Genomic DNA, 1,153,433 nt, shown 5'->3' on the forward strand with positions numbered 1-1,153,433 from the left:
ACTAGCCAAAATCTCATGATTAACGGTGTCGAAGGCCACAGAGAGATCTAATAAGATCAAGGCGGCCTTCCCCCCTGCATCAAGAATTATCCTAAATTCCTCCACTGCCATAACTAACACCGTCTCTGTCCCATGGCCCTCCCTGAAGCCATATTGGGTGTGGTCCAGCAGATTTTCAGAATTGATAAATTCTGTAAGCTGGGTATTTAGCAGCTTCTCTAACACCTTAGATGGAAAGGGAATCCTTGAAATTGGACAATAGCTGCTAGGCTCCTTTGGGTCTAAATTAGGCTTCTTTAACAGAGGCAGTATTGAGGCTGTTTTCCAGGTCTCCGGGAAAATGCCCGATTGAATTATCTTAGTGACTAACATGTTAAATTGTTCACTAACAAGATCTTGACACATATGATAAACTTTAGGGGGATAAGGATCTGAGGGAGCTCCTGACTTTGTGTTTCCCACCACCTGGGTGATCTGATCTAGCGAAGGGGGGGGGGGGGGGAAGTAAATCCTGCCTTAGTTGTATTGTTACCCACCCCTATTCTTGCCTGTGTCTGAGGGGTGTTATAGGTGTCTTTAAAGGTTTTATAGACTGAGGCAACTTTATCAGTGAAGAAATTACCCAGAGTATCACAAAATTCGGAGCTGCTCATCACAGGGCCTTTTTCTGAAATGTTGGCTAGTTTTTTCACTGTGACGAAGAGTACCTTTGTGGAGTTTTTAGCATCTCAATTTTTTGTCGTGAAATAGGTACTATTCTCCTCCATGATCATCTTCTTATATACTGATAATGACAGAGCATACTCAGCTTTCCTGACTTGCTCATAGCCAGCTCTCCATTTTCTTTCGGCTCTCCTACAAGCCTGCTTTTGTAAAAGAAGTACAGATGTTGTAGGTACTTTGTAGGTTCTTTATTAGTCAGAGGGAGAGCGCAGGGTGAATTCTTCTCTCAGTGCCCCGTACACAATGCGCGTGCCTCGCCCACAATGCTTTGCGCTCTCACATGGTGGTTGGAACACTAGACCGCAACACCATATTGGTATTCACAATCTGGTTCCCCTAACATTTTAGTTTTTTGTGAACTTCCTCCTCATTCGTGTAAGCTTATGATATTGGGGATCACAGCACCCAACTAGAATGACAACAGATCTGGCCCGTAAGTGGCACTTTATACCCTTTCCATGGCTTGAAGTGGGCCGGGTCTTGCCGGTGGTCAGCACCGGCAGTTCTAAAAGGCAGATGCCAAAACAGGTCTCTATCAGGCTCTCCATTTTTGCCCCCAATCTCGGGGCAAAAAAAAAATCTTAACTCTGCAGCAATACCACTCTTCACTGCCTTTGAAGTAACTTCAATGAGACTCCTCATGGTTCTTTTACAGGTTCATCATTTCAGAATGGAAGTATTGTCAATAATACAAATGCAACAAAGCCATAGTTGTTGCATATGTATCTTATGCAACTAACAGCCATTGACAAAGCCAAAAGTCCAGGCTTGTTGAAGGTAATCTTATTGTATTATATATATACTAGCAGCCCGTCCCGACGTTGTCCGGGTATGAAATAGAATGTGTGTACTGTGTGTATTCAGATACGGTCATTCGCGTGTTCCCCCGCTTGAGGCCCAACTTCGGCACTGGTTGATTTTAGCAGGCGCGTGTCCCCCCGCTTGAGGCCCAGCTGCAGCCCTGGTTCATGTTAGCAGGCGCATGTAATTAGTGTAGTGATCCGCCGCCTGATAGCAAGTACGATGGGACCCCTTCAACAAACTAAATATTGCCAAGGAACAGAGGGGAAAAAAACATTGAGAAATTGAAAATAAAGAAAACTTCATATCTTTGAAGAAAATAAAAAAAGATTGTCATGTATCTATCACCTTGTGTTTGATTAAGTATGGGATGTACACCAGTATCTGAAGATTAATGGCCGTTGTTGGAACAATTTTTCTTAGTAGTGATCCGCCGCCTGAGCCCGGCTACAGCCCTGGCTGATGTTAGCAGGCGCGTGTAATTTGGTTTAATGTGATAGTTCAGTAACAGCGCGCATGAGAGGCTGCAGTACTTGTCCCCGCAGACACGCTCAGTCGCGTGTGCCCCCGCTTGAGGGCCAGCGGCGACCGTCTAACAATTAGAATTGTGTGAGTCTTGAATGATTGTTTCCCGCTGTTCTTATTTTTTTATGACCCACACCGAAGCTCTTCGGCCCGAGTGCATTTTAAACTGACCAAGGCCAAGTCACACACTGTATTCGGCCCTTTCAGATGCACCCAGGCCAAGGCACACACTGCATTCGGCACCCCCAGTATGTGTGAGACAACGGGCAGTCCCCCAAGGGAGTCTTGCGAATGGTTACTTACCACGCTTCGAGGTGAAGGCCTTTGTGATGCCCCCAGCACACGGCCACAGCAGACGATCTGATTAATGTACGACCCAGATGGCATGAAGTGCGGAATATAGCACACGCCCCCAGCGTTTGTCATGCCACCAGCGTGCCCCTTGATGCGGCGCAATTGCGTAATTGGCGCTTCACATGGCATGAAGGGCAGACACAGGCCCACAGCGTTTGTCACGCCCCAGCGTGCCCCTTGATGCGGCGCAATTACGACTCACATGGCATGAAGGGCGGAACGTACCACACACCCCCAGCGTTTGTCACGCCCCCAGCACACGCCCACAGCAGAATGCAGACACGCCCACAAGGGACTACTTTGCTGGCACGGTTCTTTTACCTTTTAAATGTATATGGTGGCCGTCTGCATAGCCTATGTCCTTCTGCTGCAACTGCCCTTTCCAACGCTGTATTGGGTGTTGTGATTGGTGCTGTGGTTACTGAGATTACCCGCCTCAGAGGTTTGGGCTCTCTCTTTATAATATTAGTATGGATATGGATATGGATGGATATATTGATTCAATCACAGAAGCAGCAAAATGCCAGTTGTGCGGCTCACTATGCTAAGCACAGATTTTTGACTTAGGCGTTTTAAGCAACGCCCTTAACTATATCATCCAAGCCCCTTTGAGAGCCCCCCCCAGTTTTTTCATCACACTTAAAGCCCTGCCCCTTCCACATACAACCTGCGCTGTATCACTTGACACTCCTCCCATCCAAGGACCTAGTTAATTTTGGATCATTTTATTTATAGATCTATTCCTAACCACACCACAACTGGTAATCCGAGATCATGTCCAGACAGCAGACGATTAATAGACTCAGAACTTTCTTATCTGCTTTTATCGACAGTACCAAATTCCTTTATGTTGTTGGCTTGTTTTTGCTATGTACAGCACTCTGACATCCATGGGTCATGCTCGTATTATATAATACTATTTAAATGAAATAAAATAAAATAAAATAAATCGTGAGCTCAGGCTCTGCTTAAATAGGGTATTCGAATTCCTCTCTTATCTCACCTATTAGCTGTTTGGTGTTCGGGTGATGCCTGATCTGTATTGCGTGAGGACCAACTATTGATGCAACGTATACAGAAAACATTATCTTTAAGCAGCAGCAAGGTTCGTTCAAGTCAAAACTACAAGTGCAAGCCACATCTACTGGCTTTGCCAGCACTTGTCAGGAAGGTAAACTCAATGAACAAGGTGCCACTCTCTACGTCAGCACAACTACAAGCCACATCCCCGCCTGGCCATGCAAAGTTGCCACCGTCCAGCAGAGCTCATCCTCCGCTCTCGCCTCGCCCCTCACTTGTTTTACACTCCGGTACTCAATCTGTAACACTGACGTAACCACCATCCAAGCTCCTGCAAAACTGTCAGCAGCATATACAGCAATACCGGCCCGTATGCGCCTGGGTCATCATCACTTCCGGGTCAACACGGCCTTCGCTTCCTGACAGAGGAGGATGAACTGTTTCAGGGATGCCGCAGGGACTGCTTCTTCCGGGGCGGGTGGGCTGTCTTTTCCGGGCTACTTATTTTTGTTTAACCAATGAGAGGCTTTATAGGGAAGGCCAGCCTTTAAGCCCCTCCTTGTCCCATTCGTGGACATGCCAATCATTGTAACTTAGCCTTCCGATTGCTTCGCCGCGCCTTCACTTATCGAAGTCGGTTAGTGCCCTTCATCTATTGAAGTCAGTTAGAGTCGAAGGAAAGCAGAGGTAGTTGGATTATTTAAGATCAATTGCGGGGAGGCGGCAGGTAAGAACCCATGTCTGGGAACCACCCTTTTGTTTTGTATGTATATGTGTGCGCCTGGAATTACATGTATGCATTTTGCACTCTCTGTGTATCTGATTGGTATGGACCTTTTCCTACTTGCCAAAGTTTCAGCATCTTTTAAGTTCCTCTATGTGACATTTTCGTAACTCATTTGTGACACATTTTAGATACTTTTTTGTAAGACGTTTACACCAAAACTGCAGAGAACTCTATGCTTCTCATAATATATCCAGGTCACTGTGTTTTGACAAGATACCTTTTTAGATGTTTGAAGTTGCCCCACTGTACGCGATGTTTGTGGTTTAGACACTTGTTTCTTTAGAGCGGTGAAACTCTGTTTCAAGAAAAGGCATTGTCCTGTATTTTTCGCAGCACGCATAAAATCTGAACTTCCTTTATACCATCTGTGTGTAGCTTTCCCAGTCCTGTTTTGATCCAAGTAATTTTTCATTTCCCATTAGAAATGTGCCGCTTCTTGTGTCTCTCCTAGAAGAATGTCGACCTGCTGCACATTTTTTTAAATGCTCTGGTTAGAACTTTGTAAACTTGAAACTATTAATCACATTACCAACTGTTTACATCAACTTCAATAGCTCTCCGTCTAGAATATAATTATTTTCAAACCTATTTGCATGATGTATAAAATCTGTAGGTATTTTGTATAATAAAGATATCGTTAAATCTTCTTTACAATTAATGATGTCCACCCATCTCAGAATTTGTCTATGTGTCTTGAATACATCTAATAAGCTCATTTTACTTCACATTTTTAGTTGCAGGGCAGATAATTTCTCGAGGTCATTGCCGCTTTCAGAGGTTTGTGGGCAATTGTAGAGCCAGCTAACTTTACTAAGTAAGGTGGCACCCAATCTAATCTTATCAAAGGTGCGAAACACATATGACCATTCGACCAGATTGAATGAATTTCAGGCGTCAACTGGGACATGAATATGTCTTTAGTATTATCTTACACCTGCCACAGGTGGTATGATCTTAAGTGGTTAGTAGAAGATCGCGTAGGGACATATTCCACTTGCAGTGGATGTATTAAAAATGCAATCACCTTTTTCAATCTGTTTGGCACGATTTTCGTTAATATCTTAATGTCTGAGTAGGTGAGAGAGATACACCTGTAATTGGCACACTTCAATGGCTACCTGTTTGATTTTGGAATACGAGCTATCTACGTTCTATTGAATTCTGCAGTTATATGATCATTTTCTGTTGTTTCCTCAAACATTTGTACAGCAATGGTGTTCTTTAGTTTCCTTGTCATTTTTATAAAACTCGATGAGTAATCCAGCTTCCCCTATGCTTTGTTCATTGTCATTTCATCTATTCCTTTCACTATCTCTCCTTCTGTGATTTCTTAATCTAATGATAGACGATGTTCACTTGAGAGACTTGTGGTATCTATGATTTGCATAAATATCTCTTTCTTTCTATAAATGTTGGATGTGGAGGATATGTATAAATATTTCTAGAAAGTATCAAACTCATTTGTTATGAGTTGGATTTGCCAGTAGCTTGTCAGTCATCTACAATAGCCAGTATTATTCTATGTGCTTTGCCTTATTTCACCTGTAAGGTTAGCAACCTGCTCACCTTGTCGTCCTTTTCATAGTGTCTTTGCTTCAGTCGAAATAAGGTGGTTCAGCTCGTGCGGTATGAATAGTATTCAGGTCATATTTAGTTTTGATTTAGGATCTATGTACATCTTTTGTAGGGTAGTTATTATAGTTCTTCATAAGTTGTCATGTGAGCGCTTTTTATGTGTTTCACTTTCATCATGCGATTCTTTGGTTCGAGTCTATTAGACTCTGCCTGCGCAAAACATATTGTGGTATGGAGCCTGGCAATTGTTTACCATTGATTGTCATTTCTGACTCTGTCATTTACCTGCTTCTTATTCGTGCCCCAGCTTGTCAATCTTGTGTTTGTCACTTCCATGGAGCATTGCTTTTTTACCATATCTTTAATTGGCTGGTGTCACTGCTTGCTTTTCAAGCGCTAGTTTTTAGGTTGAGCCTGCGACAACGAATGCGCTGCATTTGCTTTTGTTTGTGAGACACTATTGTTATCAATAAAGGGCTCAGAATCCACCCATTACTTACCAATCGTTGGATTCAATGTGATTCTTTGGGTCAAGTCTACTAGACAGAGCATGCGCTGACTTTTGCAAAAACATATAGTGGTTTTGAGCCTTCCCATTGTTTACTATTGGTTGTCGTGTCTGACACTGTCATTTGTCTGCTTCTTATTCATGTACCAGCTAGTCAATCTTGTGTGTGTCACACCCAAGGAGCATTGGCTTTTTACCATATCTCAAATTGGCTGGCATCACTGCTTGCTTTTCAAGCACTAGTTTTTAGATTGAACCTGTGATAACGTGTGCGCTGCTTGTGCTCTTGCTTGCGAGACACTATTGTTTACAATAAAAGGCTCGGAGCCTGCCCATTGCTTGCCATTTGTTTGCTTCAGTGTCACTCTTCCTTGCAGCCTTGGCAAGAGCTGGCCAATTGTCGCTTCCATTCGTATACGTTAAGCATGGACAAAGCACAGATTGATTGAACTTAAATAGTGCCCGTCCACTGCTCGTGCTGTCATTGAGGTATTATTTCTTTTGCTCCCTCACAACTCCCCTGTCCCCGTCTGGTTCTCCCTCCCTCCTCCTTAACTGCTCCCCACATTTGTTTTCTTCCCCAAACTCCTCTCATTACCCTTCTCTTATTGCTGATCCCTCTCCCTCCTCGTTTTCCGAGTGGTTAACCTAGTGTCTGATCCAAGAGTTTGCTTTGCGCGCCATTTGACATTGTGTTTTGTTATGTTTTCTGGCATGTCAAGTCATAATCATTAACATTTTACCAACCCAGATGTATGTATTAAATCGCATTCAACAGTGCGTACAGCCTTTTTGCTTTCTGACTCGCAATACAGTCCACAAACTTCTATTCAACAGTACATAATCAATCTGCAGTATATGATATTAGACCTATGAAACAGATAAAGAGCAAGATAAAGCTTTAGAAGCATTGTTAGTATTACTCTCTCTAGATCCAGGGATCAATCAGTCTATTCTCTCTTAAACCCTTCTAACATTTGCTCTGACATGAATTGGCATTCTAGGACTAACTTACACACTGTCTAATTATCAATATCAAGTACCTCTAATGCACCACATTACCTCACAAACATCACTTATAGTGTCCTTCTATCACATTTCCCTTTTCAGTAAATATGTTCTGATAGGATCTCGTACATCTCTGGTTGATGATATGTGTAAGTAACAATGTCATTTATATCAACCATGTTGTTGCAATACGCTAAGTCTTTATGCCAATCCTTGATAATTAGCAGTGGACCTCTTGCCTAACAAATAGCCACTAGTTTCTCTTTTCTAGCAACCGTGTCAGAGCTGAAAACCGACATGTGGAAGCTCAGAAGCCCTTTCAATCATGTCTGAGAGTTTAGTAAAATGCAGTAGCTAGTACTCTAGCAAAAAGGACATTTCCTTGCCACGTGTGTGAAATCAGCTTCTGGGTTTTGCCATCGTGCATAATCCATGTCTACTTATGTGCTAAAAGATTTCAGTCTAATTGCAGTGTAATATAAGCTATGCAGGTATGTGATGTAGCAAATTGTCTGCTATTGAGGGAAATGTCTCTACTTTGGGAACACTACTATCGACCTTGCTCCTGTGTCTTTAATCTGAATCCTAGCTGTGTTTGTCAGTCTCTGCTCCCATCACCCTGGATTCAGTCACCACTCAATAGATATGAGAGAGAGTGTGATGGTATGACATGGGTGGATTTATCTACAAAAGAGATCCCTGCATCAGTGGCTTCCCTGAGAAAGAGGGGTAACCATTCTGAAGTGTACGTCAGAGGCTGAAGTAGAGGAAACTATCTAGAAGTTGTGTTGTGTCAAGAGGTAATGTTAGGCTAGGGCCATTTGGATGTAAATGCTCAAATCATAGTCTGCATTGTGTTCTGAATCTGCTTGTAAACAGGGATTGTTTGCTGGTGGGAATTGAGGCAAATACAGGACATTGAGTTAAGGTGGTGCTTTAATCACACAATGCACACCATATTGTTCACCTGAGTTGTAGAAATGAATGGACCATAGTTATCCCTGAAAATGATATCCTCCAAGGGTTCTCTAGGCAGCACTTTATTACATATTACTACATTGTCCTTGTAATTTATACTCGGCTAAGTATTCATATACAGTTCTGTACACCTATACTGATTAATACCAACTGTGTCTATTTTAACCTTGCCACTTCTCAGACATGCTCCTTGATCAGTTTGAATTGTCCATGCCGAATGGCAGTATCTAATTCATAAGTACATTTGCATGTCCATGGGTGAAAGAACCATTTGGAGAAGTTCACTATCTAAACAAGTGAGTAGTTTATGTTCTTTACATACTAAGTTTTATTTCAGTTATGTTAATTTGGAATTAGTGTACATTTTTAAATGACCAACCCAACTCATTGAAGCTGCTAGACGATTCAAGTTAGCCCTTACATTAGTGCATTGTAGTCTCGGTCTACCCCCAGTTGCACTTGCATTGATGTCCACTATCATTTACACCAGTTACCCCTATGTGGAAGCAAATTGCAAATTGTACCAGCCCGTGGCGATTTAATCCTGGCGGCCTAAGCACCCAATACCAAACCGAAAACCAGGTAAAAAGAATCATCGCGTCGTATGATTGACTACACAACCTCGGTGCTAATATACACAGACACTATTCCTTTAGGCCACACCCTGAAAAAAGCCAACACAAGTTGGAAGTGCCTATTTCTTTTAAGAATGTAAATCATTGAAATTGATTTGCCAAAATGTTCCCAGTTCAACACATTTATGCCTACTAGATTGAAGGGTCATTTGTTAATGTCACTGACCTCTTGTTTCAGTGCCACTGACAGCCATGCACAGTTCTTCATTCTCTGATGCCTTAATCCGTGCTCTCACTTAGTTTGCTATTATGAAGAATTAGTCCTCTTGAAACCCTATCTGATCCACTCGACCCACAAAAAATATTCTGCCGTTCATAGGCCCTTGTAGGCCATCAAACAATTTGTTTGTCTGACCTGTCAGTGAATGGATTGTATTTCAGGTTGATTTTAAGGATGTCTTTTCACCTGATTCTCATTAAAGAAAGTGCACAAGAAAGTCAAGGGTGAATTGTCTTGTTTCCTTAGAAAACCTTGCATTGTCTCGATGTAGTCCAACATGTTTTCTTTGATCGGTGATTAGAGAGGTGCTCATTTTTATTGACTTATTTATCCGTTTGATAAAAAGGTGTTGTGCAGTGCATTGGCTGCAGTATTTGTTGAATGGAGATGGGGTTCTCTTGCTATGGGTGCTACATTTGTTGATGAGTAAAGAACTTTGCCAGTGACAGTTTTAAATGGAATCTCTAGATGTTGTGTCCGCCTGTGCCCTACGAGAGCTGGCAGTGAGTTACCTGCTTCTAGCTCCATCCTTGTTTGTCTTTTTGTGCGTCTTTATGAAGAAGAACTAGTCCATGGATAAAAAAGCATTGGATACTGATTATAAAGTGGCCCTAAAACTTTTATTCCTGGTCTATATATTTGAGTTATTTCTCATTGTGAATGTGTTAACTTTAACCTTTCCTTGAGTTGAAAACCATCATTTTGTAATTAACATTGTTCTTGACCCACTTGTACCCACCCATGACTCAATTCTTTCTACTCAGAGATTTCAGTCTGATACTTAGTGTTACACACAGGCGCATTTCTTTCTCAGCATCAGTAATTTGAGAAGTACATATTTTTTAATGGTGAGCAATGTTTGATATAAGTAGGGCTAGTTTTATGGTATTTACTTTTTGGACATTTCTCTATGTATTTAGCCATGCCTATTTTTGACAGTTTTTTCTGTTTATCCATATTTATTTTGAATTTTGTGAAAAAATTAATCAGACTCTAATATGCTTCCACATTTTTATACTGATAAATGTACACTCATGCTTTAATGCCTGATAGCGTTTGTTGTATTTCAATTTTGTTATGTGGAATGTTTTATATGTGTAATAGAAGGGAAGGATGGAAGAATTCTATTGACAACAGTTGGGAAGTTGTGGTCCAAGGAAATAGCTGGAGGACACTGAGCTTATCGATAAGCTCACCATTAAGCAGTCCAGGTGAAGGACTCAGTGGCAACATCAGGAGTGTGTTCTCCAGTGTCTCTTTGAGGTTTCCAGACAGGAGGAGCACTGTTGGCTGGTGCTTGCGCTCGGTTTCTGGATTTCTGGCTTGCATGTACGACCCGATGCTGTGCCGATGTACGAGGACTGCAGCTGCATTGCTGGAGGTGTTACGGCACAATGTTGACACCATTTGGCCTCTGATTGGCATGAGGTTTTTTGTCGGAGACTGTTCGGACGGGGGCAGACTGCACGCTCAATCTTGTGCATTTCAAAGAGACGTGTATGAAGAGAACGTGTTTAATGCAGAAACAGACCTCACGCTTGAGCTCAGGCAAGTGCGTTCTAACTAGGCACGCAGGTACAAAGTATTGTCCTGACACGACCTTAAGCAGTATCACACATTTGAAACCTGACCGGTTTAGCTGTCTGATCACATTTCCTGAGGAAATTTAGTACGGCTGCATGCAGTAAGTTACAGTTGACATTTGATTAGGTATTGTTGGCATTGGCAGCAATTAGAACCTGCACTAAAACTGTATGTTAGTGGCGTTTGAGAAAGTTATTATAATTTAGTACGCACTTTTTTTCCATTTAATAATATTGCTAATATGGCTTGTTTGGAATCTAGAACTACCCCACCACCGTTCCTTTCTACTCCTGGTGATCCATTAATGTTATGGGAAGACTGTTGTGATGCATTCAAACCCACTTGGAAGCCATTGGGGTGGTGCATTTTTGCATAAATGCAAATTGGCCATATTAAGGCATAATCTGGGAGTAGAAGGTACTTAAAAAATTACCCATTCCACCATGTGATGTGCAAGCCAAGGAAGAGGAAAGGAGCATTGAGGAGGATGATGATGAGGTTTTGCAGGCAATAAGAGCTGTAGGAGATAATTATACAGCTAAGATAAACATTCCGGTAGAGCCCCACTGATTCTTTTTTTGTGGACAATTGACTGGAAAGACTGTTAAACAATATGTCGCAGTGTTAAGAACCCTGGCATCTATATGTAGAATAATAGTAAGATTTAAGAAGAGCGCGTTAAGGAGCCTGTGGTATCCTAGGAGTTCCAAGTCAGTGATTACATATGACTGTAATTCTATTATTGTCAGTTGACGCAAGACCTGGATGTTACCTGACCTCTGGATGGCATGCTCTTCAATAAAGAACCAGCCCACATTGGAAAAAGCAATCTTAATTGCTAAGAAAGTTGAAAGCACTTCACAATATGTAATGGAAATAAATCAGCGTGGGGACCAACAAGAACCTACATCCTCCAGGGCAGCTGTTTTAGCTGGAGATGGTCAAAACAAAATAATCAAACAATTCACATGTAATGGTGAATGAGGATAGCATAAGAGAATAGGAGGAGGATAAATATTATCGCAGAGGTAGTAAAAACATATGGCATCATCCACTAACTGCACTGCTATTAATGTCAGATGCTACAAGTGTAAACCAATGGGACATTTTTCTCGGGTGTACAAGAGGCAAGATTGTAAAATGATTAGAGTGAAAGTTGTGAGCTATTATAAGGAGTCGAATAATGAGGATGATGAGGTGTTGGTGGTAGCTGAATTGGGAGTACACACTGTATTGGAGTCATGTAGTCTGCCAAAATGAGAGATCCTTGTGTTGGAGAAGGGCTTTGAAGTTTGGGTAGATTCAGGTTTCCCACACACCATAATTGATGAAAAAACATTCAAGCAATTGGGAAACATTGCACTAGATGAGGCCAATATTAATCCTGTAGGTTATTGTGGTAAGAAACTTCCGTTATTCTGATGTTGTGAATCGGCTATTGTTTTTAAAGAATGGAAAATACAATCTAGGGTGTACGTAGTTAGTTCTAGAAAAAAACTATTAACATTAGTTGATCAGAAGTTGTTTGGTATACATTTTGGATCCTAATCATACCGACCAAGTTTTGTTGACTGAATCAAATTGTAATTCTAGCTAAAATTGGTAAAACCTGTTTTCAAGTGTTCTTTCATCTAAATTAGGTTGTTTGAAAGGGTTTTGTCATAAAATTATACTTGAAGACAATGCAACACCAATTGTGCATAAGGTTTGAAATGTAACGATACCCATGACAGCTGCCTGTGGGAAGATCTGAACCGGTTGGAGTGTGAAGAGATTATTAAGCAAGTGGAATCTGTTGAGTGGGTAAATCCTATAGTTTTGGCGAAGAAGTCATATGTTCAACGATCTCCGAGATCTGAATAAGTCAATTTGGGTGGATAAATATCCACTTCCAAACATAAATGATAATGGTGAAGCTAATTTGTTTTCTACACTTGATTATTCTCAGGCGTATCATCAGATTAAGGTACATCAATTATTGAAATATTGAACATCTTTCATGACGCCTGAGGGTTTGTTTAGGTTTGTACGAATGCCCTTCGGACTTCCCTCTGCTTCTGCAGTCTTCCAAAGAATTATACAGAAGTTGTTTGTAACTAAACCTAATTTAAAGGTTTTTCAGATGATACCTTGGTCTGGGGAAAGGAATTGAACAAACTCAATACCACCTTAGAGAAACTTTTAAAAATATTAAGTGATGCTGGATTAACAGCAACTTTGAATAAGTGCAAGTTTGCAGTTGAACAGGTAGACTATTTAGGTCATACTACCTTGGAAGGTGATACAAGTCCAAAAATGAAGTTGGTGGAGGAAATACAATTTTTTAAAAAGCTCCTTCTCCAATAAATAGGGAACAACTAAGGTCATTCTTGGGAATCACAGAATATTACGCTAACTTTATGGAATATTTTTCGGATTTGACTAGAGAGATACGAGTGCAATTGAACAAAAATGTTAAATTTGTTTGGACTTCAGAATGTGAAGATAACTTTGCATAGATTAAGAACAACATTGTAAAATGCTGTGAATTTGAAGCTTTTCAATATGAAAGACTGTTCTATAATTGTTACGGATGCCAGTATGCATGGTTTAGGAGCTGTTTTGATGCAAAAAAGGAATGATAAGGAAAAAGTGGTTGCGTTTGCTTCTCATACACAATGGAGCAGAATGAACATGCAGTGTTATTGAAAAAGAGGCTTTAGCACCTTTAAGCAATGCAGGTGACTCATTAGTAGCGGGGAGGATGGGATCAGAACCCACGCATGCATAGCACAATGAATTAGCATCAATCAATCAATCAATCAGGCATTTGTATAGCGCGCTACTCACCCGGAGGGTCTCAAGGCGCTTGGGGAGGGGTGGTCCGCTATTGCTCGAACAGCCAGGTCTTGAGTTGCTTCCTGAAGGCGAGGTGGTCTTGGGTCAGGCGGAGGTGAGGGAGTTCCACGTCTTGGCGGCCAGGTTGGAGAAGGATCTTCCTCCCGTTGTGGCTCTTCAGATGCGGGGGACGGCGGCGAGGGCTTGGCTGGTCGATCGGAGATGGCGGGTGGGAGTGTAGAAGTTGAGGCGGTCGTTGAGGTATCTTGGGCCTTGGTTATGGAGAGCTTTGTGTGCGTGTGTGAGGAGTCAGAACGTGATTCCCTTTTTGACGGGGAGCCAGTGCAGGTTTCTTAGATGTGCAGAGATGTGGCTGTGCCGGGGGATGTCCAGAATGAGCCGTGCTGAGGCGTTCTGAATCCGCTGGAGTTTTTTCTGGAGTTTTGCAGTGGTTCCGGCGTAGAGGGAGTTGCCGTAGTCCAGACGGCTGGTGACGAGGGCCTGGGTGACCGTCTTCCTGGTTTCGGTGGGGATCCATCGGAAGATCTTCCGTAGCATGCGTAGGAGGTTGAAGCATGACGAGGAGACGGCGTTGACTTGTCCGGTCATGGAGAGGGAGGAGTCCAGTATGAAGCCCAGGTTGCGTGCGTGGTCCGTTGGTTTGGGAGCGCTGCCCAGGGCAAGGGGCCACCAGGAGTCGTCCCAGGCGGATGGTGATGATCCCAGGATGAGGACTTTAGTCTTATCTGAGTTCAGTTTCAGGCGGCTGTTCATCATCCACTCGGCTACGTCTTTCATCCCTTCGTGTAGGCTGGTTCTGGCGGTGGCGGGGTCGTTGGTGAGGGAGAGGATCAGCTGGGTGTCGTCGGCGTAGGAGATGATGTTGAGGTTGCGTTGGCGTGCGATGGCCGCAAGGGGGCTCATGTAGATGTGAACAGCGTGGGGCTGAGTGATGATCCTTGTGGTACGCCGCAGATGACTTCGGTGGCTTCTGATCTGAACGGGGGGAGGCAGACTCTCTGTGTCCTTCCGGCGAGGAAAGAGATGATCCATTCCAGGGCCTTCTCTTGGATTCCGACGTTACTGAGGCGCTGCACTAGGGTGCGGTGGCAGACAGTGTTGAATGCCGTGGAGAGGTCCAGGAGGATGAGGGCCGCTATTTCACCGTTGTCGAGCAGGGCTCGGATGTCGTCAGTGGCTGCGATTGAGGGCGGTCTCGGTGCTGTGGTTGGCCCGGAAGCCAGACTGCGAAGGGTCGAGGGATCCATTCGTCTCGAGGAAGGCGGCCAGCTGTCTGTTGACGGTCTTCTCGATGACTTTGGCAGGAAACGGGAGGAGCGAGATGGGGCGGTAGTTTTTGAGGTCGGTGGGGTCGGCTGATGGTTTCTTCAGGAGGGCGCGGAGTTTGGCATGCTTCCAGCTCTCCGGGAAAGGTTGCGGTGTCGAAGGAGGTATTGATGGTGTCCCGGAGATGAGGTGCGATGACGACGTCGGCCTTGTTGAAGACGTGGTGAGGGCAGGGGTCGGTTGGAGATCCGGAGTGGATGGAGTTCATCGTGCGTATGGTCTCCTCGGTGTTGATCGGGGTCCAGGCGCGGAGGGTGGTGGTGGGGGGCGTTGTTGCGGTTGTATGGTGCGTCGGCTGTGTGCTGAAGCTGTTGTGTATGTCTGCGATCTTGCTGTGGAAGTATGCGGCGAGAGAGTTGCAGAGGTCTTGCGATGGGGTGATGTCGTTTCCGGCGCTGGGGTTGGAGAGCTCTTTGACGATGTTGAAGAGTTCCTTGCTGTTGTGGGCGTTGTTGTCCAGACGGTCCTTGAATGCGGTTTTCTTGGTGGCGTGGATCAGTTGGTGGTGTTTTCGGGTGGCGAGCTTGAGGGTGGTCATGTTGACTGGTGTCTGGTCTCTGCGCCAGGCTTTCTCGAGGGCTCGGCAGTTCTTCTTGGAGCTCTTGAGTTCGTCGGTGAACCAGGATGGTTTCTTGCTGCCGGGTCTGCTGGGAGGGGTCCTCAGTGGGGCGAGGTCGTCTGCGCAGTTGCTGATCCATCTCGTCAGGTTGTTGGCAGCCAGGTTGGGGTTCGCTGAGCTGGCGGGGGGGTTCTGGCTCAGGGATGCAGCGAGCTGGTCGGCTGTGATCTTGTTCCAGCTTCTACGTGGGACCTGGTGGTGGTGGATCGTGTTCTTTCTGAAGCTGAAGTGGACGCAGCTGTGGTCTGTCCAGTGGAGTCCGGTGGCGTGGCTGAAGGAGATGTCCTTGCTGGAGGAGAAAACGGGGTCAAGCGTGTGGCCGGCGTAGTGGGTGGGGGTGGTCACCAGCTGCTTGAGTCCGAGGTTGGCAAGGTTGTCCAGCAGGGTGGTGGTGTTGCGGTCGCTGTTGTTCTCCAGGTGGAAGTTGAAGTCTCCTAGGAGGATGTAGTCAGCGGAGGGGAGGGCCTGCGGACTGATGAAGCCTGCGATGTCTTCGCTGAATTGTGTGAGTGGTCCCGGGGGTCTGTAGATGAGGGTGCCTCTGAGGGTCGGTGTGGATCTGGAAGTGAAGATGTTCAGCGGCTGAGAGGGTGTCGTCGGTGTTGGTCGTGATGCGGATGGTGTTCTTATGGACGATGGCGATGCCTCCTCCCGTCTGGTTGACGCGGTCCCTCCGGGTGATCTTGTATCCGTCCGGGATGGCGATGGCGGGCGCTGAGGAGGCGTTCATCCATTTCTCTGTGAGGAAGGCGACGTCTGGGGATGTCGAGTCGAGGAGGTTCCAGAGCTCCACGGCATGTCTGTGGACGGAGCGGGTGTTGAGCAGGAGGCACTTGAGGTGGTTGCTGCTGGTGCTCGGCTTGGTGGGTGCGGTGCAGGTCCGGGTGCAGGAGAAGTCGCAGGAGTGGCAGGTGAAGGGTCCGTGGATGCGTCTCGGGGTGGGGCGGTAGCAGCCGGGGGTTCGGCCGATGTTGAGTGCGTTGAGGGTGGCTGTGTCGTAGGTCCGGCGGATGGGCTGGCATCCTCGGGGGCCAGGGGTTCCGGCGCTGGGCACGGTCCAGGCGCGGACGGGCGCAGACGGGCTTGCCTTTGGCGCGCCTTAGGCGCACAATCGGCGCGCCCGCTGCGCTTCAACGCTGCACGTGGGAGTGGGCGTCATAAGAGGGGAGCCGGGAGGGCGGGTCGGCTGGGTCTCGGCGAATGGGGGGCGGGGCCGCAGGGAGGCAGCGGCGGGAAAATCGGAGAGAGCGGCCGGCTCTGTAGTGGCTGGGGCGCTCTGGCGGCCGGTTCTCAGGTGGCTGGGGCTCTCAAGTGGTGGTCGGTGTCAGCGGGGACAGGAGGGGTGACCAGGCCTAAGGAAGGCGCGGTGGTCATTGGTGAGGGCTGTCCGTGGTCCCCTTAAGAGGGGAGCCGGAAGGGCGGGTCGGCTGGGTCTCGGCGGGGGGCGGGCCGCAGGGAGGCAGCGGCGGGAAAATCGGAGCGAGCGGCCGGCTCTGTGGTGGCTGGGGCGCTCTGGCGGCCGGTTCTCAGGTGGCTGGGGCTCTCAAGTGGTGGTCTGTGTCAGCGGGGACAGGAGGGGGTGACCAGGCCTAAGGAAGGCGCGGTGGTCACTGGTGAGGGCTGTCCGTGGTCCCCTTAAGAGGGGAGCCGGGAGGGCGGGTCGGCTGGGTCTCGGTGAATGGGCGGCGGGCGGGGCCGCAGGGAGGCAGCGGCGGGAAAATCAGAGCGAGCGGCCGGCTCTGTGGTGGCTGGGGCGCTCTGGCGGCCGGTTCTCAGGTGGCTGGGGCTCTCAAGTGGTGGTCGGTGTCAGCGGGGACAGGAGGGGGTGACCAGGCATAAGGAAGGCGCGGTGGTCACTCGGTGGTCACATGTTGGTGGACTATCAATCATTTTAAAAAGTGACATTTGGGACAGTGCATTTGAGTTGAGGACTGATCATAAAACGTTAATTGATATAGTTTCCACCAAGGCTACACATTGGTTGGCAAATTGGCTTACTATTTGCAGGAATTTCCCTTTGAAGTTAAATATGTTCCAGGACATATTGATATCAATACTGATTGTTTATCTCCCCTTCCACTTTAAGTGGAGAATGTTGCTGTGGGGGAAAGTTGTGAGGGCGATGAGGAGGTGTTTGTGGCTGCTGTATCCGAATGCTGTAATATTATTGCAGAAGAAGAGTGGAATTGTGAAGTTGAATTTGATGAAGAAATGCTGGTGATCAAGAAATGTTTGATTGAAGGTTGGCCAAGCGAACAATGTAAAGCTTTGTTATTGGATAATTATAAAGCTATTTGGAGGAATTGGTATGGATTGATAATATGTTGTATCGTGGTGATAAGTTGGTTCCAATTAAAATTGAGGGAACAGTTTATTTATTTATTTATTTCATGAAGGGCATGGCAGAATGTCTGGAATGAAGAAGAGTCCTGGTATGGATAAGATGAGTGAGAGAGTTGTTAGAAATGGTTTCTACTATAAGTGATAAGTCTCAGAAGACACCAGTAACACCTGTGGAATTCCCAATTGGACCATGACAAAAATTGGGTATGGATATCTGTGGGCCGTTCCATGTAAAGGCATGTTCAATAAAGTATGCTGTAGTATTGATGGACTATTTTCTAAATGGCCTGAAGTAAAATTTGTGAATTGTGTAAATACAAAAGTTTGGTGGAGTTCTTGAGTGATGTGTTAGTACGGGAAGGGTGGTCGAAGGAAATTGCAACGGCTAATGTCCCCCAATTTGTGTCTGGCTGTATGAAAGAATTCCTGCAGAAAAAGTGTGTTGCGCGCCATTGTACTGATTTGTATCACTCTAGAGAAAATGGTAGTAGAGTGAATTTCAAAAGATGCTTTGGTATTATAGAACCTCACCACATTGTGTGTTAGCCTTATTAAACCTTTTTGTTTATTAAAAGGCAGCGAACCTCATTCAAGAGTGTATCCGGGTTAGATGAAGGATAATTTGTCTGTCGGAGGTGATTGAGAGAGTGTTTGAATATCAAAAGAATTATCAGTAGAGGCATGAGACGATTTCAAAGTGCAAATCATGTTCTTTTGTTGTAAATGACTGAGTCAAGTACAAAAGAGGAAGGATGAGAAGGAAGGTTAAGAGTGTTTGGTCCTCACCATGTAAAGTCATTAAGGCAAAAAAAATACTGTAGAGTTGCAAAATGTTGATGTTTGCAAAGCTCGTAAATTAAGGAAATGTTATTCTACAGAAGTGCAGGAACTGAATAATCAGTAAGTGGAATGTTTTCTTGAGGTGAACGTTTTCGCCTGTGAATATAATAGTATTATCAGTTATTTTTTTCAAAAGTTAATATGAGTGTATCTTGTGGAATAGTATTTAGGTATGTTTATTTATTGCTTTTAAAACTTTGTAAGGAAAAGGGGATATGTTTATTTAGAATTCTTTATGTGGACTGTATGTATATATATATATATCGTCATGTGAGCAAGGCACAGGGGTGCCGAAACGTTATGAAAACCGACTAGCGAATAAAGAGATTGAACACCGTGAAATTTGGTCCGTGCTTTGTGTATCTGCGCCAGCTGGAAGTGTGTGGCGACGCGCAGGAATACTTTGGTCAGTAATATATATATATATGAGAAAAGAATAGTGGAAGAATCCCAATGACAACAGTTGGGAAGTTGCTGCCCAAGGGAAGGGCTGAGCTTATCAATAAATTCACTTTTAAGCAATCGAGGTGGAGGACTCATTAGGGTTCAATGAGATAAATACCCTTTGATGATAAATTAATATACGGCTCTAAAACCATGCACATTTTATTGTCAACCTTGTGCATGTCTACAGATGTTTAATCTTCATTAGGAAACATTCTTTCTGTTTTTTAACTACCATACCCAGTCGCTCTGCAAAGTTGTTGGCCTGGCAGTCACGACTGTCAGCATTTAGAATCACTCAAAAAATAACCTAATTTCCGTTTTTATCCATTTTTAAAAATACAGGAAAATAAACGCTTTTCCATTTGTATTTACCTTCACGAATCAGTAAAAATCCTCAGGTGTTAGCTACTTATTTTCCTCTGCTTATCAAGATGCATGCTCAAAATATGTCTCTTTAAGACTTTCTCCATCCCTAGTAAAACATAGGGCAACCTTGTGTAAAATATTTGGACTCCTGGACTTTCAAGCAAAGACTCGTATAGATGACTGCAATATTATCTTTCCTCTTATATATTCGGGCTCTTTCTTGGCATGGCAGAGGTTAGAGATGACAACCATTTAGGTTTTCCTAAATCAAGACAAAGTGAAAAAATGGATTGGACACTTATCTTGCAAGAAAGATGATACGCCTCTTCTTATCACCCGAAAGCATGCCGTAAATTATTTGCCCTTGTGAGAGAGAGAGTGTCCCAAAGGCTGATCTAGTTTACAAGCTGTTTTTGAATAGTCTACAGTTTTCAGGTATTGGGCAGTGGTGATATTTGTATTTCTACATTCACAGTCCAGACCTCTTACCGGACCGATTAGTGAAATGGAAAATTAGCCAGGTTTTCATGTTTCCTTAGCCATTTGGAAAGAAGTGTAAAAGCTAAATGTCCTGTGCATTAGAGGATAGTGTACTACACTCTCATTGGTTCACAAAATGACTTTGCATATCCTAAAATGCCCAAAGTGTGAAAACAATAGTGTAAGCACTTGAATCCACATGGTATAGTCTTGCTCATTTTTAGAATGCTACTAGCAGGGCATTTTGGAATATCAGCACCATTTCTATTATTCCATCTACTATACTACAGCATACCGGGGGGGGGGGGGGGCGGTAGGAATCAGCCTACTTCAGCCACCGACTAACAGTGACCACATTCTGATATTTCACAAGGAACTTTTCCGCAAGCAAAGAAATCCTCTTCAGTGGCAGGGACTACTTTTGCTGTGCTTTTTAAGACTAAAACTGTTTTTGGAGTTTTGTTTTTTTAATTGACGCGAGCCCGCCACATCCGTCAACTATAACGTTTTACACACACTCCTGGCAGCAAGGGTTGGGTACAAGTAGACAAAAAATGTTCTCAAATACCTCTCATGTCCTACTCTAGCACTACCATTGAGCCCACTTAGAGAGGCAATACCATCTCCCCATGACACCAGTTATACTAGAATACTGCCATCAAACACAAGAAGGGCGCCACTACATACCCCTCGCTGCTCACTCCCATCGTATGGAATCTGGATTTCCCACTGAGACTCACCGACTGTCACTTTCTGGGCTAGAGTGATGGCAACCTGATGGCAACCTTCCCCCCCCACTCTAGATGAGCATTATTCAATGGGGAGCTGCTTTCTTGGGTGGAGATCCAGGAGGGATGACACCTCGATAGGGAAGATGACTTTGACTCCTGTTATTGTTGCACAAGACTGGCTCTGGATCATTGAAAGAGTGTCCAGTGAGAACTCCTACAGACTATATTCATTAAGAAAGTACTCTGGAATGGAATCACCTGGCCACGAGTACTCGCAGACATTGGCTCTAAATCCCAACACAGATACTCTACTGGGAAAGGAACCTTGGTCAAGAAATATCCAATGACACATGGAATAAAACTTGACAGAGGGCAGCTAAATCTTCCATTTGCACAGCACATATTGAAAACACATGCAAACTCCTGACCATGATGCCTGCACGCCTCCATGTGATGTTTGGCAGCTCAGAGTCTTGCTAGAATAATTGTGGGGAGAGGGCACCTTCTTCCAAATGTGGTGGTCTTGCACACATGCACAACCTTACTGTAATTAACCACTCCACAAGGGAAACTCATAAACACAAATACTATTCGTTGATTTTTCAATATTGTTAACACAGATCCTAGGAAAGTGGGAGTTAAGCATGTAATAGTTCGGCCTTTTGCAGAAAGAGATTACAAAGTATATATGCAAAGTAGTATTCAGATATGAGTGCTGTATTGGGAGCCTGTGATTTCAGAACTTTCCATTTATATAACAATAAACATTTCAACATCTGTCTTTTCCTGGATGTACATGTTTGTTACATACTGACTTTGGGCACCCCACAGTGTCTATATAGGCACTTGCTAAGTGACAGGGGCTTTAAGATGTTCTGGATTCACGTGCAGGGTTAGAGGTGTTGGCGTCTGGTATATTTTGGTGATTTCTGTATGAGACCAGGTGTTTTGTGCTACTTGGTGCCAGTGGTGGATGGTTTTAGGGTGCGGGTTGAAGGTAGGGGCTAGGGTGGGCCAGTGCCACCATGAGAGGTGATGCTATTGTGAGGGGACCTCTATCACTCTGGGGTGGGTCAGTCCTGATAGTGCCTTGGGTCGGAGGGTGTGGTATTCAGTTTTGATTCTATGAAAGTTAAGTATTTGTGCCAGTCTAGAGGATTAGTGGCAGTGGGTACTTTTGCAGTATTATTTTGGGCCAGCTTGTGCGCAGCCACTAGCGCCCTCCAAAGGTCGGAGAGGCACACATAAGTTCGGGTCAGCGATGTCTACTTCCATGACATAGCCAGTCTGTTTGGCAAGGCCAAGTGCTAGGTCCAGACATTTGTTGATGTTTTTGCGGAGTGCGTTGAGCTTCGTTGTACCTAATAGGAAGTGAGGGCACTGTGCCGTGATTGTCGTGTCTGTGGCCTCAGATAGTGAGACAGCTACTTCATTCCAGTATGCCGTTAGATGGGGTCATGTCCATAAAATATGAATGAACGTGGCTTTGGAATTCTGGCCTGCAGGGCATATATCAGCTGAGGTCACGTACATACGCGACCGTCTATGTGGGATTAGGTATATATGATGGAGGTAATTAAATTGTGTATATTTTATTCTGGCATTGGTGGATATTGTTTTAGGGGACCCTATTCATTGTATCCATTGTTTATCGGTAAGTGTGGTTGCCATTGTTGCATCCCGGTAGATACATGGCATACGGTTTTAGAGAGTTCTATAATGTAGTTATTGCTTTCCTGCCCGTACCATGTGTCAGTAGGACTTGCATGACGGTAGATGTTTTGGGTTCATCTTGCGTGTTACCCCATGTCTGAAATAATTGGTGCCGAAGTGTTGCATAAAGTAAGGAGGAGCCAGGGGATATTCCATAGTCGTCCATCAGCGTGTCGAAAGCACTTGGACTCAAATCTACAAATAAGTCTTCCCCGGGTGGATAGGCCAGTTGCAGACCCGTCTGCCAGTTCCAGGCACTTAAGACTAGTGTACAGGCTGGGAAGTTCCCTGAGGGGAAGGTCTGGAGCATAGGGCAGAGGTGAGTGCCTCCATAGCACATAACGGTTCCAGCAGCTACAGGCCGTGGACATTAGGATGTTTCCAGATTTCTTACATTTTGCTGACTTGGACCCGAATAGCCATTCCAGGAGTGCGGACTGTCGTAGGCCAGGGGTCCAGCTCAGTAATATTGCGGCCAATAGCCAGTGCACTGGCCATTGTAGCTGTGCGGCTGCATTGTAATTTTTATAGTTGTGGCTACCAAGGCCACCTTCCGTTATAGGGACATATGGTTTTGGGAGGGCGACTCTGATTCTAGCTTCACCCCTTGATTAGAGATATATGAGGAGTGACTTCAGGTCAAGAAACAATTTGCTTGGTAGTTGGAAGGGGCGGGCAGCAAAGAAGTACAAGAGTCTGGGAAGCAGTAGCATTTTAGATAGGTCTGTGCGGCCCATGGGGACAATGGTTCCTCCGTCCAGAATGCTAATTAGGTTTGGACGCTGGCAATCACCTCACCCAGGTTGCTGTCTATGAGGTCTGCTTGTGAGTTGTATATTTGTACTCCCAGGTATTTGAAGGAGTCACAGGACCAGGTTAGCGGGACAACTTGTAAGCTTGTCCTTTGTTCTGGAGTTAGGGGTGTCATTGGGAACAGGAGCGATTTCCCCCAGTTCACCTTTAGGCCAGATATACGTCCATAGTTACTCAGCAGGTCTGTCAAGCAATGCAGGGCTGCCTGTTGGCCGCGAAGATAAACCCGCACATCATTGGCGTATAGTGAGATGATATGCCATTGATTATTTGCCCTAATGCCCCAATTGATGACTCGACTACAAAGCGCATAGGCCAAAGGCTCCATTGCTAGGGTGAAAACGCTTGGTGATCAAGGATAACCCTGTCTGGTGCCCCGTTCCATTGTAAAGGAGTCTGATATCATACAACCGGTCTTAACACGGGCCGTGGGGCAGTATAAAGTATCTTGATCCAGCACAAGAACTGGGGGCCCATGCCGTAGCCCGCTAGCACCACATTAATGTACTGCCAGCCTAAGGTGTCAAATGCCTTTTTAATATAGAGAGGCTATCCACGCTGGTTCCTCTATTGTGCGCGCCCAGTCCAGCAGCATAAAGAGCTGGCGCAAATTCAAACTGGTGTTCTGACCAGGTATAAAACGGTTTTGGTCGGAGTGCACTAACAGTTGTGTCATTTCCAGCAATCTATTGGCCAGCACTCTGCCCAGTATTTTATAATCTGATATTTAGGAAGGACAGTGGGCAATATGAGCCCATTTGTAACAGATCCTTGCCTGATTTGAGTAGCACCACCAGCACTGCGTCGCGGAGGGAAAGCGGTAGAATACCTTGGTCGAATACCTCTGTATAGACCCAGTGTAAGCAAGGGGCCAATCTCGTGCTAAATGTTGCATAGAAATTTAGTCCCCGGAGGCTGGATGGCTTCAGTTATTTTGGTTTCCAAGTTGGGAGATTCGATGGCAGTGAAGTGTGTTTGTGGAATCTGTGGGAGAGCTATGTGCTCCAGGAAAAGTTGTAGCTCCTGGTTATCATATGGTGGAGGGGCTCTGTAGAGTGAGGCATAATATTTATAGAAGGACAAGTTGATCTCTGCCTGTGTTTTGACCAACCAACGCTCGAGATTGTAAATGGCAATAATGGGTGTTTGGGTTGTGTCGTTTTACAGGAGCCATGCTAGTGTACTACCCGCTTTAACCCCTTTCACATGTTTTTTGGTGAGCTATTGTTTATAATCTAAGGCACACAGACTGTCAAGTGTTGTTTTATGGGATAACTTGGCTTGCGCCAGTGAGGTTATGACTAGCGGGTCAGTGGGGGAGAGGCACTTGCAGCGTAGTATTTTGCAGCTCTTTGAGAGACATGTGAGTGCTGTATATTGCTTTTATTGCATGTCCATGCAAGAACCCTTTAAATGCGTCCCATTCTATTCCAGTGCTGTATGCGGTGCCCTCGTTGTCTAGGAAATATGTTGTTATAGATTGTGTTAGGGAGGCATGCAAGGGAGCGTCTTTGAGCGATTTTAAGAACAGGTGCCATGTTGGAATGCTGGATCTAGATTTTCCCCAGGTTAACTGCAACTGCAGGGGGCTGTGATCCGATGATGTGTGGGCAAGGTATTCCGCATAGGCCACTCTGGGTAGGGCCTTAGTGGAGCAATATATTATGTCTATTCTTGTGAACAAGTCGTGCAGCCTCGAATATTGGGAATACTCTCTACCAGTAGGGTGTATACCCCGCCATGTAGCCCGAAAATGTAAGTTGGTGGACAATGTATGCAAATGTTGTGCCAAGGTGATGGTTTGTGCAGCCGGGGGCTCGAGCGATCAAAGTCGAGATCAGGGATGCAGTCAAGGTCTCCTCCAAAGTATGCCGGTGCCGATGGGTCATGAAGCAACGCGGGGGTCATGGTTTGTAGGAATGAGGAATTAGGGTGAGATTAGAGTCATCGGTGAGCCTTCTAAAATCCCCACTAAAATCGCATACAGCCCATTTGGATCACTGCGTGTATGAAGTATATGCAGTGAGAGCCCGGGTGTTACCCATATTATGCCTCCTCTGGCGTAGCTAGAGTACGTGGTCACTATTATCATGCCCCTACAGCATTTACGTAGTGAGGTGAATGTCTGTGGGGTCAAGTGTGTTTCTTGGAGGAGCGTGATTGAGATCTTGTGTCTCCTCAAGTATTGTGTCCGGTGCCTTTTGGCATGACCCGCTAGGCCGCAGACGTTCCAAGTTAGTAGAAGCATGTTGTTACCCAGCGTCCCCATCTATGGTGATGTATTGTGCAAGCAGTGGCAAATTCCTGGTGAGCCAACAATGTGTTTCAATTCTACCCGCAAGAATGAGACTCCCATGTGCTGCTCAATCGGTTATGTGCTTCCCTACTGACGTATGTGATTTTGAGACCATACATTATAAACATTAACAATGCCCAGCTCCCTTTCCCAGGCCAATTCGCAAATGGGCAGACAGCCATCCACACTTAGCTGCGATCAAATTGAGAGTGAAGTTAAAGAAAAAATGAAATAAAGGGAGGGACAATAGCAAAAGTAGCGGGGAGAGAAAAGAAAAGGCAATACAACAGTGGTGTTTAACAGTCACTCGAAGTGGGTGGGGAGTCATGGCAGCGTGACCAACTCGGTGTGCCCACTTGTTTGTGGTTTTGTGGTAGGTCCGGATTTTTCTGGATTTACATTTTGCGGACAGGGATTATTCCTGTGTAGGCTGTAGCGGCACCTACATTACCAGCAGGTTATGCAGCAGATCTGTGTTAAGCTTCCTCACATTATATTGTCTGCTGTTTGTGGAGTGAATGTGGGGCCGTTGCCCAACACTGCAGTCTGTTGCGAGTCCGTTAGCGACTGGATATCCTCTTATTGTATTGTGTGTCTACCTCCGACCCCAATAGTGATGAAGGGCGGGAGGCCGCATATCTTCCTGTGTTTTTTATTACTACCTGTGCTCTCTTTCTTTCCACCTGGGCTTTGGAGGGATCCTGCGATTGTTGTCTGCTTCGTGTTACAGGTTGTCTCTGCGTCTTCCACTTCTGACGAGGTTCTGCAACTGTCTCCCTATTATGTGCCAGCCCGTTCTGTTCCTACCAGCCCCACTCCTCCTCCAGAGTGGCACAGAAGGTAGTACTGCCATCATAGGGTGCCCGGGAACTGGAGAGCATATTTCACATTATGCCCCCTCAAGCTCTTTTTACGTCGAAGGAGGACCTGTGTCACTGTACTGCTAGTGTGTAACCTGGATATATGTGTACCATGGTGTTTTCGACCAGCCACAGTCCACAAGCTCTTGTCACTTGCAGTCTATGGTCTCTGTCGCAATAATTGTATAGCCGTGCCACCACCAGTCTTGGAGGATTGCCCGGACGGGGGATATCTGCCTGGTACCATATAAGCCCTTTCAGCTGTGAAGAACTTGGGATTGTTTGCCCTTGAGAATCACATCGGTGAACCAGGATTCGAGATAGACTTCCATACTTTGACCCTAGATGTGTTAGAGGATCCATACTATTCTTACGTTGTTCCTGAGTGATCATCCTTCCTGGTCTTCCATCCGCTTCTTGAGGTAGTCCACTTCCTTCTGAAGTGTTCTAATTTGGTCCGATGCCATGTTCACCGTGGGCCCTAGGGCCGCCGGCGTCGAATCCGATGCCTCAACCCTGACCTTTAATTTTTTGTGTTCTTCGCGCATGAACCCCGTTTCAGTGCATAGCATGTCTATCTTGGGGCCCCGCGTGGTTTTGATGTCCATAACTGCTGCCAGGAGTTTATCGAAGTGGTGTGTTTCTGACTTTTCGGGTTGGCTGGTGTCGGCGGGCGATCTTGAGGATCAGTCGCTCTCCCAGCCTGAGTCTGAGGTTTATCCGGTCTGGTCTTCCCCATTTTTTAGAAGGTAGCGCAGAGCGTGTGCCGGCCGTTAAGCGGCTAATTTTCAGATAATTGAGGCAAGGGTCCTGACAGTGATCATATTTTGGCTATAATGGCTGCTTACTAGCACCCGGCGCCTCCCCTCGGCGGTCCCGCCTTTCTTCAGTGTTGAGTGTGCCTATACCTATTGTGCAACTGAGGGACCTTCTGATGCCTGGTGTTTGCTATGCCTAAATCCTGGTACGTGGTGGTGTTTATGCGGGCGAGAGGGCAGTCTCACGTTCTGTCCGCACTTGACTGCAGGAGGTAATGTGGGACTAAGTGTTCGTTCAGTGACGTCCGCGTGTTAGGGTCTCCTCTTGGGTGTCATGGTGGGTTGCTTAGGCTGCATTGTGACCAGGCCTGCGACCCGGAGTTGGGCCTCCGTTGTTCCTGTCCCCTACACCTCCCTCTTGTATCCAGTTGCGTTCCCAACGCTGCTGCCTTCGATTTCCACCCACTCACTGCTTCTGCCGCAATCAGCAGTGCTATGGTCTCACCTTGATTTCTTTTGGCCGCACAGCATTGTTTGGCTGATTCGGCCAGGCTTAAGGACCGGATCCCAGTAATTGCCGCTGATGATTATTAAGTGGTGAGGGCTGGTTCCCCTCGCACTGCGAGATCCCTCATGCGGTGGGGCACTCCACCCGGCGTGTGACCACCATTACCCCGTGCTCCCGGCTTCATGCCGTTTGTGGTCAGTTATTTACAGCCGGGGTCCCCAGAGCGCAGGCGTCCTTGTGCTGTTAGCCCCGGGGGGCGACAACTTCGATGTGCCTTGCGGCCTGGTCCAGGCGGAGTTGTAGCAGACTACGCCTGTCAGCTCACTGCGCTGCTCAGGGCCTCACACAGGCCACGTCATCGAGTGTAAGCCAGGTTCTGCAGTCCGCGGCGCTATTTGTCAGAGTTTGTGGTCACCGCGGCCCAGCCGTCTCGGTTCGTATGTTCGCTCCGGCTTTCAGCATCAGGTCCGGGTCTCTGATGCTGCGTTGGCTGGCTTCACAGCGCCACATGGATCCCGAGGCCCAGACCCTCCCTCAGGGTCAGAGATAGATGTAACCCGGCCTGGAGTGCCACTGGGCCAGAATTCTTGGTTTGGGTTCGTTCTTTTGGGCCGCTTTCGCATGGATGCAAGGATGTTGATCGGGTCTGTCTCGGAGCTGTTTAAAAAGTATCCACCAACTTTTTATTGCAGATTTATATAGCGCAAACTCGACCCGAAGGTATTGGAGTGCTTTACATGAGCACCAGTTACATTATAGAAGGACACATTCATTTTATTGATAGGCACATGGAGATTAAGTGATTTGCCCAGAATCACAGGATGTGGAGTCGACCCCGAGGTTCGAACCTTGGTTTCCTAGCTCCAAAGTCGGCAGTCTAGCCGTGAGACAACATCCTCTCCCCATCTTGGCAAGGGAAACTCATCAACCACCTACTGGTGGTGCTTGCGCATTTTTGGAAGCAACCCACCACCCTGCTGTTATCTATTTTGTGGGGGTAAATATAAAATAAATTTATGATCTTGAGAGACTAACTGTGCCGCTGCTTGTCAAGCCACCTGGCTTCCATTTCAAACCTCATGAAGTGTGAAAGACTTTTGGAGACTGACCCTGGCCAATTCACATAAATGTTTCTAAAAGCTGGGCTTAATGTCCTAGACTCTAGTTTCAGCAGTGTCTCGGATGCAGATAACCCCTCTACCTTATTACTGTGTTTCAGCTTGGCACCAAATGTATGTTGCGCATATGGTATAGAACGTGGAAATATGCAATCTACGAATGGCATGGTTTGATTTATAACATTACTGTAATTTTGAAACCAAAATAAAGTGTTTAAAAAAAATTGTCTCAGAGAAACCATGGCAAAACAAAACCAGCATTGAAAAAGCCAAAACCATAGCAGACAATGCCAGACCAATTGGCTTTGCAAATGCTTGCTCTAGGTAGGTGTCCATGCAGCTACTAGCATTTTTGGAAATTACAACAAACTCCCACCCTGTGTTGTTCAATGTGACTTAATCCAGTTGCAAAACATGAACATATTTTTGCATTGGGAGCAGTGCTGCGTCTACATTTCTAAAGAAATAAAGGACAATGCATTTATGTACACAGAAGCAGTATTATTTCAGGTGGTTATAGGCCAGTATAATTTTGTCAGCCAGACAGGGCACTGTTTAAAAAATGTATTGGAACTTTTTTGTATAATAAAGTTTTTTTAATGCTTTATAGACCTAGTTTTAGTTTTTTCCTCAGCTGAATCTAAATAGAAATAAATACATTAGAAAATCTAATTAACTACAGCACATCCTATTCTTTGTAACTAATATCTTATTAGCTGCAAATCAACACTACATGCTAATAGATCTTATACTACTACTCAGCCTCTTATCCCACTCTGTACTGACTACAGCTCACGCTATAAACACATTCTGGTCAACATCCGTCATGCACTCCATCTTTTCACAACTTACTCTTGAAGCTTTTTTTCCCAGCATTCCTGAACCAAATGCAGAAAGTTACTGTACTTCAAAAAAATTCATCATTTGTAGAATTCAGTAGTAGCCTTAAACTAACCTTTTACTCATAATATTGTTTCTGCACCATCTCTCCTGTAGACACACATCCATAACCTCTAAAAATCAAGGGGCGTTCTAGGTTGGGGGGGGATAGGAGAATTATGGCCTAGATAGGCAAAACTGACATGTTTTCATGAGTTTCCTAGATGAAGTGCAGTTTTACTGCATGCAATGGTAGAGCGGAAGAGTATTCCATTGTTTGGCTGCTAGAAAGGAAAAGAATTGATCTCCAGTCAAGCTTTGTTTAGTGTAGGATTAGTTGCCAAAGAGGCTGAGGAACAACAGAGTAGCCTCACAGGTGTGTTAAGTTGACATTCTTTTATTAAAGAAAATGATCTCAGTCTCATAGACTGCTGAATGGCCTATAGAGAGGATCATAAAAATGTATATTTTTTTCACATAGGGCCAATGGAAAAAAGAAGATTTTTCAGAGACAGAGGTAGAAGCAGAGACTCGTAACAGGTTTTTGAATTCACATTTTGGATCATTTGCAACTAACGTGGAAGAACTTTAGAGAGTCTGAGATCTAAAGAATTGCAGTAATTGATTCTAGGCAGAAAAAAGAGCTTGGATGACTTTCTTCCTGCATTCGAAGGCAAGAATAAGAAGCTCTTCAGATACAACAAGCTAGAACAAGAACCTTTATTTAGCCTATTGTACCAGTCTGATCACCGCAAATTGTCTGTACCTGTCTGCTGTTCTGGTGAATAATAAAAAATAAAAAAAAACTTTATTGAGCCTAAGAAGGACAGATTAGATAGTACTGCAGGATAAAACACAATATTAAAAGCAGCACTCTGGTCCTGCAGAATAAGAGCAGCCCAAACTACATAGGCGAGGACCAGATGGATGTTTTTATTTAATTATTTATTTAAAGAGTTTTATATAGCGCTAGCTAGACCCGGAGGTATCAGAGCACTTTACATGAGAATCAACAATGTAACAGAAAAAGTTCAACAATTACACATTAAATCCCAGAAAAATAGGCAATACAATTAGGAGAGGAGAGAGAAAAGTAGTGGAGGGGGCAGGGGAGGTGAGAAAGGGAGGATAAGGGAAGAGACAATAGGGAGAGACGAAAAGAAAGTCTGTCAAAAGACCGACTGGGTAGGTGAGGACCCAGGAGGGAATCCACGGCCCATCTCACCTATAACTAAACCAGGAAGCTCCATCGGGCATCAGACAAAAAAGTTCTGTCTCAATACTTTGAGAGAGGGGAGAAGGAGAGACATAAATAGAGGGAGGATGCGGGAGCAGACGACAGAAGGGACGAAAGGAAGTGCAACAATGTGGTTTAACAGTGTAACAGAAAAAGATCAACAATTACAACATTACATCAGACAATCAGCAATACATTAGGAGAGGGGAGAGAGAAAGGAAGTGGGGGGTAGGTTAGGTGAGAACATGAGGATAGGGGAAGAGACAACCGTAGAGACGAGAGGAAGTCTGTCTAAAGACCGACTGGGTAGGTGAAGACCAAGGAGGGAATCCACGGTCCATCTCCCCTATAGCTAAACCAGGTAGCTCCATCGGGCATCAGACAAAGTAGTTTGGTCGAGGGAAGAGAATTGCATGAAAACAGGATGGGAGGGAGATACGTCAGAAAGACGAAGGTCCAGAGACCGGCTGGGTAGGTGACGGTCGAGGGGGAAATCCCAAAACCCATCTCCTCTATAGCTATCATGTATCTCCACTGGGCTTTGGCCAACTAGCTAGCTCTCAATGAGAAACATTAAATAACATGGAGGGCAAAATAATGAGTAATGTAATGTTTAGGAGAGGAACTTCTGTGCCAAGAAGTGGGTGGTTGCCAGCTCGAGTAGGTGCCAGGAAAGAGTGGTCTTTAAACAAATGTAAGTCATTTTTAGTGGATGTCTTTTTCAATGGTCTGTGATGGAGAAAGAAGTGAGGTGAACGCTACGAGGGATGGTAGGATCAGTAAAAAAAAAATTTGGAGTAGAGGTAATATAAATGCATTTTTCCAGAAGGTGGTATGTTGCCATCTAGACAGGGTGCAGAGCTGTAAACCTTATGGTATGTTAGTAATTTTTATATACTGCAACTGTTACAATATGGTGGCCTTTTGCTGCACAATGGAATTCACATAGGCAGAAAAAGGAGCTAGGCTATAAATTGAAACTTTTTTCTGAAGGGCAACTGACTGGAAATGAAGCTAAGCTTAAGGCATAACTAATTTCGTTGTGTCATTTAGCTAAATAACAAAAGCAATGAACCTGGGTCCCTTTTAAATCTTAGGAACCATTAATAGCATGGGAGCCTGAGTTGATATTATTATTCTCTCATACACATGGACTGACAGGCAGGATTGTAAAGGCATACAGAACAAGACTTTGATGGAGGAAATATTCTCTGGACACTTTTTAAAACGGTGCTGACAGAAGAGAAAGCCCAGCAATCTCAGAGAAAGTAATGGGCCATTGGTCACCGGAACCATCAGTGTGAAAATATAAAGACCACAGTTAGATGGTCAACCACTAAATTGACCACCCAATCTACGTATGCTGATGAGCAAGCAGAAAATCCATATTTTCCCACATACCCCATTCAAAGAACACTAAGGAGGAGCCTGACCCACCCAACGCTATCTACAGTAAGCTTTAAAGGAGCTCAAGATCCCAAAAGAACGTCCCAGCTTAGATAGATGGGAATTAACAACCAAACTACAGCTTAGGAAGCAGAAGAATTAAGCGATCAATTCTCAAGGTAATGAAAAGTGGGATTGCAAAACAAGATATCACTAATGTTTTGAGGAAAGTTATCCATTAGAATCTAAAATAATGCCTGGCTGGGTCAGGCCATAGAAAGGTCTACAGATTCACCACTCAAGCTTCCAGTAGTAAGGCCAACCATAGATTTGTCAGAAAAAGTCTTTATACTGTTCAAATCTGAGGTTCAATGAAATGTGATTGTGACAACTATTGACAGGGTGATTCATTATGCTTTGGTTTGCACAATATTAGCATCTAGAAACAAATCTACAGAAAGAGGTAGTGTCAAATAGCGATCATATGGATAAGGGTAGATTTTATGATATGCGAAATCCCCATGAATGTGACAAGACTTTACTGAAAACTTAATAGGTTCTATTCACATATTGCTTTATTGTTGTAGGTTGGTAGCACTGCAATAGTACTGATCGCGCGCTGCAAAAGCAGGAAAATGGTGCATACTTATGACTAAATAGTTGACTTTTAGAGAGGATTAAGGAGGGGTTTAGGAGGGACATGTACCCATCCACAAACAAAGTAAGCCCATTCCTATTCATAGGTAGCACTTCTAAAGTACCACAGCTATTAAAGGTCTCAATACAGTCTTAAATGTCTTTCAGCTCAGCCCTGGAGTTAGTCCATCACTGTACATGGCCAAGTACTAGTATTGCTCATTTTTCCCGTAGAAAATAATGAAAGCATAGAATAAAAGTAAAGCCCTGTATCAAGTTTTTAAAAAGTAACTTACAATTTAATATACCTAATTAAATAAACATGTACATTAAAAGAAAGTTAATAGTTCTGCAGCATTTCCTCTTTTAAAATGCATAGCATTCATTTACATTATTGCATAACTTAATAATATTTTTACTATTTTTGGTTTAGTAAACTTTTTTGAAATGTTGCCACACTTGTCACTAGGATCTCAGCCCCAGTGACCGAGAACTATGTCTACATATGAAAAGTAACTAGTATTAATTTTAGACACTTAAATCTGGCTCTATCACCTTATTCAAGGGTTGGAAACATGCAAATCTACAATTTGTATTAAATTTACAGTTGGAAATTGTAAAAAGCCAAAACTACTAAATGTACTATAAGGTTTAAGAGTAAATTCACATGTATAGATTTACTCCCATGTAAATTTACATTTTCGAATGGATTCCACATCTGGCGTAGTTTGTCTCTACCACAGATGTCAGAACAGGACATTGAAAACACTGGCCATTTACTCTGATGTTAAAAATGCCCATGAGACGTAGATCTACATGTAAATTAAACTTTAATGGGACTGTTCCCAACATATTCAAGATTCCTGTTACTTTGTATGGGACTATGAGAAGGTATTAATGGAAAAGAACACTTACCTTTGGACATCCTGACTGCTGGCCCGGGAGTCTGATCATTGAAGTGTTGTTACAGTGCCAGAAATCTGACAGAAAAAAGTATTATTTACCCGCAGGGGAATATAGGCTCCTGTTCATTGGACAATGTTTTACACATTTGCCTAATTGGTGTTACGATGAGAAGGTGAGGAGGGAGACCCAATATACCCTTGGAGGCTTGGTCAAAATCAATATTATCAGGTAAAGTGTGCCAGCAAGGGATTTCACTTAAGCAATTTTCTTTTAACTTGTATGTGACGGATTAATAAAGTTCAGTTATACAGAATCTTGAACCAATGATAAAATAAACAGCAGTTTTGCAGTCATGCACATATACTTAAAATCAGAGAGAAAAGAAGAATAGTCACCGGAATATCGTATAGTCAAAAAGATATATTTTCTTATCACAATTTATATTGAAAAGGGTACCCTTTTCAAAAATTGCTTAGGTGAAATCCCTTGCTGGCACACTTTACCTGAACAGCAAAATGTTGTCGAAGGAATACCGTGAGGCTAAATATTATTGTCTTAAATATAGTGATGTCAGAAACATATTTTTTTAATATCATTGATACAAATACAGTTTTTTCTTTTATCACTGTAATTTATATATTTTTAGGTGTATGCTTTTTAAATATTTTAATATGATTTTTTTTCAATTTTATATTTTTGAATAATAATTTTAAGGGTGATATAATAGGTTTATAATGCAATAGTTGGAATAATTTAAAATGTTTAATTATTTAGGTTTGTTATGTTTAAAGTTTTGTTTAATTTTCTTTGTATTTTTTAGATAATTATTTATGGAATTATATCTAATTTTATTTAGTTTCTTTTCATATAAACTTAGATTTTTATATGTATTGTATTTTAATGTTTTATAATATTTAATGTTAATATTGTTACATTTAAAATATATATTTTTTGTGATTTGCTAAAAAGATTTTGATTTATAATAACATTTTTCAAAATAATGTAAATAATTGGGTTTAATCTTAATGTTTTGGTTTATATGAAATTATTTTAAAGGATTGATTTACATTGTGATACTGATATTGTTTTACAAAAATTGCAATTTTTAAAATGTATATATATATATATGATATCCATTAATTTGAAAATTATAGCAGTTGTTTCTTACATGTTACATTTTGTGTTTGCAATCTCAATATATTTTGTTTCATAGTTGTTTTTTTACAGTAATGTCTATTATTATTTTGTTGTATTACTTGATTTTGAAAAATAGTAAATTTGACTCCCGTTATCAAATGTGAAAACTTTCACAATTGTGGTTATATTTAGAATGGAAATAATAAATTTGACAGATCCCTCTTCCCATCAAAACCTGAAGTTTTTCTCAATGTGGTTAATTTTTGCATGGGAGGAGTAAATCTGAACCCCTCAAAGTCCAACACTTTTCCCAGTGTGGTTATGTTTCAAGTTGGGATAGTACATTTCATCCCCTAAAGTCGAACATTGTCTGCGTGTGGTCACATTTTGAGTTGGAATAGTATACATGTCCCGACACACATACACGGTCATGTGTTAGACCAGGTTTGGTCCCTCAATATCTCCGTTTCTTCCATGTCTGTGTCCCCATGTCCCTGGTCAGATCATGCCTTAATTTCCTTCTCCCTCCACCTTAACCCTGTTATTAAGGCCCCGCTTGCCAAAAACACCTGGGCGCGGAACTGGAATCGTGCCGATCTCCCTTCTTTATCTTCTTTTCTCCTGAACTCTTCACCTAAGCTGGCAGGCTTATCTTCTTCATCTCAAGCCACTGCCATCAACACCTGGCTTGCTGGAGGCTGCGACTCGGTAGCCCCCTACGCCGGATTTCAACTAGACGACCTAAGGAGTCAAACCGGTGGTTCAGTGAAGATCTGATGGAAAAAAAGTTGACCCTCCGGAGGGCCGAGAGGCAATGGAGAAGGGACTATTGTCCTCTACTGAAAACCCATTACTCCACACTATTAAGCGGCTACAAAAAAGCCATACTAGGCGCCAAAACCGCCTACTTTTCAACAAAAATTATGGTGGCAGAGAATAAATTCAGAGAGATTTTTACAATTATCCACGATCTAGCCTTTTCGGACAGGGCCACACTTAAACCTCCCCCCACCCAGTCTTTATGTGATTCGTTAAATTCTTTATTTTTTGGAAAAAATTACTAACATCAAGATCAATATTCCACTTCCCTCTCCTACTTTTGTTGATCCTATTCCTCCTACTGTCCAGTGCTGTCTTTCTTCGATCCCCCCTCTTACTGAAGAAATATTCATGGCAATACTTCCTAAGGTAAAATCAGGCTCCCCGGCAGATACTTGTCCGGCCCGTATTCTCCAACAGATTTATTCTGTCTGTACCCAGCCCCCGATCACTTTTCTCAACCGCTCCCTTGCCCAGGGGGTTGTGATCCCAGCACTTAAATCTGCTACAATAGTGCCTATCCTGAAGAAGCCCGGTGCGGACCCTTCCGCCCCAGCCAACTATCGTCCTATTTCACTGTTGCCCTTTTTGGGCAAGGTGCTTGAGTGCCATGTAACATCGGTACTCAGCGCCCATGTAGAAGCAAATGGGGGCCTGGCGTCTCGTCAGGCGGGCTTCCGGCCTAGGCACTCCACTGAGTCCGTCGTGGTGTCCGTCCTGGACAACCTCAGGGAGGGCATGGATCAAAATCAACACCAGGACCTGGTGCTCCTCGATCTCTCCGCCGCTTTTGACACGGTGGACCATTCCATCTTGCTTTCACGTGTCAGAGCGGCGGGAATCGGGGGCTCAGCCTTGGTCTGGTTATCGTCCTTCCTGAGGGACCGCACCCAAGCGGTCCGATTGGGGGATCTCCTGGCTACCCCGCTTAAAGTCACTTGTGGTGTTCCCCAGGGTTCTTCTCTTTCCCCTCTTTTGTTTAATCTTTATATCTATCCTTTAATCTTTGCACTCCAGCAGCTGGAGGTCACCGTATATAACTATGCGGATGACCTCCAGCTCATTTTCAACCTTTCCTCTTCCTCCTATTCTATTTCTAACTTTCAGACTATTATGATTTTTATCAGGGACTGGATGAACCACAACCATCTAAAGCTGAACCCGGATAAAACTGAGCTGGTTCTCACGGGTGGTTCTTCCAGTCCCTGGAACTCTTTATTTTGGCCCCCTTCATTTGGTCCCCCTCCCACTCCCTCTTCCACAGTCAAGACCTTAGGCATTAAAATGAATAACCATCTCACCCTACATTCACAAATTAGTTCTGTTGTCTCTTCTTGCTTTCTCACTCTTCGCACCATTCGCACTGTTTCTCGCTTCTTTTCTCCCCTGGCACTTAAATTGATTATGTCCGCCTTGGTGATCTCCCGGCTGGACTACGCCAATGCCCTATACAACGGCATTCCGGCGTACAGCCTACGGAAGCTACAACTGGTCCAAAACCAGGCGGCCCGACTAGTGTACGGCCTCTCCCGTTCCCATCACTCAACTCCTTTATTGAAGGCGCTCCACTGGCTACCTGTCAGGGAGCGATCCCTCTTCAAAACGGGCTGCATGGTCTTCCAGGCGCGCCAGGGCTCAGCTCCCGCTTTCATTACCTCTCTGATAAGGGAGTATGTCCCTGCCAGAGAGCTTCGCTCATCATCACAATCTCTTTTGCAGGTACCCCGCTATAAGCGCAAAAAGTGGGGAGGGGCCAATTTTTCAACTCTGGCACCCACTTTCTGGAACTCCCTCCCCGACCACTTACGGTTAGCCAAGCACTACTCTCTTTTCCGCAGAGATCTCAAAACCTTCTTATTCAATCAGGCTTTCCCTCTGTAAACTGTCTTTATTTCTTTCTTTCATTGCACCAGTATCCATTGCCTCTCCTCTGCTAACTTTGTCTCCATAGCGCAAAGAAACCGCTCGGTGTACGATGCGCTCCATAAATATTTTAAATTCAAATTCAACTTTTACTTCCACAAAGTCCAATAAGTCCCTACTGTGGTTACGTTTTGGAGGGGGAATAGTAAATCTAAAGCCAGTCAAACTCTTAACACATTCCAGAATATGGTTAAGTTTAGAGAGGGAAGAATAAACCTGAACCCTTCAAAGTTCAACATCTTTCCCAGTGTGATTGAGTTTTGAGAGTACTACATTGCAAAACCTTTCCAATATGGCTAGGTTTTTATTGGGAATAATATTGTGATATCAATAGGTATTAGAATTAGTTTGTATTTTTTAATTTGGTAATTAAAAAGTTATACTCCTTTATGGTACGAATTGTATCACTTTTCATGTTTTTATAAAAATATGTTTATTTACAAACATTCTTTATGCATGTTTATAATCTATACCAATTTTAAACAGCTTTGTAGTTCTCTCTCTCGCTGCTTATATCGCTGTGTGGCATTTGTAATTTGATGAATATAGTCTTTTGCACTATGTGGGATTCCTCATCTTTCATGGATATATATCAGAGGTCGATATGGTAACCGCCTGGTTCATCATTAGAGGAATATATATATATATATATATATATATATATATATATATATATATATATATATATATATATATATATATATATAATCACCAAATCAGTGAGAAGGCAACCTGCCTTCTCACTGCTTTGGGCACTTTGGTGAATAATTGAATAATCGGCCGTCCTGCCGAGGAGAGGAGCATCATCTGGAAAACTGACAGAGGCTGTGGAGCTGAACGATTCAACTCCGTGAAAGCACTGCGTCCAATATGCGGAAAAAGGCTCATCGAAATAAACCCTAACCTACTGAAGGATTTTTAAAAATGCCTAATCTAAACAACAGCTTGGAACTTACTAAAAGTTATTTTACTCAACCCGCAATTGGACTCCAAGTCCCACAATTAACTATGGACTTTGCACTCAGCACACGCCCATGGGGGATAATGGAAATAAAGTCCTAAAAATCAAGCATTGCGAGGTTTCCTTTGTGTTGTTTGGCAGCCCGAGAAGAAGAGGCAGAGAGCTTCGAAACGCGTCGGCGATAAATATGCTAATGGGGCATTTTGGTGAAGCTGCATGAAAACGCTGGAATGTAGGGATGCAGTCGTGTGCCTTCTCACTGCTTTGGGCACTTTGGTGAATAATATATATATATATATATATAGATATAGATATAGATATATATAGATATTATCATGACAGGCGACTAAGTCCTTGATTCCTGTAATCGCTGCCAGCAACATTTTTCTTATGTTGCTGGCAGCCAATCAGAGAGCTCATTCCTGCAAGAGTCTGACAAGGCAAAGAGGCCGGTTGAACTGGGTAATCCTGCACTTGTCAGATGACCAAGTTAGCTGATGGTGCCAAGAATTTCTTTTGCGCGGCCGACATGAACTTGACAGAGCTTGACAATAGACACTCGTCACCACAGTTAAAGCATATTTCTATGGCTTCTTTCCAAGTTCTCACACCCAATCTTAGCAGTGTAAGTTTAAAAAAAAGTATTTTGGTTTATTTTCAGGGCTGGGCATATGCAGAGAAAACAACATCTTTTATTTGAATTAGCGTATATCCGCTAAGTTTCAGCATGACCAGTTCAGTGAAGATATTCCACGGGAAAAAGTTAAGAGGGAACCTTGGAACGAAAGTAGAAATTGGTTAAAAAAGCATGCCTTTTTTATTTGCTGTAAATCCGTTTAGCCGGTTTTGAGATGTCTGCGTTTAAGAAAAAGGGTTGGGCAGGATTTAAAGGGTTAAAACTTTTTTTCATTTTTGTCAGTTGAAAAGAGATTTGTGATTGACCTTAAAACTTGGGCATCGTTTGAGGAATAGGTCTGGAATTTGGCACACATTACTTTCAGATTGCTGTTAGTATTTTCGAATTTGAGTATATCCATAAGAGGGGGTGGGGGAGCGCAAACAGTGTTAATTTGCTAACATGTTTGGTGCTGTGTGATGAATATTTACTAAATTTGGCAAAAGCTTGGAAGGGTTCGTTTTCTGTTGGTATGTCAAGTTTTGTGCCAATCCATAAAAGTGGGGCATATTTAAAGGTGTGGGTCTCTAAAATGAATTTGCTAATAGCTGGCACTGTTTAGTCAGTTTGTGTCAAGTGTGCTGACAAGTAGCAAGTGATACCCAGTGCAGGTATACCTCATTTCGTGAAGATCTAAATTGGGGCAAAGTTAAGGGTGAGGGCGGAGTTAAACTTTTTTTGGTTTACTAAGAACTTTGGCACCGTCTGATAAATAGTCACACAATTTAGCAGGTACTTGTCAGATTTAAACTTCCTTTAGATTACGTTTCTGCATATCTACCTACAGGAGGCAGCCTTAACAACAGAGTAAGGGAGCAAAGCGTGTTAATTTGCTAATAACATTCACACTGTGTGAAAAATCTGCACAAAATTTGGCAGAAGCTTGGAAAATGTGTTGTTTGGTATGCCAATTTGGAGAGCAATTAGACTTTAATTTGTTAATAACTTTTTGTGCGGTTTATTAATCTGCATGAAAGTTGGGAACTAGCAGATTAAGCCCATTACAAGTCCAGGCAAGCCATGCAACCACCCCCTGCGCACAGCCGGAGGTAGATGGTGAGCGGGCCTGGCCGACGGCTGGGCTCAGAAGAGAATGGGTACATGGCAGGTTGCGTGCAGTGGGGGGTGTGCCGCCACAACAGGTTCCACGCAGTGCCTGACCCTATAGCCAAAGTTCTGCACAGTGTGGGTTGGGCAGCTGAGGATATTTCAGATCAAGGCCTTTGCCACAGGGGGTTTATAATTAAGTAAATTATAATCTCTAGATATTTGCAGAATACACGTCTTTTATACATTTTGTTGTATTGCGCTCATACTCCGTCTTTCTGTCACCCCCCCAATTGGTTTGGCAAACTTCCTTTCCAGGATTCAAATTTTGCTTTTGTTTTAACTGTGATTGTTTTTTTGTTTTAAAATGTATGTTGTTCTATTATCTTGTCACTTTTTATGGTCCTTGTGACCGAAATAAAAGTTTTTGAAACGAATAAAAAAATGAAATACATAGAAAGAGTTCAAAAGTAAGTTACGGTTCTGAATCAGATTTTGGAAAGCACTTACATTTGCTTAGCTTGATTAGCTTCTCACACAATGCACGTTGTAACTCGTGCCACCCGCCTTGCTGAAAATACCAATTTGGCATAGGTAGAAACAAACAAAAAAGCGATTGAGAGAATAACATGGCTCCATGGCGAGTGGTAAGAGTTATTTTGTGCGTTGCTACCAATACTAGTGAATTTCAGTGGTTTGGGGCGTGTGAACCAAAACTCACTTTTTACATGTACTTACCTGCGATGTAGCATCCCATGTGATTGAGTTACTCCCAGTGTTTATGTACAAAAACGTACCCACTATAGTAGAGCTTTCTACCACCCCGGTAAAAAAAAAAAATTAACTGTAATCTCTTTCTTTTTGGAGCCAAGCAATTACTGTAGCAGTTCCCCCTGAACTGTGAAGATGTATGTTATACCTGTAAGTCTCATTGGGTATTGATATGTCTGTCTTTGCCTATGGTGACTGGATAGTGGATGCAAATAATCCACATCACAACAAATCACTTTGTTTCAGTGGTAACCATCCCTATTGTTCTTCGCTCTTTTGTATGTTTCCGTTCCTAAGGGTACTGCTGCTAAACAAATAGATTGTGTAACTAAAATGTTTTCTCTTAGCTAATAAAATTTGCGGACACAAATTCCTCAAATGTAGCATGAACAGATTTACTGCCTTCTTAATAGTCTCACATTTTGCTTCTTTGTTTGGTCCTTCTCCAAGCTTAAATTATCTGTAGCACTGCTCTTATATAGATATTTAATCCAACATTTCTTCCAGTTCACCCATAGGCCTGATGCTTCCCAAACGACTCCAGTGCCTCAATCGGGGTGGACAGGGACTCAATAGTGCCTCATAGGTAGACCAGCGCTTCATCTTTTCATAAGTATATCACATGCCATCTCCCAAATGCACAAACCTGCCAGTCTCCTGCCCGTATATGAAGCCTGCATGCCAGTGGTTCCCTTTCCAATGCAAAAATCATCAGCAATAGCGGGCAACCCTGCCTCATGCCCCTGCTGTATACTGAACAGAGGTGAGAGTGTCCGACCTGTTTTATCTCGAAGCAACAGTTGATAATATATTTTAATCCATGCAAGAAATGTTGGTCCAAATCTCATGTCCAACAGTACCTCAAGGAGATAGGACCAGCCCACAGTATAAAATGTCTTTTCAGTGTCCAATGACACCTCTAGGCAGCCCTCCACCAACACCTCGTCATTGCTTATCAAGCTACAGAGACAGCGGGCATTAAAGAAGGTCCTCCTTCCTGGTTTAAATCCATTTTGGTTCATGTGAGCTTATGTCCTTTAAGAGGGAGAGTGGGCGGTTAGATTGCACATCCGTTGGATCCCGCACTGGTTTCGGAATTACCTTTCTCAGCACTTCCCACACAGAATCTGACAAGATACCGTTGCCCCCCGCTTCCTTGTAAACCTGTAATAGGTTCGTTACCACCAGCGCTCTTTAGGTGGCATCCAGGTCTTCTTTTGCGCACCAGCTGTGGTAGTGCTGTTTGGATCGAATCCGTCTGTAGTGGATGTTCGATATCCTGCCGTTGATATGGATTAAGTTTGGGCAGCCTTATCTCTTGGACATATGTTCTTGCGCATGAGCTATCAACCAGTGTGGGTTCTATGTATAGCGTGGCATAATAGTCAGCAAAAGCTGTGTTAATGCTGTCTTGGTTGTTGACCACCTCCCTCCTCGGGTTACAATGGCTCCTATAGGTGATCTCTCAGTTTCACCTCTCAGGAGCCAAGCCAGTAAGGTACCATTCCTATTGCTCTCACCATCTAGTCTGGTCATGTGGTCCCTGTAGTCAATGTTACTGAGTCTAGTGGTCAAATCTGTATATTGTATGCGTAGCTCGCATAATCTCTCCTCATGAGTGGGCTGTGTAGGTGTCACCTTTTCTGTTGTACGCATGGCACTTTCCATGTCTAGTATCTCCGTCTGTAATGGGGATTTAACCCCCATGCTGTGTTAAGGCAATAACCTCTTACCGCTACCTTGAAGGCTTCCCACTCCATCTCTGTAGTGATGACTAACCCTTCATTCACGGCGAAGTATTTATTCAGGAATGTGTGTACCTATCATGTCACGGAATGGTGCATCCAACAACGCCTCAGTATGAAACTGCCAGGTCAGGATCCTGGCTTTGTCCCTTCCCCAGTGTATCGACCGCAACAGCGGACAGTGATCTGATGTTGTACGAGCCAGAAACTCCGAGGCGGTCACCTTCGTACACCATTCTGCCCCATAGAAAAACATGTCTAGCCTAGTGGGCAGTTGTGCATTGCTGAGTAGTATGAATATTCCCACTCTGGGGAGCGTGATTCTTCATTCCTCGTGAAGTTGCCTAGATAGTGGCCACGCCTTGGAGGTGCTGAGTTACTCTGTGACTTGTTGTGTTGGGCATCAGGAGAGTAGAGTGGTCTAACCCTAGATCCATAACACAGTTAAAAATCCTCCTTCACCCGGAACAGGCATAAGGTTCTCAGATTGCGAATGAGAGATGGGGAGAATCGGTCAAGAAAATCAGTGGTTCACAATCCGGGCATACCTCACTAGGAGTATCAGGATCGCTCCATCCATTCATCCCTCCACCATCACATACCTGCCATCTGGGTCTGTGTTGCAAGTATCTAACACAAGGGGTACTCCCAGAGCCTCCCAGATCAGCACTTCCCAGGCAAAGGCTGAGTAGGACGTGCCATATGACTATTCCCCCCACATCCTCATATTTTACTAAATTCTGACTGTACCAGGTTGGTTGCCTCAAGGTAGGCTATCTGTATATTGCAGAGCTTCAGATGCATATAGACTGCATGACATCTTTTAGGAGTTTTTGAAAAAAGGGCTGTGCACCGCCTTTTGTTCTCTGAATGTTTTACTGTGCAAACACGGGAATCACTCCCCTCCTGGAGTGTATCTGTAAAATCCTACTAGTAGCACACCTATGAACCCATAGGTGTATCTCCCATGGCACCAGTGTCTAATGCTGTGTCTACAGCTTTAAATTTTAAATCCAAATGGAAAAGCTCCAAACAAGACTTTCTGCTGTTCAACACAAATTTATTTTTCAATCATATTCCAGTTTGTACATGTCGTTTAGCGACTTTCGAGTAGTTCCAATGCATTTCGGTGATTATTTCACCTTCTTCAGGGAACATCTACAAATAAACACAAATGTATACAATGTAATCGCTAAAACATAACTTTGTTACATTTCACATTCTCAATTACTCGTGTTAACCATGTTTGTACTGCCAGTATATTCCTTTAAATTCGTATACATGACCTCAATGGGACTACTGTTTTGCTCGAAATCGAGTATAACTGCCGCTGGTATCAATAGAACTTTTTGTGCGCTCTACTCGCCCCGTTCGTTAATGTCTAACTTTTAAATTAGATGGTTCTCTAAGGGCGTGGGCCTTTCATAAACTTCGCTTGCCGCTTACGCGTTAGCTTGTGGCTGCGTTCGATTGCTTACCCGTTACTCAAATGCCGATTACTCTATGAAGGTTCCTCCCGCTTTACGCGTTCTCTCTGTAATGGAACTTCCAACTGCCGCCGTGCTCCTAGCGCATGCGCGGTGGCCTACTCTCTAGTTATTTTATAAACGTAGCCCGTTTTTTTTTGAAACAACAAAACTTTAACAATCTAAATCTTATCTTCCCTGACATCTTATTTAAATCGAAGTGGATTTATAAGTAGAGATTAAGCAAAGACTCCAAAAGGGATATTTACATCACTAATAACAATGTTGGTTAAATTCTGTCATACAAGGTAAACGATACTAATTCACAAATAGCACAAAAATTCAGTTCGTTCATTCAATCCGTTCGGCTTGAGGCTGTTTAAATGATAAATCCAGTAATTCTCTCGTTTTAACAAGTTCTTTTTGTTCAAAGCCCCTTCTTTCTTTGGTACTGTTTCTAGTACGCATGCTCTCAATTGGTTTAGGAGTTGTCATGCTGTGAATATTCCACGCCAGAACATTATACAAGGGGCCGTGTGTACTGCTGGTGGGTGCCTTCTTTTGAGTGAATAAATGGGTGCAATCGGCTGCATGTCTGTGTTCCTGACTGCCACCCTGTTGCACACATGGCCTCCATCTGCACCTTGTATCAGTGATCAGTTATCTGTCTGAACCATGGTCTGACTGCAGGACTGTGAAGGGGTTTCCGCTGTGCTATAGAACCTCCACTACCACCTTCGCTCTTGTGGCCATCTCCCACGTCATCTATTGAATCTGGCTCCTATCTAACCCGCAGCAGCTGGACTCCGCCCCCACCCCTTTTAAATTCTAACCATGCTAATAACTCCTCTGAGGAATTGAAGAAGTGGGTTGTTTCTCCATCCACCACTTGCAGTTTGGCTGGATCCATAACTGTTCATTACTGCCCCAAAAGAGTTATAGAGTTTTTAGACATTCGCCATGTAGTCAGGGTAGGACGTGATTGTTACATTTTCGTATTTCTAGGTTCCTTTGGTACGGAACAGTAGTAGGATGAGATCCCCGTCACTATAATTAAGCAGTCTAGCTATTACAGGTCCTGGAGCAGCTCCTGGCTGTAGAGGTCAGACAGGCTGGCGATGCGCTCGGTCGATGGGGAAACATTTCAGGAGCCTTCCAGCCAGCTCATCAGTTAATCACTTTTCAAGGTAAATGTCATACTTAGGCCCTCGCTTTTTCCGGTATGCCCACGGAGGTAGTGGAGCCCATGCAAACCTTCCAATACAGAGCCATCTTTCCCCCTTATCAGATCCACAAGCCTTCACCCCTGGATCAGCAGGCCAGGCTGTAGGCCCGTCTGCATCAACCTTCCGTCTGTACCTCCAGGCCATACTATCGTTGTGCGCTGTCTCCATGTGGGGACTCTCTCTCTCGCTCTCTCTCTCTCTCCATCTCTCTCTCTCTCCATCTCTCCCTCTCTCCATCTCTCTCTCTCTCCATCTCTCCATCTCTCTCTCTCTCTCTCTCTCTCTCTCTCTCTCTCTCTCTCTCTCTCTCTCTCTCTCTCCTTCTCCTCCTCCTCCTCCTCCTCCTCCTCCTCCTCCTCCTCCTCCTCCTCCTCCTCCTCCCACCCCCCCAAGGCATGCGGTCATTCACTCCGCCTCACTGTGCCAAGCACCAGGTAACACCGGCATCCTGATTGTTCCTTCCTTCTGAGGGTGACGGGGCCCTCCCGCCGCGTGGAGTCCAGTGACAGATCTGCTCTGCCGCCACAGCCTCCTCACCATCCAAGCATGTCATTCGCCTTTCACTTCTTGCACACTTCTCCTGGGCTGTCGAGGCGCCCCGGAACCCTGCACAACAGTCTCTCCGCTGCCCATATCAGCCTCCTCATTATCCAAGCACGTCATTCGGCATTCACTTCTTGCACACTTCTCCTGGGCTGTCGAGGCCCACATCTGGTCGCCCAGTCTCACCGCACTCCACGCATGCAGACTTGTGGGCTGTACTCCTGCTCAAATGCTTGGCAGGAGTCCCGGAACCCTGCACAACAGTCTCTCCGCTGCCCATATCAGCCTCCTCATTATCCAAGCACGTCATTCGGCATTCACTTCTTGGACACTTCTCCTGGGCTGTCGAGGCCCACATCTGGTCGCCCAGTCTCACCGCACTCCACGCATGCAGACTTGTGGGCTGTACTCCTGCTCAAATGCTTGGCAGGAGTCCCGGAACCCTGCACAACAGTCTCTCCGCTGCCCATATCAGCCTCCTCATTATCCAAGCACGTCATTCGGCATTCACTTCTTGGACACTTCTCCTGGGCTGTCGAGGCCCACATCTGGTCGCCCAGTCTCACCGCACTCCACGCATGCAGACTTGTGGGCTGTACTCCTGCTCAAATGCTTGGCAGGAGTCCCGGAACCCTGCACAACAGTCTCTCCGCTGCCCATATCAGCCTCCTCATTATCCAAGCACGTAATGGGCTGTCGAGGCCCACATCTGGTCGCCCAGTCTCAGCGCACTCCACGCATGCAGACTTGTGGGCTGTACTCCTGCTCAAATGCTTGGCAGGAGTCCCGGAACCCTGCACAACAGTCTCTCCGCTGCCCATATCAGCCTCCTCATTATCCAAGCACGTCATTCGGCATTCACTTCTTGGACACTTCTCCTGGGCTGTCGAGGCCCACATCTGGTCGCCCAGTCTCACCGCACTCCACGCATGCAGGCTTGTGGGCTGTACTCCTGCTCAAATGCTTGGCAGGAGTCCCGGAACCCTGCACAACAGTCTCTCCGCTGCCCATATCAGCCTCCTCATTATCCAAGCACGTCATTCGGCATTCACTTCTTGGACACTTCTCCTGGGCTGTCGAGGCCCACATCTGGTCGCCCAGTCTCACCGCACTCCACGCATGCAGGCTTGTGGGCTGTACTCCTGCTTAAATGCTGGACAGGAGCCCAGGAACCCTGCACAACCGTCCCTCCGCTGCCCATATCTTGGTTTCTGGCTCAGGTGAACAGCATTTTGTAGGATTATCGGCAGGGCCGTGTACCGAGCTCAGTATCACACTTCTGTCCCGATTGTCATCCTACCCACAAACTCCCACCATTACTTATTATACCCCACATCATCCTTGTTGTGGTCAGTCTGGTGATGGTTGGATCCATTCACAAGACAGCCGGCCAGCAGCCCTAGGCTGGCTGTACAGGCCCTTCCGGTTGTTGCCCACAGTGCTTCCTCCGTTTCAGAGTATCAAATCTGCCTTTTGGTTATTCAGATACTGTGCACGACCAGGGCTTTAACAGAATGATAGCTCTCCAAGGCATGTGCTCATCAGGAGTGGCTTTTCATTTCGGAAACATCCACCATTCCCTATATTTTGATGATCTGCCTGTCAAGAGCAGTCCGAATGAATGGAAGGTGAAAGATGTGCCTATGTGCATGGAGGGTGGATGGAGTGCCCGTGTGTTTACAGAGTGAGTGGTGTATCCTTGTGTGTGTGCAAGATGAGAGTTGTGCCTGTATTATTGGTGTGCCTGTGTGAGTGCAGGGTGAATGGTGGGCTTTTGTGAGTATAGGGTGAGGGGTGTGCCTGTGTGAGTGCAGGGTGAGGGGTGTGCCTGTGTGAGTGCAGGGTGAGGGGTGTGCCTGTGTGAGTGCAGGGTGAGGGGTGTGCCTGTGTGAGTGATGTGCCTGTGTGAGTGCAAGGTGAGGGATGTGCCCTTGTGAGTGCAAGGTGAGGGATGTGCCCTTGTGAGTGCAAGGTGAGTGATGTGCCCTTGTGAGTGCAAGGTGAGTGATGTGCCCTTGTGAGTGCAAGGTGAGTGATGTGCCCGTGTGAGTGCAAGGTGAGTGATGTGCCCGTGTGAGTGCAAGATGAGTGATGTGCCCTTGTGAGTGCAAGTGAGTGATGTGCCCTTGTGAGTGCAAGTGAGTGATGTGCCCTTGTGAGTGCAAGTGAGAGGTGTACACTTGTGAATGCAGGCTGTGTTCCTTTGTGAGTGCAGGGTGAGTAATGAAGCTGATCTGTGTGAGTTCAAGGGTGTAGCTGTATAATTGTTGCATGGGGTTGTGTGCCCATGCAGGGCAGTTTGAGTGTAGCATGAGAGGTTTGCCCATGTGAGTGCATGGTGTAGTATTTTCAAGTCAGACCTGTGGGCATTGATAATGCTTGTTTCTTACCTTGAAAGAAAAACCAAGACAGAGCACCAATATTGCCAACTTTTTCTCACCAGGGCCTCTATTTGCCTAACGACAAACCGAACCAAACAGTAAGTCACTGGACTAATTTTTAAATCCTGAATGAATCAAAATGAAAATTAAAAAGTTTCCCAATGCTGTGCCTTTTTGAAATGTTGTATGTAAATAATGATTTGTAATAACTGCTGTACATTGTTTCGATGCTTTTCTATGCCTTGTATGAATGGTTGAATGATTGTAGTGTAATAATTGTATGTATGTGAGATTGGGTGAAGTGAAGTAAGCAATGTTCTTAATCGTATAAATGTTTCAAAACGTGTTGTTTACAAATTTAATTAAAATTGATTCATTCAGGATTTAAAAATTAGTCCAGTGACTTACTAATTGTATGTATGTGAGATTGGGTGAAGTGAAGTAAGCAATGTTCTTAATCGTATAAATGTTTCAAAACGTGTTGTTTAAAAATTTAATTAAAATTGATTCATTCAGGATTTAAAAATTAGTCCAGTGACTTACTGTTTGGTTCGGTTTTGTCGTTAGGCAAATAGAGGCCCTGGTGAGAAAAAGTTGGCAATATTGGTGCTCTGTCTTGGTTTTTCTTAGTGTGAGGCTTGTCCTTATTGCCCGTGAGCCCAGACCTAGTGTTGGTCGCTGTTTCTTACCTTGAAGTGTATTTTGTGTAATACATGAATTATTACCCTATATGTGTTCTAGAACCCCCCTCAAGAAGTTTAATTGAACTGAAATAACTGGAGCGTGCAAGTGATACGACTGAATACCCATTGGTATTTGAGTAGAGCAGTTTATCCATCCAACAAAGCAACGTAGTTTCATTCTTGGCTCTAGGTCAAGTAACTCAAGTCATAAAAGGAACCTCTAGGAACAAAACCACAGCATCCCGTAATAGAATGTATTTAAGTAAAGATCTGCCCGACTAATCTGGCCCTGCACAGCTTCTGGCCACGCCTGTATTAATGATGTTAAGCCAGCTAATTTTGACAGAAGTAGTTGCAAGAAGTCTCCTGGATGGGGATTGATGACACCAGTTCTTGGAACACTGCCATTTAGTATTTATTCAATACTGAGGAATGTATACAGATAGGTTTTGGTATGGTAAAGATTGATCTTTGGTCATTCCTTGGTCTCCAGACCACAGTAATATCGTTCTCTAAAGTCTCCACTAGTTAGCTCTATCTGTAGCACAAAACAAATCCGTTTAGTAGGTTACTGTGTTTAAGGGATGTACCGATCTTGATTTTCTTTCTGAGGTGTGTTAATTCCAGGAATCCTTAGAGAATCCTCTCAGTCGCTAAGGTCGATCCATTTATTTAGCATCTACCCTTGCTTATTTCCAAAGCCACTCTTTAAAATTGGTCCATTTCCACCGGGCAGTGTGGATAGGAACTTAAATGTATTGGAAGGTGGATTTGTAGAGCGCTGCTTGTCACCTGTACACATGGCTTCCTGTAGAATATCTTATGATGCATAATGTGCTTTATTTGTTAAATCGGTCTAAAATGTTCTCCTTTATCAGACATCAATGGCATTCTCTCTGTAAATACTAAATTCACAACCCTCACCCCTATATCTATAGGAAATGCATAAATGTAACCCTTGTCTTTTTTTTTTATTAAAAAAATAAATAAATAATGTATGTGACTGATCCTTCTGAAGTGGATCGAAACACTGAATATTTCTCAATTAAACATTAATCGCCCAGTTTCTTCATTGGAAAGAAGGGATGCAGTTGATCTTGTTCTCCCTGAAATTAATCTATTTTTTCAGATTACGCTTGCTACATCTCTCCAGAACTTTCTGCAATTACCCTCAGCCATTTTTTTTCCTTCCCACGGTGGATGCCGTTGCACATCTTCCTGAAAGGGTTCTATCTAGTTAGACTGTAGTATACTTGACTTAGATATGATTGCCCCAGGAGTACCTCGAAATTGCTGTACTGTAATGGCTGCACCACCCTATCAGCCCAGTTACTATTCTTGTGAATTTGGTCGAATTATAGCTCTCTAAAATGTTTTGTTACCCACAATTCAGTGAAATATCGTTTTTTGTTGCATCTCCCCAAATATGGATACATTACCGCTTTCTTCCCCCCTAAGGATCCTGTTTAGATTAGAAGGATTGATGAATCTGGACCTTGCTTGCTGTACAATGTTATCTTAACCGTACTTGACATAACACAAGCAAATCACACCTGTATCTCAGCGCTTTCCCTGAGACGGAGCAAGTCAAACACGTTAGAATAGCCATGTCTTCAAATGTTTTTTAATTTGCCAAATCCTGCTCAAGAGCGAATATGGAAAGGTGGTTTATTCCAGTGAATGGGGACCAGGTATAGTAAAAGGACCGGCTGGTAAATCTCGAGGTACGGACATGGCCGGCACTGAGAAGGGCTTTTTCCTTGGATCTAAGATGTCTAATGGGGCAGTAGGGGATACGTCTCCTTTGAAAATAAATCAGACCCTTGCCAGCCAACAACTTATGAGTGAGACAAAGAAGTTACAACCAGGAGCGCTTTCTGACCAGTAGCCAGTGCAGTGCTTGCAAAGTTGGAGCTGATGGGGTACCAGGAAGAAGATTAAAGACCAAACGTGCTGCTGTATTCTGAACCACCTACAGTTTGGAAAAAAGAGCTTCATTCGCTGCAACCATCAGGGCATTACCGTAGTCAATATGACTCCTTACCGCGGTCTAAATAAGGATTTTCCTGAAACTTAAGGGGAGCCACTGGAACACTTTTTGAAGCACGTGCTTTGTAGCAAAACAGGTGCCACAGACAGGAAACGTGTTCTTTGATGGAGAGATTCTCATGAATCATTCATAATACTGAGTTGCTTTCACTTATTCGTTGCCTTCCTCTAAAAGGATCTTTTTAATCCATTTCTCTATGAAATATGTCTATTTGGACCGTATGCCTCTGAATGTGATCCAAACATACCTCATCTTGCAAACTTGATTAATTCACTCTTTAGCTGCCTGGAATTGATTCCGTTTCCAATGCCCCCTTGCTAATTGGCATGCATCTTCCTTAAATGAATAGCGATATTGCAACATCACATACTAAAACACAGTGACCTAAAACCTGCCTGATTTAAATACCTAGCCAAATTGATCTATTTACTTAGTGTGGGTCCCCAAAGCCCGTTTACTCTGCGTCGCTCTAAAATAAGTCCACTGAGCAAACTCTAAAATGCATACATTTAACATGCATTTTTCCTATATTTGATTTATTTCATGAAACTCTGGGTCGTTCCTGAATGGCAGAGACAGTGTTCAAGGCCTGGAAGTATCAGAGCCAATCCCCACTCCCTCCAACAGCTCATTTTGTGGCCATATCTGGCCTTTTCCTTATCATTCTAGAGATGAGCTATGAGTTCTATTCGTAGATGTATCCCTGGGAACTATCTTGGAGTTTACCATGCTCCACATACCTACACATAAAAGTCCCTCAACATTTAGACATTATTATGTCAGTCTACAACGATGACTGAGCAACCTGCTGATGTTTTGATTGTTGTCATGAATTATCAGCTATTTCAAATAATGAAAATGGATTTGAAGCATGGCCTAATCCATGCTCATTACTCTCTCATGTCCATTCCGGGACGGCCAAATTCTCAAGCGTGACCTCTTCTGATCAATTCATTGTGTCATCTGCTGCCCTTACCCTACTCCTGTGGGCTCTCTGTTTCCAGTTCACGATATTTGATACACTCTGACACACACTCACCTACACACACAGCCATCATTGCACACACATTCACACACACACACACACACCCATCATCGCACACTCAGCTACCCCTCCACACCTAGCCATGCACACAGACACCCACCCAAAAACACGCACACAGACACCCAGCCAACCCACCCATATAGCCACCCAACCCCTTGCACACCCAGCCACCCACACACATACAATCACACAACCAGCCACATACAGATTGTTAAAAAACATATTGTACTACAGTTACTGACCTGGCTGTTGAAACACATGTAGCAGCCATGTTGTTTAATGTCCTTTGTTAATAGTATGGTAGTTGGTGTAGGAACACTTGCATTCTAACTAGTTTCAGTGGAAAACCTCATCACATTATTCCTCTCTACCCATAGGAGCTTTGTACGTGACCTGAATCATTCCCCATAATTGCTTTAAACTTCCCGGGGATGCTGGACTATCTGTGAACCTTTACAATATTTCAGACCAAGGTTGTTTCTGGATAGCCTCCTAATCTGAGATATCCATCCACCTGTTGAGCGCACACAGCGTTAATTGCAATTTGGATTTCCTCCTACTCTAGGGGTTCTTTATATTTATTCTGGACACCAACTTTCGATTGCAGTCTGAATTACATGTTTCTCTAAGAGAACCTCCCACTTTTTGTGGGCAACCTACTCGAGAATGCTGGTGGGCTTGCCTGTCGCTCTAGTAGATGTACCTGCCCACAGTGGCCCCTCGCTTGTGATTGCTGCCTGAATTCTCTGTTACTTTAAGCTGCCTTCCTATTCTCGGCCCCCCTGCTTTACCTTCCATTCTGTATTCCCTCCTGCTTTACCTTCCATTCTGTATTCCCTCCTGCTTTAACATATCAGTCTTCCTGTTGTGGTCACTTACATGAGACTGATCGGTCTATGGGGCGTCCATCTTTAGACTGCTGCCTGGATTGCCAGTTTTTGAATTTCAAGCTGTGCTGTGATCATGAATGCAGGAGTTCTTATTGGAACCTCTTAAACAGTCAGCAGGGATTAAACACCTCCAAAGCTGAGTCACTACATGTACTGTTGAGTCATTTTAGTTTACTTAGGTAACCTGTTTCGTGCTGTGGCTGTATTCATCTATTATTTTCTGCCCTTCTGATAGCTGTTCGCGTAAGTGGTACCTTCTTGCAAGGGCACAGCAGTTACTGAGCACATGTGGTCCTCATTGTTGAAACCAAAGCTTGTCACGGCTTCACTGTGCCCTTTTGGTGCAGCTTGTCTGACATGGGCAATGTAAAAACGACACACCGTTTGATAATCATTTTTAAGTTGTCTTGTTCTCGTGTCAGTGTCTCTCTCTCTCCTTTATATGGTTTAATAGTTTAGAAAAGGGAGACCTCAGTCGAGGGAGTGTAGTCACTGTGATGGTCGCGGACTCTCTTTCTGTTGGCAGGTTGCCAGTCAGTCTGTCACCACGTTTACACATCTAATCAAGTGCCAGTTGGATGATCATGCTTCCTTCTTCCAGTAGGGCATTGCCCTCGGGGAGAAAAGTGTATGTTGCCAGAATGATCTCGCTAATTAATGATGCACTGGTGTCCAGTGTGAAATTTAGCATTTCAAGTATTTTGGGACATAAATAGTATTGAGTCTTTGCTGGCGGGAGATCTGGTGTAAGTTGTTCATCTAAACACTAAATGTACAAAGAGATGAAATCACCGCATTTGCAAATAATACTTGCCTAGATTACAACCCGCAGCTCTACTTGGGCCAGATCCCATGCGCCAAGGTAATTCTATTTGGGTGCAAAATTATGTGGACTTCTGAGAGTAGAACCTGGGGACAAACTGCATATTCTGGGAATCTTTGTCTGGCTGATTTATAGCTGATCTAAAGTGGTGCAAATCTAGTGGGCAAATATTGCTATTGCATAGTTTGTGAGTTATCCACCATTCTACGTTGTTCAGTTTGGCATAAATTGCACACCCTGTAAATACCAAACCTCCCGGAGTCCATGTTTACCAAATTCGCATTTTGTGATCATTTTGCATCCCACATGTGATAAGAACCTTGCTGAAGGGATAACAATGAGGGCAAACTCCTCTTTACTTTTGACACATCTGGCATAAATTGCAAATTCCAGGGGGATTAGTCAGGCTGATTTTGACAAATTCAAGCTTGACACAAATATAGTGGGCTTATTACACACTTGTGCGTTACTCCCCGCTCTGAGGAGTGCAAAAAGGAATATGCCAAGTTGCACAACCAGCAAATTCCAAACCCTGCACAAGCAGTACTTAGTTGATGTGAGTTTGGGTTCAATTTGCAGCCCATATATGATCGAGGGCTTGGTGCCACAAACTAAGTCATTTAAGCTTCTAGTGAAAGTATTGTGTAGTTATGTCCCAGGCTGGATCTATGCCACATTTTTACAGTATCCACATAAAATTGATAAATGTATATGAAATTAGTCTAAATGGAAATCATTAACTTAGTCTGGGGTACACTGAAAGTTTAGTATGGATCCGGGCCCCTTGGGCATACAACAGTCATCCCAGGTCTAGTGTATTCTGCACAAGTCATAGTAAAATGTTTATGTTTATGTTTACGTAATTTATATAGCGCAACACATACCCTGGGGTGTCTCGGCGCTTTTGAGCTTTAAGGGACAAAGACCAGCAGATGGGATCATTGATCGAATAACCAGGTCTTCAAGGCTCTTCGGAAGGAGATGAGCGTGGGACTAATTTTGATCGACAGTGGTAGGGAGTTCCAGAGTTTGGGGGTCGCCACCAGAAAACGTCTGTCTCCCCAAGTTGAAGTTCTGGTGCGAGGAACGGGTAGCAGGAAAGTAGAGGCTGATCGTAGCGGTCTTTTGGGGGCATAGATCTGAAATGCATTCCTCAAGAAACGAGGCCCAGTCTCATGTATGGCTTTATAGGTGATACAGAGTGCCTTAAATTTAATCCTGTTCCTGACTCATAACCAATGGAGGTGGAGTATTGCCAAGGCGGTAGAGTGATGTTTGGGAATGCCGAGCAGGACTCTGGCTGCCGCGTTTTGAATGGACTGCAGCTTATTTAGGACTTGTTCTTGCGTATTAAGGAATAGCGCATTACTGTAGTCCATTTTTGAGAAGACCAAGGTGGTGATCAGAGATTTTCCTGCTGAAGCTGGCAGGTATGGAAGTAGTTTTTTAATTTTCCTCAGTATGAAAAAAGAGGAAGAGCCTACTGAATTCACATGATGTTTAAATGACAACCTGTCATCGAAAATGATTTCCAGGTTTCTGACCTTGGTCACCGGGAGCGGTGGGGGCCCCATTTGCTTGGGCCACCAGATGGGGGACCAATCCGGTGAGAGGGTGCCAAAGGTCATAACCTCGGTTTTGTCCGAGTTAAGTTTCAAGCAGTTCCTCGACATCCAGGAGCAGATGGCTAACATCCCCTCCTAGAATCTCGAGGCAACTGCCGGTCCGTCCCTGTGTACCGCCAACACCAGCTGTGTCATCGGCGTAGGTGGTTAAGGATAATCCGTGCGTTTTTATAACTCTCGCTAGGTCCGCTACATATATATTAAATAATGTAGGGCTCAACGATGAGCCTTGGGGTACCCCGCAGGGTAAGGTGAAGAAGGTGTTGTGATCCACCGTGTCGAAGGCGGCGGATAGGTCTAAAAGTATAAGGACCGCCGCCCCACCGTGGTCTAAGATGTTCCTAATTTCATTGGAAGCCTTTATCAGGGCGGTTTCTGTTCCGTGGCCCTTCCTAAAACCGAACTGTGTGTCATCAAGAAGCTGATGCGTGTCAATGAATTCTGACAAAATATTAATTTCATTATGCAATATAAGGGTGTTCTGCTTGTCATGTACCCCGATATGGTCACCCATGCAAACGCTTCTTTTTGATACTATCGATGGGCACCCTGCTTTTCATTTACCGCTTGATGGCCTTGTGTGTAAAATTCTTCTTTTTGATCCCAGCATCAGAGGGGTGTGCTGCTTTTCATGTACCCCTACATAGTCACCTATGCCAATGCTTCTCTGTGATCCCAGCATCCGAGGGGCGTGGTGCTTGTAGTGTACCCTTAAACGGTCACCCGTGTAAATTTTTCTTTGTGATCCGAGCATCAGAAGGGCGTGCTACTTGTCATGTACTCCTACATGGTCACCTGTGCAAACACCTCTTTGTGATCCCATCATCTTTGAAGCATGCTGCTTTTCAGGTACCCCTTGACAGTGTCCTGTGCATATGCTTTTTGTGATCCCAGCATAGGAGAGGCGTGTTGCTTGTTCTATACCCTACACGGTCACCTATGCCAAAGCTTCTTTGTGATCCCAGCATCAGAGCAACATGATGCTTGTTGTGTACCCCTAAATGGTCACCAATGCAAACGCTTCTTTGTGATCCCAGCATGGGAGGTATGTGATGCTTGTCGTCTACCCTTTGACCGTCTCATGTACAAATGCTTCTTGTGATCCCAACACCAGAGGGGTGAGCTGCTTGTTCTATACCCCTAGATGGTTGCTCATGCAAATGTTTCTCTATGATCCGAACACTAGAGGGACATTCTGCTTGTCTTGTTGCCCTTACAGTCTTCTTTGCAATGTTTTTATTGCAATGTTTTTATCACAATGCTAACATTGGAGGGTTGTGCTTCTTGTTTTATACCATTTCGATTAAAAGCATTCCTAGGACAGAGCTTACGTTTTCCTGCTGTACTGTTCCTCCTATGTGACACAAAGTCTTGTATTGTGAGCGTATGGAAAGAGTGAGAATGGACTAGTGATGCTACTACGATCTGGCTCCTTTCCACACGGATTTTCTGTTCTGGTCCACTATCTGCATCCATGAGGCTGACGCATCACTTTCCTAGCCAGTTTCCAGCACCGTTGGACAATTTTTTGTTAGAAAGTCTTACTGTTTACAAAAAATAAAAATTGTAATGCAGCAATAAGTATTTTCTGTATCATATAATGCAAAAGTTCATAATTGTCGAATTGCCTGCAATAGCATGACTGCCAATCTCCCAATACATCACAGTTTTCTGTGTTGAATGATTTGTGACTGGGGACTGAAGCTTGGCCGGAACGTGGTCATACTCGCTTGAGTCAGGCGGGGCTGCCATCTTGGGGGTAGGACAGTCAGTGGACAAGGCTTTTCCCTGACTTCTACATAAATTGAGATGCTGGTACGGGCGCGCAGCGGTCACGACGAAGGTGTGCCAAAGGCAAGCCCATCTGCGCTAGGCCCGCGCTCAGCGCCATGACCTCTGTTAGTTTCAGGTCAGGTAAGCCCTTCACGCGCACATATTCAAAAATTACTCTGTTAGGACTGAATACGGCGGACAAGGATAGGGACTGCAAGTGTCTATCTTTTAATGTAAAGCCATTTGCTCTTCCTGCTGTCTGTCCCAAATGTAAAGTAACCCTACCTTATATCCTATATCAGCCCATTACGTCTCCTGTTGATATTAGGACAGTTAAAAAAAAATAACGAGAGAGAGCTAGGACGTGTGGATGCCGTTTTTGTCCCTTGATTCAGTTATTAACCAACTACGACGGCCACATTTAATGACTGTCTGACACGGTAATGTCTGGCACCTTATTGGTTTTTTAAGAAAACCCTCACACACCAACCTGGTTGGTGTCATGCTTCATCATCGGGTCCCAGCTGAGTAGCCAAATGCTACTCAGCTGTGTGACAACACCTGTATACAGTGGAGCAGGTTTGAGGTGTAAGTGAATGTGATGAAGTGAGTGTAAATATAAAAATACCTCCTGGATTCTACCTGTCAGTTTATTCTTGGTGATCCGGAGTATTATTAAAAACAAGAGAGTAGGGGGCGTGGCTAAGATGGCGGCTTAGCTGGACGCGATCTCCGGAGGCTCCCCGTCCTCGATCCCTGAATCGTCCCTATAAGCGGCCCGATTTCCCTGATATCGACAGCGTCAGTGCCTGGAAGCTCCCTGGGCACCCCGGGAGCGGCTGGAGATCCTGCGACCGCCCGGAGGACGGCGAAGTGGCCGCCGAGGCAGCGGAGTGGGCAGAGGCCGAGCGAGGTGCAGAGGCGCAGCGGGTGAGCTCTCGCGGGGACGAGGTGAAAGCAGCCCTCCCCCGCGTCCACGAGCCCCGATTGCGGCACCGAGGGCCCCGCTGACTGTGGTGTGGGTCCAGAGGAGGCGGCCCCTGCTGTTCGGCCGCGGAGACCGGCGAGGCGGTCAGCGGACGTAGGCCCCTACGGAGGCGGCTGGGAGTAGTACGCGAGGCCCCGGCTTGGGCCTACGCGGCGATGACGAGCCGACCAAGGGCAGCGTCCCGAGATCGGGGACACGACCGAAAGCGACTGCAGGCAGGTGCTGAGCAGACCATCGGGGGGCGAATCTCGAGCCCCCAACGTCTGGGGGCCTGGCGGTTGCTGCGAGGGTCGCGCGGGCGGCGCCGCCGCTCTGAGGCCGGCAGGGGAGGCTTCTTGGCCGGGCTGGGCTACAGCGCCAGCGGTAACCCGAGGACTGCAGGAGTGTTCGGGGGGTGGCTATCGAGCCCCCGGGGGAGACCCGGGTAACGGGAGCAGCAACGGACCGGGGAAGGCCGGGAGGACCCATAGCGCGTGACATGGGGAGCGGAAGGCGCTGGAGGGGACCCCGGCGAGGAGCGGCCATTGGAGGGGTGCTTGACCTCCCCGGAACTGCACTGAACGGAGCCCTGCTCCACTGCGTGGGCCCCAAGCGAGAGTCAAGCGAGAGACACGAGGCCCGTGACCGGGGCGTGATTGCTGTCCCGCGGCCTGATCCGCGCCACGTTGGGTCGCATCAACGAGGACAAGATGGCGTCCTCCAACCGCAAGGGGAACCGCACCGTACCCGACATGATGGCCAAGGGTCCCGCTAAAAACGACAAAAGCCCTGACAAGCTGACGCTGGCACCCCCTGCCAAGGGGAAAGACCACGATGAGAAGGAAGCCCCGGCGACCAAGGCGTTCATGGAGACCCTCTTCGCCTCCCTTAAAGAAGTTATTCAAGCCCTCAGACAGGAAATGGCGGGGGATTACAAAGAACTGCGGCGTGATGTCGACGACCTCGGGGAGAGGGTGGCCTCTGCTGAACTTGAGGGGCAGGCCAGAAGTGAAGAAGTGGAACACCTGAGACAGGAAATTATCCGGCTCAACGAACAACAGACTGAGCATCAGGCCCACACTGAGGACCTCGAAAACCGCTCGAGACGGAATAACATCCGGGTCCGCAATGTACCACCAACAGCAGAAGGGGATGATATGACTGGGTATCTGCAGGCCCTGTTCCACACAGTGCTCGATGAAGACTTTGAAGTACGCATCGATAGGGCCCACCGGGTGGGTCCGGCTCGTCGAGCTCGTGGCCCCCCTCAAGACATTTTGGTTTTTCTGCCGGATTTCCCCCTTAAAGAACGCACTCTAAAAGCAGCCCGCCTTAAACAACCCCTTCAATTTAAAGGCCTCGAGGTAGAACTCTTTCAGGACCTTTCCGCTATCACCCTGCAAAAGCGACGGTCCTTCCGACTGGCCACCGCTTTTCTGCGCAAGGAGGGCGTTCAATACTCATGGGGGCATCCCTTTCGATTGATCTTTAGTTGGAATGGGGCCCTCCACCAGCTGCGATCCTTGCAGGACACTTGTGTCCTCCTGGGCCTTCCTCTCGAAAAACAAGAGAGTGGATAAAGGATACTATATGTAGCCAAATATTATCCTATGATGGTCAACATGTTTCAGCCCGCTATAAAAAAAAAAATGGGTCTTTCTTCAGGACCACTCAATTGACGTAAGTGAAGGTGTGTGGTAAAAAATAATAACCACGTGTTCGGGCATTTTCAGTGCTCGCCCTAAGGAGCAATCAGTAATCAGAGTCTGGAACAAAGTTGAGGGGACAGTTTTTCAGGAACTCCTTACTTCCACGGCAGGTCAAATTCCTTTGGGAGTGGAGGAGGCTACCATCGCATACACTAAATGGGTGGAGCGAGCCTGTTGTAAAGTAGCCCCAGTAAAAGCCCTCTTCCCCAAAAGATCACAACCCTCCGCTCCGTGGTTTACAGAAGAATTGAGAAATCAAAAATGTAAGTATAAACGTCTTGAGAGGAGGTGGAGGAAATGCTACAAAGAAACAGAGAAAAGGTTATATAAAACCAGTCTCCAGAGTTATAAACAACTCCTATTTTCCTCTTAACAAAGGTGTTATGCAACCCAAATTGATTTAGCGAAAAATTTGGCGAAAGAGCTGTTCAGAACGGTTTAAAGCCTGGCCTCTCTCTGTCCAGTTAAAGTCCAGTCAAGAACTATGTGAAGATATCGCTAAGTTCTTTTTGAATGAAGTGGATACCATCTTCTCGGCTTTTAGCTGTTCAAGCACTGCCGCGGTGAATACGGCAATAGAGGAAATTATACCCACGGAGGCTACCCCCAATAACCTGGACAAATCCGTACAACCGTCCTCGAATTACATTTTTGAGCTTCTAATGGCAGCTAAATCAGGATCGCCGTATGATCCATGCCCAGTTACCGTGCTCAAATTTTCCCCGGGCCTGGTCGCTCTAGCACGTTCATCTATCTACAATGTTTTTTTTTTTTTTAAATAGATTTTTATTGCAGATTCACAGGAAGCCACCAGCAATCAATCAGTTATTCCAGTTATTCACCAATATTAGCGCATCTCACCGTTAGTAAGGAACACACAGCCGTTTAGCACACACCCCTGAGTTTGGGCGACAAGTTGCGTCAAAGAACTGTAAATACAAACTCATGTACAAATGTGAGCATCTAATGAGCATTCCGAGCATCTGCTTTTCTTTTTTTAAATCCCCACGCACCCTCCCCGATAAACCAACAAACACATTAGTTACCCTCCAACAGTACAAATGCGAGACTAGCAGCAGTGACATACATTTCTAAAGCTCCCCCCCCCATCTCTCCATATCCGTAGAGTCTGTCACATTTCGGACCCTCAGATTACCGGTGCCACGCGGCACTCTGCGCTGTTCCCTCTTCTTGTCTTATCCATATTAGTGATGTCAAGGATGTCCCCGTGTCCCAACCCACCCCCCACCTAAAACACCCCCCTCTCACACCCCTCATCCAGCCCGTGATAATGTCGCCACTTGGACCAAACTCTCTGGAATTTTTTGGGGCACCCCCTTGCCTTCTAGGTAACCCTCTCCGTCGCCATATACAGATCTAACCCTCTCCTCCAGTTCCGGTGGTTCCGGTGCCTCCCAGTGTTTTGCTATGTCCCTTTTTGCTACAACTAACGCAAGGACTAGGAACGTAAGCAATGGGCGAGTCAGGTCTACCTCATTAGTCATGCCTAGCAGTGCCAGCTTGGGGTCTCGTGGGATCGAAACCTCCAAGACCTCCTCCAACTCCATGAATACCTGTGTCCAGTACGTTTGTATTGTGTCACACGTCCATATAGTATGATAGAAGTCCCCCTCGCCCTGGCGACATCTGAGGCACCGTGGGTCTTCTACCCTCTCCATTTTGCTAAGCCGCAGTCTATCATAGTAAGTTCTATGTAGTATGTTAAATTGAATGAGTCTCAGTCTTGATTTGATTGCCACCTCTCGTGGATGCATCAGGACTATTTCCCAATCCAGGTCTTCCATCTCTCCCACCTCTGCTTCCCACGTGCCCCTGAGTTTCGCTAGGTCCCCCAACATATGATTAGTTAAGGTTTTATAGGTGAGGGAGACTGCCTTCCCCATTATCTGTTCTTGGAGTAGCCGCCCCTCTAGTGGTGCATATTCTGGGATATCTGTGAGTGTAATGTTCTGGGCTCGCCATGCATGTCGTAGTTGGATGTATTTGAACTGCTGCGTAGCATGGAGACCGAATTCTGATTTGAGTGCTTGAAAAGATTTCAGCTCCCCTTTGGCTATCACATCACCGATAGTGGAGATGCCGATATCGTCCCACATTTGGAAACCTCGCAGCTTGTTAAGCTCCGGCAACCATTGGCAGTGCCACAGCGGTGTCTGCCGCGTGGGCCTCTTATCCCATCCCATGCGTCTTGTTGCCTTTGTCCATGCATTAAGTGTTACAGACGTCGCCGGGAGAAGGTGTGCCCTTCTAGCGCCCCCGTAGAGATAACACAATAGGTGTTTTGACGACATTTTAGTTCTCTCCAGGGCGTAAGTTGGGTGGTCCGCCGGGGCGTGGAACCAGTCATTGATTGATGTCCAGTGTTCTGCCCAGTAATAGGCCTTTAGGTTAGGGAGCGAGATCCCCCCACTGTATTGGTGTCTCTGAAGCGTGGACAGAGCCGCCCTAGCATGTTTGCCTAGCCATAGGAAGGATCGCAGATCTGCATGAATCCTGGCGAAGACCGCCGAGGGTATTGGATAATACTCGTTTTGCAGTGCGTAGAGGAATTTGGGTAAGGTGATCATTTTGTACATGGCCGCTCTGCCTAAGAGTGTAAGTGGGAGCTGTCTCAAACGGTCCATATCTGCTACCGCATTCAGCATGATCCATTCCAGGTTTCTACGGAAAGAGAGGGTCGGGCTCAAGGTTATATAAATCCTGAGATATTGGAATCCTTCAGTGGTCGTCAGTAGTCTCTCCGGCAGTCTCCCCCATTGGTCTCGCCCCTCAGGGTCGTAGAGGATAGACTTGTGCCAGTTTATTTTGTGTCCCGCCTGCCCACCGTACTGCTCTAGCTCCCGGAATAGCTCCGGGATGGTGGTCTCTGGTTTAGTTATGTATAGCAAGACATCATCCGCATATAACGAGATCTTTTCTTGTGTCGGGTCCATGTCGCTTCTTGTAAAGCCAGAGATGTCCCTGTTTTGTCGGATCCTGGCTGCGAGTACCTCAATAGTTAGTGTAAAAAGGAGGGGAGACAGGGGGCAGCCCTGTCGGGTGCCTCTCTGGATCAGGAACTCACGCGACATTGTCCCGTTGACCCTCACCCTGGCCCTCGGGCCGTGTAGAGGAGCCGGACCCATTTGATAAAGTTTGGTCCGAAACCGAACTTGTGTAGTACTGCAAATAGGAATGGCCAGTGTACCTCGTCAAATGCCTTCTCGCCGTCCAAGGAAAGGAACCAATGTGGTTCGCTCCGTCCCCGTACTTCCTGTAGCCAATTTTGGGTTCTCCTAAGGTTCAGTTTAGTCGCCCTATCTGGTAAGAAGCCTGATTGGTCTAAGCGTATAAGGCCTGGAATAACCGCTCTCAATTGGACCGCCAGGATGGTTGCTAATAGTTTGACTTCCGTGTTGAGCAGGGAGATGGGACGGTAAGAAGCACAATTCTCCCGCGGCTTGCCCTCCTTGTATATTGGGACAATCGTTGCCATAGCAAGATCCGGAGGGAGCTGCCCTTCCTGTAGGGCACCAGCGAAGAGGCCTTTAAGATGGCGAGTCAAGAGGTCCGCCGTGCGCTTAAAAAGCTCGGCCGGGAAACCGTTCGGGCCCGGGGTTTTGCCCAGCCTCAGTTTGGCAATGGCGTCCGTGATGTCATCGGTTGTTATGTCCGCCTCCAGCGCCCCCCGGGCCTCGGGGGGTAGGACTGGCAGGACCGTCTGGTCCAAATATTGCAGTGCTTCCTCAGAAGCTGCAAGGTCTCGCGTTGCATAGAACTGTTCATAGTGCGCAGCAAATGCTTCTGCTATCTCGGTGTCGGTGTTAACAGTGGTCCCGTCAGTGGTATCAATACTGTCTACCCATCTAGCCGCTCGCTTCTTTTTACTAAGCCATGCCAAAAGCTTTCCGGACTTGTCGCCCACGTCATACAGACAGTGGAGGGAGGCGAGGGATTGGGTCTTGGCCTCATTAGTTGCTAGGTCTCTATAATGTCTCTGGGCATCGAGTAGCCGCCTGAGCGTCTCGCTGTTTTTATGGGTCAGATATTCCCTCTCCCATCCCAGGATAGCCTGCTCCAGGGCAGCGACCTCGGCCTGAAGTTTACGTCTTTCCTCACCCAATCTGGATTTTATCCTGTCTCGTAATACCGGCTTTAGGGCTTTCCAGAGAGTGACGCTCGATTCCACCGTGCCCTCATTTTCTGCAATATATATCCTAATGTCCGTTCGTATACCCCTCAGTACAGTAGCATTTTGAAGATCCCATGCCGCCAAGCGCCATGTACCTGTGCCCCTGCCCTGGTTGCGTCCCACCTTTACAAACAGTGGCGAGTGGTCCGATAAGCCTCTGGCCTTATATTCCGCAACATCATCTGCCCTCAGGTGCTGTTGGGACATGAAGACATAGTCAAGTCGCGAGAACACCTTGTGTGCCCCGGAGTAGTATGAGTAGGTATGCTGTATCGGGTGTAGCCACCTCCAGACATCCGTTAGCCCTGTAGTGGACATCTGATTGAACAGTGTGGTCTGGTGCCCTTCACTCCCTGTGTCGCCGGATCTTTCGAGACCTATCATTGAAGTCACCTCCCACCACATGTATAGTGTCTGCCGTATCTAAAAGGATGTTCGCAAGCGCTGTGAGCGTACGGGTCTGTAATTTGGGAGGTGCATAGATTGAAATCAGCGTGTACGTGTGCCTATTCCAGGTGCCCTGTACCCCCGCATACGTCCCTTGTGGGTCAATCCAGGTGCGTGTGATGCAGAATGGTGTAGACTTTTTTATAATGACTGCTACCCCTCTGGAGTCCGATGTATAGCTCGCGTGTGCCAGAACTCTATATCGGCCTCTAGCGATGAAGGCACATTGTGTACCTTTGAGGTGTGTTTCCTGTAGTAGGGTGGCGTCCGGGTCCGCCTTTTTGATATAGGCGTTCACTAGGCCCCTTTTAACCTTAGAGCCTAATCCGTTGACATTCCATGTGAGGACGCTCAGTCCCTTACCTCCCCAGTGTGAGTTGTCTAAGGTACTTGCCATTGATAGATGCGATGATTGCATGCGGTTAGACTCTCAATCAATCAATCAAAACATTTATATAGCGCACTACTCACCCGGAGGGTCTCAAGGCGCTTGGGGGAGGGGGGTCCGCTACTGCTCGAACAGCCAGGTCTTGAGCTGCTTCCTGAAGGCGAGGTGGTCTTGGGTCAGGCGGAGATGGGTCGGGAGGGTGTTCCAGGTCTTGGCGTCCAGGTAGGAGAAGGACCTTCCTCCTGTGGTGGCTCTTCGGATGCGGGGGACGGCGGCGAGGGCGCGGCTGGTCGATCGAAGCTGGCGAGTGGGAGTGTAGAAGTTGAGGCGGCTGTTGAGGTATCTTGGGCCTTGGTTGTGTAGGGCTTTGTGTGCGTGGGTGAGGAGACGGAAGATGATTCTCTTGTTGACCGGGAGCCAGTGCAGGTCTCTCAGGTGTTTGGAGATGTGGCTGTGTCGGGGGATGCCGAGGATGAGTCTTGCTGAGGCGTTCTGGATCCGCTGGAGTCTCTTCTGGAGCTTGGCGGTGGTTCCGGCGTAGAGGGCGTTGCCGTAGTCCAGTCGGCTGGTGACGAGGGCCTGGGTGACCATCTTCCTGGTCTCGGTGGGGATCCACCGGAAGATCTTACGTAGCATGCGTAGGATGTTGAAGCAAGACGAGGACATGGCATTGACTTGTCTGGTCATGGAGAGGGAGGAGTCCAGGATGAGCCCAGGTTGCGTGCGTGGTCTGTTGGTTTGGGTGCGCTGCCTAGGGCGGGGGGCCACCAGGAGTCGTCCCAGGCGGAGGGCGAGGAGCCCAGGATGAGAACTTCCGTCTTGTCTGAGTTCAGTTTCAGGCGGCTGTTCATCATCCACTCGGCTACGTCTTTCATCCCTTCGTGTCGGTTGGTTCTGGCGGTGGAGGGGTCGTTGGTGAGGGAGAGGATCAGCTGGGTGTCGTCGGCGTAAGAGATGATGTTGAGGTTGGCTGAGGATTGAGGACTCTGGCTTGTGTATGCGGTGTGGAGGTGCGATGTGCGCTGCTGCATTATCTCGACTGTCGTCTCTCTCCCCCAACTGTTCCCACCCGTGTCCCTACCTGAATGAACTTGAAATCTCCCTCACCCCTCCCCACCTCCCTCCCCTTCCAGTCTCATCCTAACACAGGACATAACTTTTCGTAGGAGTAGGCCTGTCGCCCACCCGCAGATCCCTCCCTTCAAAAAACCAAAGAACAGTAAAACGTGTAAAACAGGGAAGCGTGTCAACTTGCGTGCTCTCCTCTGTCGGGCTGCCGATTCCTTTTTCCAAGTGCACCATCGTTCAAAGGCCATGCCATCATGAGGGTATCTTTGCCTCACGGACCATCCTCAGTGGCCCGAATCTCCACGGTTCATGACTTGGAGTCTTGAGTCTCTGTTTCGGGCGCACTATGTTGTCCAGATAAGTCCTGCTCCAGCACTCGGATCTCCTCCACCAGCGGATGGACAGATTGACTCCCTTCCTCCTCCCCTCCAGATGTGCGGCTATCGAGGCCTTCCTCATCTTCGCCTTCTGAGCGAGCAGTGGATCGTAGGGCAGCAAATCTTGAGCCTGTCCCGGCAGCACCTTTCGGGGAGGCCGAACGCCCTTTCCGCGTATTTCCCGTACCTCGGCCTCGATAGGGTGTCGTCGGGATTTGCCTCTTAGACCTCCTTGATTTCAGTCTTTGAGCCTTCAGTATTTCCCATTGGGTTGTACTCCGTAGGGACCTGTCCAGAAGATCTCGGCCAACGGTTTCTCTGCTGTTGAGCATCGGGCGCTCCTCCAGCCACTGCCAGGCATTCTCCGGGTGGGTGAAGAAAAGTGACTGCTCCTTGTACAGCACCTTAAGTTTTGCCGGAAAGAGGAGCATGTATGAGATCTTTAAGTCTCTGAGTTTCGCCTTCACGGAGTCGAAGGAGCGGCGCTGTTTCTGGACCTCCAGACTGTAGTCCGGGAAGACCATGATATGTGCATTTTCTAGACGAATCTCACCCAGTTTCCTCGCCTCTCTCAGAATAAGGTCTCTGTCAGCAAAATTAAGAAAACGCGCGATGACTGGTCCCGGTCTTGCCCCCTCCGTAGGTTTTGCTAGGAGGGCTCTATGCGCCCTCTCAATAATGAAGCAGGGTGAGAATTGTACCGCTGGGAAAGTTTCCATGAGCCACGTGCGTAGGAAGGACACCATGTCGGCTTTCTCGATTCCTTCCCTAAAGCCAACAAAGCGCAGGTTGTTGCGTCGCGCTCTATTTTGGGCGTCGTCAACCTTCCGTAGTAGTTGGCGGTGGGATGCCTTGAGCTCTGCCATGTCCTTTCGGAGGGTAGTGATTGAATCTTCTGCCTCGCCCTTCCGCGTCTCTGCAGACGTGACCCTGTCGGACAGGTTCCGGAAGTCCTGTCTCAGGAGTGTCACTTCCGAGCACACCTCGCCTATCTTTACTTCCAGGGCCGCTCTGGACTCCTGGATATCCGTCCGCGAAGCCTGGATGGCCCCCATCAGCAATTCGGTGTCAGAGCGCCCGCCTGACGCGGCACGGAGGCCCCCCGGACGCGGGGCGGCAAAATTGTCCATGGGCCCCTGTTTGGGCCCCTTCGGCGGTATATCTTTCTTCCCCATGGCCCGCTGGAGCAGCGCGTCAAGCACGCTGGGCGAATGGTGAGTCACCCTATGTCCCGGGCACTATTCACAGCCTGGAGGATGGTCCGCCGTCTCCGCGTCCTCTCAAATGTGCCGGTGTAAGAGCCTCACCGCGTGGGTCCCACCGTCGTCTCCCCCGCCACCTGTCTTGCCGGCCGGGTCGCCAGAAGGTCAATCTATCCCCTCTTCTCTGGTGGCCACTTCCAGGAGTTGGGCCCCTAGCCCCCGGGCAATGAGTGGCGAGTCTTGTATCCGGGCCAGGTATCAGTGGAGGAAGGCAGGCGTACGATGGACAACCGCCTCACCTCAGCGTCCCACCTGGTGGTTGTCCATGTGTGGCAGGGCCGCCATAGAGCGTCCGGGCCGCAAGGGGGGGGTCTCAGGCTGGGTTAAGGGCCACTCCCTCCCCGGCTCGCAGCACTGACTTCCAACGTGGTGTTCTCCCGAGTGCCGTGCAATTTCACAGCGGTGCCCTGTGAGCCTCTCCACACCTCTGGCCGCTGTCCGGATCTACACCTCTCGTGTTACCGCTGCTCACCGCGCAGGCCCCCCCCCCGGCGGTGTGTCGCTAGCCTCGTTGGACCACCCTATAGGTCATGGGGCGATCTCCTCCGGTGTTCCCAGGTGGGGCCTCTCATGAATGGTGTCGCCCCCCACCCGCAGGACGCGCAGCCCTGGATGCCTCTCTTCCCGAGCGATCCCAGCCTCGTCGGGGGTAGTGTCTGGTCGGGGGGAGGGTTCCAAAATTAGGGTCTAGCAGGCGGCAGTGTTTGTGCACAGAGAGATGGGTGTCCTAGGCACGGGGGGGGGATAGCCGGGATCCAAGTCGCGGTGCACTCAAGCACTATTTCGCGGCAACGGCCGCCATGTTGGTAAAGTCTTTGAGGTTCAAGGGGGAGGACCGGGCGGCTTTCCCCACAGTCTCTACTGCCCCCGGGGCCCTCCAACGTCTCCTCACCGTCTAGCCTCGTGTTCAGCTGGACCCGTGCGGGGGGCGGCTTGCGAGACGTCCTCAGCTCCGCAGCGCCGTGTCCGTCGCCATGTTGGTGAAGGGCACTGGACCCGACGGGGCCCCCAAACACTCCGTCCGCCCCGGATCAGCCCGAATTTCCTCCGGGGCACCTGTACCTGGGCTAGACCGTGCCTTCACTTACTCGTGGGCCTTCAGTGGATCGGGACACCCTAGATCAGCGCCGACCTCCGCTTCGGCAGCCGCCATTTTGCCGTCATCAGGGTTCCCGGTGTCTCGTCTTCAAGTCGGCGCCGCGGTGCAGACCGTTGCTAGCTCTTCGGGAAAGTGGTCACCACGGGGTCCGACTGCTCAGGGGCAGCTCCTGCGTTGATTTGGTGTCTCTTGGGGCAGTATTTAAGACGGATATTGAGGCAGCTCGCCGGAGCTCCGGAGAGTCACGTCCTAGCCAGTCATGCTGCTGGCCACGCGCCCCCCCATCTATCTACAATGTTATGTTTGAAACAGGGCATTTCCCTAAACTTTGGAAGGTTGATTCAATTTTGCCCCTTCTAGAAAAAACCTAGCCTGGACCCCAAGGATCCAAACAACTTTCGCCCTATTTCACGTCTCACTCTCCCTGCAAACTGATTGAACGAATTATGAATCAACCACTCAGTGCCTTTCTAGGCGAAACACAAGCGCTGGATTCCACTCAATATGGCTTTAGAGAGGATCACAGTACAGAGTCCGCTCTCATTAAGGCAACAGAGGAGATTAGGGAAGCCGTGGACCGGGTGGCAAGGCGACTTTGATCCTACTGGATCTTTACACGGCCTTTGATATGGTCCATCATGACATCTTGATGGATCGGCTAAGAGCATGAGGGATCCAGGCTAAAGAATGGGATCTTGTAAAATCCTTTTTAGCAGACCGTGTAAAAATTGTTTCACTGGGTAAATATCAGTCTAAACCTTTTGCACTGCCTTGTAGCATCCCGCAGGGATCGTCCCTGAACCCTACACTTTTTAACGTGTATGTCTAATCATTGGCAACTCTTATGGGTGCATTTGGGTTTGGTCTCACCTCTTACGCAGATGACACCCAAATTGCGGTATCTCTGCTTCCAGGCCAGGAGGTGGGTATGGATAAACGCTTCCAAGACTGTATGGAATCATTTGGGAGATGGATGTCCGATAATTGCCTAAAATTAAACTCGGGCAAAACTGAAGTTATTCGATTTGGGAATGATACTAACTTCTGGGCCCCAAACTGGTGGCCGGACTCTATGGGCACTCTCCCTATGCCCTCAAAAAAATTTAAAAACCTGGTAGTAATATTGGATGAGAGACTTACCTTGAGTGATCAAGTAGATGCAGTGGCATCGGCAACAGCACATGTTCTTAGAACAGTTAAGAAAATATTGCTGTTTTTAACATCCGGTAGCCGGCGAACAGTAGTCACAGCACTGGTCATGTTGAGGCTGGATTATTGCAATAGTCTCTATTTAAACAAAAAGATTCATGAATAAACTTCAGCTGCTGCAAAATGCAGCTGCCAGACTACTCACTGGGACATCCAGGTTCTCCCCAATATCCAAATAAATTTAAAAAAAAACTGCACTGGCTCCCGGTAAGGAATCAAGTGCGTTTTAAGTCCCTCTGCTTGGCTTTTAAAGCGCTGCAAGGTTTAGGACTCGACCATTTTAAACGTCTGTTTCAATGGTAAACTCCGAAAAGAACCCTTCGCTCACTGGGAGCCAAGTTTGTCATAGTGCCACCCACAAAATAGTAGTTTGGGGAGTTAGACGTTTTGCTTTTCGTGCGGCAAAAGCCTGGAATGGCCTTCCTTTCCACCTGAGAAATGCCATTCATCTTTTGGCATTCAGGAGGGGTCTAAAAACCTGGCTTTTTGATAACCAACCCCCTTTTTAGGTTTCGCCTGGGCCGGAGCTCCTAGCTCCGCCCAGGAGAAATCTTATGTTCCTACAGTGTGGCTTAGTCCCGCCTCTGTCTTTCATTGGCTAGCTCCATAAATGGAGGCTAGCCATTGGAAGACATCAGCGTCAATCACTTTCTCCCCGAGAAAACGCGATTCGGGGGCGTTTCCGTGTGTTTTTTTAAGTCCCGCCCTCTCCTCTTCCCATTGGCTGGAATTTTACCTTCCAGCCAATGGGAAGGGGAGAGGGCGAAAAACACGCCCACAAGGAGTTGTTGTTGTGCCTTCTTTATCCCCCGCCCTCCCTCCCGTTGTCCGTGCCTTCGCCGTTGTGGGGCAGAATCGAGTGCTTGTTTTCTTCGTCTCATTCATTTTTATGGTGTGAACAACGGTGTTCATGTTAACGTTTTTACATGATGGCAGTGGAAGGTGTATTTTTCTTTTTTTTCCCCTGGAAAATGAAGTGCTTTTTCGGTTTCCTTGTCAACGGAAGATGAAGTGAGAGAGACCCGTGCAGCTTCGCAGTGAAGGTACTTCATCAGCTTGTAGGCGTTGCCTCTGTTTGTAATTGAACGTGAACAGCAATCTGCGCTCCATGCATCTGTGCGCACAGCGGGGTCAGCGCTGGATGCCTGTGTCTGGTTTCACCCGCGCCTGGAGCCGCGCAGCGCTGCTCCCGTCCTCTCCCGCAGCCCTCCCAAGGGACGGCTCCAGTCACCGGGAGCGAGGGCTGAAGTTGCGCTGCGTGGGTCAGATGAGACGCCGTCCCCCACGCAGGGAAGCCGAGGGGTCGCATTCTGAATCAGAAAGCGTAGCGTGCACAGATTAATGCCGGCGGGAGGGCTCGGGTTGACTTTGGAATCACCACCCAGCAGGAAGGTGCGGTTCACCCCCGGGGAGGGTGGGGGTCGCTTCCCTATGGGCATTGCTGGTGGTTTGGTTTTGTGTACAGAGACCTTTCCAAACTATCCCCAAAGCACCATGTTTATTGAGCCCCGTTCAGCAGGTCAGTGCTTGTGGTAGGGATGCTTAGCACCGGGTGATTAGTGTGACAGTGCAGGGAGGGGGGTGTTTATCGTTTCACCCCCCGCAGCTTCTCTCTGATCTCGAGATCTGTGCGTGTGGATGCTGGCAGCAGGCGCGGGTCCAGCCTGACGGACAGGTAGAGTTCAGCATCCCGGGGTGTTTGTGGCGCAGCGTTGTCTCCCGTTTGTTGGCATGGACCTTATGTGGATGGGAGTGCGGTATGGCTGATGCTTTCTGATTCATTCCTCTTCTAGAAAGATGCCGGGGGATGCGCGTCACAGTAGAGGAATGTGCGGCGCTAAGAAGCACAGGGTCTAGCACACGTGATGTCAATATTATGGCCCGTTATCAGGCTGGAGTGCAGGGGTTCTGCCTGTTTGGGTGGTGTCTGGGTGTTTAGTGGAAATACTGAAGATTAAACTTAACACTGCATGCACTGTTATCTATAAATATGTTTAAAGCGCTGGCACGGCAAGGTGCTCAGTGCTGGGTGGTTGTTCGGCGTTCAGTGTATGGGAGGCTGGCGGTGAAGTATAGATGGCTGGCTTGGATCGTATGATTTATTGTGCAGGAGCATTTGGCGAGTTGTCACACGGCCCCCTAGGAATTCCACCCACAAACCCGTGCAGAGGAAAGCAAGGATTGTGCATTTGCCTCTATAACCTATTCAGAACAAAGTGATACAGGAAAGCCCAGCCGTGGCGCCGCACGCTCGAGTACGTGCCTCGGGTCGGCACCCGAGTGAGGACGGGGCACGTGCTTGAGAGCTGCTGTGCCTGTGAATTGCCAATGGGAAGTCCCATGCTTCTAGCATAGCTCAGCGGGTCGAGCTCATTCTACAGGGACATTTAGGGAGCGCACACATCGCATATTAAAATCTCAACAGCGCACGTTTGGTGTTCAATCTCTGAAAGGACGTTCTTGTATGTATTTCATTTGTAATTGTGTTACACGCATTTCGTTTAAAGTACGATATGGAAGAGCAGAACCTCGTTGGACAAAGAAGCACAGCTGCGGTTGCTGCTCTGTTTTTCTTATGCTGTGGGGTTTGACATTTTGTAAATGTGCTGGCACTTGCGTTACTCACATCGTGTTTATCACACACTGCCCTGCACACCTTTACCTTCAGGTCATCTCATCTTCTGATTTGTAGCTGATGTTTCACTGTCACTGTAGCCTCGTGAGGTGATGTTGTATACGTTGCTCAGAAAATTCCACTGGAAAAGATTGAATGTGAAACTATTCAGCATGTCCCAATATCAGGGAAGGGATCACTCAAACAGAATAATCCACGTGTGTCTTCACGTTAAACGAATCCAGAATTTTAGAGTACACTGAGCCCTGCTTCCATGAAAAAGGAAAACACTCATCCATCTCTGGTGCCAGTATTGATGTTGGTGTGCGTGACTTGACGGTTCATGCTCTTTTGGGGGGTTAGTAATAGTGTTGAGTACAGGCCTCTGGTGACATACAGAGAAAACATTCATCTCCTCCCTCGTACACACAAACCCAGCAGTTTCACCACAGTTCTGCCTCCTCTCTCAAGGCCACCGAGTACAATCAACTATAGACAAACAGCCGGGTTTTTGTTTTAATGTATGTCCAGATTTGTGTCGCAATGTATGGTGGTGCAGTGTATGACTGGGTGTTCGAGACCAAGTGAGTTGGGAAGGGAGCATGTATTGTATTGCAGTCTTGAATACACTACCTCCTACAGGGACGCCTGCTGACTCTCCTCTTGATACTCTTCTGCAGGAGTAAATGCACAAGCCAGTATTCATCGTAGTGCAAAATGCTAACTGAAATAGTTGCAATACAAATCGCATTTGCGAGAGATTAAGCTATTGCCATTGTAATTGACAATGCCATTTATTTATCTGTTTTCAAAACCAACACATAAATAAAAAGTTTGTCATTCACAATGCCAATAGCTCAAACTTTTCCAAAGGCGAAACCGTTGCATTGTAAATGCTTGTTCCATTCTCTTTCGAAAGGTGAAGTGAGTAGCGCCAGGATACCCTTGGGTAACCGCTGCACACTAAAAATGTCTATAACATAACATAAGTTCTTCCACCAATAAAGAGAGCTTTTGTCACCACCTAGTTTAGAAGCAAGCTCCATATAGTGCAAGGAGCGAGTGCAGTACTTTGTGGGTTAGGATAAAAAAAAAGTTCATTTGCTGAGGGAATTTAATTTATTCTGGTGCATCAGCTTCTATCTAAAAGCAAAATATTGTGACTGTATCTTCTCATTTGGGTTGAAATGTAGCTACAGTTTGATATGTAAAAATTATACATACTATGTGGTTGACTGGCGAGGTGCTTTTGCATTTTAGGTGCTATGGATCAGCTTTTAAAAATCTCATCCCTGCTTGATATTGAATTAAAAGCGGTTATAGAAGTTCTGTAATGACCCTGGAGGAGACCACCATTACAAATCGCGAGAGGTGCAGCAGAAATTTTCTTTCTTTTATATCACTTAGCCTTCACCTATTTGCGTCACCTTTCCCTTTTTCTTCCCTGCAACACTGATGGAAACTTCATCCGAAACATGCATCTTGCCAGTAACTGAGAGGTGGCAGTTGACTCAGATATGGAATACAGATATTTCTCTATCAGATATGCGTTTGAAAAATTGGGTAGGGAATCTCAGCCCATCCTCCAAATGACTAGACAAAATGTGAAGGGGTGAGTAAGGGGTGAGTATGGTCAGAGGAAACATTTTCACCCTATTTTCAACAAAGTTTTTTGTGTTGTAAACTGAACCCCAAAACAGATATGCCTTTAAAGTGTTGCACATGAAAATAAATAGTTTCGAAATAAGCTGGTCAAGCCTACAACTATTGTTATTTAATTCCCTATGTAGGTGAACCTCTCCGCCTCCTTTATCAAACACCCATCACGTTTGGGGACCAAAGAGGGAAGGGGCAGTTCTTATTTTCCCAGGTTGTCAAGATTTTTCCCCCCTAAGATGGTTGCTTCATTACAATGCCCACTCTTAGAAATGGACCCCTTCTGCTCACTTCCGTAAACCAGAGAGCAGACGAAAGACAAAGAGGCCTCCTGCTGTATTCTTCTCTACACTACAGGCACCAGGCTGCCCATCTTTGTTGTCCAGAATTGGCTGCCCCCCCTGCACAGTCAGTCTGCTGCTCTGGATCATCTCACATCTCTGGCGAGTCTCTATTAGGCCATGCAGCAGTGTCCTGTTTTCCTGAGCAGTGTGTTGGACTGCCGTGCATCTTTTTTGCCTGCAACTCTTGCCCTCATAAATCCTGCTGTGGGAGTAGCCAGAGAAATCTCCACAGAATTGTACACTGATCTGGATTGCCTGGGATAGGTGGATCTGTCTGTGGTAGGTGAAGCCACTTCCACAGACATAAATTGCTCACAACCACTTTGACTTTCACTGGTCTCCTAATATTGCAATTCAAGGTATAGGAGGGGATGTGACACCTTCTTGAACCTGTAGCTATCCATCAAGGGGTAGTTTATAGCAAGAAGCTTCCTTTAGAGATTCACATAGTGACACTTCGGAAAATCACAAGTGACTGTCTTCATGAAAGAGATGTAGAGCCTCTGCAAATGTGTCGAGGAATCCTTTACCAATCAAAAATAGGAATACACGTCATCGAGACTGGAAATTCCCATACAGCGCCCTCAAAGCCCTGTCAACTTTCCAATGATTTTACAAAGCTACTTCTCCTCCAGTTAAAACAAACGTGTTTCCCTCTTGATACGAATCCAGATGAGCACCCCTTCGTCTCCCAGTGAAATAGCATAGTTCACCTTAATTTCTGAGAAACTGCAAGGGACATTTTCTTCTTGCATTAATACTTGCTGCATCCCTCCCGGAGACGGAACAGTTTGTAAATTAATTAGAGGATTTTTCACAGGAGCTCTGCTGGAAGAGAAATTGCCATCTGTCTCCCCAGCAGTGTTCAAAAACAGTTTAACATTTTAAAAGGAAAAAAAAGCTGGCCTCCATTTTGTGTGTTAACCCCTCCTGCATGCACGCTGCGTGTTGTGCGCAGATCTCTGCCTCCCACCCCGTCTGTGTTTCCCATCATAGGTAGTGGGAAGACCGTGTGAGGCGCTCTGCACTCCTAGCTCGGCACGCTTGGTACTTGTTGGCTGTCTGTCTCTTCTTCCACAAATAATTTTGGCAGCTGATCCCACCCCCCCTTTGAAGAAGCAGGTAGGCTTTTGATTTAGAAGAGGGTGCATTTTCCTTATTTAGGGATGAAGGGCCATTCCAGCAGAGGTGATTTTAGAGGTGCTTTCTGGTAGGTGGTGAAGCTCTGGTGGTCGCCGGGAGACTCGTGCTGAGTGGATGTTTGTTCCTGGTAGGCGTCCGGGACATTGGAGCTGTGTGGGCAGGAGACTTGTAGCTTTAACATTTCTGTCAAGTGCTTTCTTAATTGGATGCTTTTCATTATACAAGGTAAAGGCAGAAAATGAAGAAAAGCAGTGTCAACAGGGTTTCTGCTAAATGTCGGCTCCAGATGCACAAAAATGCAAATTTGTATTTTTCCTTTTCTTTGCAGTTTCTTCTCATTAATAATTATTTCCCGTTTACTACCTCTAACAACCCAATGAGCTAGAGCTGAGAATTTAAAGCTGATGTAGTTGGGAGGAGAACAAACATATTGGGGTATGGACAGGATGTCAGTAGCTCTTTGATTACATCTAGCTTGGAGTCCTGCCCCAGCTTCTGGTATTTTCTCCAGACCAGACAAATAAATATATCATTCTCCTCTTCACTGCAGCTCTAATAATCTGTCACTGCTTACTTTCATGTCTCGCCCTTCTTCACACCTCCAGAAAAAGATTTTGTCACTTCTGGGTATGAAAACATTTATGGTTCTCTTTGCATATAACACAGTTAAGCTGGCTGCAGTATTGAGGCCCCATTGCCCGCCTGCAAAAGTGTCTTCTACATTTCGAACAGTTTCTTGCTGTATTTTAGCTTGAAGCTTTAACACTGTTCGCCTCAGATTGGGGTTGGCAGTTTTCAGAGAAGGTGTTGAAGTACTACTGTCTCCTTTTTGGAAATCTATTGACACTTGATGACTGGGAGGGACCGCAGTAGCGACACAGAGAACTGCATATACATGAAGACTAAAGGATGGAATATATATTAATATTGATTTTCTGGTGGGCAAATGACTGTCACTTGTATCACACTCCTAGACCAAAAGCCTTTTCCAAGTAAAAAGCATAATGACCCTATCATCTGTGACTAGATCCGCTGAGAGCAATTTCTGGGTGTCATTGGGCTTGTTGTAGGAGTGCTCTGTAACTCCTAGTGATATTGTTTTGCAGAAGTTTAAAGGCTTGTATGGCCAGGGGTCTGCACATCCCACCCGGTTTGTGCTGGTGCAGTGTCCATCTAAGTTCTTGATTACCTACAATGAGTATCTGGACAGTTCTCCATCCGTTTTATGCTTCTGCTGTATCTGTAAGCATTCTAATGCTTACTATTGTGTTTAGGGCACCCACTTAAATGTGTGCCCCCCTCGCTCTACTGCTCATCATCAATGCCTGGCTAGTGTCACTCCATATGTCGTAGTTCCTTCTGTCTGGTATCTCTGTCCACTCTCTGTAGTGGCTCCAGTGGGGCCACCAGAAACCATATCCTCTAATTTGATCTTCAGTAACTAGAAGATTTATTCAGTATGATGCTTTATGTAATTAGTGTGATGGTTTGTAAGTTTGATAATCTCTAAGGCTCTTCTTTTGTGGTGTGCATTTGCATGGTTGTATGCTATGTGTCCAGTCAGGGTAACCGTATTTTATATATGCATATTATCTGCTTGGCTGCTTTGTGTTTATCAGCTGTATTGCATACGTATGATACTAATGGTAAATTGCCTGCACACCTAACTCTGGTGCTAATAGTTTGCTACTGTACTTACACCGTCAGTGTCCTAAAGCTCAAGCAAGTGGTGACAAGGCATATAACCGCCAAAGAAATATCTAGGCTTGGCAGCTCCTGCAGTCCTTATTTTTCTTAACTATGCATCTCAGAAAAATACAAGATAGGTCCAGCTAAGTGCCAGTTTTAGGCCTTTCTGAAAGATGGTTGGATGCAGTCAGTCAGGCAGGGTCATTCCAAAGAGCTAGTTAGACCATGTAGAGAAGGTGCTTCTTGAACCATATGACATGGCACAAGTGTTCTATTTTTGTCTTTTATTAGCTTACAATGTCATATTTTCATGATTCTTTTTATTTACAATTTCTGCATTCTCAAAACATCAGAACCACTTACTAATTTGTAGTATATATGAAATAGTGTACACTGAAATCAATCCAAGCCACCATTCTCTCATTGAGTTAAGCAGCCAGTGCACAGATCTGTGTGAAACCAGAACCTCTCCGTTTGGGGTACTGAGCATAGCACTTCACCTTTTCACCATTCCGTAGGTGGTAAAATGAATAGTGCTGAGTTAGTGAATAATAATTCATCACCTATGGTAACAGTACAGAACAAATGACAAACCTGAAGAATCAAGTGGTGTATAAATATGCTTTTACCATCCATACATTGCATTTACACATCCCGCAAACGCACAAAACCAAGCCGCATAAGCCCTGTGTCTGGTAAAGTGGACTTCTTGCATCGTTTGTTGTAACCCCAAAGCACCATCTTACACTTATTTTCTGAAAGCTTAACATATCTAAAAAGCAAGTCAATGTTTTGTGCTTTTCAGAATAATGATGCCGGTCTTAGAGCATCATGTGGATGAATTGATTAACACGTGGCTAAGCAGCCAAAAATAGATCCCTGTAAGTGTCCATGACTTAATAATAGCAAATCAATACTACAGGGGGTTGGGAGAGCTGCAGATGAGAGCATCGGAGGTGTTTCAGGGACTATGGGACTGCTGAGAATTACATTTTGTGGCTGAAGCTTTAGGAAATCTGGGGTCCTCTCAAGCTACAATTCGCCTACCCGAGTAGAGTCTGTCTGCTAGTTCTGGTGTTTATTAATTCCTCGTGCTTTATGAAATCCTGATGTGTCGCCTTGAGCCTTCTTCAGAGCACGTGCACCAGTTAGTTTCTTCTAATCTGTAAGACAGCCTGTAAAACTAGCATAATCATAGCATGGCAAGTCGATCAGTGTAGCCTGGACTTGAACCTCAGCTCTCAGCGGTCTAGCCTAGTAACACATCCCTAGCTTGAGATATAGCTTGGGTCACATGTTAAAGATTTCATAGTCTCTGTAATTAGCAATGTATTTGTTCTATTATCTAAAACCCGATCATATACATTGTGAACCTGAGGTGTAGCCTTGCTGGTTCAAACCAGGAAGCATTAACCCACTCAAGTCAGACTAACCTTATGGATGGACACCTCTGCTTTGAAAGAGCTGTTTGTGTGAAATGTATGTTTCCTGGGGGGATATGTGCTACCTGAGGACTGAGTTTGTAATATGTCTATAGCGTGAGCGATAGCTCTGTAATAATTTCGGATTCTGTAAGGTGTGTTGAGCACGTCCTAGAGGTCTCCTATATCAGTCTGTAAGATGTGGGTACCTGAGAAGGTTCTGCTGTTGAACATGTTTGATGCTTGTAAGCAGAGGATTTGCTCTGCCGTGTTCTCTACCTGTGAATTATGTGTAATCTTGAGGGTGCATCTAACTTTTCTGCTTGAACAATGTGGTGAATCCAAGGGGCACATTTGCTATCTGTGTTGAAGGCATCTTGAGCTCTGTAATATATTTCTTGGTGTTTCCCAGAGAAAGAGGTTGAGGGGCACTACATTTCAGGCATTAATCTACTAAACTGAGCTCTAAGAAAAACCCTTGATTTGTTCACTTTTTAATAATATTATTCTCCCTCTCTATATCCCTTCTAGGCCGCCAATGAAGCGCACCCATGACTCCTCAGGCTTCCTCTCCAATGGATTTAGTCCTTCTCCCCTTACTTGTGAACTCGGTAAGGGCAGTGTGGTGATGCTTTCTGCACCGATTATGGAGCTTCCAACCCCGCGCCCGCATCACGCATCCCCGGAGGATGTGCCCAAGTCGGGGGGCACCATCAAGGTCTACCTGCCGAACCAACAGCGCACTGTGGTGAGTAAGGAGAGTGAAGAATACAGAGAGGTTACTTCCCATCTGCTCACTGGACAAGTGTGGAAAACCAGATTTGCCACTGCAGCTTATGGCTTTATTATAAACTGTAATGTCTAACAGCGCACTGTGGTGAGTAAGGAGAGTGAAGAATACAGAGTGGTTACTTCCCATCTGCTCACTGGACAAGTGTGGAAAACCAGATTTGCCACTGCAGCTTATGGCTTTATTATAAACTGTAATGTCTAACAGCGCACTGTGGTGAGTAAGGAGAGTGAAGAATACAGAGTGGTTACTTCCCATCTGCTCACTGGACAAGTGTGGAAAACCAGATTTGCCACTGCAGCTTATGGCTTTATTATAAACTGTAATGTCTATGTTATGTTTAAAAAGGTAAAGGCTCTCCGGTTGTCTTAGAATTTTCATGCAGATCCCTGAAGGTCACTAATGTATTATTTTCACTTGATGGTTACATTGGCAAAGCTTGCCACATTTCTAACACAGTGCATTCATACTCAACTTACATTAGCAATGAAACAATTATGGCAAATTCAACATATTTGGGGACAATAATTCTGTCTTCATTTTGGTGTCATGCACAGAAATCAGCGGAGGTATGAACCATTTCAAGGAAACTATGGAAACGATGGCTAAATTGATCAGTGTCTCTAAGCAAAAGGATATATTTCCTGAAATATTCTCAGTGTCATTCAGAGATGAGGTGTACCTGTATCAGTGCAAAGGAGATCTAGAGATTTGTTGTGTAAGATTGCCTCCCTGCACATTAAAAACCTTGGCCTGCAAGATGGCTCTGTGGCAGGTGTTTTATATACAGAGATTTAGTGTTGCACCAACAATCAGGCACTGTAAGTGGTGACAGCGCTGATGTGCCTCTTTAACTATAACTCTATTACCCCCATTATAAATTAACAGCTATATTCTATTTCTTTTTTTAGCAAGAGTTTGTATAGGCATGAGAATTATGAGTTGTGTGATAATTCCGACGCCCTCTCAGTTATCCACTGCTAAATTCCGCCAGGCTATACCTGCCAAAATATATTAACGGAGAAAAGGTTCCGAAAAAAGGCAGCTTTTGGAATTTGGTGCATTTTGTGCGTCGTTTTCTTGTTGAAAACTTGGAATAGGATAAATATACATGTGGTAAACACATCACGCACACGTCACCAAGAAGTTTCGTAGGGTACACAGAAATGCTATAATCAAAATAGAAATGAAGTGTGTGTTACTGCAGTACCACTAATCTTTAGGATTAGTTGAACAAGCGTACTTAAAATGTAATAATTGACAGCCCTAAATATTTGCAGGGCACAGGCAAAAATATAGGGCAAAACATGGAAAGAAATCACTATGGCGCACATCATAAGTATGGATGTGTGTGTCCCACTTCCCGATATTTTGGTGGACAGGCTCAAGTCCATTCGCCATCCTAATCGGGCCCCTAAGTAAGGTAAACAGAGAAACGCTCAGAAAAGTCTTATGTAATGTGCTGCTGGCAGCAGCACCCGCCGTACCCACCGCAATGTAAAAACGGCACGCAGTACATTTCCCTGCACTACGCGGCTGGCACCATGCGGTGCCTGTCACATGGTGCAGGGAAATGTAGGGGGGCACCATAGGTGACCCCCAAACAAAAAACAAAGTGCCCGGGGCCCCCAAAGTCCATCCCCGCAAGCCTTTCCATGGCGGGAGAACAGCTATGGAAAGGTCGGTGGGATGTACCATCGTAATCCCTACGGTGGTGCCTGTTAGGCACCGCCGCCATTTAAGGGATTGGGAGGCCCTCCGTCGCACCGGTGGGCTCGAGGAGCCTGTCGGATATGTGGCGGTCGGAGTTTCCGACCGTCGCGATACCGCCCGCCATAATAATATGGCAGGCGGAAAAAGGCCTTACGACGGCAGTGAACCCACCACCGTCAGCCTGTCGGTGGCAGGTACACTGCCATCGTAATCAGCCCCTTAATCTCCTTTCCCATACGCGTGTGTGCCTAGTTTACTTATTTAAATATTTTATTTTGTCCTACAGTTGTTTATAGGGTGATTTAATATATGTCTGTTTCGTTTATTCTCCTTTCTCTCGGCCTCTGGGTCCCTTAACGGCCTCAACTGAGAAGGTGGATTTCCTACTCTTTCCCATTCTTCTCTGTTAATCATTGTTGTTAGGTGCAATTGCGACTACATTCTAACTTGTCTTCTCTATTTTGTGCAGGTGAATATCGTCAGACCAGGTATGAACGTTTATGAGGCGCTGGACAAGGCACTGAAGGTCAGAGGATTGAACCAGGGTTGCTGTGCAGTCTACAGGCTCATTGAAGGGTGAGCTGCTGAAGGAACAAACTTGCAAAGAACATCTGTTTAATCCGTCCCAGTCACAAAGGGGAGAAGCTGTGTTTGTGTGTCTGTCACATTAGACAGAAATACAGTAAGTGTTCGGTTCCCAAGGGTAGGGGAGAAAGGTCTTTTCTAAAAAGTGCCCTCAAAGGCTCCGAAGGGTGTCCTGCTTCATCATTGGGCCTTGCTCCTAGTCGGGCCGGCACTGCCATGCTTGATGGGCACCCGCATAGGGTCTCTTTGACAGAGGTCTTTTTTGGATGGAGCCATAGGGTAAGTGTGGGTGTGTGGGCTAGGTAGTGCGGTGAGTGAGTGGGTTGAAATAGTTCTAGGGCCGTCCCAACTAAATGTGTTTATTCCCAGGGGGCACAAGCCTAATTAAAAGTAATAAGCCCTAACTGGATATAATGATCCTATAGGGCTAGTGTGGTGCAAAGGGTCGACATGTTTCATGCCAGGTTAGCCCCTAACGGGTCTGGTGGCACTTCATCAGGACCAGAAGAATGATGATGGGTATTTTAGCACTACCGCAAGTCTGGTTCAATGGTTTCTTAACTGATAACCAGAAGCAGTTAAACGCCCCGGGTTGAGTGATCCCGAGGTGATAAACCTAAGAAACCTCAGGAGGTAAATAAAGAGAGAACAAAAAGGTTCAATGTCTTGTTAAAATCTAAATCAAAACGTACAGTAGTTATTGCATTGTAATTGCATTTATATTGCGTTTACTACCCCTGACGAGGCGTCGAATCGCTTTTTCGGCGGGTAGCACGCTACTCCGGGACCCATAGAGGATTAGTGTTGAATTAGTATAGTGAAAAATGCAAGTACATTTTAAGTGGTGGATAGGTTAGTTCCTTATTTGGAATGATAGCAGAAGGATAGAGGAGGAAAAAAAGGTTTGTATTTATGTAGCGCTTGTTACCCCTGATGAGGTGTTGAAACATGCTATTCAGGAAGCCAATAAAGGATTAGTGGTGAATTAAAATGGTGAAATATGAAAGTCATTTCAGTGGTGGATATTAGTCAGTTATTTGGAGCGAGAAGGATAGCGGAGGGATAGAAGGGGAAGAAAGGTTTGCATTCATATAGCACTTGTTACCCCTGATTAATGTTGAAGCTCTTTTCTGGCGAGTAGAACGCCACTCCGGAACTCATAAAGGATTAGTGTTGAAAATTAGTATAGTAAAATATGAAGTAATTTGAATAGTGGATATGTTATTCAGTTATGTGGGGAGAGATGGGTAGGTGGCAGGATAGTGAAAGGAAAGAGGTTTGTATTTATATACCGCTTGCTACCCCTGATGGGGTGTTTAAGCGCAAGTAGCTCACTACTCTGGAACCCAACAGGATTAGTGTTGAATTAGTATGGTGAAACATGAACGTAATTTTAGTGGTGGATATGTAAGTCAGTAATTTGGATTGAGAAGGGTTGGGAAGGGGTAGAAAAGAGAGAAGAGTATAGAAAAGTTTGTTTTGGGGGATCGGTATAGTAAAAGAGGTGTAAGATGATTCAAGGAGGGGTAGTGTAGGAGAGATCTAGAAAGGGTTATTTTGGGGATCATACTAGTGGTATGGGGTTTTGGGTTAAATGAGAGAGTGGATGTAGAAGATATATTGAGCGAAGTATAGGCTGAGAAATAGGGAAGTGCATTGGAAATGCTAAATTAGAAGAAAGTGATAAATATATAGATCCATAAGTACATTGAAAGTATATAGATGCATAATGGAGGTATGTATATTGGGCAGCATTTCTAGCCCTGGCCCTGGTCAGTCTTGAACAGGCTCAAACAGGCAACTGCCCTTGTCCTCTCCGCCCTTAGCCTCGACGCCCGAGCTGAGACGCCCCAAGCCTGGACTTTTATAGCCCTAGTAATCGGGTGACCTAGTCAGCCAATGGGAACCCTAGCCCAAACACTATCCAATCACAACACTAGCCCTAAAAATCTAGAACCAATAGGAGACCAGGACCTTACAAGCCTAGTCCAAGCACCCAATCAGTTAAAAAACCCTAATCGCTACGTACAATAGAGGCTCTAGCCCTACCAGTAGCCCCACCCCAAGTCCAAGCAACCAATGGCACAGGAAGCCCTAGTCCCTACTTCCAATAGAAAGCCTAACCCTACTCTTAGTCCCACAACCAGTCCAGCAACCAATCACACCAGAAGCCCTAATCGCTACTTCCAATTAAATGTCTAACCCTAGCCCTAGTCCCACCCTAGTCCCAACAACCAATAACACAAGAAACCCTAATCCCTACTTCCAATAGAAAATCCTACCCCTAGCCCTAGTCCCAACCCTACATTGATTGAATAACAGACCCAGAAACCAATCGGAACACTCAAATACCCAACCAATGAGGACACTAACCCTAATCCAATAGAAACATCAGATACAACCACCATTCAGTGTACACATGTACCAAACAATATCAGACCATATAAGGTCCCAGCGACCTCAGACAAGGTTTGCTGGCCAGGGAGTTGGAAGCTGCTTTTCCTGTTCAGAATCTCCTAGGAGACAGACCGGCTCAATCCACACTTTGGACTTCTGCAGATAAAGGCCTCACTAACTTGAAATCTAACAATACTGTTTGAATAAAACGTTACTCCCTCTACTGGCCAAAAAACGAAGTGCACAGTCCCTAGTAAACACAGTTTAAACAGCTCACAGAAGCACCCTCTAATGTAGAATATCCCTATTGCTGGGGGGAGGCAGGGGGGCTTGTTTCACTGGCTTGTGAACACAAAATGGTGGCTGGGGGTGCACTGTTTTAACATACAGGTCTTCGCAGAGAGCAAAGGAGAAATTTGGAGGGAGAACTGAAAGTCAACAGCAATGAGAAGGAACACTACAGCGTTTGGACTGCAAATCCCACAATTCAAAGCGCTCAATGGAAGCAATCATGGGCAGGAAAAAACACAAGTTTAAAACACAAAACAGGTGATAAAATATCCAATCACAGGCAGGTTAAAACTACAATTTTTAAACTGGAACAACCACAGGCAAAGACAGAAATCACAGAAAGGGAAAATCGTTTTTTTAAAAACTTTTGTTGTGGGGAAGAGCCAGCACTAGTCTTCCTCCTTACCACTTCCTGGACTCTGCTCATTGCAATATAGAGCAACAGGAGCTAATATTCATCCATGCACTACCAGTGATTGGATCGGTGGTGGTTATTCCAACCTTGATTAAATAGCGCTTGCTGTGGCTGGAATCATGAAAGAGAGTAGTATCAACAGCTGTTACAAACATGCGATTATACATGGTGACATTGAGGGATTATGTGAAATGCATTGTATTCATTTGTTATGGCGCACATTGAGATTATTCGTTACAGGTACCCCAATTCAGGCATTCATGCGGCACATTCATTGAGATTGCCGATATCTTGGAAATACGGCGCGTTTTACTAGACGGAAATTCGCACACCAAATTTAGCGTCCCTTGAAATAAAAACGGTCCCACTATGGGAGTGCTGGTAATTTAAGAAATAGTGGTACACGTGGCGACGAGACCGTAATGGCCGTAGGTCACTGTGTATGTGACCGGGGACTCAACCGGGGCGGCCATCTTAGAGAGGAACTTTTATTAACTAAACCGTGTTCCTTAACACGTTTGAGCGCAGAGGTGAGAGGAAATGTATTGAAGGAAAGAATAATGTACTATGGCCCATGGCGGTAGCCTCGCTTGAGTCTAGACAATTGGAGAGTTACCAGTGGAGGTCGCAGTGATGATTGGTTGAAAACCGGAGCGGAATTGTTAGAGAAAACACTTTATTAACTGAAAGTGTCCCTGAACACGGGTGAACACTAGGTGATGGGATATGTAGGATAAAGCTATTTACTATGACCCATGACAGTGGCCCGCTTAAGTATAGACAGTAAGAGGGATTTTCTAATATCGGTGGCAGTGGTAATCAGTTGTCAGGCAATGCTGATAGCGGGAGTCTGGCCCTCCATCTGACTGCTCATAAGTGGAGGAAGCGATGTCAAGTGTTAGTAGTACCTATATGAGCGATTGGATAGAAAGCCCACAGTTGAATCAAGGCTTGTTATCCGGGGGGGCAGAGAAATGGTGATAAGGCCTCGCCTAGGGCAGCATATGGTAACTAGACCTCAAAATATAGTCCACTTGGGGGGTAGTGTTTAAGTTGGTTTTGGACAAACAGGCATGAGATCTTGATGAGATTGCGGGCAGATGTGTCCAGGGCGGTTCAACTCAGCCCAAGGAATATCGTCATTTAGGCCCGTGTATGTGAGGAGAGTTTGAAGACCCAATTCTGTTCTTTTCTAAAAATGGCCTCTTTAGATATCTGAGGGAAAGCTTCCAAAATGTTTAATTTAGGTCATTGGTGGTGTGATTAAGTTCAACAAAATGCGCACACATCTTTGTGTTAGCTTTTTTACACCTTATGTTGCTTCTGTGCTCATTCATTCCTATTTTACTGGGCGAGTTGTCATGCCTATGTATTGCAATTGACAGGGGCAGGTTATAAGATAATACAATTGTGTGTTGCAGTTTGTGTGTTTATTTTGTCGCCACGTCAAGGAATTAGTTAGTGTGATTGTTTTGGTGGCCTTCGTAAGAGGGCCGACTACACACTACACTGTCCACAAGGAAATGGCCCATTTCCGGTGGTAGATACCACAGGGTATTTTGTGGTGGAGTTGTTTTCTTTCTTGGTCTAGTGTTTCTCAACAGGTCTTTCAGATTTGCTGTGCGTTTGAATGCACATCTTGGAGTATTCAGGGCATGGTCACCTACACGGAGAATGTTCCAGTGCTTTTTTATAACCCAACTGATCATGCTGGAATCTGGTGTGAAGGTTGTTACACATGTCATTTGATCAGTGTTGGCTCTGGGTTGTATCTCAAGGAGTGATTCTCTGTTGGTGTTGCGTGCTCTCTTCTGAGCAGTTCTTACTTTGGTAACTGGATACTGTCTTTGGACCAGGTGGTTTGTCAGTTCAGCTGCCTGTGATTTAAAATCGTTAGATTACTGCAGTTGCGTCTTATTCACAAAAACTGCCCTTAGGGAACATTTCCCCTGAGGGCCTTTGGGTGGAAGCTACTGAAGAGCAATGGGCTGTGGCTATCAGTAGGTCTTTTTAAAGTGATAGTGTCCAGTTTGTTGTTTTTCTGACTAATCATTTAGTCTGGGAAAGGTAGTTCACGGTCAGAGGTGTTAGCCGTAAACCCGAGGTAGGGATTGAGGCTGTTTTCCCAGGTCAGGAAAGCGGGTATGCGATTGGCATCACCATTCCAGAACTCCAGTATGTCATCTACATAGCGACGCCACAGGGAGGCATTTTTCATGAAAGGGTTGATATCAATGAGCACATGTCTCGCCTCAAAGTCTGACATGTAGACATGCCAGACTAGGGGCAAAAGTACTGCCCATTGAAGTCCTAAATATAGCTCCTGGTTCCTCTTGTTTAAATCAGTCACACTAGACGCATGCACACCTTGGCCAAATTCCTAGTTGTGGAAGAGGAATGTCTTCTGACGGTACCAATTCACCTTGCTTGGAAGGATTGTTTATAGCTATCATACTAGCAGAAATATTACATATCAGCAGTTAGATGCCTTTTTCAGAGCTATATGTGGGATCAAAGTACCAGAATGTGAAAACTTCTGAATAGTATGTCAGGCCCTGGCTTAGAATATCAGAGATTCCTGTACGTCATAATTCACATGCATAAACAGTTCAGTATATAGGTTCATTTTATTAAACCGCAGAAGACTTGCAGTACTGATTGATGTCCATTGGGAGAGTTCTGTGTGGGTCTCAGTCTGTGAATATCTTGTCATGAATGGCATGTCAGCAGTGCTGTTTGTTCATCTCAGTACTGTTTTGTAAGTGGCAAAGCAGGTCAGGGCTGAGGTGCCTTGGTATATCTGTTTAGATGGCAGTCCTGCACTATTGTATAGTACATCTTGTCAGGCTGGTGGATATTTTAAAATCATGCCCCAGTGTTTACCACCACTTGTTTTCTCATATCCATTTCCGCTTCTCATCTCTTTTACAGGCGCAAGGCTCTAACGGATTGGGAGACGGACATCAGCCCGCTGGCAGGGGAGGAGCTTCTTGTGGAGGTGTTGGACGATGTACCACTTTCAATGCACAACTTTGTAAGTCCCAGCCCTCTCAGACTATTGGGGCATCCCACTCTAATTTGTCATTGTTGGCAGATTAAAACATATTCCCCAGTAGTCCTTTACTTCTTTTAAAACTTGACGCTAAATCTTGCCTGCACACGACTGCATAGCTGACTGGAAGAAATACAGTTTCTTAATGTGATACATTTTCTTCAGGTATTTAACCACTACTCTGTGCAGATTTTGTAATTGAACAGGATACTGAATGTAAGATGTTAAACCTTCTCTGAATGGTGTATTGTGCAGCACCTGCTTTTTAACGCTAACCATTTCCTAAAGTGCCCTTTGCACTCTGTATGGCCGTATAGCAGCATGCCATCGAGGCTAGGACAAGTCTTCCACTTATGAGTCTCTCCGGTGGTATGTACTGGAACATCTGTTTGAATGTTTTCATCATGACAAAACTGATTGTGGATTGTTCACTCTGACTCTCCTAAAAGGTTATACTAGCTACATTCAGATTAAGAGGGGGCTGTCTCTAACATTTCCCATTTCTGATACTATTATTTAATTATTTACTTTTTCTGTTAATTTTTGTAGTGATCCATTGTTAGTATTCAATAGTTTCATGCCCCACCTTGCCAAACGTAGAAATATCTTGCTTCTCTAGGGAGGAACAAAGGAGGTTCCTGTAGAATTCCGAGTTCTTCAAATTAATCTTTATCTGAAATAGAAAATAGGTTTTAATATTAACAAGCACTGGCGTTGCCAATAGGTTTCGCATTTGGAAAGTTGGAGCTATTGGTTTTGTAAATGACATTTTATATTTATATATTGTTATTGACAATGCCAATAACGATATATAAATATAAAATGTCATTTACAAAACCAATAGCTCCAACTTTCCAAATGCGAAACCTATTGGCAACGCCAGTGCTTGGATTATGAGCATTTCTAAAGTGATCATGTTGCAAAAGGGTCACTTCTGAGCTCTAGGATATATGGGGATAGGTGTGAGAAGGGTACAGGGATGCTGTGGGTGCCCGAAGAGTATTCTGGAGACTTAGGGTCTCTAGGTTGAGCTGAACAGTTAAATCCTGAATATTTTCCTCAAATTCAGGTTGGTGCGGAAAAGTGAAGGGTCTCTAGGTTGAGCTGAACAGTTGAATCCTGAGTATTTTCCTCAAATTCAGGTTGGTGCTGAAAAGTGAAGATGGTACATGGGCGCATCAGCAGTGAACAAGCAAGCATAAAAGCATCAACAGTGAACAAGCAAGCATAAAAGGAGACATCACTTAAAGAATTTGCAAGTATCTTAGGCGGGGAAAGGGGCACCCTGGATGGACCTTGTGGTCCCTTACAAGTTCTCAGTTAAGGAGCACAGAATAAATGAACATTGCACGTGGTGCAAAGGCTGTCTACAACATATCCAATAGGAATGCAGAAAAGCAAACTTTCCACAGAACGGTCAGCAGGTCTTTTCTGACCAAGGTAGGCAGGCCTATGTCCTATTCAACCGGTGACCTAGTGATACTGCTGCAAAAGTTAGCACTCCTAGCAACTGGCAACTCTTGCGATGCTCTATGTTATGTCAATGCCACTGGCACCAAAAGAGATGCAGTCTTTTTTCTTTTAAATAAGAATAAGAGAAAAGGAAACTCACCATGTCTTTAGTACGTCTGTGCGTGTTCTGCTCCCGGGGTCACAGCCTCTCTCTCACAGCTAATGTCATGCCAGGCTTGAAAGGGTTCGTGTTATCCTGGGTACTGGGCCACCTGCACTCACCTCCATCTTACTTCAAAACACAACACTGTCTATGGCTCACCACCCCTAAAATAATGTAACTGAAACCGCCACTCCTTGCCCCTTGGTAGAGGAATCTTCAGGTCCACGTGACCTAAAACTGTAGAGACACCAGCTAAAGCCCAATTGAGGGGGCGGCTCGTTTATCTTCAGGTGTCTAAGTGATGTGTGGGAGTATGTTCACTATTGTAGGCCTTTCTGTAGAGACAGCCGTGTATAGAAAAGATTTTCTTGGTGCGCTTTTATGTAGAAGACTGTAGTGGGGTTTTCTTTCTAGAGGAAATAGCCTTTTACAGGGGGGGTTTTAAGGTATAATATTCCCTTTTTTCTGGGTTATTCTTTAATATGCTGCTTATATCCCCTACCATTTGCCTTAGTGGTAGCCCTCTGCTTAAAGCTCAAATACAGAACGCACTGGATGTGTTTGTAATGTAGGTTCACATGCAATGGGTAGGGGTTTCTACACAAGTCCTTTAAAATGTTTAGAAGTTGGCAGTTGCATAGTCTAATATTGGGTTTTTGTTTCTAGGGAGGGGTGCCTCTTTAATTAGATAATGTACCTATTTCGGGAGAGGTAACTGCTTAGTATAAAGTGTAGTTTATTCCTTCCTGTGTGCTATTGAGTAGGAGATTGCCTATAAAAGATATACCCCACTAGGGAGGCGAGCAATGCGTATAATCGTCCCTTCTACTGCTAGCCAGGGTTGTTAAATGTGCTGAGTTCCTGTGTTGGGGGGGTTCTTCCTCTGTGGAGAATGAAGAAGAGAAAACACTCAGCTAGCTCCTTTTGGGGGAATTTCTATCTAGAGATTCCTTCCAGTTGTCTCAATTCTGGGGGCAACGTCTCATTTGGAGGTGTCTTGAGGTTTTGGCCGCGGCAGAACATCAACCCGTATCTGCCCTGCGTGTCAGGGCCGCTCCCCTTTCGTCTCTCCGCTTCCGGCCAAAGCGTTGACTTGGCCCCTGCCTTGCTCGTTCCTTCTCTAGTCTTCCTCCTCCTCCACCTCCCACTGACTCAGAAGGCCACACCTCTTCGAATGACATCATCAAACTGCGCGAGGCTCCAGGTAACTAACTCGATTACGAAACGAAACTGGGCATGGCCATCAAAAGCGGACAAAAACAACAAGAGAAAGGACGCTGAGAGCAATTTAAATTTTTAAACATTTGTCGTAGCCCGGCTGCATTGCATTAAATAGCTTTCCGGGGACTCCTTTTCACAAAATGTGTTGGTGATTTTCCGCAGAGATGCGGCTGCTCACGTTCCAGTTCTGGGGGCAGGACGGCAGGCGGCACGACCAGTTCTGCTGCATTGCTCTAACCCGACGCCCCATCCCCCGCAGGTGGATATGCAGGTCAATTTTTAATGGTACATTCTGCGACTGACTGCTGGGTTTCGGCAAAGCACTTAAATGAGAGGTAGAAATATGTAATTCGGCGAGTATAAGTATATGATGCGCGAGGGGCAAACGCAAAGCACACTGACAGGTCGTACACCCTAAAGGAATCTAACCTAAATGAAACATACCGGACTGAACTGCTCCTTAATGTGGAAAGAATCCGAAAACTGTGTGAGTTAACACTTTCATAGCACACCTTTGCTCAAGAGCTCTCATAAAAAAAAAAAAATAGCGCCTGTGTGTTTGAACATAAGTACGAGCTTTGTCTCTTTATGCATCCATAGAAGCTATATATTTTTCAGCACGCAAATGGCAATGTTTTGCTGCAAACCCAGCATTAATTTATCATCGCAGCTTAAAAATATAATGAAACAAGTCAGGTCCCGGGCCGGCAGCCAATCACAGCGCGGCCCGGGGAATGACGTCACGGGGGTGTCCCGGGCGGCAGCCAATCACAGCACGGCCCGGGACACACGGCAACAAGGGGGCGGAGCTTAAAAAAAGTGTCAGAAACGCCCACGATTCGCGTTCTGACCGTGAAAAAGTAATTGACAACAATGTCTTCCAATGGCTAGCCTCCATTTATGGAGCTATGGAGCTAGCCAATGGAAGAAGGGGAGTGTTCAAGTCCCCCATACTGTAAACAAGAGTTTTCGCCCTGGGCGGAGCACCTGCTTCGCAGGTGCTACGGCCAGGTCGAAACCTAGAAATATGAAATCTAGCTAAAGGCAAAAAAGAAACCATACAACATACTACTAAAAAGATGAAAGAGAAACCTTTAGAAAGGGCATATTTTGACTTACGAACTAGGGTAGACTGTACTGGACGTAATGTCATGTTGTTTCCGTAAAGATGTTGGAAGTAATTTAGATTATGATTGTTAGACCTGGCACCATTGGCGTGGGTCTCCCTTCCAAACCTTCCCTTTTCTTCATATTAGTCACCCCTATGGTAGGCCTAAGGGCAGGGTGCATTGTAAGAATAAGGTAGGACAAGCCCTGATGTGTGTGGCATGTCCTAATAGTGAATTACAGCCATTTTCGTTTTTCACTATTGCAAGGCTACCTGTTCTCCACAGGCCAGAATGGGCTGTTAGAATTATTACACTTTATAATCCTAGCAGACTCAGAGAATATGGTAGAAATTGGAGTTTAGTATGCCTGGACTCAGAATAATAAAATACATCTTTTAGGAAAGTTTATTTTATTATATTCTGTGTTTGCAAATACCACTTTTAGAAAGTAGGTATTTGCTTGCCTAACCATTTGAGCCCGCCTTTTGCAGGTTGTGTATTCCTTGTCTGGGTTTGTGTGTGACAGAACTTTGGAATTCCAGGAGACCGGCTGGGGCAGACCGGTGGTGAATAGAGAGATCTGCATCTAGATGGGAGGGAGGAGTTGCACCTGGGACCTGAATAGGGCTGGGCCTTCCCTCTACAATGCTGGCTCCACCCCCTGTGGTGCGTCTGATGTCTCTGCCCAGCACACTGAAAGAAGAGAAGAAAGACTGTCAACAAAGTGCTCCTGGACTGTACTTGCCTTCCAAATTGCTGGTTCCACCTCCTGCGGGGCGTCTAATGTGCCTGCCCTGCGCTGTGAAAGGAAAGGAGAAGTCTGGTAAACAGAGTGCTTCAGAACCGGCTCGAACTGGGCACAGGCCTCTCTCCCTTCAGAGAACAAAGGATTTTGGGGTATAAGTATTGGGACCCTAATCCCATGAAATTAGATCACTTCTGGACTTACAAGACAAAACCTCTGCTGAGGAGAAGGAACCTGAAGAAACTGAGGAGAGACTATTCGCAAGCTGAAGTGCTGCTTGGGGGATTGGCCTGCAGTGGTTGCCTGACTGCCAAAGAGAGGAGAAAGAACTTTGTGGACTTTTCTTTCAACTTGTGCAAAGATCTCCAAGGGCTTGGAAGAGAGCTTGCCCCCTGACCGAAGTCCCAGGACCAGTGGACTTCACCAGCCTTTGTGAATTGCTGCTGGAAACAAGGGGCTACAGAGGCAGGGAGCTGTGACCGACTCTCACGACCAGCCCGGTGTCCTGTAGGCACCGCATCAAGCAACTTCAGCATCGAACAACGCAAGCTCTGCGCTCACCGACTCCGTCCTGACGCCGTCACCGAGCCGTAGCCTGCACCGTGACTGGAAGGACACCGTGACGTGCAATGCCTCGCTACACCGAATCAAACTGGTCTGACCGACGCGGTCACTGCTGCTGATTTCGAGTCCTGTGACCGCACCGGAGTTGGGCACCGCCTCGCACGCTTTGCGACGCACCGCCCGACTCTCATCGCAGTCCGGACTGATCGACGCCAGCTCCCGAACTCCAGCTCGTTCGCCGCACTGCAAGCTGCAAGCACCGCATCGAAGCACCGTCTCGCCCTGCAATGCAAGCCTTGGATCCACCAACACTGTCAACGGGCCACTGCCTGCACCGCATCAAGGGACAACGCGTCCTGCAACGCTTCTTTTCTGCACCGCGACGATCACCGGAACCGGCTCGTACATCCGTGCCGGCCGCCCCAAGTAAAAGGTACTGTGACTGAGTCTGTCGACCATTTGAGTGGGCCCGTACCGATGCGACTGCTGCATTTTCTAGACTCTATTATTTTTAACAACGCTATAGCCCGTCTGGGCTACCGACTCGCACAGAACCTTGATTTAAGCCTTTTTCAACAAGAACTCTTGAAAGCTAATGGTACTGTGGATTCTTTTTGTCGTTATTGGTCTTGTGGTAACTCTATATGAAATATAACTTATTTTTTATATAAAACCTGTGTGGTGTTCATTTGTAGTATTGTCACTGGGTTACTGTATGTGGTCAAAAATGCTTAACTTACACCGCCTCTGAAATAAGCCTTGACTGCTTGCGCCACGTCACCTAGAGGGTAAGCAGGGGTTATTTTAGGAGTGTAATCCCCCTTACTCTGACTAGAGGAGAGGGTCCCTATTTGTCACAAGTACCTACCTGTGCCAACTAAAAAAAAACAATTCTAACAATGATAGTAACTACAAACGTACAAAAAATTGGCAGGATTCCCATTTTCAGCATTTCCGTTTGGGGGAGCAGCTTCATTTTCAAAGGCAGAGGCTCCTCTGTCTGTACCATGGGAAATATCTTAACTGCAGGCCATCCACCACAGGGCTTCCAGTTACAGGCGATCAGAAGGATTGACAATTTTACCTGTTTAAAACTGCCACCCACAGCATGGGCGATCTGGAATGTAAAAAAAAAAAAAGTTTCCCCCATGTGCTGTGAGAAAGCTCCCAGTTTGTCAGAGACATTACTTTTATTGTTTTTTGCAAGCAACCCACTGCTTCAGCCATTGATTACTAGGAAAATAAATATGCTGATTGGGCTTCCATGACCTGATGGCCCCACAAAATTGAATTTTTGCAGAAAGCGTTCCAGCCATGTCTGTTCTGTTTCCCATTAGAAAAAGATTTAACATCTCGAATGATGTAGCCTGATAAGACTTTGGTCTTAGATGCTAAGCAACCTTAGGGTAGCTGCCCATTATCTCTCTGAAGGAGATGGTAATGGCACCACAAAAAATAAATTGCAATTCACATATATGTTTGTCCTCCTGTAACATGGAAGATGGTGTAAAGCTTTTGAACACATGCTTTTGGCAAATATTCCCTTTTTGGCGGTGGGTGGGAGGGCATCTCTGGTATGTATATTTAATAAAGGCTCACTTGGGTGGGAAATGAGGAGGCCTTGCAGGACGAGCCCAGATCGATTTAAGCGATTGAAGGTGTTTATATTACTGTTTGTATTAGATTTGTGTATTGTTGATACTGTGTGGTGTATATACAAATATAAAAATATTAAAAACACTTAAAAATATTTATATTGTGACCTGGGAGGATTGGTCTCTGTTAGCTCAATGACTTTTCTACTAGCCTCCCAATGGATAAATGATGCTCTCTTTCTTTCATGTGATTTCCATCCTCACTATTTTTCTTTTTGCAGTGCTCTTGCTCTTAGTCTCCTTTGACCTCACTTAATCCCCCTCACCTCACTGTATGTTGTGTCTCCACAACTTTCTGCAGGTGCGCAAAACCTACTTCAACATGGCTTTCTGTGATTTCTGCCTGAAGTTCCTCTTCCATGGCTTCCGTTGCCAGACGTGCGGCTACAAGTTCCACCAGCACTGCAGCAGCAAGGTGCCGACCGCCTGTGTTGACATGACCAAGATACACAAGCCACCGTGAGTTAGACCCCGCCACCTCCTTTTCCTACATATGACCTTGCCCAACATCCCTCTCCCAGAAGTGTCATTTATTTTCTTGACTATATGTCTTTGAACCACGCCTAGCACAGACAGTCAGTGCAGTGTTGTTTGGTAGGTCTGCAGTTTAAATTCAGAGTATGTAGCTTACTAACTAATTGAGCATACTTTCAAGAGGAGTTTCTGCTTAGCCACTATGAAATGTATCATTTTTATGTTCATGTAGAAGAATTAGCGTTTCCAGCCTTATCCCTAGAATTTATTTTAGCCACACTCTACCACTACGTTCCATGCTGCACATAAAATATTTGCATATCCTCCATTGAGCTTTGATAACTTTTGTCATATTTACACAGTTCATTAGCATAACATTTTTATCCATTCCATTTCAGATCCTACTCCTCAGGTGTCACGGAAATGTCAGGTTTTCCGGATCACCTCCTGCTTACTGAGCCCCTTACCCCACAGCCTGAAAGGTGAGTAATGGTGAACAGGGAAGATCTAGCTTTTCCTTAGAAAAAAAGTATGGCAGGTGTCGAGTTTGAATAGAAGATTTTCGACCTGCCATGTAAGCAGATTTATTTTCCCAGTCAACACGCAGGACAAGTAAAATATGCCAGTCACTGTCTCGCCTGGTGCAAGCCTGCTGCCTGGTGGAAGCTCTACCAGTAAATTAGAGCACTGAAATTGCACCCCCAAAGTAGAGGGCATACCGTCTGTGCCCATTTATCTAATCTTTTAGTTGCTAGTATTTCCAAAATGTTAGGAACACCTCACTGGATTTTCTGAGGAAATCCATCCATCCTGGGGTCGGGTGGTTAGCTATAACGTCTGGTGGTAGTTCCCTCTGCTCACAGGCAGAGTGGCAGGAGTGTTATCCACCAGTGGAATGTCCTCCATCGGCCTAACTGTAAATAGGGCGGATATGTCACCAGTGGTGTGGGTGCTTAATCAGCCACTTAATCTGCGTATTTTAGTTAAATAGTTAAAGCAGGTTCTGTGACTTGCCTGCCTCTATGATAACAATTTATGTTAAAGTGTATCATTTGGTCATGGGCATTTCTGGTCACTATAGCAAAGCTGAGAATTTCTGTAGATTGTGGTGGCCTTCAGGCAGTGCATTTGTCATGATTGATACTGACTCCCGTGTGTGGACTGGATTATTACATTGGTGAATAAAAGAAAAAGAAAAGCCTTGTACAGCCTGTGGCATGGCTATGCTAATTTAAACATGCTCTAAATTAGGTTAAGAGTTCAAGATCACATTGCTTACTTACTTGGCGGTTTTAATATGTGAGACATGTTCTATTTATTAGAACCTTGAGAGCAAAATATTTCTTCATATTCAGTGTAAAGCAAAAGCATCAGCTCAAGATTATCACTAATTCTAGTAACACCCTCTCGTATTGTTAACACTAATCCTTCTCTTCAGCCTACCCAGATATTTTAAAACACTGTTCTGGCAAAGTCGCATGCGTTTTTGTATCTTTGCTCAGATTTATCACAAGACTGTCATGGTCATATTTAACTGGTGATGGCTAGAGTTTTAGTTCAAGGTAAGATTGCAACTTCTGGTTAGATATGTCTGGCATTTTCAAAGTGATACATGATCAGATTTTATATTGCACTAAAATGACGACATCTGCTATCGTTTACTGCAAACCTTTCACTGTTACACATGATCGTATGGGTTTAAAGCAGTGTTGGGAAAATCTGATTAGGATAATCGCATCATAGGTTTTGCAGCTTTCCAGAAATATCACAAGGTAAACCGTAGTTCTGCCCTTTCTGCCACCTCTGTCCTTTCTCCAAGACCTAACTTCGTTGATGATTTACTTGAGGTAATGTGTCCAGAGCAGTGGTACCTGCATTACTGTGTATCGACCACTGCTAATAGCCAGAAACCGGTCCTAGGATGCTTGATTCCGGTCCAGGGAAGACATGACTTGGCAGTTCGGTCTGGACTGTTCCCATGAGGCACAGGGTCAAGACTGATTAGCATATGGCCATGTCTGAACTGGGGTGGCTTGGTGAGCAAAATAACGATGGATTAAACCCAGATCTGTCACTGGGGGTGAATGTTTTGCCATTGTGCAACATTCCATCCATCATCTTGTGTGTTTTGCTGTTCACCCTATGTGGGAAGGGTATGCCCAGACGTGGGTCCCGTGCTCACTAAGCCACTGGAGTCCAGCTATCCTGGCTGAAGACAGCTAATAGCCAGAAACCGGTCCTAGGATGCTTGATTCCGGTCCAGGGAAGACATGGCTTGGCAGTTCAGTCTGGACTGTTCCCATGAGGCTCAGGGTCAAGACTGATTTGCATATGGCCATGTCTGAACTGGGGTGGCTTGGTGAATAACAATGGATTAAACCCAGATCTGTGACTGGGGGTGAATGTTTTGCCATTGTGCAACATTCCATCCATTATCTTGTGTGTTTTGCTGTTCATCAGCAGCTTAATTTTTTTTGTTTTAACTGTGATATTGCGTTGCACGTGCATTATGTTCAACTGGCCGAATGCTGATAGTTTAAGGTCAGTCTGTAAAAGGGACGACCATTCCTCTGTATTGTGCTGAAGTGTACAGGGGCTGTTGCCATTGGTCTAACAACATACGAGAGGGGTTGGGGGGGAGGGGGGGGGGGGTGGGCGGACGGAAGACGACGATGGAGCTGTGCAGGAGAAATTATAGCACCTAATTAAGTCACGTTTTTGAACTTTTGAACTTGGAGATAAACCCAGTGCTAAATTAAGGCTGTTGCCTTATGGCACCACTCAGAATCACCACAGGAGAGCGCCAGATTACAACAAATAGCCTAAAGAAGGTGTTACAGCTAGGGGAAATGCAGCGCCTGAACTGCAATGGCAAGCGATGCACTAACATTTCAAATTGCACCATACGCTAAATTGTACTTGGTACACATTATTTTTGTAATGGTTTTTTAATCACACATAAAGAACATTTTGTTGTGACCTGGTACAATGTGACTCATTCAAATTATCCATGTAATTACAAATGCGCACAACAACAGTAGAATAAATATTCTACTGCAGTAAATAATGGAAGAAGAAAACAATTTCCTTGGTTTTTAGTTTTTCCTAGTGCGATTCCTGACACAACCATTTGGAAAATACATAGTTTACAGCCAAGATAAGTTGCAACGAATCATTTTTCAAGTCTTGTGAAATAGGAAGTACCTTTTTCTGATTTAATTCCTTGTGGGTGTAAACCTTTTGCGCATTTCTTGTGATTGTCTGCTCCTTGAATTCTCCTAATTCGTTGACTATGCTGTGTGGTTTTGCCTACTAAACCCTTTCTCTGACCATTTTTTGTTACCTATTGCCAGTTTTCACTTGCCTGATTTATATACATGCTAGTTAAGCTACACAATTATGCAAACTAAGTTACACCTCACTCACTATACTTTATGGAAACAAGTTAATCTGCAACGACAAACAAGCATTTGCAATGCAATAGGTCTCGCATTATTAAAGTTTGAGCTATTGGTGTTGCATTATTTAGCAATGCCAATAGCTCAAACTTTAATAATGTGAGACCTATTGCATTGCAAATGCTTGTTTATTTTTAGCGTATATAAATCCCTTGGAGACTTTTTACATTTCTTGCACCTGTGACTTCCCCAAAATTGGTACCCGATTAGTCCCTGTACTATTGTATGTGGACGACACAGTTTTAATTGTGCACACAGCAAATGGGTTGCAATCATTTTTAAATGGTTTTAATCAAATTATGCAAGATCTGAAGGTGAGTTTATATAAATCTTATGTTATGACTTGTGACCCAAAACATACTATGTCAAAAAAAAATTATTGGGGGGATTGAGGTTCAAAAAATAATAGCTTTTAGTTATCTAGGTCTGATGTTTAATGAGAACATAAACTGGGACAGGTTATTAATTCAGAAAAAAGGGGATGGAGGCAGCTTCTAAATCAATTTTCAGTTTTGCAAAGAATTTAGGACAAAACCCCTCCCAGAAATGGTTATGCTTTATAACAGTAAAGCTCTCAGCATGGGCACATACGGGGCTGGGGTATGGGGTTATTCTATTCCTAAAGCTCTACAAGTAGCAGAAAATACATTTTTAAATAGATTATTAGGGACCCCAAAGACCACCCCAAGTTTTATTACCCATAAGGGGCTGGGTTTTTTTGTTTTTGGAAGCTAAGGTAGGCATGGCCCCCATTCAATTATGGTACAAAATTAGGATCACACAGGAACTATGTTCCACCCGTAATATAATAAAAGATTGCCTCGTGCAGAGTAATATGATTGCAATACCGTGGCTCAAGTACATTAAGAACACTTTTTGTGACCTGGGACTGAGTGCAAAGAATTTAATAAAAGAAAAATATATTGCATATAGTGAGAAAGCTAGGTTCATGTAGGTACTAGACCTGGTCACGGTTCAATCATACGTGCCACTTTCTACATCTAAAGGTGTGGAGTCCTATTTGTCCTGGGTAAATTAACCAGACCTAAGGTTCTACCTAAGTAGGTGACGCGGGAACAAGATTCACTTTTTGGTGCCTTTCCCATTGCAAGGTACTTAGTTTCCATCGCTACCTTACTGTCCGTGGGATGGGAAATCTCATCAATTAACAAAGCACTTTATGCTCTTTTGCATGCTACATTCCTCTCTCAGGTTACGGTTTCTGTGCCCAATTTTAAGAGGGAGATATTTTAACAATCACCAGGAGGGTTTGTGTTTCCTCCAGCGCTTGGAGTCTAGAACTATTTGCTGCTCAGCCTTAAACTGTATTACTCAAGCACTGAGAAGGAGACATGCACTTTAGCTCCAGGTTATGCGTTTGGAAGGACTCTTGTATGTGAGCCAAAAAGCTGTCATGAAATTTTGTAATTCACAGGGATTTTAAAATAGTTCTTTAAGTACTCTTACTTTTCTTTTAAATGTGGGGGACAGTTGATATTTGCATGATTTTATTGTGATCTGACGTATTAAACTGTTAATATTGTGCTTTTATGGGCTGAACAAAGCTTTATGATGATTACTTTTCAAATAGTCTGCTTTTGCTTTTACCCTGACTGGTGTTTGTGTAAAACACTTTTAAAATACGGTGTCTGTCTTCATTTGACAATTTTTTATGTATTTCCTGGTCATTTTTTTAAAAGACAATTGTCTTTTATGGTATTGCCTTTGTTATATATACTGTTGCTAAAGCACTCAGTACAAAATATATCCGCATGAGCCTGCTTTAAATATATGTTAATGCTACCCAGTGTGAGTGAAGCTCCTCAATTCTTAGATTACATCTTTTCTGAACAGCATAGTCCTCTCTCTCTCCCTTCTGCCAGTGGTGGCATGTGCTTTTATGTCTGGTCATTGGTGCCATCTTCGAAAGACAAGCCCAGTATTGCAGCATTCTTACTGCAGTCACAGATGCTTGGTGATGGCACCTTTTTTGCTGAGTCAGAATGTGATGTGTGTTACTGGCAATGACAATACACTTTAGAATGGTATGTAGTCCAAAATATTGTTAAATAACTAGGCTAATTAAAAGCTTCTTGATGCTTCATCGTCTACTTTTGCCACAAGCTGCATTTGATGTGTTGTTTGATCTGGACTTTGGTGGCAGTGTCACTACCTGTTCACACAAATACTCTCCTTTTACTTTTCAGTGCCCGTGTGCATAGGAACACAGATGCTTTCACCTTTCCTGGTGAGGGCCAACCCCTGCAACGACACCGCTCCACCTCCACCCCCAATGTGCACATGATTAGCACCACAACACCAGTGGACAGCAGCATGATAGAGGTAAGTGTAACTGTTGCCCATGCACTCATCTGAGTTTGAAGAAATGCACCCTCTCCTATCTGCTTGAAGCTGTTAGTACCTTTCTTCTAATTATGGCGTGGAAATTAATCATCACTATTTGTTTAAAATGCATATAATATGATTAAATGTCTTCGTTTCTCCATGAACATCCCCTCCTTTCAACACTAAGTAGATTTTGTGGTGATTATTAATAGTACTAAAACAGTAAAACGTACGTTGGTCTGGGCAAATTTTGAGTGTGAATAAGCATCTTTAAGTGAATGCTTTCCATGCACAGGTGAATTAAGTAGATAAAGGGATGCATTTTTCTTTTCTATAGGTGTTCTAGTGTGAAATGTATTTTAGCGACGCCCTGATTGTAAGCGAAATTCCCATATTTTGAGTATAGAAAAGGATGCCCAGATTAGCGTACTATTGATGACACGTAACTAATGTCCCTGATCGGTATGCTTTCCCACTAATTTCTAATTGTAAAAGCCGCCTTTTTTGGGGGCTAACTTGATTCCAAAAAATGTCACTACAAATGTTAGGCCTAAAACGCGTCCCGCATCTCCCACCTAATCTTCGCCAAGAGCTGAGTTTGAAATTTGCCCCTCAAAATTAGTGGTTTCTCTTACTCACACTCTAAACGTTTTGTCTGTTGGCTGGTTGTGCAATTAAGATATATATATATATATATATATATATATATATATATATATATATATATATATATATATGTTTGATATCTGAACAGAGCCTCCATCATGGATCACTTTACTTACAAATAGTCCCAATAATAACCTTTGTTCTCAGTCCCAGGGAGTCTGTTTGATTCCAACTTGAGCCACTTGCATTAAAGACTTGTTTGTACTGTAGCTAGATTATTGGTATGACTCATGAACACAATCTACAGCAGCTGTGTTTGACTGTAAGAGTTTCGATTCACCACAAATGAGTACCCAGAATGTAAATGGACTCTGGTACACATAATTGCAAAATCCTTTTGCAATGCTTATAAAAAGTCAGGAAAAATGTGCTGGAACTGCAAGTTGTGAAGCCCCCATTTGGATATTTGGCACTCAATCGGCAGTCAGGACACTTGGATTGTGATATCAGAAAGCAGAAGTAACCTAGAAGCATAAAAGTCTAATTGAACTACAATTGATTTTGTGAGCCTGGCTTTTATTTCTAATGGCTTTTGTTGAGTCTTCCATATTTCTACCCAAGATAATGTGTTTTGTAAGTGCCTGAGATGCCTTACAAGCGGAACCAGTTATTTCTCTGATAACAGACATCTACGGTGTGTTGTCCAGTTGTGATTTTGACAAACAATGTAAAAAGTAAGTACCAATTGCACCTGTTAAAATTATCTCATGCCACACAATACAGGCATTCATGGCTTACAAACTGCAGTGGGTGGGATGTAGCTTTGCTGATGCCTGGTGAATTGATCTGACACTTTCCAATGAACACGTTGCTGTCACAGCTTCTCTTCCTTATTCAGTGCATGTTCCCTTTTTACACCCAGGATTGAGCAGCTTTCATTACAATGCGGTTTGGAAAACTTCCCAGTGTCATTGGTCTGCTTGCCTAATCGTAATCCCTACAAATAGTATACTTTCTATTTGCAACCCTCCCTGCAGCTTCCTTAAGGTCTTTCAGCCAAACACTTTTGCCTTCTGGTAGCTTCATCCAAAATGGCTACCATTAACTTCTACAGAGGTATGACTTCCATTAGTTTGTAGATTAAATAATTACAGCCATCAGCTCAATGTTGAAGACAGATGAAACCTGTAGATCTCCTTGCTCTAGCCCGACCCGTGTGAATGCCAGACAAATACACTATAGTTCATATTTCCAAAGAGGACGGAAAGGATCATTTTAACACTGGCACATTGGAGACAAAGACTGTATAAATATAGCCATCACTCCTCAGTTTCCCCACCTGAATCATTAGAGCCACAGGCTAAATACTGATGGACCTGAGATCCACAGAGCCATGGAAAGGATAATTAAAACCCAAATACCAATTATATTCCACAATAGCCACAATGTCCTTAGCCACACAACCACACAAATCTTTACTGTAGCAGCCCTCAATACTGCCAGCATTGGGACATAGCTGAGCATGCCCCCCATTCGGTTGGGGAAAATTAAGGTCACCACCACTTTTCAAGTCAGCAGACACTGTTTCAAACCTGGGCTTCATGTGACAATCAATCAGTTTGTATAGCGCAGCTACTCACCTGTGAGGGTCTCAAGGCGCTCGTCATTGTATAGCGTTGTAGTGTTGGTTTGCTTACATTGGAGTAAAGAGTAAGAACCTAATGGCAATTATTCGTAAGTGAAAAGACCACGATTGGTAACTGTCCAGGATGGCATGGAGTAAAATGGGCACCCTAAGGAAAACTAACTGTGCTGAATGGTTTCTCTTCCTGCCGTCTGATAGAACAAGTTGGGTCATTTGGATGTCCAGACATGTGTTACCTGGGGAGTGCCTCAGAGTTCATCACAACATCTCTCCATGATTTTTGTTACATAAAATAATGTGTAGATTGCTTTATTAGATGGCAGTCTTTCCCCCATTTATATATGATGACCAGCATGAGGAAGACATTTCTCAATCACGTCTTGAAAATTAAGGTGTTTCTCAAAGTTAAATGACTTCCTATTGGCTAAAATTAAATCTGGGCGACACTGATTGGCTTCTTCTGTTTATAGAAAGAAGCATTCATTCCTGCACACAAGTGTGGTTGGATAAGTTAAAGCTGCTTAAAGTCTCTCCTACAGTTTTGTCACTAAACTTCATAAATGATATTCTTTAGTGCTAAGGCCATGTTACCAAGGCAATCTACCGTCTACTGACTTGAAAGGTACTGAGCCCATGATCTCTTCTAAGAACTTTCAAATTACTAGCAGTGCTGCTGTCAGTCAATGAAGGCAACACAATTCAGACTGGTGTGCTTGAAATGTATCTAGCTGCAATGAAATGCATTGTGCCTGAAGCAGCTCCATTCATACAGAGAATCTAATAAAGCATCTAGATAACCCCATTATTGTTAAACGTGCCTGTCCTTGGCTCCTGCTGAAATCCAATTCAATATTTACTGTAACACATATAATATAGTTTTTTTGAACCTGCTGTCATATCCTCCGTGACAGATCGATAATTGTGTGATGCTCCCTCGTTGCCAGGAGCAAATCACTCTCTTTTCCGATATCCCCAAGATGAATAATACTAAAAAACATTCAAGTCAAGCTAGAACATGAAAGTTAGCAAGACCCAGGAAGTGTGCTGAATTTAATCAGAGCTTCCTAATGTTAAGGTGGATGCCCAAAGAGCATCTTTTGAAAATAATATTTCCAAGAAATAAACTGTGTACATATGCCTGTCCTTCCCATGGATGATTTACCCCAATTGTTCTTTGTGGTCTTTCATGTTGCGTGCTTGATCTCATCTAAGCTCTTTGCAAACCACTCTGATACTGTTGCATCAGTTTACAATTAAAAAGACAATAATAAGGCAAACCAGCCCAACTGTAACCCTTTCAGTGATGAGTTCTCAAACAGATCACATTGGGCCCTTCTTTTGCACAGTTAGTTGGGTTCTAAATTCTTGTCCAGTATTTTTGGATGCTTTGACGTTATTACCGCCATATTAAAATGTATTTCATATGGATTATGCTTCTTATTGTGCAAAGTATAGCCTGTTAGGAACTGCACTGTGATTTTTTTTTTCATTCTACAATGTAATCATTGGTGAACACTGTACCCTTAATGTTTATTGAGCTAACTCCTGTACCCTTTGCTCTCTTTTGCAGCTGGCATTGAGTGGCCAAGCAGCTTCCCGTAAGTACACCCTTCTTCCTCTACTTACCAGTAGGTCATTCTCTCTCTGGCACACCAGTTGATTAGAATGCTGTCTGTCTTTCCGATAGCAGAAGGCGACAGTGCTCCTAGAGTGTCCCCTGGCAGCTCTAACGTAGTCTCCCCCGGGAGGAAGTCACCACATCCCAAATCGCCTTCTGATCGCAAACCCTCTTCCTCAGCTGACAAAAAGGTGGTAAGTGGGACTTTCATCACTTTGACATTGTTTTGTGCAAGTCTTCCAGATATACATGTGAGCCTGTGCGCATGCCGGCTATTTCATCCTGTGTTATTGGGATCAGTTCGTCAAGATAACTTTTGTCTGCAAACCCCACACAGAAACCACTTGGATATCGGGATTCAGGTTACTACTGGGAGGTGAATAGCAATGAAGTCGATGTTAAAAAGCGAATCGGCACTGGCTCCTTTGGCACAGTCTTCAAAGGCAAATGGCATGGGGACGTGGCAGTGAAGATTCTGAAGGTCACCAATCCCACAGCTGAGCAGATCCAGGCCTTCAAAAATGAGATGCAAGTCTTGAGGTAATTTTGCAACTGACTTTCAGAATGAACCACCACACAGTGTGGTACTTAACCATCAGCATATGTCGATGCCCATTTACAATTGTATATTATGAGCCTCATTGATTCCTTTTAACAAAGCTTTATTTTCATCCAGAAGTCTTATAGATCTCTCTCATACCTTATCCTCAAACAACCCCACCCTCTACCGTTTGTGTATACTCTAGGAAAGCACTTTCCTGTAGCAGAAGTGGCATCCATGCCTGCCACAGTACCAAAAAGCGAAGTATGTGGGTCAGACCCCATGCGGGGTGCCAGAGTGCAGACAGGGGCTACGGACCCAACTCTGGTAGGTGAGGTTGTTTGCCACTGGTGTCGTAGGGTTCATGCTACTATAGCTCTATTCCTGGACCAAATTCACCCTTTCCACACTTGACTCCCAGGGTAGCAGTGGTGAGCTTCCAAAGCCTTCTCACAGAGGTCATGTAAGGGACTCAAAAGTCAACCATCAACCAACAAGCACAGTATCCAGCGCTGTGCTTATCTTCTTGTTACAGAAAAGTATTATACTCATACAGTAAAACAAAATACTGCCCACTACTACAAAGGTAAAGGTGGTTCAGGTACAGGGTTGTATGCTCACACCCTCTTTGGTGCCCACTTCTGCACGCTCTCTTTCTTTCTCACGAAAACTCCCTCACCTAGGGTACCTTGTGCAAAGATACAGAGAATATGCATACATTATACACAGATGTGGATCACTATGTTATATCTGATATTTAGCTCATTGGTCAGTTAAGTAGTCTTTAGGCCTGATATGTTTATATTGACAAAGTTTAGCATTCATACAGGCAGATTTCTCTGTCCACGTATTAGACACAGTCTCTCCGTTTGTGTGGGTGCAGCCCTTCGTTACCTGCTGAAATATCCTGGCTAATCAGCCATGCGGGTCGGGCAGTATGAAAGTCGCACCCTCAGACTTCACTATCTGTGACTGGGGACTACAGACTGTGGTATCATGCATCTCTGGGCCACTGGGATTGAATGCTCTTGGCTGGCTCGCTGGCAGTTGCTGGCCTCCGGGCTGATGTATTTGTGCGTTTGTCTTCTTCAGATGCAGTCTCTGAAGCTGATTCAGAGGAATGCTCCTTTTCAGCAGTTGTGGCTCCTGTGGTGACGCAGCAGCTCCTTATTGATAGGCACTTCTGTTGGCGGCAGCAGCAGCATCAATGAGGCGATTGTGGTTGAAGGGTAAGCCATCACCACTCTCCTCTGTTCCTGGCTGTATCTTCACCTGAGACAGAACTGGTGGAAATTCGTCCTCCTCCAGCATCCCTTTTATAATGTTGGAACATTCCTTGGCACCATCTAATTTTGCGCCATTGCCAGGACCTTCGCTTGTTCCTCTTGCTCCAATGCTGATATAGAAGCTGACCCCGCCGCCGCTTCCGCTACCACCATCTCCTCATGATGTCCTGCTGGCCCCAGTCAAGACACTGCAGTACAAGAAGGAGGCTCAGAGACTAACAGAGGAGGAGGAATGAAGGGATAAATGTGCTGATGCCCGCCATTGTTAATAGCACACCATGCAAGAAATGGACTCCGATCCTCTGCTTGTTTGAAGAGCATCAGGACACAGATGACCGCAAGAGTCTATCCCTTCCACCACTCACCACATCTGAAGCGGCCCACTATCTACAATTTTAGAATTCTATTGGGCTGGATACATCACCAAATATTGATATTGATCCACTCCCAAGACCTACTTCCATGCGATCTTTAAGAAGGCAGCCAAAGTGCTTCACTACCTCAGTGAAAGGAAGCATGGGCAAAACCACCCACAGTCTTTTCGTTGAACAGCGACAATAGGCTTTATAGGTCAGCACCGGAGGACCCAGTATTTCTTTTGGTCCATCCTGCGCTGCAGGGTCTTGTGGTACATATTTCCTCCTGTGCAAAAATCAATCAGGGATCCTTTCCTACCCACCCGACTAACAAAGTGCAATAAACTGAATGTAGTGGGTAAGAAAGTGTTCTCAGTGGGCAGCCTAGCATTGCGTTCACTCATCGCCACATCCCTTCTTACCTCTCTACCTATGCCTTGTGAGTTGTGGTGGCAAAGATTGTTCCAAACCTACCTGACCATCTGAAAGGTCGTTTTTCAAAGTCATCCATGATGGTTAAGCCGTGAAGGTGGGTCTGCTACCAGCATATTTAATGGCCAGGGCTATGGGGTCCTCAATATCCCTTAATTGTTGCACCTAGCTGCGTTCTACAGGTTTCTATGTGTATGTTCAGGACACACTGTTTAGAGTCGAGGCAGACGTAGCCTTGGAGCAACTTAAGGCTAGGAAGGCAGCGGCACAGGGCTCTGGAGCTTCACCACAGTGAAGGACGTCTGCCAGTTTGAGATTTGGGGCCAGTTCATGCCACATCAGCCCGCACAGACCCCCGTAAAACAACAAAATCTCTTTGTGCAACAGTACATGGGCAAAGGCAATGGAATGGGTTGCCATACTCTGCAATCCTCTTCCTCCCCAGCACCACCTTGCACAGCTGCTTTAGCTACCCCTTGATGCAGGTTGTATAGCCTATTGAAGGACTGATATCCTTCTTTTCACAGGACTTAAGGGCTGTACTATTATTTCAATGTGTCCTTCAGATTGTAGAATTAAAGTATATTCTTCCCTTCCTGCAGCTCCACACCCATAACCAATACGCAACCTCAACAGTCCCTACTAGCATATGATCATAGGCGAATACTGCATGTGGAGGTGGTTTAGTTGCAAAAAGGAGTGGCGGAGTTTGTGCCAGAGCAGGAAATGGAGCAGGAGTGCTATTCTTGGTACTCCCTCTATTTGAAGGATTTAAACTGCCACATTCTGGTCCTACGGTTACACAGGAAGTACCTGCACTAGTAGTGAGTAGGGTCTACCCTCTGCCAGTTCGTAGTCCTCCCATTGACATTGTCACCGCAAGTCTTTTTGATGGTGACAGTAGTGGTTGTGGCCCATCTCAGGAGGTCGTGGATCCCTGTATTACTGTATTTCTAAAAACAGCAGCTCAAAACTGATTCTCCACTGTTGTTCAGGGTAATAGGGTTAAATATTAAAGTCTCAGGTAAGAGTTTATCAGATTGTGCAGGGTCTGAAGAAGCATACTGATCCCAAAAATGTTCACTCAAAATGCCCAGGGGGCCACTAGTTTGGATAACTTTAACCACATGTGGGGCCTCTCAGGCCATTTACTGAAAAACATCAGTCATTGTTTTCTGCACTGGGCCAAGGCCAGGACCAGCACGCCAGGAGGACCAGGGTGTGAAAGGCCACACAAGTGATGTTTGGGCTGCACTATATTAGTAATCTTACAGGTGTCTGACATATATGGAACTAAAGAGGACAGTACCTGCACCAATAGTTTCTTAGGATGATTTCTTTCAACCCCAGTACTACCTCTGCTTATTGCACCATGCACGGTCGCATCCACATCTCCTAGCATGATTGTGGTTTCTCCAACCTCTGAGTGATCCATGGGCTCCTCTGGCTTTACATTGGGCTCTGTCACACCTTTGGGTTTCTTGGGCTCTTTACACTCCGGCGAGGTCTGCTCCCCACAAGCCAGTTCCTGTAAGGGTGCCAATAGATTCTGGACATCAGCAGCATTTCTGCTCCCTCTACTTTGTTTTGTGGGAGTATTTGTTAGTGGAAAGGATTTCATAGGAAGAGACTGGACAGCAGAGGTTTTTCTTCCAAAATGTTTGTATCTTGACATGGAGAGTCCTAGCTTATCTCAGAGGTCGATTTTGCGTGTCTGGTCAGGAGCAACAACTTTCAAAATGCTTGACTTAATGTGCAAAACAAAGTGTTTAGAATTTGACTCATTCGTTGACAGCAGCCAGTTGAGTACCTTCTATTCAGGATTGACTTAGAGAGGTTGTTTCAGGCTGAGAATGGGGCACGCTGCATAGGTATGTTCTCTGTGCTTCATTGCTTTCAACCTAGGTTTGCACCACATGGCTCACAAAAGCTTTCCCTGGTTGGTAAGCAGGTACCTTAACCACACTCTATGCTTTCTGTAGGCTCTACATATTCTGTTACTCAACATAGTAACTTTTGCAAGGGTCTGGTCCTGTTTTCCATTCTTTCGTACAAGCCTCTTAGAATCCCTGCCTTTTGAGTGTATTTGCGACTGCTGATGAAGACCCCAGGAAGGAAGATTGAGCCAAATTTTGAGGGCATGCTGTGGGGTCAGAGGAACGTGCACTTGCATTTTGTGCTATTATAGTTGGCGAATCATGCCAGTAACTTAAGAGTAGGGAGGATGTGAAGGTGAGTAACTTGGTATGTCTGGATCACTTGGTTATAGCCTTGTTATCTACCTGTCGCTTCTTTCTTGCTTTAAGTAGTTTCAGCATACTTCTTGTTCCCAACGAACAGTCCGTATTCTTATCTATGGAACCCTTGGATGTTAGCTGGACAAACATACTGTCACTTTATTCCCTTATGAGTTACTTTTCTTTACTTGGTTTCTAACAGGAAGACTCGTCATGTGAACATCTTGCTCTTCATGGGCTTTATGACAAAGCCCACCTTTGCCATCATCACACAATGGTGTGAAGGGAGCAGCCTGTACCATCACCTACATGTGAACGAGACCCGCTTTGACATGTTTCAACTCATTGATGTTGCGCGGCAAACAGCTCAGGGAATGGAGTAAGTAGCAACCCTTGTATATCTTGTTCCTGTATGCTTGTATTAGATGTGCATTTCAACCGACCTAAAGCCTGTCTGCTATGTTTCAAGCAATAGAACACCAAATGTCAGCAACCAATGAGTCCCCCTTCCCAGATTAATCTTATGAGAGCAGTTGGAGGCTTTTCAACTTCTAGGCCTAACTCTGTGTCTTTCAAACCCATAACTGCACCTTGTACGCACTGGCAACGCTTCTTTTGCTCATCTTGCTTGAAAAACATTCATGTACAGTATTCCCTCCCCGGCCTGTTTCAAATCTTCTTTAAAATATTGTTATGAACAGTACACTTCTACTTTCCTCCATATGAAAAATTGGAATTTTGACACTTGTATCTCTTACTTCACCCACCCAATAATAGACATTTAGTGCAGGGAACATTCCCACCCTGCCTTTTGAGTAATGGGTTTTTGTCAATATTGATGTACTTATCACTCTTTTTTGTAACTATTCTTCATAGGCATCACTATTCTGTTGCTATGAATAATAAAGATAGCATGCAAAACATTGTTTTCTAAATGAAATGAACTGTACATGTATTCAGAGTTTTATTTGTAAGCCACTTCAGGTAGTAGAGAGGTAGTAGAGAATGTTAGTCGGAGGCTGTAAACAGCAGAGAAAGAAAATCAATAAGAGCTTTAAGTGTCCAAAAAAAGTTAAAATACCTCATTTTATGGTGGCACCTAGCTCAGTTGCTTTAAAGATTGAATGTCACTTACCTTGTTTTCATGATAATTGTTGCTGACACAAAGTGTTTTTAACTAGATTTTAATTCTCAAAGCAATTATTTTACCAATCTCTGTAATAAGCAAATACTGTTTTACTGTCCCTCAATTGTTCAGAGAAGCAGAAAATGTTTAGGAATGCCTAGCAAATACTTTTTTCAAAAAGGTGCACAATCTAATGCATTAAATATTTCCTAAATATGATCCACTTATTCAAGTTTTAACAGATCTCTACATGTCCTTCTGGTTACTTCAATGTGTTAGGCGGAATACAGAAAAGGACCAAGTTCAGTCCAGTGCTGTCACTGAAGGGAAGGCCCGGTCCACTATTCTCTGCCCCACAAAATGCAATGATTAGTTGAAAGCTTGGTGTAAGAATCACTTCTTCAGGCCTGCCTTGAAAAACAATTTGTTTGGTTCTGTTCTGTTGCCTGGGTTCAAGGAGTTCTATTGTTTGGGTCCCTGGATTTCTTACCATGTTTATCCAGTCTCAAGGCACATTAAACTGTAAGGATTGTCATTGGCCAATGCTGTTTGCAGTTGGGCACGTATTAGATGTCCAATTTCTGCAGGGATCCTGTAGCTCTTCCATAGTTATTCTTGTGCATGCCACAAAAGAACTGTGAACTGCATTCCTGCTGCTACTGGAAGCCAGTAAAGTGCTTTCCTGGCAGCCTTTAGGTGGTTGTATCACCACAGGTTGAGACCTATTTGGCATCTTGATTCTCTTAGGCCTTTCTATCAACCTCCTTGCGAGCACAGTATAAGCTCTGCTGTAAAAGTCTCTGTGTGGCATCAGAAGGGCTCTAGTTAGCTCCGTTTGGGGATCACTTTCTCTTCAGGGATTAGTGAAAGCTCCAAATTGATGCTCCTGATTACTACACTCACCTAGAGATTGATGGAGACTTCAAAGTTGTATGAGGCCCCCTTTTTCATAACTTTCTGATTTCTTTAAGGTGATTCACCTAGATTGGCTGGACGCATGAACGGCAGTGAGGTGTAGACTCTTGTCTTCGAGTTATAGGAAGATGTCTGTTTTGTCTCCTGAAGCTCTCTTACAGCCATACAAATGCACAGTTCAGGCGCATGGAGATTTTAACCTCATTCAGTGGCCTGTTTACTAGCTGTTAGTGGATTTCAGTGCTGTCAGGGTACATTTGGAGGGTTGTCCATTACTTCTCTAAAGGCATTGCCAATGTCCATCTGTAAATGTTGAAGAGAAGACACAAAAGAGATGGCTCTTGATGGAAACTCACATAACAGACTCAGAAGTGATAATCCCACTGACCCAATTCCAAATCATTGGATCTGGTTGGTGAAAATGGAACAAATCTAAAACCACGTGAAAAAAACAATTACTCTGCACATTCCTTGAGTCTGCTCATCAATTTATCAGTATATTATGATCCACTATGTCAAGTACTTGTTTTACAACAAGTACTGCAGCAGCCTTTTGCTTTTGCAGTGCCCCTTGCTTACATGAACAGGGATTGGCGGTCATGACGGAAAAGGTTTAGTTTGATGTATTTATGTTGCAGCCACTTTTGTTAGCAGAGATATGATGGTGGTGTGTTTGAAGAAGCCTGTTGAAACTGTGAAAAAGTAGGAGTTGATCATGGCTTTGACATCTACCTGAAGAGAGAGCAGGAATTGTTTATTAGGGGCTGCTGAGCATTGTAAATTGGAATTATAGAAGCTTTTGTTCCTTGGACCAACTTTGATACTTCCTGTTTGTCATCGTGTGAAAAGAGGTTTGGAAAACTGAATCAAAGGTAGTTGGCGTGAGAGCATGAGATGATGGTTCAGAGTTTCTAAATAAAGTTGGGAGATTTTGATAATTGGAGAATTCAAAGAAGACAGGGAGGTCTTCACAGTGCTGCCACGTCAAGGAGCGTTAATTTAAGGCTTCTAGATTGTTTGTATCCTGGTACATTCTAAATAAACTCCTAGTTTGATGTGTGGCCTAGTGATTTTTTTTGCATAGTTGACCTTTTAGTTTCTTTAATGACTTTGTGGTAGTTCGTCATGTGCCTCTTGCAAAGGACCTTACCAACGTCAGCCTTTGATTTCCAACATCTCCATTTGAAAATGCATGTGGTTCATTAAAACTCACATATGTCTTTGTTAACCCATTTGTTCCCAACTGATGATCTAAAGATTTCACTGAATAGCCGTACTTCTTCCAACATTTCCTTTGCTTTATTAATTATGTTGTGACAGCAAAAGACGTGCTTCACAGTAATTTTGACCACTTCAAGTATCTCCTTGAAACACTGGATATACTCCTGAAAAATGTTTTATATTCTTGGTCAGATATAGAAACATTGATTTTTGTGGACCTTATTTCAACCATTATCTATAGCCTTCTATAGATGTTTAAAGGGCCATTGGTGGTAACGTTGGTTAAGAAAACAGACGCTGTTTTTTGCTTCTTTTTTGTAACTCAGTTTGTGCTAAGGCTGTAGAGCACTTCGCTCCCCCTTCCCACTCCGCCTAGAAGTCTGTTTGGGCTAAGGTCGAAGAACATCAACTGTTAGTGTCCTGATGTTTTCATGGTGGCCTTGGTGATCTGTGTTGATGAGTTCTGGCCTTCCCCCAGTGGGCCAAATGAAGATCTATGTCGGCATGTGCAGGCCCCCTATATGAGGCTTGGAAGTGGGAACGTTTTTCTTTTTGCTTGTAATCTGATAATAACATTATTTTCTCTTAAGCTACACCTGTTGACCAGTCGCTTATTCCCCCTGGATGAAAATAAGGAAGTGTTCTGGGCAGACATCAGTGTCTGTGCTTCTAAGGAACGTGAGACTATTATATGGGTTCCCAGAGGTAGGAGAGGCTACTGGGCATTATGTTGTGTGGGCACTATTTACAGCAGATTTCTAGACAAGCAAATTCTGTTCCACTCCAGTTGGATAAATAAATCCCTCCCGTTAGGCACTTGACTCTCCCCGGTTGGTGAAGACATGCAGGCGTGGCTTACTGTGGTGGATAGTTAGGGTTGGAAACGCAGATAAGCAATGACACAGTAAATAACACTGAGTGTACTGCTGGTCCATCCTCTATTATAGCTTTAAAGAAGAATAGGTAATCAAAGAGGAACATTGATATAAGCCAGAGGTGCATACATCCCTAAGCCAGTGGTCCTCACATCTCAAAGCCAGCTTTCCCAGCATTCCAAACCAGAGGTTTCAGCATCCCAATGCCAGACAAGCATGCATCCCAGTCTCAGGCATGCGTTCATCCGAAATGCCAGACATAGGTGCATCCAATAGCCAGAGTTCCTAGCATCCCAAGGCCAGAGGTCCTCACATCCCATACCCAGAGGTTCTAGCATCCCAACCCAAGACATGCATTCATTCCAGACATGCATGCATCACAGACATGCGTGCATCACAAACCCAGACAAGCATGCATCTAAGACCCAGACATACATGCATCCCAGACCCAGGCATATGTGCATCCGAAAGCCAGATTTCCTAGCATCACAAAGCCAAAGGTTCTAGCATCACAAACCCAGAGGTCCCAGCAATCCAAAATCTAGACCTTAGTGCTTCCCAAAGCCAGGTGTGTGCATCCCAAAGCCAGAGGTCCTTGCAACCCATGCCCAGAGTTCCTTGCATCCCATGCCCAGAGTTCCTTGCATCCCATGCCCAGAGTTCCTTGCATCCCATGCCCAGAGTTCCTTGCATCCCATGCCCAGAGTTCCTTGCATCCCATGCCCAGAGTTCCTTGCATCCCATGCCCAGAGTTCCTAGCATCCCATGCCCAGAGTTCTAGCCTCCCATGCCCAGAGTTCTAGCCTCCCATGCCCAGAGTTCTAGCCTCCCATGCCCAGAGTTCTAGCCTCCCATGCCCAGAGTTCCTAGCCTCCCATGCCCAGAGTTCCTAGCATCCCATGCCCAGAGTTCCTAGCATCCCATGCCCAGAGTTCCTAGCATCCCATGCCCAGAGTTCCTAGCATCCCATGCCCAGAGTTCCTAGCATCCCATGCCCAGAGTTCCTAGCATCCCATGCCCAGAGTTCCTAGCATCCCATGCCCAGAGTTCCTAGCATCCCATGCCCAGAGTTCCTAGCATCCCATGCCCAGAGTTCCTAGCATCCCATGCCCAGAGTTCCTAGCATCCCATGCCCAGAGTTCCTAGCATCCCATGCCCAGAGTTCCTAGCATCCCATGCCCAGAGTTCTAGCATCCCATGCCCAGAGTTCTAGCATCCCATGCCCAGAGTTCTAGCATCCCATGCCCAGAGTTCTAGCATCCCATGCCCAGAGTTCTAGCATCCCATGCCCAGAGTTCCTAGCATCCCATGCCCAGAGTTCCTAGCATCCCATGCCCAGAGTTCCTAGCATCCCATGCCCAGAGTTCCTAGCATCCCATGCCCAGAGTTCCTAGCATCCCATGCCCAGAGTTCCTAGCATCCCATGCCCAGAGTTCCTAGCATCCCATGCCCAGAGTTCCTAGCATCCCATGCCCAGAGTTCCTAGCATCCCATGCCCAGAGTTCCTAGCATCCCATGCCCAGAGTTCCTAGCATCCCATGCCCAGAGTTCCTAGCATCCCATGCCCAGAGTTCCTAGCATCCCATGCCCAGAGTTCCTAGCATCCCATGCCCAGAGTTCCTAGCATCCCATGCCCAGAGTTCCTAGCATCCCATGCCCAGAGGTCCTAGCATCCCATGCCCAGAGGTCCTAGCATCCCATGCCCAAAGGTCCTAGCATCCCATGCCCAGAGGTCCTAGCATCTCATGCCCAGAGGTCCTAGCATCTCATGCCCAGAGGTCCTAGCATCCCATGCCCAGAGGTCCTAGCACCCCATGCCCAGAGGTCCTAGCACCCCATGCCCAGAGGTCCTAGCATCCCAGACCCAAATGGTCTAGCATCCCAGACCCAAATGTTCTAGCATCCCTAAGCTAGCATCCCATACCCATTGGTTCTAGTATGCCACACTGAAAGGTTCTAGCATCCCCAAGCCCGACATGTCTGCATCGAAATTCTTCTTTTTTTAACAGTTCACATGCCAACTTCTCGGTTTTTATATAAAAATGAGCCGGTTTGCCAATTTTATTCAAAGAGACAGTGTTTGTAAGCTCTTGGAAACTTTCATGAATCATCAGGTTTTACCCTTTTTGTAAAAACAATTGAGTGACTAAAATCGAAGTGCCAGACAGACGAAAGGTATTAGAATTGCAAGTTGCCTCGCTCTCTGGTTCAGTGTGTCTGACTCTAGGCACCAACTAGACAATTTAATGGGCTTCACTGAGTTTACAATACAATTATTAACAGTTTTTGACAACTCAAATAAGAAGTTTGACACCCAGCTAAAAATAAAGAAAACTTGTTCTTGGATTCTGTGAGTTGCCTTCTCAGTGGACAATTTGATGTAGTCTGTATCCAGTAGAACACTGCACACCTGGGACCGGCTACTTAAGCGGCTACTTAAATCTTCCAATCTGTGTAGACTATTTCAACGTTAACGGAGATAGCAGTGTGTCAGTTGGGGTGATACATTTTATTTGCTCGTAATTCAAGTCTGGCTGCTCGCGGTCTAACCTTTCCATGGTTGGGAGATTGGGACACCCCTCAGTATAGATGGCACCACAAGACTAAAATGATGCCCACTAGTACTTTGGAAATAAGATAATGGTCCCAACATAGCTTAAAATCAAACTACAATATCTCCTGAGCAGTGATAACTGGTGAAATGGGTCAGACAGTTCTGAAATCCAAGCGTCCAGCTGTAGCCAAAAGAATGCCCGGGTTTAGAAGGCGGTTGGGATAGGGGGGGACTGTTGTAAAATACCGGAGCCATAAAGAGTAGAGGACAGGTTACGGACAGTGCATCCTCATGACAGATGACGGAAGGAAAGTATTGCAGAGGCACTGTGACCAAAGTCATGATCCTGATTTCATGTAATGACTCTGGCCAACTGGATTACAATAATCACATTGCTGATTGGAGTCTCAGTCTGTTCTGGGGATCTTTGTTCGGGTCCTTACTCATGTGTACCATGTACAAGTAAGTCTTCCTTGTAGTCAAGTGTTGGCGGCACACTAGGAAGGCCAGCTCCTTTTCTAGTTGGTCATGGCAACAGGGATTCTACAGAGACCAGTTTGTACCCCAACTGCAATTATTACAAGTACCAGCAAATGTTCTGCCCTCTGCAGTTCTCTGTTCCCACTACTAATGTGAAAGAGCAGCTGGATATACAGACAGATATGAGTTCTCCTATATGGCACAGAATCTGGACCCAGGTGGGACCAAAAATGTTTTATGACATTAATGAAGATTGGTATCAGTGAGAGCTTAGGTGTTCAAGTAGGTAATCTTTCCTTCTGTTTACAGTGAGTCTATCTCCTCTCATATCTTTGCACTTTCTCCCTTGATGATAAAACTTATTTCTTTGTACTCTGCACCCAACCCCAATGAAAAATCGTCCGGACAGTACTTTATTCATATGCTTTGTTAGTACAAATCTTTTATTTATTGGGTGTCATGATGTGGTTTAGTTATCACAAAATATAGCAAAATATGTTAGGATATGCTCTTGACCATGATTACGTATCATTCTCGTCCTCCTCAGTTATCTTCACGCCAAGAACATAATCCATCGGGACCTGAAATCCAACAGTATCCTTTGATGATAAGTCACTTATTAGGATCAGGTGAGGAGTGTATGGAAGGGTGTGTCCCTTCAATTCTGTAGATTGTTTAATGTCTGTGCCACAACTATAAGAGACCAGGGTTGAGTCAGATGTAGGTACATTTGCTTGTAGCGACAAACAGATTTGGCCAATGTCCTGATGACCTCCTTGGCACAAATGTGGATTTGTAAAGCAACTCTCTGTGGTCTATTGATGTCTCCTCCAGAGGGCCTGTAAGTTCTCCTTTTGTGATGATGATTTCTTAGCCTTGGGGACCCGCTTTGGAAGATCACAATCACAATAAAGCTCTGTTTCCAAGGCTCTATTTCCGTTGTTTTTGGTGAGGATCTTTTATTTCATGAGTACTATTTTTATATGTGATTGTTTAATAACGTTATTGGCAATTACCAATTCACTCACTAGCTCCTTGTTTGCATTGGGTATAATTTTGTTGAAAACCCCCATTATTTCTATATATTTTTTTCAGTTAAAGGAAAAATGTATGCGTTTCATTCCTCCTTTAAACATTTTTTTATGCCTATTAGACTAAACTAGCCAATCAGTGGAAGAACTGTACTTTTCTGAATGATATCCGAGAAGACATCCCTACCCTTAAAGCTTCTTTTGAGATGTACAACTCCCACCCAGACATCCGCTGGTTTGACAGACTTTTTCCCCCAAAGTAACAATTCTGTTAGTTAATCTTGGCTTCAAACTAAGACAGTAGCTTCTCTCTCTGCGGGGTGCTTAACTCTGTCAGGTGCCACACAGTAGCCTTTACCCCCCGGATGTGACTGGCTTCCTCAGTTCCTGAAACACTCTCCTCATACTCAATGTGTCAATGGCAATAGCTTGAAACAGCAAGATTCTCACTAGATGTCTTTTTCCCTTTCACACGCCCTGTTTCTCTCACTTTTTCTTTCTTTTACTCATTATCTTATTCTATTGCAGTCTCACACGCTCGGAGATTCTTTCTACTGGTCACTTTCTTCTGTATCAGTGATGTGCGATTAGTATGACATGGTTACTTTCATAATTTGGATGTACTGCATCCTTTCTTTTTCAGGATGATGGCCCTTGTGCTCGACTCAACAGAGTCTCCAATTCTTTTCCGACGACATCTATAGAACCAAGTGGGCGTTGAGGCCCAGGTCCATTCTTTTCTCTTCAAATGGCCAAGATCAGTGAGGGAGGAATCTATATTATGGCAATTTTTCCCAAAGGTGTCTGATACTTCTTGTATACTTGTCCTAGCTTGGTTTATACACTGTCATTGTCTCAGGTGTTCCCGCTGCACCCCCGTTCACCCAGCTAGTCATGTCCTCCTCCTTTGTTATATGAGTGCTCTCCCTGACTCACTCTTCATGCCCCCCTCACTTGTTGGTGGTTTTGCACCAACTTCCTGTGAGTCCAAAACTGGGCCTTTTCAAAGTGCTGCATCGTGGGTATGTTGCTTTTGCTGTTCTTTGAGGGCTCACAGTGGAGAGATTCTCCCTCTTTAGTGTGGGTTTCCCAGCGTCGAATGATTTGTGAAGTAACATTTTACACTCATTAAAGTAAGAATTGTACTGAGATTAATGAAGTCTGAATTTTCTAGCCTGTTTTTGTCACAGACTACATGCTATTTGTTGTGGATCTCAATAATATCTTGGATTTGGAGTATGTGAGTGGCACATCTGTTGATCTAGTAGTCTCAATTTTTTTAGTTGCAGTTAACCGGGTCTTCAAGTCTTGTTTCAAATATTGAACACTATTATAATTACTAAAGGCTAGATTTGAAGTCCTGCTTGGCCTCAGTGTCTAGCATAGAAATGTTCCTTTAGAGGTGTCCTGTAAGAACAGTTGGAATACACACTTAGAACGTAGTCTAACAATCACGAGTTGGATGGTGGCATGTCCCCGAAACAAGAAAGGAATTTTCTGTAGTTTAAAGGTTTGAAGAGTTTTCTATCAAATGCCCGAGCTCAGACGTTTCACCATACAAATGTACTAGAGATAAGGGTGCTGCAAGTTATTTTGCATAATGACTCCACTGTATTCTTCATTATTCTGTGTGCACAATTTGCTCGTAAGACAGCTGAGTGAGTTTGTGTTTGAGCTTTGTGAGCTGCTGTTCGTGAGGATCAAGGGCCAGATGTACTAAACACCTGGTTGCAAAAAGTGCTTGCAATTTCTTTTGACAAACCCGTCTGTGCCCTAATTAGGACAGTTGCAAAATAAGAAAACGTAGTTGTTCGAAGATTGACATCTCTGATGATTATTAATTTGGCAGGTCGCAATTTTCAAATCACTACTAAGGGCTACAGTCTCAAAGATAAAAGCCTACAGGAGTCAGCAGACCTCCATCACTGTTATTGCTTTTCAGAATTTAAAACTTTTCGTTTTTTAAATGCAGCCCCATTCCCTTATAGTAAATCGGGTTGCTTTATAAAACAAAAACGAAATTTGAAAAACTACAGTGAAACTACTTCCGCTAAATCTGCCAAAGGGGAAGTGATGCAAAAGACGCTCCTCCTCCTTTAATAATCAATTAGCACCCCAACATGGAAGTCCGTTACTAATCAATGGTTTGCAACTGTTTTTTTCGGTCAGAAATCATTGATGCATATTGTACTGAATTGCAGTTTGGAAGGGACACCCTCTTTCTGCGATTCAGTGGTAATTTCTAAATCAATTTTAGGAGTTGGAAAAACTTTATTGACTCTTAAAAGGGATATAGTATGTAGCAAATATTTAGATTTTGCCAGTTGGAGGGTTTGTGACTGCAAAAAAAAATGGTCACATCTGTCCTTTAAGGTCATCTCTTATTGCTCTGCGTCACATTTTGTTTATGATCCTTCACTCTCAAGCAGATATCTTCCTGCATGAAGGCCTTACTGTGAAGATTGGTGACTTTGGCCTGGCCACGGTGAAAACACGGTGGAGTGGGTCTCAGCAGGTGGAACAGCCCAGCGGATCAATCCTCTGGATGGTGAGTTTAGGAAAAGATTAAAATGTTAATTATTGGCCATTCATATTGCTTTCAATGTTATGGTTCTGCTCAAGAAGTATCATAGGGCAACATACCGTTCGGAATTACCTAGTTGCTACTGATGATTGTAGCACTTCTAAATTAATTATTAAGACACCATGCCCTTTCTCACCCAGTCCTGAATCTTGCGTAAGTAATAGGATGTGTACCGCCTCCACAGCATGCCCGGTTCTAGATGTATTACTGTATTAAACCAGAAAGTACCTCTTTTCAGAATGGGCCTAGTTGTAAAGTAAATATTGAGAAGCACACAGCTTTGTTTCCTGGTTATAATGGTTCACTTAGTCTTGGGATGTCCGCTTTGTCTCTACCATGACCCTGTTTAGCATAACTACTATACTGCCCATCTCTTCCCTCCATATTTAATTGCGGGTTTATATAGCGCTAGGAATCGACTCCCGGAGGAGTATCTCCACGCTTCAACCGCTGGGGAACCCGTCCTGGCTCACCCTGAGAGATGGTCCCTGATGGGTATCTCTAAGGTGCGACCAAGCATCCCCGGCGGTCTGGGGGGGCCGTTGTGAAGATGAGGCAAGCTGATGCCCAGAGTTGCCGAGTGTGGTTTCTGACTAGAGTAGGCACCGAGGCGAGAATTATCGAGTCCGCTGACCCTGGTCCATGACCCTGTCGCGTCGGGAATCGAACCCTGGTCCCGGGCCGTTCTCTGCTTACGGGTCTGACGCCTCTAACCAGTGAGCCACACTACATATACTCATATACTCTAGGTAAAGTTAAATTAGTGGATGACAACTCTTTGCCAACTTGCCTTGGTTCTAGAAAACTTTGGGATGCCCCACTCCCTTGTCCCCTCCTGCTTAAACTGACTTGAGGAAACTACCTAGCCCCAGAAGCACCATAGCTCCAGGCCCTTCTCTCTCTTAGATGCAACTGCCTGAGTCCTTAGGAAACTCTCCTCTTCCTGGACCAGCCTCTTAGGGGGGAGTCTCGGCTTGGTTAATCTTCTCTAAAGTGGGGGTCTCGCGGTCAGCTAGCTCCATCAGTTTCATCGTCTGACAGAGGCTCTCTGTCTTTCCACTTGTCCTCCATGAACACCTTGAAGAGTGGCCACCAACCTCCACATTGAGGAGGAGACCCTAAATGGATAGTTTTTTGTTCCAGTACTGAAAGTAATATTGGGTCATTCTGAACAACCTCAATTAGGAGAAAGACGTCCAAGGACCTTAAACATCACTAGTGCACAGTGTCTTGCTCCTCAAGTTCTGCTGTATCACTCTGGTCCTGTTTTTCTATGCTTTTTTCATTCATCCCTGTATGAGTGGACCACTCATGTGTAGACCCGAATGGGCAGTACCGGCAAGTTGAGGGATCTTTTGTGTCCTAAGCAGTCTAAGCCATCCGAGGTAATGCGTCCTCCAAATGTAACTATACCTTTGATGCTTGGGCTATGTTTTTTAATACAGATTCTCTAATCCCTCTGACAACCCCCTCTTAATCATCCTTGCTTTCTAATAGATGAACAACATCACATGGTAATCCTTCTACGCTCATTAGCAAGACCCAGTTACTCCTTTGTCTCCCCTAGCTAGTCTAGTAGTTTATCTGCCCCTTCTGTGGTGGGAGCTGGTAATTGAGACTAATTGGTTTCTCCCGGTGTTGCTCTTCCTTTCTCTTGGACTGACAGCAGTTGTTTCTGTATTTGGATGCAACCCTGTACCGTTGATAATATCACAGAGTGCTTCTGAGAACACATTGGGGTAAAATGTCACTTCAGTTACAAACTTGGAACATAGATGTGCTTGCTCCCGGTGTGTTATCTTTTAAAAGAGTACTGGTTCCGCAAGTGTTACTCAGTGGGTCCCCTTGTATGTGCAGTCAACCCTGTCCTTAAGGTAGATGGTCCTCTAATTTCTGACGTAGTTCGCCCTCCCATCTCTGGCAAATTATTTTTCTTCACGGCGGTCAATTTGGGATGCACTGATATACTAGACCGAAAACATTTGTCAGTATACTAAGAAGTGCGGGGACATTTATATTAGCCATGTTACTTGCATTTCAAAAGCCAAGGCCAAATTTATGGCATTTCTCACCCAATGTTACTGGGTAACCATCTTGCTAAAGTTGATTGCATTCTTCCACTTTCAGGGAAGTTGTTCCTTAAAACATCTAATTGTGCATCCCTACCATAACCAACAACAAACTTTACCTAAGAGTATGACTCTGCCCCGGTAAAAAAAACTCCTATTTTCTTTTACAAATCCCTTCTGATCCAGGTGGAGAATGTTATTTGCCACCGCTCCCAATCTATTTGCTAACACCGAAGCAAAAATGTTGTAATCTGTGTTAAGGATTGAAATCGGTCTATATGACCCACAGTTGGTTGCTGGTTTGCCTGGCTTTAGAATCAAAGTTATAGAGGCCCTGTGAGAAGTTGGCCTGATATATAATGTTCACTATTCTAGTGAGCACTTTGTATCAGTCCAAACAACCCACATTGGTGAGCAGAGGTTGGGATTTGAGCTTGCTGTTGTTTTACCACACATATCCTAAGAATATCTTGTGAAAGATCACATAAGTACTAAAGGTACATATAACTTAACTTAGAATACTCAGAGTTCTACGGAACCAGCTGTTGTAGCTCCTAGGGCCTAGCACACCCTAAACTACAACTCTAGCAAGGGATCAGTAGGTAAACATATAGTGTAGGTAAGTGCACCACTTACACCTCACTAGAAAAGCATGTCTACCCAGGGAGAGTCCTCAGGGACACCTCTTGTGGTGATTGACCCTCCACAGGCCAGCTCAAGATATGCAGCTCTCAATTTCCAGGAGTTGAGACACTTGTGTACCTCCAGGAAATTGAAACAGGGGGCTAACCCCACCACTCCCTTCCTGTTGGATCTCTTAGAGACCTATGATGCTAGTAAAGCATCTCAGGGAGAGGGGAATATGCCAGCCTTAGAGGGGCACCTTGGTGATCCAGACCTCCACAACACTGTAAATGCAGTTGAGGAGGAGGACCCTGAGGAGCTCTCTGGGGATGAGGTAGACAAAGGTCTTGAGGTAGTCAGAAGGCTAACTAGGGCCAACATAGACTTGCTTGGGCTAGGATCTGGGGGACCCCCAGTACTGACCCTAAGTAGGCCTAACCTTGGAGTTAGGAGAGATAGATCTCTTTCTAGGGACTCCAATAGATCTCTGCACTCTAATGCCTCTTCTCAGAGGAGAAGGAACTCTCCCCAGAGGAGATTGACTTCCCCTCAGAGACTGGAGCATGAAGCTAGGATGAGACAGGCTACTCTGAGGATTGAAAGGGAAGAACTTGCCCTGGCCAAAGAAAAGCTTGCCTTTGCTAGAGAGCAGCAGATGAGTGGGTTAGCTCCCACTGGTGGCAGCAATCTCCCAAGAGATAGAGAGAAGGGTTTAGATACTAAACACCTGACTAAGATAGTGCCCCCCTTTAAGCAAGGGGATGACATCCAGAAATGGATGGCTGCTTTGGAGAGGGCCTGCACTGTGCAGTGCATTCCCCAAAGTCAGTGGGCAGCTATACTGTGGCTCTCCTTTGATGGTAAAGGTAGAGATAAGCTCCTCACTACTAGAGTTGAGGAGGCTAACAATTACCAGGTCCTGAAAAATGCACTGGTTGATAGGTTTGGCTTAACCACTGAGCAGTACAGGTTGCTGTTCAGAGACACCCAGAAAACTCAGTCTCAGGACTGGTCTGACTTTGTTGATTGTGCCACTAAGGCTTTGGAAGGCTGGCTACTGGGTAGCAAGGTTACTGACTTCACAGGATTGTATAATCTTATTATGAGAGAGCAAGTCTTAAATAATTGTCAGAACCAGTTATTACACCAGCACCTGGTAGACTCTGATCTGACCTCTCCACAAGAATTGGGTAAGAGGGCAGACAAATGGGTCAGAACCAGGATTAGGCCCAAGAACCAAGGTGGTGACCAGAAAAAGGAATCAACCAAGCCTCAAGAGAAGGGTGGGAATAAATCTCCAGATCAAACCACATCAGGGCCCCAAAAATCCTCTGAGGGGGGTGGGTCCCAGAATCCTTCTAATAACCAGAAGAAACCTTATTGTTATCCCTGTAAACAGGTGGGTCATTTGAAAACTGACAGCAGTTGCCCAAAGAATAACAATAAGGAGAACATACCCCCAAGTAACATTCCCAAACCTCCTGTTACTACTAGTAGTAATCCCCCAGGTGGTGGGAGTGCCCCCAAGAATTTGGGTGCATTTACTTTGGGAGTTCCTGGGGACTCTGGCCTAACCAGGTCCCCAAACTTAGATACTCTTGTCTGTGAGACTGGCATGGGGTTTGCCAACTTCACAACTTGTCCCAACACTTTGGGCAAGTACAGACAGGAGCCCCTCATCAATGGTATAAAAGTTGAGGCCTATAGAGATAGGAGGGGCTAGCATCACTATGGTGACTGAGAGTCTAGTCCCCTCAAGGCAACTTTTACCTGGTGCCACATACCAGGTGACCAATATTGATGGAGTACAGAGAGATCATCCCATGGCAGTGGTCAATCTCAGCTGGGGAGGTGTCACTGGCCACAAGAGAGTGGCAGTGTCACCAAACTTGCCTGTAGATTGCCTACTGGGGAATGATTTAGAGCTCTCAGCCTGGGCTGAAGTAGAGCAAGAAACCCATTTTAAAATGGTAAACATCCATGGTAAGGTTAGTGGGGCAGTGATAGCCACAGCCCCAGTCCAAGATGTCCTCCCTGAACAGGTCAGGAGGGCTGTGCCAGTCACAGCCCAATCTCAGACAACTTCCTTCCCAGAACAGGTTGTCGAGGCTGTGATGGTCACAGCCCACACCCAAACTGAGCCCCCTCCTGAAAAGGTTGGGAGAGTTGTGATGGCCACAGCTCAAACTCAGACAGATGATAGTGTTGTGAAGCCTGAAACTATGGATCACTCCACTCAGACAGAGAGCATTGAGGAGGAAGAGAAATCTCCCTCCCACCAGACTTTAGGAAAGGGTCAGCCTCCTCAGGGAACTGATCTGACCCCTTGTGAAGAAACAGCCACAGAGGTAGTCAGGCCTAGCCTGGCAGAACCCCTGATGTCAGTGGACCCTTCCAAGGTGGGACCCAGTCTGGAGCAGGTATCCTGCCCCTCTCTACCCTGCCTCAGTCAGCCCAGGGCTGTAGAGGTCAGGGAGGCCAGTGTTGGACCCCAAAGGGCCCCCTGTCCAAAAGAATTCCCCAATCAGCAGATTAAGGGCACTGAAGCTAGTAGTCCTAGCCAAGTGAAAATAAAATCAACTCCTGAGGGATCCCCCTTAAATTTAGTTAGGGACCTCCCACAGATGGACACTGTTGGGCACAGCCAAACCTGGGACCTGAGGGCCCCAAACCTGACCTGTCCCTCCAGTAAGCCAAACAGAGGGACCCAACCTCCAGCTGTAGGTAGCCAGAGGTTGACCCTGAGAGCCCAAAACAACTCAGTCTTGGAAAGAAAGGCCTCTATGGTGGAAAATGATTGGAGGAAGCTGAGCCCAAAATTAGTGGAGCCTCACTTCAGTACTCCATTTCAGCACCAGTCTTTTCCTTTGCCAAAACACACCACAGGTAGAGATTCCCTATGGTGGAGACCCTCAGATACCCTTAGGATGAGGGATTGCTTAGTGGACCATGAGATAGGGGGTAACCATGCCAGTGCTGGTACTTCCTTATATGGCCACTCAGGCAATATAGGCTTACCTGGCAAGGATAGCCTTATCTCCTTTCGTTTGGGGGGGGGTTATAAAAATACTTAAGTTAGCACAGTATATACAAATGCCCGAGGGGCACGGGAAACCATATACTCAAAAAGTGGAATGCGAAACTACTAGCAGGTAAGTACAGTACTAATAGGCTTTGGAATCGCTAGGACTTGACTGTAGAATCGTTAGATTACTTCTAGGAGGCCCAGGGGACTCGGGTGCAGAGTGTGCACTCTCACGCGGGATGCGGGACAAAGTCTATGATAGCTAGTAAAGGTAAAGTTAGTGTTCACGGGCGAACCCGACCTGGTAGGAAGAAACGACAGTGGATCCTGACCCTGGGATAGTGAGGCTATGCTGGGGCGCCGAAATGCCGAAGTTACCTAGCCCAGGGGCTGCAGCTGCATATGTCTCAAAAGACGTCGGGAATCCTCGTAGACGAACCAGGAGCCTGGAAGAAAGATGCTGGCAGGCGACCAGTGAAGAGAGTTCGAAGTGATCCAAGCCTGGATCTTGAAGATGGATGACACCTGAAAGCAGAGGGGGCCAAGTTCGTGACTACTAGCCAGTAGTCAGGGGCACCAGGAGGGCACCGGAGGGTAGTCACCTCGACTAGGTGAGGGGGCGACGCTGTGCTCTGCAGATCTCACGGACCAGGAGGCGTTGTCGGCGACCAGGATGGAGGGGCGAGCTGTCCCACGATGGATGAAGCTGTCGGCGTCGAAGGACCCAGGATTGGGCAACAAAGCCTTGGCTAATTCAAGCCCACGCGGTGGACTCAAAATGGCGTCTTGAGTGGACCAGGAGGGTCCGGGGTGCTCCTCTTCTGGAAGGGAGCAAGAACCAGTCTGGAGCAACCAGACCAGCAGCAGTGATGTCGTCGGGCGTCGTTCAGAAGGCCACAAGCCAGCGGGCTAGTAGCCAAACAACGCGGTGAGCAGCAAAAAGCAGAAGGGCCCCACGCCGATCGTGGAGATGCTGGGGGGCTGATCTTCGGTGCTGGAGCTGCTCAGGGTCGGGGCTTCTCGGACCCCAAAGCACTCACCAGTAGATTACCCGGCGGGCTTGCTGTGAAGAAGTCGTGCAGTCTTGGCAATAGTCGGTCCCTTGAGGTCTCGTCGCACTCACGGTTCTCAGCTTGGCTGTAGAGGTGAGTAGAGGTCGGAGGTGCCAGGGAAGCCGGGTCTTGTCGAGCTGGACAGTCGGATTCCGGAGGAAGGACTTGCAGCAGACCGCAGTGTTCTTGAGGTGGTGCCTGCGGATGCAGGGTGACTACTCCTTAGTCACAAGGGAGAATCTTGAAGAAGAAATCTTGATGTCCTTTCGTAGAAAGTCGTGTCTTGATTCCAAAGATGATCTAATTTGGAAGGGGGCCAGTTCCTACCTTTATCTGGGAAAAGGGGGCTGGCACGCGAGTAAGTCCTGCCCTATGGGTGGGACCAGGAGGGGGGTGGTTACACCCCTCTCCTTTGGCGGGCTTTCCCCAGGCCAGGGGCTGGAGTGCCCCTGGAACTGGTTTCAGCCGGCCTATGCACAGTGAGCACCGGGGTGCCACTTGCAGTCACCTTCCTCTGTAGCCCTGCCTACCTGGAATACACAAAACCCTGTCTGGGACGGTGCTGGCACCGCCCCTGGCAGGAAACCCTTTGTCCTTGCCTCCTGCTCTGGGAGGACTCCCAGCAGCAGGAGGGCAGACTTGTGTCTCGGTGGCAGCATCCATTTTGTGGATGCTAAGGCTCTGTCTGACTTTAACCGGGGTTACAGGTTACATACATGTCGTGTCCCTCTAGAAGGGTGGAATGCTAACCCCGTCGCCAGAATTGGCGAGGGGTTAGTATTCCAATTCGTATGACACCTTACTCGACATGTTTTGATAAAGCGATACCAGAGTTGGCATATAACCGCGAGGATTATAATGCACTTAAGAGTATATGGTATGCGATATCATGGAAACGGCTAAGGGATGGATCCCGAAAGCCGCAGACAGGCCCAGCTCATGCCAGAGCACTATTTCACACGATTCCAAGCACTCTGCCTTCAGGATTGTCAAGGCCTGCCATAGGAGTGACTGATAGGAGATCTGTGTGTCCATTTTTAGGGTTAGATATAGGTATACTATATCTAAAGCAAAGGGTGAGTACACCACCTTGCCCCAGCTGTCAAGCAGCCAGTTGTGTCAGATTTGGATGGCCAGCCAGGGGTGGCATAATACATGCTGCAGCCCCTGGTAGGCCCTGGGTACACCTATGCCCTGGGTACCTAAGGTACACTGTACAGGGACTGATAAGGTGACTCGGTATCCAATTTAGATATGTACCTAAGGTACATGGAATCCATTTTACAGAGAGAGCAGTAGGCCTGGGGTCCTGATTAGCAGGGCCCCAGGTCAACTAAGTCAGAAAACCAGCAAAACACCAGGCAAAAAGTTGGGGGCAACCATAGTCAGGGATCTACCTTCCTACAGGCCCTATCCCAAGAAGTGGGGGGCAACGCTCCGTCCAGCAGGATATTATTAAACAGGTCCGTTAGAAAGGGAAGAATTGCTGAACAGATTACTTTATAGATTTCAGATGGTAATCCGTCCGGCCCTGAAGCCCTACCTTTTTTGCTATTAAGAACGGCCGAACGTACTTCCTCCAATGAAAAAGGGCACTCCAGAGCATTTCTTTGTTCTGGTGATAGAGCTGGAAGGGAAATCCCAGACAACCATTCCATTGCTTGATTTGGTTGTACATTCTTGTCCTCACGATATATTTCGCTAAAAAAGCTCCTAAAAGCCCACTAATTCCCTCATCGGTAGAATGTGTTACTCCATCCTTACTAATGGAACTGATGTTATTTCGGACTCTGTCTGTCTTTGCCTTCCAGGCCAGGAGCTTACCCGCGCCTTCCCCGTATTCAAAGTGGGCTAATTTGCTGGACTCCCATCTCTCTAGGACCCGTGCATTCAAAACTGAGGAAAGATCTCCTTTTAAGACTGTTAGCTTATTCTGCAAGTCCTCTAATATGGCCCCTGATGCTACTTGGAACCTGTCGATTTGTGTTTGAACTCCCTCAATCTCCAATTCGAGCGAAGTTACTGATTCCCTATACAACTTGTTTTTATATGCGGTTTTGTTGGTTAAATACCCCCTTAATGTGGATTTAAACGCGTCCCAAGTGATGCCAGGAGGGGCAGATCCCTGATTAATCTCCCAAAAAAAATTAACTTCCTGATTTAATGCCTCTATAATATCAGATGAGGCAAGGATTGTTCTATCGAAGGACCAGTTTCTTACAGAGGCCCTGGACGTAACCTCTAACTCAAGAAGGATGGCTGTATGGTCAGAAAGATGGAAAGGTAAATGACACACTGATTTAACCTGTTTAACCAAAATATGGCTAATCAAAATAAAATCAATACGAGACTGGTGGTGAAATTTATAATTCCTGAAAGTGACCCCCTTTTGAGATCCATGAAGTGTCCTCCATATATCATTATAGTGTAGTGTTTTCATAGTATCTAACAAAAAAGGTCCTAGTTTTAGATAAAGTTTTGGCCCTATTGGAGGCGCTAGAGGGCGCACTAGCTAATGGCCGCACTCTAGTGAGGCTCTGGCTGCCTGGCCAGCAAGATCCTGAAATTATCCTGATATCCTGCGACTAGACGCCCAATCCTTGCAGTGTCGGTGACCCACCTCGAGATACTGCTCCGGTCCAATTCTGGGAGCGATCCGACCTCGAATGCCTGAGTTACGGGGCTGTAAGTCTGGACCGGCGGGTGCTGCTACGGAGCGCAGCTGAGGTGCCCGGATACCGACCCACGCGAGGCCGCGGCTCTCCACGAGGCGGCTAGGCCTAGGGATCGAGAGGCCTGATTTCCTGGAGACGGGTGCTGCTGGGAGCCCTCGAGCGACATCGGAGGTGAGTCTCTCCCCCTGCGAAGCCACCGCAGTGTGCGGAGAGGCGCCGAGCTCCCCTGGTGGACCACAGAGGGTCAGAGGGACCTACGCGTCGCACGCCTCTCGCTGCCGAGCGAGGCGGACATCTTCCCGGCCTTACCCCCCGTGACCCCGCAGCTACCTCTGGACGCCTGGGAGCTGGGGCTTCAGACACCACGGCGGACACACGGAGGGCATAGGGATCACCCAGCCTACGGGTACTGCCCTGCACATTTGGCGCGCTGACTCCCTGCTGTGCCCGGCGGCCTACCACTATCCCACGCAGACTCTCCCTATGCTCCGGACCGAGGGGACTGCTGCAGCCTCCCACCACCTCACCCTTAGCAGCTACACCGGTGCGGGGGCTCTGGGGGCAGGAGACAGCCTGTGACACTTCGTGCCTAGGGTGGGAGATATCGCCCTAGACAAGATTGCTGCTTGGGGAGCCATCTGGCTGCGCAAACTGAGCTGGGAGCAGCGGGCACGCACACTAGGGCCAGTCGCGGTGCCTGGGGGGGTGCTCACAATCGCGACACGATGGGCAAAAATGACATTAAACAGCCCAAGCTCTCTTTTGAATCGGCGGCTGCTAGAAAACCACTGCGCAGCATGGCGGGGACCAGTGGAGCCCCGGGACCTTCGGGCGCTGAGCCCCCCTCTGCCCCCCTGGCCCCGGAGCTCAAGCTGATGATGGAGGAAATGCGGCAGGGCTTCGCTACGATAGTTGACAAGGTCGACCGATTATCGTCCAGAATGGATGGGATTGCGCAGAAACTGGAGGTCCACGAGGAGCGACTGGGGGAGGCAGAGAGACGCATCTCTACCACGGAGGACACGACCGCTGCCCACGACACACGCCTGACTAGAATGGATAACATCCTGAGGGTAATAGCGGCGAAGAACGAGGAGTTAGAGGCGAGGAGCAGACGCAACAACATACGCGTCACGGGGATTCCGGAATCCACCAACACGGGGCGCATGGAAGACTACGTGGAGCGCATCCTCCTCACGGCAGTGGGTAAGGAGGCCTTTTCCAGCCAATTTATTGTAGAGCGGGCGCATCGCACCCTGGGCCCGATCCCCAAGCCAGGAATGCAGCCGCGGCCCATCATTGCCCGGTTGCTTAATTACCGGGACCGCGACGCGGCGCTGCGTGCAGCCCGCACGACCCGGAACCTAACTTATGACGGAGTACAGTTCTCCCTATATCCGGACTTTACACCGATGGTGCAGGACCAGCGGAGGAAATTCCTCGATGTAAAGAAAAAACTGCGGGACATGCAGGTTGATTATGCGCTTCTGTACCCGGCGCGACTCCGGGTGACCCACCAGGGCAAACAACACTTTTTTACAAATCCGCAGCAGGCCGAGGACTATGTCAAGCGGCTGCGTAACACCAGAAGGGACCGGCGAAACGAGGATGGAGATGGGGCAGACGACAATCCTGCCGAACACGTGGAACCCTAGCTATGTCCTTATGAACAGCTGATGAATGACGCCAAATTCTGGAATGGAGATTTGAGTTGCCTGCTGCCGGTGTGGAGACCTCGAACTGCCGGTGGGGACTTGACTGTTGGTTCTGCTGTGTCGATGGTCACAGGCGGGCGACAGCTGCCTTTGAATGTGCCTGCCCCTCTGCTGGAGTTGATCTGAGACTGGACGAACTGAGGGCAGCGGTGAGACTGGAATGAGCAGCGGTTGCTCCTGGGAAGATCCTCCTGGCTTTTCTTTTTTTTTTTTTTTTTTTTGGTGATTTCTACGGCATGAGGGGGTGAGGTGCGAGACACTGACTTGATATGTGGGTGCTAGCCTGCAGGGGTAACATATGCCAGGCATCACCCCACCTTCTCTGTCTTCTCCGTATGGCGCATGCGGGTCGAGGGGGGAGTGTTGGGGTGCTGGAGTGCATTCCTCTAGTGTCCTTAGAGGGGGATTCCCCAAATGGTTTTTCTAATGTTCTTGGGTGTTGGGGTCGGGGAGGGGGGTGGGGATGTGATACTGGCAAGATTGGGTTGCTTCAGTGGGTGGGGGGGGAGCTGGAGAACGGGAGCTGAACAGTTGTGCATTGGGGGAGGACTGGGACATGGATGTTGGGGTGCAAGTTGTTGTTGAAAGTAGAAATGTTGTTGCGTATGACATACTTGACAAGTGTGCGGATACTGGAATTCGTATGTGTGAACAGCTGGATGTTTGTATGAGGAGATTGTTCTGGACAGCGGAGAGCATTGCATCGGGTGCATGTCGACCGAGGGCTACAGCATTGGCCGAGTGCTTCTATCAGGGATATGATGTCGAACACAGGTGATGATACGTCGAATACTGTCTCTATAATGTCCTGGAATGTTCGTGGCCTTAACAACCCCCGCAAATGTAGGAATGTTCTAGCTTATTTAGATCGGCACCATGTGCAGATAGCGATGCTCCAGGAAACCCACCTTAACCCGAATGGTGTCCCTAAGTTTGCAAGCGGCTGGGCGAATGTGAGAGTGTTTTCCTCCTACTCCACGTACTCTAGGGGTACTGTTATCCTAATCAACAAACAACTGGCGTTTCAAAAGCTGGGTGAACGGGTGGACAAGGAGGGGAGATACGTCATTCTTTGGGGGAGATTGGGCACGGATGTGATAATACTTGTGAACAGCTATGCACCTAATGTGGACACTCCTGGTTTTTTTTTGTCGCTGTGGGGCCATGTACTGGAAATTGAGGCCACTCACATTCTCTGGGGGGGAGACTTCAACCTATCGCTATGTCCTATGGCGGATAGATCGGACGGTAGCATACAATACAACACAAACGCCAGGGATACACTTCGGGGCATACTGACAGAGGCTGGACTAGTGGATAGCTGGAGGCACACGCACCCGACGATTAGGGAAGGTACACATTTTACAGCACATGCACGCTCGTGGGCGCGGATCGATTACTGCTTTGTCTCTCGGGGTCTCGCTGGGGGAGTCATTCGGGTGAAACATCTGCCTCGTACCTACTCGGACCATTGTCCTATCTTGGCAGTCTTGGAAATGCCGGGGTATGCTAGGGTGCGTCCGCCGTGGCGGCTCTTTCCCTCGGCCTTGCTAGACCCTGTCTTCAGACAAGAATTGGGGGAGGAAATTGAAGCCTTTTTTCCGAGAAACAATGGATCGGTCGACAAGGTCGAAACGATCTGGGAAGCCTTTAAGGTGACAGTAAGGGGGATCACGATCTCTAAAAGTTGCGGTATTCTGAGGGATATTGTACGCACGCTACATAAACTTGAGGCAGAGCTTAAGGTGCTGGAGGCAATGATGGTTGATGACCCCTGCCCTGATCTCGCGGGGAAATTCAGGACACTACTGTCAACCTATGAGGAAGAAGCGGCCAGGGAATCGAAGTTCCGGGGCAAGTACTGGACGGCTAGGTGCTACTGTGAGGGGGATCGGCCGGGGAAGGTGCTGGCTGCTCTCACGAGGCACCAGCGCTTTGCCACCCATATCCTGGAAATCTCTGATGGGGAGGGTAGGACACACCAGGATTCCTTAGGAATTCAAAATACCTTCCTACGGCACTACCGGCGTCTCTATTCCACGCAGCAGGCAGGTGAGGTGGATTTCGGTACTTTCCTGGACGACATTGCACTCTGTTGGCTCAGCGACAGCGACAGGGCGTTCTTGGGGTGCCCGTTCGAACTGGACGAGATCAGGCAGGCGATCATGTCCCTTAGCAATGGCAAGGCGACGGGGCTAGATGGCCTACCGGCCGAATTTTATAAATGTTATATCGACATCATGGCGCCGGTATTGAAAGAAGTTTTCGAGGACTTGCTCGAGGTAGGGATACTACCGGGCTCCATGAGGGAGGTGGCGATCACATCGCTCCTGAAGCCAGGGAAGGATCCGAAGGACACAGATGCCTATCGCCCCCTGTCGCTACTAAACTGCGACGCAAAGATCCTTGCTAAAGTGCTGGCGACTAGGTTGTCCCTACTTATGAACACCTTGGTGCTGCCGGACCAATCTGGCTTTGTCCCGGGGAGAGCTACATCCCATAACCTGCGTACACTGTTTTCCCTCATACCCACTATATCACCTGACTTGCCGATAGCTGCTGTGTTCCTGGACGCCACCAAAGCGTTCGATTCGGTGGAGTGGGGTTACTTACTAGCTATACTGAACAGAATGGGGTTCCCCCAGATCTTTGTTGCCTGGGTGAAACTGCTCTACACCTCGCCGGTCGCTAGGGTCGTCGTCAATGGGGCGCTCTCGCCACAGATGCCGATCACGAGAGGAACTAGGCAGGGTTGCCCCCTGTCACCCCTGCTGTTCGCCCTAGCGATAGAACCACTAGCTTGTAGAGTGCGACAGTTGCACAAGGCCAGTGCCTTTAATTGTCATCAGCGACAGATAAGTATCTCACTCTATGCGGATGACGTTACTCTGTACGTGCGTCACCCACAGGATCACCTTAATTCGCTACTGAGGGAGTTCGTGGCGTTTGGTGGCATATCTGGGGTACATATAAACTGGAAGAAGTCGCAATTCTTCCCCCTCACTGCATCGGTGGCCAGGTTTCCGCTGGATTACCCCCTGGAATGGTGCAGCTCTGACCTACGTTACCTGGGCATAGAGGTGTCGCTCGATAAAGACGAAACTATCCGGTCAAATTACGGGGTGGCTATCTCGCAGTTAACGGATAATGTGTCCCGCTGGCGGGCCCTGCCGATCTCAATGGCGGGAAGGGCTTCCCTGATTAAGATGGTCATCCTCCCACGGTTCTTATATCTATTCCAAAACATTCCCTACTATCCGGGGGCCTATTTTTTTAAACGGCTCCGTTCTGAGCTTCTGCGCCTTTTCTGGGGTGGAAAGCAGCCGCGCCTAAGCTGGAGGGTCTTGACGCAGCCATACGATAAGGGCGGATTCGATGTGCCCGACATGGAATTATACTTTCTTAGTGCTCAGGCTCAACACTCATACTACTGGGTACACCCCGCTCCCTTCATGCCGCAGGTCGCTGCTGAGGACTGGGTCGTACATCCGCTCCCGCTTAGAGGCATGTTGATGGGACTGATTGGGGATATTGAGACGCCTGCTACCACTGTAACTTGCACTATCGATGCCTGGCGGAGAGTGACTAAAATACTGGACGCCCCCATGCTTTATTCCCCGGCACTGCCCCTTGCATACCACCCGAAACTTTCGCTTCTACTGGAAAACGGATTCCAATCCATGTGCAGATGCGTGCGCCTTAGTACATGGGGTGACCTATTTCAGGACGGAACGTTCCGCACTAAGGAACAGTTATTCCAGAATGCTCCCCCGACACCTATGGAGGCGTTTTACTACATCAGGCTCCGGCAGGGTATGCGGGACATACTCCCCAACTTCCCGGACGAACCTGGGACGGTACTACCATTGCATGTCATGCTCATATCGGATGGCAAGCACCTAGTGTCTAAACTATATGCCGCCATACGTGGGCAGCGCCCGCTGATGCTGCCGAAGGCTCGGACTAACTGGGACGCTGAGCTGCCCTCGGCAATCACAGATGAGCAGTGGAGCTATTGCTGCTCTGTCACGGCCAGGATTTCCTCCAGCTGCCGGCTGAAAATTATTCATTATAAGTTTGTGCAACGCTACTATTATACCCCAGTCAGGAAACTTCGGTTTCGTCTTTCGGAGGATGATAGGTGTGCTAGATGCCGGGCGAGCGGCGCGGATTTCCTTCATCTGGCCTGGGAATGTGGAGCCATACAAACGTATTGGGAACAGGTACACGCCGCACTCCAGATAATGATTGATGGCCCATTGCCCATGGAGCCAATAGTGATGCTGCTAGGTTATACCAAACATGTGCCCAAGCCGGACCGCAAATTTGTTGACCTTGCGTTGCTCCTTGCTAAGCGGAGGATAGCTTGTAGGTGGGGTAGGGGGAGGGCGCCAAAATTTAAGGAGTGGCTCGACGACCTCACATACTGCCAGGACCAACACGGCGTGTATGCAGAACTGTTGCCTGCCCGTTGCAAGCCTAGCGATTTTTGGTCTCCCTTGCAGATATACTTGCTGTCCCAGGCGACACTTAGCGACTCCTCTGGAGATGACGAACCGGTCCCGGGCCTATGAGCTTATTGATATTGTGTATTGCACTCACCATGCCACTACACACATTGTGGGAGGACATTCACACCGACTACCGTGCGGCGGATGGCCGTGTCAGCTGGGAAACCTCTGGTGGTATAGGAGCTGGGAACACCCGAAGGCCTTGTAACATTGTTTAAGGGTGGGGCCTCTCACACTCTTTCATTGCTTGGGATACAGATGGTAAACACACACACTGATTGCCACACATGGTCACCTCTGCAGTCGACACTTGAGAAAGAGGGCCGATTTGCACGGCTTGGCTCTGTGATATGACCCGGACGTCTCCACGCTCGGCATTGGATGCACTGCCTGGCGTGGATACACACACTTGAGGTACGTATGGGGCACCGCATCACATTGGGACATAGCCGGCTGACAGGACCGATCGCAGGTGGTGGGGGATTGATGGAAAGGGCTGATACCGCCACATCAGACCTGTTCTCATGCCTAAATACAGACGTGGGGGAGAATTCTTCATCCTACGTACCCCCTTTACTATGGAGGGGGGGTTGTTCCTTGTGTTCTGACATCCCATTTGTGTACACATGGCACTATGTCTATATTGTATTGGGCCATACGAAGCTGTTATCCCTCTCTTGATGGTACCGTTTTGATTGCTGTATTGGATTGCAGATGCTGTCACTGTCATGTTATGCTGTGTTGAACGTAACTAATAAAAAAAGGTTTAATAAAAAATAAAAAAAATTAAAAAAAAGTTTTGGCCCTATTGGAAGGCGATTTATCCAACAGAGGGTCAAGAACCACGTTATAATCACCTGCCAAGATGACCGGCTCTGGAAACAGGTAAAATTGTGAAAAAAGTGTAACCAGAACTGATGGATCATCCTGATTCGGGCCATAGTAACCTACTATAGTAAATGGCGAACGTGAGATAATAACTGAGGCTATGGCCCAACGGCCGTATGGGTCCACCTGCTTAGAAACCAACCTCGCCCTGATAGATTTTTTAAAAAGAATGGCCACTCCCCTAATATGTGATGATTGTGATGTGACAACCCCGAAGTCTATCCACCTATTCTTACCCAACAAATTTAGTATTTCAGCTTCTGCCAAATGCGTCTCCTGGAGCACTATTATTTGCGCTGCCGAGTCTCGTAGGTATTGCATTATATTATTTCTTCTTGGACAAGTTTGAAGACCATTAGTGTTCCAGGACAGAATTTGGAGTTTATTCATTGTAATAAAGTTCCCACTCGAGCAAAAAAATCCCAAGAACCAAGGACCAATCTTGCCATACTCCCGTACATAAGTTATGTAATAGCTTACACCTGTTTTTCATCTCTCAAAGATGTATTAAAGGACGTTTTAGAGGACAATTTTTAATTTTTCCACCCCCCCTGACCCCCCTCCCACTCCCAACCTCCCCTCGGGAAACCCCCACTCTATCTATCTGGAAACAACCAGAGAGATAGCACCCTGCTATGGACTCCCGCAAAAACCAACGAGAAACCCCCGGGGACAAAAATCAAAAGAAGGGATCAACAAGACAAGAGAAAGAAAAGAAAAAAAGGAAATAGTCAAGAGCCCTCATGCATAGCTCTCTATGCTAAGTGAGATTAACTAGGCGATAAGCCTTTTCTTATTTTGTTTCTTTTTTCTTCTTGTCTCCCCCTTCCCTCCCACTTTTTTTTTTAAGATTATATATATATACTCCTTTTTTTTTTATATATATATTTTTTTTACTTTTTACTCTCTATTACTTTTTTTTTTTTTTCCCTTTCATCCTTTTTCTCCCTTTTTCCCTTTTACCCACCACCATTTTTATTTAATAGTAGGCCTCTTTTTTTTTCCTATTTCATTATATCCAGTGCCAATAGAGGTCTATACTCTTCTACATACCATACCATACCATGACTTGCATGTAAGTGCACTTGTTAGTGCATGTGACAAAACCTAATTGGAGAGAGAGAGGGAAGAAAAACCACAAAAGACCCAGCAAGACAGAATATCGAAAAGACCATATCTACTTAACAGGCCCCGACACTCTACTCATGGTCAGCAGCAACTCATCCGCAGCCTGCACCGATCTTATATTATGCATGGTGTTCTTGTGCATGACTCTTAGTGCTGCCGGAAATACCAACTGGGCAACAGGCCCGTAACTTCTAAAGGCCTCCAACCTCTTGCCAAACTCCCATTGCTTATCGAGCGTGGTTCTGGATAAATCCGATCTAATCTGGAAGTTAAAACCTTTAGCGTTTACAACCTTCTGTTTCAACGCAATATTCAGAATGGTCTCTTTGACAGAATAGGTAAGAAAATTAACCAAAACTTTTCTAGGTTTTACCCTCTGCGGATTCCTCCGAAAAGGCTCTCTATGGATACGCTGGATGTCTGAGGCTATCTCCTGTTCAGTCAAATCTAATCGCAATGCCTCCTTTAGCAGAGAAACCACAAATTGTTTAAAATCTGATCCCTCTTTCTCCTCTGGAACGTTCAAAATGCGCAAGTTGTTCCTCCGAGCATTATTTTCTAAGGTCTCCATCCTGTCGGACAAGCTCTGATTCTCTTGTCTAAGGCTCGCTATTTCTGTCTTTGTAGCGTCCATATTGATGGTCACCTCAGTAACCCTATCTTCAAGGACTTCTGTCCTAGTAGTAATGGCTCCAAGCTTACTGTCCAAAGATTGACAAAAGCAGCGAATATCGGCTTGGTTTGATGCAGAGGTCTCGAAGCCCTTTTTAATGTCTGCAGCCAAAGTTGAAAACATTGTCTGAAAGGAAGCCTGAAGTGTGGTAACCAAGTCCGTGCTCGAAACATGGGATACATCATGGGAAATGCCAGTACCCTCCACGCCCCCTAAACCTGTCGTTGAACCTGCATCTTGTATAACTGACTGCAAACTCACCCCAGGTGCAACAATAGGAAAGACTGAAGAGAGAGGGGGAGCCAGAACCAAGGAAAAAGGTACAGGCAACATCAGCTCACTCGAGATATGACAATCCGCTAAGTGAGCTTGGCCAGTCTCTCCAGACCCAGAGTGGGTCTCTTGATCCAAGTTATTCTTGTTGCTGTCGATGGTATCATTATTGGAGTCATTCTTGTCATTGCTGTCATTATTGGTATTGTTGCTGGGATTATTGCTAGCATTATTACTCCCGACAACGACATGGGTGCTATTGCCCTTAGGTGCCTCCACACCTTCAAGTGTGGGATTAAATATGGGATCGCCCGGGCTCTCCATGTTCTCCAAGGCTGACTTTTCAGCTTCGTTAGTGGCCCTCTGTGCTTCCGGCATAGGTTCACCTGTCTGACCCTGCGGAATGAGGGGAATGTTATCGCCCAGTAGTACCAGTTGAGGCACTGCCTTAAAATAAGATCGCAGTGAGAGAGTTATTTTTGATACAGGGGCGGAATTCTTCGCTTTAGTTTTTTTTGCTAGCTTAGGGGTATACGCCCGCTTGGCTTTAACTTGACCTGTTAAATATGTTGACAATTTTTTTTTTTTATTATCAACACTAGTGTTGGCAGGTGACTTTGAGGCCAAATCCCCCTCTTCGCTATTGGGACCGGTAGAAACTAAATCTTTCCCCTCGCTTGTGATTATATCAGCGTTAGAATTGGAGGGTTTAGAAAAGGAGTTCTGGGATGCAGAGCCTACTAAAGTTATAATATCTTCAATGTTTTTACCAGCAGCTACATCCATACATTTGCCTTTTCCTTTCGTGCTCCCTCTCCCCCTCCCCCTTCCTCTACCCCTCTGGGAGACCTCCCTGGTTACTAGTTTGCCAACAGATATCACAGGTATCACCGGGCCTTTCAGACTTCCCCCTCCAACACTGTTATCATCACCCCCGTTACCGCAGGTACTGTTCTCGCCCCTCTCAATCTGGTGCTGGTGTTGCTGTGAGACTCGAGGCTGCACCTCCTCCAAAGACTGCCCCTCCTCACACTGCTCCTCGGTGACAGCAGCCAAACAGCGCCGCTTAAGCAGAGCCTCTCGAATGCGGCGACCCCTCCTGAGCTCCAGGGCGGCCAGCGACCAAATCCACTCCCTCGCTGGGAAAGGCAGGGGACTCTGCACCTGAAGGGTAACTGGCCGGGAACACACAGACTCCTGTGAACACTCGTCCGCCTCCGCCACTGCCGCCGCTACAGGCTTTGCAAGCTCCTCCCCCAGACACATCTGAGCGGGTGTGTGGAGAGACGCCGCAAGGAAAACCGCTAATCCGCTCAGCCACTGTCAGCCCCCCCACCGAGCGGAATCCACAGAATTGCGGGGCCACGAAGCATCACACCACGCCACGGAAGGATGCACAGCTTTCACCGAAAACACGGTAAGATTGCGTCCCGAATGACAACAACGCGGGAGCCCACAATCAGAGCACTGCCGCGGCTCAACCAGCCGCCGCCATGTTTCCCGCTTTGTGTTAAAAAAAAAAAAAACTCCTATTTTAGGTAATGCTTTCTGCATTAGTAGCCAGTAGTGCATTTCTGAACTCATTATTGTCAGTTACATTTCTCTGTCTTATCTGGGTTGCAGTTGTCTGCTTTCCCTGTTAACAAGAACAAACTTGGTAAAAGATATCGTCTGGACAAAATGGGTCGAAGCAGACATTTATACAAGCAGTGACTTACTCGATGGTGAGTGCTGGAAGTTCTTTGATGAGAAAACCAAGTCCTCCTGGGACAGATTCAGGGGGTGGTGTCTGATTTGTAATGATCCATAATATTTGAGCCCTCTTCAATTTCTGTATCAGGATCGACGCCACAAACCAGATGCCACTGGCAACAGAAGATAACCCGCAGCCTATTGTGATGTCTGACTCCCGCCCACCTTCAGCTTGACCTTTGCCATGGCCACGTCCAGATCTTGATATGCCACAACCTATGTTGAACCCATTGGACTCAGACACGATTCCACTAACATGCAGCCATGCTCATGCACACACATTACATCAGCTTTTTGGCTCACACTTCGAATAGAGCCAGGCTTCTAGGAATGACAATGGTGAGGATGGGGACGGATTTGCCCCCCTTTTGATTATGAAGACCACTGGTATAAGGAGTTACAGAAGGCCAGTGGGCTGGACAACTCACCCAAACACTGTTATGTTCTCTTCAACCTAGCCTTGAGGTCAGCTAATGCGAGCTGCCTTCTTGAATGTTATATCCATGCGCTTGGGGACATTTAGAGATCTTACATGCCGTCCCAGAAGACTTCCAGGCTTCTTTAGCTCAGACCATTCAAGATGATGGGATGTGGCCAAATTCATCATTCACTAAGGCCTGAACACCACAGATTGTGTAGGGAAGGCTTTTGGAGCATGCATGGTGCTTTGATGCCACCCATGGATGACGTCCACAGGCTTCTTCAGGGATATTCATTTGTCTTAATTGGATATTCTGTTTGATGGTTTTGCCTGTTTAGTGATATGCAGTGTCTGCCCTAGAAGGATTTAAAGAAAGCCGAGCCACAGCACTTTCGCTGTTCCAGACCGGTAGTCCCTGCGGCAATTTCACCCTTTTAGGGGCTTTGCCTGAGGGCCTGGCAAATTGGGAATGCCAGCCCCAACCGCCCACTCAACAGGTTTCAGAGCCCTTTCCAATCAGACACACAATGTCCTGGTCTTCAGGGGCAATGTTCCCCTCAATCCTCTGCCCCTCCAGCACTATCCACAAAGTGTCTTTAGAGTGTCACCTTAGAATTTCCTCTCTGAGACGTGGCTGGAGGAGGATTCCGCACCAGAGATCCTAGAGGCACTTCCTAGTGGTTACGGGATCACTAGGATTGATAGGGCTCCGGTAGAGGAGGCGGGGTGGCGATTATATTCAAACACACCATCCAATGTGTCCTAGAGCCGGTCACCATCGCAGATAGTGAGGCTGGGTTCTTCACAATCAGGGTGGCTACGAACTACATCTTGAAAGGGCTCCTGATCTATAGACCGCCTGGACCCCTACTCGCTTTTCCCCTTGCCTGATAGAATGTCTTTTGCAGCCAGCATTGCGCTATGAAAAACTTTTAGTGCTTGACAACTTGAACTTGTATTTGGATGATGCTAAGAACGTGGGGGGAGCTGTCAAGAATTGGCGACCCTACAACTGACGCTAAAATCTGATTCCCCAACACACCATCTGGGTCATCTACCGCTACAACTGACGCTAAAATCTGATTCCCCAACACACCATCTGGGTTATCTACCCCTACAACTGACGCTAAAATCTGATTCCCCAACACACCATCTGGGTCATCTGCTTGACCCCATTTTTGCTAACTGGGAGGACATAGTTGTGAACCCTCCTCTCCCTGTCCCATGGTCAGACCATTTACTGGTCCCGTTTGGGCTGAGGCTGCCGGGGCTAGAGATACAGGTGATATCCAAGAGGGACACAGCACGCCGGAAGTGAGCTGGCTTCTCTCAGAAGAAGTTTAACAGCGCTCTTTCTCAGGGTGGGGTGCCAGGGGGCACAGATGTCGAAAGTATATGCGGAAATTTGGATAGCCGCATTACGGAAGCACTGGACAACACTGCGCCCTGGACGCATCAAAGACCGGAGAGAGTACAAAAATCTGCCCCCTGGTATAACAACGCCCTGAGAACTGCTAAAGCAGACTGTAAACGCCTAGAAAGGCGGTGGAGGAAAGACTTCTCGGTCCAGGTCAGGTGGGAATATAAAGTCACTCTGAAGGGCTATCATGGGCTCATTAGAAGGGCAAAGGCATCGTATTACCAGGAAAGAATTGGGGCGGCGGAGAATTCCGCAAGGGAGCTGTTTAGGGTCTACAAAGAAATTTCATCCCTAGCAACAACGGCAGTGCCAGCAATTGGTTCAGAGGAATCATGTAATCGTGTGGCGGATTTCTTACAGATAAGGTGGAGAAAATGTGCTCCACCTTCCCTGACTCTGCTCGAGTCGATCACGAGATCCCTGGGGAAGCAGGGCACATTCCAGAGGTGGAATGCATTGATAGATTTATCGTTCCCCCTACAGAGCTGCTAACGAAAATCTGTACGAGTGTCAAGTCGGGCTCTCCAAGAGACCCTGCCTCCCCTAAAGTACTTGGAGAGAGCATTGGAACTCTTGAGCCATGCATTAGACACCTATTGGAATTATCTTTCATGACAGGGACCGTGCCAGTGAGATGGAAGGAAGCAGTAGTCTTTCCGCTACCTAAGAAACTGCACATTAGTCCAGCTCAAATTGATAATCTTCGCCCAATCTCTCTACTCCCCTACTTCGCAAAGTTTGCGGAGAAGGTGGTGAATACGCAATTTACTGGGCATATTGGAAAACACAATCTTTTGCATCCCAAGCAGTCTGGTTTTCGGGCACTCCACTCACCGGAATCAGCCTGGTTACTCGCCACGGAAACCATCAGGAAATACGAGGGACAGACGGCTGCCTTAATCCTGTTGGATTTAAGTGCCGCCTTCAACACTGTTGCTCACCATACCTTGCTGCAGTGTCTGAGGTAAGGAGGAGTGTCAGGGAGTACATTGAGCTAGATGAAATCCTTCTTGTCCGACCGCAGCTTTCAGGTGAGGCAGGGCTCTCACTACTCCAGGGTCGTAAAGATGAAACAGGGAGTACCGCAAGGATCAACCCTGAGCCCTACCCTGTTTAATCTCTATGTTACACCTTTAGCGGAGATTGCAGATGGTTTTGAGATCAGGGTTGTGTCCTATGCCGATGACACGCAGCTGGTGGTTTCCCTGACACAAGTACAGGATACGGCAGCCTCCAATTTCGTGGTTTGCATGCAAGCCCTTGCGTCATGGATGGTGAATAACTGCTTGAAGTTGAACGGCGTAAGATCGAGGTGCTTGTGGTGGGGAGAGCTCCGTTGGTGTGGTCATCGGCATGGTGGCCGCAGAGTCTGGGGCCCACCCCGATGCCCTGCGAACGGGCAAAGAACTTAGGGGTTTGGCTGGATACGAAGCTATCCTTTTGAGTATCACACCAGGCGGGTCGCAGGGGCCTGTTTCGGGGTCCTGAGGGGCCTCCGAAAAACCCTGGATTTGCTACCCACCACAGCCAGAAAGACCATGGTGCATGCCCTGGTAACCTTGCGCCTTGATTATAGTATTGTTCTGTATCTGGGGGCCACGGGTAAATGTATGCAAAGACTTCAAGTTATACAGAACGCAGCTGCTCGGCTGGTTATTATGCTCCCTTGTAGGGCCCCCTCAAGATGGCGCTAGCTTCCCTGCACTGGCTGTCGATAAGGGACAGAGTCCCGTTTAAAGCACTGTGCGTTTGCCATCGCATCATTCAGGGGACGTGCCCATCCTATCTGTCTGATTTATTGAGGCTCTACTCCGCAACACGCCAATTGAGATCGTTGGGGATGGGTCAGGTGTGCGTCCCTGCCATTAAGAAAGCTAGGATGGGCAGCCGCTCTTTTTGCGTTTTGGCAGCACAGCATTGGAAAAATCTGAAAACATATCTTTTCCCTACAGGATAGGCATGCTGGGCTAGGCTAGGGGTAGGGGTTGTAGCAGTTTCGCACCGCAGCGCGGGGACACACTGGCCGAGTGTAACCATGCGCTCTATAAATGCGTTTATTATTAATGTCGGGCCCTCCCAGTGCCAGCTTCCTTTTACATTCTTTTTAAATGGACAAACTGTTACGCAGGACTCAAGTGGCATTATTGCCAAAGGTGGTGATGCCTTTTCATATTGACAAGCTATCACTCTTCCAACATTCTTTTTTTTTTTTTTTTTTTTTTTTTTTTTTTGAAGACCTTTATTGATATCAAAAGAAGACAAATCGAGGCCCACAACCAAGCCGGCCGGCCGCAGTGTATAAAACAGTCAGGAGTCATCAGGCAAATAGTACATATTCAATCAATACAAAGCAGAGGCCGTACAATCGCAATAGGGGAGAAGAAATACAGAAACTAAAGGGCCAAAACACAGGAGTAAATAAGGCTTAATTTTACAATAAGGGGAGAGGACATATGACAGGCACACTTTTAATACGGAGGCATCCGACATCCCGTAATCAACCTCAACAGTAAGAAGGGGGCATGGGGCAAAATATCAGGGGGACAACACAATGCAGTCAAGAAATCAGGATATGTGAGAGACAGTCAGCCCCTGAGCATTATCCTCGTAACACGCCCGCCACCCGGGACACTACCAAGCCAGAACAGAGGGATCGGAAGACAATGCATGAAAACCCGCCCGTCACAGTACCCTCTGGGACGCAGGAAGGAAAAAGGGAAGGGTTACTAGGTAGGGGGGGGAAGAGGAAGGGAAAGGAAAATGGAGGGAAGAAAAACCAAACAATAAAAGGGGATAAGGAAATATGAAAAAAGAAGGTAAAAGACACGCCGACACGGCTCCCCGTGGTGGGAGGACAGGAGACAAAAGGATTAGCGGTCCAAGTGGGGCATGGCAATCGGATGGAAGGACAGCCGAAATGTAGCAGGAGGAGTAACGATGCCATACCCCCACCCGAAACACACCATAGGAGGTCGGGACAGACGCGGCCTCACGAAAAAGAGATACAAAAGGGCCATAGAACCAGAAGACAAACAAAAAATAGAACCCAACCCACCCGTCCCACCCTGCACCCCTGTAGAAGGCTACGGCCTACCCTTCAAACAGCGTGCCTGTCGCCCTAAACCAGAACCCGAAATATAGCAAGAAGAAAGAAAGAAAAACGAGACAAAAAGGCCACAAAGGCGGAGAAAGAAAACAGGAGGGAGGAGCAGAATAACTATAATACAAACGGTAGGCCGCAGCCCTCCGCCCAACCCGACAAGTACAATCAAAAACAGACCAGGACGACACCCCATCACACGCCACAAAATATTAGGAGAAGGGGACCTCCCACCCCTCTACGATCAGAGACAATCGTGCAACGAAATCGCATACCGGGAATCAAGCAGAAGTCGTACATTTCACCCCCAGCCCTTCCGAGCGACAAACCCCACCCACCACATGGCAATGTACAACCACATACTAAATATGAAGTCAGCATATAATCGAGTGGAATGGTGACTAGCATAGTTACGTGGGGGGTAGATAGATCGACAAGTGAGCAGTAGTCCAAATTGAAAGTATCGATGCATCAACAATCGAAGCACGAGCCATGAGAAACAGGAGTTCAGTTGCGCCACTGGAGCGGGCGAGGTGGTCCCAATTTTAAACACAGGCAAAGTCATCGAAGCAGGCGCAGGAGGAAGTCCGTCCATAATTCCAGGCAACAATGTCGAACAGGGTCGCAGTACAGCATCCGAGTCCCCGGGGTCCGAACCTTGAAAAGCAGGGCGCCCCAAAGTCACCAGCACACTACACGATCTTCGATCAGTGGTGGAGACACTCAGGTCAATCGAGGGGGGTGAGGCAATGGAGGCATCGAAAACAGAAGGCGACAAGAAGAAACGGCCGCCCAAAATGGCGGCGGATCGTGGCGGACCCACCGAGACACCCAGGGCGAGGGAAGCGTGCAGGGATCTGAGGGCTTCCAGGATATCTCTGACCGTCGGCTCACGCCCACCAGATCCGATCCCCACACAATCAGGCAACTCTGGCCCGCCGCCACAGGGTGACTCTCGTTCCAGAGGGCCGGCCGCAAGTTTCGTGAATCAGCCCAATCGCCGCCCACGAGGACCCCCGGAAATAACAGTTCTCAAATGTAGGACTTTACAAGCGCCGGGGGTCCCAGCAAGGGCGGCTTCGATGCCAAAAGGATGTCCGCCCAAAACGGGTCTCCGCCCGCACCAGCACCGGTGCCCCAAACAAGCGGAGTCCGGGCCCCGAGGACCAGGGCCGCCGGACAAAGCAGCGGCGGGGGGACCCCCTCTCAGAATCAGGTCCTGGGGCTTCTCACCCACGTCGGCCACGCGACCACCAGGGCAGGTCCGGGTAAGGATCGCCGGGATCTTCGCGCATCGGCTCCCAACACTGGTTCTCGCTCTCGGCCGGGGCCGAGAGCCGTCGGATCCCACCGGCCAGGTCCCGGTCCAAGTCTCGCAGAGGCCCCGATCTCTCGGAGGCCAGAACTCCGGAGCCACTGCACGTCGGGACCCCGGGGTCAGATGGCAAGTACAAACAAGCCGTAATGTTTCCAATTCCCCAAAAGTGTGTTTTCCCGGGACAGGATAAAAGACAGGATAGGCAGTCAGGATGGAGGGCTGCGGGAGCCGAGCTAAAGGGCGACCATCACGGCCGCGAGCTAGGCTCCTCCCCCTCTTCCAACATTCTTTGCTCCCCTAATTCCTAGAAAGAGTAAGTGAAACCCCAGCATTTGTACCCCAAGAGAGCACTCCACTTTTACATTGACCGTACCAAAGAACCTTGGGTTGTCTATCTTCTCTTTGTGAGTTTGTCTGAAGTAAAGAAAGGCAACTTCCAATTAAGAAGGAGAAACCCTTTGTGAAAAGGGAAGGGGTTGAACATAGGGCAAACAAAATACAAATTCCCTTTTCAAGTAGTCTGGAGAAAGAGACTTGTGTCTCTGGGGAGTCACAGGAAAGTGCTGTGGGTGAGCCAACCACTATATTAAGGTTATAAAGGGATCGACAAATTTACAGCTATTTCAATATACCTTAGTACACATCATTTTCTCTAGAATAGATAAGATTATAAGCACTCTAATGTGAATTGTGTAAAAAATTATTTGTATTAATCTCTGTTCGACACCACAACTGCATACATTTGTTCATAAAAATATGTTAAAAACAATTAATATAACATTTTACAATTGCAAAAATACAGATTTTTAAAAAAAATTTTTAAGAAACAACAAAATTTATCACACAAACAGATTGTCGACGCGGCGTTTCGGTGATATTGTGTCGTCACCTTCTTCAGGACAGTGTGTAAGTTAAAATCACTATAAATTTAAAAACACAGAAAAATCATATGTTAACATTCAATGTATTGAGTCAGTGGCAGAACAGGGTTAGACTGTAATCTTTCTGAATTAGGACGCTATACATTCTCAATCCTAAGTTTATTTCATTTAGTCTCAACAGTACAAACATTAACACTTTGTATATTATAGGTATTTGAGCAGATTCTTTCACAAAAGCTCTGTGATTATATGGTCGCTTTATTTGGAAAACAAGCCTATGCAATATTTGTGAATCCCTCAACCTTCGTTTGGTCTCACCCTTTCACTTGCATCCTTACGTGCTCGTTATTACCGAACAAGTATTTAGGGGATACCTGTTTAGCTTAAGATATCTCCTAATGAACATCGTCATATGGATGTTATGGCTATTGCTTTAATTTATAGTTTGTTGACTTCAACCATACCTTCAATTAGGTTGTTACTAGGTCTGACGCTTTTTTCTAGGGCATTGGCGATCTGTGACCTTTTCTGGATTATCTTCGTTTCTGTAGAATGATTGATAAATATAGACCAGGTCATTAGATTCCCATAGAGTACTCTATCTGGTTAATCTCTGTATGCCTTATTGGTTATTTCTTTACCTTGCTATAGTAAGTTTGTTCATGGATGGAGGGGGTCAGTATTGGTATTCTTCTGCTCCTCCGTTGATATGTGAAATCATAGTGCCTACCTATCAGAAGACACCATGTATTAGTCATTATTCTTGCTTTTTCGTAATACCTTGTTTACATCCTACATTAAATGCCTATTTTTTATTCAGTTCCCTGCAATATGGGATGTACAGAATAAGTACCTGCAATTCTTTTCAGGCGGGTCTTATGCAGAGGACGGTCTTTCTTTACTACGCCCAGTAGTGCCGGTAGAATTTTAATTTCTGGTCTTTAGGAAAAACCAAGAAACAAAGTTGGAAGTTTTACTCTGGCTATTATACGGGGCTTTTTATCTCTTGTTTCCCTATTTGCAGGTCAATTGTTCTCACCTGGAAATGTATCTTTTAGAACCAAGGAAGCTCGCTCTTGTTTTGTGGCGAAAATTCTCTTTGGACCACAGGAGGGATTCTTTTCTCTCTGCAAAAATTGAAAGGATAGCGGTTTTGGTAGTATTTACGGGTCGATTCTGTTTATTCCTTAGCGGAACACTATTTGGGACTTTGTTCTTATCTCGGGAATTTTACTTACTTGAATTAGTTTTCCTCCGCGATTTCCGGGCATCTACCGTGACCGTCTTGCTGAAAGTGTTTGTTCTGCACTGGCTGGTCTCGTTCTTATATACGCTTCGCAATGGGTCAATTTAGATCACGTCATTACACCTGTGGTTATTTGGGAGACAGGCTCTATTCTTTCGTCCGTTACAGCGGCCATCTTTGTATTCCTTTTTGATCCTCATCATACCATTTAATTGTTTTTTACTTCGGGTTTGTTTCCGCTTTCATTCACGCTTTAGACGTGAAGTGCAATGTTATCAACGGTATATAATGCATCACAGTGGGTTTAAACTAAATTATCACCTCCCGCTTAGATGGATACACTTGTTCGCGGAAGAAGGATATTCCTTAGGTTAAATGTGGCGGCCATCTTAAAGATGTTAAAAGTGTCATTGCTACTTCGGGTTTGCTTCCGCTTTTGTTCTTACTATTGCAGTGAAGTCCCTTTGTTTATCAATGGTCCTTCTCGTCTAGTTTGCCACAGTAAAATTACTATAATTATCGCCTACTCGTATTGTTCTGTAGTTTTATTAGCAGAAATCGATATTCCTTTAGTAGAATATGGCGGCCATCTTTAAGGGTGTTCAAGTATACCGATTTCTACTCGGTATTAGTATTATTGAGACTGCGTGTCCCTGTTATGTTTGAAGGATGTTTCCTTAGTTAATTTCCTTCAGGGCTTGTTATTTATTTGGACTATATTTATCGTATCTTTAGCTCTTAAGTCATATGTTGGTCGCAACCGAAGCAAAGGTGGCAAACAAATAGAAGAAATGGCCCCAGGAGAGGGGTCAGTTTCTCTGAAAGCTCCTATACGAGCACAGACTCTGAAACAGAACCTAATCCTGAAAACTCAGCTCCGAGGGACAACAGCCATAGTAATGCCAACAAACCAAATAGAGAGAGTCTGCCTTTTTTAGACAGACGCAAAACCAACCAAAATACGAACCCAAGAGGCAGAGCGAGAGGGAGGAATTACTACCCCCAGAACCAAGGGCAAGCACGTCCATATATGAAGACGCGCAGCCCAAAAAATTGGGACTAGACCCTAAAACAGCAGTCATAAATTTATCCAGCAGAATCTTAAACGCTGATGAAATACGGCTGCTGGAAAAAGGTCTAGGATATGCCATCGCTGAACCAGTAGACACATTTAATCTTCAGCGGGATATAAAAAGCTTTTTTTAGAAAAATCAGGTTGAATAAATTCTTCGAAGGGAAGGAAAAACCCCCTAGTAACAATAAGTCAGGTCTGAGGCCAAAATCTAAATGGATGCCCACCGGCTCCATGGTCAGTAAGGAGGTAGTCATTTTTGAAAAAGTAATCGAGAAAGGACTAGAAGATCTTTTAAAACAGAAATCTTGGGTAAAATACAACCTCACCAAAGAGGAGAAAAATGCATTAGGATCCTTACAAGAATGTAAAGAAATTACAATAAAACCTGGTGACAAAGGTGGCAGTATTGTCATCATGGACACCCATAAGTATGAAACCAAAATGCAGGAAATGCTTAAAAACCCTATGCACTATGCAACCTCTAATAAGCAAGAGTGGATCGATTTGAAAATAACCATACTAAATAGACTAAACTATGCCCTAGAAGATGGAGTGATAAATCAAGAGGAATTCAACTTCCTAAAAAACGAGACTCCAGTGATACCTGCAATATATGGACTCCCCAAGGTTCATAAAAACCCTGTGGATCCACCAATGAGACCTATAGTGTCCAGTCTCAACTCATTAACAGAACCCTTGAGCCAGTACGTGGATAAGTTCATTCAACCCTTAGTAACCCAGCAGAAAGCTTATATTAAGGACACCACAGACATAATCAGCAAAATCGAAAATAAACCCTACAATATGGACAGTGAATGGCTAGTGACTCTAGACATAGAGTCACTATACACTAACATCCCCCAGCAGGATACAAAAATAATGATGGAGAACATTCTGAAAGGTGAAGAAGAAGACCTGTCTGACATGCACAATTCATAGTAGATTGTATAGATATCATTCTAACGAAGAACATTTTTTTGTTTAAGGAAGATCTTTTTAAACAGATAAAGGGCACCAGCATGGGCGCAACTTGCGCACCGAGCTTAGCTTGCCTTTATGTATCAACCTTCGAGGAAAAACATGTATTCAATGAGATGTCCCCCTTTTTTGAGAACATCAAGACCTGGTATCGTTTTATTGACGACGTGTTCTTCATATGGTCAGGTAGTGAAGATGAACTAAAGGAATTCATCGAATGGATAAATCTTGGAGACAAGAATTTAAAATTCACCTCCACATATAGCAACCAAAGCTGTAATTTTCTTGACCTAAAAATTAAACATACGGAAGGTTTCCTAAAAGTAGAACTCTACAGTAAGCCCACTGACCGTAATACAATGTTACATTACGGCAGTTATCACCCGTCTACCCCAAAAAATAACATACCATTCGGCCAGTTCCTAAGGGTGAAAAGAAATTGTACGGATAAAAAAGAGTTTGAAAAACATGCCCGAAATCTGACCAATAAGTTTTTGGAAAGAGGCTATCCGAAAAAAATGGTCAAGCAAGCATACAAAAGAGCTAAATATTTTAATAGAGAGAGTATGTTTGAGCCAAAAATAGAATCCCGACAAAAAGAACAGCTAGTGTGTGTTACAAATTTTTCCAATATAAGCAACAAAATTAAGAACCTCATAAACAGGAACTGGAACCTACTCCAAAACGAGAATAGTGCACCCCTTCCTAAACCTATTTATGCATTCCGCAGGAACAAAACAATCAAAAATTGTTTGGTCCATACATACCCAGATGATCAAAAAAGAAATAAGGTGAGAACCATTGATGGAAGAGCCCCAGTGGGAAATTTTCCTTGTGGTTCATGTAAAAACTGCAGTCAGATTCTAAAGGGACCTAAAATGACGTACAACGGAGTCACTCACCAACAAAATGAACTAGTGAACTGCAGGACTACAAACGTAATATATATGATTCAGTGCCCCTGCCAAAAAGCATATATTGGCGAAACCTCCAGAGAAATAAGAGTGCGGCTTAATGAGCACAAATCCGCCATCAGATTCAAACGGGCCAATGCCCCTTTGGCTGAACACTGGGACACCATGAAACATAGTGTAGAGGACCTTAGATGGTGCATCATTGAAGTAGTTAAACTAAATAACAGAGGAGGTGATATGGACATGAAAAGAAGAAAAAGAGAACAATACTATATGTCCAAATTTAACACCTTTAAAAATGGATTGAACAGCAAGGAGGAATGGGACAGGATTCTCTAAACCACGAAATGGGCCAAAAATGTGTGGTTTTGTTTAAACTTGAAATAAATTGGAATAGGCCAAAATAAGGGCAAGAGATATGTTTTAAATAAACCTGTTCCCTATGATCCGAGTTTTGTTAAGAATAAACATACTGGCATTCTTAGATTGGCGCCTTAAGTTAGTTCCCCCAACCAACATATGACTTAAGAGCTAAATATACGATAAATATAGTCCAAATAAATAACAAGCCCTGAAGGAAATTAACTAAGGAAACATCCTTCAAACATAACAGGGACACGCAGTCTCAATAATACTAATACCGAGTAGAAATCGGTATACTTGAACACCCTTAAAGATGGCCGCCATATTCTACTAAAGGAATATCGATTTCTGCTAATAAAACTACAGAACAATACGAGTAGGCGATAATTATAGTAATTTTACTGTGGCAAACTAGACGAGAAGGACCATTGATAAACAAAGGGACTTCACTGCAATAGTAAGAACAAAAGCGGAAGCAAACCCGAAGTAGCAATGACACTTTTAACATCTTTAAGATGGCCGCCACATTTAACCTAAGGAATATCCTTCTTCCGCGAACAAGTGTATCCATCTAAGCGGGAGTTGATAATTTAGTTTAAACCCACTGTGATGCATTATATACCGTTGATAACATTGCACTTCACGTCTAAAGCGTGAATGAAAGCGGAAACAAACCCGAAGTAAAAAACAATTAAATGGTATGATGAGGATCAAAAAGGAATACAAAGATGGCCGCTGTAACGGACGAAAGAATAGAGCCTGTCTCCCAAATAACCACAGGTGTAATGACTTGATCTAAATTGACCCATTGCGAAGCGTATATAAGAACGAGACCAGCCAGTGCAGAACAAACACTTTCAGCAAGACGGTCACGGTAGACGCCCGGAAATCGCGGAGGAAAACTAATTCAAGTAAGTAAAATTCCCGAGATAAGAACAAAGTCCCAAATAGTGTTCCGCTAAGGAATAAACAGAATCGACCCGTAAATACTACCAAAACCGCTATCCTTTCAATTTTTGCAGAGAGAAAAGAATCCCTCCTGTGGTCCAAAGAGAATTTTCGCCACAAAACAAGAGCGAGCTTCCTTGGTTCTAAAAGATACATTTCCAGGTGAGAACAATTGACCTGCAAATAGGGAAACAAGAGATAAAAAGCCCCGTATAATAGCCAGAGTAAAACTTCCAACTTTGTTTCTTGGTTTTTCCTAAAGACCAGAAATTAAAATTCTACCGGCACTACTGGGCGTAGTAAAGAAAGACCGTACTCTGCATAAGACCAGCCTGAAAAGAATTGCAGGTACTTATTCTGTACATCCCATATTGCAGGGAACTGAATAAAAAATAGGCATTTAATGTAGGATGTAAACAAGGTATTACGAAAAAGCAAGAATAATGACTAATACATGGTGTCTTCTGATAGGTAGGCACTATGATTTCACATATCAACGGAGGAGCAGAAGAATACCAATACTGACCCCCTCCATCCATGAACAAACTTACTATAGCAAGGTAAAGAAATAACCAATAAGGCATACAGAGATTAACCAGATAGAGTACTCTATGGGAATCTAATGACCTGGTCTATATTTATCAATCATTCTACAGAAACGAAGATAATCCAGAAAAGGTCACAGATCGCCAATGCCCTAGAAAAAAGCGTCAGACCTAGTAACAACCTAATTGAAGGTATGGTTGAAGTCAACAAACTATAAATTAAAGCAATAGCCATAACATCCATATGACGATGTTCATTAGGAGATATCTTAAGCTAAACAGGTATCCCCTAAATACTTGTTCGGTAATAACGAGCACGTAAGGATGCAAGTGAAAGGGTGAGACCAAACAAAGGTTGAGGGATTCACAAATATTGCATAGGCTTGTTTTCCAAATAAAGCGACCATATAATCACAGAGCTTTTGTGAAAGAATCTGCTCAAATACCTATAATATACAAAGTGTTAATGTTTGTACTGTTGAGACTAAATGAAATAAACTTAGGATTGAGAATGTATAGCGTCCTAATTCAGGAAGATTACAGTCTAACCCTGTTCTGCCACTGACTCAATACATTGAATGTTAACATATGATTTTTCTGTGTTTTTAAATTTATAGTGATTTTAACTTACACACTGTCCTGAAGAAGGTGACGACACAATATCACCGAAACGCCGCGTCGACAATCTGTTTGTGTGATAAATTTTGTTGTTTCTTAAAAAAAAAAAAAAAAAAATTGTATTTTTGCAATTGTAAAATGTTATATTAATTGTTTTTAACATATTTTTATGAACAAATGTATGCAGTTGTGGTGTCGAACAGAGATTAATAAAAATAATTTTTTACACAATTCACATTAGAGTGCTTATAATCTTATCTATTCTAGAGAAAATGATGTGTACTAAGGTATATTGAAATAGCTGTAAATTTGTCGATCCCTTTATATCCTTAATATAGTGGTTGGCTCACCCACAGCACTTTCCTGTGACTCCCCAGAGACACAAGTCTCTTTCTCCAGACTACTTGAAAAGGGAATTTGTAAAGAAAGGCAACACAGGAAGTGCCTGTCCTGGATAGCTTTCAGGCAGCTATGTGAGCATCAGTGTACTCTTTAACTAAGCACTACTGCCCGACAGCCCAGTCTGTATAGATGGCCGTTTTGCTCCCCCGGTCCTGCAGAACATTAGCCTGAGCCAGTCCATAGACCCATCACCTTCGGGGGTACCACTTTAATAACTGTTTACAGGGTTAGGACTCTGTGGTTAGAAGTATCCATAAGAAAAACAACGTACTTCCCTTCCGTAGCGCTCTTTCTGGTGAATACTGTATGCTTTATCTAACCACAGATTCCTCACCGACCTCCCACCTCCCCGTTCTGCGGTATGGTCTCTTCCATCGAAAAAGATCCCAGTTTGGGAATCTGCACACTGGTTTGTACTCTTGCACAGTAGTCTGCATTTTAGGTCGCAGAAATGTTACTGAAAGTGGTGTCGGTGTGTGTGGGTAGAGATTAAATGGGACTACGTTTGTTAATTCCGAAGTAGAATGGAGTCCCACTGCGCCACTTGCGTGTACACAGGAGTGCTGTTTTGAATTTTCCAGATCCAATCTCACACCTGCGAATAAATACAAGGTTTAGAAGTATGTTATTAGATAGAGTAGCCACCAGAAATAACATTACCGAAGGTAAGTCATTTGTTTTTAAGGTCCGATGTTTGTGTACAAACCTAAACCACCGGTATCATAGAGAAGAAAACGTGAGTGCTTTATATGTGGATTTGGCACAGCAGTACCACAAACGACCCAGCATCTAACTCATTGATTCACAAACGCCCATAAATATTGGACCACTGACAGATGATCCCTACGTATTTCCACTAAAATGGACCTAATAGTTACCGCCATTAAATAAATACTGTGATGAACCTTCCGCGTGGCCTTCCCTCCGATGTCTTTTACAATATCTATTCTCATTTGTCCTACTCATATCCCATAACAAACTTTCCTCCTCTGGCCATGTGATCTTCGATTATCACTGCCAGTCTCAACCTCATTCACTTCTCTGATAGGAGGAGTGCATTTTCAGGCAAACCCTGTGTATAAGAGATCTCTCATCTGCAAGGTGAGAGGCTGTTCTGAAAAGCCATTGGACAGCGTTAAATATAAATTCAGGAATGTTAAGGACAGTCCCAGTCACCTAGTTCAGCCCATCGATCAGTAACGAGAACAATTTACAGTGTACTCTCGTAATATCCTGGCACTGTCTGAAATAAAATTTGTTTTTAATGCCAAGGCGGTCATCCCTGCCTATATGGGTCAAAACCAACTGATCAAGAAAACACTATGAGTGATGAGAAGTATCAAAGCCTCGTCAGGCCTTGCAAACCTATAGACACAACATATCACCATTAGCAGTGTATACTTTTTCATGTATTTATTTATTGTTCTTATTAAGCGCAAGGTCACCAGAGAATGCTTCAGAGCACTGATCGAACAAGAATGGAGGAAACAGCAGACAGAATTAGCAAATAAGATAATTGTAGTTATAGTGAGCGAAGAGGCAGAGCAAGAGTGTTCCACATGTAGAAGCTTTGAAAGTGAAGAGGTGATCCCATAAACTGTTTGTATCTAGCAGCAGCAGAGTGAGATGGTTTTGTGAAGTCGCTCTGAGATCTCGTGTCCAAAGTGGGGCAAGCAAGCAATCACTACAAAAATCAACAAAAGAGTGTAGTGTGTCAGAGCAAATACCAGAGCAGTTTAGTCTGTGCAACTCTGTTTTTATCCTGTGGCCTTCTTCTGTACACAGAACCTGTATTGGTTCTATTAGACTTGGAACTCCCTCCCGACTCACCTCCGCCTGACCCAGGACCACCTCGCCTTCAGGAAGCAGCTCAAGACCTGGCTGTTCGAGCAGTAGCGGACCCCCCCCTCCCCTAGCGCCTTGAGACCCTCCGGGTGAGTAGTGCGCTTTATAAATGCCTTGATTGATTGATTGATTAGAAGCAGTCAAAAAAGAGGGCTTTCTTGAGGGCACTCAGAGGATTACAATGTGAAACAGGCTGTTGGAAAGGATAAGGGAGAAGTCAAATGCTCTGTTTTTCTAGACACTAGAGTGTATGCTGAAGAATGTGTTATACAGTTATAGTAAGCAATTGAACAAAAGAGTGGAAAGCATGAAAGCATGATAGTCTGCTAGACCTGGATAGAAGGAAACTAGGACCCCCGCGCCGCACGGCCCTCCAGCTGTGTTGTGCCCCCTCGCTGCTGCTCGTAGTGCCGTTTTTTGCCGTTTCTCTTTCCCTCCTGTGCCCTGTTATTGCTGCTCTTGCCTCTGCTGTATTCTGTATCTGTATCTTGTGTTGTATTTTTCGCCTCTGTTTCCTGGATCCTTGACCCCCCTGGTGTGGTCCCCGCTTCCCGCCGCCGTGACATCGCGGCCCCGCCCCCTTTTCTTCTGTGTATCTACCCCGCTCCCACCTCCCAGCTGCCCCTCCCTCCCACTTCGCCTTAAATGGAGACTGCGCGGACGCGCAGCGGTCACGCGCAGCGGGTGCGCCGATTGCGCGCCAAAGGCAAGGCCGTCTGCGCCTGGATCGCGCCCAGCGCCAGGGCCCCTGGCCCCCGAGGATGCAAGCCTACACGACGGACTTACGACTCCACCACCCTCGACGCACTCAACGCCGGCCGGAACCCCGCCTGCTACCGAGCCACCCCGAAACGCACCCACGGACCTTTCACCTGCCAAACCCGCTCCGTCCACAGGCACGCCGTCGAACTCTGGAACCTCCTCGACACAACAGCACCAGACGTCGCCTTCCTCACGGAAACCTGGATGAATGCCTCCTCAGCACCTGACATCGCCATCGCCATCGCCATCTCGGACGGATACAAGATCACCCGGAGGGACCGCATCAACCAGACGGGAGGAGGCATCGCCATCGTCCACAAGAACACCATCCACATCACGACCAACTCCGACGACACCTTCACCTCCGCCGAACACCTCCACTTCCAGATACACACCGACCCCAAGACGACCCTAAGAGGCACCCTCATCTACAGACCACCGGGACCATGCACACAATTCAGCGAAGACATCACAGACTTCATCAGCCCGCACGCCCTCGCCTCCTCTGACTACATCCTCCAAGGGACCTCAACTTCCACCTGGAGAACAACAATGACAGCAAAAACCACCACCCTGCTGGACAACCTCGCCAACCTCGGACTCAAACAACTGGTGAACACCCCCACCCACTATGCCGGCCACACGCTTGACCCCGTCTTCTCATCCAGCAAGCACATCTCCTTCAGCCACTCCACCGGACTTCATTGGACTGGCCACAGCTGCGTCCACTTCAGCTTCAGAAGAACCACGACCCACCACCACCCGCAACAGGTTCCTCGCCGGAGCTGGAGCAAGATCACCGCAGAGCCTCCCTCAGCCAGAACCCTCCCACCAGCACAACGGACCCCAACGAAGCAGCCAGCAACCTCACACAGTGGCTGACCGCCTGCGCCAACGACTTCGCACCACTAAAGAACCCTCCCAGCAGACCCGGCAGCAAGAAAACCCCCTGGTTCACCGACGAACTCAAAGACTCCAAGAAGAACTGCCGCACCCTCGAGAAAGCCTGACTCCCACGACCAGACAACAGGACTGCCCTCAGGCACGCCACCAGCAAGCACCACCAGCTGATCCGTGCCACCAAGAAGACAGCACTCAAAGAACGACTGGACAACAACGCCCACGACAGCAAGGAACTCTTCAACATCGTCAAAGAGTTCTCCAACCCCAGCGCCGGAAACAATAACATCACTCCCTCGCAAGACCTCTGCAACTCACTCGCCTCGTTCTTTCACCGCAAGATCGCCGACATACACAACAGCTTTGGCGCACAGACCACGCACCCAACCACCGAACCATCGGCCGCCACCACCACCCTCTGCAATTGGACCCCGGTCAGCACCGAAGACACCACCGGCACGATGAACACCATCCACTCCGGATCCCCAACCGACCCCTGCCCCCACCACGTCTTCAACAAGGCCGACGCCATCATCGCACCCCATCTCCGGGACATCATCAACACCTCCTTCCACACCGCCACCTTCCCGGAGAGCTGGAAGCACGCCGAGCTCAGCGCCCTCCTGAAGAAACCAACAGCGGACCCCACCGACCTCAAGAACTTCCGCCCCATCTCGCTCCTCCCTTTTCCTGCCAAAGTCATTGAGAAGACCTTCAACAGACAGCTTCCTCGAGACGAACGGAACCCTCAACCCCTCGCAGTCCGGTTTCCGAGCCAACCACAGCACCGAGACCGCCCTGATCGCAGCCACCGATGACATCAGATCCCTGCTCGACAACGGGGAAACAGCGGCCCTCATCCTCCTGGACCTCTCTGCTGCGTTCGACACTGTCTGCCACCGCACCCTTGTGCAGCGCCTCAGCAACACCGGAATCCAAGAGAAGGCACTGGAGTGGATCATCTCGTTCCTCGCCGGAAGAACCCAGAGAGTCCGCCTCCCCCGTTCATATCCGAGGCCACCGAAGTCATCTGCGGCGTACCACAAGGATCATCACTCAGCCCAACCCTCTTCAACGTCTACATGAGCCCCCTCGCAGCCATCGCCAACACAACCTCAACATCATCTCCTACGCCGACGATACCCAGCTGATCCTCTCCCTCACCAACGACCCCGCCACCGCCAGAGCCAGCCTACCCGAAGGTATGAAAGACGTCGCCGAGTGGATGAAGAACAGCCGCCTGAAACTGAACTCAGACAAGACGGAAGTCCTCATCCTGGGACCATCCCCCTCCGCCTGGGACGATTCCTGGTGGCCCCCTGCCCTGGGCACCACTCCCAAACCAACGGACCACGCACGCAACCTGGGCTTCATCCTGGACTCCTCCCTCTCGATGACCAGACAAGTCAACGCCGTCTCCTCATCGTGCTACAACACCCTGCGCATGCTCCGCAAGATCTTCCGATGGATCCCCACCGAAACCAGGAAGACCGTCACCCAGGCACTCGTCACCAGCCGACAGGACTACGGGAACACCCTCTACGCCGGAACCACAGCCAAACTTTAAAAAAGACTCCAACGCATCCAGAACGCCTCCGCACGTCTCATCCTGGACATCCCCCGACACATCCACATCTCCGGCCACCTGAGAGACCTGCACTGGCTCCCCGTCAGCAAGAGAATCGCGTTACGGCTCCTCACCCACGCACACAAGGCTCTCCACGACCTGGGCCCCAAGTACCTCAACGACCGCCTGACCTTCTACACGCCCACCCGCCAGCTACGATCAACCAGCCACGCCCTCGCCGCCGTATCACGCATCCGCAGAGCCACCGCCGGAGGAAGATCCTTCTCCTACCTGGCAGCCAAGACTTGGAACTCCCTCCCCATCCACCTTCGGCTGACCCAAGACCACCTCTCCTTCAGGAAGCAGCTCAAGACCTAGATGTTCGAGCAGTGACGTACCCCTCTCCCCCAGCGCCTTGATACCCTTCCGGGTGAGTAGCGCGCTATACAAATGCCTTGATTGATTGATTGATAGTTGCCCTTAAATGCCAGTAAGATGTAGCTTTGCTGAGGGGTTTGCCCTACTTGGTTAAAAAGCTGGGCCAAGGCTACTCTTTTTTTTAAGTCTTGGGTTCAAAAGTCCAAACTGTTAAGATTTAAGGTCTGGTCAACTTACAACCTTGTGTTGATAAGCAAGATCAGGTTGCATGCGCAATGTTTGGATCTCACAATAAATACTGTAGTGGCAACTGTCAGGCTGTATTGAGTAAAGTTCTCAATAGTTGATAGCTGCTAAGTGTAATTGTATTTCTGCAATTCTCCCAAGGCTGCAAGTCCTTGCCATGGAATCTAAGTTCATATTTAGAGTACTTGTATGTGTGAGCGGAATTATGCACTCACGGCCGGCTCACTGGACAGAGGCAGTGATATAGCATGTTCATAGTGAAACACAGAGACTGCACCAGGTCTTGATGCAGCTCATCACCAATAATGGTTTGTAAAGTTGAGCTAGCTCTAGGACCAAAGCTGTGGAATGCACATCCCCAGTTACTAATGACAATTATGTATGTCAAGCAACTTAAGAGGAGACTGAAATTCTTTCTGATCCTGGATGTTTAATGCAGATACCCTTATACCGGCTCCACCACATTCGCCTTTATACTTTAGATACTGTTACAAAGAGAATTTACTCAGTCAATCCTTTACTCTCTCAGCCCTCCTATTCTGTTCAGCCATATAATGAGTTGTATTGTTGAAGAGCATGGGTTGTTTTATTTATGGCTGCTCCAGAATCGTATGTATGTCTGCTGATATGCACTTGTGACTTTGGGTTGAAGGGGACTGAGGGATGTCTCTCTCTCTCTCTCTCTCTCTCTCTCTCTCTCTCTCTCTCTCTCTCCCTCCCTCTCCCTCTCCCTCTCCCTCTCCCTCTCCCCTTCCCCCTCCCTCTCCCCTTCCCCCTCCCTCTCCCCTTCCCCCTCCCTCTCCCCTTCCCCCTCCCTCTCCCCTTCCCCCTCCCTCTCCCCTTCCCCCTCCCTCTCCCCTTCCCCCTCCCTCTCTCCCTCTCTCCCTCTCTCCCTCTCTCCCTCTCTCCCTCTCTCCCTCTCTCCCTCTAGAGAGAGAGCTCTTGCTCATTTTGTAAATAGTAACTGTAGTGATTCTCTCACTGCACCCTACTGTTGCTGTTCCATCATTGAAGGGTTATGTCACATTTTTGTCACTTTAGTGCTCATTGATTAGTCTTTTAAAAGGGAGATCTTAGTTGAGCACTACTCCCAAGTCTTTTGCCTCTGAGGAAGTTAGACGTGGCATTCCCATATGTTCTTACAATTCAAACATAAAAGGGTAGCTAGAGCATTTTTGGGGGGAGATGTGGTGTGGAGGGTCTACCAATCCATATTTCAGCACATATCTTTTGACCAAAACTCAGCCGCATATTTGTTGGATCACATTTCATTTCACTTCACAGTGCATGTTGCTGTGTTACTTTGAATCGGGCGGACTCCCACCGTGCCCAGTCATGCTGAAACAGGTCTTGGGTTGCTTGTGTTCCCCTTCAGTGAGGACCTGACTTAGCAACTTTAGGCTGGGCTGGACCTATCCGAGGATGGCCCAAAACAGATTTGCATATGACTGGGTCTAATCTAGGGTGACATTGTGGGCCAAAGAACAATGGATTGGAATACTGGCCATAGTAATTGTCAGTGGTTAGACTTCAAGGAATAATTCCTCCCACCCCCTTTTGTGCATTTGATGTTATGCCCTAAGTGGCTACGGTTAGTCCAGACATTGGTCACTTTCAGTGCCACTGAAACCAAGCTACACCTGACTGAAGAGACCCAGCTGGGTCAAAACCGGTCTTGGATAGCTTGTGTTCCGGTTCAGAGAGAGCCTGGCTGGCAGTACAGGTTAGACTGTTCCTATTGGAGCGGGGTCAAAACTGATATGCATAAGCCTGGGTCTAACTGAGGTGGCATGGTGGGCAGTAGAAATATGGGTAGGAATCCTACCCTGAGCAATTGCCAGAATTTTGTCTTAGTGCAAGCAACTGATCCGATTCAGGCGGGAGACTACTGATTATTTGAAGTACCAAATGCTTCAATAAGCTGTCTCCCACCTGAAATTGCCTCTTTTACAATGTTAGTCAATAGGAGTAATGCATTCCCCTGATTTTACTTTAAAAATCTCCCTCTTTGCCATTTGAAAATACTGGCATATATGTGCAAGTGTTCCTCCTGTCACCTTTTGTGTTTTTGATTTATTTTTTTAACCACATTGCTCTGTTTCACAGCTTTGTGAAACCTGTATAATTCTGTCCCCCTGGCTAAGGGTGTACTGAATTGCCTTGGGACATTTACTGAAGGTTTGGATACTTTTCATTTAAAATTGTCAACCTTAATTTAAAAAAAAAAGTTTTACATGTAAGGAGGAGCAAAATAGATTATTTTTATATATATATTGATGAATTGGAATAAGTGGATTAGCTTAGAATTCCTTCCCTTGTTAAGCAACTCTGACGCACATTATGGTATAGTGTCTGCAATACTTATTGGATGTTCTGGACTTCTGAGCTAGAAGGAGTCTGACAGGGTAGCACTCCATTAAAGAACTGCCCTCAGCCACTATATTTGATATACTCAATGAGTGCACTGATACATAATCATTTGCATTCACCCGAATACCTCGGAACATGGACACAGCTGGGTTTGGGTACGAATGGTGGATGCATTAAACTTTATTAATAGATAATGATTCTGTCCTTTGCCTGCAGAGAATGAGGTTTCCACTGCTGGGACCTCAGAGCGGTGAAGAACAGAAACCTATGTGCTCTTATTGAAAAAAATTACAATGCAAGATGTCTGGTTCAAACCAAAATTATGGGTATCGATGAGGAATGAAAATGGATGTACTGGATTGGAAATGAAGTTTTATGCAATTATGTCTGTGCGTATATTGATGATTAATGTTTTTCCTTGAAACCCCCATCTTGATTTGATTATGCCAGTTTCCTGCTTTCTTCTCCAGGCGCCGGAGGTGATAAGAATGCAAGACAGTAATCCCTACAGCTTTCAGTCCGACTGCTATGCTTATGGAGTAGTTCTCTACGAGCTCATGACGGGGACCCTGCCTTACTCCAGCATTAACAACCGAGACCAGGTGAGAGCTGAAGAGTGCAACAGAGACCTTCTTGTGGCAATAATGTATATATTCTCTTACGATTCTTGACGCATAAGAACCAAATAATAATACGTTTGAAATGCCTTCAGAATACCACACTAGCAAGCAATTATGATCTAAAACATAAGTTGCCTCCTCAATCCCTCTGAATGAAGGGTCTGTTACTGTGCACTGAGATTGTGTTCCCAAATAAAAAGTTAGCAGTACTTAATGATCCCACAATGTTTGCATTTCAGCACATGAATATCACTGGTTGACAGTGTAGCAGGGTTTAAGTCCCCCTGTGTATATCATTCTTTTACTCTCCATCGCGGTTTTTCTCGTTCTCTCGTCTCCCTCTTCACTGCTCCACTACTCTATTTCATCCACTCTCCCCACCTGTTTTTCTTTATTTCTTCTTTAACATTCTAGCCTCTCTCTCTAATATCCAGTCATATAACCTCAGCTGTGCCCACTGAGCCAGTAATCATTGACCTGTGGATCCTACCACGCTGGCTTAGATGCATGCATTTTCTAATTGTCTTGTATGTACAAAGTCTTGTTCTGTCCCATCATATGTGTATGCAGTTGGCTTTTTTGTGGATCAAGTCTACATTCATGTGTACTTTTGCCATGACTTTGGCAGTCTTTGTGGCAGTCTCTTTAGTACTGATACGGATTTGACCTGTTGCTACTAACATTAAGATGCTTGATGCACATTACTGATCAATGAGATTAGCTTGACTTTCACTAAAGACACAGTATTCTATACTTGTCAGGAGTCCAAATCCACACACTAAATTATCTCAAGTACTTGGAGGCGATTCCATTCAAATCTCTCTCTTACAAAAGGGGCGTGGGTCTGAGCTTTGCAAATGTCAGCTGTCTTAGGTCAGATCTAGAACTGCAAGAAACTTTACAGATTCTGGGTGGCAGAACAAAAAAAGCCCTTAATACCAACTTAATGACCTTTCCAAAATGGTATTTGCAAACCTGAGCATTACATCAAGAGTTAGGGAAACACAAGTGTACTGTTCTGGAGTAGCAGTGCATAGCTAGCACTCCAAGGGGGTTGTATGACGTTACCCCACATGCTTTTACCCCACAGTTCTTACTCCGCACAATTTTTACAATGCACGGCTTTACAACGCATATCCCATTAAACTCAATTACTATTCTAACTCTAGGGGGGCGTAACCTTGGGGAATGCGTTGTAACAGTTTGCAGTGTAAAGCCCTGCGTTGCAAAAGTTTTGGCGGAGTAAAATTGTGGGGTAAAGACATGCGGAGTAAAAAATGCGGGGTAAAGTATGTTTCCCCTCCAAGGGTCTCCTTTAATTAGATTTAAGGGCCCTCTAAGCAGCACCTGGCTATAGGGTGGCAAGCAACTCCAGAATCATTATACCAGTGACTAAAGTGTATTTTGGAAGTTAACAATAGACCGTTAATATAAGTTCTTCCAAAATTAATTAGGAATTCAATCATAAAGTCATGAACTTTGTTTATGTCAAAAAGTTAATATTAATTAAATTCAAATAAAGATAAAATTGTACTTTATATATATTTTTTAAATACATATCTGATAGAGACTGCTAGCCACAGATTCCTTACCTTAGAATTATCCCCATGCCTCAGACTGGATTCTGAAATTTTTCGCGAGCAGTACCCCTGTGCACCAGAAGATGGTGTCATTTGGCTCTGTGTGACGTTTTCTTCACCGGAAATGACAAACGTGGTGCCTTTATAGGACCCACCCTGGCGTGCTGACGTCAGTACTTTTCTTTCTATATCAGTCAGTGCAGATCCGGAGAAAAGCTACCCCCAGTCACTTTTTGACTGACCTTTTTCGACCTTTTGTCGAAGGCTTTATTGAGACTTTATCTCCTGGTGTGGCACAAGGAAGGCTGGTTTTAAGCCCTGTGGTGCCTGTCACTAGCAAATGTCTATTGGACCCACACCTCATCTGCCTCTGGTGTCTACAGCGCAACCACAATGCCAAGACCTGCTTCGATTGCCATGCCATGCACTCCAAGCGATGAGGGAACAGTTCTTCAAGCACCTTGCCTCTCGACGCCGCACCCGTCTCGATCCCAGTCGAGTGAAACTACCTAGGATAGGTTGTGGAGCCATAGATTGTCGTTGCAAGAGAAGTTGTCCGGACATTCAGGTAAGTCCTGCAAGCACAAGAAGCCAAAGAGGGCTTCAACTTCTCCCCATCTGTCGAAGTCATTCCATGTCTCACTGGCACTAGGCATGCCCCTTCGCCTTCCCTGGCTCCAATGCCGATGTCCCTGGAGCCCACCAGCAGAGCCATCCCCATTCTCATCCCCAACATGGAAATGCATGGGTGTCCTCCGACGCCGGCCCCGCCTGAAGGCATTCCCTCCAGAATGGAGCCTGTGCCTTATTCCTGTGGGCTAGGACTTGAGGAAGAATGGGAGGGCGGAGTAGACCCTGACTAATACCAGCCCCTAGATTACACCAAGGGCACCTGGTGTGAATCTGGCGGATGCCAGTGGACTGGACACATCTCCAGATACTGGCTTGGTCTCTCCTACCGCGGCTACAAAGGAGGGAGCCTCATTTTCAGTGGTGGTGAGACCGGCAGCTGAGATCCTGGACCATCGGCTGCCCACTGTGGCAGTCAAGGTGAACATTTTGATGGAGGTGCTTCAGCCTTGTGTAAGCTCTGAGTAACCCGATCTGAACCGCTTTTCCCATTTAATGAAGCCCTCACAGATGTCCTACTTGGAGCCTGGTCCAAGCCCTGCACATGGGTTGCTGTGAATAGCAGAATTGTCCTCCACCATTGCCCTGCTCCAGGGGACCATGGTTTCCTTGTAGAGCACCCCACCCAGAGAGCTTGATGGTCCAAGCCTCCACCTTCAAAGTACATCCTGGTGCATTTCCTACTACTCCACTGGGCAGGGAAATAAAGAGGCTGAATACCTTGGAGAAGAAGATTTTTTCTTCCGCCAGTCTTGCACTGCGGTCAGTGAACACCACATGGCTTTTGGGCTGATACTATCACTCATTCTGGGATTCAGTTGTGCATGTGCTGCCTATGGTCCCAGGGGTGCTCTGGGCCATACTCCAAGGCTGTGGCTTGCGGGAGAAACTCCAGCCAAGTTGGCCATATGTTGTGGACTGGATATGACCAACTCGCTAGGCAGAGCGGTTTCGTTGTTGGTGGTCCTTAGGCACGACGCTTGGGTGAGAACCACTAGCTTTTCGGGGGTGTCCAAGCCTCCCTTATGGATATGCTCTATAATGGCTGCCGTCTTTTCTGAGACAAGGCTGCCTCAGCACTGGAGCACTTCAAGGATAGCAGAGGTAGGGCTTAGTCCTTGGGCCTTTCCGTGGCCCCTTGCCAACCCCAGTATTCCTATCTGGTCTACATAAGGTGTTTACAGCCTTGTCTTTACCCAGCCACCACAACATCTAAGCATTCCAGCCCCAGCGTGGCCAAGGATGCGATACTCACAAACTTCGTGAGTTAGGTAGCCAGAGGTCAGGCCAGTCCAGCACCCATCGCCTCCATACCTCTTTAATTTGCTCTCCAACCATCATGGGCACCCAGTGGCCCTAACCTGCACCACTAGAGGTCCATAACATCCAACCCTGGGTTCTCCAGATTATCCGAAGGGGCTTCTCCCTCCATTTCCTGACTACCCTTCCACCGATGCCAACCACTTGCAAGAGGCTCAGCGAGGAAGTGGCAGTTCTCTTGGCCAAGGAAGCCATAGAGAGGGTGCCAGCATCAGAAGTAGGTCACAGTTGTTGTTCCCACGACTTTTTGGTGCTCAAAAAGGAAAGAGACCTTTGTCTTAGCTTAGACATGCACCCTTTCAATTTACTCTTGAAAAGGAGAAATTCAAAATACTTATGCATCCCCGCGTCCTGGCAGCCCCAGTCTCTGAAGACTGGAAGGTTGCGTTGGACTTGCAGGATGCATACTTCCACAGTCCCGCCCTGCCTGCCCTCAGACTTTGCCTGCGGTTCACGGTAGGTCAAAAGTGCTTTCAGTTTGCCATGCTCCCCTTTGATCTTACCAGCGCACATTGGGTGTTCATCAAGGTGATGGCTTTGGTTGCAGGTCATCTGCGAAGATGAGGGGTTCCAGTCTTCGCCTATCTTAACGACTGGCTGTTGAAGGTGGGCTCATCCTAAGCGGTGGTCTCCCACCTTCAGACTATGACTGACTTCCTGCACTCTCTGGGGTTCACTATCAACACGCCAAAGTGCTGTTTCGGGCTTATCCTTCTGAGCAGCAAGTACGGGATATTTAGGCTATGATAAAGATATTTCAGCCTGTATCCTGGGTTTCGGGGTGAGACCAACTCTGTGGCTGCTGGGCCTCATGGTCTCCTGCTAGTGACGCATGCCCATTGGCATGTGCAGGCTCTGCAGTGGGACCTAAAGTTCCAGTGGGCGCAGCATCGGGGAATTTCTCTGAAGTGGTCCAGATCTCGAAGGGCACTGCAAAAGATGTGCATTGGTTGCTGACGGACCACGATTGGGTCTGCAGCAGGCTCTTTTCCCTTATCAAACTAGTGCTAAAAGTAGTGATAAATGCGTCACTCCTGGGCTGGGACAGCCATCTGGGAGAGGTGGAGATTAGAGGGCTCTGATCTCCAGTGGAATTCAGACTCAACCTGTTGGAGCTCTTTGCGATCCTAATGGCATTAATAGCCTTTCTATCCTCAATGAAGGAAATGTTAGTGCAGGTGTTCACAGACAACACCACTGCTATGTAGTACTGCAATAAACAGGGCAGGGTAGGGTCACGGACCCTCTGTATCTCTTGACATGTCTGGACCATCTGGGCATTTCCCTGGTGGTTCAACCTCTGGTAGGCTCTCTAAATGCCTGATCGGACAAACTCAGCCAAAAATGGCTAGCAGATCATTAATGGTGTCTCCATCTGGAGGCGGTGCAGGTACTCCTCCAAGAATGGGGAGAGCCTAGATTAGATATGTTTGGCACTGCAGAGGAAGCGCACAATGTCCGCACTTCTGCATGCTTGAATTTTCAAGGCGGCTCTCACTCAGAGACTCTTTTTGTCATGAGTGGAGCTCCGGCCTCCTGTACGCCTTTCCGCCAATACCCCTCCTGCCCAGATTCTCAAGATCAGGAATAACTGGGCTGAAGTGATCGTCGTGGCTCTGGACTGAGCACAGAGAGTCTGATATCCCGAGGTGTTGAGCATGCCCATCAGTACTCCGATCAGGCTGCCCATTCGGGAGGATCTCCAATCGCAGCTACAGGGCAGAGTTCTCCACCTGTACCTGTCAACACTCTACCTTCATGCGTGGAGATTGAGCTGCAACAGTTGACAGCTTTTGAGCTTCTGCCCAAAGTCTGTGATGTTATTTTGGCAGCTCGGTGTCCTTCCATCAAATTGCTGTATGCTGGCCGTTGGAGTAAGTTTGTGGCATGGTGGACAGCCAAACAGGTTGACCCTTTATCTGTACCACTTTCAGAAGTTCTCTTGTTCAACCTTGCCCTAGCCGCACAGGGCTCTGCATTGGGCACTTTGAAGGGTTATTAGTCTGCTATCTCCACTTTTCTGTGGCTGCCGCCAGGTCTGCCTTCTCTTTTCAAGTCCTCTATTGTAAATAGGTTTCTTAAAGTTGTGCAGCATGTTTCCTCTTGCTCCCATCGTTATGCCTCAGTGGGAACTTAACTTGGTTAGTACCTCTCTGATGTGCGCTCCCTTTGAGCCACTTCAAACCTGCCTTCTTAGGCTTCTCACCATCAAGATGGCCTTTCCTTCCCAGACAAGCTGGTCCTTTGGACTCTGGCATCCTTTGTGTTGAGGGTGATCTCCCTGTTCCATGTACAGCAGTCCATCACTTTGCCTACCTTTTACGCTCCGCCTCATCCCTCTAAGGAAGAGGAGAGACTCAACAGCCCGGACCGAAAAAGTGAGTTGCCACTCTACCTTGACCGAAAGATCAACTCTTTGTGGGGTGTGTCGGGCAAAGAAAGGGAAGGCCATGCAGAAGCAAGCCGTCTCCACATAGATCTTGCTCTGCATTAAGATCTGCTGCGTATTGGCCAAGAAGCAATCTTGTTCCACCAGAGCGAAGGCTGCGACCACTGTGCTAGCACGTGGAGTTCTGGTGGTGGACATCTGCCAGGCTGCAACCTCGGCTTCACAGCACATGCTCACCCAGCACTACTGCCTGGACAGTCCTGTCCATCAGAATGGGCACTTTGCCTTTTCAATCCTGCAGGACTTTCTGGTTTAAATTGTGTTTGCAGACCCACCTCCGGAGAGGTATTGCTTGGATATCTAAGGTAAGGAATCTGCAGCTAGAAGTCTCTATCAGATGAAAAAGTTACTTACCTTCAGTAACACCTTATCGGGTATCAACGCTATATAGCTGCAGATTCCTTACCGACCCAGCCATCCTCCCAGCTCTACGGACAGATTTTTAGGTACAGGACTGTTCCCTTTTCAGGGCCCTTGTTCCACACACCAGAGCTCCGTGTTCATGATGGCTCTCTGCTCTGGCATGGAAGGTTACGAAAAGAAACTGACGTCAGCGTACTTGAGTTTCGCCCCATTTTAGGCACCACGCATGTCACTCCTGGTGTGGCTGAAGACGCCTCATGAAGCCGAATGACACCACCTACTGGCACGCAAGGGTACTGCTCATAAAATATTTCCAGAACAGTCTGACACCTGCAGATAATTCTCAGAAAGAGTCTGCGGGCAAATGTAGTCTTTACTCGAGAAGGCATTACCAAGTAACTTGTTCTTCAACCCTAAGTTTCATATTCCTTCCTTGCGTCAATAGTAGAAGTGATAATTTCTGTTGTAGATGGAAACCATACACTTTCATAACAACATATTCCGAAACCTTAGGAACTTCAGCACATGCCGCATTCTTTAACCTAAGAAAATAAAGATAAACAGTAAATAGGCTCATGTGACCCTCTTAGGCTCTCTGCAGTTTTTTTAGTAGAGCATCAATAACTGTGTACTGCTTATTACTTGATGTCAAGAATATGTTTTATCAGAATTGCCCAGCAGTGGTTTGCGGCCTATCTGAAAAACAGAGCCCCGTTTTCGAAGTGATTTTCTCTAGATCAGAGCCCCTCTATAGCTGTTTGCGTTTCCCAAGCCTTCATCCTTTTGTCAGTGATGAACACAATGGAGTTCCCGAGGCTCACAGGAACTTCTTTCATCAGTTTGCTGATTAGACTGCTCTAAAAGTCTTTCCTTGGCACGACAATAATCATTTGAAGAACTACATAGCCAGAATTCATGCATGGATGTCAAAGGTCTACTCTAGCTCAAAGAAAACAATTTGTTCTTATGTCCTCCACTCAAGCAGTCTTCAATGAGGGATTCTAGGCCTGCTTGTGTCTCCCATTAAGTGCAAACCTGTCTGTATTATAGGCATTATTCTTAAGGATGTGGTATTTTGCGGGCGTGGCCTAGATGGCGGCAGGAGCAGTTGCATAAACGCGAGCTCCTATCCGGCACCATCCGCATCCTGATGAAATCGAGGCTGTACCCCCACCCTGCATTTTGCAGGGGCAGCAACACACACTCTCACTCTTGGCAGCAGTGGAAGAATTGGGCAAATGAGGTTCAGCTTCGCTGTGGGAGGCGCGTTAATGGAATGCCCAGTGCTCAAGTGACCGAGCTGACTGCTGCAGGGGATTTGTGGCCCCTTCGGAGGCACTGAGGGGAGTCGAACAGGTTACGGGACCCGGCGAGGTGGCGCCCACTCCGTTGATGGGCAGCCAGAGGTGCTGACTTGGAGAAGATCTCTGCTGTGGCTGTGAAAGGGTGAGGGCAGTTAGCCCATCCACCACTGGCAGGACTGTAGGGCCTCATACCTTCTGTTTAGAAGAGGAAGGATTGTGTTTAATAGAGTCCTTCTCAGACATTTGTGGTTTAACTGGTTTCCCACCCAAACTGTCTCTGCCTAATTCTTTATAGGATTTTTCAATTATTCTGGCTAGTGCTTGTTGTTGTTCTGTTACATCAAATTCCCTTAATTTCTGGCGGATCGCCACTGTTGCTGCTTCTCCTTTAATATTAGATAATATTATTGTTGAGACCTGGTCGAAACTTGTCAGTAGTTTCATTCCTAAATTTAAAGCAGACTTTGCCCCGTATTCGTTTTGAATTTGTTTCAGGACATCCGGTATTACCGCCATGTGTTTTAGTGTTGATTGCAGCAAAGACTGTACCCCAAGAGGTGCAATCTTCCAGATGTGGTTTGATCCCCATTGGTAAACCGATTAAGATTCTATGTTTCTCATAAAGGCTATTATCAGGAAATACTGCTTCGATTTCAGTAATCCCTTGAGCTATCCAGAACAGAATTTGTTCACGTTTTGCGGGCAATTTACTCATAACTACTTGTAAAGTCTGTGGAGTGATTTTTAGTGTATTCTCCCGGTGAGAGGTTTGTTTTGGAATAACTGTTGGAGGTTGGACTGCGAAAGTCTGCATGACATATTAGACCAATTGTCTGTAGATTTTGATTAATTCTTTGAGTTGAGCAAGTAATTCTACGTCTGTCATTTCTTCGATTTCAGGATGAGGTGTGTAACCTGCTAAAACCGTCCATGTTGCTCCTGGTCTACCTAGTGGACCGAGCTTGGTAATGTGATTTAAGTGTTTTAGGGCGCCTTTAAACCAGAGCTCATGCTCCTGGTATGTGAGTGGAGTTTCAATATCCACAAACAGAATATATTCCACAGGTGGATCTTCTTCTTTGTAGAAGTGAAACATTTTAGTTACTGGATTTGATTCAGGGATTACTATCCATGAGTAGGATACCTCTGTCTGGTGAGAATCATGTGCCTCTATTACAAAAACTGCTCTACCACCTCTTGGTGTTAGGCCATGTCTTATTAGTTTTAGAGTGATGGCTCTCCTTACATTTTGAGGAATGATTATAGCATTCTCATTGGTTTCATTAAAACCTGTATAGTTTAAAGATGCTTGGTCTAGATCAGCCGCAGTTCCACCAGTTTTGGTGTTATTGCTGTTATTAGACATTGTGAAATGAAAAATGCAGAGCAAGTGTCAAAGGGAACAAAGATAAGGTGCACAATATTTTGGAACACTGTATCCTTCAACGTTGAACAAACCAAGCAGCTAATACATAGTATTTTCGTCCTACTCCGCTGTCGCGGATATTATCTCTACCCACTCCAGACGTCTCATGGAGTATTATGAGTAGAAGGTCTCTGAGAAAACCACAAATTAGTTACTTCAGTATCTAGCATTGAATTAGTGCCTTACCAAACCGTTGGGGGGCATGTAGTGTAGTTCCTATATCCCTGATAGGCTCTGCGCATTAGAATAATATACACTATAGTTGTGGCATAGGACTGAGGTCAGTATGCCTCTATCGAGTACATTAAACGTAATTACTTGTGTGTGCCAGCTAACTCCGAGATCACTAGAAACTTCTCGAATGAACAAGAAGGGATTAGTTTCTGACAACCGTATAAACATGACAACTTTATTTCCCTTTAGAATTGGAACAGTCTCAGAAACGTGGAAACAATAGATAACAGTTTCACTCAGTCAATCGTGCATGCTTCGTTTCTACAGAGTTGCACAGAAATAGGGAGACGGGCGTTTCAATAAAAAGGGTTTATTGAACAGTCTTATTTCTCATGCAAGAGATATGAGCTGCTACAATTGTGAGACAGAATGCGAAGTTTAATACGTACAGTGTTAGCAGTAGGATAAAATAATACTGCAATAGCATGACTAGTAGCTATAACATATTCATAAAAATACATACTTAAATAACACAGGCTAAAATATAAATTCTCAACTGGTGCTTCTAGCTAGTTCTACCCCAGTGTACCTGACCTAAGTGTAGTACGAGGTGAGAAGTAGGTGTTGCTTCGCTATAGTTTAGATAGGTGTTGCCAAGATTTGCCAAAAGTCCCTCTAGGATTTAGTCCGCTCCATACCTTAGAATGAGTCTCTATCTCTAACACCCCGCAAGGGGAGTCAGAAACACTGGAGCTGGATTCTCTGCATGGAGGATGACAGCGTCTGGTCAGTGCGTCAGGCGGGGGCGCGATCTCCTTCCAAACTTGCCATGGCAAACTGTGTCGTGCAAGTATGCAGCTGGACCGTACCATGCACCATAGTTTGCCAGAGCAAGTGAAGGTATATTTATACCTTGAAGGTGTTTAGGAATGCCAGAATTGACGTACAAGTCGGGCATAGGAACGTCATGAATGAACCCTCTAGGAATAGATGTTCATGCATAATAAATGAGTTCATGGAGAAATCTATAATCCAAGCAAGGGGAAGTCCTAAAGGCTTAAGAGTCTGGTTTTCCAAGAACTCGTGGTGACGTAGTTGGACGGATGTAGGTGACCATGCCTGTATTTGGTTAGCATGGATAATGCCTAAATAAGGGTTGGATTGCTATGCCTAAATAAGGGCAAAGGATAATTGTGCCTATATAAGGGCATAAGTCGGGAAACCTATATACAGTATCTAAATCGACACACAACACTTTGACATATTATTCAATACTGTTTGGCATCATGGATCTTGAATTTCCAGAAAATGGGTAATGAACTACATAGTTGTTCTGAACAGGATCCCCCAAAATATGTATGGCCTGGTGCCCCAAAAGATTCTTAAGATGACACTGATATAAGTGTCAAGGCCCAAGATATTCTACTGCACCCAGCAACACCCACCGCCTCTGGTGCCATATTCTAACTATTACCCGTTACACTTAAAGAAGTATGACCTATTGAACTTTTTCAGGTCACCCCAAGCAGTGGGGATTTCTTGGAAGTGAGTTTCATAATTTCCCTCAAGAAGTTAATTTGCTAAATATTTGTGGTGTGCACTAAAGAATTTGCTGAGACCACCACCATGTGGTCGACGCCCATAAACAAACTAAGTGTCATAACTATTCTCAACTTGTGGGTACATTGCTACCTAGAGGCCATGAGGCACTGTGATTACCTCTGCCCCCAGGTACCTTCCCACATGGAGGTCAGCATCACAGGTCCTATTTGAGCTGTATGTATGTATGAGTAGCCAGAAAACTTGTCCCACCCAGACTATTTGTACACAGTCCAGGAAAGGGCAGTGAGGCTGAGTACCTTAAGAAACAAAACCCTACTCCTGTTCTGTAAGCTCTGTCTCACAGAGACAAACCAAGCTCCTTGTCTGGGCATTGAGGTACAAATCCTCTGCTGAACAAAGCTTTGAGCCAGACCCTTTGCACTGAGAGGTTCAGCCATTCTGCCTCCCTGGGTGCAGTTATATGGACCAAGTGTCTTTTTGCTTCAGAGACTTGAACCAGAAAGTTTGAGCCATGCTCCTCCTCCTAAGTAGTCTCTATTGCAGTCCCAACTTGATAGCAGTTGAGCTCAGAACTCGCACTGGCATTGTCCAAGTGATGCTTATTAAGAACTCTAATTGTCATGGGGAGGATAGGCTCCGTGCAAGAAGAATTACTTGGAAGCTGGCTTCCCCAAGTGTTCAGGCACACCACCAGACCCCTACCTGCTATAGAGGAGAAACAGCAAAAAAGTGAAAGCTCTAACAGGACACCACCGCACAACTACCTCAAGCAGTAGGATATCTCGTATAGGTTCAATAATGGATGGATTTGGCTGTGGGCCACACTCATTCTGGGTCTCAGCCCCCCTCCAAGTCATTGTCTTTGGGTAAGTCAATGAAAAGTCTCACCAAAAAATTAAGCAGTCCAAGCAAGACTCTTCTCAGTGCCGTCGCTCCTGCTTCAAGGAGAAGTGTGACAGTCTGCACTCAACAGACCAGACTCTGCGACTCTCTTCTGACTTGGAATGTATTCTGAGGCTGGTCCAAGCACATCAGAGTTCCCCAGGCTATTGTGAAACCCTTGCAGCTTGTAGAGTACTACAAGTAGACCATGCTGCAACTTTTCTGGGTAATGCTGTCCCCCTCTGGACTTTGGAATGCTGTCAGACACAATGGAATTGCAGTGGCCCCAAGTTGGTCGGCCCAGCCTCTGCCCCAACTAACTATGTTGCGTCCCTGTCCGGCTCCCAGCCTGCACCAGTTTATTCCTTCACATACGTGCCAAAGGTCACATTGGCTCTCTCCTGGGCTCTAGTGACACCTACTTTTGATCCAACTGTCATGCTTGTTTTATACCTGGATCCAACCCATGCCAGGACTCTAGGAACGTTATGTTTTTTGACATGGTCACTCCCACTTTTTGCCTGTCAAATGATGCAATTTTGACAGAAGTGCACTGAGTTCCTTCTATCCAGGTCCCCAGTGCCAGATCTCTTTCACTAAAACTGTACAATTGTTTCCCCAATTGGCAATACCTTTAGCAGCCCTATAAGTCCCTAGTAAATGGTAGCCCTGGTAACTAGGGCATGGATGCTAAAGAGGGTCCCTAAGGGCTGCAGCCCATTTTGTGCCACCCTAAGGGACCCCTCACCACACTCATTCAAACTGCCTTTGCATGCTCTGTGACCTGGTGCAGACCAAAGTGAAGACACAACATGGCACAGCTCCTGTGTGCCTTGTTTGCAGACACTGCATGCAATATATGTAAGTCGCCCCTAAGGCAGGCCTTTCAGCCCTAAGGCAGGGTGCATTATATTGCAAGTGAGGACATATCTGCATGAGCAGATAATGGCCATGTCGATTCTTGGACTTTGCCAGCGAACAGGAAAGCCATCTTGAGTATATGTACTGGGCACTGGTCATTACAAGTTCCCCAGCTATATGATGGCTTTAATGAAACAAAAGATGTTTGGTATCAAACATCTCATCTTAATAAACCCACACTGATTCCAGTGATTGATTTTTTAATACATCCACTCAGAGGGTACCTTAGAGGTGCCCCCTGAAAACCTACCAACCTCTGGCTGACTGGTACAGATCAGCCTGGCACCACAGGCATGTTTCTGACCCCCTGCAGGTGAGAGCACAAGCTTGGTAAGAGCAGAAACAATGCCCGCTTCGGCTGGAGGTGTTGTCAACTCCCCCAAATAGGGTGGCTAATTATCAGCATAACAAGGCAGGATGCCTCAAAGGCCTCTGCCGCCTTTGATATGCAACCCATGCTTCCCACAGACTGGGGAAAGCCCATCCCAGTTCCATTTGGTACTGGAACAGGTGGGAAAAATAGCTCCTCAGGAGCCGTGTTCATATAGAGCATGTAGTCACTCCCCGTAACGCCCTTAAATTGAGTGTTTAGATGTCGCCCCGATGCCTGGAATTCTGATTTGACGGACCCAGAAGGAAAAGGACAAAGAAGAGCTGCGAAAAACCTCTAATAAGAATTTTGATAGACTGCCACCCCTTTGCAAATTGCCAGCACTCTCCTTCAGAGTAAAGGAGTTATTCCCTTCAGTCCGCAAGCATCAAAACAGCAGAGTCCAGTTTACCTTTACTGTGCTGCCGCTCCCCGATCGTACTGATGCAGCAGCAAGAGGTCACCATGCTCCAGAAGGTCTAATTCGTCTCCCCACCTAGTGAGAAGACGCCAGGACCAACCGGAGGTGAACAGCACCAATATCTGGGACACCCCTTGCAGCAACCAAAGCCTGTTTGAGTCCAATCCGTACTCCAGTGGCACTGAGAATGAGCATCCGTCTAGGGACATTAGTTCCGCGGAGACCCACTTCCAGAGTTGCCCAGCTGTCCTGATTTTTGCACCCTCAACCAGCGAGACCGATCACCACAAGGAGCTGCGACGCACCAGCCCATCCAACTTAACCCTTCTGCACCCGAGCACCCCTGCCCGGTTTCCTGAAAACCGACTATGCTGCCTTGCAACCATTGGCTTTGTGAACCGAGCCCCCTGTTGGGAGCTCCTGGACTTGTCCCCAAGTACTCCTCTGCAGTCTGTGTTTAGGCGCCCCCCCTTTCTTCTGTGTATCGTGGAAGGCTACGAACCTGACCAGCACTTCTGCACCCAAACGCCCCAGGGCAGGTAAACTCTAACTGCTGGTGGTACTTTGGACCTTCCCTCCCTACCACCTTAAAGTCCTGAGGGGGTCCCCTTAGGAAAGCATTATGCGTAAAGACGCATTTAAGTGAACATTTTACTTGCCTGTGAAATTTGATATTTTAAAAAGTACTTACATGCTTGCGAAGTTCTTGGTATCAACATTTATATAAAAATACATGCTATTTTTAGGTCTCGGATAAGCGCGCGGAAGCGTGTTCTCGCCGAGAACCTTTTGTTGCCGTGTCTGCTTTCCAGGAGACAATCCTGGCCACGCGCATCGCCTTGGAGGTGATTTGAAACGCACACGCGAACGCGCTCGCTGTGGGCAGCTGCTGTCGCGCCTTCACACAGACACAAACACACACACACACAAGCGCCCATGCATGCACGCACATACAGACACCCCCCACACATACACACGCACACACACACACGAGTGCTCCCTCCCCCCCGTCGCACACAGACACACACACACACACAAGGTCACCAAGACCCCCCCAGCCCTTTTTAACTTACCGGGCCAATCTCGGGGGACTCCGCCGCTGCGGCTCTTGCCAGCTCCTTTCACGGGGCTCCCTCTTGGTCAAGGGAGCCCCGCAACACTTGCGTAACCTCCTTCTGGCGGCCCCGGGGCTCTCCACCGCTCACAGGAGCCCCGGGCCGCGATACGCATTTACTCCGCCTGCCTCCTCTTACGGTCCGGACGCGGCCCGCCCCCGTCACAGGCGACATTGCCTGACTTCCGGTGCGTGCGCCAATGGAGCCCCAAGACTGCAGAAAGGTGTGTTTTATTTATGATTTTTTATATTTGTCTTTATGTTGCGCAATCTGCAGCTGAGTACTGTCTCGCGAGCAAGCCCCCTGACTGTTTGCTTGTTCATAAGGTATTCCAGTCTGTTTCGTGGCTTGAACCATTTTTCACGTTTTGTCTAACTTTTTATCCACATTTCATTGCTTCTTGCCCTGAGCGGAATGTCCAAGTCACCCAGGGGAGTCTTAATCTACACTGTGGCTTCAAGTAGTATTCAATACTGAGCTGTACATAGAAAAACCACGATTCAAAGCATTGTGATAACGTGTTGCTGGTGCTCAACTTTAGTGTTATCCTTGTCGTATCCAACACCGAGAGAATACAATCAACGCCGATTTTCCACCCGTCAGCCCCGCCTTGGTTTAACAAAAAATGTATTTGATGTTTGACTAAAGATTATCACTGCTGATAAATCAGCCAGACTGGGATCATTCCATATCGCAAGCTAAAGAGAATCCACACTGTCAGTGGGAAAAGGTCAGTCCTGTGAATACTTGCCATGTGTTAGAGGCCGATCTGTTTGAGTTCAAGTGTGCAGGCAGTAGTGAGGAGCCGCTGAGTACCCACGCTGTTTGTGGTATGTTTAGGTGTATATTTAGGCATTTCTTTAAAAAGGAAAAGGGGATTTGTTTTCCTTCACAGGGAAATTTGCCTCTGTTACCTTACTCCCTCCCTCATGCTCTCGTCCTTGCTTTCCCATTTTACCCGCTCTCTTGCCCTCTTTCACTCTCTTAACCTTCTTTCTCTGCCCCTCTTCTTCCTCTGATACATTCTGCTTCCTTAGTTGCTGTCTGGTCAAGTCTCGGTCACAGACACTGTACCTGTTTTTCAGACCTATTGTTTCCAATACTTAGAGGACTTTGTGTTGTCCCTTGTTCATGATTATATGACTGTTGTCCATCTAAGCTGTTATCTCTTGATTCAATGTTTTTCCTCCCGCTCCTCGGCGCCACTCCTCCCGGCCCAGGTGGGGCATCGGATTCCGACCCACCAGCCACATCGCCTAGGTTCCGGCGCCCCACCAGCGTTAGTCCGGCTTCTTCCGTGGAGACTGCTGGTCACACTGGCATTTCCTACCCAGGGGAGGGGCATCACAGGGGTCGATACGGGCACCATGAACGTCAAGGCCGTGCGAGAGAAGCAATACTGGAGGGGAAGACGCGCACGAGACGCACTGAAGCGCGCGCCAGGCGGGGGAGGGGGGGGGTTCTTGCAGCCGGACTCCGTGTACTGCCCAGAGGCGGGACCGGCACCCGCGTCTTTGGGAGGGTGGGGAGGTGGAGGGAGGGACAACAAAACACTGTACTGGAAAAAACAGTACGGATTGTCTTGCAGAGGGTTTATGAAGTACTGCTTGCATTTGTACCTTTCATTAGTATTAGACGTAGTGTAGACTTTTCTCCAAGAAATGCAGAGCAGTTACAGCAGGCATTTTGTTGCAGCAGGAGCATCTCTAACGTGAGAGTCTTATATTGATCATCATAAAGTGCTTGACCCAGTTGAGGCTGAATTACTGTAACCAGGGTCAAAACGGTGGTAAATAGGACAGTGAAACATGTCCTCTTGTAGTATACATATTCGTTGGATTTTACACATTTATGTTTTATACTGCAATACTTATGACACAAGGAGAGAAAGGCTTTTGCGCAGAGTCGCATGGTTCTTGATTAAATGAAGGAGCAGGGAACACAAGCCGGTTCATTGGGTTTCAAGTCCAGTGATTTAACCTCTACACCCGCTTCCTCCGGTCTGGATTGATTGAGGAGTGGCAGCTCTGGTGGAGGATACGTGGATCAGAGCTCTGCTTCTGCCACCCACTTTTAAACAAGAGGCAACAGTTTCCGCACTGCTGGTGCCTCTGCACGACTGAGGTGGAGGAATGATAGCTGAAGTTTGAGAAGTTCTGCATAGAGAGGAAGCCTGCAGCTGGCAGCAAAGCCTCCACGCGGATGTGGTTTTAAAGTTACAATGGCATTCCAGCTATAGCCAAAAGAATATCCGAACACAAGCTTGGGTGGACTGAAGAACAGACACATCCTGGAGCGCGAGAGCACAGACAAGTGATAGAGGGCTCCATGGCTGGTGACTGCTGAGAGCAGGTGACCGGCATAGTGGGGAGGTTGCACAGCTTGGGTAAGAGCAGTAAGTGAAACCATGCTCCTGTGCCCAGATGGCTGTTAAACTCTAAGGGAAAGCAGTGGGCCACATTGGAATTCTGCTGAAGGCCACACCGGGACATTGCTGAGGCCCAGATTGAGTCACCAGCGTTAAACGAATGCTAGGGTTCACTGCGTACAGTAAATTGCTCCCTAAGTCACACAGCACAAGGAAAGCACCTGTAATTTCTGGCACTACAAACCAAGGAGGGGAAGGATTTGGACTCTACATTGCACATTTCAATACATTCTCTTGAAAAAAGAAGGTGGAGATTTTTGGTGATACCTCACAGCCTGACAGGAGAAGTTTTATGAAAGAGAAGTGAACCAGAAATAACTTTCTTGAATAAAGGAGACGTTCCACTGACATCTGATTGGGGGCAGCACACCTAGTAGTCATCCAAACAGAGTGGCGATACATGGGTGATCCCACCCGATGTACAATAAGAAACTCTGAAACAGTTCTGAATTGAGGGCCTCGTTGCATTTTGAAGGAGCAGTGGCGAAGAAGAGGAGCTATTTCACTGTATTATTGTGAATCAGCCTCCCAACATTGAAACCGCCAAACACAGAAAAGAGCAAATAAAGTAATGCTCCAAAAATGCAAGCCCAGGAAGCTCTAACAGCAGGAAACAGAAGATCAGAATTCTGGCAGTGGCAAGGAAGTTAATCTCACACCAGAGGGTGGAATTGATGGCTAGACCATATGCAGTTTGATGGAACACCTTTTGGAATACAACCAAATCAATCAGGGAGGCATGCCTGATACTTGGTATCCTGGAAGATGAGAGAACATAGACAAGTGGTGTCAGACTCTCTTTGGGGTCACCCGGCAATTTCGATATTTTGTCACTGGTGTCTGGCCCACTACGGCTCTGAAATCTTGGCCAACCTTTTTTTGCGTGTGTTTCTCAGGATAGTGAGGGTGAGCAGTCCAAGGCTTCTCAGAGAGGTAGTGTGGGGGGAAAGAGCTCTGAATTCTACAATACACCAACAGGAACACTAACTTCATGCCCAGTTCTGGTCTTTTGTGAAAATCACAAAACAAAATACCTTACATTTAAGTTAAGATAGGAAACAGATGGCTATATCTATTGTTGGCTCCACGAAAAGCACTAAACCTTCTTGTTTTACCTGTCGCCTGCCCAAGATCAGGAAGCAGGCACACCAAACCGGCACCTCCTCACCACTTCTTGTCAGCCAATAGCAACCCCCATGCCCAGCGTACACAGACAACTACACTGCTATGGCACAGCACTACCAACTGCCTGCCTTCCTGCCAATACACTGTTACCCCGCGGTGCAGCCACAGGACAGTGGCTACATTGCCCGTGTCTGTCCCGCAACACATTGTTCCTGCCATGGAGGTTTCCCACAGCGGGGTGCAGTTAATAAGTACAGGGACCCAAAGATATGTGGCATCGCAGAATAAGAACGGACGTGGTACAGGTAGGCTTTTTTAAAATGTATTTATTAATTTTCACTTTTATATAGCGCAAACTTTACCCGCAGGTATCAGAGCGCTTTAAATCAGCATGCTTATAACAAGCAAGACTAGCTCTCTATATTACTGCCAACTTTGCTTAGCATTAGCAACAGCTAACCATTCACAAACAATGTTTATATACCAATTGTAAATTAAAAAAAAAATTAATGCAAAGCATTGTCATTTACAATACCAGTAACTCAAACTTTAATGCTGCGAGACCTATTGCATTGTAAATGCTTGTTCTAAATTGGTCTCGGATTTATTTGAGTGTGTCTCATTTATTGTCTCTGAGCACTACCCTCTGATGAGCTTAAACGGCTCTCCCACACCATCACAAAAGAGAATATTTAGTGGTATATTTTTTGCCTCTGTAAACCTGTAAGGTTTGCCTAGATTCTCTGCACAGTGTACTTCGTTTTGCTGCACTATATAGATAGCCAGCTACAAGGCGACTTGGAGAATTCCCAGGCAGTTGCACTCTACCAGTCCTATGAAGATTGAAGGCCTTTTTTTAGATTGGATTCGGACACTGGCAAGTGCATCCAAAACAGTCCTCTTGAAGTCAGCAATGATAACGAGAAGGTGGATAAGTTACTCCACCCATCATTACACTGATGCTGACCTGCATTTAGATTTACAGTATGCAAGTGGCCTAGATACTTCCCCTCAGACAGAATTGTACTCCCCACTAGGGCCCCATCAGAGGAGAGTACTTCTTTAACAGTAGTAGTCCACAGAGTGGCAGAAGTGTTGGAACTTCAGCTACCCACAGTAGAAACCAAGGCAAAACTATTTACTTAGATTTTGATGCTTTTTAATAAAGCTTTGACCAGATGCATAAATGATGTTTGGTCCAAACTATGCTTGGCTTCTCCAGTAATTTGCCCTCTGGTTGGGCATCCAAGGCCCACTCCTGGTAACCAAACCTGTCTGACCCAGTGCACAACTATTGAGAGCTTGGTAGTTTAGGTTTCCACAAGCAAGGTCACCTTCAGTGAATGTCTCACTGCTTTGTCAGATAAGAAATCAAACCACGTAGATACTTAATGGAAGTGGACCTTCTCCTCTGCAAGTTTGGCTGTGAGGCCCCTGAATGCTGTTTTCCACCTTGGATGCTGTACATTTGCCGGTGGGATATGGCCAGCGAGGTCTTGTTACTATGTATGTGTTGACAGCTGTTCTAGATAGAACGGACTATAGATCTCATCGTTGGCACCATTCTGATCAGCACGCATCACTTATGGACATGCCTTTTGATGACTTCAAACATTTTGGAGAAAATGCTGATTCTGCACTAGAGTACTTTAAAGATAGCTTTGCTATGCCCGATCTGTTGGCTTGCTACTCTGTCTTCAGTTCTACCAGTACCAAAAATGCAGAGGATAGTCTTTGTGCCTCGTCTTTTGCCAAAGGCAGCCCTTGCAGCCCGCCCATACCATGGTTTTGTGGCTCCAGAGGACATAGTGGTGTCAGTGGTTCTGGTTACTTGCACTCCTCTTCATTGACTGCTGCCAAACCTCTATGATATCCCCTCTCATGATCATGCTCGGCCATTAGGGAGGAAAAATAGTTTCTTTACCTGTCCGATTGGTCTCTAATTATTTCAGCCCAGCTGGTGCTGCAGGTTGGTCATCACAATTAATCTTGTTTACATCTGCTACCCCTCATGTTCAGGCCTGTTTTTGCTCGGACTTCTGCACATCATGCTTTCATCCGTGCCCAGGAAGTTCAATCACTGATGGCAAAGGTGCCAATGAGAGATAATCGGTGTCACTTCTTTTGGCACCCAAGAAACACAGAAGGCTTATACTGATGTTAAATCTTCAGCTCAAAAATAGGTAAATTTGCGTTCTTTCCACCAGAGTACAGACCACCACTGTGGTTATGGCTAGGTGTGTTCCAGTGCTGGTCATTTACCAGGCCTCTGCATGGTGGTGTGTTCACATCTTTACCGGGCATTACGGCTCCATATTCAAGAACGTAGAGAAGTCCATTTGGTCTGCTCAGTGTGAGTCCCTTTTGTAAACCACCACTACCCCCACCCCCCTCCCAAAAGGCCTCCCACCGTTTGTGAGGTACTGCTATGGTATCTATTAAAATGTGAGGAATCTTTATTATTTAATTGTAGAATATTGAATCATTACTTTTTTTGATTAAATATTAGATATAAACGTGTTCTATCTATTTTTAAATATTGTAACTATTTTAAATGATTTATTAATTTCAATATATAAAAAATAGTAAATATTCATTATTTCATTACAAATAGGGGTCCTGGTTTTATGGTATTTTTTTTTACATTTCTACCTGTATTTATCAATGTTTATCTGTTGTTAATTTTATCTGTGTTTATCCATTTTTATTGTCGGTTTTGTGAAGAAATGAAGCTGAAACTAGTAGATTTCCATATTTATTTAACTGATAAATCTGCGCTGTTACTTAAATGCCTGACAGGTTTCAATGATATCAACATCCATAGATGATAAATCAATGCACTTTTATGTAAACATGCAAAGGTTAGTATCAACCTTGTACATATCACCTGCTGGTTAATTCTCATGACTAAAATTCCTTTCTTTCATTAACTCCCATGGCTGACAGCATTTAGAATCACTAAAAAAAAAACACATTTCCATTTTTAACTATGTTTAAAAGTCAATACAGGCAGGTAAAAAAAATGTTTTTTGTCTGTATCTGTAAAAAACAATAAAATCAGAAAATGGTGGGCGGTAATTATAAAATATTTAATCTTTGAAATAATATATAACAAATGTGTGCTATTTTTATATATTCATCAATCCTGTTTAGTGAGGAGATCCTACAAGAAAGCTCAGGCCAAAGCAAAAATGGACTGGGAGGAGAATAGATGGCTCCAGATTAAGGACGCTTGTCAAAACAGGGACTCCCAACAATTCTGGCTTCTGTTGACATGGGGAGATACCGATAAACCAAACCCTTCTACAAATAACATTGCGATTTCTACTTGGCATGATAATTTTTCTGCAGTATACACTGGATCAGGAGCCTCGGCAATGAAGGCCTGTTTGCCATTCCTAACAACTCCCAGAACCCTGAACTTTTTACTTTAGAGGAAATCTGTGGTTCGGGATAAGGCTTCGGGACTTGACGACATCCCCGGTGATGTTTTTCTCTACGATACAGGTAACTGGTCCAAGTACATCTGGGCACTTGCAAACGGCATTGCTGCCAGGACTGCAATACCACCCTCATGGAAGGAAGCTGAAGTTATCCCGGTATTTAAAAAGGACGACGATCACAACCATCCAACTATAGGCAGATCATCCTGATCAATGGTGCACAAAAGGTCTTCTCCCATGCCCTTCTCACGAAGATCACGGATTGGATGGAGGAGGCCAACATCCTGTCCCCCTTCCAAGCAGGTTGTAGAAAAAGAGTCTGTACCATCGACCAGGTTTCCGATTCTCACTACTGGCCAGGAAAACAGTCACCTTAGAAAGGGGTAGCCTCTATATAGCATTTATTGACTTGAAGTCTGCTTTCGATCTTATCCCCAGATATAAATTATGGCTAGTGCTGCAAGAGCTGGGCCTTCCATTATCGCTCCTCGAGCAGGTCATTTGCCTTCATGAGGATAATTTCACGGGGGTCCGCAGGGGAGATCAAAGATAGCTGACAGACCCAAAGTGAGTTGACAGAGCAGTTAGACAGGGATGAATGCTGGCTCCTACCCTGTTTTCGCTTTTTATCAATGGGGTGGTAAATTACCTAGCAGAAGTTCCAGCTGATGCCCCCTCTTTGGGGAGTGTCAAAGTAACTACTCTACTATTTGCAGATGACACACTGCTGGTCTCAAAGACCCCCAGTGTTCTCCAGCTGTTGCTAGACCACTTCAATACTTTCTGTGGGCTGAGAGGCCTGGAGGTCAACACGTCAAAAGCAAAACTTCTATTGATGAACCCCCACAAATCTTCAAAGGAAAACTATCACTTGGCGGGATGCCCCTCGAGAAAGTAAGAACATTTGATTATGTGGGCGTAACTCTGACAAAATGACCTGCAAGCACCACATAACAAAGCGGATTCTCTAGCAGAAGCAGACCACTGGGGCTCTATTGAAGGAGCATAGATTCTCCTAGGTTAATCAAAAAGGGAATGGACACTGGTATCTACTTAACCATTGGTCAAGTATTGACAACCCTCATAGAACACCTGGTCTAGATCGTTGCGGTATATCTTTTTTCCGCCCCGCCAGGGATCTTGGCATAGTCATAGGGTTGTCAAATAACGTGCGGTATGCCTGCCTCACCCGAGGCTACCTCTGGTTCAGGTAGAAGTGTCCAGAAATAAAAAGAGGAAAAAAGGGGGGATTGATCTCTAAAAACAGTGTGTCACCTTCGTGGTTTTTAATGAGAAATAGGTTGACACTGTGTTAAAAAGTTAGCGATATATAAGGTATAATCGGGTTACTTGATTACCATATATCAATCAGTATATGGGGGTGTCGACATGTTTCAGCTCTTATGGCCCAGCCAGGTCTAGCGAGCTTTCGTCAGGACAATAGACAAACAAACAACATATAAAGGTACTCACACAGTTAGTGTTGGGTCCTAATTAGCTTATTGAGCTGAAATTTACCTTAATAGGTTTAGTTTGTCAGCATCAGCAGGTGTGCGGGGTCGCTTGAACCAGGAGCGGAGTCAGCACAAGGACTGTAAGACGGTCCATGCGGCAAGACCGCGTACAGCGACCCCGCACACCTGCTGATGCTGACAAACTAAATCGCTAACTTTTTAACACAGTGTCAACCTATTTCTCATTAAAAACCACGAAGGTGACACACTGTTTTTAGAGATCAATCCCCCCTTTTTTCCTCTTTTTATTTCTGGACACTTCTACCTGAACCAGAGGTAGCCTCGGGTGAGGTAGGCATACCGCACGTTATTTGACAACCCTATGACTATGCCAAGATCCCTGGCGAGGCGGAAAAAAGATATACCGCAACGATCTAGACCAGGTGTTCTATGAGGGTTGTCAATACTTGACCAATGGTTAAGTAGATACCAGTGTCCATTCCCTTTTTGATTAACCTAGCATTGAACCAGGGGAACCGAATGGACTGTGAATCCTCTTCCCTCCTTTTTGATTCAAGCATAGATTCTCCTAGTCTAGACCAATAGCAGCACCACTGCAGATTTACGATCATAAAGTAGTGGGCTATTCTTTGTAGGGGGCAGAACTCTGGGGGTTTGAAACGTGGGAGGGGGGGTCTACTTTCCACCGAGAATAAATTCCTGAGATCCCTCTGATCTCTTCCCCAAAGCTCTCCGCTCCTTCCCTTAAGATTTGATCAGGGCAAACCATCCATTGTTGACAAAGTACAACTTCGCCCCTTGCTCTTTTGGTTACGTCTGAAACTGACCCCAGAGCTTTCCCATTATGCTGCTGCAGTTGATGATGTTTACAAACTTTATCGTTTCAACAAAATTGGGTGTTTTACTAAAGTCAAATCCCTACTGACAGCAATAGGTCTAGGAAGTCTATGGGATGTGAAAGATCCCTATTTGCTACAAAGTAAGGGGCTGGTTAAGTCACATTATTGGAACTGGGTCGCCCAGTCTAATGTATCAGACTCACTAGGCGGTCGCCTCACATCAGAATTCTTGGACTTTAAAATCCAAAGCGCGCATGAGCAATATATGGAGGTCATTACGATTCCACAGGATAGAAAGCTCTAGATCCAATTTAGATTTGGTTCTCTTCCAGTTAATTCCTTCATATCTGCGTGGTGACGACATACATCTGTTCCGCTGAATTGCCCCGGCTGTCCTAGTTCCGTTGAGACTATTGCACACATCTTCTTTGCTTGCCCGCTGTACAACTTCCCGAGGCGCAAATGGATGGCACCCGTTTGCAGGTTGTTGGGAACATCTTGTCACCTAGAGGCATTGCGCACCCTAAGATCTGATAGGAGACCACCAATCGCATGTGCAGTAGCCAAGTTGCTTAGGAAAATGTGGATAATTAGAAGGCTCACACTAAAGATGTGAACTGGTGAACTTACAATTTCCACTCCATCTCCCCAAACCCCCGAACGAGAACTATGCAGTATCACTAGTCATTTGCAATGTAGCACAGAGTCTCACCTTTATTTTTGTGATTTTAGCGGGATTTTAAAAGTACTCCAATGGGGCATTCCCCATGTTTACTGAACTTTTTATTCTTTTTAACTTGTCTTTTTTAATTGGTTTAGTCTTGATTGTTACACCTTTTCCAACAACTTATTGTAATTGTATTTAGCAAACGTTTGCTATGTACTCAAACTTGAGGTTCCGTACTGTAAGCACTTGCACTTTTTTGGTCATAAGAAATTCATTGTAATGTTTTAATTTTTGCAATCATGTACTGTTAGCACTCGCACTTTTATGGTCGGAACGACCGAATAAAGTTTGATTTGAAGTTTACATTTTATTTCTGTGAAAGGGGGGATAAGCTCATGTGATATTTAAAATCTTAATGCTTCTGTCCTGCAGATCATATTCATGGTAGGGCGTGGGTACCTGTCACCAGACTTGACCAAGGTATCCAACAACTGCCCCAAGGCAATGAGGAGACTGCTGGTGAACTGTCTCAAGTTCAAGAGAGATGAACGGCCACTATTTCCCCAGGTAAGTACTATTGGTGTAGAACTTTGACATGCAAATCATGAGAGAGCAGTCCAAGCATAATGAAGCAGCTTCAGAAACATTGGCACATGCAAGGAGTGAATGAAACTCCTTCCACTCCATTATAATCCATTTGGAGACCAGAGTCAAAAGGATATGTAATGGTTCAGGGTAGAGGAGCTGTGGGAGCAAGTTCCTCACCTGGTTTTAGATGCATATTGAAGTAAAGTTGCATGCCGTCATGGGCAAACAACATTGACTATCAAGCATGAATACATTAGTCAGTATTATGCCATGTGTAGCAAAAATATCACAGTTTAGGAAATGAGAAAATACATGGTAGAATGGGATTGCAGAATGTCCCACAAGCCCCACCCTCAAATAAAAAAAATGTTGCATGGAATTGTGTGTAAAATTATTAATGTTTTAACTTGTGAAGCACTCCCTGCCAAGATCGATCAGTAGTTTGCAAATATGAGGTTTGTATCCAAAGCATGGGCAACTCACACTTTAATCCTTCAAAAGTTGATACATTGGTTTTGTAACCCTTAATACTATTTAAAGGATCACAAACTGCAAAGGGTTGCACGTGGTAACCACAATTTTGCACTTTTTGCGAAGTTCTGCTTCTTGGATCAGATGACCACCTTTTGATTCTTGCCATACATGCTGTTTTAATCTGTTAATCTTGTAATGTGTGATTCACTGGCACTTTTTGCCTGGTAAATGATGTGATTTTGACTGAAAGTGCACTGGGTTTCTGCGAACCAGGTTCCTAGTGCCATAGCTCTTTCCCAAAACTGTACAATTGGTCCCCCAATTGGCAAAACCTTTAGTACCCTCTGTAAGTCCCTAGTAAATGGTACCGTGGTACCTAGGGTCTGAGGTACAAAAGAGGGCCCCTTAGGGCTGCAGCATGAATTATGCCACCCTAAGGGACCCCTCGCCAAGCACATGCAAGACTGCCATTGTAGGCTGCATGTCTCGGTGCAGACAAAAGTGAACACAATGTAACACATCCCTGTGTGTCATATCCCCTATCATTACTTGTGATATTTGTATGTCACCACTACACCAGCCATAACAGCAGGGTGCTGAATATTACATGTGAGGGCATGCCTGCATGAGCTGATAGGCCCTTGTGCTGGTCAGTTCTATTACTGCCAGTACATGTGACCAGGAAAGCCATCTTAAGACATGCGCTGAATACTCGTGAAAATGAGTTCCCCAACTATATGATGGCTTCACCTGAAAAAGGGGTATTTGGTATCAAGCTTCTCATATTGATAAACCCACAATGATGCCAGTGTTGGATTTACCAATACATGCACCCAGAGGGCACCTTAGCTCTGCTCCCTGAAAACCTACCAGCCTCTGGTGTGCTTGCTGACTGGTTTCTGCCACCCTAGGAGGACTGTTCTGTCCTCCTAGGGTAAGAGCCTTTGCTCTCAGGAGACCCAGAACAAAGGTCCGTCTGGGGAGAGGGTGTAACACTTCCTCCCACAGGATGACCTGCTAATTAGTCTCCTTGGGCCGGCAAGCTTCAAAGAAGTTACCTTCTTTGGAATGCGAATCTGGCTCTCCTCACAGGGGAAGGGGGTAGCTACTCCCTGTTCAGAGCCCCCTTGGCATCTGGACAGGTGGGAAAACTAGCTTGTCAGGTAGGTGTGCCACCTCCAGACTAGTACCACCCCTATGGTGGGCTACTAGGAGGTGGATACAATTTTTCAGAAGTAGCCATCTTTTTGATGGCATACTTAGGAATTCTGAAACAGGATTATGCCCACTTCCCACAGGAAGTGGTAATATAGGGAGCGTAGTGACCCCCAAGGGTCAGTAGTCTATTGGCTACTACCTTACAGTCCTCTAGTGCCCCTCAATGCAGTGTTTAGTAGATCACCTGGCACCAGAGAAGCAGACCCTGAATACCTAAGAAGAGAGAATACACTGAAGAGCCACAAAAGCAGAGAAGCAGCTGACCTGGTACCAACCCTAGCAGCCTCTCTGCATCCCTCGTTGAAAACTACACCAAAGTCAACTCGTCCTGCAGCTGTAGACTCTGGAAACCTAGGAGGACTGCCTGCCTTAGAAAAAAACTCAACACCTCCCATAAACAGCAGACATGTTCTGAAAAAACTCTAAACGAGAAGCCTTTGAGGCCTCCAGAACCACCAAAACTCGACACCGAAAGCCACCACTGTACCAGTAGCCTCCAGCCCAAGTTGAAGTGCCTCACCAGTGTCAACAAGGTCACCCAGCCCTTCAGAGCTAGAGTACATTGTGGTTTCACCCCCTTCTGGATTCCCCGACGTCATTGCAGCCTCTGCATGCAGGCTCCCTCAGCCACAACAGCCCCGGTAAGGAAAAACACGACGCCTAAGGACACCCCTGCACCTGTCGCCCCATGGCCCTGGAGAAGAGAACCAAAGGTTTCCACCTGTCCCCAAACATCGCAAGGTCTTAGCCCACTTACTTGTTCAGCCTGACTGGCCTGCTGGCCAGAGCCTTCAGCCTCTTTCCCCAGTGACCGACCCCCATTGAAATACATTGGGCTCCCAATACTGTTTTGTATCCTGCACCCGACCACCCCTGTGCTGCTGGTGGTATAGTGCTGGTGCTGCCTTGCCCACCACTCACCTTAACTCCTGGAGATTGGCCTTTTATGTCGCTGTACCTTGCCTGATTGCAGAACTTGTTCTTCCTCCCATACGATAATATTGCATAACTCAAAAATTGCAGTGTCTACTTTTTAAAGTGAAAAGAGTTTATATTTAAAAACTTACTTACCTGAACAATTTTTCTCTGATGCCTTAACATATATAAAGATACTTGCTATTTTTATAAATTGGTGTAGATCTTTTTGAGTCGTGTATGTCTTTTATTGATCATTGTGGCTGCTCGACCACATTAAGCTCTGATAGCACTTTGGAATTGCATAGCAAGCCCCTGTCTACTCCTAAGGGAAACCCTGGACTCTATACACGGTATATCAACTCTTCGATATATCACATAAAGAGCCAGCTTCCTATATTGGTGGTGCAGCGGTGGGGTACAAGACTTTACATTTTCTGTACCACTTGGTTCATAAGTGATTCCACAGAGGAATCCAAAATTGTCTCTTAAAACCTTTTTTTAAATGTTGTTATTTTTTCTAAATTGTTTTAAAATTGTTGTTAGGGCCTTGGTTATGCTCCTTTGCAAAACTGTTTGGAATTTAACAAGTAGTAAAGTATGTTAGGCCTTTAGCAGTACTTAGTATTTTTAAGTCCTTATAAAATTCCCAACTGGTTTAAAAACCATGTCTGTTGAAGGGAGCTTCCAGGAACTCCACCTGGTTCCCTATCCGCACCTTAGGATTTCCCAACTTAAGGAGGTGTGTAAGGCATGAGAGCTTGCCACGGGACCTAAAACCACAAAAGCTCATCTGTAGCAGTTGCTGGCAGAAAAGGAAAATGCCTTGGCATGTAAACGTTCCCCCATCGGGTATGATGAGGAAGATCAGAAGGTGAATGAGGTTGACAATGACTCTTACTCCAACCTCTCAGAAAGCCACTCCACTGGGAGCACTCCTAGTAGTGTCCCAGAAGAGCTAAACCCTGAAGAGATTGAGATCTTAAGTAGCTAGCCAGAAGAATATCATTGAATATTTACACTTCTGGCTCTAGAAAAGGAAATAATTGAGAAAGGCCTAGGACCTATCTCGGGTTGCAGCAAAATTATAAACGGGGAAAAAGGTTTTGACCCTAAAATTCCCCAAGGGATTGTTCCAAAATACTCAGAGGTTGATGATGATTCCAAGTGGTTTACAGCCTTTGAGAGGGCTTGTAAAATGAAACCGCTGAACAAGAAGTATTAGGGCTGTCTTCTTTGGGAGCTATTCTTAGGAGTGTAGGGATAGGCTCCTGACACCGAATGAGGCAGATGCTGAGTCTTATGACCTCAAGAAGGACACCCTGATTGAGGGCTTTGGACTCACCACTAAAAAGTACAGGATCAGGTTCAGGGAGACTCGAAAAATCCAGAGTCAGACGCGGGTAGATTTTGTAGACTTTTCCGTAACAACACTAGGTGGCTGGTTGAAAGGTAACAATGTGCATGATTATGATGGGCTTTACAATTTAGTGCTGAAAGCGCATCTGTTAAGTAATTGTTATCAGGAGAAGTTACATCAGTACCTGGTAGACATAGGTTCACTTTCTCCTCAAGAGTTGGGGAAGAAGGCAGACCACTCGGTCAAAACAAGTGTGACCAAAACTACCACTGGTGGGAATGACCAAAACAAAGAGGTTGCCAAGCCCCCCCAAGGGAAAGATGGTGATCAAAACAAAGACAAAAACAAAGAGTGTTCTAAAGGCCCCCAAAAGCCTGCTCAGGAGGGAGGGCCCAAAACTCTACACAGTCTTAGGGTGGGTACCAGGGGAAGAACTGGGATCCCAAAAAAGACTTTGTGTCATGATTGTAAAGCTCCTGGACACCGAATTGGAGACCTTAGCTGTCCAAATAAAAATAATCCCTCTAGTGCACCTGCAGTAGATGCATTGGTAAGTTTCCAGATGAGATCACAGGTGAACCTTGGCCATGTCAGAGAGCTGACTGGGGCAACTACTCTGAGGGAGCGGTGGATGTACCTGCCCTGGCTATCTGGGCCATTAATATGGAAAAATACAGACACCAGCTATATATAAATGGAATTTGGGTTAAAGCACTGAGAGACACTAGTCCCAGAGTCACCATGGTGGCTGAGCCACTACTGTCCTCAGAACAGCACTTGACTGGTGAGACCTATACTGTTCTCAGTGCTGATAATCAGGCTAAGGTACACCCCATGGCGGTGGTATCCTTAGAATGGGGAGGGGTTACTGGCCAAAAGAAGGTGGTAGTGCTCGGTAGACCTGAATGGGTGTATGTGAAAACCAGAGAACATTGTAGAGCCCAGGGTGAAAAAAAAGAATTGGAGCCTGGGATAATGGCCCAACCTTCCAGGAGAAAGGGCAGGAAAAATGGGAAACCAGCTTCTAAACTGATACCAACTCATGCCCTCTCTTGTCAGGGAGAAGACCTGTCAGCCCCAAAGGGAACTGAGCCCCAGGAGATTGGGCCTTTAATGACAGAGCTCTTGAGCCCAGGGGGACCCTCTAGGGATGATCTGTGGTTCAGGGGCAGGGGACATGTTCCACTCTTGAAAGCCTGAAAAAGCAAGCTGCTGATCAGGAAAAGGGAGAAGTCAGTGGCTCCCATAGGACGTATTGGGAGGAGGGTCTCCTTTACACTAAGGCCAGATACCCCAAACCTGGTGCCACTAGGAGAGTGTTAGTACCTCAGCAGTTTAAAGAGCTTCTCCTCACATTGACCCATGACATCCCCTTAGCTGAGCATCTTGGCCAGGCGAAAACTTGAAATATGTTAGTGAACCACTTCTACTGGCCACGTATGCCCCAGAAGGTAAATGAGTTTTCCAACTTCTGTGCCACCTGTCAAGCCAGTGACAAGACAGGTAGCCACCCAAAGACCCCCTTAATTCCACTTCCAGTGGTTGGGGTTCCCTTTGAAAGGATATAGATTGACATGGTCGGTCCCCTTGACCCTCCAACTGGCTCAGGAAACAGATTGATACTAGTAGTAGTGGATCATGCTACCAGGTATCCTAAAGCGATTTCCCTAGAGGACTACTACTGCTCCTGCAGTAGCTGGAGCCCTCATTGGTATCTTTACAAGAGTGGATTTTCCAAAGGAGGTGGTGTCAGACAGAGGTACAAACTTCATGTCTGGTTACCTGAAACACATGTGAGCAGAACGTTGGGTGACAACAAGGCCATTTGTTTGCGGGTGATACTTGTAGAGAGGTTCAACAAGACTATGAAAAGTGTGATTTGTGGACTGCCTGAAAAGCTCAGAAGGAGATTGAATGCCTTAATGCCATGCCTGCTTTTCACCAACAGGGAAGAGCCACAGAAGGTAGTAGAGTTTTCCCCCTTTGAACTTCTGTTTGGTCATCCTGTAAGAGGGCCATTGTGTCTTGTAAAGTAAGGCTGGGAGAGGCCTCAAAGAGCCTAAAGAGGACATTGTGGATTACGTGCTTGGCCTTTGTTCCAAAATGGTTCAGTACATGAAGAAAGCAACTAAAAATCTTGAGGCCAGCCAAGAGCTCCAGAAGCTCTGGTATGACCAAAAGGCTGCACTGGTGGAGTTCCAACCAGGACAGAAGGTAGGAGTTTTGGAGCCTGTGGCTCCTACGGCTCTCCAGGACAAATGGATTTAGCCCGATCCTATCCTAGAGAGAAAAGGGGAGGTCACCTATCTGGTGGACCTTGGCAGTTGCAGGAACCCCCATAGGGTCATACTGTCAACCGCCTTAAACCCTATCATGACAGTGCTGGAATGACCATACTCATGGTCACAGATGAGGATCAGGAAGCAGAGGGTGAACCTCTCCCTGACCTCTTCTCAAACAGCCCTAAAGATGGGGTATCTTTTCAGATACCCTCACTGCCCAACAGCAGACTTATTTCAGGCCAGTCCTATACCGGTATGCTGAGCTCTTCTCTTTGACCCCTAGTCAGACTAGCTGGTGTACACATGATGTCGACACTGGAAACAGCCTACCTGTAAATTATTTACAGGAAGTCTGAACATGTCAAAGAGAACATCAAAGCTGAATTAAGCTACATGCTGAAATATTGGAAGCTATTAAATCCTCAGAACCCCTTTACCAGCCTAGTTGACTTAGGCCACAAACCTCACACCCAGGGTGGAAAGAAAGAGTTGAAGTTTTGTGTGGACTATAGGGGCGTCAATGCTGTAACTAAGAGTGATGCACACCTAATTCCTAGGGCTGATGAACTAAATGACAGGTTAGGGGCAGCCAAATATCTCAGTACTTTTGATATGACATCAGGGTACTGGCAGATAGGTCTAACCACTGGAGCAAAAAAGAAATCTGCATTCTTGGACCCAGATGGGCATTACCGGTTTACTTTTATGCCCTTCGGTCTAAAGAATTTCCCGGCCACTTTCCAAAGGTTGATGAATAAAGTCCTTGCTGGTTTGGAATCCTTAAGTGCAGCTTAATTCTTGACGATATTGCGGTCTTTAGCTCCACCTGGCTGGATCACCTGGTCCACTTTGGCCCACGTCCTCGCGACTCTGAGAAGTGCAGGCCTCTCTATCAAGGCAAGAAAGTGCCAGATAGGGCAAGGCTCGGTTGTATACTTGGGCCACCTTGTAGTGGAGGCCAGGTTCAACCTCTACAACGAAAGTTCCAAACAATTCTGGACTGGGTAGCTCCAACCACCCAGACCACATTCAGGGCATTTGTTGGCGTGACTGGATTTTACAGGAGGTTTGTGAAGGGATATGGGTCCATTGAGCCCCCTTCACAGAATTGAGCACCCAGAAGATGCAAAAGAAAGTGAACTAGACAGTGAGCTGTCAAAAGGCTTTTGACACTCAGAAGCAAGCAATGTGCTCAGCACCCATTCTAAAATCTCCAGATTATGCAAATCAGTTCATAGCGCAGACACATGCGTCTGAACATGGAATAGGAGCCGTCCTATCCCAAACAAATTATGATGGCCAGGACCAACCTGTTGCTTTCATTAGCAGGAGGTTACTCCCCAGAGAGCAGCGTTGGAGTTTCTTTGAAAGGGAAGCCTCTGCTGTTGTTTGATTCCTGAAGGATTTGAGGCCATTCTTTCTTGGCTCTCACTCCCTACAGGGAATGGATTTTACAGTGGAACAGAGACCTGGGCTGACCATGCCAATGCAAGTTTGCCTTTCCAGGTTCTTCCACTTAAAAGATGCAGACTCTCTTGGGAAAGGTTAGTTTCATCCTCTTTCATTTGGGGGTCGGAGGGTGCTTATGTAGGAAAGTGCCCTTTTTGACATTGTCACCCCCATTGCGTGCCTGGTAAATTATGTGATTTAGACTGAAAGTGCTCTCGGTTCCTGCTAACCAGGTTCCCAGTGCCAGAGCTCTTTCCCAAAACTGTACAATTGTTCCCACAATTGGCAAAACCTTTAGCACCCTTTGTAAGTCCCTAGTAAATGGTACTGAAATACTCCAGTTATAGTTAGCTACAGTAACTATATCTCAAGCCCTGACATAACTATAACTTCCGTCTCTGCTATGCACAGTGTTGTCATAAATGATGTCATTTCAGATGTCATCAGTAATGTTCTCAATGCTGTCATTGTACATAACATCAGTGATGTAATAGGGTATAAGCAGTGTATGGTGAAGGCACACGTATAAATATACTTTCAATGCAAGGTAAAGGATGCATGGAAAAGGCATGCATTGTAATGTCTTATTTTATTTATTCATTTATTCAGAGTTTTATATAGCGCGAACAAGATCTTTACAGATATCAGAGCGCTTCACAGAAACAGGGGGTGACGATAGCATGAGGGTGACGCGACATAATATTGGGTGCAATATAAACTTCAGTAGCATGATCGGATAGCAGTCATGTTCTAATAGAATGTCAGTAAACAATCAGATAAGCGAAAATAAAAGACGATACTGAGTCTTACATACAACTACGATAAAAATCAGGAGAACTTATACTATAAGTATCTAAAAGTTACAGGGAGCAAGGGGAAGGGGCCTCGATATACAGTAGGCTAACATGAATAGTCTAATAATAGATATTTAGTGAGTAGCATAAAAGGATCGACTGATCATCATGTAATTGTGGCAAACAAGAGGAATAAACAAATCTAGATCATGCAAAATATGACATTATTTGACATTAGACAATCATGAAACCAGTAATACCCAAGCGGCACGAAAGTCAATGAGGAACAGACATTAAAGTTCAGGTGAACTTAGCCATGAGGATGGCTTTCACCTCTTTCTTAAAGAAGGCCGTGGAGGAGATAAGCCTGGTTTCGGGAGGGAGTGCGTTCCAGATCCTCGGCGCCATTCCTGAGAAGGAGCGTTTGTATGTTTTTTCCTTCCGGAATCTGCGAGGTTTCAAGAGTAAGTTTTTTGAACTTCTATTGGATCTCGACCCTCCTGATATAGTTAGCTTTTGAGTGAGGTAGTTAGGTGCATTGTGGTGTACAGCCGCGTGTGTCATCAAAGCAATTTTCAGTTGTATTCTGGCTTCAAAGGGCAGCCACAGCTGAACACCCTACGGTACTCCTTCACCTCGATGGAGGGAATGCTTGTTAGCCATACTTCCAAAATAATAGTTGTACCTTTAATGGACATCCTACAGCCAGTAGAAAAAAATAGACTACATCACACCTATCTTAAAAGATCTCCAGGGGCTACTGTTAGAGTCATGATTCATCTTCAAAATAGCCTTTACAGCCTGGGAAGCTCTGCACTTCCAACGTACTCTTTACCTAAAGGATGACTTGAAAACCTCTGGAGAAGAAAGAATGACGAGAAGAAATTCTGCCTCTTTCTAGGAATTGCAAAATCAAATAAATGCAAGACATTAAACTAGGTCTTCTCTCTTTTGTCTAGTCCAGACTGTGGAACCAGGTGTATGAATCCATAATAATCATATTGTTTGTGAAAAGCCTGCAAACTCACCTGCTCAAAATTCACCTACTAGTCTAAATTCTGTATCCCAATCTTTTGAATCTATTGCACGCGACGGCTGCTCATAGTATGTGCTCCCCTCTCATTTAACTCCTTTGTATGCCACTAAGAGCCAGATATGCAAAGCTCATTTGTGGTGGCTAACATTGCGATTTGCAAAATCCCTTAAAAATAAAAATCCTAGTGTGGAAATGCAAACACAGGGATGCTGTTCTGCTTCTGTTCCTTGCAGGCCACAGTTCCTGCGTTTATATCCAAACACAGAAGGTTGCAAAATAAGTAGCGACCTGTCTGCCCTATCTGTAATAGTTAGGTTGTTCTGCAACCCCTGTGAGAGGAGATTTTCGGGCGCGATCTTTTCATACATAGGTAGCATCGCAAAATTAGAGAGGGTGGGTGGGTCACAAATCGTTGGTGCTCAATTTCCGGCCACTTTTTCTGACCTGTGTCTACCTATGTCCGGCCCTAAATTCCAATAAGGGTCCGCTATAGTTTTGTAAGACTCATTCTCCATATGCTTTTGCTACTCTGTTCTAGTGCATCTTTTTCTGCCCTATATAAGCTGCTGTAGGCATCCTTGTGTCTGTGTTATGGAGATACAAAAATAAATAGTAGATCACTTTGATCAGTCATAAGGATTCATTGACTTATCTGTACCCTCCCGTGACCCGTCTTCTCAATAGTGCTGTCCACTGCTCCCTTCAGCACTGGAATCTACTGGTGTCATAACACACTTTCCATCTATTTGTGATGTTTGCAAGTGTGTCCAGCCTGACTTGCGCATCTACTCTAGCTGCAACCCTTCCCTCCTGTCCCAAGAGGATGACATGCCGTATATTTCACTTCTCCCTTCACTCCCTCATCCTTTCTACATCTTAATCCTATTTTTCTTTGTTTGCTTTCCAGATCCTGGTATCCATCGAAATACTTCAGCGTGCCCTGCCAAAGCTGGAGCGCAGTGCGTCGGAGCCTTCTCTACACCGGGCCGTCAACTCTGAAGACCTAAACCCCTACTTGGTCAACACTCTGCGCCTCGTACCTCAGTGACCTGGTGTTTGTCCAAGCACTGGCTGCTAAGCCGGAGAAACGACCTCAGGGATAGGCCCTCAGCCCCTGTTTGGAGGAGAATCCTGGGGATGGGTAGAGGTGGACATATGTCATATGGGAGTTGGGAACTGGAATCAGAAGTGTTTTTAGGGTTCAGGATGGTGTTTTTTGGTTTACTTTTTCCTGCTGCTTTCCACTCCTTGGTTCAGGGACTCTAGGCTGGGGCCCTCTCCAGCCGTGGAGCTGTTCGGCATTGCTCTAAAATATTGATAACATTGTCAGTTGTCAACAGGGCTTAATTTGCAGTAGTTGGCAAGCTGGGCTGCTGCTGATGAGGATGCCTTCTTTGCTTGCTGCTTTCTTATGTGCCATCCTCTGGAGTGGAAAAAGGGAAAGAATGGACTTACAAAATGGGCTGGCCACAGTCAAAAACAAACTCATCGGTTTTGTAATGGATAGGCATTGACGATCTCCCTCTTTTGTTTGAAACTGCTACTAAATTTCTGCTGATCAAGAGAGAGGATGCTAGCAATCTCTTGTCCCAATATTGTGTAGCACCACAGGTTTTTCTGTTAGCTTGTTCTCAAAAAGTTCCTTACTTGCAGGAAAGACTATAGCAGGTCCACACAAAAAATGTGTTACAGGCAAACGCTCAGCACCTTATTCTACATTTGCATTTTTATGTGAGGTATGTGGAGCTGGTCTCATACAGGAGGTTCAGTAATTGCCTCGTTTTTATGGGTAGTGTAAATTATTTTTGATGGATGCTTTTTCAATTCAGTTTACTTCCTGGACTTTCATGTTTCTATCATCCCTTTTCTGTCTTGCTAATTATATGACCATCTTTCCTTTTCTCTTATCCACTCTCTATCATCCTCTTTGTTTCTCTTGTGCTCTTTGTTTCTATCTTCCCTCAGTTCTTTCTCTGTCCTTGTATCTCACATAAAATAATGAGTTTCAGCCAATATACCTAGGACTGAAAGGGCGAGATGAAAGCAGGCCTCCAAAGGTGGCTTAAGCATTGTGTTGAAACTCAGCGGGAGATGCCATTTAGCTCAATGCCTTCAGATCTGCTTCAGGCTATACGAATGTCATCAACATAGTCCAGTCCTTTGCAGCTGACCTCAGAACGTATTATGGCATCTAAAACACTGTTCTTCAAGAGCCAGGCTGACATTATTGTGGCCGCCGACCTACACACAAAAAGCTTAAAGAATTTGCCTTGTGAAACATTGCCCTTCAGAGTCTCAAGAACAGATCCTTAAATCATGTGTGAATTAATTAGAACATTCCAGGTATCTAGAATTGAACTTGCTGCTTGTGCCCCACAGAAACATACAGCATCACGAAAACAGATCTCAGGTTTTTCATTATGGCATTCAGAAACATCAAGCCACTTGAACTGGACTTACGGTTTGATTTGGTCATGCTTCGCAAACCTGCCTGAAGTACGTGTAAGAGCTTCTTGTGAGTTTCAGGAAAACTCCTGACCATGAGAACTAGACTTGGAATGTTTAGGCCTCAAACATGCTTGTTTTCATGTAGAAGTCAAGCCTGCATAACTGGCCTCTGAGCTCATTCTTGCCTCCAGGATAAGTGTCATAATTCTCTGTGGCCTTTGAAAACACATCAAGCCTTCAGAACTGATCTTACTACTTGTTGTGGCCTTCTGGAACACCCACAGCCTCCAGATCCCACCCCGCTTTTGAGGTGGACTTCTGAAAGATCCTGCCCTCCTGAACATGCTGAGATTTTTGGGTTATAATGGTTGCCAAGGTCTCCAGGAGTGATACCAGTTGTCCCTATAAGCCATCTGAAGTGGCCTTGCACCGCTGTTGGGGCCTTCCAGAAGATGCATGTGCCTGAACAGCTGGCCCGATCTTGATGGGGCCTCCAAAATACGATCTCTGGTCTGATTGGAAGTTTTGTTTCACTCATTTCATGTCGCAAAATATAATCCATTTACCAACCTCTACATTTCCCAGTGTTAGAAAAAAGAGGCACTGGGGCCTTGTCACATTATTGTATGAAACTGAGATGCCGGAGTAATGTTGAAAGGAACTTCTATCTTGTGGAAAAATGGAGGAAATATGGACGAATCCTTGCATTCCTCCAGAGATGCAAAGCTAAAACACACTGTTGGAGATTTGTATACTGTCTTAAAAGACGTTGTTGCATAAAGGACGCCAATGGGTGTATTTAATGGGTTTTCAACAGAAGAGCAATATGGAGAAGAAGAGTGCAACCTCAAAAGAGGATAAACATGATTGTGCTGCCCAGGTGAAAATTGGAAACTGTACATAAAGCAGAAGTATCTGGGATTGGTATTGTTTGGTTAATTTTAATTTTTTTAATGAATTTTCAACTTGACTGCCTTTGCTTATTTTAAGTTTCCATCACTGTCTCCATCCTCTTGGCATTTAGACGCAATCCTAGTCTCCTTGAAATGTATGGGTTTCGCTTTGTGTACTTACTAACAATTCTTTGATCCTCCCATTACAATCAAGTGTCTATATTATGAATGTACCTGTTTCAAATCTCACTGAGACGATTACTGTTGATCGCATCTCCCAAGTAAGTACAGATTCAAATTGAGAGAAAGTGTATTGTATTTCTCTTGCATTTTCCTAGTGCACAGATGTGCCTGCGATGGTTCTCTGCAGTGCTGGTTTCACAGTTGTTTGACCTCACAAATTCCTCTAAAGCAGGTGCCCAAAAGAGAAAATGTCAATCTGCCACGTTTTATTATTTAAGTGTACACATTGTATGCAGCATGATGAATCTTTTCGGGATTCACATGCTGTACTTTTTTCCGCTGTCTAGTTGTGGAATCTGGAATACTTTCCTATGTGTCCTTGTACTCTTTTTTGTTGTGGGCGCTATCATTCCCCATTTGGTTGTATGTTCCTTCTGTATGACTTCAGGAGTGTGACCCTGACGGTTTTGTGGGTGGTGGATTTTTCCCAGATTCTTTTTATCCATAGTTGGATCTGGAAGCAGAAACCACTAATGCTGAAAAAGCAGTCGAGAAAATGTGATGGATTGTCGAGCCAAACTTTGAAGAAACAGCCGAGAAACAACCGTAGAGGAATATCCCTCAAAGGTAACGAAGAAGCACCGAAGAGTGTAGACTAGAAGTAGCTGTGCTACGTGGGTTATTATCTACCGAATGGTTGATGACTGTACAGCTGTGGGGTTAGAATCGTTAAAGGAGAGCTACATGGTCTCCACCCTCTGCTTGCCGTGTGATCACAGTGCCGAAGGTTGCGAGTCGTGCTCGCAGTTTCAACCAAAGACACTTAGAACCAGGGAAGAGCAGTAACAGTTCTGTCACAGAAGAAATAATCTCTTTCCCTGAGAGAGCTTGGTTTGTTGAGCGATGATGACTCTATCATCATGGATATGGAGGGGGCACAAGGAGAAGGATCTGACATCGAGGAGGATATTGTTGAGATTAAAAACCGCACTCGGGGAAAAAGCCAAAAGATGGAGATCATAAAAAACTGTGTGCAAAAGCACAAAGGGACTGAGTAAGCATTCAGACTCGAAGTCCTAAAGGGCACCATTAACGCATAAAACCTCAACAAGTGAAGGGAAGACGAAACAAAAAGATCCCTAGTGTCCTGACACCTAGACATTGGTGGAGGACGTACCTCTGACACATCCTCGAGGCAAGTAAAGCAATAGGGAGGGAGAGAGGTGAAAGGGCCCAAAGTAGGACAGTCCAACCGAATAGAAAGACTGTGCCGGCAATGGACACTCAAGGTCAAACAAAAGAAGAGATGCTTTAAAGCTGAAATGGTAGCAATCCTGAAAAATCGACACATCGTTCAAGGACTTTTGAATCTCTTCCAAGCCACTTGGGGCAAAACAATAAGAGGAGGTAGAGTGAACTGAGCTATAGCCACCTACGACTTCTGAAACTGAGGAAGAAGAGCAAGTGGTATTCTTCTAAGAGGAGTACATTTTCAAGCAGGGGCTCTTTCAGGACCTGGAAAGTACAGAAAAATGTCAGAAGATGTTATCAAATATGATTCTTCAAGGCCACCTTCTCCAGATGACACCCCTTTGTACAATGCAGTGATAAAAGAGCTACAGACAAACATGGGGTCTATCTAGAAGATGAGAAATCACTAGTTTCCTTTTTTACTAGAAACCCTCTTCACAGAGGAGTAGTCTGTACCTTCCTCTGCTGTCAAGCATCCTGGTACAGGGAAGGGAGGCTGACACGCAATGGGGAATTGCAATTCAAACACTGCATACCTGCAGTGGGAGGTAATTATAGAACTGAAGATGCATCTCCCTGAACAATATCACAAGAGGGAAACCTCGATTATAGATGAAGGCAAGACAACTGGCAATACATGCCTTAAATCTGCTTTAGAGGGTGCAGATATGTCCCCGGCTTAAAGCATGAAGTGCTGGTGAGCATTATTAACTCTGCGTTCACAGGAGACCATCTGTTTGGGGCAGCGTTCAACAAGACACTCCAACAGCTGAAAAAAATTGACACAACAAAAGCCATGGGGGTCATGCAATTTTGCGGACACCCATGAAGAGACCCTGCGTCATACCAGCAAACATGGCCTAAACAAGCAGTGGCAGTTCACCACAACTCCGCATCAGCCCTTTCGAGGCACGACAAGTAGAGGAAGCCAGCGTTGAGGGGCAGGGTCTTTGAGCAAGTGACTTTCCACAAACCAACCCCATCTCCTAACACCACTGGGGAGCAGAGTAGGGGGGTTCCTTCAGGGGTGGAGGAACATCACCTCTAACAATAAGGTACTGAAACTCATCAAGCCTCGCTACTGCATCAAGCTCTTAAAAGTTCCTCAGAGCGCGAAACAGAAGAAAAGGGCACCTACAAAAGAAGAGCGACTGCGTCTACAGCAGGCGGTGAAGGAGCAGCAGTAGAAAGGGTTCCAAAGTTAGTGATTTAATCAGGTAACCTACATGTTATATTTCCTGGTACTAAAACCGAACAAGACAATGAGCCTTATTTTGAACTTGCGTTTAATAAACAATTCATATAAACACTAAAATTCAAGATGACAACACTTTAAGAGGTTATCCCATCACTGCGGGAAAAGGATTACATGGCGACAATAGATCACAAAGATGCCTACCTGCTTGTTCCCATGAAGAAGAAGCACAAAAGATGTATCCAATTTGTCAGAAACCAGATTCCCATATGGTATAAAGTCAGCAACAAGAGTGTTTATGAAATATGTGCTTCTGTAGCATCATACCTAAGTCCACTGGCTCGCAGAAGTGAGCTTGTTCACTCAATACCAAAGGAGCATAGAAACAGTCCTGCACAAACTGGGCTTCTCCGTAAATCTGCAAAAAGCCTCACCAATACCTTAGAGGTAAAAGGTATTTCTAGGAGCAAGGCTCTATACATTGGAGGCAAAAGCAGTCCCCACAACCTTGAGGATTGTAGTATTGATGGAGCAAGATCTCCTTGAAGCTCTGACAGTAAGGACTTTGGGAAAAATGTTGGGCATGATGACTTCCTGTATCCCACTGATCTCGTATGCCAGGTTACATATGAGACTAATCTAAGAATGGATGCAGACCAAGCATTGGGGAGTTGGAAATATCTAGTCATTGCGAAGGGTGTCGGAATAAATGGTGTGTTGAAGCTTGAATGATATAGCAGTAGGTAGGCCATTTTTAAACCAACTCCCGCAGTGACCATCCCCACAGATGCATTCCACACAGGATGGAACCTCAACATCAGGAGTTTGTGAAAACAGTACATCAAATAAACATGGCACTCTTTCTAACCTCCAGAAACAAGTATGTGGAAGGAGAGTGCAGATACAAACAGAAAACCCAACTGCAGTGTTTTACCTCAACAAAAAAGGAGAGTTAGGTCATATACTTGTCAAAAACAGCCCAAGACATTGGGAAATGTGCCTTCCAAAAACCGATGACCTTTATAGCAATACACCTACCAACTGTATAAAACGTAGTGTCAGACAGGCTAAGCAGACAATCAACTGTTTCTCACGAATGCAAGTTAAATTAACAAGTGTTGGTAAGGGTGTTCAAAGAATGAGATACACCAGAGCTAGATCTGTTTGCAAAACCAGAAAATGCTAAATGCCAAAACATCACTTCTAGGCACCTATGCCAGTGGTAGCTACCATATCTGCAAGACAAGAGTTACCTTACATTTCACTCAAATTCCTGTTATAAGCTATAGTGGCCTACACGAGGGAACAGATAGGTAGATACGTTTTCAGCACACTGTTTACGAAAAGATTTCTAGGAGCAAAGGATATAGCTCCTTCCAGATCGTTACCAGCCCCTATGTGGAAACTTAATCTGGTGCCCACCCAGTTAATAAAGGAAAGTTTTTAAGCACTTCACAAATCCATCACTCAGGGAATTGTGAAGCGCGCTACTCCCCCTTAAGGGTCTCAAGGCGCGTGGGGGGTGCAGCTAGGGTCAGTCGAAGAGCCAGATCTTGAGGGTCTTCCTGAAGATGTGCAGGGTGAGGGCGCGTCTGATGTTGATTCTAGGTCTTTGCCGCAGTGTAGGAGAAGGTTCTTCCACCTGTTCAAGCTCTGCGAATGAGTGGGGTTTGTGCGAGGTTGGAGGAACGGCGGTTTCTCTTGGGTACGTGGAAGGAAATTCTTATGTTGAGATAATGGGGTCCGGTGTTGTGGAGGCATTTGTAGGCATGGGTGAGTATCTTGAAGGTTACTCTCTTCTCGACGGGGAGACAGTGGAGGTCTCGCAGGTGTTGGGTGATGTGTTTATGTCGGGGATGCCAAGGACGAGTCTGACTGCGGCGTTCTGTATAGTCTTGAGTTTGCGGAGTAGAGATTTGTTGATCCTCGCATAGAGGGGGTTTCCGTAGTCCAGTCTGCTGGTTATGAGTGCATGGGTGACTGTCTTTCTTGATTCAGGGGGATCCATTTGAAGGTCTTGCGAAGGAGGCGGAGGGTGTTGAAGCAGGTGGAGGTGACTGCGTTGATCTGTCGGGTCATGATGAGGGAGGAGTCGAGTATGATGCGGAGGCTCCGGGCATGGTCCGTGGGGATAGGGGGGGCTACCGAGGGCGGTGGTCCACCAGGTGTTGTCCCATGCAGAGCGGTAGGGTCTGAGGACGAGGACTTCTGTCTTTGCTTCAGACAGCTGCTGCTCATCCAGGATGCAACGTGCTTCATTCCTTTCTGGAAGCGGAGTCTGGTGGTGAGGAAGAGTCGCCGGCGTAAGATACTATGCAGAGTCCATGCTGTCTGATGATGGGGGCGAGGGGGGCCAGGTAGATGTTGAAGAGCGTGGGGCTGAGCAATGATCCCTGGGTACTCTGCAGTTGATCTCTGGGAGTTCAGAGAGGAAGGGTGGACGTCTGACTTTTTGGGTTCTGCCGGTGCAAAATTCCTGACTCTTTAAACCAATTTCCTAATTGCTATTACATCACAACGCTGGGTAAATGAACCATGAGCACTAACACTTCAAGAACTGTACTTGGAAATCCACAAGCATAGAATGGTCCTGCAAACGTACCCCATTTTCCTACCAAAGTCACATCACATTTCCACGCGAGTCCGACCATTCGACTACTGGGGTTTTTCCAACAACCAAAGACACAAGCAGAAAAGGCCCTTTGTACTCTGGACGCCCATAGGGCAGTAATTTATTATCTTGAAAGCACAAAAGAAATCTGGAAAGCAAGTTCATTATTTCTCTCTTTTTCAGAAGCAAACAAGGGCCCACAAGTAACAAAGCATCATTGCACGATTAATACTCCAAACAATTAAAATATGTTATGCATAGACTGGCATTCACTTGGAATCCACACTATCTTAGCGACTGTATCTATTAACAATATGTGTGGCAGCTGCTTGGTCTTCTATACACACATTCACAAAACATTGTGTGGACATCCAAGTTCATATGGAAGCACAAATGGGTCAAAGTGTACTAAAGCATCTGTTTGCAAACACAAGCTCATTTCAATGCACCTCCAATAATAAGGAAGGATATTGCTACAAAATCAGTACATAGAATGTGAATCCAAAAAAGGTTCATGTTTCAAAGTGATATGTTTACTTACCTGCAGGCATAGTTTTGCAGCTTGATAATTGTCTGGATTCACATGCAACCCTCTGACCTCCCTGAGAAATTCGGTGCATTGCAAATGGCAGCTGTGAAATGACATGAACAAAAAAGGTTGCTAAGGGGGGTGAAAAAGATTCCGACCAAGCACAAGGGGTTCCAGGGCTCACGTCTGACATCACGGCGTAGGGACAGCCCTCCAAAGGGAGACTAAAAATGCCACACACAAAAAAAGAGAATGAGGACAAATATAAAAGTATTCTGGACACAACCGCAAGATGCTGAAATAATGTACAGCATGTGAATCCAGAAAGTTCTTGCTGCTGCAAAACAATACCGATGGGTATGTAACCATTTTATTTTATAAGGTGGAGAAAATGTTGATGCTCCATGTTTGTGTAGTGCACTACTATTTCAACCCATCTTTTAATGTACTTCTACAGCTATCTAATACACACTCCCAGCTGTTGCAAGAACTGCTTTAGTGGGAGAAGCTTCATTTGTATACAATATACAGAGTTTGTTTCTTTGCAGTTGTAGCCTCAGAGTTGTATCTAGATCGGCAATTGCGAGAGATGCCATATGTGGACATCATCTTGGCCTTTTTGGGTTTTTTGCGAGAAGGCAAGCAGAACGCGTCCTTTTTATGAGGGCATTATATTTCTGATGATACTGTTGCATTAGGGTTATTTTGTGGGTTTCACCTCCAAGTGAGCCTGGACACATCTGCCTTATTATCGATGGCAAAATATTTTAAGATGGTTTGAAACGCTGAGTCATTGCTTTGAGATGGACTGTCCTGTTGCGTAAAGGGATGATTCTAGCAGTATATGTACCCAATGCAAAGGCAGAGGTTCTGTTCCACAAAATGGCTGTAATCTGATGGTCTATAGAAATGGGCATTTATTTTGTTTGCTTTATCTTTACTTTTAAAGTTCCCTCCAAAATATATCCAGAATGGCCTTATTCATGCAGGATTTTCAGAACAACCAGTGATAGTGTACATATATTATGTAGATGTATGCAGCACCTCTTCTATCAGAGGGTCACACCCTAAACATTCCGTCTACTGTTGGGTCTGGAATATATTTACCTTCAACTCGGTTTTATTGTGTTTGTTCAGGAATGACTAGAGCAACATGGCATTGCCAGACATCACCAAGAACTGTTTCTAGATGATCAGTGCTCCTGTAGCCAGGGTGTTTGAGGATGATTTTGACATTCCAGAAGCTGGAGCCTAATATCTTTTGAAAAGACCTTATTTAATATCAGCCCATGATGCAACATCTCTTCCCCTTCAAACGCCACCATAGCCTCTTCATCCCTTCATTGCCTAGTGTCAATGATTGCACTAAGTGCCTGGTATGCCAAGCGTCTGCGTACAAGAACATTATTTTACAGAAACCTCAGTGTTTGATTCATAACACTACGGAGGCATGGAAAGTTTTGTTTGCAGCATGTGCTGCAATAGATCATATGCTGTGCACGCTCCTGCTATTTAGTGTTGGGTGTGGACGTTGCTAGTTGTTTTTCTTCGAACAATAGGTTTTGATATTTCTCCCCTATAAGGTTCTGACAATTTCGACACTGAGACAATGGGGAAACAACTTCCTTTCGAGAGATTTTTGTACCATCGTTGACCGCTTCACCTGAGCCTTGTATGATTCTCACCTGTTTAGGAGCTGGATTACGTCAAGAATCCTGGTGCCAGGTCATATGACGAGGTGATGTGGGATAGTGTACTGAGAACATGTCATGTACATTTTGCCCCAACTACAATAGTAAGTTTGAGTATTCCGATCAGCTTTGGGTTTATGACGTCTGTCTCCAGTGGGACCACAGTGAGTAAGCCTGTCTGGCTTGTAAGAAGACCATCAGGCGTTGAAGTAATATATGGTGGGTGCTTTATACGATGCAGTACAAAGACTACCTGTGCCACGATCCTCACAGGGTATTGCGGAAGCAGAAGGTAATTACTCCAGCGGCGAAAGGGCTAGGGCTACCGGTAGTCCGAGGACCCATGGGCAGTGTAGTCCAGCATGTGTGTCCTCTAACAACTTAGACCTTGGAAACCAATCTTCTCCAGGGTACGTGATGGAACCTACTCCCAGGATAAAGACAACACCTAGGATTTTGCATATCCATCACATACAGGATCTTCCCTCAGGCATTCAACCTCAATTGGAGCCTCACCTCTTTGGCAAGCAATGGCACTAAGAGGGCCATATATTATGGCCAAGCAGCCTCCAAAGAAGCCTCAGTGGTCGACACTGCTCCCTTGGCACCTCTCCCCTAAAATACATCTTTGCCACCAGGGCCCTTCCTCTCAAACCCCATCCTGCTTTGGCACCAAAAGTCCACTCAGTCCATCTCAGAGTCGAGAGACTTCAAATGCGGCATAAGGACAGACTGCATGTGACCAGCATCCTACTGAAGGCCAAGGGGATCAAATTGATATAATGCAAGGAAGGGTTGTATTAATTCTGTCTCCTCCAGTGAAAACATATATTGTCACACCTCGGGTAGCAACGAAATACAAGGTGGCCCAGCAAGAACCCATGAATTTGGGCATGTTCCACTTGAACACCTTCTTACGCTTTTGTCACGTAAGAGTGCTTTCTTTTAGGCCTATAAGGAGAGCAAGAAAATTGATGCCACGTGTAGGTTAGTAGCAGTGGTAGCTGGCCCTCACTGGCACATCAACTCTGTAGGCTGGGTCTTCAGTTATAATAGATACCAGTTGAAGGATTCATCAACCATTTGGTGAACTCTGGGGGAGGTGTACTATCCCAGTTCCAGTCATAGCAGTCTTTTCTTGAAACAGAAACCACTAAATCATTCTCTAGAGGTGGATTTCATAGCAATAGCCAGAAGCACCCTGGACAAGGGCTCTTCAGCCTCAAAGTTGTGACCTTCTGCATATTTACTCTGATTATTTTACACCTGTCAGGCAAAGCATCAAGTTATACCTGCCTTAGTGGAAGTTTATAACATCTGACCAAAGGGTGCTTTCCATAGTCACATGTGGATACTGCCTGATATTCCACAGAACTTCTCTAAATATTTCACCACACAGGCACCACATCTTCCTAGACCAACAGCTGCATCCAGAGGATGATTCAAAAAGGGGGTTGTGATGGACAGAGTATCTGAGTTAATCAGAACACTCCTACCCAGTCAACAGATCAGGGCTTGATCCATCACCATTTTTTAGCTCCCTGCACCATCCCAGTTCAGAACCTGGCTATACGCAAATTAGTCTGTCCCTGGCCCAGTGCATCATGGGAACAGGGCAGACCAAACTACGAAGCCAATTCTTTACTGGAAAGGAAACAAGCTTCCGGGGACCGGTTTCTGGCATTACAGCCGTCTTCGGCCCGGCTTGCTTGAATCCTGATGGTGCAGTGAGCAAGGGACTCACATCTGAGCATACCCTTCCACGCTTGTGGTGGCCAAAACGATTCAAAAAGGGGGTGGTGATGGACAGATGGGCAGGTATTGCTCCAAAAGTGAGCTACGAAACCTGTCCCTCCACAACAGCGAGGAAACCGCATCCCTTCCCTTTACTTTCTCAAGCTCAAGAAAGTCAGGACATTGTGGCAGATACCCGAGCTATGACTGCTGAATTGAGTCTCTCATGCCAGAGCACTTTAGAATCAGTAATCTGCAAGATGTCAATCAACTGCACTTTGCTGGGGACTTCTTGGTGACCCTCAGTGCCAAGGACATCTACTTCCACATCCATAGTAGCCCTGCTCATGGCCAGTACTTAAGTTCTACAATTCAGGGTCACAACAGCCCCACAAGTGTTTACCAACTGACTGAAGGTAGGGTCAGCACATCTTCACCACAACAGCATTCATACTTTTCCATAGATGGATGACTGTCCCACCTAGGCAAGGCCTTTGTTGTACTTGCTACTATTGAAATGTCAATAAGCCCCACCCTCCCAAAACCAGACATGCTAAGCCATATCAAGGGCACCCATCCAGGCATCAGGGCACTGAATCCTGCATTTTGACTCCTGGGGGCTTAGATATTAGTTCTCTACAATTTTGAAAGAAGTACAAAGGCCCACTGTATGGGCGTGTTAAACAGCTTTTAAGCAACTACACTCTTGTCTAATGCAGTTCCTTTCTTGCAAGGTGACCTTCCTCCTTGCAGTCACTTCCCTCCGTAGCATAAGTGAACTGCAACCCAACAGTGATGGAGACATTTATCCAAGTGCATACATGATTGGTTTGTCCTGAGAATATATCCTTTTTTTTGGGGGGGGCAAAGGTTCTCTCATCTTTCCATGTTAATGAGGCTGTTGGTTTGCCTTCCCTCTGATTTATTCGGTTGTCGAATGAGTCTTACACACATTTAAAAAGAGGTCTTATGTACTGCATTGATCATACAAAATCTTTCAGGAAAGCTAAGCAGCTCTTCATAGCTTTTTCGAAGTCTCACTTGGGAAAGCCAGTTTACAACGCTGGCCTTTGTGCAAATTTGACTGCAAAGTGGGTTCCACTATGTCTTTTCTATGAAGCATTTGGCTTGCAGACATCTGTAAAGCTGCAACATTGGTCAACTATTCACACATTCACTAAGCTTTTGTGTTTGGAAGAACTGGATAGACCTAACGTTGGAGAGATCATTGTCCACGTTGCCCCCAAGAGAGACTGCACTTCCGCAGTTAACTGTGAACAGGGTCAGCCTTGGAACATCCATTTAAGGAGGCTCACAATTTCCTATTTAGTACGCACAGAGGCACAAGAGGACTGCAGATGAGTTCCCAGACCTCCTTGAACACATGTATTACCTTGTGACAAAGTAAATCCACAGGGAGCAAACACATAGGTACAGCCTATTGCTACTTTGTCTTCACCCTTTGACTCGGATAAGGAGAAACAATGAGATGACGTCCAATACTCAGATCCAAAGCAACTTATGGAGAACTGTGATGCCTCACACAAACACCAGATTGACTTATAAGGGGCTAGATTACTATCCTGTTAAGCTCTCCCCTCTGATGACACGTCTGCATGTGATGGAGATATACAGATGGTGGCATACCATCAAAGCATTGTAATACAGACTGAGGAAGAAAATTACTTTTTCATTGTGAGCAGAACTGAGTGCACCAATCAAAATGTATTCATGCTGATACTAAAACCAGATCTCTGGAGGTACTACCTACTGCCAGATCTTCAGTGACAATGACAGTTAATATGTATAATCTGCAGTCATATGTTGTGCACTTAGCATCTCCATCTGTTTAGCAAAATTAAATGTGCTATTCCTAAAGAAGAGAAGACTTTCATCTTGTGGTCCAAAACACTAGATATTTCATATGGATGGAGATAATGTAATTCTAGCACAACCTTGGACTCTCTCAAAGGGTGGTCCCTTGCATGCAGTTACTAAACTAGTAGCGGGAACAAAGAAATTTAACTCCAATCTATCAGTGGCTTCCTCTTGAAGCAAGAGTATCCTTTAAGACCCCTAAAGCATTTTAACAGATTGCCTACATACTCAAAACAGTATTACTGTCAGTGGATCCAGACCATATAGCACTACAGAAGCACAATACTGCAGGCAAGAACTCTCCAGCTTGTGGGGCGCTGTTCCAGAAGTATTGGGGTGTTCCACCTCCCTTGAGGTTCTGAAAACACGTGTTAAAACAGCAAACAATCTGCTTGATGCCCCTAGTTCCTCACATGATCTTTGTAACCTTGATTGCATGTTCCCATCCGCACTTGGGCAGGGCCACCCACATATTTTAGGATGCTCAACCACAAAGAAAGAGTTCTCCCAGATACTTTTAGGTCCAGAGGGGGGAGACAGTAAACCAAGCAAAAGGAGTAAACCTCAGTTAGGACCTATATTTCTTTTTTATATAGAATAAATCCAAACTATTTAAGACAGAGATGCCAAAAGGAAACAAAATTTAGATTATTTTTCAAACATGTAAGTTTATTTAAATATTTTTATCGTTTTTTCTAAGAGTTTTTTAAGATACATTTGTACAATTATACATAGCATTGTCCATGTTTCAAGGAGTGCCCTCTATTGGCAGTGGGTAACAGTTAGTCTTGCTAGTCAAGCATACTACCTTTCATACTTCCTTTCATACTCATCTTACTGATTTTTTTTTAAAAAAAAAAAAAGGGGGAAGAAAACATACTAAACAATATAAACACAACAACAAAATTTTTCACAAAAAACAATCTAGTGCAAGTGGCAACTCAGAGGTGTACTTATTGGGATACTTATAATAGTGTGGATGGTAACATTCAGCTAGTTAAGGTGGAGATAACCAGTTCGTATCCAAGACTGTGGATGTTAGGCCGACGTACGTTTCGGTGAGTGTCACCTTCCTCAGGGCCAGAGACAAATATATATATATACACAACAATATGATAAATACTATTAAAAATCTTTGAGGGCATGAGACAATGTTCTGAAAAACAGAGAAATACAAAAAAGCTTTCAATTTCATGATTTCTTTTGATTTGTGTTTAACATCTCATTGGCATCATATATATATAGCTTCCTTTATAGGTTAGAAAAACAATGAGCGCTCATAGCCATTTATGCATCCTGCTACAACATTTGGAAAATAGGAAAGAAACCCAAGTGTTTTAGTAGTCATAAGCATTGGATAAAAAGAACAAGGGGGAAAAAGGAGATAGAACTTCGCAATTACCATAGGATTTAATTCACCCAGTGTATTTGAAAAGAGTTTGCATAGTACATGCAGTTTTTTTAAAAAGGCTGCTGTTAGATGGTGTTCTCAAAGAGCAGAGTGATTTACTTATTTGCTAAGTGCTGTTAGGTTAGACCAAGTTCATTTAAGGAGAAGAATTTACCTATAGTGCGGACATTTTAAATAAAATTACGCACAGACTGTCCGCACTATAGGTAAATTCTTCTCCTTAAATGAACTTGGTCTAACCTAACAGCACTTAGCAAATAAGTAAATCACTCTGCTCTTTGAGAACACCATCTAACAGCAGCCTTTTTAAAAAAACTGCATGTACTATGCAAACTCTTTTCAAATACACTGGGTGAATTAAATCCTATGGTAATTGCGAAGTTCTATCTCCTTTTTCCCCCTTGTTCTTTTTATCCAATGCTTATGACTACTAAAACACTTGGGTTTCTTTCCTATTTTCCAAATGTTGTAGCAGGATGCATAAATGGCTATGAGCTCTCATTGTTTTTCTAACCTATAAAGGAAGCTATATATATATGATGCCAATGAGATGTTAAACACAAATCAAAAGAAATCATGAAATTGAAAGCTTTTTTGTATTTCTCTGTTTTTCAGAACATTGTCTCATGCCCTCAAAGATTTTTAATAGTATTTATCATATTGTTGTGTATATATATATATTTGTCTCTGGCCCTGAGGAAGGTGACACTCACCGAAACGTACGTCGGCCTAACATCCACAGTCTTGGATACGAACTGGTTATCTCCACCTTAACTAGCTGAATGTTACCATCCACACTATTATAAGTATCCCAATAAGTACACCTCTGAGTTGCCACTTGCACTAGATTGTTTTTTGTGAAAATTTTTGTTGTTGTGTTTATATTGTTTAGTATGTTTTCTTCCCCTTTTTTTAAAAAAATCAGTAAGATGAGTATGAAAGGAAGTATGAAAGGTAGTATGCTTGACTAGCAAGACTAACTGTTACCCACTGCCAATAGAGGGCACTCCTTGAAACATGGACAATGCTATGTATAATTGTACAAATGTATCTTAAAAAACTCTTAGAAAAACGATAAAAATATTTAAATAAACTTACATGTTTGAAAAATAATCTAAATTTTGTTTCCTTTTGGCATCTCGGTCTTAAATAGTTTGGATTTATTCTATATAAAAAATAAATATAGGTCCTAACTGAGGTTTACTCCTTTTGCTAGGATGCTCAACCACTTCAATATGGTTACTTATTGCTTTTTTAATATCGCTGTGGTTTTGACCACTCTCCTATGCTATTAACCTGTGCTTAATAAATAAGTAAATGAATAAGACTCTCATTCAAGAGATTGAACACAGATATGAAGTTGCTCCCCAACATCCTCTATACATTAGAGGACATGTAGAATTTAACTCAGTGGTGGTTAATTAAGTTTGCAAGTTTTCCCCCAGTCATTCTGCCACTTGATGAAGTAAGGAGAGAAATCACTTGCGGGCCACAGGTAGACGTTTAGCCACAGTGGCAGCCACCATCTCGCATATAGGTGACACAAGCTCTATGTCTCCATTATGAAAATTTCTAATGAGAGTAGACGGGAAAATGAAAATATTTCAGGAAGGCACAACCTACATTTTTGGAGGAAATTATCAATAAGGGTAAGGCGCAATGAGATAGCCAAGTCAATGGGGGTGTAGGAGCTCCATTGCCTTTATTTTAATAGGCATCCTGCCATAGGCCAAAGCAGGCATTTTTAGGACCACCAGTGTTTGCTATGAGATCCAGAGTAAGAAGTGCAGCAGACCTCACTGTAGAAACACTGAAAGTTTCAAGGTAACACCACTCCTGTGCACGAGGCACTCAGCAAAGAGGTGTTGCCAATACGAAACGACTCAACATGATCATATTTTGGTTATAAGAACTGAGTTATAATTACTTACCTATAGAATATACCACTCCGTAGGGTAGCATTGTGGCCGTCTCAACACATTGTATTCATGCTGGAAGTCAAGTGCTAATTGGACAGACTGGGCTAAAGGTATTCATGTCTCCCACTCCACTCGTGCCAGCACTCTGATGGAGGTGAGGGTACTGCTTTATATTCTATGCACTGCATATATATGTACAATAGGACGTGTGCTGTATATTGAGAACATTCCTTACATTGAACCATTTGCCTTTCTGATTGGCTTGTTTGAGAAGTGCTCAGGCCCAACACAGGGGGTGGAAGAGTTTGCTCTGCATGTGAACATTATATAGGCAAGCTGAAACTGATGGTTATAGTTGAGTAATGTTTATTTATCTGCTGTATACATCCTAATAGTTTTGCATGGTTTCTACCCTTTCTCCACCTCCAATTGTCTCCTCCGGTCTATGAGCAGCTGCTCTTGTAGCTTTCTCGTACAGTCAGTTCAGGTAATCTGTGATTTCAACAGCATTTAATCTGTCATAGATTCACATTCTTTAAACTTTAATTATTCATTTTGTTACCATGGTTATCCTTGGAACAGATCTTGTACAGTCGTCTCTCCTCATCTTTCAGAATTATTCATCAGAGTCCCTTAAAGCTATTCTAGGCTCCTTTGACAAATGTCAAGTGAGGAAGTCCTTGGATTGAGCTTGAATTTATTGAACGTTTTCTCAAAGAAAGTAGTATATCTTGTTAGACCATACTTCTACAGTGCTCCTTTACATTAACCTGCTGCATACTACATTGCTCCTTTACGGCAAATGGTGTAGGTGCACACTGTCTTGTTCTTTAATGGTAAATGGATTAGATAAATACTTTTGATATGTCCTAGTGTGTACATACAAGATGTCGAACGCGTGGTTAGCGGTCCAGCAACCTGCCTGTGAAAGACGTAGAACGTGGCTGGAGCCTTTTTCTTTTGCACCGTTGAGGCGGTTTGGGAGTGTGGCTTTAAACGGTCTGCTGGCACTGAGGGAAAGACCTGTGAGTTACGTGGGTCTTCACCAGTGTTTGGGCCGTATTTGATGTTGTATTGTATTTTATTGTAATTGCATTTATATTATTATTATTAAATGGGTTTTGTTAAGCGCGGACTACCCGGAGGCCTCGTAGCGCTTACAACCCCTGACGAGGTGTCAAATCGCTTTTTCGGAGGTTAGCATGCTACTCTGGAACCCATAGAGGATTAGTGTTAAATTAGTATAGTGAAACACGCAAGTACATTTTAAGTGGTGGATAGGTTAGTCAGTTATTTGGATTTGGTATGATAGCAGAAGGATAGAGGAGGACAAAGGTTTGCATTTATTTATCGCTTGTTCACGCACGCTATTCAGGAAGCCTATAAAGGATTAGTGGTGAATTAATATGGTGAAATATGAGGTAATTTTAGTGGTGGATATTAGTCTGTTACTTGGAGTCAGAAGGATAGCGGAGGGATAAAAGGGGAAGAAAGATTTGCATTCATATAGCACTTGTTACCCCTGATGGGTGTTGAAGCTCTTTTTTGGCGAATAGCACGCCACTCCGGAACCCATAAAGGATTAGTGTTGATAATTAGTATGGTATAAATAGGAAGTAATTTGAGTAGTAGATATGTTATTCATTTATTTGGGCAGTATATTAGTTTAGTTGAATATGGAATTTAAGAAGTGAACATGTTAGTCTGTTAATTTTGATTGAAAAGGATAGTGGAGGGATAAAAGAGTGAAGGATTTTTTTAAGGTCTTAGCAGTAGGAAGAGGCTTTTGGATGAGTAAAAAGGAGTTTTGGAGGGGAGGAGTCAGAGGGGAGAGTTTAGAAAGGTTTGTTTTAGGGGATCGGTGTAGTAAAAAGAGATGTCAGATGATGCAAGGAGGGGTAGAGCAGGAGAGAGTCTAGAAAGGGTTATTTTGGCGATCATAGTAGTGGTATGGGGTTTGGGATAAATGAGAGAGTGGATGTAGAGGATATATTGATAGATGTATAGGATGAGAGATAGGGTAGTGCATTGGAAGGAGTAGTAGAAAGAAGTTTGAGATGAGTCAGAAGGTTGGGCTAGAAGATATATTGAGCGAAGTATAGACTGAGAAATAGGCTAGTGCATTGGAAATGCTAAATTAGAAGAAAGTGATAAATATATAGATCCATAAGTCCATTGGAAGTATATAGATACATAAAGGAAGTAAGTATATTTAGAATAAATATATTGATAGAGGCACAGGATGAGAAATAGGGTAGTGCATTGGATATGCTTTTTCAGGAGAAAAGTAACAGACACACAGATCCAAGTACATGGAAGGTACATAGATGCACAATGGAAGTATGTACATGTAGACCAAAGATGATTTTTATTTATTGATTAATATTATTATTATTTTTTTCTTTTTCTCTTAACAACATAATTATTTTACATGTTTTATAAAGTAATACACAAATATAGGTACATATCTATAGTGAAAACAAATGCTTATATACAGAGGGATATGCTGTAAATTTCTGTTTCCGTATGGTGCTTATGTGGGGAAGAGCCAAATCTTGAGTAGTTTTCTAAAGATAAGGTGGTTGTCGGTGGATGTTATGTTGGGGGGTAAAGAGTTCCATAGTTTGGCTGCTAGAACAGAGAAGGATGTGCCACCCATGTTTTTTTTCTTGTATGGTGGGATTTTGAGGCGAGATGCTCCTTTAGAGCGGAGGTTCCTTTGTTGAATGTGTTTGGTGATTTTATTCCTGATGAAGAGTGGTCCTATTCCATGTTTTGCTTTGTGGGTAATACAAAGCAGCTTGAACGTGGATCTTCTGGCAACTGGTAACCAATGCAGGGCTTTCAAGAGTAGTCTGGCCGCCGAGTTCTGAATCCGTTGTAGTCTTTTCATGGTCGGTAAAGGTGATCCGTGGTAGAGGCTATTGGCAAAATCGAGTTTGGATAGAACAAGGGAGATGGTAGCTTGGACCTTGTGTGGAAATCCCAAATGAAGGAAAATTAGTCGCAGCATTTTTATAGTAGCAAAGCTTGATCTTGCTAGTTTATCCACTTGGGCATTCATCGACAGCTTGGAGTCCATGGTCATTCTGAGGTTTCTTACTTCCTTCGATACTTTAGGCAGTGATCCCAGTTCATCAGGCCATGCGGCAAGCGGGTTGGAATTTTTCCAATCGCCACACGCGAGTATTTCAGTTTTTGAAGCATTCAATTTGAGTTGGCTCCAAGTCATCCACTGATCCACGGCTCTGAGACAGCTGAAAATTGGTGATTTTCCAATGTCTTTGGGGCATTCCAGTTAAAGGAGTATTTGCGTGTCATCTGCATAGTTGTAGCACGTGAGGTGAAATTTATTGATCAGTACTGGTAAAGACTTCATGTAGATGTTGAAAAGCATGGGCGAGATGATAGAACCTTGAGGGAACCCTGCTTTTGTGGAGTACGGTTTGGAAGAGAAAGGTGGGGTATGGATGACATTAGTTCTGTTTCGAAGGTAGGACATGATCCAGTCTAGAGCAGTTCCCTCTATGCCGGCTTCATAAAGTCTTTGTTTCAGAGTGTCATGGTCAACCGTGTCAAAGGCAGCTGTGAGGTCCAAGAGGAGTAGCGCAGCAACCCGTTGCAGTCAATTGTATTCTTTAGGTCATCCCAGATGGCAAGGAGGGCAGATTCAGTGCCTCTTCCCGGACGGAATCCTGTTTGGAAATCTGAAAGTATGTCATTCTCTTCAATGAATTGTGACATCTAGGCGAACGCTGCTCTTTCTATCAGTTTGCCTTGGAAAGGTCCATTTGTAATGGGTCTGTAGTTGTCAGGGTTTAGCGGGTCCAAGTTTGTTTTCTTCAGTAAAGGGCGTATGCATGACTTTTTGAGTTCTTCTGGAAATATTCCAGTAGTTAAGGAATTGTTGATGATTCTTCTTACTGGAATGGCAGCAGAAGTTAAAAGAATTGTCTTGAAAGTTTGTGGCGGACAGGAGTCAGAAGGGCTGGCGGCAGGCCTGCTTGCTTTGACCAGGTCCATAAATTCATTGTGTGAGATGTGTTGGAAGGAACGGAGGGGCTTGATTAGAGCATTCTTGGATAGTTGTTTTGTACAAGGTTAGTGCTGGTGCTTTGTTTCTGTTTTAAGTACGAGTCCAACGTGTCTGCTTTGTCCGTGTAATGATTTGACAGTTTGTCTGTGAAATCTTGAGTAACAGGATGAGTTCCTTCTAGGCAATTTGGTTTTTGAAATTCATTGAGTATTTTATAGAATTCTTTATTTGCACATTTAGCGTTTTGAATTCTGTCTGAATAGTACCTTTTCTTAGCTTTTTTGATAGCCGACTTATATAATCTGTTAATTTTCTGTATGTGAAGTTTGTCTTGTTTGGCGTTTGTTTTGAGCCAGGTACGTTGCAGCCTTCTAATTTGTTGTTTTATATCTTTTTTATTTCTATGTTTCTCCAAGGCTCTTTTTTTCTTTTGTTCTGTTGTGTGGTTATGAGTGGTATCAGGATGTCAAAAGCTTCCTGTAGCCACTCATATAGATTCTGAACAGAATTTATGGTTTCCAAATGTATACTGGATGTTAGTTGTCTTTCCAAGTGTTCCAAATTGAGTTTGTTCCATGGCCGATAGGTGGATGGATGTAAGGTAGTTTTAGGTGAGCCGCTTAGTGTTGTTTTATGTTGGAAAGCAAGCAAGTGGTGGTCTGACCATGTGACTGGAGTTATAGTTTGAAAGGTAACTAGTGCAGTAATCTTTGTAAATAACTATTTCTGCTCATGAATTGTATCCTCCCCTCCCTATACTTTTAATTGTATTTTATCAAAAAGTTCAGAAATGTAATTTAATGACATTTTTACTGTGTAATGTATTTTTATGAGGATTTTTTATTCTTCGAAATAAAGATTTACTGAACTGAACTAGTTTAGTATTAGCAAAAATGAAATCTAGGATATGTTCAGCGGTGTGTGTCAGATTGTGGACAATCTGATGCAGGTTCAATGCGTCTAAGCCAGTGATTATTGTTTTTGGATGGGTCATATTGGTTTTATCAAACCAAATGTTAAGGTCACCCAGAACGCATAGGTTGGAGTGTATTGTTATCAGGTTTGAAACTGTGTCTAGAAGTGCGTCTGGGAATGTTGCCTTGCTAGGTGGAGGTCTGTAAAGGAGCAGGAAGTTACAGGTGGAAGACGGTGTAGGATTGCATCTTGTTAGAAGAGCCTCACAATTCTTTATGGAGATGTTGTCAACTTTAGTGATATGTATTGTTTGCCTGAATACAACAGCTAGACTACCTTCTTTTTTGGCTATAACATTTTGGGTGATTATTTGATAGCCTAGAGGAATGGCTTCATGCAGGACTGGAGCCATATCCTCTCCCAATGAATAGTATGTCTGGTTTTGCATCGGTGAGGTCGTAGATGTGATGCTTGTTTTTAGAGAGGGCTCGAGCATTTATTAGTAGACAGTGTAGAGAGTGGCCTTTGGTGATCGTGGGACTTTGTTTTGTAGAAGAGTGATAAGTATTGTGTGGGTGTGTAGCAGGTGTGTTTTTAGTGCTGGTATTAGCTGTTTTAGGATATCAATTGTGTAGCTGTTCTGTATTGTGTTCTCATCCAGCATGCTAAGAAGACATTTTGATGGGTCAGCATGTGTATGTGTTGGAGATGGTGTTTGAGAGTGAGTTGGAGTGCTGTGTTGCTTTTGTTGTGTAACATTGTTGTGAGGTAGAGTTGGGGAAGCAAAGTTGTGAGGTGTGGCATGTTGCTTATATTTTTTGCGTGTGTTTAAGGCGGATGGTGTATGAGTCAGGGGAGGTGGTGCAGCATGTGGGTCATGTAGTAATGTTCTAAATTGTCCAATGGATGAGAGGCGGTTGGAAGAGAGGTGCTGTATTGCTGTATCTGTGTTGGGTGTGGTGGAAGAGTGAAAGCTTGGCATTGGAGTTTGTTCCTTTGTGTGGTTTGAAAGGTGGGTATATGTATGTATTTTGTGATGGTAAGTATTATGAGGTGTTGTGCTCTGAAGATCTTGTTGTGCTGGTGTGTGTGATATGTTTTGCTTTTGAGGTGTAGTGAAAAGGGGTGCTGATGTATATGTTTCATGCACTGGATTTGGTTGTGTAGTATTGTTTGTGAGAGGAGGTTGTGACGTAGAGGGGGTGGTGATGTGTTTGAGTAGAGTGTATGTTGTGTGTAAGAGGGAATGAAGTAGAGGTGAGAGTGTTTATCTTAGACTGGTTTGTTTCAAGAGTTACAAAGTGTGGTGGTGTGTTGTGTGTTAGTGTTATTATGGTAGGAGGGTGTTTGTTGGACAACTGGTGGAAGGATCATTATATGTTTGTTAGTGATAAAAGGTGGTCTGTTAGGTGTAAATACAGCAGGGAGAGTGTGTCTTAATGGGATGTAGTTATGTATGGTGTTAATTGGCATTCTGTTAGTGATGAGTGTATTGGTTAGTGGTATAGGATAGAGTTGTGTACTGTTTGTGGGTGATGGTGGATATGTGTGGTAGTTGGGATAGTAGGGTGTGTAGATGTGGTTTGGTTGGGGTTGGTGGTGCATGCTGGTACATTAATCTGCAGAGTGTTGTGCTTGGTGTACATTTGGTGTGAGTGTGTTGCTCTGTGTATGTGGATGGTGTGGGCTGGGTATTGCTAAATGAGAAAAAAGGCAGCATTTCTGGCCCTGGTCAGTCTCGAACAGGCTCAAACAGGCAACTACCCTTGTCCTCTCCGCCCTTAGCCTCTCCGCCCGGGCTGAGACGCCCTAAGCCTGGCCTTTTATAGCCCTAGTAATCAGGTAACCCTTTCAGCCAATGGGAACCCTAGCCCTAACACTATCCAATCACAACACTAGCCCTAAAATCTAGAAAACCAACATCTAATTCTCTTTTGTGCTCGTGAATAAAACCCTAGTGGTGGTTTAGCAACATAATAGAACACGGGTTCATTACGCTTGGATGTGTCTCTCGAAACGGTTGCTAAGGGTTCTGCTTACTGTGTGTGATATTGATGTTAATCCTGTACATGAAGTTTGTGAGAGCTGCTAGATATTTTATCTGGTAGCAATACAAAACACGGGATGGTTGCCACTATGATTACTGGATATGCTTTGTGATGCGCTGTCTAATGGGTGAGGCCCCATGTGATATTGCTGCCTTATTTTCATTGGCTCTTTTTTTATCTATAGGCAACAGCTACTTTTGCCCTAGAATCATCTCCTTTGATCTACTGGTAGGTGTGCACCCGGTGGTCATATGATAAAAATAGTTTTAAGGATTAAGGACAAAGGGAGTTTTGGTAAAATGAGATTCATAAATTCACCCATTTGATGCGTTATATATGTTTTGTCCACTCCTTGTTGTTTGTTCAGTTCTTCTTTTTCTAGGTACAGTGCACATTTGGGTGACAACTGGTCCTCTTTCCCTGATGAATTTGCCAGGAGATCTTGTTTGGCAATAAAACATGTTGGCCGTTCACATTAAAATGGTCTAAACATGTTATATTGTTTCTAACCATGAACCTAGGCATAGAGTTCAGTTTATATGACATACCTTGTTTGACTCATTTGTACTGTATTTTGAAAGGAAGGTATTACATTTTTTCTTCCTTTTTTGAGGACCTACAGGAGGGTGATGTACTGTTATGATGGTAATTAGTAGTTATACACACTGACCACAATTAGTGATATGCATAGTGCTTAGTCCTCCTGCTACTATAGAAATTGCTGATGATGATACAGCGAGCCAGTTGGTGAGCAACAGCCAACCAACTCATGGTGGTCACCTATGTGAGGCACTTCCTATAATTTTTTAAAAAAAATGTTGTATTTACTTTTGAATGATTTTGATGGTCCCTAGGCACGTTACCTAGAAAAAAACTACACCGTAACATATGGTCTGGTTCTGAGTTTTTACTGGACAGTGACCAAACCCTATATGTGACATTGGCTAGAGGGCCTGTATTTCTTAAGAAAAATATTGCTGATAGCACCAAGGTCTTGTTTGTTATATTAGATGCATACTGTACTGTTCCTTTACAATACCTGGCTTAGATGTATACTGTACGGTTCCTTTACGGTAACTGGCTTAGATGCATACTGCACTGTTCCTTTGCGGTAACTGGCTTTGATGCATACTGCTTTGTTCCTTTACGGTAACTAGCTTTGATGCATACTGCACTGTTCCTTTTCGGTAACTGGCTTCGATGCATACTGCTTTGTTCCTTTACGGTAACTGGCTTAGATGCATACTGTATTGTTCCTTTCTGGTAATTGGCTTAGATGCATTCTCTATTGTCCCTCTACTGTAACTGACTTAGATGCATACTGTATTGTTCCTTTACAGTAACTGGCTTAAATGCATACTGTATTGTTCATTTACTGTAACTGGCTTAGATGCACACTGTATTGTTCCTTTCTGGTAATTGGCTTAGATGCATACTCTATTGTCCCTTTACAGTAACTGACTTAGATGCATGCTGTATTGTTCCTTTCTGGTAATTGGCTTAGATGCAAACTCTATTGTCCCTTTACAGTAACTGACTTAGATGCATACTGTATTGTTCCTTTAATGTAACTGGCTTAGATGCACACTGTATTGTTCTGTAGTAGGGGATCTCTGTGTATAGTCATAATCTAGTGAATAGTCCCGCCCATGTGCGTGGACCCCGGAGCAATCAAAAATAATCTCTTACAGTGTCGAAAAATGCAGAACTGCACAGACACTTAAGAGAGAATTTAAAGACAGATAATGCAGCCTAAAAAAGGCTACACTGTCCAGTACTTCAACTAGAAATTCCACCACAAAATCCACAAAACAGCAAAGCCTGTACAGATTTCCCTTGCTTTACAGCAAAATCCCTCAGGAATGATAGAGAGAAGAACCTGGACAGACAAGCCCCATAGGCTGCCATTATGTGGCTCAGAACAGGATACTGTGCCTTTAAGAGAACTTTCCAGAACTTCACAGTATCCCAGAATGCCCTGCAGGTCCTAGTTACTTTCAGTTCTTTTTGAAGGCGTAACACGCCAGACCTGTAGCATTCCGAACCTGAATATCTCTCTCCACCGGGGAGGCGGGCGGGCGCTTATGACTATAACAGAGATACCCCTACTACAGAACTGGAGTTACAGGACAGAAACTACTCCTTCTGTAGTAGGGGATCTCTGTGTATAGTCATAATCTAGTGAATAGAATGGCAAGCCCATCCCCACACCAAGCGGCGGTGGAGAAAAAAGAAATTACGCCACTATTGTGCGAACAGATTCCGCAGCGAAGCCTGCCCAACCTGAGCGTCAGCCCTGGCATCAGCGTCCAGGCAGTAATGCTTAGCAAAGGTATGGACCGACTTCCAAGTGGCCGCCTTGCAGATCTCTGCAATGGGAACATTACGAAGCAACGCTGTCGTGGCAGCTTTGCCCCTGGTGGAATGAGCCTTAGGTTTGCCCCCTAAGGTCTTGTTAGCTTTCTGGTAGTGAATAGTCCCGCCCATGTGCGTGGACCCCGGAGCAATCAAAAATAATCTCTTACAGTGTCGAAAAATGCAGAACTGCACAGACACTTAAGAGAGAATTTAAAGACAGATAATGCAGCCTAAAAAAGGCTACACTGTCCAGTACTTCAACTAGAAATTCCACCACAAAATCCACAAAATAGCAAAGCCTGTACAGATTTCCCTTGCTTTACAGCAAAATCCCTCAGGAATGATAGAGAGAAGAACCTGGACAGACAAGCCCCATAGGCTGCCATTATGTGGCTCAGAACAGGATACTGTGCCTTTAAGAGAACTTTCCAGAACTTCACAGTATCCCAGAATGCCCTGCAGGTCCTAGTTACTTTCAGTTCTTTTTTCCAGCTCCTGCAAGCAGGACCCTGGAGCATTGAGCTCTCCCTTTTCAAGGGTTTGTTGGTATTTTTTCGCTGAAAAATCGATTTGGGTACTTTCTAAGTACGTTGGGGCTTTTTCTTCTTGGTTTTTGCACTCTTTTTCTGTCAAATATGCCTTCATTATTTGACAAATGCCCGGAGTGCTCCAGGAAGATGGCTAAGTCAGACCCTCATGAGGTGTGTATCCTCTGCCTGCCCTCTTCCCATGTTCCAGAGGAGTGTGAGATCTGTAAAGGCTTCTCTGGAAGGACCCTGAAGGACAGAATGAAGATCAGACTTCAGGGCCTCGAGGAAAGGAGGCTGAAGGCTCAAGGTGGGTCTGGTGGGGCTCCATCTGCCCATGCTGAGGCCTCTGGGGGGCTCCCCAGGGGCAGGAAGTCCAACAAATGCCCACAGTCTCCGTCTGGTTCGGTAGCTCTGACCACGACGTCGAGAGGAAGGTCCACGGCCAGTTCCCGGTCTCCCCAGGGCTCTGGGTCGAGAAAACGTCACCCGTCGAGGGACTTACACCGGCCGCCGTCGAACCCTGTGACGATTTCATCGTCGTCGTCTTCGGCGTCGACGTCGAGTGATCGGCGTCGACGCTCGCCGTTGAGGCGACACCGCCGTTCGCCGTCGACGAGCAGGTCATCGTCTTCGTCGAGGGGATCCTCGTCGTCGAGACCACCGTCGAAGAGGAAGAGGTCGCCGTCGAAGCACAAGAGATCTCCGGCGAGGCGTAAGAAGTCGCGGTCGAGGTCGCCGTCGAGGCGGTCGAGGTCGCCGTCGAGGCAGTCGAGGTCGCCGTCGAGACATAAAGGATCGTCGTCGAGATGGTCGGGATCGACGTTGAGACATAGAAGCCGTTCGACGCCGACGCATAGAAGACGGTCGACGCCGAAGGGGGCGCTCGACGTCGAGGGACCCGCGCTTGACGTCTGAACACCATTCTTCGACGTCGAGGGGTCGTGCTGACAACCCTAAGACTGTGGGGGGCTCCCCTCAGTCCGGGCCGGATGGCGGGTCACCGGGATCGGTGTACTCGAAGGTGTATACCCCGAAGTAGTCGGTTACACCTCCTCCTCCGTTGCCAAGAGGTCTACCTCCGAGGGCTCCCACCCCTCCTCCGTTGCCTCCTCTGCCTCCACTTCCAACAGGACCGCAGACCCCTGTGCCGGTCAAACCTCCACCGGTTCCGCCGAGGTCGGTCTCGTTGCCCCGGCTTCCGACTCCTCCCAAGAAGACTCCTAAGTCTAAAGAACCGCCTAAGCCCAAGACGTCCGCCCCGGGGAAACCGGCTGAACGTCCCAGGCCCAGGAGATCGAGGTCTCGCTCCAGGAGGAGAGATAGATCGAGGAGCAGGCACAGGTCCTCCACTAAATCCAGACACCGCCATATGAGGCATAGGTCCAGGTCCCGTTCAACCTCTGGGACCCGTTCCTATTCACCGACTTTGTCGGACTCCCCGGAGACTAGGGTGTCTCCGATCGATGACATCGGTACGTTCCAGGAGGTTCTCCTGAGGGGGGCTGCGAAGCTGGGTATCGTGGTGACGGCTCCTACACCGTCCGTGATATTCGAGACTTTGCACAAGAAACACTTGTCTCGCCCTCTACTGCCGTTGGTGCCAGGGCTGGTTGAGCCTGCGGAAGAGCTTTTTCTTACGCCAGCGGTGGTGAAAGCTGCTCCCTCCAGGCTTCTGAAGAAGTACAGGGCGCCTGACTCGGACCCGGCCTTCTTACGGATGGATCCAGTGCCCGATTCAGTGATAGTGATGGCGGCCAGGAAGCTGCATTCTACCTCCCCGTCCTCCACCGTGCCTCCGGATAAGGAGAGCCGCTGGATTGATTCGGCTGGAAGGAAGGCATGTGGGACTTCTTCCGCTACTATGAAGGCTTCCAGCGACTCGGCGTTACTGGGGCGGTACGACCGTGCGCTGTGGGATTCCATGGAACAGTTTGCGGACCTTGTCCCGCGTGACAGGAAAGAGGACTTCATGGAAATCGTCCAGGAAGGAATGCTGGTCTCGAACCAGTCCATCAGCGTCGCGGCGGATATCTCCCTGTTGGCCGCACATGGATACTGCCACGGGATCAATCAACGCCGCCATGCTTGGCTCAGGCTTACGTCGCTCAAGCCTGAGGCGCAACAGCGAGTGGCCAATCTGCCTTTTTTCCGGTGAGACTCTATTCGGGAAACATGCAGACGACGAAATGGCCCGGATGAAGGCCGAGGCAGAAACCCTGACGGCTGTGGGCTTGGAGAAGCCCAAAGACAAGAAACCCTACCGCCAGTTCCAACGACGGTTCGGCTCGCAGGGGAAAGGAAGAGGACAGTCTTCTGGGCAACAGCAGCAGCAGCAACAGCAGCAGTTCAGGAGACCCTTCCAAAAACGTCAGAGGGGTAGAGGTGGACAGCAGTCCTCTACCGTGAACAAGGGCCCGGCCGGGTCTCGACCCTGAGCGGTTACTTCCCCTTCGTCCGTTACCCGCTCCGGTGGGGGGAAGCGTTCAATTTTTTCTGGCAGAGTGGAGAAAAATTACTCAGGACAAGTGGGTGCTGAATATTGTTTGCAATGGATACAGTCTTCGGTTCACCAGCCCGCCTCCATCGATTCCTCCGGTCAGCTCGCAGTATCAGCTGCACGAGCTCCAGGCGGAGGCCGATATCCTGTTAAGGAAAAGGGCGATAGAAGACGTACCTCTGTCTCAAAGAGGAAGAGGTCTGTACTCCCGGTTCTTTCTGGTCCGCAAGAAGGACAAGAACGAGTTCAGGCCCATTCTAGACTTGCGACAGGCAAACAAGTGGATTCGCAGAGAAAAGTTTTGCATGCTGTCGTTGCATCAGATTTACCCTCAACTGCAACAGGGGGACTGGCTTTGCGCCATAGACCTACAGGATGCATACTTCCATGTGCCCATTGCACACAAACACAGGAAGTTCCTGCGATTCCAAGTCGGCGCCAATCACTATCAGTACATGGTACTTCCGTTCGGGCTGAAGTCTGCGCCCAGGACGTTTTCGAAGTGCATGGCAGTGGTAGCGGCACACCTGCGGAAGAACAAGGTGTTTGTCTACCCGTACCTGGACGATTGGTTGATCAAGGCCTCCTCCTTCTCGGAAGCTCAAGCACACTTCCAGAAGACGTGCGTTCTCTTGAACAAGCTGGGCTTGCACATCAACATGTCCAAGTCTGTCCCGACTCCGGTCCAGTGCATCCAGTACTTGGGAGCCTGCATCAATACGCCGTCGGCAAGCGTGTCTCCTTCGGAGGAACGACGATTATCGCTCCTTCGAAAGGCTCAGGCTCTCATGTCCACTCCATCTACGACAGTGAGGACGGTGTCTTCTCTACTGGGATCGATGGCTTCCTGTATCTTCCTGACGCCACATGCGCGGCTGCACATGAGACCACTGCAGGAGTGCTTGGAAGATCAGTGGGACCAGAGGAGAGGATCTTGGGACGACAAAATAAGACTGTCTCTACATGCTCTTCAGTCTCTGAAGTGGTGGTGTTCGGCGGAGAATCTCCTACGAGGGGTCCCCTTCCACAAGGACATTCCCACTCAGACTATCGTGACGGATGCTTCTCTCCAGGGATGGGGAGCGCACTCCGGAGACCTACACATTCAAGGGACGTGGTCCCCGACGGAGTCCACGTACCACATCAATTTCCTGGAACTCAGAGCTGTCCACTTGGCACTGAAGGCCTTTCTTCCGTCCTTTCAGACCGACTCTCTGCTTGTGCAGACGGACAATACGACCACGATGTATTACCTCAACAAGCAGGGGGGCTCGAGATCCCGCACCTTGTCACAGGAGGCGCAGGCGATCTGGCGCTGGCTTCTGGCTCGAGGACTGACGATAACGGCCACCCATCTGCCAGGTGTGCAGAATGTTCAGGCAGACGCACTGAGCAGACTGATTCAGGAAAACCACGAATGGGTCATAAACGACGAAGTACTAGGAGAAGTCTTCGCAAGGTGGGGAACTCCAGACGTAGATCTGTTCGCCACCGCAGAAAACAGCAAATGCCGAGACTTCGCCTCCAGGTACTACCAGCCGGGGACGCTGGGGAATGCGTTGTGGATCGACTGGTCGGAGTGCTTTCTGTACGCTTTTCCGCCCATTCCCCTGATTCCGACGGTTCTCATCAAGCTGTCCCAGTCCAGGGCGCGGATGATACTGATTGCCCCGGAATGGCCCAGACAGTGGTGGTTCACGGACCTGCTTCACCGGTCTCTCCTTCCTCACATGAAGCTGCCGTGCAGGCCGGACCTTCTCGCGAAGTTCGGGGGGCGGATGTTGCACCCCAACCTCTCGTCTTTGAGTTTGGCGGCATCAATCAATCAATCAATCAATCAGGTCATTTGTAGAGCGCACTACTCACCCGTAGGGTCTCAAGGCGCTGGGAGGGGGGGGGGTGCCGCTACTGCTCGAACAGCCAGGTCTTGAGCTTCTTCCTGAAGGAGAGGTGGTCTTGGGTCAGGCGCAGATTGGTCGGAAGTGAGTTCCAGGTCTTGGCGGCCAGGTAGGAGAAGGATCTTCCTCCTGTTGTCGCTCTTCGGATTCGGGGGACGGCGGCGAGGGCGTGGTTGGTAGATCTGAGGAGGCGCTTGGGAGTGTAGAAGTTGATCCGGTTGTTGAGGTAGCTCGGGCCTTGGTCGTGTAGGGCTTTGTGCGCGTGGGTGAGGAGCCGGAAGGTGATTCTCTTGTTGACCGGGAGCCAGTGCAGATCTCTCAGGTGTCCGGAGATGTGGCTGCGTCGGGGGACGTCGAGGATGAGTCTCGCCGAGGCGTTCTGGATCCGCTGGAGTCTCTTCTGGAGTTTGGCAGTGGTTCCGGCGTAGAGGGCGTTGCCGTAGTCCAGTCGGCTGGTGACGAGGGCTTGGGTGACCGTCTTCCTCGTCTCGGTGGGGATCCACCGGAAGATCTTACGTAGCATGCGCAGGATGTTGAAGCATGACGAGGAGACGGCGTTGACTTGTCTGGTCATGGAGAGGGAGGAGTCCAGGATGAAGCCCAGGTTGCGTGCGTGGTCCGTCGGTTTGGGTGCGGTGCCCAGGGCGGGGGGCCACCAGGAGTCGTCCCAGGCGGAGGGCGTGGAGCCCAGGATGAGGACCTCCGTCTTGTCTGAGTTCAGTTTCAGGCGGCTGGTCGTCATCCATTCGGCTACGTCTCTCATCCCTTCGTGCAGGTTGGCTCTGGCGGTGGCGGGGTCGTTGGTCAGGGAGAGGATCAGCTGGGTGTCGTCGGCGTAGGAGATGATGTTCAGGTTGTGTTGGCGTGCGATGGCCGCGAGGGGGCTCATGTAGACGTTGAAGAGGGTTGGGCTCAGCGAGGATCCTTGGGGTACGCCGCAGATGACTTTGGTGGCCTCTGACTTGTACGGTGGTAGGCGGACTCTTTGTGTTCTTCCGTCGAGGAAGGAGGTGATCCATTCCAGTGCCTTCTCCTGGATTCCGATGTTGCTGAGGCGCTGTACTAGGGTGCGGTGGCAGACAGTGTCGAAAGCCGCGGAGAGGTCCAGGAGGATGAGGGCCGCTGTTTCTCCGTTGTCCATCAGAGTTCGAAGGTCGTCGGTGGCGGCGATGAGGGCGGTCTCGGTGCTGTGGTTCGCTCGGAAGCCGGACTGTGAGGGGTCGAGGGATCCATTCGTCTCGAGGAAGGCGGCCAGCTGTTTGTTGACGGTCTTCTCGATGACTTTGGCCGGGAACGGGAGGAGCGAGATGGGACGGTAGTTCTTGAGGTCGGTGGGGTCTGCTGTGGGCTTCTTGAGGAGAGCGCTGAGTTCGGCGTGCTTCCAGCTCTCAGGGAAGGTGGCGGAGTCGAAGGAGGTGTTGATGATGTCCCGCAGGTGGGGTGCGAGGACAGCGTCGGCCTTGTTGAAGACGTGGTGAGGGCAGGGGTCAGTCGGAGATCCGGAGTGGATGGAGTTCATGGTGCGGATGGTGTCTTCGGTGCTGATCGGGGTCCAGGTGCGGAGGGTGGTGGGTGGTGGCGTCGTTGCGGTTGTGGCTTGCGTTGGTTGGTTGTTGAAGCTGTTGTGTATGTCCGTGATCTTGTTGTGGAAGTAGGACGCGAGGGAGTTGCAGAGGTCTTGCGACGGTGTGATGTCGTTGTTTCCGGCGTTGGGGTTGGAGAGCTCTTTCACGATGTTGAAGAGTTCCTTGCAGTTGTGTGCGTTGTTGTCCAGCCGGTCCTTGTATGCATTTTTCTTGGTGGCGCGGATCAGTTGGTGGTGTTTCCGGGTGGCGAGCTTGAGGGTGGTCATGTTGTCCGTCGTTGGTTCCCTTCTCCAGGCTTTCTCGAGGGCTCGACAGTTCTTCTTGGAGCACTTGAGTTCGTCGGTGAACCATGGTGTTTTTCTGCTGCAGGATCTGCTGGGCGGGGTCCTTAGGGGGGCGAGTTCGTCCGCGCAGTTGCTGATCCACTTCGTGAGGTTGTCGGCGGCCTGGCTGGGGTTCGCTGAGTTGGCGGGAGGGTGCTGGCTCAGGGAGGCGGTGAGCTGGTCGGCTGTGATCTTGTTCCAGCTTCTTCGAGCAACCTGTTGCTGGAGGTGGTGGATCGTCGTTCTTCTGAAGGTGAAGTGGACGCAGCTGTGGTCCGTCCAGTGGAGTCCTGTTGCGTGGCTGAAGGTGACGTCTTTGCTGGATGAGAAGACGGCGTCGAGTGTGTGTCCGGCGAGGTGGGTGGGGGTGGTCACCAGTTGCTTGAGTCCGAGGTTGTCGAGGTTGTCGAGCAGGGTGGTGGTGTTGCGGTCGTTGTTGTTCTCCAGGTGGAAGTTGAGGTCCCCCAGGAGGATGTAGTCGGCGGAGGGGAGAGCGTGCGGGCTGACGAAGTCGGCGATGTCCTCGCTGAATCGTGTGCGCGGTCCCGGGGGTCGGTAGATCAGGGTGCCTCTGAGGGTGGTCTTCGGGTTGGTGTGGATCTGGAAGTGCAGGTGTTCAGCGGTGGTGAGGGTGTCGTCGGTGTTGGTCGTGATGCGGATGGTGTCTCTGTGGATGATGGCGATGCCTCCTCCGGTCTGGTTGTCGCGGTCCCTCCGGGTGATCTTGTAGCCCTCTGGGATGGCGATGGCGATGTCTGGGGCTGAGGAGGCGTTCATCCAGGTCTCGGTGATGAAGGCAACGTCGGGGGCGGTGGTGTCGAGCAGGTTCCAGAGTTCTACGGCGTGTCTGTGGACGGAGCGGGTGTTGAGCAGGATACACTTGAGGTGGGTGCTGCTGGAGTTCGGCTTGTCGGGTGCAGGGAAGGTCCGGATGCAGGTGAACTTGCAGGCGAGGCAGCTGAAGGGTCCGTGGGTGTGCTTCGGGGCGGCTCGGTGACATCCTGGGATGTGGCCGGTGTTGAGTGCGGTGAGGTCGGCGGCGCTGTAGGTTCGTCGGGTCGGCTTCCGTCGGTGGGGGCCAGGGGTCCTGGCGCTGGTCGCGATCCGGTCGCGGACGGGCGCAGACGGGCTTACCTTTGGCGCGCCTTCGGCGCACAATCGGCGCGCCCGCTGCGCGTGACCGCTGCGCGTTCGCACGGTCGCCATTTAAGGCGAAGTGCGCGGGTGGGCGGAGCAGCTGGGAGGCGGGAGCGGGGAGGGTTACAGAAGGCAAAAAGGGGCGTGGCTAAGCGGCGGTGGCGGGAAGGGAGGGCGGGGGGCGTCGAGGAAGGCGGTAGGCGGACAACAAGGAAGGAGGGCAACACGGAGGAGAAAACAATGTAGAAAACAGGCACAAATGCACGAAAAAGCGGGGAAAAAACAAGGAAAAACAAGTTACAAAATACAAGCACAAATCACTGTCAAAATAGCACAAAAAACCACTCGCAGCGGCGGGAGCCGGCAACGAGGCGGCGCTGAGGCAGAGGCGGCTGGGGGCACACGCAGCAGCTGGTGGCCGTGCGGCGCGGGGGTGTCCCACAAGTGGGTCACACTCACCTGCGTCGCACGGTCGCCATTTAAGGCCAAGTGCGCGGGTGGGCGGAGCAGCTGGGAGGCGGGAGCGGGGAGGGTTACAGAAGGCAAAAAGGGGCGTGGCTAAGCGGCGGTGGCGGGAAGGGAGGGCGGGGGGCGTCGAGGAAGGCGGTAGGCGGACAACAAGGAAGGAGGGCAACACGGAGGAGAAAACAATGTAGAAAACAGTGAAATAGTGCAATATGGCCATCTGAATCTCCCAGAGGATTGCATGGACATACTGAAGGAGGCTAAGCGACCTTCCACTAGAACTTCCTATGCTTACAAGTGGAAGAGATTTTGCATCTGGTGCAAGTCCAAGAACTATGACCCGACGACATGCAAGGAGGATGTCATCCTTCCGTATCTACTTCATCTGGCGCAGTCTGGCCTTAATGTCCATTCCATTAAGGTTCATCTGGCTGCTTTGACTGCCTACAGGAAATGCCCTTCACAGACTTCCTTCTTCCAGATCCCTGTGATCAAAGACTTTTTGGAAGGCTTGAAGAAAGTTTTCCCTCCTGTCAGGCTTCCTTCGCCTTCCTGGGAATTGAACGTGGTGCTGTCGAGATTGATGAAGGAACCTTTTGAACCTATTCATAAGGCTTCGTTGCAGCACCTGTCCTGGAAGGCGGCGTTCCTCGTGGCCATTACATCGGCCCGCAGGGTGAGTGAAATTCAGGCGTTGTGTTGCCAGGAACCTTATACTGTATTTCATGCTGCTAAGGTTGTTATGCGTACTCACCCTAAATTTCTTCCCAAGGTTATTTCTGATTTTCATGTCTACCAGACTATAACTTTGCCTACGTTTTTTCAGAATCCTTCATCTCCAGCGGAAAGGTCTTTACATTCCCTGGACGTTAGGAGGGTGCTGAAATTTTATCTGGATAAAACCAAGGATATTCGTAGGTCAGACCAATTGTTTATCAATTATGGATCAGTCAGGACGGGTCTTGCTACCTCTAAACAGTCCATCTCGAGGTGGATTGTTTCCTGCATACAATTGTGTTACCAGAAAGCTAACAAGACCTTAGGGGGCAAACCTAAGGCTCATTCCACCAGGGGCAAAGCTGCCACGACAGCGTTGCTTCGTAATGTTCCCATTGCAGAGATCTGCAAGGCGGCCACTTGGAAGTCGGTCCATACCTTTGCTAAGCATTACTGCCTGGACGCTGATGCCAGGGCTGACGCTCAGGTTGGGCAGGCTTCGCTGCGGAATCTGTTCGCACAATAGTGGCGTAATTTCTTTTTTCTCCACCGCCGCTTGGTGTGGGGATGGGCTTGCCATTCTATTCACTAGATTATGACTATACACAGAGATCCCCTACTACAGAAGGAGTAGTTTCTGTCCTGTAACTCCAGTTCTGTAGTAGGGGTATCTCTGTTATAGTCATAAGCGCCCGCCCGCCTCCCCGGTGGAGAGAGATATTCAGGTTCGGAATGCTACAGGTCTGGCGTGTTACGCCTTCAAAAAGAACTGAAAGTAACTAGGACCTGCAGGGCATTCTGGGATACTGTGAAGTTCTGGAAAGTTCTCTTAAAGGCACAGTATCCTGTTCTGAGCCACATAATGGCAGCCTATGGGGCTTGTCTGTCCAGGTTCTTCTCTCTATCATTCCTGAGGGATTTTGCTGTAAAGCAAGGGAAATCTGTACAGGCTTTGCTGTTTTGTGGATTTTGTGGTGGAATTTCTAGTTGAAGTACTGGACAGTGTAGCCTTTTTTAGGCTGCATTATCTGTCTTTAAATTCTCTCTTAAGTGTCTGTGCAGTTCTGCATTTTTCGACACTGTAAGAGATTATTTTTGATTGCTCCGGGGTCCATGCACATGGGCGGGACTATTCACTAGATTATAACTATAACAGAGATACCCCTACTACAGAACTGAAATTACAGGACAGAAACTACTCCTTCCTTTACATTACCTGGCTTAGATGCATACTGCTTTGTTCCTTTACGGTAACTGGCTTAGATGCATACTGCTTTGTTCCTTTACGGTAACTGGCTTAGATGCATACTGTATTGTTTCTTTCTGGTAATTGGCTTAGATGCATACCCTATTGTCCCTTTACAGTAACTGACTTAGATGCATACTGTATTGTTCCTTTACTGTAACTGGCTTAGATACACACTGTATTGTTACTTTACGGTAACTGCCTTAGATGCATACTGCTTTATTCCTTTACGGTAACTGGCTTAGATGCACACTGTATTGTTCCTTTCTGGTAATTGGCTTAGATACATACTGTATTGTTCCTTTACTGTACCTGGCTTAGATGCACACTGTATTGTTCCTTTCTGGTAATTGACTTATATGCATACTCTATTGTCCCTTTCCAGTAACTGACTTAGATGCATACTGTATTGTTCCTTTAATGTAACTGGCTTAGATGCACACTGTATTGTTCCTTTACAATACCTGGCTTACACACATACTGCTTTGTTCCTTTACAGTAACTGGCTTAGATGCATACTGCTTTGTTCCTTTACGGTAACTGGCTTAGATGCACACTGTATTGTTCCTTTCTGGTAATTGGCTTAGATGCATACTGTATTGTTCCTTTACTTTAACTGGCTTAGATGCACACTGAATTGTTCCTTTCTGGTAATTGGCTTAGATGCATACTGTATTGTCCCTTTACAGTAACTGACTTAGATGCATACTGTATTGTTGCTTTAATGTAACTGGCTTAGATGCACACTGTATTGTTCCTTTACAATACCTGGCTTAGATGCATACTGCTTTGTTCCTTTTACGGTAACTGGCTTAGATGCATACTGCTTTGTTCCTTTACGGTAACTTGCTTAGATGCATACTGCATTGTATCTTTATGGTAACTGGCTTAGATGCATACTGCACTGTTCTTTTACAGTAACTGGCTTAGAGTCATACTGCATTGTATCTTTACGGTGACTAGCTTTAATGTATACTGCACTGTTCCTTTCTGGTAATTGGCTTAGATGCATACTGTATTTGTCCTTTACTGTAACTGGCTTAGATGCACACTGTATTATTCCTTTACGGTAACTCGCTTAGATGCATACAGCACTGTTCTTTTACAGTATCTGGCTTAGATACACACTGTATTGTTCCTTTAATGTAACTGGCTTAGATTCACACTGGATTGTTCCTTTACAATACCTGGCTTAGATGCATACTGCTTTGTTCCTTTACGGTAACTGGCTTAGATGCATACTGCTTTGTTCCTTTACGGTAACTGGCTTAGATGCATACTGTATTGTTCCTTTCTGGTAATTGGCTTAGATGCATACTCTATTGTCCCTTTACAGTAACTGACTTAGATGCATACTGTGTTTGTCCTTTACTGTAACTGGCTTAGATGCACACTGTATTGTTCCTTTACGGTAACTGGCTTAGATGCACACTGTATTGTTCCTTTACGGTAACTCGCTTAGATGCATACAGCACTGTTCTTTTACAGTAACTGGCTTAGATGCATACTGCATTGTATCTTTATGGTAACTGGCTTAGATACACACTGTATTGTTCCTTTAATGTAACTGGCTTAGATGCACACTGGATTGTTCCTTTACAATACCTACCTTAGATGCATACTGCTTTGTTCCTTTACGGTAACTGGCTTAGATGCATACTGCTTTGTTCCTTTACGGTAACTAGCTTAGCTGCATAATGTATTGTTCCTTTCTGGTAATTGGCTTAGATGCATACTCTATTGTCCCTTTACAGTAACTGACTTAGATGCATACTGTATTGTTTCTTTAATGTAACTGGCTTAGATGCACACTGTAATGTCCCTTTACAATACCTGGCTTAGATGCATACTGCTTTGTTCCTTTACGGTAACTGGCTTAGATGCATACTGCTTTGTTCCTTTACGGTAACTGGATTAGATGCATACTGTATTGTTCCTTTACTGTAACTGGCTTAGATGCACACTGTAGTGTTCCTTTGCGGTAACTGGCTTAGATGCATACTGCTTTGTTCCTTTACGGTAATTGGCTTAGAGGCATACTCTATTGTCCCTTTACGGTAACTGGCTTAGATGCACACTGTATTGTTCCTTTCTGATAATTGGCTTAGATGCATACTGTATTGTTCCTTTCTGGTAATTGGCTTAGAGGCATACTCTATTGTCCCTTTACAGTAACTGACTTAAATGCATACTGTATTGTTCCTTTACTGTAACTGGCTTAGGTGCACACTGTATTGTTCCTTTACTGTAACTCGCTTAGATGCATACAGCACTGTTCTTTTACATTAACTGACTTAGATGCATACTGCATTGTATCTTTATGGTAACTGGCTTAGATGCATACTGCATTGTATCTTTACGGTAACTGTCTTAGATGCATACTGCATTGTATCTTTATGGTAACTGGCTTAGATGCATACAGCACTGTTCTTTTACAGTAACTGGCTTAGAGTCATACTGCATTGTATCTTTACGGTGACTAGCTTTAATGTATACTGCACTGTTCCTTTACCGTAACTGGCTTAGATGCATACTGCACTGTTACTGGATTAGTGCATACTGCACTGTATCTTTACAGTACCTGGCTCTGATACATTCTGCAATGTTCCTTTACGGAGGCGAGATGGACCGTACCATGGAGACGGTACGGTTTACTGTTGGCTTCAATGCATAGTTTACATGCAATATTAATTTCTAGCATTGAACGTTTTCAGTTCATTAATGAATCTGGTTGAGGGAAGTCACTTGCACTGATTCTAACCAAGTGTGTACTATCGGGGAGCCAGAACCTCGGCCATTGACTCTTTCCAGATAGACCTCTAGTCTTTCACACCAGATGCAAAGACTATGTGCCAACAGACCATCTCCTTGGCATAGGGTGCGACCTGACACAGAAATCAAGTAAAGGCATTCACACCAGCAGCAAAGTGATCCTGCCTCACTAGGGGGCAATATTTGTCAGGTCGTTAGGACTGCATCATTCTGAGTTCTACGCCTCCAAATAGGGGAAGAGTTAGTATTTTCACTGGTTTGCTTCTGCTCCGAGGTGCAGATCTGAGAATGTTGTGCGATTTCCCGATTTTAGTTCTTCCGTTTTTTCCTGGCAAAAATCAAGCAGAGAAAAACAGAGGGGTGGGAGGGGGTTAGTGAATTCCTACGCATCTTGTAATTATGATTTGGTGCAAACTCCCGTTTGTGTCCAAATCAGGAAATTCAGCTCATTTTGGAAGCCCTTAAAATAAACACTGAAACAGTAAATGAGGCCAGGTGTGCGTTTGCCAAAGAGGACACTGAAAATGCCCAGTCTTCCCAAATTAGTACAGACAACAGCATTTATTCCCAAAGAGGAGTGTTTTGCTTATATGGTTAGTAATTTTTTGGTATGCTTTTACTCCAATATTTTGGGCTCCAAGGCTAGTTAGCTAGATCAAGTCACAGGTCCGTCATCTGTGCAAAGGTATTTCTTGGCTCTGCTTGAGAATGTGCTCACAAATTGTCCAAATTTCAACCCAGCTTATCTTCAAGTTAAAAGCACACCTCAATCTCTGATCATAATAGGAAGCTAGATTTTACCATTACATTTTACCTCTGACTAAAGCAGACTTGTAGCACTCCTGTAAGGCATTAAAATTACTATAAGAAATCTGATGCTGCACCCATTCGAATTAATGCAAAAACACATCATTTTTTTATCATGGAAAATTGATTTTGTTATTGGTGGTCATAGTGGGCAAATTAGTGAAATAGGTGCCATTTGATTAATGTTATAAATTATTTTAGCTTTACTCAAAAACGTAGTCAGTCATACAGACCATTATCGCAATGACTGTCCATTCACACGGTGAGGAGAGGAGCCTCAGCGGCATTACGTGCTAGTGGGCCCGTGCACAGATATTCCTTCACCAGCTGAATCACAAGTGGGTCAAGCTCCTCTGAAGAACCTTTTTCGAGCAGAACCGCTCCATTCTGTTCTACTCTGTTTTGTTTGCTGCTTAATCTGGTCAGAGTTTGTGAATGTAATAAATACTAGTGCTCGCATTCTCCATCGTTGAGATCTTCATAGATTGTGGCACAGTTGGTCCTCGTCTATTGGTCAGACTGAAGCAATATCCCGGCTCTTGAATCTAAGAAGGCTTTTGGGCGTCGAACTCCATCACCATCCAGAAGTAGGTTGCACTTCGAGGCATTAATGAGTTAAATGGACTCCTGTATTAAATCCTACTTTATGCACAGGCTCCTCCCAGCCTGATGACTGGGAGCAATCGAATGTGAAATATGCAGAAGTCTACGAAAGATCCCAATAACAATAGGTCATTTTTTGTCGACTTCATGGGAGGCGCTTGCTGCACACATAGGGTGTTGGTGTGGCGTGCTGTTGAGGACAAAGTAAAGGAGAATAATCCAAGCATTTAATAGGGATGTTTATTCAGTGTTGTCACTTCAGCTACAGCTTGGATCCCTCCTGACTAGATCATACTGCTTCCACCAGCAATAGTTGATTACATGCTCACATATACACCAGGGTTCTAGCTAAATGGCCTGCTGCTTCCTACTCACCGTTGCAACTAGAAGATATTTAAGATGACACTGAGGAGACTCCCAGGGCACCTGCTTTTAAAGCATCAAATGTTTACAGTCAAATATATTTTAAAGGTAAACTCAGCAGTTCATGTAAAAGAATAGACACATGGGGATGTTTCTCTATAGCACTACATTCAAATTTGATCTGAAAGGTTTGTAAAAAGAGGACGAAAACTTGCCTTTTAAAAAGTCAAAAGGATTTTTTTTTGTTTTACCCCCAATTCTAACATTGGAAAAAAAAATAGATATCGGTTGAATGTTGAAGAGGTCTATAGGAAATGGAGTAACTTTATATATATGTATATTAAAAAGTACAAGTGTCACGAAAAAAATAAACTTCTATTTAAAAAAATGATTGGTAAATTGTCTCCGATCATCACCTGGTCTCATTTTTTACAGTGATCAGAACTATGATTGTGAAGATACTCTTATGAAGAAAACCAGCTTCTCGGAGGATACTGTTTATTTTTAAAGTACCTTTTTTGTTGTATTTGTTCATACATACTGAGTAACAAATGTAGTAAAGGTCATATAATATTTCTTGCAGTACATAGCTACCTGAGAGGCAAATAATCACCACTGGGAGTCACTCAGATCAGTCGGGTATAAAGTCAGGTCTTGTACAGAAGGAGAATTGTGGAGGAAAGGGGAAGTAAGAGGGTCTTGCATGACATGTCCCAAAGACCATACATATCAGGAGGAAGGCAGCAGACTGCAAAACCTGCAGCAGTGAAACGTGTGACTCAAAAGAGGTAAAGGCCATCAGCAGCACTTCTTTCCTGGATCTTCCATCAATATGTATATGGCATGACTCACTCCAGCGTACCTCAGTATGAGGGGTGGGCGGGGGTCAAAATAGGGAGACATTGGCCAAGGTGGTGAATGGGTGAGCAGCAATGATCAGGCCAGCTTTGCATATGTGATCATGAGACAAATACCAGATACTCCAGTGATGTAAACAGTGTGTAATAGGAAAATTATTATAGAAAGTGTAACCGTGATCACGAATGGTGTGGCCTTCATTTACATTCAAGATGGACGCAAGAGTTCAATTGGGGGCTACAAATCTAGTCAAACGTGAATATCTGATTGGGCAGCTGGTAGGGGATGCGCTCAGGTGCAGCGATGTGGTGAGGTGCAAACAATCAATTGCCCTGTGTGGGTGCATTACTGGACATTGTTTATTGGATATTTTAGTGGCTCAGATGGTAGTACATTGCCCACTTCTGATAAAACAGCTTTCCACAGATTACTCACCTTTTGAATACGCCTTACTGGCTTCAGAGTAGTCCAGATATGACTCTTCAACCCTGCTAGGTGGGATCACGCAGCTCTAGCTGACACTGCCTCTGGAGGTGACTTCACCTGAGTATATTAGGCACCAACTAGCGCACTGGCATCAATTCCTGTTTTTCTGCACCTCATCGGTGTGGTCCGGATCGCTCTCACTTCCTCAGCTTTCAACAGCCACTCTATCCTCCTGAAAGGGCCTGAGGCTTTAAGCCTTGTGGAAAGTGCCTCAAGAAGATGTTTCTTTCGGGGACTCATGCTGACTGTCTGTGAGTTCTAATGTTGGGACTTGCCCAGCCTACAGCTCTTACATCTCCATGCACCAGAACGATATGAGGGAGCGATCGGCCTAGTTATTTCATGTCAATGGCCCACAGGTAGACTCTCAAGCAAGTACCTTCCAGGGAAGGTTCCCTTGAGGGATCTTCATAAAAAGTGCCAAAGGTCAGATCAGTTGTCTTCTTCCTCGAGGAAGCTATACCATTCTTGTGAATGTTTGAGCCTCGGTGCTAATCTCCAGTGCCGAGCTCTTCAATTACTGGCGCCCTACCTGCACCTACAAAGATGAGACCGGAGTGTGTCTCTCCTGCTGACCCTGCACAGGCCGAGGCATTCCGGTTCATAAAACTAGGGCCAGATGTACGAAGCATTTTACCACGATGGGCCGTTGGCTTTTTTTGCATGTACTAACCCTATTTTGCAAGTCTGTAACTTATTACCGACTCGGAAAACAGGGTTTGCGAGTCGCTATTAGGACGGAGCATGTTATGGGCGTTCCATCCTAATAGAGAGTCGCACTAGTATGTAGGAATGTTTTGTGACCGGGAATGCGGTTGCAAAATATTTGCAGTTACCACCAACTTCAAGTTGGTGGTAACCCATTCGTAAACGGGAATGTGGGCGCCAACATTTTTAAGAGCAGGTAGTGGTCCCACAGACCACTGCCAAATCTTAAAACTTAAAAAGGTAGCTTTTCATTTCTGTTTTTTAAATGCATCCCCATTTCCTTTAAGGAACATGGGCATCATTAGAAAACAAAATTGATTTATTTAAAAAGCAATCACTGACATGGTGGTCTGCTGTCCCCAGCAGGCCACCATCCCTGTGAGTGCAGGCTATTCCGAATGGGTCGCAAAGAGAGAACTCCTTCATGAATATGAATGAGGTAGGTCTATTTGTGACCCACTGGGAATTGCTAAATATTTCTCAGACATTTGTACACGGGTGTTTGTGATTTCCTAATTATGAATCGCAAAAATTTGCAATTAGGAAATCGCAAACTGACTTTTTGGTACATTTGGCCCTAGGTTTTTTCAGGCCCTCAACGCGCCCTTCTGTACAGCTTGTCACGGGAGAGCGGTTCCTATCGGCCTTGTGACAAGCGGTTCTCCAACCCCAGGTGCCTGTTCCAATGTCAAAACTGGCAAACTGTTCGCTCGGGGCCTCTGGCACCAGTTCCAAAGTCGATGACGTTCACAAAGCTGACTCTGGTGTTGGTCGAGAAGTCAAAGGGGTCAAATATCATTTGTGTGGCACAGTAAAATGCCAAGGCTAATTTTAGTTTTAACTCTGTTTATTCGAATTTCAGACCACGCCACTACATCATTGCAAATAAAGACAGTGAATGTGAGACAAAAGATGGTGAACTGTGCATCTTTCACTATTTCAAGGGGTAATAATTGCAGAATAGATGGAACAATTTCACAGAAGGTCCTCTATTCAATGTACTTAAGCAGGTGCCATTACACATTGCTCAAAAGTGATACATGAAATACCTCAGTATGCGGGAGGTCTTGCTCACTGACACTGGTCAGACACCAGGGTCCGTATTACATATTGCTTTGCATGCCCCCGGGGCACTTTGGTATTACAGAAGGGGCTGCAGACGCTTGTGCGGCCCTTGCTGCAATACCAATAGTACTGGCGCCTATAAAGCGCCAGTGCGATCTTCAGGGTGCATGACCTTATTTGCATGGGAGCGTGCCCCATGCAAATGAGGGAATCCCTTTGCCTCTGCGGACGCCCCGTATCACAGACGCGGGCGCAGAGGCAAAGAAGCTCTCAGGAGGCGCACTGAGAGTGCGCCATCTAAAAGGTGGCCTATTGTCAATGTACCCCCTGATGGCAGCCCTCTGGAGGGGGGATGAAAGGCCAACCCATTGACCCCCCCACAGACATCCCCAGACCCTCCTGCAAGGGGATCGCTAATCCCCTTTAAAAGTCCTGGCGGTTTGCCGCCTGCACTGGGAAAACATGGAGCGGCTTCAAAGTAGCTGCTTCGTTTTTCATAGGAATGTGAGTTTGCGGCCGTCCTGGCATTCCATGTATAGGGCTAACTTTGCCTGTTTGCGCTTGGGGCTAAGGTGCAACAGGCGCAAACAGGGAAAGTGCGCCCTTTACATAATGAGGCCCCAGTACAGCCCAAGTGCTGTACTGACCAGCCGGCTGAGTGTTGAGATGTTTATGTGCCATCCCCTATGAAAAAATACAATGCAGATCAGCAACCAAAGCTGTTGTGCTGATTGTACTAGTGAGAGAGATCAGCGCAGAGGCATATTTACTTGATATGGTGGGCTGCTGCTCTGTTGCACCCCACTGATCCTCTTCAAGGCTGCCGCATACAAAGCTTTGCATCATTGAGCAAAGGTGTGTGCATGTTGTCTGGCATAGGTTTTGTACTGCAGTGGCCTCCTTCCAGGACAAAATCTGATACCTAGACATGTTTTTAAAAGGTTCACACATTGAATTTATGCTGTACAGTGCAGCATCCATGCAATGTGTGAATGTAGGGAAAAATAAAAATGTTTCCAAAACTTGTGCCTACCTTAATTATGTTTTAGTTTTTGATGAAAGGCCAGTTTAACAATTTTAGTGGAGAGAGTGTGGAGGCAAAAACCATGAGTGGCTTCCCAGGATATCCAAGTACCACCCATGGAATGCTCCCTTGAGGCAAAGCATTGAAAAGAAGAACCAAGTGCTATTTGTGCTCCAAAGTGTACACTCTTTCAGTGCAAACATAGTTTAGTGCTGGACGTGAAATACCATATCAACAGTTGAGCCATTCTGAATCACCTTGTGTGAATTTGTGGCAGCGCACTCTTGCGCCACACTGTCACTGCTACGAATAAAGACACCAAACGTACAACATAAATTATATGTGATGACCCAAAGAGAGGGCACCTGTGCAAGCACAGAGAGTCACCTTGAATATATATTGCCGTGAAGTTGGATCTGGTTATTTGACCGCTGCTGGTGATATTGGATCTGACTAGTTGACCGCTGCCGGTGATATTGGATCTGGCTAGTTGACCGCTGCCGGTGATATTGGATCTGATTAGTTGACTGCTGCCAGTGATATTGGATCTGGCGAGTTAACGGCTGCCAGTGAAATTGGATCTGACTAGTTGACCGCTGCCGGTGATATTGGTTCTGGCTAGTTGACCGCTGCCGGTGATCCTGTATCTGGCTAGTTGAAGGCCGCTGTGATATTGGATCTGGATAGTTGACCGCTGGCGGTGATATTGAATGTGTCTAGTTGATGGCTGCAGGTGATATTGGATCTGGCTCGTTGACCCCTGCCAGTGATATTGGATCTGGCTCGTTGACCGCTGCAGGTGATATTGGATCTGGATAGTTTACCGCTGCCGGTGATATTGGATGTGTCTAGTTGACCCCTGCCAGTGATATTGGATCTGGCTCGTTGACCCCTGCCAGTGATGTTGGATCTGGCTCGTTGACCGCTGCAGGTGATATTGGATCTGGATAGTTTACCGCTGCCGGTGATATTGGATGTGTCTAGTTGACCCCTGCCAGTGATATATGATCTGGCTCTTTGACCGCTGCTCCGGATTTGGCCCAACTCTAAAAGCTGCCTTCCACTTTGCTTTTTTTGCAGTGTTCAAAGTGTGACAGAATCCTGTACATCTTAGAAAAGTTACCGATGGTACTGTCAACAAACCCTGCAGAAACAATGGATCTTCATTGCACAGCGAACAGTGCCTGTACCCTCCCCCTCTGCATGCTGCGACTGGAAGTGAAACACAAGACGAGGGTCTTAGTAGAAATGGTTTCCTGAATGCTCCTCAGGGTTATGGTCAGAGACCTACCCCGGTGTTTCTCCTCTGTGCAGACTCGCCTCTATTGATAACTCACATCCGGTATCTCGCATTCCCATGTGATTGCCACGTGGTGCTCTGCACCTTTTGAACTCAATACTTACCTCTTTCGTCACACAGATGCCGTGCTGCAAACACTGTTGTGTGCAGCACCCCAGTCCAGCATCACTGGGAAGGCCCTTGAGCACCTACACTCTAATGGCTTCTTTCATCTGGTAATGCTGGTGCCCCCTAAGCACAGGACTGCAGCATCTGACCTAGTGGTGCTCAGTCTTACCCATCATTATTAAAAGCTCAGCCTGGGATTGTCTTTGGTTACATACATTTGTCACTGCCCTCCAGAGCCACAATTTCAGACTACTCTAAAGTGTATTTTATGCACACGTACGTTGGTGTAATTTGGTGAACAGAATTGTATACAAGAGGTGAGGGAGGGATTAGAATCAATACTATACACCTGCTCTCTGAATATTAAAATTTAAATCCCCTGCCTTTCATCATACAATTTTAATTCTTCATGAATCATCAAGGTAGTCTCTGTAAATGTATTAAAAATTCAACATGATGGAGGCCCACTTCAAAATTTCAATTTTTAAAAATATTTTTTAAAACAAAATCTCAAAGCATAATTTTGTTTTTAAAAATAAAAAAAACACGTCTCTCCCACCATGGCAGTTTTCTAACATTGTGTGGGAGTCATTTTGCTGTTTTTCAGTGCCTCTTGGTGACCGTGAAAACGTGCTATTTGTTCGGTCTCTCTAAATACGGCAAGCGAACAAATGATAAAACCTCCGAGGGCACTTATTCTTTCAGACTGTTGCAGGTGTATGCCTGCAATAGAGATGGAATAGTCACCGCCAACGACATACTGAAGATCCAGCTGGCTAAAGAGGCGGGCGGTATTTTAGTTGGCCGCAGAGGGTATTCTGTCGCATTTGCGGGCCCAAAGTAATAAAATAAATCGGGCCCAAAGTAATAAAAAACTTGTATGTTGGAGGTACTCCATTGTTCTTGACAGTAACAAATTTAGGGACACATTGATCAAATTTTCAAACAGCCACCTTGCTGCACTGAGCTGAGTAAAAGGGCAGGAATGTAATGTATTTAACATCATATGGCACATTCCTGTCCTTTCCTTGCACTGCACACTCTTGGCAGCCTTGCACCGTGGTGCAAGGGTGCCTGCGTCGTAAGCAGGATTGTTTTTGTGCAGGAAGCGGCCCCTTCCTGCATCTAAACAAACCCTTTGTGGCATTACTCCTCGTTACACCTCACCTGGGAAGGAGTAGCATTTTAACGCATTCCTAGGTCTTCCACTCATGGTAACTCTTAGTATGCACCAAATTGTTTGGGTGGATGCGTGCGGACACCCATGCTCCATCCATGGAATACCTGCCTGGGGCAGAGTAACGTAAGGCTGTGATTTGCATTGTGTTACTCTAGATTTATAAAGCCACTCAGAGCCACTCAAGGTGACCTTGTGCGGCTTGATAAATTTGACTTTGTTGTTGCATTGGCCTTGCATGGCAAGGGTGTCGCTACAACAATGATATATATGCATCTAAATTTATAAACTGTTTTTGGACTAGAAAATTGTATTAACTGCGAGAATGTCCGTTAATTAGCTTCTAATCCCCCACAAAAATGCATAAACGTTGTGGGGCCCGATTCACAGAACTAACTTAAGACAAAATCCTAAACTTACTACAATTTTGGTATTCACAGAAGGCACTTACTCATGTTGGTATTCACAGAAGTTAGGAGTCCTAACTTTAGCACTCCTAAATGCCTTCTGTGAATACCGAAAGTCTTAAGGTTAGGATTTTTCTCAGTTTAGGAGTCCTAAAGTTGGGTCTCCTAACTTTAGGACTCCTAAACTGAAAAATATCCTAACTTGAAGACTTTCGGTATTCACAGAAGGCATTTAAGAGTCCTAAAGTTAGGACTCCTAACTTCTGTGAATACCGAAATGAGTAAGTGCCTTCTGTGAATACCAAAATGAGTAAGAGCCTTCTGTGAATACCAAAATGGTGGTAAGTTTAGGATTTTGTCTTAAGTTAGTTCTGTGATCGGGCCCATTGTGTTTACAGGGCTTCGAAGATTCAGTCATTAGCAGGTCTGTCACTGTTTTCGGAAATATATTTGTACACCTTGTAGGATACAACAAATTCATGGTTTGAAATAGTTTAACACCTTTCTTTGGAGTTGAAACAATATTGTAATTTCATTCAAACACATTTTTATCATGGGTGGTTGTGTAAAGTTATATCTCTTGCACAATAGAATGACTTCTCGAGAATATATTGTAATTACTATCTGATCATTCCATTGGCTTAGAAGACCCATATCCTAATATGGATTGGCCCAACCACAATCCCATCCTTCTCTCGGTCAATGCACTTTGAAAAAATACAGCAGAAAGAAACAGGACACAAGGCAGTATTCCTTGCTCAATGGTTTATTGAGTACACTATGTTTTGTTCCACTCCATGTACTGTACAGTTCCATACACACGCGCACACACAGACTGCCACAAAAGATGCATATACTCCCTTTCCTCCGTTTGTGGAGAAAAACGAGAACGATATGTTATATATATTTATATATCTTATAATCATTATTTGTTCACTTATTTCAATATTAATGTTCATTTGTATTTTTTTTTAAATACATACACCTGACCACCACAATCTTGCATTTTTTTTTTACATTTGTCTTTGAACAAATCACAAAAAAAAATTCAACACAGATTAATTTGTTAGGAAAAAACACAGCATGCCCGGACGCCACGACACTGGCACTACCACATACTGGTGACATCTATCTGGGCAACAAGGGCTACAAGAGGTTGAGGAAGGAAAGTTTGACAGGGATCTATGAAGTGGGGAAGATTTTCATGAGCCAGTGGGTCTTAAAAATAGACTATGTAATGTGTCCTTTGTGCATATATTTTAGGGAGAGCTTAACCTCTCACCTCTGGTTGTGTTTTCACATTCATTATTGACAGCGACAGCACACACACTCACTCACTCACTCACTCGCACACTCGCACACACCTGCAGGCAGGGGCATTCCGGCGATAGGTTCTTGGCATGCCCAGCGCCACGCCGTTGACTTATACAGGCAGTGTAAAGTGTAGGGCATGGAAAATGTTGTCTACTATGCTACTGACAAAAAAGAGAAGCCAAGGTAGTGTCCCTATAGAGAGAGAAAGAGTATGAGGCACTCACACATGCACCATGCATCTGGTTGACTATGGAGTTGGGCTCCTGGTTTTGCCTGTGTATCATGGCTGTCTCAATCCCTCCTTGGACATTTTCATAAGTGTTCCAAAGAATTTCAATGGCAAAGATCCTGAAAAAGTAACATCCCTTGAGATTTTTTTGTTGAAATATGATTTTTCCATTTCAGCCAGGGAGCAGATTTGCTATGCCATGAGGAATATCCACTTTCCTGTCCACTTGCACATACAATGGAGACATTGTGCAGTTATCTTGTTTTTTCAGGGTGAAAGAACTCTTTAAGGAGTAAAGCGTTTCTGCCTGACTTACGGATGAAGACCGCTATTTCACGTGCAGATATTGAATTCAATTTTCATTGACAGGAGAGTAAAAAAAACGTAATTTGATTGTACTGCTTTACAGCTGGTGATTAGTTGTAATGTGATAATTGTGTGGTGCAATAACACCATCCAATTGGTTTCTCAGGAAAAGTTGAGATTCCATGGCACCTGTTGTATGAGACAGAGTGTTAGTCAATGAGCACATGACCTCAGCAATGAACAGTCTAAACCCTGAAACCACAGATCAGATTGCTTTGACGGTGGAACTGTAGAGGAGTCTTTACAATGTTGGGGATGCTTTCACTAATTGGATGTTATCTTCGTCATGGCATCCTGCCTTTTTAGGGTGAATAATCATGAAACATTTCAAGGTATAAGTCACTGTGGAGCAATAACAAGTAAACTGTAGGTTTGCTGTTTCAATTCTTTTATATTTCTTTTCTTGCACAAGAGAGTCATAGACAACACGTTTCGCCCCCTTGAGGCACGCAGGCATTGGTCTTTTTCAGGGCCTTTTAGTGGATATAAGGAATTTATATTCTTATCGCAGGTCATCATTATAGAAGCAGTATTGCAATTAGGAGCATCATTTAAATAGAATTACCCTGAAATAATTCAGGTAAATGTCCTCTACTCAAGCTCAATACAGCTGGAAGCCTCTGTGTTGAGAGGCTACAGATATGCATCATAATGACCTTCTCTGGGACTGGAAGATGAGGTGACATTGTGCTCTGAAATGGATCACCTACAGCTTCAAGTTTTCATAAAGGGATCTACCATTAAGGATTATACAGGATTGCACCACTCAAGATCGCTTTTGCTGCAGTCATTGGAGATATCGCTCCAGTTTGGAAGAGCTCGTGCCTAAGGCAGCAGAACTACTCCAGGTCAAAGGAGGATGGGACACTTCCTCAGACATCGAATGCCCCCTATTCTCAGGCAGCAGATATGCTTCTTCGTTTGGAATGAGATATTTCTCCAAACTTTATGGACTCGTGCCCGAAAGAAGAGCTGCCTCTCTGGAGTGCAAATATTCCTCCCTAGGACTCGTAGGTGGTTCTCTTGGGATCACATAATAGCATATAGAATACCTAAGGCACCATGAGTATCGCTCTTGGTCTTACAAACTAATATCTTCGTAGTAGAGCTGCCGCTACAGTTTTGCCCTGCTCATGTACTAGACTGCAGCAATGTTGCAACAGAAAGTACTTGCTTACAACTTACAAAGCAGATAATTCTGTTCAGACCTTTACACCTCATGACTTGAACAAAAGACCCACTATGCCAACTTTCACATGTTACTCCTCCAAAAACAGACGTCTCGCTACAGGTACCACTTCAAGTGTCCACAGCTCAGAACCCACATATCAGAACCATCTCTTGACACTTATCAACTAAAAACATCAGTTTCATTGGCTCCTCTGTGATAATTGTGAACGTTCACAATGAATGCATTGGGCAGTACCGCTGTATCTCAAATTTGAAAGATTCATTCCTCAGCCATCAGAGCTGTCTCTTAAAATCCCAAATGCTCAGGGGTTCGTCTTCAGATATAAAAGGGCCTAAATAGCAGGACTATCTCCACAGATGGTACATTTTGCACGTCATTCCTCTCTACAACTTGAATTTAAACCCAATCAAATAATTTTGCTGTGCAACATTTTCAGGTCAAATTGCCAGGATATCCTTAACAATCTGAGGTTCTACCCATTTGAATTTGCTTGACACATACTTCACAACTAAACAAACAGCAACTCTACAGGTGTAGGATGCGTACACAAAAGCATGTTCCTCACACAGGAAGGGGTCACAGAGGAGCCATATCACGTAAAGCCATTAAGCAGCATTTTACACATTAACAGTAGTTTATATATCGAAGATCATGGCTTGCCCAGGTAACCGTTTAGGTTGAGTACATTGTCTCTATTTTTCCATCTCTCTGTTTTATGAGCTCGCTCTCTTTCTTCTTTTGTTGAATTTTCAGAAATGGTGAGGGTGATCTGGGTCGTCTAAACAGACAGCTAGGTAGCATTACTTGAAAGAAAAACACTTAGGCATGCGGCTATCGCTCAAAGATAATACACAATCTCACATGGACAAATCGGAGTCACTCTTCACTGGGCAAAGGTACATGAGGAGAAGGGTCGGTGCAGGCGGGTGATTGGGAGCTTGTTGAACATCGAATCCTCTTGCTGGACAGAGTGAAGAAGGAGGAAAGGGAAGAAGGAGAAGTGTAAATGGGACCAGGGTATGGTCCAAGGGACGTTAGATCTCCAAAGTCCCTTCAGTCGGAGAACAGGCTGGCGAAGGACTTCCTCAGGTTGCGGATGGTCTCGGCCTTCACCTCGTCCTGGCTAAGACTTGCTCGGGGAGCCGAAGTGTCTGGAATGTTGAAGGTATTGGTGAGAGACTGGGATTTGCTGAAGGAAGCAATATGGGTGAGGTGAGATTGGGAAAGAAGGGAGAGAGAAGATTGAGAAGGAGGTGGAGAGGAGAAGGGGTGGAGTGGGGAGAAAGGAGGTGGAGAGAAACATAGTATTAAAGTCATGCAAAGGTAGAAATGAAGACAGAGGCAGTGCAACATGGTATCCTGCTGAGCATCTGGGGAATGATATGATAGCGAGCAGGAACTGGTCTACTCAACCATCCTGCCCGGCGTCCTCTCTCGTCCTGCTAAGAATTACTCATGTTCAAACATCTCTGCTCCGGATGAGAGCGTAGTCACTGCCCTTCGGGATACACATGATGGCGTTATCTGGAGAATAGCTTATTATTGGACATTACTTGTAAGGGGCTTAGGGGGCATATTATCAAGGGATTTATCTCCGCTTTTTTGGCTTTAAAAGCCAAGAAAGCGGAGATAAAATTATCTCCCTATCAGCAACAGGGTGCTAACACGCAAATTCGCATGTTAGCACCCTTTTTCTCTACGCTTCCCCTTGCATCTCTAATGAGATGCAAAGGGGGCGTTCCAGAGAAAATAATAGGAGAAATGTTGTTAAGCGACATTTCTCCTATCATCAAGGATTTCGCTAACCCTGTTAGTGATAAAAAAAGTAGCGCTAACCGCGGTTAGCGCTGCTTTTTTTACACCTGGTATTTTCTTGACTTAGCCATGATATCCTATGGAAGGTGGCTATCATGGCTAAGTTTGTGAGCCCCTATCATCAAGCTAACGCCAAACTTCGAGAGATTATCGTTGGTTTTCCAGCGATAATCTCTCATTTGGCAGTTAGCGCGAGGATTTTTATCACTTCTGAGATAAACCTTGCTAATAGCAAGTTATCTCTGCGATAATTTCCGGCGATGCTTAGCGTTAAAAAATTAGTTGCTAAGCCTCGTTAGCGATAAATATCGCTAATCGTTGGTAATATGCCCCTAGGTCTCACGGGATGGACAAATATCGGATAATGGGAACTCTGGGATTGTAGAGATGTCCTTGTCTTGGCCAGTTCTTATTATACTAAAAACTTCCATACAATGGACATATCAGTGTTGTGAAAGATGTCCTTCCTTGTTAAGGTAGTCTTACAACCATAAGGAGAGATATTGTGGGAGGCTGATGGGCTATCCCAAGTAGGGACTGTTATATTACACAAATTACCTATAAAGGACTGTGGCGGCTTCCTTACGAGGGCACTATTCTTGTATGAGGATTACTTCCATAGGACGGCTGTGTGGGTACATAATGCTGGACTTGTTAGGGACCTGCTCTTATAAGCGGAATAACTCATGCAGTCAAATTCATGCTTCAATAGCAAAAATTGCCTTATTGGGTAGTAATTACTTCCTTTAAACAAGAATCACATATATTGGGGGGTACACCAGGAATGGGGGAGGGGCAACATTTATCTTGGCAAGGAAATGTTACTTACCTAAAACAATAGTTTGGGAGGTATGTTGCTGTTCTAGGTTCACATGCTGTTCAACATTCCCTCCTCTACAGGGTGGGCTGGGAAATCCAATTTGTAATTTGGGTATTTTTTTTTTGGGGGGGGGGGATAACCAATAGGCAGAGTCACTGGGACTCATGATGGTTATAATCTGCAGCCCACAATGTTAAAACATACCTGTCAACGTCAGATTCTATTTTTCCTGACTGTCTGGCCCATGCACACTCGGATACTTTGGTATTTCAGAAGGCCCTGCACACACTTGTGCGGCCCCTTCTGTTATACACTTATTGCTGGCGTACATGTAGCTCGAGTGCTATCCTAAAGCGGGGTTTCCTCATTTACATAGTGGTGTGGCCCCATGCAAATGAGGGAAACACTTTCCCTCTAGCCCGTGCTTTATTATGGGGGTGGAGACAGAGGCAAAGAGGTCATCAGGAGATGCACTGGCTGTGTGCCACAAAGGGGTTGAATAAGGAACAGTTTCTCATGGACCACACTAGGCATCCCCCTTGTAGGGAGGTGCAGTCCCTAACTGCACCTGCCTGAAGGGAGGTCTCTTTCTCCCTCGAAAGTGCAGGCCGGGTGCACCTACACTGTGAAAGGCAGTCCCCAGGACAGTGCTGCCCTAGGGGCAACACATGTTTATATTATCAATAATAGGGCTATGTCAATCTTTGCACCCGGCGTGCTCAGTTGAAGGTGCACCACGGCACAAACAAGGACAGTGGGCCCGATTCACAGAACTAACTTAAGACAAAATCCTAAACTTACTACCATTTTGGAATTCACAGAAGGCACTTACTCATTTCGGTATTCACAGAAGGCACTTACTCATTTCGGTATTCACAGAAGTTAGGAGTCCTAACTTTAGGACTCCTAAATGCCTTCTGTGAATACCAAAAGTCTTAAAATTAGGATTTTTCTTAATTTAGTAGTAGTAAAGTTAGGACTGCTAACTTTAGGACTCCTAAATGCCTTCTGTGAATACCGAAAGTCTTAAAACTAGGATTTTACTTAATTTAGTAGTAGTAAAGTTAGGGGTCCTAACTTTAGGACTCCTAAATGCCTTCTGTGAATACCTAAAGTCTTAAAATTAGGATTTTTCTCAGTTTAGTAGTAGTAAAGTTAGGGCTCCTAACTTTAGGACTCCTAAATGTCTTCTGTGAATTCCGAAAGTCTTAAAATTAGGATTTTTCTCAGTTAAGGAGTCTTAAAGTTAGGAGTCCTAACTTTACTACTACTAAATTGAGAAAAATCCTAGTTTTAAGACTTTCGGTATTCACAGAAGGCATTTAGGAGTCCTAAAGTTAGGAGCCCTAACTTCTGTGAATACCGAAATGCGTAAGTGTCTTCTGTGAATACCAAAATGAGAAAGTGCCTTCTGTGAATACGAAAATGGTAGTAAGTTTAGGATTTTGTCTTAAGTTAGTTCTGTGAATCGGGCCCAGTGTGCCTAGTGGCGTGGCAAGGTCAGGTGGTACCCTGTGCGGTAAATTTCTTGTCACCCCTGGCTTGACAAAATGGCAAAAATATTAGTTTAAAACACATAATTTTGCCATTTAGCCTTCCCCCCTCAGTGATGACACTTGTCAGCCCCGGCTTGACAAACTGGCAAATATATGTGTTTAAAACATATTTTTGTCATTGTGTCACCGACCTCAGTGATGACGCACGGGGCGGGCTGCCCCCCCTTCCTATGCCACTGAGTGTGCCATAGTAATACGGTCCTATGCCCTTTCAAATTCTAACAAGACCAGTATGCGAAATAGCAATCTAGCAAAGATCTAAAGTTATAGTGAAAGTATACCGTAATGGGTGTGCAATGTAACTAACTTTTCAAAAAATGCTGTTAGTATCAAACTATGCTTGAAACTGATGGTGGAAGAGGTGGTCGCTGTTCTGCTTGACACCCAGGCCGCAGGGCCGGACTGGGAACCAAAACCAGCCCTGGCAAAGTGCTCGGCAGCTATGCTGCAAAACCAGCCCTGTAACAAAATCGGCCCCCCAGGGGGGATTGCCTGGTGCCTGCTACGGCCAGTCGGGGTCTGCCAGGCCGAAAATGCATCCATTTGGGCCGTGCATGTTGTTGGCCCGTGAGCCTACTCTTATGACGGTCATACATTTTGTAGGATATAAATATCTTGAAATGCTTCAGTTGCCCGGCTGACAAATGGAGTGACTTAAGGGCATATTTATGTGAATGTGGAGCAGCGCAAGAAGTCACCTTGCTGCTTCCTAGCGCTAACGCAGGCACACATGCTCCATGGTCCAAGGGTGCCTGTGTTGCAGACAGGCTTGTTTTGTGTTTGTGTTTGTGTTTAGTGCAGGAAGATGTACCTTCCTGCACTAAAACAATCCTGAAAAGCAAATTCTATGTGCGTTGCACAATGCAGCACACATAGAATGGAGTAGTAACAAAGATAAATAAAGACATTTTGCCTGGGGAGATATATCTTTTTGGCACATTTAAATGGTGTTTTGAAAATTCTGTTTGCTTTCTAATGCAGCACACATAGAAGTTGCAAAACGTAATTTTCTTTTATTGATGGTTTATGTGCAGGAATGGACCCCTTCCTGCACATAAACACTCTTCCCCTTAATGCAGACACCCTTGCACTATGGTGCTTTTGGTGTTTCTACGTGTGCTGCACATCTCAGGACACATGGAAACAGCAAAATTGAGTAGAAATTCAACATTTCTCCTTGTTGCGCCTGTTTAAGACCCGTTTTCCCTGGTCTTAATGTCGGCACAGCCCTATATTGACTCTGCCCTTGTATATATGGGGCAGCATCAAAATCAATGGGTGTAGAAGTGAAACGCCCACCACAACACCCATTACTAGCACCTTTCACGCTAAGTATAGCGTGAAAGCGGGCCTTATTTCCAAGGCTGCGATAAGCCACGTTAAGTGGCGTAACACTACCTTGTAAATAAGGCTAAGCCCCTATTGCCACAGGAACGTCACTAAAAGTGATGCTCCTGTGGCGATAGGGGCATGTAAATATGCCCTTAAGTGTCATGATTGTCCCAGAGGAGACACAGATCTCATAATATGTGTATGAGCTTATCCTCAGACCTTGACAGTGACACTGGGTGTAGAACTTAAAAGGCTTTCTTTCCATAATCAACCTTGCAAATACTGAAAGAAAGCACAGAAAAATAATTTAGGAATCCCAGCCACTCTATATGATCTGTACTGCAAACCTAAAGTCCTAAGTGTCAGTACAAAAGTGCCAGTTTCGCCAATGGTGCTGTAATCTTGATTTGTTTTCAAGCCGGTAGCCTGCTGAAACACCGGTCCTCAGTGTCTTGCCATGCTTTTCTATCTTACCAATGAATTTGCTTATAACCCCCCATCATGGACAATAGACTCTAAAGACAACAGATATGTTGTGGACCATTGTGGGTTTCGAACCCGAATCATAATGACTCTGACCAATGTCGATGTCCCTTAGACAACAGAATTCATATTAACAGGATGATTTTCTGGGCCCAACCACTGGATGGTGGAATGATGCACAGCATGTGAATCTAGAACAGGTTTTCACTACAAAATGTTCCTACTACAGGTAGTACTTGCATAGGGATGGAACACACTGGTCATTAGGAGGGAATTACAGCTGATTCTCGTCAACATCCTTCCCTTAAAAAAGTCCACTTGCGTAAATATAAGCCTATTTTAATGCCTCGGCAACCGTACTTCGTCAAGCCCATAGAGATAAAAATGTTCGATAAACCTAGGGAAAGCTAGTTAACAGCTACTAAATTGGTATGCTGACTGGGTCTGGGTGCAGAGTGCTCAAGGTGATCTCAGGGGCAAATGAAGCACCACAGTGACCTTACTAGTTGGTCAATATGGTGAGGGGAGGTAGGACACACATGTGCAAGCTCATGGGTAAGCACACAAAGGGTACTGTATAGATCATTGATCATACCCTCTAAGGCTTAGCCAGATGTTTAGTAAAGGAAAAGCCAGCTGTGAGCAAGCAGAGCCATTCATTCATGCAAACTGCCCCCCACACTAAAGACCCCCTCAAGCAGAGAAAAGAAAAGCATGAAGACAGAAAAAAGACAAATCAAAGAAGGCATCCCTCCCCCTAATAAAATCAAGAACACTTACTTGAGTTGTGGGTGCGGTGGAGCAAAATCCTGGCTGGGCTTCTGGGCTACCTGAGGCTTTGGTTGGCTTGGTGGACGGTTCTGCTGTGGTGGCTGCCCCATCCCCACCGGTCCCTGCCCCTGAGTGCTTGGCCGTGGTTGCTGCGTTGTTGGCTGCATGGGCCTTGGCTGCTGGCCAGGAGGTGCTCCTGGGCCAGTGTGGCGCTGTTGTTGCGGGGACTGGGAGCCGGGACCTGTCTGACGCTGCTGCTGAGGGGGAGGGGCACCTTGACCAGACTGCCGGACTTGCTGAGCCCCTGGACCCACAGGCTTCTGCTGCTGTTGTTGCTGCTGCTGGGGCCCAGGTGGTCCTGCTTGTCTCGGCTGAGAACCTGGAGGAGCTGCAGAGCCGGGAGGCCTCTGCGGCTGTTGCTGCTGTTGTTGCTGCTGCTGCTGTGGCGGTTGCGGTCCTCCTGGTTTCTGAGGATGTTGCATTGGTTGCCCTGGCTGCCTCTGCTGCTGTGGTGGCTGCTGCTGGGGACCACCTGACTGGCTTCTTTGTTGCTGGGGAGAATGTGGCCCAGGAGCCCCCTGCTGCCAGTGCATCTGGGGAGACTGCTGATCTGCTCTTGGACTACTTTGCCTTTGTGACTGGGGAGACTGGGGGCCTGGCATAGTTGGCCCTGGCTGTCTCAGTGCCTGCTGCTGAGGTGGCTGCTGGGCCCCAGGGCCAGGCTGGCGCTGTTGGGGTGGGCCCATTTGGCGCTGCTGCTGCTGTGGTGGGGGTTGCTGGGTGGTAGGACTTGGGAGACGCTGCTGGGGATTGGCGGGCTGGGGAGTAAGGCCCTGGAGCTGCTGCCCCTGCGGGGAAGGCCTTTGTTGGGATGGGGGGCCTTGGCGTTGTGGACCTGAAGAAGGAGGCTGAGGCCCACCTGTGAAGAGAAGAAACAAAGGGTCATTCAAGGCACCTCACAATCAGAAGAACTTTCCTAATGAGCAGCCTGCTGTCAAGGGATACACATCATACTTGAACAGCCAAAAACCAATGAAAAACCTGGTACCCAACAATCATTGTAAATAAAATTCAGAAATCACAATCATGTTATTAACCCGTTCCGTGCTTGTGACGGAACCACTCCGTCACGAGCCACGGGCGTGCTGTGCTCATGACGGAGTGGTTCCGTCACGCCGCGGCCACTCCGCCCACGCTGTATCAATTCCGCGCCTGCGCGGCTGAATTGATGAGCGGGTGGGGCCGTGACAGAACCACTCCGTCGTGAGCACAGCGCGCCCGTGGCTCGTGACGGAGTGGTTCCTTCACAAGCATAGTGGCGCCGCGCGAGCCCCCCCTCCCCGACCAGCGCTGTGGCGGAATTACCGCCGCGGTGTAATTACCGCCGCGGCCAAGGGGTTAAAGAGTAGCGTGCAGATAGTGATATAGGGTTTCATGATCCAACAAAATCTCACTGGATAACAGAATGTAGACCTCCAAATGGTCAATTTATTAATGGGTCAAATCCACGCCAATGAAATGTGCTTTCATCCGTCAGCTAAATGTAAAAAAATCATGGTGTATATCAAGGAAACGCTGCATGGACTTTTGAGTCAACTTCAAGACAACAAACAAAACTTCCAGCACCCTTCCTATTACAAAGAATCACAGGAGTGAACAGCAAAGAAAGATCATATGTTCTGTTGAAACGGCAGAAGCTTTCATCATCTCCGCTATTACCACAAGGACCACAAGATGCAGCTTGATGCCAGTGACTTGAACCTCAAGCATCCGCCTGATATCAAGAACGATCAAGCGTTGCTATCATTTAAGACACAGAGGACCAAGTACCAGGTCAAAGGAGGGAGCGTTGAGTGCCCTAAGGAAACAACGAGAAGTGCAATTACACAGGACCCTAGTGACCAAATACCAAGTCAGTGAATGAGGCTTTGAGGTGCCCTGAAGATATCACAGAACCTCAAGAGGTGCAGCCTCAAAGGACACTGGGGTCCAGGACCAGGCCAGCCAAAGAGGCTTTCAGCAGACCACACGATATCACAGAACCACAAGAGGTACAATCGCCACCGCCCATACGGACTGAGTCCAACGTCTGTAGAATGAATTTGTAACAGAAACACAGCCTATAGCATCCAGCCTAGTATCAGAATCACGAGAAGAAGGAGCTCAAAGTAGGACTACCGAGGACATAGTCCTTAGCTGCGATTCATTGATAGAAGTCTACAGCATCTCCGTGGAAGTGCCGCAGCGATGACTGAGCTCAGCGCGAGTAGACAACCGAACTCCCACGCTAGCTTTCTGTTTTTTTGTCCTGTTTTACGTCTGTTTCTTGGTTGTTATATTATAGCTTGACCTAGTCAGCACATTACAAGGTAGGAATTTACAGAGGAGTGCCTCAAACTTAAAGTGTTGTAAATTGATCAGTTTGGTGCATGTGGTCCACAATAATGTCCCAATGTAGTGCCATGGAGTAACAGAGGTAGTAGTCAGCGGGCTGCAACCTTGGAAGCAGCCCGGAGACAATTCAAGACATTCATCATCCAACTAGATAGCTGGGAAACTAATGATGTCTGTGGGTTCAGCACCAAGCCATTACTCAAAAACTCTGCTAGACTATACAGTTCGAACCCAAGTGAAGGAAAAGGATTGCCGCAATCCAACCAAACACCAGACAATTACAGAAAGTCAAAGTCAAAGTCAAAGTCAAAGTCAGAAAGTCAAAAAGAAAAGAAGACCCCCAGGTTCCAGCTCCAAACCACTTGGATTTTCCAAAATACCACATGACACTGGTTGTATGTCATTACAACGCGGGCTTTTTACCCCGCATGCCATTACAACGCGAGGATTACAACGAAAGTTGTTACAACGACTTTCGCTGGAGGACGCTGGATAGTGGAATAGTTTATTTTTCTATTCCAACTCCAGCCCACGTTGACAGTAGGGAAGGTGTTGGATAGAAAATTAAACTATTCCCTATGCAACAGCGCCCTCCAGCGAAAGTCTTTGTAACGACTTTCGTTGTAATCCCTGCGTTGTAATGGCAGTGCGGGGTAATCCCCGCGTTGTCATGGCTGTTCCCCATGATACTAAACACAAACGGGAAGTAAAAGCCAAAGGGGTTAAAGAGTTAAACTGTGAGTCACTTGCTTGAAAATACACAACGTAATCATTACCATAAAGTCAGATCGAAAAAACATTCAGTACATCTTCCATACACTGATACCAACTTCCAAAGTCTCCCTTCCTTAAATCCATGTTATGACAGGGGTTGCGTCTTAAGGGACTAGGTGGGTCAGAGTAATGGATGACAGCAAATAATCCTAAGAACCAAAATACTACAGAGGCATTGTTCAGTTCTGCTTCCAATACCTAACCAGAGAAAATCTACATCTTACCAATACTACAGAACCACAGGATTTCAAAAGGTGAGTGCAACTTTTGTCCAACACACAGAAAGTGACCAAAGTGTGCAGGATTTCTCTCAATACAATTGCATCACCTGGCACCATCAGAGGGCAGAGATCTCGCTGAGTACACATACTGTGCAAATATAGGAAACTGCAACACTCAACATAATACAATAGCACTAAGCATCCTACTGAAGGCAGGAGGTCTGCCTGCATCATTAAGACCATCTCCAGCCAATATGACTTTACAACTTCACCTAGCACCATAGTACCACTGTAAGGAGACACATCAAGTGTGGTTGAACCACCAAGTGACAGACATATAGGGTAACCCAGTGAGAATGAGAGAATTACATGGCATAAGATTAGAAGAGTAACACTGAAGCCAAATGCTCCAGGAGCTTGAATATATGATATATTGAAGCAACATGAAACACACCTAGAAGACGTCACAGTCGGACTCACAGCCAGTGGTAAGGATTTACAGCAACACACCCAATGCTACGCCGCTGCGCAGTGTACGGCCATAAGAGACCATATGTGATTTACCTGGCAAGATAAAGTCCACTGCAGAGGATGGCATGTATCCATGTGCCTGTGTGTGTCTACGCTCACACTTTCCTTGCTCATGAACAGCTACAAGTTTGCAAGAAACGATATCCTCAGCCTGAAGAGGCCGAAAGACTCACCCCGCAGACTGTCATGCGCTTTCTGTCCATCCGTGCAACAGCATCTAACGTTTAAGCATCCTGTACCTTTTGGTGAACTACAGCCCAAGGTGCACTATCCAAAGCAAGGGAAGAGCAGCGCTCTGGGCCTCATGCCGCTCATGTGGGGTATTGGAACACTACTCATAGGCGCCACGCGACAGGCACACTCGTTTCAATCCAAGGCACCATCACAGAGAAGTGTGCTACCTGTCTACAAACTCACCTCCACAGAGGTATGAAGCACTATATGAATGCAACTCGGATACTATATGATATGTAACATTACTCCCAACTCCCAGGCAGGCTACCCCTCTCACACAGGATTTACTTACTGATGATGTGCTCAGTGTAGCATCAGTCTGGGCTGTGCCACAGAAAGTGGCTTCTAAGCATCAAGCTGTCCCTCTCCTGCAGGTCACACCTAGGCTAGGGGGGCCGTGTCTGGCCTCTTGGCATTAGATGACTCTCACCCTCTTAAGCCCGGAGATACTTCGACCACTGCATCTGGAACTCTGCTTGTAAGGTAAGCTGATACGCAGTTTATACGTCAACTGAAGAATTACATTAGCTAAGAGTTAGTGTTCCCTATTTCATGTAATTCAAAATATTTTAGTGTATTCAATTAATATGAATGTAATACAATATTAAAGCTTCATTGGGGTTTTTGGAGTTTTTGTATTTTAGTTCCCTGTCTTTATTTAATTTGACCTCATATAATCAATATCAATATTAACAGGGTTTATGTTTTTCCCCCTTTTTAGGTTGAGGTAATATCCGGTCTGCCGAAGGCAGAACCGGAAGTACCGAGATTTTATTTTGCTTAGTGTGGACTATTTGTCCCGCCTCTGTTTTTGCCTCTCTCCCATTGGCTGGCTTCCTAAACGGAGGCCAGCCATTGGAGGAGAGAGCTGTTCCTCCCAATAGGCTCAGTCTTTTTCGGATTTGGGGGCGTATATTTTGCTGTTCTTTCGCCAGTGACGTCACCCGTCACTCAGAACAACAAAGCACACGCCCCCGAATGCGAAAATTACCATGCTTTCTCCAAGGCATTTCTGCTTTGCCTCGTGGAAAGACGGTGGTGGTTTCCAGAGCTGCTCTGCTCGTCCCCCCTCCCTCCGCCCGCAGCTCTCCTCCGTCCCGCTCCCCCCCTCCCTCCGCCCGCAGCTCTCTTCCGTCCCGCTCCCCTCCCTCCGCCCGCAGCTCTCCTCTGTCCCGCTCCCCCCTCCCTCCGCCCGCAGCTCTCGTCCGTCCCGCTCCGCCCCCCTCCCTCCGCCCGGTTACAAGCAACAGGTAGGATGGGGCTGGCATGTAACAGTTTGTAGATCCACTTATGATCTCATACCAGCGCATTGTGGGGCAACGCGTCGCATGTAACCCCAACAGAGTTGCTGTAATCTCAGATGGGAAATAACATATCGAGCAGCATTCAGTATTAAGTGAGTGTGCTGGCAAGCCTGAGGAAAGAAGCCCTCACAATGTCCGGAGGGAGGAATCCAGGTCCCCAGTGTCCAGGGATTGTGTGGAGAGCTCAGCCCTATGTCACAGGGTGGCATTAACTGCACTTCGGGCGCCAACAGTTTATTAGGCGGGCCCCATGACTTTACACCCTGTGCAATGTGGGCAACAAGACAAAGCACAGCCAAAGCCAAAAAGCACACACTTATTCAAGGATCAGGCGGGGTGGGTGCTGACTCACTGCGTTGTTCTCCGGGACACTCAGATTCCAGCCATTAGCTGCAAATCTCCTTCAATGTAATGCTGCAGTTGTAATTACCACACGTCTGGGAGGCACCTCGCAGCCGGCACCTTAGAGGCCCCACAGCGGTTTTGATCCATACTGTCCATCGGCCGCCTGCAGCATCAGTCCGTAAGCAGGTCCGTAAGCCAGACGCCTCCAGCTGCGATGCGCGGCCTCTCCGCCCTTCCGCGTCGTTCACAGCAGGCCTCCAGATCACCGTAGCAGCACATGGGCCGCCGCACAGCCGGCACTCCAACGACCCTACAGTTGTACCGGTCCCTGCTGGTAGTCAGTCGGAAGTGACGTCAGGAGTCAGAAGGTCAGTGGGCCCAGAGCCTCCGGCCACAATTTGCGCTCCCTCGTTCCTCTGCACCACTTGCAGCAGGCCCCCGGTCCACAGCAGCAGCAGGTAGGATGTCCCAGCAGCAGCATCCTAGGGACCTTGCTGCTGTTTCAGTCCTTGCTGCCCCACAACCACCAACTGTGTCGGTGTCAGTGGGTTTGCAGGCCAGCTACCTCCAGCCGCGAGGCACAGCCCTCCACTCTGTCACACCACCGGCAGCAGGCCTCCAGACCACAGTGGCAACGGTAAAGACAACCCAGTCCAGCATGCAACAAGTATGCACGTGGAGGTACTTAAGTAGGACGGCAGGGCATCATTTGTGCGTGAATGCCGTTATTGGGAAGAGGAAAAAAACGGATAACGGGGATGGGTGGCATAACAGCGTTAAGGGACGTCCGTCATCTTGTCCCTGAAAGCCACGCCCTCTATGCCCTCTACATGACAGTTCTGATATTCAAGGTTTAATCAAACATAAAGGTTGCGAGAAGTTGCAAACATTTATGTCTTAAGCAAATGGAAATTCTCGATCCCTCCTGCTTTTGAGGACTGAAGGTTGGAAATGATGGTGTAGCTGCACATGCAAAGCTGATTTACAGACTAAATGATCAATCACAAAAATTTGGGAAGAGATTTGGGAATCTACGGGGTTGGAAATTGTAGTCTATGAGTACAGTTGTGTTTTATAGGAATGTCTTGTATTGTTGGTATCCACTGTTTTTAGGTCGAGGTAATATCCGGTCTGCCAAAGGCAGAACCGGAAGTACAGAGATTTAATGTTTCTTAGTGTGGACTATTTGTCCCGCCTCTATTTTTGCCTCTCTCCCATTGGCTGGGTTCCTAAACGGAGGCCAGCCATTGGAGAGAGCTGTCCCTCCGAATAGGCTCCGTCTTTTTGGGATTTGGGGGCGTACATTTTGCTGTTCTTTCGCCAGTGACGTCACCCGTCACTCAGAACAACAAAACACATGCCCCCGAATGCGAAAATTACCATGCTTTCTCCGAGGCATTTCTGCTTTGCCTCGGAGAAAGACGGGGGTGGTTTCCAGAGCTGCTCTGCTCGTCCCCCCTCCCTCCGCCCGCAGCTCTCCTCCGTCCCGCTCCCCCTCCCTCTCCGCCCGCAGCTCTCCTCCGTCCTGCTCCCCCCACCCTCTGCCCGCAGCTCTCCTCTGTCCTGCTCCCCCCCTCCCTCCGCCCGCAGCTCTCGTCCGTCCCGCTCCCCCCCTCCCTCCGCCCGCAGCTCTCCTCTGTCCAGCTCCCCCCTCCCTCTGCCCGCAGCTCTCCTCCATCCCACTCCCCCCCTCCCTCCGCCCGCAGCTCTCCTCTGTCCCGCTCCCCCCTCCCTCCGCCCGCAGCTCTCCTCTGTCCCGCTCCCCCCCCTCCTTGCGCCCGCAGCTCTCCTCCGTCCCGCTCCCCCCCCTCCCTCCACACGCAGCTCTCCTCCGTCCCGTAGATTCTTTGCTAAAAGGGGTGAAACAGACTCGGGGTGGACTTGTTGAACATCTGTCAGTGGTTAATAGTAGGTTGTTGCGGATAAATGCTGACAATGGCAGTTGTTGACACATGGTTGAGAAGAAGGTTGTGGATGAATGGTGAATGAATGAATATGGTAAAATGAGGAGAGGCAGAGAAGAGGACGGGCGCACAACATAATTGTTGAGGATGGTCACTACTCAGAGGTAAAATGGGGAACATAAAACAAATTAAACTTATCTACTGTAGTGTAAGCAAGCAGTATCTCCACGATGTTTGTGGAGTCGGCGTGCCTCGTAGAGTATAATCACATATATTACTCTTGGGTTATAACTAGAAACTCAAAGCAATCCTCGCCCGCCTTTAAAGGGACCCATGCTGTTCATTTAGTATTTGGAGGCAGTGTACAGAAGAAGCACACCGACCGGCTCCCCGCAGACGGAATGCCAACATAGTCTGAAAGAAAAGAAAGGAAGCATACATCCCCTTTCCCTTACAGCCCCCACCCTGCGGATGCAAGCATCTACGCTTAAATGAATGAATTACTGTATGTATGAAGAGCACATTCATGAGACGGAAAGATATCTTTTTGTGTATTTAGCGTCCTCTAATGGCCAACTATATTATGTTTCTACAACTGAAGTAGATTTGGCCGTAAACTACAAGCCCATTTGGAGTTTCCACAGAATTACGGCTATCTGCAGGAATTTTCTTAGGAGATCCCTGCAGTTCAGTTAGACTATGAAATGGGGAACAACACTGCAGGCCGGATTTTTCCTGAAGGCATTGTCTTGACGCTCCACCTGTGCCATGAAAGAGGGCCGGTCGCCGCCTGAGAAACAGTAGTGAGTGCAGAGTAGTGAGTGCAGAGTGCAGAGTAGTGAGTGCAGAGTAGTGAGTGCAGAGTGTGAGTGCAGAGTAGTGAGTGCAGAGTAGTGAGTGCAGAGTAGTGAGTGCATAGTAGTGAGTGCAGAGTAGTGAGTGCAGAGTAGTGAGTGCAGAGTAGTGAGTGTAGAGTGCAGAGTAGTGAGTGCAGAGTAGTGAGTGCAGAGTAGTGAGTGCAGAGTAGTGAGTGCGGAGTGCAGAGTAGTGAGTGCAGAGTGCAGAGTAGTGAGTGCAGAGCAGTGAGTGCAGAGTGTGAGTGCAGAGTGCAGAATAGTGAGTGCAGAGTAGTGAGTGCAGAGTAGTGAGTGCAGAGTAGTGAGTGCAGAGTGCAGAGTAGTGAGTGTAGAGTAGTGAGTGCAGAGTAGTGAGTGCAGAGTAGTGAGTTCAGAGTGCAGAGTAGTGAGTTCAGAGTGCAGAGTAGTGAGTGCAGAGTAGAGAGTGCAGAGTAGTGAGTGCAGAGTGTGAGTGCAGAGTGCAGAGTAGTGAGTGCAGAGTAGAGAGTGCAGAGTAGTGAGTGCAGAGTGTGAGTGCAGAGTGCAGAGTAGTGAGTGCAGAGCAGTGAGTGCAGAGTAGTGAGTGCAGAGTAGTGAGTACAGAGTGTGAGTGCAGAGTAGTGAGTGCAGAATGCAGAGTAGTGAGTGCAGAGTGAGTGTGCAGAACAGTGAGTGCAGGTGCAGAGTAGTGTGTGCTGTTGAGTGCAGAGTGCTGTGTGCTGTTGAGTGCAGAGTGTTGTGTATTGGCAATGTAAATGACAATGCCATTTATTTATGATTTAAAGAAAAAAAAAGAAATGTCATGAGCAATGCCAATAGCTCTACCTTTAATGATGCCGAGACCATTGCATTGTAAATGCTTGTTGAATAAGGATATCATATTGGTTATACGTGATTTAATAGAAAAACGAATTCAAAGAAATAATTTCACATAAAAGGTTTAATCAACATTTTCTATATGAATGGTATTTGCCATTTAGTAGAAAACAATGCAAGGAATATCTTTTTTAAATGCCTCACACGTGCTTTACTTTAAGGTGTTAATGCAATTGATTTAGATTTGCAGGGGGTCATTTTTCGTTCACCATCACTTCCTTTAAACGTCATGTCCTTAGGTAGTATTTCATCTTATGTTAAAGATGCCCGTTTCAGTACTTTCTCCGAATGCTACTGCTTGTTTTCCCTCCCAAGTTCCTTCCTACCTCCTTCCTTGAGTTTTTGAGGGCCATCTTCCATACCCACATTCTACCACTAAACCTTACCCAACCCCACGGCCTTCTAGCTTTATCTCACTACCGCATTCCCGTGTTTCAGCATCAAAACTATGGGCCATATTATCAAGAAAGGGCATACATTATCGCAGCTTTTATCGGCAGGAAACTGACGCTAAAGCGGGGATAATCAGACCCTACAGGATTTCGCGATTTTGCGGTTTGCCGCGAAATCGGCACTTTTGTAAAAATGCCGCGATTTTTACAAAAGTGCCCGCGAAATCGGCACTTTTGTAGAAATCGCGGCATTTTTACAAAAGCGGCTATATCCTGGTGGGTCTGAATAATGTAATCAATAGACTGCACGCAGTATATTTTTCAAGCATTGTTGGTCACTGAGAGGGTCAGCCATATGTCGGTCGATGAGAAATGCATATTTATCTTCGGAGTGTTGCAATGTTAACACGCCTGGGCTTTGACAGAGGCACAGATGCCAGCGATCAGTGGAGGAAGTGCGGTTGATTTGTTGCCATTTCCACATGAGCATTTTACATAAAAAGCCCGCTACTCCAGACCCAATGTTAGTGGTTAATCCACTGGTTAGGGGGATTAGTCTAACGGTCTCGAAGAGACCTTTCATGCTTTTTATCCAGGGACCTTGTAGTGGATTAAACAGTAGTAGACAGCTGTGGGCATTCATGGAGGATATCTATTATTAATTACCTCTGCGGATCAATCACTTGGGTATCAGCAGGGGTGGTGCAGGCCCCGGTGCCTCTGCACCGCCATAGGAGGGTGTACAGACTCAGCCATTGCTGTTCCAGTACTGAGGCCCTGGTACGCCTCCATCACTGCTCCCCAAGTCCTGCCAGCACCCCCTTTCACTGCAGTGCTGGGCACCCACGCGGCAGTGTAGTGTTTCAGGGAGGGAGTGCATTGGCAGCACTTTCTTTGTATGGAAACAGGTTATTTCCAAAATGAAAAAGTGTTAAGCTTGTGTGGTCTCTTATCTAGAGTAAAGTTTCATCACAACTCCTTGTCTGATCGCTGTTGAGCAGAACATGATGTAGAAACTAAGATCTTATTCTGCGTGCAGCGGCCTGGCCTGTGCTGGAGTAGAGCAGAGAGAACCACTCAAAACCAGTATAAGATTTCAACAAAAAAAAATGTTATCACCTACATTATTTTTATTGAAGTATCGATTGCAAAGCGCACCCAGACAAACACGATATTTTCTATCTAAAGGTTTTCACCTAAAATATTTATCTGTAGCAGTTTTTTTCTTCTGAAGTGAGTTAAGAGGAAATGACAAACTAACACAAATGTATACTGCAAATGAGAACAGCAACTTTCGTCCTCTCTGGAAGAGCCAATAAACAGACCCTCCAGGATTTCGCGATTTCAGATGAAGAATTGCAATTCCAAGGGATAACAGCCTTCACCTGTGGGCTGCTTCCTCTATTCCATATCCCAGGTTGCCTATTCAAAGTGGAATACTCTGCTAAAACAGTTTCCATTGATTTAAGGCTGAAAATGAATGATTATGAGTAAAATAAAGTGCAGCAAAAATGCCGCTAAATTTCCATATTTGTGCCGCTAAATTTCCATATTTGTGCCGCTAAATTTGCGAATCCGTGCCGCTATATCCTGGGGGGTCTGCGATAATGGGCTTGATAATATGCCCTTGTGAATTCCCATAGAAGCCCAAGTTCTGGTGTTAACCTGGGCTTCTATGGGAATTCACAAGGGCATATTATCAAGCCGCTTTAGCAGCAGTTTCCTGCTGATAAAAGCGGCGATAATGTATCGCCCTTTCTTGATAATATTGCCTCAAATTCCCTACCCACGATTAGCTATAAAGTTGTATTTTTTTATTTAATAACAGGCAGTTGTTTTTAAATACATTAATAGTAGGCTTGTAGCTGTGCCTTTGGATTTTTTATTAATCTGTATTTCTATTGAAAAAAAATTCCACTAATGTTTTGATTTTTGGGGTTCTGAAAAATGAGGTTTTATTATTTTGTTTTCCTATGAATGTTCATACAACTATCGCATCTTCCCCCTCTCCAGGCCTCCGGCTGTTCACTTCTCTCCAGTGATGTCTCAAACCCATCTCGTAGGAGCTTTGTCACTATTTTTATAGTTCACCTAGTGGACCAAGAGTAGATGACTGCAAATAAAGTTATCACCCTTGTTAACAAACTTCAAAAATTCCGGCTTCTTCACTAGTACAGGGGTGATGTGTTCATATCTGGTTGTCAGCCAGAAACTGGGTGAATTTTTGGATAAACATTGCATGACACTTGTGGAGCTTAGTTGGGTGGTTTATTTGGAATGCTTTAATCACTGGGTAAAAAGGTTAAATTCAGGTGTGGCTGGTGTAGGTAAGAGCGGTGGGCGGGGGAGTAAGTTGACAGACGACGGAATAGGGAAGGGAAATACAAAAATAAATAAAATCCACTTACCTGGCGCTCGCCGCATCTCCGACTCGGCGATGCGGCAAGTGCAAGGTAAGTAGTTTTATTTATTTTTTAATTTTGTTTCCCTATTCCACCCCTGTCGATTTACTCCACACCCGCCTCACCGCTCTTACCTGCACCGGCCGCTCCTGGTTAAATTGATGTTACAGTAGTCATTCACCACTATGCAATTTTCATTGCACGTTTAGAGATACATGGCGTTTCAAGGCGTGAGACTGCTAAGAAAACGCACAATGCAACTTTTCTAAATTGGATATGTTAATGAGGTCTGAAGCTGTGCCCCCAAAAGAGAGATGAAAAAGGGTGTAGGCCAGTTTCTCAAGATTACATTTCGGCCAAATAACGCGTGACGTACAACAGTGTTCCTTATTCAAATTCTATGACTTGACAACTACACACAAACTTCAGGATTGACACCACAAACAAAAATAAAGAACCTTTTGAACATAGAGTTCCTGATTCAGACCAATAGTACAACTTACTGACTACAAAATGCAATTCACAAACATACGTGTCGAAATCTCCACCTCTCCTGCTCTTCTGTCTTTTCTATGGGGAGCTCCTCAGACTTACACTTACCACTAAGCCTCATATTGCGAGTTTAAGGGCTATTTATTGCCCTGGTAAATAATGATAACACGGGGTACGTTTAATTATCTGATGCGATAAATAACACCTATTACGAGTTGGAAAGGAATAAGATGTAGATTTTGGTGTTTAATGCACCAGAATCCGCATTATATCGTAAATACTGTGGGCCTCATTTATGAGGCCTTGCGTCAGTTTTGCGCTTCTGATGCGTCACTTTTTGTGATGCATCGGAGGCGTAAAACATGCCTCCTGTTGCCCACTATTTACAAAGTGACGCATCTAAGCAGATGCGTCACTTTGTAAACCCCTGCGCTACATTATACCAGCGTCAGGTATAATGTATGCAGGGGGGGGCGTTACACCGCAAAAAGCCTTGTAGAAGTGACGCAGTGAAATCTATGAGATTTCACTGTGTTACTTCCAGGACGCTGTTGCGTCAAAATCTTGCGCCTGCCTCACAGCAGGCTTAAGACTGACGTAGGCCCTTTCACATGGGGCTTGCCCCATGTGAAAGAACGCATTGCTGGAGTTGCGTCACTTTTGTGACACACTCAAGCAATGCGTCACTTTTGCGCTTACAGATACGTCAGAAATACTGACGTATCTGTAAGTCCTTGCGACATGATGCGCCATACATTAAATATGACGCATCAGGTATGTCGCAAGGAGTGCGCACTGAGAAGTGACGCATCGCTGCTTTCACGCAGCGATGCGTCATTTCTCATAAATGAGGCCCGGTAAGCTTTTCCTCCGTTAAATTTCGGCAGGTTTGACCTGCTGAAATTTAACAAAGGTTGAGATATTTATCGGGTCTGATAATGTGTTAAATACTTAGAGGTGTTTACGCACGGGTCGGAATATATCAACCAACTTTTAACCAGTCCTTGGTAGTAAATGCAGGAAGGACTACAGAAGTCATTGGAAAAAACGGCATACTTATTACTAAATAGAAGGGGTTTAGGGAAGATTAAGGAGGATTTTAGTGAGGGCTAAGGAGGGATTTAGGGAGGGACAGACTCTCACTCAGAAAATTGTAAGCCCACTGCTATTCATAAACTACACTTCTATATTGACTACAGCCAATAAGGGCCCAAAACAGTAGTAAATGTACTCCACCTCAGACCTGGAGTAAGCCAAGCACCACACTTGGCAAACCACTGGAACTGCTGCATCTCCCCGTAGGAAATAATAGAAGCAAATACAACGTCAAACGAACTTATGTTAAAATAAATGAATTTATTTTAACTTTATAAAATATTTACACTTTTATTTTAACCACTTGGCTGCTAATGACAAGGGTAACTCGTCATGGAGTTTCCATTGATTTCAATTGAAATTACATTGGAGAATATCAGGTACCACAGCATCCAAGTGGTTAATATTACAACATATATGACTAGAAAATAAATATTTTATGATAAAATATTTTAACAACTTTGTTTCAATTTACAAACATTTCTAAATATTTAAAAAAAATTATTTTCTTTAATTATATACATACCTTTTTTGTCTTTTATCACACACTAAATAAATATATATAATCATTTTGAATTAGGTGGGATTTTGAAAATAAAACTGAAAAAAATAATATAATGGAATGTTTTAAATGAATTAAATATTTAATTCAAAATTAAGCTAATAGTGCTGCAGAATTTTATTTCTATTTTGTTCTGTATTTCACATATATCAAATTAATTTCCACCAACATTTTACATAAAAACATATTTATTTTAAAAAGTTTTAAAAAACGTTAAAACATTTTCCTAATACTTTACAAGAGGAAAATCTCTGCGCCGGTGGTAGAGAACTCCACCTGCACATGAAAAGTTAAAAGTAGTAACATTACACTTGTAAATTTGACTCCACCACCTGTTTCAGGGGTTAGAGACATGTAAGTGTACATTTTGTAGTAAATTTACTCTCGAAAATGGTGACTAGCCAAAAGTAGTAAATTTGCCATAAAGTGTAAGAGTAAATTTATACCAGTGGATTTACTCACGTGCCAATTTACCTTTATAACCAGGCCCATAATCTCCTTCTCTGTCCTTGTTAATCTTCTCGCACTAACAATGTCACAGAAAGGCACAGTACAGTGCTGTTCTGGTGTGAAAATGCATATATGGTGGAATATATATTCGGGCCAGGGAGGACCGACGTAGGTTCACCATGGGGGCGTACTAGTTGCTAAATACCCGGGTGTTCGCTTCCCCTCCCTGCTGGACCCATGAAGTAATTAATTTCACGACTCAATGCATTAATGGTCTACGAATCTACGAGAGACCACACTGGTATAACCGTGAGTTGTACATCACCAAATGTTCCTCAGGTTAGGGTGTGCCTTAGGGTGCGCATACCGCCGTGGACCTGATAATAGGCCCTGAAGAATGCTTAGGGAATTGCATACACAAGCAGAAACATGTTGACCAATTTTTTACGCATAATTTGGATGATACTGGCTACTTTATAGAACCAGCTCACGTCTATCTCACCCTTTTTTAATGGTTGTTGGTCAGCCTGGAATAAATTACTTGATAGGCTAGAACCAGCTACCTTTTAACCTCACATTCTTATTTTTTCATTTCAAATACATAGGTATTTGATTTCTCGTGCTCCGCTGTAAACCAGGCATAGAAGCACACCATGGATGCACTAGACCCCACTGGTGGAACCCTATGATGAAGCATGTCACCGACCAGGTCGTTGAGTGAGGGTTCTTTTACAAACACTGGTTTTTGTCCTTGGCGGTCTTGTTCTGCCTAACCGGGAGTTTCCTGGTTTTACCATAGTCACTTTTTTGTTGTTGTTTATTAATTTATCTTTATAACCAGGCCCATAATCTCCTTCTCTGTCCTTGTTAATCTTCTTGCACTAACTATGTCACAGTAAGTCACAGTACAGTGCTGTTCTGGTGTGAAAATGCATATATGGTGCTCAAGAATACAATATTCATTCAGATAGCAGAGGCGGTGCATCTATTAAGGTGCTTGGGTGTAGCCCCACTAATTAATTTGAGGCATGAGTGGAGAGTTGACTGAGTAACAGGCATGCGTGCCGTTGCCGTCACTCTCTCACTCACATTTGCAAATTCAGGCCGCCGGAGGCAGTCGGCATAGAAGGGGGCGGGGCAGCAGGAGTTCAGTGCAAGTGCATGTACATCGAGCGATCCACGATAATATCTATCAGGTGGTTGGCGGAGTGTACAGCAAGAGTGCACATGTTCTGCTTAGGGCTTAAACATTTTGCGACCAGTCCTGAACATGCGTACACTAGGCTGCTCATTAGAAGAGCGCGGATTGTTCCATGCCGCTCTTCTAATGAGCAGCCTAGTTCGCATGTTCGGGCTGGTCAGCCGTGGCCGGTAATAGGTGTAACTGCAGGGCGGTGATGTGGGGAGGGGGAGGGGCAGGGTGAAAGGTAGTAATGTATGGATTACGGACTGTAACAGGTAAGTAAACATATAAATAAATAAAATGAATTTCTTTGTGTGCACTGCATCACAGAAGCGCCTGGATTGGCTGAGACATAGGCGGCACAGGAGCGAGCGTGACGTCGAAGCCTCCTCGTCGAGGCAGACGCACCTCGTGTTCACCACTACTACCATGTTTGACGGGAACTGGCTGAGCCTGCAGCAGCGGCCGGGCAGGCACCAGCTGACCCTGGTCTGATTGGTAACGTTATTTGTTTAATTTTATCCCCCCCTCCCGTGAGCATGCCGCTGGCCACGGCTGCTTGTGATATATCCAAATTAGTGACATCGGGAATGATGTACCTCGAGAAGCTGCTCTACTATTGCTAGTGTCTGATAGGAGAGGCCTTTATAGTGAGAAATATATTATATGATATTTTATAGAGTTTGTGGATTTCCAGCTGCAAAGAAAACATACATCATAGCAAGATAGTACCTTTTTTAACCACAGAAAATGCTGACTGAAAGAATGGAAAGTATGATTGTTTGCCCGAAGAAATAACTTTACAATCAACTTTCAAATGCAGAGAGTAAAATATTCCCTCCCCAAAACCTTACTTCAAGCGCTGGGTAGATATTTGAGGACTAAGCTCCTCTCTACAAGTTGCTTATTGTTTGGTTGTGGAATACCAGAGGCCAGATTCCCTGATTCCAGCCAGTATTCCCACAGCAAATCTTTGCTGGTCCTGGTTATTTCACCAAGAATGGGGAATCCCTGGGGGGATGGCTGATTGCCACGCGTCAGGGGCAGTCACAGATTGGTACCATAATGCTAAGGGGAGTGCTGTATGTTCCCCCGGGAGGGGCAAGGTAGTAACATACTGTAGTGACAAAGCAATACAATACTTAAACTAAAGCACCACGCCTAATTCTGACCAACAATAATATTGCTAAATTATTGTTGTTATTTGTAATCCTCTTTTTTATGCTTTTAACTTATGAGGGACCGTGTTGATTACCTGAGACCTGCTCGCATTATGAGGATGATTGGGCAAGGTCAAGTGGGAGATGGGAAATTTGACCTTTTAACCTTTTCCATGCTCATGACAAGTTGAGCTCGTCATGAGGTACGGTGCTCCGGTGCTAATGACGGGTGTGGCCTGACGAGCTCACCTCGTCATGAGCACACAAGCACTGTGCCTCATGACGGAGCATGGGGGTGCTGTGCGCGCCCCCCGCCCCTCCCCACCCCACTGCAAAAGGGTTATTAAGGTTAACTAAGTGCTCCCCGGGTGACTGTGATAAGCTGTTATGCATGCTGCACTTTATAATGTTGTTCCTGAGCAAAATAAGTTGCATGCTACTGGTTAGTTTGGCACTTTTTGTCTTTTTAATGTGAACTTAACAAATCTGGGGGCTTATTTGTGAGCTCCTGGTCACTTTTGCGCCACCTGTGGCATAAAAAATGCACCACGTTGCGAAATATTTACGAAGTGACGCATCTAGGTAGATGCGTCACTTTGTAAACCCCTGCGCTACATCATACCTGCGCCAGGTATAATGTATGCAGGGTGGGGGTAACTTCTAGGACGCCAAAGCGTCAAAACCTTACGCCTGCCTCATGGTAGGCGTAAGGGTGATGCAGGCCCTTTCACATGGGGCTTGCCCCATGTGAAAGGAACATTGCTGGAGTTGCGTCAGGCTTCCAACACAACTCCAGCATTGCGCCACTTTTTGCGCTGACAGATACGTCGGTTTTACTGACGTATCTGTCCTTCCTTGCGACATGATGGGTCATATTATAAATATGACGCATCACTGGTGTTGCAAGCAGGGCGCACTGAGAAGTGGCGCATCGCTGCTTTCACGCAGCGATGCGCCACTTCCAGCCGCGGCCCGTGGAGGGAGTTACGGTGGGGCAGGGACAGGGTGGAGTGCGTGCTACGAAATTCGTTTTAATGATTAAATTGTTTACTTACCTGCAATTATCCATATGCCGGTTTTTAGCACCCTCCACCCTGCCCCTCCCCCTCCCCGCCACCCTGCCCCACCGTGACTCCCTCCACGGGCCGCGGCTGGCCACTTCTGTAGTAGGGGATCTCTGTGTATAGTCATAATCTAGTGAATAGTCCCGCCCATGTGCGTGGACCCCGGAGCAATCAAAAATAATCTCTTAAAGTGTCAAAAAATGCAGAAAATGCATAGACACTTAAGAGAGAATTTAAAGACAGATAATGCAGCCAAAAGGCTACACTGTCCAGTACTTCAACTAGAAATTTCCACCATAAAATCCACAAAACAGCAAAGCCTGTACAGATTTCCCTTGCTTAACAGCAAAATCCCTCAGGAATGATAGAGAGAAGAACCTGGACAGACAAGCCCCATAGGCTGCCATTATGTGGCTTAATTAGGATACTGTGCCTTTAAGAGAACCTTCCAGAACCTTCTCTCAGTATCCCAGAATGCATAGCAGGTCCAACTTAGCCTCAGTTCTTTTTTCCGGCTCCTGCAAGCAGGACCCTGGAGCATTGAGCTCTCCCTTTTCAAGGGTTTTTGTTAGTGTTTTACACTGATTTCGATTTTTGGTGCTTTTAAAGTACTTTGGTGACTTTCTTTCTGTGTTTCTGCACTCTTTTTTGTCCATAATGCCTGCATTATTCGACAAATGCCCTGAGTGCTCAAGAAAGAAGGCCAGGACAGACTCCCATGAGGTCTGTATTCTCTGCCTTCCCTCTTCCCACGTTCCTGAGGAGTGTAGGATCTGCAGAAGCTTCTCTGGAAGGACCCTGAAGGAGAGGAAGAAGATCAGGCTTCAGGGACTTGAGGAGAGAAAGCTGAAGGCACGAGGTGGGTCAGGAGGGGCTCCTTCTACCCATGCTGAGGCCTCTGGGGGGCTCCCCAGGGGCAGGAAGACCAGCCCTCGCCCAAGGTCTCCATCTGGGTCAGTTGCGCTGACCACGACGTCGAGGGGACGGTCAACGGCCAGTTCCAAGTCTCCCCAGGGCTCTGGGTCGAGAAAACGTCGCCCGTCGACGTCGAGGAACGTGTTCCGGCCGCCGTCGAAGCCGGTGTCGATATCCTCGTCGTCGCTGTCGGCGTCGAGTGATCGACATCGGAGGGCCCGGCGTCGGCGCTCGCCGTCGAGGCGACACCGCCGTTCGCCGTCGAGGACATCGTCGTCGAGGGGATCCTCGTCGTCGAGGTCGCCGTCGAGACGAAAGGCGTCTCCGGCGCCGAAGAGGTCGACGTCGAAGCATTCCAAAAGGCCGACGTCGAGACGGTCAAGGAGATCGACGTCGAGAAGGTCGGAGAGGTCGACGTCGAGAAGGTCCAAAGGGTCGCCGTCGAAGCGATCCAGGAAGTCGACGTCGAGGCCGGCGAAGAGGTCGAGGTCGCCGTCAAAGCACCATCGCCCGTCGTCGAGGTTTCGTGGCTCGTCGATCTGGTCGGGGTCGACGTCGAGACGGAGACACGGTTCGACGTCGAGAAGTGTGATTCGGTCGACGCCGAAGGACCGTTCGACGTCGAGGGGATGGGAGGCCGAAGGAGCATCGGTCGTCGTCTGGACACCGGTCTTCAGCGTCTGGAGGTCCTAAGGACAGGCCCAGGACTGTGGGGGGCTCCCCACGCTCTGGAAGAGATGGTGGCTCGCCGGGACCGGCGCATTCCGGGGTGGATACTCCGATGAAGCCATCTACACCTCCTCCGCGGCCTGCTATGCCGAAGGGTCCTCCTCCGAAGGCCCCTACCCCGCCTCCGAAACCGGCTCCGCAGGACCCGCGTCCGGTTGCTCCTCCACCCCCGATTCCACCGAGGGCGGTGTCGATGCCTAAGTTCCCGACGCCTCCGAAGAAGACTCCTCAGAAGCCTAGAGCTCCTGACCCTGGGAGGCCGAAGGAGCGCCCGAGGCCCAAGAGGTCGAGGTCTCGCTCGGGGAGACGGGACAGATCGAGGAGTGGCCGTGGATCTTCCTCACGATCCAGGCGTCATCACAAGAGACGTCGGTCCAGGTCGCGTTCTCCGTCTGGGACCCGTTCCTACTCGCCCACGCTGTCCGATTCGCCGGAGACTAGGGTGTCTCCGATAGACGATATTAGCACATTTCAGGAGGTTCTCCTGCGTGGTGCGGCGAAGTTGGGCATTGAGGTTGAAGCACCTACGGCTTCTACCTCGGTAATATTTGAGACTTTACACAAAAGGCACTTGTCTCGCCCCCTGTTACCTCTGGTGCCGGGGCTCCTTGAGCCCGCCGAACAGCTATTCCTGACGCCGGCAACGGTGAAATCTGTGCCTTCCAGGATACTGAAAAAGTACAGGGCTCCGGACTCAGACCCAGCCTTCTTGAGGAAGGACCCGGTACCGGATTCAGTCATCGTGACTGCTGCTCGGAAGCTTCATGCCACCTCCCCTGCTTCCACGGTGCCTCCGGACAAGGAGAGCCGGTGGATCGATTCTGCTGGTCGCAAGGCGTGTGGGACATCCGCCTCGTCCATGAAGGCAGCCAGTGACTCGGCTTTGCTGGGACGTTACGACCGGTCCCTTTGGGACTCGATGGAGCAGTTCGCAGACCTCGTCCCTCGAGACCGCAAGGAGGACTTTGTGGAGATCGTCAAGGAGGGGATGCTGGTCTCTAATCAGGCCATCGGCGCCGCAGCGGACGGATATTGCCACGGGATTCACCAGAGACGCCATGCTTGGCTCAGGTTGACATCGTTGAAACCGGAGGCACAGCAACGCGTGGCGAATCTCCCGTTTTCCGGAGATACCCTCTTCGGGAAGCACGCGGATGATGAGATGGCCAGGATGAAGGCCGAAGCGGAGACCCTGACGGCAGTGGGCTTGGAGAAGCCCAAGGAAAAGAAACCCTTCCGACAGTACCAACGTCGGTTTGGGTCGCAGGGTCGTGGAAGGGGGCAGTCTGCTGGTCAACATCAACAGCGGCAGCAGCAGCAGCAGTACAGGCAGCCCTTCCAGAAGCGACAGGGTGGTAGAGGTCGTCAACAGTCCTCTACCGCGACCAAGGGCCCGGCCGGGTCCCGTCCCTGAGCTGTTACTTCCCCCTCGTCCGTTACCCGCTCCGGTGGGGGGAAGCGTTCAATTTTTTCTGGCAGAGTGGAGAAAAATTACTCAGGACAAGTGGGTGCTGAATATTGTTTGCAATGGATACAGTCTACGTTTCACCAGCCCTCCTCCATCGATTCCTCCCGTCAGCTCGCAGTATCACCTGCACGAGCTTCAGGCGGAGGCGGACGTTCTGCTAAGGAAAAGGGCGATCGAAGATGTACCTCTGTCTCAAAGAGGAAGAGGTCTTTACTCTCGGTTCTTTCTTGTCCGCAAGAAGGACAAAAACGAGTTCAGGCCCATTCTGGATTTGCGACAGGCAAACAAGTGGATTCGCAGAGAAAAGTTTCGCATGCTGTCGTTGCATCAGATCTACCCTCAGCTGCAACGAGGAGACTGGATGTGTGCCATAGATCTACAGGACGCATACTTCCACGTGCCCATTGCATGCAAACACAGAAAATTTCTGCGCTTTCAAGTCGGCACCAATCACTATCAGTACACGGTGCTACCCTTCGGACTGAAGTCTGCACCCAGGACATTCTCAAAATGTATGGCAGTGGTAGCGGCGCACCTGAGGAAGAACAAGGTGTTTGTCTACCCGTACCTGGACGATTGGTTGATCAAAGCCTCCTCCTTCTCGGAAGCTCAAGCACACTTCCAGAAGACGTGCGTTCTCTTGAACAAGCTGGGGTTGCACATCAACATGTCCAAGTCGGTCCCGATTCCGGTGCAGTGCATCCAGTACTTGGGGGCCTCCATCAATACGCTGTCAGCAAGCGTGTCTCCTTCGGAAGAGCGACGTTTATCACTCGTTCGGAAGGCTCAGGCTCTCATGAACACTCCGTCTACGACTGTGAGGACGGTGTCTTCTCTACTGGGGTCGATGGCCTCTTGCATCTTTCTCACTCCTCACGCACGGCTACAGATGAGACCTCTGCAGGAGTGCTTGGAGGAGCAGTGGGACCAGAGGAGAGGTTCTTGGGACGACAAGATACGACTGTCTCTACATGCTCTTCAGTCTCTGAAGTGGTGGTGCTCGAAGGAGAATCTCCTCAGAGGCGTTCCCTTCCACAAGGACATTCCCACGCAGACCATCGTGACGGATGCGTCTCTCCAGGGTTGGGGGGCGCATTCCGGAGACCTGCAAATTCAAGGGACGTGGTCCCCGACGGAGTCCACGTACCACATCAATTTCCTGGAACTGAGAGCTGTTCACTTGGCACTGAAGGCCTTTCATCCGTCCTTTCAGACCAACTCTCTGCTTGTTCAGACGGACAACACGACGACGATGTATTACCTCAACAAGCAGGGGGGCTCGAGATCGCGCACTCTGTCGCAGGAGGCGCAGGCGATCTGGCACTGGCTTCTGGCTCGAGGACTGTCGATTACGGCTACCCATCTGCCAGGTGTGCAGAATGTTCAGGCAGACGAACTGAGCAGAATCGTGCAGGAAAACCACGAATGGGTCATAAACGACGAAGTACTGGGAGAAGTCTTCGCAAGGTGGGGAACTCCAGACGTAGATCTGTTCGCCACCGCCGAAAACAGCAAATGCCGAGGCTTCGCCTCCAGGTACTACCAGCCAGGGACGCTGGGGAACGCGTTATGGATCAACTGGTCGAACAGCTTTCTGTACGCTTTTCCACCAATTCCCCTGATTCCGGCGGTTCTCATCAAGTTGTCTCACTCCAGGGCGAGGATGGTTCTGATTGCCCCGGAATGGCCCAGACAGTGGTGGTTCACGGACCTACTTCACCGATCTCTCCTTCCTCACATGAAGCTGCCGTGCAGGCCGGACCTTCTCACGAAGTTCGGGGGGCGGATGGTGCACCCCAACCTCTCGTCTTTGAGTTTGGCGGCATGGCTCCTGAAATAGTACAATATGGCCATCTGAATCTTCCAGAGGATTGTATGGGCATACTGAAGGAGGCTAAGCGACCTTCCACTAGGACTTCCTATGCTTACAAGTGGAAGAGGTTTTGCATCTGGTGCAAGTCTAAGAACTATGACCCTACGTCATGCAAGGAGGATGTCATCCTTCCATATCTGCTTCATCTGGCGCAGTCGGGCCTTAATGTCCATTCCATTAAGGTTCATCTGGCTGCTTTGACTGCCTACAGGAAAGGACCTTCACAGACTTCCTTTTTCCAGATCCCTGTGATCAAAGATTTTTTGGAAGGCTTGAAGAAAGTGTTCCCTCCTGTCCGGCTTCCTTCGCCTTCATGGGACTTGAATGTGGTGCTGTCCAGGTTGATGAAGGAGCCTTTTGAACCCATCCATAAGGCTTCGTTGCAGCACCTGTCCTGGAAGGCGGCGTTCCTCGTGGCCATTACATCGGCCCGCAGGGTGAGTGAGATTCAGGCATTGTGTTGCCAAGAACCTTATACTGTGTTTCATAATGCTAAAGTTGTTATGCGTACTCACCCTAAGTTTCTTCCCAAGGTTGTTTCTGATTTTCATATCAATCAGACTATCACTTTGCCTACGTTCTTTCAGAACCCTTCCTCTCCAGCGGAAAGGTCTTTACATTCCCTGGATGTGCGGAGGGTGCTGAAGTTTTATCTTGATAAGACTAAAGATATTCGTAGGTCAGACCAATTGTTCATCAATTATGGCTCAGTCAGGACAGGTCTTGCTACCTCTAAACAGTCCATCTCGAGGTGGATTGTGTCCTGCATTCAGTTGTGTTACTGCAAAGCTAATAAGTCCTTAGGGGGCAAACCTAAGGCTCATTCCACCAGGGGCAAGGCTGCTACGACAGCTATGCTCCGTAATGTTCCCATTGCAGAGATCTGCAAGGCGGCCACTTGGAAGTCGGTCCATACCTTTGCTAAGCATTACTGCCTGGACTCTGATGCCAGGGCAGACGCTCAGGTTGGGCAGGCTTCGCTGCGGAATCTGTTCGCACAGTAGTGGCGTTATTTTACTCTCCACCGCCGCTTGGTGTGGGGATGGGCTTGCCATTGTATTCACTAGATTATGACTATACACAGAGATCCCCTACTACAGAAGGAGTAGTTTCTGTCCTGTAACTCCAGTTCTGTAGTAGGGGTATCTCTGTTATAGTCATAAGCGCCCTCCCGCCTCCCCGGTGGAGTGTTGTTCATGATCATAATGCTACAGGTCTGGCGTTTTTCTACGCCTTCGAAAAGAACTGAGGCTAAGTTGGACCTGCTATGCATTCTGGGATACTGAGAGAAGGTTCTGGAAGGTTCTCTTAAAGGCACAGTATCCTAATTAAGCCACATAATGGCAGCCTATGGGGCTTGTCTGTCCAGGTTCTTCTCTCTATCATTCCTGAGGGATTTTGCTGTTAAGCAAGGGAAATCTGTACAGGCTTTGCTGTTTTGTGGATTTTATGGTGGAAATTTCTAGTTGAAGTACTGGACAGTGTAGCCTTTTGGCTGCATTATCTGTCTTTAAATTCTCTCTTAAGTGTCTATGCATTTTCTGCATTTTTTGACACTTTAAGAGATTATTTTTGATTGCTCCGGGGTCCACGCACATGGGCGGGACTATTCACTAGATTATGACTATAACAGAGATACCCCTACTACAGAACTGGAGTTACAGGACAGAAACTACTCCTTCTCATAAATGAGGCCCCTGGGATTTTGGGTCGATGACCATTCATTATGTTTTAGTGTCGGAAATTCTAAGTGTTTACATTGTTATTAGCCAAAGTCATGAGTTGGTTAAATTAATGTAAATGTGTGCTGTGCACTACTATTTTTATGGCATTCATGGTTGTTTACTAAGGAATCGGGTAATGTGCAATATTTCTGTAAGGATTTATTTCTTGGAAAAAAAAGTATTGTTGTCTTGATTTGACTCAGAGGCTCCTACATTTATGCAGCACATATTAATAAGATGAGTACTGGTGGTAATGACATATTCCTGCATGGCATTAACTGGGGTGAATACGTATGTAAGATCAGGTAGTTCCCAGATTCAGAAACTGTTCTCCTGAAAGGAGATAGAGTGAAGAATCCGTGCCTGCGAAACTCAGACTGCCATGGGTGGCACACAGCAGGTCTCCCTTTGGAGACTCCTGAGAGAAATGTGTCTCTCGTTTGGAGAAATGTCCCAAGGGCTGGTGGGTCCGGTTTGTCTTGACATACTTGTCCTGCATATATAAACATCCACTGGGTTCCAACCAGCCATGTACTCTGGTTTAGTTAAAAACTGTAATAAGTGCATTTTTCATAGAACACTATATGCCTGTATTTGAATTATTTTTACAGATATTTTGTTAAAAAGGAGGAAAAGCAGGGGACTATTTCTTAATCCTAAATCAAGACACTATCTAATAGCATCAAGTTGGATGATAAATGAAAGAAAGAGCAATTGATAACGTATTCACAGATAGTAAGAAAATATTGTAGAAACCAAGCAGAGTAACTCTGTTATGACTGAATGAATGAGTGAATGGATGAATATTATACTAATATTTGGATCCAGATTTCTTGCAAGAAGGAACCAGGGATATGTAGTGTCCTTTACATGTCATTTCTGTCATCAAATGTGTATTAAAGTACTTTCCTTTTCACTTAGTAAACAACTGACTGAAATGGCAGCCTCTTGAATGATATTACAGCTCGTGCTGTGTGTCTAGCCTTCACCACCTTCTTTAATTTATATTGGACTGCTCTGCATTGCTATCCTGAGAGTCAAGTGCTAAAGAAAAAAATTTAGTACACCAGGTTGAAGTATTGTAGTGTGGTGGACCCAGGACACCAGTGGTCCATTACTTCAGTTGTCAAATGGAGCCCAGTAACCTTGATTTTCCTTCGACCACCCAGACTAGGGTGCCTGAGTGCGTTGTTGCGCCACCTTTTGCAATGCCGCACTCCGATATTTTCAAACCGCAGGGATCTACCATATTTACAAAAATAGGGCACATCCCTGGGTTTCCCCTAGCGCTGGCACTGAAAAAGCTGCCTGGTGCCAGAGCAGCCAACTCTGCCGCCATATTGCAAGGGTGCCTGCGCTGCTGGGGTGATTGTTTATGTGCAAGAAGGGCCACCTTCCTGCACAGAAACAATCAATAATGGTGATTTGTTCTTTCTATGTGTGCTGCAGAATGCAGCACACATTGAAAGAACAAAAACGAGGATAAATTAATAATTTCCCTTCGTATCGCCATCTGAAGACCAGGTATTACCTAGCCTTAGTTTTTGGCACTGCCCTAGCCTTGTAAATCTCAGGCAGCGTCAAAAACAAATGGGTGTTGCAGTGGAACGCCCACAGTAACACCCATTGCCCGCCTCTTTGCCACAGCAGCCTGCAGAGGAAAGGGGCATATTTACAAGGTGGCGTTAAGCCATGTTACGTGCCTTAGTAACACCTTGTAAACATGGAGAATGGCGCAACGCCAACGGAGGATCAAAAAAGTGACGCTCTAGTGGGGTTAGGGGCTTTTAAATATGCCTCTAGGTCTCATTGTAACATATATCTTTTAAAGGAGACTTCCTCAAGATGAAAAGAATCAGCCAACCACTGCTTATGGTGAGTGGCTGGAGAAGATACCAAATGAAGTTGACCCTGTTTACATTCAGTGTCACTTCCACATTCACTCAATAAAGGTGTGGTCTATTTATGGAACAATGCATCTGAGGTGTTTTTATCCTGAAAAAATGAAGTTTTGCTAATCCTCATCCTTTGCTTTATGCTTAGTCATTTGCTAAAGACAAATGAGGCAGACCGGAGAATAACCCGTCTGAAATAAGGGATGTCGGGGCATATTACCAACAACTAGCGATATTTATCGCTAAATAGGCTTAGCGACAATTTTTTTATCGCCGCGCTGGATTTTATCGCTGAGATAACGTGCTATTAGCTACGTTTATCTAAAAAGCGATAAAATATCCGGCGAAATGTGTGAATATCGCTGGGAATACAGCGATATTCACGCTTTATCACCAAGAGGGTCTTAGCCTGAATATCCACCTCCCATAGGATATACAGGCTAAGAACTGGTCTCAGCAGGCGTTAGTTTTCGGAGATATTCGCGCTTAGCGTGAATATTTCCATCTCTACGCCTGCGTTGATAATAGGCGATAGCGATGTTAGCGACTTCTTTCAGTCACTAACAGTTTGGGTACGCCCACTTTGCATGTCATTAGCGATAAATATCGCTGACATGCAAGGCGGGCTCCAAACCGCTCGCTATCGCCTAAAAGCTGTCGCTAACTGATGTTAGCGACGGCTTGCTAATAGGGCGATGAAATTATCGCCGCTTAAAAGCCGCGAAAGCAGCGATAATTCCATTTCGCCTGCCTTGATAATATGCCCTGTAATTCTTTCAGATACTGCAGATCCAGCACGTGTTACTGGTTGTTATCTATGCATCAGCAAAGAATGATGAATAAAGTAAATTACTAACAAATCAGCAGAATTAGCAAAAAACCATCATTAAATCCACGTGCATGGTATTCCCAGTGCATGTACTTGTGATCAGTCTTACATTTTATCTTCCTCCAGAGACTTACCATAGATAGTGGGTGACTTTTCAACTCATGACCAAATTGGTCCTTTTTTTGTCTTGATGAAGGTCTGTTCAATTGATATGAAAGCCAAAACAGTTCTAGTTACAGTTTAGGGCATAGTTCGTCCAAAAATGCGTGCAATTTTGAGTTCATAATACCAAAAAAAACATTTGAATGATTAATACTCATTTAAACTAGTGTTCATTGTATACAGGCTAGTCACATACTTTTAATGAAACCTTGGTTTGCAAACACATTTGCTAGAATTCTTCAAGTATAAAAGTATTATGTATTGCAGGCCATTTTTATTCTAGCACATTTCTGGAAGGCTTTGGCTTGTTTTTTTCCTCCTGGCCTGTGTTGAGTGAGCGCGTAAATGCTTCATTGATGGGGACGATACCTCCAACAAGCATTTAACTCTCCTGATCAGCAATGTCCTGCTCCAGTTCTATTTGAATTAATCCCCCATTGCCCATTTGACATTCAACCCACTACTGCCTAGTGTTCTGGTGGACAGTGTCTGTAAGAATGCTCTAGATACTCAGCCAAGGGCACCATATGTTGCTGACCACACAGATCTCTCACCTTGAGGAGGAGGTCGTTGCTGCTGGGGGGGAGTAGTCCCCGGCTGGACACCGGGCCCTGGCTTGGCTTGTGGGGGCTGAGCTTGTTGAACCTGCAAGAGGATAGTTCATGCATCACTTTAGAAACTTTGGAGCCAAACCCTCTCTTTGCCCCGTGCCACTTACCCAAAACATGACGTCTATGTACTCGTACCTGTGAGTGCTGTCCCGACACGGAGCGCACGGGCGAGGGCGTGGGGGTGCGAGGGATGGTCTGGTTCATCTTATTAACCACCAATTCCACAATAAGTTGGCGGTCTTCGTCCTGGTGTTCACCAATCAGGGGCATTGAGGAGCCGACAACCTAGACACACAGAGGCAGAGTTCAATGCTGTGTACCAATGGATACCCCTCCCTGCACTGCACTCCTACCTCACAGGTCACCTCAACAACACACCCACACAGCTCTGCAGTGCACCTCCATCCACAAGCCCTCATGCTGTTCAACTACAAGGACCAACAATTGAATTTAATGCATTCACTTGTTTCTCTGGGCACGCAAATTAATTACTGCGACCACCATTTATTTTTTAATATTCTGAAATATCCATAAATCATTTTTGCATGATTACAAATTTTCTATGCTACAGTCAGTTTTGCACCAGAATGCAAAAGCTTGTGTGGAACTGATGTCATTAGGTGGTGTCTCTGGGGGAAACATCACTTACAACGCAACTTTTACCACGCAGTGCCTTTACATCGCAACCATTACAACGCAAACCATTACAACGCATTGCGCTGGGGGGCGCTCTAGGATAGGGAATAGGTTAATTTACTATCAAATAACCTTCCCTAGTGTCCACGGGGACTGGAGTTGGAATAGTAAATTAAACTATTCACTATCCAGCGCCCAAAAGCACTATGCGTTGTAATGGTATGCGTTGTAAAAACCGCGTTGTAAAAGCATGCGATGTAAAAGCATGCGTTGTAATGTCGTACATCCGTCTCTGGTTATGGGTGGCAGGACTGGGAGAAGCCTGATGAAACCTCGACCAGGCCCAAGACAAACGCGCTGATTGGCATAAGTGCTGGGATTTTTGCCCTGAAACCAATTGGGACAGTCTTCTGCTTTCAACGCCGGCTAGTGGGGACTACCATTAATCTGTCTGTCTGTCTGTCTGTCTGTCTGTCTGTCTGTCTGTCTGTCTATCTATCTATCTATCTATCTATCTATCTATCTATCTATCTATCTATCTATCTATCTATCTATCTATCTATCTATCTATCTATCTATTTATTTTATTTATTTTATGTTCTTGTAAAGCGCCTGAATAGACCCCCGAAGGGGTATCTCCGCGCTGTTGCTGCAAAGGGAGTGTTCTGGATAGGTATGTTATGATGATGGTACACAAGCAAGAGAGGCATTAATTACTGGGATACAAGTATGTTTTTAAGGTTTTCCGAAAGATCAGGTGACTGATAAGTGATCTTAGTTCGGGAGGCAAAGAATTTCAGAGTACTGGTCCAGCATAGGCCAGCGCACGGCCACCTTGTCTGGTCTTCTTTACTCTGGGTACCTGCAGTAACTGCTGGTTACTAGAGCGTAGAGAGCGCCCAGGGATATAGGACTGGAAAATTTCCGTCAAATATTTAGGGCCTTCCCCTATCATACTCTTGTGGATGGTGCATAAGGTTTTAAACTGGACACGTTTCCTCACTGGGAGCCAGTGGAGTCTGATCAGCAGGGGACAGGAGGGAGTCCTCGGAGGAACGTTCAGGACAATCCTTGCTGCTGTATTTTGGATTACCTGTAGTTTGTTAAGTTGTCCCTCGTTTGCTCCAAGGAGCAAACCGTTACAGTAATCCACCCTGCTGATGACAAGAGCCTGCACTAGCGTTTTCCTGTGATGGTCCGGTAAGTAGGGGAAGACTCGTCTTAACATCCCAATAGCCCGAAAGCAGGTACCGGCAACTTGATTTACATGATCTTTAAATGTGAGTTGCTGATCAAGTAACACTCCCAAGTTCCTAACCGTACTCTTGGGGATGGGGACAGGGCCTAACTCTAAGGGCCACCAGTCAGATGACCAGTGTGTTGCCTCTTGCCCGAACAGCATAACCTCAGTTTTCCCTACGTTACACTGCAGACAATTTGATGACATCCATTCTGCAATGGCTCTCATGCCATCTGCAAAAGATCTTTTTATTGCAGGTGTAAGGTTTTTGAAGGGAAAAAGGAGTTGAGTGTCGTCAGCGTACGACACCGGGGTGAACCCGAAAGATCTTGCTAAGTTGGCTAGGGGGGCCACATACACGTTGAAAAGTGTAGGGCTTAAACAAGAGCCTTGTGGCACTCCCTTGTTGAGCTCCCTGTGGATGGATTTATGGGAGCCCAGCCTAACTTCTTGGGATCGGCCAGATAGAAAGCTCTCCATCCATGCCAGAGCCCCTCCCTCCATGCCTACCTCCCTTAGGCGGTTGAGAAGCACCACGTGAGACACCGTATCAAAAGCGGCGGAAAGATCCAACAGCACCAGAATCATAGAGCTGCCGTCATCCAGTGCCATTTTGATGTTATTGGTCACTGTTTGAAGGGCTGATTCTGTGCTGTGGTTTGGCCTGAACCCAGATTGTGAGGAGTCCAGGCCATCCGTCGCTTCAAGATGCTGGGAAAGATGGGTGTTCACGTGCCTCTCCGCAACCTTGCCGATGTAGGGTAGGAGAGAGATAGGTCGTAAGTTAGAGAGGTCTGTCCATGGAGATGCCGCTTTTTTTCTTATCGGGTTCACCACCGCCTTTTTCCAGTCTGCTGGGACCTGGCCTTTCATAAGGGAGGTGTTAATCACTTCCAGTATGGGGGATCCCAGGAGAGAAATCAGAGGGCCAACCATTTTGGCAGGAATGAGGTCGTTGGGAGATCCTGATTTAATATGACTACAGAGGGAGAGGAGCTCTGTATTGTCAATTGGAGGGAAGGATGTCAGAGGAAGTTTATTGTATATTAGCGGGGTCTGAGGAGGGCATTTGTTGGTCTTATTTGTGATATTATTAGCTGCTACTATTCTTTCGTAAATAGTATTTATTTTGTCCTCAAAGAATAGTGAGACTTCATCGCATAGGGCCTGCGAGAAATTGTCGGAGCTCTCACATGCAGTTGGTTTTATAAAATTCTGCAAAATTTTGAAGAGCTCCTTAGAGCAATTACCCGCTTCTGCTATCTGTTGCGTTAGGTGTTGTTTCCTAGCTAGCTTTATATTTTTATAGTACTCTGATTGGGCGTCTAGGAAAGCTACACGGCTATCCTCAGTTTTCCTTTTCCTCCATGCCGTCTCAGCTCGTCTGCATTTTTGTTTTCCTGCTCTCAATTCATGGGTATACCAACTTTCTTGCTTAGACGCAGGATACTGCTTATGCCGTACTATATATCTATCTATCTATCTACCTATCTATCAGTCCGTCCGTCTTTTTATCTATCTATCTGAACTGATGCTTCTCTAACGCAAGGCATTAGGGTGCTCCTAGTGGTGATGCCAAAACACAGCACAGGGCCACCCAAAATTGACCTTTTGGGGCCTGAGGATTGCTACCATTTGGCCAGGAGCACTGAACGTCCTTGCACCCTTCCTGCTGTTAGATTATCAATCAATGTGCTGATTTACTTTGATTCAAGCACATATAAATGGAAACCCTTACATTTATATTCACTGACCAGACTTATTGCTGCAAAAATTCACCAGTGATAGTGCTTCCAAGGAACTAGGGACTTCTGTAGAATGTGAAGCTTGCCCTCCCAGGCTTTGGTGAGATCACTCAGGTTAAAGAGGCTCTTGACGAACTCATGGACATCCTTGGAATGGTACACCGAAGACTCGCTGGTTGAGCTGATAGGAATGTCATGCCGCAGGATCTCCTTCGCTAAGGTGCTTAAAGCAATGCAAAGGAAAAAATGAAATGATAATAGTGGACCATTTTCATTTTATTTTTAGTATTGCAGTTGGCAACCCGCTTCACAGGGAGCAGGAGTGGCTGCTGTTGCACCTAGAGTGCGCATGACTGTTTGGCTGGCCGCCTCTGGTCGTCCAAACAGTTGTGTGCACTTTGCATGTTCTCCAACTAGGCTATATTACAGCCTGGGGGAAGAACATGCCCAGGCTTCCACTCCCTCTCTGAGTGCTGAACTATGGTGCTCAGACCAATCACAAAACTGCTATCAGAAGCGTCGTGATTGGCTGGGGGTGTCTGGAAGCCTGGGTGATTCCTGTTCCCATCTCTTGCTGAGAAGAGGCAGCGGCTGGCAGCTGGTGACCAGCAGGTAAGTTTTATTTTTTATTTGTTTCCCAAAACCCCCACAATTTCCCTTGCCCCCCTGCCACCGTTCCCTACCAGCCGCCACTGAGGTCATGGACATCCTTGGAATGATACACTGAAAACTCAGTTGTTGAACTGATAGGAATATCATGGTCATCCTAGGAATGATACATTGAAGACTCAGTGGTTGCACTCAAAGTGAAAGGAATATCATGGTCATGGATGTATGTCACTACAACGCATGCGTTTACAACGCATGCCATTACGACGCAGGTTTTACAACGCAAGTCGTTCAAACGACTTGCGTTGGGGGGCGCTGGATAGTGAATAGTTTAATTTACTATTCCAACTCCGGTCCCCGTGGATAGTAGGGAAGGTGTTGGATAGTAAATTAAACTATTCCCTATCCTAGAGCGCCCCCCAGCGCAATGCGTTGTAATAACTTGCGTTGTAAAAGTTACGTCGTAATGGTAGTGCGTTGTAAAAGTTGCGTTGTGAAGGATGTTTCCCCATGGTCATCCTTGAAATGGTACACTGAAGGCTCACTAGTTGCAATTAAAGGAATATCATACACTTCCTTGGAATGGTACACTGAAGGCCCACAGGTTGCAATTAATTGAATCGTGCATAGCTGGGGCCCAGAGAGTCTGCAGCAGTTTTGCACCTTTTAAACTTCCCTGAAGACAGGGTTAAGTGTCTACGATGAGCTGGAAAAGAGACACCCCCCTTTAGAGTTGTCATACGAAGCTCTTTCACAAGTAGGAGCAGCCTCCAACTTACCTATCTAAGATTGTTGACTCTTGATTTGCCTTCGACCAACCGCCCTACCCAATGGAGAGAGCAAAGCTTCTTAGCTCTGCTAAAGGAGAACGGACTGACCAACCAACCAAGGGAGCCTATTCACAGCATCCGATAACTTGCAGACAGCATCGGCAGTATAGCTGTGTGTTCTTTTTGATTTCTCTCTACCATGGGAACTCGGGCAACCATATGGCATGGATGTATCTGAAGGTAAGTTGATGGAAAACACTCCACTGGTGATGTCTGAGCCCTATTAAATCGCCTAAGGTTATCTCTGAAATTAGTTGTTCACAGGCTGAGTCCCAAAGCCCTCTCTGACCGTGTAGACTTGCGATACATTCTAACTTAGGCCCAGGTTTGCTAAAAGACATTTGTGTGCTCCCCACAGAATAACTTTGGTTCCCATGTCATCCATGTTGACAGTCACTAACATTAATTTACATTGAAACATGTAAACAAATTTTCTCCTGTTTACCTTTAATTTTTTTCTTTAAACTTTTTGTGGTACTTAGCTAATAAATAATCAGAAGGAGGCAACTCAGGCTATTCAGGTGGCAGTTGAATTTTGAACAAGGATTGTGTGAATTGAAGGATCTTTAGTTTTCTACAGAACCAAAGGTGTAAAATGTAATCACATATCTGATAGTGACTTCTAGCCGCAGCTTCCTTACCGTATAATAATCCCCAGGCATCCGACTGGATCCGAAAACTTTTCAAACAGTACCTTTGCATGCAGGTAGGTGGCGTCATTCAGCTCCACATCAGCATTGTCCTCAACGAAGTGACGTGCGCGTTGCCTATATACAGGCCACCCCAGTGTGCTGACATCAGTTTTTCCCTTACTGAGCTCGTAAGCGCAGATCTGGAGGGAGCCATCTCCAGTCATTTCTGACTGATTTTTTTCGACATTTTATGAAGCTTTTTTTGAGACTATATCTCCCAGTGTGGTAGGAGGTGCCTCAAAAACTGGTGGGGTTTAAGCCATGTGGTTCCTGTCACAGGCAGATGTCTATGACAGACCGCCATTTGGTTTGCCTTTGGTGCTTGCAGCTGGACCACGTCTCCCAGACTTGTGAGGACTCCCGCACCATGAACCCCTAGTCACTCAGAGACAACTTGAAGCTTCTAGTCGGCCGAAGATGGTTGCCTCCACAATGCTCTACGTCCCAGTCGCAAGGAAGGTCCCGGGTCTGTTCGTGGAGTCATTCCAGGCACTTGTCACCCCACTGGAAGTCATCCGGTAAGACTACATTTTTTAAATCAAAGCAGTCGAAACACTCTTGACTTCACCACACTGGCCCAAATGTTTGGACGAGGCGAGGGAATGTTGCCCCTCTAGGCCCCACTCCCACTCTGAGCCTGCTTCAGGGTCTACTCAGCGCCTACCTGAGTTTCCTGGAGCCGGAGCAACTCCCGTTCAACGCCAAGAATTTTATGAGGCCATGAACCAGCTTTTTAGGCAGTATGACACTTCTAGAGCACATTCGCTCCCCATGTGTCTGGCAAAGGCTCACACCGGATTTCCGCTGGCAGAGCCACCCTCGGCACCTGCCGGCCCACTGACTCCAATTGCGTGACTGCCAACTTCCCTGGAGCCCGTTTCAACAATGTTGTTCCCGGTGGCACAGATGCCAACCCCATAATGATACACAACTCCGATAAGGAGCCGGATCAGCGTCACCCAAAACTGACTCCGACGCCAGCCTGAACTCGACCTTCTGAGTTGGAGCCAGTTCCTCCTTTTTGGACAGGCCTGGAAGAGAGTATGATTGGACAAGATCTGAGGATCCTTATGGCTACACAAACCTCATTGATGAGGCCGAAGATAACTGGTATGGGAAACTCGCAAATGTCAGTGGTCTGGACACCTCCCAACACACTGGCCTGGCCTGTCCTCCAAGTGTGGCTATGAAGGAAGAGCCTTTATTTGCTAAGGTGGTGAAATGGGCAGCTGAGGTCCTGGACCTTATGCTGCCCTCGGTGGCAGTCAAAACGAATGTCTTGACAAAGGTGAGAGGGGAGAGGAGTTGGCCTAACGGCTAGGGCGCTCGACCTCGGACCTGGAGGAACTGGGTTCGAGTCTCGGTAACGACGCCAAAACCTCCTGTGATTCTGGGCAAATCACTTAATCTCCCCGTGCCTAAAATGAAAGTAACTGGAAAACGTAAAAATGTAACGTAACTGGAAAAATATGTAAAGCGCTCTGATACCTGATTCGGTTCGGGTCTAGTTCGCGCTATATAAAACTCTGCAAAAAAAAAAAAAAAATGCTTCAGCTGGGAGTCGCCTCCATTGAACCTCTTCTCCCTAATAACAAAGCCCTCACTGATTTGAGGCCCTGCACAGAGGAGCCTATGCACAGGACAATTGTTTGCCCCCATCGCCCCACTCCTGGGGACCCAGTTTTCCTCATTCATTATCACACCCCAGAGAGTCTGGTTGTCCAGGACTCCTCATTCAAGGTCAACTCTGGCGCATTCCCTACCACACCATTGATAGGGAACCCAAGAGGCTGGACACCATTGGCAAGATGATGTTCTCTTCTGCCAGCCTTGCATTGCAATCAGTGAACACTGCATGCTGTTTTTCGTGGATACACCCACACGGTTTGGGATTCATTGTGTAAGTGCTGCTAATGGTCGAGTAGGAGACCCGAGCCATACTGTCGCAGGCTATTGCAGACAGCAGAGATGATGCAAAGTTCACCATTTGTTGCAGACTTTATACGACCAACTTGCTAGGCAGAGCGATTGGATCATCAGCGGCAGCACACAGATGCTATGACTGGCTGAGATCTACTGGGTTTTCAGAATGTCCTGGTATGCTTAGGAACATGCTCTCGATGTCACCTGTCTCTTCGGAGATATGGCAGATTCAGTGCTGGAGAACTGTAAGGACGGCTGAGCCACTGCCAGGTCCTTCCAACTTTCCATGACTCCAGGCCAACCCCATTTTGCCTTTCTCCCCCTTCCGTGGTGATGGTAGGGTCTAGCAACCACGTTTATTTCTCCCCAGCCACTAAGGCCAACAGACTCCCCAGTCCTTTTGTGGCTACAGACACGGCGATCACAAGTCTTGTGGGGCACATTGCCAGAATTCCACCCAGTCCTCCACCCCCTGGCAGCTGCAGCCGTAAAACCAATTTAGCTTGCCCTTGTACCATCATGGGCACCCAGTTGGTGGCAGGGCCTGTCATCACCTGTCTCACTGACAGTCCATAATATCGGACAAGTGGGTACTACAAACTGTTCAGCAGGGTTACTCCATCCCTTTGCTATAATCCCCGCCACCCATGGCACCATCCCCAGACTGGGTGAGGAAGAACCACCTTTCCCTGATCCACCAAACGTTCAGGCTGTTTTGGACAAAGGAGCCATCGAGTTGGTGCCAGCATCAGAAGTAGGTCATGGTTGCTATTCCGGCTACTTTCTGGTGCCCCCAGAAGAACGGAAGCTTTCACCCTATTTTATATCTGCGTCCTCTCAATTTCTTCCTGAAGAAGATGAAATTCAAGATGCTCATGTTAGCTTAGGTCCTATCTGCCCTAGACCCTGGAGACTGATGGTAGCACCAGACTTGCAGGATGTATATTCTCATATTTCTGGCCTGCCTGCCCACAGGTGTTACCTGTGGTTCCGGGTGGTCCACCAGCGTTATCAGTTCATTGTGCTCCCCTTTGGCCTTACTAGCGTCTTTCAGATGTTCACCAAAATGATGGTGCTGGTTGCATTGCACCTGCATAGGTCAGGTGTTCCAGTCTTCTCCTACCTTGATGATTGACTGTTGAATGTGGCATCTCCCACATCCGGACTACGGCAGACCTCCTACATTCACTGAAGTTCACTAGAAAAGTGCCAAACTCACACCTGACTCCCTCTTGTACGCTCCCTTTCATCAGAACTGTTCTGCATAGAGTGCAGATTTGGGCCTGGATTTCAGTGAGACTGGCCCTGAGGCTGCTGGACCTCATGGACTCCTGCATCCTACTGGTAACACATGCCCATTGGCATACCCGGGCTTTGCAATAGGACCTTCAGTCACAGTGGGTGCAGCATCAGGGGATTCTCTCCAGCCTGGTCCAGATATCAGAGGGAACTGCAAGAGATCTGCAGTGGTGGCTGACGAGCTGCAGTTGGGTCAGCGGCAGACCCCTCTCCCTTCCCCAGCCAGAGTTGACTATAGTGGCAGATGAGTCACTTCTCGGCTTAAGATGAAATTTGGTGGAGGTGGAGATTAGAATACTCTGGAGGAGTCTCAACTCCACATCAATTTGCTGGAGTTGAGAGCGATACAACTGTCATTGAAAGCCTTTCTTACTTACATCACGGAAAGGCTGGTCAGGTGTTTACAGACAACACCACTGCCATGTGGTATTGCAAGAAACAGTCCAGGGTGGGGTCATGGACCCTGTGCCAAGACATGGCTGGAATGTCGGAGCATTTCCCTGATGGTTCAACATCTGGCAGGCTCTATGGACGCCAGAGAGGATGAACTCAGCCGCTGATGCCTAGTGCATCATGAAAGACGTCTCCATCCAGAGGTGTTGCAAGGCCTCTTCAGAGACTGAGGAGAACGTTGGATAGATCTAATTGCAAACTCTGAGAACGCACAATGTCAGCACTTCTGCATGCTGGAGTTTACAAGGCAACTCTCGCTTTGAGACGTTTTTCATCTTGAGTGGAGCACAGGCTTTCTGTATGCCTTACTGCCTATACCACTCCTGCCCAGAGTTCTCAAGAAGATCAGGAATGACAGGGCCCAACTCATTCTTGTGGCTCCGGATTGGGCACCGAGTGTATGGTATTCCGAACTCCTGAGCATGAGCATCAGCCCTCAGGATACCTCTTTGTGGAGATCTACTGTTGCGGCAACAGGGCAGGGTCCTGCGACCAAACCTGCTCATGCTCCACCTTCATGCATGGAGATTGAGCAGCGGTAGTTGAACGTTTTTGACCTTCCTCCTGAAGGCTGTAATGTCATTCTGGCAGCCAGGCATCCATCAACCAAGACAGTCTGCCATTGGGAGAAATTGTGACTTGGTGTGCTTCCAAAAATGTTGACCCTCATTTCTGTACCCATGTCTGAGGTTTTGTTGTTAGATCTCTCATTGGCCTAGCAAGGTTCTCCAATGGGCACTGTTAAAGGGTAACTATCAGTCATATCGTCATTCTTGCAGTTGCTGGATCCAACCCTCCCTGTTCAAGTCACCAGTTGTGGCTCTTTTTTTCAAAGGACTACAGCATATGTTAGCACCATAACCCTTCATCATGCTCCAATGGGGCATGTACCAAGTTCTTACCTTCTTGATGTGCGCACCCTTTGAAACCTTGCAAAATGTGTCTCTTCATTTTTTAACCATAAAAACAGCCTTTCTAGTGGTCATTACATCAGACAGGAAGGTAAGTGAACTGCAAGCACCCTCTGTGCACACCCTCCTTACACAACCTTTGTTCCCAAACTAACTGGTGTTGAGAACACTTGCCTCTTTTCTGCTGAAATTGGTAACACCTTTTCATGTAGGCCAGACCATCACCTTGACTACCTTCTTTCCTCAGCCTCAGCCTTCCAAAGAGGAGAAGAGACTTCACTGCCTGGACCACCCGAGCTAAAGCTACGACCTCTGCGTTAGCTTGCGGTGTGCCTGTCCTGAACATCTGCAGCATGGGCATCTCTGCACACGTTCACCAAGCACTACAGTCTGGCCAGTGAGGTCTGCAATGATGGGCACATTGCCCGTTCGGTCCTTCAGGAGATCCTGGTCTAAATCTGTGCAGAGAGCCAACTCTGGAGAGGTATTGTGTGGGTATCTATTTTAAGATAAAGAATTTGCGACTGGAAGTCTCTATCACATGAACAAGTTGCTTACCTTTGGTAATGCCTTTTCTGGTAGATACTCTATCTAGCCACATATTCCCTACCAACCATCCCATCCTCTTTGCTCTGTAAATGGATTTCTTCACACAGGGTAACCCGTATGAGGTCAGTACTGTCTGCACACTTGTACATCAGCACCCTTCGTGGCTCTGCGCTTCTGGCGTTGAAAGGCTGTGAAAAGTAACTGCTAAGCTGGAGGCTACGTATGCACCGCCCATGTCACTTCCTGCGTAGATGATGCCAACCTGAATGACGCCACCCACTGGCGCGCAGAGGTACTGCTTGAAAATGTTCTGGATCCAGTTTGACACCTGGGGAATATTATAAGAAAGGAATCTGTGGCTAGATAGAGTCTCTAACAGATAAGGCATTACCGAAGGTAAGTCATTGTTAATTTGAGCTGTTAATCCTTAAACCTCTCAACAACACGGCCAAATACAGAAGGTAAAAGTTACTTTCGTTTGCCAGGTCAGTTTCTTAGGATAAAAACAAGAAGATTAGAATGTACGCGTAGCGCTAGTATTAATTCACACATTTTGTATGTGAAGAATTTCCTCCAAGACAGAATCCACACCAATGCCGACAACTCCAAGGAACTCTTCTCCATCATATAGGAATTTGCCAAACCCGGCAGCGAAACAACAGACATCCCCTCCACCCAAGACCTCTGCAACAGACTCAGCTCCATCTTTCACCTCAAGATTAAGACGCTCTATGACAACTTCGACAACCAAGACCTCTGCACAGCTTCAGTCCCCACCCCCAGTGACGCCACCCAACAGACCCTGCTCACGACAGAAGGCTCCTTAAAGACCCTGAAGAGCATCCACTCTGGAGCACCCTCAGACCCCATCTTCCACAGGGCTGCCACGGCCATCGCACCCGAACTACGCTGGACGATCAACTGCTCCAGACAGACGACTTGTTCTCAGGTTGGTGGTAGACAACAGACACGACTTGCTCACCTCCTCTGCCCCTAGAATGAGTGCTGCCCGGGCTCATTTTTGGATGAGCATGGTCCTGGGTCCCACTGCAAGATTTCTATGATTGTGTATGTTGGTCAGGTTGGGACCTGAGAGTTTTGTGAGGAATGCCAGGGAGTGAGGGGATTTACAACACAAGGACTGTGCAAGACAAACTTTTATCTGTGTTTCAATCTGTGCCGGCTTGTGCCCTTGTAGTATCAACACGTCCGCATATTGAGTTTGGACGAAACCATTTTTCTCACTGGTGCGTCCGAGGGCTGTTCCACAGATCCAGTTGTGGAGGCCTGAGAAAGCTGTGAACCCAGATTTCAATTATACTACACTGATGGGTCTCCTCAGGGAACCCCCCTTGATGTTCCTTGGAGCAGAGCCATAGGGGCTTAGTCAAGTAATCTATGTTCTATCCATCACGTATGTGTCCAGCCGTATGTCCATGCTGTCTACTCTGAAGATGCAGCTCCTCTTACCTCAATGATGTGGTCCTTTCCGTCCTTCCCATGCAGAGCTTCCACCGCACACATGTCCAAGCCCCCGAAGATCTCAGAGCAGGTGTCCACCCAGAGCTTGTACCTGTGGGGGACAGAGAGACAACTCACATCAGAAAAGAAGAACCATTAAAAATGGAGGATCAAACTGCATAGATGGAAATCACTATAATGTTATTCAGCACCAAGATACCTCCGAATGAACGTACGCTTTACAAATACATATATTATGTTTATGTTATGTTATAAAAAATTATTAAAACCTTGTTAGGAAGTATCAGTTTTTCTCTACCCTTCCACAAATGTTTAATTGGCTAGTAATAGATTTTGATCTGATGTTCCATTAATCCTGGTACCCACCCTTATGTAAAAACTACTAAAATGTTCACTGTTAGCTAGCAAAATCTGAGAAAGAAAAATACACATTCGAAAGGAGATGGAGGTCATTACACAAAACTATCCCCATCTCTGGGGGGAGGAATTTCTCACAGACCAGAGCCAACAGGTCAAACCAGGTACAACAATGACCATGTCAACATCCTGTGGCTGGATACAGGATAATGGCTGCATTAACATGTACTTGGCCACGGTATCTTTATAATTCCACAATTTGCTGCACTCCACAGGTCACTTGAGAGTAGAAGGGAAGAACTACCAGCTAAACATGATATGTAGATCCTACAACTGCTCTTGTTAAGCCACAACGGTGATCTAGTCAGAGTCCCGATGCTTCCACAGCAGGACAACTACAGGACCATGAATTCAGGTCTCCTCAAAAAAGCAAAATAAAGCAGAAATGCTCCGCCTTCATCGCAGGAAAGTTTCCCCTGCCACACTGTCCACAAAATCCTTTTTGTGGTGTTCTTTGGGTTTGCCTCCCAGATACCATGCACAGGGCCTCATTTATGAGGCTGTGCGTCACTTTTACGCTGACGGTGCGTCACATTTTGTGACGCATCAGTGGCGTAAAAAATGCGCCTTCTTGTGCCATATATTTACAAAGTGACGCATCTAGGTAGATGCGTCACTTTGTAAACCCCTGCGCCACATTATTCCTGCGCCAGGTATAATGTATGCAAGGGGGGCGTATTGACGCAAGAAAGGGTCGTAGAAGTGACGCAGTGAAATCCATAAGATTTCACTGCGCCACTTCTAGGACGCAAATGTGTCAATAACTTATGCCTGCCTCACAGCAGGCGTAAGACTGACGCAGGCCCTTTCACATGGGGCTTGTCCCATGTGAAAGGACACATTGCTGGAGTTGCGTCACTTTTGTGGCACACTCCAGCAATGCGTCACTTTTGCGCCATACAGATACGTCAGAAATACTGACGTACCTGTAACTCCTTGCGACATGATGCGTCGTACAGTAAATATGACTCATCACTCATGTCGCAAAGAAGGCGCCCTGAGAAGTGACGCATCGCTGCTTTCACGCAGCGATGCGTCACTTCTCATAAATGAGGCCCACAGTGCTTTCTGGGCGAAAGGCCAATAGCAACTGGTGCCTCACTTTGCCCCCGTAAGAGACTTGAAATCTAGCCAGTTCTACTTATTTTATCCCACAGATTGTGCGATGCAACAAACGCAACGGAGGGTCATACGTGCAGTGCAACTGCGGAATAAACCCAATCACCCAAATATTAAAGGTACTAGTGAATATCAACTGGTCCGGACCATGGTCAATCAAGACTTCTGATTCTCTACAAGGGAGAGCGGGCCACCAGACAGCGAGAAGACAACCAGGCTGTTCAATACCAAAGATCTTTCTGTCTGCTAGTAGTGTCGATTCGCGTAATTACCAGTCAGCAGCTCAACAAATCGGTGCAGCCAAAATTCAAGGAAGCTTTGGGCTCCACTCGGTGTCTTTGTGAGCATTAGGAGCGAAAAGTAAAAAAGAAGGAGAAAAAAGCTCTTCAGCAGAAAAGCAGAGAAAGTTCTTTCAATTTCTAGTTACTTTTCTGATCTATATTCAGACTGTTCAACCGACGGAGCCTGCGAGTGTAATCTATGCGTTGGCCACCAGGTGGTAATCTCGTACAACTGTACTAGACAGGCGTCGCATCACTGTGCTGTATATAGGACGAAATCTGCTATGTGTAATCTATTATTTCGCCACGAGGTGGTGGTCTCATACAAGTGAACTAGACAGGTGTCGCATCAATGTGCTGAAAATAGGACGGAACTAATTATGTGTAATATATTAGTTTGCCACGAGGTGGTGATCTCATACAACTGTAATAGACAGGTATCGCATGAATGTGCTGTGAAGAAATACTGCCCGAGCTATTCCTCATTATGCAGTCCAGCTAGCGTTCTGTGAGCATGCGAGCTGTTCTCTGTGCTCGTCCCCGCAGGTGGATGGGACCGCTTTGCAAGGTCATATACTAGGATCTTTAAGAATCGAGGTTGGATCCCTACCACCTCTTCCTTACTTAACCTCTCCGTCTGCTGGTGATCTGATGCCCAGCTGCAGCTGTGTTATTCTCATTGGATGGAAAGGTTTCCTTTAAAAAATATAACAAACTAACCGGCAGCCATCTTGAGGGTCTACTAATTGAAAGCAACAAGGGCGACGACGTGCTCTGCATAGTTGCCAACATTTAAAAACCACTTTGAAGCACTAGTGCTCTTCAGCAGCCCTCGAGAGGCAGAACTAAGGGAGTCACCCGCGGCGGACCCCATCAGCCGGCTCGGCCAGTCTCCAGGGCAGGTGTAGGCTGTTGACACTAGGGCGGACTAGGGAGCGGGTACCGCTGCACAGTGCCAAGACTGGTTTGCATATGGCTGGGTTCACACTGGAATGGCATGGTGAGCAAAAACACGATAGATTTAGGCCCAGATCTCTGTGCTGGGGTGAATGTATGACATTGTTCTGCATTCTGTCCATCAATTGTTTTTGCATGAGTAAATTCCAGCGGAAAGCGCCCACCAAGGGCATTGGTAAAAGCCGCAGCTCAAGATGCGGTCAGTTGCTGCACCATGTCCCTGAATTGCCAGAACTGTCCCAGGAACACTCAATCCGGGAACTTTAAAGCTGATGGTCTCAAGGCGCTCAAGGATAGTGAATTACCCAGGACAGTCTCTAACTTGCCGGGAATTCCCCGGCAAAAATGGGTCAGTTGGCGCTTCTGGGTCTGTAGTAGTCACCACAACCTGAGATTGTTGCAGGGATTCTGCTCAGGAACAGAACTATGCCTCGGACCATAGAACATCATTATGTAGGGACTGAGTCACCATACCACCTCAGTATCCATGGGCCCGAGTCTGACTAGCTATAGTGCCTCACTTGCCCTCCTAACCTTACTAAAAAAACAAGTGAGTTGGCACCCCAGAACACAACCCTCTCAACCCTCTCAGGGATCACGGTAACAGGTCGCACCCTTTCTCTCTCTCACTCATCCACAATAAGATAAACTAGGACCATGAAAGAAGCTTAGCATATTTATTTAAACTATCCTGCTCTAAGATGCAGTATTTGCAGCAAAATTGGGGAAACAAATGCATATCTATACGATCGTTAGCATGGCTAACAAACCATAGATCATAAAAAGCCCTGTCATATTATAAAACAGATTGGCCTAAACTCCCTTCTTCTCTACTAAAGCTAAGTGATTATAGATTATAGATCTCTGGGATTAGGGGCAGACCCCGTACTTTAGCATACGTAGATGGACATACATCTCAGCTGATGAAGCAATCCTACCTCCGGGCCTTCTCTCTCAGTGTATGTTTTGGAACTCCTGCTCTCATTTATATGACAAGGCGTGTGTGCTCACAAACGGCAGCTGCTGTCTCATGTTATGTCTAGGTGCTAATGTCTGACCAGAGAGAATAAAAGGGGGATTGTTGTTTGACCTTGTCTATGGTGTTCAGACTAAATCCTGGCAAAAGAGCAGAACACAAAAGCATGCAGGTTCTGTGTGAAAATACAATGTGGCACAAAAGCAAGCGTGTTTACATAGTGACGTGTGCAAAATGAAATGCGGCCTATAACGTGCATAATTAGGCTAACATAGGGAAAACGACAATGGCCATGCAAGAAACACATGACAAAATGATGTTTTACATTTTATGTATATTAGTAAAATAGTACTTGTACTGGCATTCTACTATACCTGCTCCTGGGGCCCAGAGCCAACTTTTTGCAATCTTTCAGTGCTCTTTTAGGAAGCTGCTACCATCTGTTGAATCTTGTGATTCTAGCTGATTTTAATTTTTTATGCGGAAGCCATCACAAATAGGGACAATGGACTATTATTGATTACATGCCAAGCTTCTAATTTGTACAAATGATTTCTAGCAAAACCCACTCAGCTGGTCACATCCTTGACGGCATTTTCACAAATAACCCCACACTTGAATTCACCCCTGTACTAACAAATAACGTGGTCAGACAATAAGGCAGGTCTTTTCGCTATGGAAGTGCTGGATGAGACTACACTAAAAAACAAAACTACACACACAATAAAAACCTGACTCTGCCACAAAATTGAGTGTAACAAACTGACAGATAGCCTATTAACCACACACCCCACTCCCCCAGTCTGGTGGAAATTATAGACGCGGCGGCTGCAAATTATTCTGCCTGGATTGAGAGCGTTGTTGAGCAGCTAGCAGAGATGAAATCAAACAACAATTTCAGAGATAAACCTTGCGTCCCTTGATGCTCCTCTAAACTAAAATAACAAAAACAAAAATGCATAAGACAAGAACAAATATGTGGGAAAACTTACAGCTCACAAGAGAGAGACCGATACAGTCAATGCCTTGCAGAGAACAAAGCTTTGATCATATCTGACAAATTGAATTATTTTTCTGACAAAATCAATAAAGCTAAAAACTCAACTAGAGAGCTTTTTAATAGAGTTAACTCCCTTACCAGTATCTATAAGAAAAATACCTCTAGTCATAATCAAGCCTACTGTGATAAGCTGGCTGATTACTTACAACAGAAGGTAAATGATGTGTATAACCAATTTACTTTAAGTTTGCAAGGGATTGCAGTTGAAACCCGGTCGGACAACTCTTTCTCCTCCCAAGAACTTCTTACTGAATGTTCTTCTCTGTCAATGGAGCAGGTACCAAGCTAATTGAAGTTAGCGGTCCGTCCATTATGGGTGTTGGGGCGTTGCCCCCCCCCCCCACTCAGCCCGTCTTTGAAGTGAAGTGAATCAGTTCAAAGACGCCGAGGGCTCGGAGAAGAACTCAACTGTCTGCATGACGCCAGACCGCCCTGAAGGGGGTGGGTGGTCTGCCGTCAGATTTGTCATATCACGTCACGTCACCAGGCCAGGCCCAGGGGCATGCAGCACCACAAGTGCGCATGAGTGGGGACGGAGGGCGAATTTTCGCACCGTGCACACGCATGCGCACTTGTGTTTTTGTTTGGTTGCAGCATGCCCACATTAGGAGCCCTTCGGCCTCCTAATGGGCGTGCTGCGGGCGAGAAGGCCTGTGCCCCCCCTGGCGCCAGGATTGGCCGAGAGGTGCTGTGAGCCTGTGACGTGCCGTGATGGGAGCAGAGCAGAGCCCAGAGGTGGCGCGGACCGGAACCGGCAGCAATGTAAGGTAAGAGCGTGTGTGTGGTTTTCTTTTATTTGAAAGTGTTTTGTGCGGGCGTGCGTGTATGCATGAATGTTTGGTGGAGAGTGTTGTGAATGGATGTGTTTGCGTGTGTGAAATTGAATACATTTCTTTGAGTGTTGTCTGTTGTGTATGTGTGTGTTGTCTGCCAGACTCCACCCCTGAGGCTGCGTCCATGCTCGGAGATTAGAAGACTGGTAGGAAGGGGGAGGGGGGGGGGGGTTCGAGGGGGTTTAGAAGCGCGTGGTTAGGAACCAGTCTTTGGGTACCACCGGCATGTACACAGACCAGTACCTCTGGCGTATTGTACGTCACCAAGATGAATTCAAGTATGCAGTCCGTCACTTTTTTTTTTTTTTTTGAAAATGTGTTTTTATTGTTGCCGTCACAAATTAGCAGTAATAAGCATCATCGTAACATCGCAGCGTCAACATTCAGCTGCAGTCAATCAGTGGAGCAACTTTCAAATTTTCTTTCCACCCCAACTTTGAACATACTACATAAGAGGGTCAAGCTTAACGAACCGTATCATAGGACAATCATATTATCAGTGCAGGTAGAGCATATGTGTACATTACTTTAAGTTCGGACCACTAGCTAGTCCGTCCCTGAGACCAGAGTCTGTTCCCCATGCATCCCCTCCCTTCAATGTCCACCCCAGAGGTCGTTACATTAATCCTGTTCATCCTCCTCCCCAGAACTATCTGCATTCTCATCTTCCGGTAAAGGCTCGCAAATATCCCCTCTATATGAGTTCCATGGCGTCCATATTTTATTCCATTTGCGTGGGTTGAGTCTCTGTTTATAGACCTCCCGTTCCTTCAACATAAGCATATCCATGTTCTTGCACCACTGCGACAGCGTCGGAGTAGTCGGTGCACCCCAGTTCTGTGCTATATCGCGCTTCGCCAGCATCATCCCAATGACCACCCAGCGCTTCCCATGTAGTGATAGATCTGTCGGGCCCCACACATGTAGTATACATACCCGAGGGGTAGGCGTGAAAGGGGTGTCTAGCGTCTGGCTGATTGTGCGCGCTACGCGTCTCCAGTAATTTTGTAAAGTGGGACAGTCCCATAATGTATGAAACAGTGTACCCTCCTCCCCACAGTTTCGCAAGCAATAGGGATGGTCTGCCCTGTGTATGTTGTAGAGTGATGTGCGGGTGTAATAAACTCTGTGTAAAATTTTAAATTGGACCAATCGAAATCTCATGGATATGCCTGCCTCTCTGGGTGATGCCAGCGCCTCGTTCCACTCCGACTCATCCATATCCCCAAGCTCCCCCATCCACTTTTCCTCCAGGCGCCCCAGCGGATCTGGCAAATTGTTCAACAGTTTACGGTACGTGAGGGACGTAGCACTCGTCTCCATATAGTCCGTTAGCAGCCGGTCTTCTAATGGAGCCGACTCCGGGATCTGCGCCCCGGCCTCCAACACAGACATGAGTGCGTGTCTAATTTGTACATATCTGTACGTTTCCGTCACTCCCAGGTCATACTGAGTCCTCAGTGTGTCAAAAGGGAGTACTACGCCTCCCGACCATAGATCGCCCACTGTGGATATCCCGATAGTATCCCACCGATCAAACCCTTTACTGTTATGTAAAGTACCAAATGCTCTGGAGTCCCATAGTGGTGTGAGTTTGGTAATCACCCCCTCCCATCCAAGCCGCCTCTGTGCCTTATGCCATATAGTCACTGTGTGCTTGGTCGGGCCTTCCAGCTTCCTAACCAAACCCTTGTTATAGAGCGGGGCCAGGAGGGTAGCCGTACCTAATTGCCTTCTATCGGCCACATACGCCGGGTCGTCATGGGTTCCATGAATCCATTGGTTGATCACCTTAAGGTGCGCCGCCCAATAGTACAATTCAAGGCTCGGGAGCGCTATCCCCCCGCTATACCAATCTCTAATTAATTTCAGCTGTGCTACCCTGGCCGGCTTGCCACTCCAAAGCAACGTGGTCAGTTGTGCCGTCACTTGTCGGAAGAACGACGCTGGGACCGCTGTCGGGGTGTTTTCCAGGACATATAGAAAGCGAGGTAGCGCCAGCATTTTAAAGAGCGCCGCCCTACCCAGTAATGTCAGGGGGAGGGCCTTCCAATGGCGCACATCCGCCCTCAGTCTAGTCATCAAGGGAACCAGGTTGAGCTCAAAAAACGTCTCAGAGTCCAGCGTGATTTGAATTCCCAGGTATCTGAAGGTACGTGTTTCTACGATCAACTGGCAGCCATCAGGCAGTACCGGGGGGTCGCCCCGGATCATGAACAGCACGGACTTGGACCAGTTTAGTTTATATCCCGAGGCAGCACCATGGGTCTCACAGAGGGCCAGCAGGATCGGAATGCCAGTGTCCAGTCCGTCACTTTTTTGTATACTCCAGAGACTGTAAGAAGCAGTTACTCCATCTAAGGTTTCAATAGCTAAGATAGACAATTCAGTATGCTTAATGATGGAGAGTCTGACACAAGGCTTCTGCAGCTATGCCCCTCTCGCCATTTGCAATAGACTTTTTTTTCATGCAGAAGACGAAGAGGACAAACTGGTACAGTCCTTGGTTGTTATGCACCCTTGAGAGTCATTCTGGGTGGGTATTATCAGAGCACCGATCTCAATCAGCCCCTTTGCAGTCAAGCGGTATTTCTCAGGGCAGCCTCTCACAGCTTCCGAGCCAATCATTTCTCCCAGCAAGAGCAGGCAGGTTCTGAACTCACGAGAGAGCCTACCTCCCTTTGGTCAGGGATCAGCAATGCAGGCTTTTTTAGCTTCATTCTGGAGTTTGTCTGCCCCATCTGCTTAAGAAGCCACAGCCAAAGGTCATGTCCTGTCATTAAACTGGTGTACAAAACTCCTTGCAGTAGAAAAGAGAAATGATTATCTCAGTCACAAGACCAGCTTTAATGCAGAAACAGTGGCAACTGTGGGCACTCACATCAGCATGTCACTCTAATTGTTTCACCCTTGCCACCAGTGAGCTGGGAGGGATCTTGTTTGATCTATTCCACACTCTTCCAGCATCCCCTTATAACCTAACCTTTCACGTCTATTACAGTTTGCTAATTCAAAAAAATCTTTCAAAACTATGATTCAAGCAAAATGTATATTTCTGAAGGATTGAATACATTAGGCCCTCTTTTGTTGCAAGGACATTTTTCAAGTGTTGAAAAATTATCAGAATACCCTTCCTCCACACTCACTCTCCTTTGTTTGCTCAAAAAGCCACTGAATTCATCCACTTCCTCATGGCAAGATTGACAAAATAAATAAATATTCCTCTTCCATTTCTACAATTTCCTCTTTGCCACGTATATGGTACTGGAATATTGCGGCCTACATATCATAAGGCAAAGAAATGTAGTACTAAATATTTTTTTACAAAAATATTGCCTTGTTCACAGTCAATAACAAACACATATGTGGCGAAAGGGGCAATACCCAAGACAGCCCACATTCTTAGACTACCAACGGTTCTGAAACTTGTTAAAGTGTTCATAATTGTTCATCTTTGAACCATAATACACAGTTTTCTGTTATCTAGCTAATGTATATATATTTAGGTATATTTATTTATGCAATGGCAATGCAAATTTGAGGTTATGACCACAGTATAGCAAAATTGAAACAAAAACCACTGGTAAATACTCACAGATTGCTTGTAGCAATGTATTTTCCCATGGAAACAACATTCCTAATAGTCAGAAAGAGTGGCTCGCCAATGTGATTTTAACTTACCGCACAAATTTAACACCTTGAATCTTGGTGTTTGTTAAATACCTTTTGCTAAAACAAATACACAGGGACAGAAATATGCCATGCCATAAATTATACATCCAGACGTGCAGAGTATACTATGCTATTTACCACCATTGTTGAGGGGCATCATAAACCACTAGAGGTTTCATTTCTCAGAGTCATGGTGTGTGTGTGTATGTGTGTTTTACTGAAAGTTTCAGAGAATATGAAACCGAAAAATCCCTGACATTCGCAAGCAAGCTACAGTCGCAGAATATGGCCCTTGGATAGGCCAAGTCCCCAAACTCCATGGGCAAACATCCCCCACTACACATCTGCATGAAACTTGATATTCTTGCAATATGTTTAATCTGGTAACTGCAAAATTTCATGCAGATTCATTAATTAATGCCTAAATTATTAATGATGAAACTTTTTTTAAACCCCATTTATTGTTGTTGTCCTTTGATGGATATGCTTTAAACGTGAAATACCAAAAAAAAGTGAAACCTGCTAAATGTCTGCCATATTTTGTGTGGATTTATCAAACTGTGCCAAATGTTTTGCAAATGAACACTTCATTGACTGATCAATTAAATGTGCCTGCCTCAACAGACCTTTGAAACTGAAAACACCAAGTGTAAGCTGAATATGCTAAGCATCCTCCTCATTTCATGCAGGTCTGACAAACAGTGCCAGCGTGACAACCAATTCAAATGTTATTTTACTCTTCCTATTAATTTGCCCAACTGCCCTATATTGGCGCTACACAAAACCTTAAATACCTGCATTTGAGTGTAACCTGCTCACTGTTTGCTGCATTTACCACACATTGAGCAAACAGAGCCAAAGTTATTACTAGCAAATGAAAATCTTATTGCCCCATTTTAATTTTGACCCCCGCCCCCTAATCTCTCAACCCCATTAGATTGGCACAATACTTGACATACTAAAAGAAGACTAATTCTTCTACATTTTCTCCATATTTTGTGCAGATTTATCACCCAGTGCCAAATTATTAGCAAATTAACACTTTCTATACCCCCTTCTTAACTGAGCACCCCCTTGATGGAGCTCCATGCCTTTGAAAACCCAAGAGTAGGCTTAGTAAGCTAAGTGTCTGGTAAATTTCATGCATATTTGTCAAGCAACTGTCTAGATATACTAGTGTTTATCCTTTAGAGCCTACTCTAGTCTGCACCTTTTTAAACCCTAATATCTCAACACTATTGCACATATTTACACCCAACCACAAAAATACCCATATTTAATAAATATCTTAATTTATGCCAAGTTTGCCATAATTCCTTTCAGTGGTTGGTGTTGTAGTGATGGGCAACATTTCCTATAGGAGCTAAAATGGGAAAACACATCTTTTTTAGCCCCACCTTTTTCCTCCCGCACAGAATAGCCTGAGAACTCGCACACCAGACCCTAGCATCATGCTCTAATTTCTTGGATGCTTGAACTTGTGCTAAGTTACGCTACATGGGTCTTGTTAAGCACCTGTCTCAACCAATAAGAGAGCCTTGGCACAAATCAGAGCATGGACACTAAACATCAGGTATCATTAATGGATTGGGCCAGAGAAAAGCCAAAGTTTTAATATTTCCTAAATCACAGGTGATGAGAGAAGCACCTGCTTGGCACATGCATAGAGAGTTCTAGAGCCTTATGTCAAGATGAGGCAATGCACCTTCTAGTGTCACGTAAGGATGCGGCCCCCCTTCGAACCTGCGTGCCTTCATTTGAACACACAAAAAGTAATAAATCCACCGACATTGGGCACTTGTTTACATCTCATGTTGAAATCATTAGGGATGTTGGATGAGAGGTATAATTAACACGACAGATGTAATTGCTTGGAAATGTTTTGGCACTGAATGCCACGTGTCTGCTCTGGGCGAGGCGCGGTCTCACCCAGGTCAGCTGCAGGACCTCGCTGCCTCCCCAGCATAAGTGGCATTGTCACACCAGGGCAATGACATAATTAAAAGGTAGCAGTGAGGAATGTGGATTCATGGGTGGTGAAAGAGCAGAGGTGTGACGGCAGCAGGACTCTCACACGCCACAGTTGAGAAAGTGGTTCCGTAGTGCCCATCACACTTTCTGACTGCACAGGGCGGCGCTGCTCGTGGACGTCTGGCTGGCTCGTCCCCTCAGACGGGGACAGACCGAGGTCCTTCTGGGCAGAAATAGAGAGAACTGGGCAGCCCCGGCCCCTCCTCTCTCCCACACTCTTGACAATGTTACCTGCGGTGACATCATGGCGCGGGGCGGGCCTGCTGCACAGTTTGTGTGTACTCTATACCTCACTTCCTAGCTGCCATAGCATGAACAGATACATTACGGACCAGGAACTGGGAGCCAGACGCGTCCTGGCCCCTGGATAGCCGCTGCAGGCGTGTTTTCGGGTGGGGTGTCAGCAGCTTTGTGTTTCCTCTTGCAGTGCATGGCTCTCCTCCTGCACAGCGAGCACCCGGAGCCCGGCACCAGGAGGCTGCACTCCAGGTAAGGCAGCCCTGTACCGCTTTCCGCTGTGTGCCTGGGTCTTCCAGTGATCGCGAGGTGCCCTGCGGCACGTCATAGCAGCGCATGCGGTTTTGCGGTCGTGAGTCACGTTGCATTCTGGTACTTGTAGTGACACCCACCCACAAGAGCCAAATGTAAATCAGACGTCCACGACTAAATGACCTACTGAGAACAACTTAAGATTTCTGAGCGCCTCGATTATTAAGCTATTCATTCCGGCACAAGGGTCGTCGGAAAGCACGTGTATAGGTACTAAACGTTGCTGTGTGACTGGGATGGTGATGGATCCTCGAATAGTGTGCTCATGTTTTTTCCCTGATTCTCTCATTAGTACAAGAGGAGGGGCGTGGATTACCACATTGAGATAGTGCCACTGTAGCCCAGTGGGGCAATGCACACATGTATGGATGGACAGCTGCGTGCTTGTATGAATGAATGGCTCTTGTGTGAATGGGTGATTCAGTAGATGGATGGATGGGTGGGGGTTAAGCTGGAAGAACATGAGCAATCTCTTGTGCACTGTCCACATTCTGAATAATGAAATGTTAACATGTCTGCTGAGCATCAGTATTGCATGAGCTGTAGCTTGCTGCATTTAAAGGGTCAATATACAGAAGTTGCTGCTTGTCACCCAAATAAATACCAGGAAGGTCTTGGAGAAACTCTGGAGATACTTGAACGAGTTGGAGGTCTTCAGACACACACAATCTCTAGTCTTCCTATGATACAATCCATTTGAGCATCTGTCAAGCTTTAGCTCATGTCAGTGGTAAGCAGATAATAGTATTCTCCCACATCATTATAGGAGCTATTTGTCTGGTGCTACACAAGCCATGTAGTGATGTAGACCACTCTCCTTCCCAACTCATCAGCCTTCTCTGATACATTAGATAAAATGCGCCTCAGCTCCTCATCCTTTCACTTATACCATAAACCAATCCTGTGGCAATACCATCCATTGGTATATACTGCACCAGGCACTAGCTGTATGTATTTAGGCAGAGTATTACTACAAATACCAGGACACTTGTATTAACCTTCCTGCTTTCTCGAATTTGCTTGAAAATGCACCATTTTCCCACTATTTTTTCAAAATTTTCTCGGGGGGAAATCCCCCCTAACCCTCCTTAGAGGGTTCGGGCTCGCTCGCTACGCTCGCTCGCTACGGTGCCGTATGATTAACAGTTTCCGCCCACCCCTATCAAATGTCACCAGCCGCCACTGTAAACTTGTGGTGCCCAAGGACCCCCGTCTGCCAAAATTTCTGCACTGGGTTCCTGAGACAATTACTGCCCATCTTACCACTCTCATAAATAACATTTTCAAAGTTGGTCACTTTCCTACAACTTGGAAAAAGGCCTTAATCATACATTTAATAAAGAAAACCTCACTAAATCCTCTGGAAGTTAGTAGTTATTGCCCTATCTCACTACTTCTGTTTCCTGGCAAAATAGCAAAGAAAGCCACAAAAACAGAATTGCCTTCTTTACTTGCTACGAACCATTTGCTTGATTCATCCCAACATAGTTTCACATATGGTCATAGCACGGAATCGACACTGATCAAAGCTACCGAGGAGATTAAAGAGATAATTGACAATTGTGGCAAAGCTGCCCTCATTCTTTTAGATTTGTCGGCAGCTTTCGACACTGTCAATCATAAAGTACTGCTGGCCCGCCTGGAGAGTCCTGGAGTCAGTGACTCTGTCTTAATTACACTAGGGTCCTTCCTAATATGACAAGAACAAGCAGTTACTCTTGGCAATCTCATATCCAAGCCATTCTCTCTTCCACGTGGGCCCTCAGGACTTAGCTTTAAGCCCCACTTTGTTTAATGTCGATGGTACCCCAATTGGTAAGCTGACACACTCCTCTGGGCTCTCTATAGCGCCATAGGCCGTTGACACTCAGATAGTGGTCTCCATTTCCACTGACCTGCTTAAGGTAGCCATTCGTGCTGCAACTGTATGTAGGAGGTGCGAAAATGGATGAACCAAAACTGTCTTTAGCTTAACTCGGGGAAGACAGATGTCTTTTTTTTTGTCCAAGACACTTAATTCTGGTCCCCCATGTGGTGTTGCTGGAGTTGGGCAATAAGCACGACACAACTACAGCAATGCATGGAAGGCCTATCCTCCTTGTGCTGCGTCACTCCTATGCCTGCTGCAAGCAGGCATAAGGTTTAATAGCTCAATGTTCTATATTATGATTTTGACTTACAAACAACGAGTAACAAAAGGAGCTCTCTTACAGAAGCAGTAACCCACTGACCTATTTACATTATATGCACTTTGTTATCTGCATGGTACACATTCTTAGCAGCATTCATTTTAACCCTCTACACTACCTTAGGATTAGTCAAGACTTCCACTAGACAAACCTCCGCTCTTTTTCCAGGAATACCATAAATCACTGGCGTTATATTGACCTTTTAATTGATGCCTACAAAAATTGCTGGAGGCCAGGAACGCACGGACCAGCAGGTTGGTGCTTTCAAAATGATTGGCACCGATTGCATCGCCCTAGAGCCAGCCCTAGGTCCTGCTATTGGTTGAAATAATGCTATTTCTGTTCAGTAGCAAAAATAATTCACACGTATGGCATTATGGCGCCATGCAACCCTCACATGGCTGGTGTCGTCTAGTTCAATGTTTCTAAAGACTCCTTTATGGAGACAGGTGAAGTCTCAGAACTAGCAGAATACAGAACGGGCCTGATTCACAGAACTAACTTAAGACAAAATCCTAAACTTACTACTTTTGGTATTCACAGAAGTTAGGATTTTGTCTTAAGTTTGTCTTAAGACAAACTTAAGACAGACTTAAGAAAGACTTATGTTAGGATTTTGTCTTAAGTCTGTCTTAAGTCTGTCTTAAGACAAACTTAAGACAAAATCCTAACTTCAGTGAATACCAAAAGTAGTAAGTTTAGGATTTTGTCTTAAGTTAGTTCTGTGAATCGGGCCCAGGGTCCGGTGGACTAAGTATACGCGACCACCCTGCTGTGAGGCAGGTGGGGCCGGCCTCTCTGCATTTCTCTCACTCTCTCTCACTATATATATATATATATATATATATATATATATATATATATATATATATATATTCACTGAAAAAACCATAGGTTATAGACCATATATAGTTAGGAATTAGCATTTACAAAACCTTATTTTACTCACACAAAACCATTGAAATTCCATATATAGTTAGTTGCACTAACTATATATCGCGCACCTGCAATCCACTGCTGATGATGTCACATATTACATCATTCATGACATGGTCAGTGACATCACTGATGACATCACTGATGACATCTCAAATGACATCACTGATGACATCACTGATGACATCTCATTTGACATCAATGACCACATCACTGATGATATCATTCATGTGACAATACAATGTATCTCCTCACATTTTAATATAACCTCTGTTTCACCCAGTGTTAAATACAGAGTATAATTTTTGAAACCATTGACACACCAATACTAGTTACTACATACGCACTCACTGATTCCTACGTCTACACACACCTTCACTCATTCACCCATACAATCATTCATACATACAATCACTCATCTTTACAACACTATCATATGCACTCATACACCTATACAGACAGTCACAGTCTGCCACTCATCCATGGAGTTACTCACTCACCTAGTCAGTCATGTAAAGAATCAATGACACTTCCATTTTCTTGTCTATACAGTTAAACATAGAGCACCTTACATTTTCAAACATATACTAACACATACTTACCTTCTTATACAATCATTGATACAAGTACACATTGATCTGCACAGAGTCACACACCTCCCAGCCAGCCACACACACACTCAGTTGCACTAACTATATATCGCGCACCCGCAATCCACTGCTGATGATGTCACATATTACATCATTCATGACATGGTCAGTGACATCACTGATGACATCACTGATGACATCTCAAATGACATCACTGATGACATGACTGATAACAACATCCAGTGATTTTTTGTTTCTGTAAAGTTTAAATATGTCTTACATATTGAAGATTGAGTGGATGTGTAAGTGTCTGGACGAAGGATTTAGTAGGTGCATGACTAACTGTATGAGTGAGTGATTAAATGTGTCTCACTGAGTGCATGGGTTAGTGACTAAACTGTCTTAATTTGTGCATCATTATGTCTGTTGTTCTGTAAACTGCTGCATGTGTTGATCAGTAGCTGTATGAGTAACTATATGGGTTATTGATTGATTGCCCAAGTATTTGTATGGGAGACTGAGTGTGTGTGTGGCTGGCTGGGAGGTGTGTGACTCTGTGCAGATCAATGTGTACTTGTATCAATGATTGTATAAGAAGGTAAGTATGTGTTAGTATATGTTTGAAAATGTAAGGTGCTCTATGTTTAACTGTATAGACAAGAAAATGGAAGTGTCATTGATTCTTTACATGACTGACTAGGTGAGTGAGTAACTCCATGGATGAGTGGCAGACTGTGACTGTCTGTATAGGTGTATGAGTGCATATGATAGTGTTGTAAAGATGAGTGATTGTATGTATGAATGATTGTATGGGTGAATGAGTGAAGGTGTGTGTAGACGTAGGAATCAGTGAGTGCGTATGTAGTAACTAGTATTGGTGTGTCAATGGTTTCAAAAATTATACTCTGTATTTAACACTGGGTGAAACAGAGGTTATATTAAAATGTGAGGAGATACATTGTATTGTCACATGAATGATATCATCAGTGATGTGGTCATTGATGTCAAATGAGATGTCATCAGTGATGTCATCAGTGATGTCATTTGAGATGTCATCAGTGATGTCATCAGTGATGTCACTGACCATGTCATGAATGATGTAATATGTGACATCATCAGCAGTGGATTGCAGGTGCGCGATATATAGTTAGTGCAACTAACTATATATGGAATTTCAATGGTTTTGTGTGAGTAAAATAAGGTTTTGTAAATGCTAATTCCTAACTATATATGGTCTATAACCTATGGTTTTTTCAGTGAATTTTCAAGGTTTTGTAAATGCTAATTCCTAACTATATATGGTCTATAACCTATGGTTTTTTCAGTGAATTTCATTGGTTTTTTAACAGCTAATATCTGTAGCTGTAAAATGTATTCTTCTTTAAATCCAAAAATATATTTTATATGTTTATGAATAATTTTTTTTTTAAATATTTTTTTTTCTTCGTTCCCGCTTCGCGAATCGGGAAGCTTCCCGTTAGCTGACCTTGATGCCGCGAAATAGACCGCGAGCCGGTAAACGTTTCTTTACCGCAACTGCCGCGTTAGAAAACAACATCGTGACGCCTCCCGTCCGCATGACGTTTCGCGTTGTCGCGTGATACGTCATATGACGTGCTACGTTAGCGAACTGGTACGCGAAGCGAGTCGCAAAGCGCAGGTTTCTGGAAGCAAACCGGGAGGCCCTGCAAAGCGCTTAACGTAAACACAGCAGGTCATGTGACTTGGTAATAACACTTTTCATTGGTTCATTTCACTTTTGGTTTCCTAATGATGTAAGACTAGGTCATATAATCTAAAATGAACACTTTTCATTGGTTGAGAACTCTTGTTTTTCCCAAATGATGAAAATCCCTCCTTCTTTCCTCACTCTGACTTTCATCATTGTGAGAGAAAGACCCTTTGTGATCACTGAGCAATGGCTTCTTTAGTAGCTTCAGCTGGTGCTTCCCCACCACCTCCACCACATCCAAGGAAGAGTGGACCACCTGCTCAAGTTATAATTCAACAAGAAGAGGAAGAAGAGGAACAGGACGACGAGCACGAAGAGAGGCAGTTTTTGCCTGAGCAGCCCAGGACGTCTCACCGGAAAGAAAACTTCATTTGGCAATTTTTTAAAATTCCCAAAGGTCAGAAAAAAGTAAATGCAAGATACGTAACTTGCCTTATATGTCAAGATAGACTGTCCAGAGGAACCGAGAAAAAATACAGTTTCGGAAACTACACAATGCATCGCCATATGACTAGGTGGCATCCTAACAACTACAGTGCTGCACAGTTTCGGAACGACCTAGATAATCTCCCTATTATGGCCAGAAGATCTGTTGTACCGGAAGTAACGGGACCAGAGGGCAGGGAGATGGTGCCAAATATACAAATGAAATTTGGTGAAGTAAAACACATCTGCGTATTTTGCGATGGATTCATTTCCTACGGAGAAAGAAGCATCACTCTGATCAACAGAGCTATTGACTATCATATACAAGTTTGTACGAAACGCCCAAAATAATAAATACTTCTTTTTTTGTTTTGTTGCTCCTGTTGAGCCCTTTACAATGAATCGTTTTCATTGCCCCCTCCAAGAAAAACCCCAAAAAATATAAAACTGTTCAGAAAAATTCAAAAAAAGTAAAAAAATGTTCCGAAAAATAATAAAAAAAATATAAAACAACAAAAACAATAAAAAAAAAAGTTCTTTTCAGAACTACCTCCCCGTTATTAAAAAATTGGTACAATATTTGGAACTGTGCCAACCTCTATTTCTCTTAGTTCGCTTCCCAGTTCGCTCGCCGGTACGCGAACCGGAAGCGAACCAAAAACAGTAAGTATAAGGGAAGGAAACAGACACTTATGTTAAAAGAAAGACAGCTATAGGGGAGCAAACTAGAGATACTATTACCCGTAATCCACTGCTGATGATGTCACATATTACATCATTCATGACATGCTCAGTGACATCATCAGCAGAGGATTGCGGGTTTTTTGGCAACGTGCCTTATCCACGGTTTAATAACGCTGCCTTTTGCTTTATATAAGTTTTCAAATTGTATGAAATATATACCAATAGGTCGTTATGAACCTTTAGGTAGTGCTTTTCTTCATGAGGTCTGGTCGCTTCCATACACATACAGATGTTTCAAAGATGATCAAGAAGTTTATCTGAATGGAGAGGAATGCACTGAGACGCCAGATCATTCACTAATGTGTAGGCACATACAGTTACACGGTTCATGCAACAAACACCGACCAAATATGGCTTGCGTGTTGCAAGGCACGCCAGTTCCTGCTATCATCCCCACGTTCAAGTTGTTGGAAAATGGTAGTTATTTGATGCTCAATAATGAAGATTGTTCTGGGTTAATTAAAAGTATTCCTTTTATCGTAACAGTAAGTGAACGGGTTATTTGCTGCAGAAATGTTCTATTTCCTCCCACACATGAACATAGGGAGTTTTCAATCTCGCCACAAATACCAACCTTGGGAGCAGATTTCAACGGCATGGCAAGAATAAGAGCTCTTTTGTCTCAGAGAGAGGTGGCCTTGAGTTCGGCCCGTGAAACTTTCGTGCTTCACATAGCGAACACCCGTACAGAGGTGCAGACCCTTTTCAATTCAGATTTGCCTTTCCATTTCAGCAAGATGGTTCGGACTATCTCTAACGCATCCTCCACAAAGGCCCTGGCGCACTTTTTTAAAGTTGTTACCAGTGGTCTCGTGACTTCATTTGAGAAAATCTTTGGAGTCATCCCTGCTTTCTTTCATTGTATTTTTTCCACTCTGCTTCGTGGATTGCCATTTTTACTTGCATTACCAGCGGACGCTCTTGTGCTTTTTTACATTTTTAAATATGGATGTCCCTCCTATGCAACCTCCCGCCCTGCAGCTGCTGACACTGTTCCGCAATCGCATGCTAGAATATTATGGCACAATGTCGTTGGCGATATTAAGCACGGCATATGGATTATCTTTTCGATTCTCCTACTTCACCTGTGTCCAGCCGGTATTTCACTGCCTGACCTGTGATTTCGATTGGGCCATTGATTTGTGTCTCTGCGGACCGGTTTCTCCTGACGTCGACTTTAATCAGCTGATGACTCCTATCATTACTCACGAGTTGGTTTGTCCTGGCGAAAGGATTATGGCTGTGGCATTGATGCATGGACTAATTGGTCCCTGGAATTTACTGGCGGCAACACAGTCTTTCTTGGAACAGAGCTTTCTTGAAAACCCACCGAGCTGTCCTCTGATGGTGATAGAGGATCCGGTGCTGGGAGAGCACGTATGTTCTTTTCCGCTTTTAAATTGGATGGCTGAACTGTTTTCGGATGAAGACGGTGACTTCCTATTGGAGGCTGTTGCAGCTTATTTTGCATACACAGTTATGTCATAGACCTTTTTCATGTTTGATATGCTGAGTACTAGCATTTCATTGACAATTCATTGACTTATTTGTCAAGTTTTTATTATTTACCTTGCCTATTGGCTTAAGACTCGATAAAGTACTTGGCTGTTTTATTTTTCTTTAGCATTAAATTTTCCTAGTTTTTAATGCTTTACCTTGCGGACCGTCCACATATAAACTTGCAATCTGCTCTCATGAGATGGCACTTCTATTATCTTATTCAGTTCGTTTCCGGATCATGGGGAGGTGTCATCTACGTCCTGGATATCTTTACACCGTGTTAAGTTAGCATGGGCTCATTACCGGTTTAAACGCCATTTTTCCTTTTTTGCAACTTCTGCACACGACACTTAGTTGTTGCTTTAGCTTTCAACCTAGTAGTTCATCGTGGTTTACATGAGAATAATATGTTATTGCTCTACTATCTGCTTTGCTTGTTTAACTATATCTGTACAGCGAGTGCTAAAGTTTCAAGAACAACACGATACAGAATTGTTATGAGGTCTGATCTCCACGACTTCATACTCATAACATAAGTGCAACTTCTGCCAATTCTGGGCATGAGGCGGGTTTTATATTGCTTTGCCGAACACACATACACAACACTTGATGCGGTTCACATGAAGAGAGAGCTGGTGTATGCTGATGTGATTCCTTCAAATCTAAGACACTAAAGTATGGGCACGCCCTAAACCAACACAAAGAGACCTTCTTAGCAAATAATATAATATGTGTATTAGGGAGGGTGAGATATAAGCAGCCGCGGGCCGTGGAGGGAGTTACGGTGAGGCAGGGAGGCGGGGAGGGGGAGAAGCAGGGTGGAGCCCTCTCCACCCTGCCCCTCCCCGCCTCCCTGCCCCACCGTAACTCCCTCCACGGCCCGCGGCTGCTTATAAGTGTTGCTAACTCTTATTCATTTACAGCATGTTAACATACTGTCACCATTCGCTTTTTATGTACTAGTAACTATGCTGGTAATTTTGCTACTGATAATATGTGTACTTGTATTATCTAAGATACTACGCCTGAGAAGACGGCATTAGTAAATAAACATTTCAAATACACATGTGTTCTTCTTAACTCCATGTTCTGGTTTCTAAGAAATATATAACGACCGACTGTTCATGAGTTCCACGTATCCTGAGGTACTATAAGTTCATATTCTGGATTGTCTAAACATTGAGAGTTTGTTATATCCAATGTGACACTGTACCTAGCTTGCTAAGGGGTTTTTGATTACTAAGGTGAGTTTTGGGACACCCTAATTCGCCGAGGTTCCAATCCTCTGTCCACAGTTCTGTGTGAGAACAGAAACCCTGCGACAGGGGCACCCCCGACCCTTGCTGGAGCTTCATCACACTTGCGATACAACTCCAGCAATGCGCCACCTTTACGGCACAGATACATCACGCATCTGTGCTGTTTTTGCCCCATGATGCGCCGCATTGTAAATGCAGCACACCATAGGTGACGGAACAGCGGCACAGAATGACTAACACATCCCTGGTGATGCGCCAGTCATCATAAATCTATCCCTATGCTTCTTATCTTGTTAGAGATGAACCGCCATATGTATCATCAAAGTTTTTTGCATTTCCTAAATAGCGAACTTTAAGGAATAAATAGCGATTCTTTACCATTCCTAGTTTGCGATGAGCTATTTGCTAATTACAAATTACCCATTCATTTCCTTCATTTCCATAGGGCGGTTGGACTCACTTTTAGCTCGAACGGCTGAATGGATTTGCACGAAACTTGGCAAAATTGTAGGGACTGGTAGCCCGATGTGCCTTTGCTATGTCTCAAGATATATGCTCCAGTGGTTTTTACGAAAATTAACTTTGAAAAATATATATTGGGCTACATTGGCCTATATATATGTTGGAACCCAAATGTAGCCCAATGTAGCCCAATGAAGCCCAATGAAGCCCAATGTAGCCCAATGTAGCCCAAAGATGGCCGCCAGAGACGAAAAAAAACAAATGTAGCCCAAATATCAGCCAGATGTAGCCCAACTATAGCCCAGTGACAGAATGACCAATCAGCGTCGCAAACCTCCGTTACGCGAAGCGGAGCGCTGTTACAGATATATATCTTTTTTTGAACGTTAATTTCTCAAAATCCACTGGAGCACATATATTGAGACCTAGCAAAGGCACATCGGGCTACCAGTCCCTAATATTTTACCAAGTTTCGTGCAAATCCATTCAGCCGTTCGATTATTATTATTATTTTTTTTTTTTGCCCCGCGGGGCCCTTTTAAAACCTCCACATCAAACCTAGGGGGTCAGCGAGGATCTACTATTCCCCCTTATGGTCATTTGCCCCTTCGCTTTCGCCTCCTCTTGTCTCTTGATCCTACCGAGAGACAAGATGGCGGCCGCTACGGACTGTTTGGAATGTTGACAGACGCCGGAGAACCAATCAGCTTCGCTTCACAAAGCTCCGTTGCGCGAAAAGTACGCGTCCTGGAGCGCTGCCCGGTCCGCTGTTACAGATATATATCTTTTTTTAAACGTTAATTTCTCAAAATCCACTGTAGCACATATATTGAGACCTACAAAAGGCACATCGGGCTACCAGTCCCTACAATTTTGCCAAGTTTCATGCAAATCCATTCAGCCGTTCGGGCTAAAAGTGAGGCCAACCGCCCTATGGAAAACTCAATGTTAAAAACACGTTTTGGGACCCCCCTTTTTTCTCGGCCCCCCCTTGACAAACCCCCCCCCAAATTTTCAAGGGCTGCTCAGAAACAAAATGTGCCATTTTCCTGAAAATTTCAGCCAATTCCGTCCACAAACGCCAAAGTTATTAGACATAGAATTTTCAAAAATCCCATAGAGAAAAAATCCTAACTATATATACCTACTGGCGACCGCCAGTAGGTAATATATATATATATACATGTATGTATGTATGTAAATGTATATATATATATAAATGCCTTAAATTGTTGCGTAACATTGATATGAGTACAGCAATATTTAGACACTTGTCTATTTTCACAGCCGTACAAATATGCAGAGTTTTTTCCCCTTTTTGAAGAAATAAGGACATTTGCCTTATCTGCTAAATGCGAGCACAGCGATGATGCATAGCTAAATAATGTTTGATGGTTTGTTCTTGCAACATAACTTCTTCACAGTTAATTTATTTAACATTAACTCTGCGCTATGAACACACACGAGTGAATTGTAAATTACCAGAAGTAACTGTCTAAACAATTGTGATATGTGAAGCAGCGGTGATGTAACGTAAGTCTGTTTTCTTGGTTAGTCAAGCACATGGTATGTTAAGGCCACTGACATTCAGTCAGTCAGTCAAATTCACTTTATTCGGTTAATTAAAACCATAAAAGTATACTACAAAAATGCATTACAAGAAAATTTACAAAAAATATTAAATAAACATGATCATCACGATTTATCAAAAAAGGCGTAATTAATTCATTAATATACAGAATAAAAAGGTGAAAATTTCTTACAAGTCCTGACACCAGATGCACATTATTATCAGCACTTCCTTTCTTCTTAATCCTGACAGCCGCGGTTAAAATACTAGCTATATTAAAAATGTCCATGTATTATTTAACATTTGCAAATAAATGAAAGCCGGTCTTGCATGAGTAAAACCTTTGTCTTTTAAAATCGGTATTATAAAACGATTACGGATATGCAAAAAATATTCACAAAATAAAACAAAATGCAGAGAATCCTGAGTAGAGAAATTGTCACAGGTACATACATCTAAGTCCTCCAGCTTTTTCCATCCCTTTGGCTCGGCAAAAAGCAAATGTAGTTGGTTTAACCCAAATTGAACCATTAGGAAGCGATGGTGCTGGTTAGACACAATAGTTAAGTATGGCTCAGTCGTTAATGATGTGCATATCAGCTGATGAGCCCGAACAGATGGTTTGCTTAACTCATTCTGCTCTCTATCACTTTGAGATACCTGAACGTACATATTTTTAACCCACAATTTGTCGTCTTTTAACAATTTCTCCAGGGAGCCAAAGAGCTCAGGTCTGCCTAAATAAGCTGCAGTCCTTTTGACATAATTTAACCATGGGATGCTACTTGCCAAGTCAAGAGTTAAACAGTCACAAATGATAACACGGTTCATCTCCAGCTCCGGATTTGTCCAAATACTTATCCATTTGAGCAGAAGAGCCATTCCAATGGTGTCTGTTATATAACCTATGCCCATTTCTTGATGAATAATATAGGTGGAAGTTGAGGACGGTACGGCTAGCAGATTTCTTAGAAATTTATTTTCCACTAGTTGCACGTTCCTGGCGTTTCTGTAGCCCCAAAGTTCTGAACCTTAGCTCACAATGGCCAGACATTTAGCCCTGTAGATATTGAACATAGCTTGTATGGGTTTTAGAGCCCAATCTGCGAACAAAATCTAAAACAGCAACAGTTGATCTTGCCATTACATTTCTTTTGGCCTGCATTTGTGGGATCCAGGAACCCTTTTCGTCAAATAACACTCCCAAGTATGGGAATTACGTTACCCGTGTGAGATTGTTTCCCTCACAATAGTGACTTTTTACATTTCTTTGGCTTGGCCCCAATGATCATAATGTGGCACTTAGAGAAATTTACATCCAAGTCCAAGGACTTCATGAATGAAGCAAAAGTGGTTAACGGCTGCTGTAGGCCGTTCGCCGTTCTAGCTAGTAGAGCAGCGTCATCCACATATAACAGGGCCGGAATTAATCTCTCTCCTATACGCGACTGACATTCATGCCGTAACACGCTGTGCCGGCTGAAACGCATCATGGCTGACGTGCGTTAACAATAAAGAAAACAATTGATGTTGGCTCGTATGTCATCTGAAAATTGCATTGCGCAAAGCGTTTTATTACTATATATCTATATATATATACATATATATAACTAATGCAGATATTGGGCCTCCGGGACCCTAACAACGACCCACTCGTGAGCGGGTACTGGCTAAATACCGGAACTGTGTGTTTGTTATATATATAACTATATAAATAAATAAATGTATATACACACACACAACACAGAGACACCTATATATGCAGGGTGAGCCTGTACACAATATTGGGCCAGCTTGCCTCTATCATCCCCACCCCCAAACCCCCAATCTCCCTAGCCCAAACCGGACCTCCTGTCAACATCAATTTGTTTTCGAGTATGGGCTTCTCGGCTATGCTCACTTTCACTAACCCGATTCTTTAAATATGTTTAATTAACAAAAGTCCTTGTATTAATGGGAGGCAATGCCCGGCTGTCAGTAAATGGTATACTTACTGACAATGGTGGTCGAACCAATAAATGAACAAAAGCAGACGAGCCGGAGCTGAGTTACAACCGAGGCAAGAGTCTGGCAAGGCTCTAAGAGCCCGGGCATGAGCGAGCCCTGAAAATGTTTGCCACGTAAACTGTGCAACAAAAAACTATACAAATATATTATAAAGACTCTTCAAAATTCAAAAAGCTATATTTAGCATGGAGAATCATTTTAACACAGTACATTAGATTATATCACAGTATTGAGAAGATTATTTATTTAAAAAAATTGACATTATAAACATGGATTGAACAATATTGAGCCCCCCACCAAACCTTCACCACCAGAGCAATTAGTTGATTAAGAGGCAAGTCAGTTGTCATGGCCTAGATTCATACATAACATAACATAACATAATGGAGCAACATTGTAATCTGTTAAAATCAGACACAAGGGAGGTGCGTGTATAGCACACACCCTGGCCTCATGCATTTCGAAGGGTTCTCAAATGCAGTAAGTGACGAGATCTATTGGCGTTGTCAATGTTTTTTTAGGTATATTGCACAGCAGCGCGTGCCGCTATGCAACATGGCATAAAGTAAGGCAAAAAACGCTATTTTGCAACCAGTGTTGATCTAGTCATAGCGTTGTTTTTCTCTAAGACATGTTGAACAGCAGCCCCCGCTCCTTGAACCACACTGTGCCCCGGCGCAGGACTAGTGATGTGACCTTCCAGTGTGGTAATGACAGAGCTCGCAGACTGGATCGTGCCACTGGGGCCTTCCATAGACCTCTGGCCCTTGTCTCCTTGACGCACACTGTCCTCTAGCACAGGACTAGTGAGGTGGCCTTCCAGTATGGTGAACACAGAGCTCGCACACTGGATCGCACCACTGGGGAACTACATAGACAGTTCTAACTCAGTCTCACCCTGATGTACTGACTCTGCGCCGAGATGGCCCTGGGGGAGTGATTCATGCAAGTTATCAAATAAATTAATTAATTAATTCATTCATTCATTCATAGAGGCCTGGGTCCTGTTCACTCATGTGGGGAAACATCCTTTACGACGCAACTTTTACCACGCAGTGCCTTTACAACGCAGGTTTTTCAACGCAAGTCATTACAACGAATTGCGCTGGGGGGCGCTCTAGGATAGGTAATAGTTTAATTTACTATCCAACACCTTCCCTACTATCCACGGGGACTGGAGTTGGAATAGTAAATTAAACTATTCACTATCCAGCACCGCCCAACGCAAGTCGTTGTAACGACTTGCGTTGAAAAACCTGTGTTGTAAAGGCATGCGTAGTAAAAGCATGCGTTGTAACAACGTACATCCCTCATGTGACAGCACATACTGTTAGGGCACACTGCTTCTCTCTTTTAACAGAGCAACGTCCAGTTTATCTTTAAAATAAACTTTTGGGGAAAGGACTAATATCCAGGCCAGAATGCCTGGCCAGGCAATGAGTAATAAAGTAACCTTTGACATCGGCTTCCTCCATTTTTTGAGTATTATGAGTCAGAATTATGCAGAAGTTCCTTTTCCATTAGAATTACTGAGAAAAACAAGAAACGTCAGGCACATCTAGGCCTTCTTGCCTTTCTCATTAAATTGCCAAATTTGTATTACGTAGACACGTCTTCATCGGCGAGAATTCACAAGTGCCGAATATTCGATTAGGAATATGTGTTAGAACGTGTCGCTCATAAAATGCGTCACTTCCTTTTGACAGAAAAATATTCAAGGGGTAACTGTAATTATTTCATATCAAAAGTTTTTCCAAGCCAACAGAGAAAACTTTCTTATTACAGATAATGCTGCCAGAAGTAACTTTTCCAAGCTGTGACCCGACACCCTCGTTCAGTAAGCAGAGATCAACTGATGGTGACCCCAGGGACTCCACTATGATCAGTCAAGGAACCAGTGTGACCCATTGCACACTTTTGTAACTAACCTAATAACTCTTCAGGGAGGAATTCGAAGGAAGGCTCTGGGCCATGTCTACTAGGGGTGGGCCGAATTTGTGTAATCACGTTAAGCAAATCTCCGTCAAACGGTGAAAAATCTCAGCGAACACGCAGAAATTACGCGAACACGTGGAATTGCTTGTTCACGATGCTTTTTTCCTGTTCGCAATTGCTGTTTGCGTGCTCGAGGGGAAATATCTCGCGAACATGCATTTTGAGAACGCAAACAAGCAAAAATGTTCACGAAGTCGTGAACGCAGAATTTTGGGCAATTTCCCGTTCTCCGCGGAACGCGAAATTACCCAAATTCCGCAAATTCTACGAGCGTAATGGGATTTACCACCCAGGCCTAATGTCTACCATGATCAGCACGTCAACAAAGAGGCATCGTGCACCCGAGTACGTTTTTTGCATGTCTTTAAGTTAAAAAAAATGTTTTAAACTAGGCGTTCCCATACTAGTAAAACATGTCAAATACCATTTGATATCAAGTCACACGGCTGAATGCCTTACTCTTCATACTATAATTAAATTGACAGCACATCTAACTAGTGTAAAAATCAATTTATTATGCCCCGTTTAATAAAATGATAAACAAAGCTTCAACATTCTCGTTGCAAGAAGCTTTCACAAGATTTCTTAGCCCACATGGGCACTTCATATTTTCTTAGACATACGCGTCACGCGCCCCACTCTTTTTAGGGTCTGGGCACTCAGCCTACTTCGGACAGTATAGCGGGTCATTCATTTTCCTTCCATGGGGCTGCATTCAGTACTAGATACTAATTTTGATCTACAGGAATAACTCAACTGCAATATTGAACAGTCACAACAAGTGGCCAAACCAGTGTTTAATTTGAGGCGGTGGTTGCTGGTGGGAACAACCAGCACTTATTTGCCGTTATCAGATATTTACCAAGAGCACGAGAGGGAAAAACACACCGATCAGAAAGACATAGGAAGAGAAAAACAGCAAAACCACCACAAAGGGGCCTGGAAGAAAGAGGAAAAGAGGCAGGGAGTGCCTGATAGTGGATTAAACACTATCGGCCTTGGTATTCGGCACGTCGCCGTTTAATTGAATCGGTTGCTGGTTTCTGAGCATTGCTTCGGACCCCGGCACTTTTTCTTTCACCAATTAAGGACTGGTCCAAACATTGAAGAAAAGCGACACCAGTCAATGACCGACAATGTGTAACGGAGGAACTCCATCAGAGAAAGTTGGCCACTTTTAGAAGGGCAAACCTCTGTGGGGCAGAGTGGAGGCTGCTAGATCCGTCTGCTTCCTGGTTAAGACTTCCGTTCACATATATAGCTACCAGGGGGGTTCTTCTCTGAGCACCTAGCCCTCATTCATGGGATTTTGGCGTGGGGCAGTGCAGCAAGTCCCCTCGCTTCGCTGATCTATGCCAAAGTAAAAGGTCAGAAATGCACCATATTTATGCAATAAGGTGCATTCCCGTCCTTCCTCCCTGTGCTGGTGCAGTTTCGGCACCCTGACCCCAACGTAGGCACCCTTGCACCATGGAGGAAGGGTGCCATCATTGCATGCAGGATTGTTTTTGTACAGAAAGGGGCACCTATCTGCACCCAAACAAATCTAAGAGGCGTTTTTTTTTTCTATGTGTGCTGTAGAATGCACACTACCACGGAGGGGGTGAGCTCATGAACTCCGGTCACTCTGATCCTGCAGGTGTTGGTAAGACAGATTGTGGGCCAGCCCACCCCGGAGAAACTTGCTTGGTAGATAGCACTTCGACGCTGGAACACTTTTGGATTTAAGGTAGAGTTGGAGCGGAACTCATGTGACTCAGACCACTAGTGGGCTTTAGCCTGGATGTTGCCTATAGTGAATGGGGAATAACCACTACTGCTGGAGTAAAGAGGGAGTAGGACACAAGGACCTGCCTGAGAAACACTAGAACCCTGACCTCAGGGGGACTGCGTAGGGGACTGTGTAGTTGTTTGTGAATGTCATATTTCCCTTTGTGTTAATAGCTGTAAAAAGAAAGTACTTGTTTTATCATGAAAGTGAGTATTTAATTGGACAATAATTTATCGCTGCTGTCCTTCTTTTGAGTTTTGAGTCTGTGTTCACAACCCCCCCCCCCCAGCCACAGTATTCAACACCTCAGAGGGAGCCTAGGACTGCTTGGATCCTGCTATTCGTGAGAGTTAAGTACTGAAGCAGTACTTGGCTCATTTGCTTAGGATCCATAGTAGGTCAGGCCCTGGGACATCAGCAGTAAAAACCCTCAACCCCCAGGTTTGGGCCCAGTAACCCCTGCATGCTCTATGGCCCACTGAACAGGATTCTGTCAGCTTACTATCCTTATCCGAAGTAAGATCGAATGACTTGGAAGGAAGATTTAGGGCCTAATTACGAGTTTGGAGGTCTGCCACTCCAGCGCCCCACTGCCACACAGCCAAACCCGTCCACACACCGACTGCCAGATTACGAGCTCATTTGTGGTCTGGTGAGCAGTGCTTTGGCGGTCTCCCAGAGGTGCCTTATAAAAGGCTGATATCCGAGCCTTAGAAACGCACAGCAATGGAAGTGCCAAAGTACGTTGCTGCAGGGCATGGACTGTGAACTTCATGCCATGCAGGAACTAGGGGTGCATGCAGACAGAGGGCACAACATGTACCCCCTTGCATGCATCCCCTAGCCCAGAGGCAACAGGGATCCCTGTAGGACCCCCTTAGTTTCCTCACCGCCACACTTTTTACGGCAGGCTCACCGTTATGAAAACTGTGGCGATGAGGAAACTCGTAACATGCTTGGTGGTGCCACAGTGGTACCGCCAGCATATTGCAGCCTCAGACTGCTGCAAGACTGCTGATGGATCATGGATCCCGGGCAGTAGCAGTGGTCCTGTGGTGGTCCGAATGCCAAATTCGTAATAGGGCGGTTGGACCACCGGTGCGGTGGAGCCCCCACCTTCTTTCAATTGTATAAGCTCAAAGGCTTGCAGTATCTATTCTTTCTCTCTCTTTTTCTCTGGATTCAAGGCATTCTTTTTTTGGAAGATGGTCTTCTCAAGTCTTTTCTTAATGCTTGAGTATCTTCCATCCATATGATGCACTTTGCTTTGTACTCTTTTAATGGTGAGCCTCTTTTCATCCCTAGACATAGCGCCTTCGCTGCAGATGCAACCTCTTCAAGGAGCCTTCACTAGAGTGTTTCCATCCATCATGTCCACATTTAACATAGTTACCATGTTGGCAAGATCTGTCTCCTCTTACCTGTCAGACATGGCGATCTGCTCCAGCATGGCCGAGCCGGTGTTGGTCTTCCAGTTCCCCGACATGGATGTCCTCCTGTGGAGATAAAGAGACACGTCATCACTAGGACATCAGGGGCATCTTTGTACAGTTTCCCCCAGTGAGGGTCAGTGAGGGGAAATGGCAGGGCAACCTGCTCAGCATACAAAACACAGTTGAAAAAAAGTCATATAATACAACTTATATTATTTTCTAGAGGGACTGAGGTATCTGAACCAGCAATCTTAAACAGTAACCTGTTTCACCAAGTTGAATTGTCACAGTAAAGGACACACAGGGAAGCAAAGTTATGGAGATAGCATAAAGTGACCTAACTGCCTGGGGGGATGATCAGTGCAATATCAGCCAAGCTCATGCATTTTCTAGTCCTAAAACATGAAATATGAATATACACTAACATTAAAGATATACTACACAAACTGCAATTTTTCCACCAGTAAATTTAACATTGTTACCTACTTCTACCTTTCTGGCTTTCCCGGCACCTCCTTTGTGTCTAGACCTACCTTTGAGCTGTGATGAGGTTTAGTAACCCTAAATTAAACATTTCCTTATTACCTTGTGCATATTTCTGAGCATGTTACTGTGCCCGCTTTGAACACCTTGCATTTTCTTACTCCTCGTGATCTGTGTCCTGTACTTAGACAAACGCTAAAGAATTTCTGAAGTTACAGTCGTAAGGCAAACTTGGAGAATGGGGTCTCTTATTATGGGACTATTTTTGGTTGTCCGTGGTATGATCACGACCACCTTGCGGAGAGTATGTATTACAGTCTTAACCAGTGATTTTTTAGCATAGGTTTTTTGTGACTCTCTACAAAGTGTGTCTGATATCGATATTTTGCCACATCTTCAGAAACTGCTAGAACAACCTTGCCTGTTCCCCTGGCAAAACCTACAACTTAATTAGTATGGTAAAAGGCGTGTCCTGTATCTGCCATCACTTTTATTTCTCTGAACTCCAAACTATTTGTTCCCAAATAATTTATGATAGTGTCCAGTGTTTGCTGCCAATTTTATGTTTGTTTTGCCTTCTGCTTCCAGAGTTGCCTTATTTGACCTAGAGACCTCTATGCTCACATAGAACCAGTGACTATTTATCATGATTATCTGTTATTTTGATTTTAATTCTTTCATCCAGAAGAAAGCTCATAAATGTTGTTAGAGTAGCGAAACATGTTGACTTTCTAATAATTGAGTCCATACACGTGACCCTTGCACTTTTATGTACTTACAGTAAAGTATTTTAAGGTGTCCAGAAACATGTTTTATGTCACAGTACACTTCTTTTGTTTCCAAGGCACTGTTACTGGCCTCCATTTCTTTATCTTAAGTCTAGAAGCACCACCATTATTTCCATAATTTAGGGCAAGTGGTAGATTGTTGTGGAAGCGAGATCTTTTACTCCATTCCTCTCATACGGTGCCATCGCTTGCTCCTTCTTGAAAGACCCTGATGCTAAGGAATCGAGAGGTTTCCAAAAGGTCTCTTGAGACTTTCCTTTTTGATACACCCATTACCTACCTTCCTTCTTTTTTTACCCTATGGTTGAATGATCTGTCTGGTTTTTTACACTCTTGCATTGTAGCCAATGGACTATTATTTTCCATTTGTGTTTGGTTCCCTGTAGTAGGAAGGAACCTCAGTGAGTATCTCAATATTTGGGTGATTACTATCCATGGGTTGTTTTTTTGTACACTGACTCTTCATGCAGTCAGTGATCACTGCCAGGCCAACATCTGTGCATATTGATTGCACGTGGAGCTAATAAAATGTAGGAGTTCTTCATCTCTCTGAAGTTGTGCACCTTTGTTTATCCTGCAACATGAGTGCACTGTTGACTCCCATGCGTTTGCCCCTATTGCTAACATCCTACACCCAAAAGCGATTGCATAATTATTGAATGAATAAATATGGATTAATAGAAGTCGTAATTTCTTTTTTCGCAAAAGGCAAATTAAATAAAAACTTCTAAAACCAGAAAAAATACAGCTGGAAGAATGCAAATGGAAATGTTAACCAAAATAAATAGCATGAAACAGGGGACCCTTGTGCACAAGAGAGCTCTATTGCCTTCTGCAGAAAGCCAAGAGTTTTTAAGAGACGCATTTAATGTTTCTCATACCTCATCCTATGACTGATGGAGTACTTTGATGATGGTGCACATGGAAAGGTAGGTGGCCTATTCTTTGTCACGCTGCTTACTGGAAATATTTCAACACACCTTTGCAAGGATAGCAGACAAGCCTTTTCACGAACTTTTACTGTCCCAGTCAAAGAAACACTCCCTCCCCGATCCCTCACACCCAGATGCCAATAAAAACATAATGGCTGCCTCCTCGGAATCTGTATTGTAAAGACGTTCTGATGCAGATGCTTACAAAAACACTTAAATATTTAAATCGTATGTGATATAAGGCGGATGTGACATACCAGTGCTTAATTTCAGCCTGTGGTTTCCGGTGCTCAGCACCAGCATTTAATTGTCAACACCAGCACTTGTAACGGTCTGCCACAAGGGGGTACTGTATGGCTAATTTAGAGACAACCACAACAACAGTGAATTATTAATTCAATTTACATTAAAAATGACATCACATACCGCCCAAGACAATCTTATAGCGCTGGGGCCTGGAATCCTCCGAATTGTCACACTTATAGGAGTGTGATTGTTAGTAGTGGCATTTTTACTATCATTGGCAGCGTGTTGTGCAAGCTGCAGTGGCCTCTAGACGACAGCCCTGGCTCTTATTAATTTACAAATTAAGCATTGCTACATACCCAACAGGAGGTGCCAGCACTCCACAGACTCAGATCACAATCCCAGTCTTTCTTCTCAGAACAGCTTGAGGCATACGTTTCACAGCATGAGCAGTGCCTGCATCATCACCCCTGCGGGCACTCTATGCACCAAAACAGCAACCAAAAAGCAAACACCGCCAATACCATCAGACTGCAGGAACCAACTCATCTACAGACACACTCCTTCACCGCAACACACCTTTCCTATAGAACCCAGCAAACAACATGGCGGTAACCCCCACAGCATAAGCACTACGTACACGGTAACATTTAAAGCTCCCCCATGCACCACACACAACACAATCCCCCTCCTGGACAAACACAACAAACAAGAATGCAGCAACCCTCACAGCATCACCATACATGCATTCTCTGCATACACTCTATGCACTGCCACAAGACACATGCATGATACCAACATAGTAACAAACACAGCAGACAACAAGGTAGCAAAGCCCAAAGAATAAGCATTGCATACACAAATATCTCTAAAGATGCTTCATGCACCACACACAACACAACACCGCACTAAGACAAACACAACCAACCCCAGTGCTGCAACTTCACAGCCTACGTTCTAACTGCATCATCGCCCATGAAACATGCTCTACTTCTCCAAAAAACACATTTCCCTGTAGAAATGCAGACATTCTACACACCACCCAACACATTTGTCTCTATAGGAGTCCAGAAAGCAACAAGCGTCAATCCACACAGCATCAACACTGCATGCACCATACCCTCTCTGCAAACAACCCAAAGCCCCTCTTTTTGCCAACACACTAAAGAAACAATTATGCCATATCCCTCCAAACACATTCCACAACACCTACTATGCCTTAGTGACCTAGAATGGCACGGGAAACATCCTTTACAACGAAACTTTTACAACGCACTACCATTACGACGCAACTTTTACAACGCAAACCATTACAACGCATAGCGCTGGGGGGCGCTCTAGGATAGGGAATGTATTTAATATACTATCCAACACCTTCCCTACTATCCACGGGGACTGGAGTTGGAATAGTAAATTAAATAAATAACTATCCAGCGCCTAAAAGCACTATGCGTTGTAATGGTATGCGATGTAAAAACCGCGTTGTAAAGGCATGCGATGTAAAAGTATGCGTTGTAACGTCATACATCTGAATGGCACACAACACATAAATCGCCAGAAGGAGAAACAAAGACTTGAAAGGAAACAAACTTCCCCAAAATAGACAGAAATACACCAAAAAGAGAGCTGACTCACCCCAGGACACATCAGGCTCAAGCACTGAGCAGAAAAACACGACTCACTGCTTAATAATGTAAAGCCCATCCCTACAGGAACTGAGTCCACCAGAAAAAGATTCGACTGCAGACCCCATTTGCTCAGAACATGACTCGCGCATCATCCACCATCTCAGGATGTGACCCAGTGCCCAGTAAAACTATATCAAAGCCCATCCTGGGAGGGTGTGGCTGCATCCCACCCACTCCGAATGGTACTCACACACACCGCGACCATCCCCTGAAGAGGAAACCTCATACTCAGCAAAAGTGTGGAAAGACAGCCACATTAACACACAGGCCACACATGCTGCCCATGCAGAATGTGACTCGTGACCACTTGTTTGCCCACACAATGCTCATTTAATCCCTTTAAGCTTTTTTTCAGAAGCTTTGTTCCTCCGTAGACCTTTGCAGCTCCACTGCCGACATCGTCTTCGCACCCCAATGCTGGCACTTCTTGCTTTTTGCCTGTCGCCACAGCATGCCGCTTGATGCCTGCCATGTCCACATTATCCTTTCTCAGGAAGCCTCTGCTTACCACAAGCAACCATGAGCCCGATGTGCAAACATTAGAAATTGCGATTTCAAATAAAAAAATGTACTAAATCACAATTAAGAAATCACAATTTCTAATGTAATAAACCTTTCTAATTTTAATTAGCAATTTCTAGTGGGAACGCAAATCGACATCGCTCGTGAATATTAACGAGGTAGGTTGCAGTCTGCGACCCGTTAGCAATTATAGCTATCACAGGGATGGTGGCCTGCAGGGGTCAACAGACCACAATGTACTGATTGCTTTTAAATAAGTCATTATTTTTAAATGCAGAAATGTGTTTAAAAAATGGAAAAAAAGCTTACTCTTTTAAGAGCTCAATACCTATTCATTTTTTTTTAAACTTTATTTTCTGTTTATATATCATAAAAAACAACACACACCTGGCATCAAATCAGTGTATGCAAGCAACTCGACAACCTTATTAGCGGCACTTAACTACAGGTGGCATCAGGGAGGGAACAGACCCATGGGAAAAGGAAAAATAACATAACCTACAATTAAAGCACCGTGAGGAAGAAACCAGGCATGGCACTGATGCGTGCGGTGAACATCACTGGGGTCAACCCTCTCGCTCCCCTTCAGACCCAGACCCAACGGGCATATCCAACCAGCTGCCCTCACTGTCAGTTGTCCCCTTCTGCCAGCCCAAAGCCACACATGACGCGCCAAGCCATTAAGTCGTCCTGCAGCTTCTCATCCCTCCGAGTGAGTTGCATGTGGGTTTCCTCGGCCACGGACCACTCGCGGACATCTCTAAGCCAAGTGGGTACCTTTGGGGCCCTCTTCCCCCATCCAAGTTATCCCCACCCTGGGCCTGGCTAGTACCAACATTAATTGTAGGAGTTTATACGAAAGTTTCTTTTTCTTGGGTTTCCAGACTAATGCAAGCAGATAATGCAGGGGTTCGAGTGCCATGCGAAGGCCTGTAGCTGCAACTATTCGTTCCACCACCCCACCCAGAATTGCCTGCCAAAGGACCGTCCCATGCTAAGTGTAAGAAGCCCGCTTTCTCAGCAGCGCATCTAGGGCATCCATCTCCCCTATCCCCAGAGATACGCTTCAGGGATACTGGGGTTAGGTAGGTGCGGTGTAAAAAATTGAAGTGCGTCAGTTTCAACCTTGCGTTGCATGAAACCGTGCGCGTGAGGGAGCCTATGCGTGCCCATTGTCTCTGTTCCAGCGGAGTGTCGAGATACGCCTCCCAGGCAGCCCGGGCTCAATATCTATTATTAAAAAATATTTTGTTAAACATTCTCAAAGTGGAAGGGGTGCCATTGGGACCCCTCACCATTTGCCAATGTTTACCACTACTTTTCAGTAGTCTGTAAAAAATGTATGTTTTGGGACTGTAATTCAGTCGCAAAACATTAACACATACTACTGTAATTCGATATTTGAAGGAATATATAAAGTTACAACGCAAACAATTACAACGCATGCTTTTACACGCGGTTTTTATATCGCAAATACCATTAGATCGCATGATTTTACAACGCATGCCATTAAAATTGATTTGTTTTAACTACCATTACAACGCATTCCATTTCAACGCATACCATTACCACACATACCATTACAATGCATTATACTTTTAGGGCAACAGCAGGGTAAGTGTTGGATAGTGCAGGGGTAAAAATTACTATTCCCATCTACCCAAAAACCCATACCAACCCTAAAACTAAAAAATGTCCATTACCTACTTTATAATGCGTTGTAATGGCATGCATTGTAATGAAATGCGTTGTAATGCCATGTGTTGTAGTGACATTCGTTGTAATGGCATGCGTTGTAATGGAATGTGATGTAAAGGCAGTTGCATTGTAACAGTTGCGTTGTAAAAGCAGTGCAATGTAATGGCTGCGTTGAAATGGATGTTACCCATTTGTAAGGGATGCTCTAAACAGGCCCTTTCCAAATAGCGAATCGCAAAACCAAATTGTGATCCTATAACAAGTTACCAAATAGCAATTTGACTTTGGTAAATTTCAAAATGATTTTTGTAAACATCCCAATTAGCAGAATCGGGGCGCTTGTGACCTCCCAAAAAAGAATTGTACATCTGGCACGAATTCCTTTTGCTCCAGCCAGCATGGCTAGTTCTTGTGCTCACAGACATCTTGGCACCTTCCTGCAGGAGGCTGTCCTAGCCTCTAGCAGTGTGCTCTTGTCCACAGGCCATGAACTTAGCGCCTGATTACGATGTTGGCGGGATGGGTCCTACCGTCGCTTTTTCGGCGGTCCTCCCACCCACTTCCTTGGAGGGCTGACTGTTCAAGTTTGAACTGAGCGGGAACACTGCTACAAGACCACCACAGTCCAGCCCCCTCTACCTGTTTATCATCTCTCTCACCTGTCTTTCTCTCCTGTTGCTGTCTCTTTCTCACCCCGTCTCCTCCTCTATCTCAGCTGACTCTTTCTCATTGATATCCTCCTAATATTTCCAACGTCTTCACCTCTCTCACTAAACCGGTCTCTTTCACACCTCTCTCTCTCACCTGTCTCCCACCTCTCTTACTCTTTTCATCTGTTACTCGCAGGTCTCCGTCTTAGTATAACCTTTATATCTCTCACTTTCACCCTCAGGACCTGTCCCTAAGTTGTCTTTTTCTAACTTATGTCTCCTTATCACCTCTTTGTCTCACTCTCTAACCCTTACAGCCTCTCTATCTCCCATTTCCCTTTGTCACTTTATCACCACTTTCTCCACTGTCTCCCTTCTTTTACCTGTCACTTTCTCATCTGTCCACCTCCCCGGCTCTAGCGTCAACTAACAGGTGTCTTTATTGCCCCTCTCTAATCAAAACTATGTCTTCTTCTCTGTTCTGTCTCTTATAATTTTCTCTCTTGCCTCTCTCACTTGTCTCCCTCCAACTTCTCCATCTTCTACTCTGTGTGGAGACTCTCAGATGTCTCTCACCTCCCTCACATGTTTCTCATCGTCTCAGCTCTTTCTTTCGTATTTGTTGCATGCCTGCTCTCCCCTGATCTGTACTGTTCTAATGCTCCTTGCCTCCCTCCCTCTGCCTCTCAGCTGTCTATCACCCAGCAGTCTCCCTATAGCTCTTCTCACCTACTCTTCCCCTCTTGCAGTCTCCCTTGGCTATCTTGTTCTCATCTGTCTCTATCTCACAGCTCTCACACTGTCATACGTTCTCTCTGGTCTTCTGTAACTCTCAGCTGTCCCTTTGTGTTTAGCACCGACCCCTCTCAACTGTTCACGCTCTTTTGCGTCTGTCTATATGCTATGGGATTTGTAGAGCGCATGGCGACCAGGAGCCATCCCAGAGCTGGTAAGGAGAGGATGACCAGCAGGACAGAGATCAGAAGCAGCCTGTATCTTTCTCGCTTGCAAATGCTGCAGAGTCATGCGTGTTGCTGCACAGAGGTTCTGCACCATGAGCATAAGAGGGGAAGGCTAGAACTGGATATCCATTTGCCATATGCCTTTTGTTAGCCTCATGTGCCCTTAGCACATGGGCTTTCATTGCAATGACCACTGTCACATGCCTATGTGTATATCACCTATCCCTCGCAATTGTGCCACACTCTTTCACCTCTGTCTATATCTCTTTCAAACCTGTCACCTCTCTCTGATGCCTTTAATCCCTCTCTCTTACACACACACCTCTGTCTTTTTCGTCTGTTTCTTACCTACCTCTCTGTAGCATCCTTTCACTCTCGTTCTTATGTTATGCTTCCCTTCATAGGGGAACATTTACAATGAAATGGTGCAGTGATGCACCGCAAGCGATTTTCCTGCCTCAAGTTGCGTCATTTAAATAATGCAGGGATGCACAATATTTACAAAAATACTGTGCACCCCTGTGCTCGCCCCTGCGCCGGCACTTAAACAGCAGCCTAGAGCCAGCACAGGCATCCTTGAACCATGGTGCAAGGGTGCCTGTGTTGCAGGGATGATTGTGTTTGTGCAGAAAGGGCGACTGTCCTGCACAAAAACAATTATTAATGGCTTTTTGCTCTTTCTATGTGTGCTGCAGAATGAGGTATTCCTAGAACCAGCAAAAAACAAGGGGAAATAAAAAGTATTTCTCCTCATTGCACCAACGACTCCCCTTGACAGGCCGCTGCCTCATATTTACAATTCCTTGTAAATCTTGGGCAGTGGCAAAAAGCCATGGGTGTTGCATGGGAATACCCATTGCAACACCCATGACATGCCTCTTTAATGCAGAATACTGTGTGAAAGAGGGGCATATTTGCAAGGCTATGGCTTAGTGCAGCCTTTTAACCCCTTCCGTGTGGGGCATATTCCCCCGCTGTGCTAGGGGAGGGGGGGCACGTGCAGCGCCCCGGTGCTCATGACGAGCTCAACTCGTCATGACCACACCCGTTTCATTAGAACGCTCGCACAGTAGGGGAATTTGCCCAGCGTGAGAGTGTTGTAACGGTCATGACGAGCTCAGCTCGTCATGAGCACACGAGCACTGTGGCTCATGACGAGCTCAGCTCGTCATGACCATGTAAGGTGTTAAATATGGGCAAGCCACTGCGGCACCGGACCGTAACAAAAAATAACGAAAAATAGCACTCCGGTGGCGCCAGCAGCTTTTAAATATGCCCCATAGTCTTCCTCTTACTCTTTCTCTCTCTCCTATATTTCCTATTACCTTCACATGCTCGGGAGCAGTAGGAGGCACTGAGATGCATTTTACAGGGGTTGGCTCCACTTGAAAAATAAATAATTGTTTATTTCCTTAGATCCAGTTGCTGCTGTGGGTTTTCATGCCTTCTCGTGCACACGGTGTAGCGGAGAGGCACAGCAAGTTAACCAGGCTTAGTAGAGTTACCATCTCTGAGCCCAGGGGTCACAAGGACAGTGCCACTGATCACAAGAGACAGGCTGGGGTCTCACATGCGACCCATGGCGACCTCTAAATGATGCTCATGTTTAAAGGACAAGGCAGGTCTGGGCTTTGTCATGCAAAGAGACCCAAGAATGCCAAAACAGTTCGAAACCCCGGATTGGTCCTCGGCAAGGAATGCATCCCAGAGACTACATGAAGTATGCTGCCAGTGGAAGAGAGTACAACTCTGGTACCCTAGATAATATGGCAACATTATATGGTAGTGGGGAAGGTAACCATAATAATACAGCAAGTTATATGCTAGTGGAAAAGTAAACCTTCCTGCCTCTCCAAAGCAGCCTGTGCTGGTCTCCATCCACATTCTTTGCTCTTCTTGACCACCACTACCTCCCCGTCTGGAGCACCGAGGCAGGGGTGGATCGGGATTGAAAATCGGCCTGGGCACACAAATTTTTTTTTTAAATTTTTTTTAATTGGCCCATATTTGCATAATCATTCCTCAAATCACTGCTTGGAGTAATCTTATAAAAAAAACTTTGGGGGGGGGGGAGGTGTAAGTAAAAAAAATGCACGCGTTAGTTTACAGTGGTGAAACAAGTTAGGCCAGTTCTACTCAGGCCCCCGCCCCCCACTAAGTATGTGCACACATTAATGGGCCTGCCAGCGAGACAAAGGGAGTGACATCTCTGCCTGTGGCTAAACTGAGGTAATGAGCGCCCATCTGCCTCTAGAAAGGCCACTCAGGCACCTACTGGGCCGCTGGCTGTATTCGAACAATAGAGACAGCGCCTAAATGGCCCCTCAGACGGCTCAAAAAAGCAGCCCACATTAGCACTCGGACACCGGCCCCTTGGGCATTGCCCAAATGCCCGCGTTATCAATCCGACGCTGCAGGGATTGAGGTTGGGGTTGGCTCTGCAGCTCGCTGCTCCGTCATCAACACCCACCAGATCGTCTTCTCCTCTGACTGCAGACCCTACAGTCCACTCCCGTAAACCACCTTCCCTTCCCACACCCAGCCCTGGCACCTCTACCCCAAGGCATCAATCAGTAACAACTATTAGGCGACGATCTTCCAGCATCGTCATCAGCCCATCACCGCCTATGTCAGTACCCGGTACCCCAGTTTCACCAAGCTCCTGCTCCAATCTAGCATCTTTTTAAAGCAAGCACTCCAATGGTTTTTAATAACTATGCAAAATAAATAAACTTAAACTTAAAACTAACTGCTCCAATCTAACCTATCAACAAAAAGAGCCCTCTTAAGTCCTAAAGTGTGAATTAAATTAATGCAATTCTTCTAGGTTGGAGAATAATCAACAGTCAACTGGGAATTCCCCAGTTCCAGGTCCATGGGGTAGGACTGTTGAAGGAGCCTTAATTACAGGGGCTAGTAAGGAAATGACGTTTGCCCAACACAGTCAAAGTTGTCATCGAATGGCAGGACATGTCTTGTTTTTCCAGACAAGAGGGCACTTCCTGGAAGGCTTCATAGGGCCAGACCGGCTTCCTTTGATGGCATCTTTCCTGCACCTGCTCTGCACATAAGATTCGAGCAGCATTTAATCCCTTGACTTGTCATTGCACGCACGTGCCTGCCCAGCCCTCGTGCCGTCCCTGCGCCCAAGACTTCACGAGGCAGGATGCGCTGGGATTATCCGTGACTCGCTTTGGCGGTGGCTCGAGGCCTCTCCCGGGCCTTTAAACCTCCCCTTTCTCCTCCTGGGCCCCTCCCCTGATGAGAGCGGTGCCTCGGGGGCTGCGCATCCTTCTCCGGCCTGATAATCCCCTGTGCCCCGCGCCCCTCCCCGCCACAAAGCGTACTGCGTCATATCCGCGCAGCTACGTGCTAGACGTGAGTGATTGTTCAGATATGGTGGACTACTTTGGAAGTGGATGGGGCAGTGGTTAATTTGTAATAAAATAAGTGCCGGGGGCTCTCGTCAGGAGCTTGCACCAGCCCACTTCTCCTGTTAGCAATGCCTAAAACAGAACTGACTACTAACCATGAAAGTAGGGAAAGGATGTGGTGTAATGGCCAGAGCTGCCAACTTCGGAGCAAGGAGAACCAGGTTTGATTCTGGGTGTCTGCTCAACATCCTGTGATTCTGGGCAAATCACAATCTCCCCGTAAATTAATGGGTCCTTAACTGGTGCTCATGAAAAGAGCCAGTGTTGATGCTTACTTGCGGTGCTGAGCACCGGAAACCACCAGCTCAAATTAAGCTCTGGGATGGGGGAGGGGGCAATTCATCAAATGAGCAGGGAGAGCTGCACCAAGGGAATGGCTTGGCTCTAAGAGTCCGTGCACGAGCTGAGCATGACAAATATTCAGCATTTAATTCAGGCAACAGCTATTGTGTAGAAATATAATGGACAGTCTGCAAATTCAAGTAAGTTTATTTCTTTAACTTGCAGAAGCTTTTCATTCTAGTACATTAGATTACATCTTTGCGTTGAGAGCCATTTACTAAAGTGATAATTTCTAAACTTTAATTTACATTTCATAACACCCCCACTACTACGACAATGCCACTCATTAACCAAGAGGCGAGTCATCTGTCACATGCACCCTATACATGGCCTAGGTCGCCATTATGCATTGAGCATCGTTAAAGTATATTAAATCAAGAGACTTTCAAATAGCGCCTAAGATAAGCGCTACGAGGCCTCCGGGTAGATAGCGCTATACAAGTGTTGTTTCATTCATTCATTCATGAACTCATGTATTTTAAGGTATCCTATGTCATGAAGAATGAGAGTCTGTGAAATAAAGTATTTGCCTAGGATCACACAATTTAGTCAAGTGGGGAAGCAAAGATTGAGCCCAGGGTTTCTGGTTTCATGTTGTGGAATTCAGCCACTAGATTGGTGTCTCTTTCTACTTTTTTTATTTTTTCACACTGCATACAGACATGTAACATATATATGTCATCGTTTTGTCCTTACAGGGTTACAGCCCCAACTGGCTTATTTAGTGGCGGCACAGTTACAGATTATACAAGTTGGACTGTCCCCCTATCCACTTGTCTAAGAGAGAGTAAGGGAAAGCGTGAGAGGGGAAGAAGTAGGAATTGGGGTAGAGAGAAAAGGAGCTAGAATATAAGAAGTTTGCTTTCAGCTCGGTCTTGTTTTTGTTTTGTTTGTGATGTTTAAGGCGGGTCATATGTGTCTAGGAATTTGTCCAGGGTTGCCCACATGCCCCTGCAGTGTTTTTTCCACTGTGAGTTTTGAAGGGTGATTGTCTCAACCTCCCTGAGGTACGTCACCCAGTTGAGCCAGCCCTTGAAGGTTGCTTTGGAGGTGTCTTTCCATTTGGTGAGAACTGGTTTAAGTGCAGCTGTTAGTAGGAGATCCAATAGGTCTCTGTCCTGTTGGAATTCTATCTCTGTAGACAGAAATGCGGTGGTAAAGGTGGCAAATTCTGGTTGAAGCGTACACCCTAGTGTTCTGTTTATGAAGCTAAATATCTTCTCCCAGAACTTTTTGACCTTGGAGCAGTGGTAAATAAGATGTGCCAGGTCTCCCTTCCCCTTGTCGCAATTCCAGCAGTGGTCGTTGTCCCTCAGACCCAGAGGGATGTATGATATTACAACGCATGCTTTTACATCGCATGCCTTTACAACACGGTTTTTACATCGCAAACCTTTACAACGCATAGCGCTTTGGGGTGCTGGATATTGAAAAGTTTAATTTACTATTCCAACTCCAGTCCCCGTGGACACTAGGGAAGGTGTTGGATAGTAAATTAAACTTATTCCCTATCCTAGAGCGCCCCCCAGCGCAATGCGTTGTAATGGTTTGCGTTGTAAAAGTTGCGTCGTAAAGGCACTGCGTGGTAAAAGTTGCGTTGTAAAGGATGTTTCCCGACCCAGAGTTGCCAAGCGAGCCGGGGTCCAGTAAGTTTTGTGAAGAAGACAGAATTGTGTCTGTGCTAATACTGGGGAGATATTGTTTTGCGTGGGGGAGGTCCATAAGAGGTGGAGTTCTTTCTCGCTGAGTGTGGACCTAAGTTTATTTTCCCAATATGTGGTTATTTTGTCATTTACTTTTGTGGAGCTTGGTCGTAGTAGACGGTATAGGTGTGAAACCTGGTGGCCTATTTTGTTGAGGTTCATCATGTATTGTATGATTGAGGGTTTGTGCTTAGTAAGCTTCGCTTTTGCCAGGGCTGTTCTGATTTTAAGGAAGTTATACAGTTCTACGTCTGGTAAGTTGTGTTTTGCTTTTAGCATGTTGAAAGTAGACGGGCTTTCCCCCTCTTCCAGCTGAGCTGGGTAGGAGATGCCTGGGGGCATATTATCAAGAAAGGCGATTGTTATCTCCGCTTTAGCGGCAGGAAACTGCCGCTAAAGCAGCAATAATGGCATTGATAATATGCCCTTGTGAATTCCCATAGCAGCCCAGGTTAACACCAGAACCTGGGCTGCTATGGGAATTCACAAGGGCATATTATCAAGGCCATTATCGCTGCTTTAGCGGCAGTTTCCTGCCACTAAAGCGGTTATAATTTTATCGCCTTTCTTGATAATATGCCCCCTCGTCTTTTCCATGTATCTATGAATAGTGGTGTCCCCCTGTACTTTATCTTTGTGTTCTCCCACAGAAATTCCCACCTTGAGTTTTTTATGTTAGGTTCCATTTTTTGGTCTATATTAAGCAGGGCGTTTCTTGTGTTTTTGAGTATTGGATTTGCGGTCTGTGTTTGTTTGTTGGCTGTGAGGACAGCAATTGGTTCAAGGTTGCCTTGCGTGGGCAGCAGGCACAGCCACGTGAAAGGACAGTTTGTTGTAGGCTCGAGGTTCCTTCCATCCTTGATGGCAGAATAGGTACCACTTCTCGGGTGGGTATTGTCCCTAATGATGTGATGCTTGATACATTATCCATGGTCATCGAATAGGGGTGAATAAAGGAAAGAGATGCTGTGCATGGCTATGGACGTCAATTCACCCAAAGGCCAAGGATAGCGGAAGTGACATCACACACCCTTTGACTCCATACTCTAGCTAATCATACTCCATTTTTTATTACACTAATAGTGAATAATGTTTCATTATTCATTATTAGTTTAATAGAAAATTGAGAGAAAACAAAGCAAGTAGAGTCTCTACTGACGTCTATAATGACGAGCTGCACCTGTGCCCCTCTCTGAGGTCAGGGCCAGGAGCCGCCAGGGGCAGGCTGGGGGTTGCAGCTATGACGCCTGGAGACCCCAAAGGAACTAGGTTTTTCCTTTGAGAGGAGAATCCCATATGATGAAGCATGTCACCTCTGGTGAGTGAGGGATTTCGTCCTGAAAAGGGGTTTTCCCACAGCTAGGTCGTGTGGAATAGTCTATGGCTTAATAATCTTGTAATTTTCAACATTCTGCAGATAATAGACCCAAGGATTTCGCACGTGTTTTTGACCCCTAAAGGATGTCCATGTGCATGGCATCCCTTTCAGTACCCTGACACGTCTCTTGCTACCCCTGGGTTTAGGGGTCATAAAAACAGTGGCAGAAGACACAGTATACAGACATGTAGGGTTAAAAGTTGCTTGCATTTCCCCCCCCCCCTTTTCCCTCTGTAACCCCTCAGCAGCAACAAATGATGTTGGTAATGGGTTATGGGTGGGACAAGGTGTCAACCCTGTGACGTCATCTGTGGGAAAGATTACTAGATCACTACCTCTCTTCCACTCCCTTGGCGTTTTGGTGAATCCTCAGCCATAAGAGCAACAAAGTGGTCGGTCCCTCAACCGGCTCGATGGTCACTCCAGGAGGGACTTCTCTTATGGGATAGAGTCGCCTTCCCCTCTGACTTTCAGGGTGCCTTTTTCAGCCCCAGAGAAGCTGCACAGTTGTTGGTGCTGTTCACAAGGGCTCTTCAGAGAGGGTGGGTGGATGGATGATAGGGGAGAGGTTTTTTTAACTTAGAAATTGTTTTCCCCATAATCCCAATTCACTCCCCACTGTCCACAGTCCTTCAACTTTTCTGCTTTTTGTGGTGCTTCCCCAAATGTTCCCGGCTTCATTGTTAAGGTCTGGCTAAGAAGCTTTAGCTGTCTGATAAGACCTCATGTCACAACCATACACAGCACAGACCACGTCACACCCTATAAAATACCCATTATTCTGAAAGGGGCTTTATGGCATTCCTCTTCAGTGGTTGGATGCTAGACATCCTTTCGTGGATGGTAACATTCTCAGCTGTTGGACCTTGGAAAAGTGATAAGGCCAAGTAGTTACTATATGTATATGGTTTTCATTTGAAGTGAGGTGCATTCTACATTTTTACACCTTGTGTGTGCACTGCTTTCAACTTTAGTAGCAGATATTACGATAATTTAACTGTATTTTTCATTATTCCAGAAAATTACGGACAAGGGTCGGACCCCTGATCTCCCCGGATGAACACACAGACCCAAAAATATTCTTTGAAAACTATGGTTCATACTTATGTGCAAAACAGGAAAACAAAAAATATCTGATTAAAAATGATCGTGTCACCCTAACACGGGAGCTTAGAGTTATTAATAAACAATAAACTTCAAATAAGATTTACATCAATAATACGTTACTAGAAACAAAATGCTTGTGCTTTTGAAGTTAGCATTGTCCAGCCAAGAACCCATAGCCCAGTCTTAAATATCTTCCCACCCCTTGCATTTCCCTTAAAAAACTGGGGACAGATTTACAAACCTTTCATGCAACACAACGCAGCAAGGCAACCTGCTGTGCTATGTTGTGTGAAAGAGAGAGAGAAGTGGAGCAGAAATGTTCCATATCTACTGGGATATGGCACACTTCCACACTTCCATAGCACTGGCACATTGTGTGCTGGCTAGCGCCAATGCCGGCATCCTTGTACCATGGTGCAAGTGTATTGGCGTTACAGGCACAAGTGTCTTAGTGCAGGATGTGATACCTTCTTGCACAAAAACAAGCCTTAACCCCTCCCATGCTCACGACGAGCTGAGCTCATCATGAGCCACGGTTCCCGTGTGCTCAGCTCGTCATGACCGTTAGAACGCTCACACGCGGGGCTAATTCCCCTGCTGTGCTGGGCGTTCTAAGAAACGGGCGTGGTCATGACGAGCTCAGCTCGTGATGAGCACACGAGAACCGTGGCTCATGACGAGCTCAGCTCGTCATGAGCACCGGGGCGCTGTGCGCGCCCCCCAGCACAGCAGGGGAATCTGCCCCGCAGTGAAGGGGTTAACGGCATATTGCTCTTTCCATGTGTGCTGCAAAATGAAACACACATGGAAACAGGAAGTAGCAAGGAATAAAGATATTTCTCCTCGTTACGCCTCTTTGGAGTAGATGCACCATTTTGGCTCAATCCCAGCTTTACTAATTTTAGTAAATCTGGGATTAAGTAAAATTCAATCGGTGGATGCACATGACTGCAAGGAATGCCTACCACTAGGAAACGTAAGCTGCTGCATTGCATTACATTTCTTTACAAAGTCAACCAAGGCAGCACAAATTAACCCTTGCATTGCTTAATAATTCCCACTTAAAGACTTGTGTTGCCTTGCATCGACTTGTGTCACACAAGGACAACTCAATTCCCTAATATATATAGCCCTTAGTGTCTAAGATGGAAAAAATATCTCTAATCCACTCTGAAACACTGATACGGGTTCTTCTTTGGAAATTGTCCCTAGATTCCCCCTTCCTTTTCCCCTTTAGGCTTCTGTGACTTGAGACACGAGGGTCAGTAGCATGGACCCCCGTCCTGTGTCCTCAAAGAGAACTGTGCTCTCTGTGGTGAGCCTGGGGAGAATGTTGCTCATGTAAGGAACTTATATGTTAAGCTGTGAGATGTAATGTTCCCCAATAATATTACTAACCAAATCGAGCAATACCAGCCCCTCCCCCCACTGCGAATAAAAAGGCAACTGCAACACTCAAGAAATCGTCTCCAGCTTACCTTTACAAATACTCTAACAACCTTTTCCCTCTCCTGACAGAGGGAAGGGTGGGTGGGATTTTTTACAATGTCACGCGCTGGGTCAGAGAGACACCTGGGGAGGAGGAGCAGGCAAAGAGACCGCCTCTTCAAGCCCGTGTGCTTCTGAGCTCCAGGATCGTCACGCACCCCCCACCGGCGGGCACCAGTGACCGTAGTCTAGGTCCATCACTTCACCCTTGGAAGTAATCCCGCCCTATACAAGAGCAGGGATGCCAGAGGTCCACAACAAGGTGCATCCTACACAACTCTAATGGGGACACAGTGGGAACCCAGTTCATGGAGCCCAATGGTACCAGGCCTCACGCTCCTTGGTGTGTGGACCGGCACTACCATCAGTTGAGAATGGGTAAGTCTAAGTCCACATGTTATCCCAGAAGAACACTGAGACCCAAACATTTCCTTCAGTAAGTTTGGCTCATATTTATTTACACAACAGGAAATCCCTGAATGTTTCTTAAATCACACTGAATAAAAATGATCATAAATTCGCTCTAACATAGGGATCTAAGGTAATCAACAAACAAAGACCTTCAAATTACATACATACATCAATCATAATCTTGTAGCAGCAGGATTCTTGAGTTTGAGAAGCAACCACTGCTCCATCCATCTCAGATTTAAGGAATTGTTCAAGCCAAGATGCTTGCCAGACCGTACAGACTCTTTCATGACCCATAGAAAAGTGTCTAAGGCCTAGATGTATCAAGATTCCATTTTGCGAATCCTAAATAGCGATTTTTTGCGAATTGCTATTTAGAATGCGTAAAATGGAATGTATGTAAAAAATCTCTATTTTTTTGCGATTCCTTATTATTCTTTATTTGCGAATTCGCATTTTGCGAATTCGCCAATAAGGAATAATTTCCCATGCATTCCTATGGGCCAGGAGGCCCATAGGAATGATTGTGAAGTAATTCTCAAATTGCGAATTCGCAATTTGCTAATCACAATTTGAGAATTATTTCAAGGGTGCAGGGGTGTCTCAAAGACACCCTGCTGCACCCCTGAAATGTACATGTGTGTGCATATGGCGCACATACATGCCCTATGGGCATGTGTGTGCGTCACATGCCACCCTCAAAAATGACAATTTGTGCATTTTTAAAAGAATTCGCAAATTAACATCAACTACAAGTTGGTGTTAATTTGCGATTTCTTAACCAAAATTCGCAATTTAAATATGCTACATACATAGCATTTAAGGAATCGCAAAAATTGCGATTCCTTAAATGCTATTGCAAAATAAGAAATCGCACATTTTGCGATTCCTTAATTTGCGAAATTTTGTTGCGTGCCAAAACATGCAAAAAGACCGTTTGCGACTTGCAAAGGCCGAAATTCTGCAAATTTCGGCCTTTGCGATTCGCAAAAGGCTTGATACATCTAGGCCTAAGATGGGAAACCATCTTTTGCTCCAGTGACCATAATGGTCTCCAAACCCATAATCTGAAATCGAACCCGTTCCGAAATGTTTGCCACATGGGCATCCTGGGTTGGGGACTTGAGGGTCAGTATCATGGGACCCCTGTTTTGTGCCCCCACAAAAGTATTAACCTGCCCATGGCCCACATCGGGGAGCAAAACTGCTCATGCAAGGACTTGATGTGTTTAGCAGCAAAATGTAAAGTTCCCCAATAGAAATATTACCCGACTGAGGCAATGCCAGCTCTGCCACAAAGGGCGAACATGGCATCTGTCATTCGCCCATACCCAGCAGATCCACAGTGTACAAAACCTGAGTATCTGAGCTGGACAAACGCCCCCATCTTTCAGGAGCGTGCCATCACCGTGCAGCATTATGTGTAGGTTCGATATAACCCTCTTAAGAACTCTCTCTCATTAAAATAGCAAAATGTGAATTTAACCTCCTGATGGAAACATTCCGCGCCCTGGAGGGGACCCTGACCCGCCAATTCTTTCCATGAATCATGGCTGGCTGAGCGACCACAGCTGAGGGAAGCATATTTTGTAGCTCTCCACATTGTTTTGGAACCACAATCGAGACTTCCTCCCTGGGGAGACCGCCATGCTGTTGTCTCCTAAGGAATAATGACCACATCAGGGCGCACGTGCCACATGCCTTGAATTATCTTTGAAACCGACTCGTTCTGCTGGAACAGGCCGAGTCCTGCGAAGCCGAATCATGGCACTTGCAAGCTTCTTCTAGTCACCCGACTTCCTCAGAAATGAATGACAACATGCCAAATAAAAGCCAGCTCCTCACACCCCCATTGATTGCTAATGCGTGTGGTGTGTTTGCATGTAGCATCCTGAGGCGGAAAGCCGGGACCTGTAAGCTGTTATTTCTGTTCTTTGTTCTGGTTTGCTTTTAAAAATTCTAATCGTCGCGTTTTAACACTGTTTACTGATTTTAAACGAGTTAACAGATATCTCCCTGTACTACTTACCGCGCCACCCAATTGTCACAGGGACATAGCGGTGTGCTTGTTCGCACTGTGGACCGCGGCAGAGTAGAGTTGGCTGCCCTGAATTAGAATTAGAACCGCTCCCAGACCTCCCCCACTGCAGCCGAGTAGGTGCTGCCGAGGGGCCCGCCATCTTGGGTGAGGAGCAGGAACAGGGCGAGCAGACTAGTGCTCGGGCCCTCCTGCCCTCGTCACTACAAAATGGAGCCATTACCCCGGAAGCGCAGCGGACGGGCGCAGCGGGCGTGCCGGCAGCGCGCCGATGCCGCGTCAAAGGCAAGCCCGTCTGCGCCCGTCATCGCCAAGCCATTGCCTCTCGCCAGAACCCTTGGTCTGGACCCTATGGGGGTCCGAGTGTATGATTCTCTGACACTACGCTCCTCGAATAACGGCCAGGTTTGTAATAACTTGCCGACTTGTGTTGGGGACTCGAATTTCGTCTGTGACACATGCGATTTTTCCCTACCTCGGCCCGGCTTGGTAGGACAGAAAGCGGGGGTGGATAAGCTTACTCAGCTGACTGTCTGTTGGACCCGGGCCTTTATGGCTGGTTCACCCCTGAACTTTTTGCTTTTGATGGCGTTCATGATTTCTGACTTGGCGCACTTTTTCCCTGGGTCCCAGAGTGAAAGTGCGTGCGTGTAGTATGGCTGGCCTGCCCTCCCATAGGAATGCATGGGGAATGTGTGTGTCCCTGGTAGTTCCTGATGCGTGGGGAGTGCAGGCTCGAGTTTAGTATGTGTAAACTTGTGAGAGTGAATGCTGCGAGATGGTGTCTGCGGCATGTATGTGTCTAGAAGGGAAGTGCTACTTCTGGACATTGAGATATGTGTGCAGTGAGGGTGCTGGAGCGTGATTGGCTGGAGCTGGCTGGCATGCCAGGCTCCAGGAAGTCTGGATGGGTCTGCCCGGTGGTGAGTGTGAGATTAGCATGAGTGATGTGTGGGAGGAGTGTACCTGTGTCCTGGATGGGCTGGGTTTTCCCCACACAATGCTGGCTCTGCCCCCCTGTGGTGTGTCTAACGACCCTAGCCTCCCCAGTGAAAGAAATGGGTGGTTGGGCCATCCGGAGTGCTCCCAAACCAGCTGCGACTGGTTTCTCCCCCACCCTGCACCCTTAGACAAAGGATTTACAGTATAAAAATGGGGCTGTGTCCCCATGAATGTTGTTCTCTTCCAGGATCCTGAGGGGGCTGTTGCTGCTGTCGCTGGGCCAGAGGACCGCCACTTGGGGTGTCTCCCTGCCTGGAGACCCAGTGTGCTGGCTCTGGGCCCAACCTTGCCCCCCCTACATTCCACAAGGAACTTTCCTTGTGACCCTGCCCTGCTGAGGGCACCTGGAAGCGCTGGGATTATTGCTAGCGCTAGGAGCGCTGTGGATTTCCCGCCGAGCGCCTGGGAGCGCTTCCCTTGATTTGCGGCGCTAGATTTGCCCCCTAGCGCTGAGAGCGCGCTCTATTTCCTGCGAGCGCCTCGGGGCGCTTTATTGTTCAGAGCCGGTGCCCACCCGGCATTTGCCCCGATCGCTACTTCATTCGCGAGTGCCCACCTCGACTTCGTGCCTGGGAGAATCACCGCCGCAGCCCAGGAACCCTGCCGGGCCGCCGCGCTGCCTACGGCGACCCGGAAGTCCCGCCTCCACACCTCCAGGGCCGCGCTGCCATTGGCGGCCCCAGAGGAGAATCGCCGCGTAGCTATTGGCTGCCCCTGGGAAGCAGGAAGGAGGACGGGAGCTCACCCCGCCTCCCTCCGAGGTGCCGTGAGAAGACTGAGGCTGGGCGCGAGGTTCCCCGGGCAGGAGAGCCCCAGAGAGCGAGAGGAGCCCCGCCCGCGGTCCCAGAGCGACCGCCAGAGAAGTGCTGCAGCCTGCAGAGACCGGTGAGTGCCCGGGAGGGGAGGGGGCGTCGGGCGCATTTTCGGCGCCCGCCCCTCCCCCTAGTAAAAGGCTCGTGGGGGCCTTACCTGTTGTTGGAGCCTGCGAGGCTCAGGGGCATTTGCTGTTGCGAGCCCCGAGGCTCCGGGGGCATAATTTGGTATTTGGAGCCCGAGAGGCTCCTGGGGCCATTTCTTTACTTAGAGCCTTGCGAGGCTCACGGCGCCCTTGTTCTCGAGTCCGTGAAGGACTCCCACGCCCCGCAATTATTGTTTAGAGCTACGAGGCTCTGGGGGCAGTTCCTTCTGATGCAGAGTCCCCCGTGAGGGACTCCAACGCCCCACATTTGTGCTTAGAGCCCTGAGAGGCTCAAGGGGGCATATTCGTTTTGAGAGCCAGAGAGGCTCAGGGCGCGATTTCTTGTCCAGGAGCCCAGAGAGGCTCCGCAGTGCCACAGTGGTGTTTCTTGAGCCAGAGAGGCTCCAACGTTGTTCTAAACTTTCCCTGCACCAGTTGCCCAGCACTTTGTGGGCAACTGCTACGTTTAGGCCCTGACATTGGGACACAGGGACTGTCACAGGTGGTGACTGATCTGAGTTTTGCGCAACTGTGTTTTATTGCTACACCTCTGAATGTATTGTGATGCATCATGTGTTTTCCCTCCTTACACCTCTGAATGAATGTTATGCATTGCATCATGTGTTTGTTCTTACACCCCTACAGGTATTGTGAGATGTAGGTGGTTGTTTTCTCCCTAGTACAGTTGGTGCTAGTGAGGTCCTGGTACCAGTAGTGACTGGTTGTGTGTTACAAGTTCTGTTTTTGTGCTACAGTAATTTTATTCTATGATCTAAGAAGTGCTAAGTTCTAAAAGTGCATACCCTTGACAGTGGTCCAGGTGGCCCTGTCCTGTACAATATCCCTTGTAAATTCTGCCCGTGCCTGTTGGCACAGTGTAACAAGATGTGTGTTTTATCTGATGTATATTTATTATAATACAAAGGCTATTTTTATATAACCTTGTGTGGAGTTTTCCTTTGTGGTGGGCCTTTGGGTGTTGTTGCTGGGGTGCGTGCGCAAATACTTAACCTACATCGCCTCCAAGTTTAGCCTTGCTGCTCGCGCCACGTTACCTAGAGGGTGAGTAGGGGTTATCTTGGCGTGTAACTCCCTTGCCCTGACTTGGGAGTGGTGGTCTCTGACTGACGTTGGCGCAAGCCTTGGCCAGCCAGAGATCCCATTTCCAACACTGTCCTTCAGCTGAATGTGAGGTCCCTCGCCAAGCATTATTTAGAGATTCAGGCACTTTTGCTTGAGGAAACCCCGGATGCCCTTTTTGTCTGCGAGACCTGGCTACATGACTCCGATACTAGCCTACCCAATCTCACTCTTCCTGGTGGCTACCTGATCAAACAAATTAACAGAGAGAAACGAGGTGGTGGGATTGCTGTTATTTTCAAGGAGCAATATACTTGCTCCTTTATCAGAGCAGACATTTGCGATTGCGAATGCGCCAGATTCCAGATAGCTTTCTGCCCCCAGTTCACGTTCTCTGGCCTTTATATTTATCGACCCCCGGGACCTGCCTCTAAGTTCATTCAATCTCTACTAGAAGTAGTGAGCTCTCTAGTAATAGGGCCATCCAATTTTACTGTCCTAGGAGACTTAAATCTCCATTTTGACCAGAATCATGACGCTACTATCAGGAATCTTTTAAGTGATTTAACGGCACTGCAACTGGAATCTTTTGTTCATACTCCCACACATGTGGCGGGGCACATACTTGACAATCTCTTTTCTAATATTTTGGAGCTTAGAGTCGACACCCCTAAATCCATGGGATGGACGGATCACTTTCTGATCAAAGCCACTATGCAGGTCAGGGAACCTTTCAAAACTATGGGGTTGAACCGGGTCCACAAAAGACCGTGGCACAGGCTTAAATCTGACGATCTCCAGACAACATTGGGGAGGTTTCCCGGTGGAGAGGAGCCAGATGTTGACGCCGCATATTCCATCTTCCAGGATTGGATCGTGAAGGGATTGGATGACCTCGTCCCTGCCAAATGGACTAAAGGGCGAAGGTCACCATCCCACCCTTGGTATAATGATGCCCTTAGAGCCCGGAGGAAAGACTGTAAGAGAGCTGAACGCCTATGGAGGCGTGAATATAGGGATGAGCATAAACGACAGTATTTGGCCAAGTTGAAACTCTACCATAAAGCCATTTGTTCCGTACGTGCCGCTTTTTACGCGGAAGAAATTAAGATCAGTCCCAACCCCACCAAATGTCTGTTCAAACATGTACAAGAGCTTCAAAGCAGTAGAGCTCCATCCTCCAATATCACCTCGGCACAGCAGTGAGAGGATCTGGCCACCTTCTTTGTTGAGAAGGTTAATACTATATATAGCTCCTTTCCGCAGCATCCTTCTCAGTCCTGTACCTACACTTGCCCTAGTTCTAAGAGGACTGTCTTAGCAGGTATCCCCGAGATCACTTCCGATGAATTGGCTATAATTTGCAAAAAAGTGAAATCTGGGAGCCCGGCAGACCCTATGCGGCCTGCCAAATTTGTTGATTCCCTGAATTTTTTTCTATTACCCCTTAGATCTCTTCTTAACCTGTCCTTTTCCACGGCAACAGTCCCTGATGCGTGGAAACAGGCCTGGGTCTCCCCGATTATAAAAAAGCCGACTTCCAGACCGGAGAACTTTAGGCCAATATCCCTCCTCCCCTGGGTGGCTAAACTCGCTGAAGCCCATGTCAACTCTGTGCTTGAACAATTTGTGCACCAAAATGACATCCTGGACCCATCCCAAAATGGGTTCAGACCAGGCCATAGCACAGAGTCTGCCTTGTTAGCTACCACCGAACATCTTCGGGAGATCCTCGACGCCGGTCAGAGTGCAGCGCTGATCTTGCTTGATCTCAGCGCTGCCTTTGACACGGTGTCGCATTTGATCCTGCTTTGCCGCCTGGAGGAATTTGGTATTAGAGAGTGCGCCCTGAAATGGTTTCGATCATTCCTTCAGGATAGATCCTTTAGGGTTTCCGCCCCTCCCTTCCTATCCAAGTTTCACCACATTGGTCAGGGTGTTCCACAGGGCTCAGCGCTTAGTCCGTCCCTTTTTAATCTGTATGTGCAGCCGCTCGCTGCGATCGCCAGAGAGTGGGGCTTGACGCTGGTATCATATGCTGATGATACCCAGCTAGTCGTCACACTCTCTGAGAGTCCATCTGTCGATGCTACAAGATTTAGGGACGGAATAGCTGCAGTTGCTCACTGGATGACCAACAACTGTCTCCAGTTGAATGCCGGTAAAACTGAGATTCTTCTGCTGGGGAAGAATACGACCCTGTGGAACGAACACTGGTGGCCTCCCTCCTTAGGTCTGATGCCTGCCCCTAAGGCCTCAGTGAAAAACCTGGGTGTCTGGATGGATTCCTCACTGGGCCTCCAGACCCATACCAAGAGAGTGGCAGCGACTTGTGTTGGCCTGCTAAGGAGCCTTCGTCCCACCTTGGGGTTCTTTGAACCCGCTATGCGTCAGCTTGTGGTTCAAGCTATCATCCTGTCATGCTTAGACTATGCCAGTGTTCTACTGTTAGGTGCCAACAAAACGGAAGTAGCCCGTTTTCAGAGAGTTCAGAACTCGGCTGCTAGAACCCTGGTTGGTCTTCCCCGAAGATGCTCTGCCAGAGCTACGATAAAAAACTGCACTGGCTTCAAGTGGAATCTCGCATCAAATTTAAGGCACTCTGTCTGGCATTCAAAATCCTTAAACTTCAGAGCCTGGCTATCCTGCGTCCTCTTTTGATTCCGTATGTCCCACAACGTAATTTACGCTCCCTTGGTCAGCACCTTGCAACCATCCCTAAGAGCAGGCTCTGCCGTATGGGTGGACGCTCCTTTCGGGTGCTGGGTGCCATGCTCTGGAATTCCCTTCTGGTTGCCATCCGTGGTATCGAGAATCTGCTTGCTTTTCGTAAAGCTGTGAAGACCTTCTTGTTCTCCTGCTCCTAAGGCTTTGCTCGGTCTGGCCCGCTCCATCCACTTCACCTCACCGCTCGCTAGCGCCGGGACGCCTCTTTCCTGGGGCAGCTGTTGCGCTTTTACAAACTAATAACATAACTGTGGCGGATCAGAAGGAGGGACTGGGACAACAGGGTTAGGTAAACGTGGTTTTATTTTTATAAAGGTCTTTTTCTTTCGTTGTGATTGTCTTTCTCGCGCTAAAGTGGCAGGATCCAAGGTGTCCGCTAGGGCCCGGAATCTGTGGGGACTTGACCGTCGTCTTTCGTCCTCCTCGGGGGTGTCTCCGCTTCGATCTCGTGCCGGGTCCCAACGCCACATGCGGGAGACAAAAACACGGCTATTAGCACTCTGTTTGTTATGAGGCAAGCCCCGGGGTAAGGACCGTAGGGAAGTGAGGACACCGGTGTCTGCAGTTGTGTTCACACTCACTCCGTGCACGAATCGTGGGAGGTGGGGTAAGGTGAGGGTAGGAACGGGGTGGAAGGGGGGTGTAGGAAGTGAGGAGGGGGAGAACGGGTGATAACGGTGCTATGTACAAAACTATGTACACGCTAACGCCGGCCCAGCCAACCCGATACCCGATCACGCACCTGAGTGAGCCACACTCCTCCGTGGGTGTGGCTGGGCGGTGCTTGGGAACGTTGGCCTCCAGGCACAGCAACTCTTCTCTCCTCGGTCACGTCCTTCTTCGGTTCGTCAGGGGCTTCCGTGGACTCTCTCCGCTCTCCGTACTTCCTCCCGGTGCCGAGACACACCTCCCTGTTCTCTTCCTGTCTTTTGTGTCCGCCTCCAGTTGAGGGCGGGCCTCTTTCCCCCAATCCGCGAGCTTGAGTCAGGAGAGCGTCATAGGGGGGAGTGCCTTCGTCGTCAGCTTCGAGATCATTAAAGGCACAGACGTCCCCGGGCTCTCGAACTTGGCTCCACCATGCACCGGACTCTGTTTCCCAAGGGTCCTGAGGCGATGAAACAGAAGTGTTACTGTCTGTATTGTTCCACCAGTCCGTTTTAGCCTCTGTCTCCGCCACCCCGCTACAATAACATAACATAACTGAGGCGCCCGACAAGAAACTGAAGAGCAGCTTTTGAGTCCTCAGCCAGTGAGGGACAGGAGATTAGCAATGCCAATAAAAGATCTGATTTAAAGTGCAATCACAGCCCCATCCATGTGCATACAAGTGCACATTTGTTGGTGCTTCTCTTTTCAAGAGTTAGTACTTTAAAGCCAGACCTATTGGCATTGAAAACACCTGTTTTCGTTGTTTTTCCTGGGACCTTTAATATCCCCTTCTTCAATGCCTCCCACAAGGTCAAGTGAGTGCAGAGGTGAAATAATGCGCACTGTGAGGATGGCTCTTTAGAGAGGCAACCTTTTGGGTGCTGTGTTGAAATAAGTATGCTACATCTTCACATTGCAACCACTTGATCTGGTCACCGAGGGCCATATCATGATGGGCTGGGCTGAGCTCCTGTTTTTATGTGCCTCCAGAGTGTAAAGTGAATTCATTTAATCCAATATTTCTCAGATGAAGTGCATTGTTTTAGACAGCACAACTCAGAAACAGAAAGAGGCAATGAATCCCTGCGGACTGTTTCCAATCTGTACTGTCTGAACATCAAGCCCTACCTCATGGCACAGCCTCTGATGTCACTGACTGGGGTGTGGCAACTATTATAAAACTCGAGAGACCAGAGGGGAACTAAAGTCTTCCGACCACCTCTCACGTTTTTAGTAAAGCATTATTTATTTTTATTTTTTTTGTCCTCATTTGCCTTACCCCTTACCTAGGAGATGCCAACCACCTTACGTGTTCCCGACCAAGAGAGAGAACCAAGATATGATACCCATCTCTGGTACCGGAACCCGAAATGTTTTACTGGTGGCAGAGAAGTCCCACAAGGAAGAGGGGTTTTAAGATCTTACGCTGACTCCATCTAGGTATGTTTCAACCTGTAGGACCAAAAACCGTATCGAGGCCAGACCCGGTCCAAGGAGTGTTGATGGCATAATCATAGGACCCGGGGGGAAAAAAAAACCCGGAACACTATCTCCACCGTATCAACAGATCCCAAAAGGCCAAGTTACGATTATTGCCAGCTCTAGCCATGTCCACCTTTGATGTTTCGTATAAGGACGTGAGCCAGTCTGAATATAATGGAGCAGTTTTCTCCACCCACCGTATGCAAATCTGCCTTCTAGCCAACAAAATGGCATAGAACAAAAAAGATCTCGCCTTGCCAGAAATGCTGTCCTCTAAGCCAAAGATGATAAGTGGCAATGAAATTACTAATGATGTATTCAAGATGGAATTCAAGGTAGACAACACTTCCTCCCAGAAACGGCCGATGTTGGGGCATTCCATAAACATGTGAATGTCTGAAGCTTCTGATAAATTGCATTTATTACATTTCTTGTCTGGGAGAAATTTGGAAAGTCTCAGCGGTGTTATATATGCCCGATGGGCTGTGAACAAATGGTTACGCCTCAACCATGATGGCTTCACCACTTTATAGAGGAGCGCAAAAGATCTTAACCATATCTCCTCACACTGAAAGCCAGTTGCCTCTCCCCACAGTTCATCTGGAAGAGTAAAATCCCCATTGGTTTCCTCCTGCAGCTGCCAATACCAGAAGGCCACCTCCTTGCCACCCCTAGGTCTTTCTAATAGCAGCTGCTCCAGGGAGCTTGATTTCCCGAAGAGTACATCTTTGCACCGCTGGGCTCTCCCCCAGCTTTCCAGCTGGATGAATTTAAATCTAGAAAATGCTGGACCTATACGCTCATGTAATTCATCCCAAGGTAGTATCGATCCATCCACCATTAGCTCTCCCCATCTAGCAATCCCAGCCTCCTCTAATGGGGAGGATAAGCTGTCCCTTAGGCACTCCGGTAAACCAGGGGAGTCCCATATGGGAGCAAAATTGGAGTAGTAGGACAGCCCCAATCTTCTTCTAATGGCTAGCCAAACCTTAGCCCATGACTGTATAATTTTTAGCCTTATTTTCTTGAAAAATTTCTGGCTCCCAAACTTATATAGAAATCCATCAACTGGTAGATTTGCTCCGGTTAACATGGCTTTATACATTGTCCCTTCTGGAAGATTAGATGGTATTTTTAGTAACATCCTAGAATAGCACAGCTGAAAGGCCCATGTATAATATACTAAGTCCGGTAGGGCGAGACCCCCCTTCTCCCTTCTCCTCCTCAACTTCTTCCATGCAATTCTAGTGGATTTATAATTCCAAATAAAGGAGTTAATCTCTCGCTGACACCTGTCCAACATCTTCACATCAAACCCCAAAGGAATGGCACCAAAAATGAATATATACTTAGGAAGGATAGACATTTTAATTAAGTTCACCCTACCCATTATAGAAAGTGGCAGGTGAGTCCAGGATTTCAATAGGCCCTTACATTCCCTGGAGACTCGATCTAGATTAGTTTGGGCAATGGTATCGATGTCTTGGGTGATACGGATCCCGAGATAACGCATAGAGGTGGTAGTGTTTATGCCTAACCGTGGATCCGGAATATTCCATACCATGACCTCGGTCTTACTTGAGTTGATACTATAGCCCGAGATGTTACCGAACTCTACTGCCCTTTGAATTACAGCAGGGAAGGACAATACCGGATCCGAGGTAAAGATTAAAATATCATCAGCATATAATGCTGTCCGTCTCTCCCACTCCTTAAATTTAAATGATGGTATATTTTCGTCTGCTCGCAAAACCTGGGCAAACGGCTCAATATATAAATTGAAAAGGAGGGGAGAGAGCGGACAGCCCTGCCTCGTACCTCTAGTAATCTAAAAGGGTTCTGTCAAGATCCCGTTAATCAAAAGCCTAGCCGAAGGGGCTCCATAAAGCAAGGCAATAGTTCTACGAAAGCCCTTCCCGAAGTTAAACCTTTTTAATACATCGTTTAGATAGGGCCAGTTGACCCTATCAAAGGCCTTTGCTGCGTCATGGGTTAAGGTGGCCAATGGAAGGGAGAAAGCCGAGGCAATATCTATGGCCCCTACCAATTCATGTGTGAGGTCTGAAAGGTGGCGCCCCTTAATAAAACCTTTCTGGTCGTGATGGATAATGGTGCCTATTACGTTTCCCAGTCTTGCTGACAGTATGGCGGCAAAGATCTTATAGTCGCTGTTCAGCAACGATATTGGTCTGTAAGACCCACAATCTGATACATCCTTCCCTGGTTTGGGAATGAGAACAATTGTGGCCTCACCCCACGATTTTGGCGGTAGCTTTCCTTCCCTAAGGATACCGTTAAAAAGGGTCGTCAATACTTGGACGATGTTCTCCCCCAAGACTTTATAAATCTCCCCAGGAAGACCGTCTGGGCCAGATGCTTTCCTTTTTTTACCTGCCGTATTGCTTCCTTTACTACTACCTCCGTTATTGCAGTCTCTAAACTATTACTCTGTGTTGTTGATAGGGCTGGGAGCAATATTCCTTCCAGCCACGTGTTTCGTGCCGTCTGGTCATCCGGTAATTCTTCCCTGTAGATTGCCTCAAAGAATTCATAAAAGGCTTTACCTATCTCCTGATTAGATGTCCTTGGTGCCGCCTCCCCCTCCACCTTGATTTCTCTGATATGTTTTCAGAGCTTGGTCAGATTTTGTTTTCCACGCCAATACTCTACCCGCGGCCTCTCCGAACTCAAAATGGGAGATCTTGCTTGTTTTCCATCTTTTATTAACCCTCTCTTGTAAGATGTTTTCTAATTGGAGCTTTAACTCAGCCAATTTGGACAGCTCCTCAAGAGAACCTAGAGACTGACCTAGATTGGACTCAATGCCCTTCATTTCCTGTTCCAAACTGGCTATCATATCTTTATATTTTTTACTCCGATATGAGGACCTACTTGTTATACACCCCCTTGTAAAGGCCTTAAAGGTCTCCCAGACCACTGCCGAAGAGGAGGACTCAAGATTAATTTTAAAAAAAGCAGTTGTTTCTGCGGCCAGGAAATTCACTTCACCTTCATCAAGTAGGAGTGTCCGGTGAAAAGACCAAGATGGATGTTCCCTCCTACTGTTGGTTCTAAGTGAGAAAACAAGAGCCGAGAGATATTCTATCGCTATTAAGGTGTCTTTCAAGTTGTAAGTAAACAAAGCGTAGTCGATTCTAGATACATGCTTGAAACGACTATTCCGATAGGAAACCCCCATTTTACTGCCTGCTCTTTCCCGCCATAGGTCCGCCAGGCCTAGCTGAGTCATGATTGCTGTCACCATGACAGTCTTCCACTATATGTCTTGGAATGTTAACGGTCTGCGAGTGAGAAGAAGGCGGGAACGCATAATGCAGTATTTGAGGGACTCCCCTGCGCAGATCATTGCCATTCAGGAATCACATCACCTCAAAATAGAGGCAGTGGAGATACTCAAAAAACAGAGATGGGTTGACAAATTTTGTTCAACTGATCACAATGCTAATATTAGGGGGGTTATATTTATTTTTAAGAAAGCTGCTAAAGCCCAAATCTTGGAGCTTATAGAGGACCACACAGGGAGATGGCTGATATTGAGAGTTCAGTTGGTGGGTCAACGCTACATGTTGGTGGGCTATTATGCGCCAAATTCAGATGATCCATCACATATGGATGCCATTAGGAATCACCTGCTACTTTTTCAGGATCCGGTGATTTGGATGGGCGACTTTAATATCGTGCTGAATTCTAAGCTAGATAAATCGGCAAATTCGAGGGCCTGTAGTTCACCAAAGTAAAGCATTATATTGATATTTTGGAAACAGGATATAAAACACATATTTTGATCCTTTATGGAAGGACGACATCACACATAGACTAATAATAAATAGATCACAGCACCTTGGTCCTTAAGCACTGTAATGACACTTGGTGCAAGGACCTCCTGCCTTTCTCTAGTGTGCCTTACAGTAACTGGCGCGCCTTTTATTGCAGTGAATACAGACCTATATCTTTTTAAAGATATAGGGCCAGCTTTTTGAAGAATGGAGTCAGTAAAATAGATCACAAATTGCACACATGCTTTTACCGAATCCACTCAGATTTTATGAGCTGATCCATGCACTGTTGCAAAACCCTGATACATGGTGGGTCACAATTCAACCTACCTCATGAGTGTTGAGACAGGTCACAAATTGGAACCCGCTATGAATCACAGCCATCACAGGGATGGTGGCCTGCTGGGGTCATTAGACCTCCACATCTGTGATCGTTTTTGCATAAAGCAATGAGTTGCAATAATTTTGTTTAAATGCAGTAATTTTTCCTTAAAGGAAAATGGGCGGTGAACAACCTTTACAACGCAACTTTTACCACGCAGTGCCTTTACGACGCAACTTTTACAACACAAACCATTACAACGCATTGCGCTGGGGGGCGCTCTAGGATAGGGAATAGGTTTAATTTACTATCCAACCCCTTCCCTACTATCCACGGGGACTGGAGTTGGAATAGTAAATTAAACAATTCACTATCCAGCGCCCAAAAGCACTATGCGTTGTAAAGGCATGCGTTGTAAAAACAGCGTTGTAAAGGCATGCGATGTAAAAGCATGCATTGTAATGTCATACATCCAAAATGGGCTGCGTTTAGAAAATAAATACAATGTTTCACTAACATTTTTTAGACTATGTAGCGGTTCCTGGTAACATGCCACATCCAAATACAGATTCAGAATTTGGTCACAAACCCAAAGTACTGTTCGGTAAAGTGCTAGCGAATCGTAATTTGTGGTTTGTACATATCAAAATGCCTTTTTTGGATGCAAATAGCACTATTCTGTGAATCAGGCCGTTTGCGACCAAAGATAGGCTCCGCACGTCTGGCCTAAAGTGCCTTATTTAGGCACTGACGGATCGTCATCTGGTCCAACAATGGGGCAGAGATCAAAACACCCACTATTGATAAATGCCATATCCAGAGATCCTGGCCGAATTCTCTGGGACACCAGTAGCAATAGTACAATCTGGGCTGACGTCAGATATCTGCAGGGATGTCAGAGCCAGCGCTGACGTCAGATACCTGCAGGGATGTCAGAGCCCGCGGTGACGTCAGAGCCCGCGTTGATGTCAGATACCTGCAGGGATGTCAGAGCCTGCGCTGACGTCAGATACCTGCCGGGGTGTCAGAGCCTGCGCTGACGTCAGATACCTGCAGGGATGTCAGAGCCCGCGGTGACGTCAGAGCCCGCGTTGATGTCAGATACCTGCAGGGATGTCAGAGCCTGCGCTGACGTCCGATACCTGCAGGGATGTCAGAGCCTGCGCTGACTTCAGATACCAGTAGGAATGTCAGAGCCCGCGCTGACGTCAGATACCTGCAGGGATGTCAGAGCCCGCGTTGACGTCAGAGCCCGCGTTGATGTCAGATACCTGCAGGGGTGTCAGAGCCTGCGCTGATGTCAGATACCTGCAGGGGTGTCAGAGCCGCGCTGACGTCAGATACCTGCAGGGATGTCAGAGCCCGCGTTGACGTCAGAGCACGCGTTGATGTCAGATACCTGCAGGGATGTCAGAGCCCGCGTTGACGTCAGAGCCCGCGTTGATGTCAGATACCTGCAGGGATGTCAGAGCCCACGCTGACGTCAGATACCTGCAGGGATGTCAGAGCCCGCGTAGACGTCAGAGCCCGCGTTGATGTCAGATACCTGCAGGGGTGTCAGAGCCTGCGCTGACGTCAGATACCTGCAGGGGTGTCAGAGCCTGCGCTGACGTCAGATACCTGCAGGGATGTCAGAGCCTGCGCTGACTTCAGATACCAGTAGGAATGTCAGAGCCCGCGCTGACGTCAGATACCTGCAGGGATGTCAGAGCCCGCGTTGACGTCAGAGACCGCGTTGATGTCAGATACCTGCAGGGATGTCAGAGTCTGCGCTGACGTCAGATACCTGCAGAGGTGTCAGAGTCTGGGCTGACGTCAGATACCTGCAGGGGTGTCAGAGTCTGGGCTGACGTCAGATACCTGCAGGGGTATCAGTGCCCGCGCTGACGTCAGATACCTGCAGGGGTGTCAGAGCCTGCGCTGACGTCAGATTTTCACAGAGAGATGCTGCAGGCTGTGCTGCAGTGACACACCTGCAGTGATGTCATAGTATTGGCTGTAATCAGGCCGCTCTCTGGGCTGTAATGGGGTTGTCCTCAGAGAGCACGCCCCCCCCCCCCCCCCCCCCCCCCCCCCGCCCCCTGCTAATGCGCTGCCTTCTCTGGCCACAGGGCTGGGAGTCAGGATATCTATTTCTAGGCTGGAGAAATACTTTCCTGTCTGGGTAGAGAGCTCTGTTTTAGCCGTCGGATAACTGAGCCGCGTGGAGGAAGTGATTAGCCCAGGATCACAGTGTTGTTAGGTGGGAAATCTAACTCAGGAACTCAGGCTTTGCATCTTAACTGATGACAACGTATCCACCAAACCGTACCTTCAACGTTCATCTTTTCTAGAAATGGATCCCAACTGACTTCAAAAAATGACCCTCTTTCACAACACCAGAGCACGCGCTGTAAAAGGAACTTTCCTGGGACAGAACTTAATATTTTCCTTCCAGCTCCAGTCCCAACAGGTGGCCCATGATTCAGTATTCCGTGTCGTTCTTTGCTGCCTTGTCCCTAGAAACCAGCCCTCCCAGCGGGCGGGGGCTCCTTGCACAAGACGCGTTCATTTTCGGAAGAGAAGAGTCCTGGAAGGAGGCGAGGGGGCAGCTAACCTCCCATGGTGATGTCAGAGGCCTGCGCATGCGTCATCTGCATTTCACGAGACACCGCTGAACCCATACACAGGCCTTCCCAAAGGGCAGTGTCCCTGCCCCTGAGGGCAGTGTGTGCAGTGTGAGTCATGTGCTATCGGTCATGTAAACATACGTCATCCCAGCTGAAAATTAGGGGCCTGATCACGTTTGTGTACATTTATTCTTTTTTGGTATTCACAAAACTGCAATTTAATAGTAACTTTGCGACCCTGGAGATCCCACAGTTGGGCTAAAGAACTCCGCCCATAAAAAGATAGGACAGATGTACGGAGGGCGTAACAAAGCTGGTAGATCTCTTGCAAACTATCTTAAAATCAAGAAGCAGAAATCGAAAATAGCTGTTATTACTGATTCTAGCGGGGTTCGTCATAGTTCTGATGATGAGATTCTCGATTGTTTTGTCCAATATTACTCTTCTCTTTATACACCTGAATCTACACCTTCCCCTTCTCAAATCGATTCTTTCTTCTCTAACATTCCTAAGTCCTCGCCTGTTGATCTTGATCTCTCTTCAATGGACGCCCCCATCTCGGAAAAAGAAATCCTCCAGGCAATTACTCTCCTACCCAAAGGTAAGTCTCCTGGCCTGATGGTTTTACTGTCCGTTTTTATTTTCAATTTAAACATCGCCTTATACCACACCTCTCCTCTTTGATTTCTTCTTTTCTTTCCACAGGAGAATCTCGAGGTTCCTTTACCCAGGCTATGTTGTGCCTCCTCCCTAAGAAAGATAAGGATCCCTCCCTTTGTAAAAATTATCGGCCCATCTCTTTAATTAACACGGATTGTAAAAATTATGCTAAGATTCTGGCCTCTCGTTTGAATACTGTTGTTCCCGAACTTATTAATATTTATCAGTCTGGTTTTGTTAACCCCTTAATTGCTGCCGTCGGCCAACGGTCGTCACGGCCACTACCTCCCCAGTGCTGCGCACGACCGTTGGACGTCCATTCAGCACTAAATCCAATGGACAGCGCAGCACTGGGGAGGTTTATTTACAAGCTCTAAAGGGGTTAAAGGCAGGTCTATTACGGATAACTCTAGAACTTTTCTTAATATTATTCATCTTGCATCGAGCATGAAAACCCCTTTAGCCGCCATCACCCTTGATGCTGAGAAAGCTTTTGATAGGGTGAACTGGGACTTCATGTTTGGGGCACTTCGTTGGCATGGTTTTAGTCCCCATATCATTAAACTCATCCAATTATTATACTCTGCCCCCTCTACTTCTATCTGGGTTAATGGCGCTCAATCATCTTACTTCCCTCTGCATAGGGGTACTAGGCAGGGCTGTCCTTTGTCTCCCCTCCTTTTTATTTTAGCTCTGGAACCTTTCCTAGAAAAAATTTGGCGCTCTTCCTCCTATTCTGGTTTCGTCTACAAAAATCTGAATATCAAATTTACGGCCTATGCCGATGATATCTTACTTTATATATCGAACCCCGCCACTTCCCTTCCTACTTTATTTTCTTTGCTTACTGATTACTCTTCTGTTTCTGGTTATAAGTTAAATATAGATAAATTTGAGGTTTTGCCCCTTAATAAGTATTGCCTTCCACATATGTTCCATGGCTCTGGCTTTGAATGGAGTTCCAATAGTATTAAATGTTTGGGTCTCTTATATACAGCCTCTATCAAGGACACTATTAAAATTAATCACAAGGATGTTCTCTCCAAGCTCTCTTCTCTTATTGAACGCTGGTCTCCATTATTTCTATCCTGGTGGGGTCGTCTAGCAACGATTAAGATGATGCTTCTCCCTATAGTTAACTTTTATTTATCCATGCTGCCCATCTCTCTCCCAGCATATTTCTTTACACTTATCAATCGTATCCTTGTTCGTTTCCTCTGGAACAATCGCAAAGCCAGGATTTCTTTGTCTCACCTACAACAACCCAAAAACCTTGGAGGTGTCAACTTTCCCAATCTCACTCGCTTCCATTCTTCTTTCACATTAAAACAAATCTGGCCATTTCTCGCTGAGTCACCCTCTCCTCCTAGCACCGCTTGGAGTGCGTTAGAGCTAGCTCAAATCACGCCCTTCCCCTTTCGTGCTGCCACCCTCTTGTCACAACCCCCGAAGGGATTTCTTTCACCTACTCTTAAGCTCTCTAGGGCCCTCTCTCTCTCGTTGTTTCGTTCTTCTTATTCGCACAGGCATCTTCATTCTATTACCCCTCTATGGTATAACCACTCTTTGATGATCAAAAACAAAGCTCTTTTCTGGAAAGAATGGATCGACCAGGGTATTATGTATGCTAACCAACTTTTTGTTAATGGTTCCCTAGTGGATTTTCCAACCTTCTGTTCATCTTCTAAATTGTCTACTAGGTATTCCCCTCAATTCCTTGACCTTTCCACAGCCCTCTCTGCTCTGAACTCACACCACATAACTTTGTCTGACACTGTCCCGCCTGAGGCTTCCACTTTGGATTTTGATACTCCACATAAAGCTGCCACTATTTACAAGATTCTCTCCCGGCCTCCACTTGGTCATCCCAAGTCCAAAGCTGAACTTGCGTGGGAAAAAGATTTGGTACAGGATTTTTCTTTGCAGATTTGGGAGTCTGTCTGGTCTAAGATTCATACTGTGTCTCGCTCGGCTAGCACCACTCAGACTCTGTATTTTTTCTATAATCGCCTTTTCTTCACCCCCTCTGACCTTTTCAAGTTTAAAAGTATAGACTCTAGTCATTGTTGGTCCTGCCCACACCCTGATGGTAATTTGCTACATATGTTTTTCCTTTGTCCCTTGGTTAAATCCCTTTGGCAACTTGTATGGCGCAAGTTGAATGAGATTTTATGTTCCAGTCATACTTTTGATATTGTTCAAATTTTTTTGGTTCCTCTCCTATTTGGAATGTTTCCCACACCCTATGTCAATTTATTGATTTGTTTATAGCTATCTCTTTGCAGGTAATTACTTCAAACTAGAAAGATACTTCAAAAATGTCTTATGCTGCATGGTGGAATTTGTTATGTCATCATCATAGACTTGATCGTGCCCATGCTATGACTACTCCTCTTATTATTAAGAGAGACTTGTTATGGATGCCTTTACCAGAATTTCTTTCCAGTCATGCGCCTTAATATGGCCCTCTCTCTTTTTCTCTTTCTATTAACTATCTCCCTTCACTTCCTCTTTTGTTTACTTCCCCGTCTTTCTTTTTTCCTTCTCCTCTTTTCTCCATTCCTTTCTTTTCCTCTTTCTCTTTCTCTTTTCTTTTCTGTAATTCACAAAAGGCATTTTCTCTGAGTATATTTATTAGGTTTCCCTTTTTGGGATTTATGTTTTAGTCTAATTGCTGATAGTTGTAATTGTAATTTTTTTTCTCTTCTTTATTCCTTATCATTGCTTTTGTTCTGTACTAATGTTTTACTTGGCATAATTAATTCAATAAAGCATTCTAAACTAAAAAAAAAAAAAAAAAAAGATAGGACAGGCCTGTGCATAACTCCGCACATAAAAAGATAGGACAGGCCTGTCTGCGGGCCTGTGCACAACTCTGCATGTGAAAGAATAGACAAGCCTGTCTGTGGGACTGTGCAGAACTCCACACATAAAAAGATTGGACAAGCCTATCTTTTTATGTGCAGCATTCTCGCCCAACTGTGGATTCTCCGCAGGTTGTAACATTACTACTAAATCGTGGTTTTAAAGAGTTTATTTACACAAAAGTGTACGTTTACCTTTGTGGCTCAGGCTCCATGTTCCATCCTTAGAGGTGAGCTGGCGCAGGACCTATGTAAACATGCTCACAAGCATGTTTGTGTATTAAAATTTGATCTCACTGCACAGAATTAACTGTTTTTGACAGTGTTCTACGAGTTAGTGACTATTCAGCAGCTCACAGCGGGACAGAGTTACTTCCTCAGAATGGCCGCATTAAGGTGAAAAGAGGCTCCGTCTGATTCTGGCTTCAAGGATGTCGCGGGGCTGGAGCATCCTCTTCCGAGCAGATGCCTGGGCCATCCTGCTGACAGTGCTTTAATTGGCCAGGTGCTGTCAGGTACGGTGTACCTGCACTTCTTTACTCTAGAAGAGAGACAACCTGCAGTTACTACCAAGGGTGCAATCATTTTAGTGGGAGAGTACCAGTGGTCCAAGTGGGGGTGATCTGAGGGACACAATGTGCATATACTTTTTTGATTTTAGAAAAACAGTTCCCCTACTTTTTGTGTGAAAAGACAACCCTCCTGGGATTGTACCTGGGTCAGGCTGAAGGTAGCAGGCATCAGGCATTTTCCCGGGAGGCTGGAAGGGTGTGGGCCAATTTTGCAGCAGTGGAGGCCGTTTTTAGGTTTTGCCTGGCGAAAAGATGCGCTCTGCGCATCTTTTTCGCGCAGGCGAAAACCTGATGAGAACTGTAGTGTGGGTTTGGGTCGGCCCTCGTCATTCATTGGCTGGCTCCATAAATGGAGCCTAGCCATTGGACGAGGGGCCTGTCCGTCAATGCCGGACCAGATTCGGGGGCGTTCCCGAGATTCTTTGGCTTTTGCCGACGTCACGCGACGTCAGCCGAAAGCCGGGAACGCCCCCGAATCTGGTCCGCCATTGAAGGCACCCGGAAGAAGTCTAGGTGAGTGCTTGTTAGAACGCTGAAGCCGCGCACTGGGGTAGGGTGCAGGGCAGGCGTTTTTACAGTGCAACCGGGCTTTCGCAGGAAGTGGTTAGCTGCAGGGTTGGACAGCTGCTCTGGCCCTTCCGTTGTTTAGCTCGAAAACACTACCTTTGTGCCTTTGTTCTATTTGCACAGAATGGGAGGTGGGAGCAAGGAAGTGGGAGAGAATAAAAGGGTGATCGATCCTCCATACTCACCGTCATTACCACAGATCAACAGACCGTGCTCGAGTCGCTCTTCCGAAAGCGTTTCTTGGTAACTGCTTGAAGGAAAGCCTTTCCAGCTCCTGTCAGCTCTCCGCTCTGCGCATTTGATGAGTAGGGAGCTAATTCGCTCAGGGTGGCTCTCAGGTGAAATCCCGAGGCGAGTCGAAGCGGCAAGTTCCAACATGACAGGCCACCTACAGTGTGCCTTAATTCTCTGCTGTTGAGGTGAAGAGTGGCTGGGTTTCGTCACCTATTAGAGAGTTCTGACATCCCGCGCCGTGGCAAGCCTTTGGCAGGCTTGTTTTCCTATGGGGTGTATGAGATATAGCCAATCGCCCTCGCTCAGCTCTTCTGTGCTGCAGCCGCTTCTAAATCCCTGCGACGTCTTTACAAGTCTAGACTGTAAGCAGTCTGACTGAGGGTGCGGGCAATTACTTCATGTTCAGGACACGGACAAATGCAGAATAGGACCCCTTTGTGAATGAGGCAACCTGGATCAAGGAAGAGTAAAATATGTACTCTACTTGCACTTCAGCACGGTCCATTACACACTAGTCACGGGGGAGAGTCTAGGCCTATACCTTCCCCTTTGATTGACAACGAAATGCGACTAGAGGTACATGCATTTACAAATGCCAAGACCACGCGGGGCTGATGCTACCCCATAGGGAGTAGAAACAATAAAATTAATCGTCCTGGCGACTCTCACTTTCTCTCTTTTCAACTTGTTAGCTGCCAAACTATACAGCGCGTAAGCATCTGTATAATATTGTTCCAAGGGGCCAGAGAACACCTTCCTGGAAGCCCCCAAGCATCACAAGCCAGGAAAGCTGAGAGCAGTTTCAAGAGGCACAAGGGCTAGGAACACTTCTATGGAAACCCTGGTCTTCACAGTGCACGACAGCCAGAGGGGAGCTGGCTTTGTATATAGTGTGCGTGTGTATATTAGGGATACTTTGTGTTTTTATGCACCCTTTACACCTTCATCGGTGATCCCTACCGTACCGTTTACACTTTGGGGATTTCTCTGCCCTGTACTCCCTGTCTATCTGATCCTAGGGCAGTTTTGTCTCTTTTCTATCTTCACGTATGGGTTTGTCAGCTCTGGTACTGTTTACATTTACAGCTTGTTCCATCTATTTTGACTTACCCTCTCTCACTGCCGTCGACTGTGGCGTTGCTGTTTTATTTCAAATTTTTAAGGCGTCACCTGTGTTGTGGTTCCCAGATTCCTGTGTTCCGCTGATGGCTCTGTGATTCCTATTTCCACATTCTGATTAATATTTTATCATATGAAAACACCTATGCCTTGAATGTCACCCTTAGAACCTAGAGCTCCATCTTCTATAGCAGTACTGGAGATTTGTATTCCACATAACTTTAATTCCTAGGTAACCTGGCCTTTTCGTTGGATACATTGCATAGCTTCTGGTACCACTCCGTCAACTTTTCCTATCTTTCAAGTTCCTAATTATCTCCTTTTTAGTCTATCATCTCCCCTGTTGGATAATGTTTCTCGTAACAGCTTCTATTGCCAGGAGTTGTTAGACGATCTATCATTACTGACTACAGGTACCAGCCATTCAGTTTAGATCTATCTTGAGACTTCTTTTAACTTACCTGTATCACGCTTCTAACCCATTGCCTTGCTAATCTTCAATCTTTATCTATCACACTAAATATAGGGTGATGTTTTGACACGCTCCAGCTATCGGGTGTGGGTATTCCACCTCATGTTGAATCCTAGCACGCAGCATGGTTTCTGTCAGCAGTGGGTTATAAGGTTAACTATCTGGTAAAGTGGCATGACTTTGACGTTTTTAAATCAGTTTTGAGTAGACTTTATTCCCAACTTTTTCGAGTTTCAGTGTGTATGATTCTTACTATAGGCATTTTGATATATATATCTCCAAAATACCCCTCCAATGCAAAAAGGTAAGAGGCCACTCGGGGAGTTCAGTTCTGAAACCATTTAATTGATTTCACAGGCATAATGAATTTCTGCGCTTTCGCCGTCCTCGGACGCCTCTATCATTCACAGTGCTGCTCCGCCCACACCTTTGAGTGTCCTGTTGTGCTCCCATTGGTTGGAGAGCTCGCCCCCACGATCGCCTTTTAGCACGCCCACTGTAGTGTTGGATGTAACCACAGGTCCCAGGATGCACTTCGTCTGGATGGCTGTGCATTGGGGGAAGGATGATGTTTTCCTTTTCGCCAGAGTGAAGGTGAGAGTAGCAAGGCGGGTAGCGCTGTGTGCAAGATGGTATCCTTAGGCTTCCTGGGTCCCCTTTACATTCAAGCCCCTCATGTGGATTCCTGCCCAGCCTCGAGTCGGGATACATGATTCCCAGCACCCTGTATAATAACAAGCTGCACCTGGCAGAAGCCCTTCCATTCATCCACATTTCGAGGCGGGCCGGAGCACCAAATCCTTGGTAAAGTAAACAGCAGCAAAGCCAGCAAAGCTTTGTTTTACAGAGTTTTATATAGCGCGAACTTGACCCGAACGTATCTGGTATCAACGTGCTTTACATAGCGCCGGTTACGTTACAAGAGGACACACATTAATTTTTGTTAGGCACGGGGAGATTAAGTGATTTGCCCAGAATTACAGGATGCTCAGCGTCATTGCAGAGACTCAAACCCGGTTCGGCAGATTCGAGGTCGACCACCCTAGCGGTTAGGTCAACTCCTCTCCCCAATATACTCAGGATTTGTCTGTGTCATTTTTAGACTCTCCAGGTTTATGATACCCCCCTCACTACCAGTATAGCGCCCTGATGAAGGTGTGACCAGTGCATCTGGGTGCCCCACACTGAAACGTGCGTCAGCGCATTTTCTTCACATGACTGGAGCTACTCCTCTATGAAATTTGGATACCTTTTGGAACGTAAAGTACTAAAAACAAATGTGAATATATTAATTTTATGAAATTAGGATACCACGTGTACTGACATTTTCATTGCTCTGTACCAGGATAATGTTATTTTTCAATTTTTCGTCCTGATTGTTTATGTGATATTGTCTTGTGGTTTACATCGAGTTCACAACCGGTGCTCCCTGCGGCGGCAGCAGCTCACGTCCTGCCAGCAGTGCCCACTTACCCCGCAGCACAATCAGCATCGTCTCCTTCTACTGGTGGCGCGACACGATGGTGGCTAAGCAGAGGATACGGATGGCTAACGAGAAGCACAGCAAGAACATCACCCAACGCGGCAATGTAGCTAAGACCACGGTGAGCGCTCACCTGTCTGACGCTCCTTACTTGACCCTTTGGTGACGTAGCTCGTAAATCTGTTAAGTTCCCCCTGTGATCTGCAGGGGTAAGGGGCTGGGGGAATCCACCCATCTAGGGGCAGCCTCTACTCTGATCCCTCTCTCTCAGGTGTGTCACTTTATTGTACTGAACCCATCTCAATATGGCATGGGGTGTATCCCTTTTAATTAATTGTCACTTTCTGATCCTGTGGGTAAAGTGTAACCCATTTTGCTGACTTATTCTTGTCAGTAAGCCCAAGTGCTGTTCTGTATACTGTCCGATGTCCATTCCAGAGGCAGGGCACTCTCTCCTTATGGATACATTACTAGACACTCCACTTTCCACCTGGAGCCTAAATGTACCCCCTGCTATTACCCGCCTCTAGTAAAAGGGTGCCCTCTATGCTGATACTTTGTGGCTTTTTTGGTCCAGCGTAGTCCATGTACTGACCAATCTTTCTCCTCTGGTAGAGGAATGCACAGGAGGAGAAGTCCTCGGTGGGACCCCCTGGCTCCTGGCGCTCTTCATTTTCGTGGTCTGCGGCTCAGGTGAGTTCTGTGGTTTTGATTGATGTGCACAGCATTAAAGGAATACAAAACAAAGATGTTCTTAAACACATGGCTCTCCCTAAAGGGACGTGGTCGTCCCTTTTACTCTGCATGTCAGCGCCGAGAAGGTTGCTTACTTCGATGCTGTATTAAATAGATGCTGTTCCCTGAGTATCAGGCATTCCGTTCAGGGGTTTCTTTCTATCTAGGTTGTATCTCGGCGTACGTTTTCTGTTGTGGGGGTCCATAGTCACGCTCATTTCCCATATTATGAACCTTGCCATATGTTGTTCCGCTGGGCGAACGAATGCCCAAACCCGTTGTTATTTCATGGAGTTGATAGTTTGTTTTGTTCAGTGTCATGAATATACCCGTCTGGCCACACCCTAATTGAAGTCAATGTACATATGTTGTTCCACGGTTCCATAGTTTGCTTGGAACTGCAGGTGTCTTGCAATATCATTTTAATGTATAGTTGGGAAATAATATATTCTTTATAATGAACAGTTGCAGAATAACTCACTCCAAAGCTGTATGGAACTCTGAGGGCCTGATGTACACTGCCAGACAGTGTGTGGGGCTTGCAGTGTGTGTGTGGGGGGGCTCGCAGTGTGGGGGTGGGGCTGGCAGTGTGTGGGGGTGGGGCTGGCAGTGTGTGGGGGTGGGGCTGGCAGTGTGTGGGGGGGGCTTGCAGTGTGTGGGGGGGCTGGCAGTGTGTGTGGGGGGCTCGCAGTGTGTGTGGGGGGGCTCGCAGTGTGTGGGGGGGCTCGCAGTGTGTGGGGGGCTCGCAGTGTGTAGGGGGACTCTGTGTGGCTGTGTGTGTGGGGGGCTCTGTGTGGCTGTGTGTGTGGGGGGCTCTGTGGGTGTGTGTGTGGGGGGCTCTGTGTGGCTGTGTGTGTGGGGGGGCTCTCTGTGGGTGTTTGTGTGTGTCATTTGCGAGAGATTAAGCTATTGGCATTGTAAATGACAATGCCATTTATTTATGTTAAAAAAAATAATAATAATAATGTCGAGCAATGCCAATAGCTCTAACTTTAACAAAGGCAAAACCATTGCATTGTAAATGCTTGTTTGTTACAGGGCACTGGTTTTCCAGTGGGGCTGCTATATTGGCCCCCGGTAACAAAAGCAGCAGAGGGGCTGGCCTGTCAACATTGCCAGGGCTGCTTTGGATTTTTAGTGCGGCTCGGACGGTATGCTTAAATGCTTCAGTGGAAGTGTAGGGCAGGGAGTCTCCTATGCTATGAAACCGAGGGATGGACACACAGCTAACCAAGGACCAAGTCTTCTTGCCAAGGTGCCTGCTTCCCACAAATAAATGTAAATGTGCACAACTGGTTAATTTGCAAATGTAAAGGGTACTTGGAATCCGGTACTGGCTTTAATTGATGGAATTACTTGAGGCTTGGTGAAGACAGACATGTTTTCTTTTTGAGAGCCACCAGCTAAGAGGTGAAGTGTATGCTTTTAAAAGACAGTTCTGAAAAACAAAATTGCACTACTATTACTAAAATCTATATTTTGAAAGCACTTTTTTATCTTACACATTTTTGCTAATTTTGTAGCAGTTTATTTTATACTATGTGTAATGCAAGTTTATAAGAATGACTGACATGTTCACAGTGCCTTCTGTCACAGACTAGGACCTTGTAGCACTAAATATACACAAGTCACTATTTTCCACTGCATCAACCAGGATTCAGTTCTGTGGCTCTCTATTTCAGTGCATTAGCTAATAGAGGTTTCATAATGTACAGTGGTGAATTTCCCACTGATTAACATAACTTGTATTTAATTTTAAGTTTTTTTATATGTATTACCTTAAGGTAAAAGATCAAAAAAAGTCATCGATTATTTAGGTTTTTAGCCACGCCTTTGACCACGCCCCCATGCAGTCTCACCCTACCCACCCTTGCATGCAACATCACAGTTCCCATACTTTTTTAATGCACTTCGACCACTGAAGAGTACCCACAGTTCTCAGTAGTAAACACTTACATTAGGATAGTGAGTAATTGTACCTCTAAATTGTAATATGAAGCACGGCCTAAAGGACTTGTTAGTGCAGGCGACTGTGTCAGCAGCGACATAAGTCCCCAGGCTGTACGGATATCTCTGCCAACTTACCCGTTTGTTTGTTTTCTAACTCACCCTGTGTTATTGCTCCAATGGTCTCAATTGGGCCTGAGCAAATGTCTTATTCCGCTGTAGAAATACGTGAATCACCAAATTACCACCTAAGCAAACTTTGGGAAATTTCACATTAAGCAATTTTCTCTAATTTTCATCTGCACAAGACTGATTTGCACAAAAAATGTCTTGCTGAGGAGACATTTTCTTGAAGCAATGACCTGCTGGTATGTCGCGGGGCTTCTTCAAGCAATATTACCCTGCGTGAAATATTGATTCGCGATACTGGCAAAAACATTTAACGTTATTTTGTACAATTTTCCTGAAATTTCTCAAACAAAAATATGCAATTTCACACACTCCTACACTCCACATCTGTGAGGCCACTTGATGAGCTCCATGTGTTTTTGTGTTGTTTCTTAAACAGCACCAGGTTCAGTGGACTGGGCATGCGCCGATCTCCTGCATCACGTTGTGCGGTAGGGGAAATGTCCCCCAGTGGTTGGTAATGCAGAAGTTAGGCCACTACCCCAGCATTACCTGCCTTTAGAGGATATGTCTCTCTAGGCATTCTAAAACTGATCTCTGGCCAGAATGTTAAGCATTGCCTTGTGTGTAGGTATCACATGCTTTGGTAAATGGTTGCAGGCTTTTTTTTCCAACTGCGGTGTGGGTGGTGGGAGTGGCTCAGAAGGTGACGGGTTAGGAGGGAGGAGCATTTGCAGCACGGCATAAGAGTCCGACTCCAGCGTCCTCAACCTAGAAATACCTGGTCTGCAGTTTGCGGACCCCGGGCCTGGAGACACTGGACAGTGGGAGTCTCAAAGTGAGCTATATAAGTGCCCTCAACTCAACCACTGCCACAGCCCCAGCACTCCCAGTTGCAGCTCCAAGGATCAGTGAAAGTGCCTAAAATGGCCGCCCCAGGCTCCACCACTAGCTGCCTTTGATGAAGATAGGGCGCTGCCATGTTCTCTCTCCAGAAAAACAACAAGGTGAGGGATGGAATGCTTGAATAAATCTCAGCCACTGGCAATCGCTCTGGCCACATTCCAATCCATCATTTTTTGCCCACTTTGCAGCCTCAGTTTGGACCCAGCTATATGCAAATAAGCCACAACACTGTTCCTCGTGGGAACAGTCCAGCCCGAACTGCCAGCCATAACACAAGCAACCTAAGACCGATTTCGTCCTGGGTAGGGCTCGTCTGCCAGGTATAGCTTGGTTCCAGTGGCACAGTGAGCCCAGGACCCACATATGGGCATACTTGGCACGCTTAGGGCATCACATGCAAAAACAACAAATTGATGGATGAAATGCTTGAATTAATCTCAGCCACTGAAAAACAATGGATTGGTATGCGGTGCTAGAGATTGCCAGTAGCCGAGCTTAATTCAAGCATTTCATCCATCATCTTGTTGTTTTTGCATTTGACATTCTCCCTCTAGGTCTGTTTACGCACCACAGAGTTAGAAAAGTCTGCTGCCAGTAACACCATCTATTGCAATAACATTTAATCAGGGCCACACAGGCCTTTAATACTACTGGCATTTTGCCCAGTGGGTGGAGCCCTTGGAGACCGGTTTTGAAAGCCCAGAGCCTCTCCTGATGCCTCTGTCACTTTCCCCAGCTCCCTGCGGTTAACTGCAGCAGGCAAGGGAGGCTTCAAGACAGAGAGAAAGTGATGGAGTGAGGGGCAAGATATAGAGAAAGAGAGGAGGGTAGAGATGGAAAATGCAACATTTCTATCCAGCCTTTCTGGGCTCTTCCCTTGTAACACTCTGTTTTACTAAGTATGTTGGGGCAGATTTACAATAACTGGTGCATCCCTGCATATCAGCAGGGATGCACCAGTTATTGTGCGCCGCAGCGCCGCCACCATGGATGCGCTGCATTTACAAAGCTGGGCGCACCATGGGGCAAAAACGGCACAGATGCGTGATGCATCTGTGCCGTAAAGGCGGCGCATTGCTGGAGTTGCATCGCAAGCGCGACGCAGCTCCAGCAATCGTCTGGGGGGCCCTATCTGTACAATGCTGCGTCAATCCTTACGCCTGCTTCAAGAAGGCACAGGGTTTTGATGCAGCATGGGCTCAAAAATGACTGAGTGAAATCTTGTAGATTTCACTCAGACACTTTTAGGAGGCGTTCCTGCACCGGAACGCCACCCCCCCTCCCCCCCCCATCCCCCCCTGCCCAGGAACACCTACTTCTGGCACAGGGCTTTACAACGTGACGCATCTACCAGATGCGTCACGTTTGTAAATACCCCGCATCATGGCGCATCTTTTGCACCGCTGAAGAGGCGCAAGGGGCTTGTAAATCTGCCCCTTTGTCTCTTATGGAGAAAAGCAAATTAATGCTTTTCCCTCCCTGCAGGCCTGGTGCAGGAGTGGATTCCAGTTTTGGCAGCTCCTGGCCGGTCCCATTGAATCCTCTGATGGTGTCCCTGCACAGTGTTGATAGACATTTGGAGTGTGCAGATCTGTCCTCTCACACAACTCTAGTGCATCACATAATATCAGCTCCCTTCACACAGTCACCAGGGGACGAGCCAATAACACAATGTGTGCACACAATGAGCTGGAAGCGCCTGTGGAGAGCGGAATTTCAGCTCATTGTGTAGAGGAGCTGCTCCACCAACGTCCATCACAACAAACTCACAATGAATAAACAGGTCACTGTGACCGCACCCTGCTGCATCATCCTGAGAATGCTTCGCAAGATTTTCAAATGGCTCCTCAAGCACACAAGGGTGCATGGCCACACAGGCCCTCTTAACCAGTAGACTCATCTATTGCAATGTACTCTACTCGGCATCTCCAACCAGCTCACGCAAAGACTCCAGACCATCCAAAACACCACCGCAGGACTCATCCTAGATGTCCTCAGATGCACTCACATCGCTCCCAACCTCACTGAACCACACTGGCTACCTATCCAGAAACGTCATCAATTCGAGCTACTGATCCAAGCCTACAAAGCCCTCCATAACAACGGACGTGCATCGACTTCAACTCTACCAACATTGGGGAGGAGCTACGCTTGCAACCAAGATGGCCGCGTAAGCTCCCGGCTCCGCCGACCTCCGCCGGTAGCTGATAAATCCTGATACTAATCCTGAATTCGCACCAGACTCCCGTGTGGCTGAACCACTGCTGATTCTAAAGGTGCAATCCCGAACATTTTATCCGTATTTAATTTTCGCCCTAACCCAGCGTGGAAGCCGGGGCCTTGATTTCTGACCCATCCGGGTTGAAGTTGAACAACATCGGCCGCGAGACTTGGGCGGAGTCCGGTCCTTCGAAGTGGAGAATATCCTGACCAGGTTGGATGGTGGTCCTGTGGTCCGGCTGGCGCTAAGTGTCCGGCGGCAAGGCGCATCTGTGGCTGTGGACGGGGGTCCGTTGCCCAAAGGCCCTGCTGGGCCCCCGGGGTCGAAGGGTCCGGATCCACGCTGGCGGCGACGGGGTAGAGATCACGAGATCGACTGGTCGCCCACTGTTACCGTCCGCTCCGCCTGTGCCTGTTGCCCCGGAGTAGTCGACCTCCAGGGTTAATGATCTGATCTGTCGCTTCGTGAGAGGAGATGGAGCGGGCGGAGTGTACGCCTTCGCTGAAAATCGTAATGGCCGCCATTGGGACGCTTCATTCGCAGATCACCGCCATCATCCACAAAATGGTCGTAACAGCTGAGGCTATTTGTTTGATACCAGACTCCGACCCTTTGCTAGATTCGAAACGCGTTGTGTTACCCGTGCAGCGGGTCTCGCTTGAAACAGGGCCCGTGCGGAAACCAGGACTGGTGTATATTGTCAGCTCACGAACAACAGCTTGCGAGCGCAGAACTACCAACATTTCATCATTTTCAATGCCGCTATCGCCCAAGATGGACACAACTGATCTTCTATTCCTGAAGAACGCTCTCAGTGCATACCGGATTGACTTTCCATTTTTCTCCTCCCTACTGGTTCTACTACGTTCACGAGACTTACTGTTGGTGGAAGGGTATTTTTGTTTATTTATTTCAAAGTTTTATATAGCGCGAAGAAGATCTTCACAGATATCAGAGCGCTTTACATAGAGGGGTACATGAGTGAACATAGTCAAACAATAAGTCAAACAATACAGTACAGATAGGTGGCTGCAAAGCCCATCACGTGAGTAATAAGACAACTCATACAAATAAGTAAATGGGTCAAGCATGTAGTACAGATCGGTGCAGGGTGTTAACAGAGTTCGAGATAATAGATCAAGTGTATTTAGCCATGAGGATAGCTTTTACTTCTTTTTTAAAGAGTGTAGTGGAAGAGATAAGCCTGGTTTCGGGAGGGAGTGAGTTCCAAATCCTAGGCGCCAATCCTGAGAAGGAGCGCTTGTAAGTTTTTTCCTTCCTGAATCTTCGAGGTTTCAGCAGAAGATTGTTTGTGCCTCTCGTGTTTCTAATTCCCCCAGAGATTGTCAGTTTCTGAGCGAGGTAGCCGGGTGAGTTTAGGTGTACCGCCTTGTGTGTCATGCAGGCGATTTTCAGATGTATTCTGGCTTCAAAAGGCAGCCAATTCAGGGATTTCAGGTCAGGGGTAATATGGGAGTGCTTTTTTGACCCAGTGATGAGTCTCGCTGCAGCATTTAGAGAAGCTCTTAGTGGTGCGGTAGTAGTTAGGGGGAGTCCGCAGAGGGCGGTGCTGCCGTATTCAATACGTGGGATGACTAGCGCTTGTACTGCTGTTTGGAAGTCTTTGGCTGGGAGGTGGGGTTTAAGTTTCCTCAGAGTATTGATCTGGAAGTTCGCTCCCTTTGTTGCCTTGCTGATATGTTGCTGCATGTTGAGGTTGGTGTCAAGTGTTATGCCTAAGGATTTTGCTATGGTCGGTTGGACATTGAGTGCTGTTAGGTGCTTAAACTAAACAACAACAACTGCCAGTGCTGAGAGCCTACCTAAACTGATTTTAATCTGAAACAAAAATGGTTATTATGAATATAACAAACAACCTGCTTTATAAATTGCAACTGAATATTTTATTTTCTTTTCAATGTTTGAACTATATACTTTTTTTAAAGCATGGAAATACAAAAATGTTTATATACACAATATACAACACAGTGAATAAACGCCACACTTAGACAAAACAATTTCACCATTTATACCAAATCACACACTCTTGGCCAATCAATCATACTCCATTCAACAAAACACACATACTATGATCTCGGTGTCAATGTCTTTTTAAACTTAACAAACAACTAAATGTTTCTTGTGGTAATGAATTCTATGTACAATTCTTTCGTGGTTCATCAAGTTAACAGTAAGACTTTTCACTCTGTCTTTAACATAAACTTTATATAAGAAGAGAAAAAATATTTGAAAGACCCGAGATCAGGTTGGTCTACGCGTTTCAAACCCCGTTAGTTCCCGGGGTTCTCCTCAGGACCAAAATTGTCACTTGCCTTGTGAGCCAGTGCTCCCCCTGCAACTTAGTTTGAAGATCCAACGTTAAAAAGCACTACAGCGCCGCTGTTGGCTGGCGGTGTCTCCGTTTATTGAAGTCTGTTTAGACAATCCTCTAGACCGGTGCGTTTCGCATTGAACGCGCGAAGGAGAAGCATCCAGTCCCCTTCAGTAAGGTCCAACTAGCGGATTTCTACCGCGGTCCCGCCACACCAAATGGCCCTAAATTAGCACCGGTCTAGAGGATTGTCTAAACAGACTTCAATAAACGGAGACACCGCCAGCCAACAGCGGCGCTGTAGTGCTTTTTAACGTTGGATCTTCAAACTAAGTTGCAGGGGGAGCACTGGCTCACAAGGCAAGTGACAATTTTGGTCCTGAGGAGAACCCCGGGAACTAACGGGGTTTGAAACGCGTAGACCAACCTGATCTCGGGTCTTTCAAATATTTTTTCTCTTCTTATATAAAGTTTATGTTAAAGACAGAGTGAAAAGTCTTACTGTTAACTTGATGAACCACGAAAGAATTGTACATAGAATTCATTACCACAAGAAACATTTAGTTGTTTGTTAAGTTTAAAAAAACATTGACACCGAGATCATAGTATGTGTGTTTTGTTGAATGGAGTATGATTGATTGGCCAAGAGTGTGTGATTTGGTATAAATGGTGAAATTGTTTTGTCTAAGTGTGGCGTTTATTCACTGTGTTGTATATTGTGTATATAAACATTTTTGTATTTCCATGCTTTAAAAAAAGTATATAGTTCAAACATTGAAAAGAAAATAAAATATTCAGTTGCAATTTATAAAGCAGGTTGTTTGTTATATTCATAATAACCATTTTTGTTTCAGATTAAAATCAGTTTAGGTAGGCTCTCAGCACTGGCAGTTGTTGTTGTTTAGTTTATTCGAAGTTGGCTCAGCCTTGCTGAGTTTTGAGTCAAGGCCCTTGGTGTTTTTTGGTTAGGTGCTTAAGCCATGTTTGTGTGGTAGATATTTTCGTGGGAGGTGAGATCAGAAGGAACTCAGTCTTCATAGCGTTGAGTTTGAGGTGGTTGTCAGCCAGCCAAGATTGGGTGCTTCTGATCGTTGAGTTCAGACGCAAGATGTCTTTGGGGGATTGTAGCTTGAGATATAGCTGAGTGTCATCGGCGTACATGTGAAAGTTTACATTGGATGCATGTAGCAAGGAGGTGAGAGGTTCCATGACTAGGTTGAACAAAGTTGGGGATAGAGAGGATCCTTGGGGGACGCCTAGCGTTACAGGTATTGGCGAGGACATCAGGTTGTTGCTCTTGAATTTCTGCGACCTGTTGTGAAGAAAGGAAGTGAACCACTTGAGAACCGTTCCAGATAAACCCATTCTTGTGTTTAGTAGTTCTAGTAGCTTCTCATGTTTAACGGTGTCGAATGCTGAAGAGAGATCCAGAAGGATGAGGAGGCAGGTGTCGTTTTGGTCTAGCATTTGAAGTGCGTCGTCAATTATGTGAGTCATAGCAGTTTCTGTGCTGTGTCCTGCTCGGAAGCCTGACTGGTGGGTGTTGAGGAGATCAAATTGCTCAATGTGTTTAGTCAATTGTAGTTGTGCGCATTTTTCCAACAGTTTGGCGAGAGTAGGAATATTGGTGATGGGACGGTAATTGTTGAGATCAGAGGGGTCAGCTGTAGGTTTCTTTAGTAGAGGTGTGACCTGACCAACTTTGAGGGAGTCAGGTATGCTTCCTTGTTGGAGAGAGCTGTTGATAATTTTAGTCCAGAGAGGGAGAAGCAAAGGGGTAAAGTCTTTTACTGCGGAGGCAGGGAGGGGGTCCGTGAGGTGATTGGATGGTTTCAGGGTGCTGAGCAGTTTGCCAATTTCTTCTTCCGAGTATGTGCCGAAGGTTGACCATGTAGCATTGTTTTTTGGTTCAGTGGGTGCTAGGCATTGGGGTTTGGAGTAGAGGCTTGCGTCAATGAGGAGATCGCTTTTTATTTTGTCAGTTTTTTGGATAAAGAAAGCAGCGAAGTCTTCACAGGAGGGTGCCTCATGCCTAGTGTTGAGCGGTTGGGGTTGTTCCTTGGATTGTGTTCTGATTAGCTCAAACAGTTTTCTCGGGCGATTTTTTGCTTGGTCGAGTTGGAGGCTGAAGAAGTCTGATTTTGAGCGTTTTATTTTCCTGAAGTAGGCGTTTCTCTTTTTCTTCAGCTCTTTTAGGTGCATTGCAGAGGGAGCTGATCTCCAGGTACGCTCTGCCATTCGCATGTCTCGTCTATCCTCATTGAGACTCCCGTCGTACCATGGTTTGGAGATTTTAGTAGAGACTCTTTTCAGCTCCATAGGTGCAACCTCATTAATTATAGAGGACATAGCGTTGAGATAGTGGTCAGTCAGAGTTTGGACGTCTGTAGCGCCTGTCGGTGGCAGTAGGAGGTTGCAACTGTTAGGGGGCAGAGAGCCTGGGTTGAGCTTTTTCGAGTCTCTTTTCCAGACTTTGGGCTTGGCGAGTTGAGCCGGGTTAACTTTGACTTTTTCATTGATAAAAAATGTGACAATATGATGATCTGACCAGTCACAGGGTTGGATGGACTCGAGTTGGATAGAATCCTCTTTGGAGATGATCAGGTCGAGGGTAGAGCCTTTCTCGTGGGTCGGGCTGTTGCATATTTGGGTGAGGTTAAGGGCATCGAGGAAATTTTTAAGACTATTTACCACTGCGTCGTTGCGATCGTTCCAGTGGAGGTTGAAGTCACCAAGGTAAATTTGGGTGAGTTGCCGTCCGGAATTAGTTGAGATCAACTCCATTATTTCTTGGGAAAAGGTGAAGTTGTCCCTGGGTGGGTGGTAAATGCTGTGAAGCGAGCATATCGGTTTGCCCTCACTAATAATGTCGAGGCATATGTATTCCCAGGATGTTGGGGATGGTAGGGAGGTGGAATTGACTTTCTGAACAGAGAGGTTGTTCCTGTAGATGCATGCGATTCCACCACCTATTTTGCCTGTTCTGTCGAGCCTGATAATGTGGTAGTCGGGAGGAACCAAGAGGTCCATTATAGGTGTCGAAGATTCAGTTAGCCAGGTTTCAGTCAAGATGATTAGGTCAAGGTCCCGCGATAAGAGGAGGTCAGCAATGGCGGCGGAATGTTTCTTGGCTGATCTGCAGTTGAGAAGAGTGCATTTGAGACGGGGTGTGTTGAGGGTGGTAGATGGTTCTAGAGAGAGAGGGACTTTTCTAAGGTTATTGGGGATGGAGAATCTGCTGTTTAGTGTGGGCGGTCTAAGGGGATTTGAGTGTATCGTGGGAATGTTGAGGTGTGGGGTGGTTGTGTTATTTTGGGGGGCTGGGTCATAGGAGCGGAGAAGGGTGAGTGCGTCGAGGTCAGAAGAAGAGTTGTGGGTGCGACGAGGGCGGTTGTTGCGATTACGACCTGGGATTGAGGTCAGATTGGGGGATAGCTGAGTGAGAGAGTTAGTCGGAAGGGTGGGGGACAAGTTGGGCGGGGAGGTGTAGTTGCGTGAGACGTTGCAGGGGTGATGCGGGGGCCGAGGGCAGTTGCTGCGCCTATGAGCAGGGATTGACGCCCGGTGTGGGGCGTGTTGAGTGCGGGAGTCAGCCGGCGGAGTAGGGGACAAGTTGGGAGGGAGGGTTGAGGTGGGTGAGAGGTGTATAGGGTGTGTAGAGAGTAGTTCTTTGATGGTGTGTATGTCTTCTTTCATGTGAGTGAGGGTGGCCATGATGTATTCCATCGTGGGGGAGGTGGTGGGGGTGGAGGTGGCAGTCAGGGGTGATTGGCTGACAAGGGAATTCGTGTGCAGGTGGGAGAGAGGGCTGGTGTACGAGCAGGTCTGCGTTGTGTCGGTGTGCGGGATGGAGTTAGGGAGGCGAGAGGTTTTGGGCGGGAGGGGTGTGGATGAGGTAGGGAGGACGTTGGTGGTATGAATGAGGGCATTGGTGGTAGGCGGGGGGGTCAGGGTGTAGTCTGTGAGACTGATAGCTGCGTTGGGGGTGTATGGAGGATAGTGGGGGCTGAGAGTAGGAGGGGAAGCGGCATTGGAGATGATCCTGTTGAGGGGAGGGGGAGTTAAATTAAGAGAGGAGGTATGTTCTGCGTAGTTGGTTGGAGGGTAATGGGGACTGAGAATGGGGGGGATAAAGGGGGGGATTTTTCGGGGTGCGTGTTATTCTGGTGCTGGACTAATTTTGGTGTGTTAAGGGTGGGAGCTGTGCTGTCAGCGGTGAGCGGGGTGTTAATGCTCGCTGTAGGTGTGATAGGAGTGTTGAAGGTATGTGTGGAGGTCCGCGAGTTGGTAGAAGGGGCGGTGGTGTGAGTGGTGTATGAGGGGGAGCGATCTGTGTCTGTGCTTGAGAGCTGAATTGGGATAGTGGGGTTGTGGGTGGGGGATGGGAGGTCAGGGGTGGTAGGTGTGTTTGATTTGCGGACTCGGTGCACTGGAACTTTGGACTCGATCCTACTATCCTGATTTTGACTTTCTTGAACGCTTTACTTCCCCTGTCAACATGGCGGTTCTAGTGGTGAGCGCTCGCACGAAAGATCGGAAGGGCCAGGGATGAGTTTGATTGTCTGGGTTTGATATAACGGCTTCATTGGATGCGGGACTTGCAGTCTATAACGATGCGGGAGTCGGGCGGTTTTTATAAACTTCCCCCGTTTGTTTGGCTTGTAATTGCTCTTTCTCAATGTTTTGACAATATTTTATGGGGTCGTTTGCTTCTGGCGGGGGGTAGGGGAGACTGGGAGCCTGTATGACATCTCCTCCTCCACTCTTTTCCTTATTTTAGGATTTAGTTAGTTGGGCGACAGGCACGCTGCTAGTGGGGTCAGACCGTAGCCATTGCAGGGGTGCAGGGTGGGGGGATTGGGGGAGTGTTTGTTTTTGTCCTTATTTAGTTCTATGGCCTTTTTCTTCCTTCTTCTTTTACGAGAGGTGGGTTGCTTATCCTGAATCGATTTTTTTCTCATATCTGGGTGTCTACTTTGGTCTTACCTGTTCTGATTTGTGGGTGAACGGGCCTCGTAGGCCTTAGCTTAACGGGGTTGTGATCGTGCTGTTTTTTTTCTCCTACTACATACCTGCTAATGTTTATGTCTTGTATTCCTCTCATTGACTTGAGCCTCGATGGCTTGTTCGCCTACTCACCGTTGTAATGTACCCTTTGTATGATACCCGATATGTATACCATTTCCTCTTGCTTTTTCTTCTAATAATAAAAATATATATATAAAAAAAATCCTTTCAAAATAAAAATGACACAATAAAAAAAAAAAACCTCTACCAACATTCCAGACATACGCTCTGCTTCTCTCTCCCTCGCACAGGTCCCCCGCACCCACAGAAGCAAGTCAGGAGGCTATGCCTTCTCCTTCGTCTCTGCCAAGAACTGGAATGAACTTCCTGAACACATCAGGACTGCTACTTCACTTCTCAATTACCGCAAAAACTGAAGACCTGGCTGTTCAACTAGGATCAACGCCCGGCCTACCTTCCTGCTCCTGCGCCTGCATACCCTCATGGGTAATAAGCTGCACCAAGCTATTGGACATAACATAACATAACATAACATAACAACATGGGTTTTACTACCTGCACAGGATTTCAGCCTCTGAACCTCTTTTTTGGTTGGAGATGTGTGGGAGGATAACAGGGTCCTCTTGGATAGTGTCTCCTCTTCTTGGTGCCCCTCATCCCATCTAACTCTGGGTGGTGAACTCTGCTCCGCTTGTGGAGCTTTCGCACTCCACATTATGCTGAGCTCGCGGAGTTCCTGAAAATTCCGCCCCGTGGAGCAGAGTATTTTACCTTACTTGTGTCCGTCAAAGTCAAGTTGGTGACCGCGAGCGAGGAAAATGAACTTCCCAGCAAGATTTTCCTCATTTGCGATCGCCAACATCAAGTTGGCGGGCGTGGGAGTGGAAAATCAACCTCTCAGTGAGATTTCTCAACGCGGGGGATCAGGTTTCTCATTGCGAGTGGTTGCGATGTTAATGACCGCTCATGTTGAGAAACAGCCTGTTCGCGTTGCGAAAGCTGCAGCTCGAGTAAAAATCTACTTGAGCTGCAGAAAAGGAAAGCAGGGACTGCTTGCACTGTGCATGGTGCCGTTTGTGAGGATTGCACAGTGGGGACAAGCATCCGGCACTGTGCAATCAAGGCGAATGGCATTTTTCTATCGTACTCCGCCGCTTGCGTGCGGCTGAGGTGTTTTTTGCCCTTCGCAGAGTTCCGCGTAAAGCAACTCCGCGAACTCCGCCCAGGGTTAATCCCATCCATGTTTTACCAGGGTGCAATGGGCTCAAAGACACATCCCAACATCAGAACCCACCCCTTCAAGGCTCTGCTCCTCCTCACACGATAAAATGAATTTATAAGTTGGCGGGTCTAAGTGTGGCTGGTGCGCGTTCAGTGTACACTCCTGCAGTTATTAAAGGCTATTCCACTTCCGCCCACTCTTGCTGGCCATCAGGGTTGGACTGGTCAATTGGGCAATCAGGCAGTGCCCAACAGGCCAGTCTGAAAGGTCAGTGTGTGGGCGGATTGTTGGCTGTTTGTGGGCCTGTTTTATAGCCATCTGGACAGTTTTTACTGTTGATTTCCCTGATAATAAAACAGATATTGCCTGCAGCAACCTCCATGCAGTCTCCCATATCTTGCAAAACACTTATAAATCTTGCTTTTACAAGTTCAAAAGTGGCACCAGTTTGCAAACATGGGCCACTTTTTTAGCTTTCTTTTTCACTATTGGAAACCACTTTTATTTTGGTGACGGGCCTATTTTCTGACCCGGTCTGACCCTGTTGGCCATGCACTCTATAATTTAAGGGACAGTCCCTAATTCCTTCACTCTGACTTGTGTCTTGGCACTGAATTACTGTCTGAAGTCAAAGTGGACCTAGCTAGAGGCGGTAATACCTCTCTGCAGAGAAATAAGTACAACACAGGAAACAAGGACATTGGGTGTGTGGTCAGGGAGAAGGTGTGGCCTAACCCAGATTTGCTGACTTTGGAACTGGGGAACCATGATAGTTGACAGACACGATTCCCTCTGCCACCAAAAACAGTGCTGCCCGGGGCGGGCCGTGACGCCCCCCCATAGCTATGCCACTTTTGCAGTGGCAATACGACCCACTGAGCTATTGTATTGCAAGTGACTTTTGTAGCACTGCAGGTCAGTGAAAAGATCAATGTAGCACTTACTTACTGAGATATCTTACTGGCATTCTTGGGACACAGACTATGTAAAATATTGTAATAGCATTGTCTTTGTTGCTCGTGACACTACCCTGCTTTCTTCTGCTATAACCCCACAACCAAATATGCAGTTCCTGGAGTACATTCTTAGGTCTCGCCTACAGACAGCGTTAAGCGGTCTGTTGTCGTAGAGCTATGTGGACTTTAATAATACTTAGAGTGGGCTTACGGGCAGCCCATCGCTTCTAGTCAACCTCCCTTGGTTGCTTCCTATGCAATGGTTTTCCTTCCACATGCTGTGCCCAGTGCTCAATTTGAGCCGGTGGTTCCATGTGCTTGTTTGTGTAATTTAAAGATGAGCAGAAAAACAGTTGTTTGTTAATTCAATACACATTAAAAACAACGAATACCTGCCACCCAAGCCATTCTTAACCACTTGGCTGCTAATGACAAGGGTAACTCGTCATGGAGTTTCCATTGATTTCAATTGAAATTACATTGGAGAATATCAGGTACCACAGCATCCAAGTGGTTAAAGCTTTGGTGGCCTCGAACAGTCTGAATTGTCACACTTGTAGAAGTGTGATGGTTAGTGGTTGTGTAGGTACAGTGGCAATGTGTGGTGCAAACTGTGGTGGCCTCCTGATGAGGGCCCGGATTTTTTTGTTTTACAAAGTAAGCACTGCCAGGAACCGCAAACCAAACTCCAATACAAGAATGAAGCACTGAAGTTAAAGATGCTGGATTCAACACCCTAAATCGCCAGCTGTGCCTAGTCTCCCAGACCCTGCTTCAACAGCAGCATCTGCTTCAAGACCCCCATCACCGAGAAGATACAGAGAGCCTGGCACCAGCAGTCACTGCTCAAGGCCATAGCATTCCTCCCAGGGCACAACCACAGACCTAGTCTAGGCACTGGTCCGGTCACACCTAGATTCCTGGCTCCCACTTTACCCATCACCTCCACGGTTGCAACAAGGGAACAGAGAGGATATGACTACACCTGTCACTTGAGGGGCGGCCTTGACCCGCTGACCCTAAATCACCTAGGGGCAGATTTACAAGCCCCTTGTGCCTCTTTTACGCCACCATTGCCTCACTTTTATGACGCAGCGGCGGCGCAAAAGAGGCGCCATGATGCAGGGTATTTACAACATGACACATCTGGGAGATGTGTCACGTTGTAAAGCACTGCACCAGAAGTAGACATTCCTGGGCAGAGGGGGGGCGTTCCAGCGCTGGAACGCCTCCTAAAATTGGCTGAGTGAAATCTACAAGATTGCGCTGTCACTTTTGAGCCCATGCTGCGTCAAAACCCTGAGCCTGCTTGAAGCTGGCGTAAGGATTGACGCACCATTGTACAGATAGTGCATGCCCGAGCCTTGCTGGAGCTGCGTCGCGCTTGCGACACAGCTCCAGCAATGCGCCGCCTTTACGGCACAGATGTGTCACGCATCTGTGCCGTTTTTGCCCCATGGTGCGCAGCCTTGTAAATGCGGCGCATCCATGGTGGCGGAGCCGTGGCGCACAATAACTGGCGCATCCCTGCTGATATGCAGGATGCGCCAGTTATGGTAAATCTGCCCCCTAGTCTCGTGTGCCACATCACCTTACCAGGAATAAGATCTGCAGAGGTAAACACAGCACCCAATCCAGGACATCACCAGACTGGAGCAACAGAATGCAAGAAAGAAAAAGAGAAATCAGGCCTTTTATTGCTGCACTTTAACGATCTGGAATCCACCCACAAATAGATCCATAAAACACCTCCAGTGCTCCATGCCAACTGTACTAATAGACACACTTTTGCACACTTATGACTACAGTTCAAATGTCGCACTTGAGTTTATTTCAACAGTGCAGCAACATTGAAATGATAAAGAACACCTTTTACTTTACCGCCTGACAGTTTAAACGTAACCATCAGTTTACAAAGGGAAACACATCTTCTAATAGCTACCAGGTCTATACAATGTGATTTTACTATACTGCATACATTTAACCCTCGCATCCTGGCTTTTGTTGAAGGCATGAAAATAAATGCCATGATATATATACATATACATACACATATATATATATATATATACATTTATATATTATATATATTTATATATTATATATATGCAGATATATATATATATATATATATATATATTTATATATGTTGGGGCAGATTTATGTTAACTGGCGCATCCCCAGGGATGCGCCAGTTAATGTGCACCACAGTGCGCCACTGCTACGCCACCCATGGTGCAAGGCAGTGAAGATGTGTGACGCATCTCTCGGCGTACGGGTGGCGCATTGCAGGAGTCATGTCGCAAGTGCGACATGACTCCTGCAATGCACAGGGGCCACCTCTTCAATGCATGGTGCGTCACCCTTACGCCTGCTTCAAGCAGGCGTAAGGAATTGACGTAGAAAGTGGCTGAGTGAAATCTCATAGATTTCACTCAGCCACTTTTAGGAGGCGTTCCTGCGCAGGAACGCCCCCCCCCTGCGCAGGAACGCCTCCTTATGGCGCAGGGCTTTCCAACATGACGCATCTCCTAGATGCGTCACGTTGTAAATAGGGTGCATTGTTTGCGCCGCCGTTGTGTCACATTAAGTGACGCAATTGCGGCGCAAGGAGGTGCAAGGGCCTCATAAATCTGCCCCTATATATATATGCAGATGTCTAGAGTATGGTGCACTAAAAACCTGATGGGACAGAGTATTGCACAATAGAATCTGCAATGGTCTAATTATTATTAACCAGTAATGTCTGATGGGGGTGATGAATGCCCTGCAGCCCACACAATGGGCTAGACGGATGACTGGTTCATGATGCTGAGGATTATTTCATAATATTGCTTCAGCCTCTTGAGTGAAAACATTGTGCTGCTTGTCTCCAAAATATTTCCTGCTTTACTGAAGTAGTTGTCCAGATGTGTAGATAGTTTTCTTTAACCCGTATTTCTGCAAATTATTTAGGTATTTAGAGGCTGCCACTCTACCTAGTTTGCATTGCACCCCCCTCAAAGACATTATATGAAAAACAAGCATTGGAAAAGCCAATTTGCCTTGCCTATAAGAGGTATGTGATGTAGCGAGGTACAGCAGTTTGGCTGCTGTGCAGCTTGGCTAAAAATAAAAAATAAGAGAAATATGGCACAGCCATTGCTGGCCAGGTCAGAGATCTTTTTTTAATTGATCGTGGGAGGAAGGGTGGGTGAGAGGCAATGCACATGGAGGGTGGGTGGATATGTGGGACCAACACGGAGTCTGAAGGGTGTGGACAAAAAGAGTGTCGTTGTCCGCATCATAGTGCTTCTTTTTGCTATGGAGTGTGGGACAACAACACGGTCAAGGGTGGGAGGGCAGGTAGGAGGGTGGGTGGATGGGGGAGCAACACGGAGAAGGAAGGGAGAGCGTTTGCACGTGCAACACGGACAATGGAGGGAAAGAAGGTGGGAAAACATAGACAACGGTACAAGCAACATGGACAATAGAGGGTGGTCAGAAGTGGTTGAGGCCAGCAGACAGACAATGGAGGGTTAGAAGGATAGGCTGGGAGCAAACACACGGAGAATGAAGAGTGGGAGGGAGGCGCTGGGGCAAGCAGACGAACACCGGAGGGCCATCAGTTGGGAGGAGCACAGAGCGGAGAAGGTACACAAGGTAAGCAGCTGCAAAGCATGCCCTCTGGTACAATGCTAAAACACCAAGAAGAGAGGAAGCCTATGGAAGCTGACCAATAAGAAGCAAGCACATGAGAGTGACAATGAAGTCAACCAATGGTAAGCAATGGGCGGTCTCTAAGCCCACTGTTGGAAAACAAAAGGTCTCGCGAGAGGAAGCGCACAAGTCATTTTAGGCAAGGCCTAAAAAGGAGGGTGATTCTTTATATGTTCCTGGATACATTTGTCAAACTAGAATTATTTTCACAACTTTCTCCCTGTGAATTTTCATTACAAATTAGGAGCATTGCTCGTATATAAGACCTTTATATCCAGGAGAGGCTGGCATGAATAGTACCTGGTTTGATGAGGATTCTTGGGTTTGTTGTAGGAGATCCTGAAAGTAACCTGAGGCAGAGAGGGAATACGTGCATTTTTGCATTAAAATGTTATCGCGTCAGCCCAAGCAGCTCCATACAGATGTTGACAGGATCCAGCAAGCTGATCATAAAAAGTGTCCACACCTGTTGGAGCTCATTGGAAGGACCGGCTCCACAGGTATTTCCCTTTAAAAGATCCAGCCTCGTTTCTGCTGTTGCGGAATAGACGTAGCTCCAGAATTAGTCAGTTTCTCACATAATAATTTGGTGATGATTACTCACCAGCTGCAAGGGGTTCAGCTGCTCTCGTTTTCTACACATATTATATGGTGTGTAAGTCTGACGCAACAATGACATCATTTGGGCTTCTTGTGGCAATATCGCGGCCTCGTGCGCAGGCGCGTCAGGGGCCGCCTTCAGTTTAACACACCACGCCCCCATGGGGCTGCTGGCAGCTTCTGATCAAAAACCAGCCCGAGCCCCCTGATTATGAGGGTCCCAAAGAGGCATGTGACATTCATCCACTTGGTAAAATCCAATAGCACGGTGTTCAAACTGTTCCAGTTGTGAAAGAGCAGAACTTCTCCTTTGACAATAAGAATTGATGAGTCCTTGTTGTTGCTGCATCCAGATGTGGGTTTATTCTTAGTAATCAAGAATTAATGTACAGGATACAAGCAAGATTGTAATTCAGTAAGGCTACAATTAAAGCCCCAACGGGAGCAGCTGCCCTGCTGCTCAGCCTCAGATATAACTCACAATAGAATCAAACATACACAAAAGGAACTCTAAGTGACATCACAGATACAGGCTGAGCAGCTTAGAACAAACACTAAAGAAGGACAGAGAGGGAGAAAAAGCAGGATGTAACAAACAGCGTGTGGATTGTTGTGCTTTCCACACCAAACTTTGCATGACTCGGTACTGACCTGCTTCCTTCCCCCCCAAGACTTCAGCAGTTTGACCATCCAAATACACAAGGAGAAAAATCCAAAGTTGCAGACCTCATCACACCAGAAGGGGTGGTAAACAACGTGTCCTTGTCATTATAACACCTGCTCAAAGAGGTGTTTGCCCATGGATTTTAAAAACTGTGCTCTTTGCAGTCAACCCCTTGGTGCCAGATCACAGGAGTGCCCCAAGGGAGTAGCAGTGATTTGCGCATGCTCAGTGCACTCCCTGGAGCACTTCTGTTTACAGAAGGTGCAGCTGTATCTCTGTGCCACATTTGGTAATACCCACTGCATGGGCGCACATTTCACACCTGTACAATGTGGAGCCGCCATTCCTTCATTAGCACGGGCGTGGCTATGTGTAAACGAGTCAATCCTTCTCTTGCGCCCATATTTCAGACAGATGCAAAGACAAACAAGCATCTGCAATGCAACAGGTCTCACATTTATGCGAGTTTGAGCTATTGGCATTATAAAGGACAATGCCTTTTATTTATGTTTTGGTTTTTAAAATGCTTGTTTAAAAGTGTGTGTGTGTGGGGGGTGTTGCAAACAGAAGGTAGCAGAAGGAACACAGACATGGAAGGTGTGTGGAAGCAAAACTGAGGGTGCAGGTGTCGGGAGGCAAAAATGATGGTGCGGTGGATTCAGAACGTGACAGGCACCGGACGCATTAGTTTCGTACGGCGCCCGACTCACGTTGGCTCCCCCGCTGAATTCTGGATCCCAACACGGGCGCGGTACTTTTGACCGCCAGCCCCCAAGACAATCTCCGTCTTTTACCTCAGTCCACCATATTGAATCGTACCTCCAGAGGTTGGAGGTCAATCGTTCAACCCATGCAAAAAAATTGAAAGTAGAAGAGGTCCCCGGGTTAGATTAGATCAGGTTAAACACATGTATGTATCATGTGTGTATAATACTAACGCAGTCTGGCCTGCTTATGTTTGAAAACTCTGTAGCCGTTTTCACCAGCACCACTTGGTAACCCAGGAGCTCACAGTGTAAATCTATTCATTATGTGTATGGCTTTTCTTGGTTCTTTAGCTGATCCTTAGGGGCTGTAGCGAGGGCGTAGCATCCAGATAGCTCATGATCCAGACATAGTTAGCTAAAGTACAATTGCCATCAATCTGTTGTGGAATATGAGCCACAAGAGTTGAGAGATGTTTTGGCCAACATCAATAGACAGGCGGTCTTCATCAGAAGCAAAATCAAAACATCTTGATTCCCTAGAGAGGAATGAAAATAAGGTCCCATGAGGTACCATCCAAATAGTTCGTTCATTTGGTAGGCAGGCTTCTCAGAAACACACCCACCTATTAAAGGTACGAAAGCTAAAAACAGAGAATGCTTGAGGAGCCCATGAGTGCCCTGATTTTCAATAATATATTTAAAGGTGCAAATTCAATTCTTTCTTCCAGAGGCTGAACAGGACACAGTCAATTGTAAGCCTTGCAAGTAAAGCCAGGCAGCAGTTCCATATAATTAGCCAAAGCAGGACTGTCCCTTTAACCTGTAAGGCCTGTATCACATGTTCATGGATGATGTTAATGTCACAACTATAGTTATGCATCAGTATTCATCCGGGAAAGGACACGCAATCCTTTGTGGAAATAAAGGGATTTGTTGCAAGCAAAAAACATGTTGTGAGAAAGAGAAGCTAACTGAACAGAAACAGACCAAGTACACCCAACCTGCATGTACAACCGCCAAGATCCTTCCATTAGCAGAATAAAACCAATACTAAAACATGTAAAGGCCCTTGTGTGTTTGTTTTTGAAGAAAAAATACCTGGTGTGCTCCTTCCAAATGCTATAATTAATTATTCAATTAGAAAAACAGTTGGCGGAAGCCCAGGTCTAGTTGTAGAAATTCTTTACTTGCCTTTGCAGAACCCCTAGAAAGGTAGCAGGTTTTCTTCTTTGCTTATCCCTTGCTCACCTCTGTTAGCTTGGCTTGAGTGGCGTCCTTAAAAGGATAATGATTCAATAAATAAAATACCCAGAAAAATCAGACAAATGGCTCCTTTTTTCTGCTGCAGACTTCCAAAGTGATGATCAGTGCATCTTAGAGGAAAGCCCAGGTTGTGCCATCTTGTCTGTGAAAAGACCCTCAGAGTAACGTGGCAAAATGGATGTCCACTCACTACCTGAAGTTGAACGGGAATAAAACAGAGGTAATGATAGTGGGTAAAATACCGAATATATGGCCCTCTGCATGGTGGGCAGAAACATTGCGCCCGGTACCTACTCCCAAAACAGAAGTAAAAAATTTGGGAGTTTGGTTGGACACTAAATTGTCTTTCGATGCCCAAATACGGAAGGTAGTGGGTAAGTGCTTTGGCACCCTAAAAACCTTGAGAAACATTCTGGACTTACTTCCACCAAATACAAGGAAAGGTATAGTGCACGCACTGGTGACTTCCCAATTAGATTATGGGAACGTACTGTACCTGAGAGCGCCAAAGAAGGGGCTAGCCAAGTTACAGGTGGTGCAAAATGCGGCAGCCCGGCTGGTATTGAGTCTTCCTAGAAGAGCTTCTGCAAAAAAAGCCCCGGAGGACTTACATTGGCTGCCGGTGGAAAAAAGTGTTCAGTTCAAGTCAATGTGTTACTGCCATAAAATTCTTGCAAAAAAAGGTCCATGATACCTGCAACCTCTAATAGCACATTTTATTCCTGGCCGAAATCTGCGATCAGAAGGAAGGGCATTAGTAAAGGTCCCAATAATACAGACCACGGGAATGGGGGCAAGGTCTTTTAGATATCTTGCAGCAAAATCCTGGAACTCGCTCCTGGAAACCCTAAGAATGGAACCGTGCGAAACTACGTTTAGGAAAAAACTAAAAACATGGCTATTCTCCTCTGCGTCCTAAAGTTAACGAAGGCAATAGTAATGCGTCCGTATGTAATCCAGGGACGTTTCTATGACCGTTCTCTTACGAGCGAGTTTACTTAGCGCGGGGACACGCCGGTGGCGTAACCAGGCGCTTTAGAAATGTATAAATGAATAAATAAATAATAAATAAACTTAAAACTGGTGGTATAAGTTGAGGACCATATTGCAGTCTCCTATGTTTGAAACCTGCGGTCCTCCTACTACTAATTAACAATATAGCGCTCTCAATAGATCATCAAAGGTTGAAAAAAATATTCAAATGACGTGGAATTTCTTCCAATGCTAAGGCATTATTAGCATTTCTAAAAAAACAAAATGGACTCTTTCTAATACAAGGGAGTGGAAAAATCTTTGATGGCTTTCTCTTTTTTCAAGAGAGTTCCAGACCGCTCAACAAAAATGACACGTAAGACATTTATTAGAAAAGTGAAGGGTTTAGATATTTGTTGAAATGCTGTCCCTTGTGAATGTTCACGCTTGGGGCCTGGAGTCGCCCGCCGTGCGCATCCTTGTGCAGTATTTACATTCGCAGAATGTGTCGGGACACTCAGGGATGGTTGTTCCTTCAAAAAAAAGGGTTTGTCAAATTGTTTAATGTGTGCACTTGGCTGGGGCTGTGCAGCTGCAACAGCTGTGTGGTCACGTGATGCTGGAGGGGGCGGTCTCCACTCTCCTTGGATGCAGGCACTAAACGCAGAAAAGAGAGTGCGCCAGCGCCTGCTGCACAAGACGCATTGTTCTGGCACACGATAACTGGTAGTCTGTGTTATTGTATTGTATTAGAATTGTGTTTTCTAGTGGTTAATACCCCAAATGATTTGCCACGCTTTAGGTAGGCTGCACTCTTTCCCAGAACCCAAGAATCTTGGTTATTAAAAAGGCTATTGTTGAATATTCTGCATCTATTGGATTTAGGGGCATATTTACAAGCCCCCAGCGTCACCTGAGCATTACTTTTGTTGACGCTCCAATGGCACAGCGCCACTTTCAATATTTACAAAGTGCCCCTAAGCCGCTTAGTGTGGCTTCATGCCACCTTGTAAATATTCCCCTTTCCACCACAGGTCTCTGCGGCAAAGGGGCATGCAATGGGTGTTGCTGTGGGCGTTCTAACGCAACACTCATTGCTTTTTGAGGCAAAATGTTCTTAAAAAATTTTCCCTCAAGAAATCTTTAAAGTGTTTTGCAATTCTGTGCTCTGCAAGCACCAGCCAACTACACATTCTTTCACGGTAAAAAGATGATTTGATAAGAGGGCCTTGGGGACATTTCTTGATAAAGAAGTTTAATATACTAGCAAATGTCATATTTGTTTAATATTTGCCACTTACCATTCAGCCAGAAGGGCTTTGAAAGCAAATATATCGAGGAGTTTGGAATTTTCCCTCTAGGGAGCAAAATGCTGCATTTGAAAGTAGACATGACACATTACATTAGTCAAATACGCCTTGAAAGGGCGGTTAGAGGTCCACCCAAGAAATCTTTTAATAATTCAGCCCTTCATTCAAATCTCGTTTTAGCCGACGCGCCTTCACAATCAGGCTTTCCTTCGGCTTCCCCACACACAGCTTCACTCCCACCACCAAGAGCCCCTCCCCCCCCCCCAAAAAATCAGGTATGCATCATGGCCATCTGTGTTAGGACACAGTTTAATACCCACCACACGCCCATGGGGCCTATGTCAGACCTCCTGGGCTTGGGAGAACAGGGAAGGGATCACTAGATCCCAGACTGTAAGGCATATTAGAGAGAGATCTATTGGATTTAACCCGCCCCCAGGGCAAACATACCTCTGGTCCTTGGTTTGATGGAAGTGGCCTGGTCAAGAAGTGTTCGGTCATTCAAATGGACAGTAGGCGTACCCGCTGCAGGAGGGGAGGGACCTGGCTCTGGGAAGGCTGAGGGGGCACCTGGAGGTTGGGCCTATCCTCCCCGCACCGCCACGGCTGTGGGGGCCTATGTTACGCCACTGTCTCGTGCATCCTCTCTACAGCCCAACATCTGCAGCAGCAAACAGTTTATCTCTTCGTGTGTCCAGCAGCTGCACACCAGTGCCTCTAGAATCCATTAGCAGCATCCAAGGCCTTACAAACAAGTACAAACAGCCAAAGAGTGCCCGGGGTCTGGGTCTCCCACCAACAACAGGCAGCTACACTACCCTGGAAGTAGCAACACTACACCGGAAGTGTACCCAATCACTGGTCCTCAACACTGGAAAGACCACAAACCTCCCATGATGTCCTATGGCTGCCTGTGAGCTTTCATGAGCATGTTCTAGGCTTCAAGGAACATTTACAACTGATGCCTGAAATCCAACTCTTTGCACATATCAAGAGGCACCGGGCCATGTAGGGACCACTCAGCCTCTCCAGGCTTTTTTTTTTTAGCACACAGCATCTTTCACATTTTGGTTTAATTTCTTAGCTGAGGCGCGAATTCCGCCACGGTGCTGGACATTCCATTCTTGGGCGTGGTTTAGATGGCCCCTGGCCGTAATGCGCACATGCCCACCGTGACTGATGACGGCCCCCGGCCGTCATGAGCACCAAAGGGGTTAAACTCATATTTACCAAGACGAAAATAAAAGTGCATGTCCCTGAATGTTACATATTGGTGCCTGGAAAGCTGAAACTAGTAGAGTAGTTGTGGAGTGGTGTGGCTCACTGGTTAGAGGCGGCAGACCCGGGAGCAGAGGACGGCCCGGGACCAGGGTTCAATTCCCGACGCGGCAGGGTCTTGGACCAGGGTCAATGGACTCGATAATTCTCACCTCGGTGCCTACTCTAACTAGGGATCACACTCGGCAACTCTGGGCATTAGCTTGCCTCATCTCCACAACGGCCCCCCACATACGCCGGGGATGCCTGGTTTCACCTTGGAGATACCCAGAAGGGACCATCTCACAGGGAAAGCCAGGACGGGTTCCCCAGCGGTCTACAGCGCAGAGATACTCCTTCGGGAGTCGATTCTAGCGCTTTAGAAACCCACAATCAATCAACAATCAATCAAAGTGTTATACGGGATACACGGTTCCATTGTAGCCTTTCTCACCTTTCTGTGTGAGGGAAGCTTGCACTGCTGCTTGTGCTCAAACTTTTTCTGTAGTGAACGTTGCACAATAACAGTGATCACGGTGGTTCAGCCAGTATGGGGCTTGACTACAGACTATTGTCAATCAACCTCCAATTCAGGCCATAGGAGCACCCAGAGATCCGCCCAAGACCTGCCACTCACGGTGCTGCAGCCAATCAGGCAGGCTGGCTGAGGGATGCTGGACAGGACCAGTGAAGGGATAAAGGTGGCTCTGCCTCAGATGCTGTGACCCTGGTTGCACCCAAGAGCCCTGGGCACATGTTGATGCCAAGTGACCACGTGTCCCATGAGACGGCCATTCAGTCCCGGCTTTTTAGTCAACAGTTTTCATGCTGGAAATTTCAAGCCCATGCTACTATGGTGAAAAGCAAACCTAGGTCCCAAAATGTAATATGCTTTTGGCTAAAACGCAAGGGCTGGCTGCCTGTATTAATCATAAAACTGGGCCCCTAGGCATCTATGCGCTTAAAAGTGAGAATAACAAAACAGAACAACCCCAAAGGGAATCAGAGAAATAATAGTTATGGATACCATAGTGCTCCAGTGGAAAGGCACTTCAAACCCGAATGCAATTATGAAAGGTTATTTAAAATAATAAGCAGGGCAAAATGTATCTCCAAAGCATTTTAAAGGACTACACAAAGATAGTGGTTGCCTATGGGAAGAGATCCCCATGGGACCCATTCCACTTTGAGAATCTTTGAAAAATAATTTTAACAGTAGGCAGTGGTTCCATGGGCCACTGGCCACTCGTGAAAAATGTTAGTTACAATTTTCATTTTTTTTTCAAGTGCATCCCATTTTCCTTTAAGGGAAATGGGTTGCATGTAAAAAAAAATTGCTTTATTTACAAGCAATCACAGACATGGCGGTCTGCTGACCTCAGCAGGCCATCACCCCTGTGATGGCATCGATTCATAGTGGGTAGCAATTTGTGATTTACCTGATTAATATTCAAAAGGTAGGTTGAATTGCGACCCACTAGGGGCTTTATGTACAAATTTTAGTAATTGCAATTTCCTACTTGTCTTTCTTTGCAAATCGCAATTAGGAAATCGCCATTCCTAATGTATGAAACCCATTGAGTTTAGGGATTCCTAATGGGATCACAATTGACCTTCCTCATGAATATTAATGAGGTAGGTCTCAATCTGCCATCCATTAGGCATCGCAGCCCTCTTAGGGATGGTGGTCTGCTGGGTTCAGCAGACCACCATGTCTGTGATTTCTTTTTACTAAAGCAAAATAAAAAATAAAAATGCAACCCATTTTCCTTACAAGGAAACGGGATAAAATAATAATTAACTATGAAGTTTCCTTTTTTTAAGAGTAGAACATATTTGTTTCAACATTCACAAAGGGGAAGGGTTCCTCTGGGGACCCCTTCCCATTTGCGAATGGTTACCACCACTGCTGAGGTGTCAGTAAAAAATTTATGTTTCGTGACCCTAATTTGGTTGCAAAACATTCGTACATACCATTGCGATTCGGAATTAGGAAGGGATGCCCGAAACATGCCTTAAACACAAATTGTAATTTGGCATCAAGTTACTGAATCGCAATTTGTGCTCTGTACATCTGGAAAAGCATTTTTGTGGTCGGCAACTGCCCAATTCTGCGAATCTGTCCATTTCTGACCACAAAAATGCTTTTATACATATGGCACTTGCAATCATGTTTTTGCGACCAGTGAGTACATAAGTTGATTTGTAGAAACACAATTGATCCGGTAAAAGCAGGTGCACAATTTCCAACCATTTTACCTAATACATTCATTGTACACCTGGTCCTTAGTTCCGTATCGATGCTACTTAGCCAACCTTGCTACTGGGTCTCCTGCAGCTTGTTGCCCAGGATTGCTGGTCCGTTGTCACTGGTGTTATGAGGATTATGTTGCCTATTGCCAGGCCCTCTGTCCTGATGCCAGTCTGTTCTCTTCTCCCTCTGCCTAATTGTTCAAACAGAAAAGAATACTCTTGAGGCAGGTGGGTGTAGCTAATGGCTATGTCCACGTTGTTCAGCACTTCCGAACAGAAGACGGTGAGCCTGTAGTTCCCGTTTGTGACCTTATAGACTATAACAGAGCACTAGAGAATGAACCAGAACCTTTTGGAGGAGAGTGATGAGGAAAGAGTCCATCGCAGTGCTTAATTTGTAAATAAATAAGTGCCAGGGCCTTCCTCAGGAGGCCACTGCAGCATGCACCACCAATTTCTCCCGTCAGTACTACCAATGTCAGTGCCAACATAACTACTAACCATCACACTCCTACAAGAATGACAACTCAGACTTTTCCAGGCCCCCAAAGCTATAAGAATGACTTGGGCAGCAGGTATCCATCGTTTTTAATGTATAGTGATTTTATTTATACATAAAGTTTTATATAGCGCGAACATGACCACCGAGGGTATAAGAGCGCTTTACAGATTATGCCGCAAGGAAGGGTATAGGCAAACATACAGAGTAAACCATGCGAAAAGTACAACATTTAACAAATGGTCAGCAATCACTCCAATAAAGCCTCTGGGCTACAAACAGTGGCTATGGACCCCGGGTCAAGTGGGGAAGGCGGACTGAATGAATAAGCAACAATTGAAGCGTTCATCTAAAAATCCAACAAACAATGCCACCATGTGGCAGACTGGCATAGTGCTGGCGTTGACAATTAAGTACGGCTACCAAGCAATGGAAAACACCAGCTCAAAGTAAGCACTGAGTCAATGTCTGGTGATTTTCCACTTGTGGACTCTAGGACTGACTTACAATACCCTTAGAACCACTCCAGGCACCTGCTAACAAGAATGCAAGACATCTTCTGATCCAGGATCAAGCTGTGGGTGGTATAAGAAAGTGCCACAGACCTAAAGATTGAGATACCCTGAATCATCTGCAGCCAGTGACACAGTCAGGGTTTTATGGGTCCTGAAGTAAGGAAGGAAATGGACCTCCTGGCCACTGTTAGAACTGTGAAACTCGCCTCCGGTTTCACAGTCGCGAGGAAAAAGTTGTACAGCGGTGAAAAAATGGTGCACTCATTTCCATCATCAACAAAAGCTCATGAGGAAATATTGCCAGTGTGCCGCCATAAAAGTAGGAAAAGAAGCATATTAAATGGGCTATGAGTAGTCCAATAATCTTGATCTAATCAAGTTTTCCCTCATGACTTGAACTTTGAACACCCCTACTTTTGACAGGATTTATTGAAAGTAGTTAAACCAGAGCGCCCAGGAAGGTTCAAAGGTAAGACACTCATCCACCCCATATAATGTGCCAATGCCTAACGTGAACCAAGGAAAGGCCATCAGTGGAGGACAGGAGAGCTGAGGTTGCCCAGAAGAAGGGCCCTTGGGCTGGAAACCAGAGATAATTATGAGGACATGGAGGACCCAGAGGAGCAAATCGATTTTTTGTGGGAAGAATCTGGGGGCATATTATCAAGGGGGTTTATCTCCGCTTTTTTGGCTTTAAAATCTAAGAAAGCGGAGATAAAATTATCTCCCTATTACCTAGCTGTCGCTAACACCAGTTAGTGACAGCTAGTAGGAGATAGCGACCATCTTGGGCCCCACTTTGCATGTCAGTGATATTTATCACTAATGATATGCAAAGTGGGCGTGCCAAGATGTTAGCGACTGGAAACAGTCGCTAACATCGCTATCTCCTATTACCAACTTTTGGAGATATTCGCGCTAAGCACGAATATCTCCAAAAGCTAACACCTGCCCTGAGCAGTTCTTAGCCATGTTATCCAATGGGAGGTGGATAACATGGCTAAGAGCAAATAAAAAGGCCAAAGGTAGGAGTAATCTAGGTAGTAACAAAGAGTAAACGCAAGCTTTGAAAGTGTCATCTTCTGGTGTTGGGCGTGGCATAACGAAACTTGAGGGGCCGCCTGCAAAGCACATGGAGCTACCCCACCCCTCCAGACCCAGTCAGGAGCTGTCAGGCCAGGGGCCTGCTGCCAATGCACAGTGCCATAGGGCCCCCAAAGAGCTCGGGGGGCCCGCACTGCAGGGGCTGCGGAGGCTAACGTTATGCCGCTGGGTGTAGGAGCAAGTGGGGTGGCACAGAATACATGTCAGTCAGCACGCATGTGTGGGGGGACAGAAGTGTTCTAGAGAAGAGTGTGCACCTAAGAGTCTGGACCTCCATTTACGAGCCACTCATCTGTCTCACCATCCAGGCAGGGCCGGACTGGGAACCCATAGCAGCCCTGGCAATGTTGCTAGACCACCCCTCTTGCTGCTTTGATTACTTGGGGACGATTTAGCAGTTTTTTGTTACTGGGGGCCGGTTGGGGGCGGTGCGCTGCAAAACCAGCCCCTGTAACAAAAACTCCCCCACCACTGCAAAATCAGTTCACACCCTGCCGGCCTTCAGAGGAAATGCCCAATGCCCACTACAGCCAGTCCGGCCCTGCATACAGGTGGGTGGTATGTAGAGATAGATGTATGCCTGCTGAAATGGGCTGCCTCTACCTACTAGACATAAAGTGAATCGAAGCCTAAAGGGAACAATCACAGAGCTCCATACAAGAGGTAGATAGCACGTTGGAATGCCCCAGAGAAGGATTGCTACTTGAGGGCTGCAAGACGAGGAACAGGAACCAAGAAAAGATTACATATAGGTGAGTAAAATAAAAAGGTGATGAGTGGAATGCTTCCACCAATCAAAGCCACAGCTAATTTGGCTGGGACACATTCCAGTCCATGGTTCAGGACTGTGCTTACATTATAAATGAATGACTGCTGGTGCCCAAAGCTCTACTCAGAAGTCCGCGGGCTGGCACTCCCAGTACCAAGGTTGTGTAGCTTCCGTCCACCTCAGGCCTACTTAATCCACTGCCAGACACTCCCTGCCCTTTTATCTCACTATCTCTCTTGCTCTCGGGAAATGTCTGAAGAGGAAAATATTAGATCAAGTGCCTAAAAATGACTACCGGTGCTGCCCACTGGCAATCACCAGCTCAAATTAAGCACTGGTTCGAAATGGACTGATTATCTCTTCTAAGACGGGACCGGGAATGATGTTTATGCCATTGGTACCTTTCAGTAGTGATACAGCAACCAAGATTATGATGGATAGCCAGATTACACATAACATACCATGCACGCTTAAGCTGCACAAAGTAGGGAAAGAGTGAGCGAGTGCGTGCATGTGAGTTTTTACTTTTTCACCATTCACTACCTGCACAGCACCCTTTGCCTCCGTCCTGGGCGGCGCTGTAAATAGTGTTAAAACAATTATGTACTCTAAGGGAAAAAAGGCTTTTGTACTTCGGCAATGAAGGGTTGCTGATGGTAATATCGTTAGCTTAAAGGAGTGGTTCTTAACCTGTGTTTTTGGGACCACTGGGGGTCTGCAAAGTCTACTCAGGGGATCCGCAACTGCTTAAAAAAGTAAATAATATTAACAGAGTAATAGAGTGTTCTTAATAAAAAAACAAATTAAAATTTTAAACAGTCGGTATATATGAAGGAATTAGAAATGTAAGGCTAAAAGTTAAATTAGTATTCTTAGGTTGATTTGTGGGCGCAGTGCCAATGCATCAAACAGTATATAGAATGGATGATGAGGGACTCAAATTGAATTCAGAAAAGCTCCCACCTTTCCATTAAAATTAAAATTCTGATTTTTTTAATGTTTGTTTGTGAATTATATACAGTATTTCATAATGTGTGTATTTGTTTGATTAATGCTAATTTTGGTATTTTTGTATATTGTTGTGTGGTTCACATCATCAAAAATGCGTATCCCGGGGTTCCTGGCATTTAGTAATGACTCAGTGCGGTTCTCGAAATCCAATAATGTTTCAGTGGAGGTCCTCCGGTTCGAGTACTAAATAAATGAGAGTCCATACAAGTCAAAAGGTTAAGAACCACTGGCTTAAAATATTGCAATTCCATCTTTTTATCACATTAAAATTATAATAAGGGACTTGTGTAGACCTCCCAATGACTAAACCTGCCATATAAGCGTGACGTGACATATTTAATCGGAAGCAAGTGGATACAGAGCTGCTCATGCTGGGGGGCATGGCTGATATGAAATGTAAAAATCAGAGCTACGGTGGTGGGGGAGATTTTAATACCATTCTTAACATCTGTTCATTTCCCAACTTGCACCAGGACACCTCTGCTTCACCAGCCAGAGTCTGGGCACGTTACACATGTTCCCCGTGCCTCGGTGGCTCCAAGACCAGCACAGTGTGTAGTACTTTCTATGACACTGTGTATGAGGTCACTGCTGCTGGCTACACATGCACACCCCTACATATCCCACCTCCACAAACTAAACTCTGCTGCCGAGATGTCCTGCACCGGTGTCCAGGGTCGGATTGGTAAGGCGGGTCCTCGGGCAATGGCCGAGGGGCCGGTATCCGAGTTTCAGCTGTGGGCTGCTTTTTTGGGCAGCCGGTGGCCAATGTGGGTGCCCTCTGTTCTGTTCAGATGCCGCCAGCAGCCCAGTGGGGGCCTGAGTGGCCTTTCTGGAGGCAGTTGGGCGTCCATTACCTGCATTTTACCAACGGGCAGACGTGTCACTCCCTTTCTCTCGCTGGGCCATTTCATTAATGTATGCATATTGAGTGGGGCAGGGGGCTTGAGCTGAAGCGGTCTCACTTGTATTCATGGGTGGTTCACCAGTGTGAACTAATCCATGGATTGTTTTTTAAATCTAAGTGAAGTTAAGAAAACATTCCTCTGGCAGAGTCCCCCGGCCCCTCTTTTTGTAAAACTTTGCCAAAAAAGTGTTTTGCGGAAAGGGAATCTGCAAATGTGGACCACTTTTTTTTAGTGTGCCCGGGCCAATTTTTAATCCGATCCAACCCTGCCGGTGTCCCAATGTACCATAGCGTAATACAGGACCTTTGTACTAAGGCACTTGAGTCTCATGATATCTGAGTCTGAAAGGACACAAACTCTGTCCTATCCAGTCTAACCTCCTTTCAGCTGTAAGACGTCGAGCACCCATCCTCAGGACCTCAGTGCAAGCATCCACCTCACCGCCAGCTGTTCCCATTCATAACAACCCACTGCAATGGTCCTGTCCATCAAAGCACAGCTGCTTCTCCTTGACGACAAGATCCTCCAACAAGATAACATCAGGAACCTCAGCCCTAGAAAAGAGACTAATCCATCCATGGAAGTGAACCATGTTGGGATAAAACTCTGCCACTGACTCAACAGTCACTTCTAGAGAGAGTAACGTGGGCTTCATCGTTTCCTTTTCCACTGAGGGGGTCTTTTAGAGTGTGGCGGAACAGGACAAGCCGTGAATCAGCAGTTCTTCCACCCACACCAGACTCTCAGTTCCCACGTGGGAGAGACCAGTGACCACCGGTGGAGCCACCTCTGGCTCAACAGCTCTGACAGTGGTCGATCAAAGGCAGCAGCTGGCCCACCGCAGACTCATCCTCTTTCATGCATCAGAACTCCCAATATAGGAGGTCCACCTGATGTATATTTTCCCTGCCCAGTGAGGCATGGCAATTCTGTGCAGGAAAACAAATAAGTGCAACCACGTGCATGGAGATCCCCTTAGAAATCAAGCTGGCCAGCCTCGGGGTGGAGCAGACAGCGGTCGATGTGACCACTGCATGTTGTCCAATGTTTTAGCCAAAAGGGAAATATATTATTAAGCAGCATCTGTGCCTTTAAGGGCACTGGCGGGCAGTAAGTACAGCTCATAGAGAGGCGGGGGTGGGGGGAGAGCACGGATCACTGACATAATATCGAATTCACAAATATAGAATTACCAAAATATCAAAGAAAAAATCTAGAATGCAAAAATATCGAATTCCTATATTCAAACACGTAAGTACAAAAATATCGAATCAAAAATATAGTTTTAAAAAATATAGTTAGTCAAAATATCGATTTTTTTAAAATGTCTTAAAAGTAATCTAAAATTAATGAAATAATAAATATAACATTTACTATTCCAACTCCAGTGAGTGCAACAGTAGGGAAAGCGTTGGATAGCGTAGGGGTAAAAATGACTATTCCCACTCCAGAGAGTGCAACAGTAGGGAAAGCGTTGGATAGCGTAGGGGTAAAAATTACTATTCCCGCTCCAGCGAGTGCAACAGTAGGGAAAGCGTTGTATAGCGTAGGGGTAAAAATAACTATTCCCACTCCAGAGAGTGCAACAGTAGGGAAAGAGTTGGATAGCGTAGGGGTAATAATTACTATTCCCGCTCCAGCGAGTGCAACAGTAGGGAAAGCGTTGGATAGCGTAGGGGTAAAAATTACTATTCCCACTCCAGAGAGTGCAACAGTAGGGAAAGTGGTGGATAGCGTAGTGGTAAAAATGACTATTCCCACTCCAGAGAGTGCAACAGTAGGGAAAGTGGTGGATAGCGTAGTGGTAAAAATGACTATTCGATATTAAATTACTCACCTTCAATTCTATATTTTCCCCCACTATATTCTGTCCATTCGATATTTTGTCCATTCTATATTTTGACTTCGATATTTTGTCCATTCTATATTTTGACTTCGATATTTTGGTAATTCTATATTTTGAATTCGATATTTTGTCTTGTTACCATACAGGTACATTCATACATACACGCATGCACCAGTCAATTAAAACACAACATGTACCTGCTTCAGCTCTCGGGGAGGGAAGCCTCGGAGGTGTCAGGAGGGGTGGGACAGCCTCCTCCCCAAAGGTCAGCCAATGAGGGGAGGCCGCAGTCCCTACCTCGTCAAAGAGTGGGATGGTGTCAGAGAGATTGCTGGTCCCACCCACTCTGTGACAAGGTGTCAGTAATAGACACTTGGCCCTGGACATTTCATGGTTTAAAACTGCTATGAGGCTATCATTGACACTTCCCCTCAACACGAGGGGGGGCCTCGAGGACCTGTGCCATCTAAGGAGGTCACGCCCACAGGTGCTGTGAGATCCTCAGCCCAGCAGAGTTCAGCTAAGGCAGTCAGAAGACAACACATTTAGCACAAGTCTAACTCCTGGCTGCCTGAACTGAAAATAAAAAGTGTCTGCCAGTCTAATCTTTCCTCAGCCCGACAGACACTCATTATGCCCAAAGAGTGCAGGACGCGGCCCCTCTGCTGTTATGGATGGGCCACTACTGTTTAATGGCCATGAACTGCTTTTAAAAAAACATCACTAGCAATGCCATTAGGTCTGACTTCTTCCTAAAAGTGCCTTTTCAGTCACTCATCACACATGCACTCTGTCACTTACTCATGCACTCATGCAACCATTCATCCACCCACTGATTCACTCTTGCATTCACCTGCTTGACCATCCACAATAAAAAGCACATGCAAACTCAACAAGCATAAGTAAGATAAATTAAAAGAATACAAATAGTAAAAGTAAACATTCTGCTGTCTAATTGTGGCGGGAGAATGTATGCAATGGAAAATAAAGTTAAACATAGCAGCAGACAACAGTCTTAGAATGGTATTCGCCCATAGTGTATCATTGGTATGAAATTCCTGAAGCCTTGTGCTGGCCATCTACAGATTAAATGAGCGACAAATGAGCAACCTGCAAGCACAGTCTAGGAAACTGCAGTACACTTTAAAAAATAAAAATAAAAAAAAGGAGAAAGAAGGAAATGAACAGACCGACCCCTGCCCACACCACGTCTTCAACAAGGCCGACTCCACCATCGCACCCAACTCCGGAACATCATCAACGCCTCCTTCAACACCGCCACCTTCCCGGAGAGCTGGAAGCACGCCGAGATCAGCGCCCTCCTGAAGAAACCTACAGCGGACCCCACCGATCTCAAAAACTTCTGCCCCATCTCGCTCCTCCCTTTTCCTGCTAAAGTCATCGAGAAGATTGTCAACAGACAGCTGACCGCCTTCCTCGAGACGAACGGATCCCTCGACCCCTCGCAGTCCGGCTTCAGAGCCAACCACAGCACCGAGACCGCCCTCATCGCAGCCACCGACGACATCCAGACCCTGCTCGACAAGGGGGAAACAGTGGCCCTCATCCTCCTGGACCTCTCCGCTGCGTTCGACACAGTCTGCCACCGCACCCTAGTCCAGCGCCTCAGCAACATCGGTATCCAAGAGAAGGCACTGGAGTGGATCATCTCGTTCCTCGCCGGAAGAACACAAAGAGTCCACCTCCCCCCGTTTCGCTTCGAGGCCACCGAAGTCATCTGCGGCGTCCCGCAAGGATCTTCACTCAGCCCCACCCTCTTCAACATCTACATGAAACCTCTCGCAGACATCGCACGCCAGCACAACCTCAACATCATCTCTTACGCCGACGACACCCAGCTGATCCTCTCCCTCACCAGAGACCCCGACACCGCCAGAACCTGCCTACACGAAGGGATGAAAGACGTCGCCGAGTGGATGAAGGACAGCCGCCTGAAACTGAACTCGGACAAGACGGAAGTCCTCATCCTGGGATCTTCGCCCTCCGCCTGGGACGACTCCTGGTGGCCCACAGCCCTGGGCACCGCACCCAAGCCAACCGACCACACACGCAACCTGGGCTTCATCCTGGACCCCTCCCTCTCGATGATCAGACAAGTCAACGCCGTCTCCTCATCGTGCTTCAACACCCTGCATATGCTTCACAAGATCTTCCGCTGGATCCCGACCGAGACCAGGAAGACTGTCACCCAGGCACTCGTCACCAGCCGACTGGACTACGGAAACGCCCTCTACGCCGGAACCACAGCCAAGCTACAGAAAAGACTCCAGCGCATCCAGAACGCCTCCGCCCGACTCATCCTGGATGTCCCCCGACGCAGCCACATCTCCAGCCACCTGAGGAACCTGCACTGGCTCCCCGTCGACAAGAGGATCACGTTCCGGCTCCTCACCCACGCACACAAGTCTCTCCACGACCTGGGCCCCAAGTACCTCAACGACCGCCTGACCTTCTACACGCCCACCCGCCAGCTACGGTCCACCAGCCTCGCCCTCGCAGCCGTACCACGCATCCGAAGAGCCACCGCCGGAGGAAGATCCTTCTCTTACCTGGCTGCCAAGACTTGGAACTCCCTCCCCATCCACCTTCGGCTGACCCAGGACCATCTCGCCTTCAGGAAACAACTCAAGACCTGGCTGTTCGAGCAGTAGCATACCCCTCCCCCCAAGCGCCTTGAGACCCTCCCGGGTGAGTAGTGCGCTATACAAATGGCATGATTGATTGATTGATTGAGTGCTACAAAAGAAGGTAATGGAAAACTGAAGGACTAACCTTGAGACCTAGCACTGAATGGAACTAGCCCTGGCACTAAGCATGCATGTTTTAAAAAAAAAAACAATTGTTAATTACAAGAGCTTGGCAGATATCGAAACCTGTCAGAGCCTCCTTAGAGTTGCAATAGGGATTATAATGCTGTACATCTTCCACCTACAGGGTTTGTCAGAGCGTATAATCAGGGTCACTGGAATTATGTGATTATGCGGCCGTGGCATTTCTCGCATCATAATGGATTTGCTGTATGTGCCAAATAATCCATCATGTGCTGCATAATTTACAGATGTTACCAAAAAATATAATTTTTTTACTAGGTCAACCGGATCAAAAGTTACTAAAAATGCTGCAACGTGTGTTGTTATGAAGCAGAAGGCACCTCACAAAGGTTGACTGTTCACATTTCAGTTGCATTTTGCTGTATTTGGTTGTTAATCAAGTACTAATAAGGTGAAACTTTTGTCCGGACAGTGTTAACCCTTTCGCTGCGGCGGCTATTCCGCTGCAGCGCTAAGGGGGTGGGGCTGCCGCGCGGCGCTCCGACGCTTATGACGGAACCGCTCCGTCATGGCCCTCGGGTGGGCTGTGCCTGTGACAGAGCGTTTCTGTCATGGCCCCGCCCGTTCTTTAGAACGTCAGCGCAGGCGCGAAATCAGTGCCGCGGACAGTGTTAACCCTTTCGCTGCTGCGGCTATTCCGCCGCAGCGCTAAGGGGGTGGGGCTGCCACACGGCGCTCCGACGCTTATGACGGAACCGCTCCGTCATGGCCCTCGGGTGGGTTGTGCTAGTGACAGAGCGGTTCCGTCATGGCCCCGCCCGTTCTTTAGAACGTCAGCGCAGGCGCGAAATCAGTGCCGCGGTGGCGCGGCGAGCGAGCCATGACGGAACTGCTCCGTCACCAGCACAGCCCACCCGAGGGCCATGACGGAGCGGTTCCGTCATTAGCGTGGGAGGGGTTAATATGTGCAGACCTGCCAAAATAATGAGCCAATACCATTAAAAAATGTGCTCCATTGTGCAATATAATTTGGTCCTCCCTTGGCGCATAATTTCAGTAGCCCTGGGTATAATCAACACCAAAACTCTTGCCTGCTAAAGGAGTCTGCAAAATTGCCAGTAAAAAAAAGTAGAATTATACAAGCTTTAATACAGTGCAATAACAAACCACCCATTTAGATCTATTGGCTTTAACATATGTATTTCAAGATAGATAAGTCAGGCCGAGTGACTTTGCCGTATCGGTTCATACTAAACAGATCAAGCATCTCACATAACTTTTCCCAGTGAACCAATCAGGCCTACACCCTTTATCATTGGTGTGTCTTCGTAACCAACTCAGGTTTACTTATGCTCATGAACTAGCAACCATCAGTCATATACTTGCAAATATGTACGATATTGCAAAACAAAATGTAAAAAATACTTTGAAAAGCACTTAACCAAGATTATCCGTTTGCGCATCCTCAACTCAAAGCTTTGTCAGAGGTGGACATCAGCAAAAAAAAAAAACTTATTTACTGTGGTAGTTCATGAGAATCTATGCAACAAATACGTATTTACAGACTTTAACACAGTGTAATAACATATCCAAGCTCAAATGCCTATTACTTTTACAAATTATGCACACAATAAATACTTCAGGCCCACCGCCTTTGTCATAACTTCAAATAATAAACCGATCAGCTCTACAGACTTGGTCACTGGTTTATTACAATAACTAACTCAGGCCAGCTACATTTTCCAAAAGGCAAAAGTGGAAGTACACAATGTGTGTCCAATCAAACGCTGTACTCAAGGGGATCTATATATGGGCGGAGCCAAAGCCATCTCTCTGTAGTGCTTCTGACAGCTGCTTTTCTGTTGATGACATATAGTGTGGAGCAGCTGCACTGTCTTGTCAGACCTAAAATGAAAGGAAACTCAAGGTTGGTGGTCTGTGCTCCCTTTGTAGGCTTCCATCCCTGCATCAGCACCTGTTTGAACAGGTTGGCAAATTGTGACCTGCTGATTAATATTCATGGTGCAATTCACTAAGAAAACCCCTCAAAAGTGCAATTTGCAAATCAGTGGGTGAGCAAATCCCAAAGCCTGGTTTGTGAACAGGTTTTAGTCCATCAGTCCATTGTGCCTAACACCCATGGCATTAGGGACAATATAGAGAACCACTCCCAGGCCTAATAGAAGGTCCTTACGGGCACATGCATCATTGGTTTTTGCATTCACAAACGGTGCAAATCGCAAAAATTGGCCGTTTGCGAATGCAAACAAATTTTTTCGGGATGCATCATTTTTTTTTTCATTTTTTGCTATTTAAGAAATCGGAATTTTTAGAGATTTCTTAAATTGCTATAGCATTTAAGAAATCACAAATGTTGCGATTTCTTAAAAGCTACGCATGATTTTTTTTAAATTGCGGATTCGCAATTAGGAAGAGGAAAATTACCATGAAGTCAACCTTCATGATAATTTGCGAAAAGTTTTAAAAATGCACAAAAGTGCATTTTTTAAACTTCTATTTTACACACACATGCCCTTGGGACATGTGTGTGAGTAAAATGTACTTACGTGACATTTCAGGGGTGCAGGGGGGTCCTTTGGACCCCCCCCTGCACCCTTGAAATTGCTTTCTCATTTTGCGATTCCTTAATTGCGAATTCGCAAAATGAGAATGCCTTGCCATTGATTCCTATGGGCCTCTAGGCCCATAGGAATCAATGTAATGCGATTCCTTAATTGCGATTTGCAATTAAGGAATCGCAAATACAGAAAATTAAGGAATCGCTAAAACTTTTAAAATTTCTTGATGCATAGGATTTTGCAATTCCTAAATTGCGATTCCTTAATTTTCGCAATTTAGGAATCGCAAAATCCTACAATGATGCATGTGGCCGTTAGTCTACAAAAGGAGGGTAGGCCTGGATAGTCATGGGCCAGTTCAATTACAGGTACATTTACACCTTGTATCTCCTAACTCATACATCAAGACCAGCGCCATGATTTAGCTCACTCCGCCCAAGGGATGACTGCAACATCGCCAGCATTGTCACCAGCCTTAAGGTACGCACTGTTACTTCTGTGAAATTATAAAGTCCCTATTCTACTCCCATGATCAAAGAAATATTCCCAAAGGTCGAAGTGAGTGGGATCGGAGGGGCACGATGTGCCCTTACTTTTTTGATTCATGAAAACCCGTTCCCCTACTTTTGTAAAAAGAGAACCGTTTGGGGACGGTTAATTCCGATAGTTTAAATGCTTCCCCTGAAGTGTCATTCAGTAAGTCTCCTGTGATGTGAAACTGCAGCCAGGAAGACAGCTAAGCAAGATAAAAGCCTTCTTGCCAAGGGGTCTGCTTGCCTGAAAGAAATGCAAATATGCGCAACAAATTCTGCAAATGCAAAGGATGCTTGGGAGTCGGTACTGGCTTTAATTAATTGAATCACTCAAAGCTTTGTGATGACAAAGATTAATTATTTTTGAGTGGCAGTACAAAGAGTTAACATCTGAGCTGTGAAGTGCATGGTTTTCATTCTAATTGTATTTATCTAGTGATTACAACCCCTGACAAGGTGTTGAAGGGACAGTTATGTAAAAAAAATTGCTTGGTCAAACCATTTTGCTCAATTTATAGCATTCTATCTGATACTGTGGGAAATGCAAGTTTAAAATAATGACTTACATATTCACAGTGCTTTCTACCGCAGGCTGTGACCTCGTAGCACTAAAAATACACAAGTCACTCTTCTCCACTGCACCAACCAACATTTAATTCTGCTCTCTAGTTATACACACAGACCTCTGCAGTGCATTAACTAATAGAGGTTTCATAATGTACTGCAGTGCATTTGCCATTGCGTAACATCTTTTAACATTTTATTTTTCATTTAAGCTGCGCTTTATTTTAAATGTAGCTACCTGATGATGAAAGACCAAAAAGACAAACAGAATATTTCGTTTTTTTAGCCCCACCTTTAACTCCGCCCCTACACTGACCTCGCCCCCATTATATGAAGCATCACAGTTCCCATACGTTTTTTAATGCACTTCGACCACTGAATATTCCCCTATAGTTACACTCGCTTACAGTAGAAACACACATGCGGGTGAGGCAGTAGGATCACATATGGGAATATCTTCATTCATGAACATTCAAAATGTTCATCAAAACCCACACAAGTGCATACAAAACACTCATTACTGAAATCTCACTCTCCCCTTTACATACCATAACATTCAATCTCTTCTAAAGACACCACTGCAGCAGCCTTCGCATCCCTTATCACCACATCTGGCAAGCTCCATGGCAACCACATCCTACTTGGAGATTTGAACCTCCCTAACGACCATACCATGACAACCTTGTAAACAAACTTCCTCAAACTCCTTTGCTCAGGAAATCCTATTAATCACAACAAAAAACTAACCCACATAGCGAAAATGCTTGGTCTTCTAAGCACCACTTATTTCCTGCTACAACCCACTACCAGTAGACAGGACTGATCACTTTACAACCCCCTTCTGCATCACCCATATGAAATCAAAAAGGACAGACCAGGCTCAAACAAATCAAAACAGGATACTTCAGAACCAGAAACACTGAAACCCACAGCCTGCATACCACAGAGCACAGCAAAAACACAACATGTTGAGTTGTCTCTACATCAAGTCCTTCCATTCCTCATACTCCCAGAACTACTAGAAAGCAAAATAGAGGAAAGCCAAGGATGAAACATAGCCAACTGTTGGTTGTGAGTAGATGTGTGGGCCTTAATGACTCCTGGCTGAAGCAGTCAAAGGTCTCTTATCCCACGTAAAAATGTCCATTCCGGAAATCTGTTCTTGTAGGCGAAGAGGGAGATGAATTATACACAGGCTCCCAGTTTTCTGTTTTTACTGATTTTTAGAGATAAATATAGATAGATATCAATATGTTTCCTGTGTGCATTCATTTTTAAAAGCGGAAAAATGCGGAAAATTGTGCTTCATGTGGATTATTCTCTATGTTGTCTTCGTGATGTCAAGGACAACAGCTGAGCAGATAGACAGCATGGGAAGTTAAAAAACAGTTTGAGATTTCTATAAATACGGGCATACATTAACATATATTTGTATTATAATGCAGTTATTTACCTGTGGGTGTAGTGTTTCACTATATTTGGCTGCTTAATTTGCTCAAACGTGACCGGTACAAAAATATGAGTGCAGATTTGTCAGTAAAATAAATGTAGAAATATACCAATCCACGACTCAATTTATTCTCAAAACATGAAATAAATATGGATAAATACTAATATGGTGGCCCAAAAATAAATATGGATAAGTACAGACGGAAATGTAAAAAAAATAATACCATAAAACCAGGAAACCAAAATGATAAGTTTTACAGAAGGATATAGGACAACCTTCTGACTGCTCCTTATACCGTCCCATTACTCTCTTAAACATTGCTGCTAAGGTGGTGTCAATAATTTAAGCAAACAGACTCCCCACAGTGATCAATGCTCCATTAACTACAATGGATTGCTCTGAGCTTCTACAGGCTGGTAAAAGCCTGCAAAGCAACATTCCAATGTTGTTTTACAAAGGCCTCTCGGAGCCCCTGGGGATTTAAACCCCCTTGGGCTCTGAGATGCCTTTGTTTTATTTATTAGAACATTCTGCCCTCTAGTGGCCTTATAGCCCTCTGTAGATGGGCTATACCGGCCTTTAAAGTCCTGCTCCCTTGTTAAAGGCCCTCGCCTTGGGCCTTTAACGCTGGCGCGGACCTTTAATGGCCGGTATAGCCCACTACGACGGGCTATAAGGTTATATTAAACCCTTCATACCTCCAGGTGACTTTCAGCAAGCAGTCCAAACCCTAGTCCTCTCGTGACTAGACTACGGGGGTACCACACTTGCTGTTGCTGTTGTTGAAGGGACAGTGCGATGAAAGTCCATCATTAGAACCTTGATTCTGTTCATCACCACCCCCTTTTCTGAATCGTTTTTGGCCACTATAGGTGTGGCAGGGTATACTCAGACATGAGTCCCTTGCTCACTGCTCCATCAGGATTCAAGCAAGCCGGGCCGACGAGGCTGAAATGCCAGAAACCGGTCCCCGGTAGCTTGTATCCTTTCTGGTGAAGAATTGGCTTGGTAGTTTGGTCTGCCCTGTTCCCATGATGCACTGGGCCAGGGACAGACTAATTTGCATATAGCCATGTTCTGAGCTGGGATGGGGCAGTGAGCTAAATAACGGTGATGGATCAAGCCCTGATCTTTGGACTGGGTAAGAGTGGTCTGCTTAATTCAGACACTCTGTTCATCACCACCCCCTTTTCTGAATAGGTTGATTCTGTTGGCAGAATAAAAACAAAAAAAATGATCCACAACACATACTCAATTGAAATCCCCTCAGCTAATAATCCATTCTTCATCCCAAAAAATAAACAATATTAAAACTGATGTAAAATTATTCAACAACATCCACGCCTACAACATCCATCGTCCTACACAAAGGCTACCAAAATGCCAAAACTTAAAGCACATGGTCATTGAATATCACCAAATCCTTAAACACCAGATCCCAGGAAGACAGCAAATCCTTTTAAACATCCCCAAAAAGTTATCCATTGAAGCTTTAAAACTTTATCCCGATTTCCAATTCCTTCTTAGAAACAATCAACACTTCATCCACAGTAATGACGCACTCAATCCTATCTCTCTCGAAACACCAAACTTGAACCAAATAGAATGTAGGATACTTGAAGGAGCACTGGTGCCACAGGTCCAAGATAACCATGATGCTTCTAACACATTTACTAACCCACCTTCCACCTCAAGTACTGTAAAGACTCCCACTACATAGGTCATCTACAATGCCTTTTAGGGCATTAACAAATGAGACCCATGCCTCCATGTTCTCTTGGATATATCCATCACATATCACATGGTCCACCACACCACCATCGCTCCGCCTAGTCTCCATTCGCTGACCAAACCGCCCTGAAATGGTTTCAGGAGAAAGGTGAGCTGAGCGAGGCCTGAATAAGAGCAGAGGCATGTCGCTCTCACCCAGCCGCCGACACATAAGGTCCTAGATCAGTGCTAAGGGCCTACAGTCATACTTATTTGGCATAAAGGGGAGAAGAACCACTGTTGGGGCAAAGAAGGGCTTTCGAGATGCAGATATTATAGGACAATTGCAAAAGGGTGCTCTTCTCGTGCTTGCTGTAAACTGTAAGGTCTTTTTTTCTGGGCCAAAGATCTGATTCCTGAGCTGCATCAAAGTGGTCCTTTTATTTAACACTGGACCTCATGTAAATGTTGCACTCCAATAAGATTTTAACCCCTTTCGTGCTCATGACGAGCTCAGCTTGTCATGAGGCACGGTGGTCGTGTGCTCATGACGAGTGGATTTACATTAAGGTCCAGCACAGGAGAAGAGTCTGCCAAGCAGCCAAGGTGTTAATAACAGTTGTTAGGCCGAGCGGTGAAGTCATACTGCAGGAGGTGAAAGTAAGTGTGGTAGTTAGGTAAATCATGAAGGAGTGATCTCACAGAGTACAATCTGTGCCCAGTCATGGGTATTGCTTCAAAACAAAATAGGTCTATGTTTACACATAGGAAATGCAAGATAATTACAATGGTTAACAACAAAACAAACAGGAAGGTTTTAGCATCCTCCTGGCCCAATATTCTCTAAGAGGTTTTAAATGCTTTTTCAGCTCATTCTCATAGTAAGCGCATAGAAAGCACAAATGCTTTCTATGAGAAGTACTCTCGGGTACTGAGTATATGCACTTCTTTCATTTTAACGGGAGAGTACTGGCACTTCTCAACCGTACTACAATACTTTTAATGGGACGGCACCAGCAGTGGTCAGTGGCAGACAGGTCCTCGGAGATAGTGAGTACCTGCACTTCTATATTTTCATTTCAAGTAAATCCAATAAACCAGCTGTCTATGGCAATGTTATCCTGTGTGGGAGGGTGTTTGAGTTGTCGCTGTCTGTTGAGACCTTCAGCCATCCATTCTCTATATCACATCTTTGTTTACAGTTACTAGAATGTTACAATATATCACGTATCCTGTAGTAAGTATAGCCTGCCGTACTCTCCGTCGGGCCTCAGTGCAAGGGGAGACCCCCAGTTGGAATGAGACCAGAAAGATGACAATATCCCTAAAATGTGTCGGAGCAAAAGAGCCTGATGTATCAAGAGTTTTACCCATTCTTTGTCTATAAAGAATATGTATTGATATATTAGGGCCTAAGGGCCATATATATCAGGATTAGTAATTACAAATTCTAAATTGTGATTTTTACTGAAAATCACAATTACAAATATATGAAAGTCCATATTTCAAAATTAGCATTCCTATTGGGTGGCAAATCGGCCTATTTCATGAATATTAATGAGGTAAGTCGAAATTTGCGGCCCACGGTGAGTCAGCACCATCACAGGGATGGTGGCCTGCTGAGGTCAGCCGACCACCATGTCTGTAATTGCTTTTAAATAAAGAAAGCATTTTTTTTTAAATGCAACCAGGGAACCAGGATGTGTTTAAAAGAAAAAAAATGAAAAGCAGAACTTTCGTTTTTTCAGAGTAGGCAGTTGTCTGTTGGATCACTGACAACGCTTACATTTTTTTTTTCATTTTCAAAGGGGAAGGGGGCTCTGGGAAACCCATCCCCATTTGTGAATGGCCTACCACCTCCTTCTTGGAGGGTTGGTAAATTATTAATGTTTTGCTACCAGAATACATGCCATAAAGAATCGCTGCTTGGAAGGGACGCCCTGAACACATCCCTTCCCAATAACGATTTCTTACGAGTTTCTAAACCCGTTTAGCAATTCAGTAACATGACAAGCCATTTAGCAGTCGCAAACTCTGTGATTCACGAAATCGAAGGCTTAGCGAGCTCTAAATGACTTGATACATCTGGCCCTATATATTTTAAACACCTAAAACACCAACACCCAAAAGTAACTGGGAATTCCACCCACTAAATAAATTTTGATTTATGATATTAAAAAATGCTTATGTGGCCACCGTACTCCATTGGTTGCGGTGGGTGGGCCATATGAAAGAGTTCAAAGGAAGCCAGCCGCGGCTTCAGCGGTTCTTCAAAGTGCAAATGGAAATGGAAGGGTACTGTGGATGCAAATGGTTAACAACTGCTGAGATCAGTTGGGGTAAAAAGTGCTTGCAACATCATCAGGTCAACATCTAATCATAGTCAGGTGGTGAGGGAACAACCTCAGGACCTGCCAGTTCTAATAGGAACTAGATAGAGAGTTATTATACAGTCATACTTTTAAACTTTAATTTCTAAATGATAGAATGATGAATCAGATCCTAAAATAATGGAAACTTGCATCAGCCAATGAGACATCAAGAAAGACCTGGGCATGTGAATGACAGGTTGAGCTACCACTGCTTTTCTATGTAAAGCGTTAGTCATCTTCTGCTATTGGTTGAGTGACTTTAGATACTCTGCTCGTGCCTGCAGAGCCTTGTATTTTGCTGGTGCAATGTTGAAAACGAAAAAACACCCTCAATGAACTTTCAGTGGGCCATCTGAAAGATGCATAAACAATGTTCAGTGTAGAGAAAGTCAAATAGGGACAATATAGCACAGCTCTCCTTGCCACCGCGAGGCCTTTGTATGCCACCGGCCATACTGGGAACCCAGAGGAGGTATGCGTACGACATTTGATCAAAGTTCACGAAAGACTGAGCATTATGGAATAAATGCAGGGAAGGTAACCACTAAAAACAACCCCACACTAATGTTGATTTCTGAAAAAAATTAAGTCTTGACATCCAACTATGATGTGTTGATGTGTTAACACACAGGGTGCTCCAATTAAAGATGTGGTGAAGACTTGGATTCCTCCTTGAATAAACACTTAATTTAGAGATCAGCTTCTTCTTCATAGATTATAGGCATCAACAATCGGTGGCTGGCCCATCTGTCTACCTCCAACAACCACCACCTCATTCAGAGACCAGGATGCCGATTTTCTAAACAGCGGAGCCAAAGCTATGTCTGCCATTGCTAAAACCATATTGGCGGGAAAACCTCCCAAAAACATGACATTAGAAGGCCCACTTTATATAGGGAGAACCTTCTAATGCCATTTGCCCTGCCTATTTAACAGTCTGGCTCTGCCAGGTACAATAAAACGGTGCCCGGCACGAAGAAGTGAACGGTGTCCAGCACATCCATCACATCAAACACATTGCCTTTTTATTTTCCATCATAAAATTCCAGCTTTGGAGATCTGTCCTTAGTCACCTTGAGGTGGAGTTGCAAATAACAATTGTCATTGCAGACGTACAGCCCTGCGACATGAAATTCAAAGATGGAGGAATTGTTGTTCTCACATTGTTATTTTCTATTACGCCAGTCCTGTGTGATTGATGGCCTACGCATCTAACCTCTGACATATAACCACTTTTGCGTAAGCCCAGACAATGCCATATTTGTAATTGTAATTGCAATATTATACCCATATTTTCTTATAAGCATCTACGCTAGTTCTCCTCCTTTCCATGTGCAAGCTACATATGTCTGTCAGTGATGCCCACTCTTGCCATCCTCATGGCAATAAATATGATACTAAAGTAATAGGTTTGGAGCACTGGAGTACACGCTTACAAATTCTCTCTCTACTCTTCTCTGTATACCTCACGATCACAAGAGCACCTTCTTACGCATCCCAGTGTGAATTATAAAGATAGGGCATGATGCTGCGTCTTCAGGCAGGAGTATTTATCCATCCAGAAAGCGCCATCTTCAAAAGCATTTGGTATCTTTACTGTCTAAACGCGGTACAGTCTGAGCCAGGAGTCAGCTTGGGCTGTGTTCTAGCTATTAGAGTGAGATCACATAAACAAAACATCCTGGAATGCTTAGCTTCTTTATTCTGTATACTTTCTTGATGTTGACTATTGCCAATATAATTGTGATTTTTATTACCATTTTATTACATATATTCTATTGCCATATAGTCAAGTCAAGTCAATGTAGATCTGTCTTGTTTATGACTCTATTTTTATTTGATTTCTTCTTTTAATGAATAATCGTGTTAATAAATGTATAATGTAAATGCTTTTATGGTTGTCAATAAGAACAACCGAATAAAGTTTCTTGACTTGACTTGACTATTGCCATATAATAAAAGCCATAAGCATAAAATCCATATGTCTAAGCATTTGCACTGTTCTCGAGGAGTAGTCTGAGGGGAAACCTCTAGGAAACCCCTTAATCTTTGGCAGGACTGATTATTAGTTCTGAAATGGGCATAATTCAGATGACAGCTGGGGCAGGCCATGTGACACCTGTTCAGTTTCTCTGCTTTGCACTGCTAGTGGAATACCTTTGCAGCTGTAGGACCAGGAGTAATTTACAGAGTGTGACTGCAATCATTGTCACACATCAGAATATCTCTTCTTCTAGAAATGCAACTCAGGCAATAAGTGCATTATCCTAAGTTTCTCATTTTGCCTTCTCCAAATGTTCTAGAACTCCGGGCACCTTCTTGAATTAATAACAAAGGACCACGAGCCAGAGGATTGGCTCACAACTTTATAACAAAAGACTAAAAAAGCCTAAAGTTATCACTCCTACCCCCACCGTGTGAGTACCGATTTCATAGAAAACAGACCACTGGTGGAGAAATAATTAAAAAGACACTCACATGTAAGCTTTGTAGTTGTTGCCAATCTTCTGAATGCGGACATCATATTTGGCATCAATAAATGGCTCAGAGGTGGCATAGGTCTTGGTCAGAGCCACCACACTGGCAATGTCCTGGAAATCGTACTGGTTGTCCACCTTCACCTGGTGCGCCATGGATGAAAGTGGGTGTAAAGGTTAGAAGGGTTCAAGGCAAGAGAATCGAAGAGTGATAGAGACATAGAAGATGGGAGAGAGGAGGAAAGTAAACAGCCAATTGGAAAGTAAAGGAAACCCAATAGAAAACGTGAACAGAAGGAGAAAGAAAATGGAAATGTGAAGAAAGAAAGTAAATTAAGAAAGATAAAAAGCAAAGGCAAAAAAAATGAACCAAAGAGAATAAAATGGACCAGAAAATGAAAAAAAAAGCATCAAGTATAAAAGAACAAAAAAGAAACAAGGATGAATAAAGATAAAACACACAATGAGAAAGACACAGACATGAAAAAAGAGAATACAAAAATGAAAAACACCATAAACATAAGAATAACGAAATCAAAAAAGTAAAGGTAAAATAGATAGAATTGGAGAAAAGAAGACAGTGGAAAGAAAAATATATAAAATTAATTACAGTGAAAATATAAGAATACAAGGAAAAACAATTGTGAGCATGAGAGAGAAAGGAAATGGGGAAGAGAGAGAAGAGAGAACATTATATGAAATTCATAAAGCAGAGAGCAAGAAATACTAGAAATGAAAATGGTAGGCTTCCTATTGTTCATTCATTGGTTTGTTCATCAGAACTGGGGATTATTTGCACGTAGGAGGCGTGTGGTGAGAGAAGCTGCCTGTCGATCATAGGTACAATAATAAAATGGTCTTCCAATAAATGATACTAGTGTGAAAGATGATGCATATTTTTATTAACCATGTTCTGGAGCCCTTCCACCCCATGCCAAAGGATACTGCCATGAGGGCGGGTGTACTATTAACTACTCATGATGTCTGGATAAGGGTCAGTCACAGTGGGATGTATGTCATTACGATGCGGTGTTTACACCGTGCTACCATTACAACGCAGTTATCACAACGCAAATCGTTACAACGACTTGTGCTGTAGGCGCAGGACTTAGGAATAGTATGATTTACTATTCCAACTCCAGCCGGCGTAACAGTAGGGAAGGTGTTGGAATAGTAAATCATACTATTCCTTAGTATATAGTGCCATCCAGCGCAAGTCGTTGTAACGACTTTCGTTGTGATGACCGCGTCGTAATGGCAGTGCGGTGTAAAGACCGCGTTGTAATGGTCGTCTCCCGTCACACTGTGGGTTTGATGGGGTGGTTGTCCGTAATGCACATATGTAAAGTGCAGGGTGTGGCATTTGCATGGCCTCTAACAGAGGTTCCATTTATGATATTAAGAAGCCTTGTCTAGACCCCCACTGAGCACCCCACCACCGAAAAGCCAGCCATAGTTGTGCGTTGCGCTGACATTTGCATTCATGCATTTACCTTGATGCGCTTTAGACAACGTAGGGCAACTGTCTAGGGTTCGACCTGTCAGGGGGCACCATCAACACAAGACAAATTGTGCGACAGGTAGGATGCACAAGGCAGGTCATGCACACATCACATACATGGCATCAGAGGCTGTCAGAGGGTGCAAAATCCCTTTGTTAAACCCTCCGCTGCGCTGAACGTTCCGCGCTGGTGCGGAATGTTCTATTGCGCGGACGGGGCCGCGACGTTCAGAGGACGTGCGCAGCACTACCGAGGTAGTGCACGCGACGTCCGCTGAACGTGCGCAACATTAAAGGGGTTAAGTCCCAGATGGTAAGAATCCTTGAACTAGCACTACTATTAGTGCTCGTGGGAGTTAAATGTCTCAGATTAGGGTGGTAACAAGACATCCTCCAAAGTACAGCTGACATCCTGTGCTCCCTCCTCCACCTCCCACCCACCAGCCTCATTTAGAGTGCAGGGAAGGTGCAGCTATGCTACGTCCTAAGTTCTGGTGCTTTGAATGTTGCTCAACACAGAGCAGTTCTCTGCGCTCTACTGTTGTGCAAGGATTCTGGGGGGCATATTTACTAATGCTTCAAGCAAGCAAAGTTTGCGGGGCAGCAAGCAAAGTTTCTGTGCTGCGTTGTGTCAAATGGTGAGAGCAGAAATGTGGCATCTTTAATAAGATATGACGTACTTCTGCTCCCTCCGAGCGCTGGCGCTCCGTGTGCTGCCTAGCATCAATGCAGGCCCCTTGCACCATGCTGCACTCGTGCCTGCGTTACAGACAGGATTGTTTTTGTGCAGATAGAGATACTTTCCTCCACAAAAATAATCCTTAGATGCACTTTTCCATCTGCAAATGCTGCAGAATGCAGCACATGTGGAAAGAGGAAATAACAAGGAGAGTTAAAAATATTTCTCCTCGTTACGCCTCTATGTGGTAGGTTGACCATTTTGGCACAATGACAGGTTTTCTACATTTAACCCCTTCCCCGCGGGGGGGAGAGGGGCCGCGTGCGGCGCCGCAGTGCTCGTGACGAGCTCAGCTCGTCAGGCTGCACAGCGGAGCTGCGCTCATGACAAGCTGAGCTCGTCACGACTCCGCCCACTCAATGGAACACCCCGCGCAGAAGGGGAATTATCCCCACGTGGGCATTCCGCAGCGGTTATGACGAGCTCAGCTGATCATGAGCACAGCTCTACTGTGCCTCATGACGAGCTGAGCTGGTCATGAGCGCCGAAAGGGTTAATACATCTGAGATTGTGTCGCATTCCATGGGTGGATGCACGGGAACACCCATCCTCAATCCATGGAACACTTACCACTATCCCCATGAAAAATGCACTTTAGTGCATTATTCAAAGTTTTTGCAAATTACCATGAAGTTCAACTTCATGGTAATTCGCGACCCCCTAGTAGAGAAATCGCTACTTCAAAGTGGTCCTTGCATTGCATTTAAGGAATCGCAATAGTGAATCCTTAAATGCAATCGCAATTTGAGAACTCGCAATTAATTGCGAATTCTCAAATTGCAAGTGCCTTGACCCTTGATGCATCGCAAAAGCTAATTTTGCGATCGCAAAAGGCCGATTTTTGCTAACTTTGATGCATGTGCCTGTACATTTCTTATATCCCCTTGTTTCAATATGCAGCGCTCCACTGCCTGCAAGCTAGGTTTGTGCTATAGAAATACCAAAACATCAATACATTTACTTCTAAGGTAACCGGCTCTGGCATTTGCGTTGACGCAATAATCGTTGCATTTGACAAGCGATCCGGCTTGGCAGTCGCTGCCACCCGCTGTCAGTTAAGACTGATTCTTTTTGTACATAAGTTACTCAGGATCCCCCCAAGGCCTGCGGCTGTCTAATCTTCTGTGGTTTCTGACCTATATGAAGTCAATAATTCCACATGCTGAACAGGGCCTTAGGCCATTTCTTAACACAAACTATTTAGAGAGATCGATACTGATTTTTTTACAGCATTTTTTGTACCAAGAGACTTTTTTAATGCGTTTTCTAAATTTGCCTATTAATCTTCTGGCGCTCTGAGCACAGACAGCAGGGCCCGTATTACAGCTAGGGTGCACTTTCCATGTTTGCGCCTTAGCGCACCTTAAAGCAGGTGTGCCGGTTGCAAACATGGAACGTGTGCCCTATCAAAAAGAACGCGCTGCCATCGGTCAGCCCCGAACTCGTGCTGGCCCCCTGGGCCGCGCTTTCAAGTGAAATACTGCGCAGGTGTTTAAAAGCTGCTCCGTGTTTTTCTGTGTAGGTGGCAACCTGTCTACACTTTTAAAGGGGATTAGAGATCCCCTTGCAGGCGGGAGCAGTGAGTGATGGCACCTGCCTGCAGGGGCATTGTTTGGGGGTCCACGGGACCCCCTTTCATTCCTTTAGAGGGCTGCATTTTGAAGGTGTGCTGAAAGTGCGCCTTCTTTGTGCGGCACACTTTCAATGCGCCTTCTACAGGCATGTTTGCATCTGTGCCCACGTTAGTAATACGGTGCAGAGGCAAAGCGATTCCCTCAGTTGCTAGGAGCCATGCCCTCATGCAAATTGGGGAACACCCTCTAATTATAGCCCCTGCGCTGTATGTGTGCCAGCGCTACCTGTTTTACAAAAGGGACGGCACAAGCATCTGTGGCCCCTTCTGTAACCAAACTGCCCCGCAAGTGCATAAAGGAGGCTCAAAGACCTGTTGCGCCCCCAGGGCGCTTGTGTAATACGGCCCCAGATTGCATAGTGCTGCTTCCACTATATAACAGTCCCTCTGTTTTAACTATTGTGATAGTCGCCTTTTATTCCCCTATGTCCTCTCCCAATACCTGCCTATTTTACTTGCATTTATTTATTTATTCATTTATTTATCTATTTTTAGCATTTTCTATATTCCTGACTAGTCAGATTTCACCCACCATGGACACACTGAAGCAGCAAGAAGAGCCGGGGCATGGGCACTTATGGAAGGAGGGACAGGGAGAGCAGATTTTAGTCAGAGAGGAGGAATGGGGATATCGACAAAGAGAGTGGTCAGAAAGGGAACACGACGACAGAATGGAAGAGTGTATCCATCCAGGATTGTACCAGGATTGGCCATTTGAAGGAAGAAATTAGGAGGAATTCAGTTTTGGAAGGTTTCAGTCTTAAGTGATGTGAAGTCATCCAGTCTTGAAGTGTGGTTAAAATGTTGATAAAGTGCAAGATGCCATTTGGAGGGAAAACCTTTAAATACCGTTGGGTCATCTGCATATTGATGATAGAAGATCCCGGATTTTTCTTAGTAAGACTACAACAGGCTCGATGAATTAGTCCTGGGTGGTGAACTCCAATCACTTCGTGGAGTTTGGGGAGTTTTCCGCACTCCGCTGAGCTGAGCATGCGGAGTTCGGAGCAGAGGTTTTTTCCTTGCTCGTGCTCACTAAAATTAAGTTGGCGAGCGTGGAAAATCCAACACTAGACCACCTCCCAGCAAGATTTCCCAACGAAGTTGTTGCAGATGGTCCTGACTGCTGATGTTGAGAAACCTTCCATTCGCGGTGAGGAAGCTGCCGCTCGAATAGAACATGTACCCGAGCGGCAGAAAGTAGCAGCACCCTCTTGTGCTGCGCATGGTGCATTTCATTTTCCTGCACCGGACAAACATCTGCCGCTAAAAATCGACAAGACGGCGCAACATAACGCACAATCCGATGCTAAAACAACAGTTGATGGACAGAATGCAGAACAATGTCATACATTCACCCCAGTACAGAGATCTGGGCCTAAATCCAATCTTTTTTTGCTCACCATGCCATTCCAGTTTGAACCCAGCCATATGCAAATCAGTCTTGACCCTGTGCCCCATGGGAACAGTCCAGCCCGAACTGCCAAGCCAGGTCCTCCCTGGACTGGAAACAAGCATCATAGGACCGGTTTGGGGCTTTTAGCCCTCATCAGCCAGGATAGCTTGATTCCGGTGGCATGGAGAGCACGGGACTCACGTCTGAGCATACCCGTCCCACTCGGGGTGACAAATGCAAAAACAACAGTTGATGGACAAAATGCAGAACAATGTCATACATTCACCCCAGTACAGAGATCTGGGCCAAAATACATCGTTTTTTGGCTCACCATGCCATTCCATTTTGAACCCAGCCATATGCAAATCAGTCTTGACCCTGTGCCCCATGGGAACAGTCCAGCCCGAACTGCCAAGCCAGGTCCTCCCTGGACTGGAAACAAGCATCCTAGGACCGGTTTCGGGCTTTCAGCCCTCATCAGCCAGGATAGCTTGATTCCAGTGGCGTGTCCATCAACTGTTGTTTTTGCTAACGCCCTATCCAGCTTGTGGAACTCCGCGTAGTGTGAAGGAGTTTTTGGTCACTTCCCCGCGAACTCTGCCCAGGACTAGTCTGAATATGGTCGGAGCAATGAGAGATCCCTGATAGACCACTAGGTCTACTGCCATTGGCTACAAACTGTGTTCCTTTTAAGACTACAAGTCCCAGAATGATAAGAAGAAAATGGGACTGAACTACGTAGTCATGCATGGACCTGGGAAACTTGGCATCTATTGGTATGGAGTGTGGGGGGGAGAGTGTGAGAGTGCGAGCGGTGTGCACAGGGGGAGGAGTGTGGATATAGATTGCAAGAGTTGGTTAAGTAGGCACGGGGGATCAAATGAGGTAAAGATTGAGCTGGAGGCGTGGGTACCGGTGAATGAATTGGCACAGATTGGTAGAGTGGCAGGAGTGGATACAGAAGAGGAATGGAGTGAAGATAGGAGAGTTGCAGGAGTTTGTGAGAGGGAGTAAAAGAGAAGGGGGAAATGACAAAGGCCACACAAGGAGGGTAAGACTGAGAGAGCAAGAGCACAATGAATAGGTAATATTGGGAGAGCAAGAGGAGTGGCTACACAAGAGAAATGGTGCATAGTTTAGGGGGTGGCACTGTTAATTAATGGGGTAGAGATCGCAGGAGCGGGTGATAAAGCAGGAACAACAGGGATTACTATTGGGGATGTGGTAGGAGAGTCTCTGCTGGAGTAAAGTGTAAAGATTACAAGTAGGTTTTGAGGAAGGAAAAGAGGGGAACCTCTGAGAAAGTCAGAGATTAAAAGAGGGAAACGAGTAAAGGTTAAGAGAGAGGGAGGAGAATACATGGAAAAATAACACAGTAAAATTTCACATTGCGTTCAAATGGAAGGAATAGCGTAAAGTTTGGCAGAGCAGGAGACTGGGCTAATGGGAACACAGCGATACAAAAGGGGATGATGGACGAAGCGTTTGAACAAATCAAACACTCACCCCCAGTCAAATGATCTGGGTTTAATCCATCACCATTCTTTAGCTCACTCAGCCACCCCAGCTCAGACATGGCCATATGCAAATCAGTCTGACCCTGTGCCTCATGGGAACAGTCCAGCCCGAACTGCAAAGCCATGTCTTCCCTGGACCGGAAACAAGCATCCTGGGACCGGTTTCCTAATGGGAACGGAGACTGGGGTAACAAAAGGAGAGGTAGAGGAGAGACATGGTCAGGCAGAGGAGAGACATGGACTAGAGCCTGCTGTTTTTAGGGCGCACATGGTAGGGTTGAAGAAGAAACAGCCCCTTCTCCCTAATGCTCTAGATTCTCGATGCTTGGACTGTAGATAAGAGCCCTTCAGAGACCTTCCCTCTGCGCTCGGGCCTTGGTCACACAAAGTGGCGGCTCCTCCACTAAAGCGTCTCTCGTGCCTGGGGTAGTGCAGGGCCGAGTGGTGCCCTGAGGGTGCGGCTCCCCTGCTCCTAAGGTGCTGTCTCCACCCGGCCCTGCACTACCCCAGGCACCAGAGCCGCAAGAGCACCAGATCACTTGGCCCCTGATGAAGGGCTTTGACAGCCCGAAACGCATCTGGATTCTTAAATGCTTTCCATGATTTTCTGATGATTTTCGGCATATGAACATATATGGGATTGATATGAATAATGGAATATCAATGACCTATGCATATTAAAACATTGCAACTCCACAACTTGGAATTCAAATTATTGATTGACACATAAGTGTGTGCATTATTTTAACATCCATTTTGTGTGGACTTTTGCAGTGCTCAGGAGGACGTTCCCTACATAGGTGACGCTTGCCTTTCTGTTTACTTCACACCCCCTGACCAGAGGGTGATACCCCAGAAGCACGCTACACCCGACCATTGGTACACCTTTCCGTGTGCGTAGTCCTAATCTCACACATAGCATGTTCCTCATGCAGGCTGCATTACACCCTGCGTGGAGAACATGCCCACCCCACCAGCCCCTGGCTGAGCGCTGTGTCATGGCACTCAGACCAATCACAAAGCTGCATTGCAGCATTGTGATTGGCTGCGGGGAGCTTAAGAGCCCAGCTGCTTCCTGCTTCCCCCAAGAAGCCAGGAAGAGGATGCAGGAGAGGCGGTGGCGGTCTGCCAGCCGGCCAGCTGGGAGGTAAGTGATTTGTTTGCCATACTGCTGCTTCCATGGAGCAGCCGCCACCTGTCATATGAGGTGCTGAGAAGATAAGGACCAGACACAATATAAGAAATAAACGGGTAAGGTGCTTCTGCGTGATGGCTTTGATATATGAGGTGCTCTGATGGTCACAAGTTTGAATCCTGGCACAACCAACTCAGCCTTCCATTCTTCTGAGGTTGGTGAATTGAGTACCATTAAATTGAGTAATAGGGTATAATACGTATTCAGACCCATGGGTACAATTCGTAATCAAATATCAGCTCCAGTCGGAGCCTGGAACTTATTTTTTATCTAAAATTGAGAACTGATTTGCAGCTTCACTAAGAAAGTTTTACTGCTGCAGAACTGTTGGCACATTCTGAGATACAGTCCTACTGTGCATATGTAGTTTACTTCTATAGCTGTGGAACTGTATCTCGACGTGATGTCCGGAATACTGTTGGGAATGTTTCTAGAAAAAAACATAAACAGTGTAAAAACAAGTAGTGAAGTATCACGATATATTGGCAGTGCTTGGAAATGGAAAAGGGGCAGTGTGAAGCACTAGATAAAATAAGTTATTATAAGTTATTGAAATTGAAAAATGTCAATGTCCAGTCAGAGAAGAAGCTTTTTAAACAACTGTTGTTTTTCACCTTTCTAAAAGCAAGGAGCCTCTGGATTCTTTTTTATCCATCTTTGTTTTTGCTCTCCAAGTCTGCGCAGAGGCTCAGGGCGTGAACACATGTTTCACGGTGCACTGTGAAACCCCACCTTGTGTGGTGCACAATTTTGCGAGAGTGCACACGCACACACTTCTGTCTGAGTGGGTCGTAATATCTGATTATGCTTTGCAAATGTTTTTCTTTTCTCTTTACAGGCTTTTCCTTTCTAGAATCCAGGAAAGGAAACACACACCCCCACTGTGAGTACAAGGTGGGGTTTCACAGTAACCAAGGGTAGGGTACACCTTAGCGCGTGTAGACCGCCCTGGTTACCACCATTGGTCCTGACGAAAACCTGGAGAGTTCTCCATGAGGTTGAAACATGTAGACCACTTTTACTTTTCACTTCACTTTTGATACCTCGGGCCAATCTAACCTGGCATGGTATCCCACAAATTTTTTACGTTGCCCAGTTACTCCAGAATAAAGAGTTTTTTCCATAGAGAGTAAAAACTGGTCAATGTTTAAACCACTTTTCTAGTCACTTGCACACAAAAAAGAAAACAACCCACTCCACTGTAATCAGGTGTCGCAGCACACCCGGATGGCATTCGGCTATCCGGGTGGGACCCCAATGATGAAGCATGTCACCAACTAGGTTGGTGAGTGAGGGGGTCTTCTAACAAAGTACTAATCTGTCCTTTTTGTGCACCTCCATCTTTTCTACGGAGGCATTGAGGTGCCTCCAGGGTATACTCCTCCTATTGTTTGACGATATTGATTAAGGGGACCAACAGGCACATGTATCATTGTTGGCTTTTGCAATTTCTTAATTGTGATTTTTAAGGAATAGCAATTAAGGAATCGCAAAACCCTATGCATGTAGAAATGCTTAAACAATAGCGATTTCTAAACATTCCTGCATTGCGACTCGCAATTAAGGAATACCTCCCCATTCATTCCTACAGGCCCTGGGGCCCATAGGAATGAATGGGAAGACATTCTCAATTTGCGAATCTCAATTAGAGAATCGCAAATTGAGAATGCAATTTCATGGGTGCCAGGGTGTCAAAATGACACTCTATTGCACCCTTGAAATTGATCTGTGCACACATGTTGCGCACACACATGCCCTAAGGGCATGTGTGTGCGCAACATGAAACTTTGAAAAATGCACAAAAATGCACTTCATGGTAATTTGCTACTCCTATTAGGGAAATCGCAAATTTTTTTACTTTAATGCATTGCATTTAAAGAATCTCAATTTGGGATTCCTTAAATGCAATCGCAGTTTAAGGAATCTCAATTTAGAGATTCCTTAAATTGCGATTTTTGCATTTGGGATGATTCATCCCAAATGCAAAAATACTGTTCGCAAAGGGGCAGATTCTGAGAATCTGCCCGTTTGCGACCGGTTTTTAGCTTGATGCATGTGGCTGCAGGAGTATTCCAATGCAGAATACCCTTTCTCTCTCTTTGTTTTTTGTACTCAGAGTTGTAACACAAGCCCCGGCAGCCCCTGTGGTGCAGGGGTGAGGCCCATATATTCAGGGGGCCCAAACCCCTATTGGGGCCCCTAATCAAGCCACAGTCAAAGAATATTTGCAACATGGGAGACAGAGTGGCCCATCATCACATTCTGCGGCGGGACATTATTTTGTGTTACACCACTGGATGTACTCTGGGGAATCGCTTCTGCTCGTTAAATATATATTTTATATTTCTGGAAAGACTTGGGGCCTGATTAAGATCTTAACGGACAGGCTTACTCCAACACAAATGTGAGGGACATCCTGTCCACCAAATTTCAATTCCATTATATCCTTTAGAATGTAATACAGTGGACAGGATATCTGTCACGTTTGTGACAGGGTATCCCATCACCTAGATAGTAGTCAGGCCCTTTATCTTCTTGTACATTATGGGGCATATTACCAACGATTAGCGATATTTATCGCTAACTAGGCTTAGCAACAAATTTTTTATCGCTAAGCATCGCCGGAAATTATCGCTGAGATAACGTGCTATTAGCAACGTTTATCTCCAAAGCGATACATTTTTCGGCAATAGCGGGAATATCGCTGAGAATACAGCGATGTTCACGCATTAGCGACAAAATGCTCTTAACCATGTTATCCACCTCCCATTGGATAACATGGCTAAGAACTGGTCAGAGCAGGCGTTAGTTTTTGGCGATAGCAGGAATATTTCCATCGCTACGCCTGCTTTGCTAATAGGTGATAGCGACGTTAGCGACTGCTTTCAGTCGCTAACAGGTTGGGTACGCCCACTTTGCATGTCATTACTCATTAGCGATAAATATCGCTGACATGCAAAGCGTGCCCCAAACAGCTCACTATCGCCTAAAGCTGTCGCTAACTGCTGTTAGCGACAGCTTGCTAATAGAGCAATAGAATTATCGCCGCTTAGCGGCCGAAAACGGCTGCTAAAGCGGCGATAATTGCCTATCGCCCTGCTTGGTAATATGCCCCTAAGTTTGTTGCATGATTTATGTGCTAAATTTTTTCAGGCTCCTGCATGAAGGGCCGGCTTTAGCACTGTGTGACAGGTGGAACTGTACCTGGCTCTGAACTGGGGGAAGGGCTGTGTTTAGAAATAACTTATGGGTTTAAAAGCACCTGCTGCAGAGTTCCTTGTGTGTCCAGCAGTTTTTGACTGTTGTCTAGTGGCAATTTTGACTCAGCATAATGTAGTATATAGGGTTAATATCCCTGCTGCAAAGAACGTGTACCCGAATATAGCACAGTGACCTATGAACTGTCATCAAAGATCAGAATGCACACTGCATGGTATAGGTTAAAACGTTGTGTTTTTTACCCAAGTTTTCATTATCCTAATGTTGCTAAAAAGGTTTGTTTGGGTAGAAATACATTCGAATTAATAAAGCTAACCCCACTGTGTGCTTCTCCAGACCAAACACTTAAAATATATATTGCCTACTAGTATGGATGCCATGATTCCTACACCTTGTAATCGTCATTGTTTTATGTAACATTTCCTATAGACTGATTTACACATGTTTGATTCATTGTCTTTGTATAGTGTGACTGATGTAAAGTGCTTTGACGCACTTCACTGGTATGAGAGGTGCTATAAAAACAAATGAAATTAATGTGAGAGAGAGGCTATGCATTGGCGGAACATTAGCCTCCGCAGCCCCTGCAGTGTTGGGGGCCAGAGCTCCAGGGGTCCCTTCCTTCCGGCACTGTGCTCGGGCGGCGGGGGCCTGGTTTGAGAACTTCTGACTGGGTCCGGAGCGTGGAAGGCCACCCTCCATGAGGGGCAACTGGGGCTATGGAGGGATGAGGGGCACAGTATGAGGATGGTAGCAGGACTGGCGCTAGGCTGGGGCAGTGCGGGTAGCTGCCATGGGCCCCGCACCAGGCCCACCAACTTGGGGCCCCGAATCAGGACGCCACCGCCAGGCCACAGTGGTACACTGCTCTTCTTTTGCTTCCTGCCTTTCCAATTGCAAGAAAGATGTCTCACTTCAACTGGGCCCACGGGGGGAGGAGGGGGCTCCTCTGGGCCTCTCTGCTATGGTGTAGCAAGACAAGGCCCGGGGTGGCGGGAGGGCGTTGCCTTCTTTGCAGTTGCATGGAGACACATTTGGTAGATTTGTTCTGCAATTAGGCCTCCTGCTCAGCTGCCCACACAGCTGGGGATGCCCTTTGTCCTGCAGTTCACCTTCCACTTCCAACCCAAGTGTTAACTCACAAGCAACTCTCCCATCTTCTGCCCCTTATGAGCTGTAAAAGAGGTGCTTGTAGGTGGCTGTGAGGGAGGAGTGCAGCCCAGGAGTTAGGGGCATCTATTGAAATGCCAACAACCCTGATTGTGTCAAGTTGTATGCAAATTAGAGGTGCCCTGTATATTCTCTTTCCGCCCAGGGCCCCAAACATCCTAGGAACCCGCCTCTGGGTGGAAATGATGGAATACGTGGATAAGGAGGTTATTGGAGGGGAACCAAAAAAGATTTCGTACTAGGCGCCAATGCGCTAAAGCCGTCCCTACCTGAACGTGCTCCAAGTGCCAAGACCCTCGGTCTGGCTCGCGGGCGCTGCCTGTTAATTTGTTGATTTGCCTATCTCTATGTGCAAATATCTTAAAATCATTTGATAATCAAAATAGCATCCATATATCACCTCTATCTCTTACGCGGCGCCCCATAACACAATGACTGCGCCTCCATGGTCATCACACACGACATGGAACACTTTTCATTTGGGGCCAGATGTAGGTGGACAAATAGCGAGTGCTAACGCTGAAATTCGCAGAATTTCAGAGAATTTCAGTGTTTGCGATCGCTATTTGGCTGCGAGCAATGTAGGTGAGTTTAAACCTACTAGCAAAATAAGGAATCGCAAAATTGCAATTCCTTAGTTTGCTCTTGCATTTAAGGAATCGCAAATTGCGATTCCTTAAATGCAATGTAAGCACAAAAGAAAATGCACCTTAGCCTTAAGGAATCGCTAATTACCACCAACTTTAAGTTGGTGGTAATTAGCGATTTCCTTTAAAAAAGCACTTTTTTTCTTTTGAAGTGCCATGTGGCACACATTCATGCCCTTAGGGCATGTATGTGCGCCACATGTGCACACAAGCGCATTTCAGGGGTGCAACAGGGTGTCCTTTTAACACCCTGGCAGCCTTGAAATAGCTCCCGCTATTTGCGATTCTTTAATACCGAATCGCAAATAGTGAATATCTTCCCATTCATTCCTGGGGGCCTCTTGGCCCATAGGAATGAATGGGTAGGTATTCCTTATTAGCGAATCTCAATTTGCGATTCGTTATAAAGGAATATTAATGAATCGCTAATATTTTAGCGATTCCTACCTACATTCAATTTTGCGAGTCCTTAACCCCTTAAGTGCTGCTGTCGGCCGTAGGACGTCGCGACCACTACCTTTGTAATGCTGCGCACGTCCAACGGCCGACGCGTCCCCACCCGTTTTGCGGAAGTGCCATACTGCCGCGACATCGAGGCCGCGGCAAACGGGTTAATAGCCAATCTGTAAAATTCGCTATTAAAGATTCGCACATTTGTTTTTACCTACATCTGGCCCATAGAAACAAACAAAACAACATCCTTCCAACCACAGGCCCTACATGGTGTAGCATGACAGTCATGTAGGCAAGCGCTTCAACACCCCACATAGGGGTAGTAGGCACTATATAAACGCTGCAATACAAACATGATTGTCTTGTGGATTAAAATGGGCCTTGGTGGAGGTCTACCCCCCCCCCCCCCCATTTCCAAGGATGGTGAATGAACCTGACGCCCCCACATGAGGAGTGCCCCTCCTGCTTCGTGACGTAGGGCTTCTCGGCACTACAGATTACGACAGGAGGGGGCTCCCCGCGCCCCGGGGTTCGGCCGCCTGTTTCTACTTTACGCAGTGACGCGGCCCCGCCCCGAAGTGACAGAAATAAACCCCGCCGCCCGCCGCGCCATCCGGCCCCGGAGATCAGCGGCTCTTCTCGTTAATCCCCGCGGGGCTGCCAGCGCGGGTGACAGGATTTCCGAGCGCACAAATTAGGGGAAGATGCTTCTTATGCAAGAGGCTTTCGCTTTTGCAAGGGTTTGCGTGCGTGAGAGGTCTGGGAGCCCGCATGGCGGGAAAGGGCGCCCCCTCCGGCTGGGGCACGCACCTGCCCTCGGAGGGCTCGCTTTTTCACTGACTACAGAAAAAGGGAGTGCAAAAAAAAAAATATACAACACAAATAAATAAAAGCAACTAATGTTAATAAACTAAAAATCAAAGTAGTAAGTTTCGTCTGGAAAATAGACAGAAAAAAATGAGTGGTTCAGTTTCCAGGTACTTTCCGGGATCGGTTTCTCCAGTCCCAAAATATTATGAGGAAAGGTGAAAAAAATCCCAAAACATAGTAAAACCTAATAGGATCATTTTCATTTAGCTTCTCAAACCAACCCTGGTGCTGCCGCCCAGAGAGAGGTTTTAAAGGCAGGAAAACAAACTAGACATCGTCCTAGCACTACTTTGAGTTGGTGTCTCTAAGAAAAGGGGGAAATGAATGTATTTGAGCCCCTTCTGGGCCTCTCTATAAAGTGTTACATGGGTCGGCCTCGTGGAAGGAGTGCAAGGGGATGATTAATGGGGATGTGTTTGTATGTCTGAGTACCAAATAGATAAATGCCCTTTCTCTGAATGATTCCAGTCCTCAAGCCCATACACTCCTTGGCCTCTTTCTGGAAGTTTGTTTTTTTAGTGTTTCACTAGTGGCGAGTTTGGTGTTCACTAATTGTTCACGTTCAGTCCCTTTGGAACGGTCTGCGCTTGGGGGTAATATGAACATTCCGGTTTCTGACCCTGATCAGCCAGCAGCCGGCAGTAAATCATATTATGTTATATAGATTTATAAGTCGGACATATATATTTCCCGGACTTCTTCAGGATGTGTCCTATGAGGGAGAGAGAGTTCACAGAATAGGAGGATGTAACGTCAATAGACCCCGACAGCCTGGCCAAAAGCCAGGTTCATGTATTGTTCACCATTGATTACCCCTTCCATTCATGGGCCTCTCTGCAAAAGGCTCAATCATTGTGAAGGGACCCCATCTCTGTACTCATTTTATCACCTGCCTAATAGTAAGTGGTACATCTTTTGCAGGTAAAAGTTCATAAAGTTGTTATGCCTTTCGTTTTCAGAGTTGTCTTCGTCCCTAAACTTCAGCTTTTTGTGTGGACTTCTGATAGTTGGGATGTCTGACTTCTCAGACCATGTGTGTATCAGACAGTGGGGCATATTTACAAGCCCCTAACGCCGCTCGAGTGTCACTTTTTACGATGCTCCAGTGGTGTAGCCCCATTTCACATATTTACAAGGTGGCGCTAAGCCACTTAAAGTGGCTTAACGCCACCTTATAAATATGCCCCTTTCTACTGCAGTCCTCTGCGGCAAAGTGGCGGGAGTTCCACTGCAACACCCATGGCTTTTAGACACTGCCCCGTATTTACAAGGACGGGGCAGCACCAAAAACGAATGCCAGGGAATAACTGGTCTTAGAATGGCGATTTGAGGATAAATTATACATTTCTACTAGTTTCTCTTTTATTTGTGCTGCGTTCTGTAGCACACATGGAAAGAGCAAATCGCTATTAATGATTATTTATGTGCAGGAAGGTGTTCCTTCCTGCACATGAACAATGACTCAAGCAGTTCAGGCACCCTTGCAGCATGGGGCAAGTGTGCCTGTGCTGGTGCCAGGCAGCTAATTTTAGCTGCAATGCTAGTAGGAATGCAGCGGTGCGCCATAGTTTTGTAAATACTTCGCATCCCTGTGTTTTAAAAATGTCAGAGCACGGTATTGCCAAATTGGCATAATACAGCGCTCTGACATTTTTTTGGTAAATATGCCCCGTGTGTGTGCATGTGTATTTGCGGTAAGAGGTATTCAGCCAGATTCATCAACGGAAAATCGGCTCGCAAAGGGCCAGATTCTGAGAATCTGGCCCTTTGCGAGCGCAATTTTTGCATTTGGGATTCATCACCCCAAATGCAAAAATCACAAATTGTGAAATCGCTAAATTGCGAGGAATTGCATTTAAGGAATTTCTATTTTCTATTTGCAATTCATGAACCATTTTTGAATTGCGAAAACGCTATTTTTGGCCGCTATTTACCACGAAGTCCGACTTTGTGGTAAATAGCGAAAACTCAGAAAAATGCACTTTAGTGCATTTTTCTAAGTTGTATGTTACACACACACATGTCCTTTGGACATGTGTGTGCGCAACATCAGTCTACATTTACATTTCAGGGGTGCTACAGGGTGTCCTTTGGACACCCCTGGCACCCTTGAAATCGCATCCTTATTTGCAATTAGCAAATTGCTAATCGCAAATAAGGAATGACTCCCCATTCATTCCTATGGGCCTTGGCCTTGGCTCATAGGAATGAATGGGGAGTCATTCCTTATTTGCGATTAGCAATTTGCTAATCACAAATAAGGAAGCTGCAGAAATCGCAAATAATATTGCGATTTCTACATGAATCCCGTTTTGCGAGTCTTTAATAGCGATTCCTTAATAATCGCTATTAAGGACTCGCAAATCGGGACATTAATGAATCTGGCTGATAGTGCACAATTAAACAAGGAACGGTATGAAGTGAGACAGAAGATATAGGGCCAGGCGTAGGAAAGGGCGTTTCCCATTCTCAGTCCATCAAAAAATGTTTTAGTACATATGGGCATTAGCTACTTCTTACCTTCCCCATGCCGGAGTGCGCGTGGCCCATTTTCACAACCACAGGGAACTTGGGAGTGGTGAGCTGAAAAGAGAAAAAAGGAAGGGTTACTTGAGTACTATGGATGAAAGAAAAACACAATTTTCTGAAAAATCAACTTTCCTCTAATTACTGTAGTAATGGTCATTTCCTGGTAGAGATTCAAAGCAGAACAAGAAACCTCAGGGCAGCCACAACCAATATTGTTCGAAACAAAGAAAAACAAGCTTTCATCTCTGCCCCCGGACGCCACAACCAGACAATGAATGATTCATCGCCGACTTATATTTCTAGAGAACTCCTAGTGACCGCCAACGCCGCAGACCTGGAACAGATCCACCTTATTGTCTTTAAGAAGTGAATTTTACTCACCATAGTAACTCTGGTACCCTGAGCATCAGCCCTTCACTCATACTCAGAGGTCGCCCAGGCCATTGGCTCTGGGTACCAGAACATGGGACCCTGCCCCGAAGCAATGGTACGTCCCATCTCTGCGCTGCAGCAGAGAAACAGTAGCAAGGTCATTTAAAGGTCACGCAGGGCTGCAGAAAGCCATGTCACTGCCCTTTGCAGGCTACAGCAGTGATGCAGAGGCGCAATGGTACTCAAACCACTGTAGCTTTGCAAAGTAACAATATTCAAGCCAACATGGAATTTTCTGCTGTTAGTTTCCTTTTAGAAGTCCTGACGTAAATACATGCTGGTACATTCCCTTGAAAAGCAATTAAAGCCATACGAGCGGACAATGGTACTGTTAGTTTAATTAATCATGCAGTCATGAACACAGGAACCTTTAAAATTCCACATAGAAAGGGACATATGGGCATATTTACAAGCCTCTAACGCTACCGGAGCATAACTTTTTCTGACGCTTCAGTGGCGATGCTCTCTGCCCCATATTTACAAGGTGATGTTAAGCCACTTAACGTGGCTTAAAGCCACCTTGTAAATAGGCCCCTTTCCGCAGCAGTCTGCTGCAGCAAAGGGGCATGCAATGGGTGTCGTTGTGGGAGCTCCACCCCAACACCCATTGTTGTTGACGCTGCTCAAGATTTACAAGGCTGAGGCAGTGTGTGGTATATAAATAAATAATACCGGATCTAGGTTTGACTGGACATAGCAATAACAGATAGCTCAATAAATAAGAGTCAAGATTCGAGGTAGTAGGAGTTTGCAGGTTTAATACAGCATAAAGGACAGGAGCAGGACAACCTGCACGGGAACAGGATGGCAGCGCTGCCGGGGGCAGGATCAGAATCGGCGCAACATTTAATAACAGTGCACAAATATATATACTAAAACAGTTACATTACAATGAATTACAGTAGGCGGAGCAGTGGGTGTGGTCAATAGCAGTCGCGAAAGATAAGGGTGAAAATGGGTGTAACAGGGGCGTATACATAGACATGTGATGCAAACGTAACAGAATATGTCATAAATGGGGCGGAAACATGGAGGGGGCTACCTAAGGAGCCGGGACCTCTAACCTAATGGTGCGCGCAAACTGACAATGACGTGTTACTAGGAGAAGCTGGGGGCTATGAACTCTGTGCTAGGAGCAGAGACTGAAGTCTGGAGAGTCAGGGCGACATGTACCTAAACAGTATCTAGTATCTGATGTTTAGAGAACATGTTGATAGAATCCAAAAGTTATCGGGGTAAAGGCTAACAGACTCTAAGACTGGAGCATGCATTATTCTACATGTAGTGCGTGATGAAGAATATTAAATGACCATTAAATGCAGTATTTCTCTTACATGGAGACGTAAAGGCTAGACAATGACGGAAACTATTGATGCGATTCAGTAGCTTAGGAATGCAGAGAAGGAGGGCTGGACTGATAACTAGAATCATAACATACTCTTGGCAGACTCAGAGGCAGAGCCAGGCTGAGCCGGGCACTGTGAGGCAGGAAGTAAGTGAAGGGTCGAGGATACAGGTGGGGGCTGTATCGCTCCTCAGCGAGGACTCAGAAGACAGGAGCTGAATCTGGTGTCCGGGCCCTTTTGAGGCCTAGAAACGGGGACTTTACAATGAAATAACGTGCACACTGAGAAACGTGGCAACGTAACTTTACATAGGCCTGATACTCGTAGCTTTCACGAGAACTGGAGACTGGCATACTAGTAATGGACACAACTGTAATTGCGTCTTTAATCAAACATGGGGGATACATATGCATATTTAATCATGCACACATAACATAAGATGGAGGACACGTAGGGACACAGAACATGGCAAAATTTACTTTTCCACATTCCCTCCTTGTCACTACGTTTCCATCAGGAAACATCAATATTCATGATACCATCTACCATTTCATACAGTATCATTTGCTCGTCTCGAATTTTCTTGGAACAGGATTTAGGACGGGACTTGGGACTAGGAATACAAGATGTAGCACAAATGCCGCAAATCGCAGGGCCACATTGTAAACAGAGGCAGCAACTGAATATGATCGCTACTGCAATACCCAGAAATGACAATACTTTCCATCCCCAGGCGGAAATTATATTCCAGAACCAACCGGACCATGTCCAGGTGCCTGGATCTTGGTGTAACATATGGGCAATTTTATGGAGTCTGGTTATAGCTGAATAAACAGACGGTGCGTTATTAGGAATGAAAATGCAGCAACTAGATCCGATGACTCTACATGCCCCGCCCCTATCGGCCAGTATGACGTCAAGGACGAGACGATTCTGGAGCACGACAATTCTCATAAAGGATTGTTCTTCGGTTAAGTTACCTAGAGCAGAAGTAGTCTCAATCACTACTGCTTCAAGGGTTCTGGTTAATCTACGTATCAGTTTACTATTTACAACAGTACCTAAGTAGGGGAAGACACCTTTATTGATATCTATGTATTGTTCTAGAGCAGTTTCAGTATAATCGACAATCGGGAGATTTCTCTTGTGTCTAGTATGTACTAGGTGGGAATTCCTATGATAGTCAGGTGGGGCTAGGAAAACTGGTGGCAGTAGGAAGGCAATGTAACATGTACCATCCCAATCAAGGGGCAGACGAACATATGCGGTCTGACCACAAACAAAATAAGAATGACGTGAAGCTTTGAAAATAGATTTCCCACTGTCACTATACTTGACAATAGTAGTGCAATCACTATGACCTACATGTACGGAACCATTATTTCGGACACATAATTCACCTTTGACTGGTAGTACTGAAATAGCAGGTAAGTCTGGAGTAGAATCAGACTGAACATTCAAGACCATAAAACTCGAAGAATAATTACCTAGATTATAAACTTCATTTTCTAGATCTAACCCTGTTCTGTGGGGAAGACCTTGCTTGTCTGGGAAACATGTACTGTTCAGAAAAGACATATCTGTTGAGGATGACGTTAACGTGGACCATGCTCCACACGAACCATTATGTGAAAATGGATAAGGAAAGAGTGGCAGAACTCCCTTCGGTGTCTGGAAAGGGGGGAGTCGACCACACACCCAACAATTTGTGGCATTGCTGGTCTGGTGTGAATAATGTAACATGCGGACAAAAGAGTTATTACGCATAGCAAGACGATATGAAAGTTCATGAGGAGGCAGATCACTAAACGTGTGCTCTACTGTAACATTAGCAGACTTATTTACATGAGAAACTGAAAAATACAAATAAAATGCATAACTGGTGCAGGAAATCATAATGCTAAAATATAGCAGAAAACATAAAATAATAGTGCAACTTCTAGAGTTCTCACTAACTCTCTCTCTGTGGGGGTTTATTATATACATGTCAGAAACCGGTCTTACCGTTTCACCTAGGGGAGGACTTAGACAATCAAACTGGCTGACTTATTTTACTAGACCTTAGTTTAAGCTTATACTCCTGTTGCGGAGTTTTCTCTAACAGGGAAGGGTTCGTAGCAATGTCTTTTGCGGGACAGTCCTTAAGAATAGTACTTTGGCAGTCTTTAAGATCCTCGGAAATGTTCTTTGAAACAGGTTTCGATCCAAAAAATCTTTTCACATGTGACAAATGGACCCAGCCCTTCCTGCCTTCCAACTTGACGGCAGTACGGGTGGCCAGGAGGACCTTTCGAGGTTCCTTCCAGCGAGGCTCCAGCGGACCTGAACGATCAAAATTCCTGACCAGAACCATGGATCCGGGAACGATTTCATGCGGTGCCACCTCGGTATTGTCTGGAAATGCGGCAGCAACCTGTGAACGACAAGAGTTGAGGGCAGACATCAAGGAAGCTAGGTAATCTGTCAGCATATTACTTGAAACATCGGTAATACTTCGAGGTCTAGGTGTACCCCACATGTTAGGGGGGCGGCCGAATACGACCTCATAAGGGGACAGACCTGATCTGGAATGTGCGACCATGCGCATATAAAATAAGGCAACTGGCAGAGCTACTAGCCAGTCTACACCTTTCTCTTTACAAACTTTTGCAATTCGGATTTTCAGGGTCTGATTATGTCTCTCTACGAGACCGGCTGCTTCTGGATGGCGTACACAATGGAACTTCCACTGGTACCCTAACAACAGGGAAATATGTTTCATAAGCTCGGATGAGAATGGCTGGCCGTTATCAGAATACACGACTCTAGGGAGTCCGTAACGGGGGAAGAATTCACGAACCAACTGCTTGGCAGTGGTCGCGGCTGTGTAATCTGGGACTGGATATGCTTCTGTCCACCTGGACAAAGCGCATACAACTACAAGGACATACTTGAAACCTCGACATCGCTCCATCTGAATATAATCCATCTGGAGGACTTCAAAAGGGTGGTCGGGGGGCTGGAATCCACCTTGTTCCACCGGGACACTTTTACCTGGGTTAAACTGGCAACATATCATACAAGTACGGACTTTCTGCTTGGCTGCAGCTCGTAAATGCTTGTTGAACCAAATGTTCTGGATACTGTCTAACATAGCTTTTTCTCCTAAATGTGCTGGACTATGTGCGGTATTGATAATGACTTGAACCATAGAGTCGGGGAGAAACCATGTGGCTTTACCCTTCGTTACCCATCCCTGATCTGTCTGGACCCCTCCTTGTTCGGACCATTTCTTGATTTCCTCGGGAGTAGCATGTAACTGGATATCTATGACATCTTGAGTAGGGTCCTTAACTGTCATACAGGTAGTTGGATCTGGAGTGTATGTCGGTGTCTTATTAACTGGAATGTCTGGTGTCTGTGCTGTAAGCTTGGCTGTGCGATCTGCTAGATCATTACCTTGAGAAATAGTGTCAGTAACTTTCGTATGTGCTTTGCATTTCATGATAGCAATGGATGTCGGTAAGTGTATGGCATCTAACAGAGCTTGAATAAGGAGACCATGCTGAATCTTGAGTCCATGAGAAGTCATGAAACCTCTCTCCTGCCAGAGCACTCCAAAGTCGTGTACGACTCCAAATGCATAACGTGAATCTGTGTAAACATTAACTTTCAGGTTCTTGGCGTGTATGCAGGCTTGTGTCAGAGCAACTAGCTCTGCTGCTTGAGCAGACAGGGTGTCAATACGGTGTGTTTCAATAACTTCAGTGTCAGTAGTCACTGCATACGCGGCTACTAGTTCTCCTGTACTTGTTCTCATACATGAACCATCCACATAAAGTGTCAGGTCTGGATCTGGTAATGGAATATCTGTCAGATCTTGTCTTGGCTTTGTCATAATGTTAACTACTTCCACACAGTCGTGTGTGGCAGGATTTGAAGTAACTGACGGTAACAGTGTAGCAGGATTTAGAACGTTGCAGCGTCTGATTTCTATGTGTGGCTGGAACAGTGTCAGTTCATACCCTGTTAAACGTGCAATTGTCAAGTGCTGAGTCTGTGTTCGGTTTAAAAGAACTTCCACGGAGTGTGGAACTTGTACTGTCAAGGAATGTCCTAATACTATGGAATCACTTTGTCTGATAGCTAGTGCTGTGGCTGCAACTGACTTGAGGCACGCAGGCAGAGCCTGGGCTACAGGATCTAATGTGCTCGAAAAATAAGCACAGGGCTTGTATTGTCCTGCTTGATCTTGTGTGAGAACAGATAATGCTGTACCTTCGCGTTCAGTGACAAAAAGTGTAAAAGGCTTACTGTAGTTCGGTGTTGCTAGAACTGGAGCTTGGCATAGAGCCTTCTTTAACTCATTAAAACTAAATGTATGTTCAGATGTCCAAGGGAGGACAGTCGATACGGCTGCCTCCTGTGTCGTTAACTGTATCAGTGGTTTAGCTAGAAATGCATACTGAGGAATCCATTGTCTGCAGTAAGAAGTAAGGCCGATAAAAGCACGTACCTCCTTCTGGGTCTTGGGCTGAGGAAGACTCGCTATTAACTGGATACGGTCAGGTGTCAACTGCCTACCCCTCTTGGACAGCAAGTGGCCTAAGTAGATCACTTGCTGGACACAGAATTGAAGCTTAGAAGGGGACACCTTGTGCCCCATCTCTGCTAGGAAATACAAGACTGTAAGGGATGCTCGCTCGCAAGCACGTTCAGAACGGGCTGTGATCAGTAGATCATCGACATACTGGAGCAGGGCAGTGTCAGTTGGCATGTGAATATTGTCTAGTTGTCTCTTAAGTGCTTGACTGTAAATACTAGGACTTTCTGTGAAACCTTGAGGAGCGCGTGTGAACATATAGCTCCTTCCATTTAAACAAAATCCGAAAAGGAACTGGCTGTCTGGATGAATGGGGACACTAAAAAACGCGTTCTTGAGGTCTATGACTGAAAAAAATGAGGCTTCAGAATCAATGGCTGTCAATAGGGAAGAGATATCTGGAACAACTGGGTACTGGGGAATAATACATTTGTTAAGCTCCCGAAGGTCAATCACTAATCGATATACTGGGGGTGCATTTGGATCAGTACGTTTCATGACTGGAATGATCGGAGAATTACATACATTGGAGTCAGTTTCTACAACTACTCCTTGAGCCATGAGCTCGTCAATAATTTTGGATAAGGCTGCTACAGCCTCAGGTGGCAATCTGTACTGTCTGATTCGTGGCAGGACCACACCTGGCTTAAGAGTCACACGATGGGGTGTGATTTGCATATAACCAACATCAGTTGGACCTTGCGCCCATAGATGCTGCGGAACATTAGACAATCTCGGATCAAAATCTCGTAATACATAGTGACCCTTGAAGTCACGTAGGAACAATCGTATTCCCTCTGGGGAACAGCAAATAACTGCACCTAATTCTTTCAGTGTTTTAATGCCTAACAGATTTTCTGGACATGATTTCGTAAGTAACAGATCAGTAGTGCGGGACAATGGACCTACTTCTAGAGTAACTGGCTGAGATATCTCATTTACAATAGGCTTTCCTGAAAATCCAAGGGAAACATTTCTAGAGCCTGAGAGCGGAGCCCCTGGAACTTCGGCGTGACTAATGGTGGTCCTACTTGCCCCTGTATCAATCAGAAACTTTCTGTCTTTCCCTAATACTTGACTATGAACATAGGGACCCTCTTGATCTACAGGTATCTCGATGAGAGGCAAGCCTACCTCCCTCTCTAGGCTGTTTCATGAATATGGCTGATATTCTGGATACTCGGACTGCGCATACTGGTACATCTGCTGTGTAACATGCTGTGTTGCAGCAATAGGCTGCGGTGCTGGAACTGTCTGTTGTGCATTCTGTGGCTGAGAAGTCTGTGAAACTTGTTCTTGTCTAGGCGGACGTGGTCTTTCTTTAGTTTTACCGGTAGCTATATTGTGTTTCAGAACTGCACACTCGTTTATATAGTGACCTGGCTGTTTACAATAATTGCAGGTCCCTTTAACGGGAACTGCAGGATGACTGGCTTGATTCGTACCCCTCTTCTGACTGTCTTGTGGAATAGATTGTGCAACCAGCACTTTCATTTTCGTGTCTTTCATACGTTTCCTTTCGTGATCTTGTTCTTCTCTGATTCTATTCTGGTGGTATTGAAGCATCTGTAACATCTGGGACGGGGTATTAGCTTGCCAGGTACTTTCGACTTTCAAAACTCGATTCTTAACTTGTGGACTTGAATTCTCGACTAATTTAGTAACAAAAAGATGAGGGTATGACTCGCTACTTGTCTTGAGGCCACTGTTTATAATAAAACATTTTTCAAATCTAGAATAAAAATCACTAGTGTCTTCGTCTTGTTTCTGTTTACAGGCTGAGATTGCATCCCAGTCTTCCTTTTTAGTGGCTAATAATCTGGGCAAAACTTGTATTAACAATTCTGGTAATTCTTTACATTTCTCTCCTAGACCGGTACCTGGTACTCGTATCTTATCTTCAGCTTCTAGAACTGCCCAATCGATCTTTTTCTCTCCCACCTCCCAATCTTTTTCCTTGAGTTTCTCGTATACCCCTGCGGGCAATAAGACTTTTAACATTTTAATTATATCTGGATACGTGTATTCTCCCATACGGAGCATGTCTTTTAATTCTCGGTGGAACCCTGCTGGATCTTTGTCATGACAGGGAATTAATTTCTTCATCTCTAAGAGTTCCATCTTTGTAATCGGGGTGTAAACAAACACTCGTTGCATTTCACCATCTGTTGCCCTGACTGGGTGTACTTCTCGTAACGGATTCTGTCTATCTATGTAAAAGGGTTTACTTTCTGGGGGTGAGACATGAACAAAATGCGGGTTCAGAAACGTTCTATATTTGTGGCGCTGTTCTAGAATGACACTAATTAAATCGGTACCTAAACCTTTCCATCTATACTGGAGTAACTCATTCAGGACATCGTGTAACGGACCTGGATCAGAATGTTGACCCTCATACAGAGTAATGAGGTGCTGGATCATATACATACCCACCAGTCGTTGCTCGGCTGGGGGCAGTTTCAGAAACATTTGTGCCACTATTTCGTCTGGAAAAGTGGTAGAATCAGTAATCCATCGGACCGCTGATCGGACTAGTTCTTGTTCATGCATAGTACTTAACTCACTGTAACCGATTCGTGATTTCAGAATGTGATCGGTAGCTTGAAATACTTGTTCCAGAGAACCTTGTTCTGGTGCTGGATGATGTAAAACTGACTTGTGTTCTAGGCGCAAATGGCGATCTGGAAATCTAGATTTTCCTACATACGCTATTCTGGCGGGATTCTCGTCCTCTACCTCTTCAGTAGAAGAGTCATTTTCTTTCTCGCTTACTTGTGCTGCTTTACGTTGTTCGTGTAACTTTATTATTTCTTTACGGATTTTCTTGTACATACTCTCTATACTACTGATAGTCTTGTGTTTACCCTCGGCTATATTATCACTCCACCTTGTCAGGATTTTCATTTCGGCCTGATCTTTAGTCGGGGAATCTTGTTCTCTTATTAGACAATTAATCAGAAACTTTAATATCATGAGCTGGATCTCAGCTTTCCTTTGAGACATGGCTTCGCCAATACTTTCTGGATCATCCCCTGTACGGATGAAACGATATATTCAGTCTAGATCTCCTTTCATATCTGGTAGGGTGTCTAAACACCCGGTCACCCGTCTTACACGGATGGAATATATTACTGTACTATCATCACCTGCAACTGGATCATAGCGGCATTCAGTGAGAGCTCGTCGGATTTCTGCAACGGACTTAAATTTGGGCGTACGCTGTAACGCACATTCATGTAACTCGGCCAACGTTCTACGTTGGTGCGGTGGCGGGGTACCAGGAGGACCTCCTCCTGCGGCCCCTAAACTGGAATCATCGACTGATACTCTTCGTACTAACGCGGCGGGAAATTGTAATGTAGGCTGGACCGGGGGTACCGTAGCGGGTACTCCGGTGACTGGAGGAGCAGGATTTACATTATTTACAGGAGCTGGCGGAACAGGATTTGCATATTCTGGGACTGTGTCGTCCAAATAGGACGAAATAAAAATATCAGCTGCGGTCGGTTTGTGACGTAGCTTAGTCGGAACTAGTGGTGGCGGAAAATTACTGGATGCCTCCGGGGTCGCTTTTGGCAAGCCCTCGGCAAGAAGAGGATACATACCCTTGATGAGGGCATTCCTCTGTCTGTCTGACTGTTCTGTTTTAACTCGTTCACCTATCTCGATTAGTTCCCTTTCTTGGGCTCGTTCCAAAGATTCTCTACTTAGTTCTGACTTTCTGATTTCTTTTTCGGTTCTTTTATGAGATTCTTTGCGCCATAACTCGATGGCATCCTTCTGTGACTGTCTGGCTTTCTTCTTCCATAATGCTTCTTCTACTCTCATGATGCACTCGGCATCCCATGTGCCTGATACAGGCCATCTATACTTTTCTTCTAACTGTTTGGTATACTCTACCCATAAGTCTAGATATAATATGGCACTTATGCCATGCTTCTGATACATAAAATGACCTGGACTGTCCCTAGGCGGGACAGGAACTGCTGCTTCTAGCAGACCTTTTCTGGTTTTTAGCTGACGTAATTTAGAGAATAAGGGCATAACTGAACTGTAATCTAGACACAATACAATACACAATGAACACGATAATTACTCCACAATTATACCACGACATTAAAGTACATGAAGAACATTTAGAATAACAGTTCGAACAGAATACTACCTGGAACACTGAAAGCAGAATACATGAGTTTTCTCGAGAACAGAACTGACTAGAACAGAAACTAGATGCACTGCTGAAACAGTACGAAACTTACCGGTCTCATAAAGAGACACGTCAGGACCTGCATCCACCGAAGTGGACACTTCGTTTTGGGTCTGTGTACCACCAACCCACGGACCAGAGTCAATTAGATTGACCCTGTCTAGATACTACCCCAGCAATGGTACTCACCGGGCAGCAAGAACGGAAGGCCTCAGACTGGACTGGACTGCTTTGACGCCGGACGGACGAGCTTCGGACTTCTGTTACGGGTGGGCCTCCGGATACCTCGGACCTTGGACTCTCGGCTTGGGCTCTGGTCGGGACTCGCCGCGTTCCTCCACCGCCTCGTCTGGATGCTGGACCGCCACCTCCGTCTCCTCCGTGGGCCTGAGGGATACTTGAAGCAGAAATATCTGCACGTGCACGGTATGGTTCCGTCACGGCTGCAGAGGGTCAGGGGGCCGGCGTGGCTTCACCGGCGCGTGGGGAAAGGGCAAGTCCCTGTTCGGGCGCCATTATGTGGTATATAAATAAATAATACCGGATCTAGGTTTGACTGGACATAGCAATAACAGATAGCTCAATAAATAAGAGTCAAGATTCGAGGTAGTAGGAGTTTGCAGGTTTAATACAGCATAAAGGACAGGAGCAGGACAACCTGCACGGGAACAGGATGGCAGCGCTGCCGGGGGCAGGATCAGAATCGGCGCAACATTTAATAACAGTGCACAAATATATATACTAAAACAGTTACATTACAATGAATTACAGTAGGCGGAGCAGTGGGTGTGGTCAATAGCAGTCGCGAAAGATAAGGGTGAAAATGGGTGTAACAGGGGCGTATACATAGACATGTGATGCAAACGTAACAGAATATGTCATAAATGGGGCGGAAACATGGAGGGGGCTACCTAAGGAGCCGGGACCTCTAACCTAATGGTGCGCGCAAACTGACAATGACGTGTTACTAGGAGAAGCTGGGGGCTATGAACTCTGTGCTAGGAGCAGAGACTGAAGTCTGGAGAGTCAGGGCGACATGTACCTAAACAGTATCTAGTATCTGATGTTTAGAGAACATGTTGATAGAATCCAAAAGTTATCGGGGTAAAGGCTAACAGACTCTAAGACTGGAGCATGCATTATTCTACATGTAGTGCGTGATGAAGAATATTAAATGACCATTAAATGCAGTATTTCTCTTACATGGAGACGTAAAGGCTAGACAATGACAGAAACTATTGATGCGATTCAGTAGCTTAGGAATGCAGAGAAGGAGGGCTGGACTGATAACTAGAATCATAACATACTCTTGGCAGACTCAGAGGCAGAGCCAGGCTGAGCCGGGCACTGTGAGGCAGGAAGTAAGTGAAGGGTCGAGGATACAGGTGGGGGCTGTATCGCTCCTCAGCGAGGACTCAGAAGACAGGAGCTGAATCTGGTGTCCGGGCCCTTTTGAGGCCTAGAAACGGGGACTTTACAATGAAATAACGTGCACACTGAGAAACGTGGCAACGTAACTTTACATAGGCCTGATACTCGTAGCTTTCACGAGAACTGGAGACTGGCATACTAGTAATGGACACAACTGTAATTGCGTCTTTAATCAAACATGGGGGATACATATGCATATTTAATCATGCACACATAACATAAGATGGAGGACACGTAGGGACACAGAACATGGCAAAATTTACTTTTCCACAAGTGCCAAAAACTAAGGCTAGGTAAAACCTGGTTTTAGGATGGCGATACAAGGTGAAATTATTAATATCTCCTCGTTTTTTGCTCTTTCTATGTGTGATGCATTCTGCAGCACACTTAGAAAGAGCAAATCAAAATAATAGATTTTTTATGTACAGGAAGGTGTCCCTTCCTGCACATAAACAATCGCCTCTGCAGCACAGGCACCCTTGCACCACGGCGCAAGTGTGTCTGCACTGGTGCTAGGCTGCTTTTTTAGCACCAGCGCTAGGGGAAACACAGAGGTGCGTCGTATTTTTGTAAATACAGCGCATCCCTGCACTTAAAAAATGTCAGAGCGCAGAGTTACCAATTTTGGAATAACACTGCGCTCTGACATTTTATTGTAAATATCCACTTAATTTAAAATGCCTAATGCTGTGTGGCCAGAAATTTACATGCGGGTGGTGCCCCTTTAACCCCTTCCGTGCGGCCGCTGTAAAAACTAGGTCAGGGACAATCAATATTTGCCCGGCGGTATCGCCTCTTTAACCCACAAAATATTAATCAATGAAGAGGCAGGCGCTGGACACTGGAAGGCAGGAAACAAGGTTTATTCTCTCCGGAGGAGAACACATCAGTTCAGACAGCCAGTATCGTCACGAGGTGCTCTAACCGCATCTCTGAGGCCTGGCCTCTTATACACAGTTTATGAATTTTATTGCAGGTAACACATTCTTGTAATGCTTTGAAGTATGAAAGGACATCCTCTGAATCTCCCCTTCAGGCCCGTTCCCACACACATTTACAGTTGAAGTCCCCACCCCGGTCACAACAGGTGATGATTATCGCACAGCTGGACATTCCGCCGATTCACGGAATGTGGGGGGTTGATCGGATCTCATAGGGTGGGGGCTTTGATCAACTCGAGGGTCCTTTAATTGGGGGAAGCTTCCTACTGTACGGGGGGCAATAAACAGTATCCGCAGAGCTAGGTGGCGGCCTGGGAACGAGGAAGACAAACGGGCACACAGGAAAAGGGGTTTGTATCAAAGGGCCTGGGACCATGAAAGGAATGAAGGGAGGTGGCGCGCTGGGAACAGGATAGGGTTCTGCGGCAGAGCTGCGCTGAAGAGGGGTTTATGACCCAAGGCATGTGAGAGTGTGGGGGTTGTCAGCGTGCGGGCTTTGTGAGGGCGAAGGGCTGTGCTGGGGGCCAGTGGCGTGCAGAGGGTGGTTCTGATCGAGGCACCTAAAATGGCGGGTGCGCACGACAAAAAGTGTGGCATCAGGGGAAAAGGCAAGATGGCGCAGATAATGTTTACCAAACCGTACTAATTTTCCACAGTCCTCCCTTTAACATATCCAAGACATCTTGCTGGCCTATTTCCTATCCATGTCTACTGTGGCGGTCATAAGTAAAGAAGTAGGAACCCAGGTGAAGGAGCTATAAACATTACATTTAAAATCTTTCGTCTTAGGAGGCGGGTCTATCGATAAACTCGTTTGCAGGAAAGTCATAGTAATGCAATATCGGACAAAAACGATTCTGTAGTGAGAGCATTGAGTACATTTCATAGATGCTTATAGTCATTCGGAATGTGAACTGATAGGTTATTACATATGTAAGTTCTGTTCATATTTGGTTGGAGCATAATCAATACAATGGTGGTTGGGAGAGAAATGAGACGTAGTAAAAACAATAATCAGGGGTGTCATTGTTCGAAGGGGAGGTCCTATTGTCATGGACCATTATTAGTGAGTTCTCAGTATTCTTTGTCGTCTTCTGTTGGCACGGTGGAGCACCGGCGGTGGAGCTATGAGTCCAGCTCTATTCTAGGTCCCGCGTTGCAGGGCATGACCTTTTCCTCGCTTTCCTGGTCAAAAAGGTCCTTTTCGCCCTGTGTCCTTTTGAGTCGATTGTCAAAAAGTTCAGGTGGAAGAAGTGTGTGTGTGAGTAGTCCTTAGGGTAGGTCGGAGGAAAAGGGGGATGGAGCAGGGCCAGATCGGGAACAGACCAGGGGGACGGAAAATTTTGGTAGGCGGGCCCATGACCGAGTTCAGAGAGCGGGGACTTTTCGGCACATGTTGATCGTCGAGCAGGGGTATCAGGTCAGCCCTTTCCTCTCATTTTGTCGGAAACAGTGCCTCGTCCTGCAACTCCTTACTGTCGCGGTCTCGCCTTGGCCAATGTCGCAGATGTTCCACGATCTGTAGTCAGGCCGCGTGCTCCCACATCCGGTCTCTCTCTCCTCCGACAGGGGTACCCTTAAATGAGTTTGAAACGACAGTTTTTAGAGAATTGGCAGAGGAAGGTAATCACATAAGTCTATTTCTCTCCCAGCTCCAAGCAAATGAGAAACATCCGTTATATTGGGGTTCACAACCAACATATAAATAATTGATGATGGGCTTGCTGGATTTACTATAACTTTCCTTCGCAACTATTTCTTTGGTGTTTGTTGGTGTTACATTCATTGTTGTGGTACGAGATCTGGTACCTATTCATTGCATTTTGTTTATTACAGTTACGTCGGTTCTTCTGGCAGAGACCCACTTCCCTAGTACGAGCCTTACGAAGCTATACCGTTCTCCAGGGCTTTATATTTTACGAAAAAGTGCAACGTGCTATCACCATGATCTGATAGGTATCTTTCTGAGGAACGAACATAGGCTAAACACTTTTCCATTCTATCAATGCATCCTACCTTTCAGCTAAACATTTTCTTTCAACAGGGTTCATTGCAACAATTTCTTCATTTCGGTCTTAATCTTAACTTTGCAAACATCATTCTAATTCCTACATAGCCTCTTACAACCTGACTACTTCATTAAAAACCGGGGTCTTATGGAAAACAACTAGGGACATAGCAAACTGTGGTGAGGGGCTATCGTCTTGCTTTGTGTCATGAGGGCGTTATTTAGCAGAAGGCCACGGTTCAGTTGGTAAGCGTTCAGTGACATTTCTGGAATTCTAAACTCTGTAGCTTGCTTATCAACAAATCATTTCTAGGAACAACGGCTGGCCTGTGTTAGTCGTAAGTCGACCCATCTCTTACAACCGGGGGTGAGAGACATTTTTAAAACTCTCGTCCGGGGCAGCTGATACAAAACTGAGGGCGTTCTGGGAAGATGGGGACGTTTCGATCACTTTTACTGTTTGGGTATTGAGACAATTCGGGACGGGGAAGGTCGCGTTATCTGAGGCATTTTTTATCATAGAAGCCACTGACATGTAGTTCCCTTATTACGGGTCAGATTAGGGAACCTCAGTCGTCTTACCTGTCCTTTCCCTTTTGGCCAATTCTAGGTTTCATCAATTTCTAGCAGAAAGGAGAGGTAGTGACGCGGCATTAGGGTGATTTTATTTAAGACAAATTTTGTGCAAATATTTGCGGTATTTGGAGCCAATTGGGGGATGCACCAGGGGTGGCGGTTTGCCAATTAGGTGCTAGTCGTTCGGAAGAGCGAGAGTGTGGAGGAGAGAGAGAGAGAGAGAGAGAGAGAGAGAGAGAGAGAGAGAGAGAGAGAGAGAGAGAGAGATGTGCAACAATAGGCTAAATAGTACACGTGCGACATTGGGGGTGGCAGTGTATTACGATAGGCTATTCAGCGCATTACACAACATAAGACATTACGGGTCTGTGTTAGAATTTCGAAAGCATGCAGTTTGGGACGGACGAGCATTAGGCCGGGTACAGGGGACATGCATTGAGTAAAAGGCACCCTTGTGTCGCACTTCTTGCATTCTCGGTCCTTTGACCAGTTTAGTCAACGCTTCAGTCACACAAAAACATTCTCTCATAGTTTCAGACATACGTGACATGTGCCCATTCACGCAACACGGATTAGGGGTGATTGTGTTTCATCATATCATACAACTTATTGGCTCTTTCGTTACAAGAGCAGTTTGTGGGTGTGCTTAGGTGCCACCTTGCAGCGTTAGTCCGCTTCATGTATCAGACATGGCGAGGCTTCAGATCTTCACCATACCTCAGTCGTGATTCCAATGTAACCTGTAGAGGGAGGAAAAGAGGGGAAGGGAGGGGGACAACATTCGGGCATATCAAATGCATGGGTACGAAAGTCCTTTACTTACCACATACTCGTCTTATCTCCTCGGGATAGAATCCCTGGGGTTTTGGTTTCTGAAGCCAGGGGGGGGGGGCAGTGTGCCCTTATAGGCCGCGTGTAGGGAAACGTTAAAAATCAGAGGCACTTAGTGCGAGGTATCTAGTTGGTAGATGTATCTAGCTATCGGGATCCTTAAATCTTTTCCAACGCTGTGATGTTCTAAGGCATATCGGCTCTTCGGCCAACTCTGTTCCCTAGTACCTTTGAGTGTCGTACCTTTATAACATTCTATCATTTACACCGCTTCACTTTACCCGTCCTCAGAAGTCGAGGTCCTTCTTCATGCGTTAGTTCCTGAGCCAGTCGCATACTTGGAGGCAGAGTATCGTGTCTTAGATTCGATCCTCCATCCGGGGCTGAGCAACCATCTTCTAATAACCTTAAAAAGAGAACAAAGCAGGGTGCACAGAAAAACTCTCCCGCTGATCCCACATTTTTAAAAAGTATGCAATACCTGTTCATAGTTTGGAAAACCTTTATTTTGCACAATCGTTCAGCATGTAGATATGAGAGTGTAATCGTATTTGGCCGGACACGGCGATGGCTGAAGCACGTACAGTAAGGGGGGGTATTTTGCAGCATTAAAAACATTAAAAAGGGTTTATTTAGTCATTTGCAGGAAACTAAAAAGGTCTATCAATAGGTGAGGGATCAAGGAGCATTCATTTCATAATTGGAAGCACAGTCAGGCTAGTTGTAATCAAATTTCCTATATGCATACCGTGGGCGTGTGTCACAAGCGAGGTTATGTATCGCCTACAATAATATCATAATAAATCGTACATTGCAAACAACATTTTTCACGGGGTCCTTTTACATGTTCGTCGAGTGAACCCTCCCTCTTTTTCGTCAAGTGTACAAAGGATCATATACATATCTCGGAACATCGAGTCTTTTTAGCTAAAAACACCACGAGGTGTTCGTAAGTTCTCATTGATACCGGCGCCATTTTGGGCGGGGCCGGGTTAGTCCGGAAGTAGCATCAGGGAAAAAATGTTTCCTACAACCGGCGGTTGGACCAGAGTCCTTTTCGGCAGTTCAAAAATTCATGCTAACAGAAGGGATGGCTATGTCGTGGTTATTTCGTTAGCGACCAAGGCAGTTGTTCCTCACCGGAAGCCGGCAGGGGCCGAGGGCTCCTGGGACTTTTTGTAGAATCTTCAAGGCTGTGGGGATGCTGTCGGAGGTGGGGGCTCGTGCCCCGGTGGGCAAGCGTCCGAGTTACATTGCTGGTCAAAGTTACTCTAGCGGCCTAGACCCGCCTTCCAGGGGGCCCAGACGCCATTTTGAGGCCCTGCAGCAGACGCCCTTCGTCGAGTCTGCAAGAGTGGAAGAGACCTTTTGGGGTGAAAAAAATGGAACTTCGTGCCGTGGGAGCAGGACATTCGGCTAGGGTGCAGCTGTGGTGCCCCCACCAGGGGGGGCAAGGGAGACTCGTTCGCGCCGTCTCCCTCTCCCAGTGCACTCCACGCTGCCCTCTTTCATGGGCATGCATGATGGCCACTCCACATCCCGTGCTCCACAAGTACACTTGAGGGCCATCGTATGTCTTGTGCTGCGCAAGTATGGCCGCCTGCGGTGCATGTCCTGTGCTGCGGAAGTATGGCCGCCGCTGTGGCATGTCCTGTGCTGCGGAAGTATGGCCGCCGCCGTTGCATGTTCTGTGCTGCGCAAGTATGGGCGCCGCTGTTGTATGTTCGGTGCTGCGCAAGTATGGGCGCCGCCTGGCTGGAGGATTTCGGTGCCGGGCCGGGGGCTGGGAAACCTCCTATCCAGGGAGGTGGGAGAGGCTTGTTCGCGTCGCCTCTCCCTCCCAGCCCACCCCACGAAGAAGAGGATGGGACAGCCATTTCATGCCGGGCCCGTGGTGCCTCCTGGACATCCCACTGGCGATTCGATCGATGGCTGCCAGCAGGCCCCGCCCCACACGTGCTGTGTGTTTCACCTTCCGGATGGGCGTGACCAGTGACCTGCTGCATTTCGGGAACTGCCGGAGTGGGGGTAGGTATTTTGTTTGGACAGGCATGTCTGGGTAATGGGGGGTTGTCTATGCAGGCCTGTAATTGCTTTCTTTCACAGAGTGGGGGGGCAACAGAGAGTAATCAGTCCCATTGCACTCAAAGTTTGAGTTCATTAATGGAATGTATACTAATCTGTCCGAGACTACTCTGTGTATTGTTTCTGTAAGTTATCCGAAAAGGGTGGCCTTTTTTTGTGTTAGGGAACAGTAGCGGTAGTACGGGGTTCCTCACCGGGTAACTTAGAGCTAGACTGGGTTTCTCGTCTTAGCGTTGTTCGATCTATGAGGACTCGAACATGTCGCTGAAATCGGTCTGGCGAAATCTGTGCCATCGGGCATAATCAAACGTGGTGGTTCTATCTGGCCTGTCCATGTCAGTCTGATTCATCTTTGTCTCGCGCCTTTTCCCTTTCTGCCGGCCTGTTATTCCTGTCGGCCCTCTGCTCCTACCCTCGTTCAGTAGAGTCGGGCATTGGGCTTTCCAGTGCCCGGAACATTTACAAAAAGCACATTGGTTTTGCCCTAAGTCTGGTCGTCCTGTGCGTAGTGTCGGGGGATTACTTTCGGGTCGTTGTGTCCTGGGGTTGTCCTGTCGATATATTCCTTTACCTACTCTGACCTCGTCTCTTTTCTTTCGTTGCATTGCTTCTTTGCGCCACATACCGAGACTGTCGAGCATAATAGGCGTTGTCTTATTACTACAAAGGGCTATTTCTAACGTTTCTATTTTATCAAGATCGAAGGATCCTATCAGTGGCCACTGTTTCTCTTGATTTTCTTTGGTATACCTGTGTCACAGCTTACTATAGGCTATGGTAACTAATCCATAGTTTGTGAACATGTCTTTATTAGGGGTGCCTTCCAGCGGAGCTAGATGGTCCACCTCTAATAAACGGTCCGGGCTAAACCAACTACCAACTAGTGGGGAGAAGACAGACATGACGGCTCACAACGAGGACAAAAAGTCAGCACTGCCTATCTTATCACTGCGTGCAAAGACTAGACAGAATATTTCTATTCTACGTTGTTTGCAGGCAGTGAATACCTCATGAACCAATATCAAAACAGTTAATAAACAACCAGTGGGGAGAATAAGTAGGCCCGCAAAAGGTCTGCGTCCTCTACCCTTTCACTATCTGCAAAGGGGAACCTGTTCTTTCCTGTTTGCAGACAGAGAATCTCCAGAAAACAATCCGCGAACAGTAGTTCGGGGTCAAAAACAATTAATCAGTGTGGGAGAGGGAAATCTCCCGAAAACAATCCGTGAACAAATAAACAATCAGTGGGGGAGAAAGATAGGCACGCTGGCTGCGTTACCTATCCTTCACTGTTTGCAAAGAGAAAGAGCCTGTTGTTTCTCCGTTTGCAGACAGTGAATCTCCAAATAAGTCAACAAAGAGTAATACTAGTATTTTCCGATCCATTAAACAATCATTTCGCAATTCGTCGTGTTTACACGACCTTACCCGGACCGTATGGACAGTTTCTTATCTTCCGAATCCAGCGCCCGATCGTCCTCTTTTCCTCGTATTCCTCGCGGCACTCCTGATGGTTCCCAGTCAGGACCGTAGATCACTCGAGAGAGGTCTGTTCGGAACCAGTGAAGTTCGGATGATCGGCTGCCAGACGAGGGTCTATTGGGCAAGAGCTCTCCCGATCGTTGCAGTCGTTCACTCTGTCGTCAGGACCTCTCCCACTGGATCCACGTGTCGCTGATGGGCCCCACGCTTGGGACGCCAATTGTAAAAACTAGGTCAGGGACAATCAATATTTGCCCGGCGGTATCGCCTCTTTAACCCACAAAATATTAATCAATGAAGAGGCAGGCGCTGGAGACTGGAAGGCAGGAAACAAGGTTTATTCTCTCCGGAGGAGAACACATCAGTTCAGACAGCCAGTATCGTCACGAGGTGCTCTAACCGCATCTCTGAGGCCTGGCCTCTTATACACAGTTTATGAATTTTATTGCAGGTAACACATTCTTGTAATGCTTTGAAGTATGAAAGGACATCCTCTGAATCTCCCCTTCAGGCCCGTTCCCACACACATTTACAGTTGAAGTCCCCACCCCGGTCACAACAGGTGATGATTATCGCACAGCTGGACATTCCGCCGATTCACGGAATGTGGGGGGTTGATCGGATCTCATAGGGTGGGGGCTTTGATCAACTCGAGGGTCCTTTAATTGGGGGAAGCTTCCTACTGTACGGGGGGGCAATAAACAGTATCCGCAGAGCTAGGTGGCGGCCTGGGAACGAGGAAGACAAACGGGCACACAGGAAAAGGGGTTTGTATCAAAGGGCCTGGGACCATGAAAGGAATGAAGGGAGGTGTCGCGCTGGGAACAGGATAGGGTTCTGCGGCAGAGCTGCGCTGAAGAGGGGTTTATGACCCAAGGCATGTGAGAGTGGGGGGGTTGTCAGCGTGCGGGCTTTGTGAGGGCGAAGGGCTGTGCTGGGGGCCAGTGGCGTGCAGAGGGTGGTTCTGATCGAGGCACCTAAAATGGCGGGTGCGCACGACAAAAAGTGTGGCATCAGGGGAAAAGGCAAGATGGCGCAGATAATGTTTACCAAACCGTACTAATTTTCCACACCGCGATTCCCCCCGTGTGCGGCCGCCGAATGAACAGGGCGGGGCCGTGACGAACCCCAGCCGTCATCAGCACACGAGCACCGTGGAGCGTGACGGCTGGGGTTCGTCACCAGCATGGAAGGGGTTAAATATGGGTGCGCAAAAATCGCATAATTGGTGTTTGTGTAATTTTGCAGAATTTCTGCAAAATTCCCCGTAATTCTCAGATATGCGACTCCGTCATTTAACACTATACTTAATAAAGAATGCATCTTCCCATCAATGTTTTATGCAAGTACACATTTTGCACTAAAAAAAGTTCAAAAAACACCACAAACAACAGCCACTGTATTGCACAGCCTGGGGGGAGAACATGCACAGGCTCTCAGACGCTGCGCCGAATCAGGGCCCTCAGAACAATCACGATGTTGCTGTCATGCTAGTGATCAGCAAAACACACAAGATGATGGACGGAATGTTGCACAATGGCAAAACATTCACCCCCAGTCACAGATCTGGGTTTAATCCATTGTTACTTTGCTCACCAAGCCACCCCAGTTCATACATGTCCATATGCAAATCAGTCTTGACCCTGTGCCTCATGGGAACAGTCCAGCCCGAACTGCTAAGCCATATCTTCCCTGGAACAGAATCAAGCATCCTAGGACCGGTTTCTGGCTATCAGCCATCTTCAGCCAGGTTAGCTTGACTCCAGTGGCGTAGTGAGCACGGGACCCACGTCTGGGCATACCCTTCCCACATAGGGTGAACAGCAAAACACACAAGATGATGGACGGAATGTTGCATGTTGGACAGGCCACATGAAGGGCCGCTCTCCCCCGGCCCAACCAGGCCCGAGCCCAGCCACGCAAGTACCACACACCACCATTGCACGTCCACCGTCCCCGCAGGGACCCCTACACTCGAACCTGTTGACCGCGTAGGCCGACCCACTACCGGCCTGCGCGCCCATCCTGGGCGCCATCTTGGACACTCCACCACGAGGCCGCCTGGCCCCCGATCGACCTCAACCCTGGGCCTGGCCAGGCCTCAGACATTCCGGCACCAACGTCCACCCAGGAGGTGAGCGGGCTACTTGGTCAGTCAATGGGAGCAAGAGGTGTCGATGGCCCTCCCCCGCCAAGTGCCGCTCGCCCATCGCCTCCCCGGGCGCTGGCTCCACCCCCCTGCTGGGTGTCGGGACTCCCTCATCCCGGACCTCCCGACCTCCAGGTGCGAGGGTCCGGACATCAAAGCACACCAGCCCTATAACTGGGGCAGCTCCAGAGCAGGACGGGAGTTGTATCTTGGAGTCGAGAGATGCAAAGAAGAACTCATCCTTGACGGACTACTGGCACTGCCGTAGCTCTGTCTTGTGCACCCTCGTCTTGCCTGCTGGCGCTGCCGCGGCTTTGGGAACCACCCTATCCTTCATCGTCGTCGGGACCTGCTGGCGTGGCCGCGGACCGTTTGTAACCACCACCTTCATCGGGACCTGCTGGCTCTGCCGCGGACCGTCGTCTTCCTTCATCCATCTCGGGACCTGCTGGCTCCGCCGCGGCCCGTTCATCTACACCACCGAGCTCGAGGATTGAGAGCTATTTCCATCTTTTTGGTAACAAGACTGTCCCGCTACCCTTTTCCCAAACAGAGACCAGAATAGAGGGGACCCCTGAGTCCAGACCTCCTTGTACCATTCTACCGTACTTGAAGAATTGCCTATAAAGTATCGTTGAACTTTATCATTGTGGGGTGTCCGTCTGTGGGGGGGAAGTTACTTGTCTGTACGATTCACTGGAGACGGCTCTCCCCGGAGACCTCTCCCCTTATCCTCGGCCGACCCTCCCGGTCCGTCTAACATTGGTGGCCAGCGGCGCGATCCGAATCACCGCATAAACCGTACAGAGAGTAGCTCACCCCACGGCGAATCACGATGTCAACTAAAGACAGCGGATCAACGGAGAAATTCCAGATGGAGAAATTGGATGAGTACAGCCATCGTGAACTTAAACAGTTCTGTATCGAATTAGGTATCGCTACCACCGGACTAAATACCAAAGATGACTTTAAGCAGGCCCTAGAATCTTGGGCAGAAACCGGGGCTGCCGGAACCCCCGATCAAAACATCGCAGCACAAACCCCCATGGCCCCTGAAGAGCGAAGAACGGGTCTCTCGCCAGACGAGATCCAGGAACGAGAAAGAACCCGACTACACGAGCTGGAAATGGCCCGGCTCAAAATGGACGTTGAACTGAAGTTGGCCGAACAGAAAATCAACTTAGAGCACCTGCGTCTCCGAGAAGAAAGAGAGGAGAAACAGAGACAAAGGGAGCTCGAGGAAAAGAAACTGGCATATGAACATGAGCGGAAACTAGCTGAAATCGACCTACGCAAACAGAATAAAGAAGCAGGGGTGTCCGAGCAACCCCACACTCCAGGGGCAACAGAGAAGAAGGTACACATCCCCAAGGATGTCGTCCGAGAATACTTCCGAGAGGACGACATCCAGCAATGGTTTAAGGCCTATGAAATCGCTATGACTGCACACCGGATCGATAGAAGCGATTGGGGGGCCGGTCTGTGGGGGAGATTCCTCAATGAGGGCCGCGACGCCCTGCTGCAACTCCCGGACCACCAGATGACCTCCTATGACCATATGAAAGCTGCACTCCTCACCCGCTATGGCCTCACACCCGAGATGTACCGTCAGAGGTTCCGAGACTGCACCCGCATCCCGGGTACAACTTGGGTGGACTATGTCAATTACTTTAGCCGAGCCTTCGAGGGCTGGATCAAAGGAAGCAAGGTCACAACCTACGAACAACTGTTCAATCTTATGGTATGGGAGCATCTGTCGAACAATTGCTTCATTGAACTTCGCCAGCACCTCCTCGACAGCAAGTTAACGGATCCCTGGCAGCTCGCAGCCGAAGCTGACCGGTGGGAGATCACCAGAGTGGGTCGAAATGGGTCCTACGAACAGAACCGGAACAACAATGGTCAGCACCGTCCCCGAGGAGGAGGAGGCCAAGGACGCGGAAGAAGCAACGCTCCGGTCACCCCCACTACCAGCACCACCCCCCCGGCCAACCGGGGCAGCACCCCAGCGCGACCGGGATATCGAGCCAATGGTACCTGCCATCGATGCCAACGAGTCGGACACTATGCAAACGACCCAAACTGCCCCCAGTACCAGAGCCCAAGACCCCGCCAAGTAGCCGCTGCTGCTCTGGGGGAGGAACAGATCTCAGAGGAACAAGAAGAATATGAACAGGAACACCAAGAATGGGAGCCAGCCGCCATGGCTCTCGCCTGCCTAGGGGGGAGAGACATGGTCCCGCGGGTCCCCCTACCCGCTAATACCCAGAAGTACAGCCAATGGGTGGGCATCAATGGACGCCGGGCTGAAGCCCTTCGTGACACTGGGGCCAGTGTAACAGCCGTCCGCTGTCACCTGGTGACCCCCGAACAATACTTACCAAACATTCTCTGCCCTGTACGTTCAGCCGATAACTCAGAAAGTCTGTGTCGGATGGCCTGCGTCCCCTTCGAATGGGGAGGGGTCTCCGGCATGTTGAAGGTGACGGTCCGAGATGATGCCCCCGTAGACTGCCTCCTGGGTAATGACCTGGAAAGCTCTCCATGGGCAGCAGTCGAACGAAAAGAGCACCTGGGGATGTTGGGCGTCCCGGACTGGGCGTGCGTCACCACCCGGTCCATGACCGCCCGTGCCAACCCCCGCCCAGAGGAACCCGAATGGCCGGCGCCACCGCCTCCGGTCGCCCCCGCCGAAACCACCGACCGTGACGTCCCCCCCGAACCAGCTCAACCTCCAGACCTCGCTAACCCCGACCAGTGGCCTCAAGAGGGGGGGCCCACGCAAGAACAATTTCGCCAAGAACAAAAGACCTGTCCCTCCCTCGAGGGACTCCGCCAGCAAGCGCTAGCCCAAAGCGCAGGGGATACCTCCGGAACTCACTGGGTCTACTGGGACAATGATCTGCTGTACAGTGAGCAAAGAATCGCGGAGCTGGGGGCCAGCCGAGTCCTAGTGGTACCCCTCCGTTTTAGAGACTTTCTGCTAAACCTGGCCCACGATGTCCCCCTGGCAGGACACCTGGGTCAAGACAAAACCTACAGCCGCCTGGTGACCCACTTCTTCTGGCCCAAAATGAGGGACAATGTACACCAGCATTGCCGATCTTGCCCCACGTGCCAAGCCAGTGGAAAGAGCGGCCGCAAACTGAAAGCCCCCCTGCAACCTTTTCCCGTGGTCACCACCCCGTTCGAGAGGGTCGGAATCGATATCGTAGGGCCCCTGGACCCGCGCACAAAACAAGGCCATCGATTCATCCTGGTGCTAGTGGACCACGCCACCCGCTACCCGGAGGCTGTTCCCCTGCGGACTGTGACAGCCCCGGTAGTCGGCCGGGCGCTGATGGGGATCTTCTCCCGGGTGGGCTTCCCCCGGGAGGTCGTCAGTGACAGAGGCACGAACTTTATTTCGAAATATATGAAGTCTCTCTGGCAACAGTGCGGGGTTACCTACCGGTTCACGACCCCCTATCACCCTCAAGGAAACGGACTCGTTGAGCGGTTCAACCGCACGCTCAAAGGGATGATCGGGGGGTTGGAAGAGCCCCTCCGTCGCCAGTGGGATGTGCTGCTGCCGTGCCTCCTCTTCGCCTATCGAGAGGTTCCCCAGAAGTCCCTGGGCTTCAGCCCATTTGAACTGCTATATGGACACCCCGTGCGGGGACCGCTCAGCCTAGTCAAGGAAGGCTGGGAGATGCCCCCTCTAAAGAACCCACCAGATGTTTTCCGCTACCTCCTAACTCTCCGCAACCAGACCCGGCGATTCCGAGAACTAGCAAAAGCCCACCTAGAGGCCAGTCAAGAGGACATGAAAAGGTGGTATGACCGGAATGCCTCCTCCATCGAATTTGAACCTGGGCAACAGGTATGGGTGATGTCCCCCACCGAACCCTGCGCCCTACAAGACAAGTGGACAGGGCCCTTCAAAGTGGTCGAGCGCAAGGGTCCGGCTACCTATCTCATCGACTTGGAATCTTCCCGGAACCCCCTCCGGGTCCTCCACGCTAACAGACTGAAACCGCACTTTGTACGGACAGAACTCAGCCTCCTGATGGCCACAGACAATGGGGCTGAAGAGGACTCCGAGCCCCTCCCTGACCTTCTACGAACTCGGGAGAAAGACGGCTCCGTAGATGGGGTCCGACTCTCAGAGGCCCTCACCCGAGAGCAACGCCAGGAGTGCCGAGTTCTCCTGTCACAATTCGCCAGCCTGTTCTCCCTCACCCCAGGTGTCACTTCCTGGTGTACGCACGATGTAGACACGGGGGACAGCCCCCCTATCCGCCACCGGGCCTACCGCGTGCCAGATCGGGTACGGGCCTGCATCCAGGAAGAAGTAGCCAAAATGCTCACGCTCGGGGTCATCGAGCCCTCAGACAGCCCCTGGGCCAGCCCTGTAGTACTGGTCCCCAAAGCAGCTGCCCCCGGCACCACACCCGAACTCCGGTTCTGCGTCGACTACCGGGGCTTGAATGCGGTCACCAGGACAGACGCACATCCCATCCCCCGGGCAGATGAACTAATCGACCGCATGGGAGCTGCCCGCTACCTCAGTATCTTCGACCTGACGGCGGGCTACTGGCAAATCGGCCTCACACCCCGGGCACAAGAACGTTCTGCCTTTTCCACTCCCGATGGCCATTACCATTTCACCGTCATGCCCTTTGGCATGAAGAATGCCCCAGCAACATTCCAACGGCTCGTCAATCAGGTCCTGGCGGGGCTCGAAGGATTCAGCGCCGCCTACCTAGACGACATCGCTGTATACAGCAACCATTGGTCCGAGCACCTCCACCACCTCCGAGCAGTGCTGCAAGCCCTTCAGCGAGCTGGCCTCACGATCAAGGCCAGCAAGTGTCAAATTGGGCAAGGGTCTGTAACCTACCTCGGGCACCAGGTGGGAAGCGGCCTGGTGGCCCCTCTGCAGCTAAAAATTGCCGCCATCCAGTCCTGGCAGCCCCCCATCACCCAGACCGAGGTACGAGCCTTCCTGGGCCTCACGGGCTATTACCGAAGGTTCGTGAAAGACTATGGTACTATCGTGAGGCCCCTCACAGAACTCACGTCAAAAAATCAGCCCCAGAAAGTCAACTGGACCCCAGAGTGTCAAGCTGCATTTGAACAATTGAAAGCCGCCATGTGCTCCGCCCCTGTGCTCCAGGCCCCCGACTACAGCCGGGAGTTCATCGTCCAGACGGATGCCTCCGACCATGGCATTGGGGCAGTCCTGTCGCAAGTGAACACCGAAGGCCGTGATCAACCGGTGGCCTTCATCAGCCGGCGACTCCTACCACGGGAACAACGCTGGAGCACCATAGAGAGGGAGGCCTTCGCGGTGGTGTGGGCCCTCAAGAAGCTCCGGCCCTACCTTTTTGGCACACCCTTTCGGGTACAGACCGACCACCGACCCCTGCAGTGGCTGATGCAGATGCGGGGGGAAAACCCGAAGTTACTACGCTGGTCCATCTCCCTACAAGGGATGGACTTCACAGTTGAACACCGGCCTGGGCCAGATCACGCCAACGCAGATGGCCTGTCCCGGTTCTTCCGCCTCGACGAGAAGAGTCCCCAAGAGGATGGGTAACTCTCCCCGCCTTCAGCTGGGGGGGACGCATGTTGGACAGGCCACATGAAGGGCCGCTCTCCCCCGGCCCAACCAGGCCCGAGCCCAGCCACGCAAGTACCACACACCACCATTGCACGTCCACCGTCCCCGCAGGGACCCCTACACTCGAACCTGTTGACCGCGTAGGCCGACCCACTACCGGCCTGCGCGCCCATCCTGGGCGCCATCTTGGACACTCCACCACGAGGCCGCCTGGCCCCCGATCGACCTCAACCCTGGGCCTGGCCAGGCCTCAGACATTCCGGCACCAACGTCCACCCAGGAGGTGAGCGGGCTACTTGGTCAGTCAATGGGAGCAAGAGGTGTCGATGGCCCTCCCCCGCCAAGTGCCGCTCGCCCATCGCCTCCCCGGGCGCTGGCTCCACCCCCCTGCTGGGTGTCGGGACTCCCTCATCCCGGACCTCCCGACCTCCAGGTGCGAGGGTCCGGACATCAAAGCACACCAGCCCTATAACTGGGGCAGCTCCAGAGCAGGACGGGAGTTGTATCTTGGAGTCGAGAGACGCAAAGAAGAACTCATCCTTGACGGACTACTGGCGCTGCCGTAGCTCTGTCTTGTGCACCCTCGTCTTGCCTGCTGGCGCTGCCGCGGCTTTGGGAACCACCCTATCCTTCATCGTCGTCGGGACCTGCTGGCGTGGCCGCGGACCGTTTGTAACCACCACCTTCATCGGGACCTGCTGGCTCTGCCGCGGACCGTCGTCTTCCTTCATCCATCTCGGGACCTGCTGGCTCCGCCGCGGCCCGTTCATCTACACCACCGAGCTCGAGGATTGAGAGCTATTTCCATCTTTTTGGTAACAAGACTGTCCCGCTACCCTTTTCCCAAACAGAGACCAGAATAGAGGGGACCCCTGAGTCCAGACCTCCTTGTACCATTCTACCGTACTTGAAGAATTGCCTATAAAGTATCGTTGAACTTTATCATTGTGTGGTGTCCGTCTGTGGGGGGGAAGTTACTTGTCTGTACGATTCACTGGAGACGGCTCTCCCCGGAGACCTCTCCCCTTATCCTCGGCCGACCCTCCCGGTCCGTCTAACATTGCACAAGGGCAAAACATTCACCCCCAGTCACAGATCTGGGTTTAATCCATCGTTATTTTGCTCACCAAGCCACCCCAGTTCAGACATGGCCATATGCAAATCAGTCTTGACCCTGTGCCTCATGGGAACAGTCCAGCCCTAACTGCCAAGCCATGTCTTCCCTGGACCGGAATCAAGCATCCTAGGACCGGTTTCTGGCTATCAGCCTTCATCAGCCAGGATAGCTTGACTCCAGTGGCGTAGTGAGCACGGGACTCACGTCTGGGCATACCCTTCCCACATAGGGTGAAAGCAAAACACACAAGACAGCACCCTGGTGACAGCAGGGTTGTGATTGGCTTAGGGGAGTCTGGGAGCCTGGGTGCATCTCTGTGTTAATTGAAGAATAGAAGAGGAAAGAGTAGAGGCTGCGGGGCGCAACTAGTTAAGTGAATTTTTGTTTCTACCCATCCCTGCCCACCTGTACTATTCTGTGGCAACCGCCACTGGGTGTAGGGGCAAAAATATATGCCTTGCATGGCAACCCAAAAATTCTTTAAATGGCACTGCCTGGATGGAAGGCCTTTTCATCCTTTTTAGGGAATTCAGGGGCTGGTGAGATAATTGGAATCCTTTTGTTCCTTGCACTAAATTCCCTTCCCGGTGCTATTCCTAGCCTGGGGTTTCTTCGACCTCTCTTGTGGTAATTGCATTGATGTTACAACTCTGTCGTCAGCGCACGCGTGGTGAGTCACTACCCACATGCATTAACATGGGGCAGGTACCGGGAAGCCGCACCATTCATAAACCTCCCCTCCACACGGGCCCACGATGATGGTGTCACAATGCTTGCCTGGCCCGGCAGCAGTCTGTAGCTTGGAGCTGGCAGTGGCTCTGGACATGTGTTTCTTGGCTTACTGTCATCTTCACCCCTTCCCTGAAATTGAAGCTCTGGAAATGAGCCCAACCAGCTTCCCGCAGCAGCTTCACTGCGGCTATTTTCATTTGGCTGAGAGGATAAAGGTTGTCTTGGAGTCTTCGAAGAAGCCTCTCACACTGTTTTGTTCCGCTGACTTATCCAAACTCTCTTTTTGTTTACTGCCTTCAAATTGTGGCACTGTCATCGAAAAACAACCCGGCCTTTCCCGACTCTATTACATAGCTTATTCCATTTTCTCATAGAGGCATGGGATCTGAGAGGGAGCCTGTCGAGGAGGATTATTTATAGTCATTTCATTGAGCCATCCAATCATCTTCCCCAACCCTTTATTGGAAGAACGGATAGAACTGATCTCATGCTGCCAGGCCAATTAAATCTCATTCGGGCCATCCGCTAGGTAACCTTTTATACTGCTGTTTTTTCATTGCTGAATCTCTAATATTTATTGCCCTCTGCTGCAGGTAGAGCGGGGCTACATTAAGCTTATACCGGGCAGTTACCTTAAGGTACAACCAAAGTTGGCCACAAGAGGTCCCCAGGTTGCAACACATGCAATGAAATTGCCTTGTTGGAAGTGAAAATGTTGCATCCAAACAAGCCTGGGGCTCTGGAAATCTTTGCACCAAGTCTGGTTATATTAGTGCAACCAATCTCACAAGACCTCGTCCATTGACATAATCTTAATGGACAGAGGGATTCATTATTGTACTAGTGTCATCTTCGCTCTGACCACTAGAGGTCTCTACTGCATTGAGACTGTCTCCTTCTGCTAGGCCCTCAACCAAATCCACACTCTAACTACTCACCAAGCTGTACTTTTGTCTATCTTTCTTCATAACCTCAAATATCATCACACTCTTGGCTGCTAATGAGGTGCTGATAATACATTATTGACTGCTTCTTGCTTCATGATTTTTAGAAAAATGCCATTTTCTGATAGGTCATTATGTGATAACGATGCACCAGTCTGATAGATTCTGTCCTCCAGCACAACTCGGTCTCACTGCTGTATCGTTGTTTGTCTTTAGAGTTTCAGCAAGTGTTGTAGTCTGACTTGCCTGAAGGAGTCACTACTGTTTGTGGGTCTATCTGCTGCCTTTTGGACATCACTCGGTGCTGTTCTCTCACTTGCCACTAGATGTCACTGGTGCCTTAAAGTAGTTACAAAGTGCCATATTCTGACTTGCCACTAGGTGTCAGTCCTCTAGCTGTGGCTACCTCCAGGACGTCAGAAAGTGTCATGATCTGACCTGCCAGCAGGGGTCAGGGCTGTATCAGTGCCCACTTTCTGCTTTCTGCATATTATCCGGTGCCATAGCCTGACTTTCCACTAGGTGGCATCACCACTGCATCTGTGCCTACCTTCTGCTTTCCGCACATCACCCTATGCCATATTCTCATGTACCGCTAGGTGTCACTGCTGCGTCTTTGTCTACTTCCTGCATTCTGCACTCTATCTTATCTCTGATTTGCCACTATGGGCAGGTGAGTCGACCTGTTGCCCTTAGGGCATTTACCAGTACCGTGGTGCTAAGCTCCGTACTCCCTCCTTTCAGTTCCTCTGCACGTCGAACTGGCAGTTTTGCAGCTCAGTGACATATTATTGGGCAACACAACACTCTCTCAAGAGTGTGCCAACACCCAAAATATTGTGCAAGAGCTCACATGAAATAACTGCAGGCGATATTATGTAATAATTCTTTATTAAGTTCTGACGCAGGCGACTCTACACCTTCCAGTGTGACGTAATCCAAAAATTTGTTAAAAACGGACTCTCCCAAGAGCTTCTAGTTTGCAATTAAACGTCGCTCTTCTCTGGCTTGGGGCAGGGGCGTGGTTTCCGAATCTGGCTACCATGACTACCTCACCGAGCCAGTGCATACTTTAAGGTTACAGGTGGATTCCAGCCACATTCATTTTTGGGGGCCAGGTCTTATAGAAAAGCAAAAAAAGGGGGGGGGGCGGAAAACAGTGAGAACGGGAGAAAGCAGGGATGGGGAAACAAGTTAGTGAGTTAAACAGACAGGGAGTGTCTGGTGGTGGATTAAAGAGGCCTGAGGTTGAATCAAGACTACATATTTGCCTGTTTGGGAAAATATGACGTTAAATGTTAAAATCATTGATTTGCTGTCAGCTGTCGCCTTTCAACAAATTACTATAAACTGGAAAGACTCTACAGAAATTTCCTATAGGGCTTGGTGGTACGCTGTTTGTCATAATCATAGGTTAGACACTGCTTTTGTATATCCTATAAACTTGGCAACGAAGCGTTTAGACTTATGGTCACCTGTCACAACATTTTTTGATGTTAGTGCTAAAAGGTTCTCTTAGCCACAACCATCATAACAAGAAGTTTTTAAACCCCCCTGATCCCTTACCTGTTCCTATTTTTGTCTATATTTTATTGGTATTTCTTGCTTAATCACACTTTACATGTATGATTTGTATTTCATCTATTGATAATCAAAAGTTTGATTCGTATACTTGCAAATATGCTCACTTTGAATATTTAAGACATGAGGATACTGATCTGTACTAACTATAGACACCTTTATATTTGTCAATAAAAATTTTCTTGAACTTAAAAAAAAAAAAAAGACTACATATTTGCCAGCCCCGGCCCCAGGATTCTGAAGATGGCTTTGGGCCCGGCACTTATTCTTTTACAACTTAACCCCTTCTATGCTGATGACGGCCCCCGGCCGTCATGCACCACGGTAGGCGTGTGCTGATGTCGGCTGGGGTCTGTCATGAACCCGCGCACTCAATAAAAGTGCCGCACAGGCGCAGAATCGCGCCCGCGCCCAAGGGGTTAAGCACTGAATTTAACCAGTGGCATAACAATTGCCTCTGCAGCCCCCAAGGTGTGCGGGTCCCCGAGCGCTAGGGGTAACCATATATAAGCCATGTTTTGAAGAGCAGCGTTCCTAGTTTGCATATTGGGCATTTCAGGGACTGCTGGGATACATTCTTCTGTCTTTGGTTTAACATAAAAAGAGGGCAATAAATACACTTATCACGCCTTAAATCAAACTGACTATACACAAATGTATACAAGGGCATCACCAGAGGGTTTAAAGGTGTGCTTTTCAGTTTGGAATGTGTGGACAGTAACTGAATATCACACACAGACATAGGACACGCCTGTCTAAACTGCAAAAGGGTCTCCCTGGAGAGGTGTAACCTAAAGAGAATCTCTGTGGTGGTCTGAGACCACTGAGACGGGCTTTGAGGAGTTAATCTTCTCCTAAAATAGTTTGCTTTCTCGAGTCTGCTGAGCAGCAATACCATTAATATGAGAGCACATTCACTGCTTTCACTGACTCTGAGGTTTGGCCTGGCTTAATAAAAAGAACAATTTCATGAGAGGTTGAACACCTCACTGACCACAATTAAATAATCAACAAAACAAAGCAATATTCTAGCAGCCCCACACTTCCCCGAGTTTGCATCTCAGATTACCGAGCTTTAAGGACACGTGATGCCCAACATGGCTTCGGAGAGACAGGCTCTGTCTGTAACACTGTATCCTTCTGTTGCCACTTCAAAATCTAGGGGGATATTGTTCCCTGGGCTCCCCCCACCCCAATATCTGAAGGGGGTAAATCCCCACTGTCTCCACATGTATCCTATGCCTATGCGAAGTGCCGTCTTAACGCATGGGCACATTGGGCAGATTCCTGGTGGCCCCAGGACTATTGGGGCCCGTGCAGACCAGAACTTAACCTCTTCCATGCTCGTGACGAGCTGAGCTCGTCACGAGCCACGGCGCTCCGGTGCTCATGACGAGCTCAGCTCGTCATGAGCCGTGGAACGCTCACACGCGGGGATAATTCCCCCGCTGTGCTGAGCGTTCCACGGCAGGTAATGCACCTGTGACGAGCTGAGCTCGTCATGAGCACAGGAGCACCGTGCGTCATGACGAGCTCAGATCGCAATGAGCATGCGGGCGCCGTGTGCGCCCCCCTCCCCGCCAGCACAGTGGGAAATTAACCCCCGCAGCGAAGTGGTTAACATTTGTATTCCTGTGAGTGGTTGTGTAGCCAGGGCCCAGTGCGCTGCTTTGCCCGGGGGGCAATAATACTGTTAAGACGGCGCTGCCATGCGCGGGCCAGGGACGCGCACTCAAATGAGACAAACCTGCATGAACGGAAGTAACAGCATAAGAATATGTGCATGATGTCTCAGGGGCAATACACAAATCATCGCCTGCTTCGTACTGGCAGAACAAATATGGAGGATAGTTGCTGGAAATAAGATCTGGCACGCTCGTTGGCTAACCTCAATTATTCCAGATGTTTCCTCCAAATAGTATCAGGAGTGTAACTGGTGGACCAAACACAGCAACAACAGAACTACATCACCACTTGAAGGGAACATTTCTAGGCCTGGCTTCCTCATCCATTGTTGTGATAACTTGTCAGTCACATTTTTCTTGCGCCCACCCCAGCATACAACAAGGAGCAATGGCTAGGCCTAATTTACCCATTACCTCCCTACATTTCAAGTGACTGCACAAAGACTGTATCCATTGTTCACAGCCACATAAAATAGTTCCTTTCTCTAATGAGACGTAGGAAGGCAATACGTCACATCTAAGGCTTCGGCAATATGGAAGCTGTGAGCAGGGCTCCCTTGCGAAACAGACTGCGTTAGAAGAGTTACGCAATACCCTCATACTTCCACCCCAAAGTATTGCACTGCGGCTTCTTTTGATAAAGGGGGGAGTATTTTCGTAACATCTTTAAGAAAGCCTGTCTGTGTGCATGCCATCACTTTGTGAACAAAGATAGTGGTCAATCGAACAACATATTATTATGACAGCAAAGCAAAACAAATGAAAGTGCAAGAACAAATTATGTAAAGTGCAATGTCTTTATGACATTGTAAGGCATCCACACAGCATGCACTCCCTAAAAAAAATACCAGAAATCAGCAGTTAAATTGTCAATACAGCAAATTAAATACATCAAAGAAGGCACTCTCTATGTGGCATCTGTATTCTAACAAAAGTGTTAATTGATGCACTGCCAAAAAACCCTAATTGAAACAAAAATAGAACAATGTAACCATTCTCGAGACTTTAGCTAGACATAGAAAACAACTAATTGCTTTGAATTCTGGGGCCTCGGTCTAGTTTCCGGCCCAGCTCAGGGTGCCCAGTGGAGGTGGAATCCATGTACTCACAGTCACAATCTGAGCCTAGTCGAGAATGCATGGAAAACAAAAGGAATGGGTGTTCTCTCCTTGTTCCTCCGACCTTTGCTCCTCTTTTTATTTGTAAAATGGGGAATACAGAGGAACTTTTGTTTTCACAAAGACACTCTTTGATATGTGCAACTTTCAGCAGTTTGGTCTGTATAGTTACCTGCGGGACAGGGTCAATAATGAATTGCATATTGTTGATCCCTGTTTCTAGTAGCACAGGCCAGCTATAGAATGCAGGCCAGGGTAACTACCAGTGGCTGAGATTAATCCAAGCATTCCATTTATCACTTTTGGGGCGACAAAGATTGGTTTCTTCAGCCTGCTTAGTAGTTTACCTACTACCCAGACTAGTTAAATCGCCTTGGGTAGTCTACTTAACCATCTCTCGTTTGTGCACACTAGTTATGCGTCTCTCCCTTTTGCGGATTAGTGAACTGTCCATCCATGGAGACTGTTTTACAGTAAATCTCTATATTGTGTAGACTAATTAACTGTTGCCTATACATCAATTCTTTGCAGAACTTTGTTTTCATTTTTATATGGACAAACAACAAAGGTCATATCATGTCAGCAGTAACACTCTTAAGGTTACAATGGAATACAATGTAATTTCTCATGCTGTGATGACAATCCTGACAGTTATATATGGCAGTGGTTCACAAACTGTGCGCCGTGGCTCCCTGGAGAGCCGTCAAACCTAGCCAGGGTAGCCACACACCAAGCACTTTAATGCATTTAATGTTGAAGGGTCTGTTGGCTTCAGTTAAACTAATTAGACTGAAACACATGATGTCGATGATTTGTAAGTGACATTCTGAAGTTGTAAATTTAGTGCTTAATTGATGGCATGTAGAGGGAGATTACCATATTTCACTGGATCCCCATGTTCCAATACTCCCAAAGTAAGCGGAAGATGCCTGATTTATTTTGTTACACTTGTTAATAGTTTTGTTTTTTTCCACATGCATTTTACACCAATGCAAGTTATCGGGAAAGTACAGCTGTGTTGTCTATTAAACACATTAAGTATTATTAAGTCTTGACATTTGTACTTGAACCATAGATACTACCAGTACACTTTTCTTTCAGTGCACACACATTTCCAGACAGGCTGCTCTTTCCTTGAGCACAGGGAAGTAAAACACCATATACTGTATAATGCCAACATTTGGAAGCAAGAAAGAGGGACGTTTAAAAAAATAAAAAATCTGAGGAATTTATTTGCCTTGCATTGATTTGGAGGCAATTTTAGGGAGAAGACAGCAAAAAAAAAAGCTATATGTGGTTTGAAAAATCGTGAGTCAGCCTGCTGAGACAGGTGTGTTGGCACGTATGACGTGGGTAGAAATGGAAGAGCATGCAAATATGCTTCAAGCACGGAAATACTTTGGCAATGGGGCCTACACGCATTGGGGTGCATTCTAGCACTGTAAGAGGTATTAAAAAAGTGTGAGAGGGTACTCTAAAAAAGGCATGGGCAAAGAAGTGCAACTAGGAATATTTTATTAGAGACGCCGCCTCATTAATACGAAACACCCTGCGTATAGGATTATAATACCTTCATCAGCTTCCTCCCAATTATTTTCAGGGGGAAAAATGCAAGTACTCCCGAGGCCGGGCTTACATCCCCCCCACCCTCCAAAAAAAGTAACAGTGGGGAGCCAATGGCAGTGGCCAAAGGGTCAAGGGTGTCGCCGGTCGAAAAAGTTTGGGAACCACTGAGTATTCCAGGTCTTTAGTGTGTTCTTTTTCTCTAGTTCATCAGGTAATTTAATATCAGTTCCAGTTGGTCTCGTTTTTTTTCCTCTGCCAATGTCCATTCTTGTTCACATTTTATCCAGGATTTTTTTGTCCATCCACTGCATCACAGTTCATCTCCTCGGCAGCAGAAGTACAAATCGGAGAAACTACTTTTTTTTTAATTTCACAATTTGTTTTACTATCAATACCACATATATATGTATATATATGTTGGATAAATAGATATGCTTCCTATGCAGCTTACTTAACTGAGCATTCCCTTGCGCACAGGGACCACATATATAAACCTAACATACATATTCACACGGATGAGAGCGATCCAGTGGTGGCTCCTCCACTAAGACAGAGGAGCGTTGCCCCACTGTGCAAAAAGTCAATGACAATAATGTATAGTTATTATCATTTTATTTTTCCTATTCCATGCAGTCAGTGGCCTGTGTGCAGTGTGGGGTGGGGCGGGCAAGAGCAGAGGAGGAGTGGTTTGCATTCCCAAAGTGCGCATGAACTGTTTGGCCGGCCCTCTTGGGCAGACCAAACAGTTAATGCGCAATTTGCTGCATTACACGACCTAGTGAGGAACATGCACGGCTCCCTGTTCCAGTCTGAGTGCCGTTCCACTGCGCTCAATCAATCAATCAATCAGGGAATTTGTTAAGCGCGCTACTCACCCGTGAGGGTCTCAAGGCACTGAGGGGGCAAAGGAGGGGAAGGTGAGCAGCTCCGTTCAGTTGAAGAGTCAGGTCTTGAGAGTCTTCCTGAAGATGTGCAGGGACGGGGCGTGTCAGATGTCGACCTGGATCTTGTTCCAGGTCTTGGTCGCGATGTGCGCAAAGGCTCTTCCACCTGTTCTGGCTCTGCCGATGCACGGGGATTTTGCGAGTGCAAGGACGGCAGATCGGAGGTTTCTCTTGGGTTCGTGGAAGGATATTCTTTCATTGAGGTATTGGGGTCCGGTGTTGTGGAGGCATTTATAGGTGTGGGTGAGTATCTTGAAGGTTACTCTCTTCTCGACGGGGAGCCAGTGGAGGTCTTGCAGGTGTTGGGAGATGTGTTCTTGTCAAGGGATGCCGAGGACGAGTCTGGCTGCGGTGTTCTGTATGGTCTGGAGTCTGCGGAGCAGAGACTTGTTGATCCTGGTGTAGAGGCCGTTCCCTTAGTCCAGTCTGCTGGTTATGAGTGCATGGGAGAAGGTCTTTCTTGATTCGGGGGGATCCATTTGAAGGTCTTGCGAAGGATGTAGAGGGTGTTGAAGCAGGTGGAGGTGATTGCGTTGACCTTTCGGATCATGGAGAGGGAGGATTTGAGTATGATGCCGAGGTTCCGGGCGGGGTGGGCAGTCTTCCGAGAGCGGTGAGCCACAATGTGTTGCCCATGCAGTAGGTGAGTGTCCGAGCACGTCTGTCCTCTCCGAGTTGAGCTTGAGGCTGCTGTCCATCATTATTTCCTGGAAGCTGAGTCGGTGGTGACGGGATCCTTGGTGAGGTAAAGGATGAGCTGGCTGTCGTCGGTGTAGGAGACTATATTGAGGCCGTGCCGTCTGATGATGGCGGCTAGAGGGGCCATGTAGATGTTGAAGAGCATCGGGCTGAGAGATGATCCTGGAGGTACTCCGCAGTTGATCTCTGTGTGTTCGGAGTGGCAAGGTGGCAGTCTGATTCTCTGGGTTCTGTTGGTGAGGAAGGAGCGTAGCCAATCGAGGGCGGTTCCCTGTATGCCGGCGTTGTGGAGTCTGGCGGTGTGAGTGCGGTGGGAGACAGTGTCAAAGGCTGAGGAGAGGTGGGAAACATCCTTTACGATGCAACTTTTACCACGCAGTGCCTTTACAACGCAGGTTTTTCAACGCAAGTCATTACAACGAATTGCGCTGGCGGCGCTCTAGGATAGGTAATAGTTTAATTTGCTATCCAACACCTTCCCTACTATCCACGGGGACTGGAGTTGGAATAGTAAATTAAACTATTCACTATCCAGCACCCCCCAACGCAAGTCGTTGTAACGACTTGCGTTGAAAAACCTGCGTTGCAAAGGCATGCGTAGTAAAAGCATGCGTTGTAACAACGTACATCCAGGAGAGGTCAAGTAGGATCAGTGCTCCGGTGTGGTCTTGGTTGAGGAGGATGCGGATGTCATCTGTGGTGGCGAGTAGGGTGGTCTTGGTGCTGTGGTTGCTGTGGAACAAGTATTGGGAGGGGTCGAGGAATGCTGCATTGTGATTGGGAGCCAATGTGCTTGCTGCTGCCGGATGGACTGCAGAAAGGAAGAAGGAAGAGGATGCAGGGGAGGCGGCAGCAATGGCCGTTCCAAGGTAAGTGATTTTTTTTGTTAATTACCCCCCTCCCCCTTGCCTCACCACCCAGGCCCGGTAGCAGCCGCTACTGGACAGATCCTATTTATGGCAACTGGACAGATATCTATCAAGATGTCGGTACCTTGGGGTACATGTCAAAATGCATGTTTCTCTGCACTACCAATCAGCCTCCACCCACACTCTTCCAGAGATCGCTTGGTGATCGACAGCAGTGACTGCCCACTGCAAGAGGGTGATACCCTTGATTTGCAACCGATGATCAGCGGATCATTGTGTTTTACTGGGAAGCAAAAGAAAGCTGTGAAACAACTCCAGATGTCACTCCACTGTGGGATGAACACAGACTTACCCCGACAGTCACCCAGGGTTAGCGAGGTTCAGCTTTACACACTTTACACATGCTGGGAGTACTTTGGTCACCACCCTCATGTTGAATTTTCTGAATGACTGACTGCCTACTTATCTCCATACAGTAAACCTGCACCTCACAGTTGGCCATTATTTTATGCTCATTTCTAATTACAAAGAATTACCTATTTCATTCTTTCTCCAAAATACTCATCCAGTCCAAGGCACTGTAATGAAATATTAAAGGTGAAGTTGGGCCGCATTTCACTGTCAGAGGCACTCGCATTACATTTCCCAAGTCTCAGAAATACCGTCAACTTGTTTGCATCTACAGTGTGAAAAATATCCTTTAAGAGTGATCATGGATTAGGAGTCAAAACAGGAGTGACGCACTGCGTAACCGTGCGAGATACTAGATTTGCATGCTTAGATTAATAAGAAAGTTCTTATGGCCCACCTAGAGACTGTGAGGTTTGAAGAAAGGAGGGTAGGGTTGTGAGTTCTGGAGGGTGACAGTAGGGTCAAGGGAAGGATACTGTGACATCGCGGTGGGACAGATCATTTGTTTAGAAATATCTCAAGGACAGTTACCGGCAGACATCAGACGCGCCCCCTCCCTCAACACCTTCAGGAAGACCCCCAAGACCTGGCTCTTCGGCTAAACAGATCTGCGGACTCCCCTCCTTCAGCGCCTTGAGACCCTCACGGGTGAGTAGCGCGCTTACAATTCCCTGATTGATTGATTTGTAGACTCACTTTGTTTATTGGTCCAATGAGTGTCACTGCCTCAATTAAGGAAAGACCTCAAGACCCAGCTCTTCAACTGGACTGCAGAACCCCCCAGCGCCCCCCCTCCCCAAAGCGCCTTGAGACCCTGATGGAGAGTAGTGTGAGGCAATGGGCTGAGAAATCAAATTGTAAGAGCTGGACTATTGAAAGAAACTTTTTTTCCAGTGTATATAATGTATCCAAACAGATTTCCCAAAAGGGATGCACATTAAATCCATCACTTTACAAAGTCGCGCACAAGCCTTTTGTGTGTCTGGTTTCCCCTTTGCACACATTGTGAGATTGTGCAAATTGAGTGCAACCCAACTTTTGCATTTCCTGACTCGAAAGTGCACAGGCACAAAAGTGGGGTAACAAATACAGTCGCAAAGACCATTTATCGAACGTCAATGCCCTTAATTAGGGCTCCCTGATTTCCATTGTTACTGATTTTTTTACAGGTCATACAGACAGAAAACACTGTGTTTCCAGTCTGTATTTTTTTTTTCAAAACAGAAAAATACAGATAATTTAGCTTCATTTGAGTGACACTCCATACTGACATTAATGAATTGCTGGCCAATAGCTGTACATATTTGCAGCATGGGGAGTTACAAAGCTGATTGAGATTTGCTTAAATTACTGCATATCTCAACGTGTATTTGTGCTTTTATGCTAATTTTTTTCATGTGGGTTTATTATTTTATTTTATTTTTGGGCTGTGTAATGTGGTTGAATCTGACAGGCATCAAAGTATGAGTGCATGTGTATCTGTTAATTAAATGCAGAAATATACGAGTTATCGCCCCATCTGTTTCCCAAAATACAAAATAAATATGAATAAATACCAATAAAATGGCCAAAAAATAAATATAGATAAATCCAGACTTACATGTTAAAAAAACAAAAACATAAAACTGGGAGCCCTACCCATATTCCATTCCACAAAAGAATAGACGAAAACAAACATGTACAAACAGTATTTCACGGGGAAGTCTTTGCATCTAATTCTACCTCGGTAATCCTGTTAAAAAAAGTTGAATAGCCACATTTTGGGCTTTTTTATTCTTTATTTTTACAGTTTTATACAGCATGAACTATACCCGAAGGAATTGGAGTGCTGTACGTGAGCCCCAGTTACAGTGGATAAGTGTGGCTCAATGGTTAGAGCGGCAGACCCTAATGCAGAAGTCTGGCCCGGGACCAGGGTTCAATTCCCCGCCTCGGTGGGTCTTGGGCTCAAAAATTCCACAGACCTGATAATTCTCGCCTCGGTGCCTATTCCAATCCCACTCAGCAACTCTGGGCAATAGCTTGCTTAATCTCCACAACAGCCCACACAACGCTAAGGATGCCTGGCTTCACCCTGGGGGTGCCCAGGAGTGGACACCTCACAGGGAAAGCCAGGATGGGCTCCACGGCGGTGTTCGTACAAGTGCCTTGAGACCCTTGCGGGTGAGTAGTGCGCTATACAAGTATCAATTTACATTTACTACACAAGGTCGCATTCCAAGCTGTGTAAAAAGAAATGTCAGGTGTGGGTTTTTTGAGGTTGTGGTTCCATCTTCCAGCCTGCGAGCCCCGCCTGGCTGCAGCACGCACTTAAAGTCCGAATATCACGCACTCTTGGGGCGTGTTCGTCTCTTTTTCGTGATTTCTTTCTTTCTCCTGCGGTTTCGTAAGAAAGCATTGCAACACCTGGAATTTCATCAATAACACAGCAGCAGAAACCGCGCTCGTCAATGGGGAGTCACTCCTGGCCGGGAAGGGCAGCAGACCGCCCGGTGCCAGGCCCCGGTGCCCGCCTCGGGTCCGGGGTCGGGGAGTTCTCCTCCGGGCAGCAGAAGGGGGGAAGTGAAAGGAAATGACAGGGTGCGGAAAACGTGCGGTTTCATCAAGATAAACTTGAGTCACGGGCGCCCCTCGGGCTGCACACAGAGGCCTACTGAGGCCTGGGCAAGATGGCGGTCTGGGGGCTGCGGCCTGGTGCGGCCCACGCACCCCTGAGGTTCAAGGTGATTTGGAAGGAATGTTTCCACTTTTAAGGGCCCACCTGTTTACATTTCGGAGGGAGGGGGGATCCCGCGGCCCAACTTGCTCTTTTTCCATGCCTTCACCCACATCACGAGCTCTGAGGCCGGCGCAGCTTTCCAGATGTTTTTTAGGCCTCGGTTCTATTTTGGATTCGTCTGTCAGGGCTCGAGAATGTGAGGAGATGAGAGAGCGTGGCCTGGAGCCCAGTGTGTAGGACCAGGGGAGAGATAAATGCCAGGTTTCCACCTTACAGCTCCTTAAGTGCACCTTTATCCATCTGAACTGAGCTTAGACATGATGACCAATGCACAGTGGCGGCTGGTGACATGTGTAATTGATAGGGCTTAAACTCCAGGGCTTGAAATGGGCTGGCACCGGCAGTTCTAAAAGCAGGTGGTTAGACGGGTCCCTATCTGGCCAGTGGCGTAGCTAGACCGTTTGACAACCCGGGACAATCCCTTAGTTTGCCGTCCAGTGCCGCTAAGGGGGAGGAGGATGCTTGCAAAAGACCACGATGAGCAAGGGGATGAGGGGGAGTGCGGGCAACAGACGACAACAAGCGGGGCGTTTAGAAACGTCAACGAGGGAGGAGAAAGAAAAAACAAAACTTACCTTGCGCTCGCGGCTCGCCGCCGAGCCCCAAAAAGTGGCAACCTGGGAGGACCGCCCACCCCCTCCCTAGCAACGCCATTATATGGGACCCTCCGTTTTTGCCCTCACCCTTGGGGTGAGAAAAAAGTAACTCTGCAGCACTACCACCCTTCACTGCCTTTTTCACTCTCATCATTTCGGAATTGAAATATTTTAATATTATATACAAGGAAGCCGTAGACCTGGTTTGTTGCAGGTGTAATGTTACGAGTTAAATAATATATCTGGATGCAATGACAGAAGCAGCAAAATACCATTCGGGTGGCACACTATGCAAAGCACAGATTTTTGGCTAATGTGGTTTTAACCCACACCCTTAAGTACATCAGTCACGCCCCTTTGAGAGACCCCCCAGTTTTTTCATCCCACTTAAAGGATTGTTAAACTCCTCTCTGAAATTGCAGGGAGAAGGTGAGCAAGAAAAGCGAGTCCAAGTGCCAGAATGAATAGATTCATACATGAATAAAATACTGATGCCTCTTTTAAAAGGCACCATGGTACCCTTAGAGGCATCAATAGGACATATTTCCTCTTCAGCATCCTCTTGTCACTGTTTCCTGAAGTGCACTTCCTCACATCTCCTTCACTTCTTTGCCAACACAACACACCCACTTACCTATAAGCACTGCATTTTATTTTACTTTCGCCTTGTCAATATTTTGACAACTGTGTACCCCCTTATACATTTGCACAGAATCACAATTGGAAATGGAATACGTGACCATCTCTGCAGAGAGTAAAAGAATTGGATGAACATGTACTCTGAACACTGTTTTGACTCCCTGGCAGGCACTGTGAGAAACTCGCACAGCTTTTACCCTCAGTACCTGAGCTCTCAATCGTGAGCAGTTATAAAAAGCATTGGTATAGCCAATAGGTCTCGCCTTGGGTACCTTATAAGTGTTTAGCCAGAGCTATTGGCTTTGCCATTCTCTTTAAATTATGTTGTAGAGTAGTGTGTCTGCTGTGCAGAATGTTGACAAGTTATAATGAAAAAGTGTTACAAGCAGTTTTGTTACCTTATAAATGACCAAGAAGACAATGTGTACAAATGAACTACCATATTAAAAAAATGAACATAAAAAATGTCTTCTAGTTTTTTTTAAGCCCGGGCACACAACTCGGCTACGCCAGCGAAGTTTGCAGAGATTGCCCTACTCCGTGTAGAACGCAGAGTATAGGGCAAATTACCTCTCCGCAGCGGAGCGGAGTTGGCCAGCACCTGCCTCCACCCCACCCATTAAAAAAAAAATAATACGTTAATAAAAACCCCAAAAATAAACCCTTACCTCTACTGCTGGCGTCCCCGGGCTGCCCTCTTCCTTGCCGTCTCCTACTTGGGTCGATCGGCTTGCGAAAACTGCGCATGCGCGCATGCCTGCGCAGTTTTTGCAAGATGTATTTTGATGGAGATAGTTTGATACTGTGGTGCTGAGGCATGCTGAGTTGTTACTGTGCTGAGGTGATGCTGTGCTGATGCTGAGGTGGTGCTGTGCTCATGCTGAATACGTTGGTGCTGAAATGCTGCTGGGGTGGAGTTGCACTTGTGCTGACATGGGGCTGCGCTGGTGGTGGTGCACCGATGCAGGGGTGGTGCTGTGCAGATGCTGAGATGGTGCTGCTGTGGTGGTGGTGAGTGATGCTGAGGTGTGTCATGTTGAGGTGGTGATACTGGGCTGGTGCTCAGGTGGTGCTGGGCTGGTGCTTAGGTGGTACTGGGCTGGTCCTCAGGTGGTGCTGCGCTGGTCCTCAGGTGGTGCAGAGTGATGCTGAGTTGGTGCTGTGCTGGGGTGGATGCTGCACTGAAGCTAAGGTGGTGCTGTGCTGACGGTGAAGTGGTTCTGTGTTGGTACTGAGTTGCTGCGCTGATGGAGGTGAACTGATGAGGAAGTGGTGCTGTGCTGAGATGGTCCTGTGCTGATGTTGAGGTGGTGCTGTGCTGGTGCTGAGCTGGTTCTGAAGTTGTGCTGTGCTGATGCTGAGTGATGCTGCAGTGGTACTGGTGCACTGAGGAGCTGGTGCTGTGCTGATGCTGAGGTGGTGCTGTGGTGGTGCTAAGGTGGTGCTCTGCTGATGCTGTGCTGAGGTGTCATTGCACTGGTGCTGAGGTGGTGCCAAGTGAATCTGAGGTGGTGATGAGGTGGTGGTGGGCTTGTGCAGAGGTGGCACTCAGGTGGTGCTGAGTGATACTGAGGAGATGCTGAGTGATGCCGAGGTGGTGCTGAGTGATACTTTTGTGGTGCTCAGGTAATGCTGTTCTTGTGCTCAGGTAGTGCTGAGTGATGCTAAGTTGGTGCTGAGGTGGTGCTGCGCTATTGCTGAATTAGTGCTGCATTGGTGCAAATTTGCTGCTGAGGTTGGTGCGACACTGGTGCTGTGCCGAAGATGTTGTGAGGCTGCACAGGTGCTGATTTGGTGCTGCACTGGTGGTGGTGCACTGATGTGGAGGTGGTGCTGTCCTGATGGGATGCTGTGGTGGTGTTGAGTTGAGTGATTCTGAGCAGATGAAGTGCTGGTGCTGAGGTGGTGCTAAGTGATGCCATGGTAGCACTGAGTGATGCTGTGCTTGTGGTGCACTGATGCTGAGGTAGTGATGCTGCACGGATGCTGAGATAGTCCTGCGCTGATAGTGAGGAGGGCTGCACTGGTGAAGAGATGACGCTGTGCTGAGGTCATGCACTGATGCTGATGTGGTGCTGCGCTGGGACTGGCGTGGTGCTGCGCTGGGGCTGAGCAACGTTGAAGTGGTGTTGTGGCAGTGTTGAGGTGGTGCTCAGGTGCTGCTGAGTGATGCTCAGGTGGTGCTGGATTGGTGCTGCTGAAGTGGTGGTGAGTGACGCTGACTGCTGCTGAAGTGGTGCTGCGCCGATGCTGAGTTGGTGCTGAGTTGGTGCAGCGGTGGTGCTGAGGTGGTGCTGAGGTGGTGTTCCGCTGTCTACTTGCAGGATATATTGTTCAGTAACCTCACATTACATCCCGTTTTTGGAGAGCACAAGGAACCAACCCTTGATATTGGTTTTATTTCACCAATGGAGAAAACTAAAAGTAAGCATCAAAAGCTGAAAGCACGCAAATTGAAGCTGCTGCCATTTACATAAACGGGAAAAGTAATAACATGTTTACCTCTGTAATCGTATCCAAATAATCACACTGTCAAAAGCACAATGTAAATAGGTTGATCCTACTGTCGACTGTCTTCTTAAACTGCATTTCCATTAAGTAAGTATATTATTTAACCGCATGCGCGCTAGCGGTTTTCCCGCTGTGCGATGGGTTTTTAAAAAACCCGCGTTACATGACGTGCTCAGCTCGTCATGAGCGTACGAGCGCCGTAACTCATGACGAGCTGAGCTCGTCATGAGCATCGAAGGGGTTAAGGTTTGGAAATTTGAACTATTGAAGCCAAAAATGTTAAAGGATGAGGTTTAAGGTTTAAGGTTTATTTATTGTACAGTTAATAAAAACTCACAATTTTGAAACGTACAAATTTAAAAGGTCAATATTTTCTTTAAAACAAGTAAGGTGCAATAGCTCAAGTGTTAAAAAGTATAAAAGTCTCAGCTTAAGTTGCATAAGAATCAGTGGGGTTTTCATGGCCTTGATGCTTTAAATTCGAAGACCATGGTAGCCAGGGGTGTTTGCTCTGTTATTGTTTATCTTTTGCTTGAGAAGACCCTCTGGATTTTTCGTTCAGTCTTGTGGCCACTATATCAAAGAATTTTGTTGTTCTGCAGTTTAGCTGAGTTTCATCAGGATTAAAACAGAGCAACACGGCCTAACTGCAGCTCGTTATGCCCTTCTGGTTCCATAAAGCCCGAAACAAGGAGCGCCTTATGTCCCAGAGGTTTGTGCAGATACAGATAATGTGTATGAGGTCCTCTTTCGCAGAAATACAGAGGCGGCATTGATTTGCGGGATTCTCCCTTGTCCATGGAGCCAGGTGCGGAGCTATAGGAATTCTGCCCATGCGCATATTAAGGAACTTATTTTTTGTCTTCTGTGTGAGGCCCGTCGTTCGGTACTCTTGTGGTTTTAAAGCGCTGTAACCATTCAACACGGCCTATCCGTGAGCTCTCTTAGCTAGGGTGGCTTTGTCCTCAATTGATGAGACCATCTTGGTGACTTTTGACACCACTTTTTTGAAGGTGCCAAGGTCAGTTGCCGACTCCCATAAGTCTGCAAGTCCTAAGACCTTCAGTGATTCCATTAAGTAGGTCCTTGCAGGTGAGTTGTCTCTGATGGTTAGTTCGGTCCAGAGGTGGGCGTTTAAGGATCCGTGGTCGGCATCTCTGATTTTCCGCCAGCTTTTTAGATATGCGCCTCTTCTCTCCACCACTTGTTTCTGGAGGCCGAATTCGAGGCGAATTTGTGCGGGTGATGAGTTGATGGGGAGATAAAATATTGCCCTGTATGCTCGACTGATGGTTTTAACTACTGTTGTTGCATCTTTGCCTCTCATGTATTCGCTGCCATAGGTAAGCATGGGCTGTAGGCGAGCTCTTAATACCTGTAGGAGAGGGCCCAGTGACCGATCAGGAAGTGCTTTCTGCAGAGGCTTTATCGATAGGTAGAATGTCGTGCCCTTTCGACGAATGTCCTCTAGTTGTTGTTTGAAGGAACCAGTGCCGTCTGTTGTGACGCCTAAGTATTTATAAGACGCTACCTGGTCTAACCTCTGTCCGTCCAGGAACCATGCGGGTTTCCGTTTTTTGTGATAGTTTATTGTCATTACTTTTGTTTTGTTTAAGTTAATTGTTAATGAGTTGGTTTTTGAAAATGTGTTGGTTTTGTCAAGGAGATGTTGGAGACTGACGGGGGATCGACTGATGAGGACTAGGTCGTCTGCATAGAGGAGGTTTGAGTGGGAGATGTTACCTAGTCTTGGGGCATGGGATTTAACTGTCTCCAGTTCGCCAGGGAGGTCTGCAAGAAAGAGGTTGAACATCATGGGGGCTAGCACGCAGCCCTGTTTCAGGCCTTTACTGGTCTTGATTTGTCTCGAGACATGCGAGCCAGAACCCAGTTTGATCCTGACCCAGGTGTCGGTGTATAGCATTACCAGCTGCTGTAAGAGTGGGCCTGGGATTCCCCATCTGTCCAGCTTCCGCCAGAGTTTTTGCCGATCTACGTGGTCAAACGCAGCACTATAGTCAATAAAGCACGTGAAGAGAGAGCTCTTGGAAGCTTTTGCTGCGTCGGACAAAAGAGTTAGCGCCATGATATTTGTCGAGGTGCCCTGGCCGCTGAGGAATCCAGTTTGGGTTGCTGGGATGATGTTATTTGCTGTTGCCCAAGATAAAGGATGAAAAACAACATAGTCTTGGGCAGAAAAGGAGTTCATGAAACCAAAGACCGCTGAAATCAGGATAAGAACGTGATTTGCAGCCCTCGGCTGAGCGAGTTCATGAAACCAAACAAGCCCAGAAAAAAGAAAAAGTAGCGCGCATAAAATAACTCATATGGCCTAAAGTGAAGTGATCCATGTAACAGGGCCGGTCTCCAAGGCGGGACCAAAACAGCAAAATAGAGGGACAAATGTAAACTATTCATCAACAAAAACAAAGGAAGTTCGAAAGGCAATTGAAGGAATGAATCAAAACTGATGTGCGTGCTGAAAGCCTATACAGTAGATACAGAATGTCTCAAGAGGCCTAGGCGAGACCTAAAAATCTGGAGGGAACTCAGTTCAAAGTATGTAATGTATGAGTGTAATAAGCTACGGGGTAAAAAATCTCGAATAAAGCTAACTCTCTTAGGGAACCATAAAAAAGGGGAAAAAACACTTTTCTCACTGGATCTACAATGCAAGCAACTTGAATCTATCCAAAAGGAAACCTCAATTCCTTGAAATTGTCTAACAGTGGTAAAGTGATAAAAATACTACAGTGTTTAATGTGTAGCAAAGCAAACACTACCGTCTCCTGCACAATAAAAAGTCACAAATCTTGCCTTAATTCAGTTTCACTGCATCAATTGCATGGCATTTGTATTCTGCCAAAGTCTTCTCCATAGCAATGAATCTCGCCATTATAGCACCTTGGCAGCCACTAAAGCACAGCCAGTCAGAGTGAATCAGCCACACACGGAACACACAGTCACACTGCAATCATAGAAATGTCCCACTTATATTAACTTCGTATCTATGGCAACTTTCTTAAGATCTTCGGGCACTGCATGCATTAAGACCATTACATTGCACAAAACATAGTAATGTATGTCATTACTTGGGCATAACAGATGCGTTCTCCTTCCTATAAAGTGTCACTTATGGGCTACACGTGACACACAAAAGGAGATGACAGGTCACACATAAGCACGCTAAAAACATGTTGAAATACAGGCAGACCGAAAACTTGGCTTCTACGCTGACGTCATTGTCAGCAGCCGACCTGAACTTTTGAAAATATATTTCAGGTGGTTCAGGTGACAACACTGATCATCTTCTATGAACCCGTTTACCGCGGCGAACATTTCGCCGCGGTGCGGGCGTTCGACGGAGTGGGCGGGGCTGCGTCGGGCGTTGGTCGTGCACAGCACCAGGGAGGTAGAGCTCGCGTCGGCCAGCGGCCGACGACAGCACGTAAGGGGTTAAATGTGCCCACCACAGCACCTCCTCAACTCCAATGAGGCTCTTGGGAAGAAAAGGAGGGGCGCAAGAGAGTGAGTTGCAGCATCCTCAGCCGATCAAGATTTCCCAGCCAAACTGGAATCTTACTGGCAGCTGCACTTCTTGGGAACAGCACAAATCACTGCTTTCCCCAGAACAAAAGCAGCAAATGCAACAATGTGAAAAGCAAGCGGCCTATCGCATGTGGAATGTGCAAATGCACTCCAGGGTGGCCATATCGGTACTCCCCCATTCTCACTTATTTTCTAGTTAAGTAATTTGCTCATGTCTGCGCTGTGGCTCTGCTCCGGTGTTCTCTGCAATTGCATCTATTGTTTATAGCCATTTTTTCTACCATAACGCGTGTTTTAATACTCCAGGTAGACTTTTCGAGTGCGTGTGGAAGAGGGTGCTAGATGGTGGGGTTTATGTGCACTCTAAATACCCACCCAACAGCAAGTTCTGCCCATCGGGCTGGTTCCGGAGTATACCCATGATGCCCGAATGGCTGACATGCTTTCCCTAACTCCTGCTTGTCAACGTCCCTGCCCTGTGACGAAATGAGAACAGGGCAGGTGCATCCTCACTGATCGACACACAGCCTTGGGAAGCACAGTTCTTAAGCCTAACGCGGTTAGCAAGGCTGCGTCATCGTACAGGGGGTGTGGCCTTAAAGCCTAGCGGTCTTTAGAGGGTCGGAGCTGAAGAAAAGTAAGCCCAGCAAAAAATGCAACAGAAAGCACATACACACTAGTGCACATGTCTGCAAAAAAGTGCAGACCTCCTCAGTGAGTGACAATGCTGCTAGGAATATAACTGATAAAAAAAGACATCAGAAAATGAAAAGGGGCGGAGCCCCATCGTCCATTAAAAGGAACTTCCTCTACCCTCACAATCAACACCATCGCTATCTTAGTGCTGAGCTAATTCTGGAACGTTTTCAGGCAATTAGATAATTCAACAGGACCACCACCTGTACAGGGGCCCCGTGGGAAAGGAAATGTTCTCCCGACATCAGAAAAATCCCCTCCTTAGCACGCTTCAAAAAAGAAGCCAAGTCCTTCCTCATGGGTAAATTCCTTGGCTAAACTCGTTCCCACAGCCACCTGAGAGACTATTGCCTTATCCTGCGACCTTGTACATTACTCTTGTGATTAGTGTAATATTTTTGTCCTGCAGTATAGCTTATCTATCCCTCAATGTACAGTACTTGTATGATATCCCGCCTACCTACGACCCCTTGACTCTGTATGCTCTCCAATGTACTAATCTCCTGTGTTTTTTGTTATGACCTGCCGTGACCTTGTATTACTTCTATGAATCTGTAAAGCGCTCTGATACCCTCACAGGTCATGTTTGCGCTCTATAAAACCTTAAAATAAATAAATAAATACATAAATTCTCTCTCTTTCTCCCTCTCTAGCTCACCTTTGTTCATTTCCATAGCTGAACCTCTCTTCTCCTCTCTACCTACCTCCACCTTTGTCTCTCTTTGCCCAGTGTGATACTAAGGATTTTTGGGGTCCTCAAAAGACATATTTCAACTGTTTTTTGTGCGAAACCCATTTCTGAAAGTTTGTTTGGCATCATGCAGGTTGCAATGAGCATAAAAGTGGTCAATAACCAATGACATTCCAATTTGTTACAAGCAGGTGCAGGCACAATACTTCTAACCCGGGTACCCATAAATCCTTAAGGCAATACAGTTGAGCCTGAGACCATCGAGCCTGAGATCCCCAACCCTGTGTGGTAAATAAATAAATAATACCCTATTTTTGACTAGGCTTATAGCATAACAGATAGCTCAATAAAATAAGAGTCAAGATTCGAGGTAGTAGGAGTTTCAGCAGGTTTATTACAGCATAAGGACAGGATCAGGACAACCTGCATAGGATGACCCAGCAGCTGCTGGGGCTTGGTCTGGGATGAGCGCGCTAGCTTTTAATAACAAAACATTGACTTATATACATAGCGCAAACACATAGCATTACATTGCAGTAGGCATAGCAGTGGGTGGAGCAGAAGGCGTGACGCGTAGCAGTCGCGAAAGATAACAGTAAAAAGAGGTGTAACTGGGAGTATACATAGACATGTGATGCAAATGTAACAGAATATGTCATGAATGGGCGGAAACATAGGAGGGGGCTACCTAAGGAGCCGGGACCTCTAACCTAATGGTGCGCGAAAACTGGCAATGACGTGTTACTAGGAGAAGCTGGGGGCTATGAACTCTGTGCTAGGAGCAGAGACTAGAGTCTGGAGGGTCGGAGCGACATGTACCTAAACCCTATCTGGTATCTGATGTTTAGGGAACATGTTGATATAAACTATAAGTCATGAGGGGAGAAACTAACTTGACTCTAAGACTGGACCATGCATTATTCTACATGTAGTGCGTGATGGAGAATATTAAATGACCATTAAAACACTATTTCTCTAACGTGGAGACGAGAAGGCTAGACAATGACGGAAACTATTGATGCAGTTCAGTAGCTTAGGAATGCAGAAGAGGAGGACTGAACTGATAACTGGAACTATAACATACTTTTGGCAGACTCAGAGGCAGAGCCAAGCTGCACCGGGCACTGCGAGGCAGGAAGTAAGTGAAGGGTCGAGGATACAGGTGGGGGCTGTATCGCTCCTCAGCGAGGCTTTCAGGAGACAGGAGCTGAATCTGATGTCCGGGCCCTTTTGAGGCCTGGAAACGGGGACTTTATAATGGAATAACGTGCACACTGGGAAACGTGGCAACATAACTTTACATAGGCCTGATATTCGTATTATTCACGAGGACTGGAAACTGACATATCAGAGGTGGACACAACTGTAATTGCGTCATTAATCAGGCATGGGGAATAACATATGCATATTGGTCATGCACACATAACATATGATGGATGAGGCGTAGGGACACAGAACATGGCAAAATTTACTTTTCCACATTCCCTCCTTGTCACTACGTTTCCATCAGGAAACATCAATTTTCATGATACCATCTATCATTTCATACAGTACCATTTGCTCGTCTCGAATTGTCTTGGAACGGGATTTAGAACGGGGCTTGGGACTAGGAATACAAGAGGTAGCGCACATGCTGCAAATCGCAGGGCCACATTGTATACAGAGGCAGCAGCTAAATATGATCGCTACTGCAATACCTAGAAAGGACAGGACTTTCCATCCCCATGCGGAAATTATATTCCAGAACCAACCGGACCATGTCCAGGTGCCTGGATCTTGATGTAACAGATGGGCAATTTTATGGAGTCTGGTTATAGCTGAATAGACAGACGGCGCGTTATTTGGAATGAAAATGCAGCAACTAGATCCGATGACTCTACAGGCCCCGCCCCTATCGGCCAGTATGACGTCAAGGACGAGACGATTTTGCAAAACGACAAATCTCATAGCAGATTGTTCTTCGGTTAAGTTACCTAGAGCAGAGGCAGTCTCATTTACTACAGCTTCAAGGGTTCTTGTTAACCTACGGATCAGTTTACTATTCTGGACAGGTCCTACAAAGAAGAAGAAACCTTTATTGAAATCTGTATACTGTTCTAGAGTAGTTTCAGTATAATCGACAATTGGGGACTCCCTTCTATGTCTAATGTGTACTAGATGTGTGTTTCTGTGATAATCAGATGGGGCTAGAAAAACAGGTGGCAGTAGGAAGGCAATGTAACAGGTTCCCTCCCAATCGAGGGGCAGACGGACATATGCGGTCTGACCACAAATAAAATAAGAATGACGTGAAGCTTTGAAAACAGATTTCCCACTGTCACTATACTGGATAACAGTAGTACATTCACTATGACCTACATGTACAGAACCATAACTACGGACACATAATTCGCCTTTGACAGGTAGTACTGAAATAGCAGGTAAGTCTGGAGTAGTATCAGACTGAACATTCAGGACCATGAAATTCGACGAATAATTACCTAAATTATAAACTTCATTTTCTAGATCTAAACCTGTTCTGTGGGGAAGACCTTGCTTGTCTGGAAAACATGTACTGTTAAGAAAAGACATATCTGTTGAGGATGACGTTAACGTGGACCATGCTCCACACGAACCATTATGTGAGAATGGATAAGGAAAGAGTGGCAGAACTCCCTTCGGTGTCTGAAAAGGGGGGAGTCGACCACACACCCAACAATTAGTGGCATTGCTGGTCTGGTGTGAATAATGTAACATACGGATAAATGTGTTGTTGCGCATAGCGAGGCGGTATGAATATTCGTGAGGAGGCAGGTCACTAAACGTGTGTTCTATTGTAGCATTAGCAGACATATTAGCATGAGGAACTGGAAAGTACAGATAGAACGCATAGCTGATGCAGGAAATCAAAATGCTGATAAATAATACGAAACTCAGAAAAATAATACATCGGTTTGCGTTTATACTGGCTCTCTCACTATGGGGGTCTATTTTATACATGTCAGAAACAATCTAACCGTTTCACCTAGGGGAGGACTTATACAATCAAACTGACTGACTTATTTTACTAGACCTTAATTTGAGCTTATACTCCTGTTGCGGAGTTTTCTCTACCAAGGGAGGGGTTGTAATAATGTCTTGTGCGGGACAGTCCTTTAAAACAATGTTCTGGCAATCCTTCGAATCTTGGGAATCCTTGGAAATGTTTTTAGAAGCTGGTTTCAATCCTTTGAAAAGTTTTACATGAGAAAGGTGGACCCACCCCTTCCTGCCTTCCAACTTGACGGCAGTACGGGTGGTCAAGAGGACCTGGCGTGGCTCCTTCCAACGTGGTTCCAGCGGACTTGATCTGTCAAAATTTCTGATCATCACCAAGGAGCCTGGAACGATCTCGTGCGGTGCCACCTCGGTATTGTCTGGAAATGCGGCGGCAACCTGTGAACGACATGAGTTGAGGGCAGACATCAAGGAAGCTAGGTAATCTGTCAGCATATTACATGAAACATCGGTAATACTTCGGGGTCTAGGAGTGCCCCACATGTTAGGGGGGCGGCCGAATACGACCTCATACGGGGACAGACCTGATCTGGAATGTGCGACCATGCGCATATAAAATAAAGCGACTGGCAGAGCTACTAGCCAGTCTACACCTTTGTCCTTACAGACTTTTGCAATGCGGATTTTCAGAGTCTGATTATGTCTCTCTACGAGACCGGCTGCTTCAGGATGGCGTACACAATGGAACTTCCACTGGTACCCTAACAAAAGGGAAACGTGCTTCATGAGTTCGGATGAGAATGGCTGACCGTTATCAGAATATACGACTCTAGGGAGTCCATATCTAGGGAAAAATTCACGAACCAACTGCTTGGCAGTGGTCGCGGCTGTGTAATCTGGGACTGGATATGCTTCTGTCCACCTGGACAAAGCGCATACAACTACAAGGACATACTTGAAACCTCGACATCGCTCCATCTGAATATAATCCATCTGGAGGACTTCAAAAGGGTGGTCAGGGGGCTGGAAACCACCTTGTTCCACCGGGACACTTTTACCTGGATTAAACTGGCAACATATCATACAGGTACGGACTTTCTGTTTGGCTGCAGCTCGTAAATGCTTGTTGAACCAAATGTTCTGGATACTATCTAACATAGCTTTTTCTCCTAAATGGGCTGGACTATGTGCGGTGTTGATAATGACTTGAACCATAGAATCGGGGAGAAACCATGTGGCTCTACCCTTCGTTAACCATCCTTGATCTGTCTGGACCCCTCCTTGTTCAGACCATTTCTTGATTTCATCGGGAGTAGCATGTAACTGGATATCTATGACATCTTGTGTAGGGTCCTTAACTGTCATGCATGTAATCGGATCTGGAGTATGTGTCATGTTTACTGGAATGTCTGGAGTCTGTGCTGTAAGCTTGGCTGTACGGTCTGCTAGATCATTACCTTGGGAAATAATGTCAGTAACTTTCGTATGTGCTTTGCATTTCATGATAGCAATGGATGTCGGTAAATGTATGGCATCTAACAGGGCTTGAATAAGGAGACCATGCTGAATCTTGGTTCCATGAGAAGTCATGAAACCTCTCTCCTGCCAGAGCACTCCGAAGTCGTGTACAACTCCGAATGCGTAACGTGAATCTGTGTAAACATTAACTTTCAGGTTCTTGGCATGTATACAGGCTTGTGTCAGAGCGACTAGCTCTGCTGCTTGAGCGGACAGGGTGTCAATACGGTGTGTTTCAATAACTTCGGTGTCAGTAGTCACTGCATACGCGGCGACTAGTTCTCCTGTACTAGTTCTCATACATGAACCATCCACATAAAGTGTTAGGTCAGGATCTGGTAACGGAATGTCTGTCAGATCTTGTCTTGGCTTTGTCGTAATGTTAACTACTTCCACACAGTCATGTGTGTCTGGATTTGAATTAACTGATGGTAACAGTGTAGCAGGATTCAGAACGTTGCAGCGTCTAATTTCTATGTGTGGCTGGAACAGTGTCAATTCATAACCTGTTAAACGTGCAATTGTCAAGTGCTGAGTTTGTGTTCGGTTTAAAAGAACTTCTACTGAATGTGGGACTTGTACTGTCAGGGAATGTCCTAAAACTATGGAATCACTTTGTCTGATAGCTAGTGCTGTGGCTGCAACTGACTTGAGGCACGCAGGCAACGCCTGGGCGACTGGATCTAATGTGCTCGAAAAATAAGCACAGGGCTTGTATTGTCCTGCTTGATCTTGTGTGAGAACAGATAATGCTGTACCTTCGCGTTCAGTAACAAAAAGTGTAAAAGGCTTACTGTAGTTCGGTGTTGCTAGAACTGGAGCTTGACATAGGGCTTTCTTTAACTCGTTAAAACTAAGTGTATGGTCAGATGTCCAAGGGAGGACAGTTGATACGGCTGCCTCCTGTGTCGTTAACCGTATCAGTGGCTTGGCTAGAAATGCATACTGGGGAATCCATTGTCTACAATAAGAAGTAAGGCCGATAAAGGCACGTACCTCCTTCTGGGTTCTGGGCTGGGGAAGACTCGCTATTAACTGGATACGGTCGGGTGTCAACTGCCTACCCCTCTTGGACAGCAAGTGTCCTAAGTATACCACTTGCTGGACACAGAATTGAAGCTTCGAAGGTGACACCTTGTGCCCCATCTCGGCTAGAAAATACAGAACTGTAAGGGATGCTCGCTCGCAAGCACGTTCAGAACGGGCTGTGATCAGTAGATCATCGACATACTGGAGCAGGGCAGTGTCAGTTGGCATGTGAATATTGTCTAGTTGTCTCTTGAGTGCTTGACTGTAAATACTAGGACTTTCTGTGAAACCTTGAGGAGCGCGTGTAAACATATAGCTCCTTCCATTTAAACAAAATCCGAAAAGAAACTGGCTGTCTGGATGAATTGGAACACTAAAAAATGCATTCTTGAGATCTATGACAGTGAAAAACATGGCTTCGGAATCAATGGCTGTTAACAGGGAAGAGATGTCTGGCACAACTGGGTACTGAGGAATAATACATTTGTTAAGCTCTCGTAAATCAATCACTAATCGATATACTGGGGGTGCATTCGGATCAGTACGTTTCATGACTGGAATGATCGGAGAATTGCATACATTGGAGTCAGTTTCTACAACTACTCCTTGAGCCATGAGCTCGTCAATAATTTTGGATAAGGCTGCTACAGCCTCAGGTGGCAATCTGTACTGTCTGATTCGTGGTAACACTACACCTGGCTTGAGAGTCACACGATGAGGTGTGATTTGCATGTAACCTACATCAGTTGGACCTTGCGCCCATAAGTGCTGCGGAACATTAGACAATCTCGAATCAAAATCTCGTAATACATAGTGACCCTTAAAGTCACGTAGGAACAGACGTATTCCCTCTGGGGAGCAGCAAATAACTGCACCTAATTCTTTCAGTGTCTTAATGCCTAACAGATTTTCTGGACATGACTTAGTAAGTAACAGATCAGTAGTACGGGACAATGGACCTACTTCTAGAGTAACTGGCTTAGATATCTCATTAACTATTGGCTTTCCTGAAAATCCAAGGGAAACATTTCTTGAGCCTGAGAGCGGAGCCCCTGGAACTTCGGCATGATTAATTGTGGTCCTACTTGCCCCTGTATCGATCAAAAACTTTCTGTCTTTCCCTAATACTTGACTGTGAACATAGGGACCTTCTTGATCTACAGGTATCTCGATGAGAGGCAAGCCTACCTCCCTCTCTAGGCTGTTTCATGAATATGACTGGTACTCTGGATACTCAGACTGTGCATACTGGTACATCTGTGATGTGACATGCTGTGTTGCAGCAATAGGCTGCGGTACTGTAACTGTCTGTTGTGCATTCTGTAGCTGAGGAATCTGTGAAACTTGTTCTTGTCTAGGCGGACGTGGTCTTTCTTTAGTCTTACCAGTAGCTATGTTATGTTTCAGAACTGCACACTCGTTTATAAAATGACCTGGCTGTTTACAATAATTGCAGTTCCCTTTAACGGGAGCTGCAGGATGACTGGCTTGATTCGGACCCCTCTTCTGACTGTCTTGAGGAACAGATTGTGCAACTAGCACTTTCATTTTCGTGTCTTTCATACGTTTTCTTTCGTGTTCTTGCTCTTCTCTAATTCTATTCTGGTGATACTGGAGCATCTGGAGCATCTGGGACGGAGTATTTGCTTGCCAGGTGCTTTCGACTTTCAAAACTCGATTTTTAATTTGTGGACTTGAATTCTCGACTAATTTAGTAACAAAAAGGTGAGGGTATGACTCACTACTTGTCTTGAGACCACTGTTGATACTGAAACATTTCTCAAATCTAGAATAAAAATCACTAATATCTTCATCTTGTTTCTGTTTACAGGCTGAGATTGCATCCCAGTCTTCTTTTCTCGTTGTCAATAATCTGGGTAAAACTTGAATCAATAATTCTGGTAATTCTTTACATTTATCTCCAAGACCGGTACCTGGTACTCGTGCCTTGTCTTCAGCTTCTAGAGCTGCCCAATCGATCTTTTTCTCTCCCACCTCCCATTCTTTTTCTTTTAACTTTTCATACACCCCTGCGGGTAACAGGACCTTTAACATTTTAATGATATCTGGGTAAGTGTATTCTCCCATACGGAGCATGTCTTTTAATTCTCTATGGAACCCTGCTGGATCTTTGTCATGACAGGGAATTAATTTCTTCATTTCAAGAAGTTCCATCTTTGAAATCGGAGTGTATACAAACACTCGTTGCATTACGCCACCCGCCCCTTGGACTGGGTGGACTTCTCGTAACGGATTCTGTCTGTCTATGTAGAATGGTTTACTTTCTGGGGGTGAGACATGAACAAAATGTGGGTTCAGGAACGTTCTATATTTGTGACGCTGTTCTAGAATGACACTTATTAAATCGGTACCTAGACCTCTCCATCTATACTGGAGTAACTCGTTCAGAATATCGTGTAACGGACCTGGATCAGAATGTTGACCCTCATACAGAGTAATGAGGTGCTGGATCATATACATACCCACCAGTCGTTGCTCGGCTGGGGGCAGTTTCAGAAACATTTGTGCCACTATTTCGTCTGGAAAAGTGGTAGAATCAGTAATCCATCGGACTGCTGATCGGGCTAGTTCTTGTTCATGCATGGTACTTAACTCACTATAACCGACTCGTGATTTCAGAATGTGATCGGTAGCTTGAAATACTTGTTCTAGAGAACCTTGTTCTGGTGCTGGATGATGAAAAATAGACTTGTGTTCTGGGCGTAAATGGCGATCTGGAAATCTAGATTTTCCTACATATGCTATTCTGGCGGGATTCTCGTCTTCCTCTTCAGGATCAGAGATACTTTCTTTCTCGCTTACTTGTGCTGCTTTACGCTGGTCGTGTAACCTTATTATTTCTTTACGAATTTTCTTGTACATACTCTCCATGGCACCGACGGTCTTGTGCTTACCCTCGGCTATATTATCACTCCACCTTGTCAGGATTCTCATTTCGGCGGGATCTTTAGACGGGTAATCTTGTTCTCTTATTAGACAATTGATCAGGAACTTTAATATCATGAGCTGAATCTCGGCTTTCCTTTGAGACATAATCTCGCCAATACTTTCTGGATCTTCCCCTGTACGGATGAAACGATATATTCTGTCTAGATCTTCTTTCATATTCGGTAAGGTGACTAGATACTCGGTCACTCTCCTTACACGTAAGGAATATAAAACCATAGTATATTCGCCTGGAACTGGATCATAGACACATTCGTTAAGGGCTTGCCTGATTTCTGTAACAGACTTATTACTTTTAGGAGTACGCTGTGATGCTTGAGCATGTAATTCGAGTGCTGATAAACGCTTGTGTGGCGGCGGGGTTTGAGGAAGACCTCCTGCAGCCCCTAGACTGGAGTCGTCTACTGACATTCTTCGTCCTGGCAGGGTCGGTAATTGTACTTGTATGGCGGACTGGGCCGGGGGAGCTGTTAAGGGCACCCCGGTGTCTGGAGGAGCATGAATTACCTGGTTTACAGGGACTGGCGGAGCGCGGACAGGATTTGCATATTCGGGGACTGTGTCGTCCAGATAGGACGAAATAAAAATATCAGCTGCGGTCGGTTTGTGACGTAGCTTGGTCGGAACTAATGGTGGCGGGAAATTACTAGATGCCTCTGGGGTCGCTTTTGGCACACCTTCGGCAAGAAGAGGATACATACCCTTAATGAGGGCATGCCTCTGTCTGTCTGACTGTTCTGCTTTGACTTGTTCACCTATCTCGATTAATTCTCTTTCTTGGGCTCGTTCCTGGGATTCTCTACTTAACTCTGACTTTCTGACTTCTTTCTCGGTTCTTCTATGAGCTTCCTTACGCCATAACTCGATGGCATCTTTCTGTGACTGTCTGGCTTTCTTTTTCCATAATGCTTCTTCTACTCGCATGATACATTCGGCATCCCATGTACCCGATACGGACCATCTATACTTTTCTTCTAACTGTTTGGTATACTCTACCCATAAATCTAGATACATTATGGCGCTTATGCCATGTTTCTGATACATAAAATGACCTGGACTGTCCCTAGGTGGGACAGGAACCGCTTCCTCTAACAAACCCTTTCTAGTTTTTAACTGACGTAACTTGGAAAATATAGGCATGACTGAACTGTAATCTGGACACAATACAATACACAATAAAAACACGAAATCACATCGCACTCATACCACAACAGTAAAATACATGAAGAACATTATAAATAACAGTTCGAACAGAATATTACCTGGAATACTGAGAACAGAAATAGAACAGATTTTCTCGAGAACGGAACAGACTAGAGTTACTGGATGCACTGCTGTAACAGTACGGAACATACCGGTCCCATAAAGGAACGCATCAAGACCCGTATCCACCTAGGTGAACACTTCGTTTGTGAGTCTGGGCACCACCAACCCACGGACCAGGAGTCAATTTAGATTGGTCCTGTCTAGATACTACCCCAGCAATGGTACTCACCGGGCAGCACGGAACGGAAGGCCTCGGACGGGACTGGACTGCTACGACGACGGACTTCGGACTTCGGACTTCAGTTACGGGTGGGCCTCCGGATACCTCGGACCTTGGACTCTCGGCTTGGGCTCTGGTCGGGACTCGCCGCGTTCCTCCACCGTCTCGTTCGGATGCTGGACCGCCTCCTCCGTCACCTCCGTGGGCCTGAGGGATACTTGAGCAGAAATATCTGCCACTGCGCAGAAGAGTTCCGTCACGACTGCAGAGGGTCAGGGGGTCGGCGTGGCTTCACCGACGCGTGGGGAAAGGGCAAGTCCCTATTCGGGCGCCATTATGTGGTAAATAAATAAATAATACCCTATTTTTGACTAGGCTTATAGCATAACAGATAGCTCAATAAAATAAGAGTCAAGATTCGAGGTAGTAGGAGTTTCAGCAGGTTTATTACAGCATAAGGACAGGATCAGGACAACCTGCATAGGATGACCCAGCAGCTGCTGGGGCTTGGTCTGGGATGAGCGCGCTAGCTTTTAATAACAAAACATTGACTTATATACATAGCGCAAACACATAGCATTACATTGCAGTAGGCATAGCAGTGGGTGGAGCAGAAGGCGTGACGCGTAGCAGTCGCGAAAGATAACAGTAAAAAGAGGTGTAACTGGGAGTATACATAGACATGTGATGCAAATGTAACAGAATATGTCATGAATGGGCGGAAACATAGGAGGGGGCTACCTAAGGAGCCGGGACCTCTAACCTAATGGTGCGCGAAAACTGGCAATGACGTGTTACTAGGAGAAGCTGGGGGCTATGAACTCTGTGCTAGGAGCAGAGACTAGAGTCTGGAGGGTCGGAGCGACATGTACCTAAACCCTATCTGGTATCTGATGTTTAGGGAACATGTTGATATAAACTATAAGTCATGAGGGGAGAAACTAACTTGACTCTAAGACTGGACCATGCATTATTCTACATGTAGTGCGTGATGGAGAATATTAAATGACCATTAAAACACTATTTCTCTAACGTGGAGACGAGAAGGCTAGACAATGACGGAAACTATTGATGCAGTTCAGTAGCTTAGGAATGCAGAAGAGGAGGACTGAACTGATAACTGGAACTATAACATACTTTTGGCAGACTCAGAGGCAGAGCCAAGCTGCACCGGGCACTGCGAGGCAGGAAGTAAGTGAAGGGTCGAGGATACAGGTGGGGGCTGTATCGCTCCTCAGCGAGGCTTTCAGGAGACAGGAGCTGAATCTGATGTCCGGGCCCTTTTGAGGCCTGGAAACGGGGACTTTATAATGGAATAACGTGCACACTGGGAAACGTGGCAACATAACTTTACATAGGCCTGATATTCGTATTATTCACGAGGACTGGAAACTGACATATCAGAGGTGGACACAACTGTAATTGCGTCATTAATCAGGCATGGGGAATAACATATGCATATTGGTCATGCACACATAACATATGATGGATGAGGCGTAGGGACACAGAACATGGCAAAATTTACTTTTCCACACCTGCCAGATCCCCTAAGTGCTGACCTGAGACAAGCCTTGCTGTTAAGTAGGATGTATGACGGTACAACACGTGCTTTTACAACGCGTACCGTTACCACGCAGGTTTTACAACGCAAGTCGTTACAACGACTTGCGTTGGGGGGCGCTGGATAGTGAATAGTTTAATTTACTATTCCAACTCCAGTCCCCGTGGATAGTAGGGAAGGAGTTGGATAGTAAATTAAACTATTCCCTATCCTACAGCGCCCTTCAGCGCAAGTCGTTGTAAAACCTGCGTGGTAATGATACCGCGTTGTAAAAGTTTCGTGGTAAAGGATGTTTCCCGTTAAGTACCTTGTTCAGTAAGGAGACTGGCATAGTCCTGGTAGTGCAGCTCATTGCTCGCTTGCCTTAAGGCTTGATCTTCTGGTGCTGAGGCCCGCAAGCATCTCTGGCAGGGTACCGCGATCCCCATTCGCAGTACAACTTGCTTTCTCAGTATTTAGACCATAAAATAAATACTGCAGCATACATGTAGCAGAGCCTGCTCTTTCAGTACCACAAACAGTTGTGGCAGTGCACCACAACACTCTCTGGAAGTGCAATTTTCTATTTAGGTACTTGGCCCACAAACAGCTCTGACAGATCATCTCAGCTCTCACTCAAGTCTCACTTGTCGTACGGTTTGTTCTTTCGGCAATGAGAGCCACAGATACAGCCATCCTTGCCTTTGCATCTCTATCCTGACCAGCATATTAAACTGCCAGAGGACCTTAGTCCTGGCATGCAGCTCACCATGATATTCCCGTGCAACACACAGCTCTGCAAGTGCTCTTCAAACCTGGCATGCAGCAATGCCTGGTCCTCAAACCCAGTCTCCCACAGAGCTGTGCCAGCCCACCTTAATTCTGAGCTGCTGCCCCCTTAAAGCCTAGGAGGGCTTAGAAAATTTGAGGCATGGCGACCAAGATGTTGACATATGGACAGGACAAACAATGATGCGTTTGTTGGGAGGATACAAGGGATCAGACAGGAGCAGCCGTATGACTCAATAGTGCACACGTGCTCCAAGAGGTGTGGTATTGTGACAGCTACAAAGGTGTCACTGTGTGAAACTGGAGGAAACACTTGGGAGTGCCATAAGGAAATACTTCTTAAGGATAAGGACAAGGAACTGCTTCTGAGCAAGACTCATGCGAGAAACAAGCTTTTCAACAATCCAAAAGACTATATCATGGAAAATGAAGGCGGGGGGACAGCTGGATGCCAGGTAGAGTTTGGGGTGCTAGGGTAACCATGAGGGCCAGTGGCCTTTATCTCTAAACCACACATGGACATTTACTGCACCCAGGCATAGTCTGAGAGAGGTGTGAGATTGTGATAGCACTCGATGGTGAGTGCGCTGATGGGACTCGTGAAATGGCTCCAGCCAGGGTGGAGCGACTTGCACAGAGGAGAAGCACATGTTACAAACCCACCTCCTCATCATCCGTGTTGCTTTCTGCAGCATACGGATGGCCTTGCAGCATTCACACTGATACCCAAAACCAACGCGCCATCCCGTATGGATGGATTTCAATTGGGGAGTCAGGACAGCTACTAATAGGATTCAACAGGACACACAGATGGGATGGGGAGTCTCAGGGCCAGTGGAGACCACACTGTGCACAGCTGAAAGGATGGAACGGTTCCTATGGAATTCTTCCAGAGGCCTCCTGCTCAGGCGACAACACCGGCAGTGAGGCTCCTCTGACTGTGGGGTCATGGTGTCCCCAACGACACCCAGTCGATGATGTTGTGCCGGTCGGTAGAGCTCTGCCCAGCACCTCACGCAGTGGTGAGATGCAATCACTGACCTCAGCATGCTACTGCCCTCTGCCTGGGATCTACTGTGGTTCCTTCTGTCCACCACCCATATTTGGTGGATGTGTTTGTCAGTCTTACTCCCAATTTCCTCTAGAAGACCAACACAGCCTCACAACAGCATAGCCTTTCACCCCTTTGTTTATAATCTTACATATGTACTTACTTGTTGTACCCCAACATTTTGAGAAAGTGAATCACCAGGAGTCACAGACCAAAAAGAAAGTTTAATAAGTTGGATTCGGAGTTGGGTGGGTGGCTCTGTCTGTAAACCATATATGAACCCATGTTCTTAACGCAAGGCACTCCTTACCTAAAGAATTTGCCTAACCAAGCTCACAAGGTTGCTTGCACTGCTATCCATGAAGGCCTGGGCGGGGCGGAGGCAGCAAGGAATATATACAATACCAACTTCAGGGCAGTGCAGCCGGTGCCACCATACCGGTCACCGGACTTGGAGGGCAGTGTATTTTGAATTATGGGGTTAAAAGAACTTGCTGCAGAGTTCCTTGTGTGCTTATCAATTTTCAGACAATAATGATAATGTCAAGATAAGTCTGGTGATTAATTTACCTGCTGGAGAGCACTGAGTTTTGTCACGTACAGTTTTGACGCATCATAAACTAGTGCAGAGGGTTAATGCGCCTGCTTTATTTGCGTGTAACATCCAGATCACAGATTTGTCTTTTATGTAGAAAGCTCAGTGGTTTACAATTTTGTCACAGTATTCCTTTTGTTACTTGCAGTTCAGAAGTTACAATACTAATATAGCACAGGGAGCTATGAACGGATGTCAAGGAGCTGCATGCAAACTGTGAGGTATAGATTCAAACGTTATATTTTTTTGACAATCTTTCATTATACTAAGGTTGCTAAAAAAGAGTATACATTCTTATTAATAAAGCAAACCCCAAACACTGTAAAACATTGTAAATACGGAGTTTGTTCTACTCCAGACCAAGCACTCTTAAAATATACTACCTACCTGTGTGGACGACATGGGTCTCCTACACCTTGTAGTCCTCATTGTCTTGTGCAACATCTCCGATACACTGACTTACAAACATGTATGACCAGCGGCGGCCGGCGCAGGTAAGCGCGGTGCGGCGAGGTGCTGTTGGGGAATGTTGGGCGATGGCGGAATAGGTATTATTTATTTATTTATTGTATCCTATTCAGTCGTCTGTCAACATCCCCCCCCGCCCCACTGCCCTTACCTGCACCGGCCGCTGCTGTGACCCATTGTCTCTATATAATGTGTGTGTGATGTGAAGTGCTCTGACACCCTATAATGGTATGAGTAGCGCTATAAAATAAATTAAATACATGTGAGCGAGGTACTATGGGGAGATGAAGGGCACCCTTGGGGTGTGGTAGTGAGGGAATCTGTGGAGAAGTAAGTCATAGTTGGGTGCAAAAAACGACTTGTCGCAGCGGGTGCCACCAGCGCTAAAGCCATCCCTGGGTGTACATACGTGCCCGAAAGCTGTGCAGCAGGGCCTACTTCTGGTGCACAAAATGTAAATGTAAATGTACCAGTATTTATAGAGCTACTTCCCTGAGGTAGTGTCCCGGCGCTGTCCGTATACCGCTTAGGAACCCTTCCCGGTTTTGCCTGTGAGTGTCCACTCCTGTGCACCCCCAGGGTGAAACCAGGCAGGTTGTGGAGATTAAGCAAGCTATTGCCCAGAGTGGGACCCATGATTAGAATAGGCACCGAGGCGAGAATTATCAGGTCGGAGGAAATTGAGCCCATGACCTGCCGAGGCGGGTATTGAACCCTGGTCCCAGGCCAGATCTCTGCATCAGGGTCTGCCGCTCTAACCATTGAGCCACACTTCTCCACAGTATTCCACTCAGGAGAACAGATACACTTATCACAGGATATTGTGCTGCCAGAGGCCCCAGGTAAAGATTTCCTATACGTTCATGGCATCGTATAGCTGAACCAATGTCTGTGAACATGGTAAACATTAGCAACCCTTTCCCCCGTTTGTTTACGTATTTTTTTGAGTGAATGATGTCACATCCCGTGCACTCCATGGGCGGCCAAAGTTTCGCGAAGTTCCTGTTTTTCGCATGTTATGTGGTTTGTGAAGTTTCCAAGTGTAATGTCACCTTGACACATGCACAGTTATTCTGCTCAATGCATTATGCAAGATGCTTTCCAGTGCATTGCGAGACCCTGTCCGCTCTAATCAAATCCAGCCTCGGTGGGAAGTGGATGCAGACGGTTTCTCAGCGAGTTTACAGTTTGTGGCACTGAGTGGCTCTAAATTCTCGCTTTCCATGGAAATTTGGAAAAACGCCGTCAATGCCCCATCTCATGTCCTGACTGTACCGGCTCGAGTCCTACCCGAACACAGTAAAGCACACACGCTGAGACAGTGAGAGGTCGCTGTGCTCCTGGGGGAATTCACAGTTTCACATTGACTGCTCTGGAGCAGGGCTGGGGGCTTCCTGGATGTGGCCTTTAAACGCCCCCCCACCTCACCGAGGAACCCAAGACAGTGCCAACTCCCTTCAACTTTATTTGGGGATTTTCACAAACGCTGCTCTTTGTTCTCTAGTTTCACAACTTCTCGGGGAAAGTACAATTGAGCAACCCATTGTCTTGATCTTTTTAGAGGGAATGAAGGCAGGGTGGAGAGCTCGTGTGCCTTGTAGGCGTTTAGGAGAACTAAGCCCGCTTCACAGCAAGGCCACGGGTGGTCTGGGCAGGGAGCGGGCACGGCTCTAGAGAGGGTCCCTCTCGGTGGGAAGGACCCACTGCTCCAGGTGGGCACAAGATGGCGACTGCAATGGGGCATGATGAAAGCAATGTGGGGAGCTTCGGTCCAGACCTCAGCTGGCGGTGACGCACATCAACATACACCGAACCACCACTGCATCGCCAGGTTCAGCCAACGGGGCGGAGGTACACAAAGTGGCTCAGAACATCACAGCCAGATAAATAGACTTGTTTAGAGGTTGGGTCTAACTGTGAGGTGGTGCACAGACTGAGTACATATACTACTCAGAGCTTTACAGCCCAATTAAGAGTTTACACAGCAGAAATTGGCAATATTATGCAATAACATTGAGAGAGCACAAGTTTGAAAAAAAATGTATAAGTACGCCATATTTACAAGCACGTAGTTAGTTAACATGTACTTTGCACCAGAGTGTTTATATTTAGAAGTGAAATGCACCGAGTGTCTTATATTCAGTGGTGAAATGCATAGAATGTTTAAGTAGAGTAACAATAATCATAACTGTGTGAGACTAATGTAGAAATGTTTGGGATGAATATGAAAACCTCACGTTCTCATGTTAAAGGAATAATGTAAGAGTTGAATGTAACTCTAAAACCCAGTATTTTGTGTAGGCCTCATGGCAATTCACAAGCAAATCTAAACGTGCTGCTAAAATAATGTGAGACAAGGTTGACATGGTCCTTTCAAAATGTACTATTGAACTTAGGGTTAAAAGTATATGCTTTATAGATGTGTTATTTTAGAAACGTATGCTAGTTAAGAATGTTTGCTGTTTAAATCACGTTAACGTTTTAAGAGTGCAGGAACCTGCTGCATGTAAATCAAGTAGGCCAGAGCAGATAATGTCATGTAGTTTAAATCGTCATGTGCTCGTTAGAGGAGAGGTCGTGAGGTGTCCAGTATGGAGCTCTGAGAGTGTTTTATGGCCTAAGATATGGTGAAGTCTGGAATTTGAGGCCCACTGCAGGACGAGCTGTATGCAGGTGCGAGGGTCCTAATCAGCTCGAATGAAAGGGACTTTGTTCAGTGGCGCCTTGCGCAGGCCTGTAGGAGTTTCCAGGAATTTCAGGGGGTATCAGCGCACGGAAGAAGAAGCCTGGGAACCAAGGTCAACTATAACGAGGGTCTTCAAGAGTACCATCATGGAGTTTACCGCGCAAAGATGTACCACGTGAGGGGCGTCCCAAGGGGCGTTTCTATTGAAAATGTGATTTGGTATTAGGGAAAGAGACCCGGGAGGAGAGCAGAGCAGATGATTTTGGGAGCCTAAGGAAGCGGATGGGTAGGCAGATAGGCTGATCAGGAGAGACCCATTATCTGAGAAGAGACAAAGAGAAGTGCGTGATCTTCTTAGGAAATCACCACGGCTGACACCTAGAGGGTTAAGATCTTGCTAAGTAGGGATGTCATTTAGTGTAGTGTAGGGACAGACTAACCTTAATTTTCTTTTCTGTAATGACTTTGAGGTTGCAACTTGTATCCATTTTAGCAACCCTGATGGTATTCGAACTTGTACTTATTATTTTGTTCTTCAGACTCAGACTATTCAAGAAGTTCATGTTCATAGTGATACCGATATACCTTTTGAATCTCATTTTGAGAAGTTTGTATCTTCAGTTATCTTTGACTTTATATTAAATCTTTAAAACTTAATTTTGGTCAGTGGTCATTTAGAGTGGTGTAAGTTCTTAAATTGATTTTATTGTGAGATTACCTTTTACTCAAGACAGGTACCAACGATTCAGTCGACAGGAAATGGGATTTGGTAAGATAATTAGTAACCAGTAATCCCGCGTTAGCAGTTGGTAGCAGAGGATGGTTATCTTCTTGAGGAAGGTAATCTAGAGAGGTTAGTTTACCCCAAGGCCCGAGACGTCGAGAGACGAGCAGCGGAAGAATCGTGTGCCGAAAGGTGCAGACGGTGCGAGAAAAGCAGCAGTATCGGAGAGTGAGTATAAAAAGGGTCATGCGTGAACAGATTGCGGTGTTTTGTGTTGTATTTGTATTGTAATGTCTTGCGGAGTTGAATGCCTGTAGTGTGAATGAGAGAAGGTTGTGAGCGCGCGCAACCTGGTAAACTGGTAACCTGGTAAACGGGTGAACTGGTGAAATCTTAAGTTCAGGCCAGAGCTTAAGTGGTTTTGGGTGTATCGAACATCCAGGGTAGTTGTCGACCATAGTACGGAGGTCACGAGGTACCATTGACCGCCGTGGATCCAAGATAGGGGGAGTGTAAGAGTGAGTGTATGAGTAACGGACGCGGGTCGAAAGTTACTGCGTGTGAGTAACCTATCGGAGAAGGCGATTGTCTGGAAGTAATCGGAAAGACATTTCGCCAAGTTAAGGTGACAACTACAGAAAGACTGTGGGCGTACAGTCAAAGAAAGGTGATCGCTTGGACGGAAGTAATCATTTTTCAGAGTATGAATGGGATGCGTGCATGACCGAGGAGACGAGCTGAGAAAGGAGGGGAACTGCTGCGAAGGGGGACGGGTGACGTCGACTAGAGCCGCGCTGTGATTGAGCGGTTGGTGTGACGTTAGCTAGAGCCGCGCTCTGGTTGGGCGGCTAGAGTGACGTCGGAGGAAAGTCGCGTACGGATAGGCCAGTTAGTGAGAACGGCGCTGAGATTGGTGGAATATCATCAGGAAGTAAACAAACGCGGAGAAAAGAGAAATCATGAAGTGTTTTAAGTGTTTGAAAGGGATTTTTAACGTAAACGAAGTGAACATTATTACGGGGAAGAGGCTCCCCCAGAGGGTACGCCAGCTCATTATATGGCAACGAATGTGGGGCTGCATACGATATTGTGGATTGGGGCTTGGAATAAGCTTACGGAAGGAAATGAGGAAATGCAGTTCCCGAAGTATGGAACGTTTAAGTTAGAGGTGTTACATCGGCTAAAAGCAACCATGTCCTCATTGAAACCCTCACCTAGACCAACACAGTTTGAGGCTCTTAATGCATGGATTAAGGCTGCACACGACCGAAATTTGAACAGGCGTCAACAAAGGCTGACGCGATCGGTAAGGGCAGTGCGAGATTCCAAATGGGATGAGGAGGAAAAGCGTTGGAGGGTACAGACCATTGAGGTGGAGAAAATGTATCCGATGAGGGAGGTGTCAGGAGGAGGAAACCTCATGGAAGAAGACGAGGAAAGCGAGTCGGAGGACAATCTGATAAACAGATTGTTAATGGATAGACCACCTCCGAGAGTGGGATTGATAGAAGATAGAGGGCTCGCAAGGGAAGATGGGAATGAGATAGAGGGGTATACACCACTCCCTATATCGGAATGGACACCTAGCAAAGGCGGAGAAACACCTCTAAACAACACTGTACAGAGTGTAGTGGGAAGGTTTGTGGTGCAGAAAACGCCAACCACAGAAAGGGTTGAGTCTGTGGGATTGCCAGACGCTCTTCAAGTGCCTGTTACCATAGGACCCATAGTTTCGATCTATAATTCTGAGAGAGATAGAGGGGAACAACAAAGGCAATTGGATAGGGAAAGGATTGAGATGGAAAGGAGGAATAATGTGACGAATGCATGGAAACAATTACCAGGTTCGGTAACGTGGAACACCCCATTAGACACAACTGTCGGTCCCAATTCAGAACAGGGAGGTCCGAGAGGACCAATGGATCTAAGGGGACCGCGGCCAAGATCTTTTTCAGAGTTAAGAGCTGATTTGAGGGAATGGGACGGGTCCATAGTATCTCCGAGTAACAGGACAAGAACGGAACCAGAGTGGGAAAGCAGGGGTAACGGAACTGTATCTCATTGTGGGGCCAGCGAGAGTAGTCAGGGCCGGGAAGGCCAAAGTCAAGAGAATAGAGGGGATGCATGTCCTACAAATCAGAGAGAACAGCCGGAACAAAATACTAGGATTGTAGAATGTGAGGAAATGTCCCGTCTCTGGGGGAACGGAGGAGATGAGGCGGTACGGGCTTTCCAGAATAGGTTTAGGTGCCTTCATCATACCCTTGGGGAAGACGTTCAACATTGGAGAAAGGAGAACAGCGATAGGTCCCGCCACGCCTCGAATACTCAGGAGGCACAGGGAAGTAGGGAAGAAAGAGGGAATAATAGAACCTCTTATCCTCAATCCCGTGAAACTAGCCAGGATGGAGAGAGAGAGGCTGGGAGGCATGAAGGAGTGTTTCACCACCCACCCCGAGAAGACGGAAAGGCATGGGACTTAGAGAGATGGGAACAGGGGAGGACTCCCTATAATTCACCAATACCTAAACGTAGATCTCGGAGCTGGGATGGGAGAGATGCAGATGGAGGAGCTAAATTGAGTGTCTTGAAAGCTGAAATAAAGGCAAAAAGGCTTGATGTTACCAGTTTAAAATCAGATGTTGATGAGATAATAGATGGAACATTGCCTTTGGAGAGGATAGAATTGTATGAACAGGATGAGTTATTGTTCATGGCAAAGGATATTACTAGGAAAGCTAGAACGGTTCATGAAAAACTGACCGATTTGGCAGACAAGTATGCCGTGGATTTGTCTAGGACAAGGGCATTGCAGAGCAACCACAGATTACAGTACGCAGACCAAGATCTAGATGAGAAGAGAACTGCTGGATTAAAAACACACATAAGAGAGTTGGTAACAGGGATAAGAGTGTGGAGAGAACTGGATAAATGGGAAGAAAGGTGGTCGAAAAAGGGCACAGTTAGGCGAAGTACAAATGTGATGACCCCTGAGGGAAGGGTAATGCAGATGGAGGCATTCCCTTTGCGAGAAATATCAAATGGAAATTATGTACATGTGCCCTGGAGTAGAGGAGACTTAGCCGCATTTACCAACTCATTTCCGAAGTTGCGGGACAACCCAGTCGAGTGGTATAAGCAGGTAGAGAGGTTTGTTAAAATTTCGAAAGTACTGTGGATAGATTTGAACACGTTGTTTGACATCGTGGTCCCATCTGATCTGTGGACCCCTTGTAAGACTAGTGTCGAATGGCCAAATGCTGAACCATTGAGGGATGTTCGAACAAATGGACCATCTGAGATTGTCATGCGAAAGTATGAAAGGGTAATAGCATGGCTGAAAGATAAGGTACCACCACAGGATATAGATTGGGTAAAAATAGACCGAACAAGGCAGGAACCCAAGGAGACAGTTCACGAGTTTTATGAAAGATTGTTGAAAACATTCAAGCAATACAGTGGACTAGATGTAATGGATCCCAAAGACATAGGGCAGTTCGTGTCAAAGTTTGTCTTGGGGTTGAGACCTGATATTTGTTTGATGATACAGCAACATTTAATCTGTTGGCAGAACAAACCACTAGATGAGATTTTACGATATGCGAGGTACTGCAGTGACGAGATAGATTCTAAAGCCAAGAATCTAAAGGAGAAATTGATGGTGGTGCAAATGCAGTCCGCTGGGAAGGGTGGCCAGCAGAAGCAGGGGATGGGACGAAAACCAAATGGTCAGAACAAGGATAATGAAGAAGGGCAGAGACCTAGGATAGACTTTGCCACTTTAAAGAAAACGACAAAGTGTCATCTGTGTCACCAGGTGGGGCATTGGCGACGCGAGTGTCCCTTTAACCCTGAAAACGGAGAGCAAGAAGTAGAAGAGCAGGTCCAAGAAGACCCAGTGCAAAAAGTGACAGTCCCAAGCAGTAAGGTGGCCAAAGGGGGGACTTCGGCTCCACGGGCCCAATTCCCACAGCCACCGAAGATAGCAGCTGGAGGAAAGGTCTTTAAACAAATGCCTCTGTTTATCGAGGAAGAAAAATGTTATTACATTGATCCATTGACAGGACAACGGGTGAGCAGTGAAGAGGACTGTACCCTCGGGGCAGTTCTAGAAGTGGATCAGAGAGGGCCATTTGTTGAGGCAGAAGTGGCAGGGTGTCCCACTACGTTCTTAGTGGATACTGGGGCTACTCGTTCGACTCTGAGATCAGCGGTGGTTCCAGACTTGCCGATGTCAGGGGAAACAATTCAGGTGGTAGGAGTCGCAAATAAAAGAATGACTAGTCCCTTGACAGAACCAGTGTCTGTGAAAATTGGAAACCACATGAACGAACATCAGTTTGTGGTTTGTGACTCGAGTCCGGTATGTCTGTTAGGTAGGGATTTGTTATGCAAATTGAATTGCACCATATACTGCACCCCACAAGGAGTGGAGGTACAGACTACCGACGATGATGCTACCTTTAAGGTGGCCAATTCAAAATTCTGTGTAGAACTATATCCTACTCTGACTGTAGAAGATCTTCCACAAGACTTAAGAGATGCAGTGGCGTCAGAGGTGTGGGATTTCACAGGAGAAGATATAGGATTGATTAAAGGGGTAGAACCGGTAAAAATTCTGGTAAAACCAAATGTTGAGTTTCCAAGAACGCCTCAATACAAATTGTCCCAGGAAACGATTGCGGGAATAAAGCCTGTGATCGAGTCAATGATACAGCAGGGAATACTGAAGGAAATCGTGGGCAGTCCTTGTAACTCCCCGATTATGGGTTTGCAGAAACCTAGTGGGAAGTTTAGGATAGTTCAGGATTTACGAAAGATTAACAACATAGTCGTTTCATGTTGTCCCGTGGTACCGAATCCATCAGTAATATTGTTTCAAATACCATGTCAAGCAGAATGGTTCACAGTGATAGATCTTTGTCAGGCTTTCTTTTCAATCCCATTGGATGAAGAGAGCAGGTACCTTTTTGCGTTTAAAATGGAAGATCGCGTTTTAACATGGTGTCGAATTCCACAAGGATTCACAGACAGTCCATCCATCTTTAATCAGTTGTTGAAGAAGAATCTTGAGAATCTAGTACTGCCACAGAACTCGGTTCTGGTACAGTACATAGATGACCTACTTGTTGCGTCAGAGACAGAGGAAGCTTGTAAAGTAGATTCAATTGCCTTACTGAATCATTTAGCTGAAAATGGACATAAGGTATCTCCGAGCAAGTTACAGTATTGTCTGACAGAAGTACAGTATCTAGGGCACAGGTTAGAAAAAGGGAAACGTAAGGTGTCCCCAGAGAGGATTGAGGCGATAATGAAAATGAATGCGCCTACAACTCAGAGAGAGGTTAGAATGTTCCTAGGAATGGTGGGTTACTGCCGACAGTGGATAGTTAACTTTTCACTGAAAGCAAAGCCCTTACAGAAACTGACGCACAAGGAGGTGAGTGATCCGGTACCATGGGATGAAGAATGTCTGGTGGCGTTTTTACAGCTGAGAGACGATTTATGTCGTGCTCCGGCTCTGGGAATGCCAGATTATGAAAAGTCGTTTTCACTCTATTGCTGTGAGAGAGAGGGATGTGCTTTGTCAGTCTTGGCACAGACCCACGGTAATGCCCGTAGACCAGTTGCATATTTTTCGGCTACATTAGATCCAGTAGCCGCAGCGTTGCCCGGATGTCTCAAATCCGTTGCTGCAACGGGTGTCAGCATTGAAAGGAGCGAGAGTATTGTTATGGGACATCCAGTAGTGGTGTATGTACCACATTCAGTTGAATTGTTAATGACCAGGACGAAGACGCAGCATCTGACCAATAGTAGGCTCACGCGTTATGAGCAAGTTATACTTGCCGCAGAAAACGTGACTCTCAGGAGATGCTCTGTCTTGAATCCTGCTACTTTGATGCCATTACCTACTGTAATAGAAGGCGAAGGATGTGAAGACCACGATTGCCTTGATGTGACTGAACTATGCACGAAACCCAGACCAGATATTGTGGATGAGCCATTGTCTGACCCCGATGAAATTTACTTTGTTGATGGCTCATGTTTAAGAGACGATACTGGTCGGTTGAGAGCAGCTTATGCTGTTTGTACCATTACTGGAGTTGTGGAAGCCGCTTGCCTGGAAGGAGTACATTCCGCACAGGTAGCAGAGATTATTGCCCTAACTCGTGCCTGCATAGCAGGAAATGGAAAGAGAGTCACCATCTACACGGACAGCCAATATGGTTTCGGTGTGGTTCATGATTTCGGGCAGTTGTGGTCTCAGAGGGGTTACATGACCTCCTCTGGTTCGCCCATTCGAAATGGAGAATTTGTGCGATTGCTGATAGAAGCATTACAAGGTCCTGTTGATATTGCAGTGGTGAAGTGTGTAGCTCATACTAAGAATACAGATTTTGTGTCACAAGGTAATAGATATGCTGATGAAGTCGCACGCTATTGTGCGGAACAAAGTTATTCTTTCTCAAAGGTGGAAATAGAAGGTGCAGAAGAAAAGACTGAATTAAGTATGATGTTAGAAACTGTAGACACTTGGGAGGATTTAAGAATAATGCAGGAGAACGCACCTGAAACAGAGAAAAAGGCATGGGAAATAGCAGGTTGTGTGCGAAGTGAAATGGATTTCTGGGTTTCAGCAGACGGGAGAGCTGTGTTACCTGAAGAATTAGCTAATCCCATGGCGAGAGAAATACATGGTCCAGTACATCTAGGAAGGGATGCTATGATGAGAGTTTTTAGGCAGACTTGGTATTGCCCGAAATTCAGAATAGCAGCAGAATCAGTATGTAAGCGATGTGTTACCTGCCAACAACTGAACGTAGGCAAACGAACACCAGTCACACTGAGTCACATTGGGAGGTCAGGGGGGCCTTTCAATAGAATGCAACTAGACTTCATCGAAATGCCAAGAGTCAATCGCCTTCGGTATGTGTTGGTGATTGTATGCGTATTTTCCAGATGGGTTGAAGCGTACCCTACACGTAGGTGCGATACTCTCACAGTGGCTAAATTGTTGCTCAGGGAGTTGATACCGCGCTTCGGGGTGCCTGCCTCTTTGGAATCGGACAGAGGAAAACATTTTAACAGCGAAATAGTGAAGATGTTGTGCTCCACACTGAATATCGATCAAAAGCTGCATTGTAGTTATCGACCAGAAGCTTCAGGAATTGTGGAACAAGTGAATGGCACTTTGAAGAATAGATTGGCTAAAGTAGTGGCATCCACATCTTTGAGTTGGCCAGATGCTCTTCCATTGGTGCTCATGAGCATGCGCAGCACACCTGATAGGAGGACAGGTCTCTCTCCTCACGAGATCCTGATGGGGAGGGCCATGAGACTTCCTACAGTTCCAACTACTGCTCTATTGAATATTACAGATGATCTGATCTTGGATTATTGTAAAGGACTGTCTGACGCCATCCATTCTGTGTCCCTTCAGGTGCATGCGGCTGAAGTTCCAGCAGCGAGGAACCTGTGTCATGACCTGAACCCAGGGGACTGGGTCCTGGTTAAAAAACACGTCCGGAAGAACTGCCTAGATGTTCGCTGGCGTGGGCCCTTTCAGGTAATCCTGATCACGAACACCGCGGTGAAGTGCGGGGGGCTGCCAAATTGGATCCATGCATCCCATACTAGAAGAGTTCCAGCACCTCTAGAAGGAACAGCTCCCATCCCAGACGAAAGCCCGGAAGTGGAAGAAGAGTCGCAAGAAGGGATTGAGGCAGCTGAGGAGGTGTCGGAGGAAGTTGGGAACGCATCGGATTCAGAAGAAGAGCGAAGGCAGGACGGCAGTGAGACAGAAGACGCAACTGAAGGAGAGAGCAGAAGTGAATACGACTCAGACTCAGATCCGTATCGGAGCGATCAAGAACCAAGTGAGAGGACAAGGAATAGGAGAATAAGGCTTGGAGCTGCCACTTGGCCAACAAGGAGAAGAAGGCTAAGTTTGAGGTCGGCCCAGGAAGAAACGCTTACTCCTATATCCGAAGACTCAGATCCAGAAGAAGATATCCAGGATCAAGCCGAGGAGGGTCTTAGAAGATCAAGTAGGGTGCGAGTGCCTAGCAGAAGATACTCTACTCCCGACTGGACCTACCTTGTTGCAGATGTCTGGGAGACACAGAACAGGGAGGATCAGGGAAGTGGAACTGATCAGAACTGACCCGATCATCACAGTGCAAATAAAGTTTCTACTGCCAGGAGCGGAGACCGAAAGGTTGCTGACACTCAACATCGTTCATCCTGCTCTCCTGAGTGGAATAAGAAAATTGCTTTTAGAGACAGTTGAGTTTCCAGTTTGCTGTTCACGATATCCAATATTGGAGGGAACTCTTCTTCGTTTGGAAATGCTTGAACGAGTAGTAGAATTGCTAGGAGTGCTTATTGTTGTGGACTAATATCATACTACGAATGTCTTCAAAGGGGTGCAGATCTGGAAAAGTGAAGAAAGTGATCTTGATTAGAACGGACCCCTTTGTAATTGTGGATATAGAACTGATAGTACCAGGATTGGAAATTGAGAAAACGCTAACTCTCAATTTCGTCCGTCCACTTGTCTTGAGCGAAATAAGGAGAATAATCCTAGAAAAGGTTGACTTTCCATGGTGTGGTACGAACTGTCCAGAACCTGAGGGAATGATACTTCGGATGGACATTTATGAAGAAGTAGTGTCACTCTTTGAGTCATACAAAACTTCAGACGAAAATAAGACTTTTGAAAAGGAATTGTAAACTTGTTGCAAGATAACCTAGCGCCGAGTGGAAAGGTATTGAAGGCATCAGGACAAGGAGAAACAGATTGGACCAAGGAAGAAAGGGCACAACAACGAAAAGGAAGTATTGGTCCAATTGCTTTGGATAAGGAGAAACGGGGGAAACTGTGTATTCACAGGAGTTACTCCTACTATGAAAACGTTTATGTAGGACAAGTCAATTGCGAACATGCTTTTCAATTGGAGTACTACTCTAAGAACTTCATGAAAGGGATGCAAGCAATACCAAATGTATATTTTGTATGTGGAAGATATGCCTATGTGAAGTTACCAGATAATTGGTACGGATCATGCTATCTGGCTGTTGTCTTCCCTAAAATATATCATGTTGAGAATTTAGACACGCCTAAGAAAGAAATATCAACTAGATGGAAGCGAGGGCTGGGTGCAGCAGAAGTAGTTGGAGATGTAATAGGTGCTGCATTCCCTTTCTTAGGATTGATAATGAATGACATTAAGATCAGGAGGTTAGCTACAGTCGTAGATAGACTGTCTGCCAGTACTGCAAGGTCCTTGATGCTGATAGAAGGGGAGATGCAATCGATTAGGGCAATGGTTCTTCAGAACCGACTTGCTTTAGATGTTCTGTTAGCAAAAGAGGGAGGAGTCTGTAGGGCCTTGAAGGTCCAGGAATGTTGTACTTACATTCCAGACAATTCAAAGCCTCTAGAGAAGTATATACAAAACATCACTGCCATACACTACGAAATTGAGGACCTGGCAAAGGTAAATGTGTGGGAAAAAGTAGGCCATGGAATGGGTAAAGTTGGAAGTTGGTTTGCCAACTTAGGAAAGGGTATCGTTTGGTACATATTGAAACCCATCATCATAGTAGTGATTTGTGTAATCACTTTGTGGGGATTGGTGCGTTTGTATCAATGGTATAGAGCAAATAGGTTACAGAGAGCTATGAAGAAACAGGAAGAAGAGTTGACAGCGATGCAGGACACTCAATATAAGAGTCTGAAAGCATTAGAGAGTATGAAAAGAAGTGGTACTGCCCTGTCTTCACTTTAAAGGTTCTACATTTTTAGTGTCATGGTGATGATGACCCCTAAAGGTCATCAAAGGGGGGACTGAGAGAGCACAAGTTTGAAAAAAAATGTATAAGTACGCCATATTTACAAGCACGTAGTTAGTTAACATGTACTTTGCACCAGAGTGTTTATATTTAGAAGTGAAATGCACCGAGTGTCTTATATTCAGTGGTGAAATGCATAGAATGTTTAAGTAGAGTAACAATAATCATAACTGTGTGAGACTAATGTAGAAATGTTTGGGATGAATATGAAAACCTCACGTTCTCATGTTAAAGGAATAATGTAAGAGTTGAATGTAACTCTAAAACCCAGTATTTTGTGTAGGCCTCATGGCAATTCACAAGCAAATCTAAACGTGCTGCTAAAATAATGTGAGACAAGGTTGACATGGTTCTTTCAAAATGTACTATTGAACTTAGGGTTAAAAGTATATGCTTTATAGATGTGTTATTTTAGAAACGTATGCTAGTTAAGAATGTTTGCTGTTTAAATCACGTTAACGTTTTAAGAGTGCAGGAACCTGCTGCATGTAAATCAAGTAGGCCAGAGCAGATAATGTCATGTAGTTTAAATCGTCATGTGCTCGTTAGAGGAGAGGTCGTGAGGTGTCCAGTATGGAGCTCTGAGAGTGTTTTATGGCCTAAGATATGGTGAAGTCTGGAATTTGAGGCCCACTGCAGGACGAGCTGTATGCAGGTGCGAGGGTCCTAATCAGCTCGAATGAAAGGGACTTTGTTCAGTGGCGCCTTGCGCAGGCCTGTAGGAGTTTCCAGGAATTTCAGGGGGTATCAGCGCACGGAAGAAGAAGCCTGGGAACCAAGGTCAACTATAACGAGGGTCTTCAAGAGTACCATCATGGAGTTTACCGCGCAAAGATGTACCACGTGAGGGGCGTCCCAAGGGGCGTTTCTATTGAAAATGTGATTTGGTATTAGGGAAAGAGACCCGGGAGGAGAGCAGAGCAGATGATTTTGGGAGCCTAAGGAAGCGGATGGGTAGGCAGATAGGCTGATCAGGAGAGACCCATTATCTGAGAAGAGACAAAGAGAAGTGCGTGATCTTCTTAGGAAATCACCACGGCTGACACCTAGAGGGTTAAGATCTTGCTAAGTAGGGATGTCATTTAGTGTAGTGTAGGGACAGACTAACCTTAATTTTCTTTTCTGTAATGACTTTGAGGTTGCAACTTGTATCCATTTTAGCAACCCTGATGGTATTCGAACTTGTACTTATTATTTTGTTCTTCAGACTCAGACTATTCAAGAAGTTCATGTTCATAGTGATACCGATATACCTTTTGAATCTCATTTTGAGAAGTTTGTATCTTCAGTTATCTTTGACTTTATATTAAATCTTTAAAACTTAATTTTGGTCAGTGGTCATTTAGAGTGGTGTAAGTTCTTAAATTGATTTTATTGTGAGATTACCTTTTACTCAAGACAGGTACCAACGATTCAGTCGACAGGAAATGGGATTTGGTAAGATAATTAGTAACCAGTAATCCCGCGTTAGCAACATTGCTACGGTGAGGTATTCCATCAGTTTCCACCACTGTTGACACCAACTTCTGGCTGGTGGCAAGAGACACAACAAATCCAGAAGATAGATGCATCATTTGCACTAAACCGGGGTAACCCCGTTACCACACAATTTTGCACTTACAGTAGACTTTTGAATGAGCCCCAGAGTAGAGTCTAGTATGCAGCAACAGGGAGGGAATGGAAAGACCATAGTGGTCCGACTTACATATTCGTAACCAATATCTATGAATTACAATTCGATCTTCCACAACATTCCGGATTCAGCAAGTGAAGATGATACGGAGTGAACAAATAGGCACACAACATGCAGTGGTCAACGGGCAATGAGATATTAATCCAACCACATCTACACATGTGCTTAAGGAAGAAAGGTTGCCTGGCAGATGGCAGGGAAGTCGGCTCCTCGCCATCCAGGTGGTGCGATAATACAGACCTTAAAACATGGGAGCATTCGTCGAGGATATGCAAGGGTTTATCATTCTGTAGGTTACGTGCATTTCTATAGAACTTGCGACCATGTGCATGGTCCTATAGAGATTTCGGATCTGGCGCTCTTTATGGTTATGAGATCTTCAATGACCAGATTCAAAGGGGTCTGTTGACGTATTTGGTTTTGTTTCGAGTTGATTAAGTATGAATCACATTGTATCACCGCTGGTGAAATTATAAAGGATTAGTGTACTGGTTAGTGATGGATTATTCTGGATAGTGGTCGGCTAGATCCTGCAAAGGATCTTTGTGGTGTGCTAGGTGAATGATATTGTGTCTGTGACGAAGGACACTTATACCCGTTTTGTTCTGCTGGTGTATAGGGTTAACCATTTCTTGGCTTTGAGTGACTTTTATCTGTTAAGGCATTTTTGTGAGTCTGATTCAATGCTATAGATGCAACATTCTCTATACACAAATCCAAGCAAACGCAATCTTTGCTAATGTTCGGAAACATGTAACTGTTATCTACACAACAAAGATAATAAGATTATGGAAAGAAAATAACTCTAGCGAGACTCACAATAAAGTGGATTGATCTTCCACCAGAAACTCTAAATTGCCTGCTCAAATATCTATTCTCCAACTAAAAATTAGACATATGGATTGATAGAATACTATACTATCCCCACCCTGGCATAAGGAGACTTTGGTTTAAAAAATATATTTTAACATAAAAACTAGTAAAACACCATCCATGATTGCTTGGAATGAAGCAAGCCATGACCAGCAGGCACTCTTCATGAGTGCGTAGCTCAGAATAAAAGCCAGGTACACAGTACAGCTCCTCACAGACTCAGAGTAATGAATAAATTATACAAAAAGAAGAACTTTAGGATTTTCCCAATTTAGGTGAAGAAACTTCCCAATAAAAACAAACCGGGATTAAGATTGACGTCAATTGCCTACACAAATGTCTGTTTATCATTTTTTTTTTATAACTTTTTTCCTTAACGCCATACATAGTTCAAAATAACACTTCAGCTTACAGAGTGCAACAGAGTGAGATCTGCTTGACAGTACATCACATAGCATTCATATCACCTTCAATCACAGTATTCCATATTATGCATTTATGTGCAGTTATTCAACCGGACTTGCTGCCATATAGTCCACCAGATATACCCAGTAGTCTCGAGGTTTAGAGCCAGTGGGCAGTTCTTCCTCATACGTTTTCAGGGTGTCTTTGCAGTAGGCCATATCCTGAAGCCATTGCTTGGTTTGTGGTGTTGTCCTGCTGTTCCAATGCATCGAGACTCTCCGTTTAGCTAGCAGGAGAGCGACCATCATTTTTAAGCACATATGAACAAGCAAGAAACAATCCGCACTGACCCCCAGATTCATCATGCTCCTCTTTTGCGAGTCCTTAATAGCGATTATTAAGGAATCGCTATTAAAGACTCGCAAAACGGGATGCATGTAGAAATCGCAAAATTTATAGCGATTTCTACTGCTTCCTTATTTTCGATTCGCTAATTGCTAATCGCAAATAAGGAATGACTCCCCATTCATTCCTATGGCCCAAAGGCCCATAGGAATGAATGGGGAGTCAAATAAGGAAACGATTTCAAGGGTGCCAGGGTGTCCAAAGGACACCCTGTAGCACCCCTGAAATGGTGATTTACACTGGTGTTGCGCACACACATGTCCAAAGGACATGTGTGTGTAACATACAACTTAGAAAAATGCACTAAAGTGCATTTTTTTAAGTTTTCGCTATTTACCACGAAGTCAGACTTCACGGTAAATAGCGGCCAAAAATTGCGAATTCGCAATTCTAAAATGGTTCATGAATTGCATTTAAGGAATCTCAAATAGAGATTCCTTAAATGCAATTCTTCGCAATTTAGCGATTTCAAAATTTGCGATTTTTGCATTTGGGATGATGAATCCCAAATGCAAAAATTGCACTTGCAAAGGGCCAGATTCTCAGAATCTGGCCCTTTGCGAGCCGATTTTCCGTTGATGAATCTGGCTGTAAGTCAATTAGGAATCTAAGCAGGCTTGGCTAGTGGAAACTGGAACTATCTGCCAGATTCATGAAAGGGCCGTTTTACGAGTCTTTAATAGCGATTCATAAGGAATCGCTATTAAGGACTTGCAAAACGGGATTCATGTAGGAATTGCTAAATAAATTGCGATTCCTACACATTCCTTATTTGCGATTAGCAATTAGCTAATCGCAAATAAGGAAGCGATTTCAAGGGTGCCAGGGGTGTCCAAAGGACACCCTGTAGCACCCCTGAAATGTAATCTACATTGGTGTTGCGCACACACATGTCCAAAGGACATGTGTGTGTGTAACATGCAACTTAGAAAAAAGCATTAAAATGCTTTTTTCAAAGTTTTCGCTATTTACCACGAGGTTTGACCTCGGGGTAAATAGCGGCCCAAAATTGCGATTTCGCAATTTTAAAATGGTTCATGAATTGCATTTAAGGAATCTCAAATAGAGATTCCTTAATTGCAATTCCTCGCAAATGTGCGAATTCTTTATTAGCGAATTTTGCATTTGGGATGATGAATCCCAAATGCAAATATTGCACTCGCTAAGGGCCAGATTCTCAGAATCTGGCCCATTGGGAGCGCAATTAAGCTTGATGAATCTGGCAGTATATCACCTGCTAGAGGTTGCAGCTATTAGCAGGAAACATTAGCAGTGAACTCAAGCGCTTCCAATTTAAGTGGGTTGCTAGCCACTGAAAGGATTTTAGAGTATGAGACAAGGAGCTTTGGAGTCAATGTAAACACTGATCTTTTGTGTAACCCTTCATCCATCCTGACCTGGCCTCGTTACATATATAAACTCATCGTGAGAAAGCAAACTGGTCAAATTCCGCCTGCACTGTGGTCACTCCACTGGCTGCCAGTTAAGCATTGGATCAAACTCACAACCTTTTGTACACAATGAATCAATCAAGGTTTGTAAAGCGCGGCTGCATCACCTGTGCAAAATGGTGCTCCCATAACACCTAAAATGATACCTAAGGTCAGCAGCCCAGATCTTTCTTACACTACTGCAGATGAGGTGCGTATGGTCGGGGAGGGAGTCCCTCCATTCACAAGGCTCACCCCTCTGGAATCTCTTACCTATGCCTCTTTGTCTCAATGCAAACTCCAGAAAGCAAATTATCCTTTTGTGGACCCATCTCCACCGCCACGCATAAGGGCGTGACTCCACATAAGATTTCTTTCTCTATGCCTTAATTTCTTTCTACTGACCTTTCAGCATGCTGAAGCAAACGCGCTAGTGCTATACCAGAACAACTCCTCCAATAAAATTAAAATATACTTAATAATCAGCTTCACAGGATCCCAATGGATTAGTGGCATGTGTAGCATATAGCAATGGTTCTTAACCTTTTACCTCAGTGGACGCACACGAACTCACTTTTGGAAGCCGGGGACAATGGCCCAATTTTTACAAACGTACACAAAACTAAAGAGGGGAGAAGACATCAAACAAATACACAAATTATTAAATATTTTCTTTAATCCTCAAACAAAACTGTGTCCAAAAATCGAATGTATAATTTTAATGGGAAGGTTGCAGCTTTTCGAAAAGTGGTTTTATTTGTAAAAGATTTAGGGCCATATGTAGGTAGCCCAATACCGGTCGGTAACGGCCGAAATTACCGAATTTCGGCCATTACCGACCGGTATGGGCATTTGAGATGTAGGGGCCAAATTTAAGGATTCTGTAATTTACCGAATCGGTAATTTAAGGAATCAGTAAATTACTGAATCCTTAAAATACCGATTCGGTAAATTACCGAATTCGTAATGTAGGGAGCACTCAAGTGAGTGCATTTCTGAGTTAAGGATTCGGCATTTACCACCAACTAAAAGTTGGTGGTAAATATCGAAAACCTTTGAAAAAGCAAATTTGTGCTTTTCCAAAAGTGCCAAGTGGCAGACATAAATGCCCTTAGGGCATGTATTTGTGCCATATGTGCACACATGCACAATTCAGGGGTGCAACAGGGTGTCAATGTAACACCCTGCCACCCTTGAATATGCACCCCTATTACCGATTCGGTATTTACCGAATCGGTAATAGTGAATGGCTTCCCATTCATTCCTATGGGCCTCCAGGCCCATAGGAATGAATGGGAATTACCGAATCAGTAAATACCGAATCGGTATTTACCGAATTTTACCGATTCAGTAAAATTTACAGAATCAATACCTACATACCATTTACCGATTCTGAAATACCGAATCGGTAAAATTCGGTATTTTAGAATCGGTAAATTTGGATTACCAACATATGGCCCAAAGTGATATGCCTGTCCCAGCATGTCAGTTTGTATTTTTTGCTCCTAAAGCATTCTCTCTTTTTGTCCGAGCATGCTATTGCCTCAGTTGAGGTCACACATTCACCCTATTAATGTTTGCTGTACTTGTGTGGTTGCCATAAATCAAGCTGGATATGAACTTCATTTTTAGCCTATAATTTCAAATTCCTTCACATTTAACCACGTGTAAACATTCTAGCCAACATTTTGCTTTTTATGTGTTTATACTTTAGTATTTTGTAAATAATAGTTGATTTTCTGAACAGTTGCGGATCCCTTTATTACATGTCGCTGATCACCAGGGGTCTGAGGACCACAGGCTGAGAACCGCTGGTATATAGTATTACGAATATTATAACATTTGCATTAATAGACGGTATGTAGCATGTATATGCTATTCACTCAATCAATCAATCAAGCAGTATTTATAAAACACAGCCTATCACCCCTGGGGGTGTCTAGGCGCTGCTATAAATCTTGCTGAAACCTACAAAAGAGAAAACAACATGTGAAAACAAAACTTGTCACCTTCTGGGGTCATCTTAACCTCATCACTGCGGCGTGAATTTCGCCGCAGTGCTGAGCATTCCAATCGCGGGCCCACCGTGACTCATGACGGGCGGGAGCCGTCATCAGCATCGAAGAGGCTAAAACCCATGAGGTTAGCTCCTGAGTGACAACGCCGTGGCCTGCAACTGACCCCGCCGATGCAGCTACAAAGCACGAGGGTGAGTGCAACTTTTATGCAACTTACAGAGCTGAGGAACAGCATTGACGCTGGAAGAGTTGCACAACTTCCAGGTCACGTGAAGGTCAGGAAGGCCCATGTGTGCTGAGGAGGCATCTCTCTGATCGTGGTACCAAACGTGACCTCGTGTTCAGGGTAAACTCAACGGGGACATCCCCCTTAGCAACAAGGGAAATCCTGATGCATAGAAATGACAGACTTGCTATATGTTCGACCTTTCAATGGCCTTCCAGGCATCACTGAGATACAGGAACTTAGGCATCCAAGAAGTTCAGTGGTGAAGCAATGCAAAAAAGGAAAATTGCCACTTGATGCTAAATGAGTTATGAAAAGCAAGCAAAATTGGGATATAGTAGGCCCCACATGCCATTAGGCCATGGTACCATTTTATATACTACACCAATGACAGTTGTGCCCCTGAGAACCCCATAACCCTGCGATACAAAAGGGGATGATGGACGGAGCGTTTGTATAAATCAAACACTCACCCCCAGTCAACTGATCTGGGTTTAATCCATCACCCTTCTTTAGTTCACTCAGCCACCCCAGTTCAGACATGGCTTAATGCAAATCAGTCTGACCCTGTGCCTTATGGGAACAGTCCAGCCCGAACTGCCAAGCCATTTCTTCCCTGGACTGGAAACAAGCATCCTGGGACCGGTTTCGGATTCATAATCCTCATCAGCCAGGCTATCTTGAATCCAGTGGCCAAGTGAACAAGGGACTCACGTCTGAGCATACCCTGCCACACTTAGGGCGAACAAAGCGATACAAAAGGGGATGATGGACGGAGCGTTTGTATAAATCAAACACTCACCCCCAGTCAACTGATCTGGGTTTAATCCATCGCCATTCTTTAGTTCACTCAGCCACCCCAGTTCAGACATGGCTATATGCAAATCAGTCTGACCCTGTGCCTTATGGGAACAGTCCAGCCCGAACTGCCAAGCCATTTCTTCCCTGGACTGGAAACAAGCATCCTGGGACCGGTTTCGGATTCATAATCCTCATCAGCCAGGCTATCTTGAATCCAGTGGCCAAGTGAACAAGGGACTCACGTCTGAGCATACCCTGCCACACTTAGGGCGAACAAAGCGATACAAAAGGGGATGATGGACGGAGCGTTTGTATAAATCAAACACTCACCCCCAGCCAACTGATCTGGGTTTAATCCATCACCATTCTTTAGTTCACTCAGCCACCACAGTTCAGACATGGCTAGATGCAAATCAGTCTGACCCTGTGCCTTATGGCCCCATAACCCTCCCACCTCAAGTGGAAGGATTAAGACTGAGAGGGCCAGGTGAAGGGGTGTTCAGCGCCGACATTATTGAAGCACGATCGCTAACCCCGGATGCACAATGATGTAACTTGGGAAGAGCAGAGAATCACGGGCAGCAAAACTAGGGAATTAAATTGTAATTGCATTTAAATAGGGCTTACTACCTCTCTTGAGGCATTAAAGAGCTTTACTGGGAGTAGCACACTACTCCTAAATCTGAGGGTAGACTTACTCTAGCGGTTATTAGGTATTGATGATGTAAGGGGTTAGTCTTGTACTCTGAAAAAAACGATATCATGCTTTTACTCTAGTTTTTTTGTGCCCGTTTAAATTAATCAGATTCAGGTGAGATCATAAGTGGGCACTGTGTGACATTATGCAAATGGATGGCAGGAAGAATAGATAGGACAGAGAAGTGTAGTTATTGTTAGGAATATGTTTCCATCTATATGTATTCAATTAAAAAAACAAAAGTTAGGAATAAGTTATAGTTAGGAAAACTTTATTTATTATTTTTATACAAACCCAACTTAAACTATCCAAACATTAGAAATTCTACAGTTATAGATATAATTACAATTTCTAATTTATGCACCACCTCCAATGTACTATATGTTGTGCACCTTCGTACACAGTCTTGTCACCTTCCTCGTTACACTCCATTAACTACAATTCACACTGTATCTATGCAGTGATTATACCCTTGCGTATTACCCAACACTATCATGTGAAATCATAGCATTCATAACAACACTTACGACATGTGAAATGACATAGTTCATGGAGTAGAGTGTTGTATAGCAAAGTGTAGTGGGACAGAGCAGAATGGAGAGTTGTACAGTGGAGTGCACACGGATAGAGTGGAGAACAGTCAAGTATGGTGTAGTGGAGTAGGGTGAAGAGTAGTGGATTGTAGTCATGTAGGATAAAGTGGAGTAAAGTGTCATATAGTGGTGTATTATGTTGTAGTGCAGAGTGGCGTTGAGTGGAGAGTAGAGTGGCCTGGCTTAGCATACAGTGGAGTAAAGTGTCATTGAGTAGAATCGTCTGTCGTACAGTGGAGTGGAGTGAAGTTGCATGTCGTAGAGTCTTGGAAAGTGTCATAGAATAGAATAGAGTCGAGGGCCATAGAGTGGATGATAGAGTGTGGTACAGTGTGGTAGAAGGGAGTGACACTGAGTGTCATAGAGTTGAGTGCCATAGAGTAACTTAGAGTGGAGTGGTGTAGAGTGGAGTAGTGACGTAGAGTGGAGTGCAGTAATGTGTCATATAGTGTTGCTGAGCGGAATAGAGTGTTGTAAAGCAGAGCAGAGTGGAGATGAGTTAGGTAGAGTGTAGTGGCATACAGTGGAATAGAGTAGAATGGAGTGACATATAATGGAGTGGTGTAGAATGGAGTGGTGTACAGTGGAATGGCATACAGTGGAATATCATGGAGTATAGTGTGGTACATTTGAGTGGCGTGTCGTGCAGTATTGGAAAGTGTGGTAGAGTAGAGTGGTGTGGAGTGGCGCAGAGTACAGTTGCGCACAGTGGAGTGACATACAGTGAAATAGCGTGAAGTGGATTGGCATATATTGGAGTTGCATACAGTGGAATAGCCTAGATTGGAGTGGTTTACAATGTAGTGGCGTACAGTGGAGTCTCACAGACTGTAGTGGACTGTCGTAGAGTGGAGTGTCATAGAGTGGGGGGACTTCTTCTAGAGTGGAGTGTTGTGCCTTACAATGAAGTTGAGTGATGTGCCATACAGTGGAGTCTCGAGTCATACAGTGGACTGGAGTGGCATTTTATGTTGTACACTTTACTCCACTCTATGCTATCCCACTCCACTCTACACTACTCCATGGCATTCAATTGTACGACACAGATCTCCACTCTATGACACTTTACTACCCTCTATGCTATGCCAGTGCACTCAACTCCACTGTATAACACTTTACTTCATTATATGCCACTCTATGCCGTTCCACTCTATGACATTCTACTCTGCACAACTCAAATCTACAACACTCTACTACACTCTATGCCACTGTATGACACTCTACACTTGATGCTCCTACACTCCTTTGTACAACACACTACTCCACTCTTTTATGCTGTACAATACTCCACTGTGTGTTACTCTACAACACTCTACTCTACAACACACTCCCTCTAAGCCATTACAACCCACTTTACCCCACTCTACTCTGACACACTACTCTACTCTATTTCACTGAATCCAGTACGCCGCTGTCCTCCACTCCACTCTACCTCACTCCCCTCTACTCCATTCTACGACACTCTACTCCACTCAATGGAACTCTATGCCCCTCCATTCTACCACACAATACTCCACTCTATAGCACTCCACTGTACAACAGTTTACTCGAGTCTATGCAAGTATACAGCTCTCTAGTTAACTCTATAGCACTGTACAACACTGTACTCTACTTTATGACAATCTATGCCACTCCCTCCCACTTTACTGCACTTGACTCTATTACACACTATTCCACTCTACACCACTCCACTCTATGCAACTTTATGCGACTCAAATGTACTACACTCTATGCCACTCCACTATATTGCACTGTACCACATACTACTCTACTCCATGCCACTCTACATGCTACTCTACTCCATGCCACTCCAATGTACAACACTCTAATCCACTCTGTGGCACTCCATTCCACTCCACTTTGTGACACTTTCCAAGACTCTTCAACAAACCAGAGCACTTCATTGTACGACACACCATTCCACTCTATGGCACTTTACTCCACTGTATGCTACGCTAGGCCACTCAACTCCATTCAACACCACTCTACAACATAACACTCCATTCTATGACATTTTACTCCACTCTATCCTAAGTGACCCCACCTGACTGCATTCACTCAACTCCTCTATATGATACTTTAACCCAATCAATGCCATTGTTTCACATTCCACTCCACATCGCTCAAATGTATGGCACTCCCCTCCACTCTATGCAACTCCACTCTACAAAACTATACTACACTCTATGGCAATTTTACGAGACTCTAATTCACTCTATCCCCATATACTCGACTGTACAACTTTGTACTCCACTCTATCTCACTAGATTCCATTGTGCAACACTCTACTAAACTCTGCAAGAATTTACAGCTCTTTACGACTCAGTACTCCACTGTATTCCACGAGATGCCACTAATTTGACACTTTACTCAACTCTACACTACGCCACTCCACCCTACTGCAGTCCACCCCACTCTACTCTAGGAGACGCCACTCGACTGTATAACACTTTACTTCAGTATATGCTATGGCACTCTGATGTACTCCACTCCACCTGAATTAGAATGTGTAAAGTTACAGTTATACCTTTAAATTAACTTTATGTACAACAGTGACAGTATTATAACCAGTGTACCTCCATACACACTTTCAGCTCGCTAACCACACAACGATAACTAAAACTCGCCACTCTACAATACACTGTGTTCTCACAAATGATGTGATCTGAGATTTCATGTTCAGAGTTCAGGGATGGGAAGTGAGATTGGCATTTTGGTGACTAATAGGTGGGTCCTCCTGGTGTGATTTAGCTATTCAAACCCAGGGGAGTGCCAGAACCAGGTGACGCTTCACTGTGACCAAGTACCCAAAACTAGGAGTCCTGGGATATCATGTGAACTTCAAAAAATATTTTTCCCAAAGTAGTCTCCTTCCTGGTGATGTAGTCATACTTTTGAGTACAGTTCATCAGAGTTGCAACTGAACAAAGAACTGCACTCACGGTGTCTCCAAACTTTCTGGCACACCTGTCCATACGGATAACACAAGTCTAGAGAGCTTCTACCATGTTTCCGAAACTGATATCAGGAAGATATTATTTTTATTTCCTCACATAGTCTAATCTGGGGGCAGTTATTCCACATCTTCTCAGTGACGTGTGTTGAATCAGCGTTTGCTGTCCATGAGGACGCAATAGATCTGGCAGTGGTGTCGGAAGTATCTTCTACAGCGGAGTCTAACACTGCGGGTTGGACCGGGAGTTGTTTATCGCCAGTGGTGAGAAATTCCTCAGGTTAATGATAAACCTGTTTTTCTGGCTGCTAAGTTCTTCACATTACCTTATTTCCATATTCTCTATTATGAGGAACTAATTCATACTAAAGCGTAGGGTTTCGTAATATTCCACTCTATGTATCACTCACCCATTCTTGCAAGTAACTGATCTGAATGGTAGCTGAAAGAGATACTCAGACGTATCAAGTCTTCTCTTTTCCTGTTTTTTTAGAATAATTTTGTCGTATTTTCACTGAGGGATACAGATTGTTCTCTCTTCACCAGTTCTGTGTGGTATGTTCTCAAATCGGGAACAACACACCACTGTTGAAGAAGCCTTTAATAGATTTCTGTGAACCAAGAGTTTTCTCCAACTATCAATATTGCCCTGCCATTACTTGCTTGCAAGATGGCTCGGTAAGATCAATGCTTACTACGAAGACCAACTCGATCTGTGAGGTCAATTAGTTGAGTATCATTAAATTATTTATTTTGGCACTAGTAAAATATATTTTTTCCAGCTTTTTCAAATGATTTAAGTGAGGCATGAATAAGGCCTCTATAAAAAAAAAAAAAATTAAGTTACTACTATTACTACCCAGCTAACTTTAGTAGTAGATAGAGACTGCAATGCTTCAGGAATTATTCATACACAAATAGATTGTCCTCTATTGGTCGCAAAGTTGTGACCAACATCCACAGTCCCCACACTCGTAAGGAATTTTGTTATTTCAGACGCGGCTCTATCTTTGACACCTCAGATCTCAGCAAAGAGTAATTCTACCAACTCTGACTACCGCTCTGTGATTTGTCTTCTCTTTCCTCGCTCCTAGAGTAAAGGGCGTGACTTTTAGAGTTGATGGTCCATGCTATCTACTTTTGTGAACCTCAAAATTGTACTCAGTGCCTGCACGGCAGTCCAAGTATTACAACTAACCCTGGGCGTAGTTCGCGTAGTAGTGCTACGCGTAGCTACACAAAGTGCACTTCGCACTATGCAAGCTACGCGTAGCACTACGCGAACTGCGTAGTGCGGTAGGGAAATGCTGTTCGCAATGATTGCACAGTGCCGGATGCTTGTCTTCACTGTGAAATCATTGCAAACGGCATCTTGCACAGTGCAAGCGGTCGTTTTCTGCCGCTCGAGTAGATTTGTACTCGAGCGGCAGTTTTCTCAATGCGGACTGGTAGTTTCTCATCGCGAGCGGTCCCGAGCATATGCGACCACTCGCAATGAGAAACCTGACCTCCCCGCGTTGAGAATCTCGCCGGGAGGTTTATTTTCCACGCTCGCGATCGGCAACTTGATGTTGCTGATCGTGAACGAGGAAAAAGTCTCTCCGGTATGTCATTTTGCTTGCTCGCGGTCGCCAACTTGACGTTGAGTTCCGCGAGGAAGCAAAAAATGCCCGCTACGCATTTTTGCACGATGCTACGTGCAATTTGCATAGCGCATAGTTGCGCAAACTACACAAGCGTAGCGTAGTTTTCTGCCCAGGCCTAATTACAACCAGAAACCTATTTGGCCTAAAGAAACTTGTCCACATCTTCTCCATCTGAAATCTCTTCATGTGCTTCCACGCTCGAAGCCGATTTCCTTTAAGGCATCATATGCAGACAAAAAGCCGCCATTATCAGAATAGGATATTTGTGATTCGCAATACTAGCTGCATCTTCACTCACTTTGAAGATCTCTCTAAAATTACCAAATTCGCTGCTGTGGGCAGTTCATCGATGATAAAAGGAGACAGTGTTTGTATTGCCGTGCAGGAAAACCTCAGGTCAGATCTGCAATGGCAGCTTCCCCCATCCACTCAATGCACCACTTCCTGTTCCCTAGATGGCAACTTCCTTCTGAAGCATAAATGGACTTCTGTAAGTTGAGCTTGAAAAACAGACAAATAATAAAACCATAAAATATTTTTTTCTGACTAAACCACGATCAAGCTAACCTATTTGAATCATTCATTTGGGACACCGAGATCCATTGTTTTCCTTTTAGTTATCACCTACACAGCTTAAGCTGTCTTGCCAGTCTTATATTAAAAAAAATCATAATAAAAATAAATACATAAATATTGAGACACATGCTTTCAATAAACCCTCATCATTAGACCGTCCTTCACATCTAGCTTCCTTGCATACAGCAAAAAGAAGTGGGTCAACTCACTCCAGCCATTGACTCTCTTCCCTGTAAGTGTTGGCATATTAATTGGGTCTTATGTGCACATCCGCCTAAAAAAGTAGTCCACTTCAGAGCAAGGTCTTGTAGGAAAAACTTTGGTTTAATATCTGATTTAATTCCATGTTCTTCTTTTTAAATACATTTGTTTTTGGGGAGGTTTGTTTACTTATTTACAAGACTATTAACACTACCTTTAGCCTGTGGCATGTTTACTTTTGATGCGTATTGAACAAGTTTGCAAAAAAAAAGACTTTTGCAACGGCCAGATCTATAGGTTAAATCACTGCTTCTTTCTGTCTGTTTTTTCTTCAAATTTGCAGGAAATATTTGCATCCTATTTTAATTGCACACATCCTGCAACCACAAAGGTCTAGTACGAAGTTTTATTTCCCTCGAGCTTCTTATAGTAACTATTAACAGATTACTGAGGCCAATGCAAGGCCAAGTGCAAAACATATATCGAATAATGAGTACATGCGAGCAAATTATTAAACCATGGTGTTTTGATGATTAAAGTATTGTTTCCAGACACTGCTAGCTCGGAGCATATGACCACAAAAATCTGAATTATGTGTATTTTAATCAAATAAGGTGTATATATTTAGTGGTTTCATAAAGCGCCGCACATTCCTTTAATCACTTCAGACTGCTGACTAGTAAATTAATTAGCAAATAATTGTCCAATTCTCAGTTAAATGACCATTAAAGTATACATATAGAATGTCCTTATATGTAGTTTTATAAAATACCAAAGTGAAGTCAAAATGATGGGAGGAGAACTTGATTAATACCGCCAGAAATCAGACGCAGGGTTTTTCCCACAATAGCATTCTTTCTTCCTAACTTGGAAGCCTGCTATGATTAAGCCACGCCCCCTTAGACTAGACCACGTCCCAGGTGTTGCGGCCGCATCTGGTTTGGATCTCAGAATCCGCAGCGGCCCAGCCGGGGCCTGGGATGACGCGGCCGCCGCGTGACGCCACTTCCGCCCTTTCCCTGATCCCATATGTGTCTCATCTGGGCCCACTCCCTGAACTCTCACTGCTTGTCACTCTCCAGGTTCTTCCGCGGAATTGTTTGCATTCCTTTTATTTCCGCTCTCGGGTGCTTTAAGCCTCGTGATGCGCAGCAGCTCAGGTCGGTCGAATCCGGATTGTTCTGGAACTCGAAGGAAAACACGATGTTGGAATGGGCGGAAATGATCAACCCCTAACAAAGCTGCCCCTAAACCAGGAATTCCTAAAAAGGGATATAGGTTGAAAAACATACAACGTACAAGTTACCAAACGTAATTTAACATATTCAAAGTAATTAAAAGGTGTTCTATAATAGCAAACTTACATAAAACATACATGCCAACATTTTAGGACTTGGGCGTGGGAGATTTAAAATAAAAAATCGTGAATATGAAAATTCCCTATTGACTTCTATTGTTGAAAATGTAATTTCAGGTGGGAGACAGCTAAATTAAAGCCATTTTTGGCTTGAAAAATCGGTAGTCTCCCGCCTGAATCGGGTCTATTGGCATGTATAATAAAATGTCAGAATTGTCCCTCTGTGTGAGTGGATTGTCATACTGCAATATTTGTCAGTATTTATGAATAAGTTTAACAATCTAATCATACAGAAGGACAATTATGAGATTTCATTTTATTTATTTTGGAAAACCCTTTCAGTAATAAAATACTGAGACTATTTTAAAGTAAGTTTAATGATTTGAGCATTATTTTTCAATCTATATCACTTTGCAGGAGTTCCTAGTTTGGTGGTTTACCCCATGCCCTTAGTCGTCAACGGGTAGGTCTCGTGCTTTATATTTATTCTGTGGACCCAAATGATATTTGCACTTATGTAGGGCCGGACAGGCATTTCATTCCACTGGGCCTTTCCCCAGTGGGCTGCACCCCTTGGAGGCTGGTTTTGAAAGCCACATTCCGGTGCCTTGGTCATATTTCCTCGGCTCCTAGTATTAATTGCAGCAGGAACAGGCAGGCTTCAAGTAAGAGGTAGAGAGAGGGAAGGTAAAGAGAAAGCGATCACAGAGAGAGAGGAGCTATCGTGTCCAGGACATGGGCACTAGGACGCTGGGACAGCGCAAGGGCGAGGGGACACCGGACACCACATCCGGTCAGGGGGTGGAGAGGAACGGCACTCTGATGCTAGACCTCGAGGCAGGAGGTCATGAAGCAAGCATGATGTGAACCAACAAATAAAGGAATACCTGCAAGATGCACATCGTGTCCTGTGTGAGTTCCTGGGTGGTAGGACACGACAACTGGCGACGAAGAGTGGGATGCGGTATCCAGCGCAAGAAGAGGTAGAGGCGAGGCATCATCAGGAGGCCAGCAGCGACGTGGAAAAGATTGTGATTTAAACAAGGAGCCCACCCTGGATCACAGTACAGCGAAGAAGAAGAAGGAAGTGCTGGAAGAAGACGTGCAGCGACGTGGGAGCCCACCCCAAGCGCTGCAGAAAGAAGACCAAGTGAAGCGGTAAGCGCCGAGGCAAAGTGCGAAGACTTGAAAGAATTGGCGCGAGCTCTCGCGAGAGTCTCGGCGGCCATCTTAGAAACAGGCGTGAGAGCCAATAGGAACAGAGAACAGACGGGCGGCCATTTTAAAGACAGGCAGAGTCCCGATTGGATGGGAAAAGTGGAAAATAAGTGACAAAAAGGGTGATTTAAAGCAAATTAAAGGAAAACAAGAAACAGTAGTAACTTAAAGGGACAAAAGAAGTGGAAAAGAAAGAACACAAGAACAACAAGTGGTGATAAAAGAAAAGTGCAAAAGGAGTGTCAAAAAGGGTAATTTAAAGTAATGTTAAAGGGAAATAAGTGACATAAGTGACCTAAAAGTACAAAAAAAGGAAGAAAATAAGGATCAGGACCTCGGAGCAGGAGGTCGGGGATAACGCAGGCCAGCGAAAGTGCCAAAAAAGGCGCACCAAAAAAAAAAAAAAAAGAGAAAAGGAGAAGACAAAGAAATAAAAGAAAGAGACAAAGAAATAATACAAGTGCATACAAGGAAAAAGAAGGATGAATAAAAGGCAAAAGAGCAATAAGGCAAAGGAAGATGATGGTGCAATAAGAAAAGAGATTACCAGAGAATAACAAAAGGACAAATAGAGAAAGAGAAAGAAGGAAAGAATATATACACATATAAGAAAGAAGAACAAGAGAGTGGAAGAAGACAGACAAGGCTAAATAAAAGACAGAAAAAGAGACACAAGGAAAAGAAAAGAAAAGTAAAGGAAAGAAAGCAGAACAACAAAGAGAAAGAAAAGGACAAAGAAAGAGCAAAGGAGAAGGTACAAGGAAGTAAAGAAAAGAAGAAAGAAGAAAGAGGAGTAAAATAACGAAGAGGAGTAAAATAACGAGGAAAGAAGGGACCAAAGAGAAAAGGCTAAAAGGACAAGGAGAATAACAGAAGAAGAAGAAGAAAAAAAGGACACAAAAGGGACACAAGGGAAAAGGACAAGGAGAGCCTAGAAAAGGCTAAAAGGACAAGGAGAGCCTAGAAAAGGCTAAAAGGACAAGGAGAATAACAGAAGAAGAAAAAAAAAAAAAAGGACACAAAAGGGACACAAGAGAAAAGGACAAGGAGAGCCCAGAAAAGGCTAAAAGGACAAGGAGAGCCTAGAAAAGGCTAAAAGGACAAGGAGAATAACAGAAGAAGAAGAAGAAAAAATGACACAAAAGGGACACAAGAGAAAAGGACAAGGAGAGCCTAGAAAAGGCTAAAAGAAAAGGAGAATAACAGAAGAAGAAAAAGAGAAAAAGGACACAAAAGGGACACAAGAGAAAAGGACAAGGAGAGCCTAGAAAAGGCTAAAAGGACAAGGAGAGCCTAGAAAAAAGGGGTAAAAAGGAACAACACGAAAAGACATACCGCAGGAGAAAGAGTAGCAAAAAAGAAAGAACAAAGACATGCAATGAGCAGAGCGGACAAGCGACACAAAGGAAATAAAGGCAAGAGGCACCTCAGGGCAGGACCAAAGGTGTTGAGTATAGGGCCAGGACCAAAGGTTGAATATAGATGATAAGACAACAAGTTTTCCAAAGAGTCACTGGCGGTGACGAAAGTGAAAGGATCGATGATAACGGCTGCCCACGAACAACAACGAATAACAAGAAACAGATATAATTTTAAGGACAAAGAAGGCGGAGGAAGAAGAAATGGCAGCGACAACGGCAGCCACATGGACGGTGGAAGATAGAGGATAAGGAAGAGATGGAGACACTAGATTCATGAAGAAATGTAGAATGACAAGTACTCTCTCTCTCTCTCTCTCTCTCTCTCTCTCTCTCCCTCTCGCGCTTTCTTTCTTTTCTTTCTTTCTTTCTTCGTTTGTTTTGCAACAAGGGGGGAGATATCGTGTCCAGGACATGGGCACTAGGACCCTGGGACAGCGCAAGGGCGAGGGGACACCGGACACGACATCCGGTCAGGGGGTGGAGAGGAACGGCACTCTGATGCTAGACCTCGAGGCAGGAGGTCATGAAGCAAGCATGATGTGAACCAACAAATAAAGGAATACCTGCAAGATGCACATCGTGTCCTGTAAGAGTTTCCTGGGTGGTAGGACACAACAGGAGCGGCTGAGGTTGGATAGATGGAAAGAGAGAGATAGATTGCGCATGGAGAGGAAGGTAGTGGGGCTGGTTTTAGCATTTTTGCCAGAGCTGCTTTTGGTTCCGGCCCTGCACCAATGACTATTTAGTATTTACTATAGGAAATGTATGGCCTACGCTGATCCTCTATATGTGAGGGGAGCTTGCAAAACAGCTAACAGTGCAAGCTTCACATACAAACACACATGCATTGGGTCAGGATGTCCCATGCGCACTGTCCTCACTCCGAACAGGTACAGAGCAGGCAAACACAGCGGGTTCCGTGCGGCAGGTGTAAAGCCTACGGTAATAGCCTTTTCAGGATGATGAATGTACACAGGAGAAGCCTAGTGTACGAAAGGTTTGGCTGCCAAGCTGAACTCTTTGTTTATTTCCAATTCAGCATCACTTGTTGAGGGCGAGGATGCACACTGCATTTTTTCTCTGAGGTGCTATGTATATATGCGAATGTGGTCCGCTGCTGCTCCATGGTGTTGAGTGACTTATTGCTGACTCGATGAGGGGTTACACTCATTTGGACTGTGGAGAGAGTGTGCACGTGTGTATGTAAATTGAGTGAGTACTGGATAGAAGCAGAGGTCTGGTGAGGACACGCAGCCGTCTGATTCTGTTCGGAACCACATAGGGTGCAAAGTCTTCTGTTAGGAGATACCCTAGGGGTCATCTCCTCAAACAGTAAAGGGGGGGCAAGCTTTGCTCTTGTAGTGACATTAACCCTCTTGCATCACAGGCTGGGTGAGAGGTGGTCAGACACATAGCTAGATGTGATCGAGCTCCAAGATTCCACTTAAGCGCTGGTGACATAACGGTGAGGTGGACAATTTGGAAGACTGAAGGTAGTGTCAGAAGAAGAAGCATGAAAATGAAAGACAGACCTCGAACCTTTCAGTTAGCTTCAAGATCATATCCCTGAAAAAAGGGTCAACTATGACACTGTTTGTAATAAAAATATCAAATATTGATTAGGAACCTGCAAGGCCAGGGTAATCTGGTGTAAATTCAGAGGCTGTGGCCATTGGGCATGCACTTGCTTTTAAGAGTGTTGTTGAGTTTTGAGAATATAATGTAAAAGTGGTCCTTTTCCTGAACTCCAGGGTTCTCCAAAGTCAGTCCTGGAGGGGCGGATCCATGCCAGATTTTTTAGACAACTACATTTATCTAAATGCGAATATGCTAAAAATCTGGCATGGATCCGGCCCTCCAGGACCGACATTGGAGAACCGTGATGTAAAGGTTGAGCCCAATGGAAATGAAGGGTGTTGTAGAACAGTTTGGAAATGTTGACCCAAACCTATTTCTAATCATAGTTTCTTATTGTACTCACTAGACTGGATTTTGGGTGTGTTTTGATTTTAAATAGATAATTTTCAATTCTCGCTTACATAACGATCTGCCCTGTGGTCAACTGAGACTAATTTGAAAGATCTCAGTGTCCCAAAAGGCCCGGCATTAAATCTTATACCCTTGAGCTGCACACAAAACCTTGAAGGCTACTGCCGAGATACTGCAGATGCATTTAGCCGTAAGCGCTAACCACCTTGCGGGCAGTCTTGGTCAGAAAAGGTGGTTCCCTGTGGGTAACTAAATTTAGAGTGGGTGTACTGAGGCCCAATGTTATACAAACGTTAGTCTTTTTTTGGTGCCCTGGGTGTGCCCGATTTCTAAGATTACTAAGCGGGGGCTGGCACGGTGTACCTATAAGAAGGATAAATATCCAGGGTCAAGTATTTCGAAATCCCAGCACAATAGGTGCTATTTACACACTAACCACAGCTCTGAGTCTACGTAAACAGTCACTGTGTTGCAGGGCGGTGAGAGGTGTCGGGCTGTCTTAGGCATGAGTTGCACAGGAGGAGCCAGGTTACATACAGAGGCGCACGTCTTAAAGGCGAGATTTGTCCCGACCGCATCAAACGTTCTCTGATTAAGCGCATTACACTCACTGGGCCAGCAACTTCCAGGAACACTTCCAAATGTGTAAGTAAACAAGTCGCTGCTCGACTTGGGTTTACTCAGTGGAAAGAAGCATTTCTTAAACTCTAGACGCGGTGGTGCCACCTCCATGATTGACATGTGGTCTCCTTTAAGAAGGTGGCGTCACCAGTGGACACACCACTGGGGAAGCCTCAGGTGGGCTCGGGCAGGAATTAAAGGCAGACAGGTCATTGGGGCTTTTACCACTAACTTGCCCAGGCACTGCCCTTGCGACCCGTTGTCTCAGTGTTTAGAAGGCGGAGCAGGACAAGAAAGTAAACAGGACTATACCCGCCATGTTTATTTTCTGCAATTTTCACTCCTTGTCCTTTCCACAGGCCTGAGTAGCAAATTGGATGCAATTAAGGGTGAGAGGGTGGAACAAAGGGTCAACCCTCTAATATCACAGGCGCTCAAAAATATGTGGTATCAGTCCCGCTAGCTTTGGCATTTTAGCGAAGTTGTGTCATCTTGGATTCCTGCACATTAGGAATTAACCCCTTCCATGCGGTCGCGATTCTGCGCCTGTGCGGCAAAATCGCAAGTGGGCGGGTTTATGACGGCCCCCAGCCGTCATCAGCACACGAGCGCCGTAGTGCATGACGGCTGGGGGCCGTCATCAGCATGCAAGGGGTTAAACCTAAAAAACGTGGGTCTTAAACTCTTAAAAGGTCTCACTGAGAGCAGAGTTTGATAGTGAGTGGCCGTAAAGCGAAGGATACCAGGGCGACTGTCCTGTCCCCGGCCAGAACCCTTGCTCAAATAGGCTGAGGGTTTGCGAGACGGTAGGAAGTTATCACAGCATGGGCCTGACTCTGCCAATAGATGGCAGCAGTGGCTGAAAACCAGGCAGAGAATGAAAATGCCACTGGTACGGAAGTAGTCGTGGACCTAAAGATAGAAAACGTGCAGACACAACCATGTGACCAGACGTGCGTCCGATGATCCCAATGTCAAAGGACCCAATCCGTACTCAACCGATGAGGACTGAGGCGGCTAGGACCACTTGACGTTGCCTGTTTTGCTGTCTGAAGGGCACATGTCTTGGCAGTTCATGTTTGACTTTTCCTATCTGAGCTGGACAAAAACTGACCTGCATATGGATTGTGTCTCTCTAGAGGGGCATTCTGTGCGTATAAGTGACAGACTATGACTTTGTTGTTTGTTGTAATAATAACTAGCTTGTAGCCTGAAGAAGGACTAGTGCTTGCATTGCATTTTCTCAAGTGAAATTGGGTTTACTAAAAAAAAAACTGGGATCGACCCAGGACTTTAATTGAAGAGGGAAAGCAAGGGCAAGCTGGCAACAAAGCAAAGTCTGCTATTTTTGAAGCAGACAAGAGATGACATGATAAATCTGCCTGGGGGTCCAACGTTGATGCTAAATTCCAGGTTTTCCTTTTCACTTAGATGGGTTTTTGAAGATCTTTCCAAACTTGGTGAATCTAAGAGCCTTCCATCTCTCTCTAAATCCCCCCTCTCTCAGTGATGTCATGCCAGTCTCAGGGCATGAATCACTGACACATTCACAACACTTTTCCAACACATAGTTTTTTGCTTAGAAGGACAAGATTGTGGTGATTTCTAAACCCGATCAAAAAGACAAGAACATTACAGGCAAAAGTGCACTACATTTAGGGGGGTATTAGTCTGTGCAGAGTTTGTGCAAAATGGCAGATCAGGCCCCCACAGGGTGAAAGACATTACGAGTCAAAAGAGAGAGAAACAAAAATGCCAATTCTGGCTCAGTATCTCTATAGACTTGTCCCTAGATAAGCTGTCGCAGAAGTGATTTCCTGCCAAATGCCAGGCACACCATGTTTTTACACCGGTTGTCTGCGACTTCTGAGAATTCAAAAGATGTAAAAGGCCAGTCTCAGGAATTCATTTCAGCCTCTCCTGCTTACTTGACATTTCCAAGATGAAATGTATTTCTCAAATGTAAAAATCTCGGATGGATTCCTTTATCTCAAATTGCATTCTATGTGTTTGTTTGTCTTAATGGTTCAAATAAATAATGTTTTCCCCATATTAAAACCCCTCTTTATCTCTCTCCGCTTTTTTCCCCATTTTTTTGCTTCCCTCCTTAGAGGGAATATGGGGCCATACCCTCCTCCTACATTTTTTAGGTCACGTCTACTACACAGTGCTGTCTATTGTGAGGCATATTGTGGGTCTTAGCAAGAACATACAGGGGCTGAAGCCTGCCCATTGCTTGACATTGGGTGGTTGTTCTGTCCCTCTTGTTTGCCTGTTTCTTATTTGTGTCCCAGCTTGTCAATCTTGTGTTAAACCCTTACATGGAGGGTTACCTCTTTACAGTCTCTTTTGATTGGCTGGCTTATAATGCTCTACTATTTTTTTAAGCACTATTTTTTTCTTTTGGATTAAGCACTCCTTGAGAGTGCATGTGTTTTCCAGCTGTCTTCCTTGTGTACTTCTCTCCCACTGCACTTCGTGTTACTCTCAGGCCCCGTTTACCTCTCCCCTCCCTTTACATGTTTTGCTCGCCGTTTGACTTCTCCCACTCACATTACTTTCTTGCCTGTGTACATCTCCTCTGCCTGCTGCAAGATGCTGCCTTGCCTCTTGCTTCCCATTACCACCACTCTCTTCATGTTACTTCCCCCACCAACGGCCTCCTCTTTTCCATTGCTTCTCCTCCCCTCCCTCTGTGTTGCTTCTGTTCCCACTCGACCCATGCCCTCCCTCTTGGTTCCCCACACTAGCATCTAAAAGAACACACATTTGCAAATGTTTTTCTTTTTATTTGCCGATCCAACTCGCATGCATGATGCGCTCGCCTACAAAATTACACAGCTGGCCTGCGTCACAGGCTTTCATTGTTCATATATAGCCATGCTGCACAACATCTGGGATGCTATACAGCAAGGTCAAACACCATTGCCAAAGCCAATAGGTCCCAAAGGCTAGAACTATTGGCTTTGCCAGTGCTTGTTTCTTGCCCTCCTTTTACCCCCTCCTCATTTCTATAGGCTCTCCCCCTCTCCTTCTACACTCCCTCCTGACATCTTAATTTTTCTTATTTTTTTTCTTTGAGGCTGTGGAAAATTAGTGCGTTTTGGTGAACATTATCTGCGCCATCTTGCCTCTTCCCCTGATGCCACACTTTTGTCGTGCGCGCCCGCCATTTTAAGATGCCCCGATCAGAACAAACCCTTTTGCATGCCGCTGGCCCCTGACATAGCCCTTTGCCTTCGCTAAGCCTGCACGCTGACCACCCCCTGCTTGCACCTGCCTTGAGTCATAAACCCCTCTTCGGCGCTGCTCTGCCCCAGGCCCTCATCCTGTTCCCAGCGCGACACCTCCCTGCTTTCCTTTCATGATCTCCGGCCCTTAGATGCAAACCCCCTTTTTCCCCGTGTGCCCGTTTTGTCCTCCCCGTTCCCAAGCCGACACCCAGCTCTGCCGATACCATCCTTGCCCCTCCCCGTACAATAGAAAGCTTCCCCCATCAAAGAATCCCCGGGTTGATCAAAGCCCCCACCCCATGAGACCCGATCAAACCCCCCCACATTCCGTGAATCGGCGGATTATCCAGCTGCGCGATGCTCATCACCTGTTGTGACTAGGGTGGGGACTTCAACTGTAAATGTGTGTGGGAACGGGCCCCAAAGGGGGATTCCGGGTATGTCTTTCCGTATATCAAAGCTTTGTCACATGTATGTAAACTGTAATAAAAAAACCATAAACACTGTATATAAGGGGCCAGGCCTCAAACGTAAGTTAGAGCACCTCAGAACGATACCTTCTGTCCGTTTCGTTGTGTTCTCCTCCGGAGAGAATAAAAAAACCTTGTTTCCTGCTTTCCAGTCTCCAGCGCCTGCCTCTTCATTGATTTAAATAACTAGAGGGTCACAGAGGCAATACCGCCGGGCAAATATCGATTGTCCCCGACCCGATTGAACTTTTTACAATTGGCGTCCCAAGCGTGGGGCCCATCAGCGACTCGTGGATCCAGTGGGAGAGGTCCCGACGACAGAGTGAACGACTGCAACGATCGGGAGAGCTCTTGCCCAATAGACCCTCGTCTGGCAGCCGATCATCCGAACTTCACTAGTTCCGAACAGACCTCTCTCGAGTGATCTACGGTCCTGACTGGGAACCATCAGGAGTGCCGTGAGAAATACGAGAAAAAGAGGACGATCGGGCGCTGGATTCGGAAGACAAGAAACTGTCCACATGGTCCGGGTAAGGTCGTGTTGCCACGACAAGTCGCGAAAGAATTTGTTTTGATTGCTTGATTGTTCAAAATACTATTATTGCTTTGTTTATTTTTATTTAGAGATTCACTGTCTGCAAACGGAGAAGCAACAGGCTCTCTCTCCCTTTGCAAGCAGTGGAGGATAAGTAGGGTAGCAGCCGTGCTTGTTCTTTTTCTCCCCCACTCAATAATTGCTTGAAACTGAACTGTTGTTCACAAAACTATTGTTTCCTGGAGATTCCCTGTCTGCAAGCAGGGAAGAGACCACCCTTTTTGCAGATAGTGAAAAGGGTAGGTAACGCAGATCTTTGCGGTCCTACTCATTCTCCCCATTGTTATTTTGTTGGTCTTTTGGTTTTTTGATCCATGAGGTATTCACTACCTGCAAACAACGTAGAATAGAAATATTCTGTCTAGTCTTTGCACCTAGTGATAAGATAGGCAGTGCTGACTTTTTAGTCCCTCGTTACGAGCCGTCATGTCTGTCTTCTCCCCATTGATAAATAGCCTGTTTAGCCCGGACCGGGTGTTAGAGGTGGACCATATGGCTCCACTAGAAGGCACCCCTAATAAGGACATGTTCATAAACTATGGGTTAGTCACCATAGCTTATAATAAATTATGGCACAGGTATACCGAAGATAGCCAAGACAAACAGTGGCCACTGGCAGGATCCTTTGACCTTGATAAAATAGAAACGTTAGAAATAGCCCTTCGAAATAATAAGACGACGCCAATTATGCTCGACAGTCTCGGTATGTGGCGCAGAGAGGCTACGAAACGACAGAGAAAAGACGAGGATAAACCAAGTAGGGAAATATACCGACAGGACAACCCCAGGACACCGCTACCCACAACTTATCCCCCGACACTATACAAAGGACGACCAGACTTAGGGTCAGACCAATGCGCTTTTTGTAGGTATGTCGGACACTGGAAAGCCCAATGCCCGACTCTACTGAGCGTGAGTAAAGGCAAAGGGCCGACAAGAACGACAGACCGACAGTACGAGAAAAGGCGCGAGACAGAGAAGAACCCGACTTACATAGACAGACCAGACAGAACCACCACGTTTGATTATGCCCGATGGCACAGATTTCGCCAGGAAAATCTCAGCGGCATGATCAAGTTCTCCTAGGTCGGGCAATGTCAAGACGGGAACCCAGCCTCGTTTAAAATTCACAGACGGAAAGAGATAATTATGACCAATAACTGTTTTTATATTTGTCTTGGGTCTTTGTATGTCGTACTTGTACTGTCCCCCGTCTGAGTTCGTGTGTATGTAATGTACAAATCTGCGTCATCCCTCTACACGTGTTTCCGTGTTACTCGACCCCTGTTAGCAGAAACTTAGCATAAAAGCAACCTGGAAAGAAAGAAATGATAAAACAAAATCCGTAGACCATTAATAAACTTGAACTTTTAATTTAACACAACAAACAAGGAATAATAACGATAAACTGTAGAAAATGAAAGTCAAACAGAACATTCGCCCCCCCCCCATTCTGGAACCTTCCAAAGTAGGGCAGGGTTACGGCTACGCCCAACCAACGGCAACCCATATAAGGCGAGCCCCGCCGCCAACTCTTGGTCAGGAAATCTTAACGTATGGGGGAGCCGGAGGAGAGGCAGGAGCCCGCAGCCTGGGCATTTGCAGGTAGTCCCGCCACATGTCTCCTTGGCCGGCCGCAACGGGCCTGGAAAGACTAAGGTAGTCCCGCCACATGTCAAGAGGAGAGCGAGGCACCTCTTCCTTTTCTCTTCCGTCACAGCCGCAGCAGTCCTGGACGGCGGGATGTCCTGCACGTACCTCCACAACAATTTGTCCAAGTTGGGCTGGGAGGGAGAGGCGACGCGGACGAGCCTCTCCCACCTCCACCGGTAGGAGGTTTCCCAGCCCCCAGCCCGACGCCGAACACCCCCAGTCAGGCGATGGTGCCCATACTTCCACAGCACCGGACACACCATGGTGGCACCCCAGTACTTGCGCAGCACCGAACGTACAATGGTGGCACTTGGGGAACACCGGATGTGGAGAGGCCTTCATGCGGGGCGATGAAAAGGAGCGGCATGGAGTGCACCGGGAGAAGGAGACGATGTGAACGAGTCTCCCTCGCCCCCCCAGGTGGGGGCATCACAGCTGCACCCCAGCTGAACGTCCCGCTCTCACAAAACAGGGACCTCTTCCTTTCACTCCGAAGGGTCTCTTCCATTCTTGCAAACTCGACGAGAGTGGCCCCTGTAGGGCCTCAAAATGGCGTCTGGATCCGCTGGAAGGCGGGCCCCGGCCACTAGAGTAACTTTGACCAGCCATACAACTCGAACATTTGTCCCATGGAGCGCGAGCCCCCTTCTCCGACAGCATCTCCGCAGCCTTGAAGATCATACAAAGGTCCCCGGCGGAGCCTTCGGCCTTTGCAGGTTTCCGGTAAGGGACGGCTGCCTCGATCGCCAACGAAACAAACATGACATTGCCACACCTTCTGTTAGCGTGAATTCTAGAACTGCCGAAAAGGACTCTGGTCCAAACTGCCAGTAATGGAAACATTTCCCCCTGATGCTGCTTCCGGACTGTGCCGGCCCCGCCCAAAATGGCGCTGGTATCAATCGGAACTTACGAACACCTCGTGGTGTTCCTTCGCACTAATATAAACTTGATGTTCTGAGATTTTTGTGATCCTTTGTACACTTGGCTAGAAAAGACAAGGAGAGCTCACTCGACGAACAGTATGAAAGAATCCCCATTACAAATGTTGATTACAAATATACACTGTATTATATTTTTATAACTGATGTAAACCTCATTTACGATGCACACGTACGGTATGCATATAGGAAATCTGATTACAACTGTTATGATTATGTTTCTAAATTATGAAAATATATGCCCCCGAACCCCCAGCCAATTAATAGACGTTTTAGTCTCTTACAAATGAATGAGTAAAACTTTCCGATGTTTTTATTGCTGCAAACGACACCCCCCACTGTACGCACTTTAGCCATTGCCACGACCGACCAAATACGACCACACCCTCCTAATCCATATGCTGAAATGAATTTGCAAAATAAAGTCTTTGAAACTATGGACGGGTATTGCATGCTTTATTTTAAAACAATATGGGATGGGTAGGAAAGTTCTTTTTCTGTGCACCCTACTCTGCTCTCTCTTTAAGGTTAAAGGAAGATGGTTGCCCAGCCCTGGAGGACGGATCGGATCGACAACACGACACTCCGTCTTAAAAGTACGCGACTGACTCATGAACTCTCGCGTAGAGGAAGACCGTGACTTCCAAGGATGGGTAAAACGAATGGTGTAAATGAGGGAATGTAAAAGGAGGGTGAAATGAAATAATGTAAATATTGTAAAGTACAACGTTCCAAAGTAGCAGGGACCCAAGAACCGAAGAACTTTAGAACGCCACGGCGTTGAAAGAGGTTTAAGGATCCCGATAGTGAGATATATCCTTTGACTAGATACCTCGCACTAGGCACCTCTGGTTTCCTTTTTATGTTTCCCCGCACACGCCCTACATGAACACACTACCCCCCCTCGACTCCGAAAACTATATCCCCGGGGACCCTGCCCCAAGGAGGAAAGACGAGTAAGAGGTAAGTAAAGGACTTATGAATCCATGTATTTGAATGCGCGCGAATGCTGTCTCCCCCCACCCCCCCCCTTTTTTTCCTCCCTCTGCAGGTTACATCAGAGATTACAGCCAAGGTGTGGCGAAGATCTGAGACCTTGCCATGTCTAAATACACGAAACGGACTAGCGCCGCAGGGTGGCGTCTAAGCACGCCTGCAAACTACTCACGTATCGAACAAACCCGAAAAATTAGCACAACCTGATAAAAAGTGATCACCCTTAAACCAGACCGGACGAATGAACCCATGTCACGTATGATGCGAAACTGTGAGGGAATGTGTGTGTGTGACTGAGGCGTTGACCCAACTGGTCAAAGGACCGAGAATGCGAGAAAGTGCGACAAAGTGGTACCTCCTTTTTTCTTCTTTCCTTTTCTCAAAGCACGTCCCCTCTACCCTGTCTAATGCTCAAACTGCATGATTACAAGATTCTAACGCGGACTCGTGAATACCCTTTACTGTGTAATGCACTAAATAGCCTTTCTTGAATGCACTGCCGCCCTCTCTGTTGCACGTGTACTATTTAGCCTGCCGTTGCACTCTCTCTCTCTCTCTCTCCCTCTCTCTCTCTCTCTCTCTCTCTCTCTCTCTCTCTCTCTCTCTCTCTCTCTCTCTCTCTCTCTCTCTCTCTCTCTCTCTCTCTCTCTCTCTCTCTCTCTCACTCTCTCTCTCTCTCTCTCTCTATTTTTGCACTACCACTCTTCCGAGTGGTTAGCCCCGAAATTGGCAGATTGCCACCCCTAGCACACCACCTAATTGGCTTCAAATACCGTCAGTATTTGCACAAACGCTTGTCTTTAATACAATCATCCTGAGGCCGCGTCATTACCTCTCCTTTTCCGCTAGAAGTCAATGAACCCAGGTTGGGCCGTAAGGGAAAGGACAGGTAAGACGACAGAGGTTCCCTAATCTGGCCCGAAATAAGGGAACTACATGTCAACGGCTCCTATAGTATAAAACAAGGACCTCAGAATACGCGACCCTCCCCTCCCCGAATCGTCGCAATACCCAAACCAGAAAAACGATCACCCCCGTTACCTCCCCTGTCTATGTCCCTGGTTGTTTCCCATAAAACCCCTGTCCTTCCTAGTTAAGTAACCGGGCTGTAAAAGGTTACGTAGGACCCAGAATGATGTTTTACAAGGTTAACAGACTAGACCAAGGTAAAGAAATCATCAAAATGAACCCCGCAGTAGTTGAAAAACAGGATGCACCGATAGAAAGGAAATGTTTAGCCCTGTTCGTCTCTCAGCAAAATACCTGTGTAGTACCATGTTGACGACTCACTGTACCCTTTTGTAAATGTGAAACTCTAGAGAACGGCATATCTTTGCCAGATTTGTCTCCCGAAGGTGGGTTACCATCAGATGAACTGTCATGCCTGTAATAAATGATTATGAAGGAAAGTCATAGTAAATCCAACAGGTCCGCCACCGGTCATTCATATGCCAGTTGTGAACGTTAAATATAACGGACATTTTCATTCTTTGCCTGGAGCTGGGAGAGAAATAGACTTTTTGATTATCTTCATCTGCAAATTTTCTAAAGACTGTCTTTTCAAACTTGTTTAAGGGTACTGCTGTTGGAGGAGAGAAGGACCGGATGTGGGAGCACGAGGCCCGACTGCAGACTAAGGGACACCTGCGACATTAGCCAAGGCGAGACCACGACTGAAAGGAGCTGCAGGACGAGGCACTGTTTTCGACAGCATGAAAAGAAAGGGTCGACCTGATGCCCCTGCTCGACGTCCAGTGCCTTTCGACAAGTCCCCGCTCTCTGAATTCCGTCGCACGCCCGCCCATTTGAAGTCTCTCGTTCCCCTAGTTTGTTCCCAATTTGGCCTTGCTCCATCCCCCTTTTTCCTCTGACCTACCCTATGGACTGTTTTGAACGCTCTTCTTCCATCGGAACTTTCTGACAATCACCTCAAAGGACACAGGGCGAAAAGGACCTTTCCGACCAGAAACGCGAGGAAAGGGTCGTGCCCTGCAACGCAGAACTTAGAACAGAGCTGGACTCGTAGCTCCACCGCCGGTGCTCAACAGCGCCAACGAAAGACCACAAAGAACAATGAGAACTCGTAAACTTCGAACATTTGACATCCTCAATCACCGTTTTTATGCCTCATTTCTCTCCCAGCCGCCATTGTATTGATCCTGCTCCAATCCGAATCTGAAACATGTATTAACCTGCCAGTTCACGTTATGATATGTACTTGCTGCTCGCCGTTTTTGTATTTCATTCCTATGACTTTCCTGCTTTATCAAATAGGTGCACCTCCAAAAAAAAAAAGAACTAGAAACCTCAAAATGTATTGTTTACAACTCTTTTCCATCTAGGGTTCCTACCGTTTTCTTTCTCATGCTCACCACAGTAGAACCGAATAGAAAATGAACCAGCAAGATGTCTTGAATATGTTAAAGGGAGGACTGTGGAAAATTAGTGCGTTTTGGTGAACATTATCTGCGCCATCTTGCCTCTTCCCCTGATGCCACACTTTTGTCGTGCGCGCCCGCCATTTTAAGATGCCCCGATCAGAACAAACCCTTTTGCATGCCGCTGGCCCCTGACATAGCCCTTTGCCTTCGCTAAGCCTGCACGCTGACCACCCCCTGCTTGCACCTGCCTTGAGTCATAAACCCCTCTTCGGCGCTGCTCTGCCCCAGGCCCTCATCCTGTTCCCAGCGCGACACCTCCCTGCTTTCCTTTCATGATCTCCGGCCCTTAGATGCAAACCCCCTTTTTCCCCGTGTGCCCGTTTTGTCCTCCCCGTTCCCAAGCCGACACCCAGCTCTGCCGATACCATCCTTGCCCCTCCCCGTACAATAGAAAGCTTCCCCCATCAAAGAATCCCCGGGTTGATCAAAGCCCCCACCCCATGAGACCCGATCAAACCCCCCCACATTCCGTGAATCGGCGGATTATCCAGCTGCGCGATGCTCATCACCTGTTGTGACTAGGGTGGGGACTTCAACTGTAAATGTGTGTGGGAACGGGCCCCAAAGGGGGATTCCGGGTATGTCTTTCCGTATATCAAAGCTTTGTCACATGTATGTAAACTGTAATAAAAAAACCATAAACACTGTATATAAGGGGCCAGGCCTCAAACGTAAGTTAGAGCACCTCAGAACGATACCTTCTGTCCGTTTCGTTGTGTTCTCCTCCGGAGAGAATAAAAAAACCTTGTTTCCTGCTTTCCAGTCTCCAGCGCCTGCCTCTTCATTGATTTAAATAACTAGAGGGTCACAGAGGCAATACCGCCGGGCAAATATCGATTGTCCCCGACCCGATTGAACTTTTTACAAGGCGTGAACTCCTCTTTATGCCTCCTTATTGTTTCTTATCCTATTCTGAATCTTTTACCCCTGTCTCTAGTTTCCTTTCTACAAAAGGGCAGGCTTTATGTGTGCTTGAATTGTTTTTTCCCTTACCTCTGTGTGTCCCTACGCCCTTATTTAGGTCCTACCTAAGAGAGTGTTCCGAGAGATAGTGTTATCTAACAGCGGCCCCAGAGCTCGTCCATTGGTTACCATTGATGGCTTCATTGTCGCTCTCATTTGCTTGTTTCTTATTCATTAGCGGTGTCAGCTTTCCTTGCTCTCTCTTGGGTTTGTACCACACCAGGAGCATGGATGCATTACTATGTTCTTCCACTGCTTGCTTTTTCAGACACTACATTTTCTATTTGTTGAATCACTTTTCAAGAGTCCATATGTTTTCACGGGATGTATGACATTACGACGCATGCTTTTACACGCATGCCTTTACATCGCAGTTTTTACAACGCATGCTGTTACAACGCATAGCGTTAAGGGGTGCTGGATAGTGAATAGTTTAATTTACTATTTCCAACTCCAGTCCCCGTGGATAGTAGGGAAGGTGTTGGATAGTAAATTAAATCTATTCCCTATCCTAGAGGGCCCCCCAGCGTTGTAATGACATGCGTTGTAATAGTTGCGTCGTAAAGGCACTGCGTGGTAAAAGTTGCGTTGAAAAGGATGTTTCCCGTTTCCACGCTGTCACCCTTGTATTCTTCTCCCCCACTCCACTGTGCTCTATTTTTCTCTTCCTCACCCTGAACCCTAAAGCACGGCCCCAGCTCTGCAAACCACCCCACCCCTAAAAGGACCCAACCCACACCCTGAGCCCTAAAACCCAGCCCTAAGAACTACCCTATCCCGAGCACCACCGCCCTAAAACTGACCCCATCCTTAAAAAGTGTCAGAAAAACAACCTGACCCCAGCCCCCTGTCCTGACCCTAAATCCAGCACCAGCCTAAAAACCGCCCCTACACCCACCCTGAGCACTACAACCTGGCCCCAGCCCTACTTATCTAGCCGTATCCCGACCTTTCCTTTCTAGATCCTTCCTGTTCCTCCAGGCAATCTCCCCATCAATCTGCTCTGAATCTAGAGCACTGACTGCCATTACCACGCATACGCGGGGAAGCATGGTAACGCTTGCTGGGTAACGGGACGCGTGGTTCTGTCCGCGTTGTAAATGCCTTTTCTCTCGTGAAAGAAATAATATGCTGCAACCCGAAACAATTTTTTATTACTGTTGCTTTTTGTTTCAAATACACCATCTTCAAGTTCTGTACTTTTTTGTGATTTGTTGAATGTTTCTGTGTGTAGTTTAAGCGTTATTTTATATCTCCTGATCTTAAGATTTGATAATTGTCCCTTAATTTCTTTCTCATTTTCTAGCATTCTCATAACTAGAATAACTCACAAAATGGTTCTTGAATTTTTGGTTCCTCATATGCACTTTCGTTTTTTCCATTATTCCGCATACTACAGTTTGCAACATCCCTTACCAACCATTGGCAAGGGATCAGGATCAAATAACCGAAATCGGATTACAGACACACGAGGCACGATCTTTCGCAATCTTAGGACAATAGGTGCTGCAGACACTCTAACCACAGACCTTTGTAAACCATTACACTGATATGCACACATGCCTGCACAGGTTGGGTTGAGTTGGAGCAGGACCACTCTCTTCAAATACTAACCCACATGCGCTCTGAGTTCCAGCCAAGCACACCTCATTTAAAAATATCTTGTTTCAGGGAAAAAAGAACTGAAGGGACTCGGTTCCGAATCCTTGCATTGGATCTGTGGTACTTTCTCTTCCCCATCTCTTCTGGAAACCACCAATAGTACTGATATCCTGGTATTTTCAAAACATCCTTAGTGATACATATAGACATAAACGCAGAACCGCCCCACCCATGGATACGCTACATCTCAAATCCGTTCATCATGACCCTCCACATTGCAATTTACTGAAATCGGTAAACGAAACACCACTAAATTGAGTAATATTGCCAACTGGGAAACGTAGCTTCCATTTGGTCATCAGCATGGTGGCCTGAGGTCTTGGGCCAAGCCCCCACCCCTAATCCAAAACCAAAGATTTGGGTGTATGGTTTCACCCCAAACGCTTGTTCGAGAGTCAAATAAGCAGTGTAGCGGGGAAAATGCTATTAAAGTCCTGAGGAAAAACCTGGACCGACTGCCAATAGCACCCAGGAAAACTATTGTACATGCTTTAGTAACTTCTCAAATTGATTACTGTAACATCCTTTACCTTGGGGCTACCAAGTGTAGTCTGAAAAAACTCCAACGGATACTAAATGCGGCAGCCTGCCTAGTTCTACGTCTTCCCAGAAGGACATAAATCTCAAAGGCCTTGATTACTCTACACTGGATCCCAGTGGAGAAGAGAATCATCTACAAGGCCGTGGGCCACTTTCACAAAATCTTGATGGACAAAGGCCCTTTATACCTGGCTCTTTGGTAATACCTTACACAACTTCACGAAACGTAAGATCCATTAGGGCTAATCTAGTAAGGGTGCTTAGAGGGAAGAGGGCCAGGCTGGGGGTCCCGTCCTTCAGTTATCTGGCAGCCAAGTCATGGAATTCCTTACCACCGAACTTGAGAGCAGAACCAGTGAAAAAGGCCTTTCGCAAAGGACTTAAAACCTGGTTACTCAGGTCACCAGCAGGCAATGTATAGAGGTCTGCTTACCCCTTGTCTCAGATTTGAGAGTCCGTATTTCCTTTCCTTTATTCCTTTTGCTGTGAGTTTAGACCTATTGCGCGGGGGACACCCGTGGGTGTAACCATGCACTTTACAAATGAAATAAAGAAATAAACTGTTATGTAGTATGCTGTTGAAAAACAGCTTGTAGTCTTTCAAAGAACTTACTTGAAGCAACTGATATTAAATATCTGAAAACCTCAAGGCGACAAAAAGGTAAAACGTAGAAACTTGGAAAGGTAAAATCCTGACATATGGAACAGCAAACAGGGTGCTACTAAGACCAAAAAAATGCAAAGAGGTAAAACTACCTGAGTAATCAATTAAAGAACGCGTGGAGGTAAAACAATCCGTGTTACAGGTGCACTTTTCTGAAACTCTCTACATCTAGGCTTGAGGAACCAAACAAGGCTGAGAGCTTTAAAAGAAACCCGAAAACAGCCTCTTTGCAGAGGACTCCTGCAAAAGGGCCTGACTCTTCATTCGTGGCTGTTCTGTGATCACCTCCTATCTTATGTAAGACAGGACCTTTGCAAAAGGCCCAACCTCCACAGCTACTTGGAACTTAAAAGACATATCTTCCACCTTCCAAGTCTGTCTACAACTCTTAACATGTTGAATTCAGTTTCCTAAGGTGTGCTACTGGGCACAATCCGCCGCAACACAAAAAACATAATAAACTTTTGCACCAGAATATATATCAAAAGCAGTGATGGGGAACGTTTGGGCTAGGGAATCACGGGAACTGAGGACACACAGAAAGAGCCTCTAACATCTACAGAATGTTAGTTACTCCATCAGTAAAGCGCCCTTAAGCAGAATTGCAAAGTATCAGAGCAGAACCCTGCAGTGGCATTTGCATCAATAGGACATTCCAAGCTGGAATATTACCTTCTCTCTGCCTACAGTAAGAGGTCTAACAGAACTCTACAATTGACCGAGAAGAAATTGTAGTTGACCTAGATTGGGCAGAGGTCCAGAAGCCCCAAATCCCTGCTGCGTACCAGCCCTCAAAGCAGCGTCAGCATATCTGACAACCTCAAAAGTTAGATTGCAAAACTCATCTCTGAAAGGAGCTCCACCACAGGCATAGCCCACTGCCTCCTAAATATGACATCAACCACCACCGAGGCCATGGGAGCTACAAAACTTTCCAACCTCAGACTTCATTTGAAGGAAACCCACAACCGCAGACTATCAACCCAAGCACCAGGCCAAGTAATCGGCAAATACTACACTATACGAAGAGTCAGTTACACTAATAAGTGTAAGTTCATGTAGACTTGGCATGCCAGTGCGGGTTGTGGTGGAGGGAGTTTGGGCCCAGAACTAGCTGGTTGTGCTGCCTTTGAAACTTAAGACGGTGACGTAACATATCTGGTTCTCAACCTCGCAGACATGTGATGGTGGTCACCTGACATCATTAAACGGGTGGTATTTGAGCTCCCCGCTGAATATGGTGGCCACTTCCCTGGTATTCTGCTGGCTTGGCCTATACTTTTATGTTCGTGCCAGTAACAATATAGGGAAGAGCGGTGAAGTCATGTATATTTTTCCATTTCAATAAATGAGGAAAACACTTAGAGGTTTTTGACAGCTGTATAAATCATTTCTGATTGTTAAAGCAAACAGAGGGATTATTGCCATGTTACAAAAGTATACTGAGGATTTTACACAGTTGAATGTTCTTCTTGGCTCTATATCAAAATGTAAACATATGAAGTGTACTTTTTAATGAGGAAGGTTGCAACCCTAGCACTGAAATGAATGGCACAGGAAGATACATGGAAGGCCCACAGATCACTCAAAGACCCCATGGCAGAAGTAAAATGTAAATCCTCTATGGGTCGCCGAGTAGCGTGGTAGTCGCCGAAAAAGCGCTTCGACGCCTCGTCAGGGGTAGTAAGCACTATATAAATGCAATTACAATACAATACACTAAATAATGGCATGGAACCTCTAGCACACACCCGTTGTTTACAATGTTAAGAAATGTTTAAATGTACTTATATAGCGCTCAGAACCCCTGACGAGGTGTCGAAGTTATATAAAGTTATATAAACTGCTCCTGAGTCATTCCATAAGACCTACAGAGTTTATAATAGGGGTCCTTTGTTTCTCTCTTACAACGCTACATTGAACAATTAAGTAATATCAGGCTGACTTCTGTGGACATTCAGATCTCTGCACCTGCACCACAACATCCCCAGGCAATCTCCCCAAAGACAACTCTGCACATTCCTGGTTCCTGACTCAGGCTGCAGCAGAGGAGTGCGCGTGAAAGTGAATGCATTGTGTGCGCGCGCTCTGCACCTCGGTGCCAGTTCCCTAAGCCCCCGGTGTCTGGTATGCTGGGGAGGGAAGGGCCTGGCACCCACGTCCAGGCGCATTTGTACAGCGAGGGGGGGCGGTGGACGTCAGGGGGTTCGTGCCTCGGCCCGGGCAGGCCTGGGGTTTACTGGAAGAGTGCAGACTGGGGATGCCCCTGCTTTCACAAGGCTCATTCTACAGAGGCGTGCAGACGCGCCGGCGTGCGGTGCGTCATCGGTGACGTCACGACGGCAAAGAGATAAACCCTGGACATCATGGAGGCAACTGGCCGTCCAGTGAACCTTGTCATGGCAGCTCTGTGGCAACACTGGGTCAGGGAGGGGAAGGCCCAGATCGCAACTCAAACTCTTACTCTGCCTCTTTCACAACCTCACTTTTCCAGCAGCCATCCATCCTTTCACTTTCTCAATAAGCACAACTCGCTCAACTCATCCCCTCTTTACCGTTATTCATTCCCACTCGCGCCAGCATTTGTGACGCGTTCAATTTGCGGGGGAGGGGGAGATGAGGCGGTGTAGCGTGGTGTATTTTTTGCGGTTTCCTAACGCATGAACTCCAAATGCAAATATCTTTGGCTTCTGTTGTTTACAGAAAATGTATTTTATCTACATTGGTACATGCCACGCAAGCTAACCCAATTAAAAAGGCATTGCCAAAGCCCATAGATGTCGCCTATGTGAGAGTGGCCCGGCACGGAGGGTGCTAGCCATTTTGTGCGGAGTAAAGTGGTATTGTGTAGTGTGGAGTGGCATTTTGTGGCATGGAGTGCCACTGTGTGGCGTTAAGTGCCAGAGAGTGCAGCGGCATTGCTTGGTGTGGAGTGGAGTGATATTGTGTTTCCTAGAGTTGCATCGTGCGGAGTGAATCAGAGTGGCACTGTGTGGCGTGGAGTGGAGTAGCAGTGTGTGGAGTGGCATTGTGTAGTATGAAATGTTGTCCCGGAATATCCCGGTAGCACTTCAAAGCCTTGTGCTACATAAATGCAATTATAAAACTACATGTTACCAATTAACTCAATCTATGATCTGTGTAAACATTTGATGCCTTTCATTTCATGTAGGAGCTTGTTACTATGAACAATGCATCTCCGAGAACTGGTTTGTAAATGCACTTTAGACCAGGTGGGGATCGTGGGTGGGGGAGCAACATATACGGCACTGGTTGGTGATAACAGAAATGGAGCCAGGTGAAGGTAGTGTTGTGGAGCTACAAATGTTTAAAGCCTTTTCCAAACAGGAGCAGCCATGCTCAGTACTCAAACACGATGGAGAATGCTAGTGAGTAGCAATCACCTTGTTGTGAGAAGAGTCTGATAGAATAGTCTGTCAGAGGTTTAAACCAAAGATATTCCAGTGTTGAGAATCGTGGAGCTCTAGGACTAGTGTCTCAGACGTTGGGATGATTAGTAGGGGGTGGAAGGGGAAGAAGCAACACAGAGAAGGTGTGCGTTGGAGAGGGAAGAAGCAACAAAGAGAAGGGGAGTGGAAGTGGAAGAAGAAATAGCACCACAATCACAGTGTGAGCAGACGATGGACACTAATTAAGAGGATTCAATCTATGCTTGGTCGATGCTCCACTGAAAAAAAAGGAAGTGACACAAGGCACACGCTGGCCAATAAGGTGGCAGCAAAGAAAAGTGACAATGATGCCAAATGGAAACAATGGGCAGGATCAGAATTCTTTAAAGTAAACAATAACCCTTGCAGTGATAGCACATGTGCTGTTGGCAGGAAAGACCTAAAAAGCCTGGGCTGGTGAAAACAGCTTTAGTGCAAGCTTCCTGCTCACACAGAACAGTTATAAAATAGGTAGTGGTTGATGACCTTTACCTACATGCTCAAAACAGTTACATTACATTAGGTGCAGCATCAGAACAAGTTTTCCTTATCCACCTAGATGTCCCACCACACACAGCCTCAGGGCATGTTTTCTAGCACATACACACGAAAGACGTGTCACAAACTAAGGGAAATAGCTCTCAAATGGGGCAGCCGGGCCTATCCCCACAGTAAAAGACTGGCTCTTCAGCCTTACATATTGTAATCCTAACTCTGACCTCTATGCCATGACACAACCCCTGGCATCTCGCCCAAAGGATATTTGGGAACCACTTAAAAATTATCTACTAGAGACATGTTCAGCCCCCATTTCACAACAGCTTCCTAGGATGGTCCCTATGTGAGTGGGGTAATTTATGGCCCACCCAATTTTCTCTTTTGCAGTGTTTATTACATCATGGAAAGTGTGTTTGTGATGGTTGAAGTGAGCTCGCTGGTCCAGGTTGGTCAGATGTTGCAGTCTCAATGTATGATATATGCTACCCTGTTGGAGCGGCTCATTGCTCGCTTGTGCACAATTATTGTACTTCTTTTTATTTGGACTACAAACAATGTCTGTTTATCTTTACAAATGTTTATGATTGCAGTGAATAACCATGCAATGTTGTGAGCAAGACCAAAATGAAAAAACCCTTGTTTTAAATAAAGACATGCCACTATCCCCATCTATGGTACACTCAGATATGGTGTGTTCCTGGAGACAGCAGCACACATCAGGCATCCTAATGAGTCAAAGGCAAAGAAGAAAGTGACACGCCAAGCATGGTGGAAGGTAGATTCAGTCAGAGGCGTGAGAAAATGCATGCATGCTTGTCACTTGCCACTGTTTTCTTAGAGCATCACTGGTATGCTTGTTGCATCACGTAGTTTCTCCGAATGCAAAGTCACTTGGATTCCTCCTGGACACCCTCAAGGAACAATTCGCTGGTGTATATATGGATCACTGTCATTCAATTTTACCATAGACCGGTTACATTTTGGAGGCACTGCTGAGATATCAGACTCGATGTCTGCCTGTGAGCCTTGCTAAACATCTTGGAGCTGGGCGATTAAATTCACAGACTGGAAAGGAGTAGTGATCTTCTCGGTAGACAGAGCAGTTTTAACTAATACAAGTGGGCCCCTTTCTGCCAAACTAAGGTGCAGTAACCATAAAAACTATTGCAGTTACAGTACATAGCTTCTCATAGAGGAGCCATGTCCCCATCAGAGTTGGCACTGTGGCATTTCTGGTCCGAGAAAAATTCCAAAATAAAAAGAGGCTAGCAGAGAAAGTCTTTACACGTGCTCCTGTGCTAGCACATTGTTGTGTTCATGATGCAAGGATTTCAGTTAAACTATTTCGAACAAGCTCCCCAGTTGTGGTGTCAAGATTCTGCTCATTTGAGGTGATACTTCATTATGTGCCTTACTCTTAGCCACTTTCTTCTCATTTTTGGGCTTTATAAGGCTTATGGGAGTTTGGATGGTTCATTAGTCTTTCAGCCTCAGCTCTCCCATCAGCAACCTTATAAACTTGGCTCCTCTGACTAAGGTACCAGTTCCACCAAGTCTGCCTAACCTCTCTTGTTTTGATTTTTTTCTGGCCAGCATCTTAGCGAAGCATTTCCATGGCAACGATATCGTTAATCAACTTCTTCATGACACATTAAGAGGTACTGCAGAATTTCAGCAATAGCTATTTCATAAAATCAATGACTCTAAAGCCCCATTTAGAATATAATGAGTAATTATGTCTTATGTCCCTTGGCGATTTAATGACTCTTTGCGCTGGCCTAAATTTGCTTCCATTATCTGATTTCTTCTTTCATTTGAAAACTGTAGGACTTCCTGTATCAATAGAGCTATGTGTTATGTAATAGACATTTGTACAATGCATGTTGTCTTTTGTATGGTACTGCAGTGCATTCAATATCAAGGTGAAATTAATGAATCAGTGGGCACCCTTTGACCAGAGGAAAGGTCGTCTGCTGAACTGTATTTAATTGGGCTTTGTTCTGTTCAGTGGAGAGTGGTATTGAATAGTGTCCAGGAGGCTCTTTTATGTGGATCCTTGTGTAAGTTTATGTGCATGGATGTGTACGCCACAGGACGTCGTCGGCTGTTTCGTCCTGCCGGTATGGTCTATTGCTCAGCATTAGGCTGATTTTTTGTTTTAAGATTTTGTTGTGGTATGTGTCTGCATCATATCAACATTCCTCAGAAAACTTCAAGAAACATTAGAGAGGGCCAGCTCCCAGTAAGGTACAAGGAGAGACAGTCTGCATAGCCTAAGCCTGAAGTTGAGTACAATTATAGGACTTTCAGTGTTGGAATACCCTGGTGTCCCTACAGTACAATACAGAGAAGAATATGTTACAACACTTAAGGTATACACATACATAAACTCCCCCCCCTCTCTCTCTCTTTTTCTCTCTTACTCTCTGTCTATTTCTCTGCCAAAGTCCTTCTGGCCACTGGTTTGCTACATATGGAGACCACACGTGCCAGAACGCGATGAAAGGCAAGAATAAGCAAGGCAGACAGACATGAAGGAAACAACAACTGTAGTACATCTGGCGGCCATGTAAATGTTCTTGTTCCATTCACAAAGGCATCCTTCATGCTCTGACTGGACCCCTGCAGCCTTTCAGCCCAGACATTGCACATTCCCAGCTGCCCCAAGAGGGCTACTGAAGAGGGCCAGCCAACAGCTACTGCTTCTGGACAGTAGCGTCGCCATTCGTGTTCCGGTTACCGCTCTTGGCCCAAAGCGCTGGTTGACGTCCAACGCAAATAGGAGCTTTCAAACACGTTATTGAAATATTATGTCTAAGTTTAGAAACTTGAAGGGAAAGTCGAAGGCCAAGATCTCTGCGTAAACAGTGTCTGTGTACCGTCGCAAGAAGGAGGCACTTGTAGTTCATGGGTGAAAGGAAAGGCAAAGGGCAAAATCAAGTGACACATAAAAACTTAAATCTCCAGAAATAGTAGTATCTCCTCTGGGGGAGGCAGAGGCCTTCTGTCTAAAGTACTGACTGTTCTTGTATCCGGTAGTTCCAGTTGCTGTCGGTGGTAGGAGTGCTGCCGGGCGGTGACGTGGGGTGGGGAAGGGGCAGGGTGGAGGGTAGTAAACTACGGAATACACGTAAGTAAACATAAAAATGAATAAAACAAATTTTGTTGCGCGCACTGCATCGTATTTGGCCTCATGGGAGATGAACTGAGTGTTTCATTCCTCTGCAGTGTAAGACCCCCCCACCCAGGACATACAGAGGGTTCATTCCTCACCACGGTGTCCTTCTACTTGCCAGGGATACAGAGGGACCTTCAGTCCTTTCACAGCAACATCTTTGGAATTATTAACCTAATTCTGCATCAACTAGGAGCATGCCACATCCAGTATCCTAAAGAGAGATGCCACAAATGAAATAACACAAAGGGACTCTACAAATTCTCTTTTTGAGCATCCTCAGTACATAGAATTCAGTAAATAATTACATCTTTACAAATCCTAACCGTTCAAATTATGTTCAGAACAAGAACAGAATTATTTCTAATACTACTTTTAAATTGGGAATAATCCATACCGAAAATTCTACGATGGCTAACGGGTGACGATAAACAAATTACATCAGCAACACATAACACTTTTTGAATACCTGATTGATACTATGTTTATTATAATTCTACACATTAATTGTCCTGAAGAAGGCTCGTATTCTATTGAGATGTTTTTAGCTGAAACACTATTATTTTTCTATTCTACATTTTGTAAGCATATTGTAAAAACATTACAGCAGTGTTATGAGATAAACCTGGTGTTTTGCAAGTTGTATTTTAAATAAGTGTACATTTTATTCATTTGACACCATGCTTGCACGTCAGTTCTTAATATGAGATTACTAAAGATGACTTTAATAATTAGATAGTTGTTTATATTTCCATATTTATAAATGCAGTATGCTATTGTGGCTGATTTCAAATGTTTTGATTCACTACCAGTGTAAGCAGTGGCAGCTTCTCCGCTAAGGCGGAGGAGCGGCGCCCCACACCTTCACAGCAGTGAAATAAAGGAAACATAAAATGATAATAACTCGAGGTTATTATAATTTTATGTTTTCCTGCAGTGGCAGGTTTGCGGGCGGGGCTGATCTGATGACAGAGGAGCAGGGGAGGAGTGGTTTGCCCACACTAAGTGCACATTAATGTAAAGCCGCCATGCGCACTTTGCAGGTTCTCCACGCAGGCTGCATTATAGCCTGGTGGGGAACATGCCCAGGCTCTCATTCCCTGGCTGAGCACGGAACCACAGCGCTCAGACCAATCGCAATGCTGTATTGCAGCGTTGTGATTGGTTCAGGGGAGCCTGGGTGCTTCCTGTTCTGGCCCAGTGGAGAGATGATGATGGAGAGAGGGAGGAGAGATCCGGTGATCAGGTACTTTTCCTTTCTTTTTTAAACCCCCTTACCGCCCCCGGCGATCTGTGCCGGCCGCCACTGAGTGTAAGCATGTATAGAATAAATGAGAACCCATTTCAGAAGGGAACTTAAGTGCACAATAACCTCTCCAGCAGCAGTCAGTACAAAGATTGTTTATAGTTCACTACTGAGTGTCATACATAAAGTGTCAATAGGCAGCAATATCATATGGACACCAAGTTTTCCATGGTGTTTAATTTGCACTAGACGCCTGACAATGTCTCTCTTTGAGAACGTTGCATGTGGAGTTATTTTCCCACTTTGCAGTCCCTATCCAAGGGTTCGAGACACACCCTGGACCCCATTCGAATAACAAATGAAAGACTCGGGCACTGGCAGAAGACCCGTCCCCACCCTTATTCAATTTGAGAGCACCATACATTGTCAGCGGGTAAGCACCCTACTGTCATTCAAGCTAAGAAGCACAACATCAGGTCAGATCCTCACCATCATTAAATAGAATGACTCAGACACTGCACTAGACCAAACACCCACAATCAGTAGAGTGAGTGTCCCAAAAACTGGCACCAGACTAGAGTCCTGCAGTTATTCCACTGATGGCCCCCCTCAGTGGCAGCAGTAAAGAATTCATCATTCACGATGATGGAGCGCGCTGCTCTCTTTAAAATGTTTGCGCTGCCGCATTTATTATACATCCTGCAGAATACGCCTTACTCGGTGCCGGACGGGGTGTTTCAGCGCATTTCCCATGCCCTGCGGACGCTGCTCTGGGACGGAGGGAATCCGAGAATTGCACTGAATAAACTCACACGGGGAGTGTATGATGGAGGGATGGCCCTACCGGGCGTTTGGTTCTATTACTGGGCGTCGCAACTCCAGGTCGTTAATGACTGGGTCTATGTGGCAGCCTCGGAGCCAGCTTACAGGGTGGATAGGTACGCCATGCCGGAGGGTAATTGCGAACCCCTCCTTTATTCACGAAAGCCACAGAGGGATCTACCCTTGCACACGGCGGAGGTGCTCCAGTGCTGGAGAGAGGCCAATACATTTCTGGGATTGACAGGGACGGTAACGGGCAGAACCCCGCCTTGGTTTGGGGATCAGCTGACAGAGGTAAAGAGGCTCGCTGGCTTCAAGAGCTGGAAGTTGATCAGAATCGAATACCTGGGGGATGTTTGGAGAGGGGGGGCCCTCAGATCCTACAACTACCTAAAGAAGGAGTACCAAATGCACGACTCCCAACACTACCACTACTTACGTCTCTCACATGCTCTACGCACCCATATCCCGCTGGGGACTTCAATTCCCGAGTATTCACCAATGGAGGACAGGCTTCTGCTCGACCCCATCCTGGAGAAGCCGTGGCTACTATCTATTGTAAATTGATAAATAAAATGCCTGACTCCCTGTTGTCTCTGCGGGCGAAGTGGGAAGGGGATATTGGCAGCCTAGAAGACGATGACTGGCAGGACGCCCTGCAGAGCCCGCATGGAATAGCGGTAAGGGTCCGGTTCCGGCTAGTCCAGTTCAAAATTTTACACAGGGTATACTATCCGCGTATGCACCTGTTCTCTTGGGGCAGGTGTCTGTCTCCTTTGTGTGCGAGGGATTGCCAGTTAGAGGGAACTTTCTATCATATCCTCTGGGACTGCCCGAATGTGGTTTCCTTCTGGACCAAGGTGGCTCGCACTATGGAGATTGTCGGGAGGCAGCCGGTTCCGGTGGGACCCAAATGGTTTTTACTAATGATCAAGGGCCCGACAGATTGGTCTAGATACACCGAGATCTGGCTAGCCTTAGCGGCTGGGGTAGCAAAAAGAAACGTAGCAAGGGGCTGGGGGCGCAGTAGGCCCCACAATGGGACCAGTGGCGACGAGATTTAGATTGGTGTCAGAGAGCGGAGGAGACAGTTTACAAAGCTAGGGGGTGTGTGAAGAAGTGAAGGAGGATCTGGGGCCCCTGGAGGAAGTACCGGGGCATGCGGGGTGGAGCGGGAGAGGTGTGACATGAGGGATGCTACAATGATTCAGCATGACTTGTCCTTGAATGTACCATGTAATGCTTCATGCTTCTTGCTATTTGATCACTGCTATGTAATATGCGAGTCTGTGAGCGATGTTAATAAAAATAATTTTTTTAAAAAAAGAATCCATCATCATTTTTTAGCTCACTTCGCCACCTCAGTTCAGACCCAGCTATATGCAAATCAGTCTTGACCCTGTGCCTCATGGGAACAGTCCAGCCCGAACTGCCAAGCCATGTCTTCCCTGGACCGGAAACAAGAATCCTGGGACTGGTTTCTGGTTAACACCCTTCATCAGGCAGGCTAGCTTGAATCCAGTGGCAAAGTTAGCAAGGGCAATAATTCAAGTGTCACCATGTCCCTGTATGTCGGGCACTCCTTTGGTTCTCGTGGAAAAGTTAGCAAGGGACCCACTTCTGGGTATTCTGAACTGAGGTGGTGAAGTAAGCTAAAGAACGATGATGGATTTAACCCAGATCTGTGACTGGGGGTGAGTGTCTGAAAAGTTTCAGTGCTCCATCCATCATCTCCTTGTCTTTGCTTTGTTTGCCCTAAGTTGGCAGGGTATGCCCAGACGTGGGTCTCTTGCTCACTTTTCCACTGGATTCAAGCTAGCCTGAAAGATGAGGACTGTTAGTGCGAAACCGTTCCCAAGATGCTTGTTTCCGGTTCAGGGAAGACCTGGCTTGGCAGTTCGGACTGGACATTTCCCATGCGGCACAGGGTCAAGACTGATTTGCCTATAGCTGGGTCTGAACTGAGGTGGCGAAGTGAGCTAAAGAACGATGATGGATTCAACCCAGATCTGTGACTGGGGGTGAGTGTCTGAAAAGTTTCAGTGCTCCGTCCATCATCTCCTTGTGTTTGCTTTGCACGGCACACATGTCCCAATTCTAAATGTTTTTGCATCTAATATTCATGGATAATGATGTGCGTAATATTACTGCAAATAATCTACGTGCCCTCCCCCTCTCATTTCTCATATGTGACGTCCTATTTTTATGTAGAAGATACTTATTTATAGGGGTGCATGTACCATAAATACAATATTTGTCTGCAAAATGTCTGTAAGGCTCTCACACATCACCCACATTAAAAATAAATTAAAGAAAAAACACTATTTTAAACAATCTGTTTAAGAATTATTCACGGTCATCAGAGCAAGATTCTTTGCAGAACAGAGCTGGCTCCATTGTGGCCCCTGAAAAGCGGGCCCTGGGCCAGAGCCCACTTTGCCCATGCCTTAAAATGTCTCCATGTGAATTCCTGCTTGCATCACACGCCGAGCTGACGGCATTCGCTGCTACACTCTGTGACACTCACTGCGCACATTATATCGACCTAAGAAGAATGAAAAGCTGAGCCAAACCTCCCATAAACGGTAAATAAAGTACGGACAGACATTTGCAACGGGTGCATTACAAATTATTGTATCTTCACATTTCTATAGTATTACAACCAGAACATTTAGAAAAGTCAGTGGCGTAGGAAGAGGGGTGCGTGGGTGTGGGCCGCCCCGGGTGTCATCACTGAGGGGGTGACAAAATGTCACTGAGGAGGGGTGACAAAATGGCAAAAATGATGTGTAACTATGTTTTTTTCCCCCTTATTTTCATAATTTCAATGTCGGCGAAGGGGGTGACAAGAAATTTTCTGCACCGGGTACCACCTGACCTAGCTACATCACTGAGAAAAGTGACACAAAAATAGATGTATTAACATAGAGTCCAACACTGTCCCCTGATTTCAACCGCAGCCCCTGTCCCACGTTTACTTTTTGGACGAAACTCTTTGAAATCCGCCTGAGGGTGTGTGTTGGGGGGGGGGGGGGCAAGCGCGCTTCTAGGGGGGCTGGGGGGCGACCCTACTCTCTTCATGCCGCCCACAGAGCTCGCCAAGATCTGAGCAACAGGAAAGCTGCGGTGGCGGCACAAAACTGAGGCAAAAAACACACTTTTCCTATTACATCATACCACAAGCATCACTTTTACTTTGCCTGTTCGGACGGGGGCGTGGAGTTCCCGAGCTGGGCCTCGCCCGTCCAATGGCAGCCGAAGGCGTGGGCAGGGGGGCGGGCCTTCGGATGCGGTTATAACAGGCAGCTTGAGGATGTGTTGGTACAGAGCCTGCCATCCGATACCCTGAGAGAGGTCTTGGACAGCGAGCTCCTGTCTCACCCCCGGCCCAGTCCTGCAGCCGCCTTCGGAGGTACAAGCCCCCCTCAGCGCAGCCGAAGACCCAAGGTAAGAGATCTCACCTTCTAAGGCTGCTCTTACGTAGCCTGCACTTTGCGGAACTGCAAGTCCCAGAATGCCATGCGACGTTGCCCCCGGCTGATGTCACCCCGAGCTCGCCCCACTGCGTGTGAGCTATTCTAGTTGGTGTCACTTAAAGTTAACGCAGAATACAACCCCCACGGTGCATTTTGTGTTGCTAGAAGAACGAGCCGGGCTGAAATAATGTCTCTAACGGACAAACCCATGTAGATCGTTAAACATTATTTGATATTGCACAAAAGGTCGTGTTGAAACCAGATGACTTCAGTTGGGACATAATTTTGAAGCCAAGTTTCCCCCCCCCCTTTTCAAATCCTTGTGATCTAGAGTAGATTTGTTTGCAGCTTGGGGTTATCCAGGACTACAACTCCCAGAATGCGGTTCAGGTTGGGTTTGGGTACTGGTGTCCATGATGATCTCGAGTTACATGGTAATTATATACCTAAGTGCTATTTAGGAGCGCCGGTTGTTGTCGCAGAGACAAATGTTGTTATGGTATGTGGTTTTTTTCTTCTTTTCTTTCGAAAAGCATTTTCTGAGCACTGGCTGTTTGTTGTTGTTGGCAGATACTGGGGCAGAAGCTGCCTTGTGTTTATTTATGTTTTCTCTGAATCAGCGTTTTCGATGCATACAAAGTCACTACCCAGAGTTCTTGTTTGCTACTGAGAGTGATACAGCTGCCCTTTTCACTAAAGTATCTCAGTACTGCTGAGAAATGCCAGTACTCCCCCTTCAATCAAGAGGTGCAGGCACTCGGCCCCTGCCCTTCTCCTGGGTCCTTGGCAGGCAGCTGCCCATATCCTGCTGCCAGATGGTGTTGTTTTGAAGTCTCATGATTGACAGTGCCAGCAGTGAAGCCCTTTAAAGTGCCTGCTCCATCTCACAGGAGATCACACAAAGTTTAACAATCTTGTCCTGTGGAGAAGGTGCCCCTGGTCGTAGCGGGTGGTCCATCTTTGGGCCTGTGATGTGCCATGTCTAGGGCCACTTTCCAGATGGATATGGCTGCATCAGTTTACTCTTCACTGCCTGCCCATAGGTTTCAGTCTCCCAAAAGTTCAAAGGAAGCCTGAAATGGGGCGAATTGATGACTGGAAATTTCTCAAGACACCACCTACCGCCGTACAGCCCGGTAACCAGTGGCTGCCCCTGGACACAGAGAAATATTGTGTTCACTCTGTCCTACACCACCTCCTTGAGTACATTTTGGATGCACTTCCAACTTGGTCAACCAGTTGGTGTAAGAGAGTTATCAGAACATTAAAATACCCCCCCCCCACACTTTGAACAAACACCGACAGAGCCCTCGCCTGGTTCACATAGTTTCTGACCAACCGGTCCTTTCAAGTCATCACCCCCCTCCACCCCCTCTTTCCAATTCATACTCACTTCCTCTGCTGCGTTATTCCCCAGGGTTCAGCATTGAGCCCTACCCTGTTCAATATTTACATTCGGCTGCTGGCTTTGCTGGCCAAAGCATGTAACCTCTCCCTGGTGTCATATGCGGATGACGCGCAGCTGATACTTTCCTTTACCAAGGGTCCTGGCCAAGATGCCGCTAAATTTCAGGGGGGGTGCAGGCTGACTGCCTCCAACTGAACTCCACTAAATATGATATTCTCCTACTAGGCAGAGACTCCCAGCTTTGGGCAGCAATTAGTGGCCTCCGAGCTTGGCGCTGCCCCTATGCCGAAAACCGCCGTAAAAAATATAGGCATTTTGGTCAATAGGACCTTTCCTTTGAAAATCATGCCAAGTCTGTCGCAGGTACCTGTTTTGGCTTGCTGGGTGGCCTCAAACCCATATTATTTTTTTACCCCACACTCGCCAGCTGATTGTCCAAGCCACTGTTCGAGCCAGGCTGGACTATTGCAATGGTCTGTTCCTTGGCTCCAACAAGTAAGTGACTAAAAGTCTGCAGAGCACCCTGAATGCTGTTTGCCCTAACTAGACACTGCTCGGTCTCCGGCTTTCTGTGCCACCTTCACCGCTGCCCATAGAGCAGAGAATCCATTTAAAGCGCTTTGCTTTGCTCACAAAATTCTTGCAGGCTCAGGCCCAGAGATTTTGAGTGATCTATGCCGCCCCTACATCCCGACACATGGTCTACGCTCAGCCGACCACCACCTGGCAAGAGTCCCTCAGTTTCACAGAGCAGGAGGGCGTTCATTCAAGGTGCTTGCACCGACCCTCTGGAATTCTTTGCCTCTTTCCATCAGAACCATCCCTAGCCTTCAGAAGAGAGGGGAAGACCTGGCTCTTTCGCTGATCGGTACCATACTTTCCTATCCTCTCTGCCTGGTCCGTGCTGGGACGTCCCTTTGCCAAGTTGGCCGTGGGCTTTCCAAATCATATAACATAACAGCTGTCCCAAGAAGAGCTGCCTTTTCTCTTCCATCCAATAATCTATCTATTCATCATTTCAACCTTCCATTCACCCGCTGAATATCCACTACTTCACCTTTACATTCTGTCATCCATGAATTCTTTCATCCTTCAATCATTCGTTTGCTGTTATTACATCAATCCACTCTGTCCTCCATCCTAACATGTGACTAACCTTCCATGCATTCATCCATCCATCCACTGTGACATCCTTCGAGTGCTTGAAATGGGTCGGTACTGAGTACCAGCATTTTGAGAGGGAGTATTGGCACTGCTCAAGACAAAATGCAATACTTTTAATTGGAGAGTACCAGCACTTCTCAGAAACCAGCAGGTACTCTGGTACATAGCACCTGCACTTCTATTTTTCAATTTCAAGCACTGCATCTATCTATACATCCGCCCATCATAAACTCATCCACTGAGCCATCTACCCATTTGTCCGTCCGCTCTGCTAATTATTCACTTGTCTTTTTATCTGTCTGTCCATCCATCCCTTTACTCTTGCATCCTTTCACCTGTCCATCCACCTATCTGTTCTTTCATCCTTTCACCCACTCACCCATCTGCTGCTTATTCATCCACCCACTTGTTCACCCACTCATCCATACATCCTTTCACCTTTCCTTCCATGTTTCTCTCTTGTTTGCCCATCTTTCGTTTTTCCTTGCTCCTGCTTACTCCTCTATTGATGCTGTATTCTTCTATAGTGGTATTTATCAGCCTCTCTCTGCCGAGTTTCAGAGAGAAAAGCTCATAAAGAACCCCGCTGAAGCTGTTAAGGTGGGTTTCATGAGGCCCTGGGTTTCATGAGGCCCCTGAGTTCGAGTGCGGTACTATTCTGGCCCCAGATCGCTGCTTCATTTACAAAAGCGTCAGAACCAGCAGCAACCTGTCTGTACCATTTGCATGACTTTTTTTAACCCCTTGGCCGCGGCGGTAATTCCGCGCGGCGCCGCCATGCTTGTGACGGAATCACTCCGTCACGAGCCGCGGTGGTGCTGTGCTTGTGACGGAATGGTTCCGCCACGGCCCCGCCTGCCTAATAGAACGCTCAGCGCAGGCGCGAGATCAGCGCCGCGCAGGCGCGGCCGCCGGGCCGTGACGGAACCATTCCGTCACCAGCACAGCACCATCGTGACTGAATGGTTCCGTCACGAGCCTGCAAGGGGTTAAATTAAGTCTTGGTCGGGGGAGCACAACTTTCTAATAGACCTATTGCTAACAGCATACATACATAGTTGGCTTCGGGTCCACCCCTTATAATACATTGGCTTGTTTCAGTCTGCCATTGACCTGAGGCTTTGTCAGTCATTATTTGGCTCTGCCCAGGGGAGTGGTCAATTTTCGCCCAATGCTTTTGGGCGCATCCTTCTGCCGCCTCCAGATTCCATGCACGGAACATCTTACAGAACTGTAGTCTGCACCCACTGACTCCCCACAGCGCATTTTGCTATCCAGTGAGAACATTGCATGTGTTCGCACAATAAGCCCAGACCTGTTGGTTTTGACAATACTTTGATTTATTATGTGAGCACTCAGCTCATATAAAATGGTGTTTTGTTATTGACTGTTAGAGATGCAGGGCTGGGTAAAAAGAAAACCGTGATTCTCTCCCCCCCACCCCCCTATAAACTAGATGCCCCCTTCAAAGGGGTAAGGAGCTTTTCTCTGGGTACCATGTCATGCACCTACCTGCCTGTCCACTGCTCCGTAAACTAGGGGTTCTGCAGCATCCTTTGCTGGGAAGGTCCCGGGTTCTAAGGCCAGACCGTGAAGCTGTCAGGGGAGCTGCTGGTAGAAACAGAGGCTATGGGGCATTACTTTCTATGGGTGTGGAGGTAACCAAGGCAGAGCTGGGCGGCCATATTTGCTGCCCTCTGTAAAGGCACGGAAGGTACCAGAAGTCTAAATCAAATGGAACCTAAAAGTGTCCCATATTCATACTGAGACCACGAAGTTAGTCCAGAGAAAAAAAAAAAAAAAAAACATTGTTATACCTGATAAGAGAGAGAGAAGATACAAAGTATGAAAACTAGAAAAAGTACCCATCAGCCCACTCAAAAGTGGAATTTCGTCATCTGGGATATTTGCGTTGGAAGATGGTGTCCTGTAGGCTCCTCCTCAGAGAAAATCTGAGGCTACCTAATATTGGACCCACTGGTTGAACATTCAACCAAAGAAGATGACAGTGTGTAGGCTGAAGGGGTAAAAGGTTGCAGTGCTCAAAATAGAAAGAAAGGAAAATAATCCAAGTGATTTAAAATACCTACTTTGATGTCATAAGAAAGAGGGCTGTCCATCAATGTGGTATAATTAAAAGCAGTGTAGTAATAGCATGTAAAGAATTGCTATTCACCATGTGTGTTATGTGGTCAACATGTTTCAGCCTTTACCAGCTTTCGTCAGGACCTATGATGTACTACTGCAACACTTACTTAATGTGATGTGATAGGTAATCTACATCCACTCTCCAATTCTCAAAAGAAAATTGGTGTATCTTCTCCCTAGTTGAAGGGAGGAAGAACCTCACCTCACCTGGCAACCGCTCAGGGTAAAGGAGGCCACGCACTCTCCGTCGTTGCCTCGGGTTTCAAACCCGAGGCAACGACAGAGAGTGCGTGGCCTCCTTTACCCTGAGCGGTTGCCAGGTGAGGTGAGGTTCTTCCTCCCTTCAACTAGGGAGAAGATACACCAATTTTCTTTTGAGAATTGGAGAGTGGATGTAGATTACCTATCACATCACATTAAGTGTTGCAGTAGTACATCATAGGTCCTGACGAAAGCCGGTAAAGGCTGAAACATGTTGACCACATAACACACATGGTGAATAGCAATTCTTTACATGCTATTACTACACTGCTTTTAATTATACCACATTGATGGACAGCCCTAATAAAGTTTTTCTTATGACATCAAAGTAGGTATTTTTAAATCACTTGGATTATTTTCCTTTTCTTTCTTTCTATTTTGAGCACTGCAACCTTTTGCCCCTTCAGCCTACACACTGTCATCTTCTTTGGTTGAATGTTCAACCAGTGGGTCCAATATTAGGTAGCCTCAGATTTTCTCTGAGGAGGAGCCTACAGGACACCATCTTCCAACGCAAATATCCCAGATGACGAAATTCCACTTTGAGTGGGCTGATGGGTACTTTTTCTAGTTTTCATACTTTGTATCTTCTCTCTCTCTTATCAGTTATAACAATGTTTTTGTTTTTTTGTTGTTGTTTTTTTTTCTTCTCTGGACTAACTTCGTGGTCTCAGTATGAATATGGGACACTTTTAGGTTCCATTTGATTTAGACTTCTGGTACCTTCCGTGTGTTTAATTGTCTAGTTGGGGGACTAGGTACTATTTGGTCTATAAATACACTCTCCCCTCGGACCCTCCTCTACTCTTTTGTCTTTTTGCCCTCTGTAAAGGGACAATTTGCCACGGATTGTGCAGTCTTTGCCAATTGTATGGGGTGAACTACATCCTTTGAGCCATCTGATGGCTGTCTAGTCTGCCCATGCCCCACTGGAAGCTGTATGATCAACTCTAGTGTCTGAGCTGAGCCAATGGAATTCATCGAAAAGGGACAACAAAAACTAAGGAGCATAGTTTACTAAATTATATGGCAAGAAAAGGGAAATTATGTGGTGTAATGGAGCACATTTTGTGATCGTGTTAATTATTTTGTCATTTTGGCTCGTTAACGTTGTCTTGGCTAAGGTTTCAATTGAATACTACCAGGTTAACACCAAAAAACAAGCACCTGAAAGGTGGCCAGAAAACCTTTGAGAAGGTACTTCCACTGCGCAGCAACACCTGTTTCTGGTGTTTTTAGTGACCCGTGATCCGTTTGAGAAAGAAAACGTTTTATCTTTGTTTAAAATCTACAAATTATTCAACCAGTAATGTATTATGTAGAAATTGTGCTAAATCTAAATGTATTCGGAAAATTCTCTGGTTGATCAATCCCATAATTTCAGTGGCCTTGTGTATGAAGAAAGACCAAGCTGGGCATTTAAGGTCCACCTTGTGGGTTGTGTGCAAATCCGAATTGAGCCCCACACCAGTGATTGGATTGCAAATTTCATGGGAAAAATGCACCCCCTTAATGTATTATCTCAGAGAAGTGCTAGGATGATGGAAAAAGATGCACAAACATTAATTGTAACGCGTCTTTCTCATTCTAGAGTTCTGAACTTGTAATAGTCTATAATACACCACAGGATCCATAATCCTGAGTGTGGTAGAGCTCCATCAGACTCCTAATGCGGCCCTGAGGTTGCAGAGTGCCTCCACGTGCAGGGATCTGGTTACCCGCCGAGCCCACGTGGTCCTCGTCTGCGTCAGCATGTGAAGGGCCAGTGGCCCTGGGCATGTGAAGAGCCCACTGGGGGCTGGAGAAGGATGTCTGTAATATTGTGCCGGTGCCTTCAGGGCTGACCAGGGAATCCACGGGTGCAGAATCAGCAGAATGAATATTACTGTGCTGGGTCTGTGCTTCCGGTCCGCCACCTACGAGTGATCGAGTGGATTCGGGGGGGGGGGGGGGGGGGGGGCTGTGATCTCGTGGTAGTGACGGATCACTGTCCCTACACTAGGCCATGTTACCACCTACTTCCTCTGCAGCTGAGGCACGGCTAGGGTGCAGAAACGCTGCTTGTATTGCTGATGCAGGACAACCACAAACTCCACTGGAATTATGCGGCAGATGAAAATCAAATTATGCGGCAGGGTTAACTAAATTGTAAATCAAGAAAAGGCAGTTTGTGTAGACTAATATGGCGTTATTATTTAAATATAACACATGTTGACATTGTCTGGACAAATGCTTCACCTTAGTGGTACCAGTTCAACACCAGAACACCGCAGTTAACAAGTAAAAGGTGACAAGTTAACCTTTCCAAACTAGTTTCTGTCACAGCGTGGCGCCGTGGCTGGCACTTTTTTTTTATTATTATTTTTTTAATCTGCAAAGTATGCTGCAGATGGATTGCGTTGTAAATATATCATAGTGCGGAACACGTTGTAAAATTGCATAATTCCAGTGGCCTTGACTATAAACCGATTCTGACAAGGGGTAAATATATCACAACCGCAGGCCCCCCCCCCAACCCCCCCCCCCCCCGCCGCAGCCTGGAATGTGAGCAGCAGCTGCTGCTCGCGGGTTCTCATTTGTGGCTAGGGCTAGGACAAGCCGCCGGGCTTCAAAGGGGTCATTGCATTGTTTGCTGGAGACCCCCTCCTATTTTTAAGGCCTGTTTCCACTGCTGGGACCGCCCCCTACTGCCCAGACGTGGTATGACCACAGCCTGACTTCTTGGTTGGCCGCCGTCTAAGAGCGGTGTCCGTGTAGCCTGGGTGGCACCTGACGTCACAGTGCTCTCGAGGGAGCTCGCGCTACATCTGACGTCAGACTGCGCACAAGGGAGCTCGTGAGTGACGCCCATGGGCTGAGAGTGATCTCGAGGGAGCTCGCGCGGCAGCCGAGGTCAGAGTGCACTCAAGGGAGGTCGCTGAGGTCCGAGTGCACTCGAGGGAGCTCGTGCGTCAGCGTTGCAAGTATTTTTTGTTTAGTGTTTGGCTTGACAGCACAGCTGTCTGCTTACCCATTGTTGCCAGCTATTTAAATGGGTTATTAAGTGTGGGTTTGTTTTACGGGGGAGGGGGTGGGGTGTATTTGCCACGCCCCCCTCCTCTCCATTCTGCATTTCAGAAGTATGCTGAATCATTACACTCTTAATCACGGAGATGATATGCAAAAAGCTGTTTTTTTTTCACTTCAACTGTCTTGACCAATACTTGCTCTGCCAGTATCTCCCACTGGTTGTGACACTTATGCCTGTCCTCGCCTTTATTTAAATCTCCGCAGATGTAGTCACTGACTATTGCCACAAGCTCTGAAGTGGAGCAATTTCCACAACTTAGTGTCTGTGTTATTAAAGTTCCAAATACTTCTCCGGCCTGTACTAACGGCTGTGCCAAAAATGGTCAAAAGTCCACGTTTGCCACTTGTGATGGGCGGGCAGGTTATCGGTTTGTCCAGAGATTCCAATGAATGAACCCAAGATGGCTCAATTGGGCCACCTTGTGAACTGTGGATGGTCTTGCGGGCTCCACGTCCAAGCGTGCTTTGGCTGTTGTGTGCACTTACCATACAGCTTCACACACACAAATATTGAATGGACTGTGGAGTTGGCTGTTCCACACATTCTTGTTCACCTACCACACGTACTGCCATCTTTGCGTCCTCTCCTCCAGCCCTTCTCACACTGACGCCCCTGTCGCACAGTTGTCCATCTTCCACACTGGTCGTAGAAAGACCTGATGGGTGTAAACAGGAAGCGTCAGATGCCCGGCGGGTCAGACCCCCCAGAAGTTCAGACTTAGTTTTGTAGGTTCTGTGGGCCTTGCAGGACTTACTCGATGTGCCTTATCCAAGCTGGAATAAATGGCCCGATGGACTAACCTGAGCCTTGCAAGGCTGGGAGAAACCGAACTAGCTGGGTCTCATTGATATGCCCGCCCTCTGTGACCCACGCACCCTTAAGACCTGTAAATATGTTGCTTTCCAAGTGCATGAACCATCTGTGTTCATTTTGAATCTTGATGTAGTGTGGAGACACAGAGTTTGGGTCCCAGAGCGCTTGATACCACTGTTCAGGGATTTCTCGCCGCATTCTAATCTCTGAATTACTTCCTAGCTTGTGCTGTCACCTACAATGCATGCTCAAGCGTTGTATCCTATAGTTTCTGTCCTTGCTGTCAAACCGTGCTACATGAAGTAGGAGGAGCTAAGAGATGCTTGGATGTCTCCAGATCACGCATCCATCCTAGACTGCTCCCCTCCTGGAGGGTAACAATGGAAACATCCTAAAGGTACCACAATACTCAGAATCCCTTCATCTCTGGTTCCACACAGGACAAATCCTGCTATCCGAGGATGTGCTGACCAATCAGTCTTGAGGCGGGCGGTGGTCGAAGAGTCTGGAAAGCAGACAGCATATGCCTGGTAAACTAAGACTGCTGTGCGCAAGCAGCCAATGGCAATTCCAGAACCACGTGCACGGTTTGCAGATTCAGAAAGTACTACGATGCTAAACTAGTGGTAGAATGCGCCACACAGATACTGATACCATGATTTAGGAAAAGAACAGTTCTGAGTGGCAAACTATATTTTCTTGATGGACTTATGGGGAGTGAGCAACACTACACGCCGCCCCTCCTGGAAACCTGAGAGTTGCTGCAGTGGGAAGATGTATAGCCAGGGCCACTGAGATCAAGCGATTGTGCAGCAGTGGCGATTTTCAAATAACTAGATTTGCCACATAATTCAGCATCAGCCTCATAATCGTCAGATTTTAACGAAAACAATTGTTTCTTGCTCACACAAGGAGAGGAGTTGGCTTAACCGCTAGGGCGCTCGACCTCGGACCTGGGGATCTGAGTTCGAGTCTCGGTAACGACGCCAAGATTCTGGGCAGATCACTTAATCTCCCCGTGCCTAAAAATGAATGTGTGTCCTCATGTAACGTAACTGGTGCTATGTAAAGCGCTCTGATACCTGATTCGGTTCGGGTCTAGTTCTCGCTATATAAAACTCTGCAATCAAAAGTTAGTAAAATGTGGTGAGACTTGTTGCCTGGCAGTGTAAGCCCCTTAGCAAAGCTGGACTGATTACCTTTCTGTTGCTTATTGCTATATTTGGGTATTAAACTGGTACTAATGAGGTACAACCAATGTCCAGACAGTGGTGCAGAGTTTAACAATGACGAAATAATGAAGTAATACTACTACAAAATGTGCTGCATAATTTGTCTTTTCTTGCCGCATAATTTACTTAACCCTGCTGCATAGTTTGGCCCTCTCCTGCCACATAATTCCATTTGCCACGTGTAGAGCTGCCTTCTATAAGAGGCGGTCGGACTAGGATCCAAAGAGGTGACCTGAGGGGAGGGGCTTGGGATCTTTCCCAGAAGCCCCTTGGCTGATGTTGCTTACCGGAAGAGGAGTTTGGAATACATTTGTAACTTAATTCCTGTTTTTTTCTTGCACACGGCATCCCTGAAGTCAACAAAATCAAACGGATACAGCCCCCTGCCGCCACCCCCCCCCCCCCCCTCTCTGGGGCCACCTCCTGAAAGTAGTAGCAGACAAAAGCGTGCTTGTCCTCGGGGGCTCCTGGCCAGACGCACCGCAGCGCCCAGAATGTTTATTCCCTGAATGTTTATTTCCAGGCTGGGCCCGATGTCCGGGAAACTGGATCTGGCCTCAGAGTAACCCCTGCGTATCCCACGCCGAGCTGGCAAAGCCATGGGGAGGGGGCAGGTACCAGCGGGTGGTGAGGGTCGACTGGTACTCATTCCAAGGGGAGAGACCCCCATACACGTGTTAACTCCGAGGTCCCTGTGTCATTTGTTTTTATGGTGAGGCAGCCACACCTCCCAGCCACTAGGGGAAAACAAGGCTCTGTTTATCCTTACAGATTATTTGATAAACCACACAAAATGGCCGCCCTTTCCAGGCCACCGCCAATTACAGAGCGCGGCAGAAACCCTTTCTGGGCTTGGTGACTCGGGTGCTATTGTAGGGGGTTGTAACTACAGAGTGACTTGAGTACACACACTAACTCATTCTTACTTTTTATTTATTTTTTTGTTCAAAGTATTCCTCTTTTGTCTTTGTGGGGCATCTGGTGGCCTGTTTTGTTAGAAAAGTGCGGTAAGCAAGCGCCGTCTGCCGTTGATGTTTCTTATTCCGCTTCTAGTCTTAGCCACATTTTTGATACATGGGCTTATGTTACTGAAAACTATTTTGAAGCCTTCAGAATTGGTGATTATCACTGAAAAATGACGACGAACGGCTTCACAGTACAGCTTGTCTGTGCACCTCTATTCTCAGCGACCCATTCCACCTGGAAAATCCTACCCCAGAAGTGTACCCGGTAAATTCCTCTTTAGAAACCTTTGCAAAGACAGGGACCGCCTTACATGGCCAATGAATGTGCATCTAAAAGATGCAGATTATGTGATCGGGCTCAAGGCCAATGCAGATGGTGAATTTGTTATCGCGGACGTCAAGTCAACAAAAATGTCCTGGGTGACAGAGGTGACATTATGAACTCTGACACCTGATGGCATCTCCGACAGAGTTGGCTTGGGGTAAAAAAAATAGGCCTGGACACCTTTTAAAAAAAAAAAAAAAAAAAGAAAGTGGCCCACATTTGCAGTTTGTATCTTTTTGCAAGGGGGGGGGCTCTAAAAGAGGCATGTTTTCTTAATGTCACTTAGATTTAAAAAATAATGCAAATGTTGCCGGGACTCTTTGTGCACTGATTAGTTCACACTGTTGAAACACACCTGAATTTAAGTGAGGCCACTGCTCACTCAGCATACATTAATGCGCGGGTCCTGCCCCCCCCCCCCCCCCCCCACCTTGGTAAAAGGGTGGTAATGGAGGCCAATCTGCCTCCGGTAAGGCCTCACAGACCCCCACTGGGCCAATGGCGGCATCTAAACCGCTCCGACACAGCCCAAATCTGCCACCATGTTGCCCAATAAAGTGGCCCACAGCTGCAATTATGATACAGGCCTATTGACCGAGTGCCCGCCGTACAAATCTGATCCTGCTAAAATCTCCCCATGGCCCATTAACCGCCTTCTAACTTGGGGGGGGGGGGGGGGGGGGGCAGGACAGGAGCCATGTTTGCTTTCTGTTCTTCTTGATGCCTTTGACTCCTGAGCTGAGGGATTGCAAAGGTAGTGAAGGGGAGAGGAGTTGGCCGAACGGCTAGGGCGGTCGACCTCAAATCTGGGGAACCTGGTTGAGTCTCGGCAAGGACGCGCAACATCCTGTGATTCTGGGCAAAACACTTAATGTCCCCATGCCTAACAAAAATGAATGTGTCCTCATGTAACACAACTGGTGCTCGTGTCAAGCGCTCTGATACACAATTCCTTCAGGTCAAGCTTGCGCTATATAAAACTCCTGTAAATAATTAAAAGGGAGGGGGGTAAGCGAAGGGCATCAGTGCTCTATCTGGATACCTCTATTTGAAATGCTTCCACATTACTCACATTAGCATATCGGTCCAGTTCTGTTCATATCACTTAATTGCTTATGCAAAGGTCTGGTCATGTGGCCTCAGTGCCACAGTCAGAATAACAACACATGGTTCCAAATGAGGGCATGAGAATATCCTGTCACACAGCTTCGAATCGTAAGGATGGTGCCTTGTGAACCCAAGACTCACTCCTCACTCTTCCAACACACTGCCTCTTCTACCAGGCGATGCACCGGTGCACACCAGTAGAGCTGCAGGGTTTGCCTGTAGGCATTCCCACGGTGGGCCGAAAGGCCTTCCATCCTCAAGTGCATACAGGCTGATGACACCAAACAGCACAGCAGCATCGTTCAAGACAGCATTCGACAAAAAGGGGATCTGGGTGGTGCAGCCTAAAAGACAAATTCTACTTGATCAATCAGTCGAGAAGAAACCAAGGTCCATATTAACTAATGGTGGACGCAGAGCAGCACAGCAAACAAAGCTGTTGCACTGCTCTGCATCAAACGAAAAGAGAAAAATTGTGCCATATCTATCTTTCCCCAGCGCTGGCGCACTTTTGGCTGCACCATAGTGCAAGGGTGTCTGCGTTCTCTGGTAACCGAACCAATCAGTCGATCGAGATCAGAATACTGACCTCCAGCCATGCTTGCCGTCATGCCTTATGTAACCACAAAGGCGTATGTAACTCACCTGTATCGCCCTCATGCATCACTACTGTACTGTATATAAAAATAACCTTCTAATAAAATACTTTGAAATAAAAAAAATAAAGTATAGGTTTTGTACAGTAAGGGGATCCTACCACTACATAGACTATCCTTTAAGACTTTTCCTACTTTGTATGTGTGCTGTGCAGTGCATTAGAAGCCACGGGTGATTGCATGGGAGCGCAGATGTACCACCCACGGAACGCCCCCTTGATGCAAAGCAGTGCAGAGTACAGCTTAGCTCAACATAGCATCACTTTGGGGAACTTTTCAATGCAAATGCTGATTGCATCACTTTTGTGGTGGGATTTTCTGATTGGTGACAACTCCCCAGCAGTATTATAGACCACGAAGGGGGGGGGGGGGGGGCGGGGGGGGGGCGGGCGGGCAAGGTGTACTTGAAGTAAGTTGTTTGCAAGTCGTTCTCTGTATGGCACCTGCAGGGCTGGTCTGAAGCTGTCCACCTCTCTGTCTTTCAGCACTTCCCTGGACACCGGACGGACACCGCAAGAATGTCTGGAGCCTCTATCTGTGGGTTGGCGGCCGTAGCCCTGATGCTCCTGGCACAGGGGACACCCTCTGACGCCTGCAGCTGCGCCCCGCAGCACCCGCAGGCTGCATTCTGCCATTCACAAGTTGGTAAGTAGAGGCTGTGTGTGGATCTCGGGGGAGGGGTTATGGGGTGGGGTAGAGGAGTAATCTCTAATTGGTTGGATCGTGCACCACTGTAGTTGAACAAGATTAGTGATGTGCCGTGCTCCTAGGAATCACTCCCCGCTCAGGAGTGTAAGAATAATCCCTGTTATCGCAACCCCACCTCCATGGGGTGTTTCCTCGGGCACAGGTCAAATTGCTGTGTATACAGCCTAAATAAATCCAAAAGAATTTTTTTCTTTACACCATTTCTTGCTTGAACATGTTTCTTTTATTTCACTAATTTTTCGTTTGCTTTCCAATTTGGAACTTCAAATCCCAACATGCATCACATCTGCATTACATAATGCGATTTCTTTTAATTTCTCCCCTCCCTATGCATTTCGGCAAGTTGCCTTCTTCAGGGGAAAGTCTAGAAAGAGTAAACACAACGTTCATTTAATCAGGGGCTTCTCCACCAAATAAACTACCACCATATTATTCGTGGTTTCTTAAAATGTGCCTCTAAGTTTGTGCATGATGTGCAGGACACACGCTAATCTACCACGTTGTTGACAGTGAGCACAGACGTAGAGGAACATTTTAAGAAACCACGAGTAATATGGTGGTGGTTAGTGCATTTCACTTTCAAACACTGCCAGTCGCTCTCCTGTGGATTACGCACCGGTCTCCTCTGGTGGTGGGACCCTCTCCCCTATCCCACAGAGAATTCAGTCCCTGGATATATAACTGTGACATGAGGTGAGACTGTTGGACCATGAGATATGGGTTCTAATCCCTACTTTTCACTTGCCCAGGCTGTGATCCTGGGCAAATCACTTTGCTTCCATCTGCCACTGCTTTGCACACTTCGAAGTGCTGTGCTCCTATTAAGTGCTTTACGGGACTAGTCTGTTGCTGTAGTGTGCTAGGGCACTTTTGTTTTCCTCCACAAGTCTTGTATTGGGCCATGAGGTTCTGCCTTCTGCTAAAGCTCTGCTTCCAGTCTGGTCGCCTGGGTGGCCTTTAATTAGACCGTTTCTTCAGTCTTCACAAGCACCACAAATTAAAAGGAGCGACCAGCCTTCCTTCCTTCCCGCCTGCTGTTTCCATCGCCCAACAATTACAGGGTGCTTTGAAGTCTGCGGCTGGGGCTTGTAGAATAGCCTTCTTCCGTTAATGGGTGGGCTACACTGCTTCTCCCAGGTGCTCGCTGTGCAACCACTGGGGCCCTGGGTGCATCCTCCTGGGAGGGTCCGTTAATGGGTGGGCTACACTGCTTCCACCAGGTGCTCGATGTGCAACCACTGGGGCCCGGGTGCATCCTCCTGGGAGGGTCCGTTGATGGGTGGGCTACACTGCTTCCACCAGGTGCTCGCTGTGCAACCACTGGGGCCCGGGTGCATCCTCCTGGGAGTGTCCGTTGATGGGTGGGCTACACTGCTTCCACCAGGTGCTCGCTGTGCAACCACTGGGGCCCCGGGTGCATCCTCCTGGGAGGGTCCGTTAATGGGTGGGCTACACTGCTTCCACCAGGTGCTCGCTGTGCAACCACTGGGGCCCGGGTGCATCCTCCTGGGAGTGTCCGTTGATGGGTGGGCTACACTGCTTCTCCCAGGTGCTCGCTGTGCAACCACTGGGGCCCGGGTGCATCCTCCTGGGAGGGTCCGTTGATGGGTGGGCTACACTGCTTCTCCCAGGTGCTCGTTGTGCAACCACTGGGGCCCTGGGTGCATCCTCCTGGGAGGGTCCGTTAATGGGTGGGCTACACTGCTTCCACCAGGTGCTCGATGTGCAACCACTGGGGCCCGGGTGCATCATCCTGGGAGGGTCCGTTGATGGGTGGGCTACACTGCTTCCACCAGGTGCTCGCTGTGCAACCACTGGGGCCCGGGTGCATCCTCCTGGGAGTGTCCGTTGATGGGTGGGCTACACTGCTTCCACCAGGTGCTCGCTGTGCAACCACTGGGGCCCCGGGTGCATCCTCCTGGGAGGGTCCGTTAATGGGTGGGCTACACTGCTTCCACCAGGTGCTCGCTGTGCAACCACTGGGGCCCGGGTGCATCCTCCTGGGAGTGTCCGTTGATGGGTGGGCTACACTGCTTCTCCCAGGTGCTCGCTGTGCAACCACTGGGGCCCGGGTGCATCCTCCTGGGAGGGTCCGTTGATGGGTGGGCTACACTGCTTCCACCAGGTGCTCGCTGTGCAACCACTGGGGCCCCGGGTGCATCCTCCTGGGAGTGTCCGTTGATGGGTGGGCTACACTGCTTCTCCCAGGTGCTCGTTGTGCAACCACTGTGGGCCCGGGAGCATCCTTACTTTATACTAACATTTTTCCTCACCTCTCTTGAATTCATTCTAGAAATACTGTTATGTTCTGCTCCTCTTGATGTTACCTTGTAAAGCGCTCTGATACCCTAGGGTCCAGCCAGCGCTATATAAAACCTTTACATGAATGGGGTGCGGTCACCCTGCTGGCTCAGGGATGCTGTCAGTCAAGCAGCAGCAGGCAAAGTTTCATCGTCAGATCTGCCAGGGGGGCTGGTCATGAGCAATGAATCCTCCTGGATGGGGTGCAGTGGGCCCTTGCCTTCATGGGGGGGGTGGGGGGGGGGCGAGGGGGCTGTAAGCCAAGTGTCTTCATTTGGTTGGGTGCTGAAGGCCTATGGATCCTCATGGACCGGGTGCTGCGGGCCCATGGATTGTCGTGGGTGGTGTGCTGTGGCACAAGGCTGCCACTGGGCTATCATTTGGCAGGCCAGCCACTTGGGCCACTTGGATGTTTAAGCTTGTAAGGTTTCTAAGCACTTGGCCAACATGTTTGAAAAATGTTAATATATGCTGTTTCAACACTACACCCCTTCCTACCACCCAATACAGGGCTGATTTTAGTGAATTTTTTTTCCAGGGCTGGTTTTGATTCCTAGTTTGGCTCTAAGGAACACTATTCCACCTCCTGAAAGGGCATGATCTCAAACATGTGGCCAAGACTGCACAGCATGCAGTGGTGGTGCAGAGAGATGTTTGCTAACAGATGGCTGAGGCATGGCCTGCAATATGTGCCTGTGACCCCACAGCATGGAGTGCGGGCACAGAGAAATATTGTCGATAACCGGTGGCGGAGTCAACGCCACATGCAACGCTGGTGCAGATGGACTTGGTGAACAACATCGGGCCATGGCAGCACAGCATGCAGTGCTGCAGCAGATAGAACTAGCTGGGAACAAAAAGCCTTCTATAGTGCATATACATGTAGCCGACGTGCCACAGCATGCAGTGCTGAAGCAGATGGGGCATGTTGGGACTCCACAGCATGCAACGCGGGTGCAGATAAACATGGCTGAGACTCCTTGGCATGCAGTACTGGTGCAGGTGGACCTAGCTGGGAGCCACAGTATTCAGCATCTTATAGTGCATATAGATATAGCTGAGGTGCCACAGCATGCAGCGCTGGTGCAAATAGACACTATATATACATATACATATAGCAGAGGTACCACAGCATGCAGGGCTGGTGCAAACAGACAGTTGCCAACCCTAAACAGCACTGATGCAGATAGACCTAGCTGGGAACAACCGCATTCTATAGAGCATATACATATAGCTGAGGTGCCACAGCATGCAGTGCTGAAGCAGATGGGGCATGTCGGGACTCCACAGCATGCAACACTGCTGCATAGACACTTGGTAGCCAACACGTGGCCAGGATGCAACAGCTTTCTGCGCTGGTGCAAATAAACATGGCAGAGATACCACAGCATGCAGTGCTGGGGCAGATAGACTTGGCTAGGACTCCATAGTGTTCAGCGTTGGTGCAGATTGACATGGCCGAGACACCACAGCATGCAGTGCTGGTGCAGATATACGTGGCCGAGACACCACAGCATTCAGCGCTGGGGCAGATAGACGTGGCCCAGACACCACAGCATTCACCACTGGTGCAGATAGACATGGCCGAGACACCACAGCATGCAGTGCTGGGGCAGATAGACGTGGCAGGACACCACAGCATTCAGCGCTGGTGCAGATATACGTGGCCGAGACACCACCGCATTCACCACTGGTGCAGATAGACATGGCCGAGACACCACAGCATGCAGTGCTGGGGCAGATATACGTGGCCCAGACACCACAGCATTTAGCGCTGGTGCAGATAGACGTGGCCCAGACACCACAGCATTCAGCGCTGGTGCAGATAGACGTGGCCCAGACACCACAGCATTCTGCGCTGGTGCAGATAGACATGGCCGAGACACCACAGCATTCAGCGCTGGGGCAGATAGACATGGCCGAGACACCACAGCATGCAGTGCTGGGGCAGATATACGTGGCCCAGACACCACAGCATTCAGCGCTGGGGCAGATAGACATGACTAAGAGACCACAGCATTCAGCGCTGGTGCAGATAGACGTGGCCCAGACACCACAGCATTCAGCGCTGGTGCAGATAGACATGGCCGAGACACCACAGCATTCAGCGCTGGTGCAGATAGACATGGCCGAGACACCACAGCATGCAGTGCTGGTGCAGATAGGCGTGGCTGAGACACCACAGCATGCAGTGCTGGTGCAGATAGGCGTGGCTGAGACACCACAGCATGCAGTGCTGGTGCAGATAGACATGGCTGAGACACCACAGCATGCAGTGCTGGTGCAGATAAGACACAGTAGCGGACTTGGCCTAGAACCCCACAGCACTAAGCACTGGTGCAGCTAAACGTGTGTTTCCAGGTCCTGCCAGCACAGCTGGCTGTGAGTGTCCGTCTGCGGTCGTGCCTCACTCCTGCCTCACGCACACGCACCGGGAGCTCGGAGGCCTTCCTGGCGCACATGCCTGGCCCTGTCCCAGCCCGCCAGGAAGCCTCACCAGCCGAGGTGTTCCAGGGCAGGCCCGTGCCTGTCCCAGGCCGACCGCACGCCTGCAGTGTGTGATGATCAGATGTCTCACCTCCCCCTAATGTTCTCTCTCGCCTTCCCTCATGTCTCTTTCCACATCAAGCCCTCTCCCTCCGCACTTCCTGGCAGCCCTCTCTGCTTAAACTCTGCATCACACTGGGCAGCATTTGAAAAAGGCAGAGGGACATTTGAACTGAAGAATGAAAGGATTTGGGACCATTTCTTTCACTTTCAAAGGCTATGAGGGTTTGCCAGAGGGAGGGAAGGACAAAGATGGAAAGAATTCTCTTTAAAATAAAAAAAAAAGAAGAAAGAGAACCAGTTTTGTCACAAATTTCTCATTTGCTCTTTATGGTGTGAACTCTTGCCTCTTCTTTCGGATCTTAAATTGAGGTCCCACTTTCTGTGTGAAATTCTCCATGGTATGACATTGCTTTTTCATCTCCCTTAACTGAAAGTATTCCCTTCTGCTTGAATCTCTCCATGCACCCCAAAATTTGTCTTTGTATAAGTTTTTTTTTTTCTTCCTCCGAACTCTGTACTCTTCTCTCCGATTCTCCTTAATGCGTTTGTTGTTTTAGTATTTTCTTTTGAGAGTTGTTCACCCCAAAAATGTAGAATTCTGCACCCACAGGTTTACTACATCGCATAGCTGCAGATTTACGAATTTTAGGTATTCTCTGAAGTTTCTGAGCATCCCACTGAAAACGTATGAGGGTCGCATGTTTCCAGGCTTACTCCCGGGAAAAACCTTGCGATATCCCAGATGCTGAATAAAAAGGCTTTCTCCATATGCAGTTGTATACAGTATGTAAATGTGCATGTAAAAAGCCTTCCTCATTTTTGCCATTATATATTTTTTTCAAGGTCTTTTTTTTACCGCCCACAAAATGTTGGGAGTCGGGGGTGGGGTAGGCAGATAAACCTCCCTCTCAGGAAATGAATTTACTTCCCTTTACTGAAATAAACTGCGCCCATTATCGCAGTGAAAGTGGTTGGAAAACTTTTGAATATTCACTCAAGATATTTTCTGGGTGTTACCAAACGTTCGTACTCTCTCTCAGGGTATGTCCCTCCCCTGGCGTTGGACATTGTCCGATAATATGGCACATGAAATGCTAGGTTACGGGTGCAAGTTCATTGCAAAATATGGGGCGAAAAAACATTTCAGCATTTAAGTTAAATATAAATGCAAATGATCTGACCTAGCAGAACCAGGTATTCACAGAGAGGTGGGATTGGCTTTGCACACAGTTACTTACGCACTCGCCCTGTGCTTACCACTCGCCGCGCTGAACTGTTTTTTCTCCACAGTGGTTCGTGGGAGAATTGTCGGTATTGAGAAGATGAAGAGGGAGAACAGCACCGATGAGGAGCCCAGCTTTCTGCGTCTCCAGATCAAAGTCAGCAAGGTACTGTCGCCTGTCCGCGCTTGGCTGTCTCGTGTATATGTCCATGGTGTGTGCAGGGCACTCCCATGCTCTGTTGGCCATTGCAGCCGTGGTTCCCGGCCTATCCCAGAACAAGCTCCCTCAACTTGAGTCATCTGGCACTTTCATTGTGGTGCCCTGCCCTGCTTTTGGCCCCATTCTGAGCCTGAAAGTGGCACAGACTGCACAATCTCCCCACAAACATCTCTCCTACACAGCTCCCACCATACAACACCTCTCCTGGAGCTCCCCATCTTCAGCATTCCTACTCCTTCTCATCATACCCATGCCTACAAGAAGGAAAAACTGAGCAGATCCCTTCCGATAAGTGCTCTTACACCTCCCGGCCGTACCTAATGCGGTCAATAAGAACAGACCATGCCGACTCCTCGCAAGGAGCACCTCCACGCCATATGAGATGTTTACCAGAGAGCCGCACGTTCAGTGGTCCTATGATACTCCTACCGTATCCAACTTCTAGTAGAGGAGCATCCTAAGCGAGCTCTCCATGGTCTGCGCTCTGCGCTCTGACACGTCTCTATCAATAATCGCTGCCCGTGATCCGAGACTCTTCCCGCCCACATCTGCCTTGTTCACGAGCCCATAGAGGTCCGTGCCCCACCCACCACAGACATTATCCCTGCACCCCTTGAGGTGGCATTTTGTAAAGCACTTGCCAACTCATGGATCACTGGTGTCCTCCACCTTCTAATGTGTCATCTTACCCCACGCAGGTCTTCAAAGGATATGATCTGAAACCAGAGCTGGAGTACCTCTACACCCCGATCCACGAGAGCCTCTGTGGGTACACCCATCCTTCCAACAACAAGAGCGAGGAGTTCCTCTTCTCAGGTGGGTTGCGCCTTTCTCGACTACCGAGCCAGTGTGCGCTCGTCAAGTCCGCATAGGTGTGGTGCGAGGTATCTGGAAGCCTAGTGGATGAGCCTTTAGGTGAATGGGCCCAGGCAACTGATTGGCCGAGCGTGTGATTGGCAAATAATGCTCCCGCCTCCGGGTTGATCTGCTGGAGCGCAACAGATTATGTCTGAATATTTTGCATAAATGTTGTGCCAAGTCAATCTGACAGGGTCATAATTCTTAAACACATACACATGTTGTCCATATAAAAGTGAGGCTGACCAAGCAGGAACAGGGGTGGGGAGGGGGTACCTTCCTGTGTCTTGCTGTACATCTCTGCTTTAGAGGGTGTTCTGTAGTTGTCTTCTGGTCAGCAGCTTCTCACTTGGAGAGGGAACTCCAGGGTAAATTAGGAGTCGACCTACCTATAATGTTATCTACAAGCAGACGGCATCACAAGTCTGATTGAACTTGCTTACTTTTTGTCCCATGGGTTTTGACACTTATCTTTAGACAGACGTGTGTGTGTCTGTGTGTCTGTGTGTGTGGGTGTGTGGGTGTGTGGGTGTGTGGGTGTGTGGGTGTGTGGGTGTGTGATCTCCTATTCAAACAATTTTAAAGAAGTTTTGTGTGTGTATGTTTATATGTGTGTATGTATGTGTATATAGGTGTTTGTGTGTGTGTATGTATGTGTGTGTATATATATATATATATATATATATATATAAATCAAAGACCACATGAATTCTCTGCACTCATGTTAAGCGAAGCGAGAACCACGAACCACTGGAAATGTTGGCACTTAATTTTATTGCTCCTCGGAATGACACGTTTCGGACACCACTTGTCCTAGATCACATCACACACACATACATATGAGAAAGATTGTATTTTCAGGAGGCCCCACAAGTTTTTTTTTTTTTTCTGTGACTTTTGTCCCCACCCCTAATAATTACTTCTGAAGACTCCAGTAACTGTTGAGCGGACCGTGGGACGTGTGTTGTGTTTATAGGTGTAGTGTACCAGTGATTAAAGAACATGTCAGGGCTCACACTAACTGTGCCCCTCTCGTCTGCAGGCCACATCGTGAATGATATGGTGATGATCTCAGTGTGTGGCTTTAACTCACCCGTAAGCAAGCTCACACCCAGCCAGAAGCGAGGACTGACTCATATCTACAAAACCGGCTGCGGCTGTGAGGTAAGTCACGCCTCTTCCTTAAAACACAGGCTGCACTGTCGCAAGGCTTTTGCAAAATATTTTAGCACCATCCATATTTATTTTTGTTCCCCTTTACAACATTTCTTGAAGTTTGTTCTAGAGATGGATACATATTTTTTAAATAGCTAACGGCTTTCGGAAAATGTTGGTGGTGCATTTGCAATCCCCCCTTATGGGAGTAAATGTGGGCGTGTAATAGAGTCTGGGGTGATGGGGAGGCAGGACTGGTAGCTTTATCAATTCCTTCTTTGATTCTCTTGCTCTCCCATTTCCATCATTTTCTCCTTCATTGTTGGTACTTCCTCTTTTCGTTCTACTACCTCCCTTTTTTCTTTCTTCCTTTCACTCATCAAAGCTTTCTTTTGTGCTCCCTATCTACCGCCATCTCATCCATTCTCTTTTGCCTATGTTGTTCTTTCTTTTCATCTCCCCGCTTCCCTCAATAGTCTCTGCCCTGTGTGTTATCTTCACCCCTATCCGGAGTACTCTTTGGAGTGAGTGGCCTTAAGTGCAGCACCAACCTATTCCCATTCCAGCCAGATAGCACTGTTCGGCCTTGCATCACAAGGTTACATCACGCTTCGCACAGCCACCTGCAGTCTAGACCATGTAGTACGTTGACCACCAAAACTTAAAACCTTTGCATGAGTAGTTTTTCCAGCATACGGGTTGAGACTTTGCATTCATAAATCCCCAGCTAAGTTTTCAAACTTCCTAAGGCATGGGAGTCGGCCCACAGAGCCCATGTTTGTGTTGCTTTGCCGCAGTTTGCGTGCAAAATTCCTAGTCTATGCCAGACTGCTTGGGTAGTGCCAGTGCTACACCGTCTTGCCTCCTCCTCGTCCCCATAGGATAATCTAGTGGCTATATGTTGACCGGCCTCTGCACCATGCCTTCATCTGAGGCAGCATGTTTGGAAGGTGGAGCATAAAAAGAACTGCCATGTTTCGGGAGACCCCATAGCTGACGCAAGCAATTGGCTTCACTGTCGCTTTAGCGCGGAGCAAAGATGCCTAGGATGGAGATATAGGTTACTAATGCCATTTGACATTGCTTAGTTTTTAATCTCACTAATGCCATATTTCTCGGTTTCTCTCTAGATTGTTCCTTGCAATGGACCATGTGCGGTCACCAAGCCCAACCAGTGCCTCTGGACTGATGCCTTGATGTCGCGCAGCTGGGTGGCCCACCAGGCACTGCATCTGGCCTGCACTGAAAAGAGCAATGGCAACTGTGTCTGGGAGTCCATGAAGTCGAGAGCCGTTGCCGCCCCCTTCTTTAAAGCCAGCAGGATCTAAGCCATCGATGTTATTAAGCTACCTAACCAACCCCCTGGGCAGTGAGGGGGTAGGATGTGTGACTGAAACATCTGTAAAAAGGACCAAATTCCTGAACAAGTCTTAGGGGCAATAGTGTCCAGAGACTCGTCCCCATCTGTTCGAACCGCCTGCCCCAAAAGCCTATTGCTGCCTTTAATGCTATGGAACCAGGACAGAAATATGTCTGCATACCACTGAAATTTGGAAATCTGGGGGAGAGAGCCTAAGATGGAGGGAGCTTGTCTTGCAAATTAAGCCAGTATTTAAGACCACTGTAGAAAGTCAGGTGCAATCTTTGTTTTTTTCTGGATTCTCCTTTGCAGTATTCCATTTCCATGAGTCCTTGGTCTTCTGGTCGGGCTAAGGACGTGGAAAGTCCTATTCTGTTCACTGCTCATACAGAAGCATGGAATTCACCCCCACTATGCTGGCCCTATGGTCTAAAACCATTTGGTCAAGTTTGGGGGCGACTGGTGAGGAAACTCAAAATGAGGGATGAAATAACTAAATTCCAAATTTGAAGAAACCAGTCTTTGGCCCTCTGTGCACTTATCATACTAACTTTTTTCTCCGACAATAAATAAACTGCCCTGAAACTAACCGATATCTCCCTGCATTAAAGATACCATTCAGCTCTTCTATGTCCTGCATGACTCTCGAGCGAGTCTTAGGATTTCCTGGCATGGTTGTAGAGTTAGTGGTAACAGAACTTTGGCACATGGCTTAGTATTCTGTAATGTCTGCTCTGTCTTTTGGGATTTAAAGCTACCTGAATTATGAGAGTAGCTCCTTCTAAGTTAGGCCTGTAAACATTTCCCAAGACCATGCATCTTTTGGTTCAAAGGCCATTCGATAAGTACCATATCACACAGTGGAGTGCTTCCCTCGTGTGCAGTGCTGCGTACTTCTGAGACGCACAGCTACTCAAGCTATCCTAATGGAAATGTCTTTCTGTCATAGGAATATTCGAATACAACCTGTGCACCCGTAGTCCAGGCGCTTTACCTCCACTACTGTTTCTGAACACGACTGTTACAAGTAAAAAAAGAAAAGAAATAACTGAAACCGCGACACTGCACTTCTATTAATGTAGCATCTTCTATCTTTGACAAGATGTTGAACAATCTTTGTGTAATTTGCACAATGTATCCAACATAAACTTGTAATACGTGTGTTCTCGTGTTTTAGTGGCGCTGTGTTAGCAATGGTGCCTTGTGCAGCACTACCCAGCATCTTTCATTTTTTGTTTGTATTTTTTGATTTGTCGCCACCTTTAAGACTGTTTTTATATAGATTAAAGATTATATTTATGAATTGCTTCCTGTTTTTTGTTCCACTCTGTCGATGACTGTGATGGTCCACCACATTCACTTAAGTGAAGGCAGCACGCATGATTGCACTAGATGAATTTTATAGGAAATGCAAAATATGAAAACACTCTAGGAAATGTAAAAAACAAAAACGTAGTGCAATAAACACGAGAACAAAGCACACAGCTGTATGTAGCAAAATAACAGTGTAGGCCCAAATGTTCTACTGACCAGAAAACAGTGAAGAGTTCCCTTGAAGACGCAATGAAATAAATAACTTGAAAAGGATGCAGTGAAAGGCCAACTTGTGTTTAGCAAGCTTGAAGGTATTTATAGCTTTAGCGCACAGGTTCAACGGCGTGCACTTTGTGTTTCCAAATAGATTATAACTTGATTAGACAATGTGTGCAGACAATGTAATTCACGCAGAACACACGGAGGTCTTAGGAGCACAATGATAAAGCACACACTCCTCTAACATTATATTTATCACAAATATTCATGCACTTGCGAACAAAGAATTTCTAAGTTTAAGCATTGTTAGAAACTGCAAGGATAGGTATTGAATTGGGCTAAATTCGAGGTTTCACAGTTGACTTCATGTTTCTTAGGATCGGCACGTATTATTCGGTAACTGATGAAATTATCTACTTTTGTAACCCTCGTGTACCTGTGTATAAAAGAAGCTGTTTGATGTATCAAATTGAGACCTTTCTGCCTGCCTGAGGAGGGTCAGTCTCCCTGTCGCAACAGTAAAGAGCTGTCTTTACACATTGCCAAAGAGGAGTCTGTGCCTTTCATTTTTTTTTTTTAAAGGTTTTAAGTTACCCTGCAACATGAGGGAGGGGTTTGACTGGCACATTCACTTTGGTGAAGTCATCACAAGCGGCCCCACTGTAAGATCGAGGGGTTCAACAACTAGGTTCTAATCGCAAGTCTTCCAGTGAAATTAAACCTGAAGATGTGTCTCGGTGGAGGCTGACCAACATCCGCCGCAGTGCCCTATGTTGTTGGACCTATTCTGGGGTCTAGGACCACACTATTGTGATTTACTTTATTTTTATTCTGCGTCTTGGCCCCGCTGCTTGTCTGAGCAGGAGGAACACAGAGGGGCTTATAGGCTAGTTCTACTGGAGTAGTAGGTCTCTAGAGTGTGTATTGAAAACCAAGGAGGTGGGCTTCTTCCTGTCACAGATGCATGGTGCATCAGTTAACTGAGGTTTGGGACCGAAAACAATTGGCCAACATACAGACTGCACCAAGTGTAAATAAACTTCAAATTATACGCTACTCACTAAACAAATAACAATGAAATGAATGCAAAAAAAAAAAAAATGGAACATGGCCTTCAGTATCGGAGTTTTCGTTGGGTGCACGACCTTATTCCGGCAGTTTTTATTTATCTTGTTTGCTTGCCATGCATCCTGTGTGCACTTGACAAATATTCTCGTCAATGACAGAAATCCTGGTTTTGAACCTTCTGAGGACACCTGGTTTGCATCATACACCATGTTTCGGGGAGGGGGGGGGGCGAAGCTGGAGACCCCAAGTCAAATGTCCGCAATGGTCTTGGCAGCTTTTTTTTTTTTTTTTTTTTTTTTTGTAGGTCCACCAAACCGCTGCAGCCTTCACCGCAACCGTACATCCTCTCCTTTAAGGTTTCATTTTTGCACTTACTCCTATTTTCACTGACTAGCACTCTTTCTTACTCTAGGCTATTTTCTAATGGAGCCTTTCTCCTCTTCAACAATTGCTTTGTCTCCTTGCTAACCTTCCAGTATTTGCCTCTGCAGAGTTTGGCTTTTGTCTAATCCTTTCTCTTCTGCCTTAGCCCTTTAAGCCTAATCCACTGTAATCCTTTTTGTCTCTGTATTCCCTTTTGTCTCCAGGACCTGTAATGTGTGACACTGCTTCTTCTCCCATCTTTACTCACTGTTCAATCACACTTTTACAGGTGGTGCCTGTTTTGTTTCCTTATCGTCTCCGTTGTATTACTCTGGTTCCAGTCTACTTTCTTGCCAGTGTTGGCCTAACGCCAATACTATGAATTTGTCTTAAAGTTTTTAAAATCTTACAGCTCAATTGCCCCTCAGACCTGTTCAACCAGCGAAGCAATTCCTAGCCGGTTCCACACTCTGACCTAGCAAAAAGTCTACTTCTACCAAGGGTGGGGAGGGGGCGATCTAATTTCCAGCTTTGACACCTAGGGTCATATTTACAAGCCCCTATCTCCACCGGAGCGTCCTTTTTGTGACGCTCCAGTGGCATAGAGGCATTTCCCATATTTACAAAGTGGTGCTAAGCCACTTAACGTGGCTTAGCGCCACCTTGTAAATATGCCCCTTTCAGCCGCAGTCCTCTGCGGCAAAGGGACGTGCAATGAGTGTTGCTGTGGGTGTTCCACTCCAACATCTATTGCTTTTTGATCCTGCCTCAGATTTACAAGGCTGGGGCAGTGACAAAAACTAAGGCCAGGGAATACCTGGTCTTAGAATGGTGATACGAGGAGAAATTATTAATTTCTCCTCGTTTTTTTGCTCTTCTGTGCTGGATTCTGCGCCACACATAGAAAGAGCAAATGCAAATCACTGTTATTGATTTTATTTTTTTTATATATACACACATATAATGGCTACATCGCAAGAAATTTTATTGTTTAATAATATTATTATATTATATAATATATACATATTATATAATTATTTTATTAATTAAATTAAAAAAATAAAACATGTATTAATAAATAAATAATTATATAATAATATATATATAATAATAAATAAACAAAAAATAAATAAAACAATTTTTTTGGGAGAATACAGCACATTACTGCGTTTTAAAAATGTTGGAGCGTCACTCTGCCAAATTTGGCGTCGCACTGCACCTACTTTTTTTTTGTTATAAATATGCAACTATGGATCTGAATTGAAATCCCAGCTTCAGCACTTGGATGAAAATCATGTGAAACGGTGCACAACTGTACACTGCCCTGTCTGGCACCGCAGTGGTTACCACCCTGGTTCCGCCCCGGTTACCACCCCGGCCCGTTACATCCTTGCCCAGATCCTTCTTTGGTAACTTTCCATCACTATCAGGCTAGCCTATTTCACAAGTCATCTGGAGACCCACCTGAACTTCCCTGGCTCTAGTTACACCTACAGCTGCAATAGAGGTACAGAAAGAAATGTATCTGTAAAACTTAAAAGAAACAGTTCAATGATGTACAAAATCGAGGCTGGCAGGGTTTTTTTTACATTTGTAAAGCAAGTTTTGTGTATGAGAAATTCTGCCAGTATGAGATTTACATTTCCATAAACTATAGTGTTGCTGAATTTTTTTTTTTTTTTTTTTTTTTTTTGGGGCGTTCTATGGAGGACTGTCTTTCACTCAAAGCTCAGACATTTCAGTGTGTTCGTATACCACTTGGGGTTAGTCTTCCATCTTGGAATCACTCCGCTTTATATGTCCCTGTTGAACCTGTTATCTTAGCCTTGGAGAGTCTAGCTTCACTATATCTCTTTTGGACCTGTGGGTTCCTAAGCCCTGGAGAGTCTAGCTGCATATGTACCTGTTGAACCTGTGGGTTCTGTAACCTTGGAGACTCTAGCTTCACTATATCTCGGTAAAACCTTTGGGTTCCTTAGCCTAGGGGAGTCTAGCTTCACTGGGTTTCTGTTGAACCTGTGTGTTCCTTAGCCTGTCTGCACTGTGTCTCTGGTGAACCTGTGGGTTCCTTAGCCTTCGAGTCTAGCTGTATATTTCCCTGTTGAACCAGTGTATCTTCCTAGCCTGAATCAGGGCGTCGCTGCAGACGTCCGTGTGGCACTGCGCATATGTTACGGATCCCTTAGAGTACAGAGCGGCGCGCTGCCCCGGACTCACCATCTCCTTGTAGTTGGGGTAATAGGTCTGGTCGATGAGCGGAAACTCCTCTGGTCCCAGCTTCTTCTGCAGACGCACCATCTGGGAGAACTGGGGTGGAGGACCAGGGTTGGGGTTGGGTTGGAGTTGGGGTAGAGTTGGGGTTGGGTTGGGGTGGGGGAGAGAGAATATATGAATAACAAAGAAGGTCAGATTGGTTTGGTTTACATCTTGGGCACACGGCTAGTCCCTTACAGCACAGAACCATCCTGTACAATGAGATCACCCATTTCACATAGGGAACTATAGGTACAGTGAGTGATTACTGTGACTAGTATATACAACTAAATACATACAGTAAATAATAATTGTCATATATCACACTACTGCACTGTCAGTGATTCCCGCCTCATACATATATATGTCCATACAGTGAGTAATCACGCTATCTTTCATATGGCACTGTATAGATAATGAGTTATTAATCAGTCATAAATGGAAAATTAATCTGTCATATGGAACTGCATACACAGCGAGGGAACATTGTCTTGTATGGAAATATATACAGGAAGTGAGCATTGTCTCCTATAAGGAACTATAGGCAACAAAATGGAACTCTCCGCCACACATATGGAACTATATGTACTCCATTAGTAATCACTGTCTCGTACCTGAAACTATATGAACACTGAGTAATCACTTCATCTCATATATGGACCTATGTATATAATGAGTGGTCAGTCCATCTTATGTGGAACTGTACTGCCCCAGCACCACTCCAGAACCTAGTCACCAGGTATGTACCATCACGCGCTCTGCGCTCCTCACATGGAGGTCTATTAAAGGTCCCTAGGGTGAGAAGGGCCCGCATGGGAGGAAGATCCTTCCGCTACTTGGTGGCGAAGAGCTGGAATGCTCTACCTCTTAACCTCCGCCTGGATCTATCTGAATCCAGCTTCCGGAAGAAACTAAAAACATATCTATTTTCGAGATAATCGGGCCCACTCCTTACTTTTGTTTCTGTGTTTTTCAGTTTCAGCGCGGGCGCTCCTGAGCGTAACCAAGCGCTTTATAAACTTCCCTTATTATTATTATTATTATTACTACTGTAGGCACAGTGAGTGAAAACTGTCTCACATGGAACTATATATACAGGGTGTGATCACTCCGTCTCCTATACGGAACGATATACACAGTGGCTGATCACTCCATCTCCTATATGGAACTATGGGTCAGTTGTATCAAAAGATTGTTTTGCGACTCTCAAATAGTGATTTTTACCGAATTGCTATTTGGGAATCAGAAAAAGCTATGTATGTAGGAATCGCAAAATATTCTGCGATTCCTTAACACACCCTAATAGCGATTCGGTAAATAGTGAATCTCTATTCGATAATATGACTCCATTCCTTCCTAGGAGCCTACAGGCCAATAGGTGTGAGTGGTTTTACATTGGCTAATTTTCGATTACCTAATTGGTAATCGCAAATTGGCTAATGCAAAGCCAAGGGTGCCTAGGGGCCTATGGCTCCCCTAAAACACCCCCAAAAAAGAAAGTGTACACATGTAAAGCATGCCTAGGGGCATGTGTGAGCTACATGGTACTTTGAAAAATGAATTTTTCTATATTTACCCATGGTTACCATCACCTTGAAGTTGATGGTAATTCACATTTAGGAAAGGCTTCTTACATTAGGGATTCGCAAAATGCAATTTCCCTATTTGCATTCGCAATTTAGGTAATCGCAAAGATTTGCGATTACCTAAATTGCAAATACAAAGCCTTCCATACATAATGAAAGGCCTTTTTGCATTCGCAAACGGCTGAATTTTGCGATTCGAACAGTTAGCAAACGCAAAATACTTACATACATCTGGTCCTATATAACGACTCTGTCTTCTGTTTGAAACTATACACATGTTGGGTAATCACTGGTGGGAGTCCTATCCTTGAACTCTCTTCCCAGGGAGGATGGAAGGGTCCTGCCCAAGAATTCCCCCTTAATAACAGTCCTGTTGGGGCAGTGGAGTAGCCCTGCCATTGAGCACCCTCCCCATCACTGCCAGGGGAAAGGGTTGGTGGAGTAGCCACACCCTCACTGCCCAGGGAGGGGGTTGGTGGAGAAGCCCCACCTTCACCTGTACTGCCTGGGGAGAGGTTGATAGAGAAGCCCAACCCTCGCCATTGCTGTCCGGGGAGGGGTTGGCGGAGAAGCCACACCCTCCCCAGTGCTGCCCGGGGTGCCAATACTTGCTGCTTTTCACCCTCGTCTTTGAACCCATCTAAAGAGTAGGACCTCTCCGGTCTTTACACTCCTGGGCCCTCTTCCAACACTCTATAATTTTAGAACTTTTCTCATGGTGTATTTTGGCACCGGCCGCGTAACTCCTTGTACATATTTCTGGCAAAGACGGTTCCTAAATACAGTTATTAAATTACACGAAACCATCGTCCGCTTCTCTGAAATCATAAATGCCGGAAGCTACAGGTGAACTTCACCAGCCTTTATGTGGAAATCTATTCACAGGAGTACATCTTTGTTATGCTCCAGAGAGGGAACGGTCACTCACTGAGATCTCGCTGTAAAGAGAGTGAGTTACCTCGCGCTTCTTTCTGTAGACACCTAGACGGTGAACTCTTCTCCAGTGTCCTATATTGAAATGCATGCACCCGGGAGTTCTTTATGTGCAACTAAATAATCAATGAGTGACCATACATTGAAGTGCATCATGGGGCTCAGCACGTGATCGTAAAGTCCCTTCGAGAAATCTTTGGTCAGTCAGCAATGGTACAGTGTTTTCTGTGAATCTATATTTCCTTAATAATCATGCATGCCTTCATATTGACCAATTGACCATGAGCGATTGACCAGCCCTTTAAGACCCCTCCATACTACGACCACGCTTGTTTCACCTTCTTTATGAGACTTGACTTGCGTTGAGGGATTTCTCGTTCCTTCATGTTGATCCATGGACCTTGAGTGATTGGACGGGGCTTTATGGCCCCTTTATACTAAGACTATGCTTGTATCCCCATCCCTATGTGGAATTGTACTTGGGGTGAGGGGCCATACTTCCCTATATGTTGTTCCATGCCCATTAAATGATAGACTTAATGGCCCCTCAACACTGACTTAGGTGATCTTCTAATTTCTATGATGAGCTGTACTTGAAGCGAATGATCGTGTGCACCTGTAGACAGTGAAGACCATATGTTCCTTTATGGCCTCACTACACTGTGAATGGGCCCCTCGCTATCCTCTGGATCGTTTATATTGTAAAGAGCTGCATTCTATAGAATAAACTCAGAAAGTGCTAAAACTCTTGACAATGTCTTGACAGTCGTGGTCCACCCAGTCGGATGTCTGTCATTACACATTGCACATGTCTAACACTAACCAGGAAGCTCCACTGAGCAACGATAGGTCACAGTCCCAACTCCCCCGCCCACCCAACACCACCCCATAATCTTCCTTTGTTCACCCCCACTGTGCCACTTACCACCCATGGCTTGTCGCAGAAGTTATAGACCGAGTGCAGAGAGTTGACGCTGGGGATGCCGGCATACTGCAGCCCTATCACGATGTTACGATAGTCCCCATTCTTGGCCATGCTGAAGGCGTGCTGGCGGATCATAACAAAGTCGGGCTTGAGGGATCTAGGAAGGGATGGAAGAGAACTGGATGAAAACCATCTCTCAATTCTGGACTTATGCATCGATGAGTGATACAGCAAGAGCATCAACAACATGTAACACAACAGAAGCCTGCACTGACGGGGATGGCTGGGCAGAAGGAGGCGACTGGCTTCTCAAATACTGGATACAGTAGATTCGTTTTATGTAGGTTATTAGCTCCCTGGGTACTTCATTCTTTCGAGGTGTACTAAGCACGACCAAGGGCTCCTTTAGCATGTAATACATTCACAGTGTACTAAGTAAGACCATTGGCCCTCGGGTACTTGATTATTTCAAAGTGTACTAATACTAATGGCTCTTTTGGAAACATAATACTTTCAAGGTGTACTAAGTAAGACCATTGGCCCTCTGGTACTTGATTATTTCAAAGCGTACTAATACCAATGGCTCCTTCGATCCTTAATACTCTCGAGGTGTTCTAAGTAAGACCAATGGTTCACTGGTACTTGATTCTTTCAAAGTGTACTAAAACCAATGGCTCCTTCGATACATAATACTTTCAAGGTGTACTAAGTATAACCAATGGCTTCCTTGGTTCATAATACTTTCAAGGTGTACTAAGTAAGACCATTGGCTCCTTCGATACGTAATACTTTCAAGGAGTACTAAGTATAACTAACAGTTACTGCTGTACATAATACATTCAAGGTGTACTAAGTAAGGCCAATGCCTCCTTCAGTACATTATACTTTCAAGGTGTATTAGGTAGGATCATTGGCTCCCTGGTACTGGATTCTTTCAAAGTGTTACTAAGACCGATGGCTCCTTCGGTACATAATACTTTCAAGGTGTACTAAGTATAACAAGTGTCTTCCTCTGGACATAATACTTTCCAAGGGTGCTAAGGGAATTGATCGGCTTTTTGAGTGACTGATACTTTTCAGGTGTAAGACCATTGGCTCCTTAAGTACTTTTTACTTTGATCTGTGCTAAGTGAGGCAGTTTCTGATGCAGCTTTAGATGCTGCTTAGACGTACAATATAAGGCCATAAGCTCATGCGGGACATGACAGGTTATAAGTGTAATAAGGAAGCCATTTGCTGATTGGTACTTGATACTTTCCAGAGTCCATTGGCTTGTTAGTACTTGGTCCTGATCACTGTTCTTAGTAAGGCCTTTAGCTCACTGGATACTTAGCATTTCCCAGCTGTACTTTGTAAGGCCATTGACTTGATGGGTCCTTAAAACTTTTCAGGTGTACTAAGTAATCACTAGGTTTTTTTTTTCTTCATTTATAGAGCGCACTGCAACCCTGCGGGCATCCCGGCGCTAAGGGATAGCAAGAAGCTAACAAGAGATTATTAAGAATTTAAACGGTGAAACTTCAGAAGAGAAGCACTATTGCTAAAAGGCAGGATTTTCAAACTTTTGGAAAGAGCCAGGTTACTTGGGTACTTGGTATATTGAAGTAAGGCCATAGGCTGGCTGACTATTTGATCAGTTTCCGGTTTACTAAGTTAGCATATTGGGACAAAGGGAACTAAAAGGCCTTCTTTTACTTAACACCCCTCACTGCCTTGTACCACGCGTACAAACAAGGGAAATTGGTTTACCAAACTCTGACAATGTAAAACGAATAGCGCTGTTTTAAAATTTGCGTTGGAATAAAGTGAGACAAGATTGAATTATCGAGTGAATCCTTTTTGAATGGTTTCTGTTGAACCATTTGAACACCTAAAATCTCATGGCATTGAACCAAATTTATGCTGCCCAGGAATATTTACTACTCTGGATTGACGGGATTGTTACTTCCCATGTTAAGTCACTCAGCATTTTTAGACTTATTATTAAAAGGGGGATGGTGGGGCGTACATACTACAGATTAAGATCGTTTAAGTTTATGAACGTGGTATAATCAAGGTACTGAAGGGCAGAACCCTCTGCTTACATCAAGCTTATCTATACACTTGGTGTAGTCCAACGTGGAAAGGTCAAGACACTTTGTGCCCGATTTACAATTTGTGGACAGGGTCTGATAGAGTGACCTGCCCTCCAAACCCTTGGTCCACTGCCTCGTGTAGAGACGAGCAAACCTTACGTATTTCACTAATGGATCTCCAGTTGACTGCGTTGATGGAATATTTTCTCTGACCGAGTATGGCCATTACAGGAAGGATATCACACTGACTCCCTCATTTAGGATGGACAGTGTAAAGTTTGTTTTTTCCTGTCCGTCACCCCTGTGACAGTTCCTTTCAATCTACAGGGATGACTGCTGGGGTGAGGCTCATCTTTAAACTTTGTGGACCGTAGTCCGTCAGTGTGACAGAGTTAATGTCCTACGCCACCCTGACGGACTGTACTCCATCCACGAAACCTTAAATCAGGCCCAGGGTATGTGTGAACTTGGCACAGTACAAGAGTGGAAGTGTAAAATCAATTATTTGGTAGAACTTGGAATAGAAAAAGAGGACATAGGCCCCTTCTCTTGCCACAGTTGTACCAGACCAATGTTTCTTGCTGGGGAGCTTAAATATCCGAAGTAAATGCAAACTGCTATCTATGACCCCGCCCAAGTGCTCCCGGCCGGCAGCGCTGCAGTAGGAGGGGTTTGCTGTTGGTTCATGCTACTCTCAAATGGAGCTCAAAGAAACTTGGGTAGAGCGGACATTGACTGGAGGTGTCTCATTTGGCCAACATTTGAGACCTGTCCAGAGGCCACAGACAGCCTCAGGTGTTCATTAGACATGGTGGCAAGTTTAGGATATGGGTTTCTTGGCCAATATAGCATTGTCCCATCCACTTCAACCCTTTGCACTGGGGACCTGTCCAATGTTTGATGGCAATTGACTGATTTTGAGTAGGGGTTTCTTGTATGGGCGCTGTTCAGGTTCCGTACGTGGGAATACCAGGACACAAAAGGGTAAAAGAATGATGGTGTAGGGTGTACCAGACTCCAGCGGTATGTTCATAAAACATGGCACTTCAAACACTTTCTTTTTTGTTAATTTAGAGCTGAAGACTATTAGTTCATTGAAGGTCACCCACAATTTAGGCGCATTAGGTAATTCAGAACTGGGAAGATAAAGTGGTGTGCCCAGGATCAAACAGTATTTGCTGAGAAGAGAAGCCCAGATTAGACCTATGGGCTCAAGTTTTTCCCAAGGAGTTGGATATATATGTTCATGGACTCTTTATATTTGAATTAATCACAATCTGTTAGTCGCTTCACATCCAGGCTTAGCGAACACAGCTTATGCGTGGGACGGAGTCCCTCCTTCACAGAACCCTCCTTACTTCGGCATAAGGCATCAGTTCCAACAAGAAAGCTGCTGGGTGGCCTCCATCGACAGGAGCAGATGACTCAGGAAGTGGAGATTGGAGCAACTTAAACCAATTATTCTTTTGTTGTTCACTATTATTTCATCTGTTTCATTCTTTCCTGACTTCCCCACTAATACAGTAAGTCCTAAGCCCCCAAATTCCATCCAGATGAGAATCTTACCTCACTGCCTTCACCCCATTCCTCATCACCTCCATGTCCACTGAGAAGTTGCCGTTGGCGTGGGCCACCAGGTTGACGTCCGCAAAGTCCACCTTCAAAGAGAAACATTCACGAGAGGGAGAGTGAAAAAGGTGCAGGAGGAGGGAGGTGTTCGATACAGATGCAGAGGAACATAGGATTAGAAAGTGAACGGCGTCAAGGAAGGCGGGTGTGATCAGCAGGAATTGAGCGTCAATGGCGCACTGGCCTGGACTGGGAATGGCCACCCTTACAGAAGTGGCCTCTTGGGTGCAGACAGGGACTCGCCAGATTTTACTCTACAATAGGTTTGGGAAAAGTGTGTATTAGTGGAAGTCTGGTGCGGTTGAGGGGATGTGTGTTGCATGGTGTGCAATGGACTTCCGTGCCCTAGTCAATTGTCTTTAGATCTGTAAAAGGATGGAATAGAAAGATATTTGTTGTCACATAGGAGAGTGGAAGTTTGGGACTATGCTGAGTGTGGCTGTAGCACGGTAAAGGTAAAGTATATAGAAAGGGAGTTTCCGTTGGGTAGCTCGTTGGTTTGGGTTATTTTGGTGGGTTCGGTTACCCTCAAGAGTGGCACTGCTTTATGAATGAATGTGGATTGAATATGGAAGAAAGAGATGAGAAAACTGACAAAAATTGTGAATGGACTTGATATTGGGATGAGTTGGTCAGTAGAGGGTCTATTGGGAGGTATTCCTCTGAGGTCACTAGGCTAAGGATGTTGCTGACCCCCCAAAAGACAGACACACTCGCAAAACCCCCTTTCAATAGCAGATGAACTTCAGACTTACTGGGGTTTTCCAAGATCGCTTATATTTCGTCACAAACTTTAAAGGGCATATTATGCACTGTTGTATACTGATGAGCTATTTTGTGGCACACGTACTGTGGTGTATCTCCCATGGCAGGACAATCTAATGGAGCGTGCTATAACCCTCTAGCGATATTACAGGGTAATAGTATACAGCTGTATATTCTGTGGGCAGTATTAAGAGAAGCCATTTTATTGAATGGCAAAATAGTTTAAAGCAATGCCAATGGCACAACATTGTGTAAGAGTTGGGTTTTATAGAGCACAAACCTAGCTAGGAAGCAACAGAGCGCTGTATCCTACACGGGGAGTGAGGTTGGGAGGCGCGAGAGGATTACTCAAATACATTTGACATCTTTAGGCACAGGGAGATTAAGTGGTCTCCCCAGTATTGTAGGATGTTGAGCCAAGCACTGACACTGGGAATTGAACCTATGCCCCAAACTTCCAGAGTCAGCAGCTCTAGCTAATAAGCTACATCTCTATCTCCTCCCACGCAAGCTGCATGCATCTTATTCTGGGCTCAATATGGGGAGATGTAATGCTTTGCCTGCTGCTGCGAGTGCCATACATACAGCTATACCCACTTTTATGCTAATACAAAGGCCTTCTCCTGCTGCTAAGGGGGTTATCAAGGTCTGTGCAGTGCTGTAAGTCAGAATATCGAGCACAAAAATATTCTACTTTCAAAGGATGTTAGCCAGAATATCAGATACCAAAATATCATCCGGGTAAATATAGATTTACAATTCATAACTTTACATCTACATACCTTTTGCTGATTTTTTTTTTTTTATATAGCATGACCTAGGCCATAGGGTATTTGAGCAGTTTACAATAGAACTAGGGATGGGCGGTGAACTCTGCTCCATATGCGGAGTTTGCAGATTTTTCCGCACTCCGTGCTATGCAGAGCACGCAGAGTTCCAAAAACCTCAGCTCCGCAGAGCGGAGTTTTTTGCTCGCACTCGCCAACATAAATCCACCTCCTGGCGGGAGTTCTCAATACGGGTGGTCAGATTTCATAACATGGGCGGATGTTCACGACGGGAAACATCCTTTACAACGCAACTTTTACCACGCAGTGCCTTTCGACGCAACTTTTACCACGGAAACCATTACAATGCATTGCACTGGGGGGCGCTCTAGGATAGGGAATACGTTTAATTTACTATCCAACACCTTCCCTAGTGTCCACGGGGACTGGAGTTGGAATAGTAAATTAAACTATTCACTATCCAGCACCCCAAAGCGCTATGCGTTGTAAAGGTTTGCGTTGTAAAAACCGCATTGTAAAGGCATGCGTGGTAAAAGCATGCGTTGTAATGTCATACATCCGTCACGACCGCTCACGTTGAGAAACCTTCCGTTCTCATTCGGAAACCTGTCGCTAGTTTAGAAAATCTACTTGAACAGCAGAAAAGAAGCAGCGCCCGTTTGTGCTGCACACGGTGCAGTTCGCGCTGATTTTACAGCGCGGGACAAACACCCAGCACTGAAAATCAACGTGAACGGCGTGAACAAATGTACTATGCCTCCAAGTTTTATGGTCAGTTCGTGGATTCCGCTACACGGAACTCCACAAACTCCGCCCACGCCTAAAGAGAACCAGATTACATTGCACATTTTTTAGACACAGGGAGATTACATGATTTGTTCCAAATCACAGGATGTCGAGCAAAGGCCAGATTGACCCTGCCTCAATAGTTCCGTGTTCAAGGTACTTATATGCAGAGTTCAGGACAGTAAATCAGCCCTGTTAAGTAAGAAAACTTAGGTTACTGTATATTCTGACTATAGCATATTTTTAGCATGGTATTAAAAAGTCACTCTTAAGGTACTATGCCCACATATTGCTATGCCACTTGTGGAACAAGGATTTTGCGACATGTGTGCCACACTGCACCCACTCAGCACTCACCTGCTCCACTTTGATGTCATACTCTCCGTGGACTTTCTTTCCTTTGAAAAGTTTTGCCCTAAGAGACAGAAAATAAGAAGTGAGGTTAATTAGACACATAAAGCATGTTCTTGTTTAATCCGCATATAGTACATGTAAATCCACGCAAAGTACCTTATATAAGATGTTCGCTTTCTAAACCCTTGGACATATCTATCTGTCTGTCTGTCTGTCTGTCTGTCTGTCTGTCTGTCTGTCTGTCTGTCTGTCTTTTTATATAGACGCTTTCAAATCTGTTACTTACTTACACTTCAAAAAATCACAGTGATAATTTTGGCAAGTAAACATACATACAATTGAGAAGAAAAACTGGCAAAAGCACATACATTTTACAGTAGTACAAAAACTCGATTTTTAGATTACATTATTTAAGCAAGTTAAGCAACTTGGCCCAACGTAGGTTGCAGGCGTCATTTATATTTCCAAGGGAAATGGTGAGTCCCCCTCAGGCTGCTTGTTTGATGATTCTAGATTTCTACTCCATTTTACAAACTTCTTAATCACATACAATGAATGGCTGGTGGGTGTCCAGCTGCTAATGGATACCGGCCTCTTGTAATGCCAACTGACTTCCTCTGACGTCTTTTAAGGCTGATTAATAATGCGTGCGCACAAAACCACACTTTATTTTCACTTATGTGAACCTGACGTCTGCACCCAGTGCTTGTTTGTTATTCAAATAGTGCTTGCTGGCGGCAAGACGCCCCCGAATGGAATTCTTACGCCACTTTCTGTGGCTTTAGAACACGCCAAAGTCATGGGTAATGTAAAAGGGGTAAGTGAGTGAGACAAAACAAGGCAGGGGCCCAAAGTTTTTCTCAGGAGACCATTGCCGGCGCTGTCGATTGTTGGGTTTAAACATACCAAAGCTGCCTCGTTTTGGTTTCCCTTCCTGCCACTTTCTTCACACACCCTACAATTATTGTCTGCTTAAGTCATTGTTTTCGGTTCTTTTTCCGTCATTCCTTCACCATTTGTCACTGTTTCAGACTTTCCCTTTCACCTTCCCTTTTTTCTGCCTTCTCCTTCTTGCTACGAGTCTAATTCTGATGAAAAGTAGTAAGTTCTGGTTCACAAACAAAAGTGCCGGTGCGCACCACCTGCAGCCACCCCCACAAATTAAGCAATGCTGAGGACCATGGGCAGTACCTTGTGGTACATTGCCCTAGCCCTGCCCCTAATGATCGTCAGAGGGACGGCTATCTTTAGTAGGACTTCGTAAGGTCTCTCTTTCATGTTCCCCCTTCATATGTCACTCATGTGAGGGCATGACTGAAAACAGTCAACACACACTCACATGCGCTCCGTCATCCATCGTGGTCAAACACACTCCACTTGCCCTCGTCAAGCCAAGCCCCAACTGGCATCCCATTACCTCCTCGTCCATCTTCCCCAGTCCTTACCTGCGAGATTCCATCTCCGTCCTGCAGAACCTGTTCCCCAGCTGATCTGAAAATCCTCCCAACATGGCTGCCATGACCCAGAAGTCAGTAGAAAGGGGCAGATCACGACATCACTTCCTGTCTATTTGGCAAGCTAACTACAAAAACAAACCTCCATTATAAAATTAATCACCCTTCCCTATTCAGGACTGTATCGGGGAATTCTTGGACTTGGAGTAATGAAGATTACGGTAAGTACCCAGGACATTCTCTCTCATCACCGACTAGCTGTGCCATCACACTCCTTGCTTTCTTCACCTCTCACATACCCGCATCACACCCGCGACCACATATACTCTGCTATCAACCCCATGGCCGGCTTCAACACCGGTGGCGCCCTGTGCGACGATGCTTGTTAGCGCCCCCCCCCCCCCGCCCCAATGACCACCTCTGCCACGGATTCCCTCACTAGGACCCTTTAACAGTGCCCCACAAGACTCCATTTGCACTGTCTCTCAGATTCATTTAGTTGTATGGCACCACTCATACCAGTGTAAGGTCTCAGAACACTTTACATCACACACACATTGCACAATCATATGTGTGTATATCAGTGTATAGGAAATGATACATCAGACAGGACTACAAGGTGCAGTGTAGGAGTAACATGTCATTGATACTGGTAGGCAATATAGTTTAAGAGTCCTTATTCTGGAAAGGCACACATTCTGAATGTAAAATGTAACACCTTTGTTAGGGGTTCTCTTTAATAATAAGAATTGTTTTCTACCCATAACGAACCCTTTTTTGCAAGATTAGGATAATGAAAGACTGGGCAAAAACATGTAGCTATACCATATGCCTTGCAGTTTTCACACAGCTCTTTGATGACAGTTAATAGCTCAATGTTCTATATTAGGATTTTGACTCATAAACAACAAGTAACAAAAGGAGCTCTCTTCCAGAAGCAGTAACACACTCACCTATTTACATTATATGCACTTTGTTATCTGCATGATACACGTTCTTAGCAGCAGGCATATTAACCCCCCGCGATACTTAGCCCCTTGCATGCTGGGGTTATTCCCCTGCTGTGCTGGGGGGAGGGGGGTCGCGCACAGCGCCCCCGTGCTCATGACGAGCTCAGCTCGTCATGAGGCACAATGCTCCTGTGCTCATGGCGAGCTGAGCTCGTCATGACCACACCCGTTTTCGTGGAACGTTCAGCACAGCAGGGAAATTAGCCCAGCGTGCAAGCGTTCCAAGGCTCATGATGAGCTCAGCTCGTCAAGAGCACACAGGAACTGTGGCTCATGACGAGCTGAGCTGAGCTCGTTATGAGCATGCGAGGGGTTAAAATAAGTCAAAACTTCCACAAAACAAACCTCTGGTCACTTTCCAGGAAGACGAATAATCACCGGATATTTTAACTGATGCCTGAATATTACTTATAAAATGATAATATACATGTAAAAATGACGCCCCCCCCCCGTAGATCCAGCACTGATCCCCCCAATGCTCCACAGTCATGCCCTCACCCATAACCTTTCACCTGGAATCTCTCCAGGGCTCCTGCCATCATTCATCCTCCTCTCACAGCAGCTGCACTTCATGTATCCTCTTGCACCTCTTCGTCCTGTACAAAAAGACCTTGCCCTCTACATCTTAGTGTCACCAAGTATCCTTTACCTTCAGGTGTGTCGATAAAGGAGAGCACAAACAATTTTTTTCACTCCACAAAGTTCCAAACTATTGGGTTTGTCAACATGTGGCTTTAGGTCTGGCGTTAGCCAGGACCTTTTAAACGTATTAAAATAATGTGAATAAAATTATGTGTATAAGATATTCACTTACAGGGGCTTTAAGCCAACCCTTTTCATCCATTGGTTAATTATTGTGTCATTCACATTTTCTGCCCACCCAGCGCTGCATGGAGCACTCGGTCAATCCACAAGCACTTGGCCAACTTCCCTATGAGCGTCGGTGTTCTTATATTTCAAAAGTTAGTTCCATTCAATTTTTTTTTATTTATTTTAGCGATTTGTATAGCGCCTGGTGACCCAAGGGCATCCCCGCGCTGTAAGGAGATTGTTTATCCTGTAAGGAGAGGGAGGGAGGAGGAACAGTTATTTCTGGAATAGGTGCGTTTTCAGTTTTTTCCGAAAGGTCAGGTAGCTGGCTTCCAGTCTGAGGGTGCGTGGGAGGGAATTCCATCTCACGGCCGCTTGCACCGAGAATCGTCGGCCTCCGGTGCGGGTCCTTTTGAATTTGGGGACGTTGGCCAGGTGCTCACTGTCTGAACGGAGGGATATGGATGCTTTGTAGGGGGTGACCAGGCTGCTGAGGATAGTAGGGCCAGATCCGTTGATAAGTTTGTGTGTTGTACACATGGCTTTGAATTCCACCCTTTGGCGAACAGGGAGCCAGTGCAAGGCCTTGAGGGCTGGTTTTGCTGACACTCTCGAAGGAAGGTTCGTGAGCAGACGGGCCGCAGCGTTCTGTGTCCGCTGTAGTCTAGTCAGGGTGGCCTCTGGAGCGCCCAGGTAGACCATATTGCTGTAGTCAAGACGGGACAATACTAGCCCCTGGATAAGAAGTTTCCTAGAGGGAGGAGGTAGTAATGGGAGGATCTTACGGGTGGTGCGCATGAGCCCAAAACAGATGCCAGCAGTTTTGGCCGCTTGCGTCTTCATGGTGAGCTCCGGTTCGAGCCATACTCCAAGGGTTTTGATTTCACGCTTCGGGGAGGGGATTTCTCCGAATACGTCGGGCCAGACTGTTGGGGGGATGGTTGCCCATTGTTTTCCCAGGAGCATCACTTCGGTCTTAGACCCATTTAATTTTAGTGATGAATCACTCATCCAGCTGTGTATTTGGGTAAGGCAGTTCGCCAGTTTCTCTGGGTGGTCAGCTAGTTGGGATAGAGAGACGACCAGTTGAGTGTCATCAGCGTAGCTTACCATTTTTATGTTAAATGGTGTCACCACGTCTTCCAGGGGAGCCATATATGCGTTAAACAGCGTCGGGCTCAGGGAAGATCCCTGAGGGACCCCGCTTGTGAGGGGGAGGGTGGCTGAGTGGTAGATGCCGTCCCATACCTGGAACGTGCGTCCGGTGAGGAAGGATTCTGTCCAACTAAGTGCCGTCCCGGTGATCCCTGCTGCCGCGAGCCGATGGAGGAGGACACGGTGGTTGACTGTGTCGAAGGCTGCGCTGAGATCCAGGAGGATCACTGCCACTGACCCTCCTGAATCCAGTATGCGCCTTGCCTCCTCGATGACGGCGAGGAGGGCAGTATCTGTGCCATGGCCCGGGCGGAAACCAGTTTGGGATTCCCGGAAGATGTTGTTAGTTTCAAAGAACTGGGACAATTGTCTGTTGACCAGTTTCTCAGCTAGCTTGCTGATTGCCGTAAGGAGAGAAATTGGTCGATAGTTTCCCATGTCTGCTGGATCGAGCTGAGGTTTTTTAAGGAGTGCTTTTACCACCGCGCTCTTCCAGCTGGCAGGGACAGATCCCTGGGTAAGTGAGCTATTAATGAGCTCCGTGACCGTGGGAACGATGACAGGGGCCACGGTTTTGAGGAATCTGATGGGAGCCGCATCAAGTGGTGAACCACTTCTCATTTTGGTCATGGTTCGCTCGACTTCCAGACATGTTACTGGCCTGAATGTCTCAAGTTGAGGACGAGGATGACTTTCGGTTTGACTGGGGGGTGTCGGATTGTCCAAGTGGCTGGTGGGCCCGGGAGGGGGGAGGGAAACTAGTATACGGGCGATTTTATCGTTGAAGTACGTGGCTAGGTCATTACTTCGGTACACCGATGGGACACTGGAGGACAGGGAATGGGGTACTTTGAGCAGCTCCTTTACGATTATGAAGGATTCCCTGGCTGAATTAGAAGATTCTGTAATCCGCGTGTCATAGTGGGAGGCTTTGGCGTGCCTGATGGCATCTTTGTAGAGTCTGACTGTATTGTGGTATGCATCCTTGCTGGAGTGCTGCCAGTCTTTCCTCCAAAGCCGTTCGGCTCTTTTACAGTTTTTACGGAGGAGTCGGAGGTCAGTGGTATACCACGGGGCGGACCCAGGTTTTCCGTTTTTATCCTCCCTAGTTCTTAGTGGGAGTACGGAGTCCAGGGAGGTGGTGATCCACTCTCTGAAATTGCTGTCAGCGACAGCCGGATCGTCTGCGCGTGCCGGGCTGGTGTTTTTAAGAATGCTGGCCCACTCTTCGGTAGGAAGTCTGGACCAGGTCATGTCCCTGATGTAGGTGGGCGGTTTTTGAGGTTTCCTGAAGAAACCTGGCAGTAGGAAGGAAATTAGGAAATGGTCTGTCCAGGGTAAGGGGGAGGAATCCTTCACTTGCATCGATGGGGTGTTAGTGAACACTGGGTCCAGCAGGTGACCCTTGGTATGTGTGGGTCCGGAATTAAGGAGGTGGATGTCAAGTGCTGCCAGATCAGCGATCAGGTCAGCTGCTGTCTGGTCGGTAGGGTCTTCGAGATGGATGTTAAGATCTCCTATTATCAGGAAATTCGATATGGAGTGGGCCAGGGTTGCTACAGTGTCCAGGAGAGCGCTCGCGAAAGGGCCTGGATGCCCGGGAGGGCGGTAGACAAGGACTCCTGTCAGAGAGTTGGTCGAGTCTAGTTTGATTGTAAATTGCAGGCTTTCAGAGTCAGGGATCTGTGCATCCTCAGATTTGCAAAGAAGGTGGTCCCGGTGGATGATGGCGACACCGCCACCTCGGCCTAGGGGGCGGGGTAGGGACTGAATGAGGAAGCCTGGAGGGGTTGCTAGCACCATGTCTGCCTCAGAATGTGGGGCGAGCCATGTTTCCGTGAGGAAGAGGATATCAATCTTTTGGTCTTCAATGAGGTGGTTGATCTGCGTCGCATGTTTGGGGAGCGAACGGCAGTTAAGTGAGGCCAGTATCAGGGCAGCAGGCTTGTGAGGTTTTATAAGTAATTTGCGTTGTACTGGCTTGCAGAGGGTACAGCGGATGAAGGGTCCATTTAGGTCGTGAGTGTATTTACAAGAGGGGGTATGGGGTCTGAGACTTAGTAACTCCCGACGTGAGTATCTTACCTTAGGGGCAGCTGTATCCGGCAGGGGTAGTGGCCCTAGGCCCGGTCGTGCGCAGACGGGCGCAGACGGGCTTGCCTTAGGCGCGCCTTCGGCACGCAAACGGCGCTCCCGATGCGCTCGTCCGCTGCGCTGGTATGGCCGGCACATTTGTAGTCTCTGGGGGTGGGCGTGGCCTCGCAGTGGGCGTGGCTACCGCCTTGGGCGTTTCCTGATTCAGCGCTGGGGTCGCTGTGTCAGGGGTGGTCGGGGGGGTCTGTGAGGGCGCGTTCAGGTCAGCGCTTCCAAGCAGGTGAGCTCTAAGGTCTTTAAAATTCTAACACAAGTGAAAATGGTGCACTTTTTAAAAACAGATGAAAATACAGTCCTCCGGCTTCCGCCTCAGTTCTAACACAAGTGAAAATGGTGCAGTTTTTAAAAACAGATGAAAATACAGTCCTCCGGCTTCCGCCTCAATTCTAGCACAAGTGAAAATGGTGCAGTTTTTAAAAACAGATGTAAATACAGTCCTCCGGCTTCCGCCTCAATTCTAACACAAGTGAAAAATGGTGCAGTTTTTAAAAACAGATGAAAATACAGTCCTCCGGCTTCTGCCTCAATTCTAACACAGGTGAAAATGGTGCAGTTTTTAAAAACAGATGTAAATACAGTCTTCCGGCTTCCGCCTCAGAGGATAACAACAGAAAGATAAAGGTTAAGAGTCAGAGTGAGAGGAAATGCCTTAAAGGGTGTTTAAATAAGTCTGTCAAGAAGTGGGTGGTATTAAAAGTAGCATAGAAAATGGGTAGGTAGTGAATATATATAAGAAAGATATAGAAGAAAATAGAGGATAGGAAGTAGGAAGATGGAAAATGATTATTACAAAGGAGAATAATATTCAGTGCTCCAGTCAATCTGTCCAAGCCTAGCTCCATGCTGTTGTAGAATTTGTAGGCCAGAGAAGCCAACCATGTGCAGCAGATGGGGGGGGGGGGGCCTTTCCTCGGCCCGCAACGCGATCTGGCAATGATGGGGGGCAATGTGTCACTTTCTGTCCAGAGTGGCGGACATCTTAGGGTCAGGCATCATTAGTCAGCAGATTGCAGCTCAGTAGAATGATGAATTAGGCCTGAGGAGCCCATCATGTCGACAGGAAGGGGGGGCCTTGCCCAAGCTCGCTATAAGAATCAGTGAGGTGGAAAGAACCTCATAAGTCTTCCTCTCAGAAGCTATATGTCCTGGGCGGCGGCCATCTTAGGTCCAGGCGTTGCCAGCTCTATGTGATCCCCGGCTGTAGCAGTGAGCAGAAAGGATCGGTAGTGGGGGGGTGGAAGGATCCGTCCCACCATGCAGTGTTGGTGTGGGAATTGTGAATTTGGCCTTAACCCTCCTTGTTGTGACCTCCGATGTGCAAGGACAGTTAAAGAGTGTCCTGGGCGGTGGCCATCTTAGGGCCAGGCGTCGCCAGCTCTGTGATCCCCGGTTGTAGCAATGAGCAGAAAGGGTCGGTCCCACCGTGAAAGGGGGGGGGGGCGCCGCGCCTCACCTCACCTCACCTCCTCGTGTTGAGTCTTCCGCTGCGAGAAGGGGGCCTCCGCGCTGCTCCTCAGCGGTCGTGACGCCCACAGCGCGCTATCACTGGGCTCCAGCACTCTTTCCAGACCGCTCCGGTCCCATCTCCCACCCGGACTCTTCAAAGGCGGAGCGGCTGTCGGACCCACGGCAGATCCGAGCTAATTCCTGTAGGTAGCGCGAGATCGGCCCGACTCGCCTGGGTTTGGTGGCGATAAAACAAACTTTCTGGCCTCCTGGGCTGAATGAATATTAAATTGGCACGACTGGAACAGCTGTAGCCTAATAGTAGCCCGGAGTGTATATATACCTCTCTAAACATCTGTCCAGCGCCCAAAAACACTGTACAAACCCCAAGAGGTCTCCCAGACCGAAGGGGGAAATGGGATTGACATGTCTTTTCAACCCAACTGTCAATTACCGCGAGCGTCTCTCTCGGTCACTAAAGACGTTAAATAAGGTCACATGTGAGGTCATACCTGCGGGGAAAGCCCGAAGCTCCGGTAACTTCTGTCACCCAATGTCACCGGCGACCCCTCCCGGCCCAGCGCGCGCACCCAGCTGCAAAAAGGATGCCAGGGATTACTATGGCAATGTGTGCTTTTTGAGAACCCCAATTTTTTTTTTGCGTTCAGTCATTCTTTTTTTTGTTTGGCAACTCCCCCAAAAACAAAGGGTTACAAAAACCATGGCAAAACGAAGCAAGAGCTCCAAAAGGCTGCCCATGAATACCTGCTGGCTTTACCAATGCTTGTTTCCTTTCCTGTCTCCTGCAACATTGGATTTATTAAAAGAAACCTACAATGCAAAGTAAGACAAAGCCTGAGCCAGCCTCTTACACATTATACACAACTTGTAATATCTGGAGAAAAAAACACACTCGGAGACAACGAGTTTGTAAATTGACACCTCAATACATGTTACGTCAACACAATCTTTTCTGTCCTGCGTTTTTCAATACAGATGATTATAATCTGGTGTGTTGTTAATTGGTTTTAGTTCTACGTAAGCAAATCAAAACGACAACATCCAGAATGCATTGGGCGTGAAATAAATCCAGGACTGGTAGCGTGGTTGATGACATGGATACAAGTTGCAACTCTACTGAGGGATGTGCAAAACAAGCATTTACAATGCAATGGTTTCGCCTTTGGAAAAGTTAGAGCTTTTGGCATTGTAAATGACAAAATTTGTATTTATGTGTTGGTTTTGAAAACAAATAAATAAATGGCATTGTCATTTACATTGCCATTAGCTTAATCTCTCGCAAATGTGAGACCTATTGTACCCTACGGACGAGCTCAGCAGACAGCAATTACTACCACACACACACACCCAGAGCCACACACACCCAGAGACAGCCAGACACACACACCCAGAGCCACACACACACACCCAGAGCCAGCCACACACACACACACCCAGAGCCAGCCACACACACACACACACCCAGAGCCACACACACACACACACACCCACCCAGAGCCACACACACACACACCCACCCAGAGCCACACTCACCCACACTCAGGAGAGCAAGCACAGCGAGGGGGCAGGGAAGCAAGCACAGCGAGGGGGCAGGGAAGCAAGCACAGCGAGGGGGCAGGGAAGCAAGCACAGCCAGGTGGCAGGGAAGCAAGCACAGCCAGGTGGCAGGGAAGCAAGCACAACCAGGTGGCAGGGAAGCAAGCACAACCAGGGGAAGGGGAACCAGGGGAAGGGGAACCAGGGGAATGGGAACCAGGGTAAGGGGAACCAGGGGGCGGGGGAGCAACCCACCGAGAGCCACACACACCCACCGAGAGCCACACACACCCACCCAGAGTCACACACACACACTCAGGAGAGCAAGCAGGGCCAGGGGGCGGGGAAGCAAGCACAGCCAGGGGGCGGGGCAGCAAGCACAGCCAGGGGGCGGGGCAGCAAGCACAGCCAGGGGGCAGGGGAGAAAGCACAGCCAGGGGGCAGGGAAGAAAGCACAGCCAGGGGGCAGGGAAGCAAGCACAGCCATGTTTCCAGTGCATGGCTATTCTGAACAAACCACACGTGAGGGTGTTACCATCATAAATTGATTACTGCAAATATTCCTCTCATAAATGTATAGCTGCTAGCTCCAGTAATGTGGATGCATATAAATGTTGATATCTTTTAAAAGGAAAAATGTATACAATTAATTTTTAACTGTTTTGAATTATTCCTTGATCAATTCGTACTGTGATAACTACTTGTACTTTTATGCATTTACTAAATGCGAATAAAGTTATTTGACTGATTGACTCAGTTCGTCATCCCACCTTTGTACCAGCGTCAGAGAAGGACTCGACATTACCTTTAATACGTAGCTCACACCTGTGACACACCTGGCACATTTCCTCCTTGCCTAGTTAAAATGCTCCCTAAAAGTCCATAATGCGCCACATGATGTCATGACGTGAAACTCAGGGCAACATGTTGCACACCCAAGTCTGTTCCATGCCAAACACAGCGATGTGAGCATCAGAACCATAACATTTGGTGACATTTTGTTCTAATGCCATGCTAGGTACCATGTACGCATTTTAATGCACACTGTTCCATGGAGCTGCCAACCACAATGACATGCTCAGCCCATTCCAACTCCTTAAGGATCCTCAGCAGAAAGCAGGATTATGAGCAAGTCATATGTCATAGCCATGTGCCATCGTTAACATAGTCCAAAGATGACTTGCAGGCAACTACTAAGCCTCGTAAAATGTAATAACCAATTTAACATCTCTCTTTGCCTGCAATATATACTGACCACTCCCACTTTGACATCAGGGCTCGTCCAATGGAAAAGGAAGATAGGCACTCAGGACTCCGCAGTCAATTGAGTGCATGACCAAGAGATCGGCAACCCAACCACCTAGATCATCTCAGATGAAAAAAGGCTCTGCCCTTTTCAAGGTGAGCAGAAACAAAACTGAAATGGCCGCCAACAACACACTTTCTATATAGACTATATGATGACCAGGGTGGTCGAGCTAAACACCTATCATGTCAAAAGTCTGGGGCATCCACGGCCTCTGGCTCTACAGGTGAGAGCCACTTGAAGAAGTGCTTGATTCTGCAGTGCAGTTGTTCAATTACTCTGTGCAGTCATTTTGGATTCTTACATATCATTGTTTTTTGTGAACAAAATCATATACAGCGTATGGAAAATGTAGGCAAGACTAGTCTGCCACACAAACACCAGAACAAGCAATCCAAGTATATACTTCGTGCCTCAAAAGCACCCACTCCACAATACTTCATTTAAAGAGGTATCTATGAAAAAAGCAGCATGCCCGTGGCTTATGCAAGTAACACTAAGACTATTTAAGGGGGAACATGCCATTGGCTATTAGAGCCTCCATAAGCTGTATTGGATAGTAAATTTACTTTTGTACATATGGCCGCCTCAGTCAATGTATACTGTAACCTTGAAAACCTGCAGACAGGAATATGTTTTTTTTTTTTTAATTTCTGCAATTTTTTATTAGGAATATGTTTTATGTACGGTGATGGAAATTCACAAACGTCGTTTTCTAACGGCTGGCTGACCGTAACCCGTTGCCCTGGCATTTATTTCACCCCCTCCCCCATCCCCTCGCCTGAGCTGAAACAATCCGCTTCAATTAAGAACACATTCATCACTTTTCGGGGAGTCGAACAAGAGAGCCGCAGACATCAGCGCAGGCCGCGTTTTAATTCAGGGTTTTATAACGTGCTGGAAAGATAACGCCTTCCACATGGCCGAAGCGGGAACTATAAATGAAAACACAAACACGGGCTGCAGTCATTAGGCCGGGGCAGCTGCGGGACGGCTTTCACGTTAAAGCAAAACAAATGTCGCCTACCTCCGTTAAACCAGAGACCGCTCCTTTCGCCAGCGGCCGGCTGATGGATGGGGTGTAGACTTTGGCATCCGACGCCGGCAGCCCTTTCAAACCGGTACGGATTTGCGGTGGGGGCGGGCACCACAATGTGCCCCGCGCCCCCTCCGCTCCACCCTCGTCAGGCTCCTCTCCGGTCTCCCTCCAGGCATGGGAGACCGGCAACACCGACAAAGGCTTCCCCCAGGCAGGGGGAAGCGGCAAACAGCAAGGCTTCCCTTTCCCTCCCCCGGGCTGCGGGTGCGGGACTTCCGGCCGGCCGCGAAGGGATTGGCCGGCCGGCCAGGTACTTCCGGGTCGCCGCGGGCAGCGCGGCGGCCCTCGCTAGGCAGGCAGGCGGGCAGAAATCGCGAGGTGGGCACTCGCTGGTGGCGTGAGAGGACACGGACGGCGGGAGGGGGCGGGAGAGGACACGAACGGCGGGAGGGGGGCGGGAGAGGACACGAACGGCGGGAGGGGGGCGGGAGAGGACACGAACGGCGGGAGGGGGGCGGGAGAGGACACGGACGGCGGGAGGGGGCGGGAGAGGACACGGACGGCGGGAAACGTGCACAGGACAGCAAGGGCGGCGGAAAGGCACACGGAGGGGGCGGGAATGGACAGCGCATCTGAATTCACTTTCAGTGAAAGGGGAGGGAACGGGAAAAAACGTAACTCCGCCCTGGGAAAAAATCTCCGGAACGCCCCCGAATCTGGTCCAGCCTTGATGGACAGATCCGGCACTCAATGGCTAGCCTCCATTTATGGAGCTAACCAATGAGAGCCGGGGGACGTTCCAGGAGTCCTTATTGACGACATAGGATTTCACCTGCGCTGAAGAGCTGCGCAGAGCGCAGCCTTCGGCAGGCGAAACCCAAAAAGGTACACAAAAGAGCCCTCTGGCGTCTGTGTGGAGACAGAACATCCCCAACAGCCCTTGCTGATTGTGTAAAACAAGTAATACAAGGGCGCCCTCCAGTGGTCATAATCTGTGCTTCAAGCGAATTAGAGGCGAAGTATTTACCCAATTAAATGGCATCTAATTTATCAACTCAAGAAGGTTACAGAGCGATTCCGAACCAGCCCAGCGTGTTTCTTTACATTCTGGGGCCTGTACTAAATTGATAATGGGTCTTGGCTCTGGGTTCATTGATTGATAACGTAGGGCAAGATTCTGAGTCTGGGATATGCTGGACACCTCACTCCATGTCATCTCAGAGCTTCCAGTTTTAGGGCCTGATTACAGTGTATCGGTTAATCCTGCCCATGTGTTAACCCCTATTTATGCATGGGTCGGAATTATGAGTTTGTCTTTATAATCATCAGGGGCCATATTATCAATAAAGGGCGATACATTATTGCCGCTTTTATCGGCAGGAAACTGCCGCTAAAGCGGCGATAATGGGCTTGATAATATGCCCTTGTGAATTCCCATAGAAGCCCAGGTTAACACCACTACCTGGGCTTCTATGGGAATTCACAAGGGGATATTATCAAGCCCATTATCGCCGCTTTAGTGGAAGTTTCCTGCCGATAAAAGTGGCGATAATATATATCGCCCTTTCTTGATAATCTGGCCCCAGATGCGTTAAATACCTCAACTGTCATTAAATTTCAGCACGTTAAACCTGCTAAAATGAAACTTGGGGAAGTCGTACGGTATTCATCGTACCATACGTAATTTGGTGCCTTAAACACCAATCAATCTAAAACCTTTAAACACCAATATCTGCATGTTATTTCCCACAAACTTGAAATATGTGTTATTTATTGCACCTGAAAAAAAAGTTCCCCGTGATATCGTTATTTATCAGATGTGACGACTCCTAAACTAATAATCAGGGCCTTAGTTATAACGTGAATAGTTTAATGGAAACAAACCAAGACTATAAATCCCAGAATGCAATAGGCTTTCCCATGAAAGGCAAGTGCTGGAAAGTGTTGCCATGAAAAGGAGTGAAGTGAGCATTCCAGGTTAGTAAAGGGAAGAATGTGGCCCCACTGGACCACCACCTCCAGCCCTGAGCAGCCAGATTTAGAAACATGAGGGCTCATCCCTGCCCATGTCCTTGTAAAAAGCTGCGACGTTAAAACACAAGTCCCTGTTCTAAAGTGTCATGAGAGGGTGGTGTGGTGGGGGCCTGGTGTCAGTAAGATAGAACCTGGTGAAAGTCCCCCAATCCCCCCTCCCCAGGCTTCAAGTAATGCTAGTGGTTCCCGCATGGTCACTTGTACTTATTGCCCAGAAAGTGTCAGAAGGGCAGCAGGAGGGGCGTAGCTTGGTCACTAAGCCTGGGGAAGGGGAGGTGGGGGGGGGGTAGAGCTTCCGATTTTCCGACATTCACTCTCGCGTATCATGTTAATCATTATATGGGAAGCAGCGCATGAGGTGGGGGCTTATGGGCCAATGGAAAGGAGCGCGGATTGTGAGGGGTAATTTACACACAGTATTTAGTAAAATACTCATGTTTTAATACCTTCAAAACAGAGATGAGAGTGAATGTGTGCGTTTTTGCCTGAGTATTAAAAAATTCCAACTGAAATCCGACAGACACCTTCCCATACCCGACTGAAAGCTCCTGTACCCAACTATTTACTAAATAATACATTTATTGGGGGCGGGGGCGTGTAAAACCCCAAACATGCCCCTGAAACTACTCCCCTGGGCAGGAGCATGGGGTTGGAGGGGCAGGGGCTGCACTCCCCAAAGCTCAGGGATGGGGTCAAGAGAGTCTATTACAACTCTAGTGCACCTCTGGTGTAGCTGCCTACTCTTGCCCTAATGTAGCAGTAGCCCTTGTTAATTCTCAGTGGTTAGTGTTGTAAGACAACACACTATGCAGAGCCAGGGGCTTAGCTTTCCTGTCTTGCACTAGGATCCTGTGACACACTAGACACGCAACTGCACACAGTCCTACTCTTGTTGGCATCATCTACTGCTTGGCAGTCTGACACCCTGGCTGATGCAGATTGCAATTACAAAATGGTCTTGAAATGTATATATCTAGGAATTACGCTCTGCTTGGCGCGCGTGCACCCCTGGGCATGATGCGTGCGTGTGCCATGTATCCCTAGTGTATAAGAATTCCCAGAGACTTCCAAGATGCCCCAGGACCCCCACGCCAACTCTACTGTCCCATGTTCTAACACACAAGAGGCCTAGTAGGGAGACAGTGACTTCATGACCTCTAACCTTTTGGGAAAGTTCATTTTTATATTTATTTTTGTTACTATTCTGCGTGATATACATACCCGCAAGCAAGTAACTGAAACTGCGTTTACCACAATGCCAGGGGCGAACCTTGCTGGGAGGTGAAGCGGTGTGCTCCCACCCCTGTTCCTGATATACATACCAGTTTGTCTTCAAGGTGCATAAAAGAAAAAAAATACCAGGGTGAAAGACAAGTGAATCAAAATAGAATGTACGGATAATAAATGACAGAATGTACCACATAAGTGTGGGAGCTATCCCAAAGCACACGGATGGGGCATGCGCATGCACACACCATACCAGGTCTACCTCTTGGGGACCTGGTGGTCCCACGACAGTGCGTGGGCATGCGCGTGCACACACCATACCAGGTCTAACTATTGGGAACTTTGTGGTCACATGACAGTTTGTGGGTGTGGGCGTGCACACACCATACCAGATCTACCTCTTGCTGTGGTGGTCCCACAACAGTGCATGTAGTCAGGAGCTGCACCTACCCTTTAAGGGCTGCCACCTCCCCTTCATAGGGTGAGCTAGCCCACCCACACATTCTCACGGCATGATGGGTAAAACCACCAACACTCTGTAGGGTTGTGCAAAGTGTGTTGATGTGTAGCATGTATGGCCGACCACAGCACTCTTCAGTCATTGAGTAGACACACTGAGACCGATGCACAAAGCACTTCTGAGTACAGAAAGTACTAAAACAGGAGGATCTTTTATGTAGTTTTACATGCATTTGTGAATCGGCCCCAAAACATTCAACTGCCCATTAGAATAAAGTGCAAAGAGAGCACTGTCCTTTCTATCTGTGCTAATTGTATGTAAATATTACCTCAATTTCCAATTTTATTCTCATTTGAGATGTTTTTGGTCCAATGGACAAAGCCCTGTAACAGCGTGTAAAAGAGTACTAAAGGTGCACTACTTTACGTGCTCCGCAATACCTGTGTGAATAGGCCCCATTGTTTCCATGGCAACCCCACTCAGAACACCACCCCACTAGGCACAGCGTGAGCCTCACAGTGTCATAAATCTCCATGGAAACACACATGGAGGCCGCTTGCAGGTCACTCAGATACAATGTTACATCAATGCTTTTGAGACAAACTACTTAGTATCATAGATTTTTCCTCTGAAACGAAAATGCAAAAGAGTTGTATCGATCCTCTAAAGAACAACATTGGAATTCCATACATCTCCCTAGAGACTGCATAGGGCTTGCATCTCCTCTATAGAATGCATGCATTCAATGATTTTTCTATTGATGTACTTCAATGCACTTCAAAAAGACGGGTCATACATTTCACCAATTTACAAATCTGAAATACATCTTCTAGAGTAGAAACATATATAGGATTCCATATTATTTGTCTGTAATTAGATATAGTGGGGCATGTCAGAACACACAAAGAATTATTCTTGTAATACTTTTTTACGTACTCTTAATTGCCTTTGCGAATTGGCCCAAAAACATGTAAAAAGGGAATTTTCATCTACAATTAGTAGTAATAGAAAGGACTGTGCCCTCTTTGCACTTTTAATGACGGGAGTCGGATGTTTTCGGCATACAAGTACGTATAAGAGTACTCCTGTTAGTACTACATACTTTACTCATACATGCTTTTCTTAATCGGCCACTATCAATGTAATAGTCTCAAAATATTAATCTCATGGGCATTATGAGGATTACCACCACAGATGTTTTAAATTATGTTATTACGTTTGTATGGCGTACATTATGCTAGCGGTATAAATGTTTTTCCCAACTTTCACAAAGTTCAGGAGAAACATTTTTAACTTCACAAAGTTTGCAAAATTTTGGAATTTGCTAATTCATTGATGTTTTAAAACGTTGCAACATGTTTCAAAATGCACTTCCTTGTTTAAAACGAACAAAGTGGTTTTGCTTCACATAAAACAGCTTCCTTCTAGTTTGCAACACCGTTGTACATGCAAAACCTTCACAAAAGGTAAAATGGTAAAGGGAGCTTCAGGATACATTTGCCAGCCTGGCTGGGTGTGATTAGAATGAAAATTATCTTGAAATGTACAGAAAAACTTTGAGAGAAGGAAAAATGAAACTTTGCAAATGCCATGAACTGAAAATTACAGGAAGGTGTATCACTGGATAAGGGTGAGATGGTTTGCTGCTATTTTCTAATTTTTTTAATTAGGTACATGTTGAAATGCTTGCATCAATACTACAAAATAAAGACACAAATATTGATATATTCTAGATAAAAGAAATGTGTTGTGTTGGACTCTTTTTAGAGGTCAGTGATTTTGAGGTGTTTTGTTTTGTGCTTTATTCATTTGCTTTCCCTGTCCAGCTCCAATATGCTTTTCATTTTTGGGGAACCCTTAGTTTAAATGGATATATATGTTAATCACAAGAACCTCGCCATTGTGGAAAAAGACCCCCACATTCTGCTATTGGGATGGCTCATAGCACTTTCAGCTGTCCAATGGTGTAAAGATGGTTCCAAAACTACCATCACAGCCGGAGACCAGTCTGATGCGGTGTCGGGGAAGTGTTGTCTCCTCAGTCTTGGTTAGCTGGCATTGATTAGGAGTCCAATCCTTCATGGTTAAGATCAGATGACTTTATTGGTTATCTGTGTACTTCACAGTTAGAACCCACTGTCCAACTAAAAGAGAGAGAGAGAGAGTGTGTGTGTGCGTGCGTGTTTATGTGTGTGTGTGTGTGCATGTGTGTATGTTTGTGTGTGTGCGTGCGTGTTTGTGTGTGTGTGTGTGTGCATGTGTTTGTGTTGTTGTGTGTGTGTGTGTGTGTACATGTGTGTTGGCTTTGGTTAGCATATGCCTTTGGGTGCCTGCTAACCAAGCATAATATCTACTTAAGAGTCCTTGTTACTGAGTTCTGTTGGGTCCTGGTATAGTCGCTGGTGGAAGCACGGTGTAGGCCAGGTCTTGGGCAGTGCTGCACATGTCCAAAATGTTACGCCTTGTATTCTGTTGGTAGTTTACATTAGGCCTGGTCGGAATTTCAATTATGCATTAATGGGCGTTTTACATATAGGGCCTCATTTATGAGGTTTTGCCGTAGGGAAGCGCCGCTTGCCTTCCGGCTGCGCTTCCCTACAGCAAAAGAAAAGGGCAGGAATGCACCGTATCTATAAGATACGGCGCATTCCTGTCCTTTTCCCCTTTCGCCGGCGCACAGTGGGCTGCCGAGCACCAACGCAGGCACCTTTGCACAATGGAGCACGGGTGCCGGCCTTGCGGTTATGATTATTTTTGTACCAGAAGGGAAACCTTTCTGTACAAAAAAAATCACAAGAGGCTTTTCCTCTTTCTATGTGAAAAGGAAAAACTAGGAGAAATAAAGATATTTCTTCCCGTTGCGCCTCCCTTACGCCTCCCCTGGGGAGGAGTAAGCTTTTGGCATTGCCTCAGATTTACCATTTGTCGTAAATCTGGGGCAGTGTCAAAAGGCCATGGATGTTGCTGGGAACGCCCCCAGCAACACCCATTGCAGGCCCCTTTATCTCAGAACACTGCGTTAAAGGGACTGATATTTATCAGGCAGCTTTAAGCCAAAAAAAGTGGCTTAATGTTGCCTGATAAATATCACGCAGGCTTCTGCGCCACGGAACGTCACAAAAAGTAACGTTCCGATGGCGCAAGGGGCCTCATAAATGAGGCCCATTGTTTGTGTATGAAGTTAGCACAATGCCAACCACATGGCAAAACTTGAACCATGCAGTTCACTTATATACAGAATGTGGTGCGATGTTCCTTTACATGGTTTACCAGGAGGACCTCAAGGGCCACAAGCAAGAGAACACCATCTCCCAGCGTGTCCTCCTTGGTGCATGATGGTCATTCTGTGACTGCCTTCTTCATCCATTGGTCTGTTAGTGTGCCATTCACATTTTCCTTCCAATCACTACAACATACTGCGTGGAGCACTGGGTCAGCCAACTTCAACCATTGGTGAATTCCACTGTGAGTGGCGGGATTCTGCTCTTTCACAATACACCTATCCACGTATGCGTAGTAGCCTTTAGCACCAGGGGCTGCTATAGCCTTGGGTGCTTTTGGAAAGCTAAAAATGTGCTTTGCTTTTGGGCACTACTTGGTTTTCAAATTCACAAGGGACCGGTAGCTCCCCCAAAAGGTTTTGCATTGCCTTGAGAAAAAAAAGTATTTCAAAAACCCAAAAAGCTGGCTGCCGATGCCAGGCCTATTGGCTATGCCAATGCTTGCTTTTCTTTGTGATTTTTGAGAGCGCCATGGCATACTTAGCGCTTTAAAGCACACCTACACGAAGACACATCGTTTGAATAGGAATGGAGACGCTGTTTTCCCTGCTGCATCAGGTCTCCAAAAATAGCTGAAAATAACGAGGATACGAAGTGAAGCCAGAGTTGAATAAATTATGCAAAATAGATAACACGTCTACCTAAGGACGGGCTCTGAAATCGTGTTTTCCAGCATGAGCTGTCTGACATCATTCTGTCTTTTTCAAAAATAATCTGTGCTCCAGTTTCTTTGTCACGCGATCGGGGGTTAAACAACAAGCCCAGGATCAAACAGGGAGCTCGCATCTGATGCTGCGAAGGTCAGACTTTACAGGTATGGAGAGGGTCACCGCACGTTCAAGGTCACCGGGGAAAACCCTGTTCTAGATTCGGAAACACCTGAGTACAGTGGTTTGTGAAAAGTAAACCTTGGGCGGGAACAAGGGTATAGCAAACACAAGGAGATGATGGACGGAGCGCTGAAACTTTTCAGACACTCGCCCCCAGTCACAGATCTGGGTTGAATCCATCATCATTCTTTAGCTCACTTCGCCTCCTCAGTTCAGACCCAGCTATATGCAAATCAGTATTGGCCCTGTGCCTCATGGGAACAGTCCAGCCCGAACTGCCAAGCCATGTCTTCCCTGAACCGGAAACAAGCATCCTAGGACCGGTTTTGGTGTAACACCCCTCATCAGCCAGGCTAGCTTGAATCCAGTGGCAAAGTGAGCAAGGGACCCACATCTGGGCATACCCTGCCAACTTCGGGCGAACAAAGCAAACACAAGGAGATGATGGACGGAGCGCTGAAACGAGGTCAAGAGGCAGGGATACATGCGTCAGGAGAATTTATGCGGAGTTCTACAGACATTTCTGCACACTAGTGCCCTCGGCATGACGGCCCCAATAAAGATATCATAGAGAAAAATTAGACCAGAAATTTCCCGTTACTTCATATTATGTGTGAGCACCGCGGTCAGTTCTGTATTTTGTCTGCCTTTTGGTAAGTGGTGCATTCCTTTTCATAAGGACAACAATCTAATGCAGGGGTCTTCAAACTGGGGGCCAGGCCCCGGGGCCTCATGTGATTCCAGGGGGGGCGCCAGTCTCTGGCCAAAAGAAGCATTATGCTCATAGCAGTCTTTAGTTTTCAGCAGTAAAAAAATAAGCGGCAGTAAGCTGCTTTGCAAAGGGCCATCAGTAACATCTTTTGTCATTTATACCTGGCTGGGAGAAGGTGTCAAAAGGAAAGGGACTCCAAATATTCTTCAAACTCCCAACCCCCATTTCTAATAATCACACTGTGAATACTTTTACACCTTACAAAGGGCTGCCTGAGCAGAATGGAATATTTGGCAATCATGTATTTGATTGCGTTTGTAAAACAGTAATAGAACTTTATGCAATCTTTAAATAAGTCAATACATATTTAAACACTGCCAGTTTAATAGAGTAATTGTGAAAAATTGAGGGGGGGCCACAGTGTTTTTTCCCACGGGGGGCGCAGCATTAAAAAGTTTGAAGACCAATAAATTCTAATGTATGTGAATTTCAGGAATTTTTCACAAAAAAATCCACAAAGATCGCAACGTTCCTAGAAAGTTTGGCTTTTGAATGAAAATCAGGACTTTCGCAAGGGTTGTGTATGTGATTGTAACTTGTGATCAGCAACTGGTGCAGAAAAGCTAAGCACGGTCTGCTTTTCCGAACAATGGGGCATATTATCAAGGGATTTATCTCCGCTTTTTGGGCTTTAAAAGCCAAGAAAGCGGAGATAAAATTATCTCCCTATCAGCAACAGGGTGCTAACACGCAAATTCGCATGTTAGCACCCTTTGGGGCACATTATCAAGGGGCTTTATCTCCGCTTTTTTGGCTTTAAAAGCTGAGATAAAATTATCTCCCTATTACCAAGCTGTCGCTAACACCAGTTAGCGACAGCTAATAGGAGATAGTGACCATCTTGGGCCCGCTTTGCATGTCAGTGATATTTATCACTAATGATATGCAAAGTGGGCGTGCCAAGATGTTAGCGACTGAAAACAGTCGCTAACATCGCTATCTCCTATTACCAACTTTTGGAGATATTCGCGCTAAGTGCGAATATCTCCAAAAGCTAACACTTGCCCAGGAGCAGTTCTTAGCCATGTTATCCAATGGGAGGTGGATAACATGGCTAAGAGCATTTGCTCGATAATGCATGAATATCGCTGACTTTTCAGCGATATTCATGCATTGCGGCCATTTTTTATCGCATTTGCGATAAACCTTGCTAATAGCAAGGTTTATCTGCGATAAAAATCGCCGATTTGCGGCGATAATGTTTGTCTCTAAACAAGTTAGAGACAAAAATTATCTCTATTGGTTGGTAATATGCCCCTTTTTCTCTACGCTTCCCCTTGCATCTCTAATGAGATGCAAAGGGGGCGTTCCAGAGAAAAATAATAGGAGAAATGTTGTTAAGCGACATTTCTCCTATTATCAAGGATTTCGCTAACCCTGTTAGTGATAAAAAAAAAGCAGCGCTAACCGCGGTTAGCACTGCTTTTTTTACACCTGGGGGCATATTACCAAGCAATAGCGATAATTATCGCTATTGCAATTATCGCTATTGCTTGGTTAGAGACAAAAATTTACCGCTGAGCTGCGGCGATTTTTACCGCAGATAAACCTTGGTATTACCAAGGTTTATCGCAAATGCGATAAAAAACGGCCGCAATGCATGAATATCGCTGAAAAGTCAGCGATATTCATGCATTACCGAGCTAATGCTCTTAGCCATGTTATCCACCTCCCATTGGATAACATGGCTAAGAACTGCTAAGGGCAGGTGTTAGCTTTTGGAGATATTCGCGCTAAGCGCGAATATCTCCAAAAGTTGGTAATAGGATATAGCGATGTTAGCGACTGTTTCCAGTCGCTAACATCTTGGCACGCCCACCTTGCATGTCATTAGTGATAAATATCACTCACATGCAACGTGGGGCCCAAGAAGGTCGCTATCTCCTACTAGCTGTCGCTAACTGGTGTTAGCGACAGCTAGGTAATAGGGAGATAATTTTATCTCGGCTTTCTTGGCTTTTAAAGCCAAAAAAGCGGAGATAAATCCCCTTGATAATATGCCCCCTGGTATTTTCCTGACTTAGCCATGATATCCTATGGAAGGTGGATATCATGGCTAAGTTTGTGAGCCCCTATCATCAAGCTAACTCCAAACTTCGAGAGATTATCGTTGGTTTTCCAGCGATAATCTCTCATTTGGCAGTTAGCGTGAGGATTTTTATCACTTCTGAGATAAACCTTGCTAATAGCAAGTTATCTATGCGATAATTTCCGGCGATGCTTAGCGTTAAAAAATTCGTTGCTAAGCCTCGTTAGCGATAAATATCGCTAATCGTTGGTAATATGCCCCAACGTTATTAATTTTATTTATTTATTTAGTGTATTTTGGTATTGCGCACAGCTACCCCAACGGGGTGTCCCGGCGCTCCTGTGTGATTACATGCTGGCTGAGATGTTTATTTAGAGAGAAAGATGATCAGCAGAACAGGTAAGTTTTTAGGGCTCTCCGGAAGGGTTGTTCATCCTGGATCAACCGGTTCCAAGTTACTGGTGCAACACGGTTACTGAGGCCCCTGTGAGGAAAAGGTGAAAAGATTATGCACTAGCATGCAAAATGCTTGACTTTCCAGAACCAACCAAGACCCATAAGATAAAACAACATGGCAGCTTAGCCGGAAGAGAAGTGACAAACTCCTCAAACTACGCTAGGCCAATGATCTGGATCTCTGTGCTACTATGCTGGTAAGGGAAAAACATTTCAAATTCCTATTTCTCATGGTCTCTGTCACCAGCTCCATTACTAAGAGCCCAGTAGTCCATTTCTCTGCCGGGAAAAACATGGAATTATATTATCTTGGCACTTATGTGGCACTTTCCATTTCCCTTATGAGGCCTAAAGCACTTTATAATTGTACTTGGAGTTGGGTAAGTAAAACCCACAGGGGTGAGCTCTGCTTTGGGGTTCACAGACAAAGACAGCAATCTGTGCCTAGGGATGGAACATAGCCCTTTGCGGCTAAGCACAGTTGAGTGTATCTGTGCCTAGGTATGGAACATAGCCCTTTGCGGCTAAGCACAGTTGAATGTTGTATGAGACCACCCAAACCCCCACAAGTTTCCTTTTCTCAACCTAGAAGCTCCTCTCAGGTGCAAGTTACGTGTGAGTAGAGATGTCATTGGGTAGCCGCAGATACACCGTGTCTTCTGCAACTCTTGGGATCCCTTCTTATTACCCCCTCAACCATGAAAGGTACACCTGGCCTCCTGCCATCACCCCAACCTCTATCAGTAACTCCACCTTCTACCTGGCCTCCCGCCACCACCCCAACATCTATCAGTGTGTTCCACCCTCCACCTGGCAACCTGTCAACCTGCTCCCACACACCTTCCGCCTCTCTCCCGCCCCTCTTCGACTTGTCGGACGAATATCTGGGGCAGAGGAAGTGGTCAAAAAAGGGCGTGAACCTGTGGCATCACCAGGCCACTCCCCTGAGTTGCGTCATCGCAACAGTTCGCAACAGCTGGCGGAAAGCTCTGCATGGACCAGCTCATTGCAGGATTTCACGCCTTCTGGCTTTAATGCTGCACTCTGAAAATTGTGAAAATTAATTTTTAAAACACATTTCAGTGGGTTCTTTGGTCTAGGAGAGTGGAACAGGAGTTAAACCCGTGTCATGATAAACCATGGCAGGGATAAATTAAAGTTCTGCTTTCATCGCTCACGCACTTCTTGAGTGATGGAGCCACAGAGTGTCAGTGCACCCAGACCTTTCCAGTGCAATTTTATGTTTGCTGCTCTATTTCAGTTTTTGTCAAGTGGTTGGCATTGGGTCAACTTCATATACAAACTTTATGTATAATGCCCATTAATGTCATTTGTAAGACGGCTATGCGGCACCATATGATGATGATGATGATGATGATGATGATGGTCTTAGGTGGGTGGTATAGAAAGAGGAGCTGTGAGTTCATGTCAGAGTCCCCAGACAGAGATCCTCAGATGCCGAGCCAAGAGGACCCTCACGCCTGGACCTTGCGCACCAACGCAGTATCAGATTTATTCCATGATTTTTGAGAATCGTGGTGGCAGGATGACCATATGCCACCTGTGCCACCACTGTGAAGGCAAGATCCACATCATAGTGGGTTCTCCTGGGCCTGCAATGTCTAATTTAATTGCTTTCAGCATCTTAGGGGACCATGCACTGTTGTGTATTTTAACAATAACTGCTGGTTCCTTACTATAGATTTGTCCACTTATTTGTTGAGCCTTCTTACATAGCATACAGAAAGCCTCTAGGTATCTGAGCGCTTTACAGAGGTGTAAAGGAACGGATGTATGACGGTACAACGCGTACCGTCACAACGCATCCCTTTAGCACGCATCCCTTACAACGCAAGTCGTTACCACGACTTGCGTTTGGGGTGCGGATTTCGAATAGTATAATTTACTATTCTAACACCAGTCCCCGTGGACCCTAGGGAAGGTGTTGGGATACTAAATTTACTATTTTTAATCCTTTTGCGCCCTCCAGCGCAAGTCGTGGTAACGACTTGCGTTGTAAGGGATGCGTGCTAAAGGTACCGCGTTGTTAAAACTTCGTGGTAAACGATGTTTACCAAAGGAACAGCACTACACAGGATGACGTAATCAATGGTCAATAAGGCACGTTCAATGGCAGCTAAATAAAGTATGTATGATCCAAGCTGGAATCAAGCTATTCAAGCTGTCATTGGAATGCACTGATAGTTTCCTAAACTTGGCCCTGGTAGACTCCATGTCTGCGTCCCGCCCAGAGATAAACGCAAGATGCTTACATCCTGGGCTTGGCAGTATCGATAAGAGGATCCATAACAGAGAAGTGAAGCAGAACTGGACAGTCCATTCTTATGGCTGGACGTCATCCAACCAGGCAATGTTCTCTGCTGCCAACATGGACGCCAATACTCCAAAATGCCTGGGGTGGCGGAAGTGACTTCACAAGCCCCTTGACATTTAATGTCACTCACACATACATATGCGCATACATACACTCACATTCACACATACACTCACACATACACACACACTCTGCCTACACATGCACACACTCTCTCTTACAGCAGCACGCTCAAAACTGCAAGCACGCGCACACCATACACACATGTAAAAGCATTTTTTTTACTTACCTCAGCTGCCAGGGGAAGACATATTCCAGCTCGTTGTACTCCATTTGTCTATCATAGTAAATAATGTAATATTATTTACTATCAATGTAATAAAAAATTGACAAAAAATTGAAGTGAGTGAATCCCCCACCGACGTCCATAAGGACCAGGTGCTTCTGTTCCTGCCGCTGATTTTGCCACTGCTGACAATAGGGGTCACAAAGGAAGCTCCAGGGGTCAGAATGGGCATGACAGGGGTCTCAGCAGCGACCCCTAAATGATGTCCATGGCTGTCAAGCCTCAAATGCATGGAGTTGCCTCCTCTTCATCAGCTGGCACAAACCAAATACTTCCAAATACTGGTCAACAAATCAAGGGCAGAGTTCTCATTAACCTCATCAACAGGTATAAAATGAAGGTAAGCGTGACCTCTATGACAGGGCCAGGAACCACACTCTAGTGCAAATCTGAAGGATATCCCGGGGTAATCCCAGGACAGAGAGATTCCAGATTTGACTCCATTTTACAGACAATGTTCTCTTTAAATATAATCCGCGCCTGTTGCGGTTCTCCCTCTTACGGTACAAGGTTTTAATCCTACCCCGTGGAGCATTAGCAAGATCCGGACAGGATATGTCCCGCGGCCAAGTTTCTGTTAAAAAGAAAAGATCCCAGTTAGAAAAGACAAGGCCGGGCGCCTCCCACTGTCGCTGGACAAATTGAGTGACATTTAATCGATGTACAAACCAGAGCCTTTTCCTTGAAGCCCATCGAAACCGACTGCCTTCACTACAAGAGCCAGAACTAACCAGGTCTGCGAAGATGGACTTACTACAGGCAGGAGGTCCCACCTGCAAGGGCAGAGCACCGGTCAGATCCTAGCAGCCCTGGTTGCTTAATCTTGCGGTTGTCTCCGCAAGCGATGCAGAAGTAGTAATGGAGCATGACTGATAGTTAAAACTATTTATGATAAACTTCTTATAGGTATTCTGACTGTTGTTGTTGCTATCTGCGCTGGGAGGCCCGGTCGGGTAGCTACACGCTATACAAAAACAGTAGAATAGAATAGAATAGAATAGAATGTTCAAAGCTAACACTTGGGGCCCGATGTAGGTAATTAGTATTTACCGATTCGTAAATACCGAATTTTACCGATTCGGTATTCACAAATCGGTAAATGCTATGTAGGTATTTTTACCGAATAAATTAACGAATCGGTAATATTCAGTAATTACCGAATCGGTAAATTTACCGAATCGGTACATTTGCGGCCCCCTACATGTCACAAACCAAATACCGGTCGGTAACGGCCGAAATCGTATTGGTGACCTACATCTGGCCCTTGATGAGCAGGTAAAGAGGCGGTATTCATGGGTGACCATACGAACTCAGCAATGAGTACGCTTGTGGTGTAGTGGCACAACTGCTTTGTGATGTGGTTTAAGTAGTGAGATAGGGTGACCAACCGTCCGTAAATTTCAAGGACCGTCCGTGATTTGGATCTCACGTCCGTTGTCCACGATGACCCCTTTTATGGACGCCTTTTGTCCGTAATTCTGGGCATTGCAGGGAGCAGCGCTGTTCCCCTGCAAGAAGCCTCAGCTCCCTGCTGGGGCCGCCTCACACTCATCCTCTGAGCACAAAAGAAGCTGCACCCCGCCCATTGTCATTCTGTATGCAGCTGATGTTCACGTACAGAATGACAATTGGCCAGTCTGGGCTGTTACCGCGGGTGTAGCCTCCTCCTGCCTCGGTCTAGAGCAGGGCATTCTGTTTTAACAGTACATAAAGAAAAATGTTACATCTCCCAGCTGGAAGAAATGTACAGAATCCAGTTCATGAAAAGAAGCCAGTGAAACAAGTTAAAAAGGGAGGGGGAGGCGGGGGGGGAATAGAGTTCTTTAACAGTCTCATCATTTTAGAACTGAAGCATTTTCAATATTATATACAACTAAGCCAAAGCCAATAGTCCAGGCGTGTTGTAGGTGTAATGTATTATACATCTGGATGCAATAACAGAAGTAGCACAAAACAGTGGGGCAGCACACTATGCTAAGCACTGATTTTTAGCCTATGTATTTAAAGCCAGCCCTTAATTACATCGGACACACCCTTTGGAGAGCCCCCCAAGATGTTTCAACCCACGTAAAGCCCTGGAAACAACACCATATCACAGTCACCTTGCATCATGGATGACTCATGACTTCCATGTTTTCAGAGTGCCTCTCTACAGTAAACTCTCCCCACCCCACCCTTAGCTGTAGGAGAAGTGAGTGGAAGGATGGATGAGAGAAAGGGTAAATAAATAGATGTATGGGTAGAATGGTGGATGTATGGGTGGAATGGTGGATGTATAGGTAAAAGGGTGGACGGGTGAGTGAAAGGGTGGATGGGTGAGTGAAAGGGTGAATGATGGGCGGGTGAATGGGTGGATGGATGAGTGAAATGATGGCTGGATTGATGAATTGATAAGTGAAATTGGTTTTTTTTTACTGGGGGCTGGCACGGCAAAGTTCCTTGTATATCCAGCAGTTTTAAGGCAACAATAAAAGTGTCACGATAACTCTGGTGACTAATGTACCCGCTGGAGAAAGATAGGAGTTTTGTTTAGTAGCAGTTTTGACTCATCTAAGGTAGCACAGAGGGTTATTATACCAGCTGCAAAGAATGTGTACCATGCATATCAACGAACAGTATTTTATGTGCAGAGCTCAGTGGATTACTGCTTTTGTCACCAAGATTATTTTGTTACTGTGCAGATCATGAGTTACATGCGTTATCTAGCACAGTGAGCTATGAACTGCCATTAAAGAGCTGCACGAAAGCTGCATGGTACAGGTTAGAAAGTTATGTTTTCGTCCCAGTTTTTCATTATCCTGATGTTGTTTTTGGGTATCAATACATTTTTATCATTAAAGTCAACACCAGCTACTGTGTTATGTTCTGAATCCTGATTTTAATCCTCTTCAGACCAAGCACTATTACAAAATGCCTACCAGTATGGGTGACATGCAACCTACACCTTGTAGTCCCCAATGCCGTGTGTAACATTTTCTCTTCACTGATTTACATATAGAAGATTAATTGTCTCTGTATGTTTGCGTGATGTAAAGCGCTCTGGCACCCTACACTGAGAGGAGAGGCGCTATAAAACAGATGAAATACATTTGGGAGAGGCACTGTGTGTGATAATGAGGGAATCATTGAAGCGTCCCATCAAAGACTGCTGTATCCTGGTGCAAGGTAAAGTCATCATTTACTATGCTTTAGAAGCTAATACAATTGATATATAATGACAAATGTGTTGTAGAATGCACCATGTTTCCCCAAATTTTATTGGGGGTGCGAAAACAAAGGTTGAAAGCTGTCAGTTTGTTTGTAACCCACAACTTTTTTAAATATCTGAAAATGAATTGTGTAAATGTTTCAAACCATATCAGCAATTAGGAACCCACAAATGGACAACTTGTTTGTAATTTAGAGGTGTGCTGGAAACAGAGTTTTAATAGGATCAAAACAATCAAGACACTTTACTTGGTGATGTTCGAATGATACATATTTGCCGAAACCACATTTCCACACATTAGTATTTGTACGCTATATAGTTTTATCAGTAAAACTGCATGTTGGCATTTTGCTTCCATTCAATAGAAAAGATTCTGTATGTAAAAGACCGTGCCTCCTTCTCCCCAACAATTATGCCTTAACAGTGTATACAGTTTCTAGTCAGTAGCGCACTTCTCTGCATCAATGAGAATCTGCAGTTTACAGCTCACAGAAACGAAACAGCCCAAGCATAATCCTATTGCCAATCAACAGGTAAAATAAGGAGGAATGATATATGGCTAGATACTAGCCAGGTCATTATATAGTAAATAAACAAAAGATATCCTGAGCTAGACAAAAGTACATCAAAACAAGTAAACAAATTCCAAAAGATGAGTGATCTTCATATCTTCCTTTATTAATGCTGTTTTTCTTCATAAAACACACTAGCCGCCAACACGTGTTTCGTCTTGGTGAAGTTAACCATAGACTTCTTCAGGGCTATAGCTAGGATCAATTAGAACTCTCCATAGTTCGTGAGAGCTCTTAAAAGATAATTCATTTTTCGGAGGCTAGTGTGCTTTATGAAGAAAAACAGCAGGATATATTTTGTTTATCTTCTATATGTGGTTTTGTGTGAACATTACCCATTTGGGTTGATGGTGGGTGACCGCAACCTTATCCTTTGAGCTCCTGATAGACTGAGAATTCTAACTATTGTCATACCCCAGCGCAATTAACACTCATTCACCTGGTCTATTGTATTGTCATTATATAGTAATGTCAACTCCTATCTAACCACTCTGACCCACAATAATAACATAACGCTAAGCAGTGGGCAGTCAATTATAGCTCATACAGGCTGGTTAATAACTCCCTTTTCCTGCTTAATGCTCTTCCCCTCACACAAGACCTGTCCACTATGGGTCTTACCATTACTCAGTACTGTACCAGTCTCTAAACCACACATCACCTCTGAACGGAAATGGAATGCTTGAAGCGATCTGACGCATAAAGATGGCCATCCGCAGGACTCCACTTTAGTCCAGCACTGCAGGTCCCAATTAGCTACAGCCGATGCGTGCCGCTTTACATCTCACAATGGCACTGATTTGTCTGTAAAACCTACCTTCTATCCCGAGGTTTTGTCCTAAATTTTGACCTTCAGTCCTAAATTTTTGTCCTGAATTTTGACCCTTTGTCTTGAATTTTTACACTCACCATCCTGAATTTGCACCCATGCCAGTTGGTCACCCTATAGTGAGAGGAAGGATGGGCATATGAACCTGGATGCTGGACCGTTCCCACACACTTGAAGAGGTTCCAGAATAGCACAGAGTGGAAACTCCAAGATGGCGCCCAAAGTCGAATGCCTCCAGCCCCCGGTAAAGAGTAAATGCAAAACAGATGAGCCTACGGTCCGCAAAAGTAAGTGAATCAAGGCGGTGAAACAGCAAATCATTAAGCATCATTATATTCATTTAAAGTTTTTTTTAAACGCAGCGGTTCTCGACCAAGACATATAGAGCAGCTGATCTGGAAGTAGCGTGCTTGCCATGTGGCATGTCGACACTACAATGCAGCTTGAGTAGATGGTCTGCATATTATCTGCTGTAGTAGACCACTCACAACACAAAACAAGAGACCCTAAACTGGTGAATCAGATCTTGCTGGTCAGATACAAATCAATGACCCTGTTTCCCAGTTTGGTCACAGTCCTTGTGCTGCGTTCTGATGTTTTTTTCACCGCGTAGATGAATTATCCAACTTTCCAAGTGCTGGAAGATTGAATGAATTGAGTACTAGTAGAGCGCACTACTACTCCCCAAGGTGCATGTTCGTGCTTTGCGGAGACAACGATACTCAACACATTGCAAGGTCAAGCCTAGGAAGCAACTGCCTCAGAGCATAAGAGAATAGCATAGTGTGTTGGAAGCTGTAAAAATTCATGTCTTTAACTGCTTTCTGAAGGTTGCTTCAGAGTCAATAAATCTTAGAGGACTAGGAAGTCGGTTCCAGGCCTTGATTGCATAGAAAACCAGGGTCTACCTGCACTTGTGAGTCTTATTACATTTTCCAATTGCTCATGCTTTCGCACATTCATGTTCAATGTAACACTGCCTTCCATAGCTTCATACATCCTCCACTGCGACCAACTGTTCTATAGAGGCCTAATCACAACCAACACCAACCAACCGGGCACCCAATTGTCGATCAGCACCTGATGCAAATCACAACGCCCCATGGCCTTGTGGAGTTGTGAAGCTTCACATAATGCTAATATACACAGTAGGTATTTATACAACAATTGAGACAGCGTTGTGGGAGTCACATGGGGAAGGGAAATGCTTAGTAAATAGACTCTTATCTATCATGACACTGGTCCTTTCCAGTCCATTCCACTCCTCAGCCGGACAGTCTCACATACCATTTTTTCCCAACAAAGTTAGAGCACGTGTCTCCATGGTTGTATTGCACACACACTACACCATTTCCAGTCCCCCTCTACACCCGCCCCTTTGCACTGCAATATTACAAATGTTTATCTCTGAGTATAAAAGGTCATATAGCCAAAAGTATTTAAATAAAAAATTATGAGTTATGACGTTGGGGCTGGGCTGCTGGTTATCATTCGACTCATGTGAAGCACCCCTTCTTGCCAAACCCTACCAGCAGCAAAGCCAATTTTCAGCTGCATTAATGATCCATAGCGACCAGGTGGCCCTATGTCATGGATGACGTGACCAGGTGGCCCTATGTCATGGGTGACATCTTTTGCAAGTTCTGACTTTTTAGCCAACATCACTTTGCTCAGTGGTAGTTTTGAGCACATGGTAACAATGATAAAAAACACAAAACTGCAAGTGGTAGAATGTGCAGTTTGCTTTTTTTTTTTTTTTTTTTTTCTTTTTTCACTGTGATATTGGTTACCTATGTTTACTTTATTCCAATCTTTAACTTTTTCTTATATTTTACTGATGTCACCTTATTGTAATATCTGATTTTACAATAATAAAGCTTTCAAACTTAAAAAAAGAATGTGCAGTTTGCTAAAAAGCAGGCCTGGCTGACGTCATACATGACATGGGGCTACTTGACAGCAATGCATCTGGAGAAAGGTGTATTTGGTCCTGGCCTAGGGAAATGACTCAATCATCAAAAAAAGACAGAAGATCTGTTCTGGAGTGAAGTTACTCATCACAGCCCCATCACAGCTGCCCAGTGGCCCCACCTTGTGTGATACCACCAGCCAGTCCTGACTCTTGACTTACCATGTGTTGCATTCTGGGAGTTGATCCAGTTGCTTTGAGCAGTGTCATTATGAGCTCATGAATTCGAACATGCAAAGTAATTTTTATTAGAACATTGGAATCTTGGGAGCTCCATTGAAAACAATGGAGTGCTCCGGGCTTATAATGGCTGGTATAAGCATGGAGCTCCAACATTCCAATGTTTCTTTGTTCACAGCTCTGGCTGTGAACAAAGGCTTCAAGGAGCCTGAGGGGATTCCAATCCCCTCGCGCTCCAATAAGGCTTTGTTCTTTTTTTTAGAACATTCTGCCCTCTAGTGGCAGAATGTTCTAATAGCCTTATAGCCCTTCGTAGATGGGCTATACCGCTATTAAAGTCCCTCTCCCTTGTTAAAGGCCCTCGCCTTCGGCTCGGGCCTTTAACGCTGGAGAGGGCCTTTAATAGCCGGTATAGCCCTCTATGGCGGGCTATAAGGCTATAATAAATAGCGAGGAAAGGATGGAGATGTCACAATATATGGAACTTCCTGTCAACCACGCCCACTTGTCATTCAAACATCCATGGATGGTGTTTCTCTGAAGTTGGGTACCGCGTGTAGTAGAGGTCCATAAGGGGTGGGGTCCCAAGAAGACTAAAATATGGGTTTAGACTGTTTGAGGAATTCAAGCTCTTCTGTTCAGTGTTCCACAAATCCAGATTACATATTTATAATTTATGTATTGACTTTGTAGTTTTGTTAAGTGCAAAGTAAAGCCCTTCAGACTGCCAAAGGGATGTTTACTCGAAGAAAACAGTCTCTGCTCTCTCTGTCCAACAGAGGCAGACATTACCTCCATGCCTTTTAATTGCTTGTGGTTTGTCTCCTCTCACAGTTATTAGGAAGCCTTCTGAGGCATGCCTATAGTCTGTGATAAATTGTATTTTTGCCATAAAGTGCTTCTGACACCATTACACCTGCTTCTAATAGAAAATTTTTCCTACAAATGAATGTAGAATTAAGTTGTTTCTTTCTCTTCAAACAGTGTTGCTCAGTTTTATGCGGCTGCTTGACACGAAGATCTACGCTTATACCTTAGTAAATATTTCTAACCTTGTCGGGGCTCTCGCCTCCCTGTACTGCAAACCCAGTTCTCTGGGAGAAACCAGTGCCAATGTGCTTGTGTGAACTTCTCATGAATTTGAAGCACATTTCTAGCTTCTTAGAAATTCAAGAAGAATAGGGTAGGGTGGTTACATTACTTTCTGTTTACATACCCCCAGGTCTTCAAACTACGACCTATGCGGATCTGGGAAGAGTGATTCTGGGAGTCCCCGAGGGTTTGCTTGTAGTCGGGGGAGACTTTAATTCAGTAGTATCTGGGATGTGTGATCGTTACCCTCCCCGAGTTCTCGCTAAGTTCCAATCCTGGCTTGGGGACTTCATGGAGGCGCTGGGGCTGACCGATTGTTGGCGCTTACATCATCCTGGGCAACAACAGTATACCTTCCACTCTGGGGCCCACGGCAGCCTTTCGAGATTGGATTATGTTTTGATGCCCTCCTCCCAGACTTCCCGTATAGGGGAGGTGAAACATCTTGCCAGGGGCATTTCGGATCATTCCCCACTGTGGTTGGTTGTGAACGCACATGGGGGATCGGAGGGTCGAGTGGCCCCGATCAACCCATGGTACCTCCGTGATCCTAAGATTAGAGCGGAACTACTTAGGACAATTGATCACTACTTTGCCGAAAATGTGGGGTCAGTCTCCTCTTCTGTCTCCTTGTGGGAGGCGTACAAAACTGTAATTCGGGGGCAGGCCCTCTCGTCGATTGGCAATGTTAAGAGATGTAGACGAGAGGAGGTTGTTCGTCTTGAGACTGAAATTACCGTTCTTGAGGGAGAGTTTGATGCTGGGGTCTCCCCTGAGAGGCTTCATCTGTTGGACCTAAAACAACATGAGTACAGAGCTCTGGTGACTGATGCAGCGAAGGAGATGAGTCGTGAACAGCAGGGACATCTGTATGATGTGGGAGATAAGGCTGGGAAGTTGCTTGCTTGGTTGGATAGGAGAGACTGCGCGAGTCGAGTGGTTCCTGTTATAGTTGACGCGAATGGTGAAAGTATCACGGACCCTGCTAGGATTGTTGAGAGGTTCGCCGATTATTTTCGGGTAGTGTACTCCCCTGTGTCCGATAGACCGGAGCAGGACTCCCACATGCTTTTACGCGATATCTCGCTACCATGCTTGTCTGAATCTGAGCGGGACCTGCTGGAAGCTCCGCCTACGGCGGATGAGGTTGCGACCGCTATCCGTTCGATCCGCTCCGGGAAGGCCTCGGGCTCTAATGGACTCCCTATAGAACTCTACAAGCTCCGTCCGGATGTGCTGGCACCATATATGCGATCTATGTTTCTGGAATCACTGGCGGAAGGGTTTCTTCCTCCTGACCAGAGATTGGCTTCCATAGTGGTTATACATAAAGAGGGTAAGCCACGTGACCGCTGCGAATCGTACAGGCCTATTTCCCTAATAAATGCTGAACCCAAGATCCTGGCCAAAGTTCTTGCTAATCGTCTGGTGGCTGTTGTGGGCGATCTGGTTCATCCGGACCAGTCCGGATTTATACCACATCGCAATACGGCACTTAATCTTCGGCGCTTGCATGGAGTCCTCGCGCGAGCGGGGACATTGAGAGAGTCGGCCATCTTGGCGTCTTTGGACGCCACCATGGCGTTTGACACGATTGAATGGCCCTATCTTTGGGCGGTCCTTTCCAAATTCGGGTTTGGGCCCACCTTTATCCGTTGGGTTCGATTGCTTTATGCTGATCCCTTAGCCCAGGTAGTGGTGAATGGACGTGTCTCGGCCTCCTTTGCTCTCGGTAGAGGTACGCGCCAGGGCTGTCCTCTGTCCCCACTCTTGTTTGCCCTTGCTTTAGAGCCACTGGCGGCTTGGCTGCGATGGGACCCATCCATGAAGGGCATTCGATGGTCTCCGGACTTTGAAGACCGTGTATCTCTGTATGCAGATGATATCCTTTTGTACCTCACATCGCCCCGAAAGTCGTTAATCGTCCTTTTCGACGTTTTGACTTCTTTCCGTAAAAATTCCGGCTTAGTTATAAATTGGTCTAAATCTTGCGTTTATGTTCTCTCCGGTGATACTCCTCTCCTGCCCCGTGATTGTCCTATTCCGGTGGTACTAGATGGTTTCAAATATCTGGGAATCTTTGTCACCTTGGACCCCACACTTCGGTATGAGCGCAATCTGCTGCCCCCTCTCAGACGCCTTCGGGCGGATGTCGGGACTTGGAGCAGGCTCCCCCTTTCTCCCTTGGGACGAGCTGCGTTGTTTAAGATGATGTCGCTCCCCCGATTCCTTTATGCGCTTCAAAACACGCTTGATGTAGTGCCAGCGGAATATTTTCGTGAGATTGAGAGTCTACAGCGGCAATTGTTATGGGGGGGCCGTCCTCGCATCGCCCTCTCGAAGCTTACACTCCCTTGGTACGATGGCGGCATCGCTCTCCCGGACATTCGTCGCTATTACTGGGCCTCTCAATTGGGGGCCATCAACCATGGCATCTACACTCCCCCACTAAACCCGGCTTTTGCGATGGACAGATGGTTGCTACCCGGTGGGGACTACAATAGGGCTCTATATTCGAAATCAGCTGGCGACACTCTTACGGGCCCCACCAAAACAGCAGTGCAGGTGTGGCGTAGAGCTACGGCGGCCACGGGATGGGCCGATAGGCCGACTCGGGCTACCCCACTATATGCTTCGGATAAACTGGGCTCCCTTTGGCAATCGAAGGGATTTGATCGGTGGGACATGATCGGGATCAGTAGGGTAGATGACGTATGGATCAAGGGCGGGGTCAAGACGTTTGAGGAATTGAAAGTTGAGTATGGGCTGAATGATAAGGAATTCTTCAGATATGCGCAAGTCCGACATGCGGTCTTGTCTGTTTTTCCACTAGGCTCGGATGTGCCGGAGGCATCCCCGCTCGAGGATCGGATTCTGGATGGTCACGTTCCTGATAGCACGATTTCGCTAATTTATAAAAAGTTGATCAATACCAGGACTGATCTACTAGATAGTCTTCGAGGGTTGTGGACCAGAGATGGTCTAGAACTCGATGATGAGGACTGGCAGTCCGCTATTTCTTCCCCGAAGGAAGTGGCTATCCCGGCACGTCTTCGGTTCGTCCAACTGAAAATTTTGCATAGGGTGTATGTGACTGGCCCACGTCTGGTTCGAATGGGATTTTCGATGGATGGGTTGTGCAGGCGCAGATGCGGTATGGTGGCTACGTTCCTTCATATTATCTGGGAATGCCCTGCTGTGATACGTTATTGGAACCGCGTGCATGAAGTAATGAGTGAGGTCACAGGAGTGCGATTAATGCCTGAAGCGCGAAGATGCTTGTTGAATGTCTGGGAGCCGAATGACTACAATCAAGCGCAGCTCCGCTGGGCGACCTTGGGCAACATGGTAGCCAAGCGTGATATTGCCCAATTGTGGGGCGCTCAGAAGCCTCCGACACTTCTGGGGTGGACGCAAAACATGGATTGGTGCATGTTTCGAGAAAAAACTGTGTATGTTTCCAGTGGCAAACCAGGCAAGTGGGGGAAAGTGTGGACCCAATGGAACGCATACCGTGGAGATATATGTACTCCCCCAATGTCGGAATTTGATGCTGATTTGTCTTCCTCCCAACCTGACGTCTCCTCCGCAGGAATATAGTTGTTTTGTATATATTTTGGTCTCCTTTCCCCCCCCCCATCTCCCCCCCCAATTATTGATTGCACTACTGCTTGATTCCTCTATGTACCCCCCCCACGGACCACGTGATGACATGTTTTCATGTACTGCCTTGTTTTGTGTTGTTCTTTTGTTTTCTTGTTTTAAAATCAATAAAAAGTTTTCAAAAAAAAAAAAGAGTATCCAGAATTCCAAAACTGTAACTATATTTTTTCATATTAAAATGTCACCATGCTTGCAGATTGCATGGCCCAGCCCCTTCGTAGTGGTAGGAGGCGTGTCTAGGAGCTAAAGTCCAGAACACAGTTTACCCATGATCTCTCTTAAATATTTATGTATGACACTCTGACAAGATTTATTAAAGTTTCTGCTTTTCTAAACTTGTAATTGTAATTGTAATTGCATTTATATAGCGCTTACTACCCCTGACGAGGCGTCGAAGCGCTTTTTCGGTGAGTAGCACGCTACTCCAGGACCCATCGAGGATTAGTGTTGAATTAGTATAGTGAAACATGTGAGTACATTTTAAGCGGTGGATAGGTTAGTCAGTTATTTGGATTTGGAATTATAGCAGAAGGATAGAGGAGGAAAAAGGTTTGTATTTATATAGTGCTTGTTACCTCTGATGTGGTGTTGAAGCACGCAACTCCGGAAGCCCATAAAGGATAAGTGGTGAATTAGTATGGTGAAATATGAAAGTAATCTCAGTGGTGGATATTAGTCAGTCATCACACAACACACACTCCAAGTTACAAAGAAAGTACAAAAACAGTGAGTTCAGCAGACTTGAAATAGAAACAAATATTCATGAGCAAAAGTTACTTTAACCCCTGCCTCCAATGCTTTATTAACTGTGTATCCAACCTCAGGAAAAGGTGTTCCTGGTCTACCGTTACTTTATACCACCGGCTCGCTAATTTAAATGTGGATAAAAACAGATTCTGGATTCTTTGGGGTGATTCTAAATACTGTTCATCATGACTGCTTGGCCAATAGCTGTGCAGATTGACAGGTAAGGGGTTAAAAAAGGAATTTTCAGTAGATATGCACAACCTTGATACTAAAATGTTCATGTTTTCATATACGTGCATTGATTTATCATCTGTGGGTGATGAGATCATTAAAGCATGAAGGCACATTTATTGGTTACATAAATGTGGAAATATACTAGTTTCAACTTCATTTCTTCGCAAAACCCAAATTAAATATGGATAGATATATATACCATTAGCAAAACCAAATACATAGAAATAGAAATGGCAAAAACAAAATACCATAACTGGGAACCCCAATTATACCTGAAAGTCATACACGGGACAAATATCGAAAGATGCATCCCATGTCAATGCAAATATCGGTGGAAAGGGCTGGTACCCAGGGCCACTCTAATGATACGATTCTGAGGCAGTGCAGTTTCCTGCACAATTATGGGTTTGCCTCATTTGCCACATAACGCATCATCTTCTGCACAATATGCAGAAGTGTAGGTTCTAGCTGAAACAGGTCAAAAGTTACTAAAAGAAAAAAACGCTGCGAATTAGAAGGCCCTTTTCAGATATTAACTGGGCTCTTTGTTGCTTATGGCTGTAGTCACGTGTTAAACTGGTACTACTGGTGTAAAACCTTTGTCCATGCAGTATTAACATGTAAAAATGACAAACTAATGAAGCAATACCATCACAAAATGCACCGCATTATGATGCATAACGTGCCTTGTTGTGCTCCATAATTTAGTCAATCCTGCAACATAATTGGCTCATTTCCTGTTGCATAATTCAAGTGGATTTGCAGGCACCATATTGCTCCAACATCACTACGGGATTAATGGGGAGTCTTAACCGTCCCAAATGTAATGGTAACTACGTGACGTGCACTGCCATACTTAAGTAAATACATTATCGCATGAACAAACTAAGGGGCACACACTACAGCAGGCCCAAGTCTGAATAATCCCTAAGCTACGTGCACTATGTACAGCAGCGCCACATGCACTACTCGCACAGAAAAGAACTTTACTCTGCCCAAAACCTGAATCTGATCCCACTTCTTGCACCCAGTGAGACTTCTCCTCATGCCTTACATCCAAGAACCACATAAAACACACAAAGCCCGCAGCCTGCTCCAGAACCCTTAAGTCGGTTGAGAACCGCAAAATAAAGGGAGTTAGGAGAAGATATGGTTAAAACGACCAACCTCGAGACCAACACCTTCCACACAGCAACCCAGTCCCAACATACACAAGGGGCCAGATGTAGGAGGCCAAATACCGGTCGGTAACGGCCGATTACGGCCATTACCGACATGTAGGGGGCCTTATATTTACAGAATCGGTATATTTACCGATTCGGTAAATTTACGGATTCTGTAAAATACTGAATCAGTAAATTTACTGAATCGGTAAATACAGATGTAGGTGGCACTTCAAACAGTGCCACAGGCCATTACCGATTCGTTATTTATCATGTAATACTATTGCATGGTAAATAACGAATTCCAGTGTACATGCACATCTGTGCATGTACACCTGTGCCCTTAGGGCATGTATGTGTGCCACATGGCACACAAGCCAGAAACAGGGGTGCAACAGGGTTTCAAAGTGACACCCTGTCCCCCTTGGCAATTCGGTAATTTTACCGATTCGGTAATTACCGAATCGGTATTTGCCATTGATTCCTATGGGCTTCAAGGCCCATAGGAATCAATGACAAATACCGATTCGGTAATTACCGAATCGGTAAGTACCGAATCCTACCGATTCGGTATTTTTTACTGAATAATTACCTACATTAGATTTACCAATTCATGAATACCGAATTGGTAAAATCCGGTATTTATGAATCGGTAAATCTAAGTTACCTACATCTAGCCCAAGGTTCCCAATCTCAAAAGCACCCCCGAGACCACAACTTACAACACCCCGCAGCATTCTTACACAGTTTCTGCTCCTTTCATCTTGTCCCTGTTTGTGCTTGGTTTAATTTGGTGCTGGGACTTCATGTATAATCAGTTCACTTTCTCTTAGTAGGTCTGGCTTGGAGCAAAGCCCTTTAGGTTCTGTTCCCATCCCAATACACCACTTTGCAAAGATAATGATGAAATTGACCTCTGGAACCAAGTGATATGTGATTTTTAATCCTTGCTTGCAAAGTTGTCCAACACATGTGACTTGGGACAGCTCGCGCCCATCGCCTCCAGCCTGAGTTCCCTTTCCTTATACTATAGGAAGTGCTTAAAAACAGCTGAATGCTATATTAGGCGCTATCCAGAAACCTGAATATTTACATTTCCAGCTAAAACAATTGCCAAGAATCTCTTGGAAACATGTTAAGTCTGTACAATGCGCTTCCAGGACAGATTGAAGGGTGGTAACATTGACACCTCATTTGCATAATTGAATAAATTAATGCACCGCTATAGGGCCTTGTTATTTCTTCCAAACAGAAGGTTTTACGACCACGCGGCATCTCACAAGCACACACACACACGCATACACCGCCAGCCAGCAGTTGTCACCACAGCATTCTTTGAACACACGGTAAACATGCGGTTAGTCACTGCTTATTTCTACAAACATGCCAGGAGCTGATTCCGGAAATGAAAGGGCTCTGTCGCCATATGCCTGAGCTAAGTGGGTGTACGTGAGGGGTCTGAGAAAGCGCCAGAGCACACGTGGCGCGGGCTATTGTCCTCTGGCGCTGTGCATCGGGGCTTCCATTGTGCGAAGGTGATCATTAGTGGATTATAGACAAAGCTGGAATCTAAAACCGAGGAGCCCATTACAGCAGGAAAAAAAACAAGAAAAGGCATGGCCTCGAATCTACAAAGTGGAAAATGGTAAATAAAATAATTACAGTACAGGAGGTGTACGAAAAACCAACTCCGTGAAATAATAGGAACATGCATACATCTGAAAATGCAAAACGATGAATACTAGAGCCCGAATTTTGTCGTTGCTTATTTATAGCAAACATTTATTAACAACAAAAAACAAGAGCAACAGTGGTAATAATAATGTACAAAACAGGGACAGAAAACACAATTTAATAGGAATATGATCATTAAACATTATATCAATAATTAATTTTTAATAAAACAAATGTGGTAAAGAAATAAAATAGCTAATGTGTTGATTTCTACGAAAATATGTCATGTGATTGGCCGCGGGCACTGTTTATGCCAGAACTGTGACTAGTCAGGCTTCTTCTTGTGCCACTGCTGTGGTGCTGCTCTGGTACTGCTGTGGCACTACTGTTATACTGCTGTGGTACTGCTGTGCCACTGCTGTGGTGTTGCTGTGGTGCTGCTGTGCCACTGCTGTGGTACTGCTGTGCCACTGCTGTGGTGCTGCTGTGCCACTGCTGTGGTACTGCTGTGGAACTGCTGTGGCACTGCTGTGGTTCTGCTGTGGCACTGCTGTGGCACTGCTGTGGTACTGCTGTGCCACTGCTGTGGTGCTGCTGTGGCACTGCTGTGGTACTGCTGTGGAACTGCTGTGGCACTGCTGTGGTACTGCTGTGCCACTGCTGTGCCACTGCTGTGGTATTGCTGTGGTGCTTCTGTGGAACTGCTGTGGCGGTGGCTGCTCTAATTAAGGCAGAGATCTAGTTATATCATAGCTCTTGTTATGATGTAGCGGTGAGTGTGCCTAGGGTGTGTCCTTGCCCGCGGTTGTGCCAGGGCCCTCATCATGCTGACCCAGTGGTAGTACAGCGGGTGGGGTTCAGTCAGCGCCATGACTATGGTCGCGCTGTGGTTCTTCTAGGGTTGTGTTAGGTTAGGGCTTTGGTGGTGATGGTTGTACAAGGATTCCCAATGCTGCAGTTTATTTGGATTGTCACTCCCACCCACTTTTTCGAAATAGCACATTTGCACTCTGTTTTTTTTATAAAATCTGGGCCTTTGGTGGTCATATCACTGTAAATACAAGATTTGAAAAAAATATTATTGTCTACAGGTGCTTGAGGAAAAGGCAATTTCTATGGACTGGAATGATAAAGTGATTCTGGTATTTTACTGACCAATGCTGATCATTTTCTATCAAGACAGTTACATAGAGGCAGCTGAACAGAGAAAAAGTCCCCTAAGCGGAAGCAGACAAGTCCTAGGGTGATCTCCAGAGCCCACAAAGTACATACACATGTAAGTATATACTAAAGTCTATACATGAGGTCTCGAATGCTCGACCTAAAAAGTGGCCATACCTTTCCTTCTGTGTTCATGTTTGACACTGACATTGGCATCTTTCACATCAATGTGACAAGTTTGGGGTTAGTGGACAAAAGTTTGTCGCATCATTTGTTGAAAACATCCTGTGTGTCTCTTATGCATTCTGGTACCATGCAGTAACCCAGAGCTTTTGCAAAATATGAATAAACTCTGTTTTCCCAGAACATGGCCATCTCCCAAGACAAAATGATACCTAGTAGTCTCACTATCTGCATCACCAGATGTGTGGCTTACAGATATCTTTGCACATCAGTGTTTTATAGTCCATCATTTCATTAATGCTAGAAACGGTGAAGAGCAAAATAACTTAATTGCTGTAATGGTTGCACTGCTGGGGAGCTGGAGGAAAGAGCTGAAATCTTCAAATGTGCATCGAGGGAAGGATAAAAGTGAGGAAGATTGGATGAAATTAGAAAGGCTGTTCAGAGGCTGCTGGGAGACATAAAATCTGAGCAGGAGGGATGCAGTTCTAGAAGCTGTATGGAGGTCTGGTGAGAGGAGTAACATGTTGGAGGCTAGTGCGAAGCCGGGAGTGTGAGATGAATTTAAGGAGGCTCCAGAAAGGCTGGGAAGGAGAGATAGTGGGCCCGATTCACAGAACTAACTTAAGACAAAATCCTAAACTTACTACTTTTGGTATTCACAGAAGTTAGGATTTTGTCTTAAATTTGTCTTAAGACAGACTTAAGACAAAATCCTAACTTAAGTCTGTCTTAAGACAAACTTAAGACAAAATCCTAACTTCTGTGAATACCAAAAGTAGTAAGTTTAGGATTTCGTCTTAAGTTAGTTCTGTGAATCGGGCCCGAAATCTGGAAGGCTAGTATGAAAACAGTTTAATAACATAGAGGCTGTGAGAGAAAGTACATTCAAGAGAGAGTTATGAAATCCAAAATGCTCCCAATGGAAGGTGAGGGTGAAATTTTGGGGTTATACTCCTGAATATCAACACCAACAATATTGAGATAGAGGAATATCGAAGGCGGAATATCAAGGGACAAACTATGAATAGGTAATTGCATATAGAGGAGTATGAAGTTTTATTCCTAAATCCATATCTATGCACCTTGAAGAGATATGTACAGCATAGGTACATATATCTGGAATGAGGTATAGGAAATATAGACTTACCTGTCAATATTTGTTTGTGATATTTGGATATTTTGTCCTCGATAGTATGTCCCACTGATATTGTGGGTTCGATATTAAGGGTGGACATCAAATTTGGGGGTCTCCTGAGGAGTCATGACTGCAGGCTGAAGTATGAGGCAGCCATGAAAGTGGAACAAATATGTCAAATACTAAGTCATCCAAAGAGGTGGAGAGGATGGACCAAATCCTGAAGGCTCCTAGAAAATCATGGACTATAGGATTCCTCCTTCCAACAAACAATATTCATTGACAATCTCCAATGGCACAGCTATCACTTTCTTGCTTGAGGTTAATAACGTATACTGATTATCCACAGCTAAGTTTGACCCCATCTGCATCGCTCATAACCCCCCAAAATCAAGAGAGTATTGTAATATCTGTTTAAGCAATTACAGATATTTTCTTCTCGCAGAATGGTGTAACGTCTTAGCAGAAGTTGGGACTAAATAAAAATTCACCAAGCCTGTAACAAATATAAGGGAATAACAGTACCAAAAAAGCAAGAGTAAAGAAGAGCAAGAACGGGGAGTAAACTGGCTAGCTGTATGGGATGGTGGCCATTATCTGTTTTCTCGTTTTAAGGTCCTTTGGTTACACTTAGCAGCACCATATCTGGAAAACCCCCACAATATTTCAAGAGCTAATGCAATGTTGTGTGTCATTGTAAAGTTCACCATTTAAAAGTTATTACAAAGCACTACAGAATCAGATACCCACACAGGATGGCGGTGGGATGTGAAAGGACAGACAATGCATCAGAAGAGCCCAGACTATCTGCACATCTGTAGTCCTTTGAGGAGAGAAACCTGGAGATTCAAGTTCATCTGCGGAACAGATCACGATGGCGAGACGGGGAGGATTGCATGGCTGGATAAAATGGTAGATGCCCTTAAAGCAAGGCACTAGATCAATTTCCAGCTAATGAGAGACTTTTATAATTAGATCATCAAGGAACCTCTTCCTTATTGACAAATCTAGCATTGCAGGTGTACCAATACGTCTGCAGCACAGAAGCTTAAATGAAGGCGTTATCGAATGCATGGGGAAGGCTTTCTCATGCAGCCACTAACAAATGCTGTTTGATGAACAAACTCTGTTACCGGCCTCTCCTTACAAAGAACCTCTACTTAAGTCATGGGACAGATTTTGGACCACTCTATGTCAGGCAGCCATAGCAAGGGAAGCTTAGGCCATTTTAGACACAATTTATTTTAAGGTAGTTTTTGCTTTTCCAGACCTGAGGTCCTTCAGAAATGATCCTGTACATCTGATGGTACAGATGGAGGTGCACAGAGGTCACATAAAGACTTCAACAGTCTCTGGTAAATCCTCTGCCCAGGCAGGGCTCAGGACAAGAGTCCGTCAGCGCTATATATTGATGACCTGTGATGGTCACTTTTCAGCAGACCTGGAACTCACAGATCCATGGAAGAAGTAAAATGTTAGGACACAAAATCGGCCATAGAGCCAAATACTAGGTCTAATATAATGTATGGGTGACTTTTGGCTGGTGTCAAGGTTTGTTTGTCTTGACCTATCCCAGTGGCTCAGTGGTTGCCCCATATCTGGGGCTGAAGGGATGTGAACTCAAGTGCAGGCTCTTGGCTCCTCCTGATGCTGCAAGAAGGGAGGATGACATTGAGATATAAAGCGAATGTATGAGCCTACGGATGGTTTTATCCAATATGGGGAAATATTTTCCTCAAATGCAAATTCTAAACAGAACTTTAATTGCACTTTTATAGCACTTCATAGTCCATTTCAAGGTGCAGAAGTGCATTATCGGACAGGTAACACGCCACACTGCGGGGCAATATTTGGTTGGAAGGGTGGGGCACTTGCATTGATGCCAATGCGGGAATCGTTTTGGTATTGTGCGTGAGCAACCAGGGTGGTGCCGTAATCCTGCGGGTTTCAGCACTTAGAGCGATGAGGAAGACGAGGGAGAGGTAGTGCTCTCATACTTCACAACAGTCGACAGCTATGTATCTCTGCAGAACCCCAGTGGAGTTTTTTCAGTGTCTACAGAGTCTTCGAACCCACTTTGTATGCTGGATACAGATATTAAGAGAGCCATTCTATAAATCTTATAGGGTCTAGGGAGGAGAGAATATTACTAGAGACACAGGCTTATTTACAAGAAACTGACGCATCTGAACAGTTGTGTCAGTTTCCTTAAGCCTGCGTGCGAAACCTTTGCACCACCATCCAGGCCCTCCACGACCTGGGGCCCAGGTACCTCAACAACCGCCTTACCTTCTACACTCCCACCCGCCAGCTACGATCGACCAGCCACGCCCTCGCCGCCGTTCCATGCATCCGAAGAGCCACCATGGGAGGAAGATACTTCTCCTACCTGGCTGCCAAGACTTGGAATTCCCTCCCCATCCACCTCCGTCTGACCCAAGACCACCTCTCCTTCAGGAAGCAACTCAAGACCTGGCTGTTCGAACAGTAGCGAACCCCCCCTCCCCCAAGCGCCTTGAGACCCTCCGGGTGAGTAGCGCGGTATACAAATTTCTTGATTGATTGATTGATTGACCATGGATGCGTCGTATTTACAATATGGCACACCATGGCGTAAGGATTGACAGATGCATCAGAAATTTTGACGCATCTCTTGGCGCAAACGTCATACATTGCTGGAGTTGTGTCGCAAGCACGACGCATCTTCAGCAATGCATGAGGAGGCTTATTTCTAATACATTGTGTCACTCCTTACGCCTGCTCCAAGCAGGTGTAGGGTTTTGAAACAGTGGCATCCTAGAAGTGGCGCAGCGAAATCTTGTAGATTTCACTGCATCACTTCTACAAGGCTTTGTCACCATTAAACATGACGCAGGTATAATGTGGCGCAGGGCTTTACAACGTAACGTATCTCCCTAGATGCGTCACGTTGTAAATGTGCTGCAAAGTGGCGCATTGTTTACGCCGGCGCTGCGTGACAAATAGTGATGCAACGGTGGCATAAAGGTGTCCCAAGAGGCTTGTAAGTCTGCCCCTCAATCTTTGCATTGTTCCTTAAAAAAATGGTTCATGCCTCCAAGCATAATTACCGAAGTAAAGGCCGGTGAGTGTATCGAACTTGGAAAGATGTTCAGGCCACACAAATGCAGCTCAGAACCCAGAGACAGCCCCTGAATCCAAATATGAACATCCCCTTGGGATAATCAATTAAGATAGAAAACCATAACTTATAATCTGGAAGTGAATGGACTTTTTACGATATTATGGAGAATGCAAAGGCTTTAACCAAGACCAGTGAATGGAAGTGCCTAAAACTGAAAAGGCGTGCAAGGGACGAAAGGGGTGTTGGCTAGGCTGTGTTAGGCTAGCAATTTAGGGGCAGATTTACAAATACGTCATGCAAAGCAGCAAGGCAATTTGCTGCGTTGTGTTGCATGAAAGGTAGAAAACCGAAATGTATTATATCTACTAAGATATGGTGCACGTCTGCTCTCTCCTAGTGCCGGTGCGCTGTGTGAAGCCTAGCGCCAACGCAGGCACCCTGGCACTATGGTGCAGGGGTGCCTGTGTTACGGACAAGGTTGCTTTAATGCACAAAGGGATTTCTCCACACAAACAATTCTAAAAGGCATGTTTATCTTTCAATATGTGCTGGAAAATGCGGCACACATGGAAAGAGGAATTAACAAGGAACATAAAAGATATTTCTCTTGTTATGCCTCTGTCAGGTAGGAGCACCATTTGAGTGAAAACCCATGTTTACAAGTGTTGTAAATCTGGGTTTACGTCGAAATACATGGGTGGCTGCACAGGAACGCCCAAGCTCCACCCATGTAAAACCTACTCGATGCAAAGCAACACAACGCAGAGTAAGCCACGCAAATCGACTTTGGTTGCATTAGTAAATGACAAAAAGGATTTTGCGTCGGAGCTGCACTAGAAAAGTAAATTGGGTGAAACTGGGCCCAATGAGAGGAAAGGCTAGTGAGGGTGAGGACTAATAGATATAGGCAGGTTCTGAGTAATGATGGGTGAATCCTGGGTTGCAGTGCCAGCAGCCAAGACACAGCGCCAAGAATGGCGCCCCAGTTATGGGGCAGATTTACGAGTTCAGGTGCATCTTTGCAAATCAGCAGGGATGCGCCAGAAAATATGTGACACGCAATTACCTCCCTGCGCCACCACAAATGCAACTCATTTACAATGAGGTGCACCGTGGCCCAAGGATAGGGCGATGCATGTCGCATCATCTGGCGTAAGGGCGGCGCATTGCTGGAGTCGTGTTGCAAGCGCAACGCGGCTCCAGCAATGCTCAGGGGCACCCTATGCCTAACATGCTGCGTCACTCCTTACACCTGCTCCAAGCAGGCGCAGGGTTTTGACGTAGCATGGACGTAAAAGTGACTCCGTGAAATTGTGTAGATTTCCCGGTGTCACTTTAACGAGGCGTTCTTGCGCCGGAACGCCCACATGAAACCTAACGCAGGTTTCATGTGGCGCATTAGGTTTCATGTGGCGCACAGCTTCACTACGTGACGCATCTCCCTAGATGGGTCACGTTGTAAATAAGGCGCAACGTGGCTCATGGTTTACGCAGTCGCTGCGTCACAGAAGTGACGCAACTGCGGCGTAAATGTGCCGCATGGGGCTAAATTTGCCCCTACAATTTAAAGAGCTGTGTTCTGTGTTGTTCTTAGACGATGTACGACAGAATGCGAACTGAAACTCGGTTTAAGAATGCATTCTGCAAAATATAGAGAAACCTTTTGAAGGGAACCCGCCATCATGCATTGAATAATTCAAGTTAATTTGTTCGAAATGTTAACTGCACCGAAGTGTATTATTACATCATTTATGCAGTGTAAATATTCTAATTTCTCAGTTAAGAACATGCTTTATATGACATTAGCCTAAAAGGGCGAATAGAATATAATTACAGTAGAGGATCTATTTTAGGAACACGATCGTAAAACGGGAAAGTGCTGAGGCACGCGCCGAGGGAGGTGCACGGAATGAAAGTGCTTGCACGGAGCCCGCTGCAGGCAGACGCACGGGTCCCATAGGAGCGCGCGGCAAATGCAATTTCAAAAGCTGCAATAAATGATGGTGTGCCCGTACACCACGTGACTCTGGCTCGTGGATTATTTTTTCCAGATGTCCCTGAATGACCTCCGTTAGTGTTTCATTCAGAGGCACACCGTCGTGTATGAATATCACGAGATTTTATGGCGGGGGGTGCGTCTCACAGGCAGGAGAGGCTGGGTCTGAGTCAGTGATATTGCCGACTGCTAACATGCGGCTGACTAAGGGGCATATGTAGGTAATTTCTATTTTGCGATTCTCAAATAGCGATTTTTAAGGAAGAATAGCAAAATTGAATGTAGGTAATAATTCACAATTTTTTTGCGAATCTCTAACATTCCTTATTCGCGATTAGCAAATTGCGAATCGCAATTAAGGAATGAGTGTCCCATTCATTCCTATGGGCCAAAAGGACCATAGGAATGAGTGGGGATACATTCTCAAATTGCGATTTTCTGTGAGAAAATCGCAATTTGAGAATCGCAATTCCAAGGGTGCCAGGGTGTCCAAAGGACATCTGTTGCACCACTGGAATGTGCCTGTAAGTACATGTGGCGCACATATATGCCCTAAGGGCATGTCTGTGCGCTACATGGCACTTTGAATTTAAAAAAAAAATGAATTTTTAAAGGAAATCGCAAAATACCATCTACTTGAAGTAGGTGGTATTTTGCGAGTCCTTATGCCAAAATCTCAATTTTTAAGGCACCCCTACATAGCATTTAAGGAATCGCAAAATTGAGATTCCTTACATGCTATAAGCAAAATAAGGAATCACAATTTTTGCGATTCCTTATTTTGGTAAGTGCCACCTACATACCAATTCGGAGAATTTTGGCGTTTGAGAATCGCAAACGCCCACCTACATATGCCCCTATGCTCCCGCTCAGAGGATATATCAGAGTCTTCAGTTCGCACGGAAATGTCATCACTTGTCTATTGGTAGGGTGACCAGAATTATAAAGCCAAAAATAGAAGGACTACAATTTTATTTCAACCCAAAGCACAGAATGACAGTGCTCCTTAAGAGAATTACAGAAGAGGCAGTAAAAGCGTACATACAATGCCATTTTTTAAGCAAGTAGCATGCCTGTTGTTTATTTTATGTATTTATTTATTTATTAAATGGCTTTCTTATAACAGCTGCTATCCCTTCTTTGCAAAACATAAAAGGACACCTCCCACCGTTTTCAGAAGACCCTCTCGAAATCCGGGACATAAGCTTAATTTCTTGAAATCTGCTGGGACAGCTGACGAAAAACTGGGCCTGTTTGGGCAAATCCGAGATGCCTGGTCACCCTATCTATAGGCCAAGCTAAATATGTAAACCAAATAATTGACAAATATTGAGTAAAAATGTCGTGGTGATTTGAAGAATATTGGTTGTTTTATGCTGATGTTGAGAAATGTCATAGTGTATTGAGCTGCTGGTCACTGTTATAGTCTTGCAGTTGTACCAGCCACTCCCTGAGGGCTGGTTTAAACCCCACACCCATCCAACAGAGTCGTCACAGGACATGTGACCCTGCCAATAAAGGGTGGCCGGGCACACATGCCCTGGGCCACTTCTACTGACCAAAATACTGTGTTCGTGTCCACTGGCCCCACAGTATTACACATAGCAATGTTCATTTATTTTCTAGATAAACTTGCAGATGTGTTTCCCTTTTCATAAACTTCTTGTGTGAAGCACTTACCATCATCTCTCACCGCACCCAATTCACGGTGTCGGCAGGCTGCCCTCTGCCGTGCTGCAAGCAACAGAGGCGCAACTAGAGCCAATTTTCGGGGAGGGCTACTAGAAATTTCGGGGGGGGGGGGCTGATTCTTCCAGCAATATGCAGAGTGAGATGCAGGGGCTCGAGGAAGGGGTGAAAACACAACAAAGCCTCGTTAGCAAGTAAATGGTCTTTTAAAGACCTGTGAAGCACTCAGGTGCTGCTGTGTGTGTGCCCGGGAATCTGTCTCAGCCAGGCTGACACACATGATGGGGGGACTGAAGCCCTTTGAGCCCAATGGGCGTTGCGTGCCTGGCAGGCAAAGCAACTTCCCCACCATTAGGGGGACATATCAGTCGGTCAGCTGCCCCCGACACTCCTCAGCCTCCTTTGACAGAGTCTGCATCTGCCGTGTCAAAACTCACTTCCATTCTCACACACACGATTGTATTACCACTCTGTGCACGGCACGTCTGCAAGTCAAAGCCATTACCCTACAAAGCATTACCAAAGCCAATAGGTTTGGTCTTTGGAAAGTGCATGCACACATACAGGGACCCCACACTCACACTGCTTCCTTCCCATAGTCACATCCCTCACGCTGAACTCATTCCTGACTCTGCACTCACAAAGGCACAACCTTCAATCTGTAAAACCACTTACTCTACACTCACAAAAGACAATGTTAATCACACAGGCACATCCCTCACAATGCTCTCACAAAACGTGGTGGCTAAGCTACAGTCACACAAGCAAACATCTCACACACAGGTGCACCACTCACTAGGAAGGAACAGGGTTTGGACAGCTGGTGGCATAGGAGACACATGCTGAGTATCTGGTGCATCGGTCCGCTAGTGTAACTCAAAGCTCTTGACATAAGCTACACTAAAGCATGAATGTCCACTGAGGTTATCCAAACTCCCATCAGCTATGCTTGGACCAGCACAAAGACAATGTCAGTCTGAGTTTTGTGGACTTTTGCGAGGAAGAGTCTTGGCATCAAAAAAGTCCCACCTGCCTTCTTAAAACACAAGGTTGTGGTTTTCTTTGCAGTGCATGTGTTAAAATACATAAAAATAGAGTCACAAAAAATATATATATGCCTGCAAAGGGTCTCATTTATAAGCTGGCAGATGGTCCATTGTTCCGCCGGGGAATGGAGGGACCATCCCCCACATTTATGAATGAGCGACAATAGGTGGTCATTTATAATGCCTTGTAAGGAACCCCCGCCACAGTGGTTCCTGCCAATGTATTTCACTGTGTGGCGCAGGGCTGCATCTTCATGACCAGCCTTGCACCCAACAGTTTTCTTTTTTTCTTTCCGAAAGAAAATCCCAAAGCAGCACTTTCTTTTGGAAAATAAAAATGTAATGCTCCCCATGGATTATTAGCATTTTACTGTCTCTCACATACAGGGTTTGCCTGGCAGTGATGGACAGTAAAAAAATGTCTATATGTTTGCCCATCCTGATTGGGTGGGTGAAAATATACCAATTTCTCCTTACCCAGTCGGGCCTTCAGAGAGGTTTGGTTATGGTGGTGATGGAGTAGTCACCGCCTTAGCCAAACCTATGGTCCACCACATCCAAATTGGGTGGGCGGACCATTATCTTGGTGGTAAGGATACTCCGTCACCATTGTGATAGAGTATACTTACCACCAACATATATATCAGCCCCTAAATGTGGAGGGCATCTGCTTCAGTAAAAACAATACAAAGTAAAGCTTCTCTCTGGTCTGCCATGTTGGAACTGTACAAATTGATAGAATATGCAGAATAACCTTTCCAAATGGTGGTATGGATTTGAAGCTTGCAGCAGCGATGCCTGGCACTCTGCATCAGAATGTTGTGGTCCTGTACCAATGGCAGTGGAGCTGCTGGTATTGTCTTTACTCAATTAGCACTTGTCTGCATCTGCAGGTAATCTGACGGATGACGAAATAAAGGAAATACCAACCAAGGTCAGACCTCTTTGGATGCAGAATAACACAGAGCAAGCAAAATATTGTTACTCAGAGAACCTGATATCCTAAAGACCAACGATTGTCGACTAGGCTGAAACAAATATTGGCCACCGAGCCAATGGCTGAAGGCGGCTGAACCGCTGCCGAATTGTACGTATGCTGTTCTAAAGGGCTAAACTAATATGTGAATGACTCTTTGATGAATATCTGAAGTGGCTCACCTAAAACCCATTTTCTCTAAGTAAGATTATGTATTATTTATGTGAAATCATGAGGCTGGGGACACAGCTAAAACAGTCTTCTGGTCAGACCTAAATACAGCAATAGACAGAGGACAGGGAGCAGAAGCACAAGGGCCCTTGGCTCGCATGCGTACGACACATCACTGGTCAACAGGATAACAATCATCCCTGAAAGACGTGGGTCAAATATGGCACTGCCGGACCAGCACAAGTTTCCTTTAAAGACATAGAACAAGTGTGATACTGTTGTGCCAGCCAGTTCAAGCTTACTTCAGAAATATGGAACAAGTATGCTCAGGGCCAGTCAGTGCAAGCTTCCTCCAAAAACATGGATCAAGTATGGACAGGGTCAGTCAGTGCAAGCTTCTTTTTTCACCAACGAACAAGTATGGACAAGGCCAGTCAGTGCAAGCTTCCTTCAAAGACAATAAACAAGTGTGGTATCGCAGGGCCACTGTAAGTATCCTTCCAAGACACGTAACAGCATTCTACTGCAGGGTCAGCCAGTGCAAGCTTCATTCAAAGTTATGGAACAAGCATGCTGCTGCAGGGTCAGCCAGTGCAATCTTCATTCAAAGACATTTAACTGTCGTGTATTTCTATAGGTTCTGAATCGATCCCCCTATTCCTGACCCTATTCTGGTTAAGCTACCTAGCTAGTTAACTAACAGTCAGCCCATGAGGCAAGAAATTCCCCATGATGCAGATACCGTTATCTGACGCAGTCACACTACGGCACAGGAACGTGTTATCTGATTAGGTCATAACGCTTGAGATCTAATTAGACAAGCGATATTCCTCCAGCCCCTGATAAGGCATACGACGTTCTCATAACAAATCAAACCTATGACAACCTGGATAATCCGTGCGGCCATTGTTTTGATTTCACAGAGAACTTTAGTAAAGAATGTGCTAACGAGCAAGTCGTATGACATCTTTATTGACGTACCTATGTCCATCCTTACGTCAATCCCGGCACCTTTAAGGTATAAATATTGCCGACCTTGCCCTATGCAAACACACGCGTGGTGACAAGACGGAGCAGCCATACTTGCCGAAGCCGAGAGCAGAAGCAGACCCCGCAGGCAGCAGCCCCGCCTTCCTGACGCGCTGAGAGACGCGCTGCTATCTCAAGCCGAGAGACCCAGCACCGGCGCTTCTGGGCAGCCCTCGCAGGCAGCCTGGAATATCGAGAGCAGAGAAAGAGATACCATTCCTCATTCATCCTAAATTCCAGGTACAGAACTGAATAACCCCTCCTAGAGAATTCTTTAGTTATTCACTTGGCAAAAACAAACTTAAACTAAACTGTAACTTTCTATTCCCGCCCACGCATTAGACTTAGGTCAGGTACACGGGGTAGGCGTATTTAGAAACACCAGTTGAGTACGTTTAGTCAAATGTATATGTGTATGTAAATATATTTTATTCATTTTAAACATCATATGGCTCAGAAACCATATCAATGTTTTTACAGTATTATTTTATACTATTGCTTCTAATGTATGCACTTTACTTAACTATAAGTATTGCAATAATATCGATCCATTTCTCTTGTACGAGAAAAGAGACTGATCAATAAATAACATCTTTTATTGAACACGCCCGTCTCTTCCTTTTCTCTACATTCTGATGAGACTAAGAATGCACGTACTGACTGAGTAAAATAATTGCCTTGTGCTCACACGACTCTCGAGATTGACTCTTGATTAGGGGAGAGCAAAGTTGTCATGTTCTATGGTTGTCAGAAACTAAATCCCTTCTTGTCTAATCAGGGGAGTTAATCCTTCCTTGAACATTCGAGAAAGTTTCTAGCGAACTCTGAGCTTAGCTGGCAAACCCAAAAATTAAGTCTAGTATCGACAGTAGTAGACCTAGTTAACGTCTGGCCTAGGCCTTTACTGCTGTAGGCACTATTCCAATGCGCAGAGCCTATTGGGAAAATAGGAGCTACACTACATGGCGCCCAACGCGTTTGGAAAGGGCGATAAAACTAACGTAAGACATTTAGAGTAACTCAGTCGTGCTTTCTCACTCAGACCCCTTTTCCCAAATACTCCAAAGACGTCTGGAGTGGGTGAAAGGTTATAATATCCTCCAAAACCTCGCAGGAGGGAACTCCTATGTATGGTTCTTGGTCTAGTCAACGTTGAAGGATAAAACAGTTCCAAAATATTGTGCATCTAATCTCTGTTTCCATAAGAAACCTGATCTGCAAACAAACATAATACCGTCCTGTCTGTAAAATGGCAGAGAGTGATGATGAAAGAGAGGCAATTAGATTAGCTACTGAAATAGCAGCAGCTGATACTACAGCACTCGATGCAGACCCGGATATAATACTCATCCAGGTCGCCAAAAGAAGAGCTATAACTCTAAAACTTATAGAAAATGGACTGACACCTAGAGGTGGCACAGTCATATTCGTAATTGAGGCACACGAATATCGGCAGACAGAGGTATACTATACATGGATAAATTTTCCAGCAGCAAATGCTGTAACAAAGTACTTCCACTATTACAAAGTAGAGGAACCTCCTAATGAGTACACTCCTTTCGAGGAGGTGGAAGTACCACTCAAATTCCAAGAGCATTTGCTCTTATTTGATGGCGCCCTAATACATAACAATCACATTACAAGGCTCGGTCCTTTAGGAAGACCAGGAGCAACGTGGCCGGTCCTAGCCGGATACACACCACATCCAGACATCGAAAGGATGCCTGCAGCAGAGCTATTAATACAGCTAAAACAACTACTAAAAATTCATAGACAATTAGTTCAGTATGTAATGCGGACTTCAACAATTCAGCCAGCGATTAAAATTCCACAGCTGACCCCTCACCAGGGGAACACAAATAAAATCACACCACAGAACATCCAATCCTGCCTAGGTAAAGTTCCAGCTAAACGGGAACAAATACCATTCTGGTTGGCACAGAAAATTACCCAAATAGAGGCGGTGTTTCCTGACACCACCCCATTAGAAAAACACAGGATTCTGACTATATGTCTCCCAATGGGAATCGCACCACACATTGAGGACTGTGACACTTGGGGTACAGTCTTTGCTTCCGTCTACACAAAAACGCACGGTGTCCCATCCATTTCGGTGATACCAGATGTGCTAAAACAAATTCAAGATGAATACGGTCCAGAACCTGCTTTAACTCTTGGTATGAAATTACTGAAAGACTTCAAGCAGGTCTCGGCTATATTACTAGCCAACATAAAGGGTGAAGCAGCAAACGTGGCGATCCGCCAGAGGTTAAAAGAGACAGATATAGCAGACCAACCAGCTGAAATTGCCAGAATCATAGAAAAATCCTATGAAGAACTAGGCAGAGATAGTCTAGGTGGAATACCAGTAAAACCGCAACTGACTACAAGTCCAGAAAAAATATTTTTTAATAATAATTCACCAAAAAAGAACTGGGATGGAAATAAACAGTCCAATCCTAAAGAAAAGAAATTCCAGTCCAGAGGAAGGTCTCCTAGGCGAAGAGAGAAATCTCCGAACCCGAGACAAAGGTCACCTCAGAGTGAACCCTCTGGGAATAGATATAACCTTAGAAATAGGGATAATATTAAAAAACCTGATAGATATCAAGACATTGATACACGTCCCTCTCAATCTTTTCAGAATTCCTCGCAGAAATCGGAAAGAAGAGGACGATCAGAAGAGCACGCCAAGTCCAAAGACAAGGAACCTGCTCAACTGAAAAAGAAATCACAATTTCCAAAAAAGAAGGTAGCCAGTATCAAGGTAGTTAACAATGCCGAGAATACTGAGGACACAACTGAAAAACGGAGAATGGGCTCAGACAATGCTAGACAGCGCAGCAGAGGTGAGCATAGCTCGCAAAGTCCTTATGAATCATCTGGAGACAGTGGACACGAATGAATACCTTCAAGTGGAAACTGCAGATACCAGAGTTAGCAAGCCCCACAAAATATACGAGATAACATTACGTATAGAGGGAGATAAGACTAGGAAAATAAGGGGACTATTTTGGGATAACCTATCCAAGGGCTATGACATCCTTCTAGCTGAAAAAGACTGGCCACCAGAGTTTGTCAGGGAGTGCCCTCATGGCGAAGAAGTAATTATGCCTGCCTTCTCGAATCAAATACCGATTCATAAAAAATATACACTTGCTAGAAAGTGGGCAGTGGCCTTAGCACCTGCTTTATATAAAAATCATGTAGGATGGGATGAGGATTCTCCTCCTCACAAAGTCCAGTTAAAATCACAACCTACTGCACAAAGGCAGTACCCAATTAAGCAAGAAGCTAAAAAACAAGTAAATGAAATACTAGATCAGCTAGAATACCAAGGGGTGATTGAAACTTGCACCTCACAAATGAACAATCCTTTGTTTCCGGTCTCCAAACCAGACAATTCGTACCGTCTAGTTTTGGATTACCGACACCTTAACACATGTTGCAAAACTTTTGCAGTGCAAAACTCACACAGTGCTGCACTAATGAATAACATAGTGCGCAAAAAATACAAAACAACCTTGGACATCTCCAACGGATTCTTTTGTCAAAACATAGCACCAGAGAGCAGATATTTAACTGCATTTTCAGTAAATGGCACTCAAAAACAATTCTGTCGGTTAGCCCAGGGGTACAAGAACAGCCCGGGGGTATTCTCAGCAAGAGTAACAGAATTACTACAACTATATGATGATGAAGCATTATCTTATGTCGATGACATTTACTTAACAGATGATGACTTGGAGACTCACTTGAAAAGAGTGAACACCATAATACTTGGTTTCGCTGCAGAGGGTTACAAATTCAACTTCAAAAAGTCCAGAATTGCCCATCTGACGGTCCTATTCTTAGGATCTGAGTTATCAAGTGAAGGCAAAAGCCTGGCAGACAATTTCCTAGAGAAATGTGCCGTAATCCAAGCTCCTAAAACGCTAAAAAACCTACAGTCAATTCTAGGCTTCCTAAATTTCGGAAGAACTTACATTGCAAATTACGCAGAAAGGGTCAAACCCCTTTACGATCTAATTAAACCAGACTTTAAAAGATCCAGTTGGACTCAAGCACACACAGAAATTTTGAGATCCTTACAAACAGACATGCTAATTAAAACAAAATTAGAAACCCGTGATAATACACGCAACCTTGTGATCCGAGTCATCCCAGGGAGATGCGGATTCACATACCTAACCTCTAATGAGGGAGATAAGGTACCAATTGCATTCAAATCACACTTGTACACTAAGGCTGAAATGAAATTTAGCCCAACGGAAAAAATTCTTACAGCAACACAGACAGCTATAGCGAAAGAACGAGCCCTGGCACAAGGTAAACGAATAATAATCGTGACACCAATACCAGCCTTAGAGGCGGTAACAAAGGCAAGCATTCCAAATGCTAAAGCACTCCATCCAAGATGGATACAATGGGCCAACTCTCTTGCTGCAACAGACGTGATGTACGAATTTGATCCTTATTTAAAAACACAAGAATTTCTCCAATATGAATTTGAATGTCCTCCGCCAACCGAAATTCTGCCTCTAGATGACTACGGCTGTATAATATATACAGACGGATCAGCACAACCCGCAGTAGGGGGTAAACAAGCTTGTTAAAGGTCGTTGGCACGAAGGGAAATTTAAACCAACCCTCACTAAAACACAATCTCTAGGAGATTGTACAGCTCAGCGAGCTGAATTACTAGCATTCAAGATGGCGCTTGAAAATACCGATCGAGAATTCCCCACGCTCATAGTGTGCGATTCGTATTATTGCGTTCAATCTTATAATGAATACTTGCAGATCTGGCTTCAGAATGGTTTCAAGGATGCGAAAGGTGGCACAATCAAGCATAAAATGCTCTGGGAACAGGTAGCTCTTTTACAAAAAGAACTACCAAAGACTCACGTGATACATACACTGAGTCATCAACGTGATGGCGTTCACGTTGCAGGGAATTCATTGGCTGATGAGGCCGCGAAGGCAGCTGTGCAAACGGCTTCCGTAGCTGCCGTCACCCGGTCAAAAACAAAAATAGACAGCGAAATATTACAAGCTGTCAGCGCTTCAGAAAAGGATTCGATAGAACCACTCCCTAAAGGCTTTCCAGTAAAATACTCATACATAACTGATACAAACAATGTTCCTTTTGCTCGAATCCCTGGAGTGGGGGATAGGGCAATTCCAAACATGGAACATAGGTTAGGACTGATAATAGCGGCACACGAAGGGCTTGCTTCTACCCATGCTGGCGTCTCAGCCACTGTATCATTATTAAAACAGAGATACTGGTGGCCACAAATGAGAAGACAAACAAGGAACTATGTTCTAGCATGTGAAATATGTCAAAAAATGAAAGTATCAACTGTGAGACGTCCAGCACAGACGCCCCTTCTAATCTCGGATAAACCATTAGCCTGTGTTTATCTAGACCACTGCGGTCCCTTACAAAGGGATGGTAACTATAAATATATCTTGGTCGCAGTGGACTCATGCACGAGATTCATATGGATGTGGCCCCAGCGAACGGCTGACGCCAGAACTGTTATAAAAGATTTGCGAGTCTTTATCGGCACATACGCAATTGGCATTCTGCATTCGGACAATGGTCCTGCTTTTAGCTCTCGGGCTTATAAGGAGGCCATGGTCAGCATGGGCGTGCAATTGCGGTACTCTTGTCCATTTCACCCTGAGGGGAACGGGATGGTGTAAAGAAAAAACCAAGACAGAAAGCAATCTATAATAGAAAGGATATTAGGTTCGGGAGCTGGGTGGGTCAAACATCTAATAAGTGTCCAACGTAGTCTTAATAACTTGCCAAGAAATTCTCTGAAGGGATTCAGTCCGTACGAATTATTATTCGGAACTAGGATGTTGATCTCTGACCTTGATAGTCAGACTTCAGTGGTAACAGAAAAAAGCTTTGATGTCAAAGACCGTTTGGCTATTTTGCAGGACTTAAACAAAACAAGAAAAGACCTGAGCAACATACAGTTGAAACAACAGCCAACGACCACTGAAGAATCACCACCTGTCCCAGCAAGACCTGTCTGGATTCCAAAAGTCGGGGATCTAGTCAGGGAGAAGATCGCGGTAAAGAAGGAATTTGGGCCTTCTTACAGAAAAGCAGTTCCTGTCTTGTCTGTCAACGGGACAAGATCAGTTGTACTACCGCCACTTGCTGGAAAAAAGGAGAACCGAGTTGTATCCATCGACCTGGTAAAACCACAACATGTGGCCGATAACCAACAGTAGGCCAAGTGGACTCCCAATAAGTAGCAGAACACCAAGGTTTGCTACCAGTACAGAGGTCCTATCAAAGAGGCTCATCACATTCGAAACACCTACAGAAGAACAACAAGGACTATGCAACAATGCAATAGAACTAAGACCTCTAAAAACCCAAATAAAGACATTTAGCAGAGACACACCAATCTATACAGAAGTACCAAGTGAAAATGCAAGAAACAAAAATCCTGAACCAATTGGAACAATTGACAGAACTGCATCCGGTTACTTCATCAACTTCGATGATTCCTCTGACGGTTTCAGCGAACAAAAAACACAGCCATCATCAAAATCCTTTAAAGACAAAGCTAAGGAACTTTTGAAACAACTGAAAGAAACATATCTGGTTTCTCCATGGATTGAATTTTGGGTGGGTTTTGGTGCATTTATCCTCATACTTTGGCTCATCATGGTATTTACCTTGGGACGCTTCATTGAGGGAAAATATGCTAAAATGGACACAGCAAGTCAGAACATCAACTTGGTCCTCAAACCACACACATCTTCACACGTCGAGAAAAGAGAACTTTCTTCAGAACTTTCTTCAGCCAACTTCACAGCAATTCCAATACCTGGTGGGGTAGCCTGGGACAACACTGACTATGAAATTTATGGTCCAGTCGAGATCCTGAAATATCCACACCAAATCAAGATCTCCTTGAGTGACTTTGCAAAACCGAACTCATTTGCTGATGATTGGGACTTTGAAAGTATAAACAATATGATGTCTGACTTAGTAATGTCTGCTAAATTTACAAAACATGATTATTTGCAAGGTTCTACAAATTATGATAGTATGTATTGCTATAACCATTATGGTAACCATTTCTTGCATAAATCTGCACAACCTAGAAATGTTTTAAATTATAATCAATGGGAACATTGTGCTACACCTCCAAAAGGGAGCTCTAGAACCGTTTATGACAAATATTCATATTTTTCAGGTTTTAACATAACTAATGCTGAAACATTTTATTACAAATTGTCGAACAAGACAGGGATGAAAACCATGATAACCAACACAAAATTGATATATTCAGATTCTTTCTTTGAAAAAATGAATACTTTTGGATTTGATTATTGGGACAAACATGTTGATTTGAAAAGTGTTTGGGGTACAAAAGAATGGCAAGTACAGGGTATAGAAGCTTTGTTTAGAGCCTGCATGATCCCAGAACAAATGATATTTTTAAATGACACCGTTCAACAAACCACCTGTCTTGGCTTAGCCAAAATCAAAGATTTAAATAACCTGTCTATTCCAAAGCCAACAATGTTTAGCAATAACTCTGAAACAGATGAAGAAATAGACATAAACCATATACTTAACCAAAACAGAACACATCCTGATTGGAAACAATGGTTGATCTGGCCCACAGATACAAATAACTGTCAAGATAGATTCCTGAATAAAACACAGGGTTTCAAAATAAACAGGCCAGACCCTAGATATCCCCAAAGACATCACCCAGGGATAATAACAACCTACAGTGTGGGCAAATTATGCCTTCAATGGCTACAAACTTCCACACTGCCTGAAATTAAGCAACACCTAACTTTACTTACTGATGGTGCTGACTTGCGTGATTTCATAATGGGACCACGCAAACAGCGTCAAAAGCGTTTCATAGCAGCCTCTGTATATGCAGCATACAATGAGGCCTGGAAGGTTACTCAAATTGAGACAGCAGAAAGAATACGGGAAATTGACCGTATTAATTTGGAAAAATCACTTTCTGTAGTGGACAATGGGTTAATGACTCTGTCCTCCAGAATTTTTTCATTGGACAGCATTGTGTCTTCAGCAATCGATATATTATCGCAAGACTTACTGTTATTACAACATGGTCAGTCACAATTGCGTTCTATTGTACAGCTTGGCTGGACGTTACAAAATCTGCGTTCAGGCTATGTGCCTTGGCGTTTAATCAACACAACGTCACTATTCCAAATCTTTAACCTTACTGATAGACAAATCGGTATGGCTCAGAAGGGTGCTGATTATACAATCTTGAGCATTGAAAAACTAGAAAGATTACCGTTGACAATGTCAGAACGACCTGTCAGTGAATGGATAATCCACGGAATCATAAATATTCCAATCTCAACCTTCAGGTTTCAATACTGCCAAAAATATATACAGGCTGGCATGTACGAGAAATTGGGAAAGGGGTACCTTAAAACAACATGGAACCTGCCCTATTCACATGCATGTGTCAGTAACAAAGGACAGAAAGTGTTTCTTAGTGGCAACAATTGTGCTATGTCACTAAGCGGCACGCTTCTGTGTAACGGTATTAGTTTGCACGGAGCCTGTGAAGGGAATTCATACAACCTTTCATGTCACCAGCAAGGCGCACCTGCAACTGAAATAGAACCATTCTTTCAAAGACTCTATAATGGGAGTTACATTCTTATTGTAGACCGCAGATGCTGTAGTCTTATGCCCGGGACTCCTTATCTCGTCACTACGACGGCGAAGGTCAAGTGCTGTGGACGTTCTTTGTTTCCCAGCTCCCTTCCAGACAGGGAGGCAAGGGCATGGCCCGGTTTGAAAATTACTTCTATTCGAATAGATACTTTAAGCAGAATGAAAACAGTGCTTCTACAGACGCCTACAAGGCTCACGTCATCTAAAGAAACGTATGATCTACAAGTCGCAAGGACGACTGCAGAGATACATACATTATTATCAACTAATTCCCCCGTACATTTCGCGGAAATCCTGAGCGAAATCTTAAATATTTCTGATACCACAGGGGTCTCAAAGGTATTTAAGACAGTATTTTCGATGGCATTAACACCATTCAAAGCCATACTGGGTATTTTTCCAGACTTCGTCCATTCAATTTTTGGCGGACTTCCCTTGATCCTGGGACTAATTGCAGGAATCCTATTCCTAGTCCTTATTTTTCGTTATGGCAACCCATGTCACAGATCAAACTCTCGCGACAATGGAAGATACGATCCTAGCCATTGGATACCGGGACCGGATATCAAAAATCCTGGGACTATCCCGGCTTAGAGACCTAAACATGACTTGGTTTCTATCATTTCGACCAATGTGGCAAAGGTGTGTTTTACCTGTACTAAGGTGTCTGCTATGCGGAGAAGAATGCGTGTTAGACACCTGTCTGACGCTACAATCGGATGCGCCGGTGGATGCAGATACACTGTTGGTTCCTACCAAGGTTCACGCACTGTGCTGCCCTCAAAGGCTGCCAATTCTGATGACGGCATTCCTGGAATCTTCACCACTGCGATTGAAGAGTAGTGAAGTTCAAGATGAAAGCAGCATCGAACAGGTACGACCTTCTGTCAGCAATGCAAATCAGAATGTCAATGGAGACAATCATGCGCATGAATGCATGGTTACCCCTATTTCCGACTTAGAGGAACTTTCCCATGAAGCTGTTGACAGTTTTTTCGAAAGCCTGAATGATATGATGTTCTCTCCGGAACAGAAATAGAGACTTTTGAGTAAACTCGCACACGGCGTTCCCTGAATTCGGCCTTCAACTTTAAAAATAAAGTCACATGAACAATTACAATCCAGTTCACGGACAGCAACTTTTTTCAGCAAGCCCCTAAAATATTTTTCTATATATTTTTTCCCGGGACACTGATTTTCTGCTTAAAGTAAGAGACTATTCCTAGAGAACTAAGATTTCTATTTTAGATACTTTATAGACTTTATAGACTTTAGCTGCCCGCTGGTATGTTCGCAATAGATTTTATGTGATGAAATGGTTTCGACTTTTTTCTGTATAGCCATATTAAGAGCCATTTCATGTGTATTTCTCATATACCAACAAGCAATAATGCATAACAATGCGTGTTTACTTTTGCATTTAATTCATAGCTTAAGTGCATACAATATATATGACTGCAATTTTTTCAGTATATTTGAAAATTTCGAAATGCATTTATGTATTTTGGGGTGGTAAGGTATACACTATACTCTATAGTATGTTGTACTATGTTATACTATGCATAGATTAGTAGATATGACCATAGTTAGCGTGGAGTGGGTGTCGTGTATTTCTATAGGTTCTGAATCGATCCCCCTATTCCTGACCCTATTCTGGTTAAGCTACCTAGCTAGTTAACTAACAGTCAGCCCATGAGGCAAGAAATTCCCCATGATGCAGATACCGTTATCTGACGCAGTCACACTACGGCACAGGAACGTGTTATCTGATTAGGTCATAACGCTTGAGATCTAATTAGACAAGCGATATTCCTCCAGCCCCTGATAAGGCATACGACGTTCTCATAACAAATCAAACCTATGACAACCTGGATAATCCGTGCGGCCATTGTTTTGATTTCACAGAGAACTTTAGTAAAGAATGTGCTAACGAGCAAGTCGTATGACATCTTTATTGACGTACCTATGTCCATCCTTACGTCAATCCCGGCACCTTTAAGGTATAAATATTGCCGACCTTGCCCTATGCAAACACACGCGTGGTGACAAGACGGAGCAGCCATACTTGCCGAAGCCGAGAGCAGAAGCAGACCCCGCAGGCAGCAGCCCCGCCTTCCTGACGCGCTGAGAGACGCGCTGCTATCTCAAGCCGAGAGACCCAGCACCGGCGCTTCTGGGCAGCCCTCGCAGGCAGCCTGGAATATCGAGAGCAGAGAAAGAGATACCATTCCTCATTCATCCTAAATTCCAGGTACAGAACTGAATAACCCCTCCTAGAGAATTCTTTAGTTATTCACTTGGCAAAAACAAACTTAAACTAAACTGTAACTTTCTATTCCCGCCCACGCATTAGACTTAGGTCAGGTACACGGGGTAGGCGTATTTAGAAACACCAGTTGAGTACGTTTAGTCAAATGTATATGTGTATGTAAATATATTTTATTCATTTTAAACATCATATGGCTCAGAAACCATATCAATGTTTTTACAGTATTATTTTATACTATTGCTTCTAATGTATGCACTTTACTTAACTATAAGTATTGCAATAATATCGATCCATTTCTCTTGTACGAGAAAAGAGACTGATCAATAAATAACATCTTTTATTGAACACGCCCGTCTCTTCCTTTTCTCTACATTCTGATGAGACTAAGAATGCACGTACTGACTGAGTAAAATAATTGCTTTGTGCTCACACGACTCTCGAGATTGACTCTTGATTAGGGGAGAGCAAAGTTGTCATGTTCTATGGTTGTCAGAAACTAAATCCCTTCTTGTCTAATCAGGGGAGTTAATCCTTCCTTGAACATTCGAGAAAGTTTCTAGCGAACTCTGAGCTTAGCTGGCAAACCCAAAAATTAAGTCTAGTATCGACAGTAGTAGACCTAGTTAACGTCTGGCCTAGGCTTTTACTGCTGTAGGCACTATTCCAAAGCTTAGAGCCTATTGGGAAAATAGGAGCTACACTACATAACAAGCATGCAACTGCAGGATCAGCCAGTGCAAGCTTCATTCAAAGTTATGGAACAAGCATGCTGCTGCAGGGTCAGCCAGTGCAAGCTTCATTCAAAGACATTTAACAAGCATGCTACTGCAGGGTCAGCCAGTGCAATCTTCATTCAAAGACATTTAACAAGCATGCTACTGCAGGGTCAGCCAGTGCAATCTTCATTCAAAGACATTTAACAAGCATGCTACTGCGGGGTCAGCCAGTGCAATCTTCATTCAAAGACATTTAACAAGCATGCTCCTGTAGGATCAGCCAGTGCAAGCTTCATTCAAAGACATTTAACAAGCATGCTACTGCGGGGTCAGCCAGTGCAATCTTCATTCAAAGACATTTAACAAGCATGCTCCTGTAGGATCAGCCAGTGCAAGCTTCATTCAAAGACATTTAACAAGCATGCTCCTGTAGGATCAGCCAGTGCAAGCTTCATTCAAAGACATTTAACAAGCATGCTACTGCGGGGTCAGCCAGTGCAATCTTCATTCAAAGACATTTAACAAGCATGCTCCTGTAGGATCAGCCAGTGCAAGCTTCATTCAAAGACATTTAACAAGCATGCTCCTGTAGGATCAGCCAGTTCAAGCTTCATTCAAAGACATTTAACAAGCATGCTACTGCAGGATCAGCCAGTGTAAGCTTCATTCAAAGACAAGGAACACGTGTGGCACTGCAGGGCCAATGCAAGCTTTCTTCAGTGACATGGAACAAGAGTGGCACTGAAGGACCAGTGCAAGCTTCCCTCAAACAAATGGAATATGTTTTGTACTTCCTTCAGTGGCATGCAACATGTGTAATATTGCAGGGTCACTGCAAACTTCCTTCAAAGGCATGCAACAAGTGTGATATTGCAGGGTCACTACAAGCTTCATTCAAATATGTGGAATAAATGTGTCACCATTAAATGTCTCCCTAACATACAACAAACAAGCAGAATTTCAGATTTGGTACAAGTGTACAGAACAGAACTGGGATGTATGGGTGCAACCTTGACTCATGCCTAGCAAGATTTCCACATATAAAACAGGTACAGCACCAGCTGGAAGTACACTGTTCCCTCACGCCTACTGAGCACCTACAGATCTGGTCAGAAACAATGCAAGTTCTCTCACATGCACGGAATATGCACAGCACCTGCAGCAGCAATCCAAGCTTGTAGATAAAGGCACACACACAAAGTTCCTCTCCTACACAGCACAGTTGCAAGATGGTCATCAGCAGTGCAGACTACGACATACTCGCATACAAAACAGCACTCACAATGGAAGCAGCATCCAAGCTTATTTCAGGCACAGATATCCCAGAATAAATGATAGAAATGCGTGAGCCACTGAAGGCTCAAGCCAGATGCTCAGCTCAAAGTCCTCATGAGCCCACAAGCAAAAAATGAGCTGGGCCTTCTGGTGGCTTCTGCCTGCTACTCACAGTGCCAACCTCATGCACCAAGAATTAAAGATATTGCATTCATTTTTTATTTCAAACAGGAGTGAGAAAGGGATACAAATTTAGTGGCGTAATTACACAATTTGAGACCAGAAAACATGAAATCAATCCAGGCTTAGACACTTGACCAAATTGTATAAATATAGGCAATTATATTACTTCATCGTGCCTCTGAATGAAGTGATATAATCTAATGTACTAGGGTGAAACGCTTGTTAAAGAAATATTGAATTGGGAAGACACTTTATCATATTTGTTCATTATATTTATTACTTGATTTCCATGCCAAATGTACCCACGGCTCAGCACGTGGATGGGCTTAAAAGACAAGATGGGTTCTTAGAGACAAGACAAACTGTTAATTAGTTAGCTCGTCCACCTGTACTACTGTATTGTGTTTAACAGTATATAACGAGGGGGGAACTTAAGTGACTGTGTATAACAGTTACTTGAGTTCCACCTCTCTAAGTATCTCGCTTTGGCGCTCAATAGCTCGTTTTCCAAGATTTTGGTGTCGGTTCACGGTGAACAGACATATTATCGACTTTTTAATTTTGACCTACAGAAATATCCAGTTAGAAATATCGAAGGGACAGAATATCGACATCAAGAATATCGGTGACCAGAATATCGACATGAAGGTTATCCAACACTTTCCCTACTGTTGCACTCTCTGGAGTGGGAATAGTAATTTTTACCCCTTCGCTATCCAACACTTTCCCTACTATTACACTCACTGGAGTGGGAATTTAAAACACTATTTTTTACAATGATATTTTTTCCGATATTGTTGTACTTACCATAATGTAGATAGGACTTCGATATTCTGAATCTCGATATTTTTGACGTCAATACTTTTGTAGTCGATATTCTGTCAGTGATTCTCGTTTCACATGTCTCAGAAGGATAACTATTCCTACTGAAGGTTTTAATAAGAATCATGCTTTAGTGACTCCAAGATGTTTGAAATGACCTTTGCATTTTGTAGAATAAAATGAAGCAAACAATGTCAAATAAATCATTTTCCACATTTCCAGCATTCTGTACATGGTAAGTCTATGTTCTTTTACTAATCCCTATTGGCCGCCCTTCACCAAACAGGCTGAACGTTGTGATTACTATATGACTGTTTTGCATCCAGAAGCCACGCTGCACCATGGGCATAGCTTCTTCTTTGGCCTCTGATGGCATCAGGCAGCCAGGGCTGAATGGCACACTCTGCATTTGCAAAAGGGAGAATGCACACTGCTCATTCATTAAGAGGGAGGGGGGGCAACAAGGCCTTTGCAGCGCCCCCACAGGGGCTTCAGTAGATTCCGTTTCTTGGAGTCTAAGGGCCATATGTATCAAGCTAATTAGCATTCGCAGAGGCCGAAATTCTGCGAATTTCGGCCTTTGCGAATGCTAATTAGCTAGATGGTATGTATGTAACATGTTTGATGCAAAATAAGGAATCGCACAATTTGCTATTCCTTATTTTGCGATTGCACTTAAGGAATCGCAAATTTTGCGATTCCTTAAATATAATGTATAAAAAAAAAACATTCAAAAAATGACCATAAGGATTCTCAAATTAGCACCAACTTCTAGTTGGTGGTAAGTTGCGAATTCTTTTAAAAAAGCTTTTTTCAAAAAAACCAAAGCTGCCATATGACGCTCATACATGCCCTTTGGGCATGTATGTGCGCCATATGCCCCAAATGTCATTTTCAGGGGTGCAGCAGGATGTTCGAGACACCCATGCATCCTTGAAAAAATTCCTAATTTGCGATTAGCAAATTGCTAATCGCAAATTGCCCCTTCATTCCTATGGGCCTCCTGGCCCATAGAAATGAATGGGTAATTTGCGATTAGCAATTTGCTAATCGCAAATTAGGAATGGTAAGGAATCGCTATAAAAAAGCGATTTTGTACATACATACCGTTTTGTGAATTCTATGATACATATGGCCCTAACTCCTGCAGCTGAGGGAATAGGACAGATCTATCAGCAAGCTCCTGATGCCGTAAGAGCACCACTGGCCCTAGTAGGCATTGCTGCTGGAAGAATTTCCAGACTGGTGGTGCTGACATCAACGCCCCTGCACTAAATTCAGCTTGAAAAATCCAAGCATCACACAGAGAACAAATGTCGCAAACGAGTCATGTCCATCCAGCGGCAGCATGGTAACCGTGTAGTATGTTGCAGATGTTGCATCTAGGGACACAGGGCCAGATGTAGGTAGGCTTTTACCGGTCGGTAACGGCCAAATTCGGCCGTTACCGACCGGTAAAAGGAATTTGAGATGTAGGGGGCAAATTATTACAGAATCGGTAAATTTACCGATCGGTAAATTTACCGATTCTGTAAATTACCGAATCGGTATTTTTACCGATTCGGTAATTTTGAGATGTAGGTGGGACTCTTCAGAGTCCCACAAGCCTTACAGAATCGGTATTTTACCATCAAATTCAATTTGATGGTAAAATACCGATTCCGGTGTGCATGCACATGTGTGCATGCACACCTATGCCATATGACAGGCAGACCTGCCCTTAGGGCAGGTATGCCTGCCACATGGCACCCGAGCCTCTTTTGGGGGTGCCAGAGGGTGTCAAAGTGACACCCCCTGCACCCTTGTGACATTCGGTATTTACCGATTCGGTAAACACCGAATCGGTAATGCCCATTCATGGGCATTACCGGTCGGTATTTACCGAATCGGTAAATACCGATTTTTACCGATTCGGTAAAAAACATCTGGATGTACCTACATCTCCCTGCTTCTATTTTACCGATTCATAAATACCGAATCGGTAAAATTCGGTATTTATGAGTCGGTAAAATAGATTTACCTACATCTGGCCCACAGTGTCTGAAATATATTACTAAAGCATGGTGTGGTAGTCACAGTCATTTACAGACAGCATGTTTTCAATTGAAAAAAACACTTAATTTCAACAGACATACAATTTTATGGATAAAAATGTATAGTGTACAAACAATAATGTGTGGAACTTGGGTTTCAGTGACTATTTGTCTTGTGTGCACCCCAAGCAAAGTCTCTGTTTCTAGCACGCTTTCGAATTAGACAAAAAGTGCTTCATTTGTGCTTTGCTGTTTATTTATTTTGATTTGTTGTACAGTTCTTTTATAAGTACTTAGATGTTGTTCTGTGTTAGAAAGAAACAACATCCTATTGCCTTTCCTTTCCAACCAACAAGATTTACACATAATTCACTTTACAAAATCCACACACCACTCAGTGAGCAAAAGAAAAATAAACACCAGTCTCCATGTTAAAAGAATAGGCAGAAATTTGTCAGAAGACTAGACTGAAATTTGACCTCTGTCGTTGAACCACAGCAAATGTTACAAGATAAAAACAAAATGTAACCTCATCTTCAATGGTCATCTAACTTCATAACCCCAGAAAGATTATTTAGGTGTCCTCTCAGGGCTCAAGGGACTGCTGTAGGTAGAACCTCTTCCATCCCTGGGCCCCCGTGTATCACAGCGACGGCATCACTGGTAGCTACACCCCTGCACCTAACCTCCTCCGATATCCTTGCCACACCTAACCCATTTTGACAAATTAAGTTTCGCACACAAGCATTGTAAGGTTCCATGCATTTTTCAAATCCTGCTGTTTCCTTTGTAGCGCCTAAATTAGCGCAGTGAGAAACGAAGTGATAAGATTATTTACATATGAATGTAGAAATATTCTTTTTTTTTTCCAGTTTAAGAAATTTTTATTAGGTTTTAACAAATACAATACATAAGCCATACATGGGACATGAGTAACCAAATAAGATAAAATATGTGGCATAAGTTAAAAGTAAGATGAAAGCGAAAAGGGGGAAGGAAAGAAGAATAGGAAGAAGAGGAAAAGAGAGAAAAGAAAAGGAAAGAAGAGAAGGAAAGGAAAGGAAAAGAAAGAGAGAACTAGAACAGGACAAGAAGGAATATTTGCGAGAAAAGAAGGAATATTTGCGAGAACAAATGTAAAAATATTCTAAAGTTATAAATACTTCTATGACTTGTGAAACGAAATCCATCTGATTTGGAAATAAATATTGCAGATTTTGTGGTTAATATTTAGAGAAATTCATCCAGTGCAGACATAATATATGAACATGTCATGTAGTCATTGCCTGTCTGCAAAAAGAATGGACCACATCAAGCGAACACAAGCCCGTACTGCACGCCTATGTTCTTCAGAAGGAAAAGACGAAAGCGTCTCAGATTCTCAATAAACAACATTAATCAACACTCAGGCTTAAGCTTCAGTACTGAGAAGCCCTGACAACTCTAAAATAAATAAAGATATCACCACAAAATCGTCTAACAAGGGAGGTGCAGTGGTTGCCATGGTCACGCAAGCCCAGAGAAAAGAAGCACGCAGGCATCAATCTACCCGTTGAAAATTATCATAAGCTCACTTATGGCCCAGTCACAAGATAGCTGTGAAACAAATCATCAAATCCATGCCAAGCAGCATTAAAAAAACAGGTCAACTTACTACTCAGAGACAATTCAACTCTAAGAACTTTCTACAGTCTCATGACAACCCTAATTTGTGGCCATTTTGTTATTTACTGATGGTTGTAACTACAGTTCGCATCGCCGAGACACCAGTCTCTTTGGGACACTGCTCCTTAGAGGCACACTGCCTTCTGATTCCCTCTTTCTACCGAGGATGTAACTGCAGAGCTATAGTTCAGACCTCATGATTTGAAAAACATTCATACAGATAAGGACAATAGGATGGATATTCTCAAAATAGCTATCCCTTGCCTCATAAGAATCATACTGACACACAAGTTCTCTTTTAATGGTTGGCCCATCTTACAGAAGATGGGAACTGTAATGGGGACAAGAATGGCACTAAATTACGCAAAGGGGATGTTGACGCCCTTCAATTAACCTCTTCAGTGCTCGTGACGGAACCACTCCGTCACGTGCCACGGACGCGCTGTGCTGGTGACGGAGTGGTTCCGTCATGCCGCGGCCGCCCCACCCACGCTGCAGGAATTCCGCGCGGGCGTTCTATTGAGCAGGCGGGGCCGTGACGGAACCACTCCTTTACAAGCACAGCGCGGCCGTGGCTCGTGACGGAGTGGTTCGGTCACGAGCATGGCGGCGCCGAGCGGACCCCCCTAGTGCCGCGGAGGAATTACCGCCGCGGCCAAGGGGTTAAAATAGAAAAATGGGGCACCATCTTGGTCTGGAGAATGAATCAAAGGTTTGATGAGTCTAAAGAATTTCCTATTATCAAGTAATATGTGCTATGGTTTTTACACAACAGTGAATTGCAGAACTCTTCCCCACTGATGTTTCCTTGGAGGACATTCACATGCGTTACCATTTTTATGTATTAAAATATTAAGGGTTCATCACCTATTCTGTTTGAAGTACCTTTTGATGTGCAGGTATTAGTTCCTATGGACAAACAAATAGTGTGACTGACTGCTGCTGAAAAAGAGGTAGCGGAGTTGTGTTTCATGGGAGAAACTAGTTGTGCTCTAGTTATGATCTAATATGACACCTAATAATGTGTGTGTTTTTTTAACAAAAGTTTCCACTATAGCTTTTACCTTTTATGACACTTTATCAGCATCTGTACTCTTACTCAACTGCTTAGGCTCAAGTCATCAACCTCAGAAGGATGAAAAGTTGAGTCAGCTCTCCTGGTGCCAGTCAGCGAACCTTGAGTTACACATAGATACTTGAAGTGGGAGTACATTTCTCAGCTCGAGTTATGGGCCACATATAATATCATATGTTGAAACTGCTGTCTAAAATGAGTGTTAGAGACTCATCAGTCTCAAACACACATCACACCGTGCAAAGGCAGGGCAGGGAACTACCTACCGCTAAATGCTTTAAACTGAATCTCTACTGTAAAGGGATATCTGTAAGAGAGCATTGCCATCGCCCCAGACTTAGTAAATCTGCCCCAAAAGATTGAAACAAAGCAAAAACAGGACAATGATTGAAACCGAGACGAGAAAAACAGGTTTTTCTAGATTTGCCTGTTTTACCAAATCCAATGCCAACTGACGCTTAGTTGACTTTATCAATCAAAAGTACATACAATATTTAGGGAATGGAGCTGTGTAATGTGCACAAACTTCACACCTAGGGTTACTAACATGTAAACAAATAGTTCATATTATCTGCTTTGTAATTTATTGACTCTTCTCGATATCTACATGAAGATAATATTTGCCTAAGGATTCTCTGTAATATCAAAGTTTCTACAGAGCAAGTTAATACTGCAGGGCTCAATGAACACGAATAATACATTTTAATTATACACTATAGTATAATCCATGGTTATTACCCATAGCGAGGTTCCTCCACAGGAGGCTAATATATATGAGTTTCATCCAAACTAATCTCTTAATGAACAAACATTTGAACACACCATTTCAGTATCTAGGCAAACAATGACACAAAATAAGCCCTTGAGACATGGACATATAACACTTAACTATTGCCCCTGTCTGGAAATTTTGCCATCAAGTGCTGTGTAAAAATACTTAAATTAGAATATTGATACTTATACAGTATTTCCTAACTTGGCACCAATACATATTTTTTAATGGAAAGAGAGCCTGGTGGAGTATAGAGCAAGGGAGGCTACTGCAGGCCAGGCCAGCCTGATCCAGTGATATCCACACCAACACAAAAAATGCCAGTCTGGACTTAATGAAAACTCCTATGGACCTACTTCTAGTGATAAAACTGCGACAGTTGCCTTGAGTGAGCGGCACACAGTTTTCCAATAGGGTATCGGGTCTTTTTCTAGATTACTGATGTTGTGTGAACTACCGGCCTAAATATGCAGCGCTGGGTCTGATACAGGGGGTTAGGCATTAAAATCTTAAGAATTATGGTAAGATGTTTAGACTATGGGTTGGGATTTTTTTTGTGTGCTAAATCTTGGGAGGCGGGGTGTGGATTTGCCATGTTTAAAAAAATTCACTTGGCACCCCCCAAACACCAGCACCATCACCCCAGACGGTTCAACAGGACACCTGTGTTTTCCCATTTCCTCTAGGCTCTTACTTAACCTGTGTTCCTTACCAATGCTTGTTGCTGCCGCCAGAGGCCGCCATTTCAGATCCCAGACAGCCAACTGCTGTCACTATTGCACCTAAGGCCATAGAGTTCCAATGCAAACATGTAGGAAGAAGCTACCTCAAGGTCAGATATCACTACTGCCCTTATGCTAAGGGCTTGTAGCTGTACCTACTCTACCAGCATTCACAGTAGGGTTTTTTAGGTCGAGCTGGCGTTGGAGCGCGAAGCGCTCCCGCCAGCGAGACTATAGTCACCTTCCTCCCTGTCAAGGGAGTAACAGCTGTGAACGAGCCCGATACAGACCTGGGCACGAGCCGACCCAGGTCTGTGAACGAGCTTCAAGGTTGAGCAGCTTGTGCACGTTTGTTGGACGTCAGGCGCTGCAAGCCCGCCAGACCAATTATCCCAGCATGAAACTCTACTTCCTGAGGCGCCACAAGACCAATTATCCCAGCAGGAGTCTCCACTTCCTCAGGCGCTGCAACAATTATCACAGCATGAGACCCACTTATCACAGCATGTCAACAGGCGCCCCAGGCTGCTGGAGCACTCAACTATAATTAATGTGCAGTTGAGTGCACCAGCAGCGTGGGGCGGCTCTCTGCATGCTGTGATAATTATCACTTTGGGGCCTCATGCTGTGATAATTAGGGCGGCATGCTCTATTTGCAGCACTGAACATTTTCAAAGAAGGTGAAGCAGTGACATTCATTGGAGACACTCACCCTCACGCCCTCACCCCCTCACCCCTCACACACCTCCTCACCCTCACCCACCTCCTCACCCTCACACCCTCACCTTCACACACCCTCACACACACCCTCACATACCCTTACCAGCACAGCAAAACACAACACAGCACAGCAAAACACAACACAACACAGCACAGCACAGCAAAACACAACACAGCACAGCACAGCAAAACACAACACAACACAGCACAGCACAGCAAAACACAACACAGCACAGCAAAACACAGCACAGCACAACAAAACACAACACAGCACAACAGAGCAAAACACAACACAGCAAAACACAACACAACACAGCACAGCACAGCACAACGCAGCACAGCACAGCAAAACACAGCACAACACAGCACAGCAAAACACAACACAACACAACACAGCACAGCACAGCAAAACACAGCACAGCACAGGACAGCACAGCAAAGCACAGCACAGCAAAACACAGCACAGCACAACACAGCACAGCACAGCACAGCACAGCACAGCACGGCAAAACACAGCACAACACAGCACAGCAAAGCACAGCACAGCAAAACAACACAACACAGCACAGCAAAACACAATACAACACAACACAGCACAGCACAGCAAAACACAGCACAGCACAGCAAAACACAGCACAGCACAGCACAGCAAAACACAGCACAGCAAAACACAGCACAGCACAACACAACACAGCACAGCACAACACAGCACAGCACAGCAAAACACAGCACAGCACAGCACAGCAAAACACAGCACAACACAGCACAGCACAGCAAAACAACACAACACAGCACAGCAAAACACAATACAGCACAGCAAAGCACAGCACAGCAAAACACAGCACAGCACAGCAAAACACAGCACAGCAAAACACAACACAGCACAGTACAGCAAAACACAACACAGCACAGCACAGCAAAACACAACACAGCACAGCACAGCACAACGCAGCACAGCACAGCAAAACACAGCACAACACAGCACAGCAAAACACAACACAACACAGCACAGCACAGCAAAACACAGCACAGCACAGGACAGCACAGCAAAGCACAGCACAGCACAGCAAAACACAGCACAGCACAGCACAGCACAACACAGCACAGCACAGCACAGCAAAACACAGCACAGCACAGCAAAGCACAGCACAGCAAAACAACACAACACAGCACAGCAAAACACAATACAACACAACACAGCACAGCACAGCAAAACACAGCACAGCACAGCAAAACACAGCACAGCACAGCAAAACACAGCACAGCAAAACACAGCACAGCACAACACAGCACAGCACAGCACAGCAAAACACAGCACAGCACAGCACAGCAAAACACAGCACAACACAGCACAGCAAAGCACAGCACAGCAAAACAACACAACACAGCACAGCAAAACACAATACAGCACAGCAAAGCACAGCACAGCAAAACACAGCACAGCACAGCAAAACACAGCACAGCACAACACAGCACAGCAAAACACAACACAACCCTCACGCCCTCACCCCCTCACCCCTCACACACCTCATCACCCTCACACACCTCCTCACCCTCACACCCTCACCTTCACACCCCCTCACACACACCCTCACATACCCTTACCAGCACAGCAAAACACAACACAACACAGCACAGCAAAACACAACACAGCACAGTACAGCAAAACACAACACAGCACAGCACAGCAAAACACAACACAACACAGCACAGCACAGCAAAACACAGCACAGCAAAGCACAGCACAGCAAAACACAGCACAGCACAACACAGCACAGCAAAACACAACACAACACAGCACAGCACATCAAAACACAGCACAGGACAGCACAGCAAAGCACAGCACAGCAAAACACAGCACAGCAAAACACAGCACAGCAAAACACAGCACAACACAGCACAGCACAACACAGCACAGCACAACACAGCACAGCAAACCACAGCACAGCACAACACAGCAAAACACAGCACAGCACAACACAGCACAGCAAAGCACAGCACAGCAAAACACAACACAGCACAGCAAAACACAACACAGCACAGCACAGCAAAACACAGCACAGCACAGCAAAACACAGCACAGCACAACACAGCACAGCAAAACACAACACAACACAACCCTCACGCCCTCACCCCCTCACCCCTCACACACCTCATCACCCTCACACACCTCCTCACCCTCACACCCTCACCTTCACACCCCCTCACACACACCCTCACATACCCTTACCAGCACAGCAAAACACAACACAACACAGCACAGCAAAACACAACACAGCACAGTACAGCAAAACACAACACAGCACAGCACAGCAAAACACAACACAACACAGCAAAACACAACACAGCAGAGCAAAGCACAGCACAGCAAAACACAGCACAGCAAAACACAGCACAGCAAAACACAACACAGCACAACACAGCACAGCACAGCAAAACACAGCACAGCAAAACACAGCACAGCACAACACAACACAGCACAGCAAAACACAACACAGCACAGCAAAACACAACACAGCACAGCAAAACACAGCACAGCACAGCACAGCAAAGCACAGCACAGGACAGCACAGCAAAGCACAGCACAGCAAAACACAGCACAACACAGCACAGCAAAACACAACACAGCACAACACAGCACAGCACAACACAACACAGCACAGCACAGCACAACACAGCACAGCACAACACAACACAGCACAGCAAAACACAGCACAGCACAGCACAACACAGCAAAACACAGCACAGCAAAGCACAGCAAAACACAGCACGGCATAGCAAAACACAGCACAGCAAAACACAGCACAGCACAGCAAAACACAGCACAGCAAAACACCGCACAGCACAGCAAAACACAGCACAGCAAAACACAGCAAAACACAGCACAGCAAAGCACAGCACAGCAAAACACAGCAAAACACAGCACAGCAAAGCACAGCACAGCAAAACACAGCACAGCAAAACACAGCACAGCAAAGCACAGCACAGCAAAACACAGCACAGCACAGCAAAACACAGCACAGCACAGCAAAACACAGCACAGCAAAGCACAGCACAGCACAGCAAGCACAGCAAAACACAGCACAGCAAAACACAGCACAGCAAAACACAGCACAGCAAAACACAGCACAGCAAAACACAGCACAGCACAGCAAAACACAGCACAGCACAGCAAAACACAGCACAGCACAACCAAGCACAGCACAACCAAGCACAGCACAACCAAGCACAGCACAACCAAGCACAGCACAACCAAGCACAGCACAACCAAGCACAGCATAACCAAGCATAGCGTAATAAAGCACAACAAAAAATAGCATAACAAACAATAGCATAACACAACACAACAAAACATAGCATAGCAAAACAAAGCATAGCATAGCAAAACACAACACAACATAGCATAGCATAACAAAGCATAGCATAACAAACACAACAAAACATAGCATAGCATAACAAAACATAGCGTAACAAAACACAACATAGCATAGCATAACAAAACACAACATAGCATAGCATAACAAAACACAACATAGCATAGCATAACAAAACACAACATAGCATAGGATAACAAAACAAAGCATAGGATAGCAAAACAAAACATAGCCTAACAAAACATGGCATAACAAAACATGGCATAACAAAACATAGCATAGCAAAACATATAATAGCATAGCAAAACATAGCATATCAAACACAACAAAACATAGCATAGCAAAACAAAGCATGGCATAGCAAAAGATAGCATAGCATAACAAAGCATAACAAAGCATAGCATAGCATAACAAAACATAGCATAACATAACAAAACATAGCATAACATAGCATAGCATAGCATAACAAAACACAACACAGCATAGCATAACAAAACACAACATAGCATAGCATAACAAAACACAACATAGCATAGGATAGCAAAACTAAACAGAGCATAGCATAACAAAACAAAGCATAGGATAGCAAAACAAAACATAGCCTAACAAAACATGGCATAACACAACATGGCATAACAAAACATAGCATAGCAAAACATATAATAGCATAGCAAAACATAGCATATCAAACACAACAAAACATAGCATAGCAAAACAAAGCATAGCATAGCAAAACAGAGCATAGCATAACAAAGCATAACAAAACATAGCATAACAAAACATAGCATAACAAAACATAGCATAACAAAACATAGCATAGCAAAACAAAGCATAGCATAGCAAAACACAACACAACACAACATAGCATAGCATAACAAAGAATAGCATAACAAACACAACAAAGCATTGCATAGCATAACAAAACAAAGCATAGGATAGCAAAACAAAACAGCCTAACAAAACATGGCATAACACAACATGGCATAACAAAACATAGCATAGCAAAACATATAATAGCATAGCAAAACATAGCATATCAAACACAACAAAACATAGCATAGCAAAACAAAGCATAGCATAGCAAAACAGAGCATAGCATAACAAAGCATAACAAAGCATAGCATAACAAAACATAGCATAACAAAACATAGCATAACAAAACATAGCATAGCAAAACAAAGCATAGCATAGCAAAACACAACACAACACAACATAGCATAGCATAACAAAGAATAGCATAACAAACACAACAAAGCATTGCATAGCATAACAAAACAAAGCATAGGATAGCAAAAAAACATAGCATAGCATAACAAAGCATAGAATAGCAAAACAAAACATTGCATAGCATAACAAAACATAACATAACAAAACATAGCATAGCATAACAAAACAAAACATATCATAGCCTAGCAAAACATAGCATACCAAACACAACAAAACATAGCATAACAAAACATAGAAAAACAAACCATAACACACACAAGCACACACACACAACCACACACACACAACCACGCACACATAACCACAACCACACACACAACCACAACCACACACAACCACACACACAACTATCTATCTATCTATCGCCCTCACTCTATCTGTCTATCGATCTATCGCCCTCACTCTATCTGTCTATCGCCCTCACTCTATCTATCGGCCTCAGTCTATCTATCTAATCGCCCTCACTCTATCTGTCTATCTATCGGCCTCACTCTATCTAATCGCCCTCACTCTATCTATCTATCGCCTTCACTCTATCTTATCGCCCTCACTCTATCACCCTCACGCTATCTATCGCCCTCACTCTATCTATCGCCCTCACTCTATCTATCGCCCTCACTCTATCTATCGCCCTCACTCTATCTATCTATCGCCCTAACTCTATCTATCTATCTATCGCCCTCACTCTATCTATCTAATCGCCCTCACTCTATCTATCTATCAATCTATCTATCGCCCTCACTCTATCTATCTATCGCCCTCACGCTATCTATCTATCGCCCTCACTCTATCTATCGCCCTCACTCTATCTATCGCCCTCACTCTATCTATCTTTCTATCGATCTATCGCCCTCATTCTATCTACTTATTTAGATACTGATCGCCATCACTCTATCTATCTGTCTAGCTATCTATCGCCCTCACTCCTATCTATCTATCTACCTATCTATCTCGCTCACTCAATCTCTCTATCGCCCTCCCTCTATCTATCTATCCCACTCACTCTATCTATCTATCCCACTCACTCTATCTATCGCATCACCACAGCATCACTAAGGGGCACAACAACATCACTATGCGCTACCACAACAACATCACTATGCGCTACCACAGGATCATTGAATGCCACAGCATCACTAGTCGCCACCACAACATCTCTCAGCCCCACCACAGCATCAATCTGTGCAACCATTTACCAACAACTGGGTCAAATATGATCTCTCAATGTTTCAAGCTTTATTACAAATGTCACAAAAAGAGGTTAGTATTTCACTTCTGTTCTTGGATTTTCGTCACAATAAAATACACTGAACATATTCTTCAGAAAAGTTATTTACAAAAGTTTAAGCTGTTGCCATTATAAATTAAAATAACTTTTATTTAAGTATTAATTATTAAAAAAATTCAAAGCCATTGTTATTTGTAATATCAATACATCTAAGTCACGTGAATACAACACATATTGCATTACAAATGCTATAGGTGTCACAAGTTATAACTATTGGCATTGTAAATGACAAAGCTATTATTTTTGCTATTTTCAAAACCAACACATATATAACAAACGTGTCATTTACAATACCAATAGCTCAAACTTTCCTAATGCGAGACCTTATGCATTGCAAATGCTTGTTTAAATAGCTGTCAGGGATTTAAGTTATTTGAGCGAGGGTGCTGCATTCAGTTTATATCTCCCGGGCGCCCCTGAGGCCACCGTGGTCTGACAGGAGCGCCCCCTTCTGCTTCCATGGTGACACGACTCCATTGTCAGTGAAGACTCACTCCTCCTTACACCACTGATGCAAGCTTGACACTTGTGAAAGACATCTCATAGCGCCAACTAATATTTCCCACCAGGAGTCGCGCCATTGGTGGGCCTCTGATGTAGCCCCGCCTCTAAGAGAGACGTACATGATTGGCAGAAAAAGGCCATCCGTGGTAATACATGAGGACCCTACTCCTAGTCTCAACTCTGTCTACCCTGATTTGTCTGAGGAGGGTCTCTTGTCCTGAGTGTTGTTTATTTTTATAGTGCTTCCTTTAGAATAGGCGTTGCTTCAATGAGCAGCTCAGCACTTTACAGAGAATATGTTTATTGCAGCACAAGAATCTCAAACTGAGCACTCAGTGGAACTATTTTTACTCCAAAAGGAACATAAATAACAGGAAGTGCTGCACATAAGAGGCTAGTAAGATAGGTCAGTGCACTAACTAATCCACAGCAGAGATCTGTGCCTCACCTGAAGATCACAGGGTCAAATCCTCATAGGTTCACTCAACCTTTTACCTTTCTAAAATGAGTATCTTGGAGCAGGGAAACAATTGAGACCTGTAAGTAGCACCTAGCGACGATTCAATTGGTCTAAGTGTGATAATTATTAGTATTATATTACAGTATGATTGGTGAGATCAGGTAGGGATTGAATTACTGAAACCAAGAGGAGATGGGATGAGAAGAAACATGCAACTGGGCCAGCAGGATGACCAGACTGCAGAAGAGCTCTAGTCATCGGGGTATGTCTCAGGAGTCTTATCCCTAAAACCCACCCCGGTGCCTCCAGAATACAGGGTCCATCAAGGAAGCAAGAAAGAGAGGGCGAAGGAGAGAGGTGTCGGGACGCAGCGCACCGCAGGAGGTTGTGTTCTCCGGCAATCAGTGCGCGAGCCTTGCCAACAATCATTATCTGAAAAATGGTGTCCATATTTTGTTATATATTGAGCAGAATAAATGGCTTGGGTGACATCTAGAAATGACTTTCAGCAGTAGCTGTACATTAATATTCAACCGCAGTACGCCGCAAGGAGAGTACGCTCTCGCCAGCGCTGACTCATGCGTGTTTTACCAGGAGCCTACTGTAAAATTGAGGTCTTATTTCTAAAAATGAGGTATTTTAAAAAATGAGTATAATTGGAGTTACTTCATGAATTTACCACAGGCTCATAGTTTAAGAGTTGTAGTAAAAACACATGGAAAAAGAGGCAGATTTAAAGTTTAATGGCAACACCTAAAACAACCAAAATTACTCCTTAAGGTATGCGCCAAAAGAGGGCCACTCACACTGATCACTCAAAATACCAAAAGAAGAGACCCAAACAGCACACATGAACATGTTGGCAGCAGTCAATAGCATTACATCGTCTGATGAGCATGATTTTTATTGGTCACAGACATATGACATTTCTAGCTTCTTGGCCTATGATCATGCACTGACCTACCATTGAAATACATCACCTATAAGCCAGCGCCCCACGTGGTAGCGCCCACATTACTCCTCATACTACAGCAAAGACTGACATCTGACCTCACTGACATGAATTTCTGCCCTTTTCTATACTGTTTTTAAGACACCTACCCACTCAAACTTTTTAGGTTGAGCATTCGAGATTTCTTGTATATACTTTAATATATACTTATATGTGTATTTACTTTGTGGGCTCCGGAGATCAGCCCAAGGACTTGTCTGCTTCTACTTAAAGACATTTTTTTCTGTTCAACTGCATCTATTTAACTGTCTTGATAGAAACGACCAGTAGAGGTCAGTAAAATACCAGAATTGCTTTCTGCTGAGGGACTTTCTTTTTTTTAATTTTTCCCGCAACTGCCTCTATTTAACTTTCTTGATAGAAAACGACCAACAGAGGTCAGTAAAATACCAGAATCACTTTAGCATTCTCTAGATTCCAGTTCATAGATATTGTCTTCCACGAGCACTCGCAGACAATATTTTTTTTAAATCTTTTATTTTCAGTGATATGACCACTGAAGGCCCTGATTTTATATTAAAACCAGAGCTTTGGACTATACCATTTCCCAATGAAAGGCAGCATTTCTCTCCATGTGTTCCCATACCTGGCATGTCACACAGTTTGGTGCTTACCTTCCATCCTGTTAAAGAACAGTAGATGTTTCTTCACCCAGGCTAATGTGCTGCATAGCTAAATACATATAAAGTCCCAAAGGCGAGACTGTTTGCATTGCTAATGCTTGTTCTCCTGGTCATTGGGTGTGGAGGGAGCATTGGACGGGCTGAGGGGTAAAATTGTGCTCACCACAAGCCTAAGAAATGTGAATGCTTTAACATGCAATGATTAGCCATAAACTCGCTAATCAACCAATCATCTAATCAAGTCTATTTATAAAGCGCATCAATCACCTATGTAGATTTCTTGCTATTGAAATGAGCCTTGTTTTACTGATGAATTATTGATTGAAATTCCTAAACACTTTCTAAAACGACCAAGGGAAGTTTACCTTCAAAGGGCTAGGGTCAGGGCGTTTTAGGTGCAGTCACAGACAAAGTTCTATAAGTGGCTGTGTGCGATTTGGGGATCAATTGGTAACATTGCTGATTGGATCTCAGACTCCCCAAAGGCTTATGCCAACAACATCTTTAAGACATGAAAACAGGTGATTGAGAATACATTGCTCTGTGCAGTAGGGTCATGACCTAAAGCTGATTCTGGCAAGAACTAGAAGCCAGTACAAGGCTTGCCTGGATCCTGATGGTGGGTGAGAATCTTCTGACCACAGATAAGAAGCACAGCTGAGTTCTTGAGAAGAGGTCCAGAAATATGAATGTCTGTAGCAACATGTTCAGATAATAAAGTCATGATTTTGAAATATTGGCCACTTGGCCCCTACTTGCTCTCCAAGAATCTCCAGTGATAGTTGCGGTTAAAAACTAGTGCTACGTTTTGATTACAATATAATGAGGATTCTTCTATTTATTTTTTGTTATCTCATGCTGTATTTGTTCAAATGTATTACCTTTTATCGTTTTTAACCATGTGTGTTTTTGGTCAGTGAAAAGAAGAATGTGCAACCAATATATTTCCATATTTATTTAACTGATAGATGTACACTGACACCTCTCTGCCTTTTGGGTTTAGTGCACTAAAGAGATATACACAATAAAACAATACACGTGCCTGACAACATCTGCATTGTAAGATTGCGCAGCTGCACATCTGCGGCTAATTAAACCTCATTAGAAAATTATATCCTTTAAAATAAGCTGTTATGTAAGTATGCACAGCTATTGGCCGGGCAGTCACTCCACAGACGCTCAACTATCTATTTTTTCCCATTTTATAAAATTAATGCAATCTGTGTTCGAGTAAAAATTAGTAAAAAACATAAAACTGGGAACCTTACTCTTAACACATCATTACACTTAATAGAGGTGCACATCTTGTGAGGGGTATTCCTTTGAAAATATATATATTAATGTTCATCTGGAATGCTCTGATGGGAAATGCGGGAAAGTGCACTTTCTGGTCTTATTTCTGAGACAAGCAATACTGGTATATTTTAATTTGCGAATGTATGGTGTAATTCATCAAAGCAAACACAAGAAGATGATGGACGGAGTGCTGAAACATTTCAGACACTCACGCCCAGTCACGGATCTGGGTTGAATCCTCATCGTTCTTTAGCTCACTTCGCCACCTCAGTTTAGACCCAGCAATATAAGCAAATCAGACTTGACCCTGTACCTCATGATAATTCCAATTCCAAAAATTCTTTATTTCGGCCGCATGGGCCATAAAAGATGCAGTAAAATACAGTACATAAATACACAGTAAAATGGAATGCATATATTACAGAATATTTCCATATAAAAAGGCTAGAGGGTCTGCATGAGGTAAGGAAACACAGTGGCACCAGTTCAGGGGGACATTTTCTTCCTTATTAACCAAGCTGCCATTAGGAATTTTGATACCGCAAAGACAATGTGTCCCAGGGTATTGGTTTTCATAACCCTGTATGCTTGTAGGTATTCCCGAAAACCCAGGTTTCGGCACAGCGGTGCAATCCAACGCTTCCTGGGATTCTGGTATGCGTGGCAAACAAACATTATGTGCAGATCATCTTCGTTCTTGGTTTTACAACAAGGACAGAATTTGTCACCCCCAGTGAGCCATTTGTGGGTAAATACTTTGGTGGGGAGTGTGCCAAACCTCCATTGCAGGAACAATTTCCTCGCCAAAAGAGGAAAAATAAAATCCATAAAAGGTTCAAAGAGGTAAGAATTTTTGGACTCCATAAAACGACTCGTCAGGGTGCCGGTGCTATGAGCATTGTCCATGTCAGCCAAATTTTTGTTTTTGTACAGCTGGGCAAGAGTTTTGCGTGTGATCCTTTGACAACCCTGAACTGGATCATCCCAGAGGTCTGGCAAGTTCAAACTGGACAATTCTGATTTAATAAAAGCCAGCCAGGGGATTTTGTTACTGACATTCAGCCTCAGTACATGGATAAGGTCCTGTCTATAGTGATACAGTTCCTCAGTGGACCATATCCGATGCCAGAACTTCACGGGTTTGGATAAAAGATCTTCAGCGATGGAGTGTAGGCCCAAATCCAATCTTAGGGGGAGGAGTGGCGTTCCCTGCGGGAGAGCAAGTAGGCGTCTCAAGAATGTATTTTCCACCGCTAACAATGCCTTCCCTGCTTTGTAACCCCACAGCTCGCTGCCATACATGGCTGCTGCCTTCGCTTGAGTTCTATAGGTTTCAAGGGCCGGGCTTACAGGCTTAAAGGTGGATTTATTTGCCACCTTCAGGAGTGCGCCCGCTAGCTGGGATAGCTTCAGCCTTGATCTCGCTATCTGGCAGTCCCAGGCCAGGTTTTCTTGTAATGTTACCCCCAGATAGACAAAGGTCGAGACCCTCTCAAGACTAACTTCCCCCAGTTTTGGGTTGGGTCTTGTTCTGGCAGGGGGATTGAAGATCATAAACTTAGTTTTTTCTGTGTTGACCTCCAACCCGTGTTGCCGACAGAAAAGGCCAAAACCATTTACAATCCTCTGGATCCCCATGGGGGATTTGGAAAGCAGGAGGGTATCATCAGCAAACATGATTGCCGGAACCCTCCTGCCTGCCAAAACCGGGGCGTCATTGTCCTCGACAGTGTCAAGATGTTGAATGACACTGTTAATGAAGAGGCAGAAGAGGGTTGGGGCCAGGACACAGCCCTGTCTGACTCCTCTAAGGACAGGGAATTTGCCTGAGAGCTTACCATCCCTCCCACACCTTACTTGGGCATAGTTGTTCTCGTGGAGCCTGATGATAGTACTAAGAAGGTGTGGGGGCACTCCTAGCTTCTGCAAAACCTCCCAAAGTTTCCCTCTAGGGACTAGGTCAAAGGCTGACCTCAGATCCACGAAGACCATGTACAGTCTTCCACCCTCTATGGTGACAGTCTTCCAATATAGGAGAAGAAGGCGGAAGATCTGGTCCATGGTCGACGTGTTCTTTCTGAAGCCAGCCTGAAGGGGGGTCATGATGTCATTTTCCTCCACCCAGTCCAGGAGGTGATTAAGGATGAGGCGCGCAAAGAGCTTTTGGGGGACATCTATTAGGCTAATGGGCCTGTAGTTGGCGGGGAGCAGAGTAGATCCCTTCTTGTGGATCGGAACAATCTCTGCCCCCAGCCACGACTTGGGGATTGACATACCTCCTAAGATGGCATTAAAAAGAATAAGGAGGTATGGGCCCCAGATGTCCAGATGGTGCCTAAACAAATCCCCAGGTAGCCTATCTAGGCCCGGCGCCTTCCCCGCTGATAGTTGCTTCAGGGCTGCCTCCACTTCCCCCAGGGATAGTTCCAATTCACGGTCCTGTATGCCACAAGGTGCATCCAGAGCTGTGACAGGATAAGGATTGGTATCTTGATAAAGTTCCCCGAAATGGGCCTCCCAAACCTCGGGGGCAATATTGGGTTCTACTGCATTTTTGAGTTCCCCTGTGCCATTATTAACAAGGGCCCAGAATTTACGGGAGTCCCTAACTTTTAGGGCATCACAAAGATCATGCCAGTGGTTCCAGTCCCACTCGGTCCTGGCAGACGCCATCACTGTTTTATATTGTTTCCTATGGGCACGCACCTTGGCCTTGTTTGACCCCTCTTTTATTGCAGCAATGAGCTCAGACTTTGCTGCCCTACAAGAGGAGGTATACCAGGTGGGAACATGGGTCTTTTTCTTTCTATTTGGCACCAGCGGGTGGAATACCTCAGCCAAATCTCTTACAAGACCCTGGTGGATATCACCCAGTTTCTCATTGTATTCCGGGGTTCTTGGTGCGTTTAGCAGTGCATCCACCTCCATAAACCTTGGGATTGCCAACCCGTATAGTTTGCTAATGGCCTCTTCTGAGCTCACAAGTTTTCCCCACTTAACCCGTCGCCTGCTGGTTGTAAGAACCAAATCCCCCTCCTCTCCCCCTAAGTTTTCTATCACTGTTCCCGCTACATGGGGAGGCCGCTGGATATTTAAACACAGGGCATTATGATCGCTATCTGACCTGTTTATTACCCTGAAATCGTGGACTTTAGGCCAGAGTGAGATATCCACCATGATGTAATCTAGCCTCGACTCATGACCCCTCCTATTAAAAGTGCACACTGAGGGAGTATCGGAGATGGTGCGCCCATTACAAGCCCTCAGTGCGTAGTTCAGGGTAAGGGACATAAGTTGTATTACAAGGGGGGACCAGGCTTTAGGATATGGGGAGGACGAGGGTGGGACTCCCCAGTGGTCATCTTCAGCCGTGAGGGCACCCTCCGACATGCCCTCAAGGGGTTCAAAGTGGCAGTTGAAGTCTCCTCCAAGCACCACCTTGAGGTCTCCCGACAGCTGCCCCAAGAAGGAGGAGAGGTCGTTTAGGGTGGGGGATTCGTCAGGCGCGGCAACCGGTCGAGAGTAGACATTCACAATGGCCCATGATGGTTTGCCAGGCCATGTGAGCCGAACACACTGGATGTCCTGCGAGGACGTAAGTACCTGTTCCGCCTGACATCCGGTGTGACTCGCAATCCAGATTGCCAGCCCGCCCGACGGCCTCCCCCTCCCCCCCCATTTGGCAGGAATCTCAAATACATCAAACCCATTCCTGATTACAGTGTCCCGCGCCCACGTTTCTTGAAGGAGGAGGATGTCGCTACTGGCCAGTAAATGGTCCCACTCCGGTGTGCCTTCCTTGTTTGCAATACCCGCTACATTCCACGAAACAATTCTCAGGCCCTGATCTATGGGTAGAGCGCCTTGGCCTACAGTGGGGGATTGCATAGGGACGGTGGGTGGCTGAATTCCTGGCACGATGGTAGGTGGACCAGCCAGCTCGTCCCCCCCGGGTTGCAGGATGTGGCCAGCCCCGGTGTTGTGAGAAGTCCCCTGTAAGCCCAGACTGTCACCGCTGTTAGGTGGTCGGTCACTAGCGTTAACCTGCGGGGCGTATTCTATTACGGGGGCTACAGTCATTCCCACCCGACTTTGCGCTTTAACTTTAGCATTAACCTGGGAACCAGGTTCAGCTACAGGGGCTCTGCTCTCTCCCACCCCCCTGCGAACCTCATCTACCATCTTTCCTGAGCCAGACGAGGTGTCACTGATTTGTAGTCAGTCGACCTGGTCTAGGCAGGAGAATCTATTGTGATGAATAAAGTTTGCCTGGGCATGTGGAAGGTGGTGCCTTGGTCTGTATCGTGAACCATCCACAGCAAAGCCCACTCTAGTCCACCCCTTCTCCCCCCTTGCCTCTGTACTACTTGCATTTGGGTAGAAGTACGAGAGGGGGACTAATTCTATGTTGGACTTGTCAGGCCTAGCAAGCCAATTAGAAATATAGTTGGCTACGTGGGGGCTTTTAAAACTTATGATGATACAATCCCCAGCCCTATTCTTTGGGGTGTGACCAATCCAGGGGATCCTCCTAGCCATCAGGACCTCGCCTTTCAGGTTAGGAGGCAGCGGCCTGTTGATGCTAAGCCAGCTTATCACCTTGTTGCGTAACGAGTCTTGGGGCTCCCTCATATCACCAGTTAACTCAGGTACTCCCACCATGATTACCGTGTAAGGGACCGCTTCTGGAGGCAGGTTGACCACCCTACGCCTATCACTTTGGGGAGCGGGACCATCAGTAGAGCCATTTGTAGGGATCACAGCTCCCCCAGTCTGTGGCGCTGGAAGTTGCTTTGATCTCCTTGGGGCCGGAACAGGGGGCCTGGGAGCCGAGGGCAACAAAGGGGGCGACTGAGGAACAGGCGCACCGTCCGTGCCTAGCAGCACCGCATTAGCGCCCTGTGACGGTGTAACGGACCGCAGGCTATTCACCAGGGAGGCCCGGGGGACTGGAGGGGGGTTAGTCACATTTCTGTCTGTCCCAGGGCTTTTCCTTAGATGACTGCTTTCCAGGGCCTTCAATCTGGACTCTATGGCGTCCAGTTTAGCTGCAATGGGGGTTAACAAGTTCCTCATAATATCAGTGAGTGTGTTAACTAATGAGTCAGTGCTAGTAGAAGTGGAAGTTGCCCCACCAAAAATAAAAGGGCCCGTGTGCAAGGGTAGGGAAGCAGGAGCTGGAGAGCCCGTGCGAATCGGCCTGGACCCTGATAGGTTGAGGTCAGGAGAGGCAGAAATGTCTATGCTGTCGGACTGGTTTAGCTCTACTGTGTCCACTTTGGCCCTCTTTGCCTTCTTTGCTTTCCTGGACCTTTTCCTTTTAGGGGGGTGTTCTACTAGGCTGCCTACATCATCTATGGGCAAGTCGGCCTGACCTGCATCTTGCAGGACTGTTCCCCTGCTTTCCGGAATGGTAGTATGGTCAGAGATCCCAGATAGCCGGGAAGAGTTCCTGTCCCTCTGCGTCAAGGGAGTTCTTAACTGCTGAAGGACCGACTCAATCGTCTGGTCAATGCTGTCCAGTAGTGACATGTGGGTGGCATCCAGTGTGATCGGTGTACTCGCGTCTGTAGAAAAGGTATCCCCCTGATCCAGAAACACACTTTCCGGGCCCATCTCGAGGTGGGCCTCAGGGATTGACGAGCATATACTAGCTAGGTTACTCGTCTTTGGGAAAAATTTATCCAAAGTGCTTATACCTTGTTGGGCAGACTTGCTTCTTGAGGTTCTGGTCGCCATGATGGAGTATGTAAGGGGAGCTAAAGAAAGCCCGGGGCGTCAGAGGGGTGGCCCGGTCCGGTCTCTGCCGGCCTCTAACGGCCTAGAACGGCCCGCTCTTTGCCCGGTCTTCGCCCCGGTGACCGCCCCGCGCGCGTCCCGCGATGCGCGTGGGCGAGTTCACCTAAGTATGACAGGGGGGCGTGGCACTGGGAGGGGGCGCGGCGCGGCGGGAAGAGGAACCAGCTGACGATGACCAATGGAATGCTGGTCCTCGCAGTCCCGCTCGCCTGCGCCTCTCACCTCCACTGCGGCCGGACTCTCAGGCGGTGTCTCCCCAGGCAAGCAGACGTTGGCTCCCAGCCAGGACAGTGGCGAGCAGGTCAGCAGGGCAAATACTCCACACGAGCGGCACCCGCGGAGCGGGGGCCGCGAGGAGTTAAGTAGTGGCTCAGGCGGGGGGGCGCGGCACTGGGAGGGGGCGCGGCGCGGCGGGAAGAGGAACCAGCTGACGATGACCAATGGAATGCTGGTCCTCGCAGTCCCGCTTGCCTGCGCCTCTCACCTCCACTGCGGCCGGACTCTCAGGCGGTGTCTCCCCAGGCAAGCAGACGTTGGCTCCCAGCCAGGACAGTGGCGAGCAGGTCAGCAGGGCAAATACTCCACACGAGCGGCACCTAATGATAAGAGTCCAGCCTGAACTGCCAAGCCAGGTCTTCCCTGAACCGGAAACAAGCATCCTGGGACCGGTTTTGGGCTAACACCCCTCATCAGCCAGGCTAGCTTGAATCCAGTGGTAAAGTGAGCAAGGGACACAAATCTGGGCATACCCTGCCAACTTAGGGTGAACAAAGCAAACACAAGGAGATGATGGATGGAGTGCTGAAACTTTTCAGACACTCACCCCCAGTCATGGATCTGGGTTGAATCCATCATCGTTCTTTAGCTCACTTCACCACCTCAGTTCAGACCCAGCTATATGCAAATTAGTCTTGACCCTGTGCCTCATGGGAACAGTCCAGCCTGAACTGCCAAGCCAGGTCTTCACTGGACCAGAAACAAGCATCCTGGGACCGGTTTCGAGGTATCACCTCTCATCAGCCAGGCTATCTTGAATCCAGTGGCAAGATTATTCATTAAGGCTGCATTTATCAGAATGTATTACTCATTACTTTCACTTGCATATTGCAATACGCGTGTTGCACTTTCAGCGGCGGCTCCTCTGCTAAGGAGTGTCGCCCACTGCTTTTCACAGTGCAAAAAAAGAAAAAGAAAATGATAACTCTACATTATCATTTTATTTTTTCTACTGCGGTGTCTCGGCAGGCAGCGCAGATGTGCTCTGCTCTCAGAGCAAGGCGAGGAGTAAGTGCGCATGAATGATTGACCGGCCCTCTGGGGTTGGCCAAACATTCATGCGCACTTTGCATGTTCTCCATGTAGGCTGGGAGCCAGGTGCACTGAAAAGGTATAAGTCTTTACAGTACAGTCAGAGGGAAAGATCAGCTGAAGTGAAAAGCAGTACTGCCGAGCACTTAAGGTTGCTGCAACGTCACTCCAAATATTGTTTATGTGACGTCATATAACATATGCATGCATAACCCCTCTCCCAAAGAGAGAAAGGGCAGCTGTGCGCTGGTATCAGCCACGTGAGTGAATGTCACTGTTAGGAGAGTGAGTGTGCTCTGTGTGCATTCTCTTGCGGATCCCTTTAAAGTCACCACTAACATGACCGGGTCAAGGACGAGGCGGCCACAGGGTCCCCACAGCAACGGGAGGAAAGGTTGATGGACTGCCTGGCCAGAGGCAGCTGCGGCTGAGTGCATGATTGGTCAGGGTGATGGATGGACGCGTCTGACGTCTAGCCTGGGTCTGGATGTTCTGCAAGGGTTGGAAAAGAGGATATACTGGGTGTGTGAGCAGCAGGACACCATGTAGAGGCAGGTGCTCTGCACCCCCTGTGGTGTGCTCCCAAGGATGGGTATGCCTGTGTGGGCCCTCGCCGCAGCGCTGACACGTGCCACAGCGACAGCACAAGAGCCAGATGGGTGGGCAGTAGACCCAGCCCGAGTCTCCAGCGGCTGTGCACCCTGGGAAGTCTGGTGCCCCAACATCTCTGGAGGTCAGAGCGACAAGGACTCACCACTCTGGTGGACAGAGAGGCAAGGACTCACCACTCTGGAGGACTGAGCGGCAAAGACTCACCACTCTGGTGGACAGAGAGGCAAGGACTCACCACTCTGGAGGACTGAGCGGCAAAGACTCACCACTCTGGTGGACAGAGCTGCAAGGACTCACCACTCTGGTGGACAGAGCGGCAAGGACTCACCACTCTGGGGGACAGGGCGTCAAAGACTCACCACTCTGGTGGACAGAGCGGCAAGGACTCACCACTCTGGTGGACAGAGCGGCAAGGACTCACCACTCTGTTGGACAGAGCGGCAAGGACTCCCCACTTTGTTGGACAGAGCGGCCAGGACTCACCACTCTGGTGGACAGAGCGGCAAGGACTCACAACTCTGTTAGACAGAGCGGCAAGGACTCACACCCAGGTGGACAGAGCGGCAAGGACTCACCACTCTGGTGGACAGAGCTGCAAGGACTCACCACTCTGGTGGACAGAGCGGCAAGGACTCACCACTCTGGGGGACAGGGCGTCAAAGACTCACCACTCTGGTGGACAGAGCGGCAAGGACTCACCACTCTGGTGGACAGAGCGGCAAGGACTCACCACTCTGTTGGACAGAGCAGCAAGGACTCCCCACTTTGTTGGGCAGAGCGGCCAGGACTCACCACTCTGGTGAACAGAGCGGCAAGGACTCACAACTCTGTTAGACAGTGCGGCAAGGACTCACACTCAGGTGGACAGAGCGGCAAGGACTCACACTCAGGTGGACAGAGCGGCAAGGACTCACCACTCTGGTGGACAGAGCGGCAAGGACTCACCACTCTGGTGGTCAGAGCGGCAAGGACTCACCACTCTGTTGGACAGAGCGGCAAGGACTCACCACTCTGTTGGACAGGGCAGCAAGGACTGACCACTCTAGTGGACAGAGCGGCAAGGACTCACAACTATGGTGGACAGAGCGGCAAGGACTTACACTCTGGTGGCAGAGCAGCTAGGACTCACCACTCTGGTGGACAGAGCGGCAAGGACTCACCACTCTGGTGGTCAGAGCGGCAAGGACAAACCACTCTGGTGGACAGAGCGGCTAGGACTCACCACTCTGTTGGACAGAGCGGCAAGGACTCACACTCTGGTGGACAGAGAGGCAAGGACTCCCCACTCTGGTGGACAGTGCGGCAAGGACTCCCCACTCTGGTGGACAGAGCGGCAAGAACTCATGAATTACACCGTGGCCTCGTAAGGACATGGGCAGATGTGCTCGGTCAACACATAATGCCACCAACACTGTGGGTCAGTCTGGGCACCTGGAACCCCTTACCTAAGGCAAAGCTAGATTCTGTCCCTAGCTCTGATGGTCAGCCATGTGCTAGGAACAGATAAATCCTGAGCTAGGAGTCTTCGGAGCCTGATACTACCTAGATTCTCAAAGGGCGGGATTGCGGGGTCAGCCTCTCAATGAAGACTCCCATTTTATCCTGCAACAGCTGGTTCTCACTTTGACTTGCATCACAACTCTGTACTGGAGCCCCTGTACAGCATTCTTGGGTCTTGCCACCGGCAGCTCCTGATGAGAGGGCTTTTGGTAGACAGAAGTGTTCTTCAGCGGGCAGGAAAATCAGGCCAGTCTAGATACACTAGGGACCATATTTTCAAGAACGGCAAAAAGGGGCTTGATAATATGCCCTTGAAAATTCCCATAGAATCCCAGGTTCTGGTGTGAAGGACATCAAACCTGGGCTTCTATGGGAATTCTCAAGGGCATAATATCAAGCCCCTTATCGCCGCTTTAGCAGAAGTTTCCTGCCGCTAAAGCGGCGATAATGTTATCGCCGTTCTTGACAATATGGCCCACAGTCTTTCCGCTCTGTGCCATCTGTGGTGTAGGGGACAGCATGCAGTTCCAGCAGTCATGTCCTTCTAGGTAGGTCATGGCAGCTCTTCAATTTACTAGCCTTAGGATGGAGTCAGTTTCTCATGGAGCTGGACAGGGTCTAGATCTAATCAATAGAGAAATTTGATAGAATTTTTGAGCAGCTAGCCAATCAGTGAATAGGTCTTTTGTCATATTTCTTCCAGGCAAACCCTGGGAAGCTGTTCCGGACTGGAGCAGGGTGTGCCTCGCATTTCAGCTTCTCTGAGGCACTTTTTTCAAAGGCAGAGGTGATAGGGCGAGGGACTCTTACACAAGGCGGCCATCTTGTGTAGGAAGCATGACATGCAAATCATCTGCCTCTCCAATGTGCTATAGAAATGTGGTTTCACAGTTTATAGGCACAGCAGCTTGTTCATTACATTAATCATGGTTTAGCGCCAGGCCGCCATTCGGGCAACAGATGCGCTCTATAAAATTAATAATTATTATATGCATTGCGGGAACGTTTTAATTGAGCTCGGTGTATGCACAAAGAGGAAATGAATGGTTCTGTTATGGGAAATAACATGGACCTAACCCGGGGGGGGGGGTGGGGGAAGTATCTCCAGGGGGGGTTTAGTAAAGGTTGTATCCCTACCGCCACCAGTCTGGCAGTCACCCAAGTACCATGTAGGGGATGTCACTCCATGGTCATTAGAGGAGGGACTCTCTGGGTGTTCTTCAGGCAGGGAGAGTCTAGAAATCTACATGGTAACATTTTAGGGTCACCACTTGGGTGGACTTTGGCATCAAGGGGCCAATTCACAGAACTAACTAAAGACAAAATCATAAACTTACTACTTTAGGTATTCACAGAAGGGATATATGACGTTACAACGCATATTTTTACAACGCATACCTTTACAACAAAATTTTTACAACGCAAAAACCATTACAACGCATGTATTTACAACGCATGTTTTTACAACGCAGGTACCTTTACTACGCATACCATTACAACGTAAGTATTGGTAAGTATATATTAATTTTTTAAATGTAAATTAATTGAAATTAATATAATTTAATTTAATTTATTTTTATTTAATTTCATTTAATTAATTTAATTTAAATTTAATTTTACTTTATTTTTACCCTATAACCCTGTACCCCAAAAACCCAAAACTGACCCTGAACCCTAAAAATACCCCTTTACCCAAAAACCCAAAACTGACCCTGAACCCCAAAAATACCCTTTTACCCAAAAACCCAAAACTGACCCTTAACCCTAACAATACCCCTTTACCCAAAAACCCCAAACTGACCCTGAACCCTAAAAATACACCTTTACCCAAAAACCCAAAACTGACCCTGAACCCTAAAAATACCCCTTTACCCAAAAACCCAAAACTGACCCTGAACCCTAAAAATACCCCTTTACCCAAAAACCCAAAACTGACCCTGAACCCTAAAAATACCCCTTTACCCAAAAACCCAAAACTGACCCTGAACCCTAAAAATACCCCTTTACCCAAAAACCCAAAACTGACCCTGAACCCTAAAAATACCCCTTTACCCAAAAACCCAAAACTGACCCTGAACCCTAAAAATACCCCTTTACCCAAAAACCCAAAACTGACCCTGAACCCTAAAAATACCCCTTTACCCAAAAACCCAAAACTGACCCTGAACCCTAAAAATACCCTTTTACCCAAAAACCCAAATTTGACCCTGAACCCTAAAAATACCCCTTAAAAAAACCCAAACATATAACATTTTAAATATAATTATATACTTACCAATACTTACGTTGTAATGGTATGCATTGTAAAGGTACCTGCGTTGTAAAAACATGCGTTGTAAATACATGCGTTGTAATGGTTTTTGCGTTGTAAAATTTTCGTTGTAATGGTAGTGCGTTGTAAAAGTTGCGTTGTAAAGGTAACACATCTCACAGAAGGCATTTAGTAGTCTTAAATTAGGATTTTGTTTTAAGTTAGGATTTTGTCTTAAATTACGATTTTGTCTTAAATTAGGATTTTATCTTAAGTTAAACTTAAGACAAACTTAAGTTAAACTTAAGTTTAACTTAAAACAAAATCGTAATTTAAGACAAAATCCCAATTTAAGACAAAATCCTAATTTAAGACTACTAAATGCTTTCTGTGAATACCAAAAGTAGTAAGTTTATGATTTTGTCTTAAGTTAGTTCTGTGAATCAGCCCCCATGGCTCCAGGATAAAACCAGCAGTGGGAACCTTGAGGAAAGAAAAATTAAAAAAATGAAAGGATGCCGGCTGCATGAGACAGCTCTGAAATTTCACCCATGCATACTGCACAGGGCCGGACTGGGAACCCAAAGCAACCCTGACAATATTGTAGGACCAGACCTGGGAAGGGGATGAGGGGTGCCAGTGTGAAGCACTGCTGCCTTTGGCACTGGGGGGCCAATATTGCAGCACCGCTGCAAAACTAGCCCCGACGCCTGTAAAACTGGTCCCCACCCTTCCAGCCTCCCAGGAAAACGCCTGATCCCTGCTACGGCCAGTCCTGCCCTGAAACTGCATGTATTATCATTAAGTCTCCCTGTTTTTCGTTTTTACTGATTTTTACAGATAAATACAGACAGAAAACATTAATGTTTTTGTCTGTGCTTATTTTTAAATGTGGATAAAAACGGAAATTGTGGTGCTTTTGAGTAATTCTAAACACTGTTTGCCATGACTGCCAGGCCAATAGATGTGTGGATTGATAGATAAGGGGGTTAAAAAAGAAAGGAATTTTAGTAAAGTGGCTTTAACAGCAGTAGATATGCACAAGGTTGATACTGAAATTTGCATATTTTCATATAGTGCACTGGTTTATCTTCTGCTGGTGTCCACAGCACTGAAACCTGGCACACATTCAAGCATGAGCGCATATTTATCGGTTAAATAAATGTGGAAATATACTATTTTAAGCTTAATTTCTCCACGAAACACATAATAAATACGGATAAATACAGATAAAATTAGCAAATAATAAATATGGATTAAATACAGACGGAAATGGCAAAAAAATAAATACCATAAAACCGGGAGCCCTAATTATCATGTAGTTTACCATGGTCCGAGTAGTGAAGTGCACATACAGTGCTATCTGCACAGCTTCTGCATGCAGAGATGGTGTTGGCTCATCAGTCTGGTTGTTCAGTTTTAGCCCTTTCCTCTGGCTGAGGTTTTCAGCCTCTTACTCTCTCAAGGCGAGGTTCTAGCCGGGGAAAGGCTGGTGCTGCCATCCGGCTTTCACACCAGCATGAAGCATTGATGTCCAACGATGACTCCCAGTGAGGGGGCCAAGAACTCCCGGAATCTCAAGAGTGGTGCACGGTCCTGCCTCGCACTGAGAAGAGAAGCAAAAATCCAACATGTGCCCGGTTTGATCTGCTGCAAGTCAGGGCTGGCTTTAGGGCAGTGTGACCGGTGCGGCCACACAGGGCGCTGACCTGAGGAGGAGGGCCCTGACCCCATTACTGGGGGGCGCTGTGTTTAGCAATACCTTATGATTGGAGATGTAAGGGTTACTTTTGCCCGGTGGTAGGGAGAGAATCTGGGGAGGAGGTCATGGGGGGGGGGGGGGTGCCAAAAAAAATCGTCGAACCGGGTGCCACCAGCGCTAAAGCCGGCCCTGCTCTAGGCTGGTCGGCCATGCTGACCCTCATGCTCGCAGGCCGCCCTCACCATCTTCTTCCCCAGCTATCAGGCCCTAGTTTTACCTGTCTGAGTACACACTAGCAGAATCAGCCTGAGCCTGGAAGGAAGCCTTCCCTCCACACAAACACACATCTGTTGTTGAGAGGAGCAGAGCCAAACAGGTGCTCACAGCAAAATATTGGCACCACAGTGGAGTGGGTTTGCACAGTGCACACAGGGACACAAATAAAGGGTTCCAGGCGCACAATCACGGTCTGTCTACCTTCTGTCAATGGCGAATGTGGATAACTTCATTAGGCTTGGTGACTTCTGACGCTGAAGCCAATACAGGCTCACCTGGACAGGAGCCCGCGTCACCTCTTGCACTGCATTCGTTTCCAGGGAAGGATGATCAGTTAGCCCATAAGTCTGTTTACGCTTCTCCGCCTTACAATCTTATCTATTACATAAAATGTCTATAGTTGATTCTTCCATTGCAGAGGCAGATGTCCACTCAAACCATCATTCCAAGTTCTGGTTGAATCTGAAATTGTGCTAACATAGGGGCATATGTGTAAGGAAATGGCGCAGCGCGGCACTGCGGCAAATTTTGCAGTGCCATGCTGCATCATTCCCAAAATGCAGGGATGCACCGTATTTACAAGAATACAGCGCACTCTGGGTTTACCACAGCACTAAAAATAGCTGTCTAGCACCAACGCAGACACCCTTGCAAAAAAGTGCAAGGGTGCCTGCATTGCAGGGAATGATCGCTTATGTGCCGTGAGGTGTCCCTTCCTGCACCTAAACAATCAATAATGGTGATTTGTTACTTCTATGCATGCTGCAGAATGCATCACATATAGGAGTATCAAATCATCATTATTTAATGATTGCTTATGTGCAGGAAGGGACAGCGTCCTGCACATAAACAATCATGCATGTCATTTTGCTCTTTCAATGCGTGCTGCAGAATGAAGCACGCATAGAAAAAGCAACAACGAGGAGAAATCAAAGTATTTATTCTCATTTGGCCATTCTAACACCTGCTTTTGCATTGTGTTAGCTTTGCTGCTGCCTCAGAGGTACACCTCCTTGTACCACAGCAACACCCATTGCACACCCCTTTCATGCAGATACCTTTGAGAAAGGCTACCATATTTACAAAGCGGCATTAAGCCGCAGAAAGTGGTTTAACTCCACTTTGTAAATATTGCACAGAGCATTGCGCCACCGGAACCGCAGTAAAAGTGCTCTTGTAAATATGCCCCTTAGTCCTGTTTAGAGTATTCCATTATGTCTCCTGCCCCATTTACAGGGAATTCATAGGTATGCCCTCTAAATGGGGGCGGAAATCCAGCATCTGTTGAACTCCAAATAACCCCCAAAGTGTTTAATGTACATCCAATAGGGGGGTAACAGTGCAAAATTTTCAAAATATTCACCTATTGTCCCTTTATAGGTATTTGTATTGCACCGATTTCCCATTAGCATGGCGTCGCAGCACTGTTGAGGTTCAGGCACCCTAGTGACCTGGTCTGATAAGATGGATTCTCTAAATGAATCCACATGGAACCAGGTCTGCCACCTCACATAGTGCTGTCCCATGCCAAGGTCACACAGTGAGGAAGGCAATCAGATGGTGAGCTGGGAATCCTTTCACAGAAGGGGTGTCCAGCTCAGGTGTGAGCACTCTAAACAGCTTGACTACAATTACAACCAGCCCAGGGCATGGAAGCTGGTGCCAGCTGGGCTCCTTACTGCTATGGTGGAGGGTCCAAGGCCACGCCCCCTTCACCCAGTATCCTCAGACAGTGAAACATCATCCTAGGTTAGCAGGTCAGTGGGACTCATTCACGTAGCAAGCGATTACTGTCTAAATATTGCACGGGCGAGGCTTTTTACCCCTACGTTTGCAGCGTTGACTACATTATGGGGCAAGGAAAGGCAAATTATGCCGCGTAATGGGGCACATGTTGTGACCGCATTACTTCATTATTTTTTTTCCTTTTAATTCATGTTAACATTATGTTGGCAAAGGTTTGACCTCATCAGTACCACTCTAACCATCAAATGCCGCAATAAACTAGTGAAAAGTGACATATCAGCCTTCGTGAAGGACCTTCCAGTGCACGGCAATGAGTCCCTGCATTTTTAGTAACTTTTGAACAATGTGAGCTATAAACTTGGTTTTTGTGATTATCTGCAGATTAGGCAGCAAGTGATGAATAATGTGGCAGACCCACAACTGAATGAATGAATGAAACATCTTATAAAGCGCACGAATACCAGGAGGCGTCTTGACGCAGTGAAGATCAGAAGAGAGCAGACGAGTCCGAAAAATACAGTGGCCACAGAATCGAATATTTCCAGTCGCCCTGCAAATGTTGTATTGCTTTCAGCTTTTGTGCAGGGTCTTGCCAAAAGAGAAGAGAAGTCTGCATGTTGCGATGGCCCCCCTGCTGGCAGCCCTATTGGTAGCTGCCAATATTGTGTGATTTATAAGGTTCTAAACCTACTGTGGACCACACCCTGCAGGCACCGGTCAGCTTGGGGAGGGGTGTTGCTGCACATACTCTGGGCAGTAGCCTATAGAGACATCTAATCCTATAGCAAACACCCACATATCAGGATCGTCCACTCTTGGCCACTCCCTTCAGTCGATTCCTTCCGCCAGGGGCAGTGAATCTGTCAAGGTGGAGAAAGGACAGTGGGCATTAGAGAGGTGGAGAGGCCAGAGAGGGGCGGGACAGAGATACCTCCTAGCAGGGAAAGGAGATGGAGAGAGAGTGAGAGATGAAGAAAGGGAGAACAGCAGATAGAGGGAACAGGTGAGTGTGATCATGGCAAGGTGAGTGGCAGGAAGGGTGAGAGATTTGCAAATCTGAGGGTCAGAGAGATGACATGGGGAAGTGTGGAAAGAAGCAAAGAGGTGTGGTGAGGTTAGAGTGAGTAGGGGTGAGACATAAAAGAGTCTTGGGAATGGAGGAGAGTCCTGGAGCTGCATAATATAGAGTGATCCGGCGGCACAGTGCTGTATGCACCCGCCTTTTGCTCTCCTGGAGCGCTTGTGATTTACAGAAGGAACAGCAGTAGCTTGTGCGGCCCTTTCTGTAATACAGATAGTTCTGGCATACATGAAGTCCAGACGCTCTCCCCAACACTCATCTCCTCATATGCATGGTGCGTGGTGGCATGGTAACGAGGTAAACACTTTGCCTCTGTGCCTGAGTCGTATTATAGATGTGGGTGCAGAGGCAAAGAGGCCGCTAAGAGCAACACTGTGCACCACAAAGAGGTGGTGCACAGTGAATTTATCCCCCGAGGGAGCTGCTTCAGGGGGAGGAAAGAGGGTCCTCATAGACCATCCCAGGCATCCCTCTGGAGGTGGGTACAGTCACTCACTCCACCCGCTTGAAGGGAGATCTCTGTCCCCCATGAAAGTGCAAGCCGGGAGCCGCCTGCACTGCGAAAGACGGAGCCGATGCTTCAAGCAGCCGGTCCATCTTTCACTAATGCGGCTGTCCTTGCGGCAGAGAGTTATCAGTACTAAGGAGCACCTCGTTAAAGGTGCACCGCAGCTCAAACAGGGACAGTGTCCCATTACTGTAATGCAGTCCCAAGTGTTAAAAGCAAATGGAAGGGTGCACAACGCGAATGAAGGGCTAAGAAAACAGAAAAGACGAAGCTTGGTGGTCATACTTCAGGGCCGGAAGTTAGCTCATTCGATCTTGCTGCCCACTGGAGTATGGGGGCTCAGTAATTAATGGGGTATATAATTGACATGGATCAGCTGAAGGGTGGCACAGAAAAGGTGCAAAAAGAAGAGTAACAGACTCAAGAAGAGAAGGAAGCAAAGCATAGAACAGGCCAGTGTCAGAGCAAGCTCTGGGGGGGGGATGAAAGGGGAGTGAGACTCTAAGGGATAAAACACCATCAGGGTGAACTTCTTCAGTGCTGGAAGTCAGGGCAGGTTAAAAGAGTTAAACTTCATGGAATATTATGTTTAAGTCTCCCTATTTTCTATTTTTACAGATAAATACACACAGAAAACATTTATTTTCTCAGCTGTATTTATTTTTAAATGTGGAAAAAAACGAAAATTGGGTTGCTTTTTGAGTCATTTTAAATATTGTCTGCCATGACTGCCATGGCAATAGCTGCATGGATTGATGGGTAAGGGGGTTAAAAAAGAAAGTTATTTTAGTAAAGAGACTTTAAAAGCAGTAGCTATGCACAAGGCTGATACTGAATTTTGCATATTTTCACACGAGTGCATTCATTTATCTTCTGCAGGTGTTCACAGCATTGGAACCTGGCAGACATTCAAGCATTAGTGCATATTTATCGGTTAAATACATGTGGAAATGTACTCATTTCAGTTAAAAATATCCACAAATCCCAAAATAAATATGGATAAATACGGATAAAATTAGCAAAACATAAATATGGATAAATACAGACGGAAATGTCAAAAAAATAAATACCATAATACCGGGAGCCCTAATTATGTTCCATTCATGTAGCCATTCACTAACATTTGTATTGTCCCATTATGCTTTTGCCACTTAAGTTTCCAGGGTGCTCGTAGATTGGAACCAAATTTGTCTGTACACGTACTTGGGTGTGTTACATACAGTTAAGAGGTGTTTTATATTGTATAGTATCCTAGAGGTGAACAGTTGGGGCCTAGTTACAAATTGCATTTTGTAGTACATTTAGAAGTACCACAACAGTACTAGCCCCATACTATAATATGTTATTCATTAACCTACATGCAGAGTTCTCAAAATTCTTCCTTTCCTATCTTATATGTGTGGAGTGCTCCACCCCAACTGTGTCGAGCACCACACATCTAAGCTACACTTTGTAGTAGATTTACACTTGTAAATGTTTAAGAGCCAACAGTAGCACATTTACTACAAAGTGTAAGAGTACATTCACACTTGTAGATTTATTCATGTGTACATTTACCTTTGTGAATAGTTCCAAAAATGTATAGGGGCCTAGAAGTGAGTCATAGGGCACATTGGCCTGAAGGTGATAACGTAATTTTGCAGCAGCATAGAGGTGAACATTACTTGTGCAGTGGTCGCTGCTTAGGACACACTTGTACTAAAAAACACTACACTGTGATGCATTAACAATCCCCTCTCACTCATAGAAGCCAGCTACCTCCTCAATCACAGGGCGACTCTCTGTTTCCCTTCGAATCTGTATGTAGCCCCACTGCTTTTACACTAGGTTTGTACTACAAAAGACCACATATTATGCACAAACATAAAAAGATAATTACAGGTCCAAAAAAGTAATGGGTAATAGATAACAGGGCTGGATGCTAGATGACTCCTTCTGACAAAAAACTTGAATACTCAGTGATGCATGTCTTGAAAGTCTGGTAGTGATCATAAGTTTATGCTAGTGGAGTTGTTGATAGAGGTGTTTGGTGTGCTGGCTTCTTGATGTGAATGTTCTTGAGCTCTGGGTGTTGGCTGAAAGAAACAGAAGGTGGTACCAGTACGTCTGTCTCCTAGAGGCACGGACAATAGTGGCTGGGATATTTGTGGCAGGTGCACCTCTGGCGTGGAGACTTGTGTCCAGGATATCTGTGGCAGGTGCACCTCTGGCGTTGAGACTGATGGCTGAGACATCTGTGGCACTTACACCTCTGGCATGGAGACTTGTGTCCAGGATATCTGTGGCAGGTGGGAAACATCCTTTACAACGCAACTTTTACCACGCAGTGCCTTTACGACGCAACTTTTACAACGCAAACCATTACAACGCATTGCGCTGGGGGGCGCTCTATGATAGGGAATATGTTTAATTTACTGTCCAACACCTTCCCTAGTGTCCACGGGGACTGGAGTTGGAATAGTAAATTAAACTATTCACTATCCAGCACCCCAAAGCGCTATGCGTTGTAAAGGTACGCAATGTAAAAACCGCGTTGTAAAGGCATGCAATGTAAAAGTATGCGTTGTAATGTCGTACATCCGTGACAGGTGTGGAAACTTGTGGCCAGGATATCTGTGGCAGGTACACCTCTGGAAGGGAGACTGGATGCTGAGATATCTGTGACAGGTACACGTCTGACGTGGAGAGTGGCTAAGATATTTGTGTCAGGTACACTTCGGGCCTGGAGACCACTGGCTGGGATATATGTGGCAGGTACACTTCTGGCATGGAGAGTGGCTGAGATATCTGTCCCTCACTTAGAGGTGTTGTAAACACTGGTCTTCTGTCCCTCTCATGAAGGTGCTGTAAACACAGAGCTTCTGTCCCTCCCCGGAAGATGCTGTAAAGATGGGCATCTGTCCCTCACAAGGAGATGCAGTAAACACAGGGCTTCAGTCCCTCTCATGGAGGGGCGGTAAACACAGGGCTTCTGACCCTCTCATTAAGGTGCTGAAAACACAGAGCTTCTGTCCCTCACATGGAGATGCTGTAAACACAGGGCTTCTGTCCCTCACATGAAGGTGCTGTAAACACAGGGCTTCTGTCCCTCACATGGAGATGCTGTAAACACAGGGCTTCTGTCCCGCACATGAAGGAGCTGTAAACACAGAGATTCTGTCCCTCTCATGAAGGTGCTGTAAACACAGGTCTTCTGTTCTTCTCATGAAGGTGCTGTAAACACAGGGCTTCTGTCCCTCTCATGAAAAGCCCCTCTCATGAAGGTGCTGTAAACACAGGTCTTCTGTTCTTCTCATGAAAAGCCCCTCTCATGAAGGTGCTGTAAACACACGTCTTCTGTTCTTCTCATGAAGGTGCTGTAAACAAGGGGCTCCTGTCCCTCCCATGAAGGTGCTGTAAAATCAGGGCTTCTGTCCCTCTCATGAAGGTGCTGTAAACACAGTGCTTCTGTTCTTCCCATGAAGGTGCTGTAAACACAGGTCTTCTGTCCCTCTCATGAAGGTGCTGTAAACACAGGGCTTCTGTCCCTCTCATGAAAGTGCTGTAAACACAGGGCTTCTGTCCCTCTCATGAAGGTGCTGTAAACACAGGGCTTCTGTCCCTCTCATGAAGGTGCTTTAAACACAGGGCTTCCGTCCCTCTCATTAAGGTGCTGTAAACACAGGGCTTCTGTCCCTCTCATGAAGGTGCTGTAAACACAGGGCTTCTGTCCCTCTCATTAAGGTGCTGTAAACACAGGTGTTCTGTTCTTCTCATGAAGGTGCTGTAAACACAGGGTTTCTGTCCCTCTCATGAAGGTGCTGTAAACACAGGTCTTCTGTTCTTCTCATGAAGGTGCTGTAAACACAGGTCTTCTGTTCTTCTCATGAAGGTGCTGTAAACACAGTGCTTCTGTTCTTCTCATGAAGGTGCTGTAAACACAGGTCTTCTGTCCCTCTCATGAAGGTGCTGTAAACACAGTGCTTCTGTTCTTCCCATGAAGGTGCTGTAAACACAGGTCTTCTGTCCCTCTCATGAAGGTGCTGTAAACACATGGCTTCTGTCCCTCTCATGAAGGTGCTGTAAACACAGTGCTTCTGTTCTTCCCTTGAAGGTGCTGTAAACACAGGTCTTCTGTCCCTCTCATGAAGGTACTGTAAACACAGGGCTTCCGTCCCTCTCATTAAGGTGCTGTAAACACAGGTCTTCTGTCCCTCTCATGAAGGTGCTGTAAACACAGGGCTTCTGTCCCTCTCATGAAGGTGCTGTAAACACAGGGCTTCTGTCCCTCTCATGAAGGTGCTGTAAACACAGGGCTTCTGTCCCTCTCATGAAGGTGCTTTAAACACAGGGCTTCCGTCCCTCTCATTAAGGTGCTGTAAACACAGGTCTTCTGTCCCTCTCATGAAGGTGCTGTAAACACAGGGCTTCTGTCCCTCTCATGAAGGTGCTGTAAACAAAGGGCTCTGTCCCTCTCATGAAAAGCCCCTCTCAAGAAGGTGCTGTAAACACAGGTCTTCTGTTCTTCTCATGAAGGTGCTGTAAACACAGGGCTTCTGTCCCTCCCATGAAGGTTCTGTAAACACAGGGCTTCTGTCCCTCTCATGAAGGTGCTGTAAACACAGGTCTTCTGTTCTTCTCATGAAGGTGCTGTAAACAAAGGGCTTCTGTCCCTCTCATGAAAAGCCCCTCTCATGAAGGTGCTGTAAACACAGGTCTTCTGTTCTTCTCATGAAGGTGCTGTAAACACAGTGCTTCTGTTCTTCCCATGAAGGTGCTGTAAACACAGGTCTTCTGTCCCTCTCATGAAGGTGCTGTAAACACAGGGCTTCTGTCCCTCTCATGAAGGTGCTGTAAACACAGGGCTTCTGTCCCTCTCATGAAGGTGCTGTAAACACAGGGCTTCTGTCCCTCTCATGAAGGTGCTGTAAACACAGGTCTTCTGTCCCTCTCATGAAGGTGCTGTAAACATGGGCTTCTGTCCCTCTCATGAAGGTGCTGTAAACACAGTGCTTCTGTTCTTCCCATGAAGGTGCTGTAGACACAGTTCTTCTGTCCCTCTCATGAAGGTGCTGTAAACACAGTGCTTCTGTTCTTCCCATGACGGTGCTGTAAACACAGGTCTTCTGTCCCTCTCATGAAGGTGCTGTAAACACAGGGCTTCTGTCCCTCTCATGAAGGTGCTGTAAACACAGTGCTTCTGTTCTTCCCATGAAGGTGCTGTAAACACAGGTCTTCTGTCCCTCTCATGAAGGTGCTGTAAACACAGGGCTTCTGTCCCTCTCATGAAAGTGCTGTAAACACAGGGCTTCTGTCCCTCTCATGAAGGTGCTGTAAACACAGGTCTTCTGTCCCTCTCATGAAGGTACTGTAAACACAGGGCTTCCGTCCCTCTCATTAAGGTGCTGTAAACACAGGGCTTCTGTCCCTCTCATGAAGGTGCTGTAAACACAGGGCTTCTGTCCCTCTCATGAAGGTGCTGTAAACACAGGTCTTCTGTCCCTCTCATGAAGGTGCTGTAAACACAGTGCTTCTGTTCTTCTCATGAAGGTGCTGTAAACACAGGGCTTCTGTCCCTCATATGGAGAAACTGTAAATACAGGGATTCTGTCCCTGACATGGAGATGCAGTAAACACAGGGCTTCTGTCCCTCACATGGAGATGCTGTAAACACGGGATGATTCTGTCTGTGGACACCCTGCGACTTTATCTCTCCTTTGAAGTTACATTGCAAAATGAGCCTCCAGTCTGGGAAGGAGGGAGCTGCTGGTGGCAGAGGGGAGGGGTGGAGAACTGTGACTGCTATAGACAGGCCGGATAATCTTACTTTCAGTAAGCAAATTCTTCTATCTCCTGCCCAGCACCCCCGCCCCACGCACACACAGACACACATGTGCACACACACCAGACACGCACTATCACATGTCCTTTTTAGGTCGAGCGTAGCGAACCGATCTCGTGTATACTTTAGTATACTTTTAGTATTTGTAAAGGGGGGGGTGCACGCGCTGGGACTGGGAGGTGCCCGCGCTTCCAGTCTCGGATGTCGGATTTGACCTCGTGAGCGCGCATGTGTGCGAGCGCGACTCTGCCATGCACTTAGGAAAACGAAACCTAAGAGCCGCGCGACGTGAGCTGTCTACGGTAGAAGCTCACGCGTGCGGCTCTTAGGTTTCGTTTTCACTGGTTTGTTTTCCGATTCAGCAAGCAGATGAGATCACGCGTGGGCTTTAGGCAGGAGCGGTTTCTGCGCTCCTTGCGAGCGGCGCGACACCCGCTCCGCGCATGCGCGATACCAGTTAGCCAGTTTCTCCGCTGCGCTCCTGCAGGGAGCAGTGACATGCTTACTTACCCCGCTGTGGGTGAGATGTGCCGAAGGCGTCGAGGACTGGCGGCACAGGGCGTTGCACCATGGTATCCCAACATCGAGAGTGGTATATACTTTGATAGATTAATCAATAGCTTAATCAATAGATTAATCACCCGTGTTCGCTAAAACGATGCAATACCCGAGGCGACTCAGTTTGCGAGGACTGATACAAATGTGCACATTCACTCGCTGACTCGCATTCCCACTCATTCTCCCACTCATTCACCCACGCAGGGTTTCAGTCACCGCCAGTTCACTCATTCACTCACTAACTCTCGCTTATTTGCTCGTGTTCAGTGTCTCTGTTGCGCGCACATTAAAAATCACCACCTTAGTGTCACACTCGCTCGTTCGCCTGCTTAGTCGCTCACTGCTTCACTCACTAACCCACTCCCACCCATACTGTCATACTCACCCACAAGCACATCTTCAGCCGATCACTCACTAACTCATTCACCGTTGACCGCTCACTCACATACTCAATGGCTTTGCGCCTCTTTCTCTCTCTCACCGCCTCAACCACTTTAGCACAAACTCACAGTCACTGAGGTACTCACATCCATCAATCACTGTCTCACTCATTGTCTGGTCGCTGTAACCTTCACTTGCACAGTCGATCCCTTATACCAGGCAGTCCACTTGTGTCACTCATTCACACACTCATTTGCATAAGCTTTTGCATTCTCATGGACCCCTTTCTCACACCACCATGTAAAGATGGAATAGTGGTGAGAGTCATACGCTCTACCTTCCTGGATGGGGAGACGCTGGATTCAGGGACAGTGATGGGGTTGTAGTGTGAAACTGACAGCGCTCCCAGCCTCTGTCCACGCCTTGTTCCATCGCACATACATGTGCCCGGGTTCTGTGCTTGAATCCCAGGGCAGGCACCTAGGTATCTGTCCGGATGTATGCGGCCAGAATTTGAACCAGTTGCAGGCAATGCCTGTGACACAGACCGCGGTGCACGTGCAGGCACCACGGACAGCAGCGGAGCGGAAAGTGCACGTTTTGTACGCTCCAGTCCCGGGAAATTTTGGTGCAAATCCAGTTTCAGAAATGTGTGACGCTCCTCAATGCAGGCACCTAAGTGGGCATCTCCTGCTTGAAGCGACTGGATGCTCGGCTGATGTGAGCGCTATAAAACACAGGCGTTGCGCATATATAACCTGATCACTTTACATACAATGTGCACATTGAATCGCAAACCGCCCTAATTTCTCCGCGGGTGCGCCCTTTGTTTCATGTGAGATCAGATTACAGGGACATTACAGGATGGATCTAACTGCATAGAAAGGTTAGGTCTATATTCACCTGGGTGAAACGCCATTGGCCGTTACAGATGATTTCGTTTTGATCCCGGCGCTGCTACAAGGGGTGTTTGGCATATACTGATCTGAGGCGGAGAAACTTCCGGTTGATTCCAGTGTCCCCCTGAAGCTGGCTGTTGGTTCCTAACTATGCTATGCCTATAGGCTGTGTCTAATTTTTAGGTCGAGCGTAGCGAACCGACCTCGTGTATACTTTAGTATACTTTTAGTATTTGTAAAGGGGGGGGTGCACGTGCTGGGACTGGGAGGTGCCCCGCTTCCAGTCTCGGATGTCGGATTTGACCTCGTGAGCGCGCATGTGTGCGAGCGCGACTCTGCCATGCACTTAGGAAAACGAAACCTAAGAGCCGCGCGACGTGAGCTGTCTACGGTAAAAGCTCACGCGTGCGGCTCTTAGGTTTCGTTTTCACTGGTTTGTTTTCCTGCATAGAGAGCGCAGCCCCGCCGATAAGAGAACATTGCTGGTGCCTGTCACCTTCTCCAGCTCCCCCGGGTACTTACAGAAGGCATGAGGGAAGCGAGGGGTGACAGAGCGAGAGACAGAGGGGAAAGGAGCGGACTGACACGTTTCCCAGGGCTGTCTTGGGTTCCCAGTCCTGCCCTCGTCACCATGTTCGCCGTCTCGCCATCAGCCCTCTCCCTCCCAGACACTCGAACCCGCGCCGCCCCGGCTGACCGCTTCCGACAGCCTCTTGTTCAGCCCTCTCTGAAGGCCCGGTTCCCACGACTGCCGGGTCCCTAAAAAGGAACCGCAACCAAGTCACGAGACGATGCGCCCTGGAGTTAGCGTAAAGGGAACAGGAAGTGAGGAGCGAGCCACAGTCTGCCTCTAGTCCGCATAGCGCCATGAGGCAACTCTAAGCACCCGTCTTAGAGCCGAAGAGGGAAACAGACTACGGAAGCTGCACAGGTAATTCGTTAAAAAAATAGTTTTAAGAAGCCGGCTGTTTATATTATAACAGTGTATACCACACAGATGAGCCCCAAACACGGCGAAAGGTGCCCGTGACTCTAAGTGACATTTATTCTGAGTGTTTGGTACGAATAGTGGATATTTAAAAGTAGGCGCTTCTAGTGAGCCCGTTCATGCACCAGCCTTGGTTCTGTGGCAACATTCCTTCCTAGGATGCTGTAGATGAGGTGTGTGTGGATAATCACAGCTGACTCGTTTGTCTAGCGCTCAAACTTGTTACAAGCAGCCAGGCGCTAACGATGCATGCACTTACGACCTCCGAGTGCACAAACTAGTTTGTCGCGGCTGCCGCCTAGAATGTAAACTGATGTTCACTTTCGGAAGTTGTGGCTCCTCGTGTTTGGTGTAATTACAGCAGCTTGAAGCCTTAGTCCTGATTCCCTCTCATGCCTTTCTGTCTCCCTTGTCGGTTCATTTTTTTTATTCCCTCTTTTTTCCCCGTCACTGTTTTCCTATATTTTTCTTCTTCCCCCTACTTTCTCGCTCTTCTGTCTTCTCTCTTTTGCTCTGCTGTCAAACTCCGAATGTGCAAAAATTACTCTTGCCTACAAAAACGAGAACCGGCAACCATGGGACAAGTTGAGCCCTGGGGCTGGGGCTTTCCTTCCCTGGAGTCAGAGGAGTTTTTGAGGAACTGGAGAGTCTCTCGAGGTGACAATACCTTTAATAAATCAATCTTGCAGAGAGAAAGGTTATTTGGGGTTATGTTATTGGCATTTGTGTAGCGCCCAGTCTGCTATTGTTATGGCTTCGAAGCACTTACCATTGTCCGAGGATCACTCTGAACGGTTTTCCATAACACCGCATGGAAGATGCATGCTCAGTGGTGCCACCAGGTGAATGTATCAACTACATAAGATGTGTTCAGTGTGCCTGGTGTGTGATGGGCGAGGCCAGAGGGCTGTACCCTGTCTCTTACACGTCTTCCAGGATGGCCCACACGCCCGCTGCCCCACAGGGGTGCAGGGCTGTCAGGAATGTGGCTTTAGCGACTGCTGATGGGCACTGTTATAAATAAATAGAGGCGGACTGAAGCACCTCGATGTGTGTTGGGAGTTCTGTCTTTGTGTTCTGTTGAATGATAGATCGTTGCCTGTCTCGATGAAGAGAGCGGCTGAGAGTGCAGCGATACATACACGCAGGCCACTGGAATTATGCGGCAGTCGAGGAGCAAATGATGTGGCAGGTTTGACTATTGCGGCAAGAAACGACATTTCATGTGATGTAATGCCACACATTTTGGACTAGTATTATTATATTATTTTGGGAATTTTTACACACGGTAACAGTACCTGGGCAAAGGATTCACCTCATTCGTACCACTTCGGCAGAACAACAATAACGTCTGTCTTATAAATGTCACAAAAAAAAATAATATTTCACTTCTGTTCTTGGATTTTCGTGAAAATACAACACATATTGCATTGCAAATGCTATAGGTGTCACATTTGTGAAAGTTAAAACTATTGGCATTGTAAATGACAAAGCTATTACTTTAGCTATTACTATAGCAATGTTCACAACCAACACATAAATAAAAAAATGTAATTCGCAATACCAATGGCTCAAACTTTCCTAATGCGAGACCTATTGCATTGCAAATGCTTGTTTTAAAGAAACGGCATGGTTCAAGAGGGATTGAGGTGGCGGCTCCTCGCTATGGCAGAGGAGCGTCGCGCCCCACTGCTCTCTGAGCAGTGCAAAAGGAAAAATTAAAATGATAATACCACAACGTTATTATCCTTTTATTTTTAATACAGAGCCAGGCTTGGGCGGGGCAGGGCTGAGCTGTCGTCAGAGGAAGGAGGCATGTTTGGTGCATCATAAGTGTACATGACGATTTGGCCGGCCTTCTTGGGTCTTTGCACTGTTTCGCCGGCCTCGGCTAATTTGACAAATGGCAATATAAAGCAACACAAACCCTGACTCTGATATTCAACTGAGTTGACACGTCCCTTAGTGCCCCTCTAGTTTCAAAGACTCTCCGCACCGCAAACACCTTGTAAGCTATCCGTGGTATAGGACGACATTTTAAATTAAATCTTACCAGATACTCTAAAATGAATCCACTGAACATCTTTTCAGTGGCTATGGCCATAAACTAAAGACTTGGGGGTAGATGTATCAAGATACCCTTTTGGGATTCTCAAATAGCGATTTTTAAGGAATCGCTATTTGAGAATTGCAAAATGGTATGTATGTAGAAATTCGCTATTTTTTTGCGATTTCTTAAAATTCCATAATTGCGATTTGCAAATTGCTAATCGTAATTAAGGAATAATTTCCCATTCATTTCTATGGGCCAGGAGGCCCATAGGAATGAATGTGAAATAATTCTCAATTTGCGATTCGCAATTTGCTAATCGCAAATTGAGAATAATTTCAAGGGTGCAGGGGTGTCTCAAGGACACCCTGCTGCACCCCCTGAAATTGACATGTGTGCGCATATGGTGCACATACATGCCCTAAGGGCATGTATGAGCATCACATGGCACCTTTACAAATTGCAAAAAGTGCATTTGTAGAAGAATTCGCAAATTACCACCAACTACAAGTTGGTGGTAATTTGCGATTTCTTAGCCTAAATTCGCAAAACTGAAATGCTTAATACATAGTATTTAAGAAATCGCAATTTGCGATTTCTTAAATGCTTACGCAATATTAAGGAATCGCAAAATTTGCGATTCCTTGATATTGCGAGGTTTTTTGCATGAGACATACCATTTCACATTTTTTTTGTCGCAAACGCTGCTATTTTGCGATTCGCCGTGTTTGCGACAAAAAAAAACGCTTGATACATCTGCCCCCGACTGTTACTGCTTGTTGTAAGGGCAATATATTATTAGTGCTCCTCTGCTACGCCTATTAACATTGGGCAGCGCACTGCCATTCCAATGCTAGCCTACTTTGAAACCTCTATGGGGGCTGCCTTAATAGCCCTAAATCTGAATGATTGACATAAATACTGGCCAATCAGCACAGACCATGGCTTTGGCTTGCACACTGCTGTCCACCATCTTGAATGTTACTGCGCTTCCATAGAGGTGAAAATGTAGCTGCCACAGTCCTTGCTTTTCGTGGATCTGAGTGATTGTAAAGGCAGGAGAACAGCAGAAGCAGTGTCATAACTTCAGGGGGTGTTTGGGGTGTTACACACACCTTATTAAAAGTAGTTGGATACAGGTGCTTTCAGATTGCTGTGGAATTTTCACATGCACACAGACAAAAATGCACACATAATCTCTCCCTCTCTCTATTTTGAAAGTCCTCCAAAATGTTGGGTATTTTCCGAAATATTGTGCTTTCTTTCACTTAGTATCCCACCAATCTGCATTCCTCTCCCTTTCCACTACCCTTGAGCCCCTCTCATATGTCCTGCTTGTCGTATAATGTACTTTAACATCATATGCCAGCGTGATTGTTGGAAAATCTGAAGCTCAACCTCCCTCCCCCAGCAGTTTACACAGGGTTAAAGTACCTCGGCGGAAGCTGTGAAATCTGACACCCGCCTCGTGGCAGAGAGATCCGCTGACGAGGCAGCAGCAAACAGGAGCAGCTTTACACGTTAGCGCGTGCCCCTTCCCGCTCACATTTTTATACTACTATTAATAACCCTGAAATAAGTTAATGAGAAAAGCAGCTGTGCAGATTGAGTTTTCTGAGTCCTGACTCATTTTCCATATACAACAGAAACAAACTAGTGCCGTGGCCGGGGTCGGCGGGCCTGTCGGGAGCTCGGCAGACGTTCAGAGGCGCTGGTGACTAAGAGCCAGACAAGGTTTGAAATTGTGACATACCTGGCAACTTACAAAATAACTTTACCTTGTGAGGAGGGGACGGGACATTGGAGGGGTTGGGGCCTGTTGCTGATTGCTATCTAATAGGCACTGGGCTGTAAATTACGTTGCGCTCGTGGAATTTGCAAAATGATGGTAATTTTGCGTTCCACCTAGAACGCGGAATTGCCAAAAATTCTGCGATCCGCGCTTTCGCAGAATTTTTTCCTTGTTTGCACTTTCAAAATGCGTGTTCGTGAGATATTTCTCTCCGAGCACGCAAACAGCATTCATGAACAGGAGAAAAGCATCGCAAACGGGCGGAACAAGCAATTCCGCGTGTTCGTGGAACTTTTGCGTGCTCGCAAAGATTTTTTACCGTTTCACAGAGATTTGCATAGCGTGACTACGCAAGTTCCGCCCAAACCTACTCCTCACCAGGCCCCCCCACCCCAATCCAAAAAAAACACCAAAACAAAGGGTCATTGAGGCTGTCACACCTTTTAATGGACTTCGATTGCTTATAGCCTCCGAAAACAAGCTGGTGATCCACTGTTTACAGAGGTTTTCAGTTCGTTTTCCCTGCCACCTTGTGATTTCGGCTCCTCACCGGATGACTGTGTGAAGAGAGACGAAATCGTGCGACACGCGGTGGCACTGTGTGACTTGGCCGGTATGTTTGTGTTCTTACTATCTCACCCAGGCCTGACCGGTCTTGTAAATGGACGGGCATTTCAGAAAAGCTAATTATCGATTATAGATCAGAACATGAAAAGAGACGGATCAGAGTGCCATAGGCCACAGACAAGGAAGATGGCTTCTCCGCCCCAGTCTGAGTAGGAAAAAGAGGCCATTGTGGCACAGTCAACCAGCCCTGCCAAGCTTCCTAGGTCCAAGCATGCTGATGTGCTGCTACTGTCCAGGTTTCTTCTTTGAATTCTTGGTCTTGTGGTTTTGTTTACTCAATTATGAAACAGGACTACAAGTTCCAGATTTCAAAGACAAAAACCTGGACTGCAGCATTGTGCATGGATCCGGGAAACGCGACAGGTATGGGTGAACCCATAATACCTGTTGGCCATGGTGCCACAAAATCTCCTATACTACTTGGACCAGCACCCCTAAAATGGCAGATGGAACCCTAAAAACTATTATGTAGCCCCATGCAGTGCTTAATTTGTAAAACCATAGGTGCCAGGGACCTTGTCAGGAGGCCGCTGGAGCTCACACCAGCCATAGCACCTGCCAACGCTGCTAATGACGGCACCTAAACAACTACTAACCATCACACGGCTACAACTGAGGCAGTTCAGAGTGGTAGAGTCCCCCAAAGCTCAAAGAATGGTATGAGCGACATGCATTAGTTCTTTTCAGTTATTAAACAGCTGTTGTCCTACTCATCTCCTAACTACACAAAGAGCTGGCAGCTGTCACAGTGCCGGTATTGGCAATTAAGTGCTGGTGCCGAGCATAGGAAACCACTGGCTCAAATTAAGCACGGGTCTAATATATTTCAGCAGAGAGTTACTTTTGCACCCACACACCACACAAATCGAAAAAAGCATTATATGGCAGCTGGTGCCAGGAATCACACAATTATTGGCATGGGCCTAGGGACACAGAAGGGGCTTGTGCAAGCGTACCCTGTCCTATGCACCTGAGACACAAAACATGTATTTAATGGCCTGGTGGATCCTATAGGGACAGAGGGGGCTCCCTGCCCGAGGCATTATCAGTATATGTGATACCTTCACTAACCAGGGAGTCACTTCTAAAATTGCTTATGCATTCAACATGCGGCCTTTATTCATCAGGTTGTTTAATATTTTCTTTTAACTGAAAAATCTTTGTTTACATTTACCATCATTTAAGTGGGCATGAGTACTGTCATTAAGCAGACAACATATAAACTTAATGTCATCCAATCAAACGTTGACACAGACAAATACACCTACAAAGAAGACATTTCCAGACCCTGATTATGCATGAATAATTTAGATCAACTCATCCTTCAGTCATTTTGAGACACCTACACTCAGCCGGTGAATGCATCATTTAATGAAATTACAGCTGTGTGTTTTGAAATGGAGTCTGAGTTTGGTAGATGTGTCCATTATTATAAGCAGGGACACTGGAATTATGCGATTCAAGGCCACAGCAAATTTCTCATAAGTATGAATTTGTCACATTTGCCACATAGTCCTTAACCTGCTGCATGATCTGCTGATTTTAACAAAAAAAATTATTTCAAGCTCAATGGATCAAAAGTTACACAAAATTTTTCAACTCTGGTTCCAGCGCACCAGAACGCTTTCCTCACAAATTGGCTGGTCGTCTTTTAGTTGCTTATTGCTGTATTTGAGTGTTGCATTGTTACTAGTAAGGTGAACTCTTTTCCCAGACATTGTTACTGGGTGTAAAAATAAACAAGCATTTACAATGCAACGGTTTCGCCTTTGGAAATGTTAAAGCTATTTGCAATGTAAATGACAATGCCATTTATTTATCTGTTTTCAAAACCAACACATAAATACAAATGTTGTCATTTACAATGCCAATAGCTCAAACTTTTCCAAAGGCGAAACCGTTGCATTGTAAATGCTTGTTTATATTTAGCACCACTCAGCCCCAAATAAACAAGGTGTGAAACAAGGTATAAAACGTTATTTGAGAGCACTCGATGGAAATAAAGGTGCTGGTATTATCTCAGCTCATTCGTGAATCTGCCACCGTTCTGCACTCTTGATGTTCATGCGTTCAGACATACGGTGGAACTGATCTCTTCAACACCGATTAATGTCAGAGTAAACCACAGACATAGGATATGTAAAACTGAAATGTAGGATGTAGCATACTCGCCAAGCTGGAAAAAAGCATTAACTCATAATAGATTTAAAGGAAATAAGAGTCTTTTTTGCGATGAGCTTCAAATTCGGTCAATGCAAAATAAAAATGTTAATAAACCCTTCCTTAAAATATCTGTGGAATTATTTAATTTCCCCACAATGCTACAGGCCTGAAGGTAAAATAGAAAGTAAAGCTTCTGGACTATTTTGAGGAAAGTTGCACTTCCCCAAATACCTGAGCAATAGAGTTAGAATTGTACATTTGACCTCAGTCACCGCAAAGCTCACGCTGCCGTAAAGGTGCAACTGAAGGCAAGAGTACTGAACCGCTAAAAGCCACTTTTTACCCAGTCTATCAGGGGACTACTGGCCTGTGAAATACCTGGGCAACAAGCACTGGCAGCTGTGTTTTTGAAAGAAGCTCCAGTCTCAGGACCCGGTTGTCTGTTTTACTGCCATAGTGATTTAATCAATCTGTGCACATTAGATCCTTTGCTGCTACTTGAGCACAATGAACTACTACTTCCAGCTCTCTCTGTGACACAATGATTATCAGGGACGTGTAGAATCCACGAATGGAACCTTTTTTGAAAGTCAAAATGTAAAAAAAAGCTACATTGCATTTGCCACTGGTTGTGGACCGTAACCTATGATTTATAGACATCTGTTAATTTTATCTCCAAATGCGGAGTTCATTTTCTCTTCGGAAATCTTAATCTCTTTGCAGTAAGATGCATTTGCACTCTGGACTGTTAACGGACAGATTTTACATGCTGCTTGGGTTGAATTGTCCATTTTGTGGGAAAAGGGTTTACCAGGATAACCCACAATCTTACCACCACCTTTGGGATCGCTCACCATTGTGTACAATGTGGAGCCCACGATCCCTAAAAGACTGTTTGCATGCTATATTCAGAGTTATCCATATAAGATTAAATAAATGCTTGAATTTCAAGTACAACACGAATGAGAACCTGTCACCTAAAACACAAACAGAATGCCAATAACGTAGATGAGGTTACTGCTTTGGATAATAGTTGTGTATTCAGTTTGAAAACAAATGTCAAATATTCAGGGCATGTTTTTGACTAAAAGGGTTTTGTGAGCAAGTAGGTGTTCAGAAGACATCACTTTGGTACATCATTCAGGTCCCTTCTACTTTTTGCCACACAGTAAGCATGCAAGCGGATCTGCACGGTCCAAAAAAAAAAACACATAAGTACGTTTTGAGCTGGAGAGTAGAGTCTTGATGCAACTTTACAACATATTCAGTGCGTGCAACGGCCGAGCCATGTTTGAAGTTCCCAAACGCTATTCACAAGAGTTCACTCCGAGCCCGGCTCTCCCCTCCCCCACACAAAGAAGGAGGAGGGGCTCGAGCTGTGTCTGATGCTCCGGATTCCTCGCTGACCCCTCCCGACCATTGCTCCGGCTGACCTCGGGCCTCTCCTCGAGTGTCTCTGTCCTGCACCCTCATTGTTTCACCCTACCCATTCACTCTCCCCTGCTTCTCGCCAGTCCGTCTTTAGCTGCCACCTCTTAGACGGCGGTCACCCCGGCGCGCTCTCTTTGGGGGTCTGCCCCCTCCACGCACTTGTGGCACACACTGCCGTCTCCAGTATTTCTCTCTGGATTATCTTTATGTCCGAAACTCCGGAGTCTTACTTTCTTTTCCCCGGCTTAGATTTTGTCCTGTTACTTAATCACCTGTTGTCTAGCACCCCTCTATACTCTGCACCCCCACCCAGTCCTGCCGTCTCTCCTGTCACTTTCTTCCCGTGCCCTTCTCCTCGGCTGTCCCCCCCCGCCGCCGCCCCCCTCACTGGCCTGTCTCACCCCTCCCCGCTCTCTAATCCTCTCTGTGAAGTCGAAGCTCTCGCCTCTGCCTCTTTGTCTGAAATTCTGCAAGTCAGCACCACCGACCCTCACTGTCAGCGCTCAGCCCAGCTTTCCCTTCTCACCTGCCCTCTCTGCTCCAACTGCTGTCACTCACGGCTTTCCCCAGACGGTGGCAGCGGCTCTCATGGAGGTCTCTCCAGCTCACACACACACTACCCCGTCCTCTGCTCTCAACCCTCAGCCCGTGCTTCCGCCCTCCGCTGCCGTATGCCAGGTCTGAAATCTAAAACAAGCACAATCCCCAATGGAAACAACGACATAAACAAGCACGGGTTCTACCAAAAAGCCCAAAGTAGAGTCTCACTTCGACAACAGCGAAACATACGACTGAAGAGAAGAATTTATTGACATTAAATATATAGCTCAATCAAAGTTCAAATGCGCACTTGGAACAATTATAACACTATAGGTGCTCGTTAATTTTTCAAAAAGAAAAATTAAATGGGAGATGCACAAAATATTTCGGACTTGCTGAATTTGATTTAATTACTATTTTTTTCAAGCTAAGACCCTTAAATAAAAAGTTATTATTAAATAGCTTTCTCAGTGAGACTGTTCATGTTAACTTTACCGGTAAACATTGACTTCTAAGATGGCCACCACGTCGCTTACACTAAACAGTGCTTCTGCGTAGATGGACAGTCCCTAACTTTCACGTATGGTGAACAATTACTTTCCAAGCTTGCTCACTGTCAAACTGTTGAAAGAAGCTAGTTTTCCGATGGTAATCTAAAAGCGAGAGCATAAACTAAGAGACTGAAGCAATACATGTGAAAAGAACAGTGAAAATGTGGATTTAGCGTACAAAAATAAACAAGTCAGGTCCCAGCCGCGCTGTGATTGGCTGACGTCACGGGGGTGTCCCGGCCGGCAGCCAATCACAGCGCGGCCCTGGAATGACGTCACGGGGGTGTCCCGGGCCGGCAGCCAATGGCAGCGCGGCCCGGGACAAAGGGGCGGGGCTTAAAAAAAGCACCAGAAACGCCCCCGAATCGCGTTTTCGAGAGAAAACGCGATTGACAGCCTCTGCCTCCCAATGGCTAGCCTCCATTTATGGAGCTAGCCAATTGGAAACAGAGGCTGTCCTAACCTCACTATTAGAAACAACAGATTTCGATCTGGGAGTGGCTTCGCCCCTCGCCAGGTTACGAAACCTAAAAAATGAAGTAATACTGCCACAAAATGGGCTGCATAATTTGCCTTTTCTTGCCACATAATTTAGTGCACCTCGCCGCCTAATTTGGTCCTGCTCTGCCGCATAATTTCAGTGGCCCTGATTATAACTTCTCATATATTCCTGAGCTTTTCAATTTCTAATCTGTTGGAGGTCCTCTGCTTCAGGAAGCTGTTTTGAGCATGCCATTTTGTAACGCTTGTCAGAAATCACTGTTTTTACAGAAAGAGGGAAACTGTGCCTTTTATTGCCTACATTAATTTTTCATCACAATGAAGCATTGGGGAATAAGTCATTTTTGTGTCAAAAGAGATAATTTATCATTTTGCTCTAGGGTGGATCCCAAAAAAAGAACCTTTCAGGGCACTTTAAAATATATCTTCAGACCTCCTCCCAAAAATCCTAAATTTTGTAGGCACGAAGGCACATGAACCACGGTTCCTAATGCTTAAGTGGACTGCAACTACTGTAGCACTTTGTGGTACTGGTTTCTACCCGCTATAAAGCACCGAATAAGCGTGCAATTGGCAAATAAGATATTTACAATCTCCACACGTTCAAAAAGACGAATGGAAAGGACAAGGTTATCAAATAATGAATCTCTTAACACGGAATCATACCAAGCCACATGAATGAGAAAATGTAATATATTTTCACTATCACTAAACCCCTGATGGATTCCGCATTTTATCATATTTAAAAAAAAAAAGAGCCGTAAATGTACATGTCAAGCTTGTGGAAGATGGCTTCCTTCTCAATGGGAGTGAAACTGTCATGAGGCCTTTAGCCTTGAACACAGACAGCAGTTCATCTAGGAGCTAGTAAACCAATCGCCGCTCCTCTCTGCTGAGGTCAGGTCAGGGTGGAGACATTTAACCCCTTAGCTGCGGCCGCTATTCCGCCGCAGCACTAAGGGGAGGCGGGGCCGCGTGGCGCTCCCGTACTCATGACGGAACCACTCCGTCACGGCCCTCGGGTGAGCTGTGCTTGTAACGGAACGGTTCAGTCACGGCCCCGCCCGCTCTTTAGAACGTCAGCGCAGGCGCGGAATTTGAGCCACGCAGGCGCGGCGAGCAGTCCGTGACGGAACCGTTCCGTCACTAGCACAGCCCACCCGAGGCTCGTGACGGAAGAGTTCCGTCACGAGCACACAAAGGGTTAAAGGGCGCAGGCCACTTTGTTCATCCAGGGCTGTGTCTCCGGCCCTTGGGCTCACACAAATTCTGTGCTTCTGGGCACGATTGTATGTTTCCATGTGTAAGTACTGCCGACTTGTGGAGTAATAACGGGAGGTAATACCGACCGGGAAAGTACTAACACAACACGGTGCAGTAGTACCTCCCCATTACACGTTACCCAGGTGGGGAAGGCGGTAATGTAATATTGCGTCATGCTTCCACTCATTCCGTGCTGCAAAACACAGAGGGGCATATCAGCAACAGACGGCAATAAATATCGCAAATCGCTTAGTGCTTTTTTATTTATCGCTGGCTATCGCTAGAATTTATCTCCGGGTTAGCACGTTATTAACAACACGTTTCTCCAGGGTGAAAAAATTCCAGCGATAGCGGCGTTGTAGGAGGGGATATCGCCGGAAATCCAGCGAAAAGTCCACAGGAATGGCAAAAACGTTGTTGATAGGCCAAGGTGCACTCAGCCTGACAATCCACCTGCCATTGGATAATGCAGGTAAGTCAGGTTTTCAGTAGACGTTAGTTTTCGGCGGAAACCGCGGTTAGCGCGGATTTGAAAGTCGCTAACCGTGTTGTGGGCCGCCTTGTAAATATTGCGATGTGTACATAGCGATAATTTACATGGTATTCCGTGAGTGGTAGGCCCAGTGATGCCCACTATGCATCTCATTCGAGATGCAGAGCGAGGCGTCGGGAAAACGGCTGCTAACATGCGCTAATGCATGTTAGCGCCTCCTTGTAAATAGGGAGAAAATATTATCTCTGCTTTTTTGGATTTTGAAGCCAAAAACGCAGAGATACGCTCTTGATAATTTACCCCAGAATCTTGTTTTTTTCACACAAGTTTCACCAGTTTTGCAAGTCGATTTATTTTGCCTTGAAAGAACCGTGGGGCATATTATCAAGGGGATTTATCTCCGCTTTTTTGGCTTTAAAAGCCAAGAAAGCGGAGATAAAATTATCTCCCTATTACCTAGCTGTCGCTAACACCAGTTAGCGACAGCTAGTAGGAGATAGCGACCATCTTGGGCCCCACTTTGCATGTCAGTGATATTTATCACTGATGACATGCAAAGTGGGCGTGCCAAGATGTCAGCGACTGGAAACAGTCTTTTTTAGATTTTACAAAAATTCTCAGATTTTTAGATCTTGTCTGCTCTCCAGAAGGCTTAATGTCACTGAGTTACTATTAAATGACCCACAAAAGCAGGTGTCAGTTACACCGTGAGCAGTTTACACCTGTAGTTGGTTGTTATTTGCAGCTATTTTTATGTTCACAGACGTGTCCTTCAGACGTATGCATAAAACTATGTGAGTGCTCTCGGATTCATGTGAGGGCTCTCCAATCCATGTGAGGGCTTTCTGATCCATGCAAGGTCTCTCAGATCCAGGTGAGGGCTCTCTGACCCATGCGAGGTATCTCAGATCCATGTGAGGGCTCTCTGACCCATGTAAGGGCTCTCACATTCATGCAAGGGCTCTCGGATCCATGCAAAGGCTCTCTGGTCCATGTGAGGGCTCTCTGACCCATGTGAGGGCTCTCGGAGTCATGTGAGGGCTCTCCAATCCATGTGAGGGCTTTCTGATCAATGCAAGGTCTCTCAGACTCAGGTGAGGGCTCTCTGACCCATGCGAGGTATCTCAGATCCATGTGAGGGCTCTCTGACCCATGCAAAGGCTCTCACATTCATGCAAGGGCTCTCGGATCCATGCGAAGGCTCTCAGGTCCATGTGAGGGCTCTCTGACCCATGCGAGGGCTCTCGGAGTCATGCAAGGACTCTTGGATCCTTGCGAGGGCTCTCAGAATCATGGGAGGGCTCTCTGTCCTATGCAAGGGTTTTCTGACCCATGTGAGGGCTCTCAGATCCATGTGAGGGCTTTCTGGTCCATGTGAGGGCTCTGTGATCCATGCGAGTGCTCACGGATCCATGCAAGGGCTTTTTGATGCATGCAAGGTCTCTTGGATACATGTGAGGGCTATATGATCCGTGCAGGGCTCTCTGATCCATGCGAGTGCTTTCAGATCCATGCCAGGGCTCTCGGATCCATGCCAAGGCTCTCGGATCCATGCCAGGGCTCTCGGATCCATGCCAGGGGTCTCGGATCCATGCGAGGGCTTTCTGATCCATGTGAGGGCTCTCTGACCCATGTGAGGTATCTCAGATCCATGTGAAGGCTCTCTGACCCATGCAAGGGCTCTCGGATTCATGTGAGGGCTCTTGGATCCATGCAAAGGCTCTCTGATCCATGCGAGGGCTCTCGGATCCATGCGAGGGCTCTCTGACCCATGCAAGGGCTCTCGGATCCATGCGAGGGCTCTCTGACCCATGCGAGGGCTCTCGGATCCATGCGAGGGCTCTCGGACCCATGCGAGGGTTCTCGGATCCATGCGAGGGCTCTCTGACCCATGCGAGGGCTCTCAGATCCATGCGAGGGCTCTCTGACCCATGCGAGGGCTCTCGGATTCATGTGAGGGCTCTTGGATCCATGCAAAGGCTCTCGGATTCATGTGAGGTCTCTCGGATCCATGCGAGGGCTCTATGACCCTTGCAAGGGTTCTCGGATCCATGCGAGGGCTCTCTGACCCATGCGAGGGTTCTCGGATCCATGTGAGGGCTCTCGGATCCATGCGAGGGCTCTCGGATACATGCCAGGGCTCTTGGATCCATGCGAGGGCTCTATGACCCTTGCAAGGGTTCTCGGATCCATGCGAGGGCTCTCTGACCCATGCGAGGGTTCTCGGATCCATGCGAGGGCTCTCAGATCAATGCGAGGGCTCTCAGATCCAAGCGAGGTCTCTTTGATCCAAGCGAGGTCTCTCAGATCCATGCGAGGGCTCTTAGATCCAAGCGAGGTCTCTTTGATCCATACGAGGGCTCTTGGATCCATGCGAGGGCTCTCTGACCCATGTGAAGGCTCTTGGATCCATGTGAGGGCTCTCGGATCCATGTGAGGGCTCTCTGACCCATGTGAGGGCTCTCTGACCCATGTGAGGGCTCTCTGACCCATGCAAGGGCTCTCGGTTCTATGCCGGGACTCTCTGATCCTTTCAAAGGCTCTCTGACCCACGCGAGGGCTCTCTGAGGATTACCTAAATAAGGAGGAACGTGAGTGGTAAGAAGGAGGCGATCATGATTGCCTACGTGCTCAAGGTCAAGAAAAAAATTAAGCTCAGTAAATGAAGATTTTATTAGACTTTGGAGAGCCGTCCATCTTATGCCTGGCGGTCTGAATAAAGACCCATGTCAAGTGTGCCCTGGGCTTGTCTGACTGAGGAATGGTATAACAGAAAGCTATCGCCCTCCGCCCTGTCCAGTGAAATGGTTTAAGTTGGTCAGAGATGTGGTTGGGGTCGCCGATGACTAGAGGCCAGCAGCTGACGGCTTCCACGAACCACGCAAATAGCACCCGCCATTTTTTTCTAGAATTTAATTTTCCTAAATTTGATGTTTTTTAAAGTCTTTTTACTTAGAGTGGTATCATAAGTGGGCTAATAGTTTCACCATGAAACCTTTGCCTGTGAGAGCGTTTGCCGACTCACCTGTTCCATGTTAGGGGGTTTGAAACATACCCTCTTAGTTTTCTCAGGCATGGACTATGAACAACTGGACAATATTACAAAATTTCGTTGCATATTTTTGTATGGAGAGTGATAATGTTTGCTAGACTGAGATCATTGTTTAACATATCCACAAGACTCTTTATAGTGGTCTCATTGTGTCTTTCAAAGGTAATAAACATCTCTAAGATGAGCTGATTGGACCTATTCCATGAATCCGTTCGACCATAGTCCCCAAGTTCTTATAGTACAGAGCCCTCATAGAAGCGCGGCACGATCCATGTAGGAGTCATTGGCACCCGTCTTTAACTACGGCACATCTATTTACTTTTGTTCTTCAGAGAGGATTTACAAGCACAAAGCATAGGTTGCTTAACTAGATTCTTGAGAGGGGGAGTCCTAACAATTAAAATTTTTTAGAAGTAAGTCATTCATTTTTGCCGTCTATAAGACAAAAAATATGGAAGCCAAAAGTTGGATGATGGGAATGTGGATTTTTCAAGTCTATCAGTTTTCAAATCTAAGGTTCTATCTGACTTGTAAGCAGTACTTTATGGGCACAGAAAAGGACAGGGATTTTCAGGTAGAATTTCCACGAACAAGCAAGCATTGGCAAAGCCAATAGATCTGGAGCTGTGGCTGCCAGATGTTTGACTTTTTCAATGATTGTTTTTTCTCTCATTGCTTTCGTAAGCTGTTACTGATGGGTAGCTCCCAAGCATCAGCCAACATAAAAAAAATGTTTTCCCTAAAAGCAAAAATATTTCTTTTGTCTCAAAAATCATAGATGGTAGTAGCATCCTCTGACAATAAGGGAACTACATTGTGTGCGGATGTGCTCCCTGTGAACGGGAAGAATACCTTCACTCACACTGAAATTAACCAATAGGTGAAGTATGACAAAACGACAGACCAATGGATGAAGAGGACTGACGGAAAGACCCTATTATGAAGTATAATATATGTAGAATGATATTAAAACCATAAGGTTTTGGCTAACGCCAGACCTAAAGACTGTCTGATTTATTTTGAAACTACGTTCGAGATTTCTTTAACCCCTTGGGTGCGGCCGCGATTCTGTGCCTATGCGGCCGTTTCGAAGAGTGGGCGGGTTCATGACGGCCCCCAGCCGTCATCAGCACACGAGCACTGTGATGCATGACGGACGGGGCCGTCATTAGCACGCAAGGGGTTAAACAAAACTATACGGTTGTCTGTGACTGCCTGGCTCCAACCGTTTGACGTCTTTTGTGCTTTTTCAGGGCTTATAAACATCACAGAGTGTTTTGCTAAAGCTTTTCTAATCCCAAAAGGAAACTCCCTTTAGTGAGAAGCTAAGGAAAGAAAGCAGAGCTAATGTCGCGAAAGCGTCGCACATCAAACCGCATTTCACTTGCTTGCAAGGCATGAATTTAAATAACCAGCTCTTTCTAAGGCTGTCTTTGCCCTACCCTTACTAAGATGATTAATAACTTTAATTAGCGAGAGAACTCAAATGCAGTCCTTTCTTGTTCTCCACGAAATTAAGATGCCTGCCTTCCCGAGGCACATCACAAACAACACAAGGGTAACGCAAACAAAGGCACCACGACTCCCATGCCCAGATTAGCACCTGTTAGCGCCTCATAGCTCTGTCACCTTGCAATGAGGCAGGACCCACAGCAACCCTGGGAAGTAGGGCTGACTAATTAACATATGCATCAGCAAAACAAAGGTGTGCTATTTACATGCATCTCATTTAAATATTGCTAATGAAAACACTGCATTAGTACAAGCAGCCTGAGCCATTAAATTAACCCTATCGCTGCTGCCGTCGGCTGTTGGACGTCGCGCGAGCTACCTCCCTGGTGCTGCGCACGTCCAACGGCCGACGCGGCCGCACCCATTTCTTCGAACGTTCAGCACTGGCACTGAACGTTCGAAGCAGTAAACGGGTTAAAAGGCTAGTAAATGGGATCCCAGGAAAAGAAACATTAATATGTTCACCAACTAATGTAGTAATATAAATTAAACACCAGCAAGCATCCTATTGAAGAGTCCTTCTATCATTGAGTAAAACAGACCCCTGTCCATGTCTGACACAACAGGTGACAACATATGCCCAGCTTGTAGTTTATCTCTGTTAACCCCTTCGGCGGAGGGGGAGGGGGGCTGCGCGCGGCGCCGCCGTACTCATGACGAGCTCTGGTCGTCATGAGGCACAGTGGAGCTGTGCTCATGACGAGCTGAACTCATCATGACTCCGCCCACTTAATGGAACGCCCGCACAGGAGGGGAATTAGCCCTGCGTGGGCGTTCCACGGCCGTTATGACGAGCTCAGCTCGTCATGAGCGCAGCTCCACTGTGCCTCATCACGAGCTGAGGTCGCCATGAGCCTCGAAGAGGTTAAAGCTAACAGCTACGCGCATGCGCTTAAAGTAAACCGGAAGCGATGGCAGACTGTACCTGTAATTGTATTTATATTGCACTTTTCGGCAAGTAGCACGCTAGCCCGGAACCCAAAAAGGATTGGAGGTGGACTAGTAGGGGGAAATATGAGTTAATTTGAGTGGCGGACACTCAAGTCTGTTAGTTGGATTGAGTAGGATAATGGAGGGATAGAAGAGGGAAGAGCCTAGAAAGCGTTTATTTGAGAGATCATAGTAGTAAGATGAGGTTTGGGATGGCTCAAGGAGAGATTCATGGTGGAAGAATTTAGAGAGAGTTGTTTTGGAAGATCACAATATTAAATTTAGGTTTGTGGTGAGCCAAGGAGGGATAGAGGAGGGTAAAGTCCAGAAAGGGTTATTTTGGGGATCATAATAGTAAAATGAGGTTTAGTATGAGTCAGAGGGGAGGTAGAGGATATATTGAGAAAGGTATAGGATGAGACAGAGTAGTGCACTTCAGAGAGTCAAAGTTTATTTATTGATTTATTATTATTTGTTCTACAGTAGGAGTAAAGCAACAAGCACACAGTTACATAACCACACAGAAAGGGGTATACATGGATAAGGAAGACAATACACAGAGGTTCAAAGTTGTATTGCATAAACTCAGACCTCCAAGTGCTGCACTTGAAGCCAATTCATCTATGCATTTTTATAACGATATTTTTTATTTTTATTTTTTTCTTTTCCTCTACACCGAAGCACCTGTAGACAGAAAAGCCATGACAATATTTACATACTGTGACAGACAAACAAAACATTGACCCACCAGCATCCAAAAAACAACCCATATAAAAACTATGGAGTGACCCACAAACACGTCAAGCATAGAATACATATATTACACAAACTATAAAAGGTGCACTGTAAAAAATAGAGCCCATCTCACTAAAGGTTTTTCCCTGATAGTGCATATTTGAAGCATTGTGAATGTATATGTCCACAACATTCCCTGAAGTGCTCAAAAGTGACTTGCTCACATACATTTGACCCCTCTGCAAACTTTACCTTGGGGTTGCGGTAGGTAGAGATTCAGGGCCCGATTCACAGAACTAACTTAAGACAAAATCCTAAACTTACTACTTATGGTATTCACAGAGTTAGGATTTTGTCCTAAGTTTGTCTTAAGACAGATTTAAGACAGACTTAAGACAAAATCCTAACTTAAGTCTGTCTTAAGTCTGTCTTAAGACAAACTTAAGACAAAATCCTAACTTCTGTGAATACCAAAAGTAGTAAGTTTAGGATTTTGTCTTAAGTTAGTTCTGTGAATCGGGCCCTCATTCTTTAGTCTCAAACATCCCTTATGTAGTGAGGCGCGTGTCTCAGCCGCACCTCTTTCTATGCATGCCATGCACAAGGGCTGGGGTGTGGCATGGGGAGCCTTACTGGAGGCTGGCAAAGACATTTAGGGCATGGGCAAAGTGAGTGATTACCCCAGGGTATCAGCTTCCACTTAGCCTCTGTAAATGAGAACTTGTTCTCTATAACACTTCTGTATCTTCCTTTTTTCTTAGAGGCTGACAGAGTTTGGTGGAAAGTTTAATCAGCCTCAACGCGACAGAGTGCTTTCTCCCCTAAACTGAAAGTCCACCCGCCTGATTTACAGACGGTCAGAAATGAAGTATGTCAGCAATGGAGACTACTCCGTATCTTTTGCTGACATACTCCTCCGTAAGGACCGTCAGAGGTATGGCTATTCAACTGCCTATTCGATTTAGAGTGGGCGGTCAAATGGCCAGTTTATGCTCCCCGTTACTGCCATGAGAAATGTGACAATAACAGAAAGTAAAATTATTTAAGTGACTCCCACACCATGGAAGAAACCTTCCATGGTTTGGTGGTCATTATTTTTTGTTTTTTCAAAAACAGAATTCCGCTTTGGGGTTTTGAAAAAACAAAAACGTTAAAAGTTTGACGAACGTTAGTGCCTATCAAATTCATTGACTGGAACTGCCATGAAGGGGGTTTCTGACAATTATTAGAGATGCCCGCAAGGTTGGAAGACAACTTTCAATATGGTGGGTGGACAATCCTTGGTATGGTGGGAGAAAAGTACTCCGCCATACCGACAGACTTACCTCTGCCCCCCAAACTCTCAATTAGCGCCAAGACACCCACGGGTAGAAGTTGCACTTTATATATTTCAAAAATAAATAAATAAATTAGACTCCTAATCTTTAACATATAAGTCAATATTGCTAGTCTTCATGGGGATTGCATTAGTAGAAAATGGGTCATAACATTTGATTCCGAATACGTATCCCAAATTGTTTCTTGCCTGCGGCTCCAAAAATCCTTAAGCTGAAACTAGACACAGGCGACTGATGCAGCTTTATAGCTTCTGTAACCCGCCTCTTCTGAAATGCAATTGCATTCGAGTAGAGCATTTCATTTCTGATATAGGGTGGAAATGTTTTGCATTGACATGCATGGGTCATTTAAGGCCTTATGAACAATGGATAAATTGCTTTACGCAAAGTGCAATGCGAAAATGCCTATATTTGCATGTGATTGGAAAGGAGGGCAATGTGGATAGTGCACGGCACGCCAGTTTCCTCACTGGTCTGCACCTGAGCAATTATGAACACCATCAATAGCATTTTACTTTCACCAATGAAAAGTCATGTGATCAGAATGGTGATGTGGCTCTTCATCGTGGCCTTGGGCCACTGCAAGCACTAGATCAGTGCATGTGTATCAGCTACTGGATCAATGTAGGCATTAGCCTCAGGGGAACATCTAATTTGATGAATAGCTCTACTGTCCGATACCCGAGCCTGTGAGATACATCATGTCACGGTAATCAGTAACCTGCATCTCTTCTGCCCCTGAGAAACATCCTGGTACCCTGAGCAGACCCTCGCAAACAGGGTCCACTCATTGACTTAACCATCACCACAGATATTATGAGACTCACGGATGGCAGGCTGCCATATTAAGCAAAACACACAAGATGATGGACGGAATGTTGCAAATTGGCAAAACATTCACCCCCAGTCACAGATCTGGGTTTAATCCATCGTTATTTTGCTCACCAAGCCACCCCAGTTCAGACATGGCCATATGCAAATCAGTCTTGACCCTGTGCCTCATGGGAACAGTCCAGCCCGATCTGCCAAGCCATGTCTTCCCTGGACCGTAATCAAGCATCCTAGGACCGGTTTCGGGGTTTCACCCTCATCAGCCAGGATAGCTTGACTCCAGAGGCATAGTAAGCACGGGACCCACGTCTGGGCATACCCTTCCCACATAGGGTGAACAGCAAAACACACAAGATGATGGCCGGAATGTTGCACTATGGCAAAACATTCACCCCCAGTCACAGATCTGGGTTTAATCCATCGTTATTTTGCTCACCAAGCCACCCCAGTTCAGACATGGCCATATGCAAATCAGTCTTGACCCTGTCCCTCATGGGAACAGTCCAGCCCCAACTGCCAAGCCATGTCTTCCCTGGACCGGAATGAAGCATCCTAGGACCGGTTTCGGGGTTTCACCCCTCTTCAGCCAGGATAGCTTCACTCCAGTGGCGTAGTGAGCACGGGACCCACGTCTGGGCATACCCTTCCCACATAGGGCGAACAGCAAAACACACAAGATGATGGATGGAATGTTGCACAATGGCAAAACAGTCATGGTGATGTGGCTCTTCACAGAGGTCCTGAGCCATTGTGAGCATCACATCGGTGCAAGTGCATCAGCTACTGGATCAATGCAGACATTATCCTCAGGGGAACATCTAATTTGATGAATAGCTCTACTGTCCGATACCCGAGCCTGTGAGATACATCATGTCACGGTAATCAGTAACCTGCATCTCTTCTGCCCCTGAGAAACATCCTGGTACCCTGAGCAGACCCTCGCAAACAGGGTCCACTCATTGACTTAACCATCACCACAGATATTATGAGACTCACGGATGGCAGGCTGCCATATTAAGCAAAACACACAAGATGATGGACGGAATGTTGCAAATTGGCAAAACATTCACCCCCAGTCACAGATCTGGGTTTAATCCATCGTTATTTTGCTCACCAAGCCACCCCAGTTCAGACATGGCCATATGCAAATCAGTCTTGACCCTGTGCCTCATGGGAACAGTCCAGCCCGATCTGCCAAGCCATGTCTTCCCTGGACCGTAATCAAGCATCCTAGGACCGGTTTCGGGGTTTCACCCTCATCAGCCAGGATAGCTTGACTCCAGAGGCATAGTAAGCACGGGACCCACGTCTGGGCATACCCTTCCCACATAGGGTGAACAGCAAAACACACAAGATGATGGCCGGAATGTTGCACTATGGCAAAACATTCACCCCCAGTCACAGATCTGGGTTTAATCCATCGTTATTTTGCTCACCAAGCCACCCCAGTTCAGACATGGCCATATGCAAATCAGTCTTGACCCTGTCCCTCATGGGAACAGTCCAGCCCCAACTGCCAAGCCATGTCTTCCCTGGACCGGAATGAAGCATCCTAGGACCGGTTTCGGGGTTTCACCCCTCTTCAGCCAGGATAGCTTCACTCCAGTGGCGTAGTGAGCACGGGACCCACGTCTGGGCATACCCTTCCCACATAGGGCGAACAGCAAAACACACAAGATGATGGATGGAATGTTGCACAATGGCAAAACAGTCATGGTGATGTGGCTCTTCACAGAGGTCCTGAGCCATTGTGAGCATCACATCGGTGCAAGTGCATCAGCTACTGGATCAATGCAGACATTATCCTCAGGGGAACATCTAATTTGATAAATAGCTCTGCTGTCCGATACCGGAGCCTGTGAGATACATCATGTCATGGTAATCAGTAACCTGCACCTCCTCTGACCCTGAGCAATATCCTGGTACCCTGAGCAGACCCTCGCAAACAGGGTCCACTCATCGACCTAACCATCACCACAGATATTATGAGACTCACGGATGGCAGGCTGCCATATTAAGCATCATCCAATATAGAGTACTCTATATAGAGGACCCTACAACACCCTGTGCAAATGGCAAAATAATTTGTGGCATACCTATCAAGGTTTTGTGTTGCCCTTGCACCACACAAGGGGACGCAAGGGCAGCACAAAAGCAAAATTAGATTTATCAAGCCACGCATGGCCACCTTGCATGTCCTTGAGTGGCTTGATAAATCTAGAGTAACGCTAGGCAGCGCAAATCATTGCCTTTCGTTACTCTGCGGCAGGGAGGTCTGTCATGGGTGGAGTGTGGGTGTTCCCACGCGCCCACCCATGAATTCTGGCATATTCCCAGATTTTTCACGCGAGTGAGACCAGAATCGAAGGGATTCGGGTTCGTCTGCCCGCTTTCAAAAAATTACCCCTGATGAAGGGCTACCTTCAGGCCCAAAATGCATAGGGATTGACGGAAATATGCTGATGTATAGATTCATGGAATTATGGAACGTACTCTTCTGTTCAAATGAATAACATGCCAATTTGAAAATAAGAAGAAACTAATGCATTAAAGAATTCAATGTGAATTTGTTCACTTGTTGATTAACTTTATTATACCGATTGGACGGTAACATATACGCGGTGCACAGGGGGACAATTCCTATATAGGACTGGGAATGTGTCAGAACTGTACGCCTACCCACCAGAGGCAGCACACTTAAAAAGAGGGAAATGCCTCCAGGATGGTTTTTGTGCAGGAAGCTGTGCCTGGTGACATGACGCAAGGGTGCCTACGTTGGCATTAGGCTGTGTGCCGTGTAATGGTAAATACGGTGCATTTCTGCCCTTTCCATTTCATGCAGCGCAGCAAGGTGGCTTGCTGCGTTGCAAACAGTTTTGATAAATATGCCCTTCGTCATTTTCTAGCTCAGCGTAGTTGGCACTGCACTAATCCTATGCCTAAAAACTTCGCTAGAAAATCAGACATTTGGGGTGAGCAGATTCAGAGTGTCGCTGGTGTTGCTGGGTGCTCTATATAGGAGCTGCGCTCCACATAAACGTTTGACTTATAATGGGTACTTCTTTGTGTCTGGACAAAGCTATTCCTCGATGAAGAGCTCATAACGAGAGCAAAACATGTGTCAAGAGTTGCTTTTGTTCATTCCAGGTTGGCTCGGATTGTATTTTACCAATCCAAAGCTGTAATACCGTACCTGGAGTGGTACAAGGCTTTTGTCATTTTTCAGCTCAGCATAGACAGCACTAGCTAATCCTATGCTTAAAGACATTGCTTTGCAAATGACAATAGACTTTGTCCCTTTCAAGCTTGGCATGTATGGCATTGTGCTAATCATAAGCCTAAAAACGTTGCTGGCTTTGTAGGGTGGTCTGTATAGGAGCTGCTCTCCACCTAAACTTGGGAATTAACCAAGGTTCCTTACTTCCCTTTTTACAGATACACATTTAAATATATATATATATATATATATATATATATATATATATATATATATATATATATATATATATGTGTAGCCCCATGCCTGATCATACTGCTTTTGTATATTCTGGGTGCACAGTCGATGGCAGCATCTCTGTTTGAAATTCAATTTTGCTGGAATTTAATTTTCTGGCATAGTAACCTTTGTGGATTATTTACTGACATAGGGACTGTGAAGGCCAGTACATCTGCCACAGTATGTAAAATGTGAGTTATTTCTCCTAGTCCAGGGGTTTCCGTTTCTATGTTTTCAGAGGGGCACACTGCCTCACGCAGCCAGTGCATCTCAGGTGTTACAAAGGTGCTTGGTACTTGTGCACCGCGTGCGCTGTACCAGGTAAACTATTTTGCCATCTGCATGATTTGCAGCTGTGGAGAGTAGCACTCTTGAGTACAAGACCCTGGTACTGGTACAGAAGGCCCTCCATCTATCTGGTGCAGGGTACCTCAGAGCAAGGATTGTTCCCTATGATCCGACTAGATGCCTTCGTTCAGCCAACACTTTTTTGGGCCAAAATCCCTTGGATCCATCATCCAGAGCAGGTGGGAGATCCTTTTCCTTTTTAAGAGCCTTCAGCATGGAACAAAGGGCCGATTCACAGAACTTTTAAGACAAAATCCTAAACTTACTACTTTTGGTATTCACAGAAGTTAGGATTTTGTCTTAAGTTTGTCTTAAGACAAACTTAAGACAGACCTAAGACAGACTTAAGTTAGGATTTTGTCTTAAGCCTGTCTGTGCCTGAGGAGACAGAGGAAGGCTACACCACAACCAGTGTTTAATTTGAACCGGTGTTTTCCGGTGCTCAGTACCAGCACTTAGTTGTCAAATCTGGCGCTTATGACAGCGTTCCACATGGTGGAACTTGTTTGTCTAGGTTAGAGATGACCATACAACGTTTTTTTTTATTAATTCAATGCACATTAAAAAAACTCATCCCTCCCACCAAAGTCATTCTCATAGCTTTGCGGGCTTCGAAAAGTCTGAATTGTCACACTTGTAGGAGTGTGAGGGGTAGTAGTTATGTTGGTGCTGACATTGGCAGTGCTGGTAGGTAGGAACAGTAGAAGGTGCAAGCTGCAGTGGCCTCCTGATGAGGGCCCTGGCACTTATTATTTTAGAAATTATGCAATGTCCACAGCGGCATAAGCACATCCTGTGACAGACTGGTGCTCCTAACATGTAGTTAGTGCAGGCGGTTGTGGTCCCTCAGGTCACTCTACTTTTACACAGACCTATCTGCCTTTCACTTGGTTGCCTACATTCTCACTCCTCGTCCATGGCATTTCTTTTCTCCCCTCCTCTGGAAGAGGAGTAGTGCAGCGGTCAGAGCAGCTGACTCAAGAACACAAGGGCTCACGGTTCGATCCCTGGTGCCGGCAGCAGGTTAGCCCAGCACCATGTGACTCTGGGCAATAGCTCGCTTAACCCCTTCGCTGCGGCGGCAATTCTGCCGCAGCGCTAGGGGGAGGGGGGGCCACGCAGCGCTACCATGCTCGTGACGGAACGGAACCGCTCCGTCACGAGTCTCGGGCGAGCTGTGCTTGTGACGGAGCGGTTCCGTCATGGCCCCGCCCGCTTAATAGAACGTGCCGCGCAGGCACGAAATCAGAGCCGAGCGGGCCGTGACGGAGCCGCTCCGTCACCAGCACAGCGCGACCGAGGCTGGTGACGGAGCGGTTCCGTCACCAGCATGGGAGGGGTTAATCTTCCTGACAGCCACCAGTGCCTTGACACCCTTGGGTAATTGTTTGCGCTTTACAAATACTGGTATTATTACTATCATTACTCTGTCTCTCTTCTCCCATATCTCACCCTCCACATGCCAAACTGCTCCCCTTTCTTGCTCACATTCCCCTCACCAGTCTGCCAGCTGTATCCCCGGGTGCCATGCTTCTTTCTAACCACTGCCTATCTTCCAGTACCCTGTCTCTCTTCCTGTCCCTGCCTCTTCCTCTCCAATTCTCCTCACTACCCCCAGAGGCAGGTTCTTGGAAGTGGAGCTCCTGGAAGCAGCATCAGCAACCTCAGTGCATAGTTGCAGAAAGAATTATTTGGGGCCTGCCTGGCGTAGCTCCTTTTTAGCTCGAAAGTCCTTAAGAACCTATGGCCAAGCTCGAGACAGCCATCTGGTCCAGCAAGCCAAGCTCTGGTCTTCAGTGGCTCAAGTGCTTAATTTGAGCCGGGGGTTTCTGGTGCTAGGCACAGGGAGATTCATTGATTTGCCCAGAATCACAGGATGTTGAGTCTACGCGGAGACTCGAACCTGGTTCCTCAGCTCCAAAGTGGGCAGTTCTGGCAGTTACGCCACATCCTCTCCCCTAGAGTTTCATGGTTAGTAGTTAGTTCTGTAATAGATGGCGCTAATAGGAGCAATGGGCTTGTGCAAGCTGCCTCCTGACAAGAGCCCTGGCACCACTTATTTTTTTTTAAATGAACCAGTTATTGGCTCGCCCACCTCCACTTACTCTTAATTCTCTCACTTTCTGCTGTAATCTCCTCTTTACCAGTGCTCCCCTTCTCTTTTACCCCCCCACTTGCCGCTTGCCACATCTCCTGCTCCATTCATGCCCCCCTTTCATGTCTCTAATGTGCACCTTTCTCACGCCTTGAAGCCTTCCCTTTCAGAAATGTTCTGACACTTTTCTATGTTCTCATATCTCCAGTCTCTCTTATGTTTCCAGCTCCTATTCCTGCTGTTTCTCAGCGCTGTAACAGGTGATAATATTACTCAATTTAATAATACGCAAGTCTCGGACCACGGGTGGAGGTAAAGCTGCGTTAACCCTCCATGATTTCAACATGTGACCAGTGCATCACAGCAGATGCCAGCAGCGAGCGTTTAACGCGCTGATCCAGCTTGCGCTCTGTGGCCCACTGTACCAATACATACCGCTCTATGGTTTGAACGGGCCTGGCCTTCCAAGTTTGGCGTCCCCTGCCCTGGACTCCCTCTCCCAGCTCCATTAACCTAGATTCTCGGCGTGATTTGAGTTTTTCTAAGGAGAAGATAATTCCCATTGTCTCTCCTCCCCCGTCTGCACTCTGTATATAGAAACCGGCAGGTTTTCTGTTGTCTGATGACTAACACTTGACCTTTTAAATTGGGCAACGCTCACTGACACAGACAACAAAACACATGCATCCCTGGGCGGTTCACAGCCCCTGAGCTGCAGCGCCCCCTGCTGTTACACGCACAGATCTACAAATGAACATTGCCGCTTATCTTCAGGGCCACTGGAATTATGCGGTAGGGGAGGGCCAAATTAAGCAACAGGGTTGAGTAAATTATGCGGCAAGAAAAGCCAAATTATGCGGCACTGCGAGGCACATTTTGTGATTGTATTACTTCATTATTTTGTCATTTTTACACACACTTGTTAGCATTAGCAATATCTGGCCATAGGTGTATCACATTAGTACCAGTTTAGCACCCAAATACAGCAATAAACTACAGATAGAAGGCTAGTCAACATTTCCAAAGGACCTTCCACTGAGCTGCAACATGGTTTTGCTGGTTTAGCTAATTTTGGTACCTTATGAGCTACAAATAATTTTGTTGTTGTTAAAATCTGCAGATTGTGCGTCAGATGATGGATTATGTGGCAAATGCGTCAAATCTCTAATTATACTAAAATTGCTTCTGCTGCACAATCGCATAATTCCAGTGACCCTGCTTATGTTGCAGCAGAGGCATGCACCAGAGACGGTGCGGGGTAGGCAGTCTCTGCACTGCAGAGAGGAGTGGTGTGGTTAGTTGCCGTTGAGTGATGTTGTAGGAGTGAGCACATCTCGCGACACCCCACCAAGAAAAGGTAGTTAACTGGTCAGGCCCCAGCCCAACTAACTCTCCATCACCACCCCCTTTTGTACCACTTTGTTCGTCCTAAGTTGGCAGGGTATGCTCAGACGTGAGTCCCTTGCTCACTTTGCCACTGGATTCAAGCAAGCCGGGCTGAAGACGGCTGAAATGCCAGAAACCGGTCCTCGGAAGCTTGTGTCCGGTCCAGGGAAGGCATGGCTTGGCAGTTCGGGCTGGACTGTTCCCATGAGGCACAGGGTCAGACTGATTTGCATATGGCCATGTCTGAACTGGGGTGGCAGAGTGGGCTAAAGATCGGTGATGGATCAAACCCAGATCTTTTGACTGGGTGTGAGTGTTTGATTGGTTCAGATGCTCCGTCCATCACCACCCCCTTTTGTACAACTAACTCTCACAGATCACGTTCCACACCGACCACTCACAGCATCCCACTCACTCTGCATCACTCAAGCCAGCTGAGCAGGAACACGTACCCTAGGGCATGGATATCACCACGCACACTGGAATTATGCGATTGTGCGGCTCCTGCGTTTCCCACATAATTATCAATTTGCTGCATTTGCCATATAATCCACCCGCTGTTGCATAAATTACAGATTCTAGCTAGAAGAACAATTTGTTTCTAGCGCAAAGGGATCAAAACTTACTAAAAATGCAGTGACGTGTTGCATCGCAGTACCAGGCCCTTCGCAAAGTTGACTGATCCCCTTTATGTTGCTTATTAATGAATTCAGTGTCAAACTGGTACTAAAAAGTTGAAACCTTTTCCCATATAGTGTTAATAGGTGTAAAAATGCAAAATTAAATAAATAAATAAGCTAATATCATAAAATGTTCCGCACTAAGCCACATAATTTGCCTTTTTCTTGCTGCATTTTTGAGTCCTCCCTGTGACATAATTTTATCCTCCCCTGCCACATAATTCCAGGGGCCATAGATATAACACATCCCCTTCCTATATTAGGCCAGCATAGTGAGTGGGTATAACAGCGCACTCACATCTGCAGCAGTGGGATGCACATAGAACTGCTAGTGTGCCGCTGTCACAAGCAGCCACACGTCTCACTGTTCTATATGAATGAAATCTTGCAATGCTCATACCATAACACGTGTATTTGTAAAGCGAACGATTACCCATAGGTGTCCTGGCATTGAATAACAGATGTTTATTGTTACACAATTCAATGGTACTCATTTTATCGACCTCAGATGGATGAAAGGCTGAGTGGACCCGCCGGTATTTGAACCTGTGACCATGAGGTCGAACACCGGGCCTTGCACTGGCTGCTTTAGTCCACTGAGCCACCAGATCTCATGATTTCATCTTGTCACATATGATGGTTGAGTTAAATGAATGCCTACAACCAAACTAGGGACATTTCACATTATTGTAAAAAATATAGGGCAAATTGATTTTTGCCATTTTTTGCTGCTCGTGTAATATTGTGAGGAGCAAAATGTATTCGCACTGGTTCAAGCATGGCCCAAACTAATTCCAGATTATTTTAGCTGTGACAAAAAGAAATACATTTTCTACATGTTATAAAAGTGAAAGTTGGGCCTATAATTGAGGCAAAATCAGCAACATTCAGTGTGGGCTGCCTCTGAGCGGGGTGGTGGGGTGGGGGGATTGAAAGAAAAATAAACTTACCTTCTCCGATGCCGCAGAAGCCTCTCCTCGTCCTCGCTCTTCTACAGCCCCGGAAGCACCCAGGCTTCCGGACTCTGCCAGCCAATCACGACACTGAAGGAGCAGCGTTGTGATTGGTCTGAGCACTCTGTTTGGACGCTCAGGCAGTGCCTGGGAAGGCTGGGCATGTGCTCACCGGGCTTTGCAACATAGCCCAATGGAGAACATGTCAAGTGCGCATGACGGTTTGGCCGGCCCTAGAAGGCTGGTCAAAGCATCATTGTGCACTTAGGAGTGGGCAAACTACTCCTGCTCCCTCTGATGCGGGGAGCCCAGCCCCGCCCCACCCGACCTGGCTGCTTGTTATTATCATTTTATTTTTATTTTGCACTCCTCAAACGAGCAGTGGGGCGATGCTCCTCCGCCTTATAGGAGGAGCCGCTACTGGCAATGTTCTCCATTTTGTTTTACGAAAGTAACAAAAATAGTGTGAAACATGATGGCTTCTTTTGCTAAAATCACTATGGCATACATACATTGTTTGCAAGTGTGGCTCAGTGTGCAAACAGATAAGGGACTGAATACGGCTGAGTGACCGCCAGTGGATTAGATGATTTTAAGTATGCCTTCTGACACTTTGTCACAGTGGATGCACTAACTGCGACGGGTGTGAACAGACACGGGTCGCCTGCTTACTGTGCCCCCTTTCTCAGAAACACCAGAGATGTCATCCATAAAAAATACAAAATGGATCCACTCAGCCATAGCACTCTCTGGGGCAGATTTATGAGGCACTTGCGCCACGTTTACGCCGCTGTTGCGTCACGCAAGGCGGCGTAAACGTGGCGCATCCCTACGAACGATTTACAACGTGACGCATCTAGGCAGATGCGTCACGTTGTAAAGCCCTGCGCCGCTTGTGGGCGTTCCGGCGCAGGGTGGGCGTTCCGGGGCAGGTGCGCGTCAAAAGCCTGCGCCTGCTTGAAGCAGGCGTAGGTCTTGACGCAGCATTGTTAAGATGGGGCACCCCCGAGCCTTGCTGGAGCTGCGTCGCAATGCGTCACCTTTACGGCACAGATGTGCCGTTTTTGCCGTTTTTGCCCCATGGTGCGCCGCATTATAAATGCGGCGCACCATGAGTGGCGGAGCTGTGGCGCACTGTGGCGCACATTAACTGGCGCATCCCTGGGGATGCGCCAGTTAACATAAATCTGCCCCTCTGTGCCTCTGAAATCCCTAACTCGGCACAGACAAAAGCCTACATTCCCTGGTACAACGAAAAGCTAAAGCTTCAGAAGCAAGCCTGAAGAAGGCAAGAGAGACGGCGGACAAAAAATGGGGACAAAATTGAAAAAGAAAAATACAAGGTTTGTCTAAATGATTATAAACTTTAATGATCAAGGACAAGCGCGCCTACTATACACATAAAATAGTAGCAGCAAATAATTCCCCAAAGGAGCTCTTCCAAGAGGTGTCAAGCCTGGTTTCGGCACCCATGGATGAGCAATTAAATAACAGCCAAGCTTTCTGTGACACGTTGGCTGACTTTTTCCTGGACAAAGTTGTTAAGGTCTTTAACCCTTCGCCGCGGCGTGAATTTCACCACGGTGTGGGGGGGCTGTGGGAGCGGCGCCTCGGTGGTCGTGACGGCTCCCGGCCGTCATGATTCACAGTAGGCGTGTGCTCATGACGGCCGAACTCTGCCCACTGATTAATTTGCCCGCACAGGTGGGGAATTAATTGCGTGTGGGCGGAGCGGCAACGTTCGGACGCTTCCGGCCGTCATGAGCACACGACTACCGTGACTCATGACGGCCGGGAGCCGTCATGAGCACGGAACGAGTTAATTAGTTTGATGAAAAGGATGCCACCTCAGGGGGAGAAGCCTTGCAATCAATTGTATCTGAGGCTCATCCTCAATTTATTAGCTTCTTCCCCCTCTCATCGCAGGAAGTTTCTACCATCATTGCAGTCCCTAAATCAGGGCCGCCTATGGATCCCTGTCCCCAAAAAGATTATAAAGTTGACTACAGGCACCGTGGCAGTTGACTTGACCATTATTTTTTAATTCAATGTTGGAATCAGGTAATTTCCTGAAACTCTGGAAGGAAGCATCCATCCGACCTTTGCTAAAAAAGGCTACTTGAAATCTCGAAAAACCCAAATACTTTCCAACCCATTTTCCGCTTACCCCTCCCAGCCAAGGTTATGCAAAAAGCAATAAACCAGCAAATAGCACAATTCCTAGCAGTCAACCAGCTGCTAGATTCCACTCAATTTGGCTTCCGAAGCGGTCGTAGTACCGAAACAGCCTTGATCAAATCTACATAAGAAATTAGAGCAATAGTTGACGAAGGAGAAAGTGCAGCCCTAGTACCCTTAGACTTATTGGCGGCCTTTGATACGGTCGACCATAAGTTATTGGTTGACCATCTCTGGGAGGTCGGTATTAATGAGATAGCCCTGAAACTGTTAGAGTCCTTCTTTGCTGACAGGAGACAAGCAGTGGCCATGGACCAGTTTGTATCAAAACCTTTAAGTCTACCATGCGGGGTCCCGCAGGGATCTACCCTTAGCGCAACATTGTTTAATCCGTTCGCTGCTTCTGTCGGCCAACAGCCGTCGCAAGCACTACCTGGCCCGTGCTGCGAACGTCCGTTGGCCGACGTGGCCCCGCCCACTCTTTAACCCTTTCCATGCTGATGACGGAACTGCTCCGTCATCAGCTGCGGTTGGGCTGTGCTGATGACGGAGCGGTTCTGTCATAGCCCGGCCACCACGCCTGCGCGGCGCTGATTTCACACCTGCGTGGCGCATTCTATTGAGCGGGCGGGGCCATGACGGAACCGCTCCGTCATGAGCACAGCCCAACCGCGGCTGATGACGGAGCGGTTCCGTCATCAGCATGCAGCCGCCCCGCGCGGCCACCCCGCCCCCTTAGCGCTGCGATGTGGTTAAAACTGCCGCACTGCGGTAAAGGGTAAAGGGGTTAACATCTTTGCAAAAATCTTGGCCACACTGATAAGATCGTTTGTGCTGGATATTACCTCATTTGCTGATGACACCCAAATTGTGGTGGCAATTTACTCCTCTAATAATTTAGCAGACCTTATTCTCCACAATTGTATGGCAGCAGTTGGCAAATGGATGAACCTAAACACACTGGACAAGAAGACATCACCCAACCTCCACTGGCTCCCCGTCGAGAAGAGAGTAACCTTCAAGACACTCACCCACGCCTATAAATGCCTCCACAACACCGGACGTGTCAGTGTGACAGAAAGCTGCAAAGGCAACAGCCAAATGAGGACTGCTTCAAACAGAGATGACTGTCTATGTATCGATGACCCCAAGAAGCCACGTTCACCTGGAAGTAGATCCGGAAGTTATCAACATACAGTGCTCAACTGGAAGCGGATTGAGGAAAATCCCCATGCAACCTTCACCTGGAGGTGGATCTGAGAGTCATCTTGCTACCTTCAGCTAGAGATATATGCTAAAGACATCTACATGCTGCATTCTTGTAGAACGGAATCCAGGAATAGTCAACATGCTGCCTTTTCTTGGAAGTTTGTTTGTGACTCATTTTGCTACCGCAAACCGTAAGTATAACCTTAAGTCTTCAACATGCAACCTTCACCTGGAAGTGGATCCAGGAATCATACCTATGTTGGTTTACCCTAGAAGTTTATTCAGAAACCATCTAGCAAACATCATCTGGAACTATATGCTGGAGTTATCAACACGCTAGCTTCAATAGGAAGAGAATCAAGGAACTATCGACCTGATGCTTTTACCTAGAAGTGGATCTGGGATTAATCGATATGCTATGTTCATGTGAAACAGAATCGATGACTCATCAATTTGCTAACGCGCCGACGCAGATCTGAGACTCATCAATAGGCTACTTCGGCCTTGGAATGGATCAGGGACTTATCAACTTTCTCTCTTCCCCTGAATTTCAATAAAGTTGTTGCGTTCACCTGAAAGTTGTTCTGGAAGTGGATCGAGAGTCACACAAATTCTCCCTTTACCCGGAAGTGGATCTGTGGATCGTCGATAGGTTGCCTTCCAAGGAAGCACATCTGAGAGTGGTGATAAGTTTTAAGCCGACTAATAGTAACCGTTGAAAACAAGGCGCTACAATGAATTCTCAAGAGGAGAATACGAATGTCCATCCTTTGTGGGATGCAGACATCATCCTCCACCAATCAGAGCAGTGGAACGCTGCCCTAGGGCAACAGGGACATTCTTTGCAATGAGGTTTTAAGAGCAATTCTGATCAGCAATAGAAAGTAGGCTTTGCAATTTTTTCACATAAAAACCTATTTTTTGTGCTACTTTTATGCAACGTTATATTCAACGTTATATATTTTCAGTCCTTTCCCAGCTTCGTGAACACAAGGCTGACAAAGTATTAAGAGAAACCTCTCAAGGACGCTAAAGTCTAATTTGCTGTTCTGCAAACCCTTATTAAATTGTTATTCTTACTTTAAAATACCTCTACCTGGAGGTCTTTTCAACCCCCTTCAGCAGAGAGGGCCTCTAGTAAGAGCTTACCAGCATCCTTCATTTTGGCAGATTGTACCTGAGCAGGAAAAGATGGTGGATCCTGATCGAACGCATTTAGTCCAAGGGTGTCCAAGATAGGTCTGGGAGGGCTGAACCCTTTATCCATTTTGCAAGTGCACACTTGAGGTGGATTTACATACACTGGGCCCGATTCACAGAACTAACTTTAGACAAAATCCTAAACTTACTACCATTTTGGTATTCACAGAAGGCACTTACTCATTTTGGTATTCACAGAAGTTAGGACTCCTAAGTTTAGGACTCCTCATTTTTTAATGATTTTTCTCATATTAAGAGTTGTAAAGTTTCTTTTACTACTCCTAAATTGAGAAAAATCCTAACTTTTAGACTATCGGTATTCACAGAAGGCATTTAGGGGTCCTAAAGTTAGGAGTCCTAACTTTACTACTCCTAAATTGAGAAAAATCCTAACTTTAGGACTTTTGGTATTCACCGAAGGCATTTAGGAATCCTAAGGTTAGGACACCTAACTTCTGTGAATACCGAAAGGAGTAAGTGCCTTCTGTGAATACCAAAATGGGTAAGTGCCTTCTGTGAATACCAAAATGGTAGTAAGTTTAGGATTTTGTCTTAAGTTAGTTCTGTGAATCGGGCCCACTGAGTCTAAACTGAACTCTCACTGTCACACATTATCCTAAAACTCTGCAGTAGATTAGGAACAGCAGGGCCTTCGTTGCATACCCCTGTTAAGGCCAATATAAAGGGCTGGTCTAGACTGGAAGAGACAGCCAGGGTGTCCATTCAATATCCAAGAGGGCTAGTTCATGCAATATTTTTAGTAAGACTACTGCCTATGTAAATACATTCCAGTTTGCTGCCTAGAATATAAATATGTGTACGAGTACCCCGAAAATCTGGCATGGATCTGGCCCTCTTGGGCCTGCGTTGGACGCCCCCGGTGACGCCAGTGCTCATGAGTCACAAGAAACCTTTCAATATCACTCCATGTTTTTGTGCTAGAATGAACTCGAGCTGCTCCAACCTGTTTTTTGCAGTCGCTGCCACGGCAGAAATTATTATCCCCTTGGGGTACCTTCTCTGAGAAAGTGGCAGAGAAATCAATGGAAAGTCATGTCTCTATCAGAGCCCAGAGATGCAAATGAAGTGATGAGAGAATAGTGTGTGCTTCCAAATCAGAGCGTGCATTGAGTCACGGCGCTTCCAAGGCTCTGACGTCAGTGTCTGGCAGTGGGCAGGATAAAAGATCACTGCCCCTTGGGGTGGAGGACATGATAGGAATGTCAATAGCATGGATTCGGTAAGATTATCAAAGGCTTTTCAAAAGGTTTTCTGAAGCTTGAGTTGTCAGCAGGTACTCACAATGTGGAGCAATGTTAGCTGTTTCTTCACTCCTTGGCCTCCCTGTTTGTGGGGAAGCCGGTGTGACCCTGGGCTCTGGGGTTACCTGCTCAGAAGTTTAATAGATTCTGGCCCAATGAGGAGTAGAGATATCTAATGGTTACATTAATGACTGTGTAAAAAACAGCTTTGTTCAAAATCTAGCTTCCTGTGTGATCTTGGGCAAATCACTTTTCCATTCTGTGTCTGTGGAACGGATTAATTCACAAAAGATTTTGCACAAGCAAGTTTCACTTTCTCCTCGCTCTAGACCTTTGACCTTTCCATTCCCTTTATCCCCAGTCCTACCCTCCTTTATTACTATGTAACATGTTTTAAAGGAAAAGGCCTTCATTTAAAAAAAACTTTTGTCAGTTCAAAAGTAATTGTATTCAAATACAATGGTTTGAAAACGAATTTACTACAAATAATTACTCGCTTGGTTTCAAATATTCAAATATTAAAGTGTGAAAGCTCATATCACTGTGGTGCTGTGGTCTCAATAGAAGCGAAGCGGGACTACAACTCCCAGAATCCACAAGCTTGTTTCCTTTTCAGATGAAACCCAAAACTGTGACTTGCAGCCAAATTCATGAAGTGATGACAGTGTTTTAAAGTGACGTAGTCACTGTAAAGGGAGTAAACTGCGCGTGCCTAATGTCTGTGAGAGGCACAAAGCTACACTACGCATGTAGGGGCGCTATTTACGTGCACGTACACATAAGTGTCTAGAAGGGGGCTTTCCAGTCGGTCTCCAGGGAGAATCCAAGTGACGTGGCATTCAGTGAAAGTTGGGTTTCGAAGCCATCAGCATACATGTCAATGAGTCAGGGTTGTATCAATCAAACAGCATTTGTAGAGCGCAGCACTGTCACCACTAGGGGTATCTGGGAGCTGTGTCTCCATCGAAGAGCCAGGGGGAATATTTTCAAGGGATTTATCTCCGCTTTTTTGGCTTTAAAAGCCAAGAAAGCGGAGATAAAATTATCTCCCTATCAGCAACAGGGTGCTAACACGCAAATTCGCATGTTAGCACCCTTTTTCTCTACGCTTCCCCTTGCATCTCTAATGCGATGCAAAGGGGGCGTTCCAGAGAAAAATAATAGGAGAAATGTTGTTAAGCGACATTTCTCCTATTATCAAGGATTTCGCTAACCCTGTTAGTGATAAAAAAAGCTGCGCTAACCGCGGTTAGCACTGCTTTTTTTACACCTGTTTTTTTTCCTTACTTAGCCATGATATCCTATGGAAGGTGGATATCATGGCTAAGTTTGTGAGCCCCTATCATCAAGCTAACGACAAACTTCGAGAGATTATCGTTGGTTTTCCAGCGATAATCTCTCATTTGGCAGTTAGCGCGAGGATTTTTATCACTTCTGAGATAAACCTTGCTGATAGCAAATTATCTCTGCGATAATTTCCGGCGATGCTTAGTGTTAAAAAGTTTGTTGCTAAGCACCATTAGCGATAAATATCGCTAATCGTTGGTAGTATGCCCCCAGGTCTTGAGTCTCTTCCTGAAGTCGGCCAGCGAGGGGGCTGTACGGAGCTGTGGAAAGGTCGTTCCAGGTCTTGGCAACTATGTAGGAGCAGGAGCAGCCCCCGCTGCGGCTGCGACGGATGCAGGGAGGGTGTGCGCGGGCGAGCGAGGAGGAGTGCAGGTGTCTAGCGGGTTGGTGGAAGTTCAGTCGCTGGTTGAGGCAGGCAGGTCCTAAATTGTACTGTTTCTTGTTTGTTGCTCTTGGCAAACAACACACATTTCGTCGTGGTTGGGTTGAGCTCCAGGTAGATCCCAGACATCCAGGTCAGTTTGAGATCCGTCAGTCCGAGCCATTGGATGCCTGGAGTGGAGGAGACTTCCGAGTAGAGCTGAGTATCAAATCAGGCCGCCATACTGATTTCCGCAGTTATTCCCCATTCCCACCTCTTGAAATCCGTAGGGAATGCTGTACCCCCGCGGTATTGGTAATTCATTCGGATGTATGTCAGTACAATGCGATCTTTTAGATCGCGGTACTTTACAACGCGGTTTCTACAACGACTTCCGTTGGAGGGTGCGGATTGAGGATTATTATAATTTTAGATTCCAACACCAGCCCACGTAACAGTAGGGAAGGTGTTGGAATATAAAATTACAATATTCCTTAACCAACAGCGCCATCCAGCGCAAGTCGTAGTAACGACTTGCGTTGTAATGGCAGCGTGGTAAAGGTAGTCCGGTGTAAACACCGCGTTGTAAACAAAGTTTCCCATTCATTCCATGGGGCTAGAATTTCAACCACCAGCAACTTAGTATTGAGGGCCTATGTCCCTCAGAATGAGTGGTGTGTGCAATCAGTGCATTGTGCTTGTCTAGGAACAACAAACTGGAATAAATGACCTATCTTGGTCGATGTCAGTCAGTTGCATACGTGTGTCACAGATGTGTGAATTATGCATACGTCTGAAGGACACGTCTGTGAACATAAAAATAGCTGCAAATAACAACCAACTACAGGTGTAAACTGCTCACGGTGTAACTGACACCTGCTTTTGTGGGTCATTTAATAGTAACTCAGTGACATTAAGCCTTCTGGAGAGCAGACAAGATCTAAAAATCTCGAAAACAGAAAAAAAGCAATATGTCTCCAAGGCTTCACTTAATCTCAACATGTCAACCTGAAGACACGGTGAGAAGTGACATTTTTATGTGGTTTTCTCCTTCTCCCTGTTACAATATGAGTGTGCTCAGGGCATGTGGCATTTGGATTTGAAACTTGTCCCTGTTAAAATAATAATTATAAACATCCTTGGGACAAATGTGGACGGTTTGATGAACCTGTCAATAAAATATTGAGGAGTGCAGCATAGAAGGGCTACACAGGCTCAGTGCCTGACTGAGGGCCCGACTGATCGCAGCTCAATTACATATAAGAGTTTACGCCTGTTTGCGAGTAATACGCAAATCTCACGGGGGAATATTACCAACGTTAAGCGATATTTATCGCTAACGATGCTTAGCAACAAATTTTTTAACGCTAAGCATCGTCAGAAATTATCGCAGATAAACCTTGCTATTATCAAGGTTTATCGCAAATGCGATAAAAAACGGCCGCAATGCATGAATATCGCTGAAAAGTCCGCGATATTCATGCATTACCGAGCTAATGCTCTTAGCCATGTTATCCACCTCCCATTGGATAACATGGCTAAGAACTGCTCAGGGCAGGTGTTAGTTTTTGGAGATATTCGCGCTTAGCGTGAAAATCTCCAAAAGTTGGTAATAGGAGATAGCGTTCTCAGATTTTGTTATATATATATATAAAAATGTTTGCAACGCAGCAAGCCACCTTGCTGCGCTGCATGAAATGGAAAGGGCAGAAATGCACCGTATTTACCATTGGTCACAGGCTCAAATCTCGCCGGGTCCACTCAGCCTTTCATCCATCTGAGGTCGATAAAATGAGTACCATTGAGTTGGGTAACAATAAACATCTGTTATTCAGTGCCAGGACACCTATGGGTAATTGTGCGCTTTACAAATACATATGTTATGTTATGAGCATTGCAAGATTTCATTCATATAGAACAGCGGCACACTAGCAGTTCTATGTGCATGCCACTGCTGCAGATGTGAGTGTGCTGTTATACCCACTCACTATGCTGGCCTAATATAGGAAGGGGATGTGTTATATCTATGGCCCCTGGAATTATGTGGCAGGGGAGGATAAATTATGTCACAGGGAGGACTCAAAAATGCAGCAAGAAAAGGCAAATTATGTAGCTTAGTGCGGCACATTTTATGATATTAGCTTATTTATTTATTTAATTTTGCATTTTTACACCTATTAACACTATATGGGAAAAGGTTTCAACTTTTTAGTACCAGTTTGACACTGAATTCATTAATAAGCAACATAAAGGGGATCAGTCAACTTTGCGAAGGGCCTGGTACTGCGATGCAACACGTCACTGCATTTTTAGTAAGTTTTGATCCCTTTGCGCTAGAAACAAATTGTTCTTCTAGCTAGAATCTGTAATTTATGCAACAGCGGGTGGATTATATGGCAAATGCAGCAAATTGATAATTATGTGGGAAACGCAGGAGCCGCACAATCGCATAATTCCAGTGTGCGTGGTGATATCCATGCCCTAGGGTACGTGTTCCTGCTCAGCTGGCTTGAGTGATGCAGAGTGAGTGGGATGCTGTGAGTGGTCGGTGTGGAACGTGATCTGTGAGAGTTAGTTGTACAAAAGGGAGTGGTGATGGACGGAGCATCTGAACCAATCAAACACTCACACCCAGTCACCGATCTTTAGCCCACTCTGCCACCCCAGTTCAGACATGGCCATATGCAAATCAGTCTGACCCTGTGCCTCATGGGAACAGTCCAGCCCGAACTGCCAAGCCATGCCTTCCCTGGACCGGAAACAAGCTTCCGAGGACCGGTTTCTGGCATTTCAGCCGTCTTCAGCCCGGCTTGCTTGAATCCAGTGGCAAAGTGAGCAAGGGACTCACGTCTGAGCATACCCTGCCAACTTAGGACGAACAAAGTGGTACAAAAGGGGGTGGTGATGGAGAGTTAGTTGGGCTGGGGCCTGACCAGTTAACTACCTTTTCTTGGTGGGGTGTCGCGAGATGTGCTCACTCCTACAACATCACTCAACGGCAACTAACCACACCACTCCTCTCTGCAGTGCAGAGACTGCCTACCCCGCACCGTCTCTGGTGCATGCCTCTGCTGCAACATAAGCAGGGTCACTGGAATTATGCGATTGTGCAGCAGAAGCAATTTTAGTATAATTAGAGATTTGACGCATTTGCCACATAATCCATCATCTGACGCACAATCTGCAGATTTTAACAACAACAAAATTATTTGTAGCTCATAAGGTACCAAAATTAGCTAAACCAGCAAAACCATGTTGCAGCTCAGTGGAAGGTCCTTTGGAAATGTTGACTAGCCTTCTATCTGTAGTTTATTGCTGTATTTGGGTGCTAAACTGGTACTAATGTGATACACCTATGGCCAGATATTGCTAATGCTAACAAGTGTGTGTAAAAATGACAAAATATTGAAGTAATACAATCACAAAATGTGCCTCGCAGTGCCGCATAATTTGGCTTTTCTTGCCGCATAATTTACTCAACCCTGTTGCTTAATTTGGCCCTCCCCTACCGCATAATTCCAGTGGCCCTGAAGATAAGCGGCAATGTTCATTTGTAGATCTGTGCGTGTAACAGCAGGGGGCGCTGCAGCTCAGGGGCTGTGAACGGCCCAGGGATGCATGTGTTTTGTTGTCTGTGTCAGTGAGCGTTGCCCAATTTAAAAGGTCAAGTGTTAGTCATCAGACAACAGAAAACCTGCCGGTTTCTATATACAGAGTGCAGACGGGGGAGGAGAGACAATGGGAATTATCTTCTCCTTAGAAAAACTCAAATCACGCCGAGAATCTAGGTTAATGGAGCTGGGAGAGGGAGTCCAGGGCAGGGGACGCCAAACTTGGAAGGCCAGGCCCGTTCAAACCATAGAGCGGTATGTATTGGTACAGTGGGCCACAGAGCGCAAGCTGGATCAGCGCGTTAAACGCTCGCTGCTGGCATCTGCTGTGATGCACTGGTCACATGTTGAAATCATGGAGGGTTAACGCAGCTTTACCTCTACCCGTGATCAGTGACTTGAGTATCATTAAATTGAGTAATATTATCACCTGTCCTGTTACAGCGCTGAGAAACAGCAGGAATAGGAGCTTGAAACATAAGAGAAACTGGAGATGTGAGAAAATAGAAAAGTGTCAGAACATTTCTGAAAGGGAAGGCTTCAAGGCGTGAGAAAGGTGCACATTAGAGACATGAAAGGGGGGCATGAATGGAGCAGGAGATGTGGCAAGCGGCAAGTGGGGGGTAAAAGAGAAGGGGAGCACTGGTAAAGAGGAGATTACAGCAGAAAGTGAGAGAATTAAGAGTAAGTGGAGGTGGGCGAGCCAATAACTGGTTCATTAAAAAAAAAAAAAAAGTGCCAGGGCTCTTGTCAGGAGGCAGCTTGCACAAGCCCATTGCTCCTTTTAGCGCCATCTATTACAGAACTAACTACTAACCATGAAACTCTACAGGTAGGGAGAGGATGTGGCGTAACGGCTAGAACTGCCCACTTTGGAGCTGAGGAACCAGGTTCGAGTTTCCGCATAGACTCAACATCCTGTGATTCTGGGCAAATCAATTAATCTCCCTGTGCCTACAAAAAACGGAAGCAGTCCTTAACTGGTGCTCATGAAAAGCTCAAGTTTGCGCTATAAGCACCGGTGTGGATGATTATGTTCCAGTGCCAGCACCAGAAACCCCCGGCTCAAATTAAGCACTGGAGCCACTGAAGACCAGAGCTTGGCTTGCGCCAAATGGCTGTCTCGAGCTTGGCCATAGGTTCTCTAGGACTCTCGAGCTAAAAAGGAGCTACGCCAGGCAGGCCCCAAATAATTCTTTCTGCAACTATGCACTGACTTTGCTGATGCTGCTTCCAGGAGCTCCACTTCCAAGAACCTGCCTCTGGGGGTAGTGAGGAGAATTGGAGAGGAAGAAGCAGGGACAGGAAGAGAGACAGGGTACTGGAAGATAGGCAGTGGTTAGAAAGAAGCATGGCAGCCTGGGATACAGCTGGCAGACTGGTGAGGGGAATGTGAGCAAGAAAGGGGAGCAGTTTGGCATGTGGAGGGTGAGATATGGGAGAAGAGAGACAGAGTAATGATAGTAATAATACCAGTATTTGTAAAGCGCAAACAATTACCCAAGGGTGTCAAGGCACTGGGGGCTGTCGGGAAGATTAACCCCTCCCATGCTGGTGACGGAACCGCTCCGTCACCAGCCTCGGTCGCGCTGTGCTGGTGACGGAGCGGTTCCGTCACGGCCCGCTCGGCTTGCCTGCACGGCTCTGATTTCGTGCCTGCGCGGCGCGTTTTATTAAGTGGGCGGGGCCATGACAGAACCGCTCCGTCACAAGCACAGCGTGCCCGAGGCTCGTGACGGAGCGGTTCCGTCACGAGCATGGGAGCGCCGCGTGGCTCCCCCTCCCCCCTAGCGCTGAGGCAGAATTGCCGCCGCAGCGAAGGGGTTAAGCGAGCTATTGCCCAGAGTCACATAGTGCTGGGCTAACGTGCTGCCGGCACCAGGGATCGAACCGTGAGCCCTTGTGTTCTTGAGTCAGCTGCTCTGACTGCTGCACTACTCCTCTTCCAGAGAAGGGGAGAAAAGAAATGCAATGGACGAGGGGTGAGAATGTAGGCAACAAAGTGAAAGGCAGATAGGTCTGTGTAAAAGTAGAGTGACGTGAGGGACCGCAACTGCCTGCACTACCAGCGTGTTAGGAGCACCAGTCTGTCACAGGATGTGCTTATGCAGCTGCGGACATTGCATAATTTCTAAAATAATAAGTGCCAGGGCCCTCATCAGGAGGCCACTGCAGCTTGCACCTTCTACTGCTCCTACCTACCAGCACTGCCAATGTCAGCACCAACATAACTGGATGTATGACATTACAACGCATGCTTTTACATCGCATGCCTTTACAACGCTGTTTTTACAACGCATAGTGCTTTGGGGCGCTGGATAGTGAATAGTTTAATTTACTATTCCAACTCCAGTCCCCATGGATAGTAGGGAAGGTGTTGGATAGTAAATTAAACCTATTCCCTATCCTAGAGCGCCCCCCAGCGAAATGCGTTGTAATGGTTTGCATTGTAAAAGTTGCGTCGTAATGGCACTGCGTGGTAAAAGTTGCGTTGTAAAGGATGTTTCCCACATACCTACTACCCATCACACTCCTACAAGTGTGACAATTCAGACTTTTCGAAGCCTGCAATGCTACGAGAATGACTGTGGCGGGAGGTATGAGTTATTTTTAATGTGCATTGAATTAATTAAAAAAAAAAGTTTTATGGTCATCTCCAACCTAGACAAACAAGTTCCACCATATGGAACGCTGTCATAAGTGCCAGATTTGACAACTAAGTGCTGGTGCAGAGCACCGGAAAGCACCGGCTCAAATTAAGCACTAGTCGTGGTGCAGCCTTCCTCTGTCTCCTCCCTCCATGTGCATGCACCTCTCCCACTACTCTCTTTCCACCCTCCCGGACTGCCAAAGCGATATCATTTTTTGCTGGCTCAGCCCATCTCGTCCCTGACTCGGGTCTTTCCATAAATTATCCGGCTGGCCCAACACCAAAAATGAGCTCATCATCATATTGCAGAGGGACAGTTCTTCCTTACCCCCTGCTGCATGGCTCTCTGCAGACAAGTATTATTTCTTCAGCAGAGGGCAAGAAGTGCCTTCTGTGTCACTAAGAAACAATGGGCCAGATGTAGGTGGCCATTTACCGACCGGTAAATGGGTATTTGGGATGTAGGGGGCCAATTTTACCGAATCGGTAAATTTACCGAATCGGTAAAATACAGAATCGGTATTTTTACCAATTCGGTAATTTCGAGATGTAGGTGGGAATCTTCTGAGTCCCAAAGGCCTTTCAGATTCGTATTTTACCACCCAATCCAATTGGGTGGTAAAATATTGAATCCAGGTGTGCATGCACACCTATGCCATGTGACAGACAGACATGCCCGTGTGCCACATGGCACACATGCCTGTATTTGGGGTGCTAGAGGGTGTCAAAGTGACACCCCCTGCACCGTTGCTTGAATCGGTATTTACCGCCCATTGATTCCTATGGACTTCAATGCCCATAGGAATCAATGGGCATTACCGAATCTGTATTTACCGATTCGGTAAATACCGATTTTTACAGATTCGGTAATTCAATTACCGAATTTACCTAAATCTCCCTCCTTCTATTTTACCGATTCATAAATACCGAATCGGTAAAATTCGGTATTTATGAGTCGGTAAAATAGAATTACCTACATCTGGCCCAATGTCTTGCAAATGTCTTCCTTGGTACTGAGCAAGAGTAACAAGTGTAGTGAGCGAGACTTACCGCCCCCTGTGGAGGTCACACGGAGATACCCCTCTGGGGGTGATTCGGGCGCTCTATAAGGCACATAAATAAATAATGCATTGTAGGGCACCATGTTCCAAATATATATTGCAAATAAGCAATAGGTTTTATAGGCTGTTCTGTTAAGGTACCAATGAAATATTCTAAAAATTCGGAGTCTTCCACTGTAATGTAATGTAAAAAATGTAAAAAATGTAAAAGTTGTATTTGTAAAGCGCCCGGCTGCCCGTGGGCACCTGTATAGCGCTCTGTTACTCCAGGGAGTGTCCTCGCGATCTGCACCACAGAAATTGACCGACAAATTACCAATAACTTTAAACCTGATTGAAGAGCCATGTTTTCAATTTCTTACAAAACTTTGCAGAGTCTACAGTGGCCAGCATTTCCAGGGGCAGAGTAGGGCAGATTCACAGAACTAACTTAAGACAAAATCCTTAACTTCCTACTTTTGGTATCCACAGAAGTTAGGATTTTGTCTTAAGTGTGTCTTAAGTTTGTCTTAAGACAAACTTAAGACAAAATCCTAACTTCTGTGAATACCAAAAGTAGTAAGTTTAGGATTTTGTCTTAAGTTAGTTCTGTGAATCGGGCCCTTTGTTCCATGCTGAAGGTTCTTAAAAAGGAAAAGGATCTCCCACCTGCTCTGGACGATGGATCCAAGGAATTTTGGCCCAAAAAAAGTGTTGGCTGAACGAAGGCATCTAGTCGGGGAACAATCCTTGCTGTGAGGTACCCTGCACCAGATAGATGGAGGGCCTTCTGTACCAGTACCAGGGTCTTGTATTCAAGAGTGCTACTCTCCACAGCTGCAAATCATGCAGATGGCAAAATAGTTTACCTGGTACAGCGCACACGGTGCACAAGTACCAAGCACCTTTATAACACCTGAGATGCACTGGCTGCCTGAGGCAGTGTGCCCTTCCGAAAACATAGAAACTGAAACCCCTGGACTAGGAGAAATAACTCACATTTTACATACTGTGGCAGATGTACTGGCCTTCACAGTCCCTAAGTCAGTAAATAATCCACAAAGGTTACTATACTATGCCAGAAAATTAAATTCCAGCAAAATTGAATTTCAAACAGAGATGCTGCCATCGACTGTGCACCCAGAATATACAAAAGCAGTATGATCAGGCATGTGGCTACGTATATATATATATATATATATATATATATATATATATATATATATATATATATATATATATATATATATATATATATATATATATATATATATATATATATATATATATGTGTGTGTAAAAAGGGAAGTAAGGAACCCTGGTTAGTTCCCAAGTTTAGGTGGAGAGCAGCTCCTATACAGACCACCCTACAAAGCCAGCAAAGTTTTTAGGCTTATGATTAGCACAGTGCCATACATGCCAAGCTTGAAAGGGACAAAGTTTGTTGTCGTTTGTAAAGTAATGTCTTTAAGCATAGGATTAGCTAGTGCCGTCTATGCTGAGCTGAAAAATGACAAAAGCCTTGTACCACTCCAGGCACGGTATTACAGCTTTGGATTGGTAAAATAAAATCCGAGCCAACCTGGAATGAATAAAAGCAACTCTTGACACATGTTTTGCTGTCGTTATGAGCTCTTCATCGAGGAATGGCTTTGTCCAGACACAAGGAAGTACCCATTATAAGTCAAACTTTTATGTGGAGCGCAGCTCCTATATAGAGCACCCAGCAACACCAGCGACACTCTGAATCTGCTCACCCCAAATGTCTGATTTTCTAGCGAAGTTTTTTTGGCATTGTATTAGTGCAGTGCCAACTACGCTGAGCTAGAAAATGACAAAGGGCATATTTTTCAAAAATGTTTGCAATGCAGCAAGCCACCTTGCTGCGCTGCATGAAATGGAAAGGGCAGAAATGCACCGTATTTACCATTACACGGCAAACGGCCTAATGCCAACGTAGGCCCCCTTGCGTCATGTTACTAGGCACAGCTTCCTGCACAAAAACAATCCTGGAGGCATTTCCCTCTTTTTAAGTCTGCTGCCTCTGGTGGGGAGGCGTACAGTTCTGACACATTCCCAGGTCTGCCAATGTTGGTAAATCTGGGAATATGCCAGAATTCATGGGTGGGCGCGTGGGAACACCCACGCTCCACCCATGACAGACCTCCCTGCCGCAGAGTAACGCAAGGCAATGATTTGCGCTGCCTAGCGTTACTCTAGATTTATCAAACCAATCAAGGACATGCAAGGTGGCCATGAGTGGCTTGATAAATCTAGTTTCGCTTTTGTGCCGCCCTTGTGCCCCCTTGCGTGGTGCAAGGGCAACGCAACACCTTGATGGGTATGCCACAGAGTATTTTGCCATTTGCACAGAGTGTTGTAGGGTCCTATATATGGAGTAATCTATATAGGATGATGCTTAATATGGCAGCCTGCCATCCGTGAGTCTCATAATATCTGGGGTGATGGTTGTCGATGAGTGGACCCTGTTTGCGAGGGTCTGCTCAGGGTACCAGGATGTTTCTCGAGGGCCGAGGAGATGCAAGTTACTGATTACCGTGACATGATGTATCTCACAGGTTCGGGTATCGGACAGCAGAGCTATTCATCAAATTAGATGTTCCCCTGAGGCTAATGTCTGCATTGATCCAGTAGCTGATGCACATTTACCGATGTGGTGCGCACAATGGCTCAGGACCTCTGTGAAGAGCCACATCACCATGAATGTTTTGCCATTGTGCAACATTCCGTCCATCATCTTGTGTGTTTTGCTGTTCGCCCTGTGTGGGAAGGGTATGCCCAGACGTGGGTCCCATGCTCACTACGTCACTGGAGTGAAGCTATCCTGGCTGAAGAGGGGTGAAACCCCGAAACCAGTCCTAGGATGCTTGATTCCGGTCCAGGGAAGACATGGCTTGGCAGTTTGGGCTGGACTGTTCCCATGAGGCACAGGGTCAAGACTGATTTGCATATGGCCATGTCTGAACTGGGGTGGCGAGGTGAGCAAAATAACGATGGATTAAACCCAGATCTGTGACTGGGGGTGAATGTTTTGCCATTGTGCAACATTCCGTCTATCATCTTGTGTGTTTTGCTGTTCGCCCTATATGGGAAGGGTATCTCCAGACGTGAGTCCCGTGCTCACTACGCCACTGGAGTGAAGCTATCCTGGCTGAAGAGGGGTAAAACCCCGAAACCGGTACTAGGATGCTTGATTCCGGTCCAGGGAAAACATGGCTTGGCAGTTCGGGCTGGACTGTTCCCATGAGGCACAGGGTCAAGACTGATTTGCATATGGCCATCTCTGAACTGGGGTGGTGTGGTGAGCAAAATAACGATGGAGTAAACCCAGATCTGTGACTGGGGGTGAATGTTTTGTCAATGTGCAACATTCCGTCCATCATGTTGTGTGTTTTGCTGTTCACCCTATGTAGGAAGGGTATGCCCAGACGTGGGTCCCGTGCTTACTATGCCACTGAAGTCAAGCTATCCTGGCTGAAGAGGGGTGAAACTCTGAAACCGGTCCTAGGATGCCTGATTCCAGTCCAGGGAAGACATGGCTTGGTAGTTCGGGCTGGACTGTTCCCATGAGGCACAGGGTCAGGACTGATTTGCATATGCCATGTCTGAACTGGGGTGGCTTGGTGAGCAAAATAACGATGGAGTAAACCCAGATCTGTGACTGGGGGTGAATGTTTTGTCAATGTGCAACATTTCCTCCATCATCTTGTGTGTTTTGCTTAATATGGCAGCCTGCCATCTGTGAGTCTGATAATATCTATGGTGATGGTTAGGTCAATGAGTGGACTCTGTTTGCGAGGGGGAATATCCTTTACAACGCAACTTTTACCACGCACTACCATTACGACGCAACTTTTACAACGCAAGTTATTATAACGCATTGCGCTGGGGGGCGCTCTAGGATAGGGAATAGTTTAATTTACTATCCAACACCTTCCCTACTATCCACGGGGACTGGAGTTGGAATAGTAAATTAAACTATTCACTATCCAGCGCCCCCCAACGCAAGTCGTTGTAACGACTTGCGTTGTAAAACCTGCGTTGTAAAGGCATGCGTGGTATAAGCATGCGTTGTAACGTCATACATCCGTTTGCGAGGGTCTGCCCAGGGTACCAGGATGTTTCTCAGGGGCAGAGGAGATGCAGGTTACTGATTACCATGACATGATGTATCTCACAGTCTCGGGTATCGGACAGAAGAGCTATTCATCAAATTAGATGTTCCCCTGAGGCTAATGTCTGCATTGATCCAGTAGCTGATGCACATGCACCGATCTAGTGCTCGCAATGGTGCAGGACCACTTGGAGAGCCACATCACCATTCTGATCACATGACTTTTCATTGGTGAAAGTAAAATGCTATTGATATTGTCCACAAGTGTAAAGGTGCAGACCAGTGTGGAAACTGGTGTGCCGTGCACTATCCACATTGCCCTCCTCTCCACTCACATGCAAATATGGGCATTTTCGCATTGCGCTTTGCGTAAAGCACTGGATCCATTGTTCCTTAAATGGCCCATGCATGTCAATGCAAAACATTTCCACCCCATATCAGAAATGAAATGCTCTAATTGAATGCAATTGTATTTCAGAAGAGGTGGGTTGCAGAAGCTATAAAGCTGTACCAGCCTCCTGTGTCTAGTTTCAGTTCAAGGATTTTTGGAGCCGCAGGAAAGAAATATTTTTGGATACCTGTTCCAAATCAAATTTTATGACCTATTTTCTGGTAATGCAAGCTGCATGAAACCAAGCAATATTGACTTATATGTCAAAGATTAGGAGTCTAATTTAGAGTTTGGTGGGCAGAGGTAAGTCCGTCGGAATGGCAGAGTACTTTACTCCCGCCATAAATGGCCCGTCCTCCCACCAAATTGAAAGTTGTTTTCCAACCATGCGGTCAACTCTAAACATTGACAGGAACCCCCATCATGGCAGTTTCTGTCAAAGAATTTGATGGGCAGTGCTGTCCGTCAAACTTTTAACATTTTTTTTGTTTTTTTAATCTTTTAAATCCCAAAGCGGAATTCTGTTTTCGAAAAATCAAAAAATAATGACCCCCAAACCGTAAGCGATTTCTTCCATGGTTTGGGAGTCATTTAAATATTTTTACTTTCTGCTATTGTCACATTTCTCAAGGCAGTAAAGGGGAGCATAAACTGGCCATTTGACCGCCCACTCTAAATTGGATAGGCAGTTGAATAGCCATACCTCTGACGTCCTTACGGAGGAGTAAGTCAGGAAAGTATACGGAGTAGTCTCCATTGCTGACATACTTCATTTCTGACCGTCTGTAAATCAGGCGGGCGGACTTTTAGTTTAGCGGAGAAAGTACTCCGTCGCATTGAGACTGATTAACCTTTCCACCAAACTCTGTCAGCCTCTAAGAAAAAAGGAAGATACAGAAGTGTTATAGAGAAAAAGTTCTCATTTACAGAGGCTAAGTGGAAGTTGATGCCCTGGGGTAATCACTCACTTTGCCCTTGCCCTAAATGTCTGTGCCTGCCTCCAGTCAGGCTCCCCTTGCCACATCCCAGCCCTTGTGCATGGCATGCATAGAAAGAGATGCGGCTGAGACACGTGCCTCACTACATAAGGGATGCTTGAGACTAAAGAATGAGGGCCCGATTCACAGAACTAACTTAAGACAAAATCCTAAACTTACTACTTTTGGTATTCACAGAAGTTAGGATTTTGTCTTAGGTTTGTCTTAAGACAGACTTAAGACAGACTTAAGTTAGGATTTTGTCTTAAGTTTGTCTTAAGACAGACTTAAGTTAGGATTTTGTCTAAGTCTGTCTTAAATCTGTTTTAAGACAAACTTAAGACAAAATCCTAACTTCTGTGAATACCATAAGTAGTACGTTTAGGATTTTAAGCAATAATAATGGGACCCCCTCAAGACTAAATAAAGTCAGGGAAGGAGGGGAATGAAACAACATACCATAAATAACAATATACCCTAATCTAATACATGAGTTAAGTATAATAATCGTTCAAATCATAATTCAATATTGGTGACAGAAAACACAATAATGACTTTTGTTACTTCTTGTCCTGCTCGACCTGAGCGCAGCCTTCGACACCATCTCTCACAACAGACTGCTTGCCAGGCTGAGTGGGGATGGTGTCGGAGGCACTGCGCTGGACTGGATTAGATCATATTTGAGCAGCCGGACGTTTCAAATCTCGTCCTCACAGGCCCAGTCGGATGTCTTTCTGTCACCCCATGGCGTGCCCCAGGGCTCAATTTTAAGCCCGTTGTTCTTCAACCTCTATCTCCGCCCCCTTGCTGACTTAGCAGAACGGGTAGGTCTTGAACTCATGACCTATGCGGACGATTCGCAGATCATTTTTTCCCTTACCAACTCAGAGTCTTCATCCCCGTCTGTACTGAAATTAGGTCTTCAGGAAGTCTTCAGCTGGATGTCAGCTAACCAGCTGAAGCTAAACGGGGAGAAGACGGAGATTCTTCTCCTAGGGAAAAAGCGTGATCTGTGGCAGGACTTTCATTGGCCGCCCTCTCTAGGCACATTCCCTACACCAGCAACCCAGGTTAGAAACCTAGGGGTGTGCATCGATGACTCTTTGTCGATGAGGCAGCAGGCCAACAAAGTGGCTGGGACTTGCTTCACGATCCTCAAATGGTTGCGGAAGATTATCTGGATGCTGCCCGTGGATACCCAGAAGACCGTAGTCAATGCACTAATTACATCTAGGCTTGACTACGGTAACATCTTATACCTGGGTTCCAATTTGGCAGTAATCAGACGGCTACAGCTTGTCCAGAACGCCGCAGCCAGGCTGTTATGTAAGATCCCGAGGACAGCGAGGATCTCGAAGCACCTCAGAGATCTTCATTGGTTGAAGGTGGAGAATAGGGTCAGGTTTAAAGCCTTGACTTATATGTTTAAGATCAGAGCAGGAACTGCCCCTAAATATCTGCAAAAATTGGTTAGGCCCCATGTCCCTGTACGAAATCTCCGTTCTCTCAGTGGAGCAACTTTCGTGGTCCCTAGATTTAAACTGGCCCGAATGGGGGGGAAATCTTTCTCCCATATGGGACCAGTTCTTTGGAACTCCCTCCCTCTAGCCCTTCGCAAAGATGACAATTTTGCCAGTTTTAAAAAAAATGTCAAAACGTGGCTGTTTAACAAGTAATTGTGGTTATTGACAGCTGTTGCCTTTTGTGGTTTGATCTTTGAGCCCTGGCGCCGGGAAACCCTTTGTGGGTATCTGTGCGCATTACAAATGCAAAAAATAAATAAATAAATAAATAAGAAAATATATGATTTTTTTTTATACATTAGATATAGATCCTATTTCTTTGCATCCAATACCATTTCTTTATATCTTGAAAAATTGCTATTTTTTATAAAGACAACACATTGTTATATTTTTATATAAACAGAACCAATATAGAAAAGACATAAAATACATGAAAACTATACATAATTCATAACCCCTGGAGGAGAGAAAAACATCAACATACACACACACTCATAACAATCTCAACATTGTCACTCTAACTGCATACATTCCCACACCATTTAAAAAGAAGGAAGTTAATTCATGAATACAAGTCTCCAAGATCAATGTGAGACCCCGCACTTGGTCGACGCGCGTTTCGGCGGCTCAAGGCCACCTTCTTCAGGACCACTTCCAATAAAAGCACCCAATTATCCAGGGGATATTGATATATGCGCAAAATATCGTAGATACAGGAGGGATTCTAATGAAGTACACCTATGTCGAGACAAGACATTCACGATCTGTACATCATCCAATATTACAGACACTCTATGCCTGTACTCTCATAGACTAATAAATTCTCTTCTTCCGCTGAGTTACTTGACTGATTTCAAAAGCTTCAAGGACTGTGCACAGAGTCTCCTTGATCCCAAATTTATTTCTTATCTTTTATAGGGGACATGTTGCTCCTCTCAGTATCCTTGCCCGGCGTTTAAACACTCATATGTACCGGTCCGTCTCCAAATTAAATCGGACCAGTACATATGAGGCGTGAAATGGGCCCTATTTTTCACAGTGCACCTTTTATAGTTTGTGTAATATGTATATTCTATGCTTGGCGTGTTTGTGGATCACTCCATAGTTTTTATATGGATTGTTTCATTGGATGCTGGTGGGTCACTGTTCTGTTTGTCTGTCACAGTTTGTAAATATTGTCATGGCTTTTCTGTCTACAGGTGCTTCGGTGTAGAGGAAATAAAATGTAAATAAAAATTATTGTTATAAAAATGCATAGATGAATTGGCTTCAAGTGCAGCACTTGGAGGTCAGAGTTTATGCAATACAACTTTGAATCTCTGTGTATTGTCTTCCTTATACATGTATACCCTTTCTGTGTGGTTATGTAACTGTGTGTTTGTTGCTTTACTCCTACTGTAGAACAAATAATAATAAATAAACTTTGACTCTCTGAAGTGCACTACTCTGTCTCATCCTATACCTCTCTCAATATATCCTCAGCCTCCACTCTGACTCATACCAAACCTCATTCTACTATTATGATCCCCAAAATAAACCTTTATGGACTTTTCCCTCCTCTATCACTCCTTTGCTCACCACAAACCTTGTTTTACTATTGTGTTCTCCCAAAACAATTCTCTCTAAATTCTTCTGCCGTGAATCTCTCCTTGAGGCATCCCAAACCTCCTCTTACTACTATGATCCCTCAAATAAACGCTTTCTAGACTGTTCCCTCTTCTATCCCTCCATTATCCTACTCAATCCAACTAACAGACTTGAGTGTCCACCACTCAAATTAACTCACATTTCCCCCTACTAATCCACCTCTAATCCTTTTTGGGTTCCAGACTAGCGTGCTACTTGCCGAAAAATGCAATATAAATACAATTACAGGTACAGTCTGCCATCGTTCCGGTTTACTTTAAGCGCATGCGCGTAGCTGTTAGCTTTAACCTCTTCGAGGCTCATGGCGACCTCAGCTCTTGATGAGGCACAGTGGAGCTGCGCTCATGACGAGCTGAGCTCGTCATAACGGCCGTGGAACGCCCACGCAGGGCTAATTCCCCTCCTGTGCGGGCGTTCCATTAAGTGGACGGAGTCATGATGAGTTCAGCTCGTCATGAGCACAGCTCCACTGTGCCTCATGACGACCAGAGCTCGTCATGAGTACGGCGGCGCCGCGCGCGGCCCCCCTAGCCCCTCCCCCGAAGGGGTTAACAGAAATAATCTACAAGCTGGGCATGTGTTGTCACCTGTTTTGTCAGACATGGACAGGGGTCTGTTTTACTCAATGATAGAAGGACTCTTCAATAGGATGCTTGCTGGTGTTTAATTTATATTACTACATTAGTTGGTGAACATATTAATGTTTCTTTTCCTGGGATCCCATTTACTAGCCTTTTAACCCGTTTACTGCTTCGAACGTTCAGTGCCAGTGCTGAACGTTCGAAGAAATGGGTGCGGCCGCGTCGGCCGTTGGACGTGCGCAGCACCAGGGAGGTAGCTCGCGCGACGTCCAACGGCGGACGGCAGCAGCGATAGGGTTAATTTAATGGCTCAGGCTGCTTGTACTAATGCAGTGTTTTCATTAGCAATATTTAAATGAGATGCATGTAAATAGCACACCTTTGTTTTGCTGATGCATATGTTAATTAGTCAGCCCTACTTCCCAGGGTTGCTGTGGGTCCTGCCTCATTGCAAGGTGACAGAGCTATGAGGCGCTAACAGGTGCTAATCTGGGCATGGGAGTCGTGGTGCCTTTGTTTGCGTTACCCTTGTGTTGTTTGTGATGTGCCTCGGGAAGGCAGGCATCTTAATTCCGTGGAGAACAAGAAAGGACTGCATTTGAGTTCTCTCGCTAATTAAAGTTATTAATCATCTTAGTGCGGGTAGGGCAAAGACAGCCTTAGAAAGAGCTGGTTATTTAAATCCATGCCTTGCAAGCAAGTGAAATGACGTTTGATGTGCGACGCTTTCACGATATTAGCTCTGCTTTCGTTCCTTAGCTTCTCACTAAAGGGAGTTTCCTTTTGGGATTAGAAAAGCTTTAGTAAAACACTCTGTGATGTTTATAAGCCCTGAAAAAGCACAAAAAACGTCAAACGGTTGGACCAGGCAGTCCCAGACAACCGTAGATTATAGTTTTTTTAAAGAAATCTCGAACGGATTTTCAAAATAAATCAGACAGTCTTTAGGTCTGGCGTTAGCCAAAACCTTATGGTTTTAATATCATTCTACATATAATATACTTCTTTATAGGGTCTTTCAGTCATTCCTCTTCATCTATTGGTCTGTCATTTTGTCACTCACATTTTCCTCCTGCCCACTGCACAATGCAGCCTGGGCTGTGGGTCAGCCCACTTCACCTATTGGTTAATTTCAGTGTGAGTGAAGGTATTCTCCTCCTTCACAGGGAGCACATCCGCACACAAAGTAGTTCCCTTAATGTCAGAGGATGCTACTACCATCTATGATTTTTGAGACAAAAGAAATATTTTTGCTTTTAGAGAAAACATTTTTTTATGTTGGCTGATGCTTGGGAGCTACCCATCAGTAACAGTTTACGAAAGCAATCAGAAAAAAAACAAGCATTGAAAAAGTCAAACATCTGGCAGCCACAGCTCCAGATCTATTTGCTTTGCCAATGCTTGCTGGTTCGTGGAAATTCTACCTGAAAATCTCTGTCCTTTTCTGTGCCCAAAAAGTACTGCTTACAAGTCAGATAGACCCTTAGATTTGAAAACTGATAGACAGGAGAAATCCACATTCTCATCGTCCAAATTTTGGCTTCCATATTTTTTGTTTTATAGACGGCAAAAATTAATGACTTACTTTAAAATGTTTTAATTGTTAGGACTCCCCCTCTCAAGAATCAAGTGAATAACCTATGGTTTGTACCTGTAAAGTCTTCTCTGAAGAACAAAAGTAAAGATATGTGCCATAGATAAAGACAGGTGCCAATGACTCCTACATGGATCGTGCCGCGCTTCTATGAGGTACAAAAGGGGGTGGTGATGGACGGAGCATTTGAATCAATCAAACATCACACCCAGTCAAAAGATCTGGGTTGAATCCATCACCGTTCTTTAGCCCACTTTGCCACCCCAGTTCAGACATGGCTATATGCAAATCAGTCTGACCCTGTGCCTCATGGGAACAGTCCAGCCCCAACTGCCAAGCCATGTCTTCCCTGGACCGGAAACAAGCTTCCGAGGACCGGTTTCTGGCATTCCAGCCGTCTTCAACCCGGCTTGCTTGAATCCAGTGGCAAAGTGAGCAAGGGACTCACGTCTGAGCATACCCTGCCACACTTATGGTGGCCAAAAGCGGTACAAAAGGGGGTGGTGATGGACGGAGCATATGAATCAATCAAACACTCACACCCAGTCAAAAGATCTGGGTTGAATCCATAACCGTTCTTTAGCCCACTCTGCCACCCCAGTTTAGACATGGCTATATGCAAATCAGTCTGACCCTGTGCCTCATGGGAACAGTCCAGCCCGCACTGCCAAGCCATGTCTTCCCTGGACCGGAAACAAGCTTCCGAGGACCGGTTTCTGGCATTGCAGCCGTCTTCAGCCCGGCTTGCTTGAATCCAGTGGCAAAGTGAGCAAGGGACTCACGTCTGAGCATACCCTGCCACACTTATGGCGGCCAAAAGCAGTACAAAAGGGGGTGGTGATGGACGGAGCATATGAATCAATCAAACACTCACACCCAGTCAAAAGATCTGGGTTGAATCCATCACCGTTCTTTAGCTCACTCTGCCACCCCAGTTCAGACATGGCTATATGCAAATCAGTCTGACCCTGTGCCTCATGGGAACAGTTCAGTCCGAACTGCCAAGCCATGTCTTCCCTGGACCGGAAACAAGCTTCCGAGGACCGGTTTCTGGCATTCCAGCCATCTTCAGCCCGGCTTGCTTGAATCCAGTGGCAAAGTGAGCCGCCATAAGTGTGGCAGGGTATGCTCAGATGTGAGTCCCTTGCTCACTTTGCCACTGGATTCGGTCCTCAGAAGCTTGTTTCCGGTCCAGGAGTCGGCAAATGCTCTCACATGTAAAGTTTGCATGGCCAAACTATGAGACCACTTATGATACCACTCTAAGTAAAAAGACTTCAAAAAACATCAAATTTAAGAAAATTAAATTCTAGAAAAAAATGGTGTGGTGCTAATTGCGTGGTTTGTGGAAGCCATCAGCTGCTGGCCTCTAGTCATCGGCCACCCCAACCACACCTCTGACCAAGTTAAACCATTTCAATGGACAGGACAGAGAGTGGCAGCTGCCTGTTATACCATCCCTCAGTCAGACAAGTCCAGAGCACACTTGACATGGGTCTTTATTCAGACCACCAGGCATAAGATGGAAGGCTCTCTTCATTTACTGAGCTTAATTTTTTCTTGACCATGAGCACGTAGGCAATCATGATCGCCTCCTTCTTACCACTCATGTTCCTCCTTATTTAGGTAATCCTCAGAGAGCCCTTGCAAGGTTCAGAGAGTCCAGGCATAGAACCGAGAGCCCTTGCATGGGTCTGAGAGCCCTTACATGGATCTGAGTGCCCTCACATGGATCAAAGAGACCTCGCTTGGATCTGAGAGCCCTCGCATTGATCCGAGAGCCTTCGCATGGGTCAGAGAGCCCTCACATGGATCCCAGAACCCTCGCATGGGTCAGAGAGCCCTCGTATGGATCCAAGAGCCCTCGCATGGATCCAAGAGCCCTGGCATGGATCTGGGAGCCCTCGCATGTATCCGAGAGCCCTCACCTGGATCTGAGAGCCCTCGCATGTATCAGAGAGCCCACACATGGATCTGAGATACCTCACATGGGTCAGAGAGCCCACACATGGATCTGAGATACCTCGCATGTATCCGAGAGCCCTCACCTGGATCTGAGAGCCCTCGCATGTATCCGAGAGCCCTCACATGGATCCGAGAGCCCTGGCATGGATCCAAGAGCCCTCGCATGGATCCAAGAGCCCTGGCATGGATCCGGGAGCCCTCGCATGGATCCAAGAGCCCTGGCATGGATCCGAGAGCCCTCACATGGATCCGAGAGCCCTGGCATGTATCCGAAAGTCCTTACATGGATCCAAGAGCCCTGGCATGGATCAGAGAGCCCTCACATGGATCCAAGAGCCCTGCATGGATCCAGGAGCCCTCACATGAATCCGAGAGCCTCTGCATGGGTCAGAGAGCCCTCACCTGGATCTGAGAGCCCTCGCATGTATCCGAGAACCCTCACATGGATCCGAGAGCCCTGGCATGGATCAGAGAGCCCTGACATGGATCAGAGAGCCCTGACATGGATCTGAGAGCACTCGCATGGATCAGAGAGCCCTGACATGTATCTAAGAGACCTTGTATGGATCGGAAAGCCCTTGCATGGATCAGGGAGCTCTGGCATGGATCTGAGAGCACTTGCATGGCTCAGAGAGCCCTCTCATGGGTCCGGGATATATCGCATGTATCATAGAGCCCTCGCATGGGTCTGAGAGCCCTCGCATGGATCCAAAGCCCTCCCATGGGTCAGAATGTCCTCGCATGGATCCGTGGGCCCTCACATGGATCCAAGAGTCCTTGCATGGATCCGACAGCCCTTGCATGGATACGAGAGCACTTGCATGGATCAGAGAGCCCTCACATGTATCCAAGAAACGTTGCATGGATCAGAAAGCCCTTGCATGGATCGGAGAGTCCTCGCACGGATCTGAGAGCAGTCACATGGATCCGAGAGCAGTCGCATGGGTCAGAGAGCCCTCGCATGGATCGGAGAGCCCTCACATGTATCCAAGAGACCTTGCATGGATCAGAAAGCCCTCGCATGGATCGGAGAGCCCTTGCATGGTTCCGAGAGCCCTCGCATAGGTCAGAGAGCCCACGCATGATTCTGAGAGTCCTCGCATGGATCCAAGAGTCCTCACATGAATTCGAGAGCCCTCGCATGTGTCAGAGCATTTGCATGGATCAGAGTGCCCCCGCATTGATCCAAGAGCCCTTGCATGAATCTGAGAGCTCTTGCATGGTTCAGAGAGCCCTCACCTGGATCTGCGAGACCTTGCATGGATCAGAGAGCACTCACATGGATTGGAGAGCCATCACACGGATCCCAGAGCACTTGCATGGAACAGAGAGCCTTTGCATGGGTCAGAGAGCCCTCACATGTATCAAAGAGACCTTGCATGGATCAGAAAGCCCTCACATGGATGTGAGAGCACTTGCATGGATCCGAGAGCCCTTGCATAGATCCAAGAGCCCTCACATGAATCTGAGAGCCCTTGCATGGGTCAGAGAGCACTCACATGGATGTGAGATACCTCGCATGGGTCAGAGAGCACTCACATGGATGTGAGAGCACTCGCATTGATCGGAGAGCCCTTGCATGGATCTGAGGGGCCTTGCATGGATCGGAGAGCCCTCACATGAATCTGAGATACTTCGCATGGATCAGAGAGCCCTCACATGGAACCAAGAGCACTTGCATGGATCAGAAAGCCCTCACCTAGATCGGAGAGCCCTTGCATCGATCAGAAAGCCTTTGCATGGGTCAGAGACCCTCACATGTATCCAAGAGACCTTGCAAGGATCAGAAAGCCCTCACCTGGATCGGAGAGCGCTTGCATGGATCCGAGAACACTTGCATGGATCAAAGAGCCCTCGCATGTATCCGAGAGCCCTCACATGGATCGGAGAGCCCTCGCATGGATCAGAGAGCCCTCGCATGGATCAGAGAGCCCTCACATGGATTGGAGAGCCCTTGCATGGATCTGAGAGGCCTCACATGAATCGGAGAGCCCTCAAATGGATCTGAGAGCCCACGCATGGATCTGAGAGCACTTGCATGGATCAGAAATCCCTCACATGGATCTGAGAGACCTTGCATGGATCCGAGAACACTTGCATGGATCCGAGAACACTTGCATATATCTGGGAGCTCTTGCATGGGTCAGAGCGACCTCGCATGGGTCAGAGAGCCCTCACATGGATCGGAGAGTCCTTGCATGGATCTGAGAGGCCTCACATGAATCTGAGAGCCCTTGCATGGATCTGAGAGGCCTCACATGTATCTGAGAGCCCTTGCATGGATCTGAGAGCACTCAAATGGATCTGAGAGCCCACGCATGGATCTGAGAGCACTTGCATGGATCAGAAAGCCTTTGCATGGGTCAGAGAGCCCTCGCATGTATCCAAGAGACCTTGCAAGGATCAGAAATCCCTCACATGGATCGGAGAGCGCTTGCATGGATCTGAGAGCCCTCCCATGGATCCAAGAGCCCTCGCATGGATCGGAGAGCCCTTGCATTTATCTGGGAGCTCTTGCATGGGTCAGAGCGACCTCGCATGGGTCAGAGTGCCCTCACATGGATAGGAGAGCCCTTGCATGGATCTGAGAGGCCTCACATGTATATGAGAGCCCTTGCATGGATCTGAGAGGCCTCACATGTATCTGAGAGCCCTTGCATGGATTTGAGAGGCCTCACATGTATCTGAGAGCCCTTGCATGGATCTGAGAGACCTTGCATGGATCAGAAAGCCCTCAAATGGATCGGAGAGCCCACGCATGGATCTGAGAGCACTTGCATGTATCTGGGAGCTCTTGCATGGGTCAGAGCGACCTCGCATGGGTCAGAGAGCCCTCACATGGATCGAAGAGCCCTCCCATGGATCAGGGAGCCCTCGCATGGATTGGAGAGCCCTTGCATGGACCCGAGAACACTTGCATGGACCCGAGAACACTTGCATGGATCTGAGAGCCCTTCAATGGATCGGAGAGACCACGCATGGATCTTAGAGCACTTGCATGGGTCAGAGCGACCTCGCATGGGTCAGAGAGCCCTCACATGGATCAAAGAGCCCTCCCATGGATCAGGGAGCCCTCGCATGGATTGGAGAGCCCTTGCATGGACCCGAGAACACTTGCATGGATCTGAGAGCCCTTCAATGGATCGGAGAGCCCACGCATGGATCTGAGAGCACTTGCATGGGTCAGAGCGACCTTGCATGGGTCGGAGAGCCCTCACATGGATGTCTGGTGACAAGGATTGATGCAGACAAGAACACTGCCTGTTTGGGTTTGTTAAGCCCTGCTAAGAGCCTGCAGAATGCCCAGGTGAACAATCCAGTCATCACGACCCATGGGAAACAAACCAAACACACTCGCCAGTGTGAGGTCAGAAGCACACATTCATCAGTTCTGGCATCAGCCTACAAACTACACCAGAGGACAGCCAATGATCTCAATCCCATCTGTATGTCAGTGCCCTGACTTACCCTGACTATCACTCACTTCATTAATGTCCTGGTTACTTGAAACGACAGCATCAACACATCCACTGCCATATCGACAAGGAGTGACATTGCAATCATCTACCAAATGTCATTAATGCCTCAAAAATATGATAGTAAAATGGTTCCATCCTGCGAAGCTTATTGGGATATAATTGAAAGGCCGCGTGACAGGAAGTTATATTTCCAATTCAGAGTCGGAACACTCCCAGTAAATGCTTTTAAAAAACATTGGTTTCCACCGCGGGATGAGAACTGTTATCATTGTAAAGACCAAATAGAGCATATCTCCCACTTGTTGTTTTGCTGCCCACTATATGCTAGTCCAAGGCGCAAATGGCAAAGACCAGTTTGTTTAAATCTGGGCACTCGCAGCCAGGCGACTGCACTGAGAATATTAGAAACAGATTGTTCGCCGCTCTTTGCAACTGCCGTAGCTAAATTTCTTGGTTGGGCTTGGGTGATCCGCACTCGCACTTTATTAGATATTGTACCTGATTAAAAATACGTTTTTTTAAGATAGAATTGTTTTTATCAAACTTATGAATCAAGTAAATGTTTTAATTGTGCATTGTATTCGACTGTCAATTGTTTAATATGTATTTTATTGTGAGTATTTTTAGATATAGTATTTATTTGTATAGTGTTAGGGAGGAATTGCTTTTATGACGAATGTCGAATAAAGCTTTGGAATTTGACAGCATCCATCACATCCACTGCCATATCGACAAGGAGTGGCATTGCAATCATCTACCAAATGTCATTAATGCCTCAAAAATATGATAGTAAAATGATTGTAGCTTTACTTCGAGTGACGTCACTGTGCAGTGCCTATGCTTATTAGCTCCCTCGCTATTTTTCTTTGGTTTTTTGGGACCTGTGACTTGTGCAGGCCTAGCTAGGAATGAGGTGCAGGGGCGCGTGCGCCTCTTGGGACAGTGGCAGCGCTTGAGGGCGGGAGCTGTTTGCATTGGAAGAGGAGCTGCAGCTCGGGGTCATGAACTCATCATGGCAGAGGGGTGCAGGGGTCACGGAACTTGAATACGGGTGATGACGAGTGCAAGTGTAAAGGTGCATAAAATGGCACTGCTCGAGGCAGCCCGCGATGGAATTTCGGTGTTGTTGGCCCTGGCAGAGCTGTGCACGTGTTGCCTGGAATGGAAAAGGAAGAAATACTGCGTCTGCAAGCCCACAAATCTGTTTAAAAATAGAAGAAAGACGCTCTGGTTTCCTCACACCAGAGTACAGCGACTGTTAGCCAATAAAAGGAGATTGGAGCTGGCAGCCTCTTTGGAGCAGAGTATCGATTGCCTTCTAGCAGATGTTGGGCGCAGCTGGCGCTGCCAGGCGGCACCTGCGCCTCAGTGCACCACCACAGATCGCGGCGCGTTGTAAGGGAGATGACCACTCGCGGGACCACCTGAGCCCCTCTATGAAAAGCTGCTGCCAGCACAAAGTCTAAGCTCAAAGCAAATCCCTGGAACACCAGAGCAGAGGGATTTTACATCACCAGATTGAAATCACTTCTTCTCTCCAAGGGGCCCATCTCACAAACGATTCTGCACTGGACTATGGGCCATATGTATCAAGCTAATTAGCATTCGCAAAGGCAGAAATTCTGCGAATTTCGACCTTTGCGAATGCTAATTAGCTAAATGGTATGTATGTAACATGCTTGATGCAAAATAAGGAATCGCAAAATTTGCAATTCCTTATTTTGCGATTGCACTTAAGGAATCGCAAATTTTGCGATTGCTTAAATGCAATGTATCAAAGAAAAAATATTCAAAAAATGCCCATAAGGATTCGCAAATTACCGCCAACTTCTAGTTGCTGGTAAGTTGCGAATTCTTTTAAAAAAGCTTTTTTCAAAAAACCAAAGGTGCCATATGACGCTCATACATGCCCTTAGGGCATGTATGTGTGCCATATGCCCCCAAATGTCATTTTCAGGGGTGCAGCAGGGTGTTCTTGAGACACCCCTGCACCCTTGAAAAATTCCTAATTTGCGATTAGCAAATTGCTAATCGCAAATTGCCCCTTCATTCCTATGGGGCTCCTGGCCCATAGAAATGAATGGGTAATTTGCGATTAGCAATTTGCTAATCGCAAATTAGGAATGGTAAGGAATCGCTATAAAAAGCGATTTTGTACATACATACCGTTTTGCGAATTCTAAATAGCGATTCCTTAAAAATCGCTATTTGGAATTCGCAAAACGGAACTATGATACATATGGCCCTATATTGCTGTGAGACTTGGGGCAGATTTACTAACGCCTTGTGTTGCCCTTGCTTCACAAAAGGCAACGCAAGTTCTTAAATGGGATTCACTAACCCACGCAAAGGCAACTTGCGTGGTCTGCGTGACTTAGGAAATCCAAGGTAACGCAAGGCAGCACTCATCACTGCTGTGTGTTACTTTACTCCGAGAAGGTGTCCACAGGTGGAGCATGGCCGTTTCCATGCTACCATCCATGGAATTTGACACAATCTCAAATTTACTATGGGTAGTAAACCTTTCCAACAGTGGCAGCTGCCTCTGTAATGTGGTGGTAGGGCAGGGGGAAGGTGGGAGAGGGGAGAGAGGAGGCATGATATGAAAATAAAAAATTAACTTACCTTCTTCGCTGCTGCTGCATGTCTCTCCTCAATCCTCACAGAGCACCGGAAGCACCCAGGCTCCCGGACTCTCCCAGCCAATCATGACGCTGCAGGAACACCATCGTGATTGATCTGAGCAGCCGTTTCAGCCACTCAGGAAGTAACTGGGAGGCTAGGCTAGGCATGTTCTCGACTGGGCTGTGCAACACAGCCCAGTGGGAAACATACCCAGTGTGCATGACTGTTTGGACGGCCTCAGAGGGGACGTCCAAACATGCGCACTTAGGGAGGGAGTGCAAACCACAAATAAAATGATATTAACTTCTTGTTATTTTCTTTTTCTTTTGCACTGCTCAACGAACACTGGGCGATGCTCCTCCGCCTTATCAGAGAAGCTGCCACTGCTTTCCAAGTAAGGGGTAAAAAGGAGAATATCTTCATTTCTCCTCATTATTTCCTATTTCTGCATGTGCTGAATGCCTTTAAGAATTGTTTTTTTGTGCAGGAAGGTGTCCCTTCCTACACTAAAAACAATTACGCCTGTAACACAGGCACCCTTGCACCATAGTGCACGGATGCCTGTGCTGGCGATAGGCAGCACACAATGCCCCAGCACAGGGAGAGAGCAGGAATGTGACATATCTTAGTAGATATGACGCATTTCTTCTGTCTCCTTGTCAAGCAATGCAGTGTAGCGTGTTGTCTAGCTGTGTTGCGCGACTTCTTAGTAAATCTACCCCCTAGGGTATCCCTGACCTCGTCATGAAGAACAATTGTATTTTCTGGTTTTTCACAATGGGAGGTGCTACAAATGATATGCAAACTAAAGCACTGTCCCAATAGCAAAAGGAAAAGACCTGACTAAGGGTGTGATTTGTCGGGTGGCGGGTGGCCTGCTAGCCCGCCGGCTCCGAGCGGCTGTCGCCCTGGCCTCTACTACCATTGGTTGATGACTGCAGAGCACATTTACAGATCCCACCCTCCTGGCTTGGGTATATGTTCTGAAAGTGCATTGGCCGGAGCAGCTGCTGATACATATCAGTTACATTAAAATATATTCTGATTAACTTGGATCTGCAGTGGGTTACCCTTTGACACTTTCTGTGGATCACTGACAGAATATCGGAAACTGAAATATTGTGTGGACAGAATATTGTGTCAAAAATATTGAGGACCACAAATATTGAGACAATATTGATCCCTTAAAACCAGAAATATTTTAGTTAAAATCTGCAGATTATGCAGCAGAAGATGGATTATGTGGCAAATCCACTATTATGTTGAAACCACCACAGCCGCATATTAATCGCATAGTTGTGAGGCCTTGCACATAAGTCAGAGCTACATATACAGCTAGCTTTGCACTCCTATGTGCAAAGGGATTGAATTTATGCTTTTTGTAGATGTTTTTAACACTGACTATGTCAATTCTCCACCATTTTACCATTATTGCAGGATTAGGACTTTTTAGACTTCACAAACATTTTCCATATAATGCTTGGAATACTATTCCATTAATAACCCTGGAACAATTCTGTGAATTAATTTTTTGGGTTGGTGGAGACACTTCTTCAATGTGTAATTGTACACATTGTTCAACTGTGCATGGTCAAGCACTAGCAGCTTTGTGCAATGGCACTTTAAAAAAAATTCCATGAGGAAACATCTTTCTCCTTTGAGAGACCCCATCCATTATATTCTACATCCCCATGCGTTTTAGGGCGTCCCCATCTACTATACCACAATCCCATGAATTTGAGGGTGTCCCCATCCATTAAACTACAACCCCATGAGTTTTAGGGCGTCCCCATCTACTATACTACAACCCCATGCGTTTTAGGGCGTCCCCATCTACTATACCACAATCCCATGAATTTGAGGGTGTCCCCATCCATTAAACTACAACCCCATGAGTTTTAGGGCGTCCCCATCCACTATACTCCAACCCCATGAGTTTTAGGGCGTCTCCATCCAATATACTACAAACCCATGAGTTTTAGGGCGTCCCCATCTTCTATAGTACAATCCCATGAGTTTTAGGGCATCCCCATCTACTATACTACAACCCCATGGGTTTTAGGGCGTCCCCATCTACTATACCACAATCCAATAAATTTGAGGGTGTCCCCATCCATTATACTACAACCCCATGAGTTTTAGGGCGTCCCCATCTACTATACTACAACCCCATGTTTTTTAGGGCGTCCCCGTCCACTATACTACAATTCCCATGAGTTTTAGGGTGTCCCCATTTACTATGCTGCAACCCCATGAATTTTTAGGGTGTCCCCATCTACTATGCTACATCCTCATGAGTTTTAGGGTGTCCCCATCCATTATACTACAATCCCAGGAGTTTTAGGGCGTCTCCATCCAATATACTACAACCCCATGAGTTTTAGGGCGTCCCCATCTACTATAGTACAATCCCATGAGTTTTAGGGCATCCCCATCTACTATACTACAACCCCATGGGTTTTAGGGCGTCCCCATCTACTATACCACAATCCAATAAATTTGAGGGTGTCCCCATCCATTATACTACAACCCCATGAGTTTTAGGGCGTCCCCATCTACTATACTACAACCCCATGTTTTTTAGGGCGTCCCCATCCACTATACTACAATTCCCATGAGTTTTAGGGTGTCCCCATTTACTATGCTGCAACCCCATGAATTTTTAGGGTGTCCCCATCTACTATGCTACATCCTCATGAGTTTTAGGGTGTCCCCATCCATTATACTACAATCCCAGGAGTTTTAGGGCGTCCCCATCTACTATAGTACAACCCCATGAGTTTTAGGGCGTCCTGTCCACTAAACTACAACCCCATGAGTTTTAGGGTGTCCCCATCCATTATGCTACAACCCCATGAGTTTTAGGGCGTCCCCATCCACTATACTACAACTACCATAAGTTTTAGGACGTCTCCATCCATTATACTACAACCCCATGAGTTTTAGGATATCCCCATCTACTATACTACAACACCATGAGTTTTAGGGCATCCCCATCCACTATACTACAACTCCCATATATTTTAGGGCGTCTCCATCCATTATACTACAACCCCATGAGCTTTAGGGTGTCCCCATCTACTATACTACAACCCCATGAGTTTTAGGGTGTCCCCATCCACTATACTACAACTCCCATGAGTTTTAGGGCATCCCCATCTACTATACTACAACCCCATGAGTTTTAGGGCGTCCCCATCGGTATACACCCGTTACGACGCAACTTTTACTCCGCACTACCATTACAACGCGGGCATTACAACGCATGGCATTACAACGCATTGCGCTGGGGGGCGCTCTAGGATAAGAGGTAAGTTTAATTTACTATCCAACACCTTCCCTAGGGTCCACGGGGACTGGAGTTAGAATAGTAAATTATACTTACCACTATCCAGCACCCCAAAGCGCTATGCGTTGTAACGGTATTCGTTGTAAATACCGCGTTGTAATGGTACGCGGAGTAAAAGTATGCGTTGTAACGTCATACATCCGTCCCCATCCACTATACTTCAACTCCCGTGAGTTTTAGGGTGTCCTTAAATACTATACTACAACCCATGAGTTTTAGGGTGTCCCCCTCTACGATACTACAACCCCATGAGTTTTAGAGCATCCCCATCTACTATACTACAACCCCATGAATTCTAGGGTGTCCCCATCTACAATACTACAACCCCATGAGTTCTAGGGTGTCCCCATCTACTATACTACAACCCCTGAGTTTTAGGCTGAGAATGAGTCTGAGAGGAGTATGTGAGTGCTCAGAATCTCTAGGGGCCAAACTTTACCAGAAGCGACACCCCTCAACACCTACATCTGGCCTCTTCAGTGGGACTTACTCATGCAAACTACTACATACTTGTGGGGTCATATTTCACTCGAGTAAAAGGATTTACAACTGCAAGATCGCCTTTTTTGACACATTTTCTGTCATAAATGCATTAATTCCTGCATCTAAGTCAGAGGTCTTCGTGGGAGTGGCCCTGTGAGTCGGACCCGTGGTGTCAGCTGTGGGTGGAGGCAGGGAGGGTTGGAAAGAGACAAGCTGCCCCTGGTCAGAACAGGAGGAATGCATTGCCTGCACGGCAGGTGGTGTCCGGGAGCTGGTTGAATCTCACCTGGGACTCTACAAGAATGCAAGCAATTGGGAATGCAATACCTACGCAGTTTACAAACCTACATATGCCCAGGATTAACCCTGGGCGTAGTTTGCATAGTAGCGCTACGCGTAGCTACATGAAGTGCACTTCGCACTATGCCCGCTATGCGTGCCTACGCGAACTGCGTAGTGCGGTAGGGAAATGCTGTTTGCACTGATAGCACAGTGACGGATGCTTGTACGTACTGTGCAATCATTGCAAACAGCATCTTGCACAGTGCAAGTGGGCATTTTCTGCCACTTGAGTAGATTTGTACCCGAGCTGCAGCTTTCTCAACGCGGACTGGTAGTTTCTCATCGCGAGCGGTCGCGAGTGTACGTGACCACTCGCAATTAGAAACCTGACCTCCCGGCATTGAGAATCTCACCGTGGGGTTTATTTTCCACGCACGCGATAGGAAACTTGATGTTGCTGATCACGAACGAGGAAAAAGTCTCACCGGGATATTGATTTTGCTTGCTTGCGGTTGCCAACTTGACGTTGAGGACCGCGAACAAATAAAAAATGCCCCTCAACGCTACTCGTTTTTGCACTGTGCTACGTGCAATTCACGTAGTGCATAGTAGCGCTAACTACGCACGCTCCGCGAGCGTAGCGTAGTACTATGCCCCTGGTTACCCAGGATCACACAAGTGACATAAAACCTGACATCTAACACCAGCCTTGAGTCTAAACCTCGGGAACTCTGCAGCTAAATCATATACAGTAAATATATACAGTAGAAATGAATAACATAGACTGTGCCAGCTATTATCAAATAGTAAACAGAGTCGAAGAATTACAGAAACTAAAACACCTCCCCCCCTCCCTTAAAAGTAACAATTGGTATAAACAGCTTACTCAATGTATAGATTATTAACAGCCTGTGTTGAGTGGCGTGTGCCAGTAGTGCAGCACAGGGTTAACCCCTAACAGTGATAAAGATTGCTGTAACTGGCTTGTCTGGAGGGAAATTTCCTTCTGGCCTAGATGAAGGTTACCATGGTAACCCCAGAGCAGGGGCTTTGCGGGTACCAAAGCTACAAAAGGCGGCTCTAGCGAGTGTCTGTGATGCCACCAGAAGCATGGCTTGTGTGCCCTTAACTGCATCATATGTGTCAAGGATGCCAGAAATTCTGGCATCCGCACAGGGGACTGTGGGGCTAATTCTGGACTGTCCTAATAAGAAAGGCCATAATGGGGGTGTTAAAATGACACTTCACCTAGGGTGCCAGAAGTACTTGCATCAGCCCTGGAAACTGTATAAATACGACATAGAGAGGTGGCATACAGAGGTTACGTACAGAGACAGCATACAGAGGTGGCATACAGAGGTGGCATACAGAGATAAGATACGGAGATAGGATACAGAGGTTGCATACAGAGGTTGCATACAGAGGTAGCATACAGAGGTAGCACAAAGAGGCAGCATACAGAGGTGGCATTCAGAGGTGGCATTCAGAGGTAGCATACAGAGCTAGGATACAGAGGTAGTATACCAAGGTGGCATACAGAGGTAGCATACAGAGATAGGATACAGAGGTAGAATACAGAGCTAGGATACAGAGGTCACATACAGAGATAGGATACAGAGGTAGCATACATAGGTGGCATACAGAGGTAGCATACAGAGGTGGCATACAGTGGAGGCATACAGTGGTAGCATGTAGAGGTGGCATACAGACGTAGCATACAGAGATAGGATACAGTGGTGTAACACAGAGGTAACACACAGAGCCTGTATACAGAGGTAGGATACAGAGGTGGCATACAGAGGTGGCATACAGAGGTAGCATACAGAACTAGGATACAGAGGTAGCATACAGAGGTAACATACAGAGGTAGGATACAGAAGTAGCATACAAAGGTGGCATACAGAGGTGGCATACGGAGATATGATACAGAGGCAGCATACAGAGGTGGCATACAGTGGTGGCATACAGAGGTGACATACAGAGGCAGCATACAGGAGTGGCATACAGAGGCACCATACAGAGGTGACATACAGTGGTGACATACAGAGGTGACATACAGCGGTGGCATACAGAGGTGACATACAGAGGCAGCATACAGGAGTGGCATACAGAGGTGACATACAGTGGTGGCATACAGAGGTGACATACAGAGGTGGCACACAGCGAGATGTTCTTCGAGTGTCGGATCTTCGGCACAAGCCTCTGGTTTCTTGAGATGAATGGGGGTAGTCCTTTCAGCCTTTTCTTGCGATCAGTCAATCAGTGTTGCTGGGTCCTCTGCTATTTGACATACGGATGGTGTTGTGCATAAGTGTGATATTGGTCAACTGCGATTATTGGACTACGTGTATTACACTTGGGTTCAGGTTTCTTTATGGATAAATTGATCCCTTCATGTTTTCTAGTGGGAGACTTGGTTTCAGTAGAATATGTCATATGGCAACTGCGAAACTGGGGGGCTGATTTATCAAGAATTCATGCAACGCAACAAGAGACCTTTCTCCGCTGTGATGCGTGACAGGGATAGGGCAGGAATACATCATATTTAACATTATATGGCACATTCCTGTCATCTCCTTGCTCTGGTGCACAATTTGATGCCTTGCGCCAGCACAAGCTGCTTTGTGCCGTGGTGCAAAGGTGCCTGGGTCGTAGGGAGGATTGTATTTGTGCAGGAATTAACACCTTCCTGCACAAAAACAATCCTTTGAGGCATTTTCCTCTTTCTATTCATGCTGAAGAATGCAGCACGTGTAGAAAGAGGAAAAAACAAGAAGAAATAAATATATTTCTTTTCATTGCGCCACTGGTGGGGAGTCCTACAATTCTGACGCATTCCCAGGTCTTCCAGCGTTGGTAACTCTGGGGATGCATCGGAATACATGGGTGAATACATGGAAACTCCCAGACCCCACCCCGGTAACGTCCCCACCATGCAGTGTAACTCAACGCAGAGACTTGCCCTGCCTTGCTTTGCACCAGATTTACCAACCCACACAGGGTGGCCTTTCGCGGCTGGGGAAATCTGAGGCCCATATTTATCAAAACTTGACACAACGAAGCAAGCCACCTTGCTGTGCTTCACTGCGAAAAAGAGTGAGGGCAGATATGTGCCTTATTTAACATTATACGGTGCATTCCTGCTCTCTGCCTGCGCTGGCGCACAAACTGCTGTGTGGTGCAACGGTGCCTCTTTGTAGGCACTGTTGATTACCTTCAGGTACGGACACCTTCTTGCACCAAAACAATCCTCAGAAGCATTTCCCTCTTTCTACGTTTGTTGCACAAGGCAGCACACTTAGAAAGATGAAACAGGGAGGAGAAATTAAGATATTTCTCCTCGCTGTGCATCTATCGGGAAGGCGTACAATTCTGAGGCATTCCCAGGTCTACCAGTGTTGGTAAATTGTGGAATGTGTCAGAATGCATCGGTAAATGCGTGGGAACCCCCACGCTCCACCCATAGCTCGCCTCCCTGCTGCCGAGTAACGCACAACAACAATTTGCGTTGCTGTACATTAGTCTAGATTCAGCAAGCCATGGAAGTTGTCCCTGCATGGCTTGGTAAATCTCATTTAGGTTTTGCGTCACTCTTGCGTCCCCTTGCGTGGCACAAGGGCGATGCAATACCTTGATAGATATAGGCCCCAATCCAGGTTTTGTCTTGGCCAGCTTTGCTTTCCGTGGCACAAGGGTGGCGCAAAATATTGATAAATGTGGCCTTGGATGTGCATGTGGCCACATGTGCTATATGGGCATTATTGAACACATGACTGGAGAAAGTGGATGGACACTACTTGGAGCTGGTATCTTGGAAGCCTTTGGTACATACATGGATACACTGCCGGATATTTTCCCACAGATCCACCCCTTGTTTAAAAATATAAAACATTTAACCCTTAGGAGAACTGCATGTATTATGCAAAAACTATGTATGCAACTTCACCAACTGCTAAATAGGGCCTGGATGTTGTGGCGCACAGAGCAGCAGGGCAGAGAAGAGGATGTGGTCTGCCGGCTAGATTGCCGACTTTGGTGCTGGAAATCAGCGTTCGAGCCTCGGGGTCGCGTCCACATCATGTGGATTATTATTATTATTATTATTATTATTATTATTATTATTATTATTATTATTATTATTCTGGGCAAATCACTTAATTTCCCTGTGCCTGAATGTGTCCTTGTGTAATGTAACCGGTGCTCATGTAAAGTGCTCCAATACCTTTGGGTTGAGTTTGCGCTATATAAAATCTGCATTAAAAAAAATGTTTAAAAGAGAAAATAAAAAGGTAAACACTCTGTACCTATGGTGTGTCACTTATGGGAGATGCGCCCCACGGCCAGGAAGGAGGGTAGGGGTCAGTGAATATCAGGGATCGCATCTAGTAAGGGCGAAGCCCTGTGAGGAATAGGCTAACATTCTGGGCTCCGAGTGGATTTCCTATGCAGGTGCATTGTGGCTTGTGAGGGTATTTTTTTTTTAATTAAAGTTTTTATATAGTGCAAATTAGACCCAAGGGATCAGAGTGCTTTACATGAGCACCAGTTGTGTTACAGATGGACTGAGATTCAAACAAGGTTTTGCAGCTTCGAGGTCGACCACCCTGGCCATTAGGCCACCTCCTTTCACCTAAATCAACCTACCACCAGGGCACAAGTCCTAAAAAAAAAGAAGTGGGAGGATGCTGTCACCGGAAGTGACGTCACAACAGGAAGTGATGTCACGAAAGGTGGTTTGCACCATCGGGCTCATTACCTCCCCTCGCTCACACCTTAGATGTGTTTGCATCTGAGAAGTCAGCACGGAAGCTGCGTGCTGTGAGCTCCGATCTCGTCCCAGAGAGGCCAAAGAGTGAAGTCCAGCTGTTTGGCAGGGGGGACGTCGTCCAAGCGGTAAAATAAGTGGGGGGTCGCCATCCATCTGCTTAGTACCCCGACTCGAGCCCTGCCTACCACACAGGTCATCCGGAGCCTTCCGTCACACAAAGTAGGTTTGCAAACACCGTGGGGAGATTTCTTCCAATCTGAGTGAGGCTCCTGCGGACAATCTTCTTAGCCACAGTATTCACCCCATTGTGATTGGTCACCTGAAGGCCAATCAGATTGGCTGAAATGCCCCGTGACCATAGTACAGTGGATTTCAGGTCAGAATGGCTGCATGGCGTAATACGCAAGGCAGTAAGGCGCGTGCCAGCCCTTGAGGGCCATAGAGGATGTCTGTTGGAAAACGGGTGCGAGACATCCCCTGAATGCAGTACCAGGCGTGGGCACAGCGATGGTTCCACTTTCTACTACGAAACGTGAACATTTGATTGGTTAAATAACAACTGCATCTGAAATCAGTAAACTCCATTAGACACCATTTACTAGTTACCAGTGTCAAGTTGCGACAAAATTTATCTGTAATTTTCCACCTGCCTGTTCTGCGCATGTTCAAAACCCCTTGTGACAAAGACATATCCAGTGAAAACTGAAATTTCCGTTAGGTCACCAGTAGGGTTTTAGATAAGAAGTTCCTGGACTTATGTTGCCAACCCTGCATCTGCCACTCCAGGAGAAACGACCCCTCTAAGTGAATTCCCTTTATTGTAGGGTCAGGGGGACGTTTGCCTTTTGCAAGAGCCGGAAGACTGATCCATTTGTGAGATATCTTGCAGATTCCCTTGAGAACCTTTCCTTACAAGTTATAAAGTTAATAGGTAGACGAGGACTGGCCTACAGGCAAGCTTTGACCAATAGCGGAGAGGGGCGTGTCCTGTCAGCTGGTGTCCTAGCAGACTATCGCGACAGTGGTAGGCAGGTCAGCTCTGCAGCCCGCCCCTCCCCACGCCCTCGGTCCCTCGTCCGCCCTCGGATAAGTGATACACCCTTCGGCACCGGAGCCATGGAAAAGAAAGAAATCCCAGCGCAGCCTCAGCAGCCGTTGCCGTGGTGACGGCGCACTGGCGTGGAGTCTAGGGGCGGGGAGGGGGAAGGGCGATAATCCGGTCTCAGAGGGAGAGGATGCTCCGGGAACCAGGACCGGGGAGGGGAGATGCTGTAGCAGGCCGGGGAGGGGCCTCGGAGCAGGGCATGGCCCAGGGGCTAAGGCAATGCACTCATTTATTTATTCATCCACTAAACAGCAACACTGTCCTATGTTCTCGTCCTGGCCTGCTGTCGACGTGTCATCTAACATGGAATGGAAGACTCGCTGGGCCTGGCTTCTAGGCTAAGGCCCCAGATCTTCAGAACCAAAAAAAAAACGGGACATTTGGGAAAAATAGAAGAAGGACTACAATTTTTCAGCCCCTGAATGTCGCAGAATGACAGCTGTCATCAACAAGGGATCACAGAAGATGCTTTAAGAAAGTAAATAAAATGTAATTTCAACAAACTAAATCATACCAATTAATTAAATTGCTTACTTATAATAGCTGCTAGCTAGAAAAGCTTCAGAGCACCCAAAAATGTGCCTCTCACTGTTTACAGTCAACACCTCCAAAAACCGGGACATTAGCCAAATTTGCCGAAATCGGGCAGGATAGCTGCTTAAAAACCAGGACTGGCCGGGCAAATCCGGGAGGTCTGGTCACCCTATTCTAGGCACTAACTATATGTGCCAAGCAGGGCCGGACTGGCTACCGGGCAGTTAGGAATGCTGCTGAGCTTGGGGCTGAGTTCGTTGATGGGGACCTGCATGCAGTAAACGAAATTCGTTTTGCTTTCATTATTTCAAAGCACACGCAGGTCTCCATGAACGAAATCGGCCCCCACTGCAGGGAAATCAGCCCCCACCTCGGCAGCATTCCAAACTGCCCGGTAGTCAGTCCGGTCCTGGTGCCAAGTAGCAAGACGCACGAAATTGCGCCTCATTGCCCACGCCAGGGCCATGGGATGGTCCTCACTAGATCCACTGGCAGCAATTCACACAAAACAGCTGTTACACACACACTCCTGGACCGGAACAGCCCCCTACACAAACGGGCACCAGGGGTCTTCAAAGTAAAATGAACGAAGACTGTACAAACGTCCCCCATCACCCCCGCGCAAAATAAGTATAAAAAGTCCCAGAAGCTAAGCAGAAATAAAAGCAGGTTGACCCGCCAGCTTCGGAACGGATGTGGACTACTTTGTAGGCTGATATGCACATGTACACAACCAAAATGGCGTCCCACTCAGTGAAGAGGCCCATTGGCTGAGTCGGGCTGACCTGTTCCTCCATGTTGTATACAGCAGAGGATGGAAGCACTATTTGGGTCGCACTTGGACAACCTCATGGAAAAGATGGCTGACTGAAAGCCCCCATGTGTATTCGTGTTTTGTCTTTATGATTATTTGGGAAAGCATGAGGCTGGTGATACAATAAAAGTTGTCTCTAACCAGCCCTAAAATGACCAATTGTTTGTTAGGCACTTGGGGGCATATTTACAAGGGGATTGCACCACTGGAATGCCACATTTACAGACATGAGTAGCTTCTTTAACACTGCTTTGTTAATATGGTACACTTTCAATCAGTGTTCTGCATGAAAGGGGCGAGCAAAGGGTGTTGCTGTGGGCGTTACACCGCAACACCCATTGCTTTTTGAAGATGCCCCAGATTTATAAGGATGTGTAAATCTGAGGCAGCGGCAAAAACTAACTCCATGCAATGGGGAGAGGATGTGGCCTAACAGCTAGGGTGGTCAATCTCAAATCTGGGGAACCGGGTTTAAGTCTCGGCAAGGACGCACAACCTCCTGTGATTCTGGGCAGATCACTTAATCTCCCCATGCCTAACAAAAATGAATGTGTCCTCATGTTACCCTACTGGTGCTCGTGTAGAGCGCTCTGATACCTGATACCTTCGGGTCAAATTCGCACTATATAAAACTCCATTAAAAAAAGGCAAGTGTTAGAATGGCACAATAAGGAGAAATACTTTTATTTCTCCTTGTTTTTGCTCTTTCTATGTGTGCTATTCTGCAGCACACATAGAAAGAGCAAAATGCCTATAATGATTGTTTATGAGTAGGAAGGTGTCCTTTCCTGCATATAAACAAACATGAAATAATGACGAGATGCTATTTCTGTGTGTGCTGCATTCTGCAAGCTTCCCTCATACATACACCGCAGGTACTGTCAGACAGCATCAGTACAATCTTCCCACATACATGCAGTGCAGGTACCGTCAGACAGCAGCAGCACACCTTGCGGCTCACATACAGAACTGTTACAACACAGCCAGCATCAGACAAGCTTCCCTCATACAGACAGCTCAGGTACAATCTAGTTAGCAGCAGTGCACCTTACCACCACACACACAACCTTTACAACACAGAAAGCATCAGACAAGCTTCCCTCATACAGACAGCACGGGTACAGTCAGACAGCAGCAGCGCACCTCACCCTCACACACAGCCAGCATCAGACAAGCTTCCCTCATACAGACAGCTCAGGTACAATCTAGTTAGCAGCAGTGCACCTTACCACCACACACACAACCTTTACAACACAGAAAGCATCTGACAAGCTTCCCTCATACAGACAGCACGGGTACAGTCAGACAGCAGCAGCGCACCTCACCCTCACACACAGACAGCATCAGACAAGCTTCCCTCGTTCAGACAGCACGGGTACAGTCAGACAGCAGCAGCGCACCTCACCCTCACACACAGACAGCATCAGACAAGCTTCCCTCATACAGACAGCTCAGGTACAATCTAGTTAGCAGCAGTGCACCTTACCATCACACACACAACCTTTACAACACAGAAAGCATCTGACAAGCTTCCCTCATACAGACAGCACGGGTACAGTCAGACAGCAGCAGCGCACCTCACCCTCACACACAGACAGCATCAGACAAGCTTCCCTCGTTCAGACAGCACGGGTACAGTCAGACAGCAGCAGCGCACCTCACCCTCACACACAGACAGCATCAGACAAGCTTCCCTCATACAGACAGCTCAGGTACAATCTAGTTAGCAGCAGTGCACCTTACCACCACACACACAACCTTTACAACACAGAAAGCATCAGACAAGCTTCCCTCATACAGACAGCACGGGTACAGTCAGACAGCAGCAGCGCACCTCACCCTCACACACAGACAGCATCAGACAAGCTTCCCTCGTTCAGACAGCACGGGTACAGTCAGACAGCAGCAGCGCACCTCACCCTCACACACAGACAGCATCAGACAAGCTTCCCTCATGTAGACAGCTCAGGTACAATCTAGTTAGCAGCAGTGCACCTTACCACCACACACACAACCTTTACAACACAGAAAGCATCAGACAAGCTTCCCTCATACAGACAGCACGGGTACAGTCAGACAGCAGCAGCGCACCTCACCCTCACACACAGACAGCATCAGAAAAGCTTCCCTCATGTAGACAGCTCAGGTACAATCTAGTTAGCAGCAGTGCACCTTACCACCACACACACAACCTTTACAACACAGAAAGCATCAGACAAGCTTCCCTCACGCGTACAGCGTGAGTACAGTCAGACAGCAGCAGCGCACCTTACTCTCATACACATTAATGTTACAACACAGACAGCATCCGCCAAGCTTCTCTCGTGCAGACAGCACGGACGGGTACAGTCAGACAGCAGCAGCGCACCTCACCCTCACACACAGACAGCATCAGACAAGCTTCCCTCCTACATGCAGCGCGGGTGCAGTCAGACCGCAGCAGCGCAGACCCCCCAGCCCCCTCCACCGTGCCTGTGTTTCTCTGTGATTGCTATAATGGTGCTGCTTTGCTCTACAGCAGCCACAGATCAATGCAGCCCTCTCCAGGGGCTCTGAACAGCAGCACTTTCACTGTTGCGGAGAGCACGCAAGACAAAGCATGTACAGCAGGCAACACGTGTGCCCTGGCCTTCTGGAAAGCTCTGTTGCACATTGGGTCTGCCAGGGAAGGGAGGGGTACGGTTTCGGGCTGTTCTGTCCTCCTGTCCTGATCAGATACAGGCCACTGGAGGACACACACAGCCAGAGTTCTCCTGTGCTGAGGGGACTCCCCACCACTTTTTTTACTTGGGTCCTGATTTATCAAGACTTGTGCAATGTAACGCAGTCTGAAAACCCACAGCGTTGAGTTTCTCCAGGAGCAAAAATGGTGGCCATGAATGTAGTAAAATGCATTGCCTGCACGATGCTGAACACTACTGAGCATTAGGCCTTGGCACAGAAACCATACACACAGGGTCTGCCATCAGATGTGTGTTTGAGGCACACCCTCTGTGAAAAATCTCAATTTGCAGATAATTGCCTATGGCTAAATTGCATTATACACATCAATTCGCAGAAACGACACAGGCATATTAGACATTATTTCGAGGAATACCACATGATTCTTACTTTACCCATTTTGCCTGTTTTCATTTGGCGCAATGTTTCCACACAAAGCTAGGTTCGCGTTACACTGCATAAAATTAGTTAATCTGAATTGGCATGAAATCCTAGGGGTGCTTTGTCTGTACCCACCCGGTTACAGACACTTTGCGCAGATTGCACAGAGTTTCACACTAGAAGGTGCAGGGGCATATTATCAAGAAAGGCGATAAAATTATCGCTGCTTTAGCGGCAGGAATCTGCCGCTAAAGCGGCGATAATGGCCTTGATAATATGTCCTTGTGAATTCCCATAGCAGCCCAGGTTCTGGTGTTAACCTGGGCTGCTATGGGAATTCACAAGGGTGTATTATCAAGGCCATTGTCGCCGCTTTAGCGTCAGTTTCCTGCCACTAAAGCAGCGATAATTTTATCGCCGTTCTTGATAACATGCCCTGCAATTCTTTTTCAGCGTTGCTGTTCAGTCAACTTTCATAAAAAGACCTTTTGCATCAGAGAATTGCTCAATTAGGTGTTCTGTGGCACATTGCGTCACATAGCATCCATTTGCATCACAATGCACCCCTTTGCGTCAAATAGCACCCCTTTGCCTCGCATAGCACCCGTTTGTGTCACATAGCACCCGTTTGTGTCTCATAACACCCCTTTGCATCACATAGCATCCCTTTGCATCACAAAGCACTCCTTTGTGACACATAGCACCCCTTTGCGACACATGGCACCCATTTGCATCACATAGCATCCCATTATATCATTTAGCACCCCTTTGCGTTTCATCGCACCCCTTTGCATCACATAGCACCCCTTTGTGTCATGTAGCATCCCTTTGCGTCACATAGCACCCCTTTACGTCACATAGCACCCCTTTGTGTCACATAGCACCCCTTTGCGTCACACAGCAACCGTGTGTGTCACATAGCACCCCTTTGCGTCACATAGCATCCCTTTGCATCACATACCACCCCTTTGTGTAACATAGCACCCTCTATAAATCCGGATAACATAACATAACATAACTTTGTGTCACATAGCACCCCTTTGCGTCAGACAGCATCTGTTTGTGTCACATAGCACCCCTGTGCATCACATAGCACCCCTTTGCATCGCATAGCATCCCTTTGGGTCACATAGCACCCCTTTGCATCACAAGGCATCCCTTTGCGTCACACAGCACCCCTTTGCATCACATAGCACCACTTTGTGTCACACAGCACCCGTTTGTGTCACATAGCACCCCTCTGCATCACATAGCACTCCTTTGCGTCACATAGCATCCCTTTGCATCACATAGCAACCCTTTGCATCACATAGCAACCCTTTGCATTTCATAGCACCCCTTTGCATCACAAAGCACTCCTTTGCATCACATAGCATCCCTTTGCGTCACGTAGCAACCCTTTGCATCACACAGCACCCCTTTGCATTTCATAGCACCCCTTTGCATCGCAAAGCACTCCTTTGCGTCACATAGCATCCTTTTGCGTCACATAGCAACCCTTTGCATCACATAGCACCCCTTTGCAGGGGCGGCTTTAGGCTCATGGTGGCCCTGGGCAGGGAGCGTAGGTCGGGGGGCCCTGGAAGAGGCGGTCCGGGCGGGGCGGAGCACGGAGGCCAGTGAAGGGGGGGGGTCAGGGTGTTTGGAATTGGAACAGAGCCGGAGGCCACCATATCTTTGCCAGGGGACGCCACGCAAATATGTATCCTTCCTCAGAGGATTATAATATTAAGGATATATATTGGTGTGGTGGCCCCTGGGATTTGGCGGCCCTGTGCAGTTGCACAGCTTGCACAAGCCTAAGGCCGCCCCTGTCCTTTGCTTCACATAGCACCCCTTTGCATTTCATAGCACCCCTTTGCATCGCAAAGCACTCCTTTGCGTCACATAGCATCCCTTTGCGTCACATAGCACCCCTTTGCTTTTCATAGCACCCCTATGCATCACATAGCACTCCTTTGGGTCACATAGCACCCATTCGCGTCGCATGGGCACCCCACTAATGTTGCGTAAATCCTGCTTGAGTGTGTCTCTGATTGCTTCCAGCTGGTGATCCCAGGACCCTTGCGAATCTAACAACTGACAACAAGCAACATATATTGAAGAAGAACGAGCGACAAGGAATGGCTAATGGTGTGGTAGGAGCTGTGAATAACAGCTCTCCCACGCCACAACTCACAATGCACGTTCTCCTATGTCACCAGATGGAAGCGGCGGATTGTGCGTCGCAGCAACTACTTGGTGGTGACAAATGAGGCTGTGAAGGGCTCTGGTATTTTGACAAAATATTGGAAACATAAACATCGTGAGACAGAAAATCGTTTAGGTCATTTTCGATGGGTAAGTAAAGTTTTACTATATATAACTCCACATATATGTACCTTGACAATCAATATAACTTCAAGGTACGTAGATCTGGAGTTGAAATTGGGCAATTTATACTGACCTATTTGCACGACCCTACTCAATATTCTTGCCCTCGATATTTTTGACACAATATTCTGTACACACGATATCTTTGTTTCCGATATTCTGTCGCTGATCCAAGCGCTCTTAGCTGCTGCATTTTGCTGGAGAAGAGGTGCTTTGCACTTGCTCCACCCTCCTGAACACTGGTAAGATGAGGGTTTTGCGGCGATGCTGAACACCCATTTTGATCCACAAATAAACGCAGATCTTGAGCGATTGTGCTAATTCAATCCACACCAGCCCTAAGGGAGCCTATTCATGCCACCCACGAGCATCCGTGAAAACTGGTGAACATGGGTACAGCATCCAACCGGAAGAGGAGGTGAGGGCAGAGATCATCCAATGGAGAACCTACAAATCTTCAGGAAGGAACTAGGGATATCCTTCAAGAACACTTTGAAATAGTAAAGTTTTTTATACGAGCGCCTACATACGAGGGCTGCACACATGGAGGAGACATGATTCAAAGCCTCCGTCAGACAAGAACCTGTGAACTAGACTGACAAGATGGTGTCCTAGACCTGAAGCTTAGTAAACAAGAAAAAGAAACAGGTCAATAAAGAGTCTCATCTGTGTGTGTGTGTATTGTTTTTATATAGCGCACTTCTACCCGGAGGCCTCGTAGCGCTGTATTCATACCGCTGTGGAACCCATCCTGGCTTTCCTGTGAAATGTCCACTCCTGGGAACCCCCAAGGTGAAGCCAGGCATCCAAGCGCTGCTGGGGCCGTTGTGGAGATTAAGCAAGCTATTGCCCAGAGTCACAGAGTGGGACCCATGATTAGACTAGACACTGAGGCGAGAATTATCAGGTCGGGGAAATTGAGTCCAAGAGCTGACGAGGCGGGAATTGAACCCTGTCCCGGGCCAGACCTCTGCATCAGGGTCTGCCGCTCTTACCATTGAGCCACGCTTCTCCACATCTGTGGGTACTGCAAGGGGCAACCTGCCACAGAAAGGTGAGCGCCTAGAAGGAGGGAGGCAACACTTAACCTGAGGCAGTCTAAATCACAACACCAAGATATGTCTATCTGAAGACCCTACACAGACTCGTAACCATAAAAGAAGAGGGTACAGAATCACAATCACAAAGAACAGCACCAGACACCTGCCCTGGAAGCAGAAGATTCTGAAGGCTGAGGGACTCACCATCTCATTGGTTTGCAATTAGCCAAAGAGAGACCGCCAGGGTGACTCCAACTATTAAGGTGCCATTCACAGACTCTCTCGTCAACACAGGGGTCTCAGTCAGGTCAACCAAAAATCCAGGCCATGGGATGTGACGCAAGAAGCAGCAAACATGCATGCGCCCACTTGATAATGAATGAATGAATGAAAATCAAATTATACCGCGCGAACTTAGCCCAACGGGCGTCAAGGCGCCTAACAAAAATATAAAGAAGGAGTCAGGTGCGAGTTTACTGATATGCCTCGATAATGATACTGCTTGTGCTGAACAGCACTTTTGAGCATTACAGTAGAGTAAGTCAGGTACTGCTGCAGGTGATGTAACCAGGCACCAGCCATCTTCTGAATAGCTGCTTGACAGAGGAACTTTGTATTACTCACTGTGGGCAGACCATCTGCATGAGTGATACTGATGACATACTGGAGCCATTTCAGCTCTCTGCCTGACAAAAAGATGCAATTACACATCAAAAGGTTTGTACAACCTGTGACAGGTGCATTCTTTTCCACATTAGCAAGCTCGGGGAAGAGCTGCAGTAGCTGAAAGATTTGCAGTAGTCGTGAATTCTAGCAAGGATTTTATGTTCATACTTTCGCAAGAAGGAAAACTAGGGTGACAACTGCATGTAGCATACACAGGATTGCACCGACTGACACAGATCAAAGGGACACATGCATCAAAGTAGGGAATTGCAATTCCTTTATAGCGATTTTTAAGGAACCTCTAGTAAGGACTCGCATTACCTTACGCATGTAGGAATCGCTCAATAAATTGCTATTCCTACACATTCCCTAATAGCGAATCGTAAATTACGATTCGCTATTAGGGAATGCCTTCCCATTCATTCCTATGGGCCTAGAGGCCCACAGGAATTAATGGGATTGCATTTGCAATTTTAGAGTACCAAATAGGTACTCGCAAATTGTAAATGCAATCTCAAGGGCATGTGAATGCGCCACATGGCAGTTATAAAAATTCAATTTTCTGCATTTTTCTATGGAATTGCAAATAACCATCAACTTGATGGTAATTATTTGTTCCTTAATGCAAAGTCGGAATCTCAGATTGCTTTTTGCATCGCATTTAAGGAATCCAATTTGAGATTCCCTAAATGCATTTGCAAAATAGGTAATCGCAAATTTTGCGATGACCTATATTGCGAATGGCTTTTGGGTGGATGCATCCCAAATGGCAACATTTCTGCAAATTGGCCTGTTTGCGAGCGGTATTTTGCTTGATGCATGTGCCCCAAAGGTACTTACAGATCAAAGGGAGGGCAATTAATGGCGTGAGGATGCAGATATCGCTTCATATACATCTATTCCACATCTACTAGGTAACCACAATCACACACTGGTGGTTCCATGCTTTCAGAGATCAGCTTCCAGGCCACCCCTGAAAAGTGAAAACTAAGTCCTTCAATTCTAAGAATATGTAATCTCAATGGAATATTGTTCTGATCGTGCCAATGCCATGACTTGTGTCTGTGACTCGACTCCACCATCAACAAGAGGTGAGAAAAATAGAAGTGACTTTGTGACTGAAAGTAGGGACCATCTTCTGTAAGTTCTTCATCTATGAGACATGACCCTTGTAGAGATGGGCTACGCAACTGGCAAATAACAGCAATAACAAATGGAAGAACCTGCTCAAAGTTACAAAGCTTCAAACTCCCTATCTGAGAAAAGAACTTGCCATCTTAATGAACATTTGCAAAAAAACTGGATATAGCAAAATACAGGCTAGCACTATGAGGTTTATGCATCATAACACGATTCACTCAGCAGACATCTCACACCCGACAACTGCAAAAGCACAAATCTGTGAGGAAGTATGCCTCTCGTCGTTTGATGCCCTGGTGGATGAAGAGATGGCATAATGCCTCATCTGCCCGCCCACTGGCCCGGCTTACAGACTAGCCCAATCACAACAAAGGAATTGCGTAAACAACTGGGGGAGATTCACAGCTGGTTTATGGAGCTCACCAGAAGGCCAATAATTTGTAGCAATGGCTGATGATCATTTAAGATACCAAGAACTGGGCATTTTGAACATCATATTAATGGACGCTGCAACACCCAAGCTGGTAAAGATAAGGGAAAGTAATGGACTCCCCCAGGAACTGAGAACTACCAACATTCCAAGGATGGGAGCAGGAAAACTAACTAGAGTGGAATCACCTCTATGGGACCAAAGGCAAATGGTGAACCTGGGAGATGCAGAAGGTCATAGGAAGAGCGGAAGAGTAGACCTTTGACACAAACCAGGTCACATGTAGATTAATCAGGCATATCTCAATGCACTTCACCCCCTCTGATCAAAAATCCTCCATCTGATGTCTTTATTTGATGCCCATGACTGGAGCCATCTGCAGCTGGTCACCCTGAGCTGCAAGGCCTCCTTTATGAAGGAGCTCAAAGGGCTAGGCACGGTGACATCTTACGGCTAAGCCGAAATGCCTTTTCCTTGCTCATAGAAGTGGCCGACTTTGTTCTCTTAAATTCATCCTCTGAAGTCCGGGTCTTCGTCATCGTCCATTTCTATTGTGCTGCAAACCCATAGCTGTAGGATTGCTGACGAGTATGAAAGCAGATGACCTCTCAGAATAAGTAGGTTTTCGTGCGTTCTTTGGGCGATTACGAATGGACGCTGGTAAGGAATTCCAGAGATCCCAAGCAGGCAAGCCAAGGATTTACCACCTGAACGTATGCAGCACCATCTGAGGACCATCACCAGACATTTCCCTCTGGAATGCGATAGTATCGTGGATACACACACACTATTAGTTATTAGACAGTCCTGCAGCCTTCCATGAAGAGCTTCATTGACCGGGTTAAATGCGAGAACCAGTGCAGCGTCTTCCGGGTAGAAAAATATGTGCTTTTCTGGAAATGTTGCCCTCTACTCCAGCAGCAGAACTTTGAACCACCAAGAGAACGACGAGTGAGTTTCTTGGCTGCTCCAGTCATCAGACCATAAGGGTGATCAACCTCTGATCCAAGACTAGCTCAGGCCAGGGACCTTGGGCCAGATGTATCAAGAATTGCTTTAGCAATTTGTAAATAGCCAATTTGACCAATTCTCTAATTTAGAATCGCAAAATGCAATGCATGCAGGATTTGCAAATTTTTTTACGAATCTTTATCATTTCCTTGTAGCGAATCACAAATTGTGATTCGCTATTAGGGAATGCATTTCCATTCATTCCTGTGGGCCTATAGGCAAATTGTGATTCCCTAAATGCATTTGCAATTTAGGTAATCGCAAAAATTGCAATGACCTATATTGCGAATGCAAAAATTTACATACATTTCGAAAGGCCTTTTTGCATTCACAAACTGGCCGATCCTGGGAATCGTCCCGTTTGTGACCACAAAAAGCCTTGATACATCTGACCCCTTGTCTTTATCTTCCTGCAAGAGGGTAACTTTGAGCAGTGATTGAGTTCAGACGTCGGTAGATGAAATCGCGACATTGGTAAGACTTTCCAACTTCACAGCAGAGTTGAGGCAAATACTTTAGTCTGTTGGAAAATAGTAAAATTGCCAGTCTTTACATTTCTATAGCTTGCTTATTTATTTTCCCAGAGATTAATTGCCAGATTCTCTTTGTTAAATGCATTTAAGACTAACAATTACAATGCATATAAGATTGAATGGTTGAATACACAGATGATATGTTGGCAGGATCACATTCTGTGGACTGACCCAACTTTACGTGTTGCGCCTGCGCTCAGGCCTGTGCCATTCACCCGCCTATAGCCTGGATGGTCATTGGATTTCTGTAGCGCTTCAGGTCTCAAAGGGATGAGCGTAAAGGCTCCTCTGAGCACTGCAGACAGCAGAAGAGACCATTCAGCTTCAGCCAAGGAGACTGACACTGATTAACAGTAATTGGATATAATAGGAAAATGACCTGATTAACACTTGAATCATAACGTGCACTGAGACATCAGGAAGGAGGCTCAGGGAGAAAACAGAATATGGAACAAAAACAGCCAAGGGGGTGTGAGTGATAAACAAATCGATCATGACAAGGACAGTGGGGAAGATTTGCTAAGCTTGAGCAAATTGTCCAGTCTGTGTGCAGTGCAGAAGATTGCTTGTTTGTAAATTGTCACGTGTGTGCACATTTAAAATTGCACATATGCATGTTGAGCGGACTCTATCTCTGCAGCCTTTTCCTAACTTGTGCTGGGTGCATCACAAAGCTCCACCATCCGCAACAATTAACTGCACATGGAGGCTTCGTGGCTACACACAATATCACTGAAGCCATCTGCAAAGACATGTGGCACCTGCCTAGTTCACACACGTCCACTTTGTACCAGGCCCATGTGTGCATAGTCCGGATATGCATGCCGGGAAACACGCTTCACACCCAGACTACCCCAGCTTTCACTAAGTGCACAGGTAGGAGTTAGGAGAGCACGTGCAGCACTGTCCAGAATCTGCAGTGCAACCAAACATTGAGATCATGTGAAGTAGACACCACAGTGCACAAGGGCGCCCACCTATCAGCAGCGTTGCTGCTCTGCTGCTGGTTATGAACATTTGACTACTTTACAAGCACTAGGGTTCCTTCTGCAGAAGGTCTGGATGTAAAAAACAGGCTTCCTTCTTTTAAAGTACCAGCCTTGAGACAAAAGAACACATTTTTTAGCTCTGTAATTGACCAGTGTTTACAGTTCCCAACTTACAGGGTCCCAATTCATCGAACCTGTGAGAATGAAAGGCTATGTCAGCCCTGACAGTATTTAAATCTAAGATATCGATGCTCGGCCAGGTGATATGCCTTACGTTTGTATATTTGTGTATAACATAGCATAAGTATTTGTTAAAGCGCGCGTTCACCCGGAGGTATCTTGGCGCTGAATAACAGATGTTTCTTGTTACCCAACACAATGGTACTCATTTTATCGACCTCAGATGGATGAAAGGCTGAGTGGACCCGCTGGGATTTGAACCTGTGACCATGAAGTTGAACAAAGGCCCCCACAGTGGAGGCATTAGTCCACTGAACCAGCAGACCCGGCTATGTATGTTATTTCTATCCCCTGAAACCAACCAAAAGGCAATGAAACAGTAGTACAGGGTCAAAGACAAGCATAAAGCCAACAAGGTATAGGAGAGGAAGCTGGGTTGTGGATGGTTAATGCATTGTGACGTAGTGTTCTTTAAAGAGGTGCATCTTTCACTCCTCCATACATTTGAGCAGCAACGGGGCCCTTAGAACCTTTCTCCCGCTTGAATGTTATGACTTCTATGAATGTAGTCCTTGGCCAACAGGCAGTGGGCGAGGGTTCAAGCCCCATTGGTCTTTAGTAAACAACGCTCTTGGCTGTCGACTCCTGGAGATCTTCAGCTCTATCATCAGTCATCAGTGACTCCACCACATGAGCTGCATCTCTGTCCAGACAGACATCCTTCTGAGGCCAACATCGATTGGCTTGCTTCTCAGATCAATATCTCTAGCGATCTCTTTGAAATCCCTTTAGTAGCCGTGTTGACCAGACTGCTTCCCAAACCACCTGGGTCCTAAAATAATGATCCTCCCACCTTCGACTGAGAGCCTGAGACGCAATTTCGAAAATTAAGACCCTTATAGGGTTTTTTGACATTAAGGTTTCCATGATCTCTTGGGTCAGTCATGCGTCTCATAGCTACAAAACCTCTGATCTGAGCGATTATTTGCACTGTACTATAGCTATTCTGCTGTATATCACAATATTGAAGACAATATTATGAACAAGGACATTTATTGTATGCATCTTATTAACTACATATTATCTATATCTGTTAGATAAGCATACACAAGGAAGTACAGAATTATTATTTTGCACATCTTCTTACATCGTAGACATAGCACACGTCGATATTGTGGAGTCAATATATGTGCAGGTTGATATTACAACTTCTATATAACAACTCCGTACTGCTATACCTGTACTTATACCAGGAGCGGCCCGTGCAGGTAAGAGCGGTTGGGGCAGGGAGGAGTTGACAGATGACGACAAAGGAAAAGAAAAAAGAAAACCACTTACCTTGCACTCGCCGCATCGCCGAGTGTCGATGCGGTGAGCGCAAGGTAAGTGGTTTTATTTTTTATTTTCCCTCGTTGTCGTCTGTCGACTCCCTCCCCCCCAATCCGTTCCACCACTCTTACCTGAATGGACCGCTCCTGACTTATACCTATATCCATACTTATAACTATACGACTACCTAGCTGCGGTTTCTTCCTGAGGGCAGGGGAGCATTGTCCCTCCAAATACGGCAAGCTGCGCTAAAGCAGTGTGAACAATAAAGTGGCAATGAAATGATTTCTGTGCCATTTTGTTATTCAAATCAAATCAAAAAAATCTTTATTCGAATCTTCAATTCATAAAAGTGCATATCATAATACATATCCCATAAAATACAGTTATCCATAAAATGCAATTTGTTATTCACATAGTACGTCACAGCCATCAGCCTGCCCAGGAGCCGGGATAAAGGAGGGGCGTGTCTTTTGCTGCACAGAGGACTGGTGACGTGGCTGGCCAGGCATTGCCAACGTACGCAAGTCAATTCAGCCGGCTGCCTTGAGCTGGCCAAACTGACATGCACACTTTGCAGGTCTCCACCCAGCTAGCTTAGTCAGCTGGGTGGAGACCAAGCACAGGCCTACAGGGCCTAAAGGAGCATCTAGCTAGCCCGCTCCACTCAATCCAGTCGCTGCTCTTGTGCAGCATGAGAGCAGCACCTGGATTGGTTAGGGAAGTTTCCTTCTCCACTGGTGCCCGTCGGAGTCACCGATTCCAAGGACACAGAGGAAGCAGCCCAGGTAAGTGCATTCATTTTATTTTTAATATAATGATACTGCATGCGAGTGCTTTTATTTTGTATTCGTGTTTTATAAAATGTGTTTCTGAAAGCAGAGGGCCACTTCGCTCGCCCACCACTTTTATATGTTACCAGCCGCTCCTGCGAATACCTACACTGCTCTGTATCGCTGCACATTGCTCATCGAGACCCATTTAAATGCCTGGATAAATTACTGCAGCACTCGTCATGTATGATGTCAAAGACGTGGGTCAACTGCTTGAGGGCTATTCCAGTTATCCTATCCAAGCTTGACAGAGTCGCCGGACTCTATAGTGCGGAAAATGTATGAGTCAGTAATGCGGAATCGCTTTCCCTCCCCCTGATCAGCTATGTGAATCATCAAAAAAGTTACTCTTTGGACAGTTGTCTAGAGCTGCTGTGTAAAGCAGATGTGGTCACAAGGCGATGGGAAGCGGTGAAAGCTTCTATCTAAGAAGGTACAGATGGTTCTAAATGCCACATCTGGAAACACACTAGGAGAAGGCTGGACATCACTGAGTGACTTAGAGGAGAGACCACCCTTCCTTGGTCAGGCCATGATCTCCAGATCACAGCTACTATCTCAACAGTGTAGTTAGGTATGCCGGGGCGTGTCCCAGTCCATGGCAGCCAGTTGTTACTGGACAATTCTCTGGTGAGGATCATTTGTTTACCACTGGCACTCCTGGGCCTTAACTACTACTACTGGAGTGCAAGTATCACTGTTTTGGTCTTGACTCACCAAGGGGCTAGAGTTTGTTGACAGTCAAGGCTTCCCATAGGAGTTGATGAAGTCTACACCTAGTCAAAAGTAGCCGATACCTACACCTTCTGGAATCCAGATAACATGACAGCTCAGATGCACTTTAAAGGGAAAGTGCTGGAACCATAAATACAGTGAAGTCCTAAGTAATCTGGAAATTCTCAGGTTTCAATTATTTTACAGCAGATACAGTTTCTCAATAAATCTATTTTCCAGACATATTACGAAGCATTCAGTGTGCTGTGGTACAACGGTCCTTTGTCCTACTCCCTCGTTGGCCCCGGGTTCAAGGAGGGGCTCAGAGGAATTGCCCCAACGCAAATGCCCACCATCCACAAGTGAACTAGGATTCCCAAACCACTAAATTGAGATCTCTGGAGACCAGAGGTTAGTTTTCAATAGTCAAAGTTGCAACTTAACGGACCACCCTAGAATCTGTTGATTGGTGGATGGGGCACAGGGGCAAAGTTTTGGGAAGTCCATTCAAAGCTCCAAGTGGCCCTAAGATCACTGTTCCAGACAGAGAGTCACTTGTGCTGGGAATAGGGCAAACACTCATAAGGAACTCTGAAGGTTGCCAAATTCTAGGCACCAGCACCTCACAAGAACCTGGAAGTGTGGCTGTTCTGGTCTTCTTTGTGTTGCGGACCTGGGATCAAGCAGTGATGAAATAGTATGGAAAGAAACTAGGCTGATATTTTTAGGAAATGGAGGTTCATTGGTCAGAAATGGGTGTATGAGATGACCAGGGCTTAATTTGAGCCGCTGGTTTCCGGTGCTCAGCACAGGCATCTAATTGTCAACACTGGGGCTTATGGCAGTCTGCCACATGGTGGCGCTGCTTGTCCAATTTACAGATGAGCGCAATAACAGTTGTTTATTAACTGAATATACATTAAAAATAGAAATACCTGCCGCTAAGCCATTCCTATGGACTTGTCCCTGAAATAGTCCGAATTCTCACAATTTTAGTAGTGTGATGGTTAGTAGTTATGTTGGTACTGTCATCGGCTGCGTTGGCAGGGGCAATGGGTGATGCACGCTGCAGTGGCCTCCTTAAAAGTGCTCCGGCACGTATTGTTTTTCAAATTAAGCACTGGAGATGGCTTAGTAGTTGCTGGTCTAAATAGTATTGGACGCTGAAGGCCTGTCACTGCATCCTAATAACCAACCAGAACAGAAATTATCTAGTTCATAAGACAGCGCTAGAGTTCACCATACAGTTAACAATAGATAGAAGCGGCGACTGGCACAGGTAAACGTGGTGAGACAGGGCGGGGGTGTGGCAGCGTGGGAGGGGGTTGGAAGTCGACAGACGACAGAATAGGTATAATTAAATAAATAAATAAATAAGGCCTATTCTGTCGTCTTTCCCCTCTGCAGCGCACTGTCCAGCCCCACTGTGCTTACCTGTGTCGGCTGCCGCTGATAGATAGATTTAGATTTTGGTTTTGCAAAGATAATAGCAGGGTGTGGCTTACGTATGAGAATACAGCATATAAAAGACGGGATTTGTTCAGCAGGGTGTTGTTCACCTGTATTACGTAGTGCAGAGATATATCGAATCAAGCTTATGGAAGCAATAGTACAATATAATATGAAAATAAATGGGGCTAATGAGGAGGAGAATTGTGGGATTTACATTTCTAGATGAAATGTGTTGGTTCAAACATTTTATTTAATGCTTTGATAAGTTGTTGGGATTTGGAAAGAGGATTAGTAGATATGGTGAGAAAGCTCATTAACAAATTAGAAATGTATATGACGTCATTTTGAAGTTGCTAGCACAATAGACCTTAAAACATGCACGAAAATAAATGCGCAAACATTTATTTCTCTGTAAAACAAAAAAAATATTGTGAACTAGCTTCAGCTGCCTGGCTTGCTGGTTTGTCGTGTCTTCCCATGGCTAACAGTACAAGGACGAAGTCTGCGGCATGTTTTGGCAGAAGTGTAAACAGGGCCGGCTTTAGCGCTGGTGGTGTCCGGTGCGACAATCCCTTTTGGCACCCCCGCGTCCCATGACCGCTTCCCCGGATTCTCTCCCTACCACCTGCAAAAGTGCACCTCATCTCTCCTATCATAAGATATTGCTAAACACAGCGCCCCCGTGAGGTCACAGCCAGGCGTGCAACACCCATTGGGCTCACGGGGCTTCAGCCCCCCCCCCCGTCGTGTGTGTCAGCCCGGGCTGACACAGCTTTGCGGGCTGGCGACGATCTAATTGTAGCCGCACCCGAGTACTTAACAGGTCTTTAAAAGACCATTTACTTGTAAATTAGGCTTTTGTTGTGTTTTAACCCCTTCTTTCAGTCATTCTGTCTATGGTTCGAATAATTAGCCCCCCCCCGAAATATTTTTTAGCCCCCCCCTCCCCGAAATTTGGCTCTAGTTGCCCGCCTGGTCACAGCGCTTCCCTCCACAGGTCAGAGCCCAGCGTGGCTGCACCATTCGCTCTGCCCTAAAGCCGGCCCTGAAAATGTTCTCCTATCGGTATGCTATTTTTCGTGCTATTTTCCTTCTGGTTGGAAGTTACGCAATGAATGATTGCACAGAAAATCATATTGATACAAGTGTCATATCGGAAACGCAAGAGATTTTTTTAAAATTTTCCTCTAACATTTCAGTTCCTTTTCTTGCTGCCGACAGAATGTTATGTATTAAATGTGCCACAATTAGTTTTGCTGTATAAATGAATTGTTCATATCATTAAAACCCTATAAAGAAAACTCAAATTTATTGGAAAGTAGCCCATTCTTAGCTCATTGAAAGGCATATTTTACGGGCACGGGTCATGCTTCGGTCTTGTCCGCGGCACACTCTGTTGCTCATGCTAATGATTTAGCTATTTGATTATGCTATTGATTTGGCATGCTTATTGTTTCTTCATGCAATTTATGTCCCATTAGCAAGCCAATTTACTGATTATCTGTACTATTTTTGCTACTCACATTACGTTAGAAATTAGATATCTGGGGGAGATTTACAAGGACTGGTGCATCCTTGCATATCAGCAGGGATGCGCCAGGTAAGATGCGTCACGCAAGTTTACCCTTGCGCCACCACAGAAGCTCCACATTTTACAATGCAGCGCAACGTGGCGCAAGGATAAACAGATGCGTGACGCATCTGATGGCGTAAGCGTGACGCAACTCCAGCAATGCTCAGGTACTGTCCATACCTAACATGCTGCGTCACGCCTTATGCCTGCTTCAAGCAGGCACAGTGTTTGACGCAGCGGCGCCGGAAAAGTGACTCAGTGAAATCTTGTAGATTTCACTGAGTCACTTTTCCAAGGCTTTTTCCATCGAAACGCCCACCCTGCATACATTAAACCTGACGCAGGTTTAATGTAGCGCAGGGCTTTACAATGTGACGCGTCTCCCTAGATGCGTCACGTTGTGAATACGGCGCAACATGGTGCATGGTTTACGCTGTCGCTGCGTCACAGAAGTGATGCAACGGTGTCGTAAACGTCTCGCAAGGGACTTGTAAATCTGCCCCCTGGTTGGCAGAAGTATGCACCCTGTCTACGCAGGAACCACAATCTTAGTCAGGCTATATCAGATACACACCCAGTCTCAGCTCATATCGGGGGACAGTGGCAGGGGGTGGGATGGTGGGGGGACATAACGAAAAACAAATACATGAAAAACACTTACCTGAATCCCACTCCACTGCAGGCACAGGCTCCAAGCCTGCCCTGCAGCCAATCCTGATGCTGCTCTCACAGCATGAGAGCACCATCAGGATTGGCCTGAGTGTCCTCGATTTGCACTCCCAGGGAGACAGGAAGCCTCTGCCTGCTCACTCGAACCAGGCAATGCAGCTGGGTTGGAGAGAGCTCCAGTGCACATGACGGTTTGACCGGCCTCAGATGGCTGGGCAAACCATCATGCAAACTGAAGGCAGTGCCCACCAAGAGGCTTAACTCGCCAGGTCAAAAAGATAGTTTAAACTGCTCACACAGACTCTGCAATGGCAGGCCTGAGACATGTTTAAAGGGCTACTGAAGTGCTGTAAGCCCACTAGTAGCATTTAATTTACAGACATTGGGCACAGGTAGTGCATTGTACTATGGACTTATAAGAACATTATATAAGTATGCCAATTGTGCCTAAGCCAGTGGTACCAGGTTTTAATCAGAGAGCACGTGCCCTTTAGTGCTGGCTGGCAGTGGTAAAGTGTCCAGAGTCCTAAAACCAACAAAAAAGAATTCAACAAAAATGGGGGAAGGAAGGCAAGCAGTTTAAAGGCGGCCATGCATTTCCAACACTTTGCTTTTGCAATGTTATTTGTATTTACAGAATAAATCTACAAGACCAAGTTAGTGTGTTTGGTGGAATTCTTTGCAGCAGACTTTGTGAATCCACTTTGCCTCCCACAGATCCTGAGTATCAACCCTTTTTGGTTAGCACAGAAGTGATGTCAACAGCAGTGCTATTCTAGTGATGATAGTACAGGTACTGAGTACTTGTATCGAGGGGAAACATCATTTAAAACGCGGGGATTATATTGCGATGCTATTACATAGCGGTTTTCACAACGCAAGTCGTTACAATGACTTGCGCTGGATGGCGCTCTAGGACGAGGAATAGTATAATTTACTATCCAACACCTTCCCTACTGAATGTAGACTGGAGTTGGAATAGTAAATTATACTACTCTTAAGACCAGCGCCCTTGCGTTGTAAAAACCGCAATGTAATGTACCGCGATGTAAATGTATGTGTTGTAATGTCATACATCCGTATCAAGATCCAAGGGGATAATAGGTAATTTTTCAATGTTTTTGTACCATGGCCATGGATACGATTTTTGTAATTGTTGTCCTCCCATTTCAAAACTTTTAAAGATGTGTCTCTAGTTTCTGCATCCAGGCTTGTCTGCAGTTTTGTGGAACTCGGGTCACAAACGTCATGCGAGGCCCCTCTCTGGTGTCATAGAGTGAATAACTCATTCAAAATTAAGATAATGTGTTGGGAGCCTTGTGGAGGCAGCTGTATCCTACTGCACAAACCTAGTGGTGGCAGATGTTACCTGCCTCTTCGTGGACATATCACTAAAGCAGGTAATGGCCACTTTTCAACAGTGGCAGACAGGGCCGGCTTTAGGGCAGTGCGACAGGTGCAGCCACACTGGGTGCTGACCTGTGGAGGGGGTGCTGACCTCAGGGAGGGTACTGTTTTTAGCCAAAAACTTATGATTGTGGAGATGAGGGGCACTTTTGTCTGGTGGTAGTGAGCAAATCCGAGCAGGTGTTCATGGTGTGTGGGGGCGCCAAAAATGTTTGTTGCCCCGGGCGCCACAAGCGCTAAAGCCGGCCCTGGTGGCAGAGCCAGACCCTGAACAGAGGGGGCATTGGGCTAACAGCGCTGCCCGCTCCAGCCTTTCCATGCGCAGCCTGCACCATATCCCCAAAGCAAACAACGCACTTTGAACACGGTGTGTGAGGGAGAGAGAGAGACAGAGTGGCAGAGTGGCAGAAAAGGGGGCGAGAGGAAGAGAAAATAAGAGAGAGAGAGGGGGAAAAAGACTAGAGAGGAAGAGAGAGAGCCGGAGAAAGAGAAAGAGGAGGAAGAGAGAAAGAGATAATCAAAGCTGAAAAACTGAGGGTCATATTATCAAGGACCGGTGTTAAAATTATCGCTGTTTTATCGGCAGGAAACTGCCGATAAAACGGCGATAATTGGCATGATAATACACCCTTGTTAATTCCCATAGAAGCCCATGTTAACACCATAACATGGGCTTCTATGGAAATTAACAAGGTTGTATTATCAAGCCCATTATCACCGTTTTATCGGCAGTTTCCTGCCGATAAAACGGCGATAATTTTAACACTGGTGCTTGATAATATGCCCCTGAGAGAGGAGAAGGTGAGGGAAAGAGAGAGGGAAAGAGGAAGGAAATCTGAAAGGGAAAGGTAAAAAGGGGAAATTAAAGGGTAAGTGAAACGAAAACAAAAAGGGAGATTAAAGAATGCTACAAAGAGGAAGAGAAGGGAACAAGATAAAGAGAAGACAGAGGAATCAAGGCTGAGAGATAGAGATAGAAAAAGAGTGACAGAGAGATATGGGAAGAAATGGAGAGCAAGAAAGAGACAAAGAGAGAGAAAAGGCAGGGAGATAGAAAGCAAGACATGCCTCAGCCAGTAAAGAGGGGGCGTGTGCTTTTCAATCACTCACAGCACCGATTGTCAGGGAGCAAGAAAAGTTACATTCACTGAATTAATGATAATAATTATGGATATTTATCCAGCACTTTGCACGGCAAGACACAGGCACACCATTATTACCAATTACCAAACATGTTCACTACATCTACCGCAGAAGAGGCGGCGGTGTCCCTCTGCGGGGGACAGTAGGTGGTTGGGGCTCCAGGCTGTAGACCAGGGTTCTCCAACGAGTAGCTCGTGAGCCGCCGGCACCCTCCTCCCACCCACCTGTGAGTGGCTATCCTGTGTCCAGTCCAGCCTAATAAATTAGATGCTTTTGCTTGGTTGAATGAATGTATGTGTAGTTAAATTGAAAAGTATGTATTCGAGACGAATATGTGTGTATTTTCAGAACTCATAAACTGGCGAAAAGTGGTGGAATTTCAAAAATATATTTAAAGCCAATATGTGAGAGATTATTAATGCGGTGTTAGGGAGACTTATGACTGATATTAGTACCTTAGTTCACTGGGGTACTGTTGTTATTGCTTTTATATATTTCTCATGCAGAGCTATTCCACATTGACAGACAGCGGCGGCTCTTTTGCTAAGGTAGGGGACCGTCGCCCCACAGGAAAAATAAAATAATAATAACAACATAATATTATTGTTGTATTTTTCTGCACTTATTCTGTTTAGGTGCGGGCGGGGCTGAACTACCCACAGAGCAGGGGGAGGAGTGGTGGGCACTTTCGAAGTGCACAAGACGGTTTGGCGTGCCGTCTTGGGACATGCGAACAGTCATGCACACTTAGCCTTTCTCCACCATGCTGTTTTTACCAGCCGGGTGGAGAACATGCACATCCTCCCACTCCCTGTCTGAGCGCCGAACCAGGCTGCTCAGACCAATCACAATGCTGCTTTCATGCCGGTGACATCATCGTTATGATTGGCTTAGGGGAATCTGGGAGCCTATGTGCTTCCTTTTTCCTGTGTTGACCATAGAGGACAGAGGAGAGGTGAACTGCTGACAGGTACGTTGATTTATCTTTTTTTTTTAACTCCACTGCCCCACCACTACTGCCCCATAGCAGCCACTACTGTTGACAAAGCATTTTTGACATTACTGCTGGCCACTGTGCCGGAGCCAGTGAAATGATCTCTGCTGGTAATCTGGTAATCTTGTCTGATGTGGTCACTAAACCAACTCTGGACAACTTTAGTAGCTCATGATGATTTTCATTGAATATACAGAGCTCTTATTACAGAAAAGGTTGTAGTACAGCGCTATAGACAGTGACAACAGGCTGCTGCAGGATGGTGGAGGTAGACAAAATGTACTCGAGAAGCCAATAAATTGTGGCCGGAGGAATGGCAGAAAGAGGGTGGAGTCAGCAAGGGCTGCGTTCTAAGGGGAGGAGCCATGAAGGGCAGAGTCAATAGCAGTCAGCTTATGGTCTGCCAGGGAAGGCAATGCTTTTAAAAGCTCAACCTAAAAATAAATTGACAACAAGAAAGCTGTTCATGCTTACTTTATTGATCACAATCAGATTGCATTCTAAAACAGTTTAGGGGGATAAGGCATCCATTGCTGAGATTTTTTCTGCATTCATCAAATGTCACAGTTTAACACTGGCAAGATCTTTTTATAATCTCGTAGGTTTTAATCATCATAAACTAGTTAGGTTGGCTAATGTGCCTTCTGCAGAACAGAAAAGGACCCGCCATCTTGCCGGGCTTTAGAAAAACGTGGAACCCAAAGGAGCCCCAGGTGGTTGGCTCTCAGGGCCCTTCCTTGATGATATGAATGCAGCCTCTGCCTGAGATACCCAGGGCCTATGCCCCTAGTAGCACTAAAGGCCAGGGACTTAAACTCTATCCTCCTAGTTACCGGGATCCAGTGCACCTGTCTCAAGTGAGTGGAAATATGATGCCGGAGGGGTACACGCTGGAGAGGTACAGTGGCCACCTGCACTCGCTTTGGCATTTGGCACTACGCCGGAACGATTTCCCAGCCCACAGCCTGGTTCCAGCAGAAGACTAGCTGCTGGAGTGGGCAGTAGCGGCCGTGTCAGAGGAGGGAGGAGGAGCGGGGAGACAAAAAAAACATGGAGAAAAAAAAAAACTTACCTACCGCCTGCAGCCACCCACATCCCTGTCTTCTGCTCCTCTTGCAGCTCCACTGCAAGCAGAGGCTCCCAGACTCCACCGCAGCCAATCCTCAAGCTGCTCTCATGCAGGAGGGCAGCTTCAGGATTGGCCTGAGCGCTGATGATTTGCGCTCCCAGGGAGACTGGGAACCTGTGATGTGCTGTCTCCGACTCAGCAACATAGCTGGGTTGGAGAGAGCTTCAGTGTGCATGACGGTTTGGTTGGCCTGAGACGGACAGTCAAACCGTCATGCTCAGTGATAGAAGTGCAACTAGAGGGCGTTGGAGCATAATATTGAGTTTCCTGTGCAAGGATCAATACTGCACCAATGATTCTCCTGTGCAAGGGTCAACACTACACCATGAGGATTCTGTGCAAGGATAAATACTACACCATGAGGCTCCTGTGCAAGGATTCACGCCGCACCTGAGGCTCCTGTGAAAGCATCCACGCTGCAACATGAGGCTCCTGTGCAAGGATCCACGCTGCACCATCAGGATTCTATGGAAGGATCAACGCTGCACCTGGGGCTCCTGTGCAAGGATCAATGCTGCACCATGAGGATCCTGTGCAAGGATCAACGCTGCACCATGAGGATCCTGTGCAAGGATCAACGCTGCAACATGAGGATCTTTTGCAAGGATCAATGCTGCACCATGAGGATCTTGTGCAAGGATCAATACTGCATCAATAATTCTCCTGTGCAAGGATCCATACTGCACCATGAGGATCTTGCGCAAGTATCAATACTGCAGCATGAGGATCCTGTGTAAGGATCCCCACTGCACCTGAGGTTTCCCTGCAAGGATCAATGCTGCACCATGAGGATCTTGTGCAAGGATCCACGCTGCACCATCAGGATTCTATGGAAGGATCAACGCTGCACCTGGGGCTCCTGTGCAAGGATCAATGCTGCACCATGAGGATCCTGTGCAAGGATCCACGCTGCACCATCAGGATTCTATGGAAGGATCAACGCTGCACCTGAGGTTTCCCTGCAAGGATCAATGCTGCACCATGAGGATCTTTTGCAAGGATCAATACTGCATCAATAATTCTCCTGTGCAAGGATCCATACTGCACCATGAGGATCTTGCGCAAGTATCAATACTGCAGCATGAGGATCCTGTGTAAGGATCCCCACTGCACCTGAGGTTTCCCTGCAAGGATCAATGCTGCACCATGAGGATCTTGTGCAAGGATCAACGCTGCACCTGGGGCTCCTGTGCAAGGATCCACGCTGCACCATCAGGATTCTATGGAAGGATCAACGCTGCACCTGGGGCTCCTGTGCAAGGATCAATGCTGCACCATGAGGCTCCTGTGCAAGGATCCACGCTGCACCATCAGGATTCTATGGAAGGATCAACGCTGCACCTGGGGCTCCTGTGCAAGGATCAATGCTGCACCATGAGGATCCTGTGCAAGGATCCACGCTGCACCATGAGGATCCTGTGCAAGGATCCACGCTGCACCATCAGGATTCTATGGAAGGATCAACGCTGCACCTGAGGTTTCCCTGCAAGGATCAATGCTGCACCATGAGGATCTTTTGCAAGGATCAATACTGCATCAATAATTCTCCTGTGCAAGGATCCATACTGCACCATGAGGATCTTGCGCAAGTATCAATACTGCAGCATGAGGATCCTGTGTAAGGATCCCCACTGCACCTGAGGTTTCCCTGCAAGGATCAATGCTGCACCATGAGGATCTTGTGCAAGGATCAATACTGCATCAATAATTCTCCTGTGCAAGGATCCATACTGCACCATGAGGATCTTGCGCAAGTATCAATACTGCAGCATGAGGATCCTGTGTAAGGATCCCCACTGCACCTGAGGTTTCCCTGCAAGGATCAATGCTGCACCATGAGGATCTTGTGCAAGGATCAATACTGCATCAATAATTCTCCTGTGCAAGGATCTATACTGCACCATGAGGATATTGCGCAAGTATCAATACTGCACCATGAGGATCCTGTGTAAGGATCAACGCTGCACCTGAGGTTTCCCTGCAAGGATCCACGCTGCACCATGAGGCTCCTGTGCAAGGATCCAGGCTCCACCATGAGGCTCCTGTGCAAGGATCCATGCTGCACCAGAGGCTCCTACATGAAGAATCATGCATCACCACAAGACTCCTGTAAGGATGTTCCGTAAGTCTGTTGTGAGACTATCCGCATTGCACCGCGAGACTCCTGCATGAGGTCCACCCTGTGCCATAGGACTCCTCAGCAACAAATGAATGAAATAAAATTTCTAAAGCACAACAGATGCCTCCATACCATGTCCCGGCGCTAAGGAAGGAACGGCATTAATAGCTGAAAAGGTGTGTTTTTAAAAACTTTTAAAAAGACCTTCTGTAGATATTTTCCTGAGAGAAAGGGGAGGAGAGGTCCCAAGGATGGTTGTTAGCACCGAACATGAGCGGCCGCCCCTTTTGATTTTAGGGATCCTTGACACACGTCGGAGCAGCTGACTGGTGGACCACAGATATCAGTCGGGGTGTAATTCCACAGCCTGTTTCTCAGATACAAATGGCGAGACTGATAAAAAGCTCACTCTGTGGGCAATCACCAATGCTTGAAAATGCATATGTTTGGCTATAGGTAATCAATGAGGTCCTTCAGGGATTGTGAAATGGCATGTCTTGCAGGAACCTTCAAGATCAGCCTGGCGGCTGCATTCTGGTCCATCTGTAGCCAGCAGATAAGCGGGCAATCCCAAGTAAAGTGTGTTCACGTAGTGCAGTCTGGAAGCTAATAAGGCCTGCAGAATGGTCCTTCTGGCAGAATATGGAACCACAGGAAGGATCATCTTGACGGATATGAGCAGAAGGAACCAGCTCGATGATACGGTTGAGTTTTGAGCACGTAAGGAGAGATTAGTGTTAAATAGGGCACCAAGATTTCTCGCAATAGTACTTGGCTCCAGGGTTTGGTCTGGTTCAGAGAGACACCAGCTGAGAGTGTCTAGAGTATTCTTGCAGTCAAAAAGCAGCACCTCTGTCTTATCACAGTTAAGTTCCAGGCAACTGTCTCTCATCCAGTTTGCCAACGCTTCTAAGAAGCCTTTGCATGACCATGTAGTGTTGCCGTCAAGATGCTGTAAAGAGATGAACCTTGCACCGTGAGCCTCCTCCGTTAGCAGAACCCTTGCACCATGCGAAAAGAAGCGTAGCATTGAACCATCACTACTGTCCTCAAGGACATCGAGCCATGATAGCGAGCAGGTGCGTCCCACCTTGGAAGATGTCCATTGACCACAACCAGAGCGAGAAAAAGAGAGATCTTCCCTAACTGCACTGAAATAGAGAATCAAGAGGCCAGATTAACAGCAAGTCCATCAGAACCAAGATCAGGAGCAATACACCCCACTCAAGAAACAGAAGATTCAAAGTCAGGTACCAAGACTCTGCCAAGCAACCACGTATGTGATATAAAAGAGCACGAGATCCATCATCTGTTCACGACAACACTGACATGGATGGCACTGGCTTGGTGTAAGATTCCTTCTCAATACAGAGAATCCTGCAGCGATATCCTGTTGCATAACACTCACTCACACGGATTGGACCAAAAGATTGAAAAGCAGCACTTCTGCACCTAACACCACCAGAAGGAAATCCTTAACTTTAGAAATCAATTCACCCAGAGTTACTCGTGGTAGGACAAGGTTGACTACATACCCGTATCCCCACAGAGACCCTCTGTTAGGAAACCCACATACATCAGACATCAGCCTGCCAACAAGAACCTAAAATGTCAAAATGTCAAGGAATTGAACATTGTGTTACACAAACTAAGAGCCATATGTATCAAGCAAAATTGCGATCGCAAATGCCGAAATTTGCAGAATTTCGGCATTTGCGATCGCAATTTTGCTTAGTTGTATGTATGAGGCAAATCTGCATGCAAAATAAGGAATCGCAAAATTTGCAATTCCTTATTTTGCGATTGCATTTAAGGAATCGCAAATTTTGCGATTCCTTAAATGCAATGTGAGAAACACCAAAAAAGTGCAATTTGGTCCTAAGGAATTGCAAATTACCACCAACTTCAAGTTGGTGGTAATTTTGCGATTTCTTCGAAAAATTCACTTTTTTGCATTTTTCAAAGTGCCATGTGAAGAACATACATGCCCTTAGGGCATGTATGTGCACCATATGTGCAACCGTACTTATTTCAGGGGTGCAATAGGGTGTCCTTTTGACACCCTTGCACCCTTGAAATTGCATTCTCAATTTGCGATTCTCTAATTGCTAATCGCAAATTGAGAATGTCTTCCCATTTATTCCTATGGGCCTCTAGGCCCATAGGAATAAATGGGAAGGTATTCCTTAATTGCGAATCACAATTTGAGATTCACAATTAAGGAATATGTAGGATTCGCAAAATGTATTGCAAATTCTACATACATAGCATTTTGCGATTCTCAAATAGCGATTTGCAAAAAATCGCTATTTGAGAATCGCGAATGAGGATTTTGATACATATGGCCCTAAGGGCATAAGAAATGTGCATAATGTCCCACTGGGTAGTTACCTGAAATTTCAGGAAAATTACGCACAGTTATGTGAAATGCAAACCAGCCAATGAATAAAAACTATTCTTCAGCACTTATTGTGCCCTGTGATCCATTTTGGACAGATTTTGTGCTAAATAGTAGTGGTAAATCACATATGACGCAAACAGCAGTTACTCAAGTGCTGAACAAATGGAAACATACATGATGTTATATTATGGCATAATTGGGGGCATTTTTTGTAATGCCAGACATTATGCAAGATTACACCAGCCTAACAAATGTTTTACTTTGGTCTAATATGAACACTGTGTAAAATAGCAGGTCAAAACAGAAGTAATGAGCAATAGATCATAGGGCATGTTACACATTTCTTGCATGTATTCATCTACACAGTTTGCTTTCTTGACATTATGTGTCAGTAACACCAATGAGAGAAACAAAACAGGACTCGTGTATATGCGACAAAGACCCCGCGACAGTAAGTCAAATGGATATTCCTATCAGAAAGTAGCTCCGTGACCAAATACAGACATTGTTCTGCCTCCCCTCCCACCCGTGTCATCCCCTAATTCCACTAGGGCAAGCATGGCAGATACCTTGAAAAAGTCAATCTATACTGTGAACATACATTACATATATTTACCATTAGGAAGTCTGCAATTCGTTACGCACAATTATTTTAATCAGTTTATCATAAATCACTCAATAAGGCAGTTTTGTGGTTTAAAATGTGTGGTAAAATGCGAACAGACTCTTGCTACGTGGAGCAAGACTCTTGCAATACACTTCGTACAGCACACTACGTACATTCATTCCTTTGGCTCATAATTGTATTTTTTTCATTTCAACAGTGTCCTGTAAAGTTGACTCTGAAAAATGTAGTCACCCATGCGGGTCCGGGCTGAGGCATTGGGATAACAAAACTCAAATTTAACACGTCATTCCATCTTTCACACAATACCAAGTCACTTGGATTCACCCAGGACATCGGACTCAAACTAAAGGAACACATCGATAAAAGCTGGGCATCTACTACAGAAAATGGCTGTGCACCCTGAATATTGACCCCAAAATGCCAATGGGACACAATATCGAAGAGAAAATATCTACACAAAACATAGTGAGAGATAAGTTAGTTTAGATTTTGATACCTAATCCCACATATATGTACGTATTTGGTACATATCTCCAAGGTGTGCCGCTGTGGAGTTAGGATTAGTGAATCTATACCTTCCTAAATGCACTTAACTTTCGATATTTTGCCCTCCATATTCTTGCATGACAATATCATTGGGGTCGATATTCAGGAGTACAATCAGAAACTGAAATTGCTTCTCCCAGAAAGCCCCTTCAGACTAAGAAGTGTTAAAAAACCAAGGAGGCAGCCTTTTCATCTATGCACCTAGGACCTTAAACAACATCACCATATCCCGATGGACCGCACCAATGCTCATCGAGTTTAGGAAAGAGATGAAGTCCCATCTCATTAATGGAAACAACATCACTATACAGTAATATTCCACTCCTACCGCCTGACTCCAGCTACCTCTCCAGTTGCTCGTTGCCTATATATCCTATATATCTTCGCCTTTGACCCTATAGAGCGCCGCTCCAATGCCTTTTTGCCAGATCTGCACTATGCAAATACCACATTCTTGCAAATAAACATATATACAACAAAAGATTCATTGTCTTATAAAAAGTTAGAAGTTATATTAAAATTCAACAGACTCAACAGTAACAAATTATTCCAGCAGTTCGCTTGTGTCGATTTCTTGCGACAGGCTACTGATGATGTCACAAGTAGACTGCAAAAAGGATGTGAAGATCAGGATTAAAAAAAAAAATTGGAGCATTTAGCTATGATACACAGTATAACATATCCCCAGTGGTACGTCATCAGGATATTCCAAGTTACCGGGTACTTTCAGTATAATATTGCGCTACGAAGGCGTGGACCCAGGGCCTTTTGTAAGGTCATGATACTATGAGAATACTTAAATATCCTCCCAATGATCATGTGTGATTTTTTTATTATTAACACTGGTGAGCATGCATAAAAAAAGTAAAGTCAAACATATAATAAACAGTCCAATCCCGATAAGCACATCTTGAAGGTGTAATATGGCGTGGTGGTGCTACATTATTTGAAATGGAAGGTGTAGTATTTGCAAACACAATGGGAAAATAGAAATGCAGAAATTAATGTTCAAAGCCAGATATTTCTCCAAGGCTCTTTAGAGAATGTAAAAAAAGAAAAGAAAAAAAAAGTCTCCTGGTGATGGTAATGCAACCCTCAAACAGTAGGAACGCTGGCCGCTGTTTTGCCATTACATTGCGGCCCGTGGCAAAGAATAGCTATTTATCAGTCCGTGTCATGCTGGTGACCTTCAGTTAACCTTGTTTTTCTGCGACAAGTCCGAGCATGCTAAGGTACCGATTTGGTTGGCCTGGAAAAGGGTGCATATTACGGTTGGCATAACTCGTGTAATTAAGTGTAGCATAATCACATGGAATTAACTAAGAATTCTGGGAGATTATGAATAATTACGTGAGCCCAAAATTGCACCTTCACATGATCGTGAGAATGCATTTGCACTAAGAAATAGTGATAAATCCAATCGAGCACAAGTAGCAGCTGCTCTTGGGGTTGGATTTTTTTACCCCAAATTATTCTTAACTGCGCAAGTGGGAGCAATCGTGTTATTATTGGTAATTCCACGCCAAAGAGTAGCACAGAATTACTAAAATTACTTTGATTATTGCCGGGTCTGGTGGCTCAGAGGACTAATGTGTCTACTGCAGGGCCCTGTGTTTGACCTCATGGTCACAGGTTCAAATCTTGGCGGGTCCACTCAGCCTTTCATCCATCTGAGGTCGATAAAATGAATACTATTGAGTTGGGTAACAACAAACAGCTGTTATTCAGCGCCTAGATACCCGTAGTGGTGAATGTGCGCTTTACAAATACATATGTTATGTTATTACTCCGGCGAGATTGAAATTCCGCCGAGCCTTGTGCAAATATTGTTACACTGGATATATTCCGACAAATTGCATCGTTTAAATTTGCATCTAATTTGCATCCAATTATGATTGTCTGAAAAACGGGGCATACATCATTTGAGGCTTACCACCAGTGGTTAATTTGTAAAAAATATAAGTGGTCTGGTCAGGATGCAGCTTTATCCAGCCCATTTCTCCTGTTTGCGCTGCCTAACACAGAACTAACTACTAACAATGAATCGCTACAAGTGGGAAGAAGATGTGGTGTAATGGCCAGAGCTGCCAACTTCAGAGCTGGGGAACCAGGTTCAAGTCTCGGTGTTGGCTCAACATCTTGTGATCCTGGGCGAATCACTTAACCTCCCTGTGCCTACCAAAATCTTAACTGGTGCTCAAGCGTCGGTATTGATGATTAAGTGCCTGTGCTGAGCACCGGAAACCACTGGCTAAAATTAAGCACTGCTTACCACACACAAAATCCATTCTGTTATTTACAGGGTGATTTCCCCCCAGTAAATTTAAGCAGGTTTTAACTAACTGCTGAAATGTCCCAGAGAAAATGCTGGGGATGCAGTGCATAGTACTCAAATCATAATTTATTTATTTATTTATTTGTTTATTAAGTTTATATAGCGCGACAGCTACCCGTAAGGGTTTCCCGGCGCTGAATGACTGAAGCAAACAAGAGGTCCTAAAGAATTATTGGACAAAAAGCCAGGTCTTAACAGCTCTACAGAAGCGAAGGTGACAAGGCTCCATACGCACTTCCAAAGGAAGGGAATTCCAAAGTTTAGGTCCCAAAGTTGTGAAAGATCTACCGCCCATTCTCGAGAGTCTAAACTTGGGGGTGCAGAACAAGTGTTGAGAGGAGGAACGAAGTGAACGAGCAGGAATGTAAGGTGTTACAAGGGACTGAAGATAAGAAGGGGCCACTCTAATCTTGATCTTGTGCATAATGCATAGTGCCTTGAATTTTATCCGGCTGTCGAGATTGAGCCAATGGAGTTCCCTCAAGCGCTTGGTAATATGGTCCTTTTTTCGGCAACCACAAAGGAGCCGTGCAGCAGCGTTTTGGACCAATTGGAGGCGACGTATAACCGCCTTGGTGGACCCCAGATAGAGCACGTTACCGTAGTCCAATCTGGAGGTCACCAAGGCCGTCAGCACCGATCTCAAGGTGTCAGTAGGGAGTATCCAGGAAATTTTTCTCAGCCACCGAAGAATGGTGAAACAGGTGGCTGCCACTTTGTTTGCCTGATCCTTCATAGACAAACTCTTATCGAGGATGACCCCGAGATTTCGTACTCGTTCGGAAGGAGTGGGTAATAGACCCATAGCCGGTGGCCAATGTCTCGGGCTCCAGAGATAATTGCGCCAAGTGTGCTTACAGGTGTGACCACACATATCGCAATTAATCGGGACGATTGTTATCTATGCCATAGAGTAGAAAGAAGGAAACTACAAGTCCCAGCATGCTTAGTGTTCTCAGCTGAAAAAGCTGGAGTTGTTGAAAGTCGCCATCATCACATGAAAACAACAATCACGTATGAAACAGCGACAAGGCCTTTACAGAACCCGGGCCCATATCATAGATAGGACACCTTGCCCTGGTCTGTGCCACAATGCACATTTACGTGGGTGTGCCACGCACAGATTGCGTCAGAGCACCCACCCACAATGAATGCGCTGTCTTGAGCACAGCAGCGAATTTATGTTCACCCTGGAGGCAGAAGATTAGTGAAAGGCAGACGAGCTTTTAGAAGCCACCGGCCACCTTTCACTGAGCAGACGACAGGGAGAGGATGTAGCCTAACGGCTAGAGCGGTCAACCTCGCACCTAGGGAACCGGGTTCGAGTCTCGGTGATGATGCTCAACATCCTATGATCCGGGGCAAATAACTTAATCTCCCCGTGCCTAACAAAAATGAATGTGCCCTTCTGTAAAGAAACTGGTGCTCATGTAAAGCACTCTGATACCCGATTTCTCGGGTCTAGTTCGCGCTATATAAAACTCCGTAAAAAAAACAAACACCCTGTACCTCAAACTGGGAAAAAGACACCCATCCAAGTGGATGCAGTGAGTGACTGCATCCACATGCAGGGGTCTGTCTAGACCCTTTGCCCCTTCCAAGGGCCATCCTGGGAAGGGCAGCACACTAACTGTATACCACTTTTTTGTGGTGCAAAGTGAGTGTGCCCCCTCACACTCTGAGTACGCCTCTATCACACTGCACAGGCATTGAGGCTAAGTGTTTCTTCCTTTGCATTTGGCCACGCCCCAAACAAAATGAGAACGGTGCATTGAGATCTCACTAGCTCAATATGTGTGCCAGCACGATCTGTATTACAGAAGAGGCCTGCAAGCGTCTCTGCTCCCTTCTGCATCACCAAAGGGCCCTAGGGATACAAGAAGCAGACACACACACACACACACCTTGCCCCCCAGTTCACTTTTGAGAGTCTCTGACCTCGGAGGCTGGAGGGCTGACGGAGAGGACATCTAACTCCCTGTCGTCATCAGGATTTCAGTCCAGGGCTTCCCTGCCACAGCCTACTGCCTTGTGGGAGTTGTAGTCCTGAGCTGCTTCCATTGTCTCTATTGATCAGTCACGCCCAATAACAATGATTAATGGTGACGGAAAACTTCTGAATGGAAATATAAGGACTCCCTGCAATATGGACTTGGGGGGGAGGGGCAGCCAATCAGCATCCAGCGCAACTAGGTGGTAAAAATCACTCCTTCCTGAACTGTTTCCAACCCACACCCCAGCCAGACTCTATCCCACCGCTTGCAAATAAAGGCACCCGGGATGATCTCAACCCCCCTCCCCCACCCCCCACTGATTGGCTGGGATTCCTTCCCCTGCAGCCTATGTGCAGTCACAGCTGCACCCTGTAACAATGCCTGAAAATCGTGAGCCGAAATGATCGAAATAAATCACAAAATATTCGAAATTCTATCAATGTATGTGCAAGACTCTTCCACAATCACAGAAATGATGTCCAGGATATGCATTAAAGCTCCAGCAGAGATTGAGAAAAGCAGCCCATTGGCTGGGTGGTTAGTGGAGGAAGGGATGAGGATGCTGTGATACCTAGACTGGATGGAAAGTTGACAGGAGCAGCTAATCAATCGAAGATATTGACTGGCCGAAGGAAAGAGCCCATTTTACTACTCTCAAAGCCTAACAGGGTTCTCGCGTGGTTACGTCGCTGGACGGTTGCCTCAACTGCACCCTGGGAATACCCACTTTAGCTCATTTTCGGGAATCAGCCTCGTTATATATTAATAAGGTCTGCGGCGGCCTCTCGGAAGAGTGTCGGGTTGCAGACCGCTCATCGCCCATCCGCATTGATGACCGTTGACCTTCAGGAACAGCCGAAGATATGGGACGGAAACGCATTGGTGCATTAAGGGTTGGACCAACCTCACCGCATAGGACTTGAGATGGTGAAGGGTCAACTGATCGTGTGAGCTCAATGCACGTTTTTTTTATGTTCCGGTGGACAAATCTAATCTTAGAAGATGCATTCTCCTCAGAGAGGTTTTGTGTGCAGGCCTTGGCTGGGATCCATTGAAAAAGGCTGTCGGCCACTGATATGGGCTGCTGCCTTCAGCAGGAGCAGGTAGATAATGGGCTGGGCCAATGCTAGTGCGATCAGCCGATTGACAGTGACAGGAGGTGATTGGTAGCGGTGTTGGATGATGGCCAATGGCATGGGTTGAAAGCGAGCGGTATCTTTGATGGAGGCTGGTGGTCCCGAATGATGGCTACTGCTATTGGCTGATAAACAGACCAAGGACACAGTGCGGTGGTTAGCAGCACCATAGAGAAAACGAATAAAATAACTACAAGTAGCTGTTGGTGGTCATGGAAGTTGCCAACAATACTAGTGTAAGCTCATCAGGTCATTAGCACATGCTTTGAAAAGATGGCCTGGAGCTCTCTCTTGCAGGTGCTACCAAGTCAAGGAAACTGGGGCATAACATGGGCCAATTGACTCCCTCTTCAAGGGTCAAACTGGGACACCCACAGAGTTGTCCTGGCCTCAACAATAGTAACTTGACCATGAAACGAAACCCGGCGACATCTTAAGAATTTTAGGGGCCCTGGGCCAAGCGTATTTTGGGGGCCCCTCTTCAGAACAGCTTTGAATTTATGATCCAATTTCGGCTCTTTCGTGCTCTCTTTGGCTAGGTCGCTGACAGTGCACAGGAACACTCCTCCAAATTCTAAATGTGTTTACATCTAATATTCATGTGTTTCAATATTGTAAGCAGCTGTAAATACTCTCTGCCCTCCCATTTCTCATATGTGAGGCCCTGTTTTGATCTAAAAGAAACTTTTTTATGGATGTTGAATGAAATATAAACACAACATTTCTCAGCAAAATGTCTGCACGGTACTTACGTATCAGGTACATTACAAGTAAATGGAAGCAAAACAGTATTTAAGACAATGGGCCCGATTCACAGAACTAACTTAAGACAAAATCTACTACTTTTGGTATTCACAGAAGTTAGGATTTTGTCTTAAGTTTGTCTTAAGACATACTTAAGACAAAATCCTAACTTAAGTCTGTTTTAAGTCTGTCTTAAGTTTGTCTTAAGACAAACTTAAGACAAAATCCTAACTTCTGTGAATACCAAAAGTAGTAAGTTTAGGATTTTGTCTTAAGTTAGTTCTGTGAATCAGCCCCAATCTGTTTAAGAAATATTCAAGGTAATTAGAGCAAGACTCTCTGCAGAAAAGAGCTGACTCTGTCAGGAGGCCCCCTGAAAGATTGGGGCCCTGGGCCACAGCGCACTTTGCCGTTGGACGAGGTGGTGGATCTTTTGTGAGAAAGTGGCTGATTAGGTGAATTTAAGCACTATCACTGCATTCATGCACCAAGCCCATGGCTGGAATGTCGGTTGCTGGTATCTGTTGATAGATTACTGGAATTAGGTTGCAGTTTAACATATAGAAAGAGGGAATAGTACATTGACTTAGAATGTGAACAATGCAACTTGGAGCAAAATGTTTTCTCATGCATTCTTTTTTTCTACAAGTTATGTTTAACAAAAAGTATCCTATGCCTCAGGGCTCAAATGATCTATGTGTTGTAGCAATGAACACATTTAGCCACAATTTCAAGGACACAAAGGTGTTACATCAGGATATTAGACTTTGATTGGCTAGATGAAAGACTGGAGGTGAGTGGCTGAATAGTGAGATGTTAGGATAGATGATTGAGCAGGTATATAGGGGTTGACTGGTAAAATATGTTAGTAGGTTATGGGCCTGATGGTTTGGTGAGTAGGTGCTTAAAAGTCTAGTGATTTGTTGGGTGACTGAACGCAGTGGTGGATGAATATCTGTTTAGTGCTAGAATGGTTAGATGGCGGGTAGGTTGGGAGAGTTGTGTGTCAACTGAGTGCATGACGGATTAGAGGTTTGTTATGGGTTTTCGTTGGATGCCTGGTTGGGAAAGTAAAAAGTTGAACGTCATTGTTTGAGTGGTTACATGGGCGGATGGCGAAGGCAAAGATGTCTAGAAAGAGTTGACAATTGACCAGATTTATAGCTGGTGGTCAAATGTCTGTTTTGGAAAATAAATGGTTGGATATGTTGCTAGAGATGCATAAGGGCACTACAACAGATGTGTCTGTGTGTAGGTGGCTAACAGATGTATGAATGGAAGATTAACCAGTTAGCTGTATGGATACGGAAGTTATTATATGCATAGGGGATTCAGTAGTTTCTGGAAAGAAGGGTTGCTTGATGTTTGTGGATGAGTTTGGTGAGTGAGTAAGTGGTGGTCAAATATCAGAGTGATTGGTTAGATGTCGATATTTTGGTGACGAAGTGTGATTGGATGTCTTGTTGCTCGAATGGCAGCGCAGTCTCCTGGTATGTAGCACTCCATGTGAGGTATGTTTTTTATGTCCCACCCCTTTTTGGAATTAATGAAGCTGCTCCTCTTCTCAGTTAGTACATGGGGTTAACACCATAGGTGACTCCCTAGTAAGCCTATTCTAGTAAATAGCTAGAAATGTCCCCACATTATTGTGCAGTTAACTATCATGTAGAGTACATGGTCAGTGAGAAAACAGATAGGTTATGTTACTCACCTTGGTGGGTGAGTGATTTTCTAGTTCAGTGAGGGGTCAGATGTCTGTTTGGATAGAAGAAATGTAATGTAAGAGGGTGCTATGATAATGGTCAAATGTTGAGTTGCGTTGTGGGCAACCTATCGTTTGTGTTGCCGATGGCTGAATATTTGGTTTAGTGATTACTTAGATGAGTTGCCATTTTGATGGCTGAGTGAATGATTCATCAGATTGTGGGTGAGTAGATGCCTGCTTAGGTGCCAAATAGTTAGATCTGAGGTTGGGTGAATAAGATATGAATTTGCTTGCTCAGCTGTTACATTTGAGGTGGGTGATTGAATATTTAGATTCCATGTTGAATTAGTGGTACAATAGTGATTTGGTTGGATGAGTGTTGGGATGTTGGATTGGGTAGGTGAGTCATTACATAATTAGTGACATATTTAGATATGTGGGGTGGTGAAATATTGGAGTAGCCAGGTGAAGATTAGGTGAGTATACCTGATTCCTTTTTTTGGTTTCTGTTGTTAGTGGCTAGTTTTGTAGTTTAGTCTTTTTAATAAGTGTGTGAATGGTTAAACCTCTTGGTGAGAATACATTATTCGATGGAAGAGAGGATGAGGGTGAAATGTTTTGAATAATGTGTTAAATCCCAGACAGTGCGGGTGGTTTGACAAATATCTGAATGGGTAAAAAGTTACCTACTTGGGTTTTAAACTAATTAGGAATTTAAATGTGGGATGTTGATATCTAGAGGGGTGAAAGCCAACCTGGATATGTCACATATCAGGCAGCTTTACAAAAGGACTGTTATAATCTATAAGAAGTGTAGATGAATTGTAGTGATAGCTGTCAACATGAGAAAAGTTATACGTGATGGTTTTGGTTGGATGAATAGATTGATAAGAGAGACTTATTTGGTTGCGGTATTGTGTTCATCTAAGGCAACCACGTACGCGGAGAAGAACGCATGGTTATTTTTTATTAAAACTGTATTTGGTTGGATCAAGTGTTGGGCCCTGGAAATTAAGCCTGGTACATAATATTTGTAGTGGATTGACTACTGGGATGGGTGACTCGTACTTTGATGGATGGATTGATGGGTGGATGAACCGATCACTTTAGTGGGCATTCGGATAAAGAAAGGAATGCTAAGTGAATATAACATCAGCTACTTTCTAGACGTAGAAGAAGATGGCTGAGGGGATTACTAGAGGGCATAGTCTTAAGAATTGGGGTTAGATGGTGGGACAGAGGGGCATATGTCTCAGAATACAGGTGAAGATGGTTTATGTTGATGGGTGGGCATGTCACCAGGTTGGTGATTAGTTGGTAAGTAGTTAGGTAGAAGGACAGAGGACTTGTTTGTTCTATACACAGGTACAAATGTCTGAGGATGATTGGTGAGTAGCTCAAAAGAAAGATGAATGGGGGTGGGGTAGATGGAAGGATGACATGTTTGTGAACTTTGGGCCACATTTATCAAGGGATTCACCCCAGTACAGAGATCTGGGCCTAAATCCCTCGTTTTTTTGCACTCCAGGGTGACAAATGCAAAAAACTGGGGTGAATGTATGACAATGTTCTGCATTCTGTCCATCAATTGTTGTTTTTGCATTTGTCACCCGAGTGGGATGGTATGCTCAGACGTGAGTCCCATGCTCTCCACACCACTGGAGTCAAGCTATCCAGGCTGATGACGGCTGATAGCCAGAAACCGGTCCTTGGATGCTTGATTCCGGTCCAGGAAAGACATGGCTTGGCAGTTCGGGCTGGACTGTTCCCATGAGGCACAGGGTCAAGACTGATTTGCATATGACCATGTCTGACCTGGTGGTGTGGAGTGCAACAAAACGATGGATTTAGCCCAGATCTCTGTACTGGGGTGAATGTATGACATTGTTCTGCATTCTGTCCATCAATTGTTGTTTTTGCATTTAACTTAAGACAAAATCCTAAACTTACTACTTTTGGTATTCACAGAAGTTAGGATTTTGTCTTAAGTTTGTCTTAAGACAGACTTAAGTTAGGATTTTGTCTTAAGTCTGTCTTAAGTCTATCTTAAGACAAACTTAAGACTAAATCCTAACTTCTGTGAATACCAAAAGTAGTAAGTTTAGGGATTTTGGTCTTAAGTTAGTTCTGTGAATCGGGCCCTTTGATTGAAAGTATGATAAATCTGGCCCTTTATCTGTAAGCGAAATAGGAGGTCTGAAGCTTCAAGGAGAGCAGCAGGTGGATGGTTGGTACGAAGTTGGTTGTAAGTATTTTAAACCCTGAATATACAGTATATGGGGAATCTCAAGATACCCAGGGTTGGCCAAGATGGTCTGGTTAATGGAGGAAAGAGTTAGGTGGTGAAAGAACTTGTGCATGCATTTTAATACCAGTTATTCTTGGTAGGTGACTGGATGGCTGTGTAATGGTTCGATGAATGGATGGGAGGAGCCTATATTTAGAGAGAGATGGCTGGGGTGGATGAGTAGAAGGACTAGCAGACGGGTCAACAGATGGATGGATGAAAAGATTGTTGTCCACTACATATATTGAAAATGAATGATGAAAGGAAGGACCACTGATGGGTGGAATTGATATACAGAGCACAATACTTTGGGACGGTGACTGAGGGAAGATGGGGTTTTGTTCATTTTAGCTATAAAAACTAAATGTATGACGTTACAACGCATACATTTACAAAGCATGCACTTACAACACAGTTTTTACATCGCAACATCCACTACAATGCATTCCATTATATCGCATACTACCTTTACAACGCATACCATTACAACACATACCATTACATTCCATTTAAGGTAAGTATTGGATGGGGGTAAAAATTACTATTCTGACCCCACGGGGTGCAACAGTAGGGTAATTGTTGGATAGTGTAGGAGTAAAAATTACTATTCTAACTCCAGGGGGTGCAACAGTAAGGTAAGTGTTGGATAGTGTAGGGGTACGATGCGTTGTAATGGTATGCGTTGTAATGCCTGCGTTGTAGTGACATGCGATGTAGTGTCATGCGTTGTAATGGTATGCGTTGTAATGGTATGTGTTGTAATGCCTGCATTGTAGTGACATGCGTTGTAAAGGATGTTGTGATGTAATGACTGCGTTGTAAGTGTAGTGCGATGTAATGACTGTGTTGTAAACGTTGTTTCCCATAAAAACTCTCCGTCATTGTACATTAAACTTTGGGAATGATGGCTCCATGAACGAAGACGTGATAAGTGAAGAGATGATTGGGAAGAAGATTTGCTGTAACTTTATTGGGGGAAACGTGGTTGAAGCAAATGCACAAAGGGGTGAATGGCTGGACGGAAAGATCAAATGAGGTGCCTGAATGTACTCATATTCGGATGTACAGAGTCAGGGTAGTAAAGACCACCGAGCCATCGGGTCAGTCTAACAAACACAAGCACACCCCACTTAGGGCCTCAATTATGGCATTTTGGCATAGGGTAGTGGAGCAAGGCACCTTGCTGTGCTGCCTTATGCCAAAGTGAAAGGGCAGGAATGCACCATATTTAATCAATGCTGTTCATTCCAGTCCTTTCTCCCTGCACTGGCACCATTTTGGCAGCCTAGTGCCAATATAGGCACCCTTGCACCACGGTGCACGGGTGCCACCATTGCATGCAGGATTGTTCTAGTGCAGAAAGGGTCACCTTCCTGCACAAAAACAATACCGAGAGGCATTTTCCTCTTTCTATGTGTGCTGCAGAAGGCAGCACACATGGATAGAGGAAAAAATGAGGATAAATAAACCTATTTCTCCTCGTTGCGACTCACCCTAGGAAGCGTATGGATTTGGTACTACCCCAGGTTGACATCACTTTGAAAATTTGGGGCAGCATCAAATTCCATGGTTATTGCGTTGGAAAATCCACCGCAACGCCCATGGAAGGCCTCCGGGGTGCAGAGTAAGGCAACGCAGTGGTTTACGCTGCGTCACCTTACTCATGATTCAAGAGGCCACTCAAAGCCATGCAGGGTGGCATTGCGTGGCTTCGTAAATCGAAACGATAGCCCTGCATCACGCAGGTACCACGTTACATGGTGCAAAAGTGGCAAAGGGCTCTCGGAAAAAAGCCATTAGTCTTCAGCTTTGCCCCAGATCTTAGTCGAGCAAACGCTACATCTGATATACAAGACGAGGTGGCTGACCTGAATGACTGTATGAATAAATGAAATATTTGTAGATGGGTAAGTCTGTCACAAATATATCAGTTAAAGAATTGTGGTCTGCAAGCATTGAAGAGATGGTCAAGGTTCAAAGTGATTATTGTTCTTTGGACCTTTGGAGGACATGATTATGTTTGGTTCGGTTGAAACCATGTTGGGCCATTTCTGTAGCTGCCATCGAGGAGTGGATGAATGCACCGCTAAATGGTAGATGCTTAGGATGAATGCATGAATTATGGACACATGTTTCAAAAAGTCAACATAGTTTGTATTACCAGGGCAACTTGTGGGGCAAAGAAATACAAGACATCCACCAAGGTTGCAATAATAGTCTTAAGGAAGACACCATCTATGGGGAGATAGCCAGGAGTGGAGAAGGAACCTATCACTTCTTCTATCTAGGGCAGCCAAAAGGAAAAAAGACTTGCAATGAGCCTTAAATGACAACAAGAATATCATGTTTTGATATAGTGCTTCGTACCACACTTTTACACAGACATACGGAAATAATGACATATGGCTTAGACGCGGGAGCTAAACTTCATGGATGGACCAGAGTCAGATGACTACATCAAAGTCAAACAGGGTTGTGCATGGAAAGACATCTTTACCCTATAATCACTGGGCAATAGGTGCAGTGCAGGGATACAGTATTTCATAAGGTTGACCGGAAGAGGAGGTGAATGGTACCAGGTCGGTCGGGTGCATGTACAAATGTTTAGTGCATGAGAAAGATTGATGTGGCCAAGATGTAGGAGATGACATTTGGAGTTTATCAATGAATAGGACAGCCATGCGAGGGACATGATGTTTGGAGCTTATCAATAAATTCAAGGAAGATATTGTGGTGCAGATGATGTCCGTAGATTCCAGAAGAATCGAAGGAAGGTCTTGTGATGCAGATGATGTTTGGAGTTCATCGATAAATCGAAGGAAGATATTGTGATGGGAATGAGGTCTGGAGCTTATCAATGAATTAATGGAAGGTCTTATAATGGAGATTATGCCTGGCGATTATCGAAGAATTGGAGAAAGGTCTTGTTATGGAGAGGAAGTTTAGAATTTATTGATGAACTGTAGGAAGGTCTTTTGATGGAGATAATGTTTGTAGTTCATCAATGAATTGAAGGAAGGTTTAGTGATAACGACATAGTTTAATCACCACCCCCTTTTGTACCGCCAACGACATAGTTTAAGGCAAGAAAAATTAAGGACAAAATAAAAAATGTATGTATTGACGGACAGGAGAAGGTAAAATCTGATGGCTGTGTCCTAAAGCGAGGAGCGGGGATGATGATTAGGGGGCATATTACCAACAACTAGCGATCATTTTTGTCTCTAACTTGTTTAGAGACAAAAATTATCGCCGCACATCGGCGATTTTTATCGCAGATAAACCTTGCTATTAGCAAGGTTTATCGCAAATCCGATAAAAAACGGCCGCAATGCATGAATATCGCTGAAAAGTCAGCGATATTCATGCATTATCGAGCAAATGCTCTTAGCCATGTTATCCACCTCCCATTGGATAACATGGCTAAGAACTGCTCAGGGCAGGTGTTAGCTTTTGGAGATATTCGCGCTTAGCGCGAATATCTCCAAAAGTTGGTAATAGGAGATAGCGATGTTAGCGACTGTTTCCAGTCGCTAACATCTTGGCACGCCCACTTTGCATGTCATTAGTGATAAATATCACTGACATGCAAAGCGGGGCCCAAGATGGTCGCTATCTCCTATTAGCTGTCACTAACTGGTGTTAGCGACAGCTTGGTAATAGGGAGATAATTTTATCTCCGCTTTCTTGGCTTTTAAAGCCAAAAAAGCGGAGATAAACCCCCTTGATAATATACCCCTAGGTTTTTGTGTCAGTCATGGGAGAGTTGGACAGCTTGATAGTCATGTGATGAAGGCTGGTTGATGTCCTCAGCCTGAAAGGAGATGTGTGCATACTAGGCTGGTTGATGTAACAAATGTCTATGGTAGCAGCTCAGCTCTAAGAAAGGTCAGGATTGGTTGGTGCTGAAATACTAGGAGGTTAATAAATTAACGGACGTACAAAAAGCCATCAGAGGAATGGATAAATGGTTGGCTATCCTCAAAACTCTTGAGATGGATATTTGTTACTTATCCAGCTTGGCCATTGGTCCAGCTTAAAAGACATCTGAACATCCCTCCATGCACTTTGGATGAGGACACCGTATGTTGACAGCTTGAGCATTCAGGAAAGGGTGGTCTGGGCTTAGGAGGAAAGCAATGATTTTGGGATTCATCTGAAGCTGTGGCATTCATTGGCTGTTCCATTACTGGTGTGGATGGGGAGAGAGAGAGTGTTGGAAAGCTTTAGCTCTCTGCATGCTGCAAACAACCTTCCCCTCTAGAGATAATAGATCTCAAGAATTCATTTATTTATTTATGGTTTTGTGAGGGCATGATTGGTTTATCATTTAGGTCCTGGAGGTGTATGCATGGTTAAAAATGTATTTTAGAGCTATTTTGAGCCGGTGACATCATGGCTCTGTGGCTGGTGATAATGCGCTCTGTGGTTGCTTTTAGTTTCACTGGCAGACAGTGGGGATTTTTAAGTTCCAGGGGAAAAGCATAGACTGTATTGTAAAGTGGTATATTAGTAGAATTATAGCGTGCCGCATTCTACCAGCGCAGCTTCAGGGAGCCAGGTATAGCAGATGGGCTGTGGAAGATGGGCTGAGTAGCTGGTAATGGTGTTCAGAGAAGAAAAAGAGATTATAAGAGAGGGGTTCAGGTTAGTGCACAGCTTTCTTGCTAGGGGAGGAAAATGGATTCATTTTTGTTCTCAAGTCCTTTGGAAGGTGGAGAAATGGGCGGTTGCACAGACATCATTCAGGGGATGGTCTTTGCAACTCATGGCACTGCCTTCGCGACCCCGAGCCTCAAATATGGCATCATCAGTGCCAGAGTCACAAGGGTGACTCTGGACTTCTTATTTTCTTCCATTACTACTAATAGTGAATAATATTCTATTTTTCACTACTGGCATAATTAACAAATTGAGCACAGTTACCTGGAATGGATCTTTGAAACAAGGATTGGTAGTGGTGTTTCCCAAGATGGGAATAACCGCACTTTCACTTATTAATTTGTACAATGAAATTCAAATGGGCTTGCAGTATGATCTGACACCTCTAGTTAAGGCGGAGTGCTACAACGACCACTGTCACCCACTACCAAAAGTGACTATTAACAATCAAAAAGGTCGGTAAATCAAAACATACACAATAGGGTCAAAGGGAGCACAATCCTAAACATATGTAAAGCAAGTGATAAGTTATGACAAGGTTTCAAGACAAATTAAAGCAAAATCAGATTGAAAATATCAATACGTCTCCTTTTTTAGACAAGAAACAGAATCAATTGTAGTCCATGTATGCTCATTTCTCCATTTATTCAAAAGGCTTTACAGAAGATAATCAAGGTAGTCAACAAGAGCAGCCAACACATGTTTCGTCAGTACATCATATCCGTACCATGACTTTTTCAAGGCTAAAAGGATGAATAAGAGCGTGGTGGATCGTGGCCTCGCTCTTTAACCAGAGTTTAAGAAATCTCGTCTTGGACCTATAAAATATAAATGATGAGCACTGTACAATAATCTTCAATATGTATGTTTATAGAAGTAGAAGCTATGTTTATCATGCAGGATGACAGTTCCAACTTAGATACTCAAAGATAATAGGCTGTAGATGTAAAGTGGTGAAACTCCACCTGATAAGTAGACAGTCCCCAGTAATTGTGTAGCATCGGAGAAAGTCTAAAAGTATGTAGTTCGTGGCCAAGCAATAGGATAGCTACGAGCTCGGTATACGTGTTCAGGCCCGCATGATAACGCGACAGAAAAACGGCAAGGATTACTTCCCAGAAATGTTCAAGCTCAAATATGCTATAGTGGTAACTAAAATAGACGTTTGTCTGTGTTGTGTTGTTATATTAATCATGCAGTTATTATGAAACTTCGGCTATGTCAATTTTGTGAGGTCATCACGGTTAAGGTAATGTGGCATGACTTCATTGAAAAAAATCAGGGTCAAGGGTCATATGACATCACTTCCTGCGATGTCATTGAGGTTAAAGGGCACGTGATGTCACGTCCACTACCCTTGATATTTTGGTGAATTGGGGCCCATGGTTGGTTGGTGTCCTCATGCCTAGGGAGGTACCTCTAATGGTTCTGCCATAGACCTACTGGAGATACATAAAGGATTGGTTGGTTGGCTAGTAGAGGTAAGGGAAGGTAGAGTAGACTGGTTAGTGGACTGCTAGTTGAACGCTAGCCCTAAAGGAGATGGATATACATTTGATAGCTGCTCTTAGCCCTTAAATGGATGAGTGGGTTGAAGCTTCTACCCTAGTCTCAGGGTGATGAGTAGTGTTTGGTGTCTGTGGGTAGGTAGGAGACGGTGGATATACATTTGCTAACCTCATGGATTAGTATATGCTTCCCGCCCGGTCCAAGTTGACATAGATGCATGACCGTCTGGCGATGCGAGACGGCTGGACAGACACAGAGTACAGCAGGCCTCAGTACTCACCATTCTGTGTGCGGCTCATCTATGATCAGTAGGATTTTGCTGTTGCGGCTAGTCCCTGTCGCGATGCTGCCGGCTGAGGTCACCTGCTCGCTCAGGGCAGCCGTGGTCTGCTTCACGGCGTTGGACAAGGAAGAGAAGAAACCTCCCCCTGAAGCAGGAGCCGTGCGCGGGGCAGGTTCAGGGGATGTCGCTGGCAGGGGCCCGGAGGAGGGTGAAGCGATCAGTCCGGGGCCCGGAGGGGGTGGTGGTGGTGGATCAGGCCTCTGTAAGTCCGTCATGTACCCATTGGGCAAGTTGGCCATAAAGTTGCTGTCCGACAGCCTGCGGCGAAGGTAATTCATCGTGGAGTAGGGGTAGGGTCTTGAAGAAGTAAGGGAGTCTGGGGCCCAAGGCCTGTACGAAAAGGGGTTGTGTGTGTGCGAAAAGTGGGGCGCCCCCTGCAGACCTCTAGGGGTGGTTAGTGCTGTTTGGCGTTAATGGCCTCCAGTGGCGGTAATCTACTGCCAAGGACAGATAATGGAAGCAAATTTCTGCCAAGAATGACAAATCACTGCATGGAATATGCGAGTCTCTTCGGTGTCGATATCTGCAGCCAGCAGCGCTACCTCATCACCAGAGACCACAACCCGAGGGAAAATGTAAAAAAAATGTCCAGTTATAGCAGTTAATGACCTCCAGGAGCTGCTATAAGCAACAAAATCACCACGATCAATCACCAATGGGGCAGTGGAACAAAATTCCCAAAATGTACCAGTAAAAAACGCTGAAGTAGATATTATGGGTGAAAAATTCCCTCTGTAGGGACTGGTAGGTTGTAGTGGCTGGAATCTGGGCTGCCGGGGGCAGTGAACGACCGCTGGCCGGAGCCCCCCGCCTGTCGGGCGGGCTGGTGACCCCTGGTGCAGTTAATGAATGTTGCCCGGCGGTTACCACCCGGTGTAGTTATTGCCTAAATACCGCCGGTGCTGATGCGGTTCTCATGAAGGGGCTGGTAGACCTGGACGACAGCACAGCTTCTCATATGGGAGAAAGCGAGAACCGTATTTCCCGACCTCCTCTTCCCCTCCTGCCGCCGCAGCCTCTCCTCTGCTGGGTGCAATCCTGAGGGTGGGGTAGGAGTCCCCCTTTGCAGTGTCCTCCCCTCCAAGGCGGGCTGCCTCCAGCTAGGGTCCCCTCCTGTACGGCCGCGGTGCTGTCCTCCTCCACTGCCTCCCACACACACACCAAGACAGGGACTGAGTGCCTCTGGCAGAGAGGGAGGGCACCCCCCTCTAACGCATGGACCAGCCCTCTCTCCCCTCGCCTTCTCTTTGGATCTCTCCACCCCGCCCTCTTTTCCCTTTGGCAGCCAAGTTGGGGAGCGCACCACTCGCAGGCAGAGGAGGGAGCGGTGGTAGGGAAGCGCACCCCCGTCTGGTGCAGTGCGATGGTACAGCCCGGTACCCAAGTGATGGGGATGCAGGGAGGAGCTGTCCACGGTGCTGAAGGATGCTGCATAGCGCTAGCACACAGGGCTGCCGAGCTCTGGCCCGCGAGCACGCGAGACGCCTCTGAGCAGGCGCGAGGGCAGATACCCGAGACTTTTAATCAGATCAGAGCAGACGCGGCTGCAGTTTATAATTGTTTCTGCTTTCTTTTCCCGCGAAGAGGACGCATGCGGTGAGTGGCTGACCGTAGCGTCAGAGCTGACACGAAAAGCACACTTGACCCTATTAATCTACCAAAGAAAATAGATCTGCAGGTTTAGGGCCCCTGGCCCCAGGAAGGGGCAGAAAGCAGAGCGTGTCTCCAGCGGCAGCAATAAAACCAATATTCTGCCAAAGCCCACTGAGAGGGAGGCACGCCAGAAAAGCCTCTCACACAATCTCTACTTGCCCCCCAGAGAGGAAAGGACAAGCAAGGGGCGAGGCAGCACGCGCTGCGAGGGCGAGGCAGGGCCCCGCCTCCTTCAGAAAGCTCCCCTGTACTTCTTGCAGCTGTGAACCCCTCCACATGCAGTATTCTACCCTAAAGAGAGGGTCGAGGTGCCTCTCACCCATCCAAGCCTGCCCCCTACTGGGAAGGAGCTGTGAAACTGGGGAGGGGGGCTTTCACCCTCTAGTATCCACATTACACCGCGTAATCAGGGGCGCAGGCGACACTCTCCCCCAACTACTCTGCCGAGGAAGGGAGGGGGCGCTCGCACAGTCTATGACTGCCCATCATTGAGGCAGAGACGGGCAGGGGTGGGTGGGGACTGGGGGAGGGGGCGCAGCGTCATCACCCGTCGATGTCCAGACCTTCTGTTTGCACCAGTGCAGTCACCAATCCAGCCTTCCCCTGAATAATCACCCGCAGAAGTGTGTGTGTGGGGGGGTCGGGGGAGGTTAGGGGCTCTGAGCAGGCATCCATCTCCGAATTGTCACCCAAAGGAGAGAGGGAACGGATAATCTACGGATGGCTACTATGAGTAGTGAGGCAGATACTGGGATCGGTGTTTTTTCTGGGGGTGGGGGGTGTTGCAGGGCCCTGCCCTCGAGTGCCCGCACCGTGGGTGTGCAGCTGGGCAGGCACCATCGTTTCCCCGAATAATCATGCAGAGAAGACAGGGGCACTCCCGAGAATCTACGAATATCTACAACCAGGGCTGAGGCATACCCTGGGAGGGGCGCGGAGCCCCGCCCTTGAGTACCCGCACCCTCGGGTGCAGCGGGGCAGACGCCCTCAAACGAGCAGCGAGTGCCCACTGGCAGCGATGCAGGGGCTGGGGTAGAGAGTCTCTAGGGTGTGAGGCGAGCGAGGGAGGGGCGCAGAGCCCCGCCTCTCAGTGTGCACCACCCCTCGGTGCCGCTGGGTCCGTGCCCTCCACCCTCCGGGCACAGGTGTACGGCCCCACCCACCGTGTGCCTCAGAGGTGTAGGCTTGGATGGAGCGCGCGGCAGCGCCTTTGCTTAGAGAGCGCTGTATGTACAGGAAAGACTTTCACACCAGGGGATGCAAGTGCAACCACCACCCGAGCACGCAACAGCCGGGGAGAGCTACAGCCGCAAGCAGGAAGAGAGAGAGCGAGAGAAAAAGGGACAGAGGGAGAGAGAAAGAAAGAGAGAGAGAGCACGAAAGATACATATTGCTATAGAGAGAGAACGTGAGAGAGTAGAGAGAGTGTGAGAGAGAGAAAGGAAGAGAGAGAGGGGGAGAGAGTGAGAGAGAGGGAGGGCGAGAGAAACAGAGAGAGAGGGAGAGAGCACGAAATATATATATATATATATAGAGAGACAGAGAGAGAAAGTGAGAGCGAGGGGAGAGAGAGAGAGAGGAGGGAGAGAGAGCACGAAAGAGATAGAGCGAGAGAAAGAAAGAAGGAAAGAAAGAAAGAAAGAGAGGGCGAGAGCACAAAAGTTATATATAGAGAGAGAGAAAGTGAGAGAGAGGAGGGTGAGAGTGAGAGAAAGAGAGGAAGGGGAGAAGGAGCACAAAAGAGATAGTGAGAGAGAGAAAGAGAGAGAGGGGGGATGAGATTGAGAGAGAGACGAAGGGGGAGAGAGAGCACAAAAGAGATAGTGTGAGAGAGAGAAAGAGAGAGAGGGGAGAGAGTAAGAGGGATGGAGGGAGAGGGAGCGAGATAGCGTGAAAGAGATACAGAGAGAGAGAGAGAGAGAGAATGAGAGATAGAGACACGGAGAAACAGAGATGGGGAGAGAGAAAGAGAGATAGAGAGCGAGAGGAAGAGAAACAGAGAGGGAGGGACATAGCAAGAGAGAGAGGGGCATAGAGAGATAGCAGGAGAGAGAGAGATCAAAAGAGAGAGAGAGACAGAGAGAGAGAAAACGAGAGAGAGAGACAGAGAGAGAGAAAGAAAATGAGAGAAAGAGTGAGAGAGAGACAGAAAGAGAGATACAGACAGAGTGGGAGAGAGAGAGAGCGAGAAAGAGAGAGGGGGATGAGATTGAGAGAGAGACGAAGGGGGGGAGAGAGCCCAAAAGAGATAGTGTGAGAGAGAGAGAAAGAGAGAGAGGGGAGAGAGTAAGAGGGATGGAGGGAGAGAGAGCGAGATAGCGTGAAAGAGATACAGAGAGAGAAAGAGAATGAGAGATAGAGACACAGAGAAACAGAGATGGGGAGAGAGAGAGAGAGATAGAGAGAGAGGAAGAACAGAAACAGAGAGGGAGAGACATAGCAACAGAGAGAGGGGCATAGAGAGATAGCAGGAGAGAGAGAGCAAAAGAGAGAGAGACAGAGAGAGAGGGGCAAAGAGAGAAACAGAGAGAGAGAGAGAGAATGAGAGAGAGACAGAGAGAGGGAAAGAAAATGAGAGCAAGAGTGAGACAGAGAGACAGAGAGACACAGACAGAGAGAGAGAGATAGAGAGAGAGAGCGAGAGGCAGGGTACGGAAAGGTGGCCCCTGGGCAGACGATAAGGCTCCATCATCCCCAAGGCTCCGGCCTGGGCCCTCGGCGAGCGTGCCTGCGGCAGAGGGGAGCCTCCAAGGACCCCTCACCGCAGTGTGCAGGAGTCGCCTGAATGTAACAGTAAACAGCACGCGCTGCGGCCCCTGCTTCACCCATGCGTGCTGCACTTCAGCACCACAGCTGCAGCTCCCCAGCTCGGAGCGCCTGGCGTAACGAAAAATGAGGGGGCCTCCCTGCACGGTACTTAGAGGGGCCCCCTCCGGGCTCAATCAGGCGCTCTCCGGCCACAGTGCAGTGCCGACGGGGCCCCTTGGAGCTAGAGGCCCTCCCGCGCCGCGGGGGCTGCGTGGGCCTGTGTTACGCCCCTGGCCTTGCCTCCAAGCCGGTGCTCTCCAAGGTGCTGAAAGGTAATGTGACCCTCCTGGACAGGGCCGCACTGCTCGCTGCATCTGTTGCACAGAGGAGTGGGGTGGCATGGTGAGCAAAAGAACGATGGATTTAACCCAGATCTCTTGACTGGGGGTGAATGTATGATTCATTCAGCATTCCGTCCATCATTTGTTTGCATAGCTCATAATACCACACCAGCATGCACCGCTGCATCTGTTGCACAGAGGAGTGATGTGATATCCGGCACTACGGGCCAGCAGTGCACAGCTCTGTGCTTCAGAAAAGGAGTCTTCTCAGTGCTGAAAGATGCCTTGACATCCCCTGCATGCATACTGCAGTGGTCTCTGCTTAATAGGACACCAGCATGCACCGCTGCATCTGTTGCACAGAGGAGTAATGTGATATTTAGGAACTATGAGCCAGCAGTCTGTAGGTCTGTGCTCCAGGAAAGGAGTCTTTGCGGTGCTGAAAGATGCAATGACACCTCCTGCATGCATGCTGCAGAGCTCTCTGCTTCTTAATACCACACCAGCATGCACCGTTGCATCTGTGGCACAGAGGAGTATTGTGATATCCGGCACTATGTGCCGGCAGTCTGCAGCCCTGTGCTCCAGGAAAGGAGTCTTCTCAGTGCTGAAGGATGCACTAAGACCTCCTGCAGAGCTCTCTGCTGTTTAATACCACACCAGCATGCACCGTTGCATCGGTTGCACAGAGGAGTGATGTGATATCCGGCACCACGAGCCGGCAGTCTGCAGCCCTGTGCTCCAGAAAAGGAGTCTTCGCGGAGCTGAAAGATGCACTGACACCTCCTGCATGCATGCTGCAGAGCTCTCTGCTGTTTAATACCACACCAGCATGCACCGTTGCATCGGTTGAACAGAGGAGTGATGTGATATCCGGCACCACGAGCTGGCAGTCTGCAGCCCTGTGCTCCCGAAAAGGAGTCTTCTCAGTGCTGAAAGATGCCTTGACATCCCCTGCATGCATACTGCAGTGGTCTCTGCTTAATAGGACACCAGCATGCACCGCTGCATCTGTTGCACAGAGGAGTAATGTGATATTTAGGAACTATGAGCCAGCAGTCTGTAGGTCTGTGCTCCAGGAAAGGAGACTTTGCGGTACTGAAAGATGCAATGACACCTCCTGCATGCATGCTGTAGGGCTATCTGCTTCTCAATACCACACCAGCATGCACCGCTGCATCTGTTGCACAGAGGTGTGATGTGATATCCGGCACTACGAGCCGGCAGTCCGCAGGTCTGTGCTCCAGAAAAGGAGTCTTCGCGGTGCTGAAACATGCACTGACACCTCCTGAATGCATGCTGCAGAGCTCTCTGCTGTTTCATACCACACCAGCATACCGGTAGACCAGGAAGTACAGTGCAGTGGATGCAGCAGTTCAAGCCGTTAAGGGCTGCAGGCACAGCAGCTTGATCTCAGATTCATCGCTCCAGGCTATAGCTCACCACGTATGCACCCAGGTCCGCAGGCAGGCTCTGTGTGTACATCTTCCACATTCAGGGGCATGTTTACGAAGTAGTTGTGTAACCCTTGCGCCACGCAAAGTGGCGCAAAAGCAACGCAACTACTAAGTTAGACTTATCAAGGTCACACAAGGCCACCTTGTGTGGCCCTGAGTGGCTTGATAAATCTGTAGTGATGAAACGCAGCGCAAACCCCTGTGTTGCATTACGCTGCCCCAGGGAGGGTTACCATGGATGGGGTATGGGTGCTCCTACGCAACACACGGGGATTTTGGCTCATTTCCAGATATAAAAAATCAAAAGAGGGGGTAATGGACCACTTGTCCTGTGTAACCAGGGTCTAATTTGTTGTAAATCCTTCTTAAAAAAACCCTCATATACGTGTACAGGCGTCTGGCGGTGTATCTTGATTCTCCGCATTTCTGTACTATGACAGCATCATCATTGGCTTTAGTTTATTTGTATGCTGACCTCCACCAGGAGGAAAACCAACGGGTTTTGCAGTAGGGTCCAGAGATGAAAAAAAGGTGCGTATTGGTGCTTTTGGGAGGTGAGTTAAAATTCCACACACCGCCTCGTAGAAGGGCATTTATTAATGGACATGGTGCGGGAAATTAAAAACAAAGTGGTGCGTGCGTCGATCCAGTTACTAATCTACTGCACTGTTGATGGTCGACGTGTTTCAGCCTCGTTGTTCAATTGGATAAATAGGCTTTTTTCAGGACCGATTAGAATGTAGAGGCACATTATGGCGACTACTGGAATGGTCAACTTACCACTCTTGTTATGTAGAGTCAGGTCAGTAGTACCTGTAACTCTATTCTCCCTATTCGGGGGTTGCTCGGGGTGCCAGCGAGCACTGGTGACCCGCTTCAGTCCGAGTTCGGTCACAACTTGTTCTGGCTCTGAACGTGGTGCCCTGGGACATTCCCAGATTCCTAAATTTACCATTACCGGTAGACCAGGGAATGTGTCAAATTACTATGTATCCCCAGGGTAGGCGTAACAAGGAGAAATATCTTTATTTCTCCTTGTTTTTCCTCTTTCTATGCGTGCTGCATCAGGCAGCGCACATAGAGTGCCTCATTAGGCATTCACACATAGTAAGAGGAAAATGCCTCAAAATATTGTTTTGGTGCAGGAAAGTGTCCCTTCCTGTACAATCACAATCCTGCTTTCAATGCAGGTACCCTTGCACCATAGAGCAAGGGTGCCGGTGTTGGCACTAGGCAGCACATTGAGTGTAAGTGCTAGGAAAAGACAGGAATATGCCACATTATGTTATGTATGGTGCATTCCGGCCCTTTGCCTGTCACACAGAGTAGCCGGGTGGCTTGCTGCACCATGTGACTTTTTGATAAGTAGGCCCTCAGTGCTTCAACGCCCTCTGCTTTCTAATGCCCTGCAAGCATGCATTGCTACATCTACTGCATAGAAGGTAGAGGCAAAATTCGTACCACAAGCTGCAGCTCCCCAGCTGTGTGCACTCTAAAGAGAAGGCAGGGAATCTGGAGTGCTTGGAGTGGGGGCTGAAAGATGCCATGGACACCGCTTTGCATAGACAGAGCTGCAGTTCTCTCTTTCCATGCACAAGCATGCATCGCTGCATCTACTCCACAGAAGCGAGAGCAGACACTCAGTACCACAAGCTGCATCTTCTCAGCTGTGTGCACCCTGAAGAGGTGGGAGGGAATCTGGGGGGTGTGGAGGGGGTCTGAAAGATGCAACGGGCAGTCCTTTTACACAGACAGAGCTGCAGTTCTCTCTTCTCACTGCACAAGCATGCACCGCTGCATCTACTGCACAGAAGGAAGAACTGACATCCAGTAACACAAGCTGCAGCTCCTCAGCTGTGTGCACTCTAAAGAGAAGGCAGGGAATCTGGAGTGCTTGGAGTGGGGGCTGAAAGATGCCATGGACACCGCTTTGCATAGACAGAGCTGCAGTTCTCTCTTTCCATGCACAAGCATGCATCGCTGCATCTACTCCACAGAAGCGAGAGCAGACACTCAGTACCACAAGCTGCATCTTCTCAGCTGTGTGCACCCTGAAGAGGTGGGAGGGAATCTGGGGGGTGTGGAGGGGGTCTGAAAGATGCAACGGGCAGTCCTTTTACACAGACAGAGCTGCAGTTCTCTCTTCTCACTGCACAAGCATGCACCGCTGCATCTACTGCACAGAAGGAAGAACTGACATCCAGTAACACAAGCTGCAGCTCCTCAGCTGTGTGCACCCTAAAGAGACAGCAGGGGATCTGGTGGGCGTGGAGGGGCTGAAAGATGCCATGAACATCCCTTTGCATAGACAGAGCATCACTTCGGTCTTCTCACTGCACAAGCACGCACTGCTGCATCTACTGCACAGAAGCGAGAGCAGACATTCAGTATCACAACCTGCAGCTCCGCAGCTGTGTGCACCATAGAGAGACAGCAGGGAATCTAGGGGTCACGGAGGGGGTGGGGCTGGAAGATATCCCAGACACCCAGTAGCACAGGCAGGTCTGCAGTTATCTCTTCTCACTGCACAAGCATGCACCACTGCATCTACTCCACATAAGGGAGAGTTGACATTCAGTACCACAAGCTGCAGCTCGTCAGCTGTGCGCACCCTCGAGAGATGCAGGGGATTTAGGGGAAGCTGAAGAAAGATGCTGATCAGTGATGGAAACGCAGGAAGTAACGCATAGTGAAATGGGCTGCAAATGCCTTTTGCACACAAAGCAAACACAAGGAGATGATGGATGGAGCATTGAAACATTTCAGACACTCACCCCCAGTCACAGATCTGGGTTGAATCCATCATTGTTCTTTAGCCCACTCTGCCACCCCAGTTCAGACATAGCCATATGCAAATCAGTCTGACCCTGTGCCTCATGGGAACAGTCCAGCCCGAACTGCCAAGCCATGTCTTCCATGGACCAGAAACTAGCATCCTGGGACCGTTTTTGGGCTAACAGCCCTCATCAGCCAGGCTAGCTTGAATCCAGTGGCAAAGTGAGCAAGGGACCCATGTCTGGGCATACCCTGCCAACCTAGAGCGAACAAAGCAAACACAAGGAGATAATAGACGGAGCGCTGAAACTTTTCACACACTCACCCCCAGTCACAGATTTGGGTTGAATCTATCATCATTCGTTAGCTCTCTTTGCCACCCCAGTTCAGACACAGCTATATGCAAATCAGTCTTGACCCTTTGCCTCATGGTAACTACCAAGCCATGTCTTGCCTGGACTGGAAACAAGCATCCTGGAACCAGTTTCGGGCTAAGAGCCCTCATCAGCCAGGCCAGCTTGAATCCAGTGGCAAAGTGAGCAAGGGACCCACGTCTGGGCATACCCTGCCAACTCAGGGCGAACAAAGCAAACATAAGGAGATGATGGGTGGAGCACTGAAACTTAATTTTCAGACACTCACCCCCAGTCACAGATCTGAGTTGAATCCATCATAGTTCTTTAGTTCACTTCGCCACCCCAATGCAGACACAGCAAATCAAACAGTCACCCCCAGTCAACCGATCTGGGTTTAATCCATCACCATTCTTTAGCTCACTCAGCCACCCCAGTTCAGACAAGGCCATATGCAAATCGGTCTTGACCCAGTACCTCATGTTAACAGTCCAGTCGGATCTGCCAAGCCATGTCTTCCCTGGATTGGAAAGGAGCATCCTGGGATCGGTTTTGGGCTAACAGCCCTCATCAGCCAGGCTAGCTTGAATCCAGTAGCAAAGAGAGTAAGGGATCCATGCCTGGGCATACCCTGCCAACTTAGGTCGAACAAAGCAAACACAAGGAGATGATGGACGGAGCACTGAAACCTTTCAGACACTCACCCCCAGTCACAGATCTGGTGTGAATCCATCATCATTCTTTAGCTCACTTCCCCACCCTAGTTCAGACACAGCTATATGCAAATTAGTCTTGACCCTGTACCTCATGGGAAAGGTCCAGTCCGAACTGCCATGCCATGTCTTTCCTGGACCGGAAACAAGCATCCTGGGACTGGTTTTAGGCTAACTCTGGGCCTGGTGGGAGTTATTTAGCCGTATAAGAAGTTGAGTATCATCGGCGTAATTAAACACCTGACAATCCATATGAGTCAGGGTCTCTACCAGGGGTTGCAGATAGATATTAAAAAGGAGTGGGGATAGTGCCAAACCCTGAGGAACCCTACGGGCCAGGGAGCCCAGGTCCGATATCTGCTCACCCAGCTGAACTCTCTAAATGCGGTCAGACAGAAATTATTTTAGCCATTGATGTACTTGGCCACAGATACTCAGATTGGTGAGTCGATTCAACAAGATATTATGGCTAACAGTATCGAATGCCGCTGACAGATCTAATACAATCAGGGTACTCGGCTGTTTGTTGTCAGCCATAACTCTAAGCTCATCCAGAACGGACACCGTCACTAACTCAGCGCTATGATGCGCTCTGAAGCCCTCCTGTCTAGCTTGGAGTAGCTGGTGGTCCTCCAGATACTTTGAAAGTATCTTTATACGTGCTGTTACAGCACCTTCACTGGAAAGGGGAGCTGAGAGATGGGTCTGTAGTTCTTTAACCGCATCAGCGCTAGCGGTTTTCCCGCTGTGCGCTGACTTTTTTAAAATACCGCGTTACATGACAAGCTCAGCTCGTCATGAGCGTACGAGAGGTGTACCTCATGACGAGCTGAGCTCGTCATCAGCGTGGAAGGGGTTAAAGTCTGAGTATCCGCACCCGGCTTTTTCAACAGGGGAGTGACCCTGGCTTCTTTGAAATGTATCGGCAGGTAGCTCAAGTCTAAAGAATTATTTAATAATTCCAGGACCTGCTTCTCCAGCCCAGGCAAAGCATTTTGAAAGATCCTCGGAGGACAGGGATCTGTTCGGGATCCAGATTTAGTATGATTTACTAATGATACTAAGGTAGTAATGTCAATTTTAGGAAAATTAGAGAGCTGATTGCTAGGGCAAGGGAGGGGAGTAATCTGGTGGAGGGAACTGAGGTCAATGGGGGTTCTAGCAATTTTTGAGGTGATGTCCTTAACTTTCCGAAGGAAAAAGTCCTTAAAAGCGTCACTGTCCAAAGATGCAGCTGCGGATTTCATCTCCGCTTTTTGACTCCGTTCCTTTAAAATAGCAAAAGTCTCTTTTTGTTTGTTCTCTGCCCGAACAATCTTCCCCTCATAATATTTGGCTTTCCTAGCTAAAATGGCTGCTTTATAGGCAGAGAGAAGAGCTTTATAGGCAGTTAGCTCTGCTGGATCATAGCTTTGTCACCACCGCCTCTCGGCTTTACGAAGGACAATGGGTCATTTCGAGCTGCATGGCCACAGACCGACGGGTCAGCAGTGCTGTATTGTTGCTCAGGCGGTTGTTTGATTTTGGTTAGCCATCTAGGTGCAATAATAATTGGCGATGCCTTCTTCTTTTTGACACCTGGTCCTCCTGCATCACCCTACTTAGCTCCTGCATGGCCTCATTGGACTGCCTATTGCCTTCCACAACTGCTGTTGTCAGCTCTGTCACACAGTCGCTCATTACTGCCATGTTTTTCAGCATTTTGCTGAGTTGTGCCTCCTTCGATCTCATGTGTTTTGCCTGCTGGCACTGCACCCTCAGCATCTGGCTCTCCAGCCCACCCCAGACATTTGGACTTTTGTCCTCCCGTGATGACATTAGTGCCCTTGACCTGCGCCTCCGGCTCTGGTTTGTGCTGCGCCGGACCGGTGACTGGGTGTTGATGTGGCTGTACCTCGAGGCTGGCTTGTCTGTGGAGCTGGTTCACTCTCCTCCTCAAGTTCCATGGGCTGCAGTGGTGGGTCTGGGCACCTGCATCTAGTGGGCACAGGGTCTATGCTTTATGGGGCCACAGGTGTTTCCACATCTGGCTCAGCCGGAGTCTCCTGTGTGTCTCTGCCTTCACTTTCCTCCGACACATCTGCTGCTGCATTTGTGATGTTAAACAGTGCAATATTTAGTCATTCTAAAAGGATTGTCATGTCACATTCAGCATTTTTTGTCTCATTAAATTACTATCTGACACACAGTGTTCACATGTTTTACTCCTTGGTTGTATTTGCCTTCCAACTTGCCTTCCCTGCCTGTTACTCCCATAATGCATTTGGACGTTGCATGTAAAATGTGGACTGGAGTTTGATTCTGAACACTAGAGCTGAACTGGGGTGATGTTTCAAGATTAATAAACATCTTTAAATGGACATTTGCATGCATCTTACCTTGTGAAGTACTGGCCGCTCCTCAGGTATTCAACTGCGTCACTCCCACTACAGCTCCAGGCTGGAGCGTGGACTTGACTAGGTCCCCCAGGGGTGAATTCCCAGGCAGTGTTGCTGGTCCCTCTTCAGTCTTCTTAGCCTCTTTGAGCCTGTCCGCAATCCTCTCCTTAGCACGACTGCGCAGGTCTGATCACCGTTTTTTCAGGTCATCAATTTGACCATGTGTGACCCCCACTGCGTTTACTTTTGTTTGGATCCTGAGCCAGATTTTTCTTTTCTCTTACTCTGGTACATGGAGAGATAGTGTCCCGAAAACCTTATTGTGGATCCACACAACCTCCTCAATGAGGGTTTCTATTTCCTTCTCACTGAATCTAATTTTATGTTTTCTTGTTGCCGCACTCGTCCCTGGTGCCGCTGATTCCATTTTTTTGGCACAAGAGAGTTTAGCAAGCCCAAAATTGCTTTCTCCTGCTGTGCTCCTGCACTCAGCCTCTTCCTCTGACTCTCACAGTGCACCGAAAGAAGCATGGGATAGATCACTTCCTGGCTATGATATCATCACCATGCATCAAAAGTGACTCGCACGTTGCGATTACGCTAGTTGCGATTTCGCAATTTGTGATATGGCTAATAGCGAAGTCGCAAATAGGTATTTCTTTATTAGCGATTCGGTAATACACAATCGCTATTTTTGATTGCGGTTTTTACCAATTCGCTAATAATTTGCAATCTTTTTCATGCATTGCATATAGCGATTTCTTAATAGCAATTCTTTAAAATTCGCTATTAAGGAATCGCTATTTCAGAGTTTGTTGAATGTGCCCCTAGGAGACCTGTAAGTGACTATATTTTCACAAGATGTTCTCTCATTGTTCAATACAATTCCATTTCTACTCTTAACCTCTTCCATGCTCATGACGGCTCCCGGCCATCATGAGTCACGGTGGGCGTGTGCTGATGACGGCCGGGAGCCGTCATGACCACGCCCGCGGTCGGAATGTTCAGCACTGCGGCGGAATTTGCGCCACAGTGATGAGGTTAAATAGAGGACTGACTGTAAGAATCTTCAAACAGCAACAACATCTTGAGTACTGGTGTCTGCCTGACATATCCTGAGAGCAAGCCAGTAGTGCCTAATTCCAAGAGTGCTACATAGTGGGACAATTCATTTAATTCTTGGTTTCCTATAGGCCCTGTAAAAAATATTATTTTTCCTCAGTTTTTTCACAAGTTTGCCCACAGGGTAAATATTCCATTTGTGTTTAGAGTTGGGTCACTTACAGGTAAAGGCAGCAAGTAGTCGAACACCAAGCCTACATTTTATATACATAACCCTTGCTATAGAGTGCTATTCTGAAAATCCCACACATTTTATATCATATTGGATTGTTAAAATCAATCATCAGCTCCTGCGCTTGGTTTGTCAGATAACCATCTTCCAAGAGCTAATTCCCAGCATCTTACCGTTCTAACACCATCAGAGAGAATCCTTGGTGTATTCAGCCAATATTCACCCAAGCCCAAAAGATCCACTCACGGTTTCATCACCATATTCATGTCACACGTTCTTGTGACAACTACTACATAAGGGGCCCTGTGTTCTGTGTTCAGGCAGCTGTCAGAACCGGAGTTAGAAACCAAAAGCAGCCCTGGATAAAGTACTCATACGGATGTATGATGGTACAACGCGTGCTTTCACAACGCGTACCGTTACCACGCAGGTTTTACAATGCAAGTCGTTACAACGACTTGCGTTGGGGGGCGCTGGATAGTGGAATAGTTTAATTTACTATTCCAACTCCAGTCCCTGTGGATAGTAGGGAAGGTGTTGGATAGTGAATGAAACTATTCCCTATCCTACAGCGTCCTCCAGCGCAAGTCGTTTTAGCGACTTGCGTTGTAAAACCTGCGTGGTAATGGTACCGCGTTGTGAAAGTTTCGTCGTAAAGGATGTTTCCTACTCATACCAGCCCCTCTCCCTTCCTTTCCTCCTACAGTCTGTCTCTTTCCATATATTCATTCTCGCTCCCCCATTCTCTGCTCCTTATCTTTTCCATCTCTGATCACTTTCTCTCTACCTTCTCTCTCATCCTTTCTCTCTCTCTATCTCAAAGCCTGCTTTGCCTGCTGCAATTAACCTCATGGAGCTGTAAAACATGACAGTGCCACCAGGAACAGCCATTGGCTTTCAAAACCAGCCCCTAAAGACTCCAGCCCACCAGGGAAATGCCCGATGGAATTAAAGAACTAAAGGCCTGTCCGGCCCTGTCGACTGATCTTTCAGCGAGAGGTATCTACAAACACATTTGTCATCTTCCCCAGACATAGCTTGGTAATGATCTGAGTTCAGCCCTGGTAACAGGCACATGATGGCTACATCTCATCTCTCCTAATAGCTGGCTGTCCACTTACTGCCAATTAGGGCTAGGGCATGCAGTGAATATATATATATAAGACAACACAATGTCAAAGGAAACCCTGCTTCATGGTTAGTTTGAATCTAGAAAGCATTTACTGCAATGCATGGTCTGTGAGTCACAGACCTACCAGATAAGTGGACTCACTCCCCCCGCCCACCCCAACAATGAGGACTAGCTTATGGTCGGATGTACATCCATGCATTGTCACTGAAGTTTCTAGTACAGATCACATAACTAAAATCTAAAGAAACCCACAAGCAGGTCCACTGATGAGCTCAGAAGAGAGTGTGTGTTAAAAGTAAAACACAACTCATCAGTAAGCCTAAAGTCAAACTGGCGTTGAGTGTAAATTAGCAGACCCAAAACGAAAGATCAAAAGGCATTTGTCATTTCCACTGACCAGGGATCTTGCTGGGAAATGGCCAGGTGGAGATAAAAGCATGTAAAATCGACCTAATATATACATATATATATCATTTTTTCTCAATAAAAGTCAATGAACAGGACCATGTGACAGAAACTTGTTATTCTCAGTGAAAACGTATCAGATGTCAGGATGTCCTCGCAAGGAAGAGCAGGAAGGCCTTGGAGTGGAGATATCATTCTTATAAGCCTCACAGAGGCAGAGAGCATGATTCACAGAGGTAAACTTACACTTTTGTGTAAGTTTACAATTTTTTGGTATTCACAAACTATGAGTTTAATTTTACTAAAAGCAATTTATGACATCAGATTCTCCTAAGTGGGGGCAGAGAACTCCACATGTAAAAATATAGCACAGGGCTATCTCTGTATGTGTGGAGTCTAGGCCACTAGTGCAATATCCACAGTCTTTAAAATTAGTATTAGTAAAATTAAACACATAGGGCCCCATTAGTATGTCGGGCGGATCGCCACCACCCGCATGGCGGTGGAGATCTGCCCGCTATTTTCTCCCACCCGCATGCCAATTCCCCGCCATATTACTATGACAGGGGGGACCCCGGCGGACGGAAAGACCATCCGCCGGTTTTCCGCCCAGTCGACTCATCGACCGGGTGGAAAAGCTTTTAATATGGTGGCGTGTCCGTTAGACACCGCCATCCATATCTGGATGCATGCGGGGATTTGCCTTTCTGTGGCGGCAACACCACCACGGAAAGGCATGCTTTCTTTCACATTTCTGACACGTAGCGGGCCCCCAGGTATTTTGGGGGGTGGGGGGTGCACATAGGGGGTACCAATGGTACCCCTCTGCATTTGCCTGTCACGTTGTTCATTCAAATGCACAACTTGCATTTTTGGCATTGCGGCGGGCGGTGCTTCCTGCAGGTGCATCCTAATTGTATCTGCGGGACCGCCGCATGCATTGCAGGCGGTCCCATTTCCCGGGGCTATGGCGGGCGGACAAAGTCCGCCTGCCTTGCTAATGATGACCAAAGTTTTTGAATACCAAACAAATAGCAAACTTACACAAAAGTGTAGGTTTACTTTTGTAAATGAGGCCCCTAGATCTGAAGCTCTTATAAAATGAGAGAGAAGGAATGAAAGAAAAGGATATAGAGTGTTCAAAAGTGGGAGGTTGGGCTTGCCTCCTAAACACTTACAACCACACCAGAATGGCTCCCCTAATTTCTCTCTCCGTGATTCCAACCCAGGTCCACTTGTACCCATCGCTCAATGCCAGCCACGGATGGCATGGTAGAGGGAGGGGCCCAGTCTTACATAGGTGCAGCATATGAGGGGCATTGCACTGGTGGACCAGGCATGGCAGAGCATAGAGCGAGGGCATTGGAGGGAATTTGTGGCAAATTAACTTTAGAAATCGTACTGGAAATGCACAATTTTAATCCATTTTAAAAGATTCTGGGGCGAGGAATCCCAAAACGCAGCATGAGACAGTAATGGTCACTCGTTACAATTGCATAATCTAATTCAGGATTTTGTTTTAAGGCACACAGCTGTCAATGGTTACCAGCTGCTGCTTGTTTATTGCAGATAAAACAGAGTGATGTATGGGACGCTTGAATTAATCTAAGCCACTGGCAGTAGTGCTAACGCGGGATTACTGGTTACTAATTTTCTTACCAAATCCCAAACTATGTCGACTGAATCGTTGGTACCTGTCTTGGAGTAAAAGGTAATCTTCGCAATAAGTCAATCAATTTAAGAACTTACACCACTCTAAATGACCACTGACCAAATTTAAGTTTTAAAGATTTAATATAAAGTCAAAGATAACTGAAGATACAAACTTCTCAAAATGAGATTTAACAGGTAAATTGGTATCACTATAAACATGAACTTCTTGAATAATCTAAGTCTGAAAAACAGAATAATAAGTACAAGCTCGAAAACCATCAGGGTTGCCAAAATGGATACAAGTTGCAACCTCAAAGTCATTACAGAAAAGAAAATTAAGGTTAGTCTGTCCCTACACTACACTAAATGACATCCCTACTTAGCAAGATCTTAACCCTCTAGGTGTCAGCTGTGGTGACTTCCTAAGAAGATCACGCACTTCTCTTTGTCTCTTCTCTGATAATGGGTCTCTCCTGATCAGCCTATCTGCCTACCCATCCGCTTCCTTAGGCTCCCAAAATCATCTGCTCTGCTCTCCTCCCGGGTCTCTTTCCCTAATACCAAATCACATTTCCAATAGAAACGCCCCTTGGGACGCCCCTCACGTGGTACATCTTTGCGCGGCAAACTCCATGATGGTACTCTTGAAGACCCTCGTTATAGTTGACCTTGGTTCCCAGGCTTCTTCTTCCGTGCGCTGATACCCCCTGAAATTCCTGGAAACTCCTACAGGCCTGCGCAAGGCGCCACTGAACAAAGTCCCTTTCATTCGAGCTGATTAGGACCCTCGCACCTGCATACAGCTCGTCCTGCAGTGGGCCTCAAATTCCAGACTCCACCATATCTCTAGTCATAAAACACTCTCAAAGCTCTGTGCTGGACACCTCGCGACCTCTTCTCTAACGAGCACATGACGATTTACACTACATGACATTATCGGCTCTGGCCTACTTGATTTACATGCAGCAGGTCCCTGCACTCTTAAAACGTTAACTTGATTTAAACAGCAAACATTCTTAACTAGCATACGTTTCTAAAATAACACATCTATAAAGCATATACTTTTAACCCTAAGTTCAATAGTACATTTTGGAAGAACCATGTCAACTTTATCTCACATTAATTTAGCAGCACGTTCAGGTTTGCTGTGAATTGCCCTAAGGCCTACACATAATACTGGATTTTCAAAGTTACATTTAATTCGGACATGATTCTTTTAACATGAGAACATGAGGTTTTCACATATATTCCAACATTTCTACATTAATCTCACACCGTTATAATTATAGTTACTCTACTTAACATTCTATGCATTTCACTACTGAATATAAACCACTCTGTATATTTCACTCCTGGATATAAACACTCGTGTGCAAAACATGTTTAAACTAACTACGTGCTTGTAAATATGGCGTACTTATACATTTTTTTCAAACTTGTGCTCTCTCAGTAGCTTAGGCTGCATTTCAGTTTATAGTTTTTCACTCAGCATGTCACTCTAGACAAAGGCCTGCCTTATGCAAATCAGTAATGACCCTGCTCCTCATGAGAACAATGTAACCTAAATTTCCAGGCAAGGTCACCTCCAGAAGGGACCACAAGCAACCCCTACTTAGGTCCCATCAGTGAGGTACAGCTTGAGTCCTGTGTCACAGTCAGCATGAGACCCACAACTGGGCATACCGGTTGCACTTAGGGTGTAAACTGCAATGACAGCAAGGTGATGCATAGAATGTTTGAATTAATCACAACCACTGTCAATTGTTTGGGGTTGCATTCCAGTACATTAATTTTAACACATTCAATCATTTTCATATGCATATGGAAATTACAGTATCATGGTGATTTTGGAGCATTGAACACCAAAATCTGCAAGTTATTCCCCACCAACTCATAATAGGTGTTATTTATCACATGTAATAAATAACGTACCTCGAGGCATCGTTATTGATCAAGCGCCCTGAATAGGACCTAAACCCCTAATCTGGGCCTTAGACCCTTCCCATGATATTGCTGTTAAGTACAGTTGCTTGACATTTGACCCAGGATTTGCCATCACAGAGCCCTTGACTCTGATGCAGACTTTGTAGTAATACTGTTTTTAGAGGCTCCAGAAGCTATTGACATATTAAGGCAAATTCGCAAAACCTCTTATGGGTACTGGAAGTAGTACTAAAGGAGAACTTCTTTACATACTCTTACATGCCTTTGTGAATCGGCCTCAAAACTCCGGGGGGGCATACTATCAAGGGGGTTTATCTCCGCTTTTTGGCTTTAAAAGCCAAGAAAGCGGAGATAAAATTATCTCCCTATTACCTAGCTGTCGCTAACACCAGTTAGCGACAGCTAGTAGGAGATAGCGACCATCTTGGGCCCCGCTTTGCATGTCAGTGATATTTATCACTAATGACATGCAAAGTGGGCGGGCCAAGATGTTAGCGACTGGAAACAGTCGCTAACATCGCTATCTCCTATTACCAACTTTTGGAGATATTCGCGCTAAGCGCGAATATCTCCAAAAGCTAACACCTGCCCTGAGCAGTTCTTAGCCATGTTATCCAATGGGAGGTGGATAACATGGCTAAGAGCATTAGCTCGGTAATGCATGAATATCGCTGACTTTTCAGCGATATTCGAACATTTCGGCCTATTTTTATCGCTTAGGAGATAAACCTTGATAATAGCAAGGTTCCTAAGCGATACAAATCGCTGCAGCTCGGCGATAAAAATATCGCCGCTAAACCAACATAGCGATAATTATCGCTAGTTGTTGGTAATATGCCCCACAACTCCCTATTAGGAAAGTGTTAAGTGCGCACTGTCCTTTCTGCTTCACTACTTATATATATATATGTCCCAAATATTCCAAGTTTACATATTATGGGGCAGTTTTATAAATGCAGGTAAGAGTGCGTAAAAGAGTACCACATAAGCACTCGGTTATGCTCTCTTAGATGCTTTTGTGAATCGATTGCAATGTTTTAAATTAACAGTTTGTTTTCATGGGCAGATATACATGTTGCTGACAAGATTTTTTTTCCTTTTTGACATTTTTATGCTGCTATTTTAGTTCTCTTGTGCTTCAATCCGTTAAAAAGCAGAGCACAGAAAAATAATTTTAGCTAAATACTGACAAGACGGATTGACAAGCACTCCCAGTAACTAAAATGCTATCCACAGAAAATTAAGTGACAGAATGAGTCACAAACAGAAGCAGCGAAGAGGGACGTTCTAAGAATAGTCTGCTTGCATCTTGATATTTGGTCCAGTCAATGAAAAATGTTTCTCTTTTCTTTTTCTTCTCTAATTTTTGTGTGCATACTGTAAAGGGGCAGGTTTCACAAGCAAGCACGCTTTTGCATGTGATCTAATTATTCAGTTACACTGTAAAGCATTCAGGAGAAATAAAATAATGTTTGATCTCTTGGTAGTGTATTTGTGCTGCCTCTAATGTGCAAAGTGGTTTGTTCACAAGAACCCTTGCTCACAAGTCAGTATTTGTAGCAGGACACAGATCACAGGGTTTCATCGTCCAGCACAAGGTGAGCACATGTACACACGGATACCATTTTGGCATCATTCACATGGAAGTAGGGTGAAAGATTGTCTTAATAGCTTTATTGTACCAAAATGAAAACAGTGAAATAACAAAGGATAAAGCAGTGAGGTGGAACATTGTCATGTCTTTATCCTTTGAGGTGGAATATTGTCATGTGTCGTACCTTTGAGGTGGACCATTATCACGTGTCGTACCTTTGAGGTGAACCATTGTCACGTGTCGTACCTTTGATGTGGACTATTGTCATGTGTCGTACCTTTGAGGTGAACCATCGTCATGTCTCATGCCTTTGAGGTGGATCTCTGTCACATGTCGTACCTTTGAGGTGGACCATTGTCATATCTCATGCCTTTGAGGTGGAACACTGTCACATGTCGTACCTTTGAGGTGGACCATTGTCATGTCTCATGCCTTTGAGGTGGAACACTGTCACATGTCGTACCTTTGAGGTGGACCATTGTCATGTCTCGTGCCTTGGAGGTGGACCATTGTCACATGATGTACCTTTGAGGTGGACCATTGTCATGTGTCGTACCTTTGAGGTGGATCATTGTCACGTATCGTACCTTTGAGATGGACCATTGTCATGTGTCGTACCTTTGGGGTAGACCATTGTAATGTATCTTAACTTTGAGATAGACCATTGTCATGTATCGTAACTTTGAGGTGGACCATTGTCATGTATTGACCCTTTGAGGTGGACCATTGTCATGTATTAGCCCTTTGAGGTGGACCATTGTCATGTATCGTAACTTTGAGATGGACCATTGTCATGTATCGTAACTTTGAAGTGGACCATTGTCATGTGTAACACCTTTGAGGTGAACCGCTGTCATGTGTCATAACTTTGAGGTGGGTCATTGTCATGTATCGTCCCTTTGAGGTGGACGAGTCTAATGTGTAATACCTTTGAGGTGGACCATTGTCATGTGTCATCCTTTGAGGGGGACCATTGTCATGTGTCATATCTTTGAGGCGGATCATTGCCACGTTACGTACCTTTGAGGTGGACCTTTGTCATGTATCAGCCCTTTGAGGTGGACCATTGTCATGTGTCATACCTTTGAGGTGGATCATTGTCACATATCGTATCTTTGAGATGGACCATTGTCATGTGTCGTACCTTTGAGGTAGACCATTGTCATGTATCGTAACTTTGAGGTGGACCATTGTCATGTGTCATACCTTTGAGGTGGATCATTGTCACGTATCGTACCTTTGAGGTAGACCATTGTCATGTGCCGTACCTTTGAGGTAGACCATTGTCATGTATTTCAACTTTGAGATAGACCATTGTCATGTATCGTAACTTTGAGATGGACCATTGTCATGTATCGGCCCTTTGAGGTGGACCATTGTCATGTATCGGCCTTTGAGGTGGACCATTGTCATGTATCGGACGTTTGAGGTGGGCCATTGTCACATGTCGTACCTTCAGCTGCTCCAGGCTGTTAGTCCAACTGTACTTCACTTCCTGGGGTTTTTGAGAATCGTAAAAGTGTAACTACAAGGCCAAGAATGCAATGCAGTGCTGGTTAGTCCATGCTATCAATATAGATCTGAAGTATGGCTGTGCCCTGGGTCAGGTATAGACATGCTAAACAGGATTCTAATTAGGGGTGGGCATAACTTGCACAATAATTCCATGTTTCATAATCATGCAGAATTACCTAAGAATTCTGCAAAATTATGGATTTTTTCCCAAATTACTCCCGGCATTGAGCACTATTTTTTTAGTGCAAAATGCACCCTCCTGTACAAAATGGATGCGAGGAAGCATTTTTTGCACTAATACATAGCACTAAATGCAGCCAAACACACATAACAGGCGTGAGACACCATTCACACTCACTAAATGCACTTTTCTGGTAGGATTTTTTTCTTCAAATTATGGTGGTAGCAGTGGTCGCATAATTATCGGTAATTCCACATCAAAGTGTACTGAAAAATGACCAAAATTCCTCCCATTCCTCCAGCATAATTGAAATTCCGCCCAGGCCTACCTAATATTCCTAATCTTGAGTCATTAATAGTCCTGTAAACCAGAAAGAGTCCTTAGACAGTAAGAATGTTACTGGTGATGAGCACATGAGAGACACAGAGTTTTGTGCATGTGGGAGAGACCGAGCTTGAGTGCACAGTATGACATGGTTTCATTGCATGGACTGCCACTGAGGAGAACTGTACATACTCTGCAATATTTCTCACCTAAGTAAAACACTCATGTTATGCTGTGCACTCCAATCATAGCAACTTGCTTAGTAAAGTCTGGAAAACACAATCATAAGGGCTGTCTACAGACAACTTTATTTTTCTGGTGACCTCATTTAGCAAACACAACAAGATGATGGACGGAGTGCTGAAACCTTTCAACCGCTCACCCCCAGTCAAGAGTTCTGGGTATAATCCATCACTCTATTTGTTCACCACCCTAGTTTGGACCCAGCCAAATGCAAATCAAACGTGACCCTGCTCCTCATGGGAACTGCCAGGCCAGGTAGAAAGAAGCAACCTGAGCCAGGTTTCAAGGGGGGGAGCGGGGGAGTTTCAGCATGTGACATCATCTAAACAAGTATAGGAAATAGGGAGAGAGGGTGGGCTGTGGGCTAGTCCCCTTTGGCCATTGCCTTTCATGTACTGTACACGACTGTACCATCTCTTGCATGTGCTGTCCATCAACGCCATGGCATTTTGAAGAGTCTTCCATTGCCCCTTTGTGTTCCCACTAGGTTGTGGTGATGGGTCCTGGAGTAGTCCTTTTGTTAGACTGCAGAATCAGCATGATGTGCAGCTTGTCATTTGTGGACATGGCATTTCAGTTGTTGCTGATTTACAGCTTCCTTGGTTAAGGAAGTGTGCCTTGTGCTGCCATGAAGACACAGAGCTAGTCAGGTATGGCCATTGCCAGTTTATTTCTTTTACTTTGCTGTTATGATAACATGTTGTTCAATTTAGGGCTATTTTTCTTCACAGATGCATGCACACCATAGACTTTCTTAAAATACACAATGAAAGGATGTCCCTTTGTCACAAGTATCTGTGGTTCACTGTTATGATGCAAATGCCTTTTTAAGTTCATCACTTACAATGCAAACCTTTTCATAGCACTCTTCTTTGAGGCTATAACTTAACCCTGTTATGCAGTCTGTTCAGAAAAGGGGACCTATGACCAGCTTCCAGATTGTTGCAATCCAATATTATGGGATTTTGAAGAATTAAGGACTTACCCCCAGATGCATCAACAACCCAATTTGCGATTCCTTAATTGCGAAAAATACCGATTTGCTATTAAGGAATGCATCAAGAAATCACTAAAAAAATAGCGATTTCTTAGAATTCCTTAATTGCGACTCGCAAATTGCGAGTCGCAATTAAGGAATACCTCCCCATTCATTCCTTTGGGCCTAGAGGCCCATAGGAATGAATGGGAAGGCAATCTCAATTTGCGAATCGCAATTAGCGAATCGCAAATTGAGATTGCGATTTCAAGGGTGCACCCCTGAAATTGATCTGTGCACATATGTTGCGCACGTGTGTGCGCAAAATGAAACTTTGAAAAATGCACTTTAGTGCATTTTTCAAAGTTTTTGCAAATTACCATGAAGTTGTACTTCATGGTAATTTGCGTGCCCTATTAGCGAATTCGCTATTTTTAAAACTTTCATGCATTGAATTTAAGGAATCTCAAATTGAGATTCCTTAAATGCAAAAATTCGCAATTTAGCGAATTCTCAATTTGCGATTTTTGCATTTGGGATGATGCATCCCAAATGCAAAAATACCGGTACCAAAGGGGCAGATTCAGAGAATCTGCCACTTTGCGAGCAGATTTTCGTTTGATGCATCTAGCTGTTAGTGACTGGAGAGACAGGGGTCCTGTGCACTCTGTTTTGTTACTGAAGTGTAGTTGGGACTGCTCAATGTACTATTTGGTGCTGGTGTACTGTGTGCAAATTTGTCTTCATAAAAGTTATTTGGCACAAAAGGGATGGATTCTGTAGTGATTGGGAGAGAGATACAGCTCTTGGACTGTGACAAACCAGGCGCAGTCACTAAAAGGATCCTCAGTGATGTAATATGTACTTCTGCAAAAGAGAGACAGGAGATGCTGCATACAGGATGCACAAAGTGCTTCTGCCCTCAGGCAGCAGACAGCATTTCCTGTTTGCACAGGCAAGTTATGCTATCTCTAGCTTATCCCTGCTCAGATAGCATATTAAGGCCTACCCTCTGGGAGGGATCATGAAGACCTGGCTATTCGGCTAATCAACTGGACCCTGCCAGGGCCTGGATACCCTCACGAGTGACAAGCCGCGCTCTACAAATCTACTGATTGATTGATGATTAGGACGGACTGGGATGTATCAAGGACTCCGCGTGTATGTAATGAGACGGAAGAGACTGAACTCCCCCACCCGCTGAGCCTGTGACCTCTCCCTAAGCACAGCTTCCATCTGTGGTTGTCGGAGGTGAGACGGTGCACCCTCAAACCCGCCCTATAAGGGGTCCTCTTTATCTACATGCATGGCTCTATTTTGTGCAGGGCCGGACTGGCCGTAGCGGGCACCAGCCATTTCCCCGGTGGGCTGCCACGGTGGGAGCTGGTTTTAGACCCCTGGGGTGGGCGTTTTTGTTACCGGGGCAGCAATATCGGCCCCCTGCAACAAAAGCGGCAGTGGTTGAGAGAGACGAGAGTGGTGTTTTCCACTAGCACTATTCCTCACCACCCGAGGGGCCAGCGGAGCTGTTTGCCAGGGCTGGTTTCGGTTCCCAGTCCTGCTGTCGTTTTGTGTATATGATGATTAGGCGAAGGATGGGCTCTCGCACCAGCCCTAATCGAACCCTCCATACATGCACGCCTCCTCTTTCAAACCCTCCATACATGCACGCCTCCTGTTTCGAACCCTCCATTCATGCACGCCTCCTGTTTCCAACCCTCCATTAATGCACGCCTCGTGTTTCGAACCCTCCATGCAAGACGCCTCCTGTTTCGAATCCTCCATTCATGCACGCCTCCTGTTTCGAACCCTCCATACATGCACGCCTCCTGTTTCGAATCCTCCATACATGCACGCCTCCTGTTTCGAACCCTCTGTTCATGCACGCCTCCTGTTTCGAACCCTCCATACATGCACGCCTCCTGTTTCAAACCCTCTGTTCATGCACGCCTCCTGTTTCGAACCCTCCATTCATGAACGCCTCCTGTTTCAAAACCTCCATTCATGCACGCCTCCTGTTTCGAAACCTCCATTCATGCACGCCTCCTGTTTCCAACCCTCCATTCATGCACCCCTCCTGTTTCGAACCCTCCAGTCATGCACGCCTCCTGTTTCCAACCCTCCATTCATGCACCCCTCCTGTTTCGAACCCTCCATTCATGCACGCCTCCTGTTTTGAACCCTCCATTCATCACCCCTCCTGTTTCGAACCCTACATTCATGACGCCTCCTGTTTCGAACCCTCCATTCATGCACGCCTCCTGCTTCGAACCCTCCAGTCATGCACGCCTCCTGTTTCAAACCCTCCATTAATGCACGCCTCGTGTTTCGAACCCTCCATTCATGACGCCTCCTGTTTCGAACCCTCCATTCATCCACGCCTCCTGCTTCGAACCCTCCGTTCATGCACGCCTCCTGTTTCGAACCCTCCATTCATGCACGCCTCCTGCTTCGAATCATCCATACATGCACGCCTCCTGTTTCGAACCCTCTGTTCATGCACGCCTCCTGCTTCGAACCCTCCGTTCATGCACGCCTCCTGTTTCAAACCCTCCATACATGCACGCCTCCCGTTTCGCACCCTCCATTCATGTACGCCTCCTGTTTCGAACCCTCCATTCATGCACGCCTCTTGTTTGTGCACAGAATGTGTGCGGACTGCAGTCTAGTATATGCCTCTTCTCATTTCCATCAAAAAAGGCATTAATTTCAAATGTATTTCAAATGGAAAAAAATAAAGCTTCCTATTTGTTCAATAAAAACCTGTGGTGAAGCTGCAAAAGAACACTGAGGACTCAACTGAGAGACCGGTGTTGCTTCTAGATGTACATTTTACTCAGCATATCAGCCTTTGCTCCCACATGGATGAGAAAGATATACATGAACATAAGAATATGTCTTTGTGGGAGGCTCCTGGTGAGATAATTTAATCCCTCAATTGGCTTATTTACTGCAGTCTTCTCTGTTGGAAATGCTTTAAATTCAATATCTGCCATGTCATCAGCACAGATTCAGGCGTGCCTGACTTTGTGATGATTATGTACCATTAGCACTCTAGCTTTCTTTAGAACTGTGTGGCAAAATTGTAGTGGGATACTGGGGGGAACTGAAAGACTGCTGCTTCTGTTGGAAATATGTATTACTCAGCATGTCATAATTTAATATAGTGGGTGAGAAAGATATATTTGTCAGTTTACAGAAAATATGCTCTCATTTTAGCTTTCTAAAGCACTAATCATAACTTCCACGAGAGAAAACTATTTCCTCTCAAGGATGGTTCAAGAAATCCCAGCAGAGGTCTAGTATTTTCACAGGGTGAATTCACATTAGAAATGACTAGATTTTTTATACTTAGTGTGGCACCTAATATAAATTATTTAGATTGTGTCTAAAACCTGGTGTCACCGTTGTATATGCTCCTATCTGCTAACATCAAAAATAGTATTCACTCAGATGTATTTGAATTAGGAAAAGATGGAGGAGCCTTATCACCAAAAACAAATTAGTAGGCATGCTTTATGTAACCTTCCATTAAATAGTTCCATGAAAAACCACACCATCTAACAGATAATTTTGTGAATTTCACCTGCAATTTTAATGACATGATTTACAATTTATATGTTATCCAAGTGAGAGAGTGCTCCCAGGGAGTTATTGACAAGTGTGGAGTAAGGCCCCTTTGCTTCAGCTATGGCCTTCAAACTCTCCCTGCTCAATAACTGTTTGAGAGTTCCCTACCTCTTGAATAATATTGATTTTGTAAATGAAAAACAGAAAAAAGCCTGCCATACTGAGTGAAACGCGCACTTCCATCAGTAGCAGGTTGTCAGCTCACCACCCAAGGTTCTACCACAAAAACACCACATGAACAACTAGAGCGGTAACATTCAACCTCCATGACAAAACCGCAACACTCGTGGACACCATCTGTGGGAAATAGAAGCTGTTGAATTTAAAGTCTTTCCTATAGAACAGGTTGTATCAATGAGCATTTAGTGGTAATGCATAAATGAAACTAGCTGCTTCAAAATTTGTGAGGGGAAATATTGATTTTTACTAATTTATGACATTTTGTATTTTTAAGGGACTGTAAATAGGTAATGAGAGAGATTTCTTTTTCAGACCAGTATTTCCTTTCGATATTGGTTTCCTCAGACTGTTGACCCCTGTCACTTAATTCTGGCCCAATTTTAAAACATTTTGGTATACACAGAAGGTTTTTAAAATCTTCCATTAAAATGCTTGGAAATAGATTTTTTTAGAGGTGCAGACGGCTATTTGATGACAGATCACATACTTAAAATGAATCAGCATGTGCTCCAGTGGGTCGTGACACCATCCAAATGAGTTTATGTTTGAATACTTCACTTTCTTTAAATTTCTGCCACTTCCTTACATTACCCCTTGCTTCTTCCTAAATGAATGTGTACTACCTTAAAAATCATTAAGGGTGAAATGTAAGGAAAATATAAAAAATGTTTAAAAATACATATTTATTGTCTATGAAAATATCTCCCTAGTTATGTCTACATTCAAAACATATTTAAAATAAGTACAATTCTAAATCAGGAAGAATAATAAACCTTTTTTTTAAAAAATGTGGTAAAAACTGTTGTGTTCTACATAATCTTTTACAAGCTGGGCGACTTTAAAAAAAATAATACAATTAATGGAAAGGCGCTTTTTCCAATACACATTTGATTCAGGAAATTTTAACAGAAAAGATAAGAATTATTTTCATGCACATATCTAGCCTTTTCCACAGCAGAGCAAATGATTCTAAAGCGGTCTTCTCCAGCTGCATGTCTCATTGTTCAAGTACCTTCTGGGAGCTTGATCAACTGCTAGTCCTTTATCAGAACTCTGTGATCCTTGCAGGCAGTTGTCAAGGGAAGGACCTGGCCTGATATATGGGCAGATACTGTCATGAGTCTTGTCTCAGGTACTAGCTATGAATCTCCGGGGTAGATATTGACCAGCGTGGATCCAATCAAACTGCAGAATTTTGATAGAGTTCAGCTGTCAGGTTTTTAATTAAATGTATCCGTTGCAGGCTCTGCGGTAAACAAAAAACTAGAAGCAAAAGTACATGCTGCCCTTCTCTAGTTCAGGAGATGGATGGCAAACATGTATGAGGGCTCAGGGAGGGCGATCATGGTGAAGAGAGTTCCGGGACAGTTTATAACCATTAGCGGGGAGATCAGGTCTCTCTCCCCCTGCAGTTTGTGCTATAAAGCCACGAGATATAAAACTGAGAAGTGATCAATTACTGAGAAGTAGAATTTTTGGTGGGAAGAAATAGGTTTAATGCTGATGATACCACTTATCATGTTGCATACCTTGCCTCTGACAAGGGCAACAATAAAGTGGACAAAAAAGTGAAGGATGGAATGCTTGAATTAATCTCAGCTACTGGTAATTGCACGGGCCGCATCCCAGTCCATCGTTATTTTGCTCACCATGTCGTCTCAATTTTGGAGCCAGCCATAGGCAAATTAGTCTTGACCCTGCTTCGATGGGAACAGTCCAGCTCGAACTGCCAGGACAGGTACTCCATGAACCGAACACACGCAACCAAGGGCGGGTTTCACCCTAGTGAGGGCTCATCAGAAAGGTACAGCTTGGTTCCAGTGACACAGTGTGCACAGGACCCACATCTGGGTATACCTGTCCCTCTTAGGGTGACACACTAAAGTATACAAAAAAGTGATGGATGAAAAGCCTCTGGTAATTACTTGAGTTGCATCCCAATCCATTGTTATTTTGCACACCATGCTGCCAGGATTCTGTCATATTTTTCTAGTCCTTAGCTTTCCAATAGCTCATTGCGAAGATGTTTAAGGATATGTCCCTCCCCCACAAATGTGGGATGTAGCACAAAGAAATGACAGTCATACAGAAGAGCTGATGAAACTATTTGTATTTGAAGGCTAATTGATTGATTGAGAACTTATTAAGGGCTCATTCAACATTATAGGCATCTTGACACTAAAGGAACATTGGGAGTAAATAGATTTTCATAAATAAAGTAACTCGAAAAGAGATGAATAGGTGGGTTTTAAAGCCTTTGTAAGAGCAAGGTGAGACTGCAATAGGTAAGGTGTAAGTGGGGCTCTTTGGCGAGTTGGGGCTTAAGCGACTGCAAAGCTTGGCCACCTTTTAGTGACCATTTAAAGTAGGGCACTGAAAATAGTAACTGGGAAGCAGAGCAAAGACTTTTCGCTGGGTTGTGTTCTCGCAAGGGGGAGTTTTCACTGTCATAAAAAAATAAATTGTGCATAAGGTTTTACATTTTTTTTGCTTTACTAAGAGCCTATACAATTGGAGTCTGGCCTGATCACATGATCACATTTCCACAGGTTGCACAATAGTCGTCCTGTGAAGTTTTAGATTCTTCGGAGTTGGGCGATAGCCACATCTGTGAGGCCAAGGCAGACAATGATACAATAGTCATTCCTAGATAGGGATGTGATTGAGTCCACCTGTGCATGTAAATGGCTAAGCAGGAATGGTAGGGTATTTTTGTAAGACCCCAGATATTGAAACATGCTGAAGAGATAGCATTTAGCTGAAATTCAAACGAGATTTCTTGGTCTAACAGGACTCCTACAGATTTCACGTTGTTAATTGGAATGGAAACATTAGGGCCAAAGGGTGTTGGGCCAGCGCTCAAAGAGATTCCTGACCAGCACCGGCTCCATCTCAAGTTTAAGAAAATGTTGCGGCATCCAGAATTTGACTTTGTGCAAGCAAGTGGTTAAGTTATTAGAGAATTAGGGAGCCTGGCGATAAAAGAGTATAATTCAGTTGTGTATTGTCAGCATAAGAAATAAGAAGACAGTCAAAGGACCTAATCAAGTGGGTACGTGTACGAGCATAGAGGTTGAATAGCATTGAAGAAAAGGAGGAGTCCTGAGGGACACCACAAGAGGCGACAAATGATAAGGACGTATAGGGGAGGGAGAGCCACAGACTGAGCCCCTCCTTCCAGGAATGAAGGAAACTAGGAAGGATCGGGTCCTTGATACCAATTTAGGTCATGCAACTTAGCAGGATGTCTGTTCCACCATGTCAAATAATCCCGAAAGTTCAAGGAGGATAAGGGAGGCAGGGTCGCCATGATCTAGGATGATGTGTGGCTCCAGGATCTCCGATGTCGGTCCTGGAAGCCCATATCCATGCCAGGTTTTTAGCACATCCCCATTTAGATAAATGTAGTTATCGTGAAAATCTGCCATGGATCCAGCATTCGAGAACCCTGTGCCTGGGCAAGGGCTGCCTTGGTGCCTTGACCAGCTGAAATCCAAGATGCCAGGGCTGAAGGTGGTCTGTGTTTTCCAGATGGGGGATTTTCCAGAATGGCTAATACTCAATCAATGATTTTTCTAAGAGCCTGAAGAAGTGTGCTAGGCCTATATTTAGTGGTCTGAGCCAGGTTCAGATTTTCACACCGGCCTCACATTCTGGTGAAATGGTACCCGATGTGAAAGATGTGTCAGGGAAGGAATAAAATGAGAGCACAGGACTGCAAGAAAGACACCAGACAAGGATTGTCTGGGAAACCAGATATGTTTGATGGAAGCTTCATTGATGATGCCATGACTGGCTTTAGTTTAGCTTTGCAAAGATACAGGGGAGCCTCAGATATGGCGGAGTCTGGGTAAACAATCTGAGTGTGTTTTAGGTCCATATGCATTTTTAAGCTTTTTGTCCAAAATAACTGTGGTGGTTCTCCACAAAATTCCTGTGAGGAGGAGGTGCCAATGGTAGTGCAGAAGGGGTTGAGAAATAATGTTAGGATGCGAAAACACTCTTTGGACATGTCGTTAGATTCTGAGGTAGTATTACATCTGTTAGACCTGGCACCTTGGCGTGAGTTTCCCTTCCACTTTTTGCTGTTGTGCCTCCAATGTTTTGATGGTGTCTGCTACTCAGGGCACTGCGCCACGGCCAACCCGTGCCGCAGTGCAAGTGCTCCCTACTGTAAAGTGTACATATGATTGATGTCCATGATTGGTTCATTGGATTTACTGTTAGTCCCTAGTAAAGTGCACCAGGAGTGCCAGGGCTTGTGAATGCCAATACTGCTAGTGGGCCTGCAGCGCTGGTTGCGCCACCCACAGAAGCAGCCTTAAAATGTGTCTAGGGTCTGCCATTGCAGAACCTGCGTGCAGTCTGGTACTGTCACCCTGGCTGGGCAAGTGCCCACACTTGCCAGCCCCTAAACCTTCCCTTAACCTTCATGTTAGTCACCCCTATGGTAGGCCAGAGGGCAGGGTGCATTGTAAGTGTAAGGTAGAACATGCCCTGATGTGTGTGGCATGTTCTAATAGTTAATTACTGCCAAATTCGTTTTTCACTATTGTAAGGCTACCAGTTCCCTTTAGGCCAGATGGGCTGCTGGAATTATTACACTCTATAATCCCAGCAGGCTCAGGGAACATGGTAGGAATTAATGTTTAGTATGCCTGAACTCAGAATAATAAAATACTTCTTTTAGTAAAGTTTATTTTAATATCCTGTGTTTGCAAATGCTACTTTTAGAAAGTTAGCATTTGCTTGCCTAACCATTTCAGCCCGCCTCTGCTTGGATGTGGATCTGACTGTCTGGTGTGTGTGAGTGACAGGGCTGGGAGTTGACAGGTAGTGATTAGCAGGAGGACCCCTTAATGGGTGGTGGGAGTTTCCCCTGAATGATGCATCAGGCTGTGCCCCTGCCACCACAATGCTGGCTCCGCCCTCCTGGGGAGCGACTGATGACTCAGCCTGCACCTGGCCCAGGAAGGACCGAAGCTTGTAAACAAAGTGCTCAGGCCACTCCTGCCCTCTCAATGCCGGCTCCGCCCCCCTGGGGAGCGGCTGATGTGCCTGCCCTCACACTGAATGCAGAAGTCATAAGTACCCACAACAAGTACTCAGAGACTGGAGCAGTTATGCAGAGGCCCCCCTGGCTTGCTAGAACAAAAGAAACTGGGTATAAAAGTAGGAGCCCTGCTCCTTGTAAATTAGATCCTGTTTGTGCTACAAGAGAAACTCTGCCCGAAGAGAAGGACCTGGAAGGACTACAAGGAGGAGTGCTGACTCTGGCCTGTGTCTGGTGCCTTGCTGCCAAAGGAGAGGAGAAGAAAAGACTACAAGAGACTTTTGCTTTATTTTGAACTTTGTGCCAAACTCTGCTAAAAAGATCTCCAAGGGCTTGCTGCTGAACTTGCCCCCTGACCAGCGCTCCAGGAACAGTGAGCGCTAACCCCTGACCAAAGCATCTGCTGTGTGTGCTGCTTATCGCTGCAGCGCTGTCTGAGGAAGACGAGAGCATCAAGCCCCCCTGCACACCGTGACCGTGGGTGAGCAGATCGCCATAACAACGTGAAGCCCAGCCCGCCGCTGGCCTGAGCACCGTGACGGCATCTGCACCTGGCCCCACGAGAGCAACGTAACGGAGGACCCGTCCGGTCCCCGCACCGGAGTCTACTGGGCACAAGCGCCGTAGATTCCCCCGCAAAGACGGACTGCCGCCCTTGTCATCTCCCTCGCTATCAGCGCCTGGCCTGCTGCCCCGCTGAAGGGACATCACTGCGACCGGCACTTTGGCTGGGTACGTCCCGCACTTGGGGACCGTACTGCCACTGCGCCACACCCAGCCGCCGCCGTCAGGAAAGAAGAGAAGACGGAGTAAAAGGACCTGAGCCCCCATCGAGCACCGCCGCCCCGGGTGACCCGTGACCTGCTGCCTCGAGCCGCAGCTCGCATCGCCCGTCAAGGAAGCAACGCGACGTGGGACAGCCCCCCTTCAGCCGCCCTCTCCGAGGATCACCACAAGAAGTGAAAGGTACTGTCTTTGCCCCCTCCGCGGCGCGAGCGTCCTGCAATCTGAGCTCGCACCGCGCGGTCTGATCTCAGGCACCCCGGGAGCCTCGCAGCTGCTGTTTGCTTGGCAGCGCGAGCCGCCCCAGAGTCAGAGGCGCGCTCTGCTCTTGGCCCCCGAGGCCCCGCCTGACGCTTTCCGAGGCCCGCGGCCCCCTCTCCCCGAGTCGAGCCCCGAAGGGTGACTCATTACGAGAGCGGAGACAGCGGGAAGCGCCTTGAAGCGCTACAAGACACTGGAACCTTTCTAAAGCTGGGCAGAAGGCCCAAACGACCGCATTTATTCAAGAACTGTGCCTTTTTTTATAAAGAGTAACTGGAACCTGCATTTGAAGTAACCAAGACTGTATTTACAAGCCTGCTTGAGATTTATATAAAGAACATATATTTTTACAAATACAGTTTGGTGTCATTGTGTGGTGGGTTGGTGGTGTTGGTGTAATATTGCAAATGTTTAACCCTACATGCCCCAGAGATTAGCCTAAGACTGCTTAAGCCACACTACCTAGAGGGTAAGCAGAGGTTGTCTTGAAGGTAACCCTCAGCCCTGACGAGGAAGAGAGAGGCCCTGCTTGTCGCCAGTGTTGCACTGCGCCAACCAGAGACTCCCCCTTCCTACATTGGACGCAGCGGTGAGGATTCGCGAATTTACATTTGCAGTGTTTTACCTTAGCTACTGACCATTGCATAGTGATTACAGTCCAGTAACTTAGCCACAGACTTTTGGATTTTTTAATTCTGCTAAAGAAGATCCCTAGTGTTGCAAACATGCCTGGCACAAACAGCATTGATGGAGGAGAGTCCATAGCCTCTAGTGCGCAGGGGCTAGAATGGGATGCATCAAAGCTGGATGACTACACAAAGAAGCAGTTGAGTTATTTTTGCAGGAAACTCAAGGTTCCACACGCAGGATGCAGAAACAAACCTGAGTTCTACAAGGCCATGAGAGCCTGGATTGAATCTAGGAAGGCACCTGAGGATCAGAATGCACCTGTGGATCCTGTGGGTCTAGAAAAACCCGACAGCGTTCTTAGCTTTGGCAGAGGCCTGTCGCCAGAGGAGCTGGCAGACAGACAGGCAACCAGGGATCATGAGATCAAGATGGCAGAATTGAATTTGAAGGGCCAAATGGAGCTTGAAAGCAAAAAAATGGCTCTGGAAGAAAGAAAACTCCAGTTTGAGTATGATGTGAAAATGAGGGAGATGAGTCTAAAAGAGAAAGCCTTGGATCATCCTCCCTCTGGTGGCAGCTCAACGCCGGTGCAGGTAGAGTCAAGAGTGCACATCCCCAAAGATGTAGTTAAAGAGTTCTTTAAGGGGGATGACATAGGACAGTGGTTTAGGGCATATGAGGTAGCCATGCTTTCCCACCGGGTCCCTGAGAAGGATTGGGGAGCGAGGTTATGGGGAAGGTTCCTTAGCGAAGGAAGGGACACCCTGCTAGATTTGCCCACTGAAGACCAGAGATCCTATCCCCATATGAAAGAAGCTTTAATGACCAGGTATGGGCTTACCCCTGAAATGTATAGGCAGAAGTTTAGGGGGTGTAATAAGCGGCCTGGGAATACGTATGTGGAGTTTGTGACTTTTTTTTGCAGAGCACTGGATGGTTGGGTGAAGGGTAACAAAGTGAATGATTTTCAAGGTCTCTTTGATTTAATTGCATGGGAGCACTTGTCTGATCAATGTTTTCCTGAGTTACGCCAGCACCTGATTGATAGCAAGTTGTCCAACCCGAGGAAACTTGCTGAGGAGGCGGACCGCTGGCTCAGCACCAGGGTCCACAAGGGTCCAGTGGGAGACTCCGCCAAGGGTGGGCAGGGCCCCCAGCAGAAGAGTGGGGGGGACAAGGGAAAACAGAAAGGGTTCCAAAAAGGCCCCCAAAGTAATCCCCAAGGGGACCAGCAGAAAGGTTCTCAGCCTCCCCCACCCCCTAAGCAGAATGGGGCCCCGACAGGTCGACCTGTTCCAAAGGGGCCCTTCAATTGTTACAAATGTGGTGACCCGGGGCACATAGCCAGTGACCCCAAGTGTCGCCTGTTTGGAAAACCAGCACCCACTGGTGCTCCGCCCCGACAAGTGACCAGTGTTCACTTAGGAGAAGAAGTGATGGTCCCGGGGGGTGGAGATCCTGTTCAGATGACCCTAGTCTCACTAGGAGACAGTGAGATGGTCCCTACAAGCTACCTGCCCTCTAACACTAAAAAATATGGGCAGGTGGTTACCATCAATGGTAAGAAAGCTGAGGCTCTTAGAGACACAGGAGCCAGTGTGACTGCAGTGAGGCATCACCTGGTGTCTCAAGAGCAGGTTGTACCCCATGCCTACTGTCGGGTTGTCAACGCTGACAATTCGGAGAGTCAGTGTCCGATGGCTCAAGTTCCCTTCGAGTGGGGGGGGGTCTCTGGTACTCTGCAGGTCTGTGTGAGGAAAACCATGCCTGTTGACTGTTTGCTAGGGAACGACTTGGAGGACTCCCCTTGGGAAAAGGTGGAGAAAACGACTCACCTGAAGATGGTGGGTCTACCTGACTGGGCGTGCGTGACCACCCGGTCAATGGCAGCCAGTAGGGGTGATCAAGAGGTCCTGGGGCCTGACGGAGAGGCCCAGGAACCGGCCTTAGGGAGAAGGCGCAGGGCGCGCGGGAAACCGGCCCCTGAAGTTCCCACGGTCCAGGAGGAAGCAGACCTTGAGGGGGATGCCCTGGAGCCTACTGGGGAACAGATTGCCGAACTGGGGGACCTGCCTGAGCTGACCCATTGGCAGCAAGAAGGAGGCCCCTCCAGGGAGGAATTCTGCAGGGAGCAGAAAGAATGCCCTTCTCTCGTGGGTATGCGGCAGCAGGCTGCAGACCAGGCCAATGGTGTTCAGGCCAAAACACATTATGTGTACTGGGAGAATGACCTCCTGTACTCAGAGCCTAAGGCTGCTGAACCTGGGTCAGCCCGTGTGCTGGTGGTACCCCAGAAGTTCAGAGCCTTCCTACTGGGACTGGCTCATGATGTGCCTTTAGCAGGACATTTGGGGATGGACAAGACCTATGACAGGCTTGTCACCCACTTCTACTGGCCCCAAATGCACAAGAGCTCAGATGCTCATTGTAGGACCTGTCCAACTTGCCAGGCAAGTGGGAAGAGCGGAGGGAAGAACAAGGCTCCCCTCCAACCCTTCCCTGTGGTCAGTACGCCATTCCAACGAGTGGGTATTGATATTGTTGGGCCTCTGGACCCCAAGACAGCCATGGGCAACAGGTTCATCCTGGTCTTGGTGGATCATGCCACCCGGTACCCTGAAGCCATCCCTCTGAGGACAGTGACGGCCCCCGTGGTGGGGCGTGCACTAATGGGAATTTTCTCCAGAGTGGGGTTCCCTCTAGAGGTGGTGAGCGACAGGGGGACCAACTTTATATCCAAGTATATGAAGTCCCTTTGGCAAGAGTGTGGTGTAACCTACAAGTTCACCACACCTTACCATCCACAAGGAAATGGGTTGGTTGAAAGATTCAACCGAACCCTGAAGGGCATGATCATGGGCCTGGAAGGTCCAATGAGGCGTAAGTGGGACGTCCTCTTACCATGCCTGCTCTTTGCATACCGCGAGGTGCCACAGAAGTCTCTAGGGTTCAGCCCCTTTGAGCTGCTGTATGGTCACCCCGTGAGAGGACCACTGAGTTTGGTAAAGGAAGGCTGGGAGCAATCTCCCAGGAAACCTCCCCAGAATGTATATAGCTACATGCTGGCCTTCAGAAACCAAACCAGGCGCTTCAGACAACTTGCTGAGGCAAATCTGGAAGCAAGCCAGGAGGAGATGAAGCGGTGGTACGACCAGAATGCCACTCTGGTAGAGCTTCAGCCTGGACAGGAGGTGTATGTCTTGGCCCCAGTGGAACCCTATGCACTTCAGGATAAGTGGACAGGCCCATTTGAGGTTGTGGAGCGCAAGAGCTCAGTGACATACTTGGTGGACATGAAGACGCCCAGGAATCCTTTAAGGGTCTTGCATGTCAACCGCCTCAAGCCCCACTTGAAAAGGTCCGAAGTGGGCATGCTGTTGGCCACTGATGATGGAATGGAAGAGGAGTCTGAGCCTCTTCCTGACCTCTTAGTGGCCTGTGAGAAGGATGGGTCAGTGGATGGAGTTAACCTCTCACCCACCCTGACCCCTGAGCAACAGGAAGACTGCCGCCAGTTGCTGGGGCAGTTTCCAGACCTGTTCTCCCTGGTTCCTAGTGTCACAGATTGGTGCGTCCATGATGTGGACACAGGAGACAGCTTACCTGTGAAGCATAAGGCTTACAGGGTAACTGACAGGGTCCGGGCCTGCATCAAGGAGGAGGTCTCCAAGATGCTTGCTCTTAGGGTGGTTGAGTCTTCCAGCAGTCCTTGGTCCAGCCCCGTGGTCTTGGTCCCAAAGGCTGCTGTGCCGGGAGCCACACCTGAACTCCGGTTCTGTGTGGACTACAGAGGACTCAATTCAGTCACCAAGACTGACGCGCACCCTATCCCCAGAGCTGATGAGCTCATTGATCGGCTAGGGGCTGCCCGGTTCCTCAGCACGTTTGATTTAACGTCTGGGTACTGGCAGATCGCCTTGACCGATGGGGCAAAGGAGAGGTCAGCATTCTCCACACCAGATGGGCATTTCCAGTTCCGGGTTATGCCATTTGGGATGAAGAATGCCCCTGCCACCTTTCAGAGGTTGGTCAACCAGGTGTTGGTCGGGCTGGATGAGTTCAGTGCCGCCTACCTGGAGGACATCGCAGTGTTCAGTGGCACCTGGCCAGAACACCTGCGGCACCTCTGGGAAGTGTTGATGGCGCTGCGCAAGGCAGGCCTCACAATCAAGGCAAGCAAGTGCCAGATTGGGCAGGGTTCCGTGGTGTACTTGGGACACCAAGTGGGGAGTGGCAAGGTGGCACCCTTGCAACCCAAAATTGAGACCATCCTGGCTTGGGAACCCCCCAAGACCCAGACAGCAGTGAGAGCCTTCCTGGGGCTCACTGGGTATTACAGGAGGTTTGTCAAGGGCTATGGCACTATTGTGACCCCCTTGACAGAACTGACTTCTAAGAAGCAGCCCAGGAATGTGATTTGGACTGACACCTGTCAGAAGGCTTTTGACACCCTGAAGACTGCCATGTGCACGGCGCCCGTGCTCCTGGCTCCTGATTTCTCCAAGGAATTCATAGTGCAAACAGACGCTTCAGAGCATGGTGTAGGGGCTGTTCTCTCACAGATGACTGAGGAGGGCTGGGACCAACCCGTAGCCTTCATCAGTAGGAGGTTACTTCCACGGGAAAGTAGGTGGAGTGCAATAGAGCGAGAAGCATTTGCTGTGGTCTGGGCGCTGAAGAAGCTAAGACCCTACTTGTTTGGGTCTCACTTCCGGGTTCAGACGGACCACAGGCCCCTCAGATGGTTGATGCAAATGAGGGGTGAGAACCCAAAACTGTTGAGGTGGTCCATCTCCCTACAGGGTATGGACTTCACGGTGGAACACCGCCCTGGCACAGATCACGCCAACGCTGATGGTCTGTCCAGATTTTTCCGCCTTAGTGATGAGGAACTCCCTGGGGAAGGGTAGTTCCCCCCACATTTCAGCTGGAGGGGACACGTGTTAGACCTGGCACCTTGGCGTGAGTTTCCCTTCCACTTTTTGCTGTTGTGCCTCCAATGTTTTGATGGTGTCTGCTACTCAGGGCACTGCGCCACGGCCAACCCGTGCCGCAGTGCAAGTGCTCCCTACTGTAAAGTGTACATATGATTGATGTCCATGATTGGTTCATTGGATTTACTGTTAGTCCCTAGTAAAGTGCACCAGGAGTGCCAGGGCTTGTGAATGCCAATACTGCTAGTGGGCCTGCAGCGCTGGTTGCGCCACCCACAGAAGCAGCCTTAAAATGTGTCTAGGGTCTGCCATTGCAGAACCTGCGTGCAGTCTGGTACTGTCACCCTGGCTGGGCAAGTGCCCACACTTGCCAGCCCCTAAACCTTCCCTTAACCTTCATGTTAGTCACCCCTATGGTAGGCCAGAGGGCAGGGTGCATTGTAAGTGTAAGGTAGAACATGCCCTGATGTGTGTGGCATGTTCTAATAGTGAATTACTGCCAAATTCGTTTTTCACTATTGTAAGGCTACCAGTTCCCTTTAGGCCAGATGGGCTGCTGGAATTATTACACTCTATAATCCCAGCAGGCTCAGGGAACATGGTAGGAATTAATGTTTAGTATGCCTGAACTCAGAATAATAAAATACTTCTTTTAGTAAAGTTTATTTTAATATCCTGTGTTTGCAAATGCTACTTTTAGAAAGTTAGCATTTGCTTGCCTAACCATTTCAGCCCGCCTCTGCTTGGATGTGGATCTGACTGTCTGGTGTGTGTGAGTGACAGGGCTGGGAGTTGACAGGTAGTGATTAGCAGGAGGACCCCTTAATGGGTGGTGGGAGTTTCCCCTGAATGATGCATCAGGCTGTGCCCCTGCCACCACAATGCTGGCTCCGCCCTCCTGGGGAGCGACTGATGACTCAGCCTGCACCTGGCCCAGGAAGGACCGAAGCTTGTAAACAAAGTGCTCAGGCCACTCCTGCCCTCTCAATGCCGGCTCCGCCCCCCTGGGGAGCGGCTGATGTGCCTGCCCTCACACTGAATGCAGAAGTCATAAGTACCCACAACAAGTACTCAGAGACTGGAGCAGTTATGCAGAGGCCCCCCTGGCTTGCTAGAACAAAAGAAACTGGGTATAAAAGTAGGAGCCCTGCTCCTTGTAAATTAGATCCTGTTTGTGCTACAAGAGAAACTCTGCCCGAAGAGAAGGACCTGAAAGGACTACAAGGAGGAGTGCTGACTCTGGCCTGTGTCTGGTGCCTTGCTGCCAAAGGAGAGGAGAAGAAAAGACTACAAGAGACTTTTGCTTTATTTTGAACTTTGTGCCAAACTCTGCTAAAAAGATCTCCAAGGGCTTGCTGCTGAACTTGCCCCCTGACCAGCGCTCCAGGAACAGTGAGCGCTAACCCCTGACCAAAGCATCTGCTGTGTGTGCTGCTTATCGCTGCAGCGCTGTCTGAGGAAGACGAGAGCATCAAGCCCCCCTGCACACCGTGACCGTGGGTGAGCAGATCGCCATAACAACGTGAAGCCCAGCCCGCCGCTGGCCTGAGCACCGTGACGGCATCTGCACCTGGCCCCACGAGAGCAACGTAACGGAGGACCCGTCCGGTCCCCGCACCGGAGTCTACTGGGCACAAGCGCCGTAGATTCCCCCGCAAAGACGGACTGCCGCCCTTGTCATCTCCCTCGCTATCAGCGCCTGGCCTGCTGCCCCGCTGAAGGGACATCACTGCGACCGGCACTTTGGCTGGGTACGTCCCGCACTTGGGGACCGTACTGCCACTGCGCCACACCCAGCCGCCGCCGTCAGGAAAGAAGAGAAGACGGAGTAAAAGGACCTGAGCCCCCATCGAGCACCGCCGCCCCGGGTGACCCGTGACCTGCTGCCTCGAGCCGCAGCTCGCATCGCCCGTCAAGGAAGCAACGCGACGTGGGACAGCCCCCCTTCAGCCGCCCTCTCCGAGGATCACCACAAGAAGTGAAAGGTACTGTCTTTGCCCCCTCCGCGGCGCGAGCGTCCTGCAATCTGAGCTCGCACCGCGCGGTCTGATCTCAGGCACCCCGGGAGCCTCGCAGCTGCTGTTTGCTTGGCAGCGCGAGCCGCCCCAGAGTCAGAGGCGCGCTCTGCTCTTGGCCCCCGAGGCCCCGCCTGACGCTTTCCGAGGCCCGCGGCCCCCTCTCCCCGAGTCGAGCCCCGAAGGGTGACTCATTACGAGAGCGGAGACAGCGGGAAGCACCTTGAAGCGCTACAAGACACTGGAACCTTTCTAAAGCTGGGCAGAAGGCCCAAAAGACCGCATTTATTCAAGAACTGTGCCTTTTTTTATAAAGAGTAACTGGAACCTGCATTTGAAGTAACCAAGACTGTATTTACAAGCCTGCTTGAGATTTATATAAAGAACATATATTTTTACAAATACAGTTTGGTGTCATTGTGTGGTGGGTTGGTGGTGTTGGTGTAATATTGCAAATGTTTAACCCTACATGCCCCAGAGATTAGCCTAAGACTGCTTAAGCCACACTACCTAGAGGGTAAGCAGAGGTTGTCTTGAAGGTAACCCTCAGCCCTGACGAGGAAGAGAGAGGCCCTGCTTGTCGCCAGTGTTGCACTGCGCCAACCAGAGACTCCCCCTTCCTACAACATCAATATTCAGATTTTGCCCGGAGTAGTTCTTCCATACAGAGCTTGGCCTGTGCCAGCCCTGGATGCAGTGCGAGGCACCTATTACCATCAAAGTATTTTAAACAAAAGAATTGTTAATGTTTCCTTTGTCATATAAGAGCATCGTGTAAAAAATAAATACATAAATAAATGAACAAATGGGTGAGTATTAGAGCATCAATTAGGACCAAATGAGATTTTTTTTAAATTGCTTCATTGTTAAAAAATGTATTCTGTGCCTTTTGTAAGATGTTTTCATCTTTTCATTTTTTCAGGATTAAACGTTCACCTTTGCACTAAAGGGACATTTTTTATGCTTATTTTTTGAAAATATATTGAATATAATATCTATCTGTTTCCTTTTCATTTGACAAATTTATTTCATTTGGTGTCTTTACGTGTAGTATTTTTGTTAACTAATTTACTTCATTTCAATTTCCATACACACATTTTCCCTGCGGGACCCACGAGTTAGATCGTTAATGGCACTGTCAATCACTTTGAATTCGGCTCCAAAACATACCTAATTACCCGGTCCATCCTTGCATGAGATACACTATCCAATTGATTGTATTGTATTGTATTTGCATTTATATAGCGCTTGCTACCCCTGACGAGGCGTCAAAGCTTTTTTTCGGTGAGTTGCACGCTACTCTGGAACCCATACAGGATTAGGAGAGAATTATTATAGTGAAAATATGAAAGTGATTTGAGTGGTGGATATGTTAGTCAGTTATTTGGATTGAGAAGGATAGTGATGAGTTCAAATACAGAACATCTTATTGGGCTTTTCGGGGAACCCGTTATTTAAAAAATATTTGAGCTCCATAATTCTTCCTGACACATTTTCACCCCTTTTACAAAGAAAACTCATCTGGACTAGGCAGATGTGACTTTATTTATGTATTCTTTGTGCTAACATACACAGTATTAAAAACAAAATTAAACAATATAAACAAACTGAAATCGTAGGTAGGCGTGGCCAACAGCGCTGGCACACCAGGGCTGACACACCTTTTTACAGAAGTGCACTCCTTTTTAGGCGGCTGTGCACACAGTGCTCAGGAAAAAGTGCTTGAAGTCGGCTGACTGATTGTTCAATGTTCTGTATTGTGGTGGTCAGACCCAAAATGTAAATAACGCTTGAAGAAACCATTGAATGAAGAGAGATTAATCAAGAGATTCTGTAGATATTTATTTCAATTTCAAACGTTTTTATTGGTTGTTTCAAGAAAATTAATACACAAATATGACCCATACAATAAGGATGTAATACATTTCAAGGTGGTAAAATGACAATCTATACATTGTAGTTCGTGTTACATGTCATACGCTATGATAACTTAATTGTAGAGCTATAGGAGCCACCATAGACACGCCTTTGTTATACAATAAATTAAAATAAAATATCAAATATAATAAGTAAAATAAGTAGAGTGCAAAAATACAAAAATATGGTGACATCAGAAATGCAATTACAGGTATGCATCTATTGGGCTAAAGTGTAAAGTGACATTATTGCCTACAAGTGTAGTGTGTCGAACTAGTGTAAAAGACATCTCTTTATGGCGGTTTATGTGAATTGGAGTACAAGTCCAGGCTGTCCCACATGTGTCTGATGGGAGGCTTCCACGGTGAGTTCTGGAGAGCAGTGTTGTCAGCGCCCCTTAGGTTATATGTATGTATTACTATTATATTTTTGGAAAACATGAAGCTGGGAAAAAAGCTAAAGCTTTCTCTAGGCCAGACTTAAAAAGGAGCTCCTTCATCACCCACAGACCTATTACTGCACTGCTTGACAGCGAGTCGAAGAAGTATGCAAAGCTCCTGCTATAAGATACCACAGAGTGGGTGGAAAATACAAATATTTTACCTGTTTTTCAAACAGTTTGCAGCTTCTTGGAGGATTTCACTGCTTTTGACAAGGTGAACACTTCAGACTTGAGAAAAGATCTTTCTACTTGGGAAATATAAAGATCTTTCATCTTTCCGATTCAAGCCCTGGATACCAACATTTCGAACTGAGGGCCATATTATCAAGCAAGGGCGATACATTATCGCCGCTTTATCCGGCAGGAAACTGCCGCCAAAGCGGCGATAATGGGCATGATAATATGCCCTTGGGAATTCCCATAGAAGCCCAGGTTCTGGTGTTAACCTGGGCTTCTATGGGAATTTACAAGGGCATATTATCAAGCCCATTATCGCAGATTTAGCGGCAGTTTCCTGCCAATAATAGCGTCGATAATGTATTGCCCTTGCTTGATAATATGACCCCAGGTCTAATTGTGAAAACATCTTAGAGAAGATGCAGACAAACTACAGACTTGGACAGGGCTCTGTGTTGGTGTCACTATTATTTGGCCATCTAGTTGGCCGGTATCGCTGAATCCTCATCATATTCCTCCTAGGCTGCAAAACGGTGGCTTGTTCAGGATTCGGCAAAACCGCGCAACCATTCTGTGCATGCTGCATTCACACTTTTTTTTCTTTTGGAGTTTTATACAGCACGAACTAGACCTGAAGGAATTATAGCGCTGTACATGAGCACCAATTGCTTTACAGTCGGAATCACACATTTTTGGTTAGGCATGGGGAGATTAAGTGATTTGCCCAGAATCACAGGATGTTGAGCGTCCCTGCCAAGACTCGAACCTGATTCCCCAGCTTTGAGGTCGCCCATCCTAGCCATTATGCCACATCCTCTCCCCACACTTCACATACCTGGTGTGTTTGGCATTCATACACTGTAAATAACAAAACAAGCTAATAAGGCTAAAATGAATCTATCAAAACAGGTGTACCCCCTGAAAATCGAATCCACAATATCGATGGGACAGAATATCGAGGAAGGACGATCGAAAATAAAATAGCAACAGGTAAGTCAGTCTAGATTTTTTAAACTTAACTCCGCATTCATATGCCTCCATGGTACATATATCTTCAAGGTATATAGAAGCAGAGCTAGGAATAGTATATCTATACTTCTCTATATGCACTTTTCAATATTTTGTCCCTCAATCTTTTGTTATCGATATTAGAGTGCCTCTATATTGTTGGTAGTGCAATTATCAAAACCGTGGACCTGTTGCAATCATTCTGTGTATGCTGAATCTGCACTTCACATATCTGTTAGTGAGGGCGTTTAAAGACTGCAAATAATACATTAGGGGCCATATGTATGAAACTTAGGTTTTGCGATTCTCAAATAGCGATTTTTAGAGAATCGCTATTTGAGAATCGCGAAATGCTATGTATGTAGGGTTTGCAAATAATTGTGTGAATCCTACATATTCCTTAATTGTGAATCGCAAATTGCAATTCGCAATTAAGGAATACCTTGCCATTCATTCCTATGGGCCTATAGGCCCATAGGAATGAATGGGAATACATTCTCAATTTGTGATTCTCAATTAGAGAATCGCAAATTGAGAATGCAATTGCAAGGGTGCCAGGGTGTCAAAAGGACACCCTGTTGTACCCCTGAAATGTGCATGTGTGCACATGTGGCACACATACATGCCCTATGGGCATGTCTGTGCGCCACATAGCACTTTGAAAAATGCAAAAAAGTGCATTTTTCAATGAAATCGCAAATTACCACCAACTTGAAGTTGCTGGTAATTTGCGATTTCTTAAGGCCGAATTGCACTTTTTCAGTGCTTCTTACATTGCGTTTAAGGAATAGCAATGTGCGATTCCTTAAATGCAATCGCAAAATAAGGAATCGCAAATTTTCGATTCCTTATTTTGCGAGGCAGTTTTGCTTTCATACATACCATTAAGCCTAATTGCGATTGCAATTAGGAATGATACATATGGCCCTAAGCTAATAAGGCCAAAATAAATCCATCATAACGGGTGTGCCCCCTGAATATCGAATCTCTGTACAGAACTTCACATAAATCTATCTACACAGTATTTATATCTTCAAGGTACGTCGACGTAAAGCTAGGAATAGTGGATCTATGCTTTGCTATATGCAGATGCCTTTCACTGTTTTGTTCCTCGATAATTAGTCCTCAATATTAGTATGCCAACATATTGTTGGTATCGAAATTCAGTAGCACAATTATTAAAACGGAATCGGTTGCTCAAGTGGTGAAGAAAGTGGTTTTAATTATATAATCAACATTAATGTTAAAAAAGTCTTCACCTAAAAATATTCGTCAATAATGGTTATATATTTTCACTTCATGCTGCTAGATGTGTTGAACACATCTATCAATCAATCAATCAATCAATCACAGCATTTTTATAGCGCACTACTCACCCGAAGGGTCTCAAGGCGCTAGGGAGGGGGGGTCCGCTACTGCTCGAACAGCCAGGTCTTGAGTTGCTTCCTGAAGGCGAGGTGGTCCTGGGTCCGGCGGAGGTGGGTCGGGAGGGAGTTCCATGTCTTGGCAGCGAGGTAGGAGAAGGACCGTCCTCCTGTGGTGGCTCTTCGGATGCGGGGGACGGCGGCGAGGGTGTGGCCGGTCGATCGAAGCTGGCGTTTGGGAGCATAGAAGTTGAGGCGGCTGTTGAGGTATCCCGGGCCTTGGTTGTGTAGGGCTTTGTGTGCGTGGGTGAGGAGTCTGAAGGTGATTCTCTTGTTGACCAGGAGCCAGTGCAGGTCTCTCAGGTGTCCGGAGATGTGGCTGCGACGGGGGATGTATAGGATGAGACGTGCTGAGGCGTTCTGGATCCGCTGGAGCCTCTTCTGGAGTTTGGCGGTGGTACCGGCGTAGAGGGAGTTGCCGTAGTCCAGACGGCTGGTGACGAGGGCCTGGGTGACCGTCTTCCTGGTCTCGGTGGGGATCCACCGGAAGATCTTACGTAGCATGCGCAGGATGTTGAAGCACGACGAGGAGACGGCGTTGACTTGTCTGGTCATGGAGAGGGAGGAGTCCAGGATGAAACCCAGGTTGCGTGCGTGGTCGGTTGGCTTGGGTGCGGTGCCCAGGGCTGGGGGCCACCAGGAGTCGTCCCAGGCGGAGGGTGAGGATCCCAGGATGAGGACTTCCGTCTTGTCCGAGTTCAGTTTCAGGCGGCTGTTCTTCATCCATTCGGCTACCTCTTTCATCCCTTCGTGTAGGTTGTCTCTGGCGGTGGCGGGGTCGTTGGTGAGGGAGAGGATCAGCTGGGTGTCGTCGGCGTAGGAGATGATGTTGAGGTTGTGCTGGCGTGCGATGTCTGCGAGGGGGCCCATGTAGACGTTGAAGAGGGTTGGACTGAGCGAGGAGCCTTGAGGGACGCCGCAGATGACTTCGTGGCTTCCGATCTGAACGGAGGGAGGCGGACTCTCTGTTTTCTTCCGGCGAGGAAGGAGATGATCCACTCCAGTGCCTTCTCCTGGACTCCGACGTTGCTGAGGCGCTGTACTAGGGTACGGTGGCAGACAGTGTCGAAGGCCGCGGAGAGGTCTAGGAGGATGAGGGCCGCTGTTTCTCCGTTGTCGAGCAGGGCACGGATGTCATCGGTGGCTGCGATCAGGGCGGTCTCGGTGCTGTGGTTTGCCCGGAAGCCAGACTGCGAGGGGTCGAGGGATCCGTTCGTCTCGAGGAAGGCGGCCAGCTGCTTGTTGACGGTCTTCTCGATGACTTTTGCAGGAAACGGGAGCAGCGAGATGGGGCGGTAGTTCTTGAGGTCGGTGGGGTCGGCTGATGGCTTCTTGAGTAGGGCGCTGAGTTCGGCGTGCTTCCAGCTCTCCGGGAAGGTAGCGGTGTCGAAGGAGGTGTTGATGATGTCCAGCAGGTGGGGTGCGATGACAGCGTCGGCCTTGTTGAAGACGTGGTGAGGGCAGGGGTCGGTCGGAGATCCGGAGTGGATGGAGTTCATCGTGCGGATGGTGTCTTCGGTGTTGATCGGACTCCAGGCGCGGAGGGTGGTGGTGGGGGGCGGGGGTTCGGTCGTGGCGTGCGTCGGTTGAGTGCTGAAGCTGTTGTGTATGTCCGCGATCTTGTTGTGGAAGTAGGAGGCGAGGGAGTTGCAGAGGTCTTGCGAAGGGGTGATGTCGTTGTTTCCGGCGTTGGGGTTGGAGAGCTCTTTGACGATGTTGAAGAGTTCCTTGCTGTTGTGTGCGTTTTTGTCCAGTCGTTCCTTAAAGGCAGTTTTCTTGGTGGCGCGGATGAGTTGGTGGTGCTTTCGGGTGGCGAGCTTGAGGGCAGCCATGTTGTCCGGGGTTGGGTCTCTGCGCCAGGTTCTCTTGAGGGCTCGGCCGTTCTTCATGGAGTTCTTGAGTTCGTCGGTGAACCATGGGGCTTTCTTGCTGCCGGGTCTGCTGGGCGGGGTCCTCAGGGGGGCGAGGTCGTCTGCGCAGTCGCTGATCCACTTGGTGAGGTTGGTGGCCGCCTGGCTTGGGTTCGGTGTGCAGGTGGGAGGGTTCATGCTCAGGGAGGTCGCGAGTTGGTCGGCTGTGATCTTGTTCCAGCTTCTGCGTGCAACCTGTTGCTGGTGGTGGTGGATCGTGGTCCTTCTGAAGCTGAAGTGGACGCAGCTGTGATCCGTCCAGTGGAGTCCGGTGGCGTGGCTGAAGGCGATGTCCTTGCTGGATGAGAAGACGGGGTCGAGTGTGTGTCCGGCGTAGTGGGTGGGGGTGGTCACCAGCTGCTTGAGACCGAGGTTGGCGAGGTTGTCCAGCAGGGTGGTGGTGTTGCAGTCGTTGTTGTTCTCCAGGTGGAAGTTGAGGTCCCCGAGGAGGATGTAGTCAGCGGAGCAGAGGGCGTGCGGGCTGATGAAGTCGGCGATGTCTTCGCTGAATTGTGTGCGTGGTCCCGGGGGTCTGTAGATGAGGGTGCCTCTGAGGGTGGTCTTGGGGTTGATGTGGACCTGGAAGTGAAGGTGCTCGGCGGGTGCGAGGGTGTCGTCGGTGTTATCATGTTAACACGTTTCAGTCGTCACACAACCAAGAACAGTCTTCATCAGGGCTAATAAGAAGCATTACAATGTATCTACAAACATTTAACAAGAAGCCAAAAGGACAAAAATGTTATCTTCATGAAATCACACAGAAATACAAGAAGAAGGACATTGAAAGCGAACAGATTAGTAGGAAAGGAGATAATGGGGATTCACAGACCTCTTGGATGACAAGTGTTTCTGCCTTAAATGCTGCACAACTGAAAATGAGCAAGAGCACAAAACCGAATGACTTTAACAGAGGTTATCTGAAAGTGAGGCAAGACACCCTGGGCCAGATTTGTCAGTGAGTTGTGTCCTCCTTGCGAGGGGGTGCAATGGCAATACAACAACTTACTCATACTTGTTAAGCCATAGAAGCTCACTGCGCATGGCCCTGCATGGCTTGATAAATCTTGGGTGATGCAAAGCAGCGCAAATCGCTGCATTGCGTTAATCTGCCCCAGGGAGGCGTTCCATGCGTGAAGCGCGGGTGTTCTAACGCATCCACCCATGGATTTTTGCACATTCTCAGATTTACCATTAGTGGCAGACCTGGGAATTCAGCACAATGCTACGCCTCCCAGGTGGGGCGTTATGAGGAGAAGTATCTTTATTTCTCCTAATTTTTTCCTCTATTACAGCACACCTAGAAAGAGGAAAATGCCTCTGAGGCTTGTTTTTGTGCAGGAAGGCGTCACTTTCTGCACAAAAATAATCGTACAGGCCCCCTTGCACTATGAAACAACGGTGCTTGCGTGGCACTAGCAGACCATTGTGCGGCAGCGCAAGGAAATGACAGGAATGTACCGTATAATGTTAAATATGGTGCAATCCTGTCCTTTCTGTTTCTCTTTCACACAGCGAGCAAGGTGACTTGCCGTGTTGTGCTGCGTGAAAGCTTGACAAATGTGCCCCCCTCTGTGTACCCCTGCACAATTTATGGTACCTCCATGGGGTACACAGTGAATGAAGCCGTCTATCGGTCTGTGGAAGTTATGCCACATAGCACACCAGATAAATTCAATATATTTTAGTGCTACAGGAAAGTGAGATGCAGATTTGTCTGTGGAAGGATGGGGGATGGGAAAACACCACCGGTACAGGAACCCTCCTCATATAGATTGCTGAAGGGGTCAGAGGTGGAAATAGCAGTCACCATCATCATCCTTACCTTCTTCATCATCATAAAAATACCTTCAATGAAAGTTCTCTCTTAACGCCTGGGGCCTATTTGTGGTAGTTGTTTTTCCTGATGGTCGAATAATGAATGTTTTTATTGGCGTATGACAAGTCTTGGGATCCACCCTTTAATGACGTCAAGATGGGTTTTTAAAAAACAAGCTAGCATCATCAAAAAAAGCAAAATTCTGGAATGTCTGCTGCTGGTGATTGATGGAGATGCAGAACAGGGCATAGTGAGCTGTTTTAGTCTCTTCAATGGATAGTTCCTTTAAACTGGGGCGACCTTTAGCAAATCGGACCCTAATTCGGAGGGTTTATTCAGTAATGAGTGAACCACAGGGATATTATGAGGGTACACCCGACATACTCCAATATTTTCTGCCAGAGGAAAGAAGACAAGCTTTATTTTTCTATGTAAAGCTGTTATTTATAGTTTTTCAGATTGTAGGCAATAAGTGAGGAAAGATTGGGGCAGATTTATGATGGGAATGCGCCACGTTTGCGTCACGCAACTGCGGCGTAAACGTGGCGCATCCCTACGACCCATTTACAACGTGACGCATCTAGACAGATGCGTCACATTGTAAAGCCCTGCGCCACTTGTGGGCGTTCCGGCGCAGGGTGGGCGTTCCGGGGCAGGTGCGCCTCGCAAAAGTGGCTGAGTGAAATCTATAAGATTTCACTCAGTCACTTTCAGGCCAATGCTGCGTCAAAACCCTGCGCCTGCTTGAAGCAGGCGTAAGGCTTGACGCAGCATTGGACAGATGGGGCACCCCCGAGCCTTGCTGGAGCTGCGTCGCGCTTGCGACGCAACTCCAGCAATGCGCCACCTTTACGGCACAGATGCGTCACGCCTCTGTGCCGTTTTTGCCCCATGGTGCGCCGCATTGTAAATGCGGCGCACCATGGGTGGTGGAGCTGCGGCGCAAAATAACTGGTGCATCCCTGGGGATGCGCCAGTTATCATAAATCTGCCCCTATGTTTTTTGGGGTGGCGCGTGGAAGTAGTAGCAAGTTAAGTCCCGGAAGCCAGCCGCTAATGGTTCTCTACAGGGCGCAACAAGATTTTACATTTACCTCCTTCAGTGAGTCACGTGGGGGTTTGGGATCTGTGCTTTGGAGATAATGGAATTGTGTCAACAATCACAGAGTGCATCAAGGGCAAGAGCCGAGACCTGAAATCACGCCTCTACTGAGGAGCCCCCACCCAAGGGACTTGCTGGCTGGGCCGAACATCTGCTGACATCAGCCCGTTGAGACCCAATAAAGGCAAAATCCATCCTCCTCTCCGTTATTCAAAAATCAATACTGAGTCGGAAGGGTCAGCGGCAGGGCAGCCAAAGCTTGAGGGGGGTCTTTTCCATCCAGCAGCAGGGGTTGCATTCAATTCTCCTGGGGCAGATGCCTGGCAGAGCGCATCAGGAAGCGCCATCAATTTTGCGTTTTAGTTTCCCACGGTTCGGTGATTATCGGGGGAAATGTGAGATAAACCGATAACCATACCTTTTTCTTATTTCCATGAATTTAAAATAATGTGTTATACCCATGGTAATATTGCATCACACAATGCAAATACCATCAATTTCTTTCACCAACAAAAAAATGTCGTAGCCAGATACAAACAGAATTTATTTGATCACCATTTTATATTTCCAGCTTTGTTCTGTGCCAGAGGGCTAACATTTTCATATAATGCTCAAAGTAGTTTCGTACAGAATAATATCACAAATTCATTAGATTCTAAAAGTGTGGACTTACTTTCTGTCATAACAGAATAACTATAAAACTTGCCAACAACCATGGATATTACAGTTTGGGTCCGAACACACCACATGCAATATTGTGTCACACTTAACGTAAAAATGAAGGTTAATATTAACAAGGCTACAGCGTTTGATGATTTTGGAGAGTACCAGATTTCAAGCCAGCACTATTTGCCATTAGGTTTACATTCTTTCTTGCAGTAGAAAACCATTTGCCCCTCATAGTGGTTCGAAGACACATTTTTGTTCATTTGAACACCCTTAGACAAGAGGATATTCTGCAATCACAACATGCACACTCCAAAACTAAACCTGGGGAGCTCTGGAGATGCATGTAGATTCCAATGTATCCCTTAAGTTGTCACATAATAGTGTAAAAGAAAACACACCAAGCAAGATGGCTTGTTTAATGCAAAAATAACTAATATGCCAGCAACATAATGCTAAAATCCATACATTCAGTGGTAATTTTTATAGAGTTTTTTTCGAAAATATACTTTTACTTCGCCTGCGTTACATCACATCCCTTTGCAACGCGGTCGTTACAATGACTGCGTTGTTACAACGCAAATTATTACATCGCAAGTGATTTCAACGACTTGCTGTAGGGGGCATGCTTGACTTAGGAATGGTATAATTTACTATTCCTACTGCAGTTTGTGCAACAGCAGGGAAGGTGTTGGATTCTAAATCCAACACCAGTGCGCCCCCTACAGCAAGTCATTGAAATGACTTGCGATGTAATGGTTCGCGTTGTAAAGGCATGCGATGTAAGGCATACATTGTTCTGGCTATTTCCTGTTTTTTGAGCGCATGATCAGGATTTCAACTAACTGATATTGACGAATGGCCTATGCAAGGACCTTCTCACAAGCAATAATGTGGCAAGAGCTTGAGGAGATGACATCGAAGGCACAGAAAAGTGCAGACTTCACTGTTTTCTAAACTTCTCGCTTCAAAACGAGGCTACGCTTACTACACAGCACAGAAAATGTACAACTGTACAACACCTAATAAAAAGGCTCTGGGGATGTGGATGTGGATGGTGGTGATGTTGATGTGATATGAGCTTTTATAGCATGCTAATCACCGTTGATGCCATCTAGGAACTCTGTGGCAGGTGTGAGGCCAGCCCATGGAGCTTACTCGAAATACTAGGTCCTCAGCTTCTTGCAAAAGACAAGAAGAGAGGAGGAGGCTCTGATGTGTTGAGGGAGGTCATTCCAGGCTGTAGGGATCAGGTATGAGAAGGCATGGCCTCTGTTCTGCCTTTGTGTACGCTATGGGTGTGTGCCAGTGAGAGAATTGCAGAGCTGAGGTGTTCGAAGATTGGTGCAAGTGAATGCGCTTGTTTATCGAGAGCCAGTGGAGTTCCCTAAGGTGTTGTGTGATTTGGGCTCCATGTGGGAGGTTGCACACTAATTTGCCTGCTACATTTTAGATGGTCTGAGGTCTTCTAGTGAGCAGGGGCCATATTACGGAAGTGCCGCGGGACACAACGGGTGTTTGACCCTCTTTGCACCCCCAGGGCATTTTGCTATTACAAAAGGAGCTACAGACGCTTAGTTGGCCCTTTGTGTAATACAGATAGTGCTGGCGCACATAAAGCTATCACCAGAGGGTTTTTCCTCATTTGCATGGACACATGGCCCCATGCAAATGATAGAATTCCATTGCTTCTGCGCCCGCCGTATTATAGACGTGGGTACAGAGGCAAAACAGCTGTCGGGAGGAGCTTTAAGAGTGCGCCACCTAAAAGGTGGTGCACTGTCTGTGCACCCACTGATGGCAGCCCTCTGGAGAGGGGAAAGGAGATCTTATTGACACCCCAGACATTCCCTTGCAGGCAGGTGCAATCACTCACTACACCCACTTGCAAGGAGATCTCTCTCCCTCTAAAAAGTGCAGGCGGGTTGCCACCTGCACAGTGAAACATGGAGTGGATGCTTCAAATCTGCTCAATTTTTCACTTGAGTGCACTGCTCCCAGGGCAGCACGAGTTTGCGCCTACCCTAGGGGCGGCGCATTCTATGTAATAGTGAGCACTTTCCCTGTTTGCACCCGGTGCACCTGTTTTAAGGAGCACTATGGCGCAAACAGGGAAAGTGCGCTCGATACATAATACGGCCCGTGGTTGGTAGTTCATTCATACAGAGTGTTTCCATAGTTTAGTCTGCTGGTGATGTGGGCCTGGGTTATCGTTTTTCTGGTGTTGCCTAGTATCCACTTGTTTAAGCCGGATGAGACCTGGCTTGGCAGTTCGGGCTGGACTGTTCCCATGAGGCACAGGGTCAAGACTGATTGGCATATAGCTGGGTCTGAACTGAGGAGGTGAAGTGAGCTAAAGAATGATGATGGATTCAACCCAAACATGTGACTGGGGGAGAGTGTATGAAAAGTTTCAGCGCTCCGTCCATCATCTCCTTGTGTTTGCTTTGTTCGCCCTAAGTTGGCAGGGTATGCCCGGACGTGGGTCCCTTGCTCACTTTGCCACTGGATTCAAGCAAGCCTAGCTGATGAGGGCTGTTAGCCCGAAACCGGTGCCTGGATGCTTATTTCCAGTCCAGTGAAGACATGGCTTGGCAGTTTGGGCTGGACTGTTCCCATGAGGCACAGGGTCAAGACTGATTTGCATGTGCGTGTCTGAACTGGGGTGGTGAAGAGAGCTAAAGAAAGATTATGGATTCAACCCAGATCTGTGACTCGGAGAAGTTTCAGCGCTCCGTCCATCATCTCCTTGTGTTTGCTCTGTTCCATCTTTAGCCACTATTTCTAGAGCCCACTCACTCTAAACCATGGATTCACACACACTTTCCATCTCTGGACTGCTCCCATTCCTACCTACCCAACCAGTCAATGATCACCTTGTCTCCTACTCAGATAATTCCTCTTTGTCCCCTTGTAGCAGATTTCTGACACACGTAAAACAATACAGGTCAATCAAGCAACCAAGAAGAGTACAGTAAGTGCAGTTAGGCATTCACCTAAATTTAGTTTGACGTGCTCACACCATCTGGCCGATTCAGCAGGACCAGCAATGGGCCGCGCTCTACCCCAGGCCCCCTGGAGAAACTTCTCCCTCATCTCTGGGACCTGGATCTCATCATGTGATCATGTGGAGTCTGGTCCAGCACTCTCCTGTTTGCCTAATGTAGACAGCTATTGGCATACTATGAACCAGGCAGGAGAAGAAGTATGCACCAGGCCGTAAGATAAAACACAACCCGCGGGATAGCCTACAAAGTCTAATGTGCTTAATGCAAAAATAGCCAACATGCAAGCAAAACAATGTGAGTCAATTGCTGTTTGCATGGACCGGAGCTTTCGTCCACAATCAGTCGGAGCATATAATGCTAAATCCATACATTCAGTGATAATTTATATACAGCTTTTCTCAATACAAGTGAATGAAAGTGAAAGCATGAGGTTGGGACTGCAACTAACTGATGCTAACTAATGAACTGCTGTCAGGATCATCTGATGAGAAAGAAGGTGAGAAGACCTTGGCCAGCTGGTACTGAAGGCACAGAAGAGTGCTGGCTTCACCATACTTCTTGCACTGTGGTGCCAATCCTCTGAACTAGGCTGTGCTTACTACACAGTGCAGAAGATGTGTGATTCTACACCACCAAAACAAATGGCTCTGGGGCAGCAGAACTGCATGTAACTAAGCTAGCCTACTAGGGGCCTCATTTATGAAAGCCTTGCGCCACCGATGCGTCACTTTTTCCCATGTTAAAAGTGACGCACTGGCGGCGCAAGGCCTTCATAAATAAGGCCCTAGATGTTTATTGATCTACAGAGCTGCAAGGACTAACATGCTGTTCAATAATAACAACTAAGAGGGCATGTTAAGGTTTTCATGATCACTAGCCTTTTTGCAATTCGTGTACTGGTGTTAATACACAGAAACATGTAATTCCACTTTATCAATGATTGGGAAATGTAATACCTCTAAAGAATGTATATAGTATTTGAATTTTATTAGAGGAACTTTCTGACATAAAACAAAATGCCTGCAATAAGAAAAATGTCACTATTAATTTGGAACTTAAGTTAGTCAACTCATACTACTAGGCTGCACTGACAAATTGCTTCCCCCTAAACATCCCTCCAACAACTGATGTGATCTTTGTATTTTCAGCATATGTACCCCCTTTGCAAATCATATTTTCCTGAATCTGGGTCCACATTTTTCATTTATAAACGTGTCCTGAATTTAGTATTGAATGCACATGAACATAGAACGTGTGCATTATTAGAGTTTGACACGTATATTATTCATTTATATATTAATGTGACTTATAATATGTGACTTAATATGCTAATTCTTGCATTTTACATCATTCATCACAAGGTCTGCTCTTTTCAAAATAATCAGAAAAATATATTTCAGACAGATAGAGACATGTATTCGGCAGAAAGAAATGTTCAAATTCCTGGGAGATTGAGCTAAGGTCATCTCTTGTAAAGGCCACCAGATGCTCGGAGTGCTTTTCAGCCCCTGGACGCTAAAACAGAGAGCAACCTCCTTCAAGCACAGAATCTCTCTACTCAACAAGCCTGTTGTTCAAACAAAGGTATGTTGGCTATAGGCCACCTAAAGCAGCACAGAGCAGCGCATTCAATGCTAAGAAAGCATAGCCAGAGGCAAGAAGGGAGGGGCTGGTTACCAAAGACTGATTCCATTGTTTCATACAATGAATTATTGAAATACCATCACAGTGTGGCACTTCTCTTTCACACATTGCTTATTATTTGCCTCTTTCATTGCCACTGTTCTGTATATTTTTATAGCTCGATTTATACACATGTTCTGCCCTACAGTAGGACATTTATGTAGGTAAAGTAGTTAGCAACTAGACACCTCAGGGCAGTAGCAGACTCTATAGATTTAATTTATCATTTAATTTAATTTCATATTGTGTGGATTTCATGTTTGTGTCCATCCACGGTGAAAGAAGTTTAGTAACAAAGGGCCTCATTTATGAGAAGTGAGGCATCGCTGCGTGAAAGCAGAGATGCGTCACTTTTCAGTGCGCCCTCCTTGCGACATGATGGATGCGTCATATTTACTGTATGACGCATCCTGTTGCAAGCACTTACAAATACGTCAGTATTTCTGACGTATCTGTAGACGCAAAAGTGACGCATTGCTGGAGTGTGTCACAAAAGTGACACAACTCCGCAATGTGTCCTTAAGTGGCGCAGTGAAATCTCGTAGATTTCACTGCATCACTTTTACGAGGCTTAATTACACGGGAACGCCCACTCTGCACACATTATACCTGATGCAGGTATAATGTAGCACAGGGAATTACAAAGTGATGCATCTGCTTAGATGCGTCACTTTGTAAATAGAGCACACCAGGAGGCATGTTTTACGCCGCCGTTGCGTCACAAAAAGTGATGCAACGGAAGCGCAAAACTGTTGCAGTGCCTCATAAATAAGGTCCAAAGTGCCCAGTAGATTGTACAATTTCAGGCTGTGAAGGAAATACATCCTTGGAACACTGAATAACACATTCTCACTTTACAACCATACACATGCATCCATTTCTACATGTACAACACTTTACCCACTGGTAACAACTAAGCTCCATATTTGTTACATTTCAGTTAAAATATACAATGTATATCATTCCAGGGATCCAGTTTTATAGGATTGACAGTGCTACGGTTTCATACTGAACACTTGATATTCCACAAGGTAGTTTCTTATTACTAAACAAAACCCACAGAAGGGAGTGCCTTAAGTGTACAACAATTTTAATGTAGAGTTTCTTCTCTTTGTTTCTTATCTCCTCCTTTCACGAACTACGCATAGTTCAATTGTGTCAATATCAATGTATTCTTCTCTAATATCAAAATAACATGGGAGCCATGGTATGAGGTCTCAATACAATTCTCTTTATTATTATTCAATACATCTAAGGGACAGCCCAGCCTAAGCGTTTCGCCCTCCGAGAGGACTTCATCAGGGTTAATGTATTTCTTTACAGCAATGTCACATCGAAGACTAAGTGCAAAATGGATCAGTTCTCCCTTAAATTCTTGGAAAACTTTTATTGCTCCTATATTGTTGTAGGGAAATAACAGGTGACCGTATATACATATAACAGCTTAATATCCACACCCCATTGGGTTCTGTAAGCTGAGACTGGATAATATGACATGCCACCATCGTCTCTGACCTTCTGAGAAGTGGGGCATCATATTATGTTATTTTGGTATTGGAGAAGAGTGATATTGACACCATTGAACTATGTTTACTTCGTGAAAGGAGGAGTGAAGAAACAAAGAAAATAAACTATACAATGCAATTGTTGGAGCTTTGAGGCACTCCCTTTTGTGTGTTTTTTCTGTTTTAAGGTAATTATGGTTTTGGAGTATTTTGAGCATTAATGGGTGAGTTCAGATCACTAGTACATTGTAGAACTAGCACCTCTGTAGCTGTCTTTAGTCAGAACTACTCTTGCTTTGGGATACTTTCTTTGTACCAATAACCAATATTTCTTTTTCCGCGCAGGGGTTATCTCTGTGTATCAAAGGTTTTCCTGGCCACCATTGGCTCTTATGTGGCATCAAAGTTTACTGCTGGACACTTAGGCCCAGTTGTACAATGCATTTTTGTTTTTCGCAAATACTCTGACTCAGAGTTCAATGCTTTTTGTAAAGTACTATACCAATTTTAGAAGTCTGTAACTTGTTCCCAACTCCTAAAATGGAATTAGAAATTAATAAGGAATCGATATTTGGAGGGGCATGTTGTAGGCATCCCTTCCAAAAAGCAATTTCAATCCTTAAGTATCATTGAGTTAGGACCAAAATAGCAGCCGTAAATCAATGAAAGTTACCAGTTCCCAGGTTGTGGTGGTAACCTATTCAGAAAAGGGAGGAGATACGTGTGTGACACCTTGCCCTTTGTCAATTCAAATAAGTCTGTAGGGGATAGCCAGTGGTCTATGCAACCAATACCACTCGCATACAAACTTTAAACAAGCATTAGAAATGCAATCGGGCTCGGATTTATTTGAGGCTGAGCTAATGGCATTGTAAATGCCAATGTATTGTTGCTATATGTTATGGAGTGTGTTCATGTGGTGTGTACTGCCAGTGATCTCCTTGTGAGTGTGAGAATATTGCACCGTTACTGCCTGTGATGTCCTTCTTGTGAGTGTGAGAAGCTTGCACCTCTACTGCCTGTGGTCTCCTTGTGAGTGTAAGAAGCTTGCACTGCTGCTGCCAGTGATGTCCTTCTTGTGAGTGGGAGAAGATTGCACCTCAGCTGCCTGTGGTCTCCTTGTGAGTGTAAGAAGCTTGTACAGCTGCTGCCTGTGATGTCCTACTCACTACTCTACTCTACTCACTACTCTGCACTCACTACTCACTACTCTACTCACTACTCTACTCACTACTCTACTCACTACTCACTACTCTACTCACTACTCTACTCACTACTCACTACTCACTACTCTACTCACTACTCACTACTCTACTCACTACTCTACTCTACTCACTACTCTACTCACTACTCTACTCACTACTCTACTCACTACTCTGCACTCACTACTCACTACTCTACTCTACTCACTACTCTACTCACTACTCACTACTCTACTCACTACTCTACTCACTACTCTACTCACTACTCACTACTCACTACTCAACTCACTACTCTACTCACTACTCTACTCACTACTCTACTCACTACTCACTACTCTACTCACTACTCACTACTCTACTCACTACTCTACTCACTACTCTACTCACTACTCTACTCACTACTCACTACTCTGCACTCACTACTCACTACTCTACTCACTACTCACTACTCTCCACTCACTACTCTACTCACTACTCACTACTCTACTCATTACTCACTACTTTCTACTCACTACTCTACTCACTACTCACTACTCTACTCACTACTCTACTCACTACTCTACTCACTAAAAAACATACGTCCTTAAAAGTGTGCAATGCAGAGTGGAACGACACAAGTACAGAGACAATGTTCCAGGACAGACACAAAATGGATAAGGCAAGCCACCGAATTTTAAGCAAAAAAATTTGCGTGGCAGGACCAATGATTAGCAGTGTGTGTGATTCAAGCCCAATATGTGCTTGGTAAGCCCACAATTTGTCTCGCAACAGACAATGCATGTACCGTCTAATAGGCACAACCAAAGAAGTATTCCCCAATAAATAGAAAACCATTGTGGTATGAAATAATTATCCCTATTTCATTCAGCTAAGAAGCATGCTCAATATATGTCACTGATCTGTCAGACAAAACTATTTGAGGGCTTTCAGTCCATCCTGTTGTTCTTTGACTGTATGTAAAACACATACATCCGAAGTGAGCAGAACCCAACCAACACATACTAGCAAACACTTCAACCTCCCAATACCATCATCTGATTGTTTTAAATATGAGGATAGTGAAGTGACATAAGGCATCAGAAATCTATTGAGATAAATAAACATATTTTCTGTGATCCCGCTTTTATACTCACATTGGTACTGCCTCTTAGTTTCATCTGGTCTTATGTATGTTGGCTAAGACATATGTTGAGGGACCCTAGTTCTTCTGAACTTTGCGACTAGTTAATGAAACTTCTAATGTATCAAACAGGAAAACACCTGAAACTAAAAGTAGTTGTCCCCAACGTGAATTAACACAATCACAGCATTTACCGTTTGTCTATACCTTCCTCCTGTAGTAAAATCCGCCTACAGTGGGCTGCAATAGACTGTTTTCTTTGCAGGTTTTCATAAGGAATGAATTCTCACTAATACACTTTACAGTGTGGTTTACTTAGTGCTGCCTACTTAATTATGTGCATAAAGCTGTATTCCTAATTTGTATTCAGTTTCGGGTTTACTTGATGTTTACCACACAGGGACTTTAGAAGAATGTCTTTTGAACTAGAAACAGTCTGACAGAACGGTAATGTACATTACATGTTCATTACATACATGTCTCCCTAGGATCCACTTTAAGTTTCATGTCATCAGAGTTTGAAAAGAGATACAACTCGTGTATGATTGTTGCACTCTGGGCACCCTCTTGGAAACGACTGCTGCTTTGACAACACTGGGGTGTAAATATGAATCTGCATGAAGAGTGAAACTGAATCTGAATACGAGGTGGAAGGGTCAATATTGTCTTCCTTTTTAATTACATTTAAATCATGTTTAGGGCGATTGTTTTCAACTACAGGCAAAACACCTGCACACAGTCCATATTGGTAACTGTTTCACTCTGTGTTTTACAACTCTCGGAGAAGGAAACGAAGAGAGAAGAAAAACGGAGCGTGAAAATAAAATAAGTACATTGAAGAAGCTATGGCCACAGAAATATGTTTTTCCAGGGGCCCTGGGAGCTGCATGAATGGCAGTGCAAGTGTTTTTCCTATCAAAAGACATGTGTTGCATACATGATGAGCAGGAGACAGAAGCGGTAGATCAGGCCACAGCAATGCAAGCTTCTCTGATATAGAGAACAAATAGGACACTGGTATCAACAGTACAGGCTTCCTTCACACGGCACTGGGAGCCAGTTCAAGCTTCCCTCACACAAACAGAACATTTCTCCTATCAAAGCACATGCAAATCTGCACCCAGTGCTTAATTTAAGCGGGTGGTTGCTGGTGGGGGGCTTTGGCACTTATGTTTGGGGACTACACTTATTTTTCCTCATCAAACTTTTACCACAGCAAGAGAGGGAAAAAACACAAACAGGAAAGAAAGAGGAAGAGAAAGGTGGGGGGGGGGGAGTCACAGAGGGAGGTAGCAGGAACATGAAAGAGTGAGTTAAAGGGGAGGGAGTGCCTGGCAGTGGATTAAAGAGTCGTGAGGTGGTTTGAAGACTACACAGCCTTGGTGTGTGGCCTGTCAACATTAAATAGCGCCGGCCGGGCTTCTGAGGGCGGCTTTGGGCACTAGCACTCATTCTTCTACAAATTAAGCACTGCTCCAGATGACTTATGGGACAGGCAGTTCCTTTGCAAGCTTTGCTAAAGTCCAGAGAAAGGTCAATCTAAGGCTGATGCGGCTGAGATGCAGTCACAGGCAGACTAGGTACAGGAAATATAGATAACTTTAGTGCCATTACAAAGAACTGGTGCAGTACTGGCATCAGCGCCAGCTTCACACACAAGCACAAACACACACTAAAGTAGAGCTGACCCCCTGAGGACAACACGCAGCCAATGCTGCTTCGGATTACATGCGCTGCTCGCATTTTAACGCCTGACAGTCGCGCTCCAGGGGGCATGCATCAGACCGGATCACTTCGAGCCAGTGGTGATGGAACGAGTTCCAGGGTGGATCAGCGTTGCATCTCCCAAGTCAAGGGGATTGTGTCTGTGAAACATCCAAGGTCACACAGGGAGCAAATGAGCCACGCGGCCGCCGATCAGCAGGAGAGTGAGCGTAGATTACATGTGCCATGTGGCTGGCGGTGCATGTTGGAGCGCACTGTCACACGTGTATTAATAACGCACGGTGTGGTATGTACCGCACTGGCTTTTGCAGACAGCACATTTTCCATTGACAGGGCCACTAAATTTGATAAGAAATGCAGTTTTCACAGGTGCACAGATAACACTGTGTGGAAATCGGGCAGGCAGGCAGGAAGACAGGGAGACATGCTAGCAGGGAGGGATGCAAACGGACAAGTCGATCAGCAAAATGTCATGGTGACCACCTTTCAAATACTGTAGACATGCCATAATACGCAAGCATGCTGCAGAGAACGCTGCTGTTTTTTTGCGGAATTGACCACGTGCAACGGACTACCAACACCCCCCTCGCTACAGTAAATCCAAGAGGAGAGAGAGATGTTACCTATAAGGACCCGGGCTTGGTGCGCGTCGATCCACATGTACAGAGAGTCCTCGTGCTGCCCGGCCTGGGAGGGCTCCGCCAGCCACAGGAGGGCCGTGCAGAGAAGGAGGGCAGCTGCCGGGGCCATGCTGCTGCAGCGCGCTCTGCCTGCGTCCTCTGCGCGGTGCCTGGTCCTTGTCTGGCTCCGGTACTTTGTTTGACTGTGTCTTCTTGGCGCTGTTGTCCGCCCGTCGGTTCATAGCCAAACGTGTTTGCGCGTGAGCAAAGTAATTCACTTTATGCTAAAGGACACAGTCGCATTGTGAATCTCTTCGCGCTTATGAAATCTGAAGCCTGTGTGCACGTAAGGAGGACGCGCGCCCGACAAACACACTGCTCTATGGTGAACGCGCGCACACCATCTGGAATGCATTACACGGCCACCCTGACAGCTCCTAATTAAGATTAATGCACTGCCGAGCACGTAACCGCACGAAAAATGCCCAAAATGGCGCCCGCAAATTACAACTGCCCAATTGCATCAAGACTACTAAAAATACATCACCGCGAATACCAATGACCATTCAGATAAAAAAATAAAAAAAGGAATGTGTCTTTCCCGAGCCCTTAACACACTTTTTTTTCTTTCTGTACTAATAGGATCTCGGCGCTCCGCCCCGAGCCCTAAAAAGGAAACTTTACATTTAAAACACAGCCACTCCAATGGGGTGAGTCACAATTTGCGACCTACCTCATGAATATCAAAGTTGTAAGTTAAATTACAATCCACTCTGAATCAGAATTTTCAGGACCGACCAATTCGCACATAGGTTGATTAAGGTAATTATTTACTGGCTGGAAATTGCAGCCAGAACTTTGCAAGCAATCAATTGTACATCGGGCCGTTAAGGTTATTACTGGTCAGCGTTGATTGGCAGCAAGGGTCTAATGTACTATTATTCATTTCACAAAAGTGGTCAACAACATTTGGGTAATGGAAGAATGTTTTATAAACTAACCCATGTAGCAATAAGTTGGTTCACTTCACGAAATACCAATTGGTGCCAAAACAAAACAACCACTTGTGGGACACCCCCGCGCCGCACGGCCACCAGCTGCTGCGTGTGCCCCCTCGCTGTGCCTAGCTGCCTCGCCGCCGGCCTCGCGGCCGCCCTGCTTCTCCCCTTGTGTTTTTGTCATCCTCATCTGTTTTTACCGTCATTTGTGCTTGTATTTATTTTTCAGGTTTCTGTTTTTACCGTCATTTGTGCTTGTATTTAATTTTTCAGGTTCTGCTTTTACCGTCATTTGTGCTTGTATTTATTGTTCAGGTTCTGTTTTCACCGTCATTTGTGCTTGTATTTACTCTCGATTCCTTCCTCTTTTCCCGCCTTCCTCGCCGCGCTCCCTCCCCGCTTCCCGCCACCGCCATTTGCCCCGCCCCTTTCTCTTCTGTACCCTCCCCGCTCCCGCCTCCCAGCTGCTCCGCCCACCCGCGCACTTGGCCTTAAATGGCGACCGTGCGACGCAGGTGAGTGTGACCCACTTGTGGGACACCCCCGCGCCGCACGGCCACCAGCTGCTGCGTGTGCCCCCTCGCTGTGCCTAGCTGCCTCGCCGCCGGCCTCGCGGCCGCCCTGCTTCTCCCCTTGTGTTTTTGTCATCCCCATCTGTTTTTACCGTCATTTGTGCTTGTATTTATTTTTCAGGTTTCTGTTTTTACCGTCATTTGTGCTTGTATTTAATTTTTCAGGTTCTGCTTTTACCGTCATTTGTGCTTGTATTTATTGTTCAGGTTCTGTTTTCACCGTCATTTGTTCTTGTATTTACTCTCGATTCCTTCCTCTTTTCCCGCCTTCCTCGCCGCGCTCCCTCCCTGTGAGAAGTTGGCCTGATGTGCAGTGCTCACTATTCTAGTGATCACTATATATCAGTCCAAACAACCCTTATTGATGATTGGTTGTAAGTCAACCTTATAGACCAGCTATCCTAGTAGCATGGATACGAGCAGTCTAAGGCTAAGACTCTAGAGGGTTGTTTGGACTGATATATAGTGATCACTAGAATAGTGAGCACTGCACATCAGGCCAACTTCTCACATTGGTGGCAGCGGTGGGATTAGGAGGGGGGTGGTTACACCCACTTCCTTGGCGGGCTTTTCCCCAGCACAGGGTCTGGAGTGACCCTGGAACTGGTTCCAGCCAGCCTATGCACAGTGAGCACCGGGGTGCCACGTGCAGTCACCTTCCTCTAAAGCCCTGCCTACTTACAATACACAAAACCCTGTCTGGGACGGTGCTGGCACCGCCCCTGGCAGGAAACCCTTTGTCCTTATCTCCTGCTCTGGGAGGACTCCCAGCAGCAGGAGGGCAGACTTGTGTCTCGGTGGCAGCATCCATTTTGTGGATGCTAAGGCTCTGTCTGACTTTTAACCGGGTTATAGGTTACAGGCATGTCGTGTCCCTCTAGAAGGGTGGAATGCTAACCCCGTCGCCAGAATTGGCGAGGGGTTAGTATTCCAATTCGTATGACACCTTACTCGACATGTTTTGATAAAGCGATACCAGAGTTGGCACATAACCGCGAGGATTATAATGCACTTAAGAGTATATGGTATGCGATATCATGGAAACGGCTAAGGGATGGATCCCGAAAGCCGCAGACAGGCTCAGCTCATGCTAGAGCACCATCTCACACGATTCCAAGCACTCTGCCTTCAGGATGGTTAAGGCCTGCTATAGGAGTGACTGATAGGAGATCTGTGTGTCCATTTTTAGGGTTAGATATAGGTATACTATATCTAAAGCAAAGGGTGAGTACACCACCTTGCCCCAGCTGTCGTGCAGCCAGTTGTGTCAGTTTTAGTTAGTCAATCCAGGGGTGGCACAATACATGCTTCAGCCCCTGGGAGACTTCTGGGTGCACCTCAGCCCTGGGTACAGGGACTTGGAGAGGGCCCAGTGCCAATTCAGTACCTGAGTACAATTTGGATAGAGAGAACAGCTAGGCTGTGGGTCTGATTAGCAGGCCCACAGCCAGGGAAAGTCGTAAACCAGTGCAGCAAAAAGCAAAAATCTGGGTGATCATAGGATTGCAGACCCTACTCTCCTACACTCCCCGCTTCCCGCCACCGCCATTTGCCCGCCCCTTTCTCTTCTGTACCCTCCCCACTCCCGCCTCCCAGCTGCTCCGCCCACCCGCGCACTTCGCCTTAAATGGCGACCGTGCGAACGCGCAGCGTTGACGCGCAGCGGGCGCGCCGATTTTGCGCCAAAGATAAGCCCGTCTGCGCCCGTCCGCGCCTGGACCGCGCCCAGTGCCAGGACCCCTGGCCCACGAAGACCCCGACCGACCCGCCTGACGTACTCCGCCGCCTCCCTCATCGCTCTCAACACCGGCCGACTCCCAGATTGCCACCAAGCCACACCACGACGCACCCATGGACCTTTCTGCTGCCACGCCTGGAAATTCACCTGCATCCGGACCTGCCTCACTCCAGCACCCCCCAAGCCGACCTCCAGCAGCACCCACCTCAAGTGCATCCTGCTCAACACCCGCTCCGTCCACAGGCACGCCGTCGAACTCTGGAACCTCCAAGACGCCACAGCACCTGACGTTGCCTTCCTCACGGAGACCTGGATGAACGCCTCTTCAGCTCCCGACATCGCCATCGCCATCCCAGAGGGCTACAAGATCGTCCGCAGGGACCGCAACGCCAACCAGATGGGAGGAGGCATCGTCATCATCCACAGGAACACCATCCGTCTCACGACCAGCACCGACAACACCCTGACCACCGCCGAACACCTGCATTTCCAGATCCACACCGACCCGAAGACCACCCTCAGAGGCACCCTGATCTACCGACCCCCGGGACCACGCACACAATTCTGCGAGGACATCGCCGACTTCGTCAGCCCGTATGCCCTCCCCTCCGCCGACTACATCCTCCTGGGGGACCTCAACTTCCACCTGGAGAACAACAACGACCGCAACACCAGCACCCTGCTCGACAACCTCGCCAATCTTGGACTCAAGCAGCTGGTGTCCACCCCCACCCACCTCGCCGGACACACACTCGACGCAGTCTTCACCTCCAGCACAGACATCGACTTCTGCCACGCCACAGAGCTGCAATGGACGGACCACAGCTGCGTCCACTTCACCTTCAAGAGAACAACGACCCACCACCACCAGCAACAGGCAGCCCGCAGAAGCTGGAACAAGATCACAGCAGACCAGCTCGCCACCTCCCTGAGCCAGCACCCTCCTGCCAGCTCAGCGAACCCCAGCCAGGCCGCCGACAACCTCACGAAGTGGATCAGCATCTGCGCGGACGAGCTCGCCCCGATGAGGACCCCGCCCAGCAGACCCGGCAGCAAGAAAGCCCCGTGGTTCACCGACGAACTCAAGAGCTCCAAGAACAACTGCCGAGCCCTCGAGAAAGTCTGGAAAAGGGATCCTACACCAGACAACAGGACCACCTTCAAGCTGGCCACCCGGAAGCACCACCAGCTGATCCGCGCCGCCAAGAAAACTGCATTCAAGGACCGGCTGGACAACAACGCACACAACTACAAGGAACTCTTCAACATCGTGAAAGAGCTATCCAACCCCAGCGCAGGAAACAACGACATCACCCCATCGCAAGACCTCTGCAACTCCCTCGCTTCATACTTCCACAACAAGATCAAGGACATACACAACAGCTTCAACACCCAAACAACGCACACCAAGACCGATCAACCACCCCCCACCACCACCCTTCTCGCCTGGACCCCGATCAGCACCGAAGACACCATCCGCACGATGAACTCCATCCACTCCGGATCACCGACCGACCCCTGCCCTCACCACGTCTTCAACAAGGCCGACGCCGTCATCGCACCCCACCTGCGAGACATCATCAACACATCCTTCGACACCGCCACCTTCCCCGAGAGCTGGAAGCACGCCGAACTCACCGCTCTACTCAAGAAACCCACAGCGGACCCCACCGAACTCAAGAATTACCGCCCCATCTCGCTCCTCCCGTTTCCCGCCAAAGTCATCGAGAAGACCGTCAACAAGCAGATGACCGCCTTCCTCGAGACGAATGGATCCCTCGACCCCTCACAGTCCGGCTTCCGAGCCAATCACAGCACCGAGACTGCCCTCCTCGCCGCCACCGACGACATCCGAGCCCTGATGGATAACGGAGAAACAGCGGCCCTCATCCTCCTAAACCTCTCCGCAGCATTCGACACTGTCTGCCACCGCAACCTAGTGCAACGCCTCAGGAACGTCGGAATCCAGGAGAAGGCACTGGAATGGATCATCTCCTTCCTCGCTGGAAGAACACAGAGAGTCCGCCTACCACCGTACAAGTCAAAGAACTCCGAAGTCATCTGCGGCGTCCCCCAAGGATCCTCGCTGAGCCCCACCCTCTTCAACGTCTACATGAGCCCCCTCGCGGCCATCGCACGCCAACACAACCTCAGCATAATCTCCTATGCCGACGACACCCAGCTGATCCTCTCCCTGACCAACGACCCCGCCGCCGCCAGAGCCAACCTGCACGAAGGGATGAAAGAAGTTGCCGAGTGGATGACAACCAGCCGCCTGAAACTGAACTCTGACAAGACGGAGGTCCTCATCCTGGGCTCTTCACCCTCCGCCTGGGACGACTCCTGGTGGCCTCCCGCCCTGGGCACCGCACCCAAACCGACAGACCATGCACGCAACCTGGGCTTCATCCTGGACTCCTCCCTCTCCATGACCAGACAAGTCAACAACGTCTCCTCGGCTTGCTTCAACATCCTACGCATGCTACGGAAGATCTTCTGGTGGATCCCCACCGAGACCAGGAAGACCGTCACCCAGGCCCTCGTCACCAGCCGACTGGACTACGGCAACGCCCTCTACGCCGGTACCACCGCCAAGCTCCAGAAGAGACTCCAGCAGATCCAGAACGCCTCAGCCAGACTCATCCTCGACATCCCATGAACCAGCCACATCTCCGGACACCTGAGAGACCTTCACTGGCTCCCCGTCAACAAAAGAATCACCTTCCGCCTCCTCACCCACGCACACAAAGCCCTACACGACCAAGGCCCGAGCTACCTCAACAACCGGATCAACTTCTACGCTCCCAAACGCCACCTCCGATCAGCCAACCACGCCCTCGCCGCCGTCCCCCGCATCCGAAGAGCGACTACAGGAGGAAGGTCCTTCTCCTACCTGGCCGCCAAGACCTGGAACTCCCTCCCGTCCGACCTGCGCCTGACCCGAGACCACCTCTCCTTCAGGAAGAAGCTGAAGACCTGGCTGTTCGAGCAGTAGCGGCACCCCCCCTCCCCCAGCGCCTTGAGACCCTATGGGTATGTAGCGCGCTATATAAATGTCATTGATTGATTGATTGACAACCTGCATAATTAATTATTCATTAGGCAGGTCACAATTTACAGCCTCCTGTGATTGGCCACAATCACAGTGATGGTGACCAGCAAGGGTTAGCCGACCCCCATGTTGTTAATTATGCTTCAATAAAGATATCTTTTTTGTATGCTGTCCATTTTCTTTAAAGGAAACAGGATTGCATATACAATTAAAAGGTTTCTTTTTGTAAAACGTTTCACTGGGAGAAGGCAGCAGTCCTGTTGACTACTACTTATTCTCCCTGGAACTTTTTTTAAGATTCACAAGGGGAAGAGGTCCAAAGTGAACAACAAAACACGCCCCTTTCATACAGTATTTCTAAAACCATTTTAATCCCATTAACAAATCAGAAAACCTTTCTCAATCTCTAAATAAGTTTAGTACATTTTAAGAAGGGTTTAGAGTTCACAAACTCTCTGATTTACTGATTTCAAGTGATAAAACCCTTTATACATGAGGCCACAAATGGCAAAATATGTAAAAGGATTTTGAGCACAAAGCTATATTTCAGTCGCAAAGACTGTGATTCACAAAATTGTAATGTTTGCAACTTTTTTTTATATGTACTAAAGCAAATTTGTGATTTAGCAACAAGGAACCACATCACAAAATAGGTTTAGAATTCATAATGAATCGGCATTTGGAAGGAACCTGTTTTTGAGCGTCGCTTCCAAATAGCGAATCTGCATGGTATATATCATTGTTTTGTGACAGAAATATTGGCTGATATATATTAATAATATATTGAAAAGTTTCCAATTCCCCAGTTAGTCTAGTACACTTTCGCAAAAGGTAAGGGGTCCAGTAAGAATGCACTCTTTGAATGCAAACAAAATGTGTGCATTGAGAAGGCCGGAGTACAGGGGACCACTACCAACTCTCAAACTAGTTAAAAAAACATTCCTAAAAAAAATTTCTTTTTGAATGCAGCCCACATTTCCTTCAAGGAAAACAGGCTGCATTTAATAGATAAGTTTTCTTTATTTAAAAAATGATCACAGACATGATGGGACTCTGTCCCCAGAAGGTCACCATTCTTGTGATGGCATCCAATCATAAGATTGCAATTTGAGACATACCTAATGAATATTGATAAGGTAGGTTAGAGCCTGATCCATTACAATTCAGAATTTTGTGAACCGACCTAGTATGACTTAGGTCTGTTCACAAAACTCCTTAACATTCACAAAACATAAGTGCCCAATTTATGACCAATTTCTGTAAATGGAAAGTGAGCTAAAGCTCTATGTTATCACTTGTAATGCTTGTGTCTGTTGTTGATATTTTCTTTGTAAAGGGACATACAAAGGATTATTGGGAGAAATGTGCGGTATCTAATTTAACTAAAAGTTTTATGAACTTACCTCAGAACTGATCAAACATTTATATGGTTACAATGGAATGTCCCAATTACTTACGGGAAATCATTTTACTTCAGCTCTCACTGTGCCTCTTCTTAGTAAAAACAAAGGGCCATATTATCAAGAACGGCGATAACATTATTGCCGCTTTAGCGGCAGGAAACTGCCGATAAGGGGCTTGATAATATGCCCTTGAGAATTCCAATTGAAGCCCAGGTTCTGGTGTAAAGGACATCAAACATGGGCTTCTATGGGAATTCACAAGGGCATATTATCAAGCACCTTATCGCCGCTTTAGCGGCAGTTTCCTGCTGCTAAAGCGACAATAATGTAATCGCTGTTCCTGATAATATGGCCCAAAGTGAGCAAAACCTGGAATGAGGCAGTGATGCCCGATTACCAAAGAGAAACTCCACTATTCTAAACATTTCTCTTCGGTATCCCCGTAACTGTCCCCTCTGTTTGTCTTGGTACCAGGAAGCGCGTCAAAAGGTAATGGACACATGCGCTAAGTGTGTTGCAGATTTCTGTTTACGACCCCTGGGCCAGTCATTCGGCTTTGAAGCCTGTAGACCAGCACTTCACCGCTTGAGCTTTCACAAACCTAATGAAAGATGCACGAGAAGCCTTGAAACCTTAGGAAGATTAGGGAAGTGTGTCCAATGCTGAGCTCTCCTGAATAATGTGTCTAGTCTGGTGCACCTGCACCATGCTGCCCAGGAGAGGATATCTCAATATACTCTTCCCTCAAGAGGCCCTGCAGCCCCAGGCCATGGAGCCTGAAGATCAATCCTTACTGCAGTGGTCCACACAAGAAGGGATTCCTAAACAGGCAGCAAGACATCAATTGAATGCTAAACATTTATCAGCCAAGCAGAAAGTGAATTATAAACATTCATCAGCCAGATTGTAAATGCATTCATCAGCTAGACAGGAAGAGAATGATACAAGCTAATTAACCAGACAGGAAGTTACTGGCAAATATCAATCAGCCAAATAGAAAGTAAATTCAAAATATTCGTCAGCTAAACATTCACTGGCTAGACTAAAAGTGGATATTAAATATTCATGAGCCACAAAGGAAGGGAATGCTAAACATTCATCAGCTAGACAGGAAGTGAATTTTAAATATTCGTCAGCCTCACAGGAAGGGAATGCTAAACATCCATCATCTAGAGAGGAAGAGAATGCTCCATGCTCATCAGCCAGACAGGAAGTGAATGAAACATATTCATCAGCTAGACAGGAAGTGAATTCCAAACATTCATCAGACAGGAAGGACACTCAAAATAGTCACCAGCTAAACAGAAAATGAATGCTAAACATTCATCAGCTAAACAGAAAGTGAATGTTAAACATCCATCGGCTAAACAGGAAGTGAATGCTAAACATTCCTCAGCTAAACAGGAAGTGAATGCTAAACATTCCTCAGCTAAACAGGAATTGCATGCTAAACATTCATCAGCAAAACAGAAAGTGAATGTTCACCATCCATCGGCTAAACGGGAAGTGAATGCTAAACATTCCTCAGCTAAACAGGAAGTGAATGCTAAACATTCACCAGACAGTAAGGGAATTCAAAATATTCATCAGCTAAACAGAAAGTGAATGTTCAACATCCATCGGCTAAACGGGAAGTGAATGCAAAACATTCCTCAGTTAAACAGGAAGTGAATGCTAAACATTCCTCAGCTAAACAGGAAGTGAATGCTAAACATTCCTCGGCTAAACAGGAAGTAAATGCTAAACATTCCTCGGCTAAACAGGAAGTGAATGCTAAACATTCCTCGGCTAAACAGGAAGTGAATGCTAAACATTCCTCAGCTAAACAGGAAGTGAATGTTCAACATCCATCGGCTAAACGGGAAGTGAATGCTAAACATTCCTCAGCTAAACAGGAAGTGAATGCTAAACATTCATCAGACAGGAAGGGAATTCAAAATATTCACCAGCTAAACAGAAAATGAATGCTAAACATTCATCAGCTAAACAGAAAGTAAAGTAAAGTAAAGTCCACATTTGTAAAGCGCACAATCACCCGTAAGGGTCTCTAGGCGCTGGGGGCCGTCAGGAAGATTAAGCGAGCTATTGCCCAGAGTCACATGGTGCTGGGCTAACCTGCCGCCGGAGCCGGGGATCGAACCGTGGTCCCCAGATTCCACCGTCAGTCGCCCTGGCCGCGGCGCCACACCTCTTCCTCAAGAAAGTGAATGTTCAACATCCATCGGCTAAACGGGAAGTGAATGCAAAACATTCCTCAGCTAAACAGGAAGTGAATGCTAAACATTCCTCGGCTAAACAGGAAGTGAATTCTAAACATTCCTCGGCTAAACAGGAACTGAATGCTAAACATTCATCGGCCGGACTATACCCTTTACAAGAGGAAGCCCCTGATGTTGTCTTGGTCGCTAATGGAAAATTCCAAAGTGGTAAGTCCTCTGTTGGAAGATTCTCCTCTGGTGCAGAATAAAGTGACAATTACCCTGTTCAGTACTGCCTCCGGCGAGCAACGGATTCCCCGTTAGAGGACAACCCACTGAGAACCATATAGCGCCTACCCCACAAATCAGGTGTCTTTCTGTTGCCTCCCAAATCTAATTCAAGTCGAAAATCCCTCTGTACGTTTCCATTGCTGTCACTGCTGCAGGGAGGGCATTTCTATGGGTTTCCTAAGAAGGTAATTGTTTGTATGCACAGGGATGAGCAGGCAGAGGAGAGGGGCAAGGGTTAACCCACATTTCACATGATATCTTGAGAGTATGAGAAGCTTATGTTATTATGTGGCAGATGGCGGCTGCAGATGAGTGACAGCAGGGAGCACGCAGCGCGAGAGATGCTCAGAGGTGGTGGGTTTCCAGGCGCCAAAGATCAGGAAATGCTCTGAACATGGCATGCACTCGCAGCACAAGGACCACCTGCAAAAGGTGGCCCTGCACTCAAGGGGTCGACTGCAAAAAGAGTATCTCCACTCAAACTGCAGCACCACTGCAAGTGCAATACACCTATTCTGCATTTACACCGACATATGCACTCACACTAGGTTCATAAATCTGCAGGCGCACAGAAATCCACGCGCACATAAACAGCACCAGTGTGCACATACTGCGCAAACCTGCACCCATTCACAGCGGAGAAACATACAATAACGAGCAGACAAGAAATAAGCACTTACATGCAGTGCACAAATATGCATTCATATAGAGTACAGAAATCTGCACTTACATGCAGTGCACACATCTGCACCGATGTACAGGACAGAAATCTGCACTTACATACAGTGCACAAATCTGCACTCAAGTACTGCACAGAAATCTGCACTTACCTGCAGTGCACAAAACTGCACTTGCACCTAAATACTCCATTTACTCACACACTATACACCAATCTGAACTTACACAGGCATCTACATATGCACACACCAAGAGCACATATCTGCACATACACACCAAAAATCAGCATCATGCACACTGGAGAAATATACAGTAACGGACATCTCAGAAATCTGCACTTATCCCAGTGCATGAATCTGCACTTACGTACAGCACAGAAATCTATACTTATGCACATCACAGAAGTCTGCACTAACATACAGTACAGAGTTTACACTTAAACTCAGCACATATATGTGCACGGACACATTGTGGAAATCTACACTTGCAGGTAGTGCAGTGATTTACGTAATAAACAAAGAGAAAGGGAGGGTTTTAAGGGGGTTCCACGCCTTAGTCCCGTAGAATCAATTAAACAACAACAAATGAAAGGAGTGTCCTGTACGGCATCCTCGATGCCGTATGGAATGGATAGGTATCTGACAGGCCATTGCCTTTTGACAAAACGCTCATAGGCGGCCCCGACCGGCATCCATGGGGTTCCTTTACTAATAGTTACTAATTGCCCTTACACAGAAGGTTGTAAGAAAGCTAAACCGTAAGTACACGTCTAGCACACTGGTCGGTCAGGGACGGGTGCGCCTTAGCGTGTGCAGACCTCTCTGCTCATTTCTCTTTGTCCTGACGAAAACCGACAATCTATACACGGTTGAAACATGTTGACCATTTCTTCACTCAAAAACTGATACTCCTTGGTCGAATTACACCAATAGTAGTATCCCACCTGCTTTTATTAGTGTCATACTGACTCCACATTAAAGTCTATAGGGAGTACACGTAGCACACTTTTTAACTTCACCACTTCACTTATTCATGAATAAACCAGCTCCGCTGCAGTTGCAGGCGTCGAAGCACACCTGAGTGGCACTCGGTTACTCGGGTGGACCCCGATGATGAAGCATGTCACCGACCAGGTCGGTGAGTGAGGGGTTTACTAAAAAAGAAAGAACTCTTTCTTTCCATAATCCTTGTTCTCCGTGCTAGGACCTTGGGTCCTGGGGACACTCCTTTCATTTAATGTTGTTTAAGTGCAGTGATTTACTCATAAAAGAAGTACAGAAATCAGCACTTACATACGACGCATAGGTTTACAATTAAAAGAAAGTAAATCTGCACTTAAACAGGGAATTGAAATCTACACTTACATGCATTATACAACTATACAGTCGCATACAGAACATACCTCTGTACTTAAAAACATGGAAGAAACCTCCCCTAACATACAGTATAAATACATGCACTTACACATACACTCTGCAATAAAGCAACACTTTGAAATCTGCATGTATGCACAATCTGCCCTTTCATACAGTTCCTCAATCTGCACTCACAGGGAGTCAGAAATGTCCTGTTCTGCCCAGCACAAAAATCTGCACTTATAAACGGATGTATATCACTACAACGCATGCTTTTACAACGCATGCCATTATGCCGCAGGTTTTACAACGACTTGCGTTGGGGGTGCTGGATAGTGAATAGTTTAATTTACTATTCCAACTCCAGTCCCCGTGGATAGTAAGGAAGGTGTTGGATAGTAAATTAAACTATTCCCTATCCTAGAGCGCCCCCCAGCGCAATTCGTTGTAACTTGCGTTGTAAAAGTTGCGTCGTAATGGTAGTGCGTTGTAAAAGTTGCATTGTAAAGGATGTTTCCCCTTATAAACAGTTTGCAAATCAACTGGTAATGAGAACTGGTCATGTAGGAATCCAAGGTAGAACATGGGCTTAGAGGCAGGTGTGGGCTTCTCTTCAAAAGTGTCAAAAATTATAAATTGATGTTTAGGTACCACACATTTATTTACTAAATAATAACAATAAGTATCTGGGGCTGTATTACAGAAAGTGCTTCCCAGTGCAGCAGGTGCCCGATTTCTGCATCCTGGGCACCTTGGTATTAATAAATGTGCCACAAATGCTTGTGCGGCCACTCCTGTAATACAGATATACGAAAGGGGCTCTGTCTCATTTTGATTGGACTGTCGCCCCATAAAAATGAGGATAACACTTTACTTCTATGACTGTGCCTATTATGGATGCCGGCGCAGAGGCAAGAAGCCATAGGAGGAGCACTGATGGTGTGCCATGAAGATGTGGCACACATCAGAATGGGGGGGAAGAGAGTCCAATGGACCCCGCAAGACTTTCCCATGCAGGTGGTTGCAGTAACTCACAGCATCGGCCAGCAAAGGGATCTCTGCTCCCTGTTAAAGGTGCAGACCAGAACCATATTTATAATTTCTTTTCAGGAAGCACAAAGCAGCAAGGGTTGTATGACGTTTCAACACATTCTGTTGCAACGCATGCCTTTACCACGCTTAACATTTACCATGAAAATTCCTTTACCACGCATACCTTTACAACGATTTTCGTTGTAAATTCATGCATGGTAAGTGCATATTCATCGTAAAGGTTATCTCAAACACCGGGCCCAATTTCTATAACTGCTCCCTTGCACCATCACCCCTCTAGTTCTCATTATTTTTTTAAATACCCCTCCCCTGTACTCCTGCGCGACACCCCATCTCAAATCCTTCTTAGAAATACCCCTGCCCAGAACCCTTTTAATGTTGCCCTTCGCGATACCCCCACCCCCAAACCCTTCTAACAAATACCCCTCCCCTGCATTCAACCCTAAAATCAGACCCCTGTGTGACACATTCCCTCAGTCCTTTTTTTTAAAACTAAAATTCCCCTTACCTCTCTGCAATGATTGTAAGCGGTCTAGTTTACACACGCACACGCATCCCTACATCCGCAGGCCAGGCGTGGCCTGCGGCGTCAATAAAAGAAGGACGTTGCACTCGTGCACGTCACTTCCGAGCACAGCTCTAGTGTCGGTGTGTTTGACTCGCTGCTGCGCGTCCTGCCCCCGCGCAAGATCGTGGGCCTACATTGACCATAGGTGGCCACCCAGCGCAGGATACAACATTGACGACGAGCGGAGGGGGCCCAACCCTCGCTCGCACACCTGTGCCTTATCGGAGCGTCCTGCTCCGTCCCGCGGTGCCTACCGCGTATCTCCCGATCGGCACATCCTGCCACACTGGGGCATCCGCCCTCAATCCGGGGCCACAACAACACCCACGAGGCTGAGCGGAGGTAGCGGCGCCGGAGCGCGCGAAACCGACCCGCCTTCGGTGACACCCTGCCATTCCCCACGCATCTCGCGTGAGACGCGCAACGCGTTTGCACCCTGCCGTTGCTCACGCATCGCGCGTGAGAAGGGGAAATCGCCCTGCTGGAGGCTCCTGCATTGAGGGTGAGCTGTGGAACTCGCTGGGGGTGTGCCCACTGCACCCCAGAGCACCCTCTGCCTGCGTCAAGGGGTGGGGAAGCCTCCAGACCGGCGCGCGGCGCCCACACGCTGCCTGAGACTGACGTCACCCGGTGAGGAGCACGGCCTACGGCGCAAACACCACGAGGCGTCCCTGAGGTCTACGGTCATCGCGACGAAACAGAGGTGAGCCGCACACCGACCACGTGGTGTCGCAGAGCCAGCGCAGGAGGGGGAAACAGCCAGGAGGGACCCACAGACACCACCCTGATGTACCGTCACCATGGGGGACGAAGACGCGCCCGCGCCAATCATCAACATCCCATTCCAAAAAGCTGCCACAGGGGTGCTACCGCCGTTCAGTGAAGCGACCGACCCACCTACAGCCTCCCCAAGATGGAAAATATGGCTTGAAAGATTGAAGAATTACTTTGTGGTGACAAGAGAGACTGACAATGCAGTGAAGCGGTCGCTCTTGCTACATTACGCGGGCGATGAAATATTTAGACTGTTCAAGCACCTGCCCAACACGGGGCCTACGAATGACTATGACGCAGCGGTCGCTGCTTTGAACGGCCATTTCGACCCCCAACTGAATGTAGACTTCGAGGTCTTCAAGCTGGGCCAAGCACGTCAAAGGGAAGGCGAGACGATGGACCAATTCCATGCCCGCGTCAGGGAGCTGGCCAGCTCCACTGACGAAGACCAACCAAAAGCCATAAGAAGGCAGATAATTCAAGGATGTCGAGACAAGACGCTGAGAGGGGCGATTCTACGCAAACCGGGCATATCACTGGAAGATATCTTAATCCTCGCCAGATCTCACGAACTCTCAAGCGTCAGAGCCACCGCCATGGAACAGGCACTACATAAGCCACAAACCAAGATAGAAACTATTAAAGTGGAACGGGCGGATGCAGTACGGTCCCAACCACGTGGACCACCGCAAAAGGAATACCGGAGGGACCCAACTCGAACACGATGTGGATACTGTGGGCATGAACCCCACGCGGCCAAGGACTGCCCGGCCCAAGGGAAGACATGCGCAAATTGTGGAATACCAAACCACAACATCGGTGTGTCGCAAGAGAAACACGCCAAAGACATTCAGAAAGTCACGGATGCCCACAAAAGCCGTCCGCCAACTGTCACTAAACGACCCACCGCCAGCAAGGACAGAGAAACTCCTACCCACAGTATATGACGACTCGGAGTCGGAGGATGAGGAGGCATACATCGTCTCATTTGCACGAGAGCTTAAACACCGACGACGGCCACAGCCCACATGCATCGTACAGATGGCGGGAAATGAGGTCAAGGCCATAATTGATACTGGCGCCACTGTAAATGTGATGGGCCTGCAACAATTCAACAAACTACGTCCACGACCTGAGGTAATACCATCCAAGGCGAGAATCTTCGCCTACGGAGCGGACACACCACTACCCCTCAAAGGAAAAATCACGATACCAATCCAGGCCGATGAGTCACAAGTAATGGCAACCATCCACATCATTAACCGGGAGGCCGACACATTGATAAGCAGTCACACAGCAGAGGACTTGAAACTTATAGCTTTTGCAAACCGCATAAGGGTACATCAAGTAGATGAGCTGTTGGCACGTTTTTTCGAACTATTCAAAGGCCTGGGCTGCATTAAATGTGAACCCGTCAAACTGCATATCGACCGATCAATTACCCCCACTGCCCTGCGCCACCGCCGGATACCTTTCCACCTACGCCCATTGGTGGAGAAAGAGCTGGAGAAACTAGAAACACTGGGTGTCATTGAGAAAGTCACAGGGCCCACCCCATGGGTGTCGCCCATGGTCATCGTGGAGAAACCCAAGCAACCGGGCGCAATCCGATTGTGCATTGACATGCGGCTTCCAAATACCGCGATCCGAAAGGAGAGACATCTGACCCCTACCATGGATGACATCGTCGCTGATGTAAACGGGTCGAAGTGGTTTTCAAAGATAGACCTAAACGCCGGATACCATCTGCTGCCCCTAGCGGAGGAAAGTCGTTTCATCACCACCTTTAGCACCCACATGGGGCTCCGACGCTACAAACGGCTGAACTTCGGCATCTCCTCGTCGGCGGAGGTGTTCCAGAACACCATCCGGGAACTCCTCTCGGGACTGCCCTGAGTCATAAATGTCAGTGATGACATCCTGATACACTCTGCCACTGCCTCAGAGCACCACAAGCACCTGAGGGATGTCCTGAAGAGACTGAGCACCCACGGAGCAACCCTCCATAAAGAGAAATGTCAGTTCTTTCAGCCCTCGATAGAATTCTTTGGTTATGTCTTCAACCAGGAGGGCATCCAGAGTGATCCGAGGAAATCGAAGGCTATCAAGGACGCTTTAGCGCCGAAGTCCCCGACAGAAGTGAGAAGCTTCCTCGGTATGGCCACTTATTGTGGCCGATTCATACCGAGCCTGGCCACCAGGAGTGAGCCACTACGCGCACTAACTAAGACAGATGCCCCATGGCAGTGGGGCTCGAGAGAAGACGAAGCATTCCAAGGGATCAAGGATGCACTTCTGGAGAAAGCCACACTCTCCTACTTCGACCCCACGAAACGCACGGAGGTGGTCGTTGATGCCAGCCCGGTGGGTCTCGGCGCTGTCCTGACCCAAGAACATGAACCTGGCCAGTGGACGGCATTAGCGTTTGCCAGTAAGGCCTTAACCCCGACCGAGACTAGGTATGCCCAGATCGAGCGGGAAGCCCTCGCTATCAAGTGGGCCTGCAGCCACTTCCACTTATACCTACAAGGTCACCCGTTTGTAATGGTCACTGACCATCAACCACTAGTGCCCCTCTTCAAGGGAACCGCCCCTCACCCGCCACCTCGCATTGAACGATGGGTGATCCAATTACAATCATACGAGATGGAGGTCACCTACCGCCCAGGGGCCAAAAATCCTGCGGACTACTTGTCACCCCATCCCTCACAACAAGATCCTGAACCAACGGACGACGACTGTGAGGAGTACGCTCAGTGGGTGGCCCTCACTTCATGCCCGAATAGCATGACCATAGAAGACATAAAGGAAGCAGCAGTCACCGACAATGCATACCGGAGATCACTTCAGGCCGTCCAAGACGGATCATGGGCTGAATACCTACGCCCACCCACCTCCTGGGACGCGGAAGACAAAGAATCACTCACAAAATTCTGGCGAATACGACACGAACTGAGTGCCACGGACGACGGAGTGTTGCTAAGAGGGTCACGGCTGGTCATACCACAAGGCCTAAGACACCGGGCGGTGCAGCTCGCCCATGGAGGGCACCAAGGCACGACCAAGATGAAGGCACGCATGAGGGAGAAGGTATGGTTCCCGGATCTGGAAACCAGGGTGGAAGAATACGTGAGGAATTGTATGGCTTGCCAATTGACGAGCGACCCGGAGAGACCCGTGCCAATAATCACGGAAGACGCCTGTACATCTCCCTGGACCAAGGTTAGCATAGACTTTGGAAGCTTCCCAGGGGAAGGACATACACTAGTAGTCATCGACTCATATTCCAAGTACCCGATAGTGGAGAGGGTGGTCTCCACTGCATTCACACATGTAGGACCGGCGTTGGAAAGGATCTTCTCCATGTTCGGCTACCCATCGAAAATACGGAGCGACAATGGGCCGCCGTTCCAGGGGGCTGAATTCGCCACATTCCTCACAACAAGAGGAATTCAGCATTGCCGCATCACACCTCAGTGGCCCCAGGCAAACGGAGATGTGGAGAGGTTTATGCGGACCCTCAATAAAGTATTCAGAATCGCCTTAGTGGAACAAGCCGACCCCGAACAAAGACTGCACGAATTCCTGCGAGAATATCGGGGCACTCCCCACTGCGTAACCCAAAGGAGCCCATGGACCCTCATGTTCCAAGGACCACGGAGAGACCTCCTCCCCACGGCCCCGGGCTGGACACCACCCCCGGCTGACACAGAAGAAGCCCAGGCACGGAGACGGCAAGGGAATCAGCGCATCAGTATGCAGAGGAGGGCCACTCCAAGGGACCTAAGCCCGGGCACTCGAGTGATCATCCGGAACAGACGTCCCGGAGGGAAATTCCAAACCCGCTATGAACCGGGCACGTGGACAGTGACGGCAACAAAAGGCACCATGGTCATAGCCCAAAAGGGAGGAGAGGAGGTATCACGAAACACCTCGTGGTTCAAAGCCCTCCAGCCGGAGTCTAGACAACGATCGGAGACAACAGAAGAGGAAAGCCAGCCAAATGGGGCGGCGACGTCTGGAGGAGAAAATACAAACCCCCCAGAATGCCAAGTGGAAGATCAGGAATCCACAGCACTGTCCCAAACATCGGCGGCTGCAACCAGAGACACTCATCAGAATGGTGAAGGTGGCAGGGGAAGCGCCCGAAGATACAACCTGAGGCCCAACCCACCACCGAGCCAGAAGTTGAAAGACTATGCCTGCCTGCTGAGACCCTGAATCGGTCAACAACGGACACGCAAGTACCCAGGCACTTTTGTTTGAAGCATTATAAGGCTGACTTTGATTTCTTAGGTTGAAAAGAAAACTAATTGCATAGTTGGATAGGGATGTAATGATTGTAAGCGGTCTAGCTTACACACGCACACGCATCCCTACATCCGCAGGCCAGGCGTGGCCTGCGGCGTCAATAAAAGAAGGACGTTGCGCTCGTGCACGTCACTTCCGAGCACAGCTCTAGTGTCGGTGTGTTTGACTCGCTGCTGCGCGTCCTGCCCCCGCGCAAGATCGTGGGCCTACATTGACCATAGGTGGCCACCCAGCGCAGGATACAACACTCTCCACGATTTCTCCTCTCCAAGCTCTTCCGAGGTGTGGCGCGCGTTGTAAAGAGGAAGCGGAAGTGTCTTTTGTTTCCTCTAACGACACCGATAGCGGAATCCAACCACTGCCAGGTAATGCATTTGTTTTGCTATCTTTTTTCAACTGGAACACTGTAGTATGCGCAGCAACTTATCTTGTCTTTTAGTCTGGGAGCAGCGGCCAGTGTGGAGACCAGGAAATGTCTGACTCCCCTTCCTCCTCCTCCCTTTCCTACATTTCTCAAAGATGAGACCTCCTTCCCGCCTGGCTGGCATGCTGGTGAGTGCGTTTAAAAAAAAAAAAAGAATTTGGAAGTGAATTAAAGAGGCAATCAAAGATTTTGTGCTGGTAGGCACCATTCATTTAACACACTTGCCTTTACTACGTATCTCTGTGTAAAGGTATGCGGGGTAAAGGCTATGCGTGGCAACCCTCCATGCGTTATAATGCATGCGTGGTTAAGGGTATGTGTGGAAATGGCCGCGTTGTAGTGGCTGTTTTCCAGCAGCAAGTCTCCTTGCTGCGCTGCACTCTGTGAAAGGCAAAGGGGAGGAATGCGCTATATTTAACATAATATGGTGCATACCTGTTCTTTCCTAATGCTGGTGCTCTTTTGACAGCCTAGAACCAACACAGGCACCGTTGTGTCATGGTGCAAGGGTGCCTGGTGCAAGGGTGCCTACACTGTAGGCAGGATTGTTTTTGTGCAAGAAGGGACACCTCACAGTCATTTTTCTCTTTCTATGTTTGCCGCACTTGTAGAAAGAGAACAAAACACCTCTCTAAGGGCCATATGTATCGACATTCCGTTTTGCGATTCCTAAATAGCGATTTTTAAGGAATCGCCATTTAGAAATCGCAAAATGGTATGTATGTAGAAAATCGCTTCCCATTTAGCGATTCCTTAAAATTCCTTAATTGGGATTAGCAAATTGCTAATCGCAATTAAGAAATAATTTCCCTTTCATTTCTATGGGCCAGGAGGCCCATAGGAAAGAAGGGGAAATGTGTGATTAGCAATTTGCTAATCGCAAATTGAGAATATTTTCAAGGGTGCAGGGGTGTCCAAAGGACACCCTGCTGCACCCCTGAAAATGACATGTGTGCGCATATGGCGCACATGCCCTAAGGGCATGCATGTATGAGCGTCACATGGCACCTTTTGATGTTTAAAAAAATGCTTTTTAAAAAGAATTCGCAACTTACCAACAACTGGAAGTTGGTGGTAATTTGCGATTCCTTAATGGCATTTTGGGATTTTTTATTCATTGATACATGTCCCAAAATTTGCAATTCCTTAAATGCAATCGCAAAATAAGGAATGGCAAATTTAGCGATTCCTTATTTTGCACCAAAAATGTTTCATACATACCATTTAGCGAAAATGGGTTCGCAAACGCCGGAATTCTGTAAATTTTGGCGTTTGCGACCCCATTTTGCTTTGATACATATGGCCCTTATGGAGGCATATAATGTTGATGCATTCCCAAGTCTGCCACTAATGGTTGATCTCGGAATTGGTGTTTTTTAAAATTTTAAATTTTAAAAAATTACATTTTTCTCTTTCTATGTGTGCCGCACTTGTAGAAAGAGAACAAAACACCCCTCCTATGGAGGCATATCATTATGACGCATTCCCAAGTCTGCCACTAATGGTTACTCTGGGAATGCGCCAACATCCATAGGGGGGATCACCCATGTTCCACCCATGAAATGCCTCCCTGCTGCAGAGCAACGAAAGGCAATTCAATTTGTGCTGCCTTGCGTTATTCTAGCGTGACCTTGCGTGGCTTGATAAATCTCACTTTGGTTGTGTGTCGCCCATGCACCCCCTTGCGTGGTGCAAGGGGTACGCAAAACCTCCGATCTGGGGGTTGCTCCTGTTTGCCTGTTTGTGCCGAAATTGCCGCCAGTGTTGCCGCCCGTGTCTTTGGAGCCCTTTGCAGACCTAAAGTGCCTTCTTTAACCCGCCCGCCAGTCTCCCGCTGCTCAGCCGCTTTTTTGACAACCAAAGCGGGAGCCGCCGTGGGGAGACCGGCGAGGGGCTGCACTACATTTCCCAGCAGCCCTTCTGGGGTATAGTGTCATCTGCAAGCGCCAGGAGGCGCTTATAAACAACGTTGCCACTATTGCAAGTGGGTTGCTCCTGTTTGCCTGTTTGTGCCGAAATTGCCGCCAGTGTTGCCGCCCGTGTCTTTGGAGCCCTTTGCAGACCTAAAGTGCCTTCTTTAACCCGCCCGCCAGTCTCCCGCTGCTCAGCCGCTTTTTTGACAACCAAAGCGGGAGCCGCCGTGGGGAGACCGGCGAGGGGCTGCACTACGTTTTCCAGCAGCCCTTCTGGGGTATAGTGTCATCTGCAAGCGCCAGGAGGCGCTTATAAACAACGTTGCCACTCCCTCGCGGGACGCCCGGGGCGAAGCCCGGGCAAAGGGCGGGCCCTCTGTGGCCCTCAGGGGACCGAGGAGGACGGGGCGGGCCACCCCCTTGATATTTTGCTCAGCTGATTCATACTAAGGTAATCACGAAGTGACTTTTCCATTCAAGTGCACACTCAAGTAGCAAAATCATCTTTAGTAACACCACTGACAGTTTCTACAAATTGGGCCAAGATGAATAAAACCAGAAAAACTCCTGTGGCCACAAGATCTGCAACTAGACTAAAAGACGTTTCAAATACTCCTCTTCCTACAATAACTGCCATAGACTTAATGTTACAGAAAACGATCAACGTAGTGGCGGATGCCATTCAGGACTCTGAAAGACGCCTTTCACTTACCCCAGACTTATGCTTCCCGGATCTTTCTTTACATACCACCGAAAACATTAACATACTGGATAACTCAACGAATTCCCAAGAGTCTATTCTAATGTTGTCTTTTACAGGGCTCCCTAGTCCTCAAACAAGAGATAACACTCAAACAGCTCTGACTATACCTTCTACAGGCAATAGCAGGAATAATAGTCTTATGCTACTTGGTGAAAATGGCATCAACACATGTTTGTCACCCATAGCTCATCTAGAACCAGTGGCCCCCTCTCCGAGGGGTTTAACATCCATAACATCGAAATCTGCCCCCGGAGCGAGTCATATGATGAAGAGTACAACCAGGTCTACCGGAATACGAAATAACAAAAAAAAACACATCTATACTTAAAAACAAGTCTCGTCCTAAGGCCAAGCATCATATCTCAGCTAAGGACATCTGGTCTACATTTAGATTGGCTACATCTGTTCCCAACACAGTGACTTCATGCCCATTTATAGCCAGTCAAGATACAGGTTTGCTCATGAGTAAAGAGCAGACAGCTCCTACAAACATGACTACACATCTTCAAGATCAGACAAATCATACAATAATTAATAACACCAAATCACTTCTGGGCGATTTTGAAACTTTAATTAAGTCCCTTTTGGTGCCTATCAGTGAGAGAGTCCTAAACATCGAGAAGGCACTAGGGAAATTTGAAAGAGCCCAAAATGATGCATCTTCCACTTTGCTTAAAATACTGAATGCACCACATCCAACCTCTACCTTTATACCAGCTAGTAGCTCCCTCGTTTCAATTAGCAACAAAAACCCCGGGGCAAAGAAAGCCACAGTTAACCTTGTTAACAAACAAAATTTACCAATATGTCAGGAAAAGAACATTACCACCAAATCGGTGACAATCCCAGACGGAGGAATTAATTCACCCCACTTAGTGGCCGCTACTCCAAATACTCCTCAATCCTCATCTGACACGGAAATTGAGGAATGTGAATGGGCTGCCGAGAGCTCCCCGGTCAAATCAGTATCAACTCATGTAGATAAGATAAGAGAAATTATAAATTCTAAACCGATTAAACCTACAAAACAAACATGCGCTGACCTGATAAAACCGGTGGTAGCCAAAAGACCACTTCATATTAACCTTCCACCTGAATCCAGCCCGTACACCATCGTTATGATCGGAGTACCTAAATTAGTAGGGGAAAGGCCAGAATCTCACGGGGACTTAAAAAATAAGGTGAGCCATTGGCTTACAATTCATAGACCAATTCCCAAACATATAAATGGTCATATTTCACATGTCAGAAGGGTAGACTGGGTGGGAAATAGATTCAAATCGACTGAAGGTGACTGCATCGTGGTAACCCTCGGGGACAGTCGTGCTGCTAGTTTTATTAGTAGTTGGAAAAGTGGTGTGACAAATAGCTTGATCCGCACTATGGCTTTGAGCTATTTTTACCCTTTAAACAACCCCAGCCACCATTTAACACAAACACAGTCAATCCATGGTCAGGAGGGACTGCTTGAGCCAATAGCTGACAATCAATCTAGGGATTACACACGGCCCTATGGACCACCCACCCCAATGAATTTCATTAATCACAGGCAGGAACCCCCATGGTTGAGTAGGCAAAATACCCATTATGAAAGACAACATGAGAGAAGGGAGTTTTTTCCTCGCCTCCAACAGCAGCACTATTCGTACTCACATCATCCAAACATGCAATATGGGGTTCCCATCTCAAACAGATTTGACGCTTTTTATGAACCTGATTATTTGGATGAGATTGACTGACAAATTATACCCCCATTCTCCCATTCTATCCCCCCTGAGTCATCATTAACTAGGGAAGCACTCTCCTATAGAACATCAAGCGCTGCCTTGGAGTGTACACCTGTCTCCGTTCAAGAGGCTAGTGAAACGCCCAGGGCAGATCCCTTAGTAAAACAACACGAGAACACGCTGTCTTTGAATGGGTGTAGTCACTCACATCCCCACAGGCAAGTCCATTGCATAGTCCCAAGTGGAGTCAATCTTTTAACCTCCAGTAGTGAAATGCAAGTATACATAACGACTGACCACGGGGCTCAAGCGATCTCTCCACCCATAAACAAGGCCCAGATAGTAGGCTCGGGACCCACTGCACGACGCTCTATAAAACTCCTATCTTGGAATGTAGCTGGTCTGGCTGCTAAGGTAAAGGACCCTGTATGGTCAGCATATATAAAAAACTTTACCATCTTATGTTTCCAAGAAACCTGGCTGGAAGATGAAAACGTACACATCGAGGGCTTCCAAAGTTTTTTTCAACCGGCAGCTCCATCAAATAGCGGAAGATCAAAGGGGGGCCTGGCAACCTATATCAGCCTTGTACTTAGCTGCCAGGTCTCAAACAGACCTTCGGACAATAGACATATCCAAACCCTGGTGCTTAGGAGTGGTAAAAGAGCACTCACTCTTATTAACTTTTACAATGCTGTATTGCCAAACAGGAAGTGTAACATCCTTCATCTACATAATTTTTTACAAGCAAAAGCGGTTAATTTGCCTCGAAGTACCATCATTGCTGGAGACTTTAATGCTCATCCTTGTGGCAACCCTGAATTGACACCTATTGGCCTTTTAGGCTGTAATAATAGGTCTGGTTTCCATTTCGACCACTCGTTGCGTGGCACTTATGTTAATAACCTAATTGATGAAAGGAATCTAACCGTCGCAATGTCTACGTTGGAGGATTCTTACATATTTAACGTCCCTACATATAAAGGGTATGGAAACGGTTCTTATATAGACCACATTTTTCTTTCAAGAGACCTTGCTGACTTAGTCACTGCCTTTGAAATTCAAACAAGTATTTTCAGCGACCATAACCCCCTTTCCATTCAAATAGGAGGAGGTTACTTTGAACTCAGGAAGCCACGGCCCGATTATGGCATTTTAAATCCAATCAACGGAAATCGTCGTCTGAAGTGGTCAAAGGTTAACAGTGACTCTTTGTACAACTCAATCAACATCAGCTGTGGTAATGATCTAGGTCTCTGTGTCTCTCCAACCACTTTGCCTGAAGCGACCTTAATTGCCTTCTCTGCTGTGGTAGACAAAATTGGACAATTGTTAACCATACCAATGAAGGGTCACTATGAACACCAACCAAGATGGTTTGATCAAGCCTGCTCAAGGGCCGGACGAAATTTAAAAAAATCACTTAAGGCTACTCCAAGAGATCCTGTCCTTATAAAATCTCTGAGACTTAAATACAAGACAGTCCTGGCAGCTCGGAAAAAAGAAGTGAAAGCAGGCATTTGGGAATCTCTATGCGACCCTGCAATTTTGGGTAATAGTTCTAAGTTTTGGGCTATCATAAACAAGCCTATGTTTGATGACCCTAGTAATCCTACGCTTGGAACTAACATTCCCGAGGAAGAGTGGATATCACATTACAGCACAATCTTTAAAAGTGATGTACCACAAGCGGACTTTGTTTTTAAAACTTCTGATGAAGATTTGTTGTGTTTTACAGTGGGGGAAGTAGAAAAGGGGATTAAGGGTTTAACTAGTAACAAAGCACCTGGCCCTGATGGCATACCGCCCGATTTATTTAAATCAAATACTCTTCTATGGGCACCAGTTATCACCGCAGTCATAAACGCTGGAATCATGATTGGTTGCCCAAAATCTTGGGGGTCCTCGACTATAGTTCCAGTATTTAAGAAGGGCGATCGTGGCAGTGCAACATGCTACAGACCCATATCACTGATCAACTCAGTTGCAAAGGTGGTGGGGGGCGTCATTTTAAATAGACTGATAGCATGGGCCAATGAAAACAACATACTGTCACCAATACAATAAGGGTTCAGACCAGGCCACTCTACGATATCTCAATGTCTGAACCTGTATCTAATAAATAGTAAATACACCATAGCAAGAAAAGGGACCATCCATATGGCCTTTATGGATTTATCGTCCGCCTTTGACTGTGTAGACAGAGGCAGGCTATGGGAGGTCCTGCAAAAAATGGGAGTGGAGCAAAACTTGGTCAATTTTCTTGCTGACCTCCACTCGGACACTAGAGCAAATGTCCGTTATACCCATGATATGAAGGTCACCAGGGATTTCAGGATAAACCGGGGTGTTAGACAGGGGTGCATCCTAGCCCCCTTTCTTTTTAACCTCTACATTAATGAACTGGAGGAGCACCTGCTAACAACTGGTATAGACTATCCGTATATCGGAAAGAAGGGCGTGCCCGTCCTGCTATACGCGGACGACGCCGTCTTAATATCTAGAACGGCGATCGGTCTCCAAACCTTGTTAGACTCTTTCTACATATTCATGAACTCCCGAGGCCTGAGCATCAATAACTCGAAATCCTTTACAATGATGACAGGTTTAACTCCCAAAAAGACATACTCTCACTCTGTCAATGGCGATAAAATACAGACTACCAAGACTTTTTCGTATCTTGGTGTCCTTTTTGACCATAAATTAACCTGGGCACCAGCAATTCAAAAGAAAAAGGGTGAGGTAGTGCGTGCAAATGCAGCAATACTGGATTTTTCCAAAAAAATGGGCAATAGCCCGATGGCTGCTGTTCTGAAGCTATATCAAGCCAAAAGTACCGCCATCGCATGCTATGGGAGTGAAATATGGGGGTCAGAATCCCTAGATGCCCTTGAAGTTACTGAGGACAACTTTTTAAAGCAGGTCTTAAGGCTGCCTAGGGGATCAGCAAACTTCTCTGTTCATGAGGAACTTGGTACTCCATATCTAAGTGACAAGCTAGCTGTGAATCCCCTGTTATGCTGGCTAAATAGCTGGCTTAACACAGACATACCCCTTACTAGGAACATCCTTCAAGAGGCATTAGAGTGGGATGGGAGACTTAAGATCCCGTGGTTAAAATATGTTAGAAGATGGCTTTTTGAACTAGGTCGACCGGATCTCTTCCTAGCCCCTGAGAAAATAACCAAATCTGATGTAACATTTGTAAAGAACACCTTTATGTTATCCAGGTATATGGTGAGGGAGGAGAGTGAGCACAAGAAAAGTAGTGTGAGACAGTATGTTTTAACAAAAACCTGTCCACACATGGAACCTTACCTGGCTTGGCCTCTGTCTGGATATGATCGCTTCTTACTAACAAGGTTTTGATTTAACATGTTCCATTTGTTGCTAGCTGTACCAAGTGGGGCACATAGAGGACAAGTGTTGCCAGCTTGCGGCTGCGACAATAAGTCTCCGCAAGACCTGGCACACTTTTTATTTTTTTGTCAGTATTATACACTCCCTCGTATTTTGTTTTTAAAACCTTTACTTAAACAGTTGAACTTTGTACAATTCAGACCTGCACTTTATCACCTCCAATTGCTAAACAGTGAATGTACTATGTTTGTATGTAGCTTTTTAAAACTTGCAGTCAAACATAGAAAAAGCATGGATGGTTAAACAATTGTTGCTGCTGAATGTACCTATATTTCTACTGCATTTTTATCTCTTTTAACCACAATTCTGTTTTTATGCTAGTGTTATGTCCGCTATGATACCACCTTTTTTATTCCTCTTTTCTACTGTGTGGATAAATGTTTATGCAATGTACTTTTATGATTGTTTTATGTAAACAATCGAATAAAGATATCTTACTTACTTACTTACCTCCGATCTGCCGCCCTTGCCAAAATCCCACGGATCCGCAGAGACAGAACGGGGGGAAGAGCTTTCTCCTACATCGCGGCCAAGACCTGGATCGAGCTCCCGATCGACATCAGATGCGCCCCCTCCCTGAACACCTTCAGGAAGACACTCAAGACCTGGCTCTTTGCCTGAACGGAGCTGCTTACCCCACCTCCCCCAGCGCCTTCAGACCCACACGGGTGAGTACTGCGCTTACAATTCCCCCGATTGATTGATTAAAAACCTTGATCAATCTGTCCCCAGGTGTTGCCTGCACTGTGAATGGCAGACTGGCAGCTTCAATCAGCAGTTTCACCTTCACTGTAACAAACTGCCCCATGACCAGCACATGTTTGAGGCTGCCCTGGTCGGCTGCGCATTATCAGTAATAAGATGTTCTTATGTGTTCCCAGTGCACCTCGATAAAGGTGCGCACCATCTATAACACAGGTTCTGGTATTCCAGGAGAAAATCTGTGTTTTTTTTAATGAAAATTATAAGCTTTTGCTTGGGGGGGGAATTGGGGGGTTGAATTTATTTTCCAAAAGGAAAATCATGTATTCAAAAGACAATGAGCATGTTTTAGGGGCATGCAAATTTTGTGTAATTTGCATTAGCATGACTGCACAAAAGTTTTGGAAAATTATGCAAAAATATATGTTATTTTGCAAAATGTCAAGCTGCCATTTGGAGCTATATTTTAGTGTGAAATGCATTTTTGCATTCTCCGTGGATGCAAGGATGCATTTTGAGCTAAAGGAAATAGTGCAAAAAACCCAGGTACTGCAAACACCAGCCGCTCGCCCTTTTGACCATTCACTTCGTTCCCGCGCGCTCACACTAACGTTTTTGGTTGAACAGCTTTTAATTACATGACGAGGAGTAACAGCAAAATATTGGGAAGGCTAAGGTGGACCTCCTGAAATTACACAAGATTACGCTGGCGTAAAGGAGATTTCACCTTTGCCAAAACTGGCAAGATGGTGTTTCTAAACATAATAATTCCCTTTCCAAATGTAAATTTAAATCTGATATTTGAGTGTCGATCACTATTGCAGTCTGAGATCATGGTCTGCGAGACTGGAGTCCAACACTTTGTGCCAATTCTACGGGGGGTCCATAAATTGAGAGATAGCTCTGCTTTATAAGGCTGTCAAATCTGTCTAACTGGCTTGTGTACCTTGAGAGTTCCTGATTGCTGCATTTTTATTTTTTCAGTGTCCCACTTTCAAAGAAACTTGCCAGTCGCAGCAAGGAATATGTACAAGAAATTTTCAAGTGCTGCGCTGTGTCATTTTAAAAATGCAGAGGTGAGCAGTATTTACAAGAATACAGCACACCCGTTACAAAATATATATGTATATCCATTTAAATTCATATGTATGCACTCATACTAACATGAGGCCCAGAGCTCCAAAGGGCTTCCTATCTGACCTTGCCTGGACAAGCTTCCAACAGCTATTCTGAATCAGCCTAAGAGGTCACTTTGCCTGTCCTGACTACATGCTATTTCTTAATCTGGTTGTGCAAGTGACTTACACAGTGCCGAGCCAGCCTTTCTGGTCTGCCCATATCCGGCTGTTTATAATTTGCATGGTGCAGACATTGCACATCCATGTTAGCCATATTGGGCTCGGTGCCTTATTCTAGTTCTGCTGACATGGCATTACTAAACTATATAGCACCCAGAAACCACCCACTCTGGGAAGAATCGGTCTGAGAGCCCCTAAGGCAGGAGACCTGACTTCTTCCTTGCTAATTAGCAATGATGCATGCTTTTGGTACCAATAAATACATTTCACTCTGCTTCTGAGCAAACCTACTATGTCTGGTGTGTTTCATTTAATTTGCTACTGGGAGGGTGCCAGCATTTTCCCCATCAACTCCCTGTGTTTTCCCTTGCGCTGGTGTTAAAAATAGCTACTTAGTGCCAACACAGACACCCTTCCGCCATAGAGCAAAGGTGCCTGCATTGCAGGGATGATGGTTTATGTGCAGGAAAGGGTCTATTCCTGCACATAAACAATCATTAATGGTGTTTTGCTTATTCTGTGTGTGCTGCAGAAGGCTGCACATATGGAAAAAAAAGAGAAAACGAGGAGAAATAAAAGTATTTCTCCTCGTTGTGCCAAACTAACTCCTGCTTTTGCATGGTGTTCGGTTTTGCCGCTGCCTCCGACTACAGATCCTTGTAAATCTGACTCAGCAATAAAAAGCAATGGGTGTGGTGGTGGGACATCCACAGCAACACCCACCACATGCATATGCCGTGTGAAAGGCTACGATATTTATAAAGCGGCGTTAAGCCACGCAAAGTGGCTTAAGGTTTCTTTGTAAATATGGTGCAGGGCATTAAGCCATCAGAACATTGAAACAATTGATGATTTGGTGGCACAATCATCTTGTACATATGCCCCAACATTTTAGAAAATAATGAATGGAAAGCAAAACAGGGTAGAAATGTACATGAGCAGGTAGATGCTTCATGGAATGACAGGCTGTGTTTTAAGGCATTATCAGAACTGTCACGACCTCATTACAAGTGGCCAAGACTTTGATGCCATAATTATCTCAACAATAATGGCTGCAATTAATTATCGCATATTCTGGGGGAGGTTTGGGGGGATCAGTATTTTGATGCTTAGTATATTAAAGTCCGAATTTCCCAGTGACAACTGTGTTTTTTTCCCTTTTTTAAATTCTGACAGGCTTTACATGCCGAAATTTAACGATTGGTATGATCTTAATTGCACCTGGTAATTACAGGTTGCAATCCATGTGCAAACAAATGTTTGTGAATAAATCACAATTTAACGAGGCATTTGTAATGAGGGTCTCTGTATCTCTTTTAGTAAAATTGTGCAGCAAAATATACCATCTGCTCCACTTTTTTAACAATTCTTTGTGGTGGGGAACCTCCAGTACTTTTGGTGAGGTTCAGACTTTCATGGCACACCATGAAATTACAGTAATATTCAAAGGGGCATATGTACAAGCCCCTATCGCTACTGGGACATCATTTCTTGTGGCACTCTGGTGGCATAGGGGTATTTCCCATATTTACAAGGTGGTGCTAAGCCACTTAATGTGGCTTAATGACACCTTGTAAATATGCCCCTTTCTGCTGCAGTCCTCTGAGGCAAAGGGGCGTGCAATAAGTGTTGCTGTGGCGTTCCACTGCTACACCCATTGCTTTTTGATGCTGATCCAGTTTTATAAGGCTGCAGCAGCACCAAAAACGAAGGCTAGGGAATACTTGGTCTTAGAATGGCGATACCAGGAGAAATTTTGACTCAAGACCTTTGTCACTTGCATGTTACATACTTCAATCCCAAGGAGGTAGCTCAGGAGATTGGGTCTCTGCTGAAGCAGTGTTGATTCAAATGACCATTAAATAAATTCAGGGGGTATGCAGCTGTGTCTCCAATACTACTTGTCCCCGTAGAAATATGGCACAGATGCTGCTGTACCTGACAGAGAGTTACTGAACCAATTAAACAACACATTTACAATGGGGTGAAACCTCAAACTCAGCTGAGATGCACCAATGCCTCTGAAGGTGTTGGTCATGGACTGGCACAAGTTTTTTTGTTTTTTTTTTGCAGTTTTATATAGCACAAACTCGACCCAAAAGTATTGCAGCCCATTACATGAGCACCAGTTGTGTTACACAAGGACACATTACATTTTTTAATAAGCACATGGAGATTAAGGGCCAGGTGTAGGTAATTCCAATTTACCTACTCTTAAATACCGAATCATACCGATTCGGTATTTAAGAGTAGGTAAATTGGAAGTAGGCAGATGTAGGTAATTTTTATTTTACAATTACCGATTCTGTAAGATTCGGTATTTACCGATTCGGTATTTCCCATTGATTCCCATGGGACTTGAAGCCCATAGGAATCAATGGTAAATACCGATTCGGTATTTACCGAATCTGTAAATACCGAATCCTGGCAGGGGGGACGGGGTGTCATTTTGACACCCTGTAGCACCCCAATTGCAGGCTTGTGTGCCATGTGGCACACATACATGCCCTGAGGGTATGTCTGTGTGTCACATGGCATAGGTGTACATGCACAGATGTGCATGTACACTGGAATTCGGTATTTTACCACCCAATAGGATTGGGTGGTAAAATAAGAAATCCTAAGGGCCTGTGGCACTGCAAACTGTGCCACCTACATATGGATTATCAGATTCGGTATATTTACCGATTCGGAAAAATACCGAAGTGGTAAATTTACCGAATCGGTAAATATACCGATTCTGTAAAATCCGAGCCACCTACATGTCAAAGGCCAAATACCGGTCGGTAACGGCCGAAATCTGCCGTTACCGACCGGTATTTGGCTACCTACATCTGGCCCTAAGTGATTTTCCTAGAATCATAGGATATTCAGAGGACGCCAAGACTCGGATCTCGTTTTCCACTTCCAAAGTTGGCGCCTCTGCCCGTTACGCCACAAGTCCCATCATACCATGCTGTGGGGTGCTGTGTCATACCCTACCATGTGACCGCTCTGGCCCTTTCAGCACTAGGACCCCGGGTGACATGTCACCACAAAGCGTCAGCATTCACTGATCTGTTGAAGGTAGTAGGATCCCAGGGGAATGATGAGGATGTGAGGGCAGCGGAAGGTCGAGGTGGATAGTAATGGGATATGGAGCTTTATGGGGGGCAATGAGGACACTGCAATGAGAATTGAAGAGCAAAGAGTATTAAGGACTGAGTAACGTCATGAAGCTTATCTGCTGGGACAAATGAGACGGTACTGCTGTGGCAAGGTGGACAAAGGGCTGTTAACATTGTTTGTATGCTACGGACAGCGAGGACATTGGAATGACCGTGGTAAATGGTGCTGAGCAATATGTATACTTTCATGAGAAAGGAGATTTACAGGCTGGTGAAGCAAAGGGGACCACTTGCATGGTGATGAGGCAATGTGGATGTTGGCATCATGAGACCATATGTGAAATAATGATTAATTAGAACATTGAGATGTTGAGAGCTCCATTGAAGACAATGAAGTGGCTCCGGGCTTATAATGGCTGGTATAAGCCCGGAGCTCCAACATTCCAATGTTCGTCTCCATGTTTCTCCCTTTTTAATTCAGTTTATTTTACCCTTAGTGGGTGGAATGTTCTAATAGCCTGATAGCCCTTCTGCTTCGGACTATGCCAGTTGTTAAAGGACCTCTCCCTCGTTATAGGTACTTGTCAGCGGCTCCAGCATATCACTTGGGTTCAGGGCCTTTAACAACTGGTATAGCCCTCGGCAGCGGGCTTTTAGCCTATAATATTCCTTTCTGGAGCCTGCACTGCAAGGATCAGTGAACTGATGAAAAACAGAACATCTACATTGGTCTGACAGCCCAAGCCACAGGGAGAAGGCTCCTAGCAACTGAGAACATCAGTAGTCACCCCTCACTGGGTAAAATATTGAGAATAACAGTGACATATTTGAGCAAGATTGCTGGCACGCTGATCATCATGTTACTAGCAGCATCTCACCTGAAGTAGTTGTCCACGGTCCCCAGTGTTTGAGCAGAGCTAAAATAGATAACATAATGTACATCTGTAAAGTGCATGTTCAACCCTTGCGACATCTTGGCGCTGAGTGACAGGCGTTTATTGTTACCCAACTGAATGCTACTTGTTTTCAACAAACTCAAGAGGCTAAATGGGCTGCCAGGATTTGAACCTCTGACAATGGGGGTCAAATGCAGATCACACTAGTGAATGCATGAGTCTACTCAGTCACCCAACCCAGTGCATGCAATACTTGGGTACACAATGGCAGCAAGGTGGCATATATCACCATCGGTTCTAACAGGATGTTTTACTTGACTGGCAATGTCGGAATATGAGACAATAAAAGAGATCACAAAATGATTTGGTCGACATGGAGAGGCATTTTTTGTGGGACATAGAGGCGCTATTATGTTCAAAGCATTACTGTGTACATCAGGAGTAGTAGCTACCAACCTAGACGGATAAGGAAGAGTAAACCAGTCTGCAAATGCCCTATGACATACCAAGATAGGTAATTCTAGACCATATTCCAGAAACCCATAACCACCTTATGAGCAATCTTGCACATCTTTTTTCTTGATCTCTTAGGCACAGAAGGGCTTAATTACAAGCCCCTTGCACCACTTTTGCGTCACTTTTCCCATTTTAAAAGTGACGCAAAAGTGGCGCAAGGGGCTTGCAAATCTGCCCCAGACTGTCTAATGTGTTTGCAGCATATGTTCAAAGGCCTAATCTATTCAAAATTTCTAGAAGAATCATAGAAGACAAATTTAGATACAATGAATCAAACTGGGATTCAGTTACCTAGTGGTTACCTAACTCCTCTTGGCCTACAAGGAACATCAGTGGCCCATTCTGCATCAGCGGAATTCAGTGTCTGAGGATAGAGAGACTGAGAATATGATCTCACCCATGTAGAAATGCCGATAGGGGTGGATTTAGCAATAGGAGACGAACAAAATGAATGCAAAGTACATTTTAGATCAGAAATAAAATATCAGCCATTACTTTCCATTATTGCATTTGTTGAGCCACATGGGAAATAATAAAATCCAATGAAACAGGCAGACCCAGTGTGGAGGCGAAGGCAAGCTTCAATTAAGACTCCGTAATAAAAAGTCAATTTAATTTCATTAATAGGATTAGATCATGGAGTTTGGAAGCATTGAGCGACTATTATGAAGGATGATTTGCAAGTGGAAGTCAGACATTGAGACAGAAGAGATGCCAGACCTAGCATAACCCCGAAGATAAATTAAGTTTCTTGAGCTGCCTGCATTTTGTTCAATATACCGGAGCCTACAAATTATAAAAACCTGTCGCTGATTTTCTTACTACATTCTAGCTTTAATAGAGAATAACATAGCTGCTAACCGTAATAACTTATTACAGTTGAATAGTGACATCGTCACGCCTGTTGCCAGAACAAAACACAGGTCTGTGAGCAAAATTACACCTGCTGTTCAAACACAGAAAATTTGAAATTGCCTTTTAGGTCATCTAACCTGTTTTCGCAAATTAATAAATTAGTTTAAAGTAGCCGTAAATAGCAGCATGGTTTTTTTGGACATCTGAAATTTATAACAACAAAGTAGAAATCTCTCTTCGTGTTACCGCACATTATGAATTATAAATAACTATTTTTGAACATGACATACTAAACCGCATAAAATATGTTTTACGACAAATTACTTACTGCTTATTGGTATATTAAGTTTTTTTTTAATTCTGCATGTATTCTACATACTTTCATCTATACTCTCTCACATGAAGGAGCAAGGATTTAGCTTAGTTTACACCCAGTGGCACTGACTATCGCCCAGGAGTGAACTCACAGCACTGATTACTGAAAGACGAGGGCAGATTTTGGGAAGTCAAAATCATTTGCCTAAACATAGAGGGGCAGGAAAGACAACATGCTAGAAACAAATCTCATGTGGTCCCACAACATGAGAGAAGCTAACAGCGTACGTTTTCTGACTCAAAAAACATAGTAAATTGTCTCAAATTACCTCAAATGTTCTGTAAAATTTGCTCATCAATTTGCTCTTCAAACGAGCTCCAGTTCTTTTTTTTGCCACCATGTGGCAGTGTTGCACCGTAAAATATGGCGCAGACTGGTACTCCGAGTGGAACTGTTTAAAACGCTGTTGTTACCACTAAGGGAGTGCAAGAAAGAAATTATAGGCCATATTATCAAGAAAGAGCGATACATTATCGCCGCTTTTATCGTCAGGAAACTGCCGCTAAAGCGGCGATAATGGGCTTGATAATATCCCCTTGTGAATTGCCATAGAAACCCAGGTTCTGGTGTTAACCTGGGCTTCTAAGGGAATTCACCAAGGCATATTATCAAGCCCATTATCGCCGCTTTAGCTGCAATTTTCTGCCGATAAAAGTGGCTAAAATGTATCGCTCTTTCTTGATAATATGGCCCTTTGTTTATTGCGTTGTGTTGCACTGGAACATTTACCTAGAGTCTCAAAAGTCTAACGGTCTGGATGCCACTGAGAAAATGCAAATCTCTGCATGTATAGTTCTAACCGTTTTTAACTCCTATTCCAGTTTCTCATTGCGGAGCCAGCCAGAAGAGTGGGCCCCTCACCACCACAACTGCGGGGCTGTGAATTGGGTCCACAGATGTTTAACGGTGCATTTTCCACTGAATACATCATTTAATTTCCAACCACCACTGCGCACTGCCTTCGTTTTCTAATAATTCGTGCGAACTTCCATGGACCTTTTATAAAAACTAGACAGACACTTAGCAATTTTAGTTTACTCGTGATATTTTGTGTTTCTTGCTAATCTGTCACTTGATTGCAGCTAAACGGGGGTTACAAAAGTGATCATTTGCTAATATCATTGGTGCTGCGTGATGGCTGTGCATGAAATTTCATCTGTTAGCAAGTAAAGCCCATTGCAAAGTATCCCAGGATTCAATAAGAGTCGACAAAGAGGTAAAGACAAAGAGGGTCAAAAACCATCAGTTAGCAGCATGCGGTCAGTCACTTTGAGCCCAGGGGATGGCCACAGGGCCTATAACTTCATCCAGGCCCGAGGCACAAACTGCCATGGAAGGTCAAGAAGGGAGTTAGTCACTTAGTTATTTATTTGTATATATTTTGTTAATATTATTTGTTTGCTTGTTTACAGTGGTTTCCAAACATTAACTCCTTCCATTCTTGGCCGACGCGAGCACTACCTGCTGGGTGCTGTGCACAAACGTTGGCCAACGCAGCCCCGCCCTCTTCGTCGAACGCCCGCACCGCTGCAGAATATACGTTGCGGTAAAGGTGTTAATGAGTATCTGCAGATCTTTAAGGACTTGTGGGCCCTTGTTGGGCCTCCTGTGTCTTCATAGGTTTTATGTAAATGCTCTGGGACCCAAGAAGGGTCCATGAACCTTCGCTTGGGGTCTGCAGACTGAAGAAGGGTTTGCAAATCTCAGAGTCTTCCTTAAAGGATTGTGAGCTATGGCAAACCTGCAGCCAAATGTATTTCTCTATGGTTTTTAGGTCGAACATTCGAGACCTCTTGTATATACTTTAGTGTATACTTATATTTACATGTACTTTGTGGGCTCTGGAGATCAGCGTTAGGACTTGTCAGCTTCCGCTTAGGGACTTTTATTTCTGTTCAACTGCCTCTATTTAAAGTGATATCAGCGCACAAAACTACGAAAGAACTAGAGAGGAAGCGATCGGAATAACCAACGAATGGAGGGGTCTACCCGAAAACTACCATAAAGGGCAACAAGATACAGAAAAACTAAGGGGCATATTACCAAGAATAAGCGAAAATTCTCGCTAAGCTTGGTTAGAGGCAATAATTTTATCGCCGTGCTTCGCCTATTTTTATCGCTTAGAAACCTTGCAATTCTCAAGGTTTATCTCCTAAGCGATAAAAATCGGCCGAAATGCATGAATATCGCTGTAAAGTCAGCGATATTCATGCATTACCAAGCTAATGCTCTTAACCATGTTATCCACCTACCATTGGATAACATGGCTAAGAACTGCTCTGGGCAGGCGTTAGCTTTTTGAGATAATCGCGCTTAGCGCGATTATTTCCAAAAGTAGGTAATAGGAGGTAGCGATGTTAGTGACTGTTTCCAGTCGCTAACATCTTGGCACGCCCACTTTGCATGTCATTAGCGATAAATATCGCAGACATGCAAAGGGGGCCCCAAGATGATCGCTATCTCCTACTAGCTGTCGCTAACTGGTGTTAGCGACAGCTAGTAAAAGGGCGATAAAATTATCGCCGCTTTAGCGGGAAAAATTCCCGCGCGGCGATAAGGCCCTTGGTAATATGCCCCTAAGTTATTGAGACGGATGCCCAGGAGTAACGGCGTTACCCAAAATGGCACCGGCGAGCTAATGGAGACGCATAAAGATTGACACAGCAAAAACAACAAGCAAGGAGCGGAGAAATGGACAGCGAGGTCCGTGCATGACACCCCCGCATCGCGACACAGTGCTAATGATAACGGAACACAGCTTTACCGAGGAGAACAGACAAGAGGAAAGACTGACCCCACAACCGATGCCCCGCAACAAATTAGCGGTCACAAACGGTAATAAAGAGGCAATAGGTCAAGAGTCTGTTAATGCGAGCGAACTGAGGAAGGCACCCAAAAGGCAATCTCGCCCCCCTAATGGAGGCTAGTAACTGAAAAACCCCACACGGTACTCAACATAGCGCAGAAAAACAAGGAAGGAGCGGAGGCCAGGTGGACCAGGGAAAGCCCCCCCTTCCGAGTGACACCCCCGTCGACTTGGAGTCCGAGCAATAAAGTCCCGAGGCAATAGCAAAAGCAAAAGTGAAGGGAGTACAGGGGGCCGCCATCTTGTGAGGCACTGCTTTGCTGACACACACTATCGAGAACTAATTCCAACGTGCACTCGTAAGACAATCAAAGGGGGTAATTCGAACGCACAATTACAAGCCATCTAACAGGGGGTAGAAAACCGAGAGATACTCCGTCAACCGATATCACGGTGGCAAAAATCAAGCGGAATATATCAGACATGCGGAAGGCGTAACCGGATATGAGAAACCCGGTTCCTGTATGGAGTGCACTGTAAGAGGGGAAAATCAGTCACGGCATCACTTTACCGACCAAAGCAGATCAAGGGAGAGAAATCCCAACACACAGTGAGCGGACAGGAGCGAGGAGAAAAAAAAAAAAAAAAGAGGGGCGACAACTCCACAACTGGGAGACTGGGCTAAGCAGTCGAGGAAGAACAACACAACCGCCGGGCACTCTCCACAGCAAACCACAGCAACACCCCAATAAACCTATCAAGGGGTACGGGTGGCCTAATCAGTTAAAAAGTAACCCAGTCACGGCAGACAACAAGGCCGGCAAAACTCCATCAAGCAAGAAAGCCAGCGCTATTGGGGGCCAGAACTAACACAAAAGTCCAAAAAGAAGATCTCAAGTCCAACAACCAAAAACAGGCTCCATAATCACAACACCATCGATCCACAAGCTGAACCTCAGCAGAAGTAAGCAACCCAGCTTGACCCACAGAGCGAGAGCAGGAGATTTGAGCATCTCCAGGCAAGGAGAGGGCTACCTAAAATGGCCGGCAATGAGGGGAAAATCTCTCAACCACCAAAAAAACCAAACCAGAAGGACATGCGGAGTCTCCCATCAAGCATAAACCTGACATCAACAGCACACTGGACAGCATACTGAAGAAACTGGCTGAAGTTCACGACCTGGCCAGATCTACCAAGCAAACGACAGACGCTATCCAACTTGAACTGGCTGCAGTCAGAGCAGACATCCATGCAGCGAACAACAGACTATCAGTGGTAGAACAGCGGGTGAGTGATATAGAAGTTGGGGACCTGCACACAAACAAAACGATCAGCACTCTAGCTAAGGCGACCACTGCCCTCCAAAAACAAGCCGCGGAATTTGAGGACCGCAGCAGAAAAGGAAACGTAAGGATCCTAGGAATACCAGAAGGTGAAGAGGAAAAAGCGGGTTCATGCGTGTCACTCATACAGGACCTTATACCCAAGCTCACAAATCTCAAATTTGAGAACCCCTTCGAGCTAGACAAGGCTTATAGAGTACCGGCCTTCAAACCAACAAACAGATCGGGCCCGAGACCCATAATATTCAAACCGCTACACTCACACCACATGGACACCAACTTTGGAGTCGCAAGGAAAAATCCAAACCTACAATGGAACGGTCACAAAATAATTCTCACAGAGGATTACTCGAAGATTACAGTAGACATAAGAAAAGGATTTCTGAGCCAGAGAGACAAACTAAGGAAAGAAAACATCATGTTCTCATTCGTTGGCCCCACTAAATTTAGGATAAGCAACAAAGAGAGGTTGCACACATTTAAAGATCCAATGGAACTATCAAGATACCTGACAAAGCCAGTTCATCAAGAAATGGAGACGACATCAATGGCATCGAGCAAGAGGAGCTCGTCGCCAGACCTGGCGGCGGACTAGGCAGTGACCGCAAGGTGAGTAGCAATGATCTCTCAGGAATAACCTATAGGAGCCATGGTTGGAAACATGAATTCTGAATGAAGTAACATCAAGGGACAACGTATACACCTCAAGATAACAAAGTCTACCTCAGGTACACGCCAAAGCAGAAATGGCTGTACCCCGACACAACAAGAGCAATAAGACTTGGACATGGGCATCAGACATGCGGAGAGAAAACGATCATGGACAATCACAGACAAAGATAAGACTTGATTATATCCTTTCTTCTTACAAGGTAGTGGGCAGTTAACTAGTTAATCTTATATCTAAGGGATGGAGGCAGAGACTAAAGTAATGAGGTAACACCATAGTGTGCCACGATATCGCGGGGAAGGAGCGGGGCAGGAGGGATCTTGCCGTCGCACGTCTACAGCACAATGTTTTAGCTCAGGGAGGGGGGTAGGGAGAGAAAAAGGGGGATTGTTGTCTTGTCTGTCCTGTTCGTCTGTATTTTGTTTACGTTTTTGTCCACAATACAACTGAGGGTATACCGTCCCACACGACTCTCCTACTGCAATCATCCACCCTGGCTCACACCTATACACCAAAGGAGCTCAAGCACCTCAGCAGGCAACCCAGCACAGTTCCCAAAACGAAGAAAAACAAGCAGGGGAGAAGGGGAGCGAGGCACATACAATGTAAGCCATGACACATATCACTAACACAAATACGCCACACAACTACAGCACAGCCCTGCAGGCAGACCTGAAGATAGTTTCCCTCAACGTAAAGGGCCTAAATCACCAGATCAAGAGAAAAAAAGTACTTGACTACCTAGCAAAGACTAAAGGAGATGTCATACTCTTGCAAGAAACCAAACTCTCCTCGGAGGACGCGTCCAAGCTTAGGGCGAGATGGATAGGACAGGTAGCCTGTTCACCAGCAGTGAACAAGAAGAGAGGTGTGATCACACTGATAAATATAAAATAAAAGATAGCCATTGAAAATGAACAGCAAGATGAAGAGGGGAATCTACTAATAACACAACTTAAGAGAGGCGGCGAAACCATAATCGTAGCTAACACATATGCACCTAACACAGACAACACAGTATTCTGGGAGGAAGTATCAAAGAGACTAGAGGCAAACGCCCGAATGACATGACAGTACTGGCAGGGAACTTCAACCTGGTACTAGATTACACCCTAGACAGACAGTCGACGGCCCAGGGCAGGCCCCCAGCCTCATATAGCAAGAACATATGCAATAGATGCAACCTCAAAGACCCCTGGCGGCTACAACACCCCGACACCAGGGACTACACTTTCTACTCCAACCCACACACCTCCTACAGTAGAATAGACTATATCCTTATATCAGGCTCACTCACACACTTAATAGAACTCACAGAAATAGCAGCAAGATCAATCTCCGACCACTCTTGCATCAGCCTACAACTATCAGGTCGCCACAACGAAACCCCCACCCGCAGATGGTGGTTCAACAACATAGTCTTGGCAAGGCAGGAGGACAAAACTAGAGTAGAACAAACCATCAAGGACTACATCGCAGACAATGACTCGCCAGACATAGACCCCAAAACACTGTGGGACACCCTCAAGGCGACAACTAGAGGGACCTTAATAGAAATCAAAGCAAGACGGGACAAGGAAGCAAAAGCTCAGCTAGACCAATTGGAAAGAGACATCAAGCAACTAGAAATAAAACACATCGGGACACTATGAAGACCAACACCATAAAAGAGCTCACTGGGAAAAAGTACAAATTCAACAGAATATTGAGCGAGCGTGCAGGCCTGTGGATACAAAAATACAAACAAATTAAACTCTGCGAGGCAAACATGGCAGGGAAAATCCTAGCATCATATCTTAAGCATAAACATAAACAGCACTCCATCAATCACAGATGCAAAAAACATCACACATACCCAACATAAAGACATCCTTCGCACGTTCAAGGATTTTTACCAAGACCTCTATAAAAGAGATGAAAACCTGGACCAGAAGGGCTGCAGGGCTTACCTAGACACACTGAACCTGCCCAAGATATCGAACGAGGAGGCACGGGCACTAGGGCAAGAAATAAAAGCTAATGAGATTACAGTGGCTGTCCAATCACTGAAGGACAACAAAGCTCCAGGGCCAGATGGCTACACAGCCTTCTTCTATAAAACGTTCCAAACGCAGTTACTCACAATCATGAAAAAAGTCTTTAATCACTGTGAGAACGAGGGGGAAGTAATGGTATCCACGGCAGAAGCAAACATAATAGTCATACCCAAGGAAGGCAAGGACACACTGCAGCCCAAAAACTACCGACTCATCTCACTTATCAACATAGACTGCAAGATTTATGCCAAACTCCTAGCTACAAGGCTAAACAACCTGTTCCCATAGCTGATTAAAAACACACAAGTAGGCTTCCTGAAAACACGGATGTCCCATGACAACAATAGACTCCTTTACCATGTTATAGAACACTTCTCCAACTCTGACATACCGGTGGTAGCAATCACGCTAGACGCAGAGAAAGCCTTTGACAGAGTGTCCTGACAATTCCTAGAACAGAGCATGCAAGCGTACAACCTAGGGGAAAACTACATAAGGAAGGTTATGGCACTATATATATCCCCAAGGAACAGATAGCCATAAATGGGTCAACATCACACCAATTCAACCTTCAGCGGGGAACGAGACAAGGTTGTGCCCTTTCCCCAGCGCTGTTCCTACTTGCACTCGAGCCCCTGATCAGGGACATCTTGGCCAATAGGAACATGAAAGGAGTAACCATCAACAACACTACATCCAAACTCGCAGCTTATACGGACAACATACTCATAATAACAGAGGACCCAGAAACTTCCATTATAGCACTTATAGACTCCATAGATGTGTACTCAAACCACTCCGGTTACAAACTAAACAGAGACAAATCGGAGTGTATGCCACTCAACGTACACACAACCAGAGAGGTAATAGGCACCTCAGGGCTAGCCTGGCAAAATGGGTCTGTCAAATACCTAGGGATCCAGTTTGGAAAAAACCTGATGGCCACTCTCGAACACAACGAGAAAATAACCTTAGGAAAGATCAAAGGGCTCTTGGAATCATGGTCACCCAAATGTATCACTTGGTGGGGGAGAATAGACACCATAAAAATGATGATCACACCAGTGGTAAACTACACAGTGGGAATGTTCCCCTCACACTCTCAGACGAATTCCATTGCAAGGTAGACCAAATGATAAACAAATTCATATGGCAAGACAAAAAGCCTAGAATTAGCCTCCCAAAACTAAAACTAGAAAAGAGACTAGGAGGACTAAACGTGGCGGACTTCAGGACATTCCAGACGGCCTTCATAGCCAGACAGGGAATGTACTGGATACTACCAAACCAGAAGTACACGACAACCTGGCTCTCCATCGAGAAGGCCACTCTAAACAACATCGAAGCAATGGCTCTCCTCACCGCTAACAAGCAGGCACAAAAGAATAACACGATATTTAGAAACACAAGACACGCACTCCTCAAGGTAGACCAGAAACTTGAACATAGCATCAAAAACTCGAACTGGAAAGCCCTATGGGCAATCCCCAGGGTCCAATATAGAGAGAAAAACCTGGACATAGATTTGTTGAAGAGGCTAGGGTTCTCATTCCTGGCACATCTAGAAGAAGAGGGGAAGCATGTTCAACAACCTCAAAGTAAGACACAACCTCCCGGACATAAAACTATACAACTTCCTCATAATCAAAACAGTCCTAGCAAAATCAAAAATAAAGCACAAACCCTCAATCATTCAGTATATGGAGAACCTAAATAAAGTGGGTCACCAAGTGTCCCACTTTTACAAACTCCTCCGCCCCGGCTCCTCAAACCTCAACATCAAGAGTACCAGATACTGAGAAACACAACTAGACACCACACTCACTGAGCAAGACTTACACACCCTCTGGGCGTCCCCATCGAAAACATGATTTCCCCAGTGTTAGCGCAGGCAAGATTCTGGTTATTACACCAATCATACTGGACACCAGCAAGATTAGGGCTCAGAGAAAACGACCGCTGTTGGAAATGTGAATCAGAAAGGGGCGACCTGGCACACCTTATATTCCACTGCCTTAAGGTTAGAAAGTTCTGGAAAAAGGTCTTCGCATTCATAAATAGGGCCTTAGACTGCACACTAAAAGAAGAATTTTCCACAATCACTACTGCACTCTTGACGGCAGACATACCCACACAACAAGATAGAAACCTCCTAGACTTCCTCCTAACAACGGCAGCCAAAACAGTGCTCACCAAATGGAAAGACACGTCAAAAGCCACGTTCAAGGGGTGGCTGAACTGGGTGACATATCTGAGAGGAGCCGACAACACAGCACTAAAGAAACACACCTTGGAAGAATCCCAACAGAGGGATGTGGGCGGCCCTAGATAAGTTCCTAGACCCATACGAGCCGCCATAAACAACGTAACCAGACACCACTAGCAAGGGGCAGCTGGAGCAGAACGGGGTAGGGACGATGCAGGGAGTTTGGATGGTCAGTAGACTCAAACTTCCCCACCAGACGGACGGTAGCCATAAAACAAAAAGCCATTAACTGCATGTTTTGTGTTAACTGTGTGGAACTCTTGAGCCAAGAACAAACGCAATTACTTATCTGTTTTAAGTTAAATGTTTAAAAGTCAGAGGGGCATAGGAGCGCTGGCATATATGCACCAAACGTACACGCTGTAACCAATAGCCAAAACTCGTGGACGTGAGCCCCTGCGAGAACGACCGCAAAGTGGTGTTACACTGTATTTGTCATATATTGTATTGTGAAAATTCCAATAAAAATGATTAAAAAAAAAAAAGGAAACGACCAGCAGAGGTCAATAAAATACCAGAATCACTTTAGCATTCTCTAGATTCCAGTCTATAGAAATTGTCTTTCACAAGCAAGCGTAGACAATAATATTTTTTTCAAATCTTGTATTTTCAGTGATATGACCATCGAAGGCCATGATTTTATATTAAAAACAGAGCTTTGGACTATACCATTTCCCACTGAAAGACAATATTTATTTCCATGTGTTCCCATACCTGGTGTGTCACGCAGTTTGGTGCTTACTTTCCCTCCATGTTAAAGAGCAGTAGATGTTTCAGCACCCAGGCTAATGTGCGGTATAGCTAAATACATATAAGGTCCTAAAGGCGAGGCCGATTGCATTACAAATGCTTGTTTTAAATAATGTTTTGGGAGACTATTCCCTTAACATGAGCCAGTCATTCCAGGATGTGCTCTTTGTCCTCTTCTTAATTTCATGTAGGACTTGTTAGGACTAGAACTTCTTGCTATGATGGTTTCTGTTGCGGCCAGCAAATCAAAGCCTTTGTAAGGTCAGATAAAGTTGGGGCTTTCACATGCACTTCATCTATTGATTGCCTTTTTTCAATGTAAAGGTATCACCACTGAGTGGGTATGGCACGTTCCTCGCCAGCTAAGTTACTAAATTGTTACGACGGGGTGGAGGGTGCTTGTACTCAATTATTTGTCTAATGATGTCTAACTTAATTTAGGAAGTCAGCGAGTATACAGTTAGGAATAGAAGTCATTTAAGTTAATGAGTACAATTAAACAGCCAAGTTACTTGTTGGATTCTTTTATTCTATATCCTCTGTTCAGGATGGCGCTGTCAACACCTGTTTTACCCACTTGTGGGATGCGGGCCTGGAGCTTTTTCAAGGCTGTAACAAAATTCCAAATGGCTCCCAAGCAACACCAGAAAAATTGTCACCCACACTCTAGTCTCTAGCAAGTTAGACTACAGGGACACCATTTACGTCGAGATCACCAGGCAAATAACTATACTATATATAAGACTTCAAACCATCCAGAACTCTGCAGTCAGACTCATCGTCAACCTTCCATAGAGAACTCACATTGCACCAAAGTCAGGAAGCTCCACTGGTTCCCGATACACAAATGGGTTCATGTCAAACTACTCACACACACAATCAAGGCACTACACAACTTAAGCCCCACCCACATGAACAGCCACATCACATTCCACCAACCATCCAGACACCCCTGCTCCACAGGACTCCTTGTAGCACATATTCCACGCATATATAGAACCAGATCAGGATGGGCGTTTTCTTACATCACTCCTAAAGCATGGAATGGCCCTCCACTCCACATCAGAGCATCCTACCCTCTTCTTAAATTCTGCAAGAACATGACATTCAAATAAGCAACTTACCATAGGCAGGGCTATGCACACACACCTACTCAGTGCCAGGAAACCCTGGAGGATGATAGTGAGCTTTACAGACAAACATAACATATTGTTTACATCAGAACATCACATACAAGCAAAAGGCAAAGGAAAATCTTTTTTTTTAATGAAAAAACAGTGGTGTCTCAGCCGCCAGGTTCAAACAACTTTGTGCATATTGCTCAGTGATCTACCACAAACGTGAGAAATGAGAAAATATATAAGAACGATTATAAAAAGGAATAAAATGCCTTTTTTGTATGATGAAAAAATCCTTCCGTGAGGCATTGTAACTAATCATGCCATAAGGTTGAGGGGACTAGGAGGTATTTACCACATCTGGTAAATAACTCACTCCGGGGTAATAGTATTTATCATGTGTGGTAAATGTCTCACCTATTCTGCCTAACTTGTAATGAGGGCCTAAGTATCTGCAAAATGTCATTCAAATTTGTCAAGTGGTGCTAAAGCTGTAGGCAAATTAGAAAAAACAAATTTCAACCATCAAATTATCTCTTATTTTTTAACCTTTTCAATCCACTCAAAACATTTTTGTACTTCTAATGTCTTGAGTACTAATGAACAGATTTTCAGCACAGCAAGCAAAGGGACTTCCCTCAATAAAGTATTAGTATCTTGCCAAGTTTAGTGTGTTCCTGTTCAGTATTGTTTCCTGTGGCTGAGTTCAAAGATTTCTATGTAGGACAGAATTGGAAATGCTCAATTTTCACACCCTTTGACAAACTGCACAGAATTCTGCAAACAGAGCCAAAGTTATTAGCAAAGCAAAAATATGGCCTTTTAGCATAAACTCTCACCTAAGCAGAACAGACTGGCTCACTGGCCAGGTAGAATGGTTGGTTCCCCCAACCAATGTTTATCTTGTGCGTTGCTACAGACCTGTTGCGGAGCATGACAGGGCTACACCACGATAGCCACAGCCATTGTCTTATCTGTTTAGCACCAAATGCCATTGGGCAATGAGAACTAAGAGTGAAAGATAGAGTGCGAAGAATCATGTTTTCAATGCCTTCCTAAACCTGGCCATCTTCTCAAGTAGGAGCATCTGATCAGGTACACTATTCCATAAATTGCTGGTCTGGATAGGAAAGGGATGCCGCCTGCAGGATAATATTGATCTTAAGGGGACATATAGTTGCTCATTCCGATGTAGTCGGACAAGCGTATGACCGACATCACAGTGGAAGTGAAACCCCCAGACTAGTAGTCTGTCGTTCTACTTTCGGTATTCCGATGCGACCACCAGCACGGTGGTCGGAAATATGCCTTTTCCAATTACAGCTTGTGCCACGGCCTGAAAAATGACCGCAGCACAAGCTGCAATTGGAAAAGGCATATTTTACACATACATGTCCCTTGTGCCAGGCACCACGTGGTGACTGGCACATTGCACATGTTTGGGGGCACCACATGGGCCTCCCAGGCCCCATAGAGGAGGCCCATGGGTTACGGGGCCCTGCTAGGGGCCCCCGAAGTTCCTTTCCGTCTGCCATTTCATAGCGGGTGGACCGCCATGAAAAGGCAGAGTGAAACGGGCATAGAAATCCCTACGGTGATGCCTGAGCAGGCACTGCCCCTATTGTAGGGATTACTGTCCATCCGCTGCACCGATGGGCTCCTTGAGCCTGTTGGAAAAGCAGTGGTCGGTCTCCCTGCCCAGTGCCTCTGACCACTGGATCAGAATCCGGCAGTCGGACCGCTCATGTAGATGTCGGTGGGCCCGCCACAGATGGCCTGTCAGTTGCGGGCCTACCGACATCCGAATAAGCCCCAGAGTTCTTACTCCTTATTACCTGGCAACATCTGAAGAGAGCACAATGTTCCAGCAGGGAACAACTATTCCTTCCTCTTAAGATCATTCTTAGCAATGCATGCAATGTCCCTTCCTTGCCCAGGCCAGCAATCCTGAATCAGCAACCACTGCATGGAGCTCCACTTATGGGTAACATCATCTTGATAGTCAATGTTACATACTACTCCTCCAACAAGGCATACCAATAATCCACCTTTGGCCTATGATAGCTCTAGCCACTTCCACTTATTTCGTTCTTCTAGGAATGGTGTTAGCATAGGGCTTTTCCCTAACTCTATAGCTTCTGAGCCCAAATTGCTGCTCTCTTGACCTGTAGCAGTGTTTCAGGTAAGTCTGTTGTTTGACTGCTGCAGCCTTCCACAAGACCTTTGTTAGACCTGGCATCCTTGGTTTGGTTTCCCCCTAACTTTTTGCCTTCAGACCCCCTGCTTTGCTGACTTTGCTTCTTCTGGCCTTAGGATTCTGTGCTCTTTACCACTGCTAACGAATGCCAAGTGCTTGTGCTCTTTCCCTTAGAAAATGTAACATTGGTTCATACACAGTTGGCATATTTAATTTACTTATTCATCTCTAGTAAACTGCACCACATGTGCCCAGGGCTTGTAAATTAAATGCTACAAATGGGCCTGCATTACTGCTTGAGTTGCCCTTTAAACATGTCTCAGACCTGCCATTACAGGTCCTGTGCATGCAGTTTAAACTGCCAGGTCGTCCTGGCAGGATAAATCCTTTGCCATCCCCAAACCATCCTTTTAAATACATACAAGTCACCCCTAAGGTAGGCCCTAGTCAGCCCTAGGGGCAGGGTGCAGTGTATTTAAAAAGCGGGACATGAACTTTTAAGTTTCACGTCTTGGTAGTGCAAAACTCTAAATTAGTTTTTCACTACTGCAAGGCCTATCTATCCCATAGATTAAAATTGGAGTTGCCTTATTGCAATTAATATGGGTAATTTCCAATTGGGAAGAGATAATTGGTTCATGTTTGGTATCTCTGGAATCCTAATTTCAAATTCTAACTTATGGTGAAGTCGGGGTTTAAATTACAATTCTAAAAAGGCCACATGTAGGAACTCCTCATTTTCTTGCCGTAGCTGTTTGCCGCCTACAGCCATTCTCTGGTCAAATGACTGGGTGTAGTTGGCATGGGGGCTTTGAGTATTCCTACTAGACAGCCACACACAGTGGGACCTTGGGTGTGACTGAATGGGCCATGGGCCATCACTGGCAGGATGGGAAGGAGTACATGGGGCCAGCCTCACATACACCTGAATAGGCAGTGTCCTGTCTCTGCATAAAGGGCTGCAAACCCCCTGTGGTTAGTCTGGTGCAGGACAGGGAGGGCAAGGCATCTGTGTGCTTCAAAGGCAGGCCTTTAGAAGCTTCTCCCCACTTCAAAGGCACATAGGTGTATTAAAGGAGCACCACAGACCCCACCACTTCAGTACACTTATGGACCTGTGGATACTCTGCCAGGAGGAAGGACAGTTGTGTTGCTGAAAAGACTGCCACTCATCTGGGCTGGGCTGCTGCTGTGAAGGAACTGCTGCCCTGCTGACTACTGCCCTCTTGCCTGGGTGAGAAAGACTGGACCTGCATCTCTTGAACCCAGCACCTAGAGTGGATCCTAGGGCTATTTAGATGACCTCCTGATCTGAGGCCTCAGGGACATTACAAGCTTACAACAACCTCGCACCTGGACTCTGCCATCTGTGAGTCTACCCTGCCAAGTGGTGCCTCCCTAGTCCTGGACCCTTGGAAGTGGGCCTAAGGGGTTTGCCGATGCACCTTCTCTGCTGAGCGGCACATCCCCAAGCAGAACCAGCAAATCTCCTCGACTGAGTGGTGCATTTTTTAGCAGAACAGAAGTATCGCAGCTGCTGCATGGGTAACACCCATCGCAAAAGACATGCATTGCCCTCATGGTCCTCAGAACGGACTCATCACAAACGGCCTGGCGCATCTCCAACCAAGGTCCTCGTATCACTAGTCGACAGCAGCCTGCATCAGTGATGCCGGACCCGCATGAGCAGCAGTTATGTTACACAAGGACACATTCATTTTTTTGGGTGGGCACTGGGAGATTAAGTGATTTGCTCAGAAAAACAGGATGTGGAGTCGACCCCGAGGCTCGAACCTTGGTTTCTCAGCTCCATAGTCGTCAGTCTAGCCGTGAGACCACATCCTCTTCACTTTGTTCAGTGGCCCAAACTGGGTCCCTGTAGCTAGCCCACACTCCAGCGCAGTCAGCCTGAACTTGCGACTTTGTCACGGTATGGGGCAAACAGATATCCCTAGTTGGCGATTTGTGCTTTTTGGCGTAGTTGTGACCTAAAACCTTAAAATGTAATGTCCCCGGTATTACTGTTTGGGTATTTGTTGTTTTGATCTTGTTTTAATCCCTTGCCTGAGCATGACGGAACCACGCCGTCATGAGCCATGAGCGGCGTGTGCTCATGACGGCGTGGTTCCGTCATGCTGTGGCCCCTCCGCCCAGGTGGCACTCTGTGGGGGAAAATTAGTGAGCGGCCGGGTCCGTGATGGAACCACACCGTCATGAGCACACGCCGCCCGTGGCTCATGACGGTGTGGTTCCGTCACGAGCATGGTTGTGCCGTGCTCAGCTCCCTACCCCCTCCCCCCAGCGCCGAGGCGGAATTCGTGCCGCAGCCAAGGGGTTAATTGTTAAAAATTACTCTATTTTTCTGAACCTGTTGTTGGGTCTTTTTGTGTGCTGTTTTTAAATGTTTACTGTTTGAAGTGTTGCACAAATACTTTACACATTGCCTCTAAGTTAAGCCTGACTGCTATGCCCCAAGTTTCCAGAGGGTGGGCACAGGTTAATTTGGGGTTTGCCTGTGCCTTACCCTGACCAGTATTTGTGATTACTGCTCGACCAGGGCTCACACCCCAGTCAACCAGTATCTCAATTTCTAACCACCTTTAACAGAAAGGACATGTTAGAGATTGGCCTATAACTGTAGGTGCCAACAGCACTGTGTGTGAAGGGGCCCCATAGATGAAAGCCCACGAAAAGTATGAGAAGAGGCTTCCTGCTCAGGTTGGCCCAATAGCTTAGAGTTGAGGCTGACATACTCTTATTTGGGTCGTTTCTTGTCTCCAGTACCCCTGTGTTACCTAGATACCAGTCCTCTAAAAATATATATATTTCTGATTTTGGACTTTAGAAGTAATATTTACTTCAAAGTTGAAGCTCATGGTCATGTTAGTTTCGATACATAGTGGTTTATTTTGGTTTCATGTCCTGGAATATGCCTGATGCACCTGCCAGGAACCCAAATCTAGGTGTAAAGGTGCCCAAAGAATCCACCACCTGAAGACCAAAAGTTTCTAGCCTTCTTTGAAGGAAGTGAAGTTTTTTATTGAAATCTCCTGTGGTGTTCATAGTGGGAGAAGGTAACACAGTGTCGATTTACTGTTGTCAAGGAACATGCTGCCCTGTGCTGCATGAAAGGGAGAAAGCAGAAATGCTCCATATTTACACATTTCTGTTCTCTCCTTGCACTGGCACACTTTGTGCTACCTAGCACCAATAGGTACCCTCGCACCATAGTGCAAGAGAGCCTGCATTATGGGCAGGATTGTTCTTATGCAGGAAGGGACAACTTCTTGCACAAAAGCAACACATAGAAAGAGGAAGTAAATAGAAAAAATAAAGATATTTCTCCTCTTTATGCCTCTCTCGGTTAGGCACACCATTTTGGCACTAACCCAGGTTTACAGGCCTTTGTAAATCTGGGTTTCTGTCAAAATACAAGGGTTTATGCAGGGGAAAGCCCATGCCCCACTCATGCAAAGCCTACTGATGCAAAGTAACGCAAAGCTGCCCTATGCCCTGCATTACTATGTATTTACTAAACCACATAATGCTACACAAATCAACTATGCATGACTTAGTAAATGCCAAAAGTCATTTTGTGTTGGGACTGCACCACAAAAGTGGTTCAACCCGAACCCAAAATCATAGTAATTCAGCACCTAAATGTCTCTTATGTGATAGTCAGGGTAGGGGGATTCATAACTCAGAAATCTCCAGTTGTGGTAGAGATTTTCTATGGGTGGTTGAACCCAACAGGCAGGAGCACCTACAAAAAGCCCCAGGGAGACCATGACCAGTAGATTACTGGCCTGGACTGGTTTTCGTGAAAAGCAATTCAAACCACAATATCTGGATATTTGTAAGTGCATGGAAGACGTTTCCAACACTTACGGAATCATGGCAACTTCCACTAGCCAGTGGCATGGCGCCACAGGCTTAGTGGTCAAAGTCAGGCTTTCTGTTTTTTCCTAGAGTGGATGGGTGAAGAGACAACTACATATGAATTATGGCTGAGTTCTATGGCATGAGTTGGGTTGTTGACGAAGCAGGATCACCGTTCTCAGAAGGTGGCAGGACCTCTCTCAACCCTGATATCAGTGTGCTCTATGTTGCTTCTCCTGAGCTGCTCACAGCAGCCACCATATGTTTCCACCTATCGAAGCTGTTCCATGGAGCTCCATCCAGAAGCTGGCCATTGGTGATTTTGTGAGGGAGACCACTCCCGCCTGGAAAGAGCACTCCAGGTCTTCAGAAAGATGGTGGGTCTTTCTTTCCTCACAGTCCCAGCAAGGAGATTTTGAAGCGGGTTCCCAGGTATAGACTCACTTTGCAAGACGTGTGGCAATGGGGGAAGCAGCTAAACTCCTGGCTCTTGTACTGGTGCACAGGGCCTACTTGAGAGCAGAGTATAAACATTTCTCCAAGCCCTGGCTGAAAGGGCCAGTAGTTATTTTCCCCTGCTAACCAAACCTGGCCAATTTGCAGCCTGTACTTTTTCAATTACGTGTTTCTCCTTCAGTCTTGGAGGCCATGTCCTCTTTGTTAGCATCTTATGTCAATGTGATGAAGCTCTGTTGCACAGCCTGACACTGGTAAGTGGACAGTGGAATGGCTCCCAGCGAGCACATCATTCCTTAACACCATCAGTGCTCATGACGAGCTCAGCTAGTCATGAGGCACGGTGGCGCTGTGCTCATGCCACCGCGGTGCTCCAAAGCGGGGCTAATTCCCCCGCTGTGCTGAGCGTTCTAAGAAACGGGCGTGGTCGTGACGAGTTCAGCTCATCACTACGCGCGGCCCCTCTCCTCCCAGCAGACTGGGGGAATTAGCCCCGCAGCGAAGGGGTTAAGAAATTCAGATCTAAACAGGAAAGAGGGAGAGGTTGGACTCATTGCAGTAGGGATTGGCAGCCACATCAAGGGGCTTTAGTGGTCTAACTGCCCATATCTACAGGGACAACTGGTTTTAAGGTGATGGAGAGAAGATTGCTTACATGCATACTACAATGTACAAGATGACCAATGACAGCCTAAACCAAAGTACCCACAATCCTCGGTAGTTACATACATGTGGATTAACTTTACTTATCCAGGCAAACATGTGAAACCAAACACACATACAAACAGGAAACACTCAGTGCAGAACAGAGACATGGATAGACTTTACACGGAGGGAGTCCATCAACCTAACCTCCATACAGGTAGAAGTAAACAAGCTTCACCTCAACGTGGGCAAGTCAGCAAATTATAAGGAACAGTAAGTGAGAGTAGAGCCTTTCATTTGGGGTGGGCCCAAGAGCCAAATCACAGAATATGAATTACATAAATATCATGCTACAAGAGTATCACAGCAAAAATAATAACAACCAAAATATCATGGATGTAAGTACGCAGAGGTAAGTATAGAATTACTATTCTTAACTCCACGTCTGTGTATTTTTAAGATATGTGTATATTGGCAAGGCACATAGATGTGGAGTTAGGCATGGTAAACCTACACTGGCCACTGTGTAGTTACCTCTACAATATTGTTTGTTAATATTTTGCCTAGGATATTCTTGTAGCTCAAGATTGAAAAGTTGATATAGCGTTGCCCAACCAATGAGCTTATCCATCAAAAGACCCACTATGTCTCATATTTTCACTTTATTGTTCTGCATTTAATTGGAATTGCTCACAATGTTTAAGTAGCCCTCAATAAATACCAGTAATGACTCAAAGTCATGAAAAAGGATGTCCTTGCAGACTGCATCAATATTAGAGCCAACCACATCAAGGAACTCTTCACCATCGTCAGAGAGTTCTCCTGCCCAACAGCCACTGAGACCATGATTCCTGCCTCACTGGAACTCTGCAACGCTCTAGACTATCACTTCCACAGCAAGATATCCACCATCTACAGGAACTTTGAGCCCAACCCACCGACCTCCACATCCTCCAATGGAAACCTTCTCCTACCAATATCCCACCACATGGGAACAGCTCACCACACCAGACACCACAGTCATCATGAACTCCATCCACTCAGAAGCAACCGCTGCCCCTGCGCCCACCACCTCTTCAATCTAGGAAGCATTGAGATCCGCCACCAAATCACCACCATCCTCAACACATCCATCGCCATAGCTACCTTTTCCAACATATGGAAACACGCTGAGGACAGACCTCTCCTCAAAAAACCCAAGCAGACCCCAGCTAACTCTAAAACTACTACCTCAACTTGCTGCTCCCGTTCCTCGCCAAAGCCCTGAAGAAGGCCATCAGATGTTAGCTCACTGAACACCTTGAGAGAAACAACCTCCTAGATGCCTCCAAATCTGGTTTCCAAGCCAACCACAGCACAGAGAGCGCCCTGATTTCCGCCACAGATGACATCGGCACCCTAGTTGACAGAGGAGAATCAGCTGTCTTGATCCTTCTCAACCTCTTTGCAGCCCTCGACACAGTTTCACACCACACACTCATCAATAAACTGCACCAGATCGGAATCATGGGAGACACACTCAGATGGATTGCGTCATTCCTCAAGAGACGCATACTGAGACTCCGCCTTCCCCCTTCATCTCGGAACCCAAGAGCATCCCTCATGGCTCATCTTTCAGACCCACCTCTTCAACACATACATGACGCCTCTAACCAACATCATCCGAACCTTCAATATCAACATCGTATCCTATGCTGACGATACCCAGCTCATCCTTTCATACTCAGCAGACCCCTCCACGACCAAGACCAACTTTCACAACTGCATGAAGAACATTGCAGCCTGAATGAAGGACAACTGTCTGAAGCTCAACAAGGACAAGACCGAAGTACTGATTTTTGGCAACCATGCCTCCCTCTGCAACCACACCTGGTGGCCCGCTAAACTCGGACCCATCCCCACACCAAAAGACCATACCCGCGACCACGGCATCCTCCTGAAAATCAAACTCACCATGAAATGACAGATCAACGCAATCTCTTTTGCCTGCTTCCACACTCTCCGTGTGCTTCAAAGAATCTTCAAATGGCTCCCCACAAGCATGAGAAAAAACAGTCATGCAAGCCCTAATCACCAGCCGCCTGGACTATGACAATACACTGTATGCAGGAACCACCACCAAACTCATGAGAAGAATCCAGACAATACAGAATTCATGGTCAGATTGAACCTCAATCTACCCACATGGACCCACATCACCCAACACCTTAGGAAAATCCACTGGCTCCCCATCCAGAAAAGATGCCAATCAAACTTCTGACACACGCCTACAAAGACCTCCACGACCAAGGATCAGCATTCAAGAACCACCGCCTGACCTTCCACCAACCATCCAGAAACCTTTGCTCCGCTCCCTCGTCCTTGCACAAACACTGCTCATCCACCATAGCCACAGCGGAGGCCGCGCCTTCTCGCACCTTGCCGTCAAGTCTTGAAACGCCCTCTCGAACTTCACCTTCACTGACGGACTTCAGGAGGGACTCAAGACCGGGCTTTTCGACTAAGCCCAGCAACCCAACGCCTAGATACCCTCACGGGTGATAAGCTGCGCTATGCAAGTATTGATTGATTGATTGAAGTAGAAGAAACCTTACATTTTGTACTGCAGCCATGACATGCTTACCTGCAACATTCAGCGCACCATGCACGCTTTCACTTTGCAAACAGCCTGGGACTATGGTAGCGGCTTCTTTGCAAAGAAATATGTCTCGCATTTACAAGAGTTGGAGCTATTGGCATTGCAAATGACAATGCCTTTTATGTATGTGATAATTAGCAAAACGGATAAATAAAAGGCATTGTAATTTCGAATGCCAATAGCTTAAACTCTTGCAAATGCGAGACCCATTGCATTGCACATGCTTGTTATTGGAAAGGTGTCAACTCTAAATACACCTTATTATGAAGCACCTGGCACTACCCTGGATTCATCATCGGAAATGTAAGTATGAGTAGTAGAATTTTTTTTTTTAAATGATTCAGCGAGGCCGAGGCAGCAGTTGGTGAAATCGCCATATTTGGTGCCACGAAGGAACACGTTCTCCTTGTTTGTCCCAGGACTGGCCCGGTTTCCACTGACTGTGAGCTCCTTGCGTCAATTACTGGGAAGAGGTTCAGATCCTGGCAAAGAAAGGAAAAGAAGGGGCGGGGCGGAGCTTGCGCGTGGACGGAAACACTGACAGCGCGCGAGCAGATCTCCAGCAGCCCTTGCACGCGGCCCTGGAAGCAGGCCCTGGGGCAGCGGCGCGCGCCGCAGAGACCCCGCGCGCACGTGGCTGTCAAGGGAGGGACTTTCCTTCAGAGGAGAGATGGAAAGTGCTGCGCGCGCAGACGGTCCACTGACAATCTTCCCATGTAAAGGACACAAATATGTTAGAAGGCAGAATAGGGAAAGACATTATTTGGGTGAGGGGAGAGGAGAGGTTAGAGGCGAGTTTGGGCCAGCCAGGATGAGTCCTCTTTAGCAAAGCCCGAGGCCAGGCCACTCAGAAAGTGTTCCATGGACACAGATGCAAGCAAATAAAATGTGTCACTCTGCCTACCCGTTGGGTAGAAAAATACAGTAATCAATTGGGAGGTGTGTGTGTGGGGGGGGGAGGGGGATTCACAATTGTGATCCCTGGTGCCATTGCACCATCCTCTGTCCTCTGGAATCAGGTGGTGCTGGGTCTATATTGTGATGGGTTTTGCACTTCTGGAGCGTAGCTGAGCAGCTGTTTAATGCTCTTGGAGTGTGTAAGGTGAATTAATGCAAGCCAATATTTAGCTGAGTCAGCAGGGCCTTATTTTCATGTGGCACAGCCCAAGGTCAGTCAGCAAGGATTGCCTCTTTCTGTTTCTGAGACCTGCTGCCTGAAAATAAAGCTCCAACTCAGAGAAATATGGAGTTAAATTAATTCAGTTCAAGCACTGCAGGCGCATAAAAACAGGAACTGGCCCCGCGCCAGCAAAGCTTATCATCGAAAGACCCCCTGAAGGAGCAATCTGTATGGTAGAAGCCCATGAGCTCTGGGGCTATGACAGGCAAATGACTGAACCGGGAAAGGTAAATCAGGGAGCACATTACACAATTAATGTCAACTTATCCATTATTTTATAGATATTTGGGCATTTTGAGGCATGTTTGCAAAAGGGATATGGGAGCTGTACAAGAAAAGAACTATAGGCATAGACATAAATACTGCTCAAAATGTTATCCGCATCTTTTCTGTTTCTTTCTGAACCAGGAACAACTCTTGTCAGATTTACCTGTTGAAACCGGAGTTAAATCTGAGCAAGGAGCCATGGGAGGGTGGAGGCTGTAGGTCAGGGGTCATCCAGGGGCAAAGCAGGGTGAAACAAAACCCCAGGGGCCTCATTTATGAGGCCTTGCGTCAGTTTTGCGCTTCCGATGCGTCACTTTTTCTGACGCATCGGCGGCGTAAAACATGCCTCCTGTTGCGCACTATTTACAAAGTGACGCATCTAAGCAGATGCGTCACTTTGTAAACCCCTGCGCTACATTATACCTGCGTCAGGTATAATGTATGCAGAGGGGCGTTCCCCCACAAAAAGCCTCGTAGAAGTGACGCAGTGAAATCTATGAGATTTCACTGCATCACTTCTAGGACACCGTTGCGTCTAAATCTTGAGCCTGCCTCACAGCAGGCGTAATACTGACGCAGGCCCTTTCACATGGGGCTTGCCCCATGTGAAAGGACACATTGCTGGAGTTGCCTCACTTTTTTGACAGACTCCAGCAATGAGTCACTGTTGCGCTTACAGATACGTCTGAAATACTGACGTATCTGTAACTTCTTGCGACATGATGCGTCATACATTAAATATGACGCATCAGGTATGTCGCAAGGAGTGCACACTGAGAAGTGACGCATTGTTGCTTTCACGCAGCGATGCGTCATTTCTCATAAATGAGGCCCCAAAAGAGCTACCCATTTATTTGGCAAGTGGTCTGGGTACACAACCAGGTCAACATTAGTTCTTCCTACCTAAACAAGTTTCTGTTAGGATTTAGAAAGTCAGCTGTAGAAGTGTCTACCTTATAAAAAGAATATTAATCAATCATCGATTAATACATAAACATTCAGCAATACACACAAAATATACATTAAATATCTTAATATAAACACCTCATACCAGCAGAAACAACAACCTAAATATTAATATATATCAAATGTACTTATATGTGGCTTCTGCATTAAAAATATCAAATGGAGCATGTGACGTGTTTATTTGTCTGTTCTGCTGTCTATTGTGAAGACAGTTATCCTAAGTTTTATCTTGTGAACAAACCTTTTGATAGTTACAAACGATGAACTCCTCTTCCATCAGGACATAACTTTTCAAAAAGTGCACAACTTCACATTTAGCTGATAAAATATCCTAATAATGGCTTCACACGCTATATAAACACAATCAAAACCAAAATAAAAACATATTTGTGAAGGTTTAACCCCTTCCATGCTGCCGTCGGCCATTGGCCGACGCGGCCCTGCCCGTTTTGCGGAAGTGCCGCACTTCCGCAAAATCGCGGCCGCATGGAAGGTGTTAACTGATATTACAAACATTAAAACCATTATGACCACTATGTTCTTGCTTTAGTTTAGTGGCTCTTCTTATAGTAGATTAAGCATCCATGTGCGTGCCTGTACTGCTCTGTCACTGGTTCTCTTTCTCAGCGCCGGGACACTCCATGGAGTAGCTGTGCACTTTACAAGTGCCCAGTAGCATAACATAACATAACATATCTAGAAACCAAGTTTAATAACACTCTGTTAAATGTGCTATTAGTTTAGAAAAAGTATTATTTTTAATTAGGGTTTCAATAACTGTTTTGTATATTTATAAAGAAGAACATGTATACCAGAGGGATTCTGACACATAGCTGTATATTAAATGTTTATAAAAAAAGTTAAGCACTGTAGTCACTCACTGAAACCACCCAGTTGGCAAATTGCTTAAATAAGATCCAACCTATGTCAGTATGAGTGAGAATCTTGTATTACAGTACTAGTGTTAAGGATCTTATCAATCTTTTGTTATAATGCAAAACATGTTATTTTAAATAGGAATACTATAACGCATGTGGCGAAACTGTTGAAATGCCAAATGCATAATGCTTCTCGGTGAACTCTCATTTCAAAGTTCCTTTTTCCATCTCAGAAGAGTTAATTAAACCTATTTGTTTTGAATTTAAAATACACAAATAAATAATTTTACTTTTTATATATAACCTAAATATCAAACAAGTTACTAGTTGAATGAACATTACCTAGAAAAATAAGATCTGAACATCAGGGCAAACAAAATGGTCTCCCCAATTGCGGAATATTTAAAAGGAGTCTATGCTCTTTTTAAATTTGTATTTATATCTTTCTATTCTTCCTTGCTATAGGCAATATTAATATCGAACCACATTATTCTCCACACTTAAACTACCAAAGTGGAGTAGATACGTGTATATTTATAAATAATCTTCACTTACTGAGAGCTGAGGTATGCCACAATTCAGTGGTGTAACAATAGCCTCTGCAGACCTTGTTTTGAAGTGCTTGTGACTTGGAAATCTTTTTTTTATTTAGTACCACCAAATTTTCAATCATTTGGTCATTCTCACTAAGACTGTGCCAAACTGATTTTTATGCCTGCGTAATGTTGCAGCACTAACCAATTTAACGCTAAAATGGAAGGCGACATTGTGCGAAACACCAGATCAAATAAATACATTGGCAAGTGGTATTTTCTCCACGAACTAAACATTTTCTCCTCCAACCAACCTCCTAAATTATCTCACCTGACTTTTTATACAAGAGATACCCTTGGGGAGGAACGTTATTAGAGATACCGGTGAAATGTATTTCACACAATACTCGTAATTCCGTGACTATAATACTGGTTTTCAAAAATGAAGGGGCATATTACCAAGGCGGGCGATATGTGATTATTGCCGCTTTAGCAGCCGTTTTCGGCCGCTAAGCGGCAATAATTCTATCGCCCTATTAGCAAGCTGTCGCTAACAGCAGTTAGCGACAGCTTGTAGGCGATAGCGAGCGGTTTCGGGTCCGCTTTGCATGTCAGCGATATTTATCGCGAATAACATGCAAAGTGGGCGTGCCCTACCTGTTAGCGACAGAAAGCAGTCGCTAACGTCGCTATCGCCTATGAGCAAGGCAGGCGTAGCGATGGAAATATTCACGCTAAGCGCAAATATCTCCAAAAACGAACGCCTGCTCAGACCTGTTCTTAGCCATTATATCCAATGGGAGTTGGATATTATGGCTAAGTCCTCATTAGCGATAATGCGTGAATATCACTGGATTACCAGCGATATTCACGCATTTCGCCGCTAACGCCGGATAGTTTATCGCTTTAGAGATAAACGTTGCTAATAGCACGTTATCTCTGCGATAATATCCGGCGTTAAAAAAATACTCGCTAAGCCCATTTAGCGATAAATATTGCTAGTTGTTAGTAATGTGCCCCGAAGTTTGCTCACCCTAAAAATGATGTTCATACTGTAAATCAAATGTGGCTGGTCCTTTACACACTCACTACTAATGTATAATCACTTATTTCCGTGGGTATCAATGTTAATTTTTGACTTTTCCATTTAAAGGGTAGTTGACACTTCTTCACTCCTACAGAAAACCTTCAGCAGAAATCCACATTAAAATTTGTAATAAGGTGCAGCTTTTTGTTGACTATGGTATCTACAGAACGTGGGTGTTGAGGTTGGGTCCTCTTACAGCTGACGTATACCAGTTTCTTGGGTTATCTTAACAAGGGTCGACGTAGTTCCCGTCCCCTTTGCTTGTCTTCCCCTTATCTGAGCTGTTCTGACGATGTCTGGCAACGTTGTAACAACAGAATTTTACCGCCAGAGGGCGCTCTGCCACTGCTCAATACAAAAGGGGATTTGTCGTTCCAATATAGCAACTTTATTGCATATATCCCCGAAAAAGTACCAACAAGAATAAAAGTGATAATTAAGCAAATGTATATATGTTGTACTGTCATACATATTTTAAACTTGGATTCAATTTTCCCGCTTCAAAATCTTACGTGGAGCTGTTCCGAGCACATTCCACACGTTTAAGAAAACTCTCGGCTTCAATAGGGATTACTTTCACGTGACTTATCGACACATTCCAATTTCCTAGGCCTCTTATTTCTGTACCCTGCTTTAAACAAACACGTCACATCCCCTCGACCTCACGCTCTGCTGCGTGCCAGAATAGACTTGACGCGACTTCCGGCCCTAATGGACAGGAGTGATTGAAGGAGAGGTGCAAGACAAACACGGCCTTGTCCTGCAAGGAATGTGTGGCCTGCAGCCTACCTGGCGGGAATTCGACGTGCCACGTTCCTACGCGGCTTATTGGCTCCAGAGCAAATTCCATTTGATTAGTTCCAAAAAGTTTCTACTGCAAATGGCTGCGGACATATATGTTTTAGGGTGTTTATTGAACTTCTATTGAGAAACTTCAACCATGAAGTCCAGTTACTTATTCGTACTGCTTTCAACCAGCATGTTGAGTTAGCCAGTCAAGCTTCACCTGCTTTTTCTCCTTAAAACGAAGGCTGTGTGTAGTTGTTACTATGGGCCATATGTATCAAGATACCAATTAGCGATTTTTAAGAAATCGCTATTTCAGAATCGCTAATTGGTATGTATCAAGAAAATCGCAATATTTTAGCGATTTCTTGATATTCCTTAATTGCGAATTCGGAAATTGCAAATGCTTTCCCATTCATTGCTATGGGCCTCCTGGTCCATAGGAAGAAATGGGAATTTATTCTCAATTTGCGATTCGCAATTTGCTAATCGCAAATTGAGAATAATTTCAAGGGTGCAGGGGTGTCCAAAGGACACCCTGTTGCACCCCTGAAATAAGTATGGGTGCACATGTGGTGCACATACATACCCTAAGGGCATGTATGTGCGTCACATGGCACTTTGAAAAATGCTGAAATGTGCATTTTTCAAGGAAATCGCAACTTACCACCAACTAGAAGTTGGTGGTAATTCCCTTAAGGGCATTTTGGATTTTTTTTTGCTTAATACATGGAATTTAAGGAATCGCAAAATTTGCGATTCCTTAAATGCAATCGCAAAATAAGGAATGTCGGGTTTGCATCCTATGCCAAGCATAAAATACAAAATAGTGACCTTTTCTGTAAAACTGGAAAGCGAGACAGAGATATACACCTGGTGGCTGAATTTCTAAATGTGGAACCAGATAATCTGAAATCAATACCGGCTTCAGTGCTGGTTCACATTGTGTGATCCTATGCAAACATTTTATTTCAGAGAATCCTTTGACTTTGACCTACATGTGAGCACACTTTTAGATACTTTAGTTCAGAATGTGCTGTGAAACACCTCTTATGTTCGATTTAATAGACTATAATGTTGCTCCATCTACAATAAAAATATAGGCCATGTTTGGGTTTACTTGACTTCTTTAGGTTTTCCATGAAGGGCCTTGGGGCTATTCACAAGCGGCATTTTGTACTACATCTTGTAGTACGACAATAGCAGTACAAACGTACCACAAAATGCTATTCACAAACTGCACCTCTACAGTACAGTTGTTTTGCAGTTGAACTTTAGCCACTGAGTTACAATAAATTTAAACTTGGATTTTGTAAATAGCCAAAAAGTAGTAAACTTACTCAAAAGTGAAAAGTATAAGTTACCTTTGTAAATCAGGCCCATATAGGGACTGCTTTACCAGAAAGAAAATAGTACATCTGCACACATAGAAGTGCTCTTTGAATGGAGTAAATGTACTACCGTATGAAATTCACAAACATTGGTAGCAGTAGACTTGGAAAGATATACCAGCCTCAGGTTTGCAGGCATACAACTGGTAACCAAACACCCAAAAGTAGATGGAGTGAATGCTTGCAACTAATCTAATCTGTGGTAATCGCTCAGGGTAGCATTCCAACCCATCACGTTCCGCCCTCTGGCCCACTCTTGGCAAAGGCCCTCCTAACACAAATCAGTACTGACCCAGTTCCTCAGAAGAATGGTCCATCCCGAACCTTGGCTACCTGCACCCTGCAGCCCACTGCTTTTTTAGTTGGGAAATTTTAGATGCACACCCCCGGAAACTCACTAAGCTACACACCCGCAAAGAGTTAAACTCAACATAATGGAGACAGTTTACTTCAACAAGGAAGACATTCATCTACATTGTAAAATAGACTGTGTAGTCGTGATCAACGAGTTCATTGTTAATAAGTAATAGACTTTAATATCGAGGTCGTTAGTATCGACCTGCACACGTATGGCACCCACAACTTTACTACCAATGTTTCTAGGGGACAACCGATTTACTATTTTTAACCCCACATCTACTTACTTTGACCACATAGTGGGATTCAATAGAGTGAACTGGGTATTGTTGCAGCGGCATACTTCAACCACAATATTGTGACCCCCTCCGTTCCAAAGTTGTGCACCTGGGCTGAAAACACAGGGCCCCCGGTGAGAGTCTTTTTGGTCTTTGAGAATGTAAGATGAGAGAGGGTGGCTGAGAGAATAGTTTGTAAGAATTTAAAGAAGGTAAAGCGTGTTATTAAATAAGATTGATCTATGTTATTAAGGGCAATATCTACCATAAGCAGTGTTTTAAATTTCTCTCTTTCTTTGGAATGAATGTGACACACTAGATTTATTATCAGGCTGCTCAGCATTAAGTTTCCAAAATTCCTGGTAAACCGGCCGTCTTGTAACCTTTGGTAAAACACCTTTCATAGAGCTGTTCTACAGGAATGCACAATAACATGTCTTCCCCTGCCCCGGAGCCTGTCTCTCACTGTTCCAAGGTATTTGACTGCATCTCTGGTCACAAGCATCCATGTCTGTCTCTCACTGCTCAGAGGTAGGTTTCCTGGACTCCTATTTTCATGCCCATTTCCATGTTTCCACAGCCGTGGCCCGTGCAGGTAAGAGCGGTGGGTCCAGGCCGGGGGTATTTTGGCTGACAATGACGGGGGAAGATTAATTATTTATTTTATGTTTCCTCGTCATCGTCTGTCGAAATCCGCCCCACTGCTCTTACCTGCACGGGCCACGGCTGTATTTCCAGGCTCCAGGCAATTGTTCATGTCTGTGAGCCCAATTGCCCCTATGAGTGTGTTCACATGTCTTGGTCCAAGTGTCTGTGGCAACTAAACTGATTCATCATCTGTCTCTTTGTTTATTTGTCCCATAGGTTACGTCACCTACGCCAGCATTTGTGTTCCCCAGACTGACTGTGTATGTCTCCCCCCCAGTGTTTTGTACCTTCCTCCCCATGTCTACCTACCTCACAGTGTGTTTCACCTGCCTAAGTGCTCATGTCTCCCTGCCCCATTGTTGGTATCTTCCTGTCCCATGCTCGCGTCTACCTGACCCACTGTGCATGTTTCATCTGCCCCAGTGCCTGGCTCCAGACGTCCATTACCCCAATGACCACCTATGGGTTCCCCATCCCAATGTCTTTGTCTCCTTATCCATGTATTTGTGTCTCTCTCAAAGGTATTTAAACATTTTCATCTACTTGCCCCAGTGTCTCTGGGCCTGATTCACAGAACTAACTTAAGACAAAATCCTAAACTTACTACTTTTGGTATTCAAAAAAGTTAGGATTTTGTCTTAAGTTTGTCTTAAGTTTGTCTTAAGACAGACTTAAGACAGACTTAAGACAAAATCCTAACTTAAGTCTGTCTTAAGGCAAACTTAAGACAAAATCCTAACTTCTGTGAATAACAAAAGTAGTACGTTTAGGATTTTGTCTTAAGTTAGTTCTGTGAATCGGGCCCTTAATCACTATTTATCTGCTCCACATTCTGTGTCCTGGAGTTTGAGTGTCCAGTGTTGGACTATGCTGGTCAGATCCATGCCAGGTATTCAGGATAACCACTGGCTATGTAAATGATTTCCATTTATCTTGAATGTAAATATATCTTATAAGGGTATCACGAATACCAGGCATCTACTCTACTGTTGTGGAGTAACACTGTACATCCTTGAAAACACAAGGACGGTGGGGCAGATTTACAAGCCCCTTGCAACACTTTTATGCTGCCGTTGTGTCACTTTTGTGATGCAGCGGCGTCGCAAACAAAGCGCCACATTGTGACACATTTACAACGTGATGCATCTAGGGAGATGCGCCATGTTCTAAAGCCCTGCGCCACATTATACCTACGTCAGGTATAATGTATGCAGGGTGGGCGTTCCGACTCAAGAAAGCCTCGTAAAAGTGACGCAGTGAAATATGCAAGATTTCACTGAGTAACTTCTACGATGCCACTGCATCAAAACGTTATGCTTGCTTGAAGCAGGCGTAAGAAGTGACGCAGCACAATAGGAATAGGCATTCCTAAGCATTGCTGGAATTGTGTCGCGCTTGCGACATGATTCCAGCAATGTGTTACCTTTACAACAATAGATGCGTGATCCATCTATCAATCCTTGTGCCACAGTGCGCCGTACTGTAAATGCGATGCATCCATGGTGGCACAAGGGTTTTTTGCGTGATGCACTTGAACTGACGCATCTTCGCTAATATGCAGAGATGCGTCAATTCTTGTAAATTTGACCCTGTGTGTTTTGCACTGTACCCCAAGGTAAGTGCATTTTTCTGCTGGTCACCCTTACAACATTTTCTTGACTTTATTTCTGTGTCAGATAGATTATTTCTGGGTCATGAGGTGTCACAAGCTGAGAGGAGCATGAGTCAGAGTAGAGGTAGTACAGGAACTTGTGAAAGTATCAGGAAAATTGCCCTGTTGGAATGTTGGGGGGTTGCTGATAGAGGTGGGCAAACCAAGCAAGGTTTGAACCTAGCTGAGGGACAGATGCCTGGCTCTGTCATGGCTCTTGTCAAGTGGGGACTGGCGAGGCACAATAGAGCTAAGATATGCACCCCGGGCACTGGCCTTAACCATCATTACGCAGTTCTGTGTAGACAATCTAAGTTTAAGTAATTGCCACTCAATGCAGTTATGTAGTCTAAAAAACACAAAACAAACATTTTGAAGAAATTACCTTTTTTTGATTTTTTTAAATTAAAAAGTCATATTTTTTACTTTATGTTTGTTCTGTGATTTATAAGCTAATATGTTTGAGGGTTCAACTCATGCTTTGACTCTTAGGGCCAAGCAGATTCAGGGCGGAGCTCTAGCTCTTGTGTCTCTTTGAATTTTCAGACCTGCCCATACCTAGTTAATGCTGGGCAGAGGGGTAAACGTTCTGATGTCTCTTTAGGTGCCGGCTGCAATATCTTACCCTAGCTCCTGATCGTGCAGGTGTTGCTATTGGCTATTCGACTGCAAGATGCAGTGTGAGTTTAGAACGAGTTGTCTCTTGATAATATTGGAAACTAACACAAATGTAACTAGATACATTTAAATAGGGCACATCCGATGCAGTGGGTGTGGAGATTGTGACAGGGTCTCAGTGGGCTAATGCAAGAATATGTGTTTAAATCCTAGCTGGTCTACCTAGCCTTTCATCTTTCCAAGGTCGATAAAATGAGTACCACTGAGTTGGGTACCAATAAACACATTATTTCAGCACAATGAGGCACAAGGGTGAATGTGCCCTTTACAAATATATGTCATGTTAAACAAGAAAAGCATGAATAGACACATGGTCTGACCACGTTTAACCCTTATCCTCAGCCCCGCCCACATCCCCCTTCCACAGAATGGGATGCGGATGCTGTGGGAAGATATGGATCTGTGGCCACTTACAAACTCTTATAAACAATACAACATCTGGCCTGGACCTGCTATAGCTACTGTGTGACGAAAACGGCACTGCGCTCTATTTCTGCCCACTAGCGCCGCTTGTGTAAAAGCGCTCTGAGTATACTCTCGGTGTCCCCAGCCTCACTCGGCTTTACACCGCCTCCATTTTGTTTGTTTGTTGTGCCCCAGAGCCCTTCCTCCCCGCCCCGCTCCCGCCTCCCAGCTGCCCCTCCCACGCTCCGCCCCCTCCACTCTCCATTTAGGACAGATGGCCCTACGCGCAGCGTCCACGCGCTGCGGCCGCGCCAAAGGTGCGCCAAAGGTAAGCCCGTCTACGCCCGTCCGCGCCTGGCCCGCGCCCAGCGCCAGACCCCCTGGTCCCCGCAATGCCCAGCCCTCTCGCATTACATACGACGCCTCCACCCTCTTAGCACTAAACCCCGGCCGTCTCCCCAATTGCGCCCAAGCCGCACCTGGACATACCCATGGACCCTTCACATGCAACTCTTGCAAGTTTGACGGCGCAAAGACCAACTCCACATCCACAAACACCAAACAGAGATCCGACACAAACCACCTTAAATGCATCCTGCTTAACACCCGCTCGGTCCATAGACATGCCATCGACCTTTGGAATCTACTAGACACCATCTCTCCAGACGTCGCCTTCCTAACAGAAACCTGGATGAACGCCTCATCAGCTCCAGACATCACCACAGCCATCCCAGAAGGCTACAAGATTATCCGAAAAGACCGCACCAACCAAACAGGAGGAGGCATCGCCATCGTCCATAAGAATTCCATCCGCATTTCAACCAGCTCAGACGTCAACCTCGCTAGCGCAGAACACCTCCACTTCCAGATCCACACCGACCCCAAGACCACACTCAGAGGCACCCTCCTCTACAGGCCGCCAGGACCCCGATCACAATTCAGTGAAGACATCACTGACTTCATCACCCCTCACGCCCTCCCCTCCGAGGATTACATTCTACTAGGAGACCTCAACTATCATCTGGAAAAGAAAAATGACAACTACACTACCACTCTTCTGGACAATCTCGCCAACCTCGGACTCAAACAACTAGTTAACACCCCCACCCACTATGCAGGACACACACTCGACCCTATCTTCACCTTCAGCAAACATATCTCCTTCAGTCACACCACAACTCTCCACTGGACGGACCACAGCTGCATTCACTTTGTCTACAAAAAAACCACAACCCACAACCATCCTCAACCTACTCTGCGAAGAAACTGGAACAAAATCACCATTGACCAGATCTCCTCATCGCTTCTTCAAAACCCCCCTGCCCACTCATAGAACCCCAACCAAGCAGCCATTAACCTCACTCAATGGCTAACCATCAGCGCCGACAACCTAGCACCTTTGAAAAAACGTCAAATCAAACTAGGCAGCAAAAACACCCCCTGGTTCAACGATGATCTTAAGAAATCCAAGAAACTCTGTCGCTCCCTGGAGAAGGCTTGGAAAAAAGACCCAAACAACAGCACCAGGGACGCCTTCAAAAACGCCACCCGTTTACACCACCAACTAATCCGGACAGCCAAGAAAGCCGCATTCAAAGACAGACTTGACAACAACGCCCACAACAGCAAGGAATTATTCAACATCGTCAAAGAATTTACCAACCCCACTGCCAACTCCAACGACATCACTCCCTCTCAACCCCTTTGCGACTCCTTAGCTTCGTTCTTTCACGACAAAATCGCAGACATCCACAACAGCTTCGACAACCAAACCGGAGACCAACCCTCCCAACCGTATACCGAACCTTCACCCCCCTTGAACACCCTTAATGACTGGAACCCAATTTCCACGGAGGACACCATCCACCTGATGAACTCCATCCACTCAGGATCCCCCACTGACCCATGCCCTCACCACATCTTCAACAAAGCAGACTCCATCATAGCACCACACCTCCGAGACGTCATCAACTGCTCCCTAAACACCGCCACCTTCCCGGAAAGCTGGAAACACGCCGAACTCAGCGTCCTTCTGAAAAAACCCACAGCTGACCCCACCGAACTCAAAAACTACCGCCCCATCTCGCTCCTTCCATTCCCGGCTAAAGTCATCGAGAAAGCAGTCAACAACCAGCTCGCCGCCTTCCTCGAAACCAACAAATCCCTCGACTCCTCACAGTCCGGCTTCCGAGCCAAACACAGCACTGAGACCGCACTCATCGCAGCAACAGACGACATTCGAACTCTACTGGACAATGGAGACACAGTCGCCCTCATCCTCCTCGACCTCTCTGCAGCCTTCGACACAGTCTGTCATAGCACCCTGTTACAATGCCTCAGAAACATCGGAATCCAAGGAAAAACACTAGAATGGATCACCTCGTTCCTGGCCGGAAGAACTCAGAGAGTCCGCCTCCCACCGTTCAAGTCAGAGGCCACTGAAGTCATTTGCGGCGTGCCTCAAGGATCTTCACTCAGCCCCACCCTCTTCAACGTATATATGAGCCCCCTCGCGACCATCGCACACCAACACAACCTCAATATCATCTCCTACGCTGATGACACTCAACTGATCCTCTCACTCACCAAAGACCCCAACACCGCCAAAAACAACCTTCATGAAGGAATGAAAGAAGTACCAGAGTGGATGAAGCACAGCCGTCCAAAACTGAATTCAGACAAAACAGAAGTCCTTATCTTAGGTACCTCCCCCTCCGCCTGGGACGACTCTTGGTGGCCAGCGGCCCTTGGAAAAGTACCCACCCCAACGGACCACGCACGGAACCTGGGCGTCATCCTGGACTCCTCACTCTCGATGATCAGACAAGTCAACGCCGTCTCATCATCTTGCTTTAACATTCTTCGCATGCTCAAAAAAACATTTCGCTGGATCCCCACCGAAACCAGAAAAACGGTCACCCACGCACTGGTTACAAGCCGCCTGGACTACGGAAACACACTATACGCTGGCACTACGGCAAAACTTCAGAAAAAACTACAACGCATCCAGAACGCATCTGCCAGACTCATACTAGACATCCCGCGTAAAGACCACATTTCTGGTCACCTGAAAAACCTCCACTGGCTCCCTGTCAATAAGAGGATAACATTCCGCCTCCTCACCCACGCACACAAAGCACTTTACGAACTTGGACCCGAATGCCTCAACGTGCGACTCTCCTTCTACACCCCCCCCCCCCGCCAGCTACGCTCTTCCAACCAAGCCCTTGCTGCTGTTCCTCACATCAACAAAACCACCATGGGAGGAAGATCCTTCTCCTACCTGGCAGCTAAAACCTGGAACTCACTCCCTATTCACCTTCGCCTCACTCAAAACCACCTAGCATTCAGAAAGCAACTTAAAACCTGGATATTCGACAAGTAATTCCCCACCCTTCTTCAAGCGCCTTGAGACCCTCTGGGTATGTAGTGCGCTATATAAATTATTTGACTTGACTTGACTAGCTACAAGGCCAATCCACTGCATGCAGCTGCCTTTCTGTTATTTAAGAAAGGGTGACAGTATTCCAGTGCTAAAAAGAGGCTGTTTCCAGTGGCTAGACTGTGCGGAAGCATCCCTAACATCACTTTGTGTGTGTTCGAAAGTAACGCCCTAAGTGGCCAAGAATATCCCCTGATGTAAGTCCTGTGTTCATTGTGTAACTGGATGCACCCAACTGAAGAGTCCCAAACAGGCCCAAACCAGTCTTGAGCTTCTTGTGTTCCAGTTCAGAGAGAACTTGGCTTGGATGTCCTGGCTGAACTGTTCCTATTGGAGCTGGACCAAGGCTCATTTGCATATGGCTGGGTCTAGTCTGAGGTGGCACGGTGGGCAAACAATGATAGGCTAGTTAGGGTATTTGCAAGCATTCCTCCCATTACTTTGTGTGTGTTTGCTGTAATACCCTCATTCATATGCGAAGGAGATAGTATCCTAATGTTTAGTATCCAGAACCTAAACGTCATTTTCACATCTTATGGAAATCAAGTAATTGCACTTTTGTGATAGAAAGTAGTCAGCACTCAAGGGAATGTGGTGTAGTCTTGGAATGCACCAGTGTATTAATACTCTTGTTAGACATTTATGTACCCGTGTATAGGAGAAACTTTGTTTCACAGAGGTTAGAAGCAATATAGTGGCACAGGCAAGAGGGCACCATATTGAGAGTTCTTTCATTAAATGTCACTGACAAAACTACAATGGTGGGCAGAAATATTAGGCAGGGCCTGATGAGATCAGCAGGTGAGATTCTGGGGAAGAGGCAACTCGAGCAGTGGGGTGGACTGGAGTTAAATCATGATCCATTGAAGGACAACTGGGGCGGACGGAACATTACAGACACCGTAAGGCACAGACATTCAGTTAATTTTTTTTTTCAGATTCACAAAAGATTCACTCATCACACCCTCCATCACAAATGCATAAAAAGAGATACTGTGGACCCCTCAGCTAGAAAACATTCATGCTGTCTGATGGAAAGGCACTCAAGTGCGCATTTCTGGACTTCACTAAACACAAAGGAAGAGGAGAAAGACAGACTGAATAAGGTGAATGAATGGAGGTGTGTTACTGACTATGCATTGGACATTGGATAGGTCCCAGACCGTGGATCTTGATGGGAACATCTCTGACCCCTTTTCGCTTCCTTGTGGGGTGCCACAGGGCTCATCTTTGCGCCCTACGCTTTTTAATATCTATGTGGCCCCCTTGGCCAATATCATCCGGTCGTTTGGGTTCCAGCTCACCACCTACGCTGATGACACACAGATTGTGTTGTCGCTGACGGAGGGAGCAGAAAGCGAAGCAGGGGAGAGGTTTCAGAAATGTATGAGCTCCATTTCCATCTGGATGTCAGCCAACTGTCTAAAGCTCAATTCAGCAAAAACAGAGGTGATAAAGTTCGGCAATAATTCCCGGATTGGACACGGGACTGGTGGCCGGGAGAGCTGGGGGCCTGCCCAACACCTTCCAGGAAAGCCAAGAATCTGGGAGTCCTAGTGGATAATAAACTCACCATGGGGGACCAAGTTAACCAGGTGACTTCATCCTGTTTCATGGTCCTCAGAATAATCACAAAAATCAAGCTCTTCCTCTCAGCCAGCAACCTAAGGACTGTCGTTACGGCCCTGATTTTGTCCCATCTGGACTATTGCAACAGCCTTTATCTTAATGTACAGAAACAACACATGTACAAGTTGCAACTGGTCCAGAATGCGGCAGTCAGATTGCTGTCGGAAACGGCTAGGTTTGCCTCGGTTAGAGGTGAGCTGAGGAAACTACACGGGCTCCCAATCCCACTGAGATCTCGGTTTAAGGCCCTTTGTGTGGTCTTCAAAGCAGTGAATGGTATTGGCCCGGAGTTTCTCAAGCATAGACTCACATGGTATGTCCCTAGCAGAACCTTGCGCTCCTCTGGTTCCAAACTAGTTCAAACATCCACGTTTAAGAAAAACAATTGGGGAGGCAGAAGTTTCTTTCACTGTGCCTCCAAAGCATGGCACGAACTCCCGTTCCAACTAAGAAATGCTCCTGATTTAATCACCTTCCGCAAGGGTCTGAAAACTTGGTTGTTCTCTCAATAACAGCTCACAGCTGTCCCAGGTAATCCAGTACTCAGACACCCCAGGGTAGCAGTGCGCTTTATAAGTACAAATAACATAACATAACATAACATTCATTTTCTTGTCCAACAATGGGTTGCCGAAGATTTCAGCCTGTGCTGAGGTCCAGGCAATCAGCCTTGGACATCATTCACATGATTTCCCATTTAAAATTGGGGTTATTAACAAATGGTGACTTACATTTGTAAGTAATTTACATGTGTAATTTACATTTACACTTACGATTAACGTTACTAATTTTGGACCTGTCAACGCACAAACATATCCAAAATTTAACTCGTGGAGGCACGTCAACGGCAAGTACCCGGAGTGGTGTTGTCCCGATATGGACTTTGTTGCTCCCCAACTGGAGCCGTCTCTTTTTAAGATTAAGCAGGTGACAAACATCCTTCTTAGAATGACAGACAAGGATGGTTGTTTCAATGCTTTATATAAATGTGTAATGGGCAAACCACGCAGGACGTCATAAGTAAATTTTAGTAGCAAAGCATACAGACCATCAGTACAGAGAACTGGGTACAGTTCTAAATAAAATCTGGCATAGATTCACCTTGTAAGGGCGAGGACGAAGGTTTGCTGTACATAGAAATCTACACGTCTAAAGTATAGGACTTCTAACAAAGATGTTCATACTTTCTACAAGAGCACATGGTTCTCAGAGGAAGCACCAATAGAAACGAACAAGAATAAACATTTTACTGTTTTTATATCTTTTAGCCTCTTCCGTGCTCATGACGAGCTCAGCTCGTCATGAGGCACGGTGGCGCTGTGCTCATGACGAGCGCGGTGCTCACACGCGGGGCTTATTCCCCTGCTGTGCTGAGCGTTCTATGGAAACGGGCGTGGTCGTGACGAGCTCAGCTATTCATGAGCACAACGCCATGGTGCAGCGTGACGAGCGTGATGGCGTCACAAGCACCGCGGCGCTATGCCCCCCCCCCTCCAGCACAGCGGGGAATAAGCCCCGCGGCGAAGGGGTTAAATACATTTTATACATTCAAAGTTTCTCTCATGAGAGTAAGACATTGTTTTTGCAGACAGTCTCTCAGTTTATGTGTGCAGTCTAATTGATACATTGTAGAACTGTAGCCTGGGACAGTTGAAATGTCCTTGGTTAGGTCCAGTGAGGCAAAGTCTCTGGGATCATTCTCTAGTTATTTGTGTGATTCTTACAATTCTGTATTTAGAACAAGAAGACAGTAGTGGCCATCACGTGATATATTGAGATGTTGGTGCAAGATGGCAAGATGGAGGACAGTGTAAACACAACCTAGGTTATCATAAGCCCAATTTATGATGAATTTATAATGCAGAAAGAAAAGCAACTTCTGAAGCTATTTACAAAATCAGAGTCTAATGTTTCTCAAAAGTGTAGATTTACGCATCTCCACCCCCAGAAAAATGCGGTAGAGCCACATTTGCGAGTGTAAGTTACTAATGCAAAAAAATAGTAGTAAGTCAATCACTATGCATAACCAATCACTGATAGTGCACCACCATCCCATTGAAAACAATGGGAGTAGGAACTTGATAATATAACCCCATTGGGTATCATGCTAAATTAAATTATTTAAAATAATTAACAATAAAAATAAATATAATTTAATGTTGATAAAATCTAAAAAGAAAACATATTTATTATTTAATAAAAAATATTGAACAACTTTTTTGAATTTGTAAATGAAACATAATTACTTTGTATTAAAATATAATTAAATTACATTTAATTAATTCTATATATCACTTTGAATAGTTATTAATGCATAATAAAAACATATTTATTTTTATTTTAGGTGGCAATCTATTTTTTTAATTTAAATTTCAGAAAAATATGTTTGATTTAATTTAATATATTTAAATTAAAGACTTAATTCAAATTTAAGTTAATGGTGCTGTTTTTTTTGCTCTGCATTTAAAAAATACATTAAATTAATTTACATCAATATTACAGGTATAATATTTCTACCAATTTATTATAAAGTTAATAATTGTTTTTACATTTTCCCTATATATCATAGCTCCTGATGTTTCATTTACATTTTATAAATAAAGGGGAGAGGGGTTGGCCTAACGGCTAAGGCGCTTGACCTCGGACCTGGGGATCTGGGTTCGAGTCTCGGTAACGACGCCAAAAACCCCCTGTGATTCTGGGCAAATCACTTAATCTCCCCGTGCCTAAAATGAAAGTGTGTCTTCATGTAACATAACTGGTGCTATGTAAAGCGCTCTGATAACTGATTCGGTTCGGTTCTAGTTCGCGCTATATAGAACAAAAAAACAAAAAAATAAATAACTGTATTCATTTTATATTTCTATTTTACTTAACATTTTCCTGTAGGGCGGGCTCAGCCAGGATATGTCTCAGTGCACTTTACAATTAGAACAACTGTGTAGACATTGGTTTTATCATACAAACGACAGGCTTTCGATCATAAATTTAGACATTCAGGGCCTGATTCTAAAATGGTCTCCGAACTCGTGGAGGGTGGTTCGTAGTCGCGGCAAGAACTCCCCATTGCAGACTCTCATTGCGGAGGTCCTGCCACGAATGTGTGACCTCTCCTTTCTGAGGTCCTGCCACCAATGTGGGACCCCCTCATGGCCGCTGGGCGTCCACCACGACTGTGGAAGCCCTCTGTGAATCGGGCCCTAAGAGTCTCAGATTTGCAGGCAGGAATAATCAAGACAGATAGACAAAAGTCAAAAAGAGAAGATGATTAATTACTGTGGACAGAAAATAGTCTGGATTGTATCAGTCGGTGGAGGTGGAACTAAGAGGTAGAAAAGGAAGGGATTGAAAAGAACAAGAGGAGAGATAGCGTGAAATAACATTTGCACATAGAGGGTAAACAGAGTGTTGAAGCCCAGTTAAATTAAGCGGTAGAAATGCAGATGTTTTGAAGAGATGAGTGAATGAGTGGCAAGGAAGGGAAGGGTGGAAATTACAGAAGATGGGGAACAGAGAGAGGAAGAAGACGCAGTGACGGGATGGTCTTGAGAGTGGAAGGTGTCCAAGTCCAGGGAGCGATTAAAGAGTAATATTTTCAATTTTCTATGGAATTAAAGATGGCCTTTAAGATACGTTATGCAGGTTTGTAGAGTGCACTATCACTCTGGAGGGTATCCTGGCAGCTAGCAGGAGTGTGTGCAGGCAACCCTAGTGCCTAGTGGGACTTCTCGAAATGCCAGTCTTGAGCTTCTTACAAAATTCAAGCAGTGAGGAGGAGGCTCTTATATGTGGTGGCGGGTCATTCCATGCATTAGGAGCGATGTAGGATAAGGCTCGACCACCAGATCTGGTTTCCGTATGCATGGAATTTGTTCAAAAAGGTGTCCAGACTAGTGGAAGTGTCTGGTAGGTTTGTGGAAACAGGTGCGATTGTTGAGGTTTGCTGGGCCAGTGTTATGAAATGCCTTGAAAGTGTGACTCAGGAGTCTGAATGATGCTTGTTGTGTATGGGAAGCCAATGGAGCTCATGCAGGTCTGGTGTGATGTGAGTGCGGCGTGGGAGGTTGAGAGTGATTTTGGCCTCAGAGTTCCAAATGGTCTGCATCCTTCTGGTGAGTTTTTTGATGATCCCGGCATAGAGGGTTTTCCTACAGTCCAGCTTGCTTGTGACCAGGGCGTGCATAACAGTTTTCCAGGTGCTGATTGGGAGCCATTTGAAAATCATGAGGCAGTGACCGCGTTAACTTGGGCAGTCATATCGAGTTTGCTGTCTATGATGATCCCAAGGTTCTTCGCATGGATGGTGGGTGTCGGTCTTAGCTCTGTTGGCCACCAGATGGATTCCTAAGGTGAAGCGCTCCTCCAGGAGATCACAGTCTCTGTCTTGTCTGTATTCAGTTTAAGACAGCTGGTCTGCATTCAGTGGGAAATTTCAGTCATGCAGGCATTGAACTTGATCCGGCTACTGGGCATTTTGCCCATGAGGGAGAGAAAGAGTTGCATCTCACTTCTACAGGAAGGCAGATGGAAAGTGATAGAACTGTTCCCTGATTACAGCAGGAAAAGGCTGAATGTGTTTTAGTTTTTTAGACTCCAGTCTTAAAATCTCTTTATTTTGCAAGTGTATGTTGATAATTGCCCACATAATTTTTATGATGTCAGGTTGAGGAAGGTGGATGGAACTGAAAAATATGTAAGTCCATTTAAATGTGATTCTGTCCTGCAGCGGGAGCCAATGTAGTTATCTCTGGTAAAGTGTAACATGGTCATTATTGTTGTTTCCAGACAGCTGAGACCAGAACCACTGGCAAGAGTGACAATATAGGAATACCCGCTAGGATGTTGTTTCTCAAACCGATCCAGGGCAGCACCAGGCAGAATCCTGTTGGTGAAAAGAATGATTTTAGTTTTTGTAAGGAAAGTAATTTTGTTCTTGCATCTTTTATAGTGTGATAAACTGATGGTTGCATTGATAGAGGGGGGTTAATCCAGAACCACAGGGACTTTACACCTTGCAGAGAAATGGATGGAGCCCATCAATCTCTACTTTATGGTAAAGTTTGATTCATTATGACTCCAAACTAAAACAAATTGCGGGGCATATTACCAACAAGTAGCGATATTTATCGCTAAATAGGCTTAGCGATGATTTTTTTATCGCTGAGCATCGCCGTAATTCATCGCTGAGATAACGTGCTATTAGCAACGTTTATCTCCAAAGCTATACATTTTCCGGGGATAGCGGCGAAATGCGTGAATATCGCTGAGAATACAGCGATATTCACGCATTAGCGATGAAATGCTCTTAGCCATGTTATCCACCTCCCATTGGATAACATAGCTAAGAACTGGTCTGGGCAGGTGTTAGTAATTGGAGATATTCGCGCTTAGTGCAAGTATTTCCATCGCTACGCCTGCCTTGCTAATAGGCTATAGCGATGTTAGCGACTGTTTTCAGTCGCTAACAGTTTGGGTAACGCCCACTTTGCATGTCATTAGCGATAAATATCGCTAACATGCAAAGCGGGCCCCAAACCGCTTGCTATCACCTAAAAGCTGTCGCTAACTGCTGTTAGCGACAGCTTGCTAATAGAGCGCTAGAATTATCGCCGCTTAGCAGCCGAAAACGGCCGCTAAAGCGGCGAAAATTTCCTATCGCCACTCTTGATAATATGCCCCTGTGATTTTTGAATTCGAACCTAAGGGAAAACAGTCTTGTAGTTTTAATGGGCATATTTTAGGTTTGGACAGGCAATACTCAAACGAGCGTAGCCACCAGATTTCAGCTTGACAACCTCTTTTAATTTAGAGGTTAATTTCTGTGTGTATCTAGTGCATTCCTTTCAGGGAAAACCCACTCAGACATTCTGGACCTCTACAACTCACCACCTACAAAGGGGATATACAAGGTAAAGGGACCAAGGAGACACTTCGATTCATTGAGGTAATCCAGAGGCCGGTCTGTCTTGGCTAAACTCCTTCTCCTCTATTTCAAGACGCTGTGTTGCCAAAAGCTCTATGGCAGAGGTTCTTCACCTGTAGTCTGGAGCCCCTAGGGGTCCGCAAAGCCTACTCAGGGATGTATGACATTACAACGCATGCTTTTACATCGCATGCTTTTACAACGCGGTTTTTACAACGCATACCATTACAACGCATAGTGCTTTTAGGCGCTGGACAGTGAATTGTTTAATTTACTATTCCACCTCCAGTCCCCGTGGATAGTAGGGAAGGTGTTGGATAGTACATTAAACCTATTCCCTATCCTAGAGCGCCCCCCAGCGCAATGCGTTGTAATGGTTTGCGTTGTAAAAGTTGCGTTGTAAAGGCACTGCGTGGTAAAAGTTGCGTTGTAAAGGTTGTTTACCCTACTCAGGGGGTCCGCAACTGCTTAGAAAATTAAACAATATTACCAGGTTAATAAAGTGTATATAAATAAAGAAGCGAAATGTAGAACTGATAATTTGAAAATGGAGGCTAAAAATTGAGTTAGTATCCTCAGACTGATTCTTGGGAGCAGTGCAAGTGCATCTAACAGAATGTAGTATGGGCAATGAGTGGCCTTAATTGAATTTAGAAAAGCTCCAACTTTCCTAATAAAATTAAGAATTTAAATTTGCTTATATTTGTTTGTGAATTAAATAAAATGTTTCATTATTTGGGTCTTTTTATATGCTGAATGCTTGTTTCTGTATATTTTGTGTATTGTTTTGCTGTTCAAATCATCAAAAATGCCTAGGCAAGGGTGGCTCGCCATCCAGTAATGACTCAGTGAGGGTCCCCGGATTCCAATAATGATTCAGGGGGGTCCCCTTGTTCCAGTAATGATTAAGTGAGGGTCCTCAGAAGTGAAAAAGGTAAGAACCACTGCTGTAGGGCCATTACAGAGTGGTTGGGTGGGCCACAAACCACAGAAGAACATCCTTCAGAGGCTTCAGCTGGGCCTCGTGACCACCCTTTGGACTCTTGGACAACATCTGTGCCCTGCTTATTCTTGAGGAACCTTTGACAGGCAGGAAATTCCTGAAGGGTGCACCCAAGGGGTGCAAAGCGTCAGACTCCTAGGGGGTACCCAAACTCTGTCAGAAAAGATGGGGATATCCTGTCCTCCTGTTACAAGTGCCATAGCCTATACTGCACTGTAATACAGTGTTCTGATACCGGGCCCTAAGCATTTAGACCAAGGCAGACTTCAAGTACACCTGTCCTTCCACTTGGTCTATCCCAAAACTTACTGTGTGCACACTGGCTGCCAGACCATGCCCACGTTGAGTCCCTTGCTCACTTTGCCACTGGATACAAATGTGGATTATTATTCAAGCAAGCCTGGCTGAAGACGGCTGGAATGCCAGAATCCGGTCCTAGGAAGCTTGTTTCCGGTCCAGGGAGAGCATGGCTTGGCAGTTCGGGCTGGACTGTTTCCATGAGGCACAGGGTCAGACTGATTTGCATATGGTCATGTCTGAACTGGGGTGGCAGAGTGGGATAGAGAACGGTGATGGATTAAACCCAGATCTGTTGACTGGGTGTGAGTGTTTGATTGGTTCAGATGCTCCGTCCATCACCACCCCCTTTTGTACCGCCCATCACTCTGCAGTCATCCCTAGGGGACACTTGTTATCCGGCTTCTTCTTAGTCATGCCAGCACGGATACCTATGAGAATTAACAACATAATGATTAATTTACAGTTAGCAGCTGTGGTCACTATTACCACACTCCCAATGTGTTTTCTTTTGTCCTAATGACAAACTGTGTGCATACCCACTAGAGTTAAGCTTCAGGTAGGCTCTGCTACCTGATATTATCCTCGGGTAATATATAGTTGATTATTTAGTGGATTGTGCTCACAAAAAACAATAGTACATGACCGTTCTCATACTCCAAGATTCATGTATCCCAATCGATTTATTCTCCTTTGTTCCAAAACTGTGCCATCCCCAAGTTGTTTGTATCTAAAATAGCTTTAATTTTCACTCATTTACGTCTCACATTGAAGACACAATCATAATTCAGCCAACATGTTTCAGTCCAAACATTAGGAACTTCTTCAGGGCTGTAATAACTTATACATGGTAACAATATACAAATATTCTGCTCCATAGATAAATAAAAAATCAAAGCAAAATGCAAAACAAAATACGTTCATGTTAGCCATATTCTAAAAAGCATCAAGCATAAGTAAGACTGTGATAATACTGCTGATGATAAATCAACTGTCTTGCTAAATTCAGTAGGTAAAATTAAAAGGGGGCCCTAGTGATGTGGTCGGCAGCTTACTTGTGTATGTGTGCACCAACTTTGTGTGTGTTTGTGCTTGTGTTTACATGCTGTAAATATTGCACTCTACATATGTGTGTGCACCTTGTGCTGTAATGCATGTATGCAAATTATAAATCTTGAATGTGCATGCGTGTGTATATTCTACACTATGCTGGGGTATGTTGAAACTTCTTGTGTGGAAACTGCAAACCCTGTACTGTACTTATGCACGTACACCACCTACTGCGTGTGTGTGTTTGTGAGCGTGCACTATAAATCTTGTGGTTCTTCTGTTCCTGCATTTGTGCAGATTTTGCACTGTCCATATCTGCATGCATCTTGTTCAGCACTTGTGTGTGTTTGTGTTGTTTAAAGTGTAAAATGAAATGCCCTCATTTATGAAAACTGTTGCAGTGCTGCGTGAAAACAGCGATGCAACAGTTTTGAATGTGCCCTCCTTGTGACACGATGGATGCACTGTATTTAATGTATGGCGTTCCATGTCGCAAGGAGTTACAGATACGTCAGTATTTCTGACGTATCTGTAGGCCCAAATGTTGTGCATTGCTGGGGTGTGTCTAAAAACAGATGCAACTCCTGCAATGTGTCCTTTCACATGGGACAAGTCCCTTGTGAAAGGGCCTGCATCAGTCTTACGCCTGCTGTGAGGCAGGCGTAAGATATTGATGCAGTAGAGGCCTAGAAGAGTCGCAGTGAAAACTCATAGATTTCACTGCGCCACTTCTACGACCCTTTATTGCGGGGGAACACCAACCCTGCATACATTATACCTGACGCAGGTATAATGTAGAGCAGGTCTTTACAAAGTGATGCATCTGCTTAGATGCGTCACTTTGTTAATATGGCGCAATGTGGTGCATTGTTTACACTGCCGCAACGTCACAAAAAGTGACGCAACGGTGGCGTAAAAGTATCGCAGGCCTTCCTAAATAAGGCCCAAAGTATTCTGTATGTATCCTGCACTGCGCATTCACATGCGCAAACTACTGCACTGTGCACCGTGTGTGTAAATTCTGCACTGTACAGGTGTGCGATCAGCTCCTGATGGAAAGGCAGGGACAGATGATAGGGAGGGGGGAGAGTGCAGATAGAGGTGAGAGGAAACCCAAGAGGAGGAAGGGAGAAAGGGCAGGTGATAGATCAAAGAGTGTCAGGGGTGGGGGGTGGGGGACCTTACCGGAAGGGAGATGAGAGGGAGGGACAGTGAATGACAGGGGAGAAGATGCCATTCTACCTGCCCTGAAACCTATCCTGCTGCTGCCCCGGTGAACAAAGGCCTTCCGAGAGCCTGGCTGTCTAATGTTACCGGCCCAGGACGAGAGGTCTGGGCGGCGGGCCCACCACCAGTGCCCCCTCCTGCTGCAGCGTCACCTGCCGCCGCGCGGATGCCAGCTCTGCATTCCTCCCCCTCTCTGCACACCTGCGGGAGGGGGGGGGGGCAGGGGGCAGTGGCTGGGCCGGAGCACGGCAGGCCTGGGGCTGCGCATACCGTGGGCAGCCGGGGCTGCGTCCTGTGACCAGCGGAGGGCAGAGAGGGCGTGAGAGAGCCCGAAGGACTCAGAGAAAGGGGGGGGGGGGGTGGAGAGAAAGAGCGAATGGAAGCTAAATAGTGTGAGAGACAGAGAGCCTGGAGGAATGTGTGTGGGGGGGGGGGGGGGCGTGAGAGTGAGAGAAGAAGCGAGCATAGAAGTTACAGAGTGAGACCGAGCCTAAAGGAATGTGAGCAAGAGGGAGAGCATGTGAAGTGAGAGAAGAAGTGAGCATAGAAGCTCAAACGTATGAGAAGTAGCGAGCACAGAGGTTAAAGAGTATGAGAGAGCCTGAAGGAATGTGAGCAAGAGGTTGTGATGTGTGAGAGTGAGAAAGTAGCGAGCACAGAGGTTAAAGAGTGTGAGAGAGACTCTAGGAATGTGAGCAAGAGGGAGAGCATGTGAAAGTGAGAGAAACTAGCACGGTAGCTAAAGAGTGTGTGACAGAACCTGAAGGAATGCGAGCAAGAATGGGGGGGCGTGTGAGAGTGAGAGAAGAAGCGAGCACAGAGGTTAAAGTCAGAGTGTGCGACAGCTTAAAGAAATGCGAGCAAGAGGGGGAGCATGTGAAAGTGAGAGAAAATAGCACGGGTGCTAAGGAGTGTGTGAGAGAGTCTGAAGGACTGTGAGCAAGGAGGGGTGGGGCTTGTGAGAGTGAAAGAAAAGGTGAGGTTTAAAGATAAATAGTGTGAGAGAACCTGAAGGAATGCAAGCAAGAAGGGAGGCATGTGAGAGTGAGAGAAGGTGCAAGCATAGAAGCTAAAGAGTGTGCGAGAGCCTTAAGGAATGTGAGCAAGAAGGGGAACCAGGGGCGTAGCTTGGTCAGTAAGATTTGGGGTTGTGAAGGGGGAGCTTCAGATTTTCCAACAATCAGGCTCACATAATGTTAAAATACATTATACTGGAAAGGCGGGATTTTTACCTCTAGAGTTTGCTTACTCTTCTCCAGAATCCCGTCACAGGTCGACTAGACCTTTTTACCTGTCATAGAGTGAATTAGGCAATCTTTTCATAAGGAATCAACAAATTTCTAGAAATCCCAATATCTTCCCCCAAGAACCACTGACCAAGACTAAGTTTGAGGATTTATTACATAACCAAAAACAACTGAAGGTACAAACACCTCAGCAAGAGGTTCAGAAGGTAAACCGGCACTAATACAAACATAATCCTACGGAAAAGCCTCAAGCGACTAATGAATAATACGAGGATCAGTTCCAAAATCATCAGACTAAACAGAATGGCTATAACCTGTGATCTGGTATGCATTGGAAAAATAAATATAAATTCAGATTAGTCTGTCCCTACACTATACTAAGTGACATCCCTACTCAGCAATAGCCCAGCCTAACCAAAGGTGTCAGCAGTGGTGACTTCCAAAGAAGTTCACTCACTTTCTCCCTTAGACTAGAGAATCATCGATCATAGCTAAGCTCTTTGCCAAACCAACTGCTCTCCTTAGTTCCTCAGCCCATCTGCTCTGCATCCACCCTCGGGGTGCTGTCCCTAATACGAAACCCCAAAATGTGAACGACACGCCTTTCGGTACGCCCCTCTTGAAGGTGTTGGTTTCCAAAGTTTTCCATCATGGCACTCGTCCATCCTTGCCTGCTAAAACGTCCTTGGGTCTCAGACTCTCCGTCGCTTCAAGTTGTATCTTCAAATTCCTGGTCTACTCCTCCATGCCTGTCTCTAGCATTTCTAACTCTCATACACAATGGGCCCTTCTACTCTACTGTCTACTTGATAGGGCACCTGCAAAAGAAAGTACGCAAATAGGCTCACAGTCTAATAATGTTGCAACATTTCTAAAGGTCTCTTTTATAAAACATTTCTACGGTTAAATGTTAAGCAAGACATTTTCAAACAGGCCTACCCCATTGCTATGAAATGTGAACTAGGCCTCTGCTTGGTTATAGGCCTGACAATTTACATTAGCGATCCCTTGTTTCACTAGGCCTCCAACCTTAACAGCAAATACATTTTCTTTCTTTAAGCTAATTGTCGAATATAAAGGCACAGTTATTTTCCATAAACAGATGTAAATGCATAATAGTGCTTGTTAAAACACGCTTCTTATTAGTGAAAGATTTCATTTCAACGACATCTCTACGTTAAACAGCAAGTGTGGATTTGCAATTCGTCTATCCCACATTGCATCTAAACATGATAAAGTCCTCTATATATACGGTTGCTGACTACTTGTGGCGGGCCGTGATATTTGGACACCACATCGGCTTTTGTTCTGTTTGCAACTTATCATGGTTGCACCTTAAGGCTCCACTCTGACCGTGTTTTGATGACCGCCCACCTACTTATTAAGGTCCGTTACCTATCGAATATATTTTGCCACTAAGGACCCACTTTTAGAACCCGCATTGTACTAATTGCAGAAAACTGGGGTCATCTCGGTCACATCTCTGAATATTATCAGATGATGTAGCTCTTCTCCTCTTTCCAAACGAATTTCGCGTTGGGATGCACTTTAACTAGGAACTACGCTGCCTCCATTAAATGGTGTTCCATTTTTGGATGTTAGCAGTGTGCTTTGAAACACCCATAAAAACAACACGAAATTCCTACACTATCCATGCCTTGATAAAGTCTCAGTGTGAGACGAAACACGTGTTGGCGAATAACGTGCTGGGAGAACTTTTTATGAAATCTGAATAAAGAAATGATTGAAGATCACAGACTTGGACTCCGAATTGAATTTGGCTTGATAATTGTTGATCCCTTACTATATTCTTTTGTGATTCATCTTTGAGGTTGTTTGCCTATCATACAACAATCGTTTGGATTACCTTTTGGTGTTGAGGGCTACATACCAGAGCTCTTTACTGATGAATACTGATTTGGAGTGCTGTAATTAGAAATTCCCTCTATAGATTTAGTTTGGCATGCACCTCCTGTGCCTGCCTGTAGCACCTCTGGATAGTAGGTGCCTTGAATTTCTTTAGCACCCGAGATATATTTACTGTTTCTAATGTTTTCCGTTTTATTTCTCGTGTACTACTTGAACATATATATTTGTAACCTATAGAACAGTGCGGACATTTCCTTCGGGAACACTACTATCCGTTCAGTTTGTATAAACATGATAAAGTCCTCTATATATACAGGTGCTGACTACTTGTACATATGACGCACCCCTACAAATTTCACTGTAAATGGCGCTCTCTCAATACCACAAGCAGGACATATAGTAGGGGCGGTGTAAAGGGAACGGAATGCAGATTGGAGGGAGTACTAAGTGAGAGAAAACAATATTTTGTAAAATAATCAACATTTTTGAGAACTTTCAAAATAGTGAGAGGGAGAGATAGTGTGTGCATTATTGTCTGTGCGTATGAAACGATTTCTGGTGAAATCCAAAAGACACCCTGCCATACCCGACTGACAGCACCTGTACCCAACTACTTAAAAGAAAAGACATTTATTGGTGGGTGGGGGGGGAGGGGGTTGTAACACCCCAAACATCCCCCCTGAAGCTACACCTCTGTGGGGAGCGTTAGAGTGAGAAAAGAAAGAGCATGGAAGCAAAAGAGTGTGTGTGAGCAACGGGGGAGCTGTGTGAGAGTGAGAGAAGAAGAAAGCGTGTTAGCTAAAGAGTAGAAGCGAGCAAGCCAACAAATTAACAGAGAGAGTCGAGCCAGGAGTCTGGCTTGTCATTAACCCCTTGGCTGCTGGGGTAATTTTTCTACTGTGCAGGGGGGCGCGCACAGTGCCCCGGTGCTCATGCGCTCCTGTGCTCATGACGAGCTTAGCTCGTCATGGCCACACCCATTTCCTCAGAACGCTCTGCACAGCAGGGGAATTATCCCTGCGTGCGAGCGTTCTAAGGGCCATGACGAGCTCAGCTCATCATGAGCACCGGAGCACTGTGGCTCATGACGAGCTGAGCTTGTCATGAGCATGGGAGGGGTTAAGTTCAACCATGCCGCAAGCATCACGCAAAATATGACTCCGTCTCCTCAAAATTCAAACGTGTATTTCCGGAAGCTTTGACCTTAATAAGTCACATTATTTCACTGAAATGAGAGGTACATTTTAAAAGTGATTGTTTTTAAATATGAACATAGAACTCGTCGAGCCCGTCCTCTGTATGGTTGACAATTCCATTAGTGACCTAAGAAGCAAGTCACTTGTCATGTACACCCTGTATGCGCCCAGATTCCTATAGATAAGACAACATCATAGTCTATCAAATCAAACACAGTACATTTTTGTACAACTTGTATTCTGAACTCAGGTGATTGAAGATGCTTTCATATGTGATAATGAAGTTAAAGGAGGATCAGTGAAAGGAAATATTTGCCTAAGATCACACTGTTTGGTTCAGCAGAAAGCTGGGATTGATCCTTGTGTCACTTTATAAAAATCAGTCCCTGAATGGGTATCTATTTATCTTTCCTTTTTACCTCAAATGTTAATGCTTTGATTTTAACTCTTTGCCCATAAAGGTAGAGCTTGTGTGGCAGGTAGAAGCCCCATGAAAGCTCCACTCATTTTGGGCTAAAGGGACCTGGAGCAGAGCCAGGCACCTGGCTTAGGGCTGGAAGGAGTTTTCAGTGGCTTGGCCACCTCTACCAAAGAGTGAGTGAGAGCCTAAAGTAGGGCATTTGTGAGATAGCAAGAAAAGAAGAGGGTAACATATTTGTTACAGAAGTGAGGAAAGAAACAGTGAAAGAAAGTGATGGAGGGAACACCTGAGGGAAGAAGAAGCGTGTGCGACCAAGATAAAGCAGTGCAGCAGAGGAAGGCTCAAGGGTAGAGCTAGTGATGGAAAGCAATGGTGATGGGGTATGAGGGGAGAAAGGAGTGTGTGGTGAAGTGTGGGGTTCAATGAAACAATCCCAAAGGCTTCGCTTATACTCAGCTTTAACTATGCCAAAGTACAGGGAACAGATGAGGCCACTTGCACAGGGCCAAGCACAAACTGTCCATTCTCACACTTGAGCATTAACTTCTTTTTTTAAAGCAGTAAGATCTAGAATGAAAGGTTACATTCTACTAACAAATTCCTTCAAATACTTAGGTCATGACAATACCCGTTTTAGCAGATTCGTACATTCTGTATTTCCATTGTTCATTCTTGTTTCAGATTCTCTGTTACCTCATTTTTCACATCGGGTCACACTTTGCAACTCTGCTTAAATTTCAAACTCTGTCATATTGTGTTTTAATTGATCTGCTATTAATATCAACTACTTTCAATAGACATGTGAATTTTGAACTGGGGGAATTTCCCACCAGAACACATATTAATACCAGATCTCCTACAGGCATGTGCAAGCTGTGCACCTGCACAGGGCCGCCAAACCCCAGGGGCTGCCAGGCCAATATATATCCTTAATATAATAATCCTCTGAGCATGGATACATATTTGTGTGGTGGCCCCAGTGGCAGGGATTTGGCGGCCTCCGCCTCTGTTCCACTTCCAAACACCCTGACCCCTTCCTGATCTCGGGGGGACTCCACCCCGCCCAGACCCCCTCTTCCGGGGCCCCCTACCTACGCTCCCTGGCCAGGGCCGCCATGAGTCTAGAGCCGCCCCAGTCTCCTACTTTGACTTTTGCCTACCACAGTGCACAATTTGTTTTCATATATTTTCTTCTTCTCCCTTTCTCTTCACTCACCATTGGGGTTACGATGGTGCATCCCTTTATTCCATACTGTCCAGCCTGGTGATGATTTAGCATTCACTATTTTTCTTCCCAAAAGTTCATAAGGTGATTTACCTATAGTACTATATGAAGACATTTTGTAGACTTTTACTTTCTTACTACTCTCACTCCTCGTGGAAAAACTCTTAGCTTTATCTAACTGTGTACTTTCCTTTAAGACATAATTAGCTCTCTCAACTACTCCATTTGATTCAGGGTAATACAATGCTGTTTTCTTATACTCGATGCCCCTCTCATCTTAATATCTTTCCATTACTTTCGAAACTAATTTCACTACATTATTAATTATTTTGGTGGGAAACCTTCTCTTAAGAAAATTTTATCTAGAACCTGTGCTACTCTGCTGATGATCTCATCGATAAATAATAACTTCATACTCCTGCCATCTCGAGAATAAGTAAATCAACGCAACTACATAACTAAGGGCCTGATTTAGATATTGGTGGATGGGTTACTCTGTCACAAGGGTGATGGATATCCGGTCCGTCAAAAAAATATCTCATTATATCCTATAGGATTTATATTTCGGCAGATGGGATACCCATCACCGTTGTGATGGAGTAACCTGTCTGCCAAGACCTAAATCAGGCCCTGAGATCTTTATCCCCTTGTATTAGGACTACAATGTCTAGACTCCTTCCTTGTGGAAGGGCTCTACATTCCATAGATGCCTGTACTTTCTTCACATTCTCACTCAATTTGCACTTCATACAGTTCCTGATAGTTTTTTCTACTATTAGATCCAGACCTGACAACCAAAATTCCCTTCTTATCTTCTCTTTGGTTTTACTGCACCCGGTATGGCCTTCCTGAGCCACTTCTTTTAGCATAGACCTAGAGTGCATGCGGTAAATCATGTAGGAAGGTGGATATCTGACTATGGTTACCCCCAACTTTTTGCCTAGTGTTTAGCTGGTTTTCGACTTAGTTGGCCTGGGATCCTGCTAATCAGGGCAGCAGGCTATCTGCTCTCTCTGTAAAATGGACTCCATGTACTTTAGGTACATATCTAATTGGACATTGGGTCACCTTTGTGAGCCCCTGTAAAGTGTACCTTAGGTACCCAGGACATAGGTGCATCCAAGGCCTACCAGGGGCTGCAGCATATATTATGCCACCCCTGGCTGGCCACCCAAATATGACACAACTGGCTGATCACTCAGCTGGGGCAAGGTGGTGTAATCACCCTTTGCTTTAGATATAGTATACCTATATCTAACCCCATATAGACACATATATACCTATAAGTCACTCCTATGGCAGGCCTTAACAATCCTGAAGGCAGAGTGCTTGGTTTTATGTGAGATGAGGCTCTAGCATGAGCTGAGCCTGTCTGCAGCTTTCGGAACCATGTCCTTATAGCTGTTCTATGATACAGCCATACCATATACTCTTAAGTGCATTATAATCCTCGAGGTTATTACTAACTTTGGTTTGGCTTTATCGAAACATGTCGTGTGAGGCGTCAAACACTTTGGAATACTACCCCCTCGCCAGTTCTGGCGACGGGGGTAGCATTCCACCCTTCTAGAGGGAGAAGACATGTAATAACTAGTAATCCCGGTTAAAGTTAACCAGAGCCTCAGCATCACAAAATGGATGCTGCTGCCACAGGCACGAGTCTAACCTCCTGCTGCTGGGAGCCCTTCCAGCGAGGGAGGCTTGGACAATAGGTTTCCTGCCTTGGGAGGTGCTAGCACCACCCCAGACAGGCCTTAGTGTATTGGAATAGGCAGGGCTGAAAGAAATTAGACACTGCCTGGGGCACACAAGGAGTCCCATGCATAGCCCGGTTCAAACCAGTTGCTGGGGCACTCCAGCCCCAGCTCTGGCGCGAAATTGGACAAAGGGAAAGGGGTGTAACCACCCCCTTCCCTGGTCCCACCCATAGGAGGGACCTAGCAGGTAATCCAGCCCCTTAGATTAGTATATAGGTAGGAGCTGAGTCTAGAGACTTTAGATTGTATCCTGACTGAAACTTGAAACGAAAATCTGGACCTTCGACATTCTACTGCAACTAGAAGACTGAAGAATCTCCCTTGTGGTCAAGGAGTGACCACCCTGTGCAAACAGGCACCATCAAGCGATCAACAGTTTGCTTTGTCGACGCTCCTGCCAGAGCCCGAGCACAGAGCCTGACAAGACCTGGACTTCCAGACTTCCTTCAGCCTGATCCACAGCCACAGCAAAGCTGAGACCCGTGGAGGCGACGCGAGACATGACCGGCCATCTTGGAAAACCTGCACATTGCTTTTCGTGCAACTTCTGAGGCACCCACGAAGTTGTGCATTGGGGATTGAGAAGCCCCAGCCCCTAGCACTATCTGCACCGAAGATCACCCCTCCACACTCAACGAGTGCTGCGTGGGGCCCTTTTGCATTTTCCTGCTTGACGCGTTGTCCGGTCAATTGCCCGTTGGCTAGTGGCCTCTGTGAGGATGAACCTTTGCATTTTCACCACTGGTCTGCTTGCTCCAGACTGGCCCCTGCTTCCCTGCAAAGGAGAAGCCCCTCAGACCTTGCTGGTCTGAGTAAGAAGCCATCTTCGATTCCTGCGTGGGTTGCCTTTGCCAAGGCTTGTTGACTTCGATCCAGAAACCGACACAGCCAACAGCGAGAACCTTTGTGGGACCATCCGATTCCAGCTCCTGGTCATCGCCGATGCCTCCTGGTCCACGTGGCTGCAGAGACAAGCTTCACAACATCACCTGATTGCTTCGCAACATCGCCTGGTTCCTTCCTGGTTCCTTCCTGGTCACTGGCTAGTGACCCAGACTCTGTCCCCTCTGCTTTCAGGTCCTCTTCATCCTTGATCCACCCTTGGATCCAACCGGACACTTCTCTCCTGGTCGCCTGCAGCATCTTTTTACAGGTCTCCATAGGATTCAGCGACGAAACCCGACAATCAATCAATCAATCAATCAAGGCATTTGTATAGCGCGCTACTCACCCGGAAGGGTCTCAAGGCGCTGGGGGGGAGGGGTCCGCTACTGCTCGAAGAGCCAGGTCTTGAGGAGCTTCCTGAAGGAGAGATGATCCTGTGTCAGCCGGAGAAGGATCTTCCCCCGGTGGTGGCCTTGCGGGTGCGTGGTACGGCGGCGAGGGCAAGGCTGGTCGATCGTAGCTGGCGGGTGGGTGCGTAGAAGGTCAGGCGGTTGTTGAGGTACTTGGGGCCCAGGTCGTGGAGTGCTTTGTGTGCGTGGGTGAGGAGCCTGAACGTGATCCTCTTGCTGACGGGGAGCCAGTGCAGGTCTCTCAGATGGCCGGAGATGTAGCTGTGTCGGGGGCGTCCAGGACGAGTCGTGCGGAGGCGTTCTGGATGCGCTGGAATCTTTTCTGAAGTTTGGCTGTGGTTCCGGCGTAGAGTGTGTTTCTGTAGTCCAGTCAGCTGGTGACGAGTGCCTGGGTGACCGTCTTCCTGGTTTCGGTGGGGATCCATTGGAAAATTTTGCGGAGCATGCGCAGGGTGTTGAAGCATGATGACGAGACGGCGTTGACTTGTCTGGTCATCGAGAGGGAGGAGTCCAGGATGAAGCCCAGGTTGCGTGCATGGTCCGTTGGTTTGGGGGTGGTGCCCAGGGCTGGGGGCCACCAGGAGTCGTCCCAGGCAGAGGGCGAGGATCCCAGGATGAGGACTTCCGTCTTGTCTGAGTTCAGTTTCAGGCGGCTGTTCTTCATCCATTCGGCAAAGTCTTTCAATCCCTTCGTGTAGGCTGGTTCTGGCGGTGGCGGGGTCGTTGGTAAGGGAGAGGATCAGCTGGGTGTCGTCGGCGTAGGAGATGATGTTGAGGTTGTGTTTGCGTGCGATGGTTGTGAGAGGGCTCAACACACTTTGACACCTATGCAGCCGGCTCCTGTGGGTGAGGTAACGCGAGTACTACGGTGCTCCTGTGGGTATTGACTATCCAAGTGCTTGTGTTTTAAGTAGCTTTCTCCTACTCCATCCAGAAGTGTCCTAAAAGAACTTCTTTCTTAACTCTACGTTCCCATTGATTCTCTATGGTAACCCGCGTGTGTGTTTAGACACTGCACACACATCCCGTGGGCCTCCGACTTCCTAACCTTTGGTAGTTCAGTGCAGCCCCAGAGATTCCCAAGGCCCTAGGCCTTCTAACTGTTCGTGACGTGGTTCTTATACCACTATTTTAGAATATGGTTTTACGCACCCCTAGAGCCCGGCTGTATTTTGTGCAACTTAACGTATTTAAATTGAGTAACTTGGTATGTGCTTTGGCCTCTGATCTCATAAAGAGTTCAGAGGGACTGTGTTAGTAATAAATACATATATATTTTATATATATCCTGTGTGGTGTCCTTTCATTTGATATTCAAGGGGTTACATATGGTAAAACAGCTGGCTTCACATGCCCTCTTAAGTTTAGCCTAAGACTGCTTTGTCCATGCTACCACTAGGATAGCTGGTCTATAAGGTTGACTTTACAACCATCACCATAAGGGTTGTTTGGACTGGTGCAAGGTGCTCACTAGAATAGTGAACATCATATACCAGGCCAACTTCTCACAAATCAGAAATGTCCTCTTAACATCATTCGCACTGTTTCTGCCAACTCATCCTTAACTTTGACGTGATAAGGATATTCTTCTGATAGATACTTGTTATCAGGCCTCTCATTTTTGATTCATTCTTTCACCATTTCCCTTAACCACTCTTCCAGAATTATACAACCTGCTTTAATTTCACAGCTCTTCACATTATAGTGCAATTTATTTTGTTGTTTTATGTCTTTGATACTTCCAAATCTACTCAGTCTGTCCACAATTAAGTTTTTTATACCTGGGGTATAAACAACTTCAAAATCAAATTGTTGGAGAGGAGCAATTTATTTTGAAATTATTGCTGAAACATTTTCCAATCCTTTTTGATGAAGATTATCTTTGAGCGTAATGGTTGATTTCTTCACAAAATTTTCTTTCCTACTAAAAAAAATCTAGAAAAATTCTTGAAGTTCTTTCTGGCCTTTGAGACACATAAAGCCTCTTTTTCCACAACTGACACATTTTTCTCATTCTCTCTTAAAGCTCTTGATGCAAAAGCTATTGTATCTCCTTCTTGCATATGTACAGCTCTCAAATTCTTGGCACTATTGTCTGGTCAAATTGTGGAGATCTTTATATTATCAAAGGCATGTAGACATTGAGCACATTTTAGTTCATTCTTTATAATTAAAACTTCTGATTCACAAGGATCATCCCAATCAAACCATACATTCTTCTTTTTAAGTTTCCTCATTGAAGATGGTTTACTTGAAAAAGACTCAAAGAGTCAGCAATTGAATGGTGCCATACTTAAGTACAAGCCCTTCTTTTATAGTGGGACTTCTTAAACGTATTATAGTATCTACCAGATTCTCTTTGGAATTCACACCTTCAGGTGTTATTAGATGCCCTAAATATTCAATTTCAGATTTGGCAAAATAACAATTGGTTTTCAAAGTAAAAAAAACTCCTTTGTAAAATATCTAGGACCAGTCTCATCCCAATATTGTGTTCATCTAAATCTTTTGTAATTTCTAGAATGTCATCCTGAAAATAGTGTGCTCCCTCTAGTCCACCTAGTAATCTCTACATTACCTTTTGAAAAACTGATGCAACAGTAATGCAACAGTAATTAATACAAAGAGCATTCTTATTAATTTAAAGATTCAACAAGGTGTCACAAATGCTGCCAGGTCTCGTGAACGTTGATTAACCTTGACTTGGTGGTAATCTGATGCTAAATCAATAGTACTGAATACTTTAGCCCCATTTAGTAAAATAATTATCTCAGAAATCTTGGTTAAAGGATATTTGTCCTCCGCCACGTTTTTATATAGACATCCCAAATCAATTCAATTCTTTATTTCGGCAAAATTTTGCCATAAAAGATTGCACAAAATACATACATAAATAAGTAAAAACATACCAATCTTACTGGTACACAATCATTTAAACACGATATAAAAATAATAAAAAACAAACACATGCCTGCATGGTTGAGTGTACTACCACTAAATCTTATAAAATTCATGTTGCTACCTTTATCGTTACAGTTTTAGACCTTTTTTCCTACGGGCAATGTAAACAGAATGTAGGAATCTACTAGCACTAAAGACAATAATTTGGGAAGTGTCAGATTTAATTATTCTATATGCCAAATTGCATGACCTAATACCCAAATGGTTACACAAGGGTTTAATCCACTTTTTTCTGGCTTGGGAGTATGCTTGACAGAAAAACAAGATGTGAACCTCATCCTCTTTTTAGTTTCCCTCACACATTATACATCCCAAATCAAATGCAGACTCCGATTTCTACCGCAGGTTTGTTTGCTATGACGACTGGACTAGCCTTTCAATGGCTTCAATGGCCACTATTTAGTAGTTCCTTTATTTCAACTGTATCTTTCTTTCTGACACCCATGTTCTGTTTCTTATCTTTTGTATTAATTGTATAGCATTGCATTTAAGTTTATATTTTGGACATACATTTTTTTTAAACTTAGCTCTTCTTGATTCTGCAGCCAACAGTCTTCGGCTAAGCTTTCAAGCGATTGATCTGGCTCAAAAGAGATTCCTTCCGACACATAATAAAGGACATCTTTTAGATCATGTGTATAGCAATCTTGACAATTTAAACACTGAATCGCCTCTGCCATTGCCCTGGACTGACCACTATTTAATACCCCTCACTTGTGGGGAATCCCCTTCCCGTCCAAGAACCTAAAAAATATTGGGGAAGAAAGTGGTCTAAACTTTCCTCCACCAAATGGGAATCTGCGCTTGTTGAACTTAAATCTTTGAAGGCCTCTAATCCTGACACAGCCAGCACTAATTTTGACAACTGGATCCATAACTCCCTTGATTCAGTTCTCCCGAAGGAACCCTTGCACTATATAAAAAGGCAAAAAGTAGCCCCCTGGTATACTCCTAGATTAAGGGACATGAAACAATCATGCCGTAAATTAGAAAGGATCTGGAGACAAGATCGCTCACAGCACAAGAAGGCAGATCATAGAGCCGCAATTAGGCTTTACAAAACCGAAATTAAGGCAGCTCAAGCCCAGTTTTACGAAACTAAAATTAATCCAGCTGCAAATGCTCCTAAGGAAATTTTTCTGATAGCCAAATCATTGATCTCCCCTCCCCAGAGCGAGCACCATTAGATGGTTCAGAAAAGGGGGTGGTGATGAACAGAGTGTCTGAATTAAGCAGACAACTCTTACCCAGTCCAAAGATCAGGGCTTGATCCATCACCGTTATTTAGCTCACTGCCCCATCCCAGCTCAGAACCTGGCTATATGCAAATTAGTCTGTCCCTGGCCCAGTGCATCATGGGAACAGGGCAGACCAAACTACCAAGCCAATTCTTCACCAGAAAGGAGACAAGCTTCCGGGGACCGGTTTCTGCCATTCCAGGCGTCGTCGGCCCGGCTTGCTTGAATCCTGATGGAGCAGTGAGCAAGGGACTCATGTCTGAGTATACCCTTCCACGCTTATGGTGGACAAAATGATTCAGAAAAGGGGGTGGTGATGAACAGAGTGTCTGAATTAAGCAGACAACTCTTACCCAGTCCAAAGATCAGGGCTTGATCCATCACCGTTATTTAGCTCACTGCCCCATCCCAGCTCAGAACCTGGCTATATGCAAATTAGTCTGTCCCTGGCCCAGTGCATCATGGGAACAGGGCAGACCAAACTACCAAGCCAATTCTTCACCAGAAAGGAGACAAGATTCCGGGGACCGGTTTCTGCCATTCCAGGCGTCGTCGGCCCGGCTTGCTTGAATCCTGATGGAGCAGTGAGCAAGGGACTCATGTCTGAGTATACCCTTCCACGCTTATGGTGGACAAAATGATTCAGAAAAGGGGGTGGTGATGAACAGAGTGTCTGAATTAAGCAGACAACTCTTACCCACTCCAAAGATCAGGGCTTGATCCATCACCGTTATTTAGCTCACTGCCCCATCCCAGCTCAGAACCTGGCTATATGCAAATTAGTCTGTCCCTGGCCCAGTGCATCATGGGAACAGGGCAGACCAAACTACCAAGCCAATTCTTCACCAGAAAGGAGACAAGCTTCCGGGGACCGGTTTCTGCCATTCCAGGCGTCGTCGCCGTCGGCCCGGCTTGCTTGAATCCTGATGGAGCAGTGAGCAAGGGACTCATGTCTGAGTATACCCTTCCACGCTTATGGTGGACAAAATGATTCAGAAAAGGGGGTGGTGATGAACAGAGTGTCTGAATTAAGCAGACAACTCTTACCCAGTCCAAAGATCAGGGCTTGATCCATCACCGTTATTTAGCCCACTGCCCCATCCCAGCTCAGAACCTGGCTATATGCAAATTAGTCTGTCCCTGGCCCAGTGCATCATGGGAACAGGGCAGACCAAACTACCAAGCCAATTCTTCACCAGAAAGGAGACAAGATTCCGGGGACCGGTTTCTGCCATTCCAGGCGTCGTCGGCCCGGCTTGCTTGAATCCTGATGGAGCAGTGAGCAAGGGACTCATGTCTGAGTATACCCTTCCACGCTTATGGTGGACAAAATGATTCAGAAAAGGGGGTGGTGATGAACAGAGTGTCTGAATTAAGCAGACAACTCTTACCCAGTCCAAAGATCAGGGCTTGATCCATCACCGTTATTTAGCTCACTGCCCCATCCCAGCTCAGAACCTGGCTATATGCAAATTAGTCTGTCCCTGGCCCAGTGCATCATGGGAACAGGGCAGACCAAACTACCAAGCCAATTCTTCACCAGAAAGGAGACAAGCTTCCGGGGACCGGTTTCTGCCATTCCAGGCGTCGTCGGCCCGGCTTGCTTGAATCCTGATGGAGCAGTGAGCAAGGGACTCATGTCTGAGTATACCCTTCCACGCTTATGGTGGACAAAATGATTCAGAAAAGGGGGTGGTGATGAACAGAGTGTCTGAATTAAGCAGACAACTCTTACCCAGTCCAAAGATCAGGGCTTGATCCATCACCGTTATTTAGCTCACTGCCCCATCCCAGCTCAGAACCTGGCTATATGCAAATTAGTCTGTCCCTGGCCCAGTGCATCATGGGAACAGGGCAGACCAAACTACCAAGCCAATTCTTCACCAGAAAGGAGACAAGCTTCCGGGGACCGGTTTCTGCCATTCCAGGCGTCGTCGGCCCGGCTTGCTTGAATCCTGATGGAGCAGTGAGCAAGGGACTCATGTCTGAGTATACCCTTCCACGCTTATGGTGGACAAAATGATTCAGAAAAGGGGGTGGTGATGAACAGAGTGTCTGAATTAAGCAGACAACTCTTACCCAGTCCAAAGATCAGGGCTTGATCCATCACCGTTATTTAGCTCACTGCCCCATCCCAGCTCAGAACCTGGCTATATGCAAATTAGTCTGTCCCTGGCCCAGTGCATCATGGGAACAGGGCAGACCAAACTACCAAGCCAATTCTTCACCAGAAAGGAGACAAGCTTCCGGGGACCGGTTTCTGCCATTCCAGGCGTCGTCGGCCCGGCTTGCTTGAATCCTGATGGAGCAGTGAGCAAGGGACTCATGTCTGAGTATACCCTTCCACGCTTATGGTGGACAAAATGATTCAGAAAAGGGGGTGGTGATGAACAGAGTGTCTGAATTAAGCAGACAACTCTTACCCAGTCCAAAGATCAGGGCTTGATCCATCACCGTTATTTAGCTCACTGCCCCATCCCAGCTCAGAACCTGGCTATATGCAAATTAGTCTGTCCCTGGCCCAGTGCATCATGGGAACAGGGCAGACCAAACTACCAAGCCAATTCTTCACCAGAAAGGAGACAAGCTTCCGGGGACCGGTTTCTGCCATTCCAGGCGTCGTCGGCCCGGCTTGCTTGAATCCTGATGGAGCAGTGAGCAAGGGACTCATGTCTGAGTATACCCTTCCACGCTTATGGTGGACAAAATGATTCAGAAAAGGGGGTGGTGATGAACAGAGTGTCTGAATTAAGCAGACAACTCTTACCCAGTCCAAAGATCAGGGCTTGATCCATCACCGGTATTTAGCTCACTGCCCCATCCCAGCTCAGAACCTGGCTATATGCAAATTAGTCTGTCCCTGGCCCAGTGCATCATGGGAACAGGGCAGACCAAACTACCAAGCCAATTCTTCACCAGAAAGGAGACAAGCTTCCGGGGACCGGTTTCTGCCATTCCAGGCGTCGTCGGCCCGGCTTGCTTGAATCCTGATGGAGCAGTGAGCAAGGGACTCATGTCTGAGTATACCCTTCCACGCTTATGGTGGACAAAATGATTCAGAAAAGGGGGTGGTGATGAACAGAGTGTCTGAATTAAGCAGACAACTCTTACCCAGTCCAAAGATCAGGGCTTGATCCATCACCGTTATTTAGCTCACTGCCCCATCCCAGCTCAGAACCTGGCTATATGCAAATTAGTCTGTCCCTGGCCCAGTGCATCATGGGAACAGGGCAGACCAAACTACCAAGCCAATTCTTCACCAGAAAGGAGACAAGATTCCGGGGACCGGTTTCTGCCATTCCAGGCGTCGTCGGCCCGGCTTGCTTGAATCCTGATGGAGCAGTGAGCAAGGGACTCATGTCTGAGTATACCCTTCCACGCTTATGGTGGACAAAATGATTCAGAAAAGGGGGTGGTGATGAACAGAGTGTCTGAATTAAGCAGACCACTCTTACCCAGTCCAAAGATCAGGGCTTGATCCATCACCGTTATTTAGCTCACTGCCCCATCCCAGCTCAGAACCTGGCTATATGCAAATTAGTCTGTCCCTGGCCCAGTGCATCATGGGAACAGGGCAGACCAAACTACCAAGCCAATTCTTCACCAGAAAGGAGACAAGCTTCCGGGGACCGGTTTCTGCCATTCCAGGCGTCGTCGGCCCGGCTTGCTTGAATCCTGATGGAGCAGTGAGCAAGGGACTCATGTCTGAGTATACCCTTCCACGCTTATGGTGGACAAAATGATTCAGAAAAGGGGTTGGTGATGAACAGAGTGTCTGAATTAAGCAGACAACTCTTACCCAGTCCAAAGATCAGGGCTTGATCCATCACCGTTATTTAGCTCACTGCCCCATCCCAGCTCAGAACCTGGCTATATGCAAATTAGTCTGTCCCTGGCCCAGTGCATCATGGGAACAGGGCAGACCAAACTACCAAGCCAATTCTTCACCAGAAAGGAGACAAGCTTCCGGGGACCGGTTTCTGCCATTCCAGGCATCGTCGGCCCGGCTTGCTTGAATCCTGATGGAGCAGTGAGCAAGGGACTCATGTCTGAGTATACCCTTCCACGCTTATGGTGGACAAAATGGTGGAGTTGTCTGAATTAAGCAGACAACTCTTACCCAGTCCAAAGACTGCTTAATTCAGGCACTCTGTTCATCACCACCCCCTTTTTCTGAATCATTTTGTCCACCATAAGCGTGGAAGGGTATACTCAGATGTGAGTCCCTTGCTCATTGCACCATCAGGATTCAAGCAAGCCGGGCCGACGATGCCTGAAATGGCAGAAACCGGTCCCCGGAAGCTTGTTTCCTTCCCAGTATAAGAATTGGCTTGGTAGTTTGGTTTGCCCTGTTCCCATCATGCACTGGGACAGGAACAGACTAATTTGCATATAGCCAAGTTCTGAGCTGGGATGGTGCAGTGAGCTAAAAAACGGTGATGGATCAAGCCCTGATCTTTGGACTGGGTAAGAGTGGTCTGCTTAATTCAGGCACTCTGTTCATCACCACCCCTTTTTCTGAATCATTTTGTCCACCATAAGCGTGGAAGGGTATACTCAGATGTGAGTCCCTTGCTCATTGCACCATCAGGATTCAAGCAAGCCGGGCCGACGACGCCTGAAATGGCAGAAACCGGTCCCCGGAAGCTTGTTTCCTTCCCAGTATAAGAATTGGCTTGGTAGTTTGGTTTGCCCTGTTCCCATCATGCACTGGGACAGGAACAGACTAATTTGCATATAGCCAAGTTCTGAGCTGGGATGGTGCAGTGAGCTAAAAAACGGTGATGGATCAAGCCCTGATCTTTGGACTGGGTAAGAGTGGTCTGCTTAATTCAGGCACTCTGTTCATCACCACCCCCTTTTTCTGAATCACCATTAGATGGGGCACTTGCCCGTTGTAATAATCTAGCAACTTTTTTCTATGAGAAGATTCAGACCATCTATTCATCTTTTGCTTCTGATAGAATTGAACCTGATGCTGCTACAATAGTGAACCCCAGCATACTTGTCCCCTGTTCGCTGGAAAAATTTACCCTCCTAGACTCTGTCTCTTTAGATAAAATAATTCCCAAAGTTACCTCAGGGTCCCCTAGAGACCCAGCACCGCCACAGTTCCTCACTTCGGTCATTGATTCAATCCGTCCAGTCATTCTTGATGTTCTAAACACCTCAATCATCTCGAGCACAGTCCCGACATCTTGGAAATGTGCAATGGTCAGGGCCCTCCTAAAAAAGCCCAATCTGGACCAAAGCAATTTAACTAACTTCCGCCCTATTTCCCTGTTACCCTGGATGAGCAAACTGCTCGAGAAGCACATTAATAACATCTTAGTGGATTACTTAGAATCCAACGATCTGCTATGTGCTTCCCAGACGGGATTTCGTCCCCAACATGGGACTGAGACAGCCTAGTTGACAGTGACTGAAGAAACAAGAACTGTGCTGGACCGGGGAGGAAAAGCAGCCATCATACTATTAGATCTCAGCGCCGCGTTCGACACGGTTAACCATGCCACTTTATTACATCGACTCAATGACATGGGAGTGTCGGGCGCAGCCCTGACATGGCTCACCTCCTTCCTGGATGAGCGCTTCTTTCAGGTCTTTGAAGGAGAGGCTGTATCCACCAAGCAGCCACTCAGTTGTGGGGTCCCCCAGGGCTCGGCCCTGAGCCCCACACTTTTTAATGTTTACATGAGGCCCCTAGAGGAGATAGTCCATCCATTTGGCGTTCGGATTGTCACCTATGCAGACAACACTCAGCTTGTGGTCTCATTGAACCACGCTGAGGGGTCGTCTAGCACTCTGAGCCCTTGTTTAGAGGCAGTGGCCTGATGGATGGAATCCTCCTGCCTCAGATTAAATGGGGAAAAGACGGAAATCATGCTACTGGCAACCCCTCGCCTACCATCCTGGTCCCCATCTGGCCTACGTGTTTAGGCCTCCCCCCTCCTCCCAAACCACAGATAAAAAGCCTGGGAGTTTGGCTAGATAAATCACTTGACTTCACTTTCCAGGCCACCAAAACCTCATCCACCTGTTTTGGGCTGATGAGAATGCTCCGGAAAGCTCTCACTTTGCTTCCGTTCCAGGCGAGGAGAATCATGGTTCAGGCCCTGATACTCTCTCGCCTGGACTACGGTAATGCTCTTTACCTGGGAGCTCCGCTGGCCGCGATTAACAAACTTCAGGTCACCCAAAACTGTGCGGCCCGACTGCTTTTCCAAATTCCACGCTGGCAGTCGGCCAAACCCGCCCTGAGGAAGCTACATTGGCTTCCTGTGGCGGCTAGGGTACAATTTAAAGCCATGTGCCTGGTCCAGAAAGCTATACGCAGAACAGGTCCAGCCATAATGTACCCCCTATCCACTCCCTACCTCCCCCCCAGAGCTCTCCACTCCAGCTCGCTACATCTGGCTTCTATCATTAAGATAAACAAAGCTCGCTGGGGTGGCCGCTCATTCTCACACAACGCTGTCAGAATTTGGAATTCCCTTCCTCTTGCCCTTAGAGAGAATAACAATTTGCTGGCATTTAGAAAGCTTTTAAATACTCATTTGTTCGGAAGAGCCTGTTAGCACCCTACCCTGTCGCCTTTCTGATTCAAGCTGAAAGCGCTGCGAGGCCTCAGGGTAGACTATGCGCTATATAAATATAATTTTCATTTCATTTCATTTTTTCTTCAAATACTTTAGGAAGCTCTTCTACAACATTCATATCCTGAAGACCCACTTCATTTAGTTGCATTTGTGGATGGCATTAGGATTTAACCAAAGGCCAGGCGCAGCAGGGGTTTGCTAATGGCAAGGTGTTGGCTGCCGGCAGGCCCTGCATCTAGCCCCACTGTGCACAGCAGTAGGCCGTCGCAGTGGGGTTGGAAGTTAAGAACCCATAAGAAAACAATGTAATTCAATAAAGAAAACACAGTTAAAAACTGAGATATGGTTGTGGCTCAAAAGTGTAAAACTATTGAAATTTGACATTATAGTTATCAATGAGCACTACACATGCCATTAGCTGTGCCGACTCCTGTTTTCAACGCACCAGTGTGTCAGCGGCACAGAAACAAGAAAAGGAGCTACCAAGAGAAAAAGATGGAAGGCAAAATCAGGGAATGAGAGGGATGAACTGAATACAGGGATTATTGAATGACAGCGAAAGTAACAAGAAAGGCTGTTTGGCCATCTTGAGCAAAGAGCCTGGGGCAAGCCAACTTCGAGCCATTGGCTCTTGTCTTCAGACCTGGGAGATGGGGGAGCTTTTCAAAGATGCCCAATCACATCTCAGCCCCTGGACTCAGGCTTATTACATAAAGGTGGTCCCCCCCGGAGGGTTGGATGAACTCCCTTGGTTATTTGGTCAAGATGCCCAAACCGCCTTTCTTGTACCAGTTCCATCAATGCCTGTAGGTGGTCCTGGGTCCCAGCAACCCCTTGGCTCCTTGAATCCTGCTAGTAGCCTTTGGTTAGAGTGAAGTCCCACCTAACCCAGTACCCTTCTAGCCTTTAATTTAAAGTGTTCATGGGCCAGTGGGGAGCAGGAGCCCTGCAAGGATGATGAGCGGAGTGAGTGGAGCCGGAAGTTCTGCTGCTCTAGATTGGTAGTGAGGGTGTACTATGCAGCAAACAGAGAACAATGCATTCAAAGAGGGGGTTCCTGCAGGGCTCTCGTGTAGCTCCCGCATCTTAAGGCTAGTCATCAGTTTGAAGTCACGCAAAGCAGGGCTTGGGATTCACTGCTGGGAAGGCACCATTTTGTCAAAGCAAACGCGGCTTTCCGCTGTTGTGCATCAAGGGGTGCTACTGGCAAGAGCAGCGCAAGCACATTCATTGATACAAAATCAGACTACGCAGATGTACCTGGTTTTGCATCAAAAAGGTAACACCTACTAGAAGTAGCCACAAACAGGGGGGAGATGTGGTCATTCATTTTTAAATCAGACGCATGGCGTCTCTACTGCGGGGCACAGCACACCTCCCATGCGCGGGAGCCTTCAGAGTTTGTCTATGCACTGGTGTGTCAAGGCAGGGAACATCCTTTACAACGCAACTTTTACAACGCACTACCATTACGACGCAACTTTTACAACGCAAGTTATTACAACGCATTACGCTGGGGGGCGCTCTAGGATAGGGAATAGTTTAATTACTATCCAAAACCTTCCCTACTATCCACGGGGACTGGAGTTGGAATAGTAAATTAAACTATTCGCTATCCAGCGCCCCCCAATGCAAGTCGTTGTAACGACTTGCATTGTAAAACCTGCGTCGTAATGGCATACGTTGTAAAAGCATGCGTTGAAACATCATACATCCTGTAAAGGCAGGGTATGCTTCATAACGAGCGCTGGTTGTCTTTTTAAGCTGTGTTACAATACAGGAGCAGAGGCAGGTTTAAGTAATTTTAACTATGGTGGTATCCAGAGCATTAAATGGAAATATACAAGTGCAGGTACTCACTCTTCTGAGTACCTGTTTTCTTTTGAGAAGTGTTGCTACTCTCCTATTAAATGTATTGCAGCAGTACTGAGAAGTGCAGGTACTCACTCTTTAGAGTACCTGTTTGCCTCTGAGAAGTGCTGGCACTCTCCCATTAAATCTATTGCAGCAGTGCTGAGAAGTGCAGGTACTCTCCTTTTCAAATTAAAGCAGTGCAGGTACTCAGTACCAGACAGCACCTGTGCCCCAGTGCTTTCAATTGAAACATAGAAGTGCAGGTACTCACTCTTCTGAGTACCTGTCTTCTTTTGAGAAGTGTCGCTACTCTCCCATTAAATGTATTGCAGCAGCGCTGAGAAGTGCAAGTACTCTCCCTTTCAAATTAAAGCAGTGCAGGTACTTAGTAACGGACAGTACACTCCACAGTGCTTTAAATGGAAACATAGAAGTGCAGATACTCACTCTTTAGAGTACCTGTTTGCCCTTGAGAAGTGTTGATACTCTCCCATTAAATATATTGCAGCAGTAGTGAGAAGTGAAGGTACTCTCCCTTTCAAATTAAAGCAGTGCGGGTACTCAGTACCGGACAGCACCTGCCCATTTAAAGCACTGGTGATATTTAAGTTCACGAAATAGTTTGGCTCCATTAGACGCATAGTTTGCATCTGATGCTAACTCGTCGTAGTTTAGGTGTTTCTGTGTCAAACTTAAAATAGGCAGAATGCAGCACGCGTGGAGATTAGAGCCCGCGCACCCCCCCCCCCCCCCCCCCCCCCCCTCCGTGGCGACGGGCCGTCACCGAGCTGACTTCCTGAGGTGCCACGAGGCCACCCCAAGGGAGGTGCAGCGCTACGTTTAAGATCTGAGTCGCTGCAGCCGGCACTCTTCCACGGATAATAAGTTCCAATTAAAACAATTAAAGGGAAGATAAGGTCGGCACACTACCCGCAGCAGGTGAGGGGGTTTATCTGCCCACCCTCCCTGACACCGGACCTGAGGTCCGGCAGCAGGCTCAGCCCTGGGCGCACCCTGACCCCGGGCCTGGAATTCCTTTGTCCGAGCACTTCAAGAGGGTATCAGGCTGACATGTGCCACTGCCCCGCCCCCCGCACCCGCGGGGCGCGCCCCGTCCAGAGCAGGAAGACAGGTTCAGTGCACAGCCCCAGGGAGGCGGCCTGGAGGGGCAGAGGACATCTCTGCATCAGCAGGTGGAGGGGCAGAAGGGGGGCTTCAGAGGGACGGACTGTGGGGGTCAAGAGGGGAATCTCGGGACAGATGGAGGGGCAGAAGGGGGGCTTCAGAGGGACGGACTGTGGGGGTCAAGAGAGGGACTCTCGGGACAGATGGAGGGGCAGAAGGGGGTCTTCAGAGGGACGGACTATGGGTCTGGAGAGGGACTCTTGGGGCAGGTGGTGGGCAGAGGGGGGGCTTCAGAGGGACGGACTATGGGTCTGGAGAGGGATTCTCGGGACAGATGGAGTGGCAGAAGGGGGGCTTCAGAGGGACGGACTATGGGTCTGGAGAGGGACTCTTGGGGGTGGTGGGACAGAAGGGGGTCTTCAGAGGGACGGGACTATGGGTCTGGAGAGGGACTCTTGGGGCAGGTGGTGGGACAGAAGGGGGTCTTCAGAGGGACGGACTATGGGTCTGGAGAGGGACTCTTGGGGCAGGTGGTGGGACAGAAGGGGGACTTCAGAGGGACGGACTATGGGTCTGGAGAGGGACTCTAGGGGCAGGTGGTGGGACAGAAGGGGGACTTCAGAGGGACGGACTATGGGTCTGGAGAGGGACTCTTGGGGCAGGTGGTGGGCAGAGGGGGGGCTTCAGAGGGACGGACTATGGGTCTGGAGAGGGACTCTTGGGGGTGGTGGGACAGAAGGGGGGCTTCAGAGGGACGGACTATGGGTCTGGAGAGGGACTCTAGGGGCAGGTGGTGGGCAGAGGGGGGGCTTCAGAGGGACGGACTATGGGTCTGGAGAGGGACTCTTGGGGGTGGTGGGACAGAAGGGGGACTTCAGAGGGACGGACTATGGGTCTGGAGAGGGACTCTTGGGGCAGGTGGTGGGCAGAGGGGGGGCTTCAGAGGGACGGACTGTGGGTCAAGAGAGGGACTCTCGGCACAGATGGAGGGGCAGAAGGGGGGCTTCAGAGGGACGGACTGTGGGGGTCAAGAGAGGGACTCTCGGGACAGATGGAGGGGCAGAAGGGGGTCTTCAGAGGGACGGACTATGGGTCTGGAGAGGGACTCTTGGGGCAGGTGGTGGGCAGAGGGGGGGCTTCAGAGGGACGGACTATGGGTCTGGAGAGGGACTCTTGGGGCAGGTGGTGGGCAGAGGGGGGGCTTCAGAGGGACGGACTATGGGTCTGGAGAGGGACTCTTGGGGGTGGTGGGACAGAAGGGGGGCTTCAGAGGGACGGACTTGGGTCTGGAGAGGGATTCTCGGGACAGATGGAGGGGCAGAAGGGGGGCTTCAGAGGGACGGACTATGGGTCTGGAGAGGGATTCTCGGGACAGATGGAGTGGCAGAAGGGGGGCTTCAGAGGGACGGACTATGGGTCTGGAGAGGGACTCTTGGGGGTGGTGGGACAGAAGGGGGGCTTCAGAGGGACGGACTATGGGTCTGGAGAGGGACTCTTGGGGCAGGTGGTGGGACAGAAGGGGGGCTTCAGAGGGACGGACTGTGGGGTCTGGAGAGGGACTCTTGGGGCAGGTGGTGGGCAGAAGGGGGTCTTCAGAGGGACGGACTATGGGTCTGGAGAGGGACTCTTGGGGCAGGTGGTGGGCAGAAGGGGACTTCAGAGGGACGGACTATGGGTCTGGAGAGGGATTCTCGGGACAGATGGAGGGGCAGAAGGGGGGCTTCAGAGGGACGGACTGTGGGTCAAGAGAGGGACTCTCGGCACAGATGGAGGGGCAGAAGGGGGACTTCAGAGGGACGGACTATGGGTCTGGAGAGGGATTCTCGGGACAGATGGAGGGGCAGAAGGGGGGCTTCAGAGGGACGGACTGTGGGTCAAGAGAGGGACTCTCGGCACAGATGGAGGGGCAGAAGGGGGGCTTTCGAGGGACGGACTGTGGGTCTGGAGAGGGACTCTTGGGGGTGGTGTGACAGAAGGGGGGCTTCAGAGGGACGAACTATGAGCAAGCGGTGGTTCCAGAAGGGCGCTTCCAGGAGGCGGACTGGGGCTCTTCTGGGGCAAGTGGTGGGGCAGGAGGGCATGCCAGGATACACCGAAGAGGCCTTCGGAGAGGCAGATGATAGGTGAAGAGAGAGACCTCAATTTGAAAGAAAGCTGGTTAGGAGGGTGGCTCTCTGGGATCTGGTGGTGGGGCAGGGGAAGATCCAAGTATTGGCGGGTTAGTAGTGGAGGGCAGGACACGTGGCAGATCAGGAGAGGGCCCTGGGGGGAGGGGCGTCAGAGAAAAGAAGGAGGCCCTCATGTTTGGGTCAGGAGAGGTCTTCCGGGGACATGTTGTGGGTCAGGAGGGATCACGGGGAGCAGGTGTTGGGTCAGGATTGGGCCTTGGGATGGCACAAAGATAAACTTTGTGAGGCATGTTGGGCCATTTTATCAAGACTGAGCGATAAAATTATCGGCGTTTTATCTGCAGGAAACTGCCGCTAAAGTGGCGATAATGGGCTTGATATTATGCCCTTGTGAATTCTCATAGAAGCCTAAGTTAGATGTCTAACCTGGGTTTCTATGGGAATTCACAAGGGCATAATATCAAGCCCATTATCGCCACTTTAGCGGCAGTTTCCTGCAGATAAAGCGCCGATAATTTTATCGCCCAGTCTTGATAATATGCCCCGCGACTCTCGAGGGACCATAGTTGGTGAGAAGGGGGCCCTGGGAGTTATATTTGATGGATCAATCAATCATATCATTTGTAAAGCGCACTACTCACCCGTGAGGGTCTCAAGGCGCTGGGGTGGGGGATGCTGCTACTGCTCGAAAAGCCAGGTCTTTAGGTGTTTTCTGAAGGTCAGCAGGTGTTGGGTCTGCTGTAGGTGGATGGGGAGGGTGTTCCAGGTCTTGATGAGGTGGTGGCCTCAAAGGGGATGGTTGGTGAGTCGAGAGATGGCCCCTCAGATGGATAGGTGGTTAGAAAGGGCTCCGAAAGCTACATGTGCTTGGTCATAACAGTGACAGAAGTGGGTCAGCTCAGTAAACCCCAAAGTAAGTGTTGGTGGCTGAGAACCGGATCTCTTCGATGAAGAGGGCTCAGTAGATGGATGTCATAAAGACGGAGGGCCCGATTCACAGAATGAACTTAAGACTCAATCCTAAACGTACTACTATTTTGCTATTCACAGAATGAACTTACTACTTTTGGCATTCACAGAATGAATTTACTAGTTTTGGTATTCACAGAAGTTAGGATTTTGTCTTAAGTCTGTTAAAACAAAATCCTAACTTCTGTGAATACCAAAAGTAGTAAGTTCATTCTGTGAATACCAAAATAGTAGTAAGTTTAGGATTGAGTCTTAGGTTCATTCTGTGAATCGGGCCCAGAGATCGGTCAGGAGTGGGGTCCTCAGTGGGGAAGAGGGGCCTCTGAGCGACAGATGGTGGGCCATGGAAGGGCAGTGATGAGTCAGAAGAGGATGACTGTTCAGAAGGGGATTGGCGATTGAAAGTGTGCGATCTGTATCAAATGTCTACTTATATAGTTCTTTATTGCCATTGCCTCAACAGGCTGTTATACCATATGTTGGTATAACCCACTTCAATTACACTCATGTTATCTACCCTGCAAGGATGAGCGTCTGGGTGGACTTTAGAGAGATACAGATGATGGTTCAGAAGAGAGAGACAGGTGGTCCCTCAGGAGACGGGCCTTCAAAAATATATATATATATATATATATGTGCGCTCGCGTGTAAGGACACGGTCACACTCGCGGGGAGAAACTTGAACTCGCCTTTCTTGCCACAGCGTGCTTGAATAGCTGAGGAGCTCAAGAGAAAGTGATTCAATCCCATTTCGCCGTGGAATTCCTGACGCGTTTCGAAGGCTCCCGCCTTCTCTTCAGAGGATTTGGCGAACTGATGATGGGAATGCAGGTACCAGCCCTGATACTGATCATGGCACGCCCCTGATGGGCAGTCCAAATGTCCCAGTGCCTGCTGGGACTGGTAGTCCTGTTTAGTCTTGGCGCCCCATGTGTGGATCGAGGCGGACGAGTGGTCTCCCCTCGCCAACCAAGCGACCTCACGATATAGGAGTAGCAGACCGATGTATGCCCGTCAAACTAGCAAGCTGGATGCTTGCCCTAGTCGGCTCCTACCTTGAGGCTGCTTGGCGATGCTCAGCGTGTATGCAGGGGCTCTGCTCGCTCGTTACCATCATGGCGCTGCTGCACTCTTCTGGCGGGTGCGGTAAAAGGATGGTGATGGTTCCATCCACATATGTGCGCTCGCGTGTAAGGACACGGTCACACTCGCGGGGAGAAACTTGAACTCGCCTTTCTTGCCACAGCGTGCTTGAATAGCTGAGGAGCTCAAGAGAAAGTGATTCAATCCCATTTCGCCGTGGAACTCCTGACGCGTTTCGAAGGCTCCCGCCTTCTCTTCAGAGGATTTGGCGAACTGATGATGGGAATGCAGGTACCAGCCCTGATACTGATCATGGCACGCCCCTGATGGGCAGTCCAAATGTCCCAGTGCCTGCTGGGACTGGTAGTCCTGTTTAGTCTTGGCGCCCCATGTGTGGATCGAGGCGGACGAGTGGTCTCCCCTCGCCAACCAAGCGACCTCACGATATCGGAGTAGCAGACGGATGTATGCCCGTCAAACTAGCAAGCTGGATGCTTGCCCTAGTCGGCTCCTACCTTGAGGCTGCTTGGCGGTGCTCAGCGTGTATGCAGGGGCTCTGCTCGCTCGTTACCATCATGGCGCTGCTGCACTCTTCTGGCGGGTGCGGTAAAAGGATGGTGATGGTTCCATCCACATATGTGCGCTCGCGTGTAAGGACACGGTCACACTCGCGGGGAGAAACTTGAACTCGCCTTTCTTGCCACAGCGTGCTTGAATAGCTGAGGAGCTCAAGAGAAAGTGATTCAATCCCATTTCGCCGTGGAACTCCTGACGCGTTTCGAAGGCTCCCGCCTTCTCTTCAGAGGATTTGGCGAACTGATGATGGGAATGCAGGTACCAGCCCTGATACTGATCATGGCACGCCCCTGATGGGCAGTCCAAATGTCCCAGTGCCTGCTGGGACTGGTAGTCCTGTTTAGTCTTGGCGCCCCATGTGTGGATCGAGGCGGACGAGTGGTCTCCCCTCGCCAACCAAGCGACCTCACGATATAGGAGTAGCAGACGGATGTATGCCCGTCAAACTAGCAAGCTGGATGCTTGCCCTAGTCGGCTCCTACCTTGAGGCTGCTTGGCGATGCTCAGCGTGTATGCAGGGGCTCTGCTCGCTCGTTACCATCATGGCGCTGCTGCACTCTTCTGGCGGGTGCGGTAAAAGGATGGTGATGGTTCCATCCACATATGTGCGCTCGCGTGTAAGGACACGGTCACACTCGCGGGGAGAAACTTGAACTCGCCTTTCTTGCCACAGCGTGCTTGAATAGCTGAGGAGCTCAAGAGAAAGTGATTCAATCCCATTTCGCCGTGGAATTCCTGACGCGTTTCGAAGGCTCCCGCCTTCTCTTCAGAGGATTTGGCGAACTGATGATGGGAATGCAGGTACCAGCCCTGATACTGATCATGGCACGCCCCTGATGGGCAGTCCAAATGTCCCAGTGCCTGCTGGGACTGGTAGTCCTGTTTAGTCTTGGCGCCCCATGTGTGGATCGAGGCGGACGAGTGGTCTCCCCTCGCCAACCAAGCGACCTCACGATATCGGAGTAGCAGACGGATGTATGCCCGTCAAACTAGCAAGCTGGATGCTTGCCCTAGTCGGCTCCTACCTTGAGGCTGCTTGGCGATGCTCAGCGTGTATGCAGGGGCTCTGCTCGCTCGTTACCATCATGGCGCTGCTGCACTCTTCTGGCGGGTGCGGTAAAAAGGATGGTGATGGTTCCATCCACATATGTGCGCTCGCGTGTAAGGACGCGGTCACACTCGCGGGGAGAAACTTGAACTCGCCTTTCTTGCCACAGCGTGCTTGAATAGCTGAGGAGCTCAAGAGAAAGTGATTCAATCCCATTTCGCCGTGGAACTCCTGACGCGTTTCGAAGGCTCCCGCCTTCTCTTCAGAGGATTTGGCGAACTGATGATGGGAATGCAGGTACCAGCCCTGATACTGATCATGGCACGCCCCTGATGGGCAGTCCAAATGTCCCAGTGCCTGCTGGGACTGGTAGTCCTGTTTAGTCTTGGCGCCCCATGTGTGGATCGAGGCGGACGAGTGGTCTCCCCTCGCCAACCAAGCGACCTCACGATATCGGAGTAGCAGACGGATGTATGCCCGTCAAACTAGCAAGCTGGATGCTTGCCCTAGTCGGCTCCTACCTTGAGGCTGCTTGGCGGTGCTCAGCGTGTATGCAGGGGCTCTGCTCGCTCGTTACCATCATGGCGCTGCTGCACTCTTCTGGCGGGTGCGGTAAAAGGATGGTGATGGTTCCATCCACATATGTGCGCTCGCGTGTAAGGACACGGTCACACTCGCGGGGAGAAACTTGAACTCGCCTTTCTTGCCACAGCGTGCTTGAATAGCTGAGGAGCTCAAGAGAAAGTGATTCAATCCCATTTCGCCGTGGAATTCCTGACGCGTTTCGAAGGCTCCCGCCTTCTCTTCAGAGGATTTGGCGAACTGATGATGGGAATGCAGGTACCAGCCCTGATACTGATCATGGCACGCCCCTGATGGGCAGTCCAAATGTCCCAGTGCCTGCTGGGACTGGTAGTCCTGTTTAGTCTTGGCGCCCCATGTGTGGATCGAGGCGGACGAGTGGTCTCCCCTCGCCAACCAAGCGACCTCACGATATCGGAGTAGCAGACGGATGTATATATATATATATATATATATATATATATATATATATATATATATATATATATATATATATATATATATATATATATATATATATGTACTTCCTCTCCGTGGATTGTGCCTTTACAACTAATCTCTAAAGAAAAAAGTTGGGAGAGGCGCGGGATGCATTTGCAACCCAAAAGTAATTCTTTTAAAAAGAGGCCAAGGATTGAAAGGACAAGGAAACAAAATTCATTTCTTCCCCAGCGCTTACAGTAGAATGCGCCTTGTTTGTACAAGTTTCATCCCCCATAAAACAGCATGCCTACAGGCTGCTGCCTGAAGGACCCGGCACCAATCATACAGCATCCTAAATGCCTTTAATGACCCTTGAGTACCAGTGGCATCTTGAAGCACTTTAAAGGCCCAGTCCACCGTACAGGTTCTTGAAGAGTTCAAAAGCTCTTTGTGACCCTGTATAAAAACCTTTTTATTAAACAACTTAAGACACAGCACGTTTCGTAGCACGTCCTAAATGGCTTTGTAGCGCCCTATATGCAGGCCAAATCGTAAAGCACTTTAAAGTCCTATGGTTGCTTTGGCCCTGTGAATATACTGTGTGTACCTCTGGACAAGTGCTTTGAGACCCCTGGGCGATAAGGCGCTATACAAATCTAAATAAATAAATAAATAAAATAAATAAAGACACAACCCTCCTCAAACATAAAGGGTGGATTTTAAGACTCCCTGTATATAAACAGAGTCTTAAACCAACAGCTGCATCATGCAGCACCCTTAAGGGCTCCATGTATCCTTATATTGGGTAACTCCAACTTTTTCCGTCATAAGAGCTACTTTTCAAGGAATGTCACCCGAGCTGCTGTTAGTAATGTTATCATAGAGAGCATAGGAGACAAGATGATGCTAGTGGCCAGTCCGTGCAAGATTACCAGCAGTGATCACCTCAGTGCCTGGGACAGGGGTGCCACCAGCAAAGAAACAAGTGTTTGCATAGTTCATAGGTTTCACCTATGCGAGATCTATTGGCTTTGTCAATATTTTTTAGTCATGTTGCATAGCAGCAAGGCTGCTGTGAACCATAGCTCAAAGTAAAAAAAAATATTAGCGCTATGAGGCAGCCATCATGGGTCTCATTGCGTTGCGGCATAGTTGATTCTCCTGGTATGCATACAGATGTTTACAGAGGCCTGTGAGAAGCATGGGGCTTGCTTAATGCACCATTTGTTCACCATGCTTGATTGGAGATCAGTAGCATGGTGGGTGCGCTGTACCTCCTGGCTAGGGTGGTGAGGTAACTCCAGATAGTAAAACCTGCCACACTATGAGTGTCCGTGGGCTTAAATCAGAAATGGAATCGAGAAACCTACGGAAATCCCCAGACCCCACAGTAAGGGGTCTGTGGGCTCCACCCGTAAGGGGTGAAGGCGCAACCCCAGGAAATCCAAATACAACAGTTTGTAGTGTAGTTCCTATTTTCCCAATAGGCTCTGCGCATTGGAATAATACCTACAGCAGTAAAGGCCTAGACCAGACGTTAACTAGGTCTACTACTGTCGATACTAGACTTAATTTTTGGGTTTGCCAGCTAAGCTCAGAGTTCGCTAGAAACTTTCTCGAATGTTCAGGAAAGAATTACCTCCCCTGATTAGACAAGAAGGGATTTAGTTTCTGACAACCATAGAACATGACAACTTTGCTCTCCCCTAATCAAGAGTCAATCTCAAGAGTCGTGTGAGCACAAGGCAATTATTTTACTCAGTCAGTACGTGCATTCTTAGTCTCATCAGAATGTAGAGAAAAGGAAGAGACGGGCGTGTTCAATAAAAAGGTGTTATTTATTGATCAGTCTCTTTTCTCATACATGAGAAATGGATCGATATTATTGCAATACTTATAGTTAAGTAAAGTGCATACGTTAAAAGCAATAGTATAAAATAATACTGTAAAAACATTGATATGGTTTCTGAGCCATATGATGTTTGAAATGATTAAAATATATTTACATACACATATATATTTGACTAAACGTACTCAACTGGTGTTTCTAAATACGCCTACCCCGTGTACCTGACCTAAGTCTAATGCGTGGGCGGGAATAGAAAGTTACAGTTTAAGTTAAGTTTGTTTTTGCCAAGTGAATAACTAAAGAATTCTCTGTGAGGGGTTATTCAGTTCTGTACCTGGAAGTTAGGATGAATGAGGAATGGTATCTCTTTCTCTGCTCTCGATATTCCAGGCTGCCTGCGAGGGCTGCCCAGAAGCGCCGGTGCTGGGTCTCTCGGCTTGAGATAGCAGCGCGTCTCTCAGCGCGTCAGGAAGGCGGGGCTGCTGCCAGCGGGGTCTGCTTCTGCTCTCGGCTTCGGCAAGTATGGCTGCTCCGTCTTGTCACCACGCGTGTGTTTGCATAGGGCAAGATCGGCAATATTTATACCTTAAAGGTGCCGAGATTGACGTAAGGATGGACATAGATACGTCAATAAAGATGTCATACGACTTGCTCGTTAGCACATTCTTTACTAAAGTTCTCTGTGAAATCAAAACAATGGCCGCACGGATTTTCCAGGTTGTCATAGGTTTGATTTGTTATGAGAACGTCGTATGCCTTATCAGGGGCTGGAGGAATGTCGCTTGTCTAATTAGATCTCAAGCGTTATGACCTAATCAGATAACACGTTCCTGTGCCGTAGTGTGACTGCGTCAGATAACGGTATCTGCATCATGGGGGCTGTTCTTGCCTCATGGGCTGACTGCTAGTTAACTTGATAGTTAGTTTAACCAGAATAGGGTCAGGAATAGGGGGATAGATTCAGAACCTATAGGAATACACGACACCCACTCCACGCTAACTATGGTCATAATCTACTAATCTATGCATAGTATAACATAGTACAACATACTATAGAGTATAGTGTATACCTTACCACCCCAAAATACATAAATGCATTTCGAAATTTTCAAATATACTGAAAAAATGCAGTCATATATATTGTATGCACTTAAGCTATGAATTAAATGCAAAAGTAAACACGCATTTGTATGCATTATTGCTTATTGGTATATGAGAAATACACATGAAATGGCTCTTAATATGGCTATACAGAAAGGAAGGTCAAGACCATTTCATCACATAATAAAATATTTGTGAACATGCCAGCGGGCAGCTAAAGTCTATATAAAGTATCTAAAAATAGAAATCTTAGTTCTCTAGGAATAGTTTCTTACTTTAAGCAGAAGATCAGTGTCCCGGAAAAAAATATAGGACGAAAATATTTTAGGGGCTTGCTGAAAAAATCGCTGTCCGTGAACTGGATTGTAATTGTTCATGTGACTTTATTTTTAAAGTTGAAGGCCGAATTCAAGGAACGCCGTGTGCGAGTTTACTCAAAAGTCTCTATTTCTGTTCTGGAGAGAACATCATATCATTCAGGCTTTCGAAAAAACTGTCAACAGCTTCATGGGAAAGTTCCACTAAGTCGGGAATAGGTGTAACCATGCATTCATGCGCATGATTGTCTGCATTGACATTCTGATTTGCATCACTGACAGAAGGTCGTACCTGTTCGATGCTGCTTTCATCTTGAACTTCACTACTCTTCAATCGTAGTGGTGAAGATTCCAGGAATGCCGTCATCAGGATTGGCAGCCTTTGAGGGCAGCACAAAGCGTGAACCTTGGTAGGAACCAACAGTGTATCTGCATCCACTGGCGCATCCGATTGTAGCGTCAGACAGGTGTCTAACACGCATTCTTCTCCGCATAGCAGACACCTTAGTACAGGTAAAACACACCTTTGCCACATTGGTCGAAATGATAGAAACCAAGTCATGTTCAGGTCTCTAAGCCGGGAGAGTCCCAGGATTTTTGATATCCGGTCCCGGTATCCAATGGCTAGGATCGTATCTTCCATTGTCGCGAGAGTTTGATCTGTGACATGGGTTGCCATAACGAAAAATAAGGACTAGGAATAGGATTCCTGCAATTAGTCCCAGGATCAAGGGAAGTCCGCCAAAAATCGAATGGACGAAATCTGGAAAAATACCCAGTATGGCTTTGAATGGTGTTAATGCCATCGAAAATACTGTCTTAAATACCCCTGAGATCCCATTGTTATCAGAAATATTTAAGATTTCGCTCAGGATTTCCGCGAAATGTACGGGGGAATTAGTTGATAATAATGTATGTATCTCTGCAGTCGTACTTGCGACTTGTAGATCATACGTTTCTTTAGATGACGTGAGCCTTGTAGGCGTCTGAAGAAGCACTGTTTTCATTCTGCTTAAAGTATCTATTCGAATAGAAGTAATTTTCAAATTGGGCCATGCCCTTGCCTCCCTGTCTGGAAAGGAGCTGGGGAACAAAGAACGTCCACAGCACTTGACCTTCGCCGTCGTGGTGACTAGATAAGGAGTCCCGGGCATAAGACTACAACATCTGCGGTCTACAATAAGAATGTAACTCCCATTATAGAGTCTTTGAAAGAATGGTTCTATTTCAGTTGCAGGTGCGCCTTGCTGGTGACATGAAAGGTTGTATGAATTCCCTTCACAGGCTCCGTGCAAACTAATACCGTTACACAGAAGCGTGCCGCTTAGTGACATAGCACAATTGTTGCCACTAAGAAACACTTTCTGTCCTTTATTACTGACACATGCATGTGAATAGGGCAGGTTCCATGTTGTTTTAAGGTACCCCTTTCCCAATTTCTCGTACATGCCAGCCTGTATATATTTTTGGCAGTATTGAAACCTGAAGGTTGAGATTGGAATATTTATGATTCCGTGGATTATCCATTCACTGACAGGTCGTTCTGACATTGTCATTGGTAATCTTTCTAGTTTTTCAATGCTCAAGATTGTATAATCAGCACCCTTTTGCGCCATACCGATTTGTCTATCAGTAAGGGTAAAGATTTGGAATAGTGACGTTGTGTTGATTAAACGCCAAGGCACATAGCCTGAACGCAGATTTTGTAACGTCCAGCCAAGCTGTACAATAGAACGCAATTGTGACTGACCATGTTGTAATAACAGTAAGTCTTGCGATAATATATCGATTGCTGAAGACACAATGCTGTCCAATGAAAAAATTCTGGAGGACAGAGTCATTAACCCATTGTCCACTACAGAAAGTGATTTTTCCAAATTGATACGGTCAATTTCCCGTATTCTCTCTGCTGTTTCAATTTGAGTAACCTTCCAGGCCTCATTATATGCTGCATATACAGAGGCTGCTATGAAACGCTTTTGATGCTGTTTGCGTGGTCCCATTATGAAATCACGCAAGTCAGCACCATCAGTAAGTAAAGTTAGGTGTTGCTTAATTTCAAGCAGTGTGGAAGTTTGTAGCCATTGAAGGCATAATTTACCCACACTGTAGGTGGTTATTATCCCTGGGTGAAGTCTTTGGGGATATCTAGGGTCTGGCCTGGTCATTTTGAAACCCTGTGTTTTATTCAGGAATCTGTCTTGACAGTTATTAGTATCTGTTGGCCAGATCAACCACTGTTTCCAATCAGGATGTGTTCTGTTTTGGTTTAATATATGGTTTACGTCTATCTCCTCATCTGTATCAGAGCTATTGCTAAACATTGTTGGCTTTGGAATAGACGGTTTATTTAAATCTTTGATTTTGGCTAAGCCAAGACAGGTGGTTTGTTGAACAGTGTCATTTAAAAATATCATTTGTTCTGGGATCATGCAGGCTCTAAACAAAGCTTCTAAACCCTGTACTTGCCATTCTTTTGTACCCCAAACACTTTTCAAATCAACATTTTTGTCCCAATAATCAAATCCAAAAGTATTCATTTTTTCAAAGAATGAGTCTGAATAAATCAATTTTGTGTTGGTTATCATTGTTTTCATCCCTGTCTTGTTTGACAATTTAAAATAAAATGTTTCAGCATTACTTGTGTTAAAACCTTGAAAGTATGAATATTTGTCATAAACGGTTCTTGAGCTCCCTTTTGGAGGTGTAGCACAATGTTCCCATTGATTATAATTTAAAACATTTCTAGGTTGTGCAGATTTATGTAAAAAATGGTTACCATAATGGTTATAGCAATACATACTATCATAATTTGTAGAACCTTGCAAATAATCATGTTTTGTAAATTTAGCAGACATTACTAAGTCAGACATCCTGTTATTAATGCTTTCGAAGTCCCAATCATCAGCAAATGAGTTTGGTTTTGCAAAGTCACTCAAGGAGATCTTGATTTGGTGTGGATATTTCAGGATCTCGACCGGACCATAAATTTCATAGTCAGTGTTGTCCCAGGCTACCCCACCAGGTATCGGATTGGCTGTGAAGTTGGCTGAAGAAAGTTCTGGAGAAAGTTCTCTTTTCTCGACGTGTGAAGATGTGTGTGGTTTGAGGACCAAGTTGATGTTCTGACTTGCTGTGTCCATTTTAGCATATTTTCCCTCAATGAAGCGTCCCAAAGTTAATACCATGATGAGCCAAAGTAAGAGGATAAATGCACCAAAACCCACCCAAAATTCAATCCATGGTGAAATCAGATATGTTTCTTTCAGTTCTTTCAAAAGTTCCTTCGCTTTGTCTTTAAAGGATTTGGATGATGGCTGTGTCTTTGGTTCACTGAAGCCTTCAGAGGAATCATCGAAGTTGATGAAGTAACCGGATGCAGTTCTGTCAATTGTTCCAATTGGTTCAGGATTTTTGTTTCTTGCATTTTCACTTGGTACTTCAGTATAGATTGGTGTGTCTCTGCTAAATGTCTTTATTTGGGTTTTCAGAGGTCTGAGTTCTATTGCATTGTTGCATAGTCCTTGTTGTTCTTCTGTAGGCGTTTCGAATGTGATGAGCCTCTTTGTTAGGACCTCTGTACTGGTAGCAAACCTTGGTGTTCTGCTACTTATTGGGAGTCCACTTGGCCTACTGTTTGTTATCGGCCACATGTTGTGGTTTTACCAGGTCGATTGATACAACTCGGTTCTCCTTTTTTCCAGCAAGTGGCGGTAGTATAACTGATCTTGTCCCGTTGACAGACAAGACAGGAACTGCTTTTCTGTAAGAAGGCCCAAATTCCTTCTTTACCGCGATCTTCTCCCTGACTAGATCCCCGACTTTTGGAATCCAGACAGGTCTTGCTGGGACAGGTGGTGATTCTTCAGTGGTTGTTGGCTGTTGTTTCAACTGTATGTTGCTCAGGTCTTTTCTTGTTTTGTTTAAGTCCTGCAAAATAGCCAAACGGTCTTTCACATCAAAGCTTTTTTCTTTCACCACTGAAGTCTGACTATCAAGGTCAGAGATAATCATTCTAGTTCCAAATAATAATTCGTACGGACTGAATCCCTTCAGAGAATTTCTTGGCAAGTTATTTAGACTACGTTGGACACTTATTAGATGTTTGACCCACCCAGCTCCCGAACCTAATACCTTTGCCGTTATAGATTGCTTTATGTCACGGTTTTTTCTTTCAACAATTCCGTTCCCCTCAGGGTGAAATGGACAAGAGTACCGCAATTGCACGCCCATGCTGACCATGGCCTCCTTATAAGCCCGAGAGCTAAAAGCAGGACCATTGTCCGAATGCAGCATGCCAATTGCGTATGTGCCGATAAAGACTCGCAAATCTTTTATAACAGTTCTGGCGTCAGCCGTTCGCTGGGGCCACATCCATATGAATCTCGTGCATGAGTCCACTGCGACCAAGATATATTTATAGTTACCATCCCTTTGTAAGGGACCGCAGTGGTCTAGATAAATGCAGGCTAATGGTTTATCCGAGATTAGAAGGGGCGTCTGAGCTGGACGTCTCACTGTTGATACTTTCATTCTCTGACATATTTCACATTCTAGAACATACAGCCTGATTCATGAAACGAAAATCGGCTCGCAAAGGGCCAGATTCTGAGAATCTGGCCCTTTGTGAGCGCAATTATTGCATTTGGGATTCATCATCCCAAATGCAATAATCGCTATTACAGAATTCGCTATTGTGCGAGGAATTGCATTTAAGGAATCTCTATTAGAGATTCCTTAAATGCAATTCATCAACCAATTTTAAATTGCTAATTCGCAATTTCGGGCCGCTATTTACCGAGAGGTCAGACCTCTCGGTAAATAGCAAAAACTTAGAAAAATGCTTTTAAAAGCATTTTTCTAAGTTGCATGTTGCACACACACATGTCCTTTGGACATGTGTGTGCGCAACACCTGTTCCAATTTGCATTTAAGGGGTGCTACAGGGTGTCCTTTGGACACCCCTGGCACCCTTTAAATCGCTATCTTATTTGCGAGTAGCAAATTGCTACTCGCAAATAAGGAATACTCCCCATTCATTCCTATGGGCCTTTTGGCCCATAGGAATGAATGGGGAGTTATTCCTTATTTGCGAGTAGCAATTTGCTACTCGCAAATAAGGAATTTGTAGGAATCGCTATTTATTTAGCAATTCCTACATGAATACCGTTTTGCGAGTCTCTAATAGCGATTCCTTATGAATCTCTATTAGAGACTCGCAAAACGGTACCTTGATGAATCAGGCTGATAGTTCCTTGTTTGTCTTCTCATTTGTGGCCACCAGTATCTCTGTTTTAATAATGATACTGTGGCTGAGACGCCAGCATGGATAGAAGCAAGCCCTTCGTGTGCCGCTATTATTAGTCCTAACCTATGTTCCATGTTTGGAATTGCCCTATCCCCCACTCCAGGGATTCGAGCAAAAGGAACATTGTTTGCATCAGTTATGTATGAGTATTTTACTGGAAAGCCTTTAGGGAGTGGTTCTATCGAATCCTTTTCCGAAGCGCTGACAGCTTGTAATATTTCGCTGTCTATTTTTGTTTTTGACCGGGTGACGGCGGCTACGGAAGCCGTTTGCACAGCTGCCTTCGCGGCCTCATCAGCCAATGAATTCCCTGCAACGTGAACGCCATCACGTTGATGACTCAGTGTATGTATCACGTGAGTCTTTGGTAGTTCTTTTTGTAAAAGAGCTACTTGTTCCCAGAGCATTTTATGCTTGATTGTGCCACCTTTAGCATCTTTGAAACCATTCTGAAGCCAGATCTGCAAATATTCATTATATGATTGAACACAATAATACGAATCGCACACTATGAGTGTGGGGAATTCTCGATCGGTATTTTCAAGCGCCATCTTGAATGCTAGTAGTTCAGCTCGCTGAGCTGTACAATCTCCTAGGGATTGTGTTTTAGTGAGGGTTGGTTTAAATTTCCCTTCGTGCCAACGACCTTTAACAATCGCGCACGCAGCACTGTAAGCTTGTTTACCCTCTACTGCGGGTTGTGCTGATCCGTCTGTATATATGATACAGCCGTATTGATCTAGAGGCAGAATTTCGGTTGGCGGAGGACATTCAAATTCATAGTGAAGAAATTCTTGTGTTTTTAAGTAAGGATCAAATTCGTACACCACGTCTGTTGCAGCAAGAGAGTTAGCCCATTGTATCCATCTCGGATGGAGTGCTTTAGCATTTGGAATGCTTGCCTTTGTTACCGCCTCTAAGGCTGGTATTGGTGTCACGATTACTATTCGTTTACCTTGTGCCAGGGCTCGTTCTTTTGCTATAGCTGTCTGTGTTGCTGTAAGAATTTTTTCCGTTGGGCTAAATTTCATTTCAGCCTTAGTGTACAAGTGTGATTTGAATGCAATTGATACCTTATCTCCCTCATTAGAGGTTAGGTATGTGAATCCGCATCTCCCTGGGATGACTCGAATCACAAGGTTGCGTGTATTATCACGTGTTTCTAATTTTGTCTTAATTAGCATGTCTGTTTGTAAGGATCTCAAAATTTCTGTGTGTGTTTGAGTCCAACTGGATCTTTTAAAGTCTGGTTTAATTAGATCATAAAGGGGTTTGACCCTTTCTGCGTAATTTGCAATGTAAGTTCTTCCGAAATTTAGGAAGCCTAGAATTGACTGTAGGTTTTTTAGTGTTTTAGGAGCTTGGATTACGGCACATTTCTCTAGGAAATTGTCTGCCAGGCTTTTGCCTTCACTTGATAACTCATATCCTAAGAATAGGACTGTCAGATGGGCAATTCTGGATTTTTTGAAGTTGAATTTGTAACCCTCTGCAGCGAACCCAAGTATTATGGTGTTCACCCTTTTCAAGTGAGTCTCCAAGTCATCATCTGTTAAGTAAATGTCATCGACATAAGATAATGCTTCATCATCATATAGTTGTAGTAATTCTGTTACTCTCGCTGAGAATACCCCCGGGCTGTTCTTGTACCCCTGGGCTAACCGACAGAATTGTTTTTGAGTGCCATTTACTGAGAATGCAGTTAAATATCTGCTCTCTGGTGCTATGTTTTGACAAAAGAATCCATTGGAGATGTCCAAGGTTGTTTTGTATTTTTTGCGCACTATGTTATTCATTAGTGCAGCACTGTGTGAGTTTTGCACTGCAAAAGTTTTGCAACATGTGTTAAGGTGTCGGTAATCCAAAACTAGACGGTATGAATTGTCTGGTTTGGAGACCGGAAACAAAGGATTGTTCATTTGTGAGGTGCAAGTTTCAATCACCCCCTGGTATTCTAGCTGATCCAGTATTTCATTTACCTGTTTTTTAGCTTCTTGCTTAATTGGGTACTGCCTTTGTGCAGTTGGTTGTGATTTTAACTGGATTTTGTGAGGAGGAGAATCCTCATCCCATCCTACATGATTTTTATATAAAGCAGGTGCTAAGGCCACTGCCCACTTTCTAGCAAGTGTATATTTTTTATGAATCGGGATTTGATTCGAGAAGGCAGGCATAATTACTTCTTCGCCATGAGGGCACTCCCTGACAAACTCTGGTGGCCAGTCTTTTTCAGCTAGAAGGATGTCATAGCCCTTGGAGAGGTTATCCCAAAATAGTCCCCTTATTTTCCTAGTCTTATCTCCCTCTATACGTAATGTTATCTCGTATATCTTGTGGGGCTTGCTAACTCTGGTATCTGCAGTTTCCACTTGAAGATATTCATTCGTGTCCACTGTCTCCAGATGATTCATAAGGACTTTGCGAGCTATGCTCACCTCTGCTGCACTGTCGAGCATTGTCTGAGCCCACTCTCCGTTTTTCAGTTGTGTCCTCAGTATTCTCGGCATTGTTAACTACCTTGATACTGGCTACCTTCTTTTTTGGAAATTGTAATTTCTTTTTTTGTTGAGCAGGTTCCTTGTCTTTGGACTTGGCGTGCTCTTCTGATCGTCCTCTTCTTTCCGATTTCTGCGAGGAAGTCCGAAAAGATTGAGAGGGACGTGTATCAATGTCTTGATATCTATCAGGTTTTTTAATATTATCCCTATTTCTAAGGTTATATCTATTCCCAGAGGGGTCACTCTGCGGTGACCTCTGTCTTCTGTTTGGAGATTTTTCTCTTCGCCTAGGAGACCTTCCTCTGGACTGGAATTTCTTTTCTTTAGGATTGGATTGTTTGTTTCCATCCCAGTTCTTTTTTGGTGAATTATTATTAAAAAATATTTTTTCTGGACTTTCAGTCAGTTGCGGTTTTACTGGTATTCCACCTAAACTATCTCTGCCTAGTTCCTCATAGGATTTTTCTATGATTCTGGCTATTTCAGCTGGTTGGTCTGCTATATCTGTCTCTTTTAACCTTTGGCGGATCGCCACGTTTGCTGCTTCACCTTTTATGTTGGCTAATAATATAGCCGAGACCTGCTTGAAGTCTTTTAGTAATTTCATACCAAGAGTTAAAGCAGGTTCTGGACCGTATTCATCTTGAATTTGTTTTAGCACATCTGGTATTACCGAAATGGATGGAACACCGTGCGTTTTTGTGTAGATAGAAGCAAAGACTGTACCCCAAGTGTCACAGTCCTCAATGTGTGGTGCGATTCCCATTGGGAGACATATAGTCAGAATCCTGTGTTTTTCTAGCGGGGTGGTGTCAGGAAACACCGCCTCTATTTGGGTGATTTTCTGTGCCAACCAGAATGGTATTTGTTCCCGTTTAGCCGGAACTTTCCCTAGGCAGGATTGGATGTTCTGTGGTGTAATTTTGTTTGTGTTCCCCTGGTGAGGGGTAAGCTGTGGTAGTTTAATCGCTGGCTGAATTGTAGAAGTCCGCATCACATACTGTACTAATTGTCTGTGAATTTTTAGTAATTGTTTTAGCTGTATTAACAGCTGTGGTGCAGGCATCTCATCGGTGTCTGGATGTGGTGTGTATCCGGCTAGGACCGGCCACGTTGCTCCTGGTCTACCTAAAGGACCGAGCCTGGTTATGTGATTATTATGTTTTAGGGCGCCATCAAATAAGAGCAAATGCTCTTGGAATTTGAGTGGTACTTCCACTTCCTCGAAAGGAGTGTACATTTCTGGTGGAACCTCTATTTTGTAATAGTGGAAGTACTTTGTTACAGCATTTGCTGCTGGAAAATGTATCCATGTATAGTATACCTCTGTCTGCCGATATTCGTGTGCCTCGATTACAAATATGACTGTTCCACCTCTAGGTGTCAGTCCATTTTCTATAAGTTTTAGAGTTATAGATCTCCTTTTGGCGACCGGGATGAGTATTATATCCGGGTCTGCATTGAGTGCTGTATTATCAGCTGCTGCTATTTCAGCTGCTAATCTAACTGCTTCTCTTTCTTCATCACTGTCTCCCATTTTACCGACAGGATGGTATTATTTTTATTTTGTTGTTTGCAGATCAGGTTTCTTTTGGAAACAGAGATTAGATGCACAATATTTTGGAACTGTTTATCCTTCAACGTTGACTAGACCAAGAACCATACATAGGAGTTCCCTCCTGCGAGGTTTTGGAGGATATTACCTTTCACCCACTCCAGACGTCTTTGGAGTATAATGGGAAAAGGGGTCTGAGTGAGAAAGCATGACTGAGTTACTCTAAATGTCTTACGTTAGTTTTATCGCCCTTTCCAAACGCGTTGGGCGTTGGCCATGTAGTGTAGTTCCTATTTTCCCAATAGGCTCTGCGCATTGGAATAATACCTACAGCAGTAAAGGCCTAGACCAGACGTTAACTAGGTCTACTACTGTCGATACTAGACTTAATTTTTGGGTTTGCCAGCTAAGCTCAGAGTTCGCTAGAAACTTTCTCGAATGTTCAGGAAAGAATTACCTCCCCTGATTAGACAAGAAGGGATTTAGTTTCTGACAACCATAGAACATGACAACTTTGCTCTCCCCTAATCAAGAGTCAATCTCAAGAGTCGTGTGAGCACAAGGCAATTATTTTACTCAGTCAGTACGTGCATTCTTAGTCTCATCAGAATGTAGAGAAAAGGAAGAGACGGGCGTGTTCAATAAAAAGGTGTTATTTATTGATCAGTCTCTTTTCTCATACATGAGAAATGGATCGATATTATTGCAATACTTATAGTTAAGTAAAGTGCATACGTTAAAAGCAATAGTATAAAATAATACTGTAAAAACATTGATATGGTTTCTGAGCCATATGATGTTTGAAATGATTAAAATATATTTACATACACATATATATTTGACTAAACGTACTCAACTGGTGTTTCTAAATACGCCTACCCCGTGTACCTGACCTAAGTCTAAGGCGTGGGCGGGAATAGAAAGTTACAGTTTAAGTTAAGTTTGTTTTTGCCAAGTGAATGACTAAAGAATTCTCTGTGAGGGGTTATTCAGTTCTGTACCTGGAAGTTAGGATGAATGAGGAATGGTATCTCTTTCTCTGCTCTCGATATTCCAGGCTGCCTGCGAGGGCTGCCCAGAAGCGCCGGTGCTGGGTCTCTCGGCTTGAGATAGCAGCGCGTCTCTCAGCGCGTCAGGAAGGCGGGGCTGCTGCCAGCGGGGTCTGCTTCTGCTCTCGGCTTCGGCAAGTATGGCTGCTCCGTCTTGTCACCACGCGTGTGTTTGCATAGGGCAAGATCGGCAATATTTATACCTTAAAGGTGCCGAGATTGACGTAAGGATGGACATAGATACGTCAATAAAGATGTCATACGACTTGCTCGTTAGCACATTCTTTACTAAAGTTCTCTGTGAAATCAAAACAATGGCCGCACGGATTTTCCAGGTTGTCATAGGTTTGATTTGTTATGAGAACGTTGTATGCCTTATCAGGGGCTGGAGGAATGTCGCTTGTCTAATTAGATCTCAAGCGTTATGACCTAATCAGATAACACGTTCCTGTGCCGTAGTGTGACTGCGTCAGATAACGGTATCTGCATCATGGGGGCTGTTCTTGCCTCATGGGCTGCCTGCTAGTTAACTTGATAGTTAGTTTAACCAGAATAGGGTCAGGAATAGGGGGATCGATTCAGAACCTATAGGAATACACGACAAGTTGTACTACTATCGACCACCACAGTATCTACCTACAAGAATGTGGTGGACAACATATTGAGGGACTAAATATCGAAAGGTGAGCGCATATAGGGAAGTATAGATGTACTACTCCAAACTCCATATCTATGCAGTTTGAAGTTACATATACCGCAAGTTACATGTATGTGGAGTTAGGTATAGAAAATCTACACTTTCTTAGCTGTCACTATTTCTATTTTGAAATGTTGTCCTTGATATTCTGTGCCATCGAAATTCTGGGTTCAATATTAACCCCTTCCCTGCTGATGACGGAACCGCTCCGTCATCAGCCGCGGTCGCGCTGTGCTGATGACGGAGCGGTTCCGTCATGGCCCGCTCGGCACGCCTGCGCGGCGCGGATTCCGCGCCTGCGCTGAGCATTCTATTGAGCGGGGCGGGCCATGACGGAACCGCTCCGTCATAAGCACAGCGCAACCGACGCTGGTGACGGAGCGGTTCCGTCACCAGCATGCGCCCGCCGCTCTTCCGCCCCGCCCCCTTAGCACTGCGGCGGAATAGCCGCCGCAGTGAAGGGGTTAAGGGGGCACACCAAATACAGCGCAAGTAGATGGGTCTATGGCAGTGATACTCAAAGTACGGCCTGGGGGCCGCATTCGGCCTTCCTGGCCTTTACCTGAGACCTCTAATCAATAGCAGCACTTGGCTGCTGTTAACTGGATTTAGGACTCATTTTATAAAGATGCTAAATAATTGCAATGGCTACTATAACTATTCCTGGATGCTAAGATGTCCTCCATTAGCGATCTATTATAGCCGTGAAGCATCAAAAGAGTATGGGATTTCGACTGTTTGTGGTCTGTGTCTTGCTTTTTAAAAATAATAAACAGACTTTGAGTTAAAAGAAAAGTTGCTAAATAGACAGGCAAACCTTTATTTAAACGTTAATTGAAGTTAAAGAAAGGAAGTGACTAGGTTGTCTAGCACCACTTAACTTTAGGAACACCTTTTACTTTCAAAGCCATCTTGTACCCTCCCCCCAATCATCACCCTGCTGGTATCTTTGCGGCCCTCGGTCATATAACCGATCAAACATTGTGGCCCTTGGGAAAGTGTTTGCGAGTACCCTTGGTCTATGGGGCCTACTGGTAAGTAGCAAAGGTGCAGCTCAAAAAAATCATAGACACCTCAGTAAAGGGTCTGTGGGGTTTGACCTCTCCAGGGAACATGTATGACATGGCTCAGTGGTACGCCCGCTATATGAGAATCATTTGCACTATGTGAACATGAAGGATTCTTTACACAGAAGAAATGAAACAGACTTACGCATACATGCAAACAAATGGAGGTTATTGGGTCATTAGGTCGAGCCAGGGCAGCGAATGCGCTGCTCTGCGAACCATGCTGTATTGGAGTGTGGAATAGAAGCCCCGCCCACTCTCCGCCCATATTTGTCATCAGCTTGTGTCATTGTGTTTCGTAAATGCTGGCTTCTGATTCGTTAATAGGCTTGTTAGCCCCTCCTTAGTACCTCCTTGTCTTCATTCGTAACCTCCCATGAGGACTCTCCCTTTTACTTCGGTTGTTACACAGTGAGTCTTTCTTGGTCTCTAATCACTATTTTCTTTCATGAGTTTCTCCTACCGCACGCAAGACATGCTTTCCTGCAACATTCAGTGCGCCATGCACACTTTCTCTTTCTAAGCAGCCTGGGACAATGGCGGCCTCTTCTTTGAATAGGTTGTGCATTTACAAGAGTTTGAGCTCTTGGCATTGTAAATGACACTGCCTTTTATTTGTGTTATTTATCAAAACAGATAAATAAAATGCATTGTCATTTACAAAGCCAATAGCTTAAACTCTTGCAAATGCTAGAACTATTGCATTGCAAATGCTTGTTTTTGAACTGGAATGAGGCTTAGAGGTGAAAGTAGAAGGAATTCTATTGTTGTCCCCCTTTCAGTTTCAGATGTTAAATTGACATTATGGGCTGGATATTAGAGATAATCTGGGTCGGGGAGCCGATCCATTGGCAGGATAAGTCTTGTATCTTCTGCTGGGTGTCATCAGCATAAGGATGGTAGGAGGCGTTGAAAAGGCTCACTAGTGCACATAGTCACTCTATGCATAGGGTAACAGTACCGATTATACAACCTTTAAAGAGACAGGATCTTTCATACAAGAACCTTAGGAGAATATGAAAGATCCTTCACAGGGGGTGTATCATAAAGAATCAGCAACCAGCTTTTGGCATCCGAAAGCGATTAAAAGTGCCATTCAAAGACACCCCATCCTGCATGTAGCTTCCCAACGAGATAAAAAGTATTCTGTATACAGACCATATCTCAAGAAAAAACAGCAGTTATGCCACCTTTAAAGGGGCAAAAACAACAGTTGATGGACAGAATGCAGAACAATGTCATACATTCACCCCAGTACAGAGATCTGGGCCTAAATCCATAGTTTTTTTGCACTCCACACCACCCCAGTTCAGACATGGCCATATGCAAATCAGCCTTGACCCTGTGCCTCATGGGAACAGTCCAGCCCGAACTGCCAAGCCATGTCTTTCCTGGACCGGAATCAAGCATCCTAGGACCAGTTTCTGGCTATCAGTCGTCTTCAGCCAGGATAGGTTGACTCCAGTGGTGTGGACAGCACGGGACTCACGTCTGAGCATACCCATCCCACTCGGGGTGACAAATGCAAAAACAACAGTTGATGGACAGAATGCAGAACAATGTCATACATTCACCCCTTTAAAGGGGCGGCACCCCTCACACAGCATGCTAGAGGTGTATAAAACAGTCTGCATAGAAGGCATGTAATAAAGCACTTTAAAGAAATAGTCACCTGCATGCAGCATCCCAAAGACATTACAAGATTTTACAATGGCAATAGCTCAAACTCTTGTAAATGCGAGACCTATTTCACTTCAAAGAAGCAGCCGCCATTGTCCGGGGCTGCATGAAAGAGGAAGCACGCATGGTGTGGAAAGTACGTCCTGCCTGCAGTAGAAGAAACTCATTAAAGAAAATAGTGCTAACTGACTAAATAAGACATACTGTGTAGCAACAAAAGTAAAAGGGCCAGTCCTCATGGGAGGTTACAAATGAAGAAAAGGCGGTACTAAGGAGGGACTAACAAGCCTAATAACGGCTCGGAAGCCAGCATTTACGAAGGATAATGTCACAAGCCAATAAAAAGGATGATCCGAGAGTGGGCGGGGCTTCAAAGCCACACTCCACTACTGCATGCCTCGCAGCAGTGCATGCGCTGCCCAGGATCGACCTAAAAAGGACCATGCACGCAGACTGTATGCAGCATAAAGTGCTTCAAGACAAAACAATCCACATACAAATGGACCCTTACAGAAGACACGTAGCCCTAAGCTGTATGTTAAATCAGAAACTGACCAGAACTCTTCATGCAAGGTGCACTTTAAAGCATGCACTTTAAAAGCCAATGTAAAACAGTTCATTACAGGAGCACAGAAGGAGGTCCAAGTTGTGTTTTTCAAACAAGTGATGCATACAGGATGTTCGCTCGTGCAATCTGAGCCTGGTCAGTGAGACTTTGGGGGCACACGGATGCATCTCCCATGAGGGATGTGGTTACTGTTGGCAAGCGCAGAAGTGCTCCTCTCAGCGAAGTCTGCTCGGCCTATGTCTGCAGTGACCGGCACTGCATAGCCCCCGAGGTGCTTAACATTGGAGGGAGCCCCTGAGCACTTTAGAAGGGGGAGCAGAGGAGCACTTTACAAGGACAGATGCATACCACCACTTTACAGGGGCACAAACCCCTCAGCACATTACAAAGGTGATGATCACGTCAGGACTTTACAGGAGCGGGGAGCTCCACCTCCGCATTTTTTAAGGACGAGGAGCACAGCGGCACTTTACAAGGGAGTGGAACACACAACACCACTTTATAGGAGCGAGGACTACTTCAGTTCTTTACAAGTGCAGGAACACCACAGCACTTACAAGGGGGAGTATCTCATCAGCTCTTTACATGGGGAGGAGCACACCATCACGTTACAGGCACATGACTTCCTCATTATTTTATGAGGGAGGGGGACACCTCAGCACTTTGCAGGGGCACAGGTACCTTAGGCCACTATGCACTTTACATGGTTAGGGAACACATCACTACTTTATAGCAGCAGGGACTACCTAAGCGCGGGGAGCATTTCAGCATTTTACAAGGGTGAGGACCATATCTGCCCTCTATATGCACTTTACCAGCACTTTACAGGGACAGGGACCACCTCATTGCTTTGCAAAGGTGAAGCCAACCTCAGAACTTTACAAAGGTGGGAAGAGTGGGAACTCCTCACCACCTTACATCGCGGGGAGAACGTTATAATGTTGAGTGTCACCTAGAGAGTTAATGCACCCTCAGCTCAGGAGTGCCACTGACTGGCACTTCCCGCTCAAGCAATGCTCTACAACGGTGAGGATCACGTCAGCACTCTTCAAGGGCAGTGAGCATTTAAACATCTTACTAGGGCGTTGAGCAGATCAGCACTTTACAAGAGCGGGGATCCGCTTGATGGTCGATGCCTTACAGCTCAGGCGTGCCAGTGACAGGCATTGTACAGAGGTGATGGTGCTTTACAAGGCCTAGGTGTGTCTCAACCCTATACAAGGGCGGGCAGCACTCCAGCACTTTCTAAGTCAACCCTAGTACATAAACACCTTACAAAAGCATTGAGCACCTCAGCACTTTACAAGCAACCCCTGAGGACATACACATCTTACAAGGGCAGTCAGCACCTCAGCACATTGCAAGTCCCCGGAACACAAACACCCTACAAGGGTGGTAAGGCACCTCAGCACTTTCCAAACCCCCCTGAGCACAAACACATGAACACCTTACAAGGGTGGTCAGCACCTCAGCACTTTGCGATCCCCGTGACAACATAAATACTTTATGAGGGTGATCAGCACCTCAGCACTTTACAAGGGTGGTGAGCAGACCAGCACTTTACAAAAGTGGGGATCCCCTTGAGGGGTAATGCGCCTCAGTCCAGGTGTGAAGTGAGAGGCACTGCATAGACTGCACAGTGCGTCACAGGACAAGGTGCAACTCAGCACTTTACAAGAGCGTTCACCACTTCAGCACTTTACAAGACCGGCGAGCACATAAACATCTTCTAGGGGCGATGGGCAGACCAGCACTTTACAAGCGTGTGGAGCCCCTTGGCGAATAATGCCCCTCTGCCCCGATTTTCCAGTTACGGGCACTGCATGTGGTACTCGCTGCTTTACAAGAACGGCCTGCACCTCAGCACAATCCGAGGATGGTGAGCCCACCGTCAATTTAAAAGGGCGGTCACCACCTCAGCACTTTACAAGGGTGGTAAACAGACCAGCACTTTACAAGAGTGGTCAGCACCTCAGCACTTACAAAGGGCGGTGAGCCCACCGGCACTTTATAAGTGTGGTCAGCATCTCATCACTTTACAAAGGCAATGAGCCCACCAACACTTTACATAGGCAGTGAGCAGCTCGGCACTTTGCAAGGGTGGTAAACCCAACAGCACTTTATACAAGTAGGGATCCCCTTGACAGTCAATGCCTCTCAGCCAAGGTGTGCCAGCGGCAGGCACGGCACAGATTGCACTGCGCTTTATGAGGCTGGGGGATGCATCAACACTTTACAAGGACGGTCACCGCCTCAGCACTTTACAAGGATAGTAAACAGACCAACACTTTACAAGAGTGAGGATCCCCTTGACGGTTAATGCCTCTCAGCCCAGGTGTGCCAATGACAGACCCTCTACAGACTGCACTGTGCTTTACAAGGCAGGGGTGCACATCAACAATTTACAAGGATGGTGACCACCTCAGTACTTTACAAGGGTGGTAAACAGACCAGCACTTTACAGGAGTAGCGATCCCCTTGACGGTTAATGCTCCTCAGCCCAGGTGTGCCAGTGGCAGGCACGGCATAGACTGCACTGTGCTTTACAAGGCTGGGCTGCGCTTCAACACTTTACAAGGATGGTCACCATCTCAGCACTTTACAAGGGCGGTTAGTCCACCAGCAGTTTACAAGAGCGGAGATCCGCTTGATGGGCAATGCCCCCTCAGCCTTGGTGTGCCAGTGGCAGGCACTGAGCTTTACGAGGCTGGGGTATGCATCAACACTTTACAAGGATGGTCACCACCTCAGCACTTTACAAGGGCGCTAAACAGACCAGCACTTTACATGGGTGGGGATCCCCTTGACGGTTAATGCCCCTCAATCGAGGTGTGCCAGTGTCAGGCACTCCATAGACTGCACTAAGATTTACAAGGCTGGGCTGCGCCTCAGCACTTTACAAGGATGTTCATCACCTCAGCACTTTACAAGGGCGGTAAACAGACCAGCACTTTACATGAGTGGGGATCCCCTTGACGGTTATTGCCCCTCAGTCCAGGTGTGCCAGTGTCAGGCACTCCATAGACTGCACTAAGATTTACAAGGCTGGGCTGCGCCTCAGCACTTTACAAGGATGGTCATCACCTCAGCACTTTACAAGGGCGGTAAACAGACCAGCACTTTACATGGGTGGGGATCCCCTTGACGGTTAATACCCCTCAGCCCAGGTGTGCCAGTGGCAGGTACTGCACAGTCTGTACTGTGCTTTACAAGGTAGAGGTGTGCATCAACCCTTTACAAGGATGTTGACAACCTCAGCACTTTACAACGGTGGTAAACAGATCAGCACTTTACAAGAGTGGGAATACCCTTGACGGTTAATGCCTCTCAGCCCAGGTGTGCCAGTGGCAGGCACTGCATAGACTGCACTCTGCTGTACAAGGCAGGGGTGTGAACTTCCACTTTACAAGGATGGTCACCACCTCAGCACTTTACAATGGTGGTAAACAGACCGACACATTACAAGAGCGGGGATCCCCTTGACGGTTGGTGCCCCTCAGCACGGGTGTGCCAGTGGCAGGCACTGCTCCAGTCTCACTCTACAAGGGCGGGGCGCACATCAGACGGTTAATGAGCATTTGATATTTTATGGCCGAGTGTGTCTGAGTGCAGCCGGAATTACCAACTGGGAGAAAGTGTGGGCGGGGAGGGATCAGCTTGGCACAGCATCACAGGGCACAGAGGAAGTCTGCACACCCAGCACTCAGCCAGAGGAGGGGAGGGGTAAAAAGATGGCAGGGTGGAGAGAGGCAAGGAAGAGGAGAAGAGGGAACTGCAGCAGCCCAGTGTGGCACAGAAAGTAACCAGGGATCCCTAAGCTGGACAATAAGAAAAAGAAGAAAAAGTTAAGAAACAAAAATAAAAGGAACCAGGGAGCAGAGCTAGGGGAGGGAAAGGATGGCATGTAAAGTGGGTTTAGCAAAGATGAGAGAGTAAACTAAAGTAAGAGCGGGAGGGCAGGCGATGAAGAGAGAGATTGAAAACGTGCTAAAGAGAGATATAAAATATGAGATCTAGAGGAAGGGAGAATGAGAACTAAAACGTGAAAATGAGATAAAGGGGAACATTATGAAAATGAATGAGAGAGTTAAAAAGAAAAGGGGAGAGAAAAAATGTAATCCAGGGAGGAACGAAAGGTACAGAGCGAGTGAGAAAAGTGCTCAAGAGAGAGGAGAGAACGTGTGAAAGAATTAACGAAATAGAGAATGCAAATGAGAATGAAAAAGAAAGGGCCCGATTCACAGAACTAACTTAAGACAAAATCCTAAACTTACTACTTTTGGTATTCACAGAAGTTAGGATTTTGTCTTAAATTTGTCTTAAGACAGACTTACGACAGACTTAAGACAAAATCCTAACTTAAGTCTATCTTAAGTCTGTCCTAAGACAAACTTAAGACAAAATCCTAACTTCTGTGAATACCAAAAGTAGTAAGTTTAGGATTTTGTCTTAAGTTAGTTCTGTGAATCGGGCCCATAGAGTGAGTGAGGGATAAGAGGATGCAAAGGAGTAATAAACCAACAAAACACATCAGTCATTTTCGAGAGTCTTATCCACGTACCTATTTTTAACACTTGCTTGGAAAGGAAACTCATTTTTGTTGTTTTCTGGTCAAGAAGGCCTTCAAACACTGTGGTCAACGCTCCGTAGAGACGTCCAGTCGCGGACCACCCTACCGCACCCCCAGGGTCATTGAAATAGAGAGCAATGGCAAATATAAGATAAAACCACAGCAATATATTCTACTAGAGACCAGCACACACCCAGGTATCAGCAAACCTTATAGACACGTATGCCTCCTTAGCAATTCAGAGGCATAGGGCCCGGATCCCCCAGCATGCTCCCCGTCAGCCCCAACACCCTACAACCCACATGTAAATCATCAAGAGAGATTGAATGGGTGTAAAACGGCCATGTTTAATAACCATATCTCATAAACATGACAAAGATTACATATTCATTATTAGAAAATTCAATTACACACTTTTTTTTATTTTTTATTTAAAAGGCTTTTATTGGCATCAGCACGAATAAACAGAAGCATACAAAAATATATATATATAGGTGGAGTGTACATTAGCGGTTCTTTATATCTACAGTCCATTTGTGGATGCGCGCTCTTTTCGTTTGTTTTCCCTCAGTTACGAGGAGGGAGAGAAAAGGAAGAGAAAGAGGGGGAGAGAGAGAGGAAGAGGGGGGGGGTCGTTGTCCTTTACTGGGGTTTCTTCAGGTGGTCGTCGAGTGGGCCCCACATGTGTAGTTTGGCGTTGTGTTCTTTCGAGAAGTTGCCTGTGATGTTGTCTGCCCCTCTCAGGAAGGTGACCCAATTAATCCATGTTTTAAAGTTTGCTTTGGCTGTGTTCTTCCAGTTAGTCAGGATTATTTTAAGGGCTGCTGTGAGGAGTAGGTCTAGTAGTTCTCTCTCTTCTCTACTTTTTGACATTCCAAAATTCTTCTGTAAGATCCTTATCCTCCCAGCACTAAGGGGCCCTCTGGCATTCCACGCAAGGTGCAACCCACCTGCGCCCCTGAGTGGTGGGCCCCAACCCTCTGGTCTTTGTCCGCCATCTCCGGGACCCACCCCTCGACCACCCGGCTGCCCAGGAACCCAGGAGGCTCGTAACCTGTCGCCCTAGCCTCCCCAGCCGGTGGCCACATTCTCCTCTCCCTGCGGAGAGCTTACCGTCTGGACCCTCAGTGCTGGCTTAGGGAGTACGCAAGGCGGACTCCCGTCCATTCTGCAAGTCCATGTCACTGTTTTAAGGTCTCTTTACCGCAACACACCTTCCCCCAAACTACTAAGCTAAGGGACGGGTGGGTGGGAGTTACTTTAAGGCTAACAAAATATGGGGGGGGGGCACGAAGCTCCTAGCTGACGTCAGGCTGATCCGGTGTAGGCGAGGAAGAAGAGACAGGGACCAGGGCTCCCAGCCCCTGAATAGGTCGCTGGCTCCGCCTCCACCTCTCCCCCACAGGATACAGCCCCGTCGTGCCCCAGAAGTAAAAAGGCGGCTGGTCGCCTATTGGGCGAACCGGCCGCCTACTTGGTTTTGGGGCGTGGCGGGGGCCGGGCCCTAGAGGCGCGCTCGCCGAGCCTCGCGCTCGGCATAGGCAGTGCCACTGGACTGATGCAATTGTGCGGCTGCAGCATTTTTTGCATAACTATATATTTGCCGCACTTGCCACATAATCAATGTCCAGACAGTGTTAACCTTGCGTTAAAATGAGAAAATAATGAAGTGATGTTTTCACAAAATGTGCAGCATTGCGCTGCATAACTTGCTTTTTTTTGCAGCTTAATTTACTCAACCCTGCTGCATAAGTTGGCCCTCCCCTGCCGCATAATACAAGTGGCCCTGGACATGGGTGATGCAGCAGCTAAGTAGAGTGAGGAGGGTCAACAACAAAACCCATCACAGGAAAACCTCCCTGCCCAAAAGCTAGAAAAATCAGCCTGACACACATCTTATTGCTTTTGAGAACATACTCTCGGGCCATATAGCTTACAGATAGGAGATTAAACAAACATTCAATATGAAAATATCAGCATGCATACAATTTTTTACATCAGTAATGTAAAACCTAGACTGAACTCGACATCAATCTTCTAGCCTTTTCCACATCCAGAGTCATCAGTGAGTACTGAGCTGGCCCTTTCGGGACCAGAGAAAAGATGGGGACCCTTTCCGCTAACTACCAGGATCCCTGACTGACTTTACCTTTAGACACTTTAACCTACTGCCCAACGCTATGTAGCCAGGTGAACTAGAAATCTCAGTCCAAAAGCATCAGTCCAAAATCCAACCCTAATGAGGGATCTCACATTGGCACTTTTCGGGAGACGGGCCAGGAACCCGGGCCATAACTTGGATTCCTGGCACAAGCACCATCAACTCACCTCCTCACGGCAGTACTGGGCACGGGAGGGTCACAGAGGAGGCAGCCCCCAAAATCCCCTTGACCACCAGAGGCATGTTGCCAATGCTTGGGGTGAAAATTGTGCCAAATCCAGAATGAATCTGACTTTTTGGAACGTCTAATGCCAGAGTGTCTAGCTGCCTTGTGGTTTCCACCAGCCCACCCTGCAAAATATGACAAGACGCTAAGAAACAGAATTTGTTTGATCCCCCATTAATACTACACAAGAAATACTATATAACAAGAATGTGTAGGAAGGTGAAAAAAGTGTCTGCAGAGCGATTCCAGGGAGCAGGTTGTTAGAAATGGCAGGCCTCATTTACTATAAATTGCCATTTTTCTGCGCTGAGCTGCGTCATTTTAAAAGCACACTGATACGACGTATTAACAACAATACAACGCATCCATGTGCTTTTCCCTGCGCTGGGACACAATTGGCTGCCATGCGCTGGCACCATGCGTCATGTTGTACACGTGCCTGTGTTGCGGGGCAATTGTTTTTGTGCAGGAAGGTTTCCCTTCCTGCACAAAAACAATCGCCACTACAACGCAGGCACCATTACAACATGACGCCTGCACAACAAATAATCATTGATAGCATTTTCCTCTTTCTATGCGTGCTGCAGAATTCAGCATGCATAAAAAAAGAGATAAAAGAGGAGAAATAAAAGTATTTCTCCTCGTTGCGCCACTCCTAGCCTCCCCCGGGGAGCCAGTAGGATTCTGACACATTCCCAGCTTTACAAAAGTTTTTTTTTAAAAAGTAACGCATCTGCGGCACAATGGGCTTTTAAATGAGACCCAGGGTCTCTAGTTGTAAGAGGTATGCACCTTGTCCAATGAGAGACCACTAATCTAGTCATTGTAAGCTAGATACACACTAAGAGCCCGATTCCGATGTAATTCGGAAGGCCTTTGAATCGGATTTGGCTTTACCGGATCCAATTCGTAGCCGTTGTTTATGACCGATTCGTACACAGGTCCGAATGACCAAGTACGATGCGATGTTCGCGTACGTGCCGACCGAATCGTTTTCAGGACCCGAACCTGTCCGTACTACTCATACGTAGACGAAACGTGCCGTGCAATGGAGCCAGATTCCGACTGAGCGAGTAGGATGCATGATCCGGACAGCTGCTTCCCCTCGGTCTCAGTGAGACAAAACGGCTGTCATAAGCATACTTTGGGGGGGCCGTACCAGGCCCCCTTCACCCAGAGCCCTCCGAATGTGTCACGGCGGGGTGCCATTGGGTCCCCCCGATCCATGCATGCACTTTGTGGAGGTCACCATGGGGTGTCTGCCACAGGGTGTACGCTTTTCCCCACCCACCCTTTTTTGCTATGGAACCCTGTGTACGCATCTGTACGCAGGCTCCCATAGAGTTCAATGGAAGTCCGAGCTAATTGAGTCTGTATGCTTACGGACGCATCGTACTCGCTCGCTCGTACTCCCGGAGCACGTTTCGTCTGGAAAGTCTTCCAGATCAGAGCTGTACGGAGGGCTTTGCTGACGGAATCAGGCCCTAAAAGATAACTTGTGCTCACCCTCTGGTAGCGTGGCACAGAGCAATCAGTCTTACCCAAAGCAATGTTCAAAAGTATTTGTGCAACACACACAGTAACACAATGAAAGCATCACAAAAAGACTCCACACAGGTTTAGAAAAACAGAATATTTTTTATAAATAAATCAAGACCAAAACAGCAAAAGTCCAATAAGTATTAAGTAGAAATCGAGTAATGAATTTTTAGAGAACAAAAAGTGTTCTAGCGCTTAGAAGCAACGAGTGCCAATGGGGGTTATCTGGTCATGCTTGGCCGGAGCAAAGTCAACAGTTCAGGCCGACTGCGATGGAGCACAGCCCGAGGACAATAGCCATGCATCCCCAATGAACAGAGCACCTTAATCCTGGTCGCAACATCGAGGTGCGGAGTGCAGATGAGCGATGCATGGATGTCGGGCATGTAGGTGAGGTATTGCGTCAATTATCTTCAAGCAGTGGCGGCGATGCATCAGGTCCATTGTGTGAAGCACCGTTTCCGAGTGCAGCAGTTCCGAAGCCGATGTGCTGTATTAATCCAAGCTGAAGGGGTGATGCATCGATGTCCAAGCAGTGGCGGCGATGCGTTGGTTAAGCAGCAGTGGGTTCGCAAGTGAAGCAGAGATTCTAAGTGTGATGCACTGGGTAATACTCCTTCAACAGGGTTAATGCGCCGGTCCTGCCATACGTAGACTGGGGATGCGTGGATTTCTCTGGTGCAAGTATCTGTGTTCACTTCCTTTGAACTACCACACAGGTGCAGGGGTAGAGACTTTGATAGCCCTGGGTCTCAAACAACAGGAGGCAAGTCAAATGCAAGGCAGACTCCAGCTCTCTTCAGAAAAAACTGCTACCAACATCCCTTTGCCTGAATTTAATAGGACTATGATTTCCCTAATACCCAAACCTGGAAATGACCCATTAAGTTGTAGCAATTATAGGCCAATATCCCTTATTTACCTAGATATGAAGAGCCTAGCTAAGGTCCTGGCCACAAGACTAGCGTCTTGAATCCACTCCTTATTCCACCCTTCCCAGGTAGGGTGTCTCATGGAACGTTCATTGGTGTATCAGCTGAGGATGTTATCTCACTTACGGTGGCAGGTTCTTCAGCACATGGATGGAAAGATGCTTGTCTCACTTGATGCAGAAAAGGCGTTTGACCACGTACATTAGTCGTACTTGTTCACAGTCATGACTTACAAGGGCCTAGGTACATCCTTTATTGACAAAGTGAGATTTATTTATTTTATTTATTTTTTTAAGTTTTATATAGCGCAAACTTGATCCCGAAGGATATCAGAGCACTTTACAATTTGAGGCAAAGGTAGCACAATCATGGCCAACACAATGTGATCCATACTACTTCCATCTTGACAGAAACTATATTCAGGCACAGTCTCCCTCTATAAGGTAGTGAGGACATTCTGATGCTGTGAACGTCTTTTTAATGCCTAAAGGAGTGATTGTGAATGTTACTTACTGGTAATGGAGATGGTTATAAAGTTTGCCAAGCGCTTTAGTGACCTGTGGGATTTCACCTCCCATATCTTCAATATCGGCCGCGGCATGAGACAAGGATGCCCCGTGCCCCCCCTTTTATTCCTGAACTGCGTAGAACCCCTAGCAGCGACCATACGTAACACACACACACCATTAAGTGGATGGAAATGGTTGTAGGTGAACAGAAAGCATTCCATTGCACAGACGATATATTGATCACGTAGTTCAACCCCTTGGTATCCATACCAGCACTCATGGCTGTCATTGAGTCAGTCTCTGTGTTCTTGGCCTAAACAAAAAACTGGTCCAAGTGTTAAGATATGCCTTTAATTCATACTATCAAAAGGTATCCTTGTGGCCCTCTCCATTTACATGGCAACTCAGTTGCCTAAAATATCTTGGTGAATACTTGAATATGGGCCTTCTTAAAATGATTACAGACAATATCACCCCTAAAATTGTCAAGGTCACTGCAGAATTTACTAACTGGTCCAGACTCCAACTTTCCTTATGGGGCAAAGTGCAGATTCTAAAAGTTAACGTGATACCATTCATTTTCTGAATGCTACCTTTAAGTGTCCCTCAAACTCTACTACACGAGATAGACCATCTGATCAGGTTCTTCATCTGGAATGGACGCAGACCATGTCTTAAAGCTTCCATGCTTTAAGCCAAAACCCCTACGAGGGCTTCTACATATGAAAGCATACTGGCTAGCTTCCCTACAGGCTCACACAGTATACATGAAGAAGACCCACAGAGAGCCACCCACGTGGGTCCATCTGGAAAAAAACATTCTAAAATCACTAGGTGATCTTTCGGTCTATTACTTCAAGCATGCCCAAACCGCCCTAATGCCAACCCTGTTTCACACGCTTCCCACTACGGGTGGGACCGGGCACATACTCAACTCAAATCCCCTCACACTTTTCACCTACATGAACCTATCTGGAGGAATAGGAACATCACAATTGGAGGGGTGGAAATCGAATGGTCCTAGTGGAGAGATAAGGGCTTCAATTTTATAGAGAACATGCTGTTGGAGGGAAACATCCTCCCATTTGCCTCACCTGCACATAAACATGAACTCCTGCCCACTCATCACTGAAAATATCTACAACTCATTTACATCTTACGAACCAGCATGGGTACGGCTCCTTAAACCTTGAAGGCAGGCACATTAGTCTAATACATCACAACGTGGAAGAATTTTAAAGGAACCATGTCAGGACTTTATAGGACACTGACAGGCATTCTTTTCTCAAAGTCAGCCACACATAGCCTACATCAATGGTGAGAAACCACATTAGGTCTTTTCATCCCAGATGATGAGTGGTTTGCATTTTTTGAGACCTACGACAAAACATTATGGAAAGCTAGGCTGAAATGTAGCTATTTTAGGGCTCTCCATAGATGACACTGGTCACCGACTAGGCACCATAAGGCTCAACTGCTCCAATACTAACTGCTTGAGATGCTCGGCTATAGACTACGATATTGTACATATCCAATGAGAATGCCCGGCCTTTTCTCATTATTGGTGCTGAGACTGGGGACTACTTCAAAGCAAACTGGGGGTATTGACACTGTTGACAAGCTGACTAACGCTACTCCATGGCACCTCACTACTTCCACCAATGCCCCACCATGCCAATTGATGGTTATCGATGGCTTTAACAGTGGCAAAAGTAGAGATTCTCAGCCACTGGAAAACCACTATGCCACCTTCCTACCATACAAGGATATCGGACATGCACAGGATGGCCGCGTAGGAAAAGATTATTTACAAAGTCAACGATCACCTATAAAAATGTGAAGAACTGTGGTGCACATTTCTCTATTTGTAAATATCCGTAACTAATTCAGGGTCCCGGATCCGGCCATTGGGCAGTGGGACGACATGACCTGAGACATCGTTTGGATTACTGCCACTATCTGGGTGTAGATACATTGAGGGTGACACCACCCACTAACTCCCTATTCGGAGAATGTTATACCTAAAAATACATTGGGGCGCTATATCGGACTGCATAGGCCATTCAGTGCTTAATTTGAGCCAGGCTTTTCCAGTGCTAAGCACTGCCACTTAATTGGTTTCCGGTGCTCAGCACCAGCACCTGATTGTCAGCACCATACATAGAACAGTCTACCACATGGTGGCACTGCTCATCTAATTTAGAGATGAGCAGAACAACGGTTGTGTAGGAATACAATATACATTAAAATTGCTAATACCTGCACCCCCAGCCATTCCTTTAGCTTTGAGGACCTGGAATAATCTGACCTGTTGTATTTACATACAAGAGAGATGGTTAGTAGTTGTTTTGGCAGCGAGGACAAAAGCGATGGGTGGTGCAAGCTGCAGTGGCCTCCTGGTCAGAGGCCTGGCACTTAATATTTTACAAATTAAGCACTGGATTCTATACTGAAGGCCTCAAAAGTGGTGAATCAAAGGCGGAGGCCTTAATAAACTATGTTGCTTATCGTGTTTAGCACACTTTACCCTCTTTGGTAGGATGGAAGGGTTACACGTTTTGACTTTGTTTATCACTCCACTCTCTACCCTAGCTGGAAGACACTATCTTTCGTTTCTTCTTCTTGCTTCCCTTTATTTCTTTTAATCTCTCTGCTGATACGATTTCAAAGCAATGCAATGTGTGCACGTTTTTGCCTGAAAAACGCAGTCAATTGCTAAAGGTCTTTTTCCTACGCAGCACATGGCGCTGCGTAGTCGAGACCTAAAAAGGAGAAAGAGAAAAATGAAAAAACACTGACATTGGGAGAAAGCATGGAAGAAAAAGAACCTGCCAGAGTGAGATTAAATGGCATGGAGTGTCTGGTGGTGGATTAAATAGATTTCGTGTGGAATCAAGACTGTGCAGGCTTGGTATTCAGGCACCTCAACTTTCGATAGCACCAGCTGCTGGCTTCAGAGTGAAACTTACTTACTCTTTTGCAAATGAAGCACTTGGCAGGTGCCAATATGTAGCAAAACAAAAGCGAAAAAGAAATGCTATCAGACACAAATGACTATTAGGCCTCACAAAGCAGAAGAACACATTAAACACTAGCAGTCACTCAGAGATGAAACACTAACAGACGTCCACCAACAATCAGACACTTACTGGCCAACAAATACAGACTGTCTCTCAAAAATCATCAAACACGAGCAGACATTCAGGCCCAGATTCATCAATATTTGACGCAGCGCAATGCAGCGAGACAACTTGCTTGACTGCGTCAAATGGAAAGGACAGAAATGGGCCATATTTACCAAGATATGGTGCATTCCTCCATATCAGTTTTGACTTAAAGCATGGCAGCTTTACAACATGGCCTGCTTCCTTTCCAGAGGGAGTCCCTGATGAGAGGTTCTATACCCCGCAGTAGGATTTGAGGGACCCCCTAAAGGTGTCATTCTGAAAACGTAATTAAACGTTCATTTTATTAATCTGCACTTTGCTCCATAAGGATAGTTGGAGTTTGGCCCAATTGTATCAATGTATGTGAGCAGCCTAGCACCAACACAGTCATCCTTGTGTCATTGTACAAGGGTGCCCGAGTTGCAAGCTGTATTGTTTTTGGGCAGGAAGGTGCCCTTCCTGCACAGTATGCACAGAAACAATCCTTAGAGGCTTTTTCCTCTTTCTGAGTGTGCTGCAGAAAGAAATAAAGATATTTGTCCTTGTTGCACCTCTATCGGGAAAGCGTACAATTTTGACGCATTCCCAGCTTTATTTGTCTTAACAAATCCGGGAATGCTCTAAAATACATGGGAGAATGGATAGGAACATCCACTCTCCACCCATGTACCGCCTTGCCACCCAGAGTAGCGCAAGCCAGCGACTTGAGCGGCTTTGCGTTACTCCAGATTTGCCAAGCCGCGTAGGGCCGCCCTCGTGGTCTTGCATGGGTTATTAAATCCGATTTAAGGATTGTGTTGCCCTTATCACACTCTGTGTGACGCAAGGGCAACGCAATCCTTTGGTAAGGGGAACATCCTTTTAAACGCGGATGTTACCCCGCAGTGCTTTTACGACGCGTCCTTTGGGTGACAGCCTTCACCCATTATTATTCCCTTGGGTGTCTCTTGGCTATTGCGTGTATGACACTGCATGAGCTCTGAGACCCAGTTTTACCAAAGGGATGTATGACGGTACAAAGCGTACCTTTACAATGTGTCTTTAACAACGCAAGTCGTAACCACGACTTGCGCTGGAGGGCGCTAAAGGATAAAGAATAGTATATTTACTATTCCAACACCTTCCCTAGTGTCCACGGGGACTGGTGTTAGAATAGTAAATTATACTATTCACTATCCGCGCCCAACAACGCAAGTCGTTGTAACGACTTGCGTTGTTAAAGACACATTGTAAAGGTACGCTTTGTACCGTCATACATCCCTTTGGTAAAACTGGGTCTCAGAGCTCATGCAGTGTCATACACGCAATAGCCAAGAGACACCCAAGGGAATAATAATGGGTGAAGGCTGTCACCCAAAAACCAACAAACAGAAGCATTCACCGGAGCTCAAACACTGCCACACACACACACAGCCATCAGATTCCTAGGGACCAAGGAATAGCCTGACTCTCGAAAACCATCAAACTCGAACAGACTCTCAGAAATCAAGCACTCTCAGGCTGCAGGCACACAATGAAAATCAGATCTCACAGAATAAATGCAATATAGCACTCACATACATCAAACACTAACAGGCACTTAAAGATCAAGCACTATCTCACACACACAATGACCTTCAGATAATCATGGATCAGCAAATACAGGCTGACATAAAGAAAATCATGGAACATTAACACACACAGATCAGTGCTATCACCCACCCAATGACCATCAAAGCGAAAGACCAGCGATTATAGTCTTTACAGTCTGACAATCAACCACCAGCAAACACTAGCAGCAGTGGCGGCTCCTCCGCTAAGGTGAAGGAGCGTCGCCCCACTGCTTTTCAGCAGTGTAACGAAAAATCAAATGATAACAACTCAATGTTATTATGCTCAGGGCACAAGTCGTAAAAAAAGAAGTGGGGGACGCTGTCACCGGAAGTGACGTCACGACACGAAGTGGCGTCACGAAAGGTGCCAAGCTCCTCGTCCCAGAGAGGCCAAAGAGTGAAGTCCAGCTATTTGGCAGGGGGGACGGTGTCCCCCCGGTAAAATAAGTGGGGGGACGCCGTCCACCCGCGTGGTACACGGACTCGAGCCCTGATTATGCTTTTATATGTTCCTGTTATGGGCGCGGCAGCTTTGCCAGACGAGGCGGGACGGGGCTGCTTTGCTGACAGAGCAGGGGATTAGTGGTTTTCACTCCCTAAGTGCGCATGAATGTTTGACCGGCCCGCCTTCTCGGGCCAGCCAAACAGTCATGCGCACTTTGCATGTTATCCACCCAGGCTGCATTACAGTCTGGGTGGAGAACAGGGCTTGAGTCGGGGTACCACGTGGGTGGACGGCGTCCCCCCACTTATTTTACTGGGAGCTCAATAACTATAAACTACAACTGAGTGCAAGCCCCCTTTCATGACGTCACTTCCTGTCGTGACGTCAGCGTCCCCCCACTTCTTTTTTTAGGACTTGTGCCCTGGTGGAGAACATGCCTAGGCTCCCAGTCCCCGCCTGAGCGGCCAACCACGGTGCTCAGGCCAATCACAATGCTGCATTGCAGCGTTGTGACTGGCTCAAGGGAGCCTGGGTTGTTCCTGTTCTGTGTTCCGGCCGGAGGGACGAGGAGGAGAGAGGCGATGAGGAGGACGCGGCAAGTAGGTATGTTTAATTTTATTTTTAGTTACCCCCCCACCCGCCTCCCTGCCACCCTCAATCAATGCCGGCCACCACTAACTAGTAGACACTGAGGAATCGAGCACTAACAAACCCACTCAGACACATAGGGCCCGATTCACAGAACTAACTTAAGACAAAATCCTAAACTTACTACTTTTGGTATTCACAGAAGTTGGGATTTTGTCTTAAATTAGTTCTGTGAATCAGGCCCAGAATCACCAACCACAACTAGAAGACATCTAGATTCAACAGACAGTATCAGACACCCAGTCTGAGGCCAAGGGCCCAGCAAATACAATCTGGCACTCAGAAGCAAAAGGCATCTTGAAAAGAGACACCACCTACAGGGCAAAGCTCTCTACCAAACTGACTGCCAGATCCTGTTATTAGACAGATATTAAAAAAAACAATGAACACAGTCAAATACCCACGGACCAGTGAGCAGTTATGAAGCACAGACAGGCGTGTCGTGCACATAAAGCAAGAGAGGCAATGAGAGAAAGTAGCGGGTGATGGAATAATACAAAGAGAGAGACAGGGGCAGAAAAGGGGAAAAGAAGGGAAAAGAAAGAAGGAAAGAAGAAGGAAAGAAGAAGGAAAGAAGGACAGTAATGTGGATGGAAAGATAAATCGAGATTGTAAAAGAGAAATAAACAGCAGGTAGCCATGCAAGAGCGGGGAGAGAAAAAATGCGAGAATCAGTCGGGCGGGACGAGGCGTAGAGGTCGAGCGATGGAGAAAGGAAAAGGGAAGATGGCGATAGAGGGAGGGAGGAGAAAGGATGGCGAAAGGTGAAGACGCGGGAGGGGCGGAGGGAGAAGTGAGAGGGAGCCGGCGAGGAGAGCAGCACACACGGCCCCTTTGTCTTGGCGGCACAATGGCCAATTGTGTAATTAGGCTAATGAGGCGCCTCCTCTGCATACCTGCGGGCAGCACCTTGTGCCTGACATCTGCCAGGCTAATGGCCGCCCCTGGGGGGCACGGAATGCGGCCGGGCACAATGGAGTGTGTGTGTGTGCGCTCCCGGGGGACTTGTTGGGTGAGGAGTGGAGAGATAAGAGACGTGCCCCCTACCCCAGGGAGAGCGTGCAGCGGGTAATTAAGGAATCCAGGGCCCGGGGGGGGGGGGGGGGGGCAGCTAATCCCTGCAGCCCCCAACACACACACACCCTCCCAAGCTGCTCATCGGGTCCCCGGCCTTGTGCTGGCATGGGGCACCCTGTCCGTGCACCCCAGGGCATAAGAGCCCTGCGCATGGGGGGTGGGCTAGGGACACAATAGACCTTAATGCTTTTCCATTTCTGTGTGTTGGAGGGGGGAGGGGGGGCAGGGACAACCTGCCTCTCCGCCTTTCTTATAGGGTCTGTGGGATGGCAGGCCGAGGGTCCCTACGGCTGAAAACAAGGATGCCAGGGGCACCGGGTCAGAGTGCTGGGGCGGAAGGAGGGGCCCACTGACAGGAACATAAGGGTCCTGTGGAGTCTGGGGCAGGAAGGCAGGGCCTAGTGACAGGAACACACAGGACCTGTGCAGTCAGGGTTAGGAAGGCAAGGCCTAGTGACAGGAACGCACAGGACGCATGGAGTCTGGGGCAGAAACACAGGGCCTAGTGACAGGAACACGCAGGGCCCGTGGAGTCTGGCGTAGGAAACCAGGGCCTAGTGACAGGAACACGCAGGACCCGTGGACTCTGGGGCAGGAAGGCAGGGCCTAGTGACAGGCACACGCAGGATCCGTGGAGTCTTGGGCAGGAAGGCAGAGCCTAGTGACAGGAACGCACAGGACCCGTGGAGTCTGGGGCAGGAAGTCAGGGCCTAGTGACAGGAACACACAGGACCCATGGAGTCTGGGGCAGGAAGGCAGAGCCTAGTGACAGGAACGCACAGGACCCGTGGAGTCTGGGGCAGGAAGTCAGGGCCTAGTGACAGGAACACACAGGACCCATGGAGTCTGGGGCAGGAAGGCAGGGCCTAGTGACAGAAACACACAGGACCCATGGAGTCTGGGGCAGGAAGGCAGGGCCTAGTGACAGGAACACACAGGACCCGTGGAGTCTGGGGCAGGAAGTCAGGGCCTAGTGACAGGAACACATATGAACCGTGGAGTCGGGGGCAGGAAGGCAGGGCCTAGTGACAGGCACACGCAGGACCCGTGGAGTCTTGGGCAGGAAGGCAGAGCCTAGTGACAGGAACACACAGGACCCGTGGAGTCTGGGGCAGGAAGTCAGGGCCTAGTGACAGGAACACACAGGACCCGTGGAGTCTGGAGTAGGAAAGCAGGGAAAGCAGGGCCTAGTGACAGGGAGACACGAGACCCGAGGATCCTGGGACAGGAGGCAGGGCCTAGTTACAGGAACACACAGGACCCGTGGAGTCTGGGGCAGGAAGGCAGGGCCTAGTTACAGGAACAAAATACTACAAAGCCCTCGCACACAAGTAAATTGTGACCCTTAGTAGGCACATAGGAACAACAGACAGTAATTAGAGCAAATTAAGGCAACAATATCCTAAGAGTATTCTCGTCACAGAGTCCAAATAGGGACTAGTGAAAATTAGCGGTGCTCAATGTTTGTGTACATCAAGCCCTAGACCGGGAGGGGACGTGTAGTTAGGATGTCGATTCGGGTATTTGTAACCACTTGCCGGAACTCGTATCAATGTAATCCCTCCTCCTATGGTTCCCGGTCGCCGTCTTCCAGGTACCGCTAATTTTCACTAGTCCCTATTTGGACTCTGTGACGAGAATACTCTTAGTAAAAGAAACTCTCCTACGATTGAGTTTGCTTACAAAAGGTTTTTTCATCGGACTACTCGCAAACGAAGGAGTGTACCACCACACCTGGACTCCCTTCTTTAGGAATCAGAAATTCTAATTTTAGGATCGTATTTTCAGCAATTTTGGATAGCTGACCTTTAAAAACCACTATTGTCAACTAAGTAGCCATTTGATACCTACACAACTTATTTCGACCAAGAGTGACGTTTCTTTAGGTCGTGTCGTTAGCCCTGAAGAGTCGCAGTAACTTGTTTCCATGCGACGAAACACGTGTCGGCTGGCTTTGTTTGGAACCATTAAAACTACACCTGATTTCTACATTTACAGTCCTGGATATTGTTGCCTTAATTTGCTCTAATTACTGTCTGTTGTTCCTATTTGCCTACTAAGGGTCACAATTTACTTGTGTGTGCGAGGGCTTTGTAGTATTTTGCTGTAGTGCATGTTAGTTTTCTAACCTGCATTCTGAACGGTTAAGGGGTCTTATCCGCTCGCCTCTCCGCATCACTACCCTATCAGTTTTCTCTCCTCACTCACACGTTCACACTAGGTAGTGCGCTCATTCCTTCTGAGAACCTAAAAACCCCACTTGGAGTTTCTAGTTACAGGAACACACAGGACCCGTGGAGTCTGGGGCAGGAAGGTAGGGCCTGAGGACAGGGAGACACAAGACTCTTGGAGTCTAGGACAGGAGGCAGGGCCTAGTGACAGGGAGATACAGGAACCGTGGCGTCGGGGGCAGAAACGTGGAACCCAGTGACATAGAGACACAAGACCCGTTGAGCCTGGGACAGGAGTCAGGGCCTAGTCACAGGGAGACGCGAGACCCGTGGAGTCGGGCAGGAAGCAGGGCCTAGTGACAGGAACACACAGAACCCCTGAAGTCTGGGACAGAAACACAGGGCCCAGTGACAGGAACGGGGAACATCCTTTACAAAGCGGATGTTACCCCGCAGTACTGTTACGACACGTCTTTTACAACGCAAATCGTAACCACGACTTGCGCTGGAGGGCACTCACGGACAAGGAATAGTAGATTTTCTATTCCAACACCTTCCCTACTGTACGTAGGCTGGTGTTGGAATAGTAAATTTAACTATTCTAAGTCCAGCACCCCTACAACGCAAGTCGTGGTAACGACTTGCGTTGTAAAAAACGCGTTGTAACGGTATGCGTGGTAATACCACGCGTTGTACCGTCGTACATCCGACAGGAACACACAGGACCCGTGGAGTCTGAGGCAGAAACGCGGGGCCTAGTGCCAGGAACACATAGGGCCCATGGAGTCTGGCGTAGGAAAGCAGGGCCTAGTGCCAGTGTAATGAAGTTAGCAGTTCAGTAGTTGGGGTGGGCGGAGCTAGGTGGGCAGAGGGGAAGAGGAGGGGACAGAATAGGAAGGGGCAGTCAGAGTAGGGACAGGGACGAGAGGAGTTGTGAAAGAATAAAGCTCCAGTTATAACACACCATAGTGTCTGTGGTTAATGTAGCAGGATGCTACAGCTGGCGACGAGGGTGGGATGTGCTTGAACCCCACAGATCCTCACGAGAGAGAGCCCTGTCCCCAGCTTGCCTCGAGGATCAGGAGACGCTGACCAGAAGGACGAAATTGCGACCTGCCACGTGAGGCCAGTAGCAGGTGACCCTGTCCCCCCCCCCAGCAGTTGGGAGGGACTCAAGAGGGAGCCGAGGCACCAAGCGTCTCAACGCCCGAGGCAGAAGAGACCTCGTCGCGCTAAAACGCGACCTGCGCAGGAAGAGCGCGGTGCCCAGCCAGTGCTGCAGGAGCAGAAGCCAGGAGCCTACCCTGACTCTGCCAGACCCCAAGAGAGAAGAGAAAGTGCCCTCGCGTGGAGGACGGCGCCCCACGGAGACCGCCTGCCAAGCGGTGCTGACCGAGCGCTGTTCGCGCCATAAACGGAAGAAAAGCTCACCCCCGATGCGTGAGACATCGCCTACCTGATACGCGGTAAACAGGGAGCTCGCCTGGATCGCGTCTGACCGCTCCAGTGTCCGAGGAGCGTCTGAAGAGGTGCGGAGGGCGAGCTGTGTGAAGAGTCTGGCTGCCGGTGAGTGCCAAGTGGAGAATGAAAGCCTGAATGAAACCCTGTGAGACACGAGACTTCCCTAGCGGCGGCCATCTTTAAGTCAGGCGATTTCTGGGACGACCTCCCTGGGCAAAATAGAGGCGGCCATTTTGAAGTCAGGCATCAGGAAAATATATGTAAAATAAAGGAAAACAAGCATTGGAAGCAGTGAAAAGAAGAAGAGAGAGAAAACAAGCATTGACAGTCGCAAGGAACAAACAAGCATTGCTAGCTACAAGTGACAAAACTTGGAAACGCACGTCAGTCGCTGACGCAAGAGGCAGACGCAAGCGTCAAAGCTCAGTGCCACGATGTCTAACCCTCCCGCGCAGAAGGATGTCACGGGAGGCACCCACCTGCGCGCCCCGGAGCCATTGTCAGTCACAACCGGAAGCAGCATGGGACTAAAATGGCAAGAATGGCTCGAGGACTTTGAGGACTACATCGAGGGGTCCAAAATTGAACCAGACAAGGACAAGATCATAGCCCTTCGCAATCTAGGTGGGCGTGAAATAAGCAAGATCGTACGAGAGATTCCAGCCACAGATGGTGACACATATGATAAAGTGAGAACTGTTCTGAACAATCGTTTTCTGCATAAAAGAAACGTCGACTATGAGAGGCATAAATTCCACCAGCAGCGCCAAGGTAAAGAAGAACCACTGAGCTCCTTCATACATCGGCTGCGGAGGCAGTCCCTACATTGTGACTTTACCAACTTCTCGCCGGATGCAGCCATCAAATCTCAGATAATCACGGGGTGCCACTCGGATTCGCTGAGACGGCGACTGCTGAGAAAACCTCAAGAACTTGCAGAAATCGAAGAAAACTCCCGACTGTACGACCAGGCCGAGGAGAATGCGGCGGAAATTGAAACAGGGCCCAGTACCAGCCGGGAGCACGACAACCGCATCACTGAGAGACGGCAGGGACGTCAGGATCGGCGCGACAGTGGACGGCGTCACCCGCAAGACAGATCGAGGCGCTCCAAGTACTCACCCAGGCGACGCCCGGACTACAGAAGAAAGGAATCCGATAGGAGAGATCGCCGACCTGAGCGCACGAGGTGATGTTTCAGGTGCGGGTACGACTATCCTCACATTGACTCCTGCCCTGCCATGGGCCAACGGTGCCGGAAATGTGGACGGTCCAACCATTTTGAGGCCATGTGTGGGGATTACCACAAAGAAAAACGCAATGATGGCGGCAGACGGGAAGGATCGCAGCGGCCCTCACGTTCGGAGGCCAAACGTCATCACATCAGAGCAGTTCAGGAAGAGCCTCCTGGATCTCCCACGTCCTCACATTCGAGTCATGACTCTCGGCGCTCCCGATGGGACCGTCGTTCCCCCTCCAGAGACTCAAGATCATCCTCGTCCAGGCACTCATCCTACACCACCGAATATGTCAACTTTGCTGACCACGATCAGTTCAAACGTTATCCGCGCCTCAACATCAAAGTGGGCAACCATGCAGCTAACTTCATGATGGACAGCGGAGCATCGCTTAACTACATATCTGTTGCTGAACACGACCGCATGGACCCCAAACCACGTTTGCATTTTGCACCTGTCCGCGTCTACACCTGGATGGCGAAGAAACCTCTCCAATGCTTGGGCAAGTTTGACACCACCCTAACGCATGGCAAGCTCTCCATCCCAGCGGTTATCCACGTGATCAAAGGTCCTGAGGCTGACTGTCTGCTGAGCCTCCCCACGGCGGAACGTCTTCAACTGGTGCACATCCTCTTCAACGTCCATGACATCTCGGACTGCGCCGGAAAGTTCCCTTCCCTCTTCCGAGGTTTGGGGAAGCTGAAGGGCCGTCAGATCCACCTGCATATTAACGAGCAAGTCAAACCAGTGGCCCAACACCCGAGAAGAGTGCCGTTCCACTTGCAATCCGCAGTTGAACGTGAACTGCAGGAACTTTTGGACGCTGATATCATTGAGCGCACTGCGGGCCCCACTCCATGGGTGTCCCCGGTGGTTATCGTCCCCAAGAAAGGCTCCCAAAACAAAGTCCGTCTCTGCGTGGACATGCGCCTGCCGAACCAAGCAATTGAGAGGGAGCGACACCCAGGCCCGCTCCTGAGCGACATGATCACAGCCCTCAACGGGGCAACTGTGTTCTCAAAACTGGACCTGAACAAGGGCTACCATCAGCTCGAGCTTGCCGACAGCTCCCGCCCCATCACGACATTTGCCACCCATCTTGGTCTTTTCCGCTACAAACGCCTCAGTTTTGGCGTCTCATCGGCCGCAGAGATCTTCCAGGAGGCCATACGTCTTGTCATCCACCACATCCCCAACGCGCTTAATTACAGCGACGACATCCTGGTCTATGGCTCGGACACGAAGGAGCATGACACCGCCCTTGATCGTGTCTGCCTCGCTCTGATGGAAGCTGGGTTGACTCTCAACAAAGAGAAGTGTGAGTTTCATCAGTCGACCCTGAAGTTTTTTGGACACATCTTCTCTGCGAGTGGCATGAAACCGGACCCGGACAAAATCGCCACGCTCAACAACACCAAGAGTCCGGCAGACGTCAACGACTTGCGTTCTTTTCTTGGGATGGCCAGCTACTGCGCCCGCTACATTCGTGACTACGCCACCGTGAGTTACCCTCTGAGGCTCCTCACGAAAGCTGGTGCGCAGTTTGTGTGGACTCCGGAATGCGAGCGTGCCTTCAAAGACATCAAACACGCTGTGGAATCAGCCAAATGCCTCTCCTATTTCAATCCGAGGAGGAAAACGGAAATCACCGTGGACGCGAGCCCGGTGGGCTTGGGGGCCATCCTGGCACAGTACGACCATGAGTCGGATCAAAGGAGGATCATCGCCTATGCCAGCAGGAGCTTAACGGACCCTGAGAAACGATACTCCCAGCCGGAAAAGGAGAGCCTGGCCGTCGTGTGGGCGTGCGAACATTTCCACATTTTCATTTATGGGAAGCATTTCACGCTCATAACTGACCATCAGGCGCTTGTCACGATCTATGGCAATCCCAAGTGCAAAATGCCCCCCAGGATCGAGAGATGGGGCTTGCGGCTGCAAGAGTATACATTCTCAATCATTCACAAACCGGGGAAGGATGAGAATCCGGCCGATTATATGTCTCGCCACCCCCGAGACTCATCAGAGACTGTGCCTTCCATTGCAGAAGAATACATTCATTTCGTGACCAATCACGCTCGTCCACCAGCCATCCCCATGCACGCCATTCGGGAAGCGACCAGCCAAGACAGCACCTTACAAGCAGTGATGGAGCGCACCCGAACCAACAGGTGGAGATATCACCCGCAGGAGGCAGAGGAAAGTCCTGCTGTCAGGAAGGAACTCCAAGCCTTCCGGCATGTCTCCGACGAACTCTCTGTAACCAGTGACGATCTCCTCCTCAGAGATCACAGACTAGTTATACCAACGACACTGAGACAAGGAGTAATTGATCTGGCTCACGAAGGCCATCGAGGAGTCGTCTCCACCAAGAGAGCACTGAGAGAACGTGTCTGGTTCCCCGCCCTCGACCAGATGGTTGAGGACACATTGAAAGACTGCCACCCATGTCAACTGACCAGCCGCAGTAATCCACCCGCACCCCTACGGATGACCCCATTGCCTAATGGAGTATGGCAAGAAGTCGCCATGGACTTTTATGGCCCTCTGCACTCCGGGAAGTATGTAGTCGTCATCCTGGACGAATACTCCAGATTCCCAGTGGCCCAGTTCATATCATCCACCAGTGCCGCCTGCACCCTCAAGGTGCTCGAAGAAGTCTTTGCAACTTGGGGTGTCCCCCGGGTCATCAAGACGGATAACGGGCCCCCATTCAATAGTCATGAGTTCAGTGATTTCGCGAAACACATGGACTTTCAACATCGCAAAGTCATGCCACTCTGGCCTCAGGCCAACGGCACTGTGGAAAGATTCATGTCCACCATCAAGAGAACATTCCAGCAAGCCACGTCCGAAAAGAAAGATCTTCAGTCAGCACTAAACGAGGTCCTTAGTGCCTACAGGACCACTCCCCATTCCACAACGGACCAATGCCCCGCGACCCTCATGCTGGGGAGGACAATGAGGAATCGGATCCCCACATGGGACGGAGCCTTGAGAAAACCTCCGTCGGACCAACAACACAGAGACATGGCCATAACCGATCGACATCGCAAGGATAAGATGAAAGAGTATGCGGACCGCAGGCGAAGGGCTCGGTCCCCCTCCCTGGAGGAAGGCGACAGAGTTGTTGTCAAGCAGGAACAACGCCACAAGACTGATTGTCGTTTTAAAGACGAGCCCCTAACAATCACCCAACAAAAGGGTACCATGGTGACAGCCGAATCACAGACACGAAGAGTCACCCGCAACGCTTCTCATTTCAAGAAGTGCTCTCCTGAGATCCCTGGAAACACACTTGTGGTCCCCACATCTGAAAGCAGGGACAACCCTGGGACTGTCGCACCTGACACCGAACATTCACCTACAGAAGAACTCTCACCTGACGTTGTCGTGTCCACACCAGCGAGACCCCGCCGTCACGTGCGGCCTCCCAAGAGACTGATTGCGGAGATGGACTAATCTCTATTTCTTTCATTTGTTGCTTTATTAAGAAAGGGGGAGATGTAATGAAGTTAGCAGTTCAGTAGTTGGGGTGGGCGGAGCTAGGTGGGCAGAGGGGAAGAGGAGGGGACAGAATAGGAAGGGGCAGTCAGAGTAGGGACAGGGACGAGAGGAGTTGTGAAAGAATAAAGCTCCAGTTATAACACACCATAGTGTCTGTGGTTAATGTAGCAGGATGCTACAGCCAGGAACACATAGGGCCCATGGAGTCTGGGGCAGGAAGGCAGGGCCTAGTGACAGGAACGCACAGGACCCATGGAGTCTGGGGCAGGAAGGCAGGGCTTAGTGACAGGAACACAAAGGACCCATGGAGTCTGGGGCACAAACGTAGGGCCTAGTGATACGAAGACACAGGACCCATGGAGCCTGGGACAGGAGGCAGGGCCTAGTGACAGGAACACATATGAACCGTGGAGTCTGGGGCAGGAAGGCAGGGCCTAGTGACAGGAACACACAGGACTCGTGGAGTCTGGGGCAGGAAGGCAGGGCCTAGTGACAGGAACACGCAGGACCCGTGGAGTCTGGGGCAGGAAGGCAGGGCCTAGTGACAGGAACGCACAGGACCCGTGGAGTCTGGGGCAGACTTAAGACAGACTTAAATTAGGATTTTGTCTTAAGTCTGTCTTAAGTCTGTCTTAAGATTGTATTACGACAAACTTAAGACAAAATCCTAACTTCTGTGAATACCAAAAGTAGTAAGTTTAGGACTTTGTCTTAAGTTAGTTCTGTGAATCAGGCCCTATGGCTGGGTCAAATGTTTTCTACTCGACAAAATCAGCATGAAGTAGTATTTACATTAAGGGCAGGTCAGAAATGGAAGGTATTAATTTTTTGCACAACACCCAGGACCAGTCTTACATTTGGGTCTCTGTCTGCTCCTTTGCCGAGTTTCCTTCTCTTGGGATGTGCTTCCTAGGCTTGATTGGTAAGTCCCATTACTCATGCAAGAGGTTGTAGTGTAGTCATCCGGTAGCTCAATATCACAGAAGCACACCAGAGGTGAGGAATAGGGAGCGTGTTGACCATCTCTGCAAGCTACGTATCTGAAGTTGCCCCACAGTATTTGATTAATTATTTGCTTCAGGGAGCTGATGATCATGTTTAGGAAAGCAAGTAAAAAAAACTTACTGGCAGAGCAAATGGAGAGCACATTTGTGATAACAGTGCCAAACTGTTGGGTTTGCCAATGCTGGTTTGTAAAACATTGTTAAAAAAGCAAAAGGTAGAAACATCAAATTACTAGAGGTAAATTAAACATATATAAGCATCTCAAAACTGAACACAAAATTCTATATTTTCAATCTTTATATATGGCATGGTTTATTTTTTAAATTATTTTCACTCAGGAACCTGAACAGAATGAAACAAGAATAAGAAGTTTAAATGAATATGCTTGCCAAGGCCTAATTTAATTTCCACAGGAACTGAACTGAAGCATGCTCCAGCCATTAGGTCCTCTGCAGTAGCACAGGGGATATAGTTATGGGCCTGCATTAGCAGAAGCATCTCCTTTCATGTCATGCTAATTACACTTTCTGCCTCAAATGGCAGCTGAGTGAGTGCAACGACTGACTCTTCCCCAAGTGCCATAAAAGCCTTCCTGTACCAAGGCCTGCACATTTGTGCAATATATTTATTTATTTATTTATAAAGTCTTATATAGCGCGAACGTCACCCACGAGGGTATCAGAGCGCTTTGCAATAGAAGAATAAACAGTGGAAGAGGTAGTCAACACAAACAAAATGTCAATTTGTCATAATAGAGCAAAAGCATCTGCAGAACAATTAGACATTGTGCTATCAGCAGCACAGATCTATATCCCACAAAAACATTAATCAGCAAACAATTGTGGAGCAACAGGTGATGTGATAAAAGACATGCAGCCAAATACGTCCCATACTTAGATTTAGGACATGAAATTGTTCATTAATAGACTTTTTACTTCCTTTTTGAATACAGTAAGGGATGTGATTCCACGCACTCGGGGTGGTAGAGAGTTCCAAATCTTTGGAGCAATCCCTGAGAAAGCTCTACAGCCTGTTCTCTTCTTCCTGAAGGATTGGGGTTTCAGAAGTACATATGGGATACAATATATGGGATGGAGGTGATAATAGAAAAATAACCATTAAAGACTGCTCCTTACTCATACCCTGGAAGTCATAGACATGTTGCTGTGCCTTCTCAGACAACCTGGGAGGGGTGTGGACCAGCTCAGGGCACAAGAGAGGGGAAGAATCACAAGAGAGAGAGAAAGTAAATGCATGCACTCTCATTGAGCGCTGGACGAAAAAGAAAAAAGAAGTTCCCTAAATGGGAGCAATGGAAAGATGCAAATAAGCCAATCAAAAGGAAAAAAAGAGGCTATGCCTCCAGGGGAGGGACAAACACAAAGAGAAAGGCAGGCCATTGAATAAGAAGCAAGCAAATGAATGACAATAAAGCAAACCAATAATAAGCATTGAGCAGACTGTAAGCCCACTTTTGGTTACGGTCCCCAAGAGGCTTTCGCCTACAGACAGCTAAAGGCTGTCTAGCAAGCGAGACATAAAAATGGAAGGTCCTTGGGATCACCCACTTACTTAAATTAGTATTGGTGTAACTGGAAGAAAATAAGGTGTTGCATCAGGCTCTGAAAGCAAGACAAACTAAGAGGTAACAGTGCACCCATAGCCCTTGGACATGGAAAAATCTGGCACTGACAAATCCAATCGGTCTGGCAAAATACGGCGGGTAGGTGGCGACCTAGGCTGGAAGGCAGCACCCACCCTTTGACGAATGTGTGACTACGGGAGAGGTGCCCCTCTATCTCGTCCTTGATGCCCATGAGCATCCCTAAATAGGGCACTTGTGTTAGACCATTAAAGAAACGTATGAGAACCTGATGCGTCATATACAAACATGGAATTACCAAGCCCTGAAGATGACCGTTGACCTATGTAGGCTTAATTACTGGTCGAAACATGTTGGCAGACCTTGGTGGTTAGGTAATCATTATATTGCACTATATACCCACTTACACTTTTTTTAGGTCTCGCCTGTCGATGCGCATGCGCATCGAGCAAGCGAGACTATAGGGGCTCATCTACTCTTTATCTAACTTGCAAGGAATCGTGGCGATTCCTTGCAGTGCCCGTGACTTTTAAGCTCAATGCGCATGTGCATTGAGCTTAAAAGCGCGTGCACAGCCGCCCGCATTCCTCCGACACCTTTGAAGTGAAGCTTAGCTTCACTTCAAAGGCCCGGCTTCCACGGCCGCCAGGCCACATCAAAGGCTTCCCCAGCACTGCCCCGCCCATCAATCACCCTCCCACTGCCACCCCCCTCCCTCTCCATATGGTGCGCTCTGCCTCAGGCCTCTGAGCCGTCCCTACGCTCCCCGCCCACCCCCATCCTTCACACCCTTTGTCATTACTTCGGCCCCGAGCCCGAGCCACCCCTACGCTCCCCGCCCACCCCCATCCTTCACACCCTTCGGCACCACTTTTACATGAGAGCTAGTTTCTGCTTTGTACCAGAACATAATGCACTGTTATTTTATCTCCTATTTGCTCAACCATCTCAGGAGCACAGGAAAACACTTTCGAGAGTGCATTGCAGGATTTCAGTTTAGCAGAAGGCGGCGTGCATTGCAATGTGAAAGGGTTTTTTTCTTCAAATTGTAACACATGCTTTCCAGCGCGTTCGTGCTTAGAAATTCGATTGCCAGAGTTGAGGGCATTAGTTACAGAGCCGAGAATGTTTTAAAACAGCCAGCTGTGTGAAATTCTGTTACGTTACCTCGAAACGTTGTTACGTTACGTTACGTCCGAACTATTATGTGAAGTGTTCACAGGAATTTTGATAGGCTTGCTATTTCTCTCGAAAGCGTTCACACCTTTAACATTGCAAGTCCACGCTGAATGACCTCCATTGCTTGCATGGACTGCAGGCCACGGATCCCAAGGGCCACGCGCTGTCTCACGTATGTAAAACAGGTCTGAACAGGACTTGAAGATTGAAATATTGACTGATTGACAGCATTTGTAAAGCACATTCGTCAATTAGGCTTCATGGCACGAGGACAAAGCAGCAGGGTAGTAAAGAATGGAAACGTTTTTAGACTTTTCATGGAAGATTGGTAGAGTTACAGTCCAGAGCCTTGCAGAAAGTGGGACTAAACTTGAAACTTACTATCAAGGAGGTTAGTACAACTTATGTCACTCGCTAATAGACCACACTGAGCTGTCAAATAATTACGCAGAAACTGATATAAAGCATATACTGCAGTTATCTTATGTTTGACTTAAGGGCGCTTACGCCATGCCATAACTTTGACAATGATACCATAAGACCCTAGGGTCTGACAGTAGGCCATCAGGTTTTCAGTATTCACTCCAGCTAATGGCTTGCATTTCGAGTTATTCCTCAACCCCTCACCCTCACACAGTGCAATAGGTCTCGGAGCATTTGAGTTAGAGCTTTTAGATTTGTTTATGGCTTTTTTTCTTTGTAATTCTTTAGCATTGCCTACAGGAAACAAAAATGCTAAAGATTTAAAAAAAAAAACCCATAAACAATTCTAAAAGCACTAACTCTAATGCTGCGAGACCTATTGCATTTCCAATGCTTGTTTAATCATATTAATCATATAAAGGGTACACACGAATGAAAAGAAAACTTTTGGGTTTACCCTTGGATGTTTTTATGCATGTTTCACCTGAACCCCTTGTATTGTCCTGATTTAAAACATCTTAAGAATTTTCTCTTATGTTGCGTGTGCCAGAGTGGCACTTTCTTACTCCTGTGTGGGGAAGTCGTTGAGGAACTAGCATGCCATGATAAATTGTGGGGAAGGCAATCTCTTTTTTTCCTGTTTGAATCTTTCGGGTGACCTTTTACAGCGAATTATAGTGTAGGAAATATGCAGTCCAAGTACCTTTTCGTGATACATGTAGGCTTTTGGCTTTGTCAATGCCTGTTTTGTTTTTTATTTTGGGAAGAGCTGCTGGGCCTTCGCCAATACGAACAACAATATTGGCTGAAATCAAAAATATTTTTGGGCCTCAAAAAGCACACATTGCCCATTCCCTGATACTGAAGAAAAGAACTACTGTGTGTGTGAATGGGCTATTATAAAAGAACATAATGTAGTCAATCAGAGGGAAGTTAGCCAGTCACTGAAGTGGGCTGTAGAGGGCAGAAGAAAAATGTGAATGATACAACAAAAGACCCAATGATAAAGAGGGCTTGCTTAAAGTCCCTATATATATGTATGTTATACATATGATTTTAGTACAATCATAAGATCTTGGTTAATGCCAGCCCCCTAAAGAAACAGTTTCTGATTTCAGCAGCAGAAAACACTTTTTGCCAATACTCACATGCAGCAAAGGGTCCAGCCCCAGTTGACAACGAGGACAGGGTTGGCACACAGTTGATATTAAGAGCAAACCTAGGCGAACAAAACAAGCAATAATGAACCCATCCACGTGTCTAGCAAAGCAGGTGGCGGTAACCAAGGTCAGTGGGTAAACAACCTTTACAACACGGTCAAAACACCGCAGTGCCATCACAACGCAGATTTTACAACGCAAGTCGTTACCACGACTTGCACTGGAGGGTGCTCTAGACTAAGGAATAGTAGATTTACTATTCCAACACCTTCCCTACTGTACGTAGGCTGGAGATGGAATAGTAAATCATACTATTCCTAAGTCAGGCACCCTACAGCGCAAGTCGTGGTAACGACTTGCATTGTAAAAGCTGCGTTGTGATGTACCGCAATCATTTTGATCGCGTGGTAACATCATACATCCAGGTCAGTGACTGCCTGAGAGGGTGTTGATGCACAAGTGCCTAATAAAGCATACACAGCAACTATACTGGTGATGGTCATGTATGCATTTGTGTTCTCGGGCCTAGAATCATATTACAACACATGCAAATAACATTATTTCTTACTACAGGTTTGCATGCACTCTCAAAAGCCTCCACACTATTTTGAAAACCTTGCATGAAAACTGATTTTTGTCTTAAAACTCCTACTCTCAACTCTTTCTTTCGAATTACTCATTACTTCCTTTCCATCCTCAGCATGCTTCCTGTCTCAGTGCAGCTTACACTAAGTCACATGCATGTTTGTCTTAATCCCTATTATTGCATCCAGGCAAAGTGCTCAGACCTCGTTTCAATGACCACACTTTCTCCTTTAAGTGCCATACACCTGCAACCTAACAATACTTAACCGGCAAGTAGCACAGCTATAAATACCTCGAACCAATGCATGGCTTCCACCTCTCCCACTAAGGATCACACCTAACTCCTATTAATTTAATTCACCATATAAAAACTGAAGTGAATGCATGGCATGGTTAGTTCGAGAGCACAAGAGGAATCCTTATAACCATCACAGATGAAAAAAACTTCTAACCCTGGATTTCGAAGCATCATGCTCCAATACCTCTTAAGGGGTAGTAAGTGCCATATAAATGCAGTTACAATACAATATATATCTCTCCTGCCTCATATTAAAACTAATTCCATAACACTCAGCAATTGGGCTCTCAACTGTAGCGCATATAGGGCCAGATGTAGATAATTCTATTTTACCGATTCATAAATACCGAATTTTACCGATTCGGTATTTAGGAATCGGTAAAATAGAAGTAGTGAGATGTAGGTAAATTTATTTTTAAATTTACCGAATCAGTAAGAATCGGTATTTACAGATTCGGTAAATACCGAATCGGTATTGCCCATTGATTCAAGGGTGCAGGGGGTGTCACTGTGACACCCTCTAGCACCCCAAATACAGGCATGTGTGCCATATGGCACACATACATGCCCTAAGGGAATGTCTGTGTGTCACATGGCACAGGTGTGCATGCACACCTGAATTCGGTATTTTACCACCCAATTGGATTGGGTGGTAAAATACCGATTCTTAAGGGCCTGTGACACTCTTAGGAGTGTCACCTACATGTGGATTTACCGAATCGGTAACAATACCGATTCGGTATTTTACAGAATCTGTAAATACCGAATCGGTAAATTTACCGATTCTGTAAAATGATGGCCCCCTACATGCCAAATCCTAAATACCGGTCGGTAACGGCCGAAATCGGCCGTTACCGACCGGTATTTTCTCTCCTACATCTGGCCCATAGACTGCATAATCATTTTCTTATGCTGCTTGACACTCTCACACTCACATAAAACAAAAAAAGCAATGGGTCGTGTGCATCACCCAGTATTGTACCAGTCCATGGCATTATATCCATCGCCACCGGAGAAGGCATGACATAAATAAAGAGATCCTCCACATACCACTGGCCACTAGAGGACTTTAATTTATTCCACAATGTGGGTCCCGACTATCTACATACTGTGACTCCCTTTGGCATCTCACAGTGGCCATCAGAAATAGGATGATGGAAACAAAGTCCATCTCAGCAGCTTTTTTATCCAGGTCTCCACTCAACCTATGCTTGCTCAGGACCATAAACTTTTAACTTCAAACAAGATGTCTCAGAATGGACAACCAATGCAGTAACCAGCTCATTGGACTATGAAAATAGGAATCACCCTAAAGGGACCTGGGAGCTGCTCAAAACTGCCAGCTTTTACTGAAAACCATAAACTGTGCGCCTGTCTCTCACACTTCATTCATCACACTGCCAAGTAGTCCTGCGTCCCATGGCAAGATAATTGCACCTCAGTGGTCATCATGCACGACATGGAAACAGTTTCCACATAGGATCAAAATAAAAACAACCCCTTCCAACCACACACCCTATACGATATAGCGTGCTACCCATGTAGGCAAGTGCAGCAGCGCTCCACCGAGGAGTGGTAAGCCCTACATCAAAACTGGGTCAGCTGTAAGTATACCGAGCACCACTTCACATATGAGAAGCATTGGCTTGAGGGGCGTGGCTTGGATGCCGAGGAGTCAGGCAGCGTGAGCCCGGAGCTCCGCGCCCGATCCCGGCTATAATCCTGCTAAACTGCGAGAAATCCGGCGGAAGCGTTCGCCCTGGCACTAGCAGGCATCGGTGGGGCGACGAGACCCCACGGCTGCAGCTGATTGCTGCCACTAAACTGAGGAACCCGGCTTAAATATCCGATCGGGAAGCGAGACGCCAAGATCCAAGATGGCATATTGGGGACCGAACCGGAGCAACTGAAAGCCGAGGAGGACTTGTGATCTCCTCCCAGCGACGCCGACTGCACAAGGGACGTCGCCGGGGAATCTACTGAGTGGCCGCAGTGGTGAAGATCGGTGTGTATCACTTACAACGCAACTTTTACGTCGTAATGCTGTTACAACGCAGCTATTACAACGCAGGATCCATTACAACGCATGGCATTACAACGCATGGCATTACATCGCAGATACTATTACAACGCATACCATTACATCGTAAGTATTGGTAAGTATATAATTTATTTTAATTTTATTTAATATTATATAAATGATTTAATTAATAATAATTATAAATAAAAATAAATAAAAATATGTATTTATGTTTTTAAATATTATAAATTAATATTTATTATTTTAAGTATTATAAATTAATATTTATTATTTTAAGTAATTTTTTAAATAAATATGAGTATAGGAGTATATGTATAGGTGTTTGGGGGTACAGGGTGTTTTTAGGTTTCAAGGTAGGGTTTGGGTTTTGGGGTACAGGGGTGTTTTTAGGTTTCAGGGCAGGGTTTGGGTTTTGGGGTACAGGGGTGTTTTTAGTTTTCAGGGTAGGGTTTGGGTTTTGGGGTACAGGGGTGTTTTTAGGTTTCAGGGTAGGGTTTGGGTTTTGAGATACAGGGGTGTTTTTAGGTTTCAGGGCAGGGTTTGGGTTTTGGGGTACAGGGGTGTTTTTAGGTTTCAGGGCAGGGTTTGTGTTTTGGGGTACAGGGGTGTTTTTAGGTTTCAGGGCAGGGTTTGGGTTTTGGGGTACAGGGGTGTTTTTAGGTTTCAGGGCAGGGTTTGGGTTTTGGGGTACAGGGGTGTTTTTAGGTTTCAGGGCAGGGTTTGGGTTTTGGGGTACAGGGGTGTTTTTAGGTTTCAGGGCAGGGTTTGGGTTTTGGGGTACAGGGGTGTTTTTAGGTTTCAGGGTAGGGTTTGGGTTTTGGGATACAGGGGTGTTTTTAGGTTTCAGGGCAGGGTTTGGGTTTTGGGGTACAGGGGTGTTTTTAGGTTTCAGGGCAGGGTTTGGGTTTTGGGGTACAGGGGTGTTTTTAGGTTTCAGGACAGGGTTTGGGTTTTGGGGTACAGGGGTGTTTTTAGGACAAGGTTTGGGTTTTGGGGTACAGGGGTGTTTTTAGGTTTTAGGGCAGGGTTTGGCTTTAGGGATAATTAAATTATATTTACCATTTTTAAATTAAATGAAATATATTTAATAAATTAAATTAATTATTTTACATTAATTACATTTTTTAATTAAATTAAATTAATTACAATTTTTATTATATTTACATTTATTAAATAGATATTATTTTATTAAATTAAATTAATGACAATTTTTAAATGTCTTTTAATTAAATTATTTAAAAAAATTTAATTACAATAAACTAAATAACATTTAAAAAAAAAAGTCAACTTACCTATATTTACGATGTAATGCCATGCGTTGTAATAGCACCTGCGATGTAATGCCATGCATTGTAATGACATCCGTTGTAATGGATTCCGCGTTGTAAAATCTGCGTTGTAACGGAACGCGTTGTAAAATAACGCGTTGTAACATCATAGATCCGTGAAGATCGCACGTAATGCCTCCTGACCCTGCGAGGAGACGGTGATCGACGACTGTCGGACTTCACCTGTGCCACACATAAGATGGCGGCGGTCCCGGGGGCCGAAGACTAAGGACCCGGCACAGCGAGAGGGCTGAGGAGGCGGGCAACGGGAACCGCGCTGGTCGGAGCCCGCCGGCGAAGTAAAGATTCCCCCCCACGTATGCGGGGGAGCGCCCTGCCCAGAAGGTCGCAGCTTGCACGCACCCAAGCCTGGAGGGGTGCCGACGTCTGTGAACAGCCCAGACCCGGGGGGAGCAGCACCGTGCACATCTGGTCACACGGGAGCCACGGAACCCTGGGAGAGGGGAACGCTTTGCGAGGGCTGGGAACTTGAGGAGCCCTGGGTGACGATCGACGGGGGGCCGGAGCTCTGCCACTCAACAGCCTTTTGACCAGTGAGGGAGCAGCCCGGGGGGGGGCGCGCGCGGCCCGGGTCCTGTGGGAGGCCTTGGCGACGGCTGGGAGTAAGCGGGCAACCCCGATCTGTGGAGAGGCGCTCCCCCATTACAGCGTGCCTGGGATAGCACCGACCGAGTTGGAAGGCCAGGGGGGCCGTGCAGCGAACGGTGTCCAGAGCGGCCCTTTTGACCCAAGGCTTCAGGGTGTGCTGGGGTTGAGCTAGACGGCACACTGGTAAGGACGGGGGAACCACTGTCCTGTGGCGGAGGGCCGGCCTAGGAGTGGCTGCAGAGAGGCCTGGGAAGCCCTGGCTGACCAGCCCTTGACGGTCTGAGCTACTGTGGTGGGAGACCATCCCTGCACTGGTTCCTCAAGCACAAGGGGAGCTGGCCGTGTGAGGCGATGTGGTGAGTTGGCTAAAACTTGCTCCCTGGGGCCAGTAAGCCCACTGAAAGGTCACGAGGGGGCGCACAGCACTCTGCCTCGAAACAGCGTGAGGACCCCACCCCTGACTTTTGGGATTCCGAGAGGGGAATCCGCCGCCGGGCGTACGCCTCAGGATGGGGAAAACTAAAGGGAAAGGGGACGGAGCTGCTAGCTCTGAGGCGACAGATGGAGTGAAGCAGAGCCATACAGACTTACAACAAATGCAAGATCATATATTGGAGACCATCACGGCTATGAAAGAAGCTCTACAGCAAGATATTGCCCAGGTGGCTACAGGTCTGGGACTCCTGCGAGCGGACCATGATAAACTAAAGGACAGGGTCAAGGACACAGAGGTCACCTTGCAAGAGATGGTACCGGAGCATAAATCTATGGAGGGGCGATTGGGGGCTGCCCTAGACCGGATACTGGCACTGGAACGTCGGGCAAAGGACGCTGAAAATCGCAGCAGGCGCAATAACGTGCGCTTGGTCGGCCTTCCGGAGAAAAAAGAAGGGGACGACATGGTGGGATTCCTTGATAAATGGTTGCGGACTGACGTGGCGCCGGAAGGGCTTTCTCCTTTCTTCACGCTGGAGAGGGCGCATCGCGTCCCGGCCAGGCCGCCTGCCCCGGGCCAGCCACCCCGCCCGGTAGTGATCAAACTGTTGCATTATAAGGACAGAGACTGGCTGCTATAGAGGGCCAGGGAAGAGGGCCCCTTTCAGGTGGATAATAGCAATGTGACACTGTTCCCGGACTTCACATTTGAAACACAAAAACTGCGGGCCTCCTTCTTGTCGATCAAAAGGAACTGCGTGCGGAGGATATAAAGTATTCGCTCCTCTTCCTGGCAAAACTCAGAGTCGTGGTGGATGACAAAACACTCTTCTTCCCCACTTCAGCGGATGCATGGGGGTGGTGGGACACTTACAAGGCTGGAACGGACGGAGCTCTAGTCTGAGCTGAGGAAGAACAACGAAGACAGCCGACCAGGAAATCGCAGCGTCTACGAAAGCGTCGCCAACGGACGAAGAAGCCAACAGCTTCGCAGACGGAGGAGGAGAGGAAGGCGGCACTTCAAGCGGTGGCAGACCTGTCGGGAACGGTACACAGTCAATCTTGTAAGGGCTCGGGCTCTGAGGTCCAGGCGACAGGCTCGGAAACTGACCTTTCGGAATTTGGTGGTGCCAAGGGGCCTGTTGTGACGCCACAAACGTTGGAGGAAATCATAGAAGCTTGAAAAAGGAAGTACAAGGGCCTTTCTTATTTAAAGAACCTTGGGGGACCGAGACCCTTCGATGCCAATGACTGTCCTACAGTAGGCCGGACACTCGTGAGTGATTATGGGGGGATTGTGGGGCGGGGGGATGGGATTGTGATATCCACCTTCGGAGCCATGCCACGCCCGGCTGGCCCCTAAGGTCACCGTAATGGAGACTGCGGAATATAGGGTTAGCGATTGGGAGAGTTGCCCCTTTTGTTAAAGTTTGAATGGGAGCTGCTTTAGTTAAGGTGGGTCCTGTTCTGGGGGGGAGGGTGCCGAGAGTAGTTGGGGAGGCTCGCGGCGGGGGGTCTGGGGGATTGCTACATGGGAGGGGAGGGTGAAACTGGGGGGGAATGCCATAAGCGCCTGTGAATTGACTGTGGTTGCAGTGAATTGGTTTGCAAGGGACAATGGCTAGCTCTGGAGTTCTGAAATGTGTGACCTGGAACGTGCGGGGACTGTACACTATGGCGAGGAGACACAAGGTGCATGCTTACCTGGTTCATAGGGGGTTCAGATTGCCCTATTACAGGAGACGCACCTGACCAAACAAGAAGGTATAGCGCTACAACGCCGATGGAAGGGGCAACTGTTCACCACTACATACTCTGCATTCGCAAGGGGGGCATTGATTTGGGTTCGGGCGGGGGTTCCCTTCCAAATGACTAAGCAACTGATTGACCCAGAGGGCAGGTTTGTGGCCATAGAGGGAAGACTCAGAGGCCGGGACATAGCACTATGCAGCGTGTATGCGCCCAATGTCGATCAGTCAGCCTTTTTGACGAGGCTATCGGGCACACTGGCGCGTTACCTGGCGGGCCCCATAGTCATGGGAGGAGATTTTAACTCCGTAGCAGACACTACGTTGGACAGGTCTCACCCGCCACTGAGAGCATCGCCAGCGCATAGGCTAGCAAAGCGTAGGCTGGAATGGCAAGAGAGGTGGGAACTGGTAGATGTTTGGAGGGCTCTGCACCCGACCGCCAGGGATTACTCATATTACTCTAGTCTGCACGATCTCCACGTCCGGCTGGATGTGTTTCTGTGCTCCTCGCTCGTGATTTCCACGGTAGCACACGCGAAGTACTTGACCCGTACGTTATCTGACCACAATCCTCTGTTACTGTCACTACACTGGATGACCGAGATCTCGCGAGTCCCGACCTGGCAATTGCGGCCGGATACCCTAGACGAATTGCCGTTCAGGGAAGGACTAGGCGAAAGGCTCACTCAATACTTTGAGGAGAATAGTGACACCACGTACTCCAGAGCGATAGAGTGGGACGCCTTCAAGGTTGTCGTCCGGGGTCACTGTATTGGGGCATATGCAGGAGTCCGTAAGACGCTCTTGGACGACCTCGATAGGGCCGAGAGGGAGTTGCGGAAACTAGAGTTGGCGCGCCCTAATCACCCCGAGCTCCAGGAGGCGGTTAGCAAGGCGAGGGAAGAAGTAGCGCGAGAAATGGAAAGACTCCGAAGCTTCGATTATAAAGTATACCTGACGAGGGCGCATGCTAAGGGGGACAAGGCGGGAACGATGCCCGCATGTCTGGCTAACCCAACTAGGCGTAGCAGCCCGATCTTGACTATTGAGGAAGACGGAGGGAACGCATACAATACCCAAGTAGAGATTCTGGACAGATTCCGGGCGTACTACGAACGGCTATACGAGAGCGGGTCTAATGGCCAAGAGTCTGGGATTGACACCTTTTTGGAGGGGTTGCAACTGCGGCGGCTAGAACAGGAACAGGCGGATGAACTGGGTAGGGACATCACACTGGGGGAAATAGGGAGCGCGGTGAAGCAAATGGCTCGAAACAAAACACCGGGATTAGACGGCTTGCCCATAGAGTTTTATAGTAGATATCTTGGGTACTTGGCTCCGCGGCTACAGGCGGTATACAACGAAGCTAAGTTGAGAGGGAGACTGCCCCAACCCATGAGCGAGGCTCTAATGATCCCGCTGCTGAAGCCGGAGAGGGAGAGCAGTAGACTCTCCTCCTATCGTCCGTTGTCCATGTTGACGACCGACTATAAAATCCTGAGCAAAATACTGGCCAACAGGTTACTAAGCCACATGACGGGGCTGGTCCACAGGGACCAATCCGGCTTCATTCCTGCAAGGAGTACCACCAACAATATACGTCAACTAATACCGCTACTCGGAGACCTGATGCCGGACACGAGCATGCCCTTAGTGTTCTCGATTGACATCGAGAAGGCGTTTGACAGCTTGGAGTGGGACTATCTTTATAAGGTGATGGAGAGATTCGGCTTGGGGAATAATTATATCGGTTGGACCAAAGTGTTATACACGGCGGCGAAGGCACGGGTTCGGATAGGCTCCTTGATTTCGAGCCCATACCAAGTGGGCCGTGGTACTAGGCAGGGATGTTCGCTGTCCCCTCTGCTGTTCGCACTGGCGATGGAGCCTTTTGCGGTGGAAGCACGGACGGGGCGTTATTACAGAGGCTTAGTTTACAGGGGGACGCCGCAGATTATCTCGCTGTATGCGGATGACCTTTTACTTTTTTTGGCAAATGCGGATGGGGACCTAGAGGGAGCGAAAAGAGTTCTTGAACTTTTTTGGACGGCTATCCGGCTTAAAGGTTAACTGGGCCAAATCCTGCTCATTTCCGCTGCGACGGGGGGAGGAGCGACCTGCTAATCTCCAGATACTCAAATGGGAACCCAGTTGTTTGAAATACCTGGGAGTCTATGTGTATCATTCGGCGGCGGACACATTGGAGGGCAATGTGGGCCGTTGTATCAATGCACTAAAGGGAAATATGACCTTTTGGGCCACTCTCCCGCTCTCGGTTACAGGCCGTATCTCCTTAGTGAAGATGATAGCACTACCGCGTCTCCTCTATTACTTCCGCACGCTGCCGGTGTGGATTCCGAGCTCTGTTTTTAGGCAGTTGAGGTCAATGCTAATATCCTTTCTGTGGGGCACCGGCAGACGCAGAATAGCGTTAGACACGCTGCTTCGACCCAAAGATGAGGGGGGCCTGGCGGTCCCAGATTTTGAATGCTATTAGCTGGCCGCTCAGTTGCAGGTCTTCACACAGGAGGTGGCGAGGGTGTATCGAGGCCCGGAACGGGAAAGGGACGGGGTACTCCCCGGCATGTGCTTGCTTACGTCACCCTGCAGCAGAGGCTTCTCATGGGAGATCTCTCCCTGGAGGAGCAGACCTTTCGGCTATGCTGGAATAGGGCGTGGCGGAGAGCAGGGGTACGACATATGTACGCACCGGAGATACCGTTGTGCATGGTGACAGCTCTCCCCCACGGCGGCGACTGGTCGCGGCTGCAGGGCCGGGAAGATGCGGGGCTGCAAATGCTAGGCGATCTATATGAGGACGGGGTGTTACTCCCGTTCCAGACCCTACAGGAACGCTTCGATCTGCCTAGAGGAGACTATCTGATGCATACGGCTGTGACTAGAGCCATGCAGACGCATTGGGGGGAGGGGCTACAGGAACCCATTACATCCATGGCCTGCCAGTACACGATGATGGCAGCTGGCACCTATAAAGCGGTGACCTGCCTTTACTCTCGGATGCTACGAGAAACGTTGAAACCTCTACTGTCGCTGAAGGCCAAGTGGGAATTGGATCTCCAGATGGAGATTCCTGATACTGCTTGGGCGCAACTGTTAAAACGAGCGCGGAAGAGCACGAGAAATGCACGATTTCAATTGATACACTTCTATGTCATACATAGGGCCTACCTCACACCGGGGAAACTTGGGAAGTATTTCGGGATAGAAAATGCAGCTTGCCCCAGATGCAATGCACCAGAGGCAGATTTGGGGAACATGCTATGGGATTGCCCACTTTTACGGGACTATTGGCAGGAGATTGGAGAGGCGTTGAACAACGCTACGGATAGGGAGATACACTACACTAAGGCAGTAGGAGTGCTACACTGGTTTCCGCATACACCCAAGAATAAGATATCTAGTAAGTTTATAGATATGGGACTAATACTAGCTAAAAGAGAAATTACTAGAAATTGGAAATCAAAAAAAGGGCCCACGTACAAGCGGTGGTATAATGAATGCCTCAAATGGGCGGCGAGCGAAAGCACTCTGAGATACCAACTAGCCCGACGCACTGCCGATGAGAGAGCGCTGGAAAGGGCGACAGCATGGGAAACACTAGTACAAGCGCTCCGAGATGGCGCCGGGGAGGAGGAGGGGGAGCATACTGACCCAGAAACCGAAGATCCCACAGGTACGCCGGGTTCACACAGCCTCAGTTAACGGTACATTCCTCCTGGCAGCGACCAAACACTTTTTACTGATTGCGAATCCAGGCGCAGGCATTGGGAGAAGGGTGGTGGGGGGGGGAAGCTGGGGAACGGGGCAGTAAGAAATTTAGGGAGGGGGAGGGGCAAAACAGAAAACACAAAAGCAGGTTACAGACATGCCAGCACGAGCATTTAGAGAATACAGGGACCGCTGGCAGGGGCGCACAGTTAGTTACCGCCGCCCGACCCCCGGGTTGTGGGCTCAAAGGCTGTGTAGACGATTCGCCCGAGCCAATAATTGGCGATATTACAGGTAGTGTGAAGTGCTTATAAATGTATGTTGTCAGTAAGATTCGTTCCTGCAATAAAAACGGTGTTAAAAAAAAAAATGAGAAGCATTGGCTTATAAGAATCTTAGGAATAGCAAGGCACCCCCCTAAAAAATAACTAGAAGAGGTCAGGGAACAGGGGGAAAACAACAACAGACAATGCTACGTGAGTAGCGTTCCCTCAAGACCTATATTTCTTTGAATAGTGCCTCCTCAGAGCTCTAACAAAGGGCATAATAATATTTTCCACACAGAATAATACATTATTCTTTACATATTTTTTTTCATTTTTTTCTTTTTTATCTTTGATATCTTTTAGTGTTCAACATATATAACATTATTTTGCATATATTAATCTCTATTCAATTACAAACAATGTGATTGGTATCCTCTTTCACATAGTGCTGTGCCCTAAATGCAAATAATGTCAACACTATTGGAATCGAATGCAGTCAAATAATGTCAAGATAATTCTACACATCCCCACACACACTCACACCCCTCACAACTCTACAACCATGTCCCCTGCATACAATACATTCACTCTGTACACCCCAGAACAACACTGCATGCACAGATGGAAAAAACGGGTGATACAATCAACCCTCGATTGCTGTGCTGATAGCTGGGGTGTCGCACTCTCTCTATTCTGTGTGGAGACTGTTATTATACCCTTTGTTAGAGCTCTGAGGAGCCACTATTCAAAGAAATATAGGTCTTGAGGGAACGCTACTCACGTAGCGTTGTCTCTTATAAGAATCTTACCCTGGGTGGCACCACATTTACTTGTTTATTGATCAACACAATCCTGCAATGCAATGCGGAATTTGCATACCTGTAAATAAGTGCACATACTTCTTTCTATTTTGTTACATGTTTTCTCCTATATGTACGCTTTCCGTTGTCCATCTTTTTGTCCTGAGGATGCCAGAGCCTTATGCAGCCGAAACGTGTCAACTTTCAACAAGGAGAAGTCTTTTTAATGGACTTTCTTGTGTCAATTTAGTTGATTGGCAAAGAGTAAAGAAATAAGTGGAGTGTCTGCAGTTCATCCTTTATTTTGGTGACTACCTCTTACGTGAACTAAGGAAGGAAACTATCACATATTGAATAACTTTGAGAGACAAGAAATAATACTAACATTTAAATATTTTACTGTATTTATTGTCTGTTTGATAGTTTATAATTGGGTTTATTCGTAGTGTTATTTATTTAAATGTGTACATATATGTATATTCAGAGACTACAACGAACTCCAGATGTATTATTTAGCTAGCACTGTCTTTATTTTTCTTCAATTTACATTTGATGCTTGATTAAATCAGGCTTCCAAAGACAATTGCTTATTTTATTGTGAATAATTCCAACTGGTTATAATTGACACCCACTCTACACCGCTCTTGTTTTTCTGCATGTTGCATCCCAGGTTATGTGAGTTTATTTAGGCAAAACCCCTCTTGCCTGTTTCTGGTATATGCAAAAAATCAGCAGTTCAATTTAGCCCCTAGACATAGTTTCACCAGGTGCTGATGTCTGACTGACGGCTGTATCTATACATTTTCACCTTTCCTCACACGTTGCGTAGCTATGGCGACTGATGTTGGAATGTGCTTGACTGACAGGTTTGCGAATGAGTTTCTTGAAAATAAACAGTTATGTATTCCGAGTACTCTAAATGGTCTGACTTCCAATCAATCTCTTTTTAGACATAGCAGACGGTTTCCCCCCAGGCCTGGGAACGATTCAGCTGCAGCAAAGGTGTAATAAAGCACTTATTTGCATTCTGTACCTTTTTCCTGATGTACAAAGACAGGGTCACTAACAGCCTGGGAAAAGGGGTAGGTGACAGGTTTGACAGCATCACAAGAGAAGACATTGCACCATAATTGGCCATGATGATGTCACAAAAAAGCAAAGTCACATGATCTTTAACACCAATTATATTACAGCACGTGACATCATTGAGTTAGCACTACTCCACAAAGTAACATCAATTACAAGAGCAAAATAGTCCAACTAAATTACACTCATTATCCTAAATATCGCCAAAGAATGTACAGTAACAGTTTACCAAGAATGTTTTTAGGGCTCGGCTATAACGCGCTGAAAGCGCGTTCTCGCCGAGAACTATTGTCGGCGTCTCAGCAGTCTGAGACGCCGAAGGGAGACAAGACCTGGCCGCGCGCAGCGTTTTTCCATAGGATAACGTTGTGCGCGCGGCCAGGTCTTGTCTCCACGGCATTCCAGGGCTGACCGGATAGCGTCGCGCGCCTCTCTGGAATGCAGGGGGAGTCTGCAGAGAGGCACGCGGCGGTGATAAACAGGCAGGCACTGCTAGATTTCCCTAGACCGCGCTCGCTCAAGGTCGTGCAACGCAAAAAACATTCTCCGATACATTTCGTGTTGTTGCTCTGTCTATGGTCGTTATATCCCCCTCCCGTTCACACTTTCTTTGTCTCTCTCCCCATCGTCTTTATATTTCTCTCCTTCATCTTTATCTATCCTTCCTTCTCTGTCTTTCTGACTTCGTCTCTCTCCCCCTCTTCCTCGCTTTTTACATTTGCAAATCGTGGCTGCTGCTAGCCACGAGAATGGGATATAGCCGGGCGGGGAGGCAATTAGGGGGTAGGACATAACTGGGCCATACGAGTCTCCGTTTGTGAGGTCGGACTGAGCGAGGCCTCCAGGTAGATGGCTGGAATGCGCTTTGATCATTTCCACTGCCGCTCTGAGGTGTTTTAAACCTTGTATCCAGCCCAGCGTTCTCGAGGATGGCTCCGATTCCTAATTCGGCCAAAGATATAAATACTATGGCAGCCGAATATGTCCCCTTGAAAGCATTATTTAATGTCCCACGATCTGTCCTCACCCTTTCATATCCGGCGTGAGGAACTTGCACACACGCTATTACCCTAGAATAACGAACTTCTGCGCCTGCCACCACCCTGGTCCCTCCGCTGCGATCACCTGACATTCTAGGCATTATTTTCTACCCTCCGTCACTGATGGTGTGTCAGCGAGTTTTAACCAAATACCCGTTCATTGTTCCTTTTTATGGCCATGCCCTTCTGAATGTTACAAGGAGTTGTCCTTGCTATTCAACAATATTCGAGTTTTTTGCCGAATCGTGCTATCATCTCGCATCACATCACATCCTCTCAAACGAATAACTGTGACCTCTCTTTTCAAAATCTTCTCCAACTTGGTCATCTCTGCCCACTTTAATTATAACAAGTATGCAGCTCGAGGACAAACCCTTGGGTTCTTTCGAGAGATGACCTTCAGGTTAGTTTCAGCACAAGCAGAGGGACACAGTCTTTGCTGATTTCCCCTCTGAGATGACCATTTTATGTTGACAGATGCTGATGGTGTCTGCGGTGATAAACAGGCAGGCACTGCGTGAGTGCGTGTAACTCTTTTGCAGCTCCTCGGCAGTCAGCACAGATGATCGAGGAGCATGTAACATACACAAGAAAGTGATAACTGGAGGTGAACATGTACACTAATGCTTCAGCGTAAGCACCACTGACATGCACACACCGACACCACCACTCCCATGCACACACGGACACCACCACTCCCATGCACACATGGACACCACCACTCCCATGCACACACGGACACCACCACTCCCATGCACACATGGACACCACCACTCCCATGCACACACGGACACCACCACTCCCATGCACACACGGACACCACCACTCCCATGCACACACGGACACCACCACTGCCATACACACACGGACACCACCACTGCCATGCACACACGGACACCACCACTGCCATGCACACACAGACACCACCACTGCCATACACACACGGACACCACCACTGCCATGCACACACAGATACCACCACTCCCATGCACACACGGACACCACCACTGCCGTGCACACACGGACACCACCACTGCCATACACACACGGACACCACCACTGCCATGCACACACGGATACCACCACTCCCATGCACAGACACGGACACCATCACTGCCATACACACACGGATACCACCACTGGCATACACACACGGATACCACCACTGCCATGCACACACAGACACCACCACTGCCGTACGCACACGGACACCACCACTGCCGTGCACACACGGACACCACCACTGCCATGCACACACGGACACCACCACTGCCATACACACACGGACACCACCACTGCCATGCACACACGGACACCACCACTCCCATGCACAGACACGGACACCACCCGTGCTTAATTTGTAAAAAAAAAAGTGCCAGGGCTTTCATTTGTAAAAAATTAAGTGAAAGAGCAGTCGTCAGGAGGCTACTGAAGTTAGCCATACACATTACGCGACTTTGAGCTATTGGCATTGTAAATGACAATGACTTTTATTTATGTTTTGGTTTTTAAAACATAAATAAAAGACCTTGTCATTTACAATGTCAAGACCTTAAACTCGCGTTCATGTACAATGCTAATAGCTCTAACTTTTGCAATGCCGAGACCGTTGCATTGTAAATGCTTGTTTAAAGTAGATAGTAACAGAATTGTACACAAACTCAGTTCTCACTTTATCAGTTCCCGTCTCCAAATGTCAACTCCCATTGCAACACCCCGCGTTTCTCGTCAACATTGACGCAAATGCTCCCTAGAAGACCTGCTCTAACTGTTATGTGTCTACGCAAAGTATATAAGATGAATATACGTTTATAGATGCATACCGTCTGTAGTTGTAGGATCCCTATAAACCAAGTGGTATCTCTGATGTCTGAGCAGCAAGATCTGTCTAGCCCATGAAAGGGCCCTGCCATTGCTCTATAAGATTATGAGGTTCGTTTTCCTAATCTACCCCTCCCATGTAGAATCTAAGTCATGACATAAGACTGAAAATGTACTAGGAATAGACAAGTTGAGGAAATAAAAGAAGGGGAAAGGTACAAGCTAGGATAAATACTCTACATATCTTGAAATATGACAGGAGATATTAGATTGTGGCCAATGGCGGAACGTAGCAAGATTACTCCTGGATTTGGCAGCTCCATGGGACATGCTACACCTTCCTGAAGCAAAACCAAAGGGGATGATGGACGGAGTGTTGAACATTGCAGGCACTCACCCCCAGTCAACTGATCTGGGTTTAATCCATTACCATTCTTTAGCTCACTCGGCCAGCCCAGTTCAGACATGGCCTTCCTGAAACCACAGTTTTTTTGTACAATGTTATCAAATGTGCACAAAGAAGACTGGGGTCTGCAAGAAGGGTCTGTGTTCATGAGGAAAAAGCCAACATTTCCAGGCCCTGCTAGTAACTTCTCACATTTGGCAATGCCGGGCTGAAGACGGCTGGAATGCCAGAAAACAGTCCTCGAAAGCTTGTTTCCGGTCCAGGGAAGGCATGGCTTGGCAGTTCGGGCTGGATTGTTCCCATGAGGCACGGGGTCAGACTGATTTGCATATAGCCATGTCTGAACTGGGGTGGCGGAGTGGGCTAAAGAACGGTGATGGGTCAAACCCAGATCTTTTGACTGGGTGTGAGTGTTTGATTGCTTCAGATGCTCCGTCCATCACCACCCCCTTTTGTACCGCTTTGGCCGCCATAAGTTGGCAGGGTATGCTCAGACGTGAGTCCCTTGCTCACTTTGCCACTGGATTCAAGCAAGCCGGGCTGAAGACGGCTGAAATGCCAGAAACCGGTCTCCTTTCAGTGTCAGTTCAATCAACTAAACATGCAGCTTGACAAAGAACACACAATGTTGCAAGTTCTTCAGTGGTCCATAGTGGTATAGTCCACTTTTGTCTGTTTCACACCAGGATCCACACCTTTGCCACTTTTTGGCCTATGTCATTTTCCTGGACCAACTTGATACTTCGCAATGAAATTCTTTCTGATTGACATGCTTCAAAACTGATGATGGCAAGTGTATTTGGGTTGTTCAGTCCCTTAGGATAGTGTTTGCGATTGGCGTGACTGATATTCCACCTTGAGCTGGCTACAGAGGTCCAAGATGTACCTGAATACAGTGGCCAAGATCAGTGTCCTCAGTGGCATCAAGTAAGTCATCAATGGCAGCTGCTTTCAACATGCACTGATCTGGACAAATATTACATAAAGTTCTGTGATGTCTGCTTTATTGCACTACACAAACTAGTAGGTGTGGGGTAGTGTGACAGGAAAACAGCCGGAGTCACAGAATCTAGAATGAAACCCACATGAAAATGTGCCAATCGGTATAGTAAAATAAAACAATTCTGCAAAATGTGAGATGTGGTGCTGATTGAAATCGGTATTAATAGAGTGTGGCCTGCAATTGTTGTAACTTGTTGTTGGTAGCCCTATTTAGTGGGCATGAGCCAATTTATGGAGAAAAATATATATCTCCAAATGTATGTACTAAATACACATCTGACCTTGACTGGACAAGGTTCAACAGCTGTTCAGCACCAACTAAGAGATCTCTTTGCTTTTCCTGACTACGATGTTAGTTTGCCCATCAGGTTGTTCATTTTGTTTACACTGTATGTCTGTATTATAATTGGCACAGTGTATAATTGGCATGTGTCGCTCTTGCATTTTTCTGTTGAACATTTTGGCACCTTGCGGGACTCCCATATGTAACTGACTGTCATAATTCTCATCTTTAGAGGTCTATAATTAGCACAGCTCCAAGACCTTGGGCCAGATGTAGGAACCCTAATACCGGTCGGTAACGGCCAAAATTACTGAATTTCGGCCATTACCGACCGGTATTAGGCATTTGAGATGTAGGTGGCTGGTAAATTACCGAATCTGAAATGTAGGAAGCACTCAAGTGAGTGCTTTTCACCTGTAAGGATTTGTTATTTACCTCCAACTATAAGTTGGGGGTAAATAACGAATACCTTTGAAAATGCAAATCTGTGCATTTTCAACTGTGCCATGTGGCAGACATACATGCCTGTGTGCCACATCTGCACACAAGCACGATTCAGGGGTGCAACAGGGTGTCAAAGTGACACCCTGGCATCCTTGAATGTTTCCCCCATTTTACCGAATCGGTATTTACCGATTCGGTAATTGCCATTCATTCCTATGGACCTCCAGACTCCAGACTCCCCCAATAACTGCAGGTCATCTGGCACGATTTGTGACTCATGTCCCGAATGTTGGACACTGAGCAAACCAGGGCAAGAAGATTTCATTTGCTGCTTCTCATGCAGAATAATCCATTGCAGGAACACCTTACATAGCAGGATCTTCGCCGTCACAGTTGCTCTGCTGACTAGCTATCCATAGCCTTAGCAATTTCTGGTCAATTTCTTAGGGATCAACTCACACGTCATTGAGAGTGACCTCTTCCAGTAACTAGTAAAATACTTTATTGCATTAATCATTTGATTACAATAAATAGAAAATAAGCAGGCATAAAACAATCACATATTTACTATGCATAGTATCCTAAAAAGAAGATATAAATAGGTCGTAATACCTGTCTTTGCATCTATGTACAGAGCCAACTTAGTTGCCCTTAACAAACCCAAGATCTTTACCAAACTCATGCCCAGGTCTCTCATGATCAAGTGCTGCAGCCTGACCGAGCAGCACCGGTGAGCCATACGCTGCTGTATTTCGATGTCCATGTCTTGCAGATTGCAGGTGGTGGTTACACAGCTGGAAAATGTATGGAATTTGGTGGCTGGCTCACCTCAGCTCTGTGCTGTTCTGCATGAATTGAAATGTTTGAAAACCCTTGTTATCTCGTGTAGTGAAAAAACATCTGTAAAGGCACTGACGAGCTGAAAAAGCATAGATTCGAATATGGCTCAGGAAAATTGTCAGCCGCAGCCTATAATTCTAGCATTCCTTCCACCATTTTGCATGCTGAATGAGTCACCCGAAGTAAGATGGTATTTGCAAACCTGGGTCCCAAGAACTCTATGGCATAGAAACCAATCTGCACCTCATAGATGTTGCCCTATGGAGTGGAAACTGGTTTTGGGGTGTTTTTGTTTTAGTTTAGAGGGGATCGGGCCTAGCAGTTTGTCCCAGACCATGCCTTGCCAGGCAGCGGTATGTCTGATTTGATTTCCATATGAATTATTCGTAATGGCACAAACAAGCTAAAATGCAAGGGAATGGAATGCAACACAGAGTAATTACCATTTGCTGAGATTAATTCAAGCCTTCTAAGAACTACTTTGTATCCTAAGTGCAGTACACAGTCAGTGTGCTTTTTGAAGGGTCATGCTCTGCCCCCATGTTAGGCAGATTCTTAAATCTCTGAGCAGCAGAACTGCGACATCGCTTTCTCTGATCGACACACACTCATTTTAGACAGGAGCCGAAGATGTCTAATTCTCATTATGCAGTGGGCAACCCAAGTAACCCTACGGCATCTGGGTAAAATACATATTGAATAAAGAAAATATTGCCTAGGAAATAATAATCAATCTATTAAAGGAGAGAGAAAAATAAATTATCCCTTCCTATCTTGATTTAATCACATCAAACCAATCTGTTTTTTATATTCCTCTGCAACCAAACGTCAAACCAATAATAAGTCTATGGTATTTTTATTTGTTATTGCTCTATTTTTTCATTGTAAGAGAAAGTTATTTTCTTTTCTTTTTCAAAACATGTATATAAACACAACAAATACATATCTATATATATATATATATATATATATACACACCACATATATATTCGATACAAACTACAAAAGTATACACCATGTTTACATTGACAAATTAACATATATTTAAATGTAGAGCAATACTAAATGAAAACAACATAGACTTATTATTGGTTTGACGTTTGGCTGCAGAGGAATATAAAATTGATTATTATTTCCTAGGCATCATTTTCTTTATTCAATACGAAGATGTCTAATTCAGCAAGAACATAATGGTATTTGGCATTGGAGCTGTAAGATGCGAAAACAGGAGAGTGCATGATGCCTGCGTCTGCCAAGGCCTCCCAAACATGCTCACATTGGGACCAGGATGTTCCAGAATGTTCCTCATTCCCGGTTACATCCTGTGCTGTAGGAGAAGTGAATACGTATGTCGCTGAGTGTGTTATTCGCAAACAGACTTCAGTTTCCAAGGCACACAGATTTCCTATTTCATACCGTGTTGAAATGGTAAAAGAATAAGTGCTGGGCCCAAAGTTTTGCTCTAAGCCTGTGGAGTGCGCTATCGAACGTCAGGATGCTGAATATCAAGGCTACGTAGTCTTGATTCCACCTCATGCCTCTTTAATCCACAGTCAAACACTCCCGGATCCTATATTTCTCTGCTGTATGGTCTTTTTCAACCCTGTTTTCTCCCTTTGTCACTGGTTTTCTGTCTCTCTTACTCCTTCTTTTCAACTTTTGTGTTTTTCTCTCTCTCTTGCACTGGAACAAAGTCTCTTGAAGGAAACTAAGTGGCGGTCCCCATAAATGAGTGTCGGTGGGCCCCACCTGCAACCACTGGCTCAAAGGAAGCATTGATTGAGACCCACCTCCAAATTATCCCAGGTCTTTCCTAAAGGGGAATTACATTGACAGTAAGCACGAATATAGCACATGTGCACAATAGATGTCTGCAAAATCGCTAAACCAAGGGTTAACAAGCATTGCTAAAGCCAAATGCTCTTGGCTTCGTCAATATTTGAATAAGCCTCTCGCAATTTGCGAGCCCATTGGGAATGCCAGCCCTCCCAGGGATGGTGGCCTGCTCGGTTCAGCAGACCTCCATGTCTGGGACTGCTTTTAAATAAAGCAGCTTTATTTTTTTAAATGCAGCCCGTTTTCCTTAAAGGGAAATGGGATGCATTTAAAAAAATAAGAAATGAAACGTTTTAGTTTCATTTTTTTAGGGGCAGGCAGTGGTCCCTGGGACCACTGCCTGCCTTATAAAATATTTTTAGAGACAGTCACAAAGTTGAAGGGGTCCCCTGGGGACCGCCTCCAAATTGCGTATGAATTACCGGGTGGTAATTTGCGAGTATTTTGCAACCGCAATTGCGGTCACAAAACATTCACACATAGCATTGTGGACGCAATTAGGAAGGGAACGCTCCTTTTTAATTGCGACTCGCAATTCCTGAATTGTACATCGGCAACAGAAATTTTTCGTGCGCAAGCGGGTTCGCAAACCCATTTGCGCATGCAAAATCACGTTGTACATCTGACCCCGTGTGCCAGAGCAGTATGCTGTCACACACAGCGAACTGACCTGAGAGCTGAAGTGGGCTGAGAATGTGCCTTATGCCGTGCACGATGGACGGGAAAAAATGTGAAGTACACATTGACAGACCAATGGATGAACGGGGCTAGCCGAAAGCTCCTTTGAGTAAATATATGGTGTATTATATAATTTTTAGCAAAATCAAAAGGTCTTGCTAATGCCAGACCTACAAAAAGGTGGTCTACTCTTGTGTAGCTTGTCAGTGTCCCTCAATGCATGTCAGCCATCTTGGAAGTGTATTTTTGTTGACATGGTAGCACCTTTTGCTTGTTCATGGATTCTGATGCTCAGTCCCTCTAAAGAGTTGAAGGTGTGGTGGGGTATATAGAGGATTAAAATATATTCACCTACTCTTTCGACAGCCAGGAAACTGTTGCTTTTAAACTCGTTAAGATAATAAGGCCTCGGGAGGCTGCTCTGGGTCGGCCTAGCGCCCAGCAAGTTATGCGCCGTGCCTTTCAGCGCAGGGCATGAGTGATGGGGCAGGCAGGCGGCGGGCGCATGCCCCTTGACCCGGCGGCATTCCTGGCGACCCGGCGACCGTGACCGAGGGGGCGTCGGGAGAGGGTGCGGCCACTGGTGAAAGGCAGGCGGAGCGCGCGCCTGTTTACCTGGACGCGTCCATTAGAGCTGGCTAAGACCACTGCTGACAGCTGGGGGGAGGCCCGACGCCAGGAGGGAGGCAGGAACAAGGGACAAAACACACACAAGGACAGGGGGACAGGGCCGATGAGAGGAAGAGGAAGCGAGAAGAGAGCGGGGTGGGGTCTAATAATTATGTGTGCCTGAACAGCCCATGTACTACCACCCCGTGGGAGAACGGCACACCTGTTTGAATCACTAATGTGTCCAGGGCACATGCGTGTGTCGACTGCATCAGTGGCCATGTGCATACTCAACAAACCTACCGCAACTAATCCACAAGAAAAAAGAAAGCACATATTACTAAGTCTACTGTGTTTTTCTAACTTTTGGGTTTCAGAGTAGCGCGCTACTTGCCACAAAGTGCTTCAACGCATCTTCAGGGATGATCGTAAGCGCTATATAAATACAATTTCAAATTATAAATGCAGTTACATGTGAGAGGTACTCAGTCGCCTTATTTACCTTGGTATGGGTCTTCGGAAACCGGGAAGGAACTAATGACCACAGAAGTAGATTCTGATAATAGAACATTGGAATGTTGGGAGCTACATTGAAGACAATGGAGTGCTCCAGGCTTTCAATTGCTGGTAGAAGCCCGGAGCTCCAACATTCCAATGTTTGTTCACAGGTGTTGCTGTGAACAAAGGCCTCAAGGCTCCGTGAGGCCTTTGTTGTGCAAATTAGAACATTCTGCCCTCTTGGGGCAGAATGTTCTAATAGCATTAAAGCCCTCTGTGATGGGCTCTACCAACCATTAAAAGCCCGCTCCCTTGTTATGGCCCTACCCAAAAAACAATGGAGCGGGCCTTAATCGTCGGTAGTGCCCGCTAATAGCTGAATATTTGTGCTGTGCTAAGGAAGCTGAACTATGGGACTGTGAGGCAGGTCAAGACACAGCCTTCCTATGCAGTGGGGGTTTCCTGTCTGTGAAGGGCTGGGCACAGGGTTAGGTCTCAGATAAAAGTCATTATGAGGAGGTGTTGAAATAATGGTAAAATTAATAAGATGTAAAAACTAACAAGATAAAGAAAAATAAGGTAACATTTTCAAGGTTCTAGTACCTGACGTAATATTAGGAGAGGGAGTGGTGTTGTGGAGGTGATAGTCGTATGCCGGAGCGAGAGCTCTACTCGCTACACCGTTGGTATGGTTGGGGTACGTCACGGAGGGAACTCTCTTTCTGAACCTGTCATTCTTTGGCCATGAGGCTAACCTTTGCCAGCCTGCCCAAAACCTCCCACCAGGACCTATTGTGTTTTCACCATCCAGTTAGTACACAAGGTCACCTTAGAAATATAACATCATGGAACCAAACTCTGTGAAAGTAGGGTTTTACCTTTTCTGATCCACTCCATGTAGCAAGGGTGAGTAGTATTAACAATGGAATAATGCAAAATGATGGGGGTCCCCACTGCAGAATGGGCTCAATGGGGGCCCCCTGAACAGTTGGACGCCCCTACACTGCAGGGGCCTGCTCGGTAAAGCAAAGTGGCTTTCCCGCGTGTACAACTATATCTTGTTCCATGCCACTACACTCATTCTGCAAGGCATGCCATGTGCAATGGCATGGCTTAGAGGGTGAGAAGGCCCCCTCCAAAACAAGAAATCCTGCCCCCCCCCGTACTGTGGGGGCCTCCATTACACCCCTGCATAGGAGTAGTAAATAAATGGGTTAGTGAGTGAGGGTAGGTCTTTTCTTGCCATTGTCTTCAATGTCTAAAAACATTTGTAAAAAGTGTGTGTGGGTTGTGGAGAGGAACATTTTGTAAAACATGGAGTCACATTGCAGCATTTTACTGATTGTGGAAGCGGCCACAATAGTTTCTGAAAAGAAAGGCAAGTATTGGTTCCCGAGAGTTACTACTGTCACAGCACATGGGATGAAGAAAAGTGTGAAGCTTTTTTCAAAGAATGACACTACTGCAATGTTGTAGTTACAAGCTTTCCAGGAATTCCCCAAACCTTCACAGATTACACCTGGAAAGCTACACCAGTCACTGGAAAAGTTTATGAATTACGTTTACTCGTAGGCACTGATAGTTGAACAATGACAAATTGTACACATGGTGCAGCTGTACACTGTCAATGATTGTGTATTTGTACAATGGGAATAGGGAAACCACTTCCTCTGTGCACACAATCATTTTGGGGAAGTTTCTACGATACAAAGGGATGTACTCCTCCCTTGTCAGGAGTAAATCTCCAACCATTTCCATGGTGGGAAAGTGTCAGATGAGAGTTTGTGTATCACATAAATTCATGTGTATGTGCTTGTACACAATCTCTCTAGGCTGAACACACCCTAAACCACCTATTCTGGCCACTCGCACAGGATTTACTTCTACCTAATATTACACCGTGGTGAGGTAATATTACGCATGAGTAATGAGATTTATGACTACAAGGTCACCTTTTGTGAATTTCTTGCGGTCCAAATCCCTGCTGTATGCACTCATAATGCAGTTTAACAAGTAAAGATGGCCTTGTGAATTTTCACTAGATTACAAACTTGGGTGAGCCTTGCTACAGCTTAGTGAATATGTGAAATCTCACAGCCAATTCCCCATTCTGGAATGCAAAAGATCACAAACAATTATGCTGCGTCTTGATGGCTGCACAATGACCACAGTGCACAATGAACTCATGGTGCCACACTATGAAGAGGGAAGGTACAACACCTTTGTAAATAATGAAAGCATTTAAAAAACACAAAATAATTGCATAGTATACAACACAGTAACTTTCCTCTGGTACGGTAAACATAGTTTATCACGCATGCGATACAACGCATGCCATTACAACAACCGCATTGTTACATCGCATACCATTACAACGCAAGTCGGAACAACAACTTGCTGTAGGGGGCAGAAGGTGCTGGATTCAAAATCCAACACCTTCCCTACTGTTGCACTGACTGGAGTTGGAATAGCAAATTATAATACTCCAAAATCCAGCGCCACCTCCCCTACAGCAAGTAGTTGTTCTGACTTGCGTCATAATGGTATACGATGTAACAACGCGATCGTTGTATCGACCGCGTTGTAATGGCATGCATTGTAAACGCATGCAAACTAACGTGGCATATTCTGGTACAGAGGACAAAAAAAAGTAACAGAAGGAAGGGTGGGGGGAGGAGGGGAGATTTTATTCTTCGATCATAGAAATAGAAGGCAGCTTAAAACTTTGGGGATTGTGGACCCCTAGCGAGGGAAACCTCTGCTGGAGGCGGAGACGTCTCACAATAATGAGTAGGATTCTGAATAAGGGAAAGGAAGATCACATATATAAAGTAGCAACAGAGGCAGTGCCACTCAGAAACAAACACCAGCAGATGTCTGAGAGGCACCTTGACAGCACTACTTGCCAAGGTACAAAAGCTTGATATTTTTTCCCCCTAGTTAATTTTAGACAAGTTCCCAATTTTTGCCCTTTTCAAATGTAGCAAAGTTTGTTGACCTTCACTTGCCTTCACCCGCGTACAGTTTTTTCTCACAGCAAAATATTTTTCACTATAACAGCGTCTAACCAAGCAAAATACAATCTGTACCATAGACGCGACTTGCATATTTGTAACTTATACCAGGTTGGGCCATGTAGGGAGAATTTTTCTCTGCACATTTGTAGCACTTTTCTATTGGGGCTATATTATATTGGTAATGCCATCCTTAGATGACTGACCCAGCAGTTTATTGTCATTCAGTGGTGCAGTTTAACAACAGTATTCCCACTTACTAGCGAGGAATGGGCAACACCACTGAGACACACACATTTCTGCATGTGCACATTTTGCCCACACATTTCACCAGGGGGCATTTGTATCAAAACCCGTTTTTGCAATTCTCAAAAAGCGATTTTTTGAGAATAGCTATTTGAGAATTGCAAAACAGGATGTATTTTAAAATTCGCAAATATTTTGTGATTTTCTAGTATTCCTTAATTGCGATTCGCAATTTGAGAATCGCAAATTGAGAATAATTTCAAGGGTGCAAGTGTGTCATAAGGACACCCTGATGCACCCCTGAAATGAACATGTGTGCACATATGGCGCACATACATGCCCTAAGGGCATGTATGTGCGCCACATGGCACCTTGAAAGATGCCAAAAAGTGCATTTTTGAAAGAAACCGCAAATTACCACCAACTTGAAGTTGGTGGTAATTAGCGATTTTTTAAGGAGAAATCGCACCACTTGGGTGCTTGTTACATAGCATTTAAGAAATCGCAATTTGCGATTCCTTAAATGCTTTTGCAAAATTAAGGAATCGTAAAATTAGCGATTCCTTAAAATTGTGATGCGAATAAGTCTCATACATTGCGTTTCGTGATTTTTTATTCTCAAATGCTTTTTTTTGCGAATCGCAGCATTTGCAAATACACAATTGTTTGATACATATGCCCCCAGGTTTTTCATGGCAAAATGCACACAGGGAAAACAATTCGAAATTGCGGGGCAAAAAAACGTATTACTAATCTACTAACTATTAACTCTAATCTTGGGTTCCGCAGTAGCGTGCTACTTGCTGCAAAGCGCTTTAATGCCTCATCAGGGGAAGCAAGCACTATATAAATACAATTACAATTTCCGCCAGGTTTGTAATTATGCTCTTTCATTTGCTGCCAAATTGGGATTATTGTAAATCTTTTCAGAGGACTGTTTATTGTGAAGTGTGTCTGCGGAGACCCGTTCCTTTGCGTTAATTGAGGATACAAGCAGCACAATAGTCACAAAAGTTGCATTTAAGAACGGTGTGCAAAATGCACGAGATTGCAAAGGTTTCCACAGAGCTTCTCAAAATTTGCAATAAGGAGTAGAAACGGAGTTTTTCCCGGAAGGCCACGTGCACGTGCTGTGGGGGGGGGGGGCACCCTTACGCCCGTGGGGGAGCTTGGCTGGCAGTTTGGCTTCCGAGGCGGCCTGCAGACACCCGGTAACTGATAGGGAGGCAGCTCTGCGGTGAGGTGTCCCGGGGCCTAACCGCGCATTGTTTCCCCCTCTGAAGAGAGAGAGGCCTTTAAAGCCAGCGCGTCGTTTGATGTCGAGCCAATGGCGTGCCTTCAAGGGGGGCGGGCGCGTCCTGCAGAAAGTGAGGTGCTGCGTTCACTCGGCGGTCTCCGGGCGGCGCGGCCTCGTGAGGGAGGCAGGGGCGTTCATTTGGGGGTGGGCGGAACATGGCCGACCCTGCAGAGAGTCCCTCGCGCCTCCCTTTCCTTCCTTCAGCAATGGTGCCTCCCAACAGTGCAGTGGGATAGCAAAGGTGACGTGGACGCCAATGCAAGAATGGAAAATGTCTCGATTTCGCTCCAGTTTGGTAGTTTAATCAGTGCCTCTGGAATTATGCGGCTGGAGGGGACCAAATTAAGTGGTAGGGTTTATTAAATTATGGGGCCAAAAAGGCAAGCTTTACTACATAGTTCAGCACATTTTGTCACAGTATTACCTTATTATTTCGTAATTTTGACACTTTACCACTATGCATGCAAATAAGTCACCTCGTTCGTACCTGTCTAAAACGCAAATAAAGCAATAACAAACAGAAGGATGAACACGTAACCTCTGTGAAGAGTCTTTCACTACAGAGGGAACACGTTTCTCCACGTTTCAGTAACTTTTGAGCCATCTGGGCTAAAACACAATTGTTGTTAAACTCTTCAGACTATGAAGCATATATTGTATTATGTGGCAATGCGGCATATTCAGAATTTAGAAGAAAGTGCTACAGCCACAAAACCAGTGGCCATGAGTATAATGCAACTACAATAGTGGTGCGGTGGGCCTGTCACACCTCTGGTCCTTGGTGTCACTGCACCCGCTGCACTAAAGATAGCAAACAGCCCTAGTGGCAGTGGGTTAAGAGTTGCAGTACGTCCCAGAAGCAGAACATGGGGTTTCAGTGTCACTGTGCTGCAGATTTCTTGGATAATCAGCGTGTGTGTCTACGCCAGTGAAGTAGGTCAGTAGAGCCTGTGTGCCACAGGAGCCGTAGACTGCCAGTGCCCATATGTGACCTCAATACCTCTGCTCCAAAGGCACTGTTAGGATAGCCTTGTGAGCATTTCAGGCAGGTACAGGCTGTGCTTAATTTGTAAAACAGTAACTTCTGAGGACATCACCCATCATTAGCTGGCATGCTTCTTCATAGGGTCCCTTCTCACATTGGTCAAGGATGTTAAATTCATGTGACTACATGGGGAGATCTTTCTGACCCTATTTTATTTAATTATAAAGGTGAGGGATCTTATCAAGAAAACAAAGGGAAAAAAAGACGTAAAACTACTGACTAGTTGACTAATGCTTTACTATTGTGACTAGTGAGTACGATAAAAAAAATGCGGTGGAATCATCCCACCTTGCTCGGAGGTTGACATGTTTCAGCCTGCAGGGAAATGCTCCGAAAGCTAGTAAAGGGGCCTTGCTCAGGATCAATAAAAAACATTTCTGTAAGATAAGAATATCTTCTGACTACCCTTTACACTGGTGGTGTATGGGACCGAATATCATACACTCTGTAATCCAATCATAAACAGGCATATTCTATAATATATACTGAAAATGTATATCATTGGAGCTGTATAAATATAACAACAAAGAGGGATAGAATTGTTGAACAAGGTATAAATAAATGTAACAGCAGATGCTTCCTTCAAGGATGCTCTTCCCGAAATGGTACCCAAAGTATCCACATGCTGCATCCTTTCACTAGGTATACTCTAGTCTAGTAGATATTTACATGTGCCTGGCCTTAAAGTACTCAAATCACATTAAGCTTATCCTATCTAAATAGGTGCATTTCATTTCACAGCGGTTGGTCGGTGGCTGCTCAGCCTGTTTAGCTACATGAGTAACTCTGAGTCAGTAGCATTTTGGCACAAAGCAATGCATAACAAGCAATACTTATGACACAGGCCTATGTTAACCGATTCTATAACTCCAAATGAACAAGAGGGGTTCGCTGTTATCGTGGACGCTGGCATACAGGTTGGTACTTACCGGGCTTGGGGGAGGGACACTAAATGGACCTTGTCAACTTTTACATTTTGTCTCCCTTCGCCCAGAAGCCCTGGAAAGCATGGCCAGTGGTGCCCATTGGCTGCGTAGGCTGATAGGGTCTTGGGGAGCGGGTTTGTGTCAGGCACAGTACAACTAGCCTGTATGGACTTGTTGCCATTTCCTGGTCTGCCGACGCACCCACTGTTGCGCTTGGTCCTAAAGTTCCATTTTTTTAGTTCCCTGCCTGCTTTCTCACACATTGCTTCACTGCCATTTGTTACCTGTCTGCCACCTCCCCCCCACTCATTCCCTACCCTCTGCACTCTCCCCGCGGAAACAGTTGCCTCGTCCAGGCCATCCTGGTGGCAGACGTTTTGGAAATGGGCACTATCAAGGAAGTCACATTGCCTCCAAGGCCGACGTGCGCCATCACTGAGGATCCAATCAGCCAGCATTGAATGCCCTGAGGGCCAGGTCAGTGGCTGGGAGTGTATGGTTGGGAAAGAGCAATTACAACGCTGTCATTGCATCGTGCTACCAGAACAACGTGGTCGTTACAACAACCGTATTGTTAGTACGCAATGCAATTACATCGCAAGTCATTACAACGACTTGCACTGGGGGTGCTCAGGTATTGGAAATAAATTCCAACACCTTCCCTACTGCTGCGCAAACTGGAGTAGGAATAGCAACCATTACTATTCTTAAGTCCAGCGCACCCCCTAGTGCAGGTCGTTGTAATAACGCGATGTAAATGCATCGTGTACTCACAACGCAGTTGTTGTAACGACCGCGTTGTAATAGTACGCGATATTATAACATGCATTGTAACATGCTATATTTGTGTGGTTTTCCTTGCCACGTTGACTGCTTTTGTGCATGGTCTAGTCTTGGTGTCTCTATGGTAACGTGTCTGCCCTAAAATCACATCCACTGCAGAGAGTTCCAATGCTCAATGATAAGGACAATTTGGGCTGCAGTTGTGATTGGTCAACCCCCTTACATTGTGTATCCCCTTGGTACCTGGGGCAAGCTATGGTGTATATCATTTTTAAAGAAGCCTTAATCTAAACAATGTAATGTACATACTGTTTTGAATGAAGCCTCAGTCTCTGTTGCACGTTTGTCCTGAGGTAGACTTTACCATGGAAAGTGAAAAGAAAGGCGTGGGATTCAGACATGGCCGGGTTTTGACATTTACCAGTCTGTGCTGCCTGAAAATTATCTCAATTGGGGTCACTGATGTCCTTTTACCTGAGCAGAATAGTATGGGCGATTTAGGAGTTTGGGGTTCAGACTGGCATTAATATGGCTGCATTATATAATTTTAAAGAAAAGTGAAAGTAACATGAAGTTGCCATTTTGGCCTGCATTGGAAGGAGGGGGGAGGCATGGGGAGGGAAAAGGGGCATGTTTGGCCTTCAACAAGAAAATATATACAAGACCATAGGAGACTTGTAAGTTCAAACACAACGTTTCATTTTGTGGGACATCAGGACACCCAGAGCTCAAATCTTTTAAAAAGCCTAAAGAAAGAAGTAGTGAGAAATGAGCCCCGACCACTTCCGCCCAGTTGAACCCAGTCTCCTGTATACTTACTGGTTTTGAACTCATGGTTAAACTCTAACCCGCGGCATGACATAGCTCATCAACTATACTGTCGCTTCTGTTACTGCTTCAGAATACCTTCCAACTGGGCATGGGGGTCCAGGTATTTAAAAAAGCAACATGATTGGTTTCTGAGCAAGGATACTGCCAGGAAAAAATGTTGAAAAGGAACTGAAATTGAGGAGGGTAGCTGGGCCATTTGTTGATCCTCTCTTCGATTACTTTCTCTGTTCACCATTAGGTTTTGTCTCCCAAAAATATCCAGGAGAATTCATATAAATTCACAGTTTATTCGCCCTGAAGGTAGGTGTCTCTCAACACGCAACAGACCCATCACTTTGCTCAGTAAGGTATGCTTCCCTGGATGGGCCCCAGTCGAAATTAAGAAAGTTGGATCGTGGAGCCCTTAAGGGTAAAATAGACATTGAGTCTGCTTTCTGACTACTCCCTATCCATCTGGATAACTTCCATCTGCTGGTTTTCTAATTCCAAGGTAATCTCTTCTTGACAAATTATACCTAGGTGGTTTTCTATCTCCTGTGTTTATATTGAACAGTTTAGCCAATTCCTCAAATGCGCTTCACCCAGGTATCTGGGACCGGTTCGGCCATTCACTTCTAGGATGATTTATTTTCATGGGCACAGGGACTCAGATATTTGTCTCAAGACATTTTAAGCCTTCACAAAACTTCTGGGTGAAATTGGGGTACTCCCGGAACATGTGAAAAATGCCAGCCAAGCCACAACTCTCGTATTCCTTGGTATCGAGATTGATTGAAAAAAAAAGGGGGGGGGTCAAAGCTGCCAATCGACAAAGTCAGGGAATTTAAACCTTAATTGGAATCTTGCTTAAGGCATGTAAGGGCATGTTACAAAAACACAGTTGATGGACAGAATGTAGAACAATGTCATACATTCACCCCAGTACAAGGATCTGGGCCTAAATCCAACGTTTTTTTGCACTCCACACCACCCTGGGTTAGACACTGGCTATATGCAAATCAGCTCTGACCCTGTGCCTCATGGGAACAGTCCAGTGCGAACTACCAAGCCATGTCTTTCCCAGACCGGAATCAAGCATCCAAGGACCGGTTTCTGGCTATCAGCCTTCATCAGCCTGGATAGCTTGACTCCAGTGGTGTGGAGAGCCTGGGACTCACGTCTGAGCATACCCAGCCCACTCGGGGTGAAAATTGCAAAAAACACAGTTGATGGACAGAATGTAGAACAATGTCATACATTCACCCCAGTACAAGGATCTGGGCCTAAATCCATCGTTTTTTGCACTCCACACCACCCTGGGTTAGACACTGGCTATATGCAAATCAGCTCTGACCCTGTGCCTCATGGGAACAGTCCAGTCCGAACTACCAAGCCATGTCTTTCCCAGACCGGAATCAAGCATCCAAGGACCGGTTTCTGGCTATCAGCCTTCATCAGCCTGGATAGCTTGACTCCAGTGGTGTGGAGAGCCTGGGACTCACGTCTGAGCATACCCAGCCCACTTGGGGTGAAAATTGCAAAAAACAAGTAAGGGCATGTTGCAATAGCTGCAAGTACTAGTGGCCACCTTAATTTCACCTTTCGGATCATCCCAATGGGCCAACCCTTCTCACAATCCATTGCTCAGGCCATGTTAGGGCTCAAAAAGAGAAGCTTCTTAGAACAGACCAATGAGCAAGTTTAAGGCATGACATGATGAATAATTATCATTCATTGTGGATTTTAGTGGGTCTGTGTTAGAGTCTGTCTCTTTGTGGCCGAGCCATGATATTTGGCTTTTTCCCCGATGCAGCAGGTAGTGTAAGTTTTGGGGTCCTACTGGGAACCAAATGGTATGCCTTGTTATGCCTAATTCAGGTCCCTATCCAGTCCCATGGTGGGGGGTGGAGTTGTGTTTTGCCACAGAGCAGGTAGACACCTTGCCATCAGGAACTAAAAAGCTGGCAAATTCTGGGTTGATTTGGCTTTAAATCATATATCAAGTCAGAGCAGTGGTACTGAGGTGTGACAGGGCAGGGCCGGGCATGTGTGCAGCAGCAATTGTCCTTAGCTCTCCGAGGTACTCTATTGCACTGTACTCGGGATGTTAGGAGTTGGGGCTTGTGCCAGGAGAACAAGGTATGGCCTGGTTGACCAGGCCTATCTCCCGGAGGGTGACGGGTGCATTCCACTTTTGGGTTGACTCTGGCCTGGTTACATGTTGGCCTAGGCCCTCTTTCCTGTAGGGATCATGTGATTTTGTCCTCTGAAATTACATCTGGAGGGCCCGGTAGTTGGTTAGGGCCCAAGTCAATTAGAAGGTGCTGTTAGGGCCAACGAATTGGTCAACCATGACTTTATAAATATGTTGATTAGGAGATCCAATGTCTAGTTTGCTGTCAATACCATACTATATCATGTTAACTGTAATCAACGATTATGTGTAATATGAACACAGGAGATGTATTGAATTTGTTTTATTTATATTGTTGGAATGTGTAATAAATATGGCCTGAAAACTGTTTATTCTCTATTGCAAATAGAACATGTTCTCAGGTCCCTCTGGGACATTTTCACCTTAGCTATAAGGCTATCCTCTTTTTAGGCCGGCCTCACCTGGGTTTAGGTGAGCCCCCAATCTTGTGATGCTAGAGAAACCTCACTGAGATCTCTCCAGCAGCAACAAACATATTAGTTTGAGATCTATATGTCATTGCAATCTCATCACGCCTCTGGAATCGTGTGCGTAGCGTATACATTTCCATTCAGAGACACCACGAGCCATGTAGAACCACATTGGGGCAAGAAAGGTTTGACTTCATTTCTCAAAGACACCATCCCTTTGGCTGGTTGAGCGATATGGACTTAGCCAAGGTTTAAGCTCCTTTGTGTCATCAAAACAAACCTTATCACTGCAGCCAATCCATGCTCAGCCCGCATGGTCCCTTCAGAGCAGCAGCGTGCCGCCATTTTGTATCTTCTCGCATTTAAGACCATTGGAACCTTGACTTCAGGTTTTTCCCAGCTCCAATCCCTCTGTGGACACCAGCGTGAGGAAGAAGGGCACAGTGTGTCGGCGCGTCTCTCTGTCCTCAGTACCGGAGTCAAAATGCCTACAGGCTATCAGTTACTCATACCTTCCAGACACACCCAACAATCAAGTGAAGCACATGGTAGGTCACAAAAACACACAAGATGTAAAGCTCCTGAGCTACCATCAAACAAACAAGTTCTTCATGGTTTACCCTCCGGACTGACTTAGCGCGTGTCTTTGTTTGCTTCTTGCGTATCTCCTTGTTTACTTTAATATAGGGCTCAGTGCTTGTGCATGTCACTGTACATGTAACTGGGCTGTCGCTTGCCAGATCGGGCCAGCTCTCTGTGTCTTTCTTTCCACGTTTGGACCTGTGCCTACGTCTACTGTATGTACGAGGCTGTGTTTCTGCGCAATTTGTGTACAGCTGAGCTGTCTACCCTGTGTGTCACCCCTCCGCTTGCGATGAGTGCCAATCTCTGCCCACACCTTGTTGTGCAGCCACCTGCCTGATTACAGGTGCTCGCGTCGAGTGAAATAAGATCCTCAGGTGAGCAGCTGTTTGTCCTTCCTCTCTCTCTTTGCGGCAGGTCTAGACAGGCTGGGATGGGAGCCGTCCCCAGCCACGCGCCTGTGATCCACCCCCGGGAAGGCACAAGCTCCTGTGCGCAGGTGAGACGATAATTTTCCAACTCTCGCCCGCCTACTCCATGCCTGCACAGGGCACACAGCCAACACCTCTACTGAGGGGTGGGACAGAGGGCATGGTACGCTGGAGAAACATTTCATTGTGCATGATGAAATATAAAAACACCGCTCCCAGATCAATGGGATGCACATGGGTTGATGGGAATCGCTCATTCAATGTAACCACTTTAATCAAATCCCAAGCGGAACAGAACCTCAAACCACAAAGATGTCCGACAATGTATGCATGCACCCCAGTTCCTGCAGGCCTTTTCTGTCCATCCTACAATTCAAACACCTTCCATCTTAATGAGGTTGGTTAACCAGGATCTCCATGGCAGGTTCTCTGGGACTGTGGAAAACCTTTCCAGCCCACAGGGTATTCACAGAACTGCCTAACAGCGACTCTATGGAAATTAGCAACCTTTGACACAGTTGCATGCAAACAACTATCTTAGAACTGCATGCCTGCTACATTGGAAATGCGTCCTTGCTGCCCTATAACTCCATGTGTGCACCCCTAGAAGTGCACGCTTGTTGCCCTAAAACTAAACGTCTGTTGTCAAAGCACTATATGCTAGCTACCCAAGAACTGCATGGCTGCTTACCCAAGACTGCATGTCTGCTACCCAAGAACTGCATGGCTGCCTACCCAGGATTGGATGTCTGCTACCCAAGAACTGCATGGCAGCCTACCCAGGACTGGATGTCTGCTACCCAAGAACTGCATGGCTGCCTACCCAGGATTGGATGTCTGCTACCCAAGAACTGCATGGCTGCTTACCCAGGACTGGGTGTCTGCTACCCAAGAACTGCATGGCTGCCTACCCAGGATTGGATGTCTGCTACCCAAGAACTGCATGGCTGCCTACCCAGGACTGGATGTCTGCTACCCAAGAACTGCATGGCTGCCTACCCAGGATTGGATGTCTGCTACCCAAGAACTGCATGGCTGCTTACCCAGGACTGGATGTCTGCTACCCAAGAACTGCATGGCTGCTTACCCAGGACTGAATGTCTGCTACCCAAGAACTGCATGGCTGCCTACCCAGGATTGGATGTCTGCAACCCAAGAACTACATGGCTGCCAACCCGGGACTGGATGTATGCTACCTAAGAACTGCATGGCTGCCTACCCAAGACTGGATGTCTGCTACCCAAGAACTGCATGGCTGCCTACCCAAGACTGGATGTCTGCTACCTAAGAACTGCATGACTGCTTACCCAGGATTGGATGTCTGCTACCCAAGATTTATACGGCTGCCAACCCGGGACTGGATGTCTGCTACCCAAGAACTGCATGGCTGCCTACCCAAGACTGGATGTCTGCTACCCTAGAACTGCATGGCTGCTTACCCAGAACTGGATGTCTGTTACCCAAGAACTGCATGGCTGCTTACTCAGGACTGGATGTCTGCTACCCAAGAACTGCATGGCTGCCTACCCAGGATTGGATGTCTGCAACCCAAGAACTACATGGCTGCCAACCCGGGACTGGATGTATGCTACCTAAGAACTGCATGGCTGCCTACCCAAGACTGGATGTCTGCTACCCAAGAACTGCATGGCTGCCTACCCAAGACTGGATGTCTGCTACCTAAGAACTGCATGACTGCTTACCCAGGATTGGATGTCTGCTACCCAAGATTTATACGGCTGCCAACCCGGGACTGGATGTCTGCTACCCAAGAACTGCATGGCTGCCTACCCAAGACTGGATGTCTGCTACCCTAGAACTGCATGGCTGCCTACCCAAGACTGGATGTCTGCTACCCTAGAACTGCATGGCTGCCTACCCAAGACTGGATGTCTGCTACCTAAGAACTGCATGACTGCTTACCCAGGATTGGATGTCTGCTACCCAAGATTTATACGGCTGCCAACCCGGGACTGGATGTCTGCTACCCAAGAACTGCATGGCTGCTTACCCAGAACTGGATGTCTGTTACCCAAGATTTATACGGCTGCCTACCCAGGACTGGATGTCTGCTACCCAAGAACTGCATGGCTGCTTACCCATGGATGGATGTCTGCTACTCAAGAACTACATGGCTGCCAACCCAGGACTGGAAGTCTGCTACCCAGGAACTGCCTGGCTGTCTACCCAGGGCTGGATGTCTGCTACCCAAGAACTGCTTTGCTGCTTAGCCAGCACTGGATGTCTGCTACTCAAGAACTGCTTTGCTGCTTACCCAGCACTGGATGTCTGCTACCCAAGAGTACAAACCAGTCACCCTTAATCTGCCTGCAATCAACTGCTGTGCTTCAACTCAGGCAGACAGGAACTACTTGACAACTTCCATGGAATTGAATATAAACTTTTACAATTGTGTTTAAAACTGCACGTTGACTGCAGTGGAACTGTCTACCGACTGCCCTGTAACTGCACATCCCTGCCCAAGAAGTGTTTGTTAACTGCATTGCAGCTACATGGATGTGCAAATCAATGCAGTTTTGCACAATTTAGAAGCCAACTGCACTGTCTGAAACTGCATGCCATTTTCCTCTCACAAATGTTCCACTCGTCTAGATTCTCTCTGTTTGTGGACCTTTAGATGCATGGCAGGCACCACTGAACTGTAGGCTGCCTGCAACACCACTGCATGCTACTCGGCCCAGATGTGCATGCCAGTAACCGCAGCACCACATAGCAACTGCCAGATGCAAGATGTCAGGTTCCACAGACTGTTTCTTCCTCAAAACCTCTGGCCAGTTGACCAAGAACCGCTTGCCAGCCACATAGAACAACTTGTCAGCTTACACTCAACTGAATGCCAGACTCAATAGAACTGTATAGAATCTGTGGCGTCAATGCTTTCCAGCTGCTCTAAAACTGCATGCCAGCTGCTCAAGATGGCATCATGCAAGCTGCAGCAGAAGCTCTGCAAGCAATCTACCAAGGCTCTTGGAAGCCGTCATCCATTGAAAGGTCTGCAGCTGCTGTGTGCCAACAGGAGAGGGCCCTGGATGTGCGGCTTGCCTGGTATGCTTCCACTCCTGCGTGAAAAAACACTCAATGGCCTGACTTTGAACAAGGCCTCATAAGTGCTTAATTGGAGCCGGTGGTTTCAGGAGCTCAGAACCTGCACTTAAACATCAACACCGGTGCTTTACATGAGCACCAATTAAGGACACATTCTACGGGGAGATTAAGGGCCAGATTCATCAAACAAAAATCCACTCGCAAAGGGGCAGATTCTCAGAATCTGCCCATTTGCGAGCGGTATTTTTGCATTTCGGATGCATCATCCCCAATGCAAAAATCGCAATTTTAGAAATCGCTAAATTGCGATTATTTGCATTTAAGGAATCTCAAATTGAGATTCCTTAAATGCAATGCATGAAAGTTTTTCAAATAGCGAATTCGCTAATAGGGCACGCAAATTACCATGAAGTACAAATTCATGTTTTCATGTTGCGCACACACATGCCCTAGGGGCGTGTGTGTGCGCAACATATATGCACATATCAATTTCAGGGGTGCAACAGGGTGTCCTTTGGACACCCCTGCACCCTTGAAATCGCAATCTCAATTGAATCGCTAATTGCGATTCGCAAAGTGAGATTGTCTTCCCATTCATTTCAATGGGCCTCTAGGCCCATAGGAATGAATGGGGAGGTATTCCTTAATTGCGACTCGCAAATTGGGAGTCGCAATTAAGGAATTCTAAGAAATCGCTATTTTTTAAGTGATTTCTTGATGCATTCCATTTTGCTATTCCTTAATAGCGAATCGGTATTTTTCGCTATTAAGGAATCGCAAATTGGGTTGTTGATGCATCTGGGGGAAAGTGATTTGCCCAGAATCACAGGCTGTTGAGCGGGTGCCGAGACTCAAACCTGGATCACCAGCTCCGAAGTCGGCAGCTCTGGCTATTACGCCCCAGCCTGGTCCAACTTTCATGGCTATTAGTTGGTTCTGTTAAAGATGGCGCTAACAGGAGAAAGGGGCTGGCGAAAGCTGCCTCCTGACGAGAGCCCCGGCACTTATATATTTTTTTTACAAATTAACGACTGAGCCTCATTTGAAACAAGTACTTGTGAAATGGGTACATCTGATGCTGCAGACACTGTGCACACTTTCTTTCATTTGCAGTCCTAGACCCACATTAGCTCAACTCGTGAATTTGGGTAAAGTCAAAAGCAAGTCCATGCTGCACCGCATTCGAGACTCAAAAATAATAATTTGAGTGAAAAGATCTTCAGGTAATTCCATTTTCTCACATTCACCTTGACCATAAAACCAGCAAAACTAGTGTAAACTCTGTTCAAACCCAATGTGTGGTTCAAATCTTTATTTACTATATAGAGCTAGAAGTTAAACCTATCTCTACCATCCCTAATTCGGAGCCAATACAATCCTTCGGCTCCCTCCCCATGAGTGGGCCATGCCTTTTGTCTTTGCTTCCCAAACTGACCACACTCAGAAGTCACCTGAAAAAGCCACCAGCAGCTTGGTACATTTTAAATGTGCGCCCTCCTATCTCACTGTTTTCTTCTGTCTTTGTTCTCCCATTCTTTTGCTTCATACTACGCGCACATGTTCTTCTGGCCTTACCTAGTTGCTTTCCCCTGGCTCCCCTTTATTTTCAAGAACGGTTCTTATACCAACCTAAAGGTCCCCTCAACAATGCAACATTTGTGCAAAGTTTAGATTCATCACTTTGGGCAGTGTTGTTTTTGTAGCAACAACACTTTAAGGGCCATATGTATCAAGCAAAATTGCATTCACAAACGCCGAAATTCGCAGAATTTTCGGGATTTGTGAATGCAATTTTGCCAAATGGTATATATTAAGGCAAAATAAGGAATCGCAAAATTTGCGATTCCTTATTTTGCGATTGCATTTAAGAAATCACAAATTTTGCGATTCCTTAAATGCAATGTAAGAAAAATCAAAAAAGTGCAAATTGGCCTTAAGGAATCGCAAATTACCACCAACTTCAAGTTGGTGGTAATTTGCGATTTCTTTGAAAAATGCACTTTTTTGCATTTTTCAAAGTGCAATGTGACGCACATACATGCCCTTAGGGCATGTATGTGCGCCACATGTGCACCCATGCTTACTTCAGGGGTGCAACAGGGTGTCATTTTGACACCCTTGCACCCTTGAAATTGCATTCTCAATTTGCGATTCGCTAATTGCTAATCGCAAATTGAGAATGTCTTCCCATTCATTCCCATGGGCCTCTAGGTCCATAGGAATGAATGGGGAGGTATTCCTTATTTGCGAATCGCAATTTGCGATTTGCAATTAAGGAATATGTAGGATTCGCAAAATTTATTGCAAATCCTACATACATAGCATTTTGCGATTCTCAAATAGCGATTCGCAAAAAATCGCTATTTGAGAATCGCAAAATGACTTTTTGATACATATGGCCCTAAATTCTGATATACATCGATTGTTTCCCCCTTATAAGTATGCCCTTAAAGTGGTATAGTACTGAACAGGTATTTATACAGAGCTCACGACGCGTAAAGAGGTGCTGAAATAATTTAAGGACAGGTACCATGCTGCTCCATGTAGGCAAAATGTTACCGAATTTGTCTAGGAATCTTGAAACAGTCCACACACTTAGGTGAAATGTTAGTGTGTGAGTGACTTCCCTACACACCAATTTACACTTTTTTGTTAGCACTTTTGAGCTTTGTGAAAATGGATATATTGTTTGCGCCTTCTGATGAGGCCTGGCTTTTCAATATACCCAAGTGAAACTATCATTAATTTAATTTAATTTAATTTAATTGTGGGTTTATATAGCGCTAGGAATCGACTCCCGGAGGAGTATCTCCACGCTTCGACCGCTGGGGAACCCGTCCTGGCTCACCCTGAGAGATGGTCCCTGATGGGTATCTCTAAGGTGCGACCAAGCATCCCCGGCGGTCTGGGGGGGCCGTTGTGAAGATGAGGCAAGCTGATGCCCAGAGTTGCCGAGTGTGGTTTCTGACTAGAGTAGGCACCGAGGTGAGAATTATCGAGTCCGCTGACCCTGGTCCACGACCCTGCCGCGTCGGGAATCGAACCCTGGTCCCGGGCCGTTCTCTGCTTACGGGTCTGCCGCCTCTAACCAGTGAACCAGTGAGCCGACGTTACCTGTGTAATTGTCAGTATTTTTCATTATGCTTTTTACATGAAATGCCCAAATGTAGTCCATTACAGTGTAGTGCGTAATTTCTATCTGCGTGGGGAAAAATATTTTTGTGGGAGCACAGAAACAACATGAACAAACAAAATACAAATGGCCACTGTGGAAGTCTTGTGTCATTTAATGCCATTGTTAAAAAAAAATGCACACCGGAGACCAAAACGGGCACGAGGGTGTATTTAAATAGTGCTAAATGCTGGTTTCTGCTGTACGCGTAACTTTGCGTAAATTTCCCAGTTTCTCTACCCCTTACTCCTCTTTCCAAAGCAGAGACGTTCAGCATTTGTGCGTGGTTGGCGTGCTTCGAGGGTCCGTTTGCCTTGTTCATGCTCCCTGCAAGGTCCACTTTTAAAAATTACTTTGAGGAAAACTGGCAGGTTCCCCCACCAACCGCCTTCACCACCATATGTCACAATCCACAGACTCCTTAACAAAGTCTGAACATACCCCGTACCTTATTAACAAGCAGCACCCTTCACCTGGGGCAAACGGGGCAGTCACGGTGTGACTGGGCATGACGTCCGTGCCAGGTCTGAACTCCAGCACAATGTTACCAGATCATAACACACGTTACCAGGCCCGACCTTTTGCTATCATCAGGGCCACTAGAATTATGAGTTTGTGCGGTCGCAGCGAATTTCGCATATAGATTTGCCGCATTGCCACATATTCCATCATCTTCCGCATAATCTGCAGATTTTAACCAAAATCAATGTGTTTCTAGGTCAAACGGTTCAAAAGTTACTAAAAAGGCAGTGACTTGTGTTGCCGCACAGTGGAAGGACTTTTGCACAGTGGACTGGCCACCTTTCTGTTGCATATTGCTATATTTGAGTGTTAAACGGGTACCAATGAGGTGTTACCTATGATCAGTGTTTCCAAATTTAAAAATGACGAAATAATAAAGTGATATTTTTACCAAATGTGCCTTTTGAGGACGCATAAATTAGTCAACCGTGCCGCATAACTTGAACCTCTTCTGCCGCGTAATTCCAATGACCCTGGCTATCAGTCCAGCCGTGCGCAGCTGTTGTTGCAACCTTGTTTCGCGTTAAGTGACCAAACTAAGCTTCAACGCCAGACTACAGTGGTTTGTAAAAAGAGACCCCATCAGTAGAACGTGGGGTCCCCGGTGACACCCAGCCCCTGGCAGCCACGCTCGCGCGGCCAGGCCTGCGCGCCTCTGCACGCCCGAGGCGCTGTACAAGGAAGGGTGTCTGCCCAAATGTATAATTGCAGCGGGGGCGAGGTGTGTAAATAAGCGCGCCCGGCCTCGCCTTCCGCAGCACGCTCCTGCCCTCCGCCGAGGTCTCCTCTCCACACACAATGCCGAGTTTGTCGTCTAATTACCGAGAGCGGCTGCCAGAATGTGCCTGAAATCTGAACGCCTCGCTGCACAGAGTTCACGGCGGGCGGCGGCCATGTTAGAAGCGGCCCTTACCCACAAGTCTTTGCGTGCTGAGACCTTGAACATTGGGCCCAGGAAGCAGGCATCTGAAAGTGCACCACCTCGAGGTGTTTACCTAGCAGTCAAGTGAACTGGTCCCATGTCATCAGTGTCATTCATCTAGTCTTGAGTTTTGCATCGATAGACTGAGCCAATAAAGGCGCTTATAATCTAATACTTATTAGGAGAAAAGTGAAACTACAAGTCCCAGAATCCATAGTGCTATCGACTAAAAAATACTGCAATACTCCAAACTCAGTTGGCACCAGTTGGCATCTGTGCAGAATCCACTGCTGTACAAGTCGCCAGACTGCAGGCACCTGAGAGTAGGACCAGTCCCAGACTCCCAACCAACCCTGTGCTAGCAGAAAAAAGGTAGGTGCACTGGAAGACGGCGATGTAACCCGTCACTCACCTCTAGAACGGCAGAAGACCATTTCCCCCTTTGCTCAGTGCAAAGGCATGGTGATGCATTGGACAAGCAGGAGATGGCTGTGACCTTCAGCCCAAGGTCAGAAAAAGAGACATGGATTGCAGCTCTGTGCCGCCAGTGGGGCTGAATGCCAGGGCTTCAACCTGTAAAGGGGTGGTTGTTTACCCTTCAACCCACCTTGGTGGCCCTCGCAAGTGACTCCCATTAGCTCTCAAGTCTCCACTCTACCTAGAGTAACTATTTCAAAGTCGCCCCATCCATGACAGACAAAGATGCGCTACATCAGTGGTGTAACAGAACGTGAGTGCCCCCCCCCCCCCAGCAAGATATGCTGAAGTAGCCCATCACACTCACATCAGTAGGGGCTGAGGGGGCCCCCTCCAGTATGGGTGAGCCTGGGTGCCCTCCTGCACCGCAGGAGTTGCGGGGACCTTTGTTACGCCTCTGCGCTACATGGAACAATGGCGTCATTTTGTCTGGATGCACACTGTCCCAGGTTTTAATATTTGACATTTTAAAATACTTACATGGCCTTTTTCGCTCAAGCCCCCCTCAAGAATATCACTCTCGGTCACATGGGAAGGTGTCCCTCACATCAGGATCTATTTGTTCCAAGATGCAGCTCACCTATCAATGAGAAAACCTTACTTTCCGGTGGTGGGTCCCGAGGACACCTATAGCTCCTTGACACACTAAACTTGGCACAAGGGAACTCTGGATCTTCCCAGGTGCCCTGAGCCTTCATTCACTCATCATTCATCTATCCATCCTGCCAGTAGCCATTCGTCAGTCACCTACCGGGTGTCTCTTAGTACCCTAGCATTTAAAAGGATACTGAAGGTTCACCAAAAAACATAATTCTACTCCATCCAGCTCCAAATTTTAACATCTTTGGACTGCTAACAGGGAATCAGTTTGTTCCGATGGGACATTCTCTAGTGATGGCAATCAGTCCAGCATATCAGTCGGAATCACACGGCGCAGTAATAGTTCAAGAGCTGACCTTCATGTACACAAAGCTCCAAGATCCTACTTTTTCTGAGGCCTTCCATTTAATTAAGGGATGAGATTTACAGTCTTTCCTCTGGTTCTACTGTTATAGTCTGTTTTCTATAAAGGTGAAGTTCTCTCCAAATTGCCTAACTTGTTTAAACAGAGACATCTGTTTACCATATATTTGGTATTAAGAGATTAAACTGAGCGGTACCTGGATGAGATTTAGTATGAGAAGAAACTTTATAAATATCTACGCCCACTCACTAAGACGTTTGAAGGAGAAAGGGGACCTCTGCCATAGGTTGGGCTCAGGCCATGTTTTTCTTCCATAGATCAAGGAAATGCTAGGACTGGGGGAAGTGTAGTTTGGTGACAGAGCACAGGTGGGCTTGGTCTCAAACATGAAGCATATACAAATGAACTAGGAATGCCCCCACTCAATCATGGATATAAGACCCAAGGGAAAGCTGGAATTCACCCAATTCATGTATCAATTAAGTTTGGCAACATCGGAATGTTCTATCAGCAGTGTTGGAAAATGGCCGTTTCTGAAGAGTCACCCCAAACGTGAAAGCTTGACATTATGCATTCACTCCTGATAGCCACAAACAAAGGAAGGTTATGTGTGTCTGAGTGCCTAACTGCATCCTGATAGCTCATCCTGGGCAGCATGGGAGGGAAGAACTGACACCTGAATAGGCAGTGTCCTGTCCCCACACAAACGGTTGATTATCCCCCTCCTGTAGATAGTCTGTAGCCAGGGCTGGGAAGAATGGACCTCTGTGCACTTCAAAGAACCTTCTTTGAAGTCACCCCCACTTTAAAGGCACAACTGGGTGTAGTGCTGGGTCTCCGACCCTACCAAATCAGAAACTTTGAGACCTCTAAAGAAACTCTGTCAGGAAGAAAGATTGCAATGCTTCTACAAGGACGGTCACCCTGCTGGACTGCTGTTGTGGGATAACTGCTTTTCTGCTGTGCAGCCCTGCTGCCTGTTACCCCCTAACCCTGCTGATGACGAACTGGACTCTGATCCCAGAGTGATCTTCAAGGACTTGTTGGCTTGCTTCCTGTTTCTGAGACTCAGTGATATCAAAGTCTCACCACCAGGGCCGGACTGATCATGGCCGGCACCGGGCAGTTCCCCTGTGGGCCGCCAGGGTTAGGGGCCGGTTTTGGGCCCCTGGGGGTCGATTTTGTTACAGAGACGTTTTTACAGCATAGCTGCAATATCGGCCGCTGTAACGAAATCAGCAGAAGCTGGCCCTGGTTAACAGCTCAGTTGCACCGCCAAACCCCTGAGGGGCTGGCCAAGCACTTTGCCAGGGTCGGTTTTGGGTTCAAATCCAGCCCCGCTCACCACCCTGCTGCTGTGCTTGGTCCTTTGGAAGTGGACCTAGGTGCTTGTTCCAGTCGAACCGATGTATCTCCTGTCTGCGTGTAGCAGAACCGACACATCGTCACTGTTGCAGGAGCAGAACCAGCACATTGCACTCGGAACCAGGGCATCGCCTTAAAGAACCGATGCATCTGAAACAACCCTTTACTGCTGCTGCAGTTTGGGAAATTCAACCCATCCCCTTGACTGCGTGGAGAAATGTGGGTATCACCTATTGAACCAATGCCTCAGCGCATCACCTTCAAAACTGGCCCATCGCCACCAACACATGAAGAAAATCAAAGCATCACTTTGACTGTGGGATCAACACCAATGCATCACTCGGCTGCACCCCGGATCTCGCTGTTGCGACCAGTATCAAGGTACTTTGTTCAGCTGACCTTGTATGGCTCCTGTATCAGGCTCTCACTCCATCGCAGTCAGCCTCAACTTTTGACTTTGCTCCAGTTCAGCGTGACCAGATAATCCCCATAGGCGAATATTGCTTCTAAGTGCTATTTTTACATTTAATCTTTAAAAATATGATGTTTTTGGCACAATCAGGGGCTGCACTGTGTTCCAAGGTGCATAGTCACAAGTAATGTTTTGGTAAATCCCAGTCACTAGTGCTGAGAAAACCGGAGCAACACCCTCAACTGTCCCCCAAAACCAGGTCCATGTACTGCTCACTGCCCTGTAGAGCACAGAAGGAGTGCCTGCTAAACCATGGCATGCTGGGTGCGCTACATGAACACTCTCGCTAACTGGAGTACTGCAGCTGCTCACAATATTCAATTTAAGACTTTCTTATGGCCGCAACGACTTGCTTGGTATGTGACATGACAATAGACTGCCAATCTGACAATGCCAACATCACACAAAACCTAGGGTGTCACAGGGGCATCCCGTCAATGACATCACAATCCTGCTCAGAACCTCGACCGACGTCATCATCGTCAAATGAACATTCTAGAATGCCTATTGATGTTGATTGTTAGCGATACAGGTCTGAGCAAAGGCAATGAGTGCCCCTTTAAATGAGTCACACAATCAGACTGTAGATATGTAGGATTTTACCTAAGGGTGTGACATTACGTTGCTTCTTCACAAAGACATTCCGTATTGGGCTGGACTGGCCACAGCCGCGGCCCATGCTGGTAAGAGCGGTGGGGTGGTGGCGCCGGGTGGGGGGAGGGTTTCGACAGATGACAACAAGGGAAAATTAGTTATTTATTTAATTTTCCCTCGTGGTCGTCTGTCGAATCCCCCCCAACTCGGCCCCACCTCTAACCGGATGTACGTTGTTACAACGCATGCTTTTACTACGCATGCTTTTACAACGCAGGTTTTTCAACGCAAGTCGTTACAACGACTTGCGTTGGGGGTTGCTGGATAGTGAATAGTTTAATTTACTATTCCAACTCCAGTCCCCATGGATAGTAGGGAAGGTGTTGGATAGTAAATTAAACTATTACCTACCCTAGAGCGCCCCCCAGCGCAATTCGTTGTAATGACTTGCGTTGAAAAACCTGCGTTGTAAAGGCACTGCGTGGTAAAAGTTACGTCGTAAAGGATGTTTCCCCTCTAACCTGCACGGGCCGCAGTTGACTGGCCATAAGGGACACCAGGAATTACCTCAGCAGGGTGGACCCGAGGGTGCTTTTAGGACTTGATGGGCTGGTATATATTTTGTAGTATATATAATCTGCTGCTGATAAGAAATATTCCTCCATCAGCAGAATCTATGACGTTGCAGTAAAACTGTTTAAACATTGTGCTATGAAATGAATAATTTTGTCTCTATTTCAAATAAAATCTCAGCGGGAGAGCTCTCCTCACAAAGCCCTCCTGTAGAAGACACGGAATATTGTCACTAGTTTACAGGCATTATATTGTTCGCCAATTGAGCCTTTAATTTCCGGTCCAGACTTGGTACTCGTCACCTCGTAACTGAACAACTGTATTGGCATCTATCCAGGGCTCCTAAAGTACCCGGGAGCGGCTACTGCAGAGGTATGTACCATAGCAGCAACTGTCACCAGCATCCAGACACACACATCTCCTAGGCTACCAAATGGATGTATGACGTTACAACGCAAACTATTACAACACATACTTTTACAATGCAGTTTTTACAACGCATCTTCCATTACAGCACATGCTATTACAACGCCAGCCATTACAATGTATGCACCATTACAACGTAATTCACTATTCTATCACCATCCGGTGCTTTCCTCAGGGAAGGTGCTGGTCAGCGTTGTAATGGCATACGTTGTAAACTTGCATTGTAATGGAACTTGCATTGTATGGCCTGCATTGTAAAGGCACTGCGTTGTAATGCCTGTGCTGTAATGGATGTTTCCCCTACAAAATATGCACTGGTTTGCCAATAAACACGTGATTCACTAGTAAACCCTATGCAGTGCAAACGAGGCATCTTCTATACGACAAATCCAGCCTTCCTTTGGAACCATATACCGAAACCTATCATCCCATGTTTTTTTACCTTTGCTGCTGCTCTGTGAATTTTCCTGCAGTGGAGCAGGGGTCGGATGCAGGTCCTTCTCCATGCAGACTCCTGGCCTCTGGAACTCTTTTCCTTTGCTGATCACGCCAGCTCACTTAACCCCTTAGCTGTGGTGGCTATTCCGACGCAGCGCTATGGGGGAGGGGCGGCTGCGCGGTGCTCCCGTACTCGTGACGGAACCACTCCGTCATGAGCCTCGGGTAGGCTGTGCTTGTAACGGAACGGTTCGGTCACGGCCCCGCCCGCTCATCAGAATGCTAAGCGCAGGCGCGGAATTCGCACCACGCAGGCGCGGCGAGCGGGCCGTGACGGAACCGTTCCGTCACCAGCACAGCCCACACGAGGCTTGTGACGGAACAGTTCCGTCACGAGCACGCAACGGGTTAAAGGAGACAATTAAAGGCCTTGCTCCCTCCAAGGATGCAGTCACTGTAATACATTCAGTCAAGATAAAAGGGCTCCAGGTGGAAAGTGCTTAATTTGAGCCGGTGATTGCTGTTGGGGGCCACCGGCACTTATTTTCAGGGACCTGCACTTATTTTTCCTTGCCGAGCGCAATAGAGGGAAAAACACACAAATCAGTAAAGCGAAGGAAGAGAAAGACAGAAAAAAACACCACAAAGGGAGAAAGCAGGAACCTGCAAGAGTGAGATTCTGTTTAAAGGAGTGTCTGGTGGTGATTTAAAGAGGCTTGAGGTGGATTCTAAGTTACGCAGCCTTGGTGTTAGGTGCACCTATGTGTAACTGCACTGGCCGCACGCCTCTGAGCAGAGCTTCAGGCACTTTACAAACTAAGCACTGCAAGGTGGTGAAGGAGCACTGAGAAATAAGTTAAACTCATAGTGTAAAATGGCGTCCCCTGCAGAGCTTATCTTTAATGCACAGTAAACCTGTAGTTCATCGACTAGGCATGGCAGTGCTGTGACTCATGTGCATTCCTGGTGCATCTCCTACCACACCCCTAGTGTTACTTGTGCAACAGACGCCCTAATTTTTGTACCTGCCCTTGCAGGATGTATGGCATGTTGTCGTATTTCGTAAGGTAGCTGAACTAATTGATTACATGTATTTGGGCCTAAAATGTGATCCTTTCCTAAGAACGTGCCTCATATTAAATCCTTTAGAACATTTCTAGAAATGCACCTTTTTCTTCAGTCACTATTCACAATATTTGTGCACTTTTGCACGTTTATCCAAGGGTTTATACGGGTACCTGTACAGAGACGGTAAAAGGAGGATGCACAACAAACGCAGCCAACTCAAACTCCTCACGCACACGTACAAAGCCTTGCACAACACCGGCCCAGCATACCTTAAACTTTCACCATCCTGCCAGACACCTACGCTCAGCCTCACTCTCACTCGCACACACCTACTACATTCACAAAAGCATCGCGGGAGGTCGCTCATTCTCCTACATCGCACCCAAAACATGGAGCGGCCTCCCACAGCAAACCAGAGCCTCCTCTTCACTTCTTGAGTTCCGCAAGAACCTGAAAACATGGCTCTTTGAATAACTCTGCAAGGACCACACACCTACACACCTGCCCAAGCGCCTGGATATCTTCACGAGTGATTAGTGTGCTATATAAATCGACATGCAAAAGACACACAATTGATGGACGGAGGGCAGAACAAATCAAAACATTCAACCCTATCCAGGCTGATGAGGGAGGGCTGAAAACCCGAAACCGGTCCTAGGAGGCTTGTTTCCAGTCCAGTCCAGGGAGGACCTGGCCTGGCAGTTTGGGCTGGACTGTTCCCATTGGGCCTAGGGTCAAGACTGATTTGCATATGGCTGAATCCAAACTGGAATGGCATGGTGAGCAAAAAAACAATGGATTTAGCCCAGATCTCTGAACTGGGGTGAATGTCTGACATTGTTCTGGATTTTGTCCATCAATTGTTCTTTTTACATATAAATCGACATAACACAAATACACAAGTTTACCTCTATGAACACACCTCATTCAAGAACTCCAGCATCCCTGCTTTTACTGAATTGAAGAAATATTCAGCTGTCAGTGCACCTCTGCCCTGGCCTGTTGCAGCTCCTTTATGGCCCAACTAGTTTAGGTGAAATTACTTCAGATGAGGGCCCTTTTGCAAAATGTAGTGAGAAACCCTACAGCTTCAGAAAGCTCAGCAGACATATAAATGCTTTAGCCTGAGCCAGGGCCCCTGAAGTTTGGCCCCCTGCAATGCGGGACTTGTAGGTTTATATGAAGGCTGTGGCTGGCATAGGCCCCAATAGCTCTGCTAATTCACCTCACATTTGGCCTGCAGCCTAAATCATCTTTCTAAACTGAGTGGCGTACACAGCTCAGCCAATGCACCTCACATTTGGCCTGCAGCCTTAAGTCATCTTTCTAAACTGAGTGACGTACACAGCTCAGCCAATGCACCTCACATTTGGCCTGCAGCCTTAAGTCATCTTTCTAAAGTGAGTGACGTACACAGCTCAGCCAATGCACCTCACATTTGGCCTGCAGCCTTAAGTCATCTTTCTAAACTGAGTGGCGTACACAGCTCAGCCAATGCACCTCACATTTGGCCTGCAGCCTTAAATCATCTTTCTAAACTGAGTGACGTACACAGCTCAGCCAATGCACCTCACATTTGGCCTGCAGCCTTAAATCATCTTTCTAAAGTGAGTGACGTACACAGCTCAGCCAATGCACCTCACATTTGGCCTGCAGCCTTAAATCATCTTTCTTAACTGAGTGACGTACACAGCTCAGCCAATGCACCTCACATTTGGCCTGCAGCCTTAAGTCATCTTTCTTAACTGAGTGGTGTACACAGCTCAGCCAGTGCACCTCACATTTGGCCTGCAGCCTTAAGTCATCTTTCTAAACTGAGTGGCATACACAGCTCAGCCAGTGCACCTCATTCCTGCTCCACGTGCAGCGCCCCCCTGCTCTTTCTGCATGGAGACCCCCACACACATCTGTCACTGCTCCTCGATGCCGGAGTGCAGCAGCCCCTCCTGTGCCAGCCGTGAGGCCCACCGCGCACAGCTCTGCTGGTGACTCAGTGCTGCAGCCCCCCTGTGCCCCTCCCAGCACAGGCCCCATCACACGTTTGTCCACATACTTCCCCTCTGTGCTGGAATCCCCAGCGTTCCGCCTCATTCCCCCTCCGCCTGCCCGCGTGGCTCCCATCTGCAGGGCGAGGAGCCGGGCCCTCTGCGCCGATGCCAGGCCGCGATGCCCCCAGGGGGGCAGCAGTCTTCGGGGCGGCTGCCTGGGTGGGTCCCGGGACGTGTCGCTGCATCTCCCCCGCATACCGACGCAACAATGAGGAGAATGCGGCCGAGCAGCATGGCTCCCGCACCGTGGAGCGGGGCCAGGCGGGCCACAGAGCGGCTCTTTGTGCCGAGGGAGGCAGGCGGCCTGTCGGGGCACGACGGGCCCTGCGCCGCCTCACCTGGAGCAGGTCCCGCCGCGTCCCGCCTCAGACAGCGCCGGGGGGCCCTGCTCCGGTCCCAGGGCTCGCTGCATTCCAGAGCTATCAGTCACGGGCCCCGACGACCAACGACGAAGCACACGAGGCCTCCTAACACCAGACCTTCCCTTGCAACTGGAGTATACATTCGAGGAGCAGGCAGCACAAGCTTCCCTCCAAAGGCCTGTCAGAGGTCTACGAGTACAAGCATACAGCGCAAGCTTCCCTCCAAAGGCCGCATACAGCGCAAGCTTCCCTCCAAAGGCCGCATACAGCACGAGCTTCCCTCCAAAGGCCTGTCAGAGGTCTACGAGTACAAGCATACAGCGCAAGCTTCCCTCCAAAGGCCGCATACAGCGCAAGCTTCCCTCCAAAGGCCGCATACAGCACGAGCTTCCCTCCAAAGGCCTGTCAGAGGTCTCAGAGTACAAGCATACAGCGCAAGCTTCCCTCCAAAGGCCGCATACAGCGCAAGCTTCCCTCCAAAGGCCGCATACAGCGCAAGCTTCCCTCCAAAGGCCGCATACAGCACGAGCTTCCCTCCAAAGGCCTATCAGAGGTCTCCGAGTAGAAGCATACAGCGCAAGCTTCCCTCCAAAGGCCGCATACAGCACGAGCTTCCCTCCAAAGGCCTGTCAGAGGTCTACGAGTACAAGCATACAGCGCAAGCTTCCCTCCAAAGGCCGCATACAGCGCAAGCTTCCCTCCAAAGGCCGCATACAGCACGAGCTTCCCTCCAAAGGCCTGTCAGAGGTCTACGAGTACAAGCATACAGCGCAAGCTTCCCTCCAAAGGCCGCATACAGCGCAAGCTTCCCTCCAAAGGCCGCATACAGCACGAGCTTCCCTCCAAAGGCCTATCAGAGGTCTCCGAGTACAAGCATACAGCGCAAGCTTCCCTCCAAAGGCCGCATACAGCACGAGCTTCCCTCCAAAGGCCTGTCAGAGGTCTACGAGTACAAGCATACAGCGCAAGCTTCCCTCCAAAGGCCACATACAGCGCAAGCTTCCCTTCAAAGGCCGCATACAGCACGAGCTTCCCTCCAAAGGCCTATCAGAGGTCTCCGAGTAGAAGCATACAGTGCAAGCTTCCCTCCAAAGGCCGCATACAGCACAAGCTTCCCTCCAAAGGCCTGTCAGAGGTCTCCGAGTACAAGCATACAGCGCATGCTTCCTTCCAAAGGCCGCATACAGCACAAGCTTCCCTCCAAAGGCCGCATACAGCGCAAGCTTCCCTCCAAAGGCCCGTCAGAGGTCTCCGAGTACAAGCATACAGCGCAAGCTTCCTTCCAAAGGCCGCATACAGCACAAGCTTCCCTCCAAAGACCTATCAGAGGTCTCAGAGTAGAAGCATACAGCACAAGCTTCCCTCCAAAGGCCGCATACAGCACAAGCTTCCCTCCAAAGGCCGCATACAGCACAAGCTTCCCTCCAAAGGCCCGTCAGAGGTCTCCGAGTTCAAGCATACAGCACAAGCTTCCCTCCAAAGGCCTGTCAGAGGTCTCCGAGTAGAAGCATACAGCGCAAGCTTCCTTCCAAAAGCCGCATACAGCACAAGCTTCCCTCCAAAGGCCCGTCAGAGGTCTCCGAGTACAAGCATACAGCGCAAGCTTCCTTCCAAAAGCCGCATACAGCACAAGCTTCCCTCCAAAGGCCTGTCAGAGGTCTCCGAGTACAAGCATACAGCGCAAGCTTTCCTCCAAAGGCCGCATACAGCACAAGCTTCCCTCCAAAGGCCTGTCAGAGGTCTCCGAGTACAAGCATACAGCGCAAGCTTCCCTCCAAAGGCCGCATACAGCACAAGCTTCCCTCCAAAGGCCGCATACAGCACAAGCTTCCCTCCAAAGGCCCGTCAGAGGTCTCCGAGTACAAGCATACAGCGCAAGCTTCCTTCCAAAGGCCGCATACAGCACAAGCTTCCCTCCAAAGGCCCGTCAGAGGTCTCCGAGTACAAGCATACAGTGCAAGCTTCCCTCCAAAGGCCGCATACAGCACAAGCTTCCCTCCAAAGGCCTGTCAGAGGTCTCCGAGTACAAGCATACAGCGCATGCTTCCTTCCAAAGGCCGCATACAGCATAAGCTTCCCTCCAAAGGCCGCATACAGCACAAGCTTCCCTCCAAAGGCCGCATACAGCACAAGTTTCCCTCCAAAGGCCTGTCAGAGGTCTCCGAGTACAAGCATACAGCGCATGCTTCCTTCCAAAGGCCGCATACAGCACAAGCTTCCCTCCAAAGGCCCGTCAGAGGTCTCCGAGTAGAAGCATACAGCGCAAGCTTCCTTCCAAAAGCCGCATACAGCACAAGCTTCCCTCCAAAGGCCCGTCAGAGGTCTCTGAGTACAAGCATACAGCGCAAGCTTCCCTCCAAAGGCCGCATACAGCACAAGCTTCCCTCCAAAGGCCTGTCAGAGGTCTCCGAGTACAAGCATACAGCGCAAGCTTCCCTCCAAAGGCCGCATACAGCACAAGCTTCCCTCCAAAGGCCGCATACAGCACAAGCTTCCCTCCAAAGGCCCGTCAGAGGTCTCCGAGTACAAGCATACAGCGCAAGCTTCCTTCCAAAGGCCGCATACAGCACAAGCTTCCCTCCAAAGGCCCGTCAGAGGTCTCCGAGTACAAGCATACAGTGCAAGCTTCCCTCCAAAGGCCGCATACAGCACAAGCTTCCCTCCAAAGGCCTGTCAGAGGTCTCCGAGTACAAGCATACGGCGCATGCTTCCTTCCAAAGGCCGCATACAGCACAAGCTTCCCTCCAAAGGCCGCATACAGCACAAGCTTCCCTCCAAAGGCCTGTCAGAGGTCTCCGAGTACAAGCATACAGCGCAAGCTTCCCTCCAAAGGCCGCATACAGCACAAGCTTCCCTGCAAAGGCCTGTCAGAGGTCTCCGAGTACAAGCATACAGCGCATGCTTCCTTCCAAAGGCCGAATACAGCACAAGCTTCCCTCCAAAGGCCACATACAGCAAAAGCTTCCCTCCAAAGGCCGCATACAGCACAAGCTTCCCTCCAAAGGCCTGTCAGAGGTCTCCGAGTAGAAGCATACAGCGCAAGCTTCCTTCCAAAAGCCGCATACAGCACAAGCTTCCCTCCAAAGGCCCGTCAGAGGTCTCCGAGTACAAGCATACAGCGCAAGCTTCCCTCCAAAGGCCGCATACAGCACAAGCTTCCCTCCAAAGGCCTGTCAGAGGTCTCCGAGTACAAGCATACAGCGCAAGCTTCCCTCCAAAGGCCGCATACAGCACAAGCTTCCCTCCAAAGGCCGCATACAGCACAAGCTTCCCTCCAAAGGCCTGTCAGAGGTCTCCGAGTACAAGCATACAGCGCATGCTTCCTTCCAAAGGCCGCATACAGCACAAGCTTCCCTCCAGAGGCCCGTCAGAGGTCTCCGAGTAGAAGCATACAGCGCAAGCTTCCTTCCAAAGGCCGCATACAGCACAAGCTTCCCTCCAAAGGCCCGTCAGAGGTCTCCGAGTACAAGCATACAGCGCAAGCTTTCCTCCAAAGGCCGCATACAGCACAAGCTTCCCTCCAAAGGCCTGTCAGAGGTCTCCGAGTACAAGCATACAGCGCAAGCTTCCCTCCAAAGGCCGCATACAGCACAAGCTTCCCTCCAAAGGCCGCATACAGCACAAGCTTCCCTCCAAAGGCCCGTCAGAGGTCTCCGAGTACAAGCATACAGCGCAAGCTTCCTTCCAAAGGCCGCATACAGCACAAGCTTCCCTCCAAAGGCCCGTCAGAGGTCTCCGAGTACAAGCATACAGTGCAAGCTTCCCTCCAAAGGCCGCATACAGCACAAGCTTCCCTCCAAAGGCCTGTCAGAGGTCTCCGAGTACAAGCATACAGCGTATGCTTCCTTCCAAAGGCCGCATACAGCATAAGCTTCCCTCCAAAGGCCGCATACAGCACAAGCTTCCCTCCAAAGGCCGCATACAGCACAAGTTTCCCTCCAAAGGCCTGTCAGAGGTCTCCGAGTACAAGCATACAGCGCATGCTTCCTTCCAAAGGCCGCATACAGCACAAGCTTCCCTCCAAAGGCCCGTCAGAGGTCTCCGAGTAGAAGCATACAGCGCAAGCTTCCTTCCAAAAGCCGCATACAGCACAAGCTTCCCTCCAAAGGCCCGTCAGAGGTCTCTGAGTACAAGCATACAGCGCAAGCTTCCCTCCAAAGGCCGCATACAGCACAAGCTTCCCTCCAAAGGCCTGTCAGAGGTCTCCGAGTACAAGCATACAGCGCAAGCTTCCCTCCAAAGGCCGCATACAGCACAAGCTTCCCTCCAAAGGCCGCATACAGCACAAGCTTCCCTCCAAAGGCCCGTCAGAGGTCTCCGAGTACAAGCATACAGCGCAAGCTTCCTTCCAAAGGCCGCATACAGCACAAGCTTCCCTCCAAAGGCCCGTCAGAGGTCTCCGAGTACAAGCATACAGTGCAAGCTTCCCTCCAAAGGCCGCATACAGCACAAGCTTCCCTCCAAAGGCCTGTCAGAGGTCTCCGAGTACAAGCATACGGCGCATGCTTCCTTCCAAAGGCCGCATACAGCACAAGCTTCCCTCCAAAGGCCGCATACAGCACAAGCTTCCCTCCAAAGGCCTGTCAGAGGTCTCCGAGTACAAGCATACAGCGCAAGCTTCCCTCCAAAGGCCGCATACAGCACAAGCTTCCCTGCAAAGGCCTGTCAGAGGTCTCCGAGTACAAGCATACAGCGCATGCTTCCTTCCAAAGGCCGAATACAGCACAAGCTTCCCTCCAAAGGCCACATACAGCAAAAGCTTCCCTCCAAAGGCCGCATACAGCACAAGCTTCCCTCCAAAGGCCTGTCAGAGGTCTCCGAGTAGAAGCATACAGCGCAAGCTTCCTTCCAAAAGCCGCATACAGCACAAGCTTCCCTCCAAAGGCCCGTCAGAGGTCTCCGAGTACAAGCATACAGCGCAAGCTTCCCTCCAAAGGCCGCATACAGCACAAGCTTCCCTCCAAAGGCCTGTCAGAGGTCTCCGAGTACAAGCATACAGCGCAAGCTTCCCTCCAAAGGCCGCATACAGCACAAGCTTCCCTCCAAAGGCCGCATACAGCACAAGCTTCCCTCCAAAGGCCTGTCAGAGGTCTCCGAGTACAAGCATACAGCGCATGCTTCCTTCCAAAGGCCGCATACAGCACAAGCTTCCCTCCAGAGGCCCGTCAGAGGTCTCCGAGTAGAAGCATACAGCGCAAGCTTCCTTCCAAAGGCCGCATACAGCACAAGCTTCCCTCCAAAGGCCCGTCAGAGGTCTCCGAGTACAAGCATACAGTGCAAGCTTCCCTCCAAAGGCCGCATACAGCACAAGCTTCCCTCCAAAGGCATGTCAGAGGTCTCCGAGTACAAGCATACAGCGCATGCTTCCTTCCAAAGGCCGCATACAGCACAAGCTTCCCTCCAAAGGCCGCATACAGCACAAGCTTCCCTCCAAAGGCCTGTCAGAGGTCTCCGAGTACAAGCATACAGCGCAAGCTTCCCTCCAAAGGCCGCATACAGCACAAGCTTCCCTCCAAAGGCCTGTCAGAGGTCTCAGAGTACAAGCATACAGCGCATGCTTCCTTCCAAAGGCCGAATACAGCACAAGCTTCCCTCCAAAGGCCGCATACAGCACAAGCTTCCCTCCAAAGGCCCGTCAGAGGTCTCCGAGTACAAGCATACAGCGCAAGCTTCCCTCCAAAGGCCCGTCAGAGGTCTCCGAGTACAAGCATACAGCGCAAGCTTTCCTCCAAAGGCCGCATACAGCACAAGCTTCCCTCCAAAGGCCAGTCAGAGGTCTCCGAGTACAAGCATACAGCGCAAGCTTCCCTCCAAAGGCCCGTCAGAGGTCTCCGAGTAGAAGCATACAGCACAAGCTACCCTCCAAAGGCCGCATACAGCACAAGCTTCCCTCCAAAGGCCGCATACAGCACAAGCTTCCCTCCAAAGGCCCGTCCGAGGTCTCAGAGTACAAGCATACAGCACATGCTTCCTTCCAAAGGCCGCATACAGCACAAGCTTCCCTCCAAAGGCCCGTCAGAGGTCTCCGAGTACAAGCATACAGCGCAAGCTTCCTTCCAAAGGCCGCATACAGCACAAGCTTTCCTCCAAAGGCCCGTCAGAGGTCTCCGAGTACAAGCATACAGTGCAAGCTTCCCTCCAAAGGCCGCATACAGCACAAGCTTCCCTCCAAAGGCCTGTCAGAGGTCTCCGAGTACAAGCATACAGCGCATGCTTCCTTCCAAAGGCCGCATACAGCACAAGCTTCCCTCCAAAGGCCGCATACAGCACAAGCTTCCCTCCAAAGGCCTGTCAGAGGTCTCCGAGTACAAGCATACAGCGCAAGCTTCCCTCCAAAGGCCGCATACAGCACAAGCTTCCCTCCAAAGGCCTGTCAGAGGTCTCCGAGTACAGGCATACAGCGCATGCTTTCTTCCAAAGGCCGAATACAGCACAAGCTTCCATCCAAAGGCCACATACAGCAAAAGCTTCCCTCCAAAGGCCGCATAGAGCACAAGCTTCCCTCCAAAGGCCTGTCAGAGGTCTCCGAGTAGAAGCATACAGCGCAAGCTTCCTTCCAAAAGCCGCATACAGCACAAGCTTCCCTCCAAAGGCCCGTCAGAGGTCTCCGAGTACAAGCATACAGCGCAAGCTTCCCTCTAAAGGCCGCATACAGCACAAGCTTCCCTCCAAAGGCCTGTCAGAGGTCTCCGAGTACAAGCATACAGCGCAAGCTTCCCTCTAAAGGCCGCATACAGCACAAGCTTCCCTCCAAAGGCCGCATACAGCACAAGCTTCCCTCCAAAGGCCTGTCAGAGGTCTCCGAGTACAAGCATACAGCACATGCTTCCTTCCAAAGGCCGCATACAGCACAAGCTTCCCTCCAAAGGCCCGTCAGAGGTCTCCGAGTAGAAGCATACAGCGCAAGCTTCCTTCCAAAGGCCGCATACAGCACAAGCTTCCCTCCAAAGGCCCGTCAGGTCTCCGAGTACAAGCATACAGCGCAAGCTTCCTTCCAAAGGCCGCATACAGCACAAGCTTCCCTCCAAAGGCCCGTCAGAGGTCTCCGAGTACAAGCATACAGTGCAAGCTTCCCTCCAAAGGCCGCATACAGCACAAGCTTCCCTCCAAAGGCCTGTCAGAGGTCTCCGAGTACAAGCATACAGCGCATGCTTCCTTCCAAAGGCCGCATACATCACAAGCTTCCCTCCAAAGGCCGCATACAGCACAAGCTTCCCTCCAAAGGCCTGTCAGACGTCTCCGAGTACAAGCATACAGCACAAGCTTCCCTCCAAAGGCCGCATACAGCACAAGCTTCCCTCCAAAGGACTGTCAGAGGTCTCCGAGTACAAGCATACAGCGCATGCTTCCTTCCAAAGGCCGAATACAGCACAAGCTTCCCTCCAAAGGCCGCATACAGCACAAGCTTTCCTCCAAAGGCCCGTCAGAGGTCTCCGAGTACAAGCATACAGCGCAAGCTTCCCTCCAAAGGCTCGTCAGAGGTCTCCGAGTACAAGCATACAGCGCAAGCTTTCCTCCAAAGGCCGCATACAGCACAAGCTTCCCTCCAAAGGCCCGTCAGAGGTCTCCGAGTAGAAGCATACAGCACAAGCTACCCTCCAAAGGCCGCATACAGCACAAGCTTCCCTCCAAAGGCCGCATACAGCACAAGCTTCCCTCCAAAGGCCCGTCCGAGGTCTCCGAGTACAAGCATACAGCACATGCTTCCTTCCAAAGGCCGCATACAGCACAAGCTTCCCTCCAAAGGCCCGTCAGAGGTCTCCGAGTACAAGCATACAGCGCATGCTTCCTTCCAAAGGCCGCATACAGCACAAGCTTCCCTCAGAAAGGCCCGTCAGAGGTCTCCGAGTACAAGCATACTGCGCAAGCTTCCCTCCAAAGGCCCGTCAGAGGTCTCCGAGTACAAGCATACAGCGCAAGCTTCCCTCCAAAGGCCGCATACAGCGCAAGCTTCCCTCCAAAGGCCCCTCAGAGGTCTCCGAGTAGAAGCATACAGCACAAGCTTCCCTCCAAAGGCCGCATACAGCACAAGCTTCCCTCCAAAGGCCCGCCAGAGGTCTCCGAGTACAAGCATACAGCGCAAGCTTCCCTCCAAAGGCCCGTCAGAGGTCTCCGAGTAGAAGCATACAGCACAAGCTTCCCTTTAAAGGCCACATACAGCACAAGCTTCCCTCCAAAGGCCCGTCAGAGGTCTCCGAGTACAAGCGTACAGCGCAAGCTTCCCTCCAAAGGCCGCATACAGCACACGCTTCCCTCCAAAGGCCCGTCAGAGGTCTCCGAGTACAAGCATACAGCGCAAGCTTCCTTCCAAAGGCCGCATACAGCACAAGCTTCCCTCCAAAGGCCTATCAGAGGTCTCCGAGTAGAGGCATACAGCGCAAGCTTCCCCCCAAAGGCCCGTCAGGGGTCTCCGAGTAGAAGCAGGCAGCGAAAGCTTCCCTCCAAAGGCCCGTCAGAGGTCTCCGAGTACAAGCATACAGCGCAAGCTTCCTTCCAAAGGCCGCATACAGCACAAGCTTCCCTCCAAAGGCCCGTCAGAGGTCTCCGAGTACAAGCATACAGCGCAAGCTTCCCTCCAAAGGCCGCATACAGCACAAGCTTCCCTCCAAAGGCCGCATACAGCACAAGCTTCCCTCCAAAGGCCCGTCAGAGGTCTCCGAGTAGAAGCATACAGCGCAAGCTTCCCTCCAAAGGCCCGTCAGAGGTCTCCGAGTAGAGGCATGCAGCACATGCTTCCCTCCAAAGGCCCGTCAGAGGTCTCCGAGTAGAAGCATACAGCACAAGCTTCCCTCCAAAGGCCGTATAAAGCACAAGCTTCCCTCCAAAGGCCTGTCAGAGGTCTCAGTGTAGAAGCATACAGCGCAAGCTTCCCTCCAAAGGCCTGTCAGAGGTCTCCGAGTAGAAGCATACAGCACAAGCTTCCCTCCAAAGGCCCGTCAGAGGTCTCCGAGTAGAAGCATACAGCGCAAGCTTCCCTCCAAAGGCCGTATAAAGCACAAGCTTCCCTCCAAAGGCCTGTCAGAGGTCTCCGAGTAGAAGCATACAACGCATGCTTCCTTCCAAAGGCCGCATACAGCACAAGCTTCCGTCCAAAGGCCCGTCAGAGGTCTCCGAGTACAAGCATACAGCGCAAGCTTCCCTCCAAAGGCCGCATACAGCACAAGCTTCCCTCCAAAGGCCGCATACAGCACAAGCTTCCCTCCAAAGGCCCGTCAGAGGTCTCCGAGTAGAAGCATACAGCGCAAGCTTCCCTCCAAAGGCCCGTCAGAGGTCTCCGAGTAGAGGCATGCAGCACATGCTTCCCTCCAAAGGCCCGTCAGAGGTCTCCGAGTAGAAGCATACAGCACAAGCTTCCCTCCAAAGGCCGTATAAAGCACAAGCTGCCCTCCAAAGGCCTGTCAGAGGTCTCAGTGTAGAAGCATACAGCGCAAGCTTCCCTCCAAAGGCCTGTCAGAGGTCTCCGAGTAGAAGCATACAGCACAAGCTTCCCTCCAAAGGCCCGTCAGAGGTCTCCGAGTAGAAGCATACAGCACAAGCTTCCCTCCAAAGGCCGCATACAGCGCAAGCTTCCCTCCAAAGGCCCGTCAGAGGTCTCCGAGTACAAGCATACAGCGCATGCTTCCCTCCAAAGGCCGCATACAGCACAAGCTTCCCTCCAAAGGCCTGTCAGAGGTCTCCGAGTACAAGCATGCAGCGCCAGCTTCCCTCCAAAGGCCTGTCAGAGGTCTCAGAGTAGAAGCAGGCAGCGCAAGCGTCCCTCCTAAGGTCTGTCAGAGGTCTCAGAGTAGAAGCAGGCAGCGCAAGCTTCCCTCCTAAGGTCTGTCAGAGGTCTCCGAGTAGAAGCAGGCAGCGCAAGCGTCCCTCCAAAGGCCTGTCAGAGGTCTCCGAGTAGAAGCATACAGTGCAAGCTTCCTTCCAAAAGCCCGTCAGAGGTCTCCGAGTAGAAGCATACAGCGCAAGCTTCCCTCCAAAGGCCGCATACAGCGCAAGCTTCCCTCCAAAGGCCCGTCAGAGGTCTCCGAGTACAAGCATACAGCGCATGCTTCCCTCCAAATGCCGCATACAGCACAAGCTTCCCTCCAAAGGCCTGTCAGAGGTCTCCGAGTACAAGCATGCAGCGCCAGCTTCCCTCCAAAGGCCTGTCAGAGGTCTCAGAGTAGAAGCAGGCAGCGCAAGCTTCCCTCCAAAGGCCTGTCAGAGGTCTCCGAGTAGAAGCATACAGCACAAGCTTCCCTCCAAAGGCCCGTCAGAGGTCTCCGAGTAGAAGCATACAGCACAAGCTTCCCTCCAAAGGCCGTATAAAGCACAAGCTTCCCTCCAAAGGCCTGTCAGAGGTCTCCGAGTACAAGCATACAGCGCAAGCTTCCCTCCAAAGGCCGCATACAGCACAAGCTTCCCTCCAAAGGCCTGTCAGAGGTCTCCGAGCACAAGCATACAGCGCAAGCTTCCCTCCAAAGGCCGCATACAGCACAAGCTTCCCTCCAAAGGCCGCATACAGCACAAGCTTCCCTCCAAAGGCCCGTCAGAGGTCTCCGAGTACAAGCATACAGCGCAAGCTTCCTTCCAAAGGCCGCATACAGCACAAGCTTCCCTCCAAAGGCCTGTCAGAGGTCTCCGAGTACAAGCATACAGCGCAAGCTTCCCTCCAAAGGCCGCATACAGCACAACCTTCCCTCCAAAGGCCTGTCAGAGGTCTCCGAGTACAAGCATACAGCGCATGCTTCCTTCCAAAGGCCGAATACAGCACAAGCTTCCCTCCAAAGGCCGCATACAGCACAAGCTTTCCTCCAAAGGCCCGTCAGAGGTCTCCGAGTACAAGCATACAGCGCAAGCTTCCCTCCAAAGGCCCGTCAGAGGTCTCCGAGTACAAGCATACAGCGCAAGCTTTCCTCCAAAGGCCGCATACAGCACAAGCTTCCCTCCAAAGGCCAGTCAGAGGTCTCCGAGTAGAAGCATACAGCACAAGCTACCCTCCAAAGGCAGCATACAGCACAAGCTTCCCTCCAAAGGCCGCATACAGCACAAGCTTCCCTCCAAAGGCCCGTCCGAGGTCTCCGAGTACAAGCATACAGCACATGCTTCCTTCCAAAGGCCGCATAAAGCACAAGCTTCCCTCCAAAGGCCCGTCAGAGGTCTCCGAGTACAAGCATACAGCGCATGCGTCCTTCCAAAGGCCGCATACAGCACAAGCTTCCCTCAGAAAGGCCCGTCAGAGGTCTCCGAGTACAAGCATATTGCGCAAGCTTCCCTCCAAAGGCCCGTCAGAGGTCTCCGAGTACAAGCATACAGCGCAAGCTTCCCTCCAAAGGCCGCATACAGCGCAAGCTTCCCTCCAAAGGCCCGTCAGAGGTCTCCGAGTAGAAGCATACAGCACAAGCTTCCCTCCAAAGGCCGCATACAGCACAAGCTTCCCTCCAAAGGCCCGTCAGAGGTCTCCGAGTACAAGCATACAGCGTAAGCTTCCCTCCAAAGGCCCGTCAGAGGTCTCCGAGTAGAAGCATACAGCACAAGCTTCCCTCCAAAGGCCGCATACAGCACAAGCTTCCCTCCAAAGGCCCGTCAGAGGTCTCCGAGTACAAGCATACAGCGCAAGCTTCCCTCCAAAGGCCGCATACAGCACACGCTTCCCTCCAAAGGCCCGTCAGAGGTCTCCGAGTACAAGCATACAGCGCAAGCTTCCTTCCAAAGGCCGCATACAGCACAAGCTTCCCTCCAAAGGCCTATCAGAGGTCTCCGAGTAGAGGCATACAGCGCAAGCTTCCCCCCAAAGGCCCGTCAGGGGTCTCCGAGTAGAAGCAGGCAGCGAAAGCTTCCCTCCAAAGGCCCGTCAGAGGTCTCCGAGTACAAGCATACAGCGCAAGCTTCCTTCCAAAGGCCGCATACAGCACAAGCTTCCCTCCAAAGGCCCGTCAGAGGTCTCCGAGTACAAGCATACAGCGCAAGCTTCCCTCCAAAGGCCGCATACAGCACAAGCTTCCCTCCAAAGGCCGCATACAGCACAAGCTTCCCTCCAAAGGCCCGTCAGAGGTCTCCGAGTAGAAGCATACAGCGCAAGCTTCCCTCCAAAGGCCCGTCAGAGGTCTCCGAGTAGAGGCATGCAGCACATGCTTCCCTCCAAAGGCCCGTCAGAGGTCTCCGAGTAGAAGCATACAGCACAAGCTTCCCTCCAAAGGCCGTATAAAGCACAAGCTTCCCTCCAAAGGCCTGTCAGAGGTCTCAGTGTAGAAGCATACAGCGCAAGCTTCCCTCCAAAGGCCTGTCAGAGGTCTCGAGTAGAAGCATACAGCACAAGCTTCCCTCCAAAGGCCCGTCAGAGGTCTCCGAGTAGAAGCATACAGCGCAAGCTTCCCTCCAAAGGCCGTATAAAGCACAAGCTTCCCTCCAAAGGCCTGTCAGAGGTCTCCGAGTAGAAGCATACAACGCATGCTTCCTTCCAAAGGCCGCATACAGCACAAGCTTCCCTCCAAAGGCCCGTCAGAGGTCTCCGAGTACAAGCATACAGCGCAAGCTTCCCTCCAAAGGCCGCATACAGAACAAGCTTCCCTCCAAAGGCCGCATACAGCACAAGCTTCCCTCCAAAGGCCCGTCAGAGGTCTCCGAGTAGAAGCATACAGCGCAAGCTTCCCTCCAAAGGCCCGTCAGAGGTCTCCGAGTAGAGGCATGCAGCACATGCTTCCCTCCAAAGGCCCGTCAGAGGTCTCCGAGTAGAAGCATACAGCACAAGCTTTCCTCCAAAGGCCGTATAAAGCACAAGCTTCCCTCCAAAGGCCTGTCAGAGGTCTCAGTGTAGAAGCATACAGCGCAAGCTTCCCTCCAAAGGCCTGTCAGAGGTCTCCGAGTAGAAGCATACAGCACAAGCTTCCCTCCAAAGGCCCGTCAGAGGTCTCCGAGTAGAAGCATACAGCGCAAGCTTCCCTCCAAAGGCCGCATACAGCGCAAGCTTCCCTCCAAAGGCCCGTCAGAGGTCTCCGAGTACAAGCATACAGCGCATGCTTCCTTCCAAAGGCCGCATACAGCACAAGCTTCCCTCCAAAGGCCCGTCAGAGGTCTCCGAGTACAAGCATACAGCGCAAGCTTCCCTCCAAAGGCCGCATACAGAACAAGCTTCCCTCCAAAGGCCGCATACAGCACAAGCTTCCCTCCAAAGGCCCGTCAGAGGTCTCCGAGTAGAAGCATACAGCGCAAGCTTCCCTCCAAAGGCCCGTCAGAGGTCTCCGAGTAGAGGCATGCAGCACATGCTTCCCTCCAAAGTCCCGTCAGAGGTCTCCGAGTAGAAGCATACAGCACAAGCTTCCCTCCAAAGGCCGTATAAAGCACAAGCTTCCCTCCAAAGGCCTGTCAGAGGTCTCAGTGTAGAAGCATACAGCGCAAGCTTCCCTCCAAAGGCCTGTCAGAGGTCTCCGAGTAGAAGCATACAGCACAAGCTTCCCTCCAAAGGCCCGTCAGAGGTCTCCGAGTAGAAGCATACAGCACAAGCTTCCCTCCAAAGGCCGCATACAGCGCAAGCTTCCCTCCAAAGGCCCGTCAGAGGTCTCCGAGTACAAGCATACAGCGCATGCTTCCCTCCAAAGGCCGCATACAGCACAAGCTTCCCTCCAAAGGCCTGTCAGAGGTCTCCGAGTACAAGCATGCAGCGCCAGCTTCCCTCCAAAGGCCTGTCAGAGGTCTCAGAGTAGAAGCAGGCAGCGCAAGCTTCCCTCCTAAGGTCTGTCAGAGGTCTCCGAGTAGAAGCAGGCAGCGCAAGCGTCCCTCCAAAGGCCTGTCAGAGGTCTCCGAGTAGAAGCATACAGCGCAAGCATCCCTCCAAATGCCTGTCAGAGGTCTCCGAGTGGAAGCATACAGCGCAAGCATCCCTCCAAAGGCCTGTCAGAGGTCTCCGAGTAGAAGCATACAGCGCAAGCTTCCCTCCAAAGGCCGCATACAGCGCATGCTTCCCTCCAAAGGCCGCATACAGCCCAAGCTTCCCTCCAAAGGCCTGTCAGAGGTCTCCGAGTACAAGCATGCAGCGCCAGCTTCCCTCCAAAGGCCTGTCAGAGGTCTCAGAGTAGAAGCAGGCAGCGCAAGCTTCCCTCCTAAGGTCTGTCAGAGGTCTCCGAGTAGAAGCAGGCAGCGCAAGCGTCCCTCCAAAGGCCTGTCAGAGGTCTCCGAGTAGAAGCATACAGTGCAAGCTTCCTTCCAAAAGCCTGTCAGAGGTCTCCGAGTAGAAGCAGGCAGCGCAAGCTTCACTCCAAAGGCCTGTCAGAGGTCTCAGAGTAGAAGCAGGCAGCGCAAGCTTCCCTCCAAAGGCCTGTCAGAGGTCTCCGAGTAGAAGCATACAGCACACGCTTCCCTCCAAAGGCCTGTCAGAGGTCTCCGAGGAGAAGCATACAGCGCAAGCATCCCTCCAAAGGCCTGTCAGAGGTCTCCGAGTAGATGCATACAGCGCAAGCTTCCCTCCAAAGGCCTGTCAGAGGTCTCCGAGGAGAAGCATACAGCGCAAGCTTCCCTCCAAAGGCCTGTCAGAGGTCTCCGAGTAGAATCATACAGCAAAAGCGTCCCTCCAAAGTACTGTCAGAGGTCTCCGAGTAGAAGCAGGCAGCGCAAGCTTCCCTCCAAAGGCCTGTCAGAGGTCCCCGAGTAGAAGTAGGCAGTACCTGGGGCTAGCCCCAATGCCAATGCCCTGCCAAAGTGCCTGCTGACTGAGTGTACGTGGCCGCTGGCCTCCATCATAGGTTGCTTCAGGCAGAGCGCTAACAGCAGGGGTGGAAGCTTCCTTTCGAGGGGCTTGATAAATGGCCCTCAGCTAGAGCGCAGGCACTAGTCAGGCAAGCCTCCTCTGACCAGGCCATGCCAGGGAGCCTTCACTCAGAGTGGAAGCCACAGCAGGTCATTGCAAAGGGCCTCCTGATTGGGTGTGAACTGCCCCAGAGGGATCCTACCCCGCAAGGGTCTGGAAGCAGTTCTTCAGCTAGATTCTGAGAAGCTGGGCCATTTTCTCACCCATGGGCCTGTCAGTGGGTCTTCAGATGGAGCTCAGAGAGTAGATGGTCGGCCTCTAATCTATGGCCCTAACAGTGGGTCTTCGGATGGAGCTCAGGCAGTAGCGGGGCGAGCCTCTAACCCAAGGACCTAACAGTGGGTCTTCGGATGGAGCCCAGACAGTAGTTAGAGAGGCCCCATTCGCAGGCCATGCCATAAGCCGCCTTCATATATAATGCAGTACAAAAGGGGGTGGTGATGGACGGAGCATCTGAACCAATCAAACACTCACACCCAGTCAACAGATCTGGGTTTAATCCATCACCGCTCTTTAGTTCACTCTGCCACCCCAGTTCAGACATGGCCATATGCAAATCAGTCTGACCCTGTGCCTCATGGGAACAGTCCAGCCCAAACTGCCAAGCCATGCCTTTCCTAGACCGGAATCAAGCTTCCTAGGACCGGTTTCTGGCATTCCAGCCGTCTTCAGCCAGGCTTGCTTGAATCCAGTGGCAAAGTGAGCAAGGGACTCACGTCTGAGCAAACCCTGCCAACTTATGGCGAACAAAGCGGTACAAAAGGGGGTGGTGATGGACGGAGCATCTGAACCAATCAAACACTCACACCCAGTCAACAGATCTTGGTTTAATCCATCACCGCTCTTTGGCCCACTCTGCCACCCCAGTTCAGACATGGCCATATGCAACCCAGATCTTTTGACTGGGTGTGAGTGTTTGATTGGTTCAGATGCTCCGTCCATCACCACCCCCTTTTGTACCGCTTCATATATAATGCAGACAGTAAGTAGCAGGACAGACCTCAGGCGTCCAGGTACAGCGCAAGCAGCACAAGAGCAAGTTTATGGCATCATAGTGATTTCAGTGAGACTTCCGGTCAAGTGCAGGAACCAGGAGGACGCATCATTGCCAAGGGCCGCCAATCAGACTTTAGGAATTCCAAGGAGAAGGCCTGCGCATCACAGTCCCCATGGAGATAGGGTACCAAGCCTGTGACGTTGAGAAGCTCTTCTCCTCTACCGTAAACATTTCAGCCCAGGCGAAGTGTTGATCAAGGCGTCAAGTGGCAGGTCTGAGAAGAGACATTTGGTAAACCCAATGGTTTTGCGTGGGTGCTATAAAGGCAGCCCCAGTAACCCTCCATCTGAAAACATGAACCGAAGAGACCCCCGGGAACGGTAAGTCCTCTCCCTTGAAGCCCCAAAAACACACCACCAAAGTCCATTGAAAAGTGATAATTGCCCTTAATTTAGGGATTAATGATGGTAGTAGGGTTTTGAGTGACATATCGGTGCTTGATGTTGGGGGAAGTGTGGCAGAGAGTGAGCTAAGGTGGCTGAAGCCCACTGAGCTGTCTCTCCATCCACACAGGAACTTCAGAAACTAAGGCAAAGAGCAGACACTTGATACAGTGTAGCATTGTCTCTGTCACCCCTGCCACACTGGCTCCAATTTGTAACAAGGTTGTAATAAAAGGTCTGGTCTAGAAGGTCTCCTATGAGAGTCAAGCACAACCAAACCGGAACACGTCTTTTAAGGGGCAAGAGCCCCACAGGCCTCGTATGCAGGGCTATGCTAGTGTTGGGGGCATATCTCTGCCCCAGGAGGTGCTGGGACCTTCTGTTCATTGTGGTGTTCCATGTTTGAACGATCTTCTTTGCATAAAAAAAAGATGTGCTCTTTTTAAAAGATATAATTCTGTTTGGATAATGTCCCTATAGGATGTAATCAAGTGGGCCATACAGTATCTGTGGGCCCGATTCACAGAACTAATTTAAGACAAAATCCTAAACTTACTACTTTTGGTATTCACAGAAGTTAGGATTTTGTCTTAAGACAAACTTAAGACAGACTTAAGACAGACGTAAGACAAAATCCTAACTTAAGTCTGTCTTAAGTTTGTCTTAAGTTTGTCTTCAGCCTCAGTACGGGCACCATCGGCCGCTTCATCCTCAGTTCGGGCACCATTAGCCCCTTCAGTCTCAGTACGGGCACCATCGGCCTCTTTAACCTCAGCACGGGCACCACTGGCCCCTTGAGCCTAACTACGGGCACCATCAGCCCTCCAGCCTCAGTACGGGCACCCATGGTCTCTTCAGCCTCAGTATGGGCACCATCGGCCGCTTCAGTCTCAGTACAGGCACCATCGGCCTCTTTAACCTCAGCACGGGCACCATTGGCCCCTTGAGCCTAACTACGGGCACCATCAGCCCTCCAACCTCAGTACGGGCACCATTGGTCTCTTCAGCCTCAGTACAGCCACCATAACCCCTTTCAGCTTCAGTACGGGCACCATCGGCCCCTTCGCCCTCAGTACTGGTACCATCGGCCCCTTCACCCTCAGTACCGGCACCATTCTCCCCTTCAGCCTCAGTAAAGGCACCCTAGGACCCTCCAGCCTCAGTACGCACTGTAGTGGATCTATACTCATCCTCAACTAAGTGCTATTGGACGGTTGGATAAAGCTTACTGCAAACAAGCTCCGTATTATCCAAAACATGCTAGCTTCTATTTCTTCAGAAGCATGACGGTCAGCAGCCCATGTAGTAATTCTGTCCAGACTATGCTACTGCAATAGCCTTTCGTGTTTGTGACAAGAATCTTGTGCACACGTTAAGCGAGGTGTATACATGTATCATGCTTAATCAAAAGAACACAATAGGTAGTAAATGAAACAAAGTGGACATGATAGAAAGTCTTTTTGTTCTTCAAAGGATTGTATTTGACCTTCCTTTGTTGAAAGGTAACTTCAAAAGCAAATGACCAGCCGACACGTGTTTCGTCAAGCGGGCAAGGAGCCCGTGACTCTTCAGGGCTGTAAGCACAAATGGGGTAACGGTCCGTATAGCCGGTGATATTTCCGACCCGGCGTCTGGGGTCAGGGTTGAAAGAATCAGCGATAGTGAGTCACTGTGGACTCAGAGACGGGCGGGTACATCTGTCTCAAACCAGCTAATGCCTGGGATATGGCAGACGGGTCCTGTCTTCCTAAAGGGCTGGCCTTTTGTGTTTGTACTGAGTTTGTACTTGTGAGGCGCAGGTTAGTGCCTGGGGGCTTCTTTTTGTAATAGAATTGTTGAGGCTTGCATGAGTATAAGTGACCAGCATGCTGCAGAAATAGCCATGCCTTCAGAGCTTTCTGAGCCTCAGTAGATTCAATTCTACATGTAGCATCAAGAGATGAAATTCCACAACTCGGCCGTGGCCACCAAGAAAGCTCTGCCACCCACGAAAAGTCTCCAGAACCTCGGAGTGGATTTCATTAATTGTTTTCAACAAGGGACATACCAATTAAAGCATTTAGACGGGGTGGTCTTTTCTGGCCATACGAAGATTTGTCCACCAAGAATGATGCTTTGATTTGATTCACTGATAACCAGTGAAGGATGTAAGTCTGGGAGATCAGCTGTCACGTTTCCTCTGTCTCAACAAAAGTCTAGTCAAAATATTTAAAATCCATTAAAACACAAAAAGATGGTATGGCATTTGTCAGGATAACGTCTTTCAATTACAGTTATTTCTGGTGGCTCTTCCACATCACTTAGCAGAAATACATCCACACAAGTGTTGCTAGGAGCACAACATGAGAGGAAACATATCCCTGTGATTGGCTGCCAATACTGAAAAGGCAGGACTTCCGGCACCAAACTGCTTAATCTTATCCATGTGAAGTAGATGACGAGGAGAGGACCTCAGAGGGCACCTGGACGCATAAGGTTGAAATTGGGGTTATGGTACCTGCGTCAGTCATAAAACCGCTGTATGGGTGGGGCAGCGAAACGTGTCGAGAAGAGGACTCAGGGTCTTGGAGGAAGGTCCACGATGCACCAAGCGGTAGCATTTTGACCAGTTTTTTTGTCTGGTGAGACAGTACTCTGAAAGGCCTGGGATAGTGCTGTTTGCATAGTCCAGCCTGGAAGAAAAGGTGGCTTCAACGTCTAAGCTTTTGCAAAAACTCAATAATTTTCCAAAGGGTTTCGAGTCCTGCCAAGCATGTAGCAGCTGTTCGATTGATATTATAGCGTATCATCAACTGTGATCTAGAGATCTCTGACCATACCCACCCTCAAGTCCCTCTCTTCTTTCAGCAGCACCTGGCTGTCATCAGCAAACAGGGTCAATGAGCAGCAAAGCAACTGGTTCAAGTTTACTACATGACTAGCCCAGAAATTAAACTTAAAAGGGGCGGGGGGATCAGCCAATGGGAAGGAATAGATTTGTTGATGCTCGACCACAAATGTATTAACAAGATTGATAGGAAAGGGAGAACCATGAACTTTAAAGCTCAGACAAACCCATTAAGAAAACCTGCACAACAAGGCTTTTCCAGTTCTCAGTATTAATAGATCTATTCAAATAACAGTATAATTACAGAGCCGAAAAGGAAATGTTCATCAATTAATTAAGGGGATTACTCTAAACCAAAACCCTTAAAAAATGCAATAATGCAAAGTTAAGTGAGCCATATGCACATCTGGCAGACAACCAAATAATAGTAAATAGGCCCTAGATACAGAATGGACCACGAGCATCTAGCCCTCTCTAAGCAGAATGATCAGAAGGCTTGCTCTTCCCCAAATAACAAATCTTTTATAATGTTCTGTGCAAAGAAAGCACTCAATTTTCATAGCAAACCATTACGTAAAAGCAGCGTTGAAATGCTTTTCACGCAGTGAACCAAGCAGCAATTAATTAAAAAAGCAACTCTACTTGTACATTATTTTCATTGGCTAACAGTGCACATAATTCGATGCACAAAAGAAACTGTACGTAATATTACTGCAAAACACAAGAAAAAAACAATTAACTATGTTGCTTTTGCACATAAATAACATCTCCAGGCTGACAGTCTCAGCTGAGCAGCCTTGTGATGTTGCAACATCAGAACATCCTTTCAGGGAAACTACTGAAACATGATTTTTTTTTTTTACATGCAAATAGAGATCATGGTGTGCAGCTCAATTTGTAATGATTTTGTGAAAGCAAAATGAAATATGAGCATGCGCAGCTCGTTCACAGCAAAATAAACAGGCACTCTTTCGTAATGTGGCCTGGTGCGGCCTAGTTATGCTGACTAATGCAAACTTACATTAGGCAATATTATTTTAACCCAAAAGTAGACTTCACAGACTGGAAGCAAGATCTGCTGGACTCTAGAAACTCTTGAAACCACCCGTGGGGGTGTCCTCAACAACAACACCGAGGCCACTCATACTGCTTAACATAATCAGAGATGGTTCACCAGGTGGAAGGCTACCAATATACAGCAAAATTAAAGCCACAGTTTTACCACCATAAAATTAAGCTGAAAACTCTGAAAACAGCTACAAACAACATCCATCTCTGTATGGAGACAGGTCTAGTTTTGGAGCAGGTCCTACAGATCTTTCAACCGGTTGCAGGTTGGCTTCTGTAAGAGGTTGGAGAGGGAGGAAAGCAACAAAATGGGGCAAAAGTTGGACAGTGAAGCTGGGACAAGATTGGTCTTTTTAGCAATGCAAAATCCGCCACTATTTTTTTTAGAGAAAGTGCATATTGCCTATATATGGAGACGATATGGAGTCCGGGAGCAAAGACAACGAGCAGGGCCCTGCTCCAGTTCCCGTGAGACTTCGCTTGTCCGTCTGACTGGCCATGATGGTCTGTGCTAAGCATGGCAGAATGGGGGGTTCCTCAATTGTCAACTCAACCAACTTGACCACAGCTTGTAACTGATTTTCCATTAGCTGTGGACCACCAGACTAGCGCACTCATTGCCACCATTTTACTGCCTTTGGGGAGTCATCGCAATCTCCAGAGAGTGGCCCCGATGAGCATTACAGAGAACAGAACAGCTTGTGACAACCCCTCTCAACCCATACTAATGAGACTACTTCAGCTCACTTAGGAGCCCCAACCAGGGTGCTTGCACCCCACAACCTGCACTTCGGTACTCCCAGCTCATCTCCCCGGATCTATACACTTTATATTTCTGCTTTTCTGAGCAGACCCATGGGGAGATCAGAGCAGATCAGGTACCTTGGCAGGGCAAGGTTAGGAGATTGGTGGGGGGGGACATCCTGGGCCAATGTTTGATGGATGACTCCACCTCTGCAGAATACATCCTTTCCCCTCAGAACCAACCTTTTGCCCGACTATCCCCGGTAAAGTTATTCTAGCAGATCAGATGAGCATCTGCATAGCAGCCTAATGAATGAGGTTTCTTTCTTTCCGTGTTGGTTTTGCTCAGCCGCCATCTTTAAGCACGGGAAGGCAAGGCAGAGACTAGAACATCTAGGGGACAGGTAGCTGAAAATTCTTAGTGGAAACTAGCAAGGTTTTCTGAGGACATTTTAGCTTGCAATGATATCAAATCCAGAATATTTACTTGCAATAAATCTCCAAGGTATGTAGATATGAAGATAAGATTCATAAATCTAAGTTTTCCTGTATAGAATTGATTGTACAGTGGTAGTCAGTATAGTGGAGGGGATATGGTTGCAGGTTGATATTGTTGTAGTCAATATTGTGACATAAAACAGTCAGAATTATATAAATCGAGATATCTCAACCAAAATTATGGAAGGTTGTATCCGTTCATGAATCCCTGTTAAGGCTGCAAGAAAAAGGGTGGTTAAAGATGGGTTTGCAAACTAGTGGAACGATCACTCTTACCACCAGGTCAAGCGCGGAAAAATGGTTTGATATTGTGATTCACTGCGGATCAGCACGGTTCTCCTAGAGCCAGACCACATAGACCGTACTTCCTCCTCATCCCGCTGTAGAATGAAGGGGCATATTATCAAGGCGGGCGATATGAGATTATCGCCGCTTTTGCGGCCATTTTCGGCCGCAAAGCGGTATCGCCCTATTAGCAAGCTGTCGCTAACAGCAGTTAGCGACAGCTTGTAGGCGATAGCGAGCGGTTTGGGGCCCGCTCTGCATATCAGCGATATTTATCGCTAATGACATGCAAAGTGGGCGTACCCAACCAGTTAGCGACTGAAAGCAGTCGCTAACATCGCTATCGCCTATTAGCAAGGCAGGCAAAGCGATAAAAAATTTGCGCTGAGCGCGAATATCGCCAAAACCTAACGCCTGCTCAGACCACTTCTTAACCTGTATATCCAATGGGAGGTGGATATTCAGGTTAAGACCCTATTAGCGATAATGCCTGAATATCGCCGGATTTCCAGCGATATTCACGCATTTCGCCGCTATCGCCGGATATTTTATCGCTTTGGAGATAAACGTTGCTAATAGCACGTTATCTCTGAGATAAAATCCAGCGATGCGCGGCGATAAAAAAAATATCGCTAAGCTTATTTAGCCATAAATATCGGTAGTTGTTGATAATATGCCCTGAAGTTCCTTCATTTGCATGCAGCATATCCTTTTTTAAAAAAAAATCTTTTTATTGTTTTTTAATTTTAATAGGACAGTAACAATAATAAAGCAGTGCTGCATATTTAACATTGTATGTCTCTAGATCACTTACAGCAGCTCTCTTGGTGACAAAATAATTACAGGTAATTATCCGGTAGACATGCAAGCATGGCAGCACTAATCAAGTTGTGCCAGAATGGTGATCGTCATTCAGAGTCCATTCATGTGAGGAGACCTGTACACCTCTATGTATAGACAGTAGCATTGAGTCGCTGAAGCGGTACAGAGAACCATGGTAAACTGCGCTTTTAACCACACTGAGGGGAAGGACTTAGAACTTGGAGCTGGGTTGGAGCAACTCTACTTGATTATGTATGTGGGGGGCTACGTTGCCTGTTATGTCTATGCCCCTTACTGTAGCCATGTGCCCCAGCTAGGGTACCAACGCCTCTCGTAGCTGCAGGATTGGTGTGCGTGTGAGCTTCAGGGATGTTAATCGCAGGCGCAGCATTGTCCATCCGGGTCGGGTATCAGTGTGGGTTGGGTTGGTGGGGCTGTGTATTGTTGCAGCGCCATGAGGATCGTCTCCCAGTATGTAGATATTGGTGTTTTCCTAAGGCTTGTTGTTTCTTTGCGGCGTATCGCTATGCCCTCTGCCATGGCCCATGCGAGTGTGGAGTGCCTCCAAACCTGGAACTGCGGGATATCAGTAGCCTTCCACCGCTTTGTAAGTAGCCGTTTGGCAGCTATTATGCCCAAGTCCAAAAATCTGGACGTGACTTTGGTGTTACGTGTTCTGCGGAATCGGTGCAACAGGTATACTGGCCATTCAAAGGGTATCTCTCTCTCCGTGCAGGCATGCAACGCATCTGTCACCTCTCTCCAACAGGTGTCAAGCCCCGTGCAACTCCACAGCATGTGTTTCAAGTCTGTGTCTACCACAGCACATCTTGAACAAGTAGAGTCAGTTTGCATGCGGCATATCCTTGACCACTTTGAATTACAAACATTTTATGATACTACCCTTATAAGCTTTTTTGCCTTGAAAAAGCCCTTGGCCTGCTGGCCGTTTTGGGCATAACACGTGTTGACTGTTCGGTCACTTTTATTTATAATAATGAATAAATACCTAACACTTTACTTAAAACGCAACATCAGATTTTGGGATTTCCTTTCCCCAGGAATTTATACCTATATCTTTGACATACACCTATCATAGTTCCAAAATAGTTGCTTCCAAATTGGTAGTCCTTGGGTGAAACCACAGGATAGGTACCTGCCACATCAAGAATTGGGTCCTGTTCCATTGTGAGTGAACCCCGGCAGCACCCACTCCCTAAATGAGTTAACTCCTAGAATGTTCAAGTTTACAGTTTAAAATCTTTTTTACTCTCTTGGTGGAGTTGTACAACTGTGAAAAAGAATAACAATATTGGGCACCAAAGCAAATAAAATACTTTGTGCAGTACACCACATACAATAAGTGACACCACCTCTGGTGCACGGATTTTAGGATCTCCCAGCAAGACTATATTTTGCCATGTATGCACTCCCTTTACCCCCCAACAAGAAGGCTTTTTAAATACACGTTCTCACAATGCTGAGTTCTTTTATTGCCATTCTATCTAGCCCCATACATAGCTGCATAGAGAGGCCAACCATACCATTTTTTTTGCAGGTTTTCCCACATTTGAGTGGTCTAGCTGGCTGCCTGCACCTAACTTGTGTTGCACTTAGCTGCTGCGGGATGCCAAATGTCTAGTTTTTTTGCTGCGTGCAGCTTGCTCTCTGACAAGGCGCCTCGAGTGGCCTGAGCTGTGAAAGAGGTGCCTGTCTGTGGTTGGGAGGCAGGAGCTGCATCTTAGGTGGAGTCCTGCACAAGGCAGCTTCAGGGGCACTGTTGCCGTTGGAGAGATTCCACTAGGGAATGTGAAGACCATAGAAGGGGCCTATACTGGAAATATGCCATTGGTGTTTATTTCTTCTATCTAGTTTCTTCTGAGGTGCACCATATTGTCAGATAAGGTGACACAGGAAAGGACAGTATGATTTGCCAAATAGCAAACAATTTGATCAAGCTGGAGAGCCGAGATTGTAATACAGTACTGCTTGTATCAAGGGATGTTACTTCACCACCATATTATATTATGGTAAATAAACCAAGAGAGCGGGAACTATGTTGGCGCCCTCCCCCGAGTTACTATGAAATCCAGATATTTTATTTGGCACGCTTTTTTTAACCACAAACTTACTAACAGCTTTTATATTGATTCTAAATACTCCCATTCTCAGACAAAAAATGGCCAAAGAGGAATAAGTTCAAAAGATGATTGGCTAAGAGCACACAAAAGATTCAAATTAAGAGGCAGGGAATGAAAACCATGTCTCCTGGTTCTAGTTTCTAAACGTACCACTAAACCACAATTGGGGTGGTAGTGATTCTGATGGACAGGCCAAGGTGCTACCTTCCCATGGCAAGGGCAACCTATTGAGGGCCCTGCACAGATTAATAATCCAGTCTTTATTTCCACCATATTTAGGTGAAGTTTTTAAAGCCAGAACTACATGTTAAGTCTAGTCGTGGTGTCTGCCCACCACAGTGAATTGCCCACCTTGTAGAGGATGCAGTCAAGGTGCTATTTAATAGTGCTCGCTAACTATATTGTACCAATTTCTAAGACTCCCCCTCTAATATTTTCATTTAATGGGAAAAAGGCAGGAGTAGATTGTGAGACCTTTTCTTCAGATCCTAGGGCAGTAGGTGGTTGCCAGGCAGAATCCTGGGTACATGATATTGTTACTATTTGCGTTTCAGGTCTTAAAACAATTTCATTACATTTGGATGACATAGTTATTCACTTTGTAAACATGTCTCTCCAATAGCACGGAGTCAAGGCTTATTCCAGGAGGTGGTAACGGATTGAACTCAAAAATAGTAAGACACAGCAATCCAACTCAATAATTTCAGACCTGCCAACTCACACGGTGCCACTGTTTCTTACACGGTATCGCCCCCTTTCAAACCATCACCCTTGGAGGAGCAGATATAACACGGATGGAGACAATGTGAGCTGGAAACCCCTGCAGAGTGTGTTTTTCAACTACCAATGTCTGGAGCCTGAAGCACAGCTGTTGTCCATTGGAGTTTTGTAATCTTCCCAGGACTCAGCGGAATCCTTTGACACCTTCTGTGTGTGGTTTATTTGGGGGTGGAGGTTACAGTGGGTCAGAGATAGATAGTGACCTAAACAAAGCCCCGCCCCTCGCAAGAACCACACCCCCTCTGAAGCACTCTCATGGTTGCGAAGGCAAGGGGCTCAAAGTCCTGCCCCCCACCAGAGTCCGCCCCTTCCTGGTCCCTTTCTCTCACGCGATGGGATTTTGTTGAAGGATAGCAGGTCTGTAAGCTTCACCATATCAAGTTCAGTGATATCTTTCGTAAGTACATGATTTAGAGGAGGAGCTTATGGAATTGCACACTAAAAATTCTCTGTGCAACTCATAATTGCCCTGTAGCCCAGCAAACTTGTGATACATCCCTTGCGCATGCAAAGTATCCTCTGAAATGTTAACGGAAAGTTGACCGAATACGGAGGAACAAAATATAGTGTGGCCAGAAAATTGAGGACAAGAATATTAAGATGATCAGTGCAAATAAGTAAGCATAGACTTACTATTCTTAACTCCACACCTACGCTCCATGAATATATATATATATATATATATATATATATATATATATATATATATATATATATATATATATAGAGAGAGAGAGAGAGAGAGAGAGAGAGAGAGAGAGAGAGAGAGAGAGAGAGAGAGAGAGAGAGAGAGAGAGAGAGAGAGAGAGAGAGAGAGAGAGAGAGAGAGAGAGAGATATCTCTTCAAATGTTTCAAAGAACAGCCCCAGTCCACTTCAGCTTCAAATTCACAAGGCGAATGAACAACAGCACAACATGGCCCCAATACTTTGTAAGTCTTTTTATTCTATTGAGCTGTCACCATCAGTGCGGACAAGAGACCTTATACGTATATGGTCATGATACACATATGTAGAGTCAGGCATAGTAAAACTTTCCTTACCCGTAGACACTTACCTTCACGATTTTCTTGTCCTCGATACTCTTACCATGATTCTTAGGGCACACAATATTTTATGTTGGTCAATCACCCTACCTACAATGATCCTAAGGAAGCGCCAGCCATGAATGCAACCCGCCACTGCCTCCTGCTGCAGCCCTCCGGAGCAGCACACAAGTGTGCACTACTAACCCTCCCCCCCACCCCTTCTTTGGTGTCTGGTGAACAGGGGGCTCATTGGGGAGTCTGTATCCCCTGGCTAAATCCTATTACACAGTGAGATCATATATCCCTTCCGAACGTCACCACCCCTCAACATTCCCATGCCCCCTGTCAAACCCCATTCCCCGGCCAAATCAACATAGCCCAATTTTCTATATTTGTATAAAACTGGTATAACAGGCATTTACAATGCAATAGGTCTCGCAATTACATTATTTTGAGCTATTACCATTATAAATGACATTGTTTTTTATATTGTTTTTCTTTTGTAAAACATAAATAAAAGGCATTGAAATTTAACCCGTTTGCTGCTTCGAACTTTCAGCTCCAGTGCTGAACGTTCGAAGAAACGGGTGCGGCCGCGTCGGCCGTTGGACGTGCGCAGCACCAGGGAGGTAGCTCGCGTGACGTCCAATGGCCGACGTCAGCAGCGAAGGGGTTAAAATGCAAATAGTCAAAAGTTTTGTAAATGCAAAACCTATTGCATTGCATTTACATGAGTGTGAGATTGTTCTTCAAATTGGCAGGTATGTGTTTATTAATTTAGATAGCCTGTTGTTTATAGAGCGGTGGCGACTTAGCACTTTACCCTGTGCATGTTCTGTGTCCACCTTACAAGAGTGGACAATGTATATGCACCAGTGAGTGCATGTCTAGTGAGACTTGTAATCCAGCTGAGGCGGGAAGCGGCGCCCATGTTTATTGTGTACGTAACGACCTGTAAAGCGTATGCCGTGCCTGCAGGAAGAGAAACGCTTTCGCTTTCAAGAAAAACAAGGCTCGGCTCTCCCCGTGAACTTGTTGCACCGTCCACCTCTAATGTAAACAGGTATTGCATCGCTAACATTCAACTCACTCTCACAACCTAGGACCCTAGTCTGCACTTCCTTTCTCTCTCCCACCCAAAACGGCACATGGCAGCAGTCTGTCAATAATTTACGGTTACTCACCGCGATTGGATGTCCAATCAAGTCCAGTCCGATGCGCGGTCCACACTGGCGGCGCCCACCGAGTGCAGGAGGACGACTCGGGAAAAGCACATGCGGGCTCCAGATCCAATCGAAAATTCTAAATTTGGATGGTGGGCTAAGATTGGCTGAGATGCCTACAATTCTACATTCTTTGGTCACCATACTTGACAGAAGTCCCGCCTACTCAGCCTAACTTCTGCCGTGAGATTGGTTGTTGTGCTACCAGGAAGTGCTTAGAGCACTGATGAAAGGAATGATTTCCCTTTAAAGAGCACTATCGGGCGATGAGCTTTAATTTTTTGCGGAGGGAAATAGAAGACGCGCGTAGCGTTTGTTTTTCCTGAGGGGCGGGGGAAAGGGAGTCATAACACTTAAAAGGAATGGGTGCCGTTGCTACCCTTGGGACAGCAAGTCTACAGCGTGTCTTGGTCGCGCTGCTTGCATGCGCCAGTGCGCTCTGAGATTGGTTGACAAGGTGCACCAATCACACAACTTATTTGCAAGCTGCCAACCAATCACAGAGCGTACTGGCGCGTGCAGGCAGCGTGAGCAAGACACACCGTAGACTCGATGTCCCATGGGCGTGTCAAAAAAATATAGGGCGGTAACAAAAACCCGCTGAACACCAATCACAAACAAAAGTTTGACATAAATATCAACATTGCCCAATTGAAAGCATGGGCTGTAACAGAAGTCCCTCTACACAAAATACTTTACCCCAATAAATATCGCTACGCGAGCAGCGATTGCGCGCTGCAACGCTAGACAAGACCTAAAAAGGGTGCACATTTCTGTGCTGCCAAAGTGGTGATATTCTGCTGGGACTAAGCAGACGAACAGATTAAAATAAGCACAGAACCCGCCCTTATGTAGAGACACAAGTGCCCAAGTTTTGTTGTTTAGTCTGTGTTGATTAAGGCTTGTGTAGTTCTGGCTATGTTCACTCATTTTAAGAAAGCTGCTGCCACTTCTGTTTTCAGCCAAGCTGTCATGTTCGTGGCCGCTGAAGGCCTTTGTTATGCAGTAAATTATGCTGGAATGTGAGGGCTTCATGGAACGGAGGGGCAGCTTTCTAGGAAAAGCCAGATGGCTGTTTCTCTGCAAGGACTCACCTTGAATTCTGAAGGGGAGGGCCCTTCTGTTTTGAGGGAGAGCCTGCAGGTTTAAAATCCTTCACAATGCTGCCTGGCCGAGCTATTTTCGTGAACGCTTTTGCACGAAAAGTTTATAACAGGCCCTGTTAAAATTATAATTATGTAGGAGAAATCTTGTGAAATTCCAAAATAGTTCAGGTTTTGTAAAATGCATGAAGTTTTGCATTATGCACTTTTGCATAATTTTCACCCATTGCATAAAGGGCGGACACGGGAACCAAAAGCAGCCCTGAAAAAATGCTCAAACTGACCCCACTGCCATCCTCTCCTTAACTATCTATCTCTTTCCATCCACCACCAGGCGGGGGCCGCAGCGAGGCCAGTCACATCTTAAACCAGACAGACATTACACAGCCATAAACATATCGCTGATTCTGCGACAATGGACCCAAGGTAAGCCACCATCCTTGCATTAGAGGATATGCCATTCTCTCGCTGTAACTATTACAGCTCATAAACACAACGATTTTTTTTGTTTCCCTATAAAGTTACAATATGCACAGAACATAATTGTGATTATCACATGGGCATAACTAATAGATGCCATGTCATAGCAAATACTCCAAAGGAGGCACGGTTGACATCCCTCAGACCTTTGCAGCATCAACTGATTCAATTGACTTGGCCCAGGACAAAAACCTGCCGGTCCCTCTATAAGTTGTCCTCTACAAGGTGAACTCACCTGCCCTGTCAAGATAGAGGGATCTCGGGCCAGCTTAAGAACTGGTCCCCCAAACAACCATGCCAGAGTCTACCCGATACAGGGATCCCCCGGCACCCATTGGGAGATGGGCCTTGGCAACTGGTCTATAGCTTGATCCCCTGGTGCCGGCTATGGACAATCGCTGTAGTGGGCATCCTCAGACTTCCAATAGAGACTGACCTAAAGGCTTAAAAATCCAATTCCATCTTTTAAGAATTCAGCTGCACTTATATTCTTGATGCCAAGGTTGTCTACCTGTTTTGTGGCCAAACATGACTCCTCCCCTGCCACAGGCCTGGGTGGTTCCCCCGACCGACCACCCACCCCCTCAATCACCCCACGATACGGAAAGGGCAGGAGTTGTGTCGGCGACCATCAGGGACAAGACAGGCAGCGAAGTACGATCAGTCACCTTGCCCGATATTTAACCTGTTCTGCTGCTCCTGACGACTGCCCAGTCGACCCCCACCAATCATGTGTCAATCAATGGTTGCTCGCCTTGGGGGAGCGCGATATTCGAAACGTGGCCACTGTTGGCCACTGGCCCAGACTGGTCCGATCCGGCCCGCACCTGTCTCTGGTGCCTGCAATCTTGCGCCTTGGCCCTTTGTCCATTCTCTCACCCTCTTCCCTTCTCTCCCCTCTCTAGTCTCCCTACTGATCTCTTTTTCTCCACCTCCCTCCTCTCTCTTTGAAGCCCCCTGTACCTGCTACAGTTCAGTGAGTTGGAGAAAGCGACAGAGGTCCAGGACTTTGATTAACCAACCTCAAAGGCTCAAGCCCCCAGGCAAATGCCCGATGGAATAAAAGGCCTGTCCGGCCTTGATGTCTGATGATTCGAGCTCAAACTGTCTTGCAGGAATGGAAAATCTGCAACCACAGATATTTCGTTTCTGCTCATCCTAGTCTCCTGGGAGTATCTCACCCAACTTCTGAACGTGAGGTCTGTACTCAGGTACAATTGTTCATGTCAGATACCCAAAAATACGACTTTTGTGTTATAGGTGTAATGAAAATTACGCAATTTCTGCATCTTTTGCATTATTACCCGAGTCAAGAAATGTTGGGCCTAGACTGCTGCTCTTTCATCCTGCGCCTCCTAAAGCTCCGCAGCTTGAGCCTGAATCACCTGAGCTATCTCACCAGACCACTACCATATATGGAGAAGGCGGACTTTGCCTCCGGCCTACAATCTTAGGTCACTTAAGATTGGCGTGAAAACGTTGGAGAATGTGCAACCTTTAACCTTTGTTTGTGAATTTGAAAAAATACAGCCAGAGGACACAAAATCGCATCTCACATACTCAACCTGTGACCTCGACGTTCAAGCAAAAATGTAATATTAACCAAAAGCAATCTGATTGTCTAGCAGCACAAAAACATACTGATTGTCAAGCTACGTCGTCATTAGAGTGCAGTGCATAGGAAGACCAAGAAGGTTGTAGAACAACTCTGAAAGAATCCAAAGATTGGATTACTCAAGAGCTATTTCACAACTGTGTCAGGGCTGTGAAAAAACATGTGAGGCTTATTTACAAGGCCCGTGCGCCCCTGGTGCGTCACTTTTAACATGGGGGGAAAAGTGACGCACGGGCAGCGCAAGGGGCTTGTAAATAAGCCTTGTGGTGCCCAACCCGCTTAGATGCCTTAAAAATCATTATCCAGGGGAGTCTGTTGAATGTGCTGGTGATGTGACCCCATAGGCTGTCCTATCTCTGAGGGTCTTTTGCAAGGTGAGGGGCTTGACTCCTGAAGATGGTCTATGTACCTTAGAGTGGGTACCACGCAGTGGCGGCCAGCACAGGTAAACACGGTGAGGCTGTGGGTTGGTACGGGGGTGGAAAGGGGTGGGAAGGGGGAAGTAGTCAAAGACGACTGAATAGATATAATTAAATAAATAAATAACACCTGTTCAGTCGTCTGTTGACTTCCGCCCCTCCACCCCGCCCGCCCCACTGCGTTTACTTGCGCCAGCTGAGCTGGGATGGGGCAGTGAGCTAAATAACGGTGATGGATCAAGTCCTGATCTTTGGACTGGGTAAGAGTGGTCTGCTTAATTCAGACACTCTGTTCATCAGCACCCCCTTTTCTGAATCGTTTTTGGCCACTATAGGTGTGGCAGGGTATACTCAGACATGAGTCCCTTGCTCACTGCTCCATCAGGATTCAAGCAAGCCGGGCCCACGACGGCTGAAATGACAGAAACCGGTCCCCGGAAGCTTTTCTCCTTTCTGGTGAAGAATTTGCTTGGTAGTTTGGTCTGCCCTGTTCCCATGATGCACTGGGCCAGGGACAGACTAATTTGCATATAGCCAGGTTCTGAGCTGGGATGGGGCAGTGAGCTAAATAACGGTGATGGATCAAGCCCTGATCTTTGGACTGGGTAAGAGTGGTCTGCTTAATTCAGACACTCTGTTCATCACCACCCCCTTTTCTGAATCGTTTTTGGCCACTATAGGTGTGGCAGGGTATACTCAGACATGAGTCCCTTGCTCACTGCTCCATCAGGATTCAAGCAAGCTGGGCCGACGACGGCTGAAATGCCAGAAACCGGTCCCCGGAAGCTTGTCTCCTTTCTGGTGAAGAATTGGCTTGGTAGTTTGGTCTGCCCTGTTCCCATGATGCACTGGGCCAGGGACAGACTAATTTGCATATAGCCAGGTTCTGAGCTGGGATGGGGCAGTGAGCTAAATAACGGTGATGGATCAAGCCCTGATCTTTGGACTGGGTAAGAGTGGTCTGCTTAATTCAGACACTCTGTTCATCACCACCCCCTTTTCTGAATCGCCACCGCTGGTACCACGTCACCACCAGCGGAACTAGCGGCCATACTCAGGGTTCTGTTTCACCGTGCATTACCAGGGGTGTAATGCAGGATCGTGCAGCGCAGGGGACCTCACCCTTCAGCATCACGGCTGTGAACATCTGTTACATACGGGAGTGTAAGGTGCAGGTGGTAGTGCATTACCTCCAAGGATGCAAGAAGTTCATATTTTCCCAAGAAAGGGTTAATTTTTACCAGCACTTCACAAAACCAGGATTCTTCACCAAGATTTTATGTTACTGTTGGGTTGCCTCAAGCCAGAGCTTGGGCCATCAACCAAGATAAACTTCATGCTAATGTTAGTTTATGCTATGCTAGGTAATGGATTATCGGCAGTGAGCTGCTCAAACCAACTTTACAATAAAGTGCCCCATTTTCTGAATAACTCTACACATATATATTACTTTGGGAAGACCCACCTATCTCTTTCTTGAATAGAAGCTGTTGTTGAATATATCATCATATTCAGGGAGGAGCTTATCCCAGCTGGAGGTTCATTGGAGTAGAATTGGCACAACTTCAACCAGACTTATCTTCCTCAATGGGGGAGTAATTGTGTGTTGTTGCTGACAGACAGCACTGCTGCAATTCACAATGTGAACAAGTGCCATGATGCTGTACAGAGAAGCAATGGTGTTATCGCAAGATGCCCGTCAGTGCATGACTTTCCCACTTCTTGGCTAAAAAAACTTACATTTTCGATATTCATCCACTATCCTGAACCACAGACACTGGGAAACCCCTATCCTAAGAAAAAAAACAGCACGCCCTGGCCCAGTCCTTCTCTAGACTATATTTGCATCCAGTATATGAAACTCAATCCGACAGCACTTCATCTGATTCCATCACCTTGGTTTCGAAGAAAGAGATAACAAAATATATATATTACTGATCAGATCACATCAGTCTCAATAATTCCACCCTCGAGATTGACTCTGCTGCAGCTTTCACTCAGGCCTCATTTTCCACCAAATGATATTCTGCTAGGAAATGAAAATGTAAATTTTCACTTAGCATGCTCATCGTTTTGTCTTCTCAAAAAAAATGAAATCTGACTTTAATTTTCTTGTCATATTGTTTTTGACAGGATTAAATATGTATTCGTTTCTGAACGTATTGCCTATATATATAACCCTTTCATCCTCTCTGGGCTAATAATTGAAATATGTGAAATATATAGCTTCAACACAATTTCGATCCACCACGGCTCACTTCAGATCTGAGCTGGGTAAGTCCACAACGCCTTCCAGAGCATCCATGGTCAAAAGTCCAGCCTGGAACCAATGTCCATGACCGTGTCCATCTGCCCTTTCCTCATGTGAGAGAGCCGCTGTTCTAACAACTAAAAGTTCAGCCTTATAGTTTATCACACTTGACTGACTCAAAAGTAATGTCCTGTCAAGATAGACTGGAATCCACCAACCCAACGCCTCAATACCCAACACCACCACCAAAACACAAGACCCTAACAGCATCGAGAGTCTGGGTTCGATCTATACAGTTAAAGTTCTGTACTCGTCTGAAGGAACACCTACCCCATAGGAACCTACGTTGAGTTTAGGTTTGGATTTATCTGTAGGGGTCTAACTTGTGTGTGTGTCTGGATACAGCCATGGTTCAATCAAGAGTGTACCTGTCTCTTAGCCCCTTCCGTGCGGGGGTAATTCCCCTGCTGTGCTGGGTGGCGGGGGGCACGCACAGCACCCCGGTGCTCATGACGAGCTCAGCTCGTCATGACCACACCCGTTTCCGTGGAACGCTCAGCACAGCAGGGTAATTATCCCCGCATGCGAGCGTTCCACGGCTCATGACGAGCTCAGCTCGTCATGAGCACCGGAGCACCGTGCCTCATGACGAGCTCAGCTCGTCATGAGTACGGAAGAGGTTAAGGATTTAGGTTGTGTGAGGTCTGGACATATCCTTGTTTGGATCACGCAGAACACCTGCCCGCAGGAACCTAAGTTATGTGTATGTGTTAGACCTGATACTCGTCAGGCAGTGTTTCCCTAAACTTTTTGCTTTTTCCTCCTGGGCTTTGCTGATTCACTTGCAGTGGCCTTAGGGTCCTGGGCACCTTCCCACTGTAAATACAGTGTGAACGGGCATGCGTCCTTCCTATACATGTTAGGAAACGTTGCTGACACGGTGTTCCTAAACATATGTCAGGTCTGCCATTGCAGACCTGGGTGTGGGAACCCTCATGCCTACGGTTTTTTCAAACATGTTTCAAACATGCCATTGCAGGTCTGTGTGTGCGCAATTGAACTTATGCTCAGGTTGGCCCTTTTAAACTACTGGCCCATCCTGGGGGTACCTTTTACTGGTATGTAGACAAAATATCGAATACACAAATATCGTGGGACAGAATATTGTGTCAAAAATATCGAGGACAAGAATATTGTGAAGGGCATTTCTTATGGGTAAGTAAAGTTTTGCTATATATAACTCCACATATATGTACTTTGATGATATATATATCTTTAAGGTACGTAGATCTGGAGTTAACAATAGTACATTTATACCTATCTATTTGCACTTCCCTACTCGATATTCTTGTCCTCGATATTTTTGACACGATATTCTGTACACACGATATTTGTGTATTCGATATTCTATCAGCGGACCCCTTTTACTACCACTAGAGTACCCTCAGGAGAAGAGAAGATAAACAATGTGTAACAGCACTTGGGTACCTTGGCTTTCCAATTATACTAAAGTTAAAAACCATGGGCAACATATATATATAACCTTGTTTTGGCCTGGGTGTTTGCAAGCTGGGGTTTTGCCAGGGTTATGGACGCCACAGTCTCAGAGCTTGGCAGGGCTGTGGTGTCTGCCAACAAGAACATTAGCTGGTCTTGGGCAGCTAAAATTGAGAACATTAGCAGTCTTGGGCAACTTTAGTTATAAACCTTGGCAGTAATTTGGTGACTGCTGTCAAGAACGTAGACAGATCTATAGTGGCTGCAGTTAATAAAACTGTCAAGGCTCAAATAAATGTTTCGAAAACCTAGCCAGGGCTACAGTCTTCGGGATGGGAAGGAAGTTTAGAATCTCCCATAACAACTCCCGGGTAGACAGGTTCCGCACTCGCGGCTCGTTCACTTCATCTGTTTCTATACTCTGCACGTATTGGAGTCTGTTTCCACAATGTAGTGTGTGAACAAGCCTGTGTTACAAGCGAAACGCGTAACTGGAATATACCATCAACTGGTGAGTACACTACCTCCGAATGATCACTTCATTGAACTGTGTATATTGTAATCTATGCCTGGCACGCTCTGCCGGCCACAGCGATCCTCTGCCTTGGGCGTGGGGAGACAGAAGGAGCAAACCTGACTTTCTCATATATATATATATATATCTTGTTACTAAAGACGTCCTGTCTGCCCAAATAGCAAAGGCGGAAAAACACAGGCACGGACCTCCCAACTCCTAAAGAAGAATTCACGGACTCCCACACAGTATTAGTGGGTAAACAGTGCAATTTTTATTGTGGTAAAGTTCAGCATGGACCTGTGTCCTCCATGACGCGTTTCGCACCTCCTGGGAGCTTGATCATACACAGAAAAAACAAACGTTGCAGGGACGTAAAATTTCAGTGAAAATGTAATTTAATACATATCCTTTTAAATTAACAAACCCACTCAAATTCACCAGTTATAGTTATCTCAAGTAACTATAACTCATTCCCTAAAGTAACTGCTGATCTGACCCATCAAACAGTGTTGTTATCAATGATGTAATTTCAGATGTTATAAATTATGTCATACAATATGTCATGAGTGATGTAATATGGGAGGTAATTAGCATTGCATGGCAAGGGCGCAAATTGCCTAAACCCCGTCGTGCAGCGCCGAAGGTGGACTGCCTGTGGCCAGGCCCTACGCCCAACCAGCGGCCACAATGCATGGCTTACCATGTGATGTGACATTATAAACTGTGTAATTTTAAGAAGGGCAGACCTACTGGCTTTCTCAAAGCCTGAAAATACCAAAACATAAAAGAGGCTGGGCATTTTGACTTTATCTAGGGGTCAGCACATCAACATATATTAAGCAGACCTATTGGCTTATGTCAAAAAGTCACCAATAACTATAATCAAATGTATATTGCATAAATTCACACATCCAATTTTTTTAATAGTGATTGTCTCAAATTAATTTTTTAATAAAGCATTTATTTAAACACTGAATACATTTTTGAGTCTATTTTCTAAAACGTTTAGACACAAAGTGCACCCATAGAACCAACCACGCTTGTTGGGAACTGCTTATGTGATGCGAGCTGTCACGAGCGTGGTTGTTGTGTTACAGCTCCTGTTTTTGTTGTGGAACCACATAGTATGTCAGTTGTTCATGGAGATACCGCCCAGTTAGTAGATAGTTTGAGGAAGTCATTTCCAAATGTTTTTAGTGGTACTCTGGGACGATATCAGGGTTTTGAACATGTCATCAAGCTGCATGATAATGTTATTGCTGTTCGACATAGAGTAAGGAATGTACCACTAAGTTATAGGAGCAAATTAAAGGATATGCTTAAGGACTTATGTCAGAAGAATATTATAGAACCGATTGAATCTTCCCCTTGGGTTTCTCCCATTGTGATTTCCATTAAGTCTTCTGGCGAGCTTAGGCTGTGTGTAGATCTTCGTAGTGTTAATAGTGCCATTTGGGTGGATTCTCTTCCCTTACCAAATCTTCACGATATGGTTTCCACCTTAGCTGGTGCACAAGTCTTTTCTTGTGTTGATTTGGCCAGCGCTTATCATCAGGTGGTCCTTTCTGAGGAATCTAAAAACATCACCGCGTTCATTACTCCTGAGGGTCTTTACAGATTCTGTCGTATGCCATTTGGTTTGGCGAGCGCTGCCTCAGTGTTTCAGAGACTCATGAGAGACACTTTGGAGGGGTTAAATGGCGCTTTAGCATTTCAGGATGACATTCTCGTGTACGGCAAAAATGATGAGGAGCATGATAACAATCTGAAATGTGTGATTGCTGCTCTGTCAAAGAAGGGGCTTACTCTCCGTCTTGACAAATGCAAGTTTAGACAAAAAGAGGTTGAGTATCTAGGGCATACTATTAGTGGAATGGGGATTAAACCGAAAAGAAATCATGTTGAAAGTATTGTAAACGCTCCTTTACCTTCTTCCAAAGAATAACTGGTGGCATTTTTGGGACTCATAGAATTTTATGCAAAATTCATACCAAATTTTTCTACAAAGGTTGATCCTTTTAGATGTGTGTTAGAGAGGAATGCCAAATTTGTTTGGACTGATGATATGACCCAAGCTTTTAAGAAATTGAAAACGTTTATTGTGAATGCGCCGTGCCTTAAACCTTTTGTGTGTGGTGTGAAATGCATTGTCATGGTGGATGCTAGTAGTTCTGGATTGGGTGGTGTCCTTTTGCAGAGAGACAATGAGAAGGAATGGGTAGTTGCGTATGCCTCAAGAGCTTTGAGAGACGCTGAAAAGAATTATTCCGTTATAGAAAGGGAATTGTTGGCATGTGTTTGGTGAGCTGAACACTTTAGACCTTTTTTGTGGGGTACGAGATTTACGATAAAAACTGACCATAAGCCTATTGTTTTTCTCATGGCTCCCGGTGGTGGCAGGACCATGTCGGCGCGTCTCGCAAGGTTAGCTTCAAGATTACAATCTTTTCAGTGTCAGATTGAGTATGTTCAGGGTAAGGCGAATGTACACGCAGATTGCATGTCAAGACTAGTTTCTCCCATGGACACTCCTGATGTGGCTCTAGAGGATGAGTGTGAAGTTGCTTTCACTATGCGTGATGTTAATTTTGTGTGTGGTGAACGGTCATGTTTACAGGAAGATGTTTGGTTAAAGGAGATGGGTAAAGATTTAGAATTGTGCAATTTCAATAATTATCTGGTACAAGGTTGGCCTGAACAGAGGAAATTATCTGGGGGATATGATGGGTTTCTTTAAGGTTCAGGAAGAACTTGCTGTGGAGAATGATTTAGTTTTAAGAGTTTTGAACATGTAAATAAATAAACAAAATTGTCCCACCTTTTTCTCTCAGGAATGTTGTTCTTGGGATTGCTCATGAGGGGCATCTAGGAATATCTTTCACCAGAAGACGCTTAAAGCAGTCTTTTTGGTGGCCAGGGATTGATTCCCGTGTGGATCATTTTGTGCGTTCATGTGTTCATTGCTCAAATAGCGACAAAACAGCTGTAGCTTTACGTCCTGAACCTCATCCTGTTGATTTACCTCTTGGTCCTTGGCGTAAACTTGGTTTAGACATCATTGGTCCATTTAGTTGTTTGCCTAAACAAGAAGCTTTTGGAATTGTTCTTATTGATTATTATTCTAAATGGCCGGAGGTAAAGATGGTCAAGGATGTCACTTCTCACCATATAATAGAGTTCCTGGATCAGATTTTTTGCAGAGAGGGGATTCCCCAAGAGGTTGTAACTGATAATGGCCCCCAGTTTGTTAGCAAGGAAATGGAAGAGTTTATGGTTAAATGTGGTATTGTTCATAGAAGGATTGCTGTTTTCCATCCTGAGGCCAATGGCCAGGTTGAACGGTTCAACCGTGTGATCAAGGAAGCTATTCAACTTTCAATTAAGGGTGAATTGAATTGGAAAAATGCGTTACAATCCATGCTTCTGGCTTACAGAACTTCACCTAATTCTGTAACTTTGGTCAGCCCTTTTGAACTTTTAAGAGGACGTAAACCTAGTACCAGGTTGGCACCTTGGTGGTTAAAGAAAAATATAAGTGGATCTGATCATTTTTTGAAAGTAGATTTTGAGGCGGTTCAACGTAGAGTTGATTTGTATAAAAATAAAATGAAACATGCTATGGAAAAGAAAGTTGGTTCTACATCTAGTCACTTGATAAAAGTGGGTGATTTAGTTTGTATTAAGAACAAGGAAGGTGTAAGTAAAGGTTTTCCTATATGGTCAAGTCCTAAAAAGGTGATTGAAGTCTTTAGGCATGCAGTCAGGGTTGATGGTGATTCAGTTTGGAACTTAAACAGAATTTCGGTGTTTACTGGGGTTAGTCTAGTTCAAAATGACTGTGACAGCAATGTGTTTTTGGATGTTGGGCAACAAAATGAACAAGGGAACTGTACATATGCTGAGCGCAATCCTGGTAACACCAGAATTGCGTGTTCTCACCGTATTCCTGCTAGGTATAAGGATTTTGTAATGAATTAAGTTTATAATGTTGTTATTTTGACTGTGCTTTTTTTTTTTTTTTTTTTTTTTTTTTTTTTTGTTTCAAGGGGGGAAGGTGTGTTGGGAACTGCTTATGTGATGCGAGCTGTCACGAGCGTGGTTGTTGTGTTACAGCTCGTGACTAGCTCGTGTTCAAGGGGAATGTTGGGGACAATGTTATGGTTTGAATATGTGGAATTATGAGTAGTACTGTTGTGAGGGGGTTGGATTATTATCTAACTGGACATCTTGGAGAGCGGATACTTTAAATAAATCTCGTCTCACATCATATCCTCCCAACGTGTTTCATTGCTTCAACTGAGACTTCCTACAACGCTCTTTCCTTGTACTCTTTCCGAAGAGCAAAGTCTTTAAAAAAATATGGTAAGCTCTCCTGGGGTCTTGCATTCAATGACCCAGGAGACTTACTGTTTTTCTTTTATGTTGTTGGGAGACTACTGCACTCCCTGCAGCCATCCACAACATTAAAAAATAGTTGATGGTGCCCCTGCCCCTTCTAGGGGCACCACCAGAAAGAACAAATATTTTAAAAAGCCCTTGCAGGGAATTATAGGATGCTCCTTTTAGGAGCAATGAATAATAAACGAGCATTGCCTGAAGCTGATTAACTATTCTTTGGTTATTTATTTTTTTGTTTTACAGATGCTCCGTGCCCACCGGGAACACCCACATCTTTGTTTTTTTTTAAGTTGGGGGCTTCTTGGGTAGCCCTAATGCCCATGTGACCCAAGCCAGCTCCTCTGCCATGGCTTATAGTGGGTACTGGCGGGAGCGGGCTATGTTTTTTAAGCGAGTGTCCCAGTGCCCACCCAGGGCATCCACAACACCCCAAATCGCTGATGGCTGGGGGTGGAACACCAAAGCCTCTGTGACCCCATCCGGCTCCCCAGCCAGCACCCATAGTGGGAGCTGAGTATGTTTTTAAAGTGAATGGCCTGGTGGCCATGTGGAAATAGGGTCAGGCAGATCAGGTTGATTACCCCTTTTCAAGGTTTGCCCGGCGCTAGCCGCCTCTCACCCAACTCACGGTTACCAAATAAAGAGGCAGGCGCTGGAGACTGGAAGGCAGGAAACAGGAGTTTATTCCGACGGAGCAGAACACGTCAAATCGGACAACAGGGTATCTTCTCGAGGTGCTCTACCCGCATCTCTGAGGCCTGGCCTCTTATACACAGTTTTATGGCTTTATTACATTTGTGACATCCGTGGTATTGCTTTGAAGTACGGAAAAGGCATCTTTGGAATCCCCGGTTCAGGCCCGTTCCCACACATATCTACAGTAGGAGTCCCCACCCCAATCTCAGCATGATGGCTATCGCGCAGCTGGACATTCCGCTGGGAACAGAAATGCGGGCGATCGGTCGGATCTAGGGGTGTGAGGGCATTGATTAATCCCCGCTCCTTTGATGTGAGGTGAGGTCCTACTGTAGGGGGCAATAAACTGCATCTGTTGGGCTAGGTGATGGCGGAGGAAGAGGTTATCAAAGGGCCTGTTTTATGAATGAGATGAAAGAGTGTGGGGGTTCAGCACGGGATGTGGCTCGGAGGCAGGGTTGCGCTGGAGGTGCGTTTATGGCCCATGCAGGAGAGACCGGGGGCTGTCAGGGCGCGGGGGATGCGTGCGAGGCCGGGGAGTGAGGGGGAGAGACGCGCTGGCTATCGGCAGTGGGCAGAGAGGCCATGGCACACAAAATGGCTGATGCTTACGCACACACATAAGTTGGAAAAGGGACAAGGTGGCGCCGATAATGTTGATGCCGCAATCTAGATTTTAACAGTCCTCCCTTTTCAACATATCTAGCCAGCTTGTTTAATTCACGTCAATCCCCATGATATTGCGGATTTCCACATCATACAAGGCTTTCATGCGTTTGGCTTCAAAGTCCAGAGTCTTGCGGCAGATGCAATTTGCAATAAGCGAACACAAAGGTGGCAGACATTGGACGCCTAGGCAAAAACCACAAATTACAATGATCGGTATCAGGATAATCATAAACAACCTCCACCCCCAGTCTTTTATCGCACTCCAGAACCAACCCCCAAGCGACCATTCTTCTTGTTCCTGATGAACCCCGGAGGAAAGTCTGTGGAGATGTTCGATGGCTTTGTACACTGAGGGTGAATTGTCCGGTATGTAAGTGCAGCAGCTGGACCCAATGATGCGGCATGCTCCTCCACGATCTGCTAGAACCACATCTAGATTAAGGCGGTTCTGAAGAGCCACCAAGCGGACCGCTTGAAGCTCGGCTGTGTTATTTGTGAGGATGCCAGCTGTAATGTTCATGGTTGTTTCAACTGCCTGGGTCAAATGTCGGATGGCACAGCTGTTTGCCATTGGACCCCAGAGTGGAACAAGTCCCTTCATTGCGTCCAGGAACTGTGCTCCGGTGGAGTCGGCTTGTTCAATGTCTCTTGAGCGCTTCTGCCGGTGATGGTTTGCTGGGGCCACGTACGTTGGAGGGAGAATGAAGGCGATGTAGCAAGTACCCCCCAACCTTTTGGAAGCCAAGTGTAAGCTTTGGTGCCACAAACAAAGTACATGTTCGGAGAAGCAACGAAGGAGGGGGGATCAATTGAGTCCAATGTTCTGGTGATGTGGCAGGAACTGTGACCCACCAGCTGTGTTCCCAGGCCTTCAAGGCACACGAGGCCCGTGACATTGATAACAGACAGAGCCACAGTCAGAGTGGCAGCAGTTCGTTTCCGTAGGTAGGAGAAGGTGGGTCTGGCTGGATTATGGAACACCTGCATTTCAACTCGTTCCTTGGCAGGGATGTCCATATGGAAGGAGGAACCAGAGGTCAAAGGACAAAAGGGAGCAGATGTCCTCCCGGTTTTGTTCAGCCAGAACCCATGGTAGAAGTGTGACACTGTTTGACCAGAAGTGGCGTTGTCCTTGTAGCTCTCTTGCAAGAGGATCAACCAGGCAAGGCAGGAGCCGTGAACTGAGAAAGGGGAAGGGATGAAAGGGATGGAGTGTCCGGTGGCATGCGGGAGCAACCCGCAGATCCAGCAGTTTGTGGCGTTGGCGGCAAGGTTGTGTTGGTGCAACAGTTGCACGAAGGAATTGTTCCAGAACTCCTTACGTCTTTCTCGGAGTTGAGGCGAAAGAGAGATCAAGTGGTGTTCTTTCACAGTGACAGGTAGTACAGTGGCTAGAAGTGTCTTATGTGCTGGCGAACCTTCTTCCAAGATCCAGAGGGTGGTCATGAGGAGGAGGCAGAAGAGAAGGGTAATGAAGAAGGCAATAGTCTTTGAGCTGTGCATTTTGTCAGTCTTTGGGTTGCGGTAGTGGGCCTTTGGGTATCCGGTTGCTTCCATCATCTTCTTATCTGGCGCTTCCATCATCTTCGAGGTGCTCGGTAGTGGGCAGAACCGCAGACTTCGTTTAGCTTCTCTCCGGGTAACCCTTGGTTGTGTTTAGGCAACCGTTCTGAGATTCAACTTAGTCCGCGGTCTACTTAGCCGAAGCTCCCTCCTTTCGACGCAGGAAATACCCTTCCCTGGATGGCACAGTGGGATCAGAGAATTTTGCAAGTTCGAGTGCCTCGGTATCAGGATAACAGTTCAGTGATGGCCGGTCTTTGTTCAGGAGCTCTTCTTGGGTGCTGACGTTTTCTGTCGTGGCCAGGGTCGAGGAGACCTTCTTACAGTGGTGTGCATGCAGCCAGTGCCGTTTCCCCTCCACTCGAAGAGCCGTCCGGGTGGTGATCAGTACTTGCCAGGGGCCCGTCCACCGGGGTTCCAGACTCTTCGCCCGTTGGAAATTTCGGATCAGCACATAATCCCCCGGTTGGATATCGTGACTTGGACCCCTGGAAGCATCGGGGATGGCCTGCTGCACCTGCTGATGAATGACAGACAACGTTTTAGTCAATTTGCACAAGTAATCAGACAGTAGGACGTCCGGGACGTCGTGAATGGAGGTCGGTTTAGGGGCAGTACAGAGGTTCATCGGTCGCCCAAATACAACCTCGTAGGGGGTCAAATGGTGCTTAGTGGGAGTGGAGCGCATCGATAGCAATGCCAGTGGGAGGGCATCTGGCCATTTAAGTCCTGTGGTGGCCACTATCTTCGACAGTTTTAGTTTCAGTGTGGCGTTGTGCCGCTCAACTAAGCCAGCAGATTGGGGGTGAAAGACTGCATGAAACCTCTGTTTTACCCCCAACCCTTTCAAGATTAGTTGGATAACTTCAGCTATGAAGTGGGGGCCGTTGTCGCTCCATAGAATTCGACAAAGACCGTAGCGAGGGAAAAACTCTTTCAGTAGTACCTTGGCAGTGGTCATGGCAGTGTTATCACGGGTTGGATAGGCTTCTACCCATTTGCTGAAGGCACACACAATGACTAATACATACTTCAGGCTTTGGCATCTTTCTAGTTGGATGTAGTCCATCTGGAGGACCTCAAAGGGATGGTCGGGGACCCCAAACCCTCCCCGGGGTACCACAGTTCCTTTCCCAGGGTTGTGTTGCAGGCAGATAAGGCATTGCTGGACCAGGCGTCTGGCTGAGTCGGGGATTTTGTCGTTGTGCCAGACCTTGGAGATGAGTTCGATCATGGGGGCGGATCCTATGTGTGCGGGGGAGTGTGCCATAGTCAGTATGGGAATCAGGTACGAGTCGGGCAGCAACCATTTGTTTGTGTCTTTTGTCCTCCAGCAGCCTTCATCGTCTTTTAAACCCACCCGTGCCCACTCAGTCAGTTCGTGAGGTGTGCTGGCCGACTGGATGTCCCTAATTGTTTCCCTAGCGTCAGTCCATTTTTCTGCTTGTGACCTGGTCACATACATGCGTGTCGTCGTCCTATTCTCAGCTGTGGTTCTGGCAGTGATGTCGGCCAGTGCGTTTCCCTGTCCGACTAAGTCTGTCACCTTCTTGTGTGCCTGGCATTTGATTACTGCTAATCGTTTGGGGAGGAGAACTGCTTCAATCAGGCAGAGACTAGATCTCCGTGGAGAATGGGCGTGCCGTGGGATGTCAGGAATCCCCTCTCTCTCCACAAGAGTCCAAAATGGTGAACCACTCCGAAGGCGTACTGGTTGTCCGTGTAAACGTTTGCCGTGGTCCCTGTCGCTATAATACATGCTCGTGTGAGGGCAATCAGTTCTGCCGCCTGTGCGGATTGTTGTATGATGCGGGCTGTCTCAATTACTGTTCGGGCTGTCGTTACTGCATAGGCAGCTGAGGTGGTGCCGTCGGGGAGTTTGATGCAAGAGCCGTCTACCCATAGCTCTCCGTCAGGGTCTGTGAAAGCAGTGTCTCGGAGGTCAACCCTACTCCTAGTCTGTTCGTCCGTGCGGGTCACACAGTCGTGTATAGGGGGCACATCGGGGTCGTTTTCAGGCAAGGGCAACAGTGTGGCGGGATTCAAAGTCGTACATCTTTTCAGAGTGATGTGGGGTGCAAGTAGTGTCAATTCGTACCCAGTCAGTCGTGCACTAGTCAGGTGTTGAGTCTTGGTCTGGTTCAAAAGGGTGTCGACCGCATGGGGTACTAACACAGTGAGGGAGTTCGAGAGTACGATTCCCTCGCTCTGACGGATAGAGACAGCAGCGGCAGCTACTGCTCGAAGGCAGGCAGGCAAAGCTCTGGCTACGGGGTCAAGAGTGGCAGAGAAATAGGCACAGGGGCGTTGCTTTGGGCCGATAGGTTGAGTTAGAACAGACAACGCGCATCCCTCCCTTTCGTGAGTGAAGAGGGAGAAGGGCTTGGAGTAATCTGGTGTTCCTAGGACAGGTGCTGAACAAAGGGCATCTCGCAACTCTTTAAAGGACGCCTGGCATTCGGGGGTCTAAGGGAGCGGGAAGGGGACATCTTTAGCCAACAGGGCAAGTAGAGGTTTTACTATGAGACTGAAATTTGGCAACCACTGCCGGCAGAAGGAGGTGAGGCCTATCAGGGAGCGGACTTGTTTCTGGGTCTTTGGGACAGGGGTTTCTAGAATGGCCTGAATTCGATCGGGTGTAAGCTTTCTCCCGTCTTTGGACAAGAGGTGGCCTAGGTAGGTGACCTGGGGTTGGCAAAATTGCAACTTTTTCTTGGAGACCTTGTGGCCATTTTCCGCAAGGAAGTGCAAGAGTTGGATGGTGGCTGTGACTGCAAGTGGAGTGGTGTCGGCCGCCAAAAGGATGTCATCGACGTACTGTATCAACACCACTCCATCCGGTAGCTGAACAGCGTCCAGTTGTCGCTTGCGGGCCTGGCTATAGATCCTGGGACTTTCTGTGTAACCTTGGGGAGCTCTACAAAATCTATATGAGCGGGATTTTAACGTGAAGCCGAAAAGGTAGCGGCTGTCTGGGTGGATGGGGTTGGAGAAGAAAGCGTTCTTGAGGTCTATTACAGTGAAGGTGGTGGCTGTGGAAGGAATCAGGGTCAGAATGGTGGTGATATCTGAGACTACGGGGTACTGAGGTATAACTACCTTGTTGACCTCTCGAAGGTCGATGATGAAGCGGTACGCTTTCTCATCTCCCTCGCCCTGCTTCTTCACAATGGGTAGGATAGGGCTGTTGCAAATATTGCTGACTACTTCCTCTACCACTCCTGCCTCTACCAGGGACTGGATTATCATTACCAATGCCTTCTCACCTTCGGGCGATATCCGATACTGTGGGAGTTTTGGGAGTATCGCATCTTGGCGAACAGTTATGTGCACGGGGTCGATCATCATTCGTCCTACGTCAGCGTCAGTTTTAGCCCACAGATACAGAGGTAGAGAGTCAAGTAAGGATGCGTCAGCGTCAGAGATGGAGAACATGTGTCGTGCGGGATGAGGTCTGAGCAGAGTCGGGTTATCGTACAGAATGACTCGAACTCCGTCCTGTGAACACCTGATAGTAGCTCGGAAATGCTTCAGTAAGTCAAGTCCCATAATGGCATCGGGGGTGTTGGAGGAAAGCAGAAACGTCGTGTCAGTGGGGTTACTGTCCAAGTCGAAGGAAACCGGTGCGGATAAGGGGTTAGTGGAGGGCGTTCCATCAAAGCCTATTAATGTTATGTGTGAGCCAGACAAGGGTGCCCTTTGAATCAGTCGTTTAGATAACGCACTACGTGTCGCGCCAGTGTCTACCAGAAATGGAGACTTCGTACCTAGGACCTTAGCGGTGACATAAGGACCTTGCTGGTCAACATAGAGCTCGACTGGATCCCTCCCTTGCCTCGGGCAGTCCTATGCAAAGTCAGGGGCGTTCTCACAGTCAGATAGTTGATACTGGTTCTGTCGGGGACGGTCAAATGTGTTCGTTCTACCTGGTCTGTCGTTGTTGGTGTCGTTTGTGTACCCTCGTCCCTGCCCTCTAGTCCTGGGGCCAATCGTCATGTGCCTCGTCTCTTTATTTTTAATCATGTCCAGAAGAACCGGACATTGAGACTTCCAATGGCCAAATCCTTTGAAAAACGCACACTGGTTCTCATCGAGGTCTGTTCGTGGAGCGCCGGGCGCGGGTGTGCGGTCTCTAGGGGGTGGATTTCTAGGAGCATTCGACTGGTAGTTTCCTCTATACTTTTCCCTTCCTATAGTCACCCCTTGCAACTGAGCGATCATCACCCTCTCTTTCAAGTTCTTTTTCTTTTTCTCAGTCGCTTGATCGTCTCGTTCTTTTGTCGCTCATAGTATTGAGCCATCTGAAGGATAGCCGCGGGTTTGGAGGCAGCCCAGCTACTTTCACTAGTCTGCAGTTTTTGCGAGACTTCTGGTGTCAGGCCTTTTACAAAGTTCTGGACGAACTAGTGATGTCCGGTCGCAGAGGTCATGTCCTGGCCACTGTAATCGGAGAACACCGTTTCGAACCGGGAGAAATATTCTGAGGCGTCTTCCTGTGGTTTCTGGCAGCAGGCCGTTACTATCGACCAGTCCACCTTCTTTTCTGGTACTATGGTTTTCAGTTTTAGTACTATTTTGTCTGGCAGGTCTAGAATCGATTTCAAAGGTTTCTGTCCGGGCTCTCGCTGTTTGTCTACGCCATCGAGTTGTGACCAGGTATGTCCGAACAGCTCAAGGTGGTCGACTTTCCGGATTTGCTTCCACACATCAGCTGGCAGACATAGCCCGAAAAACAAGTCGATGTCCGCTAGGGTCATAATCGTCGAACCCAAGGCGGTACCTAATTCTGTGTAGAAGGCAGTGGGGTTCTTTCGTAGATCGGGCAAGGACTTTCGGAAAGTCAGGATGTCTTGCCGATCCCAGGGTTGGTAGACCCAGTTGTACACTACCCTCCCTCTCGCATCTTGGTGGTTAATATCGTCGTGTGTTCCCTGTCCTCGTGAGGGGACCCAATAAGGTGCCGCTTCTCTTATTGGCATCATGGTGTCAATTCTCTCGGTTTGAGGTTCAGTCGCTACAGGGGTCGTGGTGTCGGCTTCTAATTTTTGTTCAGTGAGGTGGCGGAAGACTTCAAGCGTGCGCGTGAAGAGGTTCGTCACATCACCCTCGCCCTCGTCTCCAATGTCGACTTTTCTATACAGAGTCGTCAGGCTTTCAGGACCTTTGTTCCGATACCGGTCTTCATAGGCGTTAAGGGTGTGGTAACAGAAACGTGCAACAAAGTGTCGTTTGTGGTTATCAACATATGTATTGCATATATCTGTCACGTAATCTTCGTTTTCTTTCCGTTCTACTAGCGTCTTTACAATCTTATCAATCCCTGCTCGTTCATTCTTACTCAATCGATTGAGTCTAGCAGAGTCTTTCTTCTCGGTTTCGGGCTCATCTAATGTTGCTGCTTGCGCTGCGCTGAGTACAAGGGGCTCGGCCGGCACGGAGGCCGTGAGGACCGAGGCTCTGGCACTGCTCTCATCTGTGCTAGGGGGCTGCGTGCGTTGCATTAAGGGTTGGGAAGGGGCGTATGGAGGGGGCATGTAGATGATTGGGGGACCTAGCAGTAGATCATCGTTCGCTCGCTGCTTCGAAGGTAGCTCAGGGTAAAGCGTAGAGGGTGTTCTAACGGGGCATTGGCTCGATGTCTCGGATTCTTGCTTCAGTCTAGCCCCCTCTCTTTCCTTTATCTCTTCTTTCAACTTGCTCGCGGCTGAATGAGCTACTTTTCGCAATTCTTTCTCTAGTCTGACTTCGTTTCTTTTCTTTCGTTGTTCCGTCTCCTTGCGCCACATGCCGAAACTATCAAGCATAGTGGGCGTTCTTTTATTGTTACAAAGGGCTGTTTCCAGCAGGCTTATTTTTGCGTCATCGAAGGATCCTATCAGTGGCCACTGACTTTCCCGATCCTTTTTGGTATATTTATGCCACAACTTACTATAAGCTACGGCGACTAGTCCATACTTCAAAAACATATCCTTATTAGGGGTGCCCTCCAGAGGAGCCGGATGATCCACCTCTAATAAGCGGTCCGGGCTGAACCAACTACTGAACAATGGGGAGAAGATAGGCATGACGGGTTACAATGGGGACAAAAGTCTGCACTACCTATCCTTCACTACTTTGCGAAGACTAGATAGAATATTTCTATTCTACAGTATTCGCAAATAGGGAATACCCAAAGAGAGAACCAATTCCAAACAGTCAATGTTCGGACAAACAATCAATCAATCAAATGAGGAATAAAAAATAGGCGCGACGGGTTACAACGGGGGCAAAAGCCTGCGCTACCTACCCTTCACTATCTGCAAAGAGAGAGGAAAATTCTTGTTCCTCCCTGTTTGTAGGCAGAGAAGATCCTTTCAGAGAACCAATTTCGAACAGTAAATGCTCGAACAAACAATCAATCAATGGAGAGGGAAGTAGGCGCGACGGGTTACAACGGGGGCAAAAGCCTGCGCTACCCACCCTTCACTATCTGCAAAGGGAGAATACTCCTATCCTTCCCCGTTTGTAGACAGAGAATCTCTCAGAACCAAACAATCAAATGCGTA

The 1,153,433-nt window shown here is 46.4% G+C and overlaps 3 protein-coding genes across 4 annotated transcripts; 2 read left to right on the top strand and 1 right to left on the bottom strand.

Moving 5' to 3' along the window:
* The first annotated feature begins 4,004 nt into the window (after positions 1 to 4,004).
* ARAF (A-Raf proto-oncogene, serine/threonine kinase) lies at positions 4,005 to 202,255 on the top strand. 2 transcript variants are annotated; one of them, XM_078664774.1, is made up of 16 exons: positions 4,005 to 4,150; positions 79,519 to 79,735; positions 81,960 to 82,066; positions 88,110 to 88,212; positions 95,441 to 95,598; positions 96,012 to 96,095; positions 101,279 to 101,414; positions 105,239 to 105,266; positions 105,359 to 105,480; positions 105,624 to 105,826; positions 110,341 to 110,517; positions 117,857 to 117,903; positions 120,770 to 120,888; positions 164,077 to 164,208; positions 189,154 to 189,288; positions 199,745 to 202,255. In XM_078664774.1, the coding sequence occupies exons 2-16, from the start codon at positions 79,526 to 79,528 to the stop codon at positions 199,883 to 199,885; spliced, it is 1,902 nt and encodes a 633-aa protein (XP_078520900.1). In that variant the 5' UTR covers positions 4,005 to 4,150; positions 79,519 to 79,525; the 3' UTR covers positions 199,886 to 202,255. The 2 variants fall into 2 exon arrangements, with proteins under 2 accessions (XP_078520900.1, XP_078520899.1); XM_078664773.1 differs by having other exon boundaries at positions 4,016 to 4,150; positions 105,356 to 105,480.
* Positions 202,256 to 251,258: 49,003 nt separating this feature from the next.
* SYN1 (synapsin I) lies at positions 251,259 to 832,772 on the bottom strand. The gene is made up of 13 exons (XM_078664776.1): positions 831,516 to 832,772; positions 602,881 to 602,938; positions 600,122 to 600,213; positions 596,481 to 596,637; positions 593,001 to 593,090; positions 437,852 to 437,914; positions 420,993 to 421,135; positions 329,184 to 329,258; positions 298,675 to 298,777; positions 286,453 to 286,602; positions 286,261 to 286,351; positions 257,902 to 258,811; positions 251,259 to 252,304 (listed from the first exon to the last, which is right to left on the bottom strand). Exons 1-13 carry the CDS (start codon positions 831,854 to 831,856, stop codon positions 252,169 to 252,171), a joined length of 2,409 nt encoding a protein of 802 aa, XP_078520902.1. The 5' UTR covers positions 831,857 to 832,772; the 3' UTR covers positions 251,259 to 252,168.
* TIMP1 (TIMP metallopeptidase inhibitor 1) lies at positions 564,108 to 589,122 on the top strand. The gene is made up of 6 exons (XM_078664775.1): positions 564,108 to 564,267; positions 577,931 to 578,090; positions 584,295 to 584,392; positions 585,145 to 585,262; positions 586,347 to 586,468; positions 587,590 to 589,122. Exons 2-6 carry the CDS (start codon positions 577,964 to 577,966, stop codon positions 587,785 to 587,787), a joined length of 663 nt encoding a protein of 220 aa, XP_078520901.1. The 5' UTR covers positions 564,108 to 564,267; positions 577,931 to 577,963; the 3' UTR covers positions 587,788 to 589,122.
* Positions 832,773 to 1,153,433: the final 320,661 nt, after the last annotated feature.

This window comes from Lissotriton helveticus, chromosome 10 (assembly GCF_964261635.1).
Source record: "Lissotriton helveticus chromosome 10, aLisHel1.1, whole genome shotgun sequence".
Lineage (NCBI taxonomy): Eukaryota > Metazoa > Chordata > Amphibia > Caudata > Salamandridae > Lissotriton > Lissotriton helveticus.

Coding starts and splice junctions, on each gene's coding strand:
- ARAF (XM_078664773.1), top strand. CDS start 79,526: ATGAAGCGCACCCATGACTCCTCAGGCTTCCTCTCCAATGGATTTAGT. Junction 79,736..81,959: donor CGAACCAACAGCGCACTGTG/GTGAGTAAGGAG, acceptor TATTTTGTGCAG/GTGAATATCGTCAGACCAGG. Junction 105,827..110,340: donor AATGAGATGCAAGTCTTGAG/GTAATTTTGCAA, acceptor GGTTTCTAACAG/GAAGACTCGTCATGTGAACA.
- TIMP1 (XM_078664775.1), top strand. CDS start 577,964: ATGTCTGGAGCCTCTATCTGTGGGTTGGCGGCCGTAGCCCTGATGCTC. Junction 584,393..585,144: donor TCCAGATCAAAGTCAGCAAG/GTACTGTCGCCT, acceptor TACCCCACGCAG/GTCTTCAAAGGATATGATCT. Junction 586,469..587,589: donor AAACCGGCTGCGGCTGTGAG/GTAAGTCACGCC, acceptor GTTTCTCTCTAG/ATTGTTCCTTGCAATGGACC.
- SYN1 (XM_078664776.1), bottom strand. CDS start 831,856: ATGAATTACCTTCGCCGCAGGCTGTCGGACAGCAACTTTATGGCCAAC. Junction 437,915..593,000: donor ACCCCAACTACAAGGAGATG/GTGAGTCCGGGG, acceptor TTCTCTTTTCAG/CTCACCACTCCCAAGTTCCC. Junction 421,136..437,851: donor CGCACTCCGGCATGGGGAAG/GTAAGAAGTAGC, acceptor ATGGCGCACCAG/GTGAAGGTGGACAACCAGTA.